General features: G+C 37.7%; 2 protein-coding genes, 2 long non-coding RNA genes and 1 pseudogene across 6 annotated transcripts; 3 read left to right on the top strand and 2 right to left on the bottom strand.

Moving 5' to 3' along the window:
* Nucleotides 1–592: 592 nt before the first annotated feature.
* Nucleotides 593–45994, top strand: LOC129150613 (uncharacterized). The gene is made up of 3 exons (XR_008557333.1): nt 593–618; nt 713–751; nt 45898–45994. It is a non-coding gene; the product is annotated as an uncharacterized LOC129150613 (long non-coding RNA).
* Nucleotides 45995–80648: 34654 nt separating this feature from the next.
* On the bottom strand, nt 80649–603827 carry KHDRBS2 (KH RNA binding domain containing, signal transduction associated 2). Of its 2 annotated transcripts, XM_054722535.1 has the most exons (10): nt 603737–603827; nt 520788–520915; nt 434380–434496; nt 362731–362877; nt 272360–272487; nt 265596–265798; nt 191069–191099; nt 127375–127482; nt 99627–99685; nt 80649–80746 (listed from the first exon to the last, which is right to left on the bottom strand). In XM_054722535.1, the coding sequence occupies exons 1-10, from the start codon at nt 603825–603827 to the stop codon at nt 80649–80651; spliced, it is 1110 nt and encodes a 369-aa protein (XP_054578510.1). The 2 variants fall into 2 exon arrangements, with proteins under 2 accessions (XP_054578510.1, XP_008136912.2); XM_008138690.2 differs by lacking the exon at nt 191069–191099 and having other exon boundaries at nt 127375–127457; nt 265600–265798.
* A 27148-nt stretch (nt 603828–630975) lies between these two features.
* On the top strand, nt 630976–631062 carry LOC114231217 (small nucleolar RNA U3; annotated as a pseudogene).
* Nucleotides 631063–885465: 254403 nt separating this feature from the next.
* Nucleotides 885466–888447, bottom strand: LOC129150553 (syncytin-1-like). The gene is given in 4 exon segments (XM_054722349.1): nt 885466–886158; nt 886160–886581; nt 886583–887656; nt 888280–888447. Coding segments are annotated over 4 exon segments (1824 nt in total). The 3' UTR covers nt 885466–885998.
* A 40532-nt stretch (nt 888448–928979) lies between these two features.
* On the top strand, nt 928980–934477 carry LOC129150532 (uncharacterized). 2 transcript variants are annotated; one of them, XR_008557265.1, is made up of 4 exons: nt 928980–929294; nt 930338–930431; nt 930667–930863; nt 934328–934477. It is a non-coding gene; the product is annotated as an uncharacterized LOC129150532 (long non-coding RNA). The 2 variants fall into 2 exon arrangements; XR_008557264.1 differs by lacking the exon at nt 928980–929294 and having other exon boundaries at nt 929916–930431.
* Nucleotides 934478–1153433: the final 218956 nt, after the last annotated feature.

The raw sequence follows: 1153433 nt of genomic DNA on the forward strand, positions 1-1153433 counted from the left end.
GGCCTCTACTGATTGGCTGGGGCCAGGTAGAGAGTATTTGATCATTGTGTCAGGTCCTGATGTCAGCCATGGCATCGTTCTATCTAGTTTAGTGAGGGTGTGGTTGGTAGGATCATTATGCTTTCATAGGTTTGGGGCTGAAACACAACCAAGGTCAAGATGTTATCTTCAGTTTGACGGAAACTGTTCTCTTGATCAACAGACCTGAGGCTTTGGATGTGCAGTGTGAGCAAGGTGGAAGGGTCTGGTTGAAAAAAGGCAAGGGAGTCATGGTGCTATTAGACTGGACAAGACTAGTTTGAATCAAGGGAAAGGTCATATCAAAGGAATGATGCTCCTGTGTAGTTACAGAATGAACTGAGCAAAAATAAGGAAATAATTTTCCAACCTTTCTTGGTGTAAAAAGTAGACATTTACATCATTTCCTTTGGGTGGGATGAACTTTAAATGACTTACATTTGCATAATGGCTTTCCTTTTGTTCCTCCTGTTGTTCCAAATAATTTATTGTCTATAGCATTTTATGGCTCTCTGATGAATACCTCCCTCTTTTAGGAAAAATATAGGTGATCTGGTTTCTTCCAAAGCAAAAGCTGAAGTTGATTCCTGAAAGGAAAGGGTAATATCACAACCCTGAGATACTTAAGAGAAGAAAATTTCAAGAGACGAAGCAAGAAATATCTACTCCAATCTCTTTTGTTCTGTTTATTCAGAGGAAAGGAGGTTTTGGAGATGGAGAGAATCTCAGCAAGGTTAGGAGGTTATTGTATAGAATGTTTTAATTTTAAATGGGGTTTTCAATTAGCCATGACATTTTCCCTTTCAAGGTCAGGCTTACCTCTGATGGATACCATGTAGTTAAAAAAAAAAAAAAGTCCCGATTCTTTGAGCCAATTGAACTACTTCTTTCATAATTTATTCAAGGATCTAAGGAACCATAGCTGCAGGGTGGATAAATGGGTCCTGACACTCACTTGTTAGAGTCTTCATTAAAGGTATGCTAAGCAACATTAGAGTAATGGCAAATGTAAAAGAAAAATTGTATCAGATCAGTTAAATAGGCAGGGGGGACTTTATTCAAGACTATTGCAATATAGGAGAGAGAGAGTGAACTCAATTCCTCTGAATCAAAACATGGCAGACTTTTTAAATGTGGGGGAAGGTTGGTGAATGCGATGAAGCCATCTATATTTGCTAATTGTCACTTATTGAAGTTAGATTGCTACTGGCCCACAGAAACGGGAAGAGAGGGGCCCTATCTTCTTCCATAATTATATTTCAAAGAGATGACTGCCAGGTCCTTGAGAAAGACATTTCCAGGTTGTAGAATATTTATATCTCAAAGAGGCAGAGGAAGAATCTACGATTGCAAATTTTATGAAGTAAATGTACTAAGAAAGGGGGATCAGGAGTCCATAATAAGGAAGAAGCCTGTCAAGTTCAGCCAAGCTGAAGGGAATGTTCAGGCCACCTTGATCACAAATATACTAAATCCAAAACATGGCTAAGATTTTTTTTTTCTCTTTTTCCTTCTCTTCCCCCAACCCCCCTCGTTCCTTCCCTATTTCCTTCTCTACCCACCTCTCTCATCATACACACATTCTTTTTCTCTCTCTTTCCTTCTTTCCAGTTTACAAAACCACACTGTGTATATTAAAACAAAATAAAACTACAAACCCTGTATTATTTTATTATGGGCATTCAGACCAAGAGCAAATTATTATAATGATAATACATTTAGCAATAGTCAATTAGAGTGTAATAAAATATACTTATCACAACAACACAAAACATGATTGATTTGTCATTCATAAGATATTTAAAGTATTTTGTGAAATATAAATAAAATCACTATTGCCTGCATAATTTTTAAATGCCCTAAATTAATTTTGGTTATTTTATGTTAATTGTTTGGGACTAGAATGAACACAATAATTTTGCATTCTGTTTATTTATGCATTCTATTTATGCATTCATTAGTTGACCAGGGAGTGAACCTTCAACCTTGGTGTGTCAGGACAATGCTCTAACCAACTGAGCGACCTGGCCAACGCTCTATGTGGGGGGCTCAGAACAAATCACTGCAAGATATGCTTTTGTGGTATGTGGATTATTTTTGAGCTAAAGGCAATCAAGACCATGCAAGTTCAAGAGAAACTTCTGCCCATCTTAATTACCTAGAAGAATTTAAATTAGGGTCTTTGCCCATAATAAGGGATTATCAGAGATAATCTTTTTTATCTATCTATATGGCAGGTCGCACTACTAATAACTGAACACCTCTTCTTCTTACGTGAGGTTTCCGTACATACATATGTAATTATTTTGGTTATTTTATCCTGTTAATCTGTCATACATAGACTTAATTATTAGACCAGCCTAGGAACCTTGATGGGTAGAGGAAAGTTTAGTCTTCCCCTACAATCCTGATTCCAATTCATTTTCTTGTGTGATTTACTCATTTAAACCCAAGTACACATTCTTAAAGAACATGATTTTTTTCATTTTAAAATAGTTTTTAGCTTCTACTAATCTTCGTAATCAGAAAATTTAATAATCCTAACCAGCCAAGACCTGTCTGATATTAACCCACTTTTATTTTCTAGGGCTGGCAAAAATAAGCTGATTACATATGATTCTCTATCGGTTCGTATAGAGTCAGTAGGTTAATTGTTGCCTATTAGTAAAATTTTAATCAAGAGGAATCTAAACAGAGAAATGCTTATGATCAAAAGTCAGGTAAATAATTTTACTTAGAAAAATAAGAAATAATAAATGAACAGTTTCAGAAGTGTAAGGAAAAAAAAAAGTCAAGGCTATGGAGTATTTAGAACCTTTCATGTAACTAAGCCCAAGTTGAGCAGGCCAGAATCCACTTCTGTAATGTATTAGCTAGTAGAGGTAGGCATGGGCCTGCCTTCTGGATCTCAACCAATTCCTTAGGCCAAAAGTAACAGTGATGTAGTAGAGCTTTCTTTTTTCAAAAATGACATCAAGGAAGACTCTGATATTTTCATGTCCCAATTTTGTGTTTCAACTGAATATTGGGGAAACAACATGATATGGTGTAAAGGAGCACAGGCTTTGGAGACAGACTGCTTGAGTTTGAATTGTAGCCCTACTACTTACTAATTTCATGACCTGGACAAGTTACTCAAACTTGGTTTTCTGATCTCTCAATATGGAGATAAAAGTACCCATACGAAGGGTTTGTATGAAGACCAAATCTATATATATGAAAGGCTAATATGCAAAGTGTCCCCACGGGAGTTCAACCAGGAGATCAGGAGTTCTATTGCTCACTATGATGTGTGCTGACCACCAGAGGGGAGTGTGGAACAAAGGCAGGCCCCAGCTGGCAGCCAGAAGGCCCCTATCAGCCCTGATCACCAGCCAGGCCTAGGGACCCTACCTGTGCATGAATTTCATGCACCGGGCCTCTAGTTAAGTAATAATAAGATATCACATTGGCAATCTCAACTTAAGCACCACAAGAGAAAAGAGATGCTAAAGTGATTTTGTAAATAAATCATTCTATAGAAATGTCAAAGCAAATCAGATGATAACATATCATATGTATAAAAGAGTCAAGATTATTGAAGGTTGAGATATTTGTGAGCAGAATTTTCTTCAAGAGAGCAGCTACTGTTCTTTATCTTCCCTTTACCACTATGCCAAGGTATAAGAGTGTAGATGCTTCAGGTCAGGGAGAGGGTTTCAATCATGAGATTAAGAGAGCTTAATATATGTCATCTCACTTGGTGATACAGTAGACTGATATCTTTTGTAAAGTGTTTTTTTTTTTAATGTGTTTTTATTGATTTCAGGGAGGAAGGGAGAAAGAGAAATAGATCGGCTACCTCCTGCACACCTCCTACTGGGGATTGAGCCTGCAACTCTGGCATGTTCACTGACTGGGAATCTAACTGTGACCTCTTGGTTCACGGGTCAACACTCAACCACTGAGCAACATTGGCTGTGCTAAGCTAACATCTTATTTCTATCCTAGTAATCTGGTGAACTTGGCTGACAGAGTTAGGTCAAACTTAGCTCCTTGGCTTTGCTCTGCACCCTGTGCTCCTAACACTTGTTTTCTGCATGAATGCTTTTTTTTTTGTGGACTAGACATGAACTAGATGTGCGTGTGTGTGTGTGTGTGTGTGTGTGTTTAAGAATAGTTTATTGATTTTAAGAAAGAGAGGAAGGAAGAGAGAGAGAAAGAGAGAGAGAGAGAGAGAGAAATGTTGATGTGAGAGTGTAACATCCATCTGCTGCCTCCTGCACACCCCATCAGTTCCCCCACCCAGGATTGAGCCCACAACCCCGAGATGTGCCCTTGACAGGGGATTGAACTGGCAACATCCCTGTGCATGGGATGATGCCCAACCAACTGAGCAACTGAGCCACAGTGGCCAGACTGGACTAGATGTGTTTTGAGAGATGTGTCCAAAGTGGCCTTAACATGGGAGAAGCTGAACATGGACCATACCATTTCTAGGAGCTAAGGACAGAGGAAGTAATCTCAGAATCCATTTTTCTGGAGATTGGGGAACTTGAAAGTAGTAACCACTAGTAGCCCTATGGGAGAATGGGAACCCAAGTGTGGGAACCTAATAGGCAGGACATTATTTTATGAGATTTATGTTCCTGTAAGAACTTTCTGCCTTCTTTACCTTTCTGTACCATCTCTCTCCCCTCTCACGTTGGGAAATTTGATTATTACATGGGAGGGGGAATTTTTAAAATTTACTAAACTGAAGATGTGTTTATAATGTAAAGAGATGGCAGGGCTTTCTACCGCCAGGGACAGAAAATTCAGAAGGCCTCCCCAAGTTTTTTTTCCAGAGGCAAGGAAGAAAACTCCCAACTGAGTTCATTTCATAGAGGGAATAAAAAATGAAGTTGCAGTTTGACTAAATCCCAGCAGTCAAGCTTGTTCAATAGACACAGTACAAATGTAAAGCAGAACTGTGATTGGCAGATAAGAAGCACTCAGTAACTGTGAGGGCTGATTTTGTTTGCTGGCTTGCTTTGTTTTAATGGTTCAATTTACAGTTTCTACCTAAATCACTCACATTAACCATGCCTAGGAATTTGGTTTAGCTTTTGAATGAAGGGCATAAAAGCTCCTTTGGTAATTTCAAGTGTTACCCCCATTTTAAAGCTCCTCATATTTGGTTTCCCATCTTCTTCGTCCTGTCTTTTTGGGCCTTGTAAGTATTCTGGCCATTGATTATCTATCTGAAATTTTGAAATCTCACTTTGCCTAATTCTTTAGAATCATCGAGGTTTCTATATGCCAGACTAGTTCCTGATTCATGGTTGACTCCATTAGGGAATGTTCGTATTTCGGGACTTTTTACTGGTTTACTGTCATTTTTCATCAACTCCTACATGTGTTAGGCATTCAGCCTCTGGACTCGATCACACTGCCCTTGCCTCCTTGTGTGCCTACGTGTCCCAGCTGCTCATCCCCTATAATCATCAGTAATATGGAGCTCCCTCCTCCCTTTTTAGGAACCTTTTAGTTCCTTAATAAAAACGACATGCTTTGAGACTCTTTTTTGTTTGTTTGTTTTGTTTTGTTTTGTTTTTTTGTTAGAGTAACCCAATTCTGGCACAGATGAATAAAAAAGTATTCCTATGCACTTTTCTATATGTGAACATCTATATACTTTTACACTGTGGATATGCTTATCTTTTCACGTATGTACCCCCAAACCCTGAACGTAGAGGAAAATTTCTTTTGTTAATAGAAATTCAACTATAGCTTACATGTGCTTTTTTTCTAGCTTGGGGAATTTAATGTGCCAACAGGGAGGGGAAAGGGCACAGGATTTGGAGGCACAGAGCATCTCAATTGTAGTCTTGCCTTTCAGTGGAAACAGGAAGCCTAATAAAACCCCTCTTCCATCAGAAAGGAGAGAAGATGGATGCTCTTCCCACTAGTGGGAATTGCTATTCAGCGATTGCACTGGAAACAGAGAGAGAATATAGAGCACACACACTGGTAATCAAAGGGCATGTGCCTCTTTCTCAAAGGAGCTGATTTAATAAAAAGGAACGGGGAAGGCACGGAGCTAAGGATGTGATAGAGGGTGATGTAATCGTTGCTGACTCGAGTCCTACATATTTATAATGTGACTGGTCGTGATCCCTGTGGGTGGGTTGTTTTGTGAGCCTGTTTATTTTATTCCTGCTGACAGGAACACTGCTGACAAACTACACATGAATCATCAAATATTTACTCATTATTGAATTGATATAACACCTCTCCTCTTAAGAGCTCACTGTGCTCCACATGAAACTTTTAAATTATACAACTAACTTTTAGGTAAGTACTTGCATATGGAATCAGTAAACCACCAGATGAAACCTGGAGGAAGAGGTATGAGCAATGGAAAGGCAGGGCTACCTACCTGATTATCTGTGACCTTTAATCAGCCATGTCCTGAAATAAATAATATAAAGGGATATTTAGGTCAAATGCACTCTCTCATTCCATGAGCTGAGCCTTTATCCAGAATTCTGCCTAAATTACTCAGGGGATGGGGCTAGACAGAAGGAAATAATTTTTTCTTACCCATCCCCACCCCATTTCACCTCCCTCCTCTCAATGAAATCCCAAAGCAAACTTTAAAGGGCCATCTCTCCATTGTTTCTGCATTGGTTTCTCTTAATATCTCAGATTTGAAGCCAGTACCCAAACCTCCAGCCCCCAAATGTACTTTGTTCAGTCATAAAATTAGCATCTGTATAGGTTGGGTGGAGAAGGGAGAGGTGTGTAACAGCTGTTATAATTCTGTATAAACTCCATAAACAAGAGAGCCCACCCTCCAGCCCCTGACAGCGTGGGAGGCAGGCGTGGGAAGATGTTATTTACTCCTGTGGCCCTAGGAAATGGATGTTGTTCTCTCCCTTCCAATTCTGTGCTTCGGTGGCTCTTGAATCTCATGTTGTAGAGAGTGGCAGTCCTCCAAGTCTAGATGGTTCAGCAGCTGCCAGGCTAATGGAAGAAGGCAGATTCAAATATAGTAGCCGTGTAAAAGAATCGTCTCTACGTAGGCACTTTACTGAAATCTTCCCAGTTCCTGGCATGATGCCTGGCACATAATAGATGCTTAATAAGGATTAGCCAAGATAGCCATTGCAACAAAATAAAGATTTTTTTATCCTTGGCCTACAGATGTTAAATGGTGTTTCTAGCAATTCTAAGTCACCCAGATATGCAATTTGGTTCTTCAGAGAATGTAAAGAAAGTCTGGACTTTCTGTATCAGTGCTTCCATATCCTTATTTAATTTAATTGCATTAATTATATTTTAGTTTAATTAAAGATCAATGGCTCCCTATTGCCTGTAAGATAACGTCTATATTCCTAAACCTGGCACTTAGCTTCTTCCCTCTCAACTCCTAGAAAACCTATCATGATTATTTTTAAAAGCTCATTAAACAATGAGTGTTGCTATATTTTACTGATGACTATGTGAATAGTATAGTAAGAAAAATTATTTCTTTGTCATGTATCAAATGATAAAAAGTTATTAATATTTATAACTATTAAAAGATCATACTTATGATTCCACAGTTTGGGGGGAAATGTTGAAAAAAATACAAATACATTGTAGCTATTGTCACCCTTGACAATGATCTTATGATATTTCTTGCCAGGTGAGTAAATGCAAGAGAACAAGTGAAGTGCTTAAAGGTGATCCTTGAAGGTAGATAGGATCCCAATAGGAGAAAGTGATGAAGGCATTTCAGGATGTATATGCAATAGCACAGGAGCCAAATATGCCTGACAACCCGTGAGAGAGTAATTGGAGACTTAGTGGAAAGACCCTAGTTTAAATGTAAAAAAGAAAAGAGAAAAAAAGAGACTTTAGAACTTTGGGAGTTAATAGTGGCTTAATGCACTTAGGAAAAATAATGACCCTGGCTCTATAAATTACAGAAAATTTCTTTTGTACATTCTAAATAGGCTCTAAGAACAAAAATCTCTCACTGTAGTTCTGCTACAATAGCTTGTAGTTAAAAGATAAAAGACTTAAAGCTGGTACTGATGAAACTTTTAGAATTATTTTCTATGTCACTCACAATATCTTTGATGACTAGTTTAAAGCACAATTTTATACCAATTCCCCTCTCTGTTCATTTCTGATGCTCTTCACAAATTCTTTTTTTATTCCTAGTAATATATGTAGATACTTTGCTTACATTCACTTTAATACAGCAAGAGAATTACTTTTCTTTGTGAAATAGACCAACTTTCTTTTTTTTGTGTGTTATAAATATGAGTTGAGCCTAATGATTGTATAAGTTGCATTTTATACTGGTCCATTGTTTTTACTTTTATCATTGTAACATTTATTAGTATTTAGAATGTCACATAAGTTGACGATGTACCAAATAAAATATCATTTGCTATGTAAACTAAAAGTTTCTTCCATGTAGTTTAAATTTACTTAAAAACACCCCAAGTATTCCAAAAACCATTTTTAACACCTTTTTTGAATAAATAATACATGCAAACTGAAAAAAAAAAATTCAAGTTTTCAATAGTATATGGCCCTCTTCCTTAGCAATCCATAGATCATTATCAGAGTAATATTCTAGGCATATTTAGGATTTATGTAGTATATACATATATGTATGTAGGTGTATTCAATTGCAGAATTTAAAATTGTTGACTATTTGTAAATTGCTCTCTAAGAGCTGTATCAGTTACACTTCTACAATAAAACAGCAGTAGATAAAGATCTCTGTTTCCTTACATCCTCATCAGTATAATGTACTATCAGATTTTCTGATTGGTATGTTTCATACTCTTAAGTTGCATTGTTCTAATCCAGCCGGTATGGCTCAGTGGTTGAGCATTGACCTATGAACCAGGAGGTCACGGTTTTATTCCCAGGTTGCCGGCTTCCTCCCCAGTGAGGGACAGACATGCAGGAGGCAGCTGGTCAATGTTCTCTCTCATCATTGATATTTCTATCTCTCTGCCCCTCTCCCTTCCTTTCTGAAATCAATAATATATATATATATATATATATATATATATATATATATATATATATATATATTAAAGTTGCATTGTTTTATTGTGAAGGTTAAGCATATTCCATTTGTTTAACATATTTATTCTGTGTGCCATCTGTTCATATATTTTTACTGTTGTCTGAAGTTTGTCTTTTTCTTATTAATTTATAGTAGCTCTTTATATATTAAGGAAATTAGACCATGATTGTAATATGAGTTGCATACATTTTTTTTAAACTTGGAGTTTTTTTAACTTTGCTTATAGTTTTTCTAAGGACATTATTATTTTTTTAATTGATTGATTTGAGAGAGAAAGAGAGAGAGAGAGAGAGAGAGAGAAAGGGAGAGAGAGAGAGAAACATTGATTTGTTATTCTACTTATTTATGCGTTCATTGGTTACTTCTTGTATGTGCTCTGACCAGTAAGGACATTACCTTTTTATCTGTATGTATTAAAGATGTGTTTTTTCATAGCTTTATTGAGGTATGATTGATGTATAATTAACTGCACTTATTTAAAGTGTACAATTTAATAAGTTTTAACATCTGATTATAGCTGTAACCCTGTCACTTCAGTCAGCATAGTGAACAAATTCACCACCCAAAAAGTTTCTTCATGTTCCTTGACAATCCCTCTAAGTACTCCTATAGTAGCCTGAAAAATACTTTCTAAATTTCACTTTTGAAGAAACTAAGGCTTACCTAGTTTTTTCTCCTTTCTCAGAGATCATTGTGTTTTGTTGCCTGATTCTAATGCCCAGAAAACTGTTATTCCCTGTATGTATCAGGTGTAGGTTTTCAGATGAGAGGATAAATTCAGTCCCTGCTACTCTTTAAGTGGAATCCTATGTAATCAAATTTAACATCTTTTTTCATTTGTGGCATCTGGTATTTGTGTTCCAACACTCAGATTATTATTATTATTTTTAATCCTCACCAAAGGAGTGCGGATATTTTTCTTCCCCTTGATTTTTAGAGTGAAAGGGGAGAGAGAGAGAGAGAGAGAGAGAGAGAGAGAGAGAGAGAAGAGAGAAACATCGATTTGAGAGAGACACATTGATTGGTTGCCTCCCATATGTCCTGACCCATGTCAGGGAATGAACCTGCAACCCAGGTATGTGCCCTTGACCAGGAATCGAATCTTCGACCTTCTGGGCAATGCTCCAACCATTGAGCACACTGGCCAGGGCTCAGGTTACTTTTAAACCATCAAATTTTCTTCAATAACTTTGTTCCTTTGTTTTTCTGGAATTTATTTTGGAGTAAAATATGAAGTGTAAAGCCAGCATCCCTACCACCACCCATTCTACACAAACACTTGTAGCTCTCTATTTATTGTAACATCGTTTATTGAGTAATATAGCTATTTGTCATATCCCAAATTCCAGTATGCATTTGAGTGTATTTCTGGACTTTCTATTACTCAATTGCTGTATATTTGTGGGCTAGTTCCACACTGTTTTAATTTTTGTGGCCCTATAAAATATGTTGTTATATGTTGTTAAATAGAATTAGTTGTATATTGTTGTTCTTTATAATTTGTAAAAAAAAAAACTTTATTTAATTTTGTTTATTTTTCTATGTAAAACTTTGAAACATCTTTTTAATTACCAAAAAATCTGGTTAGAATCATGCTATATTCATATATTACCTTTGAAAGAACTGCTATCAGTAATATGCTGAGTCAATTTACCCAAATCATAGTAAGGCTTTTCAATTTGATTGTGTTCCTGTATGTTCTTTGGTAGTGTTTTAAATATTTTAATTTAGTTTTTATATATTTTTCTTAAGTTTATTCCTAGATGCTTATGCTTGAATTACTTCTGAACTATGTCCTTTTCCTTCTATTAATTCTTTTAACTAGTTGTTGTATGAAGTAGTGATTTGGTTTATTATTGGGGTAAGCACTACATCCAAATCACCTTCTTCTTTTCCTACACTATAAAGGTTGTGCAAAGTAGATATTTGAGTTTATAGCTTCAATTGGAGGAATAAACATTAACCCATATCAGCTCTCTGGTTGTCATGAGGGACAGGCCTAGAGAATGTCAGAGACCTAACAATGCTATTATAGTCACTGAGCCAATGACAACAAACCTCCCTCCCCAGGCCTGACCTCAGAAAAAACTTTCTGTAGGACTTTGAATGATTATATATGATTGATGTGAGCATTTTTTCAGAAAACATATGTTTAAAGATATTTTAAAAAAATATCATCTTCTAATCAGACTATACCATACAGAAATATTGAAATCAGAATTATACTAATAACTGACATGCTCTTTATATGTTATATGTTTTTCATAGATGGGGGCCAACTGGGGTGGAGGGTGTTGGGGGAGGGACCGGCTGAGGGGAGGGGCCACGGGAGATTGGCCAGCCGGCCCCGCTCCCAATTGGGCAGTTTGCTGGCCGCAGTGGGCGTCATAGCCACCGGTCGTTCCAGTCGTTCTGGTCGTTCTGGCATTCTGGTCGCTGGCTTTTTATATAGATAGATGTTTTTCATAGAATTAAGATTAGAGTATACAAATGTATTCTTTATTTCACAAAGTTAAACTTGAATGCATTAGTATCATCAGTAGGCGGATGTTTGAGAACTACTTATAAAGAAAAGCCTGTCTTCATTAATAAAACTTCACCTTACTACTTTACTAAGCAAATATGTATTTTTGACCTTTTAATTATAAAGAAGCCTCAGTCATGAGGGCAGAAGATATTGGACTCCTGGAAGAAAAGGCTGAATGTAGGGACCTCAGCTGTGTTAAAGCAATGAGGGCAGAGGAAGATGGTGGAAGTGTGGTGGGGGTGGAGTGGGGGTCAGGTCAAAAGGGGGAAAACAGTTTATCTTTAGAGTTCATCATTGGCACATTGCATTAACATTTTGTCAAGTGTTTCTGGTATCATTTGATTATTTCACTTAAGGACTCAGAGTGATCATTCCGAAAAACAGTACAGTAGTCAAAAATATGTGTGTGAGCGGTTATAGTGACAGTTACATGTCATGATTGCATTTGAAATTGAAAAGGCCCTGTGGCTGTAAAGTCCCTGACTTTTATAGGATGAGTTTCGGAAGTCTCTGGTTTATTAGGTTGGTTGCTTGAACCTCCAGAGCAGTAAAGCTCTCTGCCAGATAGAGCATTGTGGATACCATTGCCTTTGCATTCCACACTTCATTTAAAAGTGCTTTTATCTTCCAGTAAAACTTTGCCTTATAAAAACCAAATTGGATTCATCAAATAAGAAGTGTGGCTGCTCCATTGCATCTGTATCATGGTTGTAGTGATAAGATATTTTAAATGTGATAAAATTATCTCTTCACAGATTCGTGGGTAGTAAAGCTATTACAATCAGATGCTTGGACAATGAAACTATCCTCACCAATTAAGTAAAGGAGATTCCAGTTTATTGAAGGCAATAAGAAGAGGATTTGCTTTTTCTTTCCTCTCTGTCCTCTTTAACATTTAGCTAACACTTTCCATTTGCATCTAACGCCTTTGTACTTTCCCTGGGATTTACATGTTACTGGTAATTTCCTCTCTCAGCCCGGGAGGAAGGTCGGTAATAGTTTTATCCCTATTTAAACAAGCTAGGAGTGTGACAGCATGTCACAAAATATTAGTTTTATTTGGTCCCTGAAGCAGGGAGAGAGGGAGGCAGGCTGCCAGTGCTAAGTTTAAATGTAGAATGAGGATAATGGTGGGAGTGTGGCTGGGAAGTACAAGTGTGCAGTCCTAGGAACCTCAGTCCTTCACTTTATCTTCTTGGGAATTTCCTTCGTTAATTCTATGCCCAGGATCTTAATTCTATGCCCAGCTAGTTCTGCTCATGGGACTCTGACCTTGGTCAACCCCTCCTTGGTAATGAAGGATAGATTATTTGGACTCAAGTTTGGAAACGGTCCTTTCACCACCTGTGAATACCAGATCAAGACTGTTAGCAAACCTGTGTGGTTAAGGCACAGAGATACTGGGGAGCCAAAGCAAGCTTTTTCTTGTGAAGCCTGCCACAGGCCTGAAACACAAGCCGCATCCTGAGACTCAAACACTGGCATCATCACCGGACCCCACTGTCCACTCATTCCCAACACAAACTGAGCACGTACTTTGCAAATCATATACCATGTTCTTCTCTCTGCCTCTGCCCTTGTTCTGTGACCTCAAAATAGGATGTTTGCATTCCTCTTTTCTGTGGTTTGGGAGTTCAGTTCTTCTAAGACAAACCTCAGTATCACTGAATAAACTTTTCCATTTTGATTTATCTTGTTTAACCTGTGTTTCTGGTGCTATCAATGATAATTTTTAAATTATGTAGCCAAATATGTAAAAGATAGCAAAAATGGCAAAACTAATGTAAAACTGGAATTAAAAGCCAAAGGAAAAGTACTAAAGACATAAAATCTATGAAACTTAATGGATGAAGTAAGACATAATAAAACATGTATAAAGCAAATATAGAATCCTAAGGAAAAATTAAGAAATATAATTGACTTTGGAAATCTGAAAGCATCACTTTCTTTTATGACAGCTCAATTAAACCAAAGTATATAGAAATGGAGAATCTGAATAATATTAAGAAGGTTGATAAAAGAGATGCATGGGAAGATCTACACCCAAGAATAAAAAATATACATTATTTTCAAATGTCAATAGAACATGTTTAAAACTTATTCTTTTAAAACTCAAAATAAAAGGGAAATTAGAAAGTGTACCAACCTCATTCTCCAATTTTAAATTGCAGACACGAATAACAAAGGTCTACTGGGAAAAATTCTGAAACTCAGACATTTTTAAAAAAGGACTCTTGATTTTAAAAAAGCAAATAAAACAGATATTACAATTTATATAAGTAATAACCAAATAAAACATTTATTAAATCAATAGTAAATTAATTACCTAAGAGATTATATATTAAAAAAGGAAAAAGTGAAATAAATGAGGTAGGCAGGCATTCAGCTTAAAGAGTTAGACAAACAAAACATAAGATCAGTATGTAGAAGGAAATAAGCAGAAAATAATAATTTCACATGAACAATGTAATAGGATGAGCAAATCTAAGAAGTTTCTGTTTTATTTTTTTGGTTTTGTGTTTTTAGAAAATAACACATGAAAAATCTAGAAGACTAATGAAAGAAAGAAAACAATGATACACAAATAGATACAGCAGATATTAAAAATAACTTACATACTTCTGAGAAAATATAAATGACCTAAATTTACTCAGAATAAAGTATAATGCCTGAATAGACCATTAAGCAGACAATTAATTAAAATGCTGTTCAAAGTACCACTGATAAAATGGTTCACAAATGAAGTGATGTAGTAGTCAATTTCTTCAAACATTGAAGAACAAAATTCCTATATCATATAAAATCTTCCAGAATGTAGAAAATGAGGGAAAACAGCTTATTTTTATAATTCTAAAAGGCCAGCATAAAATTTACATTCTGACAAAGATAAATTCTTCATATTCCTTATGATAATTAAGTAATTTGGTATTTTACAGGCTTTTTGGGAGCACAAAGGTAAATTTAAAGTACAAATATATATATGGTTGCATATTTGTAATCATCTTTTCTTGGTCCTGTTCCTCGCTAGACCTCATTTTATATGTTAAGTTATCTACCTCAGATCTCTTATTTAGACATTAAAGAAAGCTTTATTTCTGTGCTTATCATGAATGAGAAAGCATGGCATCTTAGGTGCCATCCATAGCTCATCTCAGGACCACAAAGGGGAAGGTGCTGATAATGCAGGCAACACGGAGAAAGAGGTGAGAAATGAACCACAATCAAGGTCATAGTTCTTTTGTTCAAGCTCTTAAATTAACCCTTTCTAGAAGATACCAAAACCTTTCAATTTTTTTAGTGAATTAAATTCCTTTAGTCTCTAAACTAGTTTGGTTTAGGTATCTATTACTTATAATAAAAAACAACCTGCTAATATTAATTGGGAAAATGCTTTCTTAAACATCGCTAGTTAGTCTTCAAGGAGCATGTGAGTCCCCATAAATGTATTTGTCCCAATATCAGTATATATCTCTTCCTGCTTAGTACATTTCCCATCCCCCTTCTTTAAAAAAAATATTTTTTTTTTCTCTATCCCACCACTCCCTCCCCTTTAGCAACCACCATCTTGTTCTCTATCTTTGAGTCTGTTTAAATTTTGTTTGGTTTATTCGTTTTATTTTTTCATATTCCATATGTAAGTGAAATCATACAATATTTATCTTTATCTATCTGATTTATTTCACTTATAATACTCAGTAGGTTCATCTATGTTGTTGCAAATGGCAAGATTTCATTTTTTTACTGCTGAGTAATATTCCACTATATATACAGATCACATCTTTATCCATTTACCTATTGATGGACACCTACGTTGCTTCCATATCTTGGCTATTGTAAGGCTGCAATGAACATAGGGGTGCATATATCTTTCCAAATTAGTGTTTTTGTTTTCTTCGGATTAATACCCAGCTGTGGAATTGCTGGGAGGTATCACAGCTTGATTTTTAATGTTTTTTTTAAAATATATATTTTATTGATTTTTTTACAGAGAGGAAGGGAGAGGGACAGAGAGTTAGAAACATCGATGAGAGAGAGACATCGATCAGCTGCCTCCTGCACACACCCCACTGGGGATGTGCCCGCAACTAAGGTACATGCCCTTGACCAGAATCGAACCTGGGACCCCTTAGTCCGCAGGCCAACGCTCTATCCAGTGAGCCAAACCAGTTTTGGCGATTTTTAATGTTTTGAAGTGTCTCCATACTGTGTTCCATAGTGGCTGCACCAATTTACAATCCCACCAACAGTGCATGAGGGTGTCCTTTTCTCTAGCTCCTCGCCAGCATTTGTTTGTTTCCATTTGTCCTTCGCTATGAAGCAGATCCATTTCTTTTCGGGATTTTTTTCCCATGCTTTCTACCTCACTTCTGGGACCAGCTTGAACTTTCTTAGGGGAACTCCCTACCTCTTTCTATGTGTTCTGATGGAGCCTGTAATGACAGTCTCCAGCCATTTGTGCTAGCTTGGGCCGGTCAAAGAATCAAACATTTTTTGGCAGAATGACTAGTACAAGGTGGACGTGTATTGTAATAAAGGAATCAGTTTTCTTTGTAACAATATATGACATTTAGAAAGAGCAGCAGTTGTTGTTTTTTTGGATTTTTGTTATTTTGTTTGTTTGTTTTGCTTAGGAGGATTGAATTTGGGGCTCCCAATGGCCTTGTCCTCAGTCACTCAATGGAAATACATATGAAGTAGGAAAGAATTAAGCTAGCCCAGAAAACAAACAAACAAGCAAACAAAAAACAGAAATGGGGGAGAAAGGGAGCCCAGAATTTAGGATTCAAAACCAATATTTCTGACGTGCCGAAAGCTAGCTCCGTCTTTGAACTTCTCTGTGCTTTTTTTGTCAATAAATTCTTTTTTGAGGTTCATATAGCACAAGTAAGGTTTCTGCACTTCTCAAAACCTAACTAATAACATATGAGGAAACCTGTTCAAACTTCTGTGTACATACAGATGCCTCCCAACTAATTTAGCTGCACACCTGCTTATTTCACTTTCTCCTTGCCATTTGTATTTTTTCACTCAGCATTTGACATTCTCATGGTGTTGTGGAAACCGATAGCACTCCCTATGCACTCCCCATACTCTATGCTGCGCTTGCCTGTCCTGACAGCAAGCCTCCCAATGAGGAAGCAGCCATAGCTGCCTTCTTGAATCACAGCACGGAGCTTTGGATCAACTAGGCTTAGCAGACATTTCTTTTGGAGCTCTCAAATCAAACATACTGATCTCCATATGAATTGATTAAAGTCTCACTGTCATTTTGCTGACCTTGTGCCCAGTGACAGTCAGCTGGCGCTAGGGAGACTATGAAGGTATAGCATTTTTACCTCTCTTTGCAAACAGGTTTCCGTGGCAGATCCAGCTATCAAATCACATCCCCTGATCAGTGGAAACACCCAGACTCAGTCATCACCTTGCATAAGTCTACCTTGATATTGAATGTTATCCTTAATTTTGTTTTTAATGGACAACTTTTATTTTTTTAATTTTATTTCTAGATTTTCAGAAGTGACCCAAAGGTTGGCATAGATGCCCCTACCTTTTCCATGCCCCTACCTTCCCCAACCTGGGGTCAGTTTAATACAGTCCTAGTCCTTAGTGAGGCCAAATGGATGGTATTTTTTTTTTCCCTGACAAATTGCAGTTCTTTAACTCTATAAGAACAATGGGCTGGTTAACTTTCAAAATGTAATTGGTTACAGTACATATCTTTATACTAAACTGTCCCTGTCTTTTTCTCTGACTGTATCTCTCTTCCAATTGCCCTTCCATTATCCCATGCACTTACATCACTTTAAATAACCAATCTCTCTCTTCTAGAGATTGGTTTTACCTTCTAATTACAGGTGCTTAGAAAACTAATAATTGGCATCTTTCCATTGTAGCATCACATCTATACTTAAGAAACTGTATTTCAGACAATGGACTGCTTCATTCTTTTTTTTTAAAAAATATATTTTATTGATTTTTTACAGAGAGGAAGAGAGAGGGATAGAGAGTTAGAAACATCGATGAGAGAGAAACATCGATCAGCTGCCTCTTGCACACCTCCCACTGGGGATGTGTCCGCAACCAAGATACATGTCCTTGACCAGAATCGAATCTGGGACCCCTGAGTCCGCAGGCCGACGCTCTATCCACTGAGCCAAACCGGTTTTGGCTGCTTCATTCTTTGTCATCAACTTCCAGTTCATTTCACACACAGATATTTATCGAGTGCATATTCTCAGCCAGACACCATGACAAACAAGAAAAGGCCACACCCTATTGTCATCAAGCTTCAGGGGAGCTTTGACTTCTATTCGCATTTAGTCAACTGTCCATTTATTAGGATTTTTGATGCATTATTCAATTATAATTCATATCACTACTGTCTGTGCACACTTTGTGCATTATAAAGCTGTATGCAAATATAAGTAATATATTATGTCAATAATTCTAAAAATGACAAGAAGATGAAGAGGGCATTCACTGCAGCTGCTGCTGTTTGTTTTGTGTTCTCTTCTCTCTCCTCTCCACTTTCCTTGCTTTTGACGTTGCACAAATTCAGGAAAAACTAAAATTTCTTTGACAGTTATTATGATAATTGTGATTATTGTTGCATTGCCTGAGGATGTGAGAGTGCTCACTTATGAAGTCCTGTGATCTAAATTGGAAATATCCACAATTTTACCCATATTGTAATATTAAAAAAAAATAAATGTTGAGATACCTTTAACTTCGTGATTATAGTTAGATGATTCAGATATTTTAGGTCTGAACATCTAGTTTCTTATTGATTTTATTTTATTTTTTTAGAGATAGAGAAGAAGGGAGAGGGTGAGAGAGAGAGACAGAGAGAGACAGAGAGAAAGTGAGAGAGAAACATCAATGTGAGAGCAAGACATCCTGTACTACCACCTCCTGTACTCCCTCTACTGGGGATAAAGCCTGCAAACCAGGCACGTATATCCTGACCAGGAATCAAACCAGCAACTTTTTGGTTCCTGGGAGGACATCCAACCAACTGAGCCACAGTGGCCAAGGTTAAGCTTCTAGCTTATTAAAGAGATTGAGAGTCACTGGGGAGACTCTTGGGAGACAGCTTGCCTAACTTGGGACAACACTTGAATATCCTCCAATAATTGAGAATGAATATATATTCCAGCAACTTAGTTCTAGTAAGTTTTTTTCTTAATTTTCTCATCATTAATAACATTTTCTTTTCTTCGTTAACAAGTTTCTTCTGCAACCTGAAAAGCCCTTTTAACTAGCTACATAACTAGAGTTTATGCAAAAGTGCCTTTTTTTATCACTTGGATATAATTGGACAATATAATTTGAGTAGGAAAGAGTTAAGGAAGTAAATCCTCCCAACCCAAGACCTGAGTGATGCTCTGACTCAGTGCCTTCCTTGCAATAGGTTCTTGGGAGAAGAAGAGAAAAAACTTGTTTTCCATAGAGAAAGGTTTGTGGCTGTTGAGAAATAATTATTTTAATTACACTTTGCCTGGATTTATTTTCCTCATAGAGGGATAAAGACAATCCCTCTGCCTATGTGTTATAATTAGTCACAACCACAAACAGTAGAAAGAGGAAACCTTATGGCATCCTTTCAAATTCCCAGATGTTGAACTGCCAAAAAGTAGCCCCAACACCCTAGCTGGTTTTACTCAGTGGTTAGAACACCGGCCTTCAGATTGAAGGGTCGCAAGTTCCATTCTGGTCAAAACCATGGACCTTTTCTTCAGGAGGCAACCAATCTATGTGTCTCTCTCTCACATCAATGTTTCTCTCTCTCCCTCCCTCCCTTCCATTCTCTCTAAAGATAAATGGGGGGAAAATAGCCCCAACAGAAAACCTATCATCGAATGTGCCTCCTTCTTTATGTGGGCAAGGTTTGTGTTTCCAAGAAGCATCTGCTGAAGAACAGAATAAGCAGCTGCACTAGAAACACATATACAATGAGGAAACTGACAGTTTAACCAATAATGTTCTTTTTACATTACTGGATTGGTCATTCTGGTCACAAGACCTGAGGGACTGGGATCTTGAAAAATAAGTTGTGGCCATGACCGGTTTGGCTCAGTGAATAGAGTGTTGGCCTGCGGACTGAAGGGTCCCAGGTTCGATTCCGGTCAAGGGCATATACCTTGGTTGTGGGCACATCCCTAGTAGGGGGTGTGCAGGAGGCAGCTGATCAATGTTTCTAACTCTCTATCCCTCTCCCTTCCTCTCTGTAAAAAAAAAAAATCAATAAAATATATTTAAAAAAAGAAAAATAAGTTGTGATGGTGGGAGATGATGGGGACTTTTAAAAGTATGGATTGCTGGGGCTATGCAGGATTTCTATATGGAGTATGGACTGCAGCAAGATGTGAGTACTAAAAACTCATCTTTATATCATGCACAAAGATCTCTGAGTTGTCACGTGGATACATAACAGGTCGATGGTCTGGTCGCCCAAGAGACCATCAGGGTGACATTTCCCTTTAGTGCACCTTTCCCAAAGTATTGTCTGAAGAAATACATTTTTGTGAGCTACTCTGAAATAAAATAATTTTGGAGTCAAATAAGTTTATTCCTAATCACATCCCACTATTAAAGACTCTAACATATTGCACATAACAATTAAGGAATCTGAGAAGCCAAGAGTTAAATATATCTGCTTAACTTTGTTTCTCATCATAGAACCTCTCTTTTTTGAAATAAGTAGTATCTTGTGGGTTTACTTTCACCAACAGGGCCTATGTGAATTTTCTTTCTGATGTTGTTTTGTCAACAGTTACAAAGGGTCTTTAAAGGGCCTTCTCGAGCACTGTAAATGACACAGAGTCATGCCCATAAAATGTCTTCTTTTTCTTTCCCTGACACATTGGATTTAGAAAACATCCTAAGTATTTTAAAATTGTCTTGAATGTAGGAGTTTGTCAAATTGGTCACATTTTTTTTAAATCATGTTTTACTATAATAATAAGGAAAAAAAATAATTCATGTCCCTATTACCAGTACCCCAGCCAAGCTCTGAGGAGAGTTCCAATTACAGAAAAAGGAAAGAGGACCTTTTGTTGTGTTCCTTTAGTAATGTCTTAGAGATCTACTTTAGCTTTTACCTCTTAGTAGTTACTTATCTCTGCACTGTTCGTTTTGACCACTATTTAATGAACCCCTTGATAACACTGTAAAATAATATAGAATGTAGCAAAATATTACACACACACACACACACACACACACACACACACACACACACACACATTGAGTCCGATGGATAAATGGATGGATGAATATATAAAAAATTGATGGGAGGTAGGGGGTGAGCATGAGGTTGAAAGATGATTCTGATACTAGTCATAAGCATACTTATTCTGGAAATTCATTAGTATTCCTCAATTAACTGGTTATGGAGCTCTCAGAATGAGGAGAAAAGTACTCAACATCATTGTGCACTGCACAGCAGGACCACCGGTGTTCAGTCCAACAGATCCCCTCAAAATAGGAAGGTTACCTGTTTCTATTACCTTTCAATGCTCAGAATTTCCTATTTATATTTTATGGACCTAAATATCACAGTCACCGCCACCCCATTATCTGCTCCCTGTAGATAAAACTGTCTAATGCAATAGAAAATGTAGCTTTTACCTATTTGTGTGTGTTGTTTCTTTAAGTGTTCTCCTTCAGAATATAAGGATCACGAGGACAGGCACCTTGTTTGACTTAGTTTTTGCTATAACCTCTCTTCCCAAAATGGTGTGTGACACTTAATGGTTGCTCAATAAATGTTTCCTGGATGCTTAGGTGAGTGAATGTTTATGTTTCATAACATTTAATTTTACAATAGTTTGTTGTCACAATTTAATCCTACCTTATAATAGACAAATATGCAAATTGACCATACCTCCGACACACCCACAAGCCACGCCCACCATCCAATCAGAGCGAGTATGCAAATTAACCCAAACCAAGATGGCTACAGCCACAGAGAGCAAGGTTTCCTAGGTAACAGAGGAAGCCAAGCTTTCTGCCAGCAGTTGCAGGCCTAAGCCTCCACTCAAGCTACAAAGTTTCAATTATAGAAGGTAAACAAATTCAAACAAATGGCGGCAGAATGGAGCTTGAGAGAGCAGGCCAGGGTTGCTGCCGGCAACAGGGGAAGCAAAGCTTTCCACACACCCTGGCCAGGCCCACCTGCTTAAGGCAACAAAGTTTCAATTATAACCCCAACACAAATGGCTTCGGGCCTCGGAGGGAGCCCCAGGCTTGGCTCTGCTCCAGGCTACAAAGTTTCAATTGTAGAAGGAAAATAAATTCCAGATACCAGGGCCTCCGCTTGCATTGCTAGGGGGCGTGGCCAGCCTGCAAACCACCACAGGCCCCTCGCTCAGGCCGATCCATGCCCCAAGGGAACCCCACCCTGATCAGGGACACCCTTCAGGGCAAACCAGCTGGCCCCCACCCCTGTACCAGGCCTCTATCCTATCTAATAAAAGAGTAATATGCAGATTGATCATCACTGCAACACACAATATAGCTACCCCATGTGATCAAAGATCCTGCCCCCATGTGGACACACGATGGCCACCACAAGATGGCCAGCAGGAGAGGGCAGTTGGGAGGCACCCAGCCTGCAAGGGAGGGCAGTTGAGAGGGACCAGGCCTGCAAGGGAGGGCAGTTGGAGGTGATCAACCCTGCAGGAGAGGGAAGTTAGGGGTAACCAGGCCGGCAGAGGAGGGAAGTTGGGGGCAAACAGGCTGGCAGCAGAGTGGTTAGGGGGTGATCAGGCTGGCAGGCAGAAGCAGTTAGGGGCAATCAGGAAGGCAGGCAGGCAAGCAGTTGGGAGCCAGCAGTCCTGGATTGTGAGAGGGATGTCCAACTGCCCGTTTAGGCCCGATCCCGGGGACATCTGTTTTAGGGGTCGGACATCCCTTGAGGGGTCCCAGATTGGAGAGGGTACAGGCTGGGCTGAGGGACAACCCCCCTCCATGCACGAATTTCGTGCACCGGGCCTCTAGTAGAATCATAGAATGGTTGAGACCCTGGGACTCAACCTAGTGAGTCTATTTAATTCATTCTTTAGATAAAGCAGCTGTGGCCCAGAGACATTGCATTAATGGTGCAAAATCATACCAATTTTTACAATGCTTAGATGAGCCATCTGCACTCATGTCCATCAGACTATTTCTGACTGTCCACGCTTCTTCCTGCATTACTATCATCTCTGTACTGTCACTGTAATCTCATTTTCTTTAGTATAAGAAACCCTCATTATTTACTTTTTAGTGTACATAACTTTAAATAAAGGTGTTCTTTGACTCTGGTCAGTATTAATTCTACTGGATAATCCGAATTTGTGTCTCAAAGAACTAGAGGAAAGCTATTGCATATCAAACAATGGACACCAGAAGATGTAAACCAGATAGACCCATGGTATAAACTCTTCCCTTGAGCTTTCAAACAAACAGACAGCAATATTTGGGCTTTTTCTATTCAAACAGTTTACCACATGATGTTTTAAGTCATCTCTCCATTTCCTAGATTAGTTGGCTATCACATGGCTAATTCATCATCTTGTTTAACAATAATAAAGCCAACATATAATTCCATTTATTTTGATGCATGTCAGAAGGATTTTAACCCAGAAATGCTGCTTGGCACTTTGAGACATATTACTTCATTCATTTATTTATCATTACCATTAGCCCCACTCTAAACAAGAGAAACCAAGGCTCCCAAAAGATGATTTGCCCCCAATCACATATTAAGACCAAAAATCACAATTTGAATCCAGTGTGCTGTGTTTTGTTCACTGAACATGTGGTGGCCTCTCTTTCCAATGATCTCCCATGCTTGTGGGGATGGTGGGTGGGGAGTGCAGGCATCACTATTGATTCCTGTGATAACATAAATAATCAGGTTGACTCAGCTGTTAATTCACTTGCCACGATGATTATCAGAATAGATTTACAATCTGCTACTTTTCTCAATTTTCTTGCCAGGGGTAACAATGCTTTTAAAGATTTCCTAGTGTGATGATCTTAATTCACTACAAGATAAAGTGTTTATTTTTATTTCTTCTTATTAAATATAGTGGTTTAATTTGTGGAATGATGATAGATTCATCTCTTCAGTGCCTTCCTGTGTAGTCTTTCAGGGTAGGACTTAAATTATAATGAGCATTAATGACATTCTGGGCTACATCCAGACAAAAGGAATGGGGAGATGGGGTCTACCTAATTCACTAACATTTTCCTTGTAGATGGGGACATCATCGTGAGCATCAGATTTCTTTATTTTCTTCAAAGAGTACAATGGAGTTTTACTTTAAAATGACAAACTTGGGATTTTGCATCAGTGTTAGAAAGTCAGGCTCCAGAGGCAGCCTGACCTTGGTTAGCTCTCTGTGAACTTGAGCAAGTTAGCCTGAAAGAACCTCAATTTTCTCATCTTCAAAATGGAAATAACAACAACAACAATAATATATTTTATATACTTAATGTCAAGATTAAATGAGTTACTTCAGATAACAGTACTTGGCTCATGATAAAATATATTTTACTATTTGGTGAGCTTTACCTACCAAAGAGTCTGCTGACTTTCTTCTTTGCTCATATTATTTGAGAAGTTGTAGGTGGATATCATTCAAAATTTAAAACATGAACAATCAGAACTAAAAACAAATGAAGAAACAAGCCACTGTGTTGTGTCCTCATATTTTGTCTACTCCCATTTCTATAGTCACATACATTCTCTCTGGGAATCACTGAATCCCTAGATGTTATTGCCTGATAATAGCCTACACACATCACCTATCAAAGAAAGAATTTGGAGAAATAGCAAAATTTAGTGGATGTTTAGCTTTGCTGTTTTATCTTTACAAGGATTTATAATATCAATTGGATAAGTTCAAAGTTGACTAATCCATAAAAGTCTATGGAAAGGACAGTTAGGGCTGTTCCAGGTACTATATTATAAAGAATAACAGTCATTTTTTCCTCCAAATGTCACTTTTTATTTCTGTTAAGAGACAGAATCCTGAGTTGGATAAATTATGGTTCTGTCTAAAAATGGTATTTTCTTCCTGTAAGGAATTGACTGTAGACAAATGTTTATGTTCCTGTGTCCCCTAAACTAGCAACAGAAACATCAAGTGTCAATGAGGATGAGGGTGAGAGTTTTAGGGGCTAAATATTTATGTCTTAAGAATGTGACCCAATTTATTGTTTGCTTCAAAATACACTAACGCTTCTCCTATTTGAATGCCTTTCTGGAAGATTAGGACATGTGATTACATGATAACACTATTGTAGTGTTTCATCTTGAACTCAATGGGCATGTGTGGGGGGTTGAGGGAAGGATTGGCAAGTAATTAGCTAGAAAAATGAAATGTGATGATCCAATAGTAAGAATGGTTTAACAACATTTTATTTATGAGATGAAAAAATATGTTTAAAATGCCATTCCATTCTAAACCATCCATAGCCTAAACTATTTCTTTTAAGTATTTGTAGTTGATCAAGTGACAATTAATTTAACTGATAAAAAAGGATGTACCCTTAGCATTTTGCTAAGGCCAAATATGAATGATAAGCTTACATATATTAAATATGTAAAGTGTCCTCTGTTATCTTATTTTCTTTTGCTTGATCCTAACAACCCTGCTGAGAGTCAGATTAATGAGAAGTCTGAAGCTCACAGGAGTCAAGTGAATTGCAAAGTCCACTTAGCCCTTTGATTCCAGGCATAGAAGAGACCAGCTCCCTGCATTCTCAGATGGAGCTTTTCTCCCTGACTTCTCAGCATAATTGGAGAAAATTTTAAAACTTTTGCAAAAGATCTCTTTTGTTAGGCAAGATCTGGCCCCACTAAAAGTACCAATGTTCGGATGACTATTCTAATTCTCAGGGACAAGTTGTTTGATTGAGTAGCTGTTTGTTTTTCTTTTTTATGTATACAGTAATCAGGAAGGAGATCACAACCAAAACTTAGTGTCAGTTGGGGCCAATTCAAAACAAGAGAAATGAGGATCTACATGCAGATGTGAAGCAATCAAGTATTTTTATCAGAAATAATTGCACTATTGGGATTTAAAAATACATAAAAATATAACTTGTCTATTTGGATATTTGTAACTGTGGGGTTTGTCTTAAACTTAGAAACAGTAAAACTGGTCCCATACACATTTTAAACTGTAGTCTCTCCGCAGGACTATGCACCTTGATGCATGAAAAATGGATTCATTTCAGCCTTCTCATTGACCAGTATGGTTGTCTGTATATATTGTGATAATTGATTTTGAAAGATAGCCATGCTTTCACCCTGATTATCAATTTCATTGTCTCAGCCATCAACTTACTTTGACGATCTTTCTAAAATGCTACCTATTATTAAAGTAATTACCTCTGAGTATTTTATTGCAACAGTGCTTTATAACATTCCAATCTCTTAGAAACCACATTTATTTTGATATGTTAGACAGCTAGAGTATGTGGTTAGAATTAAATATTAAAAATACAAATTAAGAAGAATGTTAATTTATTTTGTTCTGAAAGCTTATTAACTGAAGAAGTCTCTTATTTTTATCTATTTTGAGTATCTAGTGTCAGCAATATCATGTTCATAGCACACCTCATTAAGTAAAGCAATTTAACAAAAAAAACTGTATCCAAATGAATGCTAATAACTTATAAAAGTACAAATAAAATTGAATTTGTATCAAGTGTTTGTCTATGTCTAGACAGTAGGTAATCATTAATTTCCATATATATTTTTTAGAAATATAGAGAATTTCATTGTTTTTCCCAACCTTTGGATTTTCAAGAATACTATATAAGATTAAAGTTTTAAAATTAAGCAATAAATCCTAATTTTTCCTCAAACCATCATCTCTTCTAAGAAAATTTAGTGCTATTTTTATTTTTGAATATTTTTATTGATTTTTAGGGAGAGAGGAAGGGAGAGGGAGAGAGAAAGAGAAACATCAATATGAGAGCAGAACATTGATCAGCTGCCTCCTGCACACCTCCTACTGGGGTTTGAGACCTCAATCGGGGCATGTGCCCTGACCAGGAATCAAACCAACAGCCTTTTAGTGCATGGGATGATGTTCAACCAACTGAGCCACAGTGGCCAGGACAGAAAATTTGGTGCTATTTTAAATCAATTTGCAGTTTATTTCCTTTTTTTCCCCAAGATTCTCATACTTTCATATCAAGTTGTTTTCCACATAGAGATGAGTTTTTGAAATTAGGAAGGAATTTGAACCTTAGTAGAAAGTCACAAAAATAAGTAATGATGTTTTTGGTTTTTATCCTCACCCAAGGACACTTTCATTGATTTTCAGAGAGAGAGAGAGAGAGAGAGAGAGAGAGAGAGAGAGAGAGAGAGAGAGATCAGTTGCCTCCTGCACACTCTGACCAGGGCTGATTGGAACGTTCAACCCAGGCATATTAGGCAGGGCTCTTTAAGCAATTATAAAATGTTTGAAAGAAAACACTTCCTATACATGCTCATGAACCAATCAATCAACAAATATTGACTCTAGTATTTGTGAGAGACCATTTTGAACCAAGTAGCATCAGGGGCTGTACCTTTGGGAAATGGCTTTCTCTAACTTGGTGGTCATCTAGAAGGTCTAGAATTCAGTCTACCATTACACATAGAACGAGGTGTGTTTTTTTTTCAGGACACATGCATAATGTGGCCAATTTTCAGGGAAGAGAATTGTTTTTAAAGGAATTTTGAAAGTACTTTTATTTTCTTGTGATGCTGTTTTATTAAACGACTAGAGGCCCGGTGCATGAAATTCATGCACGGGGGGCTGTGTCCCTCAGCTCAGCCTGCACCCTCTCCAATCTGGGACCCCACGAGTGATGTCCGACTGCCTGTTTAGGCCTGATCCTGAAAGAGTATACATGTGGGAAAACAACCTAGTGTCAGTTACATAGATCTGGATCAGGCCTAAATGGGCAGTCGGACATCCCTCTCACAATCCAGGACTGCTGGCTCCCAACTGCTTGCCTGCCTGCTTTCCTGATTGCCCCTAACCGCTTCTGCCTGCCAGCCTGATCACCCCCTAACCACTTCCCTGCCTAGCCTGGTTGCCCCTATCTGCCCTCCCCTGAAGGCCTGGTTACCCCTAACTGCCCTCCCCTGCAAGCCTTGTCCCCCACCAACTGCTCTTCCCTGCTGGCCTGGGTCCCCCCCAACTGCCCTTCCCTGCAGGCCTGGTTGCCCCCAACTTCCCTCCTCTGCTGGACTGGTCACCCCTAACTGCCCTCCCCTGTAGGCTTGATCATCCCCAACTGCCCTCCCCTACTGGCCATCTTGTGGTGGCCATCTTGTGTCCCAATGGGGCAGCCATCTTTGACCACATGGGGGCAGCCTTCTTGTGTGTTGGAGTGATGGTCAATTTGCATATTACCATTTTATTAGATAGGATAGAGGCCTGGTGCACACAAGTGGGGGCCACCTGGTTTGCACTGAAGGGTGTCCCGGATCAGGGTAGGGGTTCCCTTTGGCATGGGGCGACCAAGGCGAGGGGCCTATGGTGGTTTGCAGGCTGGCCACGCCCCCTGGTGACCCAAGCTGAGGCCCTGGTATCTGGGATTTATTTTTCTTCTATGATTGAAACTTTGTAGCCTTGAGCTGAGGCCAGGGCTGGCCAGGGAGGGCGGGAAGCTTGGCTTCCTCCATCGCTGGGGGCAACCCAAGCCTCCTGCTTGCTCCAGCTCCGTGGCCACCTCTATATTTGTTGGGTTAATTTGCATACCCACACCTGATTGGCTGGTGAGTGTGGCTGGTGGGCGTAGTGGAGGTATGGTCAATTTGCATGTTTCTCTTTTATTAGATAGGATTACTGGCCTTAATGTGGATAAGCCTTTTGAGGTATACCTGCCACTCAGGAAGTTGCAGCCCTTATAGTGGGCATCAGCTGACATCTATGTAACTGACACTAGGTTGTTTTCCCACATGTATAGCTCTTTCTTTAGTGCCTTAACTATGTGTGTGTGTGTGTGTGTGTGTGTGTGTGTGTGTGTGTGTGTGTGTATAGCTTATTGTTTGTTTCTCCAACTGAAACATAAGCTTCATGAAGGCAGAAAGTTTTTTTTCTGCCATTTCATTTTCAACAGCATATTGAACAAAACATTGTCTGTTCTTAAGGAACTCATTTTGTTTACAATGTTGAAGAGCAAGTGAACATTAGTAATGCTTACCTCATCACTTTTGCATTTGTTGAACAAGTATGAAGTATTTAAGTCACTGCTATGTCAATTTTGGATTTACATATTTTTATCACATTTTCTCTAAGGATTGTTTGATATGCTTGTAAAAGATACATATTTTAGACATCTGGTTATCAGAGAAGATGCAGAAAGAATTGTTTCTATTCAAGTTAATGTTAGCTTCAGGCTAAGCATTGATTTTTTTAGAAAAATATGTTCTATGTGTTTTAGTTGCCTATTCTATTGCAAAGGACTCATACCCCAACTGAAGCCCTTGCTGAATAACTTTGAACACTAAGCTATACCATGTGACCTTTCACTTTGTGGCCAAAGTCACCTCTCTAGTCCTCTTTTCTCTCTCTCTCTCCAGCTTGTTTTGAGATTTCAACTGTCTGCCAGAGATTCTGCCTGAGAGAACCTAGAGTTACTTCAATCTCATTCTGTTGTGTAACAAAGAATTTGGCTGCATCAGTGTCTCTGGTTTTCAGGAGAGATCCTCTAAGTCCTTGAATTTCCCAAGTGATAGGAGTGTGTTATTTATGGTGGGCCTCTTGGGCCACACCTGAATTTATGCTAATGAGATTACTCATGGAGTGCCTCTAGGTAGTTTTTGCTCACAAGAGGGGTCAGAATGAAGACTGGCCATGACAGAGAGACCAATCAACCATGTGTTAGAGGTTTGGTACTTTGAGTCCTGTGATATCAGCCTGACTTTTGAGGAGGACGGGGGCTGGAGACTGAGTTTAATTTCATAGCAAATAATTGAAAAACATCATACCTCTGTAATGAAACTCCAAAAAAAAACTTTTGTACAGTGATGCTTAATCAGCTTCCTGGCTGGTGATATGCACTGATATGCTGAAAGGGAGATATACCCTGAGCACACGGAAGTTTCATGTTTGGAAGGCTTCTGGATCTTTCCCTATATGTGCTTCATTTGGCTGGTTCTGATTTTTATCCTCTATCATAAAACTTACTGCTTTCTTGAATTCTGTGTATCATTCAGGCGAATTATAAAACTGAGGAAACTCCCAAATTTGTAGCCAGTTGGTCCCAAGTGTGGGAACCCTAGAGTTTGAGGCTAGAGTCTGAAGTGAGGGCAATCTTGTGGGGGACTGTGCCCTTAACCCCTGAAGTTTGACTGAACTTGGGCTGGTAGCATTAGAACTGCATTGCACATCCTTTAAATCCTAAAGCAAAACATAATCCCCCCTAACAGCCAACCAACTTAGCTGCTGAGCTTTCTATTTCTCTTCCCACATTCTCAACCATTCAGTCCAATTTCTTTTTCCTTCATAACAGCTTTCACATGCATCTCCTTCAGTTCAGTACCAGTTAAACTGGTCTATTTTCATTGCAATCTATACCGTTTTGTTCAGTCAAATTTATCTCCTTTACCCTACCCTCAAGCTCAAACAACTTTTTCAGAGATGTCTGTTTAGTGCCCAGTACAACACCTCTCAAATAGCAGACACTCATTTATTTGTTGTTGGTTCCTACATATCTCTTCAACTCTGTCTTCTCTTACTTCCATAAATTAATCCTTTCTTTCAACCCAATTTCTTTACTAGTTACTTTGCTCCCAAACAATATGGGTCCATCTCCATTCCATTGAACAAAATGTGTGTCTGAAATGCTCATTTCACCCTCGATTGTCTCAGCTCCATCTCCATGAGCCTTCTTGGGCTTCTCCATTCCTCAGGTAATGCTCTCACCTCCGGATTCTCTTAGCACGTGTTGCATACATTATCCTTTCTGGTTCTTGGGAAAACTATACCAAGGTGTTTTGAAAACAGGCCAATGTAATAATTTATTTTCTGTGAGCTCAAGGACTAACATGCAAAACATGCATAAACTTTTCAGTTTTTACATAGATTTCCTTTTATTCTGTCTAATCAGCACAGGCAATCAAGTCTGATCTGTATAAACAATGAAGATGAGAAAAATAACTTACTAATTCATTAACCGAATAACTTAATGTCTTTGAAGTTTAAGAGGTAATATTTTCCTCACGGTCCTGACATTAGCCAGAATTACAGAGAAACTAATATTCATTTGTTTTCCTTTGACAAGACAGGTGTGCTTTTTTTTTCCATATACTTATTCTAATCTAAACTTTTCTCACCTGCATTTCTAAAGTCAGTAAGGCTCACACTTCCCACCATGGAACCAAGCAGAAAATGAACCAATAAGCATAATACAGCAGCGCTCACTGTTTCCAAACAGGGAAGAAACCATGCCGCACACATTATTTAAGCAACACAGCATTTTTAGGCAGCTTTGCAATCCTTAATTTGGCATATATCCTTACACTACCTGCATGCCCACATGTAATTGAAGACTAAATATTGGCATTCTTTAAGTTTCTTATTTTGTGGCAAAGAGAAGAAAAACAAGATTCCAGTCTGACTAATCAAGATGGATACACAATTCAGCACTCATTTAGGAGGCATGCCTTGGGAAGAAATGTCTTTGTTGTGACAAAGACATTTAAAAAAAATCAAATTGTGGAAGAGACTTCAGGGAGTTCACTAAGCCTTTGGGCAAGTGGGTTCTGGGGCATTTGATCTACATTTGTTTTAAAGATGTTTATATGTTCCGAAAGTGACTGATCAATAATAATACTGGGATGTTATAAAGCTGGATTTCAAAGTCCAGCACATCTAGTTTGTGAATAAAGACAAATGTGTATGAAAATAAAGATAAAGGGATTTGTGAAAACTTACTTCTCTGGGAAGTCTTATCCAATAAATTTCAAATTGTCTTGTAAGATTCTACATTATTTTTACTTACTGCCAGTGGAAATACATTGTTTACACATCTTGCTTTGTCATATATAACATTGTCGTGTTTCCATATCCCTACACCTCAGTTAATGGTTTCTCTCAAATAGTACTTTCAACCATTTAAAAGTATGCATGTCAATACACATTTAAAAACAGTAGGAACTTTTAAAATCAACTCCTATCAACTCAGAGAGATAACAAAACTATGTACTTCTATAATGGTCTATAACGTGAGATGGTAACTGAGAAGTTCAGTTATTTTTTACTGTCATATTCTTGCCTCTTGAATGAGTTGTTAAGCATTATGTTTAGCTTACAAGAAATCAGAGTAGTAGAAAGAAATGTAGACATGTACATATTTTTAAACACTTGTTTATTTTCAAATTTTATAGATGTATAATAGGGACTGGTTACTGAAGATCATACTTGGACCACAGTTGATATCAGGAATGAAAGGTAGGGCTAAAACAGAGGTGAATGATTGCTTTCTGATGAAGGCCCTCAGCTCCAACTATTGGAGTTCCAATGTCTTCCATGATGAACAGGATTGTCTTTGGAGGAAAGGACCTGAAACAAAACCAGAGGGACATGACTGAGAAAGGCTTCTTGGGAAATTTCTCACATGCAGTAAAAGGTTGTATTATGACAACAGTGTGGTACATGCTTGTGGAGCAGAGTAAATTCTGAAATGATGCCTAAAATGAAGAAGTTTTAGAATAGGTATTAATGGAATGGGTTTTCTGTCTTAGGGATCCTCAGATATTGGACCAGAGAAGAGAGTGGCCAGGGCACAGTGGGAACAGGGGACAAATCTAATTATCTCATCAAGAGGAAAGAACAGGGGCTCTATGTACGGTATAGAGGACATAAATAGTCCCAGATAACAATATCCTGGAGTTTGGAACATGTTCCTGGCAACTGATTTGAGTGCTGAATCCATATGTCAGACTTTCAGAATTCTGCATATACTGCCTATTTGTCTCTTGATTCTGAGGCTTTTTAGGCTCCTCCATAAGAAGCAGTATTGCTTTAGAAACAAATTATTTTCAGCTTCATGTTGGGAGCTCCAAGTCACATCTCTTCCTTATTTTTATTTTTATTTTTATTTTTTGATGAACTATTTCCAAAGAAGTTAACTTTGATCCAAGTTTGGAAGGTGGAAGAAAGATGAATAGAACATATTTCTGCCAACAAGAAACCTACATCCTAATGAAAGGATACAGCCAAATAAGCAAACAATGACAATACAGTTTGTTCCATTCTCTGTTGTATTTGCTGAAGCTACTCTAGGAGAGGAGGTGTACCTCGCCCACATCAGGGACAGGTGGAAAGGGACAGAAAGCATTTTCAAAAAATAGTGGCTGAGACAAGTTTGAATATCAAATGTATGTGCATATGACTTTGTGTACAGGACTATCTGTTGAATTGTGACGAGTCATAAACCAGAGGCATTCAAAGATGAATTGGTATTGGGCCCTGAATATCAAACTGGGAAATTTTATTTGATAGAAATGGGAGATCATTTGAGATGTTAAACCGGGAGCAATACTATGGCAGGAATGTTTCTAAGGCTCTCTGTCAGTAGGGCAATTAGGTGAAAGGAAGACTGAAGGCAAGGAAGTAAGCTAATAATTTGTATCGACAACGTAAGTGTGAAGCAATGAAGACCTAGGATGCTGGTCATGGGGAAGAGCACACATCGTCAGAATGTGTGTATGAGTTCCGAGTGTTTCTCAAATGTTTTTTGCTCAGGGATGATCATTTGATTGAAACTAGAGGAGAGAAGAAAGCCATGAATCAATCAACAGGAGCACCCAAATGGTAACTTGTTCAAGGACTATGAAACTCTCTTGAGATGTAAATGGAGGATTTGAAAAAGAGAAGAAGGTGAAGGTGGTTTCAGGATGAAGGTATTAATGCCCACTTCCATGCTTATTTATGCCTTTAAAGTTGCTGCCCTTGTTGTTTTTCAGCATCATGAAAATGTCCTAAAATAAAACAAGAATGACTATGTTTGTGAAAAGATTGGCACCAAATAATGTATGACCAGTTTAAATTTGTGAGTGAAAACAAATTTTAACATACCTAATAATTGGTAAATGTTATTTTAATACCAAATTATTTTTGGAAAAGAGTGGGCTATTTTGCCCTGGGGTTAGTCCTCATATGAGATGATAACTAACCCAACTTAAAGTAGCTTATCATGATAAATGGAAAGAAGGAGAGAGAAAATATTTAATGAACACTTATGATATTCCAGACTTTGTGCTGGGCACTTTACTAGAGCAAAAATATATCTTGAATTTGAATGTGTATTGTATTTTATCATTTTAGTTGAGAAAGACTCATCCTAACAAGGTGATAGCAAGACAATTTTGAAAAATAGTTTAGAATCAAAAAGTAAATGTTCAGATCAATTCAAAAACGTTTAAGCAATCAATTGTGAATGGCATATTCTTGATTATATCTACTCTCTACCTTTATTTGTATGTGGTAATAATTGTTGGTGGCTATGATTTAGGTTCAGTCTCTATGAGGATGGCAAATTTTGATCTTCCCGTTCGCAGAAGCTACTTTCTGACAGGGCCATTTTTCTCAGAGATGGATCACCTCAAATTCATCACTGCCACAAGAAAATTAACAAGTCAGTATCTTATGAGTCTTAGTTTGCAATATAACCATTTCCAAATATGAAGAGCACTGTGCAATTGCCCAAATATAAATGAAAACAATATTCTCCTTCTTTAAACATTCTAATTTATCTGATTTATCTTTTCTGAAGTATTTATGATTTGAGGTAAAAAAAAAAATGAACTGAGTATAAGCCTTCTTAGAACAAAATAAATTGCCCTTTGATAGCCAATGCTGCAACCTAGTATTTGAGAAAAACAGAACTTCACAAAAGCTTAATATAGTCAGAATTTGACAAAGTGTGACCCATTTACTGAAGCAGAAAATGCACCACAGGTTTTTTTCAGTGTTTCTTTCTTCTTTTTTTTCTTCCAAAAGCCGATAAATCATATTTACCAGCCACAGAAAATAAATGCTTCTCGACTTATTTAGAGGAAAATCGGGAGAGAAACAGAGTGTGGAAAATACAAGAATTTTGACTCAGAAAGATACTCCCAAACAAAATGCGGTAAGTTTTAAAAGGGTTCTTAGGAATGTCAAAATATGGAAAATACCTGATGAATTTATGTAAATGAAACTTGTAGTTACTGAAGATCCCTTCTGGCCTTTTAGATACTGTGAGAATATTGAACAGTTTATGGAAGCCACATGTTCACATTGCCATTTGCATGGAAAACTTCTAAGGTTTTTGTTAGGATTTTTAATATACTGGAAAAAGGAAAAAACAACAACATTACAAGACAAAACCCTTACTCTGACTTATGTATTCTCCTAACTGCTCATCTCTATGGTAGTACTTTTTACATTTTCTACATGTACCAGGTTAATTGTCTCTCTTCTCCTAGACTGTCAACTCCTGAAGAAAGGGGAGCTCTGTCTTACACACCCCCATGTGCCCAGTCCCTTGTACTGCCCAGAACACATAACATGTTATCAACAAAGGCTTACTGAATATTAGAATGAGGAAACAAACCCTGAGCCCAGGGACAATTCTTTATAAAAAGAGCATATATTAATATAGATCGAGATACTTTTAGATTACATAAAAGAAAACTCATTTATAGCACTTAACAGTTCTATAAAATACCAAAAGCCATTTAATTGTAATTAATATTACTTAAAAAATTCCAATGGTGAATATTATGTTGATAAGGTAGGAGAATGACTGCGAGGTTTTACTTCTAAACCACAATGACATTTTTAGATTTTTTGATAGTTTAGATTTTTTTAGATTTATGCTTTAAGCTGCAATGAGAAGTGGGACTAAAATTTAGTTTTTTGACAATCGAGGTGTTTTGTCTTTTTACTTAGTTCAATATACATTTTAAATGATATAGAAAGATGAAAAGGGCTTTAAATGCAGTCTTTTTATTAATTAACAGTCACTCCCAATGGCCTGATGGAACAGATCAGATGTGGTTAGATTGAGGGCATCCATAATGCTGCAGATCAAATTAAGGAGAAAAAAAATTGGAAATAGCTTTTGGGACCCTTGAAAACCACTTCTAGTCTAAAGCCACAAGGGCAGAAAGAATCAATAATCGTGGCCATTTGGTTCATTCATTTCTTTTCATAAACACACTCTCACTCACTAAAAACATTCTTGCAGGACCAGGAAGGATTTCAGTTTTCTGGTGATTGACAGAAATAGAGCCTTTGATAAAACCTGGAGGGGTGGCACTGCTCCCTACCTTTTTTCCTCCCCCTCACTTTAGCACTCGGTGCTGTTTAACTCAGAAAATATGTCATCTTGGTACAGACTGACAGGCAGTTGATTGGCAACTATTAGCAAACTTCTCCCCATGATTCTTAATGCAACTTATTTTAGGAAAACATCCCAAAAGTGTGGATTTGTTTCAAATATGTAAAGTCTGATAAGTGTAGGGATAACAACCTCAAGAAAAAATGGGCACTGAGCTGGTTTTATCATTTTATTAATATTCAGTAGGACATTTCCATTTCTGTAGTCACTGCCCTAGTTCAAGTAAGCATTAATTTGTATCTCATAAGGTGCTATTAATACTGAGGATACTTAGAAACTGCTTTTGATAAATGAACAACATCTGGATTACTGCAGCAGCCTCTTACCTTCTTTCACTTATTCAAGTTTCTTCCAATTATCTATTTTATATCTAGCTGACAGGAATTAAAAAAAAACAAACCTCTCTTGAATTTCCACCAATACTTAATTCCCTGTTTATGAAACTAGAGTTTGCTTATTTAACAAAATCAGAATTTTTGTGCCTGAGATTAAATTTTTCCCTGGTTTCCCTAGGTATTCTTTTCTTTCTATCCAGTTAGCCTCTTACTGCTTCCCTGCTTCTATGTTTTGCAAAGAGTGCATTTTAATTTTTTGGTGTCTACAAACATTTTACATTTTTTTGGTGTCATAATCTAAAAAATGGAAGCTTAATTTAAGAGTTTCTAGAATAAATATACTACCCTGTTGGCAAACAAAGGATAGAAGGTCTCTGTGATTTCAGAAAACGCCCCTTTCTTAGATCTAAGTCAGAGGTGACTTGGGCAAGAATGGAAGATGTGGGGGTGAAAGGGAAGTGATGACATTCTATTTGATAGTTGCTGCTTCTTCTTCCTATTTTTATTTTTAAAATATTTTTTAAAATTTATTGTTGACAATATTACAGATGTCCCGCATTCCTCCCTCCCCTGGTCCCCCTCTACCTAGCTCTCAATCCACCCCAGGCCATATCTGTGCATGAGAGGTTTTAATGTACAAAGGGATAGAAAATCTTTTCAGAGCAAATGAACAGTGTAGTTACAATCAAGAGTAGATTTACCAAGTTTACATTTTAACCCTTTAGAATACTTGAATACTTTTCTTGAACGACATTATTTAAACTCTTAGATTCCTAGTTTCTATGTCAATGGAGAGTTGTTTTTGAGAATGATATCATTTTTGTTTTCACAACTCTGCAACATCAGTTATAACTTTCCACTTCATGGAGTCCTCCCAGACACTCTGGGCACATCTGCCCATCAGCTCTATTATAAAGTGTCAACTGTATTATGAGAAAACAGTTTCAACAACAATTTATGAGAGCAAACATAGAATCAAGTTATAGACTTCTTCACTAGTTTTTCTTCTCTCATTCTATGTTGGGAAATACATCTCTCACAAATATATTCTCCAATTTCTGCCAAATTATGTCCTTAACTGAGTCCCAGACCTAAAATAAACTTTCTTATTTGCCTAAATCATTCTGCCCAGAACTGCCATATTAACATTTCCAAAATGATGCTTTATTCATTTCACTTCTATGTGCAAATGGCCTCTCTACAAAATGAAAACCATCTCTCTTTATTTTATATACAAGGACCTCCATAATTTAATTGTTTTTTTTACTTTATCAGTTTTTCTCTACTAACCACCCAATGCTACATGACTCTTGAACATAATTCATACTTATCCACTTGGCTTCCCATCATCAGTTTAGCCACTTTATCATTATCTTCTCTAGTCCTGAATTTCTCTCTTCTTTTCAACCTATTCATATCAGCCACCCTTCCTTTCATGGACTTTACTTGGTTTCCCCAACTAGAAGTTATATTCATTAGCAAAATATACATAGGAATTTCCATCTAATATAGTTGTTGAAAATTGCAAGTGATTTTTAACTCCATCCTTGGGGGAGAGTTGGCACTATCTGGACATATCTTTGGTTGTCACAACTGGAAGGTGTTATTGGTATCCAGTGGGTAGAGGCCAGGGATGCTTCAAAACATCTCACAATAGACAAGCTAGGTCTCCACCACTGAGAATGACCTGATTCAAAATGGCAGCTTAAAAACCCTAACAATGCAGTTTGACAGCTCTATTTCAATCCTGCCTATAATTTTACTCATCTGTACTAGAAGACAAGCCTCTAGAAACCAGGACCACATTTTATGCACAATGTTATTTTCTCAAAAGTCTTGCATAATCTCTGGTATATGTGGACACTCAAAAATATTTTAAAATCTATATGATATGGAATATATTGATCACCTTTTATTAAAGAATAACATGCAATAAGAAAATACTTACCAACCAAGTTCAATGTATACATTTTTTGAAGGCTTGGATAATGCAGCTGTCATTTGAGGATCTTTTAATGATGAAAGTCAATTAGCATTATGCTGGTAAAGAGAAAATGTATGGGTCAATATATGTTTATTATTGATAGGCCAAAAAAAAAAAAAAAAAAGACAACACTCAAACTCAAACATATTACAAACTTCACTATATTTCCATAGTAGATGAAAAGTGTAGAGCCTGAGGTTTGCAGGGCTAGTACATCTATCTTTCATAGCGTTATCATCTACCTCTCCTATGGTAGAGTTGTTGTTGTTTCATACTATGCCACAAACAATCAATCTTTGCTTTATGAAGGCCTCTCAGCTACTGTGTAGTGTATGTTGGTTAAATCAACTCCAATTTGTTTGTGTTCCTCTAAGTGTAGCATCAATAGCTTTTGGGCAAAATAAAACATTAAATTATCTTGCCAACTTGCTATAAATACTTGAAAATGATTGCTATTGGAATGCATAAACAGTTTTAAAATTTCCTTGTGTAAAAAGCTGATGCATTTTTGCTGACTAATGGAATATCTATGTTTACATCATGTCAAGAATCTCCAGTATTTGGAAAAATGAATGGAGCTAACGGCTCTCTGCTCTAGGGGACATGTTCAAGCTCCTTAGCCTGGCATTTAAGATCCTTCCTCCTCTGCTCCCTACCTGCCTGCATCTAGCTCACAAATATCCAGCTGCAGCTGAGTTTTTTTTTTTCATTTATAATCCCTTGAATGTATCTTTCACTTCCTTCACCTCTAAGATTTATGTTCTTTTTCTTCTTCAGGTTTTTCAATCATGGAATAAACTTTCTCTTTTTACTCTTCTTAAAACCCAACTGCCTCTAGACTTGGTCACTCTAAACCATCTATGTTACATGCCAACTTCTCTAAAAAATTTCCCTTTATCTTCTAAACCATGCCTCTGCCTTTAGAACCATAGTATCTTATACCACTTAATTCTATGATATGTTGTTGTCATTATATTTGTGCAGTATTATTTTTCCTTTTCCTCCAGTTTGTAATGTCCTAATAGTAGAGGCCATGATTCACAGACATCATTGAATCACTATCAGCAGCACTACACTATCGTATATATAACATAGCAATTGTTCATTATACAGTAGTTGGATAACGGTTGAATTAATTATGGTTTTGCTTTAGTAGTAGGAAATAGTGTAGAAAAACTGGTTATAAAATATGAAATTAAATTTGTTTTCTAATAAATAAATGTGAAGAAAAAATTAAGGGAGAACTGTTGAAGACATAATAAGCAAAAGTGATGTGTGGACCTTGTTAAGATACTGATTTGAACAAACTAATTGTAAAGGAACATCTTTAAAATATTTGGAGAACTGTGTATATGGAATGAGTAATAGATGATATTTAGGATCTATGACAAATGCATGCTCATTATGTAAAAAATAGTTCTTATCAGTTAGAAAGACATACTAAATTATTTACACATTAAATGTTTAATTTAAAATATTCCAATAAAAAAGTATGAGAGATAATAAAACAGTTGACAATGTTTAATGAAATATTGATAATTATGAAGTGGAGTTAAGGATACATAGTGTTCATTATATTATATCTCCCTACTTCAGTGTAAGTTTAAATATTTCTGTAAAATTTAAAAAATATGTTAAGTGTTGTAGAAGAATAACCTTTTAATTACTCTCATAGTAGCAGAATAATCTTTCAGTCATTAAGATGCTACCCATAAGAGACTCCAGTAACTTGAATAAATTTTCATTTATAGAATTTAACCCAACACTTAGAACCAATTCAACATGTGAAAAGATTACAGTAGTTGCACCATGTCCCTACTTCCTCGTATGCCACAGAAGATTATTTGATAGTGAGTCCTAATATTTATCCTTAAGGACTCCATTTTTATTATTGATGATTGTATAATGGTCAAATAGTCAACCACTAACCCAAAATGACTTACTTATTCTGAGAATGATCAACAACCCTATAAAAAGCAAAGAATACTTTTTCCCCTCGTTTGCTGAACTGGATCCACTCATCACCAATGCCATGGAAGACAAATGCTGTGAATAAACTTTCCTTTAACAGATATACCAGGAATCAGGTAAGTTTTTATATAAGTCATAGACTTGGCCCAGTGGAAAATGCTAAAGAAAGATGACAGGGACAGAAAACAGATCACTAGACCTAACCATTGTCAAGTTTTTCCTGCTCATTCCTGTCCTTGCATCTTTGTTGACACTTTCCTAGACAAGGTCTTTAGCATTTGTTCAGGAAATTCAAAGCCTCTAACGTTGATTACCTCCATTAGCATGCCCCAAATCACCCCCCCCCCCCCCACCCCCCCCCGCCACAAAGAGTATAAAATCTGTTATATTCTTGTGCTTGATAAAGAAACACAACCTTGAAAGAAGTCCTCTATGCTCCCAGCTTTCTACCACCAGTATGCCCTTTCTCCCATTGACAGGGGTGCACCTCCTTTTTTCTGTGGGTTACATCAACAGCTTCCCTGTGGGTTTTTGCTTCTAATAATTTCCTCTCCAACACACACTATCAGGTGCTTCCAGATTAGGTTTCCTAAGATATGGCACTTATCATACCACTCCCATGTTCAAAACTCTCAGTGGCTCACCATTGCTTATATATATATATAAAAATAAAAGTCAACTTTTGCTCACTCAGCATTTCAGCCCTCACAAATCTGTCTAGAGTCTAATTGTGACTTCTTTTAAGAACTATGAACCAACAGAACCAATAGCTAGCCCTTCCCTGAAAATACTCTCTACTTCTGGGCCTCAACTCTTTGTCTTATTAGTGTTCCTATTATTTAAAGCATCTCTTTCCATTCATTTCTAGTTGAGACCCCCTCCCCAAAGGCTCTCCTGGTTCTTGTCAGCATCGCCCTCTGACTCTGTAAGTTTCTACAGAGTTCTATCTTTGTTGGGAATTTTTCTTCTCTCTGTATAATAACACGGTATAAGCTTCATTTCTTCATTCAGCCATAAGCTTTTCAGAACACAACTTATCTATTTCATCTCTGTGTCTCTAATCTTTCACAGAGTGGTCTGTGCTTAGGACATGTTTAATAAATATTGCCTAAAAGACTGGTGGAGGAATATTTAAAAAAGTATATGCAAAGACAGTTAGAAATCAAGGCAAAAGAGTGCTTTCAAAAATTTAAAACATGATGATGTTTAAATTCTAGTTATCAAGTGCATTGTCACCATTTAAATAGGGGCTGTGCCAGGCATTAGACCAAGTGCATTCTTTGCATTGTCATGTTTAATCTCAATTCAATAACTTTCTAGATGATAAAACTGAAACTGAGACTTGGAGAGATTAGGTAACTTGTCTGTAAATGGTCTGATTCAAATCCAGGATTGCCTGAAGTGAAACACAGTCACTTTTCTAATATTAAATGTTTCAGGGAAGCCCTAGGGCCTAGGATTTAGCAAATATAACTCCAAGGATACCCAAGGGACAAACAAGAAAAAGGCTCAAACAGAAGATAGCTCCCTTCCCCAGCCCCTACTTTGACAACAGAAGCTTCTTTGTTTTGTGTTTTTTTTTTTTGCAGTGAAGTTTATTTTTCATTTTTACCTGCAATGCAGGACACTCACTTTCTTATTTTCATTATTTATTTTATTAGTTATTATCTTATACCCAAGGGTTTCACATATTTAACTTGTTGAAGTTATATATCTATATCTATATCCTCTCACTTAATGTAACAAGTTGCATTTTCTTCCCCAAAATAGGCATGACATCACCCTCATCCCTATCTAAACAATGTAATTATATATATAATTACAGCGTCCAAAGAAGCCAAGAGCTGCAGAAGGGAGTAAAGCTTCGAAGAAGCAAGCAAGCCGGGGGGGGGGGGGGGGGGGGGGGGGGGGGGGTGGGTAGGGGGGAGGAGAAGGGCGGGGCGGAGGCGGGGCCGGGGGCGAGGGGAAACATGGGCGGGCTGGAGGAGAAGGCAGGGTGGGGGACAAGGGCGGAGCGGAGGCGGGGCCGGGGGGGTGAAGGGAAACGCGGGCGGGCTGGAGGAGAAGGCGGGGCTTTTTGAAAGCACTGTTTTGCCTTGATTTCTAACTGTCTTTGCATAGCTTTCCCGTTGCAGGAAAAATCCTGCAATAGGATTTCCTGCTGCACTCTACCCCGCCTCCGTTCCTCCCTTGTCCCCCACCTCACCTTCTCCTCCAGCCCGCCCGCATTTCCCTTCGCCCCCGGCCCCGCCTCCGCCCAGCCCTTGCCCCCGCCCCGCCTTCTCCTCCAGCCCGCCCGCGTTTCCCTTCACCCCCCCGGCCCCGCCTCCGCTCCGCCCTTGTCCCCCACCCTGCCTTCTCCTCCAGCCCGCCCACGTTTCCCCTCGCCCCCGGCCCCGCCTCCGCCCCGCCCTTCTCCTCCCCCCCACCCCCCCGGCTTGCTTGCTTCTTCGAAGCTTTACTCCCTTCTGCAGCTTTGACTTCTTTGGACGCTGTCTTGATATGCAAATTAGCCATCATCTTTGTTGGGGTAATTTGCATACTCGTCCTGATTGGCTGGTGGGCATGGCTTGGCTGGTGGGTGTGGCTTAGGTGTAGCGAAGGTGCGGTCAATTTGCATATTCATCTATTATTAGCTTATATATATATATATATATATATATATATATATATATATATATATTAGACAGAATCAATTTCTAAGTATCACAAGAAAGTAAATTTCATTACTTGATAGTCTCAATTTCACCTTGTTCCACATAGTTTTTGTTCTTTCCAGAAATTCTTCAATCCTGAGATGAGAACATCATTGGGATACTTAAAATTTAATTCTTTAAAGCCAACTCCAAAAAGGAATTTAAAAAGTTATTTGGCTCCATGGAAGAGATCTCATTTTGAATATGTAAATTCTGGTGTTTATGTGTGTGTGTTTTCTGATATACATACATATACACATAAATATATAATATATATTTTTACATATATATAAAATTTTTAAAAAGTTCTTTAGTTACAGGTTATATCATTAACTACTATAGATCAGAAATTGCAAAAAAGATTGGAAAAATACACATTTCTTCTGGGGATGAGGGAGAATGTTTTCATGAATAAATGTGGTATTTAAGTAGTCCATGGAGATTTGGTATTGGCAATAGATAACCTTATTAATATTCATGTCAGTATTTTCCAAAGCATTTCCTGGAGTGCTAGCCCCATAAGATGCTATTGTATTTAGAAGGGGGAAGAGGAGAGATCTGTGGTCAAATTGTTGGGAAAACTACATTCCCTCTTGGGACATAAAGTATAACAATATATTAAAGGTTCAAAAATATTTGACAAGAAAAAAGTGTTTAATTTTATGTTCCCAAATCTTGAAATAATGGATCACCCTTTCTTTATATAACCTTTGATAACACCCCTAATTACCCAGGTAATTAGAACTGTGCTATTTAGGCTGATCATTGTGATGCATCCCTCATATTCCTTGCCATAACACACATTTTGGTGCTTTGTACAGTTTCTTGTGTTTTTATTGAGTGTGACATTTACAAGTGTATGATTATGGAAAGTTATTTAGTCTAAGCCTCAGTTTCCTTATTTGTAAAATAGGGATACCATAACACCTATTTGGGAGGTTGTTGAAAGGATTAAATGTGTCGGTGCATGCACAATGCTTAGAACCATGTCCAGTCACCTGATAATGGCATGACCTTGGATAATTCCTGCAGGCCAACTAGAAAACATTCATATTTCCACACAAAGGCAATCTGTCCTTTTGGTAGTTTCCAATTACAGAAATGTTATGTGAATGAGCACACGGTGCTGTAAACAGAGTTTTTTTTTCTCCTTTTTTTTTCCACAGTAAACTCTAAAATGTTCCCAGAGCACCAAGTGCCTTAAAACAGGTGGTGCTGAGAGCCCTCCCAGATCCAGAGGAGTAGGAAGGGCCATATCTGCACAGGATGTTTCTGTTCCTCAGGCAACAGCTACCTTTGTTCTCCTGTGTTGCTTTTTGTGTAGTTTTTAAAAAAAATACACCAATTCCTTCTTATCTCTAGAGGATCATTTATTACATAAGAAAACAAACATTTATATGGACATTACTTTTGTTATACAAATGTATAGGATAGTACTTGGGAATTACAGAGAGGTGCCACAGTACATATTATTGATCTGTCCATTATGAAGAAGATAATTATTCTGATTTCTTTAACTTACAGAGTTGTAAAGAATATGGCTTTTGTCATTTGGCTTTTGAATATGGTCAGAAAAGTTTATGAGGCTCCTTGGCAACCATAATACCATCTTTACCTTCCAAAAAAAACACACTTTGCTCACCTATACAGCCAGAAAGATTTATCAGGTACTAGAGGCCCAGTGCACGAATTCTTGCACCAGTGAGGTTCCTCGGCCTGGCCTGCAGGATTGGGCTGAAACCGGCTCTCCTACATCCCCCAAGGGGTCCTGGATTGCAAGAGGGCTCAGGCGAGGCTGAGGGATCCCATCAGTGCATGATCAGGGCTGGGGAGGGATGTGGGAGGTTGGCCAGCTGGGGAGGGGCCATGGGAGGGTTCCAGGGCATGTTCGGCCTGTCTCCCTCAGTCCTGATTGGCTGGACCCCAGCAGCCAGCTAACCTACTGGTCGGAGCGTCTGCCCCTGGTGGTCAGTGCACGTCATAGCGAGTGGTTGAGTGGCCTTAACATATCATTAGCATATGATGCTTTGATTGATTGAATGGCCGACCAGTCAACCAGACACTTAGCATATTAGGCTTTTATTGTATAGGATTTGTACTCCTTTGTGTCTAACTTTTATCAAGAAATAAAGAACAAGTAGAAAATGAGTACTTAAATATATGGTATATATTTAAATGTGCAACTACTATTGTCTTTATAACCTCTACTGCTATAGATCTTATGATAAAATAAGATCACTGAGAAATTATTGTGAAAGCATTGTGTAAATAATAAGTTATTATAAATATATGTTTACTATAAATATAGCAACAATAAATTGGTGTGTTAGATTTTTATACTGAAATCTATAATTTTACTTGTTTATATCTCAAAGAGGGACCAACCTTAGTCAGTATTTTCACAAACAGAGATAAATAAATCAAAACATATGTTTATGTAAGTTAATATGTAATTATCTACAGTTATATAATCATAGATAATTACATAGGATAAATACAGAATTCTAAAACATTCATTAACAATTCCTCCCAGCCATAGAAATTAATTCAGTTCAGTTATTTGCTGTACACATACATTTAAAAAATCAATTGTAGTACACACATTACATTTTTTAAATTTTAAAATCAGGATGCTTCTCATAATCAATAGCACAAAATTGTTCTGATTATTTACCTTTTATACTGAAAAAGCTTTTTATTAATTATGTCTTACAATCAATTTTGTTTCATAATGAAGGAAGTAGAGGATATTGTACCACCACATGTCAGAAATGTTTTGTGGATATAAGTTTATATTACTCAATTAGCCTTCATGTTCTTTTATGCTTTCCATTTGTTTGTTTTTTTGCTATGAAGTATTTATGAATGCTTATTCTACCTTAGTGATTTTTTAAAAATTATATTTTTATTGATTTCAGAGAGAGGAAGGAAGAGGAAAAAGAGAAACATCAATGATCAGAGAGAAACATCAATCGGTACATCCTGCATGCCCCCGACCGGGGATTCATCCTGAAACCCGGGCACCTGCCTTGATGGGGATAGGACCATCACCTCCTGTTTCATGGGTCGATGCTCAATCACTGAGCCACATCAGCCTGGCTCTACCTTAGTCATTAAATGCGGTGATGTAGAGGTCACAGACTTCCCCAATATTGGTTAATTTTTATTTTCAAAGGCCAAATTGTGAATGATGAACCTGTATCGTAGTGAAAAATATATGAAAGCAATGCTATAACACATCCATAATATTCTTGGACCAGCTTTGATCCCTTAAATGATAATCAAAAACTGCATTGAAATCACAAAAAGGGGATCTAATTAAGAATAAAGAATTGTCTCAGATCTTATATAACTTGACCTAAATACAATTTTTTCTTTATTTTAAAAAATTTTAAAGGAGCAGTACCAAATTAATATAACATTATGCCACCTTGAGTTTGTATGGAATTAGCTGCTTTCTAATTACTTGAAAAATTTCACATTATTTCATTATCTCTGCATATGTAAGTCCATTGCCCTAATGTCTTTATTTAGGGTGGGAATAGAATCTAACTTCAGATTGAGAAAGAGAAATGGATAGTAGTACCATCATCATGAAATCATGGTGAACCATTGTTCCCCAGCCTCTTGAAGACTTCCATCACCACATTAGCAGCCCATTCTAACACAGTCATATGGTGTGATTCAATCGTTTAGTCAAATTCTAAACATTTTTGTTTAGCAATCCTTATGGTGGATACCTGGAATTTAGAGATGAACACACGTTTTGTTTTTGAGGAGAGCCTCATGTGTAGACTGACAAATAATGAGGTACTTCCTATAATATGTGGTAGAACAATAACATAGGAAAACCCAGGAGCAGAGAGAAGGGCAGTCATTCTGACACAGCATGGCTTAGTAGAGGAGGAGACAGGATTTTGTCCCAAAAGGAACCAGTGTCTGGCCTGAGTCATACAATATGAGGAGAAATTAACCAAGTGGCTATAGTTGTATGTTTTTTCTCTTTACTAGAGCTCACATTTGAAAACTTCAGATTTAGTCCTGGGCCCTCTTGCTTTCTTTCTGTACTCTTCTCCTGAAATAATATCATTGATTCTCATGGCCTTAAGGCCATCTCTATACTAATTATTTCCCTCTAGTCATATGAAGTCAGATCTTTGAGCTTCTGTGGAGGGTTAAAGAGATTTTGCAGCTGATCAAGGAAAAAAAATTGACCACAAGATGGCAGTAGCACACACAAATTTTATTGGGAGCTGCTTTGACAAATTCCCTGGGGGAAAGTCCCTCAGAGCAGGAGTCTATTCCAGGGACAAAGGCTCAGGGCAGCTATGCAAAAATGGAGAGAAGGACAAGGGGATTCCTGGGAGAGGGTTGGAGAAGGGACTTCTGAAAGTGGGCAAAGTCACCAAGCTGCATGGTGGGCAGTTTCTAGGTCAGAGAGCTCTGAAGGGCAGCAGTGGCTTGGGGTCTTTATGGCCTGGGTTTAGCTATTGCTATCAGATGTGGGGTGAGATTTTACAGAGGTATGCAAAACAGGCAGGTGCTAAATGGCTAAAAAAATCTGCTTGTTTGGCCTCTTTATAACATAAATGGGTGTGTAAACATTTGATTTTTTCCCCCCTGGCTGGTTTTTGAACTAATGGGTCACAGCCTCCAATGAAGAAATACAAGACCTAGGGGCCAATACATGCAAGCCATCTTTGGCTAGTTTACATAACAGGTTCACATCAGTATCAAAAGCTTATTGAACATCTCCATTGGGGCGTCGCATAAATTTCATGAAATTAACCTGATCAAGACAGAACTCCTGGTACTCCTCCAGTTTTTCCTTCTCAGTAAATGGAACCATCATCTAATATTTGAGGCAGAAACTTAGGTCATACATGATTCCTACCTTTTCCATTTAATTCATCAAATTTTGTCATTTCCACCTCCTAGTCATCTCTCATATCTAGTTCTCTGCATCCCCATTGCCAACACTTAAGATTAAGCCACAAATCTCTCTTGCTTGGATTACTTTAATATCCAGCTAGGTTGCCTTCTTACTTTACTCATATGCCCTTTTCATAAATTCCTCAAGAGTTTCTTGTGTAGCTTCCTCAGAGAGGCCTTCTGTAATTGGCCTAAAATAGCCCCCACCCTCCCTACTACCCATTCTCATTAGTCTATCTCAAGCTCTCCATTTATTTCTAGCATAACGATGATCTCAATATGTAATTGAAATATTATGTATTTTGTTCATTGCTTCAAACTTCCTTTAGATGCTAGGCTTCATGAAAACAGAGACTTTGCCTTGTTCATTTCCTTTATTGTTTGTTTTATTGCTTATTTTTTACTTAGTTTTTAGTACAATGCCTGACACATAAGAAACTAATGGATATTTGTCAAATACATATATCCTATCTAATAATAGACAAATATGCAAATTGACCATAACTCTGACACACCCACAAGCCACGCCCACCATCCAAACAGAGCGAGTATGCAAATTAATCCAAACCAAGATGGCTACAGCCACAGAGAGCAAGGTTTCCTAGGTAACAGAGGAAGCCAAGCTTTCCACCTGCCCTTGCCAGGCCTAAGCCTCCACTCAAGCTACAAAGTTTCAATTATAGAAGGTAAACAAATTTAAACAGAATGGCGGCAGAATGGAGCTTGAGAGAGCAGGCCAGGGTTGCTGCCTGCAACAGGGGAAGCAAAGCTTTCCACACACCCTGGCCAGGCCCACCCGCTTAAGGCAACAAAGTTTCAATTATAACCCCAACACAAATGGCTGCTGGCCTCAGAGGGAGCCCCAGGCTTGGCTCCGCTCCAGGCTACAAAGTTTCAATTGTAGAAGGAAAATAAATTCCAGATACCAGGGCCTCTGCTTGGGTTGCCAGGGGGCGTGGCCGGCCTGCAAACCACCACAGGCCCCTCGCTCAGGCCGCCCCATGCCCCAAGGGAACCCCCACCTGATCCGGGACACCCTTCAGGGCAAACCAGCTGGCCCCCACCCCTGTACCAGGCCTCTATACTATCTAATAAAAGAGTAATATACAGATTGATCATCACTGCAACACACAATATAGCTGCCCCCATGTGGTCAAAGATCCTGCCCCCATGTGGACACAAGATGGCCACCACAAGATGGCCAGCAGGAGAGGGCAGTTGGGAGGCACCCGGCCTGCAAGGGAGGGCAGTTGAGAAGGACCAGGCCTGCAAGGGAGGGCAGATGGAGGTGATCAACCCTGCAGGAGAGGGCAGTTAGGGGTGACCAGGCCGGCAGAGGAGGGAAGTTCGGGGCAAACAGGCTGGCAGCAGAGTGGTTAGGGGGAGATCAGGCTGGCAGGCAGAAGCAGTTAGGGGCAATCAGGAAGGCAGGCAGGCAAGCAGTTGGGAGCCAGCAGTCCTGGATTGTGAGAGGGATGTCCGACTGCCCCTTTAGGCCTGATCCTGGTGGGGTCCCATATTGGAGAGGGTACAGGCTGGGCTGAGGGACAACCCCCCTCCATGCACGAATTTCGTGCACCGGGCCTCTAGTATGTTAATAAAGAACAAATAAGCAGGGGAGGGTGTAGTCAGGTGGGAAAGTTTCTTTTTCTTTTTTTAAGTGTTAAATGTGTTATTGCATTATGGTATACAGTTTAATAATATGGATAATTTTAATGCCTTTTTTGATGAGGTAAAGGAATTCAAACAACTTGGGGGACTATGAATAGCCTTTGAGTGAACAGGTTTCAACATCATTAAATTACTTCTGATTCCTTTACAAGAGTGGGGATTATTAAAAAGTTTATTGTAATCGGCTGTTTTCCAAATTTTTTAGATGAAGAAAGAGGAAATAAGAGTAATCATCATCATTAGGTATTTAAAAAGTACATGAAGGAATATATTCTACCAGGAGTAAGAAAGAAAGAAAAACTGCTTACCAAGAGGACATAAAAATCTTAGAATTCTGACCTTCAATCATACCTTTTCACATTGATGATGCATCTACTGCTACATAGTTTTCTTGCTTCCTATTACTTATGTATTCATTGTCTCTCTGTTTTTTCCCCTTTCTCGTGCTTCATGGGAATGCATCTATTCTGTATTAGAAGTAAACCTGCCTTAATTCAGAGATGGCGGCAAAAGTAGTGACATAAAGAATAAGAACATGATTACTGAACATTTACTGAATATCTACTGTGTGCCAGGCATTATCCTAAGGGCTTTGCATGTTCAAACTTATTTAATCCCATAAGAAGTCCTATGAGTTAGGTATTACTATCTCCAATTTACAAAGGGGTTAACAGAAGCAAAGCAAGGTTCCATAACTTGCCTACCATCTCCCAGAGAGCGGAGTGAGGACTGGAAACCAGTTTGTCCTCACAGTCCCTGTTGTCAGCCACCACCCTCTACTGCTTCCTCCTGTAGTTATGCCACACTCTTTCTTTTTAGTGATCAGAATTGTTATGTAGGAGAAAGGAGTGCACATGCTGCAGGTATATTCTAAAGATACCGGGGTTGTGCTCACAGAGAAGAAAAAGAAGTTTGTAACAGTAAATGTAGGGAGGCCTTATTAATTTTTTTAAAATCATTAACTTTTTGCTAAAATATTTGTAGCCTTTGTAAGTGGGTAGCACCAACAGTGGATAGCAGAGACTTTCTTGTCTTCCTCTCCCCTCTCAATAAAACAAACTGAGAAGACTGTGAGCCTCTTTCTGGGAGGAGACACGATCAATCCATGAAATTGTGGAGTAGAGAGTAGCACCTTGGCTCCTTTCTTTCTCTGTTCTTCTACTCCTCTTTTCATTTTTTTACAGTAAGACTTAAGACGTGATATGACTAAGACTGGAAAGAATTCTCTGCTCTTACAGCTTCATTCAGTCACCTTATTTATTTATTTTATTTATTTATTTTTTAAAATATATTTTATTGCTTTTTTACAGAGAGGAAGGGAGAGGGATAGAAGAGCTAGAAACATCGATGAGAGAGAATCATCGACCAGCTGCCTCCTGCACACCCCCTACTGGGGATGTGCCCGCAACCAAGGTACATGCCCTTGACCGGAATCGAACCTGAGACCTTTCAGTCCGCAGACCGACGCTCTATCCATTGAGCCAAACCGGTTTCGGCTAACCTTATTTATTCAACAAATATTTCTGATAACCCACCATGTGCCTGGCTCTGTGTTAGGCTTGGGTGTCATGTAGTGAAGTAAGTTATTGTGAAGAAGATATGTGGATGGAAAGAGAAAATTAAAGCATAAAACACACACATATGTACCCTCACACATATGGGTGTCTTCTGTATGTATTATCTATACACATATGCGCATATACTTTATATTTACTATATATTTCACTTATTTGTATAAATTTAATATATTTATGTGTTTATTCTACATATACTTTATATATAACTATACCTGTTTATATATGTGCAAATATATGTATATATACATAAAAACATTTAATATAATTTATGTATATATGTATGTATGTATGTATGTAAATGTTATGAATTATCTTAAGTGCTATGAGAAAAATGAATAGGTCTAGTAACAAAGAACCAATTATCAAAGGGGGGGATTACTAGAAGGGCCATTGTGAGTCCCCAAGAGAGGTGGCTTAGGGATATTCCTGGCTTTAGAGAAAAGTGGTAAAAGGGTCTTGAAGTCCCTGGGCTGCCCAGTCAGGCCCATGGACTCTGAACTGGACTAAAGGAAGCACCCAGAGCCGTGTCCTGTGTGATTGACCTAACACCCCAAGGGTCTAGCTGCAGAGTGAACACAGCAATGTGTTCATTTGACAAGGACTAAAAATACTGGCACAGATACTGGTAAAATCTAGAAGATATTTAGTTCGCAAGTGATGTGAACATTCTGTGAGGAGATAGAAAAAGTACTTCTGACCACAAAGCTATGAGTTTAATTGGGTAGAATAAACAGATGCATGAGAAATGACACTGGAGGCAATGGACCAAAATGTACAAAGAGAGCCATTATCTATGGAATAAAAGAGCATGATTGAGCTCATCCTTTCCAAGGGAAATGAGTTAGAGACATGGAATTTACTTAATTGATGGTGGAAGCAGTGGGAATATAGTCGGATGGACGCTGAAAATAAGGGTTCAAATTTAGGAAGACAAACACAGAAAGAGGATGCAACTATAATGAAGGAGAACATAAACAAGACAATGAATTCAGAAACTTTGTCCTAAACGTGCTAAGGTGCTTCCATTCCTCTTGTGTGCCTAGTTCCCTATTTATCAATGTTGGTCAACAAAACACAGGAACTTCTATATGTGGGGCACAAACACTGGGCATTTTGTGAAATAGCCAGTGTCTGCTATATGTTTGTGGCAAAAAATGTTCCTAGTGCAAAAAAAAAAAAAAAAAACACAAAACAAAACAATCAAAATTTTTCATTCTGTGATTCGAAATACTAAATTTGGCCAGCATGAGAGGCCTTGGAACTGTCAGAATATTTTTCAGAAATAGTACAACAAATATATTTTGAATGATTCCTAAGTGCCTGGAAAGTTACAGAGCACTGGACTGCAGAGATGAAACATAGTCTTCATAGTCCTTTCATTTTGGAGCATAAAAGCTAATGCGAGACAGAGACATAGTGTATTTCAGACAATGCAGTACGTGGGCATGGACACGGACAAGTGGAGTCGCCCAGACAATGAGTACGGAAGTTCAGATAACACTCCTGGAAATGTGGTTATTTGGTGGAGAATTCATAACACAACAAAAGAAAAGAGAAGAAAAAAAGATCATTTCAGGAAGGGGAAAAGCAATGGGCAATGCAATAGGATGGGGAGTGTACAAAAAGGTGAACATGTTCACAAAATATTCTTTTTAGAAACTCCTCATCAATTTATGTTTCAGTGTTCAAATTCCAAAATAAGTTTAATGAAAGCATGGGATGCACATCCTAGTTTGACACTTTGGCATTAAGAATATATTCCTAGAATTAATTTAAACTCCCTAAAGCCATTTTAAAATTTGGAGTTGTTCGGGGCCCAAATGTCTTTCCTTGGGAAGAAAGCAGCAGGAATAGAATTTTAGAATGCTAGCAGCTCACAGATCCATTTCCCACCCTGTCAGTCATCCCTGTGGAAATAAGATGGGAACCCTGTCATCCTTTGTGACTTTCTAGGAAGGATACTACCATTTGGTAGCAGAATCACTCATAAATCAGCTCCCTGTGGTGAATTTGGGGAGTGTGGCTTGAAGAAGGGGGATAGGCTGGACTAACATTCAAGTGTAATGGCTGAGTGTCTTGTTAGCAGAAATGAAGAAAAATAATTTTTCTCTGCTTCCATCTCAGGAACATGGCACAGAGCAGGCTTAAGGTAAAATCTTCATTTAACTAAAGGAGAAGGGCTGCAAAGAGAACAGTGACTGTGGGAGTTCATACTCTAGATGGTCCTCTGAGATCTTTGGGATGAACACAGAGTAACTGCACTTCCAACAGTGTACTTTGCCCAAGAATTCAGTTGAGCAGGAGGAGCCTGATACGTTGGGTCAGTCAGGGTCCAATCAAGGAAAATAGGATTCACCTGGAATCTATAAATGCCAGACTCTTATGCAGGGGATTGATGAAAGCCTGAAACAGGTAATGAAAGAGACAGAAGAAGCCAATCAGAGATAAGTGAGGCCAATAGATTTAGCAAGAGGAAAAGGTCATAACCAACCCCAGACTGGAAGGACACAGGACTGGGGGAGGGACTTGGGTTACTTGGTGAGAACCAGAACCATGGCAGGCCTCAGTGCTGCCTAGGAAGGTACAGGAGGCAAATGAATGTCCAGAGAAATGTCCTGGCTTCTCCCTTGTTTCCAAGTTCAAGTCTTCTGCCATTGTCCCCACCCCCAAGTCCCCATTGGCAGAAGCCAACTATGAGCCAACTGAGACAATAACTCTAGGAAGGGAAGCTTTGGGCTCAGACCTCCATCCTGTGCATGGAGTCAGGGAGCCACAAGGAATGGATCCAAGGGCAGAGTGGCCCAAGACCCAACTAGGAGAGTTAGGTTCTGGAACTCCCAGGACTATTTTGCTGAAAAAAGGAAGCCTGCATTCTACAGACTGGGTTCTCAGAAGTTTGAGTCTAAGAAAAATGTATTTTTAAACATGTTTTCTCACTTTCTGGGCTTTACTTGACCAGGTCATGGTAAAATGGGAACATCTACACGCATACCCTCAAAATTAGTTTTAATTTGGTGAGAAATACTCATCAGAAACAACAATCTGATTTTTGTCTCTAAAAGAAATTGCATTTTAAAATCCTATTTTGTAAAACTTCGCCGACATGTAAGATTTTCTGTTTGTTGTGCTAGCGCATTCTACAAATCAGAAAATCCTTGAATTATCAAACAAAGGCTTATTTGCCTAAATTACCATGCAGGCCTAACATGAAGAAGTGGGTTTGTTTTGAGTCTTTGTACATTTAGTGACCTGCGCTATTGTGATAAATGCCATTGCCTAAAACTATTCAGTAGGAAGCTTGGGCACCATCTGTGTTTGTTTCTGTAGGAGCAGTAACTGCCTAGAGAAAAATCTGATGCTCATTTCAAAGATGCAGTATAAACAAAATTCAAGATGATGCTTTAACATAATTATTCCACCTTTCATTTACATAGTACTTTACGCATCTTAAAGTGATCTGATGTGCTTCCATTTAACAGTTCTTCACAGAACTTGTGGAAGTTGGGTATGGGCTTCGGAAAGATATAAAAGCTCAACAAGGAACAAAAACTGAAATTAGGAGTCTTTTAGGAGAACACTGTAAGAAACCATGTAGTCTCATCTCCCGTTGATATTAATAGAAAAGACTTATTGAGCACCTTCTCTGTGCGAGGCACTTTTTAAAGTATATCATATATGTTAACTCATTTAATCATCAGAACAATTCTATGAAGTAGGTATTATTATGTTATCATTTTAAGGATAGAGAGGCAAAGGGAGGTTAAGTCACAATTAATAAGATATGAGCCTTAACAATCTAACAAAATACTGTCTCAAGCAGTGTCTTCTTTAAATATGTACTCGGAAAGCAAAGCAACAAACTTAATCACAGAGACATATATTTTATATTGAGTGTCTTCTAACATGTGCATGTAACTCAGTGGTGTGCTGGTAAACTGGCTCACTGGCTCTCTAAAGTAAATAAATAAACCCTGATTGTTTGTGCCAACTTACATATTGGAATCCTAACCTAATGCCCAGTGGGATGGTGTTAGATGAGGGAGCTTTTGGGAGGTGATTAGGTTATGAAGGTGGTGTACTCTTGAATGGAGTTCACATTCTTTTAGGAGAGATCCCACAGAGTCCCTAGCTACTTCAGCCATATGAGGATCCAAGGAGAAGTCTGCAGCCTGGAAAAAGGCCCTCATTTGACCTTGCTGGCACCCTGACCTCAGACTTCCAGACTCCAGAACTGTGAGAAACAAATGTATGTGGTTTATACGATACCCAGCCTGTGGCATCCTATATAATAAAGAGCTAATATACTAATTAGACCAGATGGCAGAATGACCTTCTGGAATGACCTTCTGGAATGACCAGTGGGTGAGGGTGGGGCCGCAAGGCAACTGGGGCTGTGAGGGCCTACTCTTGCATGAATTTTGTGCATTGGGCCTCTAGTTTTGTTATAACACTTCAGACAGACTTAAGACATAGCATTTGCCAGTTTCCATGATATAAGTACTCCCAGCAGCAGCATCCACTTCAAGTGAAGCCCCTGAATGCCTAGTTGAGAAGAAATGTGCATGTCTGCATCTAGTGATCTTGTGAGCTTGTGGCTGCAGCACACCCCAGGCTGGTTAAATTACTGTTGTACTCAAGGTGATGTGTATGCCATGGAGGTGATGATCTGCCCTTGAAATGTTCTTCAAACGTGAATTCATTTTATTTTCAGCTGTTTTATAAAACTCAATGTGAATTAAACTGTTTTAGATATGTTCATGTATAATCACTGCTTATAAAGAATAATGTAATCATGTCTATTTTCGGTATGTTTTTACTGATGATAATCAGGCTTGTCTGGAATGAGGTAATCACACAACAGCTGGAGAGGGGAGAGGGGAGGCTGAAAAAGTGTAACCGTTTATATGATGGCCAGTAGATACATGCCTTGAGCCAGGTACCAGACATTTTCCAAACCATAGTTCCTTAGGTCATTTTGCAGCCCATAGGGTTACTAAGATTGCAGTTAGCAATTTGGAAGGCTTGGGTTTTGATCTAAATAAGAATTTCATGTGTCTCCTACAGAGTACGGTCACCTCAAGAGTTCATTCATTAGTCCTTTAGGGAGGAGTGGCCACTTGTGTAAACCTCACTAACCAAACAGTGTCAACCAAACCAGACACAATGGGGAAAGCCAATGAGGACTTCCCTTGAGTGGCACCGAGGCTTCGCTCAGGCATCCAGTACTCTGGCAGTGGCTTCTGCCCAAGCTCCCTCTTCTATATCCTCCCTGTTCTTTCTCTACTATCAACAGAGTATTTTTCTTTATCCTTAAAGCTGCATCACCACTAAAAACGCTTTGCAAACACATGTCCACAGCCACTCACTATAGAATGCCTTCCACTTTCCCCTTTATCCTCCAAAACACATAGATGAATAGTACAATCAAAGCTTTCTGTCATCAGCTCAGCATACTCTTTTTTCCATCTGTGTTTTGTTTTCCTTCCATTCTTTGTTCTCCCTATCATTCCTTCGTCCTCAAAAACCTGTTTTGAAAAGTAATATGAAATCCCACTGGGGGGAATATGAATATCTCCTGACATTTCTTCTACAACATAAAAAAAAAAAAAAGTTAGGGAAGTTTGGCTTGGTTGGGGCAGGGTAGAGGTAATACAGTAAGACAAAGTTTTTGGTGATCTTTTTGACAGTCATGCCTTTAAAAATCCCTATTAACAACAAACCAAACAAAGACAAACAACCCCATTCCACAAAAAAGCAGGTCAGCAAATCGAACCTGGGAAAGTGTGGGAAGCCTTGTTCCTCCCATTGACAGGTTGGCGGCTGCGTGCTCCTCCCTCTGGAAAGCCTGGCCTGAGAAGAGGGATTTGCCAGCTGTTGTGGGCATAAACATGGATGAAGAAGGCCCCTTGCAACTCCTTTGCCTTTTCCACATTTCTTCTTTCCCTGCAGTCTTTTATTTCTCTTTATTTCATTATTTCCCCCCATCACCATTCTACCTCCATCCACTCTCCTTCCCCCTTCAGTCTTTTTATAGGGAAAGAAAACATCTAAAAGCTAACTCTGATGAGCTAAAAGTATTAAAAGTCTTTGCCAGTTCATGGATCCTGAATCAGGAAACAAACAAACATAGCCAAACCTTCTGAGGCAAAATACTTTATCCTTCACATCGAGAGCATTGAAATCTGCCCCACAAACAAGGCTGACTGAATAAACCAAGTGAATTCAGACGTACCTTTTATTCAACCAACAAAAATATATTTTGTATATTCTAGTTTCTTAGCTTAAGGTCTAAGAATCCGAATTTGAATAAAACACAGATTCTACCTACCTTTTGGCAGTTATCAGTCTTAATTTACTAATCACAATTTACTAATTGTGATTAAATTTATTTATTTCAGATATAATGTTAATAATACTATACAAGCTTTCAAGCAAGACTTTAAACCTGAGTTGCATGTAGCCATTTGTAGATATATTATTAGATAATGGAACATTTCCAGGTATTTATTGTTGTAAGTTTTATTATCTATATAAACCAATTAGAAACCTGGAATGCAGAAAAAGCAACCTCAAAGGCAATATTTAATTTTGAGCTAAAAAAGGAAAAGAAGAAAAAGTTCTGTTTCACCTACCTCTTGTCCGTATCTGACCTTTCACTGAAATTGCATCTCTTCTATAAGCCCATCTTTTAAAATCTCAGCCTAAGTGGACCTCTTCTTTTTTTTAATCTCCATAATTAACATGTTAATATGCTCCACCAATATTTTAATCCAATGGTTGTTATTCATGGTGCACTTTAGAATCACCTGTGTAGTTTAAAAAATACACAGTTTTAGGCTCCCACATCACAAACTTATTCAGTCAAGGCAGGAACAGTCTAGCATCTGTATTTTTAAAACACAACACACATAACACACTCCCAGTTAAGAACAACTGTTCAATTTACACTAGACAATTTGGCATCTTATAATGACACATAATCTATTTGTGCGTTTATATGATCATATCCCCAAGTGAACTGTAATCGTCTTTTGGGTAAGGCACAAATGTATTTCCTTGGTTCTCTGCAGCACATAGAACTTATTCTGCACTAGTAAGAATTTCCACACTTCTTGTTTGAAAAAATAACAAAGAATTTCCTTTCAATGACATCTGTATAACACTATCATATCTGTTTTTCTACTCATATTCTTTAACTAGTGGTAGAACAAATTTGATCATGAACAAACATCATGTATTCATGTTTATTTAATACTGCTTTTCAAAAAGTTTCCTCGCAATTCCTAGAGAGTTTCAGAGAAGGATGCTCTTTCTAGCACAGTACAGTGAAACTTACCTTGGTTCAAATTCTCTTCTCATTTGTCCTACAGTGAGGAGAAAAACAAAAGATAAAAGTTGTCAAGTTCACGCCATTAGTAAACTCAATGCGTTGCATGATAGCTAATAGAATATGAGGTGTTAGGGAAGTCTCTTTGCCCCTGGGAAATTCCTCAGCATCAGCTTTTGTGCCTGACATCCTGATAATCAGTTACTCCAGAGAGGTCTCATCTAGTCATAGAACGTCAGGTGGAGATGCCTGCTGAAATAATTAATCCCACAGTCTTCATTTTTAACTGCTGAACCAATTTAGGGCTAATAGCTAAAGCAATTTATACACTTTTTTTTAAAGCTTTATTGTTTCATTTGGTCCAATGCATGGGAGAGGGCTTCAGGGTGGTTAAAAGCATGGCTAGTAGTTTTGGGGAGAGGCTCAGGTAAAAGCCAGACACCAGGGGAATGCAGCGGGACCCCCACAGGCCTGTCGTGCTTGAGGGTGAGCCTTTGGAAGAGATACTCGCCCAGCTCAGCCTGGGGGCGGGCCAGCCTGCAGGGTGAGCCAGGTGTCGCCCATCTTCTTGATGAGTTTCACCTCCTCACCCAGGAAGTGGTTCTCCCAGAAGTCAGTCAGAGCTGAAGGTCTGTGCGGGTGGAACCCAGGGCCTGCAGCTCCAAAAGGGCCTGGCTCAGGTTCCTCTCCAGGGCCAGGGCGGCTGCCATGGCGTCCTGAGTTTTGCCCACTCATCTCGGGAGGCTTCAGCACGTCCTGGAGGAGAATGCGGCCCCTGCGCTGGTTTTGCAACTTTAAGAGCCGCTCAGCGCCCTCGGCTTCTTCTCTGCCAAATTGAGGAAGAAGAGGCCCACGCCCTCGGGAGCCACGTCTTCATGGTCGAAACAGAAGCCCAGAGAGAGGTAGGTGTGGGGGGCCCGCAGTGGCGGGTTGGCCAGGAGGTTGACCGCAGCCTCCACCTCAGTGGGGTAATTCTGACGAATTTGGGAGCTCATGGTTGTTCGGCAATAAGGAGTTAAGGCAGAAAAAACCCCGGTGTGTTGGCTGGTCTCGGAGGTGATGACTGGATAAGACGCAGGAGAGAGGTCAGAGGCTGGAAGAAGGGGCGTCCCTGAGTCTGTTCTGTCCAAACACAGTGTTGAAGCCAGAGACAGACCTGGGACCACAGGGCACTCCAATTTATACACTTTTGTGGGGTTCAAGTGTTCTGCCTCGCAGAGCTGTTTTAAGGGTCAGTGAGAGAACACAGGGAACCCCAGATACAGTGCCTGGCATAAACTAGTCACTTAAATCATTGTTGTTATCATTGAAGTGGTAGTAGTAATAGCAGTAAAAATGTCAGTTGACTTCTAGTTTAGTTAGGTGCTCTTTGCTAGCCTCTTAAAATGCACAGTACTTATTAACATATAGCTATAATAAGTAGGAGGAATAACGAAGTCAATGTTGTGTTGGTTGGTGTGGTTCAGTTGGTTGGAGTGTAATCCCATACACCCGAAGTTTGCAGGTTTGTTTCTGGATCAGGGCGCTTGCCTAGGTTTCTGGTTTGATCCCTGACCAAGGAGTGCATGGAAAGGCAACTGACCAGTGTTTCTCACAATGATGTTTCTTTCTCTCTCTCTCTCCCCCTCTCCCCCTCTCCCCCTCTCTTCCTCTCTCCTTTTCTCCCTCTCTCCCTCCCTTCCTCCCTCCCTCCCCATTTCCCTCTTTCTGGAGTCAATAAACATGTCCTCAGGTGAGGATTAGAAAAAGTAAAGAACAACAATACCCAGTTACTGTTGACCAGGAAACAGGAAGGCAGTATATCATCCTCAGGCATATGTTGTTATGGAGTCAGACCTTCATCTGGATTCAGATTTTCTCACTGTGAGAGTAGCACAGAGCTCTCCATCTCTTTGTTTCTTTAACTGTAAAATGGGGAGAATAAAATACCTCTCTAATTGGGTTATTGTGAAGAAGTTATTATACATGAAAGCATTTCAAAGTATGAAGAAGAGCAAGCTTCCCATAAAGGTTACTTTATTATTATTAACACTCCATTATTATTTATAGATATGGTTACCATAATTTGTCATGCATACTGGGGACACATCTGAGAGTGAATAGTGGTGCTATAAATAACTGTGCTGGGACAGCAGGCATAATAAACCAGAATGCATGGTCACCTTATCTGCAATATATTTTCTAACTGAAAGCAAGTTCCCAAGGGAGTATTATATTGTGCACGGGAATTTATATGGAACTTTTTGGAAAGATGTTATGTATGGGTCAGATTCAACACGGGCAGAAAAGCATGGCGCGCCTCTATCAAAACTCCTCTGGGGCCCTAACCAGTTTGGCTCAGTGGATAGAGCGTCGGCCTGTGGACTGAAGGGTCCCAGGTTCGATTCCGGTCAAGGGCATGTACCTTGGTTGCGGGCACATCCCCAGTGGGGGGTGTGCAGGAGGCAGTTGATCAATGTTTCTCTCTCATCGATGTTTCTAACTCTTCTATCCCTCTCCCTTCCTCTCTGTAAAATCAATAAAATATATTAAAAAACAAACAACAACAACAACAAAAAATCTCCTCTGGGATAAAATAGACGGAGGCCTGGTGTCTCTTTGGTGTTCATACCTCAGCTGACGTCTCTCCCAAGTTCTCTCTGAAAATAAGGTCCTGGGAAATGAGCTTCCATTCAACATTTTTAAATTTTATTTTTAAGTATTTTCAAGAGAAGCTTTCTGATATATCTCACACAGTTTCCTGCCTCATTAAACAAACATATACATTGTAATGTATACTCTCTGAGTAAGTCCTTTTAAAATAAAAGTGCATATAAAGAAGAAAACAGAAACTTCTCTTCTGACCTACCTCTACCCCTGACCACTCAGCCAGCCATACATTTATCCCTCCTTTTGTTTTAGAACAAATTAGAATTTTAGGAGGGAACAAATAATCACGGTCCTAGGCTGGCCCATTCTGCTCCATTCCACCTCATTTCATTCTACAAACAGTTATTGGAAGGCCACTATTCATCAGCTGAAACTGAACTTTCCTCTAATACACCGAGGTGATATTAGGAAGGACAATGACAATAACTCTTCAGACCAGAGCTCCAGAAAGATCCGTTCAGGTATGGCAGGTGACATTTACTCCCCTCAGGAACACCGTGTCCCCTTGCTTATCAGAAATCATGTGAATATTTATCACATTCTCTCAACTACATATACATTTTTATTCATGGATTTTAGTTTCAGTTTTTACTCTGTAATACAGAAATGCATAAGCTTAAGTTCTGGTGCTATAAGACTTACGAAACCATGTGCATTTGAGAATCAATGCATTGCTGCTATGCTGCTACAGTGTAGAATTAAACGAAAAGTCTCTCACATGTTTGACGTTAATTTCATGTCCTATTTGGTTTCCATCAGATGCAAAGAGCTGCTTAATCCACTTAAGCATTTCTTTTCAGGCCCCTAATGAAGTGTTCTGTTCCTGTCTTGTAAGTCAAGTGCATACATGACATCACAAATGGTTTATATTCTACGAGGGGACTCACCTCTATGGTTAAAATCTTGGACCCTCCAAACAGTCAGTGTCCAATTTATTCCAGCCCTTAGTTTTTCTATCACACATCTTCACCTATAGTCCCAGATGAGCAGAACAACTGTAAAGCATTATGCAATTACACATATAGGCATCTATAAGGCATTCCCATAAGGGATATCAATTCGGCTCATGGCAAATTTAACCACAGGAGCAGCTGTCAAACATACTCAAAACAAAATAAATTATCCATCCAACCTCTTGTACTTAAGTGCTTTTTATATTCTGTGTTTTAGAAAAACAGTTTAGCTTTAAGCAGCATTCAAGCTAGGATCAGGCTCTCCTGAGGAAGTTTTTTATGAGATTGAATGAAGATAATGACAACCATTAGTCATCGCATTAGCATGAGGCATGAGGCACACTACAATATTTATAAGCAGCTAAGCCATGACAGTAAAATTATGACATCCTATAACGCGGGCTGGCTTTTGACAGCAGCTGACTGCTATTTTGTAAAGTGGAACTGGTCTACGTGTGGTAGTAGTATATTTAATGGCATGCTCATCATAAGACCTAATTGTTTTCCACCACAGGGTACGAAGCTTTATGTCCTCTATCAACCAAAAACAAATAGTCATACTGCTTAATGGCTATTCAATTAATGTTTATGTGCTACTTTTACACCCTGAATTATTTGATGAATAAACTCTAAGAAGCTATTTGAGAACTAAGTTTCACGGAACTTCTACTCTCATTAAAAATCCCCAGGTTTTTACAGTATCTCAATCTATCAGCTAGGGAATACAGACCAGATATTGATATTTAAAAATCTTCTACACTCCCATGAGAATGACAGAAAAATCAAATGTTGGAAGGAAAAGATCGATGTAGGTTTAGCCTTGCTGCATTCAAATTGAAGATCAAAACAGGGTTAAAATAGAAATAACCTGGTCAGACTTAAGTCAAAAGGTGAGGCTTGATTTATTATACTAGAAGTGCTCAGCTTTTGTTTCAATTGCTTTTTTAGCTTGTAACTCCACACCTATTGATATTTCTACTTTCCTTATATAAGACCTAGCACAGTAGTAGGTGACTGTATAAATTCAACACCTTTCCTTTGGTAGAAGTTTTGTAAAATTACTGAAGATATATTTTTGCTGAAAGACTGCCATTTTTTAATTTATGAAAAAACGATTTCTGGTTTTTATAGTTATTTGAATATGGCAGAAATATATTTATTTACTCTTTCATTCTAATATAAGAGATCTGATGTCTCCAACAGGTGGGCAATTAATAGTATCCCTTATTGTTCCATGTTAGTTGGCATCATTAGACAAAGAAAAAAGGCAGGAAGGGAGGAAGGACAGGAGGAAAGGAAAGGAAAAGAAAAAAGGAAAGGAAAGGAAAGGAAAGGAAAGGAAAGGAAAGGAAAGGAAAGGAAAGGGAGAGGGAGAGAAAGACCACAAGATCCGAGGGAATGAGAGAGAGAGTATTCATTTCCTTTTGGAAATTAAGGCTACTTTCACACCATGCATGGTATTTACAAGTGCTGATGTATATATTTTAGTGGAACTGTGGCTGCCCTCTTCTCCCTGGTTTAACATATCAACTTGACATTCATGAAAAGGGACAAATGAGATAGCAAGCTTAAGAAATGTCAAACATTCTTGACAACTTTCCACTAAGAATACAACTGAGAAATGACAAACTTATCACCTGGTTGGTTCAAGTTTGAAGCTAACTGCTTTTGAATATAAGCCAATAAACTTTTCATATTTTAGTTTATTTTGTATTTCTTTCTTTAAAAATATTTTATTTTATTGTTGACAGTACTGTAGATGTCTCCCATTTTCTCCCTTTATCTTGTATTCCTTAAACACAATTTCACTAAAATGTATGTAGTTGGGCTGATTTGAATTTGATTAGTTTAGCATTTGTATTACAGTTTTATTGCTTGTATTAAACAAAGGTGGCTCTATGGTTTATAACACATTAAGAAACATTTTAGCAGAGCAATTAACTTTTATTATAATTTTAAATGTATTGTTGCTTGACATTAAAACCAAATTCATTGCACCTTAACTGGATTTTTTTCTAATTCTACATATTGTTAGATACTAATTAATATTCTAGTTCATGTCTAGTCTAGTTTTGAAGCTACTGAGCAATTAATATGTGACAAATAATTTTGAATGTGTTTGGTGGGCATTTGGTAAATGACCTGATTAGGAATGAAATAATAAATCCTTAATTTTAATTCCAATTAGAAACCCATATGTTATGTTTCTACAGTTATTTTATAGCTGATTTTCATATGTCAAAAATTAGAATAGTGGAAAATATTTTAGGATATTAAATATGGGGAATAGGCCTTGGGTGTTATTATGTTAATACTAGAGGCCTGATGCATGAAATTCATGCCAGAGTAGACCTTCCTTCCCCCGCTGCTGGCACCGGCTTCCCTCTGGCACTCAGGACCTGGGCTTCCCTCTGGCACCCAGGACCCAGGCTTCCCTTGCAGCCCCGGCTTTGTTTGGACAGTCATCTGGAAGGACGTCCGGTCTAATTAGCATATTACGCTTTTATTATTATAGACTAGGGGCCCAGTGCATGAATTCGTGCACCTTGAAAGAAGGCTGCAGTGGGCACAAGGGCAGATCTTGGCCCATCCTCCGCACCCCCGCCCGGCCCCTCCTGCCGCAGCCCTTGGTCCCCTGTCTGCTGGCAGCCCCGCTCCTGCTTGCACCACTCCCATGCACTGGCGGCGCCAGCCCTGCTCGCACCCGCTGGCATGGAGCAATAGGGGCCAGCGCCAGGAGCAGGTGCAAGTGGGGCTGGTGCCATCAGTGAGTGTGAGTGGTGGCTGCTGCCCTGATCACTCCTCAGGAGCAGGGGGGGTGGAGAAGCCCTCAGGGGTGATCAGGGCCGGCAGCTGCTTGCACCTGCTGATGGTGCTGAGCAATCAGGACCAGCTCTGGGCACTGGCAGTGGGTGCAAGTAGCGGCTCCATGCCAGCAGCAGGTGCATGTGGAGCCATCGCCAGCAGCGAGTGCGAGCGGCAGCTGCTGGCCCCGATAACCCCTAAGGGCTTCTCCACCTCTCCCTGCTCCTGAGGGACGATCAGGGCCGGCAGCTGCCGCTCGCATCTGCTGATGGCGCCAAGTGATCAGGGCTGGCTCCTGCCATGTTCTGCATGACCCCCTGGTGGTCAGCGCACATCATAGCGACTGGTTTTTTTGGTCGTTCAGTTGTTCCGCCATTCGGTCTATTTGCATATTAGGGTTTTATATATATAGATAAGACATACATCACTAATGTTAAATGTAGTCAGAACTATTGTATGATCCTTAAGTTCTTTTATGTCATACATTTTTTTCTATTAACTCCATTATAAAAGTCTATTTTAAAAGATGAAAGGAATTACATCAATTATAAGTAATGCTTATCATGAGAGTTGGCTAATTTTGGCAAATGTCCTATTTTAGGTGATTAGTTCAATAGATAATACTTGTTTCTAAATGTCACCATTTTAAAGTGAGAAAAAGATAAACTTTCAAAACTGCCTAATCAATAGAATTAAAGGCTGGGTAAATATGTGATATGGAAAATACAAAATTTATACTAATTGCATTAAAGTATGAAATAATAATCTTATTCATTTGCTTAAGTTCTGATAAGATCTGAATCTTTTGAAGGGATAAGTGTACTCAGCATTAAATATATTATGAAACAGATATTCTATACAATGTAAACAAGTTCTTATTTTGTTTTCATCTTTTAATCATAAAGATCATTAATACCTTATTTTGTGCTCCAATAATTTGATTTTGAAAATGTAATTCCATCATTATATATAGTCATTGACAATTTAATGGACTGTACCTTGTTCTGAAGTTTCTGTTCCCAAATTCTATTTTAGCTATTTGTACATTATAGATGATTAATAATAAATGAAAAACTACTATACTTAGGAAGCAATAGTCTGATAAGTTAAATGATTATATTTTTATGTTGTCTATGGTCCTATTAAGAGTAAATATACTAGTTATATATACAGATTATTTGCCAGCTACAACTTGGTAAGTCTGTAAAATTGAATACAGCTGCAATATATTAATGTTAATCAGGGTTACTTTGAGAAATAAGGTATACTTCTACTTCAGTAATAATGAAGTCTAATTAGAAAAGAAATAAAGCGAGGCATTTATAGTATTTTGACATTACTAAAAACCTATTTTTAGAAGAGAAGAAAATAATGCTCAGTTAGATATTTAGCAAATATCATTGTCAAATAATATATCGTTATAAAAAAATACATGCTCTATAAACAACCTGTAGCATATACAAAAATCTTACTCTCTTTTTTGGGGGGATTAACATCGTAGATATAATTAAAGTCATCTCTCATCTGCATTTCTGACCCTTCTCTCCTCTACATTGGGAGAGGGAGGCAGCAAGAATGATCTCATCACCAAATATTTATATCTGTTATACTATTTGAAACATAGGTGGTATATCTTATTTATATCATGAGTCCTAATGTTTTAATTAGTTACCTATGCTTAATTTTTAAAAGTACACTTTCTGATCTCAGAAGTTAACCAGAAACCTGTGTGGTTCTGATCACATCAGAACCTGAAATGTATAGCACAGTTCAGCTATCTGACAGACCACAGGAGCAAGAATTCAGGACATCATATCAAATTCAGGAGTGAGGTGTGACCTGGAAACTAAGTAAACCTAAGACTTAAATATTCTGCTTTTATGTTAGAGTAGCTAGTATATTTTTTGCATGGTGTAATGCAGCAGATTAATTGTAAAATCTGTATTGAAATGCCGTGTATTACTTCAACGGTGAGTTTGTGACATGTAGGTATTTCTGGGTACAAGCAATGCACTTTAATAATAAAGGTGAACCAAGATAAATTGAATCAAATAGAATCCTCCCAGATGACTACACTCGCACAAACAAAAGCCTGCCTCTCCACTGCTAAATGAAATTGTTTAGGAAATTAAATCAAAGTCAACTGCTGATCTGTTTAATTTAGACTCAAACGTTCAGAGATCTTTTTCTCAAAATAAGGCGCTTGATATAAAATTAGGAAATTGCAGTGACTTTTTTTGGCCTTTGCAAACTAAGCCAAAATTAGACTTTGAAATTCACAGGGCATTTAAACATCTGATTTATTCAACGGTTATAAAGTCCCCACCCCTTTTCTAAAGATGGAAGGTCTAATGTGAATATGGAAAAGTGATAGTCAAAGTTATGCTAATTTTTTATCTAGTGGCAGAATAATTCACTTTTTTTTTCTTTTAAAGTTCTGAGAATCACAGATGCTAAAAAACAGAGTGAGTGTTAAATTTGATGTATTATAAATAAAAATTGGAATGCTTCCAATAATTTCTTAATGTTTTATGCTTTTAATTCATTTTAGTTTCTTCCTCTTCCAGCTAATCAGAAAGAATATTACTCAATTTAGTATTTACTTGACATTTTGAATTCACTGTACACTTTTGTAATCATTAGGCTCTTGATTTTGAGTAATTAATTACATATGGATCTGATACCGGTAAGCTGTTTTTTAAAAAATTATTCAACATCATGGCACATCTTTAGAAGGTATCTATATGTTAATTATTAAAGTTATGAATGAATGTTTATATATAGGTAAAGGTACATCTCAAAGCTTTTGGTTTACTTATAGAGTGTGTTTTATTAAAAGCTGCTTAATAATTACTACACATGGACAGTGTTCTCTCTCACACAAACTTGATTTACCTTTCACCACTGATACTATCGTTTACAAAAAAAAACAAGAAGATTAGTTATTTTGGAGAAGTTAATGTTCAGAACATGTCCTACCATTTAGAATTTAGGTGATTTTGGACAAATCTCTTAACCCTATGAAATTTTGTTTCCTTATCTTTAAAATGAGGGTTAGAAAATTTGCCCTGCTTTCTTCATAGAGATGTTGTGATAATTCAAACAATATTACCTTCAGAGTTTTTTAAGATATCAAGGCATAGATAGGTACCTAGATATACATATATAAGAATGTACATGTCATGTATAATATTAGTATTTTACATAATGACATACTATATATATCATAAATAGTACATAAGAAATATAAGATTAGAAAAAGATGGAGGCAAATTAATATTTATTCATTTAGTTATATTTGATAAATGCCTCCCATAAATCTGGATCTCTGTTCTAGTGAAGATAAAAAAAGTTAAGCTATTTTTAAGGAGGGCTGTAATTTTTGGTATTTGGAAGGTAAAGTATGGGTGTTCTTTCTCTAAATATTTCTTAAACATACTTATTTTTAAAATATATTTTTATTGACTTCAGAGAAGAAGGGAGAGGGAGAGAAAGACAGAAACATCTATGATGTCAGAGAGTAATTGATTAGCTGCATCTCCACATTCCACACTGGGGACCAAGCCTGCAACCTGGGTATGTGCCTTGACTGGCAATCGAACTGTGACCTCCTGGTTCATAGGTCAATGCTCAACCACTGAACCACACAGGCCAGGCTCTTGAACATCTTTAAACCAAGATGTTGCACTTGATATCTTATGACTTGATGACAGGCTTCCTCATGTACAGCTAGCAATGTGTTTAGCTCAGCAAACTAATTTCCATCCACTATTATTTTAGCTGAAAATTGTCATAAGGCCACTTTCTTTTAAATCCATTTCACTTAGTCAGAGGTGATCATTTCTAGTCTCATTTGCAGGTTAAAGTGTTTTTGTGAGTGATATAATGAACAGGTAGAATTAGAGATGGAAAACTATAAGGATTCAGTAAGTCATTTGAATATTACTTAAAATACACAGATACTTGGAATTACATCCTGAGAGAATTAACAAACCTCTCCTATTTCTGAGCAATCAAATCGATTCATCACCACATTTCTTTCATTAGTAATTAACCTTTTATAATATCTTATGTTACATATCTTCTTAAGATTCTAAATACAACAAATAAACAATTCTTATTGAGAACCTTGGAGAATTAATGCTTCCAACATTACTATTTTTACTCACATTATATAGTATGCCAAAATACAGGATTTTTCAAATATAACTGGGACAGTATCTCTCAAACATCAATATAAGATGTACAATAATTTGTAATTTTCTAAAAGCACAATTTGAATTAACATACACTCTGAGAGGCTGGCGTGAATATTTATTTTTTTACCTAACACTGGACACATAGAAATTTTAAAGTGGTAAAAACATCTGCTGGTGGAAGTGAAGGGAAAATGCAATGGTCTCTGAAAGTGATTATTCTGAGACAGACAATAGAAGTTCCAGATATATTCAACAGTTTAATGTTCTGTGTTTGTGGTAAAGGGGGGAAAGCATGTTTTTAATTTTTTAGTTACTTCCTTATGTGATAAGTTGCACCTTATGGTGATTTAAGATTATTTTTAGACCTCAGGACATTATGTGCCTTGAAGGCTATATGGGGTGGTCTGTCTTTTCCTTTTCAGGTTACCTATTCCACTTCTAAGGGATCTTTCTCAGCCTTCCAACTACATTCCTTTTTCTTCTAAATTTAATTCTTTCTTATTCTCGTGTTCACCTTCATTCTGGTATAATAAAGTATAAAATACTTTTTAATAGTGTGGATCATCTATAGGACAAGAGATAGTAAAGGAAAAGTACATTTTATTTTTGCAATCACACAGATTGGGTCAAATCAATACAATAGAGAATGCCATTAGTAAAAAGAAAGCAACCATGGATATTTTCCTACAAATGTATTTTTATAATTTTCATTTTTCATTGAAGTTTTGCTATTTTGGACATCTGAACCTCCATGAAGGCTAAATTAGATACACATAGCTTCCATTTAATCAATGGTAAGATGGACAAATAAACCCTCTCAGGCACAACATATACAGAGTTGTGAGTTATTATACAAAACTCACTTTTAAATAATCTAAGGAAAAGAAATATTCTGAATATCTTCGCTTATGTATATAGACATGTTTAAAAATTTATCATCAGACTTTAAAGTTAGTACTTATCTTGGAAATATTCAGAGTAAGAGAATTTCTTCTAATTCCTTTTTATTAGCTTGAAAAATGAGTTACATATACGCAGTTTGGTCTCCTCTCAAATTAGTTTGCTCTAAAACTTATCACTGAAGACAGAGGGGACAGTAGGGGTCCAGGATGAGGCCTCTGATTATGACTGCCTGGGTTTAGAGTCTACCCCACTGACCAGGGATGTGACCTGGGATGGGTTCTTTCTTTCTCAGGCTCAGCTTTGCCACTTAGAAAATGAGGATACCTTAGAATTTAAATAACAGGTTGTTGAGAAAATATATGAAATCATTCTTACAAATACTTAATACAACGCTTGACATGTATTATGCATTCCATTATTGAAAATTTCTGTTTCTTCACCTTATTATTGAAACTAGTATACCAAATTATTGATAGTCTCACTTTCACTTTTAGTGTGAACTATATATGCGCAACATTATTATAAGATTATTGTGTATAAGCATATTGTATACTATTTGTTATGAAGATACACAATAGATGCTTGCTAATAAATATGAGAAAAACTCAATTTTACAACTGTGTTCTAAAACCTGTATTAGCTGAATATTTTAGTGAAGAATAATTTAAAAAATATTGTCTAAGTTGCAAATTGATTTGAGTAAATATGAATATTTTTATGGGTTAAATAGCTTTTATTTTTATATTTGATACACACCATGAAGATATCTTAAAGTATAAAAATTTGTAGTCAAGGAAAAATAAGTTGGGGGAATAATAGTAACTAAATTTGCAGAGGATATAAACACATCTCTGTGATTTTACTTTACATACCTCACAATTCTATTAGTATGTGCTGTTATTATCTCCTTTTACCTATAAGAAAATTGAAGCTTGAAAAGTAAAGTAACTTTGCTTAGTCTCTAGAACATGTAGTGTGGGTTATAGGTTCACAGTGTAATAGTACAGCTTTAATCCTCCACACACAAATCTGCCTCATGGAAATTGGTAACAGTTCACAAAGAAACAAAATTTGCCTCACTTCTGCATCTATGTATACACCAGAATCCCATTTCAAGTGAATAAAGAAGTAACAGCTGCTGTGGAATGGAAGAAGGAAAGCGAGAGAAAGAAAATCAGGAGGAATACACCAATATGTTAACAGAGTTAACCTTGAGGAGGATTATAAACTTTTGATTTTTAGATTAAATATTTACATTATACAGTCTAATTTTAAAAAACCCTGATTATGGATTACTTTTATAATAAAAAAGGATACAGTACACACACACACACATGCATGCACATGTTTAAAAAGAACCCATCCAAAAAAAAAAAAAAATCCACACTAATTCACCAGCAATTCTGTCATAGTCTAAGATAACCATTATTTGTACATGAATGATTTACTTACTAGAAATGAAAGAAATTTTTTTAAGAACTTAAACCAATGTGCACTTTGGGGTTATCAGGTATGAAAGGATTCCAGAGAAATTTCTCTGGTAGAATATAGTACTACTTACTGTAAAAAATATCCTAATATATAAAGAGTCAGGATTCATCACGACCTAAATGTCCAGATGGACTACTGAACACCATGCTAGGGTCCTGGCTGGTGCGGTCGAAGTCAGTGCTGGGTCCTTGCCAGCATGGCAGAAGTCAGTCTTGGGTCCCAGGGGCCCGTGGTGGGAATCAGTCTTGGGTCCCAGCCGCCTGCGGAACGGAGCCATGCTGCCATTGGACTGGCCTTTGGGTCCCTCCCCACACCCGTAGGCCTGGGGAACCAGAGCCATGCTGCAAAGGGACTGGACCCTACCTGAGGGGTCCTGGATTGTAGAGCATGCAGGCTGGGCTGAGAGACACCCCTCCCCCCCCCCCCCCCGAGTGCATGAATTTTCATGTACTGGGCCTCTAGTATGTATGTGTGTATGTATGTGTGTGTGTGTGTGTGTGTGTGTATATATATATATATATATATATATATATATATATATATATAAATATATAAAAGCCTAAGTGACTGAATGACTGAACAACCAGTCACTATGACATGTACTGACCACCAGGGGGCAGACACTCAACACAGGAGCTGCCCCCTGGTGGTCAGTGTGTTCAGCGAGCTTACCGAGTGGAGTGGCACGGAGTCTGGCCCAGACTTGGGCTCCTCCCAGGCCACCTGCTGCTTCGTGCACTACTACATCCCCTGAGGGGTCCCAGATTGAGAGAGGGTGCAGGCCAGGCTGAGGGACCCCACAGGTGCACGAATCCATGCACTGGGCCTCTAGTTGTCTTATAAGAAATCATAAAGCAGCATGCCTAATATTAGTTTCAAATAACTATTGCTCAATAAAAAAAAACAAATTTATATTCTTACTTCCCCCAATAGGAATGTTGAAATAAACAGTTTAAAAATTCAACATTAATTCATTATGAAGATTATCTTTATGAAATGTAAATATAATCTTCCCTGTTTAAGGACATTTAAAACTGGCTTTCTTCCAGTCACAGATATATACTGATCTTAGTGAATTCCATAAGTAAGTTTGTTTACTTCTAATTTTAAGGTTTATATTTTGAAATAGAGAACTTAGACTAATTGGAGAAATTTTCTCACCTATTGCATCCCCTTAAACGTTTTAGCTAAGAAATAAAGACTTGGTGACTAGTAGGTTATATATAAATGTAAACAGTTGTTATTTCTGTTTTAATTAAAAGTGATTTTTTTTTCCTTTCCATACTTTTTGATTTACAATGGACATGTATTGGTTTCACAATTAACACTAAACATTTTCTGAATGGCTCTGGTGAATAGATTGCACAGTACTTCTTCCTCTACAGTCACTAATTGCCTTTCTCTTTGTCTTTTCACATCCCCATGTGCAGGGCCAGGGGGGTGGGCGGGTGGGAGAGAATGACAGCAGACATTGGGAAAGAAGGGGCAAGATGTATCAGACAAGTTGAAAAATGTCATGTCCAAAAAGACAGGCTAAGAGGTTAGAATATAGGACATATGAATCACCTGTGTGGGGTAGGCAGAGAATGAGACAGAAGGGAGGGAACCTCCTGATAGAGGTCACCTTGAGAGGCATCTGTGTGTAGTGCTGAAATTTGCTTTGAGAGGTTCCAAGAAGGGGATCCAAGAATCACCAAATATCTTTTGGAAACAGACCATTGACTCTATCCCATTGTTAAGTATGAATCATGATGGAATAGAACCTTGAAAAAGTATTGAGTGACTTGTTAACAATTTTTAATATGACTCATTCTGTACTTTTTTTTTTTTTTTTTGTAAAGACGGATAAGCTGGCTATTGTTAAAGCATCCAGTGGTGTATGAATCTGATGACTCCCTCTCCTTTTCTCTCAATTTCTCTCACAAGGAAGTATAAGAGACTGAGATATAAGATAGCATGTCAAATAGAATGGCCTTGTCCTCTCACTGTAATCATCCATGTGCAGATTAATAAATTGCATGTAAAGAGTTCAGAAAATTAAACTTTATGATGGTATGGAAGACTGGTATCTGCTAGTCAACAAAAATAGCTATCTTACCATTAACTCGGATACTTTAGTAGGACATTAGGATGTCTAGAAAAATATTACACATTGCATTGGCAACAGGAAATGCTTTGTTTTTAAATATTTAACATTGAGCGATACTTGTAGTTTGTGTTCTTAACACATGGCTGCATGACTTTCACAAAGATATTTCTGATTTGAAATTGACCCTCATACTTTAAAGCTGAGTTCTTATTTATAGATTGAAGAATAAAAGCCTGAAATTGCTTTCATGCTTTTTCAATTATGTGAGATTTTAATGTCAAAATAGAGTGTATATTACAAATGAATCCATTTGATCTACAAAACTGTGGTCATGCTTTATGACAAATGTAGGATACTTTCATTTGTATTTTTCTATGATGAAATCAGAGCTTTTGAAAAATGACAAATTTGAGGAATGATCAAGGTAAAAATGCACTTCAAGTTAAAATATTTTTGTAATATTTTTAGTCACTATTCAACAAATTGCTACAGAAGAGAAATTATGTTAAGGCTATTTGAAAGTTTAGATTCTCATTTCAATCAAATTCATGAAAAGTTGGGAATCACTTAAGAATTCTGGAAAATGTGGGCTATCAAACTTTGTTTTAAATATTGGTTTTGTTACATATAGGTTGTGTGACATTAGTTAAACCTCTGAATTTCAATTTCCTCTTCTATAAAATGGGGTTAATTGTACTTCCTCTGTAAGCTTGTTGTAAGATTACAGGTGTCTCATGTAAGTTTTTATGTGAAAATTCTAGTAACATGCGAGGCATGTATGTTTATGAAACAGATGGCCCTAGTATTATCATTGTTTCCATTATTATTACTCTGCCATCATGTCAAACATAATCATGTCTTAATTTTGTAAATTACCATACAATTGGATATTTGAAATAATTTACTACATATTATTTTGCAGTAAAAATGAAACTTTCCTATGGCACTTGCAAGGGTGTCAAACAGATTTTTAGTAACATACAGCCCTTTGATACTGAAACTGATACTTGATATTTAGCCAATTCAGATTTCTGATCACTGTTCTCTATTCTTTTTAAAAAGCACAGAAAACAAACAAACCCTATAAGCTCCTATGTTACATTAACCAACAGACATAGATAGTGAAGAACTAAAGGAACAAGAGTAACATTTTAATAATTTAAAAAAAACACCTTTCTTTTAAACGAATTAATAAGAACATTTACTGTCAATCTATTCCAAATGTATTTAAAAATTGTTAGTCCTTCAATTCTCATTAAGTTAAATGGCCTTCCATTAATACACTAAAAGTAAAAATTATCTAAATAGTACAAATAAGACTTAAATGCATTATTTGGTATCTTAATTGGCATCAAATTGATTTTTGATTGAATCATACTTGAGTGTAGTCAAACTTTCTGCTGGACAAATATAAATTACTGTTATTATTACTATTTAAAGTATTTTTTAAGTGTCCAAGCTAGCTACCTTTGGTGTTTTGTGAATTCCTGATTGTTATCGGTACAGCAAGATCATCGGTACAGCAAGAATTACAGCACTCCCTGATAGAATGTATGGAACGTGGACACGGACAACTTCAACTACACTTAGATGGAACATGCTGTCATTTAAAAACTTGAATTTGCTATGCAAGTTTGTATGACCTGCACAAGATGAATTTCAGACCTGAGAACGTTTGTATAAGCAATGGCTCTAGAACTAGGAAGGTACCTGCTCTGCCATCTTTGGGAGCCAGCACTTTGAAATTAGTGAGAGCAGAACGTGATGTCATAAAGGGGTCCAGGTGGGACCCCGCATAATTGTCTGATAGAAGAGAAGAAGGCACCCTGTCTGGGCAGATGTTCATCAGTTAGTGCCACTCTGAAAAGTTTTCATTCTATCAGTGGTTTTTTTTTTTGTTTATTTAATCCTCACCCTAGGATATTTTTCCATTGATTTTTAGAGAGAGTGGAAGGGATGGGGAGAGACACAGAAAGAAACATCCATGTTAGAGAGACACATCGATTGTTTACCTCCCGCAGGGTCCTGACCAGGGCCTCAGATCAAGCATGCAATTGAGGTACGTGCCCTTAACCAGAATTGAACCGGAACACTTCAGTCTGCATACCGACAATCTATCCACTGAGCTACACCAGCGAGGACTATCAGTGGTTTTGGCTGAGAGGCCACCAACTTAGGGAAATTCTCATTCCCTGTTGCCAGGGAAACCTGCTAGATTCACTTCTGATTATTTTAAGAATCAGACAAGTAATGCAATAAATGACTGCACTGTATATAAAATTATATTTTTCTATACCTCAACTTAATTTCATTCTCAAGTTGCCATACTGCCAGGTGGAGAAAAATAATCTCAGCCAGTTCAGATGAATTTTGGTCAGAATTTCCTCTGTTAACTCAGAAATTTATGTTTCCCCTCTTTTTTTTCGGACTGCATTTAAGTTTTGGAGGTGTTGGTGGCAGGGAGCAGCTGATTTTCTTACCTTCACAGATTGTATCCACTGACACACCTGGTCAGGGCTGGCCCATGCCAAGGCTCCTGGGCCCTCCCTGCCTACCTGCAGAGGTGACTGTGTGTGTGTGATTCTCTTGGCCACGCCTGCTTCATTCAATCTTGCCAGCAAGGAGAAACATTCTAAGGAAACATTCATCTGCAGGATTGCACCTGGAACACACTGATGTGGGGAGCTCTGTGACGCGTGCTGCCTCCCCAGCCTCCCCTTCAGACAAAGGTCCCCTTTGTGTTCCAAAACTATCTCAGGTTTTTATTGGATAACTGATGTAGTGTGCAGACCTCATACTTGAGGCCACACTAACATCATACACTAATACCTTAGTTATTGCTGCCTCTTAAGCTTTCTTCTCAGCCTGGTATACAACATTTATCTTGTAGATGTATGGAGGTGCGTGGGTGGGAGTTAATTAATTAATTAGTTAATGGATGGGAGTCCTTTACATCTACAGTTAACACAAACTTTATGTCCTACTTAAAGCCTACTAAAAATGCATGCTTTTGAAACTCAAAATCCCCTTTCTCACAAATCATTGTTTTGGAGCTTTACAGACAAGAATATTCTCTTCTGTTCAGCACCTGTTTTTCTGCTGTGATAGCCCTGCCCTGAGTTGAATGGTGAAAGAGTCACAGGTTTATGATGCAACAACAATTGCAACAACAAAACATAATGAGTAATATATCTAAAGAGTAACAAACTGGTTTCTTTTTCATTGCTTTACAAGATCAAGCCAATGGCTGGAAAAGGATCAAAGGAGATTAATATGCAGGATAACTGGATTAGAGATTATTTATCCCCTTGGTTTATAAAAGCAGTAACCTTATATTTCAGAGAGGAAGGGAGAGGGAGAGAGAGACAGAAACATCAATGATGAAAGAGAATCATTAATTGGCTGCCTCCTGCACGCCCCCTACTGGGGATTGAGCCCACAACCCAGGCATGTGCTCTTGACCAGAATCGAACCTGGGACCCCTCAGTCCGAAGGCTGATGCTCTATCCACTGAGCCAAACCAGCTAGGGCCCGTAACCTTTTTTGAGGGTTGTCAGATATGGAATGTTACTGATAAATAAAATTTCAAAAATGCATTTTCTGTAACTGATTTTTGATTCTGCAGCTTAACAAAGGCACTTAACTGAAGCAATACGGTATTACTTAGTTCTTTTCACAAATTTGAATTTTGGGAAAGCTCTCTCAGATGAAGAGGCATTAGTAATTATAAAATGGACTAAGTGTGAGGTTTGCCTTCGTTACTTAGTAATTATAAAATGGACTAAGTGTGAGGTTTGCCTTCGATACTTGGGATAATTTCCTTAGAGGGATAACTCTGATTCTTTACTTCAAACCTACATCAGCTTCCTTTTATTTTTCCAGTGAAATCCGAACAATTTAACACTCTGCTCAGGGACAACCATGACCTGACTGGACCCCACCGCTCCAGGCTTTGCTTTCACGCTGCCTTCATGAGTCTGGTCCTCAGGGTCCCGCTCACTTGCTGAACTTTTTGTGTCACAAACTGACACAACCTACTCCCTTCACCAGTGGTGCTCTCTTCCTCATCAATGAATGAACAGGCTACCTCTTTCACGCCATGCTTCCTGTCTCTGCCCTACCTCCAGTCATAACAAATCTCAGTGCTCTCTCTTTTCTCTTTTGTGGCACTTGTTTAAGGCTGCACTGTATTGTGGATATTTGGATATTTGTGTAGTAAAAAGAGAACCAAGCCCCAGAGGAGAAGACTTGTAGTTTACCCTTTTTCAAATATCATAGCAAGGCCATTTCAGTTCTCTGAATGTCAGGTCCGTCTGTGGAGTTCATATGTGCCCTTGCATTGTTTTCAAGTGGGAGGTTTTTTGCCTAAAGTTTCCAATTCCTTGTGTACAGAAATCAAGTCCCAGTTTCCAATAGTGTTTGTATTCAGTAAGTACTTGTGAATCAAAAAGAATGACAGATGAGAAACAACTTTATTGATAAATCCAGTGGAATAAATGGGGGAAATAATGGTAAGTTTAGTTATTTTATCTTACTAAATAAATGTTAATGTTAATAAATTTTATCTCATTGGCAAGTGGTAGGTGAGGGGTTTGTTATGGAGTCCCCTTTCCCATCCCTCCACCTCAGCCAATAATTGTGATTTCCTTCTCTTATATCTGAAGAGTAAAAGTTTTAATATTCTTTATTTGTAAAGTTTAGAGGAGGTAATATGTGGTAGTTCACAGCAAAGAAAAGGACTGAATATTAGCTACTAATTCACGTTTCATTTGACAAGCTTCTGGATAAGCTCAGAAAGTCTTGCCAGGTAAACACCAAGGTATGTCACTTTATTTCAAGGGAGATAAAAATAACTCAGTTCCTTGACAACAACCTAAACCTTTTCCATTTTTTACCAAGTGGCATTTGGTGTTGTAGTTCAGTGCCATAGCTTCATGTTGGTAAAGATGATCTATTTCAGAGATGATAAAAATTAAGCTTACCTCTACTTTTCTTAGCCCATCACTTCTGCTATTCAATTATGTGCTCTTTGCTTGTGAGTACCTGAAATAGTGAGAAAGAATAAAAAAAAGAAAATTAAATATAACTCAAGAGTATTTTGTGAAAGGCAAATATTTACAATTTTAATTGATGACAGACACACACTTCATAAAACTATTAGCATGCAACTCCAGCTGCAAAAACTGAACAGCAATATGCCTAAGCTGGTTAGCAGCAAAAAAGTAAACCAATCACATCGACAAAAGCCACCATAAACAAAAAAACTGTATTTAAAAGATTAACAGTTTTGGCATTCATCCCTACCATCAAGTCTTTCACTTTCTTTTTTTTTTTTCCATCAAAATTTAGCTTACGTTTGATGTTAGCAAGAGTTGCATTACTATTATTATTAATTTTAGTTCTGTTTATTACCTTGAGGGTTATATATTGTAAAATAATTTTGGTGCCTCTAGTTAATGTTAATTAGTTGTTTTAATAACCTATAGACCTATTTGTTATGTTTTTGTAGGTTTACTTTTTTAACTATCAGGAACTTAATAACTGAGAATATTTAACATTACTGTTACATAGGCAAAATTACAGAGTTACTATTAGTGTTACCTGTTTAACGTTTAGTCATCCTTTGAGTCCTGCGACATATTTCCTTAATAATCATCAGCCATCAAGTCTGATAGTCTCAAAAGAAATATCAGCCCTCTAAACTGCCTTCAAGGGCGGTGATATTTAGCACTGAAAATTACAAATAAAGTTTTTGAGGTTGAATAGCAACAACTGGCCAGTGACACTGATGATTTGTTTGTCAAAACAAATTGTTATAAACTACGCAAATGAAGTCCACGCACTCCTTTGAGTGAAAACAATAAAGTGAATCTACGCAATGCTTACATGTTGGATGGGATATTTAATGTGCGGGGAAACTCAAAGGTTGAAGAACTAGGCATTTAGACAGTGGTAAGTGGTAATCTTACCTCTTTATACTCCATTACTCTTTCTCACGAGAGACATGCTAATGCAAACAAGTCAATCAGAATTTGTGTTTAGCAAGATAAAGCTTAGAGGATAGTTTAAAATCCATTTATTATTCTAAATCCATTTTTCTCCATTAACAAGTTATACATTAGTGTTTACTAACCATGATTCATGTAACAGTTTAGTTTGTTAACTTTTAAATTATTTAACAACCATAAGTTATTAATACATTTTTTAAGTATTACACAAATATCTTAAAACAGGCTTGGGTTCATTTTTGTAATTTTTAAATAGAAAACATTTTAGGCATCTCTTGAAGAAGAAATAAAGCAGACATTTAAAGCTAGAAAACAAGTAATTCCAAATTTAGTTTTTACAAAAGTTTTCAGCTTTATTGACAAATTATGGCAAACATATTTGACAAATTGTGGTTTCCTATTTAGAGAAGCTTACACATGGAACTTTATGTGTGTGTGTGTTTTTTTCTTTTTTAACAAATACAGGTTAAAACACTGAACAAATTCAGTTGGCTACATACATACAGTAGCTGCTTATTTTCAACCCCATTAAAACAGCATTTAAAATTAAATTTACAAACTTAATATCGAACATCTTCATCTAACTAACAGATATTAAAAGACAGGTTAAAACATCTTATCTACAACTTTATTATCAGCTACTTCAAAAATCATGTTACAGTCTTTTAGCAACCCTAAACAAAGTTTTTGCTAGTTGATTGAGACTCAAAATCTGTCAACAGATTCATGCTGTTTCTTAAAAAAAGAGAAAAAGAAAAAAGAAAAAAGGAAAAAAAAAAAGATTACACACAACAATGAAAAACAACCAAGAGAATATCATCCTACTGAATGGTTTGTAGAGAATGCTTGCCAATGTCTCTTTTAGTCCATTTTAAAAATTAATACTACTGTCAATGTCACGCCAACAGTATAGAGGAAATACAAGAAATATATGGGAGTAATCATAAAGGAGTTATCCCTAGAATAGGAAAAAAAAAAAGGACTATTACTTGTCTTGTTGCTGTTTATGTGGAGACCAGAGGCTATGAATTGTCTTTGAGGTGAGGTCACCGGTGAGGAGGACCTTCAATATCTACCATAGGGGTGCTCCCTGTATGCCCCTCTGGCTGACCTTGGCGGTGGTGCCTTCAGGCTGGAGCGGGTGGTGGCCCATTCTTCTGGGGCTATGAACAAGAGAAAAACAGTAACATTCACGTGGCTTCACAGGTATCAAAAATGTTTAAGACACAAGAGTCAACCCAAGAAAAGAGAATGCAAGATCTCAACACCGACAGCTCAAGCCTTATTGTGGAAAATAGCGTTTGTAATGTTTATGCCCCCAGAAGAGAAATATGACCCCATCATAGTGAGTTAATCCAAAAAGGGTATATATTTTGAAATGCAGCCACTTGGAATTAAACTTGCAGGGCACTTTTTCAACGGGAGAAAGTTGAAGTTCTTCAGTAACTTCACATTTATTGTATTAAGTTTCTATACCACAAAGTAGAAAGAGAAGTATCATATTTAATCCTTTATAAAGACTCCTAAAAGAAATCAGGTTTAGAAAACTGGTGGTTCTGAGGCTTTGATTAACTTGAGAATCACCTGGGAGCTTAAAAGGAAACAAAACAAAACAAAACAAAAAATGACTTATGTATTCCTAACCAAATGTCTAGAAAATTCTACAGGGTGGGGCCAGGGTTTGGTATTTTTTTCAAATGCTTCCCTAGATCATTCTTATAGGGCTGGGTTAGGGTCCATAGTGCAAAACTGTTCTAGACAAAGTTAGTCAGAAATAAGCAGGGTATGGAGAAGAGTAAATTTTAAGGAGCAAAATTGGTAAAGAAAAAAAAAATCTCATATTAGTTTTCCCAAATAAAGAAGTTAGAAGATAAAGAGGTATTAATACTCTAGGAAAACTCCTCATTTAACGGTTCATCAGACTTTTAGGAACCTCAATGTTTTGGAACCTAGCCAACACGTAAAAAACAAGCAACTAAGCTTTTGAGCATTGTGGAAAATAGCATTTGTAATGTTTATGCCCCCAGAAGAGAAATATGACTCCATCAAAGGGCCAAGGACATAATATTGGGTTTGTGGTGACTTATGTGATGCCAGAAACTGTTACCTGGGTCTTTCGAACAGAATTCAGTTTTTGAGTAGAGAGCAGACTTGATGCATGGGACTATGGTGGGAGGAAGTATGGACATAAGAAAAAAGATTACTTGAAAGAGATCGTTGACATTGATGGTTGATACAAAAGATGGTGGTAATGGCAATATCACCAATGGCAGCCTGAGACCAACTGATATGGGGTATATGCCCCCAGATAGTTCAAGTAACCTGAGAATATCTCTAGCAAAAACAGTAAGAAAAATGTGACTTGCACTCGCTATACTATAGAGCATTGGATAACTATCTACAATATAGAAAAATAATCAAAAGTGTATCAGTGTAGAAATAAATAGCATTTAAATAGGTAAACACTGGGCTTCTAAATATATCCTTCACCAGGAAATCTTTATTACAAATGATATCTGATGATAAATGAAACATTATGTCTTTCAGAATTTAAGATTCATGCTTATGTTTATTTCAATATGTGACAGGGAGTAAAATAGAAGTGAGAACCTAAGTAAATAAGAGAAACGTTACCCTTACTCAGAACACAGACCACCTAGATCAGGCAAACTGTGGCCTGTGAGCAAAATCTGGTCAGCTGCCTATTTTTATAAATCAAGTTTTACTGGAACACAGGCATGATTATTTACTAATGTGGTCTAAGGCTGGCTTCACTCTACAAAGGCAGAGTTGAGTGAATATGATACAGACCACACTGCCTGCCAAGCCTAAATTAGCTACAGTTTGGGCTTTTACAGAAAAGGTTTACAGACCCTGTTTTGGATCCTGTTGCCTTTTTTTGGTGGAAGGTTGTGGGTGTTAGTCTTTGAGCTGTGATTTCCTGAGGGAGGACTTGACTCCAAGCTTCCAGAATTTCTCAACAGAGACATTTCAGAGAAGAATTTTATGTATGTACTTGACTGGAATTAAATAAAACTTTCTCTGATGTACTAGAATGGAAAATGAATTTTTGCTTACAAGGTCAAAAGTGCCTTCTTAGCTTTATGAAATAAAAGTTTTATACTTTGTGTATGAATAGCCAACAATATGTCCTCTAGTGGTAAAATCTTCCCTATTTTGTTATTATTTTTAACAAAGGTGATGTACACCTGTTTGCTTCATTTGTTGTAGAGTGTTAGAAACCCCAGGGTTGCAGTCTGTAGGGTTTAGAGCAGAGTTAAGATAGGTTTTAAGTTTTCCCAGGTTATGGAAGTTGGGGATCCTTTTTCAGATGCTCTATGTTCCTGGAAGGTTCTGCAAAATAGCCAAACAACCTTGAGCAGAGTGACAGCAATCCCGGCCACATCCACCCCCAGACCTGCCAGAACTTTTAAACTGGCATCATCTTGGGGACTTGCCGCAGAACATGTTTAACATGAACTAATTGGCGTGGCTTTACTTGACTTTATCTAAAGCTCTAGACAGCTAATTGATGGACTAAAACCTTACACTTTTCAACTGTTGACCAAGATTGAAATGAGAAGTGTCACTGTTGGCAGCTATATCCCAAGTGCATGGAAAATACACAGTGCCCAGTAGGGCTTGAATGCAATGAAGATTGCATGAATGAATGATTAACTTTAGGAACGAAGGCAGAAAGAGCTTCCAATGACAACCTTGAAAACAGTAACAACTAAGCTGAAGAAATTCAGCATGAATTTTAAAAGCTCTAAAACTAGAAATCTTAGATATGAGTTGAAGTGAGACTTCTTACTGGAGGGTTAATTAGCTATGTACCAAACGTATTCTTCACTACTGGATTCGGTGAAACAGTCATAGTGGAATCCCATTATAAAACGGTGTAAAAACATTATGTTTCATTGCACAAAAGTGTGCTCTTCTTTAGTTTTCTTTATGCAAATTAATACTACGCTCTTTCCTCCTTGAAAAGGCTAGGAAGAGGGGAAATACTAGTAGTCTACTGAAATTATAACCAGATAGTCAGCCAAAATGAATTTCTACCCAGGCAAAGTGAGTTTTAGATTTTCTGAGATTCCTTACTATTAGTAGAGGAAATCAAGGATTTATTTCACTTAATTCAGGTCCTGGGTTCACTGTTTACATGTTCTCAATAATAATAGTGAATTGTGATCAGGAAAATATTATTTCTATTTTTTCCAATTTCCATGGTCTATATTTTTGGTAATATCATGGTGTTTATATACAATATAGACACTCATATTATCATATAGTAATACAAGCCAGCTTGTCTCAGTGAATGTATGGTCTGTGATCTGTACTGGATATTTGCTTTGTCATCATGTAGTGTGTCATTGAACCTTCTATGGCATGCCAGTCCCCCCACTGCTCACCAGAAACTCTTGGATTTCTTCACTGTAAAGGATGGGGCAAAAGTAGGTTTACAGTTGTTCATTTAGCAAATAATACAATATTAATAAATAATAATACAAGAATAAACTCTCTATTCTCACAACTGTAAACCTACTTTTGGCCCACCCTATAAGTATTAGAGATATAAATGATTCTTAGAAATCTAAAGGAGTTTTAACTTGAGTCCACCATGGAATGCTGCACATGGGAAAAATCCACACACAAGAAGAGAAAATTTATTATAAGGTTCTCATAGTGGGAATTCTCTAAAATTTGAAGTTATAAAGGACTAGGAATGCACTTAGAATCTGTCTTCTTTGGGTTCTCCTATTCAGAGGATGAGGTGGATTTAAAATATTTTAGGGCTTCATGCAAATTTTGGAGTGCTGGCCAATTGTATGTATTCCCATGACATATTCTAGGATGTCAGTTAAAAGAAAAATCATTGCAGACAATGAAATTTAGAGATAATCTTTCTTTGTCCTCCTGGAAAACAATCAAGGAAGTAAATGCTCTCAATATCAGGATCATTGTCAGATGAGAAGCACTGGCTAGACTATGCATGTAAATTGAGCAAATAAATAAGTTATTACTTCAAGAAGGTGAAAAATAACTGTCTGCAAAGTTAAATTACTGGAATGGTTTACAGAATTGTGGATCTGGAAATAGCAAATTAGGATATGAGAAACGGAGCTTAAGTGCCTTGATCAAATTCCCACCATTTCTAGACTTCCTAATTCAGGTTTTAATGTACCATTTGTATATGAAATAAGAAGGAAAGGGGACAAAGAAAGCATTCATAAAATAAATTTTTTCTTTCTTTATTCTTTATGAAAGATCTCCAATATGCCAGTTGTTGTACTTAGCCCTGCATAAGAGGATAGTTTAAGGAGCCTCAAGGAGATCACAGGGCAAAGCTAAGATGAAATTTAATAGATTACAACACAATTATAATTGATATTTGAAGAAAATGCTGGGGAAAGTCTAGAGAATGGAGCTACTAATTTCCATCATTCAATTGAACTTGGATTAAAATCTAGCATTTATTCATCTCAAATAAGTAATTTTCTGAGCAAATACGAATTCAGATGCTATTTAAACTATTTAAGATTACTCATTTTATTTTTTAAAAATATTTTTTATTGATTTTAGAGAGAGAGGAAAAAGAGAGGAAACATTGATGTTAGAGAGAAACATGGATCTGCTGCCTCCTGCAGGTCCCCTACTGGGGATCAAGCCCACAACCTGGGCATGTGCCCTGACCAGGAATCGAACCAGCAACCCTTTGGTGCATGGGATGACTCAATCAACTGAGCCACACTGGCCAGGGAAAGAAATCATTTTCTTTAAAAACTTTTCTGCATTAATTATTTTGTATCACCTGGCCTTGTTTTTTAAACTGAATTTTAAAATCTATGAGAGAAGAGACTTTTAAAGGTGGCAGACACATATTAAGAACACCATAAATATTTGTAAGGTACACATAAATAAAATGCTATTACTAAATAAATCAAAATTTTAAAATCAATTATGCAAAATAAGTAAAACAGGACTCTTATTCAGAAACACATTGTTAGCAATTAGATTATAGTGTTGCATATATTTGAAATATAGCAATATTTCTTTTAAAAATTACTCCATCTCTGGTCTTATAACTCACTCTGATTTCTTTTACCCAGTTGAGTCAAGTTTTATAGAATGCCATAGAGTGCATCTCCATTACATGCTAATAAGCACCACTGAGGAGCATTTTCTTTTGATAAAGAGGTGCAAATTACTCAGGTAACTCTTCTGGTGCATTAAATGTTACTCTGGTGACTTAAAAAGTGTCTGCCCTCAAATACTCTGCTATCAGCAGAATCAGGCCTATTAAGAGGTGTGCATTTCTCAAAGTGTTCTCATTCCTGCTATGGGACCAGGTACTTTGGGGAGCATGCAGAGTTGGAAAGAAAAATCTGGATGGTTTTTAATGTTGCAAAACTGTATTCTCTGATTGCTCCAGAGATACTATAAATGTTGAGGTTAGTAGGGGGAAAATCAAGTATAGGAACAAGGAGCCATTTTAGGAAAAGTTGGCATTATTTAAGTACCTGGAAAGTAAACTTTTAATGCTTATCTTTCTGAAAGTAGGTTTAAAATGTCACCTTCTGAGTAAATTAACTTTTAAAGATCAGTTCAGAAAGGATGTAGGAATCATGGTGATTCCTGAGAGCACAGCTCTGTGTTCAAACTTTGCTAGACCAACATAGTTAGTCGTTTATATTCCTGAGATCTGAGAAATAATCTCAAAGAGCCCTTTAAAACACACATGCTGTTTATTTTTGGTGCATTATAAAGCAATATGCAAAAACCACAAGTAAAGTAGGACACCTAAGTTAAACTCTGGTACTACTGGTTGCCAGTGTTTTGGTTTGTCAATCATTAAAGAGCATTACAACAAGGCTGATGAAAATTCACACCGACTCTAAGCCATTGAGACCAGTTGGTTGGTCTCAGTTAAGTTTCTGAACTTTCTGAAGAGTATAATTCTTTGTGAAAACGTATTTCAAATATATACTTACTTGTTGTTTTATGGTTATTTATTCCCAAAGAAAATATGTTACTCAGATACTTTATTGTTGATGTTGTAATTCATATAATAACATCTATTTTCTTTATGTAATTTTAAACTACCTATCCTATTAAAACTAAAGATATTACTTACCATCACACCTTCTAAGGGTGAAGTGCAGTGTTAAGCATTTTATGTATATTATCAGCAAATACAAGTTTCCTGCAAGATACGTGCTAATGTTGCCTTCCTTTTTAAGGTGAAGAAACTATAACTCAGAATTTTTTAAAATGTTTTTATTGATATCAGGGAGAGGAAGGGAGACAGAGAGAGATAGAAATATAAGTGACAGAGAATCATCTATTGGCTGCCTCCTGCATGCCCTCTACTGGGGATGGAGCCTGAAACCTGGGCAATGTGACCTTCTGGTTCATATTTCAACTGAGCCACACACTGGCCAAGCTATCACTCAGAATTTTTATCGGTAACTGTTTTACCATCTTTCCACCACCCCTTTCATTTAAAAGAATTCCTGACTGCCCCTTCTTTACCCTTTCCTTTCCTTTCCTAAAAATAGGACTTAATTTTATTTCACTCCTCTTGGTTTATATACTAATTGGTGATTTCAACAACAAACACTTAATTAGCTAAGTGAGTGAGATTGTAGCTTTAATGTTGTTAACAAGAATGTGGGCTGCATGAATTGAATTTCTTTAAGGCGCAAATCTAGGTGTTCATTCACTTAAAGTGAATGGTAGGATTATCTGTTCTGCTCTGAGCATTTAAAAATATTAATGGTTCAACTATTTCATCTACACAATTTGTATGGCCACTATTTATAATCATTGAGTTTATTGTTTTAAGAAGCAGATGGTAAAAGGGAAAAATACTGAAGGAGAAATATATGACCAGCATCTGTTTTGACAGATGAACATAGTGAATTATGTTCCAAGAAGAGTTAACTTTAGTTCACAGTCGGTTAATGCTCTCAGGAAATTCAATCAGTCTATGGAAAGCATTTACAGCTTTTATCACTGTTTCAAATTTTTAATTAGATGTAACCTGTTAAAAAAAGTAACACTTGAGATAATCCACTTTGAGAATAATAAAGGACTAGATCTTTCTAAACATTCTTTCTCAACTATAGAATCTTATGATGCACATGGCAGACACCTGGTAATTGTTTATTGAATACATTAATTATATTTAAGTAACTTACATTTCTATTTTGTACCCATAAAAGAAGCCCCAGGCTTCCCTCAGATGGATCCCTCACTTTGAATGGGAGTCCCAAGAGTCTTGCCCCCAGGGCTGCATTTGAATTCCAGTTCAGCCTCTTCTTTGTTGAAAGACCCCTATGCAAGGCTCTTATTCTAAATACTGATGACACATTTTAATTGTCTCAAAACATTCTGAGCTGCTGACATGCATATCAAACTGCCTGTGAGACATCTCTTCAGGTGTCTCGAAGTCAACTTTTTGAAACTAAACTTACTTTTTCTCCATACTGCCTAATACTCTTCTCATGTTTATCATTGGCAAATGATGCAAACCATTATTATATTCACCCAGAAAGCTAGCTACCTAGTTATCTTTTGTGTCTTCCATGACTTTATCCATGCTATAGCATATAGATATATAAAATTAATATTGTATATATTTTATAGTTATACAACACAATATAAAATATTTATATTTTAAACTACAAATAGATAACATATTATATAATAAATTATATGTAATATAAAATATATAATATAAAATATATTACATTGTATATTAATTACTATTACATATTTAATTAATTGATATCATATGTATGTTTTTTATATATATTCCATACTGTGTATATGTATGTGTTTTATGTGTATGTTTGTGTGTGTATGTGTAGGTATATATGCTCTCTACTCTTCTCTACCTTTGAGCTAGAGGTACTTTACCAAGTACAATTGATTAGGCCTGTTCAATTGCTCTTATAGCACATTCAAGATCAAACCCAATCTCTTAGCAAGAAATTCCATGCTAGGCCTAGCTTGAGCTGACCCTTGACTTCATTCTAGACAATTGGAGTTGATGACTACAATGATCCCTTAAAGTACAAGTATTCTGTCGTATTCATTAAAAAAAATTATTGGGTCTGGAAATACAAGGAGTGTTGTTGGTAAAGTTAAAATTTTAAAATATATTTCTCAAAAGGAAATTCATCTTATTTTTTCAAAGAAATAGACTCAGAGTCAGTTAGGAGATGGAACCAGGAGAACAAAGCCATTTAAGATACCCATTAAATTTTGGCAAATGCATGATTTCACTTTACTTCATGTGTTGAAAAAATTATATTTTCCTTAACAATTAGTAAATGTTTATGGATTAGCTTTTTTGATAAATCTTAAGAAAGATAATGATTTCTAGTAGGGATCTTATAAACTAGAGATGGGCTGCGTTTTTTTTTTTTGGAGCTTTTGAAGAGGAGCCTCTCTTGCTATTGGGGAAGTTGTCCTAAATACTAAAATTCCCTTCAAAAGCAGCCACATCCACTTAATCTTTAAAAAAGTCTTTATGTGAAATCCCTAAGTGGCTTTTGAAAGTAGATGCTTCCATTTGGTCATTTTAACCATCCTAATATATAAAAACCCTGGGTTGTAACATACAGTAACGACCGAGGCTCGACCAACTGGAAGTCAGTCTGCTTCTGCTGTAGGCACAGTGCTCCAGCACTGACTGCTGAGGGGACTGTGAATCAGGGCCAGAGAGAGGCCTGAAGAGAGAAGCAGGGACTGATCCATTCCCTCTGTGGCAGCTTTTGATCAGCACTTGCCTCTCTCTTTCTGTCCTAGTCTGGCCAGCAGCTGCGCCTCCATTTCTCTCCAGGCCTCCACCTGATCAGCCCTGCTTTCTGATCAGGCCCCATTGATAGGCCCAGAGACGCTGACTGGCATAGAAACCGACCAATAAGAATCAAATCTTGGTGAAGTGTGAGGAACCAATGGCTGCCTAGGAAGCGGAGCTTTTGACGCTAACTGGCATAGAAACTGACCAATCGGAACCAAATTGGCCAGCAGAGGAGGGCAGTTGGGGGCGAGATCAAGCCAGCAGGGGAGGGCCGTTAGGGGCGATCAGGCAGGCAGGCAGGTGAGCGGTTAGGAGCCAGCGGTCCCAGATTGCGAGAGGGATGTCTGATTGGAGAGGGTGCAGCTGGGCTGAAGGAAACCCCCGCCACACACACTCTGTGCACGAATTTTGTGCACTGGGCCACTAGTGAAAGAAATAAATAACAACTAACTCCAAAGTTCAAACTTTACATAAACAACAAATATAAATACTTAAAATATGCTACATATTGCAAAGATAAATGGGTAACTTGAAGAAGACAGTTGATAAATACATGAATAATCTATTATGAGGAAATTTATTGAGTTTTTTGAGGCTAAAATTTTGAAATACACCCATGGACTAACTAATTGATGCTTGGTATTTCTCTATTAACTTTACTTTGGTTTAGTGTAATGTGGATCTGTGGCCATGGCTTGAATTTTTAACCTAGGAATTAAAACTAGTTTCTTTTTTCAGTTTTGGTATGGAAATCTTAGAGCCATTTTTCTTAAACCATCTCCATTTATCTACTTACCCTTGTTTAATACGACTAAGTTTACTTCATGCATATACCTAATTTCCAGATCATAGTATGGTCCATAATTTTATCTTCAGTGTTAAGTCTAGGTTGTTTGAATTACTGCTGTTTTTGATTATGAACTCCAGGAGGGTAAAAAAAAAATTGCACGAAGAACTCACTCAATTTGTACCATTTAATTTCTAATTACCATGTATTAATTACTGACATATGTATTAATATTTTATTCTTTACTCTGCTATATAATATCTTGAAGCTGTCGAGTAATGCAGGCCAGTAGTTCTCAAATTTAAATACATATCTATCTTCTTAGACTGGAATTAAGATCTCATCTAAGTAAAAAGGAGACAGAGATGTCAGATAGAGAAAGGATTTCCAAAATGGCAGATACAGAAAAAAAAAAGTAAGTAATAATTGTATATAACATAGAAGCTTGTCTGCTTGATTTAAAAACTACTTTTATTATTGCCAAATAAAATCCAGAATCAATGAAAAGCCTACAGAATTCGGCCACTGACTTTATGAGAAATAATGGAAGAAGAAATAAAAATGGTGATATAAAATAATAATTCTCTTCTCAAAGAATTCCAATAATGTCTTTAATTCACTGGAGAAGGCAGGCTTGGTGACATAGCTTCGCAGATAAAGAGAATGCATTTGTAGTTATTTGATTGTCTTACTCTCCCTAAATCCTTCCTTCCTATATTTGAGAACAGAAATGAGCCCAGTGTGTTCTCAGACCAACACCATGGGAGGTATAAAAAAAAATCAGCCTTTAAACTCAGAGAAATGTTAAACTGGCTGTTTGACTAGCTCTAAATCTCTGGGATTTTGTCCCAATGTGCCTATGTCACCTTTCCTAGGTTGGTGCTCTCATCTTACCACCTGTGTCACAAAATATCTTGGCCAGCCTTTGTCCCTGACTGCTGTGAGTTGACTTCTAAACCCTATAATTTCTTGGAGCATCTGGATCCATGGAGGATCCCTCTGACCACACCTGATAGTTGATGCAAATGAGATGACTCAGGATGGGGGCTGGTCCTGCCAGCAAGACCAACCATGAGATTAGAGGGTGGGCTTTGACCATGTGATATTAGCCCAACCTGTGAAGGGGAGGAGGATGAATATTGAGATGGTTCAGTCAATCATCCCTACACACTGATGCCATAAAAACATTCTGAACACTGAGGCTTAAATGAGTTTCCCTGGTTGGCAATACTTTGCTGTTAAACATCAGGCTGCCTAGAGAATAATGCAGCCCTGAAAATTTCGAAAGCTTCATGTTTGGGACTCTCCAGACCTTGCCTTTGTGTCTCTCCCTTTGCCTGGTTCTGCTTTCTATCCTTTTGCTATAATGAAACTGTGATTTGTAGTATAGCACTTTACTTAATTATGTGAGTCGTTCTGACAAATAATCAAACCTGATGGGGTAGTAGGAGCTGCCAAATTTGTAGGCAGCTGGTTAGAAGGAAGGGTGGCCTGGGGTCTCCCAAATGTGAAGGTAGTTCTGTGCAGAAATGTGCCCCTAACTTATGAAACACCCTCTCACCAGTCTCTTTTGTTTGCTCTCCCCAATCTTCTTAGCAGCCCGAATCTTAGCTCTTTGCCCATAATGGGACCTATCTCTGACAGAACTTCCAAATGCCAAAAGCCTCCTGGACTATCTTTCTATTGGCTGCTCCTGCACTCTGCTGAGTATAAAGAGCCTTCTGAGAACTTTCTCCAGAGAAACTGACCTATCTAGTCTAGGTTTTATTTTGGTTTTTACTGGCATATCTTGTTACCACTGAGCTAAAGTTTTGACAAGGTACCAGTATGGTAAATCATTTGTTTAATACAAAAACACATTGATTATAAATCATCAAAAATAATAGTTATATTTTCAACTGGCATAGTTTCAGCAGTTCCTATGGAGTCAATCAATAAATAATGACATATATGATAAATTAAGTGTATTATATTTATTTCAAACAATGTATCCTTTTTAAAAATCCATGACCTCTTTCAATAAACGCAAAATCTCCTTAAACTCTGGAAATTATGTGAAGACTTCCTAAGGAGGCATATCTCCTGGATATATACTTTCATAGCTGGTGTATTTCCAAGTGGGCAAGAAAATGATTTCCTAGCTTTGTATTTTGCATTCTGTTCTTTGTGTTTTAAAACCAGTTTATTTTTTCAACATTCTAAATATAAATCTATACCATGTTGAATATACTTTTTGTACATTATTTGTTCACCCCAAGATTCTGACAATAGATCTCTCAACTCTCCCTTCCCCCTCAGTTAAAATGATTGTACCATGAACTCAGCAGGAAAGAAAGTGATAAAAATAAACATTCCTGTGGCTAGTTTTATTGTCTCAACATGAGAGTTTTTTCTGTGGACTTGTATCCGTTGGGTACATTTTAGACAAAGTCAAGTCTGAGATTTAACTGTCCAATACACAATTGTTCAAAAAGGGACTGAATTCTATTTCCATTGCCTAAATGTATATATATATTTTTAAATGTTAATTTAAAATCCCAGGTTCTATACCACAATGTTTACTTACAAAATACCAAATTTTCTAAAAGTGGTCTGCATATAACTTAAATATTACCTCCAGTAATGCAAATGAATGGCGCATTCATATTAAATTCATAGACTATTTTTCATCCTGCTCTCATGCATGCATCTATTTAAAGCTTACTCTGAACCTTAGTTTACAGTAGGATCACCCAGAAATCTATAAAACTGATACCCAGTTCTCATTCTCAAAGATTATGATATAGCTTATCTGAGGTGGTCATTGGACCTTGGCATTTTTTCAATATTTTCCAGGTGATTCTTAAATGTGTAATTAAGGTAAAAAAATCTCTGATCTAGAATACTGACATGTAGGTTCCAGTTTTGCCTGAAATTGCTGAATTTAGGAGTGCATAATTCAAAACAGTTAACAGAATTAGCAATGCAAGCAATGGAGTAGTGGTATGGTACATTGCTCTTTTAGATAGTTCCTTGCCTTGGCAACATAATCTGCATTTATTATCAAGACAAGTTGGATTGGATATCCACCTCATGGTAACCTCTGAGATAGTAAGAAACATAAAATTAAAAATTTTAGGTTAATTTTACAACTGAATTTAAAAATGCAATATCATTAGTCTTTCAGTTAAAAATAAAATTCAACAACCTATATTAAAATTAAATAGAATAAATCATAGTATTGTTCTCAATAGCTTATCATATAACAACTTCAATATTTATAAATCCTAAAAAAATAGTTTGTATTAGTTTTTTAAATGACTGATAAAAACTTGTCCATATTAAGAAAACTCAGCTTCATTTGCAAAAGCACATGTCCTCAAATTTGTCTTTCTATTTACTATTGAAAAGAGACAGTCTTTGTTCTGGAGTCACATGGCTAGCATGATGGCCAGTTAGCTTCATTTTCCATTGCTGTTTTACAGATTAACTAATGTAGGGCTTATTTTCACACCAGGAGAATAATCGTTCCAGTTTCTCAACACAAAATTAGTACATTCATGTTCTGCAATTGACTTGAAGTGAGGCACTCAAATGTCCTAGAATACGACACAAAAATTCTTTTTGCTTTCATTGATTTCAAGACAGTGTATTAATATTATCCTCCTTGGTTCCACACAGCTGTCATCTAAAATGCCACTAAAGAATGGATGCATAATTGGCTCTCCAGTTCACACATTAAATACATTTTAATAAACACTCTTTTCTCTAAGAAGAGACTATTGCTGTCCGTTCTCAGCTGTCAGTCTCGAGGAGAATTTAGAGGGTATTTCTTAGGTGGAGCATTGCTTAGCCAAGCTGATCTATGTACTGTATTTAAAATGCTCTCTTATTGAATTATGACCTAATTAGACTTATCCAAAACAACTGTGATGAATCATAAATTGGGAAATATTTTAAAAATGCAGAAACTGGTTTGCAATTCCTATAAGTCAAAAATTCAGGTTTCAAAAAACAAATTCAAGTTATCAGTATTTTAATATTTTAAGTGTTAATTAAATATGTAGCATTAATTAAATGTTAATAAATAGTAATGAAATTTTGAATAAATATTAACACATTAAATAATATAATAAATAATGATCATATTTATTTTCATCCTAATATTTATTTAAACATTTATGTTTACATTACTATAAGAAAAATAGTTTAATATTACATTTTTGCAAATATCTTGAATAATTTAATTGTTATGAAGCCCCAAATGATACTTGATTTTCTTGGAAATCAACATATTTGTTCTTTCAATATGAATCAGAGGCCCCAAAGAGACAAATACTACTTCATTTGGTGATGCACACAACACAATGTATGAAGATTCAAAGTGAATGACTGGATTTTTACTTCTACTGGTTTAAGGCCATTTCCAGGGATCTTGAATGAGCGATGCATCTGTGAGTCTTTTGAGTGCAGGACACAATTATCCTGGAGATCATTCCTCCTTTCCTTGCCCATACCTCAGCTTGCCTCACAGTTCTTTCTGCCAGCCTGAGGGAGAGGAGGGAGTTTGCAGCAATTGACCCTGAGCCTCCCCACATACTATTTGAACCCAGGGTATTGATGGGAAGCTGAGATTTGGGGCTATCCTACATAATAATAGACAAATATGCAAACTGACCACACCAAAGCCAAGCCCACCAGCCGAGCCACACCCACCAGCCAATCAGGATGAGTATGCAAATTACCCAACCAAGATGGCGGCTAATTTGCATATCAAGACAGCATAGAAAGAAGCCAAGAGCTGCAGAAGGGAGCATAGCTGCGGAGAAGCAAGCAAGCCCGGGGGAGGAGAAGGGAGGAGCGGAGGCAGGGCTGGGGGAGAAGGAAGGAGAGCAGGCGGGCTGGCGGAGAAGGGAGAAAAGCAGGTGGGCTGGCAGAGAAGGCGGGGCGGGGCAGAAGGGAGGAGCCCAGGCGGGGTGGGGTAGAGTGCAACAGGAAACCCTATTGCAGGATTTTTCCTGCAACGGGAACGCTAGTGATTTTATAAAAATACAGACATTCCATTGAGATTTAATATCTATACCCATTATACAGCCCAAATGTTAGAGATAAATTATTAATTCAGAATGAAAGTGAACAAATAAGTGGAAAGTGAACAAATAAGTGGAGATGCAAGATTTACATTTGGGAATAAATGTTATTGATGTTAAAGATTGTTCAGAGTTTATTAAAGGTGATATATAAGTGGATACTAGTTAATATGTGAGGTATAGAAAAATAAGTAACATCAAGCTATGTATGACATAAGTGGATCCTTAAATCACTGTTCCACATACATATTTAATTTTTTTCTTCTGCCTATTTGGGTAGCATAGGATGAACTGCCAGAATTCCGTACTTAAGCCTCATTCTACATAATGCTTAATACCAAAAGCTGAGTGCATGTAATGTGTATTAATTTAATTAGGCTTCAAGGTTATCATGCTGAGGACTTACTTTTTCTTGTCATTTGACCTGGTCCTTTTTCTATTGTCAATGTATGTAGGATATGAGAGTATGAAAATTATCAAATTTAAATCTCATGACCACATGGATTGACATGCAACTATTTTCTTTGTTTCTTGGTTACACAAAAGAAGGGACTATTTCTTTTCAACTGAGCATATTAATAGTTAATTCTGATAGTACATGTGAAGATATTTTAAACTTTGTATTTTGTATTGGTACTAAATAACAGACCAGTTTTACTCAGTGTTTAAAGCAGACCAAAGTGTCCTAGGTTCGATTCTGGTCAAGGGCATGTATATACCTCGGCAGGTAGGGGCATGTGTGGGAGGCAACCAATTGATGTGTCTCTCTCACCTCAATGTCTCTGACTCTCTCTCTCTCTCTCTCTCTCTCTCTCTCTCTCTCGCTTGCTCTCGCTCTCACTCTCCCCCCTCTCCCTCCCTCCCACTCTAGAAATCAATGCAGAAAATATCCTTGGGTGAAGATAAAAAGAATAGTGAAAGTAAACCTTTCTTCTTTATTTTAGGATAGAAAAATCTTAAAGGAATTTTTCTAAAGCAGTCATCAATATGTATCATGATGATTAAAAATTGGTAAAATGTATAACAAAAAATAAAGAATAAATAAATATAGAAGTGTAATTTAGGGTGATTTAAATTTCCTTCTTTTTTGACCTAAATTTTCTATACTGTATTATTTTTACAGTAAGAAAATAAATAACTTATTTTTAGGTTAATTAGACTTCTGTATCTGCTTAGATTTCTAAACACCTGTGGCAAAGTTAGCTCTTATAAAATAAAATGAGTATATAGCTGCATCATTTAAAACTTAGGCACTTTTGCTCAGAGTTCCCTGACCCCTACTCTGTTGCCCAGTATTTACCACAGATGGACCACAGTGAGCCCAGAGGATTTGGGGGGATGGGATGAACTAGGGAGGCTGGAATCCTGGCTTGTGAGCAGCCTCTTTCCTCAGCAAAAAAACACAAAAACAAAAGACCCCCCCAAAAAACAATGTTAAGACCCATCGTTTACAGAGCTAAGGTCTGATCTCCTGACTGTGGCTCCTGAACTTCCATTGGGTCTGAGAAACGATAGTTTGCATTCACACACTTTTCCCTATTGCTTTAGATGGTGTTAGCCTATAAAGGATAAATGGGGTCAAGTACTAGTATATGGTGATGGAAGGAGACATGACTTTGGGTGGTAACCACACAATGCAATTTTCAGATGATGTATTACAGAATTGTGCATTTGAAACTTACATAATTTCATTAACCAATATCACCCCAATCAATTTAATAAAAAATAAAATGTAAAGAATTCGGAATTAGAAATCTCATCTCATTACCAACCAGTCATATATCATCAACTCCATCCCTGCCATGCAAAGCTGTAAAGTAAAGCTCACAGTGTGATTTTTCTCAGGTTGATGTGACAAGTGTAAAAACTAATAACTGTGTTTTTGCAAATGAAATTTCATTTTTAAAAAGTGATGCGTAAATAATGTCTTCTCATTAGCATGCAACTACAAGAGATTGTTCACTGCAGTATGCCCAGGTTTGAGACAATGGCTTACATGTATTACCCATTAAATAAATATTCAAGAGTAAAGGTCTCTGACCTTCTGTAGAACTCTTGCATCACATAGTTTAAAACATGGCACCATTTTTTATATGGAGCCATGTTTCTCAACAGTGGACAGACAGTAGAACCCAGGGAGGGACAAAGTCTATCTTGTACACCATCATATTCCTGGAGCCTGGCAATACTTATGTGCACTAAACTAAAGTTGAATGAATTAAAGAAAGGCCCATATTGTAACCTATTCATCTGTCATCCTCAGTAACTAATCTTACAAGGCACGAGGCTTGATTCCCATTTGATTAAGAATGTGCTGGAACAATGGAGATACACTTATTGCTGTGTTGAATTCAGAGAATGCTGCAGTATAGGGCGGGGCTGCCCTGGGGTGTTGGGCAATCTTTCAGCTCAGCCTGGCTGGCCCATGCATGTGGCTTTGGAGAAGGCCTGTTTTTGGGATATTATTGTTCTTAATAAAGACCAGATGATGGCTTTGAGCCCTTTTTCCAATGAGGGAAGAATATAGAGAACAAAATTAAAGCTGTACTTTCTATGGTAGCTCACCAACTGGGCTGGACCTATGCAAACATGTCCATCACCTATTATTTCTGTGAAATAATTTCTGAAAATATGTTTAAGTTGTTTTTAAGAGAATATGTAACACCTTAATCAATAAAGAAATTAAAAAAAGAGAGAGAGAGAGAATATCCTTATCTCTCTTAGCAGCAAAAGATTAGGTCCATGGGGCTGATGCTGGAGAAGCTGAAGTCTGGTGCTCATTGTATATTAATTATTTTTTTTCCTGTGAAATACTGTAGAAAGTCTTCATCCCCTTAGATTAGTAGGACAACAGTTGGCAAGATTTAGATAAGATCTCACTAAGCTGAATATCTTTTCTTTAAAACAAATTCAAGTTTAAAGTAACAGATCCTGTTCTTTCTCCCATGGTCCACAGAACTCTGCCTCCACTCCCGACAACAGAAACAAAATGAGACAAACTTGAGTTCACATTCTTGCTGTGTCTTTTGTTGATTGTTTGAGGCAGGTTACTGCATGCCCTAAGCCTTAGTTCCTCATTTGTAACATGCAGATGACAATGTGAGTGTGTACCCTGCAGGGTACTAATGGGGATTGGTTATATAGATATACATATAATGTGTAGTGAGGATTATCTCCATGGTCTCTAATCCTCATTATGTGTTGCTTAGCACAGAGCTACATTAGGTACCCTGTGTGTAGTCATAGCAATTAATTAATAGTGTTCTAACCACTGATGAGAATATAAAAACAGAAGTTGACTTAACCTCTGTGGTTCAGTTTCCTCATTATTAAGTGGAGATAAAGAATAATTAATATTACAATTTATTATAAAGCAATACATGAGAAAAATATATAAGTAATCAGCTTATGAATTGTAATATTGTTTTACTTTTGTACTCCTATTTTTGAGCTCAGCCTAGTGATATTCCACTGAGAGAAATTAGTCAGTTTGATGACTGTGAGTCCAAGTAGAATGTAATTCCTCCTTTCCTCCTGATGTCTGGACCATCCAAATGCCATCCTAATGCAGGGCTACGCCTTCATCATGTGGAGCCCTACATGAGGAACATGTATTGTCTCCTTTATTGCTTCCCATAAATGGAAACCGAGTAGCATTGGCATTATATTAATAAAATCTGGGCCTGGAAACACTTAAATGAATGTTTTTCAAGGTGGTCAACTGTTGTTGCTGTAGATGTCTTTTAAGAAACCAGTAACTACCCTTTAAAGTGATGTACTATATTTATACATTTCATAGGCACTCAGTAAACTCTTACTGAATTGAATTACAATTAATTCTAAGTGTTATGTATTTTAATTAAGAATGTATTTTTTAAAATTGATTTTATAGGCTAACATACTTATTGAATACTAATTCTCATGAGCCAAGCATTATCTGGCAATTTTAAGAATGACACACACTATAGAAAATTACTTGAAAGCTACAATATCTGCCCTTAAAAGTTTTTAACTATTTCAATTGTATATTACTCTGATGATCTTTCTGAAAGCAGGAAAGACACATGATTATTGTCAAATCAATGAGTGAGACAATGGACACAGTGAAACTTATAAGACACTGTTCAGATATACTTATTGTTGCTGTTAAAAATGATCTATGATTGTGAATAATTGCTTTTGAAATATTGATCGAAATTGATCTGTCCAATTTTCTGGCACTGGCTCTGTATGTCAAATTTCACCCTGGAATTACATAAATCAACTGAGTCTGGACTTCTGTAAAAACTGGGGCGAGAAAGATAGAAGTAATTTCTGAGTTGTCAGTGACTGATGAATGTTCTGATTTCACAGTTTTAGTAAAGAAAAGGTCTTACCGTAGCTGTCATAGGCATCCTCACTTACTCCATGACCGTAGTCATAGTATTCAGGCACACTGCAACAGATTTAGACAGCAATCAATGTTACTGTAATCAGGAGGGATCAACCCAGAAACTCAGATGGGATTTGAAAGCAAAATGTGTGCTAAAGTAGTATCCCAATAACCTGTAGGCATAAAACAGACTTCTAAAGAAATAGGAAGAAAAATACAGGTTATTGACAAGGAGTGCTATGATTTTCTCATGCCACCTAAGTACTTCTTTCAATTTATAAATCAAATTTCCCCTAAAATACAAGTATACTCTTCAAAATTGGTCAAGAGGAGAGTTATAAAAGGTATATTTCTAAGAAAAGGTGCTATATGAGGTGACAATCTGGTCAGTAATATATGCCTTTTAATGCTGTTATCCTAAAAAGTTACATCAATTTCATCTTCACTTCCAAACTCTGAAATTATATTTATACTCCTCTTTAGCCCTTCCACAGCTTGTTCATGCAGTTCTCAAATATACGAGCTGTTACTTTTTACTTAGCATTTTGCTAGATGCTTCTACATTTCAGTAACTGAGGAAAAAGGAGTTCTTCCTCTGTTTCTTACTGAAGTTATTTAAGCCTTCCCCCACCACAGTTGTCGTCACTTCGTCTTACAGCAAGTTTCCCCCACTAAGGCACTGTCCCTATTAGCCTCCAAGCATTTTATATATCTCCCATCCTCAAAAAACCTTCCCTCACCCTGAGATCTCCTTCTAGTGATTATCTATTTCTCTTTATATCAAAACTGCTTGAAAAGATGTGACTTCATTCACTCTTTTTCACTGCCTCTCCTTTCACATGATTTTGAAGACATTCCGGTCAGGCTATTTTCTTCACTGAAACAGCTCTTGTTAATATCTTGCCATTTTCAAATCCAATGGTCAAGACTTGGTCCTCATTCTATGTTAGTACAGTTAACACAATTGATCATTTTCTGCTCCTTCAAACACTTCAAATGCTACTGAGATGTTCTCTCTTGGATCTCCTTAGCTCACTCCATTTTCTCATTCTTCTCTACTGGTACACCTATTTCCCAGCCACTTAATCCTGAAGACTGCTGGAGCTCAGTTATTAGGATTGTTTTGCTATTGGTACTCCCTAGACAATCTTAACTGTTCCTACGGCTTTAAACCAACTCTACTCTGATGATTTCCGAATTATATGCCCAGCCTTGGCACCTCCCCTCCACTGTGGTCTCATATATCCAGTTGCCTTCTGCATATTTCCATTTGGAAGTCAAACTTAACATATCCAAATATAAAAATTTTCCCTGGCCAGTTTGGCTCAGCATCATCAAAAGGTGGTGGGTTCAATTCTGATCAGGGCACATGCCCAGGTTGTAGGTTCAATTCCTTGTTAGGGCATGTTTGGGAGACAACTGACAGATCTCTCTCCCTCTCTCTCACTCCCTTATCTCTAAGATCAATAAATTAAAAAAAATATTATTTTCCATTCAGACTTGCTCCTTTCAAATGCTTTCCATCTTTATAAATGACACCCTAATTACTGTTATTCTTGTTGAAAGCTGTGGAGTCTTCTTTTCTCTCACATCTAATGTCTAATCTGTCAGCATATTCTTTCACTTTTTGCAAAATATCCAGAATTTAAACATTTCTAAACATTCCACAGCTATGACTATGGTTAGTTTCACCATCTTTCACTTAAACAAATGCAATATAACTGGTCTCTGTGCCTTGCTTCCTATGTTTCCATTTTCTGCATAGCAGTCAAAGTAATTCTTTTTTCCCCCCTCATATATTTTTACTAGTGGCCTGGTGTATGAAATTCGTGCATGGGGCGGGGGGGTGTTCCTCAGCCCGGCCTGCACCCTCTCCAATCTGGGACTCCTCAAAGGATGTCCTACTGCCGGTTTACAGGGACCGGGCCTAAACCAGCAGTTGGACATCCCTCTTGCAATCCGGTACTGCTGGCTCCTAACCACTCACCTGCCTGCCTGCCTGCCTGATTGCCCCTAACCACTCTTCCTGCCAGCCTGCTCGCCCCCAACTGCCCCTCCGCCAACCTGATCACCCCCAACTTCCCCCTGTGCCAGTGTGCTCACCCCCAACTGCACCCCCTGCTGGCCAGCTCACCCCCACCTTTCCTCCCCACTGGCCTGCTCATCCCCAACTGACCCCCTGCTGGCCTGCTCACTCCAAACTGCCTCCCCCCACTGTCCTGATCACCTCCAACTGACCCCCACTGATGGCCTGCTCACCCCCAACTGGCCCTCCTGCTGTTCTGCTTACCCCCAATGGCCCCGCCCTCCACCAGCCTGATCACCCACAACTGCCTTCCCCTCTTAGCCGCTAACTGCCTCTACCTCAGCACCCCCCACCATGGCTTTGTCCAGAATGTCCGGAAGGTCTCCCAGTCTAATTAGCATATTAACCTTTTATTAGTATAGATAGAGGCCTGGTGCATGGGTGGGGGCCGGCTGGTTTACCCTGAAGGGTGTCCCGGATCAGGGTGGGGGTTCCGCTGGGGTGTGTGGTCAGCCTGGGTGAAGGGCTGATGGCTGTTTGCAGGCTGGCCAAGCCCGCCAGTGGGGACCCTCCCCCTGTGGGGGTGTGGTCAGCCTGGGTGAGGGGCTGAGGGCTGTTTTCAGGCTGGCCACACTCCCTTCAGGGTGGGGGTCCCCACTGGGGTGCCTGGCCAACTTGGGTGAGGGGCTGATGGCTGTTTGTAGGCTGGCCAATGCTTCGGTTACCCAAGCTCCCAGCCCCTCCTTTTTTGCTTTTTTTTTTTTTTCAGTGCCTCCTTGAGCGGAGGCCATGGCTGGCTGGAAGCAGGTATCTGGGATTTATTTATCTTCTATAATTGAAACTTTGTAGCCTTAAGCAGAGGCCAGGGCCAGCCAGGGTGGGCGGGAAGCTTGGCTTCATCCATCGCCAGGGGCAACCCAAGCCTCCTGCTCACTCCAGCTCTGTGGCCGCCGCCATCTTGGTTGGGTTACTTTGCATACTCACTCCTGAATGGCTGGTGGGCATGGCTTGTGGAGGTAAGGTCAATTTGCATGTTTCTCTTTTATTAGATAGGACTGATTTCAAAGTGGAAGTGAGAGAGTGAGAGAGATAGAAACATCAATGATGAGAGAGAATCATTGATAGGCTGCCTCCTGCATGCTCCCCACCAGGGATCAAGCCTGCAACCCAGGAATGTGCCCTTGACAGGAATCAAACCTGGGACCCTTCAGTCCACAGGTGGACACTTTATCTACTGAGCCAAACCAGCTAGGGCCAAAGTATTCTCATAGAAGTAAATTAGATCATATTAGTTCTCTATTCAAAGCCCATAAATAGCTTCCCTAGTCCTTTAGGAAAAATGTAAAAATCTTATTTTGCACACAATGGCCCCCAGTCGTTCTTAGACATCTCCCACTTCCCCTTTGTTCACTCTGCATAGAGCAGGTTGGCCTCCTAGCTACTTCCTGAATATAACAAACACATTACTGTCTCAGCACCTTTTCATTAGCTATTCCCACCACCTGAACACACTTTTCCTCAATATGCAGCTATCTCTTCTCTCATTCTTTCAGAATCCACTCAAATGTCATTTACAAGAGGTTTCTCTCACTAATCTATCTAAACTAGCATTCCTTCATCCTTATCTTGCTTTGTTCATCTTAGTATTTATGAATCACTAATGTACATATTATATAACCAACAAACACACTTTTTTTTATTCCCTTATTTGGCTGTTTCCCACGTGTAGAATGTAACAGCTCCTTGGCATAGGATTTGTTCTCTCCTTAGTTCATTTGCTTTCATTGTTTCCAGGATGATTGGTCTACAATGCCTGCTCAATAAATATTTATGGAATAAAAGGTTGTATTGCTCATAGAAAGATTAGCCACCATTTACATGAGTAGCCTAATGTAACCACGTTATACTTTATAAAAATAATGTACAAAAAGTGGACGTTATTTTAATTGAGCTTAGTGTATGGATAGTGAATGCATATTTTGATTTACTTAGTGATCTATTGACATTTATGATACACTGTATTTTAACCTCAAATAAGCTCCTTCATTTAAAGTCTTCTGCCTAAATCTTATTTATGAATTTATAAATTACCTTAAGATTACTAATTTCCTTTTAGTATATAAATGTGTGGCAAGGAAATGGCTTTATATAAAAAAAACTAAATTATATAAGAGCTGAGTGTAGGTGATAGATGACAAAGGGATAGGGTGGAGGGAAGGAAGAAAAGCCTCTAATTATGTGGCTGGCCTTTCCCTTAAGGCAATTTCATAGGTCTCATTATATTAGAAACTTGAGATTTTATTGATAGTAAGTGAAGAGAAGCAAAAAAGGAAAAGTTGATATATGGAAGAGAGAGACAGAAGTTTGGTCATTTTTATCTTCTGGAAGGCCAGTGCTAATGCAAAGATTATCTAGCGCAGCCTTCATTGCCCAGGATAGTTATATGCAAACTATCTAGGAAAAATGTATGGCACTATGGTCTTCTTCCCATCTTTCTAATGGTTTCAGATTGTAGAAACCTAAGGCCATTGGCTGGTGGCTGGACATTCATCTCTTCTTTCACGCACTTACCTTTTTTTATTTTATTGTTGACACTATTACAGCTATCCCTCATTTCCCCCTACATGCTTATCTTAAGAAGAATGATGCAACCCAATTGAGAACACTTATAAATATAGCAAATTCCCGAGAATTGTTACATTGATTCCCTGGATAATCAAGAAGTGGCAGCCCTAAGAATATGCTTTGAAAAGCAGCATTCCCATTTATAGGGATGAAGAGAAAAATGAGGGCATTGTTAGAAGCTTTTCCCTGCCTTCCTCACAATCAATAATTTTTCTATGAGGAAGCCTGATTATGTTTCCCAAAGTCTGTTATATGAAGACCAATAGCCCCCGAAACTATCGTGTAGCATTACTATGTTTTGCACTAGATTTCAACTTTAATTGATGAAGATAAGAGAGGGGGTAAAAGAAGAGTAGTGCTAGTTATTATCTATCATACATTATAGATACACACCAAGAGGGAATGTGAACTTTCAGAAGTCTAAAAAGGGGAAAGTGGAACATGTAAGATATTTGTGAAATAATGGGTAATGCAAAATCATGGAAAATAATCATATTGAACCCTGTCAAGCATCCATACCTTTGCTCATCCAAATATTACTCCCCATTTCTTCTACAGGAGAATAATTTACATTGACAAAAAAACACACTCCCCAACCACCCTTGCAGGTAGATGTGCCCTTGTGACTAAGTCCTGGAATATGCACAGGAGAGATGGGGACAACTTTGGGGCCATTTCTAACTTAAGAACAAGCTCCTCCTCTTGGACTTGTGCACCATCACCTCCTCAGTTGGTAGAATGCATTCAAAGTGATGATCTAACATCTACCATGAAAACAAAGGGAATGACTAAGGAAGTCATGGACTGCAATACAGGAGGAACTTGTCTCTAACTGATCACTCTGGAACAGACCTAGTCTAAACCACTGCCTCCCTCACTGAATATTAAATCTCATTGTTATAAATTGTTACAGCAATTTAGTTGAATATTGAAACCAGTATGTAGAAGTGTGGAATTGCCATTAAAATCCCCAAACATGAGGCATTAACTTAATTGGAGGGTGAAGAATGCAAGGGAAAAGTACTGTAGAATAGAAAGCTGATGCCGATTGTAATGCCATTGCCAGAGAAAACTTGGCCGCAAGCCTATAAGCCTGTGTACACTTTGCACTATGGGGGGAAAAAACTGAACAAATTCTGTTAGTAACCCTTGCTACTTTTAGGAAGGTTTACAAAAGGTGTATGCTCAAATAGGAATGAGTCATTTTTCTAGAGGAAACAAAAATGAATTGCACTTGACTAAGGGAAGTTATTTCTGCCTGATTTGTGCTAATTTTGTCATTTAAAATGGGAGTGGGTTTAGAAATGTGGGGCTTACTGGGACTGGATAAGTAAGTGGTTTCTCTTTCTAATAGCAATAAATAATGAGTGTTGCCCAGAGATGCCCTCACATCTTCCCACTAGACTATGAGCCCTCGAACAATCCTCAGGTCCCCAAACATGCAGCAGAGGAAGCATGCTGCGAAAATTGTGAGGTCCCCAGTGAGGACATTGCTCTTCTTTACTCCATTCACATACAGCCAAGGATAAGGCCGTTTATCCATTAGGACGAGGAAGAACCTGCCAGTAAATCTCGAAAAAATTGCAGAAAAGAGAACGCAGGCTGCCAGATGCATTAATCAGAGAACTGATTTCAATGCTGTTGCTTAGGTGTCGTCTAATCTCAGCGTGGCAACATGTTGTAATTGTTATTTCATATGGAACCTTCAGTATTTCCCCAAAGAAGTTTCTGTTATTCCTTTTCCACCACTTTACACTGGGCATTTTGTAAGGGGGGATAGGAAGGAAAGATAACTTATTATTATTTAGGCCACCAGACTTCAAAAAACCACAAGACCCATTGTAGAGGTCTGCATATTTTTCAGAGATTCTATATTTTGAGCTGGTTGCAGATATTTGAACTGAGCTTGGATTTTCTCCATTGGATAGAAGGTAGGCATCTTTGTTTGTTTGTTTGTTTAATGAGAAGAAGGGTATTCATGCATATTTGCATGATTAGAGTTTGGGCCACAGAAGACTTCTACTTGTTCCCCTATAAAATCCATTTGTCTCTTATTTGATAAAAGAGACTGACTTTCTCAAGACTGCATTTTCTAGTGTTCCTTACATTTGAGAGAGGCCATGTGCAGAGTGAGGTGTACAAATTCTTCATGATTTGCATAAAAGTATATTCCTTGTCCTTTACTTCTTTTCAATCTTCATGTAACTGCCTAGAAATGCCAATGACTGTAATGACTTTGGAAGTCTAATGTTAATGGTGGAGCATTGGACTGAATCTTTGTGTCTCCCCAAGTTTGTATGTTGAAATCTCAACTCTCCAGGTGATAGTATGAAGAGGTGGGGATTTAGGGGGGCAATTATATCATGAGGGTGATGCCCTTATGAAAGGGATTAGTGTACTTAACAAGGGGGAACCCAGAGAGGTCTTTAGTTCTCTTGGTTTGAAATACAGTTACAATTATAGAGGTGTTAATTAAAATTATGATAATTATTGGTGATTTGAAACTTACTCTGGCGGTAACGGTGACGTGATTTCTCTAGGAATTGATATATATCACCATATAACACGGTAGCTGCATTGTCACATTAAACAACATCTCATTATTACGGGTAAAATTCTACAAAACATTTTGACTTTAATATCAAGACCTTAGATGCTAATACATGTTTGGAAAAAATATTAAACAATTGGAGTAACGGAGTCAGAAAAAAAAATCAGGTTAATTTATTAATGGTCAAATGTAAAACTAGATAAAATTGAGAGTTGAAAAATTTTCAGGTATTTATTTATTTGTTTAGGAGCATTTTGCCCTAAATAGACTATGTTAGTTTATTAAGACAACCAATTAAGTGGAAATAAGCATAATAGAAAAAAATTAGGGTGTAATTTGGTTTCTAGTAAGCCACATAATATCTTCGCCATCATCCCACTAATTTTGCAAGCAAGTTCTTAGTGAGCCTACCTGTGACACAGTAGCACTTACATTTCTATAGTGCTTCACACTTTAGCAGTTGGTGCTCATGTTCTGTGGCAGGAGAAACCATGCTGATGGTGGAACAGACTTGCCCAGACGTCAGTGAGACTAACCAAGCTTGTAAAGGGAACTTTTTCGACATCCATTTGTTACAAATAGAGAAACTGGCAGTAATGTAATTGATAACACTGCTCTATATGATGTGTGCATATAATCAAACCAGTTACACTCCTATAGTGGGGAAAATAATAGAGGATGCAATTTTGTAAAAAAAAATAAAAATCAACACTTCATTTAACATTTCAACTGTTTACTTGGAAGAATAAAAACTTTTTTTTCAGAGATAATTTAAAAATTTACTAATACATCATTGCTTGTGTGGCTCTCATAAGATTACAGTTTTTACACTCTTAGTTTCCATGCATTTGGTTTGTGCCACGTTGTCCTTCATTGCAGCCTTTCCCTGACTCTTGACTACACTAAAGATTTATGTATATGAAAACAGGACCAGATAAGGCTGAGTTGAAACTAAAGATTCATTAATTTTTTGGCATTGAAGAAAAGTAAGAAACACAAAATAATAATTTAGAAGAATGGATAAAGGGACTTGATTAAAGTGTTAATATGAAAAATTTTTAGCAATTCAACTATTTTTAGCACTTAAGAGAGTGCTAAAATTTGTTCTTTTAAGCATTGATGCTGAAACCTTGTTATGTTGTGAATTTACACTGCATTTCCAGAAATACCTGTCAAATAAAAATACATTTTTAGTTCAGGTTCCATCCTCAAATTGAAAATTGGTAGTTCCTTTATATGATAATAAAATTTTTCTGTTAAATTTCTTAAAGGCCCATAAAAAGTGCTACTTACAAAGCTGTAAACATAGTGTGTAGAATAATGACAGCAACACACAGGTATGTGTATCAGTTCTCACCACCAACCATAAACCTCCCTCAATGTCGTTCGGAACATTAAACAAACATTGTTGGGATGGAGAAATGGGAGACTTCATCAAATAGCTCAAGGCTCTACCACTTTCTCCCGTGTAACATTATGGTCCTGATACCTGCTAATTCTGTTATTTCTGGGTCTTCCCTGGGGGGATGTCTCCTGTTATTTCCAGCACTAAGGGTGAAGTTTACCAACATAGGATCAACCCTATTGTCATGTTGAAAATGGGAACTATTTGCAAGCAGTTTTATTTTTTTAATGATTTATTTAAAATGTTTTTCTTTTGTCTGTCCTTTCCAGAACAAATTCTAGCTTCCTACAGACCCTGGCTGCCTATATCACTCATCACTCACCTCCCCCAACTAATCTTCACTTTCTTTATTCCTGACTACACAAATTAATGGTGTAATATCCACAAAACAAAACAAAAACCCTAGCATTGTTTTATAAAACATTGAAAAACCAAATAGGCAGGAATAAAAAAGCCCTCAGAGAAATTACAGTAGATCAGAAAAGCCTTTAAACAAGTGATAAGGAGTGATTTTATTATAATTACTAGAGGCACGGTGCACAAAATTCGTGCATGCGGGGGTCCCCTCAGCCTAGCCAGCACCCTCTCTAATCAGGGACCCCTCAGGGGATGTCCAACTCCCAGGATTGGGTCTAAACTGGCAGTCGGACATCCCTCTCACAATCTGGGACCGCTGGCTCCTAACTGCTCACCTGCCTGCCTGCCTGATCACCCCTCACTGCCTCTGCCTGCCGGCCTGATTGCTCCTAACTTTCCCCCCTGCCCCCGCCGACCTGGTCACCCCCAATTGCCTCCCTCCCCCCCGCTGGCCTGGTCACCCCCAACTATCCCACCTGCTGTCCTGGTCGCCCCACACAGCCTGCTATTCAGTCAGTTGGTCATCCCTCACTAACCCCCCTGCTGGCCTGGTTGCCCCACCCAGCCTGCTGTTCAGTCGTTTGGTCGTCCCTCACTAACCCCCCTCCCGGCCTTGTCACCCAGGCAGCCTGCTGGTCATTACTGTTACTGTGATGGTGTCCTGGACAATTTTCATATTCTTCTATTATTAGTATAGATATTACTATTACTACTATTATTATTTCATTCACCAAATGATGAAAACCTGAAATGGAGGAGGAATTAACTTCCCAGCTAAAAGGAGTAAAGATTTACAGGAAGTGTTCAGAAGCAGGAAAAGTCATGGCATTGCCAACTAGTTCTCCATTGTGGCCAGTGGATTAGTTTAAATGAGAGAAGCTCAACCTTGTATCTTGAGAAGGAGACAGGGGCTACATCTCAAAGGATCTTGTCTCAGTCCTGGTAAGGAGTTTTTTTTCTTAAGAGGCATTGAAGACAAGGAAGGATTTAAGAAGGGGACAGACATGATTATATTTTACCTTAAAACAAACCCCTCTGTTGGCCGTATCTTTCTTTTCTGTTGCTATATCATTGGCACCTGCCAGAACTTCAAGCAGATAATAGGTGCTCAACAAATATTTATTAAATAAATGACTGGATAAGCATATGCCTGCAGAATGAATATGTCTCTTCATAATTGCTCCCTCCCTTGAGTTTTTACATCTCCATTTCCTCTGTATCCATGAGCATGGACTTTATTGTTAAATTAAAACGTATGAGAAAATTTGCCTATTTGTTTAAATTATTTGTGAACATAAATCATAATTATTTAATTTCATTAGTTGCTACATTTAGTATCTTCAGTTTGAACTGCTAAATGTCCCTCCCCTAACATCTTTGCAGAAATTAAAATACAAGAACAAAAAAAGAGGATACTTCTGGTTAACTTCAGTTGGTAGTTCAAAAAAGCATTTTGGAAGATTTGGTGCATATTGAGAGCAATATATAAATTAAGTTTGATATTTTGAAGGCCCAAACTCAAATGTGTGAATAATAAAGAAACATGATTTGCTTAATTTTTTTGCTAGTGCTTTATTAACATCTACAGTAAATTAAATATTTGCTATTTAATTGTTATTTACTTAAACCTTTAACCTTCTTTCCTATTCCTTCACTCCTTCTACCACCTGATTTTTAGAATTGAAACTTTTAAATATGAAGGGGCTTTAAACAAGAAATTAAATTACTTGTCTCTTTAAAATTCTTCTCCTTCCTCTCCCCTTACAGAAGCAATAATAGTTGTAACAACCATGAAAACTTATATCTATTACATTTCCAGCACTTAACACAGGCCAAACACTGTTAGGAGCTTTACATAACTTATCCTACTTAATCATCCCTACAATTTTTGAGTAGGTATTAGACAAAGTACAAGAGAGGAAATCTATGTTTAGCTGACTGTCACATGCCCCAAGCTATGCAGCCCTGCTGTGGTGAATCTCAGATTTGAACCTTGATGTAGCTGATGGCAGAACTCACATGAACATTTTTAAAATTAGATTTTTTTTGGTGTTGAATTGTATAAGTTCTTTATAAATTTTGAATATTAACCCCTTAGCAGATATATCATAGCTTGAATATGTTCTGCTATTCAATGGGTTGTCTTTTCATTTTGTTGATGGTTTCCTTTATGGCAGCATGGGTGGCTTGGAGAGTATTATGCTAAATGAAATAAGCCAATCAGGAAAAGACAAATACCATATGATTTCACTTATATGTGAAATCCAATAAACAAAACAAACAAACAAACAAAATAGAAACAGACTCATCGATATAGGGAATGGCCTGGTAGCTGGCAGAGGGGAGGGGGGATGAGGGGCTGGGTTGAAAATGTGAAAGAAGAAAGATAAAAAACACCTCATAGGCACAGCCAACAGTATGGTGATTATCAGAGGAAAAGGGGGATGAGGGGAGGTAGAAGAGCATAAAACGGGGATAAATGATGATGGAAGGAAACTTGACTTTGGGTGGTAAACACAATACAATATACAGATGATATATTATAGAATTGTATACCGGAAACCTATATAATTTTATTAACAAATATCATCCCAATAAATTCAATAAAAATCCCCAAATACTATCACGTGGACAATTTATTCATCTAGTCCAGTGATGGGCAACCTTTTGAGCTTGGTGTGTCAAACTTCGCCAAAAAACTGAGCATAACTCGGGTAGTGTGTCACTTTGAGGAAAAAACATTATTTCGCAAATGTTTCATCCTCAGGAGCAGCAAATGTTTCATCCTCGGCATGCGGCCGCCTCAGCGGCCGCGTGTCATCAGAAATGGCTACTCGTGTCAGTGCTGACACGCGTGTCATAGGTTCGCCATCACTGATCTAGTCCATCATATGTATTCAAACGATCATTCTCAACGTTATCTGCATAACACCAGACAAAAATATGGGAAACAATTTATTTAAAGTCAATATGATCTTGGGCTAATTAGGATTAGAAAGATTAGATGAGCTATGAGCCCTCTATATTTTTCTGCTATCCTCCTTCTCAGAAAAATCCAGCTACCATCAAGAACAAGGGCCCATCCCAAGCACACACAATTGTTTGAAATCAGGGAGTGTAATGCCTTCAGGTTTGTTCTTCTTTCTCAAGACTGCATTGGTTATTGTTATTTGGGGTCCCATACAAATTTTAAGATTATTTGTCCTATTTCTTTGAAAAAATACCATTGGAATTTGATAGAGATAGCATTGAATTCTGTAGATTGTTTTGGGTAATATGGAAATTTTAACAATATTGATTGATTCTTCTGATCCATGAGCATGGAATATCTTTCCCTTTATTTCTGTCTTCTTCAATTTTTTATTAATGTCTCATAGTTTTCGATATACAAATATTCACCTCCTTGGTTAAGTTTATCCCTAGATATTTTATTCTTTTTGATGTAATTGTAAATGGGATTGTTTTCTTTATTTCTTTTTCTGGTAGTTCATTAGTAATGTATAAAAAATAAAACAGATTTTTGCATATTGACTTTATACCCTAGAACTTTATTGATTTTATTAGTTCTAATAGTTTTTTTTTTAATATATTTTATTGATTTTTTACAGAGAGGAAGAGAGAGGGATAGAGAGTTAGAAACATTGATCAGCTGCCTCCTGCACACTCCCCACTGGGGATGTGCCCGCAACCAAGGCACATGCCCTTGACCGGAATCGAACCTGGGACCCCTGAGTCCGCAGGCCGAGGCTCTAATCCACTGAGCCAAACCGGTTTCGGCAAGTTCTAATAGTTTTTTTGATGAAGTCTATAGGGTTTTCTATATATAATATTGTTTCATCTGCAAATAATGACAGTTTTACTTCTTTCTTTCCAATTTAGACGCTCTTTATTTATTTTTCTTGCCTAACTGCTCTGGCTGGATTTCTAATACTGTTAAATAAAAGTGGTCAGAGTGTGCCACCTTGTCTTGTTCCTGATATTAGAGGAAAGGCTTTCACTTTCTTTCCATGGAGTATAATGTTGGCTGGGGGCTTGTCATATATTGCCTTTATTATATTGAGGTATGTTCCCTCTATGCCCATTTTTTGAGAGATTTGTCATAAAAGGATGTTGAATTTTGTCAAATGCTTTTCTTCATCTATTGAGATTATCATCTAATTTTTATTTTTAATTTTATTAATATGGTATGTCACATTGACTGATTTGCAGATGTTGAACCATCCATGTATCCCTGGAATAAATTCCACTTTACCATGGTGTGTGAACTTTTTAATGTATTGTTGAAATCAATTTGCTAATATTTTGTTGAGGATTTTTTGCACCTATGTTCATTGGGATACTGGTTTTGATATCAGGATAATACTGGCCTTATAAAATTAGTTTGGAAGAATTTCTGACTCTTATTTTTTGGAAGAGTTTGAGAATTGTTATTAATTCTTCTTTGAATTTTTGGTAGAATTCACCAGTGAAGTCATCTGGTCCTGGACTTTTGTTTGTTGGGAGGCTTTTGATTATTTATTTAACCTCCTTACTAATAATCTATTATTGAGATATATTAAAATAATAAATATTAGTGTTGCAAGGAAGTATGAATAGATTAACACTAATAATTTGATTTGTTGAAAATTGCATGCATTTTGTCAGTAAATAAAAACTTGGTATAAAATAAAACATATCAAACTCTTAAGTTCTTTTTAAGTTTTATACATTTCTAATACAGAAATAATCAAAATAGACACAAAGAAATGAAACTCTTAAAATATTTTTATTTAAAAATTAAAATATTTTGATAATTTGTGTGTATTCAACAATATTAAGTAAAATATGTTCTTTTTTGTGTGTATATGTGTGTCAAGTAAATTGCAAATGCCCTTTTTCATGCTTTAATATCAGTGGTTTTCACAGAGTTCTAACAAAGGCAAAGATCAATGCTTTAGATTCTGTATTTCTTTTTTTTAAATTCTGTATTTCTAATGTATCTTTAAAATTCCCTCAAGATTGCATAGATAGTTTAAAAATTATTTTGACTTTTTTTGTTGAATCATTTAACCAATAGTGATACATGGATATAAAAAGCAGCAATGTTTTTGAACAAATATTTATTTTGAATAAATCTGTGTATTGAAAATGAACTAGTAAGCTATATACAGTACATTAAACATACATAGATCAATAGATAGAAAGATGGATAGATAAATGATGTATATATAGGTAGATAGATAACACAGTAACTCACTGCAAGAATCTTTCTGGCTAGTTCATTTGAGAAAGTCAAAGACATAAATCTCTCTCACTTAAATGTTCATTATGAGACAGAACTCATTATGAGGAAGACAAAGTCCACAGTTTTGAATGGAGAACAACAGTAAGGTCTCCAGGCTCTGATCCATTTGGAGGTAAATCAGTATTTCTTCTAAAACAGTACACAGAATACACACCAAAAAAAGGTATTTGAACTTAAATTCAGCGTTGCTATTTTTATTGAGTGTGTCATTTGGACAAATCATTTAATCTCTGTGAACTCCAGTTTCATCACCTTTAATATAGCAATAATGATATCTACCTCAAATATTAATGAGATAACCTGTGACAGCCCCATGATAACTGCCTGGTCCATAGCAGGCACTCAATAAATATTAATAATGGGTGGTTGTCCAATCAATGAAGGCATAGACATCAAACTCCTCTTTTTCATATTCATAAAGGTAGCAGTGCTGATAGAGATTTCATCTTCTTGAAATATTCTGAAACATGACATAACCATACATGCCCTCTTAAGTTTCAGTTGATGGAATTTAATGTTCACAGGATGAAATATAGGCTGATTATTCATGAGGGAAGTGACATATTTGTTCTGCTCCTAGATTAAAGATCAAGATAGATGATCTATATAAGGCATCAAGGATAGAATTATGATCAGCTTTGCAATGATCTCCTTTACAGAAAATGGATGTTTTGAGAAAGCAGCCTAACGCTCCAAATGAGAAATACATTTAGATAAGCTTTTGTTTTTTTAATTCAACACTGCACACACATTTCAGCAAATAGACACTCTTTAATCATTTTTTTCTAATTCAGCTTGTATTTTTTGCCTACTTTGACCCTTTATTACATAAATGAGGGGTGAGCAATCATAACAAAAGCATTAATCTTCTGTTTTATTATGTGGAATTATCATTTAAACATAGCAATTTTTTTCTATAAATATGACCTTCAACTGGCTGATTAATTAGGCTCACTGGTACAGGTGTTAAATGAACTGTTGCTTGCCTTTGGTACAATACACAGAAGCTATTGAACCTTAGCTTGATATGGACATAATTTTAATTGTATACCCATATTTCTTTGTCTGAATCATAATTCATAAGTATCAGTAATATTTCAGTACTGTAAACATAAACATAATTTCTAATTACTTCAATACTTTAATCTAGTTGACTTTGAGACTGAATTCATTGGTGATAATTGCACTATGGCTATGTGTTAATGGTGATTTATATTCCCTACTCAAATCACAAATGGAATCTCACCTGTGTTGCATAATGTTCCAGAATAACTTCTTACTTATTAAAAAATATTTCTCATGCACCAGATTTTGGAAGTTTAAAGAAATCAAATAGAGTTTGGGGAAAGAAGATACCAATTGAAAACAATTATTGTGTTTTACAAGTTTTTTCTTTATGCGAAGAAACAGGCCACATTCACCCAGAAACTCTCAGCATATACCTTAAGTCAGGTGAGGCTCTGTCATGCACTGCCATTGTGGCACGCTTTGAACTGAATTGTACTTATGTATTTTTTAAAATATATTTTTTTATTAATTTATGAGAGGAAGTGAGATGGAGAGATAGAAACATCAATGATGAGAGAGAATCATTGATCCACACTGTGGATTGAGCCCACAACCCGGCACGTTCCCTGACTGGGAATCAAACCATGACCTCCTGGTTCATAGGTTGACACTCAACCACTGAGCCATGCCAGTCAGGCTACTTATGCATTTTATTGTCTCCTTCTTCTCAAATCCTCAGACTGTGAGTGGTAACTCCTTCATATAACACACAAGCCCCTTTTCTATGCTCTAAAAACCTATCCAGTCTGTCCTCTCCCTGTTACTGTATCCCCCATCCTGCCTCAGTGTTGTCCCTCCTGTGGTCACAAATCCTCTCATAACCTCATACCCCTACCATAGTTATCCTTCTATCTAGATGGAACTCCAGGCACTTCTTCACCTTGAAAGGTATTCATCATCTTCCTGGGATCCAGCTCAATGGTCAGCTTCTTATTAACACTTTATCCAACCTCCCAGGCAAGATGTCACCCCTGCCCCCCTGCCTTCTGTAATATCTTGCTCAAATCTTCATGTAGAACAGATCTCATTCTACCAGTACATTTTTAAAGTCTGTCTTTTCCTCCAGCACCGTGGTTCTCAATATCTAGTGTGCATAAGCATCATAAGGAGACTGTGCCAAAAATGTGGATTCCTGAGCCCTAGTCTTTAGCTTCTGAGTCAGCTGACACCGGCAGGTGCCCAGAAATATGCCATTTTATCTGCCTTGTTTCTAATGCAGAAATCCAAGATCACACTTTGTAAAAAATAAAAAAAAAAAAATAACACAACACACTACACTATTTGTGAAGAAACCAATGTCTGAGCTATTTTGTACTTGTTTTGAATACATAGGTCCAGAACAATGACATTGAACGAATGCTTTTGAATAAATAAGTTGTTTTAAAATACACTATTTCTTTGTGAATGATGTATAAGCTGCCTAACAGTACAGCCATGCTTATTCATGTCTATGTTTTCAGCTGTTCTTATAGAATTTTAATTAGTGGCCAAATGCCAATTTAAATGTTGCTTCTGAAGTTAATTCTCAGTACTCTCTGTTTTCAAAAAAAATTTTTGAGAAGTACTTGATAAATGCAATATGTTAGGAATTATAACTAATGTTCTGGTTTTAAAAACTAGTATTCCACTGCAGCGAGTGTTCCTCAGTGGTTGAGCATCAACCTATGAACCAGGAGGTCACAGTTTGATTCCTGGTCAGGGCATATCATTGGGTTGCAGGCTTGAACCCCAGTCGGGAGTGTGCAGGAGGCAGCTGATCAGTGATTCTCTCTCATCATTGATGCTTCTATATCTCTCTACTTCTCCATTCCTCTATGTAGTAGTCAATAAAAAGAAATTAGTATTCCAAATCATAGCTCCAAATTAACAATAGAAGGTCTAAACAAAATGGTGAACTGTCATAGAGATAAATGTACATTTCTGCGTTTAGGTTAAAAAAAAATCAATTGCAAAGATGCAGGATGGTGTTAGAACTGGCTTGACAGCAGTTCATTTAGAAAGAACCTAGGTTTTTAGTTGAAAAAAAAATCCAATAAAACTCAATAATGTTACATAGCCACTTAGGAAAACCACATGGTAAGATGATGCTGAAGGGCTTTAAAGCAAGAAGCACAAAATGTAACAATGTTATTCCTTTGCACCAGTCAGCTCTCTGCTGATATAATGTTCCTCAAGATCACTGTGCCACAAATTAAGATGGACACTTGGACAACTGAAATGGTTGTAGAAGAGGGCAATCAGGGTACTAGTATATGGTGAAATAGGGGTCACACTACATCAAGAAAAGTTGAGGAAAATCATATCTATCTGGGCCTTCATCCTGGTTACTGGTTTGTTACTGGGACAAACAATCACAAAATATTAGCATCATCTATAATAATAAAAGCTTAATATGCAAATCAACCCAATGGCTGAACAGCAGAACGACCATCCAGACAACTTACGTTATGACACCCACTGGTGCCAGGCCAGCCAAGGTGGATGCGATGTGATTGGTCAGGTGCCCGGCCATCACCCCATGATCGCCCTGCAGAGGGAGGCCCAGGCCACAGGCCAGCAGAGTGATCGATCAATTGGGGGGCTCCACGATCACCCCAAAGAGGGAGGCCCAGGGCACCAGCATGCAGGCTGCAGCAGGTGGGCAGGGCCTCCCTCTTCAGGGCACAATCGATCATCCCAAAGAGGGAGGCTCAGGCTACCCAGCATGGCACTGTGCCAGATGGACAGGGCCTCCCTCTGTGGGGCGATCCATGGTGGATGGGCAGGGCCTACCTCTTTGGGGTGATCAATGGCAGAGCCCTGCGATTGATGGCCCAAAGAGGGAGGCCCAGGCTACCTGACTGTGGTGATGCAGCAAGTGGGCGCTGCAGCAGGTGGGCAGGGCCTCCCTCTGCTGGGGCAATCAATTGCGGGGCTCCCGGACTGTAAGAGGGCACAGGCCGGGCTGAGGGACCCCCCCAGTGCACAAATTTCGTGCACCGCGCCTCTAGTATAACAATAAGTAATTATTTAGGTCATGTGTTTTGGTTTGGCTGGAGGTTCCCTGATCTAGGCTGAGCTTGCTGGGGTTTCTGTTCTAAGCTATGGCTGGAGCTGCGCTTGGCCCCTCTGATGTGTTCATTCTGGAGCCCAGATGAGGGGTTTGCCAGCAGCTACCTGGGGAAGCTCTTCTCTGGAAAGAGGGCGAGTAGGAAACACATAGCCTTCTTCATGTATAGGCTTAGAGGTGGCATTGTTCTATTAGCTAAAGCAAGGCACATGGTATGAGGAGTCATGAAAAACATATTCTGCCTCTTTCTTGGGGGGCACTAAAAAGTCATAAATCATAGAAATGTGAAGGATTATAGCTAAGAATGCACTTTCAAACTCTGAATGGGTAATGATTGACGGATATTATCTTCATAAAGAAAGGCTGGTATGTGGAAGAAAGCTAGATGTATTATGTGTAGTTTAACAAAGTGGATTAGTAATATATATATATATATATATATATATATATATATAGATATATAGAGAGAGAGAGAGAGAGAGAGAGAGAGAGAGAGATTATAAGAACAAAGATGTTACTTCACTTACTTCACTTTACGAGTTGCCTAATAAGGTGAAATGTTAAAAAAATAAAGTGTTTGGGAAGCAATATGGTATTAGTACAAAGAGTCCAGTTTTGGGCATTGGACAGGAATCAGTTCAAAGCTTTTACCTTTTACCTAGTAAGCTATAAAGTCCTGGGCCAGGTAAACATTTGAATCCTAGTTTCTTTATTTGTAACATGAGGATAAAACTATTCACTTTATTTGATAATGTAGGCATCTGCATATAACTACTCTGCATTGCAGCTATTACTATTAAACACTTATTATCTTGAGGATTGGTTAAGTGTTCCTGGCCTAACCATTTCTTCCTTCCTTCCTTCCTTCCTTCCTTCCTTCCTTCCTTCCTTCCTTCCTTCCTTCCTTCCTTCCTTCCTTCCTTCCTTCCTTTCTTTCTTTCTTTCTTTCTTTCTCTCTCTCTCTTTCTTCCTTCCTTTCTTTCTTTCTTTCTTTCTTTCTTTCTTTCTTTCTTTCTTTCTTTCTTTCTTTCCTTCTTTCTCTCTCTCTCTCTCTCTTTCTTTCTTTCTTTCTCTCTTTCTTTCTTTCTTTCTTTCAATATATTTTATTGATTTTTTACAGAGAGGAAGAGAGAGGGATAGAGAGTTAGAAACATCGATGAGAGAGAAACATCGATCAGCTGCCTCTTGCACACCCCCTACTGGGGATGTGCCCGCAACCAAGGTACATGCCCTTGACCGGAATCAAACCTGGGACCCTTGCGTCCGCAGGCTGACGCTCTATCCACTGAGCCAAACCGGTTTCGGCTATTTATTTTTTTAAATATATTTTATTGATTTTTTACAGAGAGGAAGGGAGAGGATAGAGAGTTAGAAACATTGATGAGAGAGAAACATTGATCAGCTGCCTCCTGCACCTCTCCTACTGGGGATGTGCCTGCAACCAAGGTATATGCCCTTGACCAGAATCGAACCTGGGACCCTTCAGTCCGCAGACTGACGCTCTATCCACTGAATGGCCTAACCCTTTAAACATCTCTCTTGCTTCTTTCACACATCATCTATAACTGAAATCTAACTGAATTTTATATAATACAAGTCTGCTATAACTTATATTTGGATACCAAGTCCAAAAGCTCAAAACCAAAATTGTTTTCTTTAGTTGGGTGTTTGAAATCATAAGGCAACAAAACTTTGATCTGAAGTGATCAGAAGCTGTTTATAGCTATGTACATCTGCTTAGTGTATTTATTCTTATATTTAAATACAATCATATTAATATATATATTGTGGTCCATATTATATTATATATTACATACTACTGTAGGTAATATGTAATATATAATATATGGATGGTATTGCCTTTCTAAAACACAAACAATTCTGAGTATGAAACATCCAGTCAATGTTTTGCCGAATACCTTCCTGTTACTTGTTGAGGGGTATCTCCAGTTCTAAACTGATCTGCTGAGGAGAAATGACTGATATGCTGACATGTCCTGATCTTGATAAATGATTAAGCTGGTTTCAGCTACTAACTGGGACACTTTAATTAAGTTCTCTTGGGAGACTTGCCATTCAAAAATGGTTTTTCTAACTCTTCTCATTAGAGTCTTATAAGAAGTACTCTAATGTTAAATTTTAAATATAAAAGTGACTATTAAGGCATGTGGTTTAGTTATAATCAAAATTAACCATAAATTAGTAAAAAAAATCAAATACAATTAATACATAATGAATAATTAGAGGAAATATAGTTTCTTTCCTAAAACTAACAACAGTTATCCTATATGCCTAAAATAAACGTCAGATGAGAACCACAACAACAAATATAGTGTGTACCAAGAGCCAGATTCTCATTCTGTTGAGATAATTTTAAACAATACCAGATCCACTGTTTTTATGCACGCAGAGGTCTGTAAATGGCATGAAAATACAGCTAACTTGTGGAATAACTGTGGGAAATATCTCAAATTCAATAACCATCTATAAATTTAATCTAATTGTTGATGATAGTTTGAGACTTAAGAGAATGGAATGACAAAATGAGGGTGAGTCACTTTATAGCAAATACTGCCACTTAAACGAGTAGGGCAAGCTGTTATATACTTAATACTGTAACTTTTATTAAATTATTGGGTAACTGCAGTGCCTTACCACTTAAGTTTTCATCAAAAGATTTCTGTAGATTCTTAGTATCACATTAAACTTCGAGCCTAAAAACAATAATGTAAATAATTTCTTTTTTTTTTTTTTTTTTTTGCATAGACACCCTTTAGTAAGAGCCTTTTGCAAAGCATGCAAATAAATTGTTACATTCTTAGTATATTAAATGCATATTCTCTCTGTCATGTTCAGGTGCATAACAGAAACCTGTTAAACCAATGAATTGACTTAGATTTCAAACAGTACTTATTAATCTTTATGTCTGAGGCCTCTGGAGTCAGCAGATATGATTTTGAACCCAACCTTTACTACTTGAATGAAATTGGGAAAGTTAATATTTTTTAAGCTTTAATTTTTTCTCTGTTTTAGATGTTGTTGCAAGGATTAAATGAGATAAAGTGGCCTAAATAATCAGCGTAGCAGCTAGCACAAAGCTAACGATAGTTACTGTGAATCATTAGTTCCGAGTAGCCTCTGAGCAACAAAGCAGTGGTTCCTGTTGTGTGAGATCTGACTCTCAAAGACTAAGAAGTTGTGCCAGGGGATCTAAGAGTCCATTTGTTCTCTGTATATTCTGACTTTTTTTTTTTTTTTTTAGTAGATAGATACTTTCTCATTAATAAAACACAAATTCATTTCAAAGCATTTCTGATTTCACAGCAATTCCATGTCATAACTTATATCTTCAGGTAACTGAGACTAATATGTCCATGAGTAGTTGCTGGGGGTGTGATAAAAACTTTGGATGTTGGGCTGAATCTCTTCCATCTACCTCCCCATTTCTACTCTTCTCTCCAATCTGCCCTAAACCCTGGGATGACTAATGGTGACTCCATCTACTGGGTCTCTTGTTCTCTGCCTCTGAATGAGTTCAGTCAATGGGAGCAATGGGAGGAGACAAAGGAGAGTTGAGTGAGGACTGGGTATTGACTCCCTGGAGTGTCCTACTTGTGGGATGGCCACGGCAGCCATTCTGAATCTCCTGTCAGGACACCTCTCTCACAGCTTTCTGTGTCTGCCTTTCACTCCTACTTTTGGTGGCAAACACCTTGTCCCAGGGAAACTAGCCCCAGAGGAATGCATTGTTCCTGTGGTTCCACTATACTCTGCTACTGAAAATAGTCTTACTCAACTCTCTCCAGATTGTCCTAATTTAAAAGTCTCATTTCCCCTCTTGCTGTGTAGGCCCTAGTGTGTAGACAGATATTCAAAAAGGTCTTCAGCCCTAGCTGGTTTGGGTCGGTGGATAGAGAATCAGCCTGCAGACTGAAGGGTCCCAGGTTCGACTCTGGTCAAGGACACATGCCAGGGTTGCCGGCTCGATCCCCTGTGGGGGGTGTGCAGGAGGCAGCCAATCAATGATTCTCTCTTCATTGATGTTTCTCTCTCTCTCTCCCTCTTCCTTCCTCTCTGAAATATATATGTGTGTATATATATATAAAGAAAAAAACAAAAAGGGGCTTCATCTTTGAAAATTTGGGAACTTCTGTTTTATATATCAGAGAGAGATGTATCTTGCACTCTTGGCACCTTCCTTTATTAATCTATAGAAAAGAGGATTCCCTTCCTAGGTTGTGTGAGTATCTCACCTGATTCATGCTTCAAGGAAAGTAAACACTTTCATTTTGATATTTTGCTTATTACATCATCTACCTGTAGTTAAATATTTATACTGGAGAATTATAAATGATCAACATTTAACATTCAATTTAAATTACTGTTAGGTCAGAATTGATCTTTTGCCTTTCATTTACATTATTGTTATTTGTTTGTAAGTACTGTACATGAAAGTTATTCTTTTCTACATCTATGATTTGGTTTAGTATAGATTCTTGCTTAAAATCTGGGCATTGGTTATAAAACCTTGTGAATTTGCATAATTTTAGAAGATTGATCTCTGAAAACATTAATAACTTTGAAGAGTACATTAAAAATGGGGTATCAGAACATGAATAGAATTTAATATTTGGTCCAATTAAAGGTGTAAATCACAGGATGTAACTTGTCTTGAGGCAAAGACTTCAAGTAATTGAGTTCCTCTGGAAACTGCAATTCTAGTCCTGCAATTTGAAGCTTGTATAATAAACTCATCAATCTATTGCCTTACTTTTCCCCCTCAAAGACACAGAGCAAAAGGAAATGATGGTTAGAGACCAGTCCTTCCTGTCATTTAGTTGAGCTGGCTCTTAGGAATCTTCAGTGAAATTCCTTTTCTGTTCCATTTGAAATTTTCCAGAACTAAAGACACCTTACAAGAAAAGTGGAGATTAATTAAATTGTTATAGTTTCTGAACTCCAGGTGAACCTTTGTAGTGCACATACCTTGTGAACTTCCCTTAGACTCTCTATTAAATATGATATAATTATTGCATTTAGGCACCTGCCAGATTCTACTTTATAATCTCCACAAATGCTGTATTCACTTGTGCTGACTAGTCAATTAAAGACCATTTTCTTTAAGGATTTTTGTCTTTTAGTTCTGTTAAGTCACTCATAATCTATTGTCTTATCTTCAAAATTCTAAATTAGCTTTTCTTCTGATTTTGACCATGACAATACTAAAATAATAGTCATATTGCTTGTAAATGATGGAGAAACTTTAACCTCATGTAGTCCTCTTTATTCCACTTCTTTAGAAACTTTCTCCATTTTCCTCCATAAATCCAAATCATACTTTTTAAAGTCCAATTAATGAGCTATGATTTGAAAAGAAACAATTCCTATAGAAAATTAGCTTTTTCTTACTTTTAATTCTTAATAGTTGACTATCCTATAGTAGTTGTTTTATTTATATTTATTTAAATATATACACAGCTTACAAATGACTCCTTGAACAAAGTATTAGAAGCAAACATTAAAATGTATTTAAAATTTTGAAAGAAGTATACTATATGGTATACTTTCTGGCACACATAGTTACATAAAAAATGCTTATTTAACTGCACTGTTCATCTCCCTTCTGCTGGCATAGTTGAATCAAAAGAAATAATCTAAAAGTGTATATTAAATACATTATGTAATAAAATGTCTCAGTGCTTATCCATATTTATCACAAATTGGTATTATAGTTAAGAATTTTTCCACAGTTTTCTGAAATTATAGTGTTAATTTCATTCATTCATTCATTAATGCATTCACTTATATCTATTTTATTCAATAAATCTTTACTAAGAACCTCTAGTGTGCCATATACTATACTAGTATTGAAAATATATCTTTACTAAAATAGATACTTTATACTTGTTATTATATAGAACATTATTTTATATAGAATATTAGTATCATTACAGTGAAATTCATGACCTGCTTTCTTTATCCTTTCTTATTTAGCCTAACATATCTCAAAATACATAAATATTTTGTCAGTAAATATGATACATACAATTCTGAATAGTGTATTCTCTTTGAGACATGAAGCTCTTGTTTTGAATTTTCATAGTGTAGATATACATTAGGGCTGACATTCACATGTTCAACAATCATCTATTCAACATATAACTCATGAAAGTCTTGATAGATACAGAAAGGACATGGGGATGGATCAGGCAAGGATTCTGGACAACTAGTAATAGTCATATTATTTGTAAATGATGTAGAAATTTAAGGGATATGTACACAAATGATTCTAATGTAAGACAGAGATAGTATGATAGAGAAATAAAGATGTGCTATTGGAATTCAGAAACAAGTTATTCCTAAATAAATTATTAAGGAAAGACTTTTTGTAAGAATTAGATTTTGAGCTAGACCTAGGGAGATGAGAAAAATTTAAGTCATAGAAAATTGAATAGATAGAAAAGAAAAAAAAAAAAAAGAAGGTAGTAGAAGGACATAGAAAGTGTTCTTTGACATTTAAATCATACTTCATTAAAACAAGATACATTTCCCCCTAAATTATTCTATATTGTCATTACTTTTTAAACATAATTATGTTCAATTATTCGACCTTTTAAATATTCGAAGATAAATTATCTTAATTTTAATTTTTTTCTTCTTTCTTTTCTCTTAGCATCAGGTAAGCCCATTTAAATTTAACAGGAAGAAAGATTTAGAAAGTTCCTAATTTCCAGAAAATTATTCCAAAATCTCTATAAGATGAATGTAACTCTGCAGAGCTACATTAAGAAATTATTTTATTCTGTTCTGGTTGTGTTTGTAGTGTGTGGTAATTGTGTTTTCTACCAAATAGTTTCTGAAACAAGTTAAAGAACATTATTATCACTACTAGAGGCCTAGTGCACGAAATTCGTGCATGGGGGCAGGGGGGGCATGTGTATCACTCAGCCCAGTCTGAATCCTCTTCAATCTGGGACATCTCTCTCACAATTCAGGACTGCTGGCTCCTAACCGCTCACCTGCCTGCCTGCCTGCCTGTTTGCCCTTACCACTTCTGCCTACCAGCCTGATCACCCCCTAACCACTCCCTTGCTAGCCTGATTGACACCTAACTGCTCCCCTGCTGGCCTGGTTACCCCTAACTGCCCTCCCCTGCAGGCCTGGTCCCTCCCAACTGTCCTCCCCTGCTGGCCTGGTCGCCCACAACTGCCCTCCCCTGCTGGCCATCTTTTGGCGGCCATATTGTGTCCACATGGGGGTGGCCATCTTGTGTGTTAGAGTGATGGTCAGTTTGCATATTACCTCTTTATTATATAGGATTTTTATGTACTAATATACATAACAATCTCATCTACACTAATAAAAGAGAAATATGCAAATTAACTGTACCTCTGTGATGGCCACCAGCCAATCAGGATGTGAGTATGCAAATTAACCCAACAAAGATGGAGGGTTAATTTGCATATGCAGGTGTGAAGCAGCAGGGCAGGATGCCTGCTATGAGGGGGATGGTGGGGGGCGGAGGGAGCTACAGGAGCGGCACTCCATCTGGAGCGCAGACTGAAGGCTCCGGCCGGAGCACAGACTCTGGCTAGAGTGATGGCGGAAGGTGGCGGCCGGAGTGAAAGCCTGGGTCCCGGGTGCTGGAGGAAAACTGGTGCCGGCAGCCAGGGGAAGGAAGGCCTATTCTTGCACGAATCTTCATGCAATGGGACTCTAGTTGAAAATATTAGCAGTTGCTTTAAATATGTAGCCAAGTTGCATATACCACTCTATTTACTGTCTGTGATGTGACACAAAACATTCCCCAATCCTAAATAAGTTTGTTGTTTTTCAATATGTAATTGGGACAATTAAAGTATTACCCAGAGTAAATGCTCTTAGTTCGTGATGGCTTTTCTATTTAACCCACTATAAATTCACTAATTACTCAAAGTTGAAGATGGACATTTCCATAATGATATCTTATGTTATGCTTAGCTTGAAAGGTATCAGTTCACTCATCTTTCTCCTAATTGTCTATAGTATTGTCTTTAAATAGAATTTCCCTTCACCCCTTTCACTATGCTATCCCTCAGGCCATGAAAAACACTTGTGCAATACATGTAGATTTCCTTCACTCCATAATGACCTTGCATTTGCTTCTTTCTTTGCCATCTTCTCTCCTCCAAATATTACTTATTAAATCATACAACTTTCTTTGGGTGCCAATAAAGTGGATCAATAAATGATCAAGTCTGTAATGATTTTATGACAATCAGCTATACTGGTTTCTATAAATCACAAATAGGAGAATCAACTAATTATATATGGACTCCTACTTTTCCATGAAATTTGTAACTAAGTAAAATAATTTTTTCAGAAGAAAACTTGAGTGAATAATTTTTCTAAAAATGCATGTTTTATTTCAAGTTTATACATTATACATAACTGCAAAAAATAGAAACAAATATCCTCAAACTGGTGAATGAAGAAACTGTAGTACCTCCTTATAACAAAATACTACACAGTAATAAAAAGAATCAGAACACGGATACACACAACATGAGTAAATATCAAATACATTATGCTAAGTGAAGAAACCAGACTCAAAAAGCCACATATTATATTGCTTCAAATTACTTATATGACATTCTAGAAAAAGCAAAACTGTAGGAACAGAAAACAAGTAATGGTTTCCAAGGCCTGGGTTGAAAAGTTGACTATAAAGAGCTGCAAGGAAACATCTTAGATTGATTAAAAGGCCCTGTATCTTAATTTTGGTAGTTTACATTTGCCAAACTGTACCACAACAGGCAAAACATACTATGTGTAAATAACATCTAAATAAATCCAACTTTAAAAAACGTAAAAGTTCATTGATATCAAAATTTTTTAGTCAATCTGACAAGTTATATTCAATAATCATTTATTGACCCCATTGAGAAAGAAAAGGAATTCTTGATTCATTAAATTATTTTATGAATTTTCCTCTTTTCAGAGCACCAATAACATTTCCTATATCTTTTGTATTACAAATAAAAATTATATTTTAGGAAAAAATAGCTACATCAAACAAGTAACTTGTTTTTATTGTTATCTTAATTATGAGTTCACTAAAATAATCTTCAAAAATAATTTCATTAATTACAGGCTTGTTAATGAGTTGATTGGCTATGATAATTATCTGTTCTGAAAATAACACACTACTACTTCATTATTAACACTTGAAAGCTATTATCTTTTACCTCTCACAGTCTAGTAAGCAACTTAATAATTCAGACAGACAATGGAGAAAAACACTACCAGAAACTCTCACATAATATAACTGATATTCAGATACAAGAAACAAAATAACAAGATTGGAAATAATCTGGGGAAGGATTATTTAGATAGCAAATGCCTTACCTTTGTGTTTGGGTGGCATAGCTGTTATCATATGTCTCATAAGTCTGGTCATCATATTCACCCCCGTAGCCATCATCATACCCCTGAGGCGGAAAATGATAGAAAGACCTATTAGCAATCAATTTGATTATCTGTTTTTCCTTAATGAGATTTTATATAATGTAACCTTGATTTAGTTTTTATGTTTGTTAGTTACACTGCATCATGTTTTACTAGATTAACAATTTCCATAACTTTGAATAATATTTCATGGATTACATAGTAAACTATACATATAAAAGCCTAAGTGACCATTATGACCTTTTGACTGGTCGACTGGTTGCTATGACATGCACTGAACACCAGGGGGCAGATGCTCAATGCAGAAGTTGCCCCCTGGTGTTCAGTGCGCTCCCACAGCCATCATGAGGCTGGCCAACCTCCTGTGATCCCTCCCCCTAGCCAGCTGGCCCTGATTGGTCCAATCAGGACTGGCCAAGACTTCCCCGATCGGTCCTGATCACCGGCCAGGCCAAGGGACCCCATCCGTGCAGGAATTCATGTACCGGATCTCTAGTGTTAAATAATTAAACTCAGTATACCATTGAAGTAGCAATACCTATTCTATGATTTATTTAGAATTTTGACTGATATGAATGAAGACAATTTAAGAAATTCAAAATATGTTTTTCTATTGCAGTGGTTCTCAACCTTCCTAATACTGCAACCCTTTAATACAGTTCCTCATGTTGTGGTGACCCCCAACCATAAAATTATTTTCGTTGCTACTTCATAACTGTAATTTTACTACTGTTATGAATCGTAATGTAAATATCTATGTTTTCCAATGGTCTTAGGCTCTATAGCAGCGGTTCTCAAACTGTGGGTCACAACCCACAGGTTGAGAACTGCTAGCAGGGTCACCTAAGACCATCGAAAAACACAGATATTTACATTACGATTCATAACAGTAGCAAAATTACAGTTATGAAGTAGCAATGAAAATAATTTTATGATTGGGGGTCACCACAATATGAGGAACTGTATTAAAGGGTTGTGGCATTAGGAAGGTTGAGAACCACTGTTCTATTGAAAATATTATGGGTAGATAAAAACAATTGTAATAGCCTAATAGCAGTGCTAACATTTTTGTTACAACTGTATTGGTTTTTTTTTTTTTTTCTTCCATTTATAGTAATCACTAGATGCCTGGTGCACAAAATTTGTGCACTGGGGTGGAGGGTCCCTCAGCTCAGCCTGTGCCCACTCGCAGTCTGGTAGCCCTTGGGAGATGTCCAACTGCCATGGAGGCGGGAGAGGCTCCTGCCACTTCCACTGCACTCGCCAGCCTTGAGCCCCACTTCTGGCTGAGCGACATTCCCCCTGTGGGAGCACACTGACCACCAGGGGCAGCTCCTGCATTGAGTGTCTACCCCCTGGTGGTCAGTGCATGTTATTGCAACCAGTCATTCCATCATTTGGTCTATTTGCATATTAGCCTTTTATTATATAGTACTAGTGGCCCGGTGCATAATATTTGTGCATGGGGGGTGTGTGTCCCTCAGCCTGGCCTGCACCCTCTCCAATCTGGGACCCCTCAGGGGATGTCTGACTTCCCTCTTGCAATCCGGAACCGCTGGCTCCTAACTGCTCACCTGCCTGCCTGCCTGATCACCCCTAACCACTCTGCCTGCCGGCCTGCTTGCCCCCAACTGCCCCCCTTGCCAGCCTGCTAGCCTGTATTTGTCCCCCCCGCTGGCCTGATCACCCCCAACTGCCCCCCTGCCTGCCTGCTCACCCCCAACTTCCCCCCCAACCGGCCTGCTCACCCCCAACTGCCCCCCTTGGCCTGATCACCCCCAACTGCCCCCCTGCCTGCCTTCTCACCCCCAACTGGCCTGCTCACCCCCAACTGCCCCCCTTGGCCTGATTGCCCCCAACTGCCCCCCCCTTGCCAGCCTGCTCGCCCCCAACTGACCTCCCCCCCCGCACTGGCCTGATCACCCCTAACCACTTCTGCCTTGGCCCCGCCACCATGGCTTTGTCTGGAAGGACGTCCGGAAGGTCTTCCGGTCTAATTAGCATATTACCTTTTTATTAGTATAGATAATTAAGATTAAAACTATAAAATGTAGGACCCTTAAATTGTAGTCAACTTCCTGCAAAATGGGTATAGTCAAATGGCTCAAAAAAAAAAAAAAAAAAAAGGGAAGGAAGAGGAAGAGGCAAAATAAAGACTTTGGTTTGTTGTGCATTCTATGGCTTTTAAATCTCATAAGTAAAATAATGTTTTAAGGTAAGTTTGATTACCTGACTAAATTAATGCTAACAAAGCTAATGTGCATTTTCATTGCAGAATGTACAAGCAAGCTAACAATTATACACTAGTTATCAGTGCCTTTGTGTGTTATTTAGTTTTACTCCTCTTTGTAGCCATTGGCTTTACTCTAAATCCTAGCCATTCATCTTGATGACTTTTGAAAAAACCTTTAGTTTTTCTGCCTCTGAACCTTTGCTGGTGTGTTGCTTTCTCTGAAATGGAGGATTTCTATACACTCCACAAGATGCTTATAAATCTTTCTTTATATTGTTCAGAAATATAAACAAAAATGTGAAGATGTAAGTTTCCACATTAGTCTTGACTGAGACTTTTGAGCTCATTTAATCTGAAGAGTAATATTTTTCATCAAATTAAGAAAATTCTTAAAATTATTTTTATTACTTCATCTGTTCTACCCTTTACATAATGTTATTATTTATATATGAGGCTTTCTGAGTCTGACTTCAATTTTTTCATTCATGATTTCTATCTCTTAATATTTTTGCTCTGATGTAGGGGACAGTTTCCATCTATTAAAATCTACTGACTTAAAGGCCATTTTGTATTACACCACCTTCAGGAAGTTTTTCCAGCTCCTTCTAAGCATATGGCAACTTTCTACCTTGTGAATTATAATAGCCTGTGAGTTTTTTTCTCACCAGTATTTGGAATGTTCAAACATATACTGTGTTTTTCTACACCTTTGCCTCCTTTTAGAATTTAAACTTCTGAAAAGCAAGGACTATATACTTGTGGTGCTTAGCATAGTGTATTCCTGATAGTATTCACTCAATAAATATGTATTGAATTTTTAATTAACACAAAGGAAATTATCTCATCCAGTATAGATATGGATTGCCTAAAATCAATCACCACTGAAAGATAAATATTTCATATGATGAATATATAGTAGTATTGTTTCTATTTATACAGAATAGCTTTTCCATTTGGTCTGTGGAAGACTATTATATTTTTCTTCCTCACTTACACAAAAAATTCACAGAATATGTAGGAATGTTTGAAATTTTCATTTATGTCGGCAAGTAAAATGAAAGGTAAGCCTCAAATATGTATGTCAGAACTTTATTTATTTGTCAGTGATGGGAAGAACTTTGTTCTAAATTGGAAAATGGTTTCCACACACTAGAATAATATTTTTATAATTTTGTGTTCAATTCACAATGAAAAGGTTATTGACATAACACACTTTTAAGATAAATCTGGGTTATTAACATTTCTCCATAGTTTTCTTGAGTATGTATAATCATCATAAGAAAAGGTCAAGTCCTGGCTTTAAGAATTTCCAATATCTGTGGTGTAAATACTCTTACCATGGCTAATTTCAGGCTAGTACCATGATGTCCTTAAAAACAGATATGGAAAGAGATAAATAATTGAACACATTATATATCATGTTGGTTATTTAGAGTATAGACTATAATTTATAATTGTATAATAATCAGTTTTTAAATTTTAACTAGTTTTGTCTTTAATATAATGTAATTTAATTTTTTTTTTTTTTTTTTTTAAGCCTTATAACACTTTATTTGAGCCAAACTGGTGACAATTTCTGGGAAGCAACATCTCAATGAATTGAGAAAATGCTCCCGAGATTTGCAACTTATTATTTTTTTTTTTTTAATATTTTTAATTTAATTTTTAATAGCAGCTATGTTTAACATCCAATTCACAAAATTATGTTTTTATCCTCACCTGAGGATTTGTTTATTGATTTTAGAGAGAGAGAAAGAGAGAGAGAAAGAAACATTGATGTCTCACATCAACTGGTTGCCTTTCGATTGGGGATTAAACCAGCAATCTAGTTGTGCCCTGACCAGAAATTGAACCTGCAAGCTTTGGGCACAAGGGGCGATGCTCCAACCAACTGAGCCACCAGGCCAGGGCCAACATTCTTAAAAATATTACAAAGGTTCTCATGAGCCAGCACACATCAGTTCTAGTACATCATTGCTCTTGGCCCACAAGAGACCCTCCGAGGACTAGAAAAATGAAATACCAATGGAAAATGTTTCAATAGAGTATGTAATTGGTGCTATGGGAACAATGCAAGGAATATCTAAGTCTGTCTGATGGTTTTAAGGAGAATTTCTCTGGTAAGGCCTTATTTGAGATGGCTATTTGTACATAAATACATATTTTCTAGGTGGACAAGTGGGTAATGTGAGTGTATATCAATTTCCAAGAACATTCAGTATGAATGCATTGCAACATGAAAGAAAGCACTGTGTTTGGTGAAGTGCTAGTATTTGGGTCTAACTAAAGCACAGAATTCCTAAGAAATGGTAGGCAGTTGGGCTAAAGAAATAGGTAGGGCCCTGGCTGGTGTGGCTCAGTTAGTCGAGTGTTGTCCTGTGCACTGAGAGGTTGCTGGTTCAATTCCCAGACAGAGCAAATACCTGGGTTGCAGGCTGGATTCCCAGAGTGGGTGTGCAGGAGGCAGTCAATCAATGTTTCTCTCTTCCTCTTCTCTCTCTAAAAACCAATACAAACATATATATAACTAGAGGCCTGGTGCATGAAAATTCATGCACTGGAGGGGGGGAGCCCTCAGGGACAGGAGGTGACCCGGCGATCAGGGAAAGGCGATGCTCCCATCACACCTCTGCTGCTGCCACTGCCGGCAGTGCAAGCCTCGGCTGGCCCTGGTTACCTGTTGCCTTGGGCGGCTGAGCAGCCGCCATCCGAGGCTTTCCTGTGCCTTGGGCCAGTCCTGGGCGGCTGGGGGGCTGAGGGGACTAGGGGACTCTGGAGGCAAGTGCATGGAGTGGCCGGACCCGCCTGGGGGCAGGCCCAGCCATGTTGCACGCCTGCTGCCCCAGCAAAGCTGAGGGGACTGGGCGCCGCCATCTTGTGGCTGTGGGTGCTGCAATCTTTGAGGGGATAGAAGTCAATTACCATATTCCCTCCTTATTGGCTGTGGGCGCCGCCATCTTTTGTGAGGGCGTGATGGTCAATTAGCATATTTCCTCTTTATTAGGTAAGATAAGTAGAGTCAAGTCTGAAGTGCTCCCTTCTAACATGTATCCTATAGGCAAGGAAGCCATGGAAAAGTTTCAAGCAGTAGGATGACAATATACACATCTGCATTATGTAAATTTCATTTGATTCTTTAAAAAAATTTCATGTATTTTGGGACTAGGCTCCATTTTTCCCCTCTACTTTTTTTTAACATGTTAATCATTTATAATCATCAAAGGGTAATATGCTAATTAGACTGGATGTCTTCAGGACAAAGCCAAGGCTGGAGGGAAGCCAGCCTGGGTCCTGGATGCCTGCAAGTGGCCAGAGCAGAGCCAGTCCAGATCCTGCGTGCCGGCAGGTGGCCCGAGGGAAGCCAGGCCAGGTCCCAGGTGCCTTTGTGTGGCCGGAAGGAAGCAGCCTGGGTCCCAGGTGACTGCCGGTGACCGGAGGAGGGAAGCCCAGGTCCCAGGTGCCAGAGGGAAGCTGGTACTGGCAGCTGGGGCAAGGAGGACCTACTCTTGCATGAATTTTCATGCATCAAGCCTCTAATCGTCACTATAAAACCCCTAGATGATGACTCCAAAATCGGAATCACCTATGTCTTTATTTTTCTCTTGGTTTTTGTTGATTTTATATTTTTTCAACTTGCCTTGTAATTTTTCACTGAATTCTTGATATTATGTATAGAAGTTTGTGAAGGATTTTGTCTGATGGTATTTTCTTCCACAAGATTGTCTCTCCTGGCAGGCTGTTGGAATAACAGCAGATAACCTTGAGGCCATGGAGAGATGGTTTTAGGCAATTGGATATAAGGAGTTTGAAGCTCAGACAGTCTGGGCTAGAGCTATAGCTCTGAAAGTCATCAACATGTAGCTGACAATTGAAATAATCATTGTTCAGAGTGTTTACTGAAAAGAGAGAAGCTTAGGCTATACCATGCTCAACACGAATGCAATATTATAAACCCCTCTTTAATTGGTCTCTATTATCACTGGGCAATGAAGGCACAAACATCAGCTATCCTATGTAATAATAGAAAAATATGCAAATTGACCATACCTACGACACACCCACAAGCCACGCCCACCATCCAATCAGAGCAAGTATGCAAATTAACCCAAACCAAGATAGCTACAGCCACAGAGAGCAAGGTTTCCTAGGTAACAGAGGAAGCCAAGCTTTCCCATAGCCCTTGCAGGCCTAAGCCTCCACTCAAGCTACAAAGTTTCAATTATAGAAGGTAAACAAATTCAAACAGAAATGGTGGCAGAATGGAGCTTGAGAGAGCAGGCCAGGGTTGCCGCCAGCAACAAGGGAAGCAAAGCTTTCCACACACCCTGGCCAGGCCCACCCGCTTAAGGCAACAAAGTTTCAATTATAACCCCAACACAAACGGCTGCGGGCCTCGGAGGGAGCCCCAGGCTTGGCTCCGCTCCAGGCTACAAAGTTTCAATTGTAGAAGGAAAATAAATTCCAGATACCAGGGCCACTGCTTGTGTTGCCAGGGGGCGTGGCCTGCCTGCAATCCACCACAGGCCCCTCGCTCAGGCCGCCCCATGCCCCAAGGGTACCCCACCCTGATCAGGTACACGCTTCAGGGCAAACCAGCTGGCCCCCACCCCTGTACCAGGCCTCTATCCTATCTAATAAAAGAGTACTATGCAGATTGACCATCACTCCAACACACAATATGGCTGCCCCCATGTGGTCAAAGATCTTGCTCCCATGTGGACACAAGATGGCCAGCAGGGGAGGACAGTTGGGAGGCACCAGGCCTGCAAGGGAGGGCAGTTGGAGGCGATCAACCCTGCAGGCAAGGGCAGTTAGGGATGACCAGGCTGGCAGAGGTGGGAAGTTGGGGGCAAACAGGCTGCATATTACTTTTTTATTAGATAGGATTTTATCTGGAATTTATTTACCTTCTACAATTGAAACTTTGTAGCCTGGAGTGGAGCCAAGCCTCCTGCTCGCTCCAAGGCCGGCAGCCATTTCTGTTGGGGTTAATTCACCTTCTATAATTAAAACTTTGTAGCCTGGAGTGGAGGCCTAGGGTGGCCAGTGCAGGTGGAAAGCTTGGCTTCCTCCATTGCCGGGGGCAACCCTGGCCTGCTCTCTCTAGCTCCATGGCTGCCACCATTTCTGTTTGGATTTGTTTAACTTCTATAACTGAAACGTTGTAGCTTGAGTGGAGGCTTAGGCCGGCAGAAAGCTTGGCTTCCTCCGTTGCCTGGGAAACCTTGCTCTCTGTGGCTGTAACCATCTTGGTTGGGTGTATTTGCATACTCTCTCTGATTGGCTGGTGGGCGTGGCTTGTGGGTGTAGCAAAGGTACGGTAAATTTGCATATTACTCTTTTATTATGTAGGATAAAATCATATTTTCTATAATAAGACCCCACTATAAAAAGAAAATCAGTCTTAAATTTATATAAGAAAGATGCTATCACTTGAACGGCCTGCTGCAAAATCCCCATGCAAATGTATTTTCTTAACATCAACTGGTGAGAATCTCTGGTTATACCATGTGTACACTAACCATAGACACCAAATCAAAAAGTTATCACAACAAATGGGAACACAAATAGAATATGTATTAAATTTCTTCTAGCTATATAGTTTTTCTAATCAATACCCATTTAATGGAGTTTTTGAAGATTTCTTGTAACTCAGAAAAGAGAATCATCACAAAAATGGTTTAGAACTTCTCTCACCACATATTTTGGAAAATATCTGTTTCTAAAATATTATGTTACTGACAATTTGGGTAATGATTATGAATTTTCTTGCTTTAAAAAGCTAAATTGGACCATAAGAAATTGATATATATATATATATGTATATGCTATAGTTAAACCTCATAGTGATATTAGAAACTATAAAACTGACATTTTTTCAGCTAAAGAGAAGCAAAAATAACTTTTGATATGAGTAAGTTATTGTGACTTCCAGAAGAAAATTTTTTGAGAATTTTAATGATATTAAAATGTCATCCTGATTCTGTTTTATACCCACACTTTCTTGGAAGACGTTTAAATTTAATAGGCCTTAGTGACAGATTTAGCATTTGGTCATTTTCATTTGGGGTTTTTATTTTCTGTAAAAGGTCAGTGGGTATTAAAATAAAAGGAAATAATGTGGAAATTTCTAATACAATCAAGAGAAAAAGAAAATAAAGTCAAGCATGCAATCAAGAGTAATAAAACCTTCCAGAATTAAGTAATTTAATTATGAGGGTCAAAATAATAAATTTGTCACCAAACACTAAAATACTAGGCACAGAAGCAATTTGCAAATGCTGCCCTTCGTCATTGAATATAATTAACAGGTCAGATAGGAACTTGACATTTAACTTTATTAAGTGTGGTTAATTCTTATAAGCATATGTTCCCTTTGTAATGAGTTGAACCACAAAATGTATTGCATGCCCATTTCACATATATAGTCTCTTGTTACTATGAAAGCACTTTATTGCAATAATTTAAACTTTAAAACATATCATGAAAAAGTATTAAGACAAAAACTAAACACAGAATGCTTATGCTTTAATAGTCAGTATTCCCTTAGGTTGTAATTGATCAATGCTTCTTTTATGTAAAAAATCTCCCTACATTTTTTGTCATACATTTTTGGCCTCGTGTCAAATAGATGAATTTCTCATAAAATAGAAAGAATTTTAATAGTGTCTTCCATCTCTTTTTTCCACTGGAAGAATGGCTGCCTATCATGGACCACTGGCTGGTTTGCAATAGCATAGCAATAGATGCCTCCCAACGTGGCTTTTGTTACTAATGCAGTAGGCCAGCTCACTTACTCGCTGTGGGAAGTCATTATCTGTTCAAAGCCATCCTATAGTATGAGGGTCCACCCAGGCAGTGGGAAATCACTACACCTAATGGTCTAGCTCTGCAATGAGGCAATATTTCAAATTTCTGAAAGTTTTCTGTGGAAATCAATGAATAACTCTCTAATAAGGGGAAAGGTTCTCTATTACATCTTCATCTCCTGGGTAGACTGTAGCTATTCAACAATCTATCCATATAAATATGCACTCAATGTGAAGGCCGGAAAGGACATATTCCTGATATCTAACTTCTTTGGAAATTCCAAGCTTGCAAGGAACTATAAGACCAACTAGGACAGTCATGCATATGCATATTCTACACTTCAAAATTAATTTTGCAGGAGGCTAATTCTAACTTTTAAAGCAGCCCAGTAAAATTAAATAACAAACCTTAGCAGTGCATATGGAGATTATGTACATTTAAAGATGAAATTAATAATAATTCCATTCAACTGAACAACATTTGGATCCATATACAATAAGCATGCAATGGGGGGTACTTAGTGATGCTTTGTGAAGTGCTTATACACACAGTTTTTTCATTAAAAACATAAATCAACCTATAAGGAATGCTCTGTATTTTTATACCCATTTTACAGATTTGGAAATAATTTTCTGAGTCCATAGCCTGTCAGCAAGTGGCCTGGCCAGAATTCAAACCCAGTCTCTGAAACTGTCTAGTGCTTAATCTCTTGTTGTTTTACTAAAGGTCCAATATCATTAATGGAAAAATATATAATTCTCATGACTATTTTAAAATCACTGGAGTATGTAATCCTATATAAAAGAACTAATATGCAAATGGTCATCATGGTCTAATGCCGTCACATCCTAATGGCTCAGACACTCAACACTTGGGAGAGAGGTATGGGGACCAGCCAGGCACAAATGAGCTTGTGGGAGAGGAATGGGGATCAGCAAGTCAGTGGCCTGGGAGAGAAACAAGCTGCATGCCCTGCAGTCCCAGGAGATAGCATCTAGGGCTGTGGCCCGGGAGAGGGACAAGCCACCCACCCTGTGGTCCGGGGCACCAGTGTCTGTGGCTGCAGCCTGGGTGAAGCCGCCCGCCCACAGTCCCTGCAGCTGCAGCAGAGGCAGTTAGGGGCGATCAGGCAGGCAGGCAGTGGTGGTTATGGGCAATCAGGCAGGCAGTGAGTGGTTAGGAGCCAGCGGTCCCAGATTGCAAGAGGCAGTCAGACATCCCCTGAGGGGTCCCAGATTGGAGAGGGTGCAGGTTGGGCTGAGGGACCCCCTCTCCTATGCACAAATTTCGTGCACCAGGCCTCTAGTCTTCAATAATAAAAATAAGGTTTGAAGTTTTTAGCTATTAAAATAGATATGAGGAAATAAATGTAAAAATATTTTGGGTTATTTTTCATTCTATATTTTTTTATTCTATATTTCTTAAAAGCACTGCTCTGTTTTTTACTGTCAAGGACTCTGCAAGGTCTGAGATTTTAATGGTCTTATAAGTTAACGAGCTAGCCTGTTACTGTTTCATGGATTCTGGCTGAAAACACGAGACTCCTGGGTCAGAAATAAGGGACTTCATTACTCACAGCAAAGTCATAGCCAGAGCTTCCTATTGGTTGGAGCGAGTTCCCCATGTGTCCCACACCCACAGGTGCAGCACAGGTGGGCCAAGGTGATACATCTGCTTGCATTGGGTAGCATTACATGGGGAGGAACCATAGGCTTAGAGAATCTTTAAATGGAAGTGAACCTGCTCTTTGTCTGGGGATGATGTTATTTTATCCCTCAATGTTTCTTGCTGAAAGCACAGTCCTGAGAAATAGAAGGGGAAAAGAGTAGTCAGGGCTTATGTTACTGGCATACCCAGCCAGAAAGGGAAGGGTCAGTCAAGGTCCATGGCAGATTGCTTCTGCCAATGAGATGAGCAAAACACGTGAAATTGAGGAGTCTTTTAACAGTGATTTACAGTATTGTGGAAGGGAAGATAGATTATTATATTGTTCCCTTGTTTAGTGAACACCTGAAGGCTGGGCCAGCAGTTGTGCCTTTAATTTTATCTCTTCAGCAAAATTTAATGTGCTTTCTCTTTCTTATTCTGCTTTGCTTTTGTTTCCTAGATTTCTATACTATTTTACCCAAGGGTCATTTCAGACAGCAACCCTTTTCTATCAGTAGCAATAAACATTGTCACTTGTGATATACTATCTCCTAAAACATAGACAAATATTTTTAGTAAGGCTCTCTGGTCCCTGAAGAATGTTAACATGATTTCAAATCTGCTTTCCTCTGTTGGAATGAGTGTACATTAATTTCCAAAGTTTTACAAGTTTCAAAGGTCATCTAGCTGTATTTTTAGTGATCAATTTATTTAATGTAGTTTAAGCTTGCAAGTAAGTGATTCCTGGTCATAAACACTGTATTAACTTTCTGTTAAAACAACTTTATAATAAACCAAGGTACATCATAAACTCTAGACTAATAAAAATAATAAAATGGCCCTAGTCAGTTTGGCTCAGTGGATAGAGAGTTGGCCTGTGGACCGAAGGGTCCTGGGTTTGATTCCAGTCAAAGGCACGTACCTCAGTTGCAGGCTCCTCCCTGGCCCAGGCCCTGGTTGGGGCTCATGCAGGAAGCAACCAATCGATGTGCTTCTCTCATATCGATACCTTTCCCTCTCTTTATCACTCTTTCTAAAAATCAGTGAAAAAATATCCTCTGGGGGGATTGAAAAAAAAAATCCTATATAGTAAAAGCATAATATGCAAATCGACCAAAAGGCCGAACAGTGGAATGACCATCTGGACAACCATCCTGGACCACACTATGACAAGGCAGGTGCGATGCAATTGGTCAGGGGCCCAGCCATCGCCCCACAATTCCCCCGCAGAGGGAGGCCTAGGCCACCAACCCGCGGATGGTTGGGGCCTCCCTCTGCGAGGGAAGCCTGGGTCCTGGGTGCCAGAGGGAAGCTGGTGCTGGCAGCCCGGGGAAGGAAGGCCTACTCTTGCATGAATTTCGTGCATCGGGCCTCTAGTAATAATAATAAAACGTGGTAGTTGGTGAGGACAGGGGAAGCAGGAGCTTTTATAAAATGTTTCTAGGATATAATTAAAATCAGATTTCCTGTAATCTTTCAGTCCGCCCCCCACCCAGTACGCTATAAAGTTTGATAACGTTGTGTGTTTTTAAAAAGATTCATTTGTCAGTAGGGTTGCTCCACCCCCATTTTTATAAGTGTTTTTAACACCTTAGAAACCAGACAGCAATATGTCCAATCTAGTTGATGAACAGAACTCTGACTAATGAAACGGGAAGTTTAGGGTAATGTACTGGAGTGCTAGTATGCTAATGGATCCATTTTACATGTTAATGCTTATGTACTTCACATCATAGACAGCATTACTACTTCATATTAGTTCTCAAAGCAAATGCTTTAAAAATAGTGGTATAAGGCTCTAAGATCTTCTAACTCACTCAATAGGACAAAGATAGATTTAATTGATAAATCCTGTCATGACTAAGAACAGGGTCAAGTTTGAGAAGACAACTTATGTTTCTCACTCATAAGTACCAAAAGGTTAAAGATGAATAGAAGGGCATTGTCATATCTTAATACATTTCTAACCATCACAAGGGAAGAGGTTTTACTTTAAAGGTATTTTTACCTCCAATAATCTATATAATACCTTGAGGTTGCTGCTGTGTGCTTATATTTATACTGCTATTTTAGGTTATAGGAAACCAAAGCCTAAATTTGTAAACACCATCGAAACTGATCTAATTCATATGATCTAACTCAACCTGTATATGGCAGGGGAGAAATTAGAAAAACAAAACAAAACAGAATCCCAAATTCAACATCCTATAATGACTCCTGCCATACTTTTTGCTAACATGATTTGGGTTTTTGAAACAGGAATTTTATTTCTGTAAAAAAGAGTATGATGGCATGATGTATCTATTTAATAATTTTCAATATCTCTTCCCCAAAAGTATTTGAATTCAGGTCTTAAGTAACATTTTTTGTAATTAGAAAGCAATTTAAGAATCTATAATTTACATTTATAAATGAAGCAATTTTGATATTTTGTTTTACATAACTATCACTTTCTAATAAATTATGCATCAGGCAAATAAGTCTTAAAGTTAAATAATAATTTTATATAAATCAGTTAGATAATTTTCATTTTTATGTTGATATTTTTCGGTAATATGATATCATATATCACAAAAATTCCTTTATAATCCTGGAAGCTAGGTATTTCTAAATTTTTTGTGATTCTAATGATTAGAAATATATTAAGATATGACAATGCCCTTCTATTCATCTCTAACCTTTGGTACTTAATGAGTAAAAAGCATGAGTTGTCTTCCCAAACATGATTCTGTTCTTAGTCATAAAAGCATTAACAATCTTATCTTGCTGGAATGTTTTCTGTTTGAACAGTGCTTATTTTTATGGAGAACATATAAACATCCAATTTAACTAAGTTATTAAAAATAAATTTATTTTGACTATTGTTTGAATAGAAAGTGTTCTCACTGCTGAATTAATTTAGGTCTGATCTTTATTATTTAATATTCTTCTTTTAAACTACTCTCTCCTTTCTCTTGATCAGTGATTGCATTTTTTTTATTAAGATCACCAGCTCTTCATGAGGTGGGTGACTCAGGGCTGCCTTGGAACCAGCAGCCTTGGAGGTAGACTATCTGAGCAAGCAGGGTCCCTCCATCTTTACTCTGACCAGGCTAGCTATATTTTAAGTTTTACACTTCTACATTAAAAATATTCAGTCTAAAATATTTAAAATATATTGGAGTAGAGCATTGGATTTTAGTAAACATTTTTACATGTTCTATTATAACTACCAAATGGAGGATGTTTGGGCTAAAAACATCAGTATGCCATTTAGATGCTCGATTTTCTATCAAAAGATCATTCAAATTGCTATGTTATTTTATTAACTATTCTTTTTATCTGTGGCGACTATACATTTCTTTGCAGATGTAACATTGTGTTGGATTATAATGTCAAAACTCATGTTGTATTTCCTACGTTGAGACCTCATTTATACTAGTGCAGTGTCGTCCAATAGAACTTTTCATGATGATAAAAATTTTCTTTGCTCTGTGCTGTCCTGTATGATAGTCACTAGCCAGATATAGCTATTGAGCACAAAATGTGGTTAATAGACTGATGAACTAAATTTTTAATTTTATTTCAATTTTAATAATTTAATTTTTAATTAAAGTGGCTATATGTGGCTACTGATGACCATATTAGATGGTGAAGCTGCCCAGACATTTTTTAATGTCTGTTTTCTTTTTCAGTTCAAACTTAATCATAGAGGGACAAAAGCTAAAGGACTTGGGATTTTACTAGTATTAATGAAGGAATTTTGATAATAAAAAGAATATTTATTTTGAATCTGCCATGCACTCCCTTTCATCTTTTTCCTGTCTCATTGTAGAAATTACCCTTGATTTTTCTCTTTTGTTATTTAGAGAGATATTGCCTTCTAGTGAGTGAGGTGGATTGGGAGCTTTGATGGCATTTTGTATTAAAAAATTAAATGAAGAAGAGTAGCAAAAAATGGCGACGGAATAGAGTCGGGTTTGGAGTCTGTTCCTGGGGCTGAGAGTGGGAGCGGCAGAGGCTCGCAGAGGGAGTGTATGTGGGCAAGCCAAGGGACAGCTAAACTTCAGGAGAAGGCGGGGGAGTGCTGGGCAGTGTTCCTCTGACCGCGCAGCACCCACAGGGGCTGGGTCCCCTCCTGGAGCTGCGGGCTCGCTGGGCGCCTCGCCATCTTGCAAGGAAAGGAGGATTTTAGTGGAAACCTGACTTTCCGCGACAACTGCAAACACTGAACTGCTGGGAGCACCAGACCACCGGTCCCCTATCAGCGCAAACATTTGGATTCAAAGAAACTCTTCACTGCACCACGGAAAGGTCAGATTTTGTCTGAAATAAGCTGCGGTTTCTAATCCCCGCGGTGGGTGAGGGAAGCGCTGGGTGAGGGAAGTGCGGCAGCCGCAGGACCGGCAGGAGCCGGGAGGTCTGTGCCTAAAAAAATCAGCGGCAGTTGGAACTGCCCTGATCCGTGAATGAGGAGGGGGGTCTTCTGAGCTGCTAACAGAAGTGACCTCTTGAAAGCAACTCATTTTAATCTGACGAGGAGGGTCAGACTAAGAATTTTCAAAGGAGTGCAGGCTCCTTAATCTGGGGCACAGACCCACGGTCCGCACACCTGGGCTCTTTCCGACTCTGATTGCTAAGCCCAACACATAGAAAAACCCAGGTGGAAACCCTGAAAGACTGCAGGGGGAAGGTGTTTTTTCGGAACCTGGGGCCAGAGCTGCGTGTGACCATCAGAGAGGCAGCTCTGAGGCACAAACCTCCACAAGCTCTGAGGCGCACACCTCCACAAACCGGTAGTGAGTGCCATAGAGGGGAAAAAAAAAAAAAAAAGAGCTAGAGAGGCCCGGAGGTCAATTCAGAAACACTGCCACCCAGGGGCTGAAACGCTAATTGTCTCTGGTGTAATCAAAAATAAATACGAGAAATTAAGACAGGGCTGGCTTAAAAAGCAGGACTGGCTTCCAACACTGAGGAGCCCTGGAATGAAGCTGAACTGAAATACCGCCCAGACTGGGAAAAAGGCGTACCAAACAGAATAATAGAGGAAGTGAATGACAGCCGCTACTGCACATTTTAGTCTTCCTATTTTTTAATTTTCAATTCTTTTTTCAATTTTTTATTCTCATATTTTTTATTTTCATTTTTTGCATCTTTTACTTAAGAAACTAATATTTTTTTCTTTTTCCTCACTTGATTTTCACCTTTTTAATTATTACATTTTTATTTTCAATCAGCACTATTATTACTATTATTTTACTTTTTTTTTTTTTTAATGTCATTTGATTTTCTCTTTCTTTTATTTTTGGATTAGTGTCCTACATTCGATTTGCATCTTTCCCTTACAATCGCTTTACCCTATCTCAAAGCTAACATTATGCCATCACTCTCCTCCTAACCTTTCCCCTTTTGGTCCCCAGTTTATCTTAACCCTTTCTGGCTTTAGATTTTCCCTACTTTTTCAGTTTACTCCCTGCTAAAACTTCACCCTACTTATATATCTAATTCCCAACCCCCTGCTCCAAATCCATACAAACCTCTCTCTACGCTACCTTTAAAAAATTATTTTTCTCTCGGGCCTTTTGTTGTTGTTTGCTTGAATGTTGATTAGATTGAATTTTTATGCTTTTTTATGAGATTGTTTTGATTATTCTTTTTGTTGGTTTGGTTGGTTCTTTTGTTTGCTTTGTTTTTGTTTGTTTTTTACTTTTGTTTTCCCTTGCCTCACTTGATATTAGCTGCTGTTGCAGTTTGTATTAATCTCCAGGCTCGTGTTGCTGGAATTTGCTGGGAATAGTGGTTGTTCTAGTGGAGTTTACTCCCCATATATATAGTTTGTTCCCCTTTTCTCTCTTAGTATCATTCTTGTCTCTCTTACTTTTTTTTTCTTTTCTTTTTCTTTTCTGTTATTTCTTTTCTTTCTTTCTGCTCTTTTCCCAAGTTCAGATTCACACTCTTTGTTGTTGTTTTTTTTTTCTTCGTTGTTGTTCTTTCTTTTTACTCTCCCTCTTCCACTCCTATTCCCTAATTTGTCTTTCTCTGGTGGTTACCTTTATTGGAGGTTATTAATATCGTGAATACAATTCTGTTCAGTGCCTTGTCTGTTGTGCCTGGTTGTGTTGTATTTTATAACTTTAAATCAACGCCAGAGAGAGAAATCTATATAACCAGACATCCGGAGAAGAGAGACCATGGGGAGACAAAGAAACAGCCCCCACAGGAAAGAGAAGCAGGCATCACCAGAAAAGGAAGTAAACGATTTAGAGGCAAACAACCTATCAGAGAAAGAATTCAGAGAAATGGTCATAAAGTGGCTGAAAAGGATGGAAGACAAATTCGACAATATGAGTAAGAACCAAGAAGAAATGAAGAAGAACCAAGAAGAAATGAAAAATGACATCGCTGCTGTAAAGAACTCAATAGAAAGCATCAAGAGTAGACTAGATGAAGCAGAGGACCGCATAAGTGAGCTAGAAGACAAGATGGAAAAAAATACCCAATTACAACAGCTTCTAGAAACAAAAATTAGAAAGATTGAGGAGAGCGTAAGGGAACTTCGGGACAATACAAAACAAAACAACATCAGGATAATAGGGGTGCCAGAAGGAAAGGAAACTGAGCAAGGAATAGAAAACCTGTTTGAAGAAATAATAACAGAAAACTTCCCTGATATAGGGAAGAAAAAACCCACACAAATCCAAGAAGCTCACAGAGTTCCAAGCAAAATGAACCCCAAAAGACCGACGCCAAGGCACATTATAGTTAAGTTGGCAAACACCAACGACAAAGTAAGAATCTTACAAGCGGCCAGAGAGAGACAGACAGTTACATACAAAGGAACCCCCATCAGACTAGCAACTGATTTCTCAACAGAAACTCATCAGGCCAGAAGGGAATGGAATGAAATATACCAAGTCATGCAAAGGAAGGGTCTAAATCCAAGAATATTGTACCCAGCAAGGCTATCAATCAAAATTGAAGGTGAAATCAGGAGCTTCACAGACAAAAAAGGACTAAGGGAGTTTATCACCACCAAACCAGCAATGAAAGAAATGCTAAAGGGTCTGCTGTAAAAAAAAAAAAAAAAAGAAAGAAAGAAATAGGAAGCAAAGAAGGTACACAGGGGTATAGAATAAAAATGGCGTCAAATAAGTACCTATCAATAATAACTTTAAATGTAAATGGACTGAATGCCCCAATCAAAAGACACAGGGTAACAGACTGGATAAGAAAACAAAACCCAGATATCTGCTGTCTACAGGAAACCCACCTCAAAAAAAAGGATGCATACAGACTGAGAGTAAAGGGATGGAAAAAGGTTTTCCAGGCAAATGGAAATGAAAAAAAAGCTGGGGTTGCAATACTTATATCTGACAAATTAGATCTCAAAGTGAAGGACATAACAAGAGATAATGAAGGCCACTTCATAATACTAAAGGGAGAAATCCAACAAGAAGAAATAACTCTGGTAAACATATATGCACCCAATACAGGAGCACCAAGATACATTAAAAAACTCCTGGAAGATATCAAAGGAGAGATTGACAGTAATACAATCATAGTAGGAGACTTCAATACCCCACTATCACCATTGGACAAATCCTCTAAACAAAAAATCAGCAAAGAAACATCAATCCTAAATGACTCACTAGAACAGATGGAATTAATCGACATCTTCAGAACATTTCACCCCAAAGCCACAGAATATACATTCTTCTCAAGTGCACATGGGTCATTTTCAAAGATAGACCATATGTTAGGACATAGGCAAAGTCTCTCCAAATTCAAGAAGATAGAAATCATATCAAGTATCTTCTCAGATCACAGTGGCATAAAACTGGAAATCAACTACAATAAAAACAACCCAAAGAAATCAAACACTTGGAGACTAAACAGCATGCTATTAAACCATGACTGGGTTACCAAAGACATCAAGGAAGAAATAAAAAACATCATGGCAACAAACGACAATGAAAACACAACAATCCAAAATCTATGGGACACAATGAAAGCAGTCCTGAGAGGGAAGTTCATAGCTCTACAAGCCTACTTCAAAAAACAAGAAACAATGGTAATAAATTACCTAACCCTACAACTCAAAGAGTTAGAGAGAGAGCAACAAGATAAGCCCAGTGTAAGCAGAAGGAAAGAAATAATAAAGATCAGAGCGGAGATGAACGACATAGAGACCAAAGAAACAATACAAAAGATCAACAAAACCAAGAGCTGGTTCTTTGAAAGGATAAACAAGATTGATGGACCTCTATCCAGGCTCACCAAGAAGCAAAGAGAGAGGACCCAAATAAACAAAATCAGAAATGAAAGAGGTGAAATAACAACAGACCCTGACGAAATACAAAGGATTGTTACAAAATACTACGAACAACTCTATTCCAACAAACTGGACAACCTAGAGGAAATCGACATATTCCTAGAAAAATACAACCTTCCAAAACTCAATCAGGAAGATTCTAAACAGCTCAACATGCCAGTAACTATGGAAGAAATTGAAGCAGTCATCAAAAAGCTTCCGGCAAACAAAAGCCCGGGGCCAGATGGCTTCACAGGAGAGTTTTATCAAACTTTCAAGGAAGAACTAAAACCTATCCTCCTCAGACTATTCCAAAAAATTCAAGAGGAAGGAACACTTCCAGGCTCCTTCTATGAAGCCAGCATCACCCTAATACCAAAACCAGATAAAGACAACTCAATGAAAGAGAATTACAGGCCAATATCCCTCATGAACATTGATGCCAAAATCCTCAACAAAATTCTAGCAAATCGGCTCCAGCAGTACATCAGAAAGATCATACACCATGACCAAGTAGGATTTATTCCAGGAATGCAAGGATGGTACAATATCCGCAAATCAATAAACGTGATACATCACATAAACAAATTGAGAGATAAAAATCACATAGTCATATCAATAGATGCAGAAAAAGCATTTGACAAAATCCAACACCCTTTCTTGATAAAAACTCTCAACAAGGTGGGAATAGAAGGCTCATACCTCAACATAATAAAAGCTATTTATGATAAACCCACAGCAAACATCATACTCAATGGGCAAAAACTAAAACCATTTCCCCTAAGAACAGGAACAAGACAGGGATGCCCACTCTCACCACTCCTGTTTGACATAGTACTGGAAGTATTAGCTATCGCAATTAGGCAAGAAGAAGAAATAAGAGGCATCCAAATTGGAAAAGAAGAAGTGAAGCTGTCCTTATTTGCAGATGACATGATATTGTACATAAAAAACCCAAAAGATTCCATCAAAAAACTAATAGACTTAATAAATGAATTCGGCAATGTAGCGGGATACAAAATTAACGCCAAGAAATCTATGGCTTTTCTATACACCAATAATGAACTTACAGAAAGAGAGACTAAAAAAGCAATCCCATTTACCATCGCACCAAAAAAATTAAGATACCTAGGAATAAACTTAACTAAGGAGGTAAAAGACCTATACGCAGAAAACTACAGGACACTGAAAAAAGAGATAGAGGAAGACGTAAACAGATGGAAGAACATACCATGTTCCTGGATTGGTAGAATCAACATCATTAAAATGTCCATACTACCCAAAGCAATCTACAGATTCAATGCACTCCCCATCAAAATACCAACAGCATATTTCACAGACCTAGAAAGAACTCTCCAAAAATTCATCTGGAATAAAAAAAGACCCCGACTAGCCTCAGCAATCCTCAGAAAGAAGAATAAAGTAGGTGGGATCTCAATACCAGATTTCAAGCTGTATTACAAAGCCACTGTTCTCAAAACAGCCTGGTACTGGCACAAGAACAGACATATTGATCAATGGAACAGAATTGAGAACCCAGATATCAACCCAAACCACTATGCTCAATTAATATTTGACAAAGGAGGCAAGAACATACAATGGAGTCAAGACAGTCTCTTCAATAAATGGTGTTGGGAAAACTGGACAGATACATGCAAAAAAATGAAACTAGATCACCAACTTACACCATACACAAAAATAAACTCAAAATGGATACAGGACTTAAACATAAGACGGGAAACCATAAAAATACTAGAGGAATCCACAGGCAACAAAATCTCAGACATATGCCACAAGAACTTCTTCACTGACACTGCCCCTAGGGCAATGGAAGCTAAAGAGAAAATTAACAAATGGGACTACATCAAAATAAAAAGCTTTTTTACAGCAAAAGAAACCATCAACAAAACAACAAGAAAGCCCACTGCATGGTAAAACATATTTGCAAATGCTATCACTGATAAAGGTTTAATCTCCAACATCTACAGGCAGCTTATGCAACTTAATAAGAGGAAGATAAATGATCCAATAAAAAAATGGGCAACAGACCTAAACAGAATATTTTCAAAAGAAGACAGAAGAAAGGCCAAGAGACACATGAAAACATGTTCAAAGTCACTAATTATCCGAGAGATGCAAATCAAAACAACAATGAGGTACCATCTCACACCTGTCAGAATGGCTATCATCAACAAATCAACAAACAACAAGTGTTGGCGAGGATGCGGAGAAAAAGGAACCCTCGTGGGAATGCAGACTGGTGCAGCCACTGTGGAGAACAGTATGGAGTTTCCTCAAAAAACTGAAAATGGAACTCCCATTTGACCCAGTAATCCCACTCCTGGGAATATATCCGAAGAAACTAGAAACACCAATCAGAAAGGATATATGCACCACTATGTTCATAGCAGCACAATTTACAATAGCTAAGATTTGGAAACAGCCTAGGTGCCCATCAGCAGATGACTGGATCGGAAAACTGTGGTACATCTACACAATGGAATACTATGCTTCCATAAAAAAGAAGGAATTCTCATCATTTGCAGCAACCTGGATGGAATTGGAGAACATTATGCTAAGTGAAATAAGCCAGTCAATGAAAGAAAAATACCACATGATCTCACTCATTTAGGGATAGTAAAGAACATTATGAAGTGGTGAACAAAAAGATAGATACAGAGACAGTAAAGCATCAAACAGACTTTCAAAGTACAGGGGGAAAGTTTGGGAAAGGTGGGGGAGTTATGAAATCAAATGAAGGACTTGTATGCATGCATATAAGCGTAAACAATGGACGCAAAACTCTGGGGGGGGAGGGCATATGTGGGTGTGGGGTGGGGGGGGTAATAGTAAGATATGTACACATATAATACCTCAATAAAAATATTAAAAAAAAATTAAATGAAGAAACCATTAATGACATAAAATGGTTGGTAGTTTTGAGAAAATTTCAATATAAAAACATCCATACAATAGCAAAAAGCAATGAACATAGAGAAAATGAGAACACTTCTTGACTCTGTACTTATCCCTTTCATAACCCTTTTAAAGAATCAACAAAAGAGAGAAAAAAAATAGATCCACATGTTTGAATCTTTGATGATTTAAAGACAGCTATTTTAAAGCAGAATCTTATGTTGTCAGTTCTATTATATTTCTCATTATTTCTTTATAAACTAGTAGAATGACCTCTGGGTTGGTTCCTTAAGGAAGTTTTCAACCCTCATGGAATTGACAAAAAGAGTTGTTTTAAGAACATATAAGTTTACTGGGTAGAGGGAGGTAGAAGATACCAGAAACATTTTATGTGTGATACTATCCATTTTTCAAAAAAGAAAACACCAGTCAAACAACATTCTTGCCACAAGGAGGAACTTAAATATATAGAAAGAAAAAAACAGGGGTTAAAAAGAGCATCACAAAAGATGAAAGGTAGTTTTTTAAAAGTTTGTGATATGCTTAAGTCTGAGGCAAATGAATAGAGGCTTACTTTTATTCAGTGGCAAATGGTAACAGAATGAAATGATGGTGGTGAGGCTTGTGCAAGGATTGGTAAATATAGAGAACAACAAGGGGAACATGTCAGGTCAGTCTATAGAATTCAGGCTCTCTGCCTGGATTTCTGATGAACCTACTTGATTAGACTCTTCTAGCCACACAGCTCGTAGTGAGCTTTGCCTTCATGAGCTTCTGCTGTTCTTTTTCTATGTCCTTGACCTTATGTACAGTTATGCCCATTCTACTCACTAATCCACTAGGCTCTGCTCACCCTCTCTATTCCATTTATTTGGAGAGCAACCAAGTGTATCCAGACAAACCCATCTCCCGATTTTATGCCTTTATATCTCCTTTCTAAGCTCTTAATGTCCCTCGCTCACAATTTCCTTCTTTACCAAGGAGTACCTGCCTCATTTCTTCTCATTTGTGACTAATGAAAAATAAAAACACCAGGAGGCAATAAATCATCACAGCAATAGTAAAATTTGACAAATGTTATAATTCTTTCCAAGGTTGAATTCCTGTGTTCTGATTTTATCTTGAGTAGCCTTGTGTATAAATGGTGTTATAAAATGTCAGTATTGAAAATAAGGTATCCTATCTAATAAAAGAGTAATATGCAAAATGACCGTCACTCCAAGACACAAGATAGCCGCCACAAGATGGCTGGCAGGGGAGGGCAGTTGTGGGCAGTTGGAGGTGACCAGGCTGGCAGAGGAGGGCAGTTGGGGGAGACCAGGCCAGCCAGGGAGGGCAGTTGGAGGGACCAGGCCTGCAGGGGAGGGCAGTTGAGGGGGACCAGGACAGCAAGGGAGGGCAGTTGAGGGGGACCAGGACAGCAAGGGAGGGCAGTTTGGGGGGACTAGGCCTGAAGGGGAGGGCAGTTTGGGGGGACCAGGCCTGCAGAGGAGGGAAGTTGGGGGAGACAAAGTCTGCAGAAGAGGGCAGTTGGGGGAGACCAGGTCAGCAGGGGAGGACAGTTGTGGGGGACCCAGGTCTGCAGGGGAGGGTGGTTGGGGGAGCCAGGCCTGCAGGGGAGGGCAGTTAGTGGTGACCAGGCTGCAGGGGAGGGCAGTTAGTGGTGACCAGGCCAGCAGAGGAGGGAAGTTGTGGGTGATCAGGCCAGCAGGGAGGGCAGTTAGGGGTACCTGGCCAGCAGGGGAGGACAGTTGTTGGGGGACCCAGGTCTGCAGGGGAGGGTGGTTGGGGGAGCCAGGCCTGCAGGGGAGGGCAGTTAGTGGTGACCAGGCCAGCAGGGGAGGACAGTTGTAGGGGACCCAGGTCTGCAGGGGAGGGTGGTTGGGGGAGCCAGGCCTGCAGGGGAGGGCAGTTAGTAGTGAACAGGCTGCAGGGGAGGGCAGTTAGTGGTGACCAGGCCAGCAGAGGAGGGCAGTTGGAGGTGATCAGGCCTTCAGGGGAGGACAATTAGGGGCGACCAGACTGGCAGGGGATGGCAGTTAGGGGTAATCAAGCTGGCAGTGGTTAGGGGCAATCAAGCAGAGGCAGGTGAGCAGTTGGGAGCCAGCAGTCCTGGATTGTGAGAGGGATGTCCGATCGCCCAGTGGGATCGGGCCTAAACGGGCGGTCGGACATCCCTCAAGGGGTCCCAGATTGGAGAGGGTGCAGGCTGGGCTGAGGGACACCCCCCTAACCGTGCACGAATTTCGTGCACTGGGCCTCTAGTACAATGATAGTAACTATAATGTTATTGTATTATTATTATATACAACCAAAAGTACACAAATATTAAACTTTATATTATAACTAGAGGCCCAGTGCACAGGATTCGTGCACTAGTGGGGGGCCATGGCCTGTGAAGATCGACCTGTTGTGGGAGCGTCGCTTATCCAGGTCAGCTGAGCAGCTGTGGACCCTCCCTCTGAGTGGCTGCTCCCTGGTTTGGGATCTTCCATGGAGCCAGAGCACTCGCCTCTCCAGGGAACCCAGTTGGGGCTGGGCCCAGGGACAATAGCACTGAGAGGCGGTGGAGTAGGCCTCAGTCCCGCGGCGGCCAGGAACCTGCCTCTCAGCCTCCCGGGTCAGCTCTGTGAGCCCAGCGGCAGTGCTGTGCATTCTGCAGGCATCCAGAGGAGGCGGCAGGGTATGAGGAGAAGGAACATGGGGCGAGATGATAACAATTGCAGCCGGGGTTCCTGCCCGTTGGCCCAGGGTTTGCAGCAGGAGCAGCTGCTCATCCTGGTCAGCCAAGCGGCGCTCCCACTGTGCTAGTACACTGATCACCAGGGGGCAGCTCCTGCATTGAGTGTCTTCCCCCTGGTGGTCAGTGTGCATAATAGCAACTGGTTGTTCCGCCATTCGGTCACTGGATATGTCATAGTAACATAGTAAAAAATTTTGAGTGACATATTCTGAAACATATTCTGAGACCTGTGCTAAACACTCTCTATTGATTATTCCACATATTGTTAGGCGGCTGACACTTTTTTTAATTGATTGATTTTAGAAAGACAGAGAGAGAGACACATATACATTGATCTGTTGTTCCACTTATTTATGCATTCATTGGTTGCTTCTTTTATCTTTGTTAATCCTCACCTGAGGATATTTTTCTCATTGATAGTTTTTTAGAGAGAGTAGAAGGGAAGAAGAGAGAGAGAGAAAGAGAGAGAGAAGAACATCAATGTGAGAGAGACATATTGATTAGTTTCCTCCTTCATATATCCAGATTGGGGCTGGGAATCCAACCTGCAACCCAGGTATGTACCCTTGACCGGGAATCAAACCTGTGACCCTTTGGTGCTTGGGCCAACACTCTAACCACTGAGCAATACTTGCCAAGGCCGCTTGCTTCTTTTATGTACCCTGACTGTGGGTAAAACCTCATCCTTGGTATATTAGGATAATGCTCTAACCAACTGAGCCACCTGGCCAGGGCTAGGAGGCTGCTACTTTCATCACTCCCATTTTATAACTGGGAATCTCAGCTGTGATTTCTAAAGTAAAATCATAACTACCTAAAAAAAAAACCCAGTTGCTCAACTTCTGAAGTTCTTGAGTAAACCTGAATTTTTCTTTTTTTCTCTCAGAATTTATACTCAGTTTCTCACTGCTGCAACTACTAACTTCTATATATTAATTTTTATTTCAAATATTTTGTGTTTTTCTTTGTTTTAGGTAAATGAGTAAATTTAGTTCATTTATTCCATTTTGCCAAAAGCACTTGCTATCTGAACTTACAATCTGCTCCTGAATACAACCTTGTACCGCTCTCCTCTATGAGATCATGAGTTTTCGACAGATTCTCTGTGGTTTTTCATCTTAATATCTGCCCCCATCGCCAGCACAGTGTTTCATATGAAGCATTTGATAAATTTCTGCTGATTTTGAACAGTTCTCCAAAGCTCCAAGTTGGGGTTTGTTAAATGTTTTATGTCTTACTTTCCATAATTATCACTGTGTCCAATGTGGCCCAAAAGGGTTAATAACTTTTCCAAAAGTTATAAGAGTCCAACATAAAGTGCAGTCCTGTTGTATGTTTTTAAGCAAATTTATCAACCTGTGTGGATGGTTTATATCCATCTATAAAATGGACATAATTATGCTGGCTCTCAATACATGACCATTATATGGCTAAAATGAAAGCTCGGTGTGTATGTAATAGATAATATTCCCTCAGCAGCTTTCTAAAATATTAATGAAAATTTTGCATATAGATACTTTGATGTTCAAAGGGCTCTAATCTTTTGAAAGAATTCAGTGGAAAAAGCATAAGGGAATCATTATTATTTCTTTGTTCAAAAGAACAAACACAACATTCTTAACTAGACATCTGCTTGTGTCTGCAGGTTAGCAATAGTTGGTAACAGATGGATACCGAGTCCTGACTTACCTAACACTGCTATACCAAAAGTCCTTACACTCACTCCCACATTACTCTATGCATTTATTTCTGTGACTCCATCCTTTTGTGATTCTTAAAAATGCAAAAGCTAAAATGCTATGTCCATTCCTCTCATGTAGTACTTTTCCTAATGCATCACACACAAGAAAGCAATTTTAATAGCAATTCAGAACCTTTTTGCAGCTCATAATTTAAAATACTATCTTGAGAGTATCATGCTAAGAGGAATAAGGCAGCTGGAAAAGGACAAGAATCATATGATCTCCCTCATATGTGGGATATAAAACAAAATGCAATAAACAAACCAAGCAAATAAAATGGACATACTGTCCTTAAGTCTCTTTTCTCAGTTTTCAAGATTTAAGAATTGTGTTTAGTCTGGGAGTTATTAGGAGGACCCGAAAAGTTAGCCAGCTTTCCTTCTAAGTCCATGAAGTCAAGCTCACTAAGCCACTTGCTCCCAGTTCATACTTGGCATTTGTAAAACACCAAGCTATTTCGAAAAACACAAGAGCTCTTTCATTTCCCCTGGTAGCACATTTAGCCGCAAGTTACAGTGCACAGGCTGCAGCCGGATACAATTGATGGGCATCATAATGGTAGGATTTGGCTAATCAACAAAAATTAAATGAACACTTGCAGCCTAAAGGAACCAGAATGTGTGCAAAGGATTGCTGTTTCAGTTTTAATTAACTTTTGTCTTTGCCCAGAACAGGCTGTCTTTTAAGCCCGGCCAAACTTTTGTGAAGGTCTGAGCCTTTGGGCAGGAGGTAAATGGCAAACTTGATTTACTGGAGAAGATTCATTTCTTTCATACTTGTTTACTTATTCACAAAAATAACTTAAAATAAATCACAAGCACCTAACTTTTTTGAAATCCAAATGTTGAACTTCATCTAAAAAGAGATGAGCTATTTAAAATGCATGCCCCGGTAATTTTAATTGGTAAATTCAATTATACACGGTATGCCTAAACACTCTGACCTTACTACAGGTGAGAGAAATTCTATAAATTTATAATTGTTTTTCGAAAAGCATTTGCATTATTCCCCTTAGAGAAAGTTTGCAAACAAGTGTAGAAACAACAAAAAACAAGGCCTCAAACTCTTCTTTATCCCAGTATACCAGCAGCCCTCTGGAGAGGAATTTTTAAAAGAAAAGGCATTACCAACAGAATAGAAAACCATGCACTTCAGGAATAGTTTACGATGCTCTTGGTTTTAACTTATTTGAATTGGAAATAAAAAGTCATGGAAATTTATAGAAAATCATTAGTTTGATAGAGCACCTTCACATTAAGCATAAAATCTAAATATGTTGGCAGATACAAACAAACACACTTATAGAATTATACTTTGGGAAATACTGCAGAGAAATGCTTGAGTAGTTTTGAAAATTTCATCAATAATTGAGTGGCAAAGATTATTATTTTTTGTATCACCTGTTGTTTAGTCATAATATTAAATATATTTTAGTGCTGAGATCCAGGCAAAAAGTTAGGATTGAAAATGTTCGAAATGAAATTTGCAACAGCTTCGCTTTTGGAATACTTTTCCTGTATTTTTAGTGGACCGGTTTCACATGCTACAGAGAACAGGTCTTTCTGTTGTCTTCAGTAAGACTTTCTAGAGAAGCTGTGTTTGAGTTTCAAACCCTGTCTGTGGTCAGTGAAGAGGTGTAATGCCAATCTGATGCAAATAAGGATGCAGATTAGAGAAAGATGTTGTCAGGGGCTGGCCTTCTTTGGCATTCATCAAGGCAGTTGGGTTTGAATTGAACTGACACTTCTGACTGTTATTTATTTTAGAAAACATGTACATGTCTGTTTAGCAATTCTTATAAATGCCTTTTAGATTTTGTGCCAGTGATATAGTACTTGGTTATGATTCCCGTCAAATAATAATATGCTGGTGATACCAGCTTGTAAAATGCTAATAGATCATTTTAATCTGGAATATTTTGTACATACCAACTAATATGTCCCTGGATATTTATAATGCAGAATTTCAGATCATTACATTAAGGTATTTGGTACTATTAGTATAATATTGGTCTGGAGACTAACACCATAAATGTCAAATTAAGACACCTAGTACAGATTCTTTAAATATGATGATGGAAAATCTATGAAATAAGTATGTATGCATTACAGGGAACTGTCATTACATATGTAAGTCACAAAAAGTTTGATTAGTGTGATTAGAAAACGATGGAATTGGGAGACAGATTATCATTATTTGAATTTTGGCTTTAACACTTCTCCGTTTTATAGAATGTTGATAACAATATACCCATTGTATTTGAGTGGGAGGGGTGTGATTTCAGTTAATCTGCACGGCAACTAAACATGAATGCCTTGGTACCATAAAATCACACAAGACCTAATTTTCCCTACATTTGTTTTGTCCCATTAGGCTTTTTCTTTTTTTAAATTTTTCTTTACTAATGAAAGTATTAGAGATGCCCTCTTTATTTTCCCCGTTGACCCTCTGCAACCCACACCTGCCCCCCTCAGTCCTTCACCACACTGTTGTTTGTGTCCATGGGTTATGCATATCCTATCTAATAAAGAGGGAATATGCTAATTAACCATCACTCCATCACAAAGATGGCTGCACCCACAGCTGAGGCCAAGTTTCCATAAGAAGCCTTAACGGACAATCAGCAGGGACCTGAGGCTACACCCTCCCCCGCCCCCCTGGGGCTTGACAGGGGACCTCAGGCCGTGCCCCCCACCCAGCAGGGCTTCATAGGGGATCTCAGGCTGTGCCCCCCGTCCTGGTGCTGGGCCAGGGGACCTGAGGCTACATCCCCTGTCTGGCGGGGCTTGACAAGGGTGGGGCTGGCTGGGTCTGGATCTACCCCAATTTGGGGGGGGGGGCGGCCAGGTCTGGGTCTCAAGGGATTTTGAGGCGCATGTGGATGGGCGGGGACTTGACTCTGGGTCCCATGGTGTGCCCCAGACTCTGACAAGGAGGAAGGTTTTCATATACACTTTACTAATTTTCTTTCATCTCTGACACTTCTATTATAGAGAAAGGGCAAATAGCAATATTAAATTATTTCCTCTAATTAATCCCCTTTTAATGTGCACGAATTTCGTGCACCAGGCCACTAGTATGCATATAGTTCTTTGGTTACTCTCTCCAATTGCCACTCCCCTGCCTGCCCTCTGAGATTCCACAGTCTGTTCCCTGCTTCTATGTTATTGGATCCATTTTGTTCATTAGATTCCACATATGAGTGAGATCAGGTGATACTTGTCTTTCTCTGACTGATTTATTTCACTTAGCATAGTACTAGCCAGGTCTCTCCATTCTGTCTCAAAGGGTAAGAGATCCTTCTTTTTTACAGCTGCATAGTATTCCATGGTGTAAATGTAGCACAGCTTTTTTATCCACTCCTCTGCTAATGGGCACTTGAGCTGTTTCCAGATCTTGGCTATTGTAAATTGCACTACTAGGAACATAGGGTGCATATATTCTTTCTGATTCATGTTTTGGGTTTCTATATTGGTGATTCTATATTTCCTATATTTGTTTTGTCGCATTAGGCTTTTAAATATATTTTCCTATAATATCTGTTATTACTAACAAAAATATAAGTTTGGTTATAGCATTAAATAATGCAAATATATCATCAAAATATAATTATCTAAGGGGAGAAAAACAAGAACCAAAACTCTTGGTCTTCCTCATTGTAAATGATTAATTTATAGATGCTATTACAAAATGATTTGAACTGGCAAAGGGGTAATTTTCACTGGCCATGTTTCATACAGTTCACTGACCAGCCTAGTACAAATCAAGGTTATAATCCATAAGAACAGAAGAAATTGAGCAATTTGGGGAATTGTCCTAGAAAACTGAAATCCTACATAATTATCTCTCAGGTTTAACTATAGAAAAACAGGTCACTTTTTCTCCCCATTATTTTTTATCCTAGGAAGAATCCTCTGTGGACTATGTATCCCAAACAAAACAGGGCAGACTCTGCCAGTTCCAGCATGGTGTCACAGAGAAAGAAGCTCAAATCCAGTGCCAATAGCCTTGTCTCCTAATCTGGTAGCTATAGGGCTATAACACAAAGCAGAAGGTCCCCCAGATCTTATTTACTCGCCTCTCTTCTCAAAGCCCACACACAGCAAAGCCAGGTTGACCTTTCTTTCTGCTCCCAACTCCCATAGCTCTCCAGCTGAGGCTGGGGTGGTGGGGGTGGAATGGAAGCAATTCTTCTGCTTCCTCTCATTGGCTTCTATAAACTACTTTTTCACTCCATGACCTGCCTTTGGGATCTATGCTATACTCTTCCATGAAGAGCTACAAGTTATTTGTAATACATTTTTAGCATAACCTTCTCCCAATTTCTCTCCTCACCTATGATTTCAATCAGAACCAAAGACAGACCAGGAAGTGAGCAGAAAAATCAAAGGGACCTCCAGAGGTGGGGAGTGAAAAATGAGAATAGAGTCCTGCTGTGTGCCTTAGTGGTTGAGCATTGACCTATGAACTAGGAGGTCACAGTTCAATTCCCTGTCAGGGCACATGTCCGAATTGTGGGCTCAATCTCCAGTAGGGGGCATTCAGGAAGCAGATGATCAGTGATTCTCTCTCATCATTGATGTTTCTCTCTCTCTCTCTCCTTCCTCTCTGAAATAATATAGATATCTATATATCTCTATCTCTCTCTACCTATCTTTATTGTTGAAAGTATTACATAGGTCCTCCTTTTTCCAAAAAAGGAATAGAGGCCCCTCAAGAACAGGGATCTTTGTTTTGTTTCCTCATATATTCTCCCACCTGTGGCTCATAGAAAGGACCTGATAAACATTTGTTGTATAACTAGTTTTTTTTTTTTATGAATAAGTGGATATTTAAACATTAATATTTTGGTTCCTAACACTCTTGTATCTCTAAGATTTTTTAAAAAATACATTTTTATTGATTTCAGAGAGGAAGGGAGGGGAGAGAGAGATAGTAACATCAATGATGAGAATCATTGATCGGCTGCCTCCTGCAGGCTCTCCCTGCACCCCACCCACTGGTGATCAAGCCCACAACCAGGGCATGTGCCCTGACCAGGAATTGAACCTTGGCCCTCATAGGTCAACTCTCAACCACTAAGCAACACCAGTCAGGCCACTCTTGTATCTCTAAATACTATACTCAGGAAGCGGTACATGTAGGCATCTCATATTTTATTGTAGTTAATTTGAAACATGTCTGAACAAAGATGGAAAAAGGCGAGTGTAATGGTATGACGAGAATTCCTGGAGAGTTTGTACCTGTCAGCTATAAACATGAATTTCTGACCAGATCCAAATACAAGTTCATTAGGAACCCTTTCATATTTGAAAATAGGGCACATTTCTAAAATTAAAAAAAAATATATCAGGGGAACCTTTTTATATAATGAAAGAACATGTGAGTCATGCAGTATAGAAATCAAACCAATATAAGAGAGAATCACACTTTTCTGAATGTATATGGAGGACCTCACTCACCATTTTTTAGAATTACATGGACATATTGAATTTTATGAGTATTCAAGAAAAGCACAGGTTGTGAATTTCTATGCACACTTGGGTGAATAGGGCCTATCTTTCACTTATTAGAGCCCATTGTTTCAATTGCAAAGGTTATCTCTCAGTTGTGAACAAAAACAGAAAGAATTTAAAATGTTGAACTCATCTATTTTAAAATTTGATTCAAATTACAAAGAATTTAGAAGGAACTTTCTTCTTAATTCAAAATACATCAGTATCGTCTTCCTCTGAAAGTAAAATAATCATATTGCTGAACTTTGCTCAGTTCTAGTCTTTCTTCAGAGTCTTTGATGCTTTTTATACATAACAGAGATGATTTTCATGTAAAGGGCATGCTGTATACATTCATCTTTTCAGTTTGATATGTTGCATTTTAGGCTAAAGTGGAGATCACCTGAAAATACTTATGATTAAAATTATACTGGAAAGACAAAAGAAAAAGAACAACAAAAAAGACTTAAAAACTACTCTGGGTTTCATAAAATATAAATTCTCAGTTTCATTTTTAGAGGAGGACCTGAATAAAGGAAGGGAAAAGTGTATGTTCCCATGCTGTGATAGTAACCCATTGACAAGAGGCAGCAACACTAGGAGCTGTTGCCAATTCAGAAAAAGAGTAATAAAGTTATTTTGTTCCTCATTTGCAAATAAGGGTTGAAGCAGAGAATGCCAAGAAATAATAGGAAAGCCTTTAAAAATTTCTTTCTAGCTATTACTTACTCATTTGGGAAAGAACAAAGTGGAATTATAAAGTAACACAACAATGAGAGCATCCAGAGAGATCCATTGTGTTGAGGCAAAAAAAAATTGCCAGGGCGTCTATGGTCTCTGGTGATAGAAACCTCAAAGGAAATACCCTCTTTGTTGTGATAAGAGCATAACAACATATGTTTGGTATCTTTCCAGGATTTCTGCACTCTTTTTTTTATTTTTGGATGAGCCAGCCAACATTTTATTTTTTTAGACAAAGAAACAACACATTTGTGAAGAATTGAGAAGACAAAGACACTTAGGTTTGGGTGCTCATTAGTGAGGAATCTAAACACAGTTTGGGCTTGGGCAGTAAATTAGTAATGGAGTTACAAGGTTTGTGTGTGTAAGTTTTTTTGGCTTTGGTTTGCTTCACTATAGAATTAAGGATGAAGAGAGAGAAACATCGAATTTTTTGTTCCCCTTATTTTTGCATTCATTGGTTGATTCTTGTAAGTGCCCAGACTAGGGATCGAACCAGAAACCTTGGCTTATCAGGACAACACTCTAACTATCTGACCTATCTGGCCAGGGCCTAGCACTCTTATATTAAAGGTATGAAATATTACATAAATTACAAAAAGAAAGATTGTAAGATTTTAATTTTATATTAGCTGCCATACATTTTAATAAAAATAATTTACCATGACCTAGCTGGTTTGGCTCAGTGGATAGAGCGTCGGCCTGAGGACTAAAGGGTCCTAGGTTTGATTCTGGTCAAGGGCACATGCTCAGGTTGTGGGCTTGATCCCCAGTAGGGGGCGTGCAGGAGGCAGCCAATCAATGATTCCCTCTCATCATTGATGTATCTCTTTCTCTTTTCCTTCTTATCTGAAATCAATAAAAATATATTTAAAAAAATAATTTACCAGAGTATGTCTTTGAGACAGTGAACAACTACTGAACTATAGAATGCCAGCTCCAATAATTAGACTTTTTAAGTCTTATTTAACTCTATGGACTTGCACAGTATTTGGCACTAAGGAAACTGGGCCAAGTTGGCACTGCCTAATATGCCCAGGACTGAGAGGGGCTTTCTCAGCCTTAATCTCATGTGGAACCCCTAGCGTAACTTGGTGAAACAAGTACTTGAGCCCTCAAGTTAAAGCTGAATAAATTTAGACAGGTGATGGTAATTAAAATCACACAACTAGTTAATCTGAGGCAGGTAGTGTGTGCGTATGTGAGAGAGAAATGGGAAAACTCCTTTTTTGTATTTTTTTTGTACACTATTCATGAATGAAATGACTCAATATTTTAAACTAGCAATTCTCCTCCACTTAATATAATTCCAACAACAGCAGCAATGAAAGAAATATACCCCCTTTGTTGCTATGGTGTAGGATAATATAATAGTAAGAGCTAGACATTTGTCTTAATAAATGTAACAATAATATAAGGATGAAGACGGTATGTGAACTATTGAATTAAGAGTGCTGATTCTTAGATGGGTATGTGGTTCAAGAATATTTTAATTAGTATAACAAGAAAAAAGTGGGCAGTCTGTATTAGTGGCAAATAATATACTTCTCATGAAGGAACTAAATTAGAAAATAAAGTGTAATTGGGAACATTTGACCAGAAAATGTGTAAACTGCTTTCTTTTAAAACCACTCAATCAGAAAACAGCCCAGTTAGAAAATATGGCAATGCAAAATAAATGAGATAGACAAATTTATATTAATACTAATAACCACTTACATTCAATGCATATTATGCTGCAGGTACATTTTTACATTAATTAACATAATTTGTTCAGATTATAAACCCAAGAGGTAGATACTATCCATCCCCATTTTACTCATCATAAAATTGAAGCATAAAGTCCAAAACCACATAACTTGGATGTACCCAAACTGGGAATTAAACCCACATCTGTCTGACTCTAAAGCTGATTGCTTAGCAATCATATAACCAGTTATAAACCACTATAAGAATGGAGGAAACTCGCCAAATTGTAATACTTTATGTTTCCTCTCCTGGATTACGTTTCAGTAAACTAACTCTCTGCACAACATATTAGAAATATTTTTAAATATATAATGTAGTCTCAGTACATTTTTATACAAGAACTATACAGAGAACTTTATTTAATTGATGACTTAAGAATAGTAGTATAATAAATTCAGTTAAACTTAGGACACTTTTTTTCAGAGCAAAATTGGAAAAAGTATATATCACCAGTCATAATATGCAAAACACCTGTTGATTTTTAAAAATATGTAAGATTTTATTCTTCCACATGTGACTAATATTTCTCTTCTTGAATTCACTGAATCTATCCAGGTTCATTTCCATCACTCCCCTCAAAAATAATTCAATCATGGAACCTAGCAATTTTCTTCAACAATCAATCGTTTACAGCCAAATTATGGATCTTCCTTCTGAAATCTATATTTTATCTATTTGGGAAAAGAATAATCCATTTATAATAAACATACACCTGTTGCTACCTACTGTTGTCCATATGAGAAGCACCCTATCTACAATAAGAGTGTCTGCCCTTGTAAATTTTACTTGCATGCTTCTATTTGAAAGAATTTCATGTTCTTTCAGTGGCATCTTCAGCAAGTAAGGCATGTACCCTGTTTTATAGGCATACTAGAGGCCTGGTGCATAAAATTCATGCATGGGGTGTGTGTGTGGGGGGGAGTCCCTCAGCCCAGCCTGCAACAATGCCAGCGTCCTATGCCCCGGCCAGTCTCTGGCCAGAGGCCCGCCCGCCCTCTCTCCACGGGCCGGGGCATGTGGGACGCTGGGGCTTGTTGCCAGGGCGCCGCCGCCAGTGTCTAGTGCCCCGGCCGCTATGGGCACCGCCATCTTTGTGATGGAGTGATGGTTAATTTGCATAGTACCCTTTTATTAGATAGGATGAGCCCCTCCTTGACCCTTAGAGGAATTTATTACAGAAAATGGTGGCCTTTCATTTTGAGATGCCTGTTAAAGTTTCTAAAGTGAGAACCGTGTAAACCACTAGTCAAAATTTAAAACATTGCATTCCAAACAGTATGTTCTAAGTTTGAAGAAAATGTGTCCAACTATTTTTACATGATGTAATGACACAAAGACAGAAATTTAATTTTATTTATATAGATTACCTAACATCCCTTTCATTCTATCTCTCGGCACCAGAATGACATTAAGAATTTAAGACAAATGTACAAATAATTTATTTCTACCATAACTCTCAGGTCCATTTTTATAATGGAATGATTTTCTAAAACAAAAGATGAAGTATAAATTGATCAGAAGTGGATAATATTCCCAATATAAACTGAATCTTCTCCCTTGAAAAAAAATCAATTTTAAGAAATATGAGCTTGCTGTACTAGATTAGCTCAGTAGACAGAGCATTGCCCTGCTGACCAAAGGGTCTCAGGTTCAATTCCAGTCAAGGGTACATACCTCAGTTGCAGGCTCCTCCCTGGCCCGGGCCCTGGTAAGGGCACATGCAGGGGGCAACCAATGTGTTCCTCTCATATAAATGTGTCTCTCTGTCTTTCCCTCTCTCTCCCATTCTCTCTAAAAATCAATGGAAAAATCTGAGCTTAACTCAAGCTAATATTTTTCTATAAAATCACATCAAGTGTAGACACCTTAAGCCATTAATAAGACCAATTTTTCAAAACAAGCAAATAAAAAAAATGAGCAAACATGCATTTTCCACATTAAAAATTCCCAAACTTTTCACTTTCCACAACCTTTAAAACTGGAGGACAGATTGTTGCTGATGTAGAGAAGGGACCCTATTAAGAACTGACTTTAAATCCTCTTTAGAATCTCACTTTGAAAACCTCTGCATAGTAGGAGGAGAAATTAATTTCATCCAGAGAATAGAAGCATGATACTGAGGACTAACAATTTCTGTCTGCCAAATTAAATATTTTTGAAAAATGTTAGGAGAGGGCACAGTGAAGGATATATCTCCAGGAAGGGAAATTGGGAAGTATTTTGTGGTTGGTTGATTTGCCTGGTTTTGTTTTTGTTTAATGATTTTTGCTTTGTTTTGTTTTTAAGAGTTGAAAATCCAGAGTATCACATATTAGGATATCAAAGTCTTTGGTGACTGTTGTGCTGATTTGTGATATGTTGTATAGGCAATGAGCTGTCTCTGCTTGTTTTTTTTCCAGGAAGTGATCTTGCTGTATAAACAAAGCCTCAGTTATAGTAATCATTGTTTTGGCAGGATTCAGGTTTGTACTCCTGTCATCAAGTTGAGTAGCCATGCCAGGATTTGTCACCTTTTGAGTTTAAGATCAATCAATTGATTTTAGTTACTAGTTTTATGCTCCTTTTATAGACTATAAATGCCTTATGTGAAGGGCCCAAATATAAACTTTGTATACTAGAATCTTGCTTTGTTTTTTCAGTTCCAGGGGAATATGTAAGAAGTTGATATGATTTATAAAAAAAACTATAAAAATCCAATTCTCAAAATAGCTGTATCAGATAACGTTCTTCCCTCCATCCAAAAAATTTGTATTGACCACCCACATCGGTAGCATTTGTGCTCACAATTATGTATTAGTTAGCTATTACTGCATAATAAACACCACAATTTCAGTAGCATGCAACTATAAGCATATATTGTTCACTCATTGTCTCACGTGCTCTACTCAGGTATGAATTGTCTGTGCTTGGGCTGATCTAGGCTGGGAATGACTGAACTTATCCAAAACTGAAGGGTATATCCATGTCTATCATCTTTCTTGGACTAGAAGGCTATGCAGGCCATATTCTTCACATAAAAATGGTGGAAGCAGAGGAGGACACAAGCACATTCCATGCCTTTGCTTACTTTATTTTCACTATATCACATTGGCCAAGGACATAGTCAAAGGGTGGAGAAGTACACTTTGTCCAATCTAAGGCTATGGCAAAAGATGGATGTATAATGCTACTATAGGGGAAGGGGGAGTGAAGAATTGAGTACAATACTTGAAACTACCATAACTTGGGAGAGAAAATGAAATTTTTACAAAATATAATCACTTTGCTTGAAAGAATAAAAATTCTCAGCCTTTATTGTTGTAATCAACTGCTTCTTAGAATGCATCTTCCCTTCATTCCCACACCTGGCTCCTTCTCCTAGAATGTCTTGCTCCCATTTCTCAATCTCATATGTTTTTACACATCTGTTGAGCTCAACCCCATGCATCATCTTTATAAAAAGTATGTTCCATCTATTCTAGTTTAAGTCAGTAATACATGATTGCTCCCCAACACTTTCCATCTTGCATTGCCATCATCTATGTAAGTTTCTCCACAAGTTGGGAGCTCCTTTGAATCTTATTTTATTCTTAACATGGCATGTAGCATGTAGCAAATGCTCATTACAGTTGGCCCTTGAACTACATGGGTTTGAAGTGCCCAGGTCCATTTATACATGGACTTTTAAAAAACTAAATATGTACAGTAAGTACTGCTGGTGAATTTCCTCTTCCTCATGGTTTTCTTAATAACATTTTCCTTTCGCTATATTACTCTATCATAAGAATCCTATATAATAAAAGGCTAATATGCAAATCAACCAAATGGTATTATGACTGGTTGCTATGATGCACACTGACCACCAGGGGGCAGACACTCAATGCAGGAGCTGCCCCCTGGTGGTCAGTGCACTCCCACAGGGGGAGCACCGCTCAGCCAGAAGCCGGGCTAATGGCTGGGGAGTGCAGCAGCAGTGGTGGGAGCCTCTTCTGCCTCTGTGGCAGTGCTAAGGATGTCCGACTGCCACCTTAGGCCTGCCTAAGCCGGCAGTTGGACATCCCCCGAGGGTTCCCAGACTGCGAGAGGGCGCAGGCCAGGCTGAGAGAAACCACCCCCCTCCCCACAGTGCATGAATTTCATGCACCGGGCCTCTAGTACAGTATATAATACCTTTGGCATACAAAATATGTGTTAATTGACTGTTTATTGATGTCAGTACTGATGGAAAGTCAACAGTAGGCTAAGTTAAGTTTTGGGGGAGTCGAAAGTCATATGCAAATTTGCAACTTGCTGGGCAGTGATGGCGAACCTCTGACACGTGTGTCAGCACTAAATATTTAGTTTTTGGTTTATTAAATACAATTATATATAACAATTATACATTTATGTTATTTAAACTATAAATATCGTGAAATAATGTTTTTTCCTCAAAGTGACACACTGAGTTATGCTTAGTTTTTTGGCGAAGTTTGACACACCAAGCTCAAAAGGTTGCCCATCAATGTTGCTGGGGAGGAGGGTTAATGCCTCCAACCACTGAGTTGTTCAGGGGTCAACTGTATATTTTTATTGAAGGAAGAAAATAAATTTAAAAAGAAAAATGACAGAAAGACAAAGTCCCTGCCTTCAAAACTCATGACCTATGCTCAAAAACACATTTTTTCAATATTTTTATTCAAGTGTATTTAAATGATAAAATCAAACTCATTTTCTCAATGAAATGAAGTAGATTATACATTTAAAAATAATATAGTGCCATGTTACCTCCTTTAAAACAATGTCATATGTATTTATTCTCTAAAACTAATTGCATTTTAATTGTATATAGAACTGTAATATGTGTAGGAGATTAATAAGAATAGCCATTGCCTATACAAGCTTGAGCTCAGTTAATCATCTATAAACTACTGAACATATAATATTTAATTAGTTTTAATGTTGTTAAGATTTACTTGATAACATCAAATTCTACCATTTTAAATTATAATCATTGAAGCAATTAAATCACAGCTCTCAAATATCATTAAAAAGCTATGAAAACACACCTTAGAATGACTATCAAGTTTCTTTTATTCAGTTACAAAAATATATTCTAAAATTAAACATAGCAATAAGTATAGACTTCCAAGCTAAGAACAATTTTTTAAAATAGTTATTTAAACCAGAATTGCTTTAATATTTGGTTTTGGAGATGTATTAAAATATGAATTATTTAATTTGCATATATATATATATATGAAGATTTCTAGTGTCTTAGCAATCTTAGCTTTGTATTCTGTGATACAACTTCCAATTAAGAATCTGAAAAGTATTTATTACTTCAATCATTATATTAACAAACTAGTGGCCCGGTGCACAAATTTCACCGGGGGTCTCCCAGCCTGGCCTGTGCCCTCTCACAGTGCTGAAGCCCCGAGATCAATTGCCCCAAAGAGGTAGACCCCACTCACCCATCCGGGGCTCCTCGATGGATTGCCCCAAAGAGGTAGGCCGGAGCCAGGGATCCTGCCTCCGAGGCGGGCACGGGGTCATGGAAACCCCCAGGCCTTGCCATGCACAGAGCTGCCACCAGGCCCCGCCTCCTCTGTGCAAAAGCCATCTTGTGATGGCCTGAGGGCATCACAGCATCAGGGCGTGACGACCACATAGGCTATTATTAGTATAGATGATAACTTTAAAAAATGACTTTGTTAAGAATGCATTCTTTCAGTAATTTTACAATGATTATTTCTTTTAATTATTTTGAAGTAGCAAATTAAAAACAAACTATACCAAAAGTATAACAAGAATGAGGAATAATTCAAAATATGAATGAGGGATTTTCCTTGGAATGTGATTCAAAAACAATTTTTAAATAAATTTATTTAATATAGAAATTATCATGGCATATTGTACATAACTTCAATTAATAAATGTTGTGAACAGTGAATATAATTAAATTCATAAATATTAAATATTTCACCTTAACACTGTTAATATAATTTCTGGTGAATATATTAGATCAAATCAAATGAAGTTGCCTATATTTATTGTTCTTTTTACCAACAAAACTGGTAATTTCACATGATTCAATCTAATAAAAGGATGAACAGAAAACACTATAAATGCATGTGTAGCCATATAGGAATGTAAGTCTTTAATTTTAAAATGATTATCAAATTAGGATTTTTAAGTTAGTATAAATTTTATGTTTTTAAAAATATATGCTTAGTCAATCAAAGAAAATAAGAAAAACATGGGAAAAGAGTATAAGATATGCTACTCAGAATCTAATATTCAGAGAAAGGCAATTTTTATAAGATGAATAAACATTGTTTTGCTTTTCACCTCAACAAAAATTGCAACTAGCTATTATTATACCCAAGGTATGAAAAGTCATATTTCTATTCTTTGATTGTGGGAATATGAATTTTGAAGAATGGCCATTTATAAAAATTTAATTTTGTGCATACCCTAAAACCTAGCAATTTATTTATAGAACTCTATCCCACAAATATACCTTAGTAAAAGTGCAACTGGACCCTTTTTGGAAAAATAATATGTGTCTGTGTGTGTATACATACAAAATTTGGAAAGACTTCACAACTGTTAAAATAATTATGGGGTTGGTATGGGGGAGATTTAAAAAAAATATTCCAATCAAAATAAAAAATAAATTATTTAGGTTAGATTCTTCATTGTGTATGTTTAAAAACCACCATCTATATTTAAATTGCTTTAGAACATAAACAATCAGTGTTACCTATCCTCCACCTCCACAATCAAGAGAAAAAAAAGTATAGAAATTTTGTGACTATAGTGGTATAAAATAAACTTCCATTGTCTGGTGTGGTGAGCCTCTGTTTCTTTTTCTTACAATTTTATTCAGTTGAACTTATTCAGGCAAATAGAAGAACTTATATCTGTTCTCCTGCTGACTTGATCTTTGTCAGAACACACATATAGTACACACATAGGCACAGTCTTTTTCTGTCTCTCTGACACACACACACACAGACACACCCCTGATCTACATACAATAGGTACCAAATACTCCATTAAGGTAGTTTCAAAAGTATGAACACTGCTAACCTTTAAATTACATGTATTTATTTAGTTTCTATAATCAAATGATGAAAAGAAGATGATAGAGAAATAATGGAAGAGAGGAAGATAGAGTGCAGAGTAGAAAAAATGATATTAAGTTAATTAAAATATATTTGAAAATATTCCATACCTCCCAAATATATGTTTCTTTAAACGAATTTTCTATGAGAGTCTTTTTCATGATTAGGGGTAATATTTACTCATGAAATATAACATTACAATAAACTTACTTAAATATTTAATTGATTTCAGAGGGACAGATAGATGCATCAATGATGAGAGAGAAACATTGATCAGCTGCCTCCTACATGCCACGTATTGGGGATCAATCCCAAAGCCCAGGTCTGTACCCTGACTGGGAATAAAACTGGGATCTCCTGGTCGACACTCAACCACTGAACAAAACTGGTCAGGCTATAATAAACATTTTAAAAAATATTTTTTATTGATATTTTAGAGAGAGGAGGGGAGAGGGAGCAGGGAGAGAGAGATAGAAACATCCATGAAAAAGAAACTTCAATCAGCTGCCTCCTGCATGCTCCCTACTGGGGATTGAGACTGCATCCTGGGCCTGCTCCTTGACAGGGAATAGAATCAGTGACCTCTTGGTGCATAGGATGACGCTCAACCACTGAGCCACACCAGCTGGGCTATAATAAACCTTTTTTAATAAGTTTGTAAAATATTTTAAAAATTAAAATCATTCATGATTCTGTAAAGACTGCTGGAAAAGAAAATGTCAAAAAAACTGCTAAATCAAGCAACGCCAAATTTTTTAGTGCCTTTAAATAGAAAATTAGAATAGATTAGAACATGGGATAAGTGATTTTGAGGTAGGTCTTGCAAGTAAGGGAATTACTTGGGATCTGGCAGAGTTTATGACATAATAACTTTGGATTGGTGGGAAGGAACAATTAGGGGGAGGTTCTGAATTCTGTCTTCATGGTAAGTAGTTAGTCTTGGTAAGTAAACTATTTAGTTGGTTCAGTTTTAATTTTCAGAATTAATCACAGTAGCTTCAATATTGTTGCTTTTCTTTAGTATTGCTTAACACACCAGGAATACATGCTTTGCCAGAATTGTTTAGCACAGAAATAAAAAGTTTCATAATCCAAAAATAATCTCAATAAAATATTTAAGCAAATTTCATTATCTATATTTTCCTTCACATAAAATTTGTATACATTTATATAATTGGTGGTATTTTACATATAAAATACATATTACATGTAATATGTACATATGTATATATACAATTATATATATATATCAATATCAAGCAAGCTATTTTCCTTTTTTCTAATTCCTAAAAAAATAGTTAGAAATATACAATGATTTATTTTACTAGGTCTCTTTCATTTGACATTTAGTTTGTTTTCAACATTTGGTTATTATAAAGAATGCTGTAATGAACATCTGTGCATATAAATCTCTGATCTAAGCTCTCATTATCTTATTAAAACAGATTACTAGTAATAAAATTAATTGCCAAATAGTGTCCATCTCTATGTAGTACAACGTTATGAGTGAAATTATATATGACCTTACCATGATCACAGTTTAAATCTTATAATTTTTTAGAATATTGTATAACAGATGCTATTACAGACAATGAATAATTTATACATTTTGACTCATGGTTTTTCATTACAGATGAAAACCATGAATTTCATTTAGAAAGTGAATATGCAGCCTTATTTATGCCTCATTAAAAAATTCAAAGGTATTATATTAATTACTTCATCATTTATCTAATTAAGTTTTCTGGTTTGCTTGTATTTTTGTTTACTTTTTAAATTTGACCTATTATCAATCCCCAAAGCCTTGGTATTATTCTTTACCAATGTCAAGGTCTTAACCTGTATTCTGGCCCAATGCCAATTTGAGTAATTGCATATTTCTGGCTTTTTTCCCCATCAGATTCATTTGGAAAAGTTAATCTCTTCTTCCTTTGAAATGTTACTTTTATGGTAAAAGCATGAGTTTTTAAAAGCAGACTGGAAGTGTGCACAATGGATCATAATACAGCTATTATCTAAATACTATATTTTAGTGAAATTTCACTAATACATTTGTTGGAAATAATTTTTTTCTACATGTAACCCAAATTAATGTTGGCCAGGAACGTGGGTATTTTACTACTTATAGGTATATGCAAAATAGTGATCTCAAAAGTTATTTAAAAATATCTTCCTTTAGAAATTGTTGGAAAGAGCAAACCATTCTCAGCTACTCTCATACTCTGAAATACTGTTTGTGTTTTTGGACTCTGGCCTATGTAATCTATTATCAGAGAAAGAAATATCTATTTTGGAACACAAATTACTAAAAACTACTACTTAAAGCTGTTAGATGAGATTTTATGTGATTATTTCTAAACTTATTGTCGTTTCAAACAAATCATTTGCTTAACACCACTGTATTTTAATGAGTGGGAAAATAGTTCGTTTCCAGCTATAGCTCAAATGTTGCTTTATTTTATCATGCAAAGTATCAGTATGAGAACAATTTGTTGGTATACATTTGACATCTAATTTTAAGATATTTATGTAGTATCTCACATATTTCTATCTGGCTTTTGCAAAAGAGTTTTGCATATTTTATGCAAATGTAATATTCCCTTGTTCTCAAAGATAGACAGCACATATCTAAGTAAATAAAACTCTATAATAGACTAAATTCAGGTAGGCTAATTTTATTTAAACTTAAAACTCACAAGCTTTTTCCTTTTTTCTTAAACTAGCATGCTGATTGTAGGAGAATAATTTTCAATTAGAAGTTTTACTAAAAGCAATTTGACTGGAGTTTATTCAAAGTATGACATTACTAAGAAGTGAAGTATTCATATATTACATTTATAGAAATCATATATCATAATGTTTGAAAAGCATTGAAATTTCCCTTAACAATTTTCTTTTACACATTAAACTCAAGATCCGTGTAAAATGGAGAAGACGTATTAGAGATGCAATAGATTGAAGTTAAGAGTGAGGTTTGTAAACTATATTCTTGAATTGAAAATATGGATTTGCTACAGCAAGTTCTTAACTCTTATGCTTAAATTTTCTCATCTGCAAAATTGTTATCTTGTAATTTATTTAACCAGAATAGTGCTTAGCATCTAATAACCTTCAATAAATATTAACACTATATTAGTAGTGGCCTATTTTGAAAAGTTACATATTCAATCATTAGTTATATTTGTTGAATACCCAATATATTCAGAGTATATGTAGATCTTAGTTTTCAAAGATAAATTGAAAAGGCAAATCTTCAGTATTTAAAATTGAAAGCATAATAGGAGATAAGCGTGGACATAATGAGAAAGTAGATAAAGTTATCAGGCAATTAACAATGAAGGCAAAAATTAAATAGCACAGGTTTATTAGTAAATGTAAAAGAAAAAAAAACAAATTTAAAAAGTGAAATTGCTAAGCACACAAGTTTGGAAAGAAGGAAAATACAGTGTTAGTATTTTATTTTTTTTTAAATATGTTTTTATTGATTTCAGAGAGAAGAAGGGAGATTCTCTCTCTCTTCCTGCTGAGAGAGAATCATTGATCAGCTGCCTCCTGCATGCTCCCTACTGGGGATCAAGCCCACCATCTGGGCATGTATCCTGACTGGGAATCAAACTGTGACCTTCTGCTTCATGGGTCAACACTCAACCATTGAGCCACACCAGTCAGACAAGTGTTAATATTTTAAAGGAACTACTGGTATAATCAGGTAACATGTTTGAAAAATCTACTTACTGTGATTAGCCAAAAGATAGCTCAAAAGAAACAAAAAAATTAGAGGCCTTGTAAAATAAATTTCTAATATTTTATTTTGACACATAAAGGTGAGGCTATGGGCTACTCTTGTAAGAAGGTTGCCACGGCAGGGCATTTGGTCCTGTCCTAGATTTCCATGGAAACATTTGGCCCACCCCAAAGGGTTCTTGGTATTTGATCCTGTCAAGAATGTCCACGCTCAGAAAACATCCCTTGGCTCAAATAGCCCATTATGTTTATGTATTAATCTTGTAAGCCAAACATATAAATAAAGAATCTATCATGCGTTATTGGTTCAGTATTTGTGTTGTGGCTGCATTGCCAATAAGAACTCCTTTGCCTTGGTAGCCCAGTTGATAATGGCATATGCTCAAGGCCCTGCTGGTGGGGACCAAATGTTTACATGGACATTTGGGACATGACTGAATATCAAGGATCATCGGGCATGGACCAAATGTCTCTGTGGATGTTTTGGACAGGACCAAATGCCTGCTAAGCAATCCAGCTGGTCTGCCATAATTTCTCTACTCTTAAATGTAAATGGAGTAGCTTTTATGGATGCATGATCACATCCATCTACATTAGTGACCAGTACAAACCTACCCAAGAACACTTATCTCACAAGTGTCCAGTAAAGGCACAATTATGCTTTATAGCTGAGGAAACGAACTTTTTTTTTTAATTTTTCATGTGCTACTAGTCTTATAGCTAAGTGGCAAAAAACAACAACACACGTTACCTGAAGTTCTGCCTTACTTCTAAGCTGAGACTTTTCTGCAGAAATTACACTGTCTTGATAAAACTCAGAGGGAGGCATTAACAGAGAAATCATAGGGAATTAGAATGGAATGGGAAGAGGAAAACATGAAGATCTCAAACACTGTTCATTGGAAATGCATAGATTTCTTTAAAAAGACATGGAGGCACATTTGTTTTCAAACTCTGAGGAGAGGCAGATGCTAAAGCAAAGTAACACAGCCAACAAAATAATTTAATAAACTTCCATGAGATTATTACTATAAAGTTAATTGAAATTCTTGGGAAATGATATTTTAGGAAAAAAAGGGAGGGTAAATAATATATTATTCAAGTTGGTCTGGGTACTACTGAATTGATTCAAGCCTATATCCCTTGTAAAATCAATGGTGTTTTATATCCAGAACAAGAGGACAGATTCTATTGACCAAAATGAGTAATGCACTTCCCAAATTAAAGGTATTTTTCAAAAGATGTCTTTATTGGAAATGAAACAGAAATCCTTTACTTTTGTCACATTTATAAAAGTAAAATACTACCAAAGATTTCCTCATTAGGTGCTCTTCTACCTTTCCCTCTTCTTATTTTGAAGTATTTGCCCTTTAGTTTCACCAATATTTCTAATCCATTTGATTTGAAAGATGCTTAAGTGAGTGCAATGTGAAGCAGCAATTGCTAAAGGAATTAATCAAAGCTCTCACAATACACCTTACTTGCGATTTTTTTTTTAAACAAAAGCAGAGCCAGACAAGAGTAGCCTGAACCAGCAAGAATAATTGTCCAATAGCAGTTCAACTTGAAAAAAAAAACACCTCTTCACCTGCACTGTTCCACCTGGGCCTCAAAATAACTCCAAATAAATCATTTGAATTTTCTCCTTTAATCTGTTCTCAAGAGTTCATTCATTGATTTTTAAATTAAACTACCTTGTGTTTTTGGCATAAACCTAATTTTTCGATGGCATATTTTCTTTTGTTAAATTACCATTATCATTGCTGAATGCAATTTACTAGTATTTTGTTTAAGATTTTTTGCATCTATGCTCACACGAGTAACAGTGTTCAGCAATTTACTTTACACACTTTGCCCCTGTCAGGTTTGGATGTCAAAGGTATGTAGCTTCAAAAAGTGATTTATTGAATCGTTTCTGAATTTCTATTTTCTGGAATAGTTTGTATAAATGTTGGCATTTGTTTCTTGATTGTTTCATGTAATTCACCCATGAAGCTATTAGGGTAGAGAATTTTCTTACTATCCTCTCTTGTTTCTTGAATTGGACTTGCTGTTCGCTGTTTGTTTTTTCTTCTATCTTAAATCTGTTGAAAAAACATGTTTTTTTTTTATTCTATTTTGCTCTCTACTAGCTTGGAAATGAAACACTGTTTTCATTCTTTATTTGTCTCTCTAACTTATTAAAGTCTTTAATTTGTCTATAGTTAGCATACTTAATTTGTCAAAGTCTAAAGCTTAAAGTTAATTAATGTCTGTATGAACTTGAAAAAGAAGACATTTGAACACTTTAATTCCATTCACTCATATGCTGCTCTGATGGAAATACTACTTATTTATGTATAAATTTATATTTAAATTTTACATTATTTTTATTACATAAGAAACATATTTTTAGATTGATTTTTTTTTTTTTACTTTTGGCACATTTAAAGTATCATTCATATGACCTTATTTCCATTGTTGCTGTTGAAAAGTCAGAATGGCAACAACTAATTAGAAAATATAATAAAAATTTTAAAATGCTTTCTCCATAATTAAGCTAGGAGTAAGTATGGATTATTCTGAGTGAAAAAAAATATATTATGTTCCTGAATAGGAAGACTCATCATAAAGATGTGAGCCATCCCTATCAATATGATACAATTTCAGCTAAAATTCTAAAATGTTTGTGTTTGTGCACATCCTGAAATTCAGATAGAGCTATAAACGGACAGGAGTAGCCAAGAAAAATTTGAAGACAATTAAGAAGAGTACTGTGGGTTTTCTCTACTTAATGTCAAGCCTTATGACCCCTGTGATTCAACTTCTAGGAATATATCCAAAGAAACCTGAAACACTGATTTGAAGAAATATTTGCACCCCTATGTTCACTGCAGTGTTATAGGAGCCAAGACTTGGAAGTATCCCAAGTGCCCATTAATAGATGAATGGATAAAAAACTGTGGTCCATTTTCACAATGGAGTATTACTTGGCCATAAAAAAGAAAATCTTACCTTTTGTGACAGCATGGATGGATATGGAGAGTATTAATGTTAACGAAATAAGCCAGTCAGAGAAAGACAAATACCATATGATTTCATTTACAGGTGAAATCTAATGAACAAAATAAACTGATCAACAAAACCAAACCAGAGGCATGGATACATGGAATGGACTGACAGCTGTCAGAGGGGAGGAGGGTATAAGGCTGGGTGAAAAAGTTACAGGGTTTAAGTAACAACAAAAACCCTCATAGACAGACAACAGTATGGTGATTACCAGAGAAAAAGATGGTGGGGGAGGTAGGAGAGGGTAAAGGGGGGAATAAATGGTGATGGGAGGAGATGACTTGGGGTGGTGAACACACACTACAACACACAATGTGTTACAGAATTGTACACCTGAAGCCTATATAATTTTTTTAACCAATGTCACCCCAATAAACTCAATAGAAAAAGGCTTGTTACAAAGCTTCCATGATTGTTATCTTTGAATTTACATAGGGATAAAAAGAAGACAAAGTTGAGAAATAGATTCATAAGTCAGTGGTGAAACAATGGTCTATTTATAAATGTGCTGGGACAGCACGCTTAATATTGAAAAAAGTAAAACAAGGATTCTACCTCACAAGATTTACAAAATAGATTTCAGATAAATAAGTGAATAAGTACATCTAAATAATGAAACGTAAAGACCTGAAGAAGTAAATATAGGGTCATATATATGTCATTGTGTAGGGTCAGGTTTTGTTAAGTAAGACATGGCATGTGCAAAACATTAAGGAATACTATATTTATGGATACATGTAATATATTTAAAGTGTAAACATATAAATAGGAACCTACCATCTTAGGTAAACTAATTACTTCTAATTGGGAAAGTCAGGATAAACAAAGTGGCAAAGGAGCTTCAAGAAAACTGTAATATTTTATTTATTTAAAGTAAATCAGTTAAATAAAATACTAAAATATGGTAATATTACTTGGCGAATCCATTAGGTTGAATCATGTTATTTTGCATATCTTTCAATGGTTCTATGCATACAGTGTTTTTATTCCTAGTGCACTCATACTGATTTTTCCAGATGTTACCTCATAAAGAGATGATAATTATCAAAAACTGTAGCATTACCTTTGAATTATGAGGGTGTTAACATCATATTCTATAATAATAGTTCACATGGCAGTGGGCAATGGCAATTTATCTCATTGATGATTTCACTATTGCTTTATGTTCAAATTTGGCATGCTACCAGGATATAATACACATTGATTATATCTGATCAAAAAGTATTAAATATAGAAAATGCTAAAACAAATGTACAAAACAAGAATAATCAAGGTTTAGAGAGTTTGGGTAGTACTAAAATCTTTAAATATTACACTAATAGCTCAATTTACTGAGCCCTTACTATGTGCTGAGTAGAATGTCAAAAATATATATATATAAATTTTGCTTGATGATAACAATAACCCCAGGAGATACAATTACTACCCATTTACTGATGAAATTGAGGCTTAGTGATCCAATATATACCTGAGACAATAGAGTAAGTGGCAGATGCAGGCTGTACTGGATCCAAAGCTCTAGCCATTCATGACAACTTTATAATTAGCAAGTAAGTTGTTTTCTCCAGAAAGGAAAATGATGTTTTCCATGGCATGTTAGGTAGCTGTATTCTAAGCTGTCGAAGCACCTATACATTTTAGTGGTGGACAACATATATCTAGCATCAAATTTGAAAAGAATCAGTTAAATGTAATATCTTCTTACTTGTCTAAATAAGATTTAATTAATAAATCAAACATTTTTTAGAAATAGTGTTTTTATCTCAGAAAATATTCAAAACCTTATCAAATTATATAAAAAGAACATAGAGTTAGAATAGTAGAAGCTTTGAAAATTATAAAATCATTGGCAATTTAAAATATAGTCAAGATTTCTTCATAAAGCACTAACCAAAGTAGTTCTTTACACGTATAGAAAGTTGCTGTTTAAAAGTATGCCCCTAAAGATTATTTAATCAGAGAATTGTGGTAAGGCAAAGAAATTCCACAATTAAGAAAAAGAAATCTAATGCCATTTTGTTTATATATTTTCATCCTATCGTCTAATTATGTACCCGCATCTTGTCTATACTCTAGAAAGGCTGAACTCAAAGTATTGAAGGCCACACTATTAAGAAATGCTGAGGAAAAAAATGAATGATTACGCATGGCTTTCAATCCAGCAAAAACTCAAAAATCACCTGAAGGGAGGCATGTCAGCTTCTCCACAAGATGAAAGCTCCTGCTGCCAAACACTTTGCAGACATTAACCTGATGGGCCTGCATACAGTCAGGGCTGTGCTTGTCGTACACACGTACCTGTACATCTGTAAAACTGCTTTGGTTGAGGCAGGCATATTGAATCCACCGATATAAATCATATTTTAAAAAATCAATGCTCACTAACGTAAAAAGAAAAAGATGGTTTTGAGGCCATTTTTGTTTCAATTTTCTCTCTTCCTTTAGTTTCACAGAGGTTTTACTTGACACAATTTTCTTATTTATGTATACCCTCTCCAGATCAATGAAACTTATAATTTGTTCTTCCCCCGGAGATCATTTTTACATTTTATCTCTTTGTTCATACTGCAGAGTATATATTTGAGCATCGAATAATATACTAGACTTTGGTTTGTTTATTTGGTCTGCTCTATTCAATCACCTTATTTTTCAGTAGACCTGAGTATTTTTTTTTCATGAAATAGTGAAGGTTATTATTATTCTACAAGCTTAGAAGCCTGGAATATTAGGATGTTCAAAGGGACATGAAGGTAAAAAAAAAAAAAAAAAAAGACAGTCTAATGGTTAAGAATATGGATTTAGCCCTAGCTGGTTTGGCTCAGTGGATAGAGTTTTGGCCTCTGAACTGAAGGGTCCTGGGTTCATACTCTGGTTGCAGGTTTGATCCACCAGGGCTGCGTGTAAGAGGAAACCAACCTATGTGTCTCTTGATGTTTCTCTGTCTCCCCGCTCCCTTCCACTCTCTCTAAAAATCAATGGAAAAATATCCTTGGATGAGGATTAACAAAAGCATATGGGATTTAGAATAAAATGCAATGAGTGTGAGTCTCAATTTTGTCACTTTTGTCTGTGTGACATTAGACAATTTGGTTTCCTCATTTGGAAAATTAAAATATTAAGGTTGCTCTAAGACTAAATGAGATATTAGATTCCACTTTCCAACACATAGAAAATACCAGTATTTTATAATTTCACTTATTGACTGAGATCTTCATAATTTGGCTTTTTATTTCTCAGGCTGGACATTTTATCAGGACAGATAATCACACCTGAAAAGAGTCAAATGACGTTTCAAGCTGACTTGCCTTATATCACTTCTAAATAAATAGAAAGCAGCCACAGTTTTCTAGTCTATGGAAGTGATAATAGATACTAAAACTACAAAGTCTATTTTTTATAGAAAGAAGATTCTGCTTGAATACAGTATCTCTCTACAGTTTCTTTGTAAATAGAGAAATTGAAAAAAAAAAGAAATAGCACTGATGATACTTAGGTGAACATTTTTTTTTTTTCCTATAAAAAGAAGGAACATTAGGATCCTGTTTCATGTTGCAGTTAGGGGAAGTCAGAAAGAAACTGGGTGAAGCAGGGAAATGTTCGCTGAGTCTGAGATGAGATGCTGTGCCTACGCGATGCCCCATCCACACATAATGGCTTTCTAAGAGCTCATTAGGTGTATGTGAGACATAGCTTGTTTTAAAACTTTCATCACAATCTGGTAAGCTTGATAAAGACATATCTTTGTCTTTATCAACAAGGGCACACAGGATCAGAGTCTTTAATTTTCAAGAGGTTAGAGAAGAATGAGCATGTCTGGTTACAAAGAAAAATGGTAACTGATCTTTAAGACCCAGTCATGTTCCTTCCATGAACATCCTTTTAAGGCTTAGCAAGTCCTGGGCATGCTCTCAAATATATTAGTGCTCTTTCTTTTCCATTCCCAATCTGTGGGCTGTCTGGTCCTTTCTCAGAAATGCCAAGTTCCTCCCTCATTGGTTATACCTCATATGCATCATCTAATATTGATCCATCCTTCCTATATAAAAAAAGCATAGTATGCAAATTGTCCCCTCAACCAGGAGTTTGACCAGGGGGTAGGGCTGGCCAGGGGAAGGGAGGGAGTACCCAGGTGACTACTGCCAGCCGCTAGGGACCCTACCAGTGTACGAATTTCTTGCACTGGGCATCTAGTTTTACATAAATGTCTCCTCAGAATAATTCATTGACTTCACAAAATATCCTGATGTTATTATGTCAGTAATGGTACACACACACATGCACAATGTGTAATTGCTTCAAGATAAAAATGCATGCATTGGTAGAGGGAACTTCAGTCTTTTAACTGAAAGAGGAAATATCAGATGCCACAATTAGTTTATCTCCAGGCAGTAGTCATTTTTCAAAATTGCATATAATTTATATGTGACATTGTGTAAATTTAGGATGTACAACATGTTAATTGATACATTTATATACTGCAATATGATTACCACCTTAGCATTAGCTAACACCTCTAAATCATAACATAATTATCATTTCTTTTTTTATGGTTAGCACAATTAAGATCTAGTCTCTTATTAAATATACTAGAAGCCCAGCGCATGAAATCGCGCGGCCCTGCCCACCCATGCGTACCTCTCCATGCTCGCAGCCCCACCCACCCGCGTCTTGCCAGGCACACAGCCTCCTGGTGACCAGTCTTTCATTGTTATGGCATCACGACCACTGGGTTTTTATTATATAGATAGTGACAGAAGATGATTTGACTTTGGCTGGTGGGTACAAAATGCAGTATACAGATCATGTATCAAAGAAATGTACACTTGAGACTTATATGACCCAATTAATCAATGTCACCCCAATAATTTAATTAAAAATATCTAGTTTCGTAAACAATTTTGAAGTTTCTAATACAGTTTTGTTGGCTATAATCATTATGTTGTGCATTGCCTCTGCAGGACTTTTTATTTATTTGTTCTCAATTTGTACCCTTATACAAAATATACTAAATTCCCCCACCACCCACCCCCTGATAACCACCATTACTTTCTGTTTCTATAATGTTGGATTTTTTATTTTTATTTTATTAGTCCTCTCCTGAGGAATTTTTCCATTGATTTTTAGAGAGAGTGGAAGAGAGAGGGAAAGACAGAAAACACTGATGTGAGAGAAATACATAGAATGGTTGCCTCCTACACATATCCTGACCAGGGCCTGAGCTGGGGACAAGCCTGCAACCCAGGTATGTGCCCTTTATCGGAATCGAACTGGGGACCCTTCCTTCTGCAGGCCGAGGTTCTATCCACTGAGTCAAACCGGCTAGGGCTAATGTTGGTTCTTTAAGATTCCACATATAGGTGATATCATACAGTATATGTCTCTATCTTACCATTGCCCTCAAGATCCATCCATGATGTTGCAAATAGTAGGATTTCCTTCTTTCTCATGGCTGAATGATATTCAATTATGAATGTGTACTAAAACATTTTTATCTGTTCATCCATTGATAGAAACTTAGACTGTATCCATATATTGATTATTGTGAATAATGCTGCAATAAATATGGAGTGTATAGATCTTTTTAAACTCCTGTTTAAATTTCCTTTTGATATGTAGTCAAAAGTGAAACTCCTGGATCATATAAAGGTTGTATTTTTAATTTTTTAAAGGATCTTCGATAATGTTTTCCATAATGACTGAACCAATTTACATTCCCACTAACAGTGTACAGTGGTTTCATTTTTTTCCCATATCTTTGCCAACACTTATCTGTTTTCTTGATGATCTCCATGCTAACAGGTATGAATGTGTTAGCTCATTGTAGCTTTGATTTGCATTTTCCTGGTACTTAGTGATGTTGAGTATCTCTTCATGAACTTGTTGGCCATTTGAATGTATTTTTGTTTTTTTGGAAAAATGTTTATTTACTTCCTTTGCCCATTTTTAATCAAGTTTTTAACAATTGAATTGTATGAGTTATTTATATATTTTGAATATTAAGCCCATATCCAATATATATGTTTTGCAAATATTTTCTCCCTTCTGTAGGTTGCCTTTCTGAGGAGGAATATAGGGGGAAACCTGGGGGGGGGGGGCAGCAATCTGAATCTGTGCCAGTGACCTAGTGCACATTCTTGTTAGCCTATAATTAAGTCACTGCCCCTTTCTTAGGCAATGATCTGTTTTCCTAATCAAGAATTTAACAGCTTAGCTAGAGAGGAGGTCACTAGCACCACCCAGGGCAGGCCTTTAGCTGTAATCTAAAGGCCTGTATTCTAACAGGTTCTGTATTCTAACTTAGGTAGGGCTGCAAAATCCCAGAAGTAAGGAAACACAGTATTTAGAAATATATATAAGGAGTAATCTCATTGTACAAGTCGTTCAGGCTTTGGATCTTTGAATTCCCTGAGCCAGCAGTGCTGCTTTAAATAAAGGGTTTTTCCTGAATCTCTGAGCACTTGTTGGGTATTTTTCTGGTCACCTGGTAAATTCTGCAACATTTTCATTTTGCTGATTGTGTTTTTTGCTATCTAGAAGCTTTTTAGTTTATAATAAGTGTGTGTTTGTCACATATGGCCTTTATCCTATTACTCCCTCCCTTTTATAGTTTTGAAACAGGAATTTTAGGGGAATATAGGCAGGCTTAGGGAAATTTTAGAATTGGGTTCCATGGAAAAAAACATAGGACTACAGACTGGGAGAAGGTACCTCTCCATAACACAAAGAAGCAGCAACAGCTACATTTACATAAGACAAGGGAACTGGGAGTAGCCAAGAGGTCTATCTTTGCAAAATAAAGGAGGAAGAAAGCCCAGAAGGAATAGAAGGACAATGAGGGAGGAGGGCCTGAGGAGTCACTATAGTAAGCAATTCAAAAGGAATATTGACCAATCAGAAGGGATATCAGGACACACAACCATTATAAACCATGGAAACAGGAAGTCTGTGGGACCCTTTCCTCCTCCCCACGTGGGAGTCTGTACTTGTTCTTCAATAAATCTCCACCTTTGCTATACTGTGTTCTGTCTGTGGACTGATTCTTTAACTCAGGCAGACAAAGAATCCGGGATCCAGTCCAAAAATTCTGTATCAGTTTTGATGTGATAATTTACATTTTATATTATATATCTGTTAACACAGTATAGTAGCTATAATTGCTTTCATTAATCTTTTACTTTCATCTTTACACTATGTTTAAGTGGTTAGCACACCATGCTTTTACAGATTGAGATTTTTTTCAACACTATGAATAAGCCATTCTACTCTCTCCATGGCTATAGGATTTCTGCTGAAAATATACTAATAGTCTAATGAGGGGTCCTTATAGGTTACAATTGTTTTTCCCTGGATGCTTTTGGATTTCTTTATTTAACCTTGATTTTTAATTGATAGTTTCATTGTAATGTATCTTGGAGGTCTATTTGCATCGAGATAATAGGGTGATTTATTAGCTTTATAAACTTGGATGCCCAATTCTCTCCCTGGGTTGCCAATTTCTCAGCTATGATATTTAAAATAAATATTCCACCGCTTTCCCCTTTTTCTCTCTCTCTAATCACAATTATTCTCATATTGTTCTTTGGATGAAATCCCATATGTCACATAGGCTTCCTTCACTCCTTTTCATTCTTTTATTTTGTCCTCTTCTAACTAAGTGATTTCAAAATCCCTATCCTCTGGCTCACTTATTCTACCTTCCATTTGCCCTACTATACTGCAGATGTTCTTTATTGCATCTTTTATTTCATTTGCTAAGGTTTTTTTTTTTTGTTTTTTTTAGCTTCAGAATATCTGTTAGGTTCTTTTATATGATGTCTTTGAGGGGAAAGAAATCTCATTGTAATCATGTTGGGTTTTTTTGTTTTTTTTTTTCCTTTGAGATTTCATTGAATTGTCTGAGTTTTCTTACTGCTTGTTGAGTTTTATCAAAATAGCTATTAACTACATCATATAATTCACACCTTTGGGATTGGTTATTGGATAATTATTATTTTCTTTTTGTGATGGTATATTTCCTTGATTTTTCATGTTCTTTATAGTTTTGTACTACTGCTTTCAACATTTGACATAGCAAAAAAACCCTAAATCTTTGCTACTTGCCTTGAGATGGGGTATTCTGTTCAGCAGTGTTTGTATTACATGGAGTTTTTGTCTTTGTATTGGTAAACCTGCTCTACTGTACTTGCTCCCTCTTGTGGCAGGATTCTTCAGCTTTCATGTCTCTGGTTCTTAAAAGTCTCCAGGTTGGCTACTGGAAGCCTCTAGTTTTTGTTTCCAGAAGATGGGGTTATAAATCGACTTTGTGCCCTTTCTCTTGCCCATAGTCAGTGGCCTGTTTTCTGAGTGTACTCTCTGTCAGAGCTTTCTTGCTGCAGGACTTAGGAGCCCACAAGGAGCCAGCTGCAGAAAGGAGGAAGTGGGTACAGCTCTCCGGATGTTGCCTGCGGACCTAGTAGGGAGGTCTCTGATGTGGTACACCCAGAGGCTCTCAGATAGACGTTTTGAAGAGTTTATCCAAGGAAAAGGAGTGCCTTATCTGCTCTTTCCCAATCTCCTCCCTCCCCTGGGACTTGGTGGTTCCCTATCTCAGTGCTTTGGTTACTAGTGGAGAGAAATGGGTTTCTAGATGCAGACAACTGCCATAGGCAGGCAATCAACCACTGCTCTCCTTTACCTTGGTAGAGAAATTACTGCCAGACAGAGGAGCCCCATGCCGTGTTTCCTTAGAACAGGGATTGGTGCTGGGGAAGTTTCTCTTATTCCTGCTCCCCTGTGACCAAATTTGTATTCCCCGCCTCCCCCCCAAATGGTGTGGTTGAATCTCCGATAGGAAAGGCTGGGTGTCTGCAAATTCTCTCTTAGGTATGGTTATCTGCTCAAATCAGCATGCTCCAGAGTTTTTTAACCAGAGGGACAGGGGTCTGGGCATGTTTACCGTTTTCCCTGGTTCCATGCTTACACTGAGGTCTATCTAGTAGTGGGTGCACAAGTGCATGCAGCTCCTGGGTCCCTTGACCTGTAGTGCTAGATTACACAATAGCACAAAGCAGTTTTGTTTGAGAGTGGATATCTATTTCTTATTTAAAAAGGGGCATGCTATTTGCTGATGCCATTCTCCAGAGTGGTCATTTTGATATATCTATATCACACTAGTATCACTATGTGTACAGCTCATCCTCCATATGAGAAGAGACATACAAATGAGAAAGAGATCCCTATGCAGTGTGAAATGATTTTTTTCATGATATTCTTGAGCATGAAGGTGCCTAATCTGTGCTTTTACTGCCAAAATAGCACAGACTATGCAAGACCACATTTTGTACTAGTGAAATTTGTTTAAAGCCATATAACATCAATAATAAAGAGCCATTAGTTATGGTTAGTTTGGTTAAAGAATACTGTAGTTAGTTCATAAGTATAACACATAAATGTCTTTCAGCAGAAATTTATTTTATACTGTCAAAGTATTCTAAGGCACTACAGAATTTAAAAATATTAGAATTAGTTCTAAATTATACATTTTATAGTTATTCTACTTGGCTACCACAATAATCAGAAAATCAAATAAGTGCCTTTTCTTTCTTAATACATTAGTGTCTTGGGGAATGTGTCATGTTAGCTTATTTACTATTTTTTATGTTTTTCAGTTATTACTCTGTAGTTTTCACTTAGACAAACAAAAAACCTCATATAGTTTTATAATAGTATATACCTATAGTATATAGACAAATACTATATGTGTAAAACAAAAATTGTTCAATATATCAAATCTTAAGTAAATAGTTATAGCCATAATGTTAAGCTGGATGAAAATGAATAGAAAATTAAAGAACTGATGACGAAGACATCCATTAACCTCACTTTTTTGTGGAATATTTGACAGCCATTAAAAGTGGAATCAAAGGAACAAATGAAAAACAGTTCTGGACTTGAAACATTTTCTGAGGCTTAGAATTCCTTCAGGAGGCTTTGCAGCATTGATCATGAATGACAGTAGAGTAAGTTCTTAATGCTGTAGTTTTAAGTCCCCACGGTATCAGTTCCAAGACATTATATGGTGTGTTTTTTAGAAAGCATTAACTAGGCTGTCAGAGATATAAGCTATATAAGTGTCTCTTTTCTTTTCATCATTTTTAATATCTTGAGGGCTTTTCATTATAGATTCCTACTGCCGTAACCTAAAAAATTATTCTTATTTCTCAACTTACTAAGTTTTTACCTTTAACATAGTTCATGACTTTGTGAATAATGTGTATCTTCAATAAAATAATCAAGAGATATTACCATCATATGACACCTTAATGAAACAAAATAATGATTTAGAATTTCTAATACGAAATCTAAGGGTTTTTTTAAAAAAAGCATACCTCTTTTGGTAGATTTCTTTTTAGTTAGTTCCCTTCCAATTACAGTTTCTCAAATAAATCTCTTGACATATAAAACCCAAACCTTCATCAACATTACTATGATTCTGAATTTCTCCATATTGTTATATCCATTCAGGCGTGGAATGCACTAATGTAATGTTTAGAAGGAAAGAAATAGCTGGGTGGGCAGTAAAGAAAGGTTTGAGATATAATCATTTTATTTTTCCTCCTACATCCACTTCCTTCTTCTTTCAACACTATAATTCCACTGCAGTTCAACAGTGCTATGCACATGTTATTTATGAGTATTATTACATGTAAAAGTTACAAAGTAGAAAGTTATGTGTATTTATTGCATCTTTTATTTATCTTTTTATTAAATCAAACCATACAAGTAAGCTATGCGGAAATCTCTAATTAGATTTCCTTAAAAATATACCTATAAGAATGACTGAAAAGACATTTTTTACATCCTAAGCTCAAGTTTGTAATTATAATAATGCTGGTGGACTTGCCCTAGTGTCTTAAGGTTCTCTAGCCTTTGATCTGATAATCAGAGTTCTTGGTCTATAATTAATTTTGGTGCAAAACTTTTACAAAGAGAATGAATAAGAAGTTAATTTTAGTGATTCAAATCTATACTGATGAACTGCATACTGCTCCATGTTGTATTGCTAGAATAGAAAGTTATGTGGTTCTGTCTAAAAATACATTTTAAAGGAGTTTCTCTCACCATTCACAGGAGCAGCTTAAGTGAGGTGATCCTTTTCTGCCCTGTCCTGACGCCCCCAATTCTTTCCTCATGAGCAGCAAAGCAAATGCTACACGTGTCTCAGAATCACTATGTTCAAAATCAACCCAATGGAGAGTAGGTGTGTAGAAGTGTAGGCAGTATTACATTTTCCTTTTTTAACATGAACAATTTGGGGGGGAAAAATCTTACTCTCATGGGCTATTTTTAGAACGCTTCTGATTCTGGACCATTTCTAACTTAACAGCTGGATCTACTTTATTCAGATATGGGACCCATATGGCTACAGCCTTCATGTGTCCACCTTTGTTTCATTCCTAAGCATCTCCATCCAAAATCCTGGTATCGAAATTCAATTTTTAATTTGTTCACCTTTGCCATATTCTTTCTTCCTTTCTTTTTCTTTTCTTCTTTTTTTTTTTTTTTTGAGATGACTATGTATAATATCTCTCTCTTCAGGATTTGAACACCATCTTGCTCTTGCCAGTCCCTCACACTTGGGACATCACTCCTGCTTCTGAACACCTGTGACTGTGGCCCTACTCCCTAATGCAGATTGCTTTGGGGGAATCTGGGTATCAACAGCTCCTAGATTCTGCATTGCAGTGGCCCACTCACCTGCCTGTTGGGACATACTTCCCCTCAATGAGTGACGTCTATGCTTTCCCCCGGCCTTAAACCTGAGCAGGGTTTGGGACTAAGTTAGAAATGATACTATGTAACTTTCGAGTCCAGTTCATAAAAGGTGATAGAGCTTTCACCTTTTCTGTTGGGTTATTCACCTCTCCAGTCCTGAGCAACCGTGTGAGAAGTCTGATATCCCCGGAGTCACCATGGTGTGAGGAGCCCAAATTAAACCATAAAAGGGAGGCCGCATGGAGCGGTCCCTAGTCTACTAGTATATGAAGGTGGGGATGCCAGGAAGCCCTCAACTGCTTCAGCATCCCAACTACTCCAGCTCTAAACACCATCTGACTTCAACCACATGGGAGACCTGAGTGAGAGCTACTTAGCTAAGCAATTCCCAGATCACTGATTCCTCCCAAACCCTGAATGATAACACAACAATTGTTAGTGGTTTAAGTCACAACCCCTGGGGTGATTTGTTATGTAGCAGTAGATAATTGCTACACCTTTTCTATAGAAGGTAAGTGCATTCGGTTAAAAATGAATGATATATAATTACCATATGTAATAATTAAAAATGCGTTAAGATGGTATGTTTATATTTTGGTATATGTACTGGTTTCCCAAACAGAAATATTCTTATTTTGATCTCATTGTTTGAATTTCAAAAGGTGGTTTAATTCAGCTATCAGTTTTATTTTGTCTTTTACTATTTCAAAGGATGGGTTAATTTCTATTGAAACTATAGTGATTATATTCCAACACTTTCAACTTTGAAAATTAATAGTTTATTTATGTTCCTCCAATGTCAAATTATTTCTTCAGGTCCTGGTTGGTGTTGCTCAGTGGTTAGAGCATTGCCCCACCCACATAAGGGTCATAGGTTCAATTCCCTGTTAAGGGCATGTGCTTAGGTTTTGGGTTCGATTCCCAGCCTTAGTTGGGGCTCCTATGGAAAGCAACCAATTCATGCATCTCTCTCACATCTCTGTTTCTCTTTCTCTATCTCTTCCCCTCCCGCTCCTCCTTCCCTTCCAATCGCTACAAAAAATCAAAGGAAAAAATATCCTCAAGTGAGGATTAACAAAAAAATTGTTTCTACAGTATAAAAATCTTTTTCTACATTCCTGCAAAAAAACCCTTTTTTTTGTGAAACATATTTCTATTTTGTGAATAAAGTACCACAAATAAATGATATAGTCAGAAAAACTCCTACTGGATAATAATATTAAATCAACTGTCATATTAGGGGGAGATTTGAAGAAGAAATTAAATTCCCATTCATTAACTCAAATGAAGCAACTGCTTTAATGCTTTCCCAGTAGGCACTATCTTATCACTTGGTAAACATCTTATTCGAGAAGGCATATTCCTATTGGCAAATTTACACACTTCCTGATTTTAAATATATGCATCAAACAAAACCTGAGGTTGCGAACTCAACTACTATTAGTAATATGAATCTATGAACTTGATTCACCTTAAATATTTAAGGTGAATTTTTTTCCAGAGGACAATCATATTAAGAACATTTCCATGTATGCCTGTTAAAATGATACAGAAATTAACATTAATCCCTTAATATGACATTGGAGTATTCAAATGGGCCCTAAAACAAATGTAAAGCTTTGATTTTACATGATGTTAGGTCATAAACATGATATTACATCTGAAATTCTAGCTCTAGTTCCAGTAAATATATGTATTTTTTACTAGAAGTCAGTGTAATTACAATGAAATTGAGCTTCGGCATTAGGTTTCTGAAGAAATATTGACCAAAGGAAAAGTGGAATTTCTCTCAATGACATGGTCTTTTCTCTCCTAAATGCAACTGTGAAATGGCACCAAAGGAGTCATTGCCATAGTCATAACTTCAGTGTGTGTGCACATTACGGATAAAAAACTGAAAATAAATAAATGAGAAATGCTTTCTTTGTAGAAATTTTTAGGTTAAATTTCTTTATCTCAATTACTGTCATTGCAATGAAAGAAAAAAATAGGACATTTTATTATTTGAAATGAGGTATCACTTTATACTTGTCAGAATGGCTATCATCAATAAATCAACAAACAAGTGTTGGCGAGGATGTGGAGGAAAGGGGACCTTTGTGCACTGTTGGTTGGAATGCAGATTGGTGCAGCCACTATGGAATCCAGTATGGAGTTTCCTTAAAAATTAAACATGAAACTGCCTTATGACCCTGCGATTCTACTTCTGGGAATATATTTGAAGAAACCGGAAACAGTAATTGAAAAGAATATCTGCACTCCTACGTTCACTGCAGTGTTATTTACAATAGCAACGGTTTGGAAGCAGCCCAAGTTACCATCCATAGCTGAGTGGATCAAAATGCATTGTTACATTTATCCAATGGAACCTTACTCGGCTGTAAAAAGGAAGAAAACTTTATCTTTTGTGACAGTATGGATGGGCTTGGACAGTTATTATGCTAAGTGAAACAAAACAATCAGAAAAAGACAAATCCCATCTGATTTCACTCATATATGGATTCCAATGAACCAAATGAACTAACAAAATAGAAATAAACTCATAGAGACCAAGAACAGACTGACGGTTGTCAGAGGGGAGAGGATTGGGGGGCTGGGTGAAAAAGGTGAAGTGATTAAGCAAAAACAAACCAACTCATAGGCACAGACAACAGTATGGTGATAACCAGAGGGATAAGGGTGGTGGTGTGAGGTGGAAGAGGGTAAAGGGGGATAAATGGTGATGGAAGGAGATTGCTTTGGTGTGGTTAACACACAATATAATATAGAGAAGGTATATTACAGAATTGTACACCTGAAACCTATATAATTTTATTAACTAATGTCACCCCCAATAAATTCAATATTTTTTAAAAAAATGAGATTACAGGATTGTGAAAAAAATATTCAGATTGCCATTTCATACATTTTAGCTGTTTTTCTAAATTTAATTATTTTTTCTCATTTGTGATATATACAGATTGAAGCAGCATACATATTCCTCATCTTTAAAAGGAATGAAGGGAAGGAAAAGGTAGAAAAATAAAATATAATTAAACTTGGCATAACATGTGCTTATAGCATTTTGTTAAATGCAACATCTATTTCTTTATTTCTAAGACTGAAAATACTCTGTAATAATGATTTCATAAATAAAAGTTTCCTATCTAAGTTGTAGTCAGTGGATTCCACTGAAATAAAAAAGGTAAATACCAAATGGGGTCACATTTAAGTACCGGCCTCCTTTTACTGTATTTGCAGAAGTCTAAATGTACTAATATCAGCCCATAATACTTTGTAGTCCCTTCATGTAGATGGCGGCAAAGCTGGCATAATAAATCAATAGAACAAATTGTCAGACCAGTAATGTGGCTTCTGTTGTTCTGCTTCTCATTAAAGGCAGTAACAATTGGAGAAAAGCTATTACTGCATTCAGAATTCTTAATGAGGTTTGCTACCAATTAGTTTGTTGCTCAAGTACATGCTTTGACATTTGGTTAGCTAGAAACTTGGGCAACTTTTCATGCAAAAGATATTACTACACATAAGCCTGAAGTACTTAGCTGTTCTAAAATCTGATCCAGTTGATAGAATCAGTACTTGCAAAATACCTTAAGAAAACATTGACCTTCAAACACCTGCCTTCGTCTGAGTCGACACTGAATCAATAAAGAAACTTAAAGCCAATGCTTTATTGATATCTGAATTAATATGGTTTGCAAAATTTTTTATTATGCTTTGCAAACTAACGTCAGGTTAAGCTATTGTGCCTGAAAAATGTCAGCCTCAAAACATTGTCTGAGAAATGTGATGGAGCTTCTTTGACACATTCTCATCAAGACCCTACTCTGGGATCCTCTTCTTTTCAATTACATCAAGGCTATGAATAAATATTGCAGCATTCTTTATACTGCAACTAGGATTTTTAGCTGTATAAATCATGGAGGAAATGCTAGTGCATCAGTCATTGGGTATTTTTAGTTTTACCATTATAAAGAAAGATTTGTAATGCAAAGAAACTTTTGTAAAATATCACAGGAGAAAAATAAATAGCTTGTGGCATAGGATATCAAGAAAACTCATGTTAAAAAAATACTAATACTCATATACATACGATATTTTGGGTAGGTTATTAAGTGGAAACTGTTTCTTAGAAGTTTAAAAAGAACAAAGATGTGGCAAAAGTACTGAATGAGCAACAAAAACCGAAGACATTTAGAGTTTCTGAGAATGAAATACAATAAGCTACCTCTTGCATATCAGAATAAAGTGATGCAGTGTGATCTAAGGAGTTGTGCATAAAGGTCCTTTGAGGGTTCAGAGGGAAGGGCATCGAGAGCCAACATGTGTCCTGATACTTCAGCTTCAATATCATTTGCTCAATCTGGTTCTTCTCTATGTGGGTGACATTTATTCCTAGCCTTCAATCCATTTAACATTTTTCTCATTGCCTTTTATATTTCTATCAGTTCAGCTACCTAAATGTCACAAAACTCCAACTTGCACTCCTTTGAGGTTTATATTCAGCACATGATCAAATCTGAAGTTTATTCGTGTACAACATTTTCTTATTCCAGGTCCAAAACCATTGCATTAATAGCCTTCTAGCTTAAAATGCCTTATCAATGTCCACCTTACCAATAAAAAGATGAAATATAAAACAAATCACTACTTTGGAAAAAAGAATCAATACACATATAATGTGGTAAAATATCCAAGGGAGCAAATATAAAAATATTAATATACTATCACTTGAGAGTTGAGATATGTTCATTTACATGTTTTTCTTTTATACCTACTCTTGGCCTTAGCATATTTTCACATTTTTATACCTTTATTCTTATACCGTTTTTACATGTATGTTATTTTTACCATATTTTAAGTTAGTTGAAGTTATCCAGTTTGATTTTGAGAACCCCTTAAAATTTAACATGGTTTGCAATCAATAGAATTTATGTCCCCAATTTGAAATTTTGAGCCTACCATCATATATATGTAAATGTATTTGGATGATTTCTGTTTCAAATAAAATTTAATGGAAAAGGAAATGAGAGGATTAAAAATTGCAAGGCCTTAATTGGCATAGAGGAGGAAACAAAAGATGATCCAACAATATAGAAGGTTAGGTTTAATTAAGGTAATGAGTCTGATACTACTCAGATGAAACACTTACTCTTGCTATGTGACAATATTTTCTTGTAGTTATTCTTGCTATTATATTATTAAAGCCCACTGACCACAATAAACCAAACTATAGTTAAATAAAATTGGGGTTTATTAGCTTGCTTTAGCAAGGAAGACCACATAACTAGGTAGACCCTTGAACTAGCAAGGATTAGCCAGAATTTGTAAAGTAAGGAATTGCTGGGACCACATCAGCCTGGGAGGTGTACTGTTAGCTGTAGTTTTTAGATCTGATAGGTCTGAATGAACCTATATTAAAAGAGCTTGAGCTTAGATAGTTTGTCTTTCATGTCATCATTTGGTACCATTTATCTGTTATGCAAATCACAGTATAATCTTTCAAGGTGTGGTTTCTATTTGAATTCTCAGTCCTCTGCTCATCACTTAGCCATTAGCAGAACTGCTTATACTTATTAACATCAATGTACTCAAATCCCATAAGGGTTAAATGAAATGAACTCATGTTATAAAATTAACTAGTCAGGAACTAATTATAACAAAGAAAGATTTCTTTCCTCCTTATTGGCATTCCAATGCATAGAAGTGGTGCTATTATACACACATGGCACCATCCCTCCATTATCGGTTCCTGTTTTTCTTCACCTCCCACTGCTGCCCAGAATTTGCTGAGCCACTCTCTCGACTTTATATCAGTAACAAAGGGTCCAGTCTGGGTTTAGTCTGGTTGAACTCCAACAAGATTAATGAAAGAAAGCACTGAATTTATTATTCCTTTATGGAGATCTGGATGAAAATTTATACTAGCTGACCTTCAAGTTCCATTCAAATGCGTTTCTATGATTCTTTGAATCCTGTGACAAAAATATGGCAAATGGATTCTTCAAGGCAAAATAGTTGTTTACTAACTCAACAAAAATCACAACTTTGAGCTGCCATTGCTTTCTATAACAATATAATGCAACAATTCATCATGACTGAAATTGAAATAAATAACTATAATCCAGTGCATGGGCTAAAGTAAATAAGCACTATAAAAAATGTACATATGATGCTAATATAGTTTAGCCAGACCAAAAATTTGAATTATAAGGGTTTATTTGAGTTGTATAGACTATGGTGGGAAGCAAGTGTAACTTGATGAAGGTAATAATGTCTATCCCTCTAAATGTCAATATTTGCCCATAGGTAGCTAAATATATACTTTAACTTGTAGTTTTACCAAAGATTATGAGTTCTTGCTGATCTATTCATATGTTTATGATGGTTTGGACTCTTTCTGCATTTGCAAGTGGTTGGCTGGGATTATCCCTAGGGTCATGGCCATGGACATGAATGACAGTAGCTGGTCCCCAGGGTGTTCAATCGCATGGTCATTAGACCATTATTGGAAGACCAGTATGGACTCGGTCTCTATGAATACTTTTACCACTGAAGTATTATTGAGGAAGGACATTTTATTTCCTCTGGTTTTTAATGAAAAAATATATAATTAATTTTTTTTCAACCAAATAGATGAGTTCTGGACTCTACTTTAACTTTTGGGGCCTTTTTTATCCTTGGCTATGTTACAAAAAATTTAGGCTTTGTATAATTTGTCCCTGCACATCCACCATAAAACCCTATGTTGATAATAACCAGTGCACCAAAAAACCCCTATGAAATGTATTTCTTAATTTGTTCTACTAGAATATTTGTTAATATGAAAACAAAATCAATTAAAAAAACTCAGATTTTATTATAGGAAGGTTTTTGTCAACCATGTTCTTTAATTAAACAGAGGTCTCATAATGTCAAAACTTCCTTAGTGAACCAAATCAAACCTTCATTCCCCCACCCCACCAAATCTCAGATGATGGAGTAATGCATCTCTCAGACTTCTTTTTACTTGTCAAAAGAAACAAACAAAAAAGTATATAGTTACATATAAAACTTTTGATTTAGAAAAAACGTCCACAAAACAGTTATGGTTTAAATATTTCCTTAAAAGATATGTTGAAATTCTCATCCCTGAAAACTATACATTTTATCTTATGTGGAAATAGGGTTTTTGCAGGTATAATCAAGGCTATATGAAGTCATTAAGATAGGCACTAATCTAATATGGCTGATGCCCTTATATGAAAAGAAAACTCCATGTAGAGACAGAAACATACAGGGAGAATTACATATGTCCACAGAGATTGAAGTGATGCAACCATAAGCCAAGGAACACCAACATTTGACAGCTATCTCCCAAAGCTAGGGAGAAGCAAAGGGGGATTCTACCCACTTTCTCAGAGGGAGCATAGTCCTTTTGAGCTCTTGATTTCAGACTTCTAGCCTCCAGAATTATATTTTTCTTAAGCCATCCAGTTTGTGGTACTTTGTTACCACAAACCTAAGTTACCATAGAAAACTAATATAACAGTGTTATCTATTTTTACAATCAACTTTGCCAAAGAAAAATGAGCCGACTCTTAAAAAATAAATCAATTAAAATATGGAATGCCATGGTCTTATCTAAGGAAGCAACATTAACTCACCATATTCATATGATGTGTGACATTGACAATGTTCCCACACAAATTTTCTTTATACTAATATTTTCATGTGAAAAAATAATCTTTTCAATCTATGGGAGTTATATTGATTTAAGCCATATATTTTCTACAATTGATAGCACAGCTAGAAGTTAGTAGATTTCAGTTTTGGTGCCCCTATTTAAGAAAATTTACCTGCTGATATTTCTGTCATGGTTTCCAGACACGAGTAACATGGCGGAGGCTGCTGAATCACTAAGTGGAGGCACAGAGTTATGAAATCAGTATTGATTCCCGTGAAAATATTCAGCTTTTCTGAAAAATTTTCCCAAACATAATCTGATTTCTCTAGTTTCTCTACAAGGAATGTAAAGGCTGCCCTCTAAATGATGACTCTTATTGCAAAGTGATGATGATGTTTCTTGAGAATTACATTTAACAGTAAGGAAAACCAGCATTATTAATAATGGTGAAGTTTTTTTTAAAAGCCCTTCTGTCAGAAAATGTGATGAAAATCACTGCTTTATTATATGCCTTTACCCACGTAGAATTCCAAAACTATCTCAATACACATTAGCTTTCTTTGTTTAGTCCTCCATTTGGCATTATGGTGTCAAATCATCACATTAAATGCATTACTGTCCCATAGTAGAATGGGAATTATTGAAAATGCTAAGCACTATATTAAAAAAACCTCACAGTATGCTAAATATTCACTGGTGTATAAACTTTTTTTTTTTGCTATAGAAAAAATCTAAACACATTTTCCAAAAGAAAAATAAAATACATTAGGCTTGAAGAAGAAAATGCTGTGTTTTAGATAGTCTATTTACTAATTATACTTGGTTTGGGGGAAATTTCAATTCATAAAACATCTTTCTATTTTTACCAGCTACTGTGGCTTTCAATATTTATTAGTTATTAGCCATATTAGTACCAAGTCAAAGCTGCGGTTTTGTACACAACGCCCTAAAAGCTCACCCTACTAACCTTTACACAGACTTACAAGTCACTGGTGCATAATAAGTATAGCCTTCACTTAATGAAGCTAGGTCTTTATATTTTTAACACTCATTTGGAAAACCAATTAACTCTGGCTCTATTGAACAAATTGAACAGGAAATAAATCAAGTGCTAAAACATTGGTGATGAGCCAGATTTTCTGTAATTAGGGTGTTGATATGCCCAAGGCTGTCTATGTGGAGTTCTATAGTTTGATTGACAACTTTCACAGATTAAAGGCATTACATTTTTTTTTTTTAATACACTGCTCCTATCCTTCAACACCCATAGATTGAATCACAGGGAAAATTCCTAAAAATGCCTCAAACTTACAATAGGAATTTCACTTACTATTTCATATTTATCTTGCCAAGATAATATCTACTGCAGTAAATAAGATGTGATTCTATTGTTCTTCACACCAGTTCCAATTCAGAAAGGATAATTTTGCTCCCTCGTTAAAAAAAAAAAAAAAAAGATCTTCCCTTTGTTAAAATCAGAATTATTAGGCAGGGGAAGCACAATGAAGTGAAAGAAAGGGAAAGCAGACAACAGAAGGATGATGGAAAGAAGGGAGTTAGGGACACTTAAGAGGCTTCTGAAGGTTGTTATAACAGTACACGATGATGAGAAGAAGGAGTGACTAAGAAGTGAAGTGGAAGCTCCAATAGTGGGAAATTGGAAATGTGAACTCAACTGCCACTGAGAGATAGAGGAACTAGTATCCAGGAGAGAGCCCTGCTCTAGGGATAGGTGTGTTTGGTTTGGGCTAGAGTGAATTCATGTGGTTTATCAGGGTCTAGATGAAATACACTTCAAGATTATGTACCTTACTTTGCTGTTATTTCATGTTCACCAGGCAATTTTTACACTGGACAATGGAAATGACACGAAGGTCATTGGAAATGTGTGCCTCCCTTTGTAAATTGCTAAAGTGACACTTATATTGTACTCATCTATCTCTTCTGAGTTTTGTTAAAGAAAACCATTCCTTCTGAACCTGCTAAGTCTAGAAGAATAGTAAGACTGGGTTTCCAAATCCACAAAGGGAACAAAATAAGCATAAAAGATTGTAACATCCAGCCTGTCTCCCTCTAATAAATGTTTTGGTTTCTTTTAGCAAATAGTTTAGTATAATGTCCTGTAGTCTGATTAATAGCTCAAAGAAAATACACATCCTACCTAATAAAAGAGTAATATGCAAATTGACCACACCTTTGCTACGCCCAAGCCATGCCCACCAGCCAATCAGGGCGAGTATGCAAATCAACCCAACCAAGATGGTGGTTGATTTGCATACATAGGCGCCATGAGTGGACCCTCTGCAATGGATCGCAGGGAGCTGGGTCCGCTCTGGCACCAGGCCGAAAGCCTCAGCCTAAGGCTTTCAGCCTGGTGCACTAGCGGACACCCTGCGATCGATCGCAGGAAGCTGGGTGTCCGCTCCGGCACCAGGCCAAAAGCTTCGGCTTTCGGCCTGGTGCTGGAGCAGACCCCCTGCAATCAATTGCAGGGAGCTGGGGGTATGCTTTCGGCCTGGGCAGGAGCGGACCCCCTGCGATTGATTGTAGGAAGCTGGGTTTCCGCTCCTGCCCAAGAGGCTTTCGGTCTGGGCAGGCCTGGGAAGGGGCTGAGCCAGTGATCAGAGGGAGCTGGAGAGGCCTGCCCAGGCCTAAAGCTTTGGCCAGAGGCTTTAGGCCTGGGCAGGGCCCAGCCCTTGATTGGTGTGAACTATAGAGGAAATACCTTTTCTGACTGCACATTGGCTAAGCTTCCTGTATGCCACTGGTAATATTCTTAGTAACTTGGGTAATAAGAATCCAAAAAGGTGATCTAGGGTTTTTCCACCACACTCCTGGAGAAAAAAATGAAGGTCTGCTGCTGGAGGGCTAAGAAATGTCATATCCTGCCCTAGCTGGTTTGACTCAGTGGATAATGCCTCAGCCTGCAGACAGCAGGGTCTGGGTTCGATTCTGATCAAGGGCATGTACCTAGGTTGCAGGCTCCTTCCTGGCCAGGGCCCAGATCAGGGCTCATGCAGGAGGCAACCAATCAAAGTGTTCCTCTCACTTTGATGTTTCTCTCTGTCTTTCCCTTTCTCTTCCACATTCTCTAAAAGTCAATGGAAACATATCCTCAGGTGAGGATAAAAAATAAATAAAGGAATGCATATCCTATGAAAGACACATCTTGAAAATGCCTAAAGAAAGTTGTCATTTTTTTCTTGGTGAAGGGACTGGAGTCCGTGTTGATGAAAACACTTTGGTGGCTGTGGTGACTGGCAGTGGCTGCAGTAGTGGGGTGATGGGGCTGGTGCCTTCCCCTTATCAGCCCGGTTGCCTCCCACAAAGGGAGGCCAGACTGCAGCTTCCCCGTGGGGCGTGGGCCTAAGCCGTTAGTAGGACATGCCCTGAGGGCTCCCAGTATGTGAGAGGGGGCAGGTTGGGCTGAGGGACTCCCGGCACCCAGTGCACAAATTTCGTGCACCGGACCCCTAGTCTTTATATATGTTACTATGAATTGCTTTACTGAACCCCAAGAGGTTTGGGAAAATCTATAATAGCCTCAATAGCAAATTTAGTACATAATTGAATTGACTACTTCCTCTAAATGTCCCTCTTCTCAATTTTTCTCAGTATTTTTCCTTTTAAAAATTTTATAATATTTTGACATTTGGAAAACCTTTATCTCTTTTGTAAAGCAGGCAGTTTTTGATTTATCAATATTTATAAAATCCTAATATGCAAATAGATTGAATGTCGGAACAACCGAACAACTGGTCACTATGATGTGCACTGACCACTAGGGGATGCACGCGGACCATGGCGGGTGTCAGCTGCAGCGGGATGGTAGAGCAGGTGAGCAGGGGTGCCAGACCAAGGCAGGGCACTGGTTGCTGTCATCAGGCAAGCCTCTGGTGGTTACTGGAAATTCTTTACTCCTGCACACCCACTGCCAGTGCTGGAGATGCCACTCGTACCCACTGCTGGGACCCGGTGCCAGTCCCAATTGCTCGGTGCCATCGGCAGGTGTGAGTGGTGGCTACTGACCCTGGTCACCCCTCAGGGCTTCTTCACCTCCCCCTGCTCCTGAGGGGCGATCTGGGATGGCAGCCGCCTCTTGGCAGCCCTGCTCGCACCCACTGCTGGAACTGGAGCCACTGCTTGGACCCACTGCCAGTGTTGGTCCCACTCGCACCTGCTGCAGGAACACGGTGCCGGTCCTGATCACTCAGCGCCATCAGCGGGTGTGAGCGGTGACTGTGGCCCCGATCGCCCCTGAGGGCTTCTTCATCTCCCCCTGCTCCTGAGGGGCTATCGGGGCAGAAGCTGCTGCTCACACCTACTGACAGCACCGGTCCCACTTGCACCCACTGGGGATACAGGCCCCAATGGCTCTATGCTGTCAGTGGGTGCGAGTGGGGCCGGTGCCATCAGCACATGGAAGCGGTGGCAGTGGGAGCAGGGCTGCTGGCAGACAGGGTACCGGGGGCTGTGGTGGGAGGGGCCAGGCATGGGCACAGAGGATGGGCTGAGACCCGCCCCTGTGCCCACCGCAGCCCCGTGGCCCACAGTTCCTTTCAAGGTGCACGAATTTGTGCACTGGGCCCCTTGTAAAATATAAAATAATGATTTCATCTATACAAATGAGCTTAGGGTAATGAATGTGATCAATGAGTCCAAAAGAAGGCATAAGTAATAATAGACTGAGGGCAGAGATTTTTCCCATCTACTTTTAATGGATAATTTAAATAAAAACTTTTTATATTAATTTCTATAAAATATTATCAAATATAATGTAACTTAAGGGAATTAAACAAAATTCTGGAGCTCACTTTGTTCCTACTGTGATTTTCTCCACCGCCTCTCCTTCTAGGAAGATATACAAAATTCTGGGTTTGATGTATCTCTTCTTTGTCAATATTTTTATGCATGGTACATAGATATCTATAAATAATATCAACATTGTGTTTTCAACATTTTGTTTCTTGTTTTATTGATTAGTAACTGAGGGCATTGCTTTCCCTGAGATTAAATTATATCTACAAACATTCTTCTTTATTCCAATAGGACTTTACTAGTAAGCTTGATTCCTGTATATAGGTACTTTTCAATAGTAGGAAAAGCAAGTTTCAGTACTCTAGCACTTAGGTGAAAAAATACAGTAAGTAAATAAGTGCAACGTGACAATTGTTGAAGTTAGAATATAGGAAAGTAAAAAGCAAGCTGAGGAGAGATATCTCTGAGAAGCAAACTTTAAACTAAAACCAACTGATAAGGAGGAGACAATGTGGGTAAGATCCAGGATAAGCAGATGAGCAGTTCTGGTAAAGGAAGCATCAGGCACCAAAAAAAACAAACAAACAAACACACAAACAAAAAAAAAACAGGAACAAATGGGAGCTTTTAAACAAACACTCTCTTAAGTATATTCTATTTTATTTATTTTCAGGTGCGGTACAGAAACGTTCTTTAGCTTGCCCAAGCTAGAAAGTGGTAAAACCTAGATGCAAGCCTAGATAATCTGTCTCCAGAAACTTGCTCTCAACACCTACAGCTAATTGGCTGAACAAGCAAGAACTCAATGAAGATGTGCAAGGTAAGGGAGCAAGGCCTTGGTTTCCTGTGATAAGAGATTGCATTTTGTTGTTGGTTTTGTCTAATTGCCATCAAAAGATTTTGAAGAGTTGTGAGCAGTTGAGTGATACCTAATTTATATTTAAGAAGGATGATTCCCACTGGGAAAGCATGGATAATTGTTAGAGGTTAGGAGTGAAAGCCATTTAAGACTTCCATGGAATTCTAGGCAAAAGATGATGATGGCTCAGATCAGACCACACTTAGCCTGGCCAGTGTGGCTCAGATGTTGAGCATTGACTTATGAACCAGGAAGTCACAATTGGGCTTCCTGATCAGGTCACATGCCCAGACTGCAGGCTCCATCCCCAGTGTGGGGCATGCAGGAGGCAGCCGATCAATGCTTCTCTCTCATCACTGATATTTCTCTCTCTCTCTCCCTCTCCCTTACTCTCTGAAATCAATAAAAATATATTTAAAAAAAATACATTTTGTTTTGATAAAGCATGTGAGTTCAGTATTTTGCAATATATTATTGCTATTTTTTTAAAGTTCTAATTAAAAGAAAAAAGCCTTTCTAGATGTAGAATTGAGTAGAACTTATTTGATGGCTACAGATCACAGTCCAATACCTCAAGCAAGCAAACTCAGGAACAAACTATCTTTTCCAGAAAGTATCCCTAACATGGGTTAATTCTCTCAGTGTGTGATACACATGATAAGCAAACTAGTGTCATGATTCTATTCATCAATGGGGTAATTGTGTTAAAATGATTTTACATTATTCATTTCCTATCAGGAAATATCTGTGAATAGTTACTTCCTCGTAGCATAATTTGCCTCCTAAATACTTATGTGCATTTTTAATGACTTTGTGTTGGAAGTAAAGGTTGCTCAAATTTACAGTTTTCAAAATGTGTGGCTACTATAAAATCTGGAAGTTATAAAATTAAAACTTAGAATATAGGGGCCAGTAAAACATGTGCATGGGTCTTTTAATAAAGAAATAATGCCTGAAGCAACATGCTCCAAAATAGCAGATCTCTATTCCAAGGTAAATCATGTAGAAATGGTTACTATCAATCCTTTCTTAATTTAGTCATAAGAAAAAACATTTATTTTTATCTTCAGAGTTTTCTCTGAAGACAGTTTTCTTTTAATTCTTTTTTTAAAATATTTTTTTAATTGATTTTAGAGAGAGAGGAAGGGAAAAGGATAGAGAGATAGGAACATCGATGAGAGAGAGAGACATTGAGCTGCTGCCTCCTGCTTGCCCCCTACTGCAGATCCAGCCTGCAACCTGGGCATGTTCCCTGACCAGGAATCCAACTGTGGATGATGCTCAACCACTGAGCAACATTGGCACTGAAGACTTTTTTTTCCTCTTATTTTAATAATATAAAAGATGCATGGCTTTCAAAGTTCAAAAAGTATTTTAAAAGGATCAAGTACCTAGGTTTATAGCCAAAAAGCTCTGAATCTTGCTCCTATTTTTATGTATCTTGTCTAGTCAACATCTAATCATACAGTTGATGTATCATAGAATTGTACATTTGAAACCTATATAATTTTCATAACTAATGTCACCCCAGTAAACTTAACAAACAAAAAAAAACAATTCATAAAACAAACAACAAAAAAGAAAATATTGGACTCTTCTTTGTATTAGAGTCTGACCACAGGAATACATGCATTTTAGAACCTCCACTTTCAACTATATCAGGAAAATTAAGTACCCTGAAAATCCATACAACACACATGCCTAGGAAGAAGGCTGTAGGTTTTAATAATAAGACATTCACATTATTTGTTTCAGGTGATACTATGATGTGGTCCAAATTCAGTTGTTGGATTGTCTACAAATGACTGATTATGTAACATTGCCAGACCTATACTGGAAACCTAAATTCCTAAAAACACAATTTACTACATATTTTTAAATTAGAGTAATACATTAACCATAGTCACATCATTCAAATGACTAATTGTCCACTTTGCTAATATTAAAACTGGGCAGATTTATTGTGTTAGGTGGTTTTAAATCTATAATTTCACAGTTCTGATCTGGGAAATTTTCATAAATATTTTTATTACAAATTTAATTTGGTATTCACTTTAATATTCATTTTATTTTAGTTGAAATTAAGGGATACATTATTTCATTAGCCAAAAGCATGTGGAAAAGGATATAATTTAGGTTGTGAAATGGAATTCATTTATGTTAAAAGGGTATTTTTATAAAATGTCATTGAGGTCTTTAAAAATTGTATTTGTCAAAGAATTCTCATGTGACAATATATACTTTCTTTTTTATGAAAGAAAATGAATCAGCTTAAAATAGTGTTTCCATATTGGGAAACTCATTCTGGGTCCTTGGGATTGATGATATACCTGCTGGATTTGTTCGCATTAATAGCTGCCATAATTCTGCATCAGATCACACTTAACGTTTGCAATGAACTTCTACATCTCCATTTCTGGCAAAGAGAACCCCAATCTGTGTGTACTTACACCACAATGATCTTAAACGGTTTTCTTAGTAGGTTTGACAGTGAGTAGAGGATGCGTCTTCTCTAAAGGTCTTATAACAAGTTCATAGAGTTGAGAGGATTGTGAAAATTTATGGGCAAACAATCACCATCTCTAATCCATTGACAGGGTCACTGTTTAACATTTGTACTGGGGATTTGGTTCTGTAACAAGTCCCCATAAAAGAGGTGGCACGTTGTAGCCGCTAAGAGTACAGAAGTAGAGCCCCAGAGCCCGGGAAAGATGGTGGCTCCAGCATCCATTTATTGTCTGGGTGAACCAGATCAAGAGACTTCACTTCTTTGGGTCCTGGTGTCCTCAGATACTGAATGAGGATGATGAGAAAAGTGTCTGCTTCACATCACTGTAAATGGTTTATATTAATACGTCAGTCTGTATAAAAAATTTTAACGCAGCTCCAAGCCACATAATAAGCACTATAAAATTTATTGTAAATAATATTTTAAAGACGCAGTGCTAGATTAGGTTGTCACCACTAAAAACATTTCTCTCCCTTCCAAAAATAGGAGACAGGATATCCTTTACCAGAGAAAACAATGTAAAAAGACAGAAGAAAGAAAGAAGCCCCATCCCCAAATATATTCTGCTTATTTTCCAAAATGTTCCTTATTTTCGGACCTTGGCCCTGATCTTCATGTAAAGAATTGTGGCATTTTAGGGAGGTTTCTGAGGGTTAATTCCTGTTTGCCTTCCTATTTCTATTATTTTGCCTGATCCACTATGCGCTGTGCCCCAGGAGGCTGACCTCCATAGGCTGTGTCACTTAGGTTCTCTTGCCACCTGGCATTCTCTTGGTTAGGCCAAGGGGAGGCACTAGCACAAATTCAAAGTACAGAAGAGAAAGAGATAAGGATGTTCCTCCCAAAAGCACCATCTCCAAAGGCCATCACATTGGGGGTTAGGGCTTCAACATATGAAGTTCGAGGGAGGCACAGCTGATATAAAACAGAGATATTGCATAAATTAATGCTCCCTGTTTTGGAGGGTAACTGTGAGGACCTCACACTGAGACGTCATTATTCTGGGATATTTCTGATGTAGGAAGGAAGAACCTGGGAGATGTTTGCGATGCTCCAGAACTCTCTGTCCTTTACCAGAGCCTCTGGATTGTCTATATCCTTCACGCTGGGTAGAAACCCTGATCAGTGGATCTGATTTAACAATCTGGTCCTGGATCTAGTGAGGATGCATGCACAAATAAGCACACACACAACATCTAATTACAAATTTTAATAAAGGCTATAAAGGGAAACTTTGAGGTATGTTGAGAGAGGATAAAGAGAGGACAAATATAGATTTGGGTGTGAACTAAGGTTTCTCTGCTGAGGTGACTTCAGGATTAAGACCTGAATGTTAGGTTCAGATGAGCAAAGAGGGTTACAGGCTGGGGGAGGAGTGGGGGATTATTATATCTTATTCTTTCTATTTGTACGTTTAATTATCAGTTTTCTTTCATTTCCTTATTAACCTAGCATTTGACAAAACATCAAGAGCTCATCTTATGTGATGATTAAGTCACTAAAAAGTGTGATTACTACTTCAAGTCTTAGCTCAAAGTTTCTTTCTTCTGTGTCTGTGTCCCCCAAGTGGCTAGGAGGTAGCCATTTCCACATTTCAGTACATCCCTCTAGTCCACTCTGCCCCTTGCCCCTTTGATGTGCCTGTGTTACAGCTCTTATCCCAGTGATCCTCCTCGCCTACCTAGAGACCCTTGATATCAGAGGCCATTTTTTTAATGTATATTTGTACATTTTTACTATCTTTCATTTGTTTCATATAATTTTATTTACATTGGTATATTTTATATACCTGGCTCATAGGTGATGCTTCACAAATGTTTGCTGAATAAATGAATGTACCTTAGGTTGTAAGTGTTGAAAGCACTTACATTCATTAGTATTCAATTAGGGTAGAGTTTTTAATTTATCCTGGAAAACATTAACTGCAAGTAAAATGCTTGTTGAAAATTTTATTTAGTCTTTGAATCCAGAGAGCTCTATAGGGCTATTCTCTAGTCACTTTAATTTGGTAAATCTGTTAATATAACACTGATTGTGTGTGTGTGTGTGTGTGTGCGTGCGTGTGCGTGCAGCTGAAATTATGTGTGTGTGTGTGTATTGAGGATTTTAAGTAGTTCTATTTTTCATTGACTTAACTTTGAAAACTAAGTCAAACAAGAAACAGAAACCCAAGAAGCTTAGAAATCAAAAGGATCTAATAAAAGAAAACAAAGTAATTCTATAATGATATTTATTAAAACTATTTATCTACAGGTCTATTAAGCACTGTGGAAAACAAAGTTACGTAATTACATCAGATGTTAAGGCCAGAAGTAAAGTAGAATGGTCCCCATAAACTCATGTACCAAGTCATTTTCATATGAGTCCATAGCAATGCATCAATGTAAACCTGGAGTCATGGGCGATATTCAATATTTAATGCAGTAAAAATGGTCAGGGCAAACACGGACCCAGAGTCTGGGACGTTACGGAGAGTCTGTCCAGAACATGAGGTCCTGTGACTGGATAAACTGCACTAGAAGGCAACGTGGAGATTAGGAACCAAAATATCAAAATCTGCTTTTATCTCTTATTTCCTATGCCCACTCATAAGTGTGGGCATAGGAAATAAGAAAAATTGAAAGGGAATTTCTTCTAATTCCTACTGAAGTTGACTTCTACTCTGAATCTTCTCTGCAATAAGTTGAAAAAATAGACAAGTTCACGCTACATATAGATAACATCTTGAGAAGCTTGAAGGCAAAGTGGTAATTGCAATGTGAAACCACACTTTTCATGTCCTCTCTAATTAAATTTTTGAAGCAGATAAAACAAGAAGCTCCAGGGTATATTAATGAGGGTGCAGCCAATTCTTAGGGCAAAGGAATGTGGGTTCACCCTTAGCCTAGTCAAGTTCTGAGTGGTTAGTTTCTGTCTTTCCTGTTTAGGACCAGTCCTGAATGAAGTACGAGTGATATACTGAGAGCTATAAGTTCAAGAGATGTTTTTCTCTAGCACATGTTCTCAAATCTGTCCTACCCCAGGCTTTCCTCCAGCTGCAGGCAGGTACCCAGGACCCAGGCTTCCCCCACAGCCCCAGCTTTGTCTGGAAGGACATCCAGTCTAATTAGCATGTTATGCTTTTATTATTGTAGATGGTGGTTTTAAGGTAAGTTATTATTTTATATACTCAAAAGGAAATGCTCCTAGCTAAATGCTTGACTCTAAGCAATACCTCTTTTTTAGAGATGTTAAAATGTGAAAAATATACACCTGAGTATTTTAGAAAAGTTGTAGTTAGATCAGATACTTTTTTTTCTTTACATACTTAAAAATGCATTGAACATAATAATAAGTCAGAGGCTCAATGATTTCCTTCTTTTCAAAGTTGGTAAGTCTGTTAATTAGCATTAAGGCTCCTTAAGCCTTTATAAAACATGCTCAGTAATTTCTATACCAAAGGAATTCTTAGCCTTAAAGGATATTTGGCAATACATTTTTGCTGTTTTGACTCTGGAGGATTATTGAATAGCTGGCTTATTATCAATATCTTAGTAAAGTGATATACCTACTTATACTTAACTAATCACTAATTGCAAAATTCCTGAAGGCCACAAAAGGAAAAGTGTGTGTGTGTGTGTGTGTGTGTGTGTGTGTGTTGTACACATTAGGGTTTATAATGTATCCTTACTTTTAATTTGTAAAACATATGTTTCAATCATGTACTGTGTCTAAAGAGACATTTTGATGATATCCTGATATACTAGTAAATACTTATAACATTATTTTGAATTCCAAGCAACTGATTAATACAAGAACCTTATTATATAATTTAATTAAAATTTGTGAGCTTCCTGTATTTTCATGAATGTGATTAATATGTTCAGTTTACATTAAACATACAACAATGGTCAATAGGTTTGGCTATAATTTCTTAAGCATCTTCTTAAAACTTATAGTGGTACTATATTAACAAAATAATCCCTTATTGACAAAGAAATGAAATTATCTAGCTATTTAAAATATGCCAATATAGAATAAATTAAGTAAAAATTTTCCATAACAATTTCCAAGAGCAATTTTAACCATAATAAACTGTAAACATACTCTAAGCATAATTAGGGGTATTAAGTCATTGTATGAAGTAAAGGTATCTGTACACTAATAGGGAAGTATTAATTATTCTAAATAATTTCTAAATATTTTAAGGAACAACTACTTCATTCAGGGCTAGTTTTAGGAATGAGGCCACTTAAATCATGATTTGGAGTGTGGCTTGCATATATTCTTATTTAAAAATCTCTTCCCTCTTGTCTTTTGTGTGTCTCAAACCCTCAAATAGCTTTAAAAGTATTAAAATATGATAAAGTAAATAAAGGCTGCCATTTAACATCAGAAAGCTGAATTCAGCTGCCATTTCTGCCTTGAGAAAACCCTAATTTTATTTTCCTCAACCCAGATTATTAGAATACTTATCTCAAAGGATTTCTGGTTGGAGCACAGGGGAAAATGTTTGTAAAAGCCTATTCTAAACTGTGAAGTGTCATGTTCAGCACTTTTTTTAGGGATTAAGGACCATTGATTGATAGCTCAAGTCCTTAACAGTGGTCCAAATGGAGAAAGATAAATGACTGATTGAATGCCAGTCATGATCTGGCTGCTACTGACCCATGTGTATTTTGAACTTAAGAGACCTGTGAGATGGGTGTCTCAAAGCCTTTTGTGTTTAAATGAGGCTTGTATGATTGAATCTTAACTTTTTTGGTTTTAAGTCTAAAGCAAAGAATATAATTCCTAAATGCTTTTGAAGATAAGATTTAGGTTCCATTTCTTTATCTTTAAAAGGGTAATTGTTTTTTTTAATTGAGTTTATTGGGGTGACATTGGTTTGCAAAACCATACAGGTTTCAACAAACCATCATCTGCACACTGCATCACGGGCCCACTGCCCAAGCAAAGTCTCTTTTCGTCCCCAGTTCCCCTTTGCCAAAATGGTAAATTAAAATTATTAGTATTTCCGAAACCGGTTTGGCTCAGTGGATAGAGCGTCGGCCTGCGGACTCCAGGGTCCCAGGTTCGATTCCGGAGGGGGCATGTGCCTTGGTTGCGGGCACATCCCCAGTAGGGGGTGTGCAGGAGGCAGCTGATTGATGTTTCTCTCTCGTTGATGTTTCTAGCTCTCTATCCCTCTCTCTTCCTCTCTGTAAAAAATCAATAAAATATTTAAAAAAATAAATAAATAAAATAAAATTATTAGTATTTTAAAATTAGAAAATAGTAAGTTGAAATTATATTTTATAAACATCTCAATAGATTATAAATATCTAGGTCAGGCATATGTAGTTTACACTGATTCTCAAATATACACACTAATTACAATTTTATAAATTCTTTTTTATTGCAACTTTCCTATAAAGCATCTTCTTTTTTTTTAATATTTCAAGGGATTTACCAGCATAGATGTTCAAAGGACAAAATGGGCAGGGTGTTTACATTAGATATCTTGTTATATCTATAAAATTACAGTTTGTGGAGCTATTATTGACATTGGTATGAATGATGCCTGTAGCACAGAGTAATGGCAATTTGTTAGCAATGCTTTTTGGCCTGAGTGACATTTTTCACATTACCTACATTCTTTGTCCTGGAGTCTTTTCAAAGCACTTGCTGTTGATTAAATTTTAGGCCCAGCAATTGCTAACATCTCCAAAATGTAATATTTTTGAAATAGCTTTGAAAGTGCTATTTCATTCACACATTCTGGAAGAGATTCTTTTCCTATATAATACCATATGTTCAGCTTCTATCAGATATTCCCAATTCAAAAAAAAACCTTCTGTTTTACGATGCATCACATCAATCAACATGGTGTTTATTTGGAAGACATTTGGTCATGAGCTAGAACATTCCTTCCAGATACAAATTAAATGAAACCCCAGCATACACTTCTCCTTCATTCATCATTTTCAGGTAGTTGGATGAGACAGGCTTTAATGACTTGAAAAGCTTTTCCAGGGGAAAGAAAGTTCCAGACATTTTGGTGTGAAAAATACTATGATTCTGATACTGCTATAATTGTCATATTAATAACAGGAAAGGAGTAAAGGGAAGGCCAATCACACCTGGGAGCAGAGATCATTGGCCAGAATGGGAGTAGCCACTGCAATCCACGAAAATTGGGAATATGTAATCACCTAAACAAAGGAACTTGCTCTCTTGGCTTTCTCTTGTGGCACTTGGCTCATGGGGCTCTCTCATTCCTGCTTCCTTGCATTTGCCTGTGTTTCTTCCACAGCCACGTGACCCTGCAGACCCCACATGCAATGGACTGGTGGACTGCAGTGGGAAACACAGATTAAGCTAGTCTGATGGTGAGTTGGACTGTGCCAACGTGGAATGGAAACTCTGGACCCTGGCTCTGATTTTAGCCCTGGTAAAGCCAAAGCTACACTTCTTCTGTGGTGGACTGAGGGAGAGGGGACCTTGGAAACTCACGGATTTCATTCCACACGAATAAAAATCACTAGTTCTCCTCTGAGAGCCTCAGAAAATTCTTTTTCTGGGCATGTCACAAGAAGTCCACTCCCACGAGCAACAGGGTGGGAACGAGGACCTCTCCCCATCTGTAACAGTTACACTGAATTTGTTCCCAGTTTCTCGCCAACAAAATATATTTCTGGGACTTTTTGAAAACAAAACAAAACAAACAAACAAAACAAAAAAACAATAGAAAGACCATAATATCCCTGAGCAAATCTCAATTTCTTTAAAATTTGAAAAAGGCTATTTCCCTCCCTTTATCCCTTCCTTCCTCTCTCCGTTTTTCTCTCCCACCTCCCTTTCCTCTACCCTTCATTTAAACCTTTTTTTCAAATAACTGTTCGAGTGTTTCTAAATAACAAGACTTTGACTCTCCACATGGACATAAGACAAAAATAGACAAGCATCTGATACATACTGGCGACTTGATCTGTATCTGTTGGTAAATTTTCTGAACAGTTTCCATGCAAACAAGATTTCACCTATACTACCATTAACCTTAGGAGTACTTTTGTTTTTATTTAACCATTCATATTATTTCTGTATATATTAGTAAACAGAATAGCTTTAAGAAAAGAAATACTCTTAAGGTAGAGTTACTCAAACAGAACTATTTTGTGTGGCTAAATATACTTTCCTTATTTTTGGAACCCAAATTCTGTTTTCATTATTGTTATTTAAAAATAAAAATATGCATTTAAACAGCATATGAAATTTAAGATACAATGAACTACATAATGAAGTAAACATGCAAATGTAATCACTTAGCATCATAAAACTAATTAACAGCAGAGAGGATGTATGTTTTCACCTTTGGTAGTTCTGATTCCATTTTAATTTTCTCTATTATAATTGCAACCAAAATATTCTCAAAAGTTAATTCCTTTTGGTTTAAGGGCATCTATTGTATTTGCCTTTTCAATGTTTGTTACTCTAGAAGTAAATGCAAATATGTCACTGCATCAGCATCCTTATCAGATGAAAATCATATGGTAGAGACTAGGTTGCCTACTCATAATGTTAGTAGTTTACCATTCATTCTTCTCTTTAGGAAAGGTATATTGAAAATAAGTCCAACCCTAGTTGAATAGTGAATAGAGTGTCCTGTGGCTCAGTGAATAGAGTGTCGTGTTGCTCATGGACTGGAAGGGTCATGGGATCAATTCTGGTCAAGGGCAGGTACCTTGGTTGCAGGCTTGATCCTGGCCTTGGTCAGGGCATAGGTGGAAGGCAACCAATTGATGTGTCTCTCTCACATTGATATTTCTGTCCCTCCCCTTCCCTTCCACTCTCACTAAAAATCAATGGAAAAATATTCTTGGATGAGGATAAATAAATAAAAGAATAAATCTGGTTGATTAAATATTAATGCATAGGCATCTTTTTTTTGTAAAAAAAGATAATTTAATAGAAAAATTGTAATTCTATTTTATGTTTACTTATAAATTTGAATCATATTTACTTATTACAAGGTTTATTGAAACTGGTATTACACATTTTTAAAATAATAAATATGTGATTTGTTAATAGAGAATTTAAATATTATTAAATTCATTTTTTCCTTCCTTTTTCCCCTATCTATGATCTCCCTCTTTCTTTCTGTCTTCTTCCTTGCTGTCAAGCATGAAGTATCCATAATGAGCAAAGCAAAGGGATGCATAGTATACTCCTCAGGGTCTGGAACTGGAATTCTTTTTTTTTCTTTTTTTTTTTTTTCAAGAATGACACTTGGTGATCACAGATTTTACTCTCATCAGATTTTTTAAAACTTGCCAAGTTGATTAGAAGAGTGAGAAAAGCTTAAGATTCATCATTTGAATTTTGGAGCTCTTAAGTCTGAAGAGATACATCCAAAATCTACAGTTGACATTTTGACTAATGCAGATGGAGATGACAACTTCAGACTGATCAGTGGCAGAGGGTTCATTAAAAACTGTTATTGTTGTAATTAGCTATCTAATATTAATAAAAGGAAGAGTAAGATATTGTTGAGCATATTCAGCTAGAAGCAAAAGTGGGTTTGCTTCACCAGGAAACTACAACCTCATACAGCATTGTTCCTCTGAGGGAATTAGTATCCCTTTCTTTGCCCATCCAGTACTGACTGTTGGGGGGAGAAGAGGGAGATACTCATGTGTGCAATAGAAGTTGGGGTGGCGCACAGGAGGTGCTTGCCTGTCAGAAGCAGGCTAAATCTTGCAAATAAATTGGTTAGTTTGAAGAAGCGCCTGGTTAAAATCCCCAGGAAAAGAATTCCCTCTCGTGTTTGCTCTCTTGCTCTTGCTCTCTCTTGCTTCCTATTCCATACTTACCTGTGCACTCGCCTATTCTCTCTCCATAGCCATGTGTCCTTAGGCAGCTGCATGGCCCATGGTCCTACAAACCCCACACACAATGGGCTGCAGCTGGGAGCACAGCTAAGCTAGAAGGATGCTGAACCGGACTGGACTTTAATATGGAGCAGAAACTATGGGCAGTTGCCTTTGCTGAAGACAAGGTTGGACTTCTTCCATGGCAATTTGGACAGAAATGGGACCTTAGAGGGGAACCCCCTTAATTTTACATCATCAATATAGCTTTCCACAAAATTCCACCCTCCATGGGGGCCTCAGGAAATTCATTTCCTTGTGGCAGCAAGAACTCCAGTTCCTCCAATAACAATGCCAACATAGTAATTCTTTATGGATTGTTTCTCATAAAATGTGTTTTAATTGAATAGCAGTGAGGTATAAGAAGAGTTGAGTGTCAGGGGTGTTTTACAAATCAGTTGCGGTTGTGAACCTTGGACATAGCTCCTTAATCACAGTGGTGCATTCCTCCAATCCATGGCATAGAGCTATTGCTGTAAACTGGAGCCATCTCACAGTGCCATTGCCAGAATCTACTGAGATAATGAATATGAAAAAGCTCTGAGTAGTAGAGGGTAGTGCAGAAAGACAGGATCTATTATTTCAACATAGAACCTACATTGTGTTTCCTTAAACCTTTGAGGGAATCTGGTTTACTCGCTTAAAACAATATTGCATTGCCATAATTTTCAGATTACAGGAACATATACTTAAGTGTACTGTGTCAGTCACTGCTAATTATGTATATAGACTCCAAAATCTAGTAGGAAAAGTTAAGGTACTAAGACAATTAAGAATATGCTGAAGCTTTATCAATGAATTAATCCATTTTGCAAATCTAATGACCTTCATTCATTTCTTCAGCCTTTTAAGCACATATTGATATTTTTGTTGTTTATTTTTATTATTTTTTAAACTTAGGGAAGTTTCCCCAGGATAACAAACATTGATTGTGAGCAACTTAATAAACCACTGATGTCAAACTGTGTTCCTTAGTTTTTAACGTGATAATCCTGAGGTTCACAAAGTATTAAGTGCTACAGGTAAGGTCACCTCTAACTCAGGAGGAGTAGAGCTGGAATGATAATGTGTTCTGATTCTCAGTCTAGGTTTCCTTTTCACTCTCTGCCACATGGAATCAGAGATGATTAAGGGATTTATGTGTCAGTTCAATAAACCTCAACTAGCATGGTCTCTTCTTTGCCATCATTTTGTTTGACACAAAGTGGCAATTCAAACTACTCTGGACCCATCTTCTCTCCATGTAGCTGTTTGGGTAGACAATACAGAAACCTTAGTTGTTGTATTCAATAAACATTCTTATACACAGATTCCACATAAGTCGAGTTTAGTATTTTTTTTCCACATGAAAGACACATGCATCATTAAATGGACCTAAAACGCTGACTAAATTACATGAAAAACAGGCAGCCTGCTTGTTATTTTTTTACTTAATGAAAATTTTCATATTTTATTATCTATCTACTCACAAAATTAGGTGGGACTAATTTTTGATGCTTCCAATAAACAAGAAAAATGTGCTTGCAGTGTGAAAAATCCTGTGACTGCCTTGTATTATTTGCAACAGATGAGGCTAATTTGTATTCAAACAACAGTGCTATAACTAACTAGAGAAATAAAATGGATGTCTACGACCCCTCTTCAATTATTTAGTAAGGATGAAGTGTCAATTGGCTAAAAGTAATGATGCTGTGGCTATATTTAGTGTTACACCACTTAGATAGAAATTCAAGATGGACTAGCACATATACACACATACATACAATAGATTAATAGCACTGAAGGTTAAGCAAGCCATAACCACCCTATTAGATTTAGGACACCAAAGTATTTATACTCCAATTAGTTGGTGTTGACAAGAGGCTTACAATTCTTCTATCATATTATGCAGATAGAATAGTATTTTTCTTTAGACATTTATATATTAAATATAAATTATTTGAAGTTTAAGAATTTATCTATTGAGCAGTAGTAGCAGAATTTATTCATCCATGGCACGTCCTCTAGACCAGGGATATAAAGAATGTTAAGAAGGTCTCAAATGCATTATAAGGTGCACTACAGAAACTAGATGTAGAGTGCCATATACATTCCCAGATTTCTCTTATGCACAGACTCCACTTAAAGCTAGTTTCATATTTTTTAAACTTGTATGTATCATTGGATATGCTATTATTAATTGTTAACTTTTTAAAGTCAGCAAAAATATAATTCTAATCCAGAACATGTCTTATTCTAACACTAACTAAAGACAAACTATTAGTATTTGAATGGAACCTTATTGTTCCACGGGTCAGCAGGTACTGAAATAATAGGGAACATGTGGGATATAATTTTAACACAGGATTCTACATGCTTTTCTCTGCCTCTGTTGTCAGCAAACTTTTATATTCTGGAGACCATTCTTTCTTAGGTACCAATGGCTATATGTGAGTTAGCTAATGTTTTGGTGGAGGAAAGGGTCACAATAAAATAAAATAAAATAAAAAAAAAAAACAGATTAATAACTATGAAATAAAAAAAGCCACCTGCTTTAGTGTAAGACAGAAACATTCAAACATTTCCTTTAAGAGTGAATATTCCTGCCTGGTTTCCCCTTTTTTTTAATGTTATGATAACATGATTGGTAGAAATGGGTGAGGAGTGACCATGGCTCCTGACTCAAAGATTACAAGGGCCAAAAAGCCACCTGCCATTTCCTTCAGCACTAGAAACCATACAGAAACTGAGTTAGTGACTCATTACCACTTGTGTGCTTTTTTCTGGTAGGGACAACTAATTAACAGCTTGCAGCAGACTATTGCCTGAGGGACAGGAAAATCCATTCTGACCAATTTCTATGAACAAACCTCATTCAACAACTCTGGAAAGTATAGAACCTACCTACCACTCAAACCAGAAAGAGGGTGAAGAACCTGGAGACCTATAGGAGTTGCATGAAGTAGATGCCTCTTCAGCTGACCAAGAAAGGAAAATATATAACTGAGAACACCCATTAATCTTGGGCAATGACAAAAGATCCTCTTCTGGGACAAGTAAGTGTTAGAGTCAGAAAGATAAATATCACATGATCTCACTCATTTATGGAATATAATGAACAACATAAACTGATGAACAAAAACAGAGACAGAGAAACATCGATCAGCCCATCAAATCTCAGAGGGAAGGTAGGGGAGGGTGGGGGTAAGGAGGAGAGATCAACCAAAGGACTTGTATGCATGCATATGAGCCTACCCAATGGACACAGACAACAGGGAGGTGAGGGCATGAGTAGGAGGGGGGTAGGGGGGTAATGGGGGAATAAGGACACATATGTAACACCTTAATCAATCAATAAATTTTAAAAAAAAGAATGTCTAGCTGCAAAACAGAAAAAAAATCATTTAAACATAGCACACTTTTCTTCAGAACTAAGAAAAGGAAAGAACAATTTGGAAAAGGCACAAAACAAGCACACTAATTTGATCCAATTATTTCCACCTGCATGTGGATTTTTCCATGGGGATTAATGATAGATGGTATTGACTGGTTCAGTGTTGACACAAAATACTTCATATATATATGTTACAAAGTATATATATACTTACTAGAGACCCGGTGCAAAAAATTCGTGCACGGGGGGCAGGGAGGGGGTTGTTTCTCCTCAGCCCAGTCTGCACCCCGTCCAATCTGGGACCCCACGGGGGATGTCTGACTGCAAGTTAAGGTCCCATCCTGGGGATCGGGCCTAAACTGGCAGTCAGACATCCCTCTCACAATCCAGGACCACTGGCTCCTAACTGCTCACCTGCCTGCCTGCCTGATTACCCCTAGCTGCCACACCCCGCTGGCCTGGTCACATCTAACTGACCCCCCCACCAGCCTGGTTGCCCCTAACTGCCCACCCCTGCCAGCATGGTTGCCCTTAACTGCCCACCCTGCCGGCCTGGTCACCACCAACTGCCCCCTCCTCCAGCCTGGTCAGCCCTTACTGCTCCACCTGCTGGCCTGGTTGCCCCGAATTGCCCCCCTGCTGGCCTGGTCACCCCCAACTGCCCCCCCCCCACCAGCCTGGTTTCCCCTAACTGCCCCCCCTGCCAGCGAGGTCACCCCCAACTGCCACCTCTGCCAGCATGGTCACCACTAACTGCCCCCCCTGCCAGCCTGGTCACCACCAACTGCCCCCTCTGCTGGCCTGGTCACCCCTCACTGCCCTGCCTGCTGGCCTGGTCCCCCACTGCCCTCCCTGCTGGCCTGGTCACTCACAACTGGCCCCTCACCCACACAGCCTGCTGTTCAGTCATTTGGTCGTCCCTCACCAACCCCCCTGCCAGCTTGGTTGCCCCATGCAGCCTGCTGTTTGGTTGTTACTGTTATTGTGATGGCGTCCCTGACAATTTGCATATTCCTCTATTATTAATATAGATATTTATATGTTACAACTGTTATGAAGTTAAAAATTGGGGATGCACCCAACTTTGTTCTAAAAAGCTTATGTTTTGAAACATATTGTGTAAGGTTTTTATTGTATTTACTAGAGGCCCGTTGCAGGAAGATTCCTGCAAGAATAGGGCTTCCTCGGGCCTATTCCTGCAAGAATAGGGCTTCCTGCGGCTGTCTCCACCGCCCCACCTGCCTCCCTCTCTTTTCTGCTGCCCCACTTGCTTCTCTGCAGCTTCGCTCCCTTCTGCAGTGCTTGGCTTCCTTCTACACTGTCTTCAGTCTTCGCTCTGAGTTAATTTGCATATCTGCTCCTGATTGGCTGGTGGGCGTGGCTTGAGAGTGTAGTGGAGGTATGGTCAATTTGCATGTTTCTCTTTTATTAGATAGGATTAGAGTGACATTAGTTAATAAAATTATATAGGTTTCAGGTGTACAATTTTGTAATAAATCATTTGTATATTGTATTGTGTGTTCACCACTCCAAGTCAAATCTCCTTCTATTATCATTTATCCCCGCTATATCCTCTTCTACTACCCCCACCCCCTTTCCCTACATCACCATACTATTGTCTGTGTCTATGAGGTTTTTGGTGTTCTTTTCTTTCTTTCCTCATTTTTTCTTTCCTTTTCTTTTTTCTTTTCTTCTTAATCCCTTTACCTTTTTCACAGCCCTGCAATGCCCCTCCCCTCTGACAGATGACTGAAATAATATGGTACTTGTCTTTCTCTGGCCATTTCACTTAGCATAATATTCTCCAGGTCTACCCATGTGGCCAAGTAGTATTCTATTGTGTAAATGTGCCACAGCTTTTTTGTCAACTCATCTACTGATGGGTACTTGGGCTGTTTCCAAATCTGGGCTATTGCAAATAACACTGCAATGAACATAGGGGTCATATATTCTTTCAAATTAATGATTTGGGTGTCTTTAGATATATTCCCAGAAGTGGAATCACAGGATCATAGGGCAGTTCCATTTTTAATTTTTGATGTAACTCCATACTGCTTTCCACAGTGGCTGCACTAATCTGCATTCCCACCAAGAATTCATTAGGGTTCATTTTTCTTCATATCCTTACCAACAGTTGTTTATTGATTTATTGAAGACACCCATCTGACAAGTGTGAAGTGATAATCTCATTGTAGTTTTAATTTGCATTTCTCTGATGATTAGCAGGTTTTTCATATGTCTATTGGCCATCTGTATGTCCTCTTTGGAGAAGTCATATTATGTAAATCTTAATTTCTGAAATGTTCAAACTTAAAAAATCCTTGTTACATTTATATTTGATTAATGCCTAAATTAAAGATATAAAAAAAATTAAAGAAAGGCTATCATCCTATCTCTAACTCTTTTATAAACAAAGGGCATGGTAATTTTCTATTACTCTTAATATTAGTCATGTACCTTGGAAATAGTATATATAAAATTTACCTCAAAATATTTATATATACCATTGTCAGAATACCTTATTGTCTCTTCTAAGAAATCAAAGCTCTTTACATTCTATTTCCTTCTTCAACTTGTACATTGTGTAGAATCCAGGAAAGATATAAAGGAGACCCTGAAGCCCAGAATGATTTATGACTTAATCAGGCTCCTGTGACTCCTTGTCAATAGAAATATACCGGACTCCTGCTATTTTCTCCATCTGCATTACCACCACAGCAAGCCAATCTACTTTCATCTTTCACTTGGACTAATATAGTGGATTCATGACTGGTCTGTACTTCTTCAATTGCTTAATTCCAATTCATTTTTATATGCTGCAATTAGGTGATTATTTTTTAAAACAAATAAATCAACTTTAATAAATATTATTTTGTATTTACATAGCACCTTCTTCAAGAATTTTAGATGCTCTACAGAAATTATATGTAATTGATCCCCACAACAACCCTATGAGGTAGGAATTACTCCCACTTACAAGATACAGAGACTGAAACAACAGAGGTTAAGTGATTTGCCCAAAGTCACACAGATAAGTTGACTGAAGCTTTAGCCTGCCAGCTACCAGTGAAATACCTCATGACAGAATCTTTCATGAAAGCATGGATGCATGGAACAGAATAACAGATATCAGTGGGGAGGGGGGTAGATGATGGGAAGAGATTAACCAAAGGTCATATATGCATATATGCATAACCCATGGACACAGTAGTGTGAAGAAAGCCTGTGTGTGTGTGTGTGGTGGGGGGGGGGGGGTTGGTGGTGAGGGACAAAAAGGGATAAAATGGGAGACATCTGTAATACTGACAATGATTTAAAAAAAAGTATCTTTAAGCAAGTATCTAGAGTAGTGTATTATATAGGTGATCTTTCAAAAATCCAAATGTGCTCACATATTCTCTTGCTTAAAGTTCAAAGAGTTTTTACTGCATAAGGGTAAAAATATACTCAACCTGAGCAAAAGTGGTTAAGTTAGCCCTGCCCACCTGTCCTGAGTCATTTCCCACTCTTCTCCAGGCTTACAATGCTTCAGTAACTACAGATTTCCTTTAATAGGGCAACCCTTTGCACACCTGAGGGGTTTTACAGATGTTTTTCCTTTGGCTGAAATGTTGCTCCCCTTCCTATAATTGGCTAATTTTTCATATCCTCCAGATCTCGTCTTAAAACCCTTTCCTCAGAAAAAGAAAAAGCTTCTCTGAACTTCCAATCTAAAATAGTCACTCATCTTACATAATAGCATGGCAATATCTACCTTTATTACATAGGAATTGGGTTATAACTTGTAGTCATGTATTTATTTCTGTGATTATCTCTGTTATTTCTCTGCCACCTCACTCTACTCCATGGGTGTTTGTAGTTGCTGTGCATTGACTACCTTGTGCCTAGCAAGGGCATGGTTAGTAGCAAACCAGTAAATAATAAATATTTGAGAGAGAATGAACAACTGAAGAGATGGATAGGTGGATGATAGAGTCATAAGGAGGCAAAAGTGTTTAATAGTCAAGTGTATAGGGTCCATAGTTGACTCGGTTTAAATCCCTGGCTTTGCTATTTATTTTTTCTATGAGACTGGACGAGTGAATAAACTTTCAAGTCTTGTTTTTTTTTTTAACTTATGTTTTGGTTTTATTATAATAGTGAAATTGAAATGATCTGTAAAGTTAAAAAAATAAGAGGTAAAAAATGTGAAGAGAATGTGGGGAAATTAATGTGTTAATATGTTATTGAAAGTCAGTGAAAGATCTAGAACACAGGTGTTTGCATAACCTTAGATTAAAAGGAAACACATACTGCCTGAAAGGAGAGACGGTATCACATGGATACTGAAAGGAGGAAATAAGAATGGATGATAAGGAAACACAGAGCGGAAGAGAAGTTCATGACAAGTGCTTCTGGTTCTGCTGCCTCTTCCCCCATTTGAGTATTTAGAATGAAACTTCCACAAATTGTTTGTGCATTAATTGTAATAAAAATATTATCAGTAAGATAATTTATCTAGTTTTTGAAAAATCTTTATAAAGTAATATTTGTCCTCAATTATTACTAGGGCAAGAACACAAATATAAAAACAATTTACATGAATAAAAACAAAGGGCCATTTTCAAAGAACTTTTAAAAAAGTTTCACAGTATAATTTTCAGTTCAATATAATTTTCAGTTCAGTGCAACAAGAAGATGCTGATAGATAATAGTAAATAATACAAGCTGATTCTAACTAGCTTATGCTAAGCTGGCTTGCTCTTAGAAATCCTGGGCAGCAAGTGGGACAAAACAAGTATGGGTGCCCCCTGAGATGGAGGGAGAAGTCACCTTCTCATCCCAAGTGGCATGTGTGATGGCACAGGAGATTGTGGGTATGATTCGAGCTTCTGCTCCAGCTTCATTCCATCGTGAATCCTCAGCATTAGCAGCCCAGGTGGATTCATTAAACTCAGGTTTAAACCCAGGAGAAATACAATTCTTATCTGGCTACTCTGGGGGAGGAGCTCTGTCTAAGTTCCCACGTTTCATTCCCTGATCACACAGAAAATGATCTCTATAAAGAGAAATGGAGACCTGCAGCCCGAACAGCAGGCCTCTGTGACCGCTGGGGCCATCTTCGTCATATGTGTTTATCATGTTCTGGAATTAAGTTGTGAGAGTTAAATACAACTTATATCAGAATAAATATCAATTTGTAGCTTTCTAGCCCTAAAACAACTGAAGTTCCAAAATCTCAGGGCATTTGAGCTCTGCAGGTACTAATCAAAAGGAATGGTATATGCATATAAGCATAGCCCATGGACACAGACAACAATGTGGTGAAGGGTGGGGCTGGTGGAGGGGGATCGAGGGGAGGAAATGGGGGACACTTATAATAGTGTCAACAATAAAAAAATGTAAAGAAAAGAAATGGTGATTTCCTTATTTTTTTAAGGTAAACCAAGCATCTGAACAAGCTCTAACTGGAACCAACCACTCTCAGCTTAAGCCTTCTTTTCCAGCTTACTCTGCCTCACTGCTATTTAAACACTCTGAAAATAGATAACAAAATAAATGCAGTGTGTCATTTTGCATGGTTACTAGATTATAAGCCCTGTCCAAGGAAGACTCCATGTCTTCAAATTTACCTTCTTTTCTATAATGGTGCTTTGCATGTGGAAAATATTCAGTAAATATTTCTTGCATACATTTGTAACAGAAAATAATTCAACTTTTTAAAATTTCATCATTATCCTATATAATAAAAGCCTAATATTCTAAGTGTCTGGTTATCTGGTCAGCTGTTCAACCAATCAAAGCATAATATGCTAATGATATGCTAAGGCCACTCAACTGCTCGCTATGATGTGCACTGACCACCAGGGGGCAGATAGTTGAGCAGTTGACCAGTTGCTATGACGTGCACTGACCACCAGGGGGTAGACGCTCCGACCGGTAGGTTATCTTGCTGCTGGGATCTGGCTGTGGAGCCCTCCCACAGTCCCTCCCTGGCTGGCCAACCTCTCATGTCCCTTCCTGGCCCCGATTGTGCACCGGTGGTGCCCCTTGGCCTGGCCTGTGCCCTCTCGCAATCTGGGACCCCTCAGGGGATGTCAGAGAGCCAGTTTTGGCCCAATTCTGCAGGCCAGGCCAATAGACCCCACTGGTACATGAATTTGTGCACTGGGCCTCTAGTGTTTAAAATAAGGCAGTAAAGTATATCTAGAGGGGAAACAAGATTCAAGAGATTAATTTGGCTTTACAGAGATGAATGTCACCCTCTGATTTCTTAAGCAACCTCATTAATGAATATTTATTGGGACCTGACTGATGACGTGGCCCTGGTCTGGGCATTATGGATTAAACACTCGCTATCTCCATGCACTCTGTTGAGACAGGATTGCCTGCATTTTCCCAAATGAGCCCACACTCGCATCTTCCAGGGAACAGTATGAATCATTTACAACAGTTAGCATTGAAAAGCACAGTGGATGTGGTAGCATTTATTATAAAACATACTCATTTGAAGCAGTAATTGTTTTGCTACCAGGGCACAGCCCTTTATAACATCCCTTAAACAGTTTTTTTTATGAAGATGGAACTTTAATTTTTCAGTAGCTACCAAGTGCAATGCTTGAGTACCTTTCCTCATTTGTTTTTCATCATGAATCACTACCCAGAGGCGATCATTAGCTAATTTGCTGATTTATGGTTGCAGTTTATGAGCGTTAAACAATGCTAAGCCATTTTTGTTCCTTCCTCGGTGCACTGGCAGATGAAGAATGTCTGTCCTTTATATTGTTCGCTGTGTAAAGAAAATGCACCTCGCCCTATGTGTTCCTGGCTCCTATGACATCTGAAATTGCTTCCTTATTACTTTCCTGCTGGATCTTAACAGAAAGCAATGTTTACCTAGCTCCCCAATCTGAAAGCTGCTAAGGTTCTGCGTGCTGCCACCTATGACAAAACAAGGTCAGAACACTGGGTTAGCATGGGAATCTAATAGTTATTACTTATGCAGTTTTCTAGTGACATACATATTGAAGAGCAAAATTGGTTACCGCTGGGTAGGCTGGCAGGGCCTGGCATCGTAGCAGTGTGATACATGTTTTGCTTATTCAATGAGACACAAACATTCACATTCAAAACTTGTTTTGAATAATGACAGTCTATATTACTTTTGCATGTGTGACCCAAATCTCACAGTAAAGAGGAGAAGGATTTCGAATGCATTGTGGGACTGACCTGGTAGCTGTTTTACAGTCTGAAGAGCTAGATAGGTCACAGTGTGAAACAGCATGAAGTATGCTTCTAAATTTGCAGACAAAATACACATATCGGACAAACAATAACAAGTGCTGGCAAGGATTTGGAGTCATTGGAATGCTCAGACATTGCTGGCAAGAATATAAAATAGTGCAGCTGCTTTCGAAAACATGGCAACTACTCAAGAAGTTAAACGCAGTTTTAATCTGACCCTGCAATCCCACTCCTAGGTATATACCCATAGAATAGAAAATGTAGATCCACACAAGAACTTGTACACAAATTGTTCATAGCAGCATTACTCATAACAGTCAGAAAGTCGAAACAACCCAAACAAATACCATCAACTGATGAGTGGTTAAACACAATGTAGTATATCCATGTAATGGAATATTGTTCAGCCATGAAAAGGAATAGATTACTGATATTGCTACACCATAGATAAGCCTTGAAAACACTAAGCTAAGTGAAAGAAGCCAGACACAAAAGGCCATGGTTTTGTCATATGATTCCATTTTTATGAAATGTCCAGAATAAGCAAATCTGTAGGTATGAAATATAGATCAGTATTGGTTAGGGCAGTGATGGTGAACCTATGACACGTGTGTCAGCACTGACACACGTAGCCATTTCTGATGACACGTGGCCGCATGCCCAGGATGCAACATTTGCTGCTCCTGAGGATGAAACATTTGCCACTAGAGTCTTGGAGTTAGTTTTTTCCTCAAAGTGACACACTACCCAAGTTATGCTCAGTTTTTTGGAGAAGTTTGACACACCAAGCTCAAAATGTTGCCCATCACTGGGTTAGGGGCTGGAGGGAGAGTGAAATGGGGAGTGAGTGACTGATAATAGCCATAGAGTTTAGTTTTGGAGTGACAAAAATTCTGAAATAAGATTGTAGTGTTGCATAATTTTGAATATAATAAACACAATAGAATTTACACTTTAAATCAATAAATGGTATGGTATGTGAATTATATATATATATAAAAAATCACGCTATTGCCTTGGCTGGTGTTTCTTAGTGGTTAGAGCATTGGCCCTTCCACCAAAGGGTTGCAGGTCCCATTCCTGGTCAAGGGCATGTACCTGGGTTGCAGATTTAATCCCCAGCCCATGTCGGGGTGGGGTGGGTGCTGGAGGTAATTAATCCATGTGTTTCTCTCACATCGATGTCTCTCTCTCTCTCTCTTTCCCCCTGTCCCTCCCTTCCACTCTCTAAGAAAAAAAAAAATCAATGTAAAAAATATCCTTGGGTGAGGACTAACAACAGCAGCAAAAAATTCACATTATTACTGATGTCTTCATGTAATATGCATCTTCATGGTAGTCAGGCCAATATTTTCCACATGCTTATAAAAGAACGCTTATTCAGATTAATTTCTTTTAAGAGGCATTTCAACTTTAATAGCCACTATTCTACATTTTTATTAAAAAGCCCAGGACTGGGAAGGCCTTTAGACTGCCTTCTCAACTTACTCAACATCAGAGTAGTCATACTGGTGAGAAACCCTCTGAATGTAAGGAATGTAGGAAACCCTTTAGACTGCACTCACAACTTACTCAACATCAGAGTATTCATACTGGTGAGAAACCTTATGAATGGAAGGAATGTGATAAGGCTTTTAGACTTTATTCATTTCTTACTCAACATCAGAGAATTCATACCGGTGAGAAACCCTATAAAATATAAGAAGGCCTTTAAATAGCATTCACACCTTACTCAACATCAGAAAATTCATAATGGAATTTAGTACAAGAAAGCCTTGAAATGTACATTATGTTACAGAATATCACAAAATTCATGTTTGAGAATTGTTTTCATGCTCACATCTAAGCATAAGAAATTTTATATTACAGAAAAAAATTTTGCTTTAAAAGCCTTCCTTTACCATTCAAACATTGTCTCTGGCAAATGTATGTCAGAAAATAATACAATTAATGTAAGAAAAGCTTTAGCTTTATTTATCACTAGAGGCCTGGTGCATGAAATTCGTGCATGGGTAGGGTACCTAGGCCTGGTTGGAGATCAGGGCCGATTGGGGCCTTCCGGCTGCCAGCCGGGGCCTCTCTTCCCCAGCTGCTGGCTGCTAGCTGCTGGCCAGGGCCTCCCTTCATTCCAAACCACCCCCTGGTGGTCAGTGCATGTCATAACAAGCAATCGGTCTCCTAGTTGAACTCCCGTGGGGACAATTTGCATATTAGGCTTTTATATATATATATTAAGAGGCCCAGAGTGCAATTGAAATTGCATGAGGAGGCGCCCCGCCTCCCACCATGCGAGGAGGCACCCTGCAGGGGGCCAGGACCTGCGTAATGCCAGCTGTTGCATTGTGTTCACTGGGGTGGGGGCAGGTGCTCCTGTGTGTTGTGTCTCCACTCCAGCCCACCCCCAGCCCCAGCCTCTCCATGGCCGCTGGGGTTGGGGTGGCATGCAGTCCCCTCCCACCCATCTGCGCGCACAGTTCCTCCTGAGTGGTCGTGATGCAGCCTCCATTTGAGCGGTCGTGATGCCTGGCTAATTAGCATGTTCCCTGTTTATATATATAGATATAAATTGTCTCCATTTCACCACTTTATTACCAATGTGTTATTGGACAAGGTACTTAAACTTCTGTGCCTTATCTTGTTCATTTGCAAAATGGTGATAATATATGTATATTATTTATTGCTGTGTAATAAATTACCACAACTTAATTAGTAGCTTTAAATAATACATATATATTATTTCACAATTTCTATGGATCAGGAGACTGGGTATAACTTAGTTGGGTCTTCTGCTTCAGAATTTCTCATAAGGCTAAAATCAAGATTTTAGCTAAGGCTGGGTCTCATCTGAAGGAAGGCTCAACTGGGGAAGGGATCCATTTCCAACCTCATATGGTTGTTGACTGAATTTATTTTCTTGAGGGCTACTGCACTGAGGTCCTAAGTTTCTGACTGTTGGCAAAAGGTTGACCTCAGTTCCTTGCCACATAGACCTCTTCAAAATGGCTGCTTCATCAACTAATAGTTTGCTAGAATCATAATATTTATAATCTTGTGTAGTCTAATCCCTGAAGGAATATTTCACCAATTTGTGTCTTCTACTGGCTAGAAGCAAATTTCTAGGTTGCCTACACTCAAGGGAGAGACCAGGGGGTAGGACCATTGGGGCCAGTTGAGAGTCAGCCTGTGTATACTCTAATAGAATTGTAAGGATTAAGTAGTTAATACTTGGAAAAATAGCAGCCACATAGCATGTTTTCTGTACATATTATCTGTAATTGTTATCATTAGTATTAGTGAATTCATATGAAAGGTATTTCTTATAGAAGTAAAAAATTGATAAATGCCTCCTATTACTGCTCAGCACTTATTTAATTTTTTCTGGATAAAACCTAGGATGTTATATTGAATGTGAAAAGTTCATCATTTAAGCTGCATCATAAATTTCATGCTGAAAAGAAAGCCTTAAGAATTTCATGAATATGAAGTTGTTAAGAGTACAGCTATTGAAGAATCAAAGAGAAACATGAAATTATTTCCCCATAATAAATTCCTGAAAGTAAAGATTTTATTATCTCTATTGTCTGAGCACCATTCAAAATTAATTAGAAACTATCAAAAAGATGACAAAAAGGAAATGAATCACTTGGAAATTTAATATTGTTTGTGCATATTTATGCATATTTATGCGTTTGTGTGCATAAAATACTTGTATAAAAGAAAACATTTTATTACAGTCAATTTAATTTTGGTGCTCAAATTGTCCCATCTTCAACCAGTGGATGTTGGGTCTTTTGAAGTGACCCCCCTAGAAGTTAGTTTACTTGGTTGTACAGTTGCTCAGCTATGGATGGTGCCTAGGCACAGACTGATCCTGAAAATTGGCAAGGGTTAAATAACTTTGTTTCTTTTCCCTTTTGAACCAAGTTTCACAGCCATCAAAAGCTGATCAAATAAAGTAATTATTTAATCTAGTAAATACAGAGAAATTCATAGGATTAGGAAAATCACCACTCTCTAGTTTCCTAGTGGAATAATGAAAATGATCAGTATATATTACAACTATTAAGTGGAAGATTTTATAGTGAGAATGCTAGAATGGATTTATCAAGCTGACCTCTGAATCTGTTCATCTGTTTTAGCCTCTATAAAAGTGGGGCTATCAGACTATTCACCTCCTGAAAGAATGCAATAGGAAGTATGCACCACTACTTATGAAACCTTATTTCCAACATCATGCACTGAAGGAATTAAACCTTTACATCAAATTATTTTAAACCAATAATTTATGGAATAGATGAATAAAGCAAATGGCAACACAACAAAACAGCCAAACAGATCCAGAATGTGTAAAATTCTACAAACAATCTGCTTTCTTCAATTAATACATGGAATGAAAAAGAAAGGAAGGCCAACTGTTAGATTAAAAGACACGAGAGACATATCAACTAAATTTAGTATGTGGACATTACTTGGACCTACTTTTAACAAAATTAACAAGATTTTGGAGACAGTAGGGGAAATGTGGACATGCACCAAGTTAATTAGATGATATTTAGAAATAATTTTGCTAAAGGATGATCATGTCAATGTGGTTATTAAGAAATAAGTGCTCATTGTGTTAGACATATATGCTTCTATGTTTATGAAATGATAAAATATTCAGATTTACATTAAAATACTCCAGCAATAGAAAAAGAATGAAAGAGAACTGGAAAGTAGATTGACAAAATGTTGATAATTAATGAAGTGGAATGGTTTGTATGTGGGGGTTCATAATAATATTTCTACTGTTTATGTTTTTTAAGGTTTTAATAAAAATATTTAATATAAAAACTGAAAAAAAGCCCAGGACTTAATTTTTTAATATACTTTTTAATGTATCTAATTATAATTTGATATATCACATTTGATATTTTTTCACCTCTTTTTTTTTAAAGAAGCCCTAATTCCCTTTGTTTGAATTTCATCAGTGGCAATCGTTTATGTTTCTGATATTGAGCATCACATCATTGTTAATATTCACACTAGTTTAAAATCTGAGCTGATTTTAAATTTCTCCTATTGCCTTTGGAGAGGGAGATGAGGAAAATGATCCTGCTGTTTCTACTTTGTGATTCTGTTTCTAGAAGTTTAATGGAAGTAGAATTCTATCTCTCAGACAAAAAAATACATTACAAAGACCTCAAATTATCATATTTCTCTAAATCTACTATATGATTTCAGATATTTTATTACATTTCACTGGGACTATAAAATGATCTCTTAACTGGCATCACAAACTCCCTGGCCCTATCGCTCTAATTTTTCCTTCACATTTAATCTTCCCTGAAGCACATTCTGTTAGTGTTCCTCTCCTCAAAAACCTTCAATAAATACCACTTTCCTATTGATCTTAGCATAATTTTCAGCATGGTAATTGCCTTTTCTTCCCATTTCATATCTCAGTGACTCCTATGTGTACATTATACTTCAGTCAAATAGCTCCCTTCTTATTTCCTATATTTCTCACCCATTTTTTCCTGTGATCCTGGCAACATCCCACTGCCTGGAATGATTTCATTTCAATCACTCTGTTGATATCCCATCGAATTCTTAAGGCATCCTCTATAATAAAAGTGTAGTATGCAAATTGTCTCCTCGACTGGAGTTCTTCCATGAGTTTGACCAGGGGGTGGGCTGGCTGAGGGAAGGGAGGGAGGCCCCAGTGGGTAGTGGCAGGTGGCCAGGGGAAGGGAGGGAGTACCCTGCCTGCAGCTGCTTGGGACCCTACCAGTGCACAAATTTCGTCCACTGGGCCTTAAATACTAGTATGTCAATAACAGGCAACACGAAAATCTCATTAAATCAGGAACTTCGTCATTTCCTAGTTTAACCCCAGTGATCAGATCAGTGCCTGGCACAAAGTAGAAATTCAAGCTATAAATAAGCAAATAAGTAAAAATTAATTTGTAATTAAATGAAAGCACTAATAACTTCTTTATTGCCTTCTTGATACCCCAGTTCTCTCTGCTCCTCCCAAAAATCATATAAAACTAATTTTCATTGTGCTTAATATCCTGGTATATATTTGGGTTGAGTATCTTTACCTTGATTCTCTCATACTTATATATGTCCAGCCTTTTATTATACCTCACCTTGAACTTAGTCTCTGTAAAGTCAATATTGGCTGAATTAAGTTAATCAACATAGCTCCATATCCCCACTTGGAAACTGTATTTGCTTTGCATATTTTTCCACTGCAGGAGGGTTTACATAAATATTACATGATTAGAAAGAGAAAAACTTAACAATAAACAAAATAAACTCTAAGGCATTTAATTATTTAGTTTTTATGTAAAGTGCATAGATATGTTTTATTTGGGAATTTTGAGTTTTAACAGAATGTATCTTTTACAAATAAGTATGATTGACTTATGAGCCCACTCAAATTAAAACCATTCAAAAGCTTGGGGCTTTTGAAGGTAAAAGAGTATAGTGTATGGATTGTCCCACTTCGCCAATAGTCTTATAACAGAGGCTATTACCTCCCAATTCTGACTCACTCTTGAGATCAGAGTTGATGTCAATGACATTTTAGAACATTTCTCACTAACTGTTATAGGTGGGATATGATGGTGGTAGATGTGTAGAGACTAATTATGAGAAAACTTCTTTATCCATTATTCTTTCAAAGGAAATGTAGTGCATCTCTTATTTCCTTGCTATTACTGTAACTAATTTCTAAGCAAGGGTAATATAGATCAAGTTATTGACTACTTATCGATTACATTCTGGAGAATACTTTATATGTCAAATTATATGTGAATTTCTCACATAATGTGATAGAAAATCTAAACCATAGTTGCTACTCTTATTTATCCCAAAGTGGCTACTATTTCCATAGAATGAGTCATACATATATGTGTGCCTTTTTGACTGGTTACACAGTACGTGGCTGTTGTCTACCTGTTGGTTAATGAGGTCAGAAAAGTCTGAACTGAGATGGGTTTTGTCCTATTGGAAATATTTCTGTATTTAAATATATTTCCATCTGAGGAATTAGAGTTAAAACTTAAAAATACTAATGTATAAGAATAATTTACATGCTTTAATAGTAAATTATTTGCAAATGCAAATTTATCTATTTACTAGGAAGTCCTATAATAATTACAGAGATTTGTAATTCAATTCTCAAAATTAGAAGACATTTCTTATATAGGCTTTAAATAGTTGCTAATGTAAGGACTCCAAAAATAAGCACTGCAGAATCCATTGTTTCTAAAAATATAAGATGGAGCCCTTGCTAAAAAATATACATAGCACATAAGCATAGCCCATTATTGAGTAATTTGTGGCATAAAACAGCAAAACATTTTAAAAATTATATTTACAATTATTTTTTTTTCAATGCATTTAAAAATAGAAATAATGTTATTTTTATTCCAGCAAAAGGGTAGTTATGGCAATGTACATATGATGCTTTTTAGTGTCATAGAGACAGAGAGTAAATACATTTCAATTATTATAGTTTTTCCTGAGAAAGGTAATTTAGTTTCAAACGTTTACTGAATAAAATTTTAAAACTGCACAGGTGGGGGCTGGCTGGTTTGCCCTGAAGAGTGGAGGTTCCCTTGCGGCATGGCACGGCCTGGGCAAGGGGCCTGTGGTGGTTTGCAGGCTAGCCACGCCCCCCGGCAACCCAAGCAGAGGCCCTGGTATTTGGGATTTATTTATCTTCTATAATTGAAACTTTGTAGCCTTGAGTGGAGGCCAGGGCTGGCCAGAGTGTGTGTTTCGCCAGGGAAACCCAAGCCTCCTGCTCGCTCCATGGCCATAGCCATCTTGGTTGGGTTTATTTGCATACTTGCTCCTGATTGGCTGGTGGACGTGGCTTGTGGGTGTAGTGGAGTGATGGTTAATTTGCATGTTTCTCTTTTATTAGTGTAGATGGTATAATAACATTTTTGTATATTTGATTAAGCTCCTTTTGGATAATTTTCTTAGACAAAATATACTAACTTGAAATTCCTCATTCAAAGGGTATAAACACTTTTATAACAATTGATATATATCCAATCCATATTTTAAATACACATTGCATCAATGTAATGCCTATGCCAATGTATACCAATTTCACTAAAACCTTGTCAAAATTGAGAATTATACTTTTAAAACTACTTTAGTTATTAAAGGTAGTGCTTCATTTATGTTTTAATTATGTTTGTACTAGAGGCCCAGTGCATGAAATTCATGCATGGGGTGAGGGGGGGGTGGTCATCTTGTGTGTTGGAGTGATGGTCAATTTGCATATTATGTCTTTATTATATAGGATGATTACTGGAGATTTTTTACTTTTCTTGGATGCTATAAATATATTTTCTTCTGAGTATATTGTGGTTTTTTTTTTTATGACTTTAACTGATCCCCTATTAATGCTTTCAATTAAATTAATTTGTAAAGTCTAAAGTGTAATGTTAACCATTCTATGTCAAAAAATAAAATGTAAACCTCATGGGAGATAATAACCCTGTCTTCCAGTTTCTGTGGGATGGTAGGAGCTAACTTCAGTGGGCACATTGTTCCGAGTTGCAAAGCTGTTTCCAATCATAAAGATATAAGAAGTTATATTTCTCCCCTAGGGATAAAACCAATTAGTTACAGATGATCACCCCAATTACCAGATAAAGTCAGGATGAACTCAGTGTGACAAATGGTGCTGACAACTGCTCTCACTTGAGGACTAGTCATTGTTTATTCTAGTAAAAGGAGAGTAACTTGAAAACATGTATATAATGGGCTGTAGCTTCTTGGCTATTTCTTAGTGGATTGTTTATCTTGAAAACATGTGTGCAATTGGTTGTATCTTCTTGGCTATCTCTTATTTCTTTGCAATCTCTTAGTGGATTGCCTGTGGTGTCCACCACATTCTACCTTAATGCTTATTTAAGAATAAAACTTTTTATTCTCTACCACATTTATGGAGAGGATTTCTGGATTGGGATATTTTGCTTTCAAATATATTTACCCAACAATTTATTGATTTTACCATATGTAGGTATGTTATTTCAGAGCAACAAATGCAATCAATTAATTGTACTTTACTAGTTAGAAAACATTTGACAAAGTCTTTAAAAATGATTGCTTCTGCTTAATGTTATAAGAAGATTTGATTGTTGTTGAGAAATCACTACCCTTCCATAACTACTATTAGTTAGATACACTGAGTGGCCAGATTTATGATCTCTGAATGCATAATAATCTGGCCACTCAGTGTGTGTGTATGTGTGTGTGTGTGTGTGTGTGTGTGTATATATATGTATATATATATATATATATATGTGTGTGTGTGTGTGTGTATATATATATATATACTACTAGCCCATTTGCAGAAAGAATCCTGCAAGCGGCCATTGCGGCCGTGTGCGCTGCCGCTGCTGCCGCCTTTGCGGCCGCCGTGCCTGCACCCGCTCGCCACTGCCGCCCGCCCCGCTCTGCCCTGCCCCGCCCCATTCTGCCCCGCTCCGCCCTGCCGGGGCTTTCCCTCTGGCAGCCACCTTGCTTTCTGCTTTTCCTCCCTCTTCCTTCTAAGTTGTCTTCAGTCTTCACTCCTCCCTTCCTCAGCGTATGCAAATTAACTGCCATCTTTGTTGGGTAATTTGCATACTCGCCCTGATTGGCTGGTGGGCATGGCTTTGGCTGGTGGGCGTCGCTTGGGCATAGCGAAGGTGCGGTTAATTTGCATATAACTATTTTATTAGGTAGGATATGCCCAGTGCATGAATTCGTGCATGGGGGAGGGGACATGGACGGTTGGCCTGCCTGCCTGCTGGTCAAACTCCTGGTCGAGGGGACAATTTGTATATTAGCCTGTTATTATAGAGGATATACACTGAGTGGCCAGATTATTATGCGTTCAGAGATCATAATAATCTGTCCACTCAGTGTATGTCTGAATTCCTCTTTTCCTTGGTTTAGTGACTGGAACACTTCTGGTAATCTCTAACCACCTAGCCAAACATCTGTTACCTTACTGGCTCCTGAAGTTCAGTTTAGTAAGCAATTGTTTAAATATCATTATGCCAGCTGTGTACTGGGGTTGTGAGTATAAGATAAGGCAAGATGGACATGGGGAAGTGGTCTTAGAAACCTGCCTTTTCAACAAGTCTCCTAATTCTGATACAGGTGGTCTGTAGCCCACATTTTATGAGGCACCGTTTTAAAAATTGATCAACCTGCCTCTATTTCCTTCTACATCCTAACTCCTAAAACCTAACATATCTATAGAAAATTGCTTCACATATAGGCACATGAACAATCAGGTCACAGCATTACATGTAAAACATTAACATGTATGAAACTCCCCATCTAGAAATGGAGATAGAAGGAAATGCACCAAAAATTATATATTGAGAGGGATGGAAGTATATTTTCTTTTTGCTGAATTCCAGGAGTTTGATATATCCTATCTGTTATTCAATGTACTTACTATAGCTTATGTCATCTCTTTAAGAAATTTCCTGATCATTGATACCTGAAATCGCTGACCCACCTCAGAATCCTACCATAACTCATTCATATCGCTTTTACTGTATTTGTCATAATACTCTGTATACCTGTTTATGTCCCTTTTATACTGTAAACTACTAGAAGACAGGGTAAATTTCTTATTTATATTTTCAACCTATCTTGAGTAAAAAAGCAGACATCCAGTGTTTACTTTTGAATAGTTAACTAAATGCATTTTCACACAAATTTGAATTCAAATATGTTGTTGCCAGAAAAATTAATGGAATCATGGGGAAAAAGCAAAAAGATGGGCAGCACAATCTTTAATTATCACACAGGCGCTACAGCTATCCAAAGATTGTCTAGGGATGAATTATTTCATCTCACTGTTTATTTTTTAATTAAAGTTCCCAGAATTTGCTTATTAACTTCCAGATTTTATCCAGTAGAGATGCAAATAATTTCTGGTGGAAGAGATAACTGAAAAGATAGATGACCTGTTGGATACTAACCAGTTTGTATCTAATTAATCAGTATGTATGCTATTTACCATTTCCTTGTAATGTTGCTTATAACTACCATAACTTCTTAAATGCTATTTGTCCTGACCACAATATCACTGCTTCCATCATTAATTATTGATCTAAATAGAATCATTGACACAGATTTATATAATATTTACCTGAGAATAATGATTTTACCTCTGAAAATTAAACTTTAACAGTAATACTTTATTAAAAAATAATTATGTTTTCAAACAACACTTAGAAGTTGCTTACATGTTAATAAAAGTCATGTGATTTTGGAACATTGCCCTAATAAAAATAATCTACAAAGTATATAAACATAAATTTTATACAAACTAAAAATCTCTTTAATGAACTCTAAAATAGAGAATTTAGCATCCCTTTTTTTGTTTACCAATAATGGGCTTATTTTAATCACTAACTTGCTAAGTCTAAGAAAATGTATCTATCCTTAGTATTGACTTTTGATTTAAATGGCCTGACAAGTAATATCCCTTAGAGAAATTAGGTTTTCATAAAAAAAAAAAAAACAAACACACAAAAAATGAACTTTTGCTAAAGACACAGAAGGAACTTTCAATGATATTCATAAAAGGCTATTAATATGAATCATAGACCATGATTAAACCTCTTTAGAATAGTATAGTGGAGAAAGATCTCCTAAGATTTCCTTTGTGCTTAAAGGTTTATTAGAACTAATTTTAACCTTAAGTTGGAAACAGGAAATAGCTGCACAGCTGTTGTGGGAGGATCCATGGCTCACTTCAATGGGATGAGAGTAACAATATCTACGGACCATCCTAATGTAAATGACCATCCTCAGGTCACTTAGTCTGTCTGAACTTTAGTTTTCAGGTCTGAACACTTTCTAAAATCAAAGCTCCTCAGCATAGTAGGAGATAAGGTTTTGTCACCCAGAAACTTGAATCAAATCCTGGACTTAACACTTACAAATGCTCCATCCTATATAATAAAACCCTAATATGCAAATCAATGAAACTGTGGAATGACTGGAGGAGCGACCAGTCACTATGATGTGCACCAACCCCCAGGGGGCAGGAGCTCAATGCAGGAAATGCCCCCTGGGGGTCAGTGCACTCCCACAGGGGGACTGCCGCCCAGCCAGAAGCAGGGCTCAAGGCTGGCAAGCGCAGCAGCGGTGGCAGGAGCCTCTCCCGCCTCCATTGCAGGTAGGCAGTAAGGAGTGAGGGGTCTGGGCTGCAAGAGCCCCACACTGTGAGAGGGATGGCTGACTGCCGGCTTAGGCCCGATTCTGCTGGCAGTCAGCCATCCCCTGAGGGGTCCTGGACTTCGAGAAGGCATATGTCGGGCTGGGGGAACCCCCCAAACAGTGCTTGGATTTCATGCACCAGGCCTCTAGTCCTAGGATAACTTTCTAAGGCCTCAATCTCTTACCAGTAGAATGAAAATGGAAACCTGCATTTTAATGGATCCCCTGGAAGGACAAAATGAGAAAACTAATACAAATAACTAGCCTAAACTCTGGTACTCACATAGCTAAATTCCAATATAGCTCAGCTATTTTTTTAACACCTGCCATTTTACTAGCCCCAAGTCACCATTATTATAGTTTGCCTAAGTGAGATACCTATTATTCAAGGGAAAATTGTTGTTTTTATTGTACCATTGGAAAATACATTTGCATTTATTATGAATAAGTAATTAGCAAGGAGAAAATTAATCCTAAAAATTAGTCTACCTAGCTTGAATCTTTCTGTTAATAATTCCAGCATCATCTAGTCCTGTTATGTTGACTTAATACCCAAAGAGGCTATTTAAAACAATTATAATTTGTACCAATCATACTTCCAAAAATGATGATAGGTATCTACTCTCTGACAAGTTCAGAGTCAATTATCAGGGTCATTTGTTACAAAATTCATTTAAAACATACAGAGCTCTTTTCTTTTAAAATTGAATTATTGTCCTTTCAGACACTAGTCCAATTTTAAATTGTCAGCTGTCTAGCACAGAGCTCTTGTCAACCTAATTCAAACAACTGCTGTGAGGAGTCTGAGGTAAAGCTTCTATAGGGAGTTAAAAATGGGCTCCCCAGGACAATGGGGATGCTTTAGAACATTGACCACCTCCCCCTCCCACTCACGCCATTGTTGTCACAAGCCGCCAAAGGGATTTCCTTATTTCCTATAGACCTGTTCTTATTGGAGAAGGTTGTAAACAACTTGTCAAATAAACAGATTGTGCCTCCTGAAAGGTCCTCTTACTAGTACCCTGACCACAATAAGAGTGAGGACCTCAGAGTTTCCTTGCTAGCCTATACCAGCAGTCTTTCAGCTGGTCCCTCATTTCCATTTTTTCTCTAATCCGGCAGTTCACCCTCTGCGATGTTGTTACAATTAACTACCCCCAACAAGTATGATTATTTCACTTCCTTGCCTAAAAACCTCTCCTGGAAAACAGAGCAAAAAGTACACATTGCTTGCTTTAATACAATGTAAATGCCGCCTTTTGTCATTTGGATATTGCCGTGGGCTGAACTGTGTCTCCACAAAATTCACATGTTGAAGCCATAACTTGGCCCAGTACCTCAGACTGTGACTGGATTTGGAGGTAGGACCTTTAAAGAGGTAAGTGAAACGATGTCATATGTGTGGCCTGAATGCCCTATGACTGGCATTCTTATAAGAAAAGGAGATTAGGACACAGACAACACCCAGTGAGGGTGGCCAAGTGAGGACACAGCTAGAAGGCAGCCTTTGGAAAGCCAAGGAGAGAGGCTCCAGAGGAAACCACACCTCTGATGCCGCCACCTTGGACTTCTAACATCTAGAATCCTGAGGAAATAAATTTCTGTTGTTTAAGCCACCCAGCCTGTGGTAGTTTGTTAGGGCAACCCTAGCAAACGAATACATATGTATTCAACAATAAGACATTCACTAGGTTTATGCCTTGCATACTACTTCATCAGTGAATTAGAATGCAGTCTGTGTTTGGCAGACAGGAAAAAGATACTAAGATGCTATTTATTAAAGATGAACTAAACTTAGTATATAATTAGAAAAAAATGTCCGCTTCTTTGTAGTAATAAAAATGTAAACCAGATTAACATTGATTTTTATCTCTTATCAAATATAATTTCCTTTTAATTATTTCTTACAAGACTCAGTGAGATTAAAGAAGAAGGTCACATCCATTACTGATGGCAGTCTCATTTGCTAGAACCTTTATGGAAAGTAATTAAGAAAATTTTATGAGGAGATTTAACAAAAACATAAAATAGACTGTGGACCTGGAATCCCACTTCTCTTAAATGATTTATGGAAGTAATATCCAAAACTGAGTGTGTGTGTGTGTGTGTGTGTGGGTGTGTGTGTGTGTGTGTGTGTGTGTGTGTGTGCTGTACAAGGTTATGTTTACTTTTCTTTATTGAATTATTATTTATAATGGAAAATTAAAAGCCACCTGCAAATGTGACTGTGGTATGTAAAGGATGGCTTTAATCTTAACTCTATCTGACACACCTGATCACTGAAGCAGGAACAAGGAACAACCTACTGAAATGTCAAGGCCCTGTTCCCTCCATCCTTATACACATGCACACACACACACACACACTCACACACACACACACACTCTCTCTCTCTCTCTCTCTCTCTCTCTCTCTCTCTCTCTCTCTCTTTTGGCCATCACCACAGATTGCCGTGACTTTGGTCCTTAAGGAGTTGGTATTTGATATATTTGCTTTCCTTGGCCATGGTCAGCCCTCTCTGTGGATTCAGCTTTAGCATCCTCTGCTACTTTGCCCGTCTGTTATTTCAGTGAGTTCTTGCTTAAGCTACAGCTCTCTGGAGCCTATGCACAAATCTATTCACCGAGTTTGTTGCCTAACAAACCTATTCTTAATTACCAGCTCCACACTTTATAAGCATTAAATGTACTTGCCATATGCTTAAAAACTTATAGCCATTAAAATTAGGTATTAACACTATGTAACACTGATAAAATAATAATATGTTGCATAAACATAATTACATTTATGTGAACAAAAGCCTAGGCACTGGAAAAAAGACTAGAAGGAAATGAACTAAAATAGTAACATGCTCCTTTGTTTCCTCCCTTCTTTCATCCTGCTGACATTTTGGAATCTACTGAGTGCAAAAATGTAATGAAAAGCAAATGTTACTTAGGCAATTTGATATACATAAAATATACAGTATATCAAATGTATATAAAAAGTACACAATAATATGTAGGTATCAGATACATACATCAAATGCATATGCATCATACATCAAATGTATGTATCAAATATACATCAAATGTAGATATAAATATTTATAATACTAATTGATATATATATGCAACAAGAATACTACATTTTTTATTTGCTGCATTCTGTCTCTGTATCTAGTAGGTTTACGTTAAGGGACAGGGAGATGAAAACTGAACAGAGGTAGTTTAAACATGATGAAATTTCATTGCTTTTTCATCTAAATATCAAGGTGGCTGGTTTAGGTTGATTTGGTTTTCTAAATGTCAGTTCCTTCTATTATTATTGCTCTATCCTGCATGACTTTGACTTCAAAGACCATGGGGTGGCATCTGTTTTACTAGAAGTTGGCTGAATGAATGAAGAATAAGAGGAAAAGGACCTTTAATATTATCTTAAGAAAGACTTTTAGAAGCTCCCATAGAACAATTATATTGGCCAGAACCATGTCTCATGTCTGCACCTAGCTGCAACGAAGTATGGGACATCCAGGCTTGGTTCAGGATTTCCATGGTGACAACTAAATAACTATCCCTATGAAAGATATACAGAAGAGTTATTAAAGAGAAAACATCATGTCTGGCACAATGTCAGGAATTCTAAATTTTAAAATACAGTTTTTAATGCAAATTATGGAATTTTGTTCTCTCCCTACACTAGATTAAATTTTTCTTCAGTTACCTTATTCTATGAACATCTCCTTTGTCTTATATCAGTGGTCGGCAAACTCATTAGTCAACAGAGCCAAATATCACCAGTACAACGATTGAAATTTCTTTTGAGAGCCAAATTTTTTAAACTTAAACTATATAGGTAGGTACATTGTTAACTTAATTAGGGTACTCCTTCAATCGCACTGTATGTGCGCGCCTGCAAGGTGGTATTTTGTGGAAGAGCCACACGAAAGGGGCCAAAGAGCCTCATGTGGCTCGCGAGCCACGGTTTGCCGACCACTGTCTTATATCATCCAGAGTTGGATTTACTTATTTTAGAATTTTCTTTTCTTTTCTTTTCTCCTTCTTTATGCCTTTATAATGTAAATATTTGCTCAGAACCAGATCATATACCTAATTTTTTTGTTGCTGTTTTCCTGAAGCCTGGGGAAAAAAGTCCCCACAGGAACAAGACTGAGGTTCATGGGCATTCAGTGCTCTGAGAGAAGCAGAACAGTGATTTATGTCCCAAACTCTTTTCTTTGGTGGGAAAAGTCTGAGGTGGGTTCCAAATGGCGCTTTAGAGGGTCCCCTATACATTATTTCAGAGAGTAAGGGCGTGGGAGAGAGGGATAGAAACATCAGTGATGAGAGAATTGAACCACGCCTGACCTCCATGTTAACAGGTCGACACTCAACCATTGAGCCACTCTGATGGGGCTGAAGTATTTCTTAATTTTATTTTAGGAGTGTTGTTTTGAAGAGTTTCTTTTGCTTCTTTTGTTTTTGGAAGAAGATAGATTTAGAAGGTTTCTTTCCAGGTTACTGAGTTAGTGTGTTTTATAAAACCATCCTTTTTTTTTTTTTGCTTCTGTTTTTCCCCTGGTGTATAGGTGTATTTTCTGCTAAGACTTCAATACTTCAATAGCAGTGACTTTTAAGCCTTGTAGGCACTTAAAGAGGTCAAGGGAACACTCCTGGGATTGCTGAGGCAGAGTAGAGTAAAATACAATGTAGTGGTTTTGCTCATCCTTCTGTTTTTACACACAATGCTGGCAAAACATCTCGGGAAGAAATAGTTTTTCTGTCCAGAATACAAGAACAAGTCTATGAGGCAAGTCCTTGCCTTCTTCAAAAATTGTGCTGATGACCATGGCTACAATCTGGCTTTGGGATATATTTCAGAAACATATAAAAAATGTATGCTGAGTAAGTCTTGGATATAATAACATACTCATTTTTTCAACTAATGTAGTGAAATGACTACATACATTGACTAAAAAGAATGAAAAAAAAACCTTTCTCTTAAATTTCCATGACTTTTTAATGACATTACTTTTTGCATAAGTCATCAACTTATCTACAGCGACAGCTTAAAATTTGTCACAAATGATCAATTACCATTCCTGATAAGGAATGGGCATATCTAGTGAAGAAATTAAAAAATCAAGGCTGGCATAACAGCCTTATTTTCTTTCCATGTCTCTTCAAAACAATCTGGATTCTGATAGAATCTATAATCAATCTTCCATGGATAATATTTACATATTTTTTGAATAACAATTAAAATTGTCACAGCACCTTTAAGAAAAAGCCGTGTTAGTAACATACTGATGTTGTTGCCAGAGCGACCCCAGCAACTTACATAGAGCTTCCCTTTGCAGCTTCTGGAATTGATCAAACAGTATGACCTCATAAACCTCATGCAGGCAATGCCGATGTGATTATAAATCACTTGTGGCAACTCCTGCTCCCTCATAATTTGAAATTCTTGGTATCAAGTAACCGCCTTCATTAAAAGAGTACAACACAATGTGGATTTTTCACTGACAGTAAATAGTATACTTCTATGAATATGACAAATCATTTCAACTTGCTAAAGGTATTATTTAAAGTTGTTTATGTTACATCATATTATGACATAATATGTTATGCAAATGAACATATGATGTTATAATTGTATAACATGAACAATTCCAGAATCCATACTCATAGATCAAGTAACATACACTTACTGTGAAGAATTAAATGCATTCAAGATTGGTATCATGTCATGGCTTTAAATTAGTCCTACTGTCAAGTAATAGAACTTATTTGGTTTATTTTCTATCTTTGACACAATCAAATGAGCACATAAAAAGTATTTATTTTTACTTCCTATTCTACATTCTCTTTAAAGCCATTTGTATCTAAGAGAATTGATATTTTACTTCCAAGAATATTCTTTGCAAGTAAAAAAAAACAAACACACCAAACCCCAATATAAGATAATCTTCCTTTTTCTTTCTTTATGATCTTGGAAAGGCTAAATTTACTTATAAGGTACTATATTACTTAATATTGAATTTTATTTCATTTTCTATGTTCATCACCTGAGCAATTTAGAACTTGGCATAATATCGATTATTGTTTTTTTTTTAATATTAGCTTTTTTTCTATATACTACCTTCAACACTTTTCCTATAACTTTAAAATTTAGTTAAAATTTTTATATTTGACTCATAAAAATGTAACCACTTAAAATTTTATGGAAAGGCATGAACTTACATTATTTAATATACTGCAATATATGGTATCAAAACGATCTTTTATCCTATAAACAACAAAAAATTCCTGGAAATATTTACAAAACCATGTATCTTATAAGGACTTAATAGCCAAACTATATAAAGAGTTCATACAAGTTAATATAAAAATAAATAATTAAGAAATGGGCAAAGGACCTGAATAGTCAATTTCTAATGAAGATATATGAAAGTCCAACAGGTACATGAAAAGATGTTCAATACTACTAGTCATTAGAGAAATGGAAATTTAAGCCACAATGGGATATCACCTTACACCTGTTAGAATGGCCATCATCAAAAAGACAAGAGATAACAAACGCTGGCATGGATATAAATAAATGGGACCTCTTGTGCACTGTTGGTGGGACTGTAAATAGCCACTATGGAAATAAGTATGTACAATCCTTAAAAAGTAAAAATCAGAACTACCTTATGATCTAGTGAGTCTACTTCTGGGAATAGCCAAAGGAATTAAAACACTAACTCAAAAAGATACCTGCAACACCTCCACGTTAATATCAGCATTATTTAAAATAGCCAAGATATGGAAACAGCCTATGATTGATGAATAAAGAAGTTGTGATATATATCACACAATTGCGCGCACACACGCACACGCACACACACACACAAGAATATTAGTCAGCTATAAAAAAATAAGGAAATCCTATCATTTTCAACAACATGAATATATATTGAAGGCATTAATGCAAAGAGAAATAAATCAAATTGAGAAAGAAAAATACTGTATGATCTTATATGTGGATTCTTAAACACATACACACTCACAAAAATAAATCTCCACACAACTCAGAACAAAAGATCAGCCTTGTGATTATCAGAGGTGGAGAAGGGTGAGTGGGAATTAGAGGAAGGTGGTCAAAGGTACATATCTCCAATCACAAGGCAAATAAGTACTAGGGATCTAATGTACAATATAATGAATACAGTTAACGCTGCATGAGATAGAGGGTCATTGTTAGAGAGATATTTAATCCTAAGAGTTCTCACCAGAGGAGAACATTTTTTTCTCTTTTCTCATTCCTGTTATCTATCTGAGGTTATGGATGTTAGCTGAGTCTACTATGGTAATTACTTCACAACATATGTAAATCAAACCCTAATGCTGTATGTATTTAACTTGCACAGTGATATATGTCAACTATTTCTCAATAAAAGTTGAAAAAAGTAGCTTTCTATCTTATTATATAGATTTTGCATGTTGCCCATATGGACTTTCTAAAGGTTGAAATTTTGCTTTCCTTTTACTGAAGTCTACAAAGAAATAAATGTTCCACAATTATTTTTGTGTAAATAAGAAAATCAGTGCATATAATAAAATTATGAGATTAGTTTTCATATTGAAAATGAAACTTCTCTATATTAACTTTATAATGTTATATATTATAGCTAGTTTCTATATAAGAGTGGTATATTTGCAAGATATTCTAGGAACCTGTGCAAGTGATATATAATCTATCTGATCAACATTCAAGTCATCATATATATTTTCATTTATAAATTTAAAATAATGTCTAGATATTGAGGAAAAAATAAGTTATAGAGGGAAAAATAAGTTATTCCCATAATTACTATGGATAAGAAATTCAGTGAAAACTTTTTTGTAGACCGGAACATGAAGGGACAATATATATATTAAATTATATATGTGAACAGATAATATAAATTCTCCTGGACCCTCAAATAATTAGAAAGTGTGATTCTACACAAGTTATAAAGCTCTGTGGCCAAAGTTTTTCCTTGGAATATCTACTTACCAATGCTATGTAATGATTAATTTTAATATGTTGCGTACATGCCTGGGACAGGAGATACAGTACCTTTAGCCCTAGAAAGGTAAATATTAGGTAAAAAAAAATATCCATAAACTGTTGGAACCTCTTTTAGGATGACACATTAGTAGGTAAATAGGAAAAATCATATAACAGAGAAAAAAACCAATGGTATTCCTCCCTGAAAGGATATTATCTCTGAGTGAAAATGTAAAGAAACATCTATTCACTCAGGGTTTGGACCTATATTCATAATGTCAATTGGCCTAAAGCTCCTTGTGCCAAAAATGTGGTTAAGTAGTCCTGTTTGGCAATGCTTCCACAAACCTGCGAGGTATAAATGTGTAGATGAACATCCAAGTAATGGATAATGTTCAGAAAGACTTCATATGTCAGAATTATAAAGAAGGATGTCTCTGTGTTTAATATGACTACATATCTAGAAGAGGGTATTTGAGCAAAAGGGGCAGGAGGCAAACAAAATATAGAACTTTTATTAGTTAAAGATATAGTAATAAAAGCAAATCAAATATCAGATTAAATAAATTAAATCTGAGAAATTACATAGATTCTTGCAAATGAGGGAAATAAGTCATAGTATTTAAAACACACAGAGAAGAGAATGAGGAAGTTCAGTGTATTATAATCAATGTTTGAGAATGACATAACAGATAGAATAAGAAATTACTTGAAATTACAAAAGCTTTCATAATTGATGAAAAATGCTAGCCCATAAATTTAGTAAACCTTAAAAATCTAAAGTAGAATAAATAAAAATAAATCCACACTTAGATATTTCATGGTAAAAACTACATCAAAGAAGAGAAGGTCTTACAAGCAACCAGAGAGAAACAGATGCCCTACAAGCAGAGATCAGAGTCAAGGCTGACTTCTCAATGATAAGAGCAGCAGGTTGAATATCTTCAACATAATGAGAGAAAATATTTGGCAACATGAAATTCTTTATCCACTGATAGTATCTTTCAGTGAAAAGGGCAAAAATAGCAACATTTTAGATAGATTAAAGACAGAGAATTAGTATTAACAGACTGACAAAATGAGCTTCTAAATCACGAACTGTACAAAGAAGAAAATTTATGAAAAGAAGTTTTGAGAGCAAGAAGGCATAAGGGAGTCAGAAAATAGGATAGGGTAAGTATAAAGAAAGATGGTATGTAAAACAATAAATTCAATCTCTAAATTCAGGATAAACTGAAAAGTATTGCATAATCGAATGTGATTTGAGAGGGATATTGGAATTAATTCATTGTGCACTTGTTATTCTGGAGGAAGGTTTAAATATTGATAAACTGTATTTTTTGTTAAGTTAGATGAAGGAAACAGAACCAGGAGAATCTAAGATGGTCCTGAGTAGGAAGAGGAAACAAGAGGCCTTACATGATTAGATATCAGGATTTATTAAAAAATAAATAAAAATCTATTTAAAAACTATGGAAATTAAGTTGATGTGAAGTTGGTGATAAAAAATGAAACCTAAATCTCTTTACATACTGTACATAGAATCTGTTCCCAGTCAATTAACGTGGAAGGAAAATTGATACATTTTCAAAAGAAAACTTTTGTAAGATTTTCATTACCTCAGAATAGGAAAGAATTTCTTACATAAAACACAAAACTCTCATTCTCTAAAAGGAAAACTGATCAACTCTACCATATTCAAAGAATAACTTATATTCAGCACCCATCATAAAAAATAGTGATAAAATGAATCACCAACCAGGGAATTATTTAAAAACAAATAAAAATGACAAAAGGCTAATATCTAGAAGACATAAAGAACCTTTACAAATAAATACCAAAAACAACCCAATAGAAAAGCAGGCAAAAAATCATGTAAGCATTTCCCTAAAGAAAAAAACAGCAATAGACAATAAATGCATAACAAATTTCATTAGTAATCATAAAAAATGCAAATTAAAACCACAATACAATTTTAATTCATATTTGATTAGTTGGCAAGAATGTGAAGTAATAAAGATTATAATAATATAATAGGTAATTTAGTGCATCTGCTTAGAAGAACAGTTTAACTCAGAAAGTTGAACATTGTCATTCCCGATGGCCCAGCACCAGGAAGCTAGCACAGGAATGTGCATGACAGTAGTTTTCATAAAAGGAACAAAATGAAAATCTATCCAAATGTTTATATACAGCAAAATGGATATTTAAAATTCTGGTATAGTCATTAGTGAAAACAAATAAGCTACAGCTACAAAATGAATAAACTTTAAAATTAAGAATATGCATACTCTGAGTGAGTCCCTTTTCATAAAGTTTAAAAGAAACAAAATGAAACAATACATTGTTTTGAGATATACGTATGTATAAATGATGAGAAAAGCAAGGTGATGATTATCATTCAGTTCAGGACATTATATCTGAGGAATGATGAGGGCATATGGTTGGAAAGGAATGCAAGGGAGGCTTCAGACTTAATCTGTGTATTTAACGTTTTTTTTTTTTTTCCATTTTGAATAGATTATTCTTTAAATACAAAGTACAAAATAATGGTATAAACTCATATGCTTTTAACTTTTTAGAGCAATAAAGAATAATGGAAGCAGCTATTAGGATAATGAAATTACTGCATTTTTTTTATTTTTAAAAATAGCCTTTGATTATTCACAGTTGTGCTTATATAAAACTAGAGGCCCAGTGCACGAAATTTGTGCACTGGTAGGGTCCCTAGCACCTGCTGGCTGCTGTTGGGGTACTCGCTCCCTTTCCTTGGCTGCCTGCTGCAGCCACTGGCCAGAGTCTCCCTCCCTTCCCCCAGCTGTCTGCCAGTGTCAGGGCCTCTCTCCCTTCCCCCAGTTGGCCCACCCCCTGGTTGAGTTCCCAGAAGAACTCCAGTCAAGGGGACAATTTGCATACTATGCTTTTATTATATAGGATACCAGAAGAGCCGATTCATTTGTTAACTATTTTTTCTGATAAGAAATAGTGACTAACATTCATTACACATACACACAAAAATAACTTTAATAATAAATCATCAGAATTTTTCTAAGAAATCTAATAATTGATATGTTTTTCAAAGTGCATCATTTGGACCATTTGTTAATATTGTATAAAATGTATACTGATTAAACAGAATAGTTTAAAGTAGTATCTAATATAGAACAAGAATTAGTTGATGTTATTTAGCCAACTCCTAAGTAAATGATAATATTTTTCTTCCCCCTTCACCCAAACCAGTGATATTTTTCCTAATCAATAACTAGTCAATATTTGCTTAGGTGCCTCTTTATTCTTTGTGTCTGCACCACAACAGTGATCATGGTAGAGAAGTCTGTGTCTTACACAGATAACGAGGTGAGCACCTCATTTAAATGCATCTGAAAGGTCTCAGTGATGAGAGTCAAACAGATCTGAGGGAGCTCATGTGAGTAACAGGGGAAACTAGCGGGAGGGTAGCCTAGACTAGACGGATCTGGCATAGCCTCTCCCTACCATACTGCAGCCCAGCCTTGGTCTGAGAGTCTAGTTGAATTCCTGATGCCATGATTAAAAAAGCCTTCTGGGATTTCTTATCTCCTACTACTCCCTACAGGGGTACAACATCTCTTTTCAACTGTTTGGCTAGACTGGTGAAATTCATTCATTTAATTGATTTGTAATTGACACATTATTTGCAAAGTAATGAGGAAATAAAGTAGAATAAGCCCTTACAATTTTGCTGAAGAGACAGGCAAGTATGTAATTGACTATATAAAAGGCAGGTTGAACCAGAGGTCACTTTCAAAGGTGTTAGTTAAGGAATGATGATACAAATTCTGAGTTGGGGACCTGAAAGGTTGAGTAGATCCCATTATATGCATTGTATGTGAGTGTGTGTGTGTGTGTGTGTGTGTGTGTGTGTGTGTGTGTGTGTTTGCAAGGTAGAGAGAATATATGTAGAGAGTAAAGGCAGGGGGGTGTGAAACTGCAGGTAATGTTTTGGGATAGTAAATGTTTCAGGCAGAGCTAGGGTTAATACAATCAGTATGGGGGAGAGAATGAATGAGGAAGTCAAGCTTGCCCAAGAAAACCCACTCCTAGGGTAAACAAAAACACCACATAGTATATGTGTTACAGGTGCTAATAAGTGAAGTCCTTTTGATCTGTTTCACTCAGACCCCACTCCTGCCTGAAGGTGACGCTCTTCAAAAAATTGTACAATCTATACTCTCAGGACGGATCCAGACTTAATTTTGCACTCGGATGTTGAGTGTGACTCGACACGGTTAGCATTAGAATAAAGGAATCGAGAAAAAAGCAAGCGAGTGCAAAGGGTTAACTCTGAGAAATCGGTTGCAATTACATCTCTATAACTGCCTGTCCTTCACAGGCCAGAGGGAGCCTTGAACAAGGTACTTTCCACATTTCCATGAAATATTACATCTGTATTGAGTTATTTCATGACTCGAACATGCCATTAAAATCAAGCTGCTAACAGGCATCAAATAGGACTTTAGTCACTTTGGTAATTATTTTCATCTCCATGCCCATACTCGTTCATTCTATATTACCTAATTTCTGAGGTCAAACTAGCATAGTTGGTTATAACTCTATAAATTTAAATTGAATTATAATCACCTTATTCTATTTATTTACTATTCATTTTTTTTGGTCATTTGTTGCATAGTTCTGATTTTTTCCTGCTTATCTTCTGTAAAATTGAAGTAGTCTTGAAGACTCAGATTTATTTCCCTCAGATTATATAAAAAAATGACATCAAGGGAGACATTATTTATTTATTTGTTGGCATATGAGGAGCATCCTAGCGCAGGAGTAGTTGACAAATAAATGACCGACTTGAAAGATTAGGTTTTGTAACCTGTTCCACTTTCTCACTTTATGGTCTCAGAGCCATTACCTTGAAATTCAGTTGTTCCCTCTCTGCCTTACTGATTGCTGAAGTCTCTAAGTGGCCTTAATGTCAAATCTCAGGTGCTAAATTTTATAACAAGATCAATTTCCACCACATTTTTACTGCCAAATACATTTTTTAAAGGATGCATTAAATTTGAGTCTGTCGGAAGCACGATGGCTAACAGGTTCTTTCAGAAGAAAACAAGTAGTGCACTTGTGTGAATATTTATCTGACAGTAGCTTACAATACTAGATTATTACAAATGACCGGGACATAGCACTACTAGTGAGGTGACACCGGAGAATTTATCACCAGAAGTAAGTAGAATATTGGTATTACTGTACCTACATTCTACTAGAAAAAATGAGGATCCAAGGTCATTTATCATTGAGCAAGACACTCACTTGCACACTGACTCCGTCACCCAGCCTTCAGAGGTCTGCAGAAAATGAGATTTTTTTTTTTAATGGTATTCAGCTGTTGCTGTGAGCAGTTTCGCAGTGTGCTGCATATGTGATGAAAAGGGCAAGGGGGGCTTGAAGTAAAAATAATTCTATGCAAATCACCATCTCTGAGAACTAGCGGAGTAGATTCAATATGATTTTATGGAATGTTCTATCCCTTCTCTTTGGCATACAGCTCCTCTTAGAAAAGCAGTAGCCTCAGGTAATTCACACAAGCTAAAATTTCAGGATCTTCTTTTGGTCACTATTACAGAATATATGTTTCTCCTTATTAATTGGAATCTGATATCTGTCATGAGATAAATACAAAATATAATGGATGCTTCACATTAGGCCAGAGATCAGCAAACAATGGCCCACCTGCCACCTGCTTTTCTCAAGTAAAGTTTGCTTGGAACATAGTCGCTCTCATTCATTTGTATATTGTGTGTGGCTACTTCTGTGCTACAATAGCAAAGTGAGATAGCCACGACAGAGACTGTATTTCCCCCAAAGCCAAAAACGTTTACGTTCAGGTCTTTTACAGGAGATGTTCCCTGACCCCTGTATTGGACCAGCCCTGAAGGAATAGGAGGAAAGGCAGGAAGCCAGAGGATGGGAATGCTTAAAAAATATGGATATTGGGATAATCACAATTCCTATAGAGCAGTGGTCGGCAAACTCATTAGTCAACAGAGCCAAATACCAACAGTACAATGATTGAAATTTCTTTTGAGAGCCAAATTTTTTAACTTAAACTTTTTCTAACGCCACTTCTTCAAAACAGACTTGCCCAGGCCGTGGTATTTTGTGGAAGAGCCACACTCAAGGGGCCAAAGAGCTGCATGTGGCTCGCGAGCCACAGTTTGCCGACCACTGGTCTAAAATGTTTCCTAACTTTTATATAAAGCTTTTATATAAAATGCAGATAAATTGGAAAACAAGATCTACACTATAAAGAAGTGTGGCAAAAAGTAATATTGAGGGTGCAGAAAGGGGAAGTGTTGGTCAAAGGATACAAACTCCGACCTAGAAGATGAATAAAATCTGGGGATCTAACATCCAGCATGGTGACAATAATTAACAAAACGGTATTATATACTTGAACGTTGTTAAGAGAATAGATATAAAATGTTGTCACCATACACACAAAAATGGTAATTATGTTAGGGGATGGAAATGTAAACTCACCTTATTGTTCTAAGTCATTTGTGATATCTACCTGTATCTAATCACATTGCACACTTTCTTATGTTATATGTCAATCATATCTCAGTAAAGCTGGCAAAAACCTAGCTATGATACATATAAATTTTAAGAAAGACATCTTCTAGAATAAACTATTTTCAAGTCTAAAAAAAATAATATTGAATAATGTTCAATTTTTAGGTTACCTAAAATGCTTTGCACAACTGAAATTCTGGAATCAGTTCCAGAGTGTGGTCTAATTAACTTACTACATCTCCCATAATGTTTCCCACGGTCCCATCTTTTCTGATTCACTCCTACTACGCACATGCTTTCACGGGCACTTCCTGCCTCTGGTGTCTGCCTGCCTCAGTTCAATGACGTGCCCGGCCCCATTAATCCTCGGGTAACGCAAAACCTTTAGCCAGTCCTCACTAACAATCAACTTAATTACTGAATTCTCATCGAGGCATTTTTTTTCCCCACAGCTCATTTTATTATTTTCTCCCAACTTGTCTTTCAAGCTTCCCCACCCCACATTTTTTAAAATATATTTTTATTGATTTCAAAGAGGAAGGGACAGGCAGAGAGAGAGATGGAAACATCAATGATGAGAGAGAACCACTGATTGGCTACCTCCTGCATGCCCTCCACTGGGGACCCGCAACCCAGGTATGTGCCCTTGACGGGAATTGAACCTGGGACCCTTCAGTCCACAAGCCAATGCTCCATCCACTGAGCAAAACCAGCTAGGGTCCCACCCTGCATTTTCATATGTTCACTACAGTCCAGGTAGATGTATTAGATGGCTCCTTGAAGTACTTCATTCATTTTTCCCCCTATTGGCATCCTTTGCACTAAATGTCCAAATGATATTTTTGCTAGCTTCCCCTGAGAGGGAGCAGAGCAAGGTGGATTGTAGCCAGACCATTTGGTTTGAAATCCCACTTTTGATGCAGGTTACCTGGATGATGTGGGCTCGCTACTCAATCTCTCCCTGAATGTAACCTTTTGTAACTAAGAAAGTAATAGTAATGAACTCATTAGAGGTACCAATAGGATAAATTAAGTATAGGCATGTTAAGCACTTAGCAAGTGCCTTCCATGTGTTAAATGCTACGTTGTTGTAGCTTAGACCACCTGAGCACCTCCCTTGAAATGGAACTCAATATTAGCTCTGCTGCTTGCTGGCTAGGTGACTTTGGGCATACTACTTAACCTCTTTACACCTCACTTTACACCTCAGTTTCTTCACATGTAAAATGAGACTAATATATATATAAAAGCCTAAGTGTCCATCTGACCATCCAACTGGTAGCTATGACACACACTAACCACCAGGGGCAGACACTTAAAGCAGGAGCTGCTATGATGCACACTGGTGGGCACCATGGACCTGATGCCGACAAACCAACACTTGCCTTCTCCCAAGTGGGACACAGGCCCTGCCACCACCCCAGAGTGACACCCCACCAAATCACACCCAATGCTGCCAAGACCCCATGGTGCAAAATGCGGCCCACAGCCCAGCCCAACCCGGAAATAGTGGCTGTGGGTGCCAGGAAATGATGTCATGTAACAAGCCTGGCTTCCTCTCCATAGCGCCTGACTTCCTCTCCCTAGCGCCTGGCTTCCTCTCCCTAGCAACTGGCTTCCTTGCAGTTTCTTCAGCCCAGGAACACAACGTGCTTTATAGCCCGGTGCAAACATTTTACACTGTAACCAAATTGTTTGTGAAGCATTTTCTTAAGCCTCATCTCATTTGATCCTCACAGAAGTCCTGGAGTAAGGAGATAGGAGACTTGGTAGAATCCTATTTTCTTCATTAGCCGGAAAGTGGAGAGTTATAAAATTTAGAAACTTGACCCGACTTAAAAGAAGGAAGAAATGGTAGAACTTGAAAATGACTTCAGTTTTCTCATTGTGCAGAATATAGTCACACACTGCTACAGTTAAATATTTTACCCTTTGTTCTCCCTGTGTGATCTACAATAATAATCTGCTTCATGTTGGTATTTACTGCTGTGTTGCTGACTACTGAAAGAGAAGTTGGGGTGCTTCACTGGGCTGGAAAAAGTTTAGCTACATCAGAAAGCAGGTCTAATTAAGCAAGTTTATTCTATCTCTATATATAAAAGTCTAAGCGACCGTTCTGACTGGTCACTATGACGCACACTGACCACTAGGGAGCAGAAGCTCAATGCAGGAGCTGCCCCCTGGTAGTCAGTGAACTCCCACAGGGGGAGCACTGCTCAGCCAGAAGCCAAGCTCACAGCTGGCGAGCCAGCTGCAGTGGTGGGAGTCTCTCCCGACTCCACGGCAGTGTGGGAGGCAGAACAGGCCATCATGAGTGCAAGAGGCACAGGGCCGGCTCAGGCTCCACCCTGGCTGCCTGCCACTTGGCACCTGTGGGGATTGGGCCTAAACTGGCAGTTGGACATCCCCCAAGGGGTCCCGGATTGTGAGAGGGCGCATGCCAGGCTGAAGGCCTCCCTTCCCCATGCACGAATTCGTGCACCGGGCCTCTAGTATATATATAAAAAGTAAGTTGACTCGCGCATACGCGATACATATAAAACTCTCACTGGTGCCAATTGCACATGTGTGTTTTGATCTGTCATTGTTGATCGTGAATTTGATTGACACTTCTATTATAGAGAAAGTGTGAATAGTGATGTTAAAATATTTCTTCTAATTAATTTTCCTTTCAATGTACATGAATCTGTGCACTGGGACACTAGTATTACCATAATAGTTGTTGTAAAAATTAAACACTAAAGGTAAAGAACTTTGCATAGTGTCTGGCTTATAATAAGTACTTAATTATATCCATTGCTTCTATTCTCCGTATCATTATTATTATTACCATTGTTGGATTCTTTGGCTACTTTTAATATTCTAGATTTCCAAAGAACTTCAGTGTGCATCTAACTGCTCCAGTCTGACTACTATAAAGATCAAGAGTACTGTTTGCTTTCCTCCTAAATTTCTATACGAACACAATATCAAATAGGTAGCAATGGAACTAATCAGTTCTTCAAACTTTCTGAGTGGAAGCAAAGCAAATAAAAAATTTTACAGACATGTTTAGTTTAGTGGGATTTCCAGCAGGTGTCATAACTATTTTACACCCAGTCTGTGAGGTAGGTCAGGAAAACATCAGCATTTATCTAATAATAAAGTTTTCAGCCCACCCTCACAAAGTAAACTCTGCACTGAACTTGTGAGCTTTGTTTTTTGTCTAGGTGAGGTATCTGTTGCCTTTTTAAAGCCAGGAAATTTTCCTTTTACCTGTGTGAGTCTAACAAGCTGTTAATTTTGAGGACAGACCTGTCGCTGCTATCAGACAGGTTGTTAATAATTTTATCTAATTTTTTGAACCTCAAATTTCTTAATGGGAAATAAGGATTATGGAACTTACCCATTATTATTATTATGAGATTATGTATGTTAAAGCCCTAACATACAATGGACATCTATTAAAGGTGGCTGCCTTTTTAAAAATCTCTCATTGTTTCTTCCTGTGAAATTAGCATAATATAGGATGGACATTCAAGTAAATATCAAGTTGAATTGAATCAAATAGCATAATATATTTTAACATACTAAGAATTATAAAGTTGCTGCTAACTTTATTGGTATATAAATTTAAGATTTTTTTCTCTTGCTTGATCATTTATTTTATGTTTATTCTTGGTCAACTCTCATTTGAAAAGGAAACACAGTTAACTATAAGTAAGCTCTTAAAACTAAAGTAATTATTTTCATCATCTCATAATATTATGTATTAAAATTAAGAAGTTGTGATTTTATAGTCTGGGCAACAGGGAGAGATTGATAATGTTAAAAAAACTAATCAAAATTTAGCATTTGAAACAAGGCAAAGAAAGAAGCTAAAGATGACTTTTGAATTTTTAAGGTTCAATTAAATAGAAGTAGACAAATCAGTAGGAATTCTAACTTGGAAGACTTTGATGACTGGTATAGGTGCATGGGAATAAGAAAAGGTATACTGTTTAAATAAAAGGTCCACAAAAAAATTGGAAACTCCCAAACAAATATGTCAATCAGAGAGTCAAGGTTTAAGACAGATTTGGGAATGAAAGCTGAAAATGGGGTGTTATGGTAGCCTTGTAAAGAGTTTAGAATAGAAAATAAGGGGAATATAGCTGGATAAATCTTGTTAGTTTGGGAAGAAATTTTCATGGAGATTATTTTCTGGGAGGAAGGGAATTCGGTAGATTTATTTTGGATGATAGGAGGTGCTTAAGTTACATATGAAAACTTTCTGTTGTCTAAATTTTAAGAGTATATTTTCTTACATAAAAGAAAATCTTAAATGAGACAGATATGAAGTAAAAATATTTTTGTTTCACTGTATTTAGACTGTTATATGTATACTTCTGTTCTATATATAATGCATTGCTTAAAATGTTTTAACTTATAATTGGAATGTACAACCCAAAAGATATGTTTGCTGAAAATCTGGCTTCAAACATAGAGGATGTCAGTTCCTGCTTAATGAGTAAGTATTCTTTTACCTACTAAATCCCCCAAAATATCTCTTGAAACCTTTTCCTATATCCAAATTATGCTAACTACATTACAGTAAACTATACTCCTGTTTATATTTTGCTTTTGGCAATTATTTGTTCCTTTAAGAGTGTCAGTAGCTAAAAAAATTAAGTGTGTGTGTGTGTGTGTGTGTGTGTGTGCACGCGTCCCTTCTACAAGGCCTTCAGAATTCTTATGAGAGAAGACACCATAAGAAGAGAAATTTGGATCCCATGAATCTCACTGCTAGATCTGCTGGAGGTGAAGGCTCCAACATTTTTCCATGTCATCCTCTTTTTCTACTTCTTATAAATTTTAGAAAAGCTGAAACTCAGTTCAACATGCTGCCAAATGGTCAGTCTAGTTACTTGGAAGACACATGAGTCACATGAGTGAATACATTTGTACTTTCCCCCCCTCTTTTTTAATATCCATTTAAAAAAGCATTGTAGGGTCTACCAGGAGACCTGTGAGTGGCATTACCATGTGTGTGACTTAGGTTTAGTCATCATTCTCTGAACCTTAATTTCTTTAACATTAAAATCATGTAGTGGACTGGATAAGCCCTTAATAACATCCCAAAGTGCTTGATGGTCTTTTGCCTTCAAGAGACTCTATATAACTGATGAAGCGTGGTAGGTGAGGTATACTAGGTTATATTCAACTCTCTCTACAGATGTGGGGCACATTGGGACACTAGGAAAGAGACTATGATGAGTTTCAGCATGACAGGCAGTACTGGGAATTCTGAAGTCACAAGTGCCATCAGCTGTAAAAGAGGTTTTGGTGCTGGGCAACCATCTGTCATGGACAACTTCCCAATGGCTTGGCTAAGGAATCTTTCTAATCGCTAAGCTTGGTTGATTTGTCTATTTGTGAAAATCTCTTATACTGTATTTTTGCTAGAATTCACCAGTATGGAAGTGGTACATTTCACAGCCAGAATGGCTCAGGCCCCAACCAATCAGATCTGAGGTCTGGTCAAGCAGAATGGATACCAACTGGTGCCCTGTTCTGGTGCAGACCAGCTGAATAGATCAGTGGTGGGTAGCAGTTACCATTCTGGCTGGTTTACTATTTACTATTCTGCAAAGGCATAACTTCCAGCTGTATTATTTAATAAAAAAATTATTGCAGTATCGCTGATCACCAGAAACTACAACATGGGCTGAAATTACAGCAAAGGGCATTGGCTTTCATTTTCAAGTAGTCACATCTAGTGCTGCAGCATCGGGGAAGAACAGCAAGAACAGCAAAAGCAAAACCTCTCTCACTCTCTGTGTTACACAATCCCCATGATTCATATTGTGTGAGTTTGTCGTTTTAATTTTTTTCTTACAGCAAGAACAGAAAAAAGAAAAGCAAAGATTTCAGGATTTCATAGAGGTAGAGAAGAAGAAAAGACCACCTGAAAAACAAAACAAATTGGTCACCTCCAGCATCCTAACCCTTCTATCCAGCATTCACACCAGCTGCCATCTACAGCCATCCAACTCTGCTGGTATCCATGATGGTGCAAAACAGAGAGAAACTCACTTTACAAGAATGTGTATAAGCCAGAGGTTCTGCAGAAGAATGGATGTAAAAACATGAAGGAGTGTGAAGAAATCAAAAGCCTGCTTTTGGTACATTCTCTAGTTTGCCTCTAAGAAATACAAGGCAGAACGGGTTAAATGAGGGTGATACCTGTGTCCCTCCACTGCCAAATTGAGTAATAATATGATTTCAAATAAAGGGAAAGTACAGTTTCCCATCCTCAATTATAGGGAGAAATTGTCTTAATTCAAACATTGAGATGATTAAAACACTACTGCAAAGAACAATTGTAACTGTAACTTCCTAGGAAAACGCTTTACCTCAAATATCACAAAAAAAAAAAGATCCGTGGATGATGGAAAGAGTTAGCAGCCACTGTTTTCTACTGAGTGAGGAATCCATAATGAAGAGGGCCAACATCTAGACAAGAACTCGATCCTATTTCACCATTCCTACTTGGTTGTCTGCAAAAACCACTGACAATCTAACTAGCAAGGCAAGTTGTATTTAAGTTTTCCTTGCCAGAAAATTATAAGTGGTGTTGATAAAACATGAAGAATAAAATTATAAGTGGTGTTGATAAAACATGAAGAATAAAATTATAAGTGGTGTTGATAAAAAATGAAGAATAATGGTTTTCAAACAACAAAAGAAAAAAATAAATTTTAGGTTTCCTGGGTATGACTTGTCACCCTGTACAGGGTCTTAATTTTTTCAGTTGGGATACATTCATTAAAATCAGTCCGATGTAAAAACTATTAATTTGTAACCAGCAAAGCTTTGTAAGAACATTCTTGTAAAAATAAAGGCCCAACTCACTTTCATTACTAATCCTTAGGCCATGTGTATGGACAACAAATAAAAGATAATATAACCTAAACTATAATGTTAAAAACGAAAGCATGACAGAGTTCCTTAAGGCTGAGGTAGCTGTTTTGGGCATTTTTGCCACCACTCTCCTCCCCATGTCTGTAGCAGATGCTGCGAAAGCATCATGATGTTCTTTTCCCCAGCCGCTCCTGGAGGGAACTCTAAAATACTTCATAACATTTTCCATCAGCTAACAGTCTTCTCCGAAAGGTACAGAGAGGAAACCAATTTTCATCCTGTAAGTGTTACAAAAGGCATTAGTCATCACGTAATTATAAGACACAGGTTTGGCTACAATCCTGCGTGCTGTGGCCAATAAAAGAATCTGCATCTGTTCTAAGATGACTAAAATATCTAAGACATAATGCAAGAAGAAGGATGTTTTATTTAAGTTTCAACTTCAGAAGAAAATGCACACAATATTAAAAGATAGCATCTTATATTTGAGGGGCAGCCATTTAATATTTTAATAGCATTTAAATATCACTGTCAGCCCGAGCCGGTTTTGCTCAGTGGATAGAGCATCGGCCAGTGGACTGAAAGGTCCCAGGTTCGATTCCAGGCAAGGGCACATGCCTGGGTTGCGGGCTTGGTCCCCAGTGCGGGGCATGCAGGAGGCAGCCAATTGATGAATCTTTCTCATTGTTGATGTTTCTATATATCTCTCCTTCTCCCTTCCTGTCTGAAATCAATAAAAATATATTAAAAAAATAAAAATAAATGCTGTCATTCTATGGAGAGTTGGACCTCAGTCGTATTATGCCCATTCTATCATTTAAAAAAATTCATTAACCTCACATGTTTTGGTTATTTTAGATATTAGTTACATTTCAAAACAGAAAACCTTACAATACATTCTGGTAAATTACTATCTACTGAGAAGAGAGAAGAGCATGAAACTCAAACAAAAATGTATAATGCAATACAAATATCCAATCTAGAAACTCTAATAAAAGTTTCCCTTCATCGGGGGAAGGCTCTTGGCTATTACACAGAAAACCACCACATGTAGCTCTCTCAAAATGCATTATAGATCAGGCTCATAATCCTTCCTTCCACAAAAATGGCAAAAGAATTGATTTCAATTATCATTAAATACTTATTTCCCTCTCCTGTCAAAAAAATGTTCCATATACATGAAATTGAAGGTTGGCAGCCTGAACTCATTTATGGAATTTTAAGGACTATTGATTTACCAGTGAATTTTTCTAGTTTTCTCTTTGTTACTGGAAGGATGCTTCAGAGTCAGAATTAGATGATAAGATGGGCTGGAATGCCAATAGGCTTTGTTAAGACTGATGGAGAGAAAAGCACCTCAAAACTTTGTCAAAATGAGTTTTATAAATTAGGTTAACATGATTGATTGTACTTGGTCAAAATTTCTTATGTAGCATTGAATTCATGTCTCTTCTTGCTTTGTTGTGCCCCACACAACTCTTTAATATTGGAGTGTTAATCATTGGAGAAAAGATGAGGTAATTTAAAAATAAATTGGATCTATGTCTTTGGAAACTAGAAATTATTTTGTGCACCTCGGGGGTTTTTGTTATTGTTTTCTTTTTCCATGCTGCACCAACATATCTTACCTAATAATAGAGAAAGATGTAAATTGACCGTACCTTTGCTATGCCCACAGCCAATCAGAGTGAGTATGCAAATTAAGCCAACCAAGATGGCGGTTAATTTGCATACATACCTGGGTCCGGGGAAACTCCTTGGCACCCAGGTCACTCCCAGCCGGCCATCAGGCGGAGGCTTTAGGCTTGGGAAGGGGCCAAGCCTGCGATTGAGGGGTGGGGGGGTCCCCTTTTCAAGCCTAAACCTGGGGCGGAGGCTTGAGGCGTGGGTGATCGGAGGGGCGGGGGACCCCTTCCCAAGCCTAAACCTGGGGCGTAGGCTTGAGGCGTGGGAAGAGGCCGAGCCTGCGATCGGAGGGGTGGGGGTCCCCTTCCCAAGCCTAAACCTGGGGTGGAGGCTTTAGACTTGGGGAGGTGCCAAGCCTGTGATTGGAGGTTCTGGGGGTGGTGGTGGGGGACCCTTCCCAAGCCTAAAGCCTGGGTGGAGGCTTTAGGCTTGGGAAGCGGCTGAGCCTGTGATTAGAGGGGAGGGGTGGGGGCGCTTCCCAAGCCTAAACATGGGGAGGAGGCTTTTGGCTTGGGAAGGGGCTGAGCTTGGGATCGGAGGGAAGGGGAAAATATCAATGGAGAGATATCCTCAGGTGAGGATAAAAAGAAAAATAAGAAAGAAATGTCATATCCTATGAAAGACACATCTTGAAAATGCTTAAAGAAAGTTGTCATTTTTTCATGGTGAAGGGACTAGAGTTTGTGTTGATGAAAATACCTTGGCAGCAGCAGGGTGATGGGGCTGGCGCCTTCCCCTGATCAGCCCAGTTGCCTCAAGCAAAGGGAGGCCAGACTGAGGCTTAGGTCTACTCCCAATTAAGCCATCTGTAGGACATCCCCTGAGGGCTCCCAGTATGTGAGAGGGGGCAGTCTGGACTGAGGGACCCCTGCCCAGTGCATGAATTTCATGCACCAGGCCCCTAGTAAACAATAAGAGAGCACTGAGGCATTGAAGCAGATATTTATATTGTCGGTTTATGTCAGGGTGTGACATTCTGATGGACACTTGCAGATGTTATGTGCCTTTATCTGCGCATTTAATTTTCCCATTCAACATTTGTTAAAAAGACAGCATCAACTCTTACTTATTAACGCTGCCAACATGGTTACAGCTAAGCACAGCAGTATAGACAGACTTTCAGTACTAGAAAGAAGCTAAGGTTACATAGTCAATATTTTCTTTAAACAATACCCAGCCCCCTCCTCCAGCCCTCCATATATACTTCCCTAAAAACGTTGACATTGTTTTTTTCTAGGGGAGGGCGTGGCAGATCCACAGTTTGTGGGTCCTGAAGATTATACAAGTATGCATTCTATTAGAAAAAGTTTACAAAACTATGAATACAAATTAAACATGAAAGTGAATATTTATTTTGAATGAGAAAGGCAATCACAACTAATTGCAAAATTTAAAAAGCTGAAATCTTATAAACCTTACAAAATCCTGAAAGTGATATAGCCTTTTTATTAACTAACTACTTGATATACCCCTATACTATTTTTCCACATTTTGGAACAATTATTTTTGATCACCTTCTAAAATTACAATATTTTCTGAAGTTAGGACATAAAATTCAAGTATTTCTTTTTTCCCTCTCTAGCATGGCTGATAGAAAAGTTTGGTATTTTTTATAAAGTTTTGAAAAGTTTCAGTTTCACAAGTTATTAATTGGTATGTTATAGACTATTAGGATTATTGTAAAAATCAGGCAAAATTCTATCAAGTTTTTTCATAGCTGAGCTGAATGATATGGAAGAGGTTTACACAGAACAAATCTGGCCCAATACAGTTCAAAACTTGTTTCTCCATCACTAAACACAACTTCCTGCACCAGTGCTGCTGTTAACCATCAAATAGTCTGACCTTGGTCCATGAACACGTATATCCATGAATACTAGCAACTGTATCCCTGGAATCATTTCTATAGCAGAGTGTTAGGAACATGTAATTTATACAAATAAAAATATTCCACTAAATGCAAACTAAATGAATCTCCAACACAAACTTCACAAATAGCACAATCTCACAAATAGCCTGGCCCACTCTAACCCCACCTGACCCGAGGGGAAGTGTGACTGGTGGGGAAATGATCTCAATTGAAGGCAGGTAAAATACCTTACTTGTGCAACTAGAGACATGATCCTCTGAGCACACTCATGAGGCCCCTCTCAGAGTCTTGGAAAGGAGATTCTTTTGCTTCAAGGTCAATCCTTTACTGCCCACCCCTTCTCACCACAGTCCTCCCTTCTGTCTCCCTACTCTCATATACGAACACATTTGAATGAGCCTTGATTGATTTTTATTCACCCCCACATCCACTTGTCATTAGACCCTTCTGTTTCCATCTTCAGTATTATCCTTCACCTTGATATTTTCAATCCATTCCTATGCTCAGAGCCAAGGCCACATCTCAGTAAACCTCATTCTTGTTCATCCCCTAAATCTTTTACCCCTTTTTCACTCTATTCTCCAGTTCACCCTAAACAATTGAGAATTATAAATTTCCCTAAAACCTTAGTTTATCCTCCACTCAAAAACCCTTTTATTACAATAAGAGAAGTTATAATGTCAGAATTTGAGGTCGCCTGTAACTATAATATTACTTCTACTGCTATCTTAAATGAACTCTGTCTCCCAAATAGCCCTCTCAGATTTAGATTTGCTTTGAATGGTCCCTTTTCTATCCTTATTATCCTTTTTTTTTTTTTGCATGGAGCTTCCTGCCTCTTCTGTCTACTTCTCAGAGTTATACTCATTCATCTTAGTTTTCTATTATTCTTTTCCTTACCCTCTTAGAGGTTTTTTAAAACACCCATAACCATAGTGATAATTCCCTTTAGGAGCAGATATACAAGGTGTGGCAAAAGTAGGCTTACAGTTGTATGTAAAACAGTTTATTCTTGTATTATTATTTATTAATGATTGTATTATTTTCCATACCAACAACTGTAAACCTGCTTTTACCCAACCCCGTAGTCTCTCTTTGGCACTTAATATATGCTATGTTGTGCTTTCATTACTTACTATTTTTATAAAATATGTAACATCTTTCTAACAAAATCATCAGTAGGTTCAATTCAATGGTTATTACATTGCACTTAGAACAACAAAGATGACATACATTTAAGAAACGCTTTCTGCGTTTAGGATGTTTAATCTTGTAAGTGGGAGGAGATAACAAAAATTACTTCTAATAGAGGGTAGAGTAAGATAAGAGCCCTACACAGCAATTACATGTTCTATGTTAAAAGTTAGACTAACCTTAGTCTCTCCCACTAGGTGGCATGCTTTCGAGAGTAGAGACAAAGTCTCTTTAGACACAGTTTTCACATTTCCAGTGCTTAGTTTCTGCAGGAATTGAGCTGTCCATAGTGGGAGGTGTTCTTGTTGGGGCTGGGATATGTCCTACATGTCACTAAGGGGATCCAAACACTGACCAGTGGTCTGGATGCAAGGTATGGAGGACACATGACCTGTGGTAGTATATGCATGTCAGCATGACAAAGAATGTCTGTAGAATAATGTGACAGACACAGAAGCTTTGGAAACAGAAAACTGGATGCCATCCTCAATCCCAAGGCTCAGTTTCCCCATCTACTAGATTGTCCATGCTATCATGAAACCAAGTGAATTAATATTCAGTGACCAGAACCTAGTAAATATTCAAAAGGTTAAGTTTTAGTTGACTCCCGTTGAACATGTTATCAATTGTAGAGCTAATCAGCTTCATATTTTGTTGTGTGGGTGTGTTTTTTTGAAACGTACTTTTCAATTCCCTAAATCTACTTCAATTATGGTGACAGGCCTGTAAAATGTAAAGGAACTCCTCTTAGCAGAAGGTCAATGAAAAGAAGCTTTAAAATACTTTAAGTCTGGATTAGGATGTGTATCAAACTAAAATCCCCATTTTTTCTAAAGACTGAAGCTAACACTAATGATGGTTATAAACAGCAATCTCACTTACAGTAAGCTGTTTCTTGTCAGGCAAGCTGCAAGGAGTGGATCTGATCACCCATATACATTCTATGTGATCAGAAGCTTAAGGTTCAGACTCAGCAGGGGAGAAGCAAAAGTAAGAAGAGTGAATTGGCTTGTGGTGTCATCTGTAATAAAGGGAAACCTTTTCTAAGAAATTTTATTTGAAAGTTAAGAACTCCTAGAGATTTTCACCACCAACTCAGCATGGTGCTATTATTTTGTTACCAAGACACTTTAACTTTGTTTTTCCTACCCTTACAGAGAAATCAATAGTTTAAAATTAGAGCAGAGTAGAGGCTCTTGAGTGTTAATCAGGGCTTGGTACTGAGACTTCTGAGGTTGTTGTAAGCAGCTTATCAGCCATGCATTAAACTTTGTATGTACTCATTGAATAGTTTATAGAAAAAGAATTAACATACAACATATGACAGGTTTTAAAAATATAGCAAAAAAGAGTTTTTACAAAACAGTTATCTACTTTTTCCTGTTATCAACAGTACAGTATCATAGATTTATTTTGGGATATCTGCCAAATTCATAATATTTTCTCCTCTGAAAAATAGTGTCCCCCCATGGTACCCTTGGGGTTAGGTCCCCAATAACCCTGCTTATATTTTGTAAACTTCACCCCATTCCTCCCCTCTTCACTGGTGGCTGATGACTGGTAGATTCCAGGCATAATTTTCAGAAACTCTCGCCCTATTGTCACAGCTGATTCACTAGTGTGAGACACCTGACAATAGGATTCTTCTACCTGGGGATCTAGATTAGAATGAGAGACAGCCAGCCAGTCAGCATCTGTAGGTGACGAGAACTAAATATAAGCTTTACGAAAGCAGATATTTGGTCTTTGTTCACAACTACATCTCTAGGACCTTCAGAACAGTGCCTGAAATAAGATACAGGCTTAGAAATGATTGAGTGAATGAAGGCAAGGGATTAGATACTTTAAAATCTAAGTTAAAAATCAGATTACATGACTTTACATAATTTCTTTGACTTTAAGAAACACCCTCCTCCTAGATTTCTCCTTTCAGAATATAACCTTTTCCATCCACATTTCTACAAACTCTTGATGTTTGTTTTTTAAATTTCTTTATTGATTAAGGTGTTACATATGTGTCCTTATTTCCCCATTACCCTCCCTATCCCCCTCCACTCATGCCCTCACCCCCCTGTTGTCTGTGTCCATTGGTTAGGCTTATATGCATGCATACAAGTACTTTGGTTGATCTCTCATCCTTATCCCCACCCTCCCTACCTTCCCTCTGAGGTTTGATGGTCTGATCGATGTTTCTCTGTCTCTGGATCTGTTTTTGTTCATCAGTTTATGTTGTTCATTATATCCCATAAATGAGTGAGATCATGTGTCTGTAGCTTACTCCTATTTGCTTTGTATTCCAATGATTTCTTCACTGTAAACTTGAATGCATGTGAAAGGCTACAATATTTTGCCAATCTTGTTCTTTTTCATGGTGCCCCGTGTATGCCCTGTAAATTATCTGATTAATAACATTATTGACCTCTATTTCTTGAACAGCTTTTCTCTCTTTTAATTTTTGAAATATGTTGAAGCCTTTATTTAGAAGGGAAAAATACCGTGGTGGCAATGTACATAAAGATGGTAGAGTGGAAAAGATTCTTCAGAGATTAAAAATGATCCCGTCATTCCCGTTGTGGATTTTAATTCATTCATTTAGCAAATACTCATTTCCTACATCCTATGTCTCAGGAAAAAGAGGGCAGAACCAAGAGTCAGCTCTGTTTTTCCTGGCCTGAAGGCCTATTTTAGGGTAGAATATGCTTTTTTGCTTCTGATTTTGAAATTTCCTGATTGTCTAAAATTTTAAACACTGAGACCTGATGTTATATAAACGATACTTTAGATCAGGGGTGGGGAACATCCAGCCTTGGGTCTGCATAAAGCCTGAGAAATCGTACGGTCTGGCCCTGCCGAGGCATTAGGGGTGAGTTAATTTAATGTTTGATCAAATATAGCAGGCTAATTTTTTAATTCTTTTTCGTTAATCCTCATCCAAGAATATTTTTCCATTGATTTTTAGAGAGAGTGGAAGGAGGGGAAGAGACACAGAGAGAGAATGATCAATCTGAGTGAGATACATCAATTTGTTGCCTTCTACAAACCCTGACCAGGGCTGGGATCGAACCTGCAACCAAGATACCAGTTCTTGACCAGAATCAAACCCGGGACCCTTCAGTCCACAGTCTGACGCTCTATCCACTGAGGCAAACCGGCGAGGGCATAACGCGCTAATTTTTATGCTGATAATTTTGTATGGCCCGAGAATGATGCTATAAATATCCAAATGGCCCTTGGCAGAAAAAAGGTCCCCACCTCTGCTTTAGATGAACATATTTCCCTTTTTCCAGTAGAAATGGATTTATAACAATAATGTTTCATCACTCTTGCAGATATTAGTCAATGTTTCTTATTTAAGCAGTAACATTATTCCTAATAATTAATACACTCTAAGCACTAATATACTCTTATTGATACCTATCAACCATGTTCACTTGAATGTAGGATTAAGTTTTACTTGGTTATTAACCAGTCCATAGAAAATTTGTTTTGAGTACCCAGCATGTGACAATAAGTATCCTTGATGAGTTTATATTTAATAAGTAATCATTTACAGGGGACATTTAAGAGGACAGCATGTCTGTGGGTGGTTGAATGAAACAAACACCTAGATTAGGAAATGAGAACACTGAAGAGGTTGATGGCAAAATTAATCTGTTTCACAGTATTATGATCTGGCTTGCATCAATTCAATTTAACATTTACAATGGATTTATTCTGATCACTCGAGTGAATAGGAAACTGTTTTAAAATTTTCACTATCAGGTAGGGGGAGTGGATACAAGAACTAGAATACAATGTGACCCGTGGCATACTAGCAAGCTGGTTGAAAGGTCAAAGGGTATATCAAGGATACAGTGGATGGGAAGGGAGGGAGATGTTTATAGATGCCGTGTTTCTTTTGTTCATTGTACATTTTTTTTTAATTCTTCATATCTGCCAATCCCATATCTTTCATATAGTGAAAGAGAAAGTAAGGTTATTTATATGAAAGACCAGTCGCATGGTTATAGATTATTACCAAAGTTTATAATATAACCATATTATACTTGTCAAATACTTCTGAGTGTTTTATGCTGACCTTTATCATATCCCAGGAGAAGCATCTGAATATATGACGATTCACATTATATTCACAACTATTTCCACTTGGAAATTGATGGAGTCTTATAAAGATAAGAAAACCTCAGGATAGTTTCATTCTTAAAATGTAAGCTCTTTAACTGGCACTAACAACAATCGCGGCACCTTGTAAAATGAAAGCTTTTCTCAAAATGCTGCTGTTTACTAGTACGTGCACTGTTGAAATTCTGTTGCAGATGACACTCACTTTCTGCAACAAACATCATCTGCTAGATTCATAGCATATAAGTCTTTGAGGCTTAGCTAGTTACTCAATTAACTAAAATCTTCCTAACAACCGCCTTGTCGAGGGTACTTACATATTCTTCATAAGCCTCGTGGGCTGGAGGAGGGGGCGCCCTGTATCCTGGCACTGTTGGTGTCCCCCGAGCTCGTGGGGTAGGGACACCCCTTGCTACGGGGGCCACTGGGAGAGCTCCCCGGGTCACAGTGGTCCCTCGAGGAGTGAGAACACCTCGTCCAGGTGGTAAGGGAGGAGGAATGGCACCCCCACGACTCCTAGGAAAAACAGGACATGTTCAGATGGGAAACACATGAGGAGAGAAAGGGACAAAGGGACTAAAACAGATAGAGTGCTCCTTTCATAGCCTCCACACAATGGGAAGAAACCACATTTATTACCACAGGGGTGTGTGTGTGTGTGTGTGTGTGTGTGTGTGTGTTTAATTGATTCTTCAGAATGTAACGTACTTTGATCTCCACAGTAAATACTGGTAAATAAATTTTGTAAATACTGGTTATGACTTAGCTATGAAAACCATGTAAAATACTTTGATATTTTTATAAAACTACATAACCAAACAAACAAAAACCAACCCATTCTCATTTTTGTTCCAAACTTACCAAGAAGACCCAAATGAGAGCATTGTCTAATCTATGACTCACTGGACCATGTAGGAAACTGAGCTAAATGTCAATGTCCCCTCCATGCTGGAGTTTATTGACAGTGATGTGCAATGTTGTCATTTACAAAAAATAAATAAAAAAAATAAAAAAAATCTGTCTGCACTTTAATACTTAATAAAAGGTGAAACTCTAACCATGGTGATATCATTCTGTTTATTATAGGAGCTCAAGCTCGAGGTCACTTGAAATCACAGCTCATTGTCACTGATTTATTGTCATGCATGTAACCCCCTGAACTGGTAGAGTCCCTGATACAATTTATTTTCCTCTGGTAACTATGGTGCTAGTGAAATACATTAGGACTCTGCAATAAAAAATAAATAAATAGACTGAATACTCTGTACTACAGTGCTTGACACAAAAGTAACTTGTACTAAAAGCCCTAGATCAAATGGATGCAGCCAATTTTTATGGTATTCCGAGGCCTTTGGAAAGGTGGAGTGCTTGTCTGAAGTCTTTGGGCAGAAGCATGGTTATTTCACTTTTTATTATGTCTGAAAGGCTGGCCTGCAGAAAGCACTGCTTTCAGCAGGAACACTAAAGCTTGGGGAAAAATAATGATCATTGGGATGTCAACAATCACACGGTTTGGCTGCACCCACAGATGGGGAATGTAGGTTATGCTTTCTGCTATGAATAGCAGTCAGCTGGCTCTTTCTTGCTTGCAGAAAATGAGCTCTCACCAGTGAACAGTAAGAATGCTGGTAAAGCTTTTAAAAGTTTTAAATAGATTACAGAGTTGAGGAATAGAGGAATTATCAGAGAACTTATTGTGAGTCTAATGTATAGAAAATGCACTCCTAGACCGGGGGAAGCTGAAATATAAAAGACCCAGAAGGCCAGGTGCCTGCTTCAAGCACAACGGAGCCGAGGAAGCAATGTTCTACATTATCATGATAATGTAATACCATATTCTATATTATCATGGTAATATAAAACCCATCTATAAAAAGCATGTAAAGACCAATATTACCTTTACTGGACCGAGCATCTATCTGTTTGTTTCCTCATAAACAGGGTGAGCATATTTCAAGGTTTGCTGAGTATCGTTCTGATTTACAGCTGTTGTGTTAGCTTGCTGTTCAGTTTAGCATTTTAATACTCTTAAAAGTGTCCATGTGGGGCTAGTAAATTATATGTCACCTACTTTAAACTACATTCACAAGCCCAGGGTATATCACTGAATAATCACAGGTAAGTATTATAGCTCACTGGGCCTGAGGTGGATTTTTTTTTTTTTTCTGTTGAGTCAAACCCGATTCTGAATCTGTAACAATTATTCTTGTTTTAAAATGTTATGATCCTTTCCTTAGCTGGTTTGGCTCAGGGTATAAAGCATTGGCCTGTGGACTGAAGGGTCCCAGGTTTGATTCCAGTCAAGAACATGTGCCCTGGTTGCCATCTCAAACCCAAGTAGGGGGTGTGCAGGAGGCAGCAGTTCTCTCTCATCATTGATGTTTCTATCTCTCTCTCACCTCTCCTTTTCCTCTCTGAAATCAATAAAAATACATTTTTAAAAATTTTATGATCCTTGCATCAAATCTAATTTCTTATCCCATTCCTTCATCAAATGTCTCCAAGACACAGCCCTAGCAAACCTGTCTCCAGAATCTGTCCTTCCCCTGGGGTATTAACTCCTATCTCTCTTCTCCAGTTCAACTCAAGATTCAAATCACCTATTTTAGGATATGATCATTGGCTGCACCCACACTATAGTATTCTTTCCTTCATTTTATTGACTTCTTGAAATTTCCTTGAAATTAATTCTTCAAATCCCCATTCTTTAATTAAAAAAAAAGGGTGAAGGGATTAAGAAGTACAAATTGGAAGTTACAAAATAATCATGTGGATGTAAGGTACAGCTTTGCTAATATAGTCAATAATCCTATCTAATAAAGAGGTAATATGCAAATTGACCATCACTCCAACACACAAGATGACCAGCCCCATGTGGACACAAGATAGCCGCCACAAGATGGCCGGCAGAGGAGGGCAGTTGTGGGTGATCAGGGAAGGGCAGTTGGGAAGGACCCGGCCTGAAAAGGAGGGCAGTTGGGGGTGATCAGGCCTGCAGGGGAGGGCAGTTAAGGGTGACTGGGCCAGCAGGGGAGGGCAGTTGGGGGTGACCAGGCCAGCAGGAGAGAGCAGTTAGGGGCGACCAGGTTGCCAAGGGAGGACAGTTAGGGGTGACCAGGCTGGCAGGGGAGGGCAGTTAGGGGTGACCAGGCCTGCAGGGGAGGGCAGTTAGAGGCAATTGGGCCAGCAGGGGAGCAATTAAGCATCAATCAGGCTGGGAGGGGAGTGGTTAGGATGTGATCAGGCTGACAGGAAGAAGCGGTTAGGGGCAATCAGGCAATCAGAAAGGTAGGCAGGCAGGCAGGCAGGTAGGTGAGCTGTTGGGAGCCAGCAGTCCTGGATTGTGAGAGGGATGTCCCAGATTGGAGAGGGTGCACGCTGGGCTGAGGGACACCCCCACCCTGCCCAGTGCATGAATTTCATGCATCAGACCTCTAGTAATTCATAACTATGTATGGTTCCAGATGAGTACTGGAAATATCAGCAGGGGAACATTTTATAAAGTATATGATTGTCGAACCACTATGCTGTACACCTGAAACTAATACAAAATAACATTAAATGTAAACTGTAATTGAAAAATAAAATTTAAAAATGCATCTAAGTATTGTTTTTGCCACTCGGTTGGATATACACTTGACTGACATCACAAATTGCCTACTGATTTCAAAATCCACTCAACTTGTTTACAATCCCCTTTCCATTTCACCTCCCCTATTGTACTTATCACTGAAGACTTCTATCTGGAAAATGCCTTCTTTGGACTTTAATACCCTGTTTTTCTCCACATTTCCTCCCTCCTCTTTCTTACTCTTTAACCTCCATCACTGGCTCCTCTATTCCTGAACCCCCCTTGGAATATGGGAATATTTTCTGTCCTCTATCCTTTTTTTTTTTTTCTCATGGTGCACCCTGCAGTCCCTAACTCTAATGATGGCTATCATCTGCTTCCTTCCTAACACTTGCCATGTCCCAGATTATGGGTTTTACATCAGAAGGTTTTTAACTTGTCTGCACATTAAAGTTACCTGATAACCTTTGAAAACTTCCTAATTCTGGGCCATATCTCTGGCCAATTAAACCACAATATCTAGAAGCAGGAGCCCTCACTGATTCCAATGTGCAGACACTTTGAGAACCCCTGCCTATACGCACCATCTAATTTTAAAATCTTCACAAGCTTTTTATGTAGCCATTTCTACTGGTAAGCTGTTTTAACAGTTCGGAACCAAGGCACAGAAAGTACAAGTCACCTGCCAAAGGTCATGCTAGCACATCCAAAGAGTTAGATTTAATTATAGCAATAATTATTGCCTTCATTTAACTTGGTTGTCACACCTAATCTTAGTTGATGATACAATAGTCTCTAACCGGTTTAGACATCACAAAGGAATGTTTGTCTTGGGCCCTCTTTCTTCTCCAATACCTAATTAGGCACTAATTCCCACAAATTCTAATCTCTAATCTAGTCCTACATATCTCCCCTCCCAGTGGTGTTCATTTCTCTTTTGGATAATGGACTTGTCTTCTCCCTGGCTTTCCTGCCATGAGTCAGTGTCTTTTCTCTATCACCCACAGTGATGACTGAGTAGTCTTTTTTAGAAACAAATATGATTACTCCCCTCTTTAATAAACTCCATTAGTTCTCTGTATTGATTTTCATTATAGGAAACAAAAGCCTTCAAAATATGCCCCTAAGGTTTCATTTTCTACTGTTGTTCTCACTCAGCATATAGTGGTGAAGGGTGCTAGAGATGTCATATATCTTAAGTCTTTAGTTATATGATAGAAATTATTATAATATATATGTGTTTTCTAGTGTGCATGTATTATAAGAGAATTAGTTTTCATAGTTATGTTTAGTAAAACATAAATTTCTTTATGTATATACTATCAGAGAATTTGTTTTCTAGTATGTATGTATTATCAGAGAATTAGTTTTCATAGATATGTTTATTGAAACATAATTTTTCTTAATTAAATAAATTTTCAACAAATTATTATAGAAGGTTAAAAATATTCCAGGTAAAATTCTTTTTGAATATGTGTAAATGTTATAATTAACTTAATAAAGACACAATTTCATTAATATGTAAAAATTAACATTAACTTCTGTTTTGAAGGGTTTTCTGATCAATATAATTTTCTGTTTGAGAAGGTTTTTCCTTATTCCTTATTTGTAGATACATTTCATCATGTGGTTTGAAATAGAAGACAACAGAGCTCTGCTCCATTTACTTTCATTAATGTTAATACATTAAAGATATCAATAAAGCATTGAAAGTGAGGTTTAATTTTCAACAGTAATTGTCTTTTCTTTTTTGCAGTATTAGATCTGTAAGACATATGGGATATTAAAAACCAAAAGCTTTCAATCAAAATTTTCCTTTAAAATAATTAAAAATCTAGACCATAATACAGTATTCTTTATTAAGTCATTAAAGAGATTAAAATTTTAGTACAACATTTTACTGAGATAAAAACCTCATATAGTTCAGTCAAATATGGCAAATGTAATATTACATTAAGCAACATTAATAACAAAATAAAATCTATTAATGCAATGATTTTATAATCTCAAAAGCAGGTCAATGCATTATTTTTTAAAATGGTCTCAAGGAATATAAAATGAGAACAGAAATCTCTGCAGACATAAGCTGTCATTTTTGAATTATAAGAGCAACAAGTTCATGATTTAAAACAAATGCTTTAATCATTTTAAGGTATGTGCTATGTCATTTCACAACCCAACATAATGAGGTTAGCACCATACATTGTTTTAATAAGAGGCTAATTCCATAAAAAGTATGTCCATAAAGATATTATGTCACATTTTTAGCAATAAACAAATGTTTCTGGATAGCATTAAGAATTCTATTTTTATTTCTTAAAGATAAAAGTGTAAAAATAAGCTCTAGAACATTTTCAGAAGTGTTGCCTTTAGTCAAATGTAATTTTAAGAATTGCCACATTTTACCTTTATATACTTATTGCCTTCATATTTTATTTGGAAATTTATCATTCTTAACTCTTTTTTTTTTCTGGTAAGTAAGAAACTGTTTGAGGCATTTATGATTTAAATATTAAAATAGTGGTCTTTTGACAGTACTGGTTGAAAATATTTGGAGCATAATTAACAAATAAATTGAAACAACAAAGTATCCTAGACTCTCTTAAGATGATTTCTATGCAATATAAGAAATAATATTCTAGATCTATGTCTTTCGGAGATTTGAAGGCCAACTATAACAGGGTGAGAGAATGACAAAGTTACAATGTCTGCCTGTGAAGGCTATGAGTATTTTTTACTTCACTTCTTTGCAAACCAATGCTTTCTGTTGAAAGCTCGACAATTTCAGAATCCTACAAAACAAATCCTCTCTGATGGCCAAAGACATTGCACAGTCAAGTGTAACTAAACTTTAAATACTCTTACCATCTGCCAAGCAAGAAGTATGCTTCTGGCTTTCTCTAATGGTTATATATATGTATATACATGTATGTACATATATATACATATATGTAATCTATGTATATATAATCTATCATCTATCTATTTATCTAATATCAACTATCTCTATACATAGCTGGCAAGTTAATTCAAGGGTTACTTAAGGCACAGACAACATTTGTAACTTTCTCTTTACACAAGGTCATCCTGATTCAAAAGCATTTAGTGTGTCATCTGCGTGTCTTAATCCTAGGGACAGAACCAAAAAGTAGAAAGACTCAGGTTTGCTCCTCTTATTGGCTTAGGGTAATTGTTTAGAGCTCAAACTGTGATTCCTGGAGTCAAACTACCTGTTTGACCCGGGAAAAAAGTCCGATATCTTTCTGTATCTCAATTTACCACCTGTATATAATATTTAATCTTGGTATGGAGATTTGATGAGTTAATTTTTGAAAGTTCTTATGTACTTTATAAGCATTCATTGTTGTTGTTTTTGTAGAGGTGGGAGTTATTGTTGCTGAGGTTGGTGTTGCCTATTCCTTGCTGTGATCATGCCACAGAGCAAGCCAGCAAAATCTTGCCAGGCTCATTGGCTGCTGATTTACTTAAAGTAAAAACCAATGTACCTTGAAGGCGTTGTGGGGGCTATTCTGATCCCTCTGCCTCTAATACCTCTGCCACGACCAGAGTCTTCCGAGCCATTTAAGTAGGATAATTCACGTAGTTGTTCCTGACGAATTTCATCATTATAGTCCTAGAAAGAAAAGAACATGATCTGATGAGTTAAAAGAGGGTCTGGGGTCCTTGGAGACTAACAAACACAGTAAAGAAGGAAATTTTTCATTTACTTTCTGGACCTTGTATACAAATATAAAATGATATAAAAGTGTATACTTTAAATTCTTATTTGTACATAGAGAAATTGAAGTTGCTTTATTTATCGAGGAAGTAAGTACTCAGCAGGAAATCAGATGACTTTTGCTAGGATATTAATTGATGTGTTAGCCAGAAAAGGGAAGATAATGATTTGGAGTAAAATCTTGGCATGTACCAAGGTGATGATTGCTAACAATAGAATAAATGAAAAACAACTTATGACTGCATGATACTCATATAACTCTTGATGCATAAACCATAAAGGGGCAATCTCATGGCCCACAGTAGATACTGAGTAGATATTTTATTATGTTAAAATAATAAAAAAAGTGCAAATAATAGGGACAGTGTCAGACAACTGGGAAGCTGTCAAATCAAACCAAACAAATTGATAGGCAATGTTTAAAAATAAGACATTTTCTGTGTTCTAGCATTAGACTGACAGAGAGTTATAGCGATAGCAGAAGGCAAATTTCACAGTAAAAACCAAAGATTTACTCGAAGTCAAAGGAACTATCCATCTTTCTTCAACGTGGAAATGTATCAGTCACTTCAATATGACCAAAGAGTGTATCTGAGTCACTGAAGATGAATGCTATCTTCAAAAAAACCCACAAGTGTCAGTCTTACCTGTTTCTTCTTTTACTAATAAACACATGCACCTGATTAAACACTACAAAGCTGAGTCATTGGTTCTGTCCAAAACATCCACTGATATATCTGATTCATATCAAAATGTTCTTGAAAGTTGGTCCTGTCCAAAACATCCATGAGTTTATTTGATCCATACCCGATGGTCCTTGATATTTGGTGTCAAAAATATCCATGCTTATAAAATGTCCATGAGTTAAAATAGACCATAATGTTTATTTACATTTTTGGTTTACAGAATTAATATATAAAATATCATTTTTTTTATTGGTCCAATCATTGTGCTGTGGCTGTATTGCCCCAAATCACCCTTCTTGCCTAGGTGTCCCAGCTGGTAATGGCTCATGGGGTTAGGTACATGGGTTAAGGTTCTAATCTTGAAGAAGAAAAACATTTATATTAAGCATGATTTCTGAGAAAGAATCTTGCAGTTAGAGAAATGCTCAGAGGACAAAAAGTTGAGGAGGAGATCTCCTGATTCATGATCTGTTAATATGTCAGCACATATCAATAATCTTTTGGGCGTGGACCAAATGTGTCTATGGATGTTTTGGACAAGACCAAATTTCCTGCAAGGGATTTTGCCAAATAGTCAATCTGATTAAATTCCTTTTTCAGTAAATATATATTTAAGTGAAATATCTAGTAGATTTTCTAGTGCTGAGAAGATGTTTAGGAGATGAGACTAGAGATATTTGTAAAGGCCAAGCTAACAAATGTTGATTGAGACTTAGTTGTGGGACCAAAAATCAAGTCTATTATCTCATTATAGTTTTAAAAGAAAAAATAAAACAAATGGAACTACATCAAACTAAAAAGTTTTTACACATTAGTCCTGGTCTGGTAGCTTGATTGGTTTGATCATAGAACCAGTATGCTAAGGTTGTGGGTTCAATCCCTGGACAGGGCATATATAAGAATCAACCAACGAATTCATGAATGGAACAACAAATCTCTCTCTCTCTCTCTCTCTCTCTCTCTCTCTCTCTCTCTCTCTCTCTCTCTCATTAATGAAAAAGTTTTTGCACAGCAAAGGTAACTGTCAACAAAGCAAAAAGACAACCTACTGAATGGCAAAAGATATTCTCCAGTGATACATTTAGTAAGGGGTTAATATCCAAAATTTATAAAGAACTCACACACACCAAAAACAAACAAAAAATTCAATTGAAAAATGGGTAGAGGACCTGAATAGACACTTCTGCAAAGAGGACATACAGATGGCGAATAGACATATGAAAAGATGCTCAATATCACTAATAATCAGAGAAGTATAAATTAAAACCACAATCAGTATCACATTACTATAGTCAGAATAGCTATAATCAATAAATCTGCAAAACAACAAATGTTGTTTTGGATGTTGAGAAAAGGGAACCCTTGTTCACTATTGATGGGAATGCAGATTGGTACAGCCACAATGGAAAACAGTATGAAGGACCCTCAAAAAATTAAAAATGAAACTATGACCCAATGATTCCATTTCTGGGTTGATATCTGAAAAATCCCAAAACACTAATTCAAAACACTATATGCATCCCTATGATCATTGCAGCATTACTTACAACAGCCAAGCTATGGAAGCAACATAAGTGCCCATCAATAGACGAGTGGATAAAAATGTGGCGCTGCATATATACAATGAATAGCACTCAGCCATAAAAAATAATGAAATTGTATCATTTACGACAGCATGGATGGACCTAGAGGGTATTATGCTAAATTAAGTCAGACAGGGAAAGACAAATACCATATGATCTCATTTATATATGGAATCTAAGGAACAAAATAAATACAAAATTGAAACAGACTCATATACTCAGAGAACAGACTGATGGTTGCGAGAGGGAAGGGTTGGGGGGACTTAGTGAAAAAGTAGAAGGGATTAAGAAGTTCAAATTGGTAGTTGCAAAATGGTTACCAGCATGTAAAGCTCAACATAGGGAATACAGTCAATAATATTGTATTAACTAAGAATGGTGCCAGGTGGGTACCAGAAATATTGGAGGGACCACTTTGTGAAGCATATCATTGTCTAAACACTATGCTGTACACTTGAAGCTAATGCAAAATAATATTGACTGTACAATGTAACTCAAATAAAATTGAAAAATATTATGCCAGTTTAGCTCTACTTATATATGTTAAACTAACATGAAATAAAAACTGTGTGCATTCACCTATACACCTCTATCTAGAAAATGGCAGGTTTGCTTTCAGCCTATAAGAATTTCTAAAGCACGGGTTTACCTACAAAATCTGTCTTGATTACAAGCAAAAGTACTAGTCCATCCAAAGGCATTTATTTCTTTCTTTTTAACATGTTTCATTTATGTTTATCCTCTTTAGTACCTGGTTATAATAATAATGGGCTCAACACAGTTGGCTGACAGAAGAGCTATACAGTAGAAAATTACAGTTTCTAGCCAGTCATGAATTATTAAATTTCTACCTCTGAATTTTCTCATTCAAGCAACAACCAAACTGAAGAATAAACATACTTATTATTTTATTAAGATCAGGGAATATGATGAATTGCTATTTCTGAATGAACTGACAAGCCACCATGAAAATGAAAAATCCCATAATTTTCCATGTATATTCCTAATAAGAAAGGGGATCTTTACAGCTTCTTATCTGAGGAAGACCAATGGACTCTCAGGGTCCTTGTGAATTGTTAAAAATGGATGCATTTTCATTGTTCACTGAAGGTTGAGATAAAAATAAACAAATTGCAGATTAATTTAACATATGTAAAATATATTTTAGAGCATATATATTTGATGCCAGAATCAAAAAATATAAGAAGGTTGGTGGAGTCCTATTCACTATATAATCATAAAGAATTTCCCTATAATGTCATTGCCCCAGGAAAGTCTAGGAGTTTCCACCTCTCTTTTTCCTTTGGGTCAGATATCATAGTGTGAGGTCTTTCCAGACTCCCTTGGCGTCCTTATTTATTTATTTATTTATTTTCAGATGATGCTCCTTAATAAAATGCTTACATGTTTAATCCAAAGTTGCCACCTGCCTCTTGGAGCACCTAAACTGACATACAGAGTGTTGACACATCAAGTTCCTAAGGTAACTAAACTGAGAGCTTCGGTAAATCTGTTAATGTTAATGCTGGTGGAGACAATTACATCAACAAACTCTGATAAAATTGAAGTACTTGCCATTCGTTATTTAAAAATCATTATATACAGATTAAATTAAAAAGATTTCTGATTACCAAAAAGGGTATAGTAAATGTTTTCAATAAAATAAATTGCATTTTTTAACTTTTCACTTAAGAAAATATGAAAGATTCACAGAGTGAAACTTTGGAAAATACAAAGCATATTTGGGGCTGGAGAGTGGAACAACATGGTTGGCACAGATGAACTGTGGCAACAATGAAAGGCTAGTGTGTACATTTGTGTTTTGGGGTAGGAGAGAGAGAATACTGGCAACTATAAGACATTTAAAAGTACATTAGTGGGAAATGAACATATGACTGGGAAAAGTAGGAACAAAGAGCATTTTTAGGATCAGAAATGACTAGGATTACAATGATACCATTAATCGGAGAAAGAAAAAAATGGGAAAAAAGGTTTGGAGGTGAAGAATCTATATCTGCTCATGATCACCTTAAGTTTAAAGTGCCAAAGAGACATTAAGGGCTACCTTAGAAATTCAAGTCTGGGTTGGTGAGTAAATTTGAATGTCATCTACACATATTTGTGATCATTGAAGCACAGAGATTGCCTAAGAGAACAGTAAAACGATGTAGTGACAAAAAGTGTCTAATCATACTTATAATGCAAATGTGTATAATTTAAGATAGCCAGCTAACTTATTAATTTCAGTATTGGATCATTAAATGTTAAATGATCAGGTCTTTTAATAAACTCAAGTTTTTATAATTGGACAACCAAAATATATACCACTGTATTTATAGTAATAAAGCACCTAAATGTTACAAATACAGAAGTTATTTTAAATGCCCAAGTGGAGAGATAGTTAAAATTCTAAATAATAGTATCCTCTAGACTAAATATATCCTGTACATTATTTTTATAACATATATATATGTAATTTTCTAAACACCAAAGTCTGTAATTTTATATGATAGTGCTTATTTCCAGTCCTTCAATAAGCAAAATTATAACTTTTTAAAAAATGTATATTTTATTAATTTCAGAGAGATGGAGAGGGAGAGATAGAAACATCAATGATGAGAGAGAATCATTAATTGTCTGCCTCCTGCACACCCCCTAATGGATATCGTGCCTGAAATCTGGGGCCTATGACCTGACCAGGAATTGAACCGTGACCTCCTGGTTCATAAGTCAGTGCTCAATCACTGAGCCACACTGGCCAGGCCTAACTGTTCATTAATGTTTTATAACTACTACATGAGTCTAGTTGAGCTCCAGGGGTCCTCAAACTTTTTAAACAGGGGGCCAGTTCACTGTCCCTCAGACCGTTGGAGGGTCGGACTATAGTTTAAAAAAAAAACTATGAACAAATTCCTATGCACACTGCACATATCTTATTTTGAAGTAAAAAAACAAAACGGCAAAAACACCTGCATGTGGCCCGCGGGCTGTAGTTTGGGACGCCTGACTGCTAGACCATCCTGTTGAACATTTGTCACATGCATTGCCAATGCATCAGGTATATAAACTTTTAAAGATACTAGTAAACAAAATATCCCAAGTTTATCTTGTGTTATCTTATTAGAAATATATCACATATTGGCTCAGCTGTAGTGACTCAATGGTTGTCATCAACCTATGAACCAGGAGGTCAGGGTTCGATTCCCAGGCAAGGCACATGCCTGGGTTGTAGGCTCAATCCCCAGTGTGGGGTGTGCAGGAGGCAGCCGATTGATGATTCTCTCTCATAATTATTGTTTTTATCTCTCTCCCTCCCTCTCCCTTCCTCTCTGAAATAAAATATATACATATATATTTTAAAAAATAAAATCATAGCAGGTTTGGAAATCACATGCCTGCACTTAAAAGAAGAGAAAAAAGAAATATACCACATATTAATTCATTTGAGTAGTATTGAGTTCTAAGATTCTGGAGTCATAAAAAATGCATATGAATGGTTGGTTGTAGTTTTATGAAATTTTAACATTTATGTTAAATTTGCTAACAGATATTCACTGAAAAGTAAAACTGTAAGTTCACAATTAGTAATAATAATAATGATCTGTATTTTTATGATATTATTTTAGTATAATTTTATTCATTAATTTAATAATAAAAGAGCCCTGAGAGAGAAAGAGATAGAGATAGACAATCATCTAAACATGTGAAAAGTTCATAAGGGACAAAGAAAGGTCAAGTTATAGCAATTCAGACTGAAAAAAAACAGAAGAAAGAATTTTCAGTCATTTAATAAATAAGTATTAAAAGACAATTTAATATAATCCTTTAATTTATATGCAAAACTGACATATTTCAAAATTTAAAATTAAGGCCTACTCATATTTTTAAAATTGTTACTGTCAAAAAACAAAAAGTACTTATGGATAAAACCTTAATCTTATTTTAGACAGGATTCCAAATTATTGAGATTCCACATTTCAAATAATAAACATTGCTTTACTACTTTGGGGCACACCTGCAGTAAATAAAACAAACACAGGCTAAAAATACTCCTTGCCTTGCAAGATGAGTTACAAAGTTGCTTTAAAAGTGCTGATTGGTATGATGACTTTGGTTTCAAACAAAAGCAATTTAAGTTAAGTAATACTAAGCCTTTAAATGAGTCTACCAAGGCCTAAATAACACAAGCATATCGTATAAAAACATTTTTTAAATTGATCCAAATTTTAATTTTCCTGTAATATGAGAAATTTTTTGCCTTTTTTTTTTTTTTTTGCTACCAAAATCAGTTCTTAAAATTTGCTATCTTGAAATCATAACAAAGATATTCACAATACTTGTATGGTTCCTTTGCTCCGGGTGAGTCAAAGTTGTCCTATGTAACAGTTTTCATGAAATTCATGAGTGCTCCTTTCTCATCTCTGACAAGGCCCTCCCACTGTGATGACATATGGTGTAGACAGTACACACAAGAGCTCAGAGCAGACAGATGTTTGGATGTTCCTAGAAAGGACTCATGCTTCTAGTCTGCCTATTTAATGTATATGTATAATTTCCCAATTACATACACTCATGTCCATCTGCTATGATGGCATTTTGCCCACATACAAATTGGGAAGATTATTCCACTTGTGTATAGATGCCAGGTAATGACAGGTGTAGACAGTCTACCTGGAGGCACAGTGAAGGACCATTTTCCTGCCAAATTCTCTCCTCTGAGACAAAGATGGGCACGGTTGCTGCACATTTAAAACTGTGATTATAACCACGGGTAACATGTGAGTGTGTATTTGGCCCTTCCAATGCCAAGACTACCAGATGATATCAGGGGAGAATGAAATGCAGACTGTAACCCATCTGGGCCATGACAAAGAGACCTGGGATGTCCTCGGCCTTTACAAACAGCTAGGTGACCACACTTACATCAGAGTAATAAACAAGAAACTGTGGGAAGCAATGGGTCCTGTGCCAATATCAAATCTGTAGCTGAGTTGAAATGGGTAGGAAGCTATTTCAGACAACACTTAGAGCTGTGCTGGATATTATTTAGCAAAATATCTTAGCTATTAAATAGCATCCCCTAGCCAACACCAGGGTGAGTTTTAATCAGCCCAGGCTAGGGACTAGAAAAACTCATTAACAAAATGTGGTCAAAAACAGTCAATTAAGATTTATTAAGAATCTGCTTGGCGCATGACTCTGCATAAGGTCTGTATAAAGGTTTCCCAAAGCTTATTCATCAAAGGAGATTGAATATCACAAAGTAAAATGTTATGGACTTTCTATACAAAACTGCTAGTTAAGGTAATTTCTGTTACTCAAGAATGTTTTTTTTTCTTTTTTCACATTATTAAATATATTGCACACTATGTAACAAGCATAAAAAATAAGACAACTAGAACCAAGATGGTGGTGTAGGCAAATGCCTGTACTCACTGCCTCCCACAACCACATCAAAATTACAACTAAAATACAGAACCACAATCATCCATAACCACCAGAAAGGTGGCTGAATGGAAGTACTACAACTAGAGAAGCAAAGAAGAAAGTGCACTGAGACTGGTAGGAGGTGTGGAGGCACGGAAGGGCTGATCCAGTACTCACCTGTGCTGCTTTTTTAATCCAGACTGAGGTTGTCTCTGTAGAGGCTGCCCAGAGGAGCAAGGGGTCCCAGCCCAACACCAATCCCCCAGCCTAGGGACCCAGAGCTGGGAAAAGAAGTCCCCATAACTATGGGCTGTAAAAACCAGTGGGGATTGGGGCTCAGTGACACAGAGGCTGCTGGAGACCCAGCTGCTCCTCTTAAAAGGCTAGCACACAAACTGAACTTACAAGTCCCGCTTCTTCTGAGCTCCAGTGCCGGGCGAGGCTCTAGAGGACCTAGATAGATATGAGGAAGAACCGGATTGTCTGGCATCAGGCAGGAACTCGGGGGTGGCTTTCTCCCAGACAGAGGTGCTCGCAGGGGTCATTGTTCCTATGTTAGGACCTTCCTGGTTGCAGGGCTGACTGGCAGCCATTTCGTTTTGCTCTGCCTTGGTGATTCCCTGAGACCCCGCCTCATCCAATTTATAACCCCACCCAAGCTGCCTGCAGCAGCTTTTGCCAATGATTGGCCTGTGCTTGAAAATATTAAACCAGCTGCAGCTGGGTCAGGGAGCTCCAAACCTATCAATAAAAGGCACCAGCACCAGTCTGCCTTGCTTCACAGCTGGGCCTCTTCTGGGCATTTCCAAACCCAATACAAAGAGGAGGAATCTGCTGATCTCTCTGTAGCCCCTGCTGGGTGGCCCCATGCAGTGGTGGACTTTGCACCTCTCTGGAGACCCAAGAGCCAGTGTACCCAGTGGTCAGTGTCAGACCATACCAGATTATAACTCTACACATCCATAGGCTACACACTCAAGGGGCAGACTCAGTGAGCACCAAAGCCCCATTAAAGCAAGTTCTGCTCCATAAGGGTGTCTCATGTACAGCAGCTCTCCCACTGTAGTCGCAGCTGGTCCCCATAGCCAATTGACCTGGAGGTCAATTCCTCCCAGTGATACCAACAACTACAAGACTGTGCAAACAGCCCACAAAGGGGTGCACTTAGAGTGTCCACCTTAGGTGATTGGGGAGCCTGAACCACTGGGCCCTATAGGATAGCTAATACACAAGGCCACTCTACCAACTTAAGGAGATGTAGCAGCTCTACCCAACACATAGAAACAAATACAGGGAAGCAGCCAAAATGTGGAGGCAAAGAAAACATATCACAAATGAGAGAATTGGAAGAAAGCAAACTACTGAATATAGAGTTCAAAACCATGGTTACAAGGTTACTCAAGAATCTGCTAGAAACCTCCAAAAAATGGAAAGGAACCAGTCAGAAATGAAGCATACATTGACTGAAATAAAGAATAATATACAGTGATTCAACAGTAGAGTAGAGGATTCTGAGAATCAAATCAATGAGTTGAAATATGAGGAAGCAAAAAACACCTAACCAGAAGAGAGAGAGAAAAAAAAAAGAATCCAAAAATATGAAGATAGTATAAGGAGCCTTTGGGACAACTTCAACCATACCAACATCCAAATTATGGGGCTGCCAGAAGAAGAGAGAGAGCAAGATATTGAAAGACTATTTAAAGAAATAATGACAGAAAACTTCCCCTACCTGGTGAAAGAAATAGACTTACAAGTCCAGGAAGCACAGAGAACCCCAAACAAGAGGACCACACCAAGACACATCATAATTAAAATGCCAATGGCTAAAGACAAAGAAAGAATCTCAAAAGCAGCAAGTAAAAGCAGTTAGTTACCTACAAGGGAATGCCCATATAACTGTCAGCTGATTTCTCAACAGAAACTATGCACACCAGACGGGAGTGGCAAGAAATATTCAAAGTGATGAATAGCAACGACCTAGAACCAAGATTACTCTACCCAGCAAAGCTATCATTTAGAATTGAACATCAGATAAAGAGCTTCACAGGCAAGAAAAAGCTGAAGGAGTTCATCACCACCAAAACAGTATTATATGAAATGTTGAAGGGTATTTTTGAAGAAGAGGAAGAAAAAGAAAAAGATAAAAAATATGAACAACAAAATGGCAACAAATACATATTTATCAACAATTGAATCAAGACTTAAATGAATAAGAAATCTAATGAGCAGAATAAACTGGTGAATAAAATAGAATCAGATGCATGGAAATGGAGCATACTGATGATTCTCAGAGGGAAGTGGAGAAAAGAAGCTCTTTTATGCCTATATGCATTACCTATGGATACAGACAATAGGGTGGTGAACTCCTGGGGTGGGTGGGAACCCGGTGGAGGGGGGCGCTATAGGGGGAAAAGAGGCACATCTGTAATAATCTCAACAATAAAGATTTAAAAAATAAGATAACTATACATATTTTATGTAGATATTTTGCAGGATTATAGGAAAGGATTATTTTCTACCTTGTTTTATTTTACCTTAGTAAACCATTGGCCACTGACATATGCGGTCTAGGAACCAAGACCTTTTGAATGGGCACCAGACATCTCACGTATTTGGTGTTATACCTTCACCCATCCTAGTTTATCAAGTCAGTCACTACACCAGTTTAAATTTAGATTGGTAGATACATATTTAGATAATATTAAATGAGAGATTTGGGCTGCTTTCTAAAAATACTAAGTTATGTTTGTTAAGTGCAGTCAAATGCTGAATTTTCTGAAGCAGATTTTCTTGGCAAGTTACTGTGAACATGATACAGGATCTCTAGATGTATTTTAAGTTGAAATAAAAAGTAATTTCATACTTTGGCACATTATATCCACCTTAGTTTACAAGTACAAAATATGAACTCTTTGTTAACATAGAATTAATGATGCTCATTGGTATATTGATCCAATGGCCCCAAATTCTTCTTAACAAAGAAACTATCATGATAAGGATGGTTTAGTGGACAGTGAAAATTCTGTGCATGAAAATTCTGTTGATAGGATATGAGCCATATGAATAATTTTTATCAATAACCTCAAAATTCTAGGCCTTCTGTTAGATATGGAAGTTTTATATATTCAATATATTAATGAATCTAATCAACCAGATTTTAAGTTCCTAAAGAGTTTTGTTAAAATAAATCCTCCTTTTATTTATTCAATGTATTTTTTGAGTGCTGATGTAAGTGCCGGAGACAGAGTAGAGGGAAGACCCTGAACCAGTAGAGCTTAAGAGAATACAGATGATAAGAGCATTGTTCATGAAATGTCAGAGTGAGCAACAGTCTAATAAAATACCTAGACAAGGAAAGAAGGCTTCTTCATATTCTCTGAATCAGTGTACACTCAATTCAACTTTGATTTTTTTTGTCAGTTTAAAAAATAATTTATTCCCAACATTATACTAATGTTTTAGTGGCTGCAACCTTAAAAATTTTTTTTGAAAATAATTTGAAATCTACATTTTTGTTTTAGAAATGAAAATATTAACTGACAAGAGCTATGCAGATAGATGGCTCTTTAGAAAATCTCTCCTAGAAGTTCTACTCTGCTTTCTCCCAAATGAAAGTGTTGTAATGATGCTTTCTGACTGCATCTTTTAATCAGGAAAACAACCAGCTACTTCGTCATAGTAACTTTTAAAAACATTGTTTGAAAAGAGTATAAAATATTTTGTACATGCCTTTTTAACAACATATATTTTTATTGATTTCAGAGAGGAAGGGAGAGTGAGAGATAGAAACATCAATGATGAGAGGGAATCACTGATCGACTGCCTCCTGCATGCCTTCTACTGGGGATCGAGCCCACAATCTGGGCATGTGCCCTGAGAGGAAATCTAACAGTGACTCCCTGTTCATGGGTTGATGCTCACTACTTGAGCCCCACTGACCAGGCTTAAGTGAATTTTTTATTTTGCAGCTCCTAGTTACCTCCAAAATTAATCTAAAAAAATTGCATATAATTCTCCCCAGATATTTAATCAGATTAGAGTAGAATAGTCCTTAAAAGTAATGAAAGTGCCACTTTTTCAGATAAGATATTAGTGGAGAGCAGAAACATGTACTAGATGTGGAAGGGGAACATAGCACAGAAAATGAGCACAGGCAAGCAGAAATGAAAGTATCTGGCTAGGCTGAAGGATGTGAAATGGAAAATGTCAACTGTTGAATACTCAAGAAGGAAAGGAAAGAATAGTTGAAAATTTCAGTTTCATGGTTAGTAATTGAAGAAACGGACTTGTAATGTATGAGTGCAATACAGCGAAATAAATATTTGAAAAAATTATGTTCATATATGATATGAGAGTTTCATGTAGTGGTGTGAAATGTCATAATTGTAAAGTAAAAAAAAACAAAACAAAACAAAAAAAAAAAACACCGATTGGGAGTTTGAAGACCTGGGTGTATGTTCTTTATTCATTTTCTTGTTTCCATTGGCTTTGCCTCAATGGGAACCATCTATTGGATTGCTTGGCTGGGTTTCTCTTCCTCAATTTGCTGAGGTCTTTCAATGAATAATAAATTGTATTTACTTATCTGTGAGGTGGATTTGTTCAACATCCAGAAGGTCTTATGTTGGAGCCTCTTTGTCAGGGGCAAACCTCTAAGCAAGGAAGGCCTGGATTATTTGCTCTAGTTGGCTCACTGGGCTGCTTCTCTGAAGGGTGACTGGACATCTCTCTGCTGTTGGGCTTCCCCCAAGATTCCCTAATCCCACAGCTGTTCTCAGCAACACTTGAGTCAGTGGATTCAGACAGCTCCTTTCCTTTCTCTACACAATGAACCTGCACACCAGGTGGTCCGAATCAATCCTATTCTGCAGAAGGGGTATACTGCAGGATGCCACCAGATCTTCTCAGCAACCATGGGATCCATGGTCTTTGCTAAGGCTCCTTTCAGGTCTTGGATCTCCTCCCTCTCTAACCCTGCATCTCAAAGAGTAAAGAGCATAGGTAATGAGTGCCTTCTTTCTGTGGCTGCCCCCGACCCCCATTGGGCTAGATCCAGATCTGGCCAGTCCCAACCTTGTCAAGCCCTGCCAGGCAGGGGGCGTAGCCTCAGGTCCCCTGGCCCGGCACCAGGATGGGGGTGTGGCCTGAGGTCTTCCAGCCCAGACTGGGGCAGGGGGTGTGCCTTGGGGTCCTCCATCAAGCCCCACCAGGTGGGGAACACGGCCTGAGATCCCCTGTCAAGCCCCGCTGGGGGGGGGGGGGGCGCATGGCCTGAGGTCCCCCGTCAAGCCCCTCCAGGCGGGAGGGGTGCAGCCTCAGGTTCCCCGTCAAGCCCCACAGGCAGGGGGGGCGCAACCTCAGGTTCCCTGTGAAATCCTGCTGGGCAGGGGCAAGGCCTGAGTTCTCCCAACCCAGCACTGGGATGCACCTTGAAGTCCCCCGTCAAGCCCCTCTGGGTGGGGGGGCACAGCCTGAGGTCCCCTGTCAAGCCCAGCCAGGCAGGTGGGCACAGCCTCAGGTCCCCTGGCCCAGTGCTGGGGTGGGGAGTGCAGCCTGAGGTCCCCCAGCCTGGTGCCAGGGTGAGGGGCGCGGCCTGAAGTCCCCTGTTAAGCCCTACCTGGTGGGGGGCACGGCCTGAGGTCCCCTGGCCTAGCGCTGGGGTGGGGTGAGCAGCCTGAGGTCCCCTAGCCCAGCACCAGGATGGGAAATGCACCTTGAGGTCCCTGTCAAGTCCTGCCAGGTGAGGGATGCGGCCTGAGATCCCCTGTCAAGCCCCATGGGGGCGGGGGAGGGCATAGCCTCAGGTCCCTGCTGATTGCTCATTAAGGGTACTTATGGGGACTTGGCCTCAGCTGTGGGTAGAGCCATCTTTGTGACGGAGTGATGGTCAATTAGCATATTCCCTCTTTATTAGATAGATGAAATGCAGGATTAAGAAAGATCTGGATACTATCTGCAACACTCCTGTCCTTTGTTTGAAAGTGGGATTCCTATTTTGCTTTAAAGTCTAGAGTACCCACAATATAGGTTCATACCCTTTAGTGATGGGGACAGAAAACAGGGTTTCTATTGAACCTGCACAAACTTAACGAGAACAAGAACTGAGAAGAAGGCATTTGGGATTCTTTTATTGCTTCTTTCAGTGAAGAAAAATATTATTAATAAATAAATATAGCAACATTATATAGATTTCAAATGACAAATATGCTTATTTGTTTATATATTTGTCCTAGGTACTGAGGATACTGTAAACAGGAGAACCCTCATTGAGCTTATATTCTAATATGGGGAAACAGATAAAAAACAAACAAAGAAGTAAGAAACTTCATTTCAGACAGTAATAAAGTGTAGAACAAAAGGAACAGAGCAAGATAGTAACTGAATTTTCCTCTTTTTCTCTCTATTCTTAAAAAGATGATCAAATATTGCCTGTTGACAAGGAGCCATTTTAAATTGGGAATTTTTAAGGTATGGTATGATTCTCTCCTTTGTGGGTAGTCTTATCTTCTGGGTAGACGTACAAATCTTTAAGAACACTGCTTAATAAAAAAACAAAACATAAAAAAGAGAAAAGATATAGACTCTTAATCATAAAAAGAAAAATGAGTAACTTTACAGGAGGCATGTAGGGATCAAAAAGAGAGGAAAGAAGTTGTTAGAGGTAAAAAAAAAAAAAATTCAGGCATATTTTCATACATAAAGTTATGAGGCCAAGAGAGAAAAGTGGTAGGGTTGGGGAATAGCTGATAACTCAATATTCCTAAAGCATCCTGTCTGAGGTCGACACTACCTTGCATGTGGATGGTACATAGGTTGGGAGCCTGGAGCCTTGTGTTCTCAAGAAAATTAGTACTTACAGGTTGCCATCACCATGGACAGACTTTGGAAGGTTCCCTCAGGAATGTGGATGAGGGGTTGGAGTTAAAGGGGTGTCATTCAGTTCTTCTACAAATAGTGAATTATTGTAGAAGACTTTTCTAGAAATCCAGACATGAAACAATGAAGGTGGGAATGAGGACAGAATTTAAGTTTTATTGTTATCTAGTTTTATATCCAACTAAATAATCCCCAAGGTATCTCTCCCAGAGTTTCTCTGCTTTGGATATCAACAGGAGGGCAGGCTACTGGATTTTTACTTCCCTACAGTAAAATAGGAACGTGCTGTCTCCTTGTATTTTTACACAATAATTTCTTCATAAAACACATGGTTAACACTTGGCTTTGCAAGCCATCTCATTTAATATATTTATCTGCTACCAAGTCACTGAGAAAAACAGAAAGAAATTAAAAATACAGCTTTAAAAATAGTATCATAACCCTCTTGAGGAGAAAGGGGATGTTTTGAAAGGCGATTTATGCTTTGGTTTTTTGGGACCAGCTTTAATGCTGGTATAGAATATGAATTGTGATTGGAGTTTTAGGACTATAGTGGCAGTAAAGGGCTTTTGTGGTTATTAAACACCTCAATTTTACTCAGGCATTTAGCAAACCACAAAAGCCATTAATTGGCTGTTTTCTGCACCATTACGGATATTGCTTCCAAAGCATCAGTAAGTACAGAGCAGATCTATGGTTCTCTTTCCTCTATCACCCTCCAGATAATTTATAGACAAAAAATACATACCCAGATATTGCTTTTACAATGAACAATAAACATCCTTCCAGGAGGTCCGATTTCTATAGGTTTCTAAACTGACTTAATTCTAAACTTAATTCACTTGATGCTTACTTTGCAAGTAGCCATTTGAGGTACAGAACTCAGTTTGAGTAATGGCCTTGTTCTGAAAAGCTAAAAGTATATTTGTAGACCTGGCTAGGTGGCTCAGCTGGTTGGAGCATTGCCCCATATACCAAAAGGTTGTGGGTTTGATTCCCGGTCAGGGTACATACCTAGGTTTCTGTTTCTAGCAACTGGTGGGAGCGTGTAAGGTCGGCAACCAATTGATGTTTGTCACTCACATTGATGTTTCTCTCTCCCCTCCCTTTCCTCTCTCTCTAAAATCAATAATAAAATATATATCCTCAAGTGAGGATTAAAAAAAGATATTTGTAAACTCTTGTTGGCTTAAAGACCTATATTGTTCTAAGTTACTGAATGATATTTATACAGGCGATTATGTGCATGTGAAGGCTGAGAATACAACTCTTATCAAATTACTCTTGATTTTCTCTAATTTTTTTGCAACACAACTAGAGCTTTGGGTTTCCAACTAAATTTTCTAGATGCATGAACTTCTGTTTTTTTCCTATTTAGAATATAATTACAGTATATTTAGAATATAATTATGGAATATAATATAAACCAATATTAGATGAATTGTCAAGTCCTGCTTAACTAAGCATTACAGAGAAATGTTCATATTCATTATTAATAACTATCAATGCAATACTGATCTGAAAACTAAAGATTGATCTGAAAAATAATGGAGGATAAATTTAAAAAAATCAATCAGCATTTCAAGAGAATGAGAACATAAGCCACAGACTGGCATATCTGATAAAGACTTATCTAAAATATAACAATGAAAATTTAAAACTCAATATAAAAATGAACAACTCAATTAAAAAATAGACAAAAATATGAATAGATACTTCACCAAGAAGTATATAGAGATTGCAAATAAGCATATAAGAAGGTGCTCAACATCATATGCCATTAGTCAACTGTATATTAAAACAACAAGTTACACCTACACACCTAATAGAATGGCAAAAATTGAAAACAATGACAACACTAAATTATGGTAAGGATGTAAAGCAACAGGAACACTCATACTTTGCTGGTGGGAATGCAAAATGGCACAGCCACTGTGGAAGATAGTCTGATGGTTTCTTACAAAACAAAATATACTATTACCATACAAGCCAGCAATTGTGCTCCTTGGTATTTATCCAATGCAGCTGAAAGTTTATGTCCACACAAAAACCTTTACATGAATGTTTATAGCAGCGTTACTTCTAGTTACCAAAACTTGAAGGCAATCAAGAGGTCCTTCAGTGGGTGAATATATATTTAAAAAATAAAACAAAACTGTGTTACATCCAGGCACTAAAAGTAAATGAGCTTTCAAGCCATGAAAAGACATGGAGGGACCTTATGTACATTTGAAAGTAGCCAAACTGAAAAGGCTACATATTATTTCATTCCAACTGGATGACAGTCTGCAAAAGTCAACACTATGAACAAAGTAAAATGATCAGTGGTTGCTGAGGGTTAAGGTATTAGGATCTATAAATATGTGGAACGCATACACTTTCAGGGCATTGAAATTAACCTATATAATACAATAATGGTGGATACATGTATTAGTCCATTCAGGATGCAATGATAGAATATCATAGACCCTGTGGCTTATAAACAACAGACATTTATTTCTCCCAGTTCTGGATGTTAGGAAGTCCAAGATCAAGGAGGTGACAGATTCAGTGTTTGGCAAGAACATACTTCCTGGTTCATGAAGGGAGTTCTTTTTCTCTGTGTCTTCACATGGCAAAAGGGTTAAGGGATCTCCCTGGGGTCTCTTTCCTAAGGACACTAACCCATGTAAGATTGCTCAATCTTCATGAAATAATCACCCCCAAAGCCCCACCTGCTAGTACCATCACCTTGAGAATTAGGATTTCAACCTATGAATTTTAGGGTGACATCAACATTCAGTCTAGAGAAACTCATATCATAATACATTTATCAAAACCCATAGAAGATACAACACCGAAAGTGAACCCTAATGTAAGCAATGGACTTTGGGTGATAATGATATGGCTGTGTAGGTTCATCAATTGTAACAAATGCACCTCTCTGATGGAGAATGTTGATAATGGGAGAAGTTATGCATATGTGAGGGCAGGGATATATGGGAAATCTCTTTACCTTCCTCTCAATTTGGTTGTGAACTTAAAACTTCCCTAAACCATAAAGTGTATTAAAAAGCTCAGTTAGGATACGATTTTGATGCGTGATGCCATGAAATAAAGAGCATTTTTACCAAGTTGAAAAAAAATCTCTGTAAGCTTAAAAAAAGCATGGTGGTAGAAAAATACTTTGCCTGTAATCAGAGGTAGAAGGCTGCTCGATTCCCCTGCATACACACTTCAGATCTGCACAGAGCCCTATGTGCATCATGAATTCATCTTTATGGCAACTCAGTGAATGATGAAGGGTTGGAGGATTATTACCCTCATTTACAGACTCAGAGGTTAAATGATGAATGTGAGGCAAATCACAAGCAGGGATTTAGTGGTAGAAAACATTTTAAACGCCTTACATTTCTCATCTTGTCTCAGTTAAATTATTCCTATTTTATTTTCCTCTCATTCTAAGATCTTGTTAGCCTAATGCTACTCGGAAAGTAAGCATGCTGGCATCAAAAGAGCAGCAACTCAGAGCTCCAAGTCCCTTACTCAACACACATTATAATGGGCTGTATGGGGGCTGTCCTTCCTAATTGTGTTCTTTTGGGAAACAGAAAAGGAAATGAAAGACTATCACCTTGCCTTGTTGCTAAACTGGTATTATTGCTGTTGTTGTTTATGGTGTAAGTGCATGTTTGACATGTGTGTAAAATGTGTGCATGTTAATTTTCTGATTCATGAATTAGCCCAGGGAAATAAGCAAGTGATACAAATAAATGCAGAAATTAGATAGGCTGCTTTTTAGATCTTGGGACAGGAATTCTGAGCTCTAGTTTAGATTCTGTCTGTCTGACATTACAAGTCACCTTTTTTTCCTTTACTATTTCCTTATCCCTAAAAAAATAAAGAAGTAAATAAATAAAAAATAAATAAATAAATAAATAAAATAAATTAATAAAACCGGACTCCATGTCTAAATATTTGAAGACAACTCAAAACTATACTGGGAGCCTCTAGGTAACATTAGTTTCACATATGTACATTGACATGCATGGGTGTTTGTATAAGATTAGAAAGAAAATGAAAAGTGAGGGCAAGGACAACGTAGGTGGAAAAGCAAAACACAACAGCCTGAGGTTTATATGCAATATGCGATTGTGCAAAAATTTCAACAAATACAAAAGTCATGTAAAGGAGTCAGGAAAGAATTACCAAGAGCAACAGAGATTCATGGCACAGAGGGGTGAGGTTGAGTAGCTCACATTATAACAAAAGGGGAATAAATGACAGCATAGTCATTTGTTGACATGTTGGAAATCAACTGTACAAAGTCTGAAGAGACCTAAACTCACACAATGATTAGATGAAATTGTTATGTCAAACTAATTCATGTAAACCAGCTAGCTCATAAGACTATTTTTAAGCTCTTATGTATTGGCTTTTTTTTTTTGCATAACTTTTATTTGTAGAAACTTGGCTACCACATGATCTTTTAGTTAGTGTCTCCCTTCCAGAAAGTATTATCTTGTCTACTTTCTTCATTTTGAATTATTTCTGGCCATGTTCACCGTGACTTCAAACTTAAAATGAATAACCACCGAACCATCACACCTTTCCACATTTTGAAAACCATTGACCTACTTAGGAAGTAAGAAGAAGACGTGCCCTCTCTCTGTGGGCACTAAAAGCCTGGCATTCTCCATGTGGGGGCCTATCACTGGGTCTTTCAGAGGGACATGGGCATGAAATATCACAGTGCCTTTCATTCCCTTTTATAATTCAAAGAGTGGTGTGAGAAAATCTATTTTTATGTGTTTTGAGTTGAAACAAAAATCAATTTCTACTTAAAAAGATAATATAGGACCCCGAGAGCATAAAAAGAATAAAAACATGGTTGCAGCATTACTGTACAATGGTAGCATGATAAAAAAAAAAAAATTGGTGCTACGACAATTTTCAGAAGAGTTAAGTTTAAAACTGTGAGCAAAATATTCAGTGTATTAATGTATTATATTAATGTATAACTATACTAGACTCTGGAGAGAGGATATCATGTAGCAATTATGAATGTGAAAGTGTGGTCCAATTGCCTGAATCAGATTCAGACACTGACATTTATTTGTGTGGCTTAAAATAGAACACTAAGCCTTTGGGATCTAAATTTTCTTTCCTATAAAATGGGATTAATAATAGTAATAAACAAAATAGTAGAATTTTGGGAGGATTAATAAATAAACATATGTAAGTTGCTAAGATACTGATCACAAGAGAAATGTTAGCCATTATATTCCCCATGCAGATTACAAGATTCCCTACTCTGATACACCACCTATTTGAAATTATAAGGCAGGTCTGTTGTATCCACTTTATTTTAGTACTTTGTAGAATTTTAGCTAAAACGGTAATCCTGAAGTGTTCCATGTGCGTGAATACATTTTACCCCATACTTTTATAAAGTGGTAAAGAATCTTTGAACTACAGCAAATGATAAAATACGAGAAATTTGTTTTTGGCTATTCATCCTTGAAAGGTTAAGGCCTTGGTTGAGAATGTGTTACAGGCAAATCCTGATTGATGAATTCAGGAAGATTCATAGCCATGAATCAGTTAAGGGCTGCTCCTTTGTACAGTACATTTACCCAACAGTCAAGTCTGAAGCTATTCTTGGCTGAGTATATGGAAAGGATACCATCCTAAAAGAGTCTGCAGCCAGCGCATATTTAGACTTAGTGGTCATGATATCATTGGTACGAAGTGAAGTTCTACGGAAAATGAATAAAACAAAAGTACTTAGTTTTGAAAGAAGGTTTTGTAGAAATGCAGGTGGAGTGTACAGTGAAATACATATGATGAAATAGAAGCTTTGTGTAAATCACTTCATAAAAGGAAACATTAATAAAATGTCACCAAAAGCCAGGATACTTATGGGGAGGAGGCATTACCCATTCCACAATCACATTTTTTTCAAAAATAAAAATGAAAACCAAAAGGGCAAGAGAAGTTGAAAAGAAAAGGAATACTCAAGACAAATATTTTAAATTCAATTCATTTAGGAGATATGTATAAACAAGAAAAATGTAAAGTATCAGTTCATTAAGTCAAATTAGTAGTCTCATTTTTAATTGCATGGTAATATCTTTGGGTAATGAACAACACAGGTTAAAGCTAAAGGATATGTGAAAATATTTGTAATACTCCTATTATTTAAATAATAAGTGTTAAATAGTTCCTATCAGCAATTTTTTTTTTATTTTATTCATCTGCTAACTAACTTTACTTGCGATTTCAGATAAACAATAAATTCTATTAAATTTCCAAGTTTCATTACTTACATATTAAAGTAGCCTTCTTCACTGATTTTCTGTCAATATGTATGTGAATACATGTGTATTAGCAAATTTCATTGCATACTGGTTGCCAACATTCCTGAAATTTTTAAATTATTATTAAGTTTTATTTTTAATTTTGAGGTGATACTTGCTTAGTGTAACAAGTAATGTGATGCAAAGATAAATAATTAAAAAATTAAGAATCTTTCCATGATGCCTCTCCAAAATACCTTCTGTAGGTTAAACATATCAGATAATGTTTATCCTCTCACTTTTCCATTATATTTTATTTATTTATTTTTTAATGATCATATTATTCATGTTGCTTGGCAAGTTTCTCTTGTAACTCAACAATATACCATGGCCGTTCCTTGTGAAGGTCAATGAGACAGAACTCACTCTCTTTAGTAGCTAATTAGTTTTCCATTGCATATGTGTAGTTTACTAATACAAGTGACCATTCTTCCATTCATGGGTGTTTAAGAGTTGAATACAATGATATGATTATCATTCTATTATATGGTTTCTTTTAATCTCAAGGTTAGATTATCTGAAAAGAAATTATTGTATCAAATGATGTATGGGTGGTTTTTTTTAAATGAAATATACTTTGTCAGTTTTTCCAAAATGGTTTGAATTATTCACACTATTGTCAACAGTAGATTAAAGTGCTTATTTCCCATTAATTTTCTAACAATAGGAAGTCATCATTTTTTGTATTTTCCATCTATATAGGTAAAAAATTATACCTCCTGATGAATACCTTTTTTTAAAAATATATTTTATTTATTTTTTACAGAGAGGAAGAGAGAGGGATAGAGAGTTAGAAACATCGATGAGAGAGAAACATTGATCAGCTGCCTCCTGCACACCCCCCACTGGGGATGTGCCCGCAACCAAGGTACATGCCCTTGTCCGGAATCGAACCTGGGACCCTCGAGTCCACAGGCCGACGCTCCATCCACTGAGCCAAACTGGTTTCGGCTGAATACCTTTTTTATTAGCCATTTGGATCTCTGTATTTCTGAAAAGCCTTTACATTTTTCTACAGGATTATTTGTAATTTTAAGAATCTATTTGTAGAGACTTCTGTTTCAAACCAAGATGGACTATATGGGAATAGATGTGTTCATCCTATCTGGAAAAAATAAAATAAAAAATGTTGGAAATATAATTAAAAAAAAAACAAAACTCCAATAGTTTCAAAATGCTGGACTTCAGGCAACTAAGGAGAGTGATCCCCAACTGGTGGAAAACAAATGAGGTAAAGTCTATGAAGCCAAGACACAAAGAGGAATAATCCAGACAGAGCCCAGAAAACTTCCTGAGGTGCAGAGACATTGGTGAGAGTCCAGGGACACTAAGGTTGCTGGAGCTCCCAGGAAAGAGTAATGAAGAACTGTAAATATAGAGAACTCTAAGGACCTAACGGTGATCTATTTTGAGTATTCAATAGAGTCCTATTCAGCACCTGTGTGAATGGAAACTACCCGGGTCCAAAAATAAACCAACAGAAGAGGCTACAGGGGTCAGTCCACATTATTCATATGGAACCAGGAGTGGAGGCCAACCAACTGCACTAGAAAACTTAATTCACGTGCTATTGGGAAGGGTATACAAGGGGTCTGGTGTCAGTGATGGGAAATAACTAGCCCTAGATTAAAAAAACTCTCTGATCTTGACTAATAAAATGTAAAAAAAATAAGATATGACAGAATCAAACAGTATTCAAGTAACTTAACAGCATTCTAGAATAAGGTTAATGAATATTTACAGTAACAAAAATATCAGCACTTTATAAGGTAAAATTTACAATGTTTAGTAATCAATCTGAAATTACCAGGTAAGCAAAGAAAGTAAAATATGATAAGATATCAGGAAGAAAAAAATAAATTAATTGAAACTGATCCAGAATGGATACCAGTGTTAGAATTAACTGCCAAAGATATTAAAATAGTGTTTATAAACTGTATTCCATTTAATGAGATACTTAGGTAAACATGGGGAAAAGCCTAAACTGAATTTCTAGAAATGAAAATTGCAATGTATGAGATAAAAAATACACCAAATATGATAATAGATTAGAGACTGCAGAAAAAAAGATGAATAAACTTGAAGACAAAGCAATAAAAACTATCCAAAATTCACACCAAATGTAAATAAGAATTAAAAAAATAATGAACAAAGGAGAAGACATGAATTACTAATATCTGGAACAAGAGAGGTAATTTCATTAGATATTTTACAGATGTTAAAAGTATAATAAGGGACTATTATGAACAACTTTACACCAAAAAGTTAAACAACTTAAATAAAGCAAACAAAGTCTTTGAAAGACAAAAATTGCCAAAGTTCACTTAAGATGATATAGATAATAGATAGCACACATAGCATTTTTTTCTGTTAAAATTATCGGCTTTATAGTTAAAAATCTTCTCAAAAAGGAAAATCCAAACTTGAAAGTCTTCATTTATAAAATTTACAAACCTTTACAAAAGAAATACTAATTATCCACAAACTCAGAAATTTAAAGGGTATAGAATAAGCGTCTGACAAAATAAAATCTCAGCAACATAGAAATAGAAGCAAATTTGCTTAACTGACAAAAAGTCCTATGAAAAACCTACAACTAATATCAAATTAGTGATGAAAGTCTGAATTATATTCTCCCTACAATCAGGAAAAAAGCAAGTCAGCTCACACCACCTCTATTCAATGCTATACTAGAGGTTCTGGCTAATGGAATAGGGCAAATCCTACCTAATAATAGAGTAATATGCAAATTGACCACACCTTCGCTATGCCTAAACCACACCCACCAGCCAAGCCACGCCCACCAGCCAATCAGGAGCAAATACGCAAATAAACCCAACCAAGATGGCTACAGCCACCAAGAGCGGGAGGAGGCTTGGGTTTCTGCGGTAACAAAAGAAGCCATCCTGTTGCCAGCCTAAGCCTCCACTCAAGGCTACAAAGTTTCAACTATCGATGGTGAATTAACTCCAACAGAAATCGCTGCTGGCCGAGGAGTGAGCAGAAGGCTTGGCTTTGCTTCAGGCTACAAAGTTTCAATTGTAGAAGGTAAATAAATTCCAGATACCAGAGCCTCCTCTTGGGTTGCCAGGGGGCGTGGTCGGCCTGCAAACCACCACAGGCCCCTCGCTCAGGCCGCTCCACGCCCCAAGGGAACCCCCACCCTTCAGGGCAAACCAGTCAGCCCCCACCCATGCACCAGGCCTCTATCCTATCTAATAAAAGAGTAATATGCAGATTGACCATCACTGCAACACACAATATAGCTGCCCCCATGTGGTCAAAGATCCTGCCCCCATGTGGACACAAGATGGCCACCACAAGATGGCCAGCAGGGGAGGGCAGTTGGAGGCGATCAACCCCTGCAGGGGAGGGCAGTTAGGGGTGACGAGGCTGGCAGAGGAGGGAAGTTGGGGGCAAACAGGCTGGCTGGGGAGCAGTTAGGCATCAATCAGGCTGGCAGCAGAGTGGTTAGTGGGTGATCAGGCTGGCAGGCAGAAGCGGTTAGGGGTAATCAGGAAAGCAGGAAAGTGATCAGTTGGGAGCCAGCAGTCCTGGATTGTGAGAGGGATATCCAACTGCCCATTTAGGCCCGATTCGGGATTGGGCCTAAATGGGCAGTCGGACATCCCTCGAGGGGTCCCAGTTGGAGAGGGTGCAGGTTGGGCTGAGGGACACGCCTCCCCTCCATGCAAGAATTTCATGTACCGGGCCTCTAGGAAAAGATAAAAGACATGCAGAATGGAATGAAAGAAATTAAACTGTCTTTGTTCACAGATGACAATTCATATATATAAGGAAGCTAATAGAATTTACTAAGAAGTTACTAGAAGCCATAAATGAATGAATTCAGCAACACTGTAAGATATAATAAATTTTGTTTTTATGTACTAGCAACAAATAATTTGAAATTGAAAATACAAAGACATATTTTACAATAGCATTAGTAATATGAAATAGCTATAATCTTACAAAAGACGTGAAAGAACTATACACTCTCATTTATAAAATTTTGCTGAGATAAATTAAAGTAAAGCTAAACAAGAAATATGCCATGTCATATGTTGGAAGACTCAATATTGGGAAGTGGTCAATTCTCCTCAAATTATTTTATTCATTTAATGCAATCTAATCTAAAGAGTCATCTTGGGGACAGTAAGTGGGCCGTTGTGATATCTGAGAGGAAGGGACTTTTACAAAGGGCCATAACAAAACTTTTGGGGGTGGAGATATTCATCATTTTGTTTAGTGATTGTTTAGCAGATGCATACATATACCAAAACATCAAATTGTCCACTTTAGACAGGTGCAATTTTCAAAATTAATTATGCTACAATAAATTTGATTTTAAATTTTTAGACACTCCTTATCCTTAAACTGTAATGAGCATTATAATTTTTGAAGCTAACAATGCCTAACATTGGTCTTCAGATTTTATTTGTATCTTTAATATATTTATTTTTATCATTATAATATAAATGTCTAGTCATATAAAACCTTTTATTTATAAAATCTGGGGCTCTTTAATTGCATTAAAATATTGGCAACAACTAAGATTATGTAACTATTCTCTCATATTCTATTTAATATTATTTAGATTTTATTCAACTTAGAGTTTATTAGTTTATTAATGTATTAATTCTATGGAGCTAGATATATGTTAATTACTATATATTTGATTACTACTACTAGTGATTATACAGAAATACATGATAACTTAAAACTTGGAACATACTTAAGCTTAATTATCTTTGCATTTGCTTTTTTATTTATTGATTAAGTAATTTGCTTAATATTTATTGACAGCCAATAATGTATCAGCACAGGAGATGCAGGAGTGAACTGGTTTAACAAAAATCCTTGCCTGAAATGAACTGAAAATTTAGTAGTAGGAGAGTAAAAGACAACAAATAAAGAAGTAAATGCGTTTTGATGTGTTATATTGAATATTAAAAGTGCTACATAAATAATACATGAGCTATGGCCTGTAATAGAGAATAAAACATAGAAAGAAAATTAAAAAATGCCAATGTGGAATCAATTTCAATTTTTAAATAGGGTCAAATCAGGAAGTCCTGATGAGGTGAGTGTGTTGGAGTAGCCTTTGGTTTTTACTCCATCTCAACTAGGAATCACAGGAAAGTTTTAAATAGAGCAGTACACTGATATGATGTTTGTTTTATAAGGATCACTTGGTCTGCTGTGCTGACAATAGGCTGTGGGCAGAATGAGGGTCCATGTGGAAGTAGGCAGAGCATTGCTGATGCAATAACCTTTCTATTGCAGCCTAGCAGCATGGCACCCAGACAAACCAGGCACATGGAAATAAAGCCAGACCAGGTGGGAGAGACTCTTTCTAGGTATTCAATTAGCACTCATTGTGTTTCCATCTAATTGCAATTAGACCACTCTCCTTAGCTCCATACTGGTAATTATGTAGGGTGGTCAGATATTAATGGGATGGATTAATTAAACTAAGGGCATAATATGGGCTTGAGTTTAAAACTAAAGGAACATCTTTTTTATAGTGTGGTGTCTCTATACAACATGAAGACTTGTAATTGAATTGGTTGACATTAGTACTTGAAAAAGTAGCTTGCTAGAAGAATGATCACTAAGATTTCTAACAAAAGGCAGAACAATTGAGTGGATATTCTATTTCTATATTCAACTACACATATGTGTTATGTGTAGTGGTTTGCAAAGTATTTTAAATCACTACTTAAGAGTGGTATTATCCACTTAATATTGATATTTGTGCAATGCACACTTTCTGAAAAGAAAAGGCAAGATTCAAAATGAGTGCCATAGAAGTGTTAAGGAATAATAATTCCCTATTTTATAAAAATATATTGACTGCAAATTATGTGCCAGTAATGAAGAAATCTCTTATAGTTACAAAGATAAATTTATATTTTCTTTAAGAAAGTATTAGTTATTTTGAGTAATAAAATTTCTAACAAAAGCACATTAATATCACTTGGGACTTTTATTGAGCACATACTATGTACCAGGCATTTTGTTTTGCATGTATTATATCTCCAATTTTCATATATCTATAATGTAGGCAATAATGTTTTGCCCTTTTAAAAATGAGAAACATGAAACTTAAATGGCATGTCTCTAATTACACACAGGTTACAAATAATTGTAGAAACAATGATTGTAAGTAATGTTTGGTGTTATATTAAAGTACTGTTTGGTTTATAGAGTGAGGTCCAATGTATATAGCAAAGGAAGGAAGTAACCCATGAGTTGGGTTCTGGGTGACAGAAAAGAAGCAAAAAGCATGACAGGAGGAACCATGTGCAAAAGGGACAATTTGTTAATATTTTTAAAGAACTGTGGGAAAAGTATTAATTATTGCTGGATGGTGGTGTGGAAGTGGGCAAGTGTAGGTGGAGCAGGGAATGGGCTAAGTAGTTTGTAAGCAGATTGGGAAAGCACCATTCTTAGGAGCATGAAAATGATATTGTGGGTGAGGGAGTTTTAAGTAGAGTATAAGTGCTTTAGAAAGACAAGGGATTGGGAAGCTAAGAGACATATGAAAATATGCTCAAAGTCACTAATCATCCAAGAGATGCAAGTCAAAACAACAATGAGGTACCATCTCACACCTGTCAGAATGGCTATCATCAACAAATCAACAAACAACAAGTGCTGGAGAGGAAGCAGAGAAAAAGGAACCCTCATGCACTGCTGGCAGGAATGCAGACTGGTGCAGCCACTATGGAAAACATTATGGCATTTCCTCAAAAAATTAAAAATGGAACTGCCATTTGACCCAATAATACCACTTCTAGGAATATATCCCAAGAAAACAGAAACACCAATCGTAAAGGATAATATGCACCTGTATGTTCATAGCAGCACAATTTACAATAGCTAAGATTTGGAAACAGCCTAAATGTCCATCAGCAGATGAATGGATTAGAAAACTGTGGTACATCTACACAATGGAATACTATGCTGTGGTAAAAAATAAGGAATTCTTACAATTTGCAACAGAATGGATGGAACTGGAGAGCATTATGCTAAGTGAAATAAGCCAGCCAGTGAAAGAAAAATACCACATGATCTCACTCATTTATGGAATGTAAAGAACATTATAAACTGTTGAACAAAATTAGACAAGAGGCAAAGAAGCATCGAACAGACTGTCAAACTACAGGGGGAGGGTGGGGGAGGGTTAGGGGGGTAAGAGATCAACCGAAGGACTTGTATACATGCATATAAGCACAACCAATAGATGCAAGGCATGGAGGGGGGAGGTGAGGGCAAGTACCGGGGGGTAGGAGAAACTGGGGGGGAGGTCAATGGGGGAAAAAAGGATACATATGACTACTATTTGTAATACCTTAAACAATAAATTTAAAAAAAATGAAAAGAAAGACAATGGATTGTAAAAGTGTAGAGAACTCTCCTGAGGAGGTGGCAACTGTATGACATGCTGGGAGATAGACAGCAAGCAAGCATGTACAAATTTGAAAATACTGAACCAGGGAAGAGGGTTGCTACCAGAGGAGTGCTCAAGTTCAATCACTGCACTCAAGGGGCTGCCACAAACTCAAGTGTACTTGAGGGGTCTTATGAGGCAGCAGGGATTTGGGATTATTGGCCATCGAAATTCTCGATATCAGGTAGGATGGGCACTGAGTCTGTGGGTTTAAACCTCAGGAGATAATTTGAAGCAAGATTTTTTGATGTTTTCATCAAGTAGCTGGGAGTCAGAGCTAAGAAAATAAAGGATGTACTGAAGAAAAAAAAAAAAAAACTTGAGAGAAATACAAATGAGCCACAAACTAACCACCGTTTTCCTGGATTTTTAACTTTTTTTTTAAGAAAAGTGATCTCTCTTGTGTGTATAAATGAAAACAGTGGGGGAGAGGAAACTAAGATGGTGGCATAGGCAAATGCCTATATTCACTGCCTCCCACAACCACATCAAAATTACAACTAAAATACAGAACAACCATCATCCAGAACCACTGGAAAGCTGGCTGAAAGGAAGTACTACAACTAGAGACAGAGAAGTATTGATCAGATGCTCAAACCTCAGAGGGAAGGTAGGGGAGGGTGGGAGTAAGGGGTAGAGGTCAATCAAAGGACTTGCATGCATGCATATAAGCCTAACCAATGGACATAGACACCAGGGGGCTGAGGGCATGAACGGGAGTGGGGTGGGGGGCAATGGGGGAATAAGGACACATATGCAATACCTTAATCAATTAAAAAAAACAACAGAGAAGTACCATAAAGAAGAAAGCACACCGAGACTGGTAGGAGGTGCAGAGGCACGAAACGGGCTGGTCCGGCACCCACGTGTTGCTTTTTTAATTGGGAGGGAGGTCTTCTCTGCTGAGGCCACTGGAGGAGCAAGGGGTCCCAGCCCCACACCAGATCCCCAGCCCAGGGTCCCAGAGCTGGGAAAAGAAGTCCCCACAACTACACGCTGTAAAAACCAGGGCAGATTGGGGCTCAGTGACACAGAGGCTGCTGGAGACCCAGCTGCCCCTCTTAAAAGGCCAGCACACAAACTGAACTTTGAACTTACAAGGTTCTGCTTCCGCTGAGCTCCTGCAGCAGGGTGAGGCTCTGGGGGACACATTGGTCTGGCATCAGGCAGGAACTCGGGGGTGGCTTTCTCTCAGACAGAGGTGCTCGCAGGGGTCATTGTTCCTATGTTAGGACCTTCCTGGTTGCAGGGCTGACTGGCAGCCATTTCGGTTTGCTCTGCCTTGGTGATTCCCTGAGACCCCGCCTCATCCAATTTATAACCCCACCCAAGCTGCCTGCAGCAGCTTTTGCCAATGAATGGCCTGTGCTTGAAAATATTAAACAAGCTGCAGTTGGGTCAGGGAGCTCCAAACCTATCAATAAAAGGCACAAGCACCAGCCTGCCTTGCTTCACAGCTGGGCCTCTTCTGGGCATTTCCAAACCCAATACAAAGAGGAGGAATCTGCTGATCTCTCTGTAGCTCCCGCTGGGTGGCCCCATGCAGTGGTGGACTTTGCACTTCTCTGGAGACCCAAGAGCCAGTGTACCCAGTGGTCAGTGTCCGACCATACCAGATTATAACTCTACACATCCATAGGCTACACACACAAGGGGCAGACTCAGTGAGCACCAAAGCCCCATTAAAGCAAGTTCTGATTTATAGTGGTGTCTCCTGCAGCAGCTCTCCCACTGTAGTCGCAGCTGGTCCCCACAGCCAATTGGCCTGGAGGTCAATTCCTCCCAGTGACACCAACAGCAATCAAGTCTCAAGACTGTGCTCACAGTCCACAAAGGGGTGCACCTGGAGCTCCCAACTCAGGTGACTGGGGAGACTGAACCAGTGGGCCCTATAGAACACCTACTGCACAAGGCCACTCTACAACTCAAGGAGACATAGCAGCTCTATCCAATACATAGAAACAAACAAAGGGAAGCAGCTAAAACATGGAGTCAAAGAAACATATCACAAATTAAAGAAGTGGAAGAAAACAAACTACTGAATATAGAATTCAAAACCATTGGTTATAAGGTTACTCAAGAATGTGCTAGAAACCTTCAAAAAAATGGAAAGGGACCAGTCAGAAATTAAGCATACACTGACTGAAATAAAGAATACTATACTGGGATTAAATAGTACAGTGGAGGATTCTGAGAATCAAATAAAAAATTTGAAATATGAGGAAGCAAAAAAAAAAAAAAAAAAAGAAAAAGAAAAGAAAGCAACCAACAGAGAAAAAAGAAACAAAGAATGCAAAAATATGAAGATAGTATAAGTGTAAGGAGCCTCTGGGACAACTTCAAGTATACCAACATCTGAATTATGGGGGTGCCAGAAGAAGAGAAAGAGCAAGATATTGAAAACCTATTTAAAGAAAGAATGACCAAAAACTTCCCCCACCTGGTGAAAGAAATAGACTTACAAGTCCAGGAAGCACACAGAACCCCAAACAAAAGGAATCCAAAGAGGACCACACCAAGACGCATCATAATTAGAATGCCAAGAGCAAAAGACAAAGAAAGATTATTAAAAGCAGCAAGAAAAAAAAAACACCTTAGTTACCTACAAGGGAGCACCCATACGACTGTCAGTGGATTTCTCAACAGAAACTGCAGGCCAGACGGGGTGGCAAGTAATATTCAAAGTGATGAATAGCAAGGACCTAGAACCAAGATTACTCTACTCAGCAAAGCTATCATTTGGAATTGAACATCAGATAAAGAGCTTCACAGAGAAGAAAAAGCTGAAGGAGTTCATCACTACCAAACCAGTATTATATGAAATGTTGAAGGGTATTCTTTAAGAAGAGGAAGAAGAAGAAAGAGAAAAAGATAAAAAATATGAACAACAAAATGGCAACAAATACATATCTATCAACAATTGAATCAAAAATTAAACGAATAAGAAATCTAATGAACAGAATAAACTGGTGAATAAAATAGAATTAGAGGCATGGGAATGGAACATACTGAAGTTTCTCAGAGGGAAGGGGAAAGTGGGGGGGGGGGGGCTGTAAGAGATTAAACAAAGATCTTATATGCCTGTATGCATTACCAATGGACACAGACAATAGGGTGGCAAAAGCCTGGGGAGGGGTGGGAACCAGGTGGAGCGAAGCAATGGAGGCCCAAAAAAGAGGGACATCTATAATAATCTCAACAATAAAGATTTAAAAAATAAAATAAAATTTTAAAAAAACAGTGGGAAAATTTTCAAACAAGAAAACAGTGGGAATAGTTTTCAAACAAGTCTCTGACTTTCTAAACAGAAAGTTTATCTTTATTTTATTATTTATTTTATTTTACATTTTTACCATTACCATTTATCCCCTCTATGCCCTCCTCCACTTCCATCCCCCTTCTGCTCTATCCCCTTTCCCCCTCAATCACCACATACCCCCTTAGAATTCATCATCTAGTGCTGTTTCCAGAAGTTTCTTATTGACACATATAGCTGAGGAGAAACTGTCACAAATTTGGAATAGGACATGCTTTAGATCACTGACTTTGTCTATGAAGAGCTGGGTGAATAGGAAAATGTGCTAACATTTTCACAGATAATAGCAACAAAAACAACAATAACAAAAATAATAAAAACATAGTTTAACTTATAGAGTTGTTAGGGTGAGTGATAAAAAATGTAAATCATCTAAATAGGTTTATAGACTTATTTTACAAAAAAATAACTACTTTATGGTAACTAAGGGGGTGATTATTATGAGCAAGTCACTGTTTAAGCTTAAAATAATAAATATCTCAATTATAAGCTACCCTACAAAACACAAAAAATGTCATGTCAATGTTACTCAATAAAATTGATAAGTACTCTCCACATGGTATTAAGCCATCAAGAGAGTGGTGCTTATTACTCAGAAAATAGGAAACATCTCCTTCTAATAAATCTCTATATTAACCACATCTTTTTTTAAATAAATAGAATTACATTATCACAACCTTGAAAATAATTTTTTTTTCTTAAATGACTAGGTTAAATAATTGATTGCCGAAATTCCAAACCTGTGTCCCTGAACACCCTAACAATTTGGTGGGCCACAGATGTCCTGTGCTCACACTCATAATCCATCACTTTAAAAACACAGGTTGTTTTAATTCATAATAAATAGCTGAAAATATGTTGTAATACATAACACTGTATAGTGTACATCTGTTGCACAGAAATGGGAAACAAGGATGAGATATTTATTTTAAATCCTATTGCTAAAGTTTTCAATCAGGCATAAAAGTGTAGTATGTGATAGTTCTGTATCTACAAATAAAGTAGTATCTGAGAAGCAGCTAATTAGTATTGGGATTTGTTTCACAGATATTGAGACCACCACTGTTGACCTCTTGTGAGCTCTGCCTAGTATTGGATGCTCCTACACCTGAGGTGCTTTCTGGTTTCAGAAGAAATCCCAGCTAGTTTTTCACTCATTGCTTGATTGGTGGGCAAACCATGTTCTTGTGTTTACCTCATTATATAAAACCAGAGGCCTGGTGCATGAAATTTGTGCACGGGGGGCGGGGGGGAGAGACAGGGCTCAGCCTGGCCTGCACCCTTTCCAATCTGGGATCCCTCGGGGGATGTCCGACTGTGGGATTGGGCCTAAACTGGCAGTCGGACATCTCTCTCACAATCCGATACTGCTGGCTCCTAACTGATCACCTGCCTGCCTGCCTGCCTGCCTGATCGACCCTAACCACCTCTGCCTGCCTGCCTAATCGCCCCTAACCACCTCTGCCTGCTGGCCTGATCTCCCCTACCCACCCTCCCCCAGCCTGATTGCCCCCTACCTGCTCCCCTGCCAGCCTGATTGCCCCCTAACTGCTCCCCTGCCAGCCTGATCACCCCTAATCACCTCTGCCTTGGTTCCTGCCACCATGGCTTTGTCCAGAAGAAGGACCGGACAACTGGAAGATGTCCAGTAGACCTGGTCTAATTAGCCTATTACCCTTTTATTAGTATAGATGCTGAAACTTCCACGGGAAAATGGAAGTTTCACATAGAAAACAATGTGATTGTTATCAAGTCATGTTTTGATTGCCTATTCAAATTCAGTATATAATACAGCAATTCTGTCTTCTACATTCAAATGTATACTTTTTTAGTAATTATAGTCCCTAAAACTTATTAGTGTAAAATGCTAAGCAAACCTGAATAAATTTGAGAGGAAATCACTCCTTTTTCCTTCTCCTTATTTACAACTCTCCAATCCTCAGAAGAAAAAAACACTATTTTTCATGATAAAATTATAAAATTGCTAAGTGGAAACAGGGTGGTGGAAAGGAAATATGAGTCTACTATTTGTATAATTCCCATTCTATTGAGGCATGAGTATTTCAAGTACTAAATTATTCATATTGTTATTCACAATGATCAAATATCTCATAGAGTGACTTTATTTATTTTACTTACTACTAGATGCCCAGTGCATGAATTTGTGCACTGGTGGGATCCCTTAGCCTGGCCTGCACTGTCTCATAATCCGGGATGCCTCAGGGGATGTCGGAGAGCCAGTTTCGGCCCAATCCCCACAGGGTAGGCCAAGGGATCCCACCAGTGCACAAATCCATGTACTGGGCCTCTAGTATGTATATAACCTCTTCCTGCCCTCTCCCATCCTCCCTTCCCTCTGAGATTCATCAGTCTGTTCCATGTTTCCATGCCTGTGCATTGAGCATCTACCCCCTGGTGGTCAGTGTATGGCATAGCTACTGGTCGAATGGTTGAACAGTCAAACTGATGGATGGTCATTTAGGCTTTTATATCTATATCTATATGTATTTATATATATATATAGACTAGAGGCTCAGTGCAAGGATTCATGCACATTGAAAGGAAATGAACTACAAGGTGGCCGGTGGAGTGGGACTGGGTGAGATGGGTTGGACATGCCCTGGAGCCAACCTCCTGCAGTCCCTCCTTGGCTTGACACACCTGGGATGGTGTTGGAGCTTGAAGGGTGTCTGTGGAGTTTGCAAGATCCCTCTGGCAGGTGGGGTCCCTCAGCCTGGCCTGCGGGGATTGGGCTCAAACCGGCAGTCTGACATCCCCCAAGGGGTTGTGGTGTCACTCCGCAGCTCCTGCATTGAATGTCTGCCCCCTGTTGGTCACTGTGTGTCATAGCTACCGGCCAGTTAGCCTGTCAGCCTGTTGCTTAGGCTTTTACATATATTACTGTACTGATAATATATTTCCCAGCAAATTTTAAGATCATATAATCATAACAAATATGCATTTTAGTGGGGTGCCAACTACAATATAACATGAATTTGAAACAGAAATACATGCAAGTCATTATGTTTTTGCACCATAGAAAGAACAATTAATCACTCATTCAGGGCATATATGTTTTCTTAGGTTTTATCATGCGTTGTATTTCTACCTAAATGTTTAAGGCAAAAATAATTTACGATCTGTAGCATATGTATTACTGAAAAATAGATTTCATGATGCTTTGGAAATACCATAAAACTAAGAGTGGTTGTTGGGCCATAAGATTTATTTTCTATCTTATTCTTGTTTCCATTGTTACCACTATTTTTAAAGTTTGCTGGCAGTTCTTTGCTAGTGAAATGTAAAAGTAAATAGTACTATTTATTATACATACATATCACATTTTTTAAATTGTGTAAAAATGACAAATCTGTTATAAGAAAATGTCTTTCCTCTAGAGACGGCTGACCAAGGATCCAAATTAGGCGAGGAAGTACAATCCAGTGCAGTGTTGCTCCTATGTGGTTGTCAAAGTCACCAGAAAACAGGGGGAAAGCACTAATGCGAGAAGCCATAGAGAAAATGGTCATGGGGGATTGGAAATTAGAACTCAGGAGTGTATCATTTCATCAGAGTAACCTGTGCCATCTCCGTGCTTGAGTGTGTAACAACTTTCTCATCTGTCACCAAATTATATCTGCGCGAAGGGCAGTGTTTTATGGTACACAGTCGTAACAGCTCTATTTGAGTACGCAATGTAAATGTACTGACCAATATTATTATTTTTGTTTGTTCAGTCATAGGAGTTATGTATTTTCAGAATACTTCAGAGAAAGAGTATTTTAGCCATCCTGACAAAACCAAACCTTTACAAAGTGATGCAAATTCTAAGCACCAGTGGCATTTATTTTCCAAGCACCAGTGGCATTTATTTTCCTTGTTGTTTGTATGTCTTATATATCATTTTGCAATGTTCAGTTAAGTTTGTTATTTTTAAAAGTGTTAAACTAAGTTTAAAAAGCAATCTTAAATGTTAAAAGGAATGTACCTAATTGATGTCACATTCTATCTGAATCAGATGTGTGTAAAGTCTTTTTCTTTCAAGCATTTATCATAAAAAAATCAACTTTGGAATATGATTCTAAATTTACTGATAGTTAAACCTTAAAAGCAAGATTGATTGATTTTTCCATAGCAGTGTTTAACATGTGTGGGTGTAGGCCAAAATCAAAAGCTAACAAATTTGGCTTAGAGAACATTTTATTACAGTACTTAATTTCCATCACTTAGTCATTTTAATAGCAGTATAATATGAGTCTGCCCAAAGGCCATTTTCTACCATCTGGATACCTATGGGTTATTAAGATCTTCTCAATCATTCATATTCAACTTACTAAGAAGTAGGTGGCGGCAGGGGGGGGGGGGGGGGGGGGGGCGGGCAGAGATAGAATGTAGCACAGGAGAGTTAACATTGCCTATTCAAATAAATTAATTTAGCAGGACTCTTTGATGTTAAGTTCTTGAACATTATCACAAAATATAACAAAAACCAAACTGTGAATTCAAATTCAATGACAAGCAGAAAATTGTAAACTAAAAATGATATGATTGCCCTTTAACCAATGTTTAAACAGAGGAAAGTTAATCTCCATGTACTAAAAATAGGTATGCAATATTTTCAAAATTGTTGCATAAAGCCATTGTTTGTATTAACTTCTGCATAAACGTATCTTTCTGGGTTTCATGGTCCTCTCATCCATTAAATAAAAGATCAAGATTATTTTATATCTTAACCTTCTCCTCCCCAAAGTTAACATCCTTATAGCTTGTCACTTCTACACTGAGTGGCCAGATTATTATGATCTCTGAACACATAATAATCTGGCCACTCAGTGTATATCCTATATAATAAAAGGTTAATATGCAAATTGTCCCCTCGACCAGGAGTTCGACCAGCAGGCAGGCCGGCCAACTGTCCATGTCCCCTCCCCCTGGCCAGGCTGGCTGGACCCCACCCATGCACAAATTCATGCACTGGGCCTACATATATACTGAGTGGCCAGTTTATTATGCACCGGGCCTATATATAAACTGAGTGGCCAGTTTATTATGCGTTCAGAGATAATAATAATCTGGACACTCAGTGTATTTGTAAAGGCACTGAAAACAGAAGTGTTGAGAAATGCCCAAGTTCTTGTAATTAGCAATTCTTATGGGAAATGCTCAAGAAGAGTAATTTCCACCATTGTGTGCCAAGGGTGAACTTCCTGAATGAATTGGCAAGTGATATGGACTTCATATATCCCCTAAAGAAACATTACTGACTATAAGTTTGAGAATATACACTGGAAAAAAAAAAGAGTCATAATGAAAACAAATAAAGGAGGAGTTAACTCAAATAAATTAGTTCATGAGTTGCCTGAAGGAAGCTAAGTACCAAGCTTCAGGAGATTTTTGAGTCATTTCAATGTCAAATCTAGTAATGTATTCTGTACTCAAAGAAAGAAAATTAAAAGTTAACACATGCAATTTTTCTACTCAGGTGGATAGAAATAATCTGCTGACAATTATTTTTTCAATGAGCAGCTCTTTTGCATATTTGAAATAAACACCATCCCAATTTGACATAATACTAATAATGTGAATTAAAAATATTAAAATATATTAAACATAAATAATAAAATATTTCTATGTCTTTTTAATGGAAAACGATCCTATATAATAAAAGCCTAATATGCAAATCTTCCGAACAGCAGAACAACCGGTTATGATGCACACTGTCCACCAGGGGGCAAACGCTCAATGCAAGAGCTGCCCCCTGCCCGCAGCCCCAGGTCATCCAAGGCAGGTGCCAGTGGGGGCCCCTCCAATCACCCCACTGTTTGCCCCACAGATCAGCCCTGATCGCCAGCCAGGCCAAGGGACCATACCTTGCAAGAATTTTGTGCACCAGTCCTCTAGTATTTTAATACATATATAAAGAGCCATGTCTAAAATACCACCCCTATACCACAGAACATCATTATAAGAAAGTATGATTTGATTCCTTTATATATCATCATATAATAAAATTGATTTAGAGTTGATGTTTACATATCCATAAACCTCTAATATATATTTGGTGAACCTTTCTATTAACTGAACTTTTAATAAAGGTTTGAAAGTTTTATAAAGTCTGAAAAGAAAAATACTACCAAAAAGAAACAAAAAATAAATAAATGCTGTACTTAAAAAAGTATTTGAAATTTCAAGTATATATAATGTATATATTATATAATGTATATATTATATAATGTGCATATATATACATATATATTATATGTGATACTAATGTTATTTTAACTAGATTTATATACCCATATTTTTTTTAGTAATAAAGAGTGTTAAATACCATAATTTCATGCTTTTAAGAGAGAATTGCAGAATAGTGAATTCTTGAATGTCAGAAAAGTGGGATATCACATTGGTACAAGAATAAATGTTTGTCATAATCTCTTCTCTAGGACATATGGAAATACATTCAGCAAATTCTGTCTAATTAAAGAGGCAGGTTCTTTTTTCTCCATAAATTATGCAATCCTGTGTAGCATGAATTTACTTATTAAAATTTAGTCTTGACTTTAAAAGGTCAGTTTTCTTGATTAACAGAAAACTGGTTAAGAATGTCAGATTTATTGTATAAGAAATTAAAAGAAATCTAACTTCAAGTTACCAAAGATTGCATTATTATTATTATTTATTAATGGAAAAAGTCACTCAGAATTCTGAATTGGGTAACAGAAACTTGGAATTCAGAAATTCTCTTGGATGTATTGGGGCCAAGATTCAGGAGATTGAAAGAAGCACAGAAGATATAGGAAACTCATGGCCATATTATATATCTCCTAATGTTTTTTAAGATCTAATTTTTCATTAGCAAATTTAAGTAGACTCTTAGAAAAATTGAGGGTGATAAACAGACCTCTAAAAAGAGGCCACGAGACAGTGTTTCCTGCGAGTCATCATCCCTGGAATTTAGCAGAAGTCAGTGGATTTTTTGAGACATAGAAGCATGGAACAGACTATGGAATCTCAGAGGGAAGGCAGTGGTGGGTGGGTGGGTGGGAAGAGATCAACCAAAGAACTTATATGCATATATACATAACCCATGGACGCAGACAATAATAGGGTGGTGAAGGCCTGGGGCAAGGGACAGGGGCTGGCTAGATGGGGTCAATAGGGGAAAAAAGGGGACATGTGCAAAACTTTCAACAATAAAGATTTAATTAAAAAATTAGAGTCCCAGTGCATGAAATTCTTGCACGGAGCGGGGGAGGGGGGGTGGTCCCCTCAGCCCAGCCTGCACCTTCTCCAATCTGGGACCCCTTGAGGGATGTCCGACTGCCAGTTTAAGCCTGATCCCGGGGATCCACTGGCTCCTAATCTCTCACCTGCCTGCCTGCCTTGTTGCCCCTAACTGCCCCCCTCCTGGTGGCCTGATCACCCCTCACTGCCTCTGCATACCAGCCTGATCGCCCCTAAATGCCCCCCGCTGCCAGCCAGGTCCCCCCCAACTCCCCCTCCCTGCCGGCCTGGTTGTTCCTAACTGCCCCCCATGCCAGCCTGGTCACACCTTATTGCTCTCCCTGCTGGCCTGTTTGCCCCCAAGTGCCCCCCCCCCCCCCGTTGGCCTGGTCACCCCATGCAGCCTGCTGTTCAGTCGTTCGGTCATCCCTCACTAACCCCCCCTCCCCTGCCAGCCTGGTCATAGGCAGCCATCTTGTGAGAGTATGAGGGTTAATTTGCATATTACCTCTTTATTATATAGGATAATCCAAGGAAAGAAGAAAATAGAGTCAGTGTATTTGGAATGAATGAGAGCTATTCTTAATGTGTCTTTATCCTCCTTCCCCCCTTTGCCATTGCTAGTCTCATCTCTGTCAATTCTGTCCTCCACTAGCAATAGGACAAGGTGGGAAGGCAGATAATGACTGAGAATTATCTAGATAGCAAAAGGTTTCAGTGGGGATCAGCAAAGAGGAGAGGTGAGAACAAGCATAGGAGCACCTGGACCATTGAGATGCTATGTCCAAACAGGGAGTATTTCCGAGGTCATTCCTGCATACACATTGTGTTGGAGATTGTCAGAATAGGCGTGATCACAGATTATATTATCTGAGGTTTTATAGTACTATAATAGAAATTATGCATATTATCCTGCAAATGGGAAACAAATTCCCTTGAGTGAAATTGTATTAATGCCGCTAAATCCTCAAAACTATTCATATTCTGCCCAATGTGATGTGGTTGAATGAGCCTTGTGAGACAATTTAGTGCAACTTAATCATTTTAAAATTAATAAAATTTGAGGACCAGTAAGTATAAAGCCACTTACTTGAGGCCAAAGATGGAACTAGAATGCATGGCTCCTCATCCCCATCTTTATTTTTAGAAACAGAATTTAACTATAGATAAATTCAGGGAGTAATTTATAATTATCTTGTATTATTAATTTTAGTATATTTTATACAATAATTATGTGAAAGTGAAAGTTTCCAGTTTTTCAATTCCATTTTACATCTCCCTTCTCTTGGGTGTGCATCCTTCCAATTCATGTTTTAAAGTCTTTAATCTATCTACATTCTATTATATGTCTATGCACTCCTAAACAAGCAACAGTGTATTTTCTGCAAATGTTTTAGCAACTTTCTGTTATCAGTCAACATTGTCTTTGAAGATCTATCTGTATTACAAATATAATTATAGTACATACATAGATTTTTATGTTTCCTTCTTTGCTCCTACCTTTTTACCTTCTAATAGATTGATCATATTTTCTTACCCTCCCTCCAATAATGATTTGAAAAGTACATATTCTATTAAGTATTTTAAACTCATAAACTGATTTCAAATTTTTCTAATAAAGCATATCATTCATTAATATCTTTAGCTTGCCTTATAGTGTCTCCTGCATAGTTCTTCCTCCTAATTATGCTTGTACTTTATCTTGAACTGCCACTCAATTTTTATTTTCCATTTTAGTATTTTCCTGTATTTTAGTTTATGTTATTTTAAGCATCTCCCTTATATTATCATTATTAATTTTTCAGGTCAATAATTATTTAGATTTGATCCTCATGCTTTCTCAACTTTGAACTTTATTGTTGTATCCTGCATTATATTATTTTATTTTATGTTAATTTTACATTTGGGCTGAAGTACAACTTTTGTACTTCTTTCAAGGATGGTCTGTAGCTTTCACCCATCTAAAAAATATAATTTTTCTCTAATTCTTGAAATGTCAAGTTAGCCTGGAGTTGAAGTGGAAATTGATAATAATTGTTTTATGTCATTGCTTTAAAAATATTATTCCTTTATGTCCTTTATCTATATCTCTAATTTGTATTTCTTTGTAAATCTTGATTTCTCTAAAAATCTTCAATTTTTAAAAAAATTTTATTTTATAATGTATAGCAGGGGTCCTCAAACTTTTTAAACAGGGGGCCAGTTCACTATTCCTCAGAACGTTGGAGGGCCGGACTATAGTTAAAAAAAAAACTATGAACAAATTTCCTATGCACACTGCACATATTTTGAAGTAAAAAAACAAAACGGCAAAAACACCCGCATGTGGCCCACGGGCCGTAGTTTGAGAATGCCTGATCTATAGTATCACAAACATATGTCTCAATTATGCTTTCCAGGTCTTTTAATTACATTTTTCAATCTTAATTTTGTTTTCAGTTTTGAAAAACTATCAGACAATATGTTTTAAAGTAGTGCCTCTGTTCCATTTTCTCAACTCTCTCTTTGAACTCCTAGTAGACATGCGTAGAAACTTCTCATTCCTTCCTCCAGGATTTTTCCTTCATCTCATGGTTCTGCATTCTATGTAATCACTTTAGACCAATCTTTATGTACATTAATATTCTCCTCAGTTGTATCTAGTCTACCTTTATATCTATCCTATTGACTTTTTTACTTTAGTTCATTTTACTGCTTAGAATTTATATTTGGGTCTCTTGTAAAGGATTCTCTCTTATCAGGTCTTTTCTTGCCTTGTGAATTATATTTCTTTTGCCTGCTATATTTCTTTTATTTAAATGACCACTTTAAAATTCTTATTTTAGAGTATCATTCAGATTTTTCTATTAAAAATGGCTCCTTAGCTGTTATTGCTTCTGACTGCTGGATAATGTCATTGGGCATATTTCATATATCTTATAATATTTTATTGTTAACTTACTTTGGGGTCTGATGTACCTTCTGTTCCCTTAACTTACTGGGTTCTTTTACTAACTTCTTCTTTAGGGATTTTGACTATATGTAAATAGGGCAAGAATTGAGATCACACACCTATTTGTGTTAAATGGCTAAAATTACTGGTTTTCCATTTGAATCTGTACTCATAGCCTTGGGCCAATAGGCTAAAGTTTTCCAGTGGGACTTAGTTTGTCCTGTATCTATATTTATAAAAGAAGCTCAGATTTAGTAACGTTTATATAAACTATATTGAGTTTAGTCTGACCTCTAAACAGAATTAAAATCCATCATTTATGGCTTATATGGGTACAGCTTTATACCCAGAAGCTACATAGGTCCATTCCTAGGTAATGCAAAAAATTTCCTCTTAACATTCATTTTTTTAACTTTCAATCTGTATTGCCTCCAATTTTTCAATTAGCATATGTACATGATTGAGATGTGAGAGGTTGTTTCCCAATGCACAATCTACAACTCAAAGCAATCAATCAAATCACTAATGATGTATTGTATCACTTTCATGCTTACTGCCCTGGGGGCTGGGAAAAAAGTAAGCATAAGTCTCACTATCTCTCTTCAAAGAGTTTCTAATCTAGTGGTGACTTAAATGAGATTAAACATTTAAATATTAACAAAATTTAAATATAAAAATGCACTAAGATCAGTGACTATTAAAGAAGGGCTACATCACTTTGAGTGAATGACATGTAAAGGTTTCATGGAAGACTCAAACCCCAACTTACTACAAAAACAGATAGACAGATCCAGCAACTATAAATGAAATGAAAACACAAATCATCCAGATTTGAAAGATGCAACAAAGGCAGTGTTTCAAGGGAAATTTATAGCATATAATGCATATGTTAGAAAAGAAGGAAGACCTACCAGTAAATTTAATAACCTAAGTTTCTACATTAGGAAACTAGAAAAAGAGTAAACTAAATCTAAAGTAAGCAGTAACAAATAAAAAAATGAAAACCAAAACAGAAATTAAGAAATTGAAAATAAGAAATCAATGAATAACATCATGAAATCAAAATATGTTTCTTTGGAAATAGTAATTAAACTGACAAGCCTCTAGCAAGGCTCATGATAAAAGACAGGAAATAAATTATTAATACCAAAAATTAAAGAAGGACATCCTATGGACACCAAAAGGATTATAAAGAAATATTATGAACAACTCTATGTCCACATATTTTATGATCCTATATAATAAAAAGCTAATATGCAAATTGTCCCCTCGGAAGTTCGACTGGGAGACGGGAAGTTCGCTCGCTCACTATGATGTGCGCTGACCACTAGGGGGTGGTGTGGAACATGGCAGGTGACCAGGGGCGGAGTTGGGGCACTGAGGGAGTGAGGAAAGGAGGAGGCATGGAGACTGGGACACTGATCACAGGCCAGACCTAGGGACCCTCACCGTGCATGAATTCATGCACTGGGCTTTTAGTCCTATATAATAAAAGAGTAATATGCAAATTGACCATACCTCCGCTATACCCACAAGCCAAGCCCACCAGCCAATCAGGAGCGAGTATTCAAATTAACCCAACCAAGATGGCTGTGGCCATGGAGAGAGCAGGAGGCTTGAGTTTCCCCTGGCAATGGAGGAAGCCAAGCTTTCCGCCTGCCTAGGCCTGCCTTGGCCTCCGCTTAAGGCTACAAAGTTTCAATTATAGAAGATAAATAAATCCCACCAAAAATGGCAGTAGCCACAGAGCTGGACAGAGCAGGAGGCTTGAGTTGCCCCCGGTGATGGAGGGAGCCAAGTTTCCACAGCCCTGGCCTGCCTTGGCCTCTACTTAAGGCTACAAAGTTTCAATTATAGAAGATAAATAAATCCCAGATACCAGGGCCTCTGCTTGGGTCACTCGGGGGTGTGGCCAGCCTGCAAACCACCACAGGCTGCTCGCCCAGGCCAGCCCACGCTTTAAGGGAACCGCCACCCTGATCCGGGACACCCTTCAGGTCAAACCAGCTGGCCCCCACCCATGAACCAGCCCTCTATCCTATCTAATCCTATCTACAAAAAGAATAATATGCAAATAGACCATCACTCCAACACACAAGATGGCTGCCCCCATGTGGTCAAAGATGACTGCCCCCATGTGGACACATGATGGCCACCACAAGATGGCCAGCAGGGGAGGGCAGTTGAGAGGGACCAGGCCTGCAAGGGAGGGCCATTGGGGGTGATCAAGCCTGCAGGGGAGGGCAGTTGGGGGTGACCAGGCCGGCAGAGGAGGGAAGTTAGGGGCAACCGGGCCTGCAGGGAAAGGCAGTTGGGGGGGACCCAGACCTGCAAGGGAGAGCAGTTAGGGGTGACCAGGTCCACAGGGGAGGGCAGTTAGGGGCAAACAGGCTGGCAGGGGAGCAGTTAGGCATCAATTAGGCTGGCAGGGGAGTGGTTAGGGGGTGTTCAGGCTGGCAGGCAGAAGCAGTTAGGGGCAATCAGGAGGGCAGGCAGGCGAGCAGTTGGGAAGCAGCAGTCCTAGATTATGAGAGCGATGTCCGACTGCCCATTTAGGCCTGATCCTGGTAAGATCATACCTAAATGGGCAGTCGGACATTCCTCAAGGGGTCCCAGATTGAAGAGGGTGAAGGCTGGGCTGGGGGACACACACTCTCGTGCACTAATTTTATGCACCAGGCCTCTAGTATAGATATAGTAGATTAATCTCTTGAAAGATACAATCTGCGTAAACTCACACACACACAAAAAAAATAGACAATATAAATAGGCCTAATCTCTAAAGAAATTGAATCAATAACAAATAACCTTTAACAACAACAAAATCCACAAAGCCTATATGGATTCACTGATAAACTCTCCCAAATATTTAAGAAAGAAGTTATGCCAATTCTGTATAATCTCTTTCAGAAAATAGAAACAGAAGGAATAATTCCTGACTCATTCCATGAAGCTAAGTGACCCTAATATAAAAACTAGAGAAAGGTACTACAGGAAAAGAAAACTGCAGACAAAAAATTCTCATAAACATAAATGCAAAAAAGCTTTTATAAAACAGTGGCAAATCAAATCCAACAATATATAAAAAGAATTATACACATGAGTAAATGGGATTTATCTCAGGTATGTTAAGCTGGCTTATCATCTGTAAAACCAATTAATGTAACTCATCAAATAAACAAATTATAAAATAAAAATTACATGATCATATCAATAGATGCAGAAAAATAACATCTGACAAAATTCAGCACTCATTCATGATAAAGACACAGAAAATAATCTCAGAAAACTTAGAGAGGGATTTCCTGAATTTGATAAAGAATGTCTACAAAAACCTCAACTACCATCATATTTAATGGTGAGAAACTCGAAACTTTCCAACTAAGATCAGAAGCAAGGCAAGGACATTCCCTCTTATCACTCTTTTTCAACATCACACTGGAAGTTCTAGCTAGTAAGTCAATAAAAGGAAACAAAAGTTATACAAGTTGGGAAGAAAGAAATAAAATCATCTTTGTTCACAGATGACATGATCATCTATGTAAAATATCTAAAAGAACTCACAAAAATCTATTCAAGAAGACAAGCAATTATAGCAAACTTGTAAAAAGCAAGGCTAATATATAAAGTTAAACACTTTTATCTATACTAGCAATGAACAAGTATAATTTGAAATTAAAAACAGTAGCATTTATATTAGCATCTCCACAAATACAATACTTAGGTGAAAAATCTAACAAAATATCTATAATAGTTATATGAGAAAACTACAAAATTGATTAAGAAATCAATGAAATTAAATGTGTAGAGATATTTCATGTAATGGATAAAGACTCATTATTGTCAAGATATCAGTTCCTTCCAACTTGGTCTATAGATTCCAAGCAATACCAATAGAAATCCTGATAAGTTATTTTGTGAACATTATTAAATTAATTCTACAGTTTATATGTGGAGGCAAAAGAACCAGAAGAGTCAACTCAGTATTAAAGGTGAAGAACAAAGTTGGAGAACTAACTGTCTGACTAAGGCTTACAATAAGGACAGTAATCAACATTATGTGGTATTGGTACAAGAACAGACCTACAGCGTGGGGCAAAAGTAAGTTTACAGTTGTGAGTATGTGAAACAGAGCTCATTCTTGTATTATTATTTATTAATTATTTATTATTTTCCATACTGACAACTGTTTAATTTTGCTCCACCCTATAGGTCTGTTCTTGTACCAATACCACATAATGTTGATTGCTGTCACCTTATTGTAGACAGTATAGATCCATAAAGTAGGATAAAGACCCTATAAGTAGACTCACAAATATATTATCAACTGATTTTTTACAAAGGAGCAAAGACAATAAAATAGAGCAAAGAAACTTTCTTGACCAAATGATGCTGGAAAAACTGAACTACCATGTGCAACAGAAATGAATCTGGACACAGATCTTATACCTTTCACAAAAATTAACTCAAACTGAATCAGAGACATAAATGTAAAATGCAAAACAATAAAATTAGAAGATAATTTTGAAGAGAATTTAGATGACCTTGGATATGTTTATGTCATTTTAGTTACAATACCAGATATGACCCATGAAAGGAATAATTGATAAGTTAGACTTCGTTAAAATTAAACAATTCTGCTTTGTGAAAGGCAATGTAAAGCAAATACAAGACAAGCCACAGACTCTAAGAAAATATTTGCAAAAGACAAAGCTGAAAAATGACTCCTTCAAAATATACAAATAAATTGGGGGTGATCACTTTGTAGTGCATACAGATGTTGGATGACAATGTTGTACACCTAAAACATATAATTTTTAAAAAGACTCGATAAAGAAGTGAAAATCTTTGAGCTGAGTAAATATTTTAAAAATCTATAAAAATTGAAAATGGGCTAAACATCTTAACAGACATCTCACCAAATATACAGATGGCAAATTAGCTATAAAAAGGTGCTCCACAAAACAGTTAATATGGGAAATGCAAATTAAAACAACAAGAGATACCATTACACATCTATTAGAATGGCCAAAATCTGGAACACTGACAATACCAAATGCTGGCAACAATGTAGAGCAACAGAACTCTCATGCATTGCTCGTGTTAATGCAAAATTGTATACCTACTTTGGAAGACAGTTGGAAGGGTCATACAAAACTATGCATACACTTACTATATAATCCAGAAATCACACTACTTTGTATTTACCCCAAAATACTTGAAAACTTACATCGACACAAAACTGCACATGGATGTTTACAGCAGCTCTATTCATAATTACTAAAACTTGGAACCACCCAAGATGTCCATCAGTAGGTGAACAGATAAATAAACTGTGCTACATCCACACAACAGATTATCTCAGCACTGAAAAGAAATGAGCTATCAAGCCATTAAAATACATGGGGAAAATGCATATTATTAAGTGAAAATACCAATATGAAAAGGCTACATACTGCTCGATTCCAACTATAAGGCATTCTGGAAAAGACAAAACTGTGGAGACAATAACAAGATCAGTGGTTGCTAGGGGGAGTAGGGTTGGAATAAATAGGTAGAAGACAGAATATTTTATGGCAGTGAAATTACTCTGTATGATATTATAATGATAAACATAAGTTGTCATATATTTATTTAAATCTATACAATATGCAATACCAAGAATGACCCATAAAGTTAAACTATGGACTTTGGGTGATTATGCTAGATCAATATAGGTTCATTCTTGGTAACAAATGTACCATTCTAGTGAGTCATGTTAATAATGGGGGAGGCTATGCATATGAGGGGCAAGGAGATGTATGGGAAATCTCTGTACTTTTCTCTCAATTTTGTTGTTAACCTAAAACTGCTCAAAATAATAATAAAAAAAAATTTTAGAAAATATTTTTTAAAAATATCAAGTTAGAAAAAGTGTTTCCAGTTGAAAGAAACAGGGTATGCTCTGGAGATGAGGAAGAGCAAAGAATATTGTGGGATAATAATTATTATTGCCTCAGCTGGAACACAGAACTATATCAGAGAGCAAAGACCTGGAACGATTCTGAAGTATTTTATTTTTAAGAGTTTGAGCTTCCTTTATTGAGGATATTTTAAGTTAGAATGCCTCATTGTGAAATTGTTGCTCTGAGAAGGTTAATCTGTCAGCGTTCTACATCATGACATAGGAGAATAGAGGCAGGAAGGCATTGCAATAATTCAATTGTAAAAGGATAGAGACTCAGACTAGTAGACTGGTAATGGAAGTGGAAAAGAAAGAGAAAACTGATGGAGGCAGCTTAACATATACTTAATACACCCACTACAGTATTTTTATTTTTTATATCTCTTTTACTTCTGCAACTGTTTGAACATACTAGTAAACTCCATCAGCTTAAGGATCTTTGTAAGTTCTGTGGACTAATGTTTCCCATCGGCAGTGCTTGCACAGAGCAGAATCTTAAATGGTTTTCGCATGAATGAATTAATGAATGAATGTAGTAAAAATGCACAAATTTTTATTGGTCTAACTAATGGCACTGAGGTTAAAAATTAAGGTACTTAGATAAAGGAAGAGTAGGTATGACTATAAATTATCTTCCTCACATCTTGTTTTGTTATTTTATACTTTTAAATAAAGCTGGATTTTAGATAGCAAAAATATCCTTTCTTTAAAGAACCACTGTGATGGACAGGGCTCCCTATTGCTGATTATAAAACTTTGGGAAGAAACCAAAGGACATACTGGTTCATTAGACACTGGAAGAAAGAGAACAGTTATCGAAGACCATGTAGGTGAAAAATTATAGACTTTCTAACAACACAGCAGTATTCTAGTATTTTCTTAAGAAAAATAGTAGCAGAATGTTTTGTTCTACTGACATGCAACCTACAATAAAGTCCTCCACTTCTTTCTCTTGGTTCTTTCTCTGAACACCTACTCTTCATCCTGTGACACAATTTCTGATGATATTAAATAAAAAAATAAAGACAAAAAGTAATAGTCACATTATTAGCAAAGTGTCTATTCATATATTAAAATTTATTAGGCTTTATGTAAATAATATTAAATGTATAATTTATCAAAGATAAAGATAAGCCCAGAAGGTGTGGCTCAGTGGGTGAGCATTGACCTATGAACCAGGAGGTCATGGTTCAATTCCCAGTCAGGGCACATGTCTGAGTTGTGGGCTGGATCCCAGGTCTGGGGCATGCAGGAGGCAGCCGATCAATGATTCTCTCTCATCATTGATGTTTTTTCTCTCTCTCTTCCTCTCCCTTCCTCTCTGAAATCAACAAAAATATCCTTTTCAAAAAAGGTAAAGATAATAATTATCAAATAAATATGTTTAATGGAGCAATAAAAATGTTTGATATTAGAAATATGAGAATATAATATAAATTTTAATAATAGCACATAACTAAATCAATGTTCAAAAATGAATGTATTACCTATATTAAATAACCTATATGGTACAATATAGATCATAAAAGTATATACAAGAAGTCTTACCTTGCTAAACTTTATTTTTGAATAGTAATGTTTTATTAATTAAAATAAGTCAGTACGCAATTCAATACTTTAAAACCATATTTTTATGGTGAGTGAACTTCATACAAATAAAACAGGATTGCCTTATTTGGAAGATCATTTGTTGAAATTTTTATAAACAATATTTTCACAAGGAAATAATTATGTTCAAATATTTATTATACTTAAAAATGTGCTAAGCTTAGCCAGAAGGCAAAATGTATTATCACTCCTTCTCTTAGCTTCTCCACTTCTGCAAGCTTTATTTATATTTTACATTAAGACACAAAAGACACAATTGAACCTCATCTTTATTTTTTACTGAATTTAATACCCAAGTGCATACAGAAATATTTACATGAAAATTTTATTTATTTAGAAGCATTTTCTTTGCAATGTGTTTGTTCCCTAGAAGCTGAATTTCCATGGATTTAATTAAACTGTCTCTTATTGATTTTAATCTTCTTTCTATTATTTCCATATGTAATTAAGCCAAATAACACTTTTCAAAATAAATAGATGTGTTTTTGATATATCTAAAACAATACTATTAAGTAAAATACACACAAAAAACAACAACACATAAGATAGGATTCCTAGAATAGTTATATCAACAGTTGGAATCTTTTAATAATAATAAGCAGTTAATTCATACAAAAATGACTTTTTACTTAGAAAAAGCACTAAAGTTTCACACAGAATGCCACAATCCAGGTCAATAAAGAACTGGTAAGTCTGCCTTTATACATCACATTAATGGTTTCTGTCTCTGTGTGTGTGCTTAACTACATATGCACACAAACAAGAGGAGGGTGGGGAGAAAGAGAGGAGAGAAGATGCAGGCTAATCCTTTTACAGAGGTACTAGGACATAAACTGTGTAGATAAAAGTACCGGGCATAGATACCAGTTGGCGCTTCAGAAATCTACTTAGAGGTCACAGAATCAATACTGTCCACCACATTTAAAACAACCAAACACTATAAACATGTTTGGGAACCACTATCGGTACTTCTTATAACTGAGCTTCACATTGTTATCCACTGGATTAATCACGTAGGCCAGATTCCTTCAGCAATACCGCCAAGGGAAAATATCACATATAAAAATGCACCACATCCACCTTTACAGAATCACCTCTTTCCCCCTCTCCTTTCAAATTTTTAAGATAGAATGGTAAAGGCAAAAACAAAACAAAAAACAAACAAACAAACAACAAACAAAACAAAAAAAACACCCAAGTTTAAAACCAAAGTGAGCTAAAGCCTCAGATCATTTGAGCTGCCACTGTGCTTGACACTGGAACTGTGTATAGGACAGCTTCTTTGTTAGTCACTTTCAAATAGTGCAGAACACTATCCTAAAGTCAAGCCTATCCTAAAATGTTTTCAATCTACTTTTTTTTTTTTAAGTGAAGAAGAAGAAGAATTCTATGTCCATCAAATCCTAGTGAGAATAATAAAAAAAAAAAATCACCTGGTTGGTTCATATGATCAGACTTGAATGAAAGGGCTATTTGGAGAGTCATTGGCTGGAGAACACAAGCTATCCTCAATCTATCAACAGGACAAGGCATGGCCATCACTGATACTGAAGGGACAAGGGGAGGAAATAGCGACAGGAGAGCTAGAACCATGGCGGAGGGATTTCCCAGTGGATGTTTAGTCCTGAGGGATGGAGCTACAAAAGTAGCTAGACATGTAGCTCCAAAGCAAGGAGGAATATCCAGACCACTCACTCTCTCTTACTACCTTCTGCATCCCTGCTATTGCCTCTCATTGCCCAAATCAGGCACCCCGCCTAAGCCAGAGGGCTAGGAATTAAGGAAGGAGCAAGTATCAGGGATCAGCCTTCCTGGTATTAGCGCAGAGGAGAAAAGAGAGGAGAATGGACTTGGGCTGGGCAAATGGATAAAAATCCAACAAAGATACTCAGTTTCAAAAGTCTGTATTTTTGTTTCCGCTCTAGAATAATATACTAAAGGAGGAAAATATGACCAACGCTTCTGGCTAAAATATGTCAATCTTGTCTATCACCACTTATCCACTGACATTAGCTGACAATGGTCCATTTCCTACCACCATATATTATAAGCCATCTGCAAAATTGAGGTAGATGCTCATCTGTCAGTTAATATAGATTGGCAAACAAAATATCCACAGAGTATAACAACCCACAAATAAAATTTCGAAAAGATTGTACAGGCGATCCAATTTCACTAGTAACGACACTGCCCATTTCATTACTCAATACCAGGGCACAGATATTGACATTCTGATAGATTCGGTTCTTGGCACAATCCCAACAAAAGTAAAAAGCTCACTAAATATTTTTTCATTGTTTTTTAATCCTCACCCAAGGATATAAATATATATATATATATATATATATATATATATATATATATATATATATTGCCATTGATTTTTAGAGAGAGTGGAAAGGAGGGGGAGAGACAGAGAGAAAGACACATCAATTAGTTGCCTCCCGCAGGTGCCCCACCGGGGCCAGGGATTGAGCCTGCAACCAAGGTTCATGCCCTTGACCAGAATCCAAACTGAGACCCTTCAGTCCACAGGCTGACACCGTAACCACTGAGCAAAACTGGCTAGGGGTACATATTTTTAAATTCAGTTCTATAGCATAAGGTACAGGTATTATTAGTGAACTAATGAGTTAGTCAGGGAAGGGAAGTAAAATACAAGTGGGCAGGCTCATAGAAAAGGTAGCATCTGGCATTTTAGCTGAGTCCCTAACAGAGAATTTAAAATTGTGGTCGTAAACAGTATGGGTCACATCTGAATAGTGGATCAAAAATTCAAACTTACTGAGTCTTGACAATTTCAATATATAATGAAAAGGGAAAATGTGAATTTTCAATGTATAGCACAAACACTAAGGATATGTATTATGAAACTTTTATTTCATGTTTATATAGATATATATATATATGACTATACAAAGTCACAATATGAAATGCATTGTAGCTCTCAAAAATGTAAACACTTGGCATATGGCAGCTATGATTTCAGTTAAGCATGGCAAACCATGAAAAATGAGATCTATGGTAGCTGTAGAAAGATAAGCATGGATATCTGAATAGTACATAAAGGAAAATATTTTCTAATAATTCACATAAGAACAATATTTAAGAATCCAAAGCCTATGAAAGCTGGCATTTTAGTTATAGTTTATACTGCAAAGATAATTGGGAAGAAACTATTATGGGAAGGCAGATGAATATAAGAAATGAAAATTACATAAAATTCAAGCAAATAGGATATTTGTACAGATAAATGATATATGTAGCTAACAAAATTGTCTTTGAATCTAAACTTTGTCTTAACACTTAATTATTCTTTCATCTGTGTTATTTATATCATTGTGTTTTGTAACAAATAATAATTGCACTAGACATGATATAAAATACAGAGTTCTCCTTTTTAGCTGAAGAAAATCCTAGTTAAAGTCTCTCTACATATAAATGTTTAGATAAAAGTACTTTTGCCATTTGATGGCAATATATTTAGGTTACAACAGTGTAATTCCTGGTTGAAGAACGGAAGGCATAAAGTTGGCATACCCAACAACCTGTATCTCTGAGCAAGTTCACTAAATTCTGTCATCCTTTTTTTGTAAAATAGAGATTCTAATTCTTTCTATAAAGTGTCATTTGTGGATAGTAGTCCATAATCACTAATTATAACTTTACTTATAGATTTATGTTTACAGGCAAGATAGAAAGTTTTGTGTATTTATATAAAATTATTTAGACTAAATTTTAAATGAATAACCAATGCCTCCAACAACTTATTTATATTCTCAGTTGTAAATAATTTCCAGGTTGAAATATCTTCCATGTAAAACACCTATAAGTTGTTTTATCTACCATTCTCTTACCTCTTGTTTTATTTATTTATTTATTTATTTATTTATTTATTTATTTATTTATGTATTTAAATCTTTATTGTTGAAAGTATTACATATGTTCCCCTTTTCCCCCCATTGACCTCTTGTAGCCCGCCCCCACCCCGCACCCCAGGCCTTCACCACCCTATTTTTTGTGTCCATGGGTTATGCATAAATGCATACAAGTTCTCTTACCTCATGTTTTAAACTTGAAATAGAAATAGGCAATATTACCTATAGCTAGATTTATTGTTAAAAAATATTTTGCTGAGTTAGCAGAAAGTTTAACACAGTATTTAAAAATAAAATGTGGTATTCTCTGACAGCTGAAAGTTCTGAAAGGCATCAAATGCACTGATGGTTGTTAATTTTTTTTTAAGCCTGATAACAGACTCAACAGGAAGGTGGGTGGCTGTGTGACTAAAAATTCCTGTATCTTGGAGAGAGTTGTCTTTGGCAAGCTTATTGTATGACAGCTGATATACTGTTGGAAAAGACTCCCTGTGTGAAAATTCTATTTTGTTGCATCTTAATTCTCTTCACTTGGATACAGTACAGTTCCAAGAGTTGAATGGCTTGCTATTTAACAGTAAGTGCTGATGTTGAGAATTCAATATATTACTCTGGTGTAAATGATCGTATAGTAATCACTACCGATATCACCAACTTCCTTCTGAAACAGATGCTAGGAAATGAATTTCCTGAATTAAGATAGTAGAGTGTTGAAATGTTCACTAAAAGTTAACATTCCAGATGTTCTAAGGCTCTTAATTCTAGACTTTTTTTCATACAGATAGAGTTACCGTCTGTTCCCTGATCAATCAATGATGCTGATGTGATTCTGGATTCTGTGTTTGTTAATAAACAACATTGAGTATTATGAAAGTGTATATTTTCTTTAAAATTCTCCTATCTGTATTTATTTAAACTACATTAGCTTTTAGTTTGGTGCCCTCCCTGGAAAAGAATGATTTGTCTTTACAAGACTTAGAATGTGTAAGACAAGATATCCCTTGAGGATTGTAAGTGATAGTTCCTTTAAGTTGATTTTCCTTGAGGTGAGGCTGGATGTCAAACTTCCCTTCTGAGAAGGGAAAGAATTTGAGTCCCATTGCCATTTGTTTGGGTGGTGATTCTTTGTTTCTGTTCATGCATAAGCTTAAGAATGCTATGGTTCTCAATTTCATTTTAGTGATGTTTGCAGTGACAAAAATCTCACAAATATTATTTTCATGATTAGGGAATATTAACCAGGAACAAATCTGGAGTGACTGAAATAACAATTACCACACATATACACAAATGCTTATAGGTAAGCTACTCATTAATTTGGAAAATTTCCCCCAAAATAAGCAGGAGATTGGGTGCAAATCATGCTATTTCTGCTCTGTTCCATGGTTCTTTCCTCTGAACTACAAGAAAGTAACCATCATTCAAAGGTGGGGAAGAATGACTAAGAGAAAAACTTTGTTCTATGTCAATGAAATTGTATTAGGGGCACATTTTTTTATACTAAAACAATTACTGTGGACAGTGTCTTTGCTGCTCTGGAAAGGTAGTTTTGACTCTGACAAATGACGCTTTGTGCAAACAGGGGGTAAGTCTCTTGGAGAAGAGATCTTTGCAATGACTTTAAAGAGGCTCTCAAAAATATTGAGGGAGGAATTGGATAATTTATAGTTCATAATCTACCAATCATTTTAATTGGCATGCAAACAGCACATTTTAGTTTATAAAAATTAGTTTTCATCTGTATTAGCATTGTACTATAATGGTCTAGTGTTATTGCTACTTTATTTTTATTACAAGCATTTTTTAAAAAGATGCTTGAAAACTTGCCTCTTAGCATAATGGTCAAGAATATAGGGGATTGGTACAACATCCTGCCATACTAATAATCTTGATGGCTCCCTAATCCAGTTCCTTTAAATGTATTAGTTTGACAGAAAGGCACTTTAATAAATTCAAAGACAAGATTAGAACATCAGAAAACAGTGTAAATTACTGACCACTTTTATAGGATGCACAGATCTTCAGTTAGTGGCCAGAAAGTGACCTTGACAGAGCTATTTACAGCCATGTTAAAATGCACAATTTAACCTGAAGTGAATAAAAGGTGTTTATCACATCAGTGTCGATAAAACTAACCCCTCACTCTCTTGTTCAGGAATTTGTATTTGGCATACTGTCACAGGAGTTCAAAAACCACATTAGAGAGGTTCTATAATTATAGTTTTTGCAGTTTAAATAGTCTTCTTAAAGTGAACTAAAACATTATCTATACAACCAAAGAAAACCATTCCTTAGACCTAGAACCAAGTGGTTTATCAGAATTCTGTAATTATACCCCACACCTTGCATTGGAGATTAAAGATGTAACGGCTATCAGTGATACTGACATATTGGAAGATCATGACAAAGACAAAATCCATAAGACTTGATAAACTTTCTCCAGTTCATTTTTACTTACAACTAATCAGAAGCATACATTGCTGAGCATGTGGCTCCATTTTTCACTTTTGAGTGATGATTTAAGGTAAGTATTTTAAAAGGATGGTTAGGAGAGCTTTTCAGTTAAAAACTACATTGAAATGGCTAACTGCAGATATACTAGTCAGAAGCACAATGAGCCTTAGTTAGAGTGCTGGCCTGAGCACCAAAGGGTCATTTGTTTGATTCCTGGTCAAGGGCACACACCTGGGTTGCAGGTTTGCTCCCCGCCCCCATCAGGATGCATATGGGAGGCAACCAATAGATGTGTGCCTCACATCTTCTCTCTCTCTCTCTCTCTCTCTCTCTCTCTCTCTCTCTATCTCTCTCTCTTTCTGCCCAACCTCCCCGTTCCTCCCTTCCACTCGCTCTGAAAAACAATGGAAAAAATATCTTCTGGTAAGGGTTAACAAAAAAAAAATAGAAGCACAATAAAGGTGATTTGGCTAGGGACAATGGCTTTGATGTCAATACACTGAAGACTGGACTCACAAAATATTTCTGGATCTTCTACCTTATCTTTTTTCTATCATCCTGCCATGATAATATCTTTTTAATTTTCTCAGTTTGGACTTTTAAGAGTAATCATTGAATACACTGAATATAAATTCAAAATGAATAAATACTACTTAAAATTTTTTTAAAGTTCATATACCATCCCATGACTCACATCTATCTCCTTTACACACTATATCCTCAAACCAAGTACAATTTTCTATCTGGATATCGATAAATACTTGAAACAGAACTATGAAGATTATATAATGATTACCACAATCTAAAATGCCAAGTGCATCACAGATTTTGCCAAAGTGTTACTATGATAACAGTAGCCATTAAATAATTATAGAACTCAAAATACATCAACCAGGTTAGTCTTCCTAGTTATTATTTTGTCTCATTTCATCTCACAGCACTTGTATTGAAATCCTATCTTCTCCATTCAGTACAACAATATTGTTATCAAGTCTACTCTGAAACATACTTTAGAAGTTACTTCTTTTTATTATATTTGCCAAAAACAGTGCCTATAATAACACTGACTCAAAGGTTAAAAGGAAAACCTGTTCATATCTGATTTAACATAGAAAATTCTAAAAATGTCTTATATATTTACCTAAATATGGAATATTATATTTATCTAGAATTTTCAAAGCATTTTCATATATATTAGGTAAATGGAGATTCACTATGGCCCAGAGAAAGGCAGGGAACTCTTATCTTTTCTCTTTTAAAGATGAGAAAATCATGGCGTAAGTGATATCACTCAGATTGCATATAGTCTGATTGTGACTTTATAAGCAGTTTTCTGGGCTTTCAATATTATTGGAAGCCCTTAATATACATACTATAAGCATTAGAAAAATAAAGATTGGAATGCCAAGAATTTTTGGACTTGCCCCCCATCCCCCCTCCTCCATACAGGCACGAAAATGCATGTCCACTTAGGTCCGAACATCTAAACTTAAAAAGAGACATTGAAATTAGAAAACATCACTGTAATTATTCAAATTGTCTAAGGAAAACTCCTGTTATGCCGGCTGAGCACTGATAGAGATGCAGAAGTCCGGTTAATATCGCCAGCATCTCGACATAGCTGCTCTCAGGCCTGATGACAACGGTGCCCTTCAGCCCCCAATTGGAAAAGCAGGCTGCGGGCACGATTAAAATTGCTCTCAGCCATAAAACTGTAAAAAGTGAAGCTCTCTCTTTGTGTTGATAAAATGTATTCTTCCACAGGAAAACACAAAGCATATGACCCACCCGTGCTCTAGAAATAAAAAGAATTTGCTGATTCTGTTGGAGAATATAGGGCCACGACCCCTCTGCCTTCTTAGAATAGACAAGTGCAGCTTAAGAAAGAATGAATTTAGAGGCCGTCTCAGCAAGAGCGAGGGGAAGGTCCTGGGCCACCAGCAAATAAAACCCCAGGCAAGGTTAACTTTTTTTCTGCTGGCAGAGAGGAGAGTAAACTGTGAGCAACTCATTTAAAGAAGACCTACAGGTTTCTAGACTGGAAAAATAAATGCGGCGGGGAGAGGAGACAGATGGCGATGCAAACCTCGCAGTGACTAAACAAGACATCAGGACCAAGTTGCCACAAAATCAGGATCTGTCAAACAGTCACAGAAAAATATCCTGGCAGAGGGAGGCTCCACAGGCGTCTGGGCGCCACCGGGCATAGCTCTGAGGAACACGCTTCAGTGGCATGTCACTGTTTCCGGAAGCACCTGCCAAGCTTGGCATTGTCTGCAGTGCTTCCTTTTTATTTTAGTACTAGCAGCCCGTTTGCACGAAGATTCGTGCAATAGACCTTCATTCACCTGGCTGCTTGCACCAGTTTTCTGCCGGCACCTGGGACCCAGGCCTTGGCTGTGGCCACCGCCTTCTGCCTTCTTTCAGGGTCGGGGCTTGGCCCCGGGTGGCGGCCTTGGGCTCGGCCACACCCAGTGTCCCTGCTATGGATCTTAGGAGCCGACCCCCTGGTTGTTGCCTGCGATCTGTGCAGGCTCCCCACTGGTGCCCAAGGCCAGGAAAGCCTCCCCCGGAGGCTTTCCCGGCCTTGGGCTCCTCCGCACCCCAACATCCCTGCAAGGGTTTCCTGGTGGGCGTGGCTGGTGGGAGTGGCTAGTGGGTGTAGCAAAGGTACAGTGAATTTGCATATTACTCTATTATTAGGTAGGATGAAAATATGCCCATTGGGGTGAGTGTGTGTGTGCGTGCGCGTGCGCGTGCTTGCATATATGTGTAGATAGATCGCTAAGGTAAATAATAATTCACTGAGTACTTTTACGTAGCGAGTGCCAATCACCTGCCTAAATGCACGGAATGATCCTATGGGATCAGGACTATAATTATCCTCAATTTACAGATGCTGAAGTTTCTGCACAAAACAGGTGACTTTGCCCATAGAGCAAGGATTTGAATGCACACAGTCTGGCACTAGAGGTCATGCTCTCAGCTTGCTCTTATTATATGTTCAAGGAATAACATGCCAGTGTATTTTTTCCAGTCTACAGATGCTCCTCGACTTACGTTGGAGTTATCCTGATAAATCCAACATAAATTGAAAATAATCTTAAGTCAAAAATGCATTTAATACACCTAACCTACCAACCATTATAGCTTAGTGTAGTGTGCCTGAAATAGTTCTCAGAATACTCACTTTAGCTGTAGTCGGACATAATCATCTCACACAATGACTACATTGTAGAGCGCTGTTTACCCTCGAGATTGCATGGCTTACGGGCAGCTGCGGCTCATGGATGCTGCCCAGCATCACGACAGGGTGTCATACTACGTACCACTAGCCTGTCAAAACGTCAGAATTCAAAGCACAGTTTCTCCTGTATGGCATCACTTTTGTACAATGGTAAATTCAAACTGTTGTACGTCAAATCATCGTTAAGTCAGAGACCATCTTATGTAATTCTGATTCTCATGATTCAATTTTAATGACTTCTACTTTGTAGCAGCAACTAATACATTCAGAAGACATCGTAAGATGTAAACTGATAAACTTCATATGATTCACTGATGACATTAAAATCAAAACAGCCTGTCTCTTCTACCTCCCGATTCCATGGGTCACATTTGTGGTGTTGTTATCTCCAACACCTTCCCCCAGTACATCTACTGCTGCTGCTCTAGGCTGCTGACCACACCAGACACCATCAGAGTCCCAGTGAGCACTCAGGAACGAAATCCAGACCACCAATCCTCTTCCCACCCTCGCCTCACATATACCAAGAAAAGCCCACCAGATTATTAAGACTAGTGTTTAAAGAACAAACAAAACAAAAAATGGGACCAGGTAAATTCAGTATTCTCCACACATCCTTATATCCTTGATTGCGAACAGGTACACTCCACCAACCTTCCTGGCTTCTTCACATATTAGCTGTGTGCCTGGAGTCTCTAAAACACTCTCAACATCAGTTCAACCACATTTTCAAATTTAAAACAATATGTCATCTGATTGTTTGGAGGTCTGAGTTAAGTCAATTAGAACAGCCCCTGATTCATAGCAAGCATTCAAGAGTTGTTATCCTTCATCAGCATCATTATTTTTACAATCTGTATTTATAACCCAATCTCAATCAAAAAGTTCTTACTGTTCTAGTCCCTTATTCAGCCTGACTTCTCCATTCAAACCTAAACCATTTCACTGTGTTATTCCATAGTATAACAAAAGACAAAACAGAACAATATCCCCCATAGTCTCAATCTCTTAATGGATACAATTTTCATTTTCTTAACTAAAGCCTGGCTCTCCCTTCCCTGCAATCCAGTTAGTGTAGGCTATTTCTGTAAATCTTTATTCTGTCAAGGTCACAAAGAGAGTGTTTTCTCCATCTTCATCAGTGTTGCTCCCAAGGATTAAATTCCTGTTTGGTGGGTTACAAAATGCCTGCAGTCTTGAAGGGAAGACTACTTGGCCACCCTTATTCACACACTGTTTTCTGTAAACTGTCCAGTGTAACCTCATTCATCTGTGACTTTAAAGTTTAGGTTATTCTTTAAAAAAAAACAAAAAAAAACACCACATTCATTAACATAAAATATTTGAAGTAGCCATATGGTGATCTCATCCATTTTTCTAGCTTTCCCCACAGTGATATTTACTTCTATTCAACTTAAATGCCACAGTCTAATGGCCATACTCTTGACTTTGCATGACTTGGTATTAGTTTACCTCAAATACTCCATTTAAGCAGCACTATGCTTGTTTAGCCGTTTGTTCCTATTCAATCTAGAGCACTTGTTCTTTTTTAACACACTACTGCATTCTATCTCATTTCTTCTCTTTATTGTATCTCTCCTGTCTTCTGGCTGTACTCCCTCCTCTGCTGAGCTCTGACCCCATGATCTGTAATGAAAACCACGCCCTTGACAAGGCTTTCAATTTTCTTGGCTCTGGTTCCTACATCACACCACCTGACACAAACCCAACTCTGGACAGAGCCAAATCTCTGCCTCTTAGCAGGAATAGCTGGAGGAACAGACAATGCTGCAGGAGATGTGCTCCAGCATCAGTGGCGTTACATAACCTCAACTGATGCCACCAAACAGCATCTGGTTCTTCAAATGTTCTAGGGTTTGCCTAGTTTCTCCTATTGTCCATAGGTCTCTGAGAGATTTTTACATGTCCCCAGTCTTCTGACCCAGTATCTCTGCCCTTGCACTTAATAGATAACACTACTCCCTACTTCACCAGGAGTTATTGGATGGGATCTTTAAGAATTGAAATATTGATTTGGGTTAAAAATATCAGGGTATAGTCTTACCACATCACTTGATGATGTTTTCAACTACCGGCATTAAGAACAGCCTATGGAAAAGAATACTTAAAGCTATATTTAAAGCTACCGGTCGTTTCTTTAAAGATTTAATCTTAGATGTGATGAAATCTCAGTTAATGCAGATGGAAAAAAATTGACTTGTGAAAGTTCTGAATTTAAATTTTATGGATACATCAGGCACAAGTAAACCAAGTCTGGTAGCTCTTAATAATGTCAGAATAAATTAAATGGAAAAACACACATATAAAGCCAGATTTCTTTTGGCATTAACAGGCAGTAAAACGATCCACCGCACACTGCCAAGCTGCAGAGTTTTGTAGACCAATTCTGAAATGCAGTATGTAGTTTGTGGCAACCATCTGCTGAAATCTCTTTACTTCCTGTCATTCGACTCACATGAAATTAAAATATCGATAGAAACAATTTCTGCAGGGAAACTGGAAAAGCTAATAGGAAAGTCAATAAGGGTTTCATGAAATTATACAGTCTGGTTTCTTGATACTTCTACTACTCTTGCTTATATAATAGGAATAAGAATAAAAGATAAACCTAATAAAAAGTAACTCTGCCACGTGCAAGTGAAAATATGGAGATGATTTCAAGGTAGGTGAAATGCAATACAATGTTAGATTTACCACAAAAGTCAAATCTGCATTCAACGGGAGCCATATTAATAGGAAATTCTAATAAAAAAGTAAAGTTTAGCTCTATAATAAAACATTAAATGTGTTTAAATGCCACTGTCAGGAACTTCTGGGTCCCCTGCCTCTAAGCTCCTATATTCCAGCCAGGTGTATGTTTTTTTGCATTCTTCATACACCTGGCGAGGCTTCATGGCTCTCTGTGATGATCCCCAGGGCTCAGAGACATCCTCTTTTAGATCCTCCATTAAGGTATTTCTTGTTGGAATTGATCTCCTGTACTCTGATAGCTTCTTCCCCACCTGAATTTAGAGCACCTGTTCTTTTCTCATAGTCTAGTTGTCTTCCCTGGCCATATGTGGCCCTTCACACTATTAGCCCTGGCTATCTCCCAGGCCCTCTGCCCTGGTCTCTTCAGTATGTATCCTACTGATATGAGACAGCTAACAAGAATTATCTGACTCCAGAAAGGATATATATGGCCTCACCCCCAAACTTTAGCAATAGTCTAGAACAGTGGTCGGCAAACTCATTTGTCAACAGAGTGGCAAACTGCGGCTCGCGAGCTGCATGTGGCTCACAAGCCACAGTTTGCTGACCACTGGTCTAGAATAATCAGCAGATACCAACTAAATTCTATATCAGGGTATGAAAACAAATGTAAAACTCAGAATCATGCTTTTATGTATTTAGTTAATTTTCAAGGCTGATTTCATCCATTTCTTGGTATTCAGTCATTACATTTTCAGAATAATAAGAATATTTTTTATTTTCCCTTTGAATCACACAGATGGAGTCTAGTCGCAATCAACGTTTTCATATATTTAAAATTACGATTCATACAAAGTTTTAGGCAAGTTGTGCATATTTTCACACTAATATTATTAATAGAAACTGACCTCATTTATTTGCTAATTGTTATGCCATTCTGCAAATGTTAATTTATATAAAATATGTTAATATGTACATTGGACATATAATAATGACAGCATTCTTGGCGACAGTCTTTATAATTTTGAAAGTAGTTTAACTGTGTCTTGGAGGTCAAAATCAGAGCCAAAATAACAGATAAATTTCCACTGAATATGTGGTTTTAAAAATAAACACTTAATTTTAATATATATTTGTAAAAAAATCTTGAGATCTTTATAAGCTGTTGTTTTCTAAAATAATCTAATCAAAACATCATAATAATTTTCATGTCCAAAAATAATACAATACCAAATGAAAAGTAAAATTTTTGGAAATTGTTTCTAGTTCATCATAAACATGTTACAGCAATGTTTAAAGAATATTCAAAAGATCATAAGCATTAATCTCATTCTACTGGGTTTTGGAACAATTATAAATAAATAAGAATGAATGGAGGAATGGGGGGAATGGGGGAATAAGGACACATATGTAGTACCATAATCAATAAAGACATTTAAAAAATAAAAAAATAAAAGGTTGAATGGCAAAACAAACAAAAAAAGATGCTTTTCTGATTTATATTTGTGAAGTTACACAGTGAAAAATGGCATTCATGTGGGGAGAAGTTTTTATACTCAACTGATTGTTAATAATTACAATTATGTGTGGTTTGATGTTTTCCACAAAACTGTGGTCAAATGAAGTGGAATAACTCATAAGCAATAGACACATTGGACCTCAGATCAATAAAAACACGAGCAGCTTACACTGATGGATTTTATAAAATAAATATGAAGGTCAGATCTGGAACATTTCAACAAGAAGCAGTATGTCTCCATAAAAATGCCCAAATTCAGCGACAAATAAATTATTCTAACATTTTAACAAATTTGCTCCATGAAAAGAATTAATTTTCTTCCCTTAACATAAATTTATTTTTTATAAGATTATATACATTTGAGAGCAAATTTTGAGCCAAAAGTTTTCATCTTAATGAGGTAAAGAGAACGAAAAAAAAAAAAAGCACCTTGAGAAATTCTGCTACAGGGTAAGATGGAATTAGCACATTCTACATGATTTCTCCCAATGAATGCATGAGGTAGTTATTTTAGGACACTTAAAAATATCATGCAGGTTGAAGAAGAAGATGAGAATTTGAAACAACACTAAACTGGTGTTAAGTTTACTAACTTTCCCTCTTCATGTATCCCCTGGCCTGGACTCAAGTCAGTGCACAACTTGGAAGTGAGCATTGTCCGAATAAAGGGAAACCTGAGAGGAATTTGCCCTATGATTTCTCAAGAAGATGAGCATTATATTTTGCTGAGACAATAGCACTACAATAAACTTTCCTTCATTGACTCATGCAACAATTATTTACTGAATGCTTACTATGAGCCAGGCTCTTTTCTTAGTTCTTTCTCAGGTGAGAACCAATAAATATAACAGACAGAGATCACTGGATCTTACATGCTAGTAGAAGGAGACAGACAATAAACAATAGACCTAATACAGTAAGTAAGCAAATTATATTGTGGTTTAGAAAGTGATTAGTGCTTTCTAATCTGATAAGACAATATAAGCAGGGTAAGGGGAATCGGGAGTGCCTGCAGGGTGAGCAAGATGAATTTAAGTAGGGTTTTGGGAAGGACTCATTAGAAAACAATGACATCTGAACAAAGACTTGCAAAAGGGGAGAAGTCTACAATGCTGAATCAAGGGGAGTTCATAAACAGGCACCACCTGCTCAAAGGTCCTAAGGTGGTCACAAGCCTGACCTGCTCAAGGTAGGGTGAAGTTACAGTGGCTGGAGCAGAGGGAGCAAAGGAGAGTCACAGAACATGAGGTCAAAATGAAATTGTGGGGGTGACCAAATCCGGTAGGGTCTTGAAAGCATCATACATTACTTAACTGTCACTGGGCATGAAGCAGAGTGCCACTGCAGGGTTTTGAGCACAGGATTAATGTGGTGTGGTTCACAGTTTAAGATGGATCATTCTGGATGCTATGCTATATCGAAAACAGACTGTGTGGACGCCATAGAATAAATACAATAAATGCAATAGCAGATTTTATAGAACTAACTTATAAAATATTACTGAGTAGGATAATGTAATCACTCACAAATATATGTGTGTATGCATATATCTACATATATATATATGTGTGTGTGTGTGTGTGTGTGTGTGTGTGTGTGTTTAAGAGAAACTACTAGAACCTCTGCTCCATGGAAAACACTCTAGGAATGTACTTGTGACCTAAGGCAAGCATATCTTACAGGCAATCTTCAATAAACATCATGCCAAGCAACTAAGCTTTGATAGGAATTGGGCAGCAAAGCTTTTGAGTTTATAATCTCTGTCAAGATCTGAAGAGCAGATCCATTGTATTGTCAATCAAAGGTATTACCACGTGCTTTTAAAGTGTGCAGTTAAGTTGGACAAGAGCTGGTCTTTGGACTAGCTGACAAAGGGCTAGTTTTGGTTTTCACTACTTTATAGAAGAAATGGCAGTTAAAATAAATAAGGGGTCTCCCTAGGATGCCTGTCTAGGTAGAAAGAAACATGACGTCATGTCTCGAACAACTTGTAATGAAGCAGTAACTGTGAGCACATTCAAGATTATTCTCAGGAAACTGTGTTCTAACATAGAGACAATAATGTGTGGCCCCAATTCTGTGTTCCACTGCACTGGTTCCCAATCCATGGACTGCAGACCCTAGGAGGTCAGATTCTTAGTGGGCGGTGTCAAGGTTTTGCAAAGGTGTCTGTTTATCCACATTTGCATGTGAATTTTGCTTTTCAACTATTTTAAGTAAGTATAACTACTATATGTGGAAGATCCATTAAATGTCTTAACATTCAACATGTTTACAATTCGGGGGGCTCTTTTTAGAGTTAGAGGATGGTCAATAATGATATAAATACATTTGGGAGCTACATGCAATAAATCATTATTTTCTTTATCTCTTTTCATCATTACTTTGTGATAAAAAATTAGGTAGTAATGCCAATTATTTAGGCTAGGTGTCTCTTAGGTTATGACAGAATAATAATATGTAAATTTTATATAAATCAGATGTACATCCATATCCCACCTGCTTTATGCAGAATATGGACTCTGGAATCCCAGATTTTCAGTTTATAAAAAGAAAATTAATTTACATTTTACGTATTTAATTTTTTTAATCTTTATTGTTGAAAGTATTGCATATGTCTCCCTTTACCCCACTGACCCCTTCTAGCAAACCTCCACCCCCGCCTCAGACCTTTACTACACCATTGTCTGTGTCCATGGGTTATGCATACAGGCATACAAGTTCTTTGGTTGATCTCTTCCCACTCACCCCTGCCTTTCCTCTGAGATTCATCATCATTTATATTTTAAAGGTGATATCAAAGGTGTGAAAAAGTCTGTTCTTGTGGAGGCAGGTATGATTAAAGAAAAATGACTTTCTAAGCACGTTTGTTCTTACTCCTCACAAAAGTAATAGTAGGTTTGTTAATTATCAAACATCACTAGAGTTGGTTAGTATGTAGCAGTGAAGTAAAACATGGCAGTAAACAGTCTTGACAAGGACATTGGTCAAATATATGCAAAAGCAGAGGATATCTCCTGTCGATTTGGTTTCCATTAACCATGTTCAGAACATGAGATGTGACCACAATTAAAGGTCTTTATAAGTGACTAGAGGCCTGGTGCACAAAATTCATGCACTGGTGGGGGGGTGTCCCTCAGTCCAACCTTCAACCTCTCCAATCTGGGACCCCTAGAGAAATGTCCAACTGCAGGTTTAGGCCCGATCCCGAGGATCAGGCCTAAACCTGCAGTCGGACAATCCTCTCACAATCTGGGACTGCTGGCTCCCAACCACTCACCTGCCTGCCTGTCTGATTGCCCCTAACCACTTCTGCCTGCAAGCCTGATCACCCGCTAACCACTCCCCTGCCAGCCTGATCAATGCTTAACTAATCCCCTGCCGGCCCGATTGCCCCCAATTGCCCTCTCCTGCTGGCCCGATCATCTCCAACTGCCCTCCTCTACCAGCCCAGTCACCCTGACTGCCCTCCCCTGCTGGCCCAGTTGCCCTCAACTGCCCTCCCCTGCAGGTCTGATTGCCCCCAACTGCCCTCCCCCACAGGCCTGGTCCCCCCAATTCCCCTCCCCTGCAGGCCTGGTCGCCTCCAACTGCCCTCCCGCGCAGACCTAGTCCCCCCTAACTGCCCTCTCCTGCAGGCCCAGTCACCCCTAACTGCCCTCCCCTGCCTGCCTGGTTGCCCTTAACTGCCCTCCCCTGCAGGCCTGGTCCCCCCAAACTGACCTCCCTCCCCTGCAGGCCCTGTCACCCCAATTGCCCTTCCCTGCTGGCCTGATCGCTCACAACTGCCCTCCCCTGCCAGCCATCTTGTGGTGGCCATCTTGTGACCATATGGGGGCAGCCATCTTGTGACCACATAGGGGTGGTCATCTTGTGTGAGGGCATGATGGTCAATTTGCATGTTACCTCTTTGTTATATAGGATGGCATTTAGTGTTCTGTAATATGTTATGAAAAAATAAATGATAGAATTTTAGTATCTAAGAGAACACCTGAGAATACAGAAATATCAAGGTGAGATAAATACAACTGTTATAAGAATTAAACTTCCATAAATGGAGATCGTGATATAGCATGTTGTGAATGAGTGAGATAATATTCTGAACAAAGAGATACTTGGCCAAATAAATATTGTGAATCCTTGGTTAAAAGTTAGCTCAGCTTCCCTACTTCAGGACCTCTCAGAGCCTTTAAAATCGTAATTCAGGCTGTGAATATCGAAGAAGGAAATACTGAAGGCAGCATTTTCTAAACTTAATTGACCACAGTGGCCTTCTAACTTTTTCTTTTCCCATGGATCTCTGTCTAGAATGAATGTTCCACAGAATATTTTGGGAAATTATGTTCTCCCATCATCTACATGAAGACAGTTCTCTAATGTGGTCTGATTGGAACACATAGCCTGCAGTTTTTTATAGGTTCCCCATGATCCTCCACATTATGATGAGAAATCCTGTATATGGGCCCCAATAAATCTAAAAATAAAGATTTCTTCTTGATAACCACACCTGTGACCTATAACTTAGAATGATTTCTTAGTAATATGTCAAGAAGTAAGCCTGGGGAAATTTTGTTTCTTTCTTTATATCTAACTACAGAAGCTTTTCCATACATAAAGACAGCTTTTAAGAATCTCATGCTGTATGCCTTATAAAATGGCCAATTTTAATTTCGTTTTCAGGTTAATTTTTGAAATGAATGATACCTAAAAATAGACTATAGATCTATAAATGTACTCCTTTCTCTGTGAATAGACTGCAATACAAAATATCGAACCTCCTATACTGCAGCTCATTTACCACATGGATTCACTTACAGAAACCATCAAGAACGAAGCTCAAAGGTCAATAACGCATTGTCCCTTGTGTCAAAATTGGTGCTATAGAGGGATAACACTGCGTTTTAGTGACCCATACATATCATAAATACCAGTACATATACATACGTTGTTGTAGAAGAATTTCTGGCTAATGTAAAAATTCAGTTAAATATTTTTAACTTGTTCACATTGTGAAATTCCACTTCCATCGATCGATATTTATTGAAGCTGTATGTAGTAGTATCAGGCAGCATGTGGCTTGTTACCTGTAATCTAGCTCTGATGTCTGACTTCAGGGAGCTGTGTTTCAAGGGAAACACAGGGTAGATACATGTGCAGATAGCAATCCACTGTCAGTTCATAGTACTCTGCAGCACATTGGATCTGCCCTCACATCGATCAATCACATTTTAAATCCTGAAAGTAGATTGACTATTTCTGAAAGATAAACTGCATTTTCCTCCTTGCAATTAACAGCTTGTTATTACATGTGCTGATTGGAATTTTCAATTTTTAAAAAAGCAACATCTGAGGTATTTAATGAGCTGATGTGATTTACAGACATTGAATTATTTTTAAAAATAAATTAAGCAAGCGTTGTCTTGATCTAGCTTTCCAGTGATTCTGACATTTGAACCGTAACAAAATTACAGATGAATGAGCCAAACAGCATGGCAGAAATGTGCTTCAAAAGAAAACCACTTAAGCAGATTTCCACACAGGTGTTTAGGCAAAAATAGAATCTGTCAATAGGATAAAAAAATCTTTAGTCAAATATGTATTGTTGTTTTTCTACATATGGGTAAACACCTGGATCCCTAGGAATATTTAGAAAGTTTAATGTTTTACTTTATATTGCATTATACATGTAACTCATGAATGTCATTGTATATTATGGAGAATTTGTTAATCCAAGCACTTGGATGAGGAGAGGAAGCTAAGGGTTGTAGCTGTTTGGAAAAGGGGAGCTTTATGTTAGTTTCCTAGAGTTGAGATGGAAACAATAAAAGGAAAATGCTGAAATTAAAGTGACAGGAGTCCAGAGGGTTTGCACATAACCGTCTGCAAGGACTTAGGGTTTGCCAAGTATCCGGGGCCAGTTTCAGGATATTTTAAACATCTACCCCCCCACCCAATGAATCAAAACTTTTACAGGTGTGGAAGCTTGAAGGCTTTGAAAAGAAGCAAGAAGGCCCAGATTCCAGACTGCTGCAGGCATGGCCCAGAACCAGGCCTGGGAGGAGGACAGACATTAGGCTTCCTGTTTCTTCCTTACCTCTGAGTATTTTCACTCAGATAATAAAAGTCAAATTGGATTTGGAGAGATGTTTAGTGCTCAGGTCAACATTCTTTCCCACAATTGCTTTTTTCCTTGCAACCCATGTTCAATGCATGTAAATGGAGACCACAAAGCAAAGGAGAAGAGCAATTTTCCAGATTGGTTGGATATGGGGCAGTAAAAAATCTGACATCATAAAAACAGTCACCCTGGTCACCAATATATGGAAGCATTTCTTTCACTATAATATACAATTATTTGTAATCCCAAAGAATCAGAAATAAATAATAGGTACAATTTTTGCATATGGATATTCTGGACTATGGCAATCATTTCCTATTTCAGAGGATGTCAGGCATTTTACTGCAGGGGAGAGTAGAGAACAATGGAACTGCTGATATTATGATGGATAATGTTTAGAGAATCACTTCAATTAGAAGTGGAAGTTTGAGTCACTGCAATGAATTAATCTAAAATGTAATAAACAACCCATAGTCAGGTTTTTTTCACCCTTGTGAATCTACACTAATAAAAGAGAAAAATGCAAATTGACCATACCTCATCTATGCCCACAATCCATGCCCACCAGCCAATCAGGAGTGAGTATGCAAAAAAACCCAAACAAGATGGCTATGGCCACAGAGCGAGCAGGAGGAAGCCAAGCTTCCCGCCTGCTCTGGCCGGCCCTGGCTGCCACTCAAGGCTACAAAGTTTCAATTATAGAAGATAAATAAATCCCAACAAAAATGGCAGCAGCCACAGAGCTGGAGAGAACAGGAGGCTTGAGTTTCCCCGGCAATGGAGGAAGCCAAACTTCTTGCCCACTCTGGCTGGCCCTGGCCACCACTCAAGGCTACAAAGTTTCAATTATATAAGATAAATAAATCCCACCAAAAATGGCAACAGCCACAGAGCTGGAGAGAACAGGAGGCTTGAGTTGCCCTCAGCAATGGAGGAAGCCAAGCTTCCCACAGCCCTGGCCTGCCCTGACCTCCACTCAAGGCTACAAAGTTTCAATTATAGAAAATAAATAAACCAGGGCCTCCGCTTGGGTCGCCGGGGGGCGTGGCCAGCTTGCAAACCACCACAGGCCCCTCGTCCAGGTCGCCCCATGCCCCATGTGAACCCCCACCCTGATCTGGGACACCCTTCAGGGCAAGCCAGCCGGCCCCCACCCATGCACCAGGCTTCTACCCTCCTATCTAATAAAAATGTAATATGCAAATTGACTGTCACTCCCACACACAAGATGGCTGCCCTCATGTGGTCAAAGATGGCTGCCCCTATGTGGACACAAGATGGCCGCCACAAGATGGCATGCAGGGGAGGACAGTTGGGAGGGACCAGGTCTGCAAGGGAGGGCAGTTGGGGGCGATCAAGCCTGCAGGGGAGGGCAGTTAGGGGGCGATCAAGCCTGCAGGGAAGGGCAGTTGGGGGGAACACAGGCCTGCAAGGGAGGGCAGTTAGTGGTGACCAGGCCTGCAGGAGAGGGCAGATGGAGGCAATCAGGCTGGCAGGGGAGCAGTTAGACATCAATCAGGCTGGCAGGGGAATGGTTAGAGGGTGATCAGGCTGGCAGGCAGAAGCAGTTAGGGGCAATCAGGAAGGCAGGCAGGCGAGCAGTTGGGAGCCAGCAGTCCTGGATTGTGAGAGGGATCCCAGATTGGAGAGGGTTCAGTCTGGTCTGAGGGACAACCCCCACCCCCCTGTGCACAAATTTTGTGCACTGGGCCTCTAGTTTTTTCATAAAGAGCCACATTTCCTGATTTTATTACTTTGATAAGAAGTTTAGTGTCAGTTGGCAATAGACAATAAAGCTTCACATTTATTCAGCATATATGGAATCTTATTCCTATTCAATCAAAGTCTCATGATTGATATTGGGGGAAAAATGTCTGAGGGAAATACATTCTAAATGTTCTACAATTGATATATCATTTGTAACTAAAGTTTGGAAGTGAGAATTATGCTGAAAGTTAATGAAGTAGAGTTGGTAGTAAAATTACCTCATCGTAAGTAAAATATTCATTCATTTAAAAAGAGGACTGTAAGAAAAACTACTTTTCTATTGTAATTATCTTCAGGTAGTTTAAGGCAAAATGACCTGTACTTTTCAATATAGATCATTTAGTTTTCTAATATAGAATAAATTTAGCATTTTAATGAATTTTAGACATGAATTTTTCTATTTCCTGCTCCCATACAAAGAGTTTGATGTTTCTAGTGTAAGGCCCTTAATCTTGGATCCATGAATGCAAATCCCCTGGATTTCTGTGTAAAATATTAATGTCCTTGTGCATTTTTGTGGGAAGACTATCTGGAGTTTTCATCTGATTCTAAAGTGATCAGTGATCTATGTGGCAGTAGAAAATAAAAATGAAAGTATCTTAAAAAGCCAAGGTCCTTATAAGGTGATAGGATATGACAGTCCAATTCTTTTTTGTCTTATAAACAATATAAAGGTTTTTTTTTTTTTTAGCTTTATTAAGGTATATTTGATAAAGTTGTAGAATATTTAAAGTGTACAACATGATGATTTGATACATTGTAAAAAGATTCCCACCATGGAGCTAATTTACATATCCATCACCTTACATATTTAGCTTTCCCCCCTGAAACTGTTAATATTGTCCCTAGCTGCATGAGGACCCTATGGTCATTCTCACCCTGAATTCATCTTTTCGGAAGGTGGATTTTGAAAGATCCAAGAATCTGTGGAACCACTGGAATGAGTATTCCTAGATCAGATATTTCATTTTTTTCTTACCTCACCCCATCCTGTATTTAAAGAAAACATCTCTCTAAAGAGTGTCATAATCAGATGTGTGTGTTTTTCATTTGTTTATTTATAATTTCTAAAATTCAAGCAACATTAAGAGCAGGAAAAGTAGTAATTTTGGGCCTGATTTAAGCAACATTAGGAATATATTTGAGTATTTATCAAATGATTTCTAATACATATTTATTACATTTATAGAATAGTGTTATAAATCAATATCTATAAAACTATGTATTTTAATTGGAACACATTTTAAAATAAAACAGGATTTGTGTTATTTTCTTTTAAAATTTAAAAATTATCTTTTTCAAAGTCATACAAATATAACAACATATATGAAGTTATAATTATAATATTGGGTTATGGTTGAATTATTAGATTAGAGTAAGATTTCTTTACCTTCAGTTAACATGAAATAAATTAATTAATTAATCCATTCAAATTTTAAAAGAGAAGAGGGAAAAAAGTGAAGAAATAACTTACTTAAAAATAATTTATGTATTTATTTATTTTCTTGTTTATTTATTTGTTTATTTTAGAGAGAGAGAGTTAGAGGGAGAGGGAGAGAGAGACACCAATTTATGCTTTTATTGTTTTTCTCTTTTATGTGGCCTGAAAAGGGATCAAACCACAACCTTGGCATATTGGGACAAAGCTCTAACCAAATGAGCTACCAGGCCAGACCAAGAAATAATTTATGATAGCAGTAAAAAATCAATGAACTTTGAGGCAGAAAAATAATAAGATTTACTTGAAAATGCTTTGATTTTTAAAATAGTTTTCCAAGCTGTACACTTGGAATCAGTCCTCACAGATATATCTATCTGTACATACATATGAGTGACAACAAGGCCAGCAGTGGGAGTGTAGCTGAAAGGAGAGCTTTAAAAGGCTGGGGAGAGGGAGCCAGAGCTCTGATGCAAACCAAAGTTTGGAGGAATCACAAAACATGATTTAGGAGAAGCTGTGGATTAGAGAAAGACTAAGAGAGTGGTAAGTGAGGAAGGTGGTTGGGAAGAAGATGAGAAGTAAATAGACACACAGAGAGAGGTGCATCATTTTAATGCTGACGATACTTCTCAGGCAGTCAGGATGCAGTTCTTCATGAGGCCCTAGATTACTGTTTTTCCTGCTCTTAACATTTTCATGAGAATCTGCCTCCAGTCTCAGTCTCTCTCTCTCTCCCTCTCTTCCCCCTCTCTCTTAATTTATTAAATACTAGTGGCCCGGTGAATTAAATTTGTGCACGGGGGAGGGGGGATGTCCCTCAGCCTGGCCTTCACCCTCCAATCTGGGACCCCTCGAAGGATGTCCTACTGCTGGTTTACAGGGATTGGGCATAAACCAGCAGTCAGACATCCCTCTCACAATCCAGGACTGCTGGCTCCTGACCACTCATCTGCCTGCCTACCTGATTGCCCCTAACTACTCTGCCTGCTTGCCCCCAACTGCCCTCCCCACCAGCCTAGTCACCCTCAACAGCCCCCCGTGCCAGTGTGCTCACCCCCAACTACCCCCCCCCCCCCGCTGGCCTGCTCACTCCAAATAATAGCAGGTGTTATTCCCCACCTGCTAGCCTGCTCACTCCAAACTGCACCCCCCTGCTGTCCTGATCACCTCCAACTGACCCTCACTTATGGCCTGCTATCCCCCAAATGGCCCCCTGCTGGTCTGTTTACCCCCAATGGCCTCGCCCCCCACCAACCTGATCACTCACAACTGCCGTCCCATCCTGGCCTGATCACCCACAACTGCCCTCCCCTCTTGGCCTCTAACCGCCTCTACCTCAGCCCCACCACCATGGCTTTGTCCAGAAGAACATCCAAAAGGTCTCCTGGAAGGTTTCCCAGTCTAATTAGCATTTTATTAGTATAGATAGAGGCCTGGTTCATGGGTGGGGGCTGGCTGGTTCACCCTGAAGGGTGTCCTGGATCAGGGTGGGGTTCCCTGGGGCGTGCGGTGGCCTGGGCGAGGGGCCTGTGGTGGTTTGAAGGCCAGCCACACCCCCATGGGGTGAGGATCCTGGCTGGGGGGATGTGGCCACTCTGGGTGAGGGGCTGAGGGCTGTTTTCAGGCTGGCCATGCCCCCTGGCGATCCAGGCTCCCAGTCCCTCCTTTTTTTCTTTTCTTTTTTTTTTCAGCACCTCCTTGAGTGGAGGCCAGAGCCGGCTGGAAGCCGGTATCTGGGATTTATTTATCTTCTATAATTGAAACTTTGTAGCCTTGAGTGGAGGCCAGGGCTGGCCAGGGCAGGTGGGAAGCTTGGCTTCCTCCATCGCTGGGGCAACCCAAGCCTCTTGCTCGCTCCAGCTGTGTGGCTGCCTCCATCTTAGTTGGGTTAATTTGCATACTCACTCCTGATTGGCTGGTGGGCATGGCTGATGGATGTGGTGGAGGTATGGTCATTTTGCATATTTCCCTTTTATTAGTGTAGCTATGTAATGCTGCTTTTCTCCACACATGCTTTTGTGATTTAATCTTAATAAATCCCTTTTCATCATAACACAAAGGGTCTAACCAAAACAGAATAACCTTGTCCACAGTTTTTGGAATATTGGTTAATTCTGTAACTTTGTTACCCATGTAAGAGGACCCTGAAGTTCAGAATGGTGATTTCAAATAGCACTTGGTTTTTATTCCTAAGAATAACCAATGATATACTGTATTCGTTATTGTGTCAGTCCCCTTTTTGCCTTCTGGAGTTCACTTTCTAAGTATATTTTAATGTGCTACATTGTTAACCACTACTATTAACTGTGAGAATGACCACATTATAATGTAAGGAGGTATCAGCTTGTTAGAGATAACAGAGTATTCCTTAGAGAGTCTGGCAAAGCATAATTTCAACACATGTTATTTTAATGCTTCTACTCCTACCATAAAAGTCCCATTACAAATTCCTCACCTATGTTTAAAACAATTGCAAACAAAGTGATTTGACCAAGGTTATAATGCATTTGTGCCATGAAAATAAGGAAGTGAAAGCAAGGAAGAAGTCCCCAGGTAGAACAGACGTACGGGGATCTTACTGAATTAATGAATATCTAAGAATGAGCAGGAAAACTATACCTGCTTTATCACTAAAATCACATTGGCCAATGCTTACTGAATGATAATAAGTCCAGAGTTGTCTATGTGAGAAGATAAAGGCATAGAGAATGCTCTAAATATGGAGGAGCTTAATGCAGTTTACACCAACATTGCCACCTGTAAACAACTTGCTTAGTCCTCTCCAGTAGCATCTGAGAGATCTTATAGCAGTTGGGCCTTCATATTTTGAATGTTTCCCTGATGAGGAGGCATTTGACCCATCCCTCTTTTGCTGTCTGACCTTGGGCAGTTCAGGTAACCATACTGGCCCTTAATATCTTCATTGGTAAAATGAGGATAGTATTCCACCAGTGGTCTTCAAACTACCCTCTTGGAAGCCCCATGATTCTGAAAACTCTTTAGGAAATTGGGGGGGGGGGAAATAAAGTATTTTTAAGTATTTTATTTTCAACCATTAATATTTAATTTGCCTTGGAAACCTATTAATTGCTCTGAGCCTAAAAGTCCCTCCAAACTCTAGAAGTATATGAATGTATCTATATAGGTATGGGAATAAAAGCTTTAACATAGAAACCATTTCCTGTGACAAAGTGGGCTGTACTTTTTAAAATATATTTTTTTATTGTTGATACTATTACAGCTATCCTCCTTTACGCCCCTCCTCCCAGCCCCTACCCACGCCATCCCCAGGTCCATGGGCTATAGCTATAAGCATATAACTTCTTTAGTTTATCTCTTCTAATCCCCCCAAGCCCAACATATGGGTAGAAAGTGGATAACTACTCTCCTTCTACAGTTAGAATATGGTTTCAGCTAAAATTACTCCTCTTACAAAGTAAAGACATCATCTTATCCCAGATACACTTTAAATTGAAATGTGAAACAGACCTACTATGTAAAATATGGAGGATAAACAATTAGAAAATACACAAGTTTTTGATACAAGAAGAGTAACCCTTTCTTTAGAACTTAGATATATAAACCAAAATATGGAAGACCAATAAGAATGACAATATCAACCTTAGGTTCAATGAGCAAAGATAGTCTTGTTTCGAAAAAATCCGTTATTTAAATACCTTGCTACCCCTTGTCAACAAAAGGCCACTGCCACCAATCTCTTGCCAACTGGAGTCCACAATTTGGGGTGCTGTGAAGGTAAAACCTATATTTAAGTGAAACAGCTCAACTGAAACAGCTTTCAAGCTGGGGAAACCCGATCTTCAATAGAAATTGAAAATGTGCTCCACTGAGACAAAGAAGAGGATGACTTATATAGAGACAAGTGTCTACCACTCTCCTATACTTTCTGATTGGTCTAATTTTATGCAAATGAAGATTTCAGATTCACACCATTTGATTGGTCCAAATTGCTTTATCCTCAGTGATCAGAATTGAATGTTCTGATTGTAGAGCCATTTTGATTGGTCAGTAAAGATTCAAATGAGTATATAGCTGTAGATCTCTAAATAATCCAATTTAAAAAATGGGCAAAGGACCTGAATAGACACTTCTACAAAGAGAATATACAGATGGCCAATACATATGTGCAAAAATGTTCAAAATCAGGAATCATTAGAGATATGCAAATTAAAAGCACAATGCAATATCACCTCACACCTGCCAGAATGGTTACCATCAATAAATCAACAAACAACAAGTGCTGGTGAGGATGTGGAGAAAAGGAAACCCTCGTGAACTGTTGGTGAGAATGAAGACTGGTACAGCCACTGAGTGAAAAATAATAGAGTTCCCTCCAAAAATTAAAAATGGAACTGCCCTTTGACCTAGCAACCACTTCTGGGAATCCCAAAATACCAATTCAAAAGAATATATGCACCACTGTGTTCATAGCTACATTATTTACAACAGCCCCAGTGCCCATCAGAAGTTTACTGTATAAAATGATGTGGTACATTTACACAATGGACTACTACACAGCCATAGAAAAGAAGGAAATCTTACCTTTTGCTACAGTATGGATAGACCCAGGGATTATTATGCTAAGTGAAATAAGCGAGTCAAAGAAAGACAAATACCATTTGATCTCACTTATATGTGGAATCTAATGAACACAATAAACAAACAACAAAATAGAACCAGAGGCATAGATACATAGAACAAACTGACCGCTGTCAGAGGAGAAGGGGGAAGGAGACTGGATAAAAAAAAAGTGAGGGATTAGCCAAAGAATATATGCTAATAGCCCATAGACAAAGACAGCAATGTGGTGATGGCCAGATGGAAGGGTAGCAGGGGCTGGATAGAGGTTTGCAAAGGGGGTGGGGACATCTGTAACAGTGTCAGCAATGAAAACAAAGTTAAAAATAAATAAATAAAATTAACTCTTTTCAATAAATAAATAATTTTTTAAAATATGTGGTAATAGCATTCTTACAACAAAATTATTATCCTCTGGTAATATTTATCATTTTCATCTCTAAACAGAATTAGAAACCCAAATATCACAAATGGAATACCAAATGGAAATATGCAAAGGTGGTATGTTCTGTTTCATTCAAGTCTAGTTTGTGTCACTTTTCAATGGCATTGTAATTAAATATAGATGTCTAGCTGGATCAAATCTTCAATTCTTCTTTTCTTATCTAATGTGGAAAGCAATATGCTATTGTGAAAAAAAAACAAACAACAACAACAACAAACCCAACTATGGGCTTTAAAGTCAGGTAGGCTTTGCTATACCGGGCTACTTATCTACTTATGTGGCTACACAGTCTTCCTCAGCCTCAATCTCCTCATGTATATAAGCATCACACATCCTTCCCAGTATTGTTGTGAGGATAACAAAAGGTAATGTCTATAAGCCACCCACTGGAGTACCTAGCAGGTGTTAGATTCTAAACAAATGTCACCGTTCTTTCCCTAAAGAACAATCTACAGGTAAAAGATATACAAAGAGAGTAGAAGTAAGCTGTTAGCATTTTTATTTTTCTATTAAAAGCATAGGAAAATGAACATTACCCACAGAATTGGCTATTAATGGCAAATGGGAATTGCTATTGTCATATATATCACTTATGTGAATGGTCTGAATCCCCAAATAGGTTTACCATAGTATTTCTACCATTATGAAGGGGCTTTCATTAGTATTTGTGCATATTAACTTGACAACATCTGTATAAAACACATGGAAACAACCATGTGTCAAATCCTTATAGAGGTAGATGTTTATGGAATGCTATGCTTTTTCTCTTGTGGACTATTTCATTATTTTTAATATGTGATTTTTGATTTATTATAAAACAGTTTTTTAATAAATCAAAAATATGTGATTTTTGATTTATTATAAAACAAAATACTAATCTTAGAAGCTTCACATCATATGGAGTTCAAATTTAAAATCTCTGGTGCCTATAAAGCTATTTTTTGGATGCTTTCTTTTGCGTTCTAAATATAAAGAGACCTCATCACACTAACTGTAGACGACCTTGGTAATTATGGGAAGATAGTGAGCTAAATTAAGTTCCTTTCCCTTGTTTACCAACTCTGACATACCAGCAGATTTTAAGCAAAATAAAGGCTGAGATGATCAGAAACTTAAGTGCACATTAGGCCTTGCGTTCACTGAACTCAGGTAAGAAAACTGACTGGCATAGGCCTTTATTGCCTATGGGCTGAGTGAGTACCTGAAAACCAGCATCGTAAAACCCCAGAGTGGCAATGGTAGAGTGGATATTTGGGAAAGAGTTTGACTTGCAAAGATCTATACTTCATCCAAGTGGAAAGTTACCGTAGACCCATTTGAGTATGCCTATTTTCCTGGGCCAGCAAGAGGCTAAGGACCAGAATGGGTAAGCCCTTAAGTCTGGAAAGATAAAAGGAGACTGAAGAACAGGAAGGCATTTTTCAGGTTCTCAACAAGTTTTTGGTGGTCTGCTTAGTCCTACATTCTTGGTCTATGTGAGGAAGATTGCTTTACTTTCTAACTTTAGAGGACTGGTGTCACTAAAGGTACATAAAAATACAGAACTAGCCTTGGCCAGCATGGCTCAGTGATCAAGTGCCGACCTATAAACCAGGAGGTCACGGTTCGATTCCTGGTCAGGGCACATGCCCAAGTTGTGGTCTCAATCCTCAGTGTGGGGCAAGCAGGAGGCAGCCAATCAATTATTCTCTTTCATTATTGATGTTTCTATCTATCTCTCCCTCTCCCTTCCTCTCTGAAATCAATAAAAATATTTTTAAAAAGACCTAAATTGAGATAAAAACAAAATAGGGGTGTGGGGGGGAAGGGGGAGAAAGGAAAAAGAGAGCAAGAACACCTGCCCAAGGAAATAAAACTGCTGGAGAAGAGAGAAATAAACCTGAATACAAAAACAGAAGCGATAACTAAGATACAGTTTTAGTACTTTCTGAAGAAACAAACAAACAAACAAAAAAGTAAGCACAACATCTACATAATTTTGATGTAAGTAATTTAAGGGAATGGAGTAGAACATTATCACCCTAAATACTGGATTTGGGGTTGTGACTTAGAAGACCTTGCAGAAGGTATCTATCTCTAGAAAACATAAGCAAAATGATAAGAAGATGAACATATTAGAAAAACACAATCGGATAAAAGATCTAAGAGACTTGCTATAAGGAATAGAGATTTTAAAAAAGGGTAAATAATGGAGAAAAGAAAATATACAAATCATAGGGAGAGAATTTCCTTGAAATAAAGATCTAACACCACCGATTGAAAGAGCTCACTGATTTTTAGGCTGGGCTGATGAGAAGAGAGCCACACCTGAGCAGATCCTGATAAAATTCCTGAACTTGAAGGACAGGTAAAATAATCTCACAAGCTCTCAGAGAGGAAGAACAAGTTTGGTAGATAGGACACAGCTCACCTGTAACACTGGGAGCAGGAAGGTGGTAGAATAGCATCAAGAGACTACTGAGAGGAAGGACTGCATTGTGAGAACCCTAAGTTCCCTCAGCTTTCCGAAAGAAAGGAACCGAGTTATTTGAGGATTGGCCATGGTTCTGCTGGCCCATCTTCCATATATCTCATCAGAAGAAGATACTTGAAATAAAACTCAAACTAACCAGATTATTACATGACCAGTTTTACAGCCCACCTTTCTTTAATTCCATATCACCTCCTACCCCATCTGCCAAGACTATTCACAAAGCTTTGGAAGCATTAGAAGCCAGAGGGTAGAGAGTGGAAGGAGATAAATAAGGAGTCCATGCCTCCTTCCCTCCTGGCACTCCCCCCACTGTAAATTTGGGGAGGAGTGGAGTTTTGAATTGAATGGAATTTGAAATTGAAATCATAAACTGGAACTAAGTGGGCTTAAAACTTGAACTGCATAAATTAAGACTCTTCTTATAGGAGAACAAGTGGAAAACTGATTTGCTCAAGCTGTTGGTAATAAAAATGAAAGAATGACAGTGGTTACAGAAAAATATAAACTAATTCCTATGTGTACTATATTTAGAACAGACCATCCAGTTGAGCCATTTCCACTTCTATTTTAAGGAAGTGGTGTACATGCATCCTTATATATACTATGTAGAGAGGCTGGGTGGAACAAACAAAACAAACAAACAAACAAACACACACACACATACACATACACAGACACACACACACACACATACAGAGAGAGAGAAAGAAGATACAGTTCTTGGAGGAAGAGAGATATGCAATTTCCCCAGACTTCTAGTTTGAATACTGTCTGGAAGAATCAATACACTGTCAGTGGTAGCTTGGTGAAAGAAACTTCAGAGACCTGAAATGAGATCAGTGAATCAGGCAGGGCAATTCAAAATAAGCTTATGCTGTATCTCAATCAAAATTAGTTGATTAAAAGTAAGAACTAATTGCTAGAACTGAAGTTGAAGACACATTTCAGGAATATTTAGTTTTGCAAAAATAATGTTTTAAAATATGCTATTCTAAGATTTTCCTGTTGCATTAAAAACATTCAATATAAAATAGACTCTTGGTGGGACATCAACTGCCCCCAAGAAACTAATCAAAACTCTCTTCCCCCACAACTCTCTCTTTATCACTCTCTGTCTCATTGAATTACTTACCATTGTCTGGATGGTGGTGGTCTTTGTCAACAATTGATTTTTCCTGACTAGAAAATAACATTTTTGGTTTGATCAGTGTTGCTTAGTCTGTCATCATTATTGCCCATATTATCCAGTTTGGTCTACCATCCCAATTCTCTCTCAAAAGTTTCTGCATATATTTATCTGGCTCTTAAATTCTACAAGGGCAGTGGCTAATGTAACACAAATGTCTAGAACCATGACTGACATATAATTTGATGCTTAGAAATATTTGTTGAATTGAATGTAAATGAAGTTTTCATTTTGCATTAATTACTGCATTATTTTCTTTATTTAATCAGTTAAAAATTTACTTTATTGAACAATTCTGATTATTCAGCTACTTTTTTTTGTCTTGATTTCTTTTTGTACCACATTCTTCAATAACTGAGTCTTTTTTAGTTGATTCAATCTAGGCAAATATTAACAGGTCAGTGTTTACATGTTTATAATATAAAACTGCAGGATTAGCAATTAGTAAATGGTTTGAATATTATATAAAATTTCTATATGATCCTCTAAGATTTCCCTTACACTAAAAGCTGATAAAGTTAAGAGGTGAGATTCTCGCCTTGGAGATTAAACCTATATTCTTAGGAAGTGCAGATCTTTAACAACAGATAACTTTTTAGGAATGCTGTTAAGCCTTCATGCTAACAACATGTGGAATTACAAAAGCAGGGTATTTTTTTAAATTTAATAAATCTTTATTGTTCAGATTATTACAATTGTTTCTCCTTTTTCCCACCATAGCTCCCCTCCACCTGGTTCCCACCCCACCCTCTGCCCTTACCTCCCCCCACTGTCCTCATCCATAGGTGTACGATTTTTGTCCAGTCTCTTCCTGTACCCCCCATACCCCTTTGCCCCTGAGAGTTGTCAGTCCATTCCCTTTCTATGCCCCTGATTCTATTTTATTCACCAGTTTATTCTGTTCCTCAAATTTTTAATTCACTTGATTTTCAGGTTCACTTGTTGATAGATATGTATTTGTTGTTCATAATTTTTATCTTTACTTTTTTCTTCTTCCTCTTCTTCAAGAATACCTTTCAGCATTTCATGTAATACTGGTTTGGTGGTGATGAACTCCTTTAGCTTTTTCTTATCTGTGAAGCTCTTTATCTGACCTTCCATTCTGAATGATAACTTTGCTGGGTAGAGTAATCTTGGTTGTAGGTTCTCGCTATTCATCACTTTGAATATTTCTTGCCACTCCCGTCTGGCCTGCATAGTTTCTGTTGAGAAATCAGCTGACAATCATATGGGTGCTCCCTTGTAGGTAACTAACTATTTTTCTCTTGCTGCTTTTAATATTCTCTCTTTGTCTTTTGCTCTTGGCATTTTAATTATGATGTGTCTTGGTGTGGTCCTCTTTGGATTCCTCTTGTTTGGGGTTCTGTGCGCTTCCTGGACTTGTAAGTCTATTTCTTTCACCAGGTGGGGGAAGTTTTCAGTCATTATTACTTCAAATAGGTTTTCAGTATCTTGCTCTCTCTCTTCTTCTGGGACCCCCATAATTCTGATGTTGGTACACTTGAATTTGTCCCAGAGGCTTCTTACACTATCTTCAACTTTTTGGATTCTTTTTTCTTTTTGCTTTTCTGGTTGAGTGTTTTTTGCTTCTTTGTATTTCAAATCTTTGACTTGATTCTTGCGTTCCTCTAGTCTGCTATTGGGTCTCTGTATAATATTTCTTATTTCAGTCAGTGTATGTTTAATTTCTAGTTGGTCCTTTTTCATATCCTTGAGGGTCTCGCTAAATTTATCGGCCTTTTCTAGGAAATTCTTGAAAAACCTTATAACCATGGTTTTGAATTCTATATCCAGTTGTTTGTTTTACTCCATTTCTTTCGTTTGTGATCTGTTACTTTGTCTCCTCATTTCCGCTGCTTCCCTGAGTTGGTAGGGTAGCTTTGCGTGCTAGGTGTCCTATATGGCCCAGTGGCTTGGCCTCCCCAGTTACCTGAGGTGGACACTCTTGGTGCTCCCCTTTGTGGACTGTGTGTACAGCCTTGTTGTAGTTAAGTCATGATTGTTGTTGGTATCACTGGGAGGAATTGACCTCCAGGCCAATTGGCTGTGAGTATCAGCTGTGTCTACGCTGGAAGACCTGTGCTGGAGACAGCCTTATAGGACCAGACTTGCAAAATTGCTAAAGTCTCTGTGCTCAGCTTGGATAGGGCGGAGTCTCAGGGCTGAGCAGACAGTCTTGGCGTCCAGTCAGCCCTGCCTTTGCGTGAGCGCCTCCAGACCTCTGCCTTCCGTGGCTCCCCTGAGTTTCCGCCTGACAGTCCAGATGCCCCCTGTAAGAGCTTGGGTCCCCAGGGGCTTGCCTGGAACTGGGGTTCAGTGCAGTCAGGAGCTTCCGACTCCCTTCTGCTAGGGAGAGCTAGCAGCAACCTCCGCAGTCAGTCTTCTCTGTGCGTACTCGCGTGCGCACGCCTCCAGACCCCTGCCAGCCGCGGCTTCCCCGAGGCTCCGAGTGCCTTTTTCTCTACCTGACAGTCTGGACTCCCCCCGTATAAGCCTGGGTCCACGGGGTTTCGCCCGGGACTGGGGTTCAGTGCAGTCAGAACTGGGGTTCAGGGTAGTCGGGGGCTACCTTCCCCTTCCCACCAGAGAAAGCCAGCCAGGCACTCAGCTGCCCTTCCTCTCTGCGCACGTGTCTCCGTACCTCAGCCCTTTGCAGCTCCTCTGATTCTCTGTGAGCTTTTCTCTTTCCTTCTAGTTGTAGAATTTCCACTCAGCCAGCTTTCCTTTGGTTCTGGATGATGTCTGTTCTGTCTTTTAGTTGTAGTTTTGAAATTGTTGTGCGAGGCGGCAGTTTAGGTGCTTACCTATGCCGCCATCTTGGTTTCTCCCCAAAAGCAGGGTATTTTTTATTATAATGTCAATTAATGGTGAAGAAGTAGTTCATCAAGATGAAATCCAAGTGCCTATAGGCAAACAATGCTGGCATCTAAAATGCACTAAGAACTCATGAAAAGAGTGGCCTCAGAGAATTTACAACATTGGCATCAAATGAGACCAGTGATAATTAGTAAGAATTTATTTTTAAGATACAAAGCAAATGCCTGGTCCTAGATTCATAAAGAGAATATTTGATTATCTGTACTCGTGAGGAGTCAGAAGATACTTGTATTAGGGTTTGTAGAAAATTCACACTTCTTTTATTTGTCTTCCAGGTTATGTCAATCAATTAGCAATGCTAATGTGGCCTTGGGTTTTAATAATAATAATAAATTATATTATCATGTAATTAATTATATGATAATTATTAGTTCTGTTCTAAGAACTAACAAAATTTTATTTATTTTTAATTCAGAGGCTTATATTACTACTAGAATCTCAGTGCATGAAATTCGTGAACTCATGGGGGGTGGGGGGAGTCCCTCAGCCTGGCCTGCCCCCTCTCACAGTCCAGGAGCTGGAAGTCGGACATCCATAGCACTGCCACGGAGGCAGGAGAGGCTCCCGCCTCCGCCACTATGCTCACCTGCCTGTGAGCCTGGCTTCTGGCTGAGTGGTGCTCCCCCTGTAGGAGCGCACTGACCACCAGGGGGCAGCTCCTGCGTTGAGCGTCTGCCCCTGATGGTCAGTGCAAGTCATAACGACCAGTCGTTTCACTGTTCATTCGATTTGCATATTAGCCTTTTATTATATAGGGTTACAGGGTATCAGGCTTAAAAAATGCTCAATATTAGATGATTACATATTTATCCAAATGTAATCAGAAAATAATCATAGTGTGTAGAAATACAGTAGACATTTTCAGAGCAAGCAATAATTACATAAATATATGTGGTTTGTGCTTAGTGCTATTACCTACCACACTATTAAAATATGGTTAATTATGGGAAAGAAAAGGAAATTAATTGGTTTTTATAATAACAATCTGAGAAAATTTTTGACAACCGTTTTACAATAGCCACAACAATAAAGGAACAATATGCAGGTCACAGATCCTGTTTTCCTCTCTGCACTGAACTTTATTTTGTTATTGTTACTGATCATTCTTTTACCTGTAGGATGTTGTTACTGTACATGCTGAACTCCTGCCAGCAGCCAGCCAAAATGCATCTGTCCTTTCCCACCTTGTGGGTCTTACCATTTACCAATGTTGCTTTTGCTGGCTGGTAGGTTTTCATTTAATAAACTGTTTCCCCTATGTATTCACCAAATAGTCAATAGTATAAATTTCAGAGATACATTCTTACATTTGTAATCTTCTAAAACTTTGCAAAAAATGTTTCAGTGCATGAGAGTCTAGTTTTTTCTTCCACTTCCCAGACTTAAAATATCCTGTTTCTCTTTTCTAATTTCCTTATATCTGCTTATTTTTTGTGTGATTTCTACTAGCAATAAGTGTCATTTTCCCATTTCGGAGCTAGGATTACAGTCTTTGAAGAATAGATGGAAAGAATATACCCTTTTTGCTTTTACCATAAGGAGGAAAAGGGTTTTACTTTTCCTCCATAATCACATTCTTGGTAGGTTTTCTATATAGGTTTCCAATATCTCAAACTTGAAATGATACAATAACCCTAATAGCCCCATTTCAGGAATCATGGCTCTCACCAAGAAACACATCCAATCTAATTCAGGAAGGAAATAAACAACCAGGTCTGATGCTTTTATTTTCTGTTGAATTTACTTAAAGTCTTATTATATATGAAAGTGATGAGACTAACAAAAAGATACATATATACCACAAACACAGATATAAACTTTACACACACACACACACACACAGATATACTATATATATATATATATGAATATATTCATATACATATGTATTTATATATTCATGCCATACTAGGTGTTATTATAGAAGGCACAAAAAATACTTCACACGGTATGTTTCCTTTCTGGCATTTAGAAGAAACTAAACATGGGGAGTTGTGAATGTCCCTTTGGACATATATGCCTTTTATTTAAATGATACAAACCTCCAAGGATGATCATTAGAGGCTTAACCCAGGCATGACAAATACTTGTCAAGTTCTGTTAACTCATGATATAGTGTTGTTTAGCATACTGCATTTGGAAAGATTTGAGGCCATGACAGGTCTTGGTAAAAATGAATGTTGTGATTTCTCAATTCTGTCAATAACTAACATCTTCAGGAGGTAACAAAGTAATCTATTCATTATCTAATTTCCTGCTAAATGGAACCCCTCCTAATATTTTTTTATGAAAAGATATATAAACTCATATTCAATGAGCAGGATTTTGCTGAATGCTTCAATCAACTATTATGTTTCAATCATTATTGAATTATTGAGTTAATTATTAAGCATTAGTAAAACTTGCTAATTCAATTTAATTGAAGGTGAGAGTCAGCCAATTTAGGAAAATGGAATACAGTGTCATTATATTAAATTAATCTGCTAACCAGGGTTGGAATAAGGGTAGTTGTATTCAGGGACAGCAAGGGTCCCATTCACAAACTACCAGGGAGATGTTGCCCCTGCACAACCACAGCCCTAGTGCCCGTATATAAAAAAAAGGAGTACTACAGAATAAAATAATGAACTTGTTTATCCCTTTACAGCTTGCAAAGGGAAGATAAAGGTATTAACATCACTAAAACATATAGTAAAGGTTATATTTCCCTTTTGTCATTGTCAAATAATTTATTTAACGCATGGAATCTGTAAGCCAAATTGGCAAATGTATGGAAGACTTTAATATAACATCTGTTCAAAGCACTCACGATTTAAAATTAGTGAGGTTCAATTTATTGATGTTTTATTGACCTGCCACTCTACTTGTTTTGATAAACAGTAGTGACTCAATGGAGTTTAGCAAGGAGATAATTTCCCTGGGCAATAATAATTTTTTTCTTTAACAATTCATTTAAAGTACTGAAAGTACGTTGTTTTTCAACATCTTGTGGCATTCAGACATTTCCTGGACAGTTGTACGTTCTAAAGTCAGCAGTCTTAGAAGATTATAGCCCCTGGACAGCAGGCAAACAGTGTGCACACTTGGTAACATACAGGAAGGAGGGGGAGGTAAAAATTCTAACATGGAAGGACACTCCATTTTGTAGAGGAGCTAGATATCAGTGGAACTCTGTGGTCCTCTTCTATATTAGCCTTCTATGTTGTCTAGCATGACTTCCTGGCTATACTTCTTCACCTCTGATGCTTGTGTTAATGTCCAAGCATTTCTGTAGACTTGTATATCAAATGTCAAAGGAAACCTGGATCACCAAGTGAGTTCATACAATAAATAAAGAATCAGCAGTTCACTCTCCCCCTTGCAGTTGTGATGAAGTAGACAGATGTCCTCCTTGGCTTGGTGCTGAGGCAGGCAAGGCAAATGGGGAAAATCCACAAAGTTGGAGGACCTTCAGTGATTGTAAAATTTTCTCATATAACGAGGAGAGATGTCAGAATGCTCTTTATTCAATCATTTATTCACTTATAAAAAACATTTACTAAGTGCTTCTTATGTCCCCGGCATGGTTCAAAATGGGGGAATAAAGTGGTGAAACTAGACAATAATCTTTGCCCTCATGACATGTATATTTTAGCAAGAAAACCAACAATTAACAAACGAGTTAAAATATATATATATACACATACACATACTATAGATAATCTGAAGGTGATAAGAGCTCTGAGGAAATACATAGTGAAGAGGGCTGGGGCCTAATGAGACAATGAATGGCAATGTGAAATCAGACAGCAGTAATACTGTGAAACAGAATAGAATTGTGCACACATAATAGTATTGTGTGGTCAGGGAAGGATTTCCTGCAGAGCTAACAGCTGAGCCAAGACCTGAATGACAAGGAGATAGCCGTGCCAATACACTGGCAAAGAATCTTCACAGGCCCTTACCGAGGAGGGAGCCTGGAGGATGGCATGAAAGGACGGCTGCAAGTCTGGAGCCCAGGAAATGAGCAGTTGGACAGGCAGAGGTAGAATCCCAGAGAAAGACAGGAACAGGTCAACCTGGCCAAAGTTAGATCTTCAGCCTTCATCTGAGTCTGTATCTATAGAGAGCACCTTGATTGTGGGGTATATTCCCCAAACCTGGCCCAGAGAGCTGTTTCCTCCCTCCATAGCACCCGGTCAGCCATTGCTTCGGTCAGACTATCAAACAAACACTGATTTGCCAGATATGATGCTAAATGATGGGAATCCAAGAGAGGCACTGCCAGCCCTGCCAATATATATATTTCAGTGGAGAAGATATAATGGAATGATCACAAGCATCTCGAGGTCTAAGAAGGAAAATGCATTAGTGATATTTATAATAAAATAGGGTTAATGTAGCCTACAGCCTAGGTCCAAGATATATGTAGCAATAAAATAGTATTTCGTCTTATATATTTCACCCCAAAAAGTCATTCCTAGACTATCTACTGTAAAAGTAAAATAGATTTAAAAAACATCCATTTACATAGTACTTCATAATTGTCTATGTCTTTCATATGCAGTACCCCATGTAATAGTCACAATAGCCGTGACAGAGGTCAGTCAGTTATAATTATCTTCTTTTTAAAGATGAATAAGCTGAAGCTCTGGGAATTTAAATGCCTTGTCCAAGTCATGAAATGAATTAGTAATGTAGGCAGTCCTAGCATTTTTCTACACATTCAATATCACCAGAAGTTTGGTCTGAGGTAAACATAGTAAAAATGTTTACCCAATATTACTAGGCATTTTGTTCAGAGGAAAAAGGAAGAGAGAACATACATAGCATCTTCATTCTTAAGAAATATAGGGTCTACTTAGAGAGGTGTTCAGATGAGCACCAGATACTAATTTGTGTGGAAATTCAGTGTGCATGTAATGTTAGGGAATAATCATTAGTGGTATAGCATTATTCAGAACCTTGTCCTGAGAGAAGTTTTTAAACTGGGCATATAAATTAATTAATTATGTTGTTAGATTTTGATACTTTTACATTCTGAAATACTTTTTTTTTTCTGAAATTACATTCTGAAATGTTTTTTCCCATTCTTAAATTCACTGTCCATCAATGAATCTTATGCATCATTTCCTCTGAGTTTATCCATCAGTTTAGAAATCTACTGTGTTCTTTGTTACACAGATTAATTTTTGACTCCCTCCCCCCGCACCTCTCTCTCTGCCAAAGACTTCTGTCTAGGTACTCCAGAAAACCTTCCTCAGCATTCTCTTGTGTTTGTCTTATTCCCAGCTCTAAGTCTGATGCCAAGATTTTTGTTTGTATGACCTCTTCCTAGAATGCTAAATTGTCAACGTTTAGAAAAGCTTCATTCATTTAATCTTCCTCAATTTTTAAAAAAAATCAATACAGAATTCTATTCAATATGCAGCCATGAATTTATTGCCTTACTAACCAAATATTCTCTACTGCTCTCACTTAGTGCAATGCGTTTATTTTTCCAAATTTTGCTTCATGTCAACAAATGTCTGTTTCCATTAACACTGATTATTTTACATTACGTTTTATAATGAGCCAGCACTTGGCATACCATCACATAAAAATGCATTTGATGTTTTCAAATAACATCATTGTCTTGTTACAAGTATGGTATATATAATCTTTTTGTTCCCACTACAAATGCAAATGCTTTAATAATTAAAAATTGCCAATAATACATGTCAATTACCAATTTATTAAGACACAAAAGAAAAGTATACAACTTCAATTATGTTTTTGTGTTTATGCATTCACTGTCTTACTCTTCATGGTTATGTACTGATGCATAGCTGGTAATGTAATGAAGACAAATACTGAAGTTGAACCATCATGAGGTAGCAACATGCCAGGTCCTATGCCAAGTGTTTTGGATATTCTATAGTTCATATTAACTCTATGAATAATTAGTTTGCAATATGCATTTCCTTCTATAAAGTCAGTGAAGCTCGAGGCAAATTTTTAAAAACAGAAACTGCTGAGAAACTTCTTTGTAAAAAATGAAAAACACTTACAGGAACCAGGAATTTTTTAATCTCTTCCAATGCATGACTCATACGTGAATAAGCTTCCCCAGGTGGAGCGAACACTTCAATTAACACATGAAGTTCATCACTCAAGTGGGCATATTTGGCTTCCCCACTCTTCCTTAGCTCTTCTTCCTGTGAAAGAAGTTATTTTTAGAAATACAAATCCATTCATTTTGCATTGATTTAACATTCATTGAGACTGACAAAAGGATATAATCTAAGCAAATTTTCCATAAGTAGAAACCCTTTGAGAAATAAAAATCAGGTACAAGCCATTTAAAGATTTTTAAAATCATTTTTGAGTGAATGATTAAAAAAAAAAAAAGCTGGTATACTTATCATCTGAGACAGATTTTAATCAGCTAAATGAAAATGTTAAATCCCTGAGAAGATTTAGCAGAACTGCCTTTAACTCTTCAGTGTGCACCACCACATTCTGGAAGAAAAGGATTGTTTTTACATTTAATAAATAAGATTTTGCAAATAATAAACCAAAGATTATCACTATTCTTTAAGAGAACAGAACTTTTTAGTAACATTTAAGTGGTGAAAGGTTATTTGTTTGCTATTAAAGTATGCAAAACCAACAGTTATCTCCCAACAAGTTCCTCTGACCCAGATTATCATTGAGCTTCACAGCCATATATTCTGTAAAAATCTGTAGCCTCATTTTGGTCAATAAGGAGTATGTTAAAGAGATGATGGATAAGTATTATGTTGGCATTGATTATGCATGAGCTACATATGCTCAGATGAACTAACAATGCATTCCTACTGGACCAGATTTTTCACAGTCCTGTACCCAAGTGATTAGTGAAGCCTGATTGGCTCTTCAATCCAGGTGAAGAGCCAATCAGCATCTGATCCATATACTTTGCTAGTGTGTGCTATGTATTTTACACTTATCATCTCTAATATCACAATAATCTTGCATATTACTCACAGATTTCAGATTAGGAAACTCAGTTTAAAAGACTCAATAGCTACAGCAAAGTCAGGATTCGAACCCAGCTCATTTTGCAATCAGAGTTGCATTTTTCTTTTAAGAATTTATAAAAGCAAAATTTGGTTAAATAATTAACACAAATAATATTGATTATATTTTATCTTTCTTGACACCTCTTCCCAATCATCTAACAGTTGTTTCATTAAATTTCAAAGGATAAAAAAAGCAATTTTTAGTTTTATATGGAAAATAAATTGAAAAAATTACCCAAGTAGACGTAAGCTGGATAAACAAAAGCTAATTGGCTATTGATTTTAGATAAGTTAACTGTAGGGCCCAGGTTAATGTGTTTATCTGATTAGAAATGCCCATCATGTTGACACAGGAAGGTCCATGACTGAGATGGGAGAAGAGGCAGCCTGCTTTCCTGCTCATTTCTCACCTTCTCAGACCTTGGGGATAGCAACATCTTTTAGTCGGGTAATCCACACTCCACTCCACTAGCAACTCTCTGTATCTAACTAGGAGTTTTTATTTAAAAGAGTTTTTCTTAGTTCCAAATTCTCAGTTTGGGGAAGAAAAGCAGGGCTTGACTAAAGGAGTATGCATCACTGGGTGTAGGAAAAATTTCCTTCCTCTTTGGGTTCTGCTGGGAGGCAAGCTGCTTCTTATCTCAGGTGTCAGCTTCATTACACATAACTGGGGCAGTAGTTAAACCAGGGGTTGCCTGATTGTGACCCTTTCTCAATACTTACCTAAGCTGATTTCCAGCTGGTTATTAAGGGTTACTCACTAGCCAAGTTTTATAAGGCCTATGTACTGTGAGGTGTGGCTTTAAAATAAGAATCATAACACTGACTTCTTTACCTCATCAAAAAAGGGATTAAAGGCCAGCCAGTGTGGCTCAGTGGTTGAACATCAACCTATGAACCAAGAGGTCAGGGCACATGCCTGGGTTTCTGGCTCGATCTCTAGTAGGGGGAGTGCAGGAGCCAGCTATCAATGATTCTCTCTCATTATTGATGTTTCTATCTCTTTCTCCCTCTCCCTTCCTCTCTCTAAAATAAATGAAAACATATTTTTAAAAATTACTGGTTACTAAATATAAGAGATTCTAAATAAAGTCATTAGAAAATATCAAATCCAGTTTTATATATCCCCAACCAATATTTTACTTATATTTTTCTGTTATGCCCGAAGGTAAAAATATAAGTAAAATGTATCCATTTTTATTAGTTATTTTACAGAGACTAACATGGCACTAAAGAGAGTATAACTGGAACTGCATTCTTGCATTTAATTGGTAAGAATTTTAAAGGAAACTTCTTCACCAGAAATATTATTTGTATGTTATCTTCTACAACAGACATATTCCTGACTTGTAAATAATTTGTCAATTAGAAAATTTTGCTCTTAATTCAAAATAGCATGTTTATTAAAGAAAACCTGAAAAAAAAATCCTCAAACGTACAAATGTGTTGTTGTTTTTTAAAATCAACAACCACACAATTCAAGATACACTTTTATCACTTTCAGTGTATTTTTTTCAAGTCTCCTTTTACTATAATAATAGTAATGAATTAGAAGTCATAATTTTGGTATTGCTTTTAAGGTCAAAAATACAAAGTACTTTCCATGGAGTATCTAATTCTATCTGCATGACTACACTTTCTGTTAGATAAGGTTATTTCCCTCCTTTTGCTAATGAGGAGACTGTGGTACAGAGAAAGAAACTTATCCGGAGTTACACAGAGTATGCATCATCGAGTTGCATTACCATCCAGGTTATCTGACATCCAAAGGTCAAACTGTTAATCACTATAGGTGTGTTGCTGGTACAGGTACACAAGTGCAAGTAACTTTTTCATACATTCATATTTCCCCAGGGTATCAGCAATTTCCTGGTATCCAGGCCCTATAGTTCTGTGCTCTCCGGGGCACCTACAGCAGATTACAGATTTTTACACAAAAGGCACATCTGACATGAATGCCCTTTCCTCCCCGCCCATAAGGGTCTGATTTAGTAGCTGTGTGCCCATCAGTGCAGGGTGAAACTACTATTTTCAACATTCTGACTAATTTCCTTTTTGAAGAGCTTACCTAAAAATGCTAGTGATCTCACATCACATTGTCTATTTCTAACTCTCTGTTTTGCAACCATCAGTTCCAAACAAGGCATTCATCCAAAGTTTTTTTTGAAGGGTGAGTTCAGATTAGTTTGCCTAATTTCTCATGAATATTCATGTTGTATTCCTAAAACAAATGGGCTTCATGAAGGATCTTCTCTATTTCCTTGAATACTGGTGGCAGGATTGGTTAGGACCATCCACACCCTGATTCTATTTTGGGGAATAGGGACTCAAGTCAGCTCATAAATGGGTATTCCACCTCAGTTCAGATGATTCAAGACAAATTCCCAACCAGGACACAGAATCAGATGTGCTCTGGTACTGAGTCCAGCCCTTTGGTTCCTGGATTTGCCAAATGCCAATTGTAATGCGAAACTCAACATTTCTTAAAATACTCTGAAAGATCCACTCTCAAAATCACTTATGGGTAACATAGACTTCAATGAAAATATCATAGGGCACAAAGCAAAGAGGTCACATTGATAATCTCATTAGGGACAACTAAAAATATTCTTTATTCTCTTGTCCCAAGCCCTTCCCTGCTTCATTACACAATTTTAATTTTTTTCTCTTCTATCTCTAATGCGCATATTACTCTCTCCTCCAGTCTGAAATTTCCTAGGGAATTGAAAATTATTTTCACCTCTATTAAACAGAGTAATTTAGTTATTGAATGCTAATTCCCAGCTCACATGTCCGGGTCATTATGGAGCTCAGTGAAATAAAGGGAACACCAGTAAATGACACATTAGAAGTCACAGTATGGAAATGTACATGCATGTGCACACACATACTCACACATACTAAAGAACATTTTACAGTGTTATTCTAGAAAAAGTAACTATTTCCATTTTGTCAAATTAAGAAAGATAGTCATGCGCTTTGGGCATTTTTTAAAGAATATGTTATAAGTTGTTCATAATATGATGTAGACAATATATTCCTCCTTTGTGTTTTTCAGATTTTGGTATTTTGTTCTTCCAGAATTTCCTGAAAGGAATCCCATCACCAACACTGATAGTAGAGAGAACACCTGAATAACTGAGTTGATACCTTACTTATCATTTTTAAACACCTATGTGTTCATCTAGATATATATATAATATGTTATGTCATATACATTTATGTTGTCTTTTTTTAAATATCTAATTATAAGAGAAGTAGTCTTTAAACTATCCACTTAACTGACTCACCAGATTAACAAAATACTTATTCCCTCAAAAAATACAGAAGCTAATGTCCAAGATAATATGATGGTTTGAGATTCTGCCACCTAAGTTTTATAAACTGGGAATCATTTCTTCCAAAACTTATTTACTTGTTGCATTTGTTATTGCATTTTAAAAAAAATAAAATTCCTATTTCAACATTTTAAATTATCAAAATACTTTCATACCAAAGACATATAGGTTAAGAGAAATTTTACTGTTTCATAAATTGCTTCTATAGTTAAATTAACCCCTTCACATCTCATAATACTTCATTCCTAGATCAAAGTATTGCAGCATCATTCTAATTTGTGATTTACCTTTATATATGTCTATTTCATTTTCTGAATATACAAGTGTATCTGATAGGACACAGAAAAGATACTCAATAATTTCTTGTTGCAAGAGGGTGAATATTAGGCTGCATTTTTTTCTGTTATACAGCCATATCTTTACTCTTTTGTCATGCTAAGGTTTTCTTTAATTGCATAAACATTTATTGTCTTATGACCTTGGGATAGAGTGAATTATATTTACTAACATGATTTTCTTTTTAGCTTAGAAAAATGTGTCCCAATTATTATTTCATTCAATGTGTTTCCAATTAGATTGATAATAATGTATAGATAACATATATGCCTATTCAGTGATAACATATATATCCTATCTAATAATAGACAAATATGCAAATTGACCATACCTCTGACACGCCCACAAGTCACGCCCACCATCCAATCAGAGTGAGTATGCAAATTAACCCAAACCACGATGGCTACAGCCACAGAGAGCAAGGTTTCCTAGGTAACAGAGTAAGCCAAGCTTTCTGCCTGCCCTTGCCAGGCCTAAGCCTCCACTCAAGCTACAAAGTTTCAATTATAGAAGGTAAACAAATTCAAACAAATGGCGGCAGAATGGAGCTTGAGAGAGCAGGCCAGGGTTGCCGCCAGCCACAGGGGAAGCAAAGCTTTCCGAACACCCTGGCTGGGCCCACCCGCTTAAGGCAACAAAGTTTCAATTATAACCCCAACACAAATGGCTGCGGGCCTTGGAGGGAGCCCCAGGCTTGGCTCTGCTCCAGGCTACAAAGTTTCAATTGTAGAAGGAAATTAATTCCAGATACCAGGGCCTCCGCTTGCATTGCCAGGGGGCATGGCCCGCCTGCAAACCACCACAGGCCCCTCGCTCAGGCCGCCCCATGCCCCAAGGGAACCCCACCCTGATCAGGGACACCCTTCAGGGCAAACCAGCTGGCCCCCAACCGTGTACCAGGCCTCTATCCTATCTAATAAAAGAGTACTATGCAGATTGATCATCACTGCAACACACAATATAGCTGCCCCCATGGGGTCAAAGATCCTGTCCCCATGTGGACACAAGATGGCCACCACAAGATGGCCAGCAGGAGAGGGCAGTTGGGAGGCACCCGGCCTGCAAAGGAGGGCAGTTGAGAAGGGCCAGGCCTGCAAGGGAGGGCAGTTGGAGGTGATCAACCCTGTAGGAGAGGGCAGTTAGGGGTAACCAGGCCAGCAGAGGAGGGAAATTGGGGGCAAACAGGCTGGCAGCAGAGTGTTTACGGGGTGATCAGGCTGGCAGGCAGAACCGGTTAGGGGCAATCAGGAAGGCAGGCAGGCAAGCAGTTGGGAGCCAGCAGTCCTGGATTGTGAGAGGGATGTCCGACTGCCTGTTTAGGCCTGATCCCAGGGACCAGGCCTAAACGGGCAGTCAGACATCCCTTGAGGGGTCCCAGATTGGAGAGGGTACAGGCTGGGCTAAGGGACAACCCCCCTCCATGCACCAGGCCTCTAGTATATATATATAAAAGCCTAAGCAACCATTCAGCTGTTCAACCGGTAGCTATGACACTCACTGACCACCAGGCGGCAGACGCTCAGACTGGTAGGTTAGTTTGCTGCCCGAGTCTGGCCAATCAGGACTGGATGAGAGAGGTTGGACACGCCCTGGAGCCCTCCTGTTGTCTCTCCCCAGCCCCGATCATGCACTGGTGGGGTCCCTCGGCCTGGCCTGCTCCCTCTCGCAATTGAGGACTCCTAGGGGGATGTCAGAGAGCTGCAGGCCAGGCTGAGAGACCCCACTGGTGCATGAATCCATGCACCATGCCTCTAGTGTATTTTATAATCAAGTAATTATACAAATTGTAGTTTGCACTATATCACGTGTTTGTTCTATGATTATAAGGACAAACATAGTCTAGGTAAGTAAACAAAACCACAAAAGCTACTAACCCAAGAGTATTTTGGAGCTACTCATAAACAATTTAGAGCAAGCAACCTTTTTGACAATGGACCTGCCTATCCTATCCCTCTTATGGCTTCTTACCTATTGGGTAATGGGATTGGCAGGTAAGGAGATTGGCAGGTGCAGCTGTTATTATGTTATTCTAATTTCAAGAAAATAAAAAGTTCTATAAATACAATGCTTACTCTTTCCACCCAGGAATCAACCTTAGCTAACTTTAGAGTCCAGAGATAAGATCCCAGTGATTGAAAATTTTGTAGTAATATTTTAGTAACAACGGCCACCATCTTAGAGACTGAAATATTTTTATTACTTTCTATGTATAGGAACAAATATTTCAAAAATCCTATGAACAAACACCAACTTGTGCTTTCCTGTAGATACCCTTATGGACCAGAGTTTAGAAGACGTCAAGTGTAACAGCTTTCCTAGTCATGAATCTACTACTAACTGCAAACTTTAGCAGACACTTTGCTCTTGTGGCCCTGTTTCTTCATATGCAAAAGCAGAGAACGTTATGTACTAGAGAGGTAATTTTCAAGTGGTGATACATGGAGCCAAGAGGGTTACAGAAAGGTGCCTTATGGACTATGTTAGAGCAAAATGAGGATTCTCCCCCATCCCATTCAACCATATCAGCTCAGCTTACACCTGTTTATGCATAACATGTCAAGTAAGGTAATATTGTTCCACAAGATCAGCAAACTGAAAACAATAGACAATGGTAGACATGATAATGTCAAAGGTTTCTCAGAGCTTTAAAAAATCATGACGCGCTATGTGACTTTTCTTCAAAGGCATCCTCATCCTGCAAGTAGAACTTTACTATTAGAAAATCCACTTTCCAAATAGTGTTTTCTAAGATATATTACTAAGAAAAATCAAAACTCCAAATGGCAACTATTCAGGTCAATCTTTGAACATCTACAATGAGGCTGCTATTGCATATTTTATACACATTATACCATTTAATCTTCATAGAACCCTAAGGTGTAGTGAAAAGTAAAAAAAAAAGATTTTGAGGTCAGAGAGATCTAGATTTACGTTAGCAGCACTGATATTTATTATCAATAGTATTTGAAAAAAGTTACTAATTTTTTGAGATTTAGGTTCTTAATCTACATGATAAGGAAACTCTAGATTTCTCAGACAAGGATGACAGAAAGTAATATGTATAAATCACAAGTACAGTGCCTGGTACACAATAAACACTTGAAGAAATGAAAGGTTTTCTCTCAGAGGAGCTAAGTGACTTGGTTGCAGTGATTCAGGAAGTGAGAGAATGGCATTTGGTCTGCCTGACTGACTTCAAACCCATACTCTTATGGTCATGGCTGTTTATTATGAACATTAAATTGAAATAATACAATTACCAAATAATACAATTTGAAATCCTTGAAATAATACAATTACCAAACTTTCTAATTAAGTATTTCTTCAAAGAGCTGTAACAAAGAGTGAATTAGTTTGATGATGGTTTACTTATTATTGAGTTAATTTAAATGTATAACTTTAAGAGAATGTACATTTAAATTACTGTAAGTTAATTGGGAAGATAAGGAAAAATTAACATCATTGCATATGCCTTCTTGAATTTTAACTTTCTAATTAATTATTAATTTATAGTCTATATATGTCACATGGACCACATAATATTGCAAGGCCACATATGATGACAGTTAACATCCCAGGTTTCATTCATGATGACCAGGGTTAAAATCCCAGCTCTCCCACTTAATACTGTGAAAGCCAGAGCATATAACGTATACTATTTGGGACTTGTAATTCCTCACTTGTAAAATGATGACAGTACTAATACTAATAACGTAGTAAGCACTAACCAAATATGATCATTGTTAAATATTTAAAACTGAAATCTCTATATAAAAGTATATATGAGCTGAAAGAGTTAATATATTCAAAGATCTCAATTATTCTCCCAGGAGTAGCTCTTCCAGTGACAGGAATACACTAATTTTTTTAAAAAAAAGAAGTTTAAAAACCATGACATAACGCACATGCAAGTTTTATACTTTGGTTTTTACTTTAGCAATTACTACTGTCATATTTTATCCTCAGAGTTATAATTTACTAGAGTGCTTTTTGAAGGCTTTTTCTCCTTAGCACCCCAGGGAATATTCTTTTAACATAAACCCTCTTCTGAAATAAATAAGTCTATTGTCTGCACAGCTTTCTCCATCAAGAAATTGAAATAAACACACATTTATTATTTACACCATGGCCTGTTTGGGATTTGTCTGAATCACTAACTTAAAAGCATTTTTAAATACACATATGTGAAAATTCTTTTATGTATAAATTAGTTGTCAAAATTTATGCACACAAAAGGTTTTTGTACAAATGGATATACATGCATACATGATAGAGAAGCAATGGCTTAATCCCAAAGAGCACCTAAGGTTCTTGTGGCCTTCACTTACAAATCCATCCTATCTGTTTTGTTTTGTTTTTAATATATTTTTATTGATTTCAGAGAGGAAAGGAGAGGTAGAGAGAGATAGAAACATCAATGATGAGAGAGAATCATTGATCAGCTGCCTCCTGCACGCCCCCTACTGGGGATGGAACCTGCAACATGGGCATGTGCCCTGACCAGGAATTGAACTGTGACCTCCTGGTTCATAGAGCAACACTCAACCTCTGAGCCACCCAGCTGGGCCCTGCTCTCTTGAATTGAAGATGGCAATAACTTCTCCACCATATAGCCATCCATCCTCCACAGGGTCAATTATGAGAGAGAAATCTTTTCACTCTGCACACCAATTCTAGCACTATCTAGATTCATGAAGGGTAAAGTACTAGAAGCATCAATGTAACCAAGGATGATGTTTTTAAAAGTAGGTCACTATTTTGAAAGTGGAGAAGCAGATACTGACAAACAGAAGACTCCTTATGCTAGTGTTTGGAAGTTGTGGGTTTACTAGAGGTTGAGACCTTTAATTGAGGACAATCAAATCACACATTCTGGGTACATCAAGGATAGTCTAACTTCTCAGACGATGAAGGCCTATTATTCAAATGGTGAAAAGAATACCTTGATCGAATAAAAGGGCTATTTCATTCTTCAAGAAAAAGAAGACAATCGATTTTGACAAAATGGAACCTATAGAAAGACTTACTACTCATCCTCCTTAATTAACATATAAAAGGTCATGTCCCTACATTTTAATTAAAAGCCATTTGCTTAGTCCTGGTTTAGACTCAGCTGGTTGGAGCATTGTCCCATACAATCTAGGTTTGATTCCCAGGGGAGGTGCATGCAGGGGGCAACCAATTCATGCTTCTTTCTCTTCCTTCCTTTTTCTCTTAAAATCAGTAAAACATATCTCTGGGTGAGGATTCAAAAAATAAATAAATAAAATAAGTAAGAGGCTCACAAACACATTTTTAGGAATAGAACCATCTGGGAACACAAATTATCTAACTGTGCTTCTCTAGCTTCTTTTTCGTATGCAACCTATGTGAATGGGCTTCGTTCAGGATCAGTGCAGGGGACTGTATGGGAAGTGGAAGCACTTGGAGAACAGTATGGAAGCCCAGAAAGTGGGAAGTGGATCCTGGGAAGAAGCTGGCACTTAGAAATCAGTGGACTTCATGGGAAAAGGACATCCTATAATGGGTTCATCCAGACCTCAAAAGCTAAGAAGAAACCAAGAAGGAGGTTTCCTTTGAGGTTTGGAGAAATAAGGGAAACCAAGGACAGACCAGAGGTCAACCGGAGTGGGAGTTTCTCTGTCTCCCACTCACAATTTAAAGGACTTCAATATTTAATTTCAAAAACCTTATCTAAGCTGGCAAAAATAATATGCAATTTTAAAAATAATAGCAGCCACAGACAGGAAAAGCAGGCAGAACATGAGAACACATGTCATTTAAACGCTGCCAGGTGAATCGCAGGAAGTAAAGGATGAACACTTGAATGAATACATTTTAGGAAGCAATTGAAATAAAATGCAGGTACAAAACTTTCCAAGGTAAGGACAAAAGGAAACTAAAAGTATGAGGCTTAGTTCCCCCTGTTGAAAATAAAGCAAGAGACTTCCCTCCCTCCATTTTTCAGAGCACTTATCTTATAAAATGTGTGATTGTAAGCTCTCTCTTTGATATATAAATGGGCCTTTTGTCAGCTTTAAGACCCAGACTGTCTTTTTCTAGGAGCTAGGAGAGATATCTTTGAAATGTAAACATCAAGGGAGATAGCACCCTGTAGCTCTAGGTTTCTGTGGGAGGGGAAGACCCTAACTTGGGTGGGTGCCTTGCTCCAAGTTGTAAAATTACCTCCTGTCATAAAGGTAGGAGAAGTTTGGTTTTCCTTTGGATGAAGCCATTAGCTAACACAAATGGCCATCCCCACTAACCAGATAAAGTCAGGATGAACTCTGTGTGACAAACGGTGCTGTCAAGTCCTCTTACTTGAGGACCAGTTATTGTTTATGCTGAGAACAAGTATACCGTGGGTTGTATCTGCTTCTCTACATAACAGAGTGAAATTTCATTCTGTTTTTTTCAATCTTAGTGGGTTGCCTGTGATGTCTACCCCATTCTGGTTTAATGCTTATTCGATAATAAAAGTGTCTTCTTTCTCTGCTAGCTTTGTGGAAAAGATTTCTGGGCTGGGAGAAGACATTGTTATTAATTATACTAGAAGCTCGATGCACGAAATTTGTGCAAGAATAGGCCTTCCTTCTCCCGGCTGCTGGCACCGGCTTCCCTATGGCACCCTTGACTGGGGCTTCCTTTGCAGCCCCAGCTTTGTGTGGAAGGTCGTCCAGAAGGACATAGGGTCTAATTAGCATATTACACTTTTATTATTATATATTTCCCCAACACTCACTGAAACAAATAGCAACAGATGCTGTTGATGCTCTGCCTATATCCCTTTGCCTTACTATCTCAATGCAACCAGCATTTATTTATCTTTATGCCAGAGGTCTGGTCTGGCTAGGAGTAATAGCCCTACTTATTATGCACATAGCAGAGGGACATGCCAGGGAATTAACTCCCTCCAGGAGCGTCTCTCCACTGATTGGGGACAGTTGGCTTCTAAACCCCAGCTTACTCAATCCTTAGATGGGGTAACTTGCATGTTTTTCTTTCTCAAAGGACCCCAATGGGATAAGGTTCAGTCTTTTCACAGTTTAACTTGTTTGGAAAAGCACATCAAAGGGTTTCCTTCATCTTCTCATTTTACTTCCTCACTCCTCTACCTGAGTTTCCAGAGATCTCCTTCCAAATAAACTTCATGTAATTAAATCTTGGCACAGGTCTTTTTCCAGGGTAACTCAAACCAAGACAGCAACTCAGTAGATTCAAGTATGGAGAGAATGATTGAAAGCAGAACTTTTCTTTAGAAAGATAAATGCAAAGAAAAGTACTTGAATACATAATCATAATGAAGAAAAAAATATCAGAGATATGGAGGATAGAGTAAATACGTAAACAATAAAAATTCCACAAAAAGAAAACAGAACATAAGGAAGAGCAAAAATAAATAAACAAATTAAAAAATTATGATCTACAGATTATAAGAGCTCACTTGATTCCATCCGGGATTGAAGAGAAAAAGACTCACATTGAGGTATATCTCAGTAAAATCCCTGAAGTTTAAGTAAAGCAAGAGCAAGCAAGCAAACAAGCCCACAGCAAAACACTCTTGCAAGGTTCTAGAACTAGATGTACAAAGAGAAAAAATATCATCAGCAATGGATGTCTCACCTATAAAATTTTGAATTTAGAAATACAGATATGTTTATCAGCATCACTTACCAGGCCCTGTACTGAGTGCTTTATATGCATAATTATATTTACTTTCCATAAATGATATCAAGTACTCAATAACCCTTCTCAAGCACTGAGGACTAAATGGCTGCAGAGTTCCTCGGGCCATGGATGCTGATGATATAATAAGATGATAATTCATTATTTTAACCATCTCACTACAAAGTATGACAATTACTATGCTCTTCCAAGAAATACAGTGTTTAGACTACCTGGAATTAAGTCTGTTGAAACATTTCCACTAATGCAAAAAGACAAGACCTCTTTCCAAGAAGTCTCAGTAGTCTAGAATTAATGAGGCCCTAAAAGGTTCTGAGTATATGCCGACTACAGCAATAAATAAAACAAAAGCTGTATGCCAAGAACCTGGGAGAAGATGGAAAGTACTTTACGAATCACATTACTTAGCAAGCTGTTTCTCGGGGTACCAGCATCCCATTTTCCATTTCAAGAAGAGGTGTCTCCAAGGATGAAAAGGCTCCATGAATCCCGAGACAGGTCTCTTTTGAGTTTGGAAAAGGGCCCAGAGAGAAAGGTGGGATGAAATGGAACCTATGAACCAATCAAGACGTGAAGACAACATGTGAGCTGCCTAAGAGGATCGTAGTAAAGTCATCTTTAACCCAGAGTTATTGCCAGAATTGCTTCTGAGCCTCAAGGGGTCACTGCCAACCAAGAACAGAAAAGCAAATATGAGTGAATCCCAGTTGGCAGGGAGCAGTAGGTTGAATGCTGGCTTGAAAGAACGTTTAGCATTGGGATAGCAATTTGGGAGAGGATGTCTTATGCAGCCAGACGTGTTTGTAGAGGAGACCGCAATAAGAAACCAAAAGAGCTGTGTCCTGGGTGCTGATGTGGAGTGACTACAGACAAAGGAAAAAAAGAGCAACAAAAAGTCCACAGAAGCTGCTGCAGAAGTCCCTGCAGAATCATGTCACCTCCCTGGGAATGCAAGGGCAGCAGACAGATCACCGTGGAGATGTCACCGTGGAGACTGTACTTTGAACAAACACATTATGTTGTTCATCAAGCAACGAGACTGAGAAGGGGACACAATTAGCACCTAGAAAGTGGCTAAGCACGGACTAGAATACACCTGAATACACTAGAATACACCTGGAATCCATGTGAAAGGGCATCCACATTTACAGCATAGGTGCAGGTGCATAAATACCACAAACAGCAGAATACATACAAGTATTGTTGTCACTTTTAGCTTTCTGAAAAGAGGGTTGTCGGATCGTATTAGTTCCTGCTTACAAGCCTATGCTGATAGCCTATTTACCTAAAATTCTACAATTTCAACATGGCATTGCAGACCTTTTTTAACCTGGCACTGGCTTAGCTCGCCAGTTTCATCTCTGCCATCATTTCGCAGACACTGTTCTCGAATCACTAAAGGAGAAAATCCTCATCCTCACCTTTCTCTGAAAGCATCCTCTTTCAAACCTCTGTGGACCTCTGTTCTACTTCTAGTTTCAGATAAAATATATTCATCTAGACTGCACACAGCCAGCACTGCAGCACTGACTGCTCCACAGAATCTTAAGTATGACATCTTCTGAATAATATTAAATCATAAATATTTGATATTATAATACTAATACTGATAGTATCCTCCATCAGAATATTTGGTTCCATGGGTCTTATTAAACAGGGAGTGTGTGTGTGGTGTGTTTTTTTTCCCCTGTAAGCATTGTGAGAGAGAGAGAGAGAGAAAAGGGAGAGAGAGAGAGATGGGGAGGTAGATTAAGGCACAGTATACTTAAGTGAGGCTTCTTACACGTATCTAAATTTTAATAAGATGTATAACCTCTATGACTACTTTTTGTATTAATTGTTTTAATCAAGTAAAGAGCTTAGTTTTCTTATACTTAGATAATAAACACTTTCCAGGGGGAATGGAGGATTTAGGAATCTGGTCATTCAGATTTTGTGATGTCTTATCATACGATTGTTTTCCCTTTCTGTCTTGTACTCTGTCTTAGCCAAAATATAGTGATAATGTCTAAGAGGAAAGTTTCTCTTATATACTTAACAAAAAGATGGGGGTGGGCAGTGAGCATATTTTTGAATTTCAAAGAAGGCAATTACTAATGTTGTAGAGAGTGAATGCTGTTCATAAACACAATTTTTTTCTTATGAGTTCATCTCTGCTTTGTTTCTTTATACTTATTGAGTATTCTGTCAGGACTAGAAAATACAAACCTAGCACCAGAGATGCCAGAAAGGTAAGATTTAGAGCACAGGAGGGCAAGGACTTAATTGTGCCCTTTTGTAACTGTTTCATATGCCATTGTTGACCATGAATCTGAATTTGGGCATATGACACTACAGCTACCACAAAAATTACCTTGGATGTAGAAAACCCTTGATTCTAATTTTTTTCTTAAAATGTGTGAAATGGACTTTTTTGGAAACAGTATAAGGATGGTAGGAGCAGCTAAGGTCCTGGGCTTGGGCTATTCATAGCACATCTTGCCTCAAGTCACCCAGAAAATAGCTCTTTCAGGAGAGGGACTTTCCCCTCACTAACCCTGACAAGAGTTATTTTCATTGTATCATCTGAAAAATTGTTCATCACCACCTACCTATGTTTAAATGGGGCTTAGACTCACTCTTTACCTCAGGGCAACAAGCCTCTTTGGATGCCACATAAACAGAAGGGAGAAGTGGAATGAAAATAGTTTAAAGAACTAGTGTTTACCCTGTAGCCCTGAGAGAGGATGAATATAAAAATAATAATCGAGTCTGCAAAGTTTTAATGCAATCTCTTCTCAGCAGAGCCCTACCCTTCCACAGCTAACCTGACAGCAAGCATGCCTCTGGCTGTGGCAGTCAGCAATGATGAATATAGAGAGGACACAGGTCAAAGACAAGAGGCCCACACAACTGCCCTCCACCTCTTCAACCACAAAAATGAACAAATAAACAAACCAAGCCCTAGCAGGTTTGGCTCAGTGGATAGAGCGTGGGCCTATGGACTGAAGGGTTTCAGGTTTGATTTCTGTCAAGGACACATGCCAGGGTTGTGTGCTTGCTCCTCAGTAGGGGCATGCAGGAGGCAGCCAATCAGTGATTCTTTCTCATCTTTGATATTTCTATCTCTCTCTCCCTCTCCCTTCCTCTCTAAAATTAATAAAAATATATTTAAAAAATAAAAAACCCAAAAAAATCCTATATATTTTTTTTGAAGTGAGCATATATATTTAGCTGTCTTGCTCCTGCTGCCAACATTGCTAGTTAAGTGTCTGCAAAATATATCAATTACATATACTGACTATCCACCATGTGCTGAAAAGTATACTAAACATTTTCTCACTTATGATCTATAAGAGTTTACCTGTATTTCAACTTTTAAGGAAATGAAGAGTTTTCTTCAATAAACCAGACAAAATCTTACAAAATGGAGTAACTCAAACACTGGCTCAATGATAACTGTTGAGTGCTCAATTAATAATCATATATTATCCCATATAAAATTTTGGATTTTGACCTGTGACATTTTACTGTTTATCTCATCGTCAGCTGTTAAGAGGAGCTAGCTGTCAGGAATGCAGTGGCTTTTAGTACATAAGAAACTCTGTAATTGAAAAATAAAAATTTTAAAAATATGTAAAAAAATAAAAGAAACTCTCCTTAGAGAGCTAAATGCATGTGTGAGAAAGAGAGAGATGGGGAGGTAGATTAGGGCACAGTATGCTTAAGTAAGGCTTCTTACACATATCTAAATTTTAATAAGATGTATAACCTCTATGTACTTTTTGTATTAATTGTTTTAATCAAATAAATAGCTAAGTTTTCTGTTACTTAGATAATAAACACTTTCCAGGGGGAATGGAAGATTTAGGAATCTGACCATTTAGATATTATAATGTCTTATCATATGATTGTTTTTTCTTTCTGTCTTTCACTCTGTCTTAGCCAAAATATATTAATAATGTCTAAGAGGAAAGTTTCTCTTACACACTTAACAAAAGAATGGGGAAGTGAATATATTTTTGAATTTCAAAGAAATCAATTCCTGTTTAAAATGGTCACAGGAATTCTAATAAGGCCTTAATTCTCAAGGCAGGAATTCTCCAAAAAGGAGTAACCAAGGATATAGCCACCCCACTCTTAAATACACTGTTTGGGATGATGGCAGGCACTGGAATATAACTAAACTCTAAAAAGACGTCTCTCAGGGCCAGCATGGATTGACAGTGGATTGCTTTTATTCCAGAGGCCAACTCTGGTAAAAGGAAATCTATCAGTTATTTAAGAATTCTCAATAATTCCCCTTTGAAACATACTGAATTTTTCTGTAAAATATCTAGAAGGACTGAATTGATGGTTCTGCTCTAAATAGTCACTAACACATGTGTTAATGTATTTAAGTAATACATATTTTAAATGCACCTTCATGCAAAGACTCTGTGCTGTGAGTTTTTGGGGTGGACCCTGATCTCAGTTCATCGTTTACATGGAGAGATGAGGCATCATGTATAGATTCTGGTAAGTACCAGAGGTCAGAAGAAAAGTTATGCAAGTTCATTCCTGGGCATATGTATTCACACAGCAATGTTTACTGAGCCTCTCTACCTAGGGAACACTGGTCCAATGTGGGGAGACCCAGCAATAACAAAAGCCAGTCTTCCCACAGGGCTTAGACTCCAGTGGAAGGAGACAAATAATAAAAGGATACAAAAATTAGTATATAATTTCATATCATAAATGCAATAAAAAAGAGAGAAGGGTAGGAGAGTCCAGGGGGATGGAGCATTATTCACATAGGGCAGTCAGGGGGCTACTCAGCTTTGTGCTGATTAATGAGAAGGTGCTGGATTACTAAGAATCAGAGGAAGAGTGGGTAGGTGGGGGCAGTATTGCAGGTAAAGTGAAGAATAAGAGAAAATGCCTTTAAGCAGGACAATTTTGGCATGTTTGAGGAAGAGAAGAAAAGCCGGTGTGGCTTGAGCCCAGAGAATAAAGTAGAAAGTGGACTCAATAGAGGTCTGAAATCGAAGATTTAGACAACTAATAAAGGGCTTTGTAGACCATGGCAAAAACAGGAGAGGTGTTTTCAAAGTGGATATGTGTATGTTGTCTCTTTGGGGGAGAGGAAGCTTTGTCCCTGAATTTTGCAAAAGTAGCCACAGAATTGTGTGAAACCACAAAAAGTGCGATTGGTTGAAAAGATCAGAATGGCAATAATTGTTCCGTTTTCAAGGGATATAATTGCTAATATAACATTTCCAAACATTAGTAAAAGAGTACTCCTGACTATAAATGACTATTTTTGTTTTACTTTTCAACACATGTAATGTCTACTTTCATAACCTATGAAGTATTATATACGAGATATGGTTAAGCTGGGATTTGAAGGATGGCTGGGGTTTGAAAATGAGGAGGTAGTAGGTCAAGAAGAATAGCCTGATTATAATCTCACCTGTTTGTCTTGGAGAATACAGGTTCACAGCAATGCCTTTATCCGAGAATTAATAGTACCCCTTTTCACTCTCAGGCATTCAGGATTAAGACAACAAATTAGATGGTCAGCCTTAATCACCAGTAAGGGCATGAAGACATTTATGTCTGAAACAGCAAAAGCTCTTGCTAAGGTTCACAAGGCAGATGTGCTAGGAGTGCAATGAGATCTAATGTGGAAGAATTAGAATGGACCTGAGAGTGGAGGCCCCATTGTCATAACTGGGGATTTAACTGGATATTAATTACCTAATCTAAGAAGGAATTTGGGGGATATAGGAGGAGTTTAATATTAATTAGTATCATGTTTCAGAGAAAACAATCAACAGGCAGTTTATGAAATGCTGTATCTGTCTGGTTTTAAGTTGATTCACTACCTTCTCCCACCAATTATCAAGCTTTAGAGAGATACCTTAAACACATGTCCTTCAAACTTTCATATTACATGGGGCTTTATAAATTGCTTCATTTAAAAAAAAATTACTGTTTATGGAAGATACATTAATCTGTAAAGACTTCCATCAATGCATGTTAGCTCAAGATACTTATAGGTCACCTCGTAATAGAAAGTAAATTTTAAAAAGTGAGCATAACTATAATTATTTCTGGGGATATTATGACCTCAAAATTGGCTATGTAAACAGTCTTTTAAAGATCACTTTTAGACCTAGTCGGTTTGGATTAGTGGATAGTGCACTGGCCCAAAGACTAAAAGGTCACTGGTTCGATTCTGATCAAGGGCACATACCCCATGGCGCAGGCTAGGTCCCTGAGTCCATATTTCTCTCTCTGTGTCTCTCCCCCTTCCTTCCACTCTCTAAAAATCAATGGAAAGATATCCTCTGGTAAGGATTAACAACAACAAAAAATATCACTTTTATTTATTAAAAAAATTAATATATTTTTATTGATTTCAGAGAGGAAGGGAGAGGGAGAGAGAGATAGAAACATCAGTGATGAAAGAGAATCATTGATTGGCTGCCTCCTGCACTCCCCCACTGGAGATCAAGCCCAAAACTTGGGCATGTGCCCTTGACCAGAATCAAACCCGGGACCCTTCAGTCTACAGGCTGATGCTCTACCCACTGAGCCAAACCAGCGAAGGCAAAAAAAAAAAGATCACTTTTAAAAGCAATATTATCATGTGTAATCTTCTCACAGAGCAAATGCTAAAAATATTTTAATGCTTTATAAAAGAGCATCTGTGATTTGGGCTAGAATTTCTAATTAGAGTATCATATATAGATTCAAAAAGAGCTGTAGCACAAACAACTTACATGAAACGTGAAACGAGGTGCTCAGGAAAGCTTTAGATGGTCCAAAAATTGGAGAATAAAGAACTGATGTCAACACTCTGATAAAGACATTATATATATGAAACCAGTAGGGGGGAAAAAAAAACACTGAATCTCTGTATCCAATTTAGTTTTATAAGTAGCTATTTGGTTTTATATCTATATCCTAAGTTTTGTTATAATCAAGTTTGCTAAAAATATATTTTCTTAGACTTCTTATTAGAAAAGTAGGTATTCATTTTATATTTTGAATTTTATTATATCAAAGAACAGTTAGTAGACAGGAAAATGGAAATGTTTTCCCTCTGCAAATTCTAATTCAGGGTGCCCCTATTTCTTATTAAGTTCTCCACATGATGTTGAAATCTAGAATTTAAAACTTCTATCAACCTCAATTTTTGCTCTCTTGTGTCACATAGAACTTGATTATTTCTTCATTGTGATAGCATTTTAACTACTAAACAAATAAAGAAACATATATTTTTAAACTAAAACATTCCCATCATTTGTTTTTTGAGTTAAATCATTCTTTTGGGGACCTGTCACTAACCTGGACTCATTCTGGTGAATTCTAGGTTTTTAACACTCCTCTTAAAGTGTAGCTTTTAGAACTGTCTATAGTTTTATTTTTAGTATTTTTTTTATCACAGTAGAGAGAAAATAATTATCATCTTATTGATTCTGGCTAAAAAGGTACATAATACCAGCTAACATAGGCTGTCCCACCCTCAACTCCTCTTTAGCTTGGAGGCAACAGAGGTGACCAGAACTCTCTCACATGTATTGCTAATGTGCTGGAATTTTCCTCAAATTCCAGCACTAATGCTTATAGGTAACATCACTGATGATTTGAAATTGGCTGTTAAAATTTTAATGGAAAGAGTCAGTCACATGCAGCCCATCATTCAAGTTTCTCTATACTTGTTTGTTGTGCAAATTTGGTGCCCATGATATTGACATTCGCATCTAACTCCACTGATAAAATTATCTTGCCTCGATGTAGGACCTTCTTACAATTTAACACCAATCTATTAAGTTAGCACTTTGAGGATTCAACCAGCTATGAATCCTCCTGATCCCAAATACAGTCCGTTAGGAGTTGATGAGAGGCAACATATAGGACTGACTCTGGAGAATGTTCTCTCAAGGCAGATGCCAAGACTTCAGTGTTCTCTCCAGGTGGATGTTAGTTCTCCCAATTAACACCCAGCCCAGGTTATGTTTTCTTTTCCTAAGCTCCAAAGACATTTAGCTGCCACGATACAGAAATGAAGAGCACCCTTCCACAAGATATGCGCAGTATTACAGAGACAAATGATTATAGCACACTCAGAAAGCATTAGGTTCCAAAAAATGTCTGAGAAAAATGCTTTGTACACAGAAGTTGGAGCCTACCATCAACTACAATCAACATTTTGGCTCATTGTTTGACAATGTAACTAAGTGTGGAGATATAGTCATCATAATTAATTTTAAAACTGAATTATAGGTATGAATGAACATTAAATAGTTTAATTATTATGCAATACAGTGATACTAGAAATGAAATATATTTTCTCTTCAATATAATTAGTTAAGTTCAAAATCTGAATGAAGGAGACTTATTGAAAACTTCAAAGCATTCTGAAAGATTATGAGTAAAATAAAAAGTCATTAAAGCAGTGTAATTAAGGCAATTTTAAACAGTGTAAAGCTATTGGATTAATTCAGTGAATAAGTATTTTAATCACCATTTTGTAGTCATACTTCATTGACAAAATTTTACCCATAATATATTGTTGCTATTTGTTATGCTCCTGAAAAATTCTAGTCAAAGTTTCTGGAAGGCATCCAATTCCCTCTAGCAAAAATAGATTTTTTTTTAAAAAATCACAGGATCTATATTTTTGTTTTAAATAATACTTAATTTTTTTTCTATCTTCTGAACAAAACCAAGTAGGCCAAACAAACCACATTTGACAGGGGATTTCTTTCCTGCAATGGAAAACTAATTTCTTTATTGCCCTTTGTTTTTTGAAGTCATGGTATAATATTTAAACCATATTATATTTATAGAAGTTCCAGAACATTGTTTTTGTCTTCATTTCTGACATATTTTTAAAAAATATATTTTGTTTGTATGTCTTCTCTTTTGCACATTCCAAATTCATGGGAAGAATTAAACAAGCCATCTTGGTTCTAAAAAATAAGAACTTAAGTCCATTTGAAATTGATCTGCAGACCACAGGATAAAATGGACACCCTTTTCCTCCTCTTGACCTTCCATTCACCCAAATTCACCTCAAATTCAAAACCAATTGCTACATGCTCACCTAAGTATAACTTTATCATACAGAGATATAAACATATGTAAGTACATATTTTGAACTATACCAAACCAATTTTAGGCTTAGTCATATTTCCAAAATCTATGTTTCTTTGACTATATCTTATTTCCCTTTTTTCCGAACCTCTTACATTTATGCATTTGCACTGACTAAAATTCTTTCTGGCACTAATGCAAAATATAGATCAACTTGAATGTATTCATTAATTTATAAGAAAGAAAAAAAGAAAAACACCCTAAAGTAATCTTATAAATTGACTGAGAAAGTGACCTAACTAATTTACATTAAAATAAATGTATGACCACTAATTTTCCATTATATCAAGATCAACTACTTCTTGGACAAAGAAAAACATTTGTAAGTGACTTTAAAAAAATTTTTTTAATTTACCTTTAGTGTGGAAAGTACTACAGATCTGTGACTTTTAAGTGCCTTCAGAAATGCAATATTTTCTTTCTCTATTAACAAACAAGAAATCTCATAAATATTCTAATTAAATTTGCATAGTGATTGAAATAGACATTTTAAAATTATATATTTTTATTGATTTCAGAGAGGAAGGGAGAGGAAGAGAGAGACAGAAACATCAATGAAGAGAGAGAATCATTGATTGGCTGCCTTCTACATAACCCCTTCTGGGGATCGAGACTGAAATCTGGGCATGTGCCCTTGACAGGAATCAAACCCAGGACCCTTTAGTCCCCAGGCCAATGCTCTAGCCACTGAGCCAAACCATGTAGGGTGAAATTGACATTTTAAATGTTCATTCCTTATATATGGAACCTCTTCTATAAATTAAAATGTGATCAAGTATCATTATTATAAGCAATAATGTTGCTATAACTTAAAGATGTTTTCACTGTACCCCTTTCCTTTATAACTGTAGGCACATGCTGCATTTATGAACCCTCAAAACAACCCCTCTTAAATTTTGGAATTGGTCTCTAAAGTGCTAAAAGTTATAAATAGTTTTACTATTATTATTATTTATCCCATGTATTACATAAATTTCACCAACCAACTCAAATCAGATAATCATTAACCCAAGAAGATTTTGGTGGTACTAGAGCAAACTGAGTATTAAAACCAATTAAAAACAATATATGTAATAAATTATGAAAGGATATATTTTCTTTTTAAAGCATTTCTGCCCATCAAATTCACTCTAGTGTTTATTTGACAAAAAATTATACTAAAAATTAAAAAGAATAGATATTTATTATTAAAAGCAAATTTAAAAATTAGATGCTTCTTATAATATTGTGAAACTAAAATTACATTAAAGGAATTGTTTTCCCCTACAATTACAAAGACAAAAACAAGATAAACAAGGTTCATGATCCTTTGTTTCAATGTTAGTAATTTTGTAGCATCGCTTCTATGCAAACTAATACTTTAAAGTATTTTTAATAGGTAAATGCATCACTTGACCTAATGACTCAATCTAGAATATTTATGTTTATAGCAGGTGTGTTTCCAAATAAGATATGCAACTTTGAAATGCCACTTTTATAGGCAGAAAAACTGAATGAGAAGAATTAAAAACAACTGTGCCATGATTTAAAAGTGGAAAAAATTGTGAATCTAAGGTTAAAGATTTATAACCAATCTTAAGTAAGATTTAGAACAATCCTACCTAATAAAAAGGTAAAATGCAAATTGACCATACCATCGACACACCCACAAGCCACGCCCACAAGCCACGCCCACAAGCCAATCAGAGCAAGTATGCAAATTAACCCAATCAAGATGGCTACAGCCACAGAGAACAAGGTTTCCCAGGTAACAGAGCAAGCCAAGCTTTCTGAGAGCTGTTGCAGGCCTAAGCCTCCACTCAAGCTACAAAGTTTCAATTATAGAAGGTAAACAAATTCAAACAGAAATGGTGGCAGAACGGAGCTTGAGAGAGCAAGCCAGGGTTGCCGGCGGCAACAGGGGAAGCAAAGCTTTCCGCACACCCTGTCTGGGCCCAGCCTCCGCTTAAGGCTACAAAGTTTCAATTATAGAAGGTGAATTAACTGCCACAGAAATGGCTGCCGGTGGCAGAGGGAGCAGTAGGCTTGGCTCCGCTCCAGGCTACAAAGTTTCAATTGTAGAAGGAAAATAAATTCCAGATACCAGGGCCTCCACTTGCGTTGCCAGGGGGCGTGGCCGGCCTGCAAACCACCACAGGCCCCTCGCTCAGGCCGCCCCATGCCCCAAGAGAACCCCCACCCTGATCTGGGACACCCTTCAGGGCAAACCAGCTGGCCCCCACCCCTGCACCAGGCCTCTATCCTATCTAATAAAAAAGTAATATACAGATTGATCATCACTGCAACACACAATATAGCTGCCCCATGTGGTCAAAGATCCTGCCCCCATGTGGACACAAGATGGCCACTACAAGATGGCCAGCAGGAGAGGGCAGTTGGGAGGCACCCGGCCTGCAAGGGAGGGCAGTTAAGAGGGACCAGGCCTGCAAGGGAGGGCAGTTGAGAGGGACCAGGCTTGCGAGGGAGGGCAGTTGGAGGTGATCAACCCTGCAGGAGAGGGCAGTTAGCGGTGACCAGGCTGGCAGAGGAGGGAAGTTGGGGGCAAACAGGCTGGCAGGGGAGCAGTTAAGCATCAACCAGGCTGGCAGCAGAGTGGTTAGGGGGTGATCAGGCTGGTAGGCAGAAGCAATTAGGGGCAATCAGGAAGGCAGGCAGGCAAGCAGTTGGGAGCCAGCAGTCCTGGATTGTGAGAGGGATGTCCGACTGCCCGTTTAGGCCCGATCCCACCACGGGCAGTCGGACATCCCTCCAGGGGTCCCAGATTGGAGAGGGTACAGGCTGGGCTGAGGGACAACCCCCCGCCGTGCACGAATTTTGTGCACCGGGCTTCTAGTAAAAAATAAAAAAATAAATTTAGACCTGTTTTTTTAAAGTGCATGTAACAGATCATTGGTTTGTCAAACTGCATGTCAATACAATAGTTTATTGGATTTCAACTAACACTTTAAAAAGTGAAAGAGAATAAAATACAACAGAATCATAATATCAAAGAACATGCCATATAGTAAGGTTTGGTAAACACACACACACACACACACACACACACACACACACACACACCTAGTAAGTATTATTTGATAAAATTTGTGTTTCAATTATATATTACTAGAGGCCCGGTGCACAAAATTCGTGCATGGGATGGGGTCCCTCAGCCCGACCTGAACTCTCTTGCAATCCGGGAATCCTCGAGGGATGTCAGGATTGGGCCTAAACTGGCAGTCGGACATCCCTCTCTCAATCCAGGACCACTGGCTCCTAACTGCTCTCCTGCCTGCCTGCCTGATTGCCCCTAACCACTCTGCCTGCCTGCTTAATCATCCCTAAATGCTTGCCTGCCTGATCACCCCTGATCACCCCTAACCACTATCCTGCCTGCCTGCCTGATCGCCCCTAACTGCTCGCCTGCCTACCTGATCACCCCTAACTGCCTCTGCCTTGACCCCCGTCTCTGTGGCTTTGTCCAGAAAAATGTCTGGAATGACATCTGGAAGGTCATTCGGCTGTCTAGTCTAATTAGCATATTACCCTTTTATTATTATAGATTGTATTGATTTCCTATTGCTGCTGTAATACTTTACCTAAAAATTACAAATCTATGCTCTTAAAATTCTTCAGATCAGAAGCCTACATCCATGTGTCAGGAGGGCTACATTCCTTTTGGAGACTTCCGAGGAGAAACAGTTTCTTGACTTTTCCAGTTTCTAGAGGCTGCTTGCCTTCCTTGGTTTATGGTTCCATCTTCTATTTTGAAAGTATATCACTCCAACCTCTATTTCTACCTTCACACCTCCTAGTTACATATTTATATTTATTTTTCCTGACTCTGATCCTACTATTTTTGTCTTCTAAGGACACTGTGGTTACACTGGGTTCACTTGGATACCCAGCATATCTTCTTCATCTCAAGATTCTTACCTTGATTACATCTGCAAAGCCTCTTTCACCATGTAAGATAACTATGTTACACTTTCCAGGTTTACTAAGATGTGGACATCTTTGGGAGCTATTATTCAGCCTACCACAAGTGTGTGCGCATGTGTGTGCGTGTGTGTGTGTGCGTGTGTGTGTGTGTGTGTGTGTGTGCATGCTGGGTCATGTTGTAAAAAATAATTCTTACTGTGAGTTCTGGTTTCAAAAAATTCAGAAACATTCACTGAGATTAAGTGACAGGCAAATGTAGAGCAAAAGTTCTACCATTTTCTCAGTTATACAGCCATAGGATATATCACTATTTGATCTTAATTTTACTTGTGCTAAACTCAAAGGTATCCTCAGAATCCTTATCAACAGAGTCCAACAAAATATGTTCATTTGATTTAGAATATAAATTCAAAACTCATTACCATATCTCAAAACCTTATTATTGTTAAAAATTATGCCCTGCCATGGCCGGTTTGGTTCAGTGGATAGAGCATTGGCCTGCGCACTGAGGAGTCCTGGGTTTGATTACATTCTAGGGTATGTGCCCAGATTGCAGCTTGATTCCTGGTTAGGAATGTGCAGGAGACAGCTGATCAATGATTCTCTCTCATCATTGATGTTCCTATCTCTCTTTCCCTCTCCCTTCCTCCATGAAATCAATAAAAAATATATATTTAAAAAAAAATTATGCCCTAGCCAGTTTTGTTCATTGGCTAGAGCTTCGGCCTGCAGATTCCAGTCAAGGGCACTGTACTTGGGTTGCAGGCTCCTCCTTGACCTAGGCCCTGTTCAGGGCACATGCCAGAGGCAACCAATTGATATGTTCCATATAGATATTTCTCTGTTTTTCCCTCTGTCTTCCACTCTCTCTAAAAATCAATGGAAAAATATCCTCGGGTGAGGATTAAAAAAAGAAAATTAGCAACAATGAAAATGGACTTCAGAATTAAACTGAAAGACAACTTATTACAACTGTGGTATCACAGTTATAATGAAATAATGGGAAAGGGAAATAGAAGTACCAAATCCAGCATCATACAGATTTGTGGAATTTAATCAAGTACAGGTTTAACAGTTTTCAAATAATGTAAAATAGCAAAAGCATGGTTCTTCAATAACAAAAATAAATTTGGCTATTATTAAAAGCTGGTACTGTTAAGTCTGTCTAAAATTCAGCAGAAACATGGTCTATTGACATACAAAGAAATGCATTTTTTTTAAAGATGGAAAAATTGTCAAAAGGCATATTGGCTGGAAAGGTAACAACATTTATGAATGAAGACTAATACATGGTGATTGAGAAGGAAGCCTTTCTTACACCATTCAGAATATTACTGGAGAAGCTTATTCTGTTTTAGTCACCTTACTTGGGAAGGACAATTTAAATGATTAGTGAAATGTAAAAGTAGATGAGAAACTCAAGGGCAAAGTCCTTAAAGAACATGCAAATTAGGTTTCAGCCTAATTAGTGGAGTTAATGGGTCAGTAATCTCTGGTTTAAAGTTTAAAAACCATCAAATATACCCAGAGTTTCATCACAAAAGGTAACACACTATTTCTATATTTGGAGGACCACTAAGGAAATCTACTACTTAAGTTGATGATACAAAATTGACTTTGGGTGGTGGGCACAGTGTTCAATATACAGATCTTGTAACATAGAAACCCATACCTGAAACCTATATGATCATGTGAACCAATGTTACCCCAATAAATTTAATTAATAAAAACCACTGTCCACAAAACTGAAGGCCTTACAATCATTTGTTCTTTATAAATTGGACTCCTCTTTATGTGATACTGGTTAGAAACACTGAATATGTTAGAAAAATTAAAATATTTTTTAAAATAACAGATACTTTTGAGAGGGTAAAATAAGAACTCTAAATTGCCCTGAATGGAACAAACAAACAAAAAACACAACAGGAAACCAAGATTTACAATAACAGCAAAGCAAGCTTCGGTGACACTGTCATGGACCATAGTCTTAGTAAGAATACATTTTTGACACTTGGTAAATACATTCACTTCTGAATGTTAACCCAAGTTATTTATAGACTCTGCTCACATTACTTCTTATTTATTTTTTAATATAAATGGAGTAATTTGGCCTTCCCACAAAATATGACCAATAGAATCTGTGCACACATAATGACACACGGGGTGGAAGAAAAGTAGGTTTGCAGTTATGAGTACGAGGAATGCATAGTTTATTGTTGTATTATTTATTAATTATTGTATTATTTTTCATAAGAATGACTGTAAACCTATTTTTGTCCCAGTCTGTATACAGAAGATGAACTAAAATGACACAAGTGAACAAACCTCAGAGTTAAAAAGTTGAGTTTTTGTTTCAATTTTCTTTGTCCTTATTACTGACATATGTATTTCATACTTAGGTCAAAGAAAAGTGGGTTATCTGGCATGGCTTTTACTAAAAAAAGATTATATATAAAACAACAAAATAAAATTACATTAAAAAAGAAATTCCCAACCCTGAAGGAATAAAAGAATTAGGAAAATTAACCTGACAGAATGCTTGATAGCTTCACGAGGTCACTAGTTTTCTTATCCATTAGAGATTATCATTTTAAACAGGGGGTGGGGGAATTGTTAGAGGGCAAAGGGGAGATAAATGATGGCAGAAAGAGAACTGACTTTGGGTGGTGAGCACATCATGCAGCATGCAGATGATGTATTATAGAGTTATACACTTGAAACCTATATGATTTTGTTAACCAACTAGTAGCCCTGTGCACGAATCCATGCGCAAGTAGCTCTCTGCGGGGCCTGGCCGCTCCACACCCACTGCTCAGAGGCTCTCCTGGCCAGAGGCCCATCCACAGCTGGGCACGGACGAAGCAAGCATTCTGCCAGGCCGCTCATGCTGCCCGCTCTCAATGGCCACCCACCCTGGACTGGCTGACTCTGGCGGGGCTGAGAGGACTGGGTACTGCCATCTTGTGGCTATGGGAGCCACCATCTTTGTGACAGAGTGACAGTTAATTTGCATATTAGTATTTTATTTGCATATTACCATTTTATTAGATAGGATGTCACCCTGCCCCCCAAATTCAGAAAAATAAATAAATAAATAACAAATAAATACAAGTCTTTGGATATTAGAACTTTGCTTACTTTAATGATTTGAAGGATAACATACCAATTTAACCTAAAATTTCACCCTGGGGAGAATCATCATTTCTCCAGACATTGTCAGTGAGTAAAATATAGGCATTCTGGTAGGATCACTGAGCTAAGATTTATATTTATTAGCATTGATTAGTATTCTACTACATTCATAGAACTAACCCTATTTCCCTCTGACCTGACAGCTCCATAAAAAAATATATTAAAATGTTTATGTAACCATGGCATTAAAATAAAAGGCCTGGTTTCACAGAATAAGAAGGTAGAGTTTTTTAAATCTTAACGTGTAATTAACTTTATATTAAATTTAGCAAACCCTAGAACTCTTATAAAAAGTAAGCCAAGTCTTTCTTAAAAATTAAAACACTTCTAAATTAGCTTATTCTTAGGATCATGCAAAGTGAAATATTTTATGAAAAAAATTATGACCAAAGTATATTTAAAATTTGATTGAAAATTGTAAGCCAACTAAACAATAGGGACATATGACAAAGGACGGAGATAAACAATAATTTTTATAGTTTTCACTAAGGTATTAATACATGAGTATTTGTTAAACTTTTATACAATGCATATCCAAACTAAACAAATTTTCTTTTGAAATTCACCTTTTAAAAAAATAATGAAGAGAAACTTATGCATAAATAAAACTGAGTCCTAATTACACCATCTCCAGTATTCCAAACATAAACACATCTGTCTCTTTTATTCTAGGTTCTCACTTTAAGGTGCTGTGTTTCAATTTACCCACACAGGTTCTCACTTTATGCTTTCTAATCAAGAGCTCATTATTAAATAAATAAGCAGTTTTATATTGATTATAACATTTTGATAATTTATAGTCCCTCTTAAAAATGGACTAGAAGTGAAAAAAATTATTAGAATTGATCTTAACAGGATTCTGCCATCTGTTCAGAATCGCAAATGCTGAACTGTAGGAGCACCTAGCATGTAGAATGAATCAGGTAGAAATGGGCCTTATAATTCTTCCTGTGATGCTGACAAAATGATGACCATACACACTATATCGATAATTAGTATTACACAATGCACATGAAAATAAAACCTGAAAGTAAACAATTATGCAGCTTAGTGACATGCAACCAATAATAAATATTTCATGATAGAAGAATACATTTCAACTAATGAATTTTTGTATGCAAAGTAAATTTATTTCAATTCACATTAAAATTGAATGTCTGATAAATAATATTTTGAAATAATTAAAATAAATTTCTCAGCCAACCTCCAAAATCTTTTTCCTATTCCTTATATCATACTGCTATATTAAAAGAAGATGAAATAACTGATAACTTTTCACTTGAATACTGAAGTCCATTTAATCATATGAAAAGAGACAGTGACAGGAGGCCATGCTAATTAATTAATAATTAATGTGCTGCTATATGAAAACAGATTAGATAATATTTACTGACTTAATTGTGTGCAAGTCACTACGCTCAGTAAGACTGATCCAATGATATATATGCGGTAGCCTCTGCCTTTCAAAGTGAGAAATGAACATGGAAATTATATAATTGTGCACTTACATGCCATATAAAGTTTTTACCAATTGCATTGCCCAACTATATGTCATGCACTACTAAAAATGTTGCAATTTAACCTCAAAATATGTTTTCTTTTTCCACACAATTTTTATTTTATATTACTTAAAGAGTGCTTTTAGATTTTTAAAAAAATATAGCTTATTGATTTTTAGAGAGAGAAAAAAACATCAACTGGGAATCAAGCCCTCAACCTGGACATGTGCCCTGACTAGGAATCAAATTGGCAACCCTTCCGTGCATGGGTTGACATCCAACCAACTGAGCCACACTGGCTAGGGTGCTTTTAGACTTATTTAGAAAGATCTGTTTAAATTATATATCTCTTGTGCAAATGCAAACAATTAAAATATTAGCAAAAAAAAATGGTTCAGATATTCCTAAAACTTTTTCACATTTGAATTTCACATGCCAAATTCTTTCACAGTGCAAGAATTTCCTGAATCACTTTTTGACTTAGAATCAGTGATATCTGTTTTTCCTCCCATAAGTATTAACTCGCTTTTGCTGAGTAACAAACTTCCCCAAATTCAAAGGCATAAAACAACAAAGCTTTGTTTACATGTATCTGTAGTTCACTGGATGTTGGCTACTTAGCTTTGCTGATGTTGATTAGGGCTACTTAGATCTGGGAGTTAACTGGTTATGGGCTGGTACAGGTTGTCTTTGGTTGTGTGTCTCATCAACACATGTGTCTCATCACTAGCAGGCTACTGTAGAATGTTCTTATGTTGATGGCGTACATGCAAGAGAATAAGCTCCTTTTCCAGCTCTGTTTACATCATGTACACTAACCCTCTATCGGTCCAGTAGGGGCCCAGTGTCATCATAAGTGGACACTGCAAAGTAAGTGGACATTGTAAAGGGGTTAATACAGAGAAGGGTGAAGAACTGGGATCACTGGTACAGTTATCCCACCACACAATGGGATCTCCCAGCCATCAGGAATGTTTGATGAATCAGCATTGCTTAAGAGTGCTTCACTACTGTTCCCAGTGCTTTCTTTCAAAAACACTTTCTGTAAAGTCTTGAAGCCCATGGATAATGACAACTATATCATGCTGCTCCTTGTTTTTTGTGTTGTTGTTTTTTTATTACTGCAATATCCATTTCCATCAGAAGTGTGACTATGTAAAAAACATGCATGTTAAAATTATTGAAATATGGCAAGACAATACTCCCTAAATAATATTCCATGTGGAAAAATACTTTCATTATATAGTACTAGGAAAATACCTATCTCCCTTGAAAAACTAGTGTGTTTTCTCTTTTTTAATCACTAGAATAATATAAAATATATGATAGAAAACATAATTTTAGATGGATTTAATGGCAGTGACACCGTTAATACCCCTGGCTAACATAGTTGCTCCTTCTTTGTCTTCATGGTGCTGATTTGCTATTTTGATTAGAAGCTAATTTTCAGGTCTGCTGTGATGATTACATTTGATAATAGACCCCTCAAAGCACTTGTAGCATTGCCTGACACATACTAAGTACTCAATAAATGTCAGCTATGTTACATCTTGTGTTTTAGTTTATTATTTACAGTCTCTTTATGAACTTTATCAAAAGTACTATGAGGAAATAAGTTAAGCAAATAAAGTTGCTAAAACTGTTTCTAAGAGTAGTGCAGATTTTAAATGACCTACAAACAAATTTTGGACTATATTTCCCTAAACAAAAAGAAAGTGGCAGGAGGTACTCATATGAAGTAAGCAGACAGAACTTGACTGGTGTGACTCAGTGGTTGAGCATGGACCTATGAACCAGGAGGTCACGGTTCCATTCCCAGTCAGGGCACAGGCCCGGGGTTGTGGGCTCAATCTCCAGCATGGGCTGTGTAGGAGGCAACCGATCAATGATTCTCTCTCATCATTGATGTTTCTATCTCTCTCTCCTCTTCCCTTCCTCTCTGAAATAGATGGAAAAATTTTTTTAAAAAAAGTAAACAGACAGAAAATGGTATCCAATAAATGCTTCTTGACTTGAACCAAGGAACTGATTTTAGCCAGATCTTTAGACTCAAAAGTCCATTCTTGACATTTCCATGTGAATGTCTATAAGTAACCTAAAACTAAACTTTACTTGTACAGCCCTACCAGACAACAATTGTTCACATTACCCCAAGAATCCAGGAATTACCTTTATTATTTGGTCTTACTCACTGATTAACCACATGTATCTGTGAGGCCTCTGGATACTAAAAATGTCATGTATTTCTTTCTCCTAGTCTCCTATTTCAACCCACCACTTTATGTTGCTTGATCATTGTAGCAGTTTCCTAACGAGTTACCTGGTTTTCACTCTGGTTAACCCACAGACATTTTCCTTAAACAGAGAGTTTGTTTCAAAATTATAAATCGGATCTATTTAAAATCTTCTCATTTCACTTAGAGCAAAATCCAAACTCTTCTTTCTGAAACATGCTGCTTGACCTCATCTTGTGATACTTCTCTCTACTCATCACATTCCAGGGAAAATTACCTAAATGTCTCAGACATACCAAGAAAGTACCTTGCTTCTGGTCTTTGCATTAGCTCTTCCCTTTACCTGAAATGCTCCTCCCCTGACCTAGTCTGTGTTTTAAAAAAGAAAGAAATCCTAGCATTTACAGCAGAAATCCAAAATCTCTGGTTTGCCTACACTTAACACCTACAAGATACCCAAGTATCCTCCCATAAAATCTGCCTTCTTCCTTTCTCACCAATTATTTCTGAGCGATTCAAGACACACGTCATAATTCTAACCAATCCTTTCTTTCTGTTCAAAGTTGTCACTCAAGAACCTGCTTGAAGTCATTTCTACGCTGTCCCTGATGACAGGGGCTATGTGTGAAGCCACCAACAATAATGATGCAACATTTATTATTAACTGACCCTCAGACAGACCCTGTTCTATGTACTTTTGCAAATTTTATTTTGTCTATACCTTATAATTCAGTGAGGGTGGCTCCATCAGTTGACAGTGCAATGCCTAACACTGGGGCATCATTCACTCAGTATCACAATGCTGACAATACCAACATTTTTATAAGCACAAAAATACTAAAGACTTCACCAAAGATCACTGCCACAGCAAATGGCAGAACAAGGTTTCAAGTCTGGGAGCAGGCCTCAGAGAAGCTTGCAGCCATGAGAAGAAGACAAGTATATCCCTCTCCTTCTCTTCACGCTTGTTTCCTAGGTTACAGAGCAGTTATGTGTGCCCAGAGTCTCACTAAGAGTTTCTATTTTCATCTTTACTTTTTAAAATATATTTTTATTGTTGATAATATTACAAATATCGCCAATTTGTGCCCCTTTCTTACCTCTTCTTCCAGCCCCTACCCACCCCTCCAGGTCTTCACTACTCTATTGCCCATGCCCATGGGCTATGCATATCCTTATAATATAGAGGTAATATGCAAATTGACCCTCACGCCCTCACAAAGATGGCCGCCCCATGTCGTCACAAGATGGCCATGCCCCACATCGCCACAAGACAGTTGCCTCCATGTCCTCACAAGATGGCCACCCCCACGTCATCACAAGATGGCCACCATAAGATGGTTGTCCCCAAGTCATCACAAGATGGCTGCCACAAGATGGCCACCCCCACATTGTCACAAGATGGCCAGCAGGGGAGGGCAGTTGGGGGTGATTGGGTCAACATGGGAGGGCAGTCGGGGGCAATTAGGCCAGCAGGGGAGCAGTTAGGTATCAATCAGGCTGGCACAGGAGCAGTTAGGGGGTGATCAGGCTGGCAGGCAGAAGTGGGTTAGGGGCAATCAGGCAGGTGAGTGGTTAGGAGCCAGCAGTTCCGGATTGTGAGAGGGATGTCTGACTGCCGGTTTAGGCCCAATTCCCTGAGGTGTCCCAGATTGGAGAGGGTACAGGCTGGGCTGAGGGACACTCCCTCCGCCCCAGTGCACAAATTTCGTGCACTGGGCCTCTAGTAAGTACATAAGTTCTTTGGTTTACTTCTTCTCATCCCCCTAACTGCATATCAAAGTATGTCAGTCTGTTCTATGCCTCCCTGCTTCAGGTCTTATTTTATTGGTCAATTCATTTTGTTCACTAGGTTCTACAAATAAGTGAGAGCATGTGGTATTTGTCCTTCTCAGTTTGATTTATTTCACTTAGCAGAGTGTTTTCCAGGTCCATCCATGCTATCCCAAAGGGTAAGAGATCCCTCTTTTTTGCAGCTGCATAGTATTCCATAGTGTAAATGTCTTACAACTTTTTTATCCATTCATCTAGATAGGCACTTGGGCCATTTCCAAATCTTAGCTATTGTAAATAATGCTGCTATGAACATAGGGAAAGATTTGAAAAATAAGTTAACTATTGCAGCCACATATGAATGATACTAATAATTAATATTTTTAAAAGAATATTGATAAAACATGTGATTGAATGCATGGGGGGTGTTCTCAATGTAAATGTATAATAATATAAAAGTATTTCTTATTTCTCCATATAATTATTAGGTGGTATCTCTACCATCATAGAGTTATGTACATTTTCCCCCACTCTTCAATATATTAGTTTAAATATGTTTAATAAGAATCAATTATACTAACTTTTTGCTCTTATTGTTTCTTGTAAATAAGGGATAAGTGTACTGGAAGATCTTGCTGATGTTTTCCCAGGCATAGACATGGGTTTCTTTCTGGCATTGATTTTTTATTTATTATTTTAATTGGGATTTTATCAAGGGAATCCTACAATTAGTCAAAATGCATGCTCCAAATTGTTTTGTGAATAACAGTTGACTTACATGGAAATGTAGACATATATTGCTGTATCTGTTTTCTTTTGCACATTTATAACAGTATTGGCTAAATAGAGTATGAGTAACAGAAAAAAAGGATAATTTAATTCATATGTGAATGAAATATCTAAAATTTTAATTTAACATGAAATCTAACTAATTTGACTAGCATAACAAAGATTAACTAAATAATCTCTCATTTTTAACTAATATTTAACACTTAATTTGGATTCTAAAATTACTTCTTTCCTGAAGTGAAAAATCTTAGATGTTACTTCTGTCTAGTCAGACAATTCATGAAATATTTTCATTTGAATGTAATTATTTTTGATAGTTGGTCATAAAACTGTCATCTATTTACTGAATTGTATAAACCATACTATACAAGAAAATAATAAGAATCTGGTTTCATTTAGGAAGATTCTTAATAATACACAAAGATATATTTGCAAATCTATTCTCCTTCAGCTCCCCAATCTTTGTTTTCTTACTGTGAGTTTCTGTTTGGCCAAAAAAAACCTAGAATGTTTCCTAGGAATGCTTGCAACATTTATGATGACAAACTATGACCGTGAAATGCATTCAGGGCGGACATATTTGACACTAACACAACAACAGGCACATTTTAAAAAGTGATTCTTCCCTGCTTTTTGTATCCTTCAAACATACACAATTAAATTATTATTGTATCACTAATTCAGTAATATTTAAAGCTGCTAAAATTATAAGTTAGTACACACATAGCATGCATATCACAACATTATAGAGTAAGAAGAATGTCCTATTTATGCAACTTGAATTTTACAGATAAAGTCACTGAGGTCCAGTGTTATAAAAAAATTTAAAGTCATAGCTTTAAACATGTCGCCTAGCCTCTTAGAACCCACATCTTGGTCCATTTAGCTTTGCAAGATTTAAAGAAAAAGTGATGGAGACACATCTGCTATAGTATTTTTTTTTCACCTTCCATTCTGTACCTTAATTAGTATACTACACGTTCTACCTTCTTCTAGTAAAAACATTTGACCAGAATCAGTTTAGTTCATAATCAGCCTTTCATCCAAAAGTCCTGTGACCCTCCCCCTAGTGCAGTGACCATTTCCAGAGCTCCAGACCAAACTCGGAGAAGCTTTGTGTTCCACTCACCTGTTGTGCCTCTGATTTCATGGTTCGGTCCTCAGAGATACAACGTAGAGCCCATACAGAGGGCAAAAAATAGCAGTTTCCTCAAGATGTAAAGTGCTTGAAAATATAGGAAAGCCTTTATATTTTCCAATCCTACTGATAACAGCTAAAAGTAATATCCACAGATCGGTAAATTAGATAGATGTAATAGTCATTTCTAAATTTCTCTTAGGGTAAGTACAATTAGCATTCCCTCTTGAATCATAAAGGCTAAATTGTCTGAGCAGTTTCCATCCTGCTCCGATAATTTCAATAATTTCACTCCAGGGTCAGCAAAGATAGATGGTGCCATTTATGCTTAAAGTCATTAGCCTTTCTTCTGAAGTCCCTCCAGTGGCCATCCCTCACTTGGGTTTAGATTCCCAAGTATGCTTTTTCAATCAATCATTTAATCTGAATAGCCAGACCCAGAAAGAAAGAACACAAATAGTGACAACTAAGGAAGAGACTTTTCTTTTTCTTTCACTTTCCCCTTAAACAGATACTTTAGTTTCCTGTGGTCCTGCTGGCTTATCCTTGGAGATTTCAACTTTCAACCTGGGATATATTCAATGGTAGAATGAGATGAGATAATAAAATTCAACCATTTAAAAAATTTTATCGCATCAATAATTTCTGGAAATAATTTAGGAGGCTCAATAATTTGTACCCATGTTCTAGTGTATAAATTTAGTTCTGGCCGTACTAGAAGAAATATTTGATAATTGATAGCTTTGGCAAAGGCCTAATAAAGTATTGGAATGAGAAAATAAGATATATGTACATAATTATGATATGTATATATTACACACACACACACACATACATATATATTTATTTGTGTTTATATATTTATACGTATATATTTAACAGGGAATACCTGATCAAGGGTGACATTGAAGTACTTAAGGGCTAGTAGAGCATGGATAATGATCAATCAGTGATCTGTACTGACCAAACAGTCCTGGACACTGAGCAATCCAAAGAGATGCTTGGCCATAACCAGTGGCCATAACTGTGTTCACAATAAATAGTAACATTTCTCTTATTCAAATTTTACTACTTTAAAAAGTATGTCCTGCCCTAGCCAGTTTGGCTCAGTGGATAGAGTCTCAGCCTGTGGACTAAAAAGTCTGGGGTTTGAGTCCAGTCAAGGGCACATACCTCGGTTGCAGGCTCTATTCTGGGCCCTTGTGGGAGACAATCATTTGATGTGTCACTCTCACATTGATGTTTCTCGCTCTCTGTCTTTCCCCCTCCCTTCCACTCTCTCTAAAAATCAATGAAAAAACATCCTCGGGTGAGGAATAAACAAGTAAATAAACAAACACATAAAAAATAAAATGTCTTAATCAAAATCATTCAACAAATCAAATGAAAACTTTATGTTGGTGGAACCAATTCATCTAGGTTTTTAAATGTTTTTTTAGTCAAGTAATTTTCATTCTCTAATCTTGTCTCACTTTCCATTACTGGTTCCTATTTTATAAGATACAGCAAATGAACCAAACTGACAATAAAGCAAAGCAACAAGATAGACTGCTCCCTCTCACAAATCTGCCAGTTGGACCACACTACTATAAGTTGTGCCTGTTCTCTCATGACTCACAGTGCCGATTGTCACTAGCACTGTGGAAGGTGAAGACTGCTTTAAGCAGGAGCTTATTAAATTGGATAGTAGAATAATCAGACCTGCGACCAAAACATGATAAAATTATATAAAATTGAGTACAGAGGACCATGTATCATAAAAAATTTAACTATGAAGACAAACTTTCATTGTTGAAATGTGAATCTGAAATAAAATATTTTTATAATTTATTAATCCTCAAAATTCAAACAAATAAGACTCTTATTTGAGGGGCAGAAGTACTAATTTTTTATTGGATTGTTTGTCTTCCTTTAGTTGAGTTGTATGAGTAGTTTATATATTTTGGATAGTAACTCCTTGTCAGATCTATCATTGGCAAATATGTTCTCCCATACAGTGAGTTTCCTTTTCATTTTGATGGTGATTTTTTTTTTTCTGTGCAGAAGCTTTTTATTTTGATGTAGTCCCATTTGTTTATTTTTCCCTAGTTCCCTTTGCTTATGAGATGTATTTGTAAATATATTGAATAAATTTTGCTAGCTTGTATCTTTTAAATAATTTTTCTATTTCATCAAAGTTATAGACTTTACTTGTGATTTAATAAATTAACTTATTAATATAATATTAATTTATAAAATTTATTATAAAGTTTTTCAGAATATTTTGTTTTCCTTTTAATATATTTATATCCACAGTAATGTCACCTCTGTCATACTTGGTATTTATAATGTGTTTCTTCTCCATTTTTTTCTTGAGTAGTCTGGCTAGAGGCTTATCTATTATCTTGATTTTTCTCAAAGAACAAATTTTTAATTCTCTATTAGTTTTTCTGTTTTGTATTTCACTGATGTTTTCCCTGATCTTTATTATCAGGAGATAATTGATTTAAATTTCTCTTATTTTTCAAGATTTTAAAATGGAAGCTGAGTTAATTGACATTTCTTTTTTTCTAATATAAGTATTTAATGCTATAAATTTCTACTTAACTACTTTTTGATGGCATCTCTCACATTCTGATATGTATTCATTTTCATTTCATTTAAATTTTCTAAAGTCCCTTTCATACCTTCCTTAACCCATGGTTTACTTAGAGATATTATTTATTTATCAAATATGTGGGGCTTTTCCCAGAGATTTTTCCATTATTGATTTCTAACTTAGTTACATTATGGTTAAATGATATCCTTTTAACACTTGAATCTGTATAAATTTAGTGAGACTTGTTTCATGATCCAGAATATGGTGGTTTGTTGTTGTTTGGTAAATTACCTTGGTGATCTTGAGATAAGAATATATTCTGCTGTTTGGTAAGGTGGAAAGTTTCTATAAATGTTAATTAGGTTAATTTGGTTGATAATGTTCAATCCTTCTATATACTTACTGATTGTCTGTATATTCTATAAGCTATTGAGAAAGGATATTTCTCAACTATAACTGTGGATTTGACTATTTCTCATTGAATTTTTTAATGAGTTTTGGCTGTATGTATTTTGAGGTTGTATTTCATATACATAACTTTGTAATTGCTATGTTCTCTTGATGAAGTAACCCCTCATTTAAAAAGTGACTACCTTATCCTTAATCACATTGTTTTACTAGAAATTTGAGTTATCTGGTATTAATATAGCTACTGCAGCTTCCTTTTGATTAATGCTAGCATATCTTCCATCATTCCTTTATTTTTAACTATTGATTTATAATTAAATTGTCTTTCTTGTGAGGACTTGTGTTTATATCTAATTTGATAACCTCTGCCTTTTAGTTGAGATGTTTAGACCACTTAAATTTAGTGTGAATATTCTTGTGGTTAGGTTTAAAACTATCATATTTGTTGTTTTCTATTTGTCCCAGCTGTTATTTGTTCCCTTTTATCTCTTTTGCACCTATATTTAAATTAAGTGCATATTCATTTTTTACTCTCTCATATTTCCTTGGTTGGCTTATTGATCCTAACTCTATTTTGTTATTTTAGTGGTTATTTTAGGGTACAAAGTATATACCTTTAACTATACATCTTAATTTACCAGAATCAACTCTCAAGTTATATTATCCCACTCTATAATCTGTTGAGCATGTCACACCAATGTATCCTATCTATCTCTCTCTCTATCTCTCTCTCTCTATATATACATATATATATATATATATATATATATATATATATATGGTTAAGTGACCAATTGTACACCCATCCAACCAACCAACCAGCCAGCACATATGATACACACTGGCAATCCTAAATAATAAAAGAGTAATATGCAAATTGACCATCACTCCAACACACAAGATGGCTGCCCTTCATGTGGTCAAAGATGGCTGCCCCCATGTGGACACAAGATGGCCACCACAAGATGGCCAGAAGGGGAGGGCAGTTGGGAGGGACCAGGCCTGCAAGGGAGGGCAGTTGTGGGCAATCAGGCCATCAGAGGAGGTAAGTTGAGAGGAACCAGGCCTGCAAGGGAGGGCAGTTAGGGGTGACCAGGCCAGCAGAGGAGGGAAGTTGGGGGTGACCAGGCCTTCATGGAATGGCAGTTGGGGGGGACCCAGGCCTGCAGGGGAGGGCAGTTAGGGGTGATCAGGCCTTCAGGGGAGGGCAGTTAGGGGTGACCAGGCTGGCAGGGGAGGGCAGTTAGGGGTGACCAGGCTGGCAAGGGAGCAGTTAGGCATTAATCAGGCTGGCAGGGGAGTGGTTAGGGGGTGATCAGGCTGGCAGGCAGAAGCTGTTAGGGGCAATCAGGAAGGCAGGCAGGTGAGCAGTTGGGAGCCTGCAATCCTGGATTGTGAGAGGGATGTCCGACTGCCCTGTGGGATTGGGCCTAAATGGGCAGTCGGACATCCCTAGAGGGGTCTCAGATTGAAGAGGTTACAGGCTGGGCTGAGGGACCCCCCCCCCGCCCCGCCGGTGCACAAATTTCATACATCGGGCCTCTAGTTTAAAAATAAACATTGACTTGTGCATGCACGATACATGTAAAGCTTCCATCGGATTTCCTAATAGTATTACTCCTTCGGGAATGCTGTGACGTAAATTAAAACTGAAAGTCGGTGCAATCATCATTCTATTGAGAAATCTTAATAGTAAATGGGGTCTTTATAATGGTACTAGATTTATTATCAAAAGATTGCAACCTTGCCGAAATCGGTTTGGCTCAGTAGATAGAGCGTCGGCCTGTGGACTGAAGGGTCCCAGGTTCGATTACGGTCAAGGGCATGTACCTTGGTTGCGGGCACATCCCCAGTGGGGGGTGTGCAGGAGGCAGCTGATCGATGTTTCTCTTCTCATCGATGTTTCTAACTCTCTATCCCTCTCTCTGTAAAAAATCAATAAAATATATTTTAAAAAAAAAGAAAAAAAAGATTGCAACCTAACATAGTCAAAGCTTAAATATTACCAGGTTCTGCAGAAGGAGTTGTTCTGATTCCAAGAATTATTTGTCCCCATCTAACATTGCCCTCTCATTTAAATTAATTTGAAGACAGTTTCCCATGATGCCAGCATTTGCGATGACTATTAATAAATCACAAGGACAAACTCTAGACAGAGTAGGAATATTCCTACCTGAACCCATTTTCAGACATGGTCAGTTATATGTTGCTTTCTCTCGAGTTTGAAGAGCGTGTGAGGTTAAAGTTAAAGTTGTAAATACTTCCTCACACGGGAAATTAGTCAAGCATTCTGAAAGTGTTTTTACTCTTAATGTGGTATACAGGGAGATGTTAGAATAAGTTTAATCAATTTATCAGTTATTGTTTTTATCAATGTTGTTTTTATATCATGTCTTTGTTGTTGCTATATCATGTTGTTATTTTTTGTTTATTAATCAATTTATATATTATTTTCATATACATTTTACTAATTTTCTTTCATCTCTGACACTTCTATTATAGAGAAAGGGTGAATAGTGAAATTAAAATATTTCTTCTAATTAATTTCCTTTCAATGTGCACAAATCTGTGCACTGGGACACTAGTAATCTATAATGCTGTTTGTTAATTAAATCAACTAATAAGTTATTTCAATAAACTTATTTTAGTAAAATTAATAAGTTATTTCAATAAAATTATTTAAACTTTGTTTAAAATTTTCACTCATTCTGTGTATAAAGTTAGATGGGCTGAAGTAGTTGAAGTTGAATAAGTGTATGCAATCCGAAGGAAAATTCCTAAAAGACAAAACATCATATAAAATTGATGCAGTGTTATATTAATGATCATATGATTATACAGTGTCCCAGAAATGTATATACACTTTAACAGTTGATAGCTCAATTTTGAAAATGAAATGTATTTTAATAAGCATTACCCTTACAATTATTCAAAGTTGTGTATATATAGTTTTTTGGGACACCCTATATTTGGCCTTGATATACCTTTTATTATTAATTCTGAAAATTAGACTGAAAAACTTCACTGATGGGATCTCTCCCTCCCTCTCTCTCTCTATCTATATATCTATATATATATATATGTGTATGTGTGTGTGTATGTGTGACACACACACACATACACATATATATATATATATATATATATCCTATACAATAAAAGGATAATATGCAAATTGACTGAATGGCAGAACAACCAGTTGCTATGACGTTCACTGCCACCAGGGAAAAGACGCTCAATGCAGGAGCTGCCCCCTGGTGGTCAGTGCACTCCCACAGGGGGAGCACCGCTCTGTCGGAAGCCCAGAAGCTGGGCTCATGGCTGGCGAGTGCAGCAGTGCTGTGGGGAGCATCTCCTGCCTCCGCAGCAGTGCTAAGCAGTCATTCAGACATATCTCAAGGGCTCCCAGACTGCGAGAGGGCAGAGGCTGGGCTGAGGGACCCCCCTCCCCGAAGTGCACAAATCTCATGCACCGGTCCTCTAGTGTGTGTGTGTGTGTGTGTGTGTGTGTGTGTGTGTGTGTGTGTATTATATATATGTCTATATCATCTATATGCATTCTCTTTTTTAGTCATGGTCACAGTAGTGCATATAAATATAACTGACTATATATATATGAACTTTTACTTCAAAAAAAGATAGAGCTGCTCATTTACATAGGAGCTGACAAAAATTGCATAACATGATCTAAAATTTGAATAATTCTAAAAAGGAAGATAAATTCTTTTTATTACTAATTCAAATAACTACTGTTCACTGCATAAGTCAAAGTGATCACACATATCCTTGACCTTCAATAAATCCTCTTTTACACCTACCATTTATTCTGGTAAAATAACCAGAAACAATGTCCAAGTGACTTATTAGAATTTACTTACTTTTCCTGGAAGATAATGAAGCTTTGGGCCAGTGCTTATTTTCATGTCTACATTGGTATACTGCTTATAGTAACCAAGATAACAATTTGATTGTCTTACCTTCTGGCCATTCTTAATCATATTCATAAGGTGAAATCTGTCTTGTCCAATATGCCCAGGAAAACCAAAGATATTTTGATAGCATCACAAAATTTGGATTTATGAATAGTCATGTTAATATTAAAGGATCATCTTTCATTTTATAAAAGAAAACTTTACATGATATATTTTTCATTGACCTATTAGGCTAATACATTTGTAAGAAATTTAATGTGATTTTCAAAGTTAAAAGAGAATGTGAATATTAAAGAGAACAAAATATTCAAAGAATATATGATTCACCCCACTATTACTAACTACATAAAATAATCGAATTAGAAAAATAATAATGCACCTTGACAACACCTGAATAGGAATAGCTATAAAGTACACTTTTTGTCCTAATTTAGCTATGAATAAGAGCATCTGACAAGTTGTAAGAAAATAAAATAGAACATAGAACAATTTATCATTTGCACTGTATACATAGAAAGTGTGAGGGTCTCAATGTATTGAAATAGCATGTCTGTGACAGGATAATGTGTCATGACAAATAGCAGTCATCTGCTTGCCAAACAAAGGCACATCCATACTTTTTAATGTCAACAAAATGATGTCACCCTAAATGCATTTACATTTTGAAGGTTAAAATGTAGATGCAAAAAAAGTTAAATTCTAAAAATAGATGAACATAACACATTACATAAGGCCTTCAAGAGTCATTTTAGTCCTATTAATTGTACAGAAGCAAAATTAGAGTGTATGAAAAGAAAATAAATCTTTTCATGTGAATTAAAGGGAAATAGCAACAAAACTTCTTCTGAGGAAGAAAGACCCTTGAAGAAAATAGCTAAATATTATTTGGAAAAAAATAGTTTTATACACTTGATGAGCACAAACAAAATTGTTCATATGCTATGTCAGGTATTAGAAAAGTTCTCAATAAATTGTTAGGATTTCACCTTTTAGTATATTGCCTATTGGGGTTGAAAAAGAGGTTTCTCTACATGAAGTAAAAATTTTTAATTAGCTAACTGCAGTGAGAATTTATCATTTTCTAAAACATCATCAGGTTTGCCAAAAGCTATATGCCTATTTGAATTAACCAACTTGTTTGCATCTAAATAATAAATCTAGATAATATGTTTACCTTCCTGTGTTTCAGTGTCTAGGTAACCAGAATTTTATATATTATATTGGTTTCTTACTAGGTAATGAAATTCTGGGCCAATTATTTGTGGGTTTTATATATATACATATATATATATATATATATATATATATATATATATATATACATAAATATATATACACATACATACATATATGTATATATATATAATATTATAAAGACAATTAAGATTATTGTTTAAATGTTGCTTTTTATTTGCAATTGTAATTTTTCATTAGAATGTTTCTGCTATTGTCTTTATATCTTGACAAAATTTATTATCTTCTTTGCATTATTACCACAGCTCCTAATTTATAATTACTTTATGGATAAAATGTGACCTAAAACAGCACTTTATTTTGAAAAAAAAATTTACTCAAAAACTATGGTGGTATTCCTTTTGAAGTGCCTAAGTAAAGATATATTTTTAGAGATCAAAGACAAACTATGTTTATTGTAATACATTTTTCACTAAAGTATCAACAAAAACCATGAAAGTAAATTTATGTAAATGAAATTTTCAGTCAGCAGTATATTTACAATGTGAATGAAGTTGGAGTCAGAATAAAATCATAATAAATTTGAGAATATTTTATATAATCATTATTCTTTGCATATCTACATAATTAGTTCTTAAATTTTATTAACTGTGAAAATAATTTATTCTATAAAACATAACTATTGCTAAAAAACAAAGAACGAGATTTTTTCACCTTATATTCCATTGTTGTCTAAAACTATACCATTATTTTTAGCATCTATGTAGTTATTTGCATCTTTAAGGCACTAGAACATTCTTTTCTGAAGCTTATTGATCATATGCCTCTACCAATATAATTTGTTAGATATGTGCTCCTTATAAAAGAAAAGACATTGATAAATTATATATGTATACAATTTTAATTAATATATTATTTTAACAAGTAATATCATTTTCATAAAAATTAAGAAAATAATTTATAATATTTACTCTTCACACCACCCACTGATGATCTTATATCTCTTATATACCTACACTGAATATTACTGTAATAAACAAGTAATGACTTGTGATTTTAACGTACAAAGGAACTAGATCTTAATGTAGAGATAAAAGCAGGACAACTAGCCCAGCTAGTGTGGCTCAGTGGTTGAGCATAGACCTATGAACCAGAAGGTCACGGTTCGATTCCTGGTCAGGGCACACACCCGGCTTGTGGGCTTGATCCCCAGTGTGAGGGTGTGCAGGAGGCAGCCAATCAATGATTCTCTCTCATCATTAATGTTTCTCTCTCTCCCTCTCCCTTTCTCTCTGGAATCAATAAGAATATATATATATTTTTATTTTTTATTTTATTTTATTTTAAAATATATTTTATTGATTTTTTACAGAGAGGAAGGGAGAGGGATAGAGAGTTAGAAACATCGATGAGAGAGAAACATCAATCAGCTGCCTCTTGCACACCCCCCACTGGGAATGTGCCCGCAACCAAGGTACATGCCCTTGACCGGAATCAAACCTGGGACCTTTCAGTCCGCAGGCCAATGCTCTATCCACTGAGCCAAACCGGTTAGGGCAATATATATATTTTTAAAAACAGGACAACTAAATGAATATTTCTAACAATTTATTAACACTACTAGTGGTCCAGTGCACGAAATTCATGCACGGAGGGGGGCATGTCCCTCAGCCCAGCCTGCATCCTCTCCAATCTGAGACCTCTGTGGGATCGGGCCTAAACTAGCAGTCAGACAACCCCCTCGCAATCCGGGACTGCTGGCTCCTAACCACTCACCTGCCTGCCTGCTTGATCACCCCTAACCACTCTGCCTGCTGGCCTGCTTGCCCCCAACTGCACCCCCTGCTGGCCTGCTCACCCCCAACTGCCCCTCCTGCCAGCCTGATCACCCCCATCTGCCCTCCCCTCCTGGCCTGATCACCCCTACCCGCCTCTGCCTCTGCCCTGACACCATGGCTTTGTCCAGAAGGACGTCTGGAAGGTCTCATGGTCTAATTAGCATATTACCATTTTATTAATATAGATAGGATTTGACATACTGCCATAACTATAAATATGTACCAGTATTACTCTATGAGAATACATACTTCATGTGATAGGAAGGCATCTAATACATTACATTGTATATGTTGTAAGTAGTAGGAAATACTGTATTCATAGCAATAATATACACCCTGTGACTTTCCTTCCTGATTTGAGAATGGTTCCCCAGTTCTTTGAATGTTTCCTGGCCTCTAATGTATTTTTTTTTTTTTGTCATTCGGTGTAACTTTATTTACTGTTTATTGCACATGATTTGAGGTCTTTAATTTCTAACCACCAAAGATTCAAAGGACTATTATTTCCATGAAGTTTAACATTAACATCAGTGAATTCATGTATTCATGTGTTTTTATTATAAACATCTGAATTATTCACATTGTCATAGATCCTGAACTCATAAGCATGGACCATGCACAGGCTGGCAGCAAGCCAGGAAGCCACTCTGCAAGCAAACAGATACTCTGCATAAGGAGAAAAGTCATAGCACAACATTTAATGTCCAACCTGAGTCACCTCAGAATGTTATATATATTGACTTCTTAATTCATATAGTATCGGGAACTCAACTGCTTGGTTGGTGACGGGTTTGACCTGGTTTCAGGAGGATTATTCCTGAAATAATTAAGGAAAGGGGGGCTCAATCTTTCTTCTTGGTTGCTTGCTCCTCCCCAGCACCTTCATCTTTCTTCTCATCCTCAGCTTCTTGGGCATCTTCTCCTTCACCTTCACCTCCTTCGCATCCTCAAATTCTTTCTTGGCACCTTCTTCCTCTTCCTCTCCTTCTTCTTCATCAGCCACTTCCTTCTCCTTCTCCTTCTCATCCTCTTCAGCTTCTCCTTCAGAGAGGGGTTCATCCTTAGCTTCCTCGGCTTTTGCAGCCTCAATGGTCTCCTCCACCTCGATCTGCTCCTCCTGGACGTGGCTGGTGTATTAAGAAGGGAAGGAGTGAGCGGACATCAAGTAGGAGCTCATCTGTAAAGCACCTTAGGCAGATCCACCAAAGATCTGGGAACTCTGGGAGTAGCCACTGGCTATGCTTCCCACGCTGGTGAAACTGAGCTGGGTCTCCTCACCTTCCAAGAGTTTCCTGCAAGCTGCAATGTCAATGTCCAAAGTCATCTTCACATTGAGGAGGTCCTGGTATTCTTTTAAATATCATGCCATTTCACTCTTTGTAGTTCTCAACACATTTTCTAATTTGTTGATTGTGTCCTGCATAGCACTAACGTCGGAGTTCTGCTTATCCTCCAGCTCTCGCAGCTGCTTTCCCAGCGCTTCCTTCCTGCCCCGGCATGCTTTGATCTCCAGGGTCTTGGCCTTGAGCAGGCGGCGGCTTTCAGACATCTCATCCTTGGCGGCGTGCACCCCGTAGGTGTTCTTGGCAGTACTCTCGGTCAGCATGGTGAAGCAGCTCTTGTACCATTCTTCTGCATTCTGCATGTTCTTGGCATCCAGCTTCTCGTACTGGGCCCGGATGTCCTTGAGCGCAGCAGAGAGGTTGGACTTGGAAAACATGTCCATCTCCATGGAGATCTGAACGTACTGGATCTGCGCCTGCAGCTCGGCGATCTCCTCTTCATGCACCTTCTTCAGAAAGGCGATTTAGTCCATCAGGCTGTCGATGCGCTTTTCAAGCTCCAGCGAGAGCTGCCTCATCTGCAACTTTGCGCGTCTCCATCAGCCAGCCCTCTGCGTCATCATGGTTCAGCACCTTTTCCTGGTAGCTCGCCTGCAGGTTGCTCCCAGTCCCTTCCAAGCCCTGGTGCCTGCTAACTACCCAATGCCCTCTCCTTGCCAGGGACGGGGCTCGGTATCCTGGGGCACAGGCATCCCATTTTCATTAAAATGTTCAACCCTGGCCTGCTCCATCGGTACCCGCAGGCGGCCCAGGAGCAGACAGTGATCCCAGAGACACTGGCCATCCCCCCTGCGTGGGTCCTCCATAGCGACCTGGACCCTGCAGGCAGCATCATGCACTGCCCGCCCCACCTGCCCGGATACCGATCACGGCCTGGACCCCCCCAGGTGGTGTCAGGCGCAGCCCGTCAGGCCTGCCCGACCCCAATGGCAGCCTGGACCCCGCGGGTGGCATCAGGCGCTGCCCACCCAGCCTGCCCGGTTACCGATTGCAGCCTGGACTCCACTGGTGGCGTCATGTGCTGCCTGCCTGGCCTGCCCAGTCACCCATGGTCGACTGGACCCCACAGGTGGCGTCTGACGCAGCCCGCCGGGCCTGCCTGGTCCCTGATCACAACTTGGACCCCACAGGTGGCATCAGGCACTGCCCGCCCCTCCTGCATATGCAAATTTACCCACCATCTTTGTTGGCTTAATTTGCATCTCACTCCTGATTGGCTGTGGGCATAGCAGAGGCACGGTCAATTAGCATTTCTTTTATTAGTGTAGATTCTTAAAAATATATTTGAAAAATATGCATTTTTGTTTTTTGGGACATCATTTACCATTCTATTTCCAAGCATATGGCAGTTTGCTGAAGCACAAACTAAAAATTCTTCTAAATAATTTGTTTAAGGGAAACATAAATTACTGCACTTTTGCCATCTAAACCTATTTAAAGTCATAACTTTAAAATTAAAATGATTCACCATGAATACATGTTGAAGGCAAAATATATTACTACAGCAATTTATTAGGATAAAATAATATATAGACTTACCAATCTTTCTAAAGGATAGATCATTAATCTTTAATAGTGATATTACAGATGAAATAATTTTGTTTGGTATATATATTCTGATGATCATTTTGAATTGTTTATCATGCAATATCATTTCTCTGGGCCAAAGCACTGCTGCTCTGAGCTTTTATTTTTTCATCATTCTATTTAATTGTAGGTGTGTAATGTAATTTAATGTAAATGCTGTCTTTATTGTGGCAGTGCAAATTTCTTGTAACAGTAACCCATTAAAGTATATTAAAAGTATTTATCATGATCCTCAGGAGTACCAATAACACAACAAATAGAAACCCAAGATGCATAATTGGTACAAATAATTCAGAAAAATCTCTCTTCATTTGTCTACATCTAAAAAAGCCATATCAATAGCAACCTAAAAAATAAAAACTAGAAAAACACTCTAATAATGAGCAAATACTTCTAATCTTACCAATATTGTAAAATGAATATACTTAATGAAACTGAAATTTAGTTTTGATGGGTCCTTATCCCAGTTTGACACTATAACAGATAGTCTGGAAATGGCATAAAATTCTTCTAAAATACTAAACTAGTGATAATTTAAATTATATTGCCTCAGGCATCTTTTCAATTTTGCATATTTTTCTCAATCTCTATTTTCTCCAATTTAATACTCTCAGTTGCTTATAAATTTCCTCTTTCTAATTTTAATACATTATGAAATTACCTTTAAAGATATTGCTGTATTTCCATTTCTTGGAGGAGTATTTTGCTATCACTATTTTTAATTTAAAATTTGCTTTTAACCTTAATTTTAAAAAATTAAAAATAGAACTACCATATGACCCAAGCATTCCACTTCTGGGTACTTATCCAAAGAAAACAAAAACACTAATTCAAAAAGATATATACACTGCTATGTTCATTACAGCATTATTTACAATAGTCAAGACATGGAAACAACCGAGGTGTCCATCACTAGATGATAAATAAAGAAAATGATAAGGCCTGGCTAGAATGGCTCAGTGGTTGAGTGGCAAACTATGAACTGGTCAGGACACATGCCTAGGTTGCAGGCTCAATCCTCATGAAGCAGCCAATTGATGATTCTCTCTCATCATTTATATTTCTATCTCTCTTCCCATCTCCCTTCCTTTCTGAAATCAATAAAATTTATTTTTTTAAAAGAATATAATATGTATACAAATCACAAATGCTTATGGAATATTACTCAGCAATAAAAATAATGAAAATCCTGGCATTTGCATCAACATGGATGGACCTAGAATGAATTATGCTAAATAAAATAAGTCAGACAGAGAAAGACAAATACCACAATTGCACTTATATATGGAATTTTATTGAAAAATAAAAACAAACAATCAAACAAATAAAACAAAAACAAACTCACAGAAATAAAAAATAAACTGATGGTTGCCTGAGGTTAGGGTGAAAAAGGTGAAGGAGAATATAGATATACTAGCGTTCCCGTTGCAGGAAAAATCCTGCAATAGGGTTTCCTGCTGCACTCTACCCCGCCCTGCCTGCTCTCCTCCCTTGTCCCCTGCCCCGCATTCTCCACCAGCCGGATCTCCTTACTTCTCCCCTGGCCCCGCCTCCGCTCCTCCCTTCTCCCCGGCCCCAACTCCGCTCCTCCCTTCTCCCCCGCCTAGCCTTCTCCGCCAGCCCACCTGCTCAACTTCCTTCTCCCCCGGCCCTGCCTCCACTCCTCCCTTCTCCTCCCCCTGGCTTGCTTGCTTTTCCGCAGCTTTGCTCCCTTCTGCAGCTCTTGGCTTCTTTCTACGCTGTCTTGATATGCAAATTAGCCGCCATCTTTGTTGGGGTAATTTGCATATTCGTCCTGATTGGCTGGTGGGTGTGGCTTTGCTGGTGGGCGTGACTTGGGCATAGCGAAGGTGTGGTCAATTTGCATATTTGTCTATTATTAGATAGGATATAAAAAGCCAGTGACCGGAATGCTATAACAACTAGAACAACTGGTCACTATGAAGCCTACTGCAGCCAGCAAACCAGCCCCATCAAGGGCAGGGCAGCTTGCCAACCCCCCACAGCCCCTCCTCCCAGTCAGTCTGCCCCCAATCGCCCCTCCTTACCCCATTAGGGGACGGGCCCAGCCGGCCAACCACCTGTGGCTCCTACTCCTGGCTGTTTCCACCCCCAATCAGCCCCCACCACCCCAATTGGCCCACAGCCCTTCCCCCTGCCAGCTCCAACCCTGATAGGCCCCCCCACTTTGATCAGGGGCAAGGCCCGCAGCTACCAACCATGGCCCCTCCCCCCAGCTGGCCCTGCCCTCAATTGGCTCCCCCACCCCTATTCAGGGCGTGGCTTGCCGGCCAATTGCCCGTGACCCATCCCCCAGGCCAGCCTTGCCCTGATTGGGTCTCGATCGAGGTGTGCCAATCAGCCAACCTCCTGAATTCTCCTCCTCACAACAGGCCTGGCCCCAATCGGCCAGACGCCACTCCTTCAGAATTCATGCACTGGGCCTCTAGTCTATATATATAAAAGCCTAAGCTACCATTGGACCTGCAAACCGCCAGTAGCTATGATGGGCATTGACCACCAGTGGGCAGACGCTCAAGGCAGAGCAGAAACCACAGGCATGGAAACATGGAACAGACTGATGGATCTCAGAGGGAAAGGGGGAGGGGAGAGGGCAGGAAGAGATTAACCAAAGATCTTATATGCATACTAGAGGCCCGGTGCATGAATTCATGTACCAGTGGGGTCCCTCAGCCTGGCTTGTGGGGATAGGGCCAAAACTGGCTGTCCGGCATCCCCCAGAGATCCGTGGATTGCAAGAGGGTGCAGGCCAGGCCGAGGGACCCCACCAGTGCATGAATCTGGGCACCAGGACTCTAGTAGTCAATAATACTGTGATAATTTTACATTGGTGAGAGATGGTTACTAGAATTAATATGGTAATCACATCAAAAGGTTAATATATATGGCTTTTATGATGAAGGTTAGTATGGCTGAATAGAAATTCCTGGTTCAGACCAGCCAGCATAGCTCAGTAGTTGAGCTTTGACCTATGAACCAGGAGGTCACAATATAATTCCCAGTCAGGGCACATGCCCAGGTCAAGGGCTCATCCCCAGTGGGCAGGGGATGTGGGGGAGGTATGCAGGAGGCAGCCATCAGTGATTCTCTCATCATTGATGTTTCTAACTCTCTCTCCTTCTTCCTTCCTCTCTGAAATCAATTATATATATATAAATAATTCCTGGTTCAGATTATCTTTCCTTAAGTATCTTATATAAGCTACTTGATTATATCTGGCAAAAACCATTGCTGAGATAATCTATTTTTTTTGGGGGGGAGGGGTTGCTCCCTTATAAATAACTTAGTATCTTTGCTTTCATGCACACAGACTTTTCTTAAAGATTGATTGCTTTTGTTTTTTTAGAATATGTCTAATACCTTTGGGAATATTCCTAAGCACATGGTGAGTACTTTCTATATGTAGTTCCAGGCTTTGCTTTTAGTTCCAGGAAAATTTAATGTCATAATGGCTTTTTATTTTGTTCCTTTGCTTTGGTTTCCTTTCTTGAGAATTGCTATTGTACATAAGGTGGATTTCTTTGCCTTTATTCTATACACATACTCCCCTTACATTCTAATCATCTCTTTCTCCCCTTACATTTAAATTTAATACATTACTATTTGTGTTTATTTGCTCTTTTGTTTCTCTTAGTTTTACTTTCTCTTTTCCCCAGTTAAACCATTTTGAGGCTTTCCATTTCTGAGTAATTTCAGTATTTCTTTTTTAGCGTGACAATAAATAGAAAATTAAATGATTTATTTATTTTGTGTTCATTTTCATAAATGTTTCTTAACTTACTATAAAATTTGGGCAATATCCTTTTCTGTTGTTCATTTTAAAGTAAATTTAGATTTTCTTCACTTTTTGTGATGTGCAATAACCATGACCACCTATCAAAAGAGATAGGAAATATAACCTCTTGCTTTCTGAGATCTGACTTCTCTGCTCAATGGTCCATTTAAAGTAAATATTCCATTTATTTTGCCCCTGTGTTTTTTTTCCCTGTGCTAAGTTTGAGGCTATTTCTGGCAATTTCTCTCATTGTGTGGCTCTGTCTTAGAATTTCAAAAATTCGTAAGACCAAGACTTTTTTAGGATCTTCAGATCTTGAAGTGAACCCAATGACTTCACCCATGAATTGAAATACAAAAACACCTTTAGCTTCTGTTCTTAGATTTACCTAATAAAATTTTGGGGATTTCCCTGTTCTTGTGCCATCAGACACCTTATTTTTTTTTTTTTCTGCTTTCCCCCTACAAATGATGATAGGATAAGGATCTTGTAGCTTTCATTGGTTTATTTCCACCAACTTGTACTTTGTGTTTGTGGAGGATAATTGTCACTTAGTTTGGGTACAGATGTTGATTTGTTTATATTTTTCTATGATATCTGTACTTATTTTCTTGCTACATATATTACTTAGAGAAAGGAAGTGGAGAGGGGGAAAGAGAGAGAGAGAGAGAGAGAGAGAGAGAGAGAGAGGAAGAGAGAGAGAGAGGGAGAGAGGGAGAAAGAGAGAGAGAGAGACAGAGAGAGAGAGAGAGAGAGGAAGAGAGAGAGAGAGAGAGAGAGAGATAAACATCGATGTGAGAGAGAAATATCCATCAGTTGCCTCTGTCACATGCCCCAACTGGTGATTGAATCACAACTTTGGTATGTACCTTGACCTGGAATCAAACCCATAACCTTTAGGTGTATGAAACAACACTGCAACCAACTGAACCATACCAACCAGGGCCTAAATGTATTTTTTAAATGAAAATAAAATAGTGAATAATCCAGAATATCAGATACACAGAGAGGTCTAATACAGTGGAGCTTAAGAAATAACTAGATACTCACTTTGGAAATAAGTAACCCACTGAATACATTTTCTTTTCCTCATGCAATGTGAAGAGAGTGAGGGGTCAATATTGGAATGTAGTGTTTTGTGTAGGGATAGAGTGTTGAAGAACATTATAAAGTTTATAAAACCACAGGAAAAACGTAGGATGTTCTTTCAGTTCCCATTGTATTTAATAAGTACCTATCAAAAATTAAGTAATCAGATAAATATGGATGTAAATGCAGTGTATATTTCATTTCTTCAAAACATGGTACAAAACTGCAATTTTCATAGAATACTGAGCTGAGAATGAAAAAACCTGGATAAGACTTAAGGCTCTTATTATTATTTCTTTTTTTGAACAGACTATTTCAATAAAAATATTTGAGAACCCAATACCCTAACATGTCATTTGCATGTTTGTGGACAGATCTGACCCTTTGTTGATTGGCTGGTTAACTTGAAAACTAACTACTTGTTTTATGTGGACTTTCTGTGGTTACATATAGTAATTGTAATATTCTCTGGTTATTATATAATTAGTCCTGCAATGTAAAATCCATAGTTACTCTAAAGCCACTAATTTCTATATATGCTTACATTTACCATACATTGTTAGTGAAACCTTTCAGCAATATATTTTTACCTTACTTTTTAAAAATAGGAGATCGTGCTTTGAGCGTGTGTATGTACAATGTCAAACTAGTAACACTCACTGGTTACTTGTTTTCTTAAAGACATTAGCAAATGACCTGCTTAAATAATTCAATGCTCCACTCTTAACTAATCACGTGGCAGAATGTGAACATCTGCTTGTCAACACATGGGATAATTCACAAATTCCTTTGCCTTAGGGTACTGGCAGCATGTCCACAAGACAGCTAAAGTTGAGAAGTGATAATACTTTATTTTTCTCTTGTGACTTGAAGTTACTTTCTCTGACCTACAACTAGGATTGTGTTCAATTATTTGGACAAACAATAAGAATGGTAGCATTTTTATGTGCAGATGGATCTGACAAATTATATCCTTCAACCAATCCTCAAAAAGGATATACAATCCTCAAAAAAGTTAACCATGATAACAAATTAAAGTATAGTCCCACTAAGTATTGATAATAGTCTCATATTTTAGAAATGTTATATAATTATCCAAGCATAATATCTTATAGCAAATTATCTAAGCATAATATTTGATAGCAAATACTTTAATAATGTTAAAATATAAATAATTCATAACCAAAACTTAGTAACAGGTACAATAAAATATAAGGATAGCTATAATACTTACTTGTCAACATTAATAAAGCCAGCTATCTTGTATTACTTGACATTTGGGGGAGAGTATTTTCTCCCCCCTTATGGATGATGTATGAGGAAATCTTCAAATATGCCTTATTTATGTAATATCCTTGTTATAAAACTGTTTTATAAGAGGTATCAAATATTTTATAACCGAATAAACAATGCCTATCCTCTAGTGTCGTGGTCGGCAAACTGAAGCTCTCGAGCCACATGCGGCTCTTTGGCCCCTTGAGTGTGGCTCTTCCACAAAATACCATGGCCTGGGCGAGTCTATTTTGAAGAAGTGGCGTTAGAAGAAGTTTAAGTTTAAAACATTTGGCTCTCAAAAGAATTTCAATCGTTGTACTGTTGATATTTGGCTGTGTTGACTAATGAGTTTGCCGACCACTGCTCTAGTATAATGTGCAAAATATAGTATTTGTGAATAAGTACAATTATGGGGAGTCATAACTGTGTTTAGAAATTGATTTGTAACTCCCATGGAAGAAAAACATTCTGCAGATTATCCCCATTACATAAAATAGCTGAGTGATGCATGTGCATTCAGTACCACTAATGTAGCACAAAGGAGACAAAGATCAGAAATCTAAGCAGTAAAGATAAAACAGAAGAGAACACGGCATATTAACAAACTTATGGATTTCCATAATAAATCAATTTCCTGGATTTTTCCCAGGTATAGCAATTATATGAAACTCATGGATTATCATACCATAAATAAAACTCTATTAATATCATACATAGATTTTGTATTTTAATTTTTTAAGAGAATGTGCATCTGCAGATATAAAATCCTTTACTTAGAAATAAAATTCCTTGAGTAAGAGGAAAACAGATACTATTGTCTGAAATAAAGCCTCCACCTTCCATTAGAGGAAAATACTCCTTAGAGTCCCAACAAAAACCTATACATTGAACTTAATGACTAGAGTTTAATTTTACAGTACAGGAGAAAAGAAAAGAGAAAGCAGTATTTTTCTGGAACAGCCACAAGAGATTCACCACTAAACTGTCAGAGCTGAGAAATGGAAAATCTGCTTTAACATCAGATGCGAGGGAGGAGATGAAGACTTTTAATATCACCACACCGGTGCACCGGCAATAAAACAAGGATCTTGCAGCATCTGTTCAAAGTCTGATGTAATTCTTTGGTGAGCATTCCCTTAGAACAATATAATTTTCTAAAGTATCAACCCTAGAGTGTGCAATTCTTCAGAGAAGGTTAAATTTCCCTCTCAGTTATAGCATTTTGAAAATGCCACTGCTAATTACATGGAAATATTAGACACTTCATGAATCAATTTGGTAGAGCTATTTAAATTGATGCAGAAGGCTTCATTTATCTAACAAATCTAATCTCTTTGACTAGGGAATCAGAATCTCCAGTTTGCTTCTAAACTCTGGGATCTTAATTTAGAGCATTGCTGGAAAAATGTTCTCCCAAAACTTGATTTAGAAATGATTATTTGCATAATGAAAAATTAATAACTAATAAAAGAGTATTTTATAGAACTAATAAATGTTACTGTCAAGTAAATCATGCCAGAAATCAGAGAGTAAATATACATCCAGTACATTAGGAGTACATATTTCTAACTTTCTGAAAAATGTACAGTCCTGTGATAAGTGCATTATATTCATGAAAAAGATGGTATAAATGTCCTTGTGCTTTAAGTTTTGATGATTTCAAAATTCTCTATCATGAAATCGTATATCAATACAAAGACATGTATGAATGTTCATAACAGCTTGACTCATAGCGGGCAAAACTGGAAACAATCTAAACTACCATCTAAAAAAGTAATACTAAATTGTGGTGCAGCCACACAATGAAAATCTTCTCTGTGATGCAACAGAACAAACTACTGATGCACACGACAACATGGACACTCCTCAAAAACATTGTGGTAAGTGAAAGAATGCAGGAGAAAGTCTCTACTGTATAGATCATTTTATGCAATTCTGGCAAAAGGCTAAATGATAGCAACAGAAAGCAGAACAGTGGTCACTAGGGACCAGGGGTAGAGTAAGGCCCAAAGGAAATTTGGGGTGACAAAAGTTTTCTTTATCTTGATTGTGGTGATACAAATATAATTATGCATGCCTGTATGCCTATATACTTTAAAGTGATAGATCTTCATATATGTAAGTTATCCCCTAATACAAGTGAGGCAATAAAAAATAAAAATAAAAAAGATCTGGCCCTGGTGATTTAATAAAATCAATGGTTAGAGGAAAAATAGCTGCACTAAATTTATATTTTTGGCTTATAATTTTAGTAATATTTTATAGCAATGTAGAAGAAAGGTTGAATCCTTGATCAATTTTCTAACCTATAAAACTATATAGGGATGAAGAAGTGAGAAAAACTATCCTCCTGAAGAGGAAACTGGGCTCTCCAAACAGGAAGATTTCCCAGAGGAGCCCAGGCTGCTCCTAGTCTTCACCTGAGGATGGAGCTAGAGTTGCCCAGTGGTTACCTCACTGCTCTGCATGTGTTAGCACTAACTGCAGACAGCAGCCAAACCCCAATGCAGGGGCTGCTGACAAAGACAGCCCAGCACGGGGTGCGCTTTCCCCCTTTTCCATCCAGGGTACGCACTATCTATGAAACAGAAGAGACATTTTCATAAATAAGTTATACTACTCAATTGTATAGAGCCCAGATCATGTTGAAGACTCATGGTCAACTCAACCTTCTATAGTGTATGGGTAATCTTATGTTTAATTTAAAATAATATGCATCAATTTCCTATTTATGTACCTTGGGTGTAATAGTTTAAGTAACATCAAGAGGAAACCTAGTAAAGTCTATCTCTTCTAATGTTATGGTTCCTTGATATGAATCTGCTAGTTAAAGTGGAATTTTCATGAAAGTGGTTGGTCTTCATGTTTATTTTCTTTCTTACATCTAATAATTAAATATTTCTCAGAAATTTCCCAGTGATCACAAGCAAATTACAGTCACTTCGTCTGCAATACATTTTTGCTATAAAAATGAATGAATTAAACTAATGTCTTTGCTTCTCTGCCAACTTTAACTATATAATCCAACATACTATGTGCCTGTGGATGTGTATGATTTGGAAACACATGTTATAGTTCTGATCAACTGAACAGAAACTAACAACCATACAGTCTCCTCATAATATTAAGGGTTGCTCAAGTTTAATTACTGTGTCCCAGATTATTATGTTAAAGCCAAGGAGGTTCAAAAAACAAACAAACAAAAATCCACAAAAATGTAGTTTTGCTTTTCTCATATTATGAAATATTCTTTTTTTTATATATATATTTTATTGATTTTTTACAGAGAGGAAGGGAGAGGGATAGAGAGTTAGAAACAATGATGAGAGAAACATCAATCAGCTGCCTCCTGCACACTCCCCACTGGGGATATGCCCGGTACATGCCCTTGACCGGAACCGAACCCGGGACCCTTCAGTCCACAGGCCGATGCTCTATCCACTGAGCCAAACCGGTTAGGGTATGAAATATTCTTTAATAAATATGATAATCAGCCTGGCAGAAGTTGCTAAGTGGTTGAGTGTCGACCTATGAACCAGGAGGTCCCGGTTGCATTCTCGGCCAGGGAACATCACATGCCTGGGTTGCAGACTCGATCCCCAGTGGGGGCATGCAGGAGGCAGCCGATCAATGATTCTCACTCATCATTGATGTTTCTATCTCTCTCTCCCTCTCCCTTCCTCTCTGAAATCAATAAATAATATTTTTAAGAAAAAGATAATTATAAGAAAAGGTTACACATTCTTTCATTTTTTATAATACAATTTTTATTAAATATATTTTTATTGATTTCAGAGAGAAAGGGAGAGGGATAGAAACATCAATGATGAGAGAGAATCATTGATCGGCTGCCTCCTACACACCCCCTACAGGGAACTGCACCCATAATCCAGGCATTTGCTCTGACCAGGAATCAAACTGTGACCTCCTGGTTCATAGGTTGAAACTCAACCACTGAGCCACACCAACCAGGCAATACTAATTTTTTTAAGAATAGTTAATTTATTTTTAGAGAGAGAAGAAGGGAGAGGGAGAGAGAGACAGAAACAGCCATGTGGCTGCCTCCCCTACTGGGGATGGAGCCCACAAGGCAGGCATGTGCCCTTGACCAGGAATTGAACCAGTGACCTTCTGGTGCATGGAACAACGCCTACCCAACTGAGCCACACTGGCCAGGGCACCACATACTTTCTTTTATATTATTATTATTATTATTATTATTATTAAATAAAGTATGAATAAAACTTTCAATCTGAAATGTATAGAACTGCAATCCTGAAAATATTAACTCGAGACGAGGTAGGATATGTCTATTCAGTTGACTGCTTACTATCTTATTCTTTATTGTTTATGCTACTGGATTTATCAGGGAGACTATTGACTTAGATGAGTTTTATTTAAGTAAATATGATATTAGTGGTGCTGCTGAAGAAATAAAAATCACTCACATATTCTAGCAATATTCAATAAGACAGAAATGAGAGTTATTCAGTATTCAAACACTGGAAAATTATGCAGGTTTTAAATTACTTTAGCTTTAAGTTATTTTAAAGGTAGATAGGTGAAAAGAAAAAAAATCAAGAAAGACTGGGAAAGACATTCCATAAAAGTGCCAAATGATAGAAATAAAATATTTTTCAAAACATGCAAAACTTATAAGAGGAAACAGTAAGCCTGTTAAAGAGAAAAAGGAAGCAGCAAATAGAACTTAGGAATGTGAACATTAAAACGTTTGAAGACATTCCAAATTCTCTAGATCAAAGACTACATTTTGCTTGCCTCTTTTTTGTTATTGTTATTAATCCTCACCTGAGAATATGTTTTCCTGATTTTAGAGAGAATGGAAGGGTGTTGGAGAGACAGAGAAAGAGAAACATCGACATGAGAGAGACACATTGATTGGCTCCGTCTGCCTGCACACTGGCCAGGGCCAGCGACTGAGCCTGCAACTGAGGTAAGTGCTCTTGACCAGAATCAAACCCATGACCCTCCAGTCCATGGGCTGATGTTGTAGCCACTGAGCAAACCAGATAGGGCTGTTTGCTTCTTCTTTTAAATCCCATAGTAATGCTAGAATTGAAGATGTTCATTATATACCTATGAAGTCTAGGTGGTTTCTGATATTTAGATATCGATTAAAAATACATAAAAGTGTTTTCTGTATTGACATTTGATATGCTCCCAGACAAATTAAGTGCTGTTGACAAGAAGTATTGGACAATTGTGGGCACAGTTCGCAGAGAATGCCTTGTGAATGTATTCCTGGAAGAGTAAAAACATTGTCCTGGCTGCAAAAAGTCAAGTGGGCTAATCAATTGTGTTCATAGCAAAATATGTAAAATTTCATTTGTATCCTGAGCATTTCATTTTCCTCATTTTGACTTCACTCTTAGTGAACGAATATTCACAGAAAGCAGAAGTGAACTTGGTAATGTTATTATTCATTAGATTGAGGAGCTGGTCATTCCTTTGTCTTCCTGTGGGCTCTGTTCAGCATCACTACCTGTAGCCTGAATACAATTTCTCTCTTCTTTTTATCAACATTGTCAAGAGCTCAAACAATTCTCAAATACTCATGACAACTCTACTTAGCTGAGGAGTGATTCAGATATTAATGGTAGTTTGGAGAATTATCATACATTGTCAAATAAAACACTATCAAATAGCACTTTGCTTTGAACATATATTTAACTCATGTTTTAAGACCACATGCCATAATTTCAACCAAGTTTATTAATAGTGTTAATACATAAAATAAAATATTAAAGTTATATATATATCTGAGAAAACTACCATTAAACTTTTAAATGACTGGTGAAATAAAGTTATAAGGAGAAAACAGAATACAAAATCAAATAAACATCACTACAACTAATGAAATCCAGAATCCAAATTAGTGCTGATAGTGCACTTGAGTTAAGTGCAGGATTTTCTCTTTAGCAATTTCACTCTGGGCCCATTATCCTCTTAACTACCCAAATGCTAGTATCTCTAAATTCCCCAAGCTGCACTAGAATAAGTTGTCCAAGTTTCTCTTCAAAGAACATAGCTAATATTGGGGTCAAGTTTCAACAATTTAAAGCAAACCTTTAATGGCATCTTTCTAAAAACATACATAGCAACAACAACTTTTCCAACAAAGGCTTTTCTAAGATATTACATAACATTATTATTTAACTTTTTAGATAACCATCCTCACTTGGTTTGACATTGAAATTACTCATAAAATTTAAAAAATGTGTTATGTCTTATTATGAGCAATGTAAAGTTATTTAGGAAATATTTCTTTGTAATACCCAATTCTATTAGAGTAATGATATATTTAGATGGGCCAATTGCTTTGGTTACTATATATGTGAGCAAAGCAAAGATAGGATCCAAGGTAAAAAAATAAAGCAAATATTATTAATGTTCTTAAATATATAGTGAGAGAGAAAAGCCACTAAATATGTAATATATGTAGGACTAAATGACATAAAATATAGTAATCTACACTGATAAAAGAGCAATATGCAAACTGACCATCACTTTGCAATGCCCACCAGCCAATCAGGAGTGAGTATGCAAATTAACCTGCCAAAGATGGCAGCGGCCCTGCCCCCCAGCCACTCAGGACCTCTGGGCAGCACGCATGCAGGCGCAGAGCAGCCAGGCAGGGCAGGACGCTTGCTATGAGGGGGAGGGGGATAGAGGGAGCTACAGGAACGTCGCTCCTGCTGGAGCGAAGACTGAAGTCTCAGGCCGCAGCAAAGATAGAAGGCTGCTGCCAGAGCGCAGGCCTAGGTTCCAGGTGCCGGAGGAAAACCGGTGTCGGCAGCCAGGGGAAGGAACGCCTATTGCACGAATCTTCGTGCAACGGGCCTCTAGTACTATATAAATGTATATCACTAAATTGAATCACCATAAGATTCTGCTTAGAAATTCTTCCCTTATATAGGAAACTGGTAAAAAATAAGTAATTGCAATGGGTCTAGATATTGTAGGTAATATTGATGGCCCATGTACTGTATAACTTAATACATATCTAAATGTTGCTATCTATAAGAAATATAAGTAATGACTTATAAAGCAACAAATTTAGTTCATATTCTCAGCACAAAAATGCCATATGGTTCTTTTTTTTGGCTAAGACACATCTTTAAAAATCCAACTTGGTAAAAAAGAGGGACTAAGAAAAAGAAAACATATTGTCTCAATCATGGTTTGGTGCTTTCTATATGGTGCAATTTACTTCCCTTCTGGGATCCATCTAGCATCCCTGATAAATGCAGGAGCTCTTGCTTTTTTAGGCTGTAGTAAAATTAAGAAGCCTTACAAAGAAATTGGAATTACCTACCCAATTAACCTTGAGTCATGTGACATTAAACCAGACATTCAAAGATGCAATACTTTTTAACTAGAGTGTTCTATCATGGGGGTTGGGGGGTCTATGTCTCATAAAATGCCTGTACTAAGAAGAAGTTGTTGAATTAACTTTCTTGGAAGCCTTCTCTCTTACTGTCAACTCTGAAATAAAACTTTGTCAGGTGCTTCGATCATTTGATTTGTGAACAGGCATAAATAAATTGAAAATAAGCTGTAAGTTATAGGACAATAACACAAAACATAAAACACACAAATCCAAACAAAACCCCAGACATTATCTAAGTCTTTAGTAATTGCCATGTGAGGGCAATAGAAATGCAAGAGAAAGGATCAAGTATTTGGAAAGTCGCTAATATATATATATATATATCCTATCTAATAAGAGTAATATGCAAATTGACCATCACTCCAACACACAAGATGGCCGCCCCATGTGGTCAGAGATGGCTTCCCACATGTGGACACAAGATGGCCGCCACAAGATAACCAGCAGGGGAGGGCAGTTGTGGGCAATCAGGCCAGAGGGGAGGGCAGTTGGGAAGGACCAGGCCTGAAAGGGAGGACAGTTGGGGGCGCTCAAGGCTGCAGGGGAGGGCAGTTAGGGGTGACCAGGCCAGCATAGGAGGGCATTTGGGGGTGACTAGGCTTGCAAGGGAGGGCAGTTGGGGGGCACCCAGGCCTGCAGGAGGGGACAGTTTGGGGGCACCCAGGCCTACAAGGGAGGGCATTTGGGGGACCCAGGCCTGCAGGGGAGGGCAGTTGGGAGGACCAGGCCTGCAGGGGAGGGCAGTTAGGGTCAACCAGGCTGGCAAGGGAGGGCAGTTAGGGGTGGCCAGACTTGTAGGGGAGGGCAGTTAGGGGAAACCAGGCCTTCAGGGGAGGGCAATTGGGGGCGACGAGGCCTGCAGGGGAGGGCAGTTGTGGGGGACCAGGCCTGCAGGGGAGGGCAGTTGGGGGGAACAAGATCTGCAGGGGAGAGCAGTTGGGGGGAATAAGATCTGCATGGGAGGGCAGTTGGGGGAGACCAGGTCTGCAGGTGAGGGAAATTAGGGACGACCAGGCTGGCAAGGGAGGGCAGTTAGGGTCAACCAGGCTGGCAAGGGAGGGCAGTTAGGGGTGACCGAGCCAGCAGAGGAGGGCAGTTGGGGGAGACTAGGCCTGCAGGGGAAGGCAGTTGGGGGTGACCAGTTGGGGGTGACCAGGCTTGCAAGGGAGGGCAGTTAGGGGTGACCAGGCCGACAGGGGAGGGCAGTTAGGGGCAATTGGCCCTCAGGGGAGCAGTTAGGCATCAATCAGGTTGGCAGGGGAGTGGTTAGGGGGTGATCAGGTTGGTAGGCAGAAGTGGTTAGGGGCAATCAGGCAGGCAGGCAGGCAAGTGGTTGGGAGCCAGCAGTCCTGGATTGTGAGAGGCAGTCGGACATCCCTTGAGGTCTCCCAGATTGGATAGGGTGCAGGCTGGGCTGAGGGACACCCCTCCCCCGCCCCCCCGTGCATGAATTTCATGCACCAGGCCTCTAGTGTGTGTGTGTGTGTGTGTGTGTGTGTGTGTGTGTGTGTGTATATATATATATATATATATTAGGCATGTGCTCCAGTTATCTAGTGTTAGATAAACATGCCAATCTTAGTTACCTAAAATAACCATTTTATTATTGTGTGTGAATTCTGTGGGTAAGGGATTTAGACAGAGTACAATGGAGATAACTCCAATCTGCTCCCTGAACCTGGAGCTGCAGACAGGAAGATTCAAGAAGTTGGTGATCACTCAAATGACTAAAGGCTGATAACATCTGGAGAGCTCTTTATTTGCATGTGTAGTGCCTGGACTGGGGTGACTCAAAGACTGGGCTCAACTGGGACTTCCCACTGGTACATATACAAGGCCTCTCCATGAACTCTGACCTCCTCCCAGGGGACAGCTCAGAATTGTCAGAATCCCTGCAAGACAGCTTAGAGCGCCAAAACTGTTCTTGCAAATGAGGCAGAAGTTAGACTGTCTTCCAGCCTAAGCTTAGAAATCATGAAGCAACACCTCCTCTGCAGTTGTTATAAGCAAGTCGCTGAAACATCCAGATTTAAGGGGAAGAGAATTAGACACTACTTATCTACCTTTAAGTGAAAGTCAAAGAATTTGCAGCCATCTTTCAAACTGTCACAGAATGTAAAATTTAAATATTTCCAAGACATATCTGGCCTCTTTATAGATTGGTTATATCTCAATTGAATTTTGGTTGTAATATTTTGGGTGAACAACAGGAAAAAAAAAGATAGGCTTCCTCTAAAAAAAATCCATTATAATTCTGATTTATATAATGTGAAATGTTTAACAATTTCTGTTTTCTTATATTGGATTTTTAATAGCTTAATAAATAAAAATTCCCAACAACATGATGTGAGATAGCTTGATTCTGTGATTCTCTTATTTCACGCCTTGTGGGAAACAAGGGTACAGCCCAAATAATAAATGACAATGGTGGAAAAACTACTGTACTAGTAACACTAAAAAGTATATTTTTGTATATAATCCTGGGTGTATGGATGAGACATAAATTCTAAAAAGTTTCCAAAAGCAGGTCTTAGCTACAAAATTTAAAATAAATTTTTCTAGCTGTGAATAAAATCTGACTAGAGAAAATGCAGGAGGCAGTGAGGGGGTAAAAAGGGATATAGAGGTGATAAACAGTGATGGGAAAATAAAATTAAAATTAAATTAAATATTAAAGTTCTTCAGCTAAAAGATAAATAAAATAAAATAACTTTGATTCCCAATACATAAAACATTGCTACTTCATGCTCTGTCATTAAAGCTTATGAAGAACTGAGCATGAGTAGATTTATGACTGCTAGTCTTTTCAAAAGTCAAAGCACATTATAGTGAATGACTCTATATTAAATGGTTGAAGATGCTAATGTGAAAAATTATTCCTCACTAATATCATGATATATTTCACTCTTCAACACAAACTTAACTATTTTGATGGTTTGGTCACTTGGAATCCAAATATATCATAGGTTAAAATAATCTTGTATTGATTCACCATGGAAACACAGGTTTCAGTGTGTCCTCACAAAATATACATATATTTATAACAAAATGTTGCTAATGACATCTGCTACTGTTCAAGTGGACTATGTTACTGTAATTTCTCAGAATTCAGATAAGAGAAACAGAAGAATACAGTAAAAACAAAAACAAAAGTAAACCCCCTACCTACCTATAATTTATGATACACTCGTTGTTCTTCACAAATTCAAGTGATAGTCAAGCACAATATAGTATTATGCTTATTTCTCTGTCCCTGTTTGGAAGCCAAGATGAGCGAGGCAGAAATCTTGAGACAGATATGTTGATCTACTGGACAGATTATCAGGGACACCACTAAAATTAAAATCAGAGTGTCTAGGCTCTTGATTTTGTGGGATTACAAATTGCTTTGTTGCTGGGGATATTAAAGAGTTGAAACAGGAGTCTATGTAACCAATCCCAGGCTGAATGACAAGCAGTGAGCGCGGCCTCACCCCTCGGGATCTGAGAGACTGCCATGCTGTTTGATGTGAGGCATAGCCCAGAAGCCAAATGAGATAGGATGTCTGGTGCGGGGTTCACACTCCCATTGCCCAACAGGCAGCCGCATTACTTTGAAGATTTTTAGCTGATTTTATTGTTGATGAAAATCAATCTTGCCATGGAATCAGAAAGGATTTACTCTAGTTGCCATCACCAAATACATGACATGTTATGAAATAGAAACTGCACTTGTTATTAGCATATCAAAGAGAGAAAGACTTGCCTGGAGAATTATCACACATTGTCAAATAAAACACTACCAAACAGCACTTTGCTTTGAACATATATTTAACTCATATGTTTTAAGACCACATGCCATAATTTCAGCCAAGCTTATTAATAGTGTGCCAAAACACCTTCCATTACAAAAACACTTTATTTGCAACGTGGCCTTTTGTGATTTCCATTTAAGAACAATAGATCAGCATGCAAGAAATATGATTTCATGATTTTCTGCTATTTCCTCATTCTTACCTGGGAATGTTCAGCCCTTCTCTGATTTTCCCTAATCTCTCGAACCCTTTTCCTTGGATATAATATGTTTGTTTCTCACTCTTTTCAAAGATAAGACTGTAGCCAGACCAGCGTGGCTCGGTGGTTGAGCATTGACCTATGAACCAGAAGGTCACAGTTTGATTCAGGTCAAGGGCACATGCCAGGATTGTGGCTTGGTCCCAGTAGGAGGCATGCAAGAGGCAGCTGATAGATAATTCTTTCTCATCACTGAAGCTTCTATCTCTCTCTCCCTTTCCTTTCTTCTCTGAAGTCAATAAAAATATATTTTGAAAAAATATTAAGACTGTAGAACCACTGTTTCCTGTCTTCTTCTTCACCATCTTTGCATCCATATCACTAAAAATAGCAACTCTATCTGAAGCTAAAGTCAGTTACCCCTGAAGAATCCTCAGAAGCTGCTGCTAGAGAAGCCGGCAGATGTGTGGTTATTTAGAACCAGCTGGCCATATGGTGCATAAGGAGCTTAGACTTTAAAGACATTTCTGAACTGCCAGTTAAATTCCTCAGGTATTTTCAAATACTTCAAACATATTGTATATTTTACTTTCTAGATGTTCTAATATACCTTTTATCAACCCAAATGAAAATTTAGCTTCTTTTTAAGAATTCCTAGATGGTTTTAGGTTGAACAGGAGGAGTTCACATATTCTGGGAATATAAGGTATGATTTTGCTACTGGTGTTATCCTGGATACTACTACATTTTATTTCATTTTTTTTTCTTTCTTTGCATGTAGAGTTATTCGCTAGGTATAACAAACTAAAAAGAAATGTTTACCCATCACTGCCAAAAACAAAAATCATGAATAAAAACATTCAACTTGTTATAATCTTACTACACCAGAACACTAGAACTATTTTCTATATTATGCAGTTAATTTTATGATGATCTTGTAACAAATCTTAAACTTCATATTTTTCTAAAGATTAAGAAGTCTTATTAGACCTATAAAAACAAAACCAAATAAGTTTATCCTTCTTTCACCTACTAATTCAAATAATTGATAATTTCTTACTTTTTTAAAACAAAGTGTTAACCAGATCGGGCCATTTAATTAAGTTCTGTGAGGGCTTGAGTCATGCCTAATTCTTAGTTTCTATACAGCATAATATTTATCTACAGCTGTGCACATAGCAAATATGTAAGAAATATTTTTGCAGTTATTTTGCCCTGACTTAGACAATTATCCAAATATCTCCTTCAAGGTAAAGATCAAATTTATGGCATACATTGTGTAGCATGCCAGCAGTACACCCAGCACAGAAAAGCATCTGCATATTTCCTAGAAAGGTGAGTTAAGGCACTAATTATAAGCAAGGCTATTAATCCAGTTAGTCTGCAAAGGTATCTGACTACGGGGCTTCAGTGAAGGCTGCTGACCCAGACTTTGCCTGCAGGGGCACAAGGAGCACCTGGTATGCTTCAGTGAGTCATTTGTTGATGGATGGATGGATGGATGGATGGATGGATGGATGGATGGATGGATATGTATTTATTGAATACAATTCTGAAAAACAGGCTAGCAGTGTGTATTGAGCTCCTTAATGCCTGGTGATATAATCTTCAAACAAACACCACTAACTTATGTAGGCTTGAGCTACCAAGCACCATTCAATTTATACAAGCTGTTTTTCATTTCCTTTTTCAATGAGTTTTGCCTTTGAACAAACAAAAAACAAAAAGAGGAGGTATCCTTTAATCTCAAGACTTACATGATTCATATTGTGTTCATTGAGGCCCTAAAAGTTGGCAAAGATATTTCTCTAAATCTTTCTAGCTCTCACTTTTAATATCTTGGTTTATTCTCCCTCTCTCTATGTGGCATTTATAGTGACTTTATATATGGGTAAATATATTTCATATATGTAGTTGAATATCTATGTATTCCACTCATATACATACATATGCATACACCTTCTTAAATACATACATGCATACATATAATGGCATGAAATCACAAAAGGGAAGGAAAGTCTGAAGACTAAGCCCTGGGTTTGCAGGGCTGGAAGAGGAAAGAGGAGCCAGTCACGAGGACTGAGGAAAAAACTATAAAGAATGTATGAGAGTTAACTGATTGTAAATAACCCTTTCAATGAGTTTTGCTATAAAGGTGAGCAAAGAAATAAGGTGGTAGCTAAATGGGAATAAACATAGTTATAAACAAAGATATGACTACAATTGTCCTAATAGTTACACAGATGTGGTTACAGATGAAAATACAGATTCTCCCTTAGAGTCTTTGCACCTGGAATTCTGTCTCTCATTTCTGATTTTTCTATGACTGGTTCCTTTTCATTATGCAGAGTCCTATTTGATCATTGTATCAAAATATTGTTCCCACCACAAGTAACCTCTTTTCTTTTATTTTGATCCTATATCATAAAAGGCTAATATGCAAATCAATCGAACGGTGGAACAACCAGTCACTATGATGTGCATGGACCACGAGGGGGCAGACCCTCAACACAGGAGCTGCCCCATGGTGGTCAGTGCGCTCCCACAAGGGGAGTGCCTCTCAGCCAGAAGTCGGGCTCAGTGCTGGCGAACTCAGTGGTGGTGGCAGGAGCCTCTCTTGCCTCTGTGGCAGCGCTAAGGACCTCTCAGGGGATGTCCGCCTGCCTGCTTAGGCCCGCTCCCCACCAGCAGTGGGACATCCCCTGAGGGGTCACAGACTGCAAGAGGGCACAGGCTGGGCTGAGGGTCCTCTTCCTCCCCTCCTCCCTAGTGCAAGAGTTGTGCACTGGGCCTCTAGTCCATAATAATGATCAATGCCTGAAAGTATAAAATGTGTTTATTCACTTCTTAACTGTCTGCATCTCCCACTGGAATGTAAGCTCCAAGACAAAAAACATTTTTGTCCCATTTTTACCTGTCAACTAGAATGGTGAATGGCACACAGTATGTCCAGTAACTACTTCAATTAATGCATAAATATATGCCTGTGTGGCTGTGTATATACATAAACACATACACACTTCCAGTGCAAAATCCATTGAGTTTTACGTATAAGTAAGAAAAAGAAAATCATCTAAAATATTCCCGCCTGTTCAGGCCATGTTGCAGAGAAGCAAATATCAGCATAATAATATAAAATTCACCAATGATTATTTTTTTATTTTAAAGTGTTTACTAAGGTAAACTTTTACATATCCCATGTGTGTACTTTTATCTCAGCTGTGTGTCCAACACACTTTGCAGTTAACGTCTTATCTATATTCTAAAGAAATGTATTTTATAGTGTAATACATTATTATTATTATTGCTACTGTTATCATTAAATGTTTTTATTTTGTAAAAGAACAATAAAAATACACAAAGCATAGCCAACCATGATGAACCACCAAAAAATAATCAATGCAAAATGGGACCTTAAATAACGGGTAATATCTGTAATTTAAACTTAATAGAAATTTAATAGAAGCATATTCGCTTCATGCTAAATTTTTAAATATTCATGCCGGTACCTAATATACTCACAGGGAAAAGGCATCCAATTTAAAACTTTATGAACAGGAAAAAATGTCCAAGTATATATATGTAAAATATATGTGAGTAAAAAATATACACCCATCTGCATGAAAACCTCTGGGTTGGCAAAAATGACTGGGACATTTCTCTGGCCAGTGGAAACTTACAGTTTAAAGAGAAAAATAGAAAATGTCAGTAAAATGTATGACACGAAAATAGAGTAGTTATCCTGTTATAGTTATTCAGGAAAGCCCTACTGGGGAGATGATATCTGATCTAAATCTTGAAGAATTTGTTACAGATTGAAAACACATAATACCAAGTTTATATTGTAAGAGTGTGAGGTATCTGGAGAAAATATAACACAAAAAAATATCGAAGAATATACAGCAAACAGATATAGATTTTGGTGTCATTCTGTCCTCACCATTCTGTCCTCACCTATAGAAAATCTAAATAGGTTTTTGGAGGAGGATAAAAGCTTATAACTGGGGTTACCACTTCTTAAATACTTTTATTATTTCTTCTACATGTACTCAAAGAAACTATAGGCAGGAGAATTGACAAGAATGTAGTTACTTTTGCAATTATATACTGTATAGAGTAATCAAAAGTTACTTAAAAATGAGAGACTAGTAAGAAGCATCCCTTTTGAAATTTATGGAGTGGACTATCGATCCTTTCAAACACAGCACTCATTTGGAGAGTCTGCCTCAAACTTTGCTTTGTCTCTCATTGATCAAAATATAGACTTATTACAATTAAGGTAAAATACATAATGTATGCAACATGCACCAGTTCTGGGATATTTCTCATTATAAATTCCTTCATTTAAGATGTTCCATTCATAGTTAGAAGACAAAATTCCTAAGCAGTTGTCTAAGTAATATCCATATATCCATAGTCACAAAAAATATATTAACATTTTATTTTCCATAACATAACAAATTAGAAAAGTATGGCTTAGTCAAATGATAATACCATAAAATATCCACCATTTCTCAATGAATTTTAAATGATCCTTTAGGAATACATCCCTAGGAATACTTCTTTTCCAAAGTGTTGACACACGGACAATTGCTTTCAATTTATAAAATGGAGAAATGATAAAGTTCAGATGTGCAATAAATCATTTCAAACATCAAAATTGATATATTTCTTAGGCTATTGTTCTTGTGGGGTCAGGTAAGCTGTTTAATATCATTGAAACATTTTTTAAAAAGTGGAACTCTCTTGGATTGGGAGATAAGTATATAAAATTGCCTCAGGTAAAAAGATCAAAGTGAAATAGAGCAGAGAGATAAAATGAATGTGATTAGGTGACACAGTGGAAGAAAGAAAAGGGATCTGATCAGGGAATTAAAGAAAATAAGTATACACATATAGAAACATCCCCCAGAAGATTCTCAAAAAGTAAAAAAAAAAAATTTGATTATAACCAAGGATTAGAAAGAATAAAAATACAGAATTACATATTCTGAAAAAAAAGGGCTGGTAATTTGTTTTTATGTAAATAGAGGACATATCTGAAAGGTAACATAGTGGAACCAGGAGGTGAAACTCATAGGAAATGATGGGAGAACCATTGAGATGTGTTTGTAAATTTGGTCATCAGTGGTACGGGTAATCTCTTGTATGTGTTAAATATCAAATTCAGAGTTCAGTACCTTTGCTTTGTCTCTCATTGATCCTTTGCCCAGGATAGACATTTTAGCACCTGTTTCTTCCTGTAGCCTCTTCAAGGAGTTTCCTCTTGGTCCAAGCAATTTCCCCACAAAATTGAACTAGGAAACAAAATCAATAGAATGGTGGTTTAAGGCACAGAAGAAGAAGAATTTGCACCAAGAATAATTAAGGGATTATGGGTATTTCAAACTTCACCATTGAGAAGAGAGTTATGCTATACACATATACACCACACCACACACACACACACACACACACACACACACACACACACATATACATGCACACACACAAAAAAATCTATTTCAGACCTCTAATCTGGCATCTATTTTAAAAGGGATGCCCCTTCCTAAATGAATTCCAAATTAGTAATATGCTAAACTTATCATTTACTATATCAAATAGATAACTCACTTATTTAAGAAAGTAGGGAGAAGCACTATGTTTTAAAAAGTTTCTAAAGGCATTTTTTACTAATCACACTTGAAATATATGATTTTAACATGTCTATGCACTTTCAAAATTTCAAAAGTTAATCTTTAAAATTGATGTTTAAAACAAAACTTGATATTAATGTTTGTTAAGCATTGTCCTCTATATTCTATTGCAAATTTCATGATGGATAGAAAAAGAGATTCAAATTTTCTTCAGTCTTACATTCTCTATGTTAAAGAATTGATTTTAGGATCAGCAAATAAAGGATTTGGATGCATAAAGAAAAGTTTAAACACTGCAGATGGAGCATATATACAAAACAGTTTTTCTAAGTGGAACAGTCTGGGGTGGTCTATTCAATTTGTTTATTCATCCTGAAACATGGTTAAAAACAAGTGAACTAAGAGCACTTATCAGAGTATGTTGTTATCTAGTAAAAGGAATATTATCAAACCAAATCACTAGGATAATCAGTAACTGATTTAAGAAATACACAAGGCTTAAAATGTTTAAAAAATAAGTTGGGGCATAAAGGACAAGATAAATAAAATTAACTAAGTGCCTTCTAAATCGAAAATTTTCCACAGTAAGAAATATCCTTAATGGTGAGAAAATAATGCATTTCCACTACTTTCAAGGTAAAAAAAAAAGGGGGGGGGGAATGTCTGCTCACATTACATCTATTCAATACTGTACTGGAGTATGGATTGTGTGCCTAGAGGCAAATAGATAAACTGAACAGTATAAAGTTCAGACAGACCACACGTAAATGGTCAACTGATTTTCAACAGAGGTGCCAAAGCAATAAATTTGAAAAGCAAAGTGTTTTTACCTAGTGGTGCTACAACACTTGGATACAAAAAACAAAAAACAAAAAATGTATGCCTTACTTCACATCTAGGCAAACCTTATTTTTTGAGATCTATCATAGATCTAAGCATAAAAGCCAAAATTATAAAGATTCTAGGGAGAAAGTATATAAGAATGTCATTGCAAACTTAAGCTTGGAAATGTTACCTAACTGGAAAGCAAAGAGCACTCACTACGGCTTTTGCTGATCCAAAAACCATTAAAAAGTTAAATAGACAAGCCATAGATGGAGAGAAAATACTCCTCATGCATACATCTGAAAAATTACTAGTATCTAGAATCTATAAAGTACTCCAACAAGTTGATAATTGAACACAAACATGCACATCAGAATTGCTGGAACCAAAAAAAAAAAAAAAAAAGCCAAATGTTGATGAGAATGTGGAACTCCTGGAACAATCACTGTTGGCAGTTAAAAATGACACAACTAACTACTTTGGAAAGAATTTGGCAGTTATTTATTAATTTAAACAGGAAAGCTCCACTATGACCCAGTAATTCTATACATAAGTATTTAACCAAGAGGAATAAATGCATATGTTCACAAAATGACTTGCACAAGAATATATATGACATTTTATTCACCATCCCTTTTAAATTAATAAACCAATGCCCATCCAAGAAAATTAGATCAATAGGTTAATGAACAAACAGAAAAGAAATAGCCACTGATTGATACAAAGCATGAATGTAACATGTCACCAACATTTATGTTCAATGAAAGAGCCAGATATGAAAGAGTATCTCATGTTAGATTCCATTAATACAAAATTTTAGAGGCAAAAATAATACACATTGTGAGAATTCATAAGAGTGGCTGCCCATTGAGAAGTGAAGTTGGGGTTGAACTGGCTGGAAAGTAGTATGAAGGAAATGTCTGAGGTGATGAAACTGTTCTCTATTTCATTGAAGGTATAGTACATTTTTGTCAAAATCTCATCAAGCTCCACACTTACTTATCGCCTGTGCATTTCTCTGTATGTAAACAGTACCTCAATTAAGAACGGAGAAAAAACAAATTAGAATGTTGAAAGCTCATATAAATATTTTCAATATATATCATAATGAAATGTCCTACCATGAAATACTAGTCCCAAACAGTTGTATAAAGGAATATCACTAGACCTTTAGGAAATACAGTATTCCAATCTATGTAGACTATTTCAGAGAAAGAAGTAGGGAAATTGCCCTAACTCACTCCAGGAGGCCAGCATAACATTGATACCAAAACCAAATCAGAAAAGGGAATTTATAGGCCAAATCCACTCATGAAACAAAACCTATTCAACAAAACAGTAGCATAACCAAGACCTGTTGTATACACAAAAAACAAAACAAAACAAAACACACACACACAAAAACATGATGTTGGAGTTGTCTTTATCATAGATAGGTATACAGGTAGTTTAAGATTTATAAATCCCAATTGCAATTTCCTCATTAACAAATTAATGGAAAAAAGGTTAACATTTTATTTGAACAGAAAAATACTTTAATAAAATTCAATCGTTATAAAAAACATCATTTTCAAAACGAGCAAAAGTTTCCTTTACCTAAAAAAAGGTTTCTACTGAAAAACCAGTAAAATAGTATACTTAATTAGTAAAATAATATCAGAAACAGTAAAGATTCATCTTCTTGGTGTTCTACTCATCGTTGATCAAATCACGGAATAAAGTAAATGTTATTAGTGTTTGGAATTAAAAATCAAGTACCATTTATGGTTTACATAATTAAGTACATAAAAAGCTTTAAGTAATTATAGAATTAGTCAAGTAGTTTAGCAAGGTGTTTTATACAAAGTCAATATAAAAAATTCAAGTGTATACCAAAACATATCATTAGCAAAAAAATTAAGGATGTTATCTAGGACAGCAGTAAAAAGTGAAAATAGACTTCCTAAGAATAAATTTAATTATGTATGTTCACACCCTTTATGGAGATTATCTAAAGTATAGAAAAATGTTAATAAAGCCATCTAATGAATATAAATAAATTGAGATAGGTCATGCTCATGAAATGGAAACCTCACTATTTTCATAGATTTCTGCTATTCTCAATTACACCTATAAATTCAAAGCAATTCTAATTACAAACACAATAGGATTTTAATCAATTTATCTATCAACTTATTCTAAAATGTATATGAAAATGTGAAAGTCTAAGAATAGCCAAAACATTCTGAAGCAGAAGGATAAGTTAAGGCTATTCCCATCACATACAAGGATTCATTATAAACTGTGTCAGTTATGAAAGCATGATAAGTGTAGTCCTAGGCCTAGGGCATAGACAGACAACAGAACAACGGAATGCAGAAACAGACTTCTGCTGATGTTAAAGTTCTATATGATACAGGTGACTTTACTGGCCACTGAGGCAGAACAATGGCCCTCTACTGATAGCCATGTCCTAATATCCAGGATCTGTAAATATGTTAGCTTGCAAAAGGGATGTGGCAATTGTGATTAAATTAGGAGTTCTGAGATGAAGAGATTATCCTGGATGATCCAAGTGTGCACAACCCCCACATAAATTTAAGAAGGAGGTAGCAAAGTCAGAGGTTGCAGGGATACAATTCTATTTTGGAAGGGCCCAGCCCTGAGCCAAAGAATAAGGGCAACTTCTAGAAACTGAAGAAGTCGAGGAACAGATGCCCCCCTGGAGCCTCCAAGGAATGCGGCCTTACCGACACCCGACTTCAGCCCATCATAACCATTTCAGACTTCTGATCCCTGTAACTGTAAAATAATAAGTGTGTTGTGTTTTAAGCCACTAAGTTGGTGGTGACTGTTACAGCAATAATAAGAAACTGAATATGCCAGGAAAAGAAGGACTTATTCAACGCATAGCACAACGATCCATAGTAAGAAAAAGAAAAATATTTCCTTAACTATAATGAAAAAATATATAGATGAATTATAGACTAAGATGAAAATAGAGGGAAAAAATTCCTAAGAGTTCTAAAATAAGACATTAAAATCTCCTAACTGTAAAATAAAAGTTCAGTTAAAATGAAGAATATCCATTCATTAAAATACACTACAAAGTAGATGAAAATATGTTACAAAGTTGAAAACTATTTCTATTACATGTTACTAATATAGCATTAGTTTATAAAAATAAGTAAAAAATCATAAGGGAAAGACATTATATGTAGATAAAATTATAAAAATGTCATTTACAAAAGAGCAGAATGGCAAAAGAAAAAAGTTATGAACACTTCAACCTCATTAGAATTCAAACAAAAATCAATTTAAGGCCACAATGAAATATCATTTTACATACACTATGAAGAAGTCAGAAAGCAAACAATGGCCAGCATGTGGATCCATGGAGACTGGTAGACCCTGCTTGTAGGAATGTAAATAGATACAACCATTTTGGCAATGCCTTGTAAATCTGTAAATGCATTCAACCTATGTGAATGCAGTAAACCTAGTAAAATCTCTAGAGAAATGTTAGCACATGTACAAGAATATTCAAAGTCTCAATACTTGAAGTGCAAAAATAATTGGGGGGAAATGCCCATCAATTCAAGAATGGTGTGCTGTCAAATGGATACCATACCAACACTTGTTTATGTCTCAAAAACAATTCCTAGATTTTTTTCCACATATTCTTCCTTTTGTGTTGGATTCTGTCAATAACTTAAGGTTGCATGAGAATCGGAAGGTGGACAATCGTATTCCATTATTCTTGGCAAGCCCTGGTGGTCAGACTGCCTTACTGACCTCTACATGATCTCCCACTGTGTGGATATGGGAGCCCCACAGACCTCTCCATAACCTCCCAGATGTAGGTGCTGGCAGGTTTCAGGCTCAGATCTATACTGCCCATAGGTGGTAACTTTCCTAAAGTCCCGCCCCCCCATCTCTTTCAAAAGTCATGTTAGTCTTGAATTATATATTATAACTATTGGATATAGAGTGGTGTTTTCTTGAGAATACCATGACTGGTACAAATAAATAAGTAAATTGTGAAATATCATAGTAGAATAGCATACAGTGACAAACACAAATTACTGATAACTATGAAATATCAATAACAAATCCTAGAAATAAAATTTTGAATGAAAAACTCAAACGCTCTACATATGACACTATTTTTATAAAACACAAAAACAAAAAAAATCAAATAGAATTTTACTTGTGAATATATGACTAAATAGTAAGTCTAATCCTCAATTAACAGTGGTAATTAACACAAAAGTCAACAGCTTCATAACCTCTGGGAAAGAAAAGTAGGGAATGTGATCAAGTGGACCACTATAAAGACGGTGTCAAAGTAAGAGGCAACATTTAGACCAGTTTATCTTAGGGGTTCATGAGTATTAGTTTTAACTTTGCTTTACACTCTACATGAAAATTACACATATTCTTTGAATGCATTAAATATTGCATAACTTTTAAAACATATCAAAGAGAGCAATTCCATCTGAGTACCATTTTACTGAATTTCTCTTTAGTACTCTGTTACAGAAGCTTCTTGCCCCTTTACTGATGGTAACAAACCACCGAATGCCAAAATACCAAAGCAGGCAAAGGGATGTTTCTACTGGTAACTATGACTCTGAAAGGAAGAGGTAGCATTCCACTCATTTCTGGCTGAGGACAAGTTGTTGACAAAACATATACATGGTCGCTACTCTCCGAAGTTTTTGTGTTCTGTCTTTATTATGACACGTTTCTCAAAACTTCTATTTCAACACCGTAGCTTTGTTTATTATCAATAACCAATTTGAAAACAAATTGTCTTGAAGCTGTGAGATCTCCTCTTTAATTTTTTCACACTACCTTTTGAAATAGAACAGAAACATCCAAGTAAATAAACATGCTGCATAGAGATTTGCTTTCATAAACTGACAGAAAGTATTTTTAGAAGTATATAAGATTATTTTTAGCAGGCCATCCTTCTTTTAATGTGTTTTCAAAATTTATGAATACTAGTATACAATCTACCATTGCTTTTGCTAATGAGTATGTGTTTATCATAGTTTAAGTTTGCTTAAGTGATTTTATTTTCTAATATCTGGAGTTTTTGGAACCAACAATGAGGAATGGTTCAGAATACCTTTTTTTTTCAGGAAGGATTGGAGACGATTTCTATTTGAGATTTTAAAACATCAAAAGTAATCATGCAGTGGTTTACATATTTTTGATGCTGTGCTTAGTTTTTGGAAATTTATTTTAAGATAAACTTTGAAGAGCTAATACAAAAGGTGTTTGAACCAGAATTTTTTTTTTCTCACCTGATTTAATCGTATACTCAGTCCCCCTTCAAACAAAGCAATTGACATAATCCCTGACAGGTGAATTCTCAGTTCACAGACAGTTGGTTCAAATCTTTTCTTTGAAACAAATCTCTTAAACACAGAAAACAACTCATACACTACACAGCGGTGTCTTCAACATTTAACCATAATTTAGTAACCCAGGGATTTCTCAGATTCTTAAGGCTTCATAGAGTTGTCAATGGTAAGAGGTTCTTGCCCTTCTGCTTCCCCCCGCCACCCCCACTTCACCCCCAAGATAAAAATTAAGAGAAGAAGTAAAACAGATTCAAAAGAAGAGGTTCACAGACAACAAGGTGTAGGGAAAGGAGAAAGGGAGGGAGCTTGATGCCTCAAGGGAGCACACACCAAGGAAAAGCTTGGCTCCCCAAAGTGCTGTTAGGATCTGGCTTATTATGTAGGGGTGGGTTCTTCACGCACGCGCAGAGCAGAGCTCCTGCCTTCCAGGTTCCCACTGCGGGCTGGCATGGAAGGGCACAGGCAGAGTGGAGATCTCGGGACAGCGCCTCAAGAGAAACCTTAAACTTGTGTAGACAAGGCTTAAAAGAACAACTGAAGAACATTCCATTCGTTTAAGAGAAGCTTAGCCTGTCTCAGAATGAAGACCATTGTGTTTTCAGCATGTTAGACATTGTCAAATAATTTGAAAGTATTTTGTCCACGTGTGTATTAAGAAAACTAAATCTGTATGTCAAATCCACTTAGGCTTAAGTTTTATAATAACTTTTACATTCAAAAAGTCTTGTGAGCAATTTAATCAGATTTTAGATGTTTCTCTAAAAGCAAATATTTGGATTGTGTTGAGTAAAATTAACCAAAATAACACATTTCAATGTATTCTTAAAGCAACAAAACATAATTTGTGACAAAGCAAGGCTTATAAGAATGGTGACATTTGGAAAAAGTATTTTGGAGACATTTTAAACACAGAAACCCCAAGAACAGTTTAAAATTGGGAGAAAATTTTTCAGTAATATTTGGTATACATATTTCAAAATTTATAAATTCATTTTCTAAGTATTGGATACCCCAGAGTATCTTACCCATAATCTCCCATTTCACTATTTTTTTGTGATTAACAATATTTCATCAATGCATGTATGAAAACCACCACCCCCCTCTTTTTTTTTTTTTTTTACAACTTTTACTTTTCTGGTCAAATGTTTATAAACTAATTCCAGCAACTGTGTTCCTTCTCAAGTAGGAGAGGTTTCACTACACTTACTCCTCTTTGCAGGGGCACTAGGGTTACATCTGCTTTGCGATGAGAGGGCAGTGTGACCACGAGGGCCACTTGTGAAGAATCTGTGACCGTCTCTGCTGAGGGCCTCATCTCATTTTCCCTCTTTCATATGACACAACTGGACTTGAACTCCCTCATTTCCTGATCCTAAAATCCCTCTTGCCCTCATGTTGATACTATTGGAACACTATTTCCATTTCCATCCTATTCCTGATTTGGGGAATGAATCCCTTTCTTGGTCAGTGGAGATTCATAGAGCTGCTGTTCTGCACTTTGGGAGCTCAACAATAAATCGACTTTCAGTATTGTACCCTTGTGTTTGTTGCTATTAAAACAAAGTAAAGCACCCTAGCTGGTTAGGCTCAGTGAATAGAGCGTTGGCCTGAGGACTGTAGGATCCTGGGTTCGATTCCGCTCAAGGGCACATGCCTGGGTTGCAGGCCCGAGCCCCAGTTGGGGGTGTGCAGGAGGCAGCCGATCAATGATTCTCTCTCATCATTAATGTTTCTATCTCCCTCTCCCTTCCTCTCTGAAATCAATAAAAATATATCTTAAAAAACAACAACAAAGTAAAGCAATTTGGGGCAGATTGTTCAAAGAGAGACCACTAATGCAGATCAAAAACATATTCTTCTTGTATAAGTAGACAGGACAAGACAACACTTTAGGTTCTCATCTCAGCAATCATCAAACATTTAGAATTTATAAAGGATTCTATCAAAGAAAATCACTTTCAATTTAACAAAATTGACAAGGATGAGTATTCAAGAAACTAGGGAAACATAAAAATGTTTTTAAATTAGCCATTAGGTATAATATTAATAAATTGTCATAAACTAAATTTTATTCAAAAATAAATCAATATATAATCAGGGATGGAATGAATTCAGTTATTTACTAAACACAACGGTTTAGCCTATAACTTGTGAAGTGTATGGAGGATACAAAGTGAACCAGACATACATACTTCTTTCAGGAAATGTACACTGCTGTGAAAGAAAAAGGGGATGTACATAAACTGTTAGAATAAAAAACAACAATGATACATCATAACGGAAGTACAAAGTAAGTGCTACGAGAATTCAATGAAAGGAAAAAATGGCTTCCACATGGGAAAGTTAGAAAGTTGGTTGACCCTTGATCAGGGAGGTGGGAACTGGGTATAGGAAAAGACAGGAGCATAAAAAAGGCAGAATGAAAAACATGCAATGGAATTGGGTGGAAATAAAAATGGGAGAGCCAGTCAGAAGTTGTTCAGTGTAACCTGATAATGATGATAGGAGCATAAAGTAGAATGGTGGTCACAGAAAACAGAAAACAAAATAAGAAAAAAAGACTAGCAAAACTCAACAAGACTTGACAATTAATTGAATTGGGTGACTATAAGGAGGGTAGAAAAAATTAGCAATCAAGCTATATCCTATACCCAGAGGATTGAAAATGTACTATATCATTAGTAAAATTGTGAAAGATAGTAGCAAATGTTAGGGAGAAAATTTGGGATATATTCAATTTGAGGTGTCCTCCATATGAAAAAAATCTAGTAGCCATGCATGAATAGACACTGAGAAAAAAATGTTAAGGTGAATATAAAGGCCTAGCAATTTTCTAGATAAGGTGCCACTTAAAGTCATGAAATTGCTAAGCAGGAGGAGTAAGAATAGAAAGCCCAGGAGAGAAACTTGAGAAATACTTGTAAATAAAACCATAAATGTCAATGCATATATGAACTAAAAGAGTTTAGGTAGAAAGGCCTACCAAAAAATGTAAAGGGCAATTACTTCAGCTTGATGTTAAATCCAAAAATCCCATTTGGAATTGCTCTCATCAAAGGGATGTACTTAAATTTGAAGAAAACATACTAAGTTGGAGAAAAAGAATCCATTTATGTCAAGTAAAAAAAAATTGTGGGTCCTTTAAAATGTGTTGAGTTTGTATATCTTGTGCTTATTCCATATTTGACTCTGAAGTTTTAAAATAACATGGTCTATGTTAAAACCACACTTTTACAGATAATCTGTGTTTTATAGACATGGCAAAGAAAAGAGAATATGCTGATAAAAATGATTCAACATGAATTTAATAATGTCCTTTTCATTTTGTTATAAATAATTCTTTACTGCCCAGCTAGTGTGGCTCAGTGGTTGAGTGTCGACCTCTGAACCAAGAGGTCACGGTTTGATTTCCAGTCAGGGCATATGCCCAGGTTGTGAGCTCAATCTCCAGTGTGGGGAGTGCAGGAGGCAACCAATCAATGATTCTCTCTCATAATTGGATGTTTCTATCTCTCTCTCTCTCTCTCCCTCTCCCTTGCTTTCTGAAATCAATAAAAATATATTTTAAAGAATAAAAAAATAATAAATTTTTACTAAGTTTCAGCATATTTGTGTATAAATCACATTTTGCTTCTATTAAAAAAACCTAAGGTTTGCTTCTATAGACAACTAAGGTTTGGTCATGTTTTAAATGGTTGTCGTCCTGTGTGGAGCATTCCTCAATGTCTCTGAGCCATATGTTTTGCCATATTTATACAACTCTAAGGACATCTTCTCCATGCTCAAATTATTTTTATTTGAAAAGATTAATTTAAAACATTATTAAGTGAAAAGTATCAAGAAACAATACTAATTATAATTATAACCACAGCCCAAACACAAACCCTAATTTGTTCAGCATGTACAATCTATAACAATAAAAGTGTAATATGCTAATTAGACTGGACGTCCTTCTGGACAACATTCCGGACAAAGCCAGGGCTGCAAGGGAAGCCTGGGTCCTGGTTGCCTGCCGGTGGCCAGAGGGAAGTCTGGGTCTTGAGTGCCTGCTGGCAGCCGGAGGGAATCCCAGGTCCTGGGTGCCAGAGGGAAGCTGGTGCTGGCAGCCAGGGAAAGGAGGACCTACTCTTGCACGAATTTCATGCATCAGGGCTCTAGTTGTCTAAATAAAATTTTTTCTAGTATACTTTCTTTTTTTTTTTTCAAATGTATTTTTATTGACTTTATAGAGGAAGGGAGAGGGAGGGAGAGATAGAAACATCAATGATGTGGGAGAATTATTGATTGGCTGCCTCTTGCACACCGCCTACTGGAGATGGAGCACTCAACCCAGTCATGTGCCCTTGACTGGAGTCAAACCTGGGACCCTTCAGTCCGCAGGCTGACGCTCTATTCACTGAGCAGAACCAGCTAGGGCTCTAGTATACTTTTATAGATGATGTTGTCATGGAGTCATTGGTGGAGGTAGATAATTAAATGTTTACTCCATACAGGGACATGTAGGCACAAAATTCCCTTTTTATCTGCATCTTTGCACTTTTAATACTTCACAGATATTTATTTGGCTTTTCAAACAGTCACAGAAATAATACCTAATATCAGCTATATTCTTATATTTTATAATTTTCTATTCATAAAAATAAACCACAGTGATGCCATCACATGGAATACTGAATTTATAAAGTATTTTATCTAAATGTCACATAAGTCTCCTATAAACTGCATTTACATGTCCAAATTAGAGATGTTTTTCCTTACAGGACTTCTCCCGCTCTACACACTGCCATGAAATCAATATATGAGCTGATGTTTGATAAGTACCTAATCATTCAATTGCTCACTGAGCATCTACTGTTCTACACCAGGGATATAGAAGTGCATGAAACAAAGTTCCTTGTCCCTATGGAGCTCACACTCTATATCTACATTTATTTCCAACTGAAACACTTAAATAGCCTAATGCTGTTCTGTTTCTTGAGTGATATCTAGTTTTTTCAAAGCTTAGGCCACTTAAAAATCAAATATCAGATTGATTAGTATTTTATTTCATATAATATCAATAGGTCCAATCATTCTAAAAGAATATGTCTAATATCTTAAGGTTAGATATTAATTCAGATGTATAATTAAAATATATTACTAGCTCATTTAAAACACCATCAAGTTGGTCAGTATTATTTCAAGGATTTGGCTCTATGAGCAGATTACTTGGGTTGCTTTATAACCCAAAACAGGTAGTATTCCTACCTGCTTTTCTGAAACCTTTAACTAAAACTGATATGAATCCGTTAGAAGAGAAAACAAAAAATCTAAATTTCAAGTTCTTCATCATACCCGTTTAGTGGTATCTATATAATAAAGAGCCAAGGTCATAACGACCGTTACGACCAAAGGCTCAACCAGACTGGAAGTCAGTGCTGGGTTGCCATGGTGACTCAGCACTGACTGGGGCCGCTGTCGGTGCCCCAACCCAGCACTGACTGCCGAGGGGGCTGCGGATCAGGCCCAGAGAGAGGCCTGCAGAGAGAGGGGCCATAGCCTTTGTGGCAGCTGTTGATCAGAACTTGCCTCTCTTTCTCTCCCAGCCTGGCCAACAGCCGCACCTCCATTTCTCTGCAGGCCTCCACCGGGACTGCTGATCAGCCCCACCTTTCTGATCAGGCCCTGTTGATATATCCAGAGATGCTGACTTGCATAGAAACTGACCAATCAGAACCAAATCTGGGTGAATGTAAGGAGCCAATGGCAGCCTAGGAGGTAGAGCTTTTGATGCTGACTGGCATAGAAACTGAACAATCAGAACCAAATTGTCCAGCAGAGGAGGGCAGTTGGGGGCAAGATTAGGCCGGCGGGGAGGGCAGTTATGGGCGATCAGGCAGATGAAGGCAGGGGCGATCAGGTAGGCAGGCAGAGAGGTTAGGGGCAATCAGGCAGGCAGGCAGAGGGGTTAAGGGCAATCAGGCAGGCAGGCAGGCAGGTGAGTAGTTAGGAGCCTACAGTCCCAGATTGTGAGAGGGGTCCCCGATTAGAGTGGGTGCAGGCTGGGCTGAGGGAATCCCCCCTCCATGCATGAATTTCATGCACTGGGTCTCTAGTCTATATACATGTAAAAGCCTAAGTGACCATTCAACCATTTGACTAGTAGCTATGATGCACACTGACTACCAGTGGGCAGACACTCAACTCACAGGCATGGAAACATGGAACAGACTGATGAATCTCAGAGGGAAGGGGGAAGGACAAGGGCAGGAAGAGATTAACCAAAGATCTTATATGAATATTAGAGGCCTAGCACATGGATTCGTGCACCAGTGGGGTCCCTCAGCCTGGCCTGTGGGGATCAGGCCCTCTCACAATCCGGGACCCCTCGGGGGATGTCAGAGAGCTGGTTTTGGCCCAAACCCTGCAGGCCAGGCCGAGGGACCCCACCAGTGCACAAATCCATGCACCAGGCCTCTTGTGATATAATAAACTCAATGACCCTTCTGCTTGGCTATGATTACTTTAAGCAATGGACACTGTCTAAACTAAAGATTGTCTTAATAATCCTGTGGGTAAATTTTAAATTGTCATTTCTGCCCAGTCCTCATTCTCTGATATATCCCATTCAAAAAGTGTCTGAATATTTTAAACATATGTATCCTACCTAATAAAAGGGTAATATGCAAATTGACCACACCTTCGCTACGCCTCAGCCACGCGCACCAGTCATGCCCACAGCCAATCAGGGCGAGTATGCAAATAAACCCAACCAAGATGGCTACAGCCACAGAGAGAAAGGTTTCCCAGGCAACGGAGGAAGCCAAGCTTTCCGCCTGCCCTTGCTAGGCCTAAGCCTCCACTCAAGCTACAAAGTTTCAATTATAGAAGGTAAACAAATCTTAACAGAAATGGCGGCAGCCACGGAGCTGGAGAGAGCAGGCCAGCCTTGCCCCGGCAACGGAGAAAGCAAAGCTTTCCTCACACCCTGGCCAGGCCCAGGCCTCCGCTCCAGGCTACAAAGTTTCAATTATAGAAGGTGAATTAACCCCAACAGAAATGGCTGCCGGCCATGGAGAGAGCAGGAGGCTTGACTCCGCTCCAGGCTACAAAGTTTCAATTGTAGAAGGTAAATAAATTCCAGATACCAGGGCCTCCTCTTGGGTCGCCAGGGGGCGTGGCTGGCCTGCAAACCACCACAGACCCCTTGCTCAGGCTGCCCCACGCCCTAAGGGAACCCCCATCCTGATCCGGGACACCCTTCAGGGCAAACCAGCTGGCCCCCATCCATGCACCAGGCCTCTATCCTATCTAATAAAAGAGTAATATGCAGATTGACCATCACTCCAATACACAATATGGATGCCCCCATGTGGTCAAAGATCCTGCCCCCATGTGGACACAAGATGGCCACCACAAGATGGCCAGCAGGGGAGGGCAGTTGGGAAGCACCAGGCCTGCAAGGGAGGGCAGTTGGAGGCAATCAACCCTGCAGGGGAGGGTAGTTAGGGGTTGATTGAGGAGGGCAGAGGAGGGAAGTTGGGGGCAAACAGCCTGGCAGGGGAGCAGTTAGGCATCAATCAGGCTGGCAGGGGAGTGGTTAGGGGGTGATCAAGCTGGCAGGCAGCAGCGGTTAGGGGCAATCAGGAAGGCAGGCAGGCGAGCAGATGGGAGCCAGCAGTCCGGTGGGATCGGGCCTAAATAGGCAGTCGGACCTCCCTCAAGGGGTCCCAGATTGGAGAGGGTACAGGCTGGGCTGAGGGACACGCCCCCTCTCTGTGCACGAATTTCATGCAACGGGTCTCTAGTTAAGATATAATTTATTAAGATATAAATCATAAAATCCACCCATTAAAATAAATAATTGCTTCTTTTGTAGATTCACGGGGTTGTGCAACCATTGCTGAAATCTAACCTTAAAACATTTAAGTCCTTGGTAAAAGACACTCCATATCCAGCCACAGTTACTCTCCATTCTACCCCTAGATCTAAGCCACCACTAATCTTTCTGTTTCTATAGATTTACCGCGCCTGCACATTTCATATAATTGTTGCCTGAGCATAAGGGAACTGCAAGGCTTTACCTTCCAGGCTTCATGTGGGGGAGCCACCCTTCCCACACCAGGATGGTGCACAGCTAGTGCTTTGCAGACTCCTAGAAGGATTGGCAGTCCGAGGCTCATGCAGGCCAGCCATGGGCATATCTGCATTCCTGCTCCCAGCCACCTCCAGGGAGAGGAGCTCCTTATCTGGGATCTTGATGAGGCAAGGATGCCATTTCTGATTCAGTAATTTCCACTCCTGGCCCTTTTCCTTCTCCCCCTCTTCTTGACCCCCCAAATCCACAAAAAGGCAGGAGTTTTATTAAGGCTCCTTGACAGTGAGATAATTTCCACATCTGCCTTGTGTCCATTTGACCTTCACCTGATGTCATTTCATCAAGAAAATTGGCTGGAAACATTTTTTTTGCCTGATTGTTAACTTTCAGTTTGACTTATTATCCTAATTGACCACCTCAACACCTGAAAACTCAGCATATAGGCACTCTATTAATTAAAAAGGAATGCATTGATGAATAAACAAATAATGACCTAGTAAGAGAAAGATTACATTACAAGGCAATATGAGAGTGGGACACATTAGAAATGCACAATATCAACAAGTATAGTGTCTCCTGGATTTAAAAAAATATTAAGAAATATAACATTTATCTTTAATAACAGTAGGCATAGTGTATCATTGATTTTAAAAGCTAAGAACTACAACATTTATCTTTCTAAATGCATTTGCAACATAAGGGAAAAGGTATCTTACCATACATCTGAAAATGCACACGTAAGATAATTACAATGGCATTTTTGTTGTTTTCAGCAAAATAACTTAATAAATGCTGCTGACTGAGAATATCTGCATATCTCATTTGCAAAATCACCTAGTCTTCAGCAGTGTTGTAATTCACTCTGACTACATAACACCTTGACATATTTTATGAACATTAAACAGCCTAAAAATAAATCCTAAGTGACTGAGAAATTTAAAGATTTCTGACTCTGCTTTAGAATCTATAACCAATATCATAAAACAATATGCAAGTAATTAACAATAATATAAAATATTGTTATTTTGGGATTGTGTATGCATGTGTACAGTTTCTTTTGTGTTACTAAGGTTCTTAACATATTTATCAGAGGTGCACAGGTTTACCAGAGATTTAGAAAATACTTATATTATTAAATATGCAAAGTAGTTTTGATTATTTAAGTTAATACATATATAATTTCATCTCTAGGTAGCTGGATACTGTTTAACAATTTTCCCCAAAACAAAGATGAAACTGTTGATTACTTGACTTTTAGAAGCAAAGCATCTTAAATTATGCTTTATTCTTTATCAGGCAAGCACAAAAAGGAAAATTTCTTTGTGATTATTTATGACAGGAATTCAAAGAAAAAATTACTAAATTTGTGAATGTGTACATGAAATGCAATAATTATTCTATATCTAAGATATAATATAATATTATGAAGTAAATAATACCACAGAAAGCACATTTAATGTACTTTAGTTTCTACTTCCGTGGTGTTAAAAGGTTTTAAAGTGCTTTGATGCAAAAATGGCAAATTACATACTTTAGAGACAATCAATATTTTTTGCATTTTCTAAAAGGGAACATTTTTGTATGTCACTGTTGGGAGACTTGCTCATAGAGAAGCCAGCTATATTTTTAACTGATTTCCTCTCAAAATCTGTATCATAATTTCTTACTTCTCCATAGGCAAACTGCATTCCAACTGACTTGAAATGGGATGACAATCAATGTGGCAAAGTCCACTTGTAAAATTCTGTGCAGCATATCTGAAACCAATTGCTTTTAACTGTGAACTAAGCACAGTTACTCACTGTAATCCATAACTGTCTGCCCATTGTGAATAATGTAGGTCTTGGGTTTCTCTGTGTAATGATATATGTTTCACCATGTTTTATTTAGTATGTTTTTTCTCTCTCATTTTAAATAGAAGGTTATTTTCTATGAATTTGATATGCTATTTTTTATAGATTGACAAATTAACCATGCTTGTAAAAAATCACTCAAATTATTAAAATAAATATTTAGACAAAAACAAGCCTAAAAAATCTGTAGTTTATTGAGGAAGCTAATGCACAATGTGTGTGTGTGTGTGTTAACAACCCAACTTTACTGAATATTATAAGAAACATTGCTAGAAAGATTGTGTTTATTTATTCATAAGACAAGTGTTTTGTCCTGGTCTGGACTGAAAAACAGGGATAATAAACTATAAGAATGTCTAGTAAATACGCTTCTCCCTCTTTATTCTATGTTGCTACTCAGCCATAAGAAAAGATGAAATACTGCCATTTGCAACAAAATGGATGGATCTTGAGAATAACATGCTAAGTGAAATAAATCAAACAGGAAAAAACAGCAAGAACCATACGGTTTCACTGATACATGGGAGATAAAACTGACAGCAACAAATAAATAAACATGACAAACAAACAAACAGAAACTCATAGACACAGACAATAGTATTGTGGTTATCAGAGGGAAGTGGACTGGGGTAAAGGAGGTGAAATATATGGTGACTGAAGGAGATTTGACTTTGGGTGGTAGACACATAATGCAATATACAGATGATGTATCATAGAATTGCACACTTGAAACCTATATATGTTCATTAACCAATGTCACCCAATGAATTAAATTAAAAAAGAGGGATTTTAACTAAAAAAAAAATAGAATTGTGCATGAGAGCCTATCCGCCTATGTGAGTTCTAAATATTAAACTCAGAGCTGTGAGTAGACTAATTTCCTGCCATGTGTAGGAAGTATTGTATATAGTGGGAGATTATGGAGATGAAATACATGGGGGAAAGCAGATAGGGTAGATAGGAAATAAATAGTGCACTATCGTGCTTGAGCCCTGCCTACTAATTGTTCCTGAGACCCAGCTCCATCCCTCTATGTCCCAGAATTTGAATGTTCAATTCTTTCCTCAAGTATGTGAGATGCCCCTGTCAAAGACAGAAATTAGGGGGAATAATAATTGACTGGAGCTTCTTAAATGAAACTGTGTCAAACTAGAACTGAGGAATTGGATTTGTCACTTGCAGTAAAAATAACATCTTTAAAAATGTAGATTTATATTTTAGAGGTAAACTATGTATATATATATATATATATATATATATATATATATATATATATATAAAAGTGTAGCCCAAACCGGTTTGGCTCAGTGGATAGAGCATCGGCCTGCGGACTGAAGGGTCCCGGGTTCGATTCCGGTCAAGGGCATGTACCTTGGTTGCAGGCACATCCCCGGTGGGGGGTGTGCAGGAGGCAGCTGGTTGATGTTTCTCTCTCATCGATGTTTCTAGCTTTCTATCCCTCTCCCTTCCTCTCTGTAAAAAATCAATAAAATATATTTAAAAAAAAGTGTAATATGCAAATCGACTGGACAGCAGAAAGACTGGTCGCTATGATGTGCACTACCACCAGTAGGCAGATGCTCAGCGCAGGAGCTGACCCCAGCCCTCAGGCCCCGATCACCCAATCGGGCGTGCTGGCCAACCTCTTAGTCTCTCCCCACACTAGCCAGCTCTGATCGCTCGATGGGGAACAGGGAACCAGGGGTGGGTGGCAGCGGATGCAGGCAGCAGACACGGGCAGCGCCAGGCCAAGGCCTCCACCCCGCCAGTCGCCCCACACACAGAGGGCAACTGGCGGCAGAGGGGCAGGGCTGGTGAGTGGGTGGGAACGGCCAACCTCTCAGTCCCTCGCCCCGGCCGGCAGGCTCTGATCGCCAAAAGGGGAATGGGGAACAGGGGATGGGTGGCAGCGGGAGGCTGGGGAAGATGGCCCTGATCACAGGCCAGGCCTAGGGACCATACCCATGCACAAATTTCCTGCACCAGGCCTCTAGTTTATTATAGAAAGCTGCCAATCACCAAGGTACTTCACCACAGCAGTTGTTTGTCAAATTTCATATTGTCCCACTGGAAAGAATTTAGAAAGACTGAAAAATGGATATCATCAAGAAAGATTAAATACTAAATCTAATTATGGACCAAATTACATGGTAAATATAACACATTCCTAATTACCATATGTTAAGAGAAGGATATACTAACCAAATAGTTTATTATTCCTTTCTTACTCTCCTCCAATGAGTACACATTTGTATGTGGCCATATGATTCTGTAAGGTGCAAATCCAAAACGGTATTGGGTAGTGGGGTTTGCAAACTGTTCCCATCTGCCCCTGGTATGTATTTGATACTGTTTTGCTGCAGAAAAGGAGTAATGCTTTGTGAAAAAGAGGAAAATGAAGGAGATGGTTTAATGCCTGCCCCCACTTACCTTCATGGATTAGGTTTTTGCTTCTAAAGAACAAAAGACCACATGCAGAAGCCAAAGAGCTTTTTGGAGATTCATCATTATGCAATAATGCTGGAGAGTTCTGGGGATAAAACTCCACCAGAATTGGGATATTCCCCTATTTCTGAGTAGAATAAAACAGAGCTCCCACAATGGACTCCATAAAGAGAGAAAGTCCTAACACTTTGTTGCATGTGTCCTGGGGAGAGGACCCAGTGGAAATTAACCTGTTCCCAGAGGAAAAATAGACAGCTAGGAGACTCAGCAGACTAAACTCAGAGTCCAGTTCTGGAAATATGAAAGATATTTATGCCTGACTTGGTGGTTGAGCATCAACCTATGAACTAGGAGGTCACGGTTTGATTCCCTGTCAGGGCACATGGCCTGGTTGTGGGCTTGAGCCCCAGTGGGGGAGTGCAGGAAGCAGCCAATCATTCTCTCTCATCATTGATGTTTTCATCTCTCTTCCTCTCTTAAATCAATAAAAATATATTTTAAAAAAGAAAGAAAGATGTTCATGTGTTATTTCCAACACAGGATTATAGCAACAAGTAGAAGAGGTAGTATTTGCTTAAAGGTTTCTCAGAAATCAATATAACTATTCTGAGCTAATAATGAAAGTTAAAGAAAAAAATACATTTAATTATTCATGTTGCATCATTAAAGATGAAAGATGTGTTTTCTGTAAATAGTCCTAATGAAGTATTGTGTGGATTTATAATAATGGTTTCTCACATTTCTCAAAACATGCTTCAGTTGAGAACAGAACTCCCATTAAATAGTTCATTAAATTTATTTTGCCTATTACAGAAACAAGATTTTCATGACAAATTAAATTACAACTATTTTCCTTTCCCTTCAAGAAAAATAAATGATTCAGTGATTTCTTTTAATTCTTATATCACACGTAAATTAACACTGGTGCCTATACAAATCACAACAAAAAGCCCACATTTAAGTGCTTAAAGATAAGACTCAAACATCTTATGATAAAATAATCTGCATATTATTAAGATTCTATAAATTAAAACTTACTTATTACTCTATTCTCTAGGATTCTAAAAGGGTACTCTTCAGTATCTATTCATTCTTTTTTTAAATTTATCTTTACTGTTGAAAGTACTGCAGATGTCCCCTTTTTTTTCTCTCAAGTTGACCCCCTCCTCCCCACTCCCAACCGCTCCCCAGGCCTTCCCCAAACTATTGTCTGTGTCCATAGGTTAGGCATGTGGGTATACAAGTTCTTGGGTTAATCTCTTACCTCTCTTTCCCATCAGTAGATGAGTGGATAAAAGAGCTGTGGTACATTTACACAATGTCTTTAAGACAACATGGAGGGAACTGGAGAGAAAGCTAAGTATCACATGATCTCACATATATGTGAAATCTAATGAACAAAATAAACTGATGAACAAAATAGATCCAGAGACATAGAAGCATGGAACAGACTGAGGAATCTCAGAGGGAATGGGGAGGGGAGAGAAGAGATTAACCAAATAATGTATATGCTTATATGCATAGCCCATAGATGCAGACAATAGATGAAAGCCTGGGGTGGTGGTGGGAGTGGGGTGGAAGGGGTCAATGAGGGGAGGGGGAATGAAACATCTGTAATACTTTCAACAAGATTTAAAAATGATAATAACAATAAAAATCCCTTTAAAATTGTATTGATAAAAATTAAGGAACAGAAAAAAATTACAGAGGTACAATTTTTATTATCTTAAGAGTCTGATTTTTTAAAAAAATAGAAGTTATTAAAATGCAATGCACATGACAAATGTTAGCCTGCATTTAAGTGGACATTTCCTACAAGGAACTTGAAATCCAATGTTACTGACTTCAATTTTATTTCAAACTATTGTAAATAAAAGAAGAAACATCACTATATCACTGAATTACATTTAAGTGCATGATTTTAGCAAGTGTCACAAAGAATACTGACCAAGAAACAATTCAGATATTACCCAGTAGGGTTAGAATGGCAGGACCTCCTACGCAAAATAAAGTTACCACAGGCATAACATCATTCCCACAGCCTATGGATGACAAAATAATCGGGAATGGCAGAACATGCCCCATCCTTCTTTGCAACCCAGCTGCTGCTCTGCCATGGGGAACGGAGCTGCAATGCCATCTGGTGCCTATGTGGATGACTCAAGAGCACATTACCCTTCTCAAAGGCCACACCCTGCCATCGTCCTGATCTCCCTGAACAGTGCCTTCAGAACACTACCTGTACTGTCCGGCTGGGGGCCTTACGAGGATGATCCTAAAAACTCTGAGCTAGAATTGGCCTCCAGGGTTGCTGAGTTCATACACATAGAGGCTGTAATTGCATTATAGTCTTCTACATTTTCAGTTAGGTTGTATAATATACAGAAAGATTAAATTTCATAATCACTTTTTTTCCTGAAATATCAATAATTATTGAATTACCTCTCTGCTACTCATGAGGAAAATCAAAGTAATAGTAATTTGGAACTATAATTCCCCTGGCATTTAATAGAAAGTTATCCAATTAATTTAATAAGTCACTTATTCTAGAGTAATGTAAATTGTTGACATTTTTCATTTTCTTTGCAGTAAAATGTGTTTTTCCCCAATTACTTGGTAGCCCATATGGCTGCAATTCATGGTTGCAAGTCAGCTGTCAGAATTAACAGTTAATAATAGATACTGAGTTTTCACCAGAAAAAGCACCAGACAACTTGGGCCTAATCCTTGCTCTGCTTCTTGAGTCCCTTAACATATTACTTATCTTCCTACACTGCCATTTCTTCACTACAAAGCAAGGCTGGTAATAACACTATGGTTCGTTTTGAGGATTATATGTAAAGCATTAACAACAGGGCTTGCCAATGCTCACTACATATTAATTATTAATTATAATTATTATTCCAGTTTTTGGATCAATGAAACCTCAGTAGATCAAGGAGCCCCTAAGGCCAAGGCAGATGCATTGGACTGTTTTTTTTTGTAGGGAGCACACTGCAAAGACAGCATAAAATCACCCTACTTGCTAGCTAAGCCTATTGCTGTTGATCTCTAGTAACTTCCAATTACACATTTCCTAAAGTTGTGCTTCTTGTATTCTTCAGGGTTTTCATTCATCCACTTGTTTGTTTGTCCATCTGCCAGTCTGTTTCCAATGGGTCTTTATAATTCCAAGCAACCTGAGACTTCCTTGTTCATTCATAACATGTCAGACACCATAGATGAAGTTTTTGGCTCCTGCATAACTCACCTAAATGATGGCATTTGCTATGTTACAACTACAAAGAGACCTACAAAAGCTTATTTCTGAGAATAATTTAGTGAACACAACCTGGAAATACATAATAACTTTAAGAAAATAAACATCTCCAAATAGGTAATCAGTTTCAGATATTTTTCTCTCAGTTCTCATTGATATAAAAAAGTATGGCCACAGCTGAGTCAAACATTGCACAAATCAACTTTCCATATCCTAAAATAGTTTCCTATGAAGCTGTAATGGTCAGAATGAATGTATTTTATTTTATTTTATTTCCCCTCTGGCCTCTGCCTGTGGGAAAAACAGATATTTCATCTAATCAAAATTGCCTATCTGATGGGAGTAAACTCTGTACTTTCTATTCAATTTCACTGTGAACTTAAAGCTGCTCTAACAAATAAAGCTTATTAATTAAAAAGGTACCTAGCTGATTCAAGGAACCATAATATTTCATTGTATTTCTGCCTCTCCTACTATATGTTTTCCTAAAACTTTCATTCTCTGGAATATATATCAATTTATAAATGACAATTATCTTAATCACTCTTCTCTAATTTGTAGGCAAAAGTGAAAAATGCATTGAACAATGTATGAGGAAGGTAATTGTTTAATTTTCACTGCAGAAAAATGAATTCTACATTTAGGATCAATTAGCAGTTAATCTGTAAGGCATATGAATGATAGATAAGGATAAAATAAAAAATCCAGTGTCCTCCCTCTAACTTTCATTAATGTGCTAATTTAAATAAAACTGACCATGGAACATAAGGCAGGTTAATTTTTAATATTTTTATTGATTTCAGAGAGGAAGGGCAAGGTAAAGAGAGACAGAAACATCAATTATGAGAGAGAATCATTGATTGGCTGCCTCCTGCATGTCCCCCACTGGGGATTGAGCTCACAACCTGGGCACATGCCCCTAACAGAAATTGAACCCTGGACCCTTCAGTCCCTAGGCTGACACTCTATCCACTGAGCCAAACCAGCCAAAGCAGGCAGGTTAATTTTTCAAGCTCTGTTGGCAAGATTTAGAGAGTTTTATACTATTAGTGTAATTAATATTAAGAAACCAATGGAAGGGTAAGCCATTTTATAGCATTTATCTTTGTGTAATTAGATGTTTGCATATTTATATATCCCATTCAACTTAAACAACTTAATATGTCCAAAAAGTTAGAGATATAAAAGACTTTTAAAGGACTCAAATAACTCAAATAACTTCTAGAGACAAAAACCAAAATTATATGGGATGAAAAATACACAGGATGGGATGAGCAACAGATTAAACATTGCAGAGCAAAAAATTAGTGAACTTAAAAACATAACCATTGAAACTATTTAAAATAAAACACAGCAAGAAAAATACTTAAATTTAAAAAGTATCAGTGCACTGCTGAACAACTTCAAGAGCCTAAATATTCATGTATATGAGTACCTAAAATCAACAGAAAAAATATTTGAAGATATTATGGATGAAATTTTTCCAAATCTCTTAAGATTGCAGGTCATTACTCTCCAAGCTCCAGAAACATAAAAAAAAGAAAAAACCCTACAAGATACAACATAATTCAATTGCTCAAAACAAGTGAAAAAGATTAAAAAATTTAAAGAAACCAGAGGATAAAGATATGTTGGAGAAACAATAAGGATAACAGCACATTTCTCAATTAGAAATGACTCAAGGGAGAAGAAAGTAAAGCAAGATTAAAAAGTATTGAAAGAAACAAAGCTGTCAACCTAGAATTCTATACAAAGTGAAATACCTCTTATAAATGTAAATGAGATAAATTTATTTCAGACACAATGAAATTATTCATCAACAGATGTTTATTACCAGAAATATAAAGAAAGCCTTTCAATCATAAGAAAAATAAAACCAGAGGGAAATATGTATCTACATAAAATAATGAGTACTATCCTACCTAATACAATAGTAATATGCAAATTGACCACACCTTCACTATGCCCAAGCCACGCCCACCAGCCAAAGTCACGCCCACCAGCCAATCAGGGCGAGTATGCAAATTACCCAACAAAGATGGTGGTTAATTTGCATACGCTGAGGGAGGGAGGAGTGAAGACTAAAGACAACTTAGAAGGAAGAGGGAGAGAAAGTGGAAAGCAAGGTGGCTGCCAGAGGGAAAGCCTGGGCAGGGCGGAGCGGGGCGGAGTGGGTCGGAGCGGGCGGGCAGCAGCGGCGCGTGGGTGCAGGTGCGGCAGCCACAATGGTGACCACAGCAACAGCGCACAAGGCCACAGCAGATTGGAGGATTCTTCCTACAAATGGGCTACTAGTAAATGATAAGTTTATAGGAAAATATATAAGACTTTCATTATTTAAATGACTGCAAAAGACAATGGATTGCTCAAACAGAAATACAGAGTACAGAAAATCTGTAAGATAATGGAAGACATAAACACAACTATCAATCACTTTGACCTAATTGAAGTCTTTAGAGCACTCCATCCAACAAAAGTACATTCACATTCTTTCCAAGTATAAATGGATTATTTACCAAGATAGACCAAGGTCTGACAATTCTTCAAGTCTCATTAAACTAAATAAACTCAAACAAATCAGATTCTGTGGGGTCTCAAAAAGCAGTCCTTAAGGGGAAAGAGAAAGATCTCAAATAAATGACTCCAGTCAGAAAAAATAATCCAAAAATATGAAGATAGTGTAAGAAGCCTCTGGGACAACTTCAAGTGTACCAACATCCAAATTATGGGGGTGCCAGAAGAAGAGAGAGAGCAAGATACTGAAAACCAATTTGAAGAAATAATGACCGAAAACTTACCCTACCTGGTGAAAGAAATAGACTTACAAGTCCAAGAAGCATACAGAACCCCAAACAAAAGGAATCCAAAGAGGACTGCACTAAGACACATCATAATTAAAATGCCAAGAGCAAAAGACAAAGAGAGAATATTAAAAGCAGCAAGAGAAAAATAGTTAGTTACCTACAAGGGAGTACCCATACGAATGTCAGCTGATTTCTCAACAGAAACTATGCAGGCCAGAAGGGAGTGGCAAGAAATATTCAAAGTGATGAATAGCAAGAACCTACAACCAAGATTACTCTACCCAGCAAAGCTATCATTCAGAATTGAAGGTCAGATAAAGAGCTTCACAGATAAGAAAGAGCTAAAGGAGTTCATCACCACCAAACCAGTATTATATGAAATGCTGAAGGGTGTTCTGTAAGAAGAGGAAGAAGAAGAAAAAGGTAAAGATAAAAATTATGAACAACAAATACATATTTATCAACAAGTGAATCTAAAAATCAAGTGAATAAAAAATCTGATGAACAGAATAAACTGGAGAATATAATAGAATCAGGGGCATAGAAAGGGAGTGGACTGACAATTCTCAGGGGGAAAGGGGTGTGGGGGCTGCAGGAAGAGACTGGACAAAAATCGTAATCCTATGGATGAGGACAGTGGGGGGGGTAAGGGCAGAGGGTGGGGTGGGAACTGGGTGGAGGGGAGCAATGGGGGGGAAAAAAGAGGAACAATTATAATAATCTGAACAATAAAGATTTATTAAAAAATTATCAACTTGATAATCTAAAAATGAGAAACTATATAATGATTTCAATCATCTCATCAAGATGATAAAAAATAATATTTGAGAAAATTCCACATTCATTCCTTGGAAAAAAATGATCACCAAACTAGGAAGAAAAGAGAAATTACTATTTTATAAAGGGCATCTTCCAAAATCCTAAAGATAATGTCATACTTAATGGAGCATGAGAAATTATACAAAAGTGTCTTATTTTGCCACTTTTACTCAAGATTGCACTGGAGGTTCTAGCCAGTGAGATCAGGCAAGAATAAGAAACAAAAGGCATTTATGGGGAAAGTAGAAGTAAAACTCTATTCACAGATGACATTATTAATTATGTAGAATCAAATCGTATCCACAGAAAAGCTGCTACTTGGTGATATTAGCAAGATTATAGGATATAAAATCAAACTACAAAAATTCTATTTGTATAATGACAACAAACAATAAAAAAATCAAGATTTAAAATGTAACTTATAATACCATCTAAATATATGAACTATTTAGGTAAATCTGACAAAATATGCAGAGCAGTACAAAATATTGCTGAGGAAATTAACAAAGGTTTAAATAAATGTAAAGGTATACTATGTTCAAGAATCAAAAGATTCAATATTGTTAAGATGTCAATTTTTCCCAAACCTGCATCATCTACATTTATCTAAAGATTCAATATAATTCCAATCAAAACCCCAACAGGTGGTCTGGCCCATGTGGCTCAGTGGTTGAACATTGACCAAGAATCAGGAGGTAACGGTTCGATTCCCAGTCAGGGCACAAGTTCAGGATTTTGGCTTGATACCCATAGGGGACACACAGGAGGCAGCTAATCAATGATTCTCTATCATTAGAGATGTTTCTATCTCTTTCCCCTTCTCCGTTCCTCTCTTTGAAATCAATAAAAAACATATATAAAAAAACTCACCAGGTATCCTATCTAATAAAAGGGTAATATGCAAATTAAATGTCACTCTGTCACAAAGATGGCACTGCCTATAGAGGCCAGGGTGCTGGGCGCTGGCGGCGTTGCCCCGGCAACGAGCCCCAGCATCCTGCCCGCCTCAGCACGCAGAGGGAGGGAGGGCAGGCCTCTGGACAGAGGCCAGTTGGGGCATGTGGAACGCTGGCCAGAGGCCAGCGGGGCACAGGACACTGGTGTCATTGCAGGCCGGGCTGAGGGACCCTCTCCAGTGTACAAATTTTGTGCACCGGGACTCTAGTCCTATATAATAAAACCCTAATATGCAAATAGACTGCACAGTGGAACAACTGGTCGCTATGATGCACACTGACCACCAGGGGGATGACGCTCAATGCAGGAGCTGCACCCTGGTGGTCAGTGCGCTCCCACAGGGGGAGTGCCACTCAGCCAGAAGCAGGGCTCATGGCTAGAAAGCACAGCAGAGGTGGCAGGAGCCTATCCCACCTCCATAGCAGCGCTAAGGACCCCACAGGGGATTTCTGACTCCCAGGCTGAGGGCCCCTCCCCCCCCCCCACAGTGCACGAATGTCATGCACCAGGTCTCTAGTTTTTTAAATAACAACTAGATTTTAATATTCATATGGAAATTCAAAGGTACAAGAATGTCCAAAATACCTCTGAAAAAGAACAAAGTGGGAGGAGTAAGACTACACATATTCTGAGGCTTATTGTAAAAGATTATAAAGACAGACAAATAAATCAGTAGAACGAACTAGAGTGTCCAGGAATACATCTACACATATATGAACAATTACTTTTTCAACAAAGGCTTAAAGTCAATTTAGTGGAGCATAGATAATCTTTTTAGCAAATGGTGTAGGAAAAGGGGGAGAAGGAAAGAACAAAAGGGAGTAGAGCAGAAGGCAAAAGGAAAAAAAAAAGGTAAGGGAAGGGAAAGGGGGAAGGGAAGAAAAAAAGAAAAATATATCTAAAGTTTACATTACTTATAAAAATTAACCCTTTGCACTCGCTTGCTGTTTTCTCAAGCTGCTACCGATGCTAACCATGTCGAGTCAGACTGGACAACCGAGTGCAAAAGGTTAACTAAAAGTTGTGGATCATATGCCTTAATGTAAAACCTAGAATTTTAAAACTTCTAGAGGAAAACATTTGAGAAAACCTTTGTAATCTTAGGCTAAAGAAAATATTTCTTAGATATGAAACCAAAGCAAGGTTCATGAAAGGATGCATTGATAAAGTGTATGTCATCAAAATTAAAATGTCTGCTCTTCAGAAAACACTAGAGTAAGATAATAACATGGTAAGTCACAGACTAGGAGAAAATATGTTCAAAGTATACAGGGTGGGACAAAAGTAGGTTCACAGTTGTAAGTATGCAAAACACAGTTTATTCTTATACTAAAGACCCGGTTCGTGCACTGGTAGGGTCCCTCGGCCTGGCCTGCAGGGATCAGGCCAAAACCGGCTCTCTGACATCCCCCAAGGGATTCCAGATTGCGAGAGGGTGGTTCTTGGGTGACACACCCTGGAATCGGGCTCCCTCCTCTCTGGTTCCAGGTGTGTCACCTGAGAACCACAGCTGCCAAGTCACTGCAGCTCGGCAGCTCCTGCGTTGAGCGTCTGCCCCTGGTGGTCAGTGTGCATCATATATACACTGGTCAGAGCATCTGCCCCTAGTGTTCATTGCATGTCATAGCTACCGGTAAAATGGACAGTAGCTTAGGCTTTTATATATATATATATATATATATATATATATATATATATATATATATATATATATACTAGAGGCCCAGTGCATGAAGATTCATGCACTTGGGGGCATCCCTCATCCCAACCAACCTCTCACAATCCGGGACCCCTCGGGTAGGGTCCCTAGGCCTGGCCTGAGATCAGGGCCTATCGGGTCTTTCCTTCCCAGGTCTGCAGGAAGCTGGCCCCACCCCCGCTGCTGCCACTGCTTGCCACCTGTGACTATACAAAGACTTGCACACTAATGTTCTTAGCAGCCTTATTTGTAATAGCCAAACCTGGACAACCAAACATTCATTAATATGTCAATGAATGAACCACCTGTGATATGGTATCCATACAATGAGGTATTACACCACAACCAAAAGGAATTAAATATATACATGGTAGGAGATGAATGATACTCAAAATAATTGTTGTATAAAATTAACCCAAAAGAAACTTTATCTCCCCCACCCCACATATTGTATGATTCTATTTCTACAAATTTGAGGATACGGAAACTGATTTAGAGTAACTGAAAATAGAACCGTAACTGCCAAGAAATTAAGTGAAGTAGTAAGGGGCAGGAGTGATGAATTACAATGACATCTTGTGGGCAGAAAAAAATTTTTGAGGGGATGAAGGTCATTATGATCAATATCTTAAGTTTAGTGATAATTTCACTTGTGTACACATATGTAAAAACTCACCAAGTTTTACATGTTATATATATACTAGAGGCCCGATGTATGAAATTCATGCACGGGGGCGGGGGGTGGGTCCCTCAGCCCATCCTGCACACTCTCCAATCTGGAACCCCTCGGGGAATGTCCAACTGCCTCTCACAATCTGGGACTGCTGGCTCCTAACCACTCACCTGCCTGCCTGATAGCCCCTAACCCCTCTGCCTGACTGCCTGATTGCCCCTAACCCCTCTGCCTGCCTGCCTGATCACCCCTAACTGCTCCCCTGCTGGCCTGATTTCTGCTAACCACCTCTGCCTCACCCTACACCTGGGACCCAGGATTCCTTCCTCTGGCCGGTCACAGGCACCCAGGACCTGGGCTTCTGTCCCTCTGGCCGGCCACAGGCACCCAGGACCCAGGCTGGCTTTGCCCAGGCCAGCCACAGCCACAGGGGATCATGGGTAGGCAGCTTCACCCAGGCCGTAGCCACAGGCGCTGGCACCCAGGACCATGGGGCTGGTAGCTTTTCCTTCTCCCGGACCACAGCCTGGCTGGTCCTTATTCCTCTCTTGCAAGCTCATTTGTGCCTGGCTGCCCCCATTCATCTCTTGTGAACTCATTTGTGCCTTGCTGGTCCCCATTCCTCTCTCCCCAGTGTTGAGTGTCTGAGCCCAGGGTATGAGGGTGTGACGACTATTTGCATATTAGCTCTTCATTATATTAGATAGAGCTCATTATATGTATGTCAATTTTGCTCAATAGAAGTGTTAAAAAGAAAAAATGTAAAGCATATTTTAATGGCCTACTGAACTTACGCTTATGTGTTAAAATTTAAAACTTGCTTCTAATTATAGTTGATTTTTATAATAACTACATTAATTATATGAAGTGAAGATTTTATTCTTCTCATGAGGGTTAACTAGCTTATTTAATTAGGTAGATAGGAAGGAGAGAGGGGGTCCAGAAAAATATCTTGGCCTAAACAATTAAAGCAGCCTTGATCTAAGGGTTAATAAAAGGTCTCCAGCTAGGACAACTAAAAGGAAGCCATAGGGATGTCTAAAATAACTCCAACCTGAACAAATAAGATAACAAAAGGGGGAGAAGTGTGGATGTGGGGATCATGAGAACTGATTACAAGGCTAAGATCCCATGGTGGGAAAGACACAATAAGGGAAAGGGTGGTCTCCAGAATATATAATACCTCAGACAAAGAGCTACAGCCTATATAAATCCAGAGACAAAGAGATTCAGCAGATCAGATTCAGATTTTGTATTTTTTCCCAAGAGAGAGAGAGAGAGAGAGAGAGAGAGAGAGAGAGAGAGAACAGGCCTTTCCCATTTGGGGGTCCCTCACCAGGAGAGTCCCCTTTGGGGACCTCCCTGCCCAAATGGAATTTGTATCTGCTTCCAATAAACGTCTATGTTTTTACTAAAGGAGCCTTTTGGTCCGCGAGTTTATTCTTCAAATTTCGTAGGTCAAGAACTCGCGAACCAAAAGGCTTCTTTAGTAAAAACTGTACCTCGAATGCCACATTTCAGTTCTAAGGTAAACTATTCTATAGCTAAGGAACTATAGCAATTAATTACAACTTGTGACAACCAAGTTCAGACCAGATCAGTTGCTATTATTTAATTCTATTTTTCATACTATATACTTTGCAGATATTGTATGCTTATTTTAAAAGGCAAAGTATCCACATACACTCCTAGATTCACAAATAAACCTATATGCATTACCACTTTAGGAAAAAATGTACAATGTATTATCTAAACACAGATAATAGAATTCAAATATTCTAGACATTGCATCATTTTTAAAATCTCTGAAATAAGGCCTACCCAAATTAGTTCCACATAAAAACCATTCATTCATTCAAAAAATGTTTTTGAATGTCTATTTTATGTGTTGCTTCTTTCATAATATAACTTATACAAAATCATTTGATTGAGAGATCCAACAATTATCCTGTTAAATCAGACAATATGTTTAGGCAATTTAGATAGTTTAGATATACCTAATTTTTTGTTTGTAAGTTAGATGCTCTATTACAGTGGTTCTCATACATTAGCTGCATCGGATTCAACTAAAAAAACAGATTGCAGGACACCAACCACAGAGTTTCTCACTCAGAATGTCTGAGTTTGGTCCAGGGAATTTACATTCCTAATAAGTTGCAATGAAAGGCTGATGTTGCTGCTCTAAGAACCGTACTTTGAAAAGCAATGGTTTATTATAAATCATTTTATAACTGCCATGTGAATAATTAAGAATAAAGTTTAAACCTGGGAAGTAATAAGGCAAGATACCTTGATAGAAAAAAAAAAAATTACACAGGAAACACCTATTATTCACTTTAAATCTCACCTCACATAATGTATCATGATTATAAATGTGAAGGTCTATAGTTAAACTGAGCCTATACTCCTAAATTTGGCATTTACATTTGCAATATTTCTCCACAAGATTGGAAAAAAATATATTCTATAATCTCCAAATCTGACTGATTTCTCCAGTTAAAGGCAAAACATATTACAGTAACTTTGATGGGGCAAATGAATACTGTATGTTTGAGCATTCCTGTGGCTTTAGTCATATATATCTGTATCCTAAGAATATTAAAATATCAAATAAAGCAATGAAACTAGGAGAAACCCTTTGGGCACAAAAGATTCAAGCAACACTGAATAAATAAGGCATCTCCACTGGGATTTATACACCAGAAAATCTGTTCACTGAGTTCCCATGAGAAGAGTAAAATAGGAGACTGAAAGTGAAATAGAAAAAGGTAATAAAAACAACCCCATATCTTAGACAATGATCCTTTCAAAAAAAATTAAGAGTTAGATAATGAAAATGAAAAGGGTGGTAGAAAAACCTAATAAAGATCCTAAATTACTTTGTAAGCTTCCTGTGTATTTTTATCTCACTAATATAGATGACTCTATGGCAACAAACATGACTACCAGTATACTCCAGAAAGCTCAATGGTTTCCATGTCTTTAGCAAAAGGGCGCAATGCAAACAGATTTTGAATAACAAAGCAGCCAATGCCTCAAAAGGATCTTCAACCCAAGCTCTTCACTGGAATTCCTACACAGAGCAGTTCCCCTTGACCTGTGGTTTTGGTGTTTGAGGTTTAAACCACGGTCCGAAAATATTAAATGGCCAATTCCAGAAATAAACAATTCATAAATTTTAAATAGTGTGTCATTCTGAATAGCATGAAGAAATTTCCGGCCATCCCACTCTATCCTGCCTGGGATGTATTTTGAGAGAGAAGGAGAGACCCCATTCACATAACTTTTATGATCATAGTGTATTGTTGTAATTATTTTTATTATTATCATTTTTAATCTCTTACTGTACCTAATTTATAAATTAAACTTCGTCATAGGTATGTATGTATAGGAAAAAAAAACATAGCATATATAGGATTCGGTAGGTATCTTGGGACATATCCTCCACAGATAAGGGGTGGGGGGGCTACTATAAGTGGATATATTTTACAGAAAACAAAAACATGAGCCAAAATGGCGATGGCTATCTTTATATTCATCTATTCATCTATCCATCCAGTCACCCACCTTATCTATATAGTTAGCTATTACTTTATTTTAAGTACCATTTATTTCTAATGCATGCCATCCAAAATCTTTTGAGGTAATTTGATTAAAGCCAATGACGCTGTCAATGGATGGACTGTCACAAATATCTCATTTGAGACTTAAGCTAAGGGAATTGTGCTACTACACAGATGGTATATTACAGATTAATACCTATAAGAATTCTCTCATTAGAAATGACACTCTTTAAGCATGCATTATGTCATAGTATCCGGGCTCTGTTTAAACAATCGCTTCCTGGAATATATTGACATCTATATAAATTTAGGATAACCAAGATCTAAACTTAAAAGAAGAGGGCAAACAGTCAGGTTTGAATTGCTGCTGACAGATGAGAATATAAATTTTTAATGTGATATATGTATATACCACAAACCCCTGAGAAAACCTGAGTTACGAAATGCTAATTTGGAAAAATGGTTTTAGAGACATACATTTAGCCTTAACATTAAAGACAGAGTAACATAATAAACATATAGGCTTGTTTTGCCCAAAAATCTTTCAGAGATTCATGCCGACTTATTTTTAGATGAAAATAAAGTTTATTATTCTTTCATATTTCTTCCAATGCTACTTTTTAAATAATTACAGCACATCTATGCCCATAACTGCATAATATTGTAGACAATTGACTCTCTAGAGACTTTTAAAGTGAAATTGCCTTAGATATTTTGTATATATCAGTTGAGATGAGCTACCTGACAAGTTAACAGAAAAGATAGATTTGACAAAACATATATTCAGTACCAGAGAATTTTCAAATCCCAGTCTCTAACAATCACCAATGACACAATTAGTAATGACTCTCAGAAGCCAGAAAGATGTCAAGATTCTCACTCTGTGGAGCATCATGGCTGAATAAGACATCCCTCACCATGTCCCTAAAACAAAGCTTCGGTATCCATCCAGTGATAAAGCGCCTTTGTGGGAGATGAGGGATCCAGGACCATATACCTGGGACCCAAAAAGAATCTTGTCCACCTGTGCTGCAGGTAATAGACAACTAGACCTCAATTCTGGCTTTGGATCCTGCGGTGGCCCACGGGCCAGTTCCAATTCCTCTCAGCCAGGGTCTGGGATCCTCTCAAAAACACTGTCTTAATCACTCACTAATGAGTGAACCTTTTTGGAAATGAAGGTTTTTCAGCAGAGAAGTTCCAGCTCACCCCTGGAGCAAAAAATGAGTGTGTATGCATTGGAGAGGGTAAGAGGAACAGTGTGACTTTACCTGTATCGGCCCTCCAAGGTGGCATAACTCAGGGCGGAGAGAATTTTTTACCCCTTGATCTGTCTGTTGGGTGGAAGTGACTGCATTTGAATGAGCACCTGGGCTTCTCCACCTGTGTTAGATGCTGCCAAAGAAGCCCATTTCTCTCATGGCCCGTCAAGAGTACTGAATCCTGAGTTGCACACTGCAGGACAGGAAAAGACTGGGAGAGTGACAGATAGGACTCTTGGAAGGCATTAAAGGGATATGATCGATCAACCAGCTGCATTGTGGATTCCATCAAAAGCCCACCCCTGGCCCACTGGAAATAACTCATTCACAGATTCCCCTCAAGTGGCCCCATGTGCACCTCACCCACACATACTCCCACCCCAGGGCTGCCTCCCTGTGCCCATTCCCAATGGCAGCAGAGCGAGAGAGCTTTGGCAGATGGCTGGTGAACCCTTGCAGAAAGCTGTAATAGTTTTGGGGACCAGGGAGAAACACCAAACTTGAGCTTTAGTGCTATCTTAATCTTACACAATGTTATCTATAATAATAAAAGTGTAATATGCTAATTAGACTGGACAGCCGGACGACCTTCCAGAGGTCCTTCTGGATGACCTTCCAGACTAAGCTGGGGCTGTGAGGGCCGAGGCAAGCTGCCACTGAGGGTCAAGCCCCTTGCACAAATTTCATTCATCGAGCCTCTAGTATGTCAATAATATCTCAATCAAGCTTGCAAAAAAGTAAATGCAAAGAGAATTTTTAAAAAATAATTTCCATTCTGTAGAATTAATTAGTATCCAGAAAATGCTGTAATGACCAAATCTAACATCACCTGCAAGGGGCATTTACTTTCCATAAAGGAAAACAAATAAGAAGAGTTTGTAGGTATTTTCTTCAACTGTGAGTTGATTAAAAGGAGAAACAGGCATGTCTTAGGGACCTAGTTCTAAAATATAATAGTTTTGTCATGTTGAGTAGGTCACTAAACTTTTGTGAGCCTATTTTTTCCTCACTTGAGAAATAGGATGACAATAATAGCAATCACAAAGAGTATGAAATAGAATAAAATATGTAAAAAAATGGTAAAACCCTAAAACTCTGTAAGAATATTATTCATCACATAATTATGTTACTAGAGGCCTGATACACAAAATTTGTGCATGGGTAGGGTCGCTAGGCCTGGCCAGTGATCAGGGCTAATCTGTGGGGTGACCTGCGGGGTGATCGGAGGGGCCCCCACTGGCACCTGCCTTGGCTGACTTGGCACTGTCCACTCGCCAGCCTGTCCCAACACCCGCCGCCACCAGTCACCTCCCTCTGCAGGTGACTGTCAGGGCGATCCGGGGCCCCCACTGGCACCGGCCTTGGCTGGCCTGGGGCCTATGGGCTGGGGGCAGCTCCTACATTGAGTGTCTGCCCCTGGTGGTTAGTGTGCATCATAGCAACCAGTCATTCCACCTACTGTTTGGACGATTTGCATATTAGGTTTTTATTATATAAGATGACCTAAGTGAAAGAAGTCATATATTAAGTACTATCAACAATGACAATGACAGCATACATCTAATATTCATGACCATATCCCAGGTGTTATTCTGAGCACTTTATCTAGATTAACTTATTAACAGACCTATTATGCCCATTTTACAAACAAGGAATTAAGGGAAATGAATTAGTACACATTGATTACAGAGTGTGAATTCTCAACTACTTCAAATCCTAAAGAAACAAACAAAACAACCTACAATAGGTGTATCTTTATTGTAATATGTAAATAACTATTTCCCAGTTGCCAATCTATTAGCCATCATTCGATTTAAGAGTGGTTCAGCTGCAGTATTAAAATTATTCTGAATTGCCAGTTTATCTCTTGTTTTAAAAATATTTGCAAGCAGATGTAAATTCTCCATTCCAAAATTAATGTTCTGATTACTATCTGATTTATTTCAAAAGTCAGTTTTACTCCAAGAAAGAATGAGTTTAAGTTTAAACTACAATTAATTTTTATATTATGGGTATTTATGACATAAGGGCATAGAAAGGAGAGTCAAATGACATCTTTATGTTCTGCTCAGCACTTTACACACTAATGGTCAGGCTCACTGCTCCTAATGTTGGAATTAGAATGCGCTGTTGACTTAGGTGCTGTCATTATCTTGGTTTTACCAATAAAGTTTTAGAAAAGCATAGAGAGGGCAAGAAATTTTTCCAAGGCCAGAAAGCCAAATGGCAGATGTTGTAAAAAGTCAAACTCCCAAGTCTTAAGCACCAGTGTCCACTAATGGTGCATAACATGCATTTTAAACAAGGCAGTTTTATCATCAAACTAATTGAGGCTGATATATATTTTTAAAATTTCCTAAAACATGCTACAAATTAATCCTGAATCCTTACATTTTGACTTACGTTTTTAAAACAGTATATCCAGACCCCTAATATCCCACTTAGAATTATCGATGCCATCATTTTTATATTGTACACCAATTAATAAATGACATTTGGCCCAAGATGTTTAATTTTTTTAATGTTCATTGGGCCACAAAAGAGAACATTTGTCCCTTATCACTGGTAGCACTTTGCAGTGAGATGCATTTCACATGCTTGTGCTTAGCCATGCAATTCCTCCGGTGCTATTCGACAGCATCAGGTAGTCTCAATCCTGTGAACATTTATGAACACTATCCCTTTTGTTTTGGTCATGTGCTGTTTTGTTGGCAGATTTGCATTTATCAATTAATATGCAAACAAATGGCATGTGTTCTCTGTAAAACAACTGCCCTTTTGAGCCTTGATAAGTTGCGGGATAGATAAAACATCACAATGATTCATTGATTTTTTTTTTTCTCCCTGCACATGCCCTTTTCAGTGTTTGTGTGTTTAAATTGCTTTGGCAAAGGTTACAAGTGACTTCCAAATCGCTAAATTTGATGGACACTTTTCTGTTCTCATCTCACTTGACTGTTTGTAAAGAGATGGAGATTCTAAATATCATATCCCGAGGGATCTGAATGTGGCCTTCTGCTCCGGCCTGAGTGACCTTGTCCATCTTTTTGGCTTCAAGTGTTGCAAAGTAAATGTTGACTTGGAGCTTCAGTTGTGAACCCAATCTCAAGCAATTTGCAACTTCCTACTAGCTTGGAGCTGTCCACCAGGGTAAAGTCAAGTCCACCTGTTGACAGATGGATGTACATGGCTCTAGAGGGACCTGGAAGTCATCCACCACTCTCCCAGGCGTTCCTCTCAACGCCAACCCTGCACTCTGGGCCACAAAACATTGCCAATGTCTTATTAGGCCAACTTGTGTCATGACTTACTCACATCTTTCCTTTTTCCTGGACCGCCTCTTTTTTTGTTTTTGTTTTGGTGTGTGTGTGTGTGTGTGTGTGTGTGTGTGTGTGTGTGTGTGTGTGTGTGTGTGTGTGTGTTTTAAACTATTTTATTTTATTTTTTAAATATACTTTTATTGATTTCAGAGAGGAAGGGAGAGGAAGAGAGATAGAAACATCAATGATGAGCCGAAACCGGTTTGGCTCAGTGGATAGAGCGTGGGCCTGCGGACTGAAAGGTCCCAGGTTCGATTCCGGTCAGGGGCATGTACCTTGGTTGTGGGCACATCCCCAGTGGGGGGTGTGCAGGAGGCAGCTGATCGATGATTCTCTCTCATCGATGTTTCTAACTCTCTTTCCCTCTCTCTTCCTCTCTGTAAAAAATCAATAAAATATATTTTAAAAAAAAGAAACATCAATGATGAGAGAGAATCACTGATCGGCTGCCCGCCCCCCCCCCCACTGGGGAGTGAGCCTGCAACCCAGGCATGTGCCCTTGACCGGAATCGAACCCTGGAACCTTCAGTCTGCAGGCTGACACTCTAGCCACTGAGCCAAACCAGCTAGGGCTCCTGGACAGTCTCTTTGTAATTCAATGGAAAGTTGGTCAATTTAAGAAGCAGTGATATTAGAAAATAATTCCTGAGCCCTCCTCCTTACCACCTTTTTCTGTGTGTCCCCAGAGTGACCACACTGCATTGCACTTCTAAGTTTGCAAGTGACCCCCCTGGTTTTAAAACCAGACACTCTTTAAGATCAGGCATTGGATTTTTATATTTTTCTTATTATCAGAACAAGTAGTTCAGTAATTACAAAGAACAATGTATACTGTGGCTAAACTTAGCACTGATATTTGAGTCTTATAAAGTGATGTTCCATATAAGCTGTGATATCCATACAATTTTGTTTTTGATTAAAAATGGTTTTGTGTAAGTCTATTCTGTCACCTATAAATGCATTTGTCTTCGTGGGTTACTTTGGCATCCCTCTTCTTCTCTGATTCATAAACTTCCAAGTCATAGTTCAAGAGTATTCATTATTACCCTAACCTTAGTAACAATCAGGTGACGTATCTTAATATACCATTCACTATTTACAGGCCTCTGGCATATTTTGTCTCCTTCCTAAAAAAAAAAAAAGATACATAGTCTTTGAAAGGTTTTTTTTTCCCCCCTCCCAAATCTGTTTTCCACTTTTCATGGAGCTAAGCAGATTCCCTCACCTTCTATTATCTTTTTTAGAGATTCTATGGGTGCCATTTTGATGGCTCCCATTCAGAGAGAAAGAGAGAGCCTGGCAATCTTCACTTTAGGTTTCGAAACATGATTTCTTTAACTTGATAAAGAGATTTCCCTGGCTGAACAACCGGGAGGAAATATGCACAACCTTTATTAACTTGAGTACTCCTCTTCTATCCCTTCCTTTTGTAAAATTAGCCTTCCTCTGGGTGGTTGAATGAGGGAGTCATGAAATGAAATCTTTCACAATATGGTGAGAAGGTATGTGATAATGAGAAACACCTTGAAATCTAAAGACAAATTTCATTTGGTGGAGTTCAGAGTAGGGGTATGGTAAGAAGAGGAACAGCTTATCTTGATATAATTAAAGATTTAAAAACCTAAGATCCTAAAATAGAACCAAAAGACATGCATAATGACTATGTGTATGCTATGCTATAAGTTTTTTTAAAAAAGAAATATTCATAATTCTATGTACTACTAATGTTCCTTCAATTTAAACATTGAATCTCTCTTAGGAGCACGGGCTTTCAAAAGAAATAAAAAAAACAAATCTTTAACATATTTATTTTTACTTTCTTTCATCTTATTTAAAATTTGAGAAAATTTCAGTTCTACTGTCTTAGCAAATTCAATTACATAATACAATATTAACAACCACTGTCGCCATGTTTACATTAGATTTTCAGAACTTATTCTTATAGCCACTTTGTACCTTTTTACCAACCTCTCCCTATTTCTCCACATACCACACATGGTAAACTTTAAATTTTTATACTCTGTTGCTATGAGTTTGACTTTTTTTAAATTCCAATATAAATGAAAGCATGCAATATTTGTCTTTCTCAATCTGGCTATTTTCACTCAGCATATTGCCCTAAGCTCCATCAATGTTGTCAAATGGCAGGATGTCCTTCTTTATCATAGTCAAATAAACTCCCTCTTAGACTTAAATTACTTAAGCATTTTAAAGGCAAATGAAATACTCAAAAATAGCCAATTTGAATTGGTCAAATATAAAAATACTTACCCTAAACCTAACAAATGTATTAATAGATTACAAATTGATAGTGCAAGATATATTCAATTTGGAAAGGATTAACATTTTTATCATACCAAGGTTTCTTACATTTCATAAATTAAGATACAAATGGAAATGACAATGAGAAAATTGCTTCTTATTTTGAGTCAAAATTTGCTGTGTTGCAACTTCTAATTTGTACTCTTTTGCCCTCTTGAGCCATATAGTACAAATCCAGTTGTCTTCAATTCAAAAATATCTGAAAGATTTTTACTAGTAAGAAAGCTATCTTTACCTCTCAAACCTAGCATTGCTGGTTTCCTTATATTTTAAGATCCTTGAAAACTTTGGTTAGGATTTTCTGTAAAGTTTCTCATTCATTGATTGATCCATTCATCATTTGACTAATCCATTTATTCAATCATGCAATTATTATATACCTAGAATCTGCCAGACAACATTGGTTGTGCTGAGAAGCTGCTAAAAATAGCTAATCACTAACATTAAAATATTTGAAAAATAGTTTTTGTCATATCTTTCCTACCTGTTATAGAATTATACACGTTTTCTTTATTGTTTTATATCAGCTTACATGAGTGTAATCTACAACCAGTAACTTTCCTGCATTTAAATGTTTTTTAATCACCCTACTATTGGGCCACAGTTTCATCCAGGGCAAGGGCAGTTAAGTATCTATAATAATAAAAGCATAATATGCTAATAAGACTGGACGTCCTTCCAGATGACCTTCCGGGCGAAGCTGGGGCTGTGAGGGCTGAGCCCCTTGCATGAATTTCGTGCATCGGGCCTCTAGTTTATGTATAGTTGTGGTTAAGAGTGTGGACTTGTGAGCAAGATTAAGTTTAAATCATGGCTCTGACCCTTACTCCCTGTAGGCCCTCAGGCAAATTACTCCATGCTCCCATTTCCAGGCTGTTAAATGGGAATATTATTAGTAACTACATAGTTTTGCTGCAATGGTTTCTGTTATTGAATTTTTCAGTCTATTTCCTTTGGCCTTATAGTTGGTAAAAAGATCTGTGATTCTGGATATACGTGGATTTTGAGTCCAAATAGTCACTGTGTACGATTTTCTCTTAAGGATATATTTTAATAAGTATGTTAGTAGAAATGTATGAGAGGTGATTTTTAAGAGTTAGACAATATTTAATCCAAAGACTCTACATTTCTCTTAAATAATACCTTGTATGGAAAATGTGGAAGTACCACAGACACTTAAAATAACAGCCTTTCAACTCTGTTCAATGAATGAACTGCATTAATTGTTTTATATTCAGCTTAATAAATTTAAAATGTGTATCTTTCTAAATATATATTTAATGTGGTAGTTATAAGCAAGACAGAATTAATAACTTCCCCAGATGAAAATAATTACAAGAACACATTAAAACTACATATCAGCCAGAAAACAGATTAACATAAAATTAAAGGCAAATTTGAAGTGGTTATATTCTACTTATATACCTAATACTGTTATAATTACTTTATATTATATAATTACTATGTAGTAACATAACAGAGTTTCAGGAATAACTTATTCCCCTATAGGCATGATAAATATGTGTGTGACTATCACTGCATGATAAATAGGACCTTCTTTATTCATGAAGTTGGATGTCAAACTCAACTGAAAAATGAGTATCGTGTTCAATGTATTCATTCCAAGGCTTGTTAAAATCACTCAATTTTGCTGCAGATGGATAAAGTAATAGCCGCCTTTCTATGTTTTATGGATTAAAATAGTGTGAAATGATAGCTTTAAATTTCCTATGTTTATAACTTCATTAAAACTCCACAACAAGTGATACACTTGATTAAAGAGTGGTGGAAGACACTATTGGACTGCATTCTCATAGGTCACTGTCATGATTTCATGGGGAACTGTTCAAATATCGGAGCACTCTGACAACATCCATCACAGCTACAGAAGGTAAAGTTCCAAAGTAGAAAAAATGAAGTCATAAAAAATATTACAGAGGAGCAAAACAAAGTATGTTATGAGACACAGAATACATAAACCAAGTATGGTTTTGATACATAGGGTTAAACTTAAATAACAACAGAAAAAGAGCCATGCACAAAGAAGATGTAAGTCTTTTTAATTACAAATATCTTAACCAGGTCCAAGTTTAAAAAGAACACAATATTCTTTAGCTCTAGCTGGTTTGACTCAGTGGATAGAGTACAGGCCTGTGGACTCAAGGGTCCCAGGTTCTATTACAGTTAAGGGCACATGCTGTGGTTGCAGGCTCAATCCCCAGTGGGGGGCCATGCAGGAGGCAGGCGATCAATAATTCTCTCTCATCATTGATATTTCTGTCTCTCCCTCCCTTCCCCTCCCTCTCTGAAATCAATTAAAAAGATGTATATATTAAAGTATTCTTTAAATTTATCAGTAAAAGAAGCAGTAACCAAAGAATGCTATTTAATGTGCTTTCTAGAACCATTCCATCCAATATGATGGCCACTAGTCACTTGTGACTATTTAAATTTAAATTAATTGAAATTAAATATCATTAAAAATTCAATTCCTCAGTCACACTACCCATATTTCAATTGCTCAAAAGCCACATGTAGTTAATTACTAATATATTAGTACAGACAGAACATTTTCATTATCACAGAAAATTCTATTGGAGAATGGTATTGTAGAGTTTTCAGGAAACACTATGCTGGGGATTTAGGGATAAAGAACTAAATTATTATTACCACCTGATATCAATATTCTAGATGTTTAATATGCTATTTCAAAACAGAAGCAGCAGCTGAAGTTCCTTTTATACAATTAGCTAAAATAAAGCCTGTGCATTTTAAGACATGACATGTATCTGTACATAAATACTAAACCCAGATATAAGAGGACTAACTTCACTGCTTATGGTCTTATTTGCTTTTCTTTATAATTCCAAAATGGTTAGATGTGACTGTCTATTAAAATTAATAAACAAAGAAACAAAAACAGGTGAGATTATTCCTTTCACACTCCTGGCATGAAGAGGTAAATTTGAAATACTAGGGCCATATAATGGTGGAATCATCCCCTTTAAGAAGTAACAGGGACATGTGATAAGGTGAGAAAACAGAGAGGCAGAGGAGTTGGGGACCAATTGGTAGTTTGCTGCAGTGCACTTAAAATAGCCCAAAAACTCAGCTGCATAGTGGGGTATTTAAGAACAGGGCTTGTAATTATATGCTTGAGCTGTTCTGTAAAATCAGGATAAGAATGGTATATTCTTCATTATGATTATTATGAAGATACCAGCTAATAGGGAACATAAATTTTAATTAGCAGTGATATGTATAAAGGTAGTAAGATTAGTATTGTTAACATTATTATTTCCAGAAAAACCTGTGCTTGTTGTTAAAATGCAGATGTTTAAAATGTATCACTTATACTAGAATCATAATATTTGTTGATGGAGCTTACTAATCAATGTGTTTTACAAACTCTCTGAGTAATCCTTACATGTATCAAAATTTGAGAACCTTTGGTAGCAGAAAGACAGCATACTGGAGAATTAGGACCGAGTCTGAATATAGACACTGCCATTTCTTGAAGCTTTGGTTTCCTCATCTGTAATGTAAGATCATTGTGAGGGTGTCATTATTAGGATCCCACCAAGATCCACGGAAATTTCAATAATTCAAAGAGAGCTAATTAAAAAGAAAAAGGTAGTACATAAAGGTAGCACAGGTGAGTTATAACTCCATCAGGTCAGAAGGGAGGAGGGAGGAGAGGTTAGCAGGAAAGACAGTAAGTACTGTAAGTAAGGCCTCATGAGAGCAACAGTGACAATGACAGAACATAACCTTCCTAAGGAAATGTCACCAAGAAGAACCAGGGGAACAGATATCCTCACTGCATTCTCTATTCTCCTCTCACCCCTGACTTTCTGCTTGGAACCTAATTGATGGAACCCACCAGGAAGCCAGAGGACAGAGAAGCCAGCTGATCTAGTCCATGTCTTTCAGCCTTGTGTAGCAGAAAACAGGGTGTTGGCCAGAAAAGAGTGGAAATTGAGAAGTAAATGGGAGATGCATGTCATACATATAAGGTATCTAGTACATTGACTAATTTTTAATGAATGGTTTATTATTTTTATTATTTTTCAAATATATTTTATTGATTTTTTTTTTACAGAGAGGAAGGGAAAGGCATAGAGAGCTAGAAACATCGATGAGAGAGAAACATCGACCAGCTGCCTCCTGCATACCCCCCACAGGGGATGTGCCTGCAACCAATGTACATGCCCTTGACCGGAATCGAACCCGGGACCTTTCAGTCCTCAGACCGACGTTCTATCCACTGAGCCAAACCGGTTTCGGCATGGTTTATTATTTTTATGGTGGGTTGTGTACTGAATGAGTACATGAAGGTTCTACTGATATAAATAAAAACTGATCATTAACAAGATATTGAAAATAAGCTGAAATAGAAATCAGTGAAATAATCTAGTTTATTTTGAGTAAGAACATTTCTAAAAACTAGCAAATCTTCTTGAAATGCCTGTAAATGTCTTGGATTTTAAGAGCAATTTTCAGGTCACTAAGTAATCAATAATAATTCAAAATGACTCTGTAAGGGGGACTGAAATTCATCTCTAGTATTTAATTGTGAAAAAAGAAAACACAAAGTTTTTAATTGGCTAATGAGTACATGAAAAAGAGCCAGAACCCAGATTCAAGTCTTCATTGTTGTTTTAAAGTTTCTTTACTTTGCTTAAATGATTAATCTATTTGTCATCTAAAATCATGCTTATAATGAAATGTGCATGTGGATATGTCAAGTGGACATCTGTCACTTTCTTATCACTAAGTACTTAATGTTGTGATTCTCAAAATGAGGTCCCTTGACCAAGCTGCTGAACCAGTATCGCCTGGAAGCTTGTTAGAAATGAACATTATTGCCTGTCCCTATTGAATCAGACATTCTGAGGGTGGAGCCCAAGAATCTTTAGCTCTCCAGTTGACCTAAAGTTTAAGGTCAACTAAAGTTTAAGAACCATTCCTTTAATGTGTGGACAAAAAAGGGGAGGGGGGTTCTAAGGAAACTAATCTCACAGGGTAGTCTGATCATAAATTCCTAGCTGGGCAGGTTCTTCTGGGTTTTCATGCCCCAGGCATACAACTTTTTAGTAAAAGGCTTATATTTTGCTTAAGCAAGATGTGTATATAGTTTAACACACCTTTGAAATAAACTATAACCACCATCAAGAGAATACATAATCTATGTATTCTGTAATTCAGTCCTCACCTTTCTTCTCCCACTTCCATGTAATCTTCCTTAAATTCCTTCCTTAATTTCAAATGCACAGAAGATGCTGAAAAATTATTATTCTCCAGAGCATATGAGATCTCGCTCCCCAGCATATGTCATTAGTTTGGCTCAAATAAACTTTTATAAAATTCTCTACAGGTTTGGATGTTTCTTAGGTCAACCAATGGATTGCCTTTGATTAACTGCTGGCAGCCACCATAGCTGAAACCTGGGGATCTGCAAGGAACCAAAATGCACTAATGGAACTTTTACAGTTTTAGCCTGATTTAAAATGATGGATCTGCCCAGCCAGTGTGCTCAGTGGATTGAGCATCATCCCATGCACCAAGAAATAGCAGTTGGATCCTGGTCTGGGCACATGCCTGGGTTGTGGGCTTGATCTCCAGTAGGAGCTTGCAGGAGGCAGCTGATCAATGTTTTTATCTTTCCCTCACCCTTCTTCTCTCTCTAAAAATCAATAAAACTTATCTAATAAACAATAAATAAAATGATTAATTTGTTCCCATGTTAACCTATTGACTATTATATTTCTGTTTGCAGAAAGATACCTAGTAAAAATATAGGACAGTATTATTTTCATAATGTATGTATTGTAATGGGTTTAAAAGGGATCAGGTCTCTCATTCTCTTACCTTCCCATGAACCAGATTAACATGGGCTGTTTTAGTCTGATTTATTCATGAAAATTAGTTGAGTATCTAAGGCATGGTCATTTTTTTTTTCTATGAAGGGCCAGACGGTCAATGTTTGGGGCTTTTCAGACCACATGGTCTCTTGGAACTACTCTGCTATGTCATAACTCAAATTTGCTGTAGATAATATGCAAACAAATGGGTATGTAATAAAACTTTACCAAAACGGGTCATAGAGTCAGTCCACAGGCTATAGTTTGTAAACTTTTGTGGACTGAGGAATGTAATGACAACACTTTACACATGAAAAATAAAACTAAGGCAGGTGAAGGATTTTGCTCAAATCATAAAATAAAAGACAGTTTCACTAAATGATTCCCAGTCAGCAGATATTCACCTTCAAATACAAGTAACTCATTATAACTAAAGATTCAGTGCCATTCCATCCATATATATAAAAAACCCTAATATGCAAGTAGACCGAATGGCGGAATAACCAAACAACCGAACAACCGTTCACTATGATGTGCTCTGACAACCAGGGGGTGTGCGTGGAACATGGTGGGCTTCAGCTGCAGGCAGCAGAGGGCAGAACATGGTGGGCATCAGCAGTGGTGGGATGGTGGAGCAGGTGAGCGGGGTGCCAGACAAAGGCGGGGTGCAGGTCGCTGGGGCAAGCCTCTGGTGGTTACTGAAAATTCTTTGCTCCCATGTGCCATGGTCCCACCGGGCGCTCACACCTACGGCTGGCTCTGGCCCCACTTGCACCCGCTGCCAGCGCCAGAGCCACCACTCACACCCACTGCTGGCACCCAGCGCTGGTCCCCATCACTTGGAGACTTGGAGCCGTCAGCAGGTGTGAGTGGTGGCTGCTGGCCCCGGCGCTGTCAGCGTGTGGGAGTGGCAGCGGCAGTAGCAGGGCTGCTGGCAGACAAGGGATGGGGGGGGGGCGGGGGGGCTGTGGTGGGAGGGGCTGGGTGGGGGTGTGGAGAATGGGCCAAGACCCGCCCAGGTGCACACAGCAGCCTTGAGGCCCAAAGTTTCTTTCAAGGTGAACAAATTCGTGCACTGGGCCCCTAGTTATTACATAAATATGTTTTTATCCATTACAGTTTATTCAAGATTATCTTAGTTTTGTATGACTATTGCATAAGGAATAGTGTTTACTTTTGCTTAGAGAATAGATTTATAGATTTATTTAGTTTCTTAAGACTGTGGTTTTTTTTATGATAAGGCATTAATTTTTTTCTCCCTTATGAAAAGAACAGTAAAAAACCAACTACAATATAAGACTATCACTAATGTTAAAATGTCAGTGAGTGGTTAGCTCAGGTTCTTTATGGCAGTGAACAGCCACAATCACTTCAGATCCTGGCTTCTGCCTGGCATACGCTTGCCAAGCACTTGAAAAGCACAGTAATTTAAGCACACTGTTTTTTGGTCTGTTCCCTGAGGCCAAGCTCATAGCTCTTTGGTGACATATGTAACAGCACCTGCAAAGTTGGCCTGGGCTCCCTATTTGAAATGTGTTCTGCCCCATTCATAATGTTTGGTGTGAGTCTCTGGAGGCCAAACCTCACTGTATTGACTTCACATGACATGCAAATAATTTTGAAGCAGATTTTGGCCTGCTTTGGTCCAATTTGTTCATGAAAATTAGCTGATTCTTAAACCAATGTAATTCTCAGACTCTGCGACTGATTGTTTTATCTTGTAGACTCCTGGCATTTGAAGGAGATAGACTTCGGGGGGATAATTCATATTAGGCTACATAATTTGAAAATCAGTTTTATTTAGAGAAGAACTGTAAATTCAAGATTTTCAGAGGCTATTCAGGTATAGCCTGAATGTAATAAATGTAAAGCCAGATAGAAATTAAAAAGTATTGCAATATTTATATTAAACTTATTTGGCCTCAGTGTGAGTGAACAACAGGAAATGGTGGAGAGTTAGGCAAACAAAAGGGGCAAATCCTATCTAAAAAAGAATATCTACTTTTCACCAACTGATTAATGACCTTAGGCTACAGAAGCCCAGAATTACCCTCTTTTCCATTTTTTTTCATTCATTAATTTTTTAAAACAGGTAGATTTTCTACATGAAATACCAAGGTTTTAAATGCTGCCCACTAATTCCTGTTTCTTATTAAACACTGAAGATTAAACATATACTTCATGGGCTGCCACTTTAGAAACTCTGACTTAAGGCTTAGTATGTTATTTCAAATGTTTGAGTTCACATCCCTGTTGTCCCCAAAGCTAAATAAAACAAACTTCCTCTAAGAGGTTTAATTATCGTTCAGTGAGATTTATCCAGATCACATCAGAATGTTTACAATGGGTTGTCTTTCCATGCTTACTTCTCTGCATGTTTGTTTTGCTGCCTTATTCATTTGCACATCTCCTATACCCTCATTGGCCAGGCTCACAGATGACAGATGTCAATAATAGACTTGCAGGCTAACTCTTCTACGGTGTAGGAGCATAACCATGATTGATTAGTATGTTCTGAATAAGACTTAGAGCCAAAGCAATCACATGTAAAGACACTCAATAACCTCTGTCTTCTTGATTTCAAATATTGTATGAATAAACGTTATCATACACTCCTCTTCAGCCACCTAGGTGAGCTGGACAAACTTCCATTATTCTGTAATTGCATTTGCTTTTCCACAGTTGTGCTCTTGGAATGCATTTGCTCTTTGGACTAATCAGATGACTTGAAGCTGCAGTGCCACTTCTGCAATAAAACCAATATTGATACGAGTCGTTTGGTATTTTAAAAGATCCATATTTCGGGAGAAAATCATACCATCAACTGTGAATTATGTGAAATTCTTGTTATTTGTAAAGCAAGTGGGCCTCTAAATTTCTACTTATGCAAAATTTAACTAAAAATGTTATCTCCTATTACGGTGCCAATTCAAAGGTTAATAAAAAAAAGTGATTCTACAGTGAGTTGTCCATATTGCATTTTTACTTAATCCTAAAATAGAAGTCTATTGTCAAACAAAAGGAATAACAGAATAACCGAAGCTTGTCAAGACCATCTAGGAGGTTAATTAAACCTAGAAATGGTTCTGTGTGAAATTGACTGTGAACTAGAACTTAGGAACCCATTAAAATTTGCAGATATGGCTTATATAGATTAATCCCTCAAGAAAAATTTAAGGAAAATGGGGAAATGTCACCAAAAACTATATGTTGACATTATAGCAAAGTATAAGGTTAACTATAAAAAAAAACCTGCCTCTTTTATGTTTTATCTTATCAAACTGCCAGCAAGTTTTTACAGGAAGAGTGTAAAATTGGTTATTTTAAATTATTCCAAGACAGTGCATAAAACGGCCACCGGCAAGTCATAAGTAATTGCTTGCTATGCACTTTTCCCTTAGTAAATATAGTACTGCTCTTTTCATCCTGAAATGGGCAGTACTGAAAATAAATTGTTTGACTTTAAGATGGGAAACAATTTGAAAACGTAGTAATTTTATACCTTTACTTTAAGATTTTATTTCATTTTTAAGAGCCACTGACAAAAAAAACTTCAGAAAAAAAAATAAAGATTTCCCTAAGAAGTCAGTGGAAAAGCTAAAAGAGAGAGAATATATATTATTTATAAAAATGACTTTGTTAATTTGAGTGAAAAAGGTTTTTTTTTTATCATTTATGCATTATGACAAACCTGAAAAGAAATATATTCTAAGCCTACAATGTATTGGCCCCATCTCCTAAACATTGATTCAATTTCCATAGTTCTCATTAGGCAGCACCTTCTTCAGTACAATATACACTTCATCAGAGCTATTTGATACTGACGGGAAGGTCACTGGCTTTTAAACCATTAGAGTCACATGGCGTAAGTCAAACCTTTCACTAAGTGATGGCTCACCATCAGGGCTGCCTTAGAAGTAATTAACCCAGCTTCTCTGCTGAAGGTTTATGCTCTGCTACTGCCCCTGAATGCCAGATCCACCCTCCGACTGTACCATGGGAGATTCCACCTTTGCAACTGCTATCCTTTCACCCTGCTTCATCTGATTTATTTTCAAACATTCATTTAGAATATTTGAAATGTCTGAATATAAACTAAAAAGTAGACTGAACCCTATGGTCTATTAATCTTATTCCATAAATACAAACATACAATTTTCCAGGAAATCTTTTCCTTTAATATTGCTTTTCCTCTGTATGTCTCTTAAACTCCTAGCATTCTGTAGTTTACACAAAGAATCCTAAATCTCGTAGCAGTACTTTAAAGTTATGCAGCTTTTTGAGATAAATAGAGTGAAATGATTGATACAGTTTCTGGCCCATAGCAAGCATACCATGGAAAGTATTTATATGCAGGGGATGACAAAAGATAAAGCAAGAGAGACAGTAGCATACAAATAATGGGAAACATCCTACATGATATTAAGGACTTTAGATTTTACAAACAGATTTTCATTTTAGATAAATAATCTGGCAGCTGAATGGAGGATGCATTTGTGGGAACAAGGCTACAGGCAGGGACAGTCTATAATAAACATGGAGAGAAATGAAATAAATTTCCGAGTTATGAATGGATAGTTGAAGAGAGTAGATGATCATGGATATTTTTTATTATATAACTTTTTAAAATATATTTTTTTATTGATTTCAGAGCAGAAGAGAGAGGAAGAGAGAGAGATAGAAACATCAATGATGAGAATCATTGATCGGCTGCCTCTTGTACACACCACACTGGGGGATTGACTCCACAACCTGGGCATGCGCCTTGACCAGGAATCGAACCATTAATTTCAGATTCATAGTTCGATACTCGACCACTGAGCAACACCAGCCTATTATATAACTTTTTTAACATTAAATTTTTAGGGTGACATTGGTTAATAGGATCATATAGGTTTCAGGTATGGATTTCTACGTTACAAGATCTGCATATTACATTGTGTATCCACCATCCAAAGTCAAATTTCTTCTGTCACTATGTTTTAGGGTCCCTTTACCCCCACCCCATGATCATGGGTTCTTAATCCAACATCCATTAATAGGGTTCAGAGAATTCATAAGCCCTCTAAAATATAAATATATAGCCAGTCTTGATATATCTATGCAATCAACCTATACATTTTTATTTACTTGCTTTATCTGTGCACTTATAGTATCCCATACCTTACTTTGGCACATGCTAAAATACAGAGTAGGTGGATTTCATGTGATGTCTTTCATTTTTATGGGACTAAAATAATTGGATATTAAATTAGAAAGAAAGCTGATCTGTGGAACTCTTAGCTAAATGTATTTTATTTAAAACTGATTTTCTAGTGTGATTTCCCTGGGCTAAAAATGTTGCCTTTCCTAATGCTTTATCCAAACATATTGAGAGTGTGAAATATCAGTGAGTAATTGCAAATAGTCCATACATCTTAACTCACCAAAAATGGGGGAGGAGGAAGGGGCTACAACCATAGATCTTAGGATTCTTTGCATCTATACCACTTCCCCTGCTGTAGAACTTCCAGTTTTCGCCTGATTATACTCAATTTATGGAAATCATTGAAAGAAGAATACTGGTAAGGGCAGAAAAGTGGGGTTAATCTGTCAAGATATTATAAAATAGCAGTTGGTAAGCTGTAGCCAAGTTTCCCCTTGTCACAGACCAAGGTCTAGGCAAAAGAGGAGACAAAATTGGGATGGAATTAAAAACCTCTGCTTTCTTCCAAATTGCTGTTTTAGTTTTTATTTCTATTTGTGTTTTGATGGGTAGAAATATGTTTGTAGCCTGAAAGATGCTGATTGATATTCCCTGACTGTACAGTTTAGCAACTTGGCATCTCCTCGGTTATATTTACATGCATTTCAAAGAGAACTTTTAGGAAGGTCATTTGTCTTAGGTTGGATTGCCCTAGATGCAGAGTCAAAAGTTTTAGTGTCAGTAGTTTATGTTGGAGGGGACTTTAGCAAGCACTTAGGAAAGTGAGGAAGTGAGAAAAGGAAGGTAAGAAAACAAAGAAAAGCCTACTAATCAGTTATTTCTGTAAGCAACTCCAGCTCAATTCCACTGGGGACCTCTGTGAGGCAGTCTATTAATTAGACCATCCCTCCCGGTTATCCATCCAAGAGGTGAAGAACCTTGGTAATTACGCCTAACTGCATTCTGTAACTGTCCAAGGGCTGCTCTCAAGTCGTTAATTGCTTGGCACATCTGTGTGGACTGAGAAAAAGCTCTCAAACATCAATTTGAAGGTACCTCAAGTAGGATGCCATTTGGTCACCTACTGGATGGGGTGCAATCAGTGTCTGATATGTCTACTTTTGAGAAGCTGCCATTTCACAGTAACCCCACCTTATCTGTTGGGGATATGTTCTAAGACCGAATGATTGCCAGAAACTGTGGGTAGTACCAAACCTCTCTATTATCATGTTTTTTTCTATACATACAGACACATGATAATGTTTAATTTATAAATTACAGACAGTAAGAGATTAACAGCAGTAATTAAGGGTAGAATAATTATAACAATATACTATAATAAAAGTTAGGTGAATGTGGTCTTCCTTTCTTTTTCTGAAAACCCATCTGGTAACTAAGATGTCTACTAAGTAACTAATGGGTAGGTAGTGTGTACTTTGGATGAATGGTGGGAAGGAACAGAATAGTGTGAAATTTCATCACGCTACTCTAAACAGTGCACAATTTAAAACTCATAAATTATTTATTTCTGGTATTTTCCATTTCATATTTTCGGATCATGGTTGAATATAGGAAACCAAAACCACGGAAGAGGAAATCGCGGATAATGTGGGACTACTGTATTCACATACACTTAGATGGTTATTTATATGAAACTAGAGGCCTGGTGCATGAATTCGTGCATGGGTGTGGTCAGCCTCACAGGTGATTGGGGCCCATTGGGGCCAGCCGGTTGGGGGGAGGAACTGTAGGAGGTTGGCAGGTCAGGAGGAGGGACTGTGGGAGGTTGGCTGGCCACAGAAGGTTGGCTGTGGGAGTGCACTGACCACCAGGGGCAGCTTCTGCATTGAGTGCCTGCCTCCTGGTGGCCAGTGTGTGTCATAGTGACTGGTTGTTTAGTCATTCAGTTGACTGGTTGACCAGTCGTAATGGTTGCTTAGGCTTTTATATATATAGATATTTGGTGGTGTATAATGATCTGATTCTTACATTTTGCCATTCTACATTCTATCTATGTAGTTATATAGTTTTAAGTAGTCAAAGGTTTATACTATTGTTCATTTGGTGTAGTTTTCCCTGCAGATCTTCCACTCTTTTTCATAGGAGTTAATTTTGAGCAACTCTTGATCATATAATGGTAATTCTCTGAAGTTTCTGATATTATTTTTTTATATTACTTTAGAATGTCAGCCTCAGAGCAGAGGGTAATACTCTCAGAGTCTAAGCAGTGCAGAATAGGTTTACGGACTGCCTTATTCTGAATAACATGCTGCTCTTAAAGCTGCCCTACGTTGTGGATTTATGTCAACAGTACTCATGACATGTGTCAGAAACAAAACACATGTTCTTATATTTATCCCTTTAAAAATCTACCTTTTTTAAAGGTACAGTATATCTTTTAATTCAGATATTTAACACAACAACCATCCTGTGCCCTTTGAAACCACAACAAAGTGTGATGAGCCTAGTCTCAGTGTCTCATCAAGCCAGTGGTAAAAGTAGTAAACATATCTCTATAGCCCACCAATAAATACATTTTCTGAAGCTGACAATTAAAATCACGATCATTAGTTCAATATTCTTAATTACTTTTACCTCTGCCTCATATCTCTCTATTACAGTGATTTTCAACCAGTGTGCCACAAGAATTTTTAAAATACAATACCTCACTATTTAGTCAGGGGCACTGACCTCTTTTCCCTTAGATTATCAAATTAAAAAATGACAACAGCCAACACAACAATAACTGTCTGGTGTGAATGAATCAGAATTATGCCTATTTTTTGTCAGTTCAGCAAAAAACATATTTTTGGTGTGTCACAGAATATCAGTGGTTTATGTGTGCCATGAGGTTGAAAATAGCTCCTTCATTATATCATGAAGAAATTAGTAAGTGCCTTAATAAAAGACAGGACTGTTAAGCCTCCGATATTTTCTTGCCTAAAAAACTAGTTGGACATGTTTTACTAATTTCTATGTTCTAGTGGACTCGAGTTCATGTGAAATAGCTACATGCTCTTTAAAAAGTTACTCAGCTATATGAATCTCAATTTCATCTTACCGATTAATATTTACTCTAATTTGTTGAATGACAGGTATTACTTAATTTAATTTGAGGATTTAAGAAAGGTTCCTTTGCAAAAAATAACATTTTATTTAATACTTTGAGAATAAGCAGTTCTGGGGTATAAGGAGTTTACATAGAATGAAAAGAATATCCCAGTAAGAAGTTGCAGGGATATGAATACTCTGAGATGAGATTGTGCCTGACAGAATGTGCAGTGGATAAAGAATAATAATGTATAAGGGAAACAGTACCATGTCCATAAAATCAGGAAGGGAGATCAGGTAAGAGAGCTTGTCAAACATTAGAAATACAATGTATTGGGACGCCACACATTTTTTTAAAGTAAGTTTCATGGTTGGATTTATATTTTTAAAAGATCACCTGACTGCTGTTTGAAAATTGGATGACAATGAAAGACAAAACTGAAAGCTGGGTGCCCAGCTGTTGCATTAGTACAAATAAGATGATTTCATCTCAGAGTAGGTGAGGAGAAATGAGCAAATTCAACTATATTGAGGTAGCAGAATCACTATGAGAGTTAAGAAAAAGGGAGTTATCAAGGATAACATCCTAATATCTGGATCAAACAACTGGAGGGACAGAGGGGCCATGGTTAGAAATAAGAAATAATATAAGCCTGGCCCACCCACACTTGTATTGAGCCCACAACCCGGGCATGTGCCCTGACCAGGAATCAAACCATGACTTCCTGGTTCATAGGTTGATGCTCAACCACTGAGTCATGCCGGCTGGGCAAAACCTTTGCTCTTTTAACTTTCCCCACAGTTTTGCCTTCTCATATAGTTGAAGTCATTCAGCATAAAGCCTTTTCAGATTGCCTTACTTCACTTAATAGCATGCATTTACATTCTCTGCATGTTTTTTCTTGCTTTGATAACTTATTTCTTTGTAGTACTGAATAATACTCCATTGTCTATATGTACCACAGTTTATCCATTCACCTTCTGAAGAACATCATGGTTACTTCCAAGTTTGGGCAATTTATAAATAAAGCTGCTACATACATCTGTGTGCAGGTTTCTGTGTGGGCATAAGTTTTCAATTCCTTTGGGTAAACATCAAAGAGCATGATTGCTGGATTATATGAAGAATATATTTAGTTTGTAAGAAACCTCCAAACTATCTTCCCAAGTGGCTCAGCATTTTGCAATCCCATCAGCACGGTATGAGAGTTCCTGTTGCTCCACATCCTCTCCAGCACTGGGTGTTGTCAGTGTTTCTGATTTGGCCATTTTAATAGGCAAGTAGTGGTATCTGATTTTAATTTGCATTTCCCTGATTGCATGTGAGGTAGAACATCTTTTCATATGTTCATTTGCCACCTGTATATTTTCTTTGTTGCCCATATTTTAATTAGGTCATGTTCTTATTGTTAAGTTTTAAATGTCATATTTTACATTTTGAATAGGAGTCCTTTATCTGGTGTCTTTTACAATAAACTCTCCAAGTCTGTGGCTTGTCTTCTACGTACCCTTAATATTGTCTTTTGCAGAGCAGAAGTTTTTAATTTTAATAAAGTTCAGTTCTTAATTATTTCTTTCATAGATCATACCTTTGTTGTCTTATTTAAAAAGTCATCACCATTCCCAAGGTCATCTAGACTTTCTCTTATGTTTTCTTCTAGGAATTTTATAGTTATGCATTTTATATTTAGGTATATTATTTATTCTGAGTTAACTTTTGTCTAGGTTATAAAGTCCCTAAAATTAGTCTAGACTGATTTATTGGGATTTGGATGTCCAGTTGTACCAGCACCATTTGTTGAAGAGACTATATTTGCTCCATTTAAATTTAAACTTTCCTCACTATCTTCCTATTTTCATAATTTCTCCCCAAGTTGCATGTCATCCAAGGTTGCCTCTTGGATGACCAGTGTCCCAAATCACCTCAACAAAGAAAATATTTTTTAAATCATTGGTTCCAGCCTCTTTGCTCAGCTTTCACTTATTTTACCAAGTCTTGCTTTTAAGTAATGACTTTATATATGGATTTTAAAGACAATAAAAAGATTTTAAAATTTCTTTATACTTTTCAACTTCTAAGTATAGCTTTTTATAAGAACACTTGATCCCCATTCCTATAAAATTTATTATCTACTACAATACTTTCATTTGAAAGCCAAGGTCTCTTGTCCACATAGGAATGAATTATTTATCTTTTAAAAATTAAGGAGGTGCATGCACAAAAACTCCACTTATATGCCAATATGTGTAAAGTGACTAAAAGAAAGCTGTCTCCTAAATCATAATTGTATCTTTCATTATTATACCTAAACTGATTATCATAATTAAGCAAGGGACTAATGGCATCACTATACCCTAGAAGCAGATAAATAAGATTTATTTCCTCTGAGTCAGCCCTAATTCAAGGGTTAAATAAATGACAAGTCTACACATCTATAGCAATGCTAACTTTTTCAAATATTGACAGATACAAAGAACATTTTTTGCTGATACAAAGAACATTTTTTATAATGATAAGAAAAAATTCTGAGATGCTCTAAATTAAATTACAGCCAGCCAGAGAGTGAGAAAAAGAGACCAGATAGATAGTTAATAGCTGCAGGCCAGCTAACAAAAGGCTGCTCATATTCCTGAATGTATGTTGGAGTTTCGAATCAACCTCCAGGAGTCTGATAGCCAACCACCAGATGCCACCGCACCGTTATTCATGGACCTTCAGGACTGTTGCCTGTCCTGAAACCCATCAAATAAGAGTAAATATTTCTTCCTTACAGACTGTGCACCTACCACAGAACTGCCCTGTTTCAGCTTTTCCCACCCTCCTTATCTGTAACCAATGTAAAGTCTTTAGAAACAACTTACATCGTTCCCAAAATATCATGTATAAAAGCCCTCATGGAGTCCAGGAAGGCTGACATGCTTGCCTTCTCCACAGAATCATACTGCCGGTGGTTTAGACTTCATGCTTCAGGACCTGGTCCTTTTCTGGCTAGCAAAATGGCCCAGTAAACCATTTCTTATAAAGAAGTTTTCAGCTGTGCATGTTTCTTGTTTCATAATGATGATGTAAGCATAGGGTCCTCTACTGGAAAAGGGGTCTCAAACTTTGACCCAGTGAATCTATGAATGAGCAGCTCCCACTGCAAGAGGCTACATTTTTATGTCCAAGTTCACAACCCCAGCAGTGATATCTATACTCAGTTATTTAGATCCCTTCCTATAAAAATGCGTACAATATATGATCTACAAAAGGATCCTATATAATAAAAGGCCAGTGACCATAAGCATAACGACCCGAACGATCACTCGACCAGTCACCATGAGGTGCATTGACCATCTCTCGGTCCCTCCTCACTCCCCGCCCCACCCCGGCCTGCAGGCTCCAACCAAAGTGAGTGGCGGCGCGGCAGGACTGGCGAGAGGGCAGAATGGCCAAACTCTTGGTCCCTCCTCCGGCCTGCAGGCTCCAATTGAACATGGCAAACGGGGAACCACGGTGAAACAAAGTGAGTGGTGGTGGGGCGGGACTGGCAAGCAGGTAGAATGGCTGATCTCTTGGTCCCTCCCCCCGGCCCGCAGGCTCCAGAGAACAGGAGCCATGCTGTAATCAGGGAACCAGAGCAAACAGGGGTGGTGGTAGCGGGGTGGGACTGGGGACTGACGAGTGGGCAGAAGATGGCCCTGATCGCAGGCTAGGCCTAGGGACCCTATCTGCACACGATTTCGTGTGCTGGGCCTCTGGTATTTACATGACCATATATATGCACATTAGCTCTCAGATTAGTTCCTCTTCAGAAATTATGTATTGGGTATCTTTCACTTATTCTTGCTTATGGAGTTGCCTGCTCTCATGAGTTTTATAAGTTTGCACGTGTTGACAAAATTTCCCTAGGATGATCAATCTTAGGAATTCAAAGACTTTGGATATGGCCCAAACTGAGGTAAGCAAGCTTTGTTTCCTACCTCTTCCCAGAAATGCTCTACTAAGCAGAAGATCTTCCTTAAATCTGCCAAATAATGGCAATATGTTTAGTAAGCTAGTGTTCTCTTATTATATATAAATTACGTGATCAATGTATATTTAAAGAGAAAAGATTCCACATCTCAGAAGTCACCGGTCATTAGACACTGCTTAATTTCACTTCGTTCAGTTCCATCAACATTTCTTCTTTTTTTTTTTTTAAATCAATGAAGCTGTGGCTGTGATTCTTCCAGAACATCACAAAAGACGCTGCTATTCAATGGCCCTTTACTCTGATGCTATATTAGAAGAGGGATATGTAATAACAAAGAACTCAATTCTTAAAGGGCTGGAATTGCCAACATATCTGAGAGGGTTTCCTGGATAATATGGAAAGTGTGGTGGCTGGAGGGGATGATAAATGTAATCATTAAACCACTTAAAGTGTCTTGTTATGAAGGGTGTGCATGTAAGTGATAATGCTGAAAACATTCTCTCTCTCTCTTTTTTTTTTTTTACAGCAAGGGTTCTTTGCTTTTTTTTATACCTGGTATCTGAGGAGGCCAAATAGCCAGTGAATACATCATTCATTTCAGCACTAAAAAGTCTACATATGAAAGGATAATATAAAGCTCTTACACGTGTTACCCATTTTGAGACTAGGACCAAACAGACATGCTCCACAGATACAGTAAAAATGTTAAATGTTCTGAAGCAAGCAAACTGGAATTGTAAGTACTATTATATCACTATGGGTTAAGAGCCATTTTTATGTTAACATTTATAGAATATATTGACTTCATGAATTGACTTTGAAAATTAATAAAAACAAAAGAGTTCTTTGCAACTGGATTATCTTTAGCGATTATTTTTAATTTATTATAGCCAATATACAAATAACGCCGAAGAACTGGTATCCACTTTTAAAACAGTTTAGTGTCTCACCATAGACTAAATCTCTAGTCCTCATTATTTACTAATATAAAGAACAAGGCCCATAATATGCACATAAATTAGATAATTTACCAAAGCACTTCTTGCCTGTTCCTTATGAGCTTGGCACTCTGAAGGACACTAAGAATAAGGAGATGAAAGTCAGGCCCTGGCCTCAACAAGACTTTACCAGAGATTTACAGGGCAATGTGATAAGCATGATGATACAATTCAGCACAAGGTTCATCATAAGAAATAAAACAAGAGAGGAAAAAAAGTAAACCCTTAGATTTCTTTCATTTGCCCTCAAAGTTGCTCATTAACATCACAGCAATAGCAGAAAGGCCTCCAGGTATTCACGTGTAACACCTAGAATTCTATCCCTTCATCTCTGCCCTTTTCCTGCCTCTTCCCCTTTGTGTGTTAGTTTCAAAGTGTCTTAGACCTCTTTTAGATCCTCTGAGGATCCCTTTATTATTCTGAAGTGTAGGCCAGTAGCTATCTCACATTGTTCTGAACCACCTGGCATTTCACCTCTCAGGGTCTGTCCATATTGCATTGTATTGGTCCACTAACTTGTCTATTTCCCAAGCAAAAAAAAAAAAACAAACAAAACAAAACAAAACAAAACAAAACAAAACAAAAAGAACCCTTTCAAGGAAAAGTGAGCATTTAAAAAACAAGGATTACTACTGCTCTTTATAGTACCACTGCCTAGCGTAGTGCATAACACCAATAATTTGCTCAATAAATATTCACCAAATAAATTAACTTACGGAAAATATATGTGATATAATTCAAATAAAGCTCTTTGTAAAAATTCACGAAACACTGGTTCTTTTAAAGTCCAGTATAACATGGTACAGCATGTAAAAACTTACTACGTCACAGGAAAAAGGAATAAATAAATAAATAACACCAATGAAAGGTATACCAGAAACATGGTGATGTAAAGATACCAGCATTTTCATCTGTATAAGCCTGGGTGTTCCAACCTTTTCCATCTAATATGTACTAGCAATAGACAATCTATCTAAGCCAAATGAAATAATTTTTTTTCATGTGTGAAGTAACATTATAGTGTCTATGTCATAAATAGTTAAAAATATTAAATGAGATAAAAGATGTAAAGCATTTAGGTCTGTGATGGGCAAGTAGTACATTCTGAATTCATACTGAATGTCCTTTCTTCATTTTTTAAAATCCATGGTGAAAGCAGATCAGGAGTATGCATGGGGATGAGGAACTATCTTAGAAAGTTACTAGCCAAGAAGAAATACTACCTTCAATCCAGCTATGTTAGGTTGGTTCATTTATTGCTATGTTCCAGTCTCATTATCTGGGGGAGCAAATGTTTCTTTTCAGTAATGGCCCTGATAATATTTTTGCTGCCACCATGTGGTTGGTGGCAGTGGATGTGGGAATCATGCTGAAGAGATTTATTTTCCTTTTCATTGAATCTATTGGGGTGACACTGGTTAACGAAATTATACAGGTTTCAGGTGCACAATTACACAACACATCATCTGTACACAGTATTGTGTATTCACCACCACAAGTCAAGTCTCTTCCGTCAGTACTTATCCTCCATATACCTTCCTCTCCTTCCCCGCCACCTACCAGCCCACCCCACCTCTGGCAATCACCATGTTGTCCATGTCCATGAGTTTTCTTCTGTTTTCCTTTTTGCTCAATCCCTTCACACCCCAACCCACTACCCCCCATTTCCCTGAGAGCTGTCAGCCTGCTCTCTATTTATGAGTCTCTCTCTGTTTTCCTTGTTAGTTCATTTTGTTATTAGATTCCACATATGATTGAAATCACATGGTACTTGTCTTTCTCTGACTGGCTTACTTCACTTAGCATAAAGCTCTCCAGGTCCATTCATGCTGCCTCAAAGGGTAAGATTTCCCTTTTATTTATTTATACTAGAGGCCCGGTGCACAAAATTCGTGCATGGGGGTGTGTATGTGTCCCTCAGCCCAGCCTGCACCCTCTCCATCGGGACCCCTCGAGGGATGTCCGACTGCCCGTTTAGGCCCGATGCCACTGGGATTGGGCCTAAATGGGCAGTCTGGATCAGGCCTAAACGGGCAGTCGGACATCCCTGTCACAATCCAGGACTGCTGGCTCCCAACTGCTCACCTGCCTGCCTGATTGCCCCTAACCGCTTCTGCCTACCAGCCTAATCACCCCCTAACCATTCCCCTGCCAGCCTGATCGATGCTAACTGCTCTCCTGCCGGCCCGATTGCCCCTAACTGCCCTCCCCTGCTGGTCTGGTCACCCCTTACTGTCCTCCCCTGCAGGCCTGGTCGCCCCCAACTACCCTCCTCTGCTGGCCTGGTCACCCCTAACTGCCCACAACTTCCCTCCCCTGCAGGCCATCTTGTGGTGGCCATCTTGTGTTCACATGGGGGAAGCCATCTTTGACCACATGGGGGCAACCATCTTTTGTGTTGGAGTGATGATCAATTTGCATATTACCTATTTATTATATAGGATTTATTTATTTATTTATTTATTTATTTATTTATTTATTTATTTATTTTTTACAGCAGAGTAGTATCCCATTGTGTGAATGTACCACAGCTTTTTTTTTTATCATTTCATCTACTGATGGACATTTGGGCTGCTTCCAAATCTTGGCTATTGTAAATAACACTGCATTGAACATAGGGGTGAATATATTCTTTCAAATTAGTGTTTCTTCAAATATATTCCCAGAAGCGGAATCGCTGGGTCACAAGGCAGTTCCATATTTAGTTCTTTAAAGTAACTCCATACTGGTTTTTACAGTGGCTGCACCAATCTGCATTCTCACCAACAATGCACAAGGGTTCCCTTTTCTACACATCCCTGTCAATACTTGTTATTTGTTGATTTATTGATGAGAATAATTCTGACAGGTGCGACGTGATATCTCATTGTGGTTTTAATTTTCATTTCTCTGATGATTAGCAGCATTGAGCATCTTGTCATGTATGTCCTCTTTGGAGAAGTGTCTATTTGATAATTTTTAACAATCGTTAGAAACCATAGCTTGCATTGGGAGCTCACTTACCATAGTCTAGAACAGGGGTCCTCAAACTTTTTAAACAGGGGGCCAGTTCACTGTCCCTCAGACCGTTGGAGGGCCGAACTATAGTTTAAAAAAAACTATGAACAAATTCCTATGCACACTGTACATATCTTATTTTGAAGTAATAAAACAAAACGGCAAAAACACCCGCATGTGCTCCACGGGCCGTAGTTTGAGGATGCCTAGTCTAGAAGATACGTTAAGTATTTGCCATGCATTATCTCATTTAATTTTTTTTTTAAGTAACAACAATAGGAAACCCTGTGAGGCTGGTACTCCTTGTATCCCTGATTCAGAGATGGCCATGGATCATTGACATGGGAAGGAGAATATCTTGCCAGCGTCCATGCAACTAACAAGTGGGAGAGCAATTCGAATTCAGAGTATTCCTATTTTAGTGGATAAAAACACCAAACCATAATCTTGTCCTTGCTTTCTAAATTGTGTTCCACTGAAGACTGAAATCTGAATTATTTAGAAAAATACTTAATCTAAATGGACAACTTTCAAAGCTCCCAAATAAAAAAAAATTCTGGTTCCTTTATCATCACTGACTTGGATATTTTGCTTGAATGTGTAAGTCGCTTTCCCACAAGGAGATTGCTAGTCCTTTAGGGTTTGTCACAGCAGTCTTTATATCCCCAGATCCCAGTGAGTGTTTATAAAGGAGACACCAAATCAATGTGTTAATGATTTTAATTTAAGTTCTGTAAGCAACTGAAAGATCGCTATCTTGTTCTTACATACATTTAAAAGCCAATGATAATCCTTTATAATTCATGGTTGATCTTAATTTGATCTCAATTCTCCCAGGACACTCTTTCCTTCAGGTTCACTTTGTAACTTTTACTTCCCTCCTGCACCCCCAGGGACTTTTACCTGCATCTTTTATAACAAGGCAGCAGGATGGAGGGAGGGAACATAGATGGCTTCTGAACTCAGACCCTCAAATTCTGGCTTAGCCACACACCATTAATGTAATCCTGAGATATGAATTCATTTCCCTTAGCTTTGATCTCCTCATCTCTAAATTAGATATAAGAACTTACTATGGCAGAACTTGCCTTTTATTATGCAGTTTCTAGGTATTATTCTCCCTTCCTTCTTCTGGCACAAAGAACAAATTGGATTCCCATCCTGTCACATAAAACCCATATATTTATATACTTCACAATCATAGTCTCAGAATTAATCTTTTTTTTTTTTTTTCTCGCTGGGAATATTCCTGAAATGATGCCTTTTTGAAAAATAAACACTAGGGTTGCGTCTAGATTTAAGATATTTTTGTGTGTGTTTTTTTTTTTTTCTTCAGTGATAATTAGTTTAAAGTTTAAGTAAGAAAAAATAATTCTAAGGTTATAGAAAAGAAAAATGATATTTATTATTTTTTAAATCTGTATTGTTGAGAGTATTACAGATATCCTCCATTCCTCCCCTGCCCCCCACTGTCCCCCTCCACCCACCCGGTTCCTGCCCTACCCAGGCTTTCACCACCCTATTGTCTATGTCCATAGGTAATGCATATATGCATATAAGTTATTTGGTTAATCTCTTCCTGCCCTCCTCCCCCTTCCCTCTGAAATTCTTCAGTCTGTTCTAAGTATCCATATAGGGGGCACCTAGAGTGCCCAGCTCAGGTGACTGGGGAGGCTGAACCACTGGGCCCTACAGAACATCTAATACACAAGGCCACTCTACCAAGTCAAGGAGACATAGCAGCTCAACCTAATACATAGAAATAAGCACAGGGAAGCAGCCAAAATGCAGAGACAAAGAAATGTGTCACAAATAAAAGAACAGAAGAAATCTCCAGAAAAATAACTAAATGAAATAGAAGCAAGCAAACTACTAGATACTGAGTTCGAAACAATGGTTATAAGGTTGTTCAAGGATCTTAATGAGAGCTTCAAGGATCTTTAATGATACTTTCAAGGATCTTAGTGAGAATTTCAAAGACCTGAAAAAGGTCCACTCAGAAATTAAGCATACACTAACTGAAACAAAGAATAATTTACAGGATTCAACAGTAGAGGATTCTGATAATCAAATCAGCTATTTGGAATATGAGAAAGCACAAAACACCCAATTCAAAGAGCAAAAGATAAAAGGATTCAAAAATATGAAGATAACTTAAGGAGGACCTGGGACAACTTCAAGCATACCAACATTCACATTATGGGCATGCCAGAAGGAGAAGAGAGAGCGAGCAAGATATTAAAAACCTATTGGAAGAAATAATGACAGAAAACTTTCCCTATCTAATGAAAGAAATAGACTTACAAGTCCAAGAAGCACAGAGAGTCCCAAATAAGAGGTACCTGAAGAGGCCCACACCAAGATGCATCATAATTAAAATGCCAAAGATTAAAGATTAAGAGAAAATCTTAAAAGCAGCAAGAGAAAAGAAGTTAGTTACCTACAAGGGAGCACCCATATGACTGCCAGCTGATTTCTCAACAAAAACTTTGCAGGCCAGAAGGGAGTGGCAAGAAATATTCAAAGTGATGTATAACAAGGACCTACAAAGAAGATTACTTTACCCAGCAAAGCTATCATTTATAATTGAAGGTCAGATAAAGAGTTTCACAGATAATAAAAAAATTCCTTTAATCACCTCCAAACCAGTATTACGTGAAATGTTGAAGAGTGTTCTTTAAGAAGCAGAGGAAGAGGAAGAGGGAGAGGAAGAGGAAGAGGAAGAGGAGGAGGAGGAGGAGGGAAGAAGAGAGATAAAAACATGAACAATAAAACATCAATAAATACATATCTATCAACAATTAAATCTAAAACTCAAAATAAATGAATAAGCAATCTAATGAACAAAATAAGCTGATGAATAAAATAGAACCAGAGGCATGGAAAAATGCTACTTGATCTTCTGCAGGCCTGTACCATCTAAGATGGACAATAACACACATTTTGGAGACATAAGTTAATTAAACAAACACTGCAAGAAGCAGCGGACATTCAAGATGTTGGGTGGTGAACTGAAGTCCCTATTGGCACAAGAAGAAAAATGGTCCATACATGTGTGCACAAACACACACACACACACACACACACACACACACCTCAAGTATTGCAGCATAAATAAAAAAATGTAAATAGACCATCTAAACAACGAATCAGCATTAGCACTGGTGTATAATTTAAAATAAGGATGGCATTAACATGCAGCAAAAAGGCAGTATCTGCAAAAAGATATATTTTATGCAGCCAATATTTATTATATAGAGACACATGTAAAGAAGAGAAGCAGCTAATGTAAGTATGTGATCTGGAGTCAGACTCCTGGGTTTGAGACATATACCCATATCTTGATAGCTATGTGATTAGTCAATATACTTTCCTTCTCTTTGCCATACTGTCCTCATCTGTGAAAGAGGAATAATAATACTCATTATATGGGGCTATTTGAGGCTTAATTGAGATCATACAATTAGATAGTACAATGCCTGGAACTCAGTAAGAATTCACTAAATGCTAATTCTTATCCATATCAAGACAAATGGATTAGGTATGGGCTGGTTATCTTCCTTTTTAAAAAGGCATTTCTTTATTTACTTAATAGTCCATTGACTCTGAGGAAAATATTTAATTGACATAAAAAACAACTCTTCTTACTGTGATACTGTGATATATGGTTACTACTCACTTAATCAGTTTACCAAAAAAGCTGAAGATGTAGGATTTTTGTAGGAGACGGTCTAAAATATAATTCGAGACGAGGGATGGAAAATCCGTATTCAAATCTTGACCTGAGTAAATTCCTCTCTGCAGTTCATTTATCCCGTTGCCACCTGCTTGCTCCATGGAGACAGTGGCCATAAATTGGCACAGGCTGCTCTGTGGCTGTCACTCATATGCACACATTACTCCGTAGGAATGACTGAGAAGTAGCTTATGCATGACAAGCAACCTCAGGGAACATAACTCAGATCCGAAATAAACAAATTAATATCTTCAGCCTGTTACAAGCTCTTTAAATTGCACATTTAGTTTCCATAAACACAGTAGGGTAAAGATTCAGAGCTCCGGATCCATCTGATAGCAGCAAGGCTTTGGGTCACGTGAGGCTCACTAGTGATTATGTATGTGAATGTAGGGCTTGGAAGGGCAACTCTGGATTTTGAAACATTATTTCACAGTTTATAGCTTGCTCAATGGGATAAACATTGAACTTCACATTCTCAAGGATTAGTTTCACTCCCTTCCAAGTCTTAAACTTATTGCCATCAAGTATGAATGAACTGCACAAACATGAGAGAATAACCTGCTTAGTGTTTTAAGTAGAACAATCTGCACAATCAAACTCCAAATCCACATTTGCTTGTGCAAATTTAATGCTGAGCAAATGATGAATGTTCTTAATGCCTGTATATTGTACAATAAAATCTGGTTATTAATAAAAATATATGTAAGTGTGGAGTCATATTTTTGAAGTCCATGCATACGTCAAATAGCAAAAGAGCACTTTGTTCTGCATTGTGCTATGACTGACGTAGAAAACATAATGCATGGCCCTTAAAAATATAAGAAGTTTCAGCCTTTACATTGGGTGGTGGGGGAGGGAGCACAGAATGACAACTAAGCACAATGGCTCTCCCTTTTTAAAAGAATATGTGTTTAAAGAGAGATGATATAAATATTCATTCCAATATGTTTTGTTGTTGTTGAATTATTTTAAAGACTGGGAAAAACAGTAAAAGATAATCAGTGATTTCTCCTAAGACCACGCCTATATGTTGGGCAAAGAGACAAGGATTTTAGAGCAGCTACAGTGAGACCCACTCAACCCTACTTGATGTCATTTTTTCTTGTCCTCAAAACCCAATGAAGAACACTATTTTGCCATTTTTTTATTACCTGTCATAATTATACTCAGTTCTCTTGAACCATGAGTGCAGGTTAAGGGAGATTATTTTGCTACCACTAGAAGTCCTCCACCCAGACTTTGACTAAAGCATTGAGAGAAAGATTTTACAGGCAACAATCCCACATATTGCTCATAGGAGATCTACTCTGTCATCTTCCCATCCACCTTCTCTGAAGTCACAAAACAGGCCTCTCTTAAGGAGCTTGGGGTACTAGAATCCTAGGGACAAGGTTTCTTTCTTTCACTAGTGGAAGCTCTTTTATCACTGGGTTAATCATCTTCCTAGTAACTAGACCCACAATACTTCCTGGACAAGACTAATGGAGAAGCAAGCAGAGGACTGGTGGCACATAATGAGGCTGCATAAGGAGTGATCAAAGAAGACTCAAGCACAAGTGAGTGCTGGGTCAGGAAAAGTAAGCATAGCGGTCACATAAATATGCTTGGGCCCCAGGGACACAGGTGTCACCCAGGTGTCACCCAGGTGTCACTGGGATTCTGTCTGTTCTCTGTTGATCTCTCCCTTTTCCATTCCTATTTTCTTCTGCTTGATTTAGTTTTAAATCTAGATTTACATAGAAGAAAAATGGAATAAAAAGCCCTGAAATTGTTTCATCAAAGTTATTTTATAGGATATTTGCCAGAATACTTTAAGAATATATTAAATTTTAATTAAAAACAGCAAATAATATAAGCCCCAATTTTTAGACTAGGTATTAAAAAAAGAAGGGTTCTGACTTAAATACCTTCTCAATCCCTGCTTCATTGCTAAGCCATTCATTTTCTTTAATGTGTGAACACTATTCAGATCACCTAAAACAATTTTGCTCCTATGACTGTTTTAGAATGCAAAGAATAAACTATTTCCAGATATGTCTTCCACATTTTCCAAAAATACAAGAGCTAACATAAGTCATTTGCAAGAAGGATGGGGGAGTGATAGTTTCTGCAAGATTTTTCCTTTTTTGCGAAGACTGGAGAGCTCTATCCCACAGGTGTGTGTTGGGGGAAATCCCATCATAATTTCAGAGCACAGAATAGGCTTATTCTTTTCCTGACACGTGTAAAATATGGTTGCAGCAATTCATCTGTCTAGTTAGACAACATATTGTTTGGTAGCAGAATTTTGTATGTTAATTTAATGCATTTCCCCATACATTTCCCACAATGTAGTAAAATCTCTATACATACTAAAAAATAAAAAGTCCTTAGTAATGCCATCAACTCAATTATATCTGATAGGTTAGGTACAGAATCAGTGTGTAAAGAAGCTTTTAATAATTTCAAACCATCTGTGATGCAAATATAAAAATGATAACCATGTGAAAAGTGTTTCCCAAGATCCACTAACCTATGTGTTTTTTGTGTGTGTCTTGCACCATATTTTATACTTTTATCAACCAAGAAGTTACACTTTAAATAGTTAACCTCAGAGAGAATTTTGAAGATTACATTAAATCTTAATAACATATTTCTTTGAATAGTTCAGTAAATTGAACTAAAGCAAGTGGTAATGGGATACACGATTAAAAGTCAGTGATAAAGTCAACTGTATGATTGATATGAAACTATAAAATCAAAAACTACTTCAAGATTTTGAATTAGATTCTAAAAGGTAATCATAACTATCAGTATTCATAAATTTGAGGATTTTTTATTTGATAAAAATTCAAATGTGTATTGGCCATTTCAGAAATTAAATTTTCCTCATTAAAACATTACCTTAAAAAATGAATCCTGATTTTTGACCTAACATTAAGATTCTATTTGAATTATAGTAAGGAAATACTCTTCCAAGCATTTTGTTAGATTCTACTGCTAAAGTCATACAATAAACAAATTATTAGAAAATTTATTAGAGTTTTTAGTAGAAAAATCATTAGAATTTTTTAGCACTGAGAGTTACTGTTCTAAACAGGTAATTTTGTAGATTTTTATGAACCATGGATTAATATTTTTTCATTAGGTTAAATATAATACCATACTCTAAAAAAAGAAAATTAAAATGAGGTATGCTAAACCCAACATGGATTATCATTCTAATTTCATATTACACAGGCTAGCATATAAGTGAAATAAAGTTACTATCAGACGAGAAATAATAAAGAACTTTGTGAAGCTTTGATATTTGTTGAATAGTTCTGGAACTATTTAATAAATACCCAACTAACTAAAACACAGAATATTTTGCTCTCAGTTAGTACATGCAATTAAAAAATAAACTAACAGCAGCATCAATTTCTACCTCTAAGAGATGTGTCTTCAGATGAGAACATAAGAAATAAGCAAGAAGTACTGCCGTGGTAGGTACTCATATGGTTTAACACAAAGCAGTATATAATTATAAGTCAAAAACCTAATATGTAAAAGTATAACAACATGGTTTATAGAAACTCATTTCAAAATGTAATATTAAATGTATAATATTTATTCTCTAATTTATGACATTTCACAAATTTCAATTTCAAATTCCAAACATTTAAACAAGGAGGTGGAGTACACATGGCCTCTTTAGAATTATTTAAGTAAATAAGAATAATAAAAGTGTGGTGATTGCTGAAGGGGGGGGAGGTTGGCGAGGGAGAGTTGGAGGAGGGCATAAGAGGATAAATGGTGGTGGACGGAGACTTGACTTGGGGTGGTGAATACACAATACAGTGTACAGATGATGAGTTGTACACCTGAAACCTGTATAATTTTGTTAACCAGTGTCACACCAATAAATTCAATAAATAAATAAGGATGAAATTAGCTTATAAAATACTATAATTATAGAAGATAGCATTCATGCCTAAGCTTTATTCTTTTCTTTAGTCTTAATTCATTATGAAATGTCCATGGGACTGAACAGTTTAATTATCTGTTTCTAAATTTCCTTCTGTATATAGTACTTAATCCACAGAGATATTAAGTGGACTAAATTAGGTAATAATATAAATCACAGAAAAATGCCTAATACATAATAGTCAACAAATAAAAGACTTTTTACCACCAATATAATCATCATCACCTTTCATTTATTTTATCCCTATTTTTATTAATGTCTTAATTGCTCTCCCTTTGAGGAACTAATTACAACTATCTGTTTTATCAGACATAGAGAATCTGGCTCAAAGACGAGCTTCCCAGCCAAAAAGAGTGCAACTAAGTGAAAAATAATAATATTACTTAGTGATTATTCTCATGCAAGCTACAGCATGTGCTGTTAGCTATCATGCCAAGTATGTACATATATTCTCTGCATTCCTGATGAAACCTCATGGCATGCCATTATATTTATGTTGCAGCTGAAAAACACTGAGAATGAAGTTTACAGAGCTCACCACTGTCATCGTTGAATGACAGCAGAGCTGTGACTTAAGTCTCAAGTTCAAAATCCTATTATTTTCCCATTATATTATACTGTACTGTGCCTTCATAGCTCTTTTGCATCTCAAGAAACTCTACATCTTAGTATATTCTTACGGATTTCTTTCCAGAATATAGAAACTCTATAGGAGAAGAGGCCAGACTAAAAATTACCAGGTTCCAAAAGCATCCATATAAATTAAGGAATCTCTATTGAGAGGACTTGACAGTAGCAAACATTACCATGATTATACTTCTCTGCTCCACTCAACCCTACATTAAAAAATAAACTAACAGCAGCATCAATTTCTCTCTTTCTTTCTCCTTTCTACTGTTTTTCAAATAAGGTCAATTATTCTATTTCCTTGCCTCCTTTTCAGGTCTTAGTTTCTAAACTTTAAAGACAATTGTTAAAGACAATCTGCCTTCAGGCATTTACTATATGGTGTACCGGTTAATAATGTGAATTTTTTCAATAGATGGAGTTACACATATGTTGATATATATGCAATTTGATATGTATGCTATTTTGTTGTATTGACAACAAGCTTCAAAACTTCATATGTCAAATTTTCTGAAAGTGTTAACATCATAGATATTTTTACACTTTAAAAATGTCGAATTGCGTGCCAAAAAAAAAAGCAGCATTTGCGGGAAGTTTTAATTTATTACTTTATTTTGAAGAAAAGTGCTGCTGAATACTTTGGGAAGCTTATGGTGAACATACTCCATCTCAAGATACTTGTGAACGCTGTTTTAAACACTTTAAAAGTAATGATTTTGATGTGAAAGACAAAGACGTCCAGGTCAACCAAAAAAGTTTGAAGACCAACAATTACATTATTGGAAGAAGATGCATGTGAAACTCAAAAACAACTTGCAGAAAGATTAAATGTTGCTCAGCAAACAATTTCTGATCATTTACAAGCATTGGGAAAGATTTTAAAGGAAGGAAAATGGGTGCCACATCAACTGAACGAAAGACAAATGGAAAACCGAAAAGTTACCAGTAAAATGTTGCTTCAAGGGCACAAAAGAAAGTCTTTTTTGCATCGAATTGTGACTGGCAATGAAAAGTGGATTTATTTTGAGAATCCCAAATGCACAAAATCATGGGTTGATCCAGGGCAACCATCAACATCGACTGCAAGGCCAAATTGCTTCAGAAAGAAGACAATGCTCTGCGCTTTGTGGGATCAGGAAGGTGTGGTGTATGATGAGCTTCTAAAACCAGGTGAAATTAATACTGATTAATACTGATCGCTACTGACAAAAAATAATCAATTTGAACCATGCTTTGATTGTGAAATGACCAGAATGTTCCAGAAGACACGGCAAAGTAATTTTGCTTCATTATGACACACCATCACACACTTCAAAACCAGTAAAAGGCGCATTAAAAGATCTTGCCTGGGAAGTATTAACCCACCTGCTGTATTCACCAAACCTTGCTCCTTCAGATTACCACTTGTTCTGATCAATGGCACACACACTTTCTGAGCAGCACTTCAAAACGTACGAAGAAGTGGATAATTGGGTCTCTGAATGGTTTGCCTCAAAACAAGAAAAGTTATATTGGGACGGTATCCACAAATTACCTGAAAGATGGGGAAATGTGTAGCTATCGATGGACATTACTTTGAATAAAGCACTTTTGATATTTCTCTTGAATTTATTGTGTTTTCTTAGATTGCAAAATTCGCTATTATTAACCGGTACACCTAATAACACCATCCTGAAGCTTCTGGATCCATTCTGTTTGAAGCCATATTAGGACAGTTGTTTTAGTGTACTATAGGACTTCCTGAGACCCATGAAATCAACTCTTCCATTTTCACATTTACATGTTGGAGACAAAGTGACTGCCATATAGATCCAATAAATTACCTCCTGGATGACTGAAATAATTAACTGGAATTAATATTCAGAATGAAAATAAGGAGGGCTTCATAGGCTCTTTGTAAAAGGTCAAATGATGTTCAATATACTGCACTTACTAAAAATGGATAATTATATAATAAAAACCATAACATGATATTCAGCAATGAGTTGAAAGTAATTTCTGAGTTAACCTTTTAATATCATTTTAATTAGAAAATTTGGTTAAGCCACATAACCGATTATGTAGGCATTAGAATTGAATGACATTTTCACTGTAATTTCTTTTTGCAGTACTTGGACTCTCTGCCAAGATTGGAATAGCATCAGGACTTCAATGAGAACAGTCATACGGGGTCTCTTTCAGAGGACCTGTGATGTCACTGCTGCAACTGCGATAGGTCCCCTGGAAATTCTGTAAGAAGAGGTAAGAGGTGAGAATCAGTAGATCCTTGTTCTGGATCCAATGTACAGCAACTGCATTTCCTCCCCCAAGAGTGTCTGGAGAAGAGGCTATATAAAATCATCTTCTATTCATTCAGCAAATATTTATTAACCACCTACTAAGTACTGGGCATTGTTCTCGATGATTGGGATTCATAACTAATCAAGAAAGACAAAGAGACTTGGCATTTTGAAGTTTACATTCTAGTATGGAGAAACAATAAAAATAGCAAATAAGTATATTGCAAATTATATTAAAAGGTGCTACGTTCTATGGAGGGGGGGAACATCAGATGTGATTGTGCATACTTGGATAGGGATAGATGTAGCCATGTATAGACGCAGAAAGATGAGTTAAGAGGCTATCACAGTAATTCAAGTAAGAGAAGATCTTGACTTAGGCCAGGGTAATAGCAGTGGAGATTATGAGATCTATTTGATTTGAAGACAGGAATACCAGGTTTGCCTGGCAGATTGGATAGAATTTGTAGGAGAAAGAGAGGAGTCAAGGAGGAGTTCACCATTTCTGACCTGACCAAGTAAAAGGATGCTATTGCCAATAACTGAGACAGGTAGACTCCAAGCGAAGGGCATTTGGAGTAAGAAAAATAAGGGTTGATTCTGAGATGTATAGACATCTATGAGGTGATATTGAGTAGGCAGTTTCATATCTAAGTCTTGGAGAGAGGTATTGGCTAGAATCATGCCATGGGCAAGATGACCAAGAGGTTGTAGATAGAGAATGGGCACCGACAGATAACGCCTGGGGAACTTCAACTATAAGAAGTTTCGTGGAAGAGGAGAAACCAGGAGAGGAGGATGAGAAATGAAATAAATTTTACAACAGGAGATAAAAATATGATGTGGTGTCCGGAAGCCAAGTGAAGATGACGTATCAATGATAGTTCAAGTAAGACCATGGTTCAAGAAAGTTCTTTAGTGATGCAGAAAGCAGAACCAGGTCCATTATCAACTTACAGGGATAAAGGTCTTACTTCAATGAGAAAAAAAAAATGAACTGCAATAGTGCTCAATATTACATCTAGCTGTTTCATAACACAGCACATTTTCTTTTTAATCACTAGAGGTATTCATAGACAGGCTGATGAGTATTGCAGATCTTGTAAAAATGATTCCTGAATTGGGTAGAAGATTAGACTGTACGACCTATGAGATACACTCCAACTAATGAGTCTATTATTTCTGCCTCACTTAACACCAGAGGAGAAATACACATGCTTTTCCATCTGTGGGCCTTAGCAGTCTGTGTTAAGAATTATCTCAATGCCTCTTCATATAAAAGAAAGTGAATTATAACAATGGTTTAATGCAAAGAGGAGAGGCTTTGGGGCAAACAGACCTGAATTGCAATGTTAACACTATCAATGATACAATGTGTGGCTTTAGAAAAGTTCCTTAAATATTTTTAAAGTTTAGTCGCTTCAGAACTCTCATCACCAGTGTTGTTGAAGGAATAGAACAGCAGCTCACTGTGCTTTCTTAGTGTTTGACATAGTGGGTACTCACAGAAACCCTAATTCTCTAAGTGTGAGATCCCAGATTGAAAGACGATTTTATGATGTTTTAAAGTTAGTTGTTTCTCTAAACTGGAGTTTTAGACTACACTCTTCATTTAAGCATATCCTACCTAATAATAGACAAATATGCAAATTGACCATACCTCCGACACACCCACAAGCCACGGCCACCATCCAATCAGAGCGAGCATGCAAATTAACCCAAACCACGATGGCTACAGCCACAGAGAGCAAGGTTTCCTAGGTAACAGAGGAAGCCAAGCTTTCTGCCTGCCATTGCCAGGCCTAAGCCTCCACTCAAGCTACAAAGTTTCAATTATAGAAGGTAAACAAATTCAAACAAATGGCAGCAGAACGGAGCTTGAGAGAGCAGGCCAGGGTTGCCGCCAGCAACAGGGGAAGCAAAGCTTCCCCCACACCCTGGCCGGGCCCACCCGCTTAAAGGCAACAAAGTTTCAATTATAACCCCAACAGAAATGGCTGCCAGCCTCGGAGGGAGCCCCAGGCTTGGCTCCGCTCCAGGCTACAAAGTTTCAATTGTAGAAGGAAAATAAATTCCAGATACCAGGGCCTCAGCTTGGGTTGCCAGGGGGCGTGGCCCGCCTGCAAACCACCACAGGCCCCTCACTCAGGCTGCCCCACACCCCAAGGGAACTCCCATCCTGATCAGGGACACCCTTCAGGGCAAACCAGCTGGCCCCCACCCCTGTACCAGGCCTCTATCCTATCTAATAAAAGAGTACTATACAGATTGATCATCACTGCAACACACAATATAGCTGCCTCCATGTGGTCAAAGATCCTGCCTCCATGTGGACACAAGATGGCCACCACAAGATGGCCAGCAGGAGAGGGCAGTTGGGAGGCACCCGGCCTGCAAGGGAGGGCAGTTGAGAAGGACCAGGCCTGCAAGGGAGGGCAGTTGGAGGTGATCAACCCTGCAGGAGATGGCAGTTAGGGGTGACCAGGCTGGCAGAGAAGGGAAGTTGGGGGCAAACAGGCTGGCAGCAGAGTGGTTAGGGGGTGAAAAGGCTGGCAGGCAGAAGTGGTTAGGGGCCATCAGGAAGGCAGGCAGGCAAGCAGTTGGGAGCCAGCAGTCCTGGATTGTGAGAGGGATGTCCGACTGCCCCTCGGACATCCCTTGAGGGGTCCCATATTGGAGAGGGTACAGGCTGGGCTGAGGGACAACCCCCCTCTGTGCACGAATTTCGTGCACCGGGCCTCTAGTTTACTCATAAACCAGAAATAGAAGTGTGTTTTTTTATAAAGAAAAAAATTTCACCTGGTTTTTAAGTTCATAACAGATTTTGAGGAGTCATTCTTGGGGTTAAGTTTTGTACTAGATGTTTGAAGATGCTATTTCCTTACATAATAATAGCAAAATCACACAGTGTAATGAGGCAAAGACAACAAGCTGTGAATTCAGAGTGGCTGGATATGATCCTGAATTGGTCATTTCCTAGTTACCGTGATTTTGGCAAGTCAGCTCTTCGAGATTTAATTTCTTTTTCTATAAAATGGGAAGGATAGAGAGCTGATGTGGCTCAGTAGTTGAAGTCATGGTTCAATTCCTGGTTAGGGCACATGCCTGAGTTGCAGGCTCGATCTCCAATGTGAGATGTGCAGGAGGCAGCCCATCACTAATTAGGCCAACTGATTTTTTTCTATTTTAAATGTTTTCAATAGACCAAACAATTTTTAAAATATGATTATTACTAGAAAAATAACTGTTAATGATAATCCAAATAGCACAAAAGAGCCTGTAACAGAAAAGAAACCTTTCCTTTTACTTATATCTATCTGTTTTTCTATCATTTACCTACCATTCTACAACACACACACACACACACACACACACACACACACACACACATCTATATATATAAATACAACCGAATGACCAGAATGACCGGTCGACCAGTTGCTATAACGCACACTGACCACCAGGGGGCAGACACTCAACGCAGGAGCTGCCCCCTGATGGTCAGTGTGCTCCCACAGCCAACCTTCCATGGCCAGCCAACCTCCCCAGTTCCCTCCCCCTGGCCAGCAAACCCCATGCACAAATTTTGTGCACCGGGCCTCTAGTATATATGTAAAATTCTAAAATAAATCAACTGCTTCCAAGTCTGTGCCTCTATGATTTTCATTGATTTTGCAAAATTGCTTCCCAAAATGATTGAATTTCAGTGCTCTGATGAACAGGTTATGAAGTGAAGTATATTTTTCCCCATACACTAACTATATTATTGGTTATTATAAAACTTTTTTGTCAGTTTGATAAAGAATAGAAGCATTGCATATTTATCTTAACTTGCAGTTTTCTAAGTGAAGTGCAAGTTTTGTTTTGTTTTCCTTTTCTATTTGCTTTCAACAGTATATGTGTCAAAACTATCTGGTGATATCATTTGTTTATTGCTTAATTTAAAAAATTGGGTCCATCCTATCTAAGAAAGAGGGAATGTGCTAATTGACCCTCACACCGTTGCAAAGATGGCAGTGCCCACAGCGAATAAGGAGGGAATATGCTAATTGACTGCCCTGTCCTCAAAGATGGCGGCGCCCACAGCCAATAAGGAGGGAATATGCTAATTGACTGCCCCACCCTCAAAGATGGCAGCACCCACAGCCAATAAGGAGGGAATATGCTAATTGACTGCCATGCCCTCAAAGATGGTGGCACCCACAGCCACAAGATGGCGGCACCCAGTCCCCTCAGCCCTGCTGGGCTCCATGCGCCTACTCCCAGAATCCCCCGGTCCCCTCAGCCCTCCAGACTCCCAGGGCTGGCCCAAGGCACAGACAAGCCTCGAATGGCAGCTGCCCAGCCACCCAGGGCTGGCCCAAGGTGCAGGCAAGCCTCGGATGGCGGCTGTCCTGCTGCCCAGAGCCACCCGAGGCTCAGGTTGCCAGGGTCGGCTGAGACTTGCACTGCCGGCAGTGGCAGCAGCAGAGGTGTGATGGGGCATCACCTTCCCCTGATCACTGGGTTGCCTTCCGCCCCTGAGGGCTCCTGGACTGTGAGAGGGGGTAGGCTGGGCTGAGGGACCCCCCTCCAGTTCATGAATTTTCTAGTTACATATAAAGAAAATGATCATTCTGTCATGTGTTTCAAATATTACTCAAAGAGTCGCACCAGTTTGGCACTTTTTGTGCCTTTGGGTTTTGGTTCTCATCATCATTTTTACTTGTACTGGCGTTTCAATTTTATGTAGTGAAATGCTTTAATAACTTACTTATGACTTCAGAATTTTCCATCTTTCTTAGAAATGCTCTGCCTCGATTAAATATTATAACATAAATTTCTTTTAAATATGTAATTCAGTGTCATTAAGTACATTCACAATGTTGTGCAACCACTACCACATCTATTTCCAGAACCTTTTCATCTATACCCATTAAACTATAACTCTCCATTCCTCTCTCTCTAAAGTCCCTGGTAATCTCTATTTTACTTTCTGCATATATAAAATTGCATGTTCTATGTACCTCATGTAAGTGGAATAATACAATATTTGTCCTCTTGTGCCTGGCTTGTTTTGCTTAGCACAATGTTTTCCATGGTAATCCATGTTGTATGTATCCAAATTACATTGCTCTTTAAAGCTTAATAATATTTCATTGCACCTATATACCACATTTTATTTATCCATTCATCTGTTGAGAATATTTGGGTTTTTTCTACTCTTGGGCTATTGTGAATAGTGATGTTCTGAACACTAGTGAACATTTAGTAAAATTTTTAAAAATTTTGCATGGATATTAATAATAAGTGTTTGCTAGTGTTTTATTTGGGTGAGACACTTGTGAAACCCACATATTTTTAAGAAAATTATTTATAAAATGATAGAAATACAAATGCTATACAAATTTCTTTTAAACATTACTTAAAAATTTAAAAACCATAAAAGTCACATTCATTCACAACTTTTCTACATGGATTTAAATTTCTTTCAAAAAGTCAGATGTAGTGAGGTCATAATTTAGTAATGCAAGTAGCAGTAACCCTTACCTGCAAGATTCGAGGGGATGCATTAATTTACATTTCCTGTATCTTTTCTAGAGAGTTTGCTTTTCTGTTAATCTCAAGATGTTAAGATGTAAGTACTTGAATTTATATAGAATTCACTTGCTTCTACAGGTCAATAAGTCCTTCAAATTTAATAATAATTTAGGAATCCATTCAATTGGTAACATTTTGCCTCTTGATTCTAAAAGTGATCTTTCTTATCCAGTCTCTTAAAGATTTATGTCGAAGCCACTTCTACTGCAACATCAAAAGGAATGAAAGAGCCATCTGTGCTCTAATGGGTGCAGAGAAACTTACTGAAGTTTATTAAACAAACAAACACATGATGAAACAAGCAAATAATGAATGGCAAGATTATAGACAGGGTTGTGAGGTGGAAGATCTTTAGGCACTCAAGGAACTCTTGAGTAAAGATATAGGTATGGACATTTCAACAGGGATTTGCAATTTCATGATCCTTTTGAAGTAGTTTTTAGCTGTTCAGTTGAGAATAAAAGTGAAATGACCTCGCAGGATGGATAAACACATTAAAACAGACATAGAAAAGAAGGACAGATTATTTCAGGAAGTATGAGGACATATTTTGTGAGGAAGTGGCTGAGCCCATAAAAAAAGAGGATGTGGAGAGAATCATAAATCAGAATTAGAAACCCGTGGATCAATGTGAGATAGAGACAAAAAAATTAAGTTCCCAATGGGAAAATAATATTGAAATACATGGGATGAGTATTAATTACAAGAAAGTCATCAGAAAAGGCAATATCACTGCAAATTTCTATATTTTGCAAGAAAACAGGGTTATTTCATGTATCTTTCTACTGGAGAGAATGAAGTCCACAAGCAGTTTGGTTTTTATCTTTCCAATAGGAAATGTGAATCTGAGTGTCATTATTTTCTCAATTAATTTTTTTTCCTTTTTTATTGAAATTATTGGGGTGACACTGGTTAACAAAATTATACAGGTTTCATGTGCACATTTCTACATCATCTGTACACTCTACTGTATGTCCACCACCCCAAGACAAGTCTCCATCCATTTACTGTTTATTCACCCTATACCCTCCTCCATCCTACCTCCCTGCAATCACCATATGGCTGTCAGTGTCCATAAGTTTAATTTAAATTCATAAGTGAGGGACTAGGAAATTGATATAAATTAAACTGAAATCATAAATCTCACCAAATTATTTCTTTCTTTTCCTTTAGACAATTAAAAGTGATGCTATGCAATGGTCTCTGTCTGTAAAGATGAAATGGGTTTAAGATGTAAACTACAGAGTGGGTTTGGGATAACCACACTGCTTAGAAAAATAGAGAAGTTTTTCTACATCTGGCTATATTGGCTTTGAAATGTGGTCATAGTTTCCTCGGTTAGTATCCCTGGTCTCTATAAACTACCCTTAAATGATCAGATAATTACTTATAAAGTCAGAAAAAATAACACCAAAGACTTGGACTTATATTTTCATTTTTCAAAGTGTAAAGAAGGAAATAGCTCTGTGGAAGGACAGGCTTGGTGGTAGAACTGCTTCCAACCAAGCAAGGAAGGCAGCCCCACTCCCTGGGACTGCGTAGAGTCAGATGAAATATAGAGCAAGTGCAATGCTTTTGAACATATTTTAGAACCTTAATTTTCTGCATTAATCTACATAAGGAATTGATTTGCAAAGCAGCACAGGGGAACATGGCTGCGTTTGATCTTAAAAAGGGCCACATTTGGGGCCGATTTATACTCCTGGCAATCTACTGCTTTAAAATGTTGGCAGTGACTCAAGGAGAGAAATGAAAAGTGGGCCTTGGGGCAAATTTAATTTAGAGAAGTTCTGATGTATTTCAGAGAATTCTGAAGGCAACATCAAAAAGATATTTTTAAAAGACATTGAGAGGCTGAAAAATAGAGGTACAGTAGCAAGCGACAGGTAGATCTCCCCGAGCAAGTACACCTTTCTATCCTCTAATGCTCTCTTAACTTGCCCATGCTTCTGATAGGCGCTCCTGTTGCATATCTAGCAGTAACAAAACATAATATAGCTCTGGCCATTTATGTCTATCTTTGTTTCTTAGGTCTTGTAAGGCACTTGGTTGTTGAGGGCCAAGAAATTATAGTATTATTCTCCTTCTTCCAAGCATGAATGTTGTCCTCTGCAATACCAAATGGTTTTATGGTTCTATTCTTTTTTTTTTGCATATGTAATAGCTTTGCACTAAATCATAATCAACACTGAATCATAATGCAATCTTTGGAAACATCTTAAACAGTGATTAAATAAAATACGCATATTTCCAACACTACAAACAACTCGACATAAGAAGCCATGACCAAATTTACATGTGCAACTTTACAGATCAAAAGAATGAGTTTTGACCACTGCTTGCCTGATAAGACTGTAAAATTATCCTATATAATAAAGAGGTAATATGAAAAATTGACCCTCATGCCCTCACAAGAGGGCTGCCTACGACCAGGTCGGCAGGGGGGTTAGTGAGGGATGACCAAACCACTGAACAGCAGGGTGTGTGGGGCTACCAGGCCGGCAGGGGGACTGTGACCAGGCTGGCGGCGGGGGGGGGGGGATAGTTGGGGGCAACCAGGCCAGCAGCGGGGAGCAGTTAGGGGCAACCAGGCCGGCAGGGGGGGGGGGGGCAGTTGGGGGCACCCAGGCCAGCAGGGGGGCAAGCAAGCGGCAACCAGGCCAGCTGGGGGGTATAGTTGGGGGTGACCAGGCTGGCAGGATGGCAGTTGGGGGTGATTAAGCTGGCAGGGGGGACAGTGAGGGGCAACTAGGCTGGCGGGGGGAGCAGTTGGGGGCAACCAGGCTGGCAGAGGAGGGCAGTTCGGGACCAGGCTGGCGTTGGGGGGGGGGGGCAGTAAGGGATGACCAGGCAGGCAGGCAGGTGAGTGATTAGGAGCCAGCAGTCCAGGATTGTGAGAGGGATGTCCGACTGCCAGTTTAGATCTGATCCCCAGGATCTGGCCTAAACTGGCAGTCAGACATCCCCCAAGGGGTCCCAGATTAAAGAGGGTGCAGGCTGGGCTGAGGGGATCCCCTCTCCGTGCATGAATTTCATGCATCGGGTCTCTAGTTTTGATTATAATATGCATACCACTTAGAGATGTTAAAATTAAAAAAAATTAAAATATATTGACTATAAAATATAATACATGTGAACTTAGGGAAAATGAGATAATGTTTAGGATGGTGAGTTTTCTGCTTGAATCTCTTAGGATTATAGAAGAACATATTGCCACATTTTACCTCCTTGGAGACTTGACTATCAGGAAATAATTGCTCTGATTCTAAAACAATTGCAAATGCAAACAATAGATGTACAAGGCCTATTTCTTTACAAACAAAAATTTTGTTACAAACAAAAATATTAAAATCAAGTAAGAAAACCTATTTGTTAAAATAATTTAATAATGTGGCATATTTTCTCCAAGTTATGTGATTAAACATAAAGCATTAGAACTATACAAATCATTCTTAATATAGAATAAGACCATCCTTATATGTTTCATAATTTTAAATCTTAAACTTCTTTTCATTCCATATATTACTTAATTAAGTCAGCAAATTAACTTGACATTGAAGACTAACTGAAACAAAATCTATCTGGAAAGGTCATGTAGTAAAGTCAGGAGAAGGTTATTTCCTCAAGAACCCCCATAGTTATTTATTGTCCTTTATTGGAAAGGACTGTGTCAGGACCACATTCATTAAGAGTTCAAATAGACAGTAGGCATCAAGAGCAAAGATGGCTCTGAGAGAAGTTGTCAAAAACAGATCTCTTTCCAGTGAATCCCCTGAAGGATAAATCCCTTTTTATTATAAAACATTAAACTTTAAATCCATAAATACTGTTGTGCTCTTCTCAGCAGTTCATAGTATCACACTCACCACTTAGTTTATAGCTCACAAATGTACATCAACTAAGGCTCAAGTTTAGTGTTCATATCTTAATTCAACCCCACTGATATTTTTGTGAGAAGCAGGCAAAAATCACTCAGTAGGAGAGAATCACCACTTTTGAAATAAAATATATTTTTCAAAAGATTTATTTTAATATTATCTATAATAATAAAAGCCAAAGCGACCATCACAACTGAACAGACGACCGAACAGGCTGTATGGGGTGACTCGGCCGGTGGGGGGGGGCAGTTGGGGGCAACCAGGCCAGCGGGGGGGAGCAGTTGGGGGTGATCGGGCTGGCAGGCAGAGGCAGTTAGGTGTGATCAGGTTGGCAGGGGGGCAGAAGGGGCGACCAGGCCAGCAGGAGTGGGCAGTGAGGGGCAATCAGGCCAGCAGGCAGAGGTGGTTAGGGGTGATCAGGTTGGCAGGGGGGGCAGTTAGGGGCGATCAGGCAGGCAGGCAGGCAGGCAGGTGAGTGGTTAGGAGCCAGCGGTCCAGGATTGTGAGAGGGATGTCCGACTGCCAGTTTAGGCCTAATCCCCAGAATCGGGCCTAAACTGGCAGTCGGGCATCCCCCGAGGGGTCCCGGATTGAAGAGGCTGCAAGCTGGGCTGAGGGGACCCTCCTCCCCACCCCCGTGCAAGAATTTCGTGCACCAGGCCTCTAGTTAATATATACTAAAAGAGTAAATGAAAACAAATTTAGGTCAACTTAGAGCAGGGGTCCTCAAACTTTTTAAACAGGGGGCCAGTTCACTGTCCCTCAGACCGTTGGAGGGCCAGATTATAGTTTAAAAAAAACTATGAACAAATTCCTATGCACACTGCACATATCTTATTTTGAAGTAAAAAAACAAAACGGCAAAAACACCTGCATGTGGCCCGCGGGCCGTAGTTTGAGGACGCCTGACTTAGACAATTCTGTTCTGTTTCTCAGTACTTATTTCCTGTAAAAAACTCTAACAAGAGTTCTCTTATGTGTGATAACTAGATGTATGAAATGCACAGCCTTTTAAAAAATAATGCAGTGATTTGGCATTCTATTCATCAATTAAAAATGGTAAATTTTCTAAAGCATAAACTGAGATTTGATAATATGACATAAAGCTATTAATTATTAGGACCTATAGTTTTTTCATTCTTCCATATTTTACATGAAAAAGTAACCACAAATATGTGAACATTATTATTTAAATTAAAAATGTAATGGCTCACAAAAACTGAGGAATATATATATATATATATATATATATATATATATATATATATATATATCCTAAGCGACCTTTATGACTGAACAACCAGAATGATGGGTTGACCAGTCGCTATCATACGTACTGATTACTCAATGCAGGGGCTGCCCCTGGTGATCAGTGCGCTCCCACAGCAAACCTCCCATGGACGGCCAACCTCCATGGCCCCTCCTCCAGGCCAGCCGGCCCCAATCATCCCAATCGGAACCTCCTGTAGCCCTCCCCTCCTGCCAGCCGGAAAATCTCCTGTGGTCCCTTCTCCCAGCCAGCCAACCTCCCCCGGCCCAATGCCTCCACGCCCTGCCGGCTCCAATCAGGACTGGGAGAGACGCCGATCGCTGGCCAGGCCGAGGGACCCCACCTGTGTATGAATTCATGCACTGGGCCACTAGTATTAAACAACTGCAATCTCTCTAAGTATCTCCATGTGTATCAAAGCTATGTCTTTGAGCAATTCATAACCTCCCAGGTACCTCATCCATAAAATGAAAGATTTATGTATTCTGTGATTTTCAAGGTTAGTCCCAGCTTAAGGATTCTGTGATTCTAAAGGTACAATAATTTGCTCGTGAGATAAATTATAAAATTAAATCTCAAAAATTAGATGCCACAAAATACTGTTTATATTCAATAATAGTTTGATAAGCTTACATGGTGACAGATGACTTCTAGAATTAGTGGGATGATCACATTGTAAGGTATAAAATGTTGAATCACTACGTTGTATACCTGAAACTAATATAACCTATATAATATTTCATATCAACTATTTGTAAATTTTAAAAATTGAAAAATATTGCCCCAATATTAATTATTATGACTAAAATAAACTACTTTAATATTCAGCATAAAATCACACATACTGTCACTTGAAGAGCAATCTGAACTTGACATGCCTTCTACTACTTGACAACCTAATTTGGTCAAAGATATAAAGCTGAATTTTATTCACAAGCAGACATTGAGTTTTTCACTGACATTTTCATGTCCAGCGAATAGACAAGTGTCATTCTGAGAAACAGTATCAAGTTATATAATATTTAAGTATAGAATTTAAAGAAAAATCCTTGTACTCTAGATTATAATGGGGTAATTATCCTATCTAATAATAGACAAATATGCAAATTGACCATACCTCCGACACACCCACAAGCCACGCCCACCATCCAATCAGAGCGAGTATGCAAATTAACCCAAACCAAGATGGCTACAGCCACAGAGAGCAAGGTTTCCTAGGTAATGGAGGAACCCAAGCTTTCTGCCAGCCCTTGCAGGCCTAAGCCTCCACTCAAGCTACAAAGATTCAATTATAGAAGGTAAACAAATTCAAACAAATGGCGGCAGAATGGAGCTTGAGAGAGCAGGCCAGGGTTGCCGCTGGCAACAGGGGAAGCAAAGCTTTCTGCACACCCTGGCCGGGCCCACCTGCTTAAGACAACAAAGTTTCAATTATAACCCCAACACAAATGGCTGTGGGCCTCGGAGGGAGCCCAGGCTTGGCTCTGCTCCAGGCTACAAAGTTTCAATTGTAGAAGGAAAATAAATTCCAGATACCAGGGCCTCCGCTTGGGTTGCCAGGGGGCATGGCCCGCCTGCAAACCACCACAGGCCCCTCGCTCAGGCCACCCCACACCCCAAGGAAACCCCACCCTGATCAGGGGCAACCTTCAGGGCAAACCAGCTGGCCCCCACTCCTGTACCAGGCCTCTATCCTATCTAATAAAAGAGTAATATGCAGATTGATCATCACTGCAGCACACAATATAGCTGCCCCCATGTGGTCAAAGATCCTGCCCCCATGTGGACACAAGATGGCCACCACAAGATGGCCAGCAGGAGAGGGCAGTTGGGAGGCACCCAGCCTGCAAGGGAGGGCAGTTGGAGGTGATCAACCCTGCAGGAGAGGGCAGTTAGGGGTGACCACGCCGGCAGAGGAGGGAAGTTGGGGGCAAACAGGCTGGCAGCAGTGATTAGGGGGTGATCAGGCTGGCAGGCAGAAGCGGTTAGGGGCAATCAGGAAGGCAGGCAGGCAAGCAGTTGGGAGCCAGCAGTCCTGGATTGTGAGAGGTATGTCCGAGTGCCCGTTTAGGCCCAATCCCTGGGATCGGGCCTAAATGGGCAGTCAGACATCCCTTGAGGGGTCCCAGATTGGAGAGGGTACAGGCTGGGCTGAGGGACAACCCCCCTCCGTGCACAAATTTCATGCACTGGGCCTCTAGTGTTCTTTAATAAAAAATACAACTTTCTTAATACCCCCTATTTCTACCATATTTCATTACTCTGTAAAAATTTTCATTTATGTTTCTATGACTTCTCAATTTAATATTTATAAAAACGTGATTATAAAGTAAGTCTAATATGCTTTAATGTGAAATTATGTCTATTGAATGTACCTTTCTTGCAATCTAGCTTTTTTAAAAAAAAAGGAAGAAACAGACAAAAACTAAAAACTTCCATGCATAAAAACTTCATTTGAAAGTTAAATTTCATGGTTTGGTGGACTGCAACAGTTTTATCCCTGTTTGAAATAATTACAAACATAACATTCCACTTAATTATATTTACTAAAATGTATCACATTAGAAGACAATTGATAAACTACAGCATCTATTTCTATAATCTTTATTATTAGAATAATTACATGGTCCTTGCTTCAGATGAACTCTTCAGAAAGTAAATTACCAGCTTGAATATTTGAGTTTCCATTTGTGGCTTACTTAATGCATTTAAAAGAATAAAAACCTCTCTTTACCCATTGGAATTTATGAATATAACAATGAAAGCATGCCACTGAATGATATATTTTTATAATCCTGATTCTGGTGATTCAAACCTCATATGACAAAATGTCTAATAAAATAGTACTTGGAAGAGAACAATATCATAATTATTTCTATGTAGTCTCCTGATTACAGAAGACTGATGGTTATAATCCAAGGGTCTAATAAAGACTCTATTCCATCCCTGGATATAATAATTTCCTTCTGATTGGCGAATGTTACATATTTAGTACCATTCTAAATTCCACTCATTTTTATAATAAGAATATACATTTTAACATGAACCAAAACATAATCAAGTGAGTGTATATATTTAAATACTGAACCACTAACATGTTAAATAAATTATTAAAGTATCTAATTCTGCTTCCCGCATTCACAGAACAAAAATGCTATAGGCTTCAGCTGACAATTATTCTCATCATTGTGCTTTAAAAAGTTTTCCTTTCTCTATATCAGTATCATATATTTGTGTACACAAATATAATGAAACTTTAAATATTTAGTTTATAAAAGTCAGTGAATAAAATATCATCTTATTGTGTTTTATTTTTTCTGAATTTTATGAGACCAAAGCATGCAATGCAGTACCTTTGGATATTGTTTCACAGGGATCAATACCCTTTCTGAGAGCTTTATGTTTTTGTTGCTGATGACATCAAGATATTTCTTTTCTTCATCATCCTTTTTTCCATCAGAACCTTGGAATTTTTCAATTTCTACAGGAAAAAATCACAAGAAAACAACAATAAGTGAAATGGGAAGTCACTGTAAAATATGGTGGTTGTTATTACTTCCCTTAAGACTGTGAAGAATCTTGATAAAAGGGCTGAAACAGCACCTTGTTAACAGCTACATGAATGCTGCAACTGATGTAAGAGGACCCCTGTCAATCAAAACTAAAAAGGGGTAATTGAAGATCTGTCTTCTATGAATTAATAACTTTCCTCGGAGCAATGGATAGAATGAAATATACTTTGAAGTTATATGTTTTATTTTTACTTAGAATTACTCCTAAGAAAAAAGTAACTGAAAATAGTAATTATCCATTATCTAAGATAGCGTAGTAAAGATAAATAGCATGTTATTTTATATTCTAATCAAACTTAAAGGCAGCTACCAAGGGGGTCACAGAAAAGTCACATAAGGGACCAAATATGTAAATACTATTATTCACATTCATCAACCTGAAACTGTCAGTCTGCATGTTTAAGAGGAATTACTAACTTTGCCCTATGACAATGTTCCCAAAATGAATATTTTTGAGCAAATGTATACTATTTATACATTGTTTCTTTTAAAAAATTAATTTATTCCACAAAAACTTTTAAACCTCTACTGTGGGTATCACAGATAGAACAGAAAACAAGAAAATGTGTCTGCTTTTATGGAATCTATGCTCTGATAGGGCAAATGAACAATTAGAAAATGAATATACTAGTATGTACACATGCATATTTATATATGGACATAAAGAATAAATACAATAAAGCTATTAAAATATAAAGGAAAGTTGAGTCAAGAAGTGGGGTTATTACTTTAGATTTATAGGGTGAGGTGAGCAGAACCCTGAATAATGAGAAAAAATCACGTCAAGAGAGATTGAGAAATCAAGTTTTACAGTTGGCTGGAGAAACAGCTTGACTTACTCTGAGGAAAGATTATGTAAGACCTTGTAGACAAGTGACATTTTCTGCTTTTTATTGTGAATAATGGAAAGCCATTGGGTGGTTTTGGTGCAGGAAGGAGGAAGCCATATTTGATTTTTACTTGTAAAGATAACACCAGATGTTAATATGCAAAACCCATCATAGCAGAGAGCAAACAATCAAGAAAACCAACTTTTATTTGTCTAGCTGAGAAATGATGGTGACTTGTTCTAAAATAATAGAAATGAAATGGTGAGAATAATGTATATCGCTAGAATCACTTCATAGAATTCACTATGTAAAATCAATGTTTTGAAGAATTCTTGGAAAATTCATTTCCCTTATTTATTTTAGATTATTGGACAGTTATTATTAGCATAAAGTCACCTCTAAACATTTATTTTCTCCTTGTTTTTGGTCAATTGTACTTTTTGAAAGCACTCCCTAAATTAAAATATGAATGTGTCAGTTTTTTTAGTTTTCTTAGAGATGAAACAACATCCTGCTTCTGTTATTTTGGAGAAAAATAAGTGATGATAGTTTTTAGATAGAGAAATTATTAATTCATATTAAGTTATGTTGTATGTTTAACAATTATTTTTAAAGGACTGACTACTTCTGCAGGTAGGAGAAATACTACATTATAAAACAGCTTTGTTCTTTGTTATTTAATTTTTAATTAACATCTTTCCCAAAGTAATTTCATATAGCATATATAAAATCCCTATAACATTCTGGTAGTAATCTTACAACATATTATTTATTTGGTCCATGTGAAATTTAAAAAAAAGTTTAAGATTACATTTCTTACCAGATAATGCCTGAATGAATGCCACCTGCATAGTTTGTATAAAGTAATTTTATACTTTTTCAGCTAGATGCTATAATCTTTTTAAAGACAATTATCTTACACTGACTATCTGAAAAGAAAGTTATTTGTAATATGTCTATAATTTCTCCTTGCTATGATGGTATCAGATTCTTACTTTTGTACTCCAGAGTATTAACAAGTCACTTTGACTTTTTTTAAACTCTCTATTTAAAAATTTCAATCCATTATATAATTATTACATACAAAACCCTGAGAACTGCAAAGAAAGAAAATTCATTCTGTCCTCTGATACTGACAATAAACTTTTGATCACTGCCCTTTGGGTACATGCACCTACATAACATTGTACTTCCTAGATTGCTAAGGTAATTGTAACACAGTTCACACCGAAGAAGCTGGCTCAATTCTCAATCTGTTAAATGTATAGCTTCCCCCTTGTCATTCTGTCATAAAAATAAATTGAATATGTCTGGTATTATTTGCTTTCTACAAAACTACAACCTTAGACATTTTTAGATTTTGAAATTTCATCAATTTCTGATTAATAACTTTTCCATCAAGAAATAGAGCTGAATGAAATAACATGTTCACTGCTTTTTCTGTTCAATTCTACACTTTCCTTTCAAAATGTTTGATATTTCTTTTGCCCTTCTTATACTTTTGGGGAGTTGTCTGTCCGTACATATATATCTACATGACTAATAGCTCAGTAATCACATTTGTCAACAACATAGTCAAGAACAGTATATGCCAAACTTGCCCAGCTTTAAAACCAGTGAAAATGATGTATACAGCACCTTTATTTTTTAAATGTTTACTGTAAAGTAATTCTTTTCTTATTTCATAATCAATGCATGCTCACTGTGGAACATTTAGACAACATAGGTATCCATAAAAATCGCAAGGCACCCATTATCATTCAGCAATAACTGAATAGTTTTGGGTAGAAGTGTTAAATCATTTTTATACTTGTTTATATAGTCTATTTAAAATTGGCTGCTATATTATTGAGAAAACATATTCAATATGTTAATGCAGGACAATTGTTTTCTTTTAAAAATGTTAAACTGCATAGATTTTACAAGACAGGCACTTTTTTAAAATTTTATTTTATTGTTTAAAGTATTACAAATAGTAGTACATATGTCTCTTTTTTCTCCCCATTAACCTCCCCCCCCGCCTCCCCTACCCCCAAGCACATGCCCTCATCGCCCCTTCCCCCCCACCCCAGTGTCTTGCATCCATTGGTTATGCTTATATGCATGCATACAAGTCCTCCCATGGATCTCTTACCGCCCCCACACACTTTTACCAGCTAAGTCACAGGACCCCTCAGAGATTTTAGTATTTTCTGTTCCCCTTTCACTGTTGGTCCCTTACTGTATATATTTATTCAAGAATTTATTTTAGCATTCATTGACTTATCTGTAGTGGTTATCCCCACAATACTAGGATTATGTGATGACTCAGTGTCAACCCTTGGTCATGCTGGTCATTCACCTTGCAATTCACCCCCTTGGTAAGTCTGATGGAAGCAATGTAAGAAGGTATTTTTTGTTGTGGTCAAAACACATAACATTATTTCCCATCTTAATTATTTTTAAGTATACAGTTCAGTAGTGTTAAGTATATTCACATTGTTATGCAACACATCTTCCCATACTGAAACTCTAGACCCATTAAAAACTCATTTCCCCTCTCACTCTCCCCCAAGCCTTGACAACCACCTTTTTTACTTTCTGTTTCTACAATTTTAATCACTTTAGATACTTCATATAAGTGAAATAAAACAGTATTTGTTCTTTGGTGACTGGCTTAGTTCACTTAGCATAATGTCCTTGAGGTTCATCCATGTTGTAGCATGTGGTAGAATTTCCTCCTTTGTAAAACCTGCATAATGCTGCCTTTTATATACCACATTTTCTTTATCCATTCATCTGTCAATGAACATTTGGGTTGTTTCCACCTCCTAGCTATTGTTAGTAATTCTTCAGTGAACATGGGTACGCAAATATCTCTTCAAGATCCTGCTTTAATTATTTGGATATACACCCAGAATTAGATGGCTGGGTCATATGGTAATTACATTTTTTTTTTGAGTAATCTCCACATTGTTTTCCAAATGACTGTATATTTTTAATCAGAATTACTGAATATTATATGAAAAGGGCTTATATCCTCTGTTGTTGGGCAAAATGTTAGATATAAATCAGTAAAATATGTTTTGCCCATACTGGATCCATCTTGAAATGAAAAAGGTGTGTGAGAATTTCTTTAGAATATGTACGTAAAAGAAGAGTTTGGGTTCATAAATTATGCATAAACTTAATTTGACAAAGTTCTGTTACTTTGTTCTACAAAATATACCAGGCACATTCCACAGAGTGGAAGTGTTTCTATGACTTCCATTTTCCTCCAATGGCTTAATTTTTGAATCTCACCTAATTCTCTTATAGAAACAAGAAAGAGGACCTAGGATAATAAAAGAAAAACAAACAAACCTGAATTCTGAAAACATCCCCACAATCCAGGTGTTCTAGAAGAACCCTATAATAAAAGTGAGTTTTTCAAAACACTGAAAATAGTAGGAACTCTGCTGGGTCCTATGTGGAAAAGCAATAATGGGAAGCTCATGGATGAATAAAAATAAAAATTCCAGCCCTAGCTGGTTTTGCTCAGTGGATAGAGTGTCGGCCTGCAGACTGAAGGGTTCCAGGTTCGATTCCGGTCAAGGGCACTACGAGCTTGATCCCTGGTGCGGGGCATTCAGGAAGCAACCAATCAATGATTCCCTCTCATCATTGATGTTTCTCTCTCTCTCTTCCTCTCCCTTCCTCTCTGAAATCAATAAAAAATTATTTTTAAAAAATTAAAATTCCAAAGAACACACAAATGGGAAATAAGTATATGGGAAGATGCTCAAGATCACTAATCATAAGAGAAATTCAAATTTCAAAGACTTATTTATTCAAAAGGAGAAATTACCTCTAACCAAGATATGTATAACTACAGTTCCTAGAAGATGAAAATGAAAACGGTAAAAATTTAAAAAAAATAAAATGTATAAAAGAAGAAATTATTTCATATAACAACTACATAATAACATAACATAAATTTAGAAGTATGACTAGCTCAATGTTCTGAAATGAGGGAGAGAGAGGGGCAGAAGGAGGAGAGAAAAGTTTACTAATGAAAACTGTGTTTTGACCCTTGGATTTGGCAAAATGAGGATGCTGGTGATCTTCTTAATAAGGAGTTCCATCACTGGGAGTATATTTAGGAGAGAATAGGTGGAGTAAATATGAAGTAAATATGTAGTAAATATATAGTAAATATATCAAGTAAATATGAAGCTTCCTCCTACTGCTACTCTGGTTCATTGCCTTCCTAAATCCTATTCTAACCTCATTGAGACCTACCTGTACTGCAGGTCCTTTAATTTGATAAAAAATTTTTCCCCTTTCTTACTAACTTAGGACCTAAATCACTGTCTTTGAGTTGACTGAACCAAGCACACTTTCAGTTGAATTCATCTACTTTCACAATACGCATCTACCATCTTCCATCTTTTCAGACATGAAGCCCAAACAACCTTCCTGAGTTTTAAATCTCTTCAACATCTTACTCTTGCATATCCACTCGAAAATTTCCAAGACATATGAAACTCATACACCTCAAAGTGAATTCATCTTAACTCTAAAGACTATCCTTTCCCTGTATTCCTTTCTACAACATGGTTCCTAGTCACCCAAAATCAAGACCACAAATCTTGAGCATTAGTACTCCCTGGTCCTCATCATTCTACATGCAGTAGTCTTCACGTTATACTGATTCCATCTTTGCAGCTCCTTTCAAATCCAGCTTCTCCCTGCAGGTGCTCTGTCACTGCTCCCTCCCCTTTGCCATCATTTCACCAATGGCAGGAGCCATAGTTTCCCTGAAGACCCATGCACAACTTATCTTTCACATCCAAGCTGTCTTTGTAAACATAGACTTGAGCATTACATATTTCTCTTTGCTATTGGAATGTAGTATTTGTGTTTTGTTTATTCCCTGGTTATATTGAACATTATAATTTCCTTTGTTGAATGAATGAGTGTGGCTATTCTGACACCTATTTCTCATTATCTGAAGGTGAAATTCTTGATTTTTTTCCTGCCACTAAGAATTGATCAATCATTCCTTTACTGACTCTTGCCACATTCTAGTTTGTTTCTTGACATCCTGAGGGAAACACTGCATTCTATCCTCACACATATCCTAAGCAAACCATGTGCTTAGACAGTATCAGGCTTTTGCTTATGATCTTTTCTTCTTCCTCTGACCAATGAAGGATTACTCTTTCTTTAAAGCAGGCCCTACTAATTTTGCATGCTTACCCCATCCCAGGTCTCCCTTACCACTTTGTTGTTTTAAAATACAACACTTGCATGCTTTGTAATGTGCCATTTGCAAGTGTTCAAGTGTTTTCCCATTAAACTGTGACTTCCTAGAGGTCAGAGACCACATCACACTTATATATATACTAGGGGCCCGGTGCACAAAATTCATGCATGGGGGGAGGGGGGTGTCCCTCAGCCTAGCCTGCACCCTCTCCAATCTGGGACCTCTCGAGGGATGTCCGACTGCCCTCTCACAAGCCAGGACTGCTGGCTCCCAACTGCTCACCTGCCTGCCTTCCTAATTGCCCCTAACCGCTTCTGCCTGCCAGCCTGATCACCCCCAGACCACTCCCCTGCCAGCCTGATTGATGCCTAACTGCTCCCCTGCCAGCCTGTTTGCCCCTAACTGCCCTCCCCTGCAGGCCTGGTTACTCCTAACTGCCCTCCCCTGCAGGCCTGGTCCCTCCCAACTGCCCTCCCCTGCTGGCCTGATCACCCACAACTGCCCTTCCTTGCAGGTCTGGTCCCTCCCAAATGCCCTCCCCTGCTGGCCATCTTGTGTGTTGGAGTGCTGGTCAATCTGCATATTACTCTTTTATTAGATAGGATAGAGGCATGGTGCATGGGTGGGGGCCAGCTGGTTTGCCCTGAAGAGTGTCCCGGATCAGGGTGGGGGTTCCCTTGGGGCATTGGGCAGCCTGGGCGAGGGGCCCGTGGTGGTTTGCAGGCTGGCCACACCCCCAGGCAACCCAAGCAGAGGCCCTGATATCTGGGATTTATTTATCTTCTACAATTGAAACTTTGTAGCCTGGATTAGAGCCAAGCCTCCTTCTCCTTTCATGGCGGCAGCCATTTCTGTTAGGATTTATTTATCTTCTATAATTGAAACTTTGTAACCTTAAGCAGAGGCCAAGGCAGTCCAGGACTATGGAAACTTGGCTTCATCCATCTTCGGGGGCAACCCTAGTCTCCTGCTCTCTCCAGCTCCATGGCTGCGGTCATTTTTGTTGGGATTTATGTATCTTCTATCATTGAAACTTTGTAGCATTGAGTGGAGGCCTGGGCCAGCAAGGGCAGGTGGAAAGTTTGGCTTCTGCCATTGCTGGGGAAACCCAAGCCTCCCTCCTGCTCTCCATGGACGAGGCCATTTTGGTTGGGTTTATTGCATATTCACTCCTGATTGGCTGGTGGGCGTGGCTGGTGGGCATGACTTGTGTGTGTAGCAGAGGTACTGTCAATTTGCATATTACTCTTTTATTAGATAGGATTTTTTTTTTGCTCCAATCACTCATTACACACTTAAAAGGCCTACTCCTCAAATTGTCTGTTCAAATAAATTTTCTAAAAAACTGTCTCATATTTTAATTGAAAAAACAAACATAGAATATATGTCACTTTCAATATAACGATTTTTAGATTATTGTTTACATAGGAAAACATATATTTATTTCTATAAGACACAATGATACATTTTAAAATTCATATATATTTCCACAAAATGCAATACAACACTTTTATAATCTGGAGTAGTTTTAATCTCATGTACATGTTTTAAAAACCATAAAGAAAATGAGAGTGACCTCTGAAAGAGGCGCTAAGTATTCAAAGCAACTTTTTTTTTGTACAACCTTATTAAGTGATATTGTTTGCATTTTTACAACCAAATATCTCTTATTACCTTTATTTTGTTGTTTTACTGTAATTATGGTTATATTTTAGGAAATTGGTTAACATGTCATGCATTATAATTTTTATGTAAAATGTTAGAAAATAATCTCTCAGCATTTTTATTCAACATATTCGCTTTTTAAAAATGAATTACTAATGTTAAGCAGAAGCAGTCTGTAGTCATTACTAATTTATTTCTGATTTTCTCATACTCATATTTAACCATATTTATTTCTAGAGCATTAATAAAACATATATCCCATCCCATATTTATAAGAAAAAAAAAAAACACAGAGATTTTACTTTTGCAAAAGATATCTTGAGATATACTATCTTAATAAAAATAAAACAACACACAATGGGGGAAAGAGGGGGACATATATAATACTTTCAACAATAAAGTTTAAGAAAAAAACAACACATTCAAAATCAGTAGCAGCTCAATCTTCATTGTCTAGGTTCAAATTAAAATACCATGTTTGAGCGGACTTTTATTGTTATATTTATCTAAATCAGCATTTATTCCCCAGTTAGACTAATTTTGTAGAAATACAATACCTCATGTGCTTGAATTTGTATTCATTTATTTTCGAGCCTGTTCAAAAGCCTAATTGCATTAGGCATTCCTTGTGTTTAAAAATCAATTTTGCAGAATTGAATAAAGGTGAGCTATTACTAACTGAAGATAAAAATTCCTAATATGTCAACAGCAGAGGTATTTAAATAGAACTGAGTGTGATCTTTTCATATAGGTGGAACTACACAATATGTAGCCTGTTGTGCCTGGATTCTTTCACTTAGCATAATGTTTAAGGTTTATTTGTGCTGCAGCATGTACCGCTACTTTATTCCTCTTTAGGGTCTAATAATATTTCATTGTATGAATATATCTCTTTGTTTATCCATTCATTACTTGATGGGCATTTGGGTTATTTCTACTTTGTTTAAAATTAATTGTACCACCACCATTTGTTGAGAAACTTGTTGTTCCACATTGAATGTTCTTGAAACACTTGTCAAAAATCAATTGATCAATGAAGGTATATTTCTGCACTTTAAAAACTATCAATTGAAACTTTGTAGCCTTAAGCAGAGGCCAAGGCAGGCCAGGGCTGTGGAAACTTGGCTTCCTCCATCTCCGGGGGCAACCCTAGCCTCCTGCTCTCTCCAGCTCCATGATTTGTCTGTCTGACAAAATGTTAATACCACTGACATTCATGTAGTTTTATAGTAAGTCTTGAGATCATGAAGTTTGAGTTTTCTAAATTTGCTTCTTTTTTTTTCATGACTGATTTGGCTATAGATCCCTGACTACCAATAAAAATTTTATGTTTAGTTTGACAGTTTATGCAAGACAACAGCTGGAATTTTGGCAGGCATTTCATTGAATTTATAGGTCAATATAGTGCCATCTTATCAGTATTTAGCCTTTCACACCATAAAAATGTGATTCATTTCTATTTATTTAGGTCTGCTTTGATGTCTTTCAACAATGTTTTGTGATTTTCAGCATACAAGCCTTACAACTCCTTTTTAAATACTCATTCCTAAGAATTTTATTATTTTTATGCTACTGTAAATGAAATTATTATCTTATTTCATATTTGGATCCCTCATTGCTGATATAGAAATATAATTTATATTTGTATGATCTTGTATCCTGGAACTTTGCTATTTTTTAATTAGTTTTAAAATTTTGGTGTTACTTCCTTAAGATTTTTTATATCAATTGTATTTTAACATTTACATTCTCTTAACAATCCATTTATCTTATTTCCTACCACATATTCTTTGGAAGAGGCAGTATAATCACGATATTCTTCCCCATCAGCAAAGTTTTTAATAAAATAAATATAAGAAGCAATGCCTGAATGAGAAAGTTCTTAGTCACCAAAAAAAAGTCTCCCCTAGAAAAACAAACACATTTCTTATAAAGCAGAGCTAAATTTTTATTGTAGTAAAATTAAAATTAATACTGTGAAATAATGATAGCTCTCTGAGAATATTTCCTGAGCTAAGGAATGTAAAAAAGCCCTTGGGCATTGGACACTCAATAAATCTTCATTGAATGAATATAAAAATGAATGGGGTGTATAAAAATACATAAGGTATGCACAGTCCAACTAAGAAAAACCAGTGAATTCTCATCCCCAGAGAAAAGTCTCAGTGCAGACACAATGGGCCCAGCGCTGATTCTTGGTGTAGGCTGGAGAGTAGGGACACTGAGCCCTATCTCTATTTCATATGAACAAATGGAGAAGAAATAAAAGAACTATTAGAATTTATTTTTTTAATTTAAGTTAATGATATAAGTAGAAGCACTGCCTTGTAAGTTGTTGTCTGTGTCTAAAAAAGATTAAAACAGAGGCAGAATAAGAATTGGTCATGGACTCTACAAAGTGATTTTCCATTCATTTTGGAGTGGACAAAATGACCTCAAATTTTTCTGTAGGATCTAAAATTCTATAAATAAACAGAACTCAAGTCCCTAATAAAAAGTGAATATTGCTTTTAGAAAACAGAATTTGGAACCTCTAGCTAAACCAATTCCTACCATTTGCAGGGCCTGAGATAATAGTGCAAATAGAAACCCCTATACCATAAGTCTAAATATTTAGAAGTTATAAACCAAGTTAACAAACTGTTAAATGTATCCTGTTCTTCTTACTTTACAAATAGACCTTACTTAATATTGGTATTGCTATTCATCACTTCTTAATCAGTATACTTCAATTAGGTAAATGGTCTGGTAGAATGTAGATGTCTAGTACTCCTCCAAGTTCTATGCAAGAACATGGTATAGGAAGAGCCAGACACCTTCTCTGCTCTATCTAGTACTGCTAAAGGCCATGCCTCCATTTGTGCGGATGTCCATTCCACACCACCAAATCCATCCCTGAGGAGAGCCATGTATTGGAATTCTTTAGCTCTGGGACCTGCACATTTATAGTGTGGTGTGTCCATGGGAAGATGAACATCCAGACCATACAGCCAAGTTTCACTCATACATCCCCAGCACAAAGCATGCCTTGGAATCCTACAAGCCAAAGAGTCACACTAGCAGTGAAGTCTGCTCTCAGAAAGATGGACCCAAGAAACATATTTAAACAGTCCCTCAAAGCGGGCTTTGGGCCAAATAGGCAGGGATTTTGAGTTGTCAGAGAATGTTCTAGAGACTGAGAGTGGACATTCTGACTTTATATGGGCAAAACAATTTGACCCTACAAGAATTCTTGACCCACGAGAAAGGCACAACCTGATAAAAGCCATAAAGGGGCTTCTGTAAAGCATAAAGCTCAGAGCAGGGACCCCTGGCCCAGGTCTAATAAGGATGGTAGCAGGTTGATGATAACCTGCTTTGACCTTGTGCATTCCATCATGCAAGATAAAAATCACAATGACCCAAGAACTTGTACAATAATTAAAGCAACTATTTAAGCTTTTAATCTTATGGGAAAGAATCAGAACAGGGATTCAGAACAGGAAAATTTCCCTCAAAAAGGGGGTATTAGATTATAATAAGTGAATTTGTCATATAAAGTTAATTTCAAGGTCCCCCTTGGATATGTAAGCAAATTTAACAGTCTTATGTTTTTCCCTAAAATTTAATCACAAGCTGAGGCAAATGTGATAAAGATATGTATCATAATATCAAGTTAAAACTTGCAAACTCAATTGTGAACATAGATCAAACTGTATTTCTGAAAACCTGTATTTTACCGAGGAAACACTGTGGTACAATCAAATCAACATGAATTCTAACTGGTACATATACAATATATCATCAATCATTTACAGGAAGTGTTCTTTAAGATTACTCTAAGAGCACTGCTTCTGAAAATAACGGGTCCTGAAGGAGTTTACTCTTCTAGTAAGACACACATTTGCCAATTCAAGTATTTATCACACTAAGCATTAAAAATGAGCTTTCCTGAGCTTGGTCTTTCAGACTAATAAACATGAAAGCCCTCTAGTGTGCTTAGTGGAGACAAAGTCCATGAATTTATAAATACAGATTTTAGTGTGGGGATAAAAATTCTAATCTTATGTAAACACATGAAAGAAGCTTATATTCAAAATAGAACAGAAAAAGGTATAATTAAAATGTGGCAGACATTTGAAAGACATTTTGAAAGTTGTAAGAAAGGGTTGTGAATTTTTAAATATATTTCGAACAACTGTGTGCCGTTCATATTAAAATGTCCAGGATACTTTAAGACATCACCTAAATGACATCTAGCTAGTTCAAATAATAGAGACAATGAGCTACACAGGGGGAAATACATGCTTCTAACAAAAATATATTAATTTGAGAATTAAACGTTCACTTTTGCTTTGGCCAAATAGATTAGAATAAAATAGTCTACCCTACAACCTTAAACCATGAATCACTATTATAAAGGCATTTGTGCATAATGCCTAGAGCTATTAGGGGAGCAAACTATTTTTATAAAAGATAGCTAATGTTCAGTCATGTCGATGTTTACACATTTCAAAGTTATACACTTTCATAAAATTAATGACACAAGGATATTTCAGGGGGTGTAATTTGTCTCCTTGATTCCAGACATGTTTTTCTTATGGATATTCAAAAAGTCATCTTTAAATAATCTTTTGGGTCAAAAATTCTATATAGTTGCTTAAAATGCACATGCAATAAGTATTTGTGTTTTAAGATGTACTTTCCAAGCTATATGTGAAAATAACTTTAAAGATAACTGGCACTAAATGTAGGGCTTGCACTTATTTTAATTATACATTTTCAATCAGTACACCCATTCATTACAGTTGAAATAGTATTTTATAATAGTTATATCATTTCCAAAATTTTATAATCAGTGAATGGGAATTTGGCTGTTACTTTTTCAGTAACTGTTCTGTTTCCCACACCAAAGTAATAATTGACTTCCCAATTCAATTTCATTATCTGTTGGTATGTCAACATTAGAAACTCAGCAACTCCCCTGATCCCATTTATCTCTTTACCCTTATAAACTAAGACATTACTCAATCTTCCCAGCTTCATTTTAAAATACTTTCAGGATATAAATAATTATGTACATGCATATTCACATGTATATCCATATTCAAGTATGAAATAACAGGTATGCTATGTAATAGATATAATACACATGTAAATAGATAGATGATTGATAGATACATAGATAGACATACAGATACATAGACAGGGATGGATGGATGAATGGATGTGATTTTTCCTCCTACTGTCTTGCTGAGTGTAGCTGTCTCACTTCACATGTACACACACTGCTATTAGTGTATCTTCTTTATGTCCAGACACCCAAGGCAGGGCAGAGGCAGTATGCACCATTTAAAATATATATAAATATATTTTTATTTCAGAGAGAAAGGGAGATGAGAGAGAGGGAAAGAGGGAGAGAGGGAGAGAGAGAGAGGAGAGAGGAGAGAGGAGAGAGAGAGAGAGAGAGAGAGAGAGAGAGAGAGAGAGAAACATCAATGATGAAAGAGAATCATTGTTTGGCTGCCTCCTGCACACCCCCTATTGGGAATCAAGCCTGCAACCTGGGTGTGTACCCTGACCTCCTGGTTCATAGTCTAACACTCAACCACTTAGCCACACTGGCCAGGCAGTATGCACCATTTAACAAAACCTTCTAACTAACCATTTTTATCTATCTATTTTTTACCCACACATACAGAAATAACTTATATTATAAAGTAATAAACATGTTATTGACAGAAAAAAATAAGATACAAATAAGCAATGAACAGAAACAGATTAAATATTACCACAGTTCCTTCTCTCTATGCATCCATATTTAAGACATTATTTTGTATATTAAACAAACATTTTTGAGTGTCTATTATGTGATAGGCATTGTTCAAAATAACTGAGACACACCTGTGAATAAAACAATACATAAAGGACTCTGTATGTCATATATAAAAATTAGATTATCACACACACACACATATATATAAACACATATCAATAACATCAAAATTAATGATTTTAAACGGTGTAATTTGCTATCCAGAGATGTACTCGAATATGTGTCAACAATATCTACTTTAGCCACAAACTCAAAGGCCACTTTGGTTTTTATGAAAAGCAAGACTGCTGGCTCTTCTAGAATTAGCTCAGAAACTGTGAAAGAAATGGGAGCAGTACCCTTAAATTACAAAACCTGATACTATAAAGCCCTAGAGGTGAGTGGATAAAAACTCCACCAATTCATCTCAAAAACTGCCTGAGGCCAAAGTGAAAATCCATGTGAAAGTGGATTTTAAATCCAAACAAAGCTTTACAACAAATAAAAGGTATCCTATATAATTAAAGCCTAATATGCTAAGTGTCCAGTCGTCTGGTCAGTCATTCAACCAAAGTGTAATATGCTAATAATATGCTAAGGCCACTCAACTGCTCATTATGGCATGCACTCACCACCAGGGGGCAGACAGTTGACCAGTCGCTATGACATGCACTGACTACCAGGGGGCAGACAGATGGCTGGTCAACCAGTTACTATGACATGCACTGACCACCAGGGGGCAGATGCTCTGACCAGTAGGTTAGCTTGCTGCTGGGGTTCAGCCGATTGGGACTGAGCAAGATGGGCCAGACATGTCCTGGAGCCCTCCTGTGGTCCCTCCCCAGATGGCCAACCTCCTGCGTCCCTCCCCGGCCCTAATCGTGCACCGGTGGTGTCCCTCGGCCTGGTCTGTGCTCTCTAGCAATCCAGGACCATCAGGGGATGTCAGAAAGCTGGTTTCGGCCCGATCCGCAGGCCAGGCTGAGGGACCCCACTGGTGCATGAATTCGTGCACCGGGCTTCCAGTACATAATAAAAACCCAAGGACTTTGTTTTTAATTCACAGAACTCTTATCGCTATCTAACCCTTATATGAAAGTAAGCTATCTTTGACATTTGTAACCTCCAATGATTTTCATATTATTAAACATAATGCCTTCTCTATATTTTGAGAATTCCATGCAACAATTATTTTAAAAGGTAATTGAAAACAATAAAAAATCATACAGAAAGTAAATTGTGGTTGAAAAATAAAAATTTTAAAAATAAATAACAAGAAAAAATAGTAAATGAGTCCTTGGAAAAGAGATGGATGGTAGGAAGAGCAAAGCATGCTTTTAAGTATCTCTCACCCCACCACCCTCCTTTCTGGTATGTGGGAAACATCAGGCAAAGGGAAAGAGCTTTGAAGAGAAGAATCAGAGACAGAGTATAATGGAGGCAGATCATATTATTTTGTGGAAGCAGATTAGCTTCATTTTTGGTGATTTACAGGCCATTCCTCAAAGTGCTGTATAAGGTCATACATACCTCATCCTATATAATAAAAGGCTAATATGCAAATTGACCAAACGGTGAAATGACTGGTCGCTATGACGTGCCCTGACCACCAGGGGGCAGATGCTCAATGCAGGAGCTGCCTCCTGGTGGTCAGTGTGCTCTCACAGGGGGAGCGCTGCTCAACCAGAAGCCGGGCTCACAGCTGGTGAGCACAGTGGCAGTGGCGGGAGCCTCTCCTGCCTCTGTGGCAGCACTACGGATGTCCGACTGATGGCTTAGGCCTGCGGGGAGAGGGCCTAAGCCATCAGTCGTACATCCCTGGAGGGCTCCCGGGCTGCGAGAGGGCACAGGCCGGGATGAGGGACGCCCCCCCGAAGTGTACAAATTTCATGCACCAGGCCTCTAGTCTGTATATAAAAGTGTTTGCTCACATGTGCACACACACATTCACCACCACACCACCATTAGGTATTGTTAATGCAAAAACAAAGTACCACTTAGAACTAATATGTAAATATTGAAAAACAGTCTGGCCTTTACTTATCTGGTGAGAAAAATTATTCTCAAAAGAATCTCAGACCACCTATTTCTATTGGATTGAACAGTAGGAAATAAAGATGAGATTCCTAAGAATTCTTTGAGTTGAATAATAAATTCCTGGTAAACATTTATAGGTGCTAGTCACCATAGAAAAATAAATAGCATATTATTTTAATATTCTTAAAATCCTCAATGAATAATCTTTCTAGAAATGTAATATTTCTTCAGGTGTTCCCAGTTAAGAGTAAATCACAGGGCAAATTACTTTATAAGAGAAACCTGAACATGAATAAATTAACATACTGATTCAGTAAACAATCATAACACAATCACCGATTTTATTTCAGTAATTTTAAACATGAGGTTAAGAACCTCTCCCAGAGTTATTCTCTATCGATGGAGTAGAAAGTCAGGCCCCAGGTATAGATGACTAAGCTAATGAATTTTTCTTACAGTACTACAAAATTCAATCTATAATTGATACTCAGAATTTAAAAAAAAAAAAAAGCAAAGCGATGCAAATTTCAAACCCAACCTAACTTCTTTCTCTCTTTTTCTTTCTCTAAATACACATATGTGCAGCTTGGCCAGGTGTGGCTCAGTGGTTGAGCATCACCTATGAGCCAGGTAGTCTTGGTTTGATTCCTGGTCAGGGCACAGGCCTGGGTTGAGGGCTCTATCCCCTGGGGGGCATGCAGGATGCAGACGATTGATGATTCTCTCTCATCATGGATGCTTCTATCTCTCTCTCCCTCTCCCTTCCTCTCTGAAATCAATAAAAGTATACTTTTTAAAAATAAAATAAATAAATACAAATATGTGCAAAAAAACACACAGTTCTAAAAATCCCCTTCAGTTTATCTATTATATTGGGATATCTCCCCAAAACAAACTTATGTCATAAATTAATCATATGAATTCTTGTAAACATCAATCTTTACCAAAACAGATAATGTGCAGTCTTTATCAAATAACATCATCTTGGAACATTCAAGTCTTTTGAAAGTAAAATACAATGTAAATAAAATTATAAATGGAAGAACTGGCCCTTGATAGAACAGATTTAGTGGGATCATAGAGAGGGGGAAGCCAGTAGTCATAAGATTTCAGAGATGAAATAAGTCTGGGACATATGTCCTCATTAACTTAAATGTCTTATGTGTGTTTGTTTTCTCAAATAAGTTTTACTAGTATGCCAAGAGACACACATGATGATAAAACACTTTGGCACTTAAGTATGAGATGTATTTAAAAAATAGCAATCCTATATCATAAAAAGCTAATATACTAATTAGACCGAACAGCAGAACGACCATCCAGACGACCGTCCAGATGACCTTCCGGATGAAGCTGGGGCTGTGAGAGCTGAGGCAGCTGGGGCTGTGAGGGCTGGGGCTGTGAGGGCTGAGCCACTTGCACAAATTTTGTGCATCGGGCCTCTAGTCAAACTATAAGATTTTTTCCACAGCAAATTGGACAGCCTTGTATTCTATTCTTTGCAGATATTTCTCTTTGTATAGTCAAATCCTGTTCTATGCCTTTTGATGCTTCACTTGTTTATTTTTGAGTTTTGATTTATATTGCAGAAAATGCCTCCATGGTAAAATTTCCTTGAGTAAAGTACGGTATATCATTGCTGTGACTGCCGATATGTTTTATTGTTTGAACTCCATTACATACATTTTATACCATCTCACCAATGCAGAAAGGGATTATATATCATACTGGAACCACTGTTTATGATTATACAAATGTAGGTATGAAATATTGATATATAATGGAATTCTTTTAATACAAAATAATATTGTAACCCTAGGAAGCTATAATAATATAAAATTTCAGAGAATAAAACTGCCTCAGAAATAGTAAGGTACCTGAACTATAAACCTACTTAAAAGTTAGCTGGTGGGAATGGCTGAGTATGATCTTATGAGGCCAATCCTGCCTCAGATAACAAAAATATATAACCTGGGCATCGTAAAGAGAAGCAGCTGATTGAAGGCACGAGAAGAGGAACAGAAGTATGCCTGGAAATGGCTCACACCATTTTCACTCACATCCGTTTGACCAGAACTCACTCACACAGCTGCAGCTGATGTGAAAGAGAGACTTAGGTAGTCACTTTCCTTTTTTCTTATTGTCCAGAAAGAGGAAATTGGCTAAGCAGCATCTAGCAAGTTTCTGTCACATACACATTTGGCCCACAGGAGCAAAATTTCACTGGACAATAGGTACTTTCACCTATACTCTCCTCCCCACCCAAACAGATTACAATAATCTATTTCCTCTCAGTTCTACTTCTTTCAAACTTGAATGCATAAAAGTTTTCATCTTTCATCAACAACACTCATAATAATATTTTCTTCATTTGTCACTGACAATGTTTATTCATTCATTTAATTTAAGGATAGAGTTGTACATACAAATCAAGACATAAGTGAAAGAAAATTTTAAAAAAATATATAAAAATCACAATTTCTTTGAATTTGACATTGTTGTATTAGAAAGCTAAGAAGGTTCTAATAGAAAGCATTATTTTTCCCTATAGATATTCAAGTTGATAAATAAAAGTGAGGCAGTAGAAAGGCCAAAATAGCATGTTATTACTGATAAACTAGAAATTCAAAATGATAACATTAACACAAGTGAGTTTTCCAATTCTGAACCCTAGAATTGAACATACCTTATCTCCTCACCAATTCGCATGCTGTGCTTCATCACCTCTTCATTTGGGTGGGAAGTGTTGCCCATTAAGTACTAAGGAATGATAGAGAGAGAAAAATACACATTTCCTATGGGAGACTGTCTGTACAACAAGCATGTCAAACTCAAAGGCTAACATGGGCCAAATAAACAAGGTTTAAGTTTATGTGGGCCACCAAAAAACAAAAGCTTCAATTTTCATAGAAATGTGGGTTTATTTCGATAGAGACATGCTGAATACAAAAGGCTGAAATAAATAAGTAATCGTAAACATAAAAAATAGAGCATTTTAATAAAAATTAATTTTTCCTTGAACATTAACTTACCAGTCACTGAATAAATGCACAAATTAATAAGTATAATGCAAATAAACCTATTTTTCTTGTTCTCCAAAAGTGAAATATTTCCTGTTGCGCACACCAAACAAGTCAGGCCAAGACTAATGACATGGCAATCGGCTGCTAGAATATTCGCTGCTAGTATTAGTGGAGAGAAATGGTGCACCTGCGTGTAAGGCGCGTAAGGGAAATTAATGTAACATGATTATAGTAATCAGTCATTAGTGAATGTTGTAGCTCAGTATTAATAATTATGTATAACAGGATATTGTAAAAATTAAGTTACAAAAGTTTTATTAAATGTTTCTTACATACCATTATGTTGGCTGGGCCCTAAAAATATTTGTTGTGGGCTGCATGTGGCCCGTGGGCAGTTAGTTTGACATGCTTGCTGTAGAAGGAAGAGATAGGGGCTGGGTTTGATTGCTCAGATCCTTCCTGAACTAGTAAGTCCTCCTCCCAGAGAGAAGTGACTTAGGAATGTGAGAGCAGTCTCCTGTGTAAAGTCAATGAAGATTTTTTCCATATGAAAAGACACAGCAAGTACTAGGAAGAAGTCTTCCCAAACAGAGTAAATAGGGAATGTCCATTGAAAAACTAATACATATAATATTGAAATCAGAAAATAATTTATGGATTTCCACATAATCTTCCTAACCCACTAAAATCTTCCTAGTCCACTAAATGATTTTATAGTGTTGGTTTATTTACTAAATTGGGATTTTCTTTAAAACACAAATAATATTTCAATGATGCAAATCACACAGGAATTTCACCTTGTTGATTAATACAAGACATTTAAAGATAAATTTAAGGTTCTATTATCACTTATATGCCACAAACTATTTCTCAATGAAATGTGTATTTTATTTATAAATAACACTAAAAAAAGAAAAAAAATGACATTGCCTATTTTTTTAGGCTTTTAAACATTTTAGACATAGTATTTTCATACATGTTAAGTTGATCATATGCTGGATGGGTTCAACATTTTAATCTTGGTTTCGCCATAAGCCATATGAGCTGTACATGAGCTATAAAAAATTTGATTTGAAAATCCTTTTGGGTCTTACGGTTAAATCCCAAAATAACTCAATAAAGCTGACTTTCAAGTAGGAGAATCACTGTACAGAAAAAAATTTACACAGCTACATGTAACATTCAGTAACAAATTAAAATCATTCAACAAAAGGCTGAATAACATGATCAAGAATAAGGTTGAGTGCTACTTCTAAATAAAACTAGTGACACAATGATTTATTCAGTGGACCTTTAAAATCTCTCAGCAAAGCACATCTAATCTGTTTGTTTTAATATGAAATCTAAAAATTCTTATGAAATACAAAGAAATGTTAATATACAATAGACCATTTAAAGGTTAGGGGTCTAAAATAGCTAACTAAACAAGATGCCCTCAGCATTTAAAATATATTTTTTCTAAAGGTCTCTGGGGACTGAAGTTCCATAGGATTCATTATAATGATGATTCATAGTGACATTGGTAGTCTTAGGAAGCAAAGCAAAAAAAATCACATTAACTAAGATTGGATCCACTTTCTTTAAAATATTTGAATATATTTATTTTCCTTCCTTCTTTCTTTTTTCCAATTATTCAGAGCTTATATAGTATTCTCCCAATGGAAGAAGAGCAAGTTTCAAACAAAACGGGGTAGACTTGATTAGACTTAGGATCTGCATCCCTCAACCTTGGCTGGATATAAGGAGCCTGAAACATGTACCTAGACACATTTTCCCAGACACCCTTAATTTCCAATCTCTGAAGAGCCAAGTACTATGATCAAAATCAAGGACCCAGAATAAGTCGCAGTAGTTACAGGAGCTGATATCAAGAGCGGGTGGACTATAAAAATTATATGGTCTGAAATCTTCATATCTGTTCAAAAAGAAATGATCTGATTCAAAAATCAGGTGTCAAAGGACAAAATCGGGGCTGTGTTCTTGCTGTCTTCAACATCTTCACCACATTATCATTTACTGTGAACACTGAGTAAATTCAAAGAGAATAATACATGCCCTTCAATAATGCAGAGGAAATGTCTCTATGCTCTTTTCAAAAGGAAACTAAGTCTCTCCACAAACCTAAAATCACACGCTAAAGCCACAAGTTTCTTTTTGATCAAACGGCCCTATATTTAAAGGAGCAGAAAAAAAAATAAAGCTTAAAAAAAACAGGATCCTTTAACGACAGGTTTGTGGTTTTTGTATTCAGCAGGTCTATATCCAATGTCAGTTCATTGCTTATTCTTGATGAACATTTCTGACATAGAAGTAAAAGTTACATTTTTAATTTATTTAAACATTTATTGTGGACTTACTAAATTCCAGATGCGGTGGTAGGCTCTGTGGATATACATATTAATTATATTCAATCTTTATTACTGAAGAGCTGTTTCCAAACATATAATTGGCAATACAATGTGGTATATGTGATAAGAAGAATTAACAAAATACAAAGAGTTCAGAGAATTAAACACTAACTAGAGTATTTGGAAATAGGCTCATAAATAAAATGACATTTTCTAGAAGAATGACCAGCAGATGTCTTGATTGGAACAGCTTGATTCTAAAAGAATGTGTCATATTGTCTTAAATAAGTAACATGAACCCAGAGTTTGCTTTTCATAATCATGAGAACTTATTTTTTAAAACCTAAAGGAAAAAGTATAATACACAGAACCATAAAGCATCAAAATGTGGAGTCCTGAATGATTAAGTAAATGAAGTTTTGAAATTAATTACTGATTGGCATAGGAGAGGGCTTCAGCTTTCACAAATGGCAGACTGGATAATTTGAACCAACCCTCCTACTAGACCTAATACCTATAAAGTATTAAAAGCAATAAAGGACTAACAAAAAAGGAAGTAATTACTGGGCCGAGACCCAGGAGAAGAGTGCAATCGGGAGAGAAAAGGCGAGCATTTGGGTTTTCTCTTGCTCTTGGGACATCTGCCAACACAGCAGAGACAGAAAAGGGACCATGAGCATGCTGATTGTCTCTCCAGCTACAGAGACAAAAAGTGTGGAGTCAAGGGTGGGTACGGTGCCGAGTGAGTAAGGGTATCCCCAAAGGAACCAGCCCTCAGTGGATGCAGCCAGGCTGCTAGTTGTTTGAACAATCCAGAAATATCTCAGGCCCTGAAACATGATTAATATGATTTTTGAATCTCTGGGAACCTAACAGAGCAAAAGAATATTCTCATTGGAATAAGATATCATCATCCTAGAAAAATAATTATGTCTTCAGGTAATTTTTAATAACAATATCCAGCAACAAAGAAAATCATGTACACAGATAAGACAACACAATACGAACAGAACACAAACAACAGAAAACAGGCACAGACTAGCAAGCAGCACAGAAGTGAAAATTAGCAGCAGCAGATTGGCAAGCAATATGTATGGAGAAAAAAATTTGAAACTAAAAAGTCCACATAGGAATTTGTAATATATAAAGATTTGTAAAAGAATATTCAGAATATAATTATCAAATAATGAAATTAGAAAATAAACAGAAAGATTTACTGCTGATAAAACATACCTAAATTAAAAACTAATGAACTTGGGAGATTTTTAAAGAAAGAAGCATGAAGAAAATATGAGCGTATAAGAGATATAGAAAGAAGAGGGAAGAGTATAATGTAAATTTGTAACTGCAGTCCAGAGAACAGAGAAAACAGAGTAAAAGCAAAATAATAAAAAATAAAGAAAGAAATATATCTAAGAGGTTCCCCTCAAATGATGAAACATCAATCCACACATTCAATATTCCTAATAATTAATCCTAAGAAAGAAATAAAAACAAATTCATATGTTTGATAACATCAACATGAAATAAAAAAATTAAAGAGAAATTTAATATAAGTAGAGGAAATTTACTGATAGGGAACTGACAGCTAAATTCTCAAAAACAGCCACGCAAGCCAAAAGACAGCTGAATAATGTATTCAAATGTGGGAAAGAAAACAGTGAGCAACCTGGATGATAAAATGACTCATCATCCAAATATCAATAGAAAGAAAAGTTGCATTCTCAAAGGAATCCATATCTGACCTATCAGTATATTTTTTTAAACACACATTTCCTCCTGGCTTCCTCATAACCCCTAATTGGACTATTCTTCTCTTTGATATTCCTTCTAATATTGGCTAATCCAGTAATTCTCAATTGAGGGTGATTTCATTCCCAGGGGACATGTCCAGAAATATTTTTTTCTTTATAACTGAGGGAGATGCTACCAGAATCTAGAAGGTAGCAGCCAGGAAAGCTGTTAAGCATCCTATAATACAGTCAGTCCCCCACAAGAATGGATTATGCCCAAAAAGCCAATAAATAGTGCCTCATCAAGAAGACCTGGTCAAATCTGATCAATCCAGGTGCGTTTTCTTACCCCTCCAATCTTGTGACAGTTACTTTGTATTGTTTTCTTTCATGTTTTCTAGACTGGACAGAGTCCATCCTTAGAATAAGGGATTAAAATTTGAAATTAGTCAAAATTCTAAGGTATAAAAATTAGGATATACTTATTCTCATCATATGTTCCTCAATATAATTTTGGTGACTTATTCACAACGTTCATTAAATTGAGAAATGTGATTATTATATCAATTTGAGATGTGCTTATTTAAATAGAAATGTAATATTTGTTTCATATTTTTCACATTGGCATTAGAAACATAACGATCTTCATGAAACCTGGAGATTCCCTTTATGTGTGTCTAGAGACAATTAAAATGTAAATCAATGGTTAAAAAATTAAAACTCCAAGATTCAGCTGGGATTTTCCATTTGTAACAGAGTAATTACTTTTCTTCTTATGAAAGACTAGAGGCCAGGTGCATGAAATTCTTACACTTGGTGGGGGAGGGGTCCCTCAGCCCAGCCTGCACCCTCTCACAGTTGGGGAGCACTGGTGGATGTCAAACCGACAGCTTAGCGCTGGCAGCCGGATATCCTTAGTGCTGTCACGAAGGCGGGAGAGGCTCCTGCCAACACTGCTGCGCTCACCAGCCGTAAGCCCAGCTCAGGGCTTCTGGCTGAGTGGCGCTCCCCCTGTGGGAGCGCCCTGACCACCAGCAGGCACCTCCTGCATTGAGCGTCTGCCCCCTAGTGGTCAGTGTGCATCAGAGTGACTGGTCATTCTGCTGTTAGGTCAATTTGCATATTAGCCTTTTTATTACATAGGATTGTTTTGAGCAAACTATAGGAATATAACATAGTGGTGGCTATCCCTGCATTTCAGACTGCTAGTGATCAAATCCTAGCTCTGCCACTTTAGAGAAAGTCAAATGATTTGATAGGAGGAAAGTGAGGAGAACAATCCCCAGCAATTAGCAGAAATTCCTAATAATTTTAATATATTTTATTTAATGCTTAAATATTATTATATATTTATCCAATTCACTAGCCTCCAAAACCTTCTAAAAGTAAAGGAAAAGAAAAATCAATTCATAATTTAGAGGTCAATTAAAAAACAAAATATGGCCCTAGCTGGTTTGGCTCAGTGGATAGAGAGATGGCCTGAGGACCAAAGGGTTCCAGGTTCAATTCCTGTCAAGAGTATGTACCTCAGTTTCAGGCTCCTCCCTGGATCCTGGTCAGGGCTCATGTAGAAGGCAACCAATCCATGTGTTTCTCTCAAATCGATATTTCTGTCTTTCCCTTTCTTTTCAACTCTCTCTAAAAGTCAATGGAAAAATATCCTTGGATGAGGATTAAAAAAAAAAAAAAAGCAACACAAAAAAACTATGATGTTTCAGCTTAACCAAATCAAGTGATACTGCCACTTGCAGGAATTTAACAGCTACATATGTTAACGGCCTGACTGGTTTAATTATTTTGCTTTTCCTGAATAGCCTAGGACCCTAATCACCATATGATCATATATATATATCTGTAATGATTGTAATTGAATGGGAGTTGTGTTAAAGGACATGCAAAATGCCATTCTAGGTCATGGAATAGTCCATGCCTCATATGCTCATGCCTCATAGTTCAATCACTGTTTGAGAGGTCCAAATATAAGCACAAACATAAAATTTCCCCAGCAGTATCAAACATGTGAAGAATATTCAACAGTAAGGAAAATAAAATCACCAACAGTATTTTGCATCAAGCCTAATAAATTATGCATATATAGTTGTAGCTGAAAACTAATTGGAAAAAATTATAAAGCATTGTTTGTTGCACCTTTTAATATCCAAAGCACATCTTTAATCACTTTCCTTTTCCTTTTATTTTTGCTTTCTGAAGAATTTGCTTTCTCTGAAAGCATTAACTTGCAGTACTTATTTAAGATAAAGTGGCATAAATGGTTTACCTAGTGATGATGGACTGCTAAAGACATCAATCTGTCTTCATTGCCTCCTGATGAATTCTTATGGAGCATGTTAAAATATTTCTCATAAACATTAATTTATCATACTTCATAGTAATGAATTGATACAGGGTTTCCCAAATTAATATGTTTCTAACAATTTGCCTTTCTAATGTGTTCATATGCTGTATTCTATGAGGGTGATTACACTGTTGAAACTGGGTTACACTCTTATTTTTAGTTATAAAAACAGAAGTTACTGGGACAAATAATTATTCTTAGAAGAGAGAGAACATTTTAACTTTTACTTAAACTTCAAACTGTCATGAACAGTACGAATACTATAACATTTTAATATCTGTGAATTTTTGTCTATCTAGACTATAATCTCCGTGAAAAAAGGAAGTATTATTAAGACTTCTCTTTTCAGTGCTCAAAATAGTATGTGGTAAATACTGTCCCTTAATAAATAGCTACTGAGTAAATAAATAAATTTAATTTTCCTCTCTATGTCTAATTGAGAATGATTTTCATCTACCCAATCCCAATATGTATAGAATGAAATTATTATAATTATTTGACCAAGCCATTGTCCAATTATGGAATTACTGTAAGAAAAATTAAGTCCAAAACATAAAAAATGCCAGTCACTTTCTCACTGAGACAAAACACATACCTGAATCTCACACACACACACACATACACACACATCTAAAATTTACATTTACTTGAAACACACACATGTACCTAAAACACACACATCTGAAACCCAATTACTGTACTGTCCTTAATACTGTATTTCTTCATTTATACACACCTCTATAGATGGAACCAAGTAGATTCCTATCCTCTTTTGCTTATTATTTTATATTTTGAAACCTTTTTTCTCTCAAACTATCTTATAAGAATCTATAGTTTGATTTTATCTGCTAGTAACAGAAAATAAATAAGTTTCAATAAGGAAACTGATTATTTGACACATTAAGACACCTAGAATTATAGCAAACCACAAGAGAACTACAGTCCACCCACAAAGTACTAGTAGAACTAGGTTACAGAGCATTTGACGCTCCTTATCTGCCACCCAACCAAAGAGAAGCTCATAAGTCGTGGCTCCTCATCACATCTTACATGAAGAGAGAGACACCCCTCTTGGATCCAGGACCATAGTCCTGCCTTTCAGTTTTACCGAACTATATTAGGTTGCCCACAGGTGCTAGGAAAACATCACGATGACTGATTTAAATTGGAATCCACCCATGAAGCTAGTAAGAGAGGTAGCTTTCTCAGAAGTACAGAGCTGTGTGAAGGAGGCTCAGGTACTAGAGCAAAATCCGGCTTCTACTAGGAAAAAAGAAGGCATAATGGACAAGCAGGCAATGTAAACATCCAACAGTCTCCTCAGACCCTCCACCACAATATTGTCTCAGTGTTTCTGGACTCTTGAAAGGATAAAATGGAAATTTAATAGTTTTCTCTAAAAATTATGAATATCACAGTTTTCAAAAATCTAATCAATACTAGGTTCCAGGTTGGTAATTGCTTACAATAATCACGAATTCAAGTCCTGTAGGGATCTCTATGGAATCCTCAAAAAATAGCACCTTTTCATTTTTAATTTTTTGAGGAAACCCCACACCTTTCCATAGTAGCTGCACCAGTCTGCATTCTCATCAACAATGTGCTAGGGTTCATTTTTCTCCACAGCCTTGCCAGCACTTGTCATTTGTTGATTTATTGATGGTAGCCATTCTAACAGGTTTGAGGTGATACCTCATTATTGATTTAATTTGCATCTCTCTGTGACTTTGAGCATTTTTTGTATGTCTCTTGGCCATATGTATGTCTTCATTGGAGAAGTGTCTATTCAGGTCCTCTGACCATTTTTTAATTGGATTCTTGTCTTTCCTTTTTGAGTCATATGAGTACTTTGAGTCATATGAAGGACCTCCCGCCCCGAGGGCACAAATGTCATGCACCAGGCCTCTAGTATGAAATAAAGTACAAAATGCAGTTAAAAGCCTGACTGAAAAAAAGTCTGTCTGATTAAAAGCAACATTGAGGCTAGAGCACCAGACCTCCTAAACTAGCATTATGGTTTGGAGAAAAAGAGCTCCCAACATTCACTGGATTTGAATCCTGGTTAGTTATATATCACTTGGGTGATCTTAGGTAAGTCATTTAATCTCCCACAGGCCCTCTCTCTCTTTGGGTGAAATATAAGTTTATTACTAACTAAAACACACTTTGCTGTGAAGATTAACTTGCATGTGTGAAAGTCAATGCAAATCAATCAAATAGTTGATTAATTCAGTCAACCAACATTTACTGAGCACTTTTTATATGTCATGTACTGTGGACACAATGAAAAAAGACAAGTATTATTACACTAGAGGCCAGGTGCATGAAATTGTGCACGGGTGGGGTCCCTCAGCCTGGCTGGTAATTGGGGCTGATTGGGGCCACAGGAGGTAGGCTGGGGGGAGAGGCCACAGGAGTTTGGCAGGCCAGAGGGAGGGGTGTGGGAGGTTGGCCCACCAGGGGGAGGGGCCATGGGAGGTTGGCTGTGGGAGCGCACTGACCACCAGGGGCCAGCTCCTGCATTGAGCGTCTGCCCCCTGATGGTCAGTGCATATCATAGCGACCGGTCGTTCGGTCACTTAGGCCTATATATATGTATATATATATATATATATATATAGACTACAAGCCTAGCACACAAAATTTGTGCCCTAGAACTGGCCTGCAATCAGGGCCAATCTTCCCTGGCTGCCAGCAGCCGGCCCCACCCCCCACTGCCCTTGTATGCCACCACCGACCCCCGGTTCCCCGTTCCCCGTTCCTCGTTCCCCATTGGGCAATCAGAGCCAGCTGGCCATGGGGAGGCCCTGAGAGGTTTTCCGTTCCCACCTGTTCACCAGCCATGCTCCCCACCACCGGTCGCCCTTGGTGTGTGGGGTGACCAGTTAGGCGATTGGGGCCCCGCTTGCTCGCACCTGCCTTGGCCTGGCACCGCCAGCATCTGCCCCACTCACCCCTGGTTCCTAGTTTGGGCGATTGGGGCCTGCGGGCTGGGGGCAGCTCCTGCATTGAGCATCTGCCCCCTGGTGGTCAATGTGCGTCATAGCGACTGGTCGTTCTGCTGTCGGTCAATTTGCATATTACACTTTTATATATGTAGATTATATCTCATATTCCTCAGACCTCAATCTGAAACTTAAAAAAATGAAATATTGTTTTTAAGATATAGTGGTAAACTAAAAAGTGCTAGTTTGGAAAGTCTAATTCAATAGTCATAGAGTACAGAGGACAAGTTCAATAGAAAGAATAAGCATTACCATCATCAAAATCCTTAATGCTCCTCTGGAGCTGATTGGGGCAGTGAAAATGACCAGTTCATGGGAGTGATTGAACACATAATATGGTATATGGATGATGTATATAGAATTGTACATCTGAAAACTAAATAATTTTATTAACCAATGTCACCCCAATAAATTCAATAAAAAAGAAAAATACTTGAAAATAAATCACACAGCAGAGCTTTCAACATCGTTACAAAATCATTATCTATAGCAATCTCTAATAGCTAAAATAGATTTAACAAAGATTAAATCTGAGCTTTGGGGTCAGGTGAAAGTCCCATGAGATTCTTCTTCTGGATCAAAACCCAACTAAAATAAAAATTTCAAATATAAAATCATTAATTTTTTTATGTTAGAATTCATCATTTTAAGTGGTTTGGTTGATAAGTATGAATACCTATTAAAATATTTAACACAAATTGTACTATATAATCATAGGATTCTTAGTATGTTGCAAACTAAGTATGTTGCAATTTCTTTTAGATTTTCTGGAGCTAGTTCAAAACAACAAAACAGTAGACTAATGCTCACATGATCTGTTTCTATTTTAACTTCTAAATCTAAAGATGACCACATACTTGATAGATTGGGTAATAAACTGTTAAAGAAATGCTGCTCTTTTTCTACCTTCCAATTCACACCCCTCTCTTATACCTGTATCATATTTATCTCTCCATTGCTTCCTGATATTCTTATACTGTTTGGATCTTAATGTTCAGTCAGCTGGTACCGCAACATGCCACTTGTCCTAACCTACCCACTTACCAACCAACATTCTGCCTCTTTGTTAGCAGTCTTGAAACTGGAAGTCACATTATCTTCTCAAATCTTTCTGAGGATAATTATTACAGAGAATGTTGTGTTTGTTAATTCTATCTTCTGGCCTCAGAATTGTATTTATTTTCTCTGTAATAAGATATTATATGCACTTATCTTGTGTTCTCTCACTGAATATTCCCAATAATTTTCCCAGGAAAGCAGTGGAAATGCAAAAATATCCCCCCAAGAACTTGATGGAATAATACAATGTTTTCAGTGACATTCATTTAAAAGCTTATAATAGAAAAAAACATTCTGAACCCATTTAAAAGTTAACAAAATGAATGGCAATATCAGCAGTATTTCCCTCCCTCACATGGTGTCTAATGCAATAACTTCATATAAAATATCTTAGAATTTTCTATTGTCAGAATGGCATCTCTTTCTATCTCTCTCATTTTATCTTCTTTTTGTCATTTCTCACTTTTAAAAAAGTCATAGATATGCCTTTAGGAAAAAAAGAGAGAGAACAAAGCTTTTTTGTTTTAAGTCCCAACTGAATATGTCAGTAGCGTTATTTTCAACCTATTACACAAAACTAAGTCATTATTTTTAGTTCCTGTATGTTTTCACAGAAAATATAGTTTGCCTTAATTTTATTTTTATATGTTATATACATATTTATGCGTGTATATATACAAAATCGTAATTGTATGCCTAACTTTAGTTCTTTTACATTTTCTCAGAAAACATAGTTTTGTTTTATTAAAAGGAAAGCATTTTTTTAATCATAGCACTTTTAAGTCATCACATTAGAAAGAAACAAAATAAGCAGTGATTAAATTAAAAAGTACTTGTCTAAACAGAGTTTGGTAGTGTCTTACACAGTTGAAAATATACAAGGGGACATATGTAATAGTTTCTGTAATAAAGACTTTAAAAATAAATAAATAATTAAAATTTAAATAAAAACTTTTTTAAAAATCCCGTTTGCCTGAGATATTAAGGTGGTTGTTAAGGCATAATCCTACTATCTTCTCAAGTTGTCAGCATCTGATTAAATCACTTTCCTTCCATCAAAAAAGGAAAATACATTTGCCATACAACATAGCCATCATACTTCATTGTACTCACCCTATTAAAATAAAACTTATGTTCATACAGATACCCTTAAGAAAATATCTAGAGTGATTTTCATAAAGCACAAAACCTGGAAACAACCTAAGTGAATGAATAAACAAGCTGTAGTACATCCTTATCATAGAATACAATTCAGAATAAAAAGAAACAAAGTCCCAATTCATGCAAAACATGTATGGGACTTAAATGCATTTTTATAGCTGAAAAACAATAGGACCCAAAAGTTATATGTTGTATGATTTAATTTATATATTTGGAAAACAGAACAATAGGAATCAGTGTTTTACACAGTTCAAAATTAATTAGAAATGAAAATCCTAAAATCACATGCAAAGAGAACCAAATACACATCATCATATATCAAATTAATAACACAAACACACACAAAAAAATTAAACCTATTTTAGATGCAGTTCTGTGATCATAAACTTTTTACATATGCCATAGAAATAAAAACAACTGCCAAGCATTTTTAACTTTAATTAGTAGGACTCATTAAACTAGTAGAAAGTGACATCAGTGTAGAAATTCTGTAACTAGTTTATGTATACTTAAGTGCAAAGCAAATGAATAAATATACCGATGTTTGGAGAATCAAAATTTTCACTATGGAAGACAGCAGATATAGATATGAAATGGGGTAAAGTGGGTAAGAACTCTGAATTGTTGGATTTGAATTATAAGGATAAAAACTATCTCTAAATTATTAAAACACAAATACACCTATTTTTGCATGCATACACATATGTATCTATTCATGTGATGTATGCACACATGTGTGCATTTCATAGCTAAGTACCCTAAAAGCCCAGAAGAAACAGCACCCCAGTAACAATAACCACACCAATCCCCTTGAATTTTATTCCTAAAATAAACTAAAGAAAATTCTATAATTTTTAGGGAAATGTTTAATTCAAGGATTCTAGCAAAAAAATAAAAAGTGAGCCTCAAATGTCTTCTTTTACATGTGCCCCTACTGACCAAACTTGAGACAACTTAAATAAAAAGTGAACAATGTAACTAATAAAGTGTAAAATATTTAATTAAAATTTTTTCATGAAATCATAAAAGTATTCAAAATGAAAAATTTAACAATGAAGGAAAAATGTATTTACTAAGTATCCAAATAATTAAATGTAGAAAAATAATCTTATTCAATAAAAGGCTAATATGCAAATAGACCAAACAGCAGAACAACTGAACAACCAGGTGCTATGATGTGCGCTGACCACCGGGGGCGCGTGTGGGACATGGTGGCTGTCGGCAACAGGCAGCAAAGCACGGAACATGGCGGGCATCAGCCGCAGTGGAATGGTAGAGCAGGTGAGCGGTGGGCTCCAGACCAAGGAGGGGTGCCGGTCGCTGTCACTGGGGTGAGCCTCTTGTGGTTACTGAAAATTCCTTGCTCCCACGTGCCGTGGTCCCGCCCAGTGCTCACACCTGCTGCCAGCACCAGCCCCACTCACACCCACTGCCAGCGCATGGCGCTGGTCCCGATCACTCGGCACTGTCAGCGGGTACAAGCAGCAGTTGCTAGCCCCAATCGCCCCTGAGAGTTTCTTCACCTCCCTCTGCTCCTGAGGGGCAATTGGGGCAACAGCTCCCACTCACACCTGCTGCTGGCACGAGCCCTGATCACTCCATGCCATCAGTGGGTGTGAACAGGGCTGGCACCATCAGTGAATGGGAGCAGCAGCGGCATGAGCAGGGCTGCCAGCAGACAGGGGACCAGGGGCCCTGGCAGGAGGGGCCGGGTGGGGGCATGGAGGATGGGCCGAGACCTGCCCCTATGCCCACCACAGCCTCGCAGCCCGCAGTTCTTTGAAGGTGCACGAATTTGTGTACTGGGCCCCTAGTAGAATTATAAAAACAATAGAGGCCCGATGTATGAAAATTCATGCACTGGAGGGGGGATCCCTCAGCCAGGCCTGCCTCCTCTCACAGTCAGGGAGCCCTCGAGGGTGTGAGGCAATCCAGCAATCAGGAGAAGGTGACGCCCCATCACACCTCTGCTGCTGCCACTGCCGACAGTGCAAGCCTCGGCTGGCCCTGGTTACCTGAACCACGGGCGGCCCTGGGCAGCTGGGCAGCCACCATCCAAGGCTTGCCTGTGTCTCAGGCATCAGCTGGACAGCCACCATCCAAGGCTTGCCTGTGCCTCAGGCATCAGCTGGGCAGCCACCATCCAAGGCTTGCCTGTGCCTCGGGCGTCAGCTGGGAAGCCACCATCCAAGGCTTGTCTGCACCTCAGGCATCGGCTGGGCAGTCGCCATCCAAGGCTAGCCTGCACCTCGGACTGGCCCTGGGTGGCTGGGGGGCTGAGGGCGGGTTCATCCATACCACATGCCTGCCACCGCACACCCCCAGCGGGGCTGAAAGGACTAGGGACTCCAGTGAGGCTGAGGGGACTGGGCACCGCCATCTTGTCGCTATGGGCTCTGCCATCTTTGTGATGGTGTGATGGTCAATTTGCATATTCCCTCATTATTAGATAGGATCATAAACAACACTCAAGTTATCAATGATTAAGGCAATCACCATCAATGGATGCTAAGACCTCTGGGAGAAAGATATTTTTGAATAGTATATATACATAGTCTCAAACTATAGCCCTATAATTTACTTTTTAAAGTGTTGAAATTATTATTTTTAATTGACATATCTGCAACACTTTAATCAAGTGAATAAACTTAGCAAATGCCATAATGGCACAAATTGAATTCATGTGCCTTCTACTGTTATGTCACAGGAAATTCACATTCCCTATGTAGTATTTGGCCAAAAAAGTTTAACCTGAATCTAATCTTAAGTAGACACTCCAAACAATGTAAGAGTACAATAACTTGACTGAATTGCTAAACAAATTCAATATTATTGTGAAAGACAAAGGTGAGGAAAGTCATTGAGTAAGGTGACTAAAGAGACATTTCAACCAAATGTAATACATAAACCTTGATTTGATCCTTATTCTTTTAAAATAAACTACATAAATTAAGTATTAGTGAATAATGTTGAATTTCTCAGCTATGACAGTGGCATTGTTATATGCTGAAATGTTTAAGGTAGTGTTTAAGTGTCTTGAGGTCAATAAATTACTTTCAAGTAGTTCACAAAAACATTTATACCCTCAAATACCCTCTAACACACATTTAAAGCACAAATGTAGAAAACTTAATCCAGTGCATTTTTTTAACATTTTAATATTTTATTACAGAACAAAATTAGCACAGAAAGATATTACAAACAGTTCCCACATATCAACCACCCAGTTCCTCTTACTACTAATAGCTTATATTGGTATGGTACATTTGTTATAATTAGTGAACCAAAATTAATATATTATTATTAACTAAAGTCCATGCTTTATTTTGGTTTCCTTAGGTTTGCCTCACGTCCTTTTATTTCTTTGGAATCCCATCCAGGACAATACATTGCTCTAGGTTTTCAAGCTCCTTAGGCTTCTACTGGTTTTGATATTTTTGAGGTTTTCTTAGGTTTTGATGATCTTGCCAGCTTTGAGGAGTACTCATCAGGTATTTTGCAGACTATCCCTCAAATAGCATTTGCCTCTTTTTTTTTTTTTTTCCACAATTCGACTGGGGTAATGTGTTTTAGGGAGAAAGACCACAGAATTAAAATGACATTCTCATCACCTTATAACAAGGATACATACTACCATCGTGACAGCACAGTTGATGCTGACCTTGATTACCTAGCTGAGGCAGCCTCTGCCAAGTTTCTTGTTGTAAAGTTACTCTTTTCCTTCCTTCCCACACAGGATTCCTAGTTAGGAAGTTACTATGCACCACCCACACTTAACGGAAAGAGGAGTTACTCTTCACTTGCTTCCTCCTTCAGGCAAAATGTCTACATAAATTATTTAGTATTCTCTTGCATAGGATATTGGTGTATTTTCCCCATTTATTTATTTATTTGTATATTAATTATTTACATCAGTGTGAACTCATGGGTATTTATTTTATATTTTGGGTTACAGTCAAGTAGTGCTTTATTTACTTTTTACCTAAATTGCTCTAGATTTGCCAATGGGGATTCTCAGTAGGCTCTTGTATCCTTTTGACATATTCTTATCATTTTCCTTTTTTTTTTTTTTTTAAAAGAACTTCCTTACTTTTTAGTTTACAAGATGCTTAGACTCATCTTGTCTATATCCTGTTCCAGTCCCACATCAGCAGTTTCTCCAAGGACCCTGGCTTTTTTTCTTTTTTTTTTTATATCTATTCTTATAAAAGGGTAATACGCTAATTAGACCGGAGGTCTTCCGGATGACCATCCGGACGTCCTTCCTGACAAAGCCAGGCCGGGCAAAGCTGCCCGCCCGTGATCCTAGGTGCCGGTGGCTACTGCCCAGGAGAGGGCGAAGCCGCCCACCCATGGTCCCCTGAGGCTGTGACTGGCCCGGGCAAAGCCAGCCCGGGTCTTGGGTGCCTGCAGCCAGCCAGAGGGATGGAAGCCCGGGTCCCGGGTACCTGCTGCCAGCTGGAGGAGGGAATCCTGGGTCCCAGGTGCGGGGCCGTGACAGAGGTGGTTAGGGGCGATCAGGTCAGCAGGGGAGAAGTTAGAGGCAATCAGACAGGAAGGCAGAGGTGGTTAGGGGCAATCAGGCAGGCAGTCAGAAGGGTTAGGGGTGATCAGGCATGCAGGCAGGCGAGCAGTTAGGAGCCAGCAGTCCCAGATTGCAAGAGGCATATCCGACTGCTGGTTTAGGACAGATCCCACAGGGCAGTTGGACATCCCCCGTGGGGTACCGGATTGGAGAGGGTGCAGGATGGGCTGAGGGGTCCCCTCTCCCCCCTGCACGAATTTCGTGCACCAGGCCTCTAGTATATAAATAAGTAGACATATAAAAAGTGAGGTCTAAGAGCTGGGTGTGCTTTCTTGCTCCTGGGGTATCACTGTTTCTAGGCCAGTTATGGCAAACCTATGACACGCGTGTCAGCACTGACACACGTAGCCATTTCTGATGACACACGGCCACTGAGGCAGCCACATGACTAGTATGAAACATTTGCTGCTCCTGAGGATGAAACATTTGCGAACTAATGTTTTTTCCTCAAAGTGACACACTACCCGAGTTATGCTCAGTTTTTTGGCGAAGTTTGACACACCACGCTCAAAAGGTTGCCCATCACTGTTCTAGACTCTCTCAGCAGACAGAGCAAGGAAATATATGTTTATATTGGTCATCTATATCATAAAAGGCCTGTGGTCATGACAGCATCAAAACCAAACAACCAGTCACCAGGAGGTTAATGGAGTACCTCTCATGGGCCAGGACTTGTGGCTCACGTGGTAAGGCAGGGCTCATGCAGGGCTGGGGAGTGTGGGGGGGGGGGGTGGCGAAGAGGGCGCGGGGGATGAGCGCTGGATGGGTGGGAGCAGGGAGTGTGGCACGGGTCCCCAGGTGGCGAGCAGAGGTGCTCCTGCTGCGGGGGGGAGGGGCAGGGGCGCACACGGCCAGCGGTGGGTGGAGGTGGCATGTGGAGGAAGGGCGCGAGCTGGGAGTGTTGCGGGGCACCGACTGCGTCCACAGAGCGTGTGAAGCATCACTGGGCAGCAGACATGGCCCTGATGGCAGGCTAGGCCTAGGGAAGCCTACACATGCACGATTTAATTGTGCACTGGGCCTCTAGTGTATATATAATATACAGTATCTATAAATATAAATATAAATATAATATAATTAATATAATATATACGTATATAATTAATATAAATTATGCTAAACATTTGAGTTCATACTTAAGTCCTCAACCTGAATCCATTACCATAGGAATCCTTCTAGCCTTCTCCCCTTGCCTGTCTGTCATCTCTCATTCCAACAATGAGAAACGTGGCTCCTATCACCCATCATATATGTACCCCCTTGTTCAATTCCACTGTACATATATAGTGAGAGGTTTCAGAACTATTAACCTTATCTCCACAGGACACAATTTCCTCAATAGAATACAGTGCTTATGTGCAGTCCCTAATGCCTTTGATCTTACAGACTTCACTCAATTCCAAAGTTAGTTGGACCAGCACTCTTTTCCCCTATTTTGTTTGTGTGTGTGGGTTTTTTGTGTTTTTCTTTACCTTTCTTCAGGTTTGAAGTATTTCAAAATAAAAAAATTAAAAACTGTTGAAAATAAAGTAAAATCATCTTATTTTGGCAAATTATAAAATCATAAAACCATGGGAACCCATTGCTGGAAGCCCTCCCAGTTCTCTTAGAAAGAACATATACAAGAGAGACCCTGAGGTTTAAGTTTTGTTAATTTCTTAGTATCTTCATGTTAACTTTATGAGAACAAACTAAAGATAATGATGAGACTACACGTCATACAAGGATGCAAGGATACTTAGAAAGAACATATACAAGAGAGACCCTGAGGTTTAAGTTTTGTTAATTTCTTAGTATCTTCATGTTAACTTCATGAGAACAAACTAAAGATAATGATGAGACTACACATCATACAAGGATGCAGAAGAAGGGGCTTATCAAGAATTAATAGAAAACTCCAATAACTGCCTTTTCTTTCTCCTTCTGTGATGAAAGATATAAGGTCATATATTTAAAGTAATGAGCTCTAGATAAACTTTAGGAAAAGTGCTGAAGGCGCTAAATAGCTCATCTGAAAATAGAAGGAAAAAATAAAATAAACTGGCTATTAAGTAAACCATCTAAGATTGGAAAATATACTTATACCTGCACTAGCCCACAGAGCTCTGAGTGCTCAGGTACCCTGGATGAGAATGCTGAAGGCAGTGGCTCAGTTGATAGGGCATCATCCCACGCACCAGAGGTCCCCAGTTTGATTTCTAATCAGGGAACATGGCTAGGTTGCTGGCTTGATCCTAATTAGGCAGGCATGCAGGAGGCAGCCAATCGTTGTTTTGCTCTCACATTTATGTTTCTCTCTCTCTCCCTTTCCATTCCTCTCTCTCTAAAGATTAATTAAAACATCTTAAAAAAAAAAAAAAAGAGTGTTGAAGGCAGGTATTTGCAATGAACTAGAGAAGCAGCATGCTGAAGCTTAAGGCTTAATAATGTCTTTAGTATCTTCATGGTAACTTTACAAAGAAAAACTACAGGTAATAACAAGACCAGACATCATATAAGGATGCAGGAGAAGGTACTCATCAAAAATGGATAGAAAACCACTGGTTGAGAACCAAACCTTAAGAGGAATGGTATTTACTGAATTTAAATAGGAGGGCCTTTGATAATACAGCAAAGAAGAAAACTCTTATTTAGTTAACAAACAAAGCACACACACACACCCCATGAGTTAACGGGCTAAATTTTATTCCTAAACAGGGTCAACCTCAGCAGCATTGAAGAAAAATAAAATACACCTCTTTTATAAATTATACCCTCACAAGTAGAGAAATGAACTATGTACTCTAAAAACCAATGCTTTGCTTGTTTCTTTAAAGACATCTGCCTTTACAGCATCGACACAATTTAAACTCCATCGCAAAGCTGGCCTACATGTTACCCCTGCAGGACATGCCTCTGCTTTTAGATACTTCGTTAGGTGCCACAACCACAACCCTCACAGAATGGCAAAAGGTATGGAGGAAATAGTGTATATTTTTTCAGAAATGCCTTCCCATCCTGTGAAATTTGTGTCAGTTTAGCCTCTGAGTCTGACATTAAAGAGAAGTGACACAGTGGCCTAAATAGAAGATGCAGTGCTACCTGTTTGGGTACAAGTGGCTCCAGCTCAAGCAACACACAATAGCTACACATTTATGGGATATTTGCTGTAAGAACTTGTAGTGTTTTATAAGGCAGAAAACATTCTGTTGCTCTGTGCTTCTGCAGTGGTCACAGAACCTCTAAATCTGACACGATACAGTTATACGTGCTTGTGGGTCAATTTTAAATTCATAATGCAAACATGAATCCAAATAGAGTAGATACACTGAGATTCAGAGGCCTCAACATAGAAACCTAAACTGAAGACAAGCACACTGCTTGTCAGGCTGGAAACCAACTGCAGATGGGAAGGGACTGTACTGAGAAATCCACTCTCCAGGGCGGTTTCCTGTCATTTCACCTTTACTTTGAAGTGTGAAAAATAAAAGCACAATGTTCAGAAGACTTGAAAACAAGACTTAATAACTACCTCCCCCTCCACACACAAAAACAAAAAAAACAAAAACAACTCATTCTAATAAGATACACAGAAAACTATAAGGAAAACAAAAGGCTGGAATAAGGAACTAATGGAAATTATGAATTTTGAAGTCAGACTATGGGTTAAAACCTCCACCTCTTAGCTCATAATCCTTTGGGTCTTCATATATAAAGTAAAGATGTCATCGCTGACCCCACCAAATGCTATGAGGATGGGTTAGGAATTATGTAAAATGCCAAGCCAAGGGCTTGACACAATGTATGTTCACTAAATGGTGGATATGAAGGAAATATCCTATGCACAGGGCATTAAGAATCTATTGGTGTTTTTTTAAATGCCTTTTTTTTTTTTTTTAGATTTCAAGAGTATCTCATGTCTTCTTTTCCCCTTTAATCATTTAGTGTGATAGAGTATATGAATCATATTTCCAATTATTGAATCATGCTGTCATTCCCAGAACAAAAAAACAACAAAACAAAACAAAACAATACTTGTTCCTGTCATCTGCTACTTTTAAAAAGACCGCTGAGTTTGCTAATAATTTATTTAGAGTGTTTCCATCTAAATGTATACATGAAGTTGTTATCTTTCTCATTTGCTTTATCAGTTTTGGGAGGTTGGGTTTTGCTAGCTATCACAAATATAAGTTGAAATATTTTGTATTTTTCTATCTTAGGAATGTCTTTATACATCATAAAGAGCCAAAGTTTAAGGAAAGTTAAAAGGCACTTGCATATTTTTAAATGGCTCCTTCCATTGTTAGGCAACTATAGATTGTTTTTAAAAATTAAGGAAAATTCAAATCCATCTGCCTATAATGTCCCACATGGTCTCAGCCTGCCTTAAAAAACAAAGAAGGTGGAGAAAGAAGTGAGAGTTTAACAAGTATTACCATATTATGAGGTAATAAGAAAATCACACAGGCACTGTCAAGTGGCAATTTCATTTATTTTGAGAATAAATTAAAGACAATGAGCTAGACCTCAAGGAAAGCATAGCTCATGTATAAAAAAAGAAATGTGTGTGTTTTTTTCTAATACCTAACATCCTTCTCTATGGAGGGAGATGAATTGAGTCTCTATGGTATCAATTCAGTGTCCTACTGAAGACTGATAAGTAGAAATAGATTAAGCAATAGATTAAATCTGTTTCTTAAGATCACCATGACAGATCTCTGACCTAAGCCTTTTTGCATCCAAATCTCATGTTTGGGGAATGTAATCTCTATGGAACACAGCAGTTTGCATTTGCCTTGCCATGTTTCAGCAACTGCATCTGAAGCAGCCGTGACTATTAAGTGGGATAAGGGGCAGAGTCGGCCAGATAAATAGTTTCACATCAGGAACTCAGGGCTGTGGTCATTGGGGCCAGATAGCACATTCCACCCTTGCTTACAATAAGGAGGTAAAGGTAACTTTCTGTGCAGGAGGAGATGTGAATTACGGTATTTTATGAGTTCTATGGCTTATTCCCAAAATGTTCATATACTAGAAAACTGAAAACACAGCGAACATTTCCATGAAGCTGGAAGGGCTTTGAAGACTGATTAATAAATATCTGAACACAGGTGGAAAGTGCAGTTCAAAAATGTTCTTCATCATGATCATGCATACAAGAAGGAGTGCTGCATTCTCTTTGTTTTTGCTATTCTCTCTGACTTTTATATTCAGATTTTGTGGTGCTTTTTTAGCATTTTTATCTCATAAATTTCATCTCTGTTGCCCAGATACCATAAAAAGAAAATGCTAATTAAATGTTTAAACCCTCTGCAAACAACACAAAGAAAATCTTAGCTTTACTACTCCAAAAGAGACTTTGTTGAATATTGTTCTAAATGTAGTTCCTCTATTGAAAACTGTGGCTAAAGCCTTTTGAAAACATAGCATCAAATAATTACATTTGATCTTATTTCTGTCTCCACTTCAATCATTTTCAACTGAAAGCAAAGCTGGGCCTAAATATATGTGAATATTGAAATAAGTATTGGCAAGGGTCAGTTCAAACAATGTCTATTTACGTATTTTTTAAATATATTTTTATTGATTTCAGAGAGGAAGGGAGAGGGAAAGAGAGGTAGAAATATCAATAATGAGAGAGAATCATTGACCAGCTGCCTCCTGAATGCCCCCAACTTGGGATCAAGCCTGAAAACTGGGTGTGTGCTCTGACCAGGAATTGAACCATGACTTTCTGGTTCATAGGTCTACACTCAACCACTGAGCCACGCTGGCCCAGCCATTTACATCTTTAAAACAGTCCCATCTATATTCTAAATACAAGATAGAGGGAATTATATGCCAATACCTCTATTTTTAGGGGAATTTCTAGAAATATGACCATCACAACATATACACATATATGCACTCATGCCTAATAATATGTTCTAACTGGAAAATTTACAAACATTAATGTAATTAACTTTATTTATTAAAAAAAATCAGTGTTAAAACTATACCCAGAAGACAGTATTAACCTAGTTTGATCTGTAAAAGAATTTCATCAAAGTGGAAGAATATGTATTAAAATAAGGGGCTCCTGTTATAGTAAACTGCTTCTAAAAGAAGAAAAGAGAGGTTGTGAGAGCCAGAGAACTGGGACAGATAATCATAGCCAAGCTGAGAATTTCCATGATGTGGACAAGATCTTTTTTGATTATTCAACCAGTTATATAAGCTACATGGAGTTACATGATTTTGCACCTCAGAAAACATATTTTCTGCCCATCTGGCATGGCTCAGTGGTTAAGCCTCTACCTAGGACATCATGGTTTGATTCCTGGTCAGGGTGGTTGCAGGCTCCAGTAGGGGGCGTGCAGGAAGTAACCAATCAATGATTCTCTCTCATCATTCCTCTCTCTCTCTCTCTCTCTCTCTCTCTCTCTCTCTCTCTCTCTCTCCCTCTCTCCTTACTCTCTGAAATCAATAAAAAATACATTTTTGAAAAGAAAACATATTCTCTTAGCTAAAATAAACCTGAGATATCAATATAAGGAAAACCTCCACACCCCTCTCTTTTCTACTAACAGTTCATTTTTTTCAACTGTGGTTTCCCAGATTTTCTTATCAAATGGACTGAAAGAATATATAACCGGAATTCTTTTCTTGTTCTGTGCAGTCTACAGCATATAACTTTAAATATCTTGCTTTGCAAAATAAAAGGAATAAGAAACTTTTCAGTACATAGGGCATTTAATCAAAGTCAGCTCTCAGAAGAAACATATAAAGCCATTTTCAAATGCTGACAAAGTAGGAAAAGAAAAATGAACCCTCATGTATCTTTAATGACATTTCAGGAAGAAATATATATATATATATATCTTAGTGCTTTCTGATTTTTCAAATACTTGCCCTAATTTGGTAAAGCAAAATATTAGTGTCATGCCCTCCCTCAATTGATTTCTATTTTAATCAAATATACTAATCAAACATAAAGCATTTTTTAAATAAAAGAAAATGAATTTATCAGGCAAGCCATGAAAAATGGCAACAGCCAATAATTTACCCTACAGTGAATTTTTTAAAGTTTTTCTGAGGAAATGTGTAGACCACTGAGTGCTAGGCCAAAAGATTTTTTGAAATAACTTTATCACACTCGTTATAAAGAGGAGGGCTAATTGATCAATTCCCAAACTCATTCATACACACAGACTGTCTCTAGGGAGAGATATTTCCTTTGAAAGCTTAGGGCAATAGTAAGTCTGTCTGCTCTGACTCCTCTGGTAAATATATTGGGGTTAATATTTCAGGTACATTTTTAAATCTGCCCACCAGAGCCACACCTCTACTATGAAGCTTAGACTCTACTCTACTTCCATAGATATTATACTAAAGATTACGCCAAAAAGTGCATGTCCTTCAATTTGAAGTAATTTAACACAAACAATAAATTTCTAGCTTTATAAGAAAAGGAAATTTTGCAGATTTATACAAAACTAGTGACCCAGTGCATGGATTCATGAACATTGAAAGGAAATTATTTAGAAGGTGGCCAGAGGCGGGACTGGGCCAGACGGTCCCTCCCCGGCATCTGCCGTCTGTGTAGTGAGCAGGTTCCCTCCAGCAGGTGGGGTCCCTAGGCCTCGCCTGTGGGGATCAGGCCAAAACTGGCTCTCCGACATCCCCCGGGGGGTCCCGGAGTGCGAGAGGGCACTCTGCAAAGTTGCTATCTTACAGGGTGTGAAACGCAAATGCAAGTGTGCAGTAAACCAGATTCAGGGCCAACAGTGCCGCAGCAACAACATAACCCACGGCTGAAGGTGAAATCGCGTGGCCCCGTGAGAAATAGGGCTACCTCCTCTCTGGTTCTGGGGTGCGTCACCCAAGAACTGCCTCTGCCAAGTCATTTTAGCTCAGCAGCTCCTGTGTTGAGCGTCTGCCACCTGGTGGTCAGTGCGTGTCATAGCGACTGGTCGGATGGTAGGAGGGACATTTAGCATATTAGCCTTTTATATATAGAGACTAGCATCCTGGTACATGGATTTGTGTATATTGAAAGGAAATTAATTAGAAGAAACATTTTAATATCGCTATTCACGTCTTGCTAATGAAAAGAAAATAGGATTCTACCAAGACTCCTATCTATCTACTCCAGGACTTCTGTGAGGATCAAATGAGATGAGGCACAGGAAAACGCTTCACAAACATTTGGCTAAACTGTAAAATGTTTGCATCTGACTATAAAGCAAGTTGGAAAAAAAAAAAAAAGAAAGCAAGTTGGGTTCCTGGGCTGAAGAAACTCCAAGGATGCTAGTCACTAGGGAGAGGAAGCCCGGCATTGCTATGTGACATCATTACCCGGTGCCCACAGCCACCATTTCTGGGCTGGGCTGGGCTGTGGGCTGCATTTTGCACCATGGGGTCTTGGCAGTATTGGCTGCGATTTGGTGGGGTGTCTCTCCGGAATGGTGGCAGGGCCTGTGTTCGACTTGGGGGAAGCCAAGTGTTGGTTTATCGGCGCCAGATCCGTGGTGTCATTTATTTTTAAATGGCCAGTGCACGCAATGGCAGCTCCTGCATTGAGTGTCTGCCCCCTGGTGGTCAGTGCGCATCATAGCTACCAGTCAGACGGACGGACACTTAGCCTGTTATATATAGAGATAATATGGAATATCTTAAAGAAATCAACTGCACTAAGTATTTTACAAGGATATCTGTACTAATAAAAGGGTAATAGGCAAATTGGTCATGATGCCCTCACAGTAACAACTGAACAGCAGGCTGCGTGGGGCGACAAGGCCAGCAGGGGGGTTAGCGAGGGACAAACAAATGACTTACCAGCAGGCAGTGTGGGGCGACCAGGCCGGCAGGGGTGGCAGTGAGGGGTGAACAGGCTGGAAGAGGGGGGAAGTGAGGGGCAACCAGGCCAGCAGAGGGGAGGGCAGTTGGGGGTGACATGGCTGGCTGGGAGGGGCAGTTGGGGGCGATCAGGCTGGCGGGGGGGGTGGGGAGTTAGGGGCTACTGGGCTGGGAGGGGGGACACAGTGAGGGGCGACCAGGCCAGCAGGGGGGGCAGTGAGGGGCGACCAGGCCAACAGGGGTGACAGTGAGGGGCGACCAGGCTGGCAGGGGTGGCAGTGAGGGGCAACCAGGTCACCAGAGGGGGGCAGTGAGGGGAGACCAGGCCAGTGGGGGGGCAGTTGGGGTGACCAGGCCAACTGGGGGGCCAGTTGGGGGCGACCAAGCCAACAGGGGGGGGCACTTGGGGGCAACCAGGCCGGCAGAGGGGTGCAATTGGAGATGACCAGGCCAGCAGGGGGAGATTTATGGGCGGTCAGGCTGGCAGGCAGAGGCAGTGAGGGGTGATCAGGCTGGCGGGGGGGGGGGGCAGTTAGTGGCAGTCAGGCAGACAGGCAGGTGAGCAGTTAGGAGCCAGTGGTCCCAGATTGTGAGAGGGATGTCTGACAGCCGGTTTTGGCCTAACCCAGGCCAAAACCGGCTGTTGGACATCCCCTGCGGGGTCTCGGATTAGAGAGGGTCCAGGCTGGGCTGAGGGGACACACACCCCCCGTGCACAAATTTTGTGCACCAGGCCTCTAAAATTATGCATAACAAAGTTATTTAGAATGTAGGCTTTTGGGATCTGGCACACGTGGATCGTAGACATTGCTGTTACCTCTTTACCTTAGGTTCTCTAAGTCTCAGATCCCTCCTTTGTAAAAGAAAGCATATTATAATTTCTACTACACAGAGTAATCACCACTATGAAAAGAGACAAATGGTATAAGCACTCTATACCGGTACAAAATCAGAGCTTAAATGTTTTAACCAACACTACCGCATAATTGGATTCAATTAGAATACCACTACTCCTGGTGTCAATAAATGGGCTGTAGGTAAGCATTAATTTCCTACTTGAAGGACTCTATAGAGAATACCTCAATTTTTCAAATCCAAAAGTTTCAGTGGAAATAAAAAAGAGTTTTCCTACAGTGCTACTCATTTAGTTAAAAATGAGTTTTCCTTTGTATTATCTCTTTTTTAAAATTAAATTTTTGGGGAGGACATTGGTCAACATGAACATGTAGGTTTCAGGTGCGGGGTTCTACATTACAAGATCTGTATATTGCACCATGTGCTTACTACCCAAAGTCAAATCTTCTCTTGTCAATGTATTAGGACCCTTTTATATATTCTTTAATGAAATACTACCCTGAAACAAATACACCATTTCAAATTTCAGTCTCTACATTATTTTCAGGCAGAACTGCTAACTGGCAAATAAATTACACATAAGTTAACACTTCTCAGTTATTTTTCTACATTTGCGTAAAGCTGCTTTATAGTCAAGGCAAATTTAATCAAAGTACTATAAATAAAAGTTGTATCTATGCCTAGTTTTCATGATCTCTGTGACAAAAAAAAAAGGTAGTTAATAACACAACAGCTTGAGAAATTAATAGAATTAGGTAAAATTACTAATACAAAGAAGGGATTTTTTTTTATTATTATTAAACTTGGACCCAGCAAGATGTTTGTTCTAATGTCATTTTTATTGATGGAATTATTTCTTCAACTTCAAAAGACTAGTGCAGAACTCAATTGAATTGCCTGATTTTACTTGGAGGAAAACCCCAAAGGGAAAAGACATATTACAAAATAATTACAAAGGAAGCATGCTGTCCCACTGCAACTGCAATCCGGGGAAAACAAGCAGGGGAGACCTGACGTCTACTAAAGCAGATGCTGAAAGACTGTGTTCAAAAGGGAATGGGGGCATTTAAGGACTTGGGGTAGTGAAAGAAGATAGAACAAATTAACTCACATGCTATCATTCTTTTTTTTTTTTAAATATATTTTATTGATTTTCCACAGAGAGGAAGGAAGAGGGATAGAGAATTAGAAATATGGATAAGAGAGAAACAACAATCAGCTGCCTCCTGCACACCTCCCCACTGGGGATGTGCCCACAACCAAAGTACATGCCCTCGACCGGAATCGAACCCGGGACCCTTCAGTCCGCAGGCCGACGCTCCATCCACGGAGCCACACCGGTTTCAGCTCATTCTTTATGTAATACTTTCGGATGAATAATCCTTTACAGTTTGGCCATGTACATTTAAAAGTTTCTAGAAAAATAATCAGTTTCATCAATCTTTTACAATTCAGTGCTGAAAAATCCTGTGTAAAAGATATTTTAAACATGTCTATTCACCCATTTCTATATAAACTTTCTAAAGTAATTGATAGGTTAAATGTGTAATATTTCTCAGTGAAAGTATTCCACTATTGCTCCAGTGTCATGATTATTTATAAGTGTATATGTCATTATACATTTATTTTAATGTAAAAAATTTATAGGCAAAATGATAAAAAATATAGAAAATCCATATATCCTTAAGTAAAGTCTCAACAAATACCTTAAAATACATTTTAAAAAGTTCTTTGATCATACCTTAACCTGAAAGTGATCTTGTCATTTTCTAATGTAGTATATTAAAATCTACAAGCTGTTTGTCATAAATCACACATATTAATGTAGCAAAATCTAATTTGATAATTGTATACTTAATGTCTACCCTAATTTTTCAAAAGGAACTATGCAATATTGAGAAAATATTAATTTGTCTATTTTTCTCTTCCCTCAATTTATAAATAAGTATAGTTTAGAACAGAGTATATGACAATTACTAATGTAGGAATCTAATGTAGATGTTCTAATAAAATAAAATAAAACCAAAAAAAGGTTTAATTTTCACTTTGCCCCCCTGTAAATTTGTGGGACTCAGGCTGCCATTTAACCCAAATTGAAAACTGCCATCTTGCTGTCCATGTGCAAACCAGTACATTACATATCTTCTATTTTTCAATAAAGGCCTATTTTCCATGTGGAATAATTCAGAAAAGTGGCTTTTATATTTATGAAAAGAGCATGCTCTTATACTCTCTACTAATGATTAAGTCCATGCTGCACATTTTCATAAAAATGCCTTGCCTCAAATAACTAATATGATAAATTTATTTCATTAAAGTTCACATTTAAAGAGGCAGCTTTCTCAGATGTTCAGAAGTTCCACTGAGGCACTGACTTTACCCCACATGTTGTCTCTTAATTATCTTTTTATTAACTGTAGTGCTCTGTTCTTGCACCAAGGACTAGAATTAAATTAGAAGAAAATACTTTTATTATCGCTTAAAATGATAAATGGAAGTGGTTCCAAGGGCAATGGTCTGCCATTCAGAAAATCTTCCAAAGTCAACCCCCGGGAATGGAAGATGCATGTTGATTCTCCTGGCAAATGAATAGAGGTGTAGTTATAAGAGAGGATGAAGTGCTTCCACTAGATCAGCCATTGTTGATGAAACACTGTAATTACAAAGCATGTTTAGACTTGTTTGTACATGTGCATAATGTCCTTTCTTGATGATACTCCCTGTAAATAATATCATAAAATCAAACCACAGAATACAACTAGCTTGATTTATCTGAGTGTAATTAAACAAGTGTCTTATGCTTCTATTTAAATAGATAACTTCTAATGAGGAATTCTATAACATAATTTAGGAAATAAATATAGATCCTAGCTAATAATAGACAAATATGCAAATTAACCATACCTCCGACACACCCACAATCCACGTCCACAAGCCACGCCCACCATCCAATCAGAGCGAGTATGCAAATTAACTCAAACCGAGATGGCTACAGCCACAGAGAGCAAGGTTTCCTAGGTAACAGAAGAAGCCAAGCTTTCTGCCAGCCGTTGCAGGCCTAAGCCTCCACTCAAGCTACAAAGTTTCAATTATAGAAGGTAAACAAATTCAAACAAATGGCGGCAGAATGGAGCTTGAGAGAGCAGGCCAGGGTTGCCGCCAGCAACAGGGGAAGCAAAGCTTTCTGCACACCCTGGCCAGGCCCACCCGCTTAAGGCAACAAAGTTTCAATTATAACCCCAACACAAATGGCTGCGGGCCTCGGAGGGAGCCCAGGGCTTGGCTCTGCTCCAGGCTACAAAGTTTCAATTGTAGAAGGAAAATAAATTCCAGATACCAGGGCCTCTGCTTGGGTTGCCAGGGGGCGTGGCCCGCCTGCAAACCACCACAGGTTCCTCACTCAGGCCACCCCATGCCCCAATGGAACCCCACCCTGATCAGGGACACCCATCAGGGCAAACCAGCTGGCTCCCACCCCTGTACCAGGCCTCTATCCTATCCAATAAAAAAGTAATATGCAGATTGATCATCACTGCAACACACAATATAGCTGCCCCCATGTGGTCAAAGATCCTGGCCCCATGTGGACACAAGATGGCCACCGCAAGATGGCCAGCAGGAGAGGGCAGTTGGGAGGCACCCGGCCTGCAAGGGAGGGCAGTTGAGAAGGACCAGGCCTGCAAGGGAGGGCAGTTGGAGGTGATCAACCCTGCAGGAGAGGGCAGTTAGGGGTGATCCGGCCAGCAGAGGAGGGAAATTGGGGGCAAACAGGCTGGCAGCAGAGTGGTTAGGGGGTGATCAGGCTGGCAGGCAGAAGCGGTTAGGGCAATCAGGAAGGCAGGCAGGCAAGCAGTTGGGAGCCAGCAGTCCTGGATTGCGAGAGGGATGTCCGACTGCCTGTTTAGGCCCGATCCCTGGGATCGGGCCTAAAAGGACAGTCGGAGATCGGGCCTAAATGGGCAGTCGGACATCCCTTGAGGGGTCCCAGATTGGAGAGGGTACAGGCTGGGCTGAGGGACAACCCCCCTCTGTGCACGAATTTCATGCACCGGGCCTCTAGTTGATATAAATATAGAACTCAAATAGAAAGAAGGAAAGGAAGGAAGGAAGGAAGGAAGGAAGGAAGGAAGGAAGGAAGGAAGGAAGGAAGGAAGGAAAGGAAAGGAGGGAGGGAGAGAGGGAGGAAGGGAGGGAGGGAGGGAGGGGGCTCTGGCTTTCAGTGGAATGCTAAAGGCTGTCAGGTATATGCAGAGGGAGGGCTAGAGTTGCAAAATGACCATTTTTTCTATCATCATATTAAAGATTTTATCAAGCATGAATTATCAATGGATGCTAAATCTAGTGGGATCTATTTTATTAAATATATTTTATTGATTTTAGAGAGGAAGGGAGAGGGAAAGAGAGATAGAAACATCAATGAAGAAAGAGAATCATTGATTGGCTGCCTCCTGCACACCCCCTCCTGGGGGTCAAGCCCGCAACCCAGGCATGTGCCCTTGGCCGGATTTGAACCTGGGACCCTTCAGTCCACGGGCTGACTCTCTATCCATTGAGCCAAACCAGCTAGGGCTAGAGGGATCTTGAAGTGCCTCACAGACTTCTTATTGGTTGCAAGGAGAAAAAAACTATTAATTATAAATAAACTAGAGGCCCAGTGCACGAATTTGTGCATGGGTGGGTTCTGGCTGGCCTGGCCCAATCAGCAGATGGGAGCTGGGCCAGTTTGGGGGGAGGGGCCACAGGCGATTGGCTGGCAGGCCCCACCCCCGATTGGGGTAGGAGGGCAATCAGGGGGAGGGGCTGAGGGCCGATCAGGGTGGTGGGAGCCCATCGAGGGTGGGGCTGGACGAGGGGAGGGGCTGCAGAAGGTTTACCATCCAGCCCCGCCCCCTATTGGGGTGGGGAGGTGATCAGGGGTGGGGTTGGCCAGGGTTGGTGAGTGCCACAGGAGAATTGGCCAGTTGCCCCAATATCGATTGGGGTGGGAGAGGCCGATCAGCGGCAGAGTGGCCGGGAGGAGGGGCTGTGGGAGGTTGGCTGCCGACCCACCCCTGGATCTGGCCAGTGTGCTGGCAGCAGTGGGCATCATAGTGACTGGTCGTTCCGGTCATTAAAGCATTCCGGTTGCTGGCTTTTTATATAGATAGATAGGGACATTTCCATTTTTATAAAGGGGAATAGTGGCACAGTGTTCTTCAAAAATGTCAGTCATCAAAGACAAAGTGAGGTTGTGGAAAGGTTCTAGATAAAGGAGGGTAAGGAGACATACATAACTCACTCTTCAGAGGAATATCTGATTCTAACCTGTCTCCTGTACCAGAGAAGAAAATGCTATAAAGGACATTATTGTGTCAACTGATACAGGTGGATTAAGAATGGAAGATTACATTGCATCAAAATTAAATTACTGAGGTTGACAATGGAATAGAATATCCCTAACCTTAGAAAATATCCTATATGCTACCTAGAGGTGAATTTGGATAAAGGATATACTAATATTCTCTGTAACATTTTCATTTTTGTAACTTTCATTTAAGTATGAAATTATTTTTTAAAAAATGTTAAAATAATATCATGGCAGATGGATTGGCACTTTTAGTATGTTTTTGCATTTTTAAATTTAACAAACATACAAAGTACTTACCATGTGCTCTATGAGTAGCTTTATCTATTTGCTCATTTAATCCTTAAGATTCCCCTTTGAGATACATGCCCTGTTTTTACAAATAAGAAAACTAAGACACAGTGTGGTCTAATACTGGCCCCAAAGTATATAGCTTATAATTGACAGAGCCAAGATTCAAACCTAGAGAGTCTGAATCCAAAGTTCCGGCTTCATGACAACTCCATGTTTCATTAAATATATTGGATATCAGGTTGGTAGAAATTGCCAAGGAATCTCAGGGATTTTAATAAATGAAGATGAGAATGAAGTAGCACAACTTTCCCACAAATGGGTTAGAGGATAACCACTTCATCATAAATCCAGGTACTAAAGCTTTCACCTACAAATTTACCTAATGTTGTACACTTGATATAATCACACATTATGAAAATCATTTTCAAAACCAACAAAAACTGCTTTTTCCTGCACCCATGCATGGCATCACCTTTTTACTTCAAATGCATAATTATTTAAAAAGAAAACAGTATATACAGTTTTAAAGATAAGAGGACAAATAATATTTAAACTTGTGAGAATAATATGAATCCCACAGAAGACTAAATATTCAAAGTAATTTAAAACCCAATTCCATTACCATTTATAATAACTTAAAGTAGGACATTTTGTGAACATGAATGAACAGCTTACCTATTAAACAGGAGGAGATTATTCTTGTCATAGTAGTTCACATAATAATGTGTATTGAATGCATTAATAAGAGGAGAAGTGTAATAAATTTCTTAGAAATGTGTTCTTTCCCTTAGGCTTTGATATTTTTAATAGGCCTTGACAAACAATAAAGATAATATTCATTGCTTGATGATACCACTCAACATTATGGATGCCAGATTTACACTTGGAGAACATTTCACGGTCGATGGGTCTGCAGCAATGCTTTGTACTTTGAGGGTCTCTATGCTTTCATTCCACCATCATGCAGCCAGAATAACATCTCTGCTCTTCCCTATTCATCCATTCAAAATAATTTGGTCTCACCTCTTTGAAAAAAAATGTTATATATTTCATATTCAAATATTTTCATTCATTTAGCAATAAATAATGCCTTCTCATAAGTTTGAACAGCTTATTTAAATCTTATTGTAGAAAATGATTTTTTTACCAGTTCTGTAATTTCCAACCAAACTGATTATAATCTCCTTGAGACCAAGGACTATATAAAATATCTTTGCATTAGTAATAATGCCTAATAGCTCTGAATGAATCAATTCAATATTTATTTACTGATTTTACTTTTAATTTGTCCCAAAGTTTCATAATGAACATTAAAATGACTTTAAATCTTGTTTGAAGGTACTTTTGATTACTTAAAAGAAAACAAACAGCATAAATGCTTCTCCTCTTCTCTCTAATTAAAAGTCAATTTCTAAAAAAAATCAATTCAAAGGAAGGCTTCATCAAATTTTCAAGTTACTCCTTATCTTTTCCTGGTTGGTCAGTTGATAGCTTGAAGCAACAAAAAACAAAAGTGTGTATAAAATATGATCATGACTAAAAATATCTACACTAATAAAAGAGAAACATTCAAATTAACCATCACTCTGCTAAACCACCAGCCAATCAGGAGCGAGTATACAAATTAACCCAACAAATATGGCAGCAGTCATGGAACTGGAGCAAGCAGGAGGCTTGGGTTGCTCCCGGCAATGGAGGAAGCCAAGCTTCCCGCCTGCCCTGGCCAACTCCCTGGCCTCCACTCAAGGCTACAAAGTTTCAATTATAGAATATAAATAAATCCCAGATACCTGCTTCCAGCTGGCCCTGGCCTCCGCTCAAGGAGGCGCTGGAAAAAAAAAACAAGAAAAAAAAAACCAGGAGGGGCTGGGAGCCATCAGCCCCTCACCCAAGCTGGCCAGGCACCTGAAGAGGGTGTGGCCAGCCTGAAAACGGCCCTCAGCCCCTCACCCAGGCTGGCCAGGCACCCCAGTGGGACACCCCAACCCTGAAGGGGCTGTGGCCAGCCTGCAAACAACCATCAGCCCCTTACCCAGGCTGGCCACGCTCCCTCAGTGGGGACCCTCACGCCATGGGGGTGTGGTTGGCCTGAAAAGCACCACAGGCCCCTCACATCCCAAGGGAACCCCCACCCTGATCTGGGACACCCTTCAGGGCAAACCAGCTGGCCCCAACCCGTGCACCAGGCCTCTATCTATACTAATAAAAGGGTAATATGCTAATTGGACTGGGAGACCTTCCAGGAGACCTTCCAGATGTTCTTCTGGACAAAGCCATGGTGGTGGGGCTGAGGTAGAGGCAGTTAGAGGCCAAGATGGGAGGGCAGTTGTGGGTGATCAGGCCAGGATGAGGTGGCAGTTGTGGGTGATCAGGCTGGAGGGGGGCGGGGCCATTGGGGGTAAGCAGACCATCAGTGGGGGTCAGTTGGAGGTGATCAGGACAGCGGGGTGGGGGCAGTTTGGAGTGAGCAGGCCAGCAGGGGGGCAGTTGGGGGCAAGCAGGCCAGTGGGAAGGGAAGGTAGGGGTGAGCAGGCCAGCAGGGGGGACAGTTGGGGGTGAGCAGGCCAACAGGGGAGGCAGTTGGGGGCAAGAACACTGGCACGGGGGGCAGTTGGTGGTGATCAGGCTGGCGGTGGGGGCCAGTTGGGGGCGAGCAGGCCGGCAGGCAGAGTGGTTAGGGGCAATCAGGCAGGCAGGCAGGCAGATGAGCGGTTAGGAGCCAGCAATCCCGGATTGTGAGAGGTATGTCCGACTGCTGGTTTAGGCCCGATCCCTGTAAACCGGCAGTAGGACATCCTTCAAGGGGTCCCAGGTTGGAGAGGGTGCAGGCCAGGCTGAGGGACACCCCCCACCGTGCACGAATTTCATGCACCAGCCCTCTAGTTATACTATAAAGCAACTAGAATGGCATATATAAACATATTATCATTAATAACCTCAGACTGGAACATTGGGCGGTTTTTCTTTTGTTTAATTTTGTCCATGGCTTCCTCTTCTCCCTCCAAGTAAATAAAAATTATCTACACACATACACAGCATAAAAAGCATATATAACATTATGCTCTTTGTAAAAAGAACATTTTGGCTTTATAATTTTTGTTTGTTTTACATGTCCCAAATTTCCCTAGAAATTATTGAGGCCAGTGAATATCTTCTACATTTATTTCCCTGACACCGTTTCTAGGATTGTGTTTGGCACAGAGTTCTGCTTTCAAGTATCAAGACTGTCTTTACATCTTAATCATGGGAGGATTTTTGCTGTATGTATGTTAAAATATGAATTATATGTAATCTATTCCCATTCACATAAAATTAGGGACACCTGTGGTTCATTTACCCATTTACCCTTGTTCTCTTCTTGTCCCTCCCCTGGAAAGAGCTGGTTGAGACAAAGCTTGGTCACTGAGACTCTTCACTGGGATTCTTTTGTTTTGGGGATCAGAAAAATTCTCTCTCTCTCTCTCTCTCTCTCTCTCTCTCTCTCTCTCTCTCTCTCTCTCCTCTCCTTCTCTTTCTATCTCTCTCTATTTCCCCTCTCTCTGTCCCTCTCCCCTTTCCTTCTCTGTCTTTGTTTCTCTCTTTCTCTCTCAAATAAAACTTGAAAATTTTTTGAGATTCAGGTCCCATTTCATCCAAAAAAGCATCTATAATATGAAGAAGAAAAAATGACACACAGGAGAAGGAGAGGAGGAGAAAGAGAAAATAATCCTATCATCACTGTAACTTGTAGTCCTTACAAGTAACAATATTTTGTGATCATTGTAATAATTGCAATAACAGTTTGTGCCCCTGGAGTCCATACTTGCACCTGATCCTGACAAGCAAATGCCTTCCCACCTGTCCTTAAAGTACTTGAATGTTGGACTTACAAACGACTGCAATTAGCATTGTTGTTCTGGGGGAGAAAATAAAACCTTGCTATTTCTGATATAACTGTGGGGTTTTTGTTTTTTTCCCTCTACACACATAGCCAGGGGATCAGATGCCAGAGTTCTTCTTTTATTTGGGGAATTCTCCCATTAGTCAACAGCCATGCAGAATAGCACAGACAAGTATTCTAACTTTTACCAGAGACAGAAATGAGTGACCCAGAACATCACTGTTGACAGAAACTCATACACATGGGAGGTAACGGTGCAATAAGAAGTAAAACAGGACATTTCTTCCTTGCAAAAAGGGTGACAAAATAAATAAAACAAATGTCAAAAAGCTATTACATCAATACCTTTATGCTTTTGTTTCAGTTGCTGCTCATGCATTTCATATGTCCTACTACCTTAGAGAGCAATAGGCTTAGATTCAATATACTGAGTTCTGCCACTTTCTTAGCTCCAATATGATGGACACATTTTGTAATCTTTCTAAACTACACCCAATTGTCCACTCAACAAATATTTGAATGCCTAATATATGCCAAGTACGTTTCTAGATACAGTGAAGGGAGAGGGATTCTGTAGTCATGGAATTTGCAATGTGTAAAAAGAGGCAGGCAATAAGAATATATATATAAGTTAATAAATTTCAGTTAGTGACAGATGTTTTCAGTAAAGAAAAAAAGATAATAATGGAACAGAGAAGGGTGAGGAAGGAGACAACTTAAATTAAACTAGCCACGGAAGGCCACTCTGGGCTGAGGAAAGAATGATGAAATGGAACCAGCCACGCCAAGTTCTGGGGTGATGCTGTCCCAGAAAAGTAAACAGTTAGTACAAACTCCCTAACACAGAAAAGAGCCAATAGCTGGTCAAGGAAGAGAAAGGAAACCAGTACTGCTGGGATGAAATGAGCAGTGGAATGAAAGTGGTATGAAGTTAGATCAGAAACATGGACGAGGCCAGGGAAGGGAAACAGAGTAGGCCATGATTTAGACATTGCGTTTCATCCTAATTGCAATGGGCAGTTTATAAAAGGTTGACAATATACTCTGAAATGCCTAAAAGCATTTGAAATAATGGATTATGGATGGATTTTATAAGAACAATAGTATGTATCTCATAAAGGTATTCTGCAATTGACATATGTACTACTATTTGTAATACCTTAAACAATAAATAAAAAATAATAATAAATAAAAAAGATATTGCATGTAAAATGTTGATAGAGTGCATGGCATATTGCAAGTCCTAAATAAATGTTAGTGATAAAAATTTATTGTTATTGTCCCCATGAATCCTGAAGTTTGGGATGTGAGTCGTGACCTAATCCTGACACTCAAGGTAAAAACAGCAAATGTGATCACTGATTACACTGGAACTTTGTAAAATGAGAAAATAAAATAGGCAGTTTCCAAGTGACAAATGAATCATTTTCTAAAAGTCCTTCCATTCATTCATAATTGTAAATCTAGAGCACACATTCTCATAGAAATAATGAATGTTGGTTACTTCCCCAAGATGGTCCATAGTGTTCTATTTAATCTATAATATATACTGTTTTGGTTTGGGAGTCAGAGGTCTGTATGATATATAAGAAGAAAACAACTCCCACCATTGACTGGATGCTAAATGAGTACCAACACTATTCTAAGTGCTGATTAATAGAAGCCTCTTACAACATCATGAAGTAAATAAAGAAAACTATTGGTATCTCCATTCTACAGGTGAGACACTAAGAAATGCAGGTTAAGGACATGCCAGTGTGGTCAGTAGCTGCACAGCAGGAAGTCAAACCCTGGCAGTTCAAACCAAGCTTGTTTTCTTTTAAACCCTCCTAACAACCATGCAGTAGTATATTTAATCTTATTCCTCGTGCTTTAAAAAAAAAATCTGTAGAAATATTCACTGTTTGCCTATTTTGAGGAATTTATTCCTAGATCCTGGTGCTCCATCTCAGAATACATGGTAGGTGTCCTACTGCACTCCAGGTAAAGCATCCGACATACTCTTATATGACATGGTAAGTTGGCCAACTGAATGAAGTTCCTCAATGACACAAACTAAACAAACAAACCAAACAAACAAACAAACCCTTCATCTCAGAGCTAAGGAAAAGTTTTAGACATTAAGCAGCATCTATAGGGGGCATTCGGCCCAGATATCTGACTCCGGATGGGTAATCCAGGGACCCTTATCAGCAGTAACTTTTGCCAAGTTTCTTACCTGCATCTACTTTTGAGTAATTCTTTTTTTCTCAACAACTGCCAGAGTGGCAGCAATGATAAGCCAGTAGTCAGAGGAAGGGGACCAAAGTAATAATTTCTGTGCATTCAGGTTGCACAAGAAGAGAAATAATATGGGGTATGGAGACAGAAAATATTGAATTCATATAAGCTGTGGGACTTTGGGCTAGTTTTCTGTATTCTTAATCTTCAGTCTCCCCAAATGAGGCTAAAATAGTATTTACCTCTGGAGGTTATTGTGCAAATGAATGATTTTAAGCCGGGGGGCGGGGGGGGGAGTGGGGGGAGAGGAGAAATAGCAGCTATTTCACTATGTGCTTCCTGTATGCCATGCACTGTATCAGGGATTCATATGGATCTATCTTCAAAAATTACCTTGACGTTAGGTCAAATACAATTTCCACATCACAGAAGAAGAAAATGAGATATGCAGAATGATAAGAACTTTTTCCAAGGTGGCACAGAGAGCACATACTGTCACGGGGATGTGAACACTGGCATCCTCGGTCCCAAGCTTAAACACCAACTTTAGCATTCTCCTGGACGTGTAGTGAGCAATGAAATGCCATTGTTATTGTTGCTGTCCTTATTATCAGCCCTGTTACTGGGTTGTTAGATGGATTTAAGGAAAGGTAAAGCACTGGAACATTGACTGGCCTGTAACCAATGCTCAATACACTAATTGCCTTCTTTGTTCTATGCCCCACTTAGGGGATCGAGCCCACAACCTGGGCATGTGCCCTGATCAGAAATCGAACTGTGACCTCCTGGTTCATATGTAGATGCTCAACCCTTGAGCAACACTGGCCAGGCCAATATGTTTTATATAATCACCTAAAAGCAGTGAGTATAAGAAGTGATTGAATCATATTATTTTTTTTTAAAATACTAGCTGGAAACTTTATTACGTTTACTTGATATCGCAAATATTAATGCTAGTTTAAAAAATCACAATTATCCGTGTTTCAGGAGCCTCTCAAAGGACTCTCTCTTTGTAGGAACATGTCACACCAAAATCACTTACTACTTACTCCCTTCATTAAAAACTCTAAGACACAAAGAAAAATTACCCACTATTTTGTATTCTATTCACTCTAATATAGCTGTTATAATCATTTCAGTAAAAGCTTGTTCGCACAGTGATTTTTTAATTCAACTTGGTGGCTTTTTGAAGCTACGCCTATGGAACTGATAATACTAAGGAGCATATGTTGGCTGTTCTCTTTTCCTTTATCCTCTCAGAATTTACAGATCTCTATTTTTTGCAAGTACTCATGCAAAACTATTGATAGTTTCAAGGTATTCTTATTGTGAAACGTGATAGTAGAGTGGTTTTGTAATTACTGAGGTATTTATAGTAGAGATTTATAATCACATAATTTTGACTAGACTGATTGGTCATCTTGACTTATTTTTTTTTTCAAATCTACCTTTTTAAATTCATTAGGTCCTTTATCATGAAATTTACTGGTCTTATCTTATCCCATTTCTTGCTAGAATCATTGAATCTAAAATTAGAAAAGGAGTTCACAGATTAAGACATTCAAGGTGGCAGTGTTCCCAGAAATCCCATAAATATAATTTCTTATGACTAACAATTGAATAGCAAGTGTTTCATGTCCCTACTTCTACCCACTAAGGCTCATCAAATCAACCATTCCAATTACCTAATATGATGATAAATTCTCAAACACAATAGATCCAGAGAAATAATAGTCGGCAATGTGTACTTTGGCTAATATAAGTTAAGAAAGAAACTGTGTGTTTTTTTTTAAATGAGGTGGGGTTCACAGACTACCAGAGAACTAGTACTAGTAAGCTGAATGCTTTACATAAAACATCGTTAAGTAAACTAAGAGAGACAATAGGAATCCCTGAAGGTATCTGTGGTATAATATATCCTAAAACATTATTTAGGCAGAAAATGAACTTATTTGATCTTGCCCATATGGTAAGTCATTAAATAATAAGAGGTAAGGATACAACAGACCACTGATAATGAAAAATTAGCTCAACACAAAAATAATGAAATATAATAATGAAAATAATAATAATGAAATATAATAATGAAACATATAATAATGAAAATAATAATAATGAAATATAATAATGAAAAATTATCTCCTGCATGCCACTATTGCTGAACAAGTGGCTATCTTCTCTCAACTACAAACCAATGTTGCTAATGATTAACTTACACCTTGATAGGAAGAAATGATAGGATTACTGTAACCTGGTGTGTATGTGTGTACACCTCCCCTAAATGCCATGTATGCACATATGTACATGTGTTTGTGTGGGTATATTTTTTGAGACATACCATTGGCAGTTAAATTATATAGACTCTTCCAGATTTAAAACATAAAAATATTAAAAAGTATGAAATACTTTTTACATAAGAAAGTTAATTGAAGAAGGATTAAGAAAATAAATTAACTAAATGTTATGTTTGAAATTACATTTAGTTTAACCAACCTCAAAGTCTATAAATATTACAATAGGAAAATGAGTAACCTTGTGACTGTTTCACCAAAATTCTTTTTTAATTTCCTTTCTCAATTAGAAATACCTTCTATTTACCTGTTCACTGCAGGCTCTCAGCTCCCAGCAGCAATCAAAAAAGCAGAGCATGGCAATGGGCCTTTTGAAACCCAAAGAAAAGACTTGTCACTCTCAAACTAACAGCTATTTCCCTTTTGAATACAAACACACTATTTGAAGTAATTCATTTAGCTTTTTCTAAAGGCACCTTGTGTAACCTTGCAAGTGGTGATTTGTAATGTGGCAGGCTGTTATCAAGTAGCTACAATATTTTGCCTCAGTTCAATAAAGAACAGTGTTATTCTAAAATTCATTCATACAGAAACATTTCAGGGGAGGTATTCTCCAAACCCAGTTCATATTGATCAATTTGTTGTTTGAGAGGACAGGAGAGGCTGGGTAGACAAACCATCATTCTCCCTATTTAGTTGACTCTTTTCTAACTCACAAGGGATTCTCACATGTTTTGTCTGTCCTATACAGCCAAAAAAAGGAATCAAAGCAATCTTATATTATACCATCCTATTCAATACAGTGTCTATACTTGCCTATCCTCATCCTTTTAACTGCAGGGCACATCTTCCCATCTTCTAATATCCAGGGCCTATACATTTCTTGCCTAAGAGCTATTGCCGGCCATCAGTCTGCTTTTTTTGCCCCAAAATGAGAAGCATGAAATGGGATAATATTAATGAGCTACTCTCATCCAATAGGTAATAGGATACGATGTAAATAATCTTCCTCATATCTCAGATTGTGTATGTTTTACACTGACTCCCAAATTTTCCCAATGTGATTAAGCATCAGTTGCCTATATCAGTAACTTGTTTGAGGAAAAATAAACACACACACACAAAAAAAAACAAAAAAAAACACACAAAAAAAAACAAAACAAAAAACCGCTCTTTGTTGGATGCCTTTCCTTCATATCTAACTTCACCCTTTTTTGAGATCACCTTCAAAATAAATTACTTGCACTCCAGTATTTGTTTCAAGGCCTACTTCTAGAGAAAATTATAAGATACTATATATCTATTGCTAAATAAGTTTGGACTTAACTTCATCCAAAATGAATAGAGAGCCAATGTGAAATACATTTTTTATCCTAAATATCATCAGCAATAAAGATGTCACCAGAGAATAAGACAACCCAATAGCTGTATTCTTTTCCTTCTTATTTCCATTCCCTTGGATTAAAAGAGGCAGTTTTAACTTATATATAACTATAACTAGACTCACAAGCATTCAAACAAACAAACAAAAAATTCCAGCTCTTTAGAGATTAATGAAGTTGCTTTGTCATTTTAGTTCATTTTAGTGCTTTCAATCAATACTAGAAATCCTCATCTCAGGGTCTGCTTTTAGGTAAACTCAAACTAAAACATTATAAGAAATTGCTATTTTCCTAGAACCATTCCTGCCTTTTCTTAGTCAAAGTTATTTTGGTCACAAATAACATAAACCAATCAGAGCCATCTTAAATATTGATCAAAAAGTGCAAATCTTGGGAAAATTATGGGGTTTCTCAGAAACCAAGGTCAGCTCGGTCCCTTAAAAGACTTATTGGATGGTCTCAGGAAATTCTCTCCCATACTGGCTTCACACAATTGCATCTGTTTTGTTCTGTCTGGAGATCAGACCTACAACTCCAGAGTTTAGAATTCCTCTGTATTAGGAACCAGCCCTAACTGGGGGCTTCCTGGTTTTAATGCCAATTTCTCCTCAGAAAGTGTCAGATGGCCACTCATCCATTTGGTTCCAGGCAGGTGGGCAATGGTATGTGATATAGTGCTCTAAGAAGGGGCTGTGGCTCTAAAAGAATACAGGTCAAAACAAACAGAATCCTCTAAAACACCACTTATATAATACTAGAGGCCCAGTGCATGAAAATTCATGCATTCGGTGGGGTCCCTCAGCCCGGCTTGTGCCCTCTTGCAGTCCAGGAGCCCTCAGGGGATGTCCAACTGACGGCTAGGGAGCAGGCCTAAGCCGCAGCCTGGACTCCCTCTGTGGGAGATGACCTGCGGCCGAACAGGGGACAGCGCTGGCGGTGAGCAGACAGCCCCACCCCCCATTGCACCACGGCCTCCAGTGGCCTCCTTCTGTGGGAGGCGACCCTGGCAGGCTCATCTGGGGACAGGGAGTGGCCAGCCCCGCCCCAAATAGCCCCGCCACAGTCGCTGGTGGCTTCTCTTTGTGGAAGACGACCCCGGCAGGCATATCTGGGGATGGTGAGTGGCCGGCCCCACTCCGAATCGCCACGCTGCTGCTGCCACCTGAGGCCTCCCTCTGTAGGAGGCAACTGGACGGGGGATCAGGGAATGGCACTGGCCCCCACTGCCCCGCCGCTGGTTGCCGCCGCGGCCCCTACCCCATCGCCGTCCCCTCCCTCTGCCCGATGGCAAGCGCCTTGGCTGGCCTGGTGCCACCTGCTCGCCAGCCCCGCCCCTCGCCGACTGGTCCTTCTGTTGTTGGGTTGATTTGCATATTACCCTTTTATTATATAGGATCAGTTATTAGGGACTAAAGGTGAATTGCATCTAAGAAAGCTCTACTTATTTTTTCATTTCTAATTAGGAGTAGTCAAAACTAACAGTAAACATTAGATGCATCAAGAACCCTTTGCTCTCCTATTCACCCTACATGGATCTTAAACTCTCTAATATTATTAAATTTTGATATATATATTTTTTCCTTCACAGGTTTAAATATCTCTGTGGACTACTGTTTAATATAATGAGACATTTTAACATTTTGTGTTGAGCTACAGTTCAAAAGCAGCTCTCTGTTATGGTAACATGAGGAATTATTGTCAATGCTATGAACATTTTAAAATGTGCATAAAATTGATATTCATAGGACATCTAATCAAAACTTCCATTGACAAGGAAGTATCACTGTATATCTTTTGAGGAAAACAAAATAGCTATTTTTCTTTTTTTTTTACATCTATAGGAGGTTCTAAATACCTCCAGGGTAACACATTTCGGTACTCTCTAATGCTACATTCACTTGATGGCATCTAAGTCCAGTGTTTTCCCTTTCCAAACACAAACAAAATTGTCCACTGCATCCTTACTTCTAAACCCCATTATCAGATCATTTTCCTTCAGGGAGCAGTCTTCCTACCTGTATAAACACACTCCCCAAGAATTAGCTTGTCAGGTACCAGCACTGATGCATTCTGTCAGTTTGGATAGTTGTTAAATCTTCTTTGGGGTTATTACTGTTGACATGATGACTACCTAGGTGTTTACTAAATGACAGTGGTTTGGTACCTGTGCTCTAAGGATTAATGTAAAGTCAACAGTCACTTATGCCCTTGGGCAATTTCAAAATCTTTATGTCACATTTCAGGGTGATAGCCATGCTGACAGTTAATATGCCACTAAAGATCAAGAGATATAAATGGGCTATCACTGTGGATGCAGATGTAGGTCTCAGTTATTCATCTTTAGGTATATCTATTTTATACAGGCTAAGATTGTCAATTCTGTACAATACAGGGTGAGAGAAGACTAGGTTTATAGTTGTTCGTATGTAAAATCCTATATAATAAAAACCTAATATGCTAAGTGTCCAGTTATCCAGTCGGCCATTCAACCAATCAAACCGTAATATGCTAATGATATGCTAAGGCTGCTCAACTGCTCACTATGACGTGCCCTGACCACCAGGGGGAAAACAGTCGACTGGTCGACCAGTCACTATGATGTGAACTGACCACCAGGGAGCAGACGCTCTGACCAGTAGGTTAGCTTGCTGCTGGGGCCCAGGCAATCAGGACTGAACAAGATGGGCCAGACACACCCTGGAGCCTGCATTCTTCCCCAGCCCTGATCGTGCACCAGTGGGGTCCCTTGGCCTGACCTGTGCCCTCTCGCAATCTGGGACCCCTTGGGGGATGTCAGAGAGCCAGTTTCGGCCCGATGGCAGAATGACCAGTTGCTATGATGTGCACTGACCACCAGGGGGCAGATGCTCAATGCAGGAGCTGCCCCCTGGTGGTCAGTGCACTCCCACAGGGGGAGCCCGCTCAGCCAGAAGTCAGGCTCATGGCTGGTGAGCACAGCAGCGGTGGTGGGAGCCTCTCCTGCCTCTGCAACAGCGCTAAGGATGTCCGACTGCCGGCTTAGGCCTGCTCCTAAGCCGGCAGTCGGACATCCCCCAAGGGCTCCCAGACTGCAAAAGGGCGCAGGCCAGGCTAACGGACCCCCACCACCACCGAGTGCATGAATTCTGTGCACAGGGCCTTTAGTAATACAATAATCCTAATATGTAAAAAGCCAGGGGCTGTGACAACCAAAACAACCAGACGGAAGACCAAACAGCAGGCTGCGTGGGGCGACCAGGCCAGCAGGGGGGCAGTTGGTGGAGACCAGGCAGACAGGGTATAGGACAGTTGGGGGTGACCAGGCCGGCAGGGGGGACAGTTGGGGGCGACCAGGCCAGTGGGGGGTGGGGGCAGTTAGCAGCAATCAGGCCAGCAGGCAGCAGCAGTTAGGGGTGATCAGGCTGGCAGGGAGGGCAGTTAGGGGTGATCAGGTAGGAAAGCAGTGAGCAGTTAGAAGCCAGCGGTCCAGGATTGTGAGAGAGATGTATGACTTCCGGTTTAGGCCTGATACCTGGGATCGGGCCTTAATCGGCAGTTAGACATCCCCTGAGGGGTCTCAGATTGGAGAGGGTACAGGCTGGGCTGAGGGGACCCCCCTCCTGTGCTCAAATTTTGTGCACCAGGCCATACACACACACACACACACACACACACATACACATATATATATATATATATGGCTAATATGCAAAGTGTCCCCTCGGGAGTTTGGCTGGGAGACCGGAAATTCATTTCTCACTATGATGTGTGCTGACCACCAGGGGGCAGCGCGGAACATGGCAGGTGACCAGTGGTGGCGGCAGGGCACTGAGGGAACGAGGGAAGGAGGAGGAGGGAAGGCGGGGTGGTGGAGACCCTGATTGCCCCTGATCGCCGGCCAGGCCTAGGGACCCTACCTGTGCATGAATTTTGTGCATTGGGCCTCTAGTTAAGAAATAATAATACAAGAATGAGCACTGTGTTTCACATACTTACAACTTTAAGCCAACTTTTGCCCCAACCTGTATATTGTTTCCATATAACATTTTTTTCCTTGCAAAAATAGAAAAAGCATATAACCTATTACCTAAAATTTTATGGTCTTTTTAAATTAAAATGTTTAATGTGTATACCATTCCCTACTATTTTGTGATACAACAACCTATTCTGCTACTCGGGACAGTGCACTTGCTCAGGTTTTTCTAGATACCACTACTGTTCATGAGAAGCAAATACCTGACTTCGTTATTGGTAGAATGCTATATTTGTCAGAATCAGTAACCACCAAGGATGACTAGTCTTCTCCTCAGTTACAATAAGAAAAGTGTGTGCATATTTTCCTCAAGGATTATATTCTAAACTAGAGGCCCGGTGCACGAAATTCGTGCACGGAGGGGGGTTGTCCCTCAGCCCAGCCTGTACCCTCTCCAATATGGGATCCCTCTCACAATCCAGGACTGCTGGCTCCCAACTGCTTGCCTGCCTGCCTTCCTGATTGCCCCTAACCGCTTCTGCCTGCCAGCCTGATCACCCCCTAACCACTCTGCTGCCAGCCTGTTTGCCCCCAACTTCCCTCCTCTGCCAACCTGGTCACCCCTAACTGCCCTCTCCTGCAGGGTTGATCACCTCCAACTGCCCTCCCTTGCAGGCTTGGTCCCTCTCAACTGCCCTCCTTTGCAGGCCGGGTGCCTCCCAACTGCCCTTTCCTGCTGGCCATCTTGTGGTGGCCATCTTGTGTCCACATGTGGGCAGGATCTTTGACCACATGGGGGAAACTATATTGTGTGTTGCAGTGATGATCAATCTGCATATTACTCTTTTATTAGATAGGATAGAGGCCTGGTACAGGGGTGGGGGCCAGCTGGTTTGCCCTGAAGGGCGTCCCAGATCAGGTGGGGGTTCCCTTGGGGTGTGGGGCGGCCTGAGCGAGGGGCCTGTGGTGGTTTGCAGGCCAGCCACGACCCCTGGCAACCCAAGCGAGGCCCTGGTATCTGGAATTTATTTTCCTTCTTCAATTGAAACTTTGTAGCCTGGAGCGGAGCCAAGCCTGGGGCTCCCTCCGAGGCAGGCAGCCATTTGTCTTGGGGTTATAATTGAAACTTTGTTGCCTTAAGCGGGTGGGCCCGGCCAGGGTGTGCGGAAAGTTTTGCTTTGCTTCCCCTGTTGCCGGCGGCAATCCTGGCCTGCTCTCTCAAGCTCCATTCTGCCGCCATTTGTTTGAATTTGTTTACCTTCTATAATTGAAACTTTATAGCTTGAGTGGAGGCTTAGGCCTGGCAAGGGCAGGCAGAAAGCTTGGCTTCCTCTGTTACCTAGGAAACCTTGCTCTCTGTAGCCATCTTGGTTTGGGTTAATTTGCATACTCGCTCTGATTGGATGGTGGGCGTGGCTTGGCTTGTGGGTGTGTCAGAGGTATGGTCAATTTGCATATTTGTCTATTATTAGATAGGATCGTGAGAAAAAGACAATTTCATAGAGCTATATCATCATCATAATAAAGAGCTAATACGCTAATGGCCGGGATGCCGTAACGCGTAACGACCTGCGCGCACGGCAGGGTGCAGCTCCGGAGATGGGGCGGAAGCAGGAAGTCACCCGGAGAAGGCAGGACCAGTCCGAGGTGACTTGAGGGACTGAGGGCGGGGCTTGAAGCGGCCAGAGAAGGCCAGAGAGGTCGAGGGGTGAGCCAGGCGCACTGGAGCTCTGCATGGAGAGGTTCGGGTGTCAAGGCAGGGTGGTGGGTGGGTGGGCAGGGCAATGGGGGTATAAGGACACATATGTAATACCTTAATAAAAAAAAAAAAGAAAGGCTACTGTGGTGCCTGAACTTCCAAAGAAAGAAACAAGAGGCAGTCTTCCTTTCTCCAGAGAGAGCTGTATCTTCCCCACCCCCCCCCCCCCCAAAAAAAACACAGTAAGCTACCACTTGACATCACTAAAACAGCTGTTGTTAAAAAGACTGAGAATTTCAACTGTTGCCAAGGAAGGGGACCTACCAGAGTTTTCATATCATTGGTGAGAGAGTAAAATAGTACACCTACTTTACAAAACTATTTGACAATCCCATGTAATAAAAGGTAAACCATTTATACACACTCGAAAACCCACCATTTTCACTCCAAGTAAAGAGTATACATGTGCAAAAAAAAATTGTACATGAAAGTTCATAGCAGCTTATTTGTAATTAGAGTCCTGGCCTGTGGGGATGAGCCGAAACCAGCAGTCCTACATCCCCAGAGGGATGTAATAGTGCACAAAGCAGCAGGCAGCCAGGGAAGGACCCCAAGCCCGGGCCTGGCACCCTGCCGATCCTGCTCATCCCGGCCCCACTGTGCCTGCCACTGCCACCACTCGGTAGGTTCGCTGCCACTCTGCTGCGGTCTCCGTGTGCCGTCCTAGGATGATACCGGCACGCCCATGACCAAGAAGCAGCTGTGGGCTCATGCCCAGTTAGTCCCAATGCTGGTCCCGGTCCCAGTCCAGGTGGGGGAAGGGCGCACCGGGGGAGTGTCCACGGGAGAGGCTTACCAGCCATGAGCCCAGCATCTGGCACCATTGGTCAGCTGAGAAGTGCTCCCACTGTGGGAGTGCACTGACCACTATGGGCAGCTCCTGCATTGAGCATCTGTCCCTGGTGGTCAGTGTGCATCATTGCTATCGGTCGAGTGGTCCAGCGGTCACTTAGGCATTTATATATACTAGAGGTTTAGTGCACAACATTCATGCACTCAGATGGAGTGGGGGTCCCTCAGCCCAGCCTGTACCCTTTATCAGTCTGGGAGCCCTGTGGGGATGTCAGGCTGATGGCTTAGGCCCGCTCTCCATACGGAGCAGGCCTAAGCTGCAGTTGGACATCCTTAGAGCTGCCTTGGAGGCGGGAGAGGCTCCCGCCACTGCCACTGCACTCAGCAGCCGTGAGCCCAGCTCAGGGCTTCTGGCTGAGTGGCACTCCTGTGTGGGAGCACACTGATCACCAGGGGACAGCTCCTGCGTTGAGCATCTGCCCCCTGGTGGTCAGTGCATGTCATAGCAACCGGTCGTTCTGCCATTAAGTCGATTTGCATATTAGCCTTTTATTATATAGGATAGATAAGCTAACACTGAAAACAGCTGAGATGTCCAACCACAAGAAGTTAGATAAACAAATTGTGACATATTTATATAATGGAACATTACTCAGCATGAAACACAATGATGAACTCTTGATAAATGCAACATGAGTGACTTTCAAAAATATATTGAACTTAAAAATAAGGAAGAGTATATAGTGAATTATTTCATTTATATAATGTTGAAGAACAGTAAAGTGATCTATGGTAGAAATCAGAACAGCAGTTGCCAAAGGAAATACAGATTAATGGGAAGAGGTTATAAGGAAAGTCTGAGCTGATGGAAATGTTCTCTATCTTGCCAAGAGAAGTGCTTATGCAAGAATATTCAACTATCAAAACTCATCAAATTGTATACCTAAAAGCTGCACTTCATTCTTCACAAAATTTGCCTCTATTTTTTACTTATTTTTTATTAATTTATTTTAGAGAGAGAGGAAGGGAGAGAGAAGCATCAATTTGTTATTCTACTTATTTATACATTAATTGGTTGATACTTGCATGTGCCCTGACCTGGGATTGAACCCACAACCTTGACATATTGGGACAATGCTCTAACCAACCTAAGCTACCCAAACAGGGATATTTTTTTTGTTAAAGTAAGAAAACCAGACAATGTGGAGTAAAGGAAAGGCTCTTCATTGATTTCTGCCATAAATACTGCACATACACTAGCAGTGAGGCTCATGAGATGCTTGATTGATCTATGAAACACTTGACAAGATCATATTCTATATAAGAAAGAGGTAATATGCAAATTGACTGTCACACCCTCACAAGATGGCTGCCTACGACCAGGCCAGCAGGGGGGTTAGTGAGGGACCACCAAACGACTGAACAGCAGGCTGCGTGGGGTGACCAGGTCGACGGGGGGGGGGGGGGGGGCGGGGGGGCCATGAGGGGCGACCAGGTCGGCAGGGGAGGCAATTGGGGGCAACCAGACCAGCGGGGGGGGGGGGGGGGGGGCGGGGGGGCGGGCAGTTAGGGGCAACCAGGCTGGCAGGGGTGGCAGTAAGAGGTGACCAGGCTGGTGGTGGGGCAGTCAGGGGCAACTAGGCCAGCAAGGGGGTGCAGTTTGGGATGACCAGGTCAGTAGGTGGGCAGTTGGGGATGATTAGGCTGGCAAGGGGGGCAGTGAGGGGTAACTAGGCCAGCAGGGGAGCGCAGTTAGGGGTGACCAGGCCAGCAGAGGGGGGCAGTTGTGGGTAACCAGGCCGGCGGGGGGGTTAGTAAGAGGCAACCAGGCCAGTGGGGGGGGCGGTTAGGGGCGACCAGGCAGGCAGGTGAGCGATTAGGAGTCAGCGGTCCAGGATTGTGAGAGGGATGTCTGACTACTGGTTTAGGCCTAATCCTGAGGGGTCTCGGATTGGAGAGGGTGCAGGCTGGGCTGAGGGGACCCCCCCCCCTCGTGCACAAATTTTGTGCACTGGGCCTCTAGTTTCATAGATAAGAACAAAAGACTCAAAGAGATTCAGAAATTTGCCCACATCACAAAGCACCCAAGTAGCAGATCTGGGTTTCAAACACTGGTATTTTCACTATAAATACCATATTGTTTCTACTATAACAGTAACTCTGAAACTTTTTTTTTTACTACAGTACAGAATAAGAAATACCACAGTATACACACACACACACACACACACACACACACACACACACACACATGTTTCATAAAATAGTGATAATAACCTTAAAATATATATAATTAAAATTTTGCAGAAGCACGTGTTTTCTTTCTGGCCCAATAAAGTCAATATCTTCTCCAGCTTTGAAACAAACCTATGAAAGATAATACATATATCTTTTCACATAATATTGTTACTCAGTATGGATAAGTGGTTATACTATAAACTTTAAGGATCCAAGCATACAAGAGATTCAGGTGCTGGTCTCATGCTCACTTTTGATCATAGTTTCACAGACCAGAATAAAGAAGGTACATTTCTATATTGATTGTAGCATCACAAATTTCAGGAGGACATGTATCAAGAAGGTGGCAGTCACTATCTTGTTAGTTTAGAACTAACAGTGTCCTAATTTAAAGTGGGCAGTGGTCAACAAAGTCACATGTGCCAACAACTCAATAAGAACTGTCAAAGAAAAGAGTAGGTACATGCAATGGACTTGGAATTTCATCTAACTCCGCTCTGAATTTGTTCTTTGTTACCAAATCCATTACACATTTTAAATCTGTGTCTCATGTGTCCTATCTACAGTACCTGAAAATATTAACCAAATCCTTCACTTTTCAAATATTCTATTTACTTGACACTGGACACATTTCATTTTTCCTACCTACATTCTAAGAAACTGTTCGGCTTTGTAGATGACTTTTCCTCTGTCTTCCCCTTAAATGCTGAGGTTCCTCAGGGTTTAATCCTAAATCTCCTTCCTATTGCTCTCTACATGCTCTCCCTGAGTGAACTCTTCTTCTCCTAAGGTCAAATGTCACCTACATGCTAATGAAACCTAAACCACTGCCTGCAGCCAGACCTTTTTCCAGGCCCAGCTCTCCTCCTGCCTTTTTACCTCAACACCCCACAAGCCTTTCAATGCACATCCAACTGAACTCAGCATTAACCTCCTGTTAATTCTTGTCTCAATAACTGATACCACCATTAAACCAATTACTAAGAGCATCCTAGACAATAGCCTTCACTGCCCTTTTTTTTTTCATCCTCTCTATTCAGTATGATTCCTTATATTTCACTTGCTAAATTTCTATTAGCTCTGTCTTCTTCGTCCCATCTGCATTCTCATTATTTGAATTCATGTCACCATAAATTCTCTCCTGGATCGCAAGCTATCTGATGCTCTGCCCATGTCTTAGTATCTGTCAAATCCTTCCCCAACAGTGCAGCCACATTATGCTTTAAATGAAATGCTGATGTCACAATTGGCCCCTTTTAAAACCTTTAAATGATTTACCATTGCTTTTGGCATAAAGTGCAAACTTTCTAGCACAGTTGACAAGATAAGTGTGATAAGCATCTACCATTCTCTGTAGACCCACTCATTCTTGATGCTTGCTATTTTGCTGCATCTTTCAAACACACTTAATCTTTTGGCTTCCTAGACCAAATTCCAACATGGTGTGTGTGTGTGTGTGTGTGTGTGTGTGTGTGTGTGTGTGTGGTGAGAGGGGGGTTGGGGAGAGTCCCAAACAATACCAAGCAATTCTCAGACACCAGCAGGATGTCCAAGAAATCAACTGAATTCTGGTACTATCTACCCAGAGATAGCATAAGCCTCCTCAGGTTAAGGATTCAGTCCTACAAGCCTGCCCCATGCCCCACTTTATAAGCCTGTTGCAAGCAAAGTGGTCATCTGTGCTTCTGACTGACCAGCTATAAATTGGGGACTCCAACAATGCTTTCTTTGCACTTGAGAGGCCAGCTGCAATTCCAGGTTGTTACCAGTACTCCTAACCAACTGACTATAAACCAGAGGTTCCATGACCTCCTCTTAGGGTTTCATTAATTTGCTAGAGCAGCTTACATAACTCATAGAAACATCTTACTTATTAGATTACCAGTTTATTACAAAGGATGTATGCCAGGAGCACATAGATGAAAGAGATGCATTGAGGGGCTGTTGTAGGAAGGGCACAGAGTTTCCATGATCGAGCTTTTAAATCTTCATGTGTTCCACCAATGGGAAGATTTCTGAACCCAGTTCTTTTGGGTTTTTATAAAGTTCTTCACTAATAGGCATGAATAATTAAATCATTTGGCCATTTGGCAGTTGATTCAACCTCCAGCCCCTTTCACCTTCCTGAAGGTTAGGGAAGTAGGACTGAAAGTTACAGGCTCCATCCTTAGGTGGGGTACAACAGCTACCTCATTAACATAAAAAGGACACCTTACAGCTCTCAGCACTTAGGAAATTATAAGGGTTTTAGGTGCTCAGTGCAGGGACTAGGGAAGGAGACAAAAATATATATTTCTTATTATAAATCATAATATAACACTGAACTCCAACCTATTTAAATAAATATTATTTTTCTTTTCAAAATCTAGAGATATTGTTTGCTGTAGCCATGTATAATTCTCCTTAATTATGGCCCCTTCTTCACTGAATCTTGGCCATATCCCACTTATTTGTTAGATCTCAACCAACATGCCCCTTCCAATTGAAGCTTTCCATGATCTCTGTAGATGTTTTTAGGGGCCCTTCCTGGGACTCCTAAAAATCATCATTTTTCCTTATTCATTGCATTTTGCAGATCCTATGAAAATTATTTACTTAATTTTAACTCCTTTCTCCTCCTCAACCAAAGTAGAACTCAGTCACAGATATTAAGAACCAACTAGACCAACTCTGTACTATTTCTCATTGACTACCTCTCTAGCATATACTTTATAAATAAACACACGTGCATGCATACACACACACACTCTACGCATTTTACTCAAAGAGAAAACATTTGGCTCATTCCAAATAGTTACCATTTCATATAATTTCATTAAATGGCTTTTCATTATCATACTGCTTTATTCTACCAGATTTTCCCTTATATGGGTATGATATAATTTCCAATCTTCTCTAATTTCAGAATACTAGCTTAATGCATAGCCATCTATCATTCTGAAGTCCATTCCAAAACACTATCCTATCTAATAAAGAGGGAATATGCAAATTGACCGTCATGCCATCACAAAGATGGCAGTGCCCATAGCCACAAGATGGTGGCGCCCAGTCCCCTCATCCCTGCCAGAGTCCCACAGTCCTTTCAGCCCAGCAGGGGGGTTGCAGGAGCACGGTGCAGCTGGACCAGCCCTCAGCTCCGCAGCCGCCCAGGGCCGCCCCGAGACTCAGGCAAGCCTTGGGTGGCGGCTGCCCAGCTGATGCCCGAGGCACAGGCAAGCCTTGGATGGCAGCTGCCCAGCCGCCTAGGGCCTGCCCGAGGCACAGGCAAGCCTCGGATGGTGGCTGCCCAGCTGCACAGGGCTGACTGAGGCTCAGGTAACCAGGACCGGCCGAAGCTTGCACTGCCAGCAGTGGCAGCAGCAGAGGTGTGATGGGGGCGTCGCCTTCCCCTGATCGCTGGGTCACCTCTGGCACCTGAGGGCTCCCTGACTGTGAGAGGGGGCAGGCCAGTCTTAGGGATCCCCTCTCCAGTGCATGAATTTTCATGCACCGGGCCTCTAGTCATTTAATAAAATGCCATCTGCCCTCAGCACACCAAATGCTCTTTCATCTTCACACAATTCCTTAAAGGTCCCCTCTTCCATCAGAACTTGGATGGATAAAAAGATAGCTCTAGTTTTTGCCTTCCAAAAAGAAAAACCTAAGTCCTTCCTAAGACATGAATGCTCTGTAATTCAAAATAACAATCATTGAAATTTCTCCATTTATAATATGTACATGCCTAAACATATAATAAGAAATGTATTATATTATGTAACCAGCCATCTCCTGTCTTCTATTATACAATGAGTGTATTGCTGCATATAAATCAATTTTCTAAACAAACAAATTTCTTAAATTCCCTGGATAAAATTATTTTAAAGGAAACAATAGACTCTGTGGTAATAGATATTTAACTCTTCTAAAAGTTTTTTTCAAAGCAAGATCTTGGTATTTCCTTAAACAAGTAATATTCTTCAATATCTTCAAATGTTTCTATGTTTAATGGTTGCTTTTTGACACTCTTTTACATTATAATTGGACATTTACCTAACATTTAACTTGAGGGGTAAATGGAGGTGAAAGAAGGCATAGAGGGAATTAATAAATGGTGATGGAAAATAAATAAATAAATACAAATAATGGGGGAATATTTAAAAAAATAAGAAATCTGAATTGATTGTGCTACCCTGTAGTCTACTTCTTTATTTTTCCCCGTAAAATAGATACATTAGCTGCCTTTTTATATATAAGGACCTCAGTCAGAATGCATGTTCAATTAAAGTAGCTATTACTTTAGTCATCCCTTTCTTCTCAAAATTAACAAATTTTTCCCCCTTCATCCTCTTTACTGAATTTCTGTCCTAGAGGCTCCCTCTCCTGAGCTGTAGTCAGGACACATCATTTTCTGTCATATAATTCTATGAACTTGCAAAATATATCTACACTCCAGAGAAAACACACTCATTCAGCTTTTCTATTAGAAAAGTAAAATTTTAATTATTTAAAGGAAATGGGCATCATCTGTGCCATTTCTGATAACAGTATACTAATACCAACCAATATGTTTGGAAGTTACTGAATCCTAAAACCACAAAAACCTGTAGATGACATCTAAACTAAGCCATGTTTCTGAGTTCTTGATTTCTGACAATAAGTTAATCTGCTCACTTCCAAATTTTAAACAAAACCAACTTTGCCTCAAGACACAAGAAAGAGACTCATAGTTGTTCTTCCTTCCTAAATGCATCAGGCAAATGAAAGCAGTTCTCTAAAACACATGAGAAGAAAAATACCTTAGTAAATCACACGAAGTTCTCCAATCCCTTTTTGGATAAACAAAACAAATAAACAAAAAAACACAAAACAACATGCCTGGAATCACCAAACTTCCTTAGAAACAACAGTCAATATAAGACATACAGAAAAGTTAAGCTGCCTCGATAAACCTTAACACAATTCTGCACTTGGATCAATTTTCCTATTTATAAATGCACTTGCCTTTTACATACGTACTATAATTATTTAACAGTACCGTGTAATAATGTACCCAATATGTGCATTAGGAACATATTTCACAGAAGGTAAGGACAACAACCATGTTGACCTCCTAGACATACTTCACACATTAATATCTAGGCTTCCTTCCAGGCCTGATTCAAGTTGTGTCTCCCCCGCAGGAGCAGAACGGTGTAATGGTTACCTATGGCCTCTGGGTAAGAAAGCCAGGTTTCAGCTTTATAATTCATTTGCTTTGTGACTTGTAATAAATTAACGTCTTCAATTCTTAATTTTCTCATTTGTCAAAAAAAGTTAATGCTAATAACTATCTCATTGGTGGGTGGGTTAAGTGTGGTAATGCATGCAAAGCATATTAGTACAGTATCTGATAAAGAGTAATCTCCCCCTTAATGTGAATAGCAATCCTATCTAATAAAGAGGGAATATGCTAACTGACCCTCACACCATCGCAAAGATGGCAGCGCCCACAGCCAATAAGGAGGGAATATGTAATTGACTGCCCCACCCTCAAAAATGGTGGCACCCACAGCCAATAAGGAAGGAATATGCTAATTGACTGCCCCACCCTCAAAGATGGCAGCACCCACAGCCAATAAGGAGGGCATATGCTAACTGACTGCCACGCCCTCAAATATGGTGGCACCCAGTCCCCTCAGCCCTGTCAGGGCGGCCGACACGCGGCAAGGCTGGACCCACCCCCAGGCAGGCCTGGCTGCTCTGCGCACCTGCCTCTAGAGTCCCCCAGTCCCCTCAGCCCCCCAGCCACTCAGGGCCAGCCCAAGGCACAGGCAAGCCTTGGATGGCGGCTGCCCAGCTGCCCCGGGCCACCCGAGGCTCAGGTAACCAGGGCTGGCCGAGGCTTGCACTGCCGGCAGTGGCAGCAGCAGAGGTGTGATGGTGTCGCCTTCCCCTGATCACCAGGTCGCACCCCCGCCTCTGAGGGCTCCCGGACTGTGAGAGGAGAAAGGCCGGGCTGAGGGATCCCCGCTTCAGTGCATGAATTTTCATGCACCAGGCCTCTAGTGAAGATGATAATGATGATGATGATGATAATGATGATGATGAATCTTTAATTATCATGACCAACAAGAGTCATGACCTCGTCTAAATTTCCAGGAAATCATCAGTATATAAAATCCAGCAGATCTTCCCAACCCCTGTTATATATACCTTGGGCATACTGTTGAATTCCCCAGACAATTTAAAAACTAATAAATTAAACATATGATACTTCTTCATATACCAAAAGCACATATTTCAGACAGGTGTTACCAACACACATTCAAGGGCATGTATGTTATAGTCAAATATAGCAGAGTCCAAGTCCATCGATATTTCTCCCCCAAACTATAGCTAAACTGTAAGGGTATCTATAGTAAATGGCCTAAAAAATGTCATTCAGGGGTTCTTAATTGTTTATTATCTCTCTCTACAACAAAATCTTTTTGAAAGTCATGTTCATGAGGCAAAAGGTAAGCAATGGTGAATATGCTACAAATGACTTCTTTCCCATGATAGTTAATAATGATTGAGCAAAGGATGCTTGGAGGTGAGTTCTCAAGTTTTTGACAAATAATATATTAATCATTTCAGGAATCTCCATTTGAGAAAAAGAAGTGATACAATAAGGATATTTGCTAAGATTAATTTTGGAAATCAACTATTACCTAGTAGTCATTTTTTAAATCTATTTCCACATCATCCTTATTTTATTAAAATTCACCATGTGAGCAAAAGGAACACATTTCAATCTATGAATATATTAAATCTTACATTGCTATAGCTTTAAAAAACAAACTGGTAGTAGAATATGCCAATTAAAACACATTTCTCATAATATATATTCAGGCCAAAAAAGATAAAATCAGATGTTCAAACAAATAAGGGCATAAGAAAGCTGGTGACACTGTAGACTTATTTCCAAGTGTGTCTTAAAACTTTCTTCCCTTTTACAGCTCCTGTGGGAACAAAGAGCTTCAATCTAGACTGTATACTTCAACAGAAACCAGAAATAATGATCAGACCTCACTTTGTTCCCACTCTCAGGTACCATGTCACAAAGTCTCTTTGAAATTGGATAAATAAAGCGAATAATAGGTGCCCATTATTCACATGGATTCATCCTAGTTATGCTCATTCTTATATAAATTGCTAATGAAATATTAATGTACTAGGCCTAGCATACATTCACAAGAAAATGTCATAAAGAAATAAATCAAGGCCCACAAATAAAGACACACAAATAAATGGAGATGGGGTATTACATATCAATAAACCATAGACTGGAAAGACAAAAGGCAAACTAACTGGGTTCCACAAGACCCGGGCACAGCAAGGCAATGGTTTACCCGAGTTTTTCTTGTATCTCATATATGCCAAAGTAGGTATGGGAAAGCTGGCAATCCATAAACATCAATAGAAACAGACAAAAGAGATAAACAAAAGCCTTAGGAAAAGCCTGCTCTCTCTGGCCAAAGGACTAGAAAAAGGGCAACCTAGAAAAACAGAAAACATTTAGCAACAAGCGTCCTGCTCCAGCTAAACAACAATGGAAAAAAATAAAAAGAAACAAAAGGTGTCTCATGCTCACCCCTGTCAAGAAAGGGTAAGCAGGGAGCCTAGACTTCCAATCTGACCCAGCTGTTAAGAGGCACCCTTTTGCCCTCTGGGTGGAATTGATACCAAAAGTGTGGGTGTTGAGTCCCAGTTCTTGTCTTGCGAAAATCGAAGAATGAAGTCACAGACAAAAACAATGAACAGGAGCAAAGTTTATTGGGAGCAGCCAGCCCTGGAAAAGGTGTATCTGGGGTTCCAAGAGCAGGCCAGTGTCCAGAGCTTCCTTTCCATGTTACAGTCAGGGGTAGTTTAGTGTCCAAGCTAATTAAAGTCTAATAGTCCAAGGGTGGAGGCCCATATGGCCATAAGCCATGTAGAAGCAGGAATGTGCTCCCCCATCACAGGAGGGAATTGTCAGGAACCCTTGATTGCCAGGGAGAAGAGAGAGAGAGAGAGAGAGAGAGAGAGAGAGAGAGAGAGAGAGAGAGAGAGAGAGAGAGAGAGAGAGAGAGAGAGAAAGTGTGTGCCTTTTAATTTAGGGGGTGGGTAGTCTTGCTAACTCCTAATAGGTCTTTTCAAAGAATTCTGCCTTAGCAATATCCTTTGGATTGGTTTATACGCCTTACTGTCTTGTGACTGGTTATCTGCACACTGCCTGTCTTAGCGATATCCATACGTTTTAAAGTCCATGCCTCCCTTGTGAATGCCCTTCCTTCCCCGCCCAGTTGGAATGCCCTAGTAACTCAGCTTAGTTGGGTTCCCAGTTCTACTTCCTTTCCTGTGGTCTCACCGCTATTACCTAGCTTCCTTCTGTCTCCTCAGAATTAAAGAAGATTGAATGGGGAATAAGGATTTTAATTCCACCCACAATAAGGAGGCCTCCTAGAGTGTCAATGGGGCCACATGGAGATCCTGGATTTCCACCCTTCTCCCTCCCAAGTAGGGGGTTAATCAGAAGTCTCATTCCCGCTGGAACTTTCAACATGTTCCAGCAGGAATGAGGTCTCCCACTCCTCCAGAGGACACTAGGGAAGGGGAACAATGTGCTCCTTCCCTTCCTTGCCAGAGTGGTGTCACTGGATACCTGGTGGAGAGACTGAGCTTTCACCTCCACCTGGAAGTATCAGGGTGGTGCCCCCTCTCCCTCTGCTGGCATTGGGTCAGAGGTGACCTGCTAAAAGAGAATCGTATGAAAAAGTGTGGCATGGTCACACTTTGATTTTGAATGAATCACTGTGATAGCATAGTATGTGTTCAGGCAGGGAGTGGGGGGATGGAGGATGGTGAGGGTAAGGAATAGAGAAGAGTAAAACCAATAGTGCTGCAATGCTTGGAAGCCAAAGGAAAAGCCACCCCAAAAAAATTGGGAAAAGGTCAACAGTGGAAAATGCAGCCAAGAGACCCGATGAGAGGTCAGAAACATTTTACTGGATTTGGCAATTAAGAGATGATTCTGTCACTAGGAACACGGGTTTTATGATGAGTTTTGAAGAGGTAAACTGAAAAGTGAGGCAGCTTAGTATAGACTTATTGAAAAGTTCAAGAAAATGAAGGAAGATAAATGTCAAGAAAGATTACTTTTATTACTTTTGGCAAGTGAAAAAAGAATTCTACTTTTTAAAAGTGATTCAGATTGGATCATGTTTACAGTCTGCTACAAGGAAAGAGTAGAGGGAGGAAGAAGTTAAAGATACTGGAGAAAGGATATAACTATAGCACAAGTCTGGTGGAGATGATGAGCATCGGGGTTAAGGATCCGGGTGAACAAATCCGCCTTGAACAAAAAAGAAACAGTTCATCGTCTGAGAATGAAAGACAATAGGAAGAAGTATGGATGTTTTTTAGATAGTAGGAGGTTGAAGAGCATCAGAAAATGTACATCCACTTCCCCCAAGAAAAGAGAGGATGAAATCAGCTTCCCAGAAAGAAGGATATATGGGTTTAGGAAGAGGCCCCAGGAGATTTGGAATTAACCTTTAAGACACAGGACCAGAGTTAATCAAGCCCAAGTAAAATACTGACAAGTAACCACTGACTAAGGGAACATGATATTTTAAAACCTTCATTGGAGTCATTTTTTTCATAAGGTTATTTATTTCATAGTTTGATTTATGAGTTCAAATTTCACTCAGAAGTAAGTAAAAAATAAGGCAGTGTTTACTTTCTTACAAAATCAAACTTCAAGCTGAGATCCAGTCCATGATGTCATTAACATGTGAAGAAAAATCTTGAAAGCATCATGTTACATCTGTATAATTTCTGCTTATGCTTTTGTTATATTTGAACAAAATGTCCTATTTATACTTGTATGAAATACCACCTACATTGTCAGAAACAGCATTTTTTGACCTGTAAAGAACGAGGCCTGCTAGCTGTTACTTTTCCTGTTTTACAGATGGAGAAATTGAGAGTCAGGGAGGAAATTTTACAGTTGGCAGAAGTGTCACCCACCACCCTATCCCAAGTGTATTGTTTGTTTATTCAGGCTTTTTTACAATATTGTAAATGTTTTTTTAATTGCAGGTCAAAGTTAAACCTTAAATTTAGCTTTTCTGCCAATTTGTTTTTCTTTAAGAATCATAAGATGATCCAAAATATATGGAGAGAAAGAAAATAGACATTACATTAATCAAAGGAAACATCATATGAATACCAATTCTTATCAGAAGCTGATTTTAGACATGACACCAATACCTTCACCTAAGAACTCACCATGCTTTATGAAAAATATTTTAATAAACACAATCTAAATTGAAAATGATCTTTATTGAGAACCTAAATGTAGATAAATCACTACAAATAAGTATTTGAAATAAATGTTAATCCCCATTTCTTGTGTGGTTTTAAAAGCTATATCGGCAGCTTGGAGTCCAATCCTAGATGGACAGCCAAGCTTTTCACCAAAATTTGAAAATAGCACCTAGAGTTTAAAAAACCAAAAACAAAAAAGCAATAAAAAAAACCACACACATTTGAACTGTTGGGATATTTGGCAATATTTGAGTCAAAAACAATGATGAAGAATTCAGGTTAAGAAGTCATGCCAATCAGAGGACCCAAAAACAATCTCAATTTGATAAGAATTTATTAATCCTCCTGAAGGTATGGAATCACTATAATGGGATCTATGAATCTGAACAGATCTATGTCTGCCAGCAGATAGTCATGCTTGACTGCAAACAAGAATATTTCCATGTATATACATTTTTAGCCCCAAGTCTTCATAACAGTTCAATAGACTTAAGAACACAAATCTGTCCCCAGTGCCAAAATAATGTATATGCCTCAAATTACATTATAGTGCAATAAATGTATTATTAATCATTAAACTAGGAAGGAATAAAAAAATGTTTCAAAAATGTTCAACCATTGATTTTGGTGTTCTGAATACACAAACACCATTCCTCTGTATCAGCAGTAGTCCCAGACTTAACTAGAATTACAAAGATACATGTAGATCATCTAGTCCAACTCCTTAATTTGAGAGACAAGGAAACTAGGCCCAGGGAAGGGAAACTTACTTATCAAGAATCAGTTTAGGCAAAAGTGGAAAATCCAGGTATCTGAATTCACAGTTTAGTGCACTTCCCAGAAGTAGTAGATATAAATAACCTCATCTAATTTCATCTGGCAAGCAAATTCAGAAGCTGAGTGCAACTTTAAGGATCATGCTGAGTTTGCTGTTTTGTCATATTCAAAAGCACCTTCCATAACAAATGGATAATTAAACAATATTATAATCACAGGAAAATAATTATTTTAATTAATCAAACATATTATAAATACTCTTTGAACCATATTATTCCAGATATTTTCTAAGTAACAGTTAAATACATAAAATGTTTAGGCTCTTCCATTAGCTTTCTCTGGATCATTCCTACTGAAAACAGACAGCAGAAACAAGTGAAATAAAAAAACACACACAACAAAAATGACAAAAGAACTAAAAAACTATTACTAGTACTTTAAAACCCATGGCCTTCAATTCTAAACAAAGCAGTCAATATTGAGCACTAATTTGCATCCATCACCAATCAAAACAGCAAAGTAAATCATTATGAAAGCTCATTGGTTCATATCACTACCCTTATTGATATGAGTTTCCGGAAAAAAATCATTCCGAAGTGAATCATCTGGATCATTTTTATTACTCACTCAGTCTTGAGACTGTCTGCACAGTACTGACTGAAATGTACTTCAGTGTGCACCTTCCTTCCAAATGAATATCTATGTCAGGTTTATTTATAGCCACTGCTTTCAATCAGTGCATTTCCAGGTATGAGAAATAAAATCATCTCAACAATACTCTCCTCTAGAGATCTGAACAGAAACCTGGAAATCTTGGCAAACGGCCTTTGAAATGATAATGAAAGATCTATAATGTAAAATGTACATTAAGATTTATTAAAGATTCCAAAGCACACTCACCTTATACTTTTTAATAAGCCCAGGAAAAAAAACCACACAATTAGAAAATTAATTTATACCTTGTGCATCTTTTTGCAAATCTCTTTATAAATTCCAATATTATTATCATAATCTATTTCATTCTCTTTTCCTCATTATGATTCTGTGAAATTTGGACAGCTCTCTTTGTTTCTTAGATGCTTTCCTCTCTGTTTAGGAGCTTAAGGCTTTACAAAAGCAGCGCATACTTCCCCCTACTGGGAAAAAATTAAATTGCAAGGAACATCTGAACAGGTTCCTAAGTATCAAGAAATCAAGTTCCTGGGTAAGATAAAATGTTAAGGAACCAGATGCATAGATTTCTGTGACTGTTTCACCAACCACAGAAGACTTTGTACTCTTTTAAGGGTTTCTCCCATGCATTCCTTTAGCTTGGCAGTTTTCAAAAGTACACTAACTCTCATTAGTGAAAGATGAATTAATCATTGATCCTGCTGTCCCAAAGAGCAGTTCAGAGAAAATGATCACTTTTTATTTGTTGTTGATGTTTTTTATTTTCACTGTAAAGACATTATCAGCTAAAGACACGTCTGGAAAAGATATTAAAGTAAACAATTTTGAAAGCTTAGCTTCATTTTTAATTGTTTTGAACAATCCTAAGCATTTAATAACTCATTAATTTTCAATACTCTTTATTTTATGTATTACTTTGTTTTTCAATTGAGAGGTTTTTTTAATTGACTTTACTTTTCAACTTTAATTTCTTTTTTTTTTTTAATTCGGTAACCAAGAGAGTAGTAAGCATAATTGTATTTTACCTTCCCAAATCCTCTACAAAACCAACTTGTTTCTTAAAAAACAGTTTAGTTGTTTCACAAGTTCAATATTTTGATTATAAATCTTTTTTAATTGTTTAGTATGCAAACACAGAGTAAAACTATAAAAAATAATGGAGTAAAATTATTAAAAATAATCTATTATTAAAATATTTAAATAAACCTAATGTCTATTTAAATCACACATGGAGGATCAGAATATTTGCTGCCATGTACAACTAAGTCTCAAAAAAGAAAACAGTTCTTTTAATGCTGAAGGGCTGAGGAAGAGGAAGTTGTCACTTTTAGTTTGGCTATAGGTAAGTCCATAAAAACCTCAGCTACAGAACTGCACTGTAGTCAGTTTAATAATGAAGCAATTCATTATTAATGAAGCACTCATCAAAAAAAAAATCTAAAGTTGTTTTTAAAAAGGCTTGTGTAGATTACTACAGATACTGTATCTTTATCAGTTAGATGGCATTATATCAAGATAAATGGAGTAATTTGATTAATATTCCTCTCATGAAGTTTGTGTGTGGCGTGTGTGTATGTGTGTGTGTGTGTGTGTTGAAACAACCTTTCAAAGCCACGCAAAAGGCAAGACATATATGTTCCTCTGGGAATGAAATCTCCTTTAGCATTACAGGTACACAAAAGAAAATGCACACTTGGTGAAACAGTTGATCAATTGTGAAGTGTTCCCAGAGACCGGTAACTTGCAGAGTAAACCAATTATCACACTTCAAATAAATTGATAACCACTTTAGCCTCTGCCACATTCACCAACATAGAAGAACATGCATCGTACGTGCATAGTTTAATCTGGGTTAATTCCAGGACTTTTCATAGGAAAGACTGTAATTAGACTAAAGGGTATCACATCACTTCCCAAATGCAGGAAAGGGAAAGAAAAAAAAAAAAATGCTGATATGCAGCAAGAAGCTCTCAGAACACTACATGGATCACTATTTACTTCCAAACTGATTCACCTTCCCTCTGCGAAGTGGAAATACCCCCTGTGAACCGCGACACACTTTATGGTTTCTCCATCAGTGATCCTAACAGGTCACATCAGCACTGCCATTAGATCTGGGAGCTTCGGTCCCCCCCAAATTAAGACAGAAAGGAGTAGGAGCACTGCCGCCCGCCCGGAGAACAGGCTCTGAAGCTAGCATCTTCCGGGGAACAGTTTCTGCGAAGGAGACAGGCGTCCCTCCCTCCCCAACTTCACTCTCCTAACCCAGCCTTGGGGCGAGATGGGCGGCCGAGGGTTGGTGCCCATCTGCGGGGACAAGTCCTACCTTCCGCCAAAAGGCGCGATGCATGCACAAAAGATGGATCCAGGCTATCTTTCTCTGCCATCAGCTCAGGCAAATATTTCTCCTCTTCCATAGCGCGGACTTCGGACAGTCCACGGGCGAAGCGCTAGGTTCCGCTCTCTCGGACGCAGGGTCGCGGGGCAGCGCCTGGCTCCCGCGCGGCTCCGCCTCCCGGGGCGAGGGGATCTCCGCGCGCCCTCACCGGCCCGAGCCCCGAGCACCTGCGACTCCGGCCGTCGGGCTGCGCGGCCCAGCGCCCACACCTGCCCGTCCCTTCCGTCGTCCCTCGCTCGCGCCGAGCCCCCCGCCCCGCACTCACACGAGCCGCCTTAACTGGGGAGGCGGGAACAGGGCGCGTCCCACCTCCGCCAACCATTCATTGGTGCTGGTGCCAGGGGAGGCGGGGCCCTCGCGAAGGGCGCGGGCCCTCATTGGGTCGCGCCGCACGTCGGATCGCCTGACTGGCAGGAGACAGCTGCAGAGGGGAGGGGAGCGCAGAAGGTGCAAGCGCTTTCTTCTTGCAGCTCAAGCCTTCGCCTGGTTATTAGACAGGCCCAGCTGTGTGGAGCTCTGGGTCCTTCCGCTGAGATTCGAGAGGGTGGAGAGCGGGAAAAAGCACCCGTTAAACAGAGGAGCTCGGGGCCAAGACGGCAGGCAGGGAGGATGGGAATGAGGAGTGAGCAGCGGAGGGGATGGAACAGCACTAGGGAAAGTCTCTCCCGAAGGTAGATGGGACTTTCCCTGCGTCCCTAAGGCACAGGTGTCTCCTCTCTCCTGGCTCAGATGCGCTCCGATGTGCAGGAATCAGCAGCGCACCCAGTCTGGAAACGTAAGGAAGACTGCGTGTGATGGGTGACTCCTGTCTTCAATGAGCCTGACCTACATCTCCGGGAAGCAGCAGGATGTTCATTGATAAACAAATAAAGAGGCTCCGGGCGATGTTGTTGTACAGCAACATGCTTCTAGCATACAATCATTGGGGGATTGACTTTAGTTCTGATTTCTCTCCCAGCTAGCCTTCCTTCCCCATTCCCTTATCTATGGAGGGGGTTCAGGGAGGTGGCTGGATTTTAAAACTAAAAAGCAACACAAAAAGCCACAGTTTGTGAAGGAATTGGAAAGACGTGTGGAAGAAGGAAGAGACTAGAAAATAGGTAACCAGGATTGCTCTAATTTGCCCCTTTCTCCTTATTTTAGATGTGACAGCCTCTTTCACCAGATGCTGTTGCTGAGGTACTTTGTATCTATCCCACCTCTATTTAAGGACAGTGAAACTCTCCAGGTAACACCATCGGGGCCTGAAAATGCATGCTTCAAATGTCACTAAAATTTTTCCCTCAGTCTCTTCATAAACAGTCATTTTCCATTTTTGCCTCTACCCCTCCTAAGAATGGAGACTAACTTTTCTACAAATAAAATATACTGAAAGTTTTCCAAGTTCTCTTACTGATTCCAAATATTTTTTTCTGTATTTATTTTTCAAGGTTAAGGATGGGAGATTATCTTTTACATACGTTTTAAAATTTTAACGTGTCTTCACATCCATTATCTCAGTTTGCACTCTGAAAAACATGGTGCAAGTATTGCTTTATCTGTTTTATAGGCATGGAAACGAAAGAGACAGGGAAGTTCAGTGACCCAGAAATATAAACATGACCTCTTTTGGCACCAGCCATTGTTCATCCCATTTAGAAGTTGAGTGTATGCTATCATGGGGCCAATGATAAGGGGATATATAGCTAACAAGTGTGATAAGACTATTAAAAGTTTATGAAATAAGCTGTAGAACCATGACTCGTAGATATTTTTGTTTTTTTTCACAGTAGGAATACTACCAATCTTTCTTTAGACAGGTAGCTATAGTAGTGGAGGGTGAATAAGATGCCAGCCACAGCTAATACATTGTAAACATTTGGAATTAATATAAATTAGAAAAATTATTGTGCAGTAATTGTAATCACATTTTGCTTTGCAGCATACCAAAAGATTAAAAGCATACGGTGCTGAAGACATATACAAACCCAGTTTTATGAATTTAAAAAAAAATGCAGTAACTCTTATGATATTCAGCAACAGCAATTACAATATCCATTCATAGTCCTCTTTTTCATTGTTAAAGCTGCATTTAAGAAGATACCATTGAGAACAGTCCCAGGGTTGACTTTATTATACAATGTCTCTGGATATCCAGATCATTATAAGTATGATAAGCTAGCTGATTTTTATTTTCCTATTTATTATCAAGAAAGTTAGGATTTTATTTTCTCAGGTAAACTCTCATCAAAATGTCTAAAATATATTTTAACGGGGAAAATGTATTTCCAAACAGGATTTGGCTGAAAAAGGAAAACTCTCCAAGTGCCCTACACATCCACTTATCCAGCATCAGATCCACGTGTTTTCAATAGATGACTCTATTTTACCATGTTCTCCACTTATTTCACATATAACTATTTTACAGGTACCACAATTACATTGTGAATATTCTCGGAGCAAACTTATTCATGCAAACATTGTATAAACATATATGTAAATAAATTGAGAGTTGTCTATAGATCATTATTGAATAGAAAGTATCATATTTATACATGAATAAATTATAACTACTGGTAAACCCACCTCTTCTTCTAATGATGTAAATAACTTAACCATAATCACCACTTAATTGATTTGTATATCTTGGATAAAGATTTATCTCACATTAAACAAGTTCCTGTCCTGAAAGGTTGTTTTTAACGGTATTCCATTTACTGCACTATTATTTCAACAATGGGATATTAAGGAAAATTTTGCACTAAACAAATTTTGTTTTGAAGGATAAATAAGGCATACATTATAGAATATGTTCTGTAGCTAATGCACAAACTATGTATCCAATACTTTCACAGACGCTCATTAGAAAAGCCAGGTGAAAGGGCATTGGATCAGGTTATCTTTGCACACTAATAAAAATATCTAACCTGTATTATTAAATAAAACAGTTTCTACTTCAGAGTTCTTATCAACTTTAGGTATACCTCATTAAGCTGACTCCAAGGATTCAGTAGACTCCAATAACAACAAGAACAATGGGTTAATAAAATTATAGCAGCCCAATAATTTATAAACACCAAGAATTCCATAGAACTTATAATAAGAACCATGGGTTAATAAAATCATAGCAGCCCAATCATTTATATTAAGCTTTCTAATGACTTGGTGCCTGAGATAGGATATAATAAAGGACCAAAATATTGAATGACTGATTTTCATCTATTGAAGAATCTGGCAGAGCCCATTACATGGAAAGTGCTGTTTTAATATTTCCATTTATTTTAGTTTCACTAACTAAACTAGTGAAATCAGTTTCAGTTTCTATTATAACGTTCATAATATATTTTAGGGTCACAAGTAGGAAAGAAAGGGAAGGAGACTTGGCTGTGCTGCCAACCAATAGCAGCAGTAGCAAGTGCAGTGAAAAATCTCTCATAAGTAATATGTTCAGAGTCAAAATGTATGCTATATGTTAATATGCCACAGAATAAAATGAATATTCATCACTCAAAGCTGGCCTATATATACACAGGGGAAAATATGTGTACTGATTGGAAAACTTTAAAATTATCATATTGAATTTTAACAGATACAAATGTAAGAACAGCAGATGAGAGAAAGGACTGTTTGGAATATTGCCATTCTAAATCTTCACAAATGTAAGGAAGGAAGGCCAAGAAAGAAGCTGACATTAATTCTAAAGTGGCATAACACCCAAATACAACATTTCTGATATTGAAATTATCTCTGTTTGGGAAACTGACCAAGTTCATCTAGTTATAATCACTGCACTGACACATTTTTGTTGACATGGATAGCAGCAGAGGAGCAGTTACTGCATTATGAGAAAGAGGAATGAAGCTATTGTTTCAAGGTGAAAGTTATTGACTGTCTTTTTCAAATTAAATCCTTGAATTGTTAAATTGTAGCTCATATATTGATTATTTCTAGAGATCAATATATTAAGGTGAGATCACATCCATAAAACATAATATATTTATACACAGCAAATGAAGATCTGAATTCTCTTGTGTTCAATATAAATAAATAGATTAAGACTAAAATATTATTTAATACAATATTCAAGTACACTAAAACTTTTGCTACAGAGGCAGATGAATAATCAATTGTTTTATATCATTAAACAAGTTAATAAACTAATCCAATTAATATTGAAATAGTATTTTAAGAGAAAACCATCACATTTAAGGTTTTAAATTACTGCAAATACTTTTTGATATAATTTTTTCATTATTTGGTCTCTCACAGTAAATGATATTGCCATTTAAGAAGCCATTACTTTGAAAACCAACTGTATACAATAATTATTACAAAGTGAGTACAGCCATTTGAAGAGAATCCTACCTAATAATAGACAAATATGCAAACTGACTGTACCTTCGCTATGCCCACGATTGGCCAGGAGGCGCGGGGGGGTGGGACTCAGGGTGGCCGGGGTGGCCGATTGGGCCAGCGGGACAATGAGCTCATGTCGCCAGCAGCGGCTCGAGCTCAGCGTCTGCGTCATGGCTGTGCTGCAGCACAGAAGGGGCCTCTGGGGCAGCGAGCTCACGTCCCACCTTGGACCATCAAAAGCGGGGGAGCTGGGTGCCTGTCCGCTCAGGCACCAGGCCTTTCAGAAGCCTCCGCTGTGCTGGAGGCTTCTGAAAGGCCTGGTGCACCAGCAGACAGGCACCCAGCTCTCCCGTGATCGAAAGCGAAAGCATGTAGGGGACCCTACACATGCATGAGTCAATCATGCACTGGGCCTCTAGTGATAATAGAATTAGAAAACACAGTTTCAGAGACAATATTTTATCAGCCCTACAGAGGAGAAATAATAAAAAATCAAAGACACATTGACTATCATGGCCATCCAATCACTATCAAGAAAATTACTTCAATACATGACAACTAAACATAATATGTAACCCTAGATTTAATCTTGGGCAAGATTTTGTTTATATTTTGTTGCTGCTGCTGTTGTTACTAGGAAGGACAGTGATGGGATAATTAGCAAAAATGTAAATAAGGCTTATAGTTTTAGTTTACTGATTTTGCTAACTCTATTGTGATTATAAAAGTGAGTGTCTATGTTTTTTGAAAATTCATAATAAAATATTTAAGGGGTAAAGGGACATCACATTTTCAACTTACTCTTAAATAATTAAGAAGAAAAAAAATATATATATATATATAGACTAGTGGCCTGGTGCATAAATTCATGCATATTGAAAGGAAATTAATTAGAAGAAATATTTTAATATTGCTATTTGCCTTTTCTCTATAATAGAAGTGTCAACCAAATTCACGATTGACAATGTCAGAAGAAAACCCACGCATCTGATTGGCTTCAGCCTAGAGCTTTATATATATCACGCATGTGAGAGTCAACTTATCCTTTTATAGATATAGAATAAACTTGCTTAATTAGACCTGCTTTCTGATTTAGCTAAACTTTTTCTAGCCCAGTGAAGCACCCCAACTTCTCTTTCAGGTAATTGTCAGCAACACAGCAATAAATATCAACACAAAGCAGATTATTATTATAGATCACACAGGAAGAACAAAGGGTAAAATATTTAACTGTAGCAGTGTTTGACTATATTCTGTGCAGTGAGAAAACCTGAAGTCATTTTCAAGGTCCACCATTTCTTACTTCTTTTCAGTCCTATCAAGTTTCCAAACATTCTAAATCTCCGTTTCCCGGCTAATGAAAAGAAAATAGGTTTCTACCAAGTCTCCTTTCTACCTCCTCCAGGACTTCTGCGAGGGTCAAATGAGAGGAGGCACGGGAAAACGCTTTACAGACATTTGGTTAAAGTGTGAAATGCTTCCACCTGGCTATAAAGCAAGTCGTGTTCCTGGGCTGAAGAAACTTCAAGGAGGCTAGTCACTAGGGAGAGGAAGCCGGGCATTGCTATGTGACGTCATTACTCAGACAGAGGGAAGGAAATTTAGCATATTAGCTTTATATATAGATATAGATATATATAGATAGATAGATATAGATATAGATATAGATAGATATAGATATAGATATAGTATAGATATAGATATAGATAGATATAGATATAGATATAGATATAGATAGATAGCTATAGAGAGAGGAGAAGAGAGAAACATAGAGAAAGACAGAGAACATGAGAAAGTGATATAGCAAATATAGTAAAATAGTAACATTTGGATAAATTGGATGAAGGGTATATTGGAATAGTCTCTATTATTTTTGCAACTTTTACGTAAATCTGAAATTACTTTAAGATAAAAAAATTAAATCTAGATATTACTAAAAATAATCTCAAAGTATCTTATCCAAACCTCACTTTAGTAGCTAGCAACAGAGAGCACAAGCCCATATTTCCATCATGTAGCCTTTGTCATACCATGCACTAAATTAATGAATTTGGCCACAAATTAACAAATATTTTTAATGGCTTTACAAATCTCACTAGGAAAATAAACATATATTTGTGAATTACCTACTTGTAATTTTTTCCAAATAAAATAGAATACAATTAATTATGTTGGTTCATAGAATAATAGAATACAATTAATTATTTCCTTTAAAATAACATTTGCAGCTATTCACTATAAAATTAGTCATTTTAAAATAATTTCTTTAAATGAACTATAGGCATAAAAACATTTATTTTGAATAGATGTTAGAAATAACTACATTTCTATTTTAATAATATAGAAAGAAAATGAGAAGAAACTAGAGTTCATGCTTCTTGTGTATGGTCTTGGGTTTTGAGTATGTTACAATATCCCCGCATTCATGGTTTTACTCTCTGTCTTCTACATACTTTTTTCTACTTTATTGGAAACTGTAGGCAAAGTGTATGTTTTTTTTTTTTTTATATCATAATGTGCTCTGCATGCTCCTGAACGTACTTAATTGGCTGGTTAAAAAATTAGGGGCAGGAATGGAAGTAATGGGCTATAAGGACAAAAGTCATTGTATATGACAAAAGTTTACCATTGTGGCAAAAGTTTAGGAGCAATAAATGTTGTCATCTGACTGGAAGTTAGGGGTGACCAGGCCAGCAGAGAAGGGCAGTTGGGGGAGACCAGGCCAACAAGGGAGGGAAGTTGGGGGTACTCAGGCCTGCAGGGGAGGGCAGTTGGGGGGGACCAGGCCTGCAAGGGAAGGCAGTTGGGGGCAATCAGGCAAGCAGGGAGGACAGTTAGGGGTGACTGGGTTGGCAGAGGAGGGCAATTGGGGGAGACCAGGCCAGCAGGGGAGGGCAGTTGGGGGGGACCAGGACTGCAGGGGAGCGCAGTTAGGGGTGACCAGGCTAGCAGGGGAGGGCAGTTGGGAGTGACCAGGTCTGCAGGGGAGGGCAGTTGGGGAAGACCAGGCCTGCAGTGGAGGACAGTTGGGGGTCACAGGCCTGCAGGGGAAGGCAGTTGTGGGGGACCAGGCCTGCAGAGGAAGGCAGTTGGGGGGGACCAGGTCTGCAGGGGAGGGCAGTTGTGGGCAATCAGGAAAACAGGGAAGGCAGTTAGGGGTGACCGCGCCAGCAGAAGAGCGCAGTTGAGGGAGACCAGGCCAGCAGGGGAGGGCAGTTGGGAGTGACCAGCTCTGCAGGGGAGGGCAGTTGTGGGCAATCAGGCAAACAGGGAAGGTAGTTAGGGGTGACTGCGCCCACAGAGGAGGGCAGTTGAGGGAGACCAGGTCAGCAGGGGAGGGCAGTTGGGGAGGACCAGGACTGCAGGGGAGGGCAGTTAAGGGTGACCAGGCCAGCAGGGGAGGGCAATTAGAGGTGACCAGGCTGGCAGGGGAGGGAAGTTGGGGGTGACCAGGCCTGCAGGGGAGAGCAGTTGAGGGGGACCAGGCCTGCAGTGGAAGGCAGTTAGGGACGACCAGGCTGGCAAAGGAGGGCAGTTAGGGGTGACCAGGCCAGCAGGGGAGGGCAGTTAGGGCAATCAGGCCAGTTGGGGAGCAGTTAGGCATCAATCAGGCTGGCAGGGGAGTGGTTAGGGTGTGATCAGGCTGGCAGGCTGAAGCGGTTAGGGGCAATCAGGCAGGCATTCAGGTGAGCGGTTGGGAGCCAGCAGTCTTTTATTGTGAGAGGGTTGTCCGACTGCCTTTTTAGGCCCTATCCTACCAGGATCAAGCCTAAACGGGCGGTCGGACATCCCTCAAGGGGTCCCAGATTGGAGATGGTGCAGGCTGAGCTAAGGGTCACCATCCCGTGCACGAATTTCGTGCACCGGACCTCTAGTCTATAATAATAAAAGCATAATATGCTAATTAGACCGAATGTCCCTCCGGACATACTTCTGGACGACCTTCTGGATAGAGCTGGGGCTGCGAGGGCCAATGTGGCTGTGGCAGCAGTGGGCAGGGGCTAAGGCAGAGGTGGCTGCTGTGGCAGCAGGGGCTGAGCCCCTTGCATGAATTTTGTGTATCAGGCCTCTAGTCTATATATATAAATCCTAAGTGACTGTTACGACTGGTTGACCAAATGACCCACTGACCGGTCACTATGACGATCCACTGACCATCAGGGGGCAGACCCTCAATGCAGGAGCTGCTCCCTGGTGGTCAGTGCGCTCCCACAGCCAACCTCCCTCAGCTGGCCAACCTCCTGCAGTCCCTCCCCCAAGCCGGCCGACCCCAATCGGCCTCAATTGGCCCCGATTGCCAGCCAGGTCGAGGAACCCCACCCATGCATGAATTTGTGCACCAGGCCTCTAGTAACATAATAAAATTATATTGTTTTGAGCTACTAAGTTTGTGGTAATTTATTTCAAGAACCATAGGAAATGAGTACAATGCAATCTTAACATATTCACAGAATCCTGGGTGTAGGATGTGGATATCCATGGTGGGGAGGGTATCATTGTGCCTACTACAGCATCCATATTTTGAGGCAAATGAGTTACTAAATATTCATTTTAATTATATTAGACATGAAGAATTGTGTTCTATTTAGGTGAAGATAATTTTCATACATGATGATGACCACTACATCAAAAATGTACTCACTCTCTGGTAGCAGGGTAATGGCTTTCAAAAGCCTTTTCCTTTCTTATAAGTCTCTGATAAATCCTTCTTAAGAAAAAAAAATATGTCTACAAAGCAGCCAAATGGAAATGTGACTGAGCTGAAAACATATTCTCCAATGAATAGTAATACTTCCTTTCATTAAAAATAAAATATAGCTCAGCTAAAAGTATTGGCAGTGCACAGTTTCACCAATGTTATAAAGTGTTCTTTGGCATAAGTTTAAAAAAAATGTATGAACATCTGAAAGATGGCTTGTGGAAAGTAAAATGAGAGGAAATTTAAATTTCCTATAAGGCTAAACAAAATAACAAGATAAATAACAGATAAGTGATGAGAAAAAAAATAGAGAAAACTCCAAATGGAGCACCAACATAATATGACAGAAATATCTTTAAATTAAACTAATCATACTACAAACTAGAATAGTTATGAGCACTGAGAATGTTATTTAAGACGAATATTGGTTTCAATTAGTTTTTTTTTTTTTAATTCATTACTGAAGTGTCATTCAGGGAAAGGCAAAAACAAGATATTGCTATTGACAATTGAACACAAAGCAAGTTCAAGAGAGATGTTTAGGATTGGCAAACTTTCATAAGATATTCAGGGACACTTAACCCAACTGGATTGATTTCTAGAGAAAATAAATGATTTTATATTCACTAGAATACCTTCATATTCCTTACCATATAGGCAAAAGACTTTTTAATGTACTTTTACTTCCTTATAAACAAATACAGCCGCAGACAGGGCACTTTTTAAACATTCATGAAATTAATCCCTATATTTTTGTGCCTGGACTTGCAAAGAGGTCTGTTAGGTTTTATCCATAAACATGATTCAGAAAGCTATTCAGAGTAGTTTCTTGGGAGATTGTGTTAAACATGATTTAAAACGTTTTGATTCACTCTGTTTCATTTTCACCTGGAGAGTTGAATCCAGTGGATATGACTTTCAAAACATTATTTCAAAAAAGCAAGCATTTTAAGATCAATTCTGATTGTTTTCACATTATGATCAAATGATTCAGTCAATGAATATTTGTTGAATTGAATGTATATTTTTCTGAATTATAACTGTTAGACAAGAAAAATGGAAAATTGACTAATAGGAAGATGAAAGCTAAACTATCAATCATCCCATAAAATTTTATGTTTTCAATCTTCTTAATCCCTTTTTCCTTACTTTTTTCACTTTCTAATACTTATTGAGCATATACTATGTACTAGGCACTATATACTGATAAAAAGGAAACATATTCCACATCCTCATAGACCTTTTAGGCTGAAATCCAACAACAAAAGGAACAGATAAATAAATGTCATTGATAATTAATGTTATGAAGGGAAAAAGTTGGTCCTCTGAGAGAGAGTTGATGGAAAGAGGCAATTTTCATTGGATTATCAGGGAAGATCCACTCAATTAAGTGATATTATAGTAAAACCTAAAATATAAGAAGTTATTTAGGGGGGAATCGGGTTAGAAACCTCTAAGCAGAAAACATAGAATGTACTAAGACCGTGAAATGGGATAGTTTAGTATATAATTAGGTAGCTGGAGACATAATGGGAACATACTACAACAGTATGCAGAGTGGTAGACAAGAACCAGATAAAAACAGAACCCAAACTGTTAGCTGGTCACATTGACCTAAAGATATTTTCCAGGCCACCTGTAACTTGTGGGCCATTGAATTCATTTCTAGCCAGTGTTATGAAAAATTGTGTCATGTGCATTTTTAGGTAGCCCCTTTAAAGAGAAAGAAACACACCCTTATGCCCTCTTTTTTCCATATTGCTGCTGGAGTTCTTGAAGTCATCATGGACCATGAGCTTAAAGTCACACCTACATGGTGAAAAGGAAGGAATTTGCTTCTCTAACAACTTTGTAGAACCATCATGCCAGCTCTGGATTATTTTAATTTTATATTTATTTTATCTTTACATTTATTTTATCTTAGGGAAGAAACAACTTTTTAAATTGAGTTTATTGGGGTGACATTGCTAAATAAAATATATATGTTTCAGGAGTACAATTTTACAATACATAACCTGTATAGTGTTTTTGCGTTTACCAAAATATATTATACAAATTCAAGTCTCCTTCCATCACCATTTATCCCCCTTTACCCTCTTCTACCTCCCCCCACCAGCTTTCCCTCTGGTAATCACCATACTGTTGTCTGTATCCATGAGTCTTTATCTTTTTCTTTGCTTAACCCCTTTACCCTTCCCATCCAGCCCCAACTCCCTCCCCTCTAACAGCGGTTAAGTCTATTCTCTGTATCCATGAGTCTGTCACCACTTTGTCAATTTTGTTCATTAAATTCCACATGTCAGTGAAACCATAAGGTACTTGTCTTTCTCTGACTGTTTTACTTTACCTACCATAATATTTTCCTGGTCCATTCATGATGTTGCAAGAGGTAAGATTTCCTTCTTTTTACAGCCAAGTAGTATTCCATTGTGTAAGTGTACCACAGCATTTTTAGCCATTCATCTACTGATGGGCACTTGGGCTGCTTACAAATCTTGGCTAATGTAAATAACCCTGCAATGAATTATTCTTTCGAATTAGTGTTTCTGGTATCTTTGGATATATTCCCAGAAGTGGAATTGCTGGGTCATAAGAAAGTTCCATTTTTAATTTTTGAGGTAACTTCATACTGCTTTCCACAGTGGCTGCACCAATCTGTATTCCCACCAGCAGTGCACGAGTGTTCCCTTTTCTCCACATCCTTGCCAACACTTGCTGTTTGTTGATTTATTGATGATACCCATGCTGACAGATGTGAAGTGATATGTCATTGTGGTTTTAATTTGCATTTCTCTGATGATTAGTGATGCTGAGCATCCTTTCATGTGTCTATTGACCATCTGTATGTCCTCTTTGCAGAAGTGTCTACTCAGGTCCTTTGCCCATTTCTTAATTGAATTGTTTCTTTTTTCTGTGTTGAATTTTATAAGTTCTCTGTAAATTTTGGATATTAAGCCCATATCAGATATATCAGCAAACATGTTCTCTCATTTAGTGGGTTGTCTTTTTATTTTGTTGGTTTCCTTTGCTGTGGAAAGCCTTTTTAGTTTGATGTAGTCCCATCTGTTTATTTTTTCTTTTGTTTTCCTTGCCCAAGGCAACATATAAGAAAAAATGTTGCTAAGAGAAATGTTTGAGATTTTTCTTTTACTGTCTATGTTTTCTTCTAGAACTTTTATGGTTTCAATTCTAACACTGAATTCCTAAATCCATTTTGAATTAGTTCTTGTGCATTGTATACCCATTTACAATGGCTTAAAAAAATAAGATATCTAGGAATAAATTTAACCAAGGATGTAAAAGACGTATACTCAGAAAATTATCAGACACAGATGAAAGAAATTAAAGAAGATGCATATACTGTGTTCATGGATAGTAAGAATTAACATCATTAAAATGTCCATACTTTTCAAAGCAATCTATAGATTCAATGCAATTTCTATCAAGACACAGAAGAACAAATATTGCAAAAATGTATATGAAACCACAAAAGAACTCAAATAGCCACTGCATTCTTGAGAAAGAAGAACAAAGTTTGAGGAATCATGCTACCTGATATCAAACTATACTACAAGGCCATAGTAATCAAAACAGCATGATACTGGCATAAAAACAGATGTATAGATCAATGGAACATAATAGAGAGCCCAGAAATAAATCCATGCCTTTATAGTCAATTAATATTTTATAAAGGAGACAAAAACATAGTATGGTGTAAAGATAGTTTACTCAATAAATGGTGGTGGGGAAATTGGACATATATGTACAAAAAACAGCTAACTTTTTAAAGCAATGGTTACTTAAGGTGTTTCTTTTATCGCAGCCACTATGCAATACAGGAGATTGATGTAATATTTCAAATGAGAGATAACAGTGGTTTATACTGTTGTTAGTGGATATGGAGAATAAATGACATATTTGAGATATATCTTGGAGGTAGAGGACAATGGACTTAACAACATATTGAATATGGCATAGTGAGGGAAATAGAAATGTGAAAAATTAATCCAAGATAAGTGGCTTGAACAACCATTTGGTAGAGAGTATCATCATTACTGAAGGGACATAAAAACTTCACCATGGATGTATTTCAAAAATACTAAATTTTCCTACTTTTTAAAAAAATCTGTGCTAAGTCCATCAAGCAATGTTTATCAGAAATAAACATCCTTTCTAAATTCATCATAAAATGATTAGTTAATTAAAATTTTACCAGAAGATCTATAGCCAGTTTAGGAATTCTAACTGAATCTGGTTTTTAGTATTTTGTTTTGTATTTTTGTCTTTATGTTAGTCATAAGTAGATTAAGTTGCTGGGCAAATATATCATTTTCTTTTGGTTGTCATGTATTCTAGAGAGAAAAACAAAATAACCAAATAGGATCTATATTTAGACTAGTAGCTTTTCTCACTTTTCTCTAGGGGAAATGCTAATGTTTTTGAAGGCTAGTGATTTACAATGTTACCTAATTCAGACCTTTGTTATAGGGCTTGTCATCATAATTTTCCAGATGGGTAACTCAGAGAAGTTAAGTAATGTCACCGAGGTTACATAGCTAGAAAAACTCTGAATAAGAATTCAAAGCTATATCTGCCAAATCCTAAGGCCTGTGTTCTTACTACTAAAAATTGCTTCTTTCTTATATGATCATTCTATAAATAAAGTTAAACAAATTCAAAGACACTATATTAATGATAATTAGCTATAATGATGAAAATTACTTTTGCAAATATATTTACATGTTTATCAACACATATTGTACAGGGTGTGGCAAAAGTAGGCTTACAGTTGGGAGTATGTGAAATAGAGCTTATTCTTATATTATTACTTATTAATTATTGTATTATTTTCCAGATGAACAACTGTAAACCTACTTTTCCACATCCTACATAAACACTGAAAACTTTCCAATAAGATGCAATATATAAAGAGTTTAACTAGAGTAGAACTTTTCATGAGAAGCCCTATATCCCTGGGTAGCCTCTGGCATTGATTAAATTGAAGTTTTAAAAAAATTATAATTTAGTTCCATCTTCAGACAGTCCATTATCAAAGCATAATGTCTTTTAAATGAGTTGAGAAAAGCCCATAGGCAGTAAAAAGTAGTAAAATCAGGAATGATAGTCTAGTACATGATATTTAAATGAGAGGTAAGAGGAGTAAATAAAAGGGCACTGCCAATTCTAGCCAACAGAAATTATAATGTCTCTGCCAGGGAGACGGATGGAATACATTTTTATAGAAAAAACAATAACTTAGTGATATAGAGAGTTCTTTCCACCAGATTCCTTCTTTGTAAAAATGCCCAGCTAGCCTGGCCGGTGTGGCTCAGTGGTTGAGTGTCCACCTCTGAACCAAGAGGTCACGGTTCAATTCTTGATCAGGGCACATTCCCAGGTTGCGGGCTCAATCCCGGGTGTGGGGCATGCAGCAGGCAGCTGATCAATGATTCTCTCTCATCATTGATGTTTCTATCTCTCGCTCCCTTCTCACTTCCTCTCTGAAATCAATAAAAATATATTTAAAAATTTAAATAATAAGAAATAAAAATGCCCTGCTTGCCCTGGCTGGGTTGCTCAGTTGGTTGGAGCATTGGTTGGAGCATCGCCCCAACACACCAAGGTTGTGGGTTCGATTCCTGGTCATGGCACATACAAGAATCAACCAGAGATTGATTTGTTGCTCCACTTATTTATGTGAATGCATAAATAAGTGGAGCAACAAATCAATCTCTCTCTTTCTCTCTCTCTCTCCCTCTCATATCAATCAATAATGTTTTAAATGCCCACTTCTCTTTAGTATATCAATTGCTCAATATCCTGGAATTCAGTTATTTCACTATGGATATAGTGTAAACCATCATGGAAATTGTTTTTCCTAAGTACTAGATTCAAATGTGAAGAGGTTATAAAAAAACACCAACTACATTGTGTTTCATTGAGAGCTCGTATATGAAAAGATTTACATTAAATGATGAGTGGATACAAAAGATAAATTAATAGTTTCTTACCTCAGGAAGTTCATATCCTAGTGGAAAGTTTTATATATGTGAGTGCATGTTTTATTAAAAACAAATATAGCCCTGGCCAGCGTGGCTCAGTTTGTTGAATGTCCTCCTGTGCAGTGATGAGAGTTGGATTCCCAGTCAGGGCACAAGCCCAGGTGCAGGAGCCATGCAGGAGGCAGCCAATTGATGTTTCGCTTTCACATAGATCTTTCGCTCTTTCTCTCTCCTTCTTCTCTCTCTAAAACCAATAAAAACATATTAAAAATATAATATAATATATATATATAGAGGCCCAGTGCATGAAATTTGTACATGGGGCGGGGGGGTGTCCCTTAGCCCAGCCTGCACCCTCTCCAATATAGGACCTCTCGAGGGATGTCCCAGTGGGATCAGGCCTAAACGGGCAATGGGACATCCCTCTCACAATCCAGGACTGCTGGCTCCCAACTGCTTGACTGCCTGCCTTCCTGATTGCCCCTAACTGCTTCTGCCTGCCAGCCTGATCACCCCCTAACCACTCCCATGTCAGCCTGATTGATGTCTAACTGCTCCCCTGCCAGCCTGTTTGCCCCCAATTTCCCTCCTCTGCTGCCCTGGTAACCCCTAACTGCCCTCCCCTGCAGGGTTGATCGCCCCCAACTGCCCTCCCTTGCAGGCCTGGTCACTCTCAATTGCCCTCCCTTGCAGGCCTGGTGCCTCCCAACTGCCCTCTCCTGCTGGCCGTCTTGTGGAGGCCATCTTGTGTCCACATGGGGGCAGGATCTTTGACCACATGGGGGCAGCCATCTTGTGTGTTGGAGTGATGGTCAATCTGCATATTACTCTTTTATTAGATAGGATATACATACATACATATATATATATACACAAATTGTATATATGAAAATAACTGTATTCAAATGAAGGTTGTCATTATGTGTATGCTATAGTTTTAAGTGAACAGAAATAAGCTGAACTTACTTGGTATGTGGCTCACTACTAAAGGTAGTGTGAGAGGAATAAACAATAATTTAACATACAAATACATTCTGTATCTTTATAAAGGACCTTCAGTTTGTACTCAGTTGCCATATTTAAACATTGCATATTGACAACCCAGTCATTTTTTACTCTAAATGAAGACTTTCCAGCTGACTACTGAACAATTAGAGCAATACTTTCTCCCCTCTACCCATTATGTAACTATTCTGTCTCAGTGATGTTTCCTAATTTATTTTGGGCTTCCATCAGGCCACCCTCCTCCTTCTTTAACCTTTCTTTTAAATTAGGAAACTATGCACTTTTAGTGACAGTGAGACACAGTTTTCATCTGCAGCCTTCCTTGCTATGTCCATATCCCTCGCAAGGTAGCTTCCTGGCTTGGCTCCCTCTGGTGTTGAAGGAACACAGGAGGCAGGCCAAGGTCATGACACCTGGAAACCACTGCATTTCCTATTTGAACTAAGTTTAGCATCCCTTGCCCTCTCACAAATTTAACCACTGCTTTGTCCAATCTTAACCCAAAACTTCCAGATAGACTCTTTTCTGTATATTTGAAGTTATACTACTATTTGAGGTCATTTAACATTTAAAAAGTACAATCTTCATAATATCTTTTTTAAAATATAGGCTTTTCTCCATGTTTCTGGTTGTTCTATGAATTTATCTCATCAATGATTTTTTTAAAAGAAGCAGACATTTATTTCTCACTGCTCTGAGAGCATAGACATCTAAGATCAAGGTGCCAGTAGATCTGGTGTCTGGTGAGAAAATTTTTTTCTTAAAATAGGACTATGTCACAGGAACCTATTATTTTGATCAAAACAGAAATTATAATATTTTATATGTAAACAATTAGAATTCACTGCTATCTTTTAGTGTATTTTAATGCATTGGGAAAAGAAACAAACTTTGAGAGACATCTGTAAAAGTGAAATTAATGTTCGTACATAAGCAATCCTTTTAAGTACGATGACTAAGTTCAATAGATTTTTATTTCATTCTATTAGGTGACATTAGTCTACATGAACATACAGGTTACATGTGTGGATTACTAATTTACAAAATCTGTATATAGGATCATGTGCCCACCACCCAAAGTCAAATCTTCTGTCACCATATATTAGGGCCCCTTTCTTCCCCCCACCCCCTTTCCTCTGGCAATCACCACACTGCTGTTTGTATACATAAGGTTCATTTTTATATTTCACATATAGTTCTTAGCTTTCTCTGTTTGACTTATTTCACTTCGCATAATGTTCTCAAGGCCCATCCATGTTGTTGTAAATGATGCTATTTCATCCTTTCTTATGGCCGTGTAGTACTCCACTGTGTATATATACCACATCTTCGTTATCCAGTCCTCTATCCTGGATTGGAAGAACTAACATAGTTAAAATGGCCATTTTACCCAAAGCAATATACAGATTTAATGCAATCCCCATCAAAACCCCAATGTCATTTTTTAAAGAAATAGAATGAGAAATCATCAGATTTGTATGGAACCACAAAAGACCTAGAATAGCCAAAGCAATCCTGAAAAAAGAACAAGGCTGGAGGTATCACACTACCTGACTTCAAAATATACTACAGAGCTATGATAATCAAAACAGCATGGTATTGGCAGAGAAACAGATACACAGATCAATGGAACAGAATAGAAAGCCCAGCTATAAAACCACACATATATGGACAGATAATTTTCGACAAAGGAGCCGGAAATGCACACTGGAGTAAAGATAGTCTCTTCTATAAATGGTGCTGGGAAAACTGAAAAGCCACATGCAAATGAATGAAACTGGATTGCAGTTTGTCCCCATGTACAAAAATTAATTCAAAATGGATCAAAGACTTAGACATAAGACCCGAAACTATAAGTCACATAGAAAAACATATAGGTACCAAACTTATGGACCTGGGTGGTAGAGAACATTTTATGGACTTGACCCCAAAGGCAAGGGAGGTAACGGCAAAAATAAATGAATGAAACTATATCAAACTGAAGAGCTTCTGTGCAGCAAATAAATGGACAACAATAGATGTTTTAAAATGAAAATTTTCTAATTGTCTGACATTTGGGTGTATTTTTCTGCTAGTCCTAAAGAAAATATGCCTAATTGGAAATATATAATACACTTTAAAACTCAATGAAAAGTCATGCTAAAGTTAAATCATGTTTTGCACATTATTTTAAAGTTAAAATTTTAATAGAGTAGAACAATAGCAATATCTTCATTTCTTTTTTAAATCTTTATTGTTGAAAGTATTCCATATGTCCTCCTTTCCCCCCATTAACCTCTTCCAGCCTGATCCAGTCCTCCGCTCCAGGCCCTTACCACCCCATTGTCCATGTTCACTTGGTATGAATAAATGCATACAAGTTCATTGCTTGATCTCTTCCCACCTACCCTCCCCTGCCTTCTCTCTGAGTTTTTTTTTTATATATATATATATATTTTATTGATTTTTTACAGAGAGGAAGAGAGAGTGATAGAGAGTTAGAAACATCGATGAGAGAGAAACATCGATCAGCTGCCTCCTGCACACCCCCAACTGGGGATGTGCCCGCAACCAAGGTACATGCCCTTGAACGGAATCGAACCCGGGACCCTTGAGTCCGCAGGCATACGCTCTATCCACTGAGCCAAACCGGTTTCGGCTCTCTCTGAGTTTTAACAGTCTGTTCATGCTTCTATGTCTTTGGGTCCAATTTTGATCTTCAGTTTATTTGGTTCATTAGATTCCACATCTGAGTGAGATCATGTGGTATGTTAATACAGAACACAAAAAGCAAGTATTCTGCAAGGCCTAAGTATATAAACTAATTATTTTTATTCTATGAAGGAAAAAGAAAGCTTTCTTAAAGCAGAACATTTGAATCTTACACCGGATACCCATTCAAATAGGTAAAGGTCAAATTATGGGTCAAATTAAAAATTATCATTTCACAGAGAAACTTTGGGCAAAAATTTTAGCAGTTTTTGGTTTGTTTTTTAGTTTTAAGAATATATGTTCAGAATAATTCCATGGGAGAATATATTTTACCAAATGTGGGACAGGAAACTTTTACAACCTGAATAGACACTAATCAAGTAAGAGAATGAAAATGATTGAAAGAATGACATCCTGAAATCTCCACTCTGAGAGTGTTGTATAGTTGAGCTCAGTCTCACTTTCTTAAGACAGCATTATTCATATTCTATAATATATATTTCAGAGGAAAAAATGGCATTGTCATCATTTTAAGAAGTTGGTACAAATGAAGTAAAACTTTATTTTTAACATCTCAATTTCAATTATAGACAAAACTATAAATCAGAAATTTAATATAAGCAAATATACTCATTAGTATATTAAATACTTTCTAGCAATCAAATGAGATTCTCCAGATTGCAAAAGTAGTTTAATAAAAGAGAATATAAATCTGTGTTTAGGAAAGGGTTTGAAGCTTAGCTCAATCTACTGGCTAGATATTTAACTCTGTCAATTTAATGAAAGTTGTCATGCCTCACTTTCCTTATCTATAATATTGGGCTATTATTATGTATCTCAGGCAAGTTTTATAAAGATTTAGTTTGATTAATACTGTTAAACACTTAAGACAGTGTCAGGAAAATTAGGAGACTTCAATATTGGAGTAGTGATTATTCAAGTTATCTGTGTTAGGGAAAGAATTGATAATTCAACACAATACATCACTGAAAAAAAGAAACATAAATATAAGCTAGAAAGCATTATACAAAATGCAATACATATTACTGAAAATTTTAAAAAACAGGAAGACATATTAATCTACTTAAGTTGAGAGAGAATATGAAGCTTAACTAATAATTTATATAATATTATTGCTATAATATTATAGTCATTGTTATTTATTCCAATCCTTTCATTCACCCAACTCCCCCACCCATAGAGCTCTATGTTTTATTTTTTTAATATATTTTATTGATTTTTTTTTTTTTTACAGAGAGGAAGGGAGAGGGATAGAGAGTTAGAAACATCGATGAGAGAGAAACATCGATCAGCTGCCTCCTGCACACTCCCAACTGGGTATGTGCCCACAACCAAAGGTACATGCCCTTGACCAGAATCGAACCTGGGACCCTTGAGTCTGCAGGCCGATGCTCTATCCACTGAGCTAAACCGGTGAGGGAAAGAACTCTATGTTTTAAATACCTGTGTATAGATAGAGCACTGGAGACTTTTGAGAGTGGGTTTAGAAATCAGGCACCTCACTTCTGCCCACATTCATTTGGCCCACAGAACTCAGCCCAATGGTCCCATCCAATAATAGGGAGAATAATAAATGCAGTATGACCAAGAGAAAAATAAAATAATATTGGTGAGTACATAGGAGTTATCTCTGCCACCTACCTTCTGTTGCGCATTTAGGAAGTTTTCAATATTTTATTAATATAGACGGGGCAGCCAGACTGGTGTAGCTCAGTGGTTGGGCATCGACCTATGAACCAGAAGGTCATGATTTGATTCTCGGTCAGGGCACATGCCCAGGTTTTGGGCTAGATCCTCAGAAGGGGACATGCAGGAGGCAGCCAATCAATGATTCTCTCTCATCATTGATGTTTCTATCTCTCCCTCTCCCTCCTCTCTGAAATCAATTAAAATATATTAAAATATATATAGAGAGAGAGACTGGGTAAGTGATGCTACTTTTCATGCATATGAACACATCTCTAAGATAATTTCCTATAAGCAGAATGTAGATATTTAAAATATGGAGAAATGTTTTCAAATAAGCTTCAATTCCTTTTTTAAAAAATAAAGATCTTAACTTTTTCGAGACATTTTAGGTTCACAGCAAAACTGGGAGAGGATACAGAGATTTGCCATACATCCTCTGCCCACACACATGCTTAGCCTCTTCCATTATCTCCATTCCCCACCAGAGTGGTACATCTATTACATGGATAAACCTACATTGACACATCATAATCACCTAAAGTTCACAGTTTACAATACTGTTCACTTGGTGTTCTACATTCTATAGTTTTGGACAAATGTGTAATGATATGTATACATCATGATAGTATTACACAGAATGTTCTCACTGCCCTAAAAATTCTCTGTGCTCTGCCTATATATCCCTCCCTCCCAACTCCATGCAACTAGTGATCTTTTTACTGTTTCCATAGTTTTGCTTTGTCCATAATGTCATATAGTTAGAATAATACAGTAAGCAGCCTTCCTGATTGTAATCACTTAGTAATATGCGTTTAAGTTTTCTCCATGTCTTTTGATAATTTGACCATTCATTTCTTTGTATGCTGAATAAGATTTCATTGTCTAGATGTACCATAGTTTATTTAACCATTCACCTACTGAAGGGTATCTTGGTTACTTCCAAGTTTGGGTATTAATGAATAAAGCTGCTATAAACATCTGTCCAAGTTTTTGTGTGAACATAAATTTTAAACTCTTGTGGGAAAATACCAAGGATCACGATTGCTGGATCATATGGTGAAAGCATGTTTAGTTTGGTGAGAAACCATCAAATTGTCTTCCAAAGTGGTTGCACCAGTTTGCATTCCCACCAACAATGATAGTTCCACCTCATTCTTGCCAGCATTTGGTGTTTTCAGCATTCCGAATTTGGGTGATTCTTTAATAACTGTCCTCTATTCCTTTATTTTTTAAATTTAAATTATTTGCTGTTGAAAGTATTACATATGTCTTCTTTCCCCCACAATTGACCTCTTCTTGGCTGCTCCCACCGCCCTCTATTCCTTTTTAAAGGACTAATGCTCCCACAAATAATATACCAAATTTCTGTTTCTTCATTCTTTTGTAAAGATGATGTATAGTCAAACTCTTGGATATTTGCTAATTTAATCATAGAGATTGAGCACCTAAGTATTTGAGACATTTTCATTTCCTACTCTGTGAACTCTGTTATTGTCAACTGGTGATGCTAAAAGAAGTTGATGGTGTTTTTTTTATGTATTCATAGGCACACTTTATATATAAGAAAAATGCCTATAATGTTAGGGAATGCAAAGACTTTTCCAGTTGTTAATGGTTATTTTTCATTTTAACTTTTTATTAAAGTGTAATGTATAAATACCATATGATTTCACTTATACATGGCAGGGTTTATTTCCCCTTAGTACTTCAAGTATGCAATTTCAATGCTTTGTTGTGGTTTTAAATGAATTCTATTGAAATAAAATTTACATATAAGAACATTCACTCATTTTAAATATACTGTTTGTTGCCTTTTCATTTATAAACTCAAATGAAAAATTTATATTCATTTAATTATATATTATATAATTCACTGGATTTCCCCCTAATACCATAGAGTTTTTGAGGTTAATTCATATGGTTGGTAGATCAGTAGTTTATTCATTTTATGCTCTTAATGCATTATACCACAAATTGGTTACCCATTCACCTGTTGTTGAACACCCTAGGCTATTTCCAATATTTTATTATTATGAATAAAGCTAGTATGAGATCCATGTATCACTGAGTCTTTGCATGGACATATATTTTCACTTTTATAGGGTATATTCTTATTAATTAAATTTCTCAATGAAATGGTAAGTAAATATTTAATTTTGCAAATAAATGATAACACATTTTATAAAGTAGTTTGTACGATTTTACATTCCTGCCAGCTTACCTCCAAATCCTGGGCGATGCAATCTTTTTTACCTTAGCCACTTTAATGAAAGAGTAGAGTATCTAATGTATTTAAATTTACATTTCCTGATGACAAATAATGTTGAGCATTTTTATATGTTACTCACTATTTGTGCACCTTAATTTTGAAGAATATGTTTAAAGTTTTTATACATTTTATTGAATTTAATATATACATTAAAATTATAAAACCTATTGAGCAGCTTTAATGAATCTTACTGAATATTATAACTACAATTTTGTATACTGTTGTCATTTCCATTTAATTCCAATTATTTGTAAATCACTTCAAAATTCTTCTATTCATGAATTATATAAGACTATGCTATTTACAATCCAAAATCTTGAAGAATTTTAGGATTTTAAAGATTAATTAGTATTTTAATTTTGTTGTGATAGAGAACATACTGTAATGTAAATCATATTAAGTGTATTGAGACATTTTATTTCTCTATATAAGGTCTATTTATCTGTTAATGTTCCCTGGGTGGTTGTTGGGTAGAACGTGATGTGCTATTGCAGATATATTCATATATACAGTATATGCTAGAGGCTGGGTGCATGAAATTCGTGCACAGGGGTAGGGTGTGCCTCAGCCCAGCCTGTACCCTCTCCAATCTGGGACCCCTCAGGGGATGTCTGACTGCTGGTTTAGGCCCTATGGGATCGGGCCTAAACCGGCAGTTGGACATCCCTCTCACAATCCGGGACTGCAGGCTTCCCACTGCTCACCTGCCTGCCTGCCTGATTGCCCCTAACCACTCCCCTGAAAACCTGATCAATGCCTAACTGTTCCCCTGCCAGCCCGATTGCCCCCAACTGCCCTCTCCTGCAGGCCTGGTCACCCCCAACTGCCCTCCCTTGCCAGCCTGTCCTCCCCAACTGCCCTCCCCTGAAGGCCTGGCCCCCCCCACAACTGCCCTCCCCTGCTGGCCTGGTCCCACCCAACTGCCCTCCTTCCCCTGTAGGCCCAGTTGCCTCCAACTGCCCTCCCCTGCTGGCCTGATCACCCACAACTACCCTCCCCTGCTAGCCATCTTGTGATGGCCATCTTTGACCACATGGGGGCGGCCATCTTGTGCGAGAGTGTGAGGGTCAATTTGTATATTACCTCTTTATTATATAGGATGTCATCTGCATCTATAGATATATTGAAAAAATATGTACATATATGCCATATAGATGTATATTATATGTGATAGATATACATATGAGTAGATAGAAAAATGTGATATCTATATATTTCTAAGATATCTGATTTTCTTTCCAATTATTTTATCAGTACTAGATAGAAGAGAGAAATTGTGTACTTTTCTATTTATCTTTTAAGTTCTATAAATTTTTCCTCAGGTATTTAAATATCCAGTTGTTAAGTACATACGCATTTAGGACCTTTATAGCCTGATGTTACCAATTGGGGTTACCGCTGGTACCTCAGTGCTTTTCGTCAACACAGAAAAGATTTTTAAGGTTAACAAAAAAGGAAAGTAAAACAAAGTGGGGTTTACTGAAGACACACTCCAAATTAGTAGCAGGCCAGTCGAGAGAGAGAGAGAGAGAGAGAGAGAGAGAGAGAGAATGCCCTCAAATTTCTGGGTTTAAAAGAGGGATTTTCTGGATGGAGACTTTCATGTGCATTCACGGATGATTGACAGAAACTATCTTTCTTCTGGGCATGCCCTTACCTATAATGCATACAGAAAAGCCCATGGGGGGTGGGGTCAAAACCAGAATGCAAATGTTATTATAATTAGTCCAAGGCCCTAGTAATGTCGCATTGAGGTCATGTTGCTTTCCTCTGACCTTGCATCAGGAACTGACTGGCTCTAAACCTGCCTGCCTGGCTGCCCATAGAGAGGCGGTCTGAAGGCAATGTTGGTCTGACCCCTTTCAGGACCCTAGAGCAGGCCCCTCCCCAGTTGCTCATGTCTAAGTTCCTACCTAACATTGATAAGTTGACTCCTTTATCATAATGGAATTATTCTTTTTATCCCTATAATGTATTTCCATCTTTTATAATACTGCCACTACATATTTTTGATGAACAAGATTTTCATAGTTTATCTTTTTCCAAGTTTTTACTTTCAGCATTTTTTTCAATTTTTATTTAAGTTACTTGTAGACAGCATAAAGTGGGATCTTATGATTTTATTCTATCTGACAAACTCTTTTAATTGGAATAATTACAGCATTTATATTTCATATAAATATAATATACTTATATTCTATTTAATATATAGATAATATATTATATTTACTATACATACACATATTTATATTAAATATACTAGAGGCCTGATGCACAAAATTTGTGCAAGAGTAGGCATTCCTTCCCCAGGCTGCCAGCACTGACTTCCCTCTGGCACCCGGGACCTGGACTTCCCTCACAGCCTCGGCTTCGTCCAGAAGGATGTCTGGAAGGATGTCCAATCTAATTAGCATATTATGCTTTTATTATTATAGATAATTCTCTTTAGTTATTTCTATTTTTTCATATTATCTTTCTTTCATCCACTTTCCCTGCTTATTTATTTACTGGTTCTGAAGCATTGTGAACTCTAGGACTATGTATTGTCCCTTATTAGGGCAAGTCTACCTGAATACTCTCCCCAGTATCCTGTTTTCAGTGTGATTGGTTGGAGCAACTATTTCTGTCCCTCCTGGATGCTGGGCACTGTTACCTTTAATACTTCCAGATGGTTCTTGCCCCAGGACCTGGGGAGTTTCCTCACATCCATAGGCTAGTCAGTTCTTTGTCTGATGCTTGAGGGGGATTCTCTGCAGATCTCTGGAGTTCTCTCTGTACAGCTCTCTCCCTTTTGTACTCTGCCTTGTGAACTCTAGTTTCCTTGATCTCTCTGCACTGTCAACTACATCTCCAGCTGGGTGCTGTCCTTGAATTTTCATTTAGAACTTCCTCACAGCAGTCCAAGTGAGGAGTAACCTTGGAGCCCCCCTTTTTTGTTTCCTATCTCTCAGGAATCACTGTGCATTTTTATCTGTTGGCCACTATTTTTTTATTGATTCAGCAGAAGGATAAATCTAGTTCCTGTTTCTCCATCTTGGTAGAAAGCAGAATTCTACATTTCAGTCAGGGTCCCAATAGAAGTGGGTGTCAAACAAATCAGAAAAATGTAAAGAATATTTATATTCAAGTGGGCTATTTACAGAGGTTTGGTGGCATATGAAGAGGCCACAATAAACAGCATACTAACCCTAATCTCCTTCGGGCTGGCACAAAGGCACTTACTAGAACTCAGAAGGAGAGGGTCAAAGTTGAAAAGGCTTCCTAAAGAAGACACATGACCTGAGGTGACTCTGAAGGGAGGGACCCAGGAAATACAGTGGACTCACTCTCTTCCATTCTTCCTTTCTTCTGCCCATGGACTAAATCTAAACCAGAAGCCAAAGGGCAAAGGGGAGTATATAACAATTTTAGGTAATTCAGCTTCTTACAGCACAAAGCAGGAAGGACTGGCAAAGGGAATGGCAGGTATCCAGCTCAAGGTACTTGTTGGCATTTCTCCATGCACACAGCTGAATAAAACTAAGTAAGCATGTTTGATTTTCTCATGTCTCTTACTAGCCCATCCCTATTGGCCATGGATTCTGCTTTTTAATATATTACATATGTATTGCTTCCTCTACAACTTCCTATTCCCACTGCTTTAATTAGTATTGTCACCATGCTTCTTTGCAGTTTGCCATAACCTTTTTTTTCTTTTTTGGCCTTAACTTCTTAAATACTTTACTGGCTTCCCAACTTTAGTTCCTTCTCTTCAATTCATTAATTTTTTTTAGAGAAAATTGGATTGCTTTTTTTTCTTTTCTTTTTTAATTCAAGTCTCATCACATCATTTACCACCTCTATATTTTCCAGTTGTTCAGGTTTTTCAATGTAGATTTCAAGACAATCACTTTCTGGCTTCTGCCATTTTCACCATCGTAGGCAAGAGGAAGTCATAGCAAAATACAAAATAATGTAAAGATGGTTGTTTTTCATAAATCTCTTTTGACCACTCCTGATCTCCTCACCCTGAAAAATGTCATCAATCTTTTGTTACAGTTTTTATGAGCTTCCTATCTGAATCTTTAGCACTCATTAAACTAAGAATTACTTTTATTAATCTTTATATTCTATCTCTTAATAAATGACTGATTTTTAATGTGAGGCATACCTTTCATCAAATTCAGATGTGAATTAGTTTCTCATTCTTAAAGTATTCAGGATCAATACTTAATTCACTTTATTGCTTAATGAACCATCAATTAATTCAGTTTCTAATCCAATTTTTATTTTATGTGCACAATGAAGCACTTTATATAGAATCTTAACATTTTAAAGTCTTGGTTGCAGAGAATATATTTAAGTCTTTCCTTGTATCTCAAATAAATACACAGAAATGTTGTTCAAATGACACTTCATTAATCTAAATCAGTCTACAGCTATAGAAGGCATTTGCTCTGTTTAGAAAGGAACAGATAAGACTACACTTTCAGGGATCATTTCTATAGTTTGTTACTAGAAGGAAACAGATAACTTGGTGAACAATAATGGTAACATTTGATGTGCACTTACAAGGCCCATGTTCTCTTCCTCTCTTCCCGTTATAGTTTCTTTTTCACTAAAATTTTATGCCTCACAACATTACGCTCACCTTTATATTGTATTCACTCAAAAGTTTAATCATTTATGTAATGTGCAGGTCTTCATCTGTGTAAAATGTAAATAAGAACTCTGACCTTAGGGAAATTTTGTGAGGAATAACTGAGTCAATACATTGGGAAGCTTACAGTAGTGTTTGGAATATAGGAAACAATCTACAAGTGTTATTATTATATGAAATCAAATATACATGCTTAGTGAGTTCCTTCTCAATTACTCAGATTTGTGTGTTGCTCCCCATCAATTGACATCTCAAAAATTCTAAACTATCAAAAAGTTTTCATTGTAAATCAGATATCAACTTAATGTATTTTAAAATTCGGAGCAAGTAGAATCAGATGCTTAGAAAGATACCCTGGGTTAGATAGGGAATAATGATGTCCAATAAAGAGAACTGTGGAAAAAGTAGAGATCAAGATAATACTTGTGCACTTACCAGAAAAATAATTGTAGCTAATGTACAGCATCAGTGGGTTTGGCAACAACAGATAGCGATTCAAACCATTGGTATTTAGCACAGGCTTCCTTAATAGCTGGCATGGGGTATAAGGGCAAAATCCTTGTGAGGAATGGAATAAATGAGTAAGATACAACCCCAGAAAAAATGGGGTTCCATTTATAGCCATGATATCTTAGATGGTACTGAAACCCTCCCATGCTACATAACTATTCAAGCTACAAATTTATAACCGTTTAAAAGAGTATTCAGCCCTGGCCACTTTTGCTCAGTGGTTAGAATGTCAGCTCCACAGACCAAAGGGTCATGGGTTCAATTCCCAGTCATGGGCATGTACCTCAGTTGTGGGTTCAATCCCCAGCCCCAAGAGGGAGTTTGTCACGTAGGTCTCTCTCTCTCTCTCTCTCTCTCTCTCTCTCTCTCTCTCTCTCTCTCTCTCTCTCCCCTTACCTATCTCCCACTCTGTCTGAAAAAAAATCAATGGAAAAAATATCCTTGGGTGAGGATTAAAAAAAAGAGTATTCAGTAACCAATGGAATTTTCTGGTCCCTAAAACAAAGAAGAGCACATGTTTACTAGGAACAATGCATATCTCCCTGATTTCTTTATGTGATTTTTTTACAAACTGCAGCTAAAGAAAATAGCACCCTGCAAAAAAAAAAAAAAAAAAAAAAAGAAAGAAAACAGTGATATTTTCTGAATAAATACATAAATTGTGGTTCAGGAATGCCAAGAAAGTTGAAGGCAGATATCAGAGACCTCAGAGAATTACCCCTAAAAATTTCTGTAAAATTAGCTCAGAGCTTTTGCTTAGCATCTAAACTGTGAATACACAGGCGGTTCTCTGGAAAAACTAATTGAGAACATCTATTAAGGACTAGAAAAGAGACCTGGCTGGTGTGTCTCAGTGATTAGAGCATTGGCCCATGCAAGAAAGGGTCATGGGTTCGATTCTCAGTCAAGGGCATGCACCTGGGTTGCAGGTTGGATTCCTGGCCGCAGTTGGGATGAAGTAACCAATTGATGTGTTTCTTTCACATTGATGTTTCTCTCCCTCTCTTCTCTGTCTCTCTCCCCCCACCCTTCCTTCTTTCCACTCTCTCTGAAAAACAATGGGAAAAATATCCTCCGGTGAGGATTAACAAAAGAGAGAGAGAGAGAAAAAAAGAAAAAGACTAGAAAAGAAAGATTTTTGTGAAGCTGTGCAATGGTGAAGCCATTAAATACAGATTAGAGTTTAGGCCCTTTTGGTATGGACAGACCCCTGGATAGACACACCAGGCTTTCATTTGAAACTGAAATAAGGCCACACTGTACAAACAAAAATTATGCTGTAAGAGTAGTTATCATGCTCTAGGAGTATATGCAAACCAAAAAACTGTCCCCCTGTAATAAAATTTGAAAGAACCCTTGACTGAGTTAGTGTTATCTGATGGCAATATAACTACATCCCAGAACAAAACTTAATACTATCTAAAATATATTAATATAACCCACAGTTCTTCAAGGTATTTTCCAAAATATACAGCATATAATAAATCATTAGGTATTTGAAGAAGGAGAGAAAAAGTTCAATTACGAATAAATTAAAAAAATACCTAAAGATGTTCCAGATGTTGGATTTAGCAAGCGACATTTTCAAAGTAACTATGTATATTATAAGTAGAGGAAATGAAAGAACACTTGAGTAAAATATGGCCAAAATATGTGAGATGGGAAAGTTCAACAAAGTTGAATAATAGGAATAAAATAGAAATCCTAGAACTAAAAATATGTCAAAAATAAAGAAATCATAGGGGGGAATAAATTGCAGACTTGACACAACCAGAGACAGGGTTAATGAACATGATGACAGAACATAGAATGACTGAGTCAATGCATTGGGAAGGAAAATTATTAAAGGGAAAAAATTAAGCGTTCTGATCAAAAGGCTGAGAATGGGAGATTACTGTACTTTCCGGCGTATAAGACGACTGGGCGTATAAGACTTTCCTGGGTTAAAAAGTCGTTTTATATGCCATAAAATACAGTAGTCCAATATATCTAATCCATTACATCTAATCCCATCAATATAGTCCAATATACGTATTTTCCGGCATATAAAACGACTTTTTAACCCAGGAAAATCTTATACGCCCAGTCGTCTTATACGCTGGAAAGTATGGTAGATGAAAAGAAAAAAATATATATCCAAATGTATGCTCTCTAAAAGTAACACACTTAATATCCAAGGAAATAAATATGTTAAAAGTAAAACGATGAAAATGTATTCCAGAAAATAAAACCTGGAGAGTTGGGTCTAAAACAACTGCTAGTATCATTGGATATTTTTTGGAGGATTTTGGAAAGTGCTAGGGCTCTGACCCTTTGTGAGTAGAGAGGGAAAGAAAATGACATCAATTGATGGTCAAAGATGAACATCTAAGATGAAGATTCCAATGAGTCCTATAAACATCCTATCTAATAATAGACAGATATGCAAATTGACCGCACCTTCGCTACGCCCAAGCCATGCCCACCAGCCAATCAGGACAAATATGCAAATTACCCCAACAAAGATGGTGGCTAATTTGCATATCAAGACAGCGTAGAAAGAAGCCAAGAGCTGCAGAAGGGAGCAAAGCTGTTGAAAAGTAAGCAAGCCAGGGGGAGGAGAAGGGAGGAGCAGAGGCGGGGCCCAGGGAGAAGGAAGTTTAGCAGGCGGGCTGGCGGAGAAGGGAGGAGTGGAGGCGGGGCAGGGAGAGAAGGGAGGAGAGCGGGCTGGCGGAGAAGGCTAGGCAGGGGAGAAGGGAGGCGCGGAGTCGGGGCCGGGGGAGAAGGGAGGAGTGGAGGCGAGGCCAGGGGAGAAGTAAGGAGACCCGGCTGGTGGAGAACGCGGGGCAGGGGACAAGGGAGGAGAGCAGGCAGGGCGGGGTAGAGTGCAGCAGGAAACCCTATTGCAGGATTTTTCCTGCAACGGGAAGCCTAAGCAACCATTACGGTGGAACGACCAGAACAACCGGTCACTATGATGCACACTAACCACTAGGGGGCAGATGCTTAATGCAGGAGCTGCCCCTTGGAGGTCAGTGCACTCTCACAGGGGGAGCACTACTCAGCCAGAAGCTGGGTTCATAGCTGGCGAGTGCAGCAGTGGTGGTGGGAGCCTCTCTTGCCTCCATGGCAGCACTAAGGAGCAGCAAGCTGAGTGTTAAGGAGCAGCGAGCAGCCAGGCAGTAAGGAGCAAGGGGTCCCAGACAGCGAGAGGGATGTCTGACTGCCAGCTTAGGCCCACTCCCTGTGAGGATGGGCCTAAGTCAGCAGGCGGACATCTCCCAAGGGGTCCTGGACTACAAGAGGGCACAGGCCGGGCTGAGGGACCCCCCTCTCCCAGTGCATAAATTTTGTGCACCAGGCCTCTAGTATACTATGTAAGTACAGCAATGCAGACCAGTTGAGGAGTTGTGTGATGGGTGAATTATGGAACCTCAACTGTGAAGTTAAGAACTGTGAAAATCTGGTCCTGGGGTTGAGGATGAAATGGGATAAACAAGTTTATAACCTGATGGCAAGATGGGGGCCCTGAAAACCTGGGAGATAGATTCTTATATTTGTTCCTCAAGATAGAGGATCCCATAAGTCTTTATTTCATGAGAGCTTAGTTCAGTGGTTGCCATAGCGTATGTACCAATAAATATGAATGAAGGATTGAGCAAATGAATAGAAGGCAATGAATTAGTAATAAGGAATAGGACAGAAATTTAATAGAACTTGGGTCCAGAGTCAAAATAGAATTAAGATACGGTTGATTTTAGGCTGATTTACTGTGCAACAAAACTAGAATATTTCTTTTTTTTAAAATATATTTTTATTGATTTCAAAGAGGAAGAGAAAGGGAGAGAGAGACAGAAACATCAATGATGAAGGAGAATCATTGATTGGCTGCCTCCTGCATGCCCCACAGAAGGGACTGAGTCTCTAACCCAGGTATATGCCCTGACCAGAAATCGAACCGTGACCTTCTGGTTCATAGGTAGATGCTCAACCACTGAGCCATGCCAGCTGTGCTAGAATATTTCTTAATTTCCATATATAAAATAGAATGAAACAAGGCAGTGTTGCAGCCAATTAGTGCCATGATAAAGAGGATGGCAAAGGTTGAGAGCCTGAAGTTAATTTCAAATATAAATGACCTTTTACAAATGCTATAGTATCTAGATCTTGTTTATTTGATGGTGATAAGATGTGCTCAATGGCATCTTCTGGCCAATGTTTGTTATATGCATGGGTGTGTATTATTTAGAAAAAAGATGTAGCTGTATAATATACTAGTAGAATACTAGTTTTATAAAAAGTAAAGTATATATAACTTTTTAGTCTAATAAAAATTATAACATTTGAGCTATTTTCATCATTATCATCCTAGTCAAATATACTTATTGTTATAAGCAGATGCGTTTGAGTATTAACATAATACTGTCTTTAAAAAAGTATTATTTTATTAGTTATGTTCTCCTCTCATCTGTAATCTGACATTTGATTAATATGTGCATATGTTATGTTTAATTAAAATATATAATTTAATTATATAACAAAGTTAATTAATATATCTATACATATACCTTACCTCTATAAAATACACTATTTCATAGAATTAAGAGCTACATAGTGTCAAAATTGACTCCGTGTGGACATACACACACCCCAAAAGCACATTATTTATTTTAAAAGTAACATCAACATTAACTGTTTCTATGCAATTTTTATAGTGTTATATGATAACTTAATGTTTCTTAATTGTTCTGAGTTTTATGTTATAAGAGAATCACGCTCACTGGGTTCACTAGAATTCATTGTACCTTCAGCTGAGTCTCCTTGATGCACATCAATATTTTCCTCCACTTTTGTTGGATTCTAATATCCTTTCCCACAGGAGATAGTGTAAATGTGTTCCCTTCTCCATAAGTCATAATCTTGCTGTTTCCTCTTTAACCCCAGAAGATGGCTCTGTCAACAACTTATTTATAAAATTGAGCCATCCAGTGTGAGTCTCACATATTTCTGTTTTTCCTTCAAAACATCTCTGTCCTAACATTCTTTGTACTGCCACAAAACATGCTCGTAGCTTCACCCACTGATTCCCTTTCCTCCAGCTTATAGCTGACATCGCCCACAACTCTACGGCTAGGGCTGTAAGCCTGACCTATTCCTTCCTGCTTTGGAGACCATATGCCACTTACGACTCCATCCTCTTAAACATTGCCATTCCCCTTGGCCCTGCTGCATCTTTGCCTCTGTTCTGTTATTTCCCACATCAACACCTTTCCTTTACCTTCTGTCAGCTCAGGGTAATTCAGTATGCGATTAATTAGCTAATTAATTAATCAATATGTAAAATAAAAGTGGAAATGACTGGTAGGCCAAGTTCTAATATTAAGGGGATTTGCTCTCTGATAAATGGAATAGTACCTATACACAAGTGATTGCCAATGAAAGTAAAGTTAAGGGTTTTAAGTGATGTACAGACCAAGTACAATGTGGGTCCAAGAGACATAATGCTCCCCCTACAAGATTTTCTCAGGAAAAATCTGCATCTTTGGTCATTAAGACTTTATTTCAAAATATCTTTAAAGACTGAGTAGGAACTCAAAAGGGTAGAAATCTTGGTAGAAGAAACTCTAGGCACTGAGCTATGATATCAGAAAAATTAGAGATTGCTTAGGAATTGTTATGCAGAAAAAAAATAATAAGGTGAAAACTATAGTTCATGGCTAAAACATAGAAATTCTAGAATTGCAGAGAGAAGAGTTTTACCTAATTGTGTGGGCAGTGGATAGCCATGGAAGTTTTATGTGAGGTGGACACAATTGGCGCTTTATATCATCACAAAATTTTCTGACACAAGCTTTAGGATCAATTAATGTTGAGCATGACTGTGTTGAAAGACAGGATTCAGGCAAGAGACTTTATATTGTTCTTTTAGAAAGTAACACATGTCTGTGGAAGGCAGATGAGCACATGTGTAAGATTTGAAGCTTTGGAGCTGGGCTGTTGTGGCTCAAATCCTGACTCCATTGTTTGCTAGTTTGGCAACTGTAAGCAAATAATTAAATCTCTTCGAGGATCATTTTCCTCACCTGGGAAACACAAACAATAGTACCTTCATTTTAGATTTGTTGAGCATTGCACACGTAAGTCACGAAAGGACGGTTGGCCCTTGGAAGTAAGCACTCACCAAATAATCAGAGCTATTGTCATCTATCAAGCGTATTATCTTAAAGATAACAATCAAAGTGAAAATTGCAGAATGTGCAAGTAAAAAACATTCTGGAGGTAACTGAAGATTTTTCCACTTATCATGTGGCTATAGGGAAGAGTCCAAGATGTCTCAAGGGTTTTATTCTGGGTAAATCAAGTGCGTGTGCCATTAATCAAAACCTGCAGGTCACCGGAAGTTGCTGCATTTGGAGCCGAAGTAATAAATTAGGGTTTGCTCATGCTGATCTCAAGGTACAAGTAGGTCATACAGGTAGAGCAGTTATTATGCATTTGAAATTCATTTTACAAATCAGGGATAGAAATACAAATGCTAGGATTTGCACAGACAGGCTGAAATCTTGAGAGGGAAGAAAATCCCTAACAGAATGAATGACTGTTCCAAGGAATGCAGGAATCACCACACCTCAACCACCCCGAAGGCTTTCTTCTCAACTGTGCTTTTCATATAGGTGTCATAGGTTAATCCACTTGGTTTCCCTGCAGTGGTACCACTGTTGTCTGCCACATCTGCTCTCCTTTGTTCACTCATAACTCATTTTTCTCTTCCTGTCAAACACCCCCAGCCACTTGCATCTGGGAGACTGTGTTTGCACAAAGCATTTGAAGGAGCCGAGGACACCTTTCCTCTTTGCACCTGATGATGCTATGCCAATGAAATGACTCTCAGGGTTTGCTTCCCCTTAACCCTGACCCTCAGACCAAATCCTACATAATTAGAATGAAAAATAATTCCCACAGCAGTCACTATCTTATAATCAGATCTCTGTTCTTATGATGAATATTTTCCTAGGGGGGTTGTGTAGACCATATGATCATTTTTAAAAATATATTTTTATTTATTTCAGAGAGGAAGGGAGTGGGAGAGAGAGACAGAAACATCAATGATGAGAGAGAATCATTGATCGGCTGCCTCCTGCATGTCCTCCCATTAGGGATAGAGCCCACAACTTGGACATGTGCCCTGATAGGGAACAAATCGTGACCTCCTGGTTCATAGGTCAACGCTCAACCACTGAGCCATGCCAGCTGGGCTTTATGATCATTTTTAATATATCAATTCCAATAGACCCCCTGCAACTAGTGGAATTTCCCATTTCTTTTCTGTTTCTTATTTCTTATTCTTCCTTCCAGGAATGAATTCCCAGATCATGTCTACATTATCTCTGAAAAAAAAAAAGATGTATTTCTACATTTTTGCTGCCAGGTCTAAGGATTATTCTTGTTGTTTTTCCAAAGTAGTTTCCTCAGGAGTTCAGGCTGCCCAGCAGTGCATCTCATCCCCTCTCTCTAGTCTAGTGGCTTGGAAGTAGCCTCTGGAATTAATGTAGTTCTTAAACTGAATGTGAAGGAAAATTACTCTATAAGCTACATTTGGGACACTTTGTAATTGAGACATGGCAAGATGGAGACCATCTGTGAACTACTTTAGTATCTTGGGTGAGAAGCAAAAGTACTATGAGGCTGAAAACATGAAAATTTAAAAAGACAAGAAAAATTTGCGACCTTGTATTTCTAAGAGATTTGCTTATTTTTAATTCAAAATTTACCAAAAACAGAGATTTTGGAAGTCTTGTTGGTATCTGCTTGAGATATTAAAAAGTCGTGGATATGAATTTTCCTCACATTTAATCAGTGTGTTACTTTTGTTCTGTACAATTCCAGAGAGCATTTGTGTGATACAGAGATGATGTATTGCCAATCACAACTTTCTTTTTCTATTTCTAAATATCAATTTGATTTCTTTTCTTCCTAGCCCTAAAGTGAGGTTTTAACGAAAGGATAGCACGGGGTCAACTATTGCATTGGCTGTTGTTGATCTGCCTGAGGTAGGGGTCATAATGTCTCCTCATAGGTTTACAAAGAGCCTGAAGCGCCAGTTAAACTTCAACCACAGAATGGAAGCAAAAGGGGCGACATGACTAACCCTTGCCAGCATTCACCTTAGTTCACTTTTACAAAGTGACATTCTGTGCCTGAATATCAGTTTTCCTTGTTCATCCTGTTTTCTTGTCTTGGGATTAGACAAAAAAGGCAATATAAAGAATAAAGGAGAAATGTTTCCAGATTCTGACAAAAGAATGCCCCAGGAATAACTGAATGAATCACAGCATGTGACTGGGTACAAAGACAGATAGAGCCCTGGAATCCAAAAATAATTGATTTGGGTCTTCTTTTATTGTTTTCTAAGCCAGTTCTGTTGCAAGTGGGTGAAGGAAAAGTAATCTATTAACACTCACATGCAAAAATGCTCAACACCATTAATCTTCAAGAGAATACAAATCAAAGCCACAATGAGATATTGCCTCACACCTGTCAGAATGGCCATTATCAATAAGACAAGAAATAAAAAGTGTTGGTGAGGATGTAGGGAAAAGGGAACCCTCATGCACTGTTTGTGGGAATGTAAATTGGTGCAGCTGCTATGAAAAACCATAGGAGGAGCCTCAAAAAATTAAAAATAAAACTACTGTATGATACATCAATTCCACTTCTGGGTATTTGTCCTAAGAAAACAAAAACATTATTTTAAAGAGGTATATGCATCCCTATGCTCACTGCAGCACTATTTACAATAGCTAAGATATGGAAGCAGCCTAACTGTCTATTGATAGATGAGTGGATAATGAAGATGTGGAATACAATGCAATATTACTCAGTAATAAAAGATAATTACATTTTGCCATTTGAGACAACATGGATGGACCCAGAGGGCATTATGCCAAGTGGAATAGGTCAGAAAGAGAAAGACAAGTGGCATATGATTTCACTTACATGGAATTTAAAAAACAAGGCAGATAAACAAAACTAAACAGAAACAACTCATAGATACAAAAAACAACCTGGTGGTTACCAGAGGGGTTAGGAGTTGAGCTGAAATAGGTAAAAAGTACAAACTTTCAGTTACAAAGTAAATAAATCATGAGGATGTACTGTACAGCATAGGGAATATAGTCAACAATATCATAGTAACTTTGTATGGTGACAGATGGTAATTAGACTTATTGTGTTGATCATTTCTTAATGTATATAAATATTGAATCACTATTAGTGCACCTGAAACTAATAGGATATTGTATACCAATTATACTTCAATTAAAGAAAAGAAAAATAATCTATTTACATTATGTTTAGCAAATGCCAAAACATCTGTTCAGAGTCTTTTAAAGCAATTCCATATGCTTTATTTTAATGTCATTGTAAAATATTTCTTTTGTCTCCAAGTGTATGATTCAATTTTCTACACAGAATGATGGCTCAATAAATGTTATCAAATGTAATTTACCTTTGATACATCCTATTAAAGAAGATGATATAAACTGCAAAATTATGTAAACATTCATAATTTTTATTTTTTATACATATTTATTGAGTGCATTTTATATGTCAAATATATTCAAGGTCTTGTGTATACAATGGTGCCAAAACAAATATCAATGCCCGACTTCTCAGAATTGTATTCTAATGTGCACTTAATATGCACATTTATTCTCTAGGGTGATCTGTGGAGGGAAATAACATGCTGCTAAAGGCTCTCAGCCCAGAGAAGCCTAATCTGCACCCACAGATCAGTCACAGTTCTCACTGTTAAGAAACACACTGTCCACTGGGGAAAACCATTCATAATAAAAGTTGAGCACTAGCCAGTTTGGCTCAGTAGATAGAGCTTCGACCTACAGCCAGGTTCGATTCCAGTCAAGGGCACATACCCAGGATGTGGGCTCAATCCCCAGTAGGGGGCGTGCAGGAGGCAGCTGATCAATAATTCTCTTTCATCATTGATGTTTCTCTCTCTCCCTCTCCCTCTCTGAAACCAACAAAAAAATATATATTTTTTAAAAGTTGCATGAAACCTAACTTTTCAATAGGATTTTACCATTTTCAAGGTGATTTTCAAAGTATGTCTTTAAAGGAAAAGATTTGTACAGATATATAGTTATATATTGCTAACCATTAATAATTACTTATTTTCTGATTTTGTTTCCAGACTTACTGAAATGTATTTAGTTGGAATACTGCAATGTTTATAATCTAAAATCATGCCTCAAATCTCTTGAATGTGGTAATGCATTGCCTTCAACTCAATTGATTAAACGTTTATTCAAGGCTCCTATGTGCCAGGCATGTGTTCAGTGCCCAGACAACAAATCAGGCATCCCCCGCTTTTCGAAAGTTCATTTTATGCCAGTTCCGTTTTAAGAAAGCTCTAATTAGCATTTGTGTCCATACACCGAAAAAAAAAATCCAAAAAGCATTTTCACTTTTACAAAAGAGGTGAAAAGCTAAAATTGCGTTCAGGGTTTGTTTTGCAAAAACCATCATGGAGGCAGCACTCTCCGCAGCAGGAGAGAGGCACTGCCAAGCCCCTCTCCTGGAACTACACTCAGTATCTCGGCATCGAGCCACCAGAGCTGTGGGCTATATCCGTGAGCATCAGCGCTTTATCTCACTTCATTTTGTGCATGCATTAGCACGATGTTTCCTGTACTATATCAAAGACAAACATTCCAGTTTTAAGGAATTAACAATCTAATATGCCCATGTCTCTAAAAATTTTTGGTTTCAGTAATAAAGCATTTAGCCAATCCTAAAATATAATGCTAAAATAAAATTTTAATTTATAATATCAAATGATCCAGTGAAAGTAGTCAATTCATATTGTTTCCTATAGTTAGTTTTGTAGGCAAAGAGAAAAGACTGATAGTGGTAAATTATAAAGATTTAATTTCAATAACAGACTTAGAAATTATTTTAGTGCCTATAAATTGTCATTTTACTTATTGATTATAATCTACTTATTAACCTTACAGTTGAGTGCTTATATTTTCTCTTATATTCAACTGAGAAAGAGCAACAAAGGTTACACACACACACACACACACACACACACACACACACACACACACACATACACCCTAATAAACTAATTACTTGAAGACTACCTTATGAAGCTTTCCCAAAACTTCAATATATCATTGACAGTTTCATAATCTCCATAAGTCCCTTTAAATCACAGAAAGCCTAATATCAATGCTGAATTTGGATATCAGAACTCTGTTCCAGTGGTTTAAAGATGACTGTATTTGTGGACTTCAAAAAATTACACAAAGCATTAGGAATTGCATTGCCTCAATAAGATTTTGGTTATTTATTTGGCACCTCTGAGAGTTGCCCTAAGGCATTCTTCTTTAGGTTACTGCCCTAACAAAACCCTAAGACATGAAAACAGAAACTGCCCATTGTAATGAAGGCATGGGGCTCTTGCTAGCCCTGTAATGAATATAGGCCACATCTCGCTCCATTCCTGGTCTCCCTGCTATGGGGAGCAGCTGTGGAATGATAGAGCACTAGATGTGTACTCAATAAGTTCTTGCTTATTTACTTTGTAAACTTTGACACATGAATTATCCTGACTTGCAAAAATGTTAAAATAGTGTAATAGCTATTTTGCCTAGATTACAGGGCTGTTGTGAAAATGAAATGAGCTCAGCTATGTGATTGCATGTGGTAATCATTCAAGTATAATACAAATGCAAGGCATTATTATGATTTATTTTCTCATGGAAACCTCATCATCTCTTTGTAGCTAATGTTGATTTAATATTACATCGTCCATAGTCTTATACATGCCCCACAAAAATTAATGCAGATCTTCTCCTAACAAAAGTTTATATTTATTTCCACTCCTGATACTATGCATCATACATATTGATAACAGGAGCCTGGCAATGCAGTAAAATCTGTTAATCTATATGCTCAGCCATCCTTTACATCTAAGACATATGCCAAACTCTCCATGGCTGAGGTACGGAGTTAAGAAATATATATTTATAAGTCCCACCCTCATTTCAGCACCACATTCCCTCCCCAGCGCCAACCACTGTGAAAATGACTACCATGATTTGCCTTTGGATCCCTTCTATTCTCTTATAACCAATGCCTTTGTATCATCTCTCCTTTGGAATTAGGACCCGAGGAGTTAAAATTGCTAGATAATTTTGTCTGGGTCTAGTTCATGATATAATGTTACTTAAATTAACCAAATTTCAGTTTTCTAAACACTTCAGATTACCTTTCTCTCTCTGAACTTGGGAAAGGGAAGGGTTATCTTACATTCTTTTTCCTTTAATCCACCAGAGTTATTCCTCAACAACTAATTCTCTCCCTTCCACCCCAAGTGATTCGGGGAGTCAGTGCTCATCTCTCTTTCTCTTTCTCTCTCTCTGTCTCCCTCCCACTCGTGTGTGTGTGTGTGTGTGTGTGTGTGTGTGTGTGTGTCCCTCTCTCTCATTCCCACTGTTTCTAACATGCACATGTGCTTTTTTCTACCTTTTGGCTATTATGAATAATGCTGAGTTATGGAATTGCTGGATCCTATGGTAAGTATATATTTAATTGAATTACTATTATCCATCTGTTTTCCTAAGTGGCTGCACCATATTGCATTCTCAAAGCAGTGCATGGGGATTTCAATCTCTTCATAGCCTTGCCAAGATATTATCTGACTCTTTTTTTTTTTTTTCATTATAACCATCCTACAGGATGTGAAGTTGCATCGCATTGTGTGTTTTTTATTTACATTTCCTCGACTAATAATGTCAGGAATCTTTGCATATGCTTATTCATTATTTGTGTATTGTCTTTGTAGAATTGCCTACTTAGATCTTTTATCAATTTTTATTTTGTTTGTGTTTGCATTATTGGGTTGTTAAAGTACTTTATGTGTTCTATATACAAGTTCCTTGTAAGGATATATGATTTGCAAATATTTTCCCCAATCTGTATGCCAAATCCAAGGTCATGCAGATTTATTTGTATGATTTTTTTGTAAGAATTTTATAGTTTTAGCTTTGAATTCTTATTTTCTCTGCCTGGGATACTCTTCACTTGGTTTTTAGAGTGGTTATCGCTTTTATTCTTCAGGTCTTGTCTCAAAATGTCAGGTCTTCAGAAGGGTCTTCACTGATCACTCAATGTTGACTTTTCTTTCTGCAGATTTCTCTCTCACAATACCATAATTATTTCCTTCAGAGCAGTTTCCATGATCAGAAATTACACCATTTTATACTCTTCCTTCCTTCCTTCCTTCCTTCCTTCCTTCCTTCCTTCCTTCCTTCCTTCCTTCCTTCCTTGCTTTTCTTTCTTTCTTCTTTCTTTCTCACTATCAGTCTTTTCTCTTTGCCTACAAAACTAACTCTGTGGTCATAGACAAGTTAGGTCATTATACAAAACTGTGTCCTCATATGTTGATTTGCTTCATCTGGACTGAATGATACTTAGCACAATGTTTGGGACACGTGGGTACACAATGGATTTTGCTGTCTTTATTAATCAGAAATTGTCTAAAATTCTGGCACTTCTCTGAAACATTTGCAGTTATTTTGGTGAGATCATAAATAATTCAGGAAACATAATTAAAAATATATCAAGGATAAAATTTTCTACTTGACAAGAGATGGACAAATAAGAAAGGTACATGCTACAGTTTATATTTTTGCAGTAATGTTTAAAAATGACTCAAGGCTCTTCATTCTAATTATCACTACCTGGTAATTATATTATAGGATCTTTTCTCTTCTAGTATTATTTGTCTGAAGAAAATGTTTGTTGAAATGTTTATTGATATTCTAAATTTTTTGAATTATAAAGGAAAACACAGGTTATATACAAAATCTATGGCTTGTGCACAAAAATATCAAGCCAAGAAAGGGAAGTTAAATTTTAAAGCAAATGGTTTTGAAATTTTGTCATATTGAGATTCAACAGACCATGGGCATTACCAACAGGGATGTCAGGAAAATAAAACAGTTTATGTGCTGAGAGAAGAGCACTACAAGCTGATGAATAAGTTCTGGGAATTATCCAAATGACGAAAGCAGTGTGCTAAGGTTCAAAATTTGTTCTCATGTTACCAGAAACTGCAGTATGATGCATCAATTTGTTCAAATGGAATGGAATAAGCAGATGTTTCTGAAAGAAGAATGCAATAGGTGTTGGATGGAAGAGACCCTGCAGTCGGGAGGCTCAATTAGAAAGCTGTACTCTAGGCTGAAATAGTAGATCCTCAAATGTCTAAGAGAAAATTATTTTTTTTAGCATTTAAAAAATATATCGCTTGTCCTGAATGGTGTGGTTTAGTTGGTTGAGTGTAGTCCCATGCACCAAAAGGTTCGGGTTTGGTTCCTGGTCAGGGCACATACCTGGTTTGCAGGTTCCATCCCAATGGGCATGTACCCAGTTTGCTTATTCCATCCCAATCAGGGCATGTTTGCAGTCAACAGATCAGTATTTCTCTCTCACATCAATGTTTCTCTCTCTACCTTTCTCTCTCACTCAGCTGGAAATTAGATGCTTTGTGTTTGAAAATTTCCTGAGCTCTGTCTTATGTGCCTCTTCTCTTGGATGATTTTAGTCTGTATTTAACTGTAATCTTATATAATAAAAGGCTAATATGCAAATTGTCCTCTGGACCAGGAGTTTGACCGGGAGTTCAACCAAGAGTTCGACTAGGGGGTGGGGATGGCTGGCCAACCGCCTGCAGCCCCTCCCCCCAACAGACCCCACCTGTGCTTGAATTTGTGCACCAGGCCTCTAGTATACGATAACCATGAGCTTTCAGTGAGGTCTGTGAGTCCTACCAAATTATCAAGAGTGGTCTTTGTGACTCCTGAATTTGCAATTGGTTTCAGAAAAGAGGGTGTTCTTATGGACTGTTCCCTCTGCCTTGGAAGGGACCAAACTTCTATTTTTTTCCTTCTGCCCAAGCCTATGGCTTCTATTTTCTAGGTTAGTCTAGCCTAAGATGGCTGCTGGAATCCCAGATATTATACCATAACTGAAGACTGAAAGAAGTATAAAAGGTATAATTGCAAGTAGCTGTCCTTCCAAGTTTAAGTAAACTTTCTCTAAGAAGCCTTTCCAGAAATTACAAACAGCATCTAATTACAACTCTTTGACAGACTTAATCACATAGCCACATTTTACTGCAGTTGAATTTGGGAAATCTTTTGATTCAATGACAATGAATCCAGTAAGATATTATGTTACTGAAGAAGGAAGGATGCATGAAGTTTAGATTAGACAAATACTGATTTCTGGCACATGATTCATAAACTGTATATTTAATGTAACATAAGCAATGTATGTAAATAAACCTTTTAAGGAATAAAAATTATTGTAATATTTTGATTATGAAAATAAAATGTAGTCTTTAAAATCAATTATTTGAGCCCAACTGGTTTGGCTCAGTGGTTGAGTGTTGACCTCTGAACCAGGAGGTCATGGTTCAACTCCCAGTCAGGGCACTTGCCCAGGTTGTGGGCATGCAGGAGGCAACCAATCAAAGATTCTCTCTCATCATTGATGTTTTCATCTATCTCTCCCTCTCCCTTCCTCTCTGAAATCAATTTTAAAAATCTATTATTTGAAAATGCCCCCCAAAAAAGAAAAACAATAATGTCCATGTAGACCTACACATAAATCTTCACAACATTATTCATAATGGCCTAAAACTTAAAACAATTCAAATTGCCTGTCTCTTGGTAAATAGATATTTTTAAAACATAAATTACACAATGAAATACTATCCATCAATGAAAAGCAACAAACCATAGATACCTACTATAGCACAAATAGATCTTAAATTATTATGCTAAGTGAAAGAAGCCAGATTAAAAAGACCACATAGTGAGTGATTCCACTTATATTAAATGTCTAGAAAAGGTAAATAAATATAGGGTGTTCCAAAAAATGTATACACACACTGTGAATAATTATAAAGGCAGTGTTTATTAAAATACATTTCATTTTAAGAATTGAGCTCTCAGCTGTTAAAGTGTGCATACATTTTTTTGGGACACCTTTATATATACAAACAGAAAAAAACAACAGCAAACTGTTAAAGGACCCAAGGAAATTTTTAGAGCTAATAGACATATCCTAAAGTGGATTATGATAATAATTAAACAATTTAATACATTTACTAAAAGTCATTGAATTGTATTCTTATAATGAATACATTTCACTGTACATAAATGTTTACCCCAATAAAACTATTTAAAACTAAACAACTGAGCCCTGCCCGGTTTGGCTCAGTGGATAGAGCATTGGCCTGCGGACTGAAAGGTCCCAGGTTTGATTCCGGGCAAGGGCACATGCCTGGGTTGTGGGCTCAATCCCTAGTAGGGGGCATGCAAGAGGCAGCCGATCAATGATTCTCTCTCATCATTGATGTTTCTATCTCTCTCTTCCTCTCCCTTCCTCTCTGAAATCAATAAAAATATTTAAAATAATAAATAAAAATAAACAACTTATGTGAGCTTCCAGGGAAGATATGTCAAGGAGCTGCCACAACAAAGGTATAGTCCTGGGAATGTGTTTTGTATCAGTCTTATGCAGTGATTCTTAAATATGGCTGAGGACTCCTCTTTGTTAGTGTTATATAATGAATTTTGTTATAGATGTTCTTACACATCTAAGGTTGCAGCCAGATAATTTTCATTTTAATGGTCTTCAAGTGATTATTTTCATATTAACTTTTGAGAGCCCCTAGTCAAAAGAGATAGGTAATTCAAGTTAATGATATGGTACATTAAGGATTTGGGTTACAGATAAATGAAAAGTTGGATATTTTTAAGTTCAACTAGGATTTCATTACAGCATGATACCATGATTTGTGTCAAACATATAAAGAAAATTATAAATTAGTTCATAATAATAAAAATACATTTCTTTCAAGTTTCAAAACCAAAATACCATATGAAATAATACAAACCTGAAGCATAAGGTAAAGGCCACACACATAATAAATATTTTTTTATTTAATAAAGAAAGATTGAGAAATGAAAGGAAGGAATTTTGGGTGGGACTATGTGGGAATTATTTATAACATGTAGAATGAAAGGTGCTAAAGTTGACAGTTCTCTAAGCGGCAGAAATTTTGACGTTTCTAATGGTGGAAAACAAGTTAAGGACAATACAAATTAATGCTAATTTTGTCTGAACTCAAGGGAAAAATATAATATGGGGTAGTTTCAGAATAGAAAGTTAATTTAATCAAGGTTAGCAAGTCACAGTATTGATGTCATCTTAGTACCAACTACAGTATCTTTAAAAATGAGAAACAATGCATTCATTTTTGGAGAGAAACATGGCAGTTCAGAGAAGGAAAATAATACAGACTTTAAAATATAATAATCATGATCTAACCCTGAATGACTGATTTGATAATGGTAACCTACAAAGTGATAAAAATGGGATAGTTTTCAAGAGCTTTGGAGAGAAAAACAATTATTTCTCTAAGAAAGTCAGGGACAATTGTGATTGCTATTCTTTTCTATAGAAAAATCCACATCATTGTGGAGAACACAGCAAATGACAAGCCATTCCTTAGAACTGAAAACTCATCACTTAAAAATTTATCTGCTTGAAAATGCAATTCGTGAAAGGTTATCACCTCAAGGTGATTCAGAGAAATTTGAAGTGTTCAGCAAAGTCATCTAAAATGATCTGGATTCCAATACTTGGTAACAATTAAAACTTGACAAGTAAATTCATTTCTTTATTTCTTATTTCTTCATTCTATAAAATGGAGTTGGTAACACTATTTCAAATGATTTTTGTGAGGATAAAATTGGATGACAGATTGTCATTCAGTCTGCTGGCACAATGTCTGGCACATAAGCCTTCAACAAATGTTATTATGCATTATATTTTATACACAATTGCAAGTTTGATGTAATCTATATATTTTAATGATATGTTATTATCATTATACATATTATACTGTTATTCTGGAAGGTCTAACTCAAAAGAAAAAGCAACCACAGTTTAGTCACCAAATTCTAAGACATTAGAAACACTGGCCAATACTTGACACCAGTGTGAGAATGGCTTATCTTTCTGCAGCCCTGGAACTATCAATAGTTTCTAGCTGGCTGATTCATGCTTAGCTCTGCTTTTAATCTCACCTTTTCCTCTGCTTGGAATTTCCATTCCCTCCATCTTTCCCCTTTTCCAACTGCCTAATGTTACTTCACATTTCCTCACACTTTTTAGTTTGGCCTAAAAGCCATCTCTAGCCACACCAACACAGGTGAAGAGCTTCTTTTGAGGGCTCCTATGACATATTTTATTGATTTTTTACAGGGAGGAAGGGAGAGGGATAGAGAGTTAGAAACATCAATGAGAGAGAAACATTGATTAGCTGCCTCCTGCACACCCCCTACTGGGTATGTGCCCGCAACCAAAGTGCATGCCCTTGACCAGAATGGAACCTGGGACCCTTGAGTCCCCAGGCCGACGCTCTATCCACTGAGCCAAACCAGTTAAGGCTGATATTTTTTTTGTGTGTGTGTGTAAAATTACCACTGTTTCATTCCACTATTTTATAACAGTGTTTGTTAGTCAACTTTCTTAAAACAGAGGTTCTTATTATGTCTTTGTATAACATTGCTCAGTATATAGAGACTGGTTTATCATAGGCACTTGGTAAATGTTATTGGATTTGATTGGCTTGAATCAGTATCAGGAATCTGTTAAAGCTATAATATAGTTGAAAAAATTACTAGGTTCAAGGGATATTTAAAGATATATATATATATAGATATATATATAGATATATAGATAGATAGATATATACATATATATGACTTATAATTAATTGTAGAATAAAATAAATTAATATAGATATATTTAAATATTATTTTCATGGAGAAATCGCCCTCCGGGCAAATGTCCTTGCCATCAAGTGTGATTCGAACATTTAATTAAACCATGGGTCAACCTCATTCTGATATTTCTTATCTGATGTACTACTTGTGCTCCTTTATTTTCTCTCTAATAATTTCTCATTCATTAGCCAGACCCAGTAATATTCAAACAAAAATATCTAGGATTAAATAACCCGTGATTATTTATAAAATAAAGAATTGCTTTGATAATGTTTTATTGTACCAGAAATTATTCTTGACCATAACTTTCAGTCCGTTCATAATTTGAAATACAAATGAAATCCAACAAAATATGAATTAAAGGGACTCATTACTCAAAGTATTCTTACTTTCAGTAAGAATATACTAATTTGTATAGCTAACCTCTGTTTTATTCCTTTATAAAAATTATTTTTCAAGTATTTTCTATTTAATTGTTGTTGAAATCAATTCAAGTTATATTACCAGCAATCCAATTATTATATATTTATTGATTATGACAAAGGTAACTATGATGTAGTCCTATGATGTAATGTCCAACCTAGAGGAAAGGTATTAGAATATTCCTATCCCTGAAAAAGGGATTTCAAGTGGTCTTCAAAGAAAAACATTTGTACCAGGGAAAGAAATAATAACAATTGAAGTAGTTTCAAGGCAAGGAGGACACACAAAAAAATCAATTAAATATGATGCAAGAAGAGAATGAAAAATACCTTAATATACTATATGGTATTGAAACAGAGAATAAAAAATATTTCCTTCAAGGTATGAAGAGATGAAGGAAGCCTTTCTTGGTGGAGGTTGGATTTGAATTCACATTTGATGGTAAGAAGATGTTTATGAATGGAAAAAGGCATATCAGGTCAAAGTAATAGTTACAAAATCACAAAATTCTTATAGAATGAGTATTTTGGTGATGTAGGTATGTAGTACACATGGAAGAGATATTAGTAAAGATAAAGCTAGAAAGGCCAATAGGAATTACATATTAGAAAATCTCAGACAGTTTAGGGCAAGGGAAAATAAAAGTTTTTAGCTGTGTGTGACATGAGAACTCAGGTAGTCACAAAAGAGAAAGAACTGGATCAAGAAAAAGTATACAATTATTGCAACAGTCAAGGTAAGAAAAAATGGGAATCAGAATTAGGTCATTGGCTATATTCTTTAAGGGTAGGAACTACAATTGTTTATCTTTCATAAAACCTAAAAAACTGCTAGGCATAAAATTAGTGCTTAAAGAGTATTTGTTTATAGAAGAATATGATTTTAAGATATTTCATCTCATCCCAGTTCTTTATTCTCTTTTCAGTGTATGACAGAAATTACTTCATGATGTTATAAATTAACTTTTAATATTTTCAAGAATAAGGATTGATTTCTGGGGAATACGATTAACTTGTATACATTATTGAAAGAATGTGGGTTGCCAGTATAATTTTGAATGCAAAATTTAGATCGTTAACTCAAACAGCTGAAAGTATCATAGAGAAGTAATTTACTCTAGTTGAGCATTTTTTAGAAAAACAAACTATCTAAGAGGATAATGTCAATAATATAAAATATTTTTTAAATGAAAGTTATTAGCTTCAATGGTTGATAAATGTAAAAAATATAGTCATCACATTACTGAATAACTGCAAATACATTATACCACATAATTCTACTTCCTTTTCGTGTTCCATTTTTATCTATTTTCTCATTTTTATCCATTATTAAACAAACAAACTTTGTAGTCCAGATAATCCAAGTATTTATTTTGTGCTCTGTTCTCAAGGATGAGTTATTCTTGCTGTTAGATGTTTGAGTTGAAAGATTATTCTATGAAATTTCAAAATCTACCTTGGAGCAGCCATCCTGTCCTCACATCATGGTTTGGATGATTCCCTTTGTGTTCTTCCTGCCAATATCTCCCACTTGTCCATTGTAGATAAAAGCAACTGTGATTTCAGTTTGGATATCGGTGAATAGGAGCTGTCAGAAAGAATCTGAACAGTTCAGCACTCCTGGAATGTAGTATCTACCCCTCTTCCTAGTCCTCATTATCTATACTTCCCACATCCACTCATTGGCACCTGTGGCCTGGTTCTGAAGTAGGCTGCCTCTGTTCCCTGTGAACTGCAGGAGTATCATCTACAATTCTCCTAATACTCCCAGCATAATCTCTTCAACCAAGAACTCCTGAGAGCTTATTAAAAAAAAGTATATGATTCTACATTTATTTATGTTCACCCTTTTATCTTCTCTTCTAATTTTATTTTTCTTCCTGATTTTTGTCAAGGTTATGGCTCTAAATTATTAAGCTTCTGCTACAAGGAGCTCTTTAAAGATAAAGATCAAAGGCAAATATGAAAGAGCCCAACACTCAACTATCTCTCTTAGTAGGGAACACAAGGTGTTGTTATATTAACATCACATACATAAAAATAATGAACACAACATGAAAAGTGGAAAGATCCCTTGTCGATGAAAAATTGAATTTGCATATTAATTCCTAGAAAGCCCAAGGAGATTATCAATCAGAGCAATGTGTTTTCAACATTTCTTACAAAATAAACAGAACTCTCTTCAAGCTGGACTATTCCTCTAAAAATAAAGCCCAATTGCTTTGTCATCATTTTCTGAAAGCCACCATTAATATCTAAGTTTGCTTTGGATAAAAGATGAATGCTGCAAATAGTTTCTCAATTGAAAAGTTCTTAGGAACTCCAAAAGTGAAGGCTGACTCTAGTACATCTGCATGTATCTGTCTGTCCTCATGAAAGCTGCAGTCTCAAGAGAGAGGGGTAGACATCCTATTTTAAAACTCCAACATTATGAGTATTATGAAGACCAAAGGTAGAGTTATTTTACATTCAAGAACTTGATATAAAGACACACTCAAGAATAAATGTAGTATATTTTGTTTTCAATTATAAAATTATAAGAGGATGAAAGTTACTCTAACAAGATCAAGTGTTCTCCCCAAATGAATAAAATTATGTTGATCTGTGGCAAATTTAATTCAGGAAAAAGCTTAAACTTATGGCAAGTACTGTCAAATGGAAGGGATAATGCTACCAAGTTCCTCATTGTCTGGTTTTCTTCTTTATCTAATTAAATGTCAGTGAGATTTGGGGGGAAATAATTCTTAAAACACAGTGGCCCTTTCTGTTACATTGAATTCCTTTGTATTTAAGTACAAATATAAATTTTTAAATGATTCTAGCTCAGGGAAAGATTAATGGGATGTTTGTTCAGTTACTTTGAAATGTTCAGGAATAGGTAAAAAAACAACACATTTTTAATTCAATCAAAGTAAAATAAATACAGTGTATTGCCTAATGTAAAATACAGGAAAATTTAAGCTTATTTATTCAAAAATTACCAAAAAGAGAAAAAAAAAAAACATTTAAACTTGTTTTGCAACATTACTTGCAAGTCACCATTAATCTTTACGTTTACTCTAGATAAAAGATAAATGCTGTCTTATTTTAGAAAATAAATTTTTCAATATTCCTTTTGGGACATACTCATATTGAATTTTTATTTGCTGGTACATAAACACACATATTAGGAAGAAATAAAACCCATTAGTACCCACAAAAAAATACAAAAATGCCCCAACAGGTATAGGTACCTGAATGTATATACCGATAAAAGGAATTTTATTAAAATCAATTATTTGTTAGCATATAAATATATGACAGATACTTAATAAATAATAAACTCAATGTCCTTAGTTTTTATAACTTAATATGTTACAAGTTGTACTCCTGGGGAAGACTTTATGTACATAGATTCAGGTTAATGGCATTCTCCTTTCTGTTACTAAAGCCTCTATATATTTAAATTTGCCCTTAATTTTGCCTGAATCCCCATTTGCAATTCTTCAAATGTTTTCTCTTAATTTTGTGTTATTTTTTTTCCAAGAAAGTTATGGATAATAACTAAGTAATACTGATATTTTTGAGCTTTGTTAGAATATTTACTTACATTCATTACTGCATCAGTTTAGATGTCATTCAGCTAATTTTCACATTAGTTGTTTCAGACGATGCCAAATTCCTAGCCAAACCCTGTGGAACAGGAGAGCATATTTTAGTTTGGCGTTCTGTCCTTAGCTTGCCCCTGCTTTCCTTAAAATCCTACGGATACCATGGCTTTTAATCCTTCCCGACTTTGAAGGACTATTTTATCACTCTTTTCTTGTTCTCAACTCATCTCATTTACCCACTGCCTCTCCTCTGGTTTCTCTTTTCCCTCTAAAATTGCCGAAGTCTTGATCCAGGTTAAAACATCTTTGTTTGACTCAATGACAGTTTGCACTGTGTTGTTGTTGTTTTAATATGAATCTTCTAGATAGAATAATCTATAAACTCAGACATCCTTTACTCATAATAGTCTCTTATTAATCTTTTCTAATGTTAATTTTGTGTATGTAACTAAACCCAAATTGTTTTTCTTGTCAGTTTTAGTGTTTTTGTCTCAGCTTTTCACTGACTTAGGCAACAAATTGCTGATGGTTCTTTTCTTAAGCCTATGGAAAAAAAATTCTACTTTGTTTTCTTTTTAAATATTAAATGTAAACCATATTTGGCATTTTTCAAAGGTTAATCATTAGACCTATACCTTTTATAAATTATCCTCCTGGAGAATTCAATCATTAGCATTGTTTAATATAATTTTTAAGACTTACTTTTTCTATACTGCCAGAGTTTCATCTGCCAAAATTATCATTATTTGAGATGTACTTGTTTATTTGAGTAACATAAAATTGATGGTCAACAATTAGCAATTTTGTTCAATTCAAATTGATATACTCCTATGTATAACAAAATGTAAGATAACACACAAATATTTAAAGTGGCTATGGCTGGAAGAGAAAATGGGTGCAGGTTTTGGATAGGGAGGATTTTACTTACCATTTGTTAAATATTCTAATTATATGGACTTTTCACTTTCATTTTAACAAATCAGTATGGATTGCCTGGATGATGTATTTATGGATAATTTTGCTCTTTTCCTTTATGACTTTGTGTATATATGTTTATAATATTTAATATTATTTTAGAAATAATTTTTGTTATTAGAAAACTGCCCTAGCCACTGGAATTACCAGATACTCTGTAGAATATTCACTCTGAATATTCTACAAAAACTATTTGTTCTACAGATACTCTGTAGAATATTCACTCTGAATATTCTACAAAAACTATTTGTTAACAACCTTTATTAGTGCATTTAAATATAATTTTATTGGAGAAACCAAGATGGCGGCATAGGCAAACACCTAAACTGCTGCCTCGCACAACAATTTCAAAACTACAACAAAATGACAAAACGGACATCATCTAGAACCACAGGAAGGCTGGCTGAGTGGAAGTTCTACAACTAGAAGGAAAAAGAAAAGCACACTGAGACTCAGAGGAGCGCAGAAGGCAGAGGTACGGAAGCATGCGAGCGAAGAGGGCTGGCAACTGAGCACACAGCTGGCTTTCTCAATCAAGAGGGAGACAAAAGCTCCTGACTGTGCTGAACTCCAGTTCCGGGCGAGACTCTGGGGACCCAGACTCATAAGAGGAGAAACTGGAGTGTCTGGCAGTGGGCGGAACTTGAGGGTGGCTTTCTCTCAGAGGTGCTTGCAGCAATTGCCGCGGGACACTGAGACACAGGGGCCTCTTAGGACAGGGCTGATGGGAAGCCATTGCTGTCTGCTCCGCCCTGAGACTCCACCCCATCCAAGCTGAGCACAGAGGCTTTTGCAAGTCTTGTCTCATAAGGGTGTCTCCAGCACAGAAGTTCTCCCAGCATAGACACAGCTGATCCTCATAGCCAATTGGCCTGGAGGTCAATTCCTCCCAGTGATACTAACAAAAATCAAGGCTAAACTACAACAAGACTGTGCACACAGCCCACAAAGGGGTGCACCAAGAGTGTCCACCCCAGGTAACTGGGGAGGCTGAGCCACTGGGCACTATAGGACACCTAGCACACAAAGCCACTCTATCAACTCAGGGAAGCAGCCAAAATGTGGAGACAAAGAAACAGGTCACAAATGAAAGAAATGGAGGAAAGCAAATGACTGGATATAGAGTCAAAACCATGGTTATAAAGTTTTTCAAGAATTTTCTAGAAAAGGCCAATAAATTTAGCGAGATCCTCAAGGATATGAAAAAGGACCAACTAGAAATTAAGCATACACTGACTGAAATAAAAAATAATATACAGAGATCCAACAGCAGACTAGAGGATCACAAGAATCAAGTCAAAGATTTGAAATACAAAGAAGCAAAAAACACCCAACCGGAAAAGCAAAAAGAAAAAATGAATCCAAAAATATGAAGATAGTGTAAGGAGCTTCTGGGACAACTTCAAGCGTACCAACATCAGAATTATGGGGGTGTCAGAAGAAGAGAGAGAGCAAGATACTGAAAACCTATTTGAAGAAATAATGACAGAAAACTTCCCCCACCTGGTGAAAGAAATAGACTTACAAGTCCAGGAAGCACAGAGAACCCCAAACAAAAGGAATCCAAAGAGGACCACACCAAGACACATCATAATTAAAATGCCAAGAGCAAAAGACAAAGAGAGAATATTAAAAGCAGCAAGAGAAAAACAGTTAGTTACCTACAAGTGAGCACCCATACGATTGTCGGCTGATTTCTCAACAGAAACTATACAGGCCAGACGGGAGTGGCAAGAAATATTCAAAGTGATGAATAGCAAGAACCTACAACCAAGAGTACTCTACCCAACAAAGCTTTCATTTAGAATTGAAGGTCAGATAAAGAGCTTCACAGATAAGAAAAAGCTAAAGGAGTTCATCACCACCAAACCACTATTATATAAAATGCTGAAGGGTATTCTTTTTTTTTTTTTTTTGAAGGGTATTCTTTAAGAAGAGGAAGAAGAAGAAAAAGGTAAAGATAAAAATTATGAACAACAAATACATATCTATCAACAAGTGAATCTAAAAATCAAGTGAATAAAAAATCTGAGGAACAGAATAAACTGGTGAATATAATAGAATCAGGGGCATAGAAAGGGAGTGGACTGACAATTCTCCGGGGGAATGGGGTGTTGTGGGGGTGCGGGAAGAGACTAGACAAAAAGCGTACATATATGAATGAGGACAGTCGGGGGGGTAAGGGCAGGGGGTGGGGTAGGAACCGGGTGGAGGGTAGCTATGGGGGGAAAAAAGAGAAACAATTGTAATAATCTGAAAAATAAAGATTTATTAGAAAAAAATAAATAAATATAATTTTATTGTTATTAAATATATTTAAGAAGTACACATGCAAATGGATTTTCCTTTAAAATAAATATTGTCTAGGTTGTTTGTTTTTAAGCTCTTTAGTTATCTAATTCTCTGATTTATTGGGGAAATAACTTTATTAAAAAGTAAATATTGAGATATTCATTAAAATTATAGCTTAATTTGAATTGACATAATCATATACAGCAATTTTCCTATGCATGATATATATACATAGTATTGATTTCAGAGAGAAATGGAGAGGGAGGAGAGATAGAAACATCAATGATGACAGAGAATCATTGATCGGCCTCCACGGTGGATTTAGCCCGCAACCTGGGGATATGCCCTGACCGGAAATTGAACTCCAACCTCCTGGTTCACAGGTAGATGCTCAACCACTGAACCACACTGGCTGGGCTGCATGATGCTTTTATAGGGGGTAAATATTATTCCTTAATATGAGGAGAATGAATTATTCATAATAGGGAAGTATGACTTAACATCATGAACTTTAGTTATCTGACTGCTTGGTTAGCCAGAGACTCAATTATAAATACCTGAAAGTTACACCACTATTCCTACATAACACATAATTTCTATATAAATGTATAAATCTACCATTGCTGTTATTTATTTCTATTTGTATCAGAATCAATACAAATCAATAAATTTGTGTGTTTTGACTAAAGATGAATTGGGGCAGAATTAAAAGTTGGCCTCAGGCAACATAATATTTTTATTAATATATTTTGATTGGTAGTTATCCTTTTTAAAATTAGAGTTTTACTTACCAAGGCATATAAAAGAGAGTTTGCTAATCTTTGAAATTTCCCATTTTTGTCAGAGAGAAGTTCTGTATCAGATGGATCCCATCTGTTATGGACTGAATCGTGTCCTCCAAAATTCATATATAGAAACCCTAATCCCCAATGTGACAATATTTGAAGATAAGGTCTTTGTAAAAGTAATTAAGGGTAAATGAGGTCAAAAGGTTAGAGCCCTAATACAATAGGATTTGTGAACTGATAGGAGGAAGAGACTCCGTAGATCTCTATTCCTGAGCGCATGAAGGAAAGGCCATGTGAGGACACTGAGAAGGCAGCTGTCTGCAAACTAGAAAGAGATCTCACCAGAAACCAACCCAGCTGGCGTCTTAATCTTGAACTTTGGGATATTCAGAATTGTGAGAAAATAAGTGTCTGTTAAGCCAATCTGTATCTGATATTCTGTTGTGGCAGCCTGAGCAGACTTAGACAACTACACAGTATTTTGCTTTAATTGGTTATGGATATTGTTACTTAAAACTGAAAGACAATTTTTACGGCCTTGTCTTTGACTTTAGGACTTTTATGAAAGGTTTTAAGTAAATAAATTGGGCCCTCTCATTATTTCCCAAGAAAGAGTAAGTTTTCATCTTTGGACCAAAGTACCTAATTGTTTCTTAACACACAAACTAGAGTGCAGGTCAGGCCTAAAATATAGTCTGTAATGTCCCATTCCAAGTCCTCACTGTCCAGATAATGTGTCAAGGACTAAAGATGGGCTGAGAGCTCCAGTCTACTCTGAGCTGACAGCTGACAATTGTTTCCTAAAACTCCAAAGGTTGCATTGAATCTGCATGTAGGATCCCAGGGTAATCTTGCTTGCCATGTGTTCCTAGATGTCCAGTACTTTGTCAGCTGTTCATCCTGAAAGCACCTGCCCATCACTCTTCTTTATACCCAAATCACTACCATCTCCTCTTTATGCCCAATAGTATTCACTATTTTGCCAAGCTACTGTCTGTACTTTTAGTTTAATTGGTTATTTTAGATAAAGAGCCCAATATACAAAAGTACTACAGCAATTGTGCTTGTGTGTGTATAAACATATAAACATAAATATATGTTTCTAATAATGAGAAAAATTTTCAGTAAAGTTATTTATACCATAATAATTGGGGTGTCATTTTTTGCTTAAAATAATTAAGTGATTAACTCAATTTTTTTTCTACTCATGGCAAATAGATCATACATGTGTAGAATATTCATTGGGTCATAGTATGCTCAAACAAAACATTACCAATCTAAAGAATTACTTCAATTTCTTGAAGAAATGTAATTTTGAAATGTGTCTAAAGTTACCTAGGGAATAGATTATTCAGAGTATCTCAAAAGCAATAATAAAGGTTGATACAAGTGGGAAATATAAAAGTTGAGATACTTTTAAATCCATGCACTTTGCTTCTGTCTCTACTGAAGTTCTTTGCAGTCTTGATTACTGATTCCAAAGATCTCTTATAAACCTTCATTTTAAGGCATTTGGTGTTTTGCATCATTGCACTTTTCCCCACTTATTCTGCTCTTCTTACTTGTCATGCAGGACAGTGCTTCCTCCTCATGCCTCTTGGACCCCTCCATCAACTGTTTTTCTTGTTTTCAGCTTCTATTTTTTATCATCTAAATTAGTCATAAAAAATATCTACTTGGCTTATATTTTGTTTCTCTTATATTTATTTTTCCTATCTTTCATGCACATTGATGGCAACTCTCATCGCTGTCAAATCTATTATCTGGCCCCTATAACGTCCCCAAATTCTAGGCCTTGTGCCTCTCTTCCCAGAAACTCTTTCAGCATATCAAACTCAGTGAGCAAAACAAGTGTGTTTCCATTTCTTCCAATCTGTCAATGCTCCTTCTCTCTTTGTTAAGAGCATTGCCAAGTGAGAGGCACACTTAGACACCATAGCAGATACTTCTAGTGAATCATCCTTTTCCTTGGTTCCCAAGTAAAAGTCACCTACACCTGCTGTGGAATTTATTCCTAATTTTCAGACATGCCCTTACTTCTCCATCTCGCGTCTCTTTTGCTAACACCTTATTTATTCTCACTTGAAATATTGTTAGACTTTTTTTGTTTGTTTTGTTAATCCTCATTCAAGGATATTTTCCATTGATTTTTTTTTTTTTTTTAGAGAGAAACGGATGGGGAGAGACAGAGAGAGAGAAACATCAGTGTAAGAGAGACGCATAGATTGGTTGCCTCCCGTATGCCCTGACCGAGGTGGGGATCCAACCTGCAACTGAGGTACATCCCTTGACCAGAATCAAACCCATGACCCTTCAGTTCATGGGCCAAAGCTCTATTCACTGAGCCAAACTGGCGAGGGCATTGTCACAGCTTTTTAACTAATACTTACACTTCCATTAGCTTTTCCTTAATAGTCTCTCATATATAACACCATCTTGATTAAAAATGTTATGTTTTCCAATACAATCTTGGAATGCATAAACTGATAAATTATTTTTGTTCTTCCTCAACACTTGAAATTCTCTCTTGAGGATGAAATACACATTATGAAATGTTTGAAAATTAGAAATATATCAAGTTTTATACAGACAGCAATGAAATATCTGATATGAGAACTGTCTTTAAAAATTTTTTTTTATATGTCTAACTTTTAGTCAGTTTCTACTCTCTACCATCCACCTAGAGGAAAAGCTAGATGGGCTCCCAATTACACCTGGGTAAACTTAAGCTTGAAAAAGTTAGTGATTTTTCCACAGCCCTGGTTTTATTAAGCTCTGAAAGAAGGCTATAAACAAATCACTCTAATTTCAAAGCCCTGACCTGTGTCTGATATTCTTTAATCGTGTGATTAAGTTGATCTCCATCAGAGGAACTGAGTTACTACATTGAGGAAGATTTCAGGGTTATTAGGAAATATCAGAAGTTCAGATTTAGATTCAATAAGTTTATGAATAAATGTGTTTACAGTCATTAGGAAAAAACACTATCAATAAAAACGATACCATGATATTATTTCACCTACACTACTACCATTTAATTTATCACAGAATAAATTGAGAAAAGCTGAAACAAATATGGACTACAGCAAATTCAGAAATGATAGAGTGCTCAACATAAATGATGACTATGTAATAAGAGGGCATGATACCTATGACTAAGCTGAGAAACTGAGCTATGCCAGGTAGGGCTCCTGGAAAGTATAAAAGTTGTTGGGAAAATAAAGGAGCTTAACAATCTAGTGGGTCCTCATAAAAAAAGATATTCAATATGCCTAATTTTTAGGGAAATACAAATCAAAACCACAATGAGATCTACCTTATAGCCATTAAAATGGCTACTATCATGATAACAGAAAATAACAAATATTGGAAAAATGTTGAGAAATTAAAACTGTTGTGCAGTGTTAGTGGGAATACAAAAATAAAGATTTTTCCTTTAAAACAAAAACTGGATGCACTAAAGTATGACTTTTGTCTTGGTAGATATTTTCAATTTTAAGTTAATCAAGCAAAATGGTCATTTTAAAGTAAAATATTATGTACTTAAGAGTATAAATAAACATCTTTATAACCAAATGTAATTATACTTATAGAAAGTTATAAAATTCTCATAAGTAATAACCATCATCCCCCTCATGTGATTCAGTATATTTTTACGTGAGCGCCTCTGAAGTATAGTTGTGTGAGAGTATTAAGATAAGCATGTACTTCTGAGGAGGAAAAATGACTGTTATATGCAAGGACAGAAAATTGAAGATACTTTACTAACCGTCCTATTCCATTCCAGGAACATTATTTGCTGGCTCATCACTTTTGAAAGACCCAGGGGTAAAAGCACCAAACAGTTTAAAAGAGCTGTGGTATATTCTCCAGGCACCAAAAGGATTTAATACATGCAAATTTCCATTAGTGCTAATGGGAGTTAATATAGGTGATTTATACTTTAAAGGTAATGACCTAAAAGTCAGTTTCTATTTTATCCACTTTGAATTACTCTCTTTTTTATTTTGCAGAATTCATAGGACAAGATAATGAATAAATATAAACAATTCAAATATTTCAAAAAATAACTGCTTGTGAAATTATGTACTTTATTGTTGATCAATTTCAAATGTTCATTTTTTTAATTAACACTGGCACTCATTTCTCACTTCTCTCTGTGTGTAGTTAGCTAGTGAAGACCATTTTGAATATTAGATTAATATGCTGCTATTATTAGTAATACTAGAGGCTCAGTGCACGAAATTCATTCACAGGGGTGTGTGTCCAGCCTGCACCCTCTCCAATCTGGGATCCCTCAGGGATGTCCAACTGCCTATTTAATTGGACATCCCTCTCACAGTCCAGGACTGCTGGCTCCCAACTGCTCACCTGCCTGCCTTCCTGATTGCCCCTAACTGCTTCTGCCTGCCAGCCTGATCACCCCCTAACCACTCTCCTGCTAGCCTGAGTGATGCCTAACTGCTCCCCTGCCAGCCCAATTGCCCCTAACTGCCCTCCCTTGCCGGCCTGGTCCCCCCCAACTGCCCTTCCCTGCCAGCCTGGTCACCCCTAACTGCCTTCCCCTGCAGGCTTGATCACCCCCAACTGCCCTCCCTTGCAGGCCTGTCCCTCCCAACTGCCCTCCCCTGCTGGCCATCTTGTGGCAGCCATCTTGTGTCCACATGGGGACAGCCATCTTTGACCACATGGGGGCAGCCATCTTGTGTGTTGGAGTGACAGTCAATTTGCATATTTCTCTTTTATTAGATAGGATGATACATAAAAATGTTTTCCATTGTTGCTGTACCTGAATTTCAAGTATAGATAAATGTAGATAATTATCTGGTAATCATTATTGTTTATTGGGAACCTTTAAGATACTGAACAAGATTGGTATAAAAAAGCTCTCATCTCCACTTTGACAAGCATGTGGTTAGGTAGAAAAGCAATCTAAGTTGACATATAAATGAAGCTTTTCCTGCTCCCCCTAATATTGCCTCACATCCTATGGCCTTCCTCCTTTGAGTCCTAGGATTTCTAAGATTCATCTTAATGCTGATATTTGGTTTTATGATTCTATAATCCCGAAAGGTGAAGTTGAAATATTAGAAAATCTATTACATGTATATTTACCTTCAGACCAACTTAAACACATATCCTTTGGAGTATGCTTACTGATTTTGAAGACTTTTTCCCATTCCATTTTGATTTAACATTGTTTTCTCACATGCACTAGGCTACATGATTCTATTATTTTATTGTGTTATTCACAGAATGGAACTCATTCTCATTTCATTGAGTTGAAAACAAAATTCAGCCAAGTAAATTTGAAGATCTTATTGGTTTTGTTAAGCAATTCATGAATCAGACAGCATCCCATCTAGCAACTCGAAGGATACTCAGAAGGGGTTGTACAAAACGGAAGGTTTACATAAGAAGAGGGGTGGTGCAAGGGAGCTATTAACTAAAGAAAATAAAGGATTATTTTTAGACCAGAACCTCTTGGAGGTGGTGAGGGGGGTAGCCGTGAGAACTGTAAAGGTTTTTGTCATGCAAATTGCCTCTTCTTTATACTGTATATGGGATGGAGATAGTGCAGGTGACAGATTACCACATTGGTGTAGACAAGAAAAATCAACCCTCTTTGATTAAGATTATATTTCTCGGAGAGGTTGCAACAGCAATTAGATCAGGTATTAAATCTAGGTTTGGTATCATGGGCTTTAGCACAAGTGATGCCATTTTTTGGGCCTGTGGTTTTCTCTTTAACAATAGTTTCAGTGAGTATTTCAATAGCAGGAATAAACAAATCTCTAGGATAGAATTTTTGTTCATAAAATGGCATAATGCCAAGATTATAGCTTTGTCGAGGAGCTTACACATGGCCTTTGTCTATGTGCAAATGAGCAGAGAAGCATTTCAGAAAACCAATCATTCTCACATGCTGCAACTTTCAACATTTTATAACAAAATCTTAAGTAATGGTTCAAACTCATGCTGACCTTGATGACATATGCAAGGATGAGTAAAAACAATGTTAGCACTACAGGTGCAGGTCATAGTTTCGGATCAGTAGCCGGTGTAGCAAGTGGGCATGCTTTTTGCAAATTTTCTGCTCTGAGATCAGTATTTGTGATTTAAATATGTACTCTCAAAAGATGTTCATAAAAAGTCAAAGAAATAACTTTAGAGATAAACAAATATCAACGATATGTGTTCAACCAAAAAAGGTAGTCTTGGTTTTCAGGTGTGAAGATAAAATGTCCACTGAGGGTTGAAATATATTTTTGATTTCATCTTGAATATGCAAGATGCTCTTACAAGTTTCAGCAATATTTATATTTGTATCTTGATCATGACTGAGACAAAGTTCTTATGAGAAATAATATGATGCAATTCAACATATATTTCTGAGCACTTTGTCTTTTCCAGATACTGTGCTGGACATATAAAGACAGATGACAGAGTGCCTGTCCTTAAAGAATTCATAGTTAAGGATGAGATAGAATATAGACATAATCACATACATATATATGTATATGTATTTTTGTATATAAGCATGCATGTGTGTGTCTATGTATAAAATAAAGCACAGAAATTATGAGTAATAGTGAAGTGGAGGGCTTAAGAGAAAAGGGGAATTGGGAAATCAAATAGGATGGCGTACATAAAACTTTGCTGTTTTTTAGAATACTAGAGGCCCTGTACACAAAATGTATGCATTGGGAGGGGGGAGTCCCTCAGCCCAGTCTGCACCCTCTTGCAATCTGGGACCCCTCAGGGGATGTCTGACTGCCAGTTTAGGACCAATCCTAAACCAGCAGTTGGACATCCCTCTCACAATCCGGGACCACTGGTTCCTAACAGCTTGCCTGCCTGATCGCCCCTAACTGCTCACCTGCCTGCCTGCCTGATTGCCCCTAACTGCTCACCTGCCTGCCTGCCTCATTGCCCCTAACCTCTCTCTTGCCTGCCTGATCAACCCTAACAACTCTCCTGCCTGCCTGATTTCCCTTAACCACTTGCCTGCCTGCCTGATTGCCCCTAACCACTCTGCCTGCCTGCCTGATTGTCCCTAACTGCTCACCTGCCTGCCTGATCACCCCTAACCATTCTGCCTGCCTGTCTGATTGACCCTAACTGCTCGCCTGCCTGCCTGATCTCCCCTAACCACCTCTGCCTTAGCCCCCGCCACCGCAGCTTCATCTGGAAGGATGTCTGGAATGATGTCTGGAAGGTCGCTTGATTGTCTGGTCTAATTAGCATATTACATTTTTATTATGATAGATACTTAAAAACTTTATCCTACCTGAGAACTTTCTTTTCTTATTTTTTTTTTTTTAAATATATTTTATTGATTTTTTACAGAGAGGAAGGGAGAGGGATAGATAGAGAGTTAGAAACATCGATGAGAGAGAATCACCGATCAGCTGCCTCCTGCACACCCCCACTGGGGATGTGCCCGCAACCAAGGTACATGCCCTTGACCGGAATCGAACCTGGGACCTTCCAGTCCGCAGGCCGACGCTCTATCCACTGAGCCAAACCGGCTTCGGCTCTTTTCTTATTTTTAATAGCAGCATATTTCACTGGCTACTCCTTTTAGACTTCTTTCCCAGTTGGATTACTTCTAGATACAGTCTATATGTTGAGAACCTCAGATGTGAATCCTACTGCCTCTTTCTTCACCTCCCATTCTTGGACTTAATTTCCATCTATATTTTGATTATTCCTAAATTTTTACCTTCATATTTGTCCTCTATTGTTAGATCCAGATGGGTATATCCTACTATCTGCTTGACATTTCTACATGGTTATTATATTAGCATTCCAAGTATATAAAAATATAAATTTGGAAATATTCCTTTCTCTTGCCAACAAACACAATTGCTCCCTCAATTTCCCTAGGTTAGTAAATAGTACTAGCACTTACCATGTCTTCAAACTCAAAACTGTAGGAGTAATCACTGGCCTTGCCTTTCTTCCCACCCTTCAAAATGATCCCTGGGTCAAATCTTATTGTCTCTCCAGCCAGAGTATTATATCCACTACCCTCTATTGACCTTGCCAATATCAGAGTTCAAGTCAAACGATCAATTTACCAAAACCTTGTTTATTTTTTAATTAAAAATTAGCATAAAATCAATTATCTAAATGCCAATTCATAAAGGTCCAATGGCCAAAAGTGCAAATTCATTCCAACACATTTATGCTAAATATTTATATAGTTTCAAGCATATTGTGGTTTCAAGAGATTTTGAGGACTTTTTTATTATCTGTAAGATAAGTTGATTAACAGTAGTTTTAATATGGTTAAATCTTTAGTTGTTTTGCAGTGAATTTTTTTATAAAGTTAATTTAAATGTCTGTTTTTGGAGTGATTCCCACTTCAGTCCTTGAGAAATTCTTAAATATTAATTTGGTTGAGCTGATTAATGAATTTCTGATTATAAATTTATTGGAAGGTAAAAACTCATTCATCTTAAAGTTCCAATATTGAATATGTATCCCCAAGTATTGTCATGGAAAATGCAGAAGACATTCATATTCCCAATCCAGAGAATAGTAAAACATTCAGGAATATACTAGATTTTGGCTTGTCACAGTGAAATGGTTCATAACAAATAAAAAAAATAAATTCAAAATAAATTAAAACTTAAATTGCTTGACTAAAATATCTTAGAAATTTTCAAAGTTTATTAAAGCTATTCATTTTCATCAAAATATCTCTAAACTTTATGAATAAATAATGGTTTCAGTAAATTGTTAAATTTTCAATTTGGCCATTCAACATATTTATGACTTATTTTAAAAGATTCAGTCATTCTAAAATTAATGCATGTTTTCTTTTGGGCAAATTGAGCTAAAATCATTCATTCATTATATCTTTACTGGAATATTACAAATCTTCTTAACTAGTCTTCCTTATTTTGTTCTTGTGCAATTCTACAAACCCTCTCTCTTCACAACAGCCAGAATAATCACTTTGAGAGGGTATGATGATCATATCACTGTCCATTTATAGTCTATTAATGGAGGCCCAATTTACACAGTAAAATTCAATCTCCCTGTCAGGAGCCTTCAGTTCACTTAGTGATCTGACTCCTTACTACATCTCTAACTTTATCTCAAACCACTCTTTCCCTGTTCACCACACCAGTCGGTCACCTGGATCTCTGTCCCACTTCAGAAAAGATAAAATTATTTTCTGTTTAGGGTTTTGCATTGTTCTCTCTGCCTAAAATTTTCTTTTCTGGTTCTTTACTCAGCTGACCTTTTTAATCTAATATATTGCTCCCTTAAAAAATCATTGTCTACCTATATTTTTCTATGAAAAGCTGCCTGTATTGTTCTTTATCAAAGCAATCTATTGTTTTTCTTTCAAATTATATTTCCTTATAGATTTCCTTTATTTACATATTAGGTGATATATTTATTGTCTAACTCCCTGTAATATAAATTTCATAATATAAATGTCTAGTTTAACGTTGTCTCATCAACAGGCTTGACACATGTGTGCTGCTCCCTATATATTTGTTATTCTATAAAATAACATAAAATAATATGATAGTTGGGGCAATAAAAAAACATGGAAATGGACTCTTTAATAGAAAAATAATTGAATCTATCATATCAAATCAATATGTTTGATATCTAGGTAAAAATTCCACAATGAATTATTAAATAAGTGATTTGTTAAGGAATATAAAAGTAATATTGATAACTACCCTCCTTGCTAAAAAAAAATCATGTAAAAATTAACTTACTATATCCCATTTGGACCATTAGACCAATGGATTAAGTGACTGCTCTATAAATAGCATATTTTTATTTCATTTGGCTTGAAATAAAAATATGCTATTTATAGAGCAGTCACCATCTTATCCATATTGCTATGAAAATATTCAGCAAAATATTTTCATAGCAAAATGGATAAGATGGAGAAATAGACACAGGATTATATTATAAGCATATGAACTAATGAGCAACTCTTACCTAAAATTGAATATTTATTAATGAAACTAGAGGCCTGGTGCACAAAATTCATGCACTGGAGGGGGGGGTTCCCCTCAGCCTGGCCTGTGCCCTCTCATAGTCCAGGACCCCTTGCTCCTTACTGCCAGCCTGCTGTGGAGGCAGGAGAGGCTCATGCCACCTCCACTGCCCTAGCCAGCAATGAGCCCGGCTTCTGGCTGAGCTGGGGGGAGAGGGGATGCCATTCAACCAGAAGCTGGGCTGGCTGCTCCTTAGTGCTGGACCTGCCCCCCACCCACTGGTGGGGGGAGGCAATCTGGGACTGGGCTGGCCAGGGGAGGGGCTGTGAGAAGTTGAGGCACCAGAGTTGCACCCTGTCCTGCCTCTGCAGAAGTTCTGGGACTGTGCTGCCCCCTGTTCCCCAGCCTCTATGGAAGGGGCGGTGCTGGGCCCGGGACCAGGCCTGCACTGCGGTCTCTCCAGCCACCTCTGCAGAAGGGGCAATGCAGGGACTGGGCCCGCCCTGCAGCCTCTCCCACTACCTCTGCAGAAGGGGTAGTGCTGGGACCGCCATAGCTGACCTGGCAGCGCAGCCTCACTGGCCTCACCCCTCACAGTCCCAGCTTTGTCTGGAAGGTCATCCAGAAGGACGTCTGGAAGGTTGTTCAGCTGTCTGGTCTAATTAGCATATTATGCTTTTATTATTATAGATGTTATCAACCTTGAGAAATTGCTCCGGTGGTATGTCATCAAATTATCTTTGGGCTTTATTTTATTTAACTTTTTTGAAAGTAAAAATATTTCTAAAGATATATAAAACATTCAGTCAATATTACAAAGCAGGGAGAATTGTTAAAATATTTGGTTGACAGGATCAGAATAAAAGTATATAAAATTAGGCTAGAATAATGTGCTAAATCAAGTCAACTAAGGTTTATTAACAATAAATATAAAAACTTTCATTTATATTTGCATTTTAAAACATAGATATTAGATGAAAGAACACTGACAACTCTTTAAGGGGAAGCAGGTAGGACAGTTTAGTGGAATTCAAGCTTAACCAGTAGTCACTCCTTTGAGGTTTTAATGATAAAAGTGGAAATTGGCAAAGAATTACTATTAATAGAAACATATTATCCAGACAAAGAGATTAGGTCCACTCTAATATTTATGAATCCAAACTCTTAAGGCTTGTATTTTCAATATGACATTAAAAAATAAAGCTTATTGCCCGGCCATTGTGGCTCAACCAGTGGTTGAGCATCAACCTATGAACCAGGAGGTCACAGTCTGATTCCTGGTTTGATTCCTGTTTGGGGCACATGCCTGGGCTGCAGGCTTGATCCCCAGTAGGGGGGCATGAAGGAGGCAACTGATCAAAGATTCTCTCTCATCATTGATGTTTCTCTCTCTCCCTCTTCCTTCCTCTCTGAAATCAATAAAAATATATTTTAAAAATAAATAAAGCTTACCTAGAGGGTAAAAATGCCTGGGAACTGTTACTTAAGTAAAAGGTATTTTAAATTGTAAACTAGAAGGCTAAGCAGGCAAATAATATGAAAAGAAAGTTTGGGGAAGTCATAACCTTAAGTTGCTTTTCAAAAGTAAAAATTACAGAATTTAGTATAACTGAAAACTGCTTTTAAAATGTTAAGCAAAAAAATAAAATAAAAATATCAACAACAGTCGCATGAGAAATAGGAGTTTTATAATGATAAAAGCTGTCATTTATTAAGGATTTATGTGCTATACACTATGGAAGATAGTTTGCATGTTTTATCTCATATCACTCTCATAAGAATATCTTGGAAAATGAATATTATTGTTCTTATCATATAAACAGCAAATCAAGGCATAAATTATTTAATAATTATTTATAAAGATCAGAGTAAAAAAATAAAAAGATTGACATTTGAGCCCGAATTGATTGTACTCTCTAGTCCATATTGTTTTCAATATACTAGGCTGGGCTTTTTTTTTACCTTATTTACATTTTTTTTTAACATTTTATGTCATTGTAATGACTATGAATTACTTCAAGGAAGAGAAATGTGTTTAAGTTAAAATAATAAAAATTCTGAAAGTATTGAGTTATGTTGAGAGAGTGGAAGTGAAAGTAGAAAGTGGATTGCAAATGGACAAATAAACATTTTTGAGGAAAAAATGTATTTCTTTCTTAAAATAGTTATATTCATTCATCTCAATTTTATGCATTTTCTGTAGTGACTAAGAATATTTTCCATCTAAAGTAAAATAAACATGGTCTTGTGTTCTTGCAGAACACAATTCAACTTTAGAATACATGCCATCCTCAGAAACCCAGGAGATAAGCCTCCACAACTGTTAAATTAACAATTAATTAACACTTGTGCTATTATCTTACAGTTTAACATTTTGGTCAAAATTTCCCTCCATTTGATTCTCACAAAACATTTCTTCATTTTACAGATAAGAGAAAGAATCAGAAAATTAAAGTGACATATTTAAAGTAATAGAGGAAGCAAGTGGTAGAAGGAGGACAGTCCAGTACTTCTGACTCCGAATTTTGTTATACACCACATCTACACTAATAAAAGAGAAATATGCAAATTGATCGTCACTTCGTGATGCCCACCAGCCAATCAAGAGTGAGTATGCAAGTTAACCCGACAAATATGGCGGCAGTCCTGCCTCCCAGCCGCTCCGGGCCTCTGGGCAGCATGCATGCAGGCGTGGAGCAGCCGGGCGGGGCAGGACGCCTGCTATGAGGGAAAGGGCAGGGGCAGAGGGAGCTACAGGAACAGCACTCCAGCTGGAGCAAAGACTGAAGGCTCCAGCCGAAGCAAAGACTCCAGCCGCCATGAAGATTCCTGCCGGAGTGAAGACGGAAGGCAGCGGCCAGAGCGAAGGCCCGGGTCCCGGGTGCCAGAGGAAAACCGGTGCCGGCAGCCAGGGGAAGGAAGGCCTTTTGCATGAATCTTCATGCAATGGGCCTCTAGTAGACTCAAAATAGCAAAGGCAGGGAGTACATATAAAATACAAAATTCCATATATCATAAAGCAGCATTATGAACAGGAATTCATCAACAGTAGCAGTTTAATGCAGAGATTTTGCATCTAGAAGGTAGTTCTCTGTTGGTGCCCTTGTCCAGTTGAATATTCTCAAAATCCTTTGTGATCACCAATTGAAAATCTGTATCACTTTCAAGGCCATCTTTATTTTGCTTATCCTTTTATTTTACTAGTAAGTATACTTTAGTAAGAGAAATGGATTCTTAGCCATGTTCCTAAAGGAAAGGAATTTTGTACTGTCTTTTTATACAGATTGGTTTTGTTACAGGTAAATTGGGCTAATTTATCACCAAGTTTGCAGTGAAAATGAACCCTTTATAGAAACACTAGAAGCCCGGTGCACAAAATTCGTGCACAGCGGGGGGTTGTCCCTCAGCCCAGCCTGTACCCTCTCCAATCTGGGACTCCTGGAGGGATGTCCGACTGCCCGTTTAGGCCCGATCTCACCAGGGCATCCCTCTCACAATCTAGGACTGCTGGCTCCCAACTGCTTGCCTGCCTGCCTTCCTGATTGCCCCTAACCGCTCTGCCTGCCAGCCAGCCTGATCACCCCCTAACCACTCCGCTGCCACCCTGGTTGATGCTTACTGCTCCCCTGCCAGCCTGTTTGCCCCTAACTTCCCTCTTCTGCCAGCCTGGTCACCACTAACTGCCCTCTCCTGCAGGGTTGATCACCTCCAACTGCCCTCCCTTGCAAGCCTGGTCCCTCTCAACTGCCCTCCCTTGCAGGCCGGGTGGCTCCCAACTGCCCTCCCCTGCCTGCCATCTTGTAGTGGTCATCTTGTGTCCACATGGGGGCAGGATCTTTGACCACATGGGGCCAGCTATATTGTGTGTTGCAGTGATGGTCAATCTGTATATTACTCTTTTATTAGATAAGATAGAGGCCTGGTGCATGGGTGGGGGCCAGCTGGTTTGCCCTGAAGGGTGTCCCGGATCAGGTGGGGGTTCCCTTGGGGCGTGGGGTGGCCTGAGCGAGGGGCCTGTGGTGGTTTGCAGGCCGGCCACGCCCCCTGGCAACCCAAGCAGAGGCCCTGGTATCTGGGATTTATTTTCCTTCTACAATTGAAACTTTGTAGCCTGGAGCGGAGCCAAGCCTGCTGCTCCCTCCAGGGCGGGGCGGCAGCCATTTCTGTGGCAGTTAATTCACCTTCTACAATTGAAACTTTGTAGCCTTAAGTGGGTGAGCCCGGCCAGGGTGTGCGGAAAGCTTTGCTTCCCCTGTTGCCGGCGGCAACCCTGGCCTGCTCTCTCAAGTTCCATTCTGCCTCCATTTGTTTGAATTTGTTTACCTTCTATAATTGAAACTTTGTAGCTTGAGTGGAGGCTTAGGCTTGCAACAGCTATGGAAAGCTTGGCTTGCTCTGTTACCTGGGAAACCTTGCTCTCTGTGGCTGTAGCCATCTTGGTTTGGGTTAATTTTCATACTCGCCCTGATTGGATGGTGGGCGTGGCTTGGCTGGTGGGCGTGGCTTATGTAGCGGAGTGATGGTTAATTTGCATATTACCATTTTATTAGAGAGGATGGTTTGAAACTTGAACTGAGTAATTATGGTTCGACATAACAAAATCATAATAAATATAATAACTAACATTCTCTAGAGGTTAAAATCTGGAGTTTACAAATCAATAATCCTTGACAATATTAAAGTAACTTTTTAAAATAATTTAAAAAATATCTTTGGCCCAATTAACAAATGGGCTTAGATTAATTTCAAATATATGATGCCAAGATGTAGGATACATTTAAATTTAACTTAACTTTTAAGGGAATATGTACATATTTGCTGCTTTCCTGTTTTTTAACAGAATACACTGTCTAGCTTATGGGCCGACCTCTCAAATTATCTATGTCAAAAATTCACCATTCTTTCAAGGTTTTTCCTAAACTAATAATGAAGTTATGCTTCCTAGTCATAGCCAAATTAAAGAACATAGGGACTGCAATTTTGTTTCTCTCCATCTAAAACAAGTCTTATAAATTTAAGTTTGAGATACTTCTGTGGAGTGGCTGAGCACAAATTAGAGACAGATATATCTGAGAGTAAGATAAATGTCATAGATCATTTTAAAGGCTTTAATATAAATGTATATGTGCAAAGTATGTGACATATAACTTCATATAATATTTAATTATCCTAACCAGACTAAGTCTTACTATTGTTTTGCCTGAATTTATTTCCCCTGCGTTCTCACTGTTGTTTTTTCTCTTTATTCTCTACGATTGCCAATAGTATCATGTAAAAATTAACTTTAAGTAGAAAAAATAATAATAAAAAAGTTAAACAATCTGATTCAAAAATAAAAATTAAGATTCTCCTCTTTTCTTTTTATTTTGTACTGGTCTTTAAAATGATCTTACTTTAATAAATGTTCAACAATTGTTATCCAATAATGTTAATAGGGTAATGAGTCTGAAGTCCATTTAAGTGGTAGATTGCATCATAGCATAAGACCATAAGAATTTTACTGGAAATGGAAAAATAAAAATTGATTATTAAATTTTACTCTTTCAATAAAATATCCTTAAATAGCATGCCATTTGGAAAATAGAGTACAGCCCTAGCCGGTTTTGCTCAGTGGATAGAGCATCAGCCTGCAGACTGAAGGGTCCCACATTTGATTCCAACCAAGAGCACATGCCTGGGTTGCTGGCTCAATTCCCAGTGGGGGGTGTGCAGGAGGCAACTGATCAATGACTCTCTTTCATCATTGATGTTTCTATCTGTCTATCCTTCTCCTTTCCTCTCTGAAATCAATAAAATATTTTTTAAAATAAGAAAGAAAATAGAGAACAAAATAAAGAAAGCTAGCATGTTCCCAGAAAGAGTAGCTGACAAAATATGACACCAATAGAGCAAAATGCTCCCAGCCAAGCTAACAGCCCATAGAATGATGGTAGTATGCACTTTGTAATTGGACTGTGAGGCCTAGATTTTCACAGATGCTGCTAAATGTCGTATTTCCACCATGTCACAATGAACAAAAGGTAAGCCCTTAGATGAAACCAACAGCTGTGTCACCATTGAAACTCATCTTATGTAAATAATATGTTGCAGGTTCAAGAGGCCATTAAAACAAATTCAGGGATCATGCCATTTGTTCAACTTCATGAGCAATAGGGATATTACAAGTCTAGGGTCTGCCATTAACAAGACAAACCCCCGTAAATCCTGAGCCAGATAAACCTTGGAGACATTCAATTCTAGCTGTAGTCAAATTAACTCAGTGGAAAATGGGTACCAAAAAATGGATTACTGCTCTATGCAAAATTGGGAACAACCAAAATTACAGTAAAACAATGAAATTATATGAGGACATGCCTAAGCATAATTTCAAGCAACAGGGCATAGCCAAATTGCTGGGAAACCATAGCAACAGGCAGGCCAAGCTGGCATATTAGCAATCCGAGATGGGATGGCTCTTGTAAAGGGAGGAAGCTGAACTGTAAGCAGGATCCAGGCTGTAAACATAAAACAAGCATGTTTCCTCTCTCACAGAAGGGAATGCAACTGTATTAGTTACAATATTCTAATAGATGCTGTCATTGAACATGAATCACACTGGAGCCTCCTATACCTTCAGAATCCATGTATGAGGCCTACTAAAATAATTTTGGTAGTTCAGTAATTTATCGCTGTTGGATGCTATTTTAGAAAAATATATTTCTACCCAAAACAATAAAACATACTAGAACAAAGCTTTAATTTTTTCCATCTAAGTTAAGTGGCAACGAATTTTATTTGGTAATCTACATTTAGAAATTGAGGATGCAAAGAAAATGCCATAAGTGATAGCTTTCTCAGATGGAACATGGAGATTCACAATCCTATATAATAAAGAGGTAATATGCAAATGTTCATTACACCATGACACATAACAACCGATCACCAGGAGGGCGGGGCAGTGCGCTACAAGCAGGGAAGAGATAGAGGAGGTAGGGGCAGCAAGCTCCGAGCAGTGGAGAGCTACAGGAGGGTTGGGCAGTGAGCTACGTACAGGGGAGAGCTACAGGTGGACACAGCGGCCAGCTGAGGCAAGCGGCAGTGAGCTACTCGCGCATGGATTTGTGTGCAGGGCCACTAGTATTTAAATAAGTTCTGCATGTCAAAAATAGAACATATCATTTTCTCAGTATAAATCCAAAGAACACAAGGAACATATAAATTCATAGAAATGGAAACTGTAAGATTCATTTTCTATTTCTGCAAAGGAAAATGTTTTCTTCTTTTCTATGTCTATTCTAAGGTATTTAATCAACAGTATAATGTAAAAAGAACCACTGACCTCTAATGATAAAATATGTTCTCTATATTTCTTTCTATTATTACTGTCTTGAATATTTATAAGCTAGACTATACATTACATTTGCCTGCATGAATTAGCTGTAAATTTCAAGTCATATTTTAGCCAAGTAAATACATCTTCAAGAAAAGACCTTTAATGAAGGAAAAAATGGGATTTTGAAGCCAAATTTGAAGTACAACTCTCTAGATAGTATTTTATTTGAGACACTTTACTGTGCTCTTATAAGACAGAAAATTGCATTGAAGATGAGTATTTTTACTAATTGAGATTGAAAGCAGTTGGATCCATTATTATTTCCAATAGGATAAAAGAAATTTTGCTAAAGCCTACGTATTATACGTGGTTATAATTTTATTATCTTATGAAAATTAGTACTATAAAAGTGATTCTTAATAACTGGTATAATGAGTAATTATACATACAGATCTAAACTTGACAACATGAGGCTGTTTTAATTTTCTTTACTTTCACTGACTTCTATCAAATAAATAAAATGAATAAAATATATACAAAGAAAGCTTTCTTTAATGAAGCAGAAAAGAGGTCATGACTTCAATGCATAAATTACATTAAAAAAACTGTCATATGCTCTGAAATTGTAAAGATAGAGAGACACAAGGTTTTACATGTAACTCATTACATACAAGGAGTAAGGGAGGGTTAACATGTCCCTAAAAGTATGAATCAGGCTCCTAAAAGATATGTACTGTGGTTCTTTAAAATATAGAAATAGGAGGTCATAGAAGAAACATGGGCATTGCTTCAGCTCAGCACATAAATGTGGGAAATTAAAACTGAAGGAGAAACAATAATATGCACAGTTGTTTTCGATTTGGTACAGGCTTTTACCAAAGTGAATTGACACAAAGAAGGGAAGAAAAACAATTATTATAACATAATGACCCCATGAATTAAGGGGCTTTAATACATGTCATATCAATCGACCGAATGTAAGCAACCCAGGGAGACCATGTCTTAAAGGATAATGGACATAAGAGGCTTAGTGCTCTCACAACAGTGCTGAACAAAGCTGTGACTGTCCCTAAATGTCCTTCTTCCTCACCACCCTCACACTATTACTCAGGAGGTGGCTAGCCTGAGTCACAGATAGGTAATAATAAAGAAGGAGTCCTGGCCGCGGTGGCTCAGTGGTTGAGGGTCAACCTATGAACCAGGAGGTCATGGTTTGAGTCTGTGGTCAGGGCATATACCCAGGTTGCAGGCTTGATCCTTGATCATGCAGGAGGCAGCCAATCAATGATTCTCTCTCATCATTGATGTTTCTATCTCTCTCCTTCTCCCTTCCTCTCTGAAATCAATAAAAATATATTTTAAAAAAGGATTGGTCATGGTATCAGTATATAGATATCGCTGAAATTTAAGAGATGGAGAATGGGATAGCTGCTGTAAATAATAGGACTCAGTTGCGCCAGGACTTAATAAAGAATAAAAATTTATTCTAGATTTGTGCACCTAAAAGCTAGAGGCTAGAGCAGGGGTCCTCAGACTTTTTAAACAGGGGCCCAGTTCACTGTCCCTCAGACCGTTGGAGGGCCAGACTATAGTTTAAAAAAAACAACAACTATGAACAAATTCCTATGCACACTGCACATATCTTATTTTGAAGTAAAAAAACAAAACGGCAAAAACACCTGCATGTGGCCCATGGCCCGTAGTTTGAGGAAGCCTGGGCTAGAGCATTTAGCTACCAGTTCCCATTGGTAGAAGATTGGCCTAGAGCTGTGGTCGGCAAACTGTGGCTTGCAAGCCACATGCGGCTCTTTGGCCCCTTGAGTGTGGCTCTTCCACAAAATACCACGGCCTGGGTGAGTCTGTTTTGAATAAGTGGCATTAGAAGAAGTTTAAGTTTAAAAAATTTGGCTCTCAAAAGAAATTTCAATCGTTGTACTGTTGATATTTGGCTCTGTTGACTAATGAGTTTTCCGACCAATGGCCTAGAGGTTAATTCTTGCTGAATCTTTTGACTTCTCCCTGGATGAACTACCCAGTTCAGAAAATGACCTGAAGGGGAATGCTGAAAGACATTATGCACTTGAGGTGGGATACTGACAACCAAGATGAATTTAAGGTTGCTCTGAACTGTCTACCAGAATTCACGCTTGAGTCAGAAGGCTGAGAGCATGGGAAGCATTCATGAGAGGCATCTGCTTCAGCCCATGGGTCAAAGCATAAACTTTAGGATACAAGAGAAGGAAAATAAAAAAAATTAAAAGAGTTTATATAGTATGAAGAGAATAAAAGAACTAAATCAAAGCAATATTAGATAAGCAAAGAAAGGAAAGAATGTTGGAAGTATGATAAAGTATTATATTTTTCTCCTAAAAATGCTCCCACCTGAACACCTTTATGTGTCTATGGGAGTTAAGTAAGCTAATGTATGTAAAGTCCTTAAAACTATCTCTTGCATGATGTGGGCAGTATAGAACTGTTTACCACTACTATTAAGAAGATTGTAAAGACATTGTGAACCATGTAATAAGAATTTGTGTAGAGACCAGTTTGAAGATTGTGAAGAGAATAGCAGGATCTTCTCAAGTCAAGAGAAGATAATTTTTTGGTGATCTCAAGTGCTTGGGAGCCCAATATCAAAGGGAGAAAAAGATGGTGGTGAGGGAAATCCAGGTTCTAAGGACAGAGAAGTCAGGAAGATCTAGAAATGGCTCAGGGACTAGAACAAAAGGGATCGGTAAAGACTGCTCATAGCCAGTTGAGGGGGTGGGGAACAGCTAACCAATAAGTTAAAACATGGAGCTGTGGCCCAGGTGGCATGGGCCCATGGTTGAGCATCAACCTATGAACCAGGAGGTCACGGTTTGATTCCCGGTGAGGACACATGCTGGAGTTGCTGGCTTGAACCCCAATAGGGGGCAAGTAGGAGGTAGCTGATCAATGATTCTCTCTCATCATTGATGTTTCTGTCTCTCCCTTTCCCTTCATCTCTGAAATCAATAAAAATATATAAAACAAAACAAAACGTGGAGTTATGGAGATTGTTTTTGGAGAATTTTAGAATTGGAGACATTAGAAATAGAGCAATTCTAACACCCATAAGTATACTTGTAGCTAGACTTCATATCCATGTGTAGTGAATATTTAAGAATTAGTATATTAATAACATGAAATTATACTTTATAGTTTACATTTATCAAAGTAATGCATACATACACACATACATACATACACACATGTGCATATATATATATATATGCATATACATATATATATATATAGTCTTTTCCTCTCTCTATAGATGCATATATGCATATCTCTCTATATGTATATATGCAAAATGCACTATATACATGAGGATATTTATTGTCTTAAATTAGCAGGAAGCTAAAAGTTTGGAAAAATAATATGATAGATTTTTAGCTTATTATTCTAACAACTTCACTGATTACTCCTTCAACTTTATTCTAATGAATAAAACATTGTAAAGATGACAGTGATATACAGATATCATTACCCTATTAAGAGCATTTTACTAAAATATTTTTATAACCTCTTATAAAATAAAAGAGTATCTCAATGTCCATGACGAATAGGCTTTAACTAACATTTATTTTTAAAATTAGCTTGTTAATTTTCTGCTCATTTTGTTTATATGTGTTGATGACTTATTTTTATAGCTTTAAGTTTTTCAGAGACTTCGCTCAAGCTTCTCTTTTATTCACACACATTTACTTTGTACTTTAAAATAATAAATTCTCATCTGTCACAATCTACCCCTTTTTATCTTTACAGCAGTAATTTCCTTACACTCTCAGTGTCTGCAGAAGAAATATATGCTACCTTTTTTCCCCATCAGTAGGCAAATACCAGAATATTGGAGATGTCTCTAATTTTACTACACAGAATATTTTTGAGACTATAAGCTTCGGTCACTTACTTTTTTCATTAGCACAGAACATTACACTCAAAGATACATTCACCTCAATGTCTTCCAGTTTTCTCAAAAGATTATTTCAAAGTGTAATTGTTTTATACGAAAGAGTGAACACTCATATGTTACATGGTATTGACTGTTGCAAATCAATATGAATATACTCTTACTATCTAAGCCAGAATATAGAGAAAAGGCACATTTTGATCCCATGTGGGTAACAATTCCAGGATGAATCTTCACTGTGGAAGATTCATTTCATATGATGAGTAGTTTTCTATGAATTAATATATGAATCAACTCTTTACTATCTTCTACTAATGTAAAATATTTTATGAAAATATATCTTCCATGAACTTTGAGCATAAATTACCAAAATAAAAAATGGAAAGGCACTTATTTTATTTCACTAGAAAAAGAAGAAAATGAATATTTCTTATCATTTAGGGAAAGTTTTAACAAAAGGTTTTAAAGCCCTTTTTGGAAATTTATTGAATTTATTCTATTTGCCTTATCAAACTAGTAGCAGAACAAGAAACTGCTGATAAAGAAAAAAATAATAACAACTTCAACTTAGAGATGCAATGACATGATCATTGTTTAATGGCTTTGTAGGAAGGGAATTCAGTAGTCTATTCCTAAATAGGGCCATAATTTAAATTCAGTGAAATTACTATTGGTAAGGTCCTCATCTAATTATACACAAACAAATGCACCTTAATTGATGTCTGCAACATCTTAAGTAATCCTTTTATATCACAGCCAAGTGCAATGCTTCCAAAGGATTTAAATAACTGAGAAAGGTGCTTAATCAAAAACAGCTAGTTATTTCAATTAACTTTCTGTTAAACATGAATGATGCTTCATTCCCCGTGTTCGGTGCTATAAATGGTGACAATTACTTTACTCATTCATTTTTTGGTCAGCCAATAAATATTGAATAACCACTACATAAATAGAACTGCTCAAAAGTTTGAGTTAAATAGCTTTCCAGGAGTCAAAGAATATAAAATCTAATAGGAAATAAAAGGTATATACAAAAGTAACTGAACTACAGCATAGTAAATTAAAAGCAACAATTATATTCCAAAAGTAAAAATATTTTATTTTGTGCCTTCCTTCTCATCTTCATCATCACTACTTCCTAAACAATCACCACTCCCTTCCTATCACCAGGCAACTATTGATATGCTGTCTTTCATTATAGATTATTCTTTCCTGAAGTTTCATATATATATATAAACTAGTATGTATGAACAGTATAAAATCTTATATGTTTTGCTTCTCACATTCTGCATTTTGAATTTCATTAAGGTTATTGTATATATCAATATTCTGTTTTGCTGTTTTTTAGTAAATTTCCATTTTACAAATATATCAGAACTTTTTTTAGCTGTTTATTTGCTCATGATATTTGCACTGTTTCTAATTTTGGACTTTTATGAATAAAAATGTAATAAATATTCATATGCAAAACTTTATGTAAGCTTGTGTTTTCATTTTTCTAAAGTAAAATTTGGAATCACATGGAATGTGTGATCTTAACTTTATAAGAGATGTCCATATGTTTTTGAAGTTTTTATAGCTTTCCCATCAGCTATATTTGAGAATGCCAATTGTTCTGCCTCCTCTCCAACACTTGATATTTTTAATCATTTTCATTTTAGTGATTTTAATTAGTATGTAATGATATAGCACTGTGGCTTTAAATAATTTCCATTACTTCAATGGATAATAAATCTTGAACAATTATTCATGTACTTATTTTCCATCCATACATCTGAATGTCTATTCAAACTTTATGTTTATATTTTAAATTAGGGTTTTAAATACTATTGACTTGTAAGGGGTCTTTATATATTCTGGGTCATCTCCATGAACATTGATTTATATATAAGCAAATTTCTGTCTCATAACATTACTTGTGTCTTCAGAACTTCCTTTAACGTTTCTTATATGGCTGGTCTACTGGTAATGAATTATTTCAGTTGTTGATTTTGGGGAAAAGTCTTTTTCCTATTTTATTTTTGAAGGATATTGTCCCTGAAATACAATTCTGTATTGATGATTATTTTTCTGTATTGAAAATTATGTTTTACTTTCTCTACTTTAACCTTTTGCACTCGGATGTTGAGTGTGACTCGACACGGTTAGCCGGTAGCAGCTCTTTTTATACTCTTTGAATGTATCAATAATTTGAAATATAAAAAAATCCAAATAAATAAGTTTGTATGAAAAGAAACTCCAGTTTTTTATTCTACTGCCATGCTTTTTAAAATCTGGGGTATTTAAAAAATTAAATCCCGAGTAGAATAAAGGAATCGAGAAAAAAGCAAGCGAGTGCAAAGGGTTAAAAGTTGCAACTCTATTGTCTTTTTGCTGGAAAAATTTTCTCACACAAGATTTGCTACATTTTTTATCTTTGTTTATATATAATGTGTTTTTTCTCTGGGTGCCTTCAAATTGTTTTCTTTACTTTTGATTATCTGTTGTTTAAATATAGTGTGTGTGTGTGCGCGCGCACGAGCTAATCCTGTTTGGAATTCTCTGAGGTTAGATATGTAGTCTGATGTCTTGCATTGTTTTTGTATAATTCTTGACCATTATTACTTCAACTATTGACCATTATTGCTTGAAATATTTGTTCTCTATTCTTTCTCTCTTTTCCTTCTGTGATTCTAATTATACATATTTTAGACTACTTGATGTTGTATTATTCTGCTCTCTCTCTTTCTTATTCTTTTTCTTCTTCTTTATCTCTCTCTATTTTTCTCTCTCTTCCCTTTGTATTTCAGTTTACATCATTTCTATTGACCTTCCTGAAAGTTCACTGTTTCTATCCAAGTCTGTATCGTATATACCAATGGTCGGCAAACTTATTAGTCAACAGAGCCAAATATCAAGAGTACAACGATTGAAATTTCTTTTGAGAGCCAAATTTTTTAAACTTAAACTTCTTCTAATGCCACTTCTTCAAAATAGACTCACCCAGGCCATGGTATTTTGTGGAAGAGCCACACTCAAGGGGCCAAAGAGCCACATGTGGCTCACGAGCTGCAGTTTGCTGACCACGGGTATATATAATGAGCCTATTAAGGACATTCTTCATCTCTCATACCACATTTTTTTTCTAGTCTTACAAATTGACACTTTTTTTGTAGCTTCCCTCTCCTGACTTTTTACCCATCCTCTTTTGCATGTTCTATGCCTTCTGGTACTGGAGCCATTAACACATTAATCATAGTTTCTTTAAATTTTTTGTCAATGGTTCTAATATTTAGATGATTTCTCAGTCTGATTTTGTTTATTACTTTGTATTTTTAACCTGGGTTGTTAATTTTTCCATTTTGTGCCTCTTGTTTTAGAATTCTAGACATTGCGTGTATTAATGACAGAGGTAAATTGTTTTCTGACCTTGAGACCGACATACTTCTTTTTTCTGCTTGACACTAAGTGTGACATGTACAGTCAATCTACTCATATGTTGAAATGTTTTGGGATTTTGTTTTACTGTAGTTACTCTTGGTGCACTTCCAGTTTCAAGTTTCTTTACCTTTAACTTGAGTAAGGCTTGGTTGCCAGAGAATTTTGCTTAAATTCTTCCTATCCAATCTTCACTACCTCATGGCCTTTTTCCAGGCTCTTTCTCCTTTAAGGGACCAGACAGCTGATGCTGTTTTCTTAGTGCTTGTCAGCCCAGGGAAGTGCTCTGTTGTCCTGATCCAGTCTCAGACTTAAGCAGATGTTGTACCCATGTGTCTTCATGTTCAACATTTAGACATACTATTGTCCATCCTCCAGTTGTACAAAATTTCTAATTCTGGGCTCAGGACTATCCTCCTCAAGGATAGAGGAACTTTTTCTATTTCTCTTCCCCAGCCACCATCCATCTCCAAATGTGTCTTGAGGTCAGTAGTGTTTGCTGCCCTTCCCCCAAAAAATGAAAGCTTTTGTTCTGTAGAAGAAAAAAAGATCCAAGCAAGGTTTCTTGACTTTCCAAAGGTGACAAGTACTCTCACCCAAGAAACCTGCGAATTTGAGGTGGTTTCTTGGGTCAACCACCCTACTCTAACTATTTTCATGAGCATTCAGTGAAGATCTGTGCAGAAGAGTCACTGAATAAGTGTAAAATTCCCTGGATCTGCTTCCCTGGCTTCTGAACTCTCACATTAGGCCACACAGAGCCTTTAGCATTCATTAAAAGGTTTAGCTGAGTTATTTTTCCCACCTGTAGTGGAAGCTTCATTTTTCTCCTGTGGTCTGCCCTACATACGTCAGCACTCACACTCCCCTTCTCCTTCAAAGCGCCTGCCTTTCTTTGGCTTATGACCTGACCTCTCTGACAGTTTGAAGAAAAGCTATCATTTTTGTAGATTATCTATTTTGTATATGCTAAGTAAAAATTAGAAGTCTCTCATTTTGAGATCCATTGTTATTTAATCTTTACTAAAGCACTGAATCTTGTGTGTTACTATCATCTTCATTATATACATAAGGAAATTGAGTGGTAGAGAGTGTAAATCATTCCCCAATTTCATTTAGCCATTAAACTGCAAAAACCAGTTCTCTTAACTTCAAGATCACTGTGTAGAGTTGGCCAAGCCATAGGTCAGAGATGTTGCAAAAATGAAAAGTAAATGTAGTAATATTCTACCATAATCCAGGACATCTCCTGGGTGGTTTGTATCTCTGGAATTTCAAAAGTAAATATGTCAGCTTTCCTCCCACATCATGTTGGTGATAATGAGAAATTATGCAAAGTAAAAAAGCCAGGCATAAACAAGTATATACTGTATAATTGCATTTATATAAAGTTACTAGAGGCCCGGTGCATGAAACTCATGGACTCGGGTGGGGGGGCCCTCAGCCTGGCCTGTGCCCTCTCACAGTCCAGGAGCCCTCGGGGGATGTTCGACTGATGGCTTAGACCTGCTCCCCGGGAGCAGGCCTAAGCCAGCAGTGGGACATCCTTAGTGCTGCCTGGTGGTGCCACTGCCACTGCACTTGCCAGCTGTGAGCCCAGCTTCTGGCACACTGACCACCAGGGGGCAGCTCCTGCATGGAGCATCTGCCCCCTGGTGGTCAGTGTGCATCATAGCGACCAGTTGTTCCACTGTTCAGTTGATTTGCATATTAGCCTTTTATTATATAGGATAGGATAGGAATACTAAGTTCTGGTAATATAAATAATAAGAGCATTAGTAGATTCTGAAAGGGGAAAGTGGGTGGAGGCTGTCTAAAAATAAGCATAAGAAACTTTATTATATGCTGATAATTTCTTTCATATTAATTTTGATGATTGTTAAATTATATACCTTTTTAAAACACATAGCACTGTACACATAAAATAGAGACCCTTTGTGAATTAATGTGGCTATCACACAGGTCAGGCAATGCTTGACACAAAAAATTGGGTATGTTCAGTCTATGCCCGTGGTCGGCAAACTGCAGCTCACGAGCCACATGCAGCTCTTTGGCCCCTTGAGTGTGGCTCTTCCACAAAATACCACAGCCTGGGTGAGTCTATTTTGAAGAAGTGGCATTAGAAGAAGTTTAAAAAAAATGGCTCTCAAAAGAAATTTCAATCGTTGTACTGTTGATATTTGGCTCTGTTGACTAATGTGTTTGCTGACCACTGGTCTATGCTATAACCATTGTTTATAATCTGTGTTTTAGTCCTGAATTTCCATTAAGACAGAATGTTATTGCCTGGCTGGTGCTGCTCAGTTGGGTGAGCTCATCCCATGCACCAACAGGTCACTGGTTTGATTCCTGTTCAGGGCACATGCCTGGGTTGTGGTCTCAGTATATACTGTATAATTGCATTTATATAAAGTTACTAGAGGCCCGGTGCACGAAACTCTCAATACCAGCAGTGGTCTCAATACCTAGTAGGGGGCATGCAGGAGGCAGCCTCTCATGGGTGTTTCTTTCTCTCCCTCTCCCTTTATCTCTCTCCAAAAATTTTAAAAACGTATTTTTTTAAAAAGACACAGAGTGTTATTGCTTATTTATATGTTTTTATATTATTTTTTACTTTTAAATATATTTTTATTAATATTTGAGAGGAAGGAAGGGGAGAGAGAGAAGAGAGAGAGAGAGAGAGAGAGAGAGAGAGAGAGAGAGAGAGAGAGAAACATCAGTGATGAGAGAGAGAATCATTGATTGCCTCTCTCTTGCAAGCCCCATACTGGGGATCGAGCCCACAACCCGGGCATGTGCCCTGACCGGGAATCGAACCATGACCCCCTGGTTCATAGGTCCACACTCAACCATTGAGCCATGCCGGCTGGGCTATGTGGGTTTTTTTTGTTTGTTTGTTTTAAGTATTATTCAATGTTCACACAAAACTTTGGCCCTAAAAAAAAATGGCCTTAATTTCAAATATAGTAATGGTAGCCCACTTGTAAATACAAAGGTACAGGACCACATCCAAATAGCTGCTTTCTTAGTGGAGCATACATTTAATATCCAACAACCATCACTATCACTAAGTATTTTATAAGCATTACATTTTCCATATCTGCTCAAATGCGGACTTGTGCAGAAAGATGCTGCCTAATGATGGAAATGACTAATATAGTTTGAACTTCAAAGGTTCATTCATTGTATGACTCATGGATGGCCCAACAATTTAGCTCAAATTGAGTTTTCTCATTTCCAATTGCTACACACACTAGTCCTGGCTCCCTCCTGTTGTTATTTCCTAGTCAGCATTTGCTCAAAATGCACTTCCTTTTGCCACTTTGCTCTAGTTTCTGCCTGCCAGGCTTGTGAGTAAAGCAAAGCCAAGTGGATGTGAGCATTTGTTTTGTGTCAGAATATTGACTACCTCCCAAGACTTCATGATTTCAGGATTTCCCCAGCATTTGGTGTTCATTATAGTATCCAGAGCCACTGGCAAATTATTTTCAAAAAGACCTAGAGCTTTATTGTTAAAGTAAGATTTTATGTCATAATTGGAAGGTACCCTTAAAAATAAATTGCTGGGCTGAAAGAAAACAGGCAAGTGGTTGCCAATTTCCTCTCTGACACTATTGCTTGTATTGACTTTTTAAAAATCTGTCCTCTATTTTGATCATGTAGTCTAATAAGAGACAAAGGAAATTAAGAGGTGATTGTGATTTTTTAAGATCACAAAATTGGAATTCACCTTCTTTGGTCAGACAGCAGATAGCCAATGCCCATTGGAACTCCAAAGCCATCTTCTCTTGGTTTGATATTTGGTAACAGCACTCTAATTCAGAATCATCTTTCTCTGTCTTGAGTTTCTTGGTTCCTATTTTTACTTCCTCATTAATCAGTGCAGTGTCGCAAATTTTAATGAGATGGTAAATCAAATGAAAATGTCCCTTTCTGATTTGCCAACTTAGACTGTTTGCTATTTCTAAAAGCCTGATTTTTGGAGATTTATAAAGAACTTGAATTACTTATTAAATTAAAGGGGGGAAAAAACATCTAAGTCACTGCAAGCAGAATATATTTTCTCTTGATTTTTTTTGAGACATTATAATCAGACACTAGAGGCCATAAATAGCAATGACAAAACAAAAATAAAGAAGTGCCCTAAAAGAGACATTCCCCACATCTGAAAGCTGACTTTCAATTGTATTTCAGTCTCAGTTCCTACTCTGCACTGAATCATAAAAGTGTATCCAGCAACCACCTGCCTGCCTTTATTTTTGATGGTACGTAGTTCATATAGGTGCTTTCATAATTAACTCAACATGTAAGTTTTCAAAGCAGTTGTTCAAAAGCCAATATATTATATGTTTTCCAAAATCCAAGTTTCCTATCTGTGTTTGGTTGAAACCTTGAAAGGTATGTCCTCTTACCACTCTTCCTATACCCTTTCCATAATGTAAAGACAACAGTGGCATATAAAAAAGGTGTTAACCTTGAAGTGAACTGAATCTCAATTTCCATGCCAAACAGCTACTAGCTGTGTGATCTGAAATAAGGTGACTAACATTTGTGTCTGAATTCCTTCTTTGTGGAATGGGAAAACCATTTGCTTCATCAGGTTATTTGAAGGATAAAATGGTAGAAGAGCTGTTTTGTAATTGGTTATTATTAGACAAAGATAAGGTTTGCCATAATAGAATGCAACTTATAAATAAAGTTATCTCATTGCAATGGAGTTTTAGCTACCTGTTCCTTATAACCTTATGAATGTGATTGATAATAATATACAATATATTATGATTATATATTTTTCTTTTTAAGAAAAGAAACAAAAACCTTCATTAATATTCAAATATCTAGATTTTGCTTACTTGTTAGTATCTGAGGTTCTTAAAATATAATCAGGGTGTTGAAAAATTCTTAGCATTCCTAGTGTTGACCAAGATCCTGCGCAGCCGTCATGAGAGAATTTCATCTCCAGCTCTGCCTCTCTCAGCTGTAAGCCATCAATTCAGGGAATAGAGCTGACAGTAATTTAAGATGGTGTCACATCTCTGGTGCCACTTTTTGGAAAATTATAGGATTTTGTGTTCCATTTGTGTCAAATTTGGTGTTAGGAAATGGCAGAAATGCTAGTGTTGCTACCATAAAAACCACTTTTCTGTTCTGTGGCAGTGAGAAAACCAGACATGTCCCTTAAAGGCATAGGTGTGGTAATGACACTCTGTCTATCTGAAAAGTTCAGAAAGTACAGCAAAATGGAAAATGATATGTTTTCTTTTACTTTGATTTAAACTTCTGAATACTTTTCCTTTGCTTAATTGCTGGTGTGATTTATTCGAGAGTTACAGTAGATGGAATAAACTTTTTAATTTACTATACCTAAGTATTTCTAATTAGACAGTTACAACTACTAAAGTATTCACATGGAGAGCAATCATTTTAAGAGCCATCACAGGGAGCAATTGTAAGATGCCTATATTTTGTGTAATTATATAGCTCATTCTTTGTCTTTCTCATGAGAATTTTGTATGAGATAATAACTTCAGAAAATGATATTAATATGGCTGATGCCAGAGCTATTACCGATCCTAATTTGCACCTTTCATGCTACTTTGAATATTTTATTTATGCTGAAATGTCAACTACGCAACTAAAAATGGCCCAAAAGAAACATTCGCCATCCATCTCTTTGGGTAGAATGTCTCCATTTTATTCCTGACAATATGAAATGGTTTCAGATACAGGCTTGTGTACATTTTGAGGATTGCAGAGGATCAAAAATGCCATAGTTAACTTTTCCTCATTTTCATAAATCTCCAACACAGAGGTACACTTATAAATGTGCTTGAGAGGTACTAATTGAGATCTATATTTTCAGTGGGAGCAGGAGGGTGGCTAACTCAATAATGCAGTGATTAAAGTGGGCATACAGAAAAACTGCTAAATGCTCCAGAACTAGAAGAATACCTGGTTCTTTATATAGAATTCATGTTTCTTGGTATAAGAAGGAAGGTTAAAGTCTTTTTGGCAAACTATCAAGAGATATATTAAGTAGACTGGGAGTAAGGAAATGTGGTCTTCATAAGAATATAGTTCTGCAGCAACAACCATGTAGTCTCTTTTTCTTCCAACCTCTTCACTAGAAAGCACCTGAAATATGCTTTTTTTTAAAGTTCCAATAAACGATGCTTTTTTTTTTTAATCAGAAAATTGCTGAGTCCCTGAGATAGATCACTTTCTTTTGCTACTTTAAACAGAAGGGGCCTAAGAGAGGAGGAAGAGCTGAAATTAGATCCTAGATAACCTCCATTTAATTTGGCAAAAGTAAGTGCCCTCCCATAGATCTGATGGACATTTGGATGGTTACATCATCTTAGCTATTCTTGCCAAACTTCTAAGAGAGCCACTTCCTGGGAGAGGACCCCAACTGCACAAGACGGGAGGTAGATGGCCTGCGGCAAGGCTTGGAGTGGGGGAGAAGGTTGCACTTTAAGTGACTCTCCATGCCAGGAGGACATGTGGAGGCAGAATCCAGTCCTTTGATGCACCAGCAAAGGTATCACCAGGAGATGGCATTAGGTCACACAAAATACAAAAAAAACAAAAACAAAACACAAAGAGCCAGTTGGTATTAGGTAGAGAAACAACGACCTATCTCAACACTGTCACCATCCTTGATATGTGAGGTATCGGGATACTCATATTGTCCTGACCAACAAGGACAGCACTTAAAGAAATGCCTTTGCATCCTCTCCTACCTGTCCCAAGATAAGGGGAAGAGTACTGTGAAGACGATGGTGTTTTGAAAGGGCAGACCACTGTCCTCTCCAAACCCATGGCTGGAGCTCTCAGCCTAACATTGCCAGGAATGAGGACAAAGTGTCTTCACTCCCTTTTTCCCATGCAATTCAATTTATTTATTGTTTTACAACTTACATTTCCAAGGGCTTTATAATGTAAAATTTCCTAATTTGTTTGTTGGTATAGTAGCTTTATAAGTTCAAATTAAGAGAGAGATCAGATGTTCCAAACCAACATGACAATGCAATATTTAGCTCTTCTTTGTAGGTGGAACTCAGCAATTTGTTTCTTCTATGTCTGCTGGGTATATTTTCTAAACTTTACAGCATCTGACTCAAATCTCTGTGTTTATTTGTTAATTTGTAAGTTACCTTAGTTTTCAATCTTTCACAGTTACTTTTTTTTTTTTTTTGGAGTGAAAGCAAAATTTTATTACAGAAGACCCAAGTGAGTCATCTCAGAGTTATATTCTTAAAATATATATTTTTATTGATTTCAGAGAGGAAGGGAGAGGAAGAGAGAGATAGAAACATCAATGATGAGAGAGAATCATTGACTGGCTGCTTCCTGCACACCCCACATTGGGGATCAAGCCCCCAACCCGGGCATGTGCCCTGACTTGAAATTGAACCCTGACCTCCTGGTTCATAGGTAAACACTCAACCATTGAGCCACACTGGCTGGGCACCTCACAGTTACATGTCATTGACTTATGAGAGGCTCCCTGGACTCCAATCCCTCCTGCTTGGTCATAGTATGCTCTTTTAGGAGCCTGAAGTGATTTCACAGCCAGCCTGTCCCTTCACCTTGTGAAGCACAGAAATGCTCTCATACTCAGCATGCTTTAACTTGTACTTGCTTCTAGTGCACTTTGAATCAAATTTGAAATTGAAGTATTTAAATGAGCAAGACCAAGTTTTAATCACTGAAATTAGGCTCTTTTAATAACTAAAATTTTATGAGCTCGGGCTGATATCATTAAGAGACATGCCAAACACAGAAAAGGGCAGTTATAGAGAGCTCAACAGCAGCAGTTTGCAGAAAATAAAATGTAATTTTTTCATCGAGTTAAGATTCCTAATTTAAACTGGTAGTAAATTTTTAATATTCTAGTTAGAAATTTTGAAAGATTTTACAAAGGCAGAATTATCCTTGTGTTTCTGTGCATAAACCTAAATTTTTTTGCACATTTTAAAAATATCTATTCACAAGATATTTCTGAAGAGTCCCACTTTATGTAAAACTTTATATTAATATATAGTGAAATATAATAAAATTGTTAGCGTTTTAAGTCATGAAGTTTAGGGGTAGTTTACAATGCAGCGATATTTTGGAATAGTATTTTTATTTGTTTTATTTTCCAAATGACACAAGCCCTTCCCTCTGTCAGTTAGTTAAGGTGACAGCTGATCATTCTGATCCTTTCATTCAAATTGACCTGAAGTTGGAATGAGTTCACCTGTATTCAAGCCGAAACTTTCACCATCTTGAAAGTATTTGGTATTGCTCTTGGTAGTAGTTAAGTTGGATGGTGGGGCTACTGTTTGAGATATGTTTTGTTCACTTTACATTTCAATTCTGTCAGGGCTTTGGAATCTGGCCCTGTGAGCAAGTGTGGGACTATGCAATTACTCTGCTGTCTAGCCCCTCCTCCATGGCACTTTCCTGGTAAAATCAGTGTTTATGTAAGGGAAGAATTGTTTGGCCATTTGACTTGGTGCTATTGCATTTGAGCTTTTCTGATTTTATTCCATTCTCTCTACCCATGGCCCATCTAAGTCTCAGCTGACTTCTGATTTTTTCCTGCAAAAATCCTCTATGGCAGGGTCACTCCTCAATTTACTTATCCCAGCCCAATGTCCACCCCACATATGGAAGTTGTAGTTCTTGTTCCTCATGTAAGAAAGGCTTGTTTTTCTCTGGAATTATGTCTTCAGGGTTTTCTGTTGTCTACTGCTCTGTGCTAGCCACATAAAATTGTATAGTTATTATTTGTTCATGTTTTTCTTATTAGCATGAGACATGCCTTTCACATCTTCCTATATCCTCATTGGAAGAAGTCTAAGCATTTACAGTTAGGGCTATTTTTAGTTATTTCATGTTTGAATTCCTCTTGCAAAAATATCACTTTGCATTATAACTTTGAATTGAATGATAATTCTGTACCTTAATTTCAAAAGTTAAACCAATTAATTCTTTTTTATGTCTATTGCATTGGATAGAATTTCTAAAGTGGAACAAAACAAAGCAAAAACACCTACAAAAAATACTATGCTGGTGACAGAAGAGTTTTACCATAAAATATGATGTTGGCTATTAGTTTATGACAGAAAATTTTGAACATATTAAGAAAAGATCCTGCTACTGCTAATTTTAAAGTACTTTACAAGGAACAGTTGTTAAATTTATACCATCATGCCTGGATGGTGTGGCTCATTGGTTGAGCATCTACCTATGAATCAGTAGGTGACAGCTCGATTCCCGTATAGCAAGAATGTCAAACTCACAGCACATGTGGCCTACAACAAATATTTTTTGCGGTCCAGAAAAACATTTTAATAAATATTTCATAACTTAATTTTTACAATATCTTGTTATACGTAATCCTATCTAATAATAGACAAATATGCAAATTGACCGCACCTTCGCTACACCCAAGCCACACCCAACAACCAATCAGGACGAGTATGCAAATTACCCAACAAAGATGGCGGCTAATTTGCATATCAAGGCAGCGTTGAAAGAAGCCAAGAGCTGCATAAGGGAGTAAAGCTTCGAAGAAGCAAGCAAGCCGGGAGCGGGGAGGAGAAGGGAGGAGCGAAGGGCAGGGGGAGAAGGGAAAAGCAGGCGGGCTGGCGGAGAAGGCGGGGCGGGCAACAAGGGAGGAGAGGAGGCGGGGTAGAGTGCAGCACGAAATCCTATTGCAGGATTTTTCCTGCAACGGGAATGCTAGTTATTAATAACGAACTACAATGTTCGCTGATGATTGATTACTGTAATCATTTGCATTCATTTCCCTTATGTGCCTTACGCACAGGTGCATCATTTCTTTCCACTAATACCAGCAGTGAATATTCTAGCAGCCGATTGCCACATCATTTATCTTGGACTGACTTGTTTGGTGTGCACAACAGGAAATATTTCGCTTTCGGAGAACCAGAAAAATAGGTTTATTTGCCTTACGCTTATTAATTTGTGCAGTTATACAGTGACTGGTAAGTTAATGTTCAAGAAAAAATATTAATTTTCATTAAAATGTTCTATTATTTTACGCTAACGATTACTCATTTATTTCAGCCCTTTGTATTCAGCATGTCTCTATTGAAATAAACCTAGGTTTCTATGAAAATTGAAGCTTTTGTTTATTTGCAGCCCACATAAACTTAAACCTTGTTATTTGGCCCGTGTTACCCTTTGAGTTTGACATGCTTGTCCTACAGGGCATATGCCTGGGATTCGGACTCAATCCCCAGTAGGGGGAGGGCAGGAAGCAGCCAATGATTCTCTCTCATCATTGATGTTTCTTTTCTCTTTCCCTCTCCTGTCCTCTCTGAAATCAATAAAAATAGATACTTTCAAAAAATGTATGCCATCACTTGAGAGACTTACATGTTTTCATTTTTGTATCTATTGATGTGATATATGAATAGATTTCCCAAGATAATACCATTCATTGATTCCTGGGGTGAACATATCTTAATCACAGTAGCTCATCATTTTCTACTGTGGTCTTGAAATTGATTCTGATGATGTTATATAGGAATTTATGTCTACATTATTTCAAAATAGTTGTGTTTTTTTTTTATAGTAAGAATGGGATGCTGTCATCTGTAGAGCCACGTGTATTCATGGCAGATATTATAATTGGTGAGAGCAAATGAGGCTAATGATTTATTATTTACATAATACTTGTCAGCAGCTACTACTAATGAATCAGAGTTGGAATGAGACTGAAAACTTGCTGTCACTATCTGTGCTTTTTGTTTTTTATATTCTCGGTGTCTGTTTTAGCACCAAGTTGCATAACATGCCCTAGTTTTTTATGTTTTATCACAGTATCAAAACATGTAAGTTTTCTATTTCTAGAAAGTTTAAGATAATCTTACCTTTAAAATGTCTGTCTCAGAGCAATTTTAGGAGGTAAATCCTTAAGAACTTTTGAAATGTAATTTTAGAGCTGTTGATTTATTCAGAATTTTAAAATTTTCTAGTGGGTTTATTCTTAGTAAGTTTTATAGCTTCAGAACACAGTGTAAGTCATACTCTTCTACTTGATATAGAGACAATCAATGAGAGGTACTGATTTTTTAAGGTCAGAAAAACTGAGTTATAGTACTATACATTCTTAGTTATATGCTTATGCATTCCAATTCTGGCAAAGTATTATCTTTTAACACTTACTACAAATAATTATGTTCTATATTTTAAAATTACTTTTATTAATTTTTTATTACTGAAAATGCTTTGTATTGTCAACTTCTTAATTAGAATTTGACATCAGTCATTAGATCAAGTTTTTACTGTGTTATATAGTTTTTCTAAATTATTACTAATTTTTGTCCATTTAATTTGCCTCTTACTAAGAACATATGTTAAAGCCTCACAGTCTATTGGTGATTAGTTATCTCTCTCCATAATTCTATGATGTTTTTATTTATGTGTTTATAATATACTGTTATGTTAATGAGTCATACATATTTCAATTTGTTATAACTTTCTGCTAAATTGAAACTTTTGAAAAAAATATTAGTGGTTACTTTATCTCTATAATGAATGACTTGTTTAAAATCTATTATGTTTCAGATTATTATAGTAATACACATTTTTATTGTTTAATTTGCCTGAATTTTGAATGTTTTAAATATTAATATTTTAGCATATTTATGCTTAACTGTATCTTTTTTAAACATTATGTAGCTAATCTGAAAATATTTTATTTTAGTTGGAACACTCAGCCTTTTAAAGATAGTCTGTCTTATTGTCTTGCTTCTTATTTGGATTTTTCTTCCTTTTCATGACATATTTGGGATCAAGTGAGTAGATATTCACATTCTATTTCTCCTCCACTTATTTGGAAATTATACTCTCCTTATCCTAATGATTATACACTAGATTAGCATACCTATAAATATCCAAAATTATTATCTTTCTTATATCTGAAAAATATAATCATTTTAAATTCTAAGTACCCTGACCCAAATTATATATCTATCTTTTTTTTTGTTGTTGTTATTTGAATCTCACCTTTTAAGACATTATTATCATTGAATTTTTTCAGTCAATGCTTACTTGATTTGGCATCAAACTTATCAATCTTTTAGCTCACTGCTCTTAGTATATCACAGCACTTCCATCTGGGATTATTTTCTTTCTGACCAATGTACTCATTAGATAAACCTTAAATTAGTCTCATGGAGAGAGACAGATTCCTGAGTTCAATCAGTCCTCAAAACTGTGAGAGCTAGTAAAATGTTCTAACCTATCTTAGCTGCTCTGTGGAAGAAGTGTTTTCCATTTTATCTAACTCAACTAATGCCTGTTCATAAGCAGGTTAAAAATGTCATCTTGGACCCCACATTTACACAATACATTAATCTAACTTATACAGACAGCATATCTTTATTTTAAAAAACCTTTAAATGTTTCTTCAAATTTTAGAACACTTGCCCAAGTTGCTTTCTAGGTTTAGAGGCACAGAGGGCTGACAATCAAAGAAACAATTAAAAAAATTATCTGCGAGACTGTCCATTAGTGCTTTTTGATGGCAGGTGCCTCACACTAGTGATACAATGTGGTAAAATGTTCCTTTAAGCCACAAAAATTTGATCTGGTTTATTATGCAACAATAGATAACTAATATAAAGTTAAATTATTCCTTTTTGGAGTATATTTTGTTTTTGAAGGGCTTTTTAAAAAATAATGTAATTAATATTACTTTAAAGGTAAAACAAGATCAAGGGTATTAAGAATTATCCTCAATAATTCAGGTTTGGGAGGGTTCACCCTCAGTTTTGATTATTTGTAAGAAGGACTCCCAGAATGGTTACAGTGTATTACAGGAAAAGAGTAGAGATTAAAATCACCCAAGAGAAAAAAGGCATAGAGCAGAGTCCAGGAAGATTCCAAATACGGAATCTTTCCTCGTTAAATCTTAGACAGTGGGAATGCCTCTTGGAAACCATGTATGACATGGAGTACTTCCAGCCAGGGAAGCTTACCTGAGTCTGAATGTCTGGCGTCTTTACAGGATTTCATCACATAAGTCAAGTTGATTGTCTAATTGCCTTTCCTCTCCAGCCCCTTAGGACCGTGGTCGGCAAACTGCGGCTCGCGAGCCACATGAAGCTCTTTGGCCCCTTGAGTGTGGCTCTTCCACAAAATACCACGGCCTGGGCGAGTCTGTTTTGAAGAAGTGGCGTTAGAAGTTTAAGTTTAAAAAATTTGGCTCTCAAAAGAAATTTCAGTCATTGTACTGTTGATATTTGGCTCTGTTGACTAATGAGTTTGCTGACCACTGCCTTAGGAGTTTGAGCTGATTCCCCTTGACCTCAAACCTCCACCCTATACTACATTATTGATCTGGGTCAAAGTTTCCACCCTGTATCACATTGTTACTATCTGGCTGTTCCAAGGCTCCAGGCAAACAGACTCTCCAATGGGGCACAACATTCCAAGGGTTTAGAGATTCTCTCCTAGAAGCCAAGGACACAAGTAAGACCTCCATTGGGGACAGGTGAAAATCTTTTCTATACAAAGGATGTTCTACCTTTAGCATTTGAGCAGAATTTTCCAACATATTCCACTAAACTTCTGCCTTAAAGAAAAACAGTGTATCTGCATCACACTCTAACCATGCATTTAATTCTTTCACTTCTATTCTTGCCTAATAGTAAAACTGAATAATTTCCAAATATTCTGAAGTTCATAGATTTGCTTCTAATATATTGAATGTTAGGTGTCATCAGGACTATTGTGGTGAAGGGCTGGGCGGGGCAGGTGCGGGGTGGAGGGAGTCAATGGGGGGAAAATGAACATTTGTGATACTTTTAACAATAAAATTTTAAAAAAAGAGTATTGTGATGCTTCATGCTCATAGTTTTAAGAGAGTAGGACACTAAAGGGAGTAAAATTTCTAGTAAATAGCTATTCATTATAACCCTCTCTAAGAGAAGAACCCTTAAGCTAGTGTTGCCAGATTAAAAATACAAGATTCCCATTTAAATTTGAATTTCAGATAAATGATCAATCATTTTTATAAGTATGTTTCAAATATGACATATTTATCCTAAAAGCTATGCATCATTTACCTGAAAATAAAATTTAAATACATCCTATATTTTATCCGGAAACCCTTCTTTCAGCAATCCTTTCAATCCAGTAATCATAAACTAAGAAAACATATGATTATTAACGTTAACTTATTTAAAAGTTCTTGAAGATATATAAAAATGCTAAATTAAATACATGCTTTTATAAAGTGTTATTGTCAGAGGCTGCTAGATAGACATGAGCAGAGCAAAGACCGGCCAGGTACAGAAAGTCACAAAGCCCCAGGTGCCTAGCAAAGGACAATTGTAGGGTGGGACATAGCCCCCAGGGTGACTTTTCCTCCCCTAGCATATCGCTGGTCATGGGTTTGGACCAGGACCCCCTGACCTTTCCTCTCTAGAGATAACATCTAGGCCTCAAGTTGTATTTCAGCTCCAGGCCCAGATAAGCAACAAAAACAGCCTCAGGACCAGCTGCATTGAATGATGACCCACTGTCCTAGTGCCGGCCAATCAATGAGTGGAGACCACAACCCTGAAAGGACACACCTGGAAAACTACTGAATATTCTATTGAGGTCTTCTCTTGGGACCTCCCCTAACGTCTCCACCCTTAAAACCCTTCAGATGGAGGACCCAGCGTGCTCTCTCTCCCCAGAGTATACCCGTGCCTTTCCCATACCCCGCCCTGCCCCAGGCACTTGACCCTTAGCTTCCTCACTCCCAAACTCCAAGGGCCCTTTCTTTACCACCCTTCCTTTCCTAAACCCGTTTCATCTAGGAATTACTTCTTCTACCTCTGTGATTTACCAAATCAATGTTCTCTTACAGTCTGGGTCTTGTCTCTGAATTCTCTCCTAGCCAGAACCCAAGGTTGGAGGTTGCTGAACCCAGGTTTGCTCTAACCTCATTGGTCAGACACCTGGTGCTGGTCCTGCCACCCACAATATTATCATTATTGCAAATGTGAAAAGAGTAAACTAGTTACAGAACTAGTTATTCCCTCAAAGATTTAGATCAACTGTTCAGTCAGGCTAATTTCAACACTGGTTTATGGCTTTCTACTGACTTCTTAATGGGTAAATAAATTTAAAAATTATATCACTTGATGAGTTCAAAAGTTACTTTATTTTTGAACATCTTGAAACCAGAACATGGTGTTTGAGTCTGAGTTCATTGTTTCAAAAAACTGAAGAATGGATTCATGGACAAAACGGTTAGGTTAGCAGGAGCAAAGTTAATTGAGAGAAGCCAGTCCTGGAAAAGTTGCAGCTGGAGTTCCAGGATCAGGCCAGAGTCCAGAGCTTCCTTTCCATGTTACAGCCGGGTGTTAAAGTCTCTTAGTCCATGTGTGGAGCCCCACATGGTCCTAAGCCACGTGGGCCCAGGGGAGCACATTTTCTACCATAGGAGAGTCAGGAACCCAGTGCCAGGAAGAGAGAGAGAGAGAGAGAGAGAGAGAGAGAGAGAGAGAGAGAGAGAGAGAGAGAAAAGAATTTTACCTTCGTAACATCCCTGGGATTGGTTACGCCTCACTGCCTTGTGAGTGATTATCTATAAGCTGCCTGTCTTAGTAACATCCATACATTTTAAAGCTTATGCCTCCCACAAATGCCCTTTCCCAGCCCAGTTGGGCTGTCTTAGTAACTTCACCTAGTTCGGTTCCCAGGTTCTATTTCCTCTTCCCAGGGTCAAACCCCTGTTCTGCCTAGCTTCCTTCTGTCTCCTCAGTCTCACAACTGTTCTTATATTCCTGTGCTCCCCTAAAAGTACCCAAGAAAGCAAAGCTTCAGAAATGTTAAAGAATAAAGCTTTGGAAATGTTAAAGAGTAAATGTGAAGATCTAATTATCTTTATTAAGTGATTCGTGATTATGTTGAGTTGTACAAAATGGAAAATTTTTATATGCAGAAAGGGGGTCTAACTAAGAAGTCAAGAGTGGATTATCTCAAGCTAGACCACCCGCTCTTAGGGGAAGACAGGAGGTCTTACCAGGCAAATTATTTCACTAGTATGGATCTGGAACAATCCCAGACTGATTGGTGTAAAACTCTACTCCTGGGAGGGGCTGAAACTGCAATTAGGTTAGTTATTAACTTTTGGCTTGGTGACATAGCTTAGCAAAAGTGATTCCATTGTGTCCTGTTGCTTTTTTTGAACAGAAATGTACCTGATAATTTAGTGCTTTAATACCAAACGATATTAATGGTTATGTCTATGAGCTAAAAGCTAGCCACTCTGTTTGGTTTAAAATAATGCATAATTAACCTTAGCTAACGTAATAACATTATGCTGTGTTTGACAACCAAATAGTAAAACTTCACTTTGCTCAAGTCTATTTTATTGGAATCAAAAGAAACCAAAAATAATTGTTACATGCCCGCTGATAGTACCAACTAGTTAACATCATAAAGAAATAGCTGTAAATAAGAAGAGTGTTCAAGCCTGAATCTTGAATTACAAATTTACAAATTGATTTCCTTATGCTTCTTCATTGACTTGAAACTTAAAAACATGTCATTGATTAAGCAGTTCCTATATTGTGTATGATGTTGAGAAAGAAACCTGAAAAGACTGAAACAACAAAAAATACAACTATTCATTTATCTTAACAAGAACTATTGCTACGGGAATCTACTTATTCACCAGTTTCTAACTGATTAAATTATTGGAACCCTTCCATTATACTAAGCCATAATATATAGCATGCTCCTAGAGATTTTGTGAAGACAGGAAAAATCTTAAGAGGTAAGAGTGAACCATAAATTAGTCTATTTTTGTCTCTGCAAAAGTTATAGACACAGAAGTGCTTAAAAATTAGTTTCCTAAATACTTCTTATGAGAAATTTGGCTTTCTATTATTTTCTCCCTTTATACTCATGTCATTTATTCACTCACTCATTCATTCATTCATTCTTTCAAATATGGGTTGAATTCTTAGTACAATATCACACAAAATGCTATGTGCTGACTCTTCTGAAATGGGTAAGTAACAATAGTTTCTTTCAATGGACTTATAAATGGGTGGAGAAAAATGGATGAGAAAATCAATTATTGTAGCAAAATGTGAAAAGTGCTAAAAGCTTAGAAATGCTGAGTGGAATAGAGGAGGATAAATTTTCTCAGACTGTGTGTTGGTGAAAGAAAAATATGTTAGAAAACATTTTCATAAGGACTTCTATAAACTAAGTAATTATCATACATTCTTATTGAAAACTATTTTCCTAAATATCTATATGGAAGAGAATATAGATCTGTAAACCCAAAGTATGAGATGGGATAAAGATGAGAGAAGTGAGCCCTGGCTGGTGTAGCTCAGTGGTTAGAGTGTTGGCCTGAACACAGAAGGATCTTGGGTTCGATTCTGGTCAAGAGCACGTACCTGGGTTGCAGATCCCATCCCTGATCCTGGTTGGGTTGTTTGCAGGAGGCTACCAATTGATGTATCTCTCTCACATGGATGTTTCTCTCCCTCTCTTCCCCTCCTTTCTTTTTTCACTCTCTCTAAAAATCACTGGGAAAAATATCCTTGGGTAAGGATCAACAACAAAAAAAAGAAAAGAAAAGAAAAAACAATTAGGGAAAGGAGAAAAAAAATATATATAGGTGTTAAAAATTCTAATTTATGTTTCAAAACATATTGGCGGGGGTGGGGGAGCACTTTAAGAGTAGGCTAAAATATAGGGTCATGAGTGAAATAAGCCCAGAAATACTTTGTATGTGAGTTCTCAACTACTCAGTCTGGAGATAAAAATATTTAAAATCCATGCTTCTTAAACTCCTTCACTGGTTTATACCCAGTAATATTTTCTTATTTATTCAGTTAAAATTTAAAATCAAAGCAAAATATAAAACTTCTGTCCTAAATTCATCCAAATCTCTCCTAAATATTAATTCTGATTCTTAAAAAATCCTCCTCAAATTAAATACAAAATATCATCTCAACTGAAAAATTCAAAATATATAGGCAAATCCATTTTAAAGACCCATTCAGTGTTTTTATTATGTTATTATGGAGTAGAACTCATTTATTTTATGCTGTTAATAAATTACAAGTTCAGACTCCAATCCAAAATTATGCAAGGGGAACAGGTGGACATTAAATATGTTTATCTCTTTTTAAATCTCTGCCTTGGTCTTTATTATTTTTTAAAGAGTAACAAAGATGGTGGGCAGATGATTGGCCTCTTTTCAAGCTTTGGATATGGACAAGTGTGGCTTTGGATTGAGATGCAGATATTAATTTAGACTTCATTCTGGATAGTCTATGCAAACTGCACTTAAACAGCAATGTACTAGTAAAGTCTGTGTTTCTTGCTGTTTCTGTTTTTTGTTTCTCTATTTCATGTGTCTATATATTTTTGTTTCTGCATCTTTTCCCTTTCTTCCTCCCTTTCTTCCTTCCTTGCTTTTTTCCTTCTCTTCTTTTCTCCCTTCTTTCCTTCCTTCCTTCCTTCCTTCCTTCCTTCCTTCCTTCCTTCCTTCCTTCCTTCCTTCCTTCTTCCTTCTCATTCCCCTTCTCACACATTCACACACATTCACACACACACACACAAACACACACATACACACTTTATGATGTTCAGATCATGCAGCTGAATATATAACAAGATCATAAAGAAAACTAAATGAAGAAAATAAAAGTACCATTCAATCCTCTAGCTCTTCAGATTAAACAAGTCCTGGAAATTGATGATGGCAAATGATCTTTGTTTAATCATATGCCTTTCTCTCTTTGCCAAATGTCATTTTAAGTCGTATCACCATTAGTCAAAGTCTACTTAAAAAACAAAAGAATGGTATAATTTTAAGATCAGATTAATTAACTTTCCATGAGAGTTCAAAATAAATATAATTTCTATTTTAGTAAATTTATCTTTTATTTGGAACCTACAAGTCTGTGATAACTACTCATTTAATTAAAACAAGATATTAAGTAATCTAGACTTGAAAAGGTTTTGCAACCTTATAGTCTTTAGAAGAAAAAAAATCTCAAACACTTACTAGGGTTTATTTCAAAGTTAAAATATATCAAGAAACAATTCATTTTGAGAATGAGTATATATATTTACATGTGGGAATTAATATTCATACTTACACATATAAATATGTACATATCTTATTCATGAAAAGTATATGATGAGTGATTGCTTGTTTCATGGGAATAGAAGGGTGTTTAATATTTTTTACAAGGAAACTTAAAAGAAAGGATGGTTGGACCATTGTGAAGGTACACAATAGAAGTTCTGGGTCAGAAATAAGACTGCTTTAAGTGACTGCAAGTAAGAAGAGCTTTCCTAGCAGGAGCACATGCTCATTTTCTTCTCTTAGTTGACATGGACAATTAGATAGTTTAAAGAAGGTCAAGAAATTACTTTGGGTAGAACCGTAAGGTAATTGTTTCAATAAGGATTTTTAGTAAACCAAAGTTCTGCTTAGTTCTTTCTCATAAAATATTCAGATCCCACTTTCAATCAGACTGATACCATTGTAAGTAACTTCGTTATAACTAACAGGAAAGGAGCAAAGGGAGACCAAATATTATTGTCATATGTGCAGCTTTGCATTTATCATTCCCCAGGGAACCTCCGACCCATCCCCTGTAGATTGATGGGGGAAGGGACCAGACGGGGAGAATAGATGCATGCCTAGTAAAGTCTGGATGAAATGGGGAAGGTACTTGTCTGTCAGTCACACCTGGTCATTGGCCACAGTAGTCATGGCAGGAAATTTGAGATAGTTCATCCCCTAAATAAAGGAGTTCACTCTCCTGCTCTCTCGGGATTCTTGTTGCAGAGGGTGCGCTCTCATGCTACTGCATTCACCAACGTGGCCCAAGGTCATGTGGACCCCACACAATGGACTGATGGACTGCAACTAGCCTGATACTGCACTGGACCCAGCTGCAATATGAAATGGAAACTCTGTACTCTGACTCTGCTTCTGGCTTTACTGAAGGGATGTAATAAAGCTTTATACCATATTTCATCCTCCCATGGGGGCCTCTGGAAATGCTCATTCCAGGGGTGCTCCAAAAACCGCCCTCCCACTAGCACTAGAGAAAGACCAAACACACTTTTCTCCAGTAACAAGACCATGTCAGAATGTGTAATTTTGATTTACTGTTATATATAATTGTATCTTTTATAAGCATATAAAAAGCATTTGGGATAAGTCACTAATATAACAAAATTTAGACTTCCCCATGAAGGAAAAAAAATACAGATAGTTTAAATAAATCAAAGTGGTTTAAATGCTCATTCACTTCTTGTAGTTTATAAAAATATTTTCAAAATAAAAAGTTTAACCTCAAAATTTTATTTTATTTTTTTATATATGTGTTTATTGATTTCAGAGAGAAAGGGAGAGATAGAAACATCAATGATGAGAGAGAATCATCAATCGGTTGCCTCCTGCACACCCCCAACTGGGGATCGAGCCTGCAACCCAGGCATGTGTCCTTGGCCAGAATCAAACCTGGGATCCTTCAGTCCACAGGTTGACACTCTATCCACTGAGCCAAACTGGCTAGGGCTAACCTCAAAATTTTAAATGAAGCAAAACACAAGCTAATTATGAATAATGTACAATTTAGGAGATTTGAAACTTATCTCCTATAAACAGAATTAGGACAATTATGTGTATTTTCCCCAAGACTATTCTAGTATACTAAATATTCATTCCTTTTGGTAGTGAAAATATGACCCTGAAAGGAGAAATAAAATTGCAGTAACTTATGCACAGTGCTTTTATTTTCTCATTTAACAAGCAGTTGTGGATATATTGATATGGTGAGATTTGAGCTTATTTTCTCTGTCTTAACATAAAATTTATAATTATCCACATTTTTTATAACTGGCAAAAAGGTTGTAACTAAACAAGTTTTAAATTAAATTAATAAGTGAAGTTAATATAAAGGGACTCTAAATACTTAACTGTCATGTTTAATGACAAAATTTGTGTCATACATTTATGTAAGGAAGGGAAAATAATGTTTCCTCTACCCTTCCAGGTTCTTGTCTGAGTCTGTCCCCTGTATTAAATACAGATTAACAGAAAAAACAAACACAATGTTAATAGCATGGATACCTCATGTATACACGGCAAAGACACAGGAAATCTGAGTAACTCTCAGAGGTGGCCCAAGTCATCTTAAATATCACCTCTAGCTAAAAACAAAGAATAATGTTGGGAAAGGGGTGGGAGAAAGACCAGACATGGAGGTTTACTAGGAAAAGCACAATAACAAGTAATAAAAGTAATGGTTGTTATACAAATTTAAGTTATTGTCTTTATATTAATAAAAGTTCCTAGAGATTTTTACATCTGCCCCTTCCTGATACATTTAGGGAGACACCTTTACAAAATGGAAATTTTCTTTATAAATGTAAATGTCTCCTACAAAAGGGGAACTTCAATTCAATTTTCAGAGTTTCTCATGTGTCTGCAATTTCTTAAAAATAATCAGCTTGAGATATTCCTTATACAAAAGAGATATAATCTGGAGTGGAACATTCTGTTCCCCTTCATCTTCAAAATTTTTTTTTATAAAAATGCATTGTCAGATGATTATTAATTCATTTTAATGATCTATTATTAGTAAAAACAAAAAAAAGAAGAAAAGATAGAGAATCACTTGATGTTTGATATATTGACTCATTTTTTTTTTAAATTTCATGTGTGCATAATTAAACAGTAACAATTCTGGAAAGATTAGTAACCTAATGCATTTGGCACAAATGTTTTTCATTTGTAAATTCCGTAATACAAATGCAAGAGAAAAGAGGCCATAAATTTGAAGACCACAGTCATAGTATTTCCACTAGTAGGTCCGCTGCATCTGTCTCATCTGATTAGTGACTTAGGTTACACTCTAGGAGTCTCCCTTTCAGCCTTTTCCTAGTTATGATCAAAGCCTGGTTTTCGAGCAATTTCCCTCCTTTTTTTTTTTTCTAAATATATTTTATTGATTTTTTACAGAGAGGAAAGGAGAGGGATAGAGAGTTAGAAACGTCAATGAGAGAATCATTGATGGGATGCATCCCACACCCGCTTCTACTGGGGATGTGCCCGCAACCAAGGTACATGCCCTTGACCAGAATCAAACCTGGGACCCTTCAGTCCGCAGGCCAACGCTCTATCCACTGAACCAAACCAGTTAGGGTGCAATTTCCCTTCTTGAACAATTTTGTTCTTGACCAAGTTGTTCATGGAAAAAATGTCTTGGTTGTGATGTATCAGCAGGACAGAAAGCATCTCTCAGGCCACAAACAACGAAGAGAATGTGAGTTAGTTTACCACTAAACCTCCTGTTTTTAACATCTCAGGAAATTGTGCTGTGAATATTTTCCTGGGTTTTTAATTGAATTGAATTTTTTATTTTGTTGCTGGTGAGATGGATTATTAGCACAATTTTAAAACAAAAAGAGGCCATCAAGAGTGCTAATGTTGCTAAAGGTGTGAAAGAAACAATGGTCACAGGCAATTGAAGAGGTAGAAAAACTGTTGCTGATTTGGAAAAACAAAAAACTGTTAACCAGTGACAGCATTTTATAGGCAGTGGTATGTGAAAAAGCAAAGATGCTGCATACTGACTTCCTGAAAGACACTCCTGAAATGAGTGCTGAAAGTGATTCATTTAAGGTTAGTAGGGAGTGGTTTGATAAATTTAAGGAAGTGTTTGTTTATAGATTAAACAGTACATTGGTCATGTACTGTATATAAAAAAGGTTAAAACAGGGAATCATTTGAGGATCTAGTATGAATTAATTCAATTTACAATTATTTCAAATGGGGAAAAATCATTTGGTTTTCAAATAAATCACTTCTCGAACAGCCTTCTGGAACGAATTAAGTTCGAGAAGCAAGGTTCTACTGTATATGCCAGTATGGGGGAAGAAGAAACTTTTCTTTATCCTTTAATGTTGCTTCAACTGACCCAATAATTAATTAAATTTATAAGAAATAGATTAATGAAAGAAAATAACCAAATACACACACACACACACACACACACACACACACACACACAAACACACACATATATATGTGTGTATATAGAGGGAACCCCATATACATGAGAGTGTCAGAGACTCTCATATCTGTGAACCTATGAATTTGTCCAAAGTCCTTTTCACCATACATAGGGTGTATATTTTTTAACTACTTGATGCCCTATCTCAATGATTCAACTTTCTGGCACTGGGCAATCAATTTATCTATGCACAATGACCTCTCCTCCTTCACTGTACTTGACTGTATATGGCTATTTTCTTTATACACCATATGACACATTTCTGGAGGAGTCTTTCCTATCGTCCTGTCATGCACTATATCCTGGTAGACATCACCTTACTACTAGAAAGTGAATTGTACCTATTTCATTAGTATGATAAAGAGAGACAGAATGGTCTAGATTCTGCTTCTAATTGCTTGTGTGAGTTTACAAATTGCTTTTGGTTTTGGTCCTCAAGGAAGAATATAATGTTGAAGAAATTTTGTTCTGAAATTTTATCAAATGTGTATCTTAAGCCACACTCTTTGTACAGCTTTATCTTTATCATACACTGACAGGCCTCCCTTAGAAAGCAACTAAAATAACTGATTCCTTAGCTTTATTAGAAAAAGAAAAGTCAGCAACTCCAGAGGGAAGACGCAGTTTCTCTGAGAGAGTTGAAGGAATCAAGAGGCACATAATCTTAGTTTATATTTTCATTTGGCTTCATTAAACTTAAGCCAGATTCTAAATTCCACTTCTATCAAGCAATTGTTTGATGAGTCTAGTATTTTTGGATGAGAGTTCTCTGACTTGCATCAATGAGGCTCTCAAAGCTACTTTCCAAGCCTTCAAACTTATAGTATTTACCACATTCTTACTGTATGTAACCTTGAAATGAACTTCCTATAAATTTATTTTTCAAGCATTAAATATGTCATAAAAAAATAGTGCCTTTTGTCTTTAAACTTCCTCCCTGTTACGTATAGGCTTAGCTATTGTGGTATCTGTGAGTACCTCCTTCCTCCTCTTCAAAATGAAAAAAATATACATTTTTCCCCTAAAAGACCCTCTCTTCCTTACTTCCTGTCTTTTTCCCTTTTGTTTCTTAATCCTTTTTTTTTTTTTCTTTTTTTTTTTTTAATCATTAAATACTGAATGGCTCAATTTTTCAGACATTTTAATTAGGTACATAATACTCTAACCCACTAAAAAATTCATTATTTGATAAATGCATCAAAATAGTTTTTTTTTTAACCCAACTGTTCCTATTGCTTGTAATAATCTTCCTTTTTCTACACTGAAAATGCCTGCTATTTTTCAAAGCTAAATCTATTAGCTCCTGCTGCTTGAAAATAGTTATGACTCTTCTCTGAAAAGTTAGGCACTTTTATCTTAGTGGACACCTATTTATACCTTGTTCAAAAGAGCAACTATATAATAACTTTTTTATAAGAATTTTAATTGTTTAGACTAGTTCACTATTGATTGAGACTGTTTTTAAAGTGGCAGTTGTAGCTATCAGCCTAAAATTTAAAATAGTGTTCTTTGAGTTAATCTCTTTAAAGCTGGTAAATACTCACATCTTTTTTAATTAAAAAGAAAAGATTCCCAAATAATCAATATTTCAACAGAAGTGCATGAAACATCAAAGACTGTCACAATAAAATATTTGTGAAATTAAGAGCACGTGTAATAAGATTTTAGAGCTGAGAATACTGGTATTATTATAGAGCTGAAACTAACAAAATCCCCAGGGGTAGGTGATATATGTGAATTTTTGTCACCTTAAGCAGTAATGGCAGAGGAATAAGAGAAATGGAAAGTATAGTTATATTATCGATGCATATCCATATGCATCCAAGACAATCTGCTATTAGTGACATGTTTCTGAAAGCTGCCTTAGTGGAACTATATCTGGTGGTCTAGAACAGATCTATATTTGCTAATCTGAAACTGATGAAGGTGGGGATATTCTGATACTTTAGGCTTTGAGATTAATGATGACATTAGAGAACAATAGCTAAGAACAAAATGAGCCACTTGGAACATAAATTGTTCAAATTTTAGTGCAAAGAGACAAAGAAAGCATATTAGAAACAGGGTATTTTTTTATAAGTCTTGTGAATAAAAAATGTAAATTTTGATTTGATACTTAAGAGAAGTTTCCTGAAAATGAACAAATGATTTTCATAAGAAGCATATCATAATAATGGTATCTGTACTATTATATATATACTAGAGGCTCAGTGCACAAAAATTTGTGCACTCAGTGGGATCCCTCAGCCAGGCCTGCACCCTCTCACAGTCCAGGACCCCTCGGAGGATGTCCACCTGTCAGCTTAGGCTGGCTCCCTGGGGTATGGGCCTAAGCTGACAGTCAGACATTCCTCTGGAAGCCTGGGAGCCCTCAAGGGATGTCCGACTGTGACTTAGGCCCGCTCCCCACAGGAGACACATCCTTAGCTGCAGTCAGACATCCTTAGTGCTGCCGAGGAGGTGGGAGAAGCTCCCGCCACCACCGCTCACAGCCATCAGCCCGGCTTGTTGCTGAGTGGAGCTCCCCCTGTGGAAGCACATTGACCACCAGGTGGTAGCTCCTGCATTGAGCGTCTGCCTTCTGGTGGTCAGTGTGCATCATAGCGACCGATTGTTCCCGGTTGTTCGCCCTTAGGGGCAATTTGCATATTACCCTTTTATTATATATTACTAGATGCCCAGTGCACAAATTCGTGCACGGGTGGGGTCCCTTGGGTGGCCTGCGGGGATCAGGCCAAAACCTACAATCCAACGCCACCTGCAGCTCCTACCTGCTGCTCCCACTCATTCTGGCCGCACTGCACCTGCTGTGGGCTCGCACCCAATTAGTCCCAATCCAATCGGGAGAGGTTTGAGCCACCGCAGCAGTGCTTGTCAGCCATGAGCCTTATATCTGGCATCCTCCTGAGGGGAATGGTCTGTGAGATCAGGCCAAAAACAGCCATCCGACATCTCCTGAGGGGTCCTGGATCCTGAGAGGCCAGGCTGAGGGACCTCACTGGTGCAGGATCAGGGCCGAGGAGAGACCATGGGAGGGCTCCAGTGTATGTCTGGCCCATCTTGCTCAGTCTTGATTGGCCGGACCCCAGCATCAAGCTAACCTACCGCTAACCTACCAGTCAGAGCATCTGCCCCTAACCTACACGTCAGTGTATGTCATAGCGAGCAGTTGAGCAGCCTTAGCATGTCATTAGCATATTACACTTTGATTGGTTGAACGGATGACCGGTCATCAGACAACCGGACACTTAGCATATTAGGCTTTTATTATATAGGATATCATACATAGTAGCAGTACAGTTTTGTTATTTAGCATAGTAGGCTTTTATTACATATATATTATACATAGTAGCAGTACAGTTTTGGTATTTTATGTATATTTTTCTAACATTCACAGTAACACTATAAAATACATGTATTTTTATTTCATAAAAAATCATCTTTTTAAAATTAAATATGTATCTCATGATCATAAAACTAATTATCAGCTAAAAATAAATTCAAATTACAAGTCTAAATTTCATTATTTTCAATGTACCTGTAAATTGTAACAACCCTCCTCAATCCCTCCCCACAAAAAAAAACTCAGCTACAATATATTGAGCAGCTTCTGTGTGTCAGATTCTGTTATCTCCATGACTTAAAAAACAACTATAAATCCACTTTGCCCCCTTTTTTTTTAGATGAGAAAACTATATATCAGAGAGCTTAAATAACTTTAGCATATTTTGAAAGTTAACAAGAAACACAGCTAGCTTGCTAACCCAGTTTTGTTTGAAAAGCATTTACTCTTGTTTCAAAAGCATGTACTTCCCTCAATACCATATTTTGCATATCACAGAAAAATTATTTAGGTTTTAAAAGGGTAAAAAATTCATATCCATAAAGAAAAATGATCTGAGATAACACACACACACACACACACACACTCATTTTCATGTGTATTTCTGGGAATTTATACCAGGTTAGCTAATTTCAATATCTTTTTTCTGTGCTGGGTTTTGATACTTTATATAATTTTGGCATTATTATCATTGAAAAATCAAAATGCTTTTACTGATTTTTCACCTGTCTTTTCTCAGAATCCTGTTAATATAGTGTTGATTCATTCATTTAGTAATCATTTAAATGTTTAGTGATATAGTTAGTTTCCATATTTTTAAAAATAACTTAAAATATTCTTTCATAAGTCTTAGTATATGTTAAAAGATTAATGGAAAGGTGGACAACATAAATTAATATATAAAAACCATAAATGGTTAAATGAAAGCACTAGGTAATTCTTTATATCTGGTATGTTCACTTAAGGTTGCTCTTTTCCTGACATTTAAAGGGGAATTCAGAAAAAAAACACAATCCTCTTTCTTTTCAAAATTTTGCCTTAGAAGTATACATGTCAAATTCTGCTCACATCTCATTGGTCTGAATTTAGCCACATGGTTTATTAAGCTTCCAGGGAAGCTAGAGTATCTAATCTCTAGTTGAGCCATATTCCTTGCTAGAAATGGGAGGCTGGATGTCAGCACGTTTTAATTACCCAAAGGGAGAAAGGCAGAATAGATTTTGGGGGAAATTAGCAGACTGCTAAAAACTGTACTTTCTTTAGATGTATCACTGTTACCGTAGACCATTAGAGAGCCAGGGAGGGGACTCCCCCATTGGCTTAGATGGCACAAGGGGAGGATCTTACACTGAGCAGCAAAAAGGTAGCAAGGAAATTGACTAGTAAAAAGCACCACCTCTTTGTATCCCCATAAGAACTCCTGGCTTGAGCAAGAAGGGAGATGATCTTTGAGGCAAGAGTCCACCACTCTCCTAGGTTATGGTACCTTAATAAACATCTTTCTTTTTGCACCAGAACCTGTCTCATGAGTTTGGTTTTCATTTTAGCAGGCAGCCAAACCTGCGTTTTGGTTACATTACCTTCCACATATTGTTCTATGTAAGATTTCTTTCCTTCTACATCATCAATCAATACTCTTTCATCAACTTTTCTTTTTGTAGAAGTTTAATAGAAATCTCATCCAATAATATCTCTCCTTTAGTTTATTAATTTATAATTTTTAAAATTATACTTTTCTGTCATTATATTGAATTCTTGTTATAGAGAAGAAAGAAACACATACTCCCAGTGTTTAAGCTTAAATTGGTAATTCTACCCTTTTAAGAGCAACTGTAAAACCCATTTTATGAAAAGAAATATTTACTATGTACTATTCAACTAAAGTGGTTCTACTATAAGAAACAATAAATGGAAAAAGCATTGTATTAATGGTGATACCTTCATTAGTTCATTATAATAAAATGAAATATTATATGTACTTGTTGGTTATGTGCCTTGATGTATGTTCATGAAAAGAGTTGGGGAGGGTTGGGGCAGTCAGAAAATTCAAGAAGGTGATTTTGACCAAATGATGTAGGATTCTTGAAATTATCCCATGTCTAAAAATGATCCCTCCTACACTTGAATTTGGAACCCTGGAATTAAAAAAAAAAGGGAAAAAATGAATATTTTAGCACTTGAAATTTTGTTCACTAAAGGTACTGTTAGATGCTGGTTATAAATGGCAATCTTTTTTTCCCTCTGCTAAAATGAGCCATGAGTGAGTTTTGTCTGTAGGATTTTTCTGGAGAGCTGTATTTCTACCTTCTCATCACAATCAGAAGTATTAATTACAGTACTTAACATTAATGTTAACATTGTGCTAACAAAGTGTTTTGTGTAGATCAATTAATTATTTATTTATTGAATTTACTGGGGTGAGATTGGTTAATAAATGTATGTAGGCTTCAGGTGTACAGTTCTATAACACATCTGTATATTATATTGTGTGTACACCACCCCAGGTCAAGTCTCCTTTCATCACCATTTATCCTTGCTTGACCCTCTTCTACCTCCCTCCATCCTCTTTACCCTCTAGTAATCACCATGCTGTTGTCCGTGTCTATGAGTTAAAAACAAAGACTCAATTTGTTATCTTTACCAAATAAATTACAAGACAGTTTAGAGCTAGTATTGCTTTATTTTTTCACGAGAAAAAGAAACTGGCACAGAGATGGTAAATATTATAAAGGTCAGCATAAGGAATTATAGCAAGGTTTTCCCACAGGGAATGTTGCCTCAAGGAAAGACATGGTAAATTCTTGGAAGGAATAGAACCTTACAGCTCATCCATCCACCCACCCATTCGAGTCTCACTGACTTCGGCACCACATGTGCAACTGCTTGTTTTATATAGGTCCCAGCTATTAAAATCTTCATTTAAGTTATTGTACTTTTCAGCTCTATAATAGCCAGTTTCTTCTTATTATAGTTTTTATTTCTTTTTCTCTTTTTTGCTGCAAAAAGCTTTATTGTTTCATTTGGTCGAATGCATGGGAGAGGGCTTCAGGGTGATTAGATGAATGGTTAGTAATTTTGGGGAGAGGCTCAGGCAAAAGCCAGACACCAGGGGGATGCAGCGGGACCCCCAAAGGCCTCTAAGCTCCAAAGGCTCCTAGTCCTGCTTGAGGGTGAGCCTTTAAAAAAGATACTCGCCCAGCTCAGCCTGGGGGCGGGCCAGCCTGCAGGGTGAGCCAGGTGTCTCCCATCTTCTTGATGAGTTTCACCTGCTCACCCAGGAAGTGGTTCTCCCGGAAGTCAGAGCTGAGGGCCTGCGCGGATGGAACCCAGGGCCTGCAGCTCCAAAAGGGCCTGGTTCAGGTTCCTCTCCGGGGCCAAGGGCGGCTGCCTCGGCGTCCTGAGTTTTGCCCACTCATCTCGGGAAGCTTCAGCACGTCCTGGAGGAGAATGCGGCCACCGCACTGGTCTTGCAACTCGGCTTCTTCTCTGCTAAATCGAGGAAGAAGAGGCCCACACCCTCAGGAGCCACATCTTCATGGTCGAAACAGAGGCCTGGAAAGAGGTAGGTGTCGGGCCCGCAGAGGCAGCGTGGCCAGGCGGTTGACGGCAGCCTCCACCTCGGTGCGGTAATTCTGACGAATTTGGGAGCTCGTGGTTGTTCGGCAATAAGGAGTTAAGGTAGAAAATAACAGTAATGGTGTGTTGGCTGGTCTCGGAGGTGGTTCTGAAGGTGGTGACCGGATAAGGCACAGGAGAGTGGTCAGAGGGTGAAAGAAGGGGCATCCCTGGGTCTGTTCCGTCCAAACACTGTTGAAGCAAGACATAGATCCGGGACCACCAAGGGCACTGCCTATAGTTTGTATTTCTTGGTGGATATTTTTTATTTGTCTTATTATTAACATATTGCTAAATTCTTTGAACATATTTATAATAGTTGCTTTGATACTTTTGTGAGCTAAAATCAACGTGAGAGCCCATTCAGAGTCAGTTCCTATTGAAAGCCTTTTATTTTCCTGAATTGTAGTCACACTTTCCTATTTCTTTGTATGTTTCATAATTTTTGCTTTAAAATTACACTGTAAATGAGATACAGCAGTGTCTCTGAATTTTGTGCTATTCTTTCAAGTTATTTTTGTTGACTTGCCAGGACTTAACTGTAGAACTACCTCCTTTATGGTATACAATCATTCATATTCATACATAGGCATATATGTGTGTGTGTGTATGTACATATATATATTTATATATTTGTATGTGTCCACTGAGGAGTCTCCTCTGTGTAGTTTAGTTTACTGGTCAGCCATAATTTGGATTAGGGTAAGAGGCTGGGATCAGACATATAAAGCCTGTAAGACTTCCACCCTCTGCCACCTGAGCTGTGTGTGCGTTGCTTAATGCATTGTGTAATTCAGCATCAAAGATGCTGCAAGTTCCAAGTTCTCAGTCGGCTTTCCCTTTTTCCTGGCACTTTCAGATTTCCTCTGCCTATGTGTTTAGCCGTCAGCCAGAATTTGGGGAAAGTTTATGTCAGCCCTTCTATGTCTTTCTCAATTCCAGGACCTCTCTGTTAAATTTCTCCCTCATCTTCTTCCATTTGCCTAAACTGAAATTAAAACCTGGTGCCTGCCTATCATTCTGGTTTTCCTATTTTTGTGTGTATGTATGTGCTTTTTTCCCCCTTCCTTGTTTTGACCTTACCATTTTTAGCCAGGGGAGCTGTAAATTTTACCCCTCACCCAGAACCAAATCAACCACCTAATGTAAAGCTGCTGATTTCCTCAGACAGCCTCTAGCCCACTCCGATTACTGCCTGCGTGATAAAACTGGGGCTTCGAATTCTGAGTCAGAGCATAATGGAAGGCAAGAAGCTAGAAGTAAAGCATTCTTATGTAATATTGGATCAGTTTTACATAAATACAGTCCTGTCCGTTTTTTGTTTGTTTGTTTTTGCTGCCATTGTGTGCTGTTTCGTGCTCTGAAAGGGTTGTTTTTGACAATGTTGCCCAGTTTTATGCTTTTGTAATCAATAAATTCTGTCTAAAAATTTTTTGAGTGATCAGATTAATCTGAATGAACTCAAAGTAGGAACTAGATTATTTAAAATGCAGAATCTGAAGATAAGAAAAAAAATTATTCAACAGAAAAATTCTCTAGCTTTGTGTATAAACATGTGCCCTGTATCACCACCTGGAGAAGTGGCTATCTAGGCACCACCAGTCAGCAAATGACAGGCAGTGAGTGAATGTTGCCTGAAATCTCTCCTCTATTCAGCAGAGCAACAGAGTTTATCAGGAACATTACATTTAAGGGGCCCCATCCTAACAAGAGTTGTGCATCAGGTACCTGAGGAACATTCTTTTTAAAAATGATTTAAAAGTAAGAGAGAGAGAGAGACAGAGAGACAGAGAGAGAGAGATTTGTTTATTCCACTTAGTTTTATGCATTCATTAGTTGCTTCTTGTATGTACCCTGATTGGGGATCAAACCTGCAATCTTAGTGTATTGGGATGATGCTCTAACCAACTGAACAACCAGCCAGAGAGAATATTTTTAAATAGACTTTCTTGGATTTCACACAGATACATTGAGGAAGTAGGTCTAGAGGAGGAGTCAGGCATATGTGCTTTAAAGCTTTTGCTTTTGTTGTTGTTGTTAATCCTTACCCAAGGATATTTTCCCACTGATTTTTAGAGAGAATGGAAGGTATGAGAGAGACAGAGAGAGAGAAACATGGATGTGAGAGAGACACATTGATTGGTTGCCTCCTGCACATACCCCAACCAAGGCCGGGGATTGAACTTGCACTGAGGTACATTCCCTTGACCAGAATTGAACCCATAACCCTTCAGTCCACGGTCTGACACTTTATTCACTGAGCCACACTGGTTAGGGCTTTGTTTTTCATATATATACTAGAGGCCCAGTGCACGGATTCGTGCACCAGTGGGGTCCCTCAGCCTGGCCTGTGGGGATTGAGCTGAAACCAACAGTCCAACATCCCCATAGAGGTCCCGGAGTGCAAGAGGGCACTCTGCAAAATTGCTTTCGCTAAGCAGCTCCTGTGTTGAGTGTCTGACCCCTGGTGGTCAGTGTATGTCATAGCTACCATCCAGTTGGCTGGTCTGCTGGTCAGCTGGTCAGTTAGCCTTTTATATAGAGAGAGAGATGAGAGATAGAAACATCAATGATGAGAGAGATTCATTGATCAGTTGCCTCCTGCATGCCCTCTACTGGGGATCAAGCAGGCGACCTGCTCATGTGCCCTAATGGGGAATGGAACCCTGATCTCCTGGTTCATAGGTTGAAGCTCGGATACTAAGCCACACCAGCCAGGCTGGGCATATATGCTTTAAAAACCTTCCCAGGTGCTTTTGATGTGTATCACAATTTAAGAACAACTGACTTAAGGATATTAACACATTTGCTGACTGAAAACTACTTACGTCGCCCTTATAAAAAATATAATAATATGTTGTTTTTTTCATTCTAATTGTTACATATGTTTTCAAATAACATTACCTTTCAAATTACTTATTATACATATTTATGTATAGTAATCGATAGTACATTTAAAATGCCTATCACTCTTATAAATTTCCTTGCATTTCTTATCTTAGTAAATCCTCACACATAGATAATTACCTTGAAATAAGAAATCATTCTGCTCTGTCACAAACACATCATTGCACTTCATCTCCAAAAAACCCTATAGTTTCAATTACATCTCTTAAATCTTTCCTTCTGCCATCTGTCAAATTTCACTATCCATGGGCTTTACCAATCCAATTATCTATCTAAGTCTGAAAAGAATAAGAGCTGTAATCTCTGAGATCAAACCTAGACTTTGCTATGTTTCTCAAAAGCTATTCAATTTGTACTTCAAGGAAAGTTTGTTTCTTTGTATTGAGTGGAAAGATATTCTCCTTTTTTATTTTCTTTAAACTCTGGCATTTTCACAAGGAGATAAAAATATATTTTGGTATTAGAAGCAACACAATAGAACACTTTTTGGACCATGAATTGAAAGATCTGCTTTCTAGTTCTGGCTTTGTCACTAACTCTGCAGCCATAGACAATACTGTTTTTTTATAGGCCTTGTCTTCATTTGAATGATGAGGAAGTAACTAAATGCTCTCTCCAAACCTATTAGTTCTAAGAACTTACACATTTCATTATGCCAGGGCCAGTCTGTTTCTCCATTTCTACTTTTCATCAGCAGAATTTGTCTTCATTTATTCTGCTATAACACTGGGTCAAACTGATCAAGAATTATTCTTCTGCATATAATAAGGTACAATAATTGGGTTAAGTAATTATTTGCAAGACCTCTTTGACAGAATGTAAGCTTCCATGGCCTGAATGTGAGGAAAAAATACTTTGCTGATAGGAAAAAAATTCCAGTTCCTAAAGGGAGGGAAAAGGTATATGGGTGGGATGAAATGGAATGTGAAGTCAGTAATATTGCAGAAGATAATTTTGCTCAGTAATTTGATTTTCACAATTTCAAAACCTTCAGAAAATTTACCGAGAGTCAATGTACTGAAAGCATATATGTTTTGAAGTTTACTTTTTACTTTATTATTAAGTATGTTTTTATTGATTTTTAGAGATAGAGGGAGGGAGAGAAATAGAATGATAGAAATATTGATAAAAGAGAAACATTGATCAGCTGCCTCCTGTGCACCCCTACCCTGACCCAGAATTTAACCAGTGATTCATGGGTCGATTCTCAACCACTGAACCACACCGGCCTCCTGAAAGCATATTTTAATGGATGTTAACAAAGAGGCAAACTTTTCAAACAGAATAATATTAGTAAAATCAAGAAAATCTCATTTACATGCAGAAACAAAGAGAAATTGAGGGAATAAAATTAAGAAAATTATATGAATCTATAAAACATGTAAACAGAACTTTATACTTTCTTGAACCAGGAAATTGGGGTTTGGGCCCAGTTTAACCAGATCTAAAAGAATTACTGATATATGGGTTACACAAAGTAACAATTTTAAGACTCTTTTCTTTGAAATTTCATACCATGATGCCCTCAGAAATCAACTTAGGAGAGAGACCAACCGTGAAAAAGGTAGAAAAATCCATCAGTTTTAAAATCTTGAGTCCTGAGATTGCAACCAGAAATTTGTGCAGATGCTTATTTATTGCACCCTCCAACCCCTCTGATATGTGAACTTGTCAGAAATTGTTAGTATATACCCCTCTAACCTTCCTCCTTTCCTGTCATCTTTATATAACCAATCAATGCAGAAACTTCAGGAAAACTCCAAGAAAAGCACTGAGGGTATATAAGAAGGTGATAGAGTAGTGACTGCAAATTGTTTTCTGGGAGAGTAATATCTTTATAAGCAAAGAAAGACTGAGTAAAAGATAAATAACTAAACATGCTTATGTTTTTATGATGGACTTTAAACATATGGAAAATTAGAACAGTATCATTACCCAACTCATGGCCAATCTTATTTTATCTATGCCCCATTTCTCTCCACCTCCTCCCAAGAATATTTTGCAGGAAATTTGAGCTATCACATCATTTTATCTGAAAATATTTCAGAATATTAACTAAATAGATTTGCAATACTATTATCACACTAGAATTTTTAAATACTTTCTCAATATCACTTGTGTACATATTTCCTCCATTGTCTCCATTTTTTAAAATTTGTCAAGCAAGTATCAACAAAGATCTACAAAGTACGATGGTTGAATAAGTTAATATGCCTCAACTTGTTTAAATTATAATTTTATCTATAAATTATAAAATCTACAACATATAATTGCTTTCTCCTCTTTAATTCCATTGGCTAAGATCTTCAACTAAATGCCAAAAAATAGGACTGAGAATTGCTAATGGAGTCTCCACTTTTTCTAAACTTTAGCAGGAAAGTCCCTGTTACTTCTCTACTAAGAAACCTGCTAGCAACTCACTGAATTATACATGTTTTACTTTATTAAGGGAGTATTCATAAATTCCTATTTTGTGCATGATTTGACATAAATGGGTATTGAATTTTGTCAAATATCTTTTCTCGTATCTATGAAGATTATCATATGATTTGGTCCCCCTAAGTTCTATAAAATTCAAAGCACCAAGAAGATTATCATGGAACTTGAAAATACAAATTTATCTGCCAAAATTAACTTACTTTCCTAAGGCTCACTGAGATGATAGAAAAGAATAGTCAAGTGGGACAATTAAGATCTAGAAATTAAAATAGATTTGAAAATATAATTTGAAAGATTTTCCTACTAATAGGACTAGATAGATCAGTGGAACTGAATGGGAAAGTACAAAAACTGAGTCAGTTTTGGAATTTACCCTATAATAAGGTTAGCATTTTATCAGTTGACAAAAATGAATTTTAAAAAATTGGTGTTGGAGCAACTGGTTAGATGTTTTTAAATAGTACGATTATTGGGTTGCTTATGTTTAATAATCTTTTTAATGATTTATTAATGATACTTTGCACATGTTAATATTTTGTAAACTAGTTAGTTGAAAATAATGTGACCTTTTTAAAATAATTCAGGGAATAATTGGGGGAAAACTCTTAACAACATAAAGAACTGGGAACAGCTCTAGCTGGTTTGGCTTGGTGGATAGAGCATTGGTCTGCAGACTGAAAGGTCCCAGGTCAATTCTGGTCAAGCGCACATGCCTGGGTTGCAGACTCAATCCCCAGTGTGGGGCGTTCAGGAGGCAGCCAATCAATGATTCTCTTTCATTATTGATGTTTCTATCTCTCTCTCCCTCTCCCTCTCTGAAATCAATAAAAATATATATTTTTTTAAAAAGAAAGAAGTTGCTTAAAAAAAAAGAACCGGGAGCAAGGAATCCTTTCATATTTTTATTCTTTTGTTCATATTTTAAAAGCATAATAATGTGAAGTGAGACAAGTTAAAATAAAAAGTTTGACATAATATTCAGGTTAACATGAAACTATATTTGTATAGTATTTGCACTCCATAAGAATGGCAAAGTGAATAGGCTCAGGTCCTCAGGAGATTAATAATATAGTGAGGAAAGTAATTGGTTGAGAATCACTTAGAGGAAGAAATGAGATGGAGGAAGAATTGAGGTGAAGTTTAGAAAAAATGGTACAGTAACCATAAATTAGAAATGCAGTTGGGATCTAAGCAAACCAAACAACTCTGAAATGAGCATAAAAACTTTAAGACTCATTGTATCATTGACAACTTTGCCTGCATTATAATTATGCTCTGGGTCTGAATGTTTGCATGTATTTGGTATTGTTGATAATTATGTGTGCTAACTTTGGAATAATCACTGTTAATTAAAGCCTATTTTATGCAACAGAAATTTTCAATTAAAGTGAATATATAAGTAAACCTCTTCATTCAATACACAAACACAAAATGGAATAGTAGTATACCCTCACTAAGATATCATTGTGCAAAGCAGGATATATGCAATCTTCGACTTGGCAAAAGTTATACAGTTCATCACGGGAAGTGGAGACTCCATTAGCAATGCAATTGCTAAGAGAGGAAGATTACCCACTCAACCCTGTGGCTTAAGTGTTTTCTTTCATTTCATAAATTTTGCTGCTTAAAGTGTGCTAGACTGCTGAGCAAAGAAATTATCAAGAGATGCCCCTGTGGTGGAAAAGAAAAGACGTAGCAAAAATGAGTGCATTTATTTAACTTCATTTTGTTTTAAAAGGATAAATTCAGTCTATTTTATTGCAAGACTTCTACTACATACCAATAGAAGTTTCTTTATCTGCCTCTGTCCTCAAAGAAATAAACAAAATCAAAATTAAGTATTTTAGACAAATGGGGTATTTTGGATTTTAAGAAGCACAGTAAAGTCTCTGTAAATTCTTTAATTAAAATGATGAGATGTAACTTAAGTGAGACATGTTCTCATTTAAAATTCATCACATGCTTATGTAATATTCAGTAGAATCATGAATACATTAGTATATTCATTCTCTTAATTAAAATCAACAGGACTCAATGTTAACTCTTACCTGCATCAGATAATCAAAATTCTTAAATCTGTGCTAGGTTTATACTATACCACTCCAGCTCACTAGTTCGCAGCATAAAAATTGCTCCATGATTCTTCAATTCCTACACTGCATTGATTTTGTATATGTGTGTTTGAATGTACTTTAATATACATGTACATTTTAATCTCTTGCAAGTAACAAGACTATACTTCACTGCTATACATGGAATTCAATAACTACAATCTTATAAATATGGGATTGCATTATTGAAAGGTTCGATAATAACTAGAAAAGTCTGTTGTGAATGAAAATTGCAAATTGAATTTTGTTTTATCAGTGTTTGTATTGCTGTTGTTCATTTATAAAGAGAGTGACCAAACGTTTTCTAATAAAGGGCCAGATAGTAAATATGTTTGGCTTTATGGGCCATACATGTTGCTACTACTCAACTTTGTTGTTATAGCATGAGAGCAGCCACAGAAAATACCTACACAAATAGGTATAGCTATTATCCTATGAAACTTTATTTATGGATACTGAAATTTTAATTTCATGTGGCAGAAAATATTCTTTTGATTACTTTTTAATCTTTAAAAATGTAAAAATCATTCTTGACTTGTGGGCAATGCAAAAACAGACAATGAATGGATTTGGCTTCCAGAAAATATTTTGCCTAACCCCAGTTAATATTAATTTTCCTATATCTCAAATGGAGAGAAGTCGCTGCAAATGTGTAGCTAATTTATAAGATGAGTATAAATAAGTAGTAGTAAATATTTACTTGTAATATATATCCTTACCAACATATATTCTTTCACTCATTCAAGATATATTTATTATTTTCCATATGCAAAGCAGATACTGGATATAACAAATGACACTAAGAGTATGCCACAGTTACTAAGAAGCTTATAATCTATTAGACACTTTGAGTGATTTATTCCACACAAATAGATGCAGTGCAAGGCCACTTAGGGTAACTACAGAAATTGACAGATACATATACTATAGGTGTTCCCAACAGGAGATGATTGCTGACATCATAATATTTTCATGATGTGTTAAGACTCAATGGATGGCAGTATATTTACAAGCAGATGGTAAAGAGGTAAAAAGAAGAAATAAATCCTAGATGAAAAAAGGCAAATTTATCAGCCAAAATCTTATAGTAGAATTAAGGCAATGGTGATGTTAGTCCCCTTGAATGTGGTTGCTCCTGTCCATCAAAGGTGGGCACAGGTTCCCAAGAACCAAGAGTCCACACAATGGAGAAATCAGAGAATATTGCAGAGAGCACTGGGGCTTTTGATTCTTTTGCTAATGTGTATAAATTCATACCCGAGATAGGTAACATTTTATTTTTGAGAATAGATATAGTTGAACTGGGCAATTTACAGAAGGGAAATTCTCTAGTTCCAAAAGAAATACTATTATTCTCTTTAAGGTAAAATTAATCCAATAATAATTTTGTATCTACTATGTGCCTGTCACTGGGTTAACTTCTAGGATTATGAAAATTAATCATACATAGTTTCTGTTTTTGAATGTTGTGCAATCTAATGAAGGGTTGTGAACTGCATACCAATAATTATACCACAGCATAAGGAGTAGTAGAATATCCTAATATATAAAAACCGGGGTCATAACTACCAGAGGCTGACCAACGGGAAGTCAGTGCTGGCCCTGCCCCAAGGAAGTGGTAAGGGGCAATCAGGCAGGAAGGCAGAGTGATTAGGGGTGATCAGATAGGCAGACCAGCGGTTAGGAGTGATTAGGTAGGCAGGTCAGCAGTTAAGGGTGATCAGGTAGGTAGGCAAGCGGTTAGGGGAGATCAGGTAGGCAGACGGCCCCTTGTAGGGCTGGCCCCGTCCTCCAGCAAAGAAAGAGGGAGGCTCAGGCCAGCCAAGCCATTGCACCCCAGCCTGTCGCCTGCAGATGGAAGCCACTGGTGGCAGGGGAGGGGGGACAGCGCTGCACAGATGGCAAGCAGTAGCAGCGGCGGGGGTGGGCCAGCTGCCTGCAGCCGGGGAAAGGAAAGCCCCAATAGGCCCTGATCTCAGTCCAGGTCTAGGGACCCTACCTGAGGGGTCCCAGATTATGAGAGGGTGCAGGCCAGGCTGAGGGATCCCCCCCAAGTGCATGAATTTTCATGCACCAGGCCTCTAGTAATGTCTATAAAAGGATAAAAGAACATTGCAGATATTGATTAATTCTAATGGTGTGGAAAAGTGAGGAAAGGCTTCACAGAGGCTGTACTATTTTTCTGAAATTAATGACACTAGGAATTTTCAAAGGTAGGAGGCAGAATAGGGTGCCAAAGGACAATATGTAAACTCACAGTGATCTAATGAAACAAATTATGTTTTCCCAGGTATAGAGGCAGAAAGAAAAAGAATCACAGAGGATGTTGATAGGAGATGAAATTAGAGCATCCCCAACCTAATTATTAGGCAATATTAATTTTTCAGGTCTTATTCTGAAAGTAAAGGTTTTAAAAGTCAAAATTTGTCATTCATTTTATTTTCTGATAAAGCTATCCCAGGCAAATCAAGCATATTAATTGTGCCACTCAATCTGAAGGTGGCATCAGAGAAGTAAAGAAAGACATTGCTCTAGGTCACATTTAAGATGATCAATATTTTCTATTTACTTATGTAAGAAGAGAGGTGGGAAATCATGTAAGTTCAGAACAAAAGATATTATCAGAAGAATTGTCACCTCAAACAGAATAATAGACCAATTCTGGCTTAATTGAGAGCAATTGTGTTGCTTGCAGATTTGGGGGAAACCATTTTCCCTAATGATCATGATGTTTGCTACCCATTAAAAACAGAAGAGTATGTCCTGGACAGTGTGGCTTAATTGGTTGAACGTTGTCCCTGAACCACGTCCAGCACAGCCAGTGGTGAACCTTAGGGGGGGCAGTGAAGAATTAAAGAAAACAGACAAGAGAATATAGCTGGGGCCAGGTGGATCACTGCACCTGGATGAGGAAACAGTGACACACGAGTCTTTATTTTATAGTCAGAGCAAAACAAGGGAGTGGTCAAGATGTTTACAATGTTCTTGTGAGTTTCAAATCTACTTAATTACATGCACCTGAGAACTCTATCAAACTTTGTTTTGGCAGCAAAACACCTCCTGCAGCCCACATCCCTAAGCCACCTGGGATCACAGGTTAGGACCATAAGGTCAAGCTTACCACCATAGCCTTTGGCTATAATTGTGCTGGGAGGGCTTTGCCCTCCAAGCTGGGACTTGTATGTGGCTTTGCCACAAAAGGACTGTGCCTTCTCATCAGTCTGAGGCTTGAACCTGTTCCAACGCTGTAGCCGCTCTCCACATGTCCCACCTGTGGAGAGGCAATGGATTGATGTTTTTCTCTCACATTGTTTCTCTCTCTCCCTCTCCCTTTCTCTCTCTCTAAAATCAATAAAAACAATAGAAGAGTATAGGTATGATTATTTTTAACTCAAAATATGTTTAATCATAGACAAACTACAGAAAACTATGATGTTTGTCAACTGGTATTTTATATCATTTTAATTAATCTTTTTGTTGTCTTAAAAATAAAACTGGAAAGAATGAAGCTCAGAATTTAACATAGATAAGATGAAAGGGGAAAAAAATGGAGTCCTCATGAATAAGCCCAGTATTTTCTTTTCTTTAAATTTATTGAGGTGATAATGGTTAATAAAATTATATAGGTTTCAGGTGTACAATTCCATAATACCTTATCCATATATTGTATTTTGTGTTCACCACCCCAAATCAAGTCTCTGTCCATAATCATTTATCCTCCCTTTTCCAACTCTTTTACCTCCCTCACCCTCCTTTCACTCTGGTGATCACTATACTGTTGTCTGTGTCTATCAGCTTTTCTTCTTAATCTCTTCACCTTTTCAACCTAGCCACCCAACCCTGATCCCCTGTGACAGTTGTCTGTTCTCTGTATCTATGAATCTGTTTCTATTTTGTTTATTTGTTTACTAGAGGCCCAGTGCATGAAATTCATGCACGGGTAGGGTCCCTAGGCCTGGCCAGCAATCAGGGCTGATCGAGGCCTTCTGGCTGCCGGCTGGGGCCTTCCTTCTGGCTGCTGGCCAGGGTCTCCCTTCGTTCTGCACCATGCCCTGGTGGTCAGCACATGTCATAACGAGCAATAGAACTCCCAGTCTCCCGGTCGAACTCCCGCAGGAACACTGTGCATATTAGCCTTTTATATAGATAGATAGATTTTGTTCATTAGATTTTACATGTAAGTGAAATCACATGGTACTTGTTTTTCTCTGCCTGGCTTATTTCACTTGGAAGTAGCCCAGGTGCCCATCAGTAGATGAGTGGGTAAAAAAGCTATGGTACATATACACAATGGAATATTACCTGGCCATAATAAAAGAAGGATATCTTACCTTTTGTGACAGCATAGATGGACCTAGAGAATATTATGCAAAGTGAAATAAACCCCTTTTTTTTTTTTCCTAGTGGAGGGTAAGAGCTTTGTTTTTCAGAGCAAAGACAGCCTCTGTTGGAAGTGATTTTCAATAAAGAAAGATGTTAGATTTTGAAGGTGTTCAGAACAGGTCCAGCAAAATGTACCAGTTTGGCACGTGAATTATTTGGAGTTGAAGGCATTCAAAACTCTGCAGGCTCAAGAGAAACGTTTACCTTTCCCTTAAAAATTTTTAGAATTTAAATTGGGGCCTTTCCTATAAAAGTAATTGTTACCAGAAATAACGTTTTATGATCTATCCATAGCAGTGGTTCTCAACCTTTCTATGCCACGACCCTTTAATACAGTTCCTCATGTTTTGGTGACCCCAACCATAAAATTATTTTCGTTGCTACTTCATAACTGTAATTTTGCTACTGTTATGAATTGTAATGTACATATCTGTGTTTTCCAATGGTCTTAGATGACCCTGCTAGCAGTTCTCAACCTGTGGGTTGCGACCCACAGGTTGAGAACTGCCGCTATAGAGCCTAAGATCATCGGAAAACACAGATGTACATTACGATTCATAACAGTAGCAAAATTACAGTTATGAAGTAGCAATGAAAATAATTTTATGGTTGGGGGTCACTACAACATGAGGAACTGTATTAAAGGGTTGCGGCATTATAAAGGTTGAGAACCACTGATCCATAGGGTAAGGCACACTTGTAATTATGGAACATCTACTCTTCTTATCATCCTATGAATCTCCCGCCTCTTCTCAAGCCCTGGGTGCATTATCTCATTCTTTGACTCAATGTCATATATACCTCATTTTACCTGTGTGCTAAGTCTGTCTCTGAACCTGTCGTGTATGCTGCGTCTCTGATTCTCATGTATGTGGGGTTGCCATATATGCATATGTAATTAAATTGGTTATTTAGTTAATTTGTCTCATATAGACTTAAAAAATATACCAGCCAAAAGAACCTGGAGGGGTAAAGAATAATTTGTTCCTCCCCCACAGTTCTCCAAGGAGTTTTATCATTTAAAATAAGTCAATAATTTTGTCTGATTTTTGAGGATTTATGTACTTTAGAGTATTTATTTTAGGAGAAAAGTTTATACATTTTTTCTATGAGAATTTAACTTGTTTAACTAATCTCTTTTTTTCTAATAGATAATTTTAGTATAAGGTTTTCAACTTGAAAATGAAAACATTGATAAAATAAACACCAAGCCTCAAGCTATGAAATCTGCTCAATGTCATTAACCAAATAAGAAAATGAAATTCAACTCTAACCCAAATTCTGCTTACCCAAAATCAGTGTATTACATTATCATTGAGTATCACTCTGTGTGAAATCTATATATTAAATGCAATATGATATATAAGAAACAAAGGGATTGCTATGTGAGGAAAAGGTAGCCTTGTACACTGCTAGTGGGAATGCAGACTGGAACACCAGTATGGAAAACAGTGTGGAGTTTTCTCAAAAAATTAAAAATGGACCCAGTGATCCCAACCTTTAGAAATATATACTAAGAAGCCTGAAACACCAAAAAGAAAAATATATGCACTATATGTTCAAAACAGCATTATCCTATCTAATAAAAGAGTAATATGCAAATTGACCATCACTCCAACACACAAGATGGCTGCCCCTATGTGGTCAAAGATTCTGCCCCCCATGTGGACACAAGATGGTCACCACAAGATGGCCAGCAGGGGAGGGCAGTTGGGAGGAACCAGGCCTGCAAGGGAGGGCAGTTGTGGGTGATCAGGCCAGCAGAGGAGGGCAGTTAGGGGTGAACAGGCCAGCAGATGAGGGAAGTTGGGGGCGAGCAGGCCTGCAGGGAAGGGCAGTTGGGGAGGACCCAGGCCTACAGGGGAGGGCAGTTAGGGGTTACCAGGCCTGCAGGGGAGGGCAGTTAGGGGCAATCAGGCTGGCAGGGGAGTCATTAGGAGGTGATCAGGCTGGCAGGCAGAAGCAGTTAGGGGCAATCAGGAAGGCAGGCAGGCAAGCAATTGGGAGCCAGCAGTCCTGGATTGTGAGAGGGATGTTCGACTGCCCGTTTAGGCAGTCGGACATCCCTCGAGGGGTCCCAGATTGGAGAGGGTGCAGGCTGGGATGAGGGACACAGCCACCGTGCACGAATTTTGTGCACCGGGCCTCTAGTTTATAATAACTAATTATAAACAGCCCAAGTGCCCATCAGTGGATGAGTGGATAAAAAAAGGTGTGGTACATACACAATGGAATACTATGCAGCAGTAAAAAAGAAGGATCTCTTATCCTTTGAGGCAGTATGAAGGGACCTAGAGAGTATTATGCTAAGTGAAATAGCCAGTCAGAGAAAGACAAATATCACATGATCTCACTTATATGTGGAATATAATGAACAAAATAAACTGGTAAACAAAATAGATCCAGAAACCTGGAAGCATGCAACAGACTGATGATTCTCAGAGGGAAGGGAGGGGTCAGGAAGGGAATAACCAAATAATTTATGCATGTATGCAAAACCCATGGACATATACAATAGTGTGGTAAAGCCTGGGGAGGGGGAGGGAGTGAGGAGAAGTGGGTAAATGGGGGATAAAAGGGGGACCCCTGTAATACTTTCAACAATAAAGATATATTTTTTAAATAAAAAGAAACAAATGGAAGATAGGCATGGTGATAAGACATCATTTTCCCCTCTCTGAACTTGCCTCATTGAAAGCCCCTTTGCTACCCAGCAAGAGCTGTTCTTCACCTTGTCAAGTTCATGTTTGCCCTAGGCTTTGTAGTTGCTATTTTCTCTGTTTGGATAACTCCTTCCTCAGATAGTGGCATGGGTTGGCCCTCTCCTCTGGACACTCAGATCTCTGTTTGCCTCTGTTTCCTTGACAGAGACTTTTTATATAGCTTATCACCACTCTTAATTCTTTTATCCTGCTTTATATTTTCCACACCATGTATCACTTTAATTATATTACATACTATATATTTTGTTTATTATCTGCCCAAATTACATTTGAGCAAACTCTATAAAGGCAGAGTTTTTTGTCTGTTCACTATTTTATACTCAGGGTCCAGAGCCGTGGTTGGCAAACTGCGGCTCACGAGCCACATGCGGCTCTTTGGCCCCTTGAGTGTGGCTCTTCCACAAAATACCACAGCCTGGGCAAATCTATTTTGAAGAAGTGGCATTAGAAGAAGTTTAAGTTTAAAAAATTTGGCTCTCAAAAGAAATTTCAATTGTTGTACTGTTGATATTTGCCTCTGCTAGAGCAATTCTGAGCTCATAGTAGGTACTCATCAAATACTTGTGAAATAAATGAACAAATAATTCAATTAATCAATTGTATGAGTGAGAAATACATTTGAAAAAAAAAATACCTAATTGTAAAACAGAGAGAAATACCATGATATCATAATTGGACCTGTAAACAAAACCCTGTGGGTTCCTAGTAAGGAAGCAATTCTTTCCAATTTGGGAATTATGAAGGCTTCTCTAATGAGCTGAAATTTCAGCTGTCTTGGAAAGGTGGTATTTAAGAATAAGAGAGCATAATGAAACAGAGGCAGACAGACATGAATTCCCGGGGTAGAGTTTATGAAATATTCTTATGAAAAATGAGACTAGAAGTATAGGTTTGCCTTGAGTTTCATGGAAAACTGGACAGCAGAAAACAGCAGAGAGCCAGATAGTTTTATTGAGGAGATGAATGCCTCTCTCACCACTATCAATAATGTAACATATGATATAAACTCTGCGACTTGATTTCCTTTATATTTAAAATTAATTTATCACTACCCAATATTTCTAATGCTAACATAGGTAATGAGGTATCTTTTTTTTTTTTTTTTTTGATCAATTCCAATGTGGGAGGGTTCCCCCCATACAACACCAAGCAATTCTCAGATACCAGCAGGGTGCCCTAGAATTCTGATCAGCTCAGATGCTATCTACCTGGAAATATTGTCAGATTCCACAGGTTGAAGGTTTAGTCCTACAAACCTTCCCTCCTCCACTTCAGATGCCAGTCACAGACCCTGTTGTTACCTGTACTTCTGACTGACTGGTTATAAACCAGAGGTTCTCATGAGAACCACTAGAGCAGCTCATAGAACTCAGGAACCTGTTTACTCCCTAGGTTACCAGTTTATTATAAAAAGTTATAACTCCAGGAACATCCAGATGAAAGAGATGCATAGAGCAAGGTGAGAGGAAAGAGCCAGGATCTTTCATGCCCTCTCCAGGTGTACCATTCTTTCCAATCACCACATGTTCACCAACCCAGAAGTTTTTTAAACCCATTCCTTTTTTGTTTGTTTGTTTACTTTTGTTTTGTTTTTAAATATATTTTTATTGCATTTTTACAGAAAGGAAGGGAGAGGATAGAGTGTGTTAGTAACATCAATGAGAGAGAAACATCAATCAGCTGCCTCCTACACACCCCCTACTGGGGATGTGCCAGCAACCAAGGTACATGCCCTTGATCAGAATCGAACCCAGGACCCTTCAGTCCACAGGCCGAAGCTCTATCCACTGAGCCAAACCGGTTTTGGCTCCTTTTGGGTTTTTATGGAGGATTCATTAGATAGATTGATTAAGTCATTGTCCATTGTCCATTGATTTAACTTCCTCTCTCCACTCTGCAGATGGGACTGAAATTTCTAACCCTCTAGTTCCTTGGTTGGTTCCTCTGGTGACCACCCCATTGTTAGCCCATATCCAAAAGATATCTCATTAACATAACAAAAGTCACCTTGATTACTTTGGTCATTTAAGAGATTCCAAGGGTTTCAGCTCTGTTTCAGAAACTGGGATAAAGACCAAATATATATTTCTCATTATAAATAATAATATCACAAAGTATCTTATATAAAGTATTATTTAACTACTAGTAGCCCTGCACACCAAGCCCTGTGCGAGTAGCTAGCTGCTGCTTGCCTCAGCTGGCTGTCTGACCCACGCTGCTCCTAGCTCTCCACAGCCCATAGCTCGCTGCCCTGCCCTCCTGCTATTAGTCATTAAGAGTCACAGCATAACGACCAGTTGCATATTACCTTTTTTATTATATAGGATAAATATCAGTAAATAATACAGACAATAAAGCACATAGATGCTAGGGAAAGTGCTTTTTTAATGTTTTTTACAAAATACATTTTATTATTCTGTTTTTAAATAATCAACATTCACATATTTTTAAAATATGCTATAGATATTATAGCTATAAGGATGAATAAAATCCTTACCTCAAAGAACTCACCACTAAATACAAAAAAATTCATTAAAGTAGTATTTTTAAAAGTAAAACTAAATTTTTTCAAAAATGTATTTATTGATATATTAAATGAATATATAAACAAAATAACCTATCTTAAAGAAGAAAATTAATCGAAGTTCATCTCTAGCATGGTCTATATTCTTAATAAATAGAAATTAAGAACTGCTATGTAAAGGATATATATAAATACTCAAGCCTATATATTTTTTAAAAAGCAAGTTAAAAGACTGATGACCAGATGGTAAAATTGAAACTAATTTTCATTAACTGAGACATTTACTTTATTTAAATTATTTCTGTAACTTCTGACTTTAATGCAAAAATGTGTAATAGTTAGATGTACAAGCACATAAAACTATGAATGGTTTATAATATTCTTAGTATTTCTTTACTGATTGTGGCCCTTAAGTTCCAAAGATAGATCAGTATTATTGTTTTTATCCCTAAGAATATCCGCACAGAACAGGGGCTCAAACTTGAATGGATACTTGCAGCACTCTAGTGGCCATTCTTCATAAGTGCACAGACACTTTGTAGTAGAATAAACCACAGGGAATGACACAGATGTTCTTGAAAAGACAGTCTATACTCATAAACCAGCACTAAAATTAACTCTGCTATTCTTACTGTGTACATAATCCAATTTACACTGCTGTATTTATCCTCTTAATATTTTTTTCTTTTCTCAATGTTGCACATTTTTGGAGGGTGGTAGATATGGAGGTGCAAAGTAATTAAGGAGGTGAGGAAATACAGGGTGGGGCAAAAGCAGGTTTATAGTTGTGATACTAGAAACAGAGTTTATTTTCATATTATTATTCATTAATTATTGTGTTATTTCCCATACAAACAACTGTAAACCTACATTTTCCCCACCCTGTATAAAGACTGATGATCTCATTTAAGGCAAAGACCACAGAGGAGCTAGTTTAGAAAGATCTTTTTTTGAGGTCATTATTAATTAGAGTTATAAATGAAGGTAAAATAATAACTTCATATCTCTAGACTGTAATTGATTTTGTGCCTAAAACAAATAATTTTGTTTGGCTGAGGTAGAGTCCTCAGACTTACAAGAAAAAAAGTAAATTGATGGGAACATAATATATGGAACATCTTGAATTGTTTACCAAAGTTTTTAGATGGTTTTGTTGTTTTTTGGGTTTTTTTTTTTTTTTTTTGCAGTTTTATAACTTCATTCAACAATCAGCAGTTAGTTCTCATCCATATTAACTGAAGATTTTTTAAAATGTCGACAAGTACATAAGTAACCTCCACATAGAGCTTGTTTGGTGAATCTTCATCCTCATTACGTTTTCTGGGCAACAGCACCCGAATACAGTATGGGACATTCCTTATTCCTTTGGCCCGGACAGCTTTGTTGAGGTTGGTGTCAATGGGTACATCTGGAGTTTCCATCTCATGATCATGGCAAATTTCCAGATCTCTTTGAGTGCCCAAGGGGCACGCTCTTTGAAACCCACTTCAAAGTTGATTGTGTATTCTCTAGTCACTAACTCACTGATGGCAGAATGTCCTTTGTTCTTAACACCACCCTTCTGTACTGGGAGCCATTATACCAGGCCCAAATTCGAAAGAGCACAAGCTATTGTGGGAGAGGAAAAGCCATCAAAGTTTTTATTTGACACAATATGTGATCAATACAAGAAAGAGGAGGGATGGGGGGAGGGGGGTTGGCGAAGTAGTACAAATTGTATAAGAAATCAATTAGATAGAAGTAACATTAAACATTAAAATAAACAAAGTATTCAGGCTTAAGAGACATATGAATGAGGCACTGGCTGGGTAGCTCAGTTGGTTAGAGCATTCTCCCTATATGTCAAGGTTGTGGGTTCCATCTCCGTCAGGACACATATAAGAAGCAACTAATGAATGCATAAACAAGTGAAACAACAAATCAATGTTTCTCTCTCTCTCTCCCCCTTTCTCTAAAATCAATAAATGCATTTTTAAAAAGAGACATGTGAATGAGAGTCCAGCTACAAAATAAACTGCTAATTAAAATTGACATATATTTATCAAATCATATATTTATCTATTAGAAGATCATTTTGGTAAACTTGTATTTTTTTTTTCATTTTATCTGACTTTAAAATTCCTAAAATATACTAATTCTATAAAAACATGTTTTAAATAATTCATTAATTGAGAGTTAAAATATCACTCTTGCTTTATGATAAAAATTTAGTAGTAAAATGTAAGCTGACAATTGAGTAAAGGAAATAATGTTTAGATAAGCTTATCTGTTCTTCAGCAGAAATACATGCATAAAGTTGCCTATTCCTCCTAAGTGATATACACATCTTTTAAACCTTCACTTGGCTGAAAAAGAGCTTTATATATGTAAGGAAAAATAAAAGTAGCATTTTATTTTAAATAGCTTTGTTTTTAATTAATTGAGTCAAGTTCTTTTTTAAGTTTAAAAAGAATATTTTTAAATTTAAGAATTTCCTTCATATTAGTGTGTACATGTAGGCACATGCACAAGTCAGATATTTAAAATATAATTCTAATGGCAAAGCATTTAAACAATTGAATCAAAGGGTCTTTGTCTGACATATGCAAACACAGTTCAGATGTGCAAGAGTATATCTGCAAAAATATCTATTGCAAATTTATCATAACAATAAAGAAAAATGTCCCATTATATAATAATGGTTAAATAAATTGTGATATATTCTTAACAATGTAAGTCTTTTTATCCAGTAAAAATTGTTTTATCAACAGACTTAATAAAATGTAGTAAATCTACACTAATAAAAGAGAAAGATGCAAATTGACTGTACCTCTATGACACCCACCAGCCAATAAGGAGTGAGTATGCAAATTAATCCAACAAAGATGGTGGGTTAATTTGCATACACAGGTGCAGAGCAAAGACTGAAGGCTCCAACCCAAGTGAAGACTGAAGACTGAAGACAACTGAAGACTGAAGAGGCTTGGCTTCTCCACTCTAGCTCGAGGCTTGGCTTCTCCTCTGCAGCCAGAGAGGAGAAGCCAAGCCTCACTGCGGCCGGAGCAAAGGCTTGTGTCATTTTAATTAATCATATAATGTGCCACACCTTAATAGGAAAAGTTAATAATATTCTTCACATATAAATTTTTTTTACCTATTTTAATATGCTGGAAGTATGTTTGGGATTTGAAATGGATTAGGTCAAATTTGAATATATTGGAATATTTGGGTGGTTAAAATGCCATATTTTAATTTATTTAAAAAGGAAACTATATCTATAATTAAGACAGATGATTGGGAACTTGAAACCATAAAAGATCCTTATTTACATGTACTTAAAGATAGTATCAGATAGAAATCTATGGAACCTTATGTTTCAATAACTGACAAACTTATAGTCTACAACTGTATTTTCATGGATAAAACAGGTACAATTGGTATATTTTTTTGAAGACATTAAACATATTGTTTTCACCAGAGGGTTTATAAAGGTAATGATGAAAAGTATAGATGTAAATATATATAGCTGAAGTCAGACAGCTAACATATAATCTAACTCTTGTATTTATATAGCAAATCGTTGTTTGAATATTTCCCTTAGATCTCAGTTAACTGTTATTGATAAGTAACTAATATTATTGTTAATATTTAGAATTTTATACCAGAATTCCATTTTAATTATTAATTAGAAAATATTATGAATCCATAGTTAGGTAATTAGCCTGCCTATAAATATTTAACTAAATAAGGAACTTGATAACTTATAGGATTATGCATTAGCTCTAATAGTTGCTGTTTGCTGTTATATACATATTATACTAGTGGCCCAGTACATGAATTAGTGCGCATTGAAAGGAAATTAATTAGAAGAAATATTTTAATATCACTATTTGCCCTTTCTCTATAATAGAAGTGTCAACCAAATTCATGATCAGTGACAAATTGAAACACATGGGTGAGATTGGCACCAGCAAGAGCTTTATATATATAGACTAGGGGCCTGGTGCACAAAATTTGTGCACAGGGTGGCGGGGGGAATCCCCCTCAGCCCAGCCTGCACCCTCTCCAATTGAGGACCCCTTGGGGGAGGTCCAACTGCCAGTTTAGGCCCCATTCACAGGGCAGCAACAGTTAGACATCCCTCTCGCAATCCGGGACTGCTGGCTCCTAACTGCTTGCCTGCCTGCTGCCCTAATCGCTATCTAACTGCTCCCCTGATGGCCCCCAATTGTCCTGCCCTGCTGGCCTGATGGCCCCCAACTGCCCTCCCCTGCCCACCTGATTTCCCCTAACAGCCTCTGCCTCAGCCCCCACCACCGTGGCTTTGTCTGGAAGGAAGTTGGATGTCCAGAAGATGCCCGGTCACCTAGTCTAATTAGCATATTACCCTTTTATTAGTATGGATGGTTACTGAGCAGTCCATTCTGGGGAACATGGGGAAGTGGCCTTATGACTCAGAGACCAGGGACTCAACAGGAAGCTGGGAGGTCTGGTCTCACTCAGCAGAGGATGGACCTGGGATCATGGGTGAGGCCTGGACTGTGTTTAGCTCCAAGGATCCTCCCTTCTCCAGGCACCACTTGCTCAGTGGCCTCCCACACACACCCCGACATGGGTTCAAACACGCAACCTTTCAATGTACAGGACGAAGCTCCAACCAATGAAGCCACCTGGCCAGGGCAGTTATTCTTAGCTTTTATTTTATTTTTATTTTTTACTCTTTTTTTATTAAATTTTTATTGTTGAAAGGTTTACATAGGTCCCCTTTCCCCCATTAATCTTTTCCAGCTGACAACCCCCTCTAGGTCCTCACCACCCCATTGTCTGTGTCCAGGGATGATGCATATATGTACACAGACCATTGGTTGATCTCTTCCCACCCACACACCGTCCCCCGCCTTCCCTCTGAGGTTCCACAGTCTATTCATGCATCTTTGTCTCTTTTTGTTCATCAGTGTATTTGGCTCATTAGGTGTTAAAAGTGCTCTGGTTGTGATCACTTGGGTTTTCTAAAGATGCAGTCATGTCATGTACAAATCTTTTTTCTTTTTCCAAATTTACTTGTGGACACATTGGGAATATAGATACCAGAAACAGAAGTCTGTGAATAAGTTGGGAATAGGATGCTTTTTCTTTCGTTACGTTGTGTATGTGATCCTGTGCTCCCACCGTGTTGAGAACACTGAGTACTCTGGCTGCAGGGAAGCTCTCATTGGCAACTCATCCACATAGAGCCATAGCCTCCCTCTCCATCAGCCGTAGCTCCCAGGACAGATGCATGCACCCCTCAGCAGAGGTGGGGGCACTTGGCCACCTCCCGCAGGCTTGCCCCCTATCATCACCCAGTTGGGGCCCACCTTCTGCATATCACCCTCTTGTTCCTACTCTCAGGCCATTCCATGCACTTCCTCTCAACCAGCCCCCTCTCTCCTCCCATCATGTCCGGAGCCTCAGGTGCCGTCCCTGCGACGTCTGTGACACTCCCTACCAAACCATTTCATCTCATTCTTTCATGGTGTCCAGTGTTTTTTCTGCCTTGTTAACTTGGTTTGAATCTGAACAGAAATGGCTCCATCTTCTATTCCATTTGTGTCCTTTCCACCCCTAAGTTAATGCCATGTCCTTAGTATGTGGCTATGAGATGTCTCTATGACCGAGCTAAGAAACCTTTCATGTTTCTCTTTCCTTTTCTTTCATCTCAGGATAACTGAGCACTGTGGTTTGTGTGGGACCAAAGGCTCTGGGAATTCAATGCTGAGCCCTCTGAACTCATTTTATTCTTTATTGTATTATTTAATTCCTGGGGTTGAATTAAACATGAAAATAGAAGAATATATATCCTTAGATATACAATCTGAGTTATTACCCGGAGATTTCTGTGGAAGCTGACACTGAGTTATGAGACCCAGGTGTTTATTGGTCAGTTTCCTCACCTATGGAACGAAGGTTGAACCTGCTCCTCGGATCCTTTGGAGGTTGGATATGATGCATCCAGAGGGATTAACTGGCGGCTCTGAGAGTGAGATCAGAAGTCAACAGACACTTGTTTCCTTTACCTGGACAGAGTTAGAAAAACACAACTCTTTATCCTAACACCTGGAAGGGCTATGCCTGTGGGAGGAGGTACAGGGAACCGGGGCTTCCCCCTTGCTGCTGCCCCTGCCCTCCCTCCATCCCTGCACTGGCCCAGCCGCCATCAGGGAACCGCCCATCTCTCAGGGAGGAGCATGCGCAGTTTCTTGCAGACACTGAAGCAGCTGGGGAGTAGGGAGGTGGTGGTTTCCCCCCCTGAGGAGGCGCTGAAGTCCTTGTTGAAGTCTCTGCTCTGGAGCCTCTCTCAGCTGTGAGTCCTCGTCCAGGGAGGCTGTGCAGTGGAGGCTCCACGTGCCTTTCAGAAGAATGTCAGCTGGGGGAGGGAGCAGGAGGTCTGCCTTGTGCCCGCTTGCCAATCCCCAGTCCTGCTTCGCTGCCACCCAGCCCGGTTCCCTGTGGCTCTCCATTGGCCATCCAGCCCGATGGGAGCCTGTGGGCCAGGGGAGGGGGAAGTGGAGGGGAGGGACCAAGAGGTGCTCCATGCACTTCCTGGTTACCGGTAGGCCTTTCTGGTCGTGATGACCCTAGGCTTTTGGCCTGGAGCCGGGGCGGACACCCGGCTACCCTGCTGTTGAGAGGTGCAGGGGATCGGGCCTAAACCGGCAGTTGGACATCCCTCTCGCAATCCAGTACCACTGGCTTCTAACCACTCACTTGCCTGCCTGCCTAATGCCCTCAGTGGCCCTCCCCTGCCAACCTGGTCGCCCCCAACTACCCTCCCCTGCTGGCCTGTCTCACCCCCAACTGTCCTCCCCTGCAGGCCTGATCTCACCCCCAACTGCCCTCTCCTGCCAGCCTGATCTCCCCCAACTGTCCTCCCCTGCCGGCCTGATTGCCCCTAACCCCCTGCCAGCCTGATCTTGCCCCTAACTGCTCTCCCCTGCCAGACTGATCTCATCCCTAACTGCCTCTGCTTCAGCCCCCACCACCATGGCTTTGTCCGGAAGGAAGTCGGACATCCAGAAGATGGCCAGTTGACCTGGTCTAATTAGCATATTACCCTTTTATTAGTATAGATAAAGGAGAAAGATTAGTCTTCTAAATGAGTAAATATTTAACCTAGAATTTCACCTTTCTCCACTTAAATTTATATTTTCAGACTTCTAGTAATTTTTTAATAATGACATTCCAGCCAAAACCGGTTTGGCTCAATGGATAGAGCGTCGGTCTGCGGACTGAAAGGTCCCAGGTTCGATTCCGGTCAAGGGCATGTACATTGGCTGCGGGCACATCCCTGGTAGGAGGTGTGCAGGAGGCAGCTGGTCGATGATTCTCTCTCATCGATGTTTCTAGCTCTCTATCCCTCTCCCTTCCTCTCTGTAAAATATCAATAAAATATATTTAAAAAAAAATAATAATGACATTCCAGTGTATTTGTTTTATTTTTGTTTCTTAAGACATGAAAATGATTTCTATAGAGAAATACTAACATGCCTAACTTTCTTCCAATGGAAAAATCATACTTATATTAAATAGAAAGACTACAAATGTACAGCAATATCTATTGCAATCATAAAGGCAGATGTTTTATCATCATATAATCTTCAATTATCTCTTAGCTATACTTATGTTCTAAATAGGTAATGTTGAGTGTTGAGTGCCTTTTAGTCATTTTATGTAAGTTTAATAGTGTTATAATGGCGTCACCTTATTTTGATTCTTAGCATTTTAGATGAGATGATGTTAGTGTTCTGCCAAATAAAAATTTATTTTGTTTATACAACAGGTTCTTCAGGAAAAATGAAAACTGCTGATGCAGCCTGTTAGCTCTCTTCTTTCTCGGTGCTTTCATTGTGAGTCCACATGTATCTACCTATCTGAACCAAATTAAACTATAATTCTCAACAAATCTCAAAAATCCCACCTAGCAAGAAAGATGGAAAGGACCTTAGAGCTTCCCACAATATTAACTAAAATGAGCACCTAGCTGTTCTGATCAATTCCAATATTTTCGTAGTCCTATTCATCCAAATGTGCAATTAATTCATTTTTGTGATTATCTAAGAAAATACCTGCCTTCGTCTCTCTACTTAAACATGATGAGAGCAAAAACCACATCTGGTTTTTGGACCATTTTACCCTCAGCACCTGAGGTAGGGCTTAACTAAAGAAAATACAGAGATCAGAGTTGTAACAGAAAAATGAAAGCTGCAGGATTAATGGGATGGTTCTTTAGGGTGCTGTTTCAGTGGACAAATCAACTCTAACTAATCTGTGTTTTTATGTCCTTTGATTCAAGATTAAAATGCCCAGAAAAGAAATGCAAATTGTTCTTTTCTGGTCTCTTGTTCACTTCTTGGCAAAAAAGAATACAGGGCATCTTGACTGAGGGCTACTGAGTCTATGTGGACTGGAAGAGTAGAAATTCCCCATCGAAAATCCGGGTGCCATGGTAGCGATAGATACAATGAAAGCAAAATTGAGAGATTTTCAGTATAGGGAATAAACAGTTCTATACTTCTGACAAGGTCTTGAAAATAGCAACATGAGAATATTTGCAAAGAGGTTACTAAATTCCCTTTAATGTCAGCCTTTCCTTAGAATAACCGACAGCAAATTAATTACTCTTCTATTAAAATTTGTGCTAGGACATATCAAGATGGCACATATCTGTAAAGTATTTTTTAAACATTAAATGTAAAAGGTTTTTCCCTTAGATTGCTATTCCATGAAGGCAGGGACAATGTCTGCTTGTACATTTTTGTATTTCTAGTACATGCCAGAGCCTGATACAAAATAGGCGCTAAAAAATTACTCAACAATAAACTAAGGAAGGACTAGAAGGGGCTTCTAACTATGTATAGACTTTTCTAATCTCTTTCTCTTATGAGAACTAAAATCAAGTTGTTTAAGACTAAAATTATTTTAAAAAGTATTTATACACAAATATGGACTCGAAGAAAGCCAATCCTTCTGCTTCAAGTGAAAATATCTCTATCACCTTTGAAATCGTTCAATTTAGGACTCTTACAAAACATTTTAGAAACATTGAAAATGACATAAGTTGATCTTGTGCTAGTTTATCCATGTTGGAAAGCATAAAAAGGAAACTTCACGGACAGATTCGAGGGCTTGAATTCCTACAAAATAAATTCTAAAAGTATGAGGATTAGATCTTGACACTGATTCATTCAGTACAGTATTATTTTTTCTGAAATAACCCTCCCAGGAAACTTGTCATAAGAATCTAGCAGGTGGACATATAGCTTCATCTATTAAATCGTTCTCGTTGACATCTCCATTAAGTGGTATTTTTCATTCTATTCAAAAGTGTAATTCCTTCTCAGTTGTCCTATTGACAGCTGAGATATTCGTACTGACTCTTGCTCACATTTTATTTCTTGCTAACTATAGAATACAGTCTTCTTGAAAGCAAATAAGCTTTCTTTCCCTAATCCCTTGATGCACTGGTTAGGACTCTATAGACCCTTCCTCAGCAAGAAATTGTTTGATGGTATTGCATCCTTCATCAGATAGAAACCTGTTCAAACTTAGTGTTGCTAATCATATAGCAGCTGGGTCCTAAAAAGAGTACTGTTCTGAATTACAATTTGGCTTGATATTTATTGGATGTGCGCCCTTCAGGAAAAAAGAAATATCTTTTTTTTTCCTAAATGTTGGAATTTTTGTCTGTGAAATGAATATATGAATATAAATAAAAAATCTGCTATATGAAATGAAATGGCATATGAGAATGGCTAGCACACTGACTCATGACAGTATTTGAAAATAATTATTTTCTTCCTTTATTTCTAAATAGAAGATGGTGACACTTTTGTTGACCTTGTAGATGTACTAATAACTGAAAAGTTTCCTTCTACTATAAGGTGAATATATATCCTATATAATAAAGATGTAATATGCAAATGGTTGTTACACTGTGAAGTGTAACAACTGACTGTGTAACAACCGGATCATGGATCAGCAGGAGGGTGGGGCAGCGAGCTACAAGCAGGTGGTGGAGAGCTACAAAAGGGGGCAGGGCAGCAAGCTATGAGGGGCGAGCGGCAGGGGGGCAGAGGGAGCTACAGGAGGGCGAGACAGTGGGCGGAGAGCTATTGGAGGGCAGCAGTGAGCTACTGGCGCACAGATTCGTGCACAGGGCTACTAGTTTTCTAATAAAAACCCTGATCAGTTAACCATTCTTCAACAGAAGCTTAGTGATAAATCTAATGGAAATTTTACTACTAGCTCCAATCAAATCTTGGGATGAGTTAATATGTCTTTTTTAAATCATACACCTGTAAATGGTTATATTTGATCAAAAGCGTTTACTTTCTGCTTATATGCTTGTCATTATATTTGTAGATGGAATAGCAAGATTAAGGGCTATAAGTGTCATGAAGCCAGAACCATAACTATTTTATGTAACCAACATATAATCATCAGTTAACACATGGCCTAACACCTATTGGATGTTCAATAAACATATATTGAAGGAATGAATAAATAAATAAACAAATGAACAAAAACAGGAATGAGACAAATGATGAAGATTTTTCTGTGTCTATAATGAAACATCTAAACATACTTTTCAAATCATCCTTCACACAGGCTCTGACTGCCAAACACACACCAACTAGACCAGTGGTCAGCAAACTCATTAGTCAACAGAGCCAAATATCAACAGTACAACGACTAAAATTTCTTTTGAGAGCCAAATTTTTTAAACTTAAACTTCTTCTAATGCCACGTCTTCAAAATAGACTCGCCCAGGCCAGTGGTATTTTGTGGAAGAGCCACACTCAAGGGGCCAAAGAGCCGCATGTGGCTCATGAGCTGCAGTTTGCTGACCATGGAACTAGACACTTCAATCTAGTCCTTTATGCCAAGACTGGATTGCTAGTAATAGTATTTTATTTAATTATACCTACTTCTTAATAAAACATACAGTCATGCAAAGTAAATGTGCTTTATAAATGCTATTGTTCATTTTGCTACATGTATTTTGGACAATGTTAGTATTATTTTATATGGCATGTGTAACAAAAAATAGAATAAAAGGAAAAGAGGGTCTTTTCATGGTTATCAATAAACTAATTTTGGTGGGGGGGAACTTCGAATTTAATTTTAGTGTGATCTTGAGTAAATGAGGCTATCTGTACCCTCACTACACAGATAAAATGCAAAGGACAGCATGCAAGCACAATGCTACAGAGCCCAAAGAAGGATGTGAGACCCAACAGAGTGAGTAAGAGGGTCAGAAGAGGGGTTGTCCAGGCAAAGGTTATAGATCAGGCAAACTCTGAATTACATAGAGGAATTTTTCCAGGGAGAAAGCACTACAGTCAGAGGAAGCAGCATGCACAAAGGCAAAAATGAAACAAAATACAAACAAGAGAATATAAGATGTAAAAATGCAAGGATCTCAGTGTAGTTGGAGGTTAGTTGAGTGATGAGACAGACTTGTGATAGGTCTGATTAGTGAAGCTGAGACATTTGCATTGTGAACAACTTAAAGAAAAGACATTGAGAATTTTGAGCAAAGAATGACATATCAGATCTATATCTTAGAAATACTAGTATCATTCTGGCAGTGAGGTAGAGAATGAATTGGTTTGTGATGATCGGGGTGACACCTTAGGTACATGCAAAGCACTCAGAAGTTTAGAAATGATGAACTAAAGTAGTAGAAGAGAAGATGGGGCAGATGACAAGGATTACAGTGATATTAGGAAGCTATTGTGTAGAAATGAATTGGTCGAGTTAAAGAGGAGTGTCTTTTTCTTTGAGACTAAATGAAACGAAGTATCATAGCATATTTGATAACCTTGTTATTATGATTTTGAGCTTGAGAGGGTTCATGCCTAATAAATTCAATTCAACCCATTCATTTGGAGCCAGAAAAAAAGACAGAAAGTCTTCTAAATGTGAGTGTGGTGGGTGTTGTGAAAGAGGCATAAGAAAAAGGCAAAAGATTGGGGAGATGATTGAGGAGAAAGAATAATATAGTGAACTATCTAAGACACAAAGGCTTTTCAAAGAACACTGAGGGTTTGCCTGAGATTTAAGTCTAGACTTGCAATGACACTTATCTACATGATTATGTGACTTTTCTCCCCAAAAGTTACTCAGTCTTCTAGGTACTGTATATATTAAAGGTAAATTATAGTGTTAATCCTCGCAGATTTTCAGGTGAGTGTAGCAAAGTAAATGTGTAAGGTAGGCAGGTTTTAAGGAATGAAAGAGTTGTGAAAGTGGTCCCGGCAATGAGTGTAGGAAGTGAGGAAGGCAAAGTGGATAAACCGAGGGGAATAAATAGGTTCTGGAAGACTAATGATGTCAAAGTTCAGAGACAAAGCTAACGATGGTGTAGGATAGGTAAAATACAGAAAATGGTGATAAGAGTGCAAACTATTCTAGTGTACTCTTTCAGACATGGAGACATGTGAAGCCATAAAGAATATTAAAGAAGCAGTACATTATTAATTTGTAAATAAGTTGTTAAAGTGGTTAAATACGTGTTCAGAAGAAGAAGAGAGGATTATGTAGCCTAAATTGATCTTAGAAGTCTTAGTGAAGAAAGAGAAACCTGATCTAGAAGCAAAGACTTAAAATTAACTTGGGCAAAAAAACACAAATTGAGAGAATATCTCCATCCTCCTCTTTCCCCGCAGAATTGCAAGAAAGAGTGGCAACATAGCACATTTGCAGGAGTAGGAGAAATTTTCCTTAAAGAAAAAAATTTCTTGAAAGACAAATATAAGAAAATGAAATGAAGCATCATTAAAACAGAGAATTCAAGAATGTAAATTCCAGGACAAGGACTTTGGTCTGTTGCTGAGGTAGTGCTAGGTTAAAAACATTTCGATTGATTAATAACATATATAACAGAGGCTGCTCAAAGATTTTTTGTCTGCCCTTTACTCAAACCCAATTAATTTCTAAAAATATACAACAGAACCATCCATTCAAATCATCAGATTTTCCTGAGTTTCCCTGTCAGTTGGATTACTTTGTGTTATTAATAAGCTCAGCATCAATGTGGCTCAAGGGCCAATTGTTTGTCTGTTTAGTAAATAAGAGTACAAATTTGTGTTCATTCTGGTATTTCAATTGGGAAATTTTTCTAAGAACCCATTATCAATCTCACCTAATTAATTATCTGGTAAAATGTGCAACTAAAGTGGTAATATACTATAGCAATATGACATTTTCTGATAGTTGTATCTGATATAACCTGGTTAGTTGTTTTACAGTTAAATATTTCCTATTTTCTTATTATATAGGCTATACTGCTATTCTGAAATATGTTAAGACTACATCTAACTAAAAGTTGTTTATAAAATAATATTTTAATATATTTTATAAATGATGTTTTATGAAGTTTTACTGGGCTTCAGTTTGCTGATAAGTAATTTGCTAACATGCTATAAAGTTCAACTAAGCTAACATAAAGCTTATTTCAAGAATTATAATAGATATATGAGTAGTCAGTATTTTATAGTTATCACTATAAATTTATTTTGCAAATAGATTATTTTATGTGATGACATTAAGCAATACCCTAACCATGATATCCAACTTTTAAAAGACATGTTATGCTTATTTCTAATGGGGGTAGAACATTTCCAAACACCCTCTTAAGTTCTTCTGGCTGTTCTTGATCAAATTTACATGAGACAGATTAGCCAAAGAAAACAAAATTAAAGTTTAATAACATGTATACCACCTATACACATAGTAAAGACTCAGGAAAACTGAGTAACTTGCCAAAGTGGCAGAAGTGATGTTTAAGGTTAAATACCCCACCTTCAGCTAAAATCACAAAAAGATGTTGGAGGTGGGAAGTCAGTTATTGGAGGTTACCAGGAAAAGCAGAGTAAACAAAAGTAAGGTTGTTATGCAGATTTAAGTCATTATTTTCTGCATTCAAGTGGAAGGTGTCTATAAGAATTAATTATGCTACCAGTTTAAAGTCCCTGTGCCCCATGCTTCAAAAGGCCCAAACTCAAAATGTCAGCGAATGAGCCAATGAAGAGGGCAGCCTTAGTGGTACCTCAAGTCCATTTTAAACAAGTACAGAGATCAGGCTTCTATTATGTCAAGGGAAGGAGCCATGGGAGGGGCAATAGGTGATAGACAACCTCAGACATCTGGGTGCCAGCAGGGGTCCAGGAAGATAGTGCTAGTTGATGTGAGTTTTGTCTGAAGGTTTCTGCAAATCTTTGATAAATAATGCATACTTCCCTTATGTCCCCAAGCTTCAAACAGAATTCCTCTAATGATTAGCATGTCTATATGCAAGACTATGGTAGGAGCTATTAGCCTGAAGGCCATGAGAACAAAACAGGTTTGAACAAAATGGAGTCAGAGAGACCTAGCATTTCACTCTGTTACAATTATACTTTGGAGATCTGAAAGGGCTAAACCACTTTCTCGCCGTAGCCTAGGACTAAACCACTTTCTCGGGGATGAAAGGGCTGTACCACTTCTTCCCGCCGTAGCTCAGGGCTGTACCACTTCTTCCCGCCGTAGCTCAGGGCTGTACCACTTTCTCCCGCCATAGCCTAGGGCTGTACCACTTTAGACCACACCCCGCACCTGCGTAAACAAACCCCAGCCCTTACCCAGCCAATTAGAGTAGGCTAACTTAGTAACTTGAGTAGCATTCCCATCCACCCTGAGCCCTCGTCTATAAAATTGCTGTGAAACAAAGAATCGGAGCTCATAGCCCCCACTCTGTATTCAGAGTATGCTGTGAGACCTAGCATGCTGGACTTAATAAACCCTTTGTTTTTTACATGAGAGGCGTCTTTTTGGGTGCTTTGTGAATGCGGCCGGCTTCTCGGGCGTAACAGATCGAGGTGTATTAGATAATGCATTTCAAAACCAAAGCTTATAACTATATTTAAAGCCTCCTGATGAAGGCCCAGTTGTCTCACTTTTATCCCTTTTCTATTAGCTATAGAATCTAAGGTGTATTGACTGGTTTGGGTACTAAAACCATGGAAATCTAAAATGAGGTTTGAAATATTACCTGTGTCAAAGTAAATTTATCTACATATCTCTAATGTAGCCATTTATAGATCATGTATGACTATAAGGTTTCATGAATATTATATTCTTCCTTACAAAAGAGTCACCAGGTACGACCATGCACTTATTTCAGTAATGTCATTGTCCTCAAATTTCCCTCATATACTTTGGGGTGTTATTAGGACTAGTGTAATGTCCTGTGGTGAATGTTAATGTTAACTTTGTTAAATAACAAATTCTGAGGTATTTTTTAAGTTTTCAAAAGAAACAATAAGAACTTTAATATTGATGAATTTTGTGGAAAAAAGCTAAATATTACAGAACATTAAATTTGAGTTACAAGATCATGCATTTGATATTTTTCACCCTTATGTTTTCCTCTTTCTCTGTCTGTATAGATGGCATATATACCTACGTATGCCTTAAATTTTGTGAGTAATATATAATTGTATATCCAGCTAGTATCATTTTATAATTTGGAACAAACTAGTCATTCTTTCAGTATTAACTATTTGTAATTCTCATTTATTTGAAAAAGCAAGTAACCTCAAATCAAAGATGTTAAAGTTTAGAAAAATATCGTTTTCTAAAAAAGTACATAACTCACTTTTTACTCCCACTATATAACTATTTATTTCTGCTATGTTATGCAGCCATTGCAGTAGATATTTTCCTCTGACCTATTTGCAAATATATTACTAGGCTTGCCATTTACTGTATTTAAATGCATGGTAAAATTATTTTATAAGTATACAATCACTTCCAAAACTTGTGATTATGCTAATTTGAGACATTAATTTCTACTTAAATTGTATAATTTGATACCAAATAGTCCTTGTCTTCTGTTTATTAGGGAGGGAAACTAGTAAGGGATAATAGGCAATTCAAACTGGGATATGGTGCTAAAAAAAAAAAAAAAAAAAAAATTGAAACATTTTTAAATGAAGGCACACATTTCAATCCGGTTCACTATTTAAATGGCCTCATGAGCTTTGAAAGAGTCATCTCGTATTAGTTAAGAGAGAGAAGGAGTACTATGGGAAGACTCTTGAATATGCAAATTAACCAGTATTAATTAGCTCCAGCAGCCATATATTTTAAGTTTAAGTGTTAGAACTTAGCTAAGGCAATAAGACCAAATCAGGTCTCAGTAATTTGCATTTTTATAGTTCTTCCTAAAGCAATCTAGGATTGACTGTTATAGCCAAGAGAGGGCATCAACTAGAATGTAAAACGTGCTGCACTTTAGGCTATGCTTTTAAGTACGATCCCATGTCGATTCTCAAGATTTCTGCTTAAACGGGTAATAGTTTAATAAGGAATACTCTTTTCTATGTTGCTCAATGATGGTAAATAGAATCTCTGTAATCAAGTGACATCTAAGAGTGACAGGAGTATTTTATTTTCTTGGGAATCTGTTCATTTTCTCTAGCTGTTTCCATTTTTATCCTTGCTGTCCCCTTAAGGCACACACCAAAGTCTCCTTTAAAAGCATTTTAAACTCAGCCCCAACATCAAAGCGAACAAAAGGCCAGAACTGAAACTGGCTTTAAATTGCCCTGATATTTGTTTTTTAGCCATGTTGCTCAGAAGTTCTTAGTAAGCCCCACTCGATCATCTCTGATGTAATGTTATCCTACACAGATGGAGTGTGAAGCCATTGAAAATAGTATCTCACGTTCCACTGTGGCTAGTTCTGGGATTTAGAGAAAACTTACTTAAAGAGATTCACTTCACGAAGGTAAAAAACAATCCTGCCTCATTCAGTCCTGCTGCACCATTGTAGAATGGCTCATTTTCTCCTCAACAATCCTGGTGGTTATCCCAGGGCAATAATGAATAATTACGGATCTCAAAAGGACAGTGTTTAGAGGCTGCATTACCCTGTTCCAGACAATTTTCAGGAGTGTAAGTCCCTTGTGGAGATTTCAAAGGATGGAGTTTCTTAAACTGTATCTTGAAAGGCTTATTTCATCTTACATTATGTTCACCGTACTTTAAAGCAGACTCCTTATCTCCGAGGCCCTTATAAGTGTGGCCTCATTTCCCACACATTCAGTCCAATTTACTGTTGATGGGATAAGGTTAAGCCAACCAGATTTCATAGCAGTGGACTGCCCTGGATAAATATCATTTGCTGAAAAGGTAATAGGGTCAGCAGAATCACAATTCTAAAAGTGGTATGAACGAGGAATTAGCAATGAGCCATAACTTCAATGCATTGCATTATGCACATTGTGGACTGTGCTATTCCAGGTAATTTTCTTTCAACAAGCACTTATGAAGCCTTAAGACAAAGACCTTTGCTACTGTTCAAGACACACTGGAGTTTCCAAATCATAGAACTCTTATTTTTCAAGAAAGCTTTTTTTTAAATGGCTTAAATGATCTTTCATATGGTTCTTTTCTAATGAATACTGCTGTCCTTCATCTTTCAGAGAGGTAGGGCAGATTTTGGAAACTTCCTAAGGTGCATCACAAAACTGACAGAGCATAGAACCAGGAGGTCCATTCAGATGAGCTGCATGGAGCGCTTTGCTTCTGCTTTGGTAATGGGGAGTTGAAGGCATCATTATCTAAATCTCATCCCGTTAAAAATGATCATTTATTGGCAACTGTAAAGACAGCTGCTATATTCCATTCCCAATTATTAACTTTACATTCAAATAAGCTAAGATTTTTGGCTTAATCATAAAGAAAATATGTCTAATTCTTCACCATTAATAATGACAGTTAAATTAGTAACCCAACCATGACTTTTAAGAATTTGGTGCAAGTATTATATCTCAATATCAGCCTGTTATTGAATTAAGAAAAAGCACTGACCACTATTTAGTAAATGTGACTCTGATCACTAGTCTCAAAATTCAGTAATAGCATTAAGTCCTAAATACACATTCTTTTTTAGAGCAAACATCTGCATTTTATGCCCCAACACCAAAGGTTTTTGTATAGGACCAATTATTTTCTCCAAAGCTAAAAAAGCCTAAGAATTTTAATCTATTAAACTACTTTAACCCTTTGCACTCGCTTGCTTTTTTCTCGATTCCTTTATTCTACTCAGGATTTAATTTTTTAAATACCCCAGACTTTACAAAGTGTGGCAGTAGAATAAAAAACTGGAGTTTCTTTTCATACAAACTTATTTATTTGGATTTTTTAATATTTCAAATTATTGATACATTCAAAGAGTATAAAAAGAGCTGCTACCGATGCTAACCGTGTCGAGTCACACTCGACATCCGAGTGCAAAAGGTTAAATGAAATGTCCTATAAATAGGACAATCCTATCTAATAAAAGAGTAATATGACCATACCTCTGCTATACCCACAAGCCACCCCAACAAGCCACGCCCACCAGCCAATCAGGATCAAATATTCAAATAAGCCCAACCAATATGGCTGAGGCCACGGAGAGCAGGAGGGAGGCTTGGGTTTCCCCGGCGACAGAGGAAGCCAAGCTAACCGCCTGCCCTTGCCAGCCCAGGCCTCTGCTTAAGGCTACAAAATTTCAATAATAGAAGGTAAATAAATCCAAACAGAAATGGCAGCAGCCACGGAACTGGAAAGAGCAGGAGCCTAGGGTTGCCCCCGGCAATGGAGGAAGCCAAGCTTTCCGCCTGCCCTTGCTGGCCCAGGCCTCCGCTCCAGGCGACAAAGTTTCAATTATAGAAGATACATAAATCCCAACAGAAATGGCTGTGGCCATGGAGTGAGCAGAAGGCTTGGCTCCGCTCCAGGCTACAAAGTTTCAATTGTAGAAGATAAATAAACCCCAGATAACAGGGCCTCTGCTTGGGCCGCCGGGGGGCATGGCTGGCCTTAAAACCACCACAGGACCCTCACCCAGGCTACCCACGCCCAAGGGAACCCCCACCCTGATCCGGGACACCCTTCAGGGTGAACCAGCTGGCCCCCATCAATGCACCAGGCCTCTATCCTATCTAATAAGAGAGTAATATGCAGATTGACCATCACTCCAACACACAAGATGGCTGACCCCATGTGGTCAAAGATCCTGCCCCCATGTGGACACAAGATGGCCACCACAAGATGGTCAGCAGGGGAGGGCAGTTGGGAGGGACCAGGTCTGCAAGGGAGGGCAGTTGTGAGCAATCAGGCCAGCAGGGGAGGGCAGTTGGGAGGGACCAGGCCTGCAAGGGAGGGCAGTTGTGGGTGATTAGGCCAGCAGGGGAGGGCAGTTGGGAGGGACCAGGCCTGCAGGGAAGGGCAGTTGGGGGGGAGCCCAGGCCTGCAGGGGAGGGCAGTTAGGGGCAAATATGCTGGCAGGGGAGCAGTTAGGCATCACTCAGGCTGGCAGGGGAGTGGTTAAGGGGTGATCAGGCTGGCAGGCAGAAGCAGTTAGAGGCAATCAGGAAGGCAGGCAGGCAAGCAGTTGGGAGCCAGCAGTCCTGGATTGTGAGAGGGATGTCCTACTGCCCATTTTGGCCCAATACCAGAATCGGGCCTAAATGGGCAGTCGGATATCCCTCAAGGGGTCCCAGATTGGAGAGGGTGCAGGCTGGTCTGAGGGACCCCTCCCCTCCCCCCGTGCATGAATTTCGAATTTCATGCACCAGGTCTCTAGTATTGTTTATAAAGCAGATGGGAATTTTAGAAAATAAGTATAATAAATGGAAATAAAAATGATTTGTCAGAATCTAGTTACTTCATTCATTTAAGAATACAGTGAGCCAATTCCTATATAGTTTCCTCTAAGAGTTGAAAACATAGTTATTGTTTTTTTGTTTGTTTTTTAACTGTTTTCATTTTGAGGAGCAAACCTTGTCTGCCACAGAACCACCAGTATACTACTGGCTTATGTCACAAAGATGAGCTCCTTTTCTTCAAATTTCCTATAGCTACTATTATAACCAGATTGGAGGGCAATTTATCTGCATAATCTCTGCCTTAAATAAAATTTTTGTCACAAAAGCTTCTGTTAACATAAAACTTCATTAACCCACATACTAATACCAACACTCTAATTTGAAACTTTGAGGATGATTCCATTTTTTTCCCCAGCACTTTCCGTCCACACTCTCTGTCCCATTCACCTCATTTCACTGGTTTGTATTAGGATCTGAATACAAGTCCACCAACTATAAGATCAGTTGGAAGCTGGGTATATGTTATTTACATACAGTACAAAGGGCAGACAGATCTGTGGAGGTCAGCAAGCTCTGTGACTTTTAACACAGTTGAATAGCAAGTATTTTTCTAAAATTTTCCCAATATTTTTTTCTCTTTCATGTAGTCTCTTCAAAAACAAACAAACAAACAAACAAAATCCTATTGTTTTCCTACCACTTCCTTCACAGTTGTCAATTTGACTACTTTACAGTTCAACACTATATTTAAAATTTGACATCTGAAAAATCTCTCAACCTGAAAATTGTCAACTTCTGCACTTCACCAGGTAAGGCCTTACTGTTTAGTTGGAAACATTCTGCCATTTTGGTTTGGGTTCCCTCAGAAGTAGACAAAGATTCGCATCACAAAGATTCAAGTGCAACTATGTATATGAGATGCAAAGGAAAAACTGGTAAAGAATGTGAAACTGGGACAGGGAAAGGCAGACAGACAATAAAGTGTACATTTTTAAGCCAGCTAAATCTATAGTAATGAGAACTCAAAAACATGGGGAGAAGTGTAGAACACATGTCTTAGAATTATTCACCGAAGAGGTAGGAGAACTCAGGTATTGTTATAACCATTATTGATTGATTGGCTAATGAAGGAACCAGGACACACACACACACACACACACCAGTTTAAATGGCACATCTTTCTGAGTGTTCCTCTGATGTTCTCTCTCCCCTCATCAGTGAACTTATGTTTCTCAGCTTATGAAAGACTTTGCTATATTCTATAGATAGATAGATAGATAGATAGATAGATAGATAGATAGATAGTATATTTATTCTATGCTGTGATTTTGGAAACAGATAAACTTTAAAGTAAAATAATTTGCATTAGTTCATTTTTTTAGGAATAAATTTATTTTCAGGATGACATAAAATAGGCTCCGGAGCTTGTTATAAACAACGATTTAACCACATTGTTTTAGTGTAAAACAGCCATTATAAGTTTAAGACATTCTTACCACTTGCAACAGCATGGATGAACAGGAGAGCATTATGCTAAGTGAAATAAGCCAGTCAGAGGAAGATAAATATCACATGAGCTCACTCATTTGTGTAATATAATGAACAACATAAACTGATGAACAAAAACAGATCCAGAGACAGAGAAGCAACGATCAGATCGTCAAACCTCAGAGGGAAGGTAGGAGAGGGTGGGGGTAAGGAGGAGAGATCAACCAAAGGACTTGTATGCATGCATATAAGCCTAACCAATGGACATAGACACCAGCGGGGTGAGGGCATGAGTGTGTGTGGGGGGGAAATGGGAGGATAAGGACACATATGTAATACCTTAATCAATAAATAAAAAATAAAAATAAATAAAATAAAATAGCCATTATACAATAATGATAAATACACTTTCATAGTACCTTGCAAGTTTTTGAGTTTTACTTTTTAACAGCAATTTACTTATTTTCTATTTTTTCTTTCTTTTTTATTTTCTAGTTTTTAATTATATAAATAGTAAAAGTAAATTTATGTGAAAATCAAATACATAGTAATATAAGAAAGTAAAAAAAAAAAACAAATCATCTGAAATCTTAGTAGCCAATAATAACTGTCATACACTTGTTCAATCACCATGATCTTATGTAGATATTTATACATATAATCATATGCATTGAAATAATTTAATTAATATCAATGATATATCACATACACTTTCTTTGATGATATCTTTTAAATAGTTTATTTTCACACATTTAAAATATTAAAGAAAAGAATTGTGCTTATACAGAATCTAGATTTATTCTCAGATACTACATTATAAATGACATCCTATTACAATCATATTTTCAGTCTTATTCTGGTTCATAAAAACACAACTAGTTTTTCAACACTTTTTTTCTTCAATAAACTTACTCAACTATTAATTGCTCAGTTATTAATTTTCATAATTTATTTATAGGTTGATTTGTATTTTATATGCAAATAACCAAAACCTCATCAAATAATGATAGCTTTGGGTTTCAGTGCTTCCCTCCACCCCTTGTTTTTCTGTACCATCTAAGACTTGCCAAGCTAAATAAAAGTGGACATAGTAGACTTGCACATTTTATTGATAATATTTCCAAAAGTATATTCAACTTATCATATTTGCCTATTAGTGTGAAAATGACATAATTAGTATGGGAATGACATTTTCTAATATTTCTACTATTAAACTAGTGAATTCCTGAGCTAATTGAATTTTATTATTATACTAGAGGCCTGGTGCATGAAATTCATGCACTGGGATGGGGGGATGTCCGTCATCCTGGCCTGTGCCCTCTCGCAGTCCGGGACCCCTTGGGGGATGTCCACCTCTGGGCTTAGGCCCGATAAGCTTAGGCATAAGCTGGCACTCAGACATCCTTCTCACAGTCTGTGGCTCTCACAGTCCAGGACCACTCGCTCCTTACTGCCCACCTGCCGTGGAAGTGGGAGAGGCTCCCACCACTGCAGCTGCGCTTGCCAGCCATGAACCCGGCTTCTGGATGAGCAGGGGGAGCGCTGCTCAACCAGAAGCTGGGCTCGCTGATCCTTAGAGCTGGCCCTGTCCCCCGCACACTAGTGGGGGGGGGGCGCGATCAGGGGCTGGGCCGGCCGAGGGAGGTGCCGTGGGAGGTTGAGGCACCACGGTCGTGACCCATCACAATCACACCTCTGCGGAGGCTCTAGGACCACGCTGCCCCCTCTCCCACTGCCTCTGTGGAAGGAGGCGCACTGGGACTGCCATGCCTGCCCTGGCAGTGCAGGCTTGCTGCAACCACCCCCTGTCCACTGGTCATTCCAGAAGGTCATTCCACTGTCTGGTCTAATTAGCATATTAGCTCTTTGTTATATAGGATACTATCTCTCTAAGACCTAGGTAGTTTCTATATATGAATATTAAAAGTTTTTCATTTATGTACATGAGTCATCTTTTTCTTTTTTAAAAAATATTTTTATCATTTTCAGAGAGGAAGAGAGAAGGAGAGAGAGATAGAAACATCGGTGATGAGAGAGAATCATTGATCAGCTGTCTCCTGCACATCCCACCTGCCCATGAGTCATATTTTTCTGCAATTTTGGGCAGTATCATTTTGTCTGCATTAGAATCAAGGTCAAATGTGTTGCATACAATAAATTGTGAAAATACTTGCATATTTGGTCCTAAACAGTGAAAAGTCCCTATGGTCTAAAACCCTTTGAGAATCTGATGCGACCTATTTAGAGCTTCTATGTTGGTGAATCTGTGGAGGTACTGGGAGAGTGGCACACCCACATAGAGCGTGGAAACTCTGTGGCCCTTCCCACATACATCACCTTTTTTCTTTCTTCCATCTGGCTGGTCTTGAGTTCTATCCCTTTATAATAAACTGGTAATCTAGTTTTTAAAAAAAGGAAAATAAGGGAAAGAAATCTATCTATGCCCTCCCCAGTAAAAAACAAGCACATGAACAAACAAAATTTTAATACATATTAAGAGTGTTTATTGCTGTGCTGGAGATCATCCATTGGCCCATAAAGGTACCTATAATGTTCCTAGAAATGTGTCTAGGCTCAGGAATATAAAAGTAAACTTATTCCTGGCCAGTGTGGCTCAATGGTTGAGCATCAACCCATGAACCAAGAGGTCACAGGTTCGATTCCCAGTCAGGGCACATGGTCAGGTTTCGAACTCAATCCCTAGTAGAGGATGCATAGGAGATAGCTGATCAATGTTTAGCTCTCATCAATGTTTCTATCTATCCCTCTCCCTTTCTCTCTCTCTAAAATCAATTAAATAAATCCTATATAATAAAAGGCTAATATGCAAATTGTCCCCTCGACCAGGAGTTAGACCAGGAGTTGGACCAGGGGGCGGGGCCGGCCAGCCAACTGCCCATGGTCCCTCCCCGTGGCCAGCCCACCCCGATTGTTCTCCCCGCCCTGATTGGGGCAGAGCCATCCGGCCAACTTTTTGCTTCTCCCCCTCCCCTGGCCGGCCCAGCCTGATTGGCCCCAATCAGGTAAGCCGGCCGGACCCCACCCATGCATGAATTGGTGTATCAGGCCTCTAGTAATTAAATAAAAGTAAACTCATGGTATAATTTTCCAGATTTATTATTATTATTAATTTCTAACAATAAGTAAATATTAAGCTTTTATTTTTCATTCATCATTGAATATCATGAGCTCTACCATTAGTTTAGCAAAATAAATTCTAACTAAAGAGTAAACTAAAGCCCTAGCTGGTTTGGCTCAGTGGATAGAGCATCGGTCTGAAGACTGAAAGGTTCCAGGTTTGATTCCATTCAAGGTCACATGCCCAGGTTGAGGGCTTGATACCCAGTAGGAAGCGTGCAGGAGGCAGCCAATCAATGATTCTCATCATTGATGTTTCTATCTCTCTCTCTTCCTTCCTCTCTGAAATCAATAACAATATATTTAAAAAATAAAAGAGTAAACTAAAACTAAAAACAATTCTTAAAAAACAGTAAGAACAAAGTTAATAACAATGTAGAAAAATGTTCCTAAAATAAAAATAAAAATATTTAGGAAAAAATGGCTAATAAAAATACTGAGTCACAGGAAAATTCAAATTAATAAAAATATATTGTTTGGCCTTTTAGGATACCTAACATTTCTATAATATTCAGTGTTGTTAAGGGAATGGGAAATGATACTTTTAATGTAAATGATGGATTGATAAATCAGTAATCTTTTTTAATTTTTCAGTATCCGTCAAACTTTTGACCCACAATTCATCTGTACTGAAAGATATATGAACAAGCAGATACATTGGATCCAAGTCTGTAATAGTAAAAATTGTGTATAACTTAAATTTCCTTTTCATATATGCTATATCTATACAATGAAATATTGAGCAGAATATTTAAAGGGAGGCATATAAACATAGTCTTATTCCATGGATATTAAGATATTTAAGGGTCAGACTAGGCTTCCCCAAGATATGGCACTTTGGCACGTATATTATTTTTAACTGAAGGCAATGGAGACTCTGTAGGCTTATGATAAATTTACCTTTTACTTAAAGAACTTAAAGTTGGGGCTTTTCCCATAATAAGAGCCATCACCAGAATTAACTTTTTATGACCTACCTCTAGGGCAGAACAAACTTTTAATTAATAATCATCTGCTCTTCTTATTGTCCTGAGAATTACCCTCCTCCACCTTTCATGTATGTGGGTCTCTGATTCATGTATGTGAGGTTCCCATATGCATGTATATAATTAAATTTGGTTATTTTGTTCATCTGTTTCATGTAGATTTAATTATTAAACCAGAGAAAAAAACTCAGAAAGATAGAGGAAAATCTTTTCCTCCCCCACAGTTGGCATAGCCAGCAAGATATCTCATTGGCTGCTGGGCACTTTTCACCCAGGGCTGCTGCAGTAGGAAGATCCTGGGTCCTCTGATACAAGCCAGGAAAAGATAAGAATTCTTGCCAAATCAGAGTGGTGCAAGTCCTTGTGTGTGTGGTTTTTTTCTTGACAAAAAGAACCTAGAAGAGTAAAAGAAAATTTCTTTCTCCTCTACAATATGTATGATATGAGTCTATTATTATGAAGTAAAAAAGGCAAGCTGCACAATGATATTTAGTAGTTTTTATTAAGCAAAAATATGTAAATATATATAATAAGTTAGAAGGTATGAAAAAACAAAAAACATATTAACAATATTTATATTTGGAGAAGAAAATAAAGTAGATGCAGGGCTACCATGAAGGCAGACTATATGTCCTATATTTTCTGTACAATTTGACATTTTAAACAAATGTATAGTTAGCTGCAATTTGTATAATCAAAACACATTAAAAAGTGGAAAAATAATATAAATCTCACTTTTTAAAGTTATGTTATTTTCTGCATTGTTCACATTTACTCTTATTTTGACTATTGCTTTGGCTTATATCAAATCATATGTACAAATAAATTTAAGCAAATAAACCTATTAACATTAATGTTGTACAATATTATTACTAGTTTTAATTTTAAATATACAAATTACTTATAGATTTAAACATACTTTATATATTGAGAATTTTTATATATTGTTAAAAATTTGGCTTGCTAAATTAGACAAAATCATAATTTTTAACACTTTAAAGTTCATTTTTTTATATACTCTCAGAGAAAATAAATCTGATAATTTCAAGAAAATCATTTATCTGTATCAAAACAATGTAATGTCTTTGTTTAATTGCTCAGCATTTGTGTGTGGGGGTGAGGGTATGATTCTGTTTATAAAATACAAAATCATAGAAAAGCCAAAGACCCCACTTTGCAACAGCTGTGAACAATCTGACCTAAATTCAGACTCTCAATTCCCTTTAAAATTACCCAAACTTTAAGGAGCAGATTGGTCTAAATCTGGGAAAAATAAAGGCTTTAGGCCATTGACACACTGAAAGTGTATTTATTTAATAGCACTCAATAGAACAGCTTTCTGCATTACAAATTAATTAGCAAATGCAGTTAATTTTTCAATCTATTTTTAAGACTTAATTAAGTCTTTGTCTTTGTTTTCAATATTACTCTGTCTTTGGAAATAAAATTATGGAAAGATTAGCCTCTCTCTAAGATTATTATGAATGTGAATAATTAGCTCTGGCATCATGCATTATATACATGTTAGACTTTTCCTTAATTGAATTTTTAACCATCACTGTAAATACTCTAACTTAATTTGTTCTAAAATGTCTTATTAAATAGTCCAAAGATGTTGACTTATTATAGAAGTGAATCAAATATTTAAAACACCCTTTAAGTTTAAAAGAAGGAAATGAAAACAGAATGACTTTTTTTGCTTTTAGTTGTTTTTGCTCTTTACGTAATTTCAAACTTATAAAAATATTGTAAGAATAGAATAAGAAAATCTTAAATAACCTATACTTAAACTGACCTATTGTTTACTTTTTGTCTTTATATACACTCTCCTCCCTTCCTCCTGCCTCTCTCTCCTTCCCACCCCATCCCCCTTCCCTGCTTTCCTCATCTCTCCCCTCTTCTCCCTTTCTCTTTTGTATTCTCTTCCTTTTCTTCTTCTCCATCTACTATTTAAAATATTTTTTCTTTCTATTCTTTAGGTAGGATAATTTATACTGCTCTATCTCTAAACTCACATTTCATTTTTTGTTGCCCTCTCCAATATGCTTTTAAAGCCATTGAGCAAAGCCTCATTTTATTTCACATACTTTACTTTTCAGTTTTAGAATTTTTATTAGATTTCTTAATGGTTTAAATTTCTCTGCTGAGATTCTCCATATTTCTATTTAAGTCCAAACATTGTTGTACTACCTGCTTTGAAGGTCTTGTTTTCTACTTTTAATTTCAACCTTTAAGTGATTTCAGGTTTGGTTACTATTGATCACTTTTTTTCTTATCCAATGGTAATATGTTCCTTTTAACTCACATATTTAATGTTTTTGTTTTGTATTGGTATACTGGGCATTGTTGATAATACATTGCAGACACTGATTTCAGGCAGCTTTCTTTGAAGAATGGTGTGTATTTTCCTACCAGGTAGTTAATTTAGCTGGGCTTAAACTCTACACTTTGTCTCTTTTGCAGTGGGGGAGAAGTTAAAATCTCTGCTCCGTCTTTGTAACCTTCCATCCATTGTTACCTTCACAGCACCTTGGATACTCCTCTATGCATGTGTAGTTTATGGCAGAAGCAAGGATGCGGGCAACGTTTATATGCAGGTTTTGGGGGCTGTCCGCTCTAGATACACCTTCCACTCATATCTCCCTGATGGTTTAATTTCTCTAGTAGCCCTGAACTCTAGTTCTTACTTTTTTAAACTAGTTGTATTGACTTTTCTGCTTATGTTCAGGCTACCCACACTATATAAAGAAAAAAGCCACATAAACACAAATAACTCCCAGTGAAAATTCCTCTATCAAGGATTATCTACCCTCCAGTTCTGCCCAATTTAGGTTGTATTCCAGAATTGTCAGTAGTTATTTTTTTCAGAATTTTATCCTAGAGTTTTTATTTGCTATCTATAAGAAAATGTTTCTCATACAATCCACTACACTATTTATTAAAGGTAGAACTGCTTTGTCATTAATTAATCAAATTTGTTTTCAATTGTATATGCATTGCAGTTTGAGACTCTGAATACTAATTCTGTAAATATTTTGCACAAGACTTTATTTCAGCATTCGAATTGAAAATAATTAGGCTTTAAATATTTGTATATACTAAAAAGGTAGTAAAACAAAATAGAAGCTCAACATAGAAATAATTATTGCACTTATTTTCATGTCTTGGTATCGTGTATGATGATGCAAAAAACATGGGGAGGGAGACTAGATATGTCTTTAGAATAGTGATTTTATTTCCTCAGTTATATACCCAGAAGTGGACTTGCTGGATTTATAGTTCCAATTTTAATTTTTTGAGGATTTTCCATGCTGTTTTTCATAGTGGTGGTACTATTTTATATTTCCACCAACAGTGTACATCTTCCTTTTTTCCCATATTCACCATATTCTTGTCTTTTTAATGACAGCCATTCTGACAGGTGTAAGATGTAATCTCGTGTGGTCTTGATTTGCATTTCCCTGATGAATAGTGATGTTCAGTACTTTTTCATGTACCTGTTGGCCATTTCAGTATCTTTTTTTAGAAAATTTCTATTAAGATCCTTTGCTCATTTTTAGTAATATTTATTATTATTTTTGCTAGTGAGTTTTATAAGATTCTTATATATTTTAGATATTAATTAAATCAGATATGTGGTTTGCAAATATTTTCTCCTATTCTGTAGGCCAACTTTCATTTTGTTGATTGTTTCTTTTGCTGTACAGAGGCTTTTAAGTTAAATTAGTCCCACTTATTGATTTTTGCTTTTATTGTTTGTGCTTTTAGTACCACACCCATAAAATTATTGCTGAGGTCAATGCCAAGGAGTTTTTTCCCTATGTTTGCTTCTAGGAGTTTTTGGGTCTTGCATTTAAATTTTTAATCCATTTTGAGTTAGTTTTTGAATTCAATGTAAAATAGGGGTCTAGTTTCATCCTTTCCCATGTGAATATACATATCTCATCACCATTTATTGTAGATTATCTTTTTTTCATTAAGTATTTTTGGCTCACTTGTCAAATATTAGCAGACAATTTATGCATAAGTTTACTTCTGGGCTCTTGATTCTCTTCCTTTGACTATGTGTCTGTTTTTATGCCTGTATTATACTTTTTTGATTACTATAGCTTTGTAATATAGTTTGAAATCAGGAAGTGTAATGCCTCCAGCTTTGTTCTTTTTTCTCAGAATTACTTTGGTTATTCAGGATTTTTGTGGTTTCATATGAATTTTAGAATTTTTTTTTCAAGATTTGTAAAAAACATGTCATTGGAAATTTTAAAAATATGGTTTTATTGATTTTTTAGAGAGAGAGGAAGGGAAAGAAAGAGAGAGATAGAAACATTGAAGAGAGAAACATAGATAGGCTGTCTCCTGCATGCCCCCTAATGGGGATGGAGCCCTCAACCCAGGCCTGTGCCCTGACCAGGAATCGAACTGGACCCCCTCTTGTGCTTGGGACAATTTTCAACCAACTGAGCCACCGTTGGAATTTTTATAGGAATTGTGTTGAATCTATAGATGGTTTTGGGTAGTGTGGACATTTTAACAATACTAATTCTATCAGTCCATGAACAGAGATATATTGTCACTTATTTGGTTTTACTTTAGTTTCTTTTGCCAAAGTTTCATAGTTTTCAATATACAGATCTTTCACCTCTTTGTTAAATTTATTCCTAAACTTATTGGTTTTGATGCTATCATAAATGAAATTGATTTATTTGTTTCTTTTTCAGATATTTAATTAGTGCAGAGAAATTTTACTGATTTTTGTATGTTGATTTTGTATTTGGCAATGCTACTGAATTCATTGATTACTTCGAACAGTTTTTTGGTGCAGTTTTTTAGGATTTTCTATATATAAGATCATGTCATGTGCAATCAGAGATAATTTTACTTCTTTCTTTCAAATTTGGATGCATTTTATACATTTTTATTGGCCAATTGCTCTGGCTAGAGTCCAGTATCATGTGAGTAGGAGTGGTGAAAGTGGACATATTTGTCTTGTTCCTGATCTTAGAAAATAAGCTTTCAGTCTTTTATCACTGAATTTTATATTAGCTGTGGGCTTGTCATATATGCCCTTATGCTGAGTTATATTATTTTTATGCCCAATTTGTTGAGAATATTTTTATCATAATGGATGCTAAATTTTGTCAAATGACTTTTCTATATCTTTTGTGATGATTATATGATTTTTATTTTTCATTATATTAATGTGATGTGTCACATTTGTTGATTTGTGTATGTTGAACCATCTTTGTATCCTAGGAATAAATCCCACATAATCATGATGTATGATCCTTTTAATGTGCTATTGAATTTTGTTTGCTATTATTTTTGCATTTATATTATCAGGGATATTGCCTTGTCATTTTTTTTTTCTTGTCATTTCCTTATCTTGTTTTGGTATCAGAGTAATGACCTCTTTTTTTTTCTTTTTTGCAAGAATTTTAGAAGGATTAGCATTATTTCTTTTTTTAAAATGTTTGGTGAAATTTATGCTTGAAGCCATCTGGTCCTGTGATTTTCTTAGTTGTGAGATTTCAGATTACTGATTCAATCTTCTTGCATTTGGTCTGTTCAGATATTCTATTTCTTCATGATTCAGTGTTCATGTTTCCAATAATTCATCCATTTCTTTTAGGTTGTCCAATTTGTTGGCATATAGTTTTCATAATAATCTCTTATGATAATTTGAATTTATGTTGTCTAGTCTAGCCAAAGGTATATATGCTTTATTTTCTCTTTTAGTCATATAGTTGCTTCTCACCATGAGCCCTGCTTCATGGAGAAACTAAAGGTAGAAAATAGAATAAAAATACAGAAAATTAGCAGAGAGAAGAGATGGAGAGAATCCTAATTACATCTGAGTCCCTGATCTAAATTGCCTTTCTTCGAATGTCTTAGGCTAGATTTGCAGAATTATGATGAGCCATATCCAGATGTAGTCTAGAGGAATAAACATAATACAGAAGGAAACAGAACTCAGATCAGAATCTGTAGATGGATCCAATTTTTCACTATATCCATTTAGAAAAGGGTATGTTTTGCTATGAATAGATGAAAAACTAGCCAGAGCATGATTTATAATCTATGATAAAAAAAAGATACATGTATCTGTGTGTGTGTGTGTGTGTGTGTGTGTGTGTGTGTTGACTTACTGCACCGAGAGAGAATATACTATGAATCAGTTGTTTTTTATCTTCTTCCTTTAGTAACTGACTTTTACATTCTAACCTCAGGGGAAGTTACAGAACCAAGGACAACATTCCTGCCTAAGCAGGGTTCTTCCTGTTGACTCTGAGGCAGATTAACTCTCGGTCTTCCTGTGCTTTGGATCCAAGAGATGATTCATTTTACTTTAAGACTAACCTCATTTAAATTGAATTTCTGTCATTGGCATTCAAAGTGCCTAACAGACAAAACCCACCTACATGTGCCTTGCTATCCACTCATATCTACATTATTTTAAGCCTACTTGGATTGATCACTTCATATTTTCTATATTTTTGAGCCTTAAAACATCTCATTCGCTCAGCCTGAAATTGACTTTCTTCAAATATGTCTCATTTGTCTTATAACATGTAAAACACTTAAGGTAAAATTTTAATATCAAAACAATTTTTATAAACTTTTTTCTGATTCTTACAGTTATGAACTAACTTCTGCATTATCTCATAGTTGCTGATTCCCTTCAAACTTGGATTTGCAGAATGTATACTTTATTCTGCATCTTAATACCTCTTATTTCCTGTAATTCCTATCCTTCTTACTTTTCCTAAATTCCCTCTCAAAAACGTTTATAAAAAATGTTTTTCTCAACATGTTTATTAGTATTAAGGTCTGAATAAATGATTGTCAGTTATAGTGCTATTAGTAACAACAATGTTTTGAAATTAAAAATGGTCCAAATAATAAGCATTGGTTAAGTTCAGGTATTAACCAACAATGAAAGTGATTTCATTTAAGGCTTTTAGACTATCATGCCATACTTGGACTTCTTAAATCACTTCTTGTATGAAATTCACAAATTCTATATCTTGAGGTGTCTTTAGATAAACTCAAAGATATCTAAAATACTTGTAGACCGCAACTGAATCACAGTGTGTGACAATGTTTTTATATTCTTGTAGTTATCTTTCTAAAATGCAATTTCAGCCTGGCCTATGTGGCTCAGTGGTTGAGCATGGACTTATGAACCAGAAGGGTTCCAGTCAGGGCACATGCCTGGGTTTGATCCCCAGTGTGGGGCGTGCAGGCAGCTGATCAATGATTCTCTCTCATCATTGATGTTTTTATCTCTTTCTCCCTCTCCCTTCCTCTCTGAAATCAATAAAAGTATTTAAAAAATAAAATGCAATTGCATGTGTAGCAAACATTAACCGCCAGTTTTTAAATGGACTTCTGACTTTAAGATGGGATAAAGAACCTCCTCTTTTACTGACTTACTAATAGATAACAAGAGCAATGAGAAAAAATAATGGAAATCTATCTTGATGACAAGAAAGAAATAACTATATATATATAAATCCCTATCAGAGCAAAGATGAGGATGAATGCCTGAAAAAGCAAGCCTGCTAGTATAGATATTAGGCAAAGGTGTTTGAACACAGGATCCTCAAAAGTAGAGAGCTATCCCGAGTGACATTTCAGTGGACCCATACTTGGAAAAGCAGATTTGCTTCAATGATGAGAACTGCTGCAGAAACTTCCCTCACATTTATTTCATGCAAGGATATAAAAAAGGAAGTTGAAGTGACTAAAGAAAGCTACCATCTGTGTGACTGCATTGCATAGTAAAAGAAAACCTGTGGGTGGAGAGCAGTTTTCAGCTAAAGAAAAATGTCTGTTTAGGGAGAAAAGATGTATTATGTACATTTTGTAAATTAGTAAGAGGTATATTTGTGTTTAAATGTATGAAAATAGCCTCTAGAAAAGCAAAGGGTTATATAATTAACAGCATACTGTGGAGCAAAGGTGATTGCAAAGATGGAAGAAAGTAGATGTATTAAAATTTCAACATCACTTGCAGGGAAATCAGTAGGCACTAAGAAAGAAAGAAATTAATTCCACTAAATAAATTACCATGATAAAGGGCCACATGGCTTTAAAAGAGTATAAACTTTTAATATGATCAGAAGTAAACATACATAATAATGGAAATGTAGACCTTATCAAGAACAAAAATAAATAAAATATCAGTGTTCAAAAATAATATAAATTAAGTTGACAAAACTAGATTAAACATTAATTTTATGTCTATATATAAATGATATTTGCTTACCTATTAAAAGAAAAAATATGCTTATATTAAATAATCAAGCTAAACCTAATGGCATGTTATGTATAGGAGAAATAAAATGAAGTAACGCAGGAAGTAAAAGAGTAGACAAAGACAAAGCAGGAAACTGAAGACGAAAAATTTTACAACGTATTAATATCAGACAATACATGATTCTAGTAAAAAAAACTAAATATAATAAAAAGACTTTTAAAAATAAAGACTTAATCCACACTGAACAATTTATAATCATGATCTATATACAAAATAATTGCAGTAAAAACCATAAAACAAAAAATCTTTAATATGGGCCTCTGTCAACCTATAATAGATTGAATTATAAAAAAATACATAAGACCTAAATAACCTTATGGCTTATATTGATCTAAATGATATAGCTCAGCAGAGCATAAAATTTACAGTTTCCAAGTACCCATAAAACAGTCATATTATTGACAAAAGATGCTCAATAAATTCAGAACAGTAAAATTACTAGAAACATTATGCTTTGTTTATAACGTAAGAGAACAACAAATTAGTCAGAAAATTACTAAGACAAGCAAAATGAATAATTCATATGCTTGCATTAGTTCTCACCTTCTCTCTATCTCTACTTCAAACATTTTTATTTAATGTTCAATACTTTCATGATAAATTGTTATGTGAAAAAGCAAAGCATAGTGTAGTATAGTGTTTCATTTCACATGTTTATAATATACTACAATGTGTTTTAAAAGAAAAAATATATATACTAATTGCCCGATGCATGAAATTCATGCATGGGGGAGGGGGTGTCCCTCAGCCCGGTCTGCACCCTCTCCAATCTGGGATGGCTGGCTCTTATCTGCTCACCTGCCTGCCTGCCTGATCACCCTTAACCACTCTGCCTGCCGGCCTTCTCACCCACAACTGCCCCCCTTGCTGGCCTGATCACCCCAACTGCCCCCCCACTGGCCTGCTTATCCCCAACTGTCCCCCCTTGCTGGCCTGCTAGCCCCCAACTGTCCCCCCTGCCAGACTGCTTGCCCCAAACTGCCTCCCTCTACTGGCCTGCTCACCCCAACTGTCCTCCCCTCCTGGCCTGATTGCCCCTAACAGCCTCTGCCTCAGCCCCACCACCATGGCTTTGTCCTGAAAGACATCTGGAAGGTCTCCCGGAAGGTCTCCTGGTATAATTAGCATATTACCCTTTTATTAATATTGATCCTTATGATTGTATAGCCATTTCTGAAATTATGTATCAGATTTTATATTTCTGGACAGTGAACTTGGGGGAATGGAGAAATAGTAGGATGATATTTACCTTTCTCTTAAAAAAATTTAAACATTTATCTATAAAGCCTATTGCATGTTTAACAAGTTCTAAAAGGGTTTTTTTTTTTTTTTAATTTCTTTATTGATTAAGGTGTCACATATTTGTCCTCATCCCCCCATTCCCATCCCACCCCTCTCCCCACGCATGCCCCAATCCCCTGTTGAACTTAACCATTGGATAGGCTTATATGCATGCATACAGGTCCTTTGGTTGAACTCTCCCCCTCCCCCCACCCTCCCCCTACCCTCCCCTATCCTCCCTCTGAGGCCCGATAGTCCGATCGATGCCTCCTTGCTTCTGGTTCTGTTCTTGTTCCTCAGTCTATGTTGTTCATCATTTCCCCTAGATGAGCGAGATCATATGTCACTAGATATATACTAATAAGAACTGAATGTGAGACGAGCAATAATAGTTATGCTGACAGGCAAATGAATCAATCTCTAGCGAGCTTCCCCCTGGACCAACAGTTCTTTTGAGACCCAATTTCAATGTCCAGTAGTTCCTTATGTGTACATGTCAGCACTGACCCCTCAGCTCTGGATGGTGGACAAATGGTGGTAATGGAGGTCCGACTCCCTCTGGTTTGGTCTCGGCCGAACCCAGGGGCACAGCGTCACCCGGACTAAGGGGCACGTGGCCTCACCCATACCCAAGGGGCGCGTGGTCTCACCCGGGCCTGGGACCCAGCCTCACCCGGATGGATCCAGGGGTGCACGGCCTCACCCGGACCCAGGATCTGGCTTCACCCATACCCAGGGACGCTTGGCCTCTCCCAGACCCAGGGGCACGTGGCCTCACCCGAGCCTAGGTGCACGAGGCCTCATCCGGATCCAGGGACACATGGTCGCACCCGGACCCAGGGACGCTTGGCCTCTCCCAGACCCAGGGCCACTTGGGCTCACCCGGGCCTAGGTGCACGAGGCCTCACCCGGATCCAGGGACACATGGTCTCACCCGGACCGAGGGACGCTTGGCCTCTCCCAGACCTAGGGCCACTTGGGCTCACCCGGGCCTAGGTGCACGAGGCCTCATCCGGATCCAGGGACACATGGTCGCACCCGGACCCAGGGACGCTTGGCCTCTCCCAGACCCAGGGCCACTTGGGCTCACCCGGGCCTAGGTGCACGCGGCCTCACCCGGATCCAGGGACATATGGTCTCACCCGGACCCAGGGATGCTTGGCCTCTCTCAGACCCAGGGCCACTTGGGCTCACCCGGGCCTAGGTGCACGAGGCCTCACCCGGATCCAGGGACACATGGTCTCACCCGGACCGAGGGACGCTTGGCCTCTCCCAGACCCAGGGCCACTTGGGCTCACCCGGGCCTAGGTGCACGAGGCCTCTTCCGGATCCAGGGACACATGGTCGCACCCGGACCCAGGGACGCTTGGCCTCTCCCAGACCCAGGGCCACTTGGGCTCACCCGGGCCTAGGTGCACGCGGCCTCACCCGGATCCAGGGACACATGGTCTCACCCGGACCCAGGGATGCTTGGCCTCTCTCAGACCCAGGGCCACTTGGGCTCACCCGGGCCTAGGTGCATGAGGCCTCACCCGGATCCAGGGACACATGGTCGCACCCGGACCGAGGGACACTTGGCCTCTTCCAGACCCAGGGCCACTTGGGCTCACCCGGGCCTAGGTGCACGAGGCCTCACCTGGATCCAGGGACACATGGTCTCACCCGGACCCAGGGACGCTTGGCCTCTCCCAGACCCAGGGCCACTTGGGCTCACCCGGGTCTAGGTGCTCGCGGCCTCACCCGGATCCAGGGACACATGGTCTCACCCGGACCCAGGGACGCTTGGCCTCTCAGACCCCGGGGCACGTGACCTCACCCATGCCTAGGTGCACGAGGCTTCACCCGGATCCAGGGACAAACGGTCTCACCCGGACCCAGGGACGCCTGACCTCCCCCAGACCCAGGGGCACGCGGCCCCACCCGGGCCTAGGTGCACGAGGCCCCACCTGGATCCAGGGACACATGGTCTCGCCCGGACCTAGGGGTGCGTGGCCTCTCTCATACCCAGGGGCACGTGGCCTCACCTGGACCTAGGTGCACGAAGCCACCCGGACCCAGGGGCGCGTTACCTCTCTCAGACCCCTGGTCGCGTGGTCTCACCCGGATCCAGGGGCTCACGGCCTCACCCGTACTCGGGACCTAGCCTTACCCGGATCCAGGGGCCCACGGCCTCACCCGGACCCAGGGTTCAGATTCGCCCGGACCCAGGGGCACATGGCCTCACCCGAACCCGGAATCCAGCTTCACCTGGACCCAGGGGCGTGTGGCCTCACCCAAACCCAGGGGCGTGAGGCCTCACCTAGACCCAGAGGCGTGTGACCACATCTGAGCCCAGAGGCTCGCAGGCTCGCCTGGATTCGGGTCTCAGCGGGGTTTCGTCTTCTTGATCCCAATTCCTGTTGGTCAATTCCCTCTCAGCAATTCCTTTGGTCATTTTCTCAGAGCTCCAGGGCGGCTGCCGCAGAACTCGTTGGGCGGCGGGCTCGGCAAGGCTCCGGTGTGCCCGGTGCCCGGCGGTGGGCTGGTCCGGTGTCGCTGCGTCGGCCCTTGGGTCTGCAACGGTGGCCAGTCGCTGAGCGTGCGCACCTGGCCACTTCGGGGCATTGAGATTCTTGAAGGACTCGGAGGTCAGCAAGCATGGAGTCTCCCATCCCATGTCTCCCAGGGGCTCGTCTGTCCGTGCTCGGCAGCGAGTGGAGCCGTCCCCTCAGCCGGAGACCGCCGGGGGAACTGCGCCGAGCACGTTCCAGGCCACCATTGTGTCGCCTGAGCCATAGTTCTTAAAGTGTGGACTTTGTGTCACCGGCATCAGCATCATCCTGCGTACCCCTCTCTTTTATTCTAGTTGTAGAGCATCTGCTCAGCCAGCCCCCCGGTCTTTCTGGCTGGTGTCTGCTCTGCTCTCCCGTCGTAGTCTCAATATTGTTGTGGTAGGCAACGATCAGGCTGCCGCCCTATGTCTCCATCTTGGTCCTCCTTTGTACAGTTAAGTCTTGATTGTTGTTGGTGTCACTGGGAGGAATTGTCCTCCAGGCCAATTGGCCGTGAGGACCCTCTTTGTCCATATAGGAAGAGTTGCTGTGCAGGAGACATGTTTGTGGGCCGGGTCTTGATGCAGCAATGCCTTGGCGCTCACTGAGTCTGCCTCTAGAATGCCTCCCTTATGCAAGTGATTGAAATCTGGTGTCATCTCCCACCAACCACTAGATGCCCTCGTTTCTGGGTCTCCAAAGCAGTGTGGGTCAGCCACTACCTGAGGCACTCAGCAGGAAAAAGCTTCTGCTCAGCTTGGCTGGGGCGGAGCTACAGGGTGGAGCCTACAACCTTGGCTTCCTGTCAGCCCCGCCCTATGAGGCTCCTGTGTCTGTGTCCCTCTGTATTCCTTGCAAACACCTCTGAGAGAAACGCGCCCTGGAATTTCGCCCACTGCCAAACAGTCCAGTCCCTCCCCTAATGAATCTGGACTCCCAGATTCTCGCCTGGAACTGGGTTTCAGTGCAGTTGGAACTGGGTCTCAGCGCAGTCTGGCGTCCCTGTCTCCTTCCCAGCAGGGCCACCCAGTGGCGCAGGCAAAAGTCCGTCCTCTGCGCACCTTCCAGTGCGTGCGTCTGGAGCCGCCGCTTCTCTGTGCCTCCGCCACCACAGCCCAGATTCATTCCCCCAGCCTGCGCCTGGCTTCCCAGGGTTTCGCCCGGAACTGGCGCTCAGTGCAGTCGGAGCCGGCGCTTAGCGCACTCCACTCCGGAGCCTTTATCTCCTTCCTGCCAGTGAACGCCGGCCAGGCCGTCAGCCGCCCCCTCCTCTCCGGCTCCATCTTCCCCGCAGGCGCACGCGCTCGTGTCTCCGCCAGTTTCTCCATACCTCAGGCTTTTACGGCTCCCCCGATTGTCCCAGTGGCCCTCTCCTTCCCCCCAGCTGTGGGCATTTCAGTCCGCCAGCTCTCCTGTGGTTCTGGACGATGTCCGTTCTGACCTCTAGTTGTGCCTTTGAAATTGTTGTGCCCGGCTGCAGGTTAGGTGTTTCACCTATGCCGCCATCTTGGTTTTTCTCTAAAAGGGTTTTTAAAACTCTTTTATGGTATATGGATAGTCTCAATAAGTGTAAACATGCATAGAGGACATAAAGCAAAGTGTTGGCTGCTATCTGTCTCATGGGATTATAGACATTTATTTCTCATTTATATTTTATGGTATTTTATTTTTAATCAAAAATATATACCACACTTACAGTTAAAAAGACCAACTATATGCCTTTTTCCATTTTGGAAAATAAATAACAAGACTACACTCAGATGGTATCCCATAGCCCCTGAAAAAAAATGTAAACACCTTAATGTAGCATTCAAGCCCTTCACTATGCCATCCCATTTTGTATTTCCATTATTAGCTCCTGCCTTATCTGCCTCATGCAACCTGTATTTAGGCAAAGATGTGTGGCTCCAAATTCTCAAAGTTCATTGATTACTTCACACTATATTTCATGCTATCCCTCTACGTAGAGTGTCCTTTCCTTTGCCTTATCAACCCCATCCCATTTCCAAATCTTCATTGAAATGTCACCTTAGTGATATTTACAGGTAAAATTAATCAATATCTCCTCTGATTTCTTTTATGATACTAGAATTAAGTCCATATATCTTATATGATACTATGTGGTGTGAGTGTGAGTGTGTGTGTGTGTGTGTGTGTGTGTGTGTGTGTGTAGAGGTGAGAGAGATAACATAAACTTGATAATCATCTCTTTGAGCTCTTGTCTCTAAAAAAAGGGAGATTAAGTTGAGGCTAGACATACTCAATTTTTAACTTTGTCAACTTATGAACGATTTTGTTTGCTCAAATAGATAATAAATAATTGATAACCAGACCTTCTGACAGTCTATCACTGAGTTTGTGACTGTGATGATGAGTAGATTGGAAGGTTTCCTGTGATAAGCAGGTATGTAAATATAGAGATTGTTTTTAACCAGATCCTTTATTTGCTGATATAGAGAAATTCAGTCCAAAAGTCTAACAAAACAATTTTTTAAAATTAGTCACAATTAATTATGAAAACTCCAATTAAGAATTAGCCTAAAAACTGGATGATAATGAGTCACCTCATTCATTTCTTTAATTTAACACCAATATTATAAGCATTAAAAAATGACTTAAAATAAGGGCTTATTCCAAATAAATTTAGAAGAATAAAAACTTTATCCTGAATTTAGAATAATTTACTTTTAATTATTTATTTTAAGAAAAATCATATTTCATTGGGTTTTCATAGTATTCTAATAAACAGACAAAAAACTATATTGCTTTTTTTGTCAATAATACCTTTTGTGTTTGGAATTTCTAAGATGTTTCAGTTTTGAGATATAACTATATATCTCAAATATTAAAATGAATGGAGGCTCATTTCTAAAAGAAATATATATTTTGTTTTTTAATAGAAGCTTCAGCATATCTATGTTATTCTACAGTTATTAATTAGTCCTTTTGGGGTAGAGTCTAGCAATCTTGTGACCTTGAGCAAGATACCCAACTCCTGAGCCTCAACTACTCTTCATTAAAAGAATAGTACTTACTTCACATGGTTTTCATTAATGACTTTAATGAAATGGGTTAAAAAAAAAGTGTTATATATACATATAGAATGGATTATTCAACCATTAACGAAAATGAAAGGAAATCCTACCATCAGTAGTAACATAGATGGGCCTTGAAGGCATTATGCTAAATAAAATAAATCAGAGAAAGAAAAATACTGTACAATATTGTATATATGTAAAATCTAAAATAAAACCAAAAAACAACCAAACTCATAGAAACAGAGTAGATAGGTGGTTTCAAGGTGTTGGGGTTAGGGGCAAAGTGATGGGGAAATGGGTGAGGATAGTTAAAGGGTACAGACTTCGTTTATAAAATAAATCTGTGGATGCAATGTATAGCATCGTAACTAGAGTTAACAATATCAAATTGTATATTTGAAAGTAGGTAAGAGAGGAGATCCTAAGTTTTCTTTACAAAAAAAAAAAAAAATGTAGCTATGTGAGGTGATGGATGTGTTAAATAACTATTGTGGTACTCATTTTGAGTTATATACATACTAGTGGCCTGGTGCACTAATTTGTGCACATTGAAAGGAAATTAATTAGAAGAAATATTTTAATATTGCTATTTGCCCTTTCTCTATAATAGAAGTGCAAACCAAATTCACGATCAACAATGACAGATCAAAACACATGCGTGTGATTGGCACCAGTGAGAGCTTTATACGTATCATACATGTGCAAGTCAACTTAGCCTTTTATAGATATAGAATAAACTGACTTAATAAGACCTGCTTTCTGATTTAGCTAAACTTTTTCCAGCTCAGTGAAGCACTCCAACTTCTCTTTGTCAGCAACACAGTAATAAATATCAACCTGAAGCAGATTATTATTGTAGATCACTATATTCTGTGCAGTGAGAAAACCTGAAGTCATTTTCAAGGTCCACCATTTCTTACTTCTTTTCAGTCGGGTCAAGTTTCTAGGCTTTCTAAATCTCTGTTTTCCAGCTACTGAAAAGAAAATAGGATTCCATTAGTCTCCTATCTGCCTACTCCAGGACTTCTGTGAGGATCAAATGAGATGAGGCATGGGAAAACACTCCACAGACATTTGGTGAAAGTATAAAATGTTTTCACCTGGCTATAAAGCAAGTCGTGTTCCTGAGATGAAGAAACTCCAAGGAGGCTAGTCTATAGGGAGAGGAACCCGGGTATTGCTATGTGACATCATTACCCAGTGCCCACTGTTTCCAGGCTGGGCTGGGCTGTGGGCTGCATTTTGTGCCATGGCGTCTCTGCAGTGTCAGCTGCGATTTGGTGGGCTGTTGCTCCAGGGTGGTGGCGGGGCCTCTGTCCCACTTGGGAGAAGCTTAGTGTTACTTTGTCAGCACCAGGTCCACAGTGCCGTTTCTCTGTAAATGGCCAGTGCACGTCATGGCAGCTCCTGCATTGAGCATCTGCCCCCTGGTGGTCAGTGTGTATCATAGTGACCAGTCGGACAGTTGGACACTTAGCATATTAGCCTTTTATATATATAGATATCAAATTATTACACTGTATACCTTAAACGTACACAATGCAGTATGTCAATTAATTTAAATAAAGCTTGGATAAAAACAACAGGCAACTATAATTTTGCAACAACAACAAACAAGGTAGAAACCTGCCCCACCAGATCTAATGTGTAAATCCCTGGGGTAGACTAACATATTCCTAATCCTCAATGTCATATAAGCACCATGTCTGGAGGAAGGTCACAGACTAAAATTAGTAGTGGTGGTCTGACTCTATGTCAAACTTGTGAGGGGTCAGTACTAGTCGGTGAGCAAAGAGGAGTGTTGAACAGAAATTATAACTGATGTGAATTATGTTTGAGAACTGGAAAATTGAGGACATACATGTCTGTTGATATGAGTTCTTTTTTCTCTAAATTAGACCAAAAAAAATTTGTTTATTTTTATAGAATGGTTCTTGCTTACTAAAACTGGCACAATTGAGAAATGTTTACAAAACAGAATAAGGGATATGATTCATTGATAAGAGTTTCTTTTCTCTAAGCACAAGTTGCTAGAAATGATTGCTTGTTATTTTTGTCTTATACATTGTGTTTGGCAACACCTTGATCCTTTCAAAGCCAAAAATGTACCTAAAATCAAGTACACAAGTGAAATACAATTAAGAGAAAGCACCAAGAATTAAAAATAGTTTATTTTCTTTATCGGTTTACATCCTAATTGTATGGGTTTAATGGCCCATCTTATTTCATCAACATATTCTTTGCCATAAATATTCCTAAAAATCCAAAACCTCTCATCCAAGTACATTTTTAATATCACTTTGTTTTCACAATCTGTCATTTATATTAGCTTTATGAGACTATCATAACAAAAAGAATGTTGCTTTCTTCAGAAATGAGTTATAGTAAAGAACTGGAAAGCATTTAATGTTCCAATTTTTTAAAATGAAATAAGGATTTTAAATCTTATTTATGGCCTAAAATAAACTGAAATTTTGGAGATTTAACAGAAGCAAAGTAGCATGACAATAATAATATAAAGAATGTCATTTTTCATATGTTCATAAAATGTAGGGTAAGTCTATCAATAAAGACATAACTAAAATATCCTTTAGAAAAACACTTTAAAAATTTGAAATCTTTTAAATATTCTAAAACTTTATTATGAAATATTGTATCCAGTGAACTACAGAAAGATTACAAGATGGTCAGTGATAAATGTGCTTGTATTTAAGGCCCTTCTGTTTCACTGATGTTGACATAGCGTACTTTTGACAACACTTATTTCAGTTGCAATAGTTCTCTTTAAAATAACTTCTATGCAAAATAATGTGTGCATATATATGTATATATATAAACATATACATATATGTGTGTGTGTATATATATATATATATATACACACACACATATATGTATATATATATATATATATATATATATATATATATATTCAAGATGTCAACTGAGTTGTGTTCAACATAGCCAATATGTATGTTTTAAATAGATTTACTAGTATTTTAAGATGAAGAATATGTTACTTGAAATAGGAAGATGGCAGCATTTGTAAACACTGGTACTCACCACCTACCACAACCACATCAAAATTACAACTAAAATACAGAATACCATCATTCAGAACCACTTGAAATCTGGCTGAATGGAAGTCCTACAACTAGAGAAGTAAAGAAGAAATTACATAAATACTAGTAAGAGGGGTGGAGGCACTAAAATGGCTGGGTTTTTTGTTTGTTTGTTTGATTTTTAATCAGGAGGGATATTTCCACTGCAGAGTTCTCCCATGAGAAGCAAGGGGTCCCAGCCCCATACCAGACTCCTAGCCCAGGGTTCCAGAGCTGGGAAGAGAAGTCCCCATAACTTCAGGGTGGAAAAACCAGTGGGGATTGTGGCTGAGTGACAGGGAGGCTGTTGGAGACCCAGGCAGTTCCTGTTAAAGGGCCAGCACACAAACTTACATGATCCCGCTTCCTCTGAGCTCCAGGGCTGGGGCAATGGCTTGGGGGAGCCAGGGACACATGGGAAGGAACTGGACCTTGGGGGTGGACTTCTCCCATTCAGGGGTGCTTGCAGGAGTCATTGTTCCTGTGCTGGGACCTACTCTGTGGCAGAGCTGATTGGCAGCCATATCTGAGTTTTCATCAAGGAGCCCACACTGTTGACTCAGCATTGGTGATTCCCTGAGACCCCACCCATTCCAATTTGTAGCCCCACCCAAGCTGTTTGCAGGAGCTTTCCATATGAATGTCTGTCAGGTAATGTTTTTGGAAGAACTTAACCCTTTGCACTCGCTTGCTTTTTTCTCAATTCCTTTATTCTACTCGGGATTTAATTTTTTAAATACCCCAGATTTTACAAAGCGTGGCAGTAGAATAAAAAACTGGAGTTTCTTTTCATACAAACTTATTTATTTGGATTTTTTTATATTTCAAATTATTGATACATTCAAAGAGTATAAAAGAGCTGCTACCAATGCTAACCATGTCGAGTCACACTCGATATCTGAGTGCAAAAGGTTAAAGTATGTTAGTAATTCTATCAACTTTCTTTGCAACCTCCTGGAAAATAATTGACAGATAACTGGGAGAGGGGTATAGGAAAACAGTAGAAGCATAAAGTCAGAGCTCAAAATATAATTGCTGAAGGAATATATAACTGTATTACTATCACTGTAAGCAAAGCACTCTTGGTATAGAGGGCAGAGTAGTCCTCAAGCAGTATGTAACCATTATGACTTCATTCATATTAAATGACTTCAGATTAAAATATACAAAAATCAAATTTGCAGTGTTCTCACAAATGGAAGTTATTTTTTCCTGTAAAGAAAAAATTCAGGAGTTAGCCTCTAGTGTTTCTGATGCCAGAGACCAGCTTCAAGTAGCTTTCCAATCTTTCCTCTCGGTTTGTGGCTTTCATCCCCAATGCTTGTGGTGATAGCACTTATACAAGATGCCATTAATCTCCATACACTACATCTACATTCAAGAATAGGCAGAGGGCAGAACTAGTCCTATGAGACCATTTTATTAAAGAGAGCAAAAGCACCTGGCCACAGTGGCTCAGTGGTTGAGCATCGACCTATGAACCAAGAAGCCATGGTTCAACTCCCAGTCATGGCACATGCCCCGATTCCAGGCTTGATCCCCAGTAGGGCGGAGCAGAAGGCAGCCAGTAAACGATTCTCTCTCATCGTTGATGTTTTTCTCTATCCCTCTTCCTCTCTTAAATCAATAAAAATATATATTAAAAGTAAAGGAGGCAAAAACTTTCCAAGAAATCCTTGCAAGTCTTTCCATTAGGTTCCATTTGCCAGAACTGGGAGTGAAGTTGCATCAATTTTTGCAAATAAGAATGCAAGATAACCAGTTAAATATGAATTTTAGATAAACTATGACAAATTTTACTGTAAGTAGGTACAATGCAATATTTGGGACGTAAAAATTAGTCATTGTTTATCTGTGATTCAAAGTTAACTGGCATCCTGTACTTTACCTGGCAATCCTAATTAGGTCATGTAGCTATCATACTACATACAATGGAAATTGGGAAATCATTTAAGACAGTCAGGACTGTCTTAAGACAAGCACCCCATTGTCTGTCTGGGGGGAAAAACACCAAATTTTTTTGCAAGGAAAAGGTGTGAGAAAGGGCAGAAGCTATACATATTTTAAAACTCAGAACAACATAGCAAAGGAAAAAAAATAGGAGGAGGAGAGATAAAAGGAATGGGAAGAGGAGAGGGAGGAGAATTATTTTACTGTATGTAAATGTTAAATGTTGTCACCTACATGCATAATATATCCATGTTAAAAGAAATTTTAAAATCACTCCCCTGTTAGTACTTTCTTCCAAAGATAGCTAGTAATAATTAGGCCAAATTTATTTATGGCCTTTACATTTGTATAACATATCTACAGATGAAATATATATATGGAGCATTTTGCATGTAGTATCTTGCTTTATCACTTATAAGATAAGCATTTTTCTATAATTACATATTTTGTAGATCCATAATATGACTAAACATCTATTGTTAAATTTAGTGAGCTATTTTTGTATATTTAATTATATAACTATTATCTGTCTATATATATATAGTAAATAAAATATACATATGTAATTATTTTAATGAGGAAGATACATATTTTTAACAAAATGCATGGCAATATTCTTGGAGAATAGTTGCTATGGTAATGTTGTGTTGGTTATAAACAGTCTTAGTCTCCTGTTATATTCCCTTTTCACACTTGTCAAGGTGCTGGCAGTACAGACTGTCTGGCATGATATTCTGCCCTTTCCTTTCTTTTGCTATGAACTACAAATGTAGAGATTGCAGCAAAAAATAGTCATCTTTAATACTTTTTTAGACTCAGTCGAATTAGAAAGGACAAGGAAATATCCATTAAGGAAGATTTGTTAGTCTTTGAACCTTATCAAACTATTGGATCTGAAAGCTCTAATTTTTGCATATATGATATACTTTTAGATCATTTAAACTGTAAAATTTCCAATTGTAAAGACATATATAAGAATCACTGTGCTTTAGAAGAGGCAGATCTTTGAAAGGTCTAGTGCCTTCAATATGATGCCAAAGTAAGAGACTAGATAACCAATGGATTCTATGTAGACAAAACTCAATAGCAAAGTTTGTTTAATTCACAATGGAACTCAGATTAGAAAATCATAGATAATTCATCTCCATGCATATATGCATGAGCATCTCAGGCAGAACCTCAGATGTCAGAAAAATAATTTGTACTTTCTAGTCCCTTCACCTTTTTCATCCATCACTCCAAACCCTCCTGCCTTTTGTCAACCATCAACATGTTCTCTGAATCTATGGATCTGTTTCTGTTATGCTTGTTTATTTTGTGCTTTAGATTCCACATAAAAGTAAAATCATATGGCTTGTCTTTCTCTGACTTATTTAACTCAGTGCAATACCCTCTAGGTAGGTCCATCCATGTTGTCACAAATGGAAAAATGTCATTCTTTATGGCTGAGTCATATTCCATTGCATATATGCATTACTTTTTCTTTATCTATTTATCTATTGATAGACATTTAGGAAGCTTCCAAATTTTGGCTATCTATCCATATATATATATATATATATATATATATATATATATATATAAAGAGATAATATGCAAATTAGGCTGGGACGCCATAACCGTCACTACCAGCTCAGGAGGAGGGGCCTGGTGCGGGCCCAGAGCCTGAGAGAACAACAGACAGGGTGGCCCGCGCCAGGCCCTGGAGCCGGAGAGAACAACACGCAGGGGGGCTGGCCCCCAGCCCTGCAGCCACAGTGCTGGGCTGCTGGGGCCAGAGCAGAGACACAAACCCGCAGGGGGGTCGGCCCCAGCAGCCTCAGCCCCATGCCCCCAGCCCCAGCCCCACAGCCATGGCTGCAGTGCTGGGCTGCTGGGGCCAGAGCAGAGACACAAACCCACAGGGGGAACGGGTTCGATTCTGATCAAGGGCATGTACCTAGGTTGCAGGCTCCTCCCTGACTGGGGCCCAGGTCAGGGCTCATGCAGGAGGCAACCAATCAAAGTGTGCCTCTTACATTGATGTTTCTCTCTGTCTTTCCCTTTCTCTTTCACATTCTCTAAAAATCAATGGAAAATATCCTCAGGTGAGGATAAAAAAAAAAAAAAAAAGAAAGAAGAAATACAATATCCTATGAAAGAGACACCTTGAAAATGCCTAAAGAAAGTTGTCATTTTTTCGTGTTGAAGGGACTGGAGTCCATGTTGATGAAAACACTTTGGCAGCTGCGGCGACCGGCAGTGGCAGCAGCAGTGGGATGATGGGAGTGGCACCTTCCCCTAATCAGCCTGGTTGCCTCCTGCAGAGGGAGGCCAGACTGCGGCTTAGGCCCGCTCCTTATGGAAAGCGGGCCTAAGCCGTCAGTAGGACATCCCCTGAGGGCTCCCAGACTGTGAGAGGGGGCAGGTTTGGCTGAGGGAACCCCCCCCATCCATGCATGAATTTTGTGCACCAGGCCTCTAGTTGTAAATAATACTTCGATGAATGTACAGATGCATATGTCCTTTTGTATCAGTGTTTTGTTTTTCTTCAGATAAATAACATGGTGGGTCTTTCTCTCTTATTATAACCTTTGTTTTAAAGTCTATTTTGTCTGGTATAAGTATTGCTACTGCAGCTTTTTTTTTTTTTTCATGAAATGTCTTTTCCATCCTTTCACCGTGTATGTCTGTGTATGTCTTTTGATCTTAAATGAGTCTTTGTAGACAGCATATGTAAGGATCTTGTCTTCCTACCCATTTAGCCACCATATGTCTTTTGACTGGAGCATTTAATCCATTTGCATTTATTGATAGATAGATATTTATTGCCATTTTATTATTTTTTTATTTTTTCCCCTCCTTCCCTTGTTATTCTTAAAGAAGACCCTTTAACTTTTCTTGTAATACTGGTTTGGTGGTGATAAGCTCTTTAGCTTTTTCTTGTCTGGGAAGCTCTTTATCTGTCCTTTGATTCTAAATGATAGCTTTGCTGAGTAGAGTAATCTTGGCTGTAGGCTTAAATCAATCTTTTCATGTTAGAATTTTGGGTTGTTTGCAATTTTTTTTAAGAAAATTGTTATGCTAGATAAAATTAGAAAAATAAATGTTGAGAATAAAGTAAAAACTTTTGTGTGGCAATAGCCAAGAGGGGTCTTTCCTCCACTCAATATCTTGCATCTTCTATACTCTATCACTATCCCTATCTACCTCACCCAAACCACCCACCCCCTAGTTCTTTCAGCTCTGGGGTCTCTTCAGATGTGCAAAAGCTGAGCTCTACTCCACTTATATTCCTCCATGCAGCATCACAAGACCTCAGCTCTCTCTTTTCTAGGACACTATCAAGGTAGGACTTATCAAAATTATAGTTATTTAAGTCATATACAACACAGTATTTGATGCCATTGGAGATTTTATATTATTGATTTCAGAGAGGATGGGAGAGGGAGAGAGAGATAGAAACATCAATGATGAGAGAGAATCATTGATTGGCTGCTTCCTATATGCCCTCTACTGGGGACCTATCCTGAAACACAGGCATGTGCCCTGACTGGGAATGGAAACGTGACCTCCTGGTTCATAGGTCAACACTCAACCCCTAAGCCACACCAGCCAGGCTGATGTCATTGTTTTTTAGCTTGAGAAAAATCCTATGGAAAATCTCTCTTTTATCTTTTGCTGGGCTTGAAGTATCAGGCAATGTTGTTCCTTTTACATTATCACCAGACTCTGATCTAATCAGTTAACTCCATGGCCAAAAGTCAATTTGTTTCAATGATAATAGTTGAATTACATTAGAAAGATTTAAGGAAATTGGATGTTGAGGTTTCATTCTCATGTGCCTGGGCTCTAAGAAAAAGAGCCTTGTTCGTTTGCCCAAGTGAGAAAGCTCTTTAGCTCTCTCCTTGGAGAGCTGATGTAGCATGAGCAGGTGCTTTGACTTGGCTGATACCAAACACCCATTGGGATCTGATAATTTAAGATACCATGAGGAGCATCTCATACCTGGTAACACACTGACTGTCTAGGTTGATGTCATATGTCTCCGCAGTTAGCTGCACCATCATAATATGCAATAAAGTAGGAGCACCTTGAATATGTGTTTGCTCCTTGTCATTAGATAAAATTGAAAAGCAAAGAAACCACACCTGTAAATGGTTCCTACTTACAAATCCAATTTATGCAAGTGGCAACCTCTGATTTAGAATAGTGGTTTGAGTGTCTCTTCATGCAGAAATTTGCAATCGGAGGATACATGCACAGCATCAAATAATGGAACAATGTATTTTTATTGCACCATCATCAGAGGTGATGAATATATTTGAAAACTGGTAAGAGAGGAGAGCAATATTCTGTGCCACCTGGAATGTTCAGGAAGGGAGAAAAGAGAGCAGGTATTGTGGCCCTAGCTGATTGGTTCAGTGGGTAGAGCATCTGCCTGTGGACTGAAGGGTACATGCCTGGTTGCGGGCTCAATCCCCAGTAGGGGTCATGCAGGAGGCAGCTAATCAATGATTCTCTCTTATCATTGATGTATCTATATCTCTCACCCTCTCCTTTCCTCTGTGAAATCAATAAAAATATATATATTTTTTAAAAAAGAGAACAGGTATTCTGGATGGGTCAGGTTGAGTTAAATCAGGGTCCTGATATAAGCATAAAGCACCCTCATGTCCTTGACATCCAGACACCTACTATATTATGTTTATGCTCAGAACAAAGGAAACTGATTTCTGGGAGACAGAAGGCTTTTATAATCAGTAGGATTGAAAGATCAAAGGATGGTATGTGACCAGAATGTCAGAGTGAGAGGTCACAAGGAAGAGCTAAGTTATTTTGAGTGTTGATGGTCATGGTCAAAGCACACATTTTCTCAAATGAGAGGGACCACTTTACATTGTATAGCTAAATAATGACACTTTTTTTTTTCAATTAGGCCATATTATCTCTGAAACATGAACTTTTGTTGAAATAACCACTGTTTCTCTTGCTTTGAACCTACCAATCTTCATTAAAAAATAAACATTCAAATCAGTTATGTTGTCATTACCCTCATTGGTTGTCAAGATTAATAATGAAAGATTTTCCAGATCAAGTTTACTCTTATAAATTGCTAAAAAAGTGCATACATATAATTAGTATTTGCCACTTCCCGTGTGTTAGTCCCCAAATGATGTCATTCATGTTAATTACTGTGTAGACCTCACAGTGACAATATAGAGCAGTTATTCTAACCTAAACTTATTGATTTATAAGGTAGTCTTTTTGGAATAATGAATAATTTAAAGTGCTTCTCAAAAATTTAGAAGTGTTACATTCTACATCTCTACCCCTAAATCTTTTGTTGGTGTTTGTGAGATTTTTATCTTACCAACTTGACTCTCATAAGTTCTAGCTCTTTTTAGAGATTACTCCCTTACTTTTGTATGCTGCTATATAACTTTTACAGTTTGAAAAGGCACAAGGACAAGTTCATTTAAAATAAGGAGATGTTTGTCAGTAAGCCTCTCAGTGTTACAGTAAAGAAGAAAATGACCTTTTATTTCTTTAAAATCCTGTCTGATAAGGCCTATTTTGTCATAAATACTGTAATAACCAAAGATTTTTAAATAGTAAAGAAAATGCTTCAAGTATAGGCATTTTTTCCTCTTCCTGGTTTTTCATCTATCCACATATATTTATACTAGAGGCCTGGTGCACGGAATTCGTGCACTGGTTGGGGGCGTGGCCTGCAGGGATCAACCTGCTGTGGGAGCACCACTCATCCTGGTCATCCCAGTGGCTGTGGGCCCGCCATCTGAGTGGCTGCTCCCTGGTCCAGCATCTTCTGTGGAGCCTGAGCACTCACCTTTCCAGGAGACCCGGTTAAGGTCAGGCCCAGGGATAATAGCACTGAGAGGCAGTGGAGTAGGCCTCAGTCCCACAGTGGCCATGAACCTGCCTCCCAGCCTCCGGGGTCAGCTCTGAGAGCCTGGCGGTGGTGCTGCATGGCCTGCGGGCATCCAGAGGAGGTGGCAGGGAGTGAGGAGGAGGAGCCTGGGGTGAGGAGGCAATGATTGCAGCCCAGGTTCCTGCCCATAGGCTCGGGGTTTGCACAGGAGTAGCCATTTATCCTGGCAGCCGAGCAGTGCTCCCACTGTGGTAGTGCACTGACCATCAGTGGGCAGCTCCTGCGTTGAGTATTTGCCCCCTGGTGGTCAGTGTGCCTCATAGCGACAGGTTGCCTGGTTGTTCTGGTCATTCCACCGTTCAGTCACTGGGCTTTTATTATATAGGATGATTTATTTACTTCTTAAAATATATGTTTCCTTTAAATATATGGAACAGACTGACAGAGGTCATCTAGGGGGTACTAAATGAAAGAAGGTGAAAGAACATACATGCATAATCCATGGACACAGATAACTGTGTGGTGATGGCCAGAAGTGAGGGGGGGTGCTGGTTGGAGGTGGGTAAAGTTGGGTAAAATGAGGAACATCTGTAATAGTGTCAACAATGAAAGAAAAAAATGTTGCTTTAATTTTTAAAATTAATATATGTGAATATCACATATTCAAATAATATGTTAAGAATGTAACCTAGCTTATTCTAGATTCTAGAACAACCCAAAAACTAAATCAGTGAAGAAAACTTTTTCTACTTCAAGTAAAATTGCTTCTGATGAATACTAGGTGTACCAGTTAATAATGTGGATTTTTTTCAATAGATGGAGTTACACATATGTTGCTATATATGCAATTTCATATGTATGCTATTTTGTTGTATTGACAACAAACTTCAAAACTTCATATGTCAAATTTTCTGAAGGTGTTAACATCATAGATATTTTTACACTTAAAAATGTTGAATTTCATGCCAATGAAATAGCATTTGCGTGAAGTTTTAATTCATTATTTTGAAGAAATGTGCTGCTGAATACTTTGGAAAGCTTATGGTAGACATGCTCCATCTCAAGATACTTGTGAACGCTCATTTAAACGCTTTAAAAGTGATGATTTCGATGTGAAAGACAAAAAACGTCCAGGTCAACCGAAAAAGTTAGAAGACCAACAATTACTAGCATTATTGGATGAAGATGCGTGTCAAATTCAAAAACAACTTGCAGAAAGATTAAACGTTGCTCAGCAAACAATTTCTGATCATTTAAAAGCAATGGGAAAGATTTTAAAGGAAGGAAAATGGGTGCCACATCAACTGAACAAAAGACAAATGGAAAACTGAAAAGTCATCAGTAAAATGTTCCTTCCATATCATGAAAGAAAGGCTTTTTTGCATCGAATTGTGACTGTCGATGAAAAGTGGATTTATTTTGAGAATCCCAAATGCACAAAATCATGGGTTGATCCAGGTCAACCATCAACATGACTGCAAGGCCAAATCGCTTTTGAAAGAAGACAGTGCTCTGCTTTTGGTGGGATCAGGAAGATGTGGTGTATTATGAGCTTCTAAAACCAAGTGAAACCATTAATACTGATCACTACTGACAATAAATAATCAATTTGAGCCATGCTTTGATTGTGAAATGACCAGAATGTTCCAGAAGACATGGCAAAGTAATTTTGCTTCATGATGATGCACCATCACACATTTCAAAACCAGTTAAAGGCACGTTAAAAGATCTTGCCTGGGAAGTATTAACCCACCTGCTGTATTCACCAGACCTTGCTCCTTCAGATTACCACTTGTTCTGATCAATGGCACATGCACTTTCTGAACAGCACTTCAAAACATACGAAGAAGTGGAAAATTGGGTCTCTGAATGGTTTGCCTCAAAACAAGACAAGTTCTAATGGGACGGTGTCCACAAATTACCTGAAAGATGGTGGAAATGTGTAGCTAGCAATGGACATTACTTTGAATAAAGCACTTTTGATGTTTCTCTTGAAATTATCGTGTTTTCTTTAATTGCAAAATCCACGTTATTAACCGATACACCTAGTAAGGCTGCTCTGGAAAATTTATGAAAGCCTTAGATATTCTCCATCTTCTTTTTAACATATTGTTCTTTTTTTAGATATTCTTTCCTTCTTTAGAGTCCTGGTATTCTAATTTGGTCCTCTTCAAGGAAATTTTCTACCCAGGAATCACTATCAGCCTTCTTTGTGGAAGAATGTATCCATTAAGTTTTTTATTTATTCAAAAACCTTTCTTCCAAGAAGGGCTGCCAAGCATAAGACAAGATTTAAACCCAAAGGGGAAAACATGTCATTTTGAACCAGCAGACACCAGGATAACTTGATATATTAATATTTGGTGACAAAATGCCCTTATACTTAACTTGCAAATCCATATCACCTTAGGCTAACTTATTTTGAAGGCTACATCTCTATTAAAGCATAGATATCTCACTAGCTACCTCTTGCTTAAAATTGCAGAGGTAGCTAGTGAGAAAGCAGATATTTCCCTATGATTAGATCAGACTACTTTCAAAACCTAAAATTTTATTGAAACCATTAGTTTAGATCTAATTTTAATAATTTTGTTCCTTTTACCTATTTATCTACAGATTTTCATTAAAAAGAAATATTCAAGGCAGTTGCTTTGACATCATATATACTTTTGTTATTATTGTTTCTAATCCTTTGTGTATTTTTCCCCCTGCCAATTCCAATGCTGGGATGATAGGCCTAAATCTAGGTTAATATATCTAGAGAAAAATAAAGATTTTCATTTCAGTGTTAATACTTTTACCAGAAAATTACCGTTAACAGTATTAAACAAGGATTCTAAGCTTGCCCAGAAAGTATACTTATTTACAGAATACTTATTTACAACTATAATGACAATTTTAATGTGATTATCTTAAAGAAGATATTCATGAATTCATTATGCATTGGTTGTTTTATGTCAAGTTTATTGTTTGTCAATATTAATCTATAACTAATTTGAACTAGGTGATATGATTTTGTATGGTAGTAAGTTATGCTATCATGGAAGTGTTAGTATAATAAATTTTTTCAGCAATAGCTTTTAACAAATCAATTCATTATGTTATAGTATTTAGTGCAATAGTTTTTCGTTTTCCATAAAAAACAGATTTCTAATTTGAATACTAGTAATATAAAAAGTTAAGTTGTACCACCCCCTTAAGTCTCTCAGTTTGTGTTTATTCTTGTTTTACATTTTGTTTCATTTTCAGATCTATCCCATCTCTAGTCTTTGTTGAATTCATCTAGCAGATTATTAGCTAAGTATAATTTTTCAGAATAAATTATTTAGTAGTGTGAGACTCAATGTACTCTGGAAATGAGGACAGTGTCTCAATAAACTCAGAAGTTCAGAGTAATTTGTCAAAGTTCAGAAGAAAAAAATCTCAATGAGACATCAAAAATTAGCAAGGAGAGGTAGGGTAAAACCCTTGCTGTTCTCATTAGCAGTGCATGTCAGTAAGTATTTGGTGGGAAGAAAATAAAACCTGCTGACTAGAGCATTTTTACTTATGATCTTCCTGCTAAATTAGCTATTTTTCTGAGGATGGTATCTATAATAATAAAAGCATAATATGCTAATTAGACTGGACAGCCGAACGACCTTCCGGACATCCTTCTGGATGACCTTCTGGACAAAGCTGGGGCTGTGAGGGCCGAGCCCCTGGCACGAATTTTGTGCTTTGGGCCTCTAGTCAGATTATAATAAAAGTGGCCTATGTTTTTGTTTTTTACCATTTGGAAGTAAACAATAAAGGCTAAATCTTACCTAATAATAGACAAACATGTAAACTGACCATACCTCCGTTATGCCACCAACCAATCAGGAGTGATATGCAAATTAACCCAACAAAGATGGCGGTTAATTTGCATACAAAGGCACCGAGTGATGGGGGTGGGATGCTTGCAAAGGTAATCTGCCCCACCCCCGGTCTCTCAGGGCCTCTGGGCAGCATGGGAAGGCGGGGCCGGAGCAGAAAGGGGCTGGGTCGGAGTGGAAAGTCAGTGCCGGCAGCCAGGGAAAGGAAAGCCCATTCTAGCACAAATCTTTGTGCATAGGGCTTCTAGTGTTTTAAGAAACATTGAACCCAGGAAACCCCATCCTAGGAGTTAGGAAAAGGGACTGCATTTTCAAATAACCTGTGCTACTACCAAGTTTGTTACCTTTTACAAATCACCGATTGCTCTGATTTTCAATATATTTTTCTGTAAAATAAAGGAAACAGAATAGGTGGTATCTCTACCTTAACTTTTTTTTTTAACAAAGAGCTGAATTTGAATGTATATAAACAAGACACAATTAATATAAAAAATAACTCTAGAGACAGTGTGTGCAAAGGTCAGGCCTAAGGAGGTTTTCTTTCAGTTCCCCCCACCATGAAGGCTCAGATAATGGGCTTTTTCATGTCAGCCCAGGCAGTATCCTGGTTGCTGACTGGAACCATGTCGTGTGGGAGAAGCACACCTTTTGCATTACAGGAGCAGCTACAGTGGAAAATTATATCGTTCCCAGAATGAAGGTCATCAAAGGCTGAACGTCAGTCTGTGTTTACTGCAGAAGTCTATCTCAGGCTTTTCCAGGCTGCGTATTAAAATCACCCAGGAGTTCTAAATACAGTGATGCCCAGGCCAGAACAAAGAAAGCAGAATCTCTCTTTGTGGGGTGCAGGCAGGAATGGTTTGCAGGTCTCTGTCGGGTGCTTCCAGCGTACAGACAAGGTTGAGAACCACTGATGTCAATCACAACTGGCAGATCCACTTTCATTTTAATGACTTACTCAATCCAGTTGCTAGTGGGAGAGGGTAATAGAGGTAGTTTTGTCAAGAATGATCCTGAGATGACAAGTCTATTGAGCACGAAGAGGAGCTGTGGTGTGTCGGTGATGGGTGTCACTGGTGGAGGAGAGCTGAGGGCATGCTGTCACATATTTGCCATCCCTGTATGAAGGTTCCTTGTTTTTTGGTTCATGTTTTTGTCCTACATGAAATTCAAGGCAACAAGTAGCATTTGCTCACAGAGAGTTTTCTTGAACAACCCATGAGTTCTTCAGAACCTGCTTTCTTTAACCTGTTCTGAATAATTAGGCTTCACTTTTACACAATTAAGCCAAGATTACACAGGTTTTATCCCTGGAAACTTCCTAGGACTGGCCAAGCAGTTGAGGATGCATGGAAACAACACAAACACACAGTAAATAATCCTATATAATAAAAGCCCAGCAACCAAATGGCAGAACAATCAGAATGATTGGTCGACTAGTTGCTATGCTGTGCACTGACCATCAGGGGGCAGACGCCCAACACAGGAGCTGCCCCATGGTGGTCAGTGTGCTACCACAGTGGGAGCACCACTCAGCTGATCGGGATGAGTGGCTGCTCCTGCTGCAAACCCAGGGCTGATGGGCAGGAACTTAGGCTGTGATCGTCGCCTCCTCGCCCCAGGCTCCTCCTTGCTCCCTGCCACCTCCTCTGGATGCCCACAGGCCACGCAGAGCAGCAGCCTGGAGGCTGGGAGGTGGGTCTGTGGCCCCTGTGGGACTGAGGCCTACTCCACTGCCTCTCAGTGCTATTGTTCCTGGGCCTGGCCCCAAATGTGTTCCTTGAAGAGGCGAGTGCTCTGGCTCCATGGAAGATGCCAGACCAGGGAGCAGCAGCTCAGAGGGTGGGTCCTCAGCTGCTTGGCAGACCAGGATGAGCAGTGCTCCCACAGTGGGCTGATCCCTGCAGGCCACGCCCCCAACCAGTGCACAAATCCTGTGCACTGGGCCTCTAGTAATAAATAAAAACTTGTTGGTCTTATAGTGGCTTTATAGACATTGGTGTATTGATTCTCATGAAACACTTTAAAATTAAGAGGTATACTCATTGTAAAAGGCTAAAAATCAATGCCCACAATAAGTGACTTTTACAGTTTTTTAAAAAATTATCTTCTCTTTTATGTTCAAACCTGCAGCATGCAGGTATCTTTCCAATGGTAAAACAAAGTGTTTGAAGTTGCTACTTTTTTTTTGTTCAAGGCCAGTATCTTACAGAATGAAAAAGCACTAAGGGCATTTTACTGAGATGAAGAACAAGGGAAGAATGCCCACTATCTCCATTACTATTTAACATATATATATATTTGCCAAAATTTGATAAGATCAATCAATTATAGGCAAAATATTTGGTAAACAATAAGAATGCTCTATTTAAAGATACTATGATAGGGAACTTTTGAAACCAGAGATAATTTTTAATAAAAATAATGAACACTAATAATAAAATAATAAAAAATAAAACAATAAAATAATTTGGTAAGGTAGCAGGCTATAAAATTAACACATATAAATCAATAGCCTTCATTTATATAGAAAGTAACCAGTTAGAGAACATAATATTAAAGAAAATCCATTTGTAATAACAACAAAGATTAAATATATTTTTAAAAGAATTAGAATTATGCAAGACCTACATAAAGAAAACTTTAAAACACTTCTGAAAGGTACTAAAGTAGACTTTGAACAAATGGGATGCAATTTGTTCTTTTATAAAATGACTCAACATCATAATCATGTCAATTCTCCCTGAGGTAATTTAAAAAGCCAATATAATCCCAATAAAAATACTAGCAAGCTTTAAAATAAAGTTAGAAGAGTTTATGCTAATACTTTTTTTACTTGTCCATGTTATAAAAAACATTGAACAAAATTACATTATTCAAGGGATTACTTTACCTCTTTAAATAATTCTTGTTATGATGGAGCTCTGACATCCTGTAGGATCTTTTAATCATTAATGTATAGTTAATGGATGGAAGAAGAGCATAAATAGAGATAAAGATCACATACAAGGGGAGAATTTATGGGAGAATTTGTGAGCCTCTTGCATCATGCCTGTTCATATGGCATTGTCCAATAGCACTCAGTCACATGACCAAACTCAACTGCAGGAAGTCTGAGAAATTCTGCCTAATTGTGAGCTCAGGAAGGAGAGGACATGGGCTTTGTGAACAGACAGCAGTCTCTGTCATACCCTTTGTGGAAAGATGGTGGAAGACTACAAGGCAAACATGATACCATTTGGTAATTAAGCTGATATAAGAGGAAGCAGTGTTTCAGTGCTCAGGGAAAACTCTTTGCTAGGACGTAAATGACCTTGACAGAAAGAGTTGGATGTATTTTTCTTTTTAGTATTGCCCAGTTGGTCATTAATGTACACTATGCTGTGGGGATTTGAGGCTAAATTTGTGAAAACTGTTAGCCTCCCACCACACATGACCCTCTTGGTTTAGAAATCACAGTGTTGAATTTTCCAAATTTAGAGTGCTCCTGTGACTCATTTCTCAGCTTTCAAAGACAAGGGGTTCTTACATATCTTGTCCGCCTCTTCTTTAGCCCTGCCACAGTGGAGCTGTGGTCTAGGGTCCAGGACCAAGAAACTCATCTTAGCAGATTTTCTGTGTTTCTCTTATTTATCTATACACCCTCCCTTGGCAAGCTGAGAAATGGGGCCAGTTTCAAATATTCTCTGTGCTCTCATGACATGCAAATTTATATCTAGAGTTTCACAAACTTTGTAAGACTATTTACAGTTGTTTCCTGAATATTCTAACTTAGAAGTTGTGTAAGTAGTTAAAGATGTGATTATGAAATGAAAAATGTCTTAGATTCTTGATCTGTCATTTAATAATTATATGACCTCAGGAATTTACTCAACCCCCTCAAAGTTTGAGGTTACTTTCTTATCTAATAAAAATTGAGATGTAATGGCTTGTTGTTGTTGTTAATATTATCCAATCATAATAAAACCAGTAGCTGGTATTTTCTTTCTGTATTCCTTATTCTAACTAAAAGACATGAGTATACACTGAACTGCTCAAGTGAGAAATCGGATTGTCATCCTGAACAGCTTCTCTGTTAAACTTCTCCAAATTGAGTTAGCTGTCAAGATCTATTAATTTCACCTTTGTGACAGAGACTGCTGGCTGTTAAACAAACAAACAAAACACACCTGATTTCTCCTCTTTCTGAGCATCTGATAGACTACATTTTCCAGACCTCTTATGGTGAGGGCTTGTCCTATGACTGATCTTTCACCCAGGAAATGTGGGTGGAAGTGATATGAACCACTTTCCAGGCATGGCTCATAAAGAACTGCATAATTGCATAAAGAATTGAAGATTTGATACCCCATACTCTTTCCCTTATGCCTCTGGGTTTAGATCCCCAAAGTGACCTTGTAGATCATGTGTTGAAGACCTCAAGCTTTCATCACTCTTGGTCTGTGAATGACTGTGGATCAGAGCACTGTTCCACTGCCATTTTTCCAACACCAGTTAATTTAAACCCATCTTGGAGGTTTTGGACTTTACGGTTGAGCAAGAAATATTCTTGTGTTTGAACAGTCAAATATTTGAGGATCTATTTGTTATAATGGTTTAACTACTTTTAAAATCCTTTAGAAACTTGTTACCTATGGTATGCTATATATAGTCCACAAGGCCCTTAATAATTATCAAAATTGTTTGAAAATCTTCTTTCAAACCATTCCCCTTGTGTACATCTTGCTGTACATCTATATGAAACCATCTCACTGATACAACAATAAACACATCTCATTTTCCCTTCATAAGTTGTTCCCTGTCCCTAAAATGTCTCTAACTCCTTTGCCTACATAAAGGATTCCCATTAACTACATGGGCCCAACTAGGATACCTCTTTGTCTAATTCTTACCTCATCTTCACCTCCCATTTACAACGAAATGCATTTTCATCTCCTCTCCTGTAGTACTCTGTACATTTCTCTAATAATGTTCTTGGCAAATTTTGGTGTAACCATTTGTTTGCCTGTTATACTAGAGTGTTTTCATTTTAAACCAAGGATTTTGCTGTTATTTGACATGGTCATTTTTGTATTACCCAGCATGCAGTAAGTTTTTGAAGATATTTATTGAATGAATAAATACATTGTTCCTCTACTGTTACATACCAAACATTCCCAATGTTTAGTGGCTTAAAACAACCATTTTATTTGGTTTCCAATATCAGACACTAGAAGTTTATGAATAGACTAGAGGCCTAGTGCATGGATTCATGTACCGGTGGGGTCCCTTGGCCTGGCCTGCAGGGATCGGGCAGAAACCGGCAGTCTGACATCCCCCAAGGGGTCCCAGATTGCAAGAGGGTGCAGGCCAGGCCGAGGGACCCCACTGGTGCACGAATCCATGTACCGGGTCTCTAGTATGCATATAAGATCTTTGGTTAATCTCTTCCCACCCGCCACCCTCTACCCTTCCCTCTAAGATTCATCAGTCTGTTCCATGTCTCTATGCCTGTGCATTGAGCATCTGCCCCCTGATGGTCAATGCACGTCACAGCTACCAGTCAAACGGTTGAATGGTCGAACGGTTGAATGCTTAGCATATTAGGCTTTTATATAGAGAGATTGCTTACACAGATTTTGTTGTTGTTGTTTTGATCCTTGAGGATTCAGCTGGGGCTTCAGTATTCAGTTGCTTCAGGATTATCTTACAACATGGCTGCTTCATAGGTATCTCTAGGCTTCTGAGCTCTTCTTTCTCTTCCTCTCTCTCTCTCTCTCTCTCTCTCTCTCTCTCTCTCTCTCTCTCCCCTCTCTTTTACACTCCCTCCCCATGGTGTCTCATCTTTCAGAGAATTTTCACAAGGCTATGCTTCTCACATCATGGTAATTTCATGTTTGTTGCACTTTTTCATGGACATACACAAACACAAGTGTTCCAATAGCCAGGGTAGACTCTGTAAGACTGGTTACAATTTTGCTACAGAGTTCAAGTGTTACTGATTGGGCTTACTGGCTGGGACCTCAGTTCTTTTCATGGACACAGAAAAGATTTTAAAGTCAACAAAAAAATGAAGTTTATTGAAGATACACTCCAAACTTAGAGTGGGCCATGAGAGAGAGAGAGAGAGAGAGAGAGAGAGAGAGAGAGAGAGAGAGAGAGAGAGAGAATTCCCCAAACTCCTGGTTTTAAAAGAGGGATTTTTCTGGATGGAGATTTTCATTTGCATTCAGGGATGATTGACAGAAAAGGGTTACATAACTATATTTCTTGTGGGCATTCCCTTACCCATAATGCACACAGAAAAACCCGCAGAGGGGCAGGGTAAAAACTGAAATGCAAATTTTATTATAATTAGTCCAGGACCCTAGTAAGGTCCCACTGAGGTCATGTCATTTTCCTCTGAGCTTGCGCCAAGAACCGGCTGGTTCTGAACCTGCCCACTGGTGGACTGTTGGCTGCTGGGCCGCCCATAGAGAGGCGGTCTGAAGGCAATGTTGGTCCCACCCTGTACAAGACCCCAGGGCAGGGCCCAGCTGCTCATGTCTAACTCCATACCTTTTTCTGCATTTTGTTAGACAAGTAAATCATAAGGCAAGCCTGGTTTTCAGGGAAAGGGAATTAGAGTCCATCTATCAATGGAAGGAGTAGAATTTTTAATTTACCACAATAAATAAATGGATATGCTAGGTATACTTCAGCTAAAGCATTAATATTTGAGTAGTGAATATATCCACAATAAGAATAAAATCTCAAAACTATTTCATTTTAAAGTTAAAATATTAAATGCTCAAGTGTAACAGGTACCACATTAATTTGGGAAAATGAAATGATGTGGGTTTGGGGAGTCAAAATCTGAACGTGGATATGTAAGTGAATTATAGTTTCATTCAATGTACAAAGAGAATACATTATTTTACCTGAAATAAATTCTGTAAAAGACAAAATTCATAGAGAATATTCATAGAAATAAAAATTGATTTTAATATTAGCTGGTGCATTTGATTCTTTGAAAAAATAAGCAGGTTTTTAAATCATGGAAAACACATAAGAATAAGTGAATATAAAACAAGTGCCCACTTTTATTTTATTTTTTTATTTATTATTTTCCTCTAAGCATTTATTTTATTCTATTTTTAGTGAGAACTTGTGTTGGCTTAGGTATAAGGTACAATTATAGTTTGTTCCGATAGGAGAATTATGAGTATTATAAAGCAAGAGGAGACAAAATAGAATGAATACTTTTTATCTAGGAAGTGTGTACATGTCAGACTCTCTTGAGGACACAGAAAAACTTGTGAGCAGGGAGTTGGGTTTCAACGGAAGGGAATTGGTGCTGTTACTGAAAAGTACCCAGGGGGAGGTTATTTCTCAGATAATCAATGAAGTAGGTTTTGGAACCTGATCTGGAGCTAACAGGTCTCTGATTATAAGACATTATGTGTCCCAGGACTATTTCAGGAATGATATTCAGCTATTCCTCATTCATGTGAAAGCAGCTTGGAAATAAGGTTACTAAAATGAGTGCACCGTTCATCAATGATAGCAACAGCTGCAAATGCAGTAAAATGGAAAACAGCCAAGTTTGGGCAGCTGTGAGTGAGACTCACAATACATATCTGTCATAGTTCAGTTTCAGGAAACAGCAAACATTCTAGTTGTTATTTTTTAAATAAAATTTATTGAGGAGACATTCTATGTAATAAAAGCCTAATATGCTAAGTGTCCAGTCATCTGGTCAGCCATTCAACCAATCAAAGCATAATATGCTAATGATATGCTAAGGCTGCTCAACCACTCACTATGACATGCACTGACCACCAGGGGACAGACGCTCCAACCGGTAGGTTAGCTTGCTCCTGGGGTCTGACTGATCGGGACTGAGTGAGACAGGCCAGACACACCCTGGAGCCCTTCTGTGGTCCTTCCCTGGCTGACCAACCTCCCGCATCCCTCCCTGACCCCAATCATGCACCGATGGGATCCCTCAGCCCGGCCTGCACCCTCTTGCAATACAGGACCCCTCGGGGGATGTTGGAGAGCTGGTTTCAGCCCAGTGGTGGAACGACTGGTCGCTATGATGTGCACTGACAACCAGGGGGCAGACGCTCAATGCAGGAGCTGCCCCCTGGTGGACAGTGCGTTCCCACAGGGGGAGCACTGCTCAGCCAGAAGCCGGGCTCACGGCTGGCAAGCGCAACAGCAGGGAGCAGGCCTAAGCTGTCAGTCGTCATCCCCCGAGGGCTCCCAGACTGCGAGAGGGCGCAGGCCAAGCTGAGGGACCCCTCCTGAGTGCACGAATTTTGTGCACCAGGCCTCTAGTTGGTTAATAAGATCATGTGAGTTTCAAGTGTACAATTCTATAATATAGTGTCTGAATATTGCATTGTGTGCTCAGCACCCCAACCATTCTAATTATTTTAAGGATGAAGGTATTTAAAACAGGAAGTTGTCATAAAAACAACAGGTTGAGTGTTCAAGATGAATTCTCAAATAACACTACTTAACTGGCCCACCAGAGGAGCTACAGTGAGGATGGAAGGGGCCTCTGGAGGCTGTTTCTTACACTGTCAGACTCAGGTACTCTCTGAAGTAGTGGTGATCCCTTGTACCTACATCTTAGCAACCCCAAAGCCAGTGGCTGGAACACTGTTGCAGAAAGGACCCACACCTCCAACCCTCTTGCAGACAGACAGCAACCACAGTTGTTTGCAGCCTCTCTCCTGCCTGCCAAATCTCCCAGGAGTGCCTGTATTTGTCAGACTCTCATTTGCATCCATGATGGCTACAAAAGAAGTCTGTAAACAAATAGATTTTAGCTTTCCAGTGCCTTGCAGTTGAGAAAGGCAATTCGAAGGAGATAGAAATGGCTGAAGATTGCCACTTAACCTCACCCACCACACAGTGCTCCTGGGTTCCTGTCCCAGTGAGCAGTAAGAACAGCCAGAAATGACTCTTTGAAATGGAAGAATGGCACTGTCCTCTCCCCGGGGCTGCACTGGGACTACCAGCATCCATCCCACAAGAAGACAGCTCTCCTCACTGGGCCAGGTAGCTGGAGAAGTAGCACAATGGCAAGATACTGTTGTTGTTTTTTAAAAAGGAATAAATAGAAATCTCATTTTAAATGAAGTAAAGAGGCCAGAAGGGGGAGCTCTCACAAGCTAGTGATTGCTGATTTCTAAGCACAAGAACTCTATAATAGCCCTGTCCACATCCTCTTCCCCTCTACAGAAGAGTTTCCTCTCCTGTGTTTTAAGGGACTTGCACTTGACTTGCCTTGGTTGCATGTTCTGTATTGCAACTCTTTGTTGTTCCTGTTTCTCACATCGAGTAGGTACTCAATAAATAGGAGTTGAATAAATATCTACAATTGTTTATGCCTTTAGCTGACTTTTTCAATTCACCCTCTTATGTTTCATTCAAATCTATTTTGCTGGAGAAATATCTGGTTGACTTTTTGCTTAAGATCAATAATTTAAATGTTGGAGAGAAGAAGGACTAAAATAATTGTCCTCAAATGTAACTGGAGATCATGTCTGGGATAATTTTCTTTATTTAAGCTAGTGTATGACTCTTATTTTAATAACTTGTTTATATAAAATAAATACAATTTGCTTTTGTTGTTCTAGATGGATAAGGTGAGGGATGGATGGGTTACAGAGCAGTTCCAATAATTATGAAAAAATCCAAAGGCAAACATTGAACCCAAGACTCAAGACTTCACTATCTCCCAAATAAAATGGTAATAGAATCCATTCTAGAACTCTAAAGCCCTGGGCTCTAAAGTGAAAGTTCAGAAGTATTTTAAAACTCATTCCCAAATATTAAGGAAATTATAAACACAGGGTGTCCCAAAAATATGTATATACACTTTAATAGGTGATAGCTTAATTTTTAAAATGAAATATATTTTAATAAATAGTGACTTTGTAATTATTTAAAGTGTGTGTACCCTATATTTATTGTAAGGATTATAAACTATTTTGTGTTTTTATATAAAGAAAATTTTATATCAAGCCAGTATTGAAACTAAATGCACAATTTTGCTAGTTTATGAGTGCATGCAACATGTAATTTTTAAATTAGACAACATTGGATTACCTTTTAAGTTTAGCACTTGGAGTAAGTGAATATGGGTGATAAAGCTGCACTGAGGTGGATCTCACTAGTATTGCTTGTATAAATCACATCTACACCTGGAAGTATGAGCCTACAGATTGTGCTACTTTGTGGGTAGGATTAAAAACAAATTGATAAATAAATCTGCTCTTGAAATAAGACTGTAATTCTATTGCAGCTATGCTATTAGTTTTTTTCTTTTCATGAGAAAATTAATACCTAAGAGCTCTCTAATATCTTCGGCTGTGTTGTTGCATTTAGAATAGACATAGCTTTAACAATGAATAAATTATTCTTTCACATTAGAAAAACAATGTACTAAGTAAGACATTACCAATTAACAAGGGGTTATTTTATAAATAAAGGTAATCATATAAAATTTCTATTTAAGTGAAGTTAGGACTCTAGACTCACACCCTCTGTCAAGTCCTTGCTAATTCTGCCCATCACACAATCTGCCTCTTATTTCTATTGCATCTTGTGTTCTCCTCTACTTATAGTACTAATTTCCTTTATTTTAACTTTTGTTGAGATTCCCAGTCTACATCAATAGAATGTGCTCCGAGAGATTAATGTCTGTTTTTCTTCTTAGAATCTTCAACATCAAAAAGTATAGTTTCTCACATCGAGTAGGTACTCAATAAATAGGGGTTGAATAAATATCTACAGTTGCTTATGCCTTTAGCTGACTTTTTCAATTCACCCTCTTATGTTTCATTCAATACAAAAATATGTTTTATGTGCTATAGGAGGTTATTGAAGAATATAGATAACATTCTTGCCTGTAATTGTGTCGGGGGAAAAAAAAGGCTAACACATAAAAAATAAATGTATATAAGATACTAACAATGGTGTACAATCTAATCTTATGTGATTGATTTAGAGCTTTAGCATAACAACTAGGATAATTTAAAGAAAGGAGAGAAGGTAACAGATATGTCTGCAGATAAATGATAAAATTATTTCTGAATGGAGAGGTCAAATTGAGGTTACTGATCTGACTGGAGATCTCTCGAATGTATACATCAGTAAATACTTGTTGGGCACCCGCGGGGGAAGGTGTCATTTTTTATTCTATCAATAATGCCAAAATGTAGAAACAATGGTTCTCAACTTACAGAAGCTAACCTCCCAGAATTCTCAGGGATAATGGTAGGAAATAAAATCGGAAATCTAGGGGCCCTGAAATACAGCTGCAGTGCTTGTATTAGTAAAGCCCAGCCTCATAAATTATGTATTGTGTCTGAGTATTATCCTGAAGAATATTACCAACACAAACAACTCCTGTCCTGACACCCAGCGTATCATTAGTCCCTGGTTAAAAGCACATCCCTAAAAAGCGAATAACAGGCTACAAAACATGAGGTAGGACTCAGAGTAGGAAAAGACTTAACATGAATAATAACAAAATTATCAAACTGTGTTTATAAGAAGTTAATTTCATTATATAGATTAGATTTTTGTCTTATTTCAATTTTAGGTGTTTGAGTAAAGTTAAAATTATTATAAATATATGTAAGCTAAATTTTACTCGTTTTTTTTGTTGTCCCATCTTTCTTTCTGCCTCCTGAAATAACTCGAAAACAATATTAAAAAAACACACACAAATGCAATTACCTTATTCAAGATTGCTTATTAAATGAAATACATAATCTGCAATTATTTTTTTCCTCGGGTACTTGCTTTCAGGTAGTTACTTTCCTCTGTTAATTTGCTAACGTACACTATTCTTAAGTAGCATCAATATCATCACCAATCACTTGAATTACATACAGTATTTATGAGTATGAACAAATCCAATCCTTATTTGATAATTAAAGGAGCACAGTTGAAGAAACACTGGGAAGATTCATAGCTTTAAAGCCAGCCACAGAATCTAAAACATGTGAAAATATTGGATAGAAAACTCCCTTGGAAAATATGCTTGATCTGCATTTTCAAAGAAAATTGAAACTATACCTCTACATATATTAGATATTAATCACTAAAATGTTATTATACATAGGAAATAATATTTTCATTCTTCCTACACCAGAGGCACCATGTATTTTCCGTTTTGTAATGCAAAAGGGTTTCTCAAATGAGACAGTTTGAAAATAAACTAAATAAAATACAATGTCTTTATGGAAGATTTTGAGCAGTTATAAATGATTTTGAGGGAGTATTTTGAGTTTAGTTTTATATTACCTAAGTAGTAAAATGTTACAAAGATGATGTAGTATTCATAAACAGGATTTTTTTTGTCCTCCCACCCTGCTCAAAACAACTACATTCACATTTTAAAAATAGTCTTACTTTTATATTATGTCGCCATGTTCATTTTAGAAAGATTTTGTTGTCTTAATTTCCTAGACGTATAGAAGATTTCCACCTTACCAGGTAAGCTGCCTATTCTTTTCTTCTTAAGAGCATCTAACAGGTTTTCCCTGTTAGAAAAAGAATAAATGATCATTGAAGAAAATGTATAGTGGGTTGGTGGACTTCAGAGGTCAGTGAACCTTCTGAAACAGTGTGTCTGCTCATGTCCTTTTTGTTGGTTTCTTAAAGATTTTCAAACTGCTTCTGTGGAAGGAAAAAAAAAAATGTTTCACTGGTTCCCAAGTCAATGATGAGTAAATATCTCTTTGTGTTTTAGTATGTGTGCTTTCTTGGCTTCATCTTTGTATCCATCTTCATTTCTATCTGTCTCTTTCACTCTCTACAGCTACCTATCTACATAGTTATTACTATCAAGAATGGCTAGGTAACCATTTGTAGAGAAAAGAATAGTGGCATCCATGCACATTTTTTTTCTTGCATGTTATTTATGTATTTGTAGTTTTAATGTATATTGCAAGTATGCATTTATGTATATTCATTAATGCTTTATGTAGAAACTAGAGGCCCAGTGCACAAATTCATGCACAGTTGGGGTCTGGCCAGCCTGCCCCTATTGGGGCCCAATCAGGGCCGGGCTGGCCAGGGGGAGGGGCTATGGGCCAATCAGGGTGGTGGGGGCCCATCAGGGGCAGAGCCAGCCTGGGGGAGGGGATGCAGGAGGTTGCTGGCCGGCCCTGCACCCTATTGGGGGGGAGGGGTGATGAGGGGTAGGGCCGGCCGGGGGAGGGGCCCCGGGGGGGTGTTGGCCAGCTGCCCTGCCCTCAATCCGGGTGGGAGAGGCCGATCAGGCCGGTTCACTGGCTGTAATGGGTGTCATATCGACCAGTCATTCCAGTAATTATGGTGTTCCGGTCACTGGCTTTTTATATATACAGATTCTCTGAGATCTTCCAAGACCACTTGATTTTATGCTTATTCTCTTACTCCAGCATCAGGTGACAGCCAATCAGTTCACTGAGTATATAAAGCACTTCTTAAAAGTAATTTATTGTTGAGTGGGAGACAGACAGAGATTTTATGTGCTATAGGAGGTTATTGAAGAATATAGATAACATTTATATTCTATTTAATGCTAGATAGATAACTAGCATTAGACAGAGAAAGAGAGAGGCAGAGAGAGAGAGAGAGAGAGAGAGAGAGAGAGAGAGAGAGAGAGAAATACAATAATTTGTTATTCCATTTATTTATGCATTTATTGGTTGATGTTTGTATGTGACTTGACTGGGTATGGAACCTGCAACCTTGAGGTATGGGGATGATGCTCTAACCAACTGAACTACCTACCTGGCCAGGGCTATATAGGGTCAATTACAATAGGGATTTATGAAAAATATGAGTGGTAAAAGCATCCCAATCAGACTGCCACTGGGATATATACTCTCTAAAATTCACTGGGACTTCAATGTTTAAATGTTGGTATGGGTTCCCGGTATGTTTTTACCGGCATGGTAAAAAATGGTGGGAAGGGTGCTCCTCCAATGGATGCCAATGTTCAAGAAAGAAGACCACAGTTAAGGTAATTAGCGAAGTCAATGATTTATATAACTTTTCCCTTATGTATCAAATACATAAGTTTATAGAGTAAAACAAAAAATAATTTTCCATTTCTACTGACCTATTTCCCCTCCCCCCTCCTTTTTGTGTGTGTATGTTTAAATAATTCTTTATCATGGTGATGTTAGAATGTGCAAGTCTTGCTGACTAATAATGCTTGAAATGCAGACTGATCAGAAACACTGAGAAAGGTTACTTAACTAGTCAAATGTTATCAGTAGAGATCAAGATACAGGTATATGTGTTCATTACAGTTCAGTATAAATGGTAAAAATAAATCTACCTGGTAGATAAATCTGTCTTTGGACAATCCATTTAAAAAGACTTTAACAATTTTAAATGCATCATTGAACATTTTTATTACCATTACCTGTTGTCTTAAAAACTCAATAATGGGGAAGAAAAATATCCAAATTAATATACATTTCTCTTTTGAAATGTATATATATATTTCTTTAGTTTTAAGCTGATTAATATTTTTTAAATGTCAGGATCAAAAATATAGAATTAGAATTATATGTCTATAACAATAAATACTGTGTGTCTTTAACATGAAAACATGTTTTATGGAATGTAGTTTCTTATTTTTCTTAACTTATTTTTGCTGTGACTTTAAGAACATAGTTAGAAACATAAGGTATAGAGAAAAGACTATCCCTAGAATGGATGATAATTTTAGTATATTAATTTTAGAAGTTATTATTAGAAAACTGTAATATTTGCATTTTCTGAAAGCTATATATAAAGAAAAAAGATATGATTTCATGAAAGTGGTGTGGGTTTTTACGTTATTTATTCTAATTCTATCATTTAGAGTCCAGACAGGCAAATAGAACCACTTTCACTCTTCAAATCATAAGAAATTGAATAAAAGAAATTGATTATTTAAATGATGGGAAAACTGTGAAGCCAAAAAGAGAGCACTGACTGAATCCAGATATTAATTCAGTAGGAAACTGTAATCACCTTGGGGCTAAAGGGAAGTGAGAGAAGCCCACTGAGAGCACAGAACCCAGAGGCCCCTGGGCAGCCTGGGACCACGGCAGGGGCCGCCCAGAAATTGCCGGGACCATAGACAGAGGAGCTGTCTGTCTGGAGATGAAACCCCAACAGAGCTGAGTGCTGTTGGACAGTCAGCCAAAAGACAAAGAGGGAGAGTAATTCCCTGGCATTCTCCTCTCTGCTACCCATATCCTCCCAGTGCTTTCCATGGGCTAAGTAGGGAGCCAGTTGAAAAGGGAGCCTTGAAAATGTGTTTGTGGTGCCCTTGCAAATATGCATCTCGATTTGCTGATGGGGGGAAAGTCAGACGGATAGCTTCAGTTGCTTCTTCTCTAGATCCAGCCTGTGTTCACACCACATTCCTGTAGGGCTGCACCCAGACAGCTCACAGCACAGATTCACAGCAGGAGGAGGCCCATTCCTCCAAGATGGGGGACTTTTATTTCTTTTCTTTTTCTTTTATTTTTACTTTAAAGAACGTCATCTTTTTTTAAAATAGGCTTTTATTGATTTTAGAGAGAGAAGAAGGGAGAGGGATAGAGAGATAGAAAGATTGATGAGAGAGATACATCTATCAGCTGCTTCCCCCACACCCCCCACTAGGGATCGAGCCTGAATTCTGGGCATGTGCCCTGACCAGGAATCGAACTGCGGACCTCTTAGTTCATGGGCCGGTGCTCAATTACTGAGCCACACCAGCCGGGCGATGGGGACTTTTTAAAATCATGACTGCAGCTTAAGGATATCCCCATCGGACAAGGAAAACTTTTCTAACACTGCACTGAGTTTTTTACATTTCTCTGCTTACAGGGGGTCAGATGTGCATTAACATTCTGAAGGCACTCCCCACCTTCTCTTGCTTCTTCCTTTTTGTCCTTCACAACACCCCCAATAAATCTCTTCCTTGCGTCTTTAATAGCTTACAACAAGGCCTCCATCTCCTGCAATGAAATAGCTGATGCAACAAAGCAGGACTGAAGTTCTGATAATTAGTCACAGAAATTCAGGGACATTGAAAAGCTGGTCCCAGGCAAATGTCATGTGCTCAGATCAGGGTCCTGGTTGGGAAACCCTGGGACTGTAAAACATAGGATGGAGTCATTGATGCGGATGTCCCTGAGCCCGTTGGCTCTGCAGATCTTGATGCCTGTGCTAGCAGAGTTGGCTCCTTCCCCACTAAGAGCTAGCACTTCCTCCATGCTGTAAGAGACCCCCTCCCTGCAAGCTAATAGGTATCTCCATTTAGGAGTGTCCCTACCCTTTCCCCTTGCTGACAGACTTGTACCAACTGTAAATTCCCCACATAACCTTGCCAAGGAGTTGCTATGCCTAGAAAGAAAGGAAAGGGGGTATATGCCAAAGGAACTGTAAGAACTACCCAGCCTGTACTGACCAAGAACCAGGGGAATGCAGAAGATGCTTGATCTTGAGAGCTGGGACATGAGATTGGATATGTGAGAATTTGTTAAGTTGGGGGCACATTCTCAGGACATAGGACTTAATACCCTAGAAAATATCCCAAGAAATGAGGGCAAATTGGCTGATAGTGGCTCTTAGAAGCCTGGAGAAATCAAGAGCCAGTGCTGAAGTGAAAATGTCTGGGTTGCTCTGATAGACAACAGAGGGAAAAATAAAGAGGTGAGGGAAACTGCACGCTAGAATGATCATGTTATGTGAGGCCACAAGATTCGGTAGAGGAGTATGCCCCATAGGAGGGCCCAGAGTTCATACCTTTCACCAAGGCCATGCATGGGTATCACATTGTTAATTACAAGCCTACCTCTAAGCCTATACATTCTGTTTTCACTCATATTTCAAATTCTTTCATCAATAGGAAATTCTCCAATTTTCTCCAGTGTTCTTAGAATATTATGACTCTGTTCTTACATTATGTTGTTAATAATTCATTGTATTTATGTACTGTGGTTTAAATTATAAAAAAAAGAGTTTGTAAATAAACCTACTACACTAAAATAATGACCTGAATCATTGTACTCTATGTTTAAAAGTAAGTGGGTAAAAACAGCACAAATTTTCACCAAGAGCAGAATCGATAAATCAATAAATATCTACACAATGGAATAACAATAATGAAAATGAGCAAACTATTGTAACAAGCAATGACTTGGATAAATCACAAACATAATATTGAGTGAAGGGAAGCAGATACAAAAGAATACATGATAATCCCACTTATATAAATTAAGCAGGTCTGTAGGTGAACTAGAATTATTCCCAGGAAAAGTAGATATTAGAGAAACCTCATCATATGGAAAAAATAATCTTGGAAAGCTATTAAATTCTAAGTATGTTTGAGAGACAGAGTAGGCCTGGGCTTCATTCAACATTGTTATAGCGATGTGGAAAGAACTCCCACTTCTTTCCTGGATCCCCTAATATTTTTCTCCATGTTCCTATGACAATATCCCATGATGCCCAGGCTTTCTCTTATTTCCAAACCAAACTCAGAATTAACCCAGATCTAAGTGTTTGAGATCTGGCTATTTAGTCATGACCACTGAGCTCTGGAGTGATATCTGTGCCTTTTTTACTATTAAGAACTTAGACCCAACTGCTTAAGGAAAACATCTTAGACTTTGTGTTATTTGATAGTCATATTTACCTACCACCACCACCAATCCCTTAAACCTCCCTTTACCCAGTTCTACTTTCATATACATACCTTCTTATTGGCTTGGACTAAAGAACAAAAGGACTACATATTTTTCTACTGCCCTTTTCTATTCTCCCCCTCTTCTTACTTTGATATAAACAAATACTAATCTGTAGGTTAAGAATCTTTCTGTAAGCCTTGATTTTATCATCTTTCAGGGAATGGAGCCTTTACCTGTGCCTTAATCCAAGGCTAAACGTTAAGAATAAGATCTAGTTCTACTTCATGAGTTCCTGTGTATTAACTATTATAGAAATTCCCTAGTACTGTGCTCTGCTCATAATATTAAATTTCCCTTATCTTGAACTATCCTTAAAGTAAGGCTGAGAGAGCTCTCTCTCTAGAGAAGGTGTCCAGCCTATGAAGCTGCCCTGAAGGTAGTCTTTGAAGTGAGTCCATTTCCTAGACCTTGTATCTCCACAAGTGCACACTCCCTCACATTATAATCACAAATAATGAAAAGTTGAATAAAATGCATTTTACCTGAAATGAAAAAGATGCTATTAATTATATTCCATTAAGAAAACACTAATTTCTCACAAGTACTAAATATAAGTAGTGATTTCAATAGATGGCAGCGCAAAAAACATATTCAATGCTAAATTCTGTTTAATCACCTCTTTATATCTCACAGCATGAATATGTTCATCATAGACTCTGTAAAAGTGACTGAGGCAATTATCAGGAAAAATTATTTCATTTTGATTACTAGAAAAGTATCTTTTAAATTATTAAAATATTCAGGCAAATGCAAAACCTATAATTATGCATTTAAAAACAAGGCAGCATTTCACAGCCACTAAAACACCTCTTCCCTGAAGAAGTGAGCAGTGCTGCTATTCTTCAGGCCATCAAGCCCAGTACAAAGATGGGGCCCTGAGAGCTCTAAGAATTGAACACACAAAAGGATTTTAGCAGGTTCAACTTGAGTGTGGTCTTAATGGTTGATCTAGAGTCCCACATGGCTAATTGAATTGACAGACACTCAATTATTAAAATGGTAAAACCTTCTAAATTGCCCATGACTAAAGAGATGTAGAATCTGAATAATTCAAGCTAAATCAATTATTTGTGAAGTTAAATGAGGAGGCCAGAAGACCTCCTACATCTGGAATATTCTAAAAATTACATGTCATACTGACTTTCAACACTTTTTCATTGTTTATATCATGTGTTGAAAATTATTTTCAATAGGGGCAAATGATCTGGCATCCTGAGTGTGCCATATTCTAGAGGGGCATTTTGACAACATTTGAATAGAGTCTGTGTTGTAGCAACATATTGTGACTGGTTGACTCTATATATTTACAAATTTGAAAGACATTAAAATATGTAACACAGGTAGAAAGTTTTTTTTTAATAGAAAATAGAACCTATGTAGAAATTTTACTTAATCAGAGAGTTTTGAATATAGTGGATAAAATATTTTTTCAATAATAGAGTTAACAGAATAAGGGAAGTACAAATAAAGCATAGTATAGATAACCTAATTTTAGTTGAGAAAATTGTCTTTCTAATACTGGCCATTCTTATATGAGTGCAAAACATTATTATAAAAATACTTTTTTATGTCCTGATTTTGTGGCCATAATCTAAACTCAACTGTCAAAATGAATATAATTCTACTACATTTTACAATTTCTTATTGAAATTTTAGCAGCCAGAAAATAAAATAAAAGTATTTCCTCTTTGTAACCTATATAGAGGTACTAGAAACTTTATTTTATAAACAGACAAACATTTTGATCAAGATTATGTTTTCATCTGTATATACATATTCCTGAGATCTCTTTGGTTTTCCTGATTCATACTGGTCTATTTACTTGTACTCTATATTATTTTCATCTTATTAAAACCCTTTTTGAAGAAGTAAGTATAATGTAGCAGTAAGACACCAAAAAAAAATGGAATTGACAGCAGATACTAGGTCAGTGATGGGCAACCTTTTGAGCTTGGTGTGTCAAACTTCACCAAAAAACTGAGCATAACTCGGGTAGTGTGTCACTTTGAGGAAAAAACTAACTCCAAGACTCTAGTCGCAAATGTTTCATCCTTGGCATGCGGCCGCGTGTCATCAGAAATGGCTACGCATGTCAGTGCTGACACGCGTGTCATAGGTTCGCCATCACTGTCTAGGTGATGGGTTTTGGGTGGGGGCCATCTGGCTGGTTCACAGTTGTACAAGGGGTTGCTGCTTACAGCTTTCCAGAATTGAGAGAAGAGGCCAAAGACAATTGGCAATTGAAAGTGGAGTCTATAAAGTGGTTGGTAATAAGCAATCTAATTCTATAGAGAAGATATAAATAGATATCTGGAAACACCTAAACCATATGAAGTGTGTGTGTGGGGGGGAACCCTCCTATTTTCAAAATCAAAAGTATTTCAGCCAAAACCGGTTTGGCTCATGGATAGAGCGTCGGCCTGCGGACTGGGGGGTCCCGGGTTCGATTCCGGTCAGGGGCATGTACGTTGGTTGCGGGCGCATCCCCGGTGGGAGGTGTGCAGGAGGCAGCTGAGATGTTTCTCTCTCATCAGTTTCTATCTCTATCCCTCTCCCTTCCTCTCTGTATCAATAAAATATATTTAAAAAAAAAAAAAAAAGTATTTCAATCTCATTTACTGTAAATAGCACTATAGTGAGAAAGATAATGACAGTTTTTATTTTACAATAAGAATTGAGGTGTTTGTAATATTCAAACTGTGAGAGGGAAAGGTCTCTTTTTTTTATTAGAAACCTTATTGAATAAGTTTCAATTGCGTGTAAGGAAAAAAAAAAACCTGCATTGTTCTCATTTCTACTCCACAGGATATTTTATTGGTTCATGATCTGGAAGAATAAGTTAATAGTGAATTAATAACATTTTCACATGAGCTAATACAGTATGGGTAAAAGTATAAATTGGTTGTGGAATATAAGATGGAATAACAGAAAAATAGTCAAACAGAAAGAAATTGTAACACGCCTAAACACATTCAACGGTGTGGAAACACACATTATTCTGAGTTCAAAAGACAGCCTGAGAAAATTGCTACATTAGAATACAATATTTTTGCTAAAATAAATCTGCATCTCAATGCAATTTTATGTTACATAAGAAGATATATAAAGTTTAAATTTCTAGGAATCTATAAAGTGAACACTAGATTTAATTTTTTAAAAACTTCTATTAGCTAAGCCATTTTTTAAAATGTGTAATCTTTTAAGACACAGTTTAGAAAAGAGGATGTCAATTCCTGGATTCATGAAGTTGAAAGCTAATGGACTTTTAAATCTGATACATTTATATTTAAACTAGGGGCCCGGTGCACAAAATTTGTGCACTGGGCCGGGGTCCCTCAGCCCAGCCTGCCCCCTCTCACATACTGGGAGCCCTCAGGGGATGTCCTACTGATGGCTTAGGCCCACTCCCATTGGGAGCAGACCTAAGCCGCAGTCTGGCCTCCCTTTGCGGGAGGTGACCAGGCTGATCAGGGGAAGGCGCCAGCCCCATCACCCCACTGCTGCAGCCACTGCCAGTCACAGCAGCTGCCAAGGTATTTTCATCAACACGGACTCCAGTCCCTTCACCATGAAAAAATGCCAACTTTCTTTAAGCATTTTCAAGATGTGTCTTTCATAGGATATGACATTTCTTTCTTTATTTTTCTTTATATCCTCACCTGAGGATATGTTTCCATTGATTTTTTTCCCCTTCCCTCTGATTCCAGGCTCAGCCCCTGCCCAAACCTAAAGCCTCTGCCCCAGACTTTAGGCTTGGGAAGGGGACTCCCCACCCCTCCAATAGCAGGCTCGGCCCGTTCCCAAGCCTAAAGTCTCCGCCCGATGGCCAGCTGGAGTGACCTGGGTGCCAAGGAGGTTCTCAAACCCAGGTATGTATGCAAATTAACAGCCATCTTTGTTGGGTTAATTTGCATACTCTGATTGGCTGTGGGTGTAGTGGAAGTATGTTCACTTTACATGTTTCTCTATTATTAGGTAAGATCTTAATGCTACTGCTACCTTGTATGATCTTGGAGAAAATACTTTTATCTCCCTGTTCCTGCATTTTCTTGTCAACAAAATAGGGGCAAAATTACTTATTTCAAGAACTGTTAGGAGAATTAAGTAAAATAATGTTTATTCAGATTTGATACCTCTTGTCTATATATATAAAAGCCTAAGGGATTGGCCAACCATCCAACTTTCCAGTAGCTCTGATGTGTACTGACCACCACTGGGCAGACGCTCAATGCAGCTTGTGACAGCAACTTTGCAGAGTGCCCTCTCCCACTCTGGGACCCCTCAGGGGATGTCACACTGCCAGTTTCAGCCCGATCCCCACAGGCCAGGCCGAAGCACCCCACCGGTGCATGAATCCATGCACTGGGCCTCTAGTATTATGTATAACCATACACAAAATTAAATTATTGTAATTTTGAGAGCATATTCAAAGAAAAAAAAAGCATTGCAATGTTAACTATGAAGCTGATGAAGCTGGTTTTTAGAGTGAAAAGATTAGTCTTAAAACCCAGACAAGCTGAGGAAGGAGAGCTAAAAATGGATAGTTCTACTTACCTGACTGAATTTTATTCCTTAACACTTCTCATTTATTGGCACGAGTGTGTTTGCTCTGATTTCCAAAGGCTCCAGGACACTGCATGACCTGCAGTTGTGCTTGAGGCAGCCCCTGTTAGGAGAGAACTGGGTTTTGAACATGTTGATTTGCAGGCAATGGGGAGACATTAAAGCCAACCTGTCAGATAGAGATTTAAGTATGTACATCCACCTCTCAGAAAAGTGACTTAGGCTGATGAGTTAATTTGGAAATCATTAGCATCCTATGTAATAAAAGGCCAGAACGATTGAAACGACCAGAGACCAGACTACCACAGCCCCTCGTGGGCTAGCCCCGCCCCCAAGCGAGTGGTTAGGAGTAATCAGGCAGGCAGGGAGAGTGGCTAGGGGTGATCAGGTAGGCAGATGGCCCCTCGCTGGGCTGGCCCCACCTCCAAGAAAGAAGTTAGGGGCAATCAGGCAGGCAGGGAGAGTGGCTAGGGGAGATCAGGTAGGCAGGCCAGCGGTTAGGGCGATCAGGTAGGCAAACTACCCCTTGTATTAAGGGCTGGCCACCCCCCAGCAAAGAAAGAGGGAGGCCCAGGCCAGCCAAGCCATCACATCCCAGCCTGTTGACTACAGAGAGAGACCACCAGTGGCAGTGGAGAGGGGGCAGCATTGCACAGATGGCAAGAAGTGGCAGGGGCGGAGGTGGGGCCAGATGTCTGCAGCCAGGGTAAGGAAAGCCCCAATACGCCCTGATCTCAGGCCAGACCTAGGGACCCTACCAGAGGGGTCCTGAATTGTGAGAGGGTGCAGGCCGGGCTGAGGGACGCCCCTGAGTGCACAAATTTTCATGCACCGGGCCTCTAGTATAATTATAATTGCTCCCACAATCATGGATACCTTACCTAAAAAGAGAGCACTAAGTCAGAAAATGGCTTAAGATTCACTCTTGTGAAATCCATCATTTAAGTGCAAATAGAGGAGACTAAACATGCAGTGGAATCTGAGTGACAGTAGTCAGAAAAGTGGAGGAAATCAGGAGAACTTGGGGTCCAAAAAGAGCTCACTGCTGCATCAAGGACACATGAAGCTAAATTTGCTGTGTAGCTGAGGCATCACCTTTGTAATCTGATATAAACCTGTCTTCCACAAAATCCTTGATTTCATTCCCTGGTGCGATAGTCTTCAGGCCAAATTTCCTCCTCAGGGAAACCTCAGTTCTCTCAAGGCCTAGCAACGGATGGGACAAGGCCCACCCAGATTATTGAGGGTATTCTCCTTTAAGTCAACTGACTGTAGGTGTTAATCATATCTACAAAATACCTTCCCAGCAACATGTAGATTAGTATTTGAATGAATAACTGGATACTTGAGCCCAGCCTCGTTGACCCAAAAAACTGACCATCACATGTGGCCTCTAGCCATACCCCAGAGCATTAGATTTGCTTATGTAAACCCATTTCTCCTGCTTACTAAAGAAAATAGCTAGATTTTTTTTTGTTATATAATAGTTGGATAAATATTCAATATTTTATTAAGTGTACTTTAGATGTCATATGTGTGTATACATGCAGCATGTAGCACTGCATTTAGTTGTATACTTAAGGTCTGTACACTTTATATAGGTTAACCATCAATAAAACATTTTTTAATCCTCACCTGAGGATATGTTTTTATTGATTTTAGAGAGAAAGGAAAGGAGAAAAAAAGCAATAGAGAAACATCAATGAGGGAATCAAAACCACAGCCTTTGGGTTTATGGGATGATGTTCCAACCAACTGAAACACTGGCCAGTGCAATAAAATATTTTTAAATGCACCTATGAACTCTCTAGTATGTACATACATATACATACATACATATATATTTTTTTTTATAATTTTAACTAAGTTTTTTTTTCAGATATCCTGAAAAAATATTTCTCATAAGTTACAAATGTATTTATTGTCCACCTACAGATTGGACAATCCACATTAGTATTAGTAAAAATCCACATTAGTATTAGTTGCCCCTTAATACAAAATGCTGTTTTATGCCGAAACCAGTTTGGCTCAGTGGATAGAGCATCGGCCTGCGGACTCAAGGGTCCCAGGTTCGATTCCGGTCAAGGGCATGTACCTTGGTTGCGGGCACATCCCCAGTAGGGGTTGTGCAAGCGGCAGCTGATCGATGTTTCTCTCTCATCGATGTTTCTAACTCTCTATCCCTCTCTCTTTCCTCTCTGTAAAAAATCAATAAAAAATATATTTTAAAAAATGCTGTTTTATGATGAACCCAGCATATAGTAAAATTTAATGATATAATTATATAATATAGAATAACATAGCAATCATTTGTAGAATTTAAAATAATAAATAATTTTATTATAAAAAGAGATTTATTGTATTTTTTTCACTAATACACAAAAGTAACATACTAGTAAACTAGTGGTTATAAGGGCAAGACTATTACGATATGTACGATAACTGGATACCAAATCTTGTCATGTTAATTTTTGCTCTCAGAATCACTGGAGAGTCTAGTGTAGATATTTAAAATTTTATTTTGTTCATAATTTATCTGCCATTTATCATATGTAAAAAGATGTGAATAGCAATTCATGCTGATCTGGTAACTTAAAAGTCTGAAGTTATCTTAGAGTGAGTCCACATCTGATTTGTGCAGATTTTCTGGGTACTTGTAAAACTTGTAATGATTTTTATCACATCACATCACATCACAAGCTTATCTAGTGTTCATCGCAATCTGCATGTAGTGAGTTGTATTTTCTTTCTTATTTTTCAGGGCCTATTACAATAAAAGATACAATACTGCATATAGTAAAATATAAAGATACTCGTAAAAAAACCCTCCTAAATATAGTGTTTAAATATTAACTGAAATATTATAGCTTCTGAGAAACCCACAACAATTCCTTATTTTCCTTATGACTTTCTAAATAAAACTTTCAGGTAATCCACCAGGAAAAATTGTTCCACATCATATGTCATCAGGGAACTACAAATTAAAACAACAATGAAATAGCACTACACAGCTATTAGGATGGTCAAAATCTGGAACAATAACACCACTAAATGCTGACCAAGACTTGGAGCAATAGGAACTCTAATTCATTGCTGGTGGAAATGTAAAATGGTATAGACATGTAAGAAGACAGTTTGGCAGTTTCTTACAAAACTAAATATACTCTAACCATACAATCTAGCAATCACACTCCTTAGTATTTAACCAAAGGAGTTGAAAACATGCTCACCAAAAAACTTACACACAGATGTTTATACCAGCTTTATTTATAATTGCCAAAACTTGGAAGCAACCCAGATGTTCTTCAGTAGGCGAATGGATAAGCTGTGGTACATTCAGACAATTGGATATTATTCATCACTAAAAATAAATGAGCTATCAAGCCATGAAAATACTTGGAGGAATTTTAAATGCATATTACTAAGTGCAATAAGCTAATCTGAAAAGACTATATATTAGATGACGCCAACTAGATGACATTCTGGAGAAGGCAAAAATATGGAAATAGTAAGAAGATCAGTGGTTGCCAAGGCTTGAGGTAGTAGGGAGAATGATAAATAGACTCTTTAGGGCAGTGAAAATACTCTGCGGTACTTAAACAACGGATACACGTCACTATATATTTGTTGAAACCCATGGCATGTACAAAACGAAGAGTGAACAGTAATGTAAACTATGCAATTTGGGTGATAATGATGTGCCAGTGTAGGTTCATCAGTTGCAATAAATGTACTACTCTCGTGGGGAATGTTGATAATCAAAGAGGCTATGCATGTGTGAGGGCAGATGCATGTAGGAAATCTCTATATCCTTTCTTCAATTTTGCAGTGAATTTAAGTCTCCTCTAAAGAATTGTAGTATATTAAAAATAATTTTTAAAAAATGAGTCCAAATTACATTTGTGAGACAACTAGGCAAAAATGTTATCCAACATTTTTTTTAAAAAAGTAGTTTATTTGGTCAGGTTATAAAAGGAATATATTAGAATCTAAAAAGGGAGAGAATAAAGGATAAGTTCATGCCTGGGAATGAGAGATGGTTTATAAATGGTTTACAATAAGAGAGAGAGAGAGAGAAGAGAGAGAGAGAGAGAGAGAGAGAAGAGAGAGAGAGAGGAGAGAATGAATGGAGAATATATATGAAGCTATTGTAGAAGAGCCTCTGTCTGTTATAAGACTAAAGAAATATGAGAAAAACCTTGGTACATTCGTATCTATTTCAATATAAAGCTGCACTAATCAGTGCTAGAAGGCACTTGGATAATATAAATTTAGACACAATAAAGCTAAGTGAGCTAATAATGGTCAATCTTATCTCAAGAACTCAAAGATTTTTCACATATCTAAAACTGTATTAGGGGAAAATTGAGATTTCTTATCTGTGTTTTTCTGCTAATAATTGAACTTTTGATTTCTGCTAATAGCACCAAATGTTTCAAAACAAGTCAGTTTAAGAATGATTTCCCCTCACTACTTAAATATGAAGCAAATAGGAACATTCAACTTAATCTGCGTCATATAATCAATAATCAATATAAGCATTTCTGCTTATCTGGTTGTGTAGAATGCTATCTCAAATCTAGTTCATTCAACCTTAACTGGCACGAAATATACTTGAAGAAAAATGTGGGCCTTGTTAGATTCCAACACTGAACCACTGATAAAGCCCATGCAAACATGAAACTGGGCCAGGCCCTATAGAAGCATTGCAGCTGGGAGACCTTTTTAGTCCAGTTTGCTGCAGCATTAATTATGGCTTTCCTATTTAATATCCCTTAAAATCATTTGCAAGAAACCTTAGTTAAAATATGTCAAGATAAATTAACTGTTCAAAAATATTATATGTAAATAAGACATAAGAGGGGAGTTCTCAGTATTCATTAGGAGGCCAATCATTTTTATATGCCATAGTCAGTGATATTAATGGCCAGATAATGAGTACCTAATCCTACTGCAAGTAGCTATATTGCTGCCAGCTTCCTCTCTTTTCTTCCTTTTCCTTTCCTTCCATTCCCATTCCCAGAAGCCTAATTCAGTCAGGCTTCCCTATGCTAACATGCTAGAATAATATTTTGCCTTTCTGTATTTCAGCAACTAAAAACTATACATAAAACAAGACATAGCAGCATTTGATGTTTGGGGGTTAATAATATGTGTGCATTAATGCAAATAATGACCACATAATAAATTGTTGGACCTCTAAAACTTTATCTCCCTAGATTTTGTATACTGTAGGGCAGAGACCCCAGGACCTTAACTATAGGAAAAAAATATTTTATTGATGTAGTATATCCTTTGTTTAATCTTCTGAAAATAATGACCTGTCTTTTTTATAAACCTAATTTGCTATAAATCAAACATCACTGCGTTTACCAGCTTCTTTTAACTACCAATAAATGCTTACATAAGCCCTCTTGACACACTGTACACATTTTCTGCTTATTATAGCAAATCCAACTTAACCGCTCCCAGAGTTGCTTCTGCTCTTAATCCCATGAACCTGGTAAGCAGTTTTATTGGTATCTTTATCTTTCAGTTAATCTTTGAGTCATCTCACCTTGCTCTTTCATTAATGTGTGAGTGTGACCTAAATGTCATGTATAATTACCATGCCCTCAATATGGAATTTTTCCCCCCTTTTTTGAATACTGGGTTCATCCCAGTCATTATGCATCCTTTTTCTCCAACTAGAAACAAAATAGTTGGCACTTTGACTGAGGATGGCCCTGTGATATTCTCCAATATAAATTTAGAAATAATTTTTTGAAATGGTCTATATCTAATGATAATTTAAGTTACTGAATAAAAAGAAATAATTCTAATTCCAACCAAGACTCTCTGGGACACTTATGGGAAAAGTTATTGACTCTTTGGTATCTTCACATTTCACCTTATCATCTTAATGGAAATTAATCCTACAAAACATTACCTACATTTTCTGGGCCAATATTGGGACATAGAAGCCTACAGAATTTACCTCCTTCCATGGATAAAATTAATCTACATCTATTCACAGAGCAATTTCCTCTGAAAGAAATCCATTTACTAGCTAAGCCACTCCTCCACATTAGCGAATGAGAAAATACCCACGTTACCCACATGAAAATACATAAGAAAGGCTGAGACACACTCCACCACAACCCACGCCACCAGCATATCGCCATACAAGCAGGAGGGAACTCCCAACTCCCAGCTTCTTCCTCACGAGCAAAAGATTGGGACTGTACATCTAGTGCCCAAACTTTTAAGAGTCCCACCTGAGGGAGCGTGCACAAAGCACCCAGCTCTGAAAGCCAAGGGGGCTTGCACCCATGAAACCACAAGAACAGAGCAAACCATGAAACAGTTCTTAATGGGTTTTCCAGGACTCACCATGGCTGCTTCTTTAGGGCTCAAGGCAGAAGGAGGAGCGGAAAAGGAAACTGTTTCCCACTCTTTCCCTGGAAGAGGCCTGTCTGCATACTTTAAAGCTTCTGCAGGATTCTGATTTAGCACCTATGTAGGGCCTGACTGTGGTCCTCCTCAGAGACCCAGGAAGCCAAGAGACTCCATGGGCTTCTCAAACCAACCTGCTCCAAATCACCACTATCTCCCTGAAAGGAGCTTATGTAAAACTCATACAACAATGACAACAACAGAAACTACTTAAAAATGGACAAAGGTCTTGAATAGAGATTTTCCCAAGGAGGAGATATGAATGACCACAAGGTATATATAAATGTGCTCAACATCACTAATTATCAGAGAAATACAAATCAAAACTACAATGAGATATCACCTCATACCTGTTAGAATGTCTTTTATCAAAAGGTAAGGGATAGAAATGTTGGGCAGAATGTGCAGAAAAGGGTATGCTTTTACTCTGTCGGCTGGAGTATTAACTGGGACAGTCACTATGGAAAACACTATGTTGTGTAGTAGAAATTTGCTAAGAGAGTGGAACTTTAAAAAAGATAAATATGTGGAATGAAGGATTTAACTCAATGGTGTGAATCTTTTCACAATGTATATGTATATCAAAACATCACTTTGACACATTTAAAAAAATAAAAATTTACTTGTAAATGATAGCTCAGTAAGCTGAAGAAAAAAAAAAAAAGAACTGTGCATAAATTCAAGCCAGAGATATTTCCTTACTAGGGTTTCTTTTTCTTTTGTAAAGGACAAAGCAGCATTCTCAACATAGTTGTTCATGTTACTTAGGTTTGCTCCAATATTTTAAAATTGAGTATTTATGCATAGCGTCATGAAAAACTCATTGTAAGATTTACTAACCTTGTTATTGATAATATAATTTAATATTTCTATGTAATGGGAATCTATTCTCAGATTAACCCATGTTACAGGTAAAATTGAAGCTAAACTTGGCTAAGTAAACTACTGTGCAGTGTATCAGAAAACTAGTGGGTACTAGTCTCATTTGATACCAAGTTTGTTTGAGCCTTAAAATTAATTCTTTTACTGACTGTATCATGTTAACAATAGAATAAATTGTGACAGTAGTTAAAAATGTATAGAAAAAAAGAAATAAAAATAATGCCTTTGCGTTGCATGCCTGGGAGCAATAAAGAATAAAACATACACTATGTAAGAGAGGAGCATAAAGCATCATTGCAATAGGCTTTACTCTATTATAGCATGAAGTTATTTTGGGTAGAGGAAAGGCATTTTAGAAATCTCATGAATTGGATAAGAAAGAAGGCCTCTCATCTGGTTCAACTGGAATTTTCTTATTAAATTATGCCAATCTGTGAATGAATTATTGAGGGGGTATCACTGAATGCTTTAACTTTAGGAGAACCCTTATATCTATTTAATAATTTCAGGAATGCTGGAAGTACGTTGAAAGGGGTTTGGACTACAAATGTTCTTCTAATGTCAATACCAAATTTGGAAGGAAAAAAAAATAAAACACAGCCTAAAGGTTATGCAGAAGGTTTAGATAATTATACTAAAGAGGGAATACCTCAAAAAAATGAACATGACATTTGAGGTGAGTGGGCACATTTTCTAAGAGATTATCTCAATTAATTGAGTATTCAATTCAAATCAATTAACAATTTAGAAAGCAGAAAGGGTTCTGATACTCACCTGCTGGCACACTAATTCTATCATTGTCCTCATTGTTTTGGGGGGAATAGTGATAGGAAATTTTAAATGTATTGAAGATAAAAATCTTTTTTTTCCATTTTCTTAAGAACACAGCTTAATCCAATGAAGCCAATATTACAGAATAGCAAAAATCTACCAATTATTTTGTGGGCATTACAAGAGCCACAAAGGTGAATACAAAATACCTGTCTTCACAGTTTACACTTTAGGAAGATATTTAAAGGCATCTAGATAAGGAAAACAGAAGACTGCCATAAATGATGTATGAATAGAATACTGGGAAGAAAGCATGTTCAGTGTGACAGTGATAAGACAAGATTTTAAAAAGTGAAATGACTTGATGTGTTTGTGGTACGTTTAGTAATATATCAACAGAGAGTAACAGTGTTAGGAAGAGGGATGGCATTCAAGATGGATATAAAAATTTAAGCCAAAAGAAGTTGAGGACTTGTGATGTTTGATCTCTGAAGAACAGTTTAATTAGAGGAGGCTTTATTCTTGTATTTCTTTATAGCCTTTTGGGTAAAATAAATAACCACTCCTATTCTGACAAGAATGGACACATATCCACTTTGAATTGAACAAGAGGGAAAAGGTAGAATTAATCAGCTGTCATTTGGTAGCTTAACATAAAAATTAAACAGATTTAAAGAAAAAAATAATTGAATTGCTCAGATCACTGAAACATCCAACGGTGTAGCTGGATTCCTAAACAGTCTTTGTATGGTGGCCTTAATTAGGCCATGTTCTCCAGCTTAATAGTCACAAAAAAAGAGAGTCCTCTGGGAACTCAGAATAAAAGCTCCCACAAAAGTCTCTGACTTGGCAGTTTGCATCACGAGCATACCTTTGCCAATGTGATTCTAATTGGTTACCCATAGATCAAAAAAAATAATAAAAAAATAAATAAATATGTGTGTGTGTGTGTGTGTGTGTGTGTGTGTGTATGGCTAATATACAAGGCTAATATGTCCCCTCGGGAGTTCGACCAGGAGACCAGGAATTCGAATGCTTGCTATGATGTGCGTTGACCACCAGGGAGTGACGCAGAATGAAGTAAGGCCCTGGCTGGCAGCTAGGAAAGGAAGGCCCCGGCCGGCATTTGGAAGGCCCTAATTGGCCCTGATCACCAGCCAGGCCTAGGGACCCTACCCATGCACGAATTCCGTGCACCAGGCCTATAGTATCTTTATAAATGATTAAAATTTATTATTGAATTTTACACATATTATCCCATGTAATTCCAACAATTCTGAGACTAAATCCAGCTATTATGATTATACTTATTTCACTGTGAAAAACTCTAGGGTTCAAAGAGATGGTGGATATCATGGATGATGGAATTTATCTGAGACTTTAGAATTGTAGCAGTGAGCAGAAATGATTATTTTGGAATATCTATATATGATGATTAGAAGATGCTGTGGAACTGGTGAAATAGACCAGAGAGGTAAAAAGAACATTCTAGAGCCATGGAATAAATGGCAAGGGGCAAACAACTTCAAGACAGGAAAATTAATAAAATGCTGCATAAAAGTTAAAGAATAAAACTGAAGACAAGCCCATTATATTTACAAAAAGTAGTTACAGTAAAATGAAGGTATGTTGAAGAAGGCTTGCATCTCGGAAATTGATTTTCATGTAGCTTAACAATGGCAGTAAACAAAGCAACCAGACTATCACTAAAAAGAGGAATAAGGGAAATTTTATTTTGCTTCTATAATAGCAGAGATCAATTTTTCTAATATGTAAGCAATGAAAATAAACATGAAATGTATTGAAATATAACCTTAGAAAGGAAAGGGTCATTACAAAAAACATATATTAATTCAAGCTGGTTTGAATACTATGTTCAACTCAATGTGAATATTCTAATAGGCTTATTAAAAATCAATCTCATTACTTGATATTTTACTTCCCCCTTCCTGTGACAAACCACTAACCAGAAACAGATTCAAAGTCTCCTATGCCCTGAGGTCTAATCGCAGTGACCATGTCTCCATCTATTATCAATTCTGGATTGTAACAGAACAAATAGGTGCGAGGGGTTATCAAGGGTAAATTCATCACCTTCACAAAACTGTCACAAGCTTGGCAATTTTAGCCACTTTGGTCAATAGGCCATCTTTTCTTGAATTGCCCAGCAGTATTTCTGGTGTCATTCTGAAGGATTAGCTTAAGATTTCTAGGCTCCAACATTCAAACTAGACTTTTAACTCTTTTTTTAAGTCTCTGACAGGTGCTGAACATTCTTAATTGGTGTGAGTCTTTGGAAAGAATGAAAGCACAATGAAATAAGTTAATGGCTGCATTTAGCTAAGTTTCAATTTTGCTTTCCTAGTTCTGTCTTTTGGCTAGCAATAGACGTACATTTGAGCTCATGCTGCTTTTTAATAAATATATCTTCTTTGTACATCCATTGAGATTGTGCCTTATTGGAAGCATTTTATTCTGGAATAATTCTGAAAGGCAGCATAAGATTACAAATGTTAACCTCGGAGGAATCCTGATTTTGAACACAAATTTTCTATTTCCTGCTTGTGTCGTTTTTGTAGGTTTCACTTTTTGAAGGCACTGACTATAAGATATAACTTATTTTGGGCAAGAGAAAAACTAATGGGTCAGAGGACAGAGCAACCACTGACACTGTAGTTCAGTCTTAGTATTATTACCTTAATTAGTTTAAACAAACAGTGATAGAGTGAAATCATTTAGTGATTGTATACCTTTATAAAGCCCACAACTTACTTTTTCCAACAAATTCTTACACTCATCACTACAGATATTAATCACCTCTGAGTCCTTTTTGATAGATACAGAAGGAGCCCAGAGTCCTGCCAGACTGTCCTTCACATTCGACTACCCCAAACTGGGAAGATGATATCTGTCTTATCTCTGAAATCTTATGGTCAGTATGCTCATGATGTTGGTATTGGATTTTAGACAGCTGTTGAGGGGGGAGGAGAGACATTTATGGTTTTAGCATGCATGTAGTCAATGTTTGTTTCTGTTGAGCAGGGTGACAATTGACATATTGATCATCTTAAAATGTTAGAGAATGTCCGTTTGGAGATATAGGCTTTACTCCTTTTTTAGAAGTATAAGAAGAACACCTTGGCTGAGTTGAGGCAAAGGTAACTCTGTGTGAGTATAGAGGTAGTGATCATACAATCCTAGGGATGCATCTCTAGCTAAGGTGAAAATTTCAGTCGGATGGCAATCTGCAAATGTTTTTCCTTGAAGGATTCTCTTTGGCTCTGAGAGGGTTGTTTTTGGTTTTGTTTTTGATTTTTTTAAGGAAACAACATGGTATCTAGAGTAACAAGTGGGCAGTCTTTGAAAAGGAAATGACTTTGCATTTAGAGGAAACATGTTTGTATTCAGATGGAATAGCTAATTCTAAGCTATTAACATGAACATTTCTAGACTTATGTCAGATAGAAACTTTTTCAAATCACCCAATCTAAATGTTACCCCTTTGCTTATTTTTTGTCCTATTGCCCTGGGTTGTCATTCAAAGAATGTATCACAATTTTCAGTATGTATTTTTTTTTTGGATTTAGGTATTCAATGCCTCTTTACCCCACTCTTTGGTTCACACAGTACAGAACATTTAGATGTGCTTAATAATTTTTTTGAGTGAATGAATAGATAATGAATAATGATAAGTGGCTATTAAGAGCTCTAGAACTGTAGAAACTGTGAAGGAGACTGGAGAAGGTATAGACGGGTTTATAAATAGACCTACCAATAAATATCAGTGGTTAATATATTCACCTACTTTCCTACTTTCAAATTGATGACCTCATTTAACTCAAGCTTTCCTCTGGAGCAGGAGTTTTTCCCTGTCAGTTTATTACAATAGACTTGAAGTTTCATGACATGTAATTAACTTTCACTTCTGCCTCGTCACAATGTATTTGAGACACACATCGATGGGCTGGAGAGAAGGAACAAGATTTTCTTTTAACTTTCCCAGTAGGCTAGGCAGCTCCTACTGTCTGCATTACAATAGGAGACAGTAATGCTCCTACTGTCTGCATTGCAATAAAGTTTTGTTTTTCTTAACTCATTGGTAGAAACACTTTAGCTTTCATACTATTTTTGTCCATTTTACAAAGATAAGCACAGGGAAAACAGAGCTCTGTAGAAATATGATTCAAGTGAAATGCTTTTAAATATGTTCATAAGTGTATAGAATTTTATTTAACTAGAGGCCCAGTGCACAAAATTCATGCACGGGTGGGGTCCCTAGGCCTGGCCAGCCATCAGGGCCAGTCGGGGCCAGGCCAATTAGGGCCAGGCTGGAGAAGAGGCAATGGTCTCTGGGCCAGGCACTGAAAGAACGGATGCTGGACATCGATGTCGCCATCATTGGTGCCCTGCCACCATGCAGTTCCCCACCTACCCCCCTCCTCCTTCCCTCATCGCTGCACTGCCACTATGGTGGGCAGGCAGCAGGCTGATTGGGGCCTGCCAGCTGTGGGGAGGGACAGTCATGGGAGGTTGGCTGCCAGCCCTGAGGAGAGAGCTGGCCCTTGGCTCTCCTGTGAAAAGGGCCATGTCTCCTGCCACTCACCCCTAGTTCCCCATCCCAGTCCCAGGACTGGCCCCAATCAGGCAATTGGGGCCTGCCAGCTCGGGGGGAGGTAACGCGGGAGATTGGCTGGCCAGGGCAGGTTGGTTGTGGGAGCCCACTGACCACCAGGGGGCAGCTCCTGCATTAAGCATCTGCCCCCTGGTAGTCAGTGAGCATCATAGCAACCAGTTGTTCTGGTAGCTCCGGTCACTTAGGCTTTTATATATATAGACTAGTAGCCCTGCACACAAATCCGTGCGCGAGTAGGTCGCTGCCACCCTCCTGTAGCTCCCCCTGCCCCCCCATAGCTTGCTGCCCTGCCCCTCATATAGCTCTCTGCCTCCCAGTTGCTTGCTGCCCTGCCCCCTCCTATAGCTCTATGCCACCCACTTGTAGTTTGCTACCCCACTCTCCTGCAGATCCGTTATCTGGTCGTTACGCGGTTGGTGGTTACATCTCAGGGTGTAACAGATAATTAGCATATTCCTCTCTTATTATATAGGATGGATGGGAATCTATAAATACTTCTCAATTATATTGTACCAATTATAATATTGGTATTAAGGAATATGAGAATTCCCAATTAATACATACTCTTTTAAAAAATATAATTTTATAGATATCAGAGAGGAAGGGAGAGGGAGAGAGAGAGAGAAACAACAATGATGAGAGAGAATCATTGATCGGCTGCCTCCTGCATGCCGCACACTGGGGATCAAGCCCACAACCTGGGCATGTGCCCTGATTCGGAATCAAACCATGACCAATCCTGGTTCACAGCTTGACGCTCAACCACAGAGCCACACCAGCCGGGCAATACATATTCTTTATAAATGTAAGTAATCTACTGAAGAAATTCAAAATTCAAGTTTGTCAAGATATGCTGAGATAACATGCAAGTAAATATCATTAGTGGAGCACATATGTGCATGGGAAAGAGGGTTATTTCTTCACAACTGAATCCCTAATTAAGCTACTACTTCTTGCTTTATTTCAAAACCTGGACTTTCTAGGTGTTTTTACAGCTTTTGTGCTTCACACTCAGTTTCCATAGCAATTTAGGAAATGTTCATGTTGGGAAAATATTCAATATGGAAAGAAAAGTTTTGAGGACAGGAAAAAGCATCTAACAATATGCCCTGCAGCCTACAGTATAATTGCTTTAAAAACCAGGGAATGGAAAACAGCTAAAAAGTTATACCACCATACATCTTACGAGATTAAAAGTTATCATTTTTCAGACTTGCGCAGGGCAGTTTGTTTCAGCATGGCACTCTGCCACATGGTGATACATGTGCCTGCAGAGATCACGCAGAGGTAGTGCAATACCGGGTCCTGCTTCGGATTGTCCCTAAGGGCAGACACAGTTACTACAGCAATCATGATTAATTGTGTGGCACTCTGTTCAACAATAAGAGATTCCCTCCCGTTTTGCAACAGTGAAGCAGGTTGTCCATGCTGGGTTTTTGTTTGTATGTTTTTTTTTAGTATTTCAATTATGTTATCCTAAGAAAATACTGGTACCGGGATTTAATTGTGTAAATGCTGATATCGAACATTCAGTAGCCTTTAAAAAATGTTTGCCAAAACATTTTGAGTTTTAAATAATGAATCAGTTCAGGCAATAGATAACTGTTTTCCTATTACAGTAGAAATTAAACTTCAAATTACATCTATTTTATAGTGAGATATGTTTGACTATCTCCGTTAATTTCAGACACCAAAATGCCAAGTGCTTCCTCTGTTCCCCATAATGGCCTAATTGTTGAAGAAACAAAAATGAGTCTGACACACATTCCTAGTCATCCAGGAATTTCAAATCTGGAGAGTCTTTCTGTGAATTAATCATGATCACGTGACTTTCTTAGATTCTCAATGGCAATGCTCATGAATGAATCCAGACTATTTTTTCTACCCTCTGCTCTAAAAGTTTCTGTTATATTTATCTCTGTGCCAGAGAGACTAAAAATCTCGTAACATCCTAGGACAATTTCTGCATCTGAATCTAGATCAAAGTGAAGAAAAGTGCAAAAATGACTACTGTATACCTCCAAATGATGATAGCATTCATTTCAATAATTCATTTCAAAAACTCAGAAGAATATAAAATGAACATATCTATGCATAATAATCATAGCTGAACTATAAAGAGAGAATAATCTGATACCACAGAGAAGGAATTCTCATCCCATATAGACAATGAAGGGAACAGAATAATTAATATCCTGAAACCCACAAAGGAGATTTGTGAGACCATGGACATCAGAGGTGATAAAAGGAGTTTTTCATAAAAAGGCAGTACTAAACTTTATGCCTAAGCAGGCAGTGAACTATTAGCCAGCATATCCAAAGAAGGCATACGCATAACAAAGAAAATTTCTCAGAAAGGTAATTTTTTTAATACTCCCTTTGTTGCCATTTTACCCTTTATTGAGGTTCCCATTCTCACTTTTAGGATTTACATCTAAAATAACTCTTCCAAATAATGTTTGGAAATCTCACATCAATTTTCAACACTTTTAAGTTCATTTTGTCAAAAACTCAGTTCATTATCTCCCTTTCTTTTCATAGCACTACTCTTTTCCCAATAACTCAAATTCAAACTTTCTGATTTTCTCCTTTTTTTCCTACAGTGTAATACATTGCAAAAATTAATTTTCACACTCTTTTCTCTCTGTACCTCTTACCTCTCCTTTCAGATTCCATCAAAAAAAGAAAACATGTTGTGGAAAAACCATAGGTTTGCAGACAAACTCTGTTTTGAATCCATTTCTTTTTTCCTATGATTCTGTAAAATAGTTTCATTTCTCTAGGCCTCAATTTATCTTCATTAATAAGTACAAAGGCCAGCATAGTATTAAAGAAAGGATTCTCATCATTTCGTTAATTCGTTTATTCTTTTAAAAATATGTGCCTAGTGCCTACTGTGAACTAGAAACTATGGTTAATTGATTTATTCTTTAAAAAATACATGTCTAGTGCCTACTGTAAACTAGAAACTATGTTAGGCACTGGAATTGTTTCACCTGGAGTATATGTGTCATTAACTGGAAAGGAAACATTGGAAGATGCCTAGATTGGTGATATAAATCAAGGAAACAAAGAATAGACTCCTATATAATAAAGAGGTAATATGCAAATTGACCATCACTCCAACACACAATATGACGGCCCCCATGTGGACACAAGATGGACACCACAGATGGACGGCAGGGGAGGGCAGTTGGGGGCAACCAGGCTGGCAGGGGAGGGCAGTTAGGGGTGACCAGGCCAGCAGGGGAGGGCCGTTAGGGGCAATCGGGCCGGCAGGGGAGCAGTTAGGCATTGATCAGGCTGGCAGGGGAGTGGTTAGGGTGTGATCAGGCTGGCAGGCAGAAGCAGTTAGGAGTAATCAGGAAGGCAGGCAGGCTAGCGGTTGGGAGCCAGTAGTCGTGGAATGTGAGAGGGATGTCTGACTGCCCTTTTAGTCCCGATCCTGGTGGAAGGGTCCCAGATTGGAGAGGGTGCAGGCTGGGTTGAGGGACATACACCCTCCCCCCCTGCACAAATTTTGTGCACCAGGCCTCTAGTAACTATAGTAATAAAAGAGTAAGATGCAAAGAGAACATTTCAAGAAGGGAGGAAAAAAAAAATCCTGTCAATTTTTGCTGAGAGGTGCCACAAGAGAAAAAATGGAAAAAGGCACATTGGATTTTGATTCATAGACATGATCATTTATTTTAGTTAAAATTATTTTGGAGGAGAAAATATAAAGTTGGAGTATTTGGCAGATTCTGCTTTGTGTTCCAGTATTCATTCTCTGCTCCTCCTGCAGAGTAAAATATATTCCAATTTTTAGCTCTGTACATGGCTTCTAAAATCAAGCCAACATTTCTCAATTAACATTGCAAACAAATGTGGTCATGTTGTTAATTTATAGATAATACAACACAACTTCCTGGTAAATCACAGCCTTTTTCTTCTTTGCCCAGTGATTAGAATGCGGGTCTGATGAAAAGTGATCTTTGGCCATGCAGATAAAGGCAACAATTTATAAATATTAGGGCAATAAGACAGAAGGAATGTGGGTTTTAAAAATTTATCAGGAGGGTGCTGCCACAAAAAGCTCCAACTTGTATATGAGAAATATAAACCAGTTTGTTTAGTATTTTGTTAATTTTGGATCTCAGTTGTAGCAGCTGGGCTTACATCCATATTAATATACAATGAATGAAATAAGAGTTAAGTTGCAAAAATGGATACAGCATGTATAGAAAATTATTTTGTCCTATAATGATGGCTAAGAAGGGGAAGAGAAATCAACCCAAAGTAGCTGGAGAATATGAGAAAAACAGTGAACATTGTGAAGTGTGTTTATTTCCAATGGTAAAAAATGTGAATATGTCTAAAATCCAATAGGAAGAATTCTAGGTGACAGGTAGAGGTTGAATACTAAAAGGAAAAGGGACAGGGAAGGGGATATTCAATACTGTTATATTGTACCCGAATGAACACAGGTTCTGCTTCCTGCTGCAACCAAAACCAAACTCGTGGGGCAGGTGCTGGTGAAGAAGGAAAGAGGTTTATGTGAGTGCTGGCATCTTGAGAAGATGGGGGAGTTTCCCCGGTCCTCAAAAACCCATCTTAAGATTTCAGTGCAGGCAGAGGTTTTTATGAGGTGGAGAGGGAAAGCAGAACAAAGAGATTAAGGGGAGGGTTGTGGACATGCAGGCAGTGTACTTGCTGGTTCCCATATGGATTCTCATGGTCAGCATCCTTGAGTTGGCCATCTGGTTGAATTCCTGTGTCAAAGCTCTCGGCATTAGCCAGAGCATTGAAGGTCAGGCTGCTTCTTAGGTTCACACAGGAACTGAAACTCTTGAATTGTAAAATATACTAAAAAAAACTTTTAACTTGCAGGCTCTAGTTTTGAGAGAGAAATCAGGTTAGAGTACCAAGCTTGATTTAACATACTAAAATTAAAATGGGAAGCTTTATATAAGTATAGTATAATCATTCCCCATTGCAAGACTATTAAATAAAAAGGAGTACATTTGATTTACAATGCATCCAATAGTAAGGACCTTTCCTCTCTAGTAACAGGAAGGAAGGAGGACAGGGTGCTTATGGATAATGGATAATTTTGTATGATTGCATTTGGAAATATGCTGGGCTATTTGTTGTATATATTTTATAAATCAAGACTTGAGGATTTGATGGGGGAGAAAAAAGACTTGAGATTTAAGGACAGTGTAGAATTATTGAGTATGTGTGTATGCCCACATATGCCAATTATGAGAATGAGATAAATAAAAAGGATATAATAAATGATCAATTTGATTCCATTTGAAATTATTGATCTTGAATTTGTAAGGAACTTATCTGACTTTTACCAGCAGTGCTTGACTTTTGCTGTGCAGGTACAGGAAAAATGGATAGTTGGGTTAGCCAGAGATAAACATTTGTCATATTTAGTGTGCTGAAAACACAGCAGAGAAAGATGACTTATAATATTATGAAAAGTGCTGTTCAGGTGGTAAGCTGTTTTGTGAATGAATTAATTAATGTAAACCCATTCCACCTAAATTCCACTGTTTTTGGCTTTCTATACAAAGTTTTGAGTGCCAAATAGGACAAAACATAAGTAACAAAAACAAATTTAAATAGGCAAGAAAGATTTCCACATTATGATATCTCTAGGGGAAACACACACGTATGTATTCCTGATCTACTTTATTATACTGTACTTAGAATTATCAATGAGATTTTTCACCCATCTATATCTAGCATAATCTGATTAAATTGTATTTGGTGATTGTATTTTTTATGCTTCACTCAACATAATTATATTCAGGCAGTTTAAATCCATCTTTGTTGTTTTTTTTCTCTACCTCATAATAAAAGTCATGATTCCACTTTACCATGATTAGAGGTTTAGCTTGCAGATCTTTCTCAACTTGCCTTTAAGTACCAGTTCTGCTCTTCCCTTTGGGAGTCACCTATTCCCTGGCATTTCCATCAGCGGTGGCATTTCCTTTGCACTGAGTCTCTGGTGTAACTTGGCTGCATATGTTTTTTGTTGTTGTTGTTGTTGTTGTTTTTTCCAGTAACTGACACCAAATAAAAACATCTTGAATTCAGCCTCTGATTGCCATCACCTTTTTATTTTTCCTTAGATGTTTTTACCCAACAGAAATAAATTTTCTCTGAGCTACCTGAATTTTGTGACTAATTTTTCTTTAGAATTCCAAGGAACTAGAACACATGTGCAAAATTAAAATTGAAATATAGAAGTATATCATACAAAATTTTATATTTCAAAACTGTCTACACAGGGCTTTATAAACATTCATGGGTGTAAGCACTTTACCAAAAGATAAAATTAATTAACAATTTCCTGTGAACACTAGGAGCCCTGTTAGCTCTTTCAAAAGCAGTCCATAAGATTCCTGACATTTTTTTAAAAAAACAGAGCATGATTATATTTAATACACAACTTCGGTAACCAAAAAGCAAAACACCAGAGTAAAATAATAGCAAAAAAACATGGTATTTCATTAGCAATGCATGAGAAATGGTTAACATCTTTAGTCATAAACAAGTTCTTAAAAACCAGTAACAGAGACACTATAAAGCAAGGAAACTGGAAAAAATAAAAGAAAATAATACCTGACTTTTTAAGTGCCAAAGACATTGCAGAATTTAACCTCTGCTCCCAGAAATTCTAGATCATGTAAACGTTTTGAGAACCAATGATAACAAACAATGCTCACCTGCAATGTGTTATGTGTGTTCATAGGAAGAGGGAGACCAAAGAGATAAAAAGTGTAGAACAAGGGGTAGAAGATAGAGGGCAGTTATCGTTTGTAAAGTAAGGTTTCCTTTGTTGTGTTGACTTGTGGTCACTTTGGATTTCATATTTCTTTGCCTATCCGGACCTCATCTACATTAACACTTTATATTATGTGATGATTATAAAACTAGAATTTGCAAAACACTATAAAATCATTGTCTCCTCAAAGTTCTGTTTACTTTTAAGAGGTTGTGCTATGATGTACTCACAAGGGAAACCAAATACTAAGTCAGGAAAATGGCAAGGGTGGGATAAAATAAAGAAGAAGGAAACAGAAGAAATGAGAAAGTATGGAATGTAAAAAAATTTATAGGGAATAAATGGAAAGATTATGTCTAGAAAAACACGAGAAATAAAAATCACTGACATTTGCCCTAGCCGGTTTTGCTTAGTGGATAGAGCATCGGCCTGCAGACTTAAAGGTCCCAGGTTCTAATCTGGTCAAGGGCACATGCACAGGTTGTGGGCTCAATCCCCAGTGTGGGGCATTCAGGAGGCAGCCGATCAATGATTCTCTCTCATCATTGATATTTCTCTCTCTCTCTCCCTCTCTCTTCCTCTCTGAAATCAATAAAAAATATATTTAAAAAAAATCACTGACATCTAATTCAGTGAATAGTTGAATGAATAACATTCCCACATTCCTGATTAGACTTCAGTTGTGATAAACATTTACTGAAATCAGTTCTCTTTCCTCAAGACTATTCCTTCCTTTACTTGAAGCTACAGTTATGGTCTAAGAAATGCTTAATTGTTGCAATGTGATCAGCTTACCCCTTAATATGTATGTGGAATCTGTAATTACAGGAATTGGGAGCACTGGAGTTTACACTATTTACAAACATAGAATGCATTACCCTTATGATTATCAAATATTCTCCCTTAAACCCATTTCCATTGCTCAATTGTGCAAGTTGTGGAATAAAGTGTAATCATAATTAAAACTAGATGTACTTGGTCTAAAGAGGTTGGAAATGAAAAGTTTTACTATATATATATATATATATATATATATATATATATATATAATTTATATACTAGTATGTGTGTGAATTAAGTAAATAAACAAATTCAGTGAAAATTTATGCCTAACAAGTAAAAACCATGATTTAATATGCATATTTACCATCATCAAGATAGATGTTAAATATTTTAAATAAAAATTGTATTTCTAAGTACTTTCATTTTGGGCCCTTGTTATACTATTTAGTCTAGACTTTCCCTTCATTTGAGGGGGCTTATCTTTACAAACATGTAAAAACCTTCTGCTAGATTCCACTGTAATAAAATGTTAGAGCAATAGCTGCTAATGACTATGAGTATTTTGTGTGTGTGTGTGTGTGTGTGTGTGTGTGTGTGTGTTGTGTTTTGTTTTGTTTTTGTTTTTCTACTTCTTTGGATTTCAAAAAAAAACGCCTCAGGTCACTGGCTTTTAGTTTCTCAAAAAACATTTTATTGCTCATTGTTTAGAATTTTTAAAACTTAATTTCTATCATAATTATATGCTTTATGTGGTTAAGATTATATGTTCAGCCTGTCCTTCATAAAAAATAATTTTGAAGAATGAGGAAAAAAGATTTTTAAAATATTTATAATTAAAAACTAAAATGTATTGAGTCACAACTACGTTTTTATTTTAAATAAGTGCAGGAAGTTCTTGCTTTGCACAGTAATGTATCAAATAAAAATGACTGCAAGCTAAAAGAGTACAAAGTGATTTTAATAGCAAATAGGAAATTTATTATTTTATTACCTTTAATATTTTTGCCAAAAAGTTAAAATATGTCAGTTAGAAATGTATACAGAAATAAAAATAGTGAAATTACATTTTATTTTATATGCTGTATTTTGAAATGTTAAAATTAAGAATGATGTTTTCCATCTTTATACAAAATACTTGTCAGTAGTGTAAGTGTTTGACTCCTTAATGTTGTATAACTTACAATATAGAGTAAGCATCCTTTGTATACCTTTGTAAGTCTGGATCCACTTTTTAATATTTTATTCTTTATTCTTTCAATGTCATGAAATATCTCCAAGAATTTCTTTAATGTTAAATTTTTTGTCCATATCATTCCTGGGGTATCATCATCTTTTTCATCACAACCATTTTCTTTCATCATTTATGTCAATAAGTTCACCTTTTCTAAGTTCATCTGGACGTATTTCTAGTGTCTCCCAAATAGCCACAGTGTCTACATTCCTCTGACCTAAAAATCCATTTGTGTTTGATTCAACTTGTGCAAAGTTATTTGAACAACACAATAAAAGGTTCTGTTATAATATAGGCATGTTACTCTGTTACTTCCATTGCATGCTCTGTCATATTTTCTTCCAAAGTTCATCTAGAGAAATCGCATGAATTGTTGTATCATCAATAACCTGTCCAAAATCTGTCTACAGTAATAGGCTTCAAAAGTTGAAATAACTTTTTGGTCCATTAGCTGGATTGATGAACTTAAATTTGATGGTAAAATTGAAATGTTCACATTTTTTCTCCAATCCCAAAGAGAATCAAGGTGACCTAAATCATTATCCAATAGAAGCAGTACTTGAGGAATTAAATTATTTTGCCTATAGTATCTCTCCATCTCTGAGATATGGGACAACATAACTACATGCTTGGCTCTCTGTATATGAGCTGAATAGCAGATGGGCAGTGGTCTCTCAGCAAAAGACTTTGAAAGGCTAAGGAAGGGAAAGTTTTTCTTTTTCCCTTCTAGGATCTTTGGCTGGTCTGACAATAAAATTAAATAAAACTGGTTAACAGGAGAAAAGAAATAATTTCATACACATAGGAATCCCACAGATATGAGGGTCCCAGACAGACAGGCAATTGAAACTTATATGCTATCCCCAGCTAAAGAGAAGTGGATGTGAGAATTGAAAGAGAAGGAAGACAATTCACAGAGAGATGGGAAGAGGAGATGTTAATAATAATAATAATAATAAATAAGTTACCCTTGTAATAGTAATAATAATAAAATACAGGCTCCCTATTTAAATTCTTTAAGTCAGTTAAGGGGTAGATAAAAAGGAAAACATCCTGATTCTTCTGTTTCTTAAAAATAATCAGCTTAGCCCTAGCCAGTTTGTCTGAGTGGATAGAGCGCCGGCCAGTGGACTAAAGAGTCCTAGATTCGATTCCTGTCAAGGGCACATGCCAGGGTTGTGGGCTTGATCCCCAGTAGGGGGTGTGCAGAAGGCAGCCAACCAATGCTTCTCTCTCATCATTGATGTTTCTATCTCTCTCTTCCTCTTCCTTCCTCTCTGTAATCAATAAAATATGTAAAAATAAATAATCAGCCTAAAATAATCCTCATGCCAAAGAGACACATTTGGGGTACAAAATGTGTTCACCTATAAACAAAATCATGGGATTGGTCACTGACCATAGCACACTTTGTTATCTGTGTAGTGATTTGTATACTAAAAAGCTAGAAGCAGAGTTTATACTTTACATAATCACTCACAGTAATGTGCTGTGGTAACTGAAATTTTAATTTTATGTTGTTTGGGGACCAGGTGTTATTTAACTAAATGAAACATGCATACTATTCCATGCCAAGTAAGGGCCATTGTTTTTTGTTTGTTTTTAATATATTTTTATTGATTTCAGAGAGAGGAAGGGAGGGGGAGAGATAGATGGAAACATCAAGGTAAGAGATAATCACTGACCGGCTGCCTCCTGCAGGCCCCCTTCTGGGATCCAGCCTGCAACCCAGGCATGTGCCCTGACCCAGAATTGAACCCCGACCTCCTGGTTCATAGGTCAATGCTCAACTACTGAGCTACACCAGCCGGGCAGGGCCATTGTTTTTGAATGTTACCTACTGTTTCTAAAATTAAATCACTTTCTAAGTATTGAAGCTTATTTTCCAAAGAATACTGAAATGACAAATAGTTTGCTAAGCAATTAACAGTGAGTTCCTGTGGACAGTAATCACAAGTCACTCAGCTAATTCCACCAGAACTTAATTGTACCTGTGGGTAGGTACAATTGAATGAATGAATGAATAGATGAATGAATGAATGAATAGGAAGAAAAATACTCCTGATATGTATGATGCATTCAATATAAATGCTGCATTTACTAAAAATAGGAAATATAATATTTTATTTATATATTAAAATATAGACTAATCCTATCTAATAAAAGAGTAATAGGCAAATTGACTGTCACTCCAACACACAAGATGGCTGCCCCCATGTGGTCAAAGATAGCTGTCCCCATGTGGACACAAGATGGCTGCCACAAGATGGCCAGCAGGGGAGGGCAGTTGGGAGGGACCAGGCAAGCAGAGGAGGGAAGTTGGGGGCAGCTAGGCCTGCAGGGAAGGGCATTGGGAGGGGACCCAGGCCTGCAGAGGAGAGCAGTTGTGGGGGACCAGACCTGCAGGAGAGGGTAGTTGGGGGTGACCAGGCCTGCAGGGGAGGGAAGTTGGGGGTGACTGGGCCTGCAGGGAAGGGGTGTGGGGGGGTACCCAGGCCTACAGGGGAGAGCGGTTAGAGGGACCAGGCTTGCAAGGGAGGGCAAGTTGGGGGAGATCAAGCCCTCAGGTGAGGGCAGTTAGGGGTGACCAGGCTGGCCGAAGAGGGAAGTTGGGGGCAAACGGGCCTGCAGGGAAGGGCAGTTGTGGGGGGACCCAGGCCTGCAGGGGAGAGCAGTTGGGGCGGGGGGAGACCAGGCCTGCAGGGGAGGGCAGTTAGGGGTAACCAGGCATACAGGGGAGGGCAGTTGGGGGGAACAGGCCTACAGGGGAGGGCAGTTAGGGGTGACCAGGCCAGCCGGGGAGGGCAGTTAGGGGTGACCAGGCCAGCCGGGGAGAGCAGTTAGGGGCAACTGGGCTGGCATGGGAACAGTTAGGCATCAATCAGGCTGGCAGGGAATGGTTAGGGGGTAATCAGGCTGTCAGGCAGAAGCAGTTAGGGGCAATCAGGAAGGCAGGCAGGTGAGCAGTTGAAAGCCAGCAGTCCTGGATTGTGAAAGGGATGTCCGACTGACCGTTTAGGCCTGATTCCAATAGGATCGGGCCTAAACGGTCAGTTGGACATCCCTCGAGGGGTCCCAGATTGGAGAGGTTGTAGGCTGGGCTGAGGGACACAACCCCCATGCATGAATTTCGTGCACTGGGCCTCTAGTAAAATATATAATTACATTCATGTTATGAAAATTAGACATGGAGAGATTCATTTTTTTCCTTAAAATGTTCTCAAGAGAAAAATAGAAGACATGTGCATGTGTCTTCTTTATACCTTGGAATGTTGGTAAAACAACTCTTCTTTCGATATTATTTCCTTCTGAGGCGTTTTCTGGCAAATAAGGTCAGAGAAAAGCCATTTGTATCTGTGACCCCATTTGTGCTTCCTGCAAGTTCAGTAAAGCTTTATGCTTCTTCTCTCTAATTAATTATATAAGTCAATAGTGATCTGGATGTGTTTATTTTAACACTATGTTTTTGCTTTAGTGATTAATATGCATTTCTTGCTTCTCTAAAAATAAGAAACCATTATTGTGATTTTTATTGTCCTTATGCATCCCACTTTAAAAATTATAGATGACAATATTTAACCAATAAAATCAGACAAATGGAAAGTAATGAAACATAAATCCAGGAAACCACAACACTATGGTGGATGGAATCGTCCTTCTAAGGGAGATGTAAATTATACTTGATTTCTTTTTGAACATTAGACAGTTGTGCAGAGATAGCATTTCACATTAAATAAGAAGCATTCTGCTTAAATATGCACCATTGAGGTAAACTCTGTCTTCAGTGTTTATGGATAATTAGCAAGCAGAAATACTTTTGACAGTAAGTGTTGCTCCCTTGCTACTAGCTAATATCAGTTGATGTCTTATTCATTGTAACTTCTTCAAAGTATGCATTTTTAAGCAGTCGTCTAAATAATCAGAAATGTGTCACAAGTATTTCAAATGTCTAATATTGCTCAAATAAAAGAAATTAACCTGTTTAACTAGAAGATAGAAACTTCTTCGAAAACCCTATATTACTGCCCAGCTGGTTTGGCTCAGTAGATAGAGTGTCAGCCTGAGGACTGAAGGGCCCTGAGTTTGATTCCCTTCAAGGGCACATGCCCAGGTTGCTGGCTTGATCCACAGTGGGGGGTGTGCAAGAGGCAGCCAATCGATGATGATGATTCTCTCTTATCATTAATGTTTCTCTCTCTCCCTCCCTTCAATACAAATTCTATATTACCTATCTTTACTTTTTAAATATACCACTATGAAATTGTTAGATAATAAAACTAGTAAAAATGGCTTTATTCATCCTTTCTGGTCTTCTGTCATCTGGTTTCCTTCAACTTGGAAAAAATTGAAAGCAAATCATAATCAAAACTTTTATGCTTCCACAAGCAATTGATATGTTTAAGAAAATTAGAAAACAGCCCTAGCTGGTTTGGCTCAGTGGATAGAGCATCAGCCTGCGAACTGAAGGGTCCCAGGTTCGATTCCGGTCAAGGGCATGTACCTTGGTTGCAGGAACATCCCCAGTATGGGGTGTGCAGGAGGCAGCTGATCAATTGTTTCTCTCTCATCGATGTTTCTAACTTTATCTCTCTCTTCCTCTCTGTAAAAAATCAATAAAATAGCCCTAACCGGTTTGGCTCAGTGGATAGAGCGTCAGCCTGCAGACTGAAGAGTCCCAGGTTCGATTCCGGTCAAGGGCATGTACCTTGGGTGCGGGCACATTCCCAGTAGGGGTTGTGCAGGAGGCAGCTGATCGATGTTTCTCTCTCATCGAGGTTTCTAACTCTCTATCCCTCTCCTTTCCTCTCTGTAAAAAATCAATAAAATATATTAAAAAATCAATAAAATATATATTTAAAAAAATAAAATTAGAAAACAACCAAAACTGTAACAGTGAAGTAAATGCTTTAAATTAATGGATTTTTTTCTGAAATAAACCTGATTAAATCACAACATTCCAAACAGATTATATATATATATATACACATATATATGTATATGTGTGTGTGTGTGTGTGTGTGTGTGTGTGTGTGTGTGTGTGTATTCAGGGCCTGCTTTAAAGATAAATTTTTAACTCTTACTGAGTTGGGAATTTCCCATTTGTCACTGAAATTTTAATATTTCTGAATTCTCTTGCTTGAAGTAAATTTTGGACAAATCTTTTGAGGTTGAAATGATGGAGGGAAGTAAAAGCACTGGTTGAAACTGTATCAGCTAAAGCAAGTTTCTGACCACCATATCTCCAGTATCCAGAGTGCACATATACTTTATCTTTCCCACTGGGAAACTTTTGCACATCAAAGCTAGTGCTATTATACTTACATTTGGAAAGCAAGAATTAACTAGTACTGCCCTGGCAAACCTGAATGGAAGATCCCTCCTCTAGCTAGAGAGCTCTCAGGGGTAATGGGCAGGGATCATGCATTCATTTATCTTTGTTTCATACATCTTTGAATTTTGGACTACTCATACCTTTCAAGTATTCAGTACATTTTAAATAAGTAAAATATAGTAAAATAGTAAAGTCTGAGCAAAGAGAAAGAAAAAGAGAGGAGAGGAGGAAGAAAAACAGAAAGTTTAATAGAATTCATTTCCTCAAAAGATGAAATCTAGGATATTTGTATTTGAAGAAGAAGGAAAGGAGATTTAAAGGCATTTTTATTTCTACATGACCCCATTCTCATTAAAAAACAGGTCGATATCCTTTAAATGTGTGTGTAATGAGAGGCAGGGAACAGGTGAAAACCACAGCTCCCAGAACGTGTAATTTGCTGGTACATCTGTTCGTTGTTCACTTCCATCCTAATTCTGCTCTCATCAAAAATTCTTTATGACCAAACTATGGTGTTGCAAAATCACATGCATAATCATATGGTAATGCCCGTTCTGAAGTACCTTATAAACTGCTTTTCCTAAAAGCCGAATGTGGATCAAAGTTAAATATGTTTAATTATTTTCTTACATAATGTATCAAAATGTATACAAGTACTCTTATATCACACAGATGGAAATAGAGACAAGGGTTCATTTCATAGAAAAACTCACTAGTTGTTGAATATAAAGTGTTGTAAGATAGCCTTATAAGTGCAGGTACTTTATTGAGTTACCTTTTCTGTGTAGTCACAGATATATTTAGTTATTGCAACCAAGTGTGTTTCATTCATTATTTCATATTCAGTTACAGTGACACTCAAGTTTCACCGCAGGCTTTTTAAATTACAGTCATGAAACTGCATCTTACTCTAAAAAGATAAAATAGTTCTCCTATTAAGTGAAACTTGTTAAGTGTCATTTCCATAGCTGGCAAACCCCATAATTCTCATTGCATATCCAGCAGTCTTCCTTCATTTCTCAGCAGCAAATCATTAGCTAGGAACTGGAGTGAGACCTCATTATCACTCACATTAAACTATATTCACAAAATGTGTTAGAAGACATTTGCTAGTCTACCCTGAAGCACTAGCACGGAATTGGTACTGAACTACATTTGTCAAGATAAATGAACAAAGTAAATTTTGTGATATGGTCTTCTTCATTTTTAATCATGTTTGCTGGCTTGTTCACCAATTCATAGAACTTGGTTATCAGCATCAAGTTTCTCTTATTTGTGTAAGTTTGGCTGGCCTTCTGTAACTTTAATATATCAGCAAGACTACAGTTTTGTAGCTATTTTCAATATTTAAAGTGTAAATATAAAGTAATTATTAATTTATTAAATAGTCTTTTATCTTTGGCATGACAATGCATTAGTAGAGGCAACATTTATAGTACAGCTTAAAGTTAGAGTAAGGCTGTGGCATAGCTTTTAAGGGAAAACAAATTATTTCTAAAAATGAATTACTATTTTCTAAATTGGATTATATAAAGTCAGTATTTTCTAAATAAAATAATTAAAAGTCAAAGACAAATAATAACATGAGAAAAAATATGAAATCTAAGTGGCTAACCTATTGACAACTCAATATATAAATGGGCAAATAAAAAGCAAAATACAAATAGATAACTTGAAAAATATGTTAAACCTCATTATACTAGTAATTAATAATGTAAAATAAAATAACAACAATGTACTATTATTCACCTAAGTGAAATCTTAAAATATATTCATATTTGATAAGAAAGAAGAAACAGGCCACAGAATATTGTTAATAGAAGTATAAAAACATGCATTCTTTTAAAATGAGAAATATTGGGGAAAATACAAATGAAACAACACCTAAAATTGCTTTCTCATTAAGTAAGCAAGTTTACTTCAGGGCAGACAGAGAAGCAGACATATTCCTATTTTTTTTATGAATAAATGTGCCTAAACTAATGTGCAAGGCTATAGTACAAACACATTACCAATAGCTCTTCGCTATTACTGAAAGGCCTAGGAATAACGAGTGTTCACCAGTAGCAAATTTGTTCAGTAACTTGCTGTAGTTTCATTAAATAAGATATGATTGAGCTTTTAAATCAGATCTTTGTGTATATTCCTATATGCAATTTTTAAAGTTGCAATATATACATGTAATACTTGTACTATGAATGTACATTTATGATTTGTATATGTTTTCATGTGTGAAATGTCACTACATGTTAATAGTGGCCCACTCTGAAGACTTGGATTCACATGGAATTATACTTTAGAAGTGGAAGACAAGAGTAGGAATTTTAGTTTAAACACTTTGTTTTCTTATTACAATCTAAATATGTCACTTATTTGATGAAAATAAAAAGGAACTAATGTAATGAAAATTGTCACCTTATCTGATGATTAGTTATTGTATTGCTTCTTTTAATACCATTTGTATTTAATAATGAAAACACATTTTAATCTGTGTTATTCTAGTTCAAAGTTAAAATGAAAAGTTAGAAATAGGCTAGCTTTTTCATCTGTAGTACCCATAATCATCTCCTGTCTACATGATTTCTATTTTGACATTTAAAAAAATGATAACATGGACATACTAAACCATTTATTCAAAATTGTATCTATTATTAGTCACAGGAGGATAAATAATACTAAGAACACTCTCTAGTCAAATAAGGTAATCGTTCGCAGCAATGTCCTTACTGCATGGAATGAATAACAGGTAAACCATATCCTCATGACTCAAATAGTAAATGTAAAATCACCACCGGACGATCAGGCTTATTATCAGGGAATGTAATTAGACCTAATTACATCCCAGACCTATTTTTCCTAATTTTTCATTCTCCTGATACTCATGCATATTGATTATACCACATAATCATGGCTTTACTGATTTGTTGCCTTTTAATTGGTCTCTAGTGTTTCACTGATGTATATTTCTCTTCCCAGTATGTGGGGCTTTATTTTTTTTTAATGTATTCCCATATTCCTTATTGCAATTGACAAACAGGAAATACTTCTTTAATGAAAACATGGTGAAGAAGAAGCTTTTCAGTGTGGACTATTAAATCACTTATTTAAACAAGAGAAACCCAATAGGGAAGGTGAGATTCTGGTTGTCAATTGGATAATAATAAAAGAAAATTAAGTGATGGCAGTATAGGTAAGGATGAATCAAGAATCTCAGTTCAATAAGCTAAAATGGGAAATGAGGAATGGTCACAGAAAAATAATTTTTTCTCATATTTAAACACGAATTTTATTGCAAATCTTCTAAATTCAAATGAGTTTCTGTGTGAATATGTTAAATTAATCTCCATCTTAATTTAATAACTGTCAGTCACTTTTTACTTTAACAATAATCATTACATGTAGCCTTTACCTCTACAATAAGAAAGAAATGCTGTTATTAGTTCCTGGTCATCAACTATTAAACATAATACATTTGATTTTCTCGAGTTTACACAACTTGAATATCTGGATCATTGGGCACAGCCTGTGTTTTACAATTTTTATAAGTATTTTTGTTGATGTTAGAGAGAGGGAGAGGGATAGAGAGATAAGAGCATCAATGGGCTGCCTCCCCTCACATGCCCCCTACTGGGGATGGAGCCCGCAACCCTGGCATGTGCTCCGACCAGGAATCAAACCAGTGTCCTCTTGGTTCATGGGTTGATGCTCAACCACTGAACCACACCGGCCAGGCTGTTTTATAATTCTTAATGAAGTCATTTAGCATCAGGCAGAAATATAACCTGGCAGTCAACTCCAGATGCACACTTCCTATACAAAACTAATTTTGAATCAACTTTGCATGTCTAGTTATGAGAGAGAGCAAAGTAATGCTGTGTTCACATGGTTTATTTTTAAACACTGAATACAGATATCTTTCTTGATAACCATAACAAATATAATAATAATGAAAAAGTTTAAAATATTGCAAGAATTACCAAAACATGACACAAAGACATAAAGTGAGCAAATACTGCTGGAAAATGGCATAGATAGACTTGTTCAGTGCAGGATTTCCTCAAACATTCAATTTGTAAAAATTGTATTATCTGAGAAGTACAATAGATAAAAACCCAATAAAACCAAGTATGTCTATAGATTACTTATCAGATTTATCTGATTTAAATTATATATTTTGTTCTCCAACTATTACTTAAAAGGTAAGAGCTTGAAATATTCTATTTTCTATCATTTTCTCTGTTTTTCTTCCTATTGAAAAGAAATAGTTATATTATTTCTTTTTTTGTCAAAGTACAAGCTACATACATAGCTACATTTCATTTTTATTTCTTCCTTTGTTTAATTTTATATCTAAATATAATTAATATTTTAATGTTGATTACAAAGTATTCTATTTTTTTTAATTTCTTTATTGATTAAGGTATCACATATTTGTCCTCATCCCCCCATTCCCATCCTACACCCCTCCCCACGTATGCCCCTACCCCCCTGTTGTCCTTAACCACTGGTTAGGCTCATATGCATGCACACAAATCCTTTGGTTGATCTCTCCCCTTTACCCCCACCCTCCTCTACCCCCATCTGAGGCCCGACAGTCTGATCCATGCCTCCTTGTTTCTGGGTCTGTTCTTTTTCATCAGTCTATGTTGTTCATTATTTCCCCTAGATGAGTGAGATCACGTGCTATTAGAAATACACTTATAAGAACCGAAAATGAGAAAAGCAATAATGGTTATGCTGACAGGCAAATGAATCAGTCTGTAGTGAGTTTCTTTCTGGGCTAACAGTTCTTTTGAGACCCAATTTCAATGCCAAACAGTTCCTTATGTGTACATGTCAGCAATGACATTTCAGTTCTGGATGGTGGACAAATGGTGGTAATGCAGGTCCGACTCTCTCTGGTTTGGTCCTGGGCAACCTGCAGTGACGCACAGCTGCTAACTGCTAGTATGGCAAGGCGACGTTGGCGTCTTCCATCTCTGGACTGCTTCTATTCTGTCTTCATGGCTGGAGTAGTCCTGTCGATTCCTCTCTGTTGCTGGAATCCACATGGTCTCAGAGTTGTTTTCTGAAAATATACAATCATATTCTCGACCAAAAGTTAATAAAGGAATATTTTCTATAAATTTGACTTGGGATCGTATTTCATTTTTTGCCCAAATGATTTTCCTCTGGCTTGTTTTGACACCTTGTGTGTTTTTCATGGGTGTCTTGCTTTTAGCCTTACAATTAGTTTTCTAAAGTATTAATTTTCTAGATGTAATTTACTTACAGGTTATTTTTCCTTACATGATATTCTTCTACTATCCCCCCCCTTTCTTGATTTAAATAGTAGGAGGCTTTTGAAAATTTTATAATGTAGTCTTGATGGCTTTTAAATTTTAATTTTTTGCACTATAATATTAGTTTTAGGTTCATTACAGTAATGAACCCAAAGTATTCTATTTTTAAATATATTCAAAGTTTACCAGCGTTGCCAAGGTTTCCTAATCTTTTCGATGCAGTTCATTCATCCTCTAGTACAGATCATTCCATCTTCCAGTATAGAAAGACTGTATCTGCATGCTTTAGAACATGGTAGGCACTAGTGAATGTACATTGATATCTGTTACTGTGACTGAGATACTGAATTTTTAATTTTATTTAATGTTAACTAATTTAAAATTTTATAGCTACATGGGGCTAGTGGCTACTGATATATTCTACAAGAAGAGCTCATATAAATAATACTTCTTGCTTTCAGACATGTTCACTATTATTTGTCTTTAATTTCTAGTCGATGGACTGCTTGGCTGAAATTAAACTCCAGGGATTACACTTTCTTTTACTAAAACTATTTCCAAACCAACAACAATAAGTAAAGGCTTCAGGGTTGGTGGTCTTCATACTATCTCTAGCCAGTGCATCTGTCTTGCCTTTGCAAAAAAGAGTGTGTCATAATGGATGAGAGTGCACTACCATAAATTTAACCCAGTGGCAGCCTGATACCCATAGCTGCTGAGCTGTATGGAATATCTTTACTGGAGCAGATCGATACAACCTCTGTCACTCGATGGGTGGCCGTAGAGTTAGCAAATGTGATCTCAAGTGCATTCTTGAATTACAGGGCAAGGACAGTGGGATGTGTTCACTGCAATGCCCCAGAACTGTAATACCTCCTGATTTTTCTTTTAGTCCAAGGAGCATTCGTCATTTTAAGATTCCTTAGAGCATCAGTAGAAAGGCAGATGGAATTTTGAGGAGAGACAAGGAAATGGAGAATCTGGAAGAGAATAAATTGACTGTGGGAATAAGAAAGGATTGCTGAGCAGTGTTCAACTTAAAGTCTCTAGATTATAATTTTTAATATGAGTCTTTAGAATCAACATAGATTTGTTTTTCCAGCCATAGCCATCTGCGTGGGTCTAGGCAAAGAGGTAGGGTTGGGTTTTGCAAATACAATGAAGAATGAGTTAAATATAGACTTTTGTGGAGTTCAGTAACCACATTTCTATTGTCTTGTTATTGCTAAGTCCCTCTACTTTCTACTATAATAATCTACATGTAACAGAAACAATAAGAGGTGCCGTTTCCTAGTGTAATGGCTCCTAAGTGTCTGAGCGTTTCCTTTCCCCAAGAATGACTTCAGTGATGCTAGGGATGTTTCAGATCATGGCCTTTCATAGATTTGAACTCAAGATAAATGAATTTGAGGCTAAGTGCTGCCTGGAAGGCAACTTTGTAATGCAAGAACCCCACTGTGTGTGTGTTGTGTGTGTTTTTTTAGTCTCTCATCATATACTTTTTCATGCAGAGGCGTCTTTTGTCTTTAAGCTTTTGTAGCTCAGTGAGAAGTAAGAAAGCAGTTTATTTTATCCTCACTATATATGGTTTACATTAATTAATAAAACATTTAATTAAAGCAATGCCTTGACAATGAACCATGGCATTAGTACAAACAAATGTACAAATGACATCATGTACAATGTGCAATCGTCCTTATAAATTGTTTCACTCCAGATAAAAAGCACTTTCTTAATAACCAGAAGGATAAGGCTCCAGCAAAACTGTTAGAATTTTGCATTGTGATGAAATGTGTTACATGTTATACCCAATAAATTAGACTTATTTGAAGTATATGTTCATAGTAGTTTGTTTTTATCTGTTTATATGACTTAGGAATTGTATATACTAAGTATATATGTAAAACACATAACATTTAAACAAAACAGTTTTTTATTTCTCACATTTTATTATGCTACTTAGAATCATTTACTGTAAAAGAAATTTGAGAAAACATTTGTATGTAGACTTTTTGTTAACAAGTTTCAAAGAGCAAGGTTTTTTGATTTAATAAGATAGGAGGTTTTGAAATATTTAACATGATCAAAGCAACCAAAAGTACATTTTAAATTTCTTTATTTGAGAATTCCATATTAAGCAAGGGGTCTCTTTCGATTACATAGAGAGAACATGTCACCAAAATTAATAACACTGTATTTCTTTTTTAAAATTGAGGTAAATATACATATAACAACATTAACATGTGTACAGTGCAGTGCCATTAAATACATCCACATTTTTGTGTAATCACTACCACCATCCATCTCCAGAACTTTTTTCATTATCCAAAACTGAAACTTTGTACCAATTAAACAATAACTCCTCATTCTCCCATCCCTCTCCCCCAGCATCTGGAAAACACCATTCTGTTTTCTCCATTAATTTGACTGCTCTGGGTACCTCATATAAATGGAATTATACTGTATTTATCCTTTTGTGCCTGCCTTATTTCACTTAGCATGTGGGTGTGGGTGTATAAATATAATGTCTTCAAGTTTCCTCTATGTGGTAACATGTGTAAACATGTCTTTCTTTTTATGGCTGAATCGTATTCCCCTGTTATGTATACACGACTTTTTGTTTGTCCATTCATCTGTTGATTGACACCTGATGGCTTCCATCTTTTGGCTATTGTGAATAATGTTGCTTCGAATGTGGGTGTATAAATATCTGTTTAATTTAAGTATATACCCAAAAGTAGAATTGTTGCATGATATGGCAATTCTGTTTAATTTTATGAGGAGCTGCCATGCAATTTTTATAGTAGCTATACTAGTTTACATTCTCACCAGCAATACATAGAATTTCAATTTCTCTATAGCTTCACCAACACTTGATATTTTTCCCTGTGTGTGTGTGTGTTTAATAATTGCCATCCTAAAGAGTATGAAAAGGTATCTCATTGTAGTTTTGACTTGCATTTACCTAATTAGTGGTTGATTGTTTAAGCAACTTTTCATGTGCTTATTTGCCATTTGTGTGTGTGTGTGTGTGTGTGTGTATTTTATATATTACATATTAAGTCTTTTGCCCGTTTTCAAATAAGATTTTTTTTTTTAGTTTTCTTATATATCCTAGATATTAACTCCTTATTCTATGCATAATTGGCAAACATTTTCTCACATCCTATGGATTGCCTTTTCACTCTGTTGATAGTGTCCTTTAGTCTTTTTTAAATAAAACAACATGTTTATGAATTTTTTAAGTGGAAAAATTAATTTAAAAATCAAGTTTAATGCTAGCTGTAGCCCTGGTATTTCTCTGCACTATTGGCGTTAGGAAGTTATATTAGATTAGGTGAATTTAAACAAAAATGATACAAGTTAAGTCTGTGCTTTGTCACTAATGTTTCTGTGAAGACAACACCATCACTTAATTTTGTCGAAATGAAAATATTTGCAAATGAAATATGTTTGGATAATATTGTTTGTTGTTTCTTTAAATGAATTGCAGTGAACTAAGGGAGGAAAATCAATGACTGAAAGTTCAGTAGATGATAGAATTTGTGACTTTTCACACACCTATAATATTTATTTTCTGCATTTTCTTTAGTATGAGCTCCAATAATAGTCACATTTTGCAACCAAAATGTCAAGTGACATTTATGGAGCCTTCACTGTTTTCTATCCCGGGACCTTTAATTCCTTATCCTCCGCCGGGAACACTGCTCTTGCACAGCCTAGCACAGTGGTCGGCAAACCGCGGCTCTTTGGCACCTTGAGTGTTCTAATGCCACTTCTTCAAAATAGACTCGCCCAGGCAGAAAACCGTCTTCTGCGCATGGGCCACGAAATTTCCATTGCACTGTACGTGGGCGGCCACACGTGGTATTTTGTGGAAGAGCCACACTCAAGGGGCCAAAGAGCCACATGTGGCTTGCGAGCCGAGGTTTGCCGACCACTGGGCTCGCAGATAGGTTCCAGCTCCGCATTCAGAGCTCAGCTCCTGCGTCATCTGCCGGAGATCTCCACTAATCTACCTGAATAAAAACGCCGCACGTCCACCCTATATCCTTCTTTACCTGATAGCACTGCACTGACTATTGCCTGCAGTTATTATCTATGTGTGTGTTCACTCAGCCATCATCTCCTCATCACACTCCTACTAAATGTGTGCTCCATGAAGGACCTTTTCTTTATCGTTGATCTGGATCCCCACTAGCTGGAAGAGTAGGTAATGAATAAAATATTTACAAGAAATAAAATGATGTTTATGCTAAGGTTTCTAATGAAATCGTGTCCTTTCCTCAAGTTATTGAAGTTCAGTTTTTCATTCATTACACAGTCAGATCAGAAACTTGATTATTCATGGAACATTTTTTTTCATTATTTTATGAGAGTCATTTATGGGCATATTCACTGGCAATTAGGTAAAGTACATTGTCCATATCTTATCTTTCATGGTGAATGGATATCTTGCAATTAGTTGTATCTCAGAGTTCAGGCAAGATATTTACTTTCTTTACTTCCATTTAGATCTCTTGTCCACAGAAAATGCACCTTTCTCTCTCATATTGTGAGAAAAGGTATTTTGTAATTTCCTAAGCTTTTGAGGGTCCTTTTATTTTTCTCCCTCCTACTTCCTTAATTCAGAAACACTCAGCAGTAAATCAGTCTCTATTTCTAAGAACTGTGTATGAAACATAAATGAGACATTTAATAGCATGGTAGCATTTTATGAAATCCATGCAGGACTATTTTTAACAATACTTGGAAACCTTAGGATTTAAGGAGATTAGGTATTAATTTGAATGCTATTTTTCCAAGCCTCTTAAAAGAGTTACGTGTATATTAATAATTAGCCTTTTGAATAGCATAATTATAGTTGCTTTTAATACATCTCCCAGCATATCAGTTTAAGGGGAAACTCTGGCTGCTGTGATTCATCTGCTTAGACATTATTAAGATATTTTTTCAATTTCTTGTTAAGAAACACCTCAGGTTCTTTTCTTTAAAAGCACTGTTTCATTTTAGCAGAATGATACATTGGAAACAATCTTACCCATCTTGAAGTACTAAATACCAGAGTGATTATTGAACGATGGAGTGTTTCCATTACTTTTTGTCTTGCAGACAGTTTTTTGTATCATTAATTTTTTAGTGCCAACAGAGTATTGCAATATTCTAAAGTGCAACCCCTTTCCCAATGAATCTCATAAATCTCAAAGCAACTGTGGTTGGAAAGCAAGGGGTTTTTATAATTGCAGATATTTCTGGTCCAGAGACAAATACCTTTCACAGGATTTATTTTTGTTGTTGTGATTATATTAAGGAGACAGTTCAGGAACAGTTGGATGTTACAGAATGACTGGCTCTGGATAAGTGGTCTGCAAACCCTGGTTCTGATTGAAACTGGGTCATTAGCTTCTTGCCTCATGAACTTGAACACATCAGTTTCTTCAGTAGAGATGAACATTTCAAAGTAGAAATTCTGCTGATAATGCTTTCTAATTTGTGTGATGAAATTAAGTACATCAATACACTATGATATTTTTCAAAAAGGATGAAAATAAAGTTTTCCATAAAAGGAAACCATGACCTTCTAGAAAGACTCATCCTGACATTGGTATTTCCAGCTGAAGTTAGGACAATCCTATCTAGTTTCCTAGGAAATCCTTTTCTTGAGAAAATCATTATCAAGCTGGCATTCTAATTTGAGGTCCTCAAAATTAGGTGTCCTGAGTTGATACTACTTTGAACATTCAACATAGGAAGCAGTAGTTTGATGCACCCCAAATATTGATGCCTAAAGATCAAAAAAAAATATTTTCTACTGCAAATAAAACTTCGACAAATAAAACTCAATGTCCTTGAAAGTATCTTGGAAAAGCAGCTTCTAGATTATCTACCAAAATTGTTTAGTAATAGGTAATAATGTCAATAACTTATTCAATGTTTATTTCCAAATGTAAGAGATAATATCTACCAATAGCGCCATTTTCAGCAATGTGTCCACAACCATTTTTGTGGAGTGAAGAGCAGAGCAGGCTGCTATAGAGGTACATATTTTTAATCATAAAACATTATAAAGTGCTCATAAATAAATAAAACAGTGCCTAAACACCAGAAAAATAACACAAAATTGCCAAAAAAAGTGTAACAGTATGAAAAACCTATATTTGTACATCAATTATGAAACTGTCATTTTTATTATTTCTTTTTATTAATCGCACATTGGTACTATTATCTTAGGTAGGCACTATGCCAACTGTTAGTTTCCTCTTTTAAAACTGTATTTAAGTTAATTAAATCTTTAAAAGACTATCATTACATAAAATACATCTAATTCTTAAGTTAAATTGAATCCTTGTACTTCTAGAGTTATATTTTTTGCCTACAAATGAAACATTTGTCATCGATAGTGTGCCAACCTAGAGAAAGAAAAGTGATCTATAGTACATTTTATGATAACTTTTAAAATAATAATTATTTTTTAGAATCCCTAGCTCAAACTTATCTTTTCACACAAGTTTATTGTTTTTATTTATTAATGTTCAGAACGAGAAGAAGGGAGGGAGAGGTAGAGAGAGATAGAAACATTCATGTGACAGCAAGACATCAATTGGCTGCCTCTTGCATGCCCCCTACCAGCTGTCTTCTACATGTCTCATTTAGCTAAATAACAGTCACCTCAGATTTAACACATGGGCCAGAGAACACTTGATTCAGCCCATTCTATATCCCAAACTTATATGAATGCCCGGTTGCTGGTCTTCCCCATCATGGTAAATGAGACTATCTGAAAAAGTAGGTAAAAAATCCAAGTGTAAATTTTTATTATTCTTCCTCTTTCCCTGAATTCAATTAACCAATAAATCCTGTTGACTTGAATTCCAAAATATATATTGTTTACATGTTTTTCTTCACCTCCACTGTCAACCCCAGTTCCATCATAAACAAATAGATAAATAAGTAGATCTGAAACTTTCACCTCTCCATACTTTCCCCCTTCAATCCATTCTTCAAAAAATAGAACATATTTTTTTAAGTTTAATTAAATAGCTCTGTTGCTTTAAAACATCCTCTTATATTTAGAATAAAATCGACTCTTTACCATGGCTCACAATGTCCTGCATACCTAGTTCATGAATATCTATTTAATATTGTCTTCTAAACCTCTCCATCTTTCAGCCACACTGGCTTTCTTTCTGTTTCTTGAACGTGCTAAGCTTATTTCTATTTCAGTGTTTTTGCACTTACCCTTCTTTCCACCCAGAATTCTCTTATTCAGACATCTCTGGTTTCAATTTTCAATCCAATTTCACCACCTACCTATGGTAGCCACAATCACTCCATGCCTCTTCGGTTCACTTAGGTTGGTGTCTGGCATCTACATGGTTAATTGATTCAATAAAGATTAATTGATTCAACAAAAGATATCTAATTTGTTAAATGAGAGCTGTCAGATAATAAGAATGTGTTCACACTGAAGTATAACAACTGATTAAAGAAACACTTCTAATCTATTGTTAATTCTAAACTTAAAAAATAAAGCTTATTAAAATATTATTAAGAGGTATTTAGGTACCCTTCATCAGATGGTGGTAAGATTTGGTCTTGTTCCTGCCTCAAGTAATACCTGTAAGCTACTCCTTCTAAGCATCCCTACAAAAGTATACAAAGGAATTGCACTTGCATTTCCCATCATTTCATTTCCCAATTTGCTTCATTTTAATTCATTATATTGGAATAAAATAATACCACCTCCAAGAAAAGAGTCTATATTACCAACACAAAAATTAATTTAGAAATGTTTGCCTCTCCATGCTTTATAAACATACTTTAAATACACACTATTCAAGTATGGATGTTGCAAACAGTTAACCATGAATTGTAGTGAAATCTCAAGGTACAAAACCATGGGTCGTATCCTACTATAGATTTTAATATGAAACTCTTTTCACAGTTAGAGGAATTCTACTTGAAAACAGAGAAGACAGACTGTGAATTAGCAGACATAAAATGCATTGTTCTATGAACACCATATTGAATTAATGAAAGAAATATGAGTTAGGCTAGTGAGAAAGGAAGGTATATTTTCTGGTTTAGTGGAAGAGTATACCAGCGTCATTTTTTTTTAAGAATTAGAAATGAATGGTGTAATTATGTTCAAGCTATAATAAATGTTTACAAAATTTGTTTTTACTCAAATGAGTAAACCTGTGCAGATAAAATGTTTGATGTTGGAGATTCTAGGAAGAGACAGATGGACGATCTGTTTTAGTGTTGTATTCGTCCTGCTAATGTCACATAAACAATACTTTAAAACTAGGGCTTTCATTTTGCTTTTGTAGAATCTGCAAAGTGACATAGTTAAAGGACTATCCGATCCAGTCTTCTCATTTTACATATGAGTATTTTGAGCCTGAAATAAGTTATATGACAAATGAATATAACTTGGAATATGACTACCTACCTCTAATATCAGCCATTTATGTGCCAGCTGCGTGTTCTTTCCCAAATCACTTAACCTCCCTAATCCTCTTGCCATATCTTCAAGGAGAGAATAATATTTACCTTGCAGATACTTTTATTTTTTAAAAAATGAAGTAATGAATAAAAAATGTATGTAAAAAGAGTAGTACGTTGGCTTAGTACCTTTTTACTAAATGGTATCTATTTGTTGGGGGGAGGGCAGAACCCAGGATATAGTACACTTTTCTCTTAATCCCCCTACCTTTAGAAAATACAATTAAATTAAATTTTATCTAGAAAAGAGGTTGACATTAAATAACTAAAACAGCACTCAGAGCCAACAATATAATTTCACACTCAACTGTACTCTACTCAGTTCATGAGGTTGTATTATAAAATACATCGTCAATAAACAAATAGAGACTCAGCGCTTCCCTAGAATAGAGCTTCTGTTAGGCATTGAAGCGGCATAGAACCAAATGTAAACTGCCTCAAGGACCTTATGATGAGGGCTAGGGAATGTCACTGCTATTGTTGTTTTTAAAAAGTTGAGATTATATTATTCTTCCTTAAGGAGACAGAATTTGAGTTGTGACATCCTTTATAATAAAGAGGTAATATGCAAATTGACCATCACTCCAGCACACAAGATGGCCACCCCCATGTGGTCAAAGATGGCCACCCCCTGTGGACACAAGATGGCTGCCACAAGATGGCAAGCAGGGGAGGGCAGTTGTGTGTGATCAGGCCAGCAGGGGAGGGCATTTGGGAGGGACCAGGCCTGCAGGGGAAGGAAGTTAGGGGTGACCAGGCCGGCAGAGGAGGGCAGCTGGGGTGACCAGGCTAACAGGGGAGGGTAGTTGGGGGGGGCCCATGCCTGCAGGGAAGGGCAATTGATAGGGACTAGGCCTGCAAGGGTGGGCAGTTGGAGGGGACCAGGCCTGCAGGGGAGGGCAGTTGGGGCAACCAGGCCTGCAGGGGAGGGCAGTTGGGGGCGACCAGGCCAGCAGGGGAAAGCAGTTGGGGGCGACCAGGCCAGCAGTGGAGAGCAGTTGGGGCGACCAGGCCAGCAGGGGAGAGCATTTGGGGGCAACCAGGCCAGCAGGGGAGGACAGTTAGGGGTGAACAGGCCAGCAGGGGAGGGCAGTTAGGGGTGACCAGGCTGGCAAGGGAGGGCAGTTAAGGGGTGACCGGACCAGCAGGGGAGAGCAGTTGGGGGCAACCAGGCCAGCAGGGGAGGACAGTTAGGGGTGACCAGGCTGGCAAGGGAGGGCAGTTAGGGGTGACCGGGCCAGCAGGGGAGAGCAGTTGGGGGCAACCAGGCCAGCAGGGGAGGACAGTTAGGGGTGAACAGGCCGGCAGGGGAGGGCAGTTAGGGGCAATCATGCTGGCAGGGGATCAGTTAGGCAATGATCAGGCTGGCAGGGGAGTGGTTAGGGGGTGATCAGGCTGGCAGGCTGAAGTGGTTAAGGACAATCAGGCAGGCAGGCAGGCAGGCAAGCAGTTGGGAGCCAGCATCCCTGGATTGTGAAAGGGATCCCAGATTGGAGAGCATGCAGGCTGGGCTGAGGGACCCCCCACCCCACCCGTGCACGAATTTCATGCACCAGGCCTCTAGTATAAAAATAAAATCCCTTTCCTTCTTTGGCATAAAAGGGCAAATGTGATTTTCTATAGATGATGTAAATAAATGCAAGAGGTAACGTTTTGAACTTTTAAACCAATATCTGTATGAATTCATTTCAGTTCCATGTTTAACTATTTATCAATTAATACACTGGTGCTTCCAATACTCCCAATTGGGAAAGTTTAAGGAGAAGAACGAAAGATTAAGAGGTCAAGAATTTTAAAGGCCAATGAGGTAATAGGGTTTTGAAGATCAAAAAAAAAATTGAAAAAGGTAGGAAAAATAAAACTTGGGAGCATTATTTAACCCTGTTAGATAACAGTTATTTGGGCTACATGGTTCAAAAAGGGTGAAAATAAAATTCATTTGTTTTTGTACATTTTTCTGAAACTACCTTGTTTATTCAAGATGTTGGAATTCATAGATATATAATGGCTCATAATTAGCTCACAGAATGATATACTTGCTATATATTCATACGTTCTATCTTACTGAGAATTTTTAACATAATACTTTTACTCTAACACTTTTCTTGTTAGAAATTCCCCTATCCTTTTATCCATAAATTCCATATAAAATTTAGAATTGGAGGTTTCCACCTTCAAAGGAAAATATAATTGTAAAATATTTACATCTTAATTATAATGACTATTGAGTAGTTTGCATTTTTTCTTTTTTATCTATAGTTTTCCTCTTATGAATCAGTTATTTTAAACTTAAAAGTCATTCATGTAGAACTTTTAATTGAGTTATCTTTCTCAAAATTTGGCTTCAGTTTCATTTTCTTGAGATGAAGCTCTCGAGCACTGAGTGGAGAAGAGAGTCGTTACCCACTAAAGCCATGTTCTTTCCGTGGGCTTATTTATGTCCTTGTACATGTTTATATATGCACATAAAAATCTAATGGAATCTACAAGAGAGGATACAAACATGAGTTGCATTTCTTTATAGTAGTAACAAAATTGGAAATTGAAATAAAAAAACACACGACGCTATTTATAATAGCACCAAAAATAGAAAACAATTAGAGAGAAATACAACAGAATATATGTAAGACACACCACAAACTACCAAACATTGCTGAGGGAAATTAAAGAATTAGAAACATAAAGAGATATAGTCTTGAAATTCTAACAGTACGTGGTTTCAACACTTCCTATGAAGCTAGTTATAATGACAGTATGGTATTGGCATGACAATAGATGAATACATCATTGTAACAGAATACAAGGACAACTGATTTCTTATAAAGCAAAGATGTGATAGAGAAGGGCCTTTTAATAAAGGATGATGGAACAAGTGCTTAACCGTGTATAAAATTAAAACGGGTTTAGATCCATCCTATATACTTTTAAATAAAAAATTATTCAAAATGGATCGCAGCCTAAATCTAAAACTATTAAATTTTCTTAAATAAAACTGTTGAGAAAAGCTTATGAATATTTAGTTAAAGAATTATTAGCACAATCTATAAAAATGTATAATTCATGGACCAAATTGATAAGTTGACTTCATTAAAATTAAGAACTCTGCTCTTTGAAAAATACTACTAAGAGGGTAAAAAGACAAATCACAGATGGGGAGAAAATATTTGCACATCATATATCTGACAAAGAACTGGTGTCTGAAATGTGAAATAATAGGAAATAAACACACTAATTTTTAAAGAATGGGAAAATATTTAGTTGGGCAATTTAAAGAATTCAAATGGGTGGTAAATTAGTCCATGAGAAAATGCTTAACAATATTAGTAATTAGGAAAAGGCAAGATAAAACCACAGTTCGATACCACTATACCCACTAGAATGTCTAAAGCTAATTGATCAGAATGTGGAGTTACTGGAACTTTGTACTTCTGAAAACAATTTAAAATGGTGCTACACTTTTGAAAAAAAGTTTGGCAATTTCTGAAAACATTGAACATATACCTACCATACAGTCCAGATTATTTTATTCCTCAACTTTACACAAAATACACAAAAGTATATGTCTATACCAAAATTTGTAATAGGCCAAAACTAAAAGCAACCCAAAAGGCTGTCAATAGATGAATGAATGAACAAATTATGTGATATCTATATGGTGGAATACTATTCAGCCATAAAATGATTCAACTATTGATACCTATATTAACATGAATAAACCACAGAATAATTATGCTGCGTGAAAGAAGCCAAGAAAAAATAATAATAGCACAGACTGAATGATTACATTCATATGAAATTCTTTTAAAAAATGCAACAAATTAGTTGTGACAAAAAATGATCAGTGTTTGCCAAGAGATGTAGGCAGTTGGAGTGAGGGAAGAAGTATTGGGAAGGAAGAATTCCAAAGGGGCATAAGAAAACTTTTAGGAGTGATTGATATGTTCACTTTATTGACTGTAATAATGGTTTCACAGCTACATATATATGTCAAAACATCCAATTATACACTTTATTTTCATTTTATTATATGCCAATTACACCTCAATAAAGCTGATAAAAATCACATAAAACAATCAGATATCAAGGCAGCATGACATAAAATTGCTGAAGACACTAAAATTTAGAATATAGTTGATACATGTATTTTAAATATTTTTGCAGTGTTTTAGTAGGAGCCAGTATCTAGAACTTCCTACTCTTACTAATATTTTTACTAATGGTTTTTCTCCTCTTATGAATCAGTTATTTTAAACTTAAAAAGTTTAAGTTTAAACCATGCTGCTTCATAGCTTATTTCTAATGAAAGATACACACTACTTTGAGATAATCATTTCAGTTAGAACAGTCATCCTCCTAGTGAGCCAGAATTCATTTCGACTTCTATTAGTATAGTTCTGTCCTTCTACACCTGAGAATTAATTATCTTCCTTTTCCATAAATACCTCTGAAAATAGTTGGCAAAGGCTATTATATGCCGCTGAAACCAGCCTTTCCATGATAAAATATATCCAGTTTATTCTGTCATTTTTTTTGAGATGATATTATTCTACCCCATTCATCTCACTCAGGATTTCCTTGAGTTTGTTAGTGTCACTCTCAAAGTGTATAATCCAAAACTGGAAGCAATAATCTGGATTTAACATGATCAGCACAGAGCACTAGGAGACTATAATTTCCTTTGTTCTGAGCCAAACAACAGCCTAAAATTGGATTACCTTTCTTAGCAAGTGTCATGTGTCAGTTCCTATTGAACCTGAAGCTAAATAAAACTTCACATTTTTATTTTTTCAGTAGAACTGCTATAAATCCTGTTTTCTAACTTTTTATTTATATAAAACCAAGTGTTGGAACCTAAATGTAGAAATTTATATTTGCTGCTGTGAAATTACATCTTGTCTTATGCTTCTCATTTCTGACTATTGAGATCATTTTGAATCCAATCTTTCCATCAACTATATTTATAGTTTCTCCTAGCTGCAGGTAATTCACAAATCTCACACATAACATTTTATTTCATGTGCTCTCCTTCAGCCTATTCCCCTATAGCTACCAATTTACCTTTCACCTTAATTTTGCAATTACAGTACACATATTATTTACTGTCCAAGTTCCTTTCTTTAAGAAATCATTTCTTCTCTTCTACAGAACTGGAATTTTTTGCAAACTACTCTTCCTCCATTAGGGAAAAGATGATCTTTACTGGTCAATTTGAATACTCTCTTTCCAAGGCTGCAGTGATTCATGAATGGGCACATGACCCATACTGGGCCAATCAGAAACTTCTGCAAAAGTTTTACAAAAATCATATGTAAAATACACTTCTTTGCCATCAAGGTCACATCACAAAAACTGGGAGAATGTGGTCATCCTATTGAGCATAAAGAGGGAAATCTATTGGGATTAGGAAAGCATGCAAGTGATTCATAGTTATAGGCAGCTGGAGGGAGGAGGAGAGCTTTGAAAACTTGTTTTAACCTTTGGATCCAACCATAACTAAGTCACAGTCATACCTTATCCTTGTAATGTTAGCTGGTTACTTCTTTTTTTATATAAATTATTGAGTTAGATGCTATATAGCTTTACTTTTCATTGTTAATAATAGAGTAATATATTATTATTATAGAAAAACTACAGAGTATGGAAAAAGCAACACTTATATATACAGACATGTAATACTATATTATAGATAGAGATGTCTTCAAAATATTATTTCTAATCCCAACAGGCTCTACATGTACAGTATGTTTTATTCATTACCCCTGCTCTATGGAGAGTCAAACGGATGTCAGATGTAGCAGACACTGTCAGTGGTGTAGTTCTGCTCTCCTAGAACTTAAAATTCTAGGGAAGCTTTTACCACAGCACACCAAGAATGCATATATTTTGTAATCCATTACTCAAGTAATCCCTCTCCTCCTTCCTTCTTTTTTTTCTAAAAAATAAAAAATAAGAAAAACCCAAAACTCAAAACTCACCATTTCCTAATTATTTTACTACTCTAGAGGCCCGATGCACGAAATTCGTGCAAGGGGCTTGGCCCCTGCCGCCTTGGGCCCCACCCACCATGGCGGCCACCTCTGCCTTGGCCCTCTCAGCTCCAGCTTCGTCCACAAGGTCGTCTGGAAGGACATCTAGTCTAATTAGCATATTATGCCTTTATTATTATAGATATTACTATCATCTATGCCCTTAAGGTAATCAGTTTCTGTGTGATGAAAATATAGTTATATGCTATTGTGCATATCTGCCCAGTGACCTTAGTGACTTCATAATAGATAGGATCAGATATCATGGGAATATTTACACTATACACATTGGCAAATATTACAAATCAAGCCTCTTTCTCAACCACCTTCAGAATATTTTATTAACATACCAATGAGTAGAGTATAATAGAAATAGAAAGTACTAAATGCTACTATGTACCATTTGGCCCTCCTGCTTTAAATATAGTAACCCATTTTAATCTCACAATAACACCATGTTGTAGAAACTATTTTTATTTTCATTATAAAGATGGAAAAAAAACTAAGGTACAAAAAAGGTAAATAACTCCTCAGAGGTAGCACAATTAGTAAGTTGCAAACTGGCAGCACAGAAAAGTTTCATCTTTGTCATCTCTTATCATTACACAAGAACATTTACAACTCATGAGCTAAGAATGATAGATTGCATTTTTAAGATTTGTGCAAAGATTTCTCCAGTTTGGATATTAAAGAAAACCTCAGCACCCACAGTGCCTATTCATGAAAGGCTTTATTTCCTTCATTTCCCCTGAAGGAAAAAGCAACAAAGAGAAGACCCTGTAGTCATTATCTTTAGCTCCTAAAATAATAATCTTGCAATAATTTAAGGTTTAACATTACTGAAATTTTCAATATGTCATCATGACATTTGTTCGCTTTGACTTTATTATTTGGTGCTCATTTCAAATTTATGGTTTGATACCTTTTTTACAATCTGAGATCTTCATAGAGTTAATTGTTCAAATGTGCCATTTCTTTGGATATTTCCCACTTTCCACTTCCTTTCTCACTGAGATTATTCAGAATTACATAGTCAGATTAGGAGGCTTTTTTTCATAAAACTTGGATCATAGTCCTTCTACATCTGCCTTTAGGTCATGAATTTCTTCTCCTGAGATATTCCCTCTTTTCTAAAGTCCTTATGGGATCTATAACTCAGTATTCCTTTACATTGATTTTGCATAGATTAAGATGGCAATTTTTTTTCCCCACCCTGTGGATAACAATTATTTCTATGAATTAATTTTCATTCGTAGTATAAATGAATTTCAAAGTAATGCTTTTCATTATTGTTTTTGATGCTCTATAATGAACAAATTATTTAAAATTATTTTAGATCTTTATTACATATTTTACTTTTGTCTGTGTTTATATTTCATATAGATACCAACTCATAGATGCTTAAGTATAGGTATGGTCAGAAAATAATGAGTCAATCAACCTTGAATATGAGAATTGGATATAGCTTTTATTAGATTTAAAATCTTCAATAAATTAACATGAGTTTTAGTATATTAAAAATTGCATTAGCTATAATGTAATTTTGTAGCAACATTACTCTTAAATGGCATAGTAAGCATGGAGCTCTTGACATAATGCCTGACACACAGTTAAGTACTCAAAAATATTGTTTTATATACCTTCTCATGGGAAAATATATCTTATGCCTAAACTTTAAACCAGGGGTCCTCAAACTTTTTAAACAGGGGGCCAGTTCACTGTCCCTCAGACCATTGGAGGCTGGACTATAGTTTAAAAAAAACTATGAACAAATTTTTATGCACACTGCACATATCTTATTTGAAGTTAAAAAACAAAAAAAACAAAAACGGCAAAAACACCCGCATGTGGCCAGCGGGCCGTAGTTTGAGGACGCCTGCTTTAAACAGTCCTTGAATTCAGTAAATAATATAATTCAATTTAAATAAAAAGTCAGAGCAACATGCATAAAGTGCCTAAATTATGTAACTGATTCTATGCATACACCCTTGCTGTACATATCTGCAATTTGGGGTATATTAACAATTCTCTCACTTTACACATGGGAAAGATGGGGCTCAGGAAAGTTAAGTGATTTGCCCAAGACCATCCTGTTGGTTGCAGATCTAGGATTCATATTTAAGTTAGTCTGATGTTAAAGACTCCTTTCACTATATCATGCTAACTATTCCTGTCTGTAACTCTGGGGCCCCAAATATTTTGAATTTAAGACTTCTAATTAGGCAAAGCCATAAAAAAGATGTAATGTTCTACAAATCCAAGTCTGTGCCATATTCATACAATGAGCCACTGGAAATTTCATATTAATTCACACAAATGGATGGATGGATGGATGGATGGATGGATGGATGGATGGATGGATGGACGGATGGATGGAGAGATACATATTTTCAGCCCTAAGTACTTACTCAGATTAAGAAAGTATGACTTACCATACCATTATATCTTATGCAAACTATTTTCAATTAACTTACTGAAGAAATAGAAAAGAAAAAGAAGTCAGCAAAAAGAAAAATTGTCATCGTTTTTGTGCATAAATATGATTTAAATTGATGTGATTCTAGTCAAACTTATTCATTAATGACTAGCATGCTGCACTAGATTTAAGTTGGATTAATTAGTTCACTCTACTTAATCCAAGTATCATTTCTCATTTTACTTTTAATGACATTTTTAGGTTGTCTAATTGCCAGTGAATGCAGAACTTGAAATATCAACATTCTTTCAAAATGTTAATTTTGCTGATTATGAAGGATAATATTATAGTGTGAAAAGAACATGGGATCTAGGGTCTAAAGACCATGGATCAAATCCTGAATCTGACATTTACTCAGGGTTAGGAAAGTTATTTCATTTCTACAGCTTAGTTTACTCTTAATTGAAATAGTGGGAAATTATATTTTTAAAATGGGATGATGCATGTGAAAGTACTCTATAAGCTATAAAGTATCTTGAAATTAAAAAAAAAAAAAATCATCGCCTGGCCAGTGTTACTCAGTGGTTGAGTGTCTATCTATGAACCAGGAAGTCACAGTTCAATTCCCTGTCAGAAAGCCCATGTTTCAGGCTCAGTCCCCATTGAGGTGGGGGATGAGGGGGTGGGAGGCAGCCAAAGGATGATTCTCGCTCATCATTGATGTTTCTATCTCTTGCTCCCTATCCCTTCCTCTCCCTGAAATCATAAAAACATATGTAAAAAAAAAATCATCATTGTGATTATTAGCAAAAACAGTTTTGTATGCATTAGCTTTTTACCACTATTTGAGAAAGTAAGGTGATTTTAATTGTCTTGATTTTGTTTTCTTTGTAGCATTAATCAAAGAATCTCTTACCTACATAACAAAAACTTTATAAATTAGGGAGTGGAAATAACTGTATGTTATAGAACAAAGAACACAGAGGCTGCTGACCTATTCTTTCAGTTATAATAATTTTTTGCAAGTTACCTTCTCACTGCATCTGCCTCAATATTTATGGCTGAGACAGTTAATGAAAAGGATTAGTCATTCATCAGAAGGAGATCACCAAAAGACTAAAGATTTAATCTAAAGATTTTAATTTCTCTAGACAGGTAAAGTGGAGTATTTCATCATCAAAGCAACCTCCTATACATATGAGGAGCCATAAAATTTTTTTAATAAAAAGGTTTATTTTTGTAAGGCAATTGAGAGACTTACCAATTTCCACAGCATGTGTCTAGTTTTATCCTACCTAATAAAAGTAATATGCAAATTGACCCTAACTCCACTACACCTACAAGCCATGTCCACAAGCCACACCCACCAGCCAATCAGGAGCAGATATGCAAATAAACCCAGCCAAGATGGCTACCGCCACAGAGAGCAAGGTTTCCCAAGTAACGGAGGAAGCCAAGCTTTCCGCCTGTCCTTGCAGGCCTAAGCCTCCACTCAAGCTACAAAGTTTCAATTATAGAAGGTAAACAAATCCAAACAGAAATGGCGGCAGCCACAGAGCTGGAGAGAGCAGGCCAGGGTTGCCCCCAGCAACAGAGGAAGCCAAGCTCTCCACCTGCCCTGGCTGGCCTATGCCTCCACTCCAGGCTACAAAGTTTCAATTATAGAAGGTGAATTAACCCAAGAGAAATGGCAGCCAGCCACGGAGTGAGCAGGAGGCTTGGCTCCACTCCAGGTTACAAAGTTTCAATTGTAGAAGGTAAATAAATTCCAGATACCAGGGCCTCCACTTGGGTCACCAGGGGGCATGGCTGACCTGCAAACCACCACAGGCCCCTTGCTCAGGCCGCCCCACACCCCAAGGGAACCCCCATCCTGATCCGGGACACCTTTCAGGGCAAACCAGCTGGCCCCCACCCCTGCACCAGGCCTCTATCCTATCTATTAAAAGAGTAATATGCAGATTGACCATCACTCCAACACACAATATGGCTGCCCCCATGTGGTCAAAGATCCTGCCCCCATGTGGACACAAGATGGCCACCACAAGAAGGTCAGCAGGGGAGGGCAGTTGGGAGGCACCAGGCCTGCAAGAGAGGGCAGTTGAGAGGGACCAGGCCTGCAAGGGAGGGAAGTTGGAGGCGATCAACCCTGCAGGGGAGGGCAGTTAGGGATGACCAGGCCGGAAGAGGAGGGAAGTTGGGGGCAAACAGGCTGGCAAGGGAGCAGTTAGGCATCAATTAGGCTGGCAGGGGAGTGGTTAGGGGGTGATCAGGCTGGCAGGCAGAAGCAGTTAAGGGCAATCAGGAAGGCAGGCAGGTGAGCAGTTGGGAGCCAGCAGTCCTGGATTGTGAGAGGGATGTCCGACTGCCTGTTTAGGGGATCGGGCCTAAACGGGCAGTCGGACATCCCTCGAGGGGTCCCAGATTGGAGAGGGTATAGGCTGGGCTGAGGGACACCCCCCCTCCATGCACGAATTTCATGCACTGGGCCTCTAGTCTTATAATAAATGGGCATAAACTCAAGGCTAGTATGGAAATTATGTCTATGTTTTTAAAGAAAATAAATTTAAGAAACAAGTATAAGTATACTACAGTGCATAGCTTGTTGTGCTGCCTGAGAAAATTATTGTGAGTTAGTTAATATTTCACAAGAAGCTAGAGGAGTATAACCCAGCAAGATATTCTCCAAGACCTTGAATACATTAGCAATCCTAGTCAAAGTTTCCATTGCTTTGACATCCACCTCAATCACTGAAGGATGTCATTTTTCAGTGTAACTTTGTAATGTTTCATCCTGATGATGGTGGTCCTTGACATTTCACTTAGGGTGAGCCAAGAGGACAAAGAGTGAAAGGGATTGGTGGAGATCAGAGAAGTAAGATATGGGCAGGAAAAGAGAAAATCAAACAGGGAAAACGTCAAGAGTTAAGCCAACAATTTTAGGGGGGTGGTTATTCTCATATAGAGAAGTTTTATTGCCCTAAAATTCCTGTGTGTTCCAGCTACTCTTCTCCTTATGCCCAATACCTGGCAACCAATAGTCTTTTCATTGTTTGCCTTTTCCAGAATATAGTTGAAATATTATAGTATATAATCTTTTCATATAGGCTTTTTTAAAAAATCATAATAATGTGAGTTTTAAAGTTTCTTCATGTCTTTTCATGACGTTATACATCATTTATTTTTAATACTAAATAATATTTCACTGTCTATAAGTACTACAATTTTTTTATTCATTCAACCACTGAAGGACATCTTGGTTGCTTCCAAGTTTTGGAATTTATGCTATAAACATCTGTGTACAGGTTTTTGTGTGGGCATAAGTATCAACTCTGAGTAAATCTCAAGGAGTATAATTGCAGGATCATATGGTAAGAAAAATTTTATTTTTTTAGGAAACTGACAAACTGTATTCCAAAGTTTAGCATCTCCACCAACACAGAGTTCCTGTTGTGCTACAGACACACCAGCATTTGGTATTGTCAGTGTTCTGGATTTTGGCCATTCTAATAAGGTGTGTAGTGGTAATTCATTGTTTTAATTTTCATTTCCCTGTTGAAATATGATGTGGAACATCTTTTTATAGGCTTATTTGCTATCTGTATATCTCCCTTGTTAAAGTATCTATTAAGGTCCTTAGCCTATTTTTAAAATTGTATTGTTTGTGTTCCTATTATTGAGATTTAAGAGTTATTTGACAATTTTGGATAAGCGTCTTTTTATCAAATGTGTCTTTTGCAAGTATTTTCTCCCGGTCTGTGGCTTAACGTCTCATTCTCTTAACACTATCTCTCATAGAGCAAAAGTTTTTAATTTTAAGAAAAGCTTAGCAATTATTTCTTTCGTGGTTCATGTCTTGAATATTGTCCTTGCCGTGTCCAAGGTCATCTAGGTTTTCTTCTATGTTCTTTTTTAATAGTTTTGTAGCTTTGCATTTTACATTTTGGTATGAGATAAATGTTGAGTTAATTTTTGTAAAGGCTATAAGGGCTGTGTCTAGATCTATTTATCTTTTAAATGTGGATGTTCAGATTTTCCAGGACCATTTGTTGAAAACACTACCTTTTCTTTTTTGTTTTACTTTTGGTCCTATATTGAAAATCAATTGACTATATTTATGTGGGTCTAATTCTGGGTTCTCTATTGTATTCCATTGATCTATTTGTCTATTATTTGCCAGTACAACTCTGCCTTCATTAATGTAGGTTTATAGGAAGTCTTGAAGTCAGGTATCATTGGTCTTCTAACTTTGTTCCTCTACTTCAACATTCTGTTGGCTATTCTGGGACTTTTGCCTCTCCATACAAACTAGAATCAGGTTGTATATATCCACAAACTAATGCTGAGAGAAAAAACTGACATCTTGACAATATTGAGTTTTCCTAGATAAATGAATATAGGCTGATTTTTCATTTACTTAAGTCTTTGACTTCTTTCATCAGTGTTTTATAGTGTTCTACATAAAGATCTTGTGCATATTTTGTTAAATTTCATTTTTTAGATGAAATATTTCATTTTTTGGATGCTAATGTAGATGGTAGCATGTTTGTAATTTCCAATTCTACTTGTTCATTACTAGTATACTGTTGGTGGATATTTAAATTAAACAGCTATATACCAGTAGGAGAGAAAGACTTTACATAAGGATAAAGGGTCAGTTCATCAGCAAAACAGTCTTTATATATATTTTTGGGTGTGTTTGTTTTTAATGTTGTATAAGGGCTCAACTTCATTATTTTTCAGGTGGATATCCAGCTTTTCCAGAACTAGTTTTGCAAGATGAAATATTTTGTGAAACAATGTGAATATGGTTAATACTATTGAACTGTACACTTAAAAATGGTTAAGATAGCCTGGCTAGTGTGGCTCAGTGGTTGAGTATCGACCCATGAACCAAGAGGTTCTGGGTCAGGGCACATGACCATGTTGCAAGCTCTATCCCCAGTAGGGGGCGTGCAGGAGGCAGCCAATCAATGTCTCTCTCATTGATGTTTCTGTCTTTCTTTCCCTTTCCCTTCCTCTCTCTCTAAAATTCAATAAAAACATATTTTTAAAAAATGGTTAAGATGGCAAATTTTGTTACATGTATTTTTACCACAATTAAAAACTATTTAAATGTAATTTTCTAATAACTACAATGTTTGATGTTAACCTTGGCCTCTAAGAAGTCATATCATAATTAGTACAATGCTGTACTCTAGACCAGAAATTCTAAAATTATTGTCAGAGGTCCTGTGGGAGTTAATTTCAGGGGATCTGTGAGGTCAACATATTTTCAAGTATGCTAAGATGTTATTTGCTAATTTTTAATCTTATTGTGTTTCACATGCACAGTGTAGGCTACATGACAAAAACCACAATTATCTGGAAAGGCTATTAAAATATTCTTTTTCACCATGCTGCAGGTGATTGCTGAGGGAAGGAGGGGTTTGGAGGTTGTGAAGGAAGGTATGGGAGATAGATGGTGATGGAGACTTGACTTAGAGTGGTGAACACACAATACAGGGTACAAATGATGTGTTGTACCATTGCGCACCTAAACCCTGCATAATTTTGTTAACCAGTGTCACTGCAATAAATTCAATAAAAAAGGGGAAAAAAGAAAGATTTTTTATCAACTACAAATTCACACATACAAAGCCAGAATTTCTTAATATATTTCCACCAAAAAAAAATATTGTACACATTGTAAGGAATGCAAAGCCTATATGAAAATCTGACATTTACTATTAAGTCAGACATTAAAGAATTTTACAATAATGTAAAACAATGCCATTTTTACCTTTATAGAATTTGGGAGGAAAATCTATTCTTTTAAATTTGAGGGAAAAATCTATTTTTATTTTTAAAACTAAGTAATAGTATTTTGCATTAAAAATATATTACTTTTGTCACCATAGATAGTGTTTTATTGTCATTTCAAATTTATTATGACACAAAACAATGTGAATATACTTAACAATAACAATAGATTAAAAATGGTTAAGATTGTAAATTTTGTTATGTATATTTTACAATTAGAAATTAAAATGAATTAGTAATTTTTAAACTTAGTTTTAATTTTGAATGTTATAAATAGTAATAGATATAATCCACATAAACATAAAACTAAAATCCTTACTAATTTTTAAGTGTGAAATTCCTTCTCTAAACATCATTGCTATTTTAGCCTATTACTTAATTAGAATTAAAATCCATTGCAAAAATGGAAAGAGGGACCATTTCTCCAGAAACATCCTATATAATAAAAGGCTAATATGCAAATTGACTCAAACAGCAGAACGACCAGTTGCTATGACACACACTGACCACCAGGGGGCAGACACTCAATGCAGAAGCTGCCCCATAGTGGTCAGTGTGCTCCCAGAGGGGGAGCGCTGCTCACCCAGAATCCAGGCTCAAGGCTGGCAAGGGCAGCAGCGGCGTTGGGAGCCTCTCCCACCTCTGTGGCAGTGTTAAGACCTGCAGGGAGTGGGCCTAAGCCATCAGTCGGATATCCCTCAAAGGCTTCCGGACTGCAAGAGGGCCTCTAGTCCTATCTACTAATAGACAAATATGCAAATTGACCATACCTCCGACATACCCACAAGCCACGCCCACCATCCAATCAGAGCGAGTATGCAAATTAACCCAAACCAAGATGGCTACAGCCACAGAGAGCAAGGTTTCCTTGGTAACAGAGGAAGCCAAGCTTTCCGCCTGCCCTTGCCAGGCCTAAGCCTCCACTGAAGCTACAAAGTTTCAATTATAGAAGGTAAACAAATTCAAACAAATGGCAGCAGAATGGAGCTTGAAAGAGCAGGCCAGGGTTGCCGCCAGCAACAGGGGAAGCAAAGCTTTCCACACACCCTGGCTGGGCCCACCGGCTTAAGGCAACAAAGTTTCAATTATAACCCCAACACAAATGGCTACCAGCTTTGGACGGAGCCCCAGGCTTGGCTCCGCTCCAGGCTACAAAGTTTCAATTGTAGAAGGAAAATAAATTCTAGATACCAGGGTCTCCACTTGCATTGCCAGGGGGCGTGGCCCGCCTGTGGCCCCTCGCTCAGGCCACCCCACACCCCAAGGGAACCCCCACCTGATCCGGGACGGCCTTCAGGGCAAACCAGCTGGCCCCCACCCCTGTACCAGGCCTCTATCCTATCTAATAAAAGAGTAATGTGCAGATTGATCATCACTGCAACACACAATATAGCTGCCCCCATGTGGTCAAAGATCCTGCCCCCATGTGGACACAAGATGGCCACCACAAGATGGCCAGCAGGAGAGGGCAGTTGGGAGGCACCCGGCCTGCAAAGGAGGGCAGTTGAGAAGGACCAGGCCTGCAAGGGAGGGCAGTTGGATGTGATCAACCCTGCCAAGAGAGGGCAGTTAGGGGTGACCAGGCCGGCAGAGGAGGGCAGTTGGGGGCAAACAGGCTGTCAGCAGAGTGGTTAGGGGGTGGTTAGGCTGGCAGGCAGAAGCGGTTACGGGCAATCAGGAAGGCAGGCAGGCAAGCAGTTGGGAGCCAGCAGTCCTGGATTGTGAGAGGGATGTCCGACTGCCCATTTAGGCCTGATCAGGATCGGGCCTAAACGGGCAGTCAGACATCCCTCGAGGGGTCCCAGATTGGAGAGGGTACAGGCTGGGCTGAGGGACAACCCCCTCTGTGCACGAATTTCGTGCACCGGGCCTCTAGTTTAACAATAATTGTCTTGAAACAGATACATATTGACTTTTTTATTATTTATCAATTCAGTTTTGTAAACAAAGACTGCAACATCTGTGACAGCAGCAACAAAAATATCTGGCATGATTAGCAACTGGAATTAGTGTTTCCATCATCTCTTTGCACCATTCAAGTTTTTCTCATGTATTCATAGAGCGCATTGTTCATGAGTTTTTATGGATGAGACAGAAGAGATACAAAGCTCTCCTTCAAAAAAGAGAAAATAGATGATCCCCTAAATAAAAGCAACAAATTTGAGACTTTAAATAAATAGAAGTACATGTGGCATGTAATAGATCTGAAATTCTCCTCTCTTGCCTTTATATGTTGATCTCACCAAGTGGCAGTTTTCTTTTATGTAGCTTCAAAACACACTATTGCTATTATAATAAAAGAGGCTGAGAATGAGAAAATGGCAACAGGTTATGTTTCACTCGTTTGGTAAATAAACCTAATTGTTAATAATTGTTTATTATATTGCATATATACTACAGTGCATAGCTGGTTGTGCTGCCTGAGAAAATTATTGTGAGTTAGTTAATATTTCACAAGAAGCTAGAGGAGTATAACCCAGCAAGATATTCTCCAAGACCTTGAATACATTAGCAATCCTAGTCAAGGTTTCCATTGCTTTGACATCCACCTCAATCACTGAAGGATGTCATTTTTCAGTGTAACTTTGTAATGTTTCATCCTGATGATGGTGGTCCTTGACATTTCACTTAGGGTGAGCCAAGAGGACAAAGAGTGAAAGGGATTGGTGGAGATCAGAGAAGTAAGATATGGGCAGGAAAAGAGAAAATCAAACAGGGAAAACGTCAAGAGTTAAGCCAACAATTTTAGGGGGGGGTGGTTATTCTCATATAGAGAAGTTTTATTGCCCTAAAGTTCATTTAAATTGAAGTTGAAAGGACCTGTAAGGAAAGATTTCACACCCTGCTATTCATTGTCAAATACCCCAAACAGGAAGAGATTGTGCTTTCCATCTCCAACAGAAAGACATTTTCTACTCTACTGCTCTAGTAGTAAGAAGAAGGATCTTCTCCCCGAGCAATCACTCAGCCTATGAAAAACCATTGCTCTTCCAATTCCCAGTTTCCTCCAATAAACTCTTTGTTTATAACAACCCATCTGAAGTATCCCTTTCCTCCATAAAAGGAACATTTGTCTCTTGTTCTCTAGACTTGCCCATAGTTGGCCATTGGACTACATTTTCCAAATTGCAATATTTTTGTTGTTGCAGAATTAAACCCATTTTGCTAAATAACTATCTGGTGGTATATTTGTTTAAGGTTAACAGGTACTAGTTGCCTTTGTAGTTTTTTGTACATAAAAATGCCTATCTCTTCCTAAAGCAACAACAGAATAACATTATAGAATTTGGCAAAAATCTCTTTTTATTTTTAAAAATAAAACATTGAATGATGTGGGTATTCAAATAAGCTGTACATAAATAGTAGCCCTCAAACACTGTTTCCCAAAACTTAATGAATTCTTTTACTGCTTTATCTCTGCCACTCATTTCTCCTTCCCCAGTTCCCTTTGCCCTCCCTTTACAATGTTTATGGTATCTTCCAGCAGTATGAATCTCAGAGGTGGTGCTTCTCTTAGTACAGGAATGACAAACATTTTCTATAAAAGGCCACATAGTAAATACAGTCAGCTTTGGAGGCCAAGCAATCTCTACAGCAACTACTCAACTGTAATTGTATTGGAAAAACAGCCATGGGCAATGCATAAATGAATAAGTATGGCTGCATTTCAATAAAATTTTATTTACAAAGAAAGTTGAGGGGGAACAGATTTGGCCCAGGGGCCATAGTTTGAGAATCCTTGTCTTAGAACATTGCTTCCTTTCCTCCCCATCAGTAATTCAGTGTGTGAGCTAATTAGGCCATTGCATGTTTCCATGCCAGAGTTGTCCCTTTTAAGACCATAAGGACAACAAACAACTGTTTCAAGAATAGATCACTAGAAATTTGTTAAACATATTTGAAATTCTGTTGCTCTTTATCATTATTCACAAAACTCTACCCTATTCCTTTCTGATTTGGGCCCAGAAACATGAACCTTTCCAGTTCACATATTTAAGCTGATTTGGATTTTTTTGGTTAGCCTAACCATGCACTGACAGTCACAACCCAATTAATGGATATAACTTTGTAAACCAGTCAAGGTTGAAAAGAGTTTTTCTCCCATCTTCTACACTTGGCTAAAGGTCACATATAGAAAATAGAATTTCACAAATTCCCAACCCACCTAAAAGCATGTTCTGTAGTAAGCAAATCCCCCACAGTCATAAACACTGTTCTAGTGTTGCCATTTAGAAATTTACTGCATTTCGCAGTCCAATGGCTCAGTAAAAGAAATTTTTATTTTTACCTCCTGTATCAACCTGTGTGAAAATCTTTCCATGTCAGAGAGGCAGTAGGAGGCAAACATTAAAGTACATTTATATTTTACTGTTAGAAAAATAGGCTTCAAAACACTGTCTATCTCAAAATGTAGACAGCGGAAAAACCAGTTGGAGATAACCTAAAGAACAGGTTATTGTACTGCAATAAATGTTGACACATTAAAACATTCTTAATATCAAATTAAAAGAAATTTTAAGGAAAGTACAGCTTTTTGAATTGTTATTTTTTATTTATGTTCCTATTTCTACATCTCATATCTTCCTTTAATCTTCTTCACTTCCTATTATCTTCTACAATCTCAAACCACATCTACTAGTATATATATAAAACCCTAATATGCAAATAGACCTAACAGTGGAACAACCGAACAACCGGCCACTATGACGTGCACTGACCACCAGGGGTCGCACGGAACATGGTAAGCGTCGGCCATGGCGGGATGGTGGAGGAGGTGAGCAGGGGTGCCAGACCAAGGCAGGGTGCTGATCGCTGTCATCGGGCTGAGCCTCTGGTGGTTACTGAAAATTCTTTGCTCCCGTGCGCTGCGGTCCCACCCAGCTCTTGCATCTTCTGCAGGCACCGGTTCTGCTTGCACCTACTGCTGGTGCCATAGCTGCCGCTTGCACTTGCTGCCGGCACTCAGTGCCGGTCCTGATTGCTCGGCGCCATCAGCGGGTGCAAGCAATGGCTGCCAGCCTCGATCACCCCTCAAGGGCCACTGGTGCAAGCGGGGCTGACACCATCAGCACGTGGGAGCAGTGGCAGTGGGAGCAGGGCTGCCAGCAGACAGAGGACCAAGGGCACAGAGGATGAGCCAAAAACTGCCCCTGTGCCCACCGCAGCCTCACGGCTCACAGTTCCTTTCAAGTTTCTTATCACTAGAGGCCCAGTGCAAGAATTCGTGCTCAGGTGGGGTCTGGCCAGCCTGGCCCCAATCGGGATTGATCAGGGCTGGGCCTGTAGGGAGGAGGAGATGGCGGGAGGTTGGCAGGCCAGCCCACCCCAATCGGGACCCAATCAGGGCTGAGCTGGCTAGGTGGAGGGGCCACGGGTTATTGGCTGGCAGGCCCTGCCCCGATTGGGGTGGAGGGGCTGATCAGGGGCCAGTGGCCTGGGAGAGCAGCCATGGGTGGTTGGCAGGCTGGCCCTGCCCCTGATCAGAGTAGGGGTGCCGATCAGGGGCGGAGCTGGCTAGGCGGAGGGGTCGTGGACTGATCAGGGTGGTGGGGGCTCATTGGGGGCAGGACCAGCCAGGGAGAGGGGCTGAAGGCAGTTGGCCAGATGGCCCTGCCCCTGATTGGGGTGGGAGACCGATCTCAGGTGGGGCCGGGTGGGGGGAGGGGCTGCAGGAGGTTGGCCGGCCAGACCCGCCCCCTATTGAGGTAGGGGATGGCAATCAGAGGCAGGGCCAGCCGGGGGAAGGGGCTGTGGGAGGTTGGCCGCCGGCCCCGCTCCCTGATCGGCCAGCTGGCTGGCCACAGTGGGCATCATAGTGACCAATCGATCTGGTCATTATGGTGTTATGGTCGCTGGCTTTTTATATAGAGAGATTAGCAACGGTTCTGTTCATAAGTTCATACAAAGCCACACATGTTTACAAACCACAAGTCCACAGAAAATGAGAAATAGAGTTTGATTGTTTAAACTGCAATTTAGAAGTCAATTTTATTTTTTCTCTTTCTGTTTTCCTTTTATCTCTTCTGGTCCAATTTATTTAAGCTCTGAGGGTCAAAAACTTCCAAGATTCTCCACTTTTCTCAAGTAAGAGATTCCTTTCCTGTCCTTTAATGGCATTAGTAATTTAGTTCCAGCAAAATTAGCTAGTCCTAGAATGTTTCCTCTATTCAAGGCATACTAGGTGCCTCATCCTCAAGGACTCTAAGGTAACTTCTACTATGTCTTAGCTCAGATTGAGCTTTTTATCAATAGTTATATGCCAATTCAATGTCCATCTATTCATCAAAACCCAGTTCAAATTTCAAATCCTGGAGATATTCTCTCTAGACATACTTCTTGATATCTGTCCCTTCTCATTTCAACTCTCTCACCCAATGTTCCCTCTTCATTCAGGCCATTCCCACCATTCTGCCCTCTTGAGCATACTCCTGCCAATAGAGCCTTTACACCTGACTTCTCTGCCTGGAATAGCCCCTTTCCCAGATATCTGCACAGCCAATTCAGCTACTTTACTTAGATTTCTATTCAATGAACCATTCACCGCATATCTTATCAAATTCCTCACACCATCCTGCTGATATTTCATATACCCATTTCCTCCTCATTGCTTTTATTTCACATTCTTTACTCTTTAATGTACTTATTTATCTTGCTTATTGTCTGCTCACCGTAAACCATGTGAGAGCAGGTATTTCTATCCATTTTGTTCAACGCTGTATGCTCAACACTTAGAAGGACGCCTAAAACAGTGTTCCATAGATGTTTGCTGAATGAATATTGGGAGTGTGGTTTAACACTTCATATTTCACTTTCTTTTCCTGGCTTTATCCCCTGCATGATACTAATCTGCCACAATTAGGTTGTCAGAAATTGAGGCCCTGGCATAGGTTTCATCTTTTTGTGTTCCCAAAATATCTAGAACAGTGCTAATAATAGGGAAAGATCTATATAGATATCCTATATAATAAAAGCCTAATATGCAAATTGACCAAACAGTGGAATGACGGGTCACTAAGATGCGCACTGACCACCAGGGGGCAGGCGCTCAACACAGGAGCTGCCCCCAGTCCACAAGCCCCAACTTGTGTGTGTGTGGGGGGGGGGGGGCTGGTGAGCAGGCGGCGCCAGGCCAGCCAAGGCGGGTGTGAGCGGGGGCCCCAATCACCCCACTGGTCACCCCACAGATCAGCCCTGATTGCTGGCCAGGCCTAGGTATCCTGCCCATGCACGAATTCATGCACTGAGCCTCTAGTAGATATATAAATGTAGATATTTGGAAAGACATATTTAAGTTCTTACAATTGAAAAAGAATTGAGATGAAAGAGCATTTGAATTTACCAAAAAATAGTGTAAGCTCACTGTTTGGTTATGAGAGTTTCTGGGAAATGTATGTCTGGTTAGAATTAAGAATTAAAAACCGCATTCTATATACTACCCTCTCTCCTCAGTAATGCTCTATCCATACTTAAACACTAAATCTGGATAACTCAGGATATCTCAGAATGCAAGGAAGACAAAGGAAAGCGGGCCAACAGAAAACTGAAGGATGGGGGGAGCTTTCCACGCTCTTTAACAAAATCTGTGCCAACATCAGTCTATCCAGAATGAAAAGAACTTCATGCAATATTAAATTAAAATAGCCTCTTACCAGTTTCAGAGCCCCTGGGTGTTACACTTTAATTGTACATAAGCTTACATTTTGTTTTTGTTAAATATTTTGTTCCACCTAGGAGCATTATTACCTAACAAAAGTCCTTAAATTGTACACAGTGACTTCAATCTAGCAGTTAGAAGAATATATAGCTTAAAGCATGAACAGTAGCTGGTGCAATAATAAATCAAACCCAATTAGTGCAGTAGTGACTACCAAGCAGCCTCCAGAAGTTAGAAATCTGTGGGTCCAAACTTAGAAAGCTCACCTGCTGAGAATGTTGAATTGTCTACAATTTAGCTGTTAAGCTCATTTTGTCTTCATGTAGCTGCATCTGTGTGAGAGCCAAACCTTATCACCTGAGCTGAATCAGCTATCCCAGGAAACTGCTGTTGCCAAACAGACCTCCCAAAATCAGTTCTGCAATGGGGGTCCCACTGCTGTGATATTATTTTTAAGAGGAACTTTCTACATCTGTAAGTTGACTACAAAGTGATACAACATGTATTTTGACCACAATTAGAATTATTACACAAAGAAGTAAGAGCCAGACTGAGAAAAAGGAACCCTGAGAAGAGAAGGTAGTATGTACGTGCAGACACATATAACCCCCTTCCCAACACACACACTACTGCCCCCTTTTTTTAATCACTTTGAATTGCTCCAAATAAGATATCTCAGTTTCACTTCATTATCTAACTACAATCTCCAGTCCCTTCACCTCTTGGATATCACTTCCAAAGTAATTCCTTTCAATTTAATAACTGTAGTCCCTCCCCTTCATTTTTACCTACTATGTAAAGTGGTTTTTAATCTCACCTCTTTTTGTGCCCAGCATACCCTTCCAAAATCTTGATTACAAACAATTTCAACATCTTTGTATTCCTGCCTTTTCACGGCATCTGCCTGGCAAAATTGCAATTACAACTCAATCCTATAGTCCCTTTCTTCATACCTAGGCAGTTTCCTAAGCTCTGATAACTAAATCCAAGCACCCATGCAGACTAATGACATCCAAAAATAATGTTTTCAGAGAGGGCTAGACTCTCAAATCTACTTGGTAATATGTTTGTGTCTTCTTAGTTCCATCTTTCATTCTTCTCACTGACAAGTAGAAAACTGACATAATTAGATACTTTCAATTTCCTGCCACTTTTACTTATTTACATATCCTAATCCATATCTCCCTTCCTTCTTGTAGTCTCCTTCTACTGAGAGCTCATTTACCCACTTTCTCTGGGTCAGAGAGATCCCATCTTCTCCAAGGCAATGCCCATTTCTTCTTCTTGTCTGGCCCTCCCTACCGTCTCCTTTCCCTCAGCCTATAAACTTGCTCTTTGGAGATTCTTTGTCACTCACCGAAGCATCTCCATCCCATGAGGCTAAATTTCATCAATTCCATCCCAGCTCCCATCTTCACTCCTCTAGCTTCCATTCATTTTTCAATCCACTGAGATTACCTTCTTCTCCCATCACACTCTATCCCCTGGGAAGTGATCTGGAAATGAGCTGATCACTATGTGCCAAAGCCAACAGACATTTTCAAGACCTGAATTCATTTAGAACTATTTCTCTCTCATCTCCTTTAGCTTCTATGTTGCCACTGTCGTTTAGGTCTCCAGATCTCTGTCTTCGGCAGGATCCTTCTATGCTGGTCTCATCCACCCACTGCAGACCTCTCTCAAAGCATGTCTTTGCTCAGGTTACTCCTCCACTGCAATTGCCAATTGCCATCCCCTATCTTAATTCTCTACTACCTCTTTCATATCTCCTTCCCAGTGAAATTATTTTTTCTTCCTCTTGGTCTCTCCCTTTATTGTTACCTCTTCTATGGTAGTTACTGCAATGTATATTGAAGATCTTTGCACCTCTCTTCACCAAATAAATTATAAATACTTAGATAGCAGATACCAGGTTGTGTCCATCTCTTTTTATCCTAGAACACTCTGGACATAAACAGTGCTCAATAAATTAAACTAAGTATAAATTGAATTTACTCCTAATAGCTGAGCCTATATCTTTCAAAAACCAGACCTCAACTTAAAACTACCAGAAATAAAGTAATTATATTTTATAACATTGATATTCTTGGATACCCTCATGGAAATTCCCCTGCCATTACCAAGGAGTACATTTTCCTTCTCACAGAAATGTTACCTTCCTCCTCCTACACTCAGAAATTACCCAGCATACTGAAAGAGAAGGAAGTTTTACATCTATAAATAAAATCTCTTGCTTAAAATGTTGGTTTTCTTTCCAGTACATGTACCTACCACTGCATAGTCTGAGAACAACCCAAATTCTTTCTGACAATTTGAACATATCATGATGGATGCAAAGCTAGATCCAAAGAGAATAGATGCCTGTTTTAGATTAGAGGGAAAGATGCTTTAGTTGTGATAGATTTTTGGAATTTTAAAAATATACCATTAAATTTAGAATTTTTATTGACAGGATCCATTTCTTTGTCACTGATTTAATAAACAATATATATTCTAGTACCCACATTCTAAGATGTTATATTCAGAACCTAGAAGTCTGCTACGAACTCATTATCTTATAACAGGTTCTGTTCTGTGGTGTCCCTACCATATCCCATGCACATTTCTTCATTTGCATTTAAAACATACTCTCTGTGAATGTGCTCTTTCCTATAAATATGAGCTTTTTGAGTGAAATTCATTTCTTATTTATCTTTAGTGTTTGTCACACACAATATAAACAGCAAAGCAAAGAATGATTAAGTGAATAAATTAATAAATATTCCATAGTCTACCATGGAAAATAGAAGTGTCATTATTACAGTTATTTTTTTAAGAACAGTTTATTTTTTTTTTTTTAGAGAAAGAGGAAGGGAAAAGAGAAAAACATTGATGTGAGAGTGTATTATAGATCGGCTGCCTCCTGCACACCCTGTACGGGGATCCAGACTGCAACCCCTGCATGTGCCCTGACCAGGAATCAAACCAGCAACCTCTCAGCGCAGGGGATGATGCCCAACTAACTGAGCCACACTGACCAGGGCTGCAGTTAATTTTGACCATTTTCTTATTTATTCTATTTATAAAAATTCTAAGTGAGAACATCACTGTATTGTTTTTAAACCAAAAGAAAATATGTTTGAATCTTTATTAGAAAGTAGTGTTATGCTCATAAATCTTGAAGCGTTGGCTCTCAAGAAGGAAATAAAAAGAAAGAGAAAAGGCTTGATTTGTAGCATTTTCTGATTTCTGTGGCATAATACCCCTGTCATGGTCATTGCAAGTTACCAACACGATGTCACTGACGCAGGATGGGGATGGGATATGCACAGCTGGCTCTCCTGTGTTGGTGAAAGCAGACTCTTGGGCATCACTGGCTGCTCTACACTCTGTTGTTATCCACTTGCACTAGCTTTGCTGAATTGCCTTCTATAGAACTTCAGTTACTACTTTCAAGGATTGACTTCTGAGGGGGAGGTAATAAATCAATGACATTACATCTGTAGGCTGCCAGGATCCTTAAAATTGTTATCTTTAAATATATTCTTTAAGATCACCAATAAACCTCAAGGAAAATCTACTCTTTTTCAGGAAGCATATTTTAAAACTCATAAAAAAAGCATAAAAATACAAGGTGTATAATTTTGGAGTTGTGTTGGGGAAGGCTATATTATGGTTAATAATTTTATCCTTTTAGGGGGGAAAAGTAGAGTTTTATCTCTAACATATCTTGTTTTATGTTAACTCCTTCCTTCTTTTTCAGTTAATTGAATTAATTTTTCAATTAATTTAAACTTAGATTGTACTTGCTATAAAACTCAAGAACATTAAACATTTATGGTAAACCACATTTTTATATTTATGCATTTTGGTTATACTGGTTTCTATCTTACACTTAGAATCAAATGAGAAAAGACCAGCTCAGCAATTCTATAAACATCATACCAACTGAGGCTTTGAAAGAAATCAAGAGTATTGAGAGCTATTTAAGCCATAACCTGACTTTGGATGATTCATAGGATTTTATTTTTTAATTTTCTGGGCTAAATGAAAAAAATTATATAATATTTTATATATAATAAAGTCCTGTGATTATTTTAAATCACAATTGTGATTAATATACATGGGAGATCATATGGCCATAGATTTCACTCATATGAAAGATATAAAACTGAAAGCAACAATTGGACAAGAAAAACAAAGAAACAAAAACTCATAGACACAGACAACAGTATTGTGGTTACCAGAGTGTGGATAGGATAGTAAAGGGTAAAGAGGGTCAAATTTTTGGTGACAGAAGAATATTTGACATTGCAATATACAGATGATTTATTAGAATTGTACTCTTAAAACCCATATCATTTTTATTAACTATCACCCCAATACATTTAATAAAATTATACATATATATACATACATACAAGGGATAAAAGAGATTTCAAATAGACATTTGTCTTCACTAATCATACTGTCAAAATTTATTTGAAATTATTCTGTAAAACTTAGAAATGTGTAAAACTTTCAATAGTCAAAATTAATCACATTAGTGGCAATGTGTTTCTAATTTTGTTGTCTACAACTAACCTTTGGAGTTCAGTGAACTGCATCATTTTCTCTTAAGATTACAAATGTGTTATATTTTTAGGAGAAACTGTATATTAATTGAATTCTGGACACATATGAAGTTGGGAATCATTATCTCTCTAAAAACGGAGTAAACAGTTAAACATCTTGAGCATAAGATATCACAAAGCTCTAATTCCAAAGACACGCTGCAATTGCATTCAAATTGTATGTAATTAAAAATGAAGCAGTATGATTTTACTTGACTTGTACCAGATTATACAAGATAAAAAATTGTCAGTATCGGATAAAATGAAACTGGTAATTAGAATATCCTGGGGCCTTTAAATGCAAGCTCAACATCCATGCTCACTTTTGTAGAATGATGAATCATCAGGTTAATTATGATCAACACACCTGTTTATTAAATCTTATTAAGGTGGAAAATTGTGTAATATATTTAAGCAAATATATACCCACATATACGTTTATACAAATATGTATATATAAATGGGTATAAGGGAAAAATTCATAAAATATATTTTTATAAGTCATGATAAATGTCAATCATATTTTTATTTTGTGAAGTCTAGATTTTTTCCAATTTGCACCACTTGAAATATTAAGGCCATATATTTTACTTGTCTTGCTATCAAGACCAAAATTATATATATATATGTATATATATATATATATAAATGGCTAATATGCAAAGTGTCCCCTCCGGAGTTCAACCAGGAGTTTGATCACTCGCTATAATGTGCGCTGACCACCAGGGGGCAACACGGAATGAAGGAAGGCCCCAGCTGGCAGCTGGAAAGCCCAGATTGGCTCTGATCGCGGGCCAGGTCTAGCAACCCTACCCATGCACGAATTTCGTGCAGTGGGCCTCTAGTTCTTTTATAATACTGTTGTTTCACATACCTGGTGGTTAACATGTGAAAACCTTTTGAATCACTTGTTTTGAAGTGAATCTGGATCTTGATTAAATGCAACAGATTATCTAGCTTTTTTTAATCCTTATGTGTCTAGATTTTTATTAATTCTATTGTGTCTAGACTTACTTTAATGTGAATGTCTGGACTTTAGCATTTCCTGGTATGCCTAGTCCCAAACTTATACATAGTCTTGAATAACAAGAAAAGTGTATTTAATTAAATTAATACATGATATTTTAAACACTTTTAGTAGCAAACATACAAAGCTAGGGGGAGAAATCACCAAAAATTATTGGGAAACAAAACTTTTAAAATTAAAAAATTTTAAATAATATCTGTGTTTGGTTGTATTGTATAAATGTCATATCTTATGAATTATGCAATATATAATCTTAGTGAGAGCAAAATGACAACATATATTGTGTATATTAGATTATATGACATTATACAATATACTAGAGGCCCGCTGCACAAAATTCGTGCACAGGAGTATGTGTCCCTCAGTCCAGCCTGCACCCTCTCCTATCTGGGATCCCTATCACAATCCAGGACTGCGGGTTCCCAACCACTCACCTGCCTGCCTGCCTGATTGCCCCTAACTGCTTCTGCCTGCCAGCTTGATCACCCCCTAACCACTCCCCTGCCAGCCTGATTGATGCCTAACTGCTCCCCTGCCGGCCCGATTGCCCCTAACTGCCCTCCCCTGCTGGCCTGGTCACCGCTAACTGCCCTCCCCTGCTGGCCTGATTGCCCCCAACTGCCCTCCCCTGCAGGCATTGTCCCTCCCAAATTCCTTCCCCTCCAGGCCTGGTTGCCCATAACTGCCCTTTCCTGCCAGCCTGGTCACCCCTAACTGCTCTCCCCTGCTGTCCTGGTTGTCCCCAACTGCCCTTCCCTGCAGGCCTGGTTGCCCCCAACTGCCCTCCCCTGCAGGTCTGATCCCCCCCAACTGCCCTCCCCTGCAGGCCTGGTTGCCCCCAACTGCCCTCCCCTGTAGGTCTGATCCCCCCCACCAACTGCCCTCCCCTGCTGGCCTGATTGCCCACAAGTGCCCTACCCTGCTGGCCACCTTATGGTGGCCATCTTGTGTCCACATGGGAGTGGCCATCTTTGACCACATGGGGGTGGTCAATTTGAATATTACCTCTTTATTATATAGGATAATCTTAGTAAAAGAAAAGGGATAATGTAGCTTAGGTTTATTGACTTTTTTCGTGAGCCATGCTACACTGTTAGGTACTTCACATGAATTACCTAGGGTAATTATCTCAAATATTTTTACAATAATCCTTATTATTTCCATTTGTGCTTAAGGATTTGAAGCACAGAGAGATTAAGAAACTTGCCAAAAGTCATAGAGCTGGGAAAAACTTAGTCTAAGAATCAAACCCAGTTTGAGACGCTAAAGCTCTAAGCACTGCTACCTCAGTGACATTTTAGTCACAATTTAAGCATACATCTCTCAGTGCTTAAGTTCAGGTCAGCAATCTATGGTCCACGGTCATATCCAGTCTGCTGCCTGTTTTGTAAGTTTTGCTGGAACACAGCCATAGCTATCACTTTATATACAGTCTATGGATGTTTCACTAAAACAGAATCAAATGGTTGCATCAAAGACCAAATGGCCTATAAAACTGAAAATATTCACTACCTGGCCATTTATAGGAAGAGTTCACTGTTGATATGGTTACAATAATAATTATATAGTTAATAAATATATCAACATTATATGGTTAAAATTGAAGTTCTAACAGTTGCTCTAAGAGAAACAAACAAAAAAGAATGTAAGTTGTCACCATCTATCACAAAATGAGGATCTTTTCCAAACATCCCATAACAAAAATTATTATATTATATTATATATATACTAGTAGCCCTGCACACAAATCTGTGCGCCAGTAGCTCTCTGTGGGGCCTGGCCACTCCGCGCCCGCTGCTCAGAGGCCCATCCGTGTCCCAGCCTGGCCAATGGCCCATCCGTGGCTGGATGTGGAATGCTTGCCTCATCGCTGAGGCAATGACGCAAGCATTCCGCCAGGCTGCTCACACTGCCTGCTCTCAGTGGCTGCCCCCCAGGACTGGAGGACTCCGGTGGGGCTGAGAGGACTGGGTGCCACCATCTTGTGGCTATGGGCACCGCCATCTTTGTGACAGAGTGATGATTAATTTGCATATTACCCTTTTATTAGATAGGACTAGAGGCCCAGTGCATGAAATTCGTGCACAGGGGAGTGTCCCTCAGCCCGGCCTGCACCCTCTCGCAATCTAGGACCCCTTGGGGGATGTCCAACTGCCCGTTTAGGCCCAATTTCTGCTATTAATTATGGCTCAGTCTAAGAATTTTTAGTTTAAAAACCTGTATAAGGGGCCAACACATAGCTAGTATATGTCATAAATGACTGATATAACTCAAAATAAAAATGAGGTATCATTGGCTTCCTTAAAATAGTATAAAATAAATTGTCAACATTGACTTAAATTTTGTGAAAGAAGATACCGTACTTTCCGGCGTATAAGACGACTGGGCGTATAAGATTTTCTTGGGTTAAAAAGTTGTTTTATATGCCAGAAAATACAGTATATTGGACTATATTGATGGGATTAGATATAATGGATTAGATATATTGGACTACCGTATTTTCTGGCGTATAAGACGACTTTTTAACCCAGGAAAATCATATACGCCCAGTCGTCTTATACACCGGAAAATACGGTAGTTACTTATAACAAACTTAGTTGCTAGAAATAATGTTAGTTACTTAGGAAATAAATGGACTACTTTGTTTATTTGGTCTTTTTTTTTTTTTTTTTTTTTGCAGATGCATATATGTTTAAGTTAAATTTAAATTTATCAGAAGAGTCTTATACAGTAGAAGTTAAAGAAAATTTTGAGCACAATATAATCTACTAGAGGCCCGGTGCATGAAATTCGTGCATGGGGGTGTGGGGGGAAGGGTGTCCCTCAGCCCAGCCTGCACCCTCTCCAATCTGAGACCCCTGAAGGGATGTCCCACTGCCTGTTTAGGCTCGATCCCACCGGACATCCCTCTCACAATCCAGGACTGCTGGCTTCCAACCGCTTGCCTGCCTGCCTGCCTGATTGCCCCTAACTGCTTCTGCCTGCCAGCCTGATTACCCCCTAACCACTCCCCTGCCAGCCTGATTGACACCTAACTGCTCTCCTACCAGCCTGGCCTGGTCACCCCCAACTGCCCTCCCCTGCAGGCCTGGTCCCTCCCAACTGCCCTCCCCTGCTGGCCTGATTGCCCACAACTGCCCTCCCCTGACAGCCATCTTGTGTCCACATGGGGGCATCCATCTTTGACCACATGGGGGTGACCATCTTTGACCACATGGGGGCAGCCATCTTGTGTGTTGGAGTGACAGTCAATTTGCATATTACTCTTGTATTAGATAGGATAGTAGCATCTCAAAGAAAGAGCTAACTGGGCCCCTGACCAGTTGCACATGTTATTTTCTTGGTAAGTTCACCAGTCTAAATATCTGGTCTTTTAATTTGATAATTCAATGAGTGTGTTCCTCTCTTGTGAGTTGGCAGAAAGTTCACGTAAATGGTTGTATAAAACTTAACTGTTATTCTATTTATATTCAATTGAGAAATATAACTGTTATGCAGAAGAGTCTCTAATTCATCTTTAATAGTTTAGGAAACTCTGCTGTAATGCTGTGATCTCCTGCAGATCTTATCATAAGTACAGACCATACTGCTCTTAATGCCTATTGAATCTGTAGTATATTCCTTTATTCATTTTTTCAGGGCCTTACATAATTATTCAGGTTACTTAAAAGCAGATTTAGAGTGGTTGGATTCTTCTAACAAAGTACATTAAAAGTATGGATTTTTAAAAATTTATTTCTTCAATTTAAGTTGACATACAATCTTATTTAGTTTCAGGTATAAGCATAGTGGTTAGACATTTCTGTGCCTTATGAAGTAACCACTCTGATAAGTCTAGTATCCATCTGACACCATACATAGTTATTGCAATATTATTGACTACATACCCTATGCTGTACTTTACATCCCTGTTACTATTTTTATAACTGGCAATTTGTCCTTCTTAATTCCTTTGACCTTTTTCTCCCATCCCCCTACACTCACTCCCACAGTGTGACCACCTATTTGTTCTTTGTAACAATGAGTTTATGTTTTGTTTGTTCATTCATTTTTTAGATTTCACATATAAGTGAAACCATATGGTATTTACCCTTTGTCTGACTTATTTCATTTAGCATAATACCTATAGGTCCATCCATGTTATCCCAAAAAGCATGATTTTTATTTTTTTATGGCTGAATAATATTCCATCATATGTATGTACCACCTCTTCTTTATTCATTTGTCCATAGATGGACACTTAGGTTGCTTCCATATCTTGGCTATTGTAAATAACACTGTAATTAACATAGGGATGCATATATCTTTTTCAAATTAGTGTTTTGAATTTCTTTGAATAAATACCCAGAAGTGGCATTGCTGTGCCATGTGGTAGTTCTATTTTTAATTTCTTGAGGAATCTCCATACTGTTTTCCATAGTGGCTGCTCCAATTGATAATCCCACCAACAGTGTACGAGCTTTTCTTCACAACCTTGCCAACACTTATATTTACCTTTTCGATAGTCATTCTGATAGGTGTGAGGTGATATCTCAGTGTGGTTTTAATTTGCATTTCCCTGATAATTAGTGATACTGAGCATCTGTTAATGTCTGTTGGCCATCTGTATGTCATCTTTGGAGAAGTGTCTATCCAGGTTCTCTGCCCATTTAAAAACAAACTTTTATTTTCAACAGCATTTAATATTTTATTTATTTATTTTTTTAATATATTTTATTGATTTTTTAGGGATAGGGATAGAGAGTCAGAAACATCGATGGGAGAGAAACATCGATCAGCTGCCTCCTGCACACCTCCCACTGGGGATGTGCCTGCAACCAAGGTACATACCCTTGACCGGAATCGAACCTGGGACCTTTCAGTGTGCAGGCCGTTGCTCTATCCACTGAGCCAAACCAGTCAGGGCAGCATTTAATATTTCAAATGACCTTATAGAAAACTGATATTTTGTGGTTTATATGACACTTTGCTTTCCTAATTCTTATATCTTTTTAAATTCTTACTTCTTTGTTTTCCATCCTTTAAGTGAAATTTGAATATTTAATTCAAGTTTATCTTAAATTCTCATTCTCCATGTTATGGTTACAATCAGAGAACTGAGTATTTGTGGTCTGGAATGTTGTGTTTGTATATTGAACTGATGCGACCTAAGGGTTGGATGGGGAGCACATGACATTCTTGCTCGTAATTAACAGATGAGGTGCTGGAGGCTGACAAGGTAAAACTCTGGTCTAAACCGGACATCAACATTATAGTACCTTGGGCAAAAGCAATAGAACAATCTTGCTTCCAAAAATGGTTGAGTGGTTTAATTAATAAGACCACTACCAAGAATTCCAAGTCACTCTAATGATCCTTCCCTGTATCTGCTCACTCAGGTATTATAAGAGAGTGGAGTTTTCTCCACTGTTGTCCAACTTTCTTAAGATTCGCTGGTTTCTCATCTCCATAGTCATCCTTAGGTGACATCTAATTTTTTCCTATAGTCAGAGATACACCCCCATTATGGAAGGGCAAAAAGAATTTAAATTGCCCTCTTAGGATTGTGTTTTATTCTTTCTGAGTAGCAAGGAGAAGGGGGAAAAATAAAATAAAATTGCTTTTATATTTTTATTTTTTTTAATTTAAATTCTTTAATGTTTAAAGTATTATATGAGTCTCCTTTTTCCCCCATTGACCTCTCCCCAGCTGCTCCCACCCCCAGCATATGCTCTCACCCCCCTTCTGTCTGTGTCCATTGGTTATGCTCATATGCATGCATACAAGTCCTTTGGTTGATCTCTTTCCCCCTCACCACCCACCTTCCCTCATAGGTTGGACAGTTTGTTCGATGCTTCTATGTCTCTGGTTCTTTTTTTGTTCATCAGTTTATGTTGTTCATTATTGCTTTTATATCTGAATGGTCTAAGTGTTTATAAATCTTGTCTTATTTTTAACATAAGAAATTTAATTATTTAGCATGATTAGGCCACACTGTGGTCTTGATTAGGAGAATCAAAAAGAGGCACAGACATCTATAATAGTGTCAACAAGAAAAATACAGTTAAAAAAACAACAACAAATGGGCACAATGTACTGTTCCTTGAATAGTTGTTCCTTTGTTTGGATATTAAAGATTTTGAGTCAAGGTTGATACACTAAAGAATTTTTGTCAAAATATCTAAAGGATTTCAACTGATCTTCTAAAATAACTTCAAGGATTTTTTCCCCTATATAGCTAAATTCACTTTTCAACTGACAATAAGCATGAATCATTTCATTTCACCAGTTAATTAGTTTGGTTACAAGTTATTGAAAATAGAGGCTTTGAAGTAGAAGTGCCTTTCAATCATATCTGTCTGAGTAGATGCATTCTAAAAAGAACGGGAAATCACAAATCCCGGCGTGAACTGCTGTAAAATGGACCAATGAGTAAACAACAAAGCTGGATTCTTTTTTTCTCCTTGAATTCTTTACAATAAGAAAGTGAATCAAGAATCTGCCAGCTTAAAAATTCAGCAAAACTACCTGAGTAAATAAGTAAAAAATGTCCTCCTTTAACCCAATTACTAGGATTTTTTTAAAAATATCTTTTTATTGATTTCACAGAGGAAGGGAGAGGGGAGAGAGAGATAGAAACATCAATGATGAAAGATAATCATTGATTGGCTACCTCCTGCACACCCCCTACTGGTGATTGAGCTGGCAACCCTGGGCATGTGCCCTTGACTGGAATCGAACCTGGGACCCTTAAGTCCACAGGCTGACACTCTATTCACTGAGCCAAACCAGCTAGGGCTCACTAGGATTTTTACTTGTGTTTTGCAAGCAATAGTGCCAAATGCATGGTTTTTGTAGTACATTTTAAAAATGTCATCTGGTAACCTTTTATCCAATTACTAGGGGCCCAGTGCATGAAATTCGTGCACTGGGGGGTCAGGGGTCCCTCAGCCCAACCTGCCCCCTCTCACATACTGGGAGCCCTCAGGGGATGTCCTACTGATGGCTTAGGCCCGTGCCCCACAGGGAGCGGACCTAAGCCGCAGTCTGGCCTCCCTTTGTGGGAGGCAACCGGGCTGGTCAGGGGAAAGCACCAGCCCCATCACCCCACTGCTCCAGCCACTGCCTGTCACCACAGCCACCAAGGTGTTTTCATCAACATGGACTCCAGTCCCTTCACCAAGAAAAAATGACAACTTTCTTTAGGCATTTTCAAGATGTGTCTTTCATAGGATATGGATTTCTTTCTTTTTTTTTTTATCCTCACCCTGAGGGTATGTTTCCATTGACTTTTAGAGAATGTGGAAGAGAAAGGGAAAGACAGAGAGAAACACTTTGATTGGTTGCCTCCTGCATGAGCCCTGATCTGGGCCCTGGCCAGGCAGGAGCCTGCAACCTAGGTACATGCCTTTGATCAGAATCGAACCCAGACCCTGCTGTCAGCAGGCCGAGGCATTATCCACTGAGTCAAACCGGCTAGGGCAGGATATAACATTTCTTAGCCCTCCAGCAGCAGACCTTCATTTTTTTCTCCAGGAGTGTGGTGGAAAAACCCTAGAACACCTTTTTGGATTCTTATTACCCAAGTTACTAAGAATATTACCAGTGGCATACAGGAAGCTTAGCCAATGTGCAGTCAGAAAAGGTGTTTCCTCTATAGTTCACACCAATGGAGGGCTGGGCCCTGCCCAGGCCTAAAGCCTCTGGCCAAAGCTTTAGGCCTGGGCAGGCCTCTCCAGCTCCCTCTGATCACCGGCTCAGGCCCTGCCCAGGCCTGCCCAGACCGAAAGCCTCTTGGGCAGGAGCAGACCCCCAGCTCCCTACAATTAATCGCAGGGGGTCCACTCCTGCCCAGGCCCAAAGCAAACCCCCAGCTCCCTGCCCAGGTGATAAATCGCAGGGGGTCCGCTGGTGTACCAGGCCGAAGAAATCCCCAGCTCCCTGCAATCGATGGCAGGGGGTCCGCTCGTGCACCTGGCCAAAAGCCTCCGCCCCGGCTTTCGATGGCAGGGGAGCTGGGTGTCCACTCGTGAACCCGGCCAAAAGCCTCCAGCAGAGGTTTTTGGCCTGGAGCCAGAGCGGACACCCAGCTCCCCGCTTTCGATGGCAGGGGAGCTGGCCCCGCTTTCGATGGCAGGGGGTCCGCTCGCCATGCCCACCATCCAATCAGAGCGAGGAGCTGGGTGTCCGCCACGCCCACCATCCATCGAAAGCGGGAGCTGGGTATCTGCTCCGGCTCCAGCGGACCCCAGCTCCCTGCAATCCGTTGCAGGGGGTCAGCTCAGGGCGTCTATGTATGCAAATTAACCGCCATCTTGGTCGGGTTTATTTGCATACTCTGATTGGATGGTGGGCATGGCTTGGCTGGTGGGCGTGGCTTGGGTGTAGCAAAGGTGTGGTCAATTTGCATATTACTGTTTTATTAGGTAGGATGATAAATTATATTCACCTTTTTCTTTAAGGATAAACTTATTTACAAAACATTTTCTCCTTTTCCTCTGGAGGGTGTCAGAAACAACTTTATGGAAGTGATGACAGCAAAGCAGGACTTTAAAAGATGAACTGCAGTCATAAACAATTTTTACTACGATGAGGGCGTGACCCTTAAATAGGTGTTTTCATGAATAACCATGTCAGCACCCTCATAATCCTCCCCAAACCATCACCCAAAAAACTTGCTGAGCACTATGCATGCTAATGGTACATCAACCCAAAGCAGAGCCGATAGAAATGCTTCAAACCTCTAGTAATTTACTGAGTACATCAGTGGTTAAAAGGTTTGAGAGAGAATAAAAAAATAGAAAAGAGAATATGACATGAGAAGAATCTAGAGTTCTTTTGAGGTAAATATTAAAATACTAGTAAAAGCTGATTTCTATGTGCCAATTTTCTCAGCTGAGAATCCCTATTAAATATTCTCCAATCAACTTATGTTCCTATTGACCTGGGGGCACTTTAAAATACTTAAGTGTAGTCAGTTATCAAAAACATATTAAGGAGAATATAAAAATTTAATATATCTAATTATTTTTAAGTTCCCTTAATAACAACAAATCTATTTTTGATCAAAGATCCTCTGGTGTACAAAGAAGGAGAGCCACGCTCCAGCTGTGAGTCTTAGGAAGGCTCCACTGTGATACACTGAGGCAATCAAGTTTCCTGAGCCTCAAGTTCCTCATTTTTCCATTAGGAGCTAATTTTACATGATTGTTAAGTCACTCTTCTATCTTAAAAAAATAACTCTCAAGTTTCTACAATTGCTTTATAGTCTTAAGATTTTGTAAAGTTACTCCATAAAATATTGTGTATCAAGACTAGTTACACACTAGTTTGTCCCGGCCAGCGGGGTCTTCTAACGGGGGTACCGAGGCGGTGCACCTAAGAGAATGAGAGACAGACAAGGGACGCAAAGAATGGAGGCAAGACAAAAGGGATTCTGATCAAGCCTCAAAATTTTATTTTTTACAGCGTTCTTTATATGTGATTTCTAGAAGGGTGGATGCCTAGGAGGGGTGGGGGCTGACCTAGATAATCGGCTAAAGTCGTAACTATAGATAAAGGGTGTGGCAGTTGAAGGGCGGCTACAGAAGAAATGCTTTGTCCTCAGGCAAGAGGAAGTGGGCCTAGTTTCAGTAACTTACTGAAGGTCAGAGTTAATCCTTTGACCGACTCTTGGCTCCTGACATCTCCTCCCTCTCTGTTTAAGAAACGGGAGTGGGCATTAATCGACCGAGGAGACATTGACCTGGTTCCTCCCGTGGGCTTTGCATACCCACCGTGTGTGGCTCTTGACATCTTTTGGGGAGGAGAGGCAGAGCCATTATTTTTATCGATGTCAACCTCTATGCAAACCAGGTATACTCTCAGGGAAATCCAGAGGAGGTTGGAAAAATATCCCAACCTTCCCTTGCAATGCTTTGCTCTGCACCCGGTTCGATACCCATACCTCTGGCTCTGGCTAGAGCGTAGGTAAGCATCCCTCTGGTTAAGATGCTGTCCCCGTAGGGAAGGAGCAAGTCTGGGTCCGGAGGTGCTCGAGCTCTTGGTAAACTGAGTCCCACCTATCGGCCATTTCCAGGCGTTGATAATGAATCTGAATGGGTTTTGCTAAAGCTGAATCTATTTGCTGTTTTACGAGGTCTAAATGCCCAAGGGCCAAATGTAAGAATAAGGAGAAAACCAACAAGGGGACCAAGGATGGGGAGGAGGTAGGGGAGGAGTCCATTAAGTCCACTCCAGAGCGGGTTCTCAAATAGCTCTTTTCGTCTCTTGATGAGGTCTTCTTGTAGCTTCTTGATCTTGTCTCGGGCGATGCCAGACTTGTTGGCGTAGAAGCAGCATCGTTCCTGTAGAGCCAAACATATCCCTCCCTGTTCTGCCGTGAGCAAATCTAACCCTCTTCTATTTTGTAATATGACTTCTGCTAAAGAATCAATTTGGTCCTGAAGATCACTAATGGTCCCTGAAAGAGCTTGGACATCATCAATTAATTGATTAGAGAGTTTTGTGTAGGAGTGTATTGCTACTCCTAGACCTGCTGTGCCGGAAGCTACGGCTCCAGAGATTCCCTAGACCAACGAGTAAGGGGATGAATTGGACAGCCCGTTTACTACGCCCAGCAATGTAATCAAGACTGGGTAAGGGAACAGGCTCATCCCCTGGAATAATGGAGATGTCTGGGAGAATGTTAGCTTGTAAGCAAAGTCCAGTCCAATTTGTTGGCAGGGCTGTATAGGCTAGATTATTGCCACAAAGGAAAACTTGCCCGGGGGCAGGACATAGGGGCTCAGAGTAGTTAGTAATTTTGGAGCAGTTAGAAAAGGTTATAAATCCCACATCTGGATCATAACTGTCATTTTGGAATGTTCTTTGATAGCAGATAGAAAGGTTGAAACATACGGGTTGAACCCTGAAGGGGACATTAAGACTACAATTGGTACCTTCAGTGATGGAGGAATTGGATGCCGGAATAGCTGTAGGCATGGGAGTTCCAATAGTCATGCATAGCCAGCAGTCTCCAGCAAGGTGAGGGTTGGAGGCATTTAAAGCTATGAGAGTGGCTTCTAGGATGTTACTTGTCTGGGTGTCAAGATCTACATCCCGAGACTTTGGGAGAGCCAATGGATGGTATTGGAGGGGAGGATACATGAGTTTAATAATTTCTTCGATTTGTTTTTGAACTATGGATTCTCTTACTCTGTCTGTTGGCCCACCACCATCAGATATATGAATAGGTGCTTGTGGCGGCCAACAAGTATCTTTTCCAACATCGCCAGAGCAGGAGGCTTGGGCATATTTAGTGTGACCTGTTGAGCTGGAGAAATCAAGCTCACCTCCCATGGTTCCTAGTTTAGTTTTCTGGAGAATGGCTGTTAGATATATTTTACCATCTGTGTGGGTACACTGCTGGACACTGTTGTAGCAGGTCGAGTGGAGTTCTACGACGTGTTGGCAATTACTGGGACACTGCCCTGGTTTGCCCTCAATTGTAGTTATAACCTTGGGCTTCCCAACACATCTCCATCCTTGCTTGAATCCTCCCCCTACTAATCTTTCAGCGGCGTCCGTGAGGCGGCTGATAAAATCACTGTAAGGCTCGTCAGCCCCTTGGCGAATTTTGGCTAGCGAGGTAGTGGCAGAATCCTTAGGGGGGAGACGGCGCCAAGCCTTAAGACCGGCGACTTGGATTTGGGCTAGTAAACCAGGGGGAAATTTGGCCTGGACTTCATTGGTTTCATAGGGGGGTCTGCCAAGAAGTTTATCTCTGGTCCACGAGCGGGAGTTTTTACTTTCATTATTATGTTGGGCTGTTTCTCGGCAGTTTTCAACAAAGTCTGTACGCCAAAGGACATAATCACCTCCTGAAAGCGTGGCTCGAGCTAAGGATAGCCAGTCATTAGGTGTGAGCCATTTGTCACTTAAGCTTTCGAGAAGGGCGATGGTAAAGGGGGCCGTAGGGCCATAGTTACTGACCGCGGCTTTAAGATGTTTAAGATTAAGGCGGCGGTATTTTTGTTCAGATGTGTTACTCTGGCTAGGGTTGGGGTCTTCAGTGTCTGAAGCTTCATTGTCTGAGTCTGGATTTTGAGTTTGAGAGTCAGAGCCTTCTTCTTCTTCCTCAATGACCGTAGGGCGGGAACCCTGACTGCGGGTGACGGGAAAAGCGTGGTTCAGGTTTTTTGGGACGGGTTTGGAAGGGTTTGGGTTAGTAGTAGAAGTTCTGCCTCGAGGGCTTGGAAAGAGGATATGTCTCGGGTAAGAGAGACTTTAGCTTGTCTGATGGGGTCAGAATTAAAGGATAGATTTGGAGCTGTAAGCTTCATTAGGAGGCTGTTGAAGAGCAGGAGCAGTGAGACCCCAGGGATCTTCACCGTCGTGGCAATGAGCAGCCTGTTCATCAAGGGTTTCTTGATCTTCTGGGGAGAGTTTATCATCTAAGGGGGTCTTAGGGATTTTCTCTGGGCCAAAAGTCTCATAATAATCCTGAAGGGCGTCGCCCACTCTTTTCCATCGCTTTGAATCGATGGTGCCCTCTAGTGGAAACCAGGGACATGCCTTTCTTTTTACCCTTACTCCTTGCGTCCTGAGGGACTCCTTGAGCCCACCGAGGAATACCTTGTGAGAACTGAGAGAGGTGCCCATGTCAATGTGGGAGCTTCTCAATTTTTTGCCTCCTCCGCGTAAGCCTCTGGGACGTATAAACCCCGTGCCAGGTCAGCCCTGAGTTTCCGTTGCCTAGGACAGTTGTCTCGTCAACAATCTCTGTTTGCCCAAAGGCCCCTGCTCGCGTATCATAGGTCGGGATGTATAAGCCCCATGCCAGGATAACGACCACTAAGACAAAGCGAGCTCAGGGTTTGCGAGAGACGTGACGAGGAACCGACCAGAGACAAATTACTCCTCAGGGTGATTCAGAGTTCTCGCTCAGCCAGATCTCGGTACCCTTAACTCTTCCCGGATCGGCGAGACGAGTGCTTATTAGCGGACTGGAGGTTGAATCGAGAAGCTCAAAGTGTAGGCAAAGGGCACAAAAACTCATTCTCACAAGGAATTCACTCTTAAATCTTGTCTGAAAAAATCATCTGCAAAACTCAACTGCGATCATACTCACGGACAGGCAGCTCCGCGGCGATCAAGGTACGAGTCTTCACTCACGGCGTTCCGCGGCGACTCAAGAGGGTGTCCGGCCGGACCAATGTGCAGATGTTCCCCGGAGAGCCGACCCTCGGGCCCCACGTCTGGGCGCCAGTAATGCCCTGGCCAGCGGGGTCTTCTAACGGGGGTACCGAGGCGGCGCACCTAAGAGAATGAGAGACAGACAAGGGACGCAGAAGAATGGAGGCAAGACAAAGGGGTTTCTGATCAAGCCTTGAAATTTTATTTTTTACAGCGTTCTTTATATGTGATTTCTAGAAGGGTGGATGCCTAGGAGGGGTGGGGGCTGACCTAGATAATCGGCTAAAGTCGTAACTATAGATAAAGGGTGTGGCGGTTGAAGGGCGGCTACAGAAGAAATGCTTTGTCCTCAGGCAAGAGGAAGTGGGCCTAGTTTCAGTAACTTACTGAAGGTCAGAGTTAATCCTTTGACCGACTCTTGGCTCCTGACACTAGTTTCTATCACAACTTAGTATTAGGAATTAATAGTGCTCAAATAAAACATTCACCGAATCCGTTAGAGAGCATATGTTACTCTATAAATTCAGTGACATTTCAGAAAAAAAAAAAAATCTGGATAGGGTTTATTAAACTATTTGAAATGCTGGCCCTAAAATTCACAAGGAAGAATAAAAGACTATGAAAACGCAAGACAGTTTTGAATAATTATTGAGTACTTACTGAAAGGTTAACATGGTGGATGGTGCATGTGTTTTGGCTGAATAGCCATCTCAGATGTTGATTAAAGGAAATTTAATTTATTTTAGGGAAGGGTGTAAGGATGGGATTTCCAAAGGGAAGGGCTGAATAGCACTGAGCCAAGGGGATACTGGGTCAATGATGGCAGCCAAAATTTATTTAGGACAATGAAACAAGAAAAGTCACAAACAGAGAAATGGAACTGAAGCAGATCCACACAGATATGTCAAATCAGAATATTCCAGGGATAGTGGTTATACAACCACACCACTAGAAGCTATGATGGATTTTAATGTATATTTAAAATTGTAATGTATATTTAACTTATTTACATATTTTTCCAACATTTATTCCCTCTATGCCGATGATGGATTTTTATTTATTACTTTTTTTATTAATCCATACCTGAGAATATGTTTCCATTGATTTTTAGAGAGTGGGGAAGGGAGGCTGAGAGGCAGAGAGACAGAAACATCGATGTGAGAGATGGTTGCCTTCTGCACACACCCCCACTGGGCCTGGAATCAAGACTGCAATTGAATCCAGCACCCTTCAGTCCTCGGGCTGATGCTCTATCCACTGAACTAAATCAGGTAGGGCCCAATAATGGATTTTTAATACATGATGTTGGAAACATTGGCTGTCCAAATGGAAAAACAAAATGTAAAAGAATATTTACCTTACATTATGCAAAAATATAATCCAGATGAAATAAACATGTAATTTAAAAAAATAGTTATATGACTTCAGGCTAAGAAAAAAAATAAGGTAATACACATGTACTTACACACAATAACAAATGAAATGTATGATTCATTTCAGTACATCGAAATTTAAATTTCTGTATGACAAAAGATAGTTAAAACATAAGCTGTATACTGCAAAATTATATTTGTTTTGCCTATAAATAATCAAGATTCAGTTTCTGAATATACTAAATATTTCTAAAAATAAACAAAAAATAAGTTAAATGAGCCAAGGATTTAAACAGGCAAATCACAAATGGAAAATCTGGTTGCCAATAATCATATTTTATAAGCTCAATATTGCTAGAAATTAAAGTTTATGAAAGCAATGAAATACTATTTTATATCTACCAAGTGGGAGAAATAAAATATAAAAAATATATAAATATATACATGATAATCTATATATATATAAAAGCCAAGTGACTGGAACAACAGAACAACCAGTCACTATGATGCACACTGTGACAGCCAACTGGCCCAATCAGGGTCCTGATTGCCCCCCCCAACCTCCTACGGCCCCTCCCCATGGCCGGCCTGGCCCCCAATCAGTCCCCCCACCCTGATTGGGGGTGTGGCAGGCCAGCAAACCGCCCACGGCCCCTCCCCCCAGCTGGCCAACCTCCTGCATCCCCCGCCCCACTGGCCCAGCCCCAATCAGCCCCCATCGGGGCAGGCTGGCTGCACCCAACCCATGCATGAATTTGTGCACCATGCCTCTAGTAACTAATAAGTATAGACTTGGAAAAGCAGAGCCTTGTCTACACAGCTAATAGGCATATATATGAGAAAACCACTATGGAGTACAATTTAGCATTATTCAATAGAACTAAGCATCCACATACACTAAAAATCAGCAGTCATTTGTATATGGACATATATTGAAGAGTTATTTTTAAACTAGAGGTCTGGTGCACAGAAATTCATGCACTTGGGGGGGATCCCTTAGCCTGGCCTCCCTCTGCAAGAGGCAACCCTCAGGCTGATAGGGGGATGACACTGGCTGGTGAGCGGCCTGACCTGCCGCCCAATAGCTCCTCCGCCACTGCTGGTTGCCGCTGCCCCCCAATCCCCAATCGCCGTGTCCTCCCTCTTCCCACTGGCACCCACCTTGGCTGGCTGGGCACTGCCCGCTCGCTGGCCCCACCCCCCACTGTTGGGTCATTTGCATATTAGGCTTTTATTATACAGGATTGAAAAATGAAACAATCTAAATTATGACTAATAAAGAAATGAATTAATAATCAGTATTTTATATTTTTTAATACCCAGATAATTGTATAATATATAGTTGTTTTAAAACCTATGTCTACATGTATTAACATAAATAAATCTTGAAAAGTAATTTTTAAAAATTGAAAAGAAATATGTCATTTATATAAATACTAGAGGCCCATTGCAGGAAGATTCCTGCAAGAACAGGGCTTCCGGTGGGCTTCCCTCCTGCCACAGCCACCTCTCCCGCCCCCCTGCACTTTCCCTGCCGCCTCTACCCCCCAACCCCCACCCCAAGCTTTTCCTCCTGCCGCCGCCCCCCCACCCTTTGCACTTTCCCTCCGCAGCCGCCTCCACCCCTCGCTTTCCCTCCCACTGCCACCTGGTGCTTTCCCTTTCCTCCCACTGTCTCTTCCCCCCACCCCACGCTTTCCCTCCCGCAACCGCCACCCCCTCCTTCACTTTCCTCCCGCCACTGCTGCCCCATGTTTTCCCTTCCGCTGCTGCCCTGCACTTTTCCACCACCCGCTGCTGCTGCCTCCGCTGCCACCACCGCCGCCGCCTGCCCCACCCACACTTTCCCTCCCGCAGCTGCCTTGCTTTCTGCTTTCCCTCCCTCTTTCTTCTATGCTGTCTTCACTCCTCCCTCCCTCAGCGTATGCAAATTAACCTCCATCTTTGTTGAGTTAATTTGCATACTCACTCTGATTGGCTGTGGGTGTAGCGAAGGTACGGTCAATTAGCATTTTCTCTTTTATTAGTGTAGATTATGTTTACATAAATATAACAACACATAATGCTATGCTTGTGGATATATGGTTATTATTATGGATATGAGTTTGAATATCCTATCTAATAAAAGAGTAATATGCAAATTGACAGTCACTCCAACACACAAGATGACTGCCCCCATGTGGACACAAGATGGCTGCCACAAGATGGCTGGTAGGAGAGGGCAGTTGTGGGCAATCAGGTCAGCAGGGGAAGGCAGTTAGGGGTGACCAGACCGGCAGAGAAGGGTAGTTGGGCCGACCAGGCTGGCAAGGGAGGGCAGTTAGGGTTTACTGGGCCAGCAGGGGAGGGCAGTTGGGGGTAACTAGGCCTACAGGGGAGGGCAGTTAGGGGCAATCGGGTCGGCAGGGGAGCAGTTAGGCATCTATCAGGCTGGCCGGGGAGTGGTTAGGAGGTGATCAGGCTGACAGGCAGAAGCAGTTAGGGGCAATCAGCCAGTCAGGCAAGTGAGCTTTTGGGAGCCAGCAGTCCCGGATTGTGAGAGGGATGTCCAACTGCCCGTTTAGGCCCGATCCGGGATCAGGCCTAAACGGGAAGTCGGACATCCCTCAAGGGGTCCCAGATTGGAGAGGGTGCAGGCTGGGCTGAGGGATACAACCCCCCCCCATGCACAGATTTTGTGCACCAGGCCTCTAGTACATGATAAAAAGCAGGTCTTTAATTTTATACTAATGAATTAATTCTTTTTATAATAATTTACTTTTTTTAAAATTTTATTTTGCAAAAACAAACAAATCGTGTGTTAAATGTGGGTAGTGGATACATTGTACTTGCTATGGTAGATCTTTGCTCTATCTTTATATTTCTCAATTTAAATATTACAATTTAAATTAAGCTAAACGAAAGCAATATGAATTTTATGGTTTTAGTTTTTCTCAGGTCATTTGAAAATAAACTTTCTTAATAGTATCATTATAACCTAGAATATAAGATTTGAATTCTACAAAGATATTTTGAAATTTACATATTGTAAATTCATAGATTAAATGTATCTTCAATAGTACAGATGCACCTCAACTTACAATGGGGAAATGTCCCTATAAACCCAGTGTTCAGTTGAATGTATTGTAAGTAAAAATGCACTTAATGTACCTATCCTATCTGTACCATAGTTTAGCTTGGCCTACCTTAAGGTGCTCACAACACTTACATTAGCCTATAATTGAGCAAAATGATCTAATGCAAAGACTATTTTTTATATAGTGTCAAATGTCTCATGTAATTTATTATGCATATGGCTTTCATACCATTATAAAATCAAAAAATTGTAAGTTGAAGCATGTATATTTAAAGAAGTTTCTTGACTTAGAAATGTAATGTGAAGTAAAGGGGTACAGCAATGTACTTGTCAAATAGGTTGTAAAATTTAAAAAAAAACAACACATTTTTATTTATATATATAATAGACTACTAGAGGCCTGGTGCACGAAATTCTGCACTCAAGGGGGTCCCTCAGCCTGGCCTCCTGCCTCGCAGTCTGGGAGCCCTTGGGAGATGTCTGACTGACGGCTTAGGCCCACTCCCTCTTGCAGTCCAGGACCCCACTCTCCTTACCGCCCACCTGCTCGCTACTCCTTACCACTCAGCTCGGTGTTCCCACCACCGCCGCTGTGCTCACCTGCTCTGAGCCCGGCTTCTGGCTGAGTGGCGCTTCCCCTGTGGTAGTGCACTGACCACCAGAGGGCAGCTCCTGTGTTGAGTGTCTTCCCCCTGGTGGTCAGTGCACATCATAGAGACCAGTCGTTCTGCCATTTGGTCAATTTGCATATTAGCCTTTTATTATATAGGATTACTCCTAGACTACAATCCTACACAGCATGTTACTGTATATATCAATACAATATTAAATCAAGCATGAGAGAAAATAATGTAATCAAGACACATAGCAAACAGATGTATGAGGCTGCTGTCAGTGTAACATAACATAGTGTTTTACGGCAAACTTATTTATATATAAGTTGAAAAGAATAAACTCTAAAATAAAAAAGGATAGTAAATACATAAACCAGTAATAGTTGTTAATTGTTATTATCAAGTGTGATGTACTATACATAATTATATGTTATACTTTTATACGACTGGCAACATGGTAGGTTTGTTTACACCAGCATCACTACAAACACACAATTAATGCACTCCACTACAACATTACAGCAGCTACAACATCAGTAGGCAAGAGGCATTTTTCAGCTCCATTATAATCTTTGGGACCACTATTGTGTATGCAGTCTATCATTGAGCAAAGTACATACACACACAATAATTTTCCTATTTAAAATGTAGTGCCCAGATCTTGTTTTCTAATTACTTTAGTGAGCTGAATAGTATCCCTCCAAAATTCAAGTCATGTCCACTTGGAACCTCAGAATATTACCTTATTTGGAAAAGGGTCTTCGTGGATATCATTATTTAATATGAGGTCATATTAGTTTAGGGTGGGCCTTAAATCCAATGGCCGGTGTCCTTATAAGAACAGGAGAGGACACAGACTGGTACACAAGGAAGAAAAGGCCCATGCAATGAAACAAGCAGAGATTGGAGCCATGAAACTGGAAACCAAGGAATGCCAAAAATTACCAGCAAGCACCAAAAACTAGGAGAGAGATATGTAACAAATTATCCTTCAGAGTCCCCTAAAAGAATCAGTCCTACTGATTGCAGAACTCTGGCTTTCTAAACTATGGAACAATAAATTTCTATTGTTTTTAAACCATCTAGCTCATGGTAACCTGTATGGAAGTCCTAGGAAAAGAATGCAGATATCATTGTCCAATAAAAGGAATCAGGACTCCATGGAGAAATAGCTAATTTTAGGACTGAGGCAGGGAAAACACAAGATGAGCCTGGAACATTAAATTCTGGTGACAAAAAGTAAAGAAGTAAACACACACAGAAGCAAAACATGGTACCATGTTGGGTCCTATCAAAGAGACTCACAGGCCAAGCCAAGAGAATTCCCAATGGCAAAAGTTTGAACAATTTAAACAATATAATAATAATGTAAAATATCATAACACAAAAAATAATGTAGTTTTGGCTAGTGTGACTCAGTTGGTTGGCATCATCCCATGCACCAAAAGGTTGTCAGTTCAATTCCTGGTCAGGACACATGCCCAGACTGCAGGCTGGATCCCTAGTAGGGAGGGTGCAGGAGGCAGCTAATTGATGGTATGCTCTCACATCGATGTTTCTCTCTCTCTCTCTCTCTCTCTCTCTCTCTCTCTCTCTCTCTCTCTCTCTCTCTACCTTCCTCTCCCTCTCTCTCTAAAAATCAATTTTAAAATCTTAAAAATCATGTTAATCTCCATGAGGCTATACTGATATGAGTAAATAATTGAATAAAATAATGGGAGATATGGGATAAATCTTTCTTACAGAAGAACTTTAATTAATCAATGTAGACCAGTGATGGGCAACCTTTTGAGCTTGGTGTGTCAAACTTCGCCAAAAAACTGAGCATAACTCTGGTAGTGTGTCACTTTGAAGAAAAAACGTTATTTCACAAATGTTTCATCCTCAGGAGCAGCAAATGTTTCATCCTCGGCATGCGGCCGCCCCAGCAGCCGCATGTCATCAGAAATGGCTACACGTGTCAGTGCTGACACGCATGTCAGTGCTGACATGAGTGTCATAGGTTCACCATCACTGATGTAGACTAAACTGCATTATCCTGATCCATTGGTGAGTGGAGTGCTAAAATTAATAGGTGAAACAGGATCTTTGAATAGCCTTAAAGTTCCTTTACAAAATTTACTAAATATGGTAGAGTTTTAATATATGGTCACAGATTCTTTGATGCCCTTCTGTTTAAGAAATATAGCTTTATTCCCCTTGACTTTAGTGTGGGCTGAACTTAGTGACTTACTTCTAGCAAATGGAGTATGGAAAAAGAAAAATAGAAAATTTAGAGCAGAGAAACCTGACCTACATAATCAGTGATCAATATGAACCTCACCAGTGAAAAGTAATATTATTATCATGCTTAATCCTAATATAATGCAATAAAAAGAGTATGTAATATCTGTGGCATTCTTCCCCTAAGTCCCAAACTTCCATATATTCATGAGAAAACATCAGACATATCCAAACTAAGGGACATTTAACAAAGTACCTAAGCAGTATCTTCAAAAATGTATCAATCATAAAGACAAGAAAAGACTGAGAAATTATCACAATTTGAAAGAGACATAAAAAACATGACAACTAAATGCAATGTGGGATCTGGGATTAAATCCATAAACAGAAAACAAAGCAGTAGAAAAATTGGTGAAATCCAATCAAAGCCAAAGGTTTAATTAATAAAATGTATTAATGTGTAATTTCTTAGTTTTGACAAATATATCATAGTACTATAAGATATTAACATTAAAAGAAGTTGAATGAAGATTATATAGAAACTATTTTTGTCAGTCTTCTATAGATTTAGAATTATTTCAAAATTAAAACTAAAAAAAAAAAATGCATAGCACCAAAATGTTGACATATAACTAATTTCAGATTCTTTACAAAGTTCAAAGACTCATCACTTTAATGATATGTGGGGTTAATCAAAAGCCCCCAAATAAATAACTTGTTCAAGGTCACAGAACACATTAGCAGTAGAGGAAAATTTTTACCAAAGATTAAAGGCCTATTTCTAAAAGAGTACATAATATTTCATTTGAAATCAAGAGCTAAAGTGGCTAGCAGAGCAACATTTCAGAAAATCTCTTCTAAACTTCTTTGTGTTTTAGTAGCTTCCCAAAGGATTATGGATGTTGTACGCAACTTAGGGTTCCATTAAAAATGCAGCATAGTTTAATTTCAGAACTTTAAAAAAATGTTGTTAAATTTTACATTTCTCTAACACAGGACTTCAAAGATTTATGGATAATTTCAGAGGAAATGACCCTTAGTATTGAGTGAATGAATTCATGCTGAAATGTTTGATTAAAGTTTTTTTTTTAAAAAAAGGACTAGCTATTCATCCATTTGCTAAGATTCTCAAAGGTTTAAAATGGTCTGTAAGTATTCAAATGGATTAAAGTAGCCAACTCTTCATGGAACACTTTGAAAAAATATTTAGAACCAATTCTACCTCTGGCCATAATTATTGTCTTATTCATCTTTTCATATTTTTCTAATATATTCCCTCATAGTTTTAATGTCTTGTTACTGAACTTTGGATTAAAAAAACTATCAAATTAAATATTTGGTGATTTTTTAATAATGAAAACTGGACTCTAATCCAATTAATATGTCAAATCATAGCTGAGATTCTCAGAGCTTATTTTGCAAAAAGAAATCATTGAAAATATTTAAAACAATTTATTTGAGAAAAGATATTCTTAGTCAAATGGTTAAAGTAATTCTATTTCAGTGAATACAAATTAATTCTAGGCTGTGAATACTTTAGTTCTATACTCATTCACATAATTTTATGATTTCTTTTCAACTTTGGTCTCAGAAATTTTTGATAGGTGAATTATTTTGTTACTTGTAACTGAAAGTGATTGATTACAATTCAGATTATGCCGATAAATTATGTGCTCTTCACAGTCCCTTCTCATTCAGTTCCAAATACCTAATCGAGTACTTTTAGGAGAGTGTCATCACATGTTTTCCAGCACACAGTAACTTTGTCATTAGAGTTGTGCAAAAATGCCTAAGTGGAGAAAAAAATAATTATATATGGGGTTAATGTATATGGGGTTAATCAAAAGCTTAGTGTAAGTTTCATGCTACACTCTGAAAAATTTATGCTGACATAAAGAGAATACATTTTTCACTTTGTAGTGCTGCTAATTTTTCCCTTACAATGCCACGATATTTTTCCTACCTATCAAATGTTTGATTGATTGAAGTGGGCTTCTTCATCTTAGTATGACACATTTCTAATACTGTTCATTGTCTAGAAAGATGAAACTTTCTGTGCTCTTATTATCTCTACAGAGGCTATGAGCTTTAGTTTAAGTTTTCTGTTCTCAATCTTTCCCGTTTATTGAGAAGAGATTCAATAAATGTTTAGGAACACATCTAAGGTCAATGACCATGAAATCAGGGACTGTAAACTCAAATGACTGCAGTGGCCAGGCCAAGTAACATAAGTAAAGTGGCCCAGCAGGGGGTTCCATCCAGGGCACCTTCCGTATGAGGCAGCACTACTTTAGCAGCAGCTGATAGTTGTCATGAGGGAAGGCATCCCTAACATTGACAGATATTCCATTTTATCAGGAAATGCCAGAAATTAGTATTTTCATTCAGAATCTCTTGGTTTTTTTAAATGCTGATTTTGTGTTTCATTTAAGCTGCTTAAAACAAACTATAACATGTCTGCAGGTTATAATTGGCCAAATACCAACTTGAGCCCACTGATAATTCCTAATCACATTTTATAGCAATTGTCTGCTAATATGAAGAGAGTCAAAGCTGAAATTTCTCCCAAAGCCGACATTTTTTTAAGTTAAAATAATAAGGAGATTTTTAAGGGCTAATCTGTGTAAAAAGGAACATTTCTGAAAATCTGGGGAATAGATGAACACTATTGTAGTATTTTTCAAATAACGTTTTGAGAATCCTAGAATTCAAAAAGATATAAATAGGTGTTAAAAACTATAGATTCTGAATAATAGGTTGTGGACACTGTTTAGTTAAATAGTCTCTTAGAATCTTTAGTATGCCAACTTTAGGATATTTTCCCTCAATTCTAAAGGGTCATTTAAATTCAGATACCACTCAAAAAAATGTTGCATTTCACTTTACACAAACAGAGCCAACTATATTGAGAAGTTAGGTAGATAAAGACAAAGATTTTCTTATACATTCATCAGAAAATAGAATTTTACAAAAGAAACCAATAATATTACAAACAAATAATCTCACAAACTCTATCACTAATTTCATTTTTTCCATGTAATCAATACTTTTTCATTTCATCTTGAGTTAGTTGTAGAGGCATCTGCCTCTGAATGAAAAGGGCTGGAAAACCTGACTCAGTTCCTCAAACTAGACTGACAAGAATGTGCTAAAGGTGGTGCCAGCTCCCACCTGGACTCCTGTGGCTACTACACAGTTATCCACAGACTGTCAAGAGCAACTAGCACAGTCCTTGTCGAGGCTATCATGTTTTAAGACTAAGAGTTTCAGTAGGTTTATTATAGTGATAAACAAATATAAAAATGGAAAGTTATAGAATCCTCTTTTGGGGTATTATAATTATAATAACCAGACATTTTCAGCAATTTTTAAACATGCAATACCCGACTATTTAGTCAGGGACACTGACCTCTTTTCCCTTAGATTGTCAAATAAAAAATAAAAGAAATGACAACAGCCAACACAACAATAGACATCTAGTGTGAATGAGTCAAAATTATACTTTTTCTGTCCAATCAGCAAAATAAATAACATATTTTTGGCGCACCATAAAATTTTAGTAGTTCATGTGTGCCATGAGATAAAAAAGGTTGAAAATCGTTGTACTAAACTATTGATGGAATCTTTAGTTACTGATTACACTGAGTTCAGGACTTATTGTAGACCGTGAGGACATCGACAAATTTCTAGAGACTTCCAACTTATCCAATAAACTGTGTGTCACAAGTACCCTCAATCAACAAAGATATTTTAAAACCATGAAACAATATATTTTATAACATTAACTTAGGGATAGTCATTAAACCAGTTTTTGCACATAAACATAACTATGCACCTATGCATTCTGAAAAGTATATCATTATTTAAATGTATTAATTTGAAGAATATTTTACATTTATATAATAGACATGGGTAAAACTTAGCTCCTCCATTTGATTTGAATGACTTTCCTATATTGTAGCTTAATAAAAAGATAGCTCATAAAATAGTGACCTAATTAAAAATATGGGGATATTAAACCTCTCTAGCTATATATAGCCTCCTTCCCTTTTGAAGTGGGAAAGTGTAAAAAAATCCCATCTATAATAATAAGAGTGTAATATGCTAATTAGACCGGATGTCCTTCCGGACATCCTTCTGAGATGAAGCCGGGGCTGCAGCCACAGGATCAAGGCAGCCACCACGACTGCGAGGGAGGGATCCAGGCAGCCACAGCTGCGAAGGCCTACTCTTGCATGAATTTCGTGCATTGGGCCACTAGTAGTTTTATAATTCTGCATTTGGGGCCTGAAAGCTATTGTTATGTAAACTCTCAATATAAGTCACAGATACTAGTACCACCTGGAAATAAGAAATAGCTCCAGTCCTGGTTTAGCATAAGAATATTCCAAATAAGCAAAGCAACAAGTAATAATTGCTAAGAATTCTAGCTCTTTCCAGAAGTGGAGAGCATCTGTTAAAAACAACAAAACCCAAAGAGTCAACAGGCCACTGGGAAATAAGATTCTTCGTGATAAGTAGGCTGTGTGCGCTCTGGGCACTCAAACAGGCCCAGGGTGCTGCTTCCCATTAACACCTGAATGAGGACAGTTTTCTTCCCAGCTATTGAATTTTCCTTTTTGTCTTTCATAAACTTTGTTGAATAATAACAATCTACATTTATATGTTTGGTTTAAACATACACACAGTCACACACAAACACAAATATACAGATCTTGTCCTCATAATACATTTACCACATTAAAGCTGCTATGACCTTAATTAAAGTATTACAAATATCACAGACACTTTCTATAAACATGAATATGTAAGTTAAAACCATGCTTGGTGACTCAGATCATTTGCATTCTCTTTCTTTATAATTTTAATCTTCTTAATCCTTATTCATTAACTCGATTTCAGATTAGTCCAAGGTATTAAAGTCAATTAGTTATATTGAAACTACAGTTTAAGATGAACCTATCAAATTAGAAAATTATAATTTATATCTAATATTGTTCAAAAAATGACATTAAAATTTTATTCAGATAGTTAAAACAGAGAAACACCCAAGGTGAACAATATTTGAGGTTCACAAGAACAAGTCTTTTTAAAAAACAGTTATTATAATTCAATATATTCAAACAAATGCTTACATTCCATGAATTTAAGTAGTTTGATCATTTGTCTGAGCCATAAAAGCAGTGAGGGATATTTAGGAAGTTCAAAGAAATGGAAAGAAATAAAAATTCAAATCAAACATAAAAGAAAATGTTGCATTTGCATAATATTTCACACTATGGCAGGATCAAAATCACAGAGAAAACAGACAGCTATTTTTAGAGGAAATTATTAAGCTGGTATATGCTGCTCCAGGATTTACCTTAATTAGCTATAATATATGAATTTGAATTCTTATTCTTTCAGTACTTATTTCACAATATATTAAAAATGTTTATTAATTTTGTTTGTATCATTTTATGACTATTAGTTATTCCTGATTCTGTTTTGTTTTTTTTTTCCTTGTTTCTTAACTAGCAATCAACCATCATTATCACAGCTTAATTTTCCTAAGCTGGAAGTTTCTGTGTCAGAATTTTTTCTTTGAAAAGCAGATATTTTTCTTCTGTCACTAAGTAATTCTTGATTTCCCTTATCTTAGATATGCATGAACACCAGTTTCAAAACATCTCTTTTAAATATGACAATTAAATTATTTAATAAGTTCATTTATTCTAGAAATAGGCAATTTTGCATAAACCTTTGTTTTGCTCAGAAAATGCTTCATATTATACAACAGAGGAATATTCTCAAACTCTTCCGCAGGTTAGACAGAGTCTTTCTCTGGAGAAGATAAGTCCTTTCTCCAAGGGCTGAGTACTGGGAAGGAATTTCAGTTCCCATGAGTGTCTAGAAGAAAGAGTTCATGGTCAAAGCATATGTCTTTTGATGTTTCATACATGCCCTTTTCTGTAGTCCTTATCCAGTCAGATTGTGGATCAAGCTAGGGGCTTGAATATAAAATTTAACATGTTATCAAAACATAAAGCTTTTTCTAACATCTTGATTTCAGTAATTTGTGTACCATTATGGAACTTACCTACTTTGTATGAAAGAAAAAAACACCCACTCAGAATGTTTCATGTATCTTAGCAACCATAATGGGAGGCCATGAATTTGCTGGGGAAGGCAGATACAAAAGGACATGTACTTTTCTGGCACCTTGAGTGTTCAAGATTTATAATATGAGTTAAGATTCATTCATGCAATTGCTATACAAGCTAGGCATTGCTTGTTTGTTTTTTGTTGTTGTTGTTTAAATATATCTTATTGATTTTTTACAGAGAGGAAGGGAGAGGGAGAGAGAGTTAGAAACGTTGATGAGAGAGAAACATCGATCAGCTGCCTCCTGCACATCCTCTACTGGGGATGTGCCCACAACCAAGGTACATGCTCTTGACTGGAATAGAACCTGGGACCCTTCAGTCTGCAGGCCGACGCTCTATCCACTGAGCCAAACAGGTTAGGGTGGCATTGCTTATTTTAATATCAGAAATCTCTCATCTTCAAGTCTTCCAAATCCAGTTTTGAATCTTTAAATATTCACAGGTATTTTTCATTTTTGATAGTGCAGCTGTCTCTTTTTTAATTACATATTTTGAATTACATGCCCCTATAGTATAGACAGATCTTTATGCCTGATAAATCTATAAGAAAGACTCTACAGGAGCATTGTCTATAGACTCAAAGGGACATACTTGCAAATAATTAATGCATAGTAGTTAATGATAGTCCTTTTACAAAGTACAGAGAGAGGCTTTTCTGACAGAATGGCAAGCAGAGATCTGGTATCATTTGGCAATTCAGCAAGGAGTCAAAAGTTAATACAATTGCAAACACATGTGCAAACAACTTCTGCACGGAAGGCAGACAGACATGTTAAGCCAAATAAAAATGATATCAGTGGTGTTGGACCTGACATGGGGCAACTTTTTCACACATGCAGTTGAGACTGGCCCATGATTTCTATAAAATGGCTGCTTTTATAATGCAGCAGTTTGAAGAGGTGAGTGTTTGTTATAAGGGATGCCCATGAAGCTTATAAATACCCAGCACAGAGCAAAGGCAGGTACCAAATTCTCTGCACCTGCCGTTACTGGGGCGGTTCGGGAAGCCATTAAGACAGAAATAATCCAGATTGGTTTTAAAGCAGATTTACCCCAGACAACAAGATGACCATGAATCAGGCTCACAGGGAGTAAAATTCTATTGTTGCCTGGTGATAACCCTTAATACACTTAGAACCGAGGAAAGCAAGGCTGGCACAGGGGATCTGTGAAATATACTTCTTAGGCAGCACAATTTACTTAACTATGTTGAGTGTTTTCTGTGGATATTGCACTGGGACCCGCTAAGTAAATTGTCAAAAAATAAAAATAATAAAAGGTACAAATTCTATATATATCTTATAAAATCTTTTAAAAACCAAGTAGAGTTTTACTTACAATAAAAATATATATATAATGCAATGGAGTTCAGCTTTCAGAAAAACCGAGATTCCAGAATAAGTAAATAAAAATCTCTACCTAGTGTAAAAATTATTTTAAGACAGTAGGATATTCTGATGGGATAAGTGTGGATAAATCTAAATAAAAAGGTGAAGTTTTAGTCTTAGATAAGGAAAAAAAAAGGGATCCTGGCTTATTTTACATTGTAAAGCTTTTCAGATGGCCCTGAAATTCATGTTATCTTTGGAATTGCAGGACTTTTCTGGATGTTTTAGGTCAAAATGATTGAAATGCACCAGATCAGAGAGGGAGAGCAGTAAAAGAGAAATGCCAGTTCTACTGTTTCAACTTAAAATTTTATTTAAGCTTAAGAATTTGGAGCTTGTGAAATTGCTAGTAAGTCTCATCTCTTAGGCTAATTTAAAAACATTATGTAAGTACACGCCTGTTCCTAGCAACACTATTCACAATAGCCAACATAGACACTTGAAGCAACCCAAGTGTCCATTGACAGGTGAATGGATAAGCAAAATGGGTTTTATGCATACAATAGAATATTGCGTAGGCATAAAAAAGAAAGGAAATTCAGACACATGCAACAACATGGATGAACCTTTAGGACATTACTCATTATGAAATAAATGAGTCACAAAAGGACATATATTGTATGGTTTCACCTGTATGAGAAATCTATAGCAGTCCAAGCTATAAAGACAGAAAGTAGAATAATGATTTCTAGGAATTGCAGGAAGTGGAAATGGGGAACTGTGCAAGGAGCATAGAGTTTCAGTTTTGCCAAATAATAAATTTTGGGAAATTGTTTGCACAACCCAGAAAATATATTTAATACAAACTCAATTGTAAATTTATGGTAGTTAATAATGTTAACTACAGAAAAAAAAAAAATAAAAAAATAATAATGTTAACTACATTTAATTAATACACTTAATGGTTAAAGTGGTAATTTTAGGGTATGTGTATTTACCACAATTAAAAAAACATAGACATTATCACCACAAAATGGAGCATTTTGAGTTAATATTTTTTTAATATTATGGATACACTATATATAGTGAGTTAATCATCTCTTCCAAAATTTAAACATTTTTTAAATTTTATATAGAGTAATTTTCCAAAAGCACCACTATGAGATAAGTAGATGCACATTTTTTGTTTTTGTTTTTTAGATAGAGGACTTCCAAACCAAAGAATAATTCACACTGTGTGGCTTATCACAAGAGCAGTGGGATGCAGTAGGCTATGCACTGCAAACTTCAACAGCAGTTGGCGTTTCATTGTTGTTGTTTTTTTGTGTGTGTGTGGGGGGGGTGAGTTGAAAAGAAAAGCAAAATTGTATTTTAAATGATTAGTTATGGTTATTATACACTAAATTAGATGTTGCTGAATCAGTTTAGAACTTAAAGTATGAGAAAACCTACTAACAGAAAATTAAGACCTGGCCTTTCTTTGTCTTTCTCTTCTACCTTCTTTCCTTGTGTAGTTGTTGCAATGTCTAATACCAACATCAGAGAATAAAATAAATATAATTTTTTATTGTCATTGAATTAAGAGTCGGAAGATGAATGGAGATTTGTTGAGTAGTCACAAGGCCCCCAGTCCATTTTTATTCATAGAGTAATGATACATTTTATCAAAGTTTCTAAACTTAACGTTGCTACATCCCATCATAGCCCTTGTTAATATCTCTTCTACAATTAATATGTAATCACTTAGTGAATTTGACTATTTATGGGAAGGGTAGCAAAATTAATTTTATTTAAAGAAAGAAAAATTATTTCCACTACAGCATTGGCCCACATTTCCCTTTTCACCCACTCAAACTTTAGAAATGAAATAAAAGACCTAGCAGCTGTGAGCGTGCACTTATGTACACTCACAAGCTCACACGCTCACACACACACACACACACACACACACACACACACACTTAACTTGTGAACCACCAAGAGAGACCAAAGTAAGCAAAAGTCCTTTGATGAATGATAGGGATCGCCCTCATAAAGTTTTAGGATGATGATTTTTTCTAATTTTACAATATAATCCTATCTAATAATAGACAAATATGCAAATTGACCATACCTCTGACATGCCCACCAGCCACGCCCACCAGCCACGCCCACCACCCAATCAGAGCGAGTATGCAAATTAACCCAAACCAAGATGGCTACAGCCACAGAGAGCAAGGTTTCCTAGGTAACAGAGGAAGCCAAGCTTTCTGCCAGCCGTTGCAGGCCTAAGCCTCCACTCAAGCTACAAAGTTTCAATTATAGAAGGTAAACAAATTCAAACAAATGGCGGCAGAATGGAGCTTGAGAGAGCAGGCCAGGGTTGCCGCCGGCAACAGGGGAAGCAAAGCTTTCCACACACCCTGGCCGGGCCCACCCGCTTAAGGCAACAAAGTTTCAATTATAACCCCAACACAAATAGCTGCGGGCCTCGGAGGGAGCCCCAGGCTTGGCTCTGCTCCAGGCTACAAAGTTTCAATTGTAGAAGGAAAATAAATTCCAGATACCAGGGCCTCCGCTTGGGTTGCCAGGGGGCGTGGCCCGCCTGCAAACCACCACAGGCCCGTCGCTCAGGCCACCCCACGCCCCCAAGGGAACCCCCACCTGATCCGGGACACCCTTCAGGGCAAACCAGCTGGCCCCCACCCCTGTACCAGGCCTCTATCCTATCTAATAAAAGAGTACTATGCAGATTGATCATCACTGCAACACACAATATAGCTGCCCCCATGTGGTCAAAGATCCTGCCCCCATGTGGACACAGGATGGCCACCACAAGATGGCCAGTAGGAGAGGGCAGTTGGGAGGCACCTGGCCTGCAAGGGAGGGCAGTTGGAGGTGATCAACCCTGCAGGAGAGGGCAGTTAGGGGTGACCAGGCCGGCAGAGGAGGGAAGTTGGGGGCAAACAGGCTGGCAGCAGAGTGGTTAGGGGGTGATCAGGCTGGCAGGCAGAAGCGGTTAGGGGCAATCAGGAAGGCAGGCAGGCAAGCAGTTGGGAGCCAGCAGTCCTGGATTGTGAGAGGGATGTCCGACTGCCCGTTTAGGCCCGATCCCAGGGACATCCCAGTCGGACATCCCTTGAGGGGTCCCAGATTGGAGAGGGTACAGGCTGGGCTGAGGGACAACCCCCCTCCGTGCACGAATTTCGTGCACCGGGCCTCTAGTTAACATATAACATTGTGTAAGTTTAAGATGCACATGTTGCTTTGATATATTTATATATTGCAAAATGATTACCATTAGCTAACACTTGCATCATGTCACATAATTACCACTTCTTTTTTGGAGTGAGGACATTTAAGATTTGTTTTCTTTGCAACTTTCAAGCATATAATACACTGTTATTAACTACATACAATCTTAATGCTGCATATTGACTTCCCAAAACTTATTCTAATTGTTAATACTCTTTGACCAACATCTACCCATTTCTCTCACCAGCCCACAGTCTCTGGTAACCCCACTGCAGTCTCCTTATGAATTTGCCTTTTTAAGATTCTGCTTGTAAGAGAGACCTTGCAGTGCTTATCTTTCTCTGCCTGGCTTATTTCACTTAGTATGATGCCCCCAAGGTCCATCTACATTGTTGCAAATGGCAGAAAGGTCTTCTTTCTCAGGAATTAATAATATTTCATTTCATATATATTACATCTTATTTACTTATTCATTCATAGACACACACATTATTTCCATATATTGGCTATTGTGAATAATGCTGCAGTGAATGTGGGAATGCAGATAGCTCTTCAAGGTCATAATTTCATTTCCTTTGGATATATACCCAGAAGTAGAATTGCTGTATTATTTGGTAGTTCTATATTTAATTTTTGAGAAACCTCCATACTGCTTTAAATAGTGGCTTTTCAACATCCTTGTAAATACTTGTTAACTCTTATCTTTATGATAATAGCCATTGTATGAGGCAATATAATCATCATGTTTTGATTTGCATTTCCCTGATTAGTGATATTGAGCATATTTGTTTATTTTTATTGAATGTATTGGGCTGATCGTGGTTAATAAGATTCTATAATCATCATCTGTATGTTGTATTGTGTATTCACTACCCAAAGTTAAGTCTCCTTCTATCACCATTATTCCCCTTTTACCCTCTGCTACCTGCCTCCACCCCATTGTACCCTGGTAGTCACCAGACTGTTATCTGTGTCTGAGTTTTTGTGTTTGTTTGGGTTTTTTTTTTTTTTTTTTTTGGCTTAACCCCTTCACCTTTTATACCCAGTCCCTTAATGCCCCTCTCCTCTGTTCTCTGTATCTATGAGTCTATTTCCTTTTAATTTATTTTATTTATTTATTTATTTTGTTAATCCTCACCCAAAGCTATTTCTCCATTGAATTTTTTAGAAAGAGTGGAAGAGAGAGAGGGGAGAGAAACATGGATGTGAGAGAGACACATCAATTGGTTGCCTCTCACAAGCACCCCGAACAGGGATAGAGCCTGCAACCAAGGTATGTTCCCTTCACCAGAATGGAACCCAATGCTCTATCCACTGAGCAAAACCGGCCAGGGTGTGTCTGTTTCTATTTTTCCCCCATTTATTTACTTTGTTCATTTAATAGTTGATAAAGTAGGCAAGAACATACAATGGGGTAAAGACTGTCAAATTTCAGAGGGAAGGCAAAGGTGGGTGGGTAGGTGGGAAGAGATCAACCAAAAAACTTGTATTCATGTATGTATAACCCATGGACACAGACAATAGGGTGGTGAAGACCTGGGGCAGGTGGTGGGGCGGGCTAGAAAGGGTCAATGGGGGGAAAAGGGGGGACATATATAATACTTTCAACAATAAAGATTTTTTAAAATAAATAATAATAAATAAATGGTGTCAGGAAAATTGGACAGATCTGTGCACAAAAAAAACAAAACTAGAGCACCTTCTTGCACCATACAAAAGAATAAAATCAAAATGGATTAAAGACAAATGTAAGACTCAAAATCATAAAAATCCTAGAAGAAAACACAGGCAGTAAAAGCTCTGACATTTCTCCTAGCAATAGTTTTTCTGATATATCTCCTCAGGCAAGGGAAACAAAAGAAACAATAAACAAGTGGGACTACATCAAACTAAAAAGTTTTTGCAGAGCAAAAGTAACCCTTAGCAAAATGAAAAGACAGCCCACTAAATGGGAGAACACATTCACCAATGATAGATCTGATAAGGGATTAATACCCAAATTTTATAAAAACTTATGCAACTCAACACTATAAAAAAATCTATTTTATAATTGGGCAAAGACTCTGAATAGGCAAAGAGGACATACAGATGGCCAATAGACATATGAAAAGATTCTCAATGTCACTAAAAATCCAATTTCATTTTTGGCATATGTTATATTTTTATAAAACAACTATACATTTTAAAAATGTAATTAATATTAAACATCTTTCAAACATTATTGTTTGAAGTAGTAGAATGACTCCCAATGGCATGTCACATACTCTTTTTAAATTTCTAATTCCCAAATACTGAAATAGTAACTTTTGAATATACAACACTAGGGTTTGAAAAAATTGATAAATTTGACTTTGGATTATTATAATATGTCAATGTAGATTCACCAATTGCAACAAATGTACCACTCTGTTGGGGGAGACTGTTAATAGGGGAGGCTGTACATGTGTGAGGTAGGGGCATACAGAAAATTTCCATACCTTTCTCTATATTTCTGTAACCTTAAACTGCTACCCTCAAAATATTTTAATAATAATAATAATAAAATAAATTTAGTTTCATACTCAAACTTTTTTTGAAAGAAAACCCACATGGAAAAACAAATGAATAGGAAAAAACACCTGTTAAAATACATTATTGACAAGGTGAACAAAGTCACAGACTGGGAGAAATAGTTGCAATACATATGCGTAGCAAACTGCTAATATCCAGAATATATAAGGAACTTTTAACTCAATAATTTAAAAAAAAAGAAACAACCCAATTAAAAAATAAACTAAAAACTTTAAGGGCAATGAGCACATGAAAAAGTGTTCAACATAATTAATCATCACAAGTTGAAATTTAAACTATCCTCCACCTCAATTAGAATGCTAAAATGGAAATGCATACAAGTAAAAATATGTGCCTCTTAATGTAAACTGTTTCAACCATTTTGACAATAAAAAGGTTGCTAGTTGGTACTCTGATCCAGCAGTTTATTCCTATTTATTTAAGAGAAATGAAAACAAATATGTATTCATGAGACAATAATGTTTATTGCAGTTTTATTCATATTGATCAAAGACTGAAAAAAATTAAATGTCCATAAAAAAGGAGAGAGAAAGAATGGTGAAATCACGGCATATTCGTACAATGGAATACTGATCAGCAATAAAACAAAACAAACTATTGATGTACACAACTACATAGATAACGCACATATGGATGAAAGAAAACCATTCGTAAAAAGATTACATACTGTGTGATTCCATTCATATGAATTTCATCAACACAAAATTACCGATTCTTTTTTACTTACAATGTGGTTATGGCCTGATTAACCCATCATAAATTGAAAATATTGTAAGTCAAAAATGCATTTAATACACCTAACCTACTGAGCTTCACAGCTTAGCCAAGCCCACATTAAATACTTACATGAGTTTAGAGTTGGGTAAAATCCTCTTGCTGCTGCTGCCCAGTATCATGACAAAGCAGAGTTCAAATTATCACTAGCCTGGGAAAAGATCAAAATGTAAAATTCAAAGTACAGTTTCTACTGAATACCTATCACTTTCTCATCATCACAAAGTCGAAAAATTGCAAGTCAAACCACAGTCAGTCAGGAACTATAGAGATAGTAAACTATAGAGATAGAAATAGGAAAAATTATCTCTGGGCGAGGGACACTAACTTGGAAAGTACACAAAGAAACTTTCTGGGGTATAGAAATATTTCATATCTAGGTAGGAATGAATATTAAATGGGTCTTATGTTTGTTAAAACTTCACAAGTTCTGTACATTTAAAATTTTATCTCAATTAAAAAAAAATAGGAACACATACAAAAGGTACATGATACAAAGGACTTTCCCAATATGTTTAATTGAGGAGTCTGAGATGAAGAGATTATCTGGATCATACTAGTCGGCCCAATGCAATCACACATATTCTTACTAATGGGAGGGAGGAGGGTCAGTGTCAGAGATGTGACAATAGAAGCAGAGGTTAGAAAGAGAGAGAGACTTGAAGATACCACACTGTTGGCTTCAATGATGGAGGGATGCGCCATGAGCCAAACAATGTAAGCAACCTCCAGAAGCTAAAAAAGGCAAGGAAACAGGTTAACTCCTAGATATCCCAGAAAATTTATCAACATTTTGATTTTTGTCCCGTGAAAGCCTTTTCAGACTTCTGATCTCCAGAATTGTACTATTTTAAAACCGGTTTGTGATAATTTGTGGAAGTTTGGATGTGGGGTTTAGAGAGACTGAGTAAGTAGATAAATTCCAACTAATAAAAGGCTAATATCATCAATTGAAATGAGGAAGATTATAGAGTAAGTTTTGGAGAAAAAATCCAGTAGTTCAGTTTTGAAGATGTTAAATTTGTGATGTCTCTGATTTATCAAAGTACAGGCATCCAAATGCGAGTTAGATAGACAAGTTTGCATGGTTCAAGAGAGAGGCTGGGGCAAAATGCATAATTGGGATTCAGGAATGTGTAGATAAAAATTTTAAATTATGAGCCTGGACAAGATCACCAAAAGATAGAGGTCTAAGAATAGAGGTCATGGGGCACAACTCAAAGCATTAGAGTTTTATTGAATGAGATATTGGTACATCCAGAAAATATATAAACGTGATTGGCATCCAATGATTACCTTCAGGAATAACAAAAAAGGCTTTTGTAGCAATATATTGTATTTACCAGAAAAGGAAAGGGGCTGGAGAGAATAATAAATCGAATTTTTTAAATTATAAAGTAAAGTTCCCATAAATATAAGGTTAAACATAAGTCAATAAAAGGAAGATAACTTTATTGAAAGACTTTTAAATGTTTTACATGTTTTAGAAGCTACTAAAGATGTAATACAATGAACAAAATGAGAGCTGAAGAAGGATTAATTCTATTTATTCATGCTCTAGATAAAAATAAATATGCACATAACCATAGTCGATATTTGCTATTCAGTAATGTCCTTTAATGAGCAGAAAGTTGGTGTTATAGAGCTCTGATATTATGTTCCAAAGTCAAAGCCTTGTGATTTAAGTAACCCCTGAAAAGCTTTACCATAATGATTTTCTTTTTAATGTGTAAACTCATTAGGAGAAGGGGAATCTAGAGAGACTGAAAACTAGGAAAACTTAAACAAGCAAAATTGATTACCTTGCCAGACTCTACATATACGATTTTGATGTGTTAGTATACACTATAGATGAGTAGAGAAATTAATTAAGAAGGCAAGTCAATATTGGACAGTTCTAGTGAAATTAGAAAAAACATCATATTGAAACAAGTAGTGCTAGATATTTTAGGCTTTAATTTAAGTTAAATTTTTTGAAAATTAAATAACTTATGAAGTAAATTAGATTTGATGATAAATGATAAATTCTGAGCATAATTTCTATATTTTTATTAAAATACTGAATTATGTATCAGAATTTTAAGGTAATGTGGAATGAAATTTTATATTTACTTATTAGAATGCTTTAACAGTGTATCCAAAGGGAATTTATCCATTAGATGAATGATTTTCAACCTTTTTCATCTCAAGGAACACAAACTAATTACTAAAATTCTGCAGCACACACACAAATATATTTTTTGCCAATCAGACAAAAAAAATAGGTTATCATTTTAATTTGTTCACACCAGACAGGTATTGTTGTGTTGTCATTTTTTTATTTGACTATCTAAGGGAAAAGAGGTCAGTGTCCCTGACTAAAGAGTCAGGTATTGCATATTTTAAAAATTCTTGCAACAATTATGCTTTTTGTGGCGTATCAGTTGAAAATCCCTGAATTAGACCAATGTTCATTATACTCCAAGCATGCTTATGTACTGTTTCCCATGAGAGGCAGAACTAAAGTATATAAAGATAGCATAAAGTAAATCATTTTGGTGATAAATGCAGGGGCAGAATGGATAAGAAAAGAGAAGAATCAGGGTTGAGTGAAGGTGATTATTTATGTAAGGGGTCAGGGAAGGCCTTACAATTAATATGACACCTGAGGCTGAAAGAAATGAGTAATTAACATTTTGGGGTAAAGGTCTAGAAGAAAAGTCTTCTAAAAATTAAGAATGGCAATTCAAATAGCTTTTTAATTTTTTAATTGAATTTATTGGGATAACATCTATACTAATAAAAGGGTAATATGATAATTAGGGCAGATGTCTTCTGGAAGTCCATCCAGACAAAGCCACAGCAGCTGCGAGGGCCTAGGGCCGGCACCATGTGGGAGAGGCGGGCGGGTCCGGTGCTCGTGCAGGAGGGGTGGGCCGGTCCAGTGCCACAGGTCCAGTGCCGCAGCCCCTTTTGCAGAGGCAGTGAGAAGGCACCACCACGCCCCCTTCCACAAAGGTGGCACGGGACAGGCCGCAGCACGGCCTGGTCCCAGTGCTGCCCCCTCTGCAGGGGCAGCCACAGAGGCAGTAGCGTGGGCCTGGTCCAGGCGCCACGCCTCTGCAGTGCAATCTGCTGTGCCTCAACCTCCCACAGCCCCTCCCACAGCCGGCCTGGCCCCAGATCGCCCCCGTCCACCAGTGGGTGGGGGGTGGGGCCAGCACTAAGAAGCGAGGGCCAGCAGCTGCAGTGGCCGGCAATGACAGCAGCAGCAGGGTGATGGGGGCAGTGCCTTCCCCTGATCAGCCCAGTTGCCTCCCACAGAGGAGGACATCCCCCGAGGGCTCCTGGACTGTGAGAGGGGGCAGGCCGGGTTGAGGGACCCTCCTCCCCCAAGTGCAAAAATTTTCATGCACCGGGCCTCTAGTTGGTTAATAAAATTATATAGGTTTCAAGTGAACAATTCTATACTACATCATTTGTATAGTGTATTGTGTGTTCACCACCCTAAGTCAAGTCTATTTCCATCACCACTTATCTCCTCTATAGCCTCTTCTTCCTTTCCTAGCCCCCTTTCCCTCTGGTAATCACCATACTATTGTCTGAGTCTGTGAGTTGTTTTTGTTTTGTTTGTTTTTTACTTAATCCCTTGAAGTGTGTTTATGTTTGTCACCTTAAAAGAACAAGATACAGTGAGCCTGGACAGAGTATATTGGAGAGAGTAGTGAAAGGACAAATCATGTAGAGTTTTGGCTTTTACTGTGAAAGGAAAGAAATACCACTGAACAGTTTAGAATGAAAAAATTAAAATACTTTGACTTATACTTTTTTAAAGGATGACTCTGCTAGTGACTGGGCCAGATGAAAAGACTGAGCACCATAGGGTCTTAGATTAGCAGTTAAATGTTCCAGCCTAGAAGCTGCACGTCACTCATGCTCAAGCTTCTTTGGCAGAATTAGAAACCTGGCGTACAACACCTTAACCAGGTAATTAAAGTTAATATCAGCAGTTACAGGACAGAATTAACATTGTATAGCTCTTGATGAGATATATCATGAAGAGCACAGGATTACTTCTTTGTTTACCTGAAAGAATGTATAACCCAGATACAAACAGGAAGAAACATCATATATACCCCAATTGTGCAAAGATCTACCAATTAGTTGGCATGTACTCACCAAAAGTGTCAGCCACAAAAGAAAAAGTCACCCTGTGAAACTATTCCAGATTGAAGAATATAAAGGGACATGGAAACTAGAAAGTGTTACTTTTTGTTTTATTTTGCTTTGTTGCCATAAAGAACTTTATTAAATTTCAATATCTGAGTGGAATTTCTGAGTTATGGTAGTAGTGTAGTACTGTTGATTTCCTAGAGGTGGTGATTATTTCAGTGGTATACTGACAAATGCTCTCCTGAGATGGTGGTCAGGAAGCCCAGGTTTGTAACATTTACTGCTTTCCCAGATTTGTAACAATCGTGATATAACTACTCCCACAATGGCTGCTTTCAAACACTAATGTGAAATCACTGAGAGGACTGGAGAAGAGCTGTGCACATTCGGCTCTTGAGAGCCAATGCACACTAGTTGTGGCACACCAGTAATGGACTAAGGTTAGGCACGGAGGTATGCTTGGCTTTTAGTTACAACTGACATCACGTTTGCAACTTATTCTCAGTGGGTTCCAAAAATAATTAGGTGTGGGGGGGTGGGCAGGAAGAGATTAACCAAAGAATTTATATGCATATATGCATAACCCAGGGACACACACAATAGTGTGGTGAAGGCCTGGGGCCGGGAGAGGGAGCAGGCTAGAATGGGTCAATGGGGAAAAAAGGGTACATGTGTATTACTTTCAACAATAAAAATAAAGAGAAAATAATAATAATTATATAAAGTAAATATACATTTAAATATATATATATATATATATATATACATATATCATATTTACATATTGAGAGAGAGAGAGAGAGAGTGATAAAGCAAAAAAATAAAATGGGCAAAAGCTTAAGGGAATGTTTTCAAATATTCTTTCAATTTTTTCTATACATTTTAATTATTTCAAAATAAAAAATTAACCAAAAAGAGAATTAAAAAAGAGTAATTGGATAAGAATACAGTTGATAAAACAAGTCACTATTTTGGCTAATAAAGCAGATAAAAACAAATGCAATTTTATATACCAGATTCAATGCCAAAAATAATAATTTAAACAAATAATATCCTTAGAAGATAAAAAATAACTTTGTACCACAGAACAGCAATGAGTTCTAAGCCACTGTGCTCTCGAAACTAGAGGTGATATTTTTGTCTATTTGAAACATTCTAATATTGCTATAGTCTATAAGTGCTTCAAAATAATGAATAATCAGTCAATATCCAATATCATATTCTTAGATTATGTATTAAATTCATAAAGATAGATCAGAGATTTGATGATACTAGAAACTCAGCAGTGGGCAAATTGATTAAATGTACTTTGTCCATGAATAAAGGAGTTTTTGATTTATGGACTCTCGGTAGATTAATCTGAGACCACATGGAGCAGTGAAGCAGAGTAGCAAACCTGATTTGTGGGAATTTAAAAGAACAACCTGAGGAGAAGTAGAAAATTGATTATTCTTTACAATTTTTTGTGGGGCTGCAGAATAAAATAAGAAAATGTGACTACTAATTTTTCAATTTGCTTAAGTAATCATTACCTTTAAAATATTTTTTAAAATCTAAATATTTTATGATATAGACTAAAATTGCATAAGCATAATTTTATGCCTATATATGTAAGGAAAATATTTAAGATTAATATACTCAGTGAAGTAGATTTTTATAATTTGTACTATTCCATGAACATTTACTACTGAAAGAAATGATCCATTTTAATATAGATTCCCTATTTTTGAGCCTTTGTGACTGTCTTCGTTGAAGCAGATGAGGAAGGTGCAACAAAGAACAAAAGGGAAATGGTTTCCATGCTTAACCTTTTGCACTCGGATGTCGAGTGTGACTCGACATGGTTAGCATCGGTAGCAGCTCTTTTTATACTCTTTGATGTATCAATAATTTGAAATATAAAAAAATCCAAATAAATAAGTTTGTATGAAAAGAAACTCCAGTTTTTTATTCTACTGCCGCGCTTTGTAAAATCTGGGGTATTTAAAAAATTAAATCCCGAGTAGAATAAAGGAATCGAGAAAAAGACAAGCGAGTGCAAAGGGTTAAATATCAACTCTTCAACTGATTCTCTTCTATTAAAAAGGAAGAGCTTTAAATCTGTTTTGTGCAATGTGTTTTTTTAATTTTCTATGCAAAGATTTCTTACTCTCCAGCCTTTTCTCCCCTTATGTCATATATATTAAAGTAATAGAGTCAAAATGTTCCTCAATAGCAGCTGGAAAATTATCCAGCCTTCATTTTATGCTAAGATTCAACACTAACAAGTATCATTCATTTTTTCCTTCATACAATACTTTTTAAAAAAAGAAATCTATCTATATATAACCCTAATATGCAACTTGACTGAACAGTGTAATGACCAGTCGCTATGACATGCACTGACCACCAGGGGGCAGACACTCAATGCAGGAGCTGCCCCCAGCCCACAGGCCCCAACCAGCTTCAGTGGCAGGGGGCAGGGTCGGTGAGCGAGCAGCACCAGGCCAGCCAAGATGGGTGCAAGCTGGGACCCCGATCACCCAGCCAGTTGCCCCAGAGATCAGCCCTGATGGCTAGCCAGGCCTAGGGACCCTACCCATGCATGAATTTTGTGCACTGGGCCTCTAGTTTACCATAATAAGGAAATACAATGACACTGCCATGAACAAAACATGATAGAAAAGAGTCAATTAACCAGAATCACTTTCTCATTTTTCCTCTGCATTTATATTTTAATCACAAGGCCAAAAACCAAATACATTTATAGGTTTTGTCCTATAATTTTAATAGATAACATATACCGCTCCATTCCTTCATACACGTACTACCCATAGCTCACTGATGGTCAGTGAATGATGGCCCTGACAATAGACAGGCCCCTTAATCATCAACAAAAGATTTAACTAATTTTTAAGATGTGCACAAGTACTTATTTCTAATAGTAGCATTATTCATAATGATTCCAGAAAGGAGGACAATTTTCTAAATGTTACTAAAACAGGAATTTTTAGGGGTGAAAAAATACAGGTTTAGGAAATTTTAGAAATTAAGAGGACTATGGAAGAACCACAGGGCTGCAGAGCTACAGAAGGTATAGCTCCATAGAATGGGGAAGCTGAAAAGCTGCAACAGGTACATTTCCATAGAATGGGGGAACTAGGAATAGCAAAAGGTCTATATTTACAAAATAAAGGGAAGGAAGCCCTTCATTCAGAAGGAGAAGAAGAAAGCCCAAAGGGAACAGGAAAACAATAAGGAAGGAGGGGGGGGGGGAGAACTTCACATGTCCCATGTGAGGTTTGACCTTTGAGCTCAGAAGTTACTATAGTAACCAGTCCAAGGAAATACTGACTGGTCAGAGGGGATATCAAGGCACAAGAATCTGCAGGCTTTATAAACCATGGAAACAGGGACTCAGTGGGACCCTTTCCCCCTCCCCACATGGGGTCTGTGCTGTGAGATTCTTTCTCTTTCCCCACATGGGAGTCTTTACTTATTCTTCAATAAAATTTCTACCTTTGCTATACCACCTTCCGTCCATGGATTCATTCTTCGACTCAACGGGACAAGAGCCCGGGAACCAATCTGCCCAGGGGAATACTGCGTTTTCCAGTCCAAAAACTCCGTTTCATTACTATGTTCTCTTTAGTGGAATATAGTATAATCCATTCCATAATATCAAACCATTATCATTATATAACAAATTTAAATAAATAATTACAAAGCAGTTGCTAGAGAAAGGCCCCATTTTCCAATTGGGAACATACCCCAATATTTTCTTTAGTTTCCATAGCTTTATTTTTTCTTTTCTTTACTTCTTTTGCATACATGTTCTTTTTTAAATTTTCTTTTACAAAGGTTCCACTCTTTTTTTTCATTGTTACTGAGAAATAATTGACATACGGGACACTGTATAAGCTTAAGGTGTACAACATGATGCTTTGATTTATATATATTGTCAAATGATTATAATAGGTTTAGTTAACATCCATCATCTCACATAGATATAATAAAAAACAAGAAAAAATGTCTCCTTGTGATTAGAACTCTTAGAATAAACTCTCTTTAACAACTGTCTGTCCTATGCATAATACAATAGTGTTAACTATAATCATCATGTTGTATATCATATCCCCACACCTTATTTATTTTATAACTGGGAGTTTTTACCTCTTAACTTCCTTCACCCATTGTGCCCACATCCAGCCCCAAGTACACTGCATTTTCTACAAAATATAACCCAATTTCCTAACTAAAAAATATGTTTGAATTTTATTGAGAGTATTAATCAAAACACCCACTGATTCAGTAGTCTAGTTTAATAATTCTTTACTACTAAATGTAACAACAGTAGGATATTCTCTGCATTCAGCTGATGAATCAAACCAATGAATAGACTGTGATTCTTAAAAACTTAGGGTCTCTAACATCAACACTAATAAAAAATATTTAAAGAAACTTACCAAATGAACCAAAGAAAATTAATTGTTAATCCTGGGTGTATAAAAAAGTGCGAATATTAACTAGTATGAAGTAAAAGCCACCAAAGGAACGTGATTTGAATTCTAAATCATGCATTTGTATTTAAAGTCAAGTAGTATAATGTTTATACCTGGCACTACCATGAAAAACACTCAAATAGAAAAACAGCTTCCTGTCTAAAAAAAGAAACTTTCATTTCTTCATATCTGTAGTATTCATACTAACCTTTCTAAGTTTATTAGTATAATTGTATTATACACATTAATTTGAAAAGCATTTAATGAGAGCACACTTGACAAAGCAGCAAGATTGTAAATATATTATTTACATTCTTCAGCATTTTTATTTAGATGAGATTTCTGGGCTAATAAAAAAAAATAAATGTTACAGCCTAAGTATCTGACAATGTTAGGGTCTCTAAGGCAATTCTTTTAAAAAGAGTGTCATTGAAGAATACTTCTTTGTGATTTAAAAAAATATTTGCTAAGGACATATTTTTCAACATATATTACTTAAATATACTCAAAACAAAACAAACATCACAGTTAAATAGATTTTTGAAGTGTTGTATACCAAATTATCACTTGAAAATTTACATATTCAAGTATTTGAGAAATCCTAACAAAAGAAACAGTTAGAAGAATATTTAGGTATACTCTAGCTTTTTTTTTTTTTAATATCACTTTAAAAGTTCAAAACAAGTTACCTGGGTAGTATGTATGGTGTGCAAAGAACCATGAGGTTCACATAATTCAGTTCGATGTTGAGATTGCATTAAATGAAATAACTTCTAGAATAGCCAAACTGAGGATTTGAGTTGTTATAAATTTTGATTATTATCCCAGTAAAAGGAGTTTAGAGACAGGAAAGGCAGTTTTAGGGAAAGGGGGTCCATGGGAGAGGAATGCATATGTAATTGATGGAGACATTAAGATTGATTTTCTTACATTCATAGAGGATGGAGGGATGCTACAAGATAAAGGGAAAAAGAAGAGTGGGGGCACTGGGTGAGTTCTGAGGCTTTGAAACTGATACCATGCAGGAAAATAGCCAATTAGGAAAGCACAGGGGACATAAATTAAGGAAAGGTCCAATTAGAAAGGATCATGTTCAGACAAAGAAGCTACCAGCATATATAAACCAGTAGACAAACTCAAGAGAGCTGGAATAGATTTTTCCCATTTTAGAGAAAGAGCAGGTTTTTCCCTGTGGGGACCCCTACCCAAGGGGAGTTTGTATATGCTTGCAATAAACTTCAACACAGTTACCTAAAATACTTTAGTTTGCGAATTTTATTCAAACTTCATAGGACAAGAACCCACAATGAGAGTCCAAACTCAACAAATTCCATGTCTCACCAGTTCATAAAATTTTCAAAAAAATTTATCCTGCTGAAAAAATAATCATACCTCTAGAGCTACACTATAAAGAAACATATAAAATATTTTCCATCCTAGCTAAGAAGAAGTAGATAAGAGGAAAATGATGCAGTATTTTAAGGAGGAAATGAATTCGGGAGAAGTAATGAGGTCAAGATAATTAAATGAGTTTTATCGAGTCCAAATATAAAAACGAAGACAGAAAAACTGGATTCATACTTCTGACTGAATAAAACAAACAAAACAAAAACAACAACAAAATACCATGAAACATTGTCTCAAGACATTGGGCAGCAGGCATCAAAGGGCACTGCTCCCTGACCTACGGGAAATAAATGAAGTGAACCTAACCTTGACCCAGAGTGCTGACTGGATAAAGCTTCCAAGCCACAGTGTAGGAAGAGGAGACCATGGTGCAGAATTATGTGGTCTTCCTGAATTAAGTAGACTAAGCGAGGAATCCAGGAAAGCCGAAGCATTCAGTGTTTGACAAGAAAATAGAGCATAAAAAAGGACAACGTCAGATATAAGGAGCAAATTATTTAAAAGGAATTTAAACATGTCTTGGAATAAAACTCAAAAATATTTATTGAAATACAAATTATCCAGCACCAACACAATAAAGTCACAATGTTTGACAACCAATTAAAATTTATAAGAATTTCAAAGAAAAAGAAAAATACTATCCAAAATTAAGAGAAAAAGTCAATCGAACTGCCGGGGTTTTTGTCCCAGCCTTACAAAGGGTTCAGCATTCTGGAGAAAGGGGCTGCGCGTAGATGATTAAGGAGGAGTCCAAAGACGAAAGATACTTTTGAAAGGAATTGGGGGTCAGAGGATCTTCAGCTGAAGGAGTTAGAAGAAAGAGTTTCCTTGTCTAGGGCCACCAAACCAGTATTACATAAAATGTTGAAGGGTCTTCTTTAAGAAGAAGAAAAATAAAAGATAAAAAATATGAACAATAAAATGTCAGTAAATACATATCTATCAAAAATTGGACCTAAAAAACAAACTAAGCAGAACAGAACAGATACAAAGAACACTTTGACAGTTGCCACATGGGTGAGGGGTGGGGAGGATGGGTGAAAAAGATGAAGGGATTAAGAAGTACAAATTGTTACAAAATAGTCATGGGGATTTAAAGTAGAGCTTGGGGAATAGAGGCATAATATTGTAATAACTACGTATGGTGTCAGATGGGTACGAAATTTATTTATCATCACTTAGTAAGTTATGTAATGTCTAATCACCGGGATGTACACCTGAAACTAATATAATATTGTCTGACAAATGTTTGAAAAATAAAACATGATTGAAATAAAAATAATAAATCACATATGCCCATGCCCTTAAAAAAATAAATAAACATATGTTAACTTAAACACACATACAGAGTTTGCAAACCAGAAGCAGTTGCAGGATACATTGTTATAAAGAGGCTTATATAGTGAGAAAGCAGTGACTGCTTGTTCTTCACGGTGATTGGTTATAATATTAGATTTTTCCACAGTGGTTACCTCATATCAACCTTGGGAAACCATTCAAGTTTTGCTTATGATTTCCAGAGGCATAAGCCAGAAATGACCCAGGTCAGGTTAGCCTTGCAAAATAAGCTAAATTAAACTTTGCTTATATGATTAATCTGGTTTTGTCTGCTCTGGGTATTTTCAAGGTTGGTCTCTATTTATTTTTTTTTATCTTAAAAGCATCGGAGTACACGTATTTGTCTTTCATATCTAATGACTGCTTTTGACACATGATTCTATATATGCATAATTTTTCCGGAGTCATTGTGGGGCACTGACCTGATTACTCTTCAACCTCCACACTAAGCATTTTTTTATGATGCGAAGAAAAGCCTTTATCCAGCAATTTACCTAAATGTATTTAACTCCTCAAATTTAATTTGAACTTGAATCACTAGGAATCTGAAAGCTGTCAACTTTTCTGAGGAATACTACCAGTTAGGGAGGTGAATTGCATCCGTAGTTGAGGACCTATATGGAAGAACTGATTCAACCTCCTTAATTTAGGACACAGCTTATAGACGTCTTGGTGCCAACATTTTCTATGCTCTGAAAAAATGTAATAAAGCAATTATAAAATAATAAAGGATAAAATTATTTTTAAGTAAAATATTGTGTTTCTGCAGATTAACATCATAAAATGAAATGCATATCAATATGTGTTATATGCACTAAGTTGATACTTTAGGTGAACTTAAGGTATTTATTTACACAGAACTTTAAAGCTAGCATCTTTTCATATGTCTATTGGCCATCTCTATGTCCTGTTTGGAGAAGTGTTATTCAGGTCCCTTTGTCATTTTTTTATTGGATTATTTCCTTTTTTGGTGTTGGGTTGAATAAGTTCTTTATAAATTTTGGATATTAACCACTTATCTTATTTATATTGAATTTGTCTGTACTAAACAGTTTGTGGGGGAATTTTTCTGTTAGTTCCTAGTCTTTTCTGCAGAAAACAAGGACCCAATATCAGGACACTGTTCCAATTGGTATAATACATTTTTCATCTGATAAGGCCTTGGTCAGAGCACCAATCTATCTTATACATATTAATTTATTTTAGGTATACTCTACATAATTTATTTTATGTATGCCTCATTGAAAATTACTCCTTTAGTAATTCTAATGTAATGACTGAATTGTTTGTACTTCTCATTGCCTTCCTTTCCAAACATATAAGACTGGATCAAGATGTCTGCTATATCTTGTTATAAAATGTAAAAAGAATAAAATTATCTTTGCCTCTGAAATTCTTTAATTTTAGAAATTAAAGAATCTGAGAAATATCAAATCTGAGAGGGATTTTCCCTTTGTTTAATGTTTTACTTATAGGAATTAACAACTTATGCATATCAGCCCTCAGTGTTTTGATACTTGGAAACAGATGACCATATTTCACTGCAAGGCATTTTCTAGATTTATAGAGTCATAAACCTGATGGCATTTAGGGATGTTCACAACAAAGGCGATAGTGTAATGGTAACAAATGATAATGTTATCTTGCCTGGAAATTGTGTTATGTTTTTATCAGTTGGGGGATATTTTTTCTCAGTGAATTCACTAAAAGGCAGGATTATCATGGATATTCTGCACTTAAGTGCTAAGTAGCCCTTGATGATTAGATGATCTCAAAGATCTTGAACTGCCTCTCAATCTAAAGGTAATATAGCATTTTTAAAACTTAGGAATATTCTTGAAAGTCCTACAATGATTTATATGTTCAACTGATAAAAATAAAGGATAAGTAGTGATCCTCTTAGCATTCAAATATCTCTCATCTCTTTCCTACTTAAATATTGATTCCTAAATTTAATAAGTAATCTCTCAACTGAGTGCCATTGATTACTAAAGGGTAAATTGGTATAAATACATACCCTCCTATAAGAAAAAATATCTTACTGATGATGAATAAATGATATAATCTCTTAAGAACAAGAGTTTATTATTATGCTCTTATTATTGTTATTATTTCAAGCTAAAAACAAATATCTTTACTCTGTCTACATTTTTATATTAAATCATATGGATCTATACAAGCATATCAATATATCAATGCAAGTCAGTTCTTTTTCCTTTGAAATATAATTATTTATTATATATGAAAATAGAAGAGTGGAGTTGTATGGATAATTCAATAGCAAGTCAATAAAACTTCTCTCTGTATTAGACTTGTATTTTATAATAACTTGTGTAGCAGATTTTCTTTTCCAGCTCTTTTGATCAAGCTAAAATAAATGGATTAATTTATTCCTCAAGCACAAACATGATCACCAGATTTGGCAAATTAAAAAACAAAACTGGAAAAAAATGCTATGAAGGCACACTGGACAGTTGTACTCAAGTCCTGGCTTAGAAGTTTTACCTTGCACACATCCAACAAAGAATTAACCTAGATGCAGCGTTTCTTCAAACAATAATTTTCAAAACTATTCCTTTTCAAAAGATTTTTTAAGCTCTCATATATAGCCCTCTGCTGCTGCTCTGAGGGCATACAGAAAGGGATACAAGTCTGAAAACGAAATATAGCCTAGTTAAGGAGCTAAGCTACCTTTCCATCTTACAGGTCTCTCTACTGAAGCTCTACCATCAGTATTCAAACATATTGACTCCTTCTATTAATGACAAATCCTTCCTTGAAACTATACCTCCTTTTACCTATAGCCTTATCTTTCTCTTAGCTTGACAAACCAGCTTCTGTGAGAATTTACCTACTTTGTCTCCATCTCTTTTTTAGGGCTTTATTTCAATATCCCTTTCACATTATTAAGTCAGCTGCACAGTCATTTCTTGGATGCTCAGAAACTTTTTATACAAACATTCTCTTTATTTATCTAAGAGCCATTCCCTGGCTTCCTAATCCCATACCATGATTGTTTTTGTTCTCCTTATCCATTTGGTGTTCTTTAAAATTGGCTAGCTTTCTTCTGGACCTCTTCCTAATTAATCCCTTTAGACAAAGTCATCCATTCCTATCACATCAATGGGTTTTTTTTAATTTCTTTATTGATTAAGGTATTACATATATGTCCTTATTCCCCCATTACCCCCCACCTCCCATTCATGCCCCCACCCTCCTGTTGTCTGTGTCCATTGATTAGGCTTATATGCATGCATATAAGTCCTTTGGTTGATCTCTCCCCCTTACCCCCACTGTCCCCTACCTTTCCTGAGGTTTGACGTTCTGATTGATGTTTCTCTGTCTCTGGATCTATTTTTGTTCATCAGTTTATGTTGTTCATTACATTCCACAAATGAGTGAGATCATGTGATATTTATCTTTATCTGCCTGGCTTATTTCACTTAGCATAATGCTCTCCATCTCCATCCATGTTGTTGCAAATGGTAAGAACTCCTTCTTTTTTACCGCAGCGTAGTACTCCATTGTGTAGATGAACCACAGTTTTTTAATACACTCATCTGCTGATGGGCACTTAGGCTGTTTCCAAATCTTAGCTATGGTGAATTGTGCTGCTATGAACATAGGGGTGCATATGTCCTTTCTGATTCGTGTTTCTAGTTTCATGAGATATATTCCTAGAAGTGGGATCACTGGGTCAAATGGGAGTTCCATTTTTAGTTTTTTGAGGAAACTCCATACTGTTCTCCACAGTGGCTGCATCAGTGTGCATTCCCACCAGCAGTGCACAAGGGTTCCTTTTTCTCCACATCCTCACCAGCACTTGTCATTTGTTGACTTGTTGATAATAGCCATTCTGACAGGTGTGAGATGGTACTGCATTGTCGTTTTGATTTGCATCTCTCTGATGATTAGTGACTTTGAGCAGGTTTTCATATGTCTCTTGGCCTTCCTTCTGTCTTCTTTCAAAAAGTGTCTATTTAGATCAGTTGCCCATTTTTTGATTGGGTTGTTTATCTTCTTTTTGTTAAGCTGCATGAGTTCCCTGTAAATGTTGGAGATTAAACCCTTATCGTTGATATCATTGGCAAATATGCAGTGGGCTTTCTTATTGTTTTATTGATGGTTTTCTTTGCTGTGCAAAAGCTTTTTATTTTGATGTAGTCCCATTTGTTTATTTTCTCTTTCGTTTTCATTGCCCTAGGAGCAGTATCAGTGAAGAAATTGCTTTGGCATATGTCAGAGATTTTTCTGCCTATGGATTCCTCTAGTATTTTTATGGTTTCCTGTTGTATGTTTAAGTCCTTGATCCATTTTGAGTTTATTTTTGTGTATGGTATAATTTTGTGTAACTTACACAACTTTTTTTTTTATGCCAGTAACTCCCAACTCTGCAGCCTAGAGCTTTCTCCTGAATTTCTAACCCATTTATCCAACTGCCCACTAGAATTCTTCTCTTTTATGTTTCCCAATCACCTCCAATTACTGTATCTAAATTGACCTTGTTTTGACTTTCAGATAAACCCTTCTAATGTGTACTTATCTCAGCTGATGACCCTATTTACCTCACTGTGCAAATATAGGTGGTCCTTAACTCCTTACTTTCTTTCACCACCTATATTTAATTAATCACCAAGTCACATGGACTCTGACTAATAAACAACTCTTGCATCTGCCTTCTGCTCTTGTAACAACTTGGTGGGATATCCTAGCCTAAGCCACACTTACTGTTTCAAAGCTTGCAACTGGTGGTCTCACTGCCTATAATGTTCCTTTTCAATCTAGTCTCCTTATTTTACACATCAAGCCTAAAGTCTTTTACCTATTATCATGATAATGTCCAAAATCTACAATATATCTTGTAGATTAAAAGAAAAGAATTAAAAGCAGGCCTGTGATACATTCTCACTTTACCAGGGAATGTCCTAGAAATAGAAAGAAAGATAACCTGGTCAAATCCCCTTGAAAACATGTTATTGACAGACCTGCTGTCAAGTGCATTATTGGTATTTGCTAATGGGAGAGTCATTACATATAGAATGCTTATAGCAGGGTGCAAACAAACATGAATTCTGGATTTATGGGCCACGGACCAGGGAAAATGTTACAGAGCTATATAATAACAAAAGTCATTCCTTTTTGTATAAATGATGACCCCCATGCATCACTTAGTTCATCTTTAAATGTGGCCCAAAGAACACATCTTCATGTCAAGAAGTACCTGTGGAGTTGTATTGATTGTCCCAAACTTCTTTCAATTTTGCCTAGTTCTTGAGATTACTTATATCCTTACTATAATAGTAAAGCTTGATACCAGATAAGATTTCTGATTCTTATGAGTCTGATTTGACAATATAATCCTTTGAGTTAATTCAATAAGTATTAATGCATGTAAGTCTTTTGAAGTCCTTGAGCCTCAGATCTTCTCTATCATAAACGTTACTCTCCAGCCTTACTGCACTTCCTGGACTTATTTTGGTTCCTGAGTACATTCATGTTTCTGTTCATCTCACTTTGGTAAGCTGTTCCCTTACCAAAAATGCTATTCTCCTCATCATTTCTGCCCCATTTTTCTCTTCAGCAACCATGGTCATTTTCTTCCTTTGTCTATTAACCCCTAGTTTTCCTTTAATTTTCAGTTCAATACAATTTCCCTAGTGATGACTTTCTGGCTCCTGTATATTTATTATTAGGATAGCTTCTGTTATTGCTTCTTCAGCAGCACTGACTACCTTTAAGATTTTGAACTCTATGAAGAAAAGAACCTTGTCTTTCTTAATCCCCATTTTTCCCCCCATAGCTTAACAAGCTTGTTACATAACAGGTGGAGAAATATATCTTGACTATTGGTAATAGATTATAATTGTTGGGCTAAGATGGCTCATAGCAGATGAGTGGATTTCAAAAAAGCTGTATATCATATTTACAGCAGGATAAAAAATGTAAACAGACCTAGAGAAAAAGTTTGAGAATACATCATTCTGTTTTCTTTTCCTTTCTTGTTTCACATTATGTGAGAAAAAAATGTTTTTTTCTACCCTGTTTGTTATTAGGAAAGTCACATAATCATTAAAATTCCTCTCTATGAGAGCAATAACAATGCTCTTTTAAAGCAATGGCTCTATGAATTGCTTAAATTTCTAAAAACATTGTGAAATAAATGTACTATGATATTCACTTTAAGTATAAATAATTTTAAAATCAAACTGATGTCATTTTTGTACATTTTTTCTCCTTTGTGCCTTTATTTTATTAAAAGTACACATAGAATTTATTCTAACCACCAGTTCCTGATAGGAACTATACTGGATTTTGTACAAGCTTATATCAGCTTTATATATTTACTAATCTTTTTATTTTAACAGTATTTGAGTTTGATAATGTGTATGTGTGTTTCTTTATGTTAAATAATGCTGAAGGACCTCCAAATTAGTATTCTTGTTAATATACCACAAAGCTAGGAAGTATATTAGAAATGCCAAATGTTACAACCAAACAATAATAACATTTTTCTACCCTCCAAAAGGCACATTATTTTCATTGTAAAAGAATCTTCATGTATTATAAATTCCTTCCTGCAAAGTTACTCTATCAACATCTATACCCTTATCTGATTACCTAAATGTATAGGATAGACATCAGTCAATACTCCTGGAAAAATGCAATGCCTAGTGGGCTTTATGATTTCGGAAACAAGATAAAAGCCTTATGACTCAAAGAAAGCAATCAAATGCATTTTTGTAGCCACAAGCATCGTATTTACTTAAAGGATTGTGACTATAAAAGCAAATCTCTCTTACTGGAAGCCTGGACAAAAGCTGTCAGAGGACAGGGTAGCAAATAGCTCTGAAATTGTTTTCTCTGCTTCGTTTCAAAAGCTTAGGGCTACCAATGTTTGACCTTTTACAAATGGAATGGTTTCCTGCAGATCATGGTGCTACACTTGAAAGGGCAGAGCAGGACAGCACAAAATGTACTGTACCCTCCATCCTGTGTAACTATGTATCAGACTCCTTTTTCTTAGAAAACCGCGAGAATGTAACAATTGCATGAACCTGCCAATAGGAATATAGAGAAGTAGATTCAGTCCAAATTAGGCAATCTCTGTAACCCACGTCACTTCCCTAAGCCCACCCAAATGTCCAACCCTTTATAATTCATCACTCCCCCGGAGTTCGCTCTCTGGCCCCACTGCTGCGTCAGGAGGAGGCTGGGAGCCAAACCCGGGTTTGAATAAAGACTCTTTGCTTTTGCATCGGAGAAAAGGCTCCCTAGTGGTTGATTATTGGGGACCCTGAACTCTGGGCATAACATTTGGGGGCTCGTCCGGGATTCCCCAATACCCACGAGGGACCCGATCCGAAGAGTCTGACTGCTGACTGACCGCGGTAAGTGTCTGTATTGTCTGTTCTGCGCGAGCTCGCTTCTGAAGCCAAATCTGAATTGCCCAAAAACGGTCTAAGTGGACGCACAGGTGGACCTTGGGTTGGAGGGTCAGAGGACGCTCTGATTCTCCGTCTGGAGGGGCGTAAAAACCCCCGTCTGGAGGGGAGTGGCTTCCCCTCAAAACTCAGGGACGAAGCGGGTCGCTCCCGCTAGTTGGCACAGGGCCATCGTCCAGCTTTTCAGTGTCTTTGTCTGTTTGGTTTCTGTGTCTTTCTGTGGACTTCTGTGGACTTACTGGACGGACATTATGGGATAGACTCAGTTCACTCCAAGTGAGTGGAAAAGGGAGCTTAATTCCCCCCCCCCCCCCCCCCAAGGCCATAGAGCTTCCTCAGGCAAATTAATCAGGTGACTGTTTAAACTCTGGTAAATATCTAGTAGGAGTCAAAAACTCAGACTGTTTGGTATATAAATATAAATGTGAAAATATTTGTTATCTCTTTCTGCTGTTTAATTTATTTAAAGATACGGCGGACCTGCTATGGCAGAATACAAAGGTCTTTAGCAGCTGCTGAGACACCTTTTTCTTGTTCTCCATCAGAGAGGGAATAAGCCCACTTAGATGATAAAAATTCCTCTGTTTGTATTAATGAAGGTTTCAGTTTGCTCTGATTTGTGAATTTACTGTATTAAATTGAATTTTAAAGTTCTAAGGTTGATTTAAAAGTATCCATTTATAACATTTCAAAGAACAAAAGAACTTTTATTTACAGCTTCCTTATCTCTTTTGGTGCTGGGAGACTCCCCTTACAGCTTCACAGGGTGGAGAGATGTACAGGCCCTGCCCCTGCCTGTGACATCATAGTCCAACGTGGAACTAAGGCTGAAGTTACTATTAACTCTTTATAGACTCCGTTAACCATTTGTTTAACTTACTGTTTTCAGTTATTAGGATCCTCATAGAGGACATAACCTGGACTTTCCCTTCCTCTCTCATCCTGATCCTAATAGCATCTGTAACTGGATTAAAAATATTTTCTTTCAGGAGGCCATCCAGGCTTTCAGCTCACAAGAAATCTCCCCCTGCGAGAGGAGAGAGGGACCCCCCAGAAGGGGCTGGAGGCTCTCCCTCTCAACAGGTGTTTGTTTTGTGTTTTGTCATGTTGGTATCAGGACTGTTTGTTTTGTCTTTTTGTCTTATATTTTCGATCATAATTGGGCCCTATATGTATATATTATTTATTGAGTTTTGATTTGTCAAGGTTTTGTCAGTTTGTTATCAGTTTGTTAAAATCCTCTTAGAGGACATTGAGTGGTTCTTCCCTTCCAGTTTAACCTTTGACTGTGTGATTGGATTACTGAGCTTTTATCAAGGTTTTGCCTCTCCTGAAACAACGCTCCATGTGTAACCTGTCCCTCCCCGAGCCGGACTGCAGGATGATTTTTCCTTCAACACACTGGTCCCGCCCACTGGCCTATGGCAGAAGCCAGAAAAAGCGACGATAAGAAAGGGAGGCCCCATCAGGGGACTTAGAGGCAGTGTTTCTGTTATCTGCTTAGATCCCAAGAATGTAAGAATACTTATTTACTGAAATGATATAAGGACAGATGTTTGTTTGATATTTTGTTGTCTGCCTGGTTATAATTATTTGTTCGTATATAGAAGAAAAAACAACACATTTAATTTGTTGAAGGCTGAGTGCTCTGACAGGTAGCAACCCCCCCGAGTGGCCACTGGGATTCTTTTTTCCCAGGGGTGTTTTCTCTCTGTCAGAGGGGGAATCGGCCTGCCTAACAACATTTCTGTCTATATTTATTAATGTAAAGATATAAAATTATAACAATTGTAGTCCAAAGAGATTTAAAGCAGAGACCACATTCTAAAATTAACTATAAGAAGAAAGCTGGAGCTGGCAAAGTCACCAAGTCTGCCCAGCAAGCTCAAAACCTAAATGAATCTTATTTCTGACACCTGCCACCACCCAGTCTTAATCAGTGGTGGAGGAACAGTATCAGAACTGTTTGTCTCAATTGGTCATTAAGTTTGATGTGATTAATGTACATTGTAAAACCTTTCAAAGAAAAGGAAAATATTTTGTAGGCCACTTGGTCCTTGTGTGTGTGTAGCAACTCTTAAGTTATAATTTTAAAATCAGTAATTTTTAATAGAAACACACTCAAGCAGAGTGGCTTTTCAGAAAGGTCAGGGAGTCTGATTACAGTGTAGGGGTCACCGGTTCCCCCACGCCACTTTCGTTAGTAGGAGGCAAGCGCTTTTCCCAGTGGGAACAGAGAGTGGACTGCCAGATGAAAACGCCTCGGTGGGACCCGCGCTGCGCTCCCTGCCTCTGCCCACCCAGTGTCTATCCCCTCCAGGGGTTGTTTTAAGTGGCTAGAGGCAGCAACGAGGAGGGAAATTCCCTTGTGACCCCCTCCGCCCCAATAAGACCCAAGAACCCTCGGCGACTCCTTGGACACTTTTCACCGTGTTCTATAGGGGGCTTAAAGGCGGCAGCTAGAAATTCCCCTTTCCAGGCTTATCAGAATCTGAGATTATTATCTATAAAAAAATATGACAGTTTGAAATTCAAATGGCTGAGCCTGCTCCCTTCTCCCTCTGCCTTTTCTAAATATTTTAAAATAATAAAAGATTTGAGGCATAGTTATACATTTTTGAAAGACATAGAAGAAGGTTTAAAGACTAATTTGAAATTGTAAAATTTATAAAAGTTTATATATATAGTAAGAAAAAGAACAGAGAAATATTAGAAAGAAGAAAAAGCCAGCAGCAAATAGGAAGGAATTAGTATACCTATTGTAAGAAGCAGAGGCACAGGAAGAGAAAATGTCCTGGCAGGTTAGCTAGAGAAGCAGAAAGGGGAGACTCAGACTCCAAGGGTCTTTAACTTAGAGGAAAAGGACTGACAGGACCGGGGTTCCTTTCCATTAAGCCTCCAGAGTAACCTTACAAGTGGGGGGGCAAACCTGTTAGTTTCCTGGTGGACACTGGAACAGCCTATTCAGTCTTGACAGAGCCGGTGGGACTCATAACCTCTAAGAAAACAGCAGTCCAGGAAGCCACCGGACAAATTGCCTGTTTTCCTTAGACATAAAAAAGGACTATGGACCTCAGAAAGAACACGGTAACTCATTCATTTCTGGTCATACCAGAATGCCTGTATCCCCTGTGTAAACGTGACCTCCTACAGAAACTATTTGGACTGCCATCATATCCTTTGAGCGGGACGGAGCGGGAATTCTTAGGGGCAGTTGGACACTACAACCTGTGGATACCGGGGCTCATAGAGATTGCTAAACCTCTAGACTCAAGTACTGGGGGAACGCAGCCACTGAACTAGACCGAAGTAGAACAATGGGCCTTTGAGGAGCTAAAGAAGGCTCTCATCTCAGCACCTGCCCTAGCCTTACCAGACGTCAGGAAGCCCTTCCACCTCTACGTGAGTGAGGTAAGGGGCATTGCCAAAGGGGTTCTCACTCAGACTCTAGGTCCCTGGAAGAGACCTGCTGCCTATCTGCCTAAGAGGCTAGACCCCGTGGCAGCAGGGTGGCCAGCGTGCCTCTGGGCAGTGGCCACCACAGCATTGCTGGTGAAGGAGGCAGATAAGCAGACTCTGGGCCAGGAACTAGCCCTGACAACACCCCATGGTGTGGAGGCCCTCCTTCGAGGTGCTCCAGAGAGATGGATGTCAAACACCAGGATCACCCAGTGCCAAGCTCTTCTCCTGGACCAGCCCTGCATCTGGTTCCATAAGACACTGGCCATCAACCCTGCCAGCCTGCTTCCAGATGATGACCCAGAGGAACCCATTCATGACTGCACGGAGGTAACAGACGCAGTACAAACGGCTCACCCAGACCTGACAGATGTCCCGCTATCATCACCAGACAAGGTACTGTTCACGGTTGGGAGCAGTTATGTTCAGGATGGCATCCGATGTGCAGAGCAGCGGTAGTCGCCCTGGACCACACCATTTGGGCGCAGTCCCTGAATAGGGGAACCAAGGCACAAAAAGTCGAGCTTTTGGCCTTAATCCAGGCCCTCCGATGGGAACACAGTGCCATCCACCGGGAAAGAGGGTTACCAACTGCAGTGAAAAAGGACATTAAAAATAAGAAATTTTAGCCACATTAAAGGTCATCTGGCTCCCAAGGGCAGTTGCAATAGTGCACTGCAAAGGACATCAGAAAGGGAAGACAATTGAAGCCAGAGGAAATAGAGCCGCAGACCAAACTGCCAAGGAAGCCGCCCAAAAACCAGTGGGGCCTTTACAAGTTTTAGTAATCCTGCCGGACCTGGACCTACACAGACCCCCTCTTACACCAAACAAGAGGAGGAATTGGCAGAACAGAAGCAAGCCATTAAAGGACCAGATGGTTGGTGTACCCTACCAGATGACAGACTGTTGGTCCCAGAGGCTATAGGTTGGACGTTAGTTACCCAGTTATACCAGGCTATCCACTTGGCGTCACCAAGACTTCTAAACTTCTGCAAGGCAGGTACTCTTAGATAAAATAATTAAAAGCATAGTCACTAGAAGTACAGTTTATGCACAGATAAATACTAAGCAAGGTAAGAAGGTCCCCCTGGAAATTCCCCAGGAGAGCATTAGGAGGTAGATTTCACATAAATTAAGCCACCAGCATCAGAGTACAAGTACCTGCTAGCTCTCATAGATACCTTCTCGGGTTGGGTTAAAGCATACCCCACTAGGACAGAAACTACCTCTATAGTTGCTAGATTATACCTAGATTCGGGCTGCCAGTAGTCATAGGATCAGATAACAGCCCCACCTTTGTAGCCAAGGTATCTCAAAATATAGCTCAAGCCTTAGGACAGGCATGCGCGAGACTCAAAAAAAAAGAATTTAACTAAATTTACCTTAGAAACCGGTGAAAACTGGACCAACCTCCTGCCCTTCACCCTCTTATGGGCCAGGTGTACCCCCTACCGGTAGGGGTTTCCCCCTTTTAGAGATCATATATGATAGACCTCCCCCTGCCGCTTCCTTTCCAGGGTCAGGAAGAAACTGAAAGCTGGAATTCATAACCATTCCCTTACTCAAGTCCTTACAGGCTCTGCAGTATACCCAGAGAGCCACCCATAAGCTTGTTCGTGATGCTCTGCCAGTGCCCACTGCGGACCCTGTACATCCCTTCCAGCCCAGGAACTCGGTATGGGTAAAGAAGGTCACTGCCCAAGGACTCACCCCAACCTGAAAGGGACGCTACACTGTTATCCTGAGCACGCCCACGGCTGTTGAAGTAGATGGCGTCCAGACCTGGCTACACCACTCCCAGCTCCTGCACCAGGAAACGGCCTGGATCCTGGCAACCAGCGGCCTCACCCGTGAGATCCCTAGCCTGGGCTCCACGCAGGCCAGGAGGAATCTCGACACCTGCAGGAGAGGAACTGGAATTCGCTGTGGACAGTACTGTTGGGGACTGTAGTACTAAAGGCCTTGGCCAGAAGTAAGAGACAAAGTAGAAATGCAAACCGTCTCATGATTGAGCCGGGTGTCCCAAGACAAGGGGGGAATGAAAGGGCAGAGCAGGACAGCACAAAATGTACTGTACCCTCCATCCTGTGTAACTATGTATCAGACTCCTTTTTCTTAGAAAACCGCGAGAATGTAACAATTGCATGAACCTGCCAATAGGAATATAGAGAAGTAGATTCAGTCCAAATTAGGCAATCTCTGTAACCCACGTCACTTCCCTAAGCCCACCCAAATGTCCAACCCTTTATAATTCATCACTCCCCCGGAGTTCGCTCTCTGGCCCCACTGCTGCGTCAGGAGGAGGCTGGGAGCCAAACCCGGGTTTGAATAAAGACTCTTTGCTTTTGCATCGGAGAAAAGGCTCCCTAGTGGTTGATTATTGGGGACCCTGAACTCTGGGCATAACACACTGAATGCTGATGGTGGTGTGGGCTTGATGCAGCCATCAAGAATGGCAAATATGCTCATCACTGGTGTATTCTTCTGCATCAAGAACATTTCTCATTCAGTGACATTTGCTGGTTCCCTCCAAGAAAAGGTACAGTGATTCTATTTTCCCCCAAACATTTTTCTCTAGTGTCTCTTGACCAAGCAGAGCAAGGAAAATTGTGTAATTGTCCAAAATGACTCCATATAGCTTAGTCAAAGGAAAATAAAGTCAGGTTGAACAACAACTCATTTTCCTGAGAACATCTGGAGTCAGCCTGTTATTTTCTTTGCTATTTGGTAATGGAGAACATAAAAATATACTTGAGGGTTATTGAGATTTTCTTCCTTTTTTATACACTGTATATTAGCATTAACCTCACTCTGGATATTTGCCTTATAGCTTCAAATACACAGACATTGAAATATTAATATAAAATGATCAGTGGACAGTTTTTAAGGTTATCTATATAATTCTTTTAATCCTTAAAAAGAAAATACTCTAAGTGATACAATTAAGGTCTATCTTAATCTATTTATGCTCAATAACATATTATATCTAATATAACCTTTTTAGTGATATTAAAGCATAATATTGCTAACTTGTGAATGCCTATTATGTGTTAAACCTTGTTTTATTTTTGATACACATCTGTAAGGTAGTCGTTGTTATTCCTTTATTTTTATACTTAAAAAAACCTTCAGCTTATATAAAATACACTGTTACCCAAGACACATGAAATGGTAAATAAAGAAACTGAAAACCAGATTGGTGCCTGGGTCTTTTTTAATCTAAATCTCATGCCAGGAATGTTTGTTATTTTATGAACTGTGCATGTATGTACACTCTGAAAATGGAAGATGCATTCTTGGAAATTCTATTTCATCTGTTTTGAAATTAGAGATTAATTAGAAAAGAATTGTTTTAACAAACTAGGATCCCTCTTATTATAGTCTAGGGCAGTTTTCAGAGGTTACTTTAATACTTAACAAGTATAAACAATGTCCTATGCTTTATGCTAAAGCTTTACATTCACTACCTCATTCAACTCTCCTACTTGAGGAGGATGTGATTATAATCCCCAATTTACAGAAAGGGAAATTGATGATTAGGGAATATCTTTGTTCTCTATTTCTTCCAGATTTATCTTCTGCATTTTTCTCCCCTGTTCTGCACCCTGAGAGTCCGATCTCTAAGTGAGATAGAATATGTGGCAAAATAGATACAAGAAATAGATATAATCGATAAAAGCTACAGGAATTGTGAAGAAGATAGTAAGATTCCCACACACACACACACACAAACACACACACACATCGGGTTTATAGCTTAAAACCAGCAGGCCAACTTGATCCAATATAGCAACTAATTCCACCATATGGTGACCCTAGCCTCATTATTCTCTCACTAGAGGGCCAGTGCAGGAAATCGTGCATGGTTAGGGTCCCTAGGCCTAGCCTGCAATCAGGGCCATGTTTTGCCCATTCGCCTGTCCCCAGTTCCTCCCTGCCGCCGCCACCGATCAATTGGAGCCTGAGGGCCGAGAGGAGGGACCAAGAGGTCTGCCTTCCACCCGCTCGCCAGTCTCTGCCGCACCACTCACCCCGGTTCCCCCATTAGCCTTCCCCTGATCAATTGGAGCCTGCGGGCTGGAGAGAGGGACCAAGCAGTCTGCCTTCCTCCCACTCACCAGTCCCCAGATTCGCCCCACCGCTGCCACTGATCGATCAGAGCCTGAGGGCCAGGGGACGGACCAAAATGTCTGCCTTCCATCTGCTCGCCAGTCGCTGCTACCACCTATTGATCAGAGCCTGGCCTCCCTGATTGGGGTGTTGGGCACAATCCGGCCCAGATCAGGCCAGTTCACTGGCCACAGTGGGTGTCATAGCAACCATTCATTAGGTTGTTATGGTCATGATGGCGTTATGGTCTCTGACTTTTTATATATATAGACTAGAGGCCCAGTGCACAAAATTCATGCACAGGGGGGTCCCCTCAGCCCAGCCTGCACCCTCTCCAATCCGGGATCCCTCTCACAATCTGGGACCACTGGCTCCTAACTGTTCACCTGCCTGCCTGCCTGATCACACCTAACTGTCCCTCCTGCTGGCCTGGTCGCCCCCAACTGCCCAACCCTGCCAACCTGGTTGCCCCTCACTGCCCCCTTCTGCCGGCCTGGTAGCCCCATGCAGCCTGCTGCTCAGTCATTTGGTCACCCGTCACTAACCCCCCTGCTGGTCTGGTCGCCCCACACAGCCTGCTGCTCGGTCATTTGGTCTTTCCTCACTAACTCCCCTGCTGGTCTGGTCACCCCACACAGCCTGTTCTGTTCAGTTGTTCGTTCGGTTGTTTCGGATGTGATGGTCACTTAGCCTTTTATATATATAGATTACAGTGCATGCTAAGTAACACACCTCAGAGTTTCCATGATTGGAAACAGAAAGCCCATAAAAGGACACAAATTGTTTTGGAGCTCCTCCAAGAAATTTCCAGCCCTTTCCCAAGAAGATCCTGAATATTCCTCCTCCTTATTGAAACATGGGGCTCGGGGAATGGATCTCCACTTGGCGGGTTCTTGCCTCACAAAGTTTAGAGAATGAAATTTGCAGACTAAAAGGACTTGTTAGTAAAAGGGTGGAAATTTATTTGGAAGCAAATACAAACTCCCATTTAGGGAGGGGTTCCCCAGGGGAAAACCAACTAAGCCTCTTTTTCTAAGGTTTATAAATTCTTTAGTTCTTTGTCTCTTCATGTTCCCTTCTAATTGGACCCCTTCCCCATTTTATGACTCTGTGCTTTTCTAATCTGTCATTCTTTTGCAGAATATCAGCTTCAAAGTCCAAAGCCCACATGGTGCCCCCTTCATACTTTCCCCCTTATCTTGCAACATTCCTCTATCTTCCGTGAAAATATGTTTCCCTCTTTCCAGCATCTATGGACATTTCTCTATCCTCAGTGAAAGTATGTTTCCTTCTTCCCCATACTCTTGACTTTTCTTTAATCTCTGTGAATGCATGCCTTCCTCTCCCCTTATCCTGGGTCACTTTTCTATTTTCTGTGAATGTATGCATTCCTCCCCTATGGACCCTCTTTATTCCTATGACTCTCCATACCTGTCTGTTTTATCTCTAAAATTCCTTTCATTATTGAATACCCTGCCCTTACCCTACCACCACAATGAACCTCAATAGCAACAAAGGAAGTAAATTCCTCTAAGGGGGAGCTGCTCTGTCTATGGATTAGCCCATTCTCTGTCTCAGAGCTTCACTAAAAATCTCACTTGCATGTTAAACTCTATGCTGGCTTAGGTTTGAATTCTTTCCTGCATGAAGCCAAGAATCTACAGTGCATCTGTGAACCGAGGGTGCCAGACCCCCAGAACATCTGCATCATAAGGACTTCTTTCCCAGGGCTCCGTGGTGTTTGGCTAGTGGTCAGGTTTTGAAGTTGGAAGAACTAGGAGGCGATGGAGTGTGAGGGAAGAGTTCAGGGTTTACTCACCTTGCTAACTTTCTGCCAGGGACTGCCTTTCTTCATGACCACAGCTCACACCAGTGGTCCCACCCCTGTGTCTCCAGCTATCTCCAAAGTATGGTAACACCTTTCCTTCTTTTCTTTTCAGGCTTCGGTGGAAACAGCTTCCTGTTGTTGCTAATCCTGGCTCTTCATTAGCCTTTGTTCCTTCTTTAACTGCACAGCCTTGTTTTGCTTTCTTCAATTACACACTTTGTAATATTCCAATTGTTGACTGCTGGGACTTGGACTGACATTAAAAGGTTAAGTAAATTGCCTCAGGGTTACTTGATTAGGATTTGGCAGAGCTGGAGTTCAACTCAGGGTTGTTCAATGCCAACACCATCAACCACTGTGTTATTTTGCCTCACAGATTAATCACCACAGAGAAAAGAATGAATTGTGTCTCAGCCCCTAAGGACATTTGCATTCTTTTTCAGGATCTATTCTTCATCTAGAAAAGGTGCCCCTGACATTGAAGACACCGCTGTCCAGGGAACCTGACCACAGGCCACCAAAAGCCATTCAAATCCTGGGGATCCAGCCAAGCAGAAAGGTGCTGAGCAGGTAGACCAAACTTCTCAATATTTAAAAGGTAGCAATATTACTCTGGCAGTTGTTAGAATAATTACTTCCAGGAACCTCTCCTGTCTGCCATACCACAAATCCAGGGAGCTCTCTACAATTACTCCTTGACCTTAGCCCCAGATATTGTCTTATTAATTCATTAAGCTTTATACCACAGATTTTTAGTCATTCTTTATCTCTTCAAAAATTATGTATTGAATTCCTACTATGGGATGGGCATTGTGCTAAGTGTAAGGCATACAAAGATGAATCAGACAAGGTTTTTGCCCACAAACAAATAACAGAATAGATATGCAAATGAAAAGTTCAGATGTCCATTAGTTATAGTAGCTATGATTGAAGCTTCTATGTGTTGCTATGGAAGAACAAAAGGTTGCCTATTTTTTCACCTTTACCTTTTTTCTTGGCATCACCTGGTCATTTTCCCCTAGTGCCTAAAATTTATGACCCAAACCGTAAGATATAAAACCTTTGTTGGCCACATTAGCTGGGGACTCATATGGAACAATGAACACAAAGAGCATGCTGAACTGCTTCTCAACAAACCCTCAGCCCTTTCACATGACAATATCTCTCAAAATGATGACTAGATTTTGGTCATAATTAATAAACAAATTGTCTTGAGCATTTTCATCTCTAATTCTATACAGTAATTGTTTAGTTGCTATTTTAATAAATAATAAATGCCTAATCTGAAGTTTAGTCAGATATAAACCCAAGAGAGGTATTTTACAGTTAGATAATTTACTGTAGGATAAAATAGCAACAATTCAAAACAATACTTCTGACTTGTCTTCTCATCTTCCTTTCTTTCTTTATCTTCACTCCCCCCAACATCTTCTCATAACTTTCCATCTTCTTTTCCCTGATTCTCTGCTCTTCTCAATTCATCATACCTTCCATCTCATCTTCTTTTATCTTATCTTTCTTTCCCAGTCAAATGTCATATAAAAGGTTATTTTAGTTGAGATTAAACAATTAGTAAAACTGATGGATAAAAAGTTTGATGAACAATCATGAAATACCTCTAACAAATTACTAATCAACCAAAAGGGGAAAAATAATGAAACTATGATGGGAAAACCTAGCAGATATCAACATGACAAGGAGAACACAGTTATCATCCCCAGTGATTGGACAACAATGTGTTACAAATAGTGCATTGAAGAGGTTCATAGCACTAGATTAGATGAAAAAATAAGTCCCAACTATATGCTGTCTAAATTGAATGCAACTAAAAAATACTACCAAACTGGTGAATGCAGATCTGATTGGGAAATGATTAGAAACTTTGAATTATTGATATGTTCACTGATATTTCAGGGATTTAAAAAATATGTCATGTGTGTGTTTTGTGTGTGTGTGCGTATGTATGTGTGTGTGCGTGTGTGTTGTGTGTATGTGTATGTCTAGGACAAAATACTAAAACCTAGGAAAAAGATTTTACTGGGGTCCTTCCCTTACATTTTATTTTATTCCTATCTGTCAAAACCCTAGTCTTCTTCAAGGTGCTCTTCAAATGATACAATTCTATGAAGAGTTTCCAGTTGGGGTGGGAATACAATTCAATTCATGCCTCTTAGTTCGCTGTAGCTGCACCAAAAACTTGCCTTCTAAAATGTTATACTTTCCATCTTTTTGGTATGAAGGGGGAAGGTTGCTTTAAAATACTTCCAAAAATTGTCTTATTCTTTATGAGAAGCAGATCTGTTTCTGGTGTTGTTACCACAGTACTTGAACTACAATGTATTGCTTGCTCACAGTGATGCTGTAACATAGACAGTAAATATTCCTTTGGTACAGATATTTCTCTTTTACAATTATTGAAGCAACTATTTTATTTAGAAATGAGTAACCCAAAGAATTTCTTGAACAAAAAGCAGGAAAGTAAGCTATATGGTTTTCCCAAAAGTCAGTTTGAACATACATAAACTACAAATATAACAAATATACACCAATTTCCACATGTTTTGGTCTCTACTGATAGGAGAAGACCTTAATCTAGGAACCTCAAATAGAAAAATTTCAGTCCAGAGTTTAGCTCTTTTTTGGGTTTCTTATTATATATCGGCCTCCCGTCCTTTTCTGGGCACAGCGCCAGTTCACACCCACTCATTTCCTCCTGGGGTCTGAGTAGACAGGTCAACTGCCAAGAAACACTTTCAGCTTTTTTGTATGTAATTACTGTAAGTTAAGCATTTAAAGTCACCTTAGAGTTATATTGTAAGTTATTTTTATAGTTCTAATAATTTCTATTTCTACTGTTAGTGCAAAAATATATAGACATTTGAGAAATCAAGAGATTTATACTGAAGTCTCTAATATTTGCCTTTAAGTCACCTGCCATTGTAGTGTAGACTAAAAGTTTCTTTTTGCTCTGGCTCTAATGGATGTAGTGATATCAAAGTCTCTACTTTCAGTTGAGGGAAAACAAAGTTCTGAGGGAGACACTGCTTTTAAAAATTGGCCTATAGCTATCTACCATAAAAAAAGGAATGACCCAATAATCAACCAAAAGGGGAAAAATAATGAAACTATGATGGGAAAACCTAGCAGATATCAACATGACAGCAGTAGCTATGGCTAAAATAATCCATGGTCTCCTTCCTTATTTTATTCTTTTTAATCTTACCTTTAATATGTTAATCCCGATGTAGATAATTTATATTATTGAATTAAGACAAAAGAAGGTGAGTATTCAAGAGAGTCATAACAGTCATCATATTTAATTCAAAGTGCTCTTTGTCTTTCTTGCTCCAGCTTTTCTTAGTCATGGAATAGAGAGAGGGGCTGTGCTGTACTCATCTGTACCACATTTAATGTCCTATATTTCTTGTATTTACCCTCTATGGTTGAGACCACTAGAAGGCAGAGGAGAAAACATCTCCTCCATGGCTTACTTGATCAAGGGTGCTACCCTTTTCCTGTTGGTCTTCACCACTTTTCTGGCTCATTGTCTCTGATCTAGGGTGCATTGTGAAAGCCCCACAGGCCCTGCCCATGAGAGACTCCGTCCCAAAACATCTTCGAGGCATTGATGATCTTTTGGAGAACAATTTTATTTTCCTGTTGTCCTCTTCGGCAGCAATGAACTGCTTACCTCTGATCCAAACATCTTGACTCCCAGTCCAGCTCGAAGTCTCCAGGGCATATAGAAATGGGAAGGATCCACTTGTATTAATTTAGAACTGGGGAGTCAATGGATCGGTCTTTCACACTGTCTGCCTATCGCAGCATATGCACCTCTCTCCCATGCCTTCCCTTCCTTTGATACCAATAACATTGAATAAGTAGGTCAATAAGCTCAGTTGTTAACCGGATGCCAACTCAGGGGCATGTCAGTCTCTGGTTTGGGCCGAAATTCTCCTTTTCTTAGCTTTAGAAAGGGGATCCAAATCATTTCCCTCACCTTCAACACTAATCTCTCCTTATTCTTCCCACCCCATTCTTTTATCTCTTAAAATAAAGTAGCATGAATAGTTTAGCCTCTCTTCCTACTTCCACGAGCATGGTAATTTCATGCTAAAACTATTCCATCTTTGAAATTGTTCCTGGACACTATATTTTCTCACCATAATTCATTTCTTTAGTAATCCCTGCCCCAGTTAGTAATTACTTGGATTAGAAAATGATCCCAATCATTGTTTCCCACCATGTTATTAAGGTAAGAAAATGTGAAGAGCTCATATAGGAACGCAGAGGCAAGAAGAACATCACCTAACATACCTGGCTATGTGGATAAAGACTATGAGGCTTCCTATGGGAGAGAGTGACACCTGAGGAATTTTAAAGGTTTAATAGGCATTATAGGGGGCAGAACGGAGAAAGGCAGAGATGTCAGAATGAGCAAATGAGGGGAATGAGAATCAGCATTGGCTACGTAAGAAACTGCAAGTGTTCAGTCTATGGTGAGAATATCACTGTTTCCTAAGAAAAAAGACATGCCACATGTTTGAAAGCAGATATGCAAATTGCAAGGTAAGAAGTAATGAATTTATGAACAGATCAGAGAGGTCCCTCTAAATCACGTATTGAGGTTTTTATTTTGATGAAATTTTAGAATCAAGGGAAGTAGTCCTCTATACTAGTAAACCCTTGGAAAAAAACAAATGTTTAACCTTAAAAGATCAAGTCACAGGTACTTAGAAGATTAAGTCACTATCTGTTGATAATTTTTGGACTCAGACTAAACACCTTCATCCTCAAATTTTTCATCTAAACCACAAAACTAAACCTTCTGTAGAGCAAAGTCCAACTGCCCATAGAGACATCTTGGGATTTTCTCAATATATAAAGTGAGAGCTTCAACATCAGTAATCCTTAAAGCCAAAAGTCCCATGATGCAATTAAATTGGGTAAATAAGCCAACCACTGGAATCACCAGAGGTACCCTTGATACTACTAAATAACTTTTTCACCCTCCAGAAGAAATCAGCACTATAATTGCACTGTATGAAAAAAATCCTGTAGTGTTTTTTTACTTAGTCCCTAGATGTTATTTAGCTTGTTCTATGCTATAGTTTTCCTTTTGTGTTAGGGCCAAAATCTTAAAATGCTGAACCATAATGGTTAAAGATCAAGAAAATGAAGGCAGGACTACACAAAAGCATAGTCAGTTCCAGAAGTTCCTCGAAGTTCTCTGAAGTTAAAAAAAATTAAAAATAGGCAAACTGTTCATTGAAGCAAGATTGCAATGCTTTATGATAGCCTACATTAGCCTTAATTTAAGGCCAACTTTACTCTCCATGAAATTAGACTAAATATAGATTTTAAATTCCAAAATACAAGTGTGTAGGACTAGAAAGCAGGCATTTTTGAAGTTAGTGTTATGACATTTTTTCACAATGATGTTTCATTTAGCCAAATACATAATTTAGTATGTCCATTTGACTGGGGCACTGGAGTGCTCAGATATTTGGTTAAACATTATTCTGGGAGTCTGTGACTGCCTTTTGGGATGAAATGAACATTTGAATTGGTAAACTAAGTAAAGCATATTGCCCTTTCTAATGTGAATGCCCCCCTTCAATCAGTGGAAGATGACTTGGAAAGCCTCCCTCAAATACTGGGTAGGGGGAACTCCGACCCAACTGCTTGAGCAGAGACATTACTTTTTTTCCTACCTTCAAACTCAGACTGAAAGGTTGCTTCTTGGGTCTCAAGCCTGCCAGTTTTTAGACTGGAACTACACCATCGCTCTCCTGGGTTTCTGGTTTGCTGACTCAGATCCTGGGACTTCCCAGCCTCATAACTGTGTAAGCAATTCCTTATTTATTCATTCTCTCTCTCTTTCTCTCCCTCTCTCCATATATATATCCTGTTGGTTCTATTTTTCTGGAAAATCTGACTAATTCAGATCATAAAGAAGTCTTTACTCAACTGCAAAGCATACTTTAATTTTGTTCCTCACTCTCTAAACCACCTGATTTTTAAAAAGAGAGGAATAATGACACACTTTTCACTTGGCTATTGTTAAATGGATAAAGAAAATACAACGTGGGCATATGTTTCTTTTGCTCAGTATTTAAACTTAAGGTTAATAAATCTTGTCAGAAAACTGTGAAATGAGCATTCTTAGTCTTCTAGCTTTGGGAAAATAATGTGGTGCATTATTTTCAGTGATACAGTTCCTCAGTGTGTGTGTGTGTGTGTGTGTGTGTGTGTGTGTGTGTGTGTATGTGTGTGTGTAATTAGAAAACAATGGGAACATGATTTTTTAAAAGGCTATTAGAAATCTGAAATTTGTCATAACTCTGTAAGGCATTGTTCTCAGAGGGAATGCAACAGTACAAGAGTTATTGTTTGAAAGCAATACATAGGGCAAGGAAGATATATTACCCACAGTAGTTAAAATTTATAACAAAACATCCTGACAAATGAAGATAAATAGCTATATATATCATATACCAAATAAGTCAAGGAAATAGTAAAGTTAGTTTTTAAGGCGATATTTTCTTAAAGGAGAGTTTCAATATATGATTTAGTCAGATTACAATTGATAGTGTCAACAACACATACAATATTGTATAGGTTGTCATTGGGGGGAAATTTATTAATCTTAAAATAAACAGATTTTATTTTATTTGTAATCTTAAATCACTATATTATGCTACATATTTGTAGTTTGTTCAAGCATCATATTCTTCAAACAGTATTTAATTATCATAAATATTTCAACAGTGAAATATTAAATCCTCAAATTGAACCGTGTGGTAATCCCAACAATGTATTTGAGTATTGGAGTTAAAAAACAACAACAACCTAATAAGTCATTGAGCAGAAAATTAAAAACCCTTTCCTGTTATTTCATTGTCTGAGAATTAGAGACCAGAACTTCATCCAATGTATATATGTGGAGTATATGCACTCAGTATTATAAGGGAAAGGCACCATTATACTGACCTGAGTTAGCCACTCCCCAGGCTTGGAATAACAGTACCATGGCTGATTTGTTTGTCACCCTATCATAAAAAGTTCATAAGCTTTTCATAAGTTATTTGGCCATTACTCATTTTTTCTTACTCAATTCAAGTTAATTCAAGCTACCTTGCATAGGTGAAGTAGATAACGTTAATATTTGATATTTTAAAGTTTCACTGTTCCCCTGGTGTTTTTGAGCTGACAATTATTTTCTGAGATAAAATGGTTCAACCTTTATAAAATGTTATTTCCCTCAAATGTCATTATATTGACAGAAATTAAAAGTGTGCCTTATAGCTTTAAGAATCAAATAGTGTATTTTTTACAGTAAGCATAGTTTTTTTTAACATAATTTTTAAAGTCAATCTGTCATCTTTTTAGTCTTTGTCTGAAGTCAGCTCAAACATATTTACTTCACACATTATGTGTTCCTTTTGCCTTGTATAGGTTAGACATTTCATTTCATATTACACTCTGGAAATTCTTCATTTCATAGCACTTCAACATATTTGTACAATTCAGATATTTTATTTAAGCAAATAAATTCAAAATTATAATTTTTTCACAAAGCACTCTGTAATTTGCAAGTATAATAATCAGAAAAATGTCATATTTATTGTAGATTCTACTCTCATTATTAACTTTCATAGATTTTTCTCTTATTATATGAAAAAAAAAATTGGGAGGAATCCAAAATCCTTACAAACAAAATTTTCTTTGTTCCATATGTCTTTCAAGATTTTATACTATATAAAACTTAGTTTACTTGAGTATAAACATAGCATAAATAGACTTTTGAAATTGCTGTTTGCTCTCAACATCATAAAAAGTATGTTCTCACATAATCAACATTTATAATACTTAATGTTTTAGTTTGAAACTATTAAATATTTTTTTACAGATATTTCATCAAATTTGGCAGCATAATTCACTAAATTAATTTTTATAGAGAAAAGTTTTAATGATTTGAAATTCATTTTGTAAGTAACATGTCCACAAAGATCTTCATGTATATATATATATATATATATATATATATATATATATACACACACATATACATGTGTGTATATGTATGTATATAAGCTGTATATATACATGTATATTTTTAAAAATTATTTTTGTTGTTAATCCTCACCTGAGGATATTTTTTCTATTGAATTTTTTAGAGAGAGTGGAAGGGAAGGAGGAGGGAGAGAGAGAGAAACATTGCTGTGAGAGAGACACATTGATTGGTTTCCTTCTACATGTGCCCCAACCAGGGCCAAGGATCGAACCTGCAACCAAGGTATGTGCCCTTGACTAGAAATCAAACCCATGATCCTTTGGTGTGCAGCCTGACACTATAACCGCTGAGTAACACCAGCCAGGGCCATATATATATCTCCCATTCCCCCCTTTACCCCCGTCCCCCCAGACCCCCTCCCCATGTCTTCACTACCCTATTGCCCATGTCCATGGGCTATACATATAAGTATATACGTTCTTTGGTTTATCTCTTCTCCTCCCCCAACCCCACATCGAGGTATGTCAGTCTGTTCCATGCCTCCATGCTTTAGGTTTTATTTTGTTGGTCAACTCATTTTGTTCATTAGACTCCACAAATAAGTGAGATCATGTGATTTTTTTTTTCTTTCTCAGATTGGCTTATTTCTCTTAGAATAATATTTTCCAGGTCCATCATGTTGTTCCAAAGTTTTAAGAGATCCCTCTTTTCTATAGCTGCATAATATTACATAGTGTAAATGTCCCACAGCTTTTTTATCCATTCATCTACTGATCAGCACTTGGACTATTGCCAAATCTTAGCTATTGCAAATGACATTGCTATGAACATAGGGGTGCATATATTCTTTCTGATTGGTGTTTTGTTGGGAATAGGATATATTCCCAAGAGTGGGATCACTGGATCAGACAGAAGTGTCATTTCATCTTAGGCTCAACTACAACAGAAAGACACACACAACCTACACAAGGGACATACCTGGAGTACCTGGCTTATGTGACCAGGGAGGCTATGCCACTGGGCCACACAGGACACCTACTAGCTAAGGACACTCTACCAAGGCCAGGAGATGTGGCAGCTCTACTTGACATGTAGAAACCAGCATAAGATGGCTGCCAAAATGAGAAGACAAAGAAACATGTCCCAAATGAAAGAATACAATAAAACTCCTGAATAAAGAACTAAACAAAATGAAGACAAGTAATCTATTACATTCAGAGTCTAAAACACTGGTTGTAAGGATGCTCAATGATCTCAATGAGAAATTCAACATTAAAATGAAGATAGAAAACATAAAAAAGAACCAGTCAGAAATAAAGAATACAATAACTGAAATGAATAATACATTAGAGATAATCAACAATAGATTAAATAAAGCAGAGAGGAGAACATATTTGCAAATGTTATCACTGATAAAGGTTTAATCTCCAACATCTACAGCCAACTTATACAATTTAATAAAAGGAAGATAAATGATCCAATAAAAAAATGGGCAAAGGACTTAAATAGAATCTTTTCGAAAGAAGACAGAAGGAAGGCCAAGAGACACATGAAAACATGCTCAAAGTCACTAATTATCCAAGAGATGCAAATCAAAATGACAATGTGGTACCATCTCACACCTGTCAGAATGGCTATTATCAACAAATCAACAAACGACAAGTGTTGGTGAGGATGCGGAGAAAAAGGAACCCTCATGCACTGCCGGTGGGAATGCAGACTGATGCAGCCACTGTGGAGAACAGTATGGAATTTCCTCAAAAAACTAAAAATGGAACTCCCATTTGACCCAGTAATCCCACTCCTAGGAATATATCCTAAGAAACTGGAAACACCAATCAGAAAGGATATATGCACCCCTATGTTCATAGCAGCACAATTTACAATAGCTAAGATTTGGAAACAGCCTAGGTGCCTGTCAGCAGATGACTAGATCAGAAAACTATGGTACATCTACACAATGGAATACTATGCTGCCATCAAAAAGAAGGAATTCTTACCATTTTCAGCAACCTGGATGGAACTGGAGAACATTATGCTAATTGAAATAAGCCAGTCAATGAAAAAAAAATACCACATGATCTCACTCATTTATGGATAATAAAGAACATTATAAACTGATGAACAAAAAGATAGATACAGAGGCAGTAAAGCATCAAACAGACTGTCAAATTACAGTAGGAAGGTTAGGGAGAGATGGGGGAGATAAGAGATCAACCGAAGGACTTGTATGCATGCATATAAGCATAATCAATGGACACAAAACACTGGGGGGTGAGGGCATGTATGGGAGTGGGGTGGGGGTGGGGACAATGGTAAGATATGTACACATATAATACCTTAATAAAAAAAATGAAAAAAAAAAATTAAAAATAAAAAAATAAAGCAGAGAGATGAAACAACAATTTGGAAGATAAACTAGCAGAAAACACCCAATCAAAACAGCAAAGAGAAAAAAGCATTTAAAAAAGAATAGTTTCAAGGGCCTCTGGGACAATATCTAACATACTAATATGCAACATAAGGGTACCAGAAGGAGAAGAAAGAGTGGAAGGAATTGAAAACCTGTTTGAAGAACAAATGACTGAAAATGTCCCTAACCTGGTGAAGGAAATAGACATACAAGCCTAGGATGCACAAAGAGTGACAAACAAGATGAACTCAAAGATACTCACACCAAGATACATCAAAATTAAAATGTCAAAGGTTAAAGACAAAGACAGAATCTTAAAAGCAGCAAGATAAAAGCAATTAGTTACATACAAGAGAGGTCCCATAAGACTGTCAGCTGATTTCTCAACAGAAACTTTGCAGGCCATAACCCATGGACAAAGACAACAGTATGGAGAAGGCTGGGTAGAGGGGGTAAAGGAAAGGGAAAAGGGGTGCATCTGTAAACTGTCAGGAAGGAAGGAAAGGAAGGAAGGAAGGAAGGAAAAGGAAGGAAGGAAGGAAGGAAAGGAAAGGAAGGAAAGGAAAGGAAAGGAAAGGAAAGGAAAGGAAAGGAAAGGAAGGAAGGAAGGGAGGAAGGAATGGAAAGGAAGGAAAGGAAGGGAAGGAGGGAAGAAAGGAAGGGAAGGGAAGGAGGGAAGGGAAGGAGGGAAGAGAAGGGAAGGAAGGAAGGGAAGGAAGGGAAGGAAAGAAGGAAGGAAGGAAGGAAGGAAGGAAGGAAGGAAGGAAGGAAGGAAGGAAGGAAGGAAGGAAGGGAGGAAGGGAGAAAGGGAGGGAGAAAGGGAGACTGAAAGAAAGACTGGAAGAAACTTTGCAGGCCAGAAGAGATTGGTATGAAATATTCAAAGTTATGAAAAGCAAGGACCTATAACCAAGATTGCTCTACCCAACAAAGCTTTCATTCAGAATAGGAGTATAGCCGAAACCGGTTTGGCTCAGGGATAGAGCGTCGGCCTGGGACTGAAAGGTCCCGGGTTCGATTCCGGTCAAGGGCATTACCTGGTTGCGGGCACATCCCCAGTAGGGGGTGTGCAAGAGACAGCTGATCGATGTATCTCTCTCATTGATGTTTGTAACTCTATCCCTCTCTCTTCCTCTCTGTAAAAAATCAATAGAATAGGAGTATAGATAAAGAGTTTTTCATACAAGAAAAAGTAGATCACCACTATTACAAAATATGTTAGAGAGGGTATTCAAGAAAAAGAAGGAGAAGGAGGAGGAGGAGGAGGAGGAGGAGGAGGAGGAGGAGGAGGAGGAGGAGGAGGAGGAGATTAATAATAAAATGGCAATAGCTACATACTAGTATTTATTACTGATTACCTTAAATGTAAATGGATTAAATGCTCCAATCGAAAGATATAGGTTGGCTGATTGGATAAGAAAACAAGACCCTTACACATGCTACCCACAAGAGGCTCACTTCAGATGGAAAGACACATAGACTGAAAGTAAAGGAACAGAAAAAGCTATTGGATGAGAGTGGAAACAAATAAAAAACCTGCATCAGCAATGCTTTCACCAGACAAAATAGACTTTAAAACAAAGGCTATAACAAGAGATAAAAAAAGAACCCATCAATTCCACTTCTGAATATTTATCTGAAGAAACTTGAAACACTAATTCTAAAGGATATGTGCACCCATATCTTTGCTGCAGCAATTTTTCCAATAGCCAAGATATGGAAGCAATCGAAGTGTCCATCAATAGATAAATGGATGAAGAAGAAGTGGTACACATATACAATGGAAAATTACTTAGCCATAAAAATGAATAAAATATTGCTATTTGCAACAGCATGGGTGAACCTAAAGGGTATCATACTAAATAAGTCAGACAGAATAAGGTAAACACCATATAATTTCACTTATGTATGGAATTTAAAAATAAAACAACAGAAAATAAATAAACTCAGAGGTATTGAGGACATATTGATGGTTACTAGATGAGAGGAAGATTGGGGGACTGGGTGAAAAAGATGAAGGGACAAAGAAGTACAAATTGGTAGTTACAAAATAGTCATGGTGATGTACAGTATAGCATAGGTACTATAGTCGATAATATTGTAACAACTCTGTTGGTGTCAGATGGGTACTAGATTTACCGTGGTGATCACTTCATAAGTCATATAAATGTCTAACCATTATGCTGTATACCTGAAAGTAATATAATATGAAATGTCAAATGTAATTGAAATTTTTTAAAAATTATTTAACAAAAAAGGAATGCAAACAATACACACAAAAGTGTTACTTTTAAGAACAATATCAAAATTGAAGTTACCATTCAAAGCTTACATACCTCATTCTGTCTATAATTTTTCTGCCCAAATGACCTACCAGTACAGTGGGAATTTTCTACATCATGTGGATATTAGGTTGAGAGTCCACCTGCAACTCTGGTAAGAAATGTGTGGGAAGAGACAGGAAAGGGATGTAGAATCAACTCGTTTTCATTCATCACTCTGCCTAAAATCCTTGAAGAGAGTGAACAACACAAAATCTATTTCTATTTTTTCTTTCCCCAACCTTGCAGAACTCAATTAGCACTTTCTATTCAGGATAAATGCTGAAGGTGGCCCTACTTAACATCTGACTGGGTTTAGAGTCAATGGTGCGTAAGCAAACTGCTTGCAATCCATACACGCTGCCAGTACTGTGGGTGGATAACCCATGGAGAGAAACAAGAACACAAGGATTAGTTCTTATTGAAGTGATCCAGTTGAAGAATGGGCTCCAAATGTGTCCAAAAGACATGAAAGGGAGGGTATTTCTGGGTAAAGAATTATATAAGTTCTACAATCTCTGGTATAGTACTTCTCAATTATCAAGAAATACCTTCTGTAAGTGTGTGAAAAACAGAAGAAAATCATAAGAAATACAAGAAGAGTCATCAGGTTAAAAGAGATAAACTTAAATGAAGCATATATGTTGTCATTATTTGTTAAACAATAATTCTAAAAGTCTCTGAAGCTCTTATTTTTCTAGTATGCCTGTGGGAAAAGATAAAAGTTCCAATGATCCCCTTCTCATTTGACAGCCAAAACTAAGTATTTCAGCAATTTAGCCATTTGAGATGTCAATTTTAATGTTGTTAATAGGTCAGAAACCAGCCAAATGAGAATCAGCCTCCCCAACAATTTTTCACATATTGTAGCACATATTTCTAAAGTCTTGGGAGACTTACAAGACCCTAATGCCCCTCTGTTCAAAGTGAGTTATCATGGACATATGTATTTTACAGAGAACCAGACAAGTTGATAATAGTTATAAATATTCACATGTATCCATTTTACACAAAATAATAAAATTGATATTCTTGGGAAAGTTTTCACTTTAATAACTTACTATATGAGATCATTTAAGCAAATTTAATAATACAATAGTGTATCTTTCCCCAAAATCTGCAGGGAGAGAATACATCTGCTTCATTATTTCTTGGACTCCTTTTGTTAGTTCTGCAAACTTGAATTTTTAACAGAAGGGTCTGGAATTTCATTATTTGGCATTATAAGAAAAAAAATCTCTCTATGGACCTCAATTTTACTGGAGGAAATAGAGACAAGGCTGAATAAGATTTTAAGGATTTTATTTAATGAGGAGTTTACTTAATAAAGAGCCTGTAGCAATTTTCTTCCACAAGAATCAATTTACATGTTCAGATAACTTGAAGCAAAATTTGTAAAAGGAGAATGCATTACAAATAATACAAACATTATTTACCATGAAACTTGATAGTATATTGCATCCATATATGCTGACCATGCTTTCACACCAAAGAAACAATTTGGGAAAGGAAAGAGTTGTTGGGGATGTAAAACATAATTATTAAACTGATAACCTCAATGCAGTGCAGTAAAGAGCCAATTGGATAAGGCAAAAAGGCAGACTTCAAAATTAAAAGACAGAATAATTTTCCCAAGGAAACAAAAGATAAAAAGATAAATGAAAAGATACATGAAACAGGTAGACATAGAAATAGACATGGAGAACAAATATAAGCAATCCAATCTGTAAAGGGTAGCATTACTAAATAAGTAAATAAACAAATCCTATGTAATAAAAGCCTGATATGCTAAGTGTCCGATCATCTGGTCTTCCGCTCAACCAATCAAAGCGTAATATGCTAATGATATGCTAAGGCCACTCAACTACTCGCTATGATGTGCACTGACCACCAGGGGGCAGACAGTCGACCGGTTGATCAGTCACTGTGTCGTGCTCTGACCACCAGGGGACAGACGCTCCAACCGGTAGGTTAGCTTGCTGCTGGGGTCCGGCCGATCGGGAATGAGAGAGACAGGCCGGACATGCCCTGGAGCCCTCCCGTGGTCCCTCCCCAGCTGGCCAACCTCCTGTATCCCTCCCCAGCCCAGATCGTGCACCAGTGGGGTCCCTCGGCCTGGCCTGTGCCCTCTCCAGGACTCATCAGGGGATTTGGAGAGCCAGTTTCAGCCCGACAGTGGAATGACCAGTCGCTATGACATGCACTGACAACCAGAGGGCAGATGCTCAATGCAGGAGCTGCCCCCTGGTGGACAATGCACTCCCACATGGGGAGCGCCGCTCAGCCAGAAGCTGGGCTCATGTGGGGAGCAGGCCTAAGCCATCAGTCAGATATCCCCCAAGGGCTCCTGGATTGGGAGAGGGCACAAGCCAGGTTGAGGGACCCCCCCACACCCTGAGTGCATGAATTTCATGTACCGGGCATAGAGATGGTTTTAAAGGATTGACTAGGGCCATATGCCTGAGGCCTTCAATCTGGATATTGTAAGGGTTCTTCATTTCTTCACATTGCATCTGCTGGGACTGGTGTGTACAAAGTAGCTTCTTCATTCATGTATAGTCTTGCAGGGGGATGGCTATAATAGGTGGGGTGAGGTTGCTTCAGCATGACCTTCTTTTGTAACTAACTTGGCTTCCTCACAGAACGCTGCTCTCAGGGTAGCTGGACTTTTGACATGGCAGCTTGACCTTACTTAGAATGACCTTTAAAAGAAGCCTGAATAGAAACTAAAAGGTTTCTTTTGATCTAATCTCAGAAGTTCTATCATTTTTGCATATTCTATTAATCAAATAAGTCACTAGGCCAAGCTAGATTCAATGATAATTAGACAACAATTATTAATGAAAGAAGTAGCAAATAATCTGTGTCTAGCTTTATCACAGAAAATTTTATTTTCTCATAGCAATAATGAATTTATTGTAGGAAAAAAGTCTGAATTTGAAAGATAAAGAGATAATTTTATAAGCATCTGGTAAAGAGATAAGAATCTAAACATTCAAGAAAAATAAAATGATTCTTGCTTCAGACTTCTCTTCCAGAACAAAAATGATATTCTGTAATTAAACATGATACCAGAGTTTTAAAGAAATAACGTTAGGAAACAACATTTCTGAGCACAAACTACTTTCCAAATGTAAGATCAAAAGAAAAACATATTTTAATATTAAAAAATTTACAAAAATGACAACAAATTAACTTCCTTGAAAATTGTGATCAATGTAGTCTTTATTTAAAAATTAAATCTAAGTAATTATTATGTGGATGTGAGGATTAATATAAATATCAAGAAAGCAGTATTTTTTTTAGATAAATCAGGTTGGACAACAATCTGGATTAGGCCTGGGGTGGACAGATGTGGGGTGAAGGGGGTCAATGGAGAGGGGAAAAGGAGGGACATCTGTAATACTTTCAACAATAAAGATAAATAAAAGAAATAAATATTCAGTTATGTGTCATATATCCTGGGGGATTTTATATTCTCATATCTATGCATATGCTTATGTATATTATAAATTGTGAATGCTGCTGTTTTTAAAAACAGTAATAATCTATATATATAAAACCCTAAGTGACCAAATGACCGAACGACCAGTCACTACGACATGCACTGACCACTGGGGGCAAATGCTCAACGCAGGAGTTGCCCCCTGGTGGTCAGTGCACTCCTATAGCAGGAGTGCAGCTCAGCGAGAAGCCGGGCTCACCACTGGCAAGCGCTGCTGCTGCTGCTGCTGCTGTGGTACAAGCCTCTCCTGCCTCCATGGCAGCACTACCGAGAGGTGGCAGTGGAGGTGCAGCAGGGTCGAGATGAGCAGGAGCGGTGGCGCCTGGCCCCAGCTCGGTCCAGCCGCCTGCCACTTCACACACTGCTACATCCCCCGAGGGGTCCCAGGTTGCGAGGGGATACAGGCCAGGCTGAGGGACCTCACCAGTGCACGAATGCATGCACTGGGCCTATAGTGTAGAAAATAATTCATCAGAATTAAACTGTGGGTTTTTTTAGAGATTTAAAATCCTAATAATTTTATATTATAGAAAAAGATCTTCAAATATAACACATATTTAAATTCTAACCTTTAAAAAATAAAGCAAGAAATAACTTTTTGGAAAGCCTAAAAAATAATATAATTATATTGTTTTAACAAAATCTGGGAAGTGGGGAGGTAAGCAAGGCAATGAAACTAGAAAATCATGTTATTGAGACATTTTAAAATCTTACATTATTTCACATTTAATTTTAATGTTACATGGGTATATAGGTTTATTTTTTTTCTAGTTTTCTATTTTTATTGAGGTATTCACTATTAGAACAAAAATACAAATCAATTCCAAAAGAACAGATAAAGGGAAATAGAAACAAGTTGATTAAAGTTTCAAATAACTTAAAGCACAAATATAGCGTGAGGATAAATATACACACGCAAATCATAAAACCTTATAGCCACAATAACGAAACCAAAACTTTCGGTTATCTTGATAAGAATGGGTTAAATTTCCTTAATTACCAGGTATAATGACATGAGGGACACTTAAAACAAAATGGCTCATAAAACCCCAAAATAAAAAATTAAATTAAAATCAAAAGAAGGTTATTGATTGTGATAATAATCCTGTATAATAAAAGGCTAATATACAAATAGACCAAACGGCAGAACAACCAGAACAACCGACCAACTGGTCGCTATGACGTGCGCTGATCACCAGGAGGCATGTGCGGAACATGGCAGGCATTGGCCGCGGTGGGATGGTGGAACAGGTGAGCGGGGGCACCAGACCAGGGGAATGCGCCAGTTGTTGTCATCGGGGCAAGCCTCTGGTGGTTACTGAAAATTCTTTGCTCTCTCTCTCTCGCGCCGCGGTCCCGCCCAGCACTCGCACCCGCTGCCAGTGCCACTGCTCGCACTCACTGCCAGCGCTGGCCCCACTCGCACCCACAGCCAGCATTGAAGCTGCCACTTGCATCTACTGCCGGTGCCCGGCACCGGTCCTGAACACTCAGTGCCATCAGCGTGTGGGAGTGCCAGCTGCCGGCCCTGATCGCCCCTGAGGGCTTCTCCACCTCCCCCTGCTCCTAAGGGGTGATCGGGACAGCAGCCACCACTTGCACCCACTGACAGCACCAGCCCCGCTTGCACCCGCTGCTGGTGCTGGCCCCAATCGCTCCACACCGTCAGCGGGTGCAAGCGGAGCCGGCACCATCAGCACATGGGAGCAGCGGCTGTGGGAGCAGGGCTGCTGGCATACAGGGAACAGGGGATGCAGCGGGAGGGGCCAGGCAAGGGTGTAGAGGATGGGCCGAGACCCGCCCTTGTGCCCACCGCAGCTTCACATCCCACAGTTCCTTTCAAGGTGCATGAATTTGTGCACTGGGCCTCTAGTCCTATATCATTAAAGCCTAATATGCTAAGTGTCTGGTCAACTGGTTGGCTGTTCAACCAATCAAAGCGTAATATGCTAATGATATGCTAAGGCCACTCAACCACTTGCTATGATGTGCACTGACCACCAGGGGGGCAGACGCTCTGACTGGTAGGTTAGCTTGCTGCTGGGGTCCAGACAATAGGGACTGAGCGAGATAGGCCAGACATGCCCTGGAGCCCTCCCACGGTCCCTCCCCTGCTGGTCCCTCCCTGGCCCCGATCATGCATCAGTGGGGTCCCTCGGCCTGGCCTGCACCCTCTCGCAATCCGGGACCCCTCAGGGGATGTCGGAGAGCCAGTTTCAACCCAATACCGCAGGCCACGTTGAGGGACCCCACTGGTACACAAATTCATGCACTGGGCCTGTGCATGAATTTGTGTACCAATGGGGTAAAAAATAAAAGTAAATAGTAAAAAAATTACAAAATATAAAACAGCTGTTTTATTTTTTTTTAAGTTTATCTTAGTGTTGAAAGTATTACAGATGCCCCCTTTGTGTTTTTGGTTTTTTCTCATTGATCCTGTCCACCCCTTCCCAAGCCTTCACCACACTATTGTCTGTGTCCATGGGCTATGCATATATGCATATAAGTTCCCTACTTAATCTTTCCCCACCTTGCCCCTTAACCCTGCCTTCCCTCTAAAATTTATTAGTCTGTTCCATGGTTTTATGTTTCTGGATCTATTTTGTTCATCAGTTTATTTTGTTCAGTAGATTCCACATATAAGTGAGATCATGTGATACTTACCTTTCTCTGACTGGCTTATTTTGCTGAGCATAATACTCTCCAGGTCCATCCATGCTATTGCAAATGGTAAGAGTTCCTTTTTTTGACTGCCTCATAGTTTTCCATTGTGTAAATGTACCACAGCTTTTTTATCCATTCATCTGATGGGCACTTGGACTGTTTCCAAATCTTAGCTATTTGTTGTAAATTGTGCTGCTATGAACATAGGGATGCATATATGCTTTCTGATTGGTGTTTAGGGTTACTTAGGATATATTCCTAGAAGTGGGATCACTGGATCAAATGGCAGTTCCATTTTTAATTTTTTTGAGGAAACTCCATACTGTTTCCACAGTGGCTGCAACAGTCTGCATTCCCACCAGCAGTGTACCAGGGTTCCCATTTCTACACATTCTTGCCAGCACTTGTCATTTGTTGATTTGTTAATGATAGCCATTCTGACAGGTGTGAGATGATAACTCATTGTCATTTTAATTTGCATCTCTCTGATGATCAGTGATTTTGAGCATTTCTTCATTTGTCTTTTGGCCATCAGTATAACTTTGGAGAGGTGTCTATTTAGGTCCTTTGTCCATTTTTTAATTGGATTGTTTGTCTTCCTTTTGCTAAGTTGTATGAGTTCCTTATATACTTTGGAAATTAACCCCTTATTGGATGTATCATTGGCAAATATGTTCTCCCATGCAATGGACTCTCTTTTCATTTTGTTTATAGTTTCTTTTGCTAAAATAGCTGTTTTAAATTGAGAACAAATGAAAGTATAAAATTATAAATTTACGTAGCAAAATATATAGAACAGAAACTCAAAAACACAAAGAAATTGACTGTAATTCATGTAGTGGATTTTAACATGTACTTTTTAGAATAAGATATTTTTAAGTATAACAATAACAAAAATTATATAGAAAATCTAAATAATATAACTTATAAATTTTAATGACTAACTTCTTAAAAATATACCTATGCACTATATATTTAATATTTATACTTATATAAATAAAAAAGTCCATATCTCTTTTCAAACAACCACTGACTATTATCCCCAAGAAAAAATTTAAAATCCAACTCTGCTAACAAAAATCAGATACATGCAATTAAGTAGAAATTATTGAAAGCTGTTTTAATTAAGGGTTTCTAATTGGTGGTTCAAATTTCACATAATTGATAGGCATACTGACATCATTTGTAACATATTGAATGTGTATTTGTGTGTGCATTTGTTTGAGAAGAGGGTCAATGGCTTTTATAAGTTCAATGACAATAATTCCTATATACATACACAAACATTACCTTTTCCAGTAAACCATGTTTCAAAAAGATGATAAAAACTGCTAATATAAGTGATTTGTAAATAAAACTCTGTTATATATTAAAACTTTTAGAATGTGGCCTAAGCTGTATTTTTGGAAATTTATCTTAATATAATGTTTATATTTATTAAATCAAAAGATTGATTTTATGTAGCTTTGTGAGTTGGTGGCAAAGTATATTGATTTTCAAGAAAATATAGAAAGATTATTAATATAATCAGCTATGTATTAGACACTAAAAATAACAGTGGAGTTTATAAATAAAAATCATGTCCTGGCCCATGTGCTCAGTGGTAAGAGCACCACCCCATGGACCAAAAGATTTTGGGTTCAATTCCCAGTCAGGGCAGATACTCAGATTGTGGGTTACATCCCTGGTTGGGGCACATACAAGAGGCAACTGATCTATGTTTCTCTCTCACATCAATGTTTCTCTTTCCTCTCTCATCCTTTCTACCTAGAATCATTGAAAGCATCGCCTAGGGTGAGAATTATAAAAACACACCCTGAGTTATGTTTTGAAAGTCCTAATAAATTAAACAAAACTCTGCCATTTCTAATCAAGAGGGGGGAAATGGATGAAAGGAAAAATGTATGCATAAGAAATTATTAAGAAATCAAAATTACTGATTCAAAAGAGATTTTTAAAATTAAAATGCTCTAAGTAACTCTAGGTTTAAATTTTAACATTTCAATAAATGAACATATTCAAAATTAATACAAATTGTGGAGGTTTATTCAAGTGGAGATAACAAATATGCATAAATGAATAATTTTGGGTCAAAATTAAAAGTTTCTCAAAGAACTAAATTTCCTTCATTTTTAAATATGTCTTTTTTTTATGTTTTAAGAGATGAGGGTCAAATAGGTAAAGTCTCTGCTATTTACTGTGTCCCAGAGTAAAAATGAAAATGCATGCTCTTTTTTAAAGAAACTGACATTAATTCCAAGATCTATAAGCAAGTAAAAATAAAGACAAATGTATGTTATTAATTATAGATATGAATATCTTAAGTAAATTATTAGTTGTATCCAGCAATGTATTGAGTACATAGCCCCAAAAAGTGTAGTTGAGAAGTGTAATTATGATTGCACATGAGATCATTTATTAATGGACTTCATCCCATTAATACAATAAAGGTGGTAATGTATATGACAATTTTATGGATAGTGAAATGGCACTGTGCCCGAAACTTTTTGTGACTTTCCTCTCTGCTTACCTTTTTACTCCAAATCGGGCCACTAGCTGTGTGTGTATGACACTTGACAGATCCTGCTTCAGCTACACCATCTATCTCTGGCTTTCTGCCCAGGGCTTCTCCGCTGCCAGGATGGGAGGCCCACTGTGACCCATGTAAGGAGATGGAAGTGAGAAGGAGTTCATTGTCCATAGATCAAAACGACAAGAACCAGTGGCTAAATAGCCCCTCTTCTGTCTCTGAGAAAGGAAATTCTAATGGAAATTCTGCACAACTTTTCTGACCCTCTCCAGCAGGATTGAACTTCAATTGTTCAAGATGCTGGACCAGCTCAATAACAAACTCATTCGTAACCCCCCACCCCATTTTGAATATTTTAGGGATCCACACAGGCACCTTGGAATCATGGTATCTATACAATATCATGCTGTTGAAGGGGAATTTGACATTTAAAAAACACTCAGTGGTGGGTCTCCTTTGCAAATATGAGGAAATAAAAAGTTTTGACCCAAAGAACTTGATAATTTTTAAAAAATTAATAAGCTAAGTACATTATAGAGGAGGAAAAAAGAAAAAGAAGAACTGAATGTATAAGGGTAGGTCACAATGGCTACAAAGCTATAGTAAATTTTCAATTCTATTTTATGAAATGAAAGCTACAGTTCTTATGCATCCTCCTCCTACTAGTAAACAGTCAGTGCTTACTCAATTTGTGTCAGTAGTTGCATTAGGTTTACTCTGACATTCTGATTTTCATAATTCTTTATCAGTACCTCCTACAGTTCCCTCTGAAAGTGCATCTACTTGGCAGTACAAATGGTTAGTCACATTTTTCAACATTCCTCATTAACATTAAGTTCAATTTTCCATGAGCATTCCAACTTTTGATATTATTTATAATATCAAATTTTCTGTACAACTTGCATTGCAGTGTTGATTTCTTTTTGAGCTATTCTTAATATTTGATTTTTCAAAGCATTATACACGATAAAGTAATGGTTAATGTTACAATCAGGTGTATTACAAAATTAAGAATCATATTAACTTTGAAAAAAGGCAGTAATATATATTTAAAGCAAATTCTTTGCTAGCTATGTGTAAGAATTATCTTTCATTATATAAAAGCTTTACAAATCCTATATAATAAAGAGCTAATATGCTAATTAGACTGGACAGCAGAACGACCTTCTGGAATGACCTTCCAGAAGGACCTTTTGGAATGACCAGTGGGTGAGGCCATGGGGCCACAAGGAAGCCGGGCCTGCGAGGGCTCAGTCCTTTGCATGAATTTCATGCATCGGGCCTCTAGTTATTAATAAGTTTTAGTGGCTTATTTTTTCCAAGTACTCTACAATTTAATAGTTATTCTTCAACTATTTTAGTTTTTCCTATTGATATCTAAATCTTTGACTTGAATGTTTTCTTCATAACTCAATATATCTCTTAAGAATATACATTTTTTGTATATTATATTATTTTTACAGGTTAAACCAGGGCCAACAGAAGTAGTACTTTCTTCTCACATATCGTTTCTCATTTAAGACACACATATTCCACCAAAAACATTACCCATTAATAAAGTTTAATCATGAGTGTTCATTGCAAGGTATATGTAGAATTGTTAAATTTTAAGGACTAGGATTTAGTTTGTCCCAGATCTTAGAGGGTAAATCATGCAATTGATCAGTTTCAAATTTTGCAATATCAATAGTAATATTTAAATTGAAATTAATTAAATCTCCTTGAATGAGAGGCACTCATCTAACATATTTGTCCCTAATCAGCATAAAAGAAAACTTACAACCTTTAGGCAATATTGATTTGCTTTATAGTAGTTTTAATATGCAAATGCAAAATTTCAGCTTTTCTATCTATAATATGAGCCACCGTTTTATACCCTGCTTAAATCTCACCATGAACAATACCTAATTGTTCATATAAAAATCATTACTAGTTTAGTACTAGTAAATATTTCTTTTAGTTGTTGAATAACTTGTTATGTGGTTAGACAAGTGAGGGATTGTACTGTTCTTTAGCTGTATTTTATAGCCACAGAATTTATTTCAAAGCCATTCAATTCCAAATGCTGCCAAATCCCATTCTAATTGCACAGTTGCCTGGTCTTACATTAGATTATGATTTTATCTTATCAGCATCTGAATATAATGTTGTTAACTATAAACTCTATGCTACACAGATCTCTGGGATTAATTTAATTCGTGTAACTGAAACTTCTTACCCATTGACTAGTACCTCCCTGTTTCCCTCTGCCCCTAGCCCCTGAGAACCACAATTTCACACTCAGCTTCTATGAGTTTGACTGTTTTAGATTCTTCATACAAGGGGATCCTGTAGTATTTGTACTTCTATGTCTGGTTTATTATACTTAGCGTAATGTCCTCCAGGTCCATCCCTGTTGTCACAAATAGCAGGATTTTGTTCTTTTTAAGGTTGAATAATATCCGATTATATGTTGCATTAGAAAAACTCAAATTCCTGTCTGTGCATCCCCTTTACTACTCACACAGAACACTTTATTTGACACTTTTGGTTAACAAATGTATGGATTCCTCCCCCCCTCCTCCCCGCAACCCACACCACCAAGCATTTCTCTGTGACACCAGCTCGATGTCCTACAATTTAACTTAATTCTGACACTATATACCTAGAAATAGTATCAGATCCCAATGATTTAGGACTCGATTCCACCAGACTGCCCTCACCTTCACATGTCAATCTCAAATCCAGGTTGTCTCTTGTGCTTCAGAGGTTCCCAATACACCCAACTCCAGTTTGTTTAATTGCTAGAGCAACTCAGAGAACTCAGGAAAACCCTTACTTACATTTACTAGTTTTCGAAGTATATGATAAAGAACACAAATGAACAGCCATGTGAAAAGAAACATAGGACAAGGTCTGAAAGGTTCCCAAATGCAGGAGTTGTGGTGAGTCACAAATGTGTTTGCCAATGTAGAAGCTCTCCGAACCCTGTACTTTGGGATTTAATGGAGGCTTCCTCGTGTAGGCATGATCAATTATTGAGCACTGTTTGGAGCCCCCCTCCATTCTCTGGGAGATGAGGAATAGAGCCTCTAATCATGCCTTGGTCTTTCTGGTTGTTAGGGTTTTTGGGGGGGAAAGAGGGGGTGTGGTGATGCAGGCTGTGAAAGAATTCACAACTGAGGGATGAGATACATACAGAGAGAAAGTTTATTTTTATTTTCCCTGTAGGGAAAGGGCCATGCATTGCCAATCAATGCAAGGGCAAAGAAATAAACAGTGGCCTGCTCTTTTAATGGCTGCTGTTACTAGGTGACAAGGAAGGGAGGAGGATTTGGGGGCTGAAAATGAGTAGACATCAGTGGGGTTGTCTTTGTTAGTTCTTCATGAGACAGTCCAGGCAGGAGCAGATGTCCTAGGGAGGTGTCTTTGTCAGTATCTTCATCCATGCCTGTAAAACATTCTTAGAGAAAAAGTTACAAAGAGTTCAAAAGGGGGCCACTTTGGGTTTGAAAGGAGGGAGTAGGGCCCTTCTACTAACTGGAAACTTTCTGGCTCCAATTTCCCCAGAATCATTAAAATCACAGGGAGGAGGGGTATGCAAGAATGTAGCCTTGAAAGTAGCTTATCTTGTCCCTCAGTTTGAATAGAGGGGCTGTTTGAATCAGAGGAGCTAATAATCTTGGGATTTAATTACCAGGTGCTTCTCATAAATTATGGAAATCACAGCAAAGAAAAAGAAAGGCCTATTTTTCTGTGCTTACACTGGTGAACAATGTCTTAAGTTTAACCATTTTATCCCACTTTCATCTTCCCTGTCCCCATTTGCAATCAGGATAAATACCTTACTATGAGTTCATCTCCCTCTCATCTCTAGTCTCCACCATCATTCATATTCACATCACTATGCCTGCCACATTGCTATTACATAGCATGCTATTTGTAGAGTATTATAAATCATACTAGAGGCCCAGTGCAAGGATTCGTGCACATTGAAAGGAAATTAATTAGAAGGTGGCTGGTGGGGCAGGACTGGGTGAGACAGGCCAGATACACCCTGGACCCAACCTCCTGTGGTCCCTCCATGGCCGGCTGCATCTGGGGCAGCACTGGGGCTCGAAGGGCATCTGCAGAGTGGGCAGGCAGGAGCAGATGTTCTAGGGAGGTGTCTTTATCAGTATCTTCATCCATGCCTGTAAAACAGGTGGGGTCTCTCAGCCTGACCTGTGGGAATCTGGCCAGAATCAGCAGTCTGACATCCCCCAAGGGGTCCAGGAGTGCGAGAGGGCACTCTGCAAAGTTGATGTCACTTGGCAGCTCCTGCATTAAGCATCTGCCCCCTGGTGGTCAGTGCGCATCATAGCTACTGGCCAGCAGTCAGCTGGTCACTTAGCCTTTTATATATATATATATAGATATTTTTAATATGTTTGCTTACTTAACAGAAAAATTTACTAACTTTTATTTATTATCCATTCCTTTCTATATTTTAGTACTCCTTGGTTTTATCTCCTTCACAGAATATTTCTTCCATGATTTTTTTTGCAAAGTAGATTTTTGTGTGATAATCTTTCTGAGGTTTTCATGTGCCTGAAATCTTATAAACACTGATTTAAATAATGTTTAGCTACAAATAAAATTCCAAGTTTAAGATTGAAATTCTCTTTCTTCAACTCTAAAATAAAAATAAAAAAATCTATTGTCTTCTGACATCTAGTGTGGCTGTTGAAAAGTCTGATATTATATTTAAGTTCTTTTCCTATTCAAATGATCTGTTTTTTCTACTTGAATACCGAGAGTTTTCCTTTTCTTTGATGCACTAAAATGTGTCTGGAGTTGTTTGTTTGGTTTGGTTTTATTTGTTGTTGTTGTTGTTCAGCACTATTCAATTTGGCACTATTCAATTTGTCCTTAATTTAGAGTATTCTTAATCATTATTTTTCTTCTATTATTATTTCCTTCTCATCACTTTCTTCTCTTCAGGTGCTATTATTATGTAGAAACTAGAGGCCTGGTACATGAATTCATGCACAGGTGGGGTCCCTTGGCCTGGCTGGTGATCAAGGCCTATTTGGGGGCTGGCCAGCTGGGGGAAGGGACCCCAGGAGGTTGGCCAGCTGTCTGGCCTCCTGATCAGGGCCTATTGGGGGGCTGGCCAGCAGTGGGGAGGGGCCATGCAAGGTTGGCCAAAGTGGCCACAGGAGGTTGGCTGGCCAGTCCCCCAATCGGGGCTGATGTGGGGCCAGCCAGCCAGGGGGAGGGGCTGCGGGAGGTTTTCCAGCCAAGGGGAGGAGCCACGTGAGGTTGGCCGGCCAGCCCCCATCAGGGCCGATGGGAGGCCAGCCGGCTGGAGGGAGGAGCTGCAGGAGGTTGGCTGTGAGAGTGCAATGACCACCAGCGGGCAGCTTCTGAGTTGGGCATCTGCCCCTGGTGGTCAGTGCGCATAATAGCAACTGGTCGATTGGTCATTCGGTAGTAACAGTTGCTTAGGCTTTTATATATATAAATACTACTTCTACTTTGTCACCCATATTCCTGAAAATATTTCTCATTCTTTACATTTCTTTATCTATCTCTAATTTTTTGGCAGACTTCATTGACATGCTATTCCATCTTCTTGCTCTAAAGTGGTGATAGTGAAGGCTGTGATCCTGAGAATGACAGAAGTAGATTTCCATCAGTGCCTAATCCTCCAACAATGACACTCAGGTCTTTTGTTTGCCATTTTCCTTCTTTCTCCTTCCCCCAATCATTTTTGTGTCTACAAGCCAATCTCATAGTTTTGTTTTACTTATTGAAATACATAAAATATCTCCTGATTCTATAGCATCTTTAGATTGTATTCGGTGAATGAAATCATAAGCATTTCCTGTTCTGCCATCTTCTCCTAACAAAAGCTCTCCAAGCATTTATTTTCTAGTTCATCAATTTTGTGCTATGTAATTTTTCTTGTGTGAACACAAAATAAAATATACATAGTACATATATTTAAAAGAATTTAATTTGCAACTGTCACATCTCTTATTTCAACTGCCAACTTCAATTGCAGACTATTTGTTCTAATTTGGGAATTTTTTCTCTAAAAATGCATGTAAATTTTTATTTTTTTTTGGCATTTTTTTTTTTAATATTTTTATTGAGGTATTATATGTGTACATATCTTACTATTACCCCCCCACCCCACACCCACACATGCCCTCCCCCCCCCAGAGTTTTGCATCCATTGTTTATGCTTATATGCATAAAAATGCATGTAAATTTTTATTAATTTATCTCAATACTGAAAAATTGGAGGCATTATATTCTTAACATAGAAAGGAGATACTAAATGTCTATCCAAATCTATTTTGACATGATTTGCTTTCAATTCTACTCATAAAATGTCTCAAGATATATTTTTCTCCTGCTACTAGTACCTTGGGAAATATTAATCTCAGAATAATTGAGAAACACTGGTTAGGCTGTTAATTTTAAATGACATATTAGTAACTGTCAGTTAAATTGATAGAGCTATAATTGAGAATAATAGTAAAAAGATAACTTCCTTTTCATTGAATATTTCATGATTATTAAATTACTTATTGAATGCTATTTTGAGCCTTAAAGTTGATTATAATAAGAATATATCAGGATCTTATAAAAATCAAGGTAATTCATTTAAATGGATTGTTAACTTTTTAGGTTAATTCTTCAAATGTTGTGTTGTTTTGCATCTAAATTTATTTGGAGACTAAATATTCTTTCCAAAAAACATTAAGGCAATGTCAGTTGTCCTGAAATCTATAGTTAGGGAATCATATCTGGGAAAGCTGAAGAGAAACAGTAATGAGGATGTTAACACATTCATGCTCAGCTTAGGAATATGTTAAACAGCTTCTGCGTTTCTGTATAAAGCAATAGTTTGAGTAATTTAAGTGTGAAGCAGAGAAGTATAGTAAACTTTCATTCATTTCAAAAATCTTATATGTAATCTTATAATGCCATTATTTTTCATTTGATGATAATTGTGCTTGTGTCTGTCTGTGGGACAAAGGTAGTAAAGAAAGTATGATATTAGGGAAGAGTTGTAAATTAACTGGGGGAAAATGCATTCATTTAGGTTTTCTTAAAATATAACAGCATTTCTAAAATAGAAACAATCATTTGTTTACAATTAAAAGAATCCTATAACAATATTCTAATATTTAAAAGGAAAGTTTGTGAGAACAATGGTTACCTCAAAAAACTGAACCACTTTGAATATTATACAAACCTATGTCTTCAAATATATTTCTAAAATAATCTATGATGCAAAATAACTAAATTTTCTGTCAATATTTATAAAATCAAATAGCTATGTTGTAAATTATGACAATTTTACTCTGTGTAAAAGCATCTCCCTCTTTTTAGGGTTGAACACAGCAATAATCACACAAGACTATCTTTGTGATTTCAACAAACTCAGTAGAACTCACATATTAACAACTTTTTTTAAGTTATGAGTTTTTAAAGATATTTAAGATATTCAATTTTTAGGTATTCAATCATTTATAAGATTGCAATATTTATTTATATAGCTAAAAGGGCCTATGAGAATGATTGGATTGTTCCCTCAATACAAAGTGAACTTTATATTTGAGGCATTTTAACTTAAAGATCAAATTTTCCTGAAATGCTCAGGGAGTGGAAAAATCAATTTGATTTACAACTTAATTAATTGCTTCTTTTCTTTGCTATATTTTATTCATGGCAATGTTTATTTTTTAATTTAAAAATAATTTATATAATTTTTTGCATAATTTCAGAAACTAAGTTCTGAAGTACAATCTTCTCTCAGAAGACTTCTGTCAGAAGAGAGCTACCTCTTTCTACATGCGATGTGAGTATGTAACACACCCAAATTATATACTTGTCCAACATCCTTAATACAAATTTCCTATTTTAAGTGTGATATAAGTAAATCAATTCAAATAAACATTTGATATTTCCCTAATAAGTAGAAGACACTGCAGTAAACACTAAGGTATGGATGACAGAACTCCTGGTCTCAAGGACAATACACAATAAAAGCTCACTGCTACAGATCGCATCAGCTTATTTGCTTCTCTTTCCTTTTTCCCTCCTTTCCTTTTCCTTCCCTTTCCTTTCCCTTCCTTTCCTTTCCCTTCCATTAATTCTCTGTCTCTCTCTCTCACTCACTCTCTTTTTGTTGAAAATATAAGCCTTTAAATTTAAAAGGACAAAATTCTGTCCTTGAAGAGAACAAAAATGTATCTTTTAAGTGGACAAAAATGTATGAAGCATTTTTTTTTTTTTTTTTGGTGCAAGAAAATATAAACTTTAAAGCTGTTTTCAATGGTGGTCTAAATACAAGTGTGCTAGAAGAGATGGTCTTTGTTCCATTTTATAATTGTGTGAATGAGACCCAAAGAGATAAGTAATTTATAAAATCCTCACACAGCAAATAGAATAATTTATCACTTTCACCACACCTTGATGAAAGGACTACCCAGTATAATATAAGGTTAGGCAATTAATAAATTTTTGCTGGAAAAATAATAGATGTCCGCACTACTCAGTTTTTCCTAAATGTCTAAATATATATTGCAATATTTCCAAATTTTGATAAACAAAGGGTTCAAAATATAAGTAATACTCTGATCTATATGCATTTTGGATAGCACATTCCTTTTTTACAACAAAGAATAAGTATTTGACTTCAAAATGTGGCTATCCTTAAAGAAAATATAGCTAAGAATGATGGAGACTAAGTGTGAATTCATGCATTTGATGTGCTCATTCATTTCTGCTAAGTAGAAGAAACAGCTAGCAGTCTACCAAAGATTTAGGCTCCTTTCCATTGTGTCGTTAATTGCTGCTAAGAGTCATCTGTACAGACAGGAGCTACAATGCCCAGACTCCTTTGCAGCTAGATGTTACCATGTGACTAGTCTTCATTATTGGAATAAAAGATGGGACACATATCACTTTCGAATAAAATAAATAAGTAGCAGATGTGCTTTATCCACCAACTCTTCTGTGTGCTAACTGGCAGAAAATGACAGTGTCTCCTGGGTTGATCCCTAAGTAATATCTTTAAACAAAAAAACGTCCCCCCACCTTAATGAAGAACATTTTCATCTTCATTGTATAAACATGAAATAAATTTTTATTTTTGAAAAAAGTGACATTTTCAAATGTCTTAGTTATAGGAGCTATTATTGGCTTCCTTAACATAGATTGCTTCCCCAGCAAACCTTGTTGTTATTTTTGACCTTCAACATAGATGAGTGACATATGAGTTTATTTTTATTGGTTCTTATTGTTTGGAGTTGAACTAACAGTAACTTAGAATTATTCAACAGAAGAGAAGAATAAAAGAATAAACAATGTTAGAAAAATAAGAACTAATTATAAAAATAAAGTTAGGAATTTGATAGAGTCTTTCCAATGAGTCAGTAAGTAATACATGGAAAGAGAAAGATCAGAGACTTCTAAATGACTCCACACTAATCAATTTAACACTTTTAAAATGGAAATTTACAAATCCATAACCAGGGGTGGGGGGAGGGAGAATACACCCAGTTGATATATAAGAAAAGCTGATAAAATACTAATAGATATTAGTCACAATTTTTTTTCCTGGCACACCAGAGTAAGTTTGAAAACCAATAAAAGAAATGTAGAAATACAGAAATATAGGGCTCAGAGATGTGTGGAATATTGCTAAAGCTCTATAAAATGTATTTGGAAAATAGTACACCTGGATTAACACATTGGAATTCAGAAGATGCTCTTCCAAGGCTAGAGGTGAAAATGTAATTTCATCGTGTAAAGGAAAACAGCTGAAATAGAAAGGAACACTTCCAGAGGTATCTTTTTAGAAAAGCAAGAAAATGCAATGAGTGAGTGACCCAGCATCCTTTACATGAGCCAAGGAAGTTATTTCAGTAGAGCCCTGTTCCTATGTGTGTAAAGTTCAACAGGCTTCTGGAACCAAAGGAGAGATTTGAGTTATTTTAGATCTCAACTATTGAGGAACTCTTTTAAAATAGGTGTAGAACCACATTTGATTATGAACTATGTGATAATGGAAGTGCCACACTGATCGTTTAGTGTGTGGGCCACACCAGTTGTTTAATGTTTTTTTGTTGTTGTTGTTTTTTTTTAATATATTTTATTGATTTTTTACAGAGAGGAAGAGAGAGGGATAGAGAGTTAGAAACATCGATGAGAGAGAAACATCGATCAGCTGCCTCTTGCACACCCCCCTACTGGGGATGTGCCCGCAACCAAGGTACATGCCCTTGACCAGAATCGAACCTGGGACCCTTGAGTCCGCAGGCCGACGCTCTATCCACTGAGCCAAACCGGTTTCGGCTGTTTAATGTTTTTGAGAGGTTCCCTGTGGTAACTCCATGGATTGTTATTTTCTTTATTTATGATACAAGGTGAAATGTAAGGTTCTGAGATAGCATTGTGATAGAAAGTAGGCAGGAACTTTTTCTTTTAAAATATTTGTGTGCTATCATTTCTAAATCATCCTGTTTATAGTATGCAATGGCTTTGAAGTGACTATCTATATATATAAAAGCCTAAGCGACCATTGCGACAGAACGACCAGAACAACTGGAACGAACAGTCAACCAGTGGCTATGATGTGCACTGACCACCAGGGGGCAGATGCTCAACACAGGAGCTGCCCCCTGGTGGTCATTGTGCTCCCACAGGGGGAGCACTGCTCAGCCAGAAGCCGGGCTCCCATCTGGCGAGTGCAGCTGTGGCAGCGGGAGCCTCTCCCGACTCTGCTGCAGCACTACTGAGCAGTGGCAGCAGGCGCAGCAGGCCAGGATGAGTGCAAGTGGCGCAGTGCCCAGCCTCAGTTCTGGCTCCTCCCTGACTGCCTGCCACTTGGCACACTGCTACATCCCTCGGGATTGGGCCTAAACTGGCAGTTGGACATTCCTCTCGCAATCCGGGACCCCTTGGGGGCCTAATCTGGTAGTTGGACATCCCCCAAGGCATCCCAGATTGCAAGAGGGCACAAGTGGGCTGAGGGACATCCCATCCCTCCAGTGCACGAATTTCATGCACCGGGCCTCTAGTTTTAACATAAATGTCTTTTTTATAGATTCGGACTAAAAATTAACCCAATATTCTCAGATCCAGTGTTTTTAGTTGCTCTCCAGTTTCTGGAGAGATAAAGAGCTCATGGCTAGCTGCTCTCCTTAACAAATAACATGTGCATGTTATTTCTTATTTCTTAGTGACTCCTCCAAAGTGTGGGTACTATATTTGTAGGGAAGCAAACAGACTCCAGTACTGTATTTCAAACTTATTCTTGAGACAGCAGAAGTGAAAGCTATGCACTAATTAATGGCAGGTCTGCTTCCTGTAATATATCTTTACATATGTCATCATTCTAATTTCTATTTAGTATTTCAGAGGACAGTAAATTTTAATTTGAAATGAGAATAGGAATTGAATATGCTCTTACGGGTGACAGTGGCATCTTGGCGTCCTTGGAACCTAACATAGGGATATGTTCACATGAGTCTTCCCACTAGATTTTGAAAGAATTATAAAACCATAGGCTCATTAGAAGTCATCTAGCTTAATTCCTCATTCTATAGTTAAGGAAAATAAAGCCTAGAGAAAGGAAGTCGTTTACCCAAATCATACAATAAGTTAATGACAGAGTTAGAATTAAAAACAGAACACAAAACTTGCATTGCATTTTCTTTGTATTACAAGACACTGACTTCCATGGATTGATGATTTCTTAAAGCAATGGAGATATTTCAGAACATTCCACTTATGCCCATTACCCTCAAATATAAAGGTATATAGCACTTACCCAGAAAGTTTGTCTAAAATGCAATTTTCCTGGATACTATGCCCAAGGACTTTGAGTCACAAAGCCCAGTGTTCTGATGCAGGTGGCTTGTATACTGCTCTTTACAAAACAGTACATGTTGAATAAATAATTTCTGGCTATGCTGCCTTTTCTATCCTTATTAAATGAAGATTGGGATGTTTAGGCTTCACATGTCAGGAATAGACTTGTTAATAGTAAGCAGTGAACCAAGAATGCATTATAAATTTTGTCACTGACTTGAAGATTTCCATGATTTTGAGTATTCCCAAAATACAGATGAACATCATATTCACCATGGCTTATGTAGTTATATTTATGGATTACTTAATATTCTCTATGGTTCATGTAAGCTTTTAATTAATTTATGTTTATAAGTTATGTAAATAATATTTTACTACCTTTGATATTTTACTCCAAGGAAGGCAAATTCTCTATTAACAAACAGTTATCTTTTCCATTGAAAGTAAGCATCCCATTTAATTCACCAAATAAGAAATGGAAATATTTTAGTCACTCAAAGAGATAACTCAATCTTGTTAAATATTCATAGTGGCAGAACTCATAATTACTTTATTCAAAGGCTATATAGTGACTGGTTTGAATTGAAATATTGATATAATCATTCAAGAGTCTCTCACATAAAAAAGTCATTAAAATTCTCTATTAAAACCTAGGATTTATAGACATTACTTGGGAATAGAAATGCCATCATCTAGTTGTTCTTTTCAGTTAGATGTTATGTGTCCTATTAAGCTAGTATTTGTTCCCTAAGTTATGATGGAAAGATTATTTTACTGAATATGTTCTGATAATATATATTCTAAGTTGTTAATCCTCAACAGTTGTTTTTTTCTTACAGAACCTATAGATATAAAAATCCAGCGACCATAAGGGCCATAACGACCATAATGAATTGTCACTATGACACCCACTGTGGCCAACAAACCGCCCTTCAGAGGGTGGAGCTGATCTGCCAACCTCGCAGCCCCTCCCTGCTGCCAGCCTGCCCCTGATTGGATTCTCCTGCTCCAATCAAGAGCGGGCCACCGGCAAAACACCCGCTCCCTTTCCCCCAGCCAGTCCCGCCCCCAATCAGCCCACCCCACCACTATAGGCCCACAGCCCCTTACCCCGGCCAGCCTGCCCCTGATTGGATTCTCCTGCTCCGATCAAGAGCACTCCCCCCCCACCCCCGCCCCCAATAGGGGGCAAGGCTGTGTGGCCAACCTCCTGCAGACCCTCCCCCTGGCCACCCCACCCCTGATCGAAACCCCACCCCAATAGGGAGCAAGTGGGGCCAGCCAGCCCACCACCCACAGCCCCTTCCCATGGCCGGCCCCCATCCCCAATCAGCCCTCCAACCCTAATCAGGGGTGGGGCCCGCCGGCCAATCGCCTGTGGTCCCTTCCCCCAGCCCGCCCAGCCCTGATCAGGACCTGATCAGGGAGGCCAGCTGGCCAACCTCTCGCCATCTCCTCCTCCCTACAGGCCCTGTCCCAATCTTCCCTGATTGTGGCTGGGCCAGCCAGATCCCACCCGTGCATGAATTCATGCACTGGGCCTCTAGTTAAGATATAAAATGCCATGTGTAGAGTAAGAAAAATAATTTAGTTTTATTCAATGTTCCTTAAGAGATATTTTACATTTTTTCCCTTCTGGCTTTTATCCTTAAGTAAAACCAAAACCTCATTTCTAAGTGAAATGCAGAGTAGATTTACAGAAAGCATATTTTTTTGACTAGAACTACAGTCATAAAGTAGGTAAAGTGCTAATTAAGTTATAAGAGACAACTGATTTTATATGAGAAAAGCAAATATTCTTATCTGAGATTTTCTCTTTGTTTGGGTTTTGGTTTAGAAACATAAATTCCTGGATATCTGATTTGGTAAATAGTTCTGGGAATAAAATCTTATGCTTTGACATCCATCCTTGCCAACTTTCTCACAGAAGGTGGCATTGTTGTAGACAACTTTTCAGTTCTTATTGTGAAATTTATGGCAAAATGAGATTACTACATCAGTTACTGGTCAACTCTGTGCATTAAAGACCTATTGCAGCTTTGTGATCAAACCAAAAGGCTTTTTTTTTTTTTCTTTTTGCATTAAATGTATTTATTTTTACTTTTTAATTGAATTTATTGGGGTGACATTGGTTAATAAAACCATACAGATTTCAATTGTACAACTCAATAGAAACATAATTTGTATACTTCATTGTGTGCTCATCCCCCAAAATAAAGTCTTTTTCCATCCCCATTTACACCTGTCTTTTAAATTTTTTTTTTCATTTGAGGCAAAATATTACATCTAAAATGTCCCTCTAAATTTTGCAGTATATTTTAGCCTCGTGTTGAAATGCAATTGATGTTCTGTACATTGATCTTATATACAAACTAACCTACTGTGTTCTTTATGTCTAACTAATTCTCTGGGAATTACTTAGAGTCTTGTTTATGCTGATAATTATATTATCTATAAATCTTACTCTTGTTTCCTCCCGTCCCCTGCCATACCTTTGCTAGAAATTTTCAAATATCTACTTTTTCTTTACAAGTAGAAAGCAGAATAATAAACCCCCATATACCTATCAATCATAGTCAATAATAATCAACCCATAGTTAGTTTTGTTTTAATGCTTGTCAAACCATTATCACACCTAAAAAATTAAAATTAAAATGATTTCTCAATATCAACTAGTGTCTCATTTGTCAAAGAGACAAAAGCTAAGAGTCATTATGTTGTTAATCTCATTATTTTAAAAATTATTAAATCTAGATATTAAGTAAAAGTTCCAAGGTCACCATTTTAGGAACAGGCATGAATTTAATCCTAACTCTCTCAGATGTCAGAGTACATGCTTCTAGGAACTCCCCTTTATTGCTCTCTATCACTAAATTAAATACAATAACTGAAGCCCATGACACATGCTCCCAGAATTGTTCCACATGGAAAGAATTATCCCACCTTGGAGAGAAGAGGGAAGTCTCAGGGTAAAGGTGCATTTGGATCAGACCTAGGAGAATGATTTGAGTTAGAGCGTGCAAAGGTTGAGCAAGGGCATTCCACACAGAGGCAATTGCCCAAATAGGAGCACGGAGGCTTAAGAGCATGATGACCTGTTAAGGAAGGCAAAGAGTCTGATCTGGCTGATGCTTTAATTAGAGCCTCAGCAGCAGAACAGAAAGATTTGGACCAGTTTGTGGAAGCCTCTGAAGCCAAGCTAAGAAACAACTTTTATGGTTATGGGCACTTGAAAGCCACTGAAACTTTTGTGAAGAATAGAAATGAGATATGACTTGAATTTTAGTGCAGTAACTCTGACAGCAGCCTAAAGTTAGAGCGCTAAGATCTCATAGGCAGATAGAGCAATTAAAATATTATTGAAATGATATAAACAACAAAAGAAAAGGCCAGAGCTGTGGAAATGGAATTTTTCAAGCCATAAAAACACTATACATTTTTAAGCTCATAACTCATCTCCAGATTGCTAAAATTAAAGTGTTCTCCTTTATATCTAATTAAAATGTAACTTCATGTTATTGGATAATATTACATATTTACTTTTGTGGCATTTTTAACTTTAAATAGTATAAATAATGTGGAGTGACTATATTAGATAAATTTGGATTATTTTTAGAACTATATTATACATTATTCTTTAAAATAACTTATGTCATCCAGGTGTCAAACCCAATCTAATTGATTATGTAATTAAATAACTTTTAATTTGTAACAAAAAGTATGCAGAAGCAGGAGAACAACAGAAGGTTAGGCTTGGTGTTTAGCAGTACGAGGCCTTTAAAGGAGCAATCTTCAGACCCAAAATACTATTTTGTGAGTGTTACAGATAAACACTCACAAAATAGCATTTCTGCTCTGCCATCAAACCTACCAGTGATGCATTAAAAACTATCAAAGTCTTACATACTCATATTCATACATATATATGTATTCAGAATTTGTGTTTTGTTTTAAACACAAGTAAATTATAAATTTAAATTAGAAACCAAAGGATTTACACTTTAATTGGTATTTTGTGTTCGGTAGTCTTTTCTGAGGGCTTTGTAGGATAATGTTGCAATTGTTGTACTGTCAACATTTCATGAATATATTGATGATTATAATTGCATGCATTAGCAAACCTAAAAAAATGATTAAGGAAAACATCTGTTAATCACTTTCATAATTGATAATTTCAGTATTAAATTACAGGATGCACAAGTTGGTCTCCATGTATGTATCCTGCAGCATAAAATAAATATACGCATACAGAAAAAAATATCAAAACCATATAATAGTGTCCAAATATATCCAAGCAACAAATACAACACAGAGTACCAATGTAACAGGTCCTGTTTTCTTTTTTCTTTTTCTCATTGTCATTCTACTCTATCCCAGGAGGGAAATGAAAATATTCCTGAGACATAGACCAAAGCCATAAAGCATACAAAGAAAAATCAGCATCTCCCAGAAGATCAATTTATTGCATTACCAAATTTCTTATTCATGAAGTTTGATCTAATTGCCTCATCCTGGAAGTATATTATTTTTATGGATCAGAATGATGCATGAATGTAATTACATTAGTGATTTTCACATATTATCAAAATAATGTCTGTCTTTAACAGTATCACATTATTTGATTTCTTTGAAATATAGCCTACAAATTACATACATATTAAAATTATGTTCATTTTAATAGCTTATGATACTTTGCAAGTATAAATTATGAATATTTTATATATAATGTTTTCATCTTAAATACATAGTTTCAATGCATATAGGTGAGTTTATAATTCAAACCGTCTGCAATCAACATAATTCATGTTTCCAAATAGTTTTCTGGGTTATTATCTCTGTCTTTTTAAGCCTTTAAAATATTCTATTCTTCTGTCCTAGGTCCAGGCATATAAATTAACAGAAATCCATTATAACAGATTGTCAGTCACTTAACCAAATTGGAAAATGACAGTCCTTTCAAAATACTCTTTCAGATTATTACTAAAATCATCTTAGGATGGTATTTTCTTTAAAATGTTTAACTCTTTTGATTTATTTGACTAGTCTCTTCATATTTTAAAAGTTTTATTAATTATTTTGATCCCTGGACACCAACTGATCAAAGCTGAAGCTGTCAGGATCAATTGACTTTTCAGTTGTAGAGGAATTGGTTCAGAATAACCTTCTTTGGGTTTGTGGTTTTTTATTTTTATTTATTTTTTTGTAAGTTTGTTTAAATATTCCTGAACACAATCCTATATAATAAAAGCCTAATATGCAAATTGTTCCCTCGACTGGGAGTTCCACAGCTGGACCAGTCGCTATGATGCGCACTGACCACCAGGGGGCAGACGTTGGACCAGTAGGTTAGCTTGCTGTGGGCACTGGGGGGCTGGACTGGAAAGTGAGGTGTGAGGTGAGAGCCCTCAGGAAGCTCCCAGGGTTTGGCATGAGCCCTGAGCAGAGGCAGGCAGGGGCAGGAGCCAGGAAAGACATGGTGGCGCAGGAGGCTGCTACCTATGATTCAAGAGCCATGGACTGTGCAGCCCTCCACAGCCTATGGCGTTCTCAGTGTACAATTTATAATCTTCAGAGCTGCTTCTTTTTATTAGTTAAGTTTCACTAACTACTCCAGGAGAATGGGTAGCACCATTACCGGGTGACGGGCCAGGCATGCTTGCTTGAGGCCATGAGATGGCCTCGGGCTCCCAAGGACTCAGCAGAGAAGGGGGTGGGGATGAGTCGGAGAAACTGAGTCCAAAACTTAAAAGGAAGCGGGAGGCAGCGAGGGGCGGAGGACGACAGCTGCGCAGGGGCCTAGAAAAGCTGCTGGGTGGGGGCAGCTGAGGAGCCTGGTGCCTCCCACAGGACAGGCTCCACGTCCCTCCCTCCACCTCCTCCCCATGACCTGTCACCCCAGCTCTCTGCTGAGGCCCACCTGGGATCGCCCCACTCCCACCCCTGCCCAGCTCTCCATGGCCTCACACAGCCCCTCCCTGCACAGCCTTTGGGGAGCTCTGCCCCGAGGAGAAAGGGGGAGGCTGCAGACAAGAGGACACAGGAGGAAGGGGCAGAGCAGGGCCCACCAAGTTAGATGGAGGGGAGGGAGGGAGAGACCCCACAGGACTGGGGACAGAGATGGGGGGGGGGAAGGAGGGCCCTGCAGAAGCATCGCCCTTCAAGTAGGAATCCTGACCCCATTTTACAGACCCCAGCAGAGTGTGTGTGTGGAGTAGGGAGGGGCGAAAACAAAAGAGGGTGTGAGGGGATTGGATGGATGGAGAGCAGTGACATTTGATTCATGGCCTATTTATTTTTATTTTTGTTAATATATTTGTATTGATTTCAGAGAGGAAGGCAGAGGGGGAGAGAGAGAGAAACATCAATGATGAGAGAGAATAGATCTGCTGCCTCCCGCACGACCCCTACTGGGGATTGAGCCCGCAACCCAGGAATGTGCCATTGACCAGAATTGAATCCAGGACCCTTCAGTCCATAGGCTGTGGCTCTATCGACTGAGCCAAACCATCTAGGGCCGTGGTCGGCAAACTGTGGCTCATGAGCCACATGCAGCTCTTTGGCCCCTTGAGTGTGGCTCTTCCACAAAATACCATGACCTGGGCAAGTCTATTTTGAAGAAGTGGCATTAGAAGGAGTTTAAGTTTAAAAAATTTGGCTCTCAAAAGAAATTTCAGTCGTTGTACTATTGATATTTGGCTCTGTTGACTAATGAGTTTGCCAACCACTGATCTAGGGTGACCCATGGCCTATTTAAAACAGCTGCAGTAGGCTGAGCAGGTGTCTTACCACGATGGTGTTACCTGATAATGAGGGTGTCTCTCCTTATGTTGGCGTAATTGGAACATCAGCAAAGTAAAGACACACCCATGGAGCCTACAAAGGGTTTCTATGCACATAATGCAATTTACTTCGTATGGCAGCTGAAGAGGGTGAGCAGAGCCTTGGAAGGACATGAGGTCTCCAAGACCAGGGGCTGGAGGGAAAGTGTGTGCCGAGCATTCCTCACCGTGAGTTACGATCTATATATATAAAAGCCTAATATGCTAAGTGTCCAACCGAGTGGTTGACCGACTGGTCGCTATGATGTGCACTGACCACCGGGGGCAGATGCTCCAACTGGTAGGTTAATTTGCTGCTGGGGTCCAGCTGATCAGGACTGGGTGACATGGGGCTGGACACACCCTGGAGCCAACCTGCGGTACCTCCCGTGGTCCCTCCCCACCACCGGCCCCGATTGGCCCCAATCAGAACTGGGTGAGATGGCCTTGATTGGCCCCGATTGCCAGCCAAGTGAAGGGACCCCACCAGTGCACGAATTCGTGCACTGGGCCTCTAGTTTAGTAATAAAAGTTTCACACTGTTTATGTTAGGGAAGAGAGACTAATATCAAAATTAGTGAGCCTTTAAAAAAAGTAATCTGGCTTAAATATTTTAATTTACAGACTAGCATGTTTTTAATTTTTCTTGATGTATAATTACTAAACAAAAAATTGTACATATTTCATGCATACAATTTGGTGAGTTTGGACATATATATACACCCAAGAAATAATTACCACAATCAAGAAGATCAAAATATCTATCATCTCCAAATGTTTTATTATGCCCCTTTGATTTTTGTTTTTGTTTTCTTTTGTTTTGTTTGTTTTTGTCATCTGTGTGTGTATGTGTATGTGTGTTAAGAGGACAGGACATGCGATTTTATGTTATTTAAAATATGAAGAAATTAAATAAAAAAGCTCCAGATTTATTGAAGTACTTCTCAAGTAAGCCTTTTATTTTCACACTCACTTTTGATTGACCTCCTCTCACTTCTTGAAACTGAATTTACCCTTTAATGAAATCAAAGTTCTGCATTATGCACGAATGGGAGACTGAGTACTGAAATAAGAGTGCAAGAACCTGTTTTTAAACTAACAACCTGAGAAGTAGTCTCATTAAGAAAATTCACATGCATAGTTGAAAGTTATTTCAAGCTGTAATTCAGAGGGTATGGAGTCTGTTACGATGTATAATAGACTTTGGAGTCATCTATCACTTCAGTGTCAGCCTCCTTGCTTAGCCTAGAAGGGGTGTGATGCTACATATGAAGTCCCTAATCCCTTTGTGTTAAAATTGACATTTGGTGCCTTTTATCTTAATGGATAAGTTAGCATTCCTTCAGTATAGCTTTGATAAAACGTGACTAGGATGCTCCAGAATTATTAAAGGAGATGAAAGCCAGTTAGATACAAGAGTGTCTATGAACTGAATCAATAATACAGCATTCAGACTGTACTTCTGAATGTACTACGTTCTTTTTTTTTTTTTCTAACAGTTTTGAAGTTAAACCATAAGATAGTACTTTTAAATCAGGAACCAGTGTTCAGTCTGGCAGGTCACAAATTACTAATGTTGTACTTATCATAAACTGATATTTTTCTAAAACATTATTATTATAGAAGTTCTAATTATATAAACTTAAGATTTTACATTTCTCTAGCTGCAGTTATTTTTTTAAAAATGACCAAAATCTTTGACCATTATAAACCCCCAGAAGAGAATCCCCTCTGGATTTAAAATATTGAGATTTTACCTTCATTTACTCACAAAGCAGCAGAGAGAGGATTTTCCTTCTTTTTCTGTCACTCTTCCCCTTTCCCTCGCCACTTCTTCCTCTTCTTCATTCCTCTCCTTCTCCCCCTCTCTTTGATTTCCATCTCTTTCCCATTTTTCTTACAACTCTACTGACATCATGACAAAATTAATTTTATAACGGAATCACCACTGAAGGCATATTGCCAAAATACTTATTTTTCCCCAAATGTAACTTTGAAATGATGGTTGGCCCAACACATTTGCACATAGTGAAGTGAGGGCCTATGATTCCTGTATTAAATAATAAGTATAAATTTTGAGTATTACTGAAAATATAGAAATCTTTAGGAGTTTCTTTTATTAGGTGAGAAAGTTTTAATAAGGGGTAAATAGAAAACTGGAAAGGCTAGTACTATCCTACCCCAGCAGGAAGAGGACCAGGCGATAATCAGATGGTTCTGTGATGCATGATGGATGTAACTCAGTGGTTCTGTCAGCTGGTTAAGGTTACAGTGACGTTAGAGAAATCAAAGAAAGTAGAAGGGATTGAGAACCTACAGGGAGCTCTTTAGTTGGAGGATGTTTTCTGACTTCAGCAGAAAAGAAATCTCTGTACCATGAAATCCTATTGTCCCCATATATGCATATTATTTCTAGGAAAAGGAATATCCACTGCTTCAAATTTGAAACAATCAAGATAATGTCAACTGGCAAATTATTTTTTAAAAATCCTCCCTCTTAGTAATAATAAGGCATAAGGTTAGAATTAAAAAACTAAGTAAATCTTAGAAGTTCTCTTCATACACACACACAAAAAAATCTATAATTATGTATGATGACAATGTTAACTAAACTTATTGTGGTGAGCATTATTTTGCAGAGTATACAAATGTCAAAGAATTATGTTATACACCTGAAACTAATATAATGTTGTGTCAATTATGCCTCAATAGAAAACTAATTGAAATACTAAATTTATTCCATCCTAGCCAGTTTAGCTCAGTGGATAGAGCATTGGACTGCAGACCAAAGGGTCTGGGTTCGATCCCAGTCAGGGGCATGTACCTCAGTTTCAAGCTTTGCCCAAGCATGGTCAGGGTTCATGCAGGAGGCAACCAATAGATGAAACACATTTATTATTAAAGGAGATGAAAGCCAGTTAGATACAAGAGTGTCTATGAACTGAATCAATAATACAGCATTCAGACTGTACATTTGTATACTCTGCAAAATAATGCTCACCACAATGTGTTTCTCTCACATCACATTGATGTTTCTCTGTCTTTCCTTCCTTCTCTCTTCCACTCTCCCTAAAAGTCAATGGAAAAAATATCCTCAAGTGAGGATTAACAATAAATAAAAATAAATAAATAAATAAATAAATGTATGGGATTTATTATACTGTATTTCTTTTATTTTTTATATTTATTTTGAATGAAGGCATATAACATTTTTTAAATTATATTCTCTGTGGGACAGATTGTCACATATTTGTTATGAAGGGAAGCATGCAAAAAGATTACTTTGGGGATAAGTGGATACCAGAGAAAACCAAGACAAAATTTTCAAAAGGAGAGTCTGTATATATATATATATATATATATATATATATATATATATCCTCATTTTTATAAAATCAGGAAATAGAAGTTTATGGAGTGTCAGATTAGATTAGGTTTTCAAAACCTGAAGTCTCTTCTCACTCCTTGATATTTTCAGTTTAATAATTTTGGCTATGATGGAAAGTCACATAAGGTTATAGTTTTCCCTCATGGTTAGATTAATGAAAGACACTGAGATATGAAATTTACATGGGAAGCTAGAGTTACTTGAAATATGTAAATGAGGAAATGCCCTTATCTATTGGACAAGTCTCTCATTATTTTCTTTACCTGGTCCACATCTTCTTAAAGAGCCAGGCTACATGTAATATGTAGGCTACAAGAAACAGATAAATAATTGGGGCATGTAAAATATTAGTGGTGTTTTATTTGCAGGGAGTGTGTACTGATTGCTGTCTTATTGCATTTGTAAAATAGATTCAGATAACCTAAAATATATGTCCTAATCAGTGAGACTCAAACTAGTTTAATGTCATCCAGGATAGGAATATTAGGGAAAATGAGAATCTCTTTGGGGATGCAGCTGACAATGAGTCTAGGTGGACCATAGTATTTACTTCATGGAGTGTGTATACATGTATAAGTATAAAAGACCTAGCAGAAAGTGTAATACATAAAAAATATATAATAATTTATTTACAAGTAATGATATGATTTATCATGAGCATTGTTTAAATGATAAATTAAACATGATATCGAAGACAAAAGTGTTTTCCTCTTTAGGGAAGAATATATACATCATTAACTTTTTTTAAGTTCTAGGAAGTAAAGAGGTGAAATTCAGGTTTAAATACTAAAGTTGAAACATACTAAATATATGATTGCTATTAATTTTTAAAAATTCACTGGACTAATTTTTTCATTTGTAAAATGTAAATAATAATATTGAACTTTTAAGCTTAATGTGAGAACCAAATGCCATATCATATGTAAAAATATATAATACATACTAACACTCTGTCTAAATTATACTCTTTATAACTACACAAAGGTACCATATTTCCATAAATTCATTAGTTAAAGCACTATAATCCCTGTCTGGAAATCTTAAAATTATGGTTAACAGTATAATCAGAGTCATGTCTATTTTTAATCCTTTCTTCTCCTACATATATAGCTATACAAGTCTATAATAAGGCTAAATAATTTCATAGTTACATTTCCTTTGGCAGTATGTGTATTTTCATAACCTAATCTGGAAAAAAATGATAGGCAACAAAAGAAGCAGGAATTCTTCTGAGGGAAGTGACATTGTAATGTTTTATAAAAAACTGACCTCTTATTAATGACTAGAGGCCTGGTACACAGATTTGTGCACCGGTGGAGTCCCTCGGCCTGGCCTGTGGGGATTGGGCCAAAAGTGGTTCTCTAACATCCCCCAAGAGGTCCCAGACTGTGAGAGGGTGCAGGCTAGGCAGAGGAACCCCACCGCTGCACCATCAGAGCGGGGAGGGAATACAGGAGGGTTTCAGGGCATGTCTAGCCCATCTCGCCCAGTCCCGATTGGCTGGACCCCAGAAGCATGCTAACAAACCAGTCAGAGCATCTGCTCCCTGGTGGTCAGTGCATTTCATAGTGACTGGTCGACCAGCCCAACAGTCAGACACTTAGCATATTAGGCTTTTATTATATAGGATTGCTTGCATTATTTACCTCCATCAGGATTTCTAACAGAAATACCTTCCCCTTCATTTTTCCTTGATATTCCTAATTTAAAACCTACTTTTTTAGTTCACTGCCATTTTCTTCTTTTCTATTAGATATGTGATAGTAAGCACCATCTTTTTTAGGATGATATATAAAAGTAATGAAGAAAAAATGCCTCTAATAATATTCTACCCAGCAAAGCTACACTTCACAAATGAAGGAAAGAAAAAGACTTTCTCAGACACACAAAAGCTGAGGAGTTTCATCACCATTAGACCTGCCTTACAAGAAATACTAATGGGAGTTCTTCAAGTTGAAACAAAAGGTCTCTAAAACACAACATAAAAACATATGAAAGTATAAAAACTCACTGGTAAAGGAAATATACAGTAAAATCCAGTATAGTCTAATACTATAATGATGGTGTGTAAATAACTTTTAATTATAATACAAAAGTTGGACTGTGAAAAACAATATGGTGTTTCCTCAAAAAATTAAAAATGGGACTCCCATTTGAACCAGTAGTTCCACTTCTAGGAATATATCCCAAGAAATCAGAAACACCAATCAGAAAGAATATATGCACTCCTATGTTCATAGCAGCACAATTTACAACAGACAAGATTTGGAAATAGCCTAAGTGCCCATCAGCAGATGAGTGGATTTAAAAACTGTGGTACATCTACACAATGGAATACTATGCTGCTATAAAAAAGAAAGAACTCTTACCATTTGTAACAGCAAGGATGAACCTGGAGAACATTATGCTAAGCGAAATAAACCCATCAGAGAAAGATAAATATCATGTGATCTCACTCATTTGTGGCATATAATGAACAACATAAACTGATGAACAAAAAATAGATCCAGAGATACAGAAGCATCAAACAGACCGTCAAACCTCAGAGGGAAGACAGGGGAGGGTGAGGTGGGGTAAGAGATCAACCAAAGGACTTGTATCCATGCATATGAGCATTACTAATGGACACAGACAATTAGGGGGGTAGGGTCATGTGCTGGGGGCAGGAGTGGGTGGGGAGAGGTCAATGAAGGGGAAGGAGACATATGTAATACTTTCAACAATAATAAAAAATAAAAAAGGCAAAAAAGTTAAAAAACAAAAGTATTAAAATACCTATAGTTATAATATTTTTTTAAAGTTTGCATAATATGAAAATATGTAAATTTTTACTTAAATAGCCTAACATGTGAGGAGAAGTACAGTGTAGGGTTTTTTATGTGGTAGAAGTTAAGTTGCTAACAGTTTAAAACAGACTGTTTTAACCATAAGATGTTATAGGTAAATCTCATAACAAAAAAGGAGAAACTAGTAGATAGATTAAAAAAAAAGATAAAGAATTAAAGTATACTACTATAAAAAAATCAACATATCACAAAGACACTCAAGAGAAGAAAAGAACAAAGAAACTACAAAACAGTCAGAAACCAATAAAATCACAATAGTAAGTCCTTACCTACAATAACTACTTTATTTTCCTTTTTTATGCTTACCTGAAGATATGTCCATTGATTTTAGAGAGAGAGGAAGAGAGAGAAATACAGAGACAGAGACAGAGACAGAGATGTGAGGGGAAAATATGGATTGTTTGCCTTCTGCACATGCCCTGACAGGGGATCAAACCAGGTGTGCCTGGACTGGGAATATCTGCAACCTTTTGGTGTATGGGACAATGCTCCAATCAACCTAGCCACCTGGCCAGAACTCAACAATTACTTTAAATGTAAATGGATTAATTTCTCACAAAAGACAGCAGTGGCTGAAATGCATTTAAAAAAAAATAAAAGCAGACTCAACAATAATCTTTCTACAAGAGACTCACTCTAACTTTAAGGACACACATTGGTTGAAAGTGAGGAAATAGAAAATGTATTCCATACAAATGGAAACCAAAAGGGTGGCCATACTTGCATCAGACAAAAATTCAAAATCTGTCACAGAGACAAATAAGGTAATTTTATAATGATAAAGAAGTCAGTACATCAAGAGAATATTTTAACAACTGTGAATACATAGGCACCTATTACTGGAGCATCAAAATATATAAAACAAATACAAACAGAACTGAAGAGAGAATAGACAGTAATACAATAATAGAATAATACATTAATACCCTACTATCAACAATGGATTGATTTTCCAGAGAGAAAACCAATAAAGAAGCAATGGACTTGAGTAACACCATAGTTTGAATATACTTAACTTACATATAGAGAACATTTCATCCAACAGTAGCAGAATATATTCTTTTCAAGAGCACACAGAACATTCTTCAGGATAAATTATATGTTATGTTTTATTATGTTATGTTATAAAATAAGTCTTAAATTTATGAAAATTCATATCATACCAAATATATTTTCTGATCACATGACATAAAACTAGAAATCAATGATAGAAGAAAAATAGAAAATTCAATAGGTATGTGAAAATTAAATACACTCCTGAACAAACAGTGGGTCAGAGAATAAATCAAAAGGGAAATAAAAAATATCTTGAGACAAACAAAAATGGAAATAAAACATACTAACCAAGTTAGTTGAACTAATGGAGCAATGTTAAATTATGAGAAAATTTGACATCCCAATAAGAAAAACAGTAAAATTTGGATAATTAACTTCATACTAAGTGTGAAGAAACAGACAAATGTGACCCAGAAATAGTGTAGCTGATGAAGTTAAGAGATACAAACTTTTTAAAAAAATGGAAATATAACACCAAAACTTATGGAGTGCAGCAAAAGCAATTCCAAGAAGAAAGTTTATAATAATAAATATTTATGTTAAGGAAAAAAAGTATCTGAAATATTCTACCTAACTTAACACTTCAAGGAACTAGAAAAAGAACAAACTAAGCATGAAATTAGCAGGAGGAAAAAATAATAGAGCAAAAATAAATGAAATAGAGACTAGAAAAACAATAGAAAAGATCAATGCAACTATGTTTTTTTAAAAGATGAACAAAATTGACTAACCTTCAACTAGTCTAACCAAGACCAAAAAAAAAAGAAAAAAAAAGGATAAGATTCAACTTAAAGAGGAGACATCACATGCATAAGTTCCTAGAAATATACAACCTTCAAAGACTGAACTATGAAGAAATAAAGAATCTGAAAAAAACAATAACAAGTAAAGAAATTGAATCAGTAATCAAAATCCTCCCAACCTAGAAAATCCCCAGACCAGATGGCTACACCTGGGAATTCTTCTGAAACATACCTGTACTCCCTTGCTTGTTATAGTATTATTCACAAGAACTACGATATGGGAATAACCTACTTGTTTGTCAGTGTATGAATGGACAAAACAAAATGCTATATATATGATGGATATTATTTAACTTTTTAAAAGAAGGAAATTCTACCATTAGCAAGAACATGGATTAAACTGGAGGACATTATTCTAATTGGAACAAGCTAGTCACAGAGAGACAAAAAATGCATAATCTCACTTATATGTGGAGTCTTAAAAATTCAAATGCATAAAAGCAGAGTGTTTGGTGGGGAGAGGGGTGAGGAATGGGGGCATTTTGGTCAAAGGGTACAAAGTTTCATGTATGCAGGATGAATATAATCTAGACTTTAATATACAGCATAGTGATTACAGTTAATAATACACTATTGTATATTTGAAACTTACTAACAAAGTAGATCTTAAATGTTCAAAAGCACACACAAATTGGCAACTATATGAGGTGATATATTTGTTAATTAGCTTGTGCTATAATCATTACACAATGTGTAAGAATATCAAAATATCACATTTTACATTTAAATATAGGTAATTTTTATTTGTCAGTCATACTTAAAGCTGGAAATAAAAAGAGTACAATGAAACTTGTAATAACAGTATGTAAATCTGGGCAATGTAGTTAGGTAAACTGACTTATTTAATAAAAAAAAATTCACTCAGTTACACATTCACTTCAGTTTTCACTTTACTTGTGCAGAAACTAATATACTGTTTTACTTATTTTAAGAAAAAAATGGTTTTGTTGTTATGAATGTTAATGGCATTTTACTTTTACTCTTGAGTCCCAGCTAATTATTTATGAATTATACTGAAGGATGATCTTCTGCTTGGGAGGCTTTATAAGATATAATTTTGTGATTTACATGTAACTAGAGATTTATGTAATCAGTATAGCTTGTAATTTTAATAAATCATCAAACTTGTACATTTAGTCTAACAAAAGATATTGCAATTAAACAACATTTACCCTCCTTTCAAATGGTATTATTACAGTTATTTTTCTTCTATATTGTTTTAAAACTCAAAAAAATAAATTTAAAATTATATATTTCTTTTTAGTGAGATAAGGAATGCCTGGCATGGGCTGTTTTTTATTCCCCCTTACTTATAAGAATACAATTTCAGTAGAGATCATTTTTAAGGGTGTCTTTCAAATCTATTTTTGGTTAATACATGGTATCTCTTTTAATAAAATAAAGATTTATATTCATGTGTGAAATTATTTCCTGTTCTTTCCTATTTTTCATAATCAGGGTCGCCCAGCACAAGAGATAGAACTCTGTGTCCATTTCTTCTTTCGTGCTGGCTTAAAGAACTGGACGGATGCATTGCTGCAGGAGCCTGTGGGTGACAGGTAGGTCCTCTCCACAGGTTTCACAAGTATTGAGCCTAGGCTTCCGCTGAGAAAAGGGAGAGGAGCATCCTATGAGTGACAGAAAACAACTGTTCAGGGATGTGGCTGCCTGATCACACACCTTGTGGTGCTACATGTTGGTAGCAAAGAACGCACCAAACCTGTCTACAACATGCCTGAAGTGTTTTTCTGCATGGTGGGAGGAAGGGAAAGGTTAGATGATAGAGTGTGTAAGGTATGGATGGGGGAAAGGGGTGGAATCATGTGGAATGCATCCCTAAGCGTCTTTCTCTCTGCCAACTCTTCCCTCTTTCATAGACGTTGTACATAATGTAGCAAATAATTCTTTTATTTTTATTTTTTGTAACACCACATAAAGGAGTTTGCTCTAGTAGGAAGTGTAGATATCTATTTCGTTCTAACAGTCATTGTAGGTTTTCTTTCATTAGCACTTGTTCTTTTACAGATGTATTTTTTTTTCACTGAATATCCAAATTAAAAGTAATATTCTCTTGTATAGTTCCTCTTTCCAGAAATCTCTCATTTATGCAACTATAAAATAGTACTTTGGGAGACTTTCTTTTGGATGAACTGGGAAACACAGAGCAATGAAAAAATAATAATTGTTTAATTTTGTGTGCATTTAGTATTTGATATAAGCTATCAGCTCCTTCATTTTGGATTCTGAGTACTATAGATAAAACATTTCATTGGTTTCATTTTCACTATCAGCATCCTTTGAAAAAATATATTGGTGACATTGTATAGCTCCCTCTAGTGGTTAATTTAACACCTGAAAATGTATTAATTTGGTCAAAGACAAATTAGGCAAGAAAGTAAAGGAAGTTGTCTGTGGGTGCCACAGAATTGAGAACAGATTACCTGGAATTGTTTTCCCTCCAAACGCCTTCATAAATGGGCGTATTAAGGAGGACTTTGTTTCCCAGAAACAACTAAGAGGCTCTTAGCTTGCACTGGGCATTTGGTTTCCAGTCAGTGCTGCAAAGAATAAACAAACTATTCAGTCAGCCAGTGTGATCTGCAATCAGCATCAACTCCACAGTTTAATTTTTTTTTAGTTTTAAAGCTTAATCCATGTCTGTGATTCCCAACTACATTTAAACAAAAGATTAAGGCGTTGGAAAGATGAAAAATGATGGAAGAAAAGAGAGAACAAAGAAAACTCCAGAATTTTAAGAAGAGATATATAGGGCTTCACTATACCAGTTTCTTTCTTTTTCCTTTTATTTTCTTTTTTGCTTTTCATTTGTCTAATACAAATTAACTATTGCCACATGGATCATATCATTCATTTTGTGTTTATTGAAATGTATGGCATTGTCAGTATGTTTTTGTGTGTGACTGTAATATCTATTTAACATCAATTGTATACTCTATGTTCTATACTAAACCTTAGTTCATTTAATCTATCTATAAGTTTTATTTATCAGTTAAAGGTTAATCCAGTTTTACAGATGAGGAAACCAAGTCTCACTTAGGTTATATAATTTTCCCAGGTTACACAACTAGTAAATTAAGATTGGATCCTAGACCAGCCAGTGTGGCTCAGTGGTTGAGTGTCGACCTAGGAACCAGGAGGTCATGGTTCAATTCCTGGTCAGGGCACATGCCTGGGTTGTGGGCTCAGTCCCCAGTGTGGGGTGTGCAGGATGCAGATAATCAATGATTCTCTCTCATCATTGATGTTTCTATTTCTCTCCCTCTCCTCTCCTCTCTGAAGTCAATAAACATATTAAAAATAAATTTGTGCCTTTTAAACTAAAAAAAAATGATTGGAGCCTAAATCAGTTTGATTCCAGAGTCCATCTTTTTTTCATTGTATAAGCCTTTCTCTTTCAAGTCTCAGGATTTATACATGAATATTTCTTAACAATTATGGCAGGGTCACTAGGGGTTTTTATTAGCATGACTCCCTTATTTATTTTCAACATCAAGTACATTCAATGAGAAAATGGCTAACTTTTTATTGGTATTTTAGATACTTTATTATACTTTTTCATTCTGTTAATGTGTAAACTGTTTCAACTTGTAACATAATGTAGAATAGAATGACTCATAACATTTCCAATTTATTTATTGTATAATTGAATACAATTCAAAAAAAAGAGAAAGAAAACTGCCTTGTAGAAGGCCAACTAGGCATTATTTTTTTTAATAAATGCTAGCTGGCTTTTTTATTTTTTCTATTTTTTTATTTACTAATGTAAAATTGGCTAATAACATATACATTTCAGGTGTACAATATTATAATTTGATATCTATATACTCTATTGCAAGTTTATCACCAAAAGTCTAGTGTCCTTCTGTTACTTGACCCCTTTTACCCATTTCACCCTCCCTTCCCCTCTGGCAATTATCATTCTGTTGTTTGCATCTCTGATAAGGAATATGTGGCATATACACCCAGTGGAGTACTACCTGGTCATTAAAAAGATGAAATATTGTTATTTGTGATAGCATGGATGAACTGGAAGATATTATATTATGCTAAGTGAACTAAGTCAGATGGAAAAGGACAATATCCATATGATTTAACTTATATACTGAATATAAAACAAAAAAAGTAACAAACAAATTAGCAACTCAAAATGAAAACAAACTCATAGGAATTCGTTTTATGTCTGATCCATAGCAAGAGCCTGAGAGGTAGTAAATAAAGAAGTCAGGAGACCACATACTCTGCCCCAGACTAGTTGCTTGGGTTGGAATCCCTACTATTCCATTTAACAGTTATGTGACACCCACAGCTTAACTTACAACTTCGGAGTTTGAGTTTCCTGGTCTGTAAAGTCCTACATTTTAGCACTGTCTTCTGAATTACATGACTTAATTTAGATTGCTTAAAACAATAGCATAAAATGTGAGGAATTCACATGAAGTATTCATATGAGAAATTGAGACATAGTAATAAAATATGTTATCAAGGGCATAGAGCCAACTAGATGGCAGAGCTAGGATTTGAACAAAAGGATTCTGGATCTAGCACATGAAGCTGAATTATTGCTCAATGGTACTTCTTAGCAGAACCAATGATCATTGCAGAGTCTCTCTGCCTTCATTAAACGGAACCAATTTTTATTGTGTTATTTTATTTCACTGAAGAAGTTCACTGATTTTCAGAAGGGCTGACATATGGTAAATCTAAATTGAAGCTACAGATATTTCAAGGTCGATGGGGATGTTCCATGCTTCTCAACAGTTGAACTCTTTGAACAGTTTCCCTACCCACTCATACAAGTAGTAAATGGTTCAAAGAAAATGAATGATTAAGGTTTAGCTATTCTTTTAAGACACATTCAGAACAATTCTTTATCGAAAAGCAGATTCTGGAAGTGCTTCAGAAGAGCAACAGGTTTTTAACAAATGTCCACACTGATTTTTAACAACTCTAGCCATACTTAGAATAATCCCTAATAAGCCAGTAGCTACCTGAATTTGAGAAATGCAAAGGAGGGAAGGAAAATCCTGATAATTACTTAATACTTGTTTTTGTTTTTTTTTATCTAGTAAACAGGAGATGCCAGTATATTTATGTCTGAAAAAATATTTAAAAAGTCTCTTCCTGCATGTATTAGTCTCCAGGTCATTATTAGGAAGTTAGTCTTCATTACCCTCTTTCCAATATCTCATCAATGGGGAATTGCTCAATGTTTGCAAAGTGGAGGCATATAGGCACCTAAAGGCAGATTTTAAGTTTTATAGTCTTTAAGCAATACTGTATGATAGGCCCATTTTTGTTCCCCAAAGTCAGACTTCAGTACGTTTTTGAGAAGTATAAGGATTTCAGAAAAGAAATTTCTGTAATTATGTAGAATAGATTTGTCCCAGTGCACAAGAAACAACATAGACCAGACTCTGTTTCTCTGCTATTTTCTTTGAAGAAGAGTTTTTAAAAGATGATGTGGAAGAACCCTATCTGCCCCGTCTGCCCTGTCTCTAACATAGAGGACAACTAATGTGGTAAGAAAAGATGAGGTAGGACTATCATCTCTTGTTGATGCCGTATTAAGGGGTGTTGAAATTTACATAATTCTAGAGCTATTTACATAATTCTAGACCTCCTGTGGTGCCAGTTTTACTTCTTGATTTCACTAAACATTTATCCAGTGCCTGTTACATGCCCTGTGTTTAACCTGTCCTGGGAAAACAAAGAGAAAGAGATATGTGCCTCATTCTTGGAGGTTGGGTAATGAACAACTGTTAACTGTATTGTAAGTTGGGTTTACAATTTGGTTTTACTTTATTGATTTTCATTAAATGGTATTTTTCATAATATTTTGAATTAGACATTGACATTATTAACAATAAGGAAAAGTCAACAGAATTCATAATATCACTCCTTTGAGTACATTTATACATACTTTCAAAACAGAACCCTCATTCCAGAGATCCTTAGTCAGAGCAAGTCTTATGAAAGCTGATATCATTCCTTCCTTGGAAGGTATTGGTTTCATATTAACCAATTTTGGGTAGCCTTTTTTTTTAATATAAGGTGGAAAGTTGTTCAGATTTGTCTCTGACATGTATCTGTATTTACTGTAATAAATTATTCTTTTTTTACCTCACATTTATAAATTTCATGTAAAGTTAGATTTGATATAAAGAAGAATCCTACAACATTTTTATTTTCATTTTATTTGAGATTTAATGCCTCATTTTCTTAATTTATACTCTGTGGTTCACCAAAGGAATAGATCAGGTAAATTAAATCTACATAATCATAGAAAATCTACTTGAGGTTAAGGAAAAAAAAAAACACCCACTTACAGAAACACATTATATTTGAATTTTTCTCAGAAACATTAAAGACTGATACCTGACCATCATGCAGACTCACATTTACCCTTCCTAATGTTTCAGTCAACACTTTCAAAATAAATTGCACAATCTAAAAATTCCACAGGGGAGAGATTTTATGTAAATCCAGCATCTGAAATGGTTGGATAATCATGCAACCATAAAATATTATAATTGTTGTAATTGTATGGAAACTATTCGCTATTGAAATGAAAACCTCAAAACACATTATTGTTATATCCATTCTAATTCCCAGGTCAATTTCAAGACTTTTGTACTCCATAATTTCCCCAAGAGTAAAATTATATGTTTTCAGATAAAATATCATTCCTCAAGTCACACACTATATTAAAGAAATAAGTTTTATAAAAAAGGGACAGTTTTTTTTTATTTTATAAAGAAAGAAGAGGAGGAGGAGGAACTAGAGAAGGGCAACTTCATGTTTTTTAATTATTCTTTAGCTGAAACTTTTCATTTTCCCAAAGTAGCTTTTGTTATAGAACCAATGTCTATAATTCCCTCTTGTTTAGATTGAAATGCTAAGCAAGTTCCAGGTTTAAAATTCCATGTGGGTCTGAACAGAAACTACAATCTCAGATGTGCAAGAAATACCACATTTCTTTTTTTTTTTTTAGTCAATGCATATCATACTCCATTTCATGACCTTCTACACAGACTGAGAAATTAGTATCAGTCATTATTCCCAGCATGTACTCTCAACATACCTACTCAGTTTCCTTCCATTTACAATGTTCATTCTCCTCAAAATACCAAGATGATATTGTGTGATTATTGCCTTATGGGAGGAGGGAAAATATCAGAAAAAAATATTATTTCTCTAAGTCATTCAACCATAGTAGAATGGTGTGGAAGGTTTAGACACAAATGAAAGAGGACAAAACTGTTTTTAAAACATCTGTGTAGTGATTCTCTTCTTTCTTATGTAGCTTCTGTGGTATGACTTTTGAAAGCCAGGCAAGTCCCTGGAAATGAAAATATTACAAGGAACTGTGCATATGATATTGCAGGGACAAAATCTCTTTATATGTGAAGCGTACCATACAAAATATTGTAGTATAAAGTATCCATTTATTCTTTATTTCATTCATTAAGTAAACATTATTCTAGGAGCATGATTAATTACCAAGATATCTAATGTTGAGATCTATAGGATAAGCTCTTTAAATGAAGGCAACCTCTAAAATGAATGATCCTGGATGATCCCCACATGCTTGTAGTCATCCCTTTGTATAATCCCCTGCCCTTACTGTGGGCTGGATTTACTAACTTGTTTCTAGTTAACAGAATACAGCAGACGTGATAAGATGTCTTTTACAGATTAGGTTATAAGAAGATTTTGACTCTGTCTTGGTTACACTCTTATTCTCTCTTGGGTCACTTACCCTGTGGGACTCTAACTGACTTGTCATGAGGCAGGCCATAGACAGACCCACTAGGCCAGGGACAAAGACCTGACAACAACCACATGGTGAGCTTGGAAGTGGATCCTCTCTAAAGTTGAAACCTTCAGAAGAAACCATAGTCTCAGCCCACAGCTTGACTGCAACCAGAATCAACAAGCACTTAGCTAAGTCATGCCTTGACTCGGGACCCATATAAACAATCCTATATAATAAAAGGCTAATATGCAAATGGACTGAATGGAGGAATGACCGGTTGCTATGATGCGTGCTGACCACCAGGAGGCAGACGCTTAATGCAGGAGCTGCTCCCTGGTGATCAGTGTGCTCCCACAGGGGGATCGCCACTTAGCCAGAAGCCGGGCTCCTGGTTGGTGAGCGCAGCAGTAGTGGCAGGAGCATCTGCCACCTCTGTGGCAGTCAGACATCCCCCAAAGGGCTCCTGGACTACGAGAGGGAGCAGGCCCAGGTGAGGGACCCCTCCTGAGTGCACGAATTTCATGCACCGGGCCTCTAGTAAGATGATAAATGTAACCTGCTAGGTTTTGGGATAATGGATTACAGAGCATTATGTAATAGCTAATACATCATGGGTTTATATCTCTTTTCTAACAGCGTTACCTTAGTTCAAGACTCTCAAAATAATTTCTTAAAGAAATGATGAGACAAAGCTTGAAGTTTAATAAGGTAAAAACATAGAAAACAAATGTAAAAATGCACAAGGCTCACAATGCTTGATGTCTCCAGATTGACACTGTTTTTTTCAAGTAACAAATTCTTCACTTTTCTAACCACATTTTGTCATTATGTATATGTCAAAAAATCATTTTATAAACTTGAATTATGGAAAAATCTTATAATTCTAAGTTGATATGGAATAATTTACTGTAACTTTTAAATTTTTATGTTTCAAATATAAAATTCTACATTAAATTAATTTAGTATTTGAGAGTAAATGGCTTGCTTTTTTAAAAAAATAGAAAATTAAATGGTGCTTTGTGATACTTTGATAGCAAACAACTTGTCCTTCTGGCACCAGAGGGAAACTAATTTAATGGTTTATGCTACATAATTTGTACAATTTCCTTCCAGAAAAAAAGAAATAGGATGTTAAATGCATTTTTATGTATATAAAAGCTTCTATATGAAAAGTTTTGTGTTTTGCTTAGATCAAGAGTAAAATAAAAGTGAATAAAAACAAATAGACCGAGCAGCAAGGTGAAAATATTACCAGAAATTGAATGTTAAATTTTTCATCTTTCTTTTCTCATGTTCACTGAGTGTGCATAGAAAGTTTAAATTGATGATCCTAAAACTAGTGGTAGTTGCCCAATATATATCTTTAGGTATATATTTACCTGTACTGAGACATCTGTTATTTAGAAAGTATTTTAATCTTTATTATGACCTCAATTTTTCAAAATGGAACTGGTTGGAGATGATGATTAAAATTCTTATTTTTGCTTATTATTTTTGTAATACTGTTGCTCTATGATATCATAAAACTCCTAAAGAGATTAAACCATGTGTTGGAGAATTGGCAAGACTATCTTATAGATGTTATCTCATGTATGATACTGGAGGCCCAATGCACAAAATTTGTACAAGGGACTCAGCCCTCACAGCCACTGCAGCTTGCCTCGGCCCTCACAGCCCCGGCTTTGTCCAGGAGGTCATTTGGCTGTCTGGTCTAATTAGTATATTATGCTTTTATTATTATAGATATCCTACCCATTATATATATGCCACATCCTACTCAGCAGTGAGTGTAACCCCCTTAGAATGACAGGATTGGCTAGTTCTTCTGCCAGGGGCTGCCATAGATGTTTCTTCTCTCACATTTTACCTATTATTAACAAGTGAATTAGAGCCAGGGACAAAAACCTTTAGACCTTACTTATATCCTATCTAATAATCTAATAAAGAGGGAATATGCTAATTGACCCTCACACCATAGCAAAGATGGCGGTGCCCACAGCCAATAAGGAGGGAATATGCTTATTGACTGCCACGCCCTCAAATATGGCAGTGCCCACAGCCACAAGATGGCGGCGCCCAGTCCTCTCAGCCCCACTGGAGTGGCAGGCACGCGGCAAGGCCAGGCCCGCCCCCAGGCAGGCCCAGCCAATCCATGCGCCCACCTCCAGAGTCCCCGAGTGCCCTCAGCCTCCCAGCTGCCAAGGTCTGGCCTGAGGCACAGGCAAGCCTCAGATGGCAGCTGCCCAGCTGCCCAGGGCCAGCCCGAGGCACAGGCAAGCCTTAGATGGTGGCTGCCCAGCCGACACCTGAGGTGCAGGCAAGCCTCAGATGTCAGCTGCCCAGGCGCCCAGGGCTCAGGTAACCAGGGCCAGCCAAGGCTTGCGCTGCCGGTAGTGGCAGCAGCAGAGGTGTGATGGGGCGTCGCCTTCCCCTGATCACCAAGTCGCATCCTGCCCCTGAGGGCTCCCGGACTGTGAGAGGGGGAAGGCTGGGCTGAGGGACCCTCCCTCCAGTGCATGAATTTTCATGCACCGGGCCTCTAGTAGCTTTATAACAGAACTTGCATGACAAATAACTAAATGATAAATGTTGAAATTAAAGAATTATTAAGGGGGAAATTTAATAATTCCTTTAGCTGAGGTATTTTACTCAATTACTTTTGTCACATGAGATAAAACACAAACTGATTCTACAATTTTTCTTGGGCACTGGAATATTTCCAATTTTTATAGTGCTTTGCTTGAAATGATGGAATAGATAGTAATGAAGAGACATTAAACTACAATTTATTGTTTAGTATGACTTCTTTGGTAGTTGCAAGAGGAAATGAATAGGTAAGCCCAGCCTTCAGTAAGAAATAAATGAAATAGCTGAAATATGTAATCTGAAGCAGTTGTGTAATCTCAAATGAGATTCAAGTCATATATTGTTTCTTAATTTATTTAATAGTTTTATTCTATTGAAGTTTAAACTCATTTAATAATAAAAGTCCATTATATTAGGTTAAACCTGGCACTTCTGGCCCCTTTCTGCTAAGGAAAGGAATGAAAAACCCACTTTTCCTGAATGTATGGGATCAGATAGTACTAGTTTAGTAATATTCATTTTTAATGTAATAGTTTATAGGAAAATAACCTAAATAAGTTGCAGTATAGCATGCCTTAATTTTTCTAGTATTTAGTAGAAGTTTAATGTATTTAGTAGAAGTTTAATTCTAAGTGATATATAATATAAAGAAGCTTTCTGACATCAGTAATGAGACAAAGCTGTAAGGAATCTCTCATACTTTTCTATCTAAGCTTAATATATTATTTAAATATCCACCAAATGTTTTTGTTTTTTTAGTTCCTGATATTAGTTACAATTAATTCATTTTATCAGTTGTTGGCCCACCAAGGAATTTTTTTATTAATAAAATATCAATAGGAAAAAATATAATGGCTCCCAATAGACCTCAATCTAAGTAACATAGAATCACCCTTGAAATGCAGAGGTACCCTCAGTCATGTCTTATTTCTCCAAATTATTTAAAACCATCTCAGGATCCATATGACTGAACAAGAAGTCCAATCTCTTCTCCATTTATCTGCTCCATAAATATACTTCTTAAGAACCCCAGGGGAGTGTGGTTGCACAGAGAGAAGGGAAAGTATTCTGATTTTTTGTTATAAACAAAGGAAATCAGCAGTGTCATTGTTGATTTTATCTTTTTCAGGGTCATTGCTTTAAGTAGTCCTTCATAGTCCTTCAGACAAGGCTGGATCACTCAACACCACAACCTTCCTGGTCCATATTAGCGACCCAGTCCACTAGTCACCTTTGAAATGAAGGTAATATTAATCGAAGTGATAGGTCATTTTATTGAGTGCTTTTTATGCACAGGCATGATTATAAGTATATTACACATTTGCCTCACCTTGGCCAATGTCAGATGATTTATGCCAGTGCATTTTCTCTTGGGCCACATCAGTAATATATTCACCCAGACTCCCTGTAGTAGTTTTCTAGGGCTGCTACAATAAAAATTAAAAAAAAAAAAACCCACCACATGCTGAGTAGTTTAAACAAAATTTATTTCCTAACAATGCTGGAGGCTACAAGTATAAGATCAAGGGGTTGGCAGGCTTGGTTTCTCCTGAGGCCTCCCTCCGAGCTTGCAGGTGGTCAACCTCTCATTGTGTCCCCACATGTAGCCCCTTGGCATCTGCATGCACATGGGTAGTAGTCAAGGCTAGACCTCTCTTTTCTGAATGAGAGACAATGTTAAAGGCCTATCCTAACTTGAAAGCTCCACGTAAAATATTGAAGGCTTCGGGCAACTTTTTGCAGCCCAACTTCTCACCTTATCCAAACTCTTCTTCTGCTTTCCCCCACAGGGACCACCCTTCCAGACAAAATGCCTAAAAGCATATTTTAATCTCAAAATCTCTTTCCCAGGGAATCCAATATATCATATTCAAATAGCAGTAAAAAAATTAAACCAAGAAATAAGAATTTTACTGAGAGAAAAATAAAGGAAGAGTTTGGAGTAAAGCAGAAAGAAATCAAAAAGTAAGAGCAGGGGCTGGTAGGTATCATGTCTACAAATACAGAAAGAATACTTTTAAGACTAGTGGCAAACAAAGGTAATGAACTAACAGTGTCCACACAGTTGTGCACAGGATAGTAACCAGAGGTCAAGAATTCAAAATGGAAGAAGTGATTGAATGATACCTAGAGAGGAAAATAGGTAGTTATAAAATTTGTTTGTTTTTAGGAAAAGGGAGCTCTAGGAACATCTTAAAACTGTACAGAAAGAGCCTTTAAAGACAGAAGTTGTGGAGCTGACAATGCGAAGAAGTATAGGTAACAAAAATAGGTGTCCCAGAGGTGGTTATTAGAAATGAGTTTCAGAGCACAGGAGAAATAACTAGATTTGAACAACAGTGAAGACTTATGATTTCTGCTCAGAGAAGATGAGAGCGGGAAGGATCATTAGTCCCACCTTTACCTCAGGAAAAAGGCAGTGTAAGAAGCCAGTTCATGACTTTTTAAAGAAACTTTCAGAGAGAAGAAATAGCAGGACAAGCAACTAACCCCAAACCTTGGGAGAAGCAGGCACCTGCGGGGAGAGCTAAAATGCCAACACTTCCTTGTGTGAAAAGATGCCTCAGAACAAAAATAAGAGAAGTTAACATTGAAAGAAGCTGAGTGCAGGCCAGTAGGAGAGATTGCTTTCCTCCTAGAGCAAGTCACATCCTTTCCATAAAAAAACACACCAGGTACTTAAAGGAAGCCCATAGATAACACCGAGAAAGGTTGCCTCATAGTCCAGGCCTACTGGAGGGGAACAGCAGCCAGTGTGACCTGGTCATGAAATTCTACCCAGATCTTTCTCTGATTTATCTCTCATATGGGTCAAACTCCTTCATCCATAGTGGGAAATGGCACACCCATTCACACACACACACACACACACACACACACACACAGAAATCTTACACTCCACTACTATATGACCTCTTTGGAGAATTGTTGTTTTAGGTCATTTGCCCATTTTTTTAATTGGGTTGTTTGTCTTCCTTTTAAGTTGTATGAGTTCTTTATATATTTTGGAAATTTATCCCTTATCACATGTATCATTGGCAAATATGTTCTCCCATACAGTGGGCTCCCTTTTCATTTTGTTGATGATTTATTTTGCTGTGCAGAAGCTTTTTATTTTGATGTAGTGCTATTTGTTCATTTTCTTGCCCTACGAGATGGATTAGCAAACATATTGCTAGGAGAAATGTATAAGATGTTGTTGCCTATGGTTTCTTCTAGGATTATTAAAGTTTTACAACTTACATTTAAGACTTTTATCCATTCTGAGTTTATTATTGTATATGGTGTAAGTTAGTGGTCTAGTTTTATTTATTTATTTTTGCATGTACTTGTCCAATTTTTCCAAGACCATTTATTGAAGAGACCGTCTTAACTCCATTATATGCTCTTGCCTCCATTGTCAATTATTAATTGAGCATAATGGCTTGGGTCAATGTTCTGGTTCTCTGTTTTGTTTCATTGATCTATATGCCTGTTCTTATGCCAGTACCACACTGTCTTGATTACCATAGTTTCGTATTATAATATGAATAGTGGCCTGGTGCATGAAATTCGTGCATGGGGGGGGGGTCCCTTAGCCCAGCCTGCACTCTCCAATCTGGGACCCCTCGAAGGATGTCCTACTGCCGGTTTACAGGGATCGGGCCTAAAATGGCAGTCGGACATCCCTCTCGCAATCCAGGACTGCTGGCTCCTAACCGCTCACCTGCCTGCCTGCCTGCCTGCCTGATTGCCCCTAACCACTCTGCCTGCTGGCCTGCTCACCACCAACTGCCCCCATGCCAGTGTGCTCGCTCCCAACTGCCCTCTGCTGGCCTGCTCACACCAAACTGCCCGCCCCCCCCCGCTGTCCTGATCACCTCCAACTGACCCCCACTGATGTCCTGCTCACCCCCAACTGGCCCCCCTGCTGGTCTGATTACCCCCAATGGCCCCGCCCCCCACCAGCCTGATCACCTACAATTGCCCTCCCCTCTTGGCCCCTAACTGCCTCTACCTCGGCCCTGCCACCATGGCTTTGTCCAGAATAACGTCTGGAAGGGGTCCTGGAAGGTCTCCCAGTCTAATTAGCATATTACCTTTTTATTAGTATAGATAGAGGCCTGGTACATGGGTGGGGGCCAGCTGGTTTGCCCTGAAGGGTGTCCCAGATCATGGTGGAGTTCCCTTGGGTCATGGGGCAGCCTGGGTGAGGGGCCTGTGGTGGTTTGCAGGCCAGCCACACCCCCATGGTGTGACGGTTCCCACTGGGGGAGCGTGGCCAGCCTGGGTGAGGGGCTGAGGGCTGTTTGCAGGCTGGCCATGCCCCCCAGCAGGGACTCTTATTCTATGGGGGTGGCCAGCCTGGGTGAGGGGCTGAGGGCTGTTTCAGGCTTGCCATACCTCCTTCAGGGTGGGGGTCCCCACTGGGATGCCTGGCCAGCCTTGGTGAGGGGCTAATGGCTCCCAGCCACTTCTTTTTTTCTTTTCCTTTTTTTTTTTTTCAGCGCCTCTTTGAGCAGAGGCCAGGGCCGGCTGGAAGCAAGTAACTGGGATTTATTTATCTTCCATAATTGAAACTTTTTAGCCTTGAGCGGAGGCCAGGGCCGGCCAGGACGGGTGAGAAGTTTGGCTTCCTCCATCTCCAGGGGCAACCCAAGCCTCCTGCTGGCTCCAGCTCCATGGCTGCCGCCATCTTTATTGGGTTAATTTGCATACTGACTCCTGATTGGCTGGTGGGCGTGGCTTGTGGGTATAATGGAGGTACAGTCAATTTTCATGTTTCTCTTTTATTAGTGTAGATATCCACTATTGTGATCCCTCCTACTTTGTTCTTCTTTCCCAAGATTGCTGTGACTATTCAGGGTCTTTTTTGGTTCCATATAAATTTTTGGAGTAGACACTTCTCCAAAGAGGACATACAGATGGCAAGAGATATATGAAAAGAATGCTCAAAGTCACTAATCAGCAGGTACATATATGCAAATTAAAATAACAGTGAGGTATCACCTCATGCCTGCCAGAATGGTTGCTATCAACAAATCAACAAATGACAAATGCCGGTAAGGATGTGTAGAAAAGGGAACCCTGGAATGCCCTAGCTGGTTTGGCTCAAAGGATATAGCGCTGGCCTGCGGACCAAAGGGTCCCAGTTCGATTCCAGTCAAGGGCACATACCTCGGTTGCAGGCTCCACCCCTCTCACATCGATATTTCTCTCTGTCTTTCCCTCTCTCTTCCTCTCTAAAAATCAATGGAAAAATATCCTCGGGTAAGGATTAACTACAAAAAAAAAATGTTTTAAAAAAAAGAAAAGAAAAAGGGAACCCTGGTACACTATTGGTGGGAATGCAGACTGGTGCAGCCACTGAGGAAAACAGTATGGAGTTTCCCCAAAAATTAAAAATGGAACTGCCATTTGACCCAGTGATCCCACTTCTAGGAATATATCCTAAGAATCCTGAAACACCAATCAGGAAGAAAATATGCACCCCTATGTTCATAGCAGCACTGTTGGGGAGCACAAGAGACTTGGTTGGAAAGTTGTAAGGAGGACATTCTGATAAAAGGGAAGTGTATGAAAGGCCGCCTGCCCTGTTAATCGGAATTCTGACTTAGGGGAGACTTAGGGGAGTGCTGAAAGCAGTGCCCTAATTATTCCTTGACTTTTCCAAACAAGTCTGTACGTGCAGACCCCCAGGTGTTTACTGGCATCCTTATGCTTAATCCCTGGGTGCCCTTGCCTAGAGTACAATGTAAACACATGTGTCCTCCCAAGATTACTCACCCTACTGATTGTATCTAAAGATAAAAATTCCAATAAAGGCCTAATGAGGCAGGCAATCGAGGCTGCCCTGGCCACTAGAGCCAGGGGCCCCTTAGCCATCTCTTTCACAGTCAAATTGTGTGTGAGTAATCTGTTTATCCCTCCTTCAGGGGCTTCTGGTCAGCCCCACACAGCACTATTTAAGATTTGAAAACAGCCCAAGGACCCATTAGTAGATGAATGGGTAAAAAAGCTGTGGTACATATTTAAACCATGGAATACTATGCAGCTGTAAAAAAGAAGGATCTCTTACCCTTTGAGACAGCATGTAAGGACCTGGAGAGTATTATGCTAAGCAAAATAAGCCAGTCAGATAAAGACAGGTGTCACGTGATCTCACTTATGTGTGGAATCTAATGAACAAAATAAACTGACAAACAAAATAGATCAGAGACATTGAAGCATGCAAGAGACTGACAAATATCAGAGGGAAGGGCATAAGAGGGGGCGGAAAGAGATTAACCAAAGAACTTATATGCATATATGCACAACCTTGGGCAGACAATAGCTCCATGAAGGCCTAGGGAGGGGAATGGAGCAGGATGGGGAGTTATTGGGGGGATAAAAATGGACATCTATACTACTTTCAACAATAAAGATAAATTAAAGAAAACAAAAAAAACTCCACCTCTGGTGGAGGGTTGAGTACATGCTGGGTCCCACACTAGAGTGGGAGAAACTGCAAGAGTACCTATGAAGACCTTGCACATGAGACTCAAGAGTGAAGTGACCATCGCAGGCTTGAGGCTCAACCAGAACATCAGAGCACAACTCATGGTGATGTCCCAGCAGACAAAAATAAACATTAACCAAAAGGAATAGATGAATATTAGTGGAAGAGCTACCAGAAACATGCTCTCTGGCATGCAATAAAATAAGATCTAACACTGTGGGTGGAACAGACATTGAGAAAATCCTCTGGCAAACAGCCCTCACACTAAACCAGTGTGTACTGTGGGTAACTGTAGCAATAGTAAAAACCTCAAACAAGCCCAAGTCCTCAGTAGATTAATAGAAATCTAGAAGAAGGAAGGTCATGTCCATGTCCAGTCATAAACACTGTTTATTTTAGTCTCCATAGTCTTCCATGTTATGTATATTTTTAAAAAATACATGTCAATGGCTAGAAAAATTAACACAACCCTAAGACAAAACAATTAACAGAAACATACCCAGATATAGCATAAACAAGGGAATAATTTGATAATTTAAAATAAATATAATTGTTGATTTGATTTCAATTTTAAAATCTCTAATGAAAAAGGTGTATAACATGCAAAAAACATTAGGAATGTTAGCTAAAAATAAAGTAAAATATAAGATAATAAAAAAGAAATGGTGGAGATGAAAAAAGCAGGAAGAAAAACTAAAAATATCTTTTTCATTCTTACACATAGATAACACAGCTGAGTAATGAATCAGCAAAAAAAAAAAAAAAAAATAGGTCAATAATAATTACCCAAACTGAAACATCAAGAGAGAGAAAAAAAGAGTGAAAAAACATAAACAGAATGGAGCATCCAGCATCAGTGGGACAGGTAACTTATTAAGATACCAGGAGACAAGAGAAAAAGAACAGAAAATGTGGAAGAAGGTAAAGTACTGGCTTGAGAATTTTTCAAAAACAATGGCAGCAAACAAGTTAAAGATCTAAGATGTTCAGAGAACACCAGACAGAAATACAAATGTGCACAAACACACACCTAGATACCGGTATATCATATTTAAACTATTAAAAACAAAAGACAAAGATAAAATCCTTAATTTATCCAGAGTAAAATATATATTACAGGTAGAAGAAGAAAGATAACAATAGAACAGACTTGTCAGAAATCATACATACCAGAAGACAATGGAGTAAAATCTTTAAAATATTTAGAGGAAGTCATGTCAAACCAGAATTCTGTACCTAGTAAAAAACAGTTTTCCTCAAAATTAGGGAGAAATAAAGAATTTCTCAAATAATAACAGAGAATTCTTTCCTATGGAAGTATACTTCCAACAAATATAAAAGTAGCCCTAGCCAGTTTGGCTCAGTGGTTGAGTGTCAACCTATGAATCAGGAGGTCACAGTTTGATTCCTGGTGTACATGCCCAAGTCCCTAGTAGGAATCATGCAGGAAGCAGCTGATCAATGATTCTCTCTCATCACTGATGTTTCTATCTCTCTCTCCCTTCCTCTCTGAAATCAATTAAAACGTATGTTTTCTTTAATGTGAACAATCCAAACACATAAATGAATAGATGATAGGTAGGTGGATGATAGATGATAGATAGATGATAGATAGATAGATAGATAGATAGATAGATAGATAGATAGATAGATAGATAGATAATAGATAGATAGATAGATAGATAGATAAATGAAAACAGACATACACACAGAGACGCATGCATTGCTGAGATTACATAGCTCTGTGTATACATGCATGAGTTAGTATACACGCATATATTTCTAATCTCTCTTCACTGATAGGGAAATGTAAGAATAATATCCCAGTAATTATGAGCACATCCAGCACCCAGATCATGGTTTCCAAATACTATTCTATAATATAAAGGAACCCTAGAAGTGCTTGAATCCAAGGCTGGGTCATGGAAAACACCAAATGAACTTGGAAATTCTTGTGGTGTCAGAATATAAGGACATGCACGCAAAAAAATGATGGGAGCATATAGAAAAGGCACCGAAGTTGTCCTGAAAGAGATCTTATTAGCTGAATCTGAAATAATTTAAAAAAACAATAACAATATTATTGGATTGTAATTCATACAATAAGACCATAGTGATAAGAATTTTGAATAGTTACATTTAAAAAATTGGCACTTCATCCTTAAAGAAGAATTCCAATTGTTAAATTTGAAATGAATTAGATCAGTAAGAACCACCACTAGAAAACCATGATATTAAATGTTGCAGGCAAGATCTACTAACAATAGCTAAAATTAGTGTGTAAAAATTTGAAGAGAAGTGAGATATTTGCAGTCTTTCAAAGGGAAAGCTAGTAGTTTTACAGTGAAGAAAAGCAGTACACATTATCTTAGCCAACTAACCAAAGTTATTAAGAAATAATGCCAGTATTAAATATTACCACCATGAATTCCTAATATAGTACATGGAGAATGGTGTGCCATTTCTGTGGTATTCATGTCAACAATGCGTAACCACAATCCAATTGTGAGAAGACATCAGACAAAACTACACTGAAGGACATTCTACAAAATAATTGGTCAGTACCCTTTAAAAGCATGAAAAGCAAGAAAAGATGAGAAACTTTCACGGACTGGAGAAGACTCGTAGACACAACAACTAAAGGCAATGTGCGATCCGGGTCCGAGTCTGGAACAGAAAGGGACATGGCGCAAAGACTGCTGAAATCTGGGAGGTCTGTAGTTTAGTTAGCAATATTGCACCAAGGTTAATTTTTTTTGTCAAAACGATGTTGCCATAGTGATGCAGGATGTTAACATTGGGGGGACCTGGGGTATAGAGCCACCCTCCATCAAGTCTTTGCAATTGCTCCATAAGCCTAAAATTATTTCAATAAGAAAAGTTTAAAGGACTCACTGAATAAAAGCAATGAAAACTTCTGCAAGAATTTAAAGTATGCAAAAATAACATTTAATGAAACCACTTAAATTTAGAATTTTAAAAATTTCTCAGTGGCTCTGACCTGTAGGAAGTTGCAAACTAACACGTTAAACTGTCTGTAACACAAACCTCCCTCGCCAATATTAACTTTCAGTTTCTACTGAAGACCACAATAGGCATCTCATAATCGGCATGACCCTAGCCTCCGACAATATATTCACCTTCACAAACACCACCCTGTCCTTTAGGCTCTCCAAAATCCTATCTCATTATTCTCTGCTTCCCATTCCACGGTCCTGACTTGCTTTTATTGCTACTTTATACACACTATCTTTTTCATCTGACAGTTTATGCTTCACTTCCCACTCCAAACACAAAAGCATTGACTTCAATTTAGCTTCTCACTCCGCTTCTTTTCTTCTGCCACAGGTCACCACGCAATAAGGGGAACTTGAACCGACCATAAAGCATATGAGTTTCTAGCACTACAAATTAGAGCTGCTACCATGTGTTACGGTGATTTGGAAAGATTAGATAAACTGAGATATACTTGAAGTAATAAGTAGAACTAAGAAGACATTTCAGACCAAGAGAAGAACAAGAGCAAAAGTACAAACAAAAAATAAAAGGCAAGAAAATGTATAGATAATAAGATTTTGAAGTTGCCTCAGACAATGTCTGGTGCAGTCTTTTCATTTTTCAAAGGAGTATTTAGAGGACTAGAGGCTTGTCCCAGGTCACATAGGAACTAGACTCCAAATTAGTGTTCCTCTCTCCATCTCATACCAGCTCAGTATGGTGGAGAGAAGGATCACAGTGTGAGATAGCAAGTAGAAAATTAATAATAGCTGTAATTCAAAAGGCACATTGTGAAAGGATTTGAATGTCAGGCCAAGGATTTAGAGCCTTACTTATATACTAGTAGTGGTTTATTCATTTTGTAATCATAATTTTCAATATTCAGGAGTCTTAAACATACTTCCCCTTGGGTCCCAGATTTTTATATCTGTTAAATGGCAATAGCAATAGTTAGGTTCAGTTTATCATACATGCAATAAATATGTATAAATTGCCTAATTGTCAATAAATGACATTATTGTTTTTATTATTATTATTTCATGATTTCTGTAACATTTTAATGTACCAATACAAAGGTGTTTATTATTTTTCTCTTTTCATTCATATGTTATATATTTTACTAATATTTTTCATTTATAGCAACATAGGGACAGAAAATGAACTTCATGAGAGTGGAAAGATTGTTTTATTCATAATCCCACTATATAGCAGAGATATAATAATTTGGGACAAATGATTAAAAAATAATGAAAAGACATGTACAAATATACAATATAAGTTAAATTCAGAGTTAAATATTTTACTTGCATATGCCATTAAAGAAGATGACACACTGAAGACAATGGACAATTTAGAATGACCAAATCAAAGTTTTCAGGGAAGACTCCTATGCTACCATTTGTTAGATCTGAGAATATGCATGCAATGAAAATTAGGAAAGATAAGACAGCTGAGCATAAGGAGGTGATAGCAAAAACTAGTTGATGTTAAAATAATACACCTTAACTTAGTTATGGATTTTTTTTAACATCATTCAAGAATTTATACTCAGTGCCTCTTCGACAATTTTGTCACATTTATTCTAGTCAATAACTTAATCAGAACTTATTGACTGTCTACCATTTATCAAAAACTGGTTAGGTCTGGAGGTTAGAGAGGGTAGTAAGAAATTGTCCCTTGCATTCATAACATTTAACTTGATTTAAGTTTTGAGTACATACAAGATGGGTTTGCCATAGCTAAATTAGTATCAATAAACAGGAAGTTTTGTCTCACTTATGTGGACCCATAAGTTCTAAAAGGATATTGAAATCTGTTTGTAAAGAGATACCAAATGGCAGAATCATTGTTACGGTAAAGTTTGAAGTTAGAGCAATTTTTCAAATGCAGTTACATATCAACCAAGAAAAAGAGGTAACAATAGAAATGAACTAAAATATCTCTGTGACTAAATTTAAAAGTGAATTGCTGCTGTGGTCGCAGAAAACTTTATAATCATTAATTGATTTCATTCTTCAAATCACCAGCACACTAACCATATTCAAAGTATAAACAGGAAAATACACTGTAAAATTGTTTTAAAGGTTAAGCTAACAAATCTTTCAATATACTAGATTTGAAGGTCAAAATTCATGTTTATTACCCTAGTAGTGACTCAGAATAGACTTGCTTTCAAGTAAATTATTTTCGCTGAACAGAAAATTCAATCCTTAACAATAGCAATGAATCTTTACTTCCTCATTTATAGATATACTGACAGAAAAATGCTGTATCACCAAAGAATTACTAAATTAACAAACAGTGCTAGATAATTTCAGGTAAAAATAAATATACACACTTGACAGATTAAGCAAAGGGACAACTATGTCTGTTCATTATCACTAATTTCATTTAAAGAAAATGAAATTCTTCCTATGAGAAAAGCAATGCTCACCGTCTTTAATCAAGAGACAAATAATTGATTTTTTCCCTTTGAGTTTCATTAAATGGGAAGTTTTCTAAATTGAAACCCATTTATGTATTAACTCTTTAAACTCCCCAGCAATTTAATTAATTTTGTCAATACACCTTAGAAATTACTTTTCTATAAGATATTGCACTTCAGCATTTCATTAGAATGAGTTTGTAAGACTAGGTAACAGCAGGGCCATACCTGAATCAATAATACTACCAATGGCTTCAAATTTAGCAAAAGAGAACAGTCTATTATGCATGCAGAATAATGCTCTCACATTTGACTCCCTGCTAGCATCTTCTTCTGTTTGATCCTGTCCTTACAAGGCTGCAATCATCAAGTTTCAGGCAGCCAGCTTTTTAATGTGAAAATTGAAATAGGCTGAAAATATTATTTCCAGAAGCAGATAATACAGGATTGTGCCCTGCGGTGCTGTACGATACAATTCAGAGAGAGTTGTATTGCCACTTAAATTGTGGACATATGGAATGAGATCAATACAGGCCAGCAGGTGTGTGGGATAGCTGCCAAGGTCTCACAGAAAAGTGTTTCATTGTCACCTTCACTTCGTGGAGATAAAAGTTTAACAAGGAGCAAGTGATTCGTTCTGGTAATGATGATAGAAAGCAAGATGAGCTTCTGGAGGGAAGCTAAAAAAAAAAAAAAAAAAAAGACTAGGCTAGAAGACTTAAGCGGCTCTTTGTTAATTTGTAGACTTTCATCCTTCCTAAATTTCATTAGTGATGACACCACTATGAGAAATGTGTTTGTGTAAGAAGCTGTAGGTGGCTGAATACAGAACCCTAGACACTCAATTACCCACTGCATTATCCTGGGCTGATCATCTCTTGGCCTTCAGCAGGGATGCACCAGCCCTGGTCATTTTTAATAACACTTGGATGGCAGCACACAGCCGTGAAGACAGGGAGGGGTCACATGCTGTCAACAGCAACCAAGTATTTTCGGCATCAATTTCCTTTAAAACAATTGTTTGCCTATAAATGTCAGAATCTATATTCAGTGTCTTTATTTGATTTCTCTTGAACAGACTATTCAGCCCTTTGAAACTCTTTTAAATTATAATCTAAGGATTAATTTTTTTTTCCTATTTGAGGAGAGGTTATGGATATAAGTCTGAATATGAGAGACAATTAAAAATGTGAAACATATATATGGCATACAAGAGTAGTAAAAAAATTAAACCTTGCCCTGACGGGTTTGGCTCAGTGGATAGAGCGTCGGCCTGCAGACTAAAAGATTCCAGGTTCGATTCCAGTCAAGGGCATGTACCTTGGTTGTGGGCACATCCCCAGTAGGGGGTGTGCAGGAGGCAGCTGATGGATGTTTCTCTCTCATTGATGTTTCTAACTCTCTTTCCCTCTCCCTTCCTTTCTGTAAATAAATAAATAAAAAATCAATAAAATATGTTTTTTAAAAAGTAAATTTCCAGCGAATTTCAGAACCTAAAACATTCTGTATTAAAAAAAAAATTTAAACTTTACATATTTGGATAAATGGCAGAATGAAAATGGACCACAGAGCTTTCTTTCCACAATGCCAAAATCAAAAAGCAAGAAAGAAACAAAAATTGTAATAACTAAGAAATGATTTATCAACACCTAACTAGTAATGGCAAAGAATCTCGTACATAAACTATGATACATTTTGGCCTGACTCCTAATCTTACCCAAACCTCCAAGAAGCAGTACAGGAGTAGATAATAATTCCTCTTTATCACTCAAAAACTATTTCGGAAGAAACAAATTGAGGATTGAGGATTAATAATTATAATATTGGTGATTACAAAGATCTCCTTAAAAACCTAATAGTCCTGAGTCCTGGCTTTAACCTCTGGAATGTAAGTTGATCTCTTCAGGGCCTATGTAAAGGTAGGCACTGGTTTTGCAGTACAGAGATACTTCCAAAGTCACGGACCTCATGATCCCTGGAAATGTAACCACGGACCTCCAGAGTTCATTTAGGAGTCTGTCTCCTGAAGTACCCATTTGTCTGTCAAGGAGATGAGTTTTTTAAGTATTTCTTGTATAAAGTGTGTTACATTGTATTCTCATTTTGTAGTCTCTTGCAGGCTACCCACATGCATGTACATTGATAAGTTTACTCAATAATAAATTTTCTTTCTTTCTATATGGATTGGGAAGTTGTTAAGAGAGCTTTTGTTTCTCCAACTTTTGAAAGAGTTAACTTTCACTAAGTACTTACTATATTGACACATTCTTTGTGTATGTGTGGATACATTTATTGATTTTAGACAGAAGGGAAGGAAAATAGAGAGAGAGAAACACCGAAACATTGATGTGAGAGACAAACATGGATCAGCTGCCTCTGGTACCCATCAAACCCGCAACGTAGGTATGTGTCCTGACCAGGAATCAAACCAGCAACTCTTTGGTATGCAAGATGACACTCCAACCTCTGAGCCACCCTTGCAGGACCAACACACTAATTTTTCTTATGAAAAATGAGTAAATACTATTATTATTTCAATTTTACAGTAAAAAAACTGAGTAAGGAAAAGGTAAAACCAATTGCCCCAAGTCATGCAGTTAAGGAATGTAGGGTTATAGATTAAAACCAAATAGATCACTGCTACCATAACATCTCAGAAGATTAAAAAGAAAACAAAAACAAACAAAAAAAAAAAAAAAACGTGACCAGACTTCAGAGCTATCTCTCAAATGGGACAGCAACATGAAATTTAAGGGGAGCTTCTCAGAGGTAGATAACTTAAACAAGAAAGTGGAATGATGTTTTTTTAAAAAAAATCTTAAGACAGCAGATTTTCCAATAAAAAAAAATTCTAAAAGACTGCTAGATATCTTGATCCACTATTTTTTTCTGTTGGGCTACCAAAAAGTAGAAGTCAATGAAAATAGAAACTATTGAGCTAATTGGTACACTCCTACAAAAATAATAAGTAAATTTAAATTGAAAACACATATTGATTTTAGACAAAGTCAAGTAGAGAATTTCTGGAATCAAAAAAATATGAGATGAGTAAAATGGAAAAAGAGGCAAAAATGATCCAGTATAAGGATTATTGTCTCCTTAAATTAGAGAACACAAAAAAGAGATAATTAAAAAATTTATAATTATATTGAGATGATGAAAATTTCTCTAAAATGGAGAAAACAAGTGAATGAAGGCATGTATAAAAGGCCCATTGCTAATATATAAATAGCTGCTAATATAGTTAGCTAATGCTAACTGCCATAATGATAATATAGACAGACAAAAACTTAGACCTGTCTGGACTCTTTAAGTTATTGAGTTTCAATAAATTTTTTTAAAATAATAATAAAACGTCTGTATACTCAGGCAGTAAAAAATAATAAGACACTTAAAAGATAGAAATTAATCAGAGTGGCTTAAGGGCAAATTTAGTAACAAAAGTTATAAAACTATACCTACAAAATTCAGAGAGAAAACAACTATACTTCAAGTTTTTTAAACCCCAGAACATAGTCCCTTGAATATAGGTCCACAATACCTTTCCTAAAACCTTTAAAAGCAAATATGTTTTACAATTCAGAATTTGTTGGATTTAAGAAATGTTATATAACTAGAGGCCCGGTGCACGAAATCATGTGTGGGCACGGTCCCTAGGCCTAACCTGCGATCAGGGCCATCTTCCCCGGCTGCTGGCAGCTGGCCCCGCCCCCCACCACTACCCACCCCAGTTCCCCATTCACCATCTGGCGAGGGGAGTCTGATGGCCTGGGGAGGGACTGAGAGGTCGGCCATTCCTGCCCGCTCGCCGGCCCTACCCCCGCTGCGGGTCACCCTCTGTGTGTGGGGTGACCGGTGGGGCGGGGGCCTTGGTCTGGTGCTGCCCACATCCCCTGGTTTTCCATTTGCCATCAGTGATCAGAGCCTGCCGGCTGGGGAAAGGGACCAAGAGGTGGTCAGTGCACCTCATAGTGACTGGTCCAGCAGTCGTTCTGGTCATTCTGCCATTATGATCGCTGGGCTTTTATTATATAGGATTCTTATATAAAACTGGCCGTGGGATAACATAATTCACATCGCATGCATCAATATTTTCTCAGGATAATTTACCAATATTCACCTTAGAGAATAAATATAAACTATAACTAGAGTTTCATCAGTTCATGTCAGAATCTGCCATCAAATAATATTGACTTAAAATTGTGTGCATGCACACACACACCTTTTATTTTTCTAAGCTTTTGAATTTCAGAATTATGCATAAAGACAACCGATATATATCTCAACCCAATAATTAAAGGACCTATAGACAGTTGAAAATTATTAATTGCAAAATGCAACTAATCAATGATGAATTAAAATAAAGAATTTAAGGAAGAGAAAAGCAGCTATGATAAAGAACTAAAACAGAATATAAAATATACTTGAAGTAAAACTACAATTATATAAATGAGAACTATAGCCAAAGGAAAGATTATAGATTTCATAAACTTTAGTAATATAAAATTGGAATTATGTAATTATAAAGTTACTAGCTAGGGAAAAACTCTGAGAAAAAAGAAGGAAAGAAGGAAGGAAAAGAGGATAAAGGATGGAAACTCAATTCATTCTGGCTGCTGTAACAGGACACTATAGACTGGGTAATTTATAAATGCAGAAATGTATTTCTCACAGCTTTAAAGTCTGGAAAGTCCTAGATGAAGGCATTGGCAGATTCAGTGTCTGGGAGAACTGGTTTTCTAGTTCAAGATGACTGTCTTCTCCCTGTGTCCTCACATGATGAAAGGGGTGAGAGAGGCTTTCTGTGGTCTCTTCTACAAGGACTCTAATCCCATTCATGAAGACTTCACCCTCATGATCTAATTACCTCCCAAAGGCCCCACCTCCAAACTCTATGATGCAGTTTTCAACAAAATGATTTAAGGGGGGTGGGGAATACAAATATTCAGCTATTGCTCAGCCAGTGTGGCTCAGCAGTTCAATTCCCCATCAGGGCACATGCCAGGTTGTGGGCTCAATCCTTAGTATGGGGCATGCAGGAGGAGCCAATCAATGATTCTCTCACTTCATTGATGTTTCTGTCTCTCTGCCTCTCCCTTTCTCTCTGAAATTAATAAAAATATATTTTTAAAAAACAAAAAACAAATTTTCAATTATAAAAGAAATCCAAAATAGATCATGGTAAAATTTATTTTAAAATTCAAAATGACAGTAGAAGTTTTTTTAAATAGTGTTTCCAGAAATTGGTAGATTATGAAACAAAAATTAAGTTAGAAATAGAAGAGAGTTGGAGATATGTAGATACATATTTCTATATACTTTATATTCCATAAACATAACATACACATTTATTGGTTACTTTACTAAAAGTGACCACTTTGTAAGCCACAAGAAAATTTCTACAATTTCCAAAATGCAATTCACAGAAGTCATATTTTCCACAAACAGTAAAATGAGAAACACAGTAAAAGGAAAATACATTAAAAAACTTTATCCACTTGAAAAGTTAAAAACTCTCAATAACTCCTCTATTAAATACAGCAAAATGAAAGTTAAAATGTTTGAAAGACATTTTATGACTGTCTTACATATCAACACCAATAGACAGGAAAGAAAAGTACTCAGAAAGTTAGAGCACCAGTATATATGTGAGGAAGCAAGAAAGATTTAAAATAATTAAACATTTTCTCACACAATAAACTAGGAAAATATCAAGAAAATGAACAGAAAGATACTAAAATAAAAGTAGTAGAAAAATAAAGGCAGGAATTGATGAATCAGAATGAATAATTGATTAGAGTTGATGGCAAATTGAAAGCTGATCTTAAATAACACATAAATAATTAGTTGGCAAAGCTGATCAAAAAAAGAGAGCCAAGTATACATTATTAGAAATTAGGAAAGCATAAGTGTTTCTAGAAAGTTTTGTTTTTATGTTTAATTTTTACAGGTATAATATGAAACTTGATGCCCATAAATTTGAGATTTTAAATAAAATGTATAATTGTATTAAAATATCCATTAAAAAACTGACTAGAGAAAAATGGACAACCCCAAGCAAAACATTAACAAAAGTAAAAATGGCCCAGCAAACATGGCTCAGTAGTTGAGCATCAATTTATGAACCAGGAGGTCACAGTTTGATTCCTGGTCAGAGCACATGCCCAGATTGTGGCCTCAATCCCCAGTGGGGGGTATGCAGGAGGCAGCCAATCAATGATTCTCTCTCATCATTGATGTTTCTATCTCTCTCCCTCTCCCTTCCTCTCTGAAATCAATAAAAATATATATTTTTAAAGTAAAAATGTTGCTGCATTGCCCTAAAATAAAATTCCTCAGCCTGAGGAATTTAACAGTGAGTTCCACAAATCAATCATGCACAAATATAACCCACTTCAGAGCAAGAAAAAGTGAAAATGTCTGCAGTTCACTGTTTAAGGTCAGCATAACTATGGCTCCAAGAATGACACAAAAGCACAGGCTAGAGGCTAATCTTACTTGAGAACACCGAATATTCTTATTGAAATGTGATTAAAACATCAGCATAGCTGATCTGGCTGTACTGTGTATATTAAAGGAAGGATATAGCTTGACCTGGGGGTTTTATGCCATAAAAAAAAATGTTGAACAGCAAAATCAGTGTTAATGTAATTTATTAAATTTACCAATACTAGCAGAAAAAAATTCAAGAAGACTGAAAATTAAACTTACAGTTTAAAAAAAATTAAAACATTCACTAAAAACTAGCTAAGGAGAATTCTCTACCTTGATAAATGGTACATAATAGAAACCTCAGCAGATATAAAAATTAACAGTAAAAAGCTGTAGAATCTTTACCATTGTATTAAAAAAAGACTTTTATTTTTTATTGTTTGAATTTTATGAAGAATGTGTATTAGTTTATCATTAACATTTTTAAAAAATATGATTTAAAATAATTCCAGAGTAGAAATAATAAAAATAGACTTACATTAATATTGATTGTTGTTGTTTTTCATGCTTCATAGTTAGACTCGGCTGATTATTCCCTTGCTTATTAAAAATTATCTAAAAACTGTAAGAAAGAACTTTTCACTATTTAAAACAAACATCTGGTCACTTAATTTTAAAATATCATCATTAAATTGTATATTTTAGAAAAGCACAAAATTGGAAATAAATGAGTTTGAATTTGCCAACTAATAATAGATATTCTTTTGTATCCTATGTGCTAATTAATCACTAGAGGAGAGAAAACACTGGGAAACATAAACTACAGATAAAAACTGAGGCAAAATAGATAACAAAACATGCAAGAAGACATACAGCTAATAAATGTCAATGATACTGTTGACCCCAAAGCTTATTCATTCCCAAAGCTAAGAATTTTGTGTTTGTTACCAACTATAGGGTGTTCCTCCCAAAATGTATACACACTGTAACAGCTGATAGCTCAATTTTGAAAATGAAATGTATTTTAACAAATACTGCCTTTATAATTATTCAAAGTATGTGTATGCATTTTGGAGGGGACGTCCTATATATGTGTTCTTAAAGAAGTCAATTAACTATTCTGTGTAAAATTTGTCAAATAATCACATTTTAAAAGTTTGGATTTATGGTAGTTAAGTCCTTTAAGTAGTTATTTAAAAAGTCAATTGCACACAAAAAAAGACACTTTTACTGATAATTTTGTTCAAAATATACAGGAATAGATGGATTTTTTTACTAACTAAAATGGCAGTTAATTTTTTAGTCCTAAAAAGCAGGTCTGAAATGGACACACACACACACCATAAACACACACACATACGGGAGAGAGAGAGAGAGAGAGAGAGAGAGAGAGAGAGAGAGAGAGAGATGCAGCTAGTTTGTTATTATGTATTTTTGTTCCAAAGTGTATGTTTTGACAAATAGCTTTGATGTTTTTATATTTTTTAAAATATAACAACCATGATACTCATTTATTTTCCAAATATTTTACTAAGAATGTCCTTCAACCAAAGAGTGAATTCTTACACTTTTGTGGATTTTGTGTTACTTTTATCCTCATCCAACTCATTTCATCTTGGCTGGTTGTTTTTAATAGTGAAAACCATCATAACTAATGTATAACTTCTTCTTCTTAGTCTGAAGTAATTTTAGTTCTTATAAAGTATTTATCTTGAAGTTTGAAGGTTTCCATTTTCTGGTCTAGAGAATATAACTTTTTAATAAGAACATAGAAACATAATGAGTCTTAGTCTCCTGGGCTCAGCGCCCACTCTGAAAACACAGTGTTATGATTTAATGTCCCTGCAAGCCTTTCATTGTATAAATGAGGATTTCTTCCTATTCCAAAAATGAGAACTAAGACACTACCTGAATGTTCTAGGCCTTATGAACTCTGTGGGGAGGGAATGTGATGGGTGGACTCCTCGAACCCATAAACACTTGGCTCTGCTGAAGAATGTCCTTGATCCAGGTTGCACAGGAGACTGAGTACATAATCAGCTTTTAGTCACAGTGTCCAGGCAGCTGTACTCTGTCTCCCACCATCTCTATGGCCATTGCCAGATTTTGCTGACATAAAACAGGTTAATTGGGGACAATTGGAATAAGTCCCTTCAAGCTAATGCTGGCTCTCTTTAATTCTCTGTTTATGATTCATTGGCATCAATAATCTAATGCCTTTTCTTTTTATACAATTACCACAGAATATATTTGACTTTTTTTCACCTGACCTAGGGTCTAAGTTACTCAGCAGCTGATGGATTGGAAATTTCACTGACTTCTTTCTTTATTACCATTTTCTCCTTAAGAACTAATAATAGCTAAACTCCATAATCCATAATTGATTGTTTCTTTCTGACATAATGCTCTTCTCAATGGTCTAAAATAGTTAAAAAGTAATTTCAACCCATTCATTATTGTTTCTCCCCATTACTATTATGATTTCTCAGCCAGACAAGGCAATTAAAAACCAGAATGCTTACAAGCACAAATTTGCTCTATATTTTCTGTCTACCACCACATGCAAAAAGAAACGACTTACAATTTTCTAGGTAAGAATGAAGAAAGCAATCTAATTTTACAACTACTTTGTTCATATGGTCAGCAGGACTTACATTTTGTTCTCCCTCCACTTATGTCCGTAAGTCATCGAATCGGAATTAAGTACTCTGCTACTGAGTTACACAATACCTCTGGAGCTTCATCTATTTTTAACTCTCACAAAATACTTCTTACACCATCCAGCATGAAATGTAACTTATTCTTAATTGGCTTAAGTGAAACACAACTGTAATTCATTCAAAAGTCTTCAAACTCTCAAGATCTCTTTGTCTGGAAAATTCAATATTTCTGTTAGGATTTAGTTGCATGACATAGAAATATCTCCATTTATCTTAAGTTACTAAAACAAAGTAGACGCTTACAAAATGGTTGCACAGGTCAGAGTAGGGGCTTTAAGAAATGGCCTCCATAACAACACTAGCAAGCTGGTTCCGAGGGGAACCTGCCCCATCAGGAGGGTGGAGAATTAAGAGATACCACTGTAGCAGCAGCTGTTACTGTCCTTCCTGCTTGGCACCATGAAGTCAAAGACTGGAGAGTTGGACATTGTTGCAAAAAAAAAAAAAAAAAGTCTACTGTTCCAAAGTTCACACAAGTGCATCCAAGTGGTGAAACCTGGTTTTCAGTCAGAAGCCTAGCTATGTGGTAGTACAGGAAACATGATATTTCACTTTCCAGCCTTTGCAGTACAACAGAAAAAGGTTATTGTAGCTACTGAGAGCCAATTCACCTCCTATACCACATAATCCAAACTCTTCCAAGTCTGATCTTCAAGACCCTCTGTGATCTTACCTCAACTGATATTTCCAACATTATATCTCACCCAGTGTACCTTTATATAACTCCTTTTTAAAGAATAACAGTCTCGCCCTAACTGGTTTGGCTCAGTGGATAGAGCGTCGGCATGTGGACTGAAAGGTCCCAGGGTTCGATTCCGGTCAAGGGCATGTACCTTGGTTGTGGGCACATCCCCCATAGGAGATGTACAGGAGGCAGCTGATCGATGTGTTTCTAACTCTCTATCCTTCTCCTTTCTGTAAAAAAATCAATAAAATATATATTTTTAAAAAAAGAATAACAGTCTCTAGTTTATTATGAATAGAAAGAAATTTCCAGAATTTATAAACACCCACATTGTCCATTCCAAAGAACGCTTTTGATTTGAAGAGGTCACCATGTCTCTTTCTCCTTATAGTATACTAGTATACAGTGAAGATGTTGGTTTCCTTGTAATTTTGCTTCCATTCAAATGTCAATTTTAAACTGACACTTGAAATGCCCAATGGAATGTACTCTTCTTTAGTTTAATTAACATGGCCTATTGCTTTACAAGAAAAATACAAAATTAAAATGATAGTAAGGATGTCAGCTCAACATCAGAGCTATAGAACAAGAGATAGTATCAACAAATATAACTATACAATTGAGAACCATCACTGACACTATGATTATTATACAATTTTTCTGAAGTACAATCTTAAACCAAGGATCATACCCTATTCTACTCTTGTTAGTCCTGTTTTAAGCATTTTCTCCATGCTTTTCAACAGAACATTGTATAACTCAGTTTCATACCACCCAAAAAATGATGTGTTGTAATTTATATTTTAATTTAAAATTATAAATAAAAACCTGTCCTATATAATAAAAGCCTAATATGCTAAGTGTCCAGTCGTCCGGTCAGCCATTCAACCAATCAAATCATAATATGCTAATGATATGTTAAGGCCGCTCAACTGCTCGCTATGACATGCAGTGACCACCAGGGGGCAGACGTTCCGACTGATAGGTTAGCTTGCTACTGGGGTCTGGCCAATCCGAACTGAGTGAGACGGGCCGGACACACCCTGGAGCCCTCCCGTGGTCCCTCCCTGGCTGGCCAACCTCCCACGTCCCTCTCTGGCCCTGATTGTGCACTGGTGGGGTTGCTCAGCCTGGCCCGTGCCCTCTCGCAATCTGGGACCCCTCAGGGGATGTCAGAGAGCCAGTTTCAGCCCGATCCCACAGGCCAGGCCAAAGGACCCCACTGGTGCATGAATTCGTGCACTGGGCCTCTACTGTTAAATATTTAATACTATCTTTACACAATGAAAACAGTTTTGTATGAAATAATTTGCAATGATGCTTTATCTTACACAGTTCCAGCATCAGATAAGATGTGAATCTTGTAAGTGCAATTAAAGTAAGGACACATATGTAATACCTTAATCAATAAAGAAATTTTTAAAAAGTAAAAAAAAAAAAGTAAACCCATTCTCTTGTGGTATAGTGTAAATAGTTCATGTGGCCAGAAAGTCCTTAAAGTTAGAAATGAAGTTCATGCAGACTCATTGTTCTGGTGTCACAGAGCTTTTAGGTTTGGCATGATACAGAAAGTTCAGTTCAGTCTAAAAATTCCTGAGGATATGTGAAATAAAATTGAAATGGATGCATCATACCATCTTCTGAGGAGAATGTGAGATCCTGGTTGTGAATCATGACATGTTTAGAGTCTGGATCCCTATGAGCTAAAGGAAGATTGGCTGAGGTCATTTAGGTGTTCAATGTGCTATGATGTCCAGTTGAGAAACGCGAGTCCTCTATCAAGCAAACTGATTCCTTTATAAAGTTTCCTGAAAATGCTGCAAAATATCCTATCCCTGTGCCTTTGACTATCATTTTCCCTTTTGTCTGTTCAAAACCTACCCTTCCTTTAGTGCAAACATCTTTTACTCACTGTATGATAAAGGCTTATCTCCCCTAGGAGATTGTTGACCTATGAAAGCAAAGTCTCTTTTTGATCATCTTAGTTTCCCTCACATAATTTTAGCACAGTGTCATGAATACAAGAACTCAGTAAACACCTGAAAAAAAAATAGAACAGTAGTTCTACAATACTTCACCACTAATTTCCTTCATGCATACTTTATGTGAGCTCCTGATGGGAGTTCTCCTAGACCTACTCAAAGCACAGTTTGAAAGTTGCTTTCTTAGGTGCACTCCAGTGTGTGCACGTGTGTGTGTGTGTGTGTGTGTGTGTGTGTGTGTGTGTGTGTGTGTTCTTGAAAGCACATCAACACCCAAGAGTATTGTGGAGGTATTTCTTAATTGGATTCACTGGACACTATACAAAAAGATTAGGACCTAGTCATTTTAATTCCATATGTTTTACCTAAACTGTCTCAAAATTTTGGTAGATGGAGGTAGAATTTGAATAGATGGAAAATAGACCAGATATAAAGGAAGAGAAAAAAAGGATAAAGAAAAGGAGAAAAATAAATGTTATAAGGATTATTGGATGGTAGGATGCTACTTTCTACATATATTTAAAAAAAAAGAAGAAGAAGAAGAAAGGAAATAAGATGTCAGGCCATCATCACCTCATCCAGAAAGCTTTCAGAGTCTCCCTCATCCAGCTCTCCTGGGCTAAACTAATTACTTCTCTTTCTTTCTCTGTAGTGTTCTAAATATTTCAATAGTTCATTGAAACTAAATAATTAAATTCCCTTTTATATTGTGTATAGACCATCATACTCAAAAGGCAGGATGGTTCTAGTTTGACACCTCCCTTCTCTTATGTAAAACATTATGACTATTAGACTCAACTAAAGAATTGGACATAATAAAATATTACTATAAGTAGTTGTTATTGATATTTATTAAATAAGATAAAATATGATGACTATTACCTAGACTACTAGATTAGGTTATTTTAATTAGGAAAAATACTATTAAAATGTTATGTCCTACTCATGTAGTCAAATTGCATTTTTTATACTTTTTGTTCCATCCACAGAATGCAATATGGTTCCATACAGTCACATTATTCTTCACAAACTGCCTTAACTTGGGTATATTGGGAACATTCCTTTCGTATTTTTTTCTTTAGAAAAAACCCAAAACATATATTTCACCAAATTGAAAATTGCTCCTTTCTGAAACTTTATATTGTTTGAGGTTTTCAGAAAGAGGACTTGAGGATAATCCTGTTTGCAGGATTTCACAGAAATATAACAACTGCTATTTACTATTATTTTATTTGGCTGCAAAATGTAGAAATCCAATGACTGTGGTACTGTACTAGTATACTTGCCAAGCACAGTTGGCTTGTCAGGTGATTACAGTACAGGATTTACAAGTCAAAATTGCCTTCTTTTCCATTTCCTGACCAACCCCTGACTCATCATTTGACCTTGGAAAGTCAATTTTCCTCCTCATACCTCAGTTCAACTGGAGAATTAGATAAAAATTAGAATTTTGCTGATAGCTAGATGTCACATCTCATCTGAATATATTACATAAAATTATACATAGTTTCTCTTTTGCTACATAAAACCTTGACAAGAACTAAAAATTATTTCTGCTTCACTAAGTATCCATTGGCCTATTATTGAAATATTTCTCATTTTTAAAAATGTTCAAATATTAGATTTAAGTTTAAATAAGTGACTGTATTAATTTGGAATATTTATCTGTAACATAAACACAAGTACATTCAAATAATGTTCACATAAAATTTGCTATATATATATCTTATTATATATGCCTTATAGTGGTAAAATAAATATGTTCATATATGCACAAACAGAAGAGATGACTGACCTATAAATTTCTCCATGGCTATGAACCTTTTTTATTCACCTCTCTATCCCTGAACCTAGTGAAGTACCTGTTACCAAGCAGGTACTTAATAATTGTTTGTTGAATAAATAAATGGGAAAAATGTCCTAACATTACATCTGAAATTATGTAAATAATGGTGATACTTGAATATGAAAAGGAAAGATACATTAGTTCATAGGACATAAAAAAAGTCTTCATACAGAAAGTATGGAAGAATGGTACCTGGAGGAGAGAGCAGTGGAGGGAGAGAGGATAGCAACAGCAGGTTACTATGTCAACAAGGTTAATCATTGGTCCCACTGAAACTTGCATTACTCTTTCAGAATCCCTTCTATGAAAACTTTTATACATGCTATTCACTGTTCACTTAAAGAATTAACAAGGAGTTTTGATTAAAAGTACTGTAAGGACTTGAGTTCATAATAATGTTTATGGGTTGATCCAGCTAACCAACTTATATCAAATAATCATGCTCCACTCTGTATGTGAGATGCAGAGTACAAACTTAACAAATCTAGGGAAAGATCAAGCATATTATATAGAATTTACATATCTCTGAAATCAACTAAAAAAATTTAAAGACAGATAATTAAATATACACAGAATTAGTTACTAGTCCATGTAAAAATAACTGGAATTTTTAAAAATTACAGTTGACGTACAATATTATGTTAGTTACAGGTTTACAGCATACTGACCATAAAATAGTGAAGATCCACAGAAATGGAATATTGAATTGGACTATTTAATCTTTTGTTTGGTAAAATCAAGAGATTAAATAAATCTCTTTCCACCAGAGAATAATTTATTTCCACCAGAGAAATAAATTAAATATTTCTCTGGTGGAAATAAATTGTTTTTCTCACTGGATCCAAATGAATAAATCAAAAATTTCAGTTAATTTTTAAATATTTAATCACTTATGTATTGTGATTAAGATTCTTAGAGACATTTGAGATTAAACAATTAAATAAAATTGATATGTGTAGAGGTTTTGCAAGTAAAAGATTGAAGTCCTAAACATCTGCCCCCTGCCCTGACTTTGAATTGTTCTCCCTGTTTTCTTTTTACACCTAGCCTTTAAGAATGACCATTTAAATAGATATTTTTACTCGGCCTTCTGGGCATCCCACTTAAATTGTTCAATAAAATGAGTTGTATATGAATGCTGCATTAGAATCATGTTCTTAAAGTGCTTTTGCTGTTCCATTTTATTAGCCTTCATGCAGCAGCACAATGAAAGAAGCTAGTTTACTTTCCCCATGTCTTCTAAAATACTGGTTCTTTTTGCAGTTGTTAAATCTTTATTGTAGCCATGCTGTCTGTTTCAAGCCCTAAATTTCTCACAAAACTTCAATTGCTAGTGTTCATATTTCAGTAGACACTACTCAGGAAAGACTCTTTTTCTATTTCCAAATATACATACTGTAATCACATGTTTGTTGTTCATCTTTTAAATTCTAAATTACAGTTTACCTGTCAAGAATATCAAGCAATTCCCTAGGAACACTAAGGGAGGTTGAGTATTATTTTCCTAAGTGTTGCTAATGCATTTCCACTTAAAATTAATGTTTAGTGCTAATTTACATAGGTGGAAAATGAAATAGAAAGTGATGTGATCGGTTCAACGTTTTGACTGAAACAATAACCCATTCCTTAACTTATCAATCAAATTGCAGTCATAATCAAGTGCCCTCTGTGTTGGTTAGACTTTTCAGCCTCTAGGTGCCCATTAATCCAGACTCATTCAGACCCTACACTTAAATTGAGTAGATCAGTCAGTTTCTCTGTAAGAAGTATGGCTTCCACATGTGGGAGAACTGACCACATTAATTTGACTCGCATTCAGTGTGGATGCCCTTTGTAGAAAGAGTCAAAAATATTTAAATAGAATAATCTAGCTGAGGCATCATTCTCTCTACACAGAATAGTCTTTTCCTTCAAATGTTCATGACAACTGTGCAATTTTCAATACTCAATTTATTTAACATATATAAATTTAAATAAAAATGTGTTTTAAATGAAAATGATTACTTTTAAATACATAGAAAGAGAATAACATACAAAATGTTGCTTACATTGTTTTTGAGAAAGAACTAGATATGATCATTTCTCCTACTCTATCCTCTACTTTCTGAATACTATGAAGGTTAATTTGAGCAGTCAAGAAGTTGAGGTCAGGTGCAAGGCAGGATGGAAATGAGTTTGGTGGTATTTCAGTAGGGCATGCTCTAGAATGTTTCTGCTCTCATTCAAATTTCTATATAATCTTCTAGTACCAACAAAATTTTAAGAGAATAGGAACTATGGAATCATTTTAAAAGGACAGAGATGAATGTAAACATATCCTTTTCCTATTTAAAGTGTTATTGCTGAATCATAAAGCATTCTAAAATCCCGTTTTTTCCCCTAATATTGAACTTTGTGATTTTTAGATGCATCACTTCTGACTTGTTCAGCTCTTTCCATCACATTCCACATCTCCTCATGGTGGATTCATACACTGTTCCACTGCTATAAACTTTATGTTTATTACTAGCCATTTAGAAGATTAAAAATATTTATCTTAAAGTCTAAAAGTACATCTTCATTGTCTCCTTAACAAATCAAGATGGAAATCTCTGAACAGTAAAACTAAGTGACAAATGTTTTGACCTTCTCTATCCTAAATTGATTTTATACTGAGAAGAGATCATCAGATGACTTTTGCAGAATTCCTAGAGGTGATGTGGTATTTTACCAGTGAACAAGCTTTCCTGGTGAAATGCAAGACTTAAACTAGAATTTGAATGGCATTTTTTAAAAATTAAAATTGGTTCCCTTGAGAAAGCTCTCAATCTGGGCTACTTTATAATTACAGGCTGATTACAAGGACCTAAGAAAATGATGTAGTTAATTTTGTAGTTATTTGTCTTTAGCATGCCCTTATCTTGCTCATGTACCTCTACCTCTCTATGTGTATTTACTTTTGGCATGTGTCTTTCCCAGCGTATTCACTCTGCCTTGTAATCCCAAGATAGATTTTTCTGAGGTTAATTTTGGATGAACAAATATGCCTCTATGCTCTAACTTAACGAGGCTGAAGGTGATTGCACACGCTTATTGTTTCAACTAGGTTTGAACTTACATTATGTCAGACTTGCTTCAGAGGAACTTCTTTCCAAATGAATGTGTTGGTGGCTCTTGGTCACTAGAGGCACTGCCTTTGTTATTTCACAAACACTGTTATCCAACGTTAATATTAGAATTCATTATTCAAATGGCGCCTGGCAGGTACCTCCTACATGATTCCTTCTTTGAGAAAAGGTGACCAGCAGGTGGCTTATATAAATTTGCTGCCATAAATTACTTATGCTTATAATTTGGTTTCAGAATGGTTTCCCTATTTTCTCTTGCTTTGCTTCATGCTTCTTTCCTGTAATATGTTAAGTATATTACATTTAATTTTATTTTTTATGATTTTAGTTTTTTATTGATTAAGGTATTACATGTGTCCATATCTCCCCATTGCCCCCCACCCCACTCCCATACATGCCCTCACCCCCCAGTGTTTTGCGTCCATTGGTTATGCTTATATGCTTGCATACAAGTCCTTCAGTTGATCTCTCTGATTTTAGTTTTAGACTAATACTCAGTTCATTTACTTTCCTTTTACCTCATCACTTTTCCTAGGTATCCTCCAATTAACAAAGAATGTTTGATTTATGCTACAAAATTGGTATCAGAATGCATTTGGCTGCCAGACACAGCCGAATAGGACCCACACAATAGTTTAGCAGCTCAAGTAACAAAAAGGTTATGAATACTCAGGATGACTCCACGCTCATTTTCATATTTCCACCTAGTAGCCATTTGTATTTTTCCTTCCCACAATGATTTAAAGTTTCAGTTCTCAGATTAACAAAAGAAAAGCATACATATTTTTAAATATAAGTTTAAATATAAGGGAGTGAAGATCCAAAGAATTAGACATGAGAATTTTATGCTAAGTTTGATGAAGTGTGGACAAGTCGTGCAGAAATATGATAGGCTAATAAGTATGAGGTAATAGTAGTAAACTGGGGGAAAGCCTGTTATTCAGATTCTTCTTCGCCTCCCTTTGTTTTTGGAGATAAGGATGCTCCTTTCTTCCAGGCATAGGGAGGGTACCATTCACATGAGTGTTTTGTGACATTTCAGAAAAGAAATGTGAGGGCAGGAAGAGGGCAGAATGATCTTCCTGTTTCTTCCCTTGTCTCAAACTCCTTTAACTTAAAATATACAATATGTCAAGGTGCCATATTTTTGGATTCCATATCCTATAATTGACATCAGTCCAGAAGCAGAAAGAGATTCCTTAACTCTCATAATTCCCTTTTTAAAACCTGGGCATCCTTCCCAGAGTTCCCTCCATAGACTTCCCTCAGGTCTCATGGCCATGTTTGGTTGACATAACTATTCTTTAACCAGTCACTGGCTAGAAAAATAATGGGCTATGACAATTTGCATTCTCTTGCTGTAAATTGAAAGGAGTACAGCACAAACCTGCTCAACACCTGAAAAAAAAAAAGAGGCTACTCTATGAAATAAATATGAGCAGAATGGCATTTGGTTTGGCAACACATGAGTAACTCCTGCCTTAGATGGTAAGCTCTGTGAAAGCAAATATCATGCATTCCTTATTCAATGCAGTATCTCAAAGGTTTAACAGTAGTTGCTCATCAAGTAGGCTTAACAGGCTGGTGGTATACAGCAGTTGCTTATCAAATATTTATGAAATAAATTTATGAATAAGGCAAATACCAGTATTGATGAGAATACTAATGTAGAGTCTTTGAAAGGCATAATAGGAAGAATGTAACCTAATGCCAAAGCAACTATAAGAAGAGAGCATACAAGTCTTTGTCACAATGCTGTGTAACATCTGAATATTCTGGAATTTTATTTTAAAGTCACTAATACCTTCTAGGTTGCTAAATCTAATGGTCAGTTCTTAGTTACTTGAACTGTGAATGTTATTTGATACTGTGATCATTTCCTCCTCTTTATACACTTTCTTCTTTTGTCTTTTAGGGTATCACACTTTCTACTTTTCTTCCTCTCTCATAGGCTGTTTATTTCAAAACTACTTTGTCCTCTTCTTTTTCACTTTTTTATATTGGAGTTTCCCAGGGCTCAGTCCTCATTTCTCTTTCTAGTTACATTCATTCCCTTGATGATCTACTCTCTTGACTTAACATATTGTCCAGATGCTGAAGGACACACACAAAAAAATCACTGATATGTTTTCATAAATTTTCTTTCTATCATTTTCTTTTTCTTCTACTTGTTATTTATTTTGTTTTGTTTTTCTTATAGACCAGACTAGAAACAAACAAGAAAATGAAATAAAGTTGCTGCTGTGATTGCAGAATTACAGCAATCTTTGAAGAAACATGCCCATTGGGAGAAATGACACAATTCAATTCAACAAATATCTATGTCGCACCTATTATGTGAATGACACAGTGCTAAGAAGCCGAATGGGAATCAGTCTCACTCTCAAGATACTTATAACAGTGCACAGAGAATGTCAGCACACAAATAACTGTAACTATAAAGGAAGGCAGACTAATCCCTAGCTCCTTTTTCCTTAGCTATAAACTTGTTCCCTGTCTCCTCTGAACTAAGAAAAAGCAAAACAAAACAAAAACAAACCACAGGAGCTATTTTTTTTCTCTCTCAAAACTGCTTCCTTCTCTGCTTTTCAATTCCAAATCCTTGAAGGAATTTCTCATGCTGACTCTATTCACTCCTTAAACTCTAATATCTGTATTATATCACTTCATTTGTACTGAAGCTTTTATCTTAAGGTCGAGTGAGCACTGACCTCCTGGGATCAAATCTCTTTCTCTCCAGTCCTCATCTCCCTCAACCTTCCTGTTGTATTTAATACTGTGAGCCATTCTCCCTTTTTAAACTCTATCACATTGTTCTTTCTTCTTTGTTCATTTCTCATCTCTTAACAACAAAACAGTAGACTCTTGGCTTAACATACATGTATATGAAAGGATTTTATTTAACACAAAACACACTAAGAATCAGCAATATGAAATGTTCATGAAAAACCCAATACAAGTTCATGTTGCGCAAGTACCAAAAAGGGGAAATAACAGTTTCTTTGTAATCTGAAGTCATAATTTGTCAAAACCAAGGCATTGGGTTGAGTTATAAATTTCATGTCAAAGAGATATTAACCAATTGCAATAAATCCTCAGGACGAAAACTAAAAAAGACATTGAGGGGATCTGTAAAGCGAATTACACAATGAATAGTTAATGATACAGGATAGATTTAGCTGGAACAAGAGACATGGAATGAACCATAATTATTGATTCTAAACATTTGAAGAAAATGTGTAAAAGGTGGGATTAGGTCAAGCAGGCATAAATGTTAGGAGAGATCTTAAAGAATCCCCAACAATTAGAGATATCTGTTATTGGAAAGGATTGTCTTACGAATCTGCTACTTTAAGCAAAAGGTAAATGGCAATACATATGGACTGTTCTGAAAAGGATTCTTGCATTGGATGGGAACTAGGACTAGATTTAAAGCCTCTTCTACATGTGGAAACATTATGATTGATGGAATCATTGCAAGTATATAATTTAATTTATGTTTCCAGTGCCGTATCTTGGATTTGGGGGAGAAAGTGATTGTGTGGACAGAGCTGAGTCTGTCTTGAAAAGCTGACACAATATGGAAGCTAAGGTTCCATCTTAACTGAACCCAGAACTCTGACCCCTCTCTTTCCCTGGGCGGACTCTGGAATGTATACAGAGACTCCAGACTAATCATGGAATTCCTATCAATCCTTCCTTCTGGGGAGGTGCCCTGAATGTTATCTTTCTCTTAGCTCACATTGGTGCCAGAGCTTCCTGGCATCTGGTCCCTTGGTTCCCTCTGATCACAGCACATTCCTTTCCTAGCAGGTAGATCATTTCTAAGGAGGATATAAGCAGTGGTCTAGGGGATGACAGTTGAGGAGATTGACTACCCTGCTGCTGCCTAAGACCTCTTTTCAGTACAAAGTTCCCTATTAAATTCATCCACGTACAACCTGGACTTGACTGCTTCTTCCTTTGGTATCTCAGCTCCGTCGGCCTTTGGGGGCCACTTTGCATATATGGCCTTTACAAGCAACAGCGAGGAAAGCTAGTGTTGCTAGGAATAATTAATGCATTCTGAGTCTGATGGGAAGTTATGTATAAGAAATGTTAGCACTCAATGTGTAAAGTATAAAATTTACAGGACAAAACTATTTTGGAGAAAATTTAGCAAAAGAGAAAATACTACAATGATAGAAATATTTTTCTGTGTATTTTTGGTTAAAAAAAGCTATTTCAATGAAATTTTAATTGAAGTATTTCACTCATATTTTTAGTAGAGAAATAAAATATATAAAAATTTGAATACTGTATTAGCAGTTATTAGTTGTATTATCATAACCTTGGTACTCCTTTCAAACCATAGTACATAAAAAAAAAAGAAAAATAAGAATCCCAGCCGGAGTGGCTCAGTTGGTTGAGTGTGGTCCTGTGCACCAAAAGGTTACTGGTTCAATCCCTGATAATGGCACATACCTGGGTTGTGGGTTCAATCCCTGGTTGGGGCATGGTCAAGGCATGTGTGATGTTTCTCTCCCATTGATCTCTCTCTCTCTCTCTTTCTATCTCTCTCAGCATATCCTCAGGTGAGGATTTTTTAAAAAACAAATACAAAAACAAAAAAATCCTATCTCAGTTAACTTTAGAATAAAATATTTTTAGTACTTTTAACTGTTCAACATATATGTATATATCATACATGTGTCTATTCATTATATGTAAAATTCATATACTTTTATATATAAACTAGAGGCCTGGTGCATAAAATTCTTACACTGGAGCAGGGGGGTCCCTCAGCCCGGCCTGCACCCTCTCACAGTCCGGGAGCCCTTGGGGGATGTCCGACTGCCTCGGAGGTGGGAGAGGCTCCCACCACCGCTGCTGTGCTCACCAGCCATGAGCCCTGCTTTTGATTGAGCAGCGTTCCCCCTGTGGGAGCAAACTGACCACCAGGGGGCAGCTCCTGCATTGATCATCTGCCCCCTGGTGGTCAGTGAGCATCATAGCGACACGTTCCTCCATTCAGTCGATTTGCATATTAGTCTTTTATTATATAGGAATTCATATACATGTAAATATATATGACATATACTTTATTTCTCCAATGAAAGAGCAAATTACAACTGATAAGTCATTTCTTTTGACCTCACTCAAGCTCTCTTATTTGATGTATTCCTCAACTCAAAGTCAATTTTCAATAATAACTTATTGAGCCCTGACAGGTTTTGCTCAGTGGATAGAGCGTCGGCCTGCGGACTGAGGGGTCCCAGGTTCGATTCTGGTCAAGTGCATGTGCCTTGGTTGCAGGTACATCCCCAGTGGGGGGTGTTCAGGAGGCAACTGATCGATGTTTCCCTCTCATCGATGTTTCTAACACTCTATCCCTCTCCCTTCCTCTCTGTAAAAAATCAATAAAATATATTTTAAAAAATCATAACTTATTGAGTTTAATTGATTTTTGTTTAAAGTGTCTTATCACATGAAGAATACTATGCATGAATTTTGCATTTAGAATAATTTAAAATAGTGCATGCAGTGAAAAAGGACATTGGGGCATTAAAACAGAAACTGCATTCAAGGCTGTTAATAGCAGTCTTAGAGATCAACCAAAGGACTTGTGTGCATGCATATGAGCATAACCAATGAACACAGAGAGCAGAGGGGTGAGGGCATGTGCTGGAGGGTGGGGCAGCCAGGGAGATGTCAATGGGGGAAAAAGGAGACTTATGTAATACTTTAAACAATAAAGAATTAAAAATAATAATCCTATATAATAAAGATGTAATATGCAAATGGTCGTTATGCCATGAAGCATAACGACCGACCACGTAATGACCAGATCACAGATCAGCAGGAGGGTGGGGCAGCGAGCTACAAGCAGGTGGCAGAGAGCTACAGCAGGGGGCAGGGCAGCAAGCTATAAGGGGGGGAGGGGGGGTGAAGGGAGCTACAGGAGGGCAGGGCAATGGGCAGAGAGCTACAGGAGGGCATCAGCGAGCTACTGGCTACAAGCAGGCAGAGAGCTACAGGAGGGGGCAGGGAAGAAAGCTATGAAGGGGGGTGTGGGGGAGCTACAGGAGGGCAGCATGGAGCTACTGGCAAGCTACTGGTGCATGGATTCGTGCACAGGGCTACTAGTAAAAGAATAAAAGCTCAAAAAAAAAGAATAAAATATAGCATATAATCCATGAAATAGTAAATTATCATGAAATAAATGAGTCAACTACTAATTAAAAAGTGAGTAACAACAATTTAGAAAAAGCTAATAGCATACTAACAATTTTTCCTGCCAAAAAGCCTTTTCATCTTTAAGGAAACAAATGATTGTTATTAACTTGGTATAGGTGTCTATTAAACATTGTACTATCAAATAATGTATTTTAAGAATGGGTATCTCCATGTACAGGTTCTCTTAATTATATTAAGATACTGTTCAACTTGAAAATGACAAATTATCAATATTTTGCAGACCCAGCAAGGTCATGGTTCAACTTAAACATTCATTAAGTCTTGTTTATTTTGCCAACATATATATCAATGTTCACTACCAAGCTGCAGATTAATAAGAACAATTGATGGCTGGATCTAGACACACACCATTAAAATCAGAATTGGACTGAGTCATTTTAAGCAAAATAAAATGCAGCCAGTGGAACCAAAGTAAGCTTCTAATAATATAAACTGATAGTAGAATTCTCATAGCCTTTCATAGACTCAAGTTATCTTCTCCTGCCCCAGGGACCAGTGTTGGATTGCAAGTTCCCTGAAGGCATAAGTGGAGTGATTTGCATATTCAAATTTGACCCAGTGCCTAATACCTTACTTAGTGCAAAGCATAGCTTGGAGAAATCATTAATCTGATTTCCAAAGATTTAGGTATATTATATGTTCATAGATTGCCTGATTTTTTCAGTCCATAGCCACAAAATGTGTGAAATACATAAAATGTGCACGGTATAATTGAAGAGAGAGGATTTTCATTATTAGCACAGTACTCCATGAACCTTCTCTTGCTTCAGAAAATCCTACATGGAGGTCATTGATCCCTCTCCCATGAGAGACGATTTAAAGAACATTCTCTTTCAGCATTCTCTTTCTCCAAATCATTGGAGAAAAAGCTCATCTAATTTCAATGAAATGGAACAAAATCAATGGCATCTTTCCTCCAAGATATTTTACCTGATAATCAAATATTTAGAATTCACAAAAGCCATTTAAATCAGAGGGGCATGTATTGTAATCAGTACTATATGTTTTGAGAGCAATAATACATTTCATTTATTATATCTAAGAGTTGTGAATTTGGTCTTACAATGAATTTTTTTAATTAGATAAGTCTTTCCATTAGACTTGGTTATTCACTATTACTTTTAAGTTTGTTGTGAGGATTAAACGAGTTAATGTTTATAAAGTAAAGAGCATGTAAGTTTTTTGTGAGGATTAAATTAGCAAAATAGTAAAACATTTATCTAATGCCTAGAATGTAATAGCTGGTGAAGGAATGTAATTTTCTTTTTGTTTCTCTTACACAACTTTCCTCCAGTAGTTTTCACCTTTAACCTTAGTTTTCTTGCAACACTTCAGGTTCTAACAGTTTCGATGATGTGCCTATTTGCTTTGTTATAGATGATACGCTTACCCGGAAGTTATTTTTTATTTTCTGTCTTTCTTATTCTCTGATCATCCATTCAAATATTTAATACATTTTGATTTCTCAATTTGGAATTGTTTCCACCTCTAGAATTCTAAAAACAACCAGAGATGAAAAAGGATGTAAATGCTTGAGATGGCAGAAAGTTTTCAATGATATCTACCAAATTTCATAGACACTAAGACACACATTTCATTTTTTGAACTGCTAACTTGTTGAAATTGGGCTATATCTTTTAATTAGTGGACTCTTACAATTAAAGATGTTTTACCATCACTGTAGGAAAGGCTACAATTTCATTAATTTTTCATTATTAGAGCACATTCAAGTACCAGGTATTTCAGCATCAAATCTTGCCTATTGGGTTTTAACTTACAAAAATATCCAAGAAATGATAGTAATCTGTCAACCCTTACAAAACAATCTGTGGTGAGGAAAGGATAAGAGATGTGATGATTAGGAATGTTTATTAAGACTACTTAAGCAGGAGTCAAGAGCAGGCTAACTACGTAATGAAAAGTCTTGGTTAGAACCTCACACTACTCATAACTTTGATTCATTTATGGAATTTTAAAAGAACTACTGCATCACCAATGCATTTGATGACAGAGCAGACCTTACAGTGTGAAAAATCATAAACATTGTTCAATGATTGAAAAATGATTTAGGTAGACTCTGAAAGTAAATTACATAGTAATACTTTAAACAACTTACTTGTTTATTTTTATATGTATGCACAAAAGTATGCAATGAAATTTATGTTAAATTGAGCTAAGAGATCTCTTTTAATGAATATGAAATTTGAAAAGGAAAAGAAAGCATGTTCTATAATTCAACTATGGGGTCTATGTTTTTTAGAAAAATGGTGCTTCTTACAATATAATCACCCTTAAATTTTAAAGTACACATGTAGTATTCAATTTGTTCTCAATATTAATAAAAGTGTTGTTATTATTTGTCTATTTATTAGTTTTCATTACTTCTGTTATCCCAGTACATTGTATAATATAGTTTTACCTACTTATAAGTCAACTAATTAGAAAATTTACTAGAATTTACATTTCAGTTAGTTACTTTTAGGTGAGTCTGTTGTCTCCTAAAATATTAAAAAATGTAGTTCAAGAGCCTAAGCCATTCTAACTTTATTTACTTTAACACTTTCATTTCTTTGTTTTTGGAAAACACATTACTTAATGTGCTCTGTGTCACATTTTATCTCCATCTTTCTCTTCCCAAAAAATGGTTCCTATTTTAAATAATTATTGTCAATGGAAGTGACTAAGGAGTAACATAATCTGAAATACAATTTCAGAAAATCTACAAAGATAAAAATATGTATATTTTAGAACCTCTTATGATGGGAATTTAAAATTCTGGAAGTATCATTATGGTCAGTGTCTTAGTTGGCTCAGACTGACATACACACACCAGGTGGCTAAACAACAGAAATTTACTTTCTTACAATTCTGGGGACTGGGAAGTTCAAGATCAGGGTTCCAGACAATTTTGTTCCTGGTGACAGTGCTGTCAAGTTACAAATGACCATTATCTTACTCTGCCTTAGTGGCCTTTCCTCAGTGCACGCACTCAGAGAAAGAGAGAGAAAAAGAGATACTGTTGTTCCTCTTCTAATAAGGCCACTAATCACATCATGATTGCCCCATCCTTGTAACTTAAACTAACCCTTCTTAAAGCCCCATTATCAAATACATCACATTGGGGGAGCATAAGGCTTCAACATATGAATTTTGGGGAAGCACAAACGTTCAGCCCATAACAGTCAGAAAAGAATGTGATGTCGGTAGTATAACTGAGAAAATAAAAAATCAAGACTTTTAGCCTTGGCTGGGTAGCTCAGTTGGTTAGATCATCATCCCAATATGCCAAGGTTGCAGGTTCAGGGCACATATAAGAAACAACAAATAAATAGAACAACAAATCGATGCTTCTCACTCTATCTCTAAAGATCAATAAATAAAATTTAAAAACCAATGCTTCTAAGCTTTTTACAAAGTGGAGTAAAATGATAGAAGTGGTACTTTAGAAAGATTATCTTTAAAATACAGTACCCAATAAATCAGATGACAAACTTTAACTAGAAATCCAATTATAAAAATGTTATCATAATCTTGGCATAAGGTAATGAAGAATTCACATTAGGATAGGGATATCTCAACAACCACAAAAACATCAGGGATCTTTTTAAAGATTTACCAAATGCCAGGTGCTTTTAAAAGTGTTATGGATGCATTATTTTATATGTTTTTCATCAACACTATGATGTAGGTATATTATTTTTCCCATTTTACAAGTGTGGAAACGGGCCTAGAAATATTAGCAATTCCCTACTTTTTCACAGATGAGAAATATAAGGGTCATACAAAAAAGGCAGTCTGAAAGGACAGTGGCTAGATTTGAGGGGTTAGAAAACAGTAGCCTATAATTCAAATCCAGCACACTGCCAGTTTTTGTAAATATAGTTTTATTGTCATCCACCCCCCAAAAAGAAAGCAGTCTATGGTCATTAGAAATGCATTCTTGGGATTGGCACAAATTATAGGCAGATGCCAAATTTAGAAATACTTGGTTAGTGATTAAAATGTTTAAAAAAAAAAGAGTTTTGAGAATGGGGTAGGCAGGAATATATGAGGAAGAAGGTAAGAAGCCAAAAATAAGATTAAAAAGGCTTTCACAGAAGGTAAAAAAGTGTGTTATATATTGAAAATTAAAAAGTAGAGTTTTAAAATGATAGATGTAATTCCCTATATCATTTTATAAGAATGTCAAGAAAGATAAATATATGGAAATAGTAGCTCAGAAAGGAGTTATTCCTAACATAAATGTTTTCTTTTAATCTTTTTAGTGATGGATATATTTTAGTATTAAAAAAAATAGTTGCTTTCGAGATGACTAGACTCTTTTTATAAAGTTGTTCTAGTCAAACCAAAGATATAAAAGAAGAAATGTAAAAACTAAAGAGAAAAAAGAGAATGAAGAAATAAGGCAAAATGACAGAAAGGGTGAAAGTAGTATATATACAAAATCATGGAAGGAAGGAAAAAAGGAAAGAGGCAAGAAGGAAGAAAGGGCAGAAAGAAGGAAAAAGGGAAGGAAGGAAGGAAGGAAGGAAGGAAGGAAGGAAGGAAGGAAGGAAGGAAGGAAGGAAGGAAGGAAGGGAAGAAGGAAGGAAGGAGGGAGGGAGGGGAGGGGGAGGGAGGGAGGGTAGGGAGGAAGGAAGGAAGGAAAGAAGGTTGATTAAATAGGAAGTAGGGATTAAAGAAGGAAGAAAGATTGTATAAGGAGTAGGAAGGGAGGAAAAATATTCCTTTTTCTGTTTTACATACATTACTATTGATTAAAGGTTAACACATATTTTATGTATAGAAATAGCATCAAAAGATTAATATCGGCATCATGTAATATTTAAACCAATTGATAGTATAGTAAAATTGTGATTCTATTCATCATAGAATCTGGATTAACAATATTTTTATTATAGCAACAATTTAGTTTGTTTATTTTTTATTAACCACATCCTAACATAATGGAAAAGAAGAGCTTAAAAACACAATAAGAGTAAGAAAGGCTTACTTTATATTTTCTAAAACTAAAGTAAAATAAATTAGAGTGCTGGATGAAGCATAAATCTTATTAGACCCTCTCAACTAAATACAGTTTAATAAGCAACAGCATTTAACTACAAAAACTAATTTTAAAAAATAATCCTCAATATCCAATTAAAGGTACACTAGTGAAATAAGTAAAAAAACAATCCAAAGCATTTTGAGTACTCAGACAAGTAAATTTTAAAAAGAAATCTTCAAAATGTTTATACAAATATAAATTCAGAAACAAATTATGGAGACTAAAAATTTTAAGTGATTTTTAAATTTTTCTAGTTAGTATTATTACCTATTTTAAAATTATGGTGATACAACATAAATATTTCCAGCATAACCACTTTCAAGTGTACAGTCTAATAGCATTAAGTACATTCGAGTTGTTGCATCACCATCACCACAATGCATCCACACAACTCTTTTCTTCTTGCAAAAAAAAACTAAACCCATTAATATAACTCCCATTCCCCTACTCCCAATTCTTACAATCATCATTCTACATTCTTTCTACTTTACTCTGAATCTTCTCATCACATTTTTTTTACTCATAAATGTGATTTTATTTTTAGTTTCTTAAAAAAAAAAATAACCACAAAACCCAGCAACCTCACTTCTGGGGTTACTTATCCGAAGGAAATGAAATCAGTTCCTCGAAGAGAGATATGCACTTTTATGTTCATTGCAGCATCATTCACAATGGCCAAGATAGGCAAACACTTAACAACCTGAGTGTCCACTGACAAATGAATGGACTAAGAAAATGGGCTATATACAATGGAATATTATTCAGCCTTCTACAAAGCAGTTAATCCTGCCATTTGGAACAAAATGGATGAACCCAGGCCATTATACTAAGTGAAATAAGCCAGACACAGAAAGATAAATACTGCATGATCTAACTTATGTGGCTTCCAAAAAAAGTGAAACTCAAAGAATATGAGAGTAAAGTGGTGGTTTCCAGAGCTGTGGGAAGGGAAAAATGGGGGCTGTTGGTCAAAGGGAACAAACTTTCAGTTATAAATTCTGGAGATCTAATGTACGATATGGTGACTACAGTTGGTAATCGTTAATCGGATACTAAATATTTACTGTTAAAAATGTCATTGCTGAAATACTCCTTTTATATTAAAGCATGTGCTTAGTGACTGAAAACTTACAATAAATAGATAAGAAAGTAAAGTGCAACATATACATAGGTAGCTCTTTTATTTTGGATAAAGCACTACTGAGAGTGATTAGGATTTGAATAGCAGGTGTGACTGAAGAAATTATTTTAAACACCAACAGGCCTTTTCACTCCGTACAATCATGAACATTGCAGCAGCAGAATAAATCCTAATCATTGTCCCCACAGTCTTTGTTTCAAGATTCATGCCAATGCATGCCTCCCTGCCCCCACTGTCAGGGCTGCTTAAAGTAGTTAATTTTGTTTAATGTGCTGCAGACCAGTCTTAACTTGTTTTCTCTGCTGTTGTTTTCTTACTATAGATTCCCACAAAACCACCACAACAACAACAAAAAAAAATAGGTGGCTACCTCTACTCCATAAATTGTGAGCCCAACATAACCTCTGTGTTCTCAAATGGTTCTGGATGTCCTGCTCAGGGACAATCTACTCTGTTCCTTTTATGGGTATCCGGCAAGTCCTCTTCAAGCCAGTGACAAGAGTCTGACTGAGAGACTTGTGTGTTAGGGGAGTGGCTTTATCTTGACCTTGAGAAAGAGAAAGCAGAGAGTACTAGATCTGTCATGGAAAACATGAGGTAGACCTTTTAACTTAATTTCCTTTCACAGTGCCATTAAATGTAGTCAATCTTTGTTTCCAAAGAAGATGACTGATTTGGACAAATTTACAATATTGTATCCAAGAAAGATCTATGCTAGACATCCTCCAATGCTTAAAGTGTTTACTCAGCTGTCCTGCAAAGCAGTCTATATTATTTGAATACAATTTGATTTGTTTGAAGTTTCTTCCTTTGCCTAAACTACCTTCATTAATGTCCTAATTCTACACATATGGAGTAAATTAGAGCATTACCTGGCAACCCTTCAAGCCTCTACATAGAGCTACATTTCCTTGGAATCTTCTTTATTGCAGACTAACTCCTTCCATTCCTCTTCTCTATACCACACACAAAGGATTCTTCATTATCCCTTCCATGGCCCTTAGCATCCTCACCATCCCTCCCTAGACCAGTGTTACTCAGCCTTGGTTGTATATATTAGAATTAACTGGGGACCTTTCAAAAAATTCCAAGCCCAGACCCCACCTTGAATCAGCTAAATCAAAATCTCTGGGGATGGAATCAAGTCATCATCATTTGAAAATCTCACAGATGATTCTAAAATACAGACAAGGTTGAAAACTACTCTTCTAGTCATGTTCTGGTTTGCAAATTTTGCTTTTAAAATCTGGGATTCTAAATTGCTATAGCAATGTATTCTGTGTTTCTACTCCTTAAACTGAACTGAAAAGTGAAAATTATTTTCCTTAGAATTCAAGTGGGGGGGGAAATGTTTGAGAGATATATATCCTTCCAAAAGCTTGCTTCTTAAATTTTAGCCTTCCTCAAGGTTCTTTATTCATCCTCTTTTACCTCTATAACCACTTTCCCTAAGGGTTGTCATCTGCTCCCATAAATTTGGGTGCCTTCTACCAACACACTTCTAAGATTTAAACTCATATCCATCCAACATATCATATTCAAAATATGATAAAATCGTGACTCTCATACAGATATAAAAATGAATACGTATTAAAGATTTTATTTTTCTCATGAGGGAACCAGAATTGGAAATATATATAAAGGCTAATATGCTAAGTGTGCTTCCCTCAATCCAGGTAATGACGTCAAGTAACAACACCAGGCTTCCTCTCCCTAACGACAACTAGCCTTCTTGCAGTTTCTTCAGCCCAGGAACATGACTTGCTTTATACCCACTTTACACTGTAACCAAATGTCTGTGAAACGTTTTCCCGTGCCTCATCTTACGGTATTTGATCCTCACAGAAGTCCTGGAGTAGGTAGATAGGAGACTCGGTGGAGTCCTATTTTCTTTTCATTAGCAGAAAACGGAGATTTAGAAAGTTTAGAAACTTGACCTGACTGAAAAGAAATAAGAAATGGTGGACCTTGAAAATGACTTCAGGTTTTCTCACTGCGCAGAATATAGTGAAACACTGCTGCAGTTGAGTACTTTACCCTTTGTTCTCCCTGCGTGATCTTCAATAATAATCTACTTCATGTTGATATTTATTGCTGTGTTGCTGACAATTACCTGAAAGAGAAGTTGGGGTGCTTCACTGGGCTGGAAAAAGTTTAGCTAAATCAGAAAGCAGGTCTAATTAAGCCAGTTTATTCTATACATATAAAAGGCTAAGTTGACTCACACATGTGCGATACATATAAAGCTCTCACTGGTACCAATCCCACGTGAGTGTTTCGATCTGTCATTGTTGATCATGGATTTGGTTGACACTTCTATTATAGAGAAAGGGCAAATAGCAATATTAAAATATTTCTTCTAATTAATTTCCTTTCAATGTGCATGAATTCATGCACCAGGCCACCACTAGTGTGTGTGTGTGTGTATGTGTGTGTGTGTGTATATATATATATATATATATATATATATATATATATATATATATTAGACACCTGGTGCACAAAATTCTCCATGGGGGGGGGCGTCCCTCAGCCCGGCCTGCACCCTCTCACAGTTCGGGAGCCCTAGGGGGATGTCCAGCTGATGGCTTAGACCCGCTGCCCATGGGGAGCAGGCCTAAGCCAGCAGTCGGACATCCTTAGCGCTGCCGCAGAGGCAGGAGAGGCTCCCGCGACCACTGCTGCACTCACCAGTCATGAGCCCAACTTCTGGCTGAGCAGTACTCCCCCTATGGGAGTGCACTGACCACCAGGGGGCAGCTCCTGCATTGAGCATCTGCACCCTGGTGGTCAGTGCGCATCATAGTGACCAGTCATTCCGCCGTTTGGTCAATTTGCATATTAGCCTTTTATTATATAGGATACACACACACACACACACACACACGCACACACGCACACGCACACGCACATGCACACGCACACGCACACTGAGTGGCCAGATCATTATGATCTCTGAACGCATAATAATCTGGCCACTCGGTATATATATATAATATCAGTTCACAAAAGGTAAAAAAAATAGAGCTTAAAAATATATTGAAATAAATGTGCAAATAGAGGCAAAATGGTACAAATCGAAGCAAAGCATGGGAATGGGGTAAGGGGGATGGATGTTGGGAGTGTGAAGTCATTTGCACCTCTAACAGGACAGAATTTGCATGTCATTAAATCTATTCAGAGTCCCAAAATAGCTCAAGACTATGTACAGGGCTAAACTGATATATCCTAAAAGGTGTGCTTTATGTAAACATTGTATAGTATTCCATCGATATACACATTTCTTTTTGGAATACCTACTTTTTAAGTGAACTCATCATTGCCTCTCTTCTTCCCTGAATCCTTTGCCACCACACCCCTTGAAGACAGGTACTGACTGCATCTTAGCGTCCATTCTATCTCCAGTGATTACTATACATGTCACACAGTGGGCTTTCAAAAATGTGCAACATGTGAATAGGAAATACATCTAAAATCACTAACCAACACTTACAGTAATTTATTGACATATCCCACCTTCTTCCTCCTAGCCTATTCTTGTTCATGTAAAATATATGAAGTGAACATGCATTTATACCCTCAAAATCATTACAAATACTCATTTGAATTGACAAGTGGCTTTTTTTTAATACCTATTAAAAGGAAAGCCGATAGTTTTATATGAAACAGGAATAGGACAGCAGGGTTTGGCTGGCATTTTAAGGTTCAAATTCTAAATAGAGGAATTTTAGGGTTATTTTACAAATGCCCAATAAATCCTTGTTGTTTGTTTTTACTAGTAGTTTGTTTTTTATTGATTAAATTTTAAAACTTACAAGGTCAGGTTAATCCATACCTACAGTTACAGCAACATTACAAAGATTAAGACATCAAAATGTTTATCAGCCTGGTGATTTACAGAGGACCCTATAACCAATTTGTCATTTAAAAGAGGTAGAGACTTTTAAGTGTTTAAGAGATTAACACTGTGAGGGATACTTTCTCTTGACCTCTGTCATAGACTTCTGTTTTCCTACTTATTACCTTAAGATGGATCTTTCAAGGAATACAATTATTCTCACTTTAGACTGTGAATATCTGCAGCTATTTGTGTTACTTTTGTAGTACATTGCAATAAACTTTTATCAAAACTACAGAATTAATAACCTCTATTTTAAATACCACTAATAAATAAACTATTGTTTAGTTAGGTTGTCCACAAAATATATAATTGCACACATTTCTTTCTTATAGATATCAAAATAGAAAACCAAGTGCAAGCTGAAAACCAACTTTTTAAACACAGGGAACATTTTGAATTCTAGCAGTTATAGATATTAACAATGTATGTCTCTATGATGAGAGACTATTTAATTCTTATAATCATACAAATGATTTTACATAAAAAGTATCAGAATTTTAGATACTAATGGAACTAGAGGAATCTAGAGCCTCATGAACAGACCAGAAAAAAAACACACAGTTTCTTCTTCTTATATATCTCAATAAAATCCCTTAATTATTTTTATCCATTTGAACTAGTATTTATGATTTTCTGTAATAATTCATTTAATTTAATAATTTCAATTAAGTAAACTCTCTTTTAATATTCAGAGAATAATTATTAATTTCCACTGGCATAATATATGGATTTTAGTTGTTGATGTAAATAAAATGAAGCATTCTAAATTTGCTGATATCATAAAGGGGATTTTCTAACCTAATGGCTTTCATAAATTATAGAGGTAAATATGTTTAAAATGCAACATTGCATTTTTACACAAAAGTTTAAATTTTAGACTTGCAAATAAATTATAGGAGACAAATACTGGTCAGACAAATTAACAACTTAGAAAAGGCTTTAATTTTTACATTAATTGTGTATAGTGCCCCCTCATGGAAATATGTCAAAACAAAAACTTTGGTAATCAATGCTGTATGATTTTTTAGTTTACAATCACAGACTCAAAGGTTTGAGTTAGTACTTCCAGAACAATAAGTCCTATTTCAATTATTAAAATTAATGAATTAGTATTTTATATGGGCTTTACAAAGTAGTGCCCTATAATGTTTGTGTGAAAGCAACCAGGTTTCAATAGCCCACTGGTTTAAATTCATTTACATTGTTTTATACACTTTAAAATTAAGTTTGTAAAGTAACCATCCAGTTGTATAGCTGTCATCTATCATATTCCAATTATTTTAACATTCTATGTATTTCAGCATTGTGAAGGCAGAGATTTCCAAAGCTAAGCCCACTCCTGTACACTCAGTGTCCAGCATTGAGTTTGGCATATGGCAACTGCTCAGTAGAAATTTATTGTGCTTCACTTTACAGGTTTTTTCCCCAGATTCTTGAAAGTAGCACTGATGATACTTTGTGTGCAAAATCTGCCTTGCAAACTAAAATCTGTATATTAAATAAGACATTAATACTTCTACAGATTAATTAGCTTACTAATATTGGGATATTTGCTATTATGACTTGTTGGACATAAACCAATACTAGTGAATATTCTGTAGTCTTCATCAACACCCACAAATATTCAATATCCACAGGAAGTATATAGAAACTTGCACTATAAGACCTTGTCAAAATATGAATAAACGGCATGAAACTCAATTTAAAGAATTAAAGGTAAAGTGTTTGACCTTCTGGTTCAAGGGAGTTAAATTATTCTGAAGCCATAGTACTAAATTATCCCTATAGCAAAATATTTCATTACTTCAAAGGATTATTTATATTTGTCAATGGCTATGGAAGGCATGCATGACTAAACACCAGAAATTAAAAATATGTACTAAAAATGTGAAATGTTACCACACTGAATGAATGAGAATTCATGCTTGTTAATGTTAAATTACAATTACTCTTTTTTGCTTTTAAATTCTGAAATAACTGAAAACCTTTAGAAGTTATATTTTTTATTATCAGATATCACTCTCATGTACAGAACACTTGATAAAAAAAATACTGCTATGGAATATTGGGATTGTTCACTGTTTTTATCATCTTGTCTGCTATTCCCCATGATATATTTGCATTAAAATTTAAATTTTTATTGGAATAGCTAGAGCCTTAAACGTTTTCCACACATTGCAAAAAGAAATGCTCTAAGGTGTTGGACTCTGACTATAAAATATTTAAGATAGAAACAAATAAATTGCAGAAGATGTGAAGTATATATGTGAGGAATCATTATGTGAGAATATCAGTCACACATTTTATTCAAGAAAAAAGTTTTATTAAGTACATTTTTGTTTCTTCATAAGTGGAGGTTTAAATATATATATATGGAAATGTTTTTACAGTGTAGCTTTAACACCTTTATTTTAGTCGTCTATTTTGATTAAACTTATAAACACTTGAAAATCAGTGATAAATTCAGCTGTTATATTTTCAAGTGTTTATTTCATATTCTGCTTAAACAACCATAAAAATAATATAGTGATTTGAGGGCTAAATTCCTTGGAGTGGATCAAGAAGCAGGGAAATATGAATAACATTATATCAAAGTGAATATTTAAAAACAAAGTAAAAATTATACATACTCGCAAACCTTCAAATGCTTAAGAAATATCTTTGAATGCATCACTTTTCCACTTTTCACACTTAGAAATAACTTTTTTATAATATTCTAAAATAAGTATTTATATGGTAATAAAAAATAATAGTAGAGAATGATGTGAGATATATATTGAGAGAGATGAGACATGTTTCTCTCTCTCTCCTTCTCTCTCTCTCTCTCTTCATACACACACACACACACACACACACATTTGTCATTACATTCTTTCCAATAAGGGCTAAATATTTCAATGAAAGGTTCTGCTGACAGTTGTAAAAAGAAATATCTATCACAAAACTTCACTCCTAAAATAGTTCCCTTTGAAAGGAATTAAACTTATTTTAATATTACGATCACAGCATATCTTTGTTTCCATAAAGTCAAATAAAATTCAAATATACTAAAGATAATTAAGAAAAATGAACTCATGTATACTTTTACTTTTAAAATGACCTGGAAAATGTTTTGACTGAGTGGATTTTTTTATGAGAATGATGCATTTAAAATGAATAGGACTTTAGCAAACTCAATTGTCTGTTACAAAAGAGCCAAGTCTTGAAGTACTCTCAATATTTACATTTCTGCATTCCCAAGCAAAAGAAGTCATGCACAATTGGAGTCCTTGGTGAAACCATGTGCCCTGAAAATGTTCTTGTTAGTTGTGGCTTAAAGCAAAGAAATTCAATTATAACATGCCTTTTTAAAATAGCATTTACCCTGGGCTCAATTGACAGTATTTTCTCATTTTTGAGACAGGTCAGTTGGCAGCTATAACATTTTTATTCAGCATGCGAGTCAATCAAAATATCAACTTTCCCAATATTGTCAGCTCCTGGTTTTCATGCATTCTAAGAATTTGTATTTCATTAAAGAAAAATGTTTAATTGACAGTATTTTTTTAAACTGCAATGTTGATCAAAATCTAGATTACAAAGAACCTATCAATGCTCTATGCACAGGTTAAAACAAAAGCAGGCATTATTTTTATTATTACAGATCATACCAATATGGCCAAGTTGAACCTAATACAGCTCTAAAAACAGTCTTACTGGTTGACATGATAAATAACATTTTGTAAATATGGTGAAATGTTAGATTTTTAATTTTGAAACATTTTCCAAGTAAATAAGAAAAAAAATTAAGACCTAATAAAATAAGCAAGCAATTTAAAAAAATAAATACAGCCCTAGCTGGTTTGGCTCAGTGGATAGAGTGTTGGCCTGTGGATCAAAGGGGCCAGGGTTTGATTCCAGTTAAGGGCACGTACCTTGGTTGCAGGCTCCTCCCCGGCCCGGGCCCTGATCAGGGCTCCCGTGCAGGAGGCAACCAATCAATGTGTTTTTCTCACATCAGTGTTTCTCTCTGTCTTTCCCTCCCTCTTCCACTCTCCCTAAAAATCAATGGAAAATATTTTCTGGTCAAGATTAACAAAAATATAAATAAATAAAAATAAAACTTTAAAAAATAGATAAATAAAAATAAAATAAATATAAACAAAAAGCATATATATGACAAAACCTTTCTAAATTGAGAGTGCCGCTTTCTCAGAAAAGTTTAAATAATGGTAATAGTGCTTATTTACGTACTGTCAAGTGATTACTTCCATTTACAACTGATGTCAATATAAATCCCCTCAGCCCAGCCTGCACCCTCTCTAATCCAAGACCCCTTGGGGGATGTCCGACTGCTGGTTTAGGCCCCATCCTCAGGATTGGGCCTAAATTGGCAGTTGGACATCCCTCTCACAATCCTGGACTGCTGGCTCCTAATTGCTCACCTGCCTGCCTGCCTGGTCGCCCCTAACTGCCCCCCTGGCGGCCTGGTCACCCCTCTTACTGACCCCCCTGTTGGCCTGGTCACCCCCAACTGCTTCCCTTGCCGACCTGGGTGCCCCTCACAGCGCCTCCCCCACCGGCCTGGTCGCCCCATGCAGCCTGCTATTCAGTCATTTGGTCGTTGCTCACTAAACCCCCTGCTGGCCTGGTCGTAGGCAGCCATCTTGTGAGGGCGTGGTGGTCGATTTGCATATTGCCTCTTTATTATATAGGATAGCTATTGATAAGTTTTTAATATATCTTAGAGCTCAGGGGAAAGATAATTATCACTATCATTAACATAGATTATTATCAGTATATTATCTTTGTTATCCCCATAATACCTATTCTAGTGTTTTGAAATTGAGTAGGATCTCAGATATGTTTTTCCCTAATAAATGAATAATTGTATCTGAATCTCTATAATATACTAGCATTTCACATATTGAATATGTGTATGCCTATTTTTCTAATTACATCAGTCATAAATATTCAACATCTTCAATAATTTCATTTAGAATAGAATGTAAACCATAAAACAACTTACGATATTCTCCGTGCATGCTAAGTTGTAACTGAATTCAAGTGTAGATTTTATGCACACTTAGTCATTGTCCAAAAGTTTATGATAACCATTACCTTCTTCCATTTTCCAATACAGATAAAGTCAACATGACCTGCAGTCCATCAAATATCTCTCTGGAGAGTTAACATCATGAATGTTTCCCCATCTTGCTAAAAGTAGTAATCTGACCCTGCTTAAGGAAGCATAGTGACTACTCTAAATATCTTGTTATTAAGGGTAGAACTTTATGGTCCATTAGCCTACCTCAATGCAAAATAGAGATTTATTTGGAGAAACTTAAATAAGAAAATTCGGAAAAGAGCTTACCATCCAAAATTTTTTTACTTGATCTGATGAAACAAATCAAGCCCATGATGGTGATTTAATGGTGCAATCAGCAGCGTGTCAACCCTGAATAATGTGTCCCTTCAGAGTCTGGCAGGCAACTTGATCACCAAAGTCTCAGACAGACTTTTTCCCAAAGACCCTCTGACTCACAAGACCCACAGATATGCTTTCAGTCAATTGTCTTTTGTTTTGTCCTTGAAGCTAAATGATTTTTTTGTTTGTTTGTTTAGCCCCTCTGCTTTGAATTGAATAGCACACAATGGCCTCAAGATGTTATTTATGATAGAGAGCCACACTTACCTTTCAAAATGTCAAATGTGTAGTCAGGTAGCAAAATGTGATTTCTCTGTGGAAACTTAACTAAGAAAGTAACAAATGTAATTTTCGCAAAACACCAGTTTTAATGGCTATCAATGTGTTATGAACACAAGGAAATTTACAATTGGTACTCAGTACCACTCAATTACCTTCTCTCCTTAGCTCTCACCTCCCTGGGTATAGACTTGCTGCTGAGAAGGCAGCCTGCATATCACACACATCAGCTGACTCTCATTGTAATTCACAAGTGAAGCAAATCATATAGTCTCAAAAACAATGTGGTATTTGCTTTCGCCTGTATGTTTTGAAAAGTTTTACTAAAAGCTTTATAAAGTTCAAGGACATTTGTGAAATTTCACATGTACTTCCTGTTCTACCTCGAAAGGACTTTCAAATATGAAAGAATGGCAGAGAGGAAATGTAGAATGTGGTATCTGATAAGTTATAGAAACTGATGTGTGGTTCATCTAAAAGTCTTGCTACTCATATGTCCACTGAAAACTACTGATTCAGAATCTTCTTTTAAGATCCCCTAGTGAATCTATGAGCATTAAAACTGGAGAAACAATAACATAAAATATTATTTTACTGTATTTGAATACAGGAATTCAGTTGCTGCTAAACTATCCACTCAACTAGCATCAATCCCTTAACCTGAGTCTCAAGTTCTTTATCAGTCAAATAATTAGTACATCATCTGTGTGGATAACCAAATGGAATATTTATAAAGATCAAATGACTTAGAGCAAGGATTTGACAACTTTTAATAAGGTTATTAATTACTGTTATCATTATCCATTTTTCTAATAGGGGAGCTCTTTTTTCAACCAGTTCAGAAATACTGGCATTTTCCATTACCTTTTACGTTAGATATAGTTTTCTATGATACTGTAGTAAAGCTATTTTGCTATTGCTCAGCCATATCTGCTTCATATTTGTGCCAGGCACTTGGAAGGATTTTACCTCACTGCTACCAATCCCTTGTGTTAGGCAGAGTCATGTGACCCATCTGGCCAGTGGTGCTGGGCTAAAGTGACACTTTTAGGTAAGAACATTCATTTGTCAGTTTGAGACTGCAGCTGTCCCTTCTCTCTTCTGCGTGGCTCTTTTACATGGTGGAATTTCATCAGTTTGAGTCCCTGAGTGTGGAAGATGGAGGTGGGGTTCTCTGTTGGCATGCAGTGAAAATATATATATCATGAGTGAGAAATAAACATTTCTTGCATTTAGGCCCCAGATTTTTTAGTAGGTTGTTAATATACCATAACCAAGTCCATCTTGACTACTAGACACACCTACCTTACAGTGCTAACCTTCAGGACTACAGGTTGCTTTTAGATACTTCTAAGTAGCTATAAATCTTCTGGATAGATCCTCACAAAATACATACCCTACAAAACAAAACAAAAAGATTTTGGGAAGCATCCGCCTGATTTCTTTTCAGAGCCACTTAGTCTCTCTGACTTAGGCTTGCCTCTTCATCTGCCCCAACCAGACTCTGGTCTTTAAGGAAGACTCTGAGATTGCTCAAGTCCTTATTTCTGATACATAGTCTAGCTCAGTATTGCAATCATGTCTCGTGTGTTCTCTCATATTTCAAAAAAGACATAGATAATTGATGACAGCAAGCTTTTCTGAAGAGGCAAGACTTGCCCTTACAATCATTTTTAACTCAAAATTTGAAAGCCTCTAATAATCCATCAGAGTAGACCAGAAAGATGAAATAAATTTGCTATCACTGATGTAATTTTTTTCAACTTAATGTCCTAAATAAATACTCCCTAAAATCTGGTCTGACACTTTTAATTCTAATTTGCATTTCCTATGACTTCTCAAAAATTACTCTCTGGAAACCAGAACATTTTTCTCACCCTTTTCCAACACGTAAAATACAATAATGTGAGGTATGATTGAGAATTTTTCTTCCCCTAAAGTTTACTAAGTAGATTACAACCTGTTGAAAACTAATTTGCAAAACTGCCCAGTTCTTGTCATGAGACACTTATGTTCCCAGGTATGAAAAGCCTAGTTGATTCATCTGTCCTTACCAATGAGAAATATAAGAAAGGGTCAGAATGGACAAACCAGCTAAGTTTCTCGTAGATCACTGAACTCATCAGAGAACCTAAAATACAAAATCTGCATAGCTCTGAGAATGTGAGTTTGTGATTCTGCACTGGAAACATTAAAATACTGGAAAGTCAGAAATAATATTAACAAAATAATAATTATTATACACTGAGTACTTACTATGTGACAAATACTGTGAGAAAGGCTTTTCTGGCATTTGATTTTCTCACATCCCTTTAAGACAAGTTTTATTATTGCTGCTTTTTATAGATGGAGAAACTGAAGCTCAGAGAGTTTAATAAACTTGCCCAAGACCACGTAGCTAATAAATTGTGAAAATTGGACTTTCTATCTCCAGAGCTGACATGCCTAAACTCTTTCTCTAGACTTTACTGGGCAGTGAGACAGTAGTGGCCACCCTCCCTGGAGTAATGTGGGGAAAAACCAATAACCGAGGGAGAGTTGCACCTCCTTTTTAGTTCCAACTTTAGTTTTAAGTATTCCTTTGACTTTGGATAGGATCACTAATTCGCCAAGGTTCAGTGGCTGTTGTATGGTCCACCATCTTTTACAAAACAGACACTCTACTGAATAGCAACTTATGAACTACATTTTTGTATCTGTAATCACTTTATATGTTTAAAAAGATTTGTCATTGACTGAAGTTCTGCAGACATCTATTTTCTGCAACAAAAACTATTTTTTCCAAGGAAGCAATAACTTGCTATGCATCTGGCTGGTTATTTTTGTATATTGATATTTCTCAACAGCCAATCTTTAAGAGCACTGAATTTCTCATTTTTCTCCACTGGCTATATATTTTTTTAAATCTTGTAAAAATTATTTCCAAGTAATTTCATCACTTATTCAATATTAAGTTCTAATTCACTAGGAAGTTTTCCAAGGTTCAGTTTTTAAATGATAAATATGAAGTCGAGAACCCTGAAGATGCTGAAGGAGTTTTGAAAGTGACACAAAAATTAGAACCAATGACTTCTGAGCAGTTGTTTACTGAAGACATATTTTATGCTTGTGAGCAGAAAGAACCTGTTTATTATAATTGTTTTTGGTACGTGTGTGTGTGTGTGTGTGTGTGTGTGTGTGTGTGTGTGTAATTTGATGGGATAAATGCAGAAAGGGGCTAGTATATTGAGAAAGCCTTTATTTGGTCATCAAAAGATTCTACCTACAATTTACATTTGCCAGTTATATGACAAAGGTGTCCTTTTAACTTCTCTAAGGTGTCATTTGCTCATCTATAAAACTGCCCTGCAAGAGTTCAGGCATATGGGAAAACTTTGCACACTGTAAATTGGGGGATTTTTTTATTTGTTTTTTAAGGGCTTTGCTATTATTATGAATGCTGGTTTTCCTTTGCAATATCTGTTGTTTAATCTGCAAAGACTAAAAATGTATATTGACCCTAGAGTAGTTGTTTTATACATAAAAAATAACTAGATTAAGATCTGTTCATTACTTGCTTATTTTGCCTTTACAGACGTAATACTTTTACACATTCTTTGCCTGTCTCTGTACTTTATTTCCTTCATAAGATCTGCTAGGAACCCAGAAGAGAAACAAAGAAATGGGGAATAGATGGGAGTGGGGATGAGGCTGTGGGTGAAGGAATTAAGAAATACAAATTGGTTGTTATAGAATAGTCATGGGGATGTAAAGTATAGGATAGGGAATATAGTCAATAATATTTTAATAACTATGCATAGTTTCAGATGGATGCGAGATTTCTCGGGATGAGCACTTAGTAAGTTATGTTATGTCAAATCACTGGGGTGTACACCTGAAACTAATATAAAAATGTATGTCAACTATAATTGAAAAATAAAAAATTATTTTAAAAAATGAAGAAATGGAATCTGAGTGTATAAAGTGATTAGGATAAGAAAAGATCATAAGATTGCTAACTTTTAATATCCTTGATATAAGTATTATCTAGTGAGTATTTATCTAAATGAAGCTCATCATTATAATCAAATGTATAAAGGCATAATTATTAACTACACTAGAGTCCCAGTGCATGAATTCTTGCACGAGTGGGATCCCTTGGCGTGGCCTGTGGAGATCAGGCCCCAGTTCGCGCCCCCAGCCTCACAGCCCCACAGACCTGCCCGGCACCCCACCTTGGCTTGGTGCTGCCCCCTCACCTGCTTCACCATCCCATCTGCAGGATGATCTATCAGGGGCAGGCCTCCCACCTGCTTCCTCAGCACCTGGGAGCCAAGCAGCGGCCCCGCCCCCCACCTCTGCTGCTGGTTGCTATCTGCGGGGCTGCCTTTGCCTGGCGCCACCTGCTCACCTGCCCCACCATCCCGCCACGGTCCCACTCTCATTGGGGCCCATCGGGGCCAGCAGCGCCTCCACTTCCGCCCACTGCCAGCACCGCATTGCCGATGCTCGCCATGTTCCGCACCGCTCCCTGGTGGTCAGTGTACGTCATAGTGAACAGCTGAACTCCTGGTCAAACTCTAGATCAAATGACCACTCGAGGGACAATTTGCATATTAGGCTTTTATTATATAGGATTACTCTATGATAAATGGTTGTAAACCAACTTGTGAAGTAGCTCAATACAATGAACATTATAAACTGCTGAGTGTTCATTTGATCCTTTATATTTTAGCATGTGATAATTTTATTTATTTTATTTTTTAATATATTTTTATTATTGATTTCAGAAAGGAAGGGAGAGGGGGAGAGAGATGGAAACATCAATGATGAGAGAGAATCTTTGATCGGCTGCTTCCTGCACACCCCACACTGGGGAATGAGCCTGAAAACTGGGCATGTGCCCTGATCAGGAATCAAACTATGACCTTCTGTTTCACAGGTCAAACCTCAACCACTGACCCACGCCAGCTGGGCAGCATGTGACAATTTTAAAGAATATAATATTTTAATGAGAAATGATTACATGCCTTATCAATAGGGTATCAATATTTTGAAGCCTTACAATTAGATTCATTTGATTCTTCAGCATACAAACCTTGGAATAGGGTTCAAAACAGAGAAGTATTATCACTAATTTCATTCTACAGAGGCAACTTCAACCGTTTTGTTTTCTCTTTGTTCATTGTAAACAAACTTCAAGCCTCAGAGCTATTTTAGAAAGTAATTATTTAAAAAGCATTTGCATTAATATGGATTTCATTACTGAGAGTATTTGGAAAAGACTAGATAAGAGAAGATATTTTTTCAGGTAATTCATAACTAACAATATGTGAAACGGGAGGCTGTTAATTTTGAAAACTGACAGTTTTCTAGAAAAATGTATTCTACTTATTAAAATGTACTCAATAAGATTCCCCAACCGAAATCAATTCTAGCAGTCCATTTCTATAATAACATTTAAAATTTTATTATAAAATTAATTTTCCAGAATAGCAGGCTGAAATTAGTTATTATAATATTTATGTTGACATTTTTGCTGGATCACTCATCTAAATAATTAACCTTTCTGCCATTTTTTAAAATCCAAATAAATATTCTAATAGCAAAGCAGAGCCCCTGAAGGGTGATTTCTAAAGGTTCTTTCCTCAAATTGCTGTATATCCTCAGACTGCCTTCTTGTTTTTAAATAATTTAAATTACATTTTAGTACTTGAAAGTTATTTTAAATCTTCGTTGAATTATAACATAGTCACAGAAGAGTAAACAAGCCATAAGCAAACAGTTCAATCAGTTGCCACAGAGTAAAATCACCCATGTAGTAAACTCACAGGTCAAGAAACAGGACGTTCCAAACCACAAACAACACCCTCCTTTCTGTTTCCTCCCGATTCAAATTTCACTTACCTCCAAACTTCTAATATCTTACAATGGCTTTACAGGTTTTAAACTTTTTAACATTTATGCAATAAGTATTCCTTTAGTTAAGTTTCTTTCATGCATTTTTTTTTTGTGAGGTTTATGTGGGTACATGGAACAGTTCATTCTTTTTTATTGTTTTCTATGATATGGATAAAATGTCCAGATAACATAAAAGAATTCTTATATTATCTTGGGGTAGGTAAATATTTCTTAAACAAAATACAAAAAGCTGTAACTAACTATTTAGAAAGAAGATCAGCACATTGTACTATTTTAAAATTAAGAACTTCATATCACTATAGACATCATTAAGAAAGTGAGAAAGCAAGGCACAGAGTTAGAGACAATGTTTAGAACACTTATACCTGAAATTGAACACATATCCAGAATATGTTAAGTCTTTCAAATAACCAGGAAAATAGAGACAATTCAATAGCAAAACCGGTAAGAATCTTGAACAGGTACTTCAAAGGTGAAGATATTAAAAGGCCAATATAAACATGAAAAGATTCTCAACTTCATTAATCATTATGGAAAGACTAATGAGCCACCATTATACCCCCCTCCACAAAAGATGAGATTAAAAAGACTATACTGTTATTACCAAATATTGGCAATATTATAGTAATGGAGAATCTACCAGATTATCTTGGTTCTTCAACATATGGCTGGTCAGGGAAGTGAAGAGAGACTTGGGGTACACATGTAGGAATCTCTGTGGATATCGGATGAGACAGTGTCCTAGGCAGAAGAAATATCATGTGTAGAAGCACTAAGACTTCAAGGCTCAAGGAATTGTTAGGATAATGTGCTTGGAATGAGCCTACAGCTATGAAACATAGGATCAATTTAAGATATTAAAACACAAAATTAGTTGCGTGGGACAGACCAGACCCAATGAACAAAAATGAGTAAGTATAGGCACATACAAATGTTAGTAAGTCTTAAACTGTGTGTAGACTACTTATACTATTTACTACTAAATGAATCATCTGTAAATAGCCATTCTCTTCCTTAAGTCAGTCACTATCCTAAATCTGTCTTTTTCTACCATTCAGTGAATTTCATTTCTTCCTGTTGATTCTACAAGAGATTCTGCAAGTTTTGAGAAACTTATAACCTACAATCTGTTAAACATGAATTCTAATCTATAATTCAAATCATTTTTATATAGAATCCCTGAGTCCGGGTGAGACCATGTGTCCCTGGATCCGGGTGAGGCCTCGTGCACCTAGGCCCGGGTGAGCCCAAGTGGCCCTGGGCCGGGGAGAGGCCAAGCGTCCCTGGGTCCGGGTGAGACCATGTGTCCCTGGATCCGGGTGAGGCCTCGTGCACCTAGGCCCGGGTGAGCCCAAGTGGCCCTGGGTCTGGGAGAGGCCAAGCGTCCCTGGATCCGGGTGAGACCATGTGTCCCAGGATCCGGGTGAGGCCTCGTGCACCTAGGCCCGGGTGAGCCCAAGTGGCCCTGGGTCTGGGGGAGGCCAAGCGCCCCTGGGTCCGGGTGAGACCATGCGTCCCTGGATCTGGATGAGGCCTCGTGCACCTAGGCCCGGGTGAGCCCAAGTGGCCCTGGGTCTGGGAGAGGCCAAGCGTCCCTGGGTCCGGGTGAGACCATGTGTCCCTGGATCCGGGTGAGGCCTCGTGCACCTAGGCCCGGGTGAGCCCAAGTGGCCCTGGGCCGGGGAGAGGCCAAGCGTCCCTGGGTCCGGGTGAGACCATGTGTCCCTGGATCCGGGTGAGGCCTCGTGCACCTAGGCCCGGGTGAGCCCAAGTGGCCCTGGGTCTGGGAGAGGCCAAGCGTCCCTGGATCCGGGTGAGACCATGTGTCCCAGGATCCGGGTGAGGCCTCGTGCACCTAGGCCCGGGTGAGCCCAAGTGGCCCTGGGTCTGGGGGAGGCCAAGCGCCCCTGGGTCCGGGTGAGACCATGCGTCCCTGGATCTGGATGAGGCCTCGTGCACCTAGGCCCGGGTGAGCCCAAGTGGCCCTGGGTCTGGGAGAGGCCAAGCGTCCCTGGGTCCGGGTGAGACCATGTGTCCCTGGATCCGGATGAGGCCTCGTGCACCTAGGCCCGGGTGAGGCCACGTGCCCCTGGGTCTGGGAGAGGCTAAGCGTCCCTGGGTCCGGGTGAGACCATGTGTCCCTGGATCTGGGTGAGGCCTCGTGCACCTAGGCCCGGGTGAGCCCAAATGGCCCTGGGTCTGGGAGTGGCCAAACGTTCCTGGGTCTGGGTGAGACCGTGTGTCCCTGGATCCGGGTGAGGCATCGTGCACCTAGGCCCGGGTGAGCCCAAGTGGCCCTGGGTCGGGGAGAGGCCAAGCGTCCCCGGGTCCGGGTGAGACCATGCGTCCCTGGATCCGGGTGAGGCCTCGTGCACCTAGGCCCGGGTGAGCCCAAGTGGCCCTGGGTCTGGGAGAGGCCAAGCGTCCCTGGGTCCGGGAGAGACCATGTGTCCCTGGATCCAGGTGAGGCCTTGTGCAACTAAGCCCGGGTGAGGCCACGTGCCCCTGGGTCTGGGAGAGGCCAAGCGTCCCTGGGTACGGGTGAAGCCAGATCCTGGGTCCGGGTGAGGCCGTGCGCCCCTGGATCCATCCGGGTGAGGCTGGGTCCCAGGCCCGGGTGAGACCACGCGCCCCTTGGGTATGGGTGAGGCCACGTGCCCCTTAGTCCGGGTGACGCCGTGCCCCTGGGTTCGGCCGAGACCAAACCAGAGGGAGTCGGACCTCCGTTACCACCATTTGTCCACCATCCAGAGCTGAGGGGTCAGTGCTGACATGTACACATAAGGAACTACTGGACATCGAAATTGGGTCTCAAAAGAACTGTTGGTCCAGGGGGAAGCTCGCTACAGATTGATTCATTTGCCTGTCAGCATAAATATTATTGCTCGTCTCACATTCAGTTCTTATTAGTATATATCTAGTGACATATGATCTCGTTCATCTAGAGGAAATGATGAACAACATAGACTGAGGAACAAGAACAGAACCAGAAGCAAGGAGGCAACGATCAGACTATCGGGCCTCAGAGGGAGGATAGAAGAGGGTAGGGGGAGGGTGGGGGGAGGGGGAGAATTCAACCAAAGGACCTGTATGCATGCATATAAGCCTATCCAACGGTTAAGTTCAACAGGGGATTGGGGCATGCGTGGGGAGAGGGGTGGGATGGGAATGGGGGGATGAGGACAAATATGTGACACCTTAATCAATAAAGAAATTTAAAAAAATAAAAAAATAAATAAAAAAAAAAATAAAAACTAATGATGGCTGGTGTGGCATCGACCTATGAACCAGGAGATCACAGTTCGATTCCCAATCAGGGCACATGCCTGCTCAATCCCCAGTAGGGGGCATGCAAGAGGCAGCTGATCAATGACTTTCTTTCAACATAGATGTTTCTATCTCACTCTCACTCTCCTTTCCTCTGAAATCAATAAAAAAAATATATATTTTAAAACCTAATGATAAAAAAAAAAAAAAAAAAAAAAAAAAAAAAAAAAAGAAAAAATTAGGAATATTACACCAAAAATGCAAAAATAGGGTACTTGCTATTCCATTTTTCAGCAAACAATTTATAGTTTTCCATCTAAGGTTATGCCACATAAGATTGTTTCATTATAAATAACATTTGTCTGAGTTCTTTTCATACCAGTCTATCATTGTTGGAAGCTATATTCACATTTAAATTAATTTTATTTGATTCACTTCCATAATTTTACAGTATGAATGTTCTTTATAAAATGAACTGATATTAAAGGGGCTCTCCTATACACTATTTAAATAAGTTTAATTAATAATATATTGAAACTTTTTTATATGTAACTAGAGGCCCGGTGCACGAAACTCATGCGTGGGTAAGGTCCCTAGACCTGGCCAATGATCAGGATCGATCTCTGAGGTGACCAGTGGGGCAATCGGGAGGCCCCCGCTGGCACCCACCTTGGCCAGCCTGGCACTGCCCACTCACCAACCTTGTCCCCAACCAGCAGGGCAATCAGCGGGCCCCCTGCTAGCACCTGCCTTGGCTGGCCTGGGGCCTACAGGCTAGGAGCAGCTCCTGAGTTGAGTATCTGCCCCTAGTGGTCAGTGTGCATCATAGTGACCTGTCATTCCGCTGTTTGGTCTATTTGCATATTAGGCTTTTATTATATAGGATGAACAATCAATTCATCATCAGTAAACTACACCTTAATACAAGCACTCTTTGACCATCTTGGACGTGCACTCTACCTAAAAACATTAAGGTTTTGCATCCTTTTGTGCTTATATTATTGGAACATACATCAAAATACACTATCTAGCCCTAACTGGTTTGGCTCAGTGGATAGAGCAGTTGGCCTGCAGACTGAAGGGTCCCAGGTTCGATTCCAGTCAAGGGCATGTACCTTGGTTGCGGCACATCCCCAGTAGGAGGTGTGCAGGAGGCAGCTGGTCGATGTTTCTCTCCCATCGATGTTTCTAACTATCCCTCTCCCTTCCTCTCTGTAGAAAATCAATAAAATATATTTTTTTAAAAATACACTATCTACCAGTTTTGTGAAAAATATAAATAAAAGAGATATACATAAAAAACAGCAGAACAGTCAACTTTGCTCTTTTCTCTTCAATGTAGTTGGCAAGAACATTAACGTTTACACATCTGGCCTTTAGATCTACACAGTACATTTATTTAAAATCTAAAGAAACATTTGAGTCCTACTGATGTTTAAAGCTATGTGAGTGTTTTATTTATCTATCTGGGAAAATGTTGCAAGTTAGTTTTAAGCAACCAATCCAAAGTTAGTGCAATGTGCTAAGCAACTAAGAGTTTCACTGTGTGAGTGATTCTGGCTCTGAGAAAGGATTGTGACTTTATATTATTTCAGGCCATTTTCTCTAATAAGTTTATTTTCATTAGTCTATGCAGCCAACTCAGCACTGGAGCTTGCCTGTGGGATAAAGAACACGGTGTATTTAAAACTTTATTTTTATCATCTCCAGTTTTTAGAACATTTTTGTTTGGTAGCATTTCAGACATATGCACTAAGCAGTTTTTTTTTTCTCTCTTTCTTGCATACAATGCTTAAATAAAGATGATTCTAACTATTTTTGTAGGTCTTATAGGTGCCTTGATAGCATGGCTCTGCATTTTTGGGACATACTTTCAAAAAATAAAGCACTGTAATTATTAAAGATCCACTGACAAGGATTTACCTTCTGTGGATGTGCTATGGTCTTTCATAGAAACCAAAAATTTTCTTAATGACAATGAGCATTTCTTGTAAGGATTTAGAGTACCCTTCGTGTTTGAATGGAGCTTATTTTCTAAGATTTGTGGTGCAGATTCTGGATACAATTTTCCAAGGTAGAATATCCTGCCCCACTTGTTTGTCCCTCCTCTTCCACCAATAATTTACTCTGTGATGTGTCTCAGACACACACACAATAGCAGATGATGATAATGAAAGGCAGTTAGGCAGTGAATCCTTACAGCATTACAGATTACTCTGTGTGTGCTAAACTCCAAGAATAAAAGAGCTTTTCTCTCCAGCTCTTTATAATTTTCACATATTCTCTTCTTCACTAAATGCTTCATTACTTTTATCTTAAGTGGGCTTTGTTTACCTAGAAAATTGTGTTCATTGTTAAATAAGACTATTTATCTAAGTGACACAAACTCTTTCTTGCCATTGTGCTACTTCGAAATCTATTGCTGAAAATGTTTTATGTAAAAATCAAAACACAAATTGTATGCTTACTTATAAATGTTCTTAGATTAAAATCTTCCTAAAACCTCTCTCCATGTGACATCCTATTAGTTCACCCTGGCTTGGATTACATCCAAAGTCATGTCCACAACACAATGATTGATTCTCTGCTCTTTGGTGCACAGCATGTGTTCGTGACCCAAGTATCAAATGTTTATTCGACCTTCCGTGTCTATTCTGTGACAGTCCTCACTTTGGGAATGTCTATCTAATTTGTATGCTAGGTGTTAACCAGATGTGCAATAATCAGAGAGAGGATGCCTCAGATTTCACCTGGAGGTTGTATGCCTGTGGTGACCATTTTCCTAAATCAAAAATTGAGATAAATTGGTTGACAAATATGAATAAACTCATGGGCACAGGGGGAGGTAATATTTTAAAATAGGACAATCCTGGTAAAATCCACAATATTAAGTCTAGACACCAACAAATCCAGTATACTAGTACACACACACACACACACACACACACACACACACACACACACACACACACATCCTTGATTAAAAGCAGAGCTAGCCCTTTCCTTTCAACAGAAATGACTACTGACCAGTGGTAATTTTTCAAGTTTATTTGATATAGAGATAACTATACACTGTGTGGATCTTCCCTTTCAGCCAGTTTATTTTACACAGGTTTTATGATTATTCTTGAGAATGCAATTAAATATTAGATTTTTTTAATGATTCAGTGAGCCCAAATATTTTAATTTTATGTTTAGATATACCAGCTTACTAATTTTATAATAAACTAGAGGCCCGGTGCACAAAATTCATGCATGGAGGGGGTGTCCCTCAGCCCAGCCTGCACCCTCTCCAATCTGGGACCCCTTGAGGGATGTCCACTGCCCTCTCACAATCCAAGACTGCTGGCTCCCAACTGCTTGCCTGCCTGCCTTCCTGATTGCCCCTAACTGCTTCTGTCTGCCAGACTGATCACCCCCTAACCACTCCACTGCCAGCCTGGTTGATGCTTAACTGCTCCCCTGCCAGCCTGATTGCCCCTAACTGCCCTCCCCTGCAGGCCTGGTCACCCCTAACTGCCCTCCCCTGCAGGCCTAGTCCCCCCTACCTGCCCTCCCCTACAGGCCTGGTCCCCCCCAACTGCTCTCCCCTGTAGGCCTGGTCCTCCCAACGGCCCTCCCCTCCTGGTCATCTTGTGGTGGCCATCTTGTGTCCACATGGGGGCAGCCATCTTTGACCACAATCTTGTGTGTTGGGGTGATGATCAATTTGCATATTACTCTTTTATTAGATAGGACTAGAGGCCCAGTGCACGAATTCATGCACTTGTGAGGTCACTCGGGGTGGCCTGCAGGGATCGGGCCCCAGTTCATGCCCCCAGCCTCGCAGCCCTGCATCCCCACCTGACACCCCACCATGGCCTGGTGCCGCCCCCTCACCTACTCCATTTCACCTGCAGGGCAATTGATCAAGGCCAGGCCCCCACCACCACCACTGGTCATTGTCTGCAAGGTGATCAGGGGGGCGATTGGTCCCCCACTCGACCTGCTTTGGCTTAGCACCACCCCCTCCCCTGCCCCACCATCCTGCCACAGTCTCTCTCTCATCGGGGCCCATCAGGGCTGGCAGCACGTCCACTGCCACCTGCTGCCAGCACTGCATCACCCATGTCCACCATATTCCATGCCACCCCCTGGTGGTCAGCGCACATTATCATACCAAGCAGTCAAACTCCCAGTCTCCCTGTTGAACAACTGCCCCAGGGGACAATTTGCATATGAGGCTTTTATTATATAGGATAAAAGTTTGAAGCCCTTCACCATTGGAATTTCACATTTCTAAAAAAGATTTCAAACAAACTATGTGTATAGTCCATAGTATTGTATTTTGTTTGCAAGAGAATAGAGAAAATGTAGTTTAAACATGGCAAGTAATGTAATAATCTTACAACGTAGTAAATATTGAAGTAAAAAAATCAGTCCCTAACATTATCCTAACATTATATTTTCAGTAAACACTGTGCACACACAAACACCAACACACACCATGCATATATATACACTTTTTATCTTTATAATTGTACATCATTTTTAAAGTTTTTAATACTTCTTTAAGAAATAAATATTTCTGATTATATATATATATATATATATATTTACTTTAGAAAGAGAGGAAGGGAGAGGGATAGAGAGATAAAAACATCGATCAGCTGCCTCCTGCATGCCCCCTACTGGGGATGGAGCCTGGTACCCGGGCATGTGCTCTGATGGAATTGAATTGGTGACCTCTTGGTTCATAGGTTGACGCCCAACCACTGAGCCACACTGGCTGGGCAGAAATAAATATTTCTAAGTGGATTAAATAGCAATTGTTATAGTCAAGACAAGGATTTCACAGAATAATTGCTAATAAAAGTATTTCAAATAACTCATGTTCAGTTCTATGGAATTGTAAGGGCCCATGCAGACATCTGCAAGTCATTTTGGAGAATCTATAATGGAGGCAATTCTTAAGAGACTTATTCTCTTCCATATGGAAAACAATAATAGAGCCTTGACATTGATGTATGCAATGTATTTTTAAGATGACATTTATACAATATTGTTCTTGCCCGTAAAAAGTAACAGAGAAGAAAGTTTTTCTATTGCATGGTGCAATACGACTGACAAAGCCTAATGTTTCAATTTCTATGCTTTTCCTACTCCTCCTCTGAACAAGCCAGTATTAATGGAAATAGTTTTTAAGTTATTCAGTATGTATAGCAACTAAAATGTTTGTTTATTTAAGGAAATTTAGGTGATCAAATTTGATTTTATAAAATAAACAAAAGAATAAATATCTTGCAATGCTTTCAGTTTTATTTATTGTAAGAAATGAGCCCATCCTGTGTGTGTTTGTATCATGTGTCCAAATGATAGACTAGAAGCTATGCTTAATTAACCTGGTTGGCAACAACAAATCAGGCATGTCATCATGGACTGTGGATAATAAGATCAAATAAAAATGTACCTTGGAAAGTCAGTGAGGAAAAAAGAAAGAGGATCAAGTTCAAGGGCAGGCTAATTCTCAAGGACAAAACTATTAACTCCATAAATACAACACAGAACATAATTAATGGGTATATTAATGGGCATAAGACATATGAATCTCAGTTCATAAATCCAGGTATTAAAGTCATATAATTTTATTTTTTATAACTTAATTTGGAGTTCCTAGTCTATATTCTGTTGGTCAGGTAAAAGAAACAAATTAAGGTCTATCACTCATGGGCATATCTTCTCCCCTGCCATTGACTTCTGTGACATGATTCTGAGATCTAACTCCATGTTATGCTGTGTTTCCTGAGTACCTCCACATCACCTAGTAACACTCTTGGCCTCCCCAGATGTAGACAATGCCAGCTGCTCTTTGAGATAAAGGGCTCTTTAGTTTATTAACTTAGAATATTAACATAGGCATTTTTCTCTGGGTCTTGTTAGATTCTTGGTGAACTACCATGACTACTAGAACCCACAGATTTCTCTCTTTCTCTCTCTCTCATACACACACACACACACACACACACACACACACACACACAGACACTCACATCTCTTCCCTTCCCTACAAAAATATTTTTTTTAGTCTTGTATGGCTTGGACTACTCAATGAAAATTTCAAGTAGGCCTGATGATGAAGGAAAAAAAAAGAACTTGGAAATAAGTATACAAGTGTAGTCAAGAAAGAACCCCCTTATATGATAATCTCATGTAAAGACTGGAGTGCCACCAGTCTTTACATGGCTCCCTAACATCCTATGGACTGCAATAAAATTGAGAGGTACCAGGGATAGGGGAGGCTGGGAGAAGGTCAATGGGGGGGAAAAAAAAGGAGATATATGTACTACTATATGTAATACTATAAACAATAAAAAATATATAAAATAAAATAAAATTGAGAGGTGAGGCCCTACCTGGTTTGGCTCAGAGGATAGAGCATGGGCCTGAGGACCGAAAGGTACCAGTCAAGGGAATGTACCTCCGTTGCAGGCTCCTCCCCAGCCTGGTTCCTGGTTGAGACTTGTACAGGAGTCAACCAATCGATGTGTTTCTCTCACATCGATATTTCTATCTTTCCCTCTCTCTTCAACTCTCTCTAAAAATCAATGGAAAAATATCCTTGGGTGAGGAATAAAAAAAATAATCCTATATAATAAAAGGCTAATATGCAAATAAACCAAATGGTGGAATGACAGGTCACTATGAGTGGCACTGACCACCAAAGGGCAGATGCTCAATGCAGGATCTTCTCCCTGGTGATCAGTGCACTCCCACAGGGGGAGCGCCGCTCAGCCAGAAGTTAGGCTCAAAACTGGTGAGCTCAGCAGTGGTGGAAGGAGCCTCTCTTGCCTCCGTGGCAGTGCCAAGGATGTCCGACTGATAGCTTAGGCCCGGCCTAAGCTATCAGTCGGACATCCCCTGAAGGCTTACGGACTGCGAGAGGGCACAGACCAGGCTGAGGGGTACTCTCCCACCCCTCGAGAGCATGAATTTCATGCACTAGGCCTCTAGTAATAAAATAAAATAAAATTGAGGGAGGTGAGTAAACAGTTCTGAGTTCCTTTTGTCTGGTAGATTCCTTACCTCATGCATGTTACTAAGACCTCTGAATTCAGGAACACCTTTGTGTAGAAGTAGACATCCTCAGACAGTGATATTCACTCACTTATATCCTAATCTTGCATTTGTCCTTTGTACCAAATTTTGATAACAAACCAAACTCAAAGCAACTCTGGACGAGTCTGAGTTATCATACTCCCCAGACTTGAAGCCAACCCCAGGCTCTGTGGTCCAACCTAGCTTGCTTTACTGTTTCTACCTATCATGTCCTGACTCTGAGTCTAAGGGTTTAAGAAACAAGGTAGAAAATATGCTGTCTTGAGCAGAAAGGGAAACAATGAATGTAAGGAAAAAAAGGTAATAAATGTTAGAGAAAAACCACCTCATGTCATAGAATATTGCACTTCTTTCATGCACAGTGAAAGAAAATTAATTAGAAAAAAAGAATTTTAGAGGCCAGGAAGGGACCGTGGGAGGACCCAGGGCATGTCTGGCCCATCTCACCCAGTCCCGATCAACTGGACCCCTGCAGCAAACTAACCTACCGGTCGGAGCATCTGCCCCCTGTTGGTCAGTGCACATCATAGTGACCTGCCAAGCATAGACCAAAAGGTCAACCGATTGGTCAGACACTTAACATATTAGGCTTTTATATATATAGATTTGACACTTGAAAGAAATAAATACGTAATAGAATTGTGAAATAATTCTCATATACAAGAAAAAAAGATGACAGAATTTATTTAAAAATAGAAACACAGTCGAAACCAGTTTGGCTCAGTGGATAGAGCGTCGGCCTGTGGACTGAAGGGTCCCAGGTTCGATTCCAGTCAAGGGTACCAGTAGGAGGTGTGCAGGAGGCAGCTGATTGATGTTTCTCTCTCATCGATGTTTCTAACTCTTTATCCCTCTCCCTTCCTCTCTGTAAAAAATCAATAAAATATATATTTTTAAAAATGTTGCTTCAACGGCACAAAAGAAAGTCTTTAAAAAAAAAATAGAAACACAATTCACCCATGAATGTGCCTTGCTTTCAAATGATCTTATTTGCTACCAAAAATCTGGGACATCTATACTGGACCAGGCAGAACTTGTGAAACAGGTGTGCTCCTTTTATAATTCTGTGACATGCCTCTTCTTTTAAGAGTGATAGGCCTGATTTCTTAGTGTTTCTTACTTTCTTGCTAAAACATACTCTGGAAAAGATGTTAACACATTTACTGCATTCTTAGAAAACAACTCAGTAAGTAGGGAAATGCCATTTGGAGCTAAACAAATATTTATGGAGTCTCAAGGCTTTGATCAATGTCCTTTTCTAAGGAACATGAACATGTTTCTAACTTCAGACCAACAACTTTTTCAGTAACAAATTCTCTGATAGATTTTTCTCCCTTAACAAATTAAATATTTAAGAGTCCCAATTCAGTCCTTCATCTATATATTTTACTTGACATTAAACAGAGAATTCTACAAGATTAATTTAGTACTTTGCTTTGAAGGAAAATTCTGAGTAGAAGGGACAGGCACTTACAAGCCAGCAACACATGCTACAAATATTGGGGCCTCTGAAAATCAATGCACGTTTAGATTCTCTTCTCTTTCCCATATTATACTGTTCCTGCTCATAAATAGAATTTGAATACAAGTTCATTTTCATGCCACACCAACAAAGGCACAGGAAAATATATTTACAATAACTTCTCGATGAATTTTGAATAACAATGCAAATCCATAAAACTCAGGGATTAGGAAGAGGAGAAGCCTGAGATTGATGGTGAAGGTAGTTTTTAACTTAAAGCTCATTTTCAACATTTTACTTCATTAAATGACAATAACCTTATTTCTGGATAGGAAACTAGTATCATGAAAAATACAGTGAATTGTTTATGATTCTCTCAACTTCCTATGGTGGTATGCCCAGATTTGTCCAAATGAAAGCTTAGAGAGATCATATGAAATCACAAAGTAAATCATGGCTATATTACTCATCAATATTTAGATATAGAAATAAAGTTCAACAATTGAGTTATATAACCCAGTGGAGCTATCATTCCTTTAAAAATGTATCTTCTCATTAAGCTTTCATAAAATTTTTGTGCCAAATGTGTGTTTGAAAAGCATCTAACATTTAGAAACAGTAGAACCTTAAGGGGTTTGATTGGAGGTAATGATCATGATGCGAATTCACTTTAATTGGGGTAGGAATTTTATTATGGTTACAGTAATTGGCATACTTTTATAGAATCGTTTTTGTAAGTTGGCATCCATTCAACTTCACTGCTCATGCTACAGTAGTGGCATGATGGATTACTGGGGGTTCTTTATATTATTATTAAATTTGCTTTTTTTTTGTTCATGTGTTCAGATATGAATAGTGTCAAGCTTCTAATCCAATAATACAAACTGTTTGGAAAATATGTGCATCAATTGGAGACTTTTTATAATAGAAACAATAAAAAGAATAATTAATGAAAATCAGTTTGCCTCTCAATGCACTTCTCACTAGTTAATCAGAGACACTTTGAAATTGAAGGCATTAATAAACTTTTCTTGCTTTTATGCTAATGAAGTGCTCTGAGATTTATTCTTAAAATTAGAAATATATTCCAAAAGAAATGAATTAATGTAATTTGCTTTTACAAATATGTTTTTTTCACCACTAACATATGCCAAAAACAATAAGAAAACAACAAAGAAAGTAATGTTTTGAATTTCCAGCCAAAAAAGAAAAACATTCCCTATAAATTTAATTAGTAGTTTTGTAGATGTGGTTGTGATGAACCTTTTACTTATTCTGCTTGTTATTCTCCATTTACTCTATCAATTGTTTTTAAGACATAGGAGATATTACCTGGAGTTCCTTGCCTTCTGGCTTAGAGTGATTTTGGACAAGAAGCAACAGCAGGAGACTGAAAATAGAAGTTGGAATATTTCTTTCTGCTTTTCTCCCTTCATCATACTCTTCCTCTGGCAGCATCTGCCTGCCTCTCTCTCTCTCTCTCTCTCTCTCTCTCTCTCTCTCTGTGTGTGTGTGTGTGTGTGTGTGTGTGTGTGTGTGTGTACTTCTCTCTCTCTCATTGGCTCCAGTAAAAATATTCATCTCTCTCTATCAGTGATAATGGTTTCCTAGTGTTGCTAGTCTCCAGATGCTGCAACATCCCTTATTCTTTCCTGTTCTCACGGTACATATGCCATGATTAGAGCCTCTTCATTCAAGCCTCCTCAATGTACTTCTCACCAGTTAATCAAAGGTACTTTGAAATTGAAGTCATTTTCAACTGACTGAGACACTGCCTTATAAAGAGTCACTACACACAGTCTATTTTTGAAATCATGAACATTATAAATACAAACAAAAGAATAAATTCAGCATATTAAGAATTGTACTTACTGTAAAGCTTTTCTTGAGGTAAAATCTCCTATTCTATGTACCTTTAAGGAGAACATCCTTTCTTCACTAAGAGTGCCTCATGACCTACAGGTGACATTGCATAAGAATTTAAAAGCATGTTAGTAAAAATAAATAAATAAATAAATAAAAGCATGTTAGTCTTTATTTCATTTTGAGGTAACATGACATTAAAAAAATTATGCACCCCTGAATATTCAATAAGTAAGGTCAGTCTTTTTACTTATGTACATTATAATCATAAAACTCTTAGTAATTTGCTGCAATGTATTAGAATGATTGTAATTTCATAAATAATTATTTGCTACCTACAACTGTGCAAGAGTTTATGGACCTTATCTCAGTCTTTCTATTTTAATAAACTCTTAAAATTGCATTACTTATAGTAATTTTAATATTGATTCTGAAATAGATTGAAAAATCAATAAAATTTAGAGAAAAATGTTTTTTAGTGTACCATTGTCATTAAAGGATTATCTCTTAATAACATCCTAATATATAAAAACCCAGGGTCCGTAACATCCAAAACAACTGAAGGCTCGACCGACCAACTGGAAGTCATGGCAACCCAGCACTGACTGCCGGCCACTGCAGGTGCCACGACCCAGCACTGACTGCAAGGGTACTGCAGATCAGGCCCTAAGAGAGGCCTGGAGAGAGAAGCAGGGTCTGATTCGTAGTCTCCATGACAGCTGTTGATCTGCCCTTGCCTCTCTCTTTCTCTCAGGGCCTGGCCAGCAGCTGCACCTCTCTTTCTCTCGGGCCTCCACTGGGGCTGCTGATCAGCCCCACCTCTCTGATCAGTCCTGTTGATAGGCCCAGAGACACTGACTGGCATAGAAACCAACCAATCAGAACCAAATCTGGGTGAACTGTGAGGAGCCAATGGCTGCCTAGGAGGCAGAGCTTTTGATGCTGACTGGCATAGAAACCGACCATTCAGAACCAAATCTGGGCGAAGTGCAAGGAGCCAATGGCTGCCTAGGAGGTGGAGCAGTTGGGGGTGAGATCAGGCCTGCAGGGGAGAGCAGTTGGAGGTGAGATCAGGCCAGCAGGGATGGGCAGTTAGGGGCGATCAGGCAGGCAGGCAGGTGAGTGGTTAGGAGCCAGTAGTCCCAGATTGCGAGAGGTATATCCGACCCACAGGGATCGGGCCTAAACCAGTAGTTGGACATCTCCCAAGGGGTCCCCGATTGAAGAGGGTACAGGCTGGGCTGAGGGAACCTCCCGCATGCACAAATTTTGTGTACTGGACCACTAGTTTATTATAAAGGAAACAAGTCAGTTAATATACCATTGAGTACAGTAATATTTTCTGATTGATTCATGTGTGCCTCTCAAGACATCACTTCCAATATTAATATTTTAAAAACTTCAGCAATATGTGATGTTTCTAATACTCAAAACTATAAACAGTTATTTTAAATATCTAGTATATTTTATAAAGCATATGTGTTCAAGAACGACAGTATTTATTTTGACAGATTTGTGTTCATTTCTGACTGATTTATAGCCTAAGGAACTAATGTAATCCCTGGAACATAGTGGTACTAAACAAATGCTTAAATAATGAATGAAATTTTTTATTTAAATACCTTCAAAGCAATAGTTAATCTAGAAATGATTGGAGTTATAATTTGTTTGGGTTTTTTTTTTTTGTATTTTTATTGATTTCAGAAAGAAAGGGAGAGGGAGAAAGAGATAGAAACTTCAATGATGAGGATAATCATTGACCTGCTGTCTCCTGCATGCCTCCCACTGGGGATCAAGCCTGCAATCTAGGCATGTGCCCTGACCTGGAATTGGGAATTAAACCATGACCTCCTGATTCATACGTCAACACTCAACCACTGAGCAACACTGGCCAGGAACAACTTTTTTAAATCTTTTTTAAGGATGTTTTATTGCAATGCTCAATTTTCATTTAATGTATTCTTTTCTTTTCTTTATCATCCATTAACTCTCCCAAAAATCTCAAGTTAATAGTTGCATTGCTAGGGTTTATTTATGTGGGTTTTAATATGGTTATGGGAAAAATACTTTCACTTCAAACTTTTGGAATGTGTTTTTCTCTGAAATAGTTTTCTTTGTTTGATAACTTTATTTATTCACTTTAAATGTCATGACATCTGCCCTAGCCAGTTTGGCTCAGTAGATAGAGCATTGGCCTGTGAGGTGAAGGGTCCCATGTTCCATTCCAGTCAAGATGATTCCTTTTGAAATGCTATTTACTTAATCTCTCTTCCAAAAAGATATATTTCCACCAACATAGATTTTTTAATTGAAAAATAAATAGTTGATATAGAGAACTTAATATAATCAAACATCTTAATTCAATATATTTTTGGTCACATGTCTATGCTGTGAAAAGTAATGTTCCACATATTTTCAAGAAATTTTTGTCATTATTTTAAAATAGAAATAAAGTATTTTCAGACATAAAGGTAAGATGATAGCCTACTTCTACAGATAGATTAAATTGCAAATATATATTTGGGAAGTGACATGAGAAGCTCTGATATTCTGTAACATAAAAAAGTTAGCAATTATAAAGGTAATCAATAATTATATTTGCCATATTATGATGCAGTTTTACCATCATTTTTCAGGCTTTGCCTATTATTAAATTGCTATATTGACTCGGACTGTATCAGTATATAACACCACCAACCTAGCTGATTTTAATTAGCAAAGCTGAAAGAGCAAAAAGGACACGTTTTTTCCAAACGATCCCTTTAAGATTTATTTTTATCAATACTTCCTACATGTGAGCAATTATGTATATTACCAATTTATAAAAAAGTGAACTTGCAAATATTTTACCACTATATTTATTATTGAGTGATTCAACATGGAACATATACCATGATTTCTGTTGTGTACCAACACAATGAATAAAATAGCTCTCTCATTGAGCTTACATTAAAGAAGAGCTGGAGATACAGTAAATATTAGTAATGAATTCACATAGTCCAGTGGGATAATACTATGCATAAACTGAAGATGGGAAAGAGATAAGGTAATCTGGGTGGAGCTGAGGTTAACTTGTATATGTACCTTGTAGTCAGATAATACAAGGTGCTGGAACAATTTGCCCCATTTGCCCCACCTCCTGATTTTTGGGTTATTGTCATTTCCTCATTCTACTTTAAATCATAGAAATAACTGTTATTACTCTTTGCAATTATTTTTCAGATAATTATACTTTTACTGTTTTTCATTTCCTTTGACATCATTTACATTCCATTTGGGATTTTTTTTTTTTTATCATAAAACAATCCTTTTTTATTTCCTTTATCTCATCTGCAGTGATATATTCAGTATGTCTTCTAATTATATGCTAAAATCTCCAAACTCATCTGTTACTCTTCAACATATTAACCATGATTATTTTAAAGGCTGTGTTTGATAATTACTTTACCAGGAGCTTCATGAGTATGTTTTTGTTGTCAATGGCTTTTCATTTATTTTTGTCCTTGTTCTCTAAATACTTGTGTGTCTGTTTTAATGAGTGTCAAGCATTATAATCTGAAATAATATGAGGCTTCAAATGATCCTATCTAATAAAAGAGTAATATGCAAATTAACCAGCAGTCTGCTACACCCACAAGCCACGCCCACCAGCCACGCCCATCAGCCAATCAGGAGCTGATATGCAAATAAACCCAACCAAGATGGCTACCACCACAGAGAGCAGGAGGAAGGCTTGGGTTTCCCCGGCAATGGAGGAAGCCAAGCTTTCCGCCTGCCCTTGCCAGCCTAAGCCTCCACTCAAGGCTACAAAGTTTCAATGATAGAAGATACATAAATCCAAACAGAAATGGCGACAGCCACAGAGCTGGAAAGAGCAGGAGGCTAGGGTTGCCCCATGCAATAGAGGAAGTCAAGCTTTCTGCACACCCTGGCCCAGGCCTCCGCTTAAGGCTACAAAGTTTCAATTATAGAATATACATAAATCCCAATAGAAATGGCTGCCACCACGGAGCAAGCAGAAGGCTTGGCTCCGCTCCAGGCTACAAAGTTTTAATTGTAGAAGATAAATAAACCCCAGATACCAGGGCCTCCGCTTGGGTCATCAGGGGGAGTGGCAGGCCTGCAAACCACCACAGGCCCCTCGCCCAGGCCGCCCCACACCCCAAGGGAACCCCCACCCTGATCCGGGACATCCTTCAGGGCAAACCAGCTGGCCCTTACCCATGCACCAGGCCTCTATCCTATCTAATAAAAGAGTAATATGCAGATTTACCATCACTCCAACACACAAGATGGCTGCCCCCATGTGGTCAAAGATGGCCATCACAAGATGGCCAACAGGGGAGGGACCAGGTCTGCAAGAGAGGGCAGTTGTGAGCGATCAGGCCAGCAGAGAAGGTCAGTTGGGAGGGACCAGACCTGCAAGGGAGGACAGTTGGGGGTGATCAAACCTTCAGGGGAGGGCAGTTAGGGGTGACCAAGCTGGCAGAAGAGGAAAGTTGGGGGCAACCAGGCCTGCAGGGGAGAGCAGTTGTGGGGGAACAGGCCTGCAAGGGAGGGCAGTTAGGGGTGACCAGGCCTTCAGAGGAGGGCAGTTAGGGGTGACCAGGCCTGCAGGGGAGGGCAGTTAGGGGCAAACAGGCTGGCAGGGAAGCAGTTAGGCATCAATCAGGCTGGCAGGGGAGTGGTTAGGGGGTGATCAGGCTGGTGGGCAGAAGCAGTTAGGGGCAATCAGGAAGGCAGGCAGGTGAACAGTTGGGAGCCAGCAGTACTGGATTGTGAGAGGGATGTCTGACTGCCTGCTGGGCAGTCGGACATCCCTCGAGGGGTCCCAGATTGGAGAGGGTGCAGGCTGGGCTGAGGGACAACCCCCCTCCCGTGCACGAATTTCATGCACAGGGCCTCTAGTGATAACATAATGCTCAAGAGAATATTACATTTGCCTCTGGTAGACTGGGAGCATCTCATCCAATGTAAGGACTTACAATGATTGAAAGTTGGGTTTCAACCCATACACAGCTGAACTATTTTGATTGCACCCTTACTCCAAGAGTGCAACTCTTGAGAATCCCAACCAAAAGTGGGAAATTTAATGTGCCCTGTTTTGGAATGGCTAGATTTGAATTTTGTCCTCCAACTTTGTAACAGATTCTCAGCCACTCAATTATATCACCAAAAATCTACAAAAAAATTTTGGGGCAAAAGCAGCCCTGAATCCTGGGTACACTTCTCATCTTCCAGAATTAGATTCTCATTCTTCACTGCCTTATTGGTTTCCATCCCTTCAAGTAAATATTCCACAACTTTTGTCATTATTCTTAGTAAGAAAGCTGGAAAACATTTACTAATTGGCCATGACTGGAAGCATAAATCTACCCCCAAGTTTATTACTAAAGCCATTGGAAAATAAGTTCTAATTAAAATGTCTATAGAGATTGGAGAGAAAACAAAAAACAAAAACAACACTGGGTAGATATTTTCCAGATTCAGAAACTTAGCCTTAAAATTCTACATACAGATTCTAAACTAGAAAAGTAAATTCTATTGAAAATATCCATGATTAAGTAGACTTGTAGTGCTTCATTTTCATCTTATATACATCATCAACCTGCATATGACAGATTTTTAAAAAGAAAATGGTATAAAATTAAGTTTATGCAAATACTTTAAAACTCAGTTGCATACAAATTAGAGAGAAAGAAATTAGTATAAATTACAAGGATTTTTAAGCTCTTATGCTCAGAAATAAATTTTACTTACCTTTGCACCAAAAGAAAACTCTACAGTTATGTATTTTTATTTGATTTAAACTTCACACAAATTTTAAACATCAGTCTTAGCTTTTCTCTATTATTTTAAAAGCTTAAGAGGGCAATATAACCATATAATGAGTAAAATTTTGGAGAAAATAATCTATAATGCCACCATTTAAGTAACTTATGTTTATTTTTTATTGTCTAGTATTCATCCACAGGTATGATGATTTTTTATATAGTTGCAATCAGGTACATAATAAATTAAGTTCTTTTTTAAAATAAAACTAATAATACAATGAAATATCTCATTAAATCTCTACTTGTTTTGCATAGTGATTATTTGAATGATTGCATTAAAATCCCAATGTTTCACTAGTTTCTAATTGTTTTGTTATCTTAAAACCCACTCTAGAGAAATCTATAATGCACTGTAGTTTAATATTCAAGAACATCAATTTGGATTTGAACAAGAACTCTTCTACTTACCACATCATTATTTATCTCTCTGATTCTAAATTTCTGCATCTATAAAATAGGATAATCATAAAACCTATATGAAAAAACTGTTGTGAGAATTAGTGTTAATTCTGGTAAAACCCTAAACATGGTCTGGCATATAGAAAGTACTCAATAAATAAATATTTATTGAGTTTAACAATCTCATGCAATCACAGATAATTATAACTTTGAACTATTGAACAAAATGTTGCATACATACAACTAAAAAGCAAGGAGCCTTAATTTTGATACTGGAATGATGGGTTTAAATCATGGTCCACTACAGGCTGGAAAGTTACATAACTTTTCTAATCCTTAGTTGTCCTTTCTAGAGATTAGAAAGAGGGAAACTGATACAAAATCTGTAAAAACCACTAATATTGTTGTTAACACATTAAATTAAATGTTGAATTACTTTCTCTATTCATTTTCTACTGTTAAATCCATGAAGCATGAGTAGCCTCCATGAACATTATCCTGTCTCTCTAACTCTTCTTCAGGAACTCAGCAAAGAGGTTAGAAACCCTTCTCTTGGCAATTGTAATGCTTAAAAATACAATTGTTGTTAAAAAAAAAAAAAAAAAGTACATGATATGCCAGGTCTTGGGTATAAACATTTCCAGGAAAAAGGGACTCTTATCAATTTGGATGATGTTGGCCCTTTTGTGATGGCCAGAAGCTGATATAATAAGAGTCAAATAAAAGAGACTTTGCTCCCTCCCTGAAGCATTGCAAAGTCCCAGAGCAGGGACTTCGTTGCATATAGAACAGGTTAAATTTGGGCCTCTGACACTCGTTAGTTGCCTAAGCTTGAGAAAGTTACTTAATCAGTCTGGGTCTCAGTTTATCTATCTGTAAACGTGGAATAACAACAACAGCCCTTAGAATCTCGTGAGGGCTAAATGAAACCAGGCACATAAGACAGCCACTCATAACTACTCGAGAAAGTCAGTCTTGTCTTGTTAGTAATTTTAATTAGTTATCAGATATAGCTATTAGGAGAACCAAAATATCTGCATATATTGTATCCATTTGTTCTTGTTAAGAACTTTTACAAATTAAAAAAAAAAATTGTATCTGAAAACCCAGTAGGATTCTACTCACTAGGGCCTATGGCTAAAGCTGGAAGCACTTACCCGAAAGGCTATAGCTTTTCACTCCAACATTAACTCATCTTTGGCACTTTCATATCATTCAGATCCTTTCTACATCCCAGTTCCAATAACTGAACAAATTCTAACCATGTAATTTGCATAGCATATGAGATGTTTGCTTTATATGCTTTTGTTGCAAATATCAATTGTACCTAGAAATGCAATACAGCAACACAGGAAAAAATCTTTTCAATTGATTTCTCTACATGTTCTCCACACCATCAATATATAATGTACAAATTTGACCTTTCAAACATTATAGCAATAATAGAACATCCCATAAAGATAACTGAATAGCTCTTTGGTCTCGGCAATTTCAAAGCTATTTTAATCTTTGGATAAGAGAAAGGGATATTTTTATTGCAATTAAGTACGTTATAAAAAAATGATGGCATTCCATAGTAAATTGCCACCTTTCAGAAAATTGTGTTTTTCTCCCTAGGTTCATTTCAATAATAATCTAAGGACTGTCAGTTCTGAAGGATAAAGGAAACATATTTATTATATAGTGAAGAAAACAAGATTTGCATATTTGTTCTTTATGTTTTGTCTTATCATGCTTTATTCTTTAAAAGGATGGAGCTTATTTTTGCAGAATTTTAACCTAAATTGCCTTACTTATAAGTATGAAACGCTCTTTAGCATCTCTGTCTTCTCCATATTACCTTGAATAGTTGGGAGCTCAAGTGTTTGTAAGAGCGAGATTCAAAAGTGTGTGGAGGCAGTGAGAGGGATAAATAAAAGGAATGGAAAAGGGAAAAAGAAAAAATAAGGAAAGAAACAACTGGAAGAATTTTCCCAAGAAGACTGGTTTCTAGAGATTTCTGTCTGTTCAGGCTGTTATAACAAAATGCCATAGACCAGATGGCTGGTAAACAGCAGGAATGTAATGCTTATTATAGTTTTGGAGGCTGGATGTACAAAATCAGGGTATCAGTTTTGTCAGATTCTACTGAGGACCCTCTTCCAGGTTGCAGGCTGTCAACTTTCTGTATACTTATGTGGTGGAAGGGGCAAAGCCTCTCTCTAGGCCTCTTTAATAGGGAACTAATTGTAAGGTTCTAGGAGCAGGAAACGGGAGTCGGAAACCAAGACATGTTAAAGGGGAAGTTTATTCTGCAATAACGAGCGAGATTCATTACAGAGGAGGTAGAGAAACCAGGACTAGAAGAAGGGGAGGAGAAGAAGGAGGGACCCAACCAGGCTTCCCCCGCAGATGGAGAGACCGAGAGAGAACAGCAACAATGGAGAGGTGGAGACGCCTTTTGAGAGGAGGAACAGGAAGGGGTTGGACGCAGGGCAGAACGGGAAGAGGTGGGCCCCAGGGCACTCGGCACACGCTGATTGGTGGTTCTATGTCTCGGAGATGTCCCTGTGCAGATGCCGGTTATGTCATAACTCCGCCCACCAGTTGCGGGGGGAGGGAGGATCTATCATTCCAGGCTTTTGGTGATATTAAAAAAATTGAGAGTCCAGGCAAGGTCAGGGGGTGAAGGTCCGTTTTCTGTAGCTACATCCTGCTGAGAGGGGGCATAGTTAGGGGTGTCTACCTGGGGTCTCAAGGATTCTGGTGCTAGGTTCTGAATTCAGGGCTAGATAGATCTCTCCCACCTTCTGGATGGTGAATGCCTGCATTCTGTTCTGCAAAAGAGTAGTGAAACAGCACATGAAAAAGGGGCCAAAGAGTAAAATTAAAGGAATAGATGTAAGTGAGCGAAAAACAGGGGGTGTTTTCCGTGCTGGATGAGGGTGCAGCAGCATGGTTTCCCCAAGGGACTGGTTGGTGAAGTCTCGAGAGCGACCCTGTTGAGTCACTTGGGAGGTAAAAGCTGGTCCTGAGGCTGCCACAGCGTCACTTATCTGGTTTTGCTGCTTTTCTGGGCCTGGAGCTGAAAGACAACCTGGGGGTAAGGTTCTTGAGGAGGACTGAGTCCCCCAGCTGGAGGGCTGGTCCTCGGGAGTCCTGGTCGGCTGGTCCTGGCCTGGGCAGAAACCTGTCAGCGTGTTCCCAGAGCAGTTGCCTGAGTAAGGGCAGGTATGGAAGATAAGTAGCCAGGAGAGGAGGGTCAGTAGGGAGACGATGGTTGAGCAAGGAAGGTCTCCCATATAGGAGTTCTAAAGGGCTTAAGAAGGTGGGGCTTCTTGGTGTAGCCCAGATTCCGGTCAGGGCCATGGGCAGGAGGTCCGTCCAGGAGCTGCAAATTTCTAGAAAGAGTTTAGTTAGATGGTCTTTAAGGAAGCTGTTGATCCTCTCGATCTTACCCGATAATTGTGGGCGGTAGGGTATGTGCAGTTTAGTTAAGTCAGGATTAGAGAGAGAGGAAAATCTGAGTGTCCCACCCGAGGTTGAGTGAGGGCCTCTGACAACCTCGGGGCAGGAGTGCTTTGCTGCAGGTTGGGTGGAGGCAGCAGGAAGGAGAGTGGCTAGGTTCAGGGCTGGGGACTGAGTTAGGGAGATGTCAGGACTCTCGAGGAACAGGAGATGGAGTTCCTGCATGTGAGAGGGGGCAAGGAGAGATAAGGATCAGTGGGACAGAAGATCCTGTAGTCTATGGGTGGAGAAGACCTGTAAGGGTTGCTGGAAGCAAATCTTCTGAGCCTCCTTGGCAAGAACGGCGGCTGCAACCAGAGCCCAGAGGCAAGGCTGCCATCCCCAAACCATGGGATCAAGCTGTCTGAACAGGTAGGCTACGGGGGTGAAGGCTGGCCCTAGGGGCTGGGTGAGGACCCTCATAACTATTCTTGTCTTTCTCATCAGTAAATAGTTGGAAAGGCCTAGAGATGTCCAGGAGAGAGAGAGAGAGATGCCAGAAGGGTATCCCGGAGCTAGAAAAAGCCTGGCGAATGAGGGAGGGTAAGGAGAGGGGGCCTATTGGTGTTTCTTTAGCGGCCTGGTATAAGGGCTTAGCTAGGAGAGCAAAGTTTGGGACCCAATGGTGGAAGAATCCTACCAGCGGAGGCCAGCTGTATGCCTCTGAGACATGTCCAGGGAGCGGCTGCAGAGAAGGAGATCATCTACATACTGGAGAAGAGTGCTGGGTTCTAACGAGCATTATTGGAGGTCTCTGGGTAAGGCCTGGCCAAACAGATGAGGACTATTCTGAACCCCTGGGGCAGGACCATCCAGGTGTGTGGGTCCTTTTACAATTCTTGTCAACAGTTAACTTTAGAACTTCTTTCTTTCTTTCTTTCTTTCTTTCTTTCTTTCTTTCTTTCTTTCTTTCTTTCTTCCATTAAATATTTCTGAACATGTCTAGCAATTAATGTTTCAGTATTGTATGCTATTTAAAATATTTAGAAAAGGCAGGGGGAGGAGGGAACAGGCCTCTAACTGCTTGAATTCAAAACTGCCACTTTTTCCTAGAGATAAAGATCTAAGTGTCTGATAAGCCTGTGCCAGCAAGAAAGTTGTTCTCTAGGGAGGGTGGAGTCAGGGAGAGGGTGGGGTGAGAAGGCACTGAAACCAGAGCAGTTTTTTTTTTTTTTTTTTTGCCGTCAATACCCATGACCGAGATCGTGGAAGGGAAGAGTGGCCCGGAAAAAGGAGGGCAGGACAGAGAAGGTAGCCCCTGTATCGACCAAAAAGGAGACCTGCTTACCTGCTACCTTGAGCATTACCCTGGGCTCGGCAAGGGTGATGGGGGTCGTCGAGTCCTGGCATCTTCAGTCTTCAGCCAGTTCCAGCATGGCCAGTAGCAGGTCATGACCTGGAAGGGCGGCCCCTCTACACTGAGATGCAGAGGGCCCGTCACTTTTCCAGGGGCAGTCACTTTTACTGCACGCCAAGCAGGGCTTGGTTGGAGCCAGGGGCCAGGGCACTGCTTTGCCCAGTGGCCTTCATTTCTGCACTTGAAGCATCTTCCAGATGGCGTTCGTCCTCTCGTTGCACCCCCACCATGCACAGTCCCCTTTGGACCATGCATGGCTGCCGTCAGCCTCAGAGCTAGCAAGGCTTGGGTTTGCAGACTCACCTTCTGTCGAAGGCGGGCTTACTCTGCCTGCTCCTCACGGGCATTAAAACCTTAAATGCCGTGTTCACTGGATCTCGGACCTGGGTCTGAGAAGGCATTAGGGGAGAAGGTGGTGGAGCAGGCGTCAGGCTGTGGGCCAGAGGAGGAGGAGGAGCGCGGCGGTGGGTGGCCACACCAGGCCAGGCCTGCAGGGGCGGGACTTACTGGTTCAAGATGGCGGCCCCCATGGGAATGGCAAGCCATGTGGCTAGAGAGGGGTGGGACTTGCCATGTCAAGATGGCGGGCCCCATGGGAAACGCAAGCCATGCGGCCAACATGGCGGCTGCTCACAATACACGGGAAGAGCAACCCAAAACAGAAATCTCACTTAGCTGTTTAGAGCAGCTGGCGGGATGGCGGGTGGGTGGCTCTCACGCTGCGCTGTGGCCTGAGACAGTGATGGTGCCTCCTGCAGCGGCAGCAGCCGCGGGGAAGGGGCAGCCAGGAAAGGGGCAGCCGCGGCGAAGGAGGAGGAAGAGAGGGAGCAGAAAGCAGGCGGCGGGAGCAAGAAAGGGGTGGAAATGAAAGAGCGGATGGGTCCAAAGAGTCAGAGACAGAGAGAGGGGCTGAGGACCGGTTTGAGGGGGATTCTCACGAGCTAGGAGAACCTGGGCTGTGCAACAGAAGGATCAGAGGGAGGGAAGGGAGCGCAGATAGAAAAAAAAGCCTGGACATATGGGACCTCGGGCCACTTCCCAGCTTTCTGGCAGAAATTACTGAGGTCAGTGAGGATGTTAAGTCCCACTTTTGGGTCATCTGGACCCACTGAGGCCATGCCACGTTACAGAAGTAGCCAGGTTGGTGAGGAGACACCCTAGAGGTGACTTTGGTGATTGCCCATTCCAATTCCTGGGGTCGGGTAGTGAAAGGCTAAGGACCAGCGTCCCAGTCCTTGAGCCAATGTTACAACGGGGAACCCGAGGGACAGTAGAGGACGTCTCCTCTACTACCTGGGGTCTGGATGGGGGCCAAAAGGCTGGAGAATCAAGGGGGACAGGAACGTCTTCGCTGCCTCCCCAGGTTCGGAACCTCTCCTGGAGAGGCCAGGAGGGCTATGCCCAGAAGGCAATCTCTGACGCGGGCTGCAGTTTACAGACAGACACCGGAAAAACCACCAGGAATTAGCACGGGATGAGACTTACCGCTGACGCTGCTGAGCTGGGGAGGAGCCTGAGGGGAAGTGGGGGGCACCCCGGACCGTGAAAGGTCAAATAGGGTGCATGCACCCACCCGGGTCAAATAGGGTGCATGCACCCACCCGGGTTCGGCACTAGATGTAAGGTTCGAGGGGCAGGAAACAGGAGTCGGAGACCAAGACATGTTAAAGGGGAAGTTTATTCTGAAATAACGAGCGAGACTCATTACAGTGGAGGTAGAGAAACCAGGATTAGAGGAGAGGGAGAAGAAGAAGGAGGGACCCAACCGGGCTGCCTCCGCAGATGGAGAGACAGAGAGAGAACAGCAACAATGGAGAGGTGGAGACACCTTTTGAGAGGAGGAACAGGGAGTGGTTGGACCCAGGGCAGAACGGGAATAGGTGGGCCCCAGGGCACTCGGCACACACTGATTGGTGGTTCAATGTCTCGGGGATGTCCCGGTGCAGACACCGGTTGTGTCATAACTCCACCCACCAATTGGGGGGAGGGAGGATCTATCACTAATCTCATTCATGAGACCTCCATCTTCATGACCTAATCACCTCCCAAAGCCTCATCTCCAAATATCATCACCTTTGGGGCTAGCATCAGCATATGAATCTGAGAGGACACATTCAGACAATAGCACTGAAGAAAAACAAAATATATGTATGTGCACATAGGGTTAAAATGAATACTTCCTAACTCTTACAAAAATGTATTTATTTCTATTCATTTAATTCACTTATTTAAGTTAATTCAGAGTATCTATAAAAAACCAACATTCAGAAAAATCTTGTTAGATTAGAACAATAATAAAAAATGACCAAAATAAAATTTAAAAGAAATTTATCTGACATCCTACACTTGGATTCAAAATAGCATTTGAAATTATGAGTAAGGGACAATTATTTATAAAAAAAAATTTTTATCTGCAAGATTAATGTAAATGTCAGAAACATATACATTGCAACATTAAGGTTAAGTTAATAGAAAAAGAGTCTATTTTCTCTGTAGACTACATAGATCAAGCCACATCAGCACATTGATATCAACATCAAGAAACTAAGGTACATTTTTGGCAATGAGCATTCATTGAAAACATCGCAGTTTACATTTAATTTATGTGAGAAAATTATAAAGGAACTGGGCTACTTGGCTCCTCATGTGAATAAGCGAGAAGATATTCCATGTTCCATACCAGACAACAGACCAAGAGAAAGAATGCAAATTAGAGGGATGAATGTTTTGTTCAAAATAAGGTAAATGGTGCTATCACATTCCTTTGAGAGTTTGTGAATTGGTCATTACCAAACATTTTCACACACACACACAAAATAAAACACCCATCATTGTTTTATTGTTTCAGATGCAGTTTGTTTACACAATATAATCCTTATCCTTCACACTCAGTTTTCAAAGCTCTCCTTTCCAGCCAGTTTCTGATTAGATGATGCCACTGAGACTTGTTCATGCTGGATATGGAAAGCAGGAGAGGAGACTCAGTTAATTTCTGACAACAGATGTAAGTGAACATGGAATTTTACCTGTGCTTACATTGCAGGGGCTGAGATTATTGGCAGCCCCATACTGCATCTACCAAATGCGAGAGATGTCCCCACTTCTAGCTAGCTGCCAGCCATATTCCCTGCATTATGCCTTAAATTCCCTGTGTTAAAACCTCTTCCTACTCCCGTAGCACAGTGATCTCCATTTTCCTGACTAATCCACGACTGAATGGGTGATAGACCACTAGAAAGCTACAAAACACACTGTGATAGCTTTAGATAAGTAGGTAGGTGGGTAAGTAAGTAGATAGATCATAGATAAGATAGATGATAGATAGATAATAGATAGATAGATAGATAGATAGATAGATAGATAGATGATAGATAGATAGATAGATAGATAGATGATAGATAGATTATGTATATATATTTATTGAAATATTATCTATAATAATAAAAGCATAATATGCTAATTAGACCGGACAGCCGAATGACCTTCCGGACAAAGCCGCGGTGGCGGGGGCCGAGGCAGAGGTGGTTAGGGGCGATAGGGCAGGAAGGCGAGTGGTTAGGGACATCAGGCAGGCAGGCGAGTGGTTAGGAGCAATCAGGCAGGCAGGCAGAGGGGTTAGTTGCGATCAGGCAGGCAGGCAGGCGAGCAGTTAGGAGCCAGTGGTCCCAGATTGAGAGAGGGATATCCGACTGCCGGTTTAGGCCTAAACCAGCAGTCAGACATCCCCCAAGAGGTCCTGGATTGAGAGAGGGTGCAGGCTGGGCTGGGGGACCCTCCTCTGCCCGCCAACCCCCCCCCCCCCCGCACGAATTTCATGCACCAGGCCTCTAGTGTATATATATTATAATAAAATGGTTGAGTAAGAATTAGTTTCTCTTTATATATTTAACTCAAGAACAAATATGCCATTATGCAAAAATTGTATAGTTTTAAACATGTAATAATCTCATTTGAGTAATACACTGGTTCAGAGAGGCAAATTTTATATGTAATTGCTGATTATTCTTAAAAAGTAAAATACTGACTTCTTCTGAACTCTTAGTAACAGCAATAAATCATGTCACTAGTTCTACTCACACCTTTAATTGTCTGAAAAACTAAACATGTCAGATTGTATTCAATGTACTTTTTCCTTCGAAGTTTTATTTTATTTATGAGTTTTGATTTCAGTCTGAATTAAGGAAGGAGGGTAAAGCCGAGTGTATAATTGAGAAGATCTTCAAGTTGAATAATCATGAGAGTAGTCTATACAAACTTGCAATGTGGGAAGAAGACACTTTTTTTTTAGTTTTCTAGTTTCATTTTGAAAAGTGATTTGTAGGAGGTTGAACTTCAGAATGATTCCTACTCTTAAGGGACAACTTGTAAATCCCAGATCGGAAGTCTGGAAAAGACCCAAGGTGGGGAAGTGAGTACCTAGAACTTGTGGGGTTAGAACTGAGACCTACAAAGAGACTAGTCTGGGAAATACAGACAAGCAAGAGAAATGGTTCAGAAACTCAGGGAAGTGACAGGAGTGAGAAGCTAAAATGTAACTCATTGAGCAATGAATAATAATAAAATAATTGAAGATATTTTTTAAAACATGGAAAAACCACAGTCAAAGAAAAGGTGACAATTATACATTGGACAAAGACGTTCAGATCAATAAGAGAAGTAAAGTTGCAGCTCAAGCTTGGGAATAAACATTACAAATTTTCCCACAACATATAGTTTGTCTTTGCCCTGCCTCCCCGTCACACACACACACACACACACACACACACACACACACACACGATACAATGTGTTATTGTGTCAAAGAGTGTAATGGTAAAGATATGATAATTGATAATAATGTCACATGTATAAGCTCATTTTTTGGCATGCGGATTTTGAATTTCATTAATGCTTTAACTGTTTCCCTTTCATAATCTTAATCACCTTTATCTTTATGTACATGTCTTATGCCCTTTACTTTTACTTTTGGAGGACGGGACACACTTTTGTGCAAAATTAAGAAATTATTGAAAGAACCTAGAGTCCTTTATTTTTTTGCATCTCCCTCCATAATGACTAAAACAATTTATTCTTCACTAATTCTTCATCTTACTCATTCTTTGGGTTTAAATCATAATATATCTAAAAAGTACTTCCTATAAACATATTTTCCTTGCCCTCATATGAAATATCCACAGATTTATTTAATAATATTTATAAATTTATAAGGTATGAAGATTTTTAACAGATTATAGCAAAAAAAACCAGAATCTCAGTAGACATTGATGTGAAAAAAATCATTCAATTTCTAGCTCTGCTACTTAGCAATTTATGATACTAAAACTGTTATGATGATGTGGCCCCTCGGAAGGTGTCAGTAACATTAATTGAGACATCATGTGTAAGGCTCTTAGCACCATGACTGCCCCTGCTCAATTAATATTAATTATTTCCTCTTTCCCCTGAGACAAGTTTTTAAATTTCTCTAAAATCCCAAATCCCCAACTCTTCTCACCTGTGTTCACATATATCAAGTTCATAGTTTTTTATGTATCCGGAGATTACACCAAAATGACTGTGCTGGGGGCGGGAGGTGTTGTGAGCTCCAATTATGGAATGTATTTTGGGAATAGGGACAGAAATCTGCATTTTTAACAAGCTGCCATGTGCTACTCATGCACTTGATGTTTGAGAACAATTAAACTAGACTTTCCATAACAGTTGACTACTGAAATAGTTCACCTCAAATTCTATCTAGGAAAAAAGCATAAAAAAATAAACATTTTTAGAAGTTTTTAAAATGAACGTGAGGATTGATTGTAGAAAATACCACTGGGTAGACAAATAGCGCATGCTGAGTAATGAGGAGAGGAAATGCCTGGCAAACCTTGGATTTTGAGGAAAGGACTAAAATAGGTTCTTAAAAATTGTGTATTAAATAGACAGGCATAGTGCTTTCTGCACAGCTCAAGCAATGCAACAACTGCATTGTATGCAGTGAGGTGTCAGTTTTCTTTTTCATCATTTTAACAGCATAAGATTACAGCTATCAGACTATATTCAATTTCCAACATCAGTGTTTGTAGTGCCTTTCATCCCAAGCGTCCCCTTTAAAATGCAGCAAATGGTGGAGGTACAGGAAAAGAGCATTGTTGTTCTCTTTATCCAAAGTTTCCAACTTACATCCTATCTCCAGTAAGATTCTGATTTTCCATAAGTGATTCTAAGTGAGACTAACCTTGGGGTTAGCAAATTGGTATATCCTAAATCTCTGGGGCACAGAGAAATTACAATCTTCATGTAAGTTAATAGCCATATTTCTAGATTTTTAAAGATTAAGATAGAAAGTATCAATAAAAATACTCTAAATTTATTTTTATTTGTCTCATTATAACGCACTTGCCTTTTTATAAGCTTGGGAACTAGTTTCCCTCTTTTTCTCTTCTCTAAATTAATTATGTACTGTTCTATTGTACAATTTATCAAGAACCAATTGTATCACAAAAATTTGGCAGTTAGTTTTCTCAAACATCCAAAAAACAGATGCTCATTCTCTTTATTCCTCTGGGCATGTTAAAGTGGCATATTTTCCTAATAGTAAATTATAATTTTGCTCTCTGAAAGCTATGCATACCATATGAGGTACTATTTGGTAAGTTCCTACTTCAAATGCCTAAATTAAATCATAACAAACTATAGGTCCATCAGTAAAATATGCTGATTAATAATAATCCCTTCCATTTAAAAGCACGTTATAAAATGCACCATTGCATTTATTTTTGCAGGTTCTGAGGCAGACAAATTGACTGTCCCTCTTTTACAACCATACAAAAATGAAAAAGTTATGAATGTATTAACCCAAGGTCATATGACTGCCTGGAAGGTCTGAGTCTTAGTTTCTGAGACTCGGGCCTTCTCACTCAGAGCCTACTGGTTTCTTGCTTTATCCAGCCTCAGATTGGTATCTTATCATCCCTAGGTGGTTACTGAGAATAACATGGTCCAATCTGTTTAACTCCTGGATGTAACTTTAGTGAACATATAAAGAAATGAAGTAAATATTACATGGTAGACATAGTTAAACTACTTAAAGTGAGGGCCAATCAGATATTTGACCCCAAAAGTACAGTTAATCTGAACTGTTAGCAGCTTTGAGTAGGGACCACATAGTAGAAATGGACAGCCACTGAATTTGAACTCTATCTTGCCCCTAATTCCACATTTTGTTGATGGAGAAACACAGAACCAAAAGTTCATCTAACCCAGTTGTGCATCTAGTCTTCTGATCTGACAGGTCCCGAGGACCCTGGCCACAGGACCTCTGCACAGTGCTCCAAACTAAGGGTTGACTTCTCTGAATATGTTGTAGCAGCAGACCTTAAATGAATCTAACTTATCATAATTGTCTGACAGTCTGTTTAGAATGCAAACTCAGGGGCCAGCATTTCTTTTATATCAGAGATTAAAAACAGCATTGCCTTGTAAAGAGAATACAGGGTTTGAATTCACACAGGCAGGATCCAAAACCCTGCTTAATCACTTTCCATCTGGGTGACCTTGAGCAAGTTAAATGTCACCAAGACTCAGATTCTTCAACATTAAAACAGAGATAACAATAACATTTTTGTAGGAAGGCCAGATATCTATCCTATATGAAATTTGTCATATTTACTGGGAGGATTTTAAGTTAATTAAATATTTAATTCTTTATCTGTGGAAAGAGCACTGTTATTGTACAGGTAAAGATAAAATTTCCACCCTGGCTTTGCTACAAACTGGCCACTTACCCTTAAATGAATCACTTTCTCTCTTTGGGTCTCATTATTAAAATGAAGTGGTTTCTTTTTCTGACTATGCAACTATTATTATTATTATTAAATGACTTACTTCTAAGTTGCCAGAATTTAGTTCCATAATCTTCTATTCCCCTCACGCAGAGATTTTCAAGCACTGGCTCTCAGTTATTCAGAAATAAGTGCTCTATAAAATTAGCTATATTCCTAGCTACCAGCTCTATATAGAGTTTTACATTTGAATACCATAATCTTTTATGTCAACTCAGCTGGCAACTGAATAAACAATTTATGGCCTAAATGGTATGAAAAATCATTTAATCTGAGAATTATTGGTTGGAAGAGTAAGATATCCTCCAAGTTCATCAGAGTAGGTGCTGCCTATGTTTTCCTATGAGATTCTGCCACAACTGTTGTTATGAATAAGGCTTATAGAGATGAATTATTATTTAGTTCAATATAGCTTAAGACATCCAAATGGGGGAGATTTAAACAAAATACAAAGCTGCTGTATTATCTGGTAATTTTAAAGTCAATAATGTTTTAAGGGAAGTGTGTGTTGAACAGAATGAATTATAACTTGGCTTATTTTTCCCTTTGTTTTTGCCAAGTAGAAGATCTGTGTTAGCTGCCTTAAAAGAACAAGTAGACAAGGTCAGCACCAGCTGCTGTCCAGGAAATTACCTGGTGGGGTGAGGGGGGTGTGGGATGGCGGGGTGGAGGAGGTGAAGACATCAAGATCTGTCCATAGACAGACACAAATTTAGAAAGAAAACAGAGCACGAATATTGCTGAAAGGACTGTTACATTAGGATACAAAGCAACAATAACTGAAGGATAAATAGCAGTGCCACCCACTAGAGTTGCATTTGGCCCAGAGAGGCAGTTAGTAGAAAACAGGCCTTTTGGGATCCAGGCTCTGGTCTCCGAGCAGCCCAACCAATCCATCCGCCCCAGGTGTGTGTGTGTGTGTGTGTGTGTGTGTGTGTCTGTGCGCCTGTGAATTTTCATCCAGTAACATCTTGTTAGGTATGATATGTAATGGTATGGTATGTAAAAAAGCAAATGTCTTTTTACTATTTTACTAGTTGGAGTTGCATATGAGTTCCGTTACTTAAAGCATTCAAAACACACTGAGTCCTAGAATCATAGGGTACTGAATAAACTTTATTTCTTCACAAACATGTACAGACTATTTTGAAATATTATATTTTCAAATATACTCCTAGTTTGTTTTGTTATGTTATGTTTTCACTAAAGTCAATATCAGAGAAACTACAGAACAAAATCGTTTTATTATTGTAAGAATCACTTAGAGGAAAGAGATACAAATTTTTGTGATTAAAAACAAGATAAAGTATAGTAATGAATAGATTAGAAAGACAAGTTGGAAATCCCCTTTACAAAGTAAATATTCAAATGTGTGATATTTTTTAAAATGCAAAACATATCAATCAAATCTTTCCCATTACTTTTCAACAGTAGGTGAATTACAATGTCTTGCAATTGTTTTAATTGTAATTTTTCATAATGGAAGAATAACAGTCAGGAGCATTCATTTGATGGACTGCAATTTATATAAACAATACATTAATCTAATATGCATTTCCTAGAGATCAATCACATAGACTTAACTGACTTTAAACTTTTAATAGTGTCATCTGGCAAAGTTGGCCCAAGTTATCATTTAGAGATATAATAATATAGCTATATTTTTAAGAACTTCAAAGATGGAATAAAGCACCAAGCACAGGAAATGCTTGTTTGCCAAGAACAGAAATAAGTCATTTTATGTCCACCACAAGCACACCTTTGCTATATTACAAGTTTCACATTCAGCCAAGGTCAAAGCACATATTCCCACATCACCTTTGGAAACTGTAGCAAGGCTTGGTATAAATTTACCTTTATTTTATGACCAGGTACTTTGTCATTCCTCTTGGAAAAAAAAAAAAGAAATGGTTTTTGGAGGTTGATTCTATGCTGTGGTACAATTTTAACCCTTTCTAGAACCTCACCAAGGACATTGAGCAAGCACAGTGCCATTTGTGAAGTAAATGTTCCTGTATTTGCACAGCACAACTATCACTGTTGGGCATTATGATATCCAACATATATTTCTACTTACTAAGAAGAAACATAGAAATTGAAAACAATGTATAGTGGAATGAAAGGAAGAAAAGAAGGAAAAAAAGGAGGGAGGAGAGAAACTATAAAACAGATCCTAAATAATAAGTTAGGAATTTAAAGTTATCTGAGTGTTATGAAATGAATTGTGCCCCCCCTTGAATTCAGTATTGATAGTCTAAGCCCTAGTACCTACAAATGTAACTTTATTTGGAGATAGGGTCTTTAAAACAGCAATTAAGTTAAAATGAGGTCACTAGGGTAGGCCCTAATCCTATATAATAAAGATGTAATATACAAATGGTCAGTACGCCGTGAAGCATAACAACCGACCGAGTAACAACCAGATCATGGATCAGCAGGAGGGCGGGGCAGCGAGCTACAAGCGGGTGGCAGAGAGCTACAGGAGGGGGCAGGGCAGCAAGCTATGAGGGGGGAGGGGGAGCAGAGGGAGCTACGGGAGGGCAGGGCAGTGGGCGGAGAGCTACAGGAGGGGTCAAGGCAGCAAGCTATGGGGGGTAGGGGGAGGGGAGGGGAGGGGAGTGGAGCTACAGGAGGGTGAGGCAGTGGGCAGAGAGCTACTGGATGGCGGCAGCAAGCTATTGGCAAGCTACTGGCGCACGGATTCACATGCAGGACTACTAGTCCAATATAATGTGTCTTTATAAAAAGAGATTAGGACACAGATATACAGGGAAGACCATGTAGAAAAAGATAGAGAAGTCCATCTAAAAGCCAAGAAGAGAGAACTCAGAAGAAATGAAATCTTCCAATACTTTGATCTCAGACGTCTACCCTCAAAAATTGTTGGAAAATAAATTTTTGTTGGTTAAGCCACATCCAGTCTGTGACACATTGTTATGGTATCCCTATCAAACTAATACACTGGGCAATAAAAAGTATATTGAGTATCAACTTAATAGATGTGTTTAATTACAAGAAGACACTAAATGGATAACTTTCACTAAATTTATTGGGTGTACATAATTAAATGAAATGGAAAGAGAAAATAATTGAACTTTCTAGTCATTTTGTTAAGTAGACTGCTAATTATGATTAATTAGACTAAAATATTCATCATAATTTTTCATTAATAAAAGTTTTGATATCAACTTTATAGTAAAAAAATTACCATCACTCAAAATCAATCATGTGGTATCAGTGAACAAATTAATTGATAATGTTTTCACTCTTGATATTGCATTCAGATGGGCAATCCAAATTAGTTCCAGCTTCAAATTCAGATGATACATCGTCTTTACATTCAGGGAACTGCTGTTCCATGGACCAGCATCATTGGCATCACCCAAGAGCTAGTGAAAAATTCAAATTCTAGGTAATTTCTCAGGTAATTAGAACAGGTAATATGTCAGATCTTTAAATAAGAACTTCTGGAATGGAGCCCAAAAATCTGTATCTTAACAAGCCCTCCAAATGATTTTATAAACACTAAATTTTGAGAAGCAATGTTCTAGAGCAGCAGTTTTAAACCTGGTTGCATGTAAATATCACCTGAAGGAGAATTTAAAATAATATCTTGGCCTGAATCCCATCTCAAAGATTCTAATTTTGTTGGCATATGTAGAGACCAAGCAGTGCTATTTCAGGCCGCCCTTGCTTTGTGAGCAGATTTCAGTTATCACAGTTTAGTTAAATAGCACAAGTCCCCCAAAACACTGTTGAAATGTCAGTTGTGATGGCATATTAACTGCCAGTAATTGCATAAAGTGCTAACTTCACTTCTTCAGCTGGCAAATCCTTATGTAAATAACAAATGTGCTTTGGGATCCATGACCAATCACATCACTTTCTTTAAAGCATGTCTGTGATTAGTCACCACATCTGTTGTTCAGTGCACACATAGAAAGCAAGTGTGTCTCACAGTGATTGGCCCATGAGATCTATAATAATAAAAGCATAATATACTAATTAGACTGGACAGCTGAACGACCTTCCGGACATCATTCCAGACATCCTTCTGGATGAAGCTGCCACAGCAGGGGCCAAGGCAGAGGTGGTTAGGGGCAATCAGGCAGGCAGGCGAGCAGTTAGGGGCAATCAGGCAGGCAGGCAAGCAGTTAGGGGCGATTAGGCAGGCAGGCAGAGTGGTTAGGGGCAATCAGGCAGGCAGGAAGAATGGTTAGGGGTGATCAGTCAGGAAGGCAGAGTGGTTAGGGGTGATGAGGCAGGCAGGCAAGCAGTTAGGGGCGATCAGGCAGGTGAATGGTTAGGAGCAATCAAGCAGGCAGGCAAATGGTTAGGGGTGATCAGGCAGGCAGGCGAATGGTTAGGGGCGATCAGGCAGGCAGACGAGCATTTAGGGGTGATCAAGTCGGCAGGCAAAGTGGTTAGGGGCAATGAGGCAGACAGGCAGAGTGGTTTGGGGTGATCAGGCAGGCGAGCGGTTAGGAGCCAGTTGTCCCGGATTGCGAGAGTGATGTCTGACTGCCGGTTTAGGCCCGATACCTGTGGTGCAGGCTGGGCTGAGGACCCGCCCCCCTGTATGAATTTTGTGCACCAGACCTCTAGTATATTATAAAAATAGATAAAGCAAAAAGGAAAGTGTCCAACAAAGATAAAAGAACACCAAAAAAAGGAAAGGTGATTATGCTGGAAGTGATATGCAAATAAAATGTAAATGGAATTATAAAAAGAAATAGCTGCCCTGGCCAGGTAGCTTGGTTGGTTGGAACGTCCCCCCCAGAGCCAAGGCTGCATATTGATCCCTGGTCAGGGTACATGCAGGAGGCAACCAATGAATACAGGGGTAGGTGGAACAACAAATTGATTCTTCTCTCTCTCTAAAAATCAATCAATACAATTTTTATTAACAAAAAGAAATAGCTGACCTTGGGAAGGTTGACATAGCTGCTGTTCAATAGTCTCTAGATGGGAAGCCAGAGGAATTTAGTGAAGGCAAATTTGCCAGAATAAATGAGAAAAGTGGTAGTAAAAAAAAGAAGGATGAAGATGTCCCTGAGGAAATGACATTGGCAAAAATTTCCCATTAAAAGAACTCTTGAAGATATTTCACAATAGTGAAAGCCCAAGGGATAAAATGCTGGAAGCTGATCTAAACTCAGAAAGAAGTATGAAAATTTGCCAAAGCAGAAAAAATGCATACTCTATATCATGTTACACAGCAAGAAAACAAGCACTGTTCAAATTACTTCTAATAAATTTTCTGCAAAGAAAGAAAAAGTATTCTCAATATTTTTAACATTTTAAATTCATTTCATAAATAAATATTAGTTTTACTTTTAAAAATTTTACTTGACATTAAAAAGACATTAAGAGATGTGTGTGTTTTTTAATATTTGACACAAATCTTGAAAGATCATGGAGCAATAGTAAGTTTTCTAATGATTACTGAGATCACTTTGCATGATTTCAGATTGTGTGATGACTCTACAGTCTGGCGCTACTGTGCAAAGTGGGACCTGCCTGTATTCAGAAACTCCTCAGGTGTCTCCAAAGCTTTGATAGAACTGAGAGCCATTGATCAAGCAACTGCTCTCAAAATGTGGTTTTTAGCATTAGAATAGATATTTATAGCTTATAATTTATAAGAACTGTAGTATCTTGATTTCCACCCAGCTGGAGGTGGAGCCTAGTAATTTGGGTTTTACTTAACAAGCTTTCCAGGGGATCATGATTCTACTTCATGCCTAGCCCAGCTGTTGTGTCTCAGTGGTTGAGCATTGACCTATGAACCAGGAGGTTATGGTTCCATTCCTGGTAAGGGCACATGCCTGAATCCTGGGCTTCTTCCTTGGTGAGGGGCATGCAGGAAGCAGCCTATCAATGATTCTCTCTCATTGTTGATGTTTCTTTCTCTCCCTCTCCCTTCCTCTCTGAAATCAATAAAAGCAATAAAAATATATTAGAAAGGAAGGAAGGGAGGGAGGGAGAAAGAAAGAGAGAGAGGGAGGGAGAAAGGAAGAGAGAGAGAGAGGAGGGAGGGAAGGAAGGGAGGGAGAGAAGGGAGGAAGGAAGGAAGGAAAGGAAGGAAGGAAGGAAGGAAGGAAGGAAGGAAGGAAGGAAGGAAGGAAGGAAGGGAAGGAAGGAGGGAGGGAGGGAGGGAGGGAGGGAGGGAGGGAGGGAGGGAGGGAGGGAAGGAAGGAAGGAAGGAAGGAAGGAAGGAAGGAAGGAAGACCACTGACCTAGAGAACAGAGAAATTCCCTTACTAAAACTTCAACATGGGGAAGTTAATCTTACTCAGGACTCTGGAAATCACTTTATCTAGTCTAAGCCTCGAACAAGACACTCAGCAGCCACTGCGCTCAACAGCCACTGTTTCCATTGCCTTGCTGTTTCTCAGGAAGTAAAGAGGAAAGTAGCTGCCAGAAGAAACCCAAAATTTCTTCGACACCTCTTTTTAAGAAACTTTACAAAACATTGAAAGGAGAAGTTTGGATATAAGTTTTAAAATTAAAAGCAAAGACAAATCTAGGAAAGATATGGCTTCCTAGTAGGAATGCAAGTTGTTGAGGTTTGATAACTACGCTTAGTAAAAATTGTTTCCCGATTCAATTAAACTGAAGGGTTTAATGTAGATACTAGTAAGAGAGAATTTTCCACAGATGATTTACTAATCTAGCAGGCTTTCATTCAACAGTTCATGAATCAGGCGGCATCCAATCTAGCAAAGAGAAAAAATCTGAGAGATTTTTATAGACTAAATTAGGCAGTAACAAGGAAGTTATACTGAACATTTGCTGATTGGCTAAAGCGGGGTTATTTTCCTTGCATGGAGCTGGGGCAGGTAACTGATGCTGAGCAGGCAAGACTGATTGGTTGACTTGGGTCTTCCTTTTCTGGAAGAGCAAAACAGAAAGTAACATAAATTTTGGTTTCCTGACATGAGGCTGAGCATGAGTGATGCCTTCTTAGGTATAATCTGATTACCTTAATACACGTAAAAAATACACATTTCAAATTAATGAAATGTAATATTAAAATTTGTTTTCCTAGACACAAACAAAAGAAAAATGTTTCATTGGCATCAGACACTTACTACATATTGAAAAAGAAAAGTTGGCTAGGTTATGTGTATGATTCATGTTAGAGCCAATGAAAACTGTAATTATTGCTACAGCTTTGACCAGAATTTACAAATAGAATTTCTTTTAAGAACATCAGCCCAGGCTTTTCAAGATTGTTACTTTAGTCATAAGCATAAAACTTGTATGCGCTTACGGACTGCATTTGAATATTCAAGTAGACAATTGCTTATGCAAAGTGAGGAATTTTTCTTCACCTCCCTTACTCCTTCTGGCTTACTTAGTATAGCACTTTCTGAAGTGTCTATTGTTCCTCTATATTAAGTTGTCCATATCAAAAAGTAGAGAATGAGTAATTGGAAAACTAATAACCGTATTTTTTATTGGGAAAACTACTTAAAATTGTATTTGAGCTACTCTTAAGTTCATGATAGTCCCATAAAATTAGACCTATTGAGTTTATTTTTCTGATTTGAAACAAAAAAATTTATAGTCTAGTTTTGTTTCCTGATGGTTTGATGCAGGAAGAAAGTTTGCTTATAAATAATTGGCACAGCCCAGCCTGTGTGGCTCAGTGCTTGAGGGTTGGCCTATAAACCAGGAGCTCACGGTTCAATTCCCTGTTCAGGGCACACATCTGAGTTGTTGGCCCCCATCCCCAGTGTGGGGCATGCAGGAGGCAGCCAATCAATGATTCTCATCATTGACGTTTTTATTTCTCTCTCCCTCTCCCTTCCTCTCTGAAATCAATAAAAATTTATATATCTTAAAAAAATAAATAAATAATTGGCACAGAATACTGCTCACTAGCTTCAGTTTTTTTAAAAAACTAGCATAAAAATAGAAACAATCTTTCAATTTTAAAATAACACAGTTATTTTCTTATTCATTATAAGCAAAAAATAAACATATAGAAAAACATACAAGAACTTTACCTCCTATCCAAGATCGAGTGCCCTGTCCTGAAATAACTTAAAATCAGGCTACAATGTACAAAATAATGGTTTTCTGCTTTACATCTGGCAGCACAACAATGCTCCCTACGATGGGAAAGCAGAGAAGAGCCCTGTGATCCCCCAGCTCACTGCTTGGAGAGAGTTTCCAGGCTATAGTAAAGGTATACTGTAAAAAGTCCGGTGGTGCCCAGCAGTCTCAATAATTTGAGGAGAGAAAACTGAGAGTGCAGGCTAGAGTTCACAGAACAGAACATAAGAAAAGAGAGAGCTCTGTAGAGGGAGTGATGGTTGGAGACCGCCCAGGTACCATCCGCCTTGAACCATCAGCTTCACCCTAATAACCAGCACAGGAATGCAAGAAAACTACCTAAGCCTAGGAAAAGAGCCACCCGAAAGCTATCCTTGAAGTTTGCACAGGGAAGGAAAGAGTTCATGTTCCTACCACAGAAATAGAAAGCCTCATAAATCTAGGGACATCAGGTAAAGTACTCAGAAAAGTACTGTCTCACTACTGGGGGAAATGATCTGCAAAGTCTGATTAGGTCCCTTCTGAGAAAGCTTTAAGAACTAAATTTTACCAAACTATTTAACTGCATCGCAGAACAGAGCTCAAGACTATTTACAGGGATTCAAAAACATCTAGTAAATAATAGTATGAAAATTCACAAAGTCTGGCATCCAACTAACAGCTACCAGCATTCAGAGAAGCGGGCCACCAATTTTTCTCCATGATGTTAAGAAAACAGCAACCAATAACACAAGTACTGAAATGACATACATAATAGAAAAACTAGTCAAGGGCATTAAAGGAGTTATAATTATATTGTGTACATTTTAAAGGTAATAAAAGACTGAGAATTTTAAGAAGACATATGGAAGCTATAAAATGATCCAAATTGAATTTTTTTAAATATATTTTTATTGATTTCAGAAAAGAAGGGAGAAGGAGAGAGAGATAGAAACAACAATGATGAGAGAGAATCATTGATCAGCTGCCTCCTGCATGGTTGCAGGAACCGAGCCTGCAACCCAGGCATGTGCCCTGACCAGGAATCAGCTATGACCTCCTGGTTCATAGGTCAATGCTCAACCATTGAGCCACACCAGCTAGGCCCTTTAAAATTAAAAAATATAATTATCTTTAAAATATGCATGATGTTATTAACAACCTATTAGACACAGCATAAAAATATTAATTTACCTGAAGACATAGCTAAATAAACTATCCAAAGAAACACATAGACAGAAAAAAACTGAATAAATAATGAAAAGAACATCAATGAACTATGAAATAACTTCAAGAGGCCAAATACGCTATGATAAAAACTATAAATCCTCAAAACCAAGAATCCCAACACATTCCAAGCACAAGAAACAAGAAGAAAATTGCACCAAGGTGCATCAAAATAAAATTGCTTAAAATCAATGGTAAAGGGGGAATCTTAAAAGCATCTAGGGAAAAGAAAAATTTTACATGTAAAGGAACATATGATTCTCAGCTGAAGGATCAATATTTTATTAAACATCATCAGCCTTTATGCAGTTTCACAAAAATATAGGAAGAAAATTGATAATTATGTATTTAGGTGAAGATAAATACAATGGTATTGAACATCTAAATAATCTATAGATAGTTAAAATTACCACCAAAAGATGCTAGTATATTCAATATTTTCCCTGAAACATCATCTGGTAGACATGTAAAATATTATTCCATTCTCTTTCAGATGAAAAAAAAATGACTGAATTTCAAAATAAGTTCTAAATGTTCCAATATTTAATCATTTGCAAAATAAGGAGAAGAGATGCAAAGAAGAAAAGAAAGAAATGTAACTATCACTGAGCACCCATTATCTGCCAAAGACAATGCTGGGCTCTTTACATAAGATGCTTCATTTAATCAATATAATCAATCCAGAGCTTCATCAGCAGTTTTGAACTTAATAACATAGCTTCCGCCTGGAACATTGGTGATGTTCCAAGACCTAAAGACAAAAAAGTAACTGTTGTTTCTTTTTTCTACCGTACGTCAATGCCTAGCATAGTGCCAGATTGAATGCTCAATAATTTATTTTCTTGATGAATGCATTCACTGTCCCTTTATCCTGACATTTTTATTGCTTGCTAAGATCATTAGAGTGAGAGAGAGATAATTTGTGTCTACAGAATATTACTTTTTAGAGAAAAGATAAGTCTAAGTGGGTGGCTGTCTGGCTACATTAGTTAAAGACTCCTAAAGCCAGAAGCACTGTGGAAAGAGTCCATGTTCCAGGTCCAAATAGAAAAGAAATTTAATTTTTTTCAATATACCCACAATGTATCAGGCTCCGTGACAAATTCACATTAATCAAGCGCATGAAAGACTGACCTATAAAACAGATTGTTCATGTATTAATTCAAGTAAAATAGAACTTTCAAAAGTTGAGAATATTCTTATCAGCTGGTCAGTACCTCCAGACCACAGTAATAAAGTCTTTATGGAAAGCAGGTATAATTAGAATACTGCTTGGTGAGCAAAGGCAATTAGGAAGACAATCATAATGGTTGTGATCGTCTGAGGCAGCCATCAGAAATACAAGTTCCTCTCTTTGGACAGCCCTGAAATTACTCTGATGTATCCTAGCTCTTGTAGTATATACTCTGTAGACTCCATATAGAACTTCTACTTTCACAACATATTCTTATTTCTCTTTCAAAATGTTAAAATCACACAGATTAGATTATGTTGTCTTTGTACATCAATTGTATTTCAGTGATGCCTTCTGAAGTTTATACCCTAAGTACCTTGACTGAATTTCAGCAATGCCTTTCTCACTTTGATTTCATTCAGGTAAATATTTTTCCATGATATAAACTGTGTTCTAGTAGGAGGGTGTTGGAGCTTATTGTTTTTGTAGATAGCTGATTTCATACATTATACATCTAACTTCCATTATCATGAAATTATGAGGTACAACTTACTATAACCAAATGTGTGTAGTACTTTTTGATAAAGCAAGATGGCTTAAAATGTCCAAGAATGTAAAAGTAGAAAATTGAGATGAATAGTTCATATGTTGAGCCATATTTTCAAATAAGCATAATCTATATATCTATTCTCAGCACACACAGTTAAAATATGAGCTATATATCACAATTTTGAATACTTTTACTAAACACTTTGAGAGAATACAGACCCAGCAATTTTTATATCAAGAATAACCAACAAACCACCATTCCTATTTATTTTGATGTTTAAAATTTTTACTTACTAACATTAGCCCATAAAAATGGAAGTTTCTGATGAGTAATTGCTATTTTCTGTGCCTTTCAAAATTTTCTTTATGTAGAAATACTAGGTCTAGTAACAAGATACATTGCTCTTTCATTAACTATGAAACTGAAATATTAAATATTGAGGTTGGGTGAAAAATATGTGCAGCATTAATTATAATTTAAATATCAATTTTTAATTGGCAATAATTTTTTTCTGAAAAAAGTAATGCTTAGACTCTATCACTATAAATATTATATGGGTTGTTTGAAATATGATTATTCTAGTCACCTATGTCAGTTGAATTTTCCTTCTAATTGCCTTCCCCTTTATCCTTGCCTGAGTTGACTCCTCTAACAATCCTATAAATTCTCTGAGCTACTAAATACCATTAGAATCAATTCATGCTCTCCTTATGTTACCAGTCAGTTTCTCTTGTTCACAACGAAGAACTCTCAATAATGCAATAATGAAGTTCAGTTAATCAGAAAAATGAATCCAAATTAAGAACTTGAGTTTTGAAAAACTAGCTATACATTCTTTCAGTTTCAAATTAGTTGTTTTTCAAATTAAATTCAAGTTTAAATATAGTTATTTTATTTTAAAAATATATACTAACTGTATACAAATATATCAAAATACTGTAGTCCTATCTAATAAAGAGGGAATATGCTAATTGACCCTCATGCCATCACAGAGATGGCAGCACCCCAGCCAATAAGGAGGAAATATGCTAATTGACTGCCACGCCCTCAAAGATGGCAGTGCCCACAGCCACAAGATGGCAGTGCCCAGTCCCCTCAGCCCCGCCAGGGCAGCAGGCGTATAGCACAGCCAGGCCCACCCCCAGGCATTTCCTGCCGCTCTGCACACCTACCTCCAGGATCCTCCAGTCCCCTCAACCCCCAGCTCCCCAGGGCCGGCTCGAGGTGCAGGCAAGCCTCAGGTGGCAGCTGCCCAACTGCCCAGGGCCAGCCCGAGGCACAGGCAAGCCTCAGATGTCAGCTGCCCAGCTGACACCCAAGGCGCAGGTAACCAGGGTCGGCCGAGGCTTGCACTGCCGGCAGTGGCAGCGGCAGAGGTGTGATGGAGGTGTCACCTTCCCCTGATCGCCGAGTCACCTCCCACCCCCTGAGGGCTCCCGGACTGTGAGAGGGGGCAGGCCAGGCTGAGGGAACCCCCCTCCAGTGCATGAATTTTCATGCACCGGGCTTCTAGTATTTCTATAAAACAATTTCTATGTATCTTACTATTTGGCTTTGTATCTGTTTTGAGTCTTTGTTTTCTTATCTGGAAAATGAAAGAATGTAACTGAATATCTTGCTTCTTACAATTACAAAATTCTATTACTAATGTTCAGAATTAATTATAAAGTCAAACAGCTTACATACTATATACATATTTCTATATATAATGTATATAATTCTAGGAGTATCTTTAAGTCATTGGCACATGATCTTTTTTATCTCTTGTACAAGAAGTTTGGAGAATAATGTAACACATTTTTCTGTGAATTAGGTCCCATATTTGATCACCAAGTTTCTTTGATAATTCCAATTTCAATCAGCATTTAATAAAATACTCCCAGAAAAAGAAAATAGACCAATTTTCAGCTGTCCTTGTCAAGTTCTTAGATTTTTATAGAAACTGTCCTTAACTTGCAAAACAGTAATGACATTAATTTAGCACTTAATATGTCAGCACAGTTTTAAAATCTTTGCATATATTAATTTGTTTAACCTTGACAGTATAGTATTTTCATTTCCTTACTGTGCTTGGTATGATTTCAATCTTCTTAAATATGTTGAGGCTAGTTTTGTGTCCTAACATATGGTCTGTCCTTGAGAATGTTCCAAGGTCACACAGTAAGTGGTGAAACACAAATTTTACCCTGGGCAGCCAGGCTCCCAGAGCGTTGTTCTTACCCACTTTGCAATACTCTTCTAAAAATTTAATACAAATTATTATATCATCAATCTTGAACATTCACTGTATCAGAAACTGTTAGGCTCTACATGTTCAACAAAGAGTAACCCCCAATTTCTTCCTCAAGCACATGAAGCACATATTTTATTTCTTTTTTTTAAACTTTTTTCTCTTCCTATCCTATCTAATAAAAGAGTAATATGCAAATTAACCATCACTCTGCTACACCCACAAGCCATACCCACCGGCCAATCAGGAGCGAGTATGAAAACCCAACAAAGATGGCTGTGACCACGGAGAGAGCAAGAGGCTTGGCTCCACTCAAGGCTACAAAGTTTCAATTATAGAAGATAAATAAATCCCAGATCCCAGGGCCTCTGCTTGGGTCACTGGGGGGGCGTGGCCAGCCCGCAAACCACCACAGGCCCCTTGCCCAGGCCCCCCCCCAAGCCCCAAGGGAACCCCCACCCTGATCCGGGACACCCTTCAGGGCAAACCAGCCGGCCCCCACCCATGCACCAGGCCTCTATCCTATCTAATAAAAGAGTAATCAACACACAAGATGGCTGCCCTCATGTGGTCAAAGATGGCTGCCCCCATGTGGACACAAGATGGCCACCACAAGATGGCCAGCAGGGGAGGGCAGTTGGGAGGGACCAGGCCTGCAAGGGAGGGCAGTTGGGGTCAATCAAGCCTGCAGGGGAAGGCAGTTAGGGGTGACCAGGCTGGCAGAGGAGGGAAGTTGGGGGTCATCAGGCCTGCAGGGTAGGGCAGCTGGGGGGGACCCAGGCGTGCAGGGGAGAGAGGTTGTGGGGGACCAGGCCTACAGGGGAGGGCAGTTAGGGGTGACTAGCCCTGCAGGGGAGGGCAGTTAGGGGTGACTAGGCCTGCAGGGGAGGGCAGTTAGGGGCAAACAGGCTGGCAGGGGAGAAGTTAGGCATCAATCAGGATGACAGGGGATTGGTTAGGGGGTGATCAGGCTGGCAGGCAGAAGTGGTTAGGGGCAATCAGAAAGGCAGGCAGGCGAGCAGTTGGGAGCCAACAGTCCTGGTTTGTGAGAGGGATATCTGACTGCATGTTTAGGCCCAATCCCTGCAGGCCTGGTCCCCACCCAACTGCTCTCCCCTGCTGGATCGGGCCTAAATGGGCAGTCAGACATCCCTCAAGGGGTCCCAGATTGGAGAGGGTGCAGGCTGGGCTGAGGGACACATACCCTGTGCACAAATTTCGTGCACTGGGCCTCTAGTAGTAAAGTAAACCTTTAAAATGATAATAGTGTATTTTATACTAAGTCACCATTACTATTTTTACAACTCCTCAACCACACAGTTTTTTCACTCATATCAATGTAATGTAATTTGCTCTCTTATACACACTTGTTTGTAGCTCCACAATTTTCCTAACACCACATTTGAAAGTTTTTTATTGCTTGCATATCTGTCCACTCTCGCCTCCAAACTTAAGGAAAACTCACTGACCAATATATCCTCTCCATAGGAATAGGATTAGTGGGAGAGACAAGGATTTTCAATTAGCTGTACGTCTCATTAAAGCATCCTTTAAATTTGTTCAGGTGCAAGAGTTTATGTGCTTGTGTTTGAAAGTGTGTTTGTGTTGTGGAGAGATGTGCAGAAGGAAGAGAGGGGAGGGAGAGACGTAGAGGCCAGAAATATTATAAATTCTTTAATTTTTAAAATGATTTTATTCTACTCAATAGACCTATTAGAATTAAATCCCAATATTAAAAAATAATCCACTCATTTAACAAATATCTTATGAAGTACCTAAGTACCCTATAAGTATCATATTATGAAATCAAATTTGATTAACTACTAAGAACTTTGAATTTTTTAAAGTAAAGATATAGATATAGATATAGATTATAATTATAAAATCCATTTTAAAGGCCTGATGCTTTTATCCTTAAATATCAGTTGAACCATAAAATGCTGATTTAATAATTAAACATTTAATAACTAATTAAAATCTATGCCTCTGCTTTTATTTTATTACAAGCCATTATTGTATCCATAGTTTTATATTGATTAATAGTCATGCAACATTAAGTTGCCAACCAAAAAGTCCTTACTAATCTGGTCAGTGAGTGAAATGTGCCTTTCTGAAACCCACTCACTACTCTTATCAGCCATGAAAAATCACTTCATCCCTACTACTTTTTATTCTTCACCTAAAAGTAAAATATAAACCTATCATTAGAAGATTAAGTAGTAAATATTCCCCCTATCATTTTCCAGATTCAAAATAGTACCTTTTGAAAGTTGACATTTTGTAATTTATAAATTAATTAATGGAAATATTTCCAGATGGTTTTTCTTTAACCACCACTAGTTATGGCATCATTTGCCATCCAAAATTATCCATTGAGCTGCTCAAAAGAATTGAATATCCATTGAATTGCTAACTAGTCAAAAAAGAAAATAATTTGGTTTTCAAATGTATAGGTTGAATGGAAACTCTTTTAAATCTTGTATCAGATGACAAACTTTAGGAGTCTGGAGGTATAGGATATGTCTACATATAACAACAGCCCCACCCTCCCTCAGCTAACCTAATATTTTAAACACGAATACACTTTGGTGAGGCTATCTAACAAGAAGGTTAGTTTATGTAGAAATACCTAGTGCTTCAATTTCAACAAATATTAACTATCCAAAATTCATGTTTTGTCTTGTGAATCTGAGACTTAGAAATATGGATATAATGAAATCCATACTAGTATAATTTTGTTTACAAAAATTCTGAGGAAAATAAATTAAATACATATATTTGCTTTAGGAAATTAGAGGCACTCTCTTTGAATGTGAAAAGATAGTCTTTGAAAATTAAAAAAAATAATATCAATTTTTAAATAAATGACAAGTGGGATTTATAGTGACAAACCTCTCAAAAGAATAATAATGAGTCTACGAATGAGTTCCATGTAGTTTTAGAAGGGATTTTTTGGTAGAAACAAAACTTTGTGTTTAAACAGATTAAGGCACACTGAGTTGAAGAAAGTTAAGCAGATGCCTTTTCTCCTGGACTGCTCAGATCCTTGAAGAGCCTACCTTACAAGTCTCCAAGAGATGCCCATTGACTACAATAGGTCAACGCACATACAAGGCAAGGTGAGGCAAGGTCTGACTAATTTGACTGATAAAGATATGACGACACTTTATTTTATTTAGACTCAGACAGTTTTTTATTTACAAAGGGAAAGGAAGATTGGCCAAAGGTGCCAGCTCCCCACAGTCCTTGTCCCACACACAAAAAAGTATGGCACCGAAATAAAAGGGGCTGGACAAACACAGTGAGTTATGATATACTCTATTGCTGAAGAGTAAATTCTAGACTGCAGCTCTGAAGATCTTATATTCTGCAGCTCTATTCCAAGGGGGAAAGGGCAGAGAGCTCAAGCTCTACATCTCACCAGAACCCAGGAGGTCATAAGAAACTGTATTGTGACAGCCCTGGAGAAAAGAAAGGGAAGCTAATGGGAGATGGCCTTGTAGTAGCATCATGTAGGTCTCTCATTCTTTGTGTCCCAAAGGATCACAGGATATTCTGTCAAGGCTTGGATTAACTGTGGTTCAAGCTTTTCCCTATGTGCCTTACATCAATATGTGCAAGTTCAGGAGGGCTCTATGGCAGAACTGTTCCCCTACACAGCACTTTCCTGAGATATTTGGTCATGGAAGTCTTACTTCTCATAAAAAATTAATATTCTTCAGAACATATGTGCAAAGTCTGACTCTGATTGATATCTACATTCAGGATGGTCTTGAGGGGTTAATTATTGAAGAGGTCTGAAAGAGGTAATGCTAGAAAGCATTAAGAAATAGTGTTTAAAGGAGACATATGTAATACTATATGTAATACTTTAAACAATAAAAAATTTAAAAAAATAAAAATACATGAAAAAAAAAAAAAGAAATAGTGTCCACCTGTGATGGTTAACTATACATCTGAAACTGATCTATAATAATAATTAGCGTAATATGCTAATTAGACCAGACAGCCCAATGACCTTCTGGACGTCATTCCTGACAAAACCACAGCAGCAGGGCCGAGGCAGAGGCAGTTAGGGGTAATCAGGAAGGCAGGCAAGTGGTTAGGGGCAATCAGGCAGGCAGACGAGTGGTTAGGGGTGATCAGGCCAGCAGTTAGGAGCCAGCAGTCCTGGATTACAAGAGGGATGTCTGACTGCCAGTTTAGGCCTGATCCCATAGTCAGACATTCCCCAAGGGGTCCCGGATTGCGAGAGGGTGCAGGCTGGGCTGAGGGACCCTCTGCCACCCCATGCACAAATTTTGTGCACCGGGCCTCTAGTACAGAATAATACTCTAATTGGAAAAAAAATTATCTGTCAATTTGACTGGGCTAAGGGATGCCTAGAAAGCTGGTAAAGCATTAATTCTGGATATATTTGTAAAGGTCTTTCTGGAAGATTAGCATTTGAATTAGGCCTTCAGACTCAGACTGAGACTTATACCCTAGGCTCCCATCATTCTCAGGCCTTCAAGTTTGGACTAGAATTACACCACTGACTTTCCTGGAGCTCCAGCTTGCAGATGGCAGAGCACAGAACTTCTCAACCTTCATAATCACATGAGCCAATCTCTCATAACAAATCTCTTTCTACATATCTATCAGTTCTGTTTCTCTGGAGAACCCTGACTAATACACCAACCAAATTTAGAAAAATGTGAAAACCAGAGGAGAGTGCCAGATAGGTGAGGGGTCAGGTCACATAGAAGTGAGAATGGGCTTCTATCCCAGAGGAGCAGAAGAATGGAAACCAGGATTTGAGCAGAAAGCTTCTCAGGCAGATGGGCCACATATGTTGTGATTTAGGTTTATGCAGCCACCAGAACTCTTCCAAGCCCCACTTATTAAGATAAAAGAAGGACTTGAAACTCAGCTACTATATTATATTCTGGCTTGAATATGTTCTTAAATACAAAGCTCATCTTTCTACATACCACTCTGTGCTTGTCTTGTTACACAATATTTCAACAGTACTGAAATGTGCAGCCATTTTTAAATAGAGCAGTTTTGCTAATGCTGATGGGAGTTAGCATTTGTTATTCCTTCTCTTGAGATGATCTTCCAGTCCACTGCCTCTCCCTTACCTGACCAAGTCCTGTTTTGTTTCAGCTTTTGACTTGGACAGCCTATACTTGGCCAGGCTTTCAAAACTCATGCACTTCCTACATGGGATATCTAGTCTAGTCTAGAGGTGAGGAAAGAGGCCAGAGAGCATTCCTATTGCACTCTGTTTTTGCCTCAATTAGTACTTATTACTCTCATTGATTGGTTTGTATGTTTGCCAAGCTCTTTCACTATATTATATGGTTGTTTCTTATTTACTTATATTTCTAGCATTGTACATAGTCTCTGGCATATAATAGACACTGAAAAGCATTTGTTAAATATAGGAATTAGACATAGATAACTCTACATTTGGCCAGCCTTGTGTCCACCATTGCATAAGATGGGAGTGACTTTCAGTCTTTGGCCAGAGACCATTTAGTATGTAAGACCTGTGAAAATCACGTTTTAAAACATGAGGAATACCCATGGATAAGAACAATCTATGGGGGGGCAGGAATGTTATTAAAATGTTTTAAAAGAATTGGTATATGCAGATCCAACTCAAGTATTAAGACTCTTCAAGTGACTTCTGAGTTGGATTTAGAAATGCAATTTGTCAATTTCTTATGAATCTAAATCATAACAGCTTCAGGCATTTATTTAGCTTGGTCAGATTCTTAAGCAGTAAAAAGGCTTAAGGTAATGTAGTAACTATGTATTTGTGTTGTTATGATGTTCTGGGAGCAGCAGAATATCTCTCATTCTCAAATATATTTGGAGCTAATGGGTTTTAAATTAATTAAAATAAATGGACATAAAATTTGGAGGTTTTTTTGTCATAAGATGAAAAGTATCAGGTGTCAAGTCTCCCTTCTCTGTTTTTCCAGTTATCATAACATATTTGTAGAATCAACATCACTAAAATCAGTGGGTTCTAGAGTGAAATTTTTTCCTATAAAATTTATTCCAGCAGCCCATGACCACTTGGTCACTCTTTCTTCTTAATTCCAGTCATGTGCCTTGGTGATATAGGTAGGATTGGTTTCCCGACTTCAGTCCAGTTTCCTGATGAGGGAGATTAACCCCTATTCTGAATCCCAGTTGCTTGGATTGGGTTTAGATACTATCTGGTTTTTATCAGCCATTTCCCATCTTCACTCTCCAGTCCAAATTTAAGATAATTAATTCTCCATATACACTTGGAGATTCTTATTGCAAGTTCCAATTAAATGGAAACCAGTACCATTGATCTGATCCCCTTACTGACTGGCCCACTGATGAAGGGCCAACACTCCTTGCTACTAATGGAAACTGAACTGTAAATTCTTTCCAAGATTAATTTGAACTCTCAGAGTGATAAATTACTTTTCTCAGTATCTACCATCATTTATATTTTCCTTCCTAGACTAGGGAAATACTAAATCAGAAACTCTTAAAGCTTAGGAGTATTGCTTGGGATGTGTCAGCCAATAAAAAACATGTAAGCTACCAGTTTCCTTCCCACAACCCTCAGTTGAGGGTTGAGATAGAGACCTTCTTAATAACATTACCACACAGGTTACTGAAGGCAACTTCCTGAGATTATGTGAAATAAGTTATTCTTGGACAGATCTGGCTATTGCCTGACCTCCCTCCAAGGACAAATCAAATAGCAGAGTTAGGCCTCAGCTGGTCTTCTGAGATGCCTTGAAGGTACACACCACAAAGATACTTCCTGCCTTTCATGGCACAGGCTTTTTGCCCCTAATCACACATTATTCAATTGATATATCTGTTGCTGTGTGTCTTTGGAATTTAATTTGTTCTCATATTTTTCTAACAAGTGTCTCTTCTATTTATTATTTGCCAAAGACTTCTGAACTGCCTCTGATCACACTCACAAACACAAGTTAGCTCCTTCATCTGGTGTGTCCAAAAAGAGCATTTGGATAAAAATATTATCTTAGTCAGTTCTGGATACTATAACAAAGTACCATAGGCTAGATGGCTTATAAACAACAAAAATTTATTCCTCATAGTTCTGAAGGCTGACAGTCCAAGATCAGAATGCCATCGTGGTTGGTTAAGGTGAATGCCCTCTTCTGGGCTGCAGACTGCTGAGCACCCTCTCTTTCTGTATCCTCACATGGCAGAAAGAGAGGGGAGGCAAGCTCTCTCTGACTCTTATAAGGCACTAATCCCATTGATGAGACCTTTACCTTCATGTTCTCATCTAACTTTAATTACCTCCAAAGGACCCAGCCCCTAATAGCATCTCATTGTATTGTGGTGGTTCAACATCTGAATTTGAAGGAAACACAAACATTCTGTCCCTGGATCCCTAAAATTTATATTGTTCTTGCATGAAAAACACATTATTTTATCCCTCTAAACCCCCAAAGGACTTAACTCATGCCAGCAACAACTCTAAAGTCTAAAGTCTCATGTAAAGATCTAAATCAAATATGGCTGAAATTCAAGATCAAAATTTGCCCAGCTGGTGTTGCTCAGTGGTTGAGCATCAACCTATGAACCAGGAGGTCATGGTTCAATTCCTAGTCAGGGCCCATGCCCAGGTTGCAGGCTCGATCCCCAGTATGGGGCATGTAGGAAGCAGCCAATCAATGATTCTCTCTTATCATTGATGTTTCTTTCCCTTTCCCTTCCTCTCTGAAATCAATATATTTTTTTAAAGAGTCAAAATTCCTCTCCAGCTGTGAACCTGTGAACCAGACAAGTTGTGTGCTTTGAAAATACAATGATAGATCAGGCATAGGATAGGGACTCACATACCAAAAAGGAGAATAAGGGAAGAAGAAAAAAGTGATGGGTTCCAAACAAGTCCAAAACCTAGCAAGGCAAAGTTCATGAGATTTTAAGGCTCAGGAATACTCCTCTTTGACTCCATATTCTACCCCTAAGAGTGATGAAGTCACTCCCATAGTTTGGCAGAGTGGCCTCATGTCAGCTCTCGGCCAGGCTCCTGTAACTCTCCTGGGCTGGGGTCCTGAACACAAGGCTTTGCTGGTGGTCCCAGCGGGCAGCCATCCCCTCTCCCCAGACCCATGCATATGGACCTGTGATGGGAGGTTAGCCCCGATGATCTCTGAATTGCCTTCAGGGTCATTCTCCCATGGTTTTGAATAATTGCACCTGGCTTCTGTTGAGATGGCTGATCCAGACTAATCTTATCAGAACAGTTGCTTAGCCACATTCTAAGTGTTCTCATTTTTTGAAATATGGATAGGCTGAGAATTTTTCAAATATTTAAGTTCTGCTTCCATTTTGCTTAACAATTCCACCTTTAAGTCATTTCTCTCTTTTTGGATTTTACTGTAAGCAGTCAGGAAGAACCATGCTGCAGTTTCAACACTGCTTAGAAATCTCTTAGGCTAAATATCCAATTTCGTTGCTTGTAAGTTCTATCTTCCACAACACTAAAACACAAATACAATTCATCCAAGTTCTTTGCCATTTTATAACAAGGATTGGCTTTCCTTTAGTTTCCAATAACATGTTCCTCATTTCTGCCTGAGACCTTATCAGAATGGCCTTTACCATCCATATTTCTACCAACAGTTTGTTGAGGCTTTTTTTTTACACTTCTCTTCTTTTTCTTCAGAGCCTTCACCAGAATCACCCTTAACATCCATATTTCTAGCATGCACCTCAAAATTCTGCCAGCTTCTGCCCATTATCTAGGTCCAAAGCCACTTCCATTTTCAGGTATTTGTGACAGCAGTACCCTATTCTCACTGAAACATGAGATTTGGGGTTCTTCTCATAGGTTCTTGTCCTCACAAAGTTTGAAGAATAAATTCGTGAACAAAAACTTGTTTAATAAAAAATGTAGAAGTTTATTGGAAACAGATACAAACTCCATCTGGGCAGGGGTTCCCCAAAGGGAACCCCCTGGGGAGGGACCCCCTATGGGAAAAGCCTGCTCTATCTCTCTAGTGGGAAGATAAAAAAAAAAAAACCCTCATGTCCCTTTGTCTCCAGTTTATATATGCTGCAGTTCTTTGTTCGAATCTGACCTTTTTTTATAGGTTCCTTTCCTTAATTTGGGACCCCCATGTTTTCCTCATTGGTCATTCTGCTACATGGTATTAGTTTCAAAGTTCAAAGCCCACCTGGTCTTGCTGGTTGGAGTTGCCTTTGATCTTGCTGGTTGGAGTTGCCTTTGATCTCCCAGCTGCTCAGGCCAGAGATATCTCTGTCCTTGGTTTATGACTGTTTTAATTGCTCAGGCCAGAAGTGTCTCCATCTGCCTGGACCCCCTCTTCCTGTGGCATTTCTCTATCCTCTGTACAAGTAAGATAAGCACCCTGGCATCTTCAAGTCTCCATCTACGTATTCCTCTCCTATAGACCCTCTTCATTCCTAAAACTCCCTAAACCTGCCTATTTTGTCTCTAACACTTATTTCATCACTACCAATTTCTGTCTTAATCAGTATTGGCTGCTATAACAAAGTACGTAGACTGGATGGCTTACAATAACATAATTTATTTCTCTGTGTTGGGGGCTGGAATTCCAAAATCAGGGTGCCAGCACATCAGTTTCTGGCACGAGCCCTCTGCTGGGATGCAGACATCTCATTATATTCTCACCTGGTAGAGAACGGAGGGAGGAAAACCACGCATCTATGACTCTTATAAAAGTACTAACCCCATTCATGAGAGTTCTACCTTAATGATCTTATCGAACTCTAATTATCTCCCAAAGGCCCCACCTTCTAATACCATCACATTAGGGGGTAATGTTTTAACATATGAATTTTGAGGGGACACAGTTCATAACAAGGTCATAGATGAGACTGGGAAAAGGCACCATCGGAGGCAACAGAGGATAGACCAGGAGTTTCACCAATCTGGGTTTCAGCATAAAATGCCTTCTAAGAGTTGGGTGATTTATATTCTAGATCTGATATCAGAAACAGACAAATGGAGGAGAAGATCTACCAGCTAAATGCTCTTTTTTTATATAGCATATAATTAATGCTTCCTCTCAACAAACCACTATATTTTTCAAAAGTTTTTCACTTCAGCTAGATCACTCAAGCTTATAAGAGTTGCCAAGTGGCAGGGTGATATTAAAATTTTAAAACAGAATGATTCAGTACCTGCAGTTCTGCAAAAGCAGAGTAATATAGGATCAGCGCAAAAAAAAAAGATTTGGTAAGAAAAAAGAAGAAATGTATTCCAGGTAGAAAATTTATATTTCCTTGTGCTGTTCTTGAAATTTTTATGTCAACTTTTCAGGTACACTGACAATTGAGAAAAAGAGTACATTTTATTTTATTGGTTTCTGTTTCAATAACTACAAACTAAATGTCTACAGTTTTCATTTAAGTTAAATGAATTCTGATTTCACTATATTTTCTATAAAGACCAGACAGATGTCTTAATAAAATATGACCAGATGGCTTATAGAAAAAGAAGCATCATCAATTTTTGTATACAGTTTAAAAATTACACCAAACATCTGTAGACTAGTAATGCGATTTACTCTTTTTCCATTTTGTGCACAATATTGCTCAAAATGCATAATTAAATGTGCATTTTGTTAATGAACTCTTTTGACTCCGTCACTGAAATAATTTTTTTCATTTCCAAAACTATTGCACTCATGTTTGCAAATCTGTTGTTTAATTTATCTAAGTTTTCAAAATATAATCAATCTGTATTGATCAGCTTGACATACAAAATGGCCTCTTTGGGGAGCTGCCATGACCTAGCTTGTATTGACTGCTTCCCTCTAAACACTCCTGCGCATTTAATTTTAAAGTAACAGTCTTACAGACAAATAAACATAAAGAAAATATTTCTTGAATAAGAAAAATGTAGAGTAGTAACTCAATAGGAAAAAATACTCAGATCCACTCCCAAAAACTATGTGGCCATAAAAATTTGATAATTCTAAATTTTGACATCTATAACTGACTATACAAGTAAAATTGACAAAATAATACTATTTCAAATATACACAATGGCTAAGTAGAACATTAAATATTTTTCTTAATTCCCATTTATGAAAACATGAAATTAAGCACTTTCAAGTAAGATGTAAAATCTTATTTGGGAGATATTGATGTGTTATCATCATTTTGAAAGATGCCTACTGTATAATGAGAAGAGTATATGTCATTTAACTACTTATTCATTTTTAGAAAGTGTTCACAAATTAAATGCACGAAGGATTTTAATTGCCAAAATGGTATGAATGAACTTGGTACCAAAGAATATCAGAAATATCTCAATCAGTTAAATTCAACATTTTTAAAAGATTTTTAAGCTATAATACAAATGTAAAACTTGTGAACACATAAAATACACAATTAATTAAATTATATTTCAACCCATATTTATTAGATATTTTGTAAAATTTAACACAGATAATAGAGTTGGATAAACTGAAACAGAAATCAAGGGAAAGTCCAGCCTGGCCAGTGTGACTCAGTGATTGAGTGTCAACCCATGAACCAGGAGATCAGGGTTTGATTCCCATCAAGGCACATGACTGGATTGCAGGCTCATTCCCCAGTGGGGGACATGCAGGAGACAGCTGATCAATGATTCTTTCTCATCATGGATGTTTCTATTCCTCTCTTCCTGTCCCTCCTTCCTCTGAAATCAATCTTAATTTTTTTTTAAAGAAATAAAAGGAAAGTCTTGATTGAAGATTATTTTCTGCATGGATGATTGGTTTTGTTCTTGATATATGTGTGTGTGTATATATAACTATATATAGTTGATAACATAAAACAGAACACTTTTAAATTTGTGGCAACAGGCAGTTATAAAAACAGTTTTATGTCACGACATTTCGATTTGTCTGATTTGATTCATATGCCATCATGACAGTCAAATATTCTGATTCTTTTGTTTGCTGTATTTTTCCCTTCACACATAAAATTTTACCTGTTGTATGTACTGGATTATAGTTACAGATTTGTTATTTGGATTGAAAATATACTTACCTAAATTATAGTAAGGAATTATTTTTTCTGATATATAGGAGGACTTGAACGATAAATAATTTTAGCACAGCAATTTATCTCTACTTTAGTGGTTTTCTTGAGAAGAGAATCCACGTGTGGTTTTAAAAGTACTTTAATATTTGAAATAGCATTGCTTTTCTATTCAAAATAGCATTCTGTTTTTGTTTCTTTTTCTTGTTTGCTTCCTAAAAACTTAAATGGGATTCTGAATAAATATTTCAAGCAAAAACTACATTATAAATAAATGACACCTAAAAACACAATATTTCCTTCTAAAGCAGAATTTTTTTAACTTTTTAAAATTGTTTACATTTTTAAGGGCTTAATAGCTTATAATCTCCAAATATTTTATTTAAATTATGTCATGATGGTAAAATAAATAATTAAAGAATTAAATATATATAAATACTTCTAGAGAAAAATTGGAGTCAAAAGATAGTCTCTACAAAGCAATTACTTTTGCATATAAACCTCAATATAAAGGCTTCCCAAATCTTGTTTCACTATGACATTGGAAAAACTAATACATTAGGTCTCAAAGTCTGCATTGGCAAATATTTAAAAACTTCATGCCAAAAAGAATTTTAAAATATTTTTATCCAGTTACCATTCTCAAATACAACTTTATTTTCTAAACTTTCAGCTATATCATTTCAGATGTGACTTATCTCTATTAGTTAATTCAAATCAAGAATAAAATACCAATAAAATTTCCCAAAGTAGTGCTTAAAATCTCAAGTTATATGCCATACATATGTGGTTAATTAATTTATGACAAAGCAACCAATAGTATAAAATGGGGAAAGATAGTCTCTTTAATAAATGATGGGAATACAGGATAACCACATGCAAAAGAATGAAAATGGACCCTTCTCTTACACAATACACAAAAAGTAACTCAAATTGATTATAGACTTGAACATAAGACCTGAAACCACAAAATTCCTAGAAGAAAACATGGGAGATAAGCTTCATGACATCAATCTGGCAATGGTTTTTTGGATTTGAAATCTAAAGCAAAGGCAAAAATAAGAAAGTGAGACTATATTAAACTGAAAATCTTCTGCACAGCAAAGGAAACCACCAACAAAATGAAAATGCAACCTATGGAATGGAAAAGAATATTTGAAAGCCAAATATCTGGTAAAGGGTAGATATCCAAAATATACGAGGAACTCATAAGTCAATAGAAAAAATAAAATGACATAACCCAGTAAATAAATGAGTAAAAGACCTGAATAGACATTTTCCAAAGACACACAAGTGGCCAACAGGTACATAAAAAGGTTCTCTGGGTCCGGGTGAGGCCACACGCCCCTGGGTCCGGGTGAGGCTGGGTCCCGGGCCCGGATGAGGCCGCGCGCCCCCGGGTCCGGGTGAGGCCGCGCGCCCCTGGGACTGGGTGAGGCCACGCGCCCCTGGGTTCAGGTGAGGCCACGCGCCCCTAGGTCTGGGTGAGGCTGGGTCCCGGGTCCAGGTGAGGCCGCACGCCCCTGAGTCCGGGTGAGGCCATGCCCCTGGGTCCGGCCGAGACCAAACCAGAGGGAGTTGGATCTGCATTACCACAATTTGTCCACCATCCAGAACTGAAAAGTCAGTGCTGACATGTACACATAAGGAACTGGTGGACACTGAAATTGGGTCTCAAAAGATCTGTTGGTCCAGAAAGAAACTCACTACAGACTGATTCATTTGCCTGTCAGCATAACTATTTTTGCTCATCTCACATTCGGTTCTTATAAGTATATTTCTAGTAACACATGATCTCACTCATCTAGGGGAAATGATGAACAACATAGACTGATGAACAAGAACAGACTCAGAAACAAGGAGGCATCGACCGGACTGTCGGGCCTCAGAGGGAGGGTAGGGGAGGGTGGGGGGAGAGATCAACCAAAGGACTTGTGTGCATGCATACGAGCCTAACCAATGGTTAAGGACAACAGGGGGGTGGGGGCATCCGTGGGGAGGGATGTGGGATGGGAATGGGGGGATGAGGACAAATATGTGACATCTTAATCAATAAAGAAATTTAAAAAAAAAAGGTTCTCAACCTCACTAATCATCAAGGAAATACAAATTTAAAAACCACAATGAAATATGACCTCACACCTATTAGGATAGCTATTATTAAAAAAAAAAACACAAAAGATAATAAATGCTGGCTAGGATGTAGAAAAAAGGAAATGCTTGTATGCTGTTACTGGGAATGTAAACTGGTAGACAACATGAAGGTTCCTCAATAAACTAAAAATAAAATTACCATGTGATCCAGCAATCCCACTTCTGGGTAAATATCCAAAAGAAATAAAAGTCTTATCTTGAAGATAATTATTACCTGTACGCCCATGTTCATCACAGTATTATTCACAGCAGCCAAGATATGGAAACAACATAAGTATCTGTCATAATACTGTGTCATATATAATAGTGTTTTTCTGATGAGTATTGGTATGCCTGTCAATTTTCTCACTTTCCCTATAACACTGTGTCTTAGAATTATCCAAAAAAGACTTCTACAAGTCTTAATCTTTTTGCTGTTAGATTGTTTTTATAAAAAAAGAATAGCATATGTAGCTATGCTCTTTCTAAATTATCAGATAATTACTTGCTTTTAATATATTATTATTATTATTCAAGTGACAGCATTTAGTTATAATTTAAAATGCCAATAATTTGAAAGATTATTGCCTTATTTTATGTATTTTAACTAACACTTATGGAATATTTTAAGATTATAAGAAAGTGAGAAACAAAAATCATACTAGTTTGAAACTAGATTAGAAATATTAAACTGTTATATAATTAACTTAAATAAATAAGAAAATAAGTTTAACTCTTCAATATTACACACTTTAGGGTTTCACCTTGGTTATCACAAATAAAAAATATTTTAATACCTTTTTTAAGCCTTTAAAAATGCAAACCACTTTGTGCAATAGAAGATATTTTAAACTCAGGTCCATTATGATGCAATTCTCCTTTGCAAATTCTCAAATGAAAGAGCCATTTGGTCTATCTAAAATAAAATCATAAGAGCATTATATCATAAAAACAAACTAACAAACACAGCTATAACTAGAACAGTGCCAGGAAATGTCTATGGTGTTGTCATTATAAGGATATTAATAAAGGTCAAAATGCATTCTAAAACAGCAAAGAAAAATAAAGTATAACTTTCAGCCTGTTCTCATGAAATTATGGGACTACATTCTTCCCCTTTTCGTTTTTCAGAAGCCTTTGTGTATATTTAGTAGTTTTTCCTTCAGCGTTTCATAGATTTATCAATAAAGTCATATGGGGCTGGAGTTTTCATGTAGGATATTTTAAAAACTATAAATTAAATTTATTTAAAGATATAGGATGAATCAGATGATCTATTCTTCAGTAATCTTTTTGTAGCTTTTAATCTAACTTTCGATTGGTATAAAATCGTTCATAATATTATCTTACTGTCCAATATCGATAGAATTGGTAGTAATGTCACCTCTGTCTGCAACTCTCTCCAGTACTATTCCCTTTAAACTCTACCCATCCTTGTCTCTGCTCTCTCAATTCTGTCTCCTCAAATCAGACTGACCGCCTAGTTTATGTGGGTTCCCCTGCATGTGCTAGGCTCAGGAAGCTCTCTTCAGCAATAATTTGTAACAATTATAAGTTTCCCCGAATTTATTCCCGTCTCTCAGGATCATTGTCCTTTATTGCCTAATGTTCACCATCTGGAAAACATTGCTTCATGTATTTAGTTCAGTATTTTAGTTTTTCAGGCAGGAGACTAAATTCAGTATCTGTTGCTCCATCTTGGCTAAAGGCAGAAGTAAATTAATAGATGGAGAACCTCAGTTATGTAACGTTAGTTAATCATAACCTCAGTAGATATCAAAATATAGCCAAAAAGGTACACAAAGCATAGACAGCTTTATCAAAAATTCGATAGAAAGATATTCCTACTGATGCATACTTTCCTATACCTCAAGGAACTGATATTCTAACTCATATAAATTATTCTAGACTAAAGATTTTTCAACTAGTGTGCTGCAAAAATTTTTAAACATGCAATAACTGACTATTTTGTCAGGGATACTGACTTTTACTCTCTTAGATTGCCACATAAAAAAAAAAAAATAACAACAGCCAATACTACAATAGCCTTTTGGTGTGAATGAGTCAAAATTATACCTATTTTTGTCAAATTAGCAAGAACTGTATATTTTTGGTGATCCACAGAATTTTAGTGATTAGCTTTTATGTGCCATGAGATGTAAAAGCTTGAAAATAGCTGTTCTAGACCATAGGGAGGGGAGGAGAAGGAAGCCAACCAACCAACTCTGCAACACAAATACAATGTTTATTCATATATATATTAGAGGCCCGGTGCACGAAATTCATGCATGGGAGGGTCCCCTCAGCACAGCCTGCTCCCTCTCCAATCTGGGACCCCTCGGGGGATGTCCGACTGCCGGTTTAGGATCGGGCCTAAACCAGCAGTCGGACATCCCTCTCACAATCCAGGACCACTGGCTCCTAACTGTTCATCTGCCTGCCTGCCTGATCTCTCCCAACCGCCCCCCCTGCCGACCTAGTCACCCTCAACTGCCCCCCCACTAGCCTGGTTGTCCCTAACTGCCCCCCCCCAGCTGGACTGGTTGCCGCTTACTGCCCCCCCTGCCAGCCTGGTCGCCCCATGCAGCCTGCTGATCGGTCATATGGTCGCCCCTCACTAACCTCTTGCCGGCCTGGTTGCCCCACACAGCCTGTTCAGTTGTCCATTTAGTTGCGATGGTCGCTTAGGCTTTTATATATATACTAGAGGCCCAGTGCATGATTGAATCATGCACATGTAGGGTCCCCTACACACTTGCACTTTCGATCGCAGTGGAGCTGGGTGCCTGTCTGCTGGTGCACCAGGCCTTTCAGAAGCCTGTGGCTCGGCGGAGGCTTCCGAAAGGCCTGGTGCCGGAGCAGACAAGGCACCCAGCTCCCCCGCTTTTGATAGTCCGTGGCGGGACGTGAGCTCGCTGCCCCAGAGGCCCCTTCTGTTCTGCAGCACAGCCATGGCGCAGACGCTGAGCTTGCGCCGCTGCTGGCAACGCAAGCTCAGTGTCCTGCTGGCCCAATCGGCTACCCCGGCCACCCCAAGTCCCACCCTCTGCGCCTCCCTCTGGCCCAATCGTGGGCGTGCGGAGTGATGGTAATTTACATATTATCATTTTATTAGGTAGGATAGATATATGCAAAAGCATATATATTCATATATATATATAAGCAAGTTAATCTCACCTATCAATTTAGGTGAGACACATGAAATATTTCCAAAAACAAAATCCAAACATACATTAAGTAAATGATGCATCATGTCCAAGCAGGATTTATTCAGAAAGATAAGAAAATTCCAAGACAGACATCTCCATTAATGGGCTATAACTGATTATACAAATACTATGTAAAATGTCATAAGATATTTTAAAATATATAGCTGATTTCTGGAAGAAAAGGGCATAAAATTTCCAAAAGGCAAAAATAAGAAGGGTAATAAGAACTGAAGTTGTAAATGAAGTCAATCCTTGGTAAACATAATGAAATTGCAACCATATTTGTACTTTAGGGTCTAGGATTTTCTGTTCTCCCTAGGGGGTGAGTTGGAGCCACAGGGCTTCATGCATAAGCCAGTAATAGGAGAGGTCTTCCTGCATCAGATGATATTCAATAAAGTGTTATCTTATCAGGAAACAAAAAAATAAAAAATTCTACTTTGAACCATGGTTAGAAACTACCAGAGGAGTATATCTTCCGAAGAGAAACCTTGTTCTGATTTTCACAAAGTTGCTACATTGGCTGGAAGTAATTGTATATGTAAGGCCTTGATCATGCAGAGTTTCAGAAGTCATTTTAGGGAGCACTGGCTTCATTTTAAGGACAAAGGCAAGATATTAATTTTTAGAGGAGGGAGGCTGACATCATCAGGATTATTTTGTGTGTTTTTGTTTTTAATTTTTTTTCTCTATTGATTAAGGTATTACATATGTGTCCTAATCCCCCAGTTGCCCCCCACCCTCCCACACTCATGCCCTCAACTCCCTGGTGTCTGTGTCCATTGGTTAGGCTTCTAAGCATGCATATAAGTCCTTTGGTTGATCTCTCCTCCTTACCAACCCCCCTACTTGCCCTCTGAGGTTTAACAGTCTGATCAATGCTTCTCTGTCTCTGGATCTGTTTTTGTTCATCGGTTTATGTTGTTCATTATATTCAATAAATGAGTGAGATCATGTGATATTTATCTTTCTTTGATTGGCTTATTTTGCTTAGCATAATGGTCTCCAGTTCCATCCATGCCATTGCAAATGGTAAGAACTCCTTTTTTACTGCAGCATAGTATTCCATTGTATAGATGTACCACAATATTTTAATCCACTCATCTGCAGACGGGCACTTAGGCTGTTTCCAACCAAATCTTAGCTATGGTAAATTGTGCTGCTATGAACATAGGGGTGGATATATCCTTTCTGATTGGTGTTTCTAGTTTCTTGGGATATATTCCTAGAAGTGGGATCACTGGGTCAAATGGGAGTTCCATTTTTAGATTTTTGAGGAAACTACATACTGTTCTCCACAGTGGCTGCACCAGTCTGCATTCCCACCAGCAGTGCACGAGGGTTCCTTTTTCTCTGCATCCTCGCCAGCACTTGTCATTTTTTTATGATAGCCATTCTGACAGGTGTGAGATGGTACCTCATTGTAGTTTTGATTTGCATCTCTCGGATGATTAGTGACTTTGAGCATGTTTTCATATGTCTCTTGGCCTTCCTTCTGTCCTCTTTTGAAAAGTGTCTAAATAGGTGTTGCCCATTTTTTGATTGGGTTGTTTGTCTTCCTTTTGTTAAGCTGTATGAGTTCCCTGTAAATGTTGGAGATGAAACCCTTATTGGTGATAGCATTGGCAAATATGGTCTCCCATGCAGTGCGATTTCTGTTGTTTTGTTGATGGTTTCCTTTGCTGTACAGAGGCTTTTTATTTTGAAGTGTTCCCATTTGTTTATTTTCTTTTTAGTTTCCATTGCCCTAGGAGCTGTATCAGTAAAGATATTGCTTCGGCATATGTCTGAGATTTTGCTGCCTGTGGATGCCTTTAATATTTTTATGGTTTTCCATCTTATGTTTAAATTCTTTATCCGTTTTGAGTTTATTTTTGTGTATGGTGTAAGTTGATGATCCAGTTTCATTTTTTTGCATGTATCTGTCCAATTTTCCCAACACCATTTATTGAAGAGACTGTCTTGATTCCATTGTATGTTCATGCCTCCTTTGTCAAATATTAACCGAGCATAGTGATTTGGGTTGATTTCTGGGTTCTCTATTCTATTTCATTGGTCTATATGTTTGTTCTTGTGCCAACACCAGGCAATTTTGAGAACAGTGGCTTTGTAATACAACTTGATATCAGGTATTGAGATCCCGCCTACTTTGTTCCTCTTTCTCAGGATCACTGCAGCTGTTCATGGTCTTTTTTTATTCCAGATGAATTTTTGGAGAGTTAGTTCTAGGTCTGTGAAATATGCCATTGGTATTTTAATGGGGAGTGCATTGAATCTATAGATTGCTTTGGGTAGTATGGACATTTTAATGATGTTGATTCTACCAATCCATGAACATGGTATGTTCTTCCACCTGTTTATGTCTTCTTCTACCTCTTTATTCAGTGTCCTGTAGTTTTCCGAATAGAGGTGTTTTTTTTTTTACCTCCTTAGTTAAGTTTATTCCTAGGTATCTTACTTTTTTGGTGCGATGGTAAATGGGATTTTTTTAAAATCTCTTTTTCTGTAAATTCACTATTGGTGTATAAGAATGCCATACACTTCTTGGCATTAGTTTTGTATCCTGCTACATTGCTGAATTCATTTATTAAATCTAATAATTTTTTATGGAGTCTTTAGGTTTTCTATGTACAGTATCATGTCATCTGTGAATAATGACAGTTTTACGTATTCTTTTCCAATTTGGATACCTTTTATTTCTTCTTCTTGGCTAGCACTTCCAGTACTATGTCGAACAGGAGTGGTAAAAAGTGGGCATCCCTCTCTTATTCCTGTTCTTAGGTGAAATGGTTTTAGTTTTTGCCCATTGAGTCTGATTTTGGCTGAAGGTTTGTCATATAAGGCTTTTATTATGTTGAGGTATGATCCCTCTATTCCCATTTTGCTGAGGGTTTTTATTAAGAAAGGGTGTTGGATTTTGTCAAATGCTTTTTCTGCATCAATTGATATGACTATGTGATTTTTATCTCTCAATTTGCTTATGTGATGTATCACATTTATTGATTTGCAGATATTGTACCATCCTTGCATCCCCGGGATAAATCCTACTTGGTCATGGTGTATGAACTTTCTGAAGTAATGATGGAACAGATTTGCTAAAATTTTGTTGAGGATTTTGGCAGCTATGTTCATGAGGAATATTGGCCTGTAGTTCTCTTTCATTGTGTTGTCTTTACCTGGTTTTGGTATTAGGGTAATGCTGGCTTCATAGAATGAGCTTGGAAGTGTTCCTCCTCTTGAATTTTTTTGAATAGTCTGAGGAGGATAGGTTTTAATTCTTCTTTGAATGTTTGGTAAAACTCTGCTGTGAAGCCATCTGGCCCCGGGCTTCTATTTGCTGGAAGCTTTTTGATGACTGCTTCAATTTCTTCCATAGTTATCAGCCTATTGAAATTTTTAGATTCTCCCTGATTGAGTTTTGGAAGGTTATATTTTTCTAGGAATATGTCCGATTCCTCTAGGTTGTCTAGTTTGTTGGAATAGAGTTGTTCGTAGTATTTTGTAACAATCCTTTGTATTTCTGTGGGGTCTGTTGTTATTTCACCTCTTTCATTTCTGATTTTGTTTATTTGGGTCCTCTCTCTTTGCTTCTTGGTGAGCCTGGCTAGATGTTCTTCAATCTTGTTTATCCTTTCAAAGAACCAGCTCTTGGCTTCATTGATCTTTTGTATTGTTTTTGTTTTTGTGTGTGTGTTTGTTTGTTTTTGTTTTTGTTTTTGTCTCTATGTCATTTATTTCTACTCTGATCTTTATTATCTCCTTCCTTCTGCTGACTCTGGGCTTTTCTTGCTCTCTTTCTAATTCTTTAAGTTGTAGAGTTAGATGATTTACTATCATTTTTTCTTGTTTTTTGAAGTAGGCCTGTAGAGCTATCAACTTCCCTCTCAGGACTGCTTTCACTGTGTCCCATAAATTTTGGATTGTTGTGTTTTCATTGTCACTCATTTCCAGGCTGTTTCATCAGTTTTATAATATGAAAAATAACACCTTGAGATAAGTATATTAAATATCAGAGTTCAAAATATGCATAAGTGAATACTAGGGAGGCTATTGCAGTAAGCCAGGTGTAAAAGGAAGGCAGCATGCATAGTATAATTGTGATTGAATATCAAAAAGAAAGTAGGATGATCATTATTATAGAGATCAAGGAACTAGGTATTAGTAAGTATTTAGATATAATGAGACAAAAAGAAGCATCAAGATTTCCCTACGGATTCACACTGAGGTGTGGAAACTGGAAGACTAAGTTGGGAGAAGAAACCTTTAGTTCAGTTTTGTACATGATGATTTTAATATGGCTTTCAGCTACTCAGGAGAAAGAATCCAGTGAAAAGTTGGATATATGAACCTGAGCATGAGTTAAAAATGTAAGTCATCTATGTTGTATGGTAATTGAATATGCAGATGTGGATGATTTTACCTAAGGAAGAAGTCTCAATACTAAGCCTTCAGTATTTCAAGCCTCCTCCAAATAATAGAAGATAAATGTGCCAAAGAGATCAAGAATCAATATTGATTGCTATTGAAAGACTTAGGGAGGGATAGATTTTGAACATGTATTGGTGCTAGTGACTTGGTGACTTAATTCATTACATTTTTCATATGGAGTGATATATACAAAATCCAGATTAAATTAGGTTGGTTTGAAAGGCTTATGAGTAAAAAGATACATAAGAATCTGGTATGAACCAGGAGGTAACGGCTAGATTCATGGTCAGGGCACATGCTTGGGTTGCCAGCTTGATCCCCAGTAGGAGGCATGCAGGAGGCAGCCTATCAGTGATTCTCATCATTGATATTTCTATCTCTCTCCCCTCTCTCTTCCTCTCTGAAATCAATAAAGATATTTTTTTAAAAAAAAGAAAGAAAGAATCTGGTAATACCCAGTAAAGGCTGCCCTTGGAAAGAGAAACCAGATGAAAAATTAGGAAATTAGGAAAGTGGGAATATTATTTTTCACTGCATAACTTTTGCCCTATATCTTTTGTCTATTCATATACGTATGAGGAGTTATACTAAATGATAAAATGTAGAAATATAAACTTAAATTAATGTTTGCTTTCATTAAACTACAAATCTCTCAAGCCAATGGATAATACAAAAAGAGGACGGTCCTTAAGCATGAATAATCTGCTAAAGATCAGTCTTACATTACATATAGCCTTATAAAGTTTTCTATTACAAATAATATAAAATTTTTAACAGCTCTTAATGATCCTCTTTTTTTCTTAGACATTTTGGACAGAAATCAGTTATAACCTGCACTCCATGAGCTCAACACGAATCTGTGGCTACCCATGACCCTACTAAACCAACAATAAAATTTCAACAAGTCGATGTCATAAGGAATAGATCCACATGAATCAGACAAAGTCTTATAGTTTATCATTGATATGGTGCTTTACAGAGACAGTAGCATCTGTTCTCATGTGACCTGCTACTTAGTCATTGTGATAAGTGTAACATGTGCTCTGCTCCTTCAGAGCAATCAAGGCCCAATGATAGCACCCTTGCTGCCCAGTCTCCCCCAGTTCCTGGCATAACCCAAGCCCTCCCAGCCACATACCTTCCAGCTCTATCCCCCTCAAGCTGTGATGGCAGATCTACCTCGTGGTGCTCTAATTTAGGAGCTCCTCTGTTCGAGTCCCCTTGCCAGGGAGTGATGCCTCCACTCCCTGAACTCAGGCCAGTAATTCTCCAGTGTGCATGGCCCTTTTTCAGGGGCTTCAGGAAACAGAGGCTAATTTGCAGGTCCAGGATGCAGTGGGTTCTGGTCATCTCTGAGACCTGTCACTTCTAAGTCTATTTATCTCTCTGGCTCCCAGTTCATCTCCTGCATCCTAAAAAGGAGCCATCACCTTCTCTACATGCCAGGAACCTTCCCTCAGGTCATTCCTGCACTCACTTTGCTCTGGTTTAGGGGACCACAAATCTTTTCTTCTTTTAAAATTCTGGTTTCCACAAAAGAAACTCACACTTTCAAGACTCCTGTAGTTTCCCTCTGTATTAAACATTATTTTTGAACATCAAAGCTGTCTATTCCCTTTCTCTGCCTGTATCTCCTCCCTTTCCCCAAACAAAGAATGTTTCAATTTCAATAAGCAGACAGATGAAAAGCTATGTGAGTTACAGGGAGTTTTTGAGACAATATTTCAAAAGTACTAGCCCGCTATTACACTGAAAAAGGTATAGGAACTGACCTGTGTTTTTAAACTTGTTTCTCAATTATTTCATACTATGTTAGATTGGTCTGATAAAAGCTCTTTGCCTGTTATGAATTCTATATGAATTTACATGTTTTATAGAGATGAAGTGAGGTTATTAGCACAAATTAGGAGTATCTGTGGTAGATAGATGTCTTTGACATCTAATTACTATCAGAAACTAATTGTATATATAACCAGATACTTTAATTAGTACTAAAGTCATTTTTATAATTTGACTTTTTTAAATTAGCAAATAAAACTGAAAAGATACCCCACTATGTTATTCAAATCCCTTCAATTGATTATTCACATGTACATTTTGTCATTAGTTTATCTTAGAACATAAATAACTCACATAGTTCTAAGCTCAGTGTTCTTTGGGTGATTTATGTGTGTGTTTGTGGTTGTGTGTGTATGTGTGGATTTGTCTTGGCTTTTGTTACAGCTAAAATAACTGTTTCTTCAAATTCCACATGCTATCACTTATCTGTGGACTTTTTAAGTGCCAAACTTGTAGAAGCAGAGTAGAATGGTGGTTACCAGGAGATAATGAATAGGAGAAATGGAGAGATGGTGTTTGAGTACAAACTTGCAGCCAATAGATAAATAGGTCCTGGAGACCTAATGCACAGCATAGTGCTTACAGTCAACAATACTGTACTATAAACCTCAAAGTTGCTGAGGGACTAGATCTTAATTGTTCTCACCACTCACACACAAAACAATAATAATAATAATGTGGCATGATGAAGGTGTTAGCTAACGTGATGATAGTGATCAGTGCAATATATAAGTATATGTAATCAATGTGTACACCTTAAATTCACACAATATTATGTGTGAATTATATATTAATTTAAATAAAATAAAGCTATCTCATTATTTGCTTTGGAAATTCATTAAACAAAAAGTCGTCCAAAACAGAAATGTAGCTCTAATTGGGTATCTCTTTGCTCACTTACACAAAGAATTAGAATGTCATTATATAGAGACTCTCTCTCCCCCTTTCTTTATTGGGATCTTCAATTTTTACCTTATCTCCAACTAAGCTATTAAAAACATACAGCTGTGTGCTTATTTTTGTATAATGTTTTTTTATTTATTGATTAAGGTATTACATATGTGTCCTTATTGCTCCATTGCCTCCCCACCCCCCTACTCATGCCCTCACTCCCCCGTTGTCTGTATCCATTGGTTAGGCTTACATGCATGCATACAAGTCCTTTGGTTGATCTCTCTGTGTGCTTGTTTTATAAAGAATAAAAGTACTCCAGCTACCTGTCAAGGAGTATAACTTCAAATGCTCTGTCACTAAACAGAAAGCTTTCAAAAGCTCAGTAGAGAGAAACAAAGTTAATGGACATTCAATTTGTTATCCCAGCAATGTAGTAGGAAGGATATGCAATTTATTCATTTGTTGGATAATTTAAAATCTATCCCTGAAATAAGCTAGATCATCGGAGAGTCACATACTTGAATCTCATTACTTGTGTTCTTCTCTCCATCTATGTTTTTTGTGCTTTGGTATTATGCCACCAACTTACATTAAGAAATGTAATATAAGATGTCATCAGGTTTATGATAATAACTTGAATTTTGGCATCAAGAGTAATCATGTTTCTCTTTGGAAAACAGTGTTATCTAAAAAATTTTAAATTTTAGGATGTGCTATGTTTCTCTTTCTCTCTCATACACACACACACACACACACACACACACACACACACACGGCAAAAAATGCCACATTTGTGCCCCACTCCTGGCAAGCATGTTATCTACTAACCCAAATAACTTAAATAAGCTGTTTACATTTATCTACCTTATGTTCCCACCTTTCATTTTCTAGACTTATTTTTATCTTTGATTTGACTCATCTTTATAAGTTGCCTTAAATCTTTTCTGGGGGGTAGAAGGGAAATAGGAAAGAAGTGTAAGTATATTGTGATGTTTTTTAACCCAGCATAATTGCAAATATAATTTCATTTCCTCTTTCTTCTTGATCAAGTACATGCCCTTGTTGTTGGGCAACAGAAGCAAAATGTAGGACAAAATACCTTCAAATGAACTTCAGACCGTGCGATGTTTAATATAAAAAAATTGGGGTTGTTGTCTTTAATAAGCCATATAGGCTTCTTGTATATACAGACATTTGTTTTTCTACTGATGATGGAAAATTTTGATTTAGCTTATAAAAACAATAGCAGCCTGTGTGTGCTAAATTATGCAATGCTATGCACCAATTTTATTCTAGTATTCTCATTCTGTTTACTTCATTATTTGTGTTAGAGGTGTTATAAATGTTCAGGATCGTTTTGATTTTCTATTTGTCATTGCTATGATTTTAGGTGGAACTGGTCCAGAGTAATTTTGCAGCTGTAAAAAGCTGGCTTGTGGAATCTTGGTTCATTACATGCCTATTAGAGAACCTCTTAAAAGTTGTTGTAATGAATAATTAATTGTTTGTATGCCTGTTTTCGTCATAGACTCTAATTTTCTGGAAGGAATATTGTCTTACTCATTTTGAGGTCTTCAGTGCTGGTTCAGGATATAGAACAGTATGTGTTTCTTGAATATTGTTGAATACATTTTTAATGAATAAAATAAATCATACTTTTTACTAATATCCATGCAAGACCTTGTAAAATGAGATGATGTATGGTGCCTTTTTTATTCATTGCTTCAAATTTCCAATTTCTATCTCCTGGGTGTTCTGCTCACCAATAAGTTTTCCCTACAAATATTATCTAATACTTAAACCAAACAATAACATAATATTCCCTCCATGTTACCGTCTTAGAGGTTATCCATTTATACAAGATCCAAACATTTTTAAAACTCTATTTATATATACATGCATTCATACATTTATATATATATTTATGTTCACATAGTATGAAGCTTAAGCATATAGGGATAGTGAAGTTAAATAAGAAAATAAATTTCTGTTCAAATGTTCACAATCCAATGGGAGAGTCTGGCATGGATATAATTCTAATGTAATATGATTATTGGTAATTGTTAGATATTTCATAATCTTGAATGAAGCCATTACTAGGTTCAAACCATTTCAATTTGCTTACTTTTCCTGTGCACAAACTGTGTGCCTTCTCAAATTCAATCCCTTATTTACCTCTCACAAAAATAAAAAAATAATAAAAAAGCCTCCTTTGACAAATTCACCTAACTGGCTGGTGTCCACGTTTAAACTTCACATCTATCTGGTCATCAAGTATTACTTGCCTAACCTTATTATCTCTAAGCTCCTCACCCACCTGCCTTTTTCTTACATGAAATGCCATTCTTTTGAACTTGGGCTATATATATATATATATCTTCCTGAGAAGTTGCCAAGAAAAAGGATGACACAACCCAGCAATTCAAGACATGTCATTCCATAGAATGATCCTTGACCAATGAGAAATGGAAGAGAGGCTAATGCATTCCTCCTCTTTTTTTTTTTTTTTTTCTTTCATAGTGTTCTCTAAGGTGTGATTTCTCCAAGTAATTCTTGCAGACAAAGTCTCACATATAAAAGAACATGTCTGCTGGCTGAACAATGGCCTAGCTCCCTTTGCTGATTGTGATGCAGCGGCCAGTTTCATACTTTTCTTTGCATCACGCCCTTTTTTGTTTTCATCCTCAAGACCTGGACTTGCATTTTCCAGAAGAAGTGGCATCACCTTCATCCTTGCCTCTGGCTTTGATTTCTGAAGGACCAAATACAGTACTTCTAAACACAACAGTGTTTCATACTTTTTCTTTCTTTTGAATAGACTTTTAACCTCCATGAAATAAAACAGAATTTTGAATTGTTTTACTATATTTTTAAGACACACTTTTTTTTACATAAAGTCTGTATTAAGACCTTCATTGAAGGCAACTTTACCTTCTAAAGAAAGGGTAATGATGCTAATTGGTGAAATTAGTTTCCTAGTAAGACAATACATAGGGATTTGTTTTCTGGTTTTTTTTGTATAAATGTGCACACCTATTAAGTTTAGTTGTCCGAAACATTAAGCATGAAAATGTGTTTGGCTGGAAACTATTTTGAAGAATACAATAAAGACTGGTTAAAGCTACCAACTTGAATTGTTTCAAGATATAAAATTGTGGAATGTCTGAAAAACTTAGTAAAATGAAAGTGTGGTAAATTTCAAGCCAATAGAAAGAATTACTTTTTAAATAAAATAGTCAAGCTAGGCAATACCTTCCACTGGAGGTCAGCAACATACATGCTGCAGGTTGCATATTCCAAAAGGGGTACCTAATTTTATGATCACTCATAAATATTTTCAAGCTAGGACAATGATATGGATAATAAAACATTATATTCAGGATGCAAGCCATTCACCTACATGGGTCAGAAATAATTTTCCTTCTACCTGTGTATTCAGCATTTGATTTGTGTGTGTGTGATATGGTAAAGTTACTTTTCAAACATAAAAAAAATTAGGAAAAAGATACTTATAGATAACACAAGGTGTACATTATATAATATGGAAAAAATTCTCACATTTAGAATTACTTTTTTAAACACAACCGCAAATGAACTAAATTAGTTGTTAAGGCCACTCATGAGCATGGTGAGGTTCAGCTATACAATATAACCCTGAGATTTCTTCTTCATTGATGTCATTCTATCTCATAATTATTTGTGACTAGATGCCCGGTGCATGAAATTCATGCACCAGGAAAAGGGGTGTCCCTCAACCCAGCCTGCACCCTCTCCAATCTGGAACCCCTTGAGGGATGTCCGACTGCCCGGGATCGGGCCTAAACAGGCAGTCAGACATCCCTCTCACAATCCAAGACTATTGGCTTTCAACTGCTTGCCTGCCTGCCTTCCTGATTGCCCCTAACTGCTTCTGCCTGCCAGCCTAATCACCCCCAACCACTCCCCTGCCAGCCTGATTGATGCCTAACTGCTCCCCTGCCATCCTGTTTGCCCCCAACTGATCTCCCCTGCAGGCCTGGTCACCCCTAACCGCCCTCCCTTGCAGACCTGGTCCCTCCCAACTGCCCTCCCCTGCTAGCCTTCTTGTGGCGGCCATCTTGTGTCCACGTGGGGGCAGCCCTCTTTGACCACATGAGGGCAGCCATCTTGTGTGTTGGAGTGATGGTCAATTTGCATATTATTCTTTTATTAGATAGGATGGAGGCCTGGTGCACAGGTGGGGGCCGGATGGTTTGCCCTGAAGGGTGTCCTGGATCAGTGTGGGGGTTCTCTTGGGGGGTGGGGCAGCCTGGGTGAGGGGCCTGTGGTGGTTTGCAGTCTGGCCATGCTCCCCGGTGACCCAACCAGAGGCCCTGGTATCTGGGATTTATTTATCTTCTATAATTGAAACTTTGTAGCCTTGAGTGAAGGCCAAGGCAGGCCAGGGCAGGCAGAAAGCTTGGCTTCCTTCATCACCGGGAGCAACTCAAGCCTCCTGCTCTCTCCAGCTCTGTGGCTGCCGCCATTTTTGTTGGGATTTATTTATCTTCTATAATTGAAACTTTGTAGCCTTGAGCGGAGGCCAAGGCAGGCCAGAGTGGGTGGAAAGCTTGGCTTCCTCCATTGCCACGGGCAACTCAAGCCTCCTGCTCTCTCCGTGGCCACAGCCATCTTGGTTGGGTTAATTTGCATACTTGCTCCTGATTGGTTGGTGGGCATGGTTTGTTGGTGTAGCGGAGGTATGGTCAATTTGCATATTACTTTTTTATTAGATAGGATAACTTTGTTTTATTCCACTTAAACCAGATAAGACTGGTAGGAAAAATACAGGTTGATCTAGTTTTCTAAAGAAAAATGTATGTGTTCCCTCTGTATCTTAAAAGATGATATTAGTGTAAAAGAGAACAGTGACCAAATATAACATCAATAAAGTATTTTTAATCAAGTTAAACTCCTGGAAAAACCTTAAATGAAAAAGAAAAAAAGAACACCTGGCATGGGGGATATCTCAGTTTCCCCTCCAGATTTATTCTCTACCTTATCTACCATTTCCTCTCTCTGACCTGTAGAAAATACTAGTATATCATCATGCAGGAAAAAGTCTTCCTTGCCCTCTGACTTCTGGTTACATTTGATCACTAGAGAGCCCCACAACAGATCAGAGGAAAGGAAGAGAGTGTGAGCAGTTTATTGTTTATTTCTCCGGCTTCTTCACCTGAGGTTAGATGTTTCCCTGCCAAAGGAAGGAAAGTCAAAAAGAAGGAAGACCTAACTTCATGTTTAATAGTCACACATTGTGTGTGTTTCCCTGCCTTGGTCACTCAGCCACTCTGGGCATCAGTCTCCTCAGCTCTAAAGTAAAACTTCTGAGCTAGAGAAGCAATGCATTTGCATCCAGAACCAAAATTCTAGGAAATACTTACTTTTTAATAACCATTCACTTTAATGTATATTATTACTATGTTCTTTGATTTATGTCCATATCTAAGTATTCTTCCAATGCCGACTTTAGCACCATATCCCAATGTGTTAAGGATTGGAAACAATTGAAGCAAAACATTATAAAAGCTAATGAGAGGCGATGAAAGATCGCAACTAATGCAATTTAAAAAGTGCCCCCTCCCCATCTATTGAATGACTTCTCACTTGCTCTTCTTTTTAAGTTTCTCCTCTATAAACCACAAGATAATAAGCTCACAAAGTGTGAAGAATCTTCTAATGAAATGGCAAGGTATATCTATTTTGGTCAAAATTTGAAGAAATATGGTGATTTCTATGAAATGGGGTCATATTTAAAGATTTTAACTTAAACATTCCTCTCTTCCATCTTCAGTTTTCTTGCTGACCCAGAGGCTCTTTCTCATTTTTTGACCCTAGAAATGACATGATTGCAGCCTGGAATATTGAAAGGCTGAATAAATATCTTTAATCAGAGCATATACAAAAGTCTGACACCAAATCCTTTTATACTTGCAATGTTCTAATGGTGGAGAGAAAAAAAAAAATGTGTTTTTTTTATGGGTTTTGATCTGAAGAAGGACTTAAATTTAGAATTTGAGGTCAAATGTGGGGAAAAAAAATAATTTAGTAGAATGTCGCATATAACATACACTCAATTTCTTTGTACAGGCAACGAGGATAAAGAGCCATTGCTGATCAAGGAAGGACAGACAAAGGGAATCTGAGCAAGGTGTTGATGTTGCCTCAGGTAATTAAGAAGGTGCTCACTGCCTTTGCCTACAGGCCTCAGAGGATAGGCTTCCTCTGGGTGTGGCTACAACCCTGCCTTTCACCAGGGAAGTAAATCTTGAAGCCACAAGAAAGCTTTTATGGGACAAGAAAACTTCCTCTTAGCAATTCCTAATGTTATCCTTAGAGGTCACAATCTTTGAACTAGCTGTGTATGAATGGTTCCCCATTAAATTACAAATTCTGCACAATAAACATAGGTCCATGCAGGCACTCTCTCTATATATGATCCACTTACTGGTATGTTTATTAAATAAATAACTAAAGCTTATAATGTGGCTTTTCATCACTTTTGCGATGATGCACTTGGTAGAACTAAAACACAGCAAGATTTTCAGGGAATTACAAAAGTCTAGGCTTGCCAGTGATATAATACTCATGTTCAATTTACCTTGAAGAGTGCCATCCACAGGATGTTTTTATACTTTTTAATGTGATCATCACTTTAGCTTCAAAATTATTTATATCGTGTAATTTTACCAATAAAAAACAATTTTGAAATTAAATCAGTTTTTCCATTCTAATGTGCTCTGTTTAATGGAATTGGCAGATAGCCAATCCTGACAAATATATTAATCATTCTATCATTTTGGCTAGAAGTCAATTCCTTTATGTCCTCCTAGAGTTTACTTATATTCTCTCATATCTTGGATACTCTGAGGCTGTTTGGACTATATTTATGTTTTGTTTTTTTTGCATTAATGTGGAAGTAGAGAAAACACTTGTAACAATGTCTTAATAGTTGTAGAGATTGGTGCTTCTATGTTTATCCCTACTTTATCCCAGTGGCAATTCTAGCTAAGAATGAAAGAATAGACTATTTGGGTCTTTTTAGCTCTACGACCGTGTAGAGATTCACTCTGAGTTATTGATTCACCCACTCAGCTAGCACTATTCCCTTCACAAAGACATTACAAATGCTGCCCAGGACTGGCATTGAAGAACTCCAAAGGTTAGCTGAAGAACACAGAGCATTCATTTTGCTAAATGTCTGCTGATATGAATATGCTTCACCCTCCTTTATGTGCTCTTTTGGGAATTAGTCATGACATTTTTTTTCTTTTTTAGTATAAACTCATCAATATTCCCAGAAGCTATGAATAAATTCTTATTCACCTAGGTACATTAAATTCTATATGCCTAATACATTGAAACAGAATTAGCATTGCACTTGTTTTAGAAAAAAAACTGGGGGAAAACTGATAAAAAAAACACTTATAGTTATTTTCTAATGTAATCCTAAGTATAATTTCAACCAGAAACAATATTGAATACAAATCTGTTTTGAAGGCACAGATTATAAATATTCATATTTGCTTTTATATAATAGGAAATAACAGTTACAAATTTAGAAGCAGACTCTTCCAAATTAGTACATTCAAAAAATATTTGTGTTTGTGCAAATTACATTTGGATTATCATTGGTTTGTCTGTTTATTTTATAGTCTAATTTTAAAATATGATATGAGAAAGTAAATATAATAATTTCCACTTTCAAGAAAAGTTTTAAAATCTATATTAAGTATATACTTAGTATATTACTAAAACTCTACATTAATATATTATTTAATATATTAAAATTATTTATATATTACATATGCATATATATATATATATAGCTATTCTCACTTAAAATAGTAACATGGGGGAAAGTCTGTTGACGTTGCCACATACTTTTCTAGTAAGTCTCATAAGAGAAACTCAGAAATTGTTCTACAAGAATTTGTGTTTGTTTGTTCTTGGGTTTGATTTAGCTATTAACTTTCTGCTATACTTGAAAAAACTCAGATTCTTTGTCTTCTTAATTTGTAAACCAAAGAAATAAAGCTTTGTAGGGGATTTGATAAATTCTTCCTTGAAATAATAAAAAAGACTAATATAATAGTCAATGGCTATATAATTAGTTATGTTTTGGCCCAAAGAATTAAAATGTTTACAATTTTATCTCTAATTATCAGAATTACATTTAATTTAATTATATTTATTTAATAAATTATATGTCTATACAATATGAAAGAACAAATCATTTTATTAAAAATGATTTAATTTGTTTAAATGCATCACATAGGTCTACTGAGAGTTTATAGTACTTATTTTTATTGCTATAAAATGTCTGACTGGTAGCAATGAGAACAATGTATTTCATTGACATTATACCATGTAAATTTCACTGGCCTCCTTTGTTCTTCTTCTACTCATTTGATATTTATCAGATATATTCTATGGAGCTCCCTGGTACAAGTAAAGTGTTGTCTACTTTAATTCCCTAATGATTTAAGACTCTATAAAAGAAACAATAGACTTTTATTTAATTTTAACTACTCTAGTTCAGTTTCAAAGTTCCTTGATATTCAAGTTAAATAATTTTTTCTGGCATGTTTATAGGTAAACTTTATGATCATCCTTTCTAAAAGGCTTATGTGATCCTAAAAAGAGATATCTTTTCAGGTTGCCTATTATGTGTTATCTATTTCTATTTAACTCATTTTCCTTTGAGTAGTAGAAGTTATACCAGTTTTAGAGTCAGATTAAGAAGTTGACATTGTGGTAAAATCATTTCTACAGACTTGGTGCATATTAAATTTCTAAGCAGAAAATCAGATGAACGTTTGGTAAATAATAAAATGAGGTACCTATTTCCTATTGTGATTGGGTTTCTGCCTCCAGCTTTCTGATGACTCTAAGTCATTACCATAGGACTCTGGTTTGGAATTTAGAGAGAAAGCAAAATTCTTACTTTATTAAAGGATTAAGCACCAAATCAGGCCACTTTCACTTCAAAGAAAATTTCTTTTTACCTACACTTTTTCTAAGGTCAGGTGAGCCTGTATTTCCTCATGGCTGGCAGGCAGATTTGTGCACAGTGGGAGAAATGAAGTATGGCCATGGGTGTGGACTGCTGGAAGATTTAGGCAAATGAGTAACAACTTCCAAAAGCGTACCAAGACTCGTTAAATGTGTTATGCCAGATTTATACCTAGTGGTTCAGAGTGCAAATTTTCACTTGTAATACACACAAAAATTGGACAGATGAGCCAATTTAGGTTAAGTATCTTACATATTTTAGTCATAAGTAGTCACTTAAAGGGTAAGACCCTCTGCTAATTATAAAAAATTCCAGTGGATATTTTTCTATCCCAGAGAAAGCTCTATTATGATGTAAATGCCTCAAAAAAAAAAAAAAAAGAATCCACTTAAAATATCCCCATTAAAAAAAAGCATTTAAAATATTTCAACCTTTTAAAGTTATACATTTGACCTATTATATCTTTTGTACTGCAAATTTTATAAATATGAAGAAATAATATCAATCAAAAAACTTTTAGAATAAAGATTATAAAACTTTTAGGCACTTGAAGAAAATAAAATAATGTTTGCTGTCTTTTCAGGTGTCGTAGCACATATTTTTTAAAAGCATAGTGATTCATTTCCATAGCATTTTTATGAAGTCATTTATTCTTTAAACATATTATTTGTTCACTTGAATAACTGATTTCTTTTTTTATAATTTTATCATTTTTACTGCTATTGTTGAAAAGCAGACACCTGAATATCTGAATTAATAAAAGTATTGGCAGTATTATTCTTAAACTAATTTTAAATGAATATATAAAAACTCTTACATGTAAGTTTTATCATGTCAAATCAACATTGAAGAATACATTTAAGACAAACAAATGAAACCCAACTCTGAGCTTTCTACAAAACTTACATTAAACATAAGAAACAAATCATTTGGAAGAAAATGGTTGAAAAATAGATGTCCCATGCAAACAATACATATAGAAAGGTTGTGGTGGTAAATTAATGTCCTATAAAGTAGTCTTCAAGACACAGAGTATAATCTCAATAAAAAGTTATATTTCATAATGATAAAATTTTAATAAATTAAAATAACCTAACTGAACCATGTCCAGCACAACCAGTGGTGAACCTGAGGAGGGGGAGGTGGGGCGGTGAAGGATTAAAGAAAACAGACAAGAGCATATGGTTGGGGCCAGGTGGATCACTGTGCCTGGATGAGGAAACAGTGACACAGCCTGTAAGCCAAATCTTTATTTTATAGTTAGATCACACAAAGCAAAACAAGGGCAAGATGTTTACAATGTTCTTGCAAGTTTCAAATCTGCTTCTTTCTTGTTGTTGCCATTCTCTGAACTCTACCAAGCTTTGTTTTGGCAGCACTTGCTGCACCTCCTGAAGTCCATATTCCTTAGCTACCTAGGACTGCAAGGTCAGACTATAAGGTCAAGCTTACATACAACCATACCCTTTGGCTATAACCATGCTGGGAGGGCTTTGCCCTCCAAGCTGGGACTTGTATGTGGCTTTGCCACAAGTCAGTCCAAGGCTTGATCCTGTCTGAATGCTATAGCCGCTCTCCACACCTAACAACCATAAGTACTTACACTTTCAATAAGAGAGCTTCAGGTAGGTGAAGAATATATCAAGCATGTAGATGATTAAAACTGCATTATCCATTCATCTATGTATTTCACTTTTATTAAGATAAAACTTTGAGAAGATTGTGTAAATATATTGGACTTAATGTGGGTGAGATTTTTGGATTCCTTCATATTAAAGATCATACAGTTAAATTAAATATTTTTACTAATAATCTAAATTCCCAGCCACAAAGACATTTTTTTTTTCACAAACATATTTTAAAGAAAGGATTGGGTAACTCCCAAGTACTTTTTTACTTTAAAAGGTTTCTAGGATGCCTTTTAGCATTTCAAATTTTCCACCACTCATGAAAGAGGCTAACGTGTTAAAGCATAGACTTACCTCTATATCCCCCTTTCTAGACCATTCTCCAGTTTCTTAATAGTTACTGTCTTATGGTGCAACTAAACCTAAGATTGCCCTCCTTAAAAATAGAGCCATAGCCAGTTTGGCTCGGTGGATAGAGCACCAACCTGCGGACTGAAGGGTCCCAGGTTTGATTCCAGTCAAGGGCATGTATCTTGGTTGCAGGCACATTCCCAGTAGGGGGTGTGCAGGAGGCAAATGATCGATGTTTCTCTTTCATCGATGTTTCTAACTCTCAATCCCTCTCCCTGCCTCTCTGTAAAAAAATCAATAAAATATATTTTAAAAAATAAAAACAACCTTACAATAGAAAATGAACACCTATAGAAACGCTTGTCATAAATAGTGTTTTGTATTCAAGATTTTGAAGCTTTGGGAGTAAGGGAAAGAGCCCTTGATTTGCAGTGCTGGGTGCTTTCCTGGGTCATCTGTTTATAAAATGTGACTTTGATCAAGCCACTGAAGACTTTCTAGCTTCACTTATCTTATCTGCAAAATGCAAGTTATAATGTATGTGGTTCAAGGTTATGCCCATCAGTAACCATAAAGATGTTATCTTGTAGATATTGTGAAGAACAAGAATAGATATTCTTTTTTTAATGTATTTTTATTTATTTCAGAGAGGAAGTGAAAGGGAGAAGGAGATAGAAACATCAGTGATGAGAGAGAATCATTGATCAGCTGCCTCCTGCATGTCCCCTACTGGGGATCAAGCCCACAACCTGGGCATGTGCCCTGACCTGGAATCATACCAGTGGCCTCTTGATTCTTAGGTCAACACTCAACCACTGAGCTATGCTGGCTGAGCAAAACAGATTATTCTTAAACAAAATAGTACACTAATGCACTTATGTAGCAGAATATTTTGTAAAACATTACAAATACTAAAAGGAACGTTGAAAGTTACAAGCTTGATGTTCATTTTAAATTTCCACAAAGAAGAGAAATCATGAGTAAGTAATTGACAAAGATATTTTTTTCCATTTTTGGGTGGAAAAAAACATCTTGTTTGTTTTTATTTTTAAAAATCATTTATTTCAATGTCACCATTTCCTCAATAATGTGATGTACAACAAACTAGATTTTGATTCACACTCTGAGTATTTAATGTATTGACATTTACACCAACAAAATAAGGTAACACAAAACATTGATGTGGAGAATGTATGATAGTGTTGTGAAATACAAAGACAGTAAAGTTTAAGTCAGAATTTATTATTTCCATTTACTCCCTATGCTATACAATACTGAAATTACTAGAAGTGGTTTATAATGATGGCAAATGTCAAACTTACAAATATCTGTGATTGTCTAACTTTAAAGATAAATAAGGAGAGTTTTCTGTCCAATATAACACATGTTCTATAAGATATACTGGATAAAAATTAAATCTGTAGGAAGGATAATTAATAAGTGATTTCAGAAAATTCAAATGGCAATAAATATAAGATATTAATATTTATCTCCTTTAAAAGTTTAACAGATTTATAAAGAATTTATTGAATATTATTACATGCAGAATTTGACTTCAGATTCAAAATTTAATATTTATGAAATATAGAACATATACCAATTTTATGTTCATGCAGATCCTGGCTACTTTAAAATTTATAAAGCTTAATAAAGAATAGGAAGTACACTTTACTTCATAATAAAAATTTATGTATTTTAATGAATAAAATGGCACATTTTCTTATTTTATAAATAGTAATTGGTGTTTTGTGCCAAAATATGTGAATCTTTTCTCTTACCTTTATATAAAACCCATCCTATATAATAAAGAGGTAATATGCAAATTGACCATCACTCCAACACACAAGATGGCCACCCCCATGTGGTCAAAGATGGCCACCACAAGATGGCCAACAGGGGAGGGCAGTGAGGCACAATCAGGCCAGCGAGGGGGGGGGGGCAGTTGGGGGCGACCAGGCAGGCAGGCAGGTGAGTGATTAGGAGCCAGCAGTCCAGGATTGTGAGAGGGATGTCCAACTGCTGGTTTATATATAGACTAGAGGCACAGTGCATGAAATTTGTGCACGAGGGGGGGTCCCCTCAGCCCAGCCTGCACCCTCTCCAATCCTTGACACCTCGGGGTCGGGCCTAAACTGGCAGTTGGACATCCCCTGAGGTATCAAGGATTGGAGAGGGTGCAGGCTGGGCTGAGGGGACCCCCCTCATGCACAAATTTCATGCACCGTGCCTCTAGTCTATATATATAAAAGCCTAATATGCAAATTGTCCCCTTGAGAGTTCAACTGGGAGACTGGCAGTTCGATCTCTCGCTATGATGTGTGCTGACCGCCAGGGGTGGCGCGGAACAAAGGAAGGCCCCGATCAGCCCTGATCGCTGGCCAGGCCTAGTCTTATAATAAACCTGAATTCATCATTACCTGTGGAAATCTGAGAGTGCTAACAGAAGACTAAAACCTAATTCATGCATTATCATATCACCAATAAAAGCGTGGGCTATTTAGCCATGGAAGAATAATAGAAAGTCACAGAAGTAAATGTTGACAGTATCCATCCTGACACTGCTTGGGGAGAGGAAGCCTAGTTATGGAATTACAAGTGTTCTGGATCATTGTAAATAAGACCATCTCTGTTGTGATATGAATGCCTTCATTTCTTTTTGGTCTGATAGCCTGGCAGGTCAATTAATTTAAATATTTTCTTTATCCTCATTTTATAGCCAGTAAACAACCTTCAATTATGTTTTCACTTCTTATGTACATGTATCTATAGGAATAAAATGCACTAGTCAATGGGACACAAGTATTTTGCTCTGTGTAGCAATAAATTTTCATTGTTAATTTATAAACTGGCATTATTTGTTTACATCAGTTGAGTTACTTTGGTCAATAAAAATATAATGCCCAATGATTATATATTTTCAGACAAAATAAGGTTTCTCTGTATACAAAGACTAGGGACCAGAACGAAGCCATTTTAAATTTACCATGGTAGACCTCTTAAGTGTCTTCTAAGCTCCTAAGGAAATTGTATGCATACTGAGGTTGGATAAACATGACTCTGAAATGAGAATAACAACACATGGCCTAATTCCTTGGATGCTGTGAGAATTAATGGCATGTTATTCTTTCCCAACTTGACTGCCTATTTGAATCACCTGGAAACATACCAATGCATGGCCTCACCTTAGACCAACTAAAAATCTTTGGGAATAGAATTCAAGGAGTAAGATTTTTAAATCTCCCTCCTCCAGATAATTCTTATGTGACACTATTCCAGTCCATATTTTTTACTGTTAACATACGTTTATTCTTTCTCTGGGTTTTTGTGAGATAACTTTTGTGTGCCCACTGATATTAAGAAATTTTACATATGTAAATTAAAGCCATGTGCACAGACTTTGCCATCAGTAAAATATGCAAGTGTAAGGAAAAAAATAAACTAGTGTGTGCATAAGTAAAATAAGTAAGATATCTCAGACCAATAATACTCAGCATCTCAGATTTTTTCCTAAAAACACACCACTTCTGGGAATAAATAACAATCATGAGCCTACAAACTATTTTTTATATTTACATTGTTGTTTTGTTGATGAATATAGGTAAATTTAGAATCCTAAAATTGTTCCAGATCAGTATTGCCTGACATAATAACCTCCAGACACATAGGAATATGTATATTTAAGTTAATTTAAAATAAATAGAAAATTTGGTTTCCTGTGTGGCTAGTAGATGTATACTGGCACTGCAGTTATAGAACATACCCATCACTTGCAGAAAGCTCTGTTGGACAAAGCTATAGACCCTTATAGTTAGTCCAACTTTACAGATGAAGAAAATAAAACACAGATTTAAGTGACTAGCCCATGTTATATATCTTGTTAGTGGAGAGCCAAAGAAGAATTCAATCCTTGTTCAATGTTCTGTATACTGTCATGAGTTAATGAGTGGGTAAGAGTTGTGATGATGATCATCATCATGTTAATAATTGTTTATCTAATTCTCACACACCAAAAAAATAGAAAACTTAGTACTGATATTAATACTTACTTTTGAAACATGGTAGCAGTGCCATTGAGGTTACCAAAGGATGCACTGCTATTAAGTTATTAAGTGACAGAAATAAAATGAGCATGTGTGTGTCTCTGATCTCATAAATTATTTTATAAATCTAATATAACAGATTCATTATATCAATAAACTTTAATCACAGGTTTAAAAAATTATGTTTTTATAATACACTAGTGGCCTGGTGCATGAAATTCATGCACGGGGGGGGGTGTGTCCCTCAGCCCAGCCTGCACCCTCTCCAATCTGGGACCCCTCAAGGGATGTCCGACTGCCCTTTCACAATCCAGGACTGCTGGCTCCCAACTGCTCTCCTGCCCACCTTCCTGATTGCCCCTAACCACTGCTGCCTGCCACCCTGATCACCCCCCTAACCACTCCCCTGACAGCCTGATTGACCCCTAACTGCTCCCCTGACAGCCTGGTTGCCCCTAACTGCCCTCCCCTGCAGTTGGTTGCCACCAACTGCCCACCCCTGCAGGCCTGATCCCCCCCAACGGCTCTCCCCTGCAGGCCTGGGTCCCCCATAACTGCCCTTCCCTGCAGGCCTGGTCACCTCCAACTTCCCTCCTCTGCTGGCCTGGTCACCCCTAACTACCTTCCCCTGCAGGCTTGATTGCCCCCAACTGCCCTCCCTTGCAAGCCTGGTCCCTCCCAACTGCCCTTCCCTGCTTGCCATCTTGTGGTGGCCATCTTGTGTCCACATGGGGGCAGCCATCTTGTGTGTTGGAGCGATGGTCAATTTGCATATTACTCTTTTGTTAGATAGGATAGAGGCCTGGTGCACATGTGGGGACCAGCTGGTTTGCTCTGAAGGGTGTCCTATTTCAGGGTGGGGGTTCCCTTGGGGCATGGGGTGGCCTGGGCGAGGGGCCTTTGGTGGGTTTGCAGGCCAGCCATGCCCCCGGCAACCCAAGCGGAGGCCCTGGTATCAGGGATATATTTATCGTCTATAATTGAAACTTTGTAGCCTTGAGCGGAGCCCAGGGCCGGCCAGAGCAGGCGGAATGCTTGGCTTCCTCCATTGCCAGGGAAACCCAAGCCTCCTGCTCACTCCATGGCCGGCTGCCATCTTGGTTAGGTTAATTTGCATACTCGCTCCTGATTGACTGGTGGGCGTGGCTTGTGGGTGTAGCAGAATGGTGGTTAATTTGCATGTTACTCTTTTATTAGTGTAGATTTGAAGTGCTACCAGATATAAAGAATTTTCAGCATGAATGAACTAGGCAATTGTTTAAATAGACTACTAAGAAACATGATGGTAACTTAATTTACTTCATGTAAGGGGCTATACAAGATACTTTTCAGCTTTCCCTTGACTCAATTGGGAATGAAATGCTTCAAACAAGAAATTCTTTTAAGGAAGACATACTTAGGGTAGAGCTTAATTACAACAACATTTCATCTAATATAGGTTGATTGTTTTTGTGAATTTGTCCTTTGTATATATAGTATATCAACTACATGTGGATAGATGTTTTTAATTACTTAGTTTCTATTTTATAATAATTTATTTCAAGCAGCACAGAATACCCATATTTTACTTTCTTATCCTGAGATACTGTATTGGGAGGGTTAGCAGAATTTAAACTTTTTAAATTTTTATTAAAAAAGACAACCCTAAATCAACAAGTAGAGAGGATGCAACTAGAAATAAAAAACAAAGACTAAGATATAGTTAGTTGTGTAATGAAGAAAAGTCAATTTCTTAATACTTACTTTAGAGCAAAAAAGAAATAAAAAACAACAGCATTTGGATTTCCAAACTATAATTGCCACCCTACTTGCTTGCACTGAAGTGTTCTAATTGTACTGAGCAGAGTGAAATTTTATTAATCACTCTTGAACAATTTTAATTTGTTTTAATTCCTCACTGGAGGATATGTTTTTATTTGTTAAAGAGAGAAAGAAAGAGAGAGGGAGAGAGAGAGAGAGAGAAACATCAATGAGTTACCTCGGTACATGCCCTGCCAGGGATTGAACCAACAACCTAGGTACAGTAAGTGCTCTGAGTGGGTAAGAGTTGTGATGATGATGTACAGGACAATTCTCCAACCTGCTGAGCCACCCAGCAAAGGCATAATTTTATTTCCTAAAACTAAAGAAAAAAGAACAAATTATTTCGACTATTTTCCTAGTAAATTTTCTCATAACTTGGATTTTGTGGCAATACTAAAACAAAATTTCCGCATATCTAGAGTGACAGACACAAAGAATTCCCTACTCAGTTATCATCTTCTCCTTCTTCTTTACTAAACAGAATTTGAGCAATGTGCCTAACTGAAAAACTGTATTTCCCAGCTGCCCTGGGAAGTAGGAGTGGCCACTAAAATGTAAAGGGGATTTATGGAACTGGGCTTCACTTTTTGCTCTCCCTTTGTATCTGCCCTCTCCCTTGAACTCAGTTGCGATGACTAGATTTCCAGAAACTATTTGGTCTATGACAATCTTGGTTTGAAAATTATGTGCTAACTATAAGAGAAAAGAAACCTTGAAGGAGTCCCTGATGAGAATAAACCTGCCTCATTAATCTTGAACCACCTATATCTCAATTTGTTCTACGTTAGAGTCTTATAAATCTTGTTTAAGCCATTATTATCTCTGGTCTCTACCTCTAAAAGCCAACCAAGTAAAATATCTAACATATTTAAAACCCTGACAACCAAGTTACAAAAATCAAACACAACAATGATAAAAGGCAACATGAGAATTATATAAATTCTGTACATTTTTCATTTTTTTACAAATGATGAAGCTGGATTATATTTATTATGAGTTTGCAGACAATAAAAATCTATACTAATAAAAGAGTAATATGCTAATTAGATTGGGTCAACCAGCCATCTTCTGGACATCCAACTTTCTTCCAAACAAAGCCATGGTGGTGGGGACTGAGGCAGAGGCAGTTAGGGGTGATCAGGCCAGCAGGGGAGGGCAGTTGGGGGTGAGATAAGGCCAGCAGGGGAGGGCAGTTGGGGGCGAGATCAGGCCGGCAGGGGAGGGCAGTTGGGAGTGACCAGGCCAACAGGGGAGGGCAGTTGGGGGCGACCAAGCCAGCAGGGGAGGGCAGATGTGGGCAACCAGGCCGGCAGGAAAGGGCCATTGGGGGCAACCAGGCCAGCAGGGGAGGACAGTTGGGGTCATTAGGCAGGCAGGCAAATGAGTGGTTAGGAGCCAGTGGTCCTGGATTGTGAGAGGGATGTCCAACTGCCGGTTTAGGCTTGATCCCTGCGGGATGGGGCCTAAACCGACAGTCGGACATCCCCTGAGGTGTCCTAGATTGGAGAGGGTGCAGGCCGGGCTGAGGGTCACCATCCCCCCCCCCCCCGTGCACAAATTTCGTGCACCGGGCCTCTAGTAATTTAAATAAAATCTAAAATATCTAAACTGTCTCAAGAAAAAGTTGAAAACTACACAGAAAAAAAAAGACATTAAAAAAATGGGGAAACTTCTCAAAGAATTCACTCCAAGGAAAAGGTAGTCTTCAGATATATATGTTTATGTAGGAGTTTCCTATTTACCGTATTTTCCAGCGTATAAGAAGACTGGGCGTATAAGATTTTCCTGGGTTAAAAAGTCATCTTATACGCCGGAAAATACAGTACCTGACATTCTATTCATGAGAGAGACTTGGGCGAAAAGCCTATTTACTATTACCGTATTTTTCGGCGTATAAGATGACTTTTTAACCCAGGAAAATCTTATACGCCCAGTCATCTTATACGCCGGAAAATACGGTATATGGGAACCCCATGCAGTGACTTCTACCTATTTTAAGAACTAGATTACTTCCATTCTATTTGAAGGGTTCACAACCTATAGAAAAAGATGAAATGCTGTCATTTACAAAGTTAGTATTATGCTGTACCAAAACCTAAAATGTAAACATTTTTAAATCTTATGTACAATTATACTTTGAATAAGTCTAATGAGTTAATGGCCCATCTATTATTATGCAGGAACTCAGAGCTTTAGCTGCTGAACTTAGACTAAAGGCCCAGTAGGCAGGCTGAGTGCATTAAAGGAGGAAAACAAGTCCAGTTCACCTTTCCGGAAACAAATCTATTCTCAAATTTACTCACTACTGGTTTTCTAAGTGTGTGTCTCTTAGAAAACAAGTTTTATTGGCTGGTTTAAAAAGGTATTGTGAAAATAGTAACTCAGACAGTACTATAAATAGAGTCTAGTTGTATTGGGGGCGGGGTGTAAATTCTACTGCAAACAACAAAGACCCTAACAACACAGGCTTAAATCCACTAGAAGGTTTTTGTTTTTCTCACTTAAGAAATTCAAAAGATAACAATCCACAACTAGTACCATTCAGGTACCCCAACTCATTCCCTTCTTGATAAGGATTTTGTCTTAGTTACAACTGCCAGGCATTTTGTAACATATTATAGACAGACAGGAGATAAAAGGGCAAAACCCAAAAGGGTCTTGCCAACTGACTTTGCCCGGTTTACAAAGCTTACCTGGGAACCCCATGCAGTGACTTCTGCCTGTTTCAACTTATTCCTCTTTGCCTGGAATCTGTACATGTAAGCATCCCTATTGAATTGTTAAGCTTTCTTTCAATTTGTAGCAGAGCTTGTAAATACTTCACTTGTTCAACTTCTTGTTGGTATTGCCATCTTTTTCTTTTTCCCCCTTTTTTGTTTGGGTAACTAACAGCCTTGTGAGAGGGAAGAGAGAAGGAACATACTTAAGTAGGCTCTTCAAACTTCAATATGAACTACTATGAAAACTTGGAAAGAACAAATCACAGAACAGCACCACATAGCTAAGGTGTGTGGTTTACTCCCTTAGATACAGACTATGAATTTAAGGAGTTCCTAGTGTTTTTTGGTAGTACTTTGATGTAATCTTTATTTAATCAATAAGATTTTACTCCAATAATATACTTGCATCCAAGAAACTTAATACTATAACTCTCATTTTCCTAGGAGGAGGAAAAGGTGGGCATGTGAAATGGGGCACCATTAATCTGTGAAACTGATGCAGCTTCATTGATGGGCCTTTGTAGGAAGAAAAAAGAGAAAAAATTCCTCCCTAGTAGACTCATAGGGAGATCTCTGCTCTGAAATCTTCTTAGAGTGAGTAGTAATTTTTAACTTGAATTTATGATCATTCTCCAATAACTGTCAATAATGTATCTTTAGAAAAATTCTGTTGAAACAAGTTTTGAACCAGTTACATAGATCCTCTGATTGCATCTCCATAAGTTGTTCACAAAAAAAAGGGTTCTAGGATTAGACAAAACAAATAGAACCCTCCTCCATTCTTTCTTTCTTTCTTTCTTTCTTTTTTTTTTTTCAGAGAGAGAGAGAGAGAGGGAGAGAAACATCGATTTGTTGTTCCACTTATTTATACATTCTTTGGTTGCTTATTGTAGGTGCCCTGACCGGAATCAAACCTGCAAACTTGGCCTACCGGGATGATGCTCCAACCCCCTGAGCTACTCGGCCAGAGCAGCCTCCTCTGTTCTTTACCTTGGAAAGAGTGTCCTCAAAACTATGTTAGTCTAGAAAAAAATTAAACATTTAAGTATCTTTGACATTTAAAAGCTACTGAAAATGAATTAAATTATACCGGTAATAACTTACGTTTATGTAGCACTTCATGCTTTTCATAACCCTTTTAACTACATTGTCTGCCATTTGGTAGAGCAGTCATCAACACTTAAAGTTACTTGCCTAAAGGAGCACAACTAATTAGTATAGATCCTCACAACAAAGCTCCGAGATTCACATTTACTTCCCTTCTCTGTAAATCTGAACTGACAGGAGGAAAACATTGCCACAGTAGGCACATCCTATATTACTCATGACTGTGTGTGACTCCCGTTGTGGGCCTCACTGTCATTTTGCCATCAAGGCTACCCCATCTACCAAAGACTTCTTCTGCTTCCTGAGACCACAGTATAGAGTGGGACATCCTCTCCATGGACAATTCTGCTACTTTGCTGTAACCTAACTGGCATTTTAATAGTCACCCTAAGGTTGGACAAGAAAGCCGGCATCATATATGCAAATTATAAAGATTTTTTTGGGGGGAGGGAACATTACAAATGTGGTCCATGTAAAAGGAGAAATTCTCTATAATTACTACCAAGTGATTAATTTTCTATGCTACACACAATCACAGCAGAGTTTTAAAATATTAAAAGCTGAAGATACATAAATCTGTCACTCCAAGCCAATGCATTTGTTATACATTTCAACATGGTCCTTTCGGCCTGAGGTCGTGTCTCAGTCTTTACTTCACGGCTGGGATTATTGTGGCTATATGAAACAGTGTCAAGGCCGTGCCCTTGGTTGCATTTTCTAGAAAACGGTTCTAAGAAATACCTCAAAGCTCCTTAAGTAGGTAGGCAGCTGAAAAGAAACCTTTTTTAAAATCTAGAAACTTGAAAGTGAACTGAGCCCCACTCTTGCTGTAGGCTAAAGCATTTGGTCTGGATCCAACTTAGGTATATTCAAGATAACTTTTCAGTAAGCTGAAACTATTAATTGCTGGAAAGGTCAGACGAAAAACATATGAACTACATTTCTCTTAAAGTTTTATTTAAGTAGAAGGTAGGCTTAATAATGTTTCTATTTGAATTTGACTAAGTTTAACTACTCGATATACAAACACAGCCATAGCTCCACTTCTCTGTGGCCAGGTCAGAACATTTTTTAGAACAGAATGCTTTCCTTATAAATGGCTAAAAATTTCAAGGCCCATATTACTGTAACTTGAAGTAGATTGATAATTTTAATAAAGGAACAAAATGCTTATTTAGTTTAACAAATATCCAAGTGCCTATGTGATTAATAAAGTTTTATTTAAAGGCTGTGGTCATTAACAACTATAAAAAGCTGATTTTTGTCATGTGCTTTGCAGCTTATACATATATCAACTCATTAAATTCTCACAAATTTGAATTAGTTGGGCTTGATGAAAGTTTTCTGTTACATGACATTTCAGATCATATGCTCACTTTAGAAAATCCTGAATTCCCGCATATTAGTAATGCTCTTAGTTCTATAATGAAGTTTATCATCTCATGAGCATCATATGTGAATAGATACTGTAATATTTATTACTACTTATTGAGTTCTTTTTAAGTGACATATATTATATCACCTATAATCTTAAAAATCCTATGGAGTAGGAATTAGTGTCCTCATTTAAGTTATAAGAAAGCCAAGACTGAAAGAGCCTGGAGTCTTCCCCAAGGTCACAGCTATAAAGAGGCAAGGAAATTCAGTCCCAAGTCTTTTTACACTAAAACCTATGTTCCTTTTCATTTTCCCCTGCTGCCTCTAATTTTAGAGCTTAAACCAGTCCCCATTTAGAAAAACATGCTTTCAAACCAAATGAAATAGGGGAAAAGATGCAATGAACAGCTTGAGAATAAAAGCATACATAACTTGAGAATAACCTCATAATTCACAAAACAAATTTGCATCTGTTATTGTAATGTACTGCCTGTGTTATAATAGCATATTTTCATAATTTATTCATGCTGCTCCATTATTTTTCTCAACATAAATCCATTGTATACTTCTTTTACTTAGGGAATGTTTTCTAGTAAACCTGACAGAAAGTCCCCTGCTAGCTGACACTGAATGGTAATAGACAATCAGGAAATCTCCCTGCTGCCAACATGTTAGAATGTTTTTGCTCTTGTTTAAGAACAATACCTCATTCCAGTTAGGAAAAAACACATTGAAGAAAACTCTCAAAAAGACACATTTGTGCTTGCCGTGTAGCGGGCCCTCGGTGAATAGAAAGTAGGTGTTGAATGCATGAATGATTGACACCACTATTTGACATTGTAGGAAGGCCAGTGAGGAGAAATTTCAGTATTCCTCAAGTACACTGTCCTGGGATGAGTGTCCTGGCCACAGACTCAGACAGATGTTCTTAAAGGAAGCTTATTGAGAACTGCTGTCAAATGCGGCTCCTGTGAGGGAGTGGAGAAAGCAGGATGCGGCAGAGACAAGTAGAACTACAATGCAGCTACGTCAGAGCCGCAGCCAATCCCATAGGGAGCTATGGGGCCGGGACAGCCCTGCAAAGGTGTCCATATTGATGCACTGGAACAGGGCCTTTGGACTCCTCATCAATCAATCAGTCATTGAGCTTAGCTATTATCAGTCAGCAGCCAAATGTCTCAGCAGCTGCTGGGGTACCTCGGTCACAAATGGGGGTTCCGTATAGCACATTACAGCACCTACTACATAGAGCCACTTTTTTTATGGGTAAAAGAAAAGTGCTCTTTTCACCACCTTCCACAAAAGAATAATTGCCATTTAAAAAAATCTTACTATAGACCTTACAATGTACATAAATTATTGTTTTATTTAATCATCAAAAGCCCGACCAGCGTGGCTCAATGGTTGAGCATCGACCTATGAACCAGGAGGTCGCAGTTCGATTCCCAGTCAGGGCACATGCCCTCGTTGCAGCTCAATCCCCAGTAGGGGGGCGTGCAGGAGGCAGCCAATCAACGATTCTCTCATCATTGATGTTTCTATATCTCTCTCTCCCTCTCCCTTCCTCTCTGAAATGAATAAAAATACGTTTGTTTTTTTAAAAAAAAAACAAAAAAAAAACAACAACTCAAGTGGAATATTCTTCTCAATCCAGATGAGGAAAGTGAGATTCAGAGGTGTTAAATAACCTGTTCACTATCAATGTTTTTCCTGCCACAGCAGGGTGCAATCCTCTTGTGATAGGGGTTTATGGAAGGTCAATTCTCTCTTGCTAATGATAAAAGTATGATTGCCAAAATGTGGTACATTCCAAGAAGTATCTCTTTTTTAATTTCCTGTCTTGTATTGTAACAGCGGTCTCTGATGAGCATGCTGGACACGTGATTCAGATTAATTTGATATTTTAAGAAAATGAGTTTTAAATCTCTTTCTGACGTTAATTCTCTTTTATAACTTAAATAAATCCCTAAGGAATAGCACATCAATACATATTTTCTGAAATATCTTTATTTCCATAAATCATGGCTAGAAATACATTACAGATGTAATTTTTAACTCAAAACAACAAAATTGTCACCAGTAGGGGTGCTTTTGATTTCTTCTATAAGCAAAGTGTTGGTATTAAAAGTTAGCTTTATTATAAATCATATTAAGATAACCAAGAAAAAAATGCTTTGTGTTGAAAGGAAAGAAAACTAATTTTGTATAAGAATATAAGCAGAAATTAACAGAGCCCTTAGATGTGACAGTTCCAAAGGCATAATTACTTTTTCATCACCAAGAAAACAGCAGGGAAGAGATAAAAATTCTAAGAAGGGTTTTGAACAAACTGAACATCATATTCTTTGAGATGAACAATTTTATTTGAATTTGTTGACCACTTGCATCAGAATTTTCCCCTTCTCTTCCTGGAAAGCATACAAAGCAACATGGAAAATGAAGAGAACACACAGGTACAAACTCCATTTTCAATGAAATTAAGAGACAGAAGTATCCACCAAATCTAAAATACAGATAAGACTCCAAGAAAGATCTGAGACCTGGCAAAAGCCATGCCCAAAAGGCCATGAGGAGTGGCAAGGGGCCTGAGCAGTGCATTTCCCAAAGTGGCAGCTTTACTGAAGATGAGGCACAATGTTACAGTTCTCCTCTACCGCAACTTCGGTGAGACCTGCTGTGAGCAAGGCCGAGATCAAAACGCTGAGATTAAGCAGGGCAGAGGCTTTTGGGGGGAGGAGGGGAGGTAAAGAGAGATGCCAGCAACAGATCTCAGAACTGACTAACCATTATTTACTTTTTGAGAGTGAAGGGCCTACCTGGGAATACAGAGATCTGAGTATACTTATTTTGTTGTTATCATTGTTGTGAAGGCTGGATTACTTTTTTTAAAAATTTTCATTGATTTTTTTTGGAGAAAGAAAGGGAGAGAGAGAGAGAGAGAGAGAGAGAGAGAGAGAGAGAAAGAGAGAGAGAGAGAAATATGGATGTGAGAGTGGAACATTGATCAGCTGACTGTCTTGTGCACGCTCCCTTAAGAGTATTGAGCCCGCAACCGGGCACATGCCCTGACAGGGAATCAAACTGGCACCTTTTGATGCATGCATGGGACAACACCCAACCAACTGAACCACACCGATCCGGGCAAAGCTGGATTACTTCTAATTGTTTGTAAAGCAATGTTTATTTAACAAATATATATGCTATAAACTATTTTAGTAAATAACCAGACAAACCCCTATTATCATGGACTTTACATTTTAGTTGGGGTTATAGAAGAGAAAATAAACAATAAACATTATAAACAAATAAATTCCATAGCATGTTACAAGCTGTGAAGTATTATGGAAGCAAAGGGAGCAAAGTAAGGGGATATAAGAAGTGCTTGGGGAATTATCCTGTTTTTAAAAGTGAGTAGGGGTAAACTTCATTATTAGACATAATTAGGCAAAAATTAATCATGTTTTTTAAAAATTAGAAAATTTTACCTTTTGAGATTCTCTAGAACAATTTTAAAAGCCTAGAAATTAACATTCCTTTTTAAAAAGTTGAGTTATTGATTTCATAAGTTATTTTGCTCTCCAAAGAATCAATCCAGCAAACTTTTTTACCAAGTTTCTTATTTTACTATTTCAGTGTATTGATCCTGATTTTAAGTATACTTTTTTCTTTTATTTCTCTCCTTAGATAAGTTTTCTTGTTCTTTCTTTAGCTTCTTATGCTAAAAGTTTTGTTGCTTTATTTTCCTTCTTTCTCATTTAATAATACAAGCTTTTAAAACTAAGTTTCTAGCTGAATAATTATGGTTATATATAATGAATTTTGAAAAAGAATGTACTAATAATTGTTATTCTCTATTTTTGTAATTGCAATTTTAATTTTTTATTATTCCCAAGTCATTTAGAGAGTCTTTTTAATTGCCAAGACTTTGTGTTTATACTTTAGTTATTAATTTCTATTTTATTATATTATGGCCAGCAAAATAAGTCTAGATTATTTTATATTCTGTTCTTATGAACTTTTCCTCATCATCTAATTTTTCTCTTAATAGGAAATAAATTTCTATGTATGGCTATATGGCTACTTAATGTATTACTGTGTTTTTTAATATCTCCAATAGTTGGTATAGTATTTATCAAGTACTGTGATGTCTGTTTTAAGGTGTATTCTACTTTTGATCAGTAAAAAGACTCTCTTTTACCTATTAATATAAAAGAATTTAGCAAAGAAATGGCAAGATAACAAGTGACATTGAAACATATTGGCCAAACTCATACATACAAAAAAAGTAGACCAAAACATACCACACACACACACACACACACACACACACACACACACACATAAAAGTAATGTAGACAAAACTGGCAGGAATAAAAAGAGACTAAAACTGGAAAATACAATAGGGATATTAAGAGATAAATAAAATAAAATGAAACTTAAAAAATGTTAAACTACTGAAGATAAATTGGAATACATACAATCAAAAGAGAACCAACATTTACATAATTTTAGTTCCCGAAGAAAAACAAAATCAGTCATATATCAATGAAAGCATTGTAAGGTGAGATCCCATGTGGAACAATTCCACAAAAGAAGTCCTGGATTACAACTCTTTACCCAGTGTCTTGTGCAGTTATTGCTCTATTTCCTATCAAAAGTGTCTTGTCTTAAAGATATACTGTTAAATCACTCTGTGTGTAAAGGAGAAACACAAGCTGACTTTAAATTTCTCTGTACCAACATTCAGTATCAGAAAGTAATTGAGTAATATTGACAAGGTACTCAAGTAAAAAAGTTTGAGGCCAGAAATTTGAACATGCCAGATACCTGCTAACATTACTTTTCTTAAAGAAATTTCTAGATGTCTAACTTGGACCAACTAAATATGACTAGAGAAATTCATCAAAAAGACTAGAAATTAATATTTTAATATTTCATATATTTAACTATGTCAGTCAAAAAGTGGTAGAAAAAGGCAGTGAAGTTCTAGCTGGTTTTGCTCCATGGTTAGAGCATTGGCCAGTGGACTGAAGGGTCGAGGGTTTTATTCTGGTCAAGGGTACGTACTTGGGTTGCAGGCTCAATCCCCAGCCCCTGTCTAGGCACCAGCAGGAGGCAACCAGTCAATATGTCTCTCTCACATCGATGTTTCTCTCTCTGTGTCTCTCCCCCTCCCTTCCAGTATCTCTAAAAATCAATGGAAAAAATATCCTTGGGTGAGGATTAACAAAACAAAACAAAAAAAGAAAAAAATGGTGAAAAAAATGGGTGATTGATGTCTGAGAGAGAGCGTGAGGGAAATATCTAGGATGCTGTTAATATTCTATATCTGGACCCAGATAGTGGCTAGACAGATATTTTCACTGTGTAAAAATTCATAGAGTTCAAAGTTTGTGCATTTTACAGTATGTATATTACATTTTAGTTTAAAAGTTTAAAAAGTAACTCTAAGTTTTTGTTTCTTTTTTCACAAGCTACCCCCACTCCCTATTGTGTCCTGATCCATCCTGAACCTCATAGGAGGCAGAATGAACAACACTTTAGAAGAAACAGATGAGATATTACATGGGCACTGAAAAGTCAAATCTGTCCCTACTTGCTTAGCAGATTTCAGAACAAAGAAAGACAGGAGTAGGAGGGAGTGAATACAGTACCTGTACATCTTTTCATCCTCTCCTACTGGAGCTCCAAGGAGGAATGTCCCGTAAAATATTTAAACTGTGTTTAGAGAGACAAAAACCTGGAAAGACTGCAGAAGCTGCCGGAATTTTCTCCCTTTCATGTTTAGGCAGCTCAAAGGCTCTAAGTGAGGATCCCTCCCATGAGTAATATTAACCTGGTAGAGGACAGTGTGCTGCCCTGTTTGTGAGAGGTGTCCAGATAAATGCGGAGGGAGGCAGCTCTGCAGGCTTCCTGTATAGTGAGTGCAGAACACCCATAAATTGCTACCCACACACGTGAGGGATTGTGGAAGTGCGGGATTGTGGAAGTGCGGGATTGTGGAAGTGCGGGATTGTGGAAGTGCGGGATTGTGGAAGTGAGGGATTGTGGAAGTGCGGGATTGTGGAAATGAGGGATTGTGGAAGTGCGGGATTGTGGAAGTGAGGGATTGTGGAAGTGAGAGATTGTGGAAGTGCGGGTTGTGGAAGTGAGGGGTTGTGGAAGTGCGGGATTGTGGAAGTGAGGGATTGTGGAAGTGCGGGATTGTGGAAGTGCGGGATTGTGGAAGTGAGGGATTGTGGAAGTGTGGGATTGTGGAAGTGCGGGATTGTGGAAGTGAGGGATTGTGGAAGTGAGGCATTGTGGAAATGAGAGGTTGTGGAAGTGAGGGGTGAGGGTGTTGCACAGCAAGCAGAAGCCTATGTCAGGACAAAGTGGCTGCTGTGTATGGAGACTTACGACTCAGGGCATGAGCTTTGTAGGCAGTGCCAATAGTCACTTCCAAAACCAGAGGCCATCAGTGGCATCAGTCATACCTCAGTGTTCACCCCTACAGAAAGCAGAATCAAATCAGCTACTCTCAAACAGAAATGACTGAGTATATAGGAGACTGGCAAATATTGGAAGTCCCCTCCAACATTTGTCCTTCCAACATAAGGACAAAATAGCTCCTCTTAGATTTCCAGATTCCAATATGCAAAGGAAGAGGAAGTTGGGTGCAACTGTAAAAGACTAAGCATTTTCCTAAAGAGACCAAGCAGTCTTACAGAGCTAAATCCATTCCATTCAAGAATCTGACTTTGAATAGACTTAACATTTAAACAGAAAGAGACACTGCGGGAACTGCCACATGAAGAGATCAGATCATCAGAGGAAATAGAGATGACACATATTGGTTAGCACATCAATGCATAGGGCATAGACCAATGACTCCACTACATCAAAGAAATTGATTAAATAGTATAAACAATTTCATACCTCTAAACTAACAAATATCTAAAATAGTAATTGTGTATGCTGGCAAAGTTATGGTAACATTATTGCACTTATACACTAATGACAGAATAAATTAGAACACAATTTGACAACAAAATTTGTAAATTATAAGTAGATGTTATGAATTATAAGCAGGTCCATGATAATGTCTTTCCTAAGAAAATAGTTCATGAAA

This window comes from Eptesicus fuscus, chromosome 10 (assembly GCF_027574615.1).
Source record: "Eptesicus fuscus isolate TK198812 chromosome 10, DD_ASM_mEF_20220401, whole genome shotgun sequence".
Taxonomy (NCBI): domain Eukaryota; kingdom Metazoa; phylum Chordata; class Mammalia; order Chiroptera; family Vespertilionidae; genus Eptesicus; species Eptesicus fuscus.

What these genes read in the sequence shown, in the direction of transcription:
- KHDRBS2 (XM_054722535.1), bottom strand. Translation starts at nt 603,827, where the DNA reads ATGGAAGAGGAGAAATATTTGCCTGAGCTGATGGCAGAGAAAGATAGC. An exon ending in ATCGCGCCTTTTGGCGGAAG is followed by an intron (nt 520,916 to 603,736) that starts GTAGGACTTGTC and finishes TTTTTCCTGTAG; the next exon opens with AAATTGAAAAATTCCAAGGT. An exon ending in CTGTGAAACAATATCCAAAG is followed by an intron (nt 434,497 to 520,787) that starts GTACTGCATTGC and finishes TTTGTTTCCTAG; the next exon opens with TTCAATTTTGTGGGGAAATT.